The sequence below is a fragment of the Bos mutus genome, chromosome 14 (genome assembly GCF_027580195.1).
Source record: "Bos mutus isolate GX-2022 chromosome 14, NWIPB_WYAK_1.1, whole genome shotgun sequence".
Classification (NCBI taxonomy): Eukaryota; Metazoa; Chordata; class Mammalia; order Artiodactyla; family Bovidae; genus Bos; species Bos mutus.
Window position 1 is genome coordinate 16,658,913 of NC_091630.1, and position 1,153,433 is coordinate 17,812,345.

The 1,153,433-nt window shown below is 38.1% G+C and overlaps 5 protein-coding genes, 1 non-coding gene and 2 pseudogenes across 22 annotated transcripts in view; 4 read left to right on the top strand and 4 right to left on the bottom strand.

Moving 5' to 3' along the window:
- Positions 1–43,626: 43,626 nt before the first annotated feature.
- Positions 43,627–51,523, top strand: OSR2 (odd-skipped related transciption factor 2). 3 transcript variants are annotated; one of them, XM_014480999.2, is made up of 4 exons: positions 43,627–44,020; positions 47,996–48,770; positions 49,855–49,954; positions 50,705–51,521. In XM_014480999.2, the coding sequence occupies exons 2-4, from the start codon at positions 48,115–48,117 to the stop codon at positions 50,885–50,887; spliced, it is 939 nt and encodes a 312-aa protein (XP_014336485.1). In that variant the 5' UTR covers positions 43,627–44,020; positions 47,996–48,114; the 3' UTR covers positions 50,888–51,521. The 3 variants fall into 3 exon arrangements, with proteins under 3 accessions (XP_014336485.1, XP_005904448.1, XP_005904446.1); XM_005904386.3 differs by having other exon boundaries at positions 43,629–44,020; positions 50,787–51,521; XM_005904384.3 differs by lacking the exon at positions 43,627–44,020 and having other exon boundaries at positions 48,081–48,770; positions 50,705–51,523.
- A 67,191-nt stretch (positions 51,524–118,714) lies between these two features.
- On the top strand, positions 118,715–119,641 carry LOC102270420 (ferritin light chain pseudogene; annotated as a pseudogene).
- Positions 119,642–123,253: 3,612 nt separating this feature from the next.
- Positions 123,254–928,439, top strand: VPS13B (vacuolar protein sorting 13 homolog B). Of its 13 annotated transcripts, none has more exons than XM_070383027.1 (63): positions 123,377–123,677; positions 124,134–124,314; positions 142,554–142,697; positions 176,679–176,799; positions 186,754–186,921; positions 190,084–190,265; positions 193,699–193,873; positions 204,775–205,043; positions 213,075–213,170; positions 213,655–213,777; positions 214,239–214,376; positions 215,266–215,353; positions 224,498–224,689; positions 230,446–230,615; positions 233,740–233,934; positions 242,869–242,993; positions 271,550–271,731; positions 350,702–350,836; positions 351,623–351,796; positions 449,800–449,909; positions 456,802–456,946; positions 482,708–482,835; positions 495,043–495,277; positions 520,139–520,189; positions 523,319–523,539; positions 537,619–537,822; positions 558,869–559,040; positions 559,616–559,730; positions 562,185–562,326; positions 565,425–565,833; positions 570,970–571,081; positions 612,814–613,017; positions 630,545–630,671; positions 634,729–634,872; positions 689,651–690,338; positions 713,408–713,545; positions 747,538–747,933; positions 765,144–765,346; positions 767,684–767,891; positions 768,188–768,372; positions 816,341–816,537; positions 828,684–828,865; positions 830,047–830,396; positions 836,239–836,400; positions 861,891–862,046; positions 870,178–870,441; positions 871,121–871,204; positions 871,382–871,557; positions 871,965–872,135; positions 872,829–873,030; positions 874,148–874,336; positions 877,611–877,757; positions 879,730–880,013; positions 883,980–884,107; positions 884,300–884,499; positions 901,936–902,054; positions 906,340–907,145; positions 911,077–911,253; positions 913,285–913,455; positions 919,755–919,931; positions 922,851–922,953; positions 923,458–923,707; positions 927,196–928,439. In XM_070383027.1, the coding sequence occupies exons 2-63, from the start codon at positions 124,168–124,170 to the stop codon at positions 927,442–927,444; spliced, it is 12,105 nt and encodes a 4,034-aa protein (XP_070239128.1). In that variant the 5' UTR covers positions 123,377–123,677; positions 124,134–124,167; the 3' UTR covers positions 927,445–928,439. The 13 variants fall into 13 exon arrangements, with proteins under 13 accessions (XP_070239139.1, XP_070239136.1, XP_070239135.1 ...); XM_070383026.1 differs by having other exon boundaries at positions 123,377–123,665; XM_070383030.1 differs by having other exon boundaries at positions 123,377–123,665; positions 747,541–747,933.
- Positions 411,357–413,084, bottom strand: LOC102269578 (chromobox protein homolog 1 pseudogene; annotated as a pseudogene).
- LOC138990843 (small nucleolar RNA SNORA70) lies at positions 800,661–800,795 on the top strand. The gene has a single exon (XR_011466954.1). It is a non-coding gene; the product is annotated as a small nucleolar RNA SNORA70 (small nucleolar RNA).
- Positions 928,440–929,324: 885 nt separating the features above from the next.
- On the bottom strand, positions 929,325–939,238 carry COX6C (cytochrome c oxidase subunit 6C). The gene is made up of 4 exons (XM_005904388.3): positions 939,158–939,238; positions 938,098–938,229; positions 937,033–937,160; positions 929,325–929,445 (listed from the first exon to the last, which is right to left on the bottom strand). Exons 2-3 carry the CDS (start codon positions 938,206–938,208, stop codon positions 937,047–937,049), a joined length of 225 nt encoding a protein of 74 aa, XP_005904450.1. The 5' UTR covers positions 938,209–938,229; positions 939,158–939,238; the 3' UTR covers positions 929,325–929,445; positions 937,033–937,046.
- A 39,366-nt stretch (positions 939,239–978,604) lies between these two features.
- RGS22 (regulator of G protein signaling 22) lies at positions 978,605–1,124,056 on the bottom strand. Of its 3 annotated transcripts, XM_070383039.1 has the most exons (27): positions 1,123,697–1,124,054; positions 1,123,169–1,123,197; positions 1,105,507–1,105,569; positions 1,093,372–1,093,593; positions 1,086,260–1,086,345; positions 1,085,469–1,085,637; positions 1,082,170–1,082,299; positions 1,079,040–1,079,640; positions 1,077,472–1,077,633; positions 1,070,871–1,071,045; positions 1,060,368–1,060,501; positions 1,057,954–1,058,068; positions 1,056,328–1,056,450; positions 1,055,429–1,055,530; positions 1,028,778–1,028,972; positions 1,026,775–1,026,867; positions 1,024,825–1,024,997; positions 1,023,724–1,023,886; positions 1,018,264–1,018,422; positions 1,015,342–1,015,410; positions 1,012,434–1,012,595; positions 1,007,321–1,007,500; positions 1,002,627–1,002,785; positions 989,292–989,390; positions 985,144–985,237; positions 984,955–985,035; positions 978,605–983,785 (listed from the first exon to the last, which is right to left on the bottom strand). In XM_070383039.1, exons 1-27 carry the CDS (start codon positions 1,123,719–1,123,721, stop codon positions 983,775–983,777), a joined length of 3,774 nt encoding a protein of 1,257 aa, XP_070239140.1. In that variant the 5' UTR covers positions 1,123,722–1,124,054; the 3' UTR covers positions 978,605–983,774. The 3 variants fall into 3 exon arrangements, with proteins under 3 accessions (XP_070239140.1, XP_070239141.1, XP_070239142.1); XM_070383040.1 differs by lacking the exon at positions 1,056,328–1,056,450 and having other exon boundaries at positions 1,123,697–1,124,056; XM_070383041.1 differs by lacking the exons at positions 1,105,507–1,105,569; positions 1,123,169–1,123,197; positions 1,123,697–1,124,054 and adding an exon at positions 1,094,036–1,094,144 and having other exon boundaries at positions 978,606–983,785.
- Positions 1,124,057–1,142,732: 18,676 nt separating this feature from the next.
- FBXO43 (F-box protein 43) overlaps positions 1,142,733–1,153,433 on the bottom strand; it is a 13,330-nt gene continuing 2,629 nt past the window's right edge. Inside the window, exons 4-7 of the mRNA XM_070383020.1 lie at positions 1,150,849–1,152,331; positions 1,148,383–1,148,485; positions 1,143,304–1,143,507; positions 1,142,733–1,143,198 (exon numbers count right to left, since the gene is read on the bottom strand). Of these exons, the coding sequence (XP_070239121.1) occupies positions 1,142,950–1,143,198; positions 1,143,304–1,143,507; positions 1,148,383–1,148,485; positions 1,150,849–1,152,331 (2,039 nt within the window). The 3' untranslated portion in view covers positions 1,142,733–1,142,949. The remainder of the gene's footprint in view (positions 1,143,199–1,143,303; positions 1,143,508–1,148,382; positions 1,148,486–1,150,848; positions 1,152,332–1,153,433) is intronic.

Here is a 1,153,433-nt window from a genome sequence, read left to right on the forward strand (position 1 = left end):
AAGAGAAGCCACCACCACAAGAATTCTGGGCACCACAACTAGAGACACCCAGCATGTAGCAATAAGATCCAGTGCAGTCAAAAATTAATAATAAATAAAATTTTAAATAAAATAATTTTCTTACATTATGCTTTCTCACTTCATCCGTTCTTTCTTCTTTGTATCACTTACAAAAATTAATTATAGGTGTATACATAAAGTTGTTCAATGTTTAACTCTCCCATAAACATAAGCTCCATGAAAGCAGAAACCATGACCACTTTTTTCATCACTGTATCCCCGGAGACTAGATCATGGTTGGATGCTAAATTAATATTGTTAAGTAAATAAATTTATCTTTATGGAATAAATAATACAAGCACATTAATAAGAAGAATACTACATTCCCCAGTAGATAGAAAGGTAAATGATACCAACAGACAATTAACAAAATTGGAATAAAATAAATAAAAAGGGGATGTTCTACATTATTAATAGCCAGGTAAGTTGAAACAGAAATGAGATATACTTTTTAATTTATTTCAATAGCCACAATGAAAAATAAAACTTCTTAATGTTGATGATGAACTGACCCTTTAATGTTTTGATGGTGAAAGTGTCAATGGGTTAAAAAAAAAAGAAAATCTTATCAAAAATTTGACCTGTATGAAGAATCTTAAAATATTTATATTCTTTATAATATAATTCTACTTCAGGAATTCTATTGTAAGAAAATAAGATTAAGACAGAAATTACTTTTGTATAATTATTTATAATAGTGAAAAACAAGGTAGATCAAATGTCTTACAATAAACATTAGTATATCCACCACATTGTATGCAGCCTTTAAAATTATTTTTACTACAACTTCATAATAGCATAGAGAAATGGCTTGGCTATGACCTTGAATACATTGAGTGAAAACGTGTAATCCCTTATATTATATATGCCTAGACATGAAGCAACATCAAATATTACACAATCCCAAAACATCGTATTGAAAAATTTAAAAAAACAATTGACCTTTTATGGGAAGGGAGCATGAAACTGGAATATGCAAGCTTTTAGCGATGAAGGTGAAATATTTATCTTCTCGAAATACATGACTTATTCAGTTCAGTTCAGTCGCTTAGTCGTGTCTGACTCTTTGCAACCCCATGAACCACAGCAAGCCGGGCTTCCCTGTCCATCACCAACTCCCAGAGTCCACCCAAACCCATGTTCATCGAGTCAATGATGCCATCCAACTATCTCATCCTCTGTTGTCCCCTTCTCCTCCTGCCCTCAATCTTTCCAGGCATTAGGGTCTTTTCCAATAAGGCAGCTCTTCCCATCAGGTGGCCAAAGTATTGGAGTTTCAGCTTCAGCATCAGTCCTTCCAAAGAACACCCAGGACTGATCTCCTTTAGGATGGACTGGTTGGATCTCCTTGCAGTCCAAGGGACTCTCAAGAGTCTTCTCCAACACCACAGTTCAAAGGCATCAATTCTTCGGCACTCAGCTTTCCTCACCGTCCAACTCTCACATCTATTCATGACCACTGGAAAAACCATAGCCTTGACTAGACGGATCTTTGTTGGCAAAGTAATGTCTCTGCTTTTGAATATGCTATCTAGGTTGGTCATAACTTTCCTTCCAAGCCGTAAGCGTCATTTAATTTCATTGCTGTAATCACCATCTGCAGTGATTTTGGAGCCCCCAAAAATAAAGTCTGACACTGTTCCCACTGTTTCCCCATCTATTTCCCATGAAGTAATGGGACTGGATGCCATGATCTTAGTTTTCTGAATGTTGAGCTTTAAGCCAACTTTTTCACTCTCCTCTTTCACTTTCATCAAGAGGCTTTTGAGTTCCTCTTCACTTTCTGCCATAAGGGTGGTGTCATCTGCATATCTGAGGTTATTGATATTTCTCCCGGCAATCTTGATTCCAGTTTGTGCTTCCTCCAGCCCAGCATTTCTCATGATGTACTCTGCATATAAGTTAAATAAGCAGGGTGACAATATACAGCCTTGATGGACTCCTTTTCCTACTTGGAACCAGTCTGTTATTCCATGTCCAGTTCTAACTGTTGCTTCCTGATCTGCATACAGGTTTCTCAAGAGGCAGGTCAGGTGGTCTGGTATGCCCATTTCTTTCAGAATTTTCCAGAGTTTGTTGTGATCCACACAGTCAAAGGCTTTGGCATAGTCAATAAAGCAGAAATAGATGTTTTTCTGGAACTCTCTTGCTTTTTCCATGATCCAGAAGATGTTGGCAATTTGATCTCTGGTTCCCCTCCCTTTTCTAAAACCAGCTTGACCATCTGGAAATTCACAGTTCACGTATTGCTGAAGCCTGGCTTGGAGAATTTTAAGCATTACTTTACTAGCGTGTGAGATGAGTGCAATTGTGCGGTAGTTTGAGCACTCTTTGGCATTGCCTTTCATTAATTTAGCTTAAATACATATCCAGGGACTTCCCTGGTGGTCCAGTGGCTATGACTCCACTTTCCCAACTTAGGGGGCCCAGGTTTGATCCCTGGTCAAGGAAATAGATCCCACAAGCCGAAACTAAGAGTTCACATGCCACAGCTAAAGATCCCATGTGCCACAATTAAGACCTGGAGTAGCCAAAATTAAAAAATTAATAAAATACAAGGACTTCCCTGGTGGTCCAGTGGTTAAGAATTAGCCTTCCAATGCAGGGGACACGGGTTCGATTCCTGGTTGGGGAACTAAGATCCTATATGTTAAAGGGCAGCTAAGCCCTTGTGAGGCAACTACAGAGCCGCAGCTAGAGAGAAGCCTGTGTACCTAGAGAAGCCTGCATAATGCAGCGAAGATTCTGAGTGTTGCAACTAAGACCTGATGCAGCCATTTAAATATAAATAATAAATATTTTTAAAATAAAATACATATCCCAAATCACATGTATCAAAAATACACTGCTAAAATTTTTTTCCATTCTCACCTTTCATGGAAAAATTTTATTCACACTCCTCAGGGAATTGATATGTGTCTTCATATGTGTCTTCATCATCTCTAAAGAGATACCTACCAATTTTTCAGGCCTTCACGTCTTTCTAAACTGTTTGCAGCAATGATATTTTCCTGAAAAAAGAAAGAAATTGCCATTACAGAAAGTTTTAAACATAAGCAGAAGTATACAGAAATCTCAACAATTAACAACTCATGGCCAATGTTTTGTTTCTATTCCCCCATGCCAGACATCACATCATTTTATCCAAAAATATTCCAATATGTATCCCTATGATAAAGGCCTTTGAAAAATACAACTCCAACACCATTGCCTTCACCATTGCCATTGCCTTCTCCGAGCTGATTTCCTGGCACTCATCAATAGTGACCAACAAGGTTTGTATGTGTGCGTCACTGAGTCTTTTCTTATTTATGACATCCATGCTTTTTATTCCATGTAGGCTTCTGGCTCTCGAAATTGTATTGCAAGGCAAAATGAGTTGTAAAATATTAGGACAGTGGAGTTGTTTTTCAGTGCGTATGTATATGAGCGGAGAAGGCAATGGCACCCCACTCCAGTACTCTTGCCTGGAAAATCCCATGGGCAGAGGAGCCTGGTAGGCTGCAGTCCATGGGGTCGCTAAGAGTCCGGCATGACTGAGTGACTTCACTTTCACTTTTCACTTTCATGCATTGGAGAAGGAAATGGCAACCCACCCCAGTGTTCTTGCCTGGAGAATCCCAGGGACAGAGGAGCCTAGTGGGCTGCCATCTATGGGGTCACACAGAGTCGGACATGACTAAAGTGATTTCACAGCAGCAGCAGCATGTATATGAGAGTGAAAGAGGAGAGTGAAAAAGCTGGCTCAAAGCTCAACATTAAAAAACTAAGATCATGGCATCTAGTCCCATCACTTCATGGAAAATAGAAGGGAAAAAGTAGAAGCAGTGACAGATTTTCTTTTCTTGGGCTCCAAAATCACTGCCGATGATGACTGGAGCCATGAAATTAAAAGATGCTTGCACCTTGGAAGGAAAGCTATGACAAATCTAGACAGTGTATTAAAAAGCAGAGACATCACTTTGCCAACAAAAGTCCATTTTGTCAAAGCTATATGATCTTTCCAGTAGTCTTATATGGATGTGAGACATGGACCATGAAGAAATCTGAGTGCCAAAGAATTGATGCTTTCAACTTTTGGCGCTGGAGAAGGCTCTTGAGAGTCCCTTGGACAGCAGAGATCAAACCAGTCAATCTTAAAGGAAACCAACTCTGAATATTCATTGAAAGGACTAATGCTGAAGCTGAAGCTCCAATACTTTGGCCTGATGTGAAGAGCCAACTCATTGGAAAAGACCCTGACGCTGGGAAAAATTGCAGGCAAAAGGAGAAGGGGGTGACAGAGGACGAGATGGTTAGATAGCATCACTGACTCAACGGACATGAATTTGAGCAAACTCCAGGAGATAGTGAAGGACAAGGGAGCCTGGCGTGCTGCAGTCCACAGGGTTGCAAAGAGTCGGACACGACTTGGTGAATGAACAACAACAACAAAGTGTATTTTATTGATAGATGATGTTGAATTATTCTTTGTTCACTTGATTTTCTTTTGATAGAGTCCTTGTAGCATGCAATTCACCACTGTGCAATCCAGTGTTTTTCAGAATATTCACAGTTGTAGAACATTTTCATTAGCTCAAAGACAAATCCCATAGTCTTTAATCGTCACGCCCCTCTCTCTATGTCCCTACCCCATCCCCCAACTTTAAGCAACCACTAATCTACTTTCCGGAGAAGGCAATGGCAACCCACTCCAGTACTCTTGCCTGGAAAATGGACGGAGGGGCCTGGTAGGCTGCAGTCCATGGGGTTGCTAGGAGTCAGACACAACTGAGCAACTTCATTTTCACTTTTCACTTTCACGCATTGGAGAAGGAAATGGCAACTCACTCCAGTGTTCTTGCCTGGAGAATCCCAGGGACGGAGAGCCTAGTGGGCTGCCGTCTATGGGGTTGCACAGAGTGGGATACGACTGAATCGACTTAGCAGCAGCAATCTACTTTCTGTTCTATGGATATTTGTGTTCCGGACTTTCATACAAATGTAACCATGTTGTATGTGGTCCTTTGTGACTGGCATCTTTCACTTAACATAATGGTTTCAAGACTCATCCATGCTATAGAACATATAGAATATAGAAATATAGAATTTCTTTATGGTTGAGTAATATTCTATGTGGTTATACAGCATTTCATTTATCCACTCATCAGTTGATAAACATTTGGGTTGTTTCCACCTGTAAGCTACTATGAATCATGCTTCTATAGACATTCATGTACAGCTTTCTGTGTGGACATATGTTTTCATTTTGCTTGAGTATATATCTAATTGTAGAATTGCTGGATCACATGGAAACTCAGTGTTTAATTGTTTGAGGAACTGTCAGACTGTTTTACAAAGCAGCCATACTGTTTTACATTTCCATTAGCAGTGTATGAAGATTCCAACTTCTCCATGTCCTCACTAACAGTTGCTGTTATCTGACTGTTTTATTCTAGCAAATCTGGTGAATGTGAAGTGATATCTCACTGTGTCTTTGATTTGCTTTTCCCTGGTGACTGATCATACTAAGCACCTTTTCCTGTGTTTATCAGCCACTTGTATATCTTCCTCGGAAGATATCTTCAATGGGAGAATGTTTATTCAGATCCTTTGCCAATTTTAATTGGGTTATTTGCTTTTCTATTGTTGAGTTTTAGGATAGTAGATTTAAGAAAAAAAAAAATTTATTTGGCTGCACCAGGCCTTAGTTGCTTCATGTGGGACCTAGTTCCCTGCCCAGGGATCCAACTCAGGCCCCCAGCATTGTGGATGTAAGTTCCAGGATAGCTGATCTTTAAAATATACCATGTAGATGTATATTTGCAATATTCTTTAATATAGCCACTTATGCTTTTTAGAAGTGACCTAGAAAAGGCTTACTTATAAACATAACCAGCACTTACAATTGTGTGGTTATGACCTCAGTGTATTAGGGTTCTCCAGAGAAACAGAATCAATAGATATAAAAGGAGATTTATTATAAAAAATTAACTCACATGACTATGGAGACTGAAAAACCCTACCATCTGTAAGCTGGAGACCCAGAAAAGTCGGTGATGTAATTTGGTCAAAAGTCAGAAGGCCTGAGTACCAGGGGAGCTCAATCCTAATCTGAGGGCAGGAGAAGAGTTGTCCACAAGGTGATGAGTTGTCCCAATTCAGCAGAGTGGGGGATGGGGGTGACAGGGCTGCGGTGGAAATTCTGTCTACCTCCACTTTTTGTTCTGTTCAGGTCCTCACCTCAATGGAATCGATGGTGCCCACTACGTTGGGGAGGGCAGTCTGCTTTTGAGTCCCCTGATTCCAACACAATCTCCTCCAGAAACATGCTCACAGACACACACAGAAACATTGCTTAATCCCAGCACCCCATGGTCAGTCAAATTACCATATAAAATCAGCCATCACACTCAAGAAACAATTATTGACTCGGTATTAAGTTTCTTAATTAACTTGTAAAGATTCCAGCAAGTGATCGCAAGAAACATGGAAAAATAGAAAACTAGAACTGACTGCAGCTTCTTAAACTAAAATATCTTCCTGAACAACATATTGTTATTCAAAACAAATTAATCAACTTTCTATCATATGATAAACTTTATAAAGACTTGAACACATGGTGATTCTTTTCTGAAGAATTCTTTTCAGGAAACCTTGTCTTTCATTGGATGTAGCACAGGATTTACAACTGTCTTTTTAAATGATATCCTATCCCCACGAGGCCAGCATTATTGGATGATTAATCATTAATCCCCCTCAGTTGCTGCAGGGTTGTAGGAGATAGCAATATTAAATGATATTACACAGGAAGTGTTCCTGAAATCTGTGTTCTGCTTGTGAGGGTGTCCTTCTTTAGCTCAGACTCCAGAGGAAATGAGTCTCTCCACATATCTAAAACGTCCTCCCCTTGGTTACAGTGGCCAAGAGAAAACTGACTGGACAGAGAGATCGCAACCCCAGGGAGACCACAGGTGCATAGCCTCCTGGGGAGAGCTTAGCAGCCAGCCAGTGCACTCAGCAAGGGAAGCAGAGAGCTGAAGAGCTGCAGGAGAAGCAGGGACAGGAGAACGGCCAAATCCCAGGGCTCGGGAAAGCCCCTGGAATGGGCTGCTGAGTGAGGGTCCTTCGAAAGTGAGCCATAGTAAAGTGGTTTTTGTTGTTCAGTTGTTCAGTCGTATCCAACTCTGTGCGACCCCATATACTGCAGCACAACAGGCTTCCCTGTCCTTCACCATCTTCCGGAGTTTGCTCAAACTCATGTCCACTGAGTTAGTGATGCCATCCAACCATTTCATCCTCTGTCATCCCCTTCTTCTCCTGCCTTCAATCTTTCCCAGCATCAGGGCCTTTCCCAATGACTTGGTTCTTCCCATCAAGTGGCCAAAGTATTGGAGCTTCAGCTTCAGCATCATCCTTCCAATAAATATTCAGGACTGATTTCCTTTAGGATGGACTGGTTGGATCTCCTTGCGGTCCAAGGGACTCTCAGGAGTCTTCCCCAACACCATTGTTCAAAAGCATCAAATTTTTCAGCACTCAACATTCTTTATGATTCAACTCTCACATCCATACATGACTACTGAAGAGACCACAGCTTTAACTATATGGATCTTTGTCAGCAAAGTGATGTCTCCACTTTTTAATATGCTGTCTAGGTTTGTTAACAGCTTTTCGTCCAAGGAGCAAGTGTCTTTCACTTTTTTTAGACAGATATACATTCCATAGGATGAATGCAATGGCTCTCAGAAGGTGAGAGCGGGCCCCAGAGTGTGGGGTTTTTAGTTTTTATGGGCTGGATTATTAAAGAAATGGGAATACCAGACCAACTTACCTGCCTCCGGAGAAACCTGTATGCAGGTCAAGAAACAACAGTTAGAACTGGACATGGAACAATGGACTGGTTTAAACTTGGGAAAGGAGTATGTCAAGGCTGTATATTGTCACCCTGCTTATTTAATTTATATAAGATTTATAATTATTTATATATTTATTTATATGCAGAGTATATTTAATTTATATGCAGAGTATATCAAGCAAAATGCCAGGCTGGATGAAGCACAAGCTAAAATAAAGATTGCCAGGAGAAATATCAATAACCTCAGATATGCAGATGACACCACACTTAATAGCAGACAGTGAAGAGGAAATAAAGAGCTTCTTGATGAAGGTGAAAGAGGAGACTGAAAAAGCTGGCTTAAAACTCAACATTCAAAAAACTAAGATAATGGCATCCGGTCTCATCACTTCATGGAAAATAGATGGGGAAACAATGGAAACAGTGACAAACTTTATTTTCTTGGGCTCCAAAATTACTGCAGATAGTGACCACAGCCATGAAATTAAAAGACCTTTGAAATAAAAAGCTCCTTGGAAGGAAAATTATAACAAACCTAGACAGCATATTAAAAAGCAGAGATATCACTTTGCTGACAAAGGTCCATCTAGTCAAAGCCATGGGTTTTCCAGTAATTGTGTATGGATGTGAGAGTCGGATCATAAAGAAGGCTGAGCACTGAAGTATTGACACTTTCAAATTGTGGTGCTGGAGAAGACTCTTGAGAGTCCCTTGCCTTGCAAGGAGATCAAGCCAGTCAGTCCTAAAGGAAATCAATCCTGAATATTCATTGGAAGGACTGATGCTGAAGCCGAAGTTCCAATACTTTGGCCACCTGATGGGAAGAGCCAAGTCATTGGGAAAGACCCTGATGCTGGGAAAGTTTGAAGGCAGGAGGAGAAGGGTATGACCAAGGATAACATGGTCAGATAGCATCACAGACACAATGGACATGAGTTTGAGCAAACTCCAGAAGATAGTGAAGGACAGGGAAACCTGCAGTCCATGGGGTCTCAAAGAGTCAGACACAACTGAGCCACTGAAGGACAACAGCAATTTCATACTTACCAGGAACATTGCAACTTTGTAAACGAACTCTATTTTAGAGGATGGGAGGGGCTTTCCAGGAATTGGGCCACTGCCCACTTCTGGCCTTCTACGGTCAGCCTCAGAACTGTCATGGGGCTGGTGGGTGTGTCCTTTAGCATATGTTAATGTATTATAATGAGCATATAGTGAGGCTCAAAGCCTGCTGGAAGTCGAATCTTCCACCATCTTGGGCCATGTTGGTTCTAACCAGTTTTTGTCCATATCCTGTTTTTCTCAACAGCTGTGTCCCCCTCTTCTTTCTTTTGACAATTGTGCCTTTTCCTCTTCCTGTTTCAGAAATATGACCAGGCTCCTGAAAATGCCCACACACAGCAAGGCAGCAGGTCACCAGCAGTTTTGCAGACTGCAGAAGGAAGAACACACTGGAGAAAGTTAGGACTCATTATTTCTGAGGAAGAACGAGGGACTGGAGTTAGATGACACTGTTAACCTTGTGTAGCTCGTTGCATATAATCTTGTAAGTAAACTCCAATTCTCTTTACCAAGAGTGGGTTTGCAGAAACAGAGTTATAGAAAACAAACTTATGGTTACCAGGGGGTAAGGGGGGATGGATTAATTGAGAGACGGTATTGATACACAAACTAGATAAATAAGGACCCACTGTACAACACAAGGAACTTTACCCAATGCTCTATAAAGACCTATATGGGAAAAGAATCTAAAAGAGAGTGCATATGTAGAACTGACTCACTTTGCTGTACGTCTGAAACTAACACAACATTGTAAATCAACTATAGTCTAATGAAATTAAAAAAAAAAAAAGAGTGGGTTTAGGCCTTCTCAACAAATTATTTTGTTGTCATCCTGAAGTTCTAAGTTAAAGAAGCTCTCCCTAAGTACAGACACATTAGGTGGACTACAACTAATAGTTAGGTCAAAATTCTGCCCTTGGATACGATCAATAATATATATCAATAACATGTCACCTCCGTTACAAAATGACTAAGGCTGCTATAAGGGTATATTAATTACTCATAGAAAATATTCTTAAAGTAAATATACCAAAACATTGGTTTCAGTATATTTTGAGTGTTGATCTTATAAGAGTATTTATCCTACTTTTCCACCTTTTCCACATTATGTTCAAAGGGAATGTATTTTTTTTAAACATCATTTCTTTTGTGATGCTTATTTTTATTTATGTATTTATTTGGCTGCACAGGCCTTAGCTGTGGCATGTGGGATCTTCAGCTGTGGTACGTGAATACTTAGTTGCAGCACGTGGGATGTAGTTCGACCAGGGATGGAGCCTGGGCCCCCTGCACTGGGAGCATGGAATCTTAACTTCCTGACCACCAGGGAAGTCCCAAAGGGCAGGTATTTTTAAATGAAAGTGAATAAAATAAAAAATGAAGATGAAGTTTAAACCTAAATGACACATACTCCTTATAGTTTATTGCTGTGCTATCTAACCTGGAAATATTAACCAAAAAATTACTCCTAGTCCAAAAAGATGAGTTATAAAAACATTAGTTAAGAATTTGCCCATATAGCATCATATTTGTTGACGTTCTAGAGACAGTGAAAAGTGAAAGTGTTAGTTGCTCAGTCGTGTCCAACTCTTTGGGACCGCATGGACTGTAGCCCGCCAGGCTCCTCCCCTTGCCATGGGATTCCGCAGGCAAGAATACTGGAGTGGGTAGCCATTCTCTTCTTCAGGGGATCTTCCCTACCCAGGGATTGAACCCAGATCTCCCACATTGAGGGCTGATCCTTTACCATCTGAGCCACCAGTGAATACTTTAGAGAACTGAGCCCTTTCCTCCCTTCTGAGTTTAAAATGCAGAGACTGAGTGATAGACATGAGAGTTAGTTGAAGATCAAAACTTTTGTCTTGATCACTAGTAAGCCTGGATTAGAGAATGTGGCTTTACATGTGTGACCACAGTGCACTTAGAAAGAAAGTGAAAGTGAAGTCCCTCAGTCGTGTCCGACTCTTTGCGACCCCAGGGACAGTAGCCTACCAGGCTCCACCATCCATGGGATTTTCCAGGCAAGAATACTGGAGTGGGCTGCCATTTCCTTCTCCAGCGGACCTTCCCAACCCAGGGATTGAACCCAGGTCTCCTGCATTGCAGACAGACTTATTACCGTCTGAGCCAGCCGGGAAGCCCAACCCCATGGGCTGTAGCCTGCTAGTCTCCTCTGTCCATGGGGGAGTCTCTAGGCAAGAATACTGGAGTGGGTTGCCAGTTCCTTCTCCAGGGGATCTTCCTGACCCAGGAATTGAACCCAGGTCTCCTGCATTGCAGGCAGATTCTTTACCAACTGAACTATGAGGGAAGCTGGACTTACAGATTGCCCCCAAATTAAACTTACCTGCCTGGTCACAGGAAGGGCTGGAAAACCAAAGGCTGTCCTGACAAGGATGGATGGTGCCCTGCAACTGTACTACATGGATAGCAGACCAGAGGACGTGCTCTCGGCAGATGGCTGGGCCAAGGGGATAGTGAAATCCCAAAGGGCTGAGCCATGCAGGCCCAGTTCTTATGCCCAAACAAACCAAATGTAGAGGGCTAGAGAGAGCCCAGGAATGTTACTTTAAGGAAAGCCTTCTATATGGAACTATGAGACCACGGGAAAAGAAAAATCCCAACCCACCTGTGACTTGACAAATGGTAAAAACTTCATTCAGATAACTAAGGCTATGTGAGCCTAAGAAACAGTTTTGACTGTTTCCTAAACTAATAAAAATTTTGGTGTCAAGTCAATGCAAAAACACACAGAAACGGAAACAAAAAGTCATTGAACAGAAGCAGCTCTTGTATTTTGAAAACAAATAAGAGCTTACTTTTTCACACATGCAATAGTAGGGATGTCCCTGGCAGTCCAGTTGGCACGAGTTCTATCCCTGCTAGGGGAACTAAGATCCCACAAGGAAAAAAATAAAATATATAACAGTATATGTAGTTGTCTTGTACTTCTTTCATATTCCACAAATGAAGTGTCTTACCCATTAAAATTAGAAGAAACATTGCCATGCCTAATAGAATTCTTGCTCCGTTCCCTAAAGACTACTCAGCCAGACACAAAGACATAAAAACGTCCTGAAAAGAGAGTAAAGAAACTGTTGTTTGTTTTTAAAAAGCTAATCCAGTGTTAAAACTAGTAAGGAAAGCCCATCCTCTTAGCTGGAGTTGCACAACCTTCAGTGAAGAGTCCCTGGAGAGTCATAACCAGGTATGTTGATTCAACACCCACACTTGCTGTGCAAGACTCCTGGCCTTCATCCAGGCTCCCTGGGACAAGGTGTCCACATGCATCTGAGTGCCGCGAAGGAAATACTGGGAAGGAGCTTTTCACACAGGGATTTCAGCATTCAAGCCCCTTGCACCACATTTGCCCACTCAGGCATTAAGCTAAATCCCTTTCCACACCACAGTGCGACTCAATCTGAGGAAAAGAGTTTTCCACATCAGCCACAAACAAATATCTCTGCTTAGGAGCAAACAGAAATCCAAGAATGAGAACAGCGTCCTCCACGGTCATTGCCATTGGCAGCTACAGGCTGTCAGCCCGGGCCTCTCTTCACTGAAAGACCTTGAGTCTCTTCCAGTCTCTCCATCCTTAGCTCAAAAATACTGAGGCTGGATTCATCAGGCTGGAACTGTGTTGAAATTCTATGATTCTTGTTTCTTTCTATCCAAATATTCTAATGGAAATCCAGTAGATTAAGGTGAAAACTATGTCAGTGATAGATTGCTCTGTTCATACAAATTCAAAAAAGTACGCTTGTAAGATAGGCTGCCTGGAGAAGGAAATCCACTCTAGTATTCTTGCCTGGAAAATCCCATGGATGGAGGAGCCTGGCAGGCTACAGTTGAGCTAAGAGTCGGACACGACTGAGCGACTAACACACACACAAGATAGGCTTGTGTGTATGACTGTATACGCACACACAGAGGAAGGAGCTTGAATTATTTCAACTGTTCACACAGGCCCAAATTACTCAACCTTGCACTTTGTTCTGCTGCCATTGACATGTTAATTGTACCAGGTTGTTTTTAGTTCTTTCAAACTGTCCTCATCTCTCTTTAACTGGAGTAGATTTCTGAACACGGGTCCTCAAAACAGGATGTTTGAGCCAGCACTGCTTGCTCCGGGGCATGTAAGAGCTAAATGTACTGATACACTGAGTATGTGCCTGAAAGATGGATGTGTGACACGGGACAATATAGTGGTTGACTGAAGGGAAAAGTGCTGAAAAATTGAATACCCACATGTCTTTCATTAAACAGAATCACATTTTGTGTGTTGTAGGACAATTCCCTAGTCAGGACTACATTTTTAAAAGAACATTGGACTTAGGTCTCGATTTATTTCTGTCACTTACTGTGTAACTTTAGGCAAAGTCCTTAAGCCCTCTTTCTCAGTTTTAGTTTCTCCTCGGAATAGTGTAGATAAAACACCCATCTCAAAGGGGGGATGTGAGCATTGAGCAAGAGACTGTATGCAAAAGTGCCTGACATATTATTTAATATACTCAAAAGTTATCTGGATATTAAAATAATCATTTTATCATTGGAGAAATTTTTTGAAATGCAAATAATAATCATCACTGACTCTGTGTGTGTATATAATTTTAAAAACTGAATCTTATTTTAAAATGTCCCCAGGTAGGATATATTCATCATTCCGTCATATGGGACAGAAAACATCCCCGCCCCCCACACACACACATACATATACACATTCAGTTCTTCTCCAATGAGCAGTACTCCCCCACTCCCAATGCCCCGGTGATATCTCATACTGCCTTTTCCAGTGACAGAAATCAAGGATTATAGGGGCTCTTTTACTCCTTTTCCAGAAACCATTTAAAGTAGAAGACAATTCTTCCTGTTTCAAAAACCTACAAAGGAGCAGCCGACTCAACATCTCCTGCTAGAAGTTCTACAGAGCCTTCATTCACTGTTTCAAATATACTTTTTATTTCTCTGCTGTGGCACAAGCCTGCACAAGCTCCAGAGGGCAAGCTTCCCCCAGATAAACAGCTTCCGGCCTCGAGCTGGACATATAGAGAAAGATGCAAAAAAACTTAAAGAGGAAACAGGGAACACGCTGCAGGTGTAGAGTCAGTCTCCATAACTGAGGTTCAGTTTCTCATTCTGTCATCATCAGTTCAGTCACTCAGTCATGTCCAACTCTTTGTAACCCCATGGACTGCAGCATGCGAGGCTTCTCTGTCCTTCACCAACTCCTGGAGCTTGCTTAAACTCAATGTTCACTGAGTCAGTGATGCCATCCAACCATCTCATTCTGTACCATAAGTATAATTGCCTTCCCTGCCTACTCTGGTTTTTGGGAGGACCAGATGACTATGAGTGGCAGCTAAGCATTATCCAAATGGAATGACAATTATTAACTATCATACATGTGACAAATATGAACTGAGATCACTGTCCTAGGCACAGAGGATTCAGCACTAAATCTGCTCCCCAGCCAGCTTCCTGTGTGCGCGCTAAGTCACCTTAGTTGTGTTTGACTCTTTGCGATCCTATGGACTATAGCCCCACCAGGCAAGAATACTGGAATGGGTTGCCATGCCCTCCTCCAGGGGATCTTCCTGATCCAGGGATGGAACCGTATCTCTTATGTCTCCTGCATTAGCAGGGTGGGTTCTTTACCACTAGTGCCACCTTCGAAGCCCAGCTTCCTCAGTAATTATAAAATAATTTCAGTTTGGGATTAGCACTAGGTGGGAAATAAACAGGGAAATGCAATAAAAAAAAAAAAAAGGAAAAGGAAAAAGCAGAGGGGATATGGGAATGGCTCTCTGAGGATGGGGATTTTGGAGCTGAGTGAAAGGAAGGAGGCATCCACAAGCAGATCTAGGAGAGGAACTTTCCAGGCTGAGAAGAGCATCCGCAGGGGTCCTGAGATGGACATGAGCTGCTGTGTCCGTGGGGTAGGAAGATGGCTAGTGCCGGACATACAGCCGTAACTGGAACACAGGAAGCAGACCAGAGATGAACAGAAAACATAGTCAGAAAACAGATGGCAGCCAGGGCATGGAGGCCATGGCCAGGATTATTACAGAGACCTGCTTAAATGCACACATTTCTGAGAACCTATTTCATTGCCTCAACACATAAAAGGCCCCTAGTAAATATTTATATTTATTGGATTTCCTGTGGGTATTGCCTTGACTACATCTGTGATTAACAGCCTAATTGACTAGGACTCTGAGCAACTGGCAGATGCACCAGCAAAGCCTTTTTTAAGAGGACAGCATGAAGATATCTTTCCAGGGAGCAGAATCCAGAGGTGGGCTCTTCATCCAACTTAACAGAAGCCTCTCCTATCTTGCTATAGACCCCATATCCTACCAGCCCCTTGCCAAATACCAGGAACCAAGGTCAAGTTTAGCGCCATATCTTTTGGGTCCAAGGACTCAGAAGCCATCCCCAGAGAGTGGGGTAGAGAAAAGATCACCTACTTGAAGCCCCTTCTTTACTCCTAACTAGCTAACAACTAGCTAACTACTCCTAACAACCTTGAGTGAGTTAGTTACCTAATAACAATATAAGAAACATTTATACAGTGCTTTCTGTGGGCCAGGCTCTGTTCTAAGGACCTTACCGTATTAACTCATTTAATTTTCTGTTGCACCATCTGTAAAGAAAGGATAATAATAGTACTTAGATCATAGTCTAAGATGTCGGCTATAACACTGAAATGCAATAAATGGTTTCCCTTCTTTTCCTCTACAGACTAAAATGGATTACTTCAAAAGCACTAGTAGAAAGCATATAAAACAACTGGCCATAGTGAGTGCTCAATGTGTTATAGTTATAATGATAGCAACGTCATCAATTCTCCTCACTGAAGCGAGCCCTAGTTCATCTGAACAGCCAAAGTCCTGCTGAACGATTTACAGAAGCCAGGTACTTGGGGTACCTTTTACTATAACTTATTCTAGAAGCTGATTGAGAGCCTGGCATGTAACAGATGCTCAGCACATTTTCCTTCCTCTCTGCTGAGGCATGGTTTCACCATCAGACCAGGAACTATGTTAAAAGATAGCTATTGTACCTCAGAGAAAACAACTTTATATCAATTGTAGAAAAAAAAAATCCAAATCTTTGTTTTGGTGGCATTCTCCAATGTTCAAATCCATCCCTCAGAAGTTACAATTGGAGTGTGAGGAGGGTACCTGGGTGCCTTTCTGCCATGCCAGGACCCGCCTCAGAGTAAAAGGGGGCAGCAGGGTTACAGCCAAATAGAAGAAAGGGTTAGGGGAGTTGGCTCTAACAGGTGGGCCCACAACAGTGACACTAAAGCCTAGTTATGATGGGAGGAACTAGAGAGTGTTCACAAGCAAAGATGTGCCTGTGTATCAGTGCACAAATCCTGTATTCCTCCCTGGATAGCACCACACACAATAGGCCCAAGGGAATAAGTGTTGTCTCTTCCAACCCAGCTGGCCACAAGACCTCACCTTGGAAGAAAGACCCTTTGGGTCTACTGATTATATCACCAAAGACCTCTGTGAAACGGCTAGACTTGACTTGAGAGCATCAGCAAATCCATCCATTGGCACGAACCAGTGGATGGATGAAGGCCTACTGTCTCAGCAGATAAGCTGGCTCCTGTCTTAGGAAGCAGAGAAGAGAGTTCAGAGATAGGATACAGATCAGAAAAATCTTTGTCAGTTCTAAAACAGGCCCCCCCCAAAAAAAAACCACTAAGGTTTAAGAAAAAAAAAAAATAATAGAACAATGGTTGCCTGGGGGAATTGACTGGGAAGGTCCACCAGGGAACTTTCTGAAAACCTGGAAATTCTATACTGTGATGGGGTATAAGTTACATGGGTGGTGTATCCATTTGTCAAACTTGTACAGCAAAGAGCGGTGCATTTCAATACATATAATGTTTACTTTAAAAGCTGTGAAAAAAACAAGAATGGAGTTGGGGGAGGAGAGGAGAGGTGTACATAAGCTAAAAATGGCAGCATGTAACCAGTACAGGAGTGTTCTTTGTACTATTTGATTTCCTTTGTATACGTTTAAAATTTTCCATAATAAAAAAAAACAAAAAACACTTCTTTGTCAGAAAGGTTACAACCAGGGTCCAGGAAGGGGCTACATGGGATGAGAATCCACAGGGTCAAAGGGCAGCATGGGGAATGGACCAGAAGTGCCCAGGGAAGGAGGGCCCTTTGTCGCCTGCACGTTTCTTGTCAAATTTAATCCTCCATGTTGCATATTCTTTGTCTTATTGATCTGATCCTTTCCCTTGGAATTTTCTAACTGTAGAAGAGAAAGTTAATGTTATTTATGTATTTACAGAGGCCCCTGTCTTAATATTCACAAGCACTCTTAGGGGAGGGTAGAAGGTATAAATGTTGTTTAAATGTGTCCCAGGCCAGCCCTGCTCATACCCAGTAAGAGACTTTGGGGGAGAGGGGGCCACAAACCCAAATTGCTTAAGAAAACTCCACACGAAGATTGTATTCCCAGAAATGATTGTCATCAAACAAAACCTGGGGGCTGGGGACGGGTTAGTGAATAGCCTTCATGTGTAAATGGATTTCTCCACCAGAGATGGGGCTGACAGACCGAGGCCTGCAAACTCATGGAAATTAGCAGTAATGAGACATAAACAGTCAAACCTCAAAATAACATCTCTGGCCTTTAGAATCAACACAGCTCTCCTGTCAGCCTGCACCTGGCCCGTCCGGCTGGGTCCGCGAGCCAGTGGGGTTTTAGGCCCCTTTTAACAGCTGCCAAGAGCACATTACTCATGGCCGGGATGTCGGCCTTTTATGTTGCCACAAGTGGCCCAGCCGTTGTTCGGGCCTGGCGAAGTCCATTGACGATTTTTCCCAGGGCTGAGGCTTTGCTGTCTGATTTTTCCAGCAGCTCCAGTTTGTCCACATGTCACCAGCGTACACCAAGCAAGCCCCCCGGACTCCTGTGCTGGCCCGCAGCCACGCTCACTGCCGGCCCACACCCTCAGGTCACTGGAGAGACAGGGCGAGAGGCTGCAGTTAGCACAGCAAAGGGCAACGATTTCGCTCGACAAAACTGATCTGCCTTGTGAGTGCCTGGGTCCCTAAGACAGTGTCAACAGCTGGGAGGTGCCAGTGGAATACAAACAGTCTGCAGAGAGCATACCTGTGAAATCGCAGAGAGGCCTGATTGTAACTGTGTGGTACTTTGAGCATTCTTTGGCATTGCCTTTCTTTGGGATTGGAATGAAAAGTGACCTTTCCAGTCCTGTGGCCACTGCTGAGTTTTCCAAATTTGCTGGCATATTGAGGGCAGCACTTTCACAGCATCATCTTTAGAATTTAAAATAGCTCAATTGGAATTCCATCACCTCCACTAGCTTTGTTTGTAGTGATGCTTCGTAAGGCCCACTTAACTTCCCATTCCAGGATGTCTTGCTCTAGGTGAGTGATTACACCATCGTGGTTATCTGAGTCATGAAGATCTTTTTATATAGTTCTTCTGTGTATCCTTGCTACCTCTTCTTAATATCTTCTGCTTCTGTTAGGTCCATACCATTTCTGTCCTTTATTGTGCCCATCCTTGCATGAAATGTTCCCTTGGTATCTCTAATTTTCTTGAAGAGTTCTCTAGTCTTTCCCATTCTATTGTTTTCCTCTATTTCTTTGGACTGATCACTGAGGAAGGCTTTCTTATCTCTCCTTGCTATTCTCTGGAACTCTGCATTCAAATGGGTATATCTTTCCTTTTCTCCTTTGCCTTTTGCTTTTCTGATTTTCTCAGCTATTTGTAAGGTCTCGTCAGACAATCATTTTGCCTTTTTGCATTTCTTTTTCTTAGGGATGGTCTTGATCACTGCTACCTGTACAATGTCACGAATGTCTGTCCATACTTCTTCAGACACTCTGTCTATCAGATCTAATCCCTTGAATCTCTCTGTCACTTCCTGAATGGTATAATGGTTTTCCCTACTTTCTTCAATTTAAGTCTGAATTTGGCAATAAGGAGTTCATGATCTGAGCCACATTCAGCTTAAGTAAAGTAAAGCAGACATTACTTTGCCGACAAAGGTCCGCCTAGTCAAAGCTATGGTTTTTCCAGTAGTCATGTATGGATGTGAGAGTTGGACTATAAAGAAAGCTGAGCACTGAAGAGTTGATGCTTTTGAACTGTGGTGTTAGAGAAGACTCTTGAGAGTCCCTTGGACTGCAAGGAGATCCAGCCAGTCCATCCTAAAGGAAATCAGTCCTGAATATTCATTGGAAGGACTGATGCTGAAGCTGAAACTCCAATACTTTGGCCACCTGATGCGAAGAACTGACTCATTGGCAAAGACCCTGATGCTGGGAAAGATTGAAGGCAGGAGGAAAAGGGGACAACAGAGGATGAGATTGTTGGATGACATCACCAACTCAATGGACATGAGTTTGAGTAAACTCTGGGAGTTGGTGATAAACAGGGAAGCCTGTTGTGCTGCAGTCCATGGGGTTGCAAAGAGTTAGACATGACTGAGCGACTGAACTGAACTGATTGTAATCTTTGTGTTTGAAACACACTCTTGAAATGGGTCAGTGGCTTGAGTGGATGGGTGTCTGTATCAGATGAAAAGAATCCCACCTATAGCAATTTAGTAAGGTCCTTTCTGGATCAGTGGGGCCTGGCAAGGTTGGATTTGGGATTAAATCCTAATGGGGTCATTAGTAATTTTTTAAAATTATTTATTTGGCTGAGCTGGGCCTTAGTAGCAGCATGCAGGATCTTTCAGTTGTGACATATGGACTATTAGCTACAGCATGTGGGATCCAGTTCCCTGACCAGGGATTGAACCTGGGCCCCCTGCATTGGGAGTGAGGAGTCCTAGCCACTGGACAACTAGGGAAGTCCCGGGTCATTAGTGTCTAATGGTGATAAACTCATCATCATATCTATTCATCTATTCACAGATGACAAATTCATCATCTATCTAGCTCATCATCTATTAATATTTTTCCTTCCATATTTTAAGTTCTCCAAGGAATTGTGTCTGTCTTCACAGCTCTATCATCAGGATTCAGCCCAAAGAAGATCCTCCAATTAATCTTTACTGAATGAAGGAATACATTGCATTTTGACTCTTGAAGTTGCCACAGTCCCTGGCAGAACCTTGTACGACCCCAGGTTCCTGCAGCAGTAGAGAGTGTTAGCTGGGGATCTGGGAGCCCTTCTGAAACAACACACTTCTCCCTTTCTCTCTCAATCTATGGAGGTTGGGCAGTATCCCTTCCAGCTAGGGGTCTGACCAATGAAGGCATAAGTGTGAGTCTGCTGGGGTATTTCTGGGACAAGATTTGCTTCCTGATTTAAAAATTAAAAAAAAAAAGAAGAAGAAGAGAACTTGGAGAGCTTGTTGGTATTGCTCTTTCTCCCTTCTTTTTGCTCTGAAAAGCCAGATTCTATGACAGTCATCTTCACCGAGTCACCGAATCATCCCTGGAACCACTGTCGTTGCTGTTGTTGTTGTCAGCCGCTCAGTTGTGTCCACCCCTTTGCTACGCCATGGACTACAGCACGCCAGGCATCCTTGTCCTTCGCCATCTCTGAGTTTGCTCACATTCATGTCCATTGAGTCGATGATGCCATCCAACCATCTCGTCCTCTATCGCCCCCTTCTCCTCCTGCCCTCAATGTTTCCCAGCATCAGAGTCTTTTCCAATGAGTCGGCTCTTCACATTGGGTGGCCAAAGTATTAGAGCTTCCTCTAACCTTCTTGTTAAGTGAGATGATATAAACATGTGTAATGTTTCTGCTACAATTAGTCTACTTTCTATTCCCTACGATCAAACACTTTGTAACTGGTATTTTCTAATTCCCACTTTAGATAGATGGAAACCATTATTTATTCATCTTGTTATTCCCAAGCACATAGTTCTGAACCTGGTACACAGTAAGAGCTCAAAAATTACTGAATGAATGAGGAGTGAACAAATCAAAAAATGAATAAGAAGTGATTCAGGAATTCATTTACTGACCTTCTACTACATATAAGGCATTCCTGGTTGATGAGTGAGGGCTGTGGTTAGAATGTATTATTCAGCTGAATATTTTAGAGGAATAGTATTTATAAAATCTTGGTTACAAACTATTAGGTTCTTCGTTCTCCCTCTTTGACTTATATAAATTATGGTTTAACAAAGTGCATGCTGTTTGCCTATTTTCTTAATGCACACATACTCATTCGTTCTTAAAGTCTGAAGAAAAGTAACTGCTCTTCTATTATGGTTATTAGTAGAACTCTTTCTATGAAATATGGAAGCTATTTTTCATCTTTGAATTAGTGAAAATTGGTTCCGCTGAGGATTGACAAACTCTGGCTGTTTGCTGACATCAGTTCATTTAGAGCACTAGGATCCGTACTATCCATGGGTTTTCAAAATGTTTGATGTTTGGAACTTTTAAATTAAAAAAAAATGTGGAGCCTTGATCAAATGGAAAGGTTTTAAATACATCCAATGCAAATTGTAATGAAGCAAAATTTATACTAGCTTACAATCAATGACCCATGTTAGAAGAAGGTCTAACATAACAAAAAGAACAGGAAAAATGCAAATTTTATGTTAATAAGTCTAGGGATTAAGTTTGTGGGAATTATAATAAATTTTCTCTTCCTTTTATGCTGATCTTCAGCAGAGCCCAAGTGAAACAAGTGTAATGAATTGTACATCAACAGGTGGCAACACTTGTATTGTTTGCTTTTTAGAGTGGGCCCTGATTACATTTCAGGACCCTGAATGCACTGATAGCTAGATAATAGGATCGTTTTTAAAGCAACCACATCTAGAAATGACATACTCAAACACAAAGTGAGAACTGTGACAGAAGAAATCACAGAAACAAACAAATAAGCTTAAAACCTAGCACACCTTACAAAAATGGCCCAGGAAACCCGAGGGATATTTACTCAAACAAAGATTAATTCTCAGTGGGCTGAAACTATCTAGAGTTCCATGATAGGCGAATGAATGGTCCTGTAGCCTAAGTCGGAACAAGATGGAATACCCTCCATTAAAAATGTTAAGTTTTGAGTATCAGCCAAGTCATGGAGATGCATATGTGGAATACAGTTAAGTGAAAAAAGCATAACGTGAAATCGTGTGTATACACAGATCACAGCTTTGCAACAACACGTGCGTATGTTGACAGTGATGGAAGAGAATTTGGAGGCATGGTTAACGGTTTTATGTTGAGCTAACCAGTTCTTTTTCTTTACTTCCCTTTGGAAGTTGTTTAGATTCATGATATAAGAAAAAAGAAAGATCCTAGCACTAAAACCATCCATGGTACCCTGAAAGACTTGTCAGAACTTCTATGGGGCTCATGGAAATTGGAAGGCCCAAAGAGTTCATGTCAAAAAAAAGGAAGCATGAAGACCAGGACGCTGGTTTTTTTGTGTTGTTTTTTTTTTTTTGTCTGTACTGGGTCTTCGTTGCTGGACGCAGGCTTTTTATCATTTCGGTGCTTCTCCCTGTGGAGGCTTCTCTTATTGCAGAGCATGAGCTCTAGAGCACAAGGGCTTCAGTAGTTGTGGTGAGCAGGCTTAGTTGCCCCAGATTGTGGAATCTTCCTGGGCCAGGGATCGAACCTGTGTCTCCCTGCATTGGTAGGCGAATTCTTAACCACCGGACCACCAGGGAAGTCCCAGAGTGCTATTATTGCCCCTGAAAACTCCAGGGAGAGTGTTCCCCTCCCTTGGCAGATCTCCCAGCTCTTGCTTCCTCAGGCAGCAGTTTGGACAGCAGGGAGAAGAACCCTTGTCTGTTTAATACGTTAGGGAACAAAGGCTGATTGCTTCCCTTGTCAATAAACAAACATTATCTGCTTCTGTTTCTCTGCTAAATTGAATTTCTGCTTACACTATCTGGTTATATAAAGACTTCATGTACACAGGAAAAAGAAATGACAAGGTTGTGTAAGCAGGCAGCCCTGGGTAGAGTTGTGAAGTTAGTACAGTTTATTTCTTGGGGATCCTTGCTTTTTTTATGCATACTTTTTCCCCTTCCAAAAGCCCAGATGGCTCATGAAGCCACTATTTTCATCTTTCAACAACCTATTCAGGAACCAATGGATTTCTTCACAAGATTCTTTAAAAAGAAATAAGGGCTGGGTAGGGGCGGGGGCATGGTAGACAGACAAAGAACTGAATCACTATAGACTGAATTTGGGGCATGGAGGGAGAGTTTATGTTGGGGAAAGAGAACTTTAAATCATATTTTGTAAGCAGCAGTCCTTGTAAAAGCCAGAACTGAGGGACAAAGAGTTTAAGTGACTGGCTCAGAGTCAAATGGTTGAAAAGAGGGAAGGTCAGGGTTAGAAGTCAGGCCTGTAGAAAGCAGTAGGTGCAGTGAGAGGCTGTGAGAGTTCAAGAGAATGGGGGTGAACCCAGCTTTCTGTTCCCCCAGGGAAGTGGAAGCTGGGAGAGTTCCTTCCAAAAGACGGGCCTTGGGACCATAACATGCCCCAGAATTGTTGATAATGGGTGACATGATGTGACACCAACCAGAAGGAAGAGGACAAAACCCTCTGGTCTTGACACAGGGGAGAGGGACAAGGGAAGCGACCAGGAGACGCTCTGCTCATAAAAGTCTTTCAAAGCTCGAGTCCGCTGGTAGGCAGTCCTGCAATGAGAACGGTGTTGCCAGGGTGTCCAGACATTCCAAACCTTCTCCAGGGTAGCCACCAGAAGGTCAGATTGGCCAGAGAGAGCAGGTAATCTTCAAAGACGTACCATCCATCAGATTCCTATATATATATATATATATATTTATTTATTTATTTATTTATTTATTTAGTTGACTGAACCTGGTCCTAGTGGTGGCAACCCAGGATTTTTAGCTGCGGCATGAGAGCTCTTAGTTGTGGCATGTGGGATCTAATTCCTTGACCAGGGATGGAATCTGGGTCCCCTGCATTGGGAGCATCAAGTCTTAGTCAGGCGACCACCTGGGAAGTCCCCACCCTTCAGATTCTGATTGCTATCTCTCCCTATGCACCAGACTGCCATGGCTCTTCTGACAATCCCCAAGACATCTTTTGGCTCATCCATCTTTTGGCTCAATAATCCTAATTTTTCTGGCAGGCTTAAAGCTAGCAATCATTTATCTTTCAGTTAAAAACAACAAAGTAAGGCATCCAGACCTGCATAAGACATAAGACACAAGACACAAGACATAAGAAGACACATTGAAAATTTAAAGAGCAAAGTGTGAATATTCTGCAAAAAAATTCATTAGCTCTCAAGATCAATAAGCAGATTAGTAGCAGAACAGCACTGAACGCTTTACTCATTCGTCTGAGAAACCCAAGTTTTGAAGAAATAGTGACATAAAATCCTTAGCATTTTATGCTGTAGAAGGCAGCCCCCATAGCATTCAATGTCAAAAATCTACACTCATTCCAATACCTCTAATTTTAAGGGCTTTTTTTCAGTCCCCCTTTCCATCTGAAATTTGTATTGTTGTTGGCCCAAACACCACTTTTTGATTGCCCTTGGTGCTTGCTGAGAATGCAGTCTCTAAAGCACTCTGTTTAATCTTTGAATCAGCTCAGGAAGATGGAATTACCATCCCTGGAAAACTGCAGTTTCATTTCAAGGAACGCACTGCAGCTGCAACAATAAGATGGAAGTGCGACTGGTCTGGAGGAGGCGAGGATTAAAGGTGCGGGATTGAGAAAGCCTAGCTCGCCCCTGCGAATAGAACGATCACATAAATCACAGACTAACCTTGGCCCTGCTCAGCTCGTGTTAGAGTGCGTAGTGTCACAGATTCCCCACAACTGGGGTTTGTCATCTTGAGCATCAGGATGGAGGCTGCAGATGCCAAAGAGGGGCCGGAGGGAGAACAGAGGATGAGGAGGAAGTGAATTATTTTGGTGACGGTGACTACTATTTTGATAGGAACCGGAATGTCTGTAATATTTCAAGAATCATGTATAAGGGCAAGAGCTGTTGGAAATGTGCCTTCCAACTTCAAAATGTGCCTGACCGTAAGAAAGCTGATAAGCGTTGGGGGGAGAGCAGCTGGAACTCCGCAGGCTGCTTGTGTTTCCTTTCTTGATATTTATTCCAAGACCACATTTGCAGCTGCTTTTATCTGCTCTTTAGAAGTTCTTGTATTTGGGGAATCATTAATTGTAAAATAAATACCTACTTGCTGACACGAAAATGTGATTTATTAGCGAGCTTCAGAACCCGTTGTCTGCTAATGCATGCATAGTGAATCTAGAACTTTCCACCCTACCCAAGAGGCCATTTATGGAGACTTAAGCTTATTGCACCTCCCATTTGCCTCCTCATAAGTGCCCTAGGCTAAGGCATTAAAATGATGCTCTCTTCAAGAGAAAATTTTTAAATTATGTTACCCAGTAAGATGGTTGGGGACATAAAAAGAGGTTTCTGAGTAACAGCCAGAGCCCTGAAAGGAGAGAAGAGACAGCACTGCAGCTGTAAGAGCAAGGTCGTTGAGAAATAAGGTGTAGCCTGATCTTGTCAAAATGGGGCCAACACATGTTGGGATTTGGGGCAACACAAGAAGAAATTTGGGGACAGAGGTGAAACCATGAGAAAACTGGCCCCAGGATATCCAAGACACAACATCTTAGGATGCAGCAAGCTGAGGTGTGCATGCGTGATAAGTCGCTTCAATCACATCCGACTCTTCGAGACCCCATAAACTGTAGTCCCCAGGCTCCTTGTCAACGGGATTCTCCAGGCAAGGATACTGGAGTGGGTTGCCATGCTCTCCTCCAGGGGATCTTCCCGACCCAGGGATCGAACCCATGTCTCTTACATTCCTGCATTGGCAAGTGGGTTCTTTACCACTGGTGCCACTTGGAAAGCCCAAACTGAGGTGTGGTCAGTACCAGTTCTCTAGCTGGCTAATAAATTACATGCCCATTCAGTGAGTACCGACCAAACCAGTAGGTAAGGCAAGGTGCCAAGGGGTTTCAGGCAGCAACAGTGGGTAGTAGCGTGGGTGATCCACAGGAGTCACTGGACCAGAATCCAGACCAGGCTGTGTAAGGGCCATGGCCAAGTGAAATGCTGTTCACAGCGTGTCCCAGGTGTATTCAGGACTAGGAGTTCAGGGCTGGGTAACTAAGCTGCTATCCAGCTGGAATCAAGACATCTAGATGGGTCCTGTTCTGAGACAGTGAGGGTGATGATGCTTCCACTCTGGGGCTACATTAAGGCCCCAGGCTTCATTAAGATTGAATATAAGTAATTCATGCTGGTAATTCAACTTCATTCCAAATCACATGGGAAGGGCTGAGCCACCCATTTCTTTCCTGTCCTAGTCAGGTCTGGACCAGGTTTTGGCCCTGGAGTGGACACATGCCATTTGTCTGCTCACCAGTCCTTCCTTGGAAATGACTTCTCAATGACTCACTGTGATTCGGGTACTGCCTTCCCCAGGGCACAGGAGTGGAAATCAGGTCTGGCCAATCAGACTGCTTCATTTGCTCTCCCACACTGATTTCTCCAGAGACAGCAGATAAGATCAGCTTAGCCAACTCTTCCACTGAAGGTCCTCTCCAAATACTGGCATTTATTGAGTACTTGCTATGTGCCGGGAACTGCTCTAAATACTTCAGATGCATTTAATCCTCACATCAGTTCAAAAGATTAATGTTATTATCTCCCCCTCACAGATAAAGGAGGGCTTCCCTGATAGCTCAGCTGGTAAAGAATCCGCCTGCAATGCAGGAGACCTGGGTTTAATCCCCTGGAGAAGGGAAAGGCTACCCACTCCAGTATTCTGGCCTAGAGAATTCCATGGACTATATAGTACATGGGGTCACAAAGAGTCAGACACAACTGAGCAACTTTCACTACAGATAAAGGAACTGAGATAGAGTAATTTGTCTAAGACCACACAGCTAGGTGGTAGAGACACACTATGTAACTAGGCAGCTGAGTCCCAGAGTCTAGGCTACTGCTGTGCGAGGAAAGACGCACTTGCTTCCTCTGGGACTGTAAACTGCGAGGATCATGTAAACTGCAGATACAAGTGACCTTCTTCCCGGGCCTCATCGTGGAAGTTGTCTGCAGTAGAGGAGAATGAGGCCTTACATTTTGAACAGGAGAGAGAAACAGAGAAAGAGAGAGGTTGAAAGAGACTTTCATCATATGGCTTGAGTTCCTGGATCTAGGTGTGCCCAAAGCTGTTCAACCCATGAACTCTTCAGGGACTAGGGACTAACTTTTCAGTTACAGGGATTAGGAAACATCCTTTATTGCTTAAGCTGGTTAGAGTTGTGCTTTTGTCATTTGCAAATGAGTCCTGATTAATTCAGGCTTTGTCCTTGGGGTTACTCTATACGCACTGGTAGGGTTGGATAAGATGAGTCAGGATGTTAAAAAACACATTGGCATCCTGTGCTTTGTACACATGACATGTGTACAATTGCTATGGCATTCCATGGCTCCAGTTGTCCTCACATCACCAGTGCGCCCTGCCTCAGGGATGCTCTGTAAACATACTGACTATTCCCCACCCCCCACCCCCAGATAGAGTCCACTGGCCCCTGAAGAGAGGTTTAAAGTTAGAGCAATACGGGGCTATCACCTCATGAGGAGGAAATGTTTGATCTGCCTTATCAATGCCTAGGTTTATAGCACACTGCAAATAACCTGTAGAAATCTGGTTGAACACAAAAAGGGCACACCTGTGAAACTGTGAAAAGCAAGATAATCGCAATGCTTGTGCTTTGCAACACACTTACATGCCCCTTTTTAAAAAGTTAGGGGGCTGGGGACTTGGCTGGTTGAACTTTCAGGAAGAGCTAGTAGATTTTATACTTGTTCCACATTTGACTAATTAAACGTGTCCTTTCTAGGTTCCTGGGCTCACAGAGAAGTGGGCCTTGGTGTGGTTTGGCCTTGGGGTTAACACAAGTGAATACAGACACTCATACAACAGTGTCTGACACATAGTAACTGCTCATTAATCTTTGGTTTTCCAACAACTTCAATATCTGATATTACTTTTCTAATGAACAGATTCTATGATGGAATAGTGGGAAAGCAATTAACCGCTGGATGAACTATTGAAAGAAAGTCTCTAATCAATACTCCCCCCAATCCCCCACCAAGGACAAGTTTTAGAGATGGAAAAGATTTTTAATTCAAAGATCAAAACTGGAGAAACCGAGGTTAAGTGAAAGCCCAGGTCACACAGCTGATGAGTAACAGAATGACAATTAAAAGTTCCGGTTACCACAATTAAATTATGACAGTCTGTCAGTTTACATGGACAATGGTTTAGTCACTAAGTTGTGTCTGACTCTAGCAACCCCATGGACTGTAGCCCGCCAGGCTCCTCTGTCCATGGGATTCTCCAGGCAAGAATACTGGAATGGGTCACTATTTCCTTCTCCAATGAGAACAGTTAAATCCCTTTAGTTTGAGTGTGGTATAATCCAGTCTTTAAAATCTGAATTATCACAGTTTTCTCTGTTATCAACTAGTTTGGAAAGCAGAAACTGCTTGGTCAGCAAGAACCTATAGAACTTTACAGCTGAAAAAAATCGAAATAGAAATGGGAAGATGGGGTTAAACAGATGTCTCTCCTATAGGACCTCTCATAGCGTTGGCTGTGCTAACATGACTTTTGATTGTCCAGTAGGGAATCTAGTATACATCCTTTTCAAGTTTATTTGACCATGGAATCGTTTTCCTCAGCAAAGTTATTGAAATTTTGAGGTGTCCTAAACACCACCTAGGAAAATGGGAATGAATCTATGGAGTCCCTGAGTAGGTGCACGGTTTATTCTATAAATCCTCATTATTTTCCTGATGGCTGGGTCCCAGAGAGACAGAATCTTCATTTTCTGCTCAGTGAACCTCAATTCCCCTCACTACTGGGGTTTCTGCTGGGACCTCTAGATCCCTCCCATGCTTTCAGCATATGAGGGGAGAAGCCAGAAACTGCAGCTGCCGCCCCAGGCCCCCAAACTCTGCTCCCCACCACAGCTTTGAATTCCCTCCGCGTGTAATTATAAAGTATGTGTTCAGTTATTTACTTTCCCTGTTCCATGCAGAGTGTGTTACTGAATAATACAGCTCACAAGTGAGCCCAGCTTTCCTGCTGCAAGGTCTGAATTAAAAAGATTACAACCCTGTATCATCCCAGTTTAAAAAGAAACCACTACTTATATAGCTTAAAAAAAAAAAGAAACAAAGGTTCTCTGTCCTCTCAGAAATGCCAGCAAAATTGTAAAATTAAGACTTTTACATGGATTTTGTTGTTTCTGACAGCCCTAAATTGCCTCATTTAGAAAGGTAGAAAATAAAATGCCTATGTTTCTTGAATTTCCAGGAACCGCGTCTGGCAGCTGGTTCACTGTTGCCTTTTGGAGTTTGAGAGCAAGAAAAATTATAACCAAAGTGGTGTCAATTTGCTCTATTTATCTTGGGAATTAGCTTTAAAGCTTAATTGTTGCAGACAGTGACCTCTATACTCAAGTAAATCCCCCGGGCATTACAAAAGCAGACTACTCGGAGGGAATGTGAATGCCTTTGCGGTGAATGGCCTACATAGCGCCTGAAGGAAGACACTCACCCCATGAGGGAAGGAGTTGACCCCACAAGTTTGGTACTCACTTTCCAACACTCAGATCTGGTTCCTAACCCGCTGCTTCTGTCTGACCTGTGTTTCTGCCCCTGAGCTGGTCACAGAACTGCCCGTGAATGCTCCTCATCACAGAGACACACAGAGAGTCTTGACACGAGCTAAACTGGGGTTCACCAAGGGACTCCATTCAGCTTCCAAAGGCCCCTAGGGAAACAGCACAGTGGCCGGGGGCTGGGTGGATGAAGCTCTACTTACTTAGGAGGGTTCCTGGGAAGAGTTTTGGTCTGGAGACATGCCCTTCATCTGGCAGAATCTGGAGCAAATGTTTGGCTGAAACCATATACTATCAAATTAATAGAACAATTGCAGGATAGAGAACAATAAGTCAGAAAACAAAAATGCAAGTGTACAACTCACAAAGTCTACTTTATGGACGTAGTACAACACTGAAGAAGCACACCATCCCCGCCCCCATCCCGCCCCAGCCTGATCCGTCTTGCGCGTGAAAGTTGCTCAGTTGTGTCCGACTCTTTGCAACCCCATGGACAGTCCATGGAATTCTCCAGGCCAGAATACTGGAGTGGGTAGCTGTTCCCTTCTCCAGGGAATCTTCCCAGCTCAAGGATTGAACCTAGGTCTCCCGCGTTGCAGGCAGACTCTTAACCAGCTGAGCCACCAGGGAAGCCCAAGAATACTTGAGTGGTTAACCTATCCCTCTTCCAGCGAATCTTCATGACCCAGGAATCGAACCGGGGTCTCCTGCATTGCAGGTGGATTCTTTACCAGTTGAGCTGCCAGGCACATATTTAACTTTAAAAAAAAAAAAAAAAAAGAGAGAGAGAGACAGAGAGAGAAGGAGGAAGAGGAATAAATCACTTGAGCAAATAATACCCAGGCCTCTGCTGTGGTCAGTGTGAGTCCAGATACTCAGCAGATATCACTGAGGTAAAGGTGAACAGTTATGAGAGACAGTGGGTTTTTGGCAAATAGCCTTTTATAAACATAAAATATGCTGCTGACTGGCCTAAACTGCCCTAAACTGTTGCCTCTTAGGACAGGAGCCCTTCAGAACAAAAACAATAACGTCGAACTATATTACACTCTAGTATACACAACTGTCCCCTCTCCTGGAGTCAGCTCAAATTCAGAGCTGGGAGCCAGGGGTAAGCACTTTCTTTCACTCTGAAAAATAGAGCTCATTAATTGGCGTTTAACCTTGACTCGCTCTAGAAATGTTGTTCCCTCAGACCAAATCACAACCTCAGGAATGAGGAGCTAGGTGAAGACTTGCGTTTAGCAAACCAGATTAGTCAAATCAGTCCTGAGGATCCTTGGGAGAGCAGACAAGGCAGCCAGATCATTCTGATGACTAGATCTCAGAATGGTCTAAAATAGGCCTCCGGGATACTTAGCTCCTGATTAACCAGGGGGAAGTGGAAGAGGAAATTTAAGACTCCAGTTTATCTTCTCAAATCAGGAGCAAGTGAGAAGCCAATGAAAGGGAAAGAAATAAGAGAGAAAACAGACAGTAGAAAAACCGCTTTTGTAATCTGACTTTTGTGTTTCTCTGCTGGTTGCCCATGTTTCCCTGGGCTTCCCTTGTGGCTCAGCTGGAAAAGAATCTGCTTGCAATGTGGGAGACCTGGGTTCCACCCCCTGGGAAGATCCCCTGGAGAAGGGAAAGGCTACCCACTCCAGTATTCTGGCCTGGAGAATGCCATGGACTGAATAGCCCATGGGGTCGCAAAGAGTCGGATACGACTGAGCGACTTTCACTCTCCAGGTTTCTTGTCGTTGTTGTTCAGTTGCACAGTCGTGTCTGACTCTTTGTGACCCTGTAGACTGTAGCCCGCTGGGCTCCTCTGTCCATGGGATTTCCCAGGCAAGAATACTGGAGTGGGTTGTCATTTCTTTCTCCAGGGGATCTTCCTGACTCAGGGATCGAATCAACATCTCCTTCATTGGCAAGCGGATTCTTTACCACTGAGCCACTAGGAAAGCCTTCCCAGATTTACCTATCTAAATAATTCCAACACAACATCTTAGGTCAATTGTTCCCAAACAGCCAATTTAAGGACCCATGAAAGCTCAACATTCAGAAAAAGAAGATCATGGCATCTGGTCCCATCACTTCATGGGAAATAGATGGGGAAACAGTGGAAAGGGTGTCAGACTTTATTTTTGGGGGGCTCCAAAATCACTGCAGATGGTGATTGCAGCCATGAAATTAAAAGATGCTTACTCCTTTGGAAGGAAAGTTATGACCAACCTAGATAGCATATTCAAAAGCAGAGACGTTACTTTGCAAACAAAGGTCCGTCTAGTCAAGGCTATGGTTTTTCCAGTGGTCATGTATGGATGTGAGAGTTGGACTGTGAAGAAAGCTGAGCACCAAAGAATTGATGCCTTTGAACTGTGGTGTTGGAGAAGACTGTTGAGAGTCCCTTGGACTGCAAGGAGATCCAACCAGTCCATTCTAAAGGACATCAGTCCTGAGTGTTCTCTGGAAGGAATGATGCTAAAGCTGAAACTCCAGTACTTTGGCCACCTCATGTGAAGAGTTGACTCATTGGAGAAGAGTTGACTCATTGGAAAAGACTCTGATGCTGCGAGGGATTGGAGGCAGGAGGAGAAGGGGATGACAGAGGATGAGATGGCTGGATGGCATCACTGACTCGATTGACGTGAGTCTGAGTGAACTCCGGGAGTTGGTGATGGACAGGGAGGCCTGGCGTGCTGCGATTCATGGGGTTGCAAAGAGTAGGACACGACTGAGTGACTGAACTGAACTGAACTGAAGGCTAGTCACAAGTGGATAGCTTGAAATATCTCAGTTTCCAGATTGACCTATGAAGTCTAACGTCAGACCAGGGTTCTTAACACCTTAGAGGAAAGTGATTAAACAGGTCTTTAAGGAGACAGTGTGGCAGTAGAGACCCAAGCCTGGAGGAGTTGTTGCTGAAATTTAATCTACAGACAAACTACCTAGGGATCTAGTTAAAATGCAGATTCTCAATCAGTAGGTCTGGCTTCTAACCAGCCCCCAGATCAGGTAAAAAGTGCTGGTCCTCCAACCACATTTTGAAAAGCTAAGTCCTGGAGGAGGGCTGAGGCTGGATATCTGGTGCTCAGATGCTTGGTATGGCACAACAGGCTGCTGGGATCACCTTTTTCCAGAGGAAAATTCCAGCTGCAGACTAGAGATTGTGAGGTATAATAGAAAGAGCCCCTCTTTGAAATCAGGAATCCCGGTTCTGGGCTGTGGAAAAGTCAGCAGCTTGAGAAAATTACTTTCCTCCTAAGCCTCTGTGATCACACAGGTAAAATGACAAGACTGAATTATATTGTTTCTGGAATACTTTCTCATTCCAGGATCCTAAATCCTTTAACCCCAGAACATAGAATAGGCTCAAACCAACTTAGGTGGCCTTTTCTAACTTTGCAGGTTCTTAGTTACTGTATTTTTAAAAAATCAACAAGAGTGTCATACATCCTCTTGGTATGTTTGCTGTAAAATGTGCATATCCTTCCTATACATTGATTGTATACATTACTATTTAGACATGTAGTTACACCCTAAAGGGGGGAAATACATTTGTATGTGGAGGGTTGATAAAAGAAAATGCTATTGTATACAGATTGAAAAACATCATACTTTATTTTTAAAATATTGTAAGGGCTGGTATAAACAAGTCATCGCTTGCAGATGTGTATAAAAGCTGCACGAATTGTGCACATGTACTATTTGGAGGGGGAAGAAAACCTGGTTTTTAAAAATTGTTTGGACTGTATGTTCTTTTCCTTTTTAGCAGGGTGGGGAGCCAAAGGAATTGAATTACAGGGTAGAATATAAAATACCTCCTTCAAGGAAATAAATGTGTAACAGAAACTATCTAGCCAGTTCTTAGGCATGGGAACCCCCCGGGCCTGTGTAAATGTGTGTAACTGTGTCCCCAGTGTCACGCCAGATGTTTCTGCGGGGGAGGGAGCCTCTTCCCCCTACACTGGCATTAACGCTGTGCGTGTTACCTCCACGCTCAGACTTGCCCCTGGCCAAGTAGCACCCTGAAGGTGATGAAACTGATGGTCCAGATGAAACTGGGGGTCCACAGGCCCTTCGCACCCACCTCTCTCCGTACCTAGAAAGTCATGTTTGTTGCAAGCATCCTCCTAGGCTAGGAGAAAGAATAGAGCCTGTATTAACAGAGGATAAGGCTCAGAAGCAAAGTTAACCAGGCAGAGAGGTCAGGCCAGGACAACTTTACATGGTAATTAAGTCTCTCCACACTTATCTTTGGAGACTGTCCTTGGGCTCTAGCTGCGCAAGGCCTTTTCTGCTGTGTGGGGGGTCCGCTGGTAGCTTTGATTCTGCCCCTCAGGGCAACCTGAGCTGCACATTTTTTGCTGCAGCCTAAGGCTGCCAAGACTGTAGAAAGGCAGATCCTGGCTTCTGCAGTTGCCCCCTACACCTGCTTTACACAGTGAAGGGGCTAGGAAGAATCCAGGACCTCCGCTTTTCCTCTAGTGTGTTCTATCTCATTCTTCTTCTTACATTTCAAGGGGAAAATGAAGTACTCCTGCAGAACGCCCACTTACATGGCCCGCCTATCACCCAGTGCCCATCCCACAAAGGGTGTTCCCCTCGATCGATGGATCCATCGTCCCCAGGCAGGCTCCTGACACTCCTCATCTCCCAACCTCACCCACTTTAGTTCACACCTCCCTGCTCTAAGCAGAAAGTCACCACAAGTAGGAGTACGTGGGCATCCCTACGTTGCAAGGTGGATTATTAATCACTGGACCACCAGGGAAATTCCGAAAGTCATTTCTTGAAGAGCTAGACACCACATTGACTCTGACTTGCCTATGTTTATGTGAGAGATAAAATAACTTCTTTGTTGCTTAATCTCTCATTATTTTGGATTTCCCGAAACTCACAGCTCAATTGTATTCTAACTAATACAATCCCTTGCCCCTTAAGACCTCAGGAAATGGCAAAATTAATTGTATCATTGTTTCACTAATGAGTAACATCCAAAATAATAGCTTTGAAGCCTAAAAAAAAAAATCTATTCATTTTAGATCTACTCCACAAATTCTCTAATTGCATAAAATATAACAAAATACCAAAAAATGTAATATACAGTACAGTATTCCTGTTTTTTTAGTATCAACAGTAAAAATAACTCTTGATAAAAGTCTTACTGTCAAGGCAGATGACTTTTTCTCTAGAAATACTTCTTGCAATGACTTAATTCGCATATAATTGACCACTAGATATCAGACACCAGGTCAAATTTCTTCCCTTCAGTTTTCTTTCCAAATTCTTGGAGGGGTGACAAGAATAATTTTGTGTTGAAGAGGTCAGTTTATGTTAATGGGTAAGAAAAAAAATCATAACTTTGCATTAATATGACTTCATATCATTTAACCCTTAGAATATTCTTAATTTGCATATTCAGAACTGAGGCGCCAGTCAGTGGCATGACTTGCCCAAGATAACAAACTATTAGCTCATACCTTTGGATCCAGGCTTTCTGATTTATACTATATCATAATTGTCTATTGACTTGTTTGTCTCTCCACGAGACCATAGCTCCTTACACATTGTTGTATCCCCAACACTAACACAGGGCCAGCCATGCTAAATATCCTCAATAAATACATGTTAAATGAATTAACAAGTAAAAAATCTCACTTTGCCATTGCTGCTTTGTTCTGCAAGGGTTCTACAAGCCAACGCTTTTAATATATTCCAGGTCACTCCCAGGCCATATGGCCTGTCAAGAGAGTGTGGTCAAGGATGAGACAGAGGGAGCAGGCCTGGTGAACACACCCGTATGACACACTCGTGTTCTCCTCCACACTCTCCTGGGCCTGGGTGGGCCCACCACGTAGGGCATTTGGACGAGTGCCTCACAGCCTGGGAGACGACTTGCACTGTGTGTACTTTTCCAGGGAAAGGAAAAGGCACCCGTAGTCTAACAGGTTAGAAATGCTGCTGCCTGGTGTCCTGACATCATAGCACCCACCCAGGCTGGTTCCTGGGGGCTGGCCCACTTGCCAGGCATGGGCCTGGGCTGGGGGAGAGGCGCTGGGGTTGGGGAGCAGTGTAGAGGAAGAGAATGTGGGAAAAGTGTTAAGCACCATAAAACGGAGTATGTGGCTAAGACATGTGGTGTGACCAGGTACTGCGACACAGTGCATGGAGTAAGGGCAGAATGATATGTTTGTCTCCATATACATTGACACTAGCTGTGTTTTGTGCTCAGAGCCAAAGATAAAAGAGCTCACCATTTCTTGTAAGACCTGGATTCCCCGAAGCCAACTGGATCTGAGCTGCTTCTGCTCCAAGTTCTGCTGAGGAACAGTGAGCATGGGGCCAACCTAACTGTCTGCCACTTCTTTTCCCCCCAGCAAGAGTGCCAGAGGAAGAAGGGTGTGTTTCTTTTCTGTGGCTCCTTACAGAGTCAGGAGGTGAAAACAGGCTTGAGTGAGCTATGGTCACCAATCATAAGGAATCTACAGCTAAATTATCACCTGGCATGATGGAAATAACATTATTGTAAAATGCTGTCATGATATTAAGGCCTTCCAGTTGGAAAGCCAAAAGTTAAGCCTGTGCTGGCATTCGTTTTCCAATAAATGAGCTGGCTCAAACACTGACTTTCTCTCCTTGACTAGTAAAAGTGACCTAAAAATGTAAGAAAAAGTTCAATAAATGTTTTAAAGATTGCTATAAAGTACAAATACTTTAACAATTTAACAAAACCAGAGGAAAGCAACCTTAAAGTTCCACCTTCCTTTCCCTTGCCCCCGCCCCAAGTCAGGATGAAAGCTCTGGGTCTCAAACAATAACACAATTGTCTTGTACCTGGTACGCAGTAGACACTCAAATATATTTGGTGACAAGGAATTCTACGCCTTATGAGTTGGCACCTCTCAGGCTTTTCAGAGAGTTTGATGACTTGGCATAGATTCAAGAATAGTGTATTAATCTTCTGGGGAATATTCACAGGCAAACAGCTACAGGGATATACATTTTCCTTTGTTAAAACTTGTATCTGCATTCAAATGCTGGCCTTGGCATTTCCTAAGTGCTGGCTGCTTTGAATGTTACTATGTCAGACCATCTGCACTGGAAAGCAAAATCCTGTTAAGAAATATGATCACAGGTTGTAAAGAGATTATCATGTTCCTGACCATTATACATTTTATATTTTGAAAATCCCCATAAGAAAAGGTCATACTAAAATAGTAACTCTTTGTCAAAGTGAAGCTGAGTACTTTTAGACAATTTATGACTAAGGCAATATGAAAATTCATTTTTGTTTGCGGGTATTTTCAGTGGCTTTCCTGTACCAGCACACTCAAGTCAAACTTTTTTTCTGACTGAAAAGAGATGAGAGGTTTCCAGATATTTAAGCAACTGGCCACTGACTAAGGGGCAAAGTGCCTTCCACTGTTCTCACTGCCTAACAATGAGAAAACCTCAGTGGGTAGCAGATGGTGCAGTGGAAGCGGCTCTTTGGCTGGCTGAGGACAGAAGTTCAAGTCAAGGTCCTGGAGAGAAGCGGCAAAGTGAAAGGTTAAGGGAGATTGATTTGGTATAAGAAAACCAGAAAGTGAGAGTTTCATCTGGAATTACAGAAACTCTGTGAGGGGGAACAACAAAATTTTGTACTATCAAGTGACAGGTAAGGAGGTTTGACACAGTCCTAAGGTGAGAAATCTGCAGGTTGAGGATCAGGATGTTAACATCTGGGTACTGCCCCCGCCCCCTCCCCAACACCCCCCACTCCCCCACCTCCCCACCCCCCAGTTTGGAAACTGGTCAGTTCAGAACAGCTGGATGCAAGATGGGAGCTAGTGCCCAAGGTCTGTGAGCCAGCGTTCAGTACCAAGATCTCCTTGTACGGCCTCAGGGAAATCCAAGGGCTCAGAGACTTTGAGCCTGGTCCAATCACGTTCCCACCCAGCGACTGTGACACTGCCACACCCCAGGTGCCAAGCACTCTGACCCAGTGCGGAAGGCATAAGATGCGGGCAGTGTATGTCAAGGTGTGTGTAGAAGTGTATGCAGCAGACACAGAATCTCTAGGATGTGATGAAAACCAGAAAAAAAATTAACCTCAACCTGGATGAAGAAGGGAGTCAGAAACTTTAAAAGGGGGTACATTGCTCCTGTTCAGTCCCTAATAGGGCTATTTCCGGAAGTCACATCAAATCTAAAGAATCCGCCTGCCAATGTAGTTCCATTCCTGGATTCCCTGGAGGAGGAGATGTCAACCCACTCCAATATTTTTTCCTGGAGAATCCCATGGACAGAGGAGCCAGGCTGGCTACAGTCCATGAGGTGGGAAAGAGTCGGACACGATTGAGATACTGAGGACACCCATTCTAATGCGTAGGGCTTTCCCTCCCTTGCTCTTCTGCAGGCGACCTGAGTCCTTGAAAGGAGGGGTTGTGCCTAGTTTACCTGGGGATCCTCTACAAGTCTCCAAGGACTTGGGAGGGGCCTCTGAAAAAGTCAGATGAATGAGTGAAGGAATGAATGAACGAAGGAATGAACTAGTTGTCCTAAGCCAGACTAGGCGGGCATTCCCTGGAGAGAAAGGAAAGGAAGGCAAGGAGGGAGAAAAGAAAGAAGGGAGGGAGGAAATTTGGGGGAGAGAGAGAGCCTGAAAGATTAATCGCGCACTTAGGCGATGGCTCCCAAAAGTGAATTCCATCTAGGTTAGTGATTCTTAAACTTCAGCGTGCATCAGCATCACCTGGAGAGCTTGTTCAAACCCAGATCGCCAGCCCACTCCTAGAGTGTCAGGTCCAGAGAATCTGCTTTTCTAACCAGTTCCGGAGGTGGCTGATGCTATTGGACCACACCTTACGACGGTAACTCTGGACCGATCCCGGAGTCCCAGAGAAATGACCTCTGCAGCTAGAAACGGAAACTCCAAGGCAATCCCAGGCCCTGCATGGTAAAAACAGACCGCAGACAACAGCAGAACCGCTCAGCCCCGGCCAACTCACTGCCGCTTTAAGGACAGGGAGCGCATTTGGAAATCAAGATTTTCGTTAGAATGTTCCCAACGGTTAAGGATTCGCAAGTTTGTGTGTATGTTTAAGTGAAAACCTAATAAAAATAGATTTGCAGACTGAGCCCTCGTCTTTTCTGAGGAAGATCTTGCTCAGCGCGAGGGCTGGGCCAAGCCTACGTGGCCCAGAGAGGGCACATCTCCATCCTTGGGAGGCGCCCGGGTCTTGTCCTCCCTCGGCTGCGGAAATCTGTAAGCCCGGTCTTCCGAGTCACCGACATCATCGGGCTCCGTTAGAAGAGCAGCTTGAACTGGAAGCTGCCCTTGGACACGGGAGCCTCCTAGGGAGTGACCTGGCTGTCTCCGGCGAGGCGAACTGCGGGAGACCCGCTTCTCTGCGGCGCTAAAGGCGAAAGCTCGTGGTATCCCCGCACTTCCCGGGAGCCCGCGCCCAGCACGTGCCTGGGACCGCGCTGGGACCTCCCAGGACGCCGGGCGGTGGGGGACGGCGCCGGGCCGCACTCGCGCTCGCGAGGGGCAGACGGATCGCCGGGCAGCCTCGAGTTGGCCTGGCTACGGCGGCGCCCGACCACCTCCCACCGGAGAAACCAAACTTGGATGGACCCCGGGCTCGCGGGAGGGTCTGCCCAACCGCGGCGTGGCAACGGAGCTAAACCCTCCCACCCGGTCTTCCGCGTCTACAGGTAGCTCCGCTTTCCCGGCGACTCGGTCCGGCGCCAGCTGGTGGGCTGGAAGGGCGCCCCCCGAGGCCTCCCTCAGGTGGAGCGCAGCTGATCGAGGAGCGCGGGCACCAGGGCCCCCCGGACCCCCAGTCCCATCCCGGGAAGAGCCCTCGAGGTTCGGCCTTCCTCGGGCGCCTGAGGCTGTCCCGCCCGGCCGGACTCCCGAGGTGGCCGGGTGGGTGGGGGCTGGGACGTCTGGAGGCGGCGGGTGGTCCTCAGTCCCCCAAGGCCCGGGAAGGCTCCCGCGCTCTTGGTGCGCCTCGCTACGCGCATCGTTCAGCTCTCGCGCTTAGGGAGAGCACAGCCTGCCCACAGATCCATTTCCGTTAGGGCTTCAAAAGCTGGGTGAGATGAGACGTACGTCGCGGGGAGTGGGAGAGCCTTTCCAAATGCAGTCCTGAGCAATCTCTCTTGCCTCTCCCCCTGGACCACGTCCGCGGCCTGGGAATCTGCCGGAATCTGAGCTGATCACCCGGCCGCAGCCAACTCCCCGAGCGACGGGAGGATATCTTTCCCCTGCCCTGGGGAAGTCAGAGTCTCCCTGGGCAGCGACAAGAGTCCGTCTAGGGACAACCGGCCAGGAGGGCAGTCTGTGCAAGGCCACCGGGCGGGGATGCTCAGAAAGGCCCCAGCGATGAGGGTAGAGCGGCTCCCTGGCTCTGACAACAGGCCAGGCCCTCTCCGCAGCGCCCGTGCCGCGCACACGACTCTACATCCCCCCACCCCACCCGGCAAAGGGCCCAGGACAAGGTGAAAGGAGCCCAGCGGCGGGCAGGACCGCCGACCGCCAGGCATTCACCCCCGGAGCCAGCCCGCCCGGGTGACCGCCCCGAGCGTCCGCGCCGCGTCGTGCTCGGCCCGCGCCTCCAGGGGGCGCTGCGGCTCTTCCCGCCGAGCTCCCGCCCGCGGCCGCGCTTTCCCAACCCTGGACCCTTTGTAGAGCCCAATAGCGAAAACTCCTTTTTACAAGAGCAAACTCTCACGTTTTCCCGCCGTCACAATCCTCAGTTCCTGCGTCCAGTGCCCGCGACCGTCCTCTAGCTTTCCTCACGACTCTGGGGCTGGAGGGCACGCGCCCAGAGAAGAGCCGGGCTCGATGGAGACTCCAGACTCCTGGCGAGAAGTGGCAAACAGTGAGGGAAGTTCAAATGCAAAAGGTGCCCCTCGCCCTCCCCAACACCACCACCCGGCCCTGGAGAGGCAAGGAAGGCGGGAGAGAGGGGAGGCGAGTCCCCAGTCCTCGAAGGTCATGGCACCTGGGATCCCTGGGAAAACACGGGGTGTCCATAATTTGTGACATCAAGGGCCAGAGTCTTTTTTTAGGATGTCCGCAGCGCGCGGGTCAGAGGGAGAGGCTCAGCGTCGACCTCAGGGAAGTGTGTCTGACACCTGTTCGCGGGGTTTAACTGGCGGAGCCTCCTGGGTGGGCCGGCAGGGAGGGTAGGGAGAAGTTGGGGGGAAGGGGCCTACCGCTGACGAACCCCCTCCTCCTCCCACTTGGCCGCCGCCGTCCTCTCCCCCGCCTGCGCCCGGGGAGGTTCGGGTTTGGGCTGCAAGTGCTCGCGCTCCCCTTGTCAGTCTCTTAGCCATTTCCCTGGAAGCCTCCTTGGTTGGTGTCGAAAGCCCAAGAGACGCGAGGACAGCAGACGATCAGTTGGCGGAAACTTCGGAGGGAACCGCAAGCTCAGCTCGGGGAGGGCGCAGGCAGAGCTGGGACTCAGCCCCAGGGCGCGCACCCCCGGACCCCCAACCCCACCCGCCAACTCGCCGCGGGGCCCATCTTCCTTGCCAGGCGGGGCGCTAGGGGAGTCCCGCCGACGAGGCTCCTCCTGGGTGGGCCTCCACTGACCGTGCGCTCTCGACGCCGGCGGGGTCAGGGTGCTTTGCCCCGGGGCAGAGCGTGGAGCACCTCCAGGGCCCGGCCTTGGGTGGCCGCAGAGGTGGCCGGAGGGGACCCCCGCGAGCCGCCTCCAGTGGTTCTCCGCGTGGCGCGCACACCTGCGTGCGGCGATGGCCGGGCCTGCAGGCTGCCGACGCGCCGTCCCGCCACGAGGCTTCTCCCCAAGGTAGCCGAAGCTGCCCTACCTTTCCAACAGCCGCAGGGCTCTGGCCGGCTTGGCCCAGACGCCACTGTGGCACTTCGGAGCCTGGGGTGGGCGAGGTAAACACGGTTGTGGAAAAACCCGGGCTCGAGAGGTTTGCGGAAAAGAGGGAGCCGTTCTGGTTGGAAATTCTGTTTACCTCCCGGCAAGAGCAGGCGGCGCGGCACACACACACACACACACACACACACACACACACACACAGTGGGAAGGTGTGAAGCCCACCCCTGGGGAGTTTACACACACACACACACACACACGCACGCACGCACGCACACACACGGTGGGAAGGTGTGAAGCCCACCCCTGGGGAGTTTACACACACACACACACACACACACACACACACACACACACACACAGGGAAGGTGTGAAGCCCACCCCTGGGGAGTGGCCTCCACTTGCAGAAAAGGAAATATGAAGCGTAGGAACACTCTTCAGGTCACCACCCTGGGAGTTGTGTCCTGGGGGTCTGAAAGAAGAGAAAGTTCCCTCCAGATCTTCCAAATTGAGAAAAGCTGGGGAAGGAATGAAGCGGTTAGAGAGAGGGGACCGCAGGCACCCCCGTGGCTGGGGCTCAGGACTGAGCGCTAAAATGAAAGCACCCCTATAGAATCCACTAGGGAAAACGTGTGTGTGTGTGTGTGTTTTTTTTTAAGTCCTAAACTCAGGCATTCCGTACTTCCACGCAGTTGGTTAAGTCTACATTGAAGCAGTTAAATGTTGAAAGATATTAAACACTCTTCATTCCAAGCTCACTTTTTAATCTTTGCAAATTTGAAATTGGAAAGAAAAAAAAAAGATCTACTATCTCTGAATTATGTTTTACCAAAGGAACGAAAAAATGTACCCACCTCTGCATAAATAAAATAGAAGAGATTATATCCAAATAAAATAATAACCCGTAGCTTCTGCGTGGCTCCCCAACCACTGTTTGACCTTTTGACAGTTTTTAGTCTTCTGCTTATACGTGTCCACTTCCCCGCACAATTGAGATTATTTGGGGCGGCACATTCAAAACCATATTTTGGCGGAACACCTTTGAATTGTACTGCCTCTTGGCTTGAAGATCTGTGCCCCTCAAAGCGCCGACTTGCAGGGGGCTGATGTAAATCGCCTCTGGCGAACTCGTCTGGGACGAAGGGCGTTTTGCTCAGTGTTGCTCGGCAGATCTCATCTGGAAAGAGGCTGTTTAAAATGAGAGTATGTCATCCCCTTTCTGTCACTCGGTCACCCTACTTCCAGAGTAGCTGAAGTGCGTTCTGCAATTACACTCACACAAGACCAAATCTTTAGAAGAACCTGAAAAAATGTATCACTACACTTCAAATTCGATTAAGTTTCCTGGCGACTGAACAATGAACTCTTTTTTTTTTTTTTTGGGAATGAAGATGTACACGTTTGAGACGCTGGAATAGTATTTTCCTAAATATTTTAAATGATTGCTCTTCACCCATTCCAGATGGATTCTTTATTGTTTGCCAATGGGTTGCAGATGCCCACCCCTTTAACCAAGTTGGTTAACTGCTTATGAAATGTACACTGACTGATTAAAGCTTAAATTTTGGGAGAAATTTCTCCTGGGATATTCCACATATGTCTTTAAGGTAATTACGAAATTAGTCAATTGTCACCTCTATAAACAAACTTCGTTTTGAAAACAGCAGGGGAAAACAGACTACCCATACAGTCATAATTGACCATAAGTATGTGCAAAACTGTATTTAAAATTGGGGGAAGGGTGATATATGCTGGAGAATACAATCTAAAAGTGACTGGTTTTACCTATGAAGAAGGTAGTTATGTTAAACGTGTTAAGATGTGGAAATTAACGCTGCGAGCGCGCCAAGTAAAGCTACAAAAATGCCCTTTGGGTTTCTCGGCGGGGGTCTTCGGAAGGCAGAAAGCCAATTGTGCAGCTTCTAATGTTATAAGGAAAAGTGGCACCGAGAAGGAAGGGGCCGGGCGTTGTGTTTGTGTGAGTTTTGAACCGCGTCGCCTCGGCTCTGCCTGTGTAACAGGGGAACCTCGAGCAAACCTGTGCCTTTAAGACTCAGTTGCTATCCAAACACAAGTAAACAGAGTGGACCATTAGCGGGCGCCGGGCGCGGAGGCGGAGCCTGGGCGCAGGGGGCCCCGCGAGGCGGCGGGACGCCCGCCCGAAGGGGAGGCGGGGCCGCTACTAAAGCTGGAGTCTGCCGGCCGCGGGCAGCCTGGGGAGGGACGCGGGCGGGGACAGAGCTCGGCGCGCTCGCTGCTGCTGGAGGGTGATGGCCCTGCGAGGCTGCAGGCTCCGACCTTACCCGGAGTCGGCGGCGAGAGGTTCGCGGGGGCGCGAGGTTCCAGGCGAGCGCTGAGGGCGAGCTTCTACCATCCCCGGGTCCTTGCACATTCTAAGTCCACAGACGAAGACGAGGATCCGCTCTCGGTTTGGCTGCCCGTCGTCCTCCAGATCATGTCCGCTGCTCCCGGGACTCCGCGCAGAAAAAGCAGTTTGGCCGGCGTGGAACCAATGACCTTTCCAAGCTGTGCGCCTCACTGCCTGGACCAGGTCTGAGTGGCGCTGCCCAGGCGGACCTTTCTGCTGGAGGTAAGTGTCCACTATGGGAAGGGGGCTGCAGCCGCCCTAAGGAAAGCAGGCTGCAGCCGGGGCGCTCCGAGTCTCGGTCCGGCGTGCCACAAGTTCCGAACTCGGGTAAAAGAAATCACATGGATGCATTCCTGGGGCATTGTATTTTTCACTTTATGGGATCCCAGGCTCGCCACTCCCAGATAACACGCAACAACACGCGCTTTCGCATACTGTTTTTAGTTTTGTTTTGCAACACTGAATCGAAGCCCTCCGCAAAGCTTCTTCTAAAAGCTGATCTACATACTTTGAGATAAAACCCCACAACACCCACCCCACCTCTTTTTTTCCCCCCTTACCCTGCCATAGTATTCCAGAGCAGGGGGCAGCCGTCCCGCGGCAGCCGCGGCAGCGCGGACGGGCCGAGACACACGGTGCCTGCCGAGCCAGCGCGTTTCAGGAGAAAAGTAATGGTTCAGTCCTAGATAATTCTCCAACCTTGTGCCGGCCTTTTGATTTTCTTCCCACCCTCCAGTCCTGGCGGAGGCGGGCAGAAGGCAAATCCCCCTGGGGTTTAAACGCTGGGATTCTCGAGAAATAGCAACGGAGAAAGGTGTTGCATCTGTAGAATGAGGAGGGAGAAAAAGGTGTTTGTGGAGGGTGCGCTGGCTCTGTCTGCCTACCTGTTAGCAGGGGAACAAAAGAGGGCTGGAGTTTCCCGGAGCCAAACGGTGCAGACAGCTACTTTCTCTGCTAAACAAACTGCAGTCCCGAGCAGAACAAGAAAATTACTCATGCAGGGGGAGCGAGGGAGCAGAGAGAAACAGAACCCAGATTATGCGGAAGGCATCTTAATTTAATTAACTCCTTGGGAAGGCAGAGACGCAGCGAAGGGGCAGGAACTTCGCGGTGGTTTCTCTCTGTTCACCTGACCCAGTCTGGCCATTTTTATTTTCTTTCTTTCTTTTTTTAAATGATCTCTTAAATCTACTTGAAGTATAGCTCTCTGATTAACGTAAAATTCTATTGTGGCTTGGGCTGAAATTCAGCGAGCCTGTGGAGCCATCAGTCATTTCTCTCAGACACCAACCCACAGGTTTTAGCAGATGACCCCTGACTGTATATTATTTTTAGATAATTCAGTGTAATAACACATTACCAAAGAGCGAGACTCCTTATCGAATGACCATTTTTTCCCCTCCAGTGTTTTGAAGGCTTCATTGTACTGAAATTAGTATGTGCACCTCTCACTTGTTGACAGCCAGTGAGCTAAATTTTACAAAACTTCTGTACATGTCTGGAAATTTCTTGTGAAGAAGACCGATGAAAGAAAACAAGCCTCAATTCCACTGTAATATTTATGTCTTTTCGTTGGTTTAAGTTTCTTTCCTTGCAAAATTAAAAGTAACCAATGTTTCGGAACGGGGTGGTGAAGAAGTGACAGCAGATGATGGCTGTTATTGCTTGAAACTGAGTGTGAGAACTACATGCTCAGCTCTAGACAAAAACGAAAGTACTTTAGATCTCTGCATTGACTTCAAGTATCTTTTGACATATATTTCCAACTACTCAGCAGGAGAGTGAAAACCTGAACTCCCTAATTATGCGAAAAATGTTTAATGAATATTTAGGGTGGTTCTGTTTATGAAGGCCTTGCTTTTTGTCTTCTATGAAGAAACTATTTGTCCTGCAAATCAAAACGAACACATACTATGAAACAGCGCTTTTGTGCCACCATGAAGTTGAATTATAACAGAGGCAATAATTTGGGTTATAAACCATTCAGTGAAAAGGGAAGGAAGATGGCTCTCAAGTTTCTGCTGGCAGAATTAACATGTAACCTTTACGGCAGAGTTCACTTTATGCATTTGGAATCAAACTCATAAGTCATGCTATTCCTTCAGTCGACAACACACCCCACACACATGCACATACTTACCAGGAGAATGTGGTGGGAATTGCACTTTGCCTCCTGTATTTATTTCTAAGAAATCCAGTCTGGGAATACACCCAAATAATAATTTGGGTTTCCTCTCTATGTGGGGAGGCCACTTTTTAATACTAGGGGAAAAATAATATTTTGAATCTCTAGAAAATCCTCCTTATGCAAAAGGAAGGAAATAAAGGTGTAACTTATTATTTTTAATGCAAGAGGAAAACAATCAGATTACCAGAGATGTTAGTAGAATCCTTTTTTCCCCCCTACCTCTCTAGGAGAGGGCTTGAGGGTTGCCACTGAAGAAAAATGAATTGTGATTTGTGGTGGGAAAGTTTATTACTAATGGAGGTTTACAGTTTCGGTTGAACGGTCTGACTGAGACCCCCTGACTGTTACACACCTCTCATTAACTCCCGACCTCAACTCCCAGACCGCATACCACCAGGCAGAAGCGGTTCGTTAATAAATCGCTGTCTCCCAGTCGTTTCAAACGGAGGAGGGAGGGAAGGTGTGGGCCCTCGTGGAGGCCGTCAGATTCTGCCTGGCCGGAGCGCTGTGTCATTAGCGCAGCCCCCTAAGCCTGCCCTCAGAAAGAGCCACAGGCAACTCTTCTCCAACACTAGAGAGGGACATTTAGGCGCAGAAAGGGCTAGTGCGCAATGAAGTCTGAACAGAGTCTCCCATCTTCCTGCTGGGTTCAAAAGCCGGGCGTAAAGCTTGATGGCTCAGACAGGCCTGCCTGCACCTCTCCAGGCAAAGCGCTTAGCTTGTGACGCCCGCACCTGGGGAGCCGCCTTCAGAGGCTGGTGCCGGGCCGCCGAGCTGGCACCCCTGGCTGCTAAAAAGAGGGCTGGCGGTGGGAGAAAGTGGGCCTGCCCTGAAAGCAGGTGAGGCGCCGCGGGAAACGGGGTCTGAAACCAGACCTCCGCTTTGCCATTGGGGGCGCAGGGAGAGGCAAGCGCGTGCTCCCTGTTTAGGCCCAAGGCGGACGACCCGGGCGGGCTTCCCAGGGGCAGAAGCAGCGTCGCCCTCTACTGCAGGCCGATAAACAAGCTTCCGTCGGGCTGGCAGAGCGGCTCGCCTGCTGCTCCTTGCCTTTTCCTCCCCAGGGAACCCGGTCTTCTCTTTTCCTGGGGCCTCCCGGGTGTAGGAGCCGCTCCGGGGGCCAGATCGAGAGGCGCTCGGGTACTCCCGAGAGCTGGGCGCTGGGTCTGGGAGAACGGGCTCTGGCCTCAGCCACCCCCCCTACCCTCCCTGTCTGAGCCCGAACCATCTGGAAGGGATCTTGGTGGGGGGTGGGAGGGGACGGCCCCTGGGAAGGAGGAGGGGGCGATTCCAGGCCTCACTGGCCCCGAGGTGTCACTTTTCTTTCCTGTGGCCCGTCACCGCTGATAAATGGGACCAAGGCAGAGGAAGGAAAAAGAAAACCTCTGAGGTCAGCCCCGGGCAAGGCGGCCCCTCCGAGGGCCAGGCAGCCCAGGAGCGCAAAGCGTCCCCGGGCTGCGCACCCACACCTCCGGCGCGGTCCGGGGCAAGCGCAGGAACGGCGGCCCGGCCGCGGTCTCGGGCACGGCGGTAGGAGCCGTTCCGGCCGAGCGGGGCCCTCAAGCCCGGGTCCGACCCACGACGCACCGTCTCCTGGGACCTCGGAGGCTCGGTGCGACTGAGGCTCGGCCGGGCCAGGGATGACCAAGCTTCGCCCCACCGGGTAGTGGGTGGGTGGGCCGGGCTGGGTGCCGCCTGGAGTCCCCCCGCTCATCTTTCTTCCTACCCCGCCCGGGTCTCCGGCTCCTGGAATCCGCGCGTGCCCGGAATCCGATCTTCCCACGGGCCACTCGCTCTCGCCGGCGACCACGCCTGACACCCTGGCCCTCGGGATTGAGCTTGAGCCTGGTGTCAACTCGCCCGGCAGGCGCGCCAAGGTCCCCTCCTTTTAGGGGGGCCTTGGGGTGGGTGGGGAGGGGGTCTTAGAAGGAAGGTGTGGAAGCCCACGCGGCGCCAAGGGACAGACCAAGCGGTCTTGGATAATAGTCACGACTTTCCCCTCTGTCCCCCAGCCATCTTTAGGACTCTCTTCGCGTGCCGTTGTCTGGGTTTTCGCCGGAGCCCCACGCCCATCCTCCTCTGAGTCCTGGAAAAAAGGGGTGGCTACCCCCGCCCTGCAACATCCCGGAAAATGGGGAGCAAGGCCCTGCCGGCGCCCATTCCGCTCCACCCATCGCTGCAGCTCACCAATTACTCCTTCCTGCAGGCCGTGAACACCTTCCCTGCCGCGGTGGACCACCTGCAGGGCCTGTACGGTCTCAGCGCCGTGCAGACCATGCACATGAACCACTGGACTCTGGGGTACCCCAACGTGCACGAAATCACCCGCTCCACCATCACCGAGATGGCGGCGGCGCAGGGCCTTGTGGATGCCCGCTTCTCCTTTCCGGCTCTGCCCTTTACCACCCACCTCTTCCACCCCAAGCAGGGAGCCATTGCCCACGTCCTCCCGGCCCTGCACAAGGACCGGCCCCGTTTTGACTTTGCCAACTTGGCCGTGGCCGCCACGCAAGAGGATCCCCCTAAAATAGCAGACCTGAGCAAGCTGAGCCCGGGCTTGGGGAGCCCCATCTCCGGCCTCAATAAATTGACTCCGGACAGAAAGCCCTCCCGAGGGAGGTTGCCCTCCAAAACGAAAAAAGAGTTTATCTGCAAGTTTTGCGGCAGACACTTTACCAAATCCTACAACCTGCTCATCCACGAGAGGACCCACACCGACGAGAGGCCGTACACTTGTGACATCTGCCACAAGGCTTTCCGGAGGCAAGATCACTTGCGGGATCACAGGTAAGGTGGGGAAGGAGGGTGGCCTGGGGAGGGGAAGACAATTTATCCAGAATATCGAGTTTTGATAGACATTCCAAGTGTCACTAAAATCCTCTTGGAACTAGACTATATTCCCCACCAAAGCCCTTCCCATCCAGCTGTAACCAACCCCCAACCTTTACCTTTTTCCTCAGCAGGGACCCCTGCTGCAGTGTCTTGTTTGGGATGAGGGAGGGTTGTCCCATCCTTTGGTAATTAAAATCTGCTGGGTTGCTCTTGGTTCCGGGAGCGGTTTTCCAGTTTCCACCAGGTAGACCTTAGGAGGTGGGGCAGGTAGAGCCCAGGAGCCTGGAAGACCTTCTCTGGTGCTCCATGTACCACCTGCCCTAGGACCGTTTCTGTTAATCTATGGTGGCCACCTCAGCTTGGTTTCCTCCCTTCCCTGACTGGTCCCTAGGTGCACCCCAGAGCCTGCCTTAGCAACCTTTCTTTTAAACTTATTTGCGGGGTTCTTGAGATTACAGAATTTAGGGACAGCTCCCCACATCCCCTCCACACTCTCAGCTCCGCATTAATCAAAGGCAATTGAAGAAATACCATAATGTCAGTGTTTTCCTCGGGGAGGGGGCGTGGGGGAGGGACTTCCCAGGAGTGGGGATGACAGTATCTGTTCCCTGGACTCTACTTGCTGCTGTTACCCCAAAGTAGGACTTCTGTAGGGATCCTCCGCGGCTTCCAAGGGGTTCGCTAAAATTGGTCCCCCTAAACTCAGCCTTGCCTTACATCCTGATTTGACCACTTTAAATCTCAGAGAGAGCCGCAGAGGCCAGAAAGAGCTCATTCGGCAGGGCTTCAAGCTCCAGGATACACCAGAGAGGGCGATCAAGTGTAGATAAAGCCGGCGTCCGGTGAATGTTCTGAAGAGTCTGTTAGTTGAGGTTAACTATAAACAGAATTATACAGGGGAGAAAAAATGTAAAAACAAAAATAATGGAAATCCTTTTTCTCCCCCCGCCCCCCATGATTTCATTTAAAGCAATTGTCAAAAGAAACTCCTCACAGTGGTGGTAAAGCCATTTCAATGAGACCTTATGTTGATTTTCAGGTATATCCATTCCAAAGAGAAGCCCTTCAAATGTCAGGAGTGCGGGAAAGGATTTTGTCAGTCTAGAACTCTAGCTGTTCACAAAACTTTACATATGCAGGTAAGTTTGTTTTCTTGTTTTAAAGCAGTGACTGGTTCTGTTTTATCATTTTTGCTCTACAAAAGGTGTTCAATGGCAGGCTCTTTCTCATAAAAAGCTCTATTTAGATCAGTTTTCTAGGTGGAGAAAGCAACACTCAATTTTTTTATACATGAAATTAATTTTATTTAACAAAAAACATGTATGTGTTTTTCTTAAAGAAGAGGCCACTCTCATTGTTCTAAATACTAATTTTAGAATTTTATTTCTTTTTTCACCTGATGTGCCCTGCATTTAAAGCTTTCGTGTTTGGGAGGAAATAAAGGTAATTTCGATAATGGAGGCATGGTGAAATCCCATACGCTCTCTCTCCCAGGAGCCTCATAATTTGTAGTTTTCAGAACATTGAGGAATAGTTTAATTTTGCACCAAAGAGGGGCATTATTACCCGGGAGAATGTCGTTCCTTAAGAGAGGATTAGAGTTTTTCCTTCCCCCCTTTCCTGCCTATGACATGGAGATGAAATGTAAATCACAAAGCCCACAGCAGTGGCCACCGGTGGTTATCAGTGTGATCAGGCCCCTGTGTGTGCCCCTGCCTGTGTTTTCGTGATTGGAGGATTAGGAGCACAGCTTTGTTGCTGCCAGTCCCCTCTTTGTTGTCGGGCGCGTGTTCTGTTAACGCTTGTGATGCCGATAAGACAGAGACTGTTGAGGAGGGTGCCGTGTTGGTGTGAAGGATTAATCCTTTGCTTGCTTCACATCTGAACAGGAATCTCCACACAAATGTCCCACATGTGGAAGAACCTTTAATCAGAGAAGTAATCTGAAAACTCACCTTCTCACCCATACAGACATCAAGCCCTACAGCTGCGAGCAGTGCGGCAAAGTGTTCAGGCGAAACTGTGATCTGCGGCGGCACAGCCTGACTCACACCCCGCGGCAGGACTTCTAGAGAAGCCCCGGATCTGTCCGGGCCGCCGCCGCCCCCCTCCCCAGACACCTCTCCAGCCTCCCACCCGAGGGGGCCCGTCCCCAACCCTTCACTGACCCCAGCTCTTCCCTGGCTGCAGCCACACCTGCAGCTTCAGGGGGTTAACTCTCCTTCCCAGGACTGAGAACTGTAGAAAGCCACACAAGTACATCCTTTCACAAAGCGCATATGCTAGTTTCTTGTAGATATTCACAGCTCATTTTAGAGCTCTGTACATAATGTCGAGGGTCTCTGTTTCGTTGTTTTGTTTTGTCTGTTTTTGTACCTTGTTGGATGCACCTAGGTATGGGAAATGGAAGCCAAATTTATCTTTAAAGACTGTATTTTCAAAATAAAAATGTTTTCTTGTTTGTTTCAACACTCCTGCAAAAGTGTCTTGCTATTTGACTTCTGTTTTTCCTCTGGATTCTGGAGGCGTGGTGTGTCTCTGAAATATTCCGTATTGAAGGGCATTCTTTATCCCGAGGTTTTTTTTTAAATAAGACTTCTCACAATCCTCTTACGGAAACGTCATCTCTTCCCTTTTAGTGCTTCCCTTTTAGGCATTTTGGAACTGGTCAACTGCGCTGTCATTCTGGCTTTTGAAGATATTAAAATTGATACCTCTGAGGTTTTTCTCCTTTTTTGTTTATTCTGATTCCTTGTGTATTATTCCTTTAGTAAAAGTATAATTATCACTGTTAGTAACCAGCAACTCCAATAACTGAACCCACTTGAAAGCACAAGGTGGGAAGAAGCATAAGGAAAAAGAAGGGAGTTTCTCACCACTTCACTTTTAGAAGTCCTTGACCTATTGTAATGGTTTATGATGGGCAACTTCTCTTACCATTAGACTTTGAACACTATGATTTGGCTCTTAGACAGACTTTACCCCGCCTTTGGGGGAGAAGTCTCAGATCCTCCTACAGAAGAATACAGGCAGGTACAAGCTTCAGAAGATGGGGAACAAGACGAGAAAAGAGAAACTACTTAGCTATATTTGCACAGAATTATTTTTTCCCCAAGAGTGAAGACCTTTTCTTCTAGAAGGTTCAGATTTATCTGCAAAGCAAACTGACTGAGGTCACTAGCAAGGTTTCCATCACTAGTTGGCCTTTTGTTCCTGGGAATATGCCAGAAGTACAGGTTATTCTGTGTATAGAGCTCAGGCCAAATATGTAATCACCTTCTGAGGCACTTCAGTTCTTTCCCAAATGGTTCCTGGGGAATATGACACTAGTATGTGACACTAAGAATATGACAACCTCTTAGGACCTGAGTGGAAGGATTTGGATACAAATGGTAGTACTACTGCAGAGACCAAAAGGGACAGAATTGCACCTAAAGAGGGACTATCAGAGGAACCTGGGCCCAGTGGCCCTATCCTCACAAACTTGAATACTGAGCAACAGGGTGAGTTAAGTATCCTCAGATTTTTTTTTTCCATTTGTGTATTTGTGTGGGCATGGCATGTTTCATCTTCAGGGAGATACCAGGCAAAATGCCCTAAGTTTCTACCTTAGAATCCTAAGGGGTAGGGATTTGAGGACCAGACTCAAAATTTCTCACCTATGCCTTGTTCAAAACAACTTACAAGGAAGTCTCAAAAAGTGTTCCTGACCCACGGTTCACTTTGCACGGGTGCCGGTCAGAAGTCCCTTCTTCTTCTTACGGGAGATGAGTTCTCTCCCACAAAATGTCCACTCGCTAAGCCTGTGTGTCTAATGCTCACACAAATGCGTTTCTCAACAAGGGATGGGCCCAAAGGGCGTTGCGGAGGAGAGGGGGCGGGGATGGAGTGAGGGGGTGCACGTGTGTGTGGTATTCGGAGGAATGAAACTGTTTGTCTTCTTTTGTTTGTACAGAATTAACTCGGTGACCTCCCTACCCCTACTCCCTCAAGATCCTGCCCACCTTGGCACAGAAGATTTGAATACTTCAGGGCAGGGTTACACATTGACTGTCCCTGGAGCTCCCCTAATCCAGCAGGCTTTTTCCATGTAGTCAGTCTTGCTGCCCCACCCACCCCAACTGACTCCCAGCAGCACGGTTCCACAGCACAGGGTTCAGTCGAATTATCAGAGGTTGACCCTTGCTCGTTTCCAAGCTCAGGCATATCCTTGAAGTCCCTGTCACAGGGAAATACAGACAGGTGCAACCAGAATACTCTTCCTCTCCATTTATTTTTATTGAAAAAAAAGGAGGGGGAGGTGGGAATCAATAGTGAATGAGGAAAAATAGAGAAGGTGGAGAAAGCAATTTCCCTTTCCATATACACACTATCAAAATTCAGGTAAATACATTTAAAATGTATTTATGCAGTCACTTCCTTAACAAAAGTTTATTATGTGCTTTTCATGTGCCAAGCCCTATGCTATTAATAGTTTCCAATGACTTTTTTGATCAGTTTCTGTCCTTCTATATCTAGCAGCTCGTTTTTGGAATCCTTTTTTTTTTTTTTAAGATTTATTTATTTATTTATGTCTGTGCTGGGTCTTTACTGCTGTGATCTTTTCCATAGTTGGGGAGAGTAGGGGATGCGCTTCCACTGTGGTGCTCAGGCCACTCACTGCAGTGGCTTCTCTTGTTGCCGAGCACAAGCTCTCGGAAGGAGGGGCTTCAGTGGTTGTGGTGTGTGGGCCCTAGAGCACAGACTCAATAGTCATGGTATACAGGCTTAGTTGTTCCATGGCATGTGGGATCTTCCCAGATCAGGGATTGAACCTGTGTCCCCTGAATTGGCAGGTGGATTCTCAACCACTGGACCACCAGAGAAGTCCTCATTTTTGGAATCTAAACTACTTAAATAATTTTTAAAAATCTATAAATAGGGCTTAAATTAATGGTTCTCCTCAATCTGGACTCTTACATCCAGCATCCATCTAGATTCAGAAGGGAACAGCCTCAGTGTAGACTCTTTTCACATTCTGGATGATGACAGGTGAACTTTTGAACAGTGGGTTCCTCCCTGCATTTGGAGTTTTGTTTTCTTCTTCTTTGCACGTCACCATAAGCAGGAAATGATTCTTGGATGAGACAAACTTATGAGACCTCATAGGGGAAGTGATACCGTGTAGCTTATGAAATTGATTTGCTGGGTATTTTTTTGGTTTGGAAAAGAGTCATTATTTGAGTTTTAGATTAGCCTGCGTTCCTTACACCCTCTACCATAGTCAACTTATGAATCAATACTCCTGGCCTCTGGCCAGGAGTGGGAAATGTCACGAGTCATAACCGCAGTGCTGAAGAACTTTACGAACAACAGTGAAGTATTTAGTTGTGACTTTAGTCTCATTTTGTAATCTGTGTGTGGGATTTTAAATATAAGTTCTATAAATGAATTCCATTGTAATCAGTTGTTATATTCTGAATGTGTTATTGTTGCTAATATTGAAATATAAGTCATTGTATTTATTACTAGTGCTTGATAAATGCAATGATTAAAATTGTTATTTTGCACAGGCATATCCTTTCTTACATGAGGAACCTTTCCAAAATTTGACTCTAAGACAACTAAATATTTAAGAAGTAAACAAATTTAAATTCTCAAGTTATAAATGGGCCCAACCACTACTGGTGATGAAACCAGAGGCAGTTACTGGAGGTTTCTTCTACTGTTCATTTGTCAGATATTAGCATTGACATCTGAACTTCTTCACTTAAATCATTTCAGTTGGGGACTCTTGCCCCAGTTTTGATTCTGGAGGTACAGCCAACCCCTGGAAGGCCCAGCCAACCCCTGGAAGGCCCTTGGGAAACATTAGGTTTTGAATATTGTCAGTGGGAGAGACTAGATGCGTTTAGATTAAACAGTGTAGAACCTACAGTAAATTTTAACATGAGAAGGGAATTACCACAGCATAACAGGTTGCCTTTCTTATGACCAAGTAATTTTATTAAAATAAAGAGAAAAAGTTCATACAGCCTTGTAACACTACAAACAGGAATAGCTTTTCTATTTCAGAGGAGTATTTCTGTTCACCTTAATAGCATGTTATGTTGAGATTGTATTCCCAATTTTTCCTTCTGAAATGTAACTTGCCACTGATAACCACCGCTGCTGACAGCAATGAGCAATAAAGGGAGTGGAGATTCAGAATGATTCAGCTTTGATGACCTGAGATATTTCAAGTTCATTCCTGTTTCTTTTCTTTATTGCTTGTTTCCCACCCCCTCCAACACAAATTACTATCTAAGCTATGTAACTTTTTTCTCTTTGAAAAAACTGATAGTGAAAAATTGTAAGTAACACAAGTAGCCTAAAGAGGAAAATTTTTAGGAAATTATCATGCTATATCTGTTAGGATGCTTTCTATTGCAAGAAACAGAAAACCCGACTTAAAGGGGCTTAAAATATAGGGGATTTATTTTCTGACCTAACAAGAAGTCTCAAGGTAGGGCCCAAGGATGTGTGATTAATTGGAGTGACAAGATTTTCCAGAGCCCAGTTCTTTCTACTTCCCTCTTCTTCCATCTTCAGTGTGTAGCTGGCTCCCTTCATGGCCACACCATGGCTGCAATAGCTCCAACTACCAGCTCCAGTGTTTCCTTCTCATACACATTTCATAGGTAGAAAGGGGGGTTACCTTTCCCTTGTTATCACTTTTTAAGAACTAAGAATCTCTCCTATAAATCCAACCTCTATACCTGCCCTCATATTTTATTGGCTGGAATTAGGTCACTTGTTCCTTCCTCAGGCAACCACTACCAAGGAGAACAGAATTACACCCTGATTGACTTAGACCAAATAAAATTCACATTCTGCCCACCAAATGGAACCAGCCTTCCCTAAAGATCTTGACTGCCTGAAAAACCTAAGTTCTGTCAGTAAGGAAGAAAGGAGAACTGACTATTGTGAATATTAAGCAGATGCTAAAAATGAAGTTTCCATTAATAACCTTATGTTAGGAGATGCTTATGTAATAAAAGCAGGATATTTAAGGACATATACAGATATCCCCTGCTTTTACTTTACTCCATTTTATTTTCCCCAAAGACATCAGTATCTGTTTTCACTAACTAGAGAAATACCAAGAGGATTTTTGCTTTTACATAAAAAGGTGAAAGTAGCATTTAGCATTTGTTTTGCAGGAGCTATTATAGAGACAGTGCCACACGCTAAGCAGGGAGTATGGCACCGACAAGGTTCTTCTCTGAGAACTAGACTCGGCATCTCACCATCAAGCCTCCATAGCTTTGAACTGTGTCTCTGAGCATCTGGGCTTTATCTCAATTTATTCTGTGTATCCATTAGCAAGATGTGTGTTAAGGTAACCGCTTCTTTGGTGTACACCATTTCTTACATGAAAAGTTTCTTGGGAGGCTCTACTTCTGGATAGTGGGATAAACCATATAACCAAACAAAACCTTCCAGAAACTCAGCAGAAACAAAAGACTATCAGAAGATACACAGAAATGTTAACAGGAGCTATTTGCAGCTAACAAACTAAGAGTCCATTTTTCTTCTTTTCTTATATTTCAACTCTTCCACAATAAATATGTATTATTGCTATAAAGGAGAAAAATAATAAATGTTAAATAATAAATAAATAATAAATGAATATAAAGCCTTCATTTCCTCAATATTTTTAGTTTTCATCTTGCTTTATTGCTTCCAATTAGTCACACCCACCTTCATGCTTCTTCTAAATCATTCCTTTAATTTAGTTACATCTTTTACTTTCCTTTTCTTTCTTCCTTGATTTCTATTCAAATCTCTCTTTCCTATCTTTTCTCTTCTCTAGATTTCTGCTTCCTGATTCTTTGCTTTCTACCTTTTAAGAGTTTCAGTAATTCCAGTTCAGTGTTCCTCCAGGTGTGGTCATTAGAATTATCCAGGGTACTTATTTCTGGTGCTAGTCACTCAGTCGTGTCCCACTCTTTGTGCTCCCATGGACTGTAGCCTGCCAAACTCCTCTGTCCATGGAATTCTCCAGGGAAGAATACTGGAGTGGGCAGCCATTCCCTTCTTCAGGGGGATCTTCCTGACCCAGGGATCGAACCCAGATCTCCTGCATTGCAGGCAGATTCTTTACAATCTGAGCCACCAGGCCCTCCCTTATTCATTGGGTGAGTTGGAATTCCTGGTGATAAAGACTGAGTACTCCACACTTTAAAAAAACACTTCACGTAGTTCTTATGTCTGTTAGAAACTGAGAACTGCATTAGCCTTGACATCAACATCCCCTTTATCTTATCCATCAGCCATTTACTATCTGCCTACCATAATAAACATAAAACAAATCTCAGCTCATTAAAAAATAAAAACTCACTGTCCTTGAAGTTGTCATATTTTTCTCTGTCTTGATTCTTACTACTCTACCATGGTCTCTTCATCTACTTTTCTATTGCTGCTGTCCCCAAACTTGATTTTTCCTTTTTTACATTAATAGGTATGTTTGGCTTCCATGTTTTATTTCTTTGCCCTTCTTTGTTTGCTTAATCCAGCCACTAATTTAAAGAGGAAGGAGAAAAAAGAGAGTGTGATAATTAAGATGAGAAAATCACAGAGAAGTAAAAATAATTCTTTTTAAATATTGTAACCAGATGACCTGTTACTTCAGCTTCTGTATGAAGAACATTAATTTGCTATGAGTGATGCTTGAGGTAGTGAGGTGTGGATGTATGCTGGTTTAAGATCAGAGCTAAATCACATTGTTTTTCTTTTTTGTTGTTGTTATTTATATTATCATTACAGTAATATTTCAGTGTAGGAGGCAATTTTGTGATGGAAAGAGTCATGGACATGTAGTCAGAATATTTAATTTTTTTTAAGCTCTGGAACTGTTTACAGACAAGACATTTAACCTCTCTGAGACTCAGTTTCTCACCTATAAAATGAGAATTTACTCTGTATAATAAGGTCTTCTCTAGCTTGTGGGATGAATGGTTCTCATTGGGGTAAGCATAAACACATTGTTAAGTAACTATTGTAGACTTCACAATAGCTAGAAAATATTAAGAAACTCCTTCACTTCACTCCCATAAAATATTTCATTAATTCAGTAAAAATAAATGTGGATTTACAAATTAAGTTCTACTTGAAAATGTTGTATCATTTGTTTTCCTAAATCTTTTGAACTTTTAGAGACTCTTTAGAAGACTGTCCATTGAAAGTAATGTTTTTAAATTGAAAAATAAATGTATCTTAAAATTATTTTTTAGAGACAAAAGTCATGCTTATTAAAAAAAAAAAATTCAAATAATATGTGTGTGTGTGCTTAGTCGCTCAGTCATGTCTGATACTTTGCCACCCCGTGGACTGTAGCCTGCCAGGCTCCTCTGTCCATGGGGATTCTCCAAGCAAGAATACTGGAGTGGACTGCCATGCCCTCCTCCAGGGGATCTTCCCAACTTAGGGATCTAACCCAGGTCTCCTGCACTGCAGGCAGATTCTTTACCATCTGAGCCATCAGGGAAGCAAAATCTCTTATTTCTCCTTCCTTCAGTAATGACGCTGTTAATTCCATTCCCCAAAGGTAGCCATTATTAATATTTTTGGTATGTTTTTCTAGACATTTTGCTGTGGATATGCAAATGTAACAACATACTTAAAAATATACAACACAAATATGATCACGTTTTTGTTTTGCAACCTGTTCTCCCCAACCCCTACACATTTAACAATAAAAACAATCTATATTCCATCTATTTTTCCATATCAGCACAAAAAGGTATTCTTCTAAGATAGTGGGGGGAAATAAACTCTAAGGATTTTTAAACCTGAGGATTAATTCTTTCATTATAATTTAATATGGAGAAATAGGAAAAAGCATTTTGTTCCTGAAGTTATTTGTAAGACACCATCTTTAACTGACAACCTTTAGTCACATATCTTGATGACAGCAGCTGAGAGAGTGCCTGAGGGTTTTGAAGATTCTTCAAGGTGTGTCATATTATGGTTCACATCAATGCACACTGATATACCTCCCTGGCAAGAACTGAAAGATACAGTTCTTAAATCCCCTGGTGACCCATTATCCATGGATCATTGACAAGATAGAATGTAATAGCTCCTGTCTTTTTAGCAAGGTAAACTTCCCAGTGAAACTATTCTGTTCATGCCCTACATCTTTTATCTAAACAAGAAAATTAATCTTTGAAAAAGAAACTACATTAAGTAGATAATACAAATGCTCTCAAATTCTTTAATATTTACTGAATGAGGAAATATCTACTGAAATATAGTAGCTGTTTAACTGTATAGACAGACTGAAAACTTTTCCTATATCCTATCTTTCCACATAGATCATCTGAAATTCAAGGCAAGATTAAAAATTTGGAATGTCAAGTTAAACTGAGATATTTTGCCTATTTAAGGACAGGGTTAGAACAGTGGTTCAATTGATATTATGGCTCAGAGTTGAACACTTCCCATTATTTTGCTATTTGGTCTGAAAAGTTGCTGCTTCTCTGTCCTAAAAATTATTTCCTTATGAACTGGGTCATAGTCATATGCTTTCAGAGGGACTCTATTCATAGGCCTCTGCAATATTTACCATGTGGCACTGTTTTTACATCACATATTGACAGTGCTGTGTTGTAAATATCATTATGTGATGACAGGACATGGCCTTGTTTTTATGTGATTCTGATCTAGATACATCTGCATTTCCCTATTTTATGTTAATCTTCTTGACTTCTCTAAGGTTTCTGCCCTATTTCTGTCTGGTTAGAGGTAGAAAGACTAGAAGTAAAAAGATGATGCTCTTGTCAACTTGATTAATATTTCCTTTCCTGCCCAGGTCAAAAGAAAAAATAAATAAAAAGGAAATAACTTGATCAACTATCTCCATAAAAATATAGGCAAGTGAATCAGATATTGTAGCCTAGATTAGTGAATTTGAAGATTTTATCTGTTCAGTCGAGCGATTCCACCACAGAAACTTAAGCACATCTGTAGAAACAGACGTGAGTGAGAATATTGTTCGAAATATTGTTTATAATCAAAAAAACTCAAAAGAACATAAATGTCTGCTGCTGCTGCTAAGTCACTTCAGTCGTGTCCAACTCTGTGAGACCCCATAGACGGCAGCCCACCAGGCTCCCCCGTCCCTGGGATTCTCCAGGCAAGAACACTGGAGTGAGTTGCCATTTCCTTCTCCAATGCAGGAAAGTGAAAAGTGAAAGTGAAGTTGCTCAGTCGTGTCCGGCCCTCAGCGACCCCATGGACTGCAGCCTACCAGGCTCCTCCGCCCATGGGATTTTCCAGGCAGGAGTACTGGAGTTGGGTGCCATTGCCTTCTCCGACATAAATGTCTGCTAACAGGAAAATGGATAAATAAATAATGGAATAGAAGTTAAAATGGATTAGCACTACGTGTATCAGCATGGATTAATCTCAAGCACATAATGTGTGAAAAAACAAGCAAGTTGTGGATTGACAAGCATATGTCATTCATGTAAAGTTTGAAGACATGATATGTAGTTTATATAAATATAGTAAAAGTGTAAAACGTTCTTGGAAATAATAAAAATAAAATTCTGGAAAATAGTTACCTCTGGGGAGAAAGAAGAAAGAAATTGGAAAATGGTATATGTGGAGGGGGATTCTAATTGTATTTATGATATTTGTTTCTTTTAAAAAAAAAACATGAAGCAAATGTAGATGTTAAGACTTGACAAAACTGAGTGATGCGTGTAAGGGGTTTGTTGTATTAGTCTCTATGTGCTTTTCTATATGCTTGGAAATATTCATAATAAACATTTTTTTAAATAAAAGAATAAGATTTTAGAACTGAAGAGGACTTTAGGAATCATCTACTATGGGATATTTACTAAGCAGCTACTCTGTGAAACTAGAGATACACTGATATACCAGAAAGACAAATTCTCTTCACCCTTAAAGCTTATAGTTTACTGGAAAGAGGCCAAATTAAAAAAAAAATACTCATGTAACTATACAAAAACAGGCATTATTAAGGACCACACAGAAGATTTTATTGATACTTCATTTGAGGATGAGGAAATTGAGGAAAAGAAAAGTGATTTTCCTATGGTGCAAGCCAGTTCTAGAACCTTGCCTTCCCACACACTTCTATTTTCCCCTCAGTCACCTACTAACTTATTCTAATTATTGATGGTGTTAGTCACAAACTCATTGACAATGGCTCATTTGTTTTGCAGCCATGTTCGACTGAAGATGTAAGGCAAAAGGGACAAATTTACCAGATGCTAAAACTCAGCTAAATAAGCTTTAAAACTATTGAAATATTTTTTTTTTTTGAAATATTTCTGACATGACATTAAATTTATACAACTTTCCTATTAGATCAGCATTATCTTCATTTAATGGAATAAGAAAGAGAGAAGCTTGGGAGTGGCAGTGGGGTGAAGTAAATTGCCTAAAGCTCTGTGGGAAATATTAATAGGAGTGACAGGTTCTGGATCAGAATTCAGAACTCTGACTAGTTCAAAAATCATGAGCACCTTTCTCTCTGATCTTTCCTTTCAGGTTAATGTGCCTCACTTCCACAAATTCCTATAAAGTCAACACTACTCTTGGGAATTTTAAGAGGGACCAGAACACTAATATTTTCTCAGACAAATTGAGCATTTTTTTCACCTCCAAAGTTTCAAATTTATTGATGAAAATGTTCCACGTAAATTTTTGTGTCCATCTAAGTGTGCAAATCCTTCTCTCCAGATGGCTCAAAGAATGTTCAGGAAAAGGATTCCCCATATTGCAACTATTCTATTCAGAGCTTTGAAGACTGATTTTTATCCACCTTTAGCAAGTAAAGTACTCTTGCCTGGAAAATCCCATGGACGGAGGAGCCTGGTAGGCTGCCGTCTATGGGGTCGCACGGGAGTGACTTCCCTTTCACTTTTCACTTTCATGCATTGGAGAAGGCAATGGCAACCCACTCCAGTGTTCTTGCCTGGAGAATCCCAGGGACGGGGGAGCCTGCTGGGCTGCCATCTACGGGGTCGCACAGAGTCAGACACGACTGAAGTGACTTAGCAGCAGCAGCAGCAAGTAAAGGGAGTGGAAGAACAGAATGATTATAGTGACCCATTCTACCTATGTGTGGTGTTAAAACATCCATTCTACTTATAAAATTCCAGCAATATAATTTATATTATATTCCAGCAATATAGTTTCTATTAATTATCTTTCATTATTGAAATAATTGTTTCAATATTATGACAGCCAAAGGGAACTGTTTCAGCTTCTTCTCCCTGTATTCATTTTTAAAAAACCTGTCACTTAGATAAATTAAGTCTTTCTGGGGAAAATTATTGAGCAGAATCAATATTCAACATTAGAAGGTAGTATGATCTAACTCTGTTGCTTCCCAGGAATCTACCAGCAGATTTTAGCCCTGTCACTTACACACTTCCCTACAAAGCTGATTATAGGTTTATGCTCTAGGTGCTCAATATTGACTGGTACAGGAACACTCCAGAATTACTTATTATCTTAATTTTCCAATGAATTCTTTCTTCCCTTGGCTGATGTGTGAAGCTAGGCTTCTAAGGATTTCTTCAGTGTCCTTATTAAGAACATCTGTAAAGAAAATCAGAATGAAGTGTTGAATTTCACCCATTTGGATTTCATTAAAGTGTCTATAGTTGTCAAGCATTTAGAAAGTCAAGACACTAAGAGTTTGGGGTTTGACCCAAAGGAAATTGGTCCTCATTTTAAGGCTAAACAGGAGGGATCACTGAGCCAAAGTTTTTTAGGGAGATTTAAAAAAAAAAAATCATTCCTTTCGTATACATGCCCCTAATGAAGGAAAGCTTAAACAATCATACTTTCTAATGGTAAGTTTTCTACTTTGCCAAAGCCAAGTGTGGGTTTATTGTGGAGGTTCTTAACCCAGAGTTCATGGACTTCTGGTGGGTCCATAGGCAGACCTCAGAGAGTCCATGAACTGTAAAATTTAAGCAAAATTTCATGTGCATATACACACATGTGCTTTTTTCTAGGAAGAGGAAGCTGCAGTTTTCATCAAATTTTCAGAGACATCTGTGATTCAAAACAAGTTCTAAAATGTTGGTTTATTTTTTACATATTAGGTGTCTGAAAATTCTCAGTGAATGAGCAAAGTTTTCAATTTCTTTTTTACTAAGAGTACATAAATGTACATAACTTTTAAAATGCTTCAAAAGGTCAACTAATTTTTAAATTAACAAATGACCAGAATTTTGGTAATTTTGAAATCTCAATTATGACTAAATTCACCTACATATACACTCTGATTCAAACAGGTTTAACAAAAGTAACCTCACTGATTATTTGGAATATATAACATAAAAATAATAATTTGGTTGAAAAGCAAAAATATGTTGTATTGGTAGCACAAAGTGATTAAAATCTTAAAGAAGCTTGAAATTTTTTCATTATATTTAGTAATAATAATATTTGTTAGATTAATTAATTATGCTGTAATTAAAGTGGATGAATTAATTTATAATGTGAGTGAAATCTACTTCAAGTAAAAACAGCAATTTCATTTCATAAGGAACAGTAAGTACAATAAATTCTGATGTGAAAAATCCACTGAATATAAGTTTGTAACATTTAAACAGAATACAAAATAATCTGATTATCATTACATTAATTATCACTACATATGTATTTGGAACAGTTGGTAAAATTTAAGAGGTCACTTGAAGCTCAAATACAATATATCATTTCTTCTCTCCATGTGATTCTTAAAAAACATTGTTTTAACTGGATCCTATAATTACATTTGGCTTTTAAAATAGATTATTTAGTATATGGTAAACTAAGGACATTTTTTTAAGTGTGCTTTTCCTGGTGAATCATCTACTTTAGATTGGACTCAAAATACAGAATGCAGAAACACAGAACAGATCTTTAATTCATAGGCTATCTGCCACTTGTCCTCATTTTATATTGCAAAAATATATATACAAATTATTTTTATCCCTTGAGTTAAACTTCAGACATCAGTCTATTTTGATTTATCTTTGCTCCTTGTGCAGCAAGCTTTCTTTGGCCACCTTCTTGAATTACCAATCCTCTCAGATAGTTCTTACCTTATTATACATGAAGCTGGCTTATTTCCAAATTAACTTGGCTAGTCTCTTAATCTTTCCCATCCTCTTTCAAAACCCCCATCAGCTCTTTAGATATTCACCAAACCAAACTTAGTTTCCAGACTCACTCCCTTGATATATATACTTTATATCATCAACTATTCCTTTCTTATGCTATTTTTTAGATGCCTTTATTCTCTCCTCAAACTCATCTAACTTTGCCTCAAAATATTTTCTTCCTTTTAATCTGCCTTTAAAACATACTTAAATTTAAATATTAGTGTAACATGAAGTCTTAAAGAATTGCTCATTTTTTTTAACAGTTAAGGCTTTTTCTGTTTTATCTCTTACTATTAAGGTTAAGAATTAGTAAAGCTTATAGTATATGAATGCTACCTCAATAAAGTTACTAACAAAAAAGCCAAAAAAACAGTAAAGCAGAGAAAAAAATCCCAACAAAGTAAAGGAGTGTACAGTAAAGGATTTTAAAAGATAAAAACTGCAATGTGGACCCTAGATATTTATCATTATTGTAATTACTATTATATGCACTGAATTCTCTGAAGCTTTCCTATGAACTAATAATCTAAACTCCTCTGCTAACTCATTGCCCTACAACTATTTATCCAAAAGCAAGCTATGTGAAAGCGTCTAGCACAATGGTTTGCATATGGTGTGTCCAATATGTCTTGAAAAACAAACAAAAATTAAAGTACAATTGATAGAGTAAAATCATATATATTAGTATAAAGACTAGAAGAATTTAACGTATGCCTAAAATAGTTGGAGCCAATTTAAAGTTATGTTTAAAATCTTATTCTTTGATATTAGAAATAATACATGCTGTAATATATATATAGGGTTGGAAAACATCAGATTAAGAATCCATTTGTCAGGCCTTTCTTAGAAGACTGTTAGTAAATATTAATTGAAAATTGATTTTATAGATGATTTCCAATATGATGATTGGGAATATGATTCCCAATCAACTTTCTTCTCATTATGGGGATCTCACAGTTCTGGTGAACAAAGAGTATTTATTCCAACAGGGTTCCTCCTTTTGGAAAGAGAGAGCAACTTCTAAATTTTCTATTAAAATAGGCAACAAGTTGTTTTATTTGCTCAGCAGGTGTTTTATTTTTTCAACCCCACCTCCCTTTCCAGCTCTCAGCACCAGTGAAGAAGGAAACATTATTTATCAAACAAGTTAAGGACCAGAGCTGATGGGCACTAATTTGCTCCTCAGGACAGCTAGCCTATGTTCAAGTGGTGGTCTTCATTATGCTTCAAGAATTGAAATGTCTTTGAATTGGAAGGTACTTTAGAAATGTCTTTGTCCATCCCTCACATAGTATTACTAATGGAAAGAGCACTCATTATTTATTTAAAGAAGTTGCAGATTCCATTGTTAAATAACACGGGATGAGAGAAAAGTCTTAGGCTCCATTCAAAATTCACCTCCTTGCACCTTCCAATGACTGGCCTCAATCCTGTCCTCTACTTTCCCTAACGGTTAGAGGAGGAAGGGGAGGGTGAGGAGGAGGAAAATTTCTCTTATATAAACAGATGAGATGTTTGAATTGTGCTTTGTAAAATGTTTAGAATTGTTAGGGAATTGGGTCAGCACATCACTAGGTCCTCAGAAAAATACATTGCTTAGTCTTTTCTTTGCTTAGATTCTGGACTAAGAAGTTTTCATCTCTTTCATCCAAATGCGTCTGTGAATTTAGCAAATTTTAGTCTTCCTGGGAGATCTGTCAACAATTACCAATGAATCAATGTTAGCACACCTTATGGGAGGAAGGAGAGGGAATTAGAAGCTTCATTGTTTTATTTCCTTCTCTGGTGGTGTGGTAGGAAGGAGGATTAACTGGTTAGAGCTGAAACCTTACTGGTAAGAATCCTTTAAATCCTTGGCCCAGATTAACTGAATGATCCCAGCATTGAGCACACAGGCCATCAAGAGTACTTGTATCACATTCATTTGCCTAATAATGAAGCTGTTTGCAACCACCTACACATTTAATGAGGAGATTTCATTGTCCTCCTCCTGCAAGTTCTAACTTGCTATATTTGTATCTTTATTTAAAAGGGCCTGAATTGCATGATAGTAGCTCAAGCTGCCAAAGGCCACAGTTTCTTCATTTAAAATAAGTAAAGAAAAAAAAAAAAAAGATATTAGAGATCAGGCAGCAGGACTCTTAGCGTCTACACCTGGCTGGACCAGGTTTGGCTCTTCCTCATCTATTAATTCATCCAAATAATAACTTCCAAAAAAGTAAAAAAAAATGAGTCACTCTGGTACCAACTTGAGATAATGTGTATCAGCTTTGATCACATGCTCGGAGGTTTGGGAAAATGAATTATTATAATACTGGGTGTCATCCTCAGCTCTTCCCTGGAAACACTTTTCTTAAATGTTGCTTTTGATCATATTTTAAGATGTAATTAAGGATTCCTTTTCACTAGTCATGTTTTTTTTTCTTGAGTTAAAAGCCTTATGGAAACAATCCAATGGAATTATATAGCTATGGTTCCACTCACAGGAGCTCTTGGTAATGATTAAGTGTGCCTGGACAAAAGAATACAGAAGAGGTGTTTGCCTAGTGGGTGTATCATTGGGGGTGTCCTTTTTATTTTGATAAAAACCTGAGATACTATGAAATCCCTGAGATATATCTGTAACCAAGAAATTCCTCTGAATGAATTTATATTTTCTTCCAATAATTCCCATTCATTTGCTAGCCATTCAACAAATATTTGAGTATCTCCATGTGTCAGGCACCATATTAATCTAGTATGAGAGACAAATACAAGAAAAACATGAATAAATAAATATATGTCATGATTCAAGTATATATTGGTGTCTGTGGCAGATATGTAGAAGTTTTCCTAGTCAGTGAGAGAGAAAGGGAGGGGGGAGGGGGGAGAATGGATACTCCCTGGAGAAGGTAAATGTGATTTCAATAAAGAAAGCGTTCAAGTGACTTTCTCCAATGGAAGAAGCTATCCCAGTAAAGATCAAATAGTTATGGCAAATAACAGTTTCCTTAAAGCATAATCCATGACACAAAAGTGTCTTTAGACTCTCTGAAACAAAAGAATTTTGTAGTCAAATACATCTGAAACTTCACAATGCACATTAACAGTTCTTGGGATTGACACATATACACTGTTGATATTATGTATAAAATAGATAACTAGTGAGAACAGACTGCACAGCATAGGGAACTCTACTTAATACACTGTGCTTCCTGAATGGGAAGCAAGTCCAAACGCAAAGGGATGTATTGGGTTGGCCAAAAGGTCTGTTCGGGTTGAAAAACCTGAACGAACTTTTTGGCCAACCCAATATGTATATGTATAGCTGATTCATTTTGCTGTACAGTAGAAACTAACACATTGTAAGGCAAATATACTCGAATAAAAATTAATTAAAAAAAAGGTCTCAAAGGTTAAGGTCTCAAAAGAAGCCCAGTAGTAAAGAGATCTGACTAACAAAGCATAACCCAACATTTCCTACAATGCCCTGACAATAACGCTCCTCTTTTTTATTGAGGGGAGACCTACTGCCATCATGACAGATTCCATTAAAAACTTTTACCTAAAGAGGATAATTTCCCATGAAAAATGGGTGTTCTGGGTCAATGAAATACATTTCAGCTTTTCTATGTTTCACAGGTAACTATTACCATAAAATGGTTAACGGAGATGACTTCTAGAATGGGCAAATTGGGCCACGGCTTGGAGTCTCTTGCTGACTGAATTTCTATGCTGACTACTCAGAAAGTCTGCATAGAATCCCTACCTTAGAGTGGAGGAAAACCGATTGGAGCCCTAGGGCAGACTATGTCTCCACATTCCTTGAAACAAGTGTGAAGAAACAAATAAAAGAACTGCCATTATGAATTGTACTAAAGCCATGATCAAAAGTCTCTATACTTTGAAATACCTAATCATATTATAGGATTAAAAGCACATGAGTGAACACTAACCAATAATTTATTCATTTCTATATCTACTTACATCTTCTAATTTTGAAAACATAAATTTATGGTTCTTTCTCAATTATACTGACAAAACCTTTTTTCTTACTCTCAATCTGGCAGGTCCCTTTTGCTATATGCTTGTAGTTGTACTTGGACTATAGTCAACTTCTGTATTCACGTTCAATTTTCATAGTGACTTTTGAGTAGAAAATGGGCTTTGAAAGAATAAGAAGAGTTTGCAGAAGTCTCATCTTTTCTAGGAATTATGAAAAGGGTGTAACACTCATATGAATGTTGCACTCATTTGATTGTGTTCTAATAAGGCTCTACTGTTGAGGCCATAGTGTAAGGCCATACTCCTAGAGATAAATATGATCCTCTTTGAGGAAAGTGACCATCTCTATATCAATCATCTGGAAAGGGAATGTCCTCAGATCAATATCAAGATCTTAGAAGGTGGGTCTTGGACTTGGGCGAGAACCCCTGACTCCCTGTGGGATCATACTCTTGCTGGACTTTTAGATATAATGACTATTTGATGATGCTCCCTGGAGGTACGGAAAAATGGCTTCTCCCATTTTTCTAGGGAGAGGGCAGCTAGGCAGGAAGGCAGCTAGGCTTCTAGTCAATGGCCTGAGACCTTTATATACATTATTTCCCTGAATTCTTATGGCAACCCTAGAAGTTAGATGTTATCAAACAGAAAAACTTAAGTTCTGAGTAGTTAAGTGATTTGACTAGAGTATGTTCAACCTCTGGAGTCAGATGAAACCTCGATTGAAATCCCACTCCCTGGTAGCTATGGGATGTGGGGAAATTTGTAATCTCTCTGGGTCTCGATTTTCCTCATCCACGTAGGACACAAATTGAACCTACTTCTGAAGATTGGGCTGGGCAGGAAGGCAGCACCTTGTAGAGGATATTAAGATGAAGTGATACACTTTCAGATTATCAAGCTCTATCTTGCTCTCTGTGTTCATTCTCATCTAGTTATGTGCAAGTCTTTAGCAAAGCCTTATGAGAGTTTAGCCTGGCTCAGGTCTCAGTTGTACACTAAGGACCTTAGGTGAGAATGTGGAGTACATTTTCAGCTCAAGGAGCTAAAAAGAAGAGACAGTAACCTGTTAATATAGTTCTGTGTGCTGTGTGTTAGTCGCTCAGTCATGTTGAACTCTATGCTACCCCGTGGACTGTGGCCCACCAGGCTCCTTTGTCCATGGGATTCTCCAGGTGAGAATCCTAGAGTGTTGCCATTTCTTTCTCCAGGGGATATTCCAGATCCAGGGATTGAACTCTGGATTACAGGCAGAGCCTTTGCCATCTGAGCCACAAGGGAAGCCTGGTTATTATGGTTATTAATAAGAATAATAACTATCAGGTATCTAGTACCCACTCTGTGCCAAGCACTTTACATAGGCCTTCTCATCTAATCTTCACAACAGTTCTCAGAAGTAGGTTCTATTTGTGTCCTATGTGGATGAGGAAATCAAGACTCAGAGAGATTACAAATTTGTACACATCCCATAGCTACCAGGGAGTGGGATTTCAATCGAGGCTTCATCTGACTCCAGAGATTGAACATACTCTAGTCAAATTACTTAACTTCTCAGAATTTAAGTTTTTCTGTTCGATAATATCTAACTTCTAGGGTTGCCATAAGAATTCAGGGAAATAATGTATATAAAGGTCTCAGGCCATTGACTAGAAGCCAATAGGTGTCCCCCAAAATGGTGCTTATCATTATGCTTTCCTTCTGTCTTTCTGGACAAACCTTCTTAATATCTTTCAAGGCTTCCTCTTCTGATGGCCTGCTAAATCATGTCCCCTAAATTTGTTTTCTCTCTAAGCATTCTCCTTAACACAGGGCCTTCAGTTACCATTTTTATGCTGGTGACCTCTAAGTCTTTACCTTTAGCCCTGATCACTGCTGAACTCCAAACTCAGATATCCACTCATCTGACATCTCCACTTGTATGTCTCATAGACACACAAAATTCATTATGTCCCAAAGTGAACATGTCATCTTTCTATTCTCATTCTGACCTCTCTCTCAGTAAGTGGCATCAACAATTTTCCAGGTATCTAACCTAGACTGGAAATCTTTCTCTACTCCTCATTCTCTCATCCCTCACACTCAGTTATCAAGTTCTCCCAGTCTCTTTTTATTATCTCTTATATCAGTCCCTCCGTCTCTCCCTGTCATCCCTCAATTTCATTTCTACAGCCACCATCACTGCCTAAATTCAGACTCTCACCACCTCTATCAGGCAATACTGCAATCATCTTCTAACTGGTTTCCCTACAAACTACATAATCCCTATGTCCTCAACATTACTGACAAAATGATCTTTCTAAAAAGAAAATTGTGTCATCTGTTTCCCACTTGAAATCTTTCAAGAGCTTCCCATAACTTTCAGGACAAAGTTCAAATTCAGCACATAAAGCTCTTCAAGATAGAACTTCTTCCTACTTCTTAAGCTGTAGTTCCCATTATTCCTTTATTTTTCTTTTTACTCTTTGTATTTGCTTTAAAGAATTGCTTGAACCTCTCTTGTTTTGTTGCTGTTCAGTCCCTAAGTCATGTTCGCCTCTTTGAGTCCCCATGGACTGCAGCACACCAGGCTTCCCTATCCTTCATTATCTCCCAGAATTTGCTCAAATTCATGTTCATTGAGTCAGTGATGCTATCCAACCACCTCATCCTCAGTCACCCCCTTCTCCTCCTGCCCTCAATCTTTCCCAGCATCAAGGTCTTTACCAATGAGTTGACTCTTCACATCTGGTGGCCACACAGTATTGGAGTTTCAGTCTCAGCATCAGTCCTTCCAATGAACCTCTCTAAAGGAAGCTATGTCTATTCTTGGGCCTTCTGGCGTGTCCTTTGGATGCTCATCCTTCCCTCCTTCTTCCCCCTCTGCTGCCCCCTTGCCCAACTGTCTCCTCTTTCAACTCTTTCCTTAACATTCAGCTTAAGAGGAACTTTTCTGGAGAGCTTTTTCTTGATCTTGACTCTGGTATTTCTTCTTAATATACCCATGTATTGCTATGTCAGAGTGCGTTTCATACCACCCATCTTTTTCACTAGTTTGTAAACTGGATCCCCAGATTTGTCCAACGTAGGGGACCTAGCACATAACCTGTAGTGTCCAGTCCACAACAGATGCAGACGGACTCTTGGTTTATGAAGGAATGAGTTTAGGATGAGAGATTTCAACCTTTGGCTCTGTAAACTTAAGAAGCTAAAGAAAGTTTTTTTTTTTTTTTTAAGATATTACATTGCTGGAGATTCTTTAAATCTCATTTCTTTCTTCCCCACCCAGTCATTTTTGCATTTTACTCATGGCCAGGTTCCACCACTCACCCTAGGAACATTAAGACAACAAACAGCTTTTAGACACACTGGCGGCACTAGTGGAAAAGAATCTGCGGCCAGTGGTGGGGACATAAGAGACACGTGTTTGATCCCTAGGTTGGGAAGACCCCCCTGGAGAAGGGAATGGCAACCCACTCCAGTATTCTTGCCTAGAGAATCCCATGGATAGAGGAGCCTGGCGGGCTACTGTCCACAGAGTTCCAGAGTTGGACACGACTGAAGGGACTTAGCACGCGCATGGAACAAGCAATTAAGATGCAAAGTATTCCATTTGATGGTCTAGAGAGATGAGATAGTGTGATTGGGACCCACCAAACCAACACACACCCTGCCCTCTACAAACTTGACCTTCAGTGCTCCTTTGTAAACCTGAACCAGAGGGTTAGTCTTAAGCTGCTCTGTGTGGTTTTATTTTCACCCCCTAAATTAGGATACTTTAAAAATTATTGTTATTATATTAATTGATCTCACTTTCTTTTTCTTTCTGCATTTTTTGGGTAACTTTTCTGAATGTTTTCCCTTTAAAAATTTTAAGCTATTCCTACCTTCTCTTTCTCTGAATGTAACAGAGATAAAAAGAAAATCAAAACCAACTAATTCAAATGGTCATCAAATTCTTTAAAAAACCTCTTAATGGGGGAGAGCCTCTGAGTTGAAAAAAGAGCATAGGAACCATATGGCTTACTCAACAACTTTATCTAGTAAGCAGTGAAATGAAAGGAAAAAGGGAGTTAGTGACTTGCCCAAAGACACTTAACCAGTTGAGCACAAGAGTTGTATTGGGTCCTAAGTCCCCCATATGCCAGTCTTGGCAATCTCTTTTTCCTTGAAGATTCTCTACTTGTGCCAACAGCTAACACATTTCTGTTTATGGAGAAGGAAATGACAACCTACTTCAGTATTCTTGCCTGGGAAATCCCATGGACAGAGGAGCCTGGCTGGCTACTGTCCATGGGGTCACAAAAGAGTCAGACACCACTTAACCACTAAACAAGACCATGCTAAAAATAGTTTCAAGAATAAAGGGTATTTTCTTACCTCCATTGTTGGTTTAAAAAATAAAAAACCATTAAAAAAGATAAAGTTAGTATGCCCAAACATTGCTAATAAAAGACAAAGTAACTAAAAGTTATTAAATATCCAGGGCTTCTCTGGGAGAGAAACATCATGTATTGGTGGCTAATTTAAAATTGCTTTGAATTTTTAAATTTTCATATTGTATATTAATTTAAAAATTTTAAGTTGTCTAATTTAAAATTGTTTTGATAAAATGATTTATCAAAAATCATTTGACTTTGGTTGGCCATTATACCTCAAAATTGATTTTCCTCAATTCTGTGATTTAGATATTTCCCACACGGAGCAAGTAATAAATTTGAACTTATAAAAAAAGAATGTATACATATATATGTCATACATACATAGTTAACTATAGTTAACTCTGGTCAGAAAGAAGCCACGTGGTCGACCATGCTCAGAGCTCAGAACATGGCTCCGGATATGTTGCCCCCGGGAAAGTAAGAAAGGTCGCCAAGGGACTCCAGGCTCGCGGATACCAGCAGCCCGGAGCTGGACAGAGCCACTGTTCCTCTGGGGCTTTTCTTCAAAGAGTGAAATGATGCACAAAGGGAAAATCAGGGCCTTGCCTGCGCGGGCAGCAGGGCCTTCTACGAAACCCGGAGGCACGCCTGTCTCTGGCGCCTGGCGAGAGACAACTTCCAGGAACCGGTCCTTGGCAAGAGTCTTCGGAGAGTCCGCTTGGCCTGACCTTTGGGCGCCCGCTCTGAGCTTCGGGGCTGGGGCTGCGGCAGGGGGTCAGGGCGCTCCCACCGCCCGGATGCAGGCACCTACCTGCGCACCTGCCTCGAAGATAGGGCGTTTTAGGAGCCTGGACCCCCGGCCTCCAGTTTCTCACTGCCCCGCGCGACACCCGTAAGAGACAGCCCCGGTTCTGTCTGTCCTTGAGTCCCCGGAGCTTGGGCAGTACCCGGGTCAGAGAAGGATGGTCTTGAGTTACAACAAACGTCAAACCCTCGGGTTTCACTGATGGAGAACACGGACCTTCGACTTTACCGAAGGGGGGAAACGCCTGCGCGTAGAGATCCATTTCCTTTTGAGAGTTATTTATAGATATTTAGGCAGCGCCCCTTGTATACCAGAAACTCTATTATGTGCTGTAGTTTAAAAAAAGATGAAATTAGCCTCATATCCGGGGACAGTTTGCTTTTAGTAAACTTTTAGAAACATTAGCTTTTTAGATGTTGAGTGCCAAGTGAGGGGCGGACGCAGGCGAGAGGGGAAGTGGGGAAAAGAGGTGGGGAGAGGAGAGGGCTTCAGGGGTTTAGAAGGAGAGGGGAAGAGAAAAGAGTGTTGGAAGGGAGGTGGGTGAGACAGAGGGAGGGGAGATGGCGAAGGAGGAAGGAGAGGGAAAAGGGGGAGACGGATAAAAGCGCGGGGTGGGGGAAGGACCTAGAGGAGCGCCTAGGAGCGGGATCGAGGGGAGGTAGGCGGGGAGAGAGAGAGGCCTAATTTGTGGGCCTCTCCTCAGTGCCCTCTTCCTCTAGGAAAAGTCTCTCAACTCCCCAGAGACGCTCCCGGGATGCCTCCCCGTCTTGCCAAGCGCGGTTCGGCTGTGTGACCGCGCTCACTCCGCGGCCAGCAGAGCGCCTGCCTCGCGCTGTCCAACCTACACGGAACAGGGGGCCCGACGGCTTCCGCCTGAACCAAGGGGTCGCCTGCCTCGACGGCCGTCCTCCCGCGGGCAGGCCCGAAGCCAGGTGAGGGCGGCCCGAGCGAGGCTCCGCGCGCCCAGACCGTCAGTCCGGAAGGGAGGCTCTTGCGGCGCGGGCCCAGCTCCCGGAGAAAAGACACGAAGCGGGGTACTGGGGGCCATCGAGGGACTCTCCTCGGTTATCGCTTGTTTGTGCTACTCCTGCGCGTTTTACTCGCTGAGGAGCGCAGTGGGGGGCTGTGAGAAGGGAACGCGCCCGGTCGGGCCCTCCGGGAGGTGGCGGGAAAGAAGAACGGAGACTCGGGCGAGGATGGTGACTGCTCACGGCAGCCAGGGCTCGCTCGCGCTCGCGCCTTACGCGGGGAGCAAGGGGCGGCCCGGAGCTACGGGCCCAGATAGGAGGCTGGCGCGCGGCCCAGTCAGGATGGGAGTGCGGGGCCGGGCGCGGACAAACTGACCCGGGTCCCGCGTCCGGGGCGTCCGGTGTGGCCCCCGTGGGGGCAAACCCTGGGCGGCGGCCTGATGTGGGCGCGCAGTCGAGGCCGCCCCATCCTGGAGCCTCGCTCTAGACGGGGCCGAGGCCTGACGGGATCACTGGGACGCAGACCAGAGTTGGGCCCTATACCGTCTCCCGGTGGGCGCCCGCGTTTTCCCGGCTTCTGTGCGCAGCGGGGTCGGAGGGCTTGGGGCTGGCCGGCGGGAGGAGGGCGGCGGAGCCAGGGAGGCAGCCCGGCCTCCACCCCCGCGGCCCTTCACGGCCGGCAGGAGGCGCTGTGCGGACGACGTAGAATGCAAAAATTTTCCGGATGGCGTTTTCGCATCTAGGATCAACTACTGGAGAGGGACCCGTCCAGACCTTCATCCTCTTCCTCTCCTCTTTAAAGTGTGTGTGTGTGTGTGTGTGTGTGTGTGTGTGTTGGGAGGGAGTTAGTCAGAAGGATGAAATGTCAGCGAAAGAGATCGTAAGTAGAAAATCTTAATATTTCAGATTCGCTGACGGTTTTAAAGGGAGATGTAAGGCAGAAATTCTGATTCTTGACTATATGCAAAGGGCTCGCTCCAGTTCCTTCTTCATCTTCTCCTCTTTAAAGTGTGTGTGTGTGTGTGTGTGTGTGTGTGTGTGTGTGTGTTGGGAGGGACTTAGAAGGGTGAAATGTCAGCGAAAGAGATCGTAAGTAGAAAATCTTAATTCAGATTCGCTGACGGTTTTAAAGGAAGATGTAAGGCAGAAATTCTGATTCTTGACTATTTGCAAAGGGCTCGCCTATCACTGTCATTTGTTAAAGATTGACAAATGAATCTAACACTCTTTTATAAGACATACTCATTCGTAGGGTTTGGTTCAAATTCTTTTCTAGAAATAGGGGTTTGTTCAAAAACTATTTCTGCTTATTGCTATCTGTAAGCTCACATATCAGTAACAGGAACAAGGAGAAGTAACTCCAATATATAAATAAAATTCCAGTATGATTATAAAAATATTGTGTTTGGGATAGTCTTTATCAAACTGTAAGAATCCTATTATTTGCAAATGTGTCATGGTCTGTAAATCATTAGTGAATCCACTGGAACTGGAGCAGTTGTGCGAAAATGAAATGTGTTATTGAATTTATCATCATACTTAAGTGTAAGACCAAATCTTATCAGTGAATAATCTTTGGAAAACTCCCATCAGAAATAAAAGGAAATTCCTGAACTCCTTGTGTTTATGACCAGTATAAATTCTTGAGTTCTGTATGGATGGTAGGGCTATGAAGAGATTGAATGGCACTAACTTAATCTGTGTATATTTTCAGTCTCATAGAGATCTGCCTGTTGGTAGATACTGGCACTCCTGAACTTTGGTTTTTAAAGTGATTTTATGCTGTTTTGGAAATTACTCAGCAGTGATTATAAATACAAAATGACTAAAATGTGCAGACTATAAAGAGACATTTTAATCTGTTAATGACTAGTCTAATATATGGAAGAACTAATTTCCAAACAAAGCCTCTATTTAAAAAAAATTATCATTTATTTTACATAGTGTGATCTGAAAGTGAACCTGTTCTAGTAACTATTTCAGGACCTCAGGATATTAGACTTAAAACCTGCATGAATTTTTGGGAAAAGAAATAGAGTTTATGGTTTAAACAGATGATAATTGAACTTGACCAGAAGGAAGCCTTCTGGCTTCCCTGGTGGCTCAGTGGTAGAGTATCCGTCACTCCAGGAGACACTGGTTTGATCCCTGGGTTGGGAAGATGCCCTGAAGAAGGAAATGGCAACCCACTTCAGTATTCTTGTCTGGGAAAATGCCATGGTCAGAGGACCCTGGTGGGCTACAGTCCACGGGGTCACAAAAGAGTCAGACATGACTTAGTGACTAAACAACAACAAATCCTTTAAGGTTTTGCTTCCGGTTTAGTTTCAACCTGATATGCAAGTTTCTGATAGTGTGATTCTATGTCTTCTTTGAATATGTATATAAAGTAGTTAAACAGAATGGTTTATTTTTTATTTGATAAAGATTATGTTAGTTAAGTAGGTAGTAAAATTACATGGGAAGTTAAATATATATAATAACTACATTACCTTACCTTTGTGTAGTATTTTGTGTCTTATAAAGTGCTTTAAGGTATGTTTATCTCATGTGATTTTCACAATAAGCCTTCTGAAGTAGATACCATTGTGTTGGTTCTGTCACTGGGGAATCAGGTAGACAGTGGTGACCTCAAGTTCACACAGCCAGTTTGTAGCAGAGGAAAGAGTCAAACTCCAGATATGGGTAGACATTTCTTTTTTATATATATTTGCTTTTAAAATGGTACAGTTTAAACATATGTTTTTAGACTTTTAATCAAAGTTTCTTTCAAATTACTCAATCTAGATTATTGGATGATCTATTTTACTCCAGTAAAGACAACATGGAGGTGCGAATGATCGAAATGTATCAAAAATTTTGCTTCCAACACTTGGGTTAACCAGCGCCTAAATATGTTCTATGTTAAATTGGTGCAATTATGCAATATGCCTCCTGCTATTTTTGTGTTTCATTGGTTTTATATGTCAGAATATTATTTTTGTTTATTAATTAGGGTATATATCCCACTGGACTACAAATTTCATTCATGCAGAAAATGTATTTATGTATCTTGTTAATAGATGTATCCTTAGTACTTTACATGTGCTAGGAATATACTGGATATAATAAATACATCATAAATAGTGTATTTATGTAATCCTCCACCTCATCTCTTTGGAAATTCAACCCATCCTTCAATTTCAGACAGGAAATTCAACCTGTCAGATGCCTCATCCGCTGTGAAGTTCTCTGATCACTCCCATCTGTAAATTCTCCTGGTGCTTTGTATTTCTCTCATTATTTACAGCTTTTATTTATTCCAGTTGCTTCCTGTTTGTGTACATTTTTTTAAATTTACCTCTTAGACTTTAAGCTTCTTGTGGGTAGAGACAACTTACCTAGCATGATGTCTTATACCATGTATTCCATTATTGTTAACTAAATGAATAAAACCAAAACTGTATACATGTGCTATTTAATATGAGCTTATGCAACTTGATTATAAGTTTTATGGTAAAATTTATAAGCAAATATATATTTGCCCTAACAAAATGAGTTGCATGCTCAGTATTGGTCATGATCATTTTTATCAGGGGTAGTTCCATCCTAAAGGAGATGAGTGTTCATTGGTCCTGAGTGTTCATTGGAAGGACTGAACACTCCTGAACAGTCCTGAGTATTCATTGGAAGGACTGATGTTGAAGCTGAAACTCCAAAACTTTGGCCACCTGATGCGAAGAGCTGACTCATTTGAAAAGACCCTGATGCTGGGAAAGATTGAGGGCAGGAGGAGAAGGGGATGACAGAGGATGAGATGGTTGGATGGCATCACTGACTCAATTTACATGAGTTTGGGAAGGCTCCAGGAGTTTGTGATAGACAGGGAGGCCTGGCGTGCTGCGTTTCATGGAGTCCCGAAGAGTCGAACACTACTGAGTGACTGAACTGAACTGAACAGTTTTTTTTTTACCTCATGATGTATTATTAGCATTATATTTACTGAAACTTTGAACATTAGCCTTAAACTTAGAATAAAAGTTATAGGGATTTTCAGTATAGCTTTTTATGGCTAACAGAATTTATTTACCAAATTACATACTACTACTTCTCCAGACTGTAAGATGTGTGATATAACAATACCCAATACCATTGCATATATTTTCCAGAGATGAAAGACTGATTAACATCTGTGTTACTTTTTTAACACTAGGAAAATTAGTACTTGAATGGCAAGTTTAAAAAAAAAACACCTGAATCATAAGTGACTATTTTTTCTTTTTTTACTCCTAAAACATGATTTGAGGCAAAGGGAGCTTCTTAAGTTCATTTATTCGGCTTCCAAAATTATAAATGATTTTGTCACAATGGCAGAATAGGATTGGATCTCAGTGGAAAATTCTTGCTCTTCACTCCAGTAATTTCATATATGCAGTACTACCAGAAGTGTCCTAGGGATAGATATACTTACTGACTGAAATTTATGCCATACCCTTGCAGAATGAGCTGACTCTTCCATAGTATTCTACGCTTGATCTTAGCCAAAAGGCAGAGTAGCGATGCCATAGTATTCTATAGTAAATTTGTTGGGACATTTAATTCTTACATCTAATTCAATTAACTCCCCCATGCAACTTGAGTAATCAGCAACCAGTAATATCTTGATTTTCAAACTGTCCGGAAGACTTGGTGTTCCTGAACCAAATGAATGGATTCTGAGCAGAGAATGCAGGAGCAAAGTTGTGATATATATAGTTTTGAAGTGGAAGGTTGATGGGAGTGGGGAGGGGGGTTGATGGTTTTTCTAGTCTACGTACAAATTGAGAGCCCTTAAAAACTGTAATATGATATATTTAGCTTCCCAGGTGGCACTCATGGTAAAGAACCTACTGGCCAATGCAGGAGACACAAGAGACACGGGTTCTATCCCTGGGTCAGAAAGATCCCCCTGGAGGATGGCATGGGAACCCACTCTAGTATTCTTGCCTGCAGAATTCCATGGACAGAGGAGCCTGGCGGGCTAGAGTCCACAGGGTTGCAAAGAGATGTACATGACTGAGGTGACTTAGCACACGTGTTTGTGGCTAAAATTGTTCTGCTTTTTAAAAAATTGAAGTATGGTTGATTTGAATGTTGTGTTAGTTTCAGGTGTACAGCAAAGTGATTCAGTTATACATCTATTTCAGATTCTTTTCGCTTATAGGTTATTACAAAATACTGAGTATAGTTCCCTGTGCTATATAGTAGGTCCTTGTTTGTTGGTACTTCTTTCTTTAAAAGGAAAAAAAAAAACCCTATGCAGCTCAAAATTTAAAGTTGTAATCCTAAAATGTCTTTTATTTTGGTTAATTTAACTAAATGAAAGCAACTTTTAGAGGTTTTTTCCTTAAACTTTGGAATGTAATATATTTTTGCCAGGTGATCTGAAATAGAAAACAGATAAAGATGACTTAGTGGTTAGTGAAACACCAGTCTGAAGCAGACAGCTTACTTTTTTCCCCCCTCTTCATTTCCCCTGGACCAGCTGTTAATGTTTAACCTTCATTTACTCCTTCAAGAGTCATATTTACACTTCTCCAGCAACTCTTTATCCATATGTTCCTTGGCCTTATACATTATATAAGGCTCTTTTAGGGCAACTTCCTAATCTTCTCATTAAGAAAATGTCACACTTACCCCAAATAACCCTATAGAAGATGTCAGATGGTATCACTACTAAAATGACCCCATGGAAGATGTCATCTGATATCAGTTACAGGCTTCCTTTCATTTTTGCCAGTAACGGTCTGCCAGGTTGTTCTCCCCAAATTTAGACAGCTTGAATATTTCCTTTTCTTTATTCAATTGATAGAAAAAAATCTTCTAAAAATACTTCACAATTCACCTGATACCAGATAATGAATTCAGCTTCTTTAAGAGTATCATGATAACAAAGATAATTTTTCTTTGTCAAATCAATTGTCTTATTTGAAACAAGTGATTATTATTTGGTTTGTAAATTTCAAACTGGATTGTTACTGCTTTAAGACTGTAGGGGATGTGACCAGGAAGAATGGAATGGACTTTACCTCTTATCTGATAACTTGCTTTTTCCTAGTTCTTCATTATGTGCCAGATATTGAAGAATTGACAAGTAAGGCTTGGGAAGATTTTTTTTTTTTATGAACAAATCATTTTTATTAGTTTGCCTTGGTCACTTAAGATGGTTATATATTGGAGAAGAAATTAGGTCAATAACTTTTCAAATGGTTCTGTCTAGATTTGGTTGTTGGTTATTAATAGTAATTAGCTCAGTGAAGTTGGACCAAGATTCTTATATTTAAAACTTTGCTGGGAGAAGTATCAAAAACCTCAGATACACAGCTGACACCACTGTTATGGCAGAAAGCAAAGAAGAACTGAAGAGCTTCTTGATGAAAGTGAAAGGAGAGTGAAACAGTTGGTTTGAAACTCAGCATTCGAAAAACTAAGATCATGGCATCTGGTCCCATCACTTCATGGGAAATAGATGGGGGAACAATGGAAATAGTGAGAGACTTTATTTTTTTGGTCTCCAAAATCACTGCAGATGGTGATTGCAGCCATGAAATTAAAAGACACTTGCTCCTTGGAAGAAAAGTTATGACCAATCTAGACAGCATATTAAAAAGCAGAGACATTACTTTACCAACAAAGGTCCATCTAGTCAAAGCTATGGTTTTTCCAGTAGTCATGTATGGATGTGAGAGTTGGACTATAAACAAAGCTGAGTGCCAAAGAACTGATGCTTTGGAACTTTGGTGTTGGAGAAGACTCTTGAGAGTCCCTTGGACTGCAAGGAGATCCAACCAGTCCATCCTAAAGGAAATCAGTCCTGAATACTCATTGGAAGGACTGATGCTGAAGCTGAAACTCCAATACTTTGGCCACATGATGCGAAGAACTGACTCATTGGAAAAGACCCTGATGCTGGGAAAGATTGATGGTGAGAGGAGAAGGGGACAACAGAGGATGAGATGGTTGGATGGCATCACCAATGCGATGGACATGAGTTTGAGTAGGCTCTTGGTGTTGGTGATGGACAGGGAGGCCTGGCGTGCTGCAGTCCACAGGGTCACGGGGAGTCGGACATGACTGAGCGATTGAACTCAACTGAATAATGTACTGATTATCTAATTGAACTTTAGCCCTTCAGTATCACTAGGCTCAAGGGTTCATCTGTAAAATAGATTAAATCATATTTGTCACCTTTGATGGTTCTTTAACATTTTGGTTTGAAAGCTTCCAGATAAATTCTATCATAAAAATAAGTTTAATATAGTACAGCCAATATTAGATCACTGATATCTTTGACATTGCTTAGAGATTTACAAATGTGTGATCTGAGTGAATGTGTCTCATCCTGTCTGATTTATTCTTGGCTCAAGAAACTACTAACTTTTACCAGAATCTACCACTCCTTTCAAAGTAGACCCAACTGACCAAGAAAAAGTTGAATTCAAATTTGATTTTGTCAAAAATAATTTCATTTTTGCACAGGATTAAGCTGTCCCATCTAGGGGAGTTCTATGTAGTGATATGGTGCTGATTCTCAGTTTTACTTACCTTCATTTTTAAGTCTGTAGAGTCATCCCTATGATTGTCTATTTCTGGAATCAGTGTGAATGAAACCTTGCCTGAAAATCCATATATCTGAAGCAAAAGTTACAGTGATTTTCTATCTAATCTTTTGTGACTAATAGAGTTCCCATACTAAATTACACGGTACTTCCTCTCCAGACTATAAATCATTATGCCGACTTTGAAAGTTGAGAGATATTGACAGCTCTTGTTAAAATAAATTACAATCATCACATTTAAACTTACTACTCTCAATTTTGACATCCTTATTGCCCAAATCAGTAATTTTGGCACCAATTCCAAGCTTGTATTTTAACACTTGTTTTATGCTTTGTTCTCATTGAGATTGTAATGCTTCTGAAGACAGGTTCTAGGTGTTATAAGATTTCTTTTTTAATGCTTCACAACACTTGAGTATAGTTTTGGGCATGTGGTATGCACTCAATAAAGATTTCTTCAAATAAACATGAACTGTTTTATTGAGCATTGTATACTTTTCTAGAAATACAAAGAATTAAAAGACATGATTTCTGCCTTTGTGATACCTACATTGATACTAAGCTTCACATAGTTTATTAGATTACAGTCTTTTATGTGTAGTTCTGAAATCCCAGAAAACTTAAATTTTGTTATTTTCTGTATCATATTTAGCAGTAGAATCTAACTCAAGATTAACTCATTTGGTTAATGGTTAATTCAAGTCAAAAAACCTGACTTGAACTGATGTGAAGCTTTTTATATTCTTCATTTATTTCACTTAAGAGGAATATTCATAAAAAGAGGAATATTCTTATGTTTAACTTCAGATATATTAATTATTTTAATTACAGTGGGTATGTTTTGCATAAAATATGTGCTATATTTTTGAAATCTGAAAAATTCTGACTTCCAAAATGTGTCTGACCTCAAGATTTTTGGGAATTGCAGATCTGTGTAACATACAGAAAGTGGAACTTCCCTGGCAGTCCAGTAGTTAACTCTTTTCCTTCCAATGCCAGGGGTGTGGGTTCCATCCCTGATTGAGTATGCTAAGATCCCACATGCCTTGAGGTAAAAAAAAACAAAGCATAAAATAAAAGCCTTATTGTAACAAACTCAATAAAGACTTTAAAAAAGGTTCACATCAAAAAAAGAATTAAGTACAAAAAGTTAAATGCTAAAATATTTAAGTAACAACTGATAAAATAATAGGAGAAATATCTCAAACTATTACTTGGAAAGATGCCTCAAACTTGGTGTCTTTCTTGGGTGTCCCTGCAAATGGGCAGGTGCTCAGTCTTGGATCCCATGGGCCAGAGGCAGATGATGTGGGAGTGTTTTCCTGACATGTTCAGGCATAAGAAGAACCAGAGGATCTGTGCAAACCAAGTTCTTTAGAAAGCAGTGAGGATCGGAACCAGGGAAACAGAGTTCAGTTATCCAGCGGGTAAGAGATAACCTGAAAAAAGGAGCCAGAAAGCCAGTGGACTAGCAGGAGGAATAAAGGGTAAAGTGAGAGCCCTGGACAGTTTCGACAACCCAGGTGATAAAGCTGCAACTTTACACTGTGTAAGTGGATGGCTTTGATAGAAAGTTAGAGTTGGGATGGTCTGGTACAGACAATTGTTGCTGGGATCTGAAAGGGGCCTTCAAAGCTCATTTACTCCTGTACCCTCTCCCTATTTGAAAAACCAGTAACCTGAAGCTGCATGATTATTTTTCAAACATCTAGTTAGTGGTTGAGCCACAACACAAAACCAGGCTTCATATTGCCTATCTGTACTCTTACTACCAAAGAGAGATAATAGTTCAATCTGAAGTGGTCACGAATGATTCTTTGGAGGATATGAGATTTAAATTGAATTATTATAGTAGTTTACTGAAACTTAATTCCCCGTAGATCTATGAATGTTTTTTTGTGTATATTTTTATTTTTTAAAGTACCTTGATACCAAGGACTGTCTTAATTTTTTAAATCCTTAGATGACTTAGGAAGTATTTTGCATATAGTATAGAATAAAAAAAAAATGTGAAGTGGAGGCAGACTGAAAATAAGTGTGCGTTATAGAGGAAAGAATACTGCTGGGTACTGTAAGACCTGAGTCCTAGTCTAGCCCTGCGCAGGTTATCTGCATAACCTCTCTGAGATCTCATTTTCCCCTTGAGAAAGGGTAAGATCAAGTGACCTTTACACACTCTTATTCTGTAATTTAAGTCTGTGTCTGTATTTGCTAGGACAAAATAATTGCTATAACGCATACTAGGTTTAATTGTTAAAGTATTGCAAAGGCATAGATCATATGGGTTTAGATTTTCTGGGGACTTTCAATGGAGAGAGATCTGTCAGTATATCTGGGACATCAATTCAGATGTTTTGGTAAAGTGAAAGTATAAAATAAATATCAACAATGCATTCAACAGTAGTCATTTAGCATTCACTATGTATATGCAAAGCATTGAATAAGACGTGTTCTCTGACTTCAAGCTGTTTAGGATTTAGTCAGAGTTTACTTTAAATAAATTAAAAAAGTAAGTAAACATAACAAGCTCAGTGGAGCTCAGATATGTTTAGCTGGAATGAATCAGCCTCTAAAAAGTGTGGTATGACTGGCCAGTCAACCTTTTGTTGGAACTGTTTAAATTACTTAGCATTTCATAATGTAAATATTTTGATACTGTGCACTCCTTGATTAATATGAGAGTGGTTTACCATCTTTGAGGAAAACTTATAATTCTTAAAAATCAACTCAGAGTATAATGTTTCTGAGTATCATCAGGCATAATATAACTATATCCCCAAACCCCCTCTTCTTAGTCCCAAGCATGTTAGAGAAGTATCATATTCATTTCATTTTATGTTGAATTAACTAATGGTAAAAATATTTGGTTGGAACTGCATAGCATTGTGATTGACTGGGGAACATTTTAATAAAGGAGATCTAAATAAAGATAACATTTTTCAAAAGAAGGATATTGCTTGTGTTTGACTACCTCTTTGGTAAGACATTTATTCAGTCATATCAGTTACTGTAGACTAGAGCATTTGAAGTTACCAGCTTGTGAACATCTTTATGGGATGAACTATTTTGTGAAACTTTCTTGCAGATATTTTCCTAAACAAAGGTTTTTGTTTTTTTTTTTTTCCCCTTAAACTTTTGACAGTATGAAAAAATTTTACATTGTGGCTCAGTGCACACACATATGTAGGTAACTGAAACAAAACCTTCATGAAACAATACTTACCTTACTATGTGCTGTATAGTGAGTTTTAAGATTCTATTCTAATCATTGTATCCTTTTGAAATAGTTGGTCTGAAACCCACTAAATTGATTCAAAATTCCTGAAAGGTCATAACCTGCAGTTTGAAAGGCTTGAGCTAATCTCTGTTTCGAGAGCATTTACTATGTTCTTTCTATTTAACTTTGTTATTCCCCAGTGCCTAGATATGTGCTCAGCATATAGATGGTAGACAAATAGTTTATTGAATGCTTTGTTCCCAATCTAGTTTCAGACATGTTACTGTATCAGTGAGGTTTGTCTGTAACCGTTACATGGAACTGTTGAAAGAGAAAAAAATAATTAGTAATTAGAAGATGAAGGTAAAGCATATATGAGAAGAGGCAGAAGTCATCATTCACTTAAAAAAAAAAAAACCGCGATAACAATGTGTTAGTTCTCTTAAAAGTTATAAAATCAAGTCCTGACTTGTCTTTTTTTCATATGCCACTATTTTAAACTCAGTATTCATTCCGCAAATAATTTTATCTTGAAATTATTCTCAAAAGCATATAGTGACTTTCTCCTAACTGCTTTTATGTGTCTATCTGTGTGTGTGAAGTTCCTCTGATTAGTTGTCTTATTTTTCCAAAAAATATGATCTATATCTTATAAATTTGTTTAACTTATTTTTTATTACCATTCTTCAAATAGTACTCTGAGCCAAATATTATTTATGTGTACATCATGATTTTTTCTTTTTTTTGTCGTCTAATAGTACAAAGTTTTTTTTCTCTATGGTAATGTCTGCTTAAATTTATCTTGAGTATGGTCATTAATAATTTAAACTTTCCCATTCATACTCAATAACTTTTGAGGGGGGATTTTGATAAATATTTTGGTTTCGTATATGTTCAACTGAAATTACATTATATTATAACAGATATTGTTGAACTAAAATTTCTGAAAAGATTGCCTGGTATATCATAGTTGTTAGTTGTTTTTCTTTGTAGCAATAATTTCTATATAGCGTTTCTGTTTAGCAAAAGAGAATTAGTATGATAAAATTTTCTGAGATTTGATTAATCCAAATAAATAAAAAATACATAATTTGTTATCAGATTTGAGCAGGGTTAAATTACATCAGTAGATGAGGTATTTTCACAGCTATTTTGCACTGAAATATTATTTTATAATTATTCTAAAGATTAATGTGTCCTCAGCCATTTATTAAGTTCTTCAGTGGAATCTTCTCTTCTTCTCTTTTTTCAATTTTCCCTCTCTTTTTCTATTTCTTTTTATATCACACAAATACTTCTGTGTTTTATACAATGTAGAAACTCAATGAATATTTGCTGATTAAGTTTAAGCTATTTCCTAAATCATTTAGGAAGTCTCTGATATTAATGTTATATAGTGGATAATGATTCAGGATTAGAAGGTAGACAACTAAATTCTTAATTCTGTTTTTTACTGACTCAGTGATTTTAATCTTTATGTCTTTTATTTTCTTATCTGTAATCTATTTAGAGCCAATAATTACTTTTGCCTTTTGTCTAGTTCATAGCATAATGTGAAGATCATATGAGAAAATTATAGAATGGTTTTTGAAAATTTCAAAGTACTCTTTATGTGTAGATGGTTCATGAGGCCCTTCATGCAAGGTTTTGATTAAATGAAATGATAGAAAATGACCAGCACAATGCATAACACAGAGTAAGCACTTAGTAATAACAGCTGCAGTTGATATGATTTCACTTGTGTATGTACTTTAAAATTTCAGTTATTTTATATTTCACAGTTTAAAATTTAATAAAGCCTAATAAGAACTAATTTTTTGTAAATCTAATTTTCATGCTTTTCATTTTCTGTGGTTCTTTTAACTGGTATCTTCCTCCCTCCAGTCTATTATTTTTCATACCTATTTGCCATTTTATAAATTTTACATATAAAATAATTTATAACTGGATACTTGAAAATAAAAATTCAAAGTCATTCTTTAAATTGACAGCTAATTTATAAGATTGAATATTTTGAGTTCTGTATTTTGTTTTAGACAATTTGAATTGTTAATATGTAATCATATAATAATGGGACATTTGAGTAATGGCAGTTGTTTTGAATTATACAATTTTGGTTAATTATATTTTGCCCTGTAGCACATAAATACAATTTATATTGCATTATTTTTTGTAAGCCATAGATATTTTACCCAAAAGAGGAAGTTTTAGCTAGTTGAAGATAGGAAAGTACAAAAGCAATTTGAACTTAACAGTTTAGATCCCTTTCAGATGATTATATTTTGCTTATTTTTATTTAAAATATCACCATAGATTCCTTCATTTTTTAAAAAATTATCATTTTTTTATTGTTTTCCTTACCAAAAAAGTGATCCCTAATATGACTGGAGCCTTCTTTAAGTATTAAAGGTAATTTATGTTTTTTGCGATTCAAAGTTTTATAATTGTGAGTTATTCAAATGTTTAACTATTCCTAAAAGGAGAAAAAAGTGTGTTCCTGTGTGTGTGTAAGTGAGAGACTTAATTAAATTGAGTCTATTTTTTTTTTCTTTCAGAAACCTTTCCCAAAATGCCAAAAAGAGGCATAGAAAAACATTTACAGCTTTTGTTTCACTTGGTGAACGAGTCAGGAACTGTTTGCACACAATAATCCAACATCAGCTTAAATTGGCTCTGTTTTTACAAGAGCGAGAAAAGATTTTGCTTCCAATTCATGCACAGTATTTTTTGGGGGAGGGGGTTGGTTGGATTTCCTATTCAGCACCACTTTACTTTCATTCTTTTGGTCATTAATCTGTTCATTTAGGAGGAATAAGTAATCAAAACAGTTTTATAAAGTACTTGTGTGTGTGTATGATATTTTGTTGGAGCATCTACAAAAGCAATAAAAGTACTTATTCAAACCCTCAAGATACAGATGGTGTCATTAATGTTTTGAAGGCAGGAAACCATACAATCCTATTTTAAGGAATTGTATTTATTTTAAAGTCAAATAAAAAGTTTTCCCTCCTCTTTAAAGTACCTGACTGGCAAGAGAATTTTTATGGTATCCATTTACAGAAATAAAAATTCTTCTAGTAGACTGAGGTTTGAATACCACATCTCTTGGGCATATAGAGATCTGGGGCTTACTTTGGAGTTAACTTTATGTTTTCATCTACTTACTTGCTGACTTCTTTAAAATGTGTTAATTTTTCATTTGTTTTTCTATTTCTTCGGTATAATTACATCATCTCCTTAACCAGGAGAATTCCTGTCTACTCTTCAACTCTGTATCGTTAATGAAGATCTTTACCTGTGTGTCGTGTTTTCTCAGTACAGGTTAGTACTTGACTTTTGATTTGCTCAGATTCATTATCAGAATTTTTCTGACTGTAACTATCAGTGCTATATTTCTTTGTTTTTCATGTGGTAGTTCATTTCTTGACATTTTTGTATTGTTCTTTCGCCTTTCTGTTCTCTCATTACTTTCTCTTTCATAGGAGTCCTACTGCTGCTGCTGCTGCTAAGTCACTTCAGTCGTGTCCGACTCTGTGCGACTCCATAGACTGCAGCCCACCAGGCACCGCCGTCCCTGGGATTCTCCAGGCAAGAACACTGGAGTGGGTTGCCATTTCCTTTTCCAATGCATGAAAGTGAAAAGTGAAAGTGAAGTCGCTCAGTCCTGTCCGACTCTTAGCGACCCCATGGACTGCAGCCTACCAGGCTCCTCCATCCATGGGAATTTCCAGGCAAGAGTACTGGAGTGAGGTGCCATTGCCTTCTCTAAAACCCACCAACCAAACAAAACAAAATACCCACAACCTTTCTGCTTCCTGAAAACCTTGACCCTCTCCCTTTTGAGTTTCCCTTTTATTCCTCCCTCAATTATTACTACTTTGAAAATTACTTGGAACCTCTTTTAATTCCACAAGGCCATGCTCTCTTTATTCCTAACATTTCTCAAATCTGCACCTTCTATATTAGCGTCAATATAGTTCCCAGAGTCAAGAAAGTGATCTCTCTAAATCACAAACATGAACAAATTGCTTCTCCCTAGGAAAACATTTAATAACTCCCCATCACCTACAGAAGAAAATTAATCTTAGCATTCAATACAGTAATCTATCCCATGCCTATCTCTGTAACACTTATTTTGGAAATAAAAGATTACACATAATTCCTGGAATTTATTATGATGCTTTCTTGCCTCTGTGCCTAGCTCATGGTTTTCTTTTGTGTGAAACTTTTTCTCATTCCTTGATTAGCTGCCTGGAAAGGAAGATTTTCATCTTTCAAGACTCTGCTTGGACTTTGAGGAACTTTTACTGGCAGGTCATATGACACTTTCTTCTTTGATTTTCCATTGGAGTTCTTATGCATCTCTCTGATAGCACTTATCTGTTCATCTGTTGCTATCATTCATTGGAAAATGAGCTTGTTGAAGGCAGGGGCCATACTGAAATTGGTTTTTGTGACTGAAAGCGTTGATAAAATATCTGTTGAACTTTTCTCCACTCTGTGTAAAAGAAGTTGAATGTGCTGTGAAAGGTGCTGGTAAAAGAGAAAACTATGTCAAACACCAGATGTTCAAGCTGGTTTTAGAAAAGGCAGAGGAACCAGAGATCAAATTGCCAACATCCGCTGGATCATGGAAAAAGCAAGAGAGTTCCAGAAAAACATCTATTTCTGCTTTATTGACTATGCCAAAGCTTTTGATTGTGTGGATCACAGTAAATTGTGGAAAATTCTGAAAGAGAAGGAAATACCAGACCACCTGACCTGCCTCTTGAGAAACCTGTATGCAGGTCAGGAAGCAACAGTTAGAACTGGATATGTAACAACAGACTGGTTCCAAATAGGAAAAGGAGTACGTCAAGGCTGTATATTGTCACCCTGGTTATTTAACTTCTATGCAGAGTACATCATGAGAAACGCTGGGCTAGAAGAAGCACAAGCTGAAATCAAGATTGCTGGAAGAAATACAATAACCTCAGATATGCAAATGACACCACCCTTATGGCAGAAAGTGAAGAAGAACTAAAGAGCCTCTTGATGAAAGTGAAAGAAGAGAGTGAAAACATTGGCTTAAAGCTCAACATTCGGAAAACTAAGATTATGGTATCTGGTCCCATCACTTCATGGCAAATAGATGGGGAAACAGTGGAAACAGTGGCTGACTTTATTTTTCTGGGCTCCAAAATCACTGCAGATGGTGATTGCAGCCATGAAATTAAAAGACACTTACTCCTTGGAAGGAAAGTTATGACCAACCTAGACAGCATATTAAAAAGCAGAGACATTACTTTGCCAACAAAGGTCCATCTAGTCAAGGCTATGGTTTTTCCAGTAGTCATGTATGGATGTGAGAGTTGGACTGTAAAGAAAGCTGAGTGCGGAAGAATTGATGCTTTTGAACTGTGGTGTTGGAGAAGACTCTTGAGAGAGCCCTGAACTGCAAGGAGATCCAACCAGATCAGTCCTGGGTGTTCACTGGTAGGACTGATGTTGAAGCTGAAGCTCTAGTACCTTGGCCACCTGATGTGAAGAGCTGACTCATGGGAAAAGACCCTAATGCTGGGAAAGATTGAGGGCAGGAAGAGAAGGGGACGACAGAGGATGAGATGGTTGGATGGCATCACCGACTTGATGGACATGGGTTTGGGTGAACTCCGGGAGTTGGTGATGGACAGGGAGGCCTGGCGTGCTGCGGTTCATGGGGTCGCAAAGAGTCGGACACGACTGAGCAACTGAACTGAACTGAACTGATGCCAAACACAAAAGCATGTTATAGGTTTCTGATAGCTTTATTGATAGAAAGGTAACTGATTCAATGGGGCTTCACTGGTAATTCAGCTGGTAAAGAATCTGCCTGCAATGCAGGAGACCTGGGTTCGATCCCTGGGTTGTGAAGATCCTCTGGAGGAGGGCATGGCAACCCACTGCAGTATGCTTGCCTGGAGAATCCCCATGGATAGAGGAGCCTGACGGCTGCTGTCCATGGGGTCACAAAGAGTCTGACACAACTGAGTGACCAAGCACAGCACAACTGATTCAGTATCCTAGAATTCTAGCTTTTTCCTGTTCTGAATCCATGCATGGTAAGGCAGTGAGACACAGCCTTACATCCTGAAAACTCTGGATCAAGGGAATTTTCTTTGCTTTGTGAAACTGTCTAACTTGGACAGTTTTTGGCAAGAGTAATAAGCTCTTAGATAATTTTAGAAATGATGAGCTCTGTGTAGCAAGGTGTCTTTCCCAGTGTAGGCTGACAACAGAAAGAAAAATACAGCTAACCAATTCCAGGTCCAAAACAGTCTCATCTGTAGCCATTCTCTGAAAGCCTTTGGCAGGAGATATATTGGAATGCTCTGTCCACATTCTTGCAAAGAGGGAAATAGGGAAAAAGTTGCTTTCATCAATACAGTTTTCTCCATGTCTGCAGTTTATGAAATTTAACCTCTCAAAGAACTTTTAAAAGAAAATAGAATTGGGGACTTCCCTGGAGGTCCAGTGGTTAAGACTCTGTGCTTCCACTGCAGGGAGCACAGGTTCCATCCCCGGTTGGGGAGTGAACATTCTGTGTGCTCCACAGTATAGCTGAAAAAAATAATAAAAATTATATATAAATATAAAGGAAATAGAATTTTAAAACATTTAAGAAAGCATGTGTATGCTAAGTTGCTTCAGTCATGTCTGACTTACTGTGACCCCATGGACTGTAGCCCACCAGGCTCCTCTGTCCATGGGATTTCCCAGGCTAGAATACTGGAGTGGGTGGCCACTCCCACCTCCAGTGAATCTTTCTGACCCAGGGATCAAACCTCAGTCTCCATTGCAGGCGGATTCTTTACTGACTGAGCCACTGGGAAAATCTCTGTTTCTACCCATTCTCATAGAACTTGATTCATTTTTCATTTATTTTTGGGAGAAGAATTGTCATAGAACTCATGGGAAATAAACTTTTAAAAACTGTTCATATATATTTGAAAGGTACATGTGCACTTGTCAATTTATAACAGGAAGGATGAAAGTAAGAACTGTTTTATAGTTTATGTGAATTAAAACATTTCTCTTGCATTTGGTTAAATTGTTTAATTAACACTTTTCTCAGCTACTTAATTAGGATTATATGATGTCATCTTATGACTGCTAAAAAGAAGAGATAATCACCTTTCTAGGTATAATTAAAATTTGTTTATAACTGGCTGATAATTATACTGATTAGTGTCTGAGGCTATCTTTAACTTTTCTAGACCAGTGTTGTCCAATAAAGCTCCCTGCAATGATGTAGATGTTCTGTCTGTGCTGTCCAGGAGGGTAGCTAATAGCCACATGTGGCTACGGAGCGTTTGAAATGTAGGTAGTGTGACTGAGGAACTGAATTTATAATTTAATTTTAATTAATTTTAATTCATGTGGTTAGTGGCTATGTTGAACAGGGCAGATCTAGGCTATATACAGTATTATCAGTAAAATTCTATTATTCACTGATCTGTAATCTATCAAATTGTTAGTAACTCAGGCGTATCCAACTCTTTGTGACCCCATGGACTGTCCATGGGATTCTCCAGGCAAGAATACTGGAGTGGGTTGCTATTTCCTTCTCCAGGGATCTTCCTAACCCAGGGATAGAACCCGGGTCTCCTGCATTGCAGGCAGATTTACCATATGAGCTACCAGGGAATGCTGATTATACGTCTTACTCCTAGAGAGATGCGCATTCTTGTATCAAAAATATCTTCATGGCCTGAAAAACTCATTGTATGTGGTATATTTAAGAGAACTAGGCATCTTATGTTAGGACTTACCTGTAGTTCAAATGGTAAAGAACCTGCCTGCGATGCAGGAGACCAGGATTTGATCCTTGGTTTGGGAAGTTCTTCTGGAGAAGGGAATGGTAATCCACTCCAGTATTTTTGCCTGGAGAATTCCATGGACAGAGAAGCCTGGTGGGCTACAGTCCGTGAAGTCGCAAAGAATCGGACACGAGTGAGTGACTTAATACGCACACATAGACCTCTTAAAAGGATACTCTCTTGTTTCTCAAAGGATCTATAATTTTGGTACAGAAAAGACAGTGGTGCTGACTCTGTGTTAAGAATTTTAGTATAGGAATCTCCCTGGCGGCAACTGCAGGAGGTAAGGGTTCTATCCCTAGTCAAGGAACTAAAGATTCCGCATGCCGTGATACATGGCCAAAAAAAAAAAAGAGAGAGAGAGAGAGAATTTTAGCATAGACGAACAGGCACTTTTTATAAGGTTCTTTCATTGTATTTTGTGAGAACCTTTAAAACTTTCCCTCGTGGCTCAAACAGTAAAGAATCTGCCTGCAATGCCTGGATTGAGACCTGGATTCAATCCCTGAGTCGGGAAGATCCTCCCAGAGAAGGCCATGGCAACCCACTCTAGTATTCTTGCCTGGAGAATCCCATGGACATGAGCCTGGCAGGCTACATACAGTCCATAAGGTCACAAAGAGTCAGACATGACTAAGTGACTAACACTTTAAGACACTTAACATTTTTAGAAATCTAAAAACCAGAAATTTTACATACTAATCACTATCCAAGAATTTCACCATTTTTATGAGGATGTAATCAAACACTTTTGTTAATTGAAGTCTGTGCCTTGGAGTTCCTGGTAGAGGGAATTACCAAAGGGGAAGTTGAAAAATAAGGACAAAGGAAGGAATGAGGCAGAGAAGCTAATTTGTTTCGACCTAGGAACTCTGAACTGATCTAGAACATGTACACAGGTTTTAAACTCATCTCTGTTGAGATCCCCAATCACTTCAGAGTTCTGGGAAGATGGATATTATGAAAATGAGAAGACAAGGGAAAATTGGCTGGAAGATATTCTTGCTGAGTGGGAGGAGATGAGATTAATGGTTAGCCAGAGCAGTCCAGAATACATCAGGCATGCAGTCTAACTCCAGTTATGCTTCTGTTACACTGGAATAAGATCATCTTTATTTCAACTGGTTGTTTTTTTATCCTATTCTCTAAAAATGAGTAACTTTAATTAAAGTATATGGTATGTTTGCTATATAACATTTTAATGTTTCTTGGTTAGTGCCTAAAGAAATTTTGCTATGTGAAAAGCCATTATTATTCCTTATCATTTTCCTCCACAAGGAGTCAAATACGGAAATCAGTTACAGTGCAATTTTGACCACTTATTGAGGCGATGGGTTTCCCTGGTGGCTTGGGCGGTAAAGAATCTGCCTGCAGTGCTGGAAACCTGGGTTCGATTCCTGGGTTGGGAAGATCCCCTGGAGGAGGGCATGGCAACCCACTCCAGTATCCTTGCCTGGAGAATCCCCATGGACAGAGGAACCTGGCGAGCTGTAGTCCATGGGGTCACAGGGTCAGACATGACTGAGTGACTACGTACATTGAGGTGATAGTTCCACCAATCTGAAACTAAGCCATTCAAAACAGTAAGAATGCATTATTGCAGAGTAAATAAAAACCAATTCAAGTATTTACTCTAAATTAAAACGAGTCTAAGATTTGATTAACTTTCTCTTGAAATCATATTAAATCTTGGTGATATGCTCATACCTCTGAGCAGGCAGGTTCTTGAAAATTTATATTTTCAAGCAGAAAATCCGAATAAAGTGTCTCAAGACATTCTTGGCACATTTAAAAGCATGAAGTGCCAAAAACTTTCATGAGAAAAAGACAACTTGTTTTCTCAAGATTTCTAGTCCAGCTTGGGAAATGCAACAGAGAGGAGATTAACTCCTAGAACTATCTTTAGCTTGTGGAAGAGAAAGCAAAGACCAGAAGTTAAGTAACAGAAAGCAGAATAGTAAAAGGGTGTTACCACCTGTGTCTGCTCGATAGAAGGGAAAGATAAAGGGTGTGCACGTGTGTGAGCAAAGGTATAAAGTGCAGGCCTTCAGCGGCTCAAGGTCAGTGAAAATAATGAATATTGAAGTTGATTTGCTTCCAGCTTTCGATTTGTTTCCAACTGTAAAAATGCTTTAATGAATGTAATGTGCTTGGAATCATAACCTTCTTTTTTCTCATCAGCATCTTTCTCATTTATCTTTTTTGAAAAACTACAGTAACATTTTATTAAGTGGAAATACCAAGTCAAAAAAATCTGCAAATATTTTGAGTCCACGTTTGATTTTTTAGGTTTAACATTCTCTTTTTTTTTGGTTTTGTTTTCACATGTTAATCTACTTTTCTCATAAGCATTCCTTTCATTTTCATTCCTTTCAAGGCATACACTCATGTATGGCTTTGGTTTCTTTCATTTATCTATTTCATTGTTACATGTTATATCAGGACTTTTTACAAAAGTAACAGTTTGTGAAGTGAAATTGGACTTTTCCTTCAGTTTTGTTTTTCTGTTGTTGTTCAGTGGCTGAGTTGTGTCCTACTCTTTGTGACCCCTTGGACTGCAGCAGCCAGGCTTCCTTGTCCTTCACTCACTGTCTCCCGAAGTTTGCTCAAACTCATGTCCATTGAGTCAGTGATGCCATCCAGCCATCTCATCCTCTGTCACCCCCTTCTCTTCCTGCCCTCAATCTTTGCCAGCATCAGAGTTTTCCAGTGAGTTGTCTCATCATATTAAGCAGCCAAAGTATTAGAGCTTCATTCAGCTTCAGAAGCAATTCTTGTTTTTCTATACATTCACTTATTTTTTTCATTTCCATTTCCTTTCTCCCACCTTTGCCTTTCCCCACTTTTTATTCCATTTCTTCAGAAGGAAATACACATTTATTGTGTGCCAACTGTTTGCCAAGCTCTTTGCTTTTCACATTTACAGAGAAGAAGTTGTGTACCTTGCCTGAGGTCACAATGCTAAACAATGGATGAGTTGTTTTAAGTCCATCATCTGCCTAACTCTAAAACCTGTCTCTAGTATGCCCTGTTTATCCCTTTGAAGTCATTCTTCAACTCTGTTCATTCTTGCCACTGTTCTTCCCGTCTCTTGTTTCTTCTTTGGCAGCAATTTTTCTCTATGAGTTTCCCTCCCAACATATGCTTTTCCAGCTTTCTCTCATGGTCTCTCAAACTCTTTACCTCTTCTCATCCTCAGAGTTGTTTTTCTTCTAGTGAGAAGGCAGAAGTGGCACCATTATTTATTTAGTTACGGCTGTGCTGGTGTTGGTTGCCATGCCCGGGGCCTTCTCCGGTTGCGGTGAGTTGGAGCCACTCTCCAGCTGCGGTGCTCGGGTTTCTCCTGCAGTGGGGCACGGGCTCTAGAGCACTGGCTCTGTAGTTGTGGCTCATGGGCTTAGCTGTCCCGTGGCATGTGGGATCTTTCCAGACCAGAGATTGAACCTGTGTCCCCTGCCTTGGCAGGTGGATTCCTTACCACTGAGCCACCAGGGAGGCCTCTGATTGTATTTTTTGGATTAAATATCTTAAAATTGTTTATATTTCCTGACCTTGTAATTCTACATTTAGTCTCAGGAAATCACAGAGATGTATGTAAAATGTGTATACAAGGAAGAAAACACAAGCATCATTTGTAGTTTTAAAAAATTAAAATAATTTTAATGCTAACAGTGGGGTTAAATATGGGTTAAGTAAACCCTAGAAGACATATAATGTAATAATACTTAATGACATAGAAAAATGTTCATCATGTATTATTTTAAAAATTCATTGATTATGAAAACTCATTTATTATTAAGTTATCCTTCATACAAAAGAGAATTAAAATGTACATATTTAATTTAAAGAAAAAAATGAATACCTGTATCAACCACACACTTATTAAAATGAACATTACTAATTTCTTTAAATCCCCCGTAAGACACTGTATGATAAGTATAAGAAGCAAAACAGCATCTTAGTATATAAAAATGGTAATAGTATGTTCAGTATAGCTTAAGTTTAGTGAAAAAAATGTTAGCAGTTGTTACCTCAGGTTGATGTCATTGTAGGTGAATTTAATTTTTTAATTTCTAATTTTTTATTTCATTTTTTTTTCAGTGAACACTTATCAGACTTATAAGTGTAATAAAATTTCACAACAAATAAAATAAGATTTCACAAAAATGTTTTATATATATATAAAACTTTATTATCATTATCTTTTTTGGTGAAAAGGGTAGATTGAAAAGTCAAGAAAATATTTTCTTCTTTTGAGGCTGGGAAGACAATAATCAGAGACTGGAAAGTAAAATCATTTTTTATAATTCATCATTAAACACAAATGACTTTAAATTCATTCTTAGTATAACAATACTAATTTCTTTGAGGCGCAAGTTCTACCAGGTCACTTGAGTAAAAGAAGCACAAGTGTGTAAATGCCCCAGGTATTTGGTATAGACAGAGAAGGAGTTCCTCCCCACTTGGTGTGGTCAAAGAGCTTATCAAGAAGGAAGATTTTTTTTGGACTTTAAAGGGTACAGAAGATTTAGATCAGCATTGCCAAACTTTATAGTCTTGGGACTCCTTACTAATACTTTTCAAAATTATTGAAACATCACCCTGATACCAAAATCAAAGATATCACAAAAAAATAAAATTACAGACCAGTATCATTGATAAACATAGATGCAAAAATCTTCAACAAAATACTAGCAAATAGAATTCAACAACACATTATAAAGATCATACACCATGATCAAGTGGGATTTATCCCAGGGAAGCAAGAATTCTTCAACATATGCAAATTAGTCAGTATGATATGCCATATTAAAGTAAGGAATAAAACCCATATGATCATCTCAATAGACTCAGAAAAAGCTTTTGACAAAATTTGACACCCATTTATGATAAAAACTGTCCAGAAAGTGGGCATAAAGGAAACTTCCCTCAACATAATGAAGGCCATATACAACAAACCCACAGCAAACATCATTCTCAGTGGTGAAAAATTGAAAGCATTTCCTCTAAGATCAGGGACAAGACAAGTATGTCCACTCTTGCTACTATTATTCAACATAGTAGTGAAAGTCCTAACCACTGCAATCAGAGAAGAAAAAGAAATGAATACAAAGTAGAAAAGAAGAAGTAAAACTGTCATTATTTGCAAATGACATGATATGATTATCTAAAGATGCCACCAGAAGACTACTAGAACTAATCAGTGAATTTGGCAAGGTTGCAGGATACAAAATTAATGCACAGAAATCTCTTGCATTGCTGCTGCTAAGTCACTTCAGTAGTGTCCGACTCTGTGCGACCCCATAGATGGCAGCCCACCAGGCTCCTCTATTCCTGGGATTCTCCAGGCAAGAACACTGGAGTGGGTTGCCATTTCCTTCTCCAATGCATGAAAGTGAAAAATGAAAGTGAAGTTGCTCAGTCGTGTCCGACTCTTAGCGACCCCATGGACTGCAGCCTACCAGGCTCCTCTGTCCATGGGATTTTCCAGGCAAGAGTACTGGAGTGGGTGCCATTGCCTTCTCCGCTTGCATTGCTGTACATTATCAACAAAAATTGTTGAGCATTGCTGTACATTATCAACAAAAATTGTTGAGGACCTCAATGATATTTTGTTTATGTGAGTTATATCTATTCCTATTTATCATGGTGGGGGTTTAGTCGCTAACCTCTTTCCGAATCTTGTGACCGCCATGGACTGTAGCCCAACAGGCTCCTTTTCCATGGGATTTTCCAGGCAAGAATACTTGAATAGGATGCCATTTCCTTCTCCAGGGGATCTTCCAACCCAGGGATTGAACCCTGGTCATATCCATTGCAGGCGATTTCCTGCATTGCAGGTGGATTCTTTACAGACTGAGCCACCAGGACTATATATATGTCATATTAGAAATTAAAATCAAGAAAATTTAAAATATTTGTCAATGTAATTTAAAATAAATTACATGTTAAGGTAAATAATTTTATGAAAAATATCTGTGTTTTCCAGAACAAAACCATTTAATCAGAAAAATGGTGTTGTTTTACATTTTGGATTTTTAAAATTTATTTACACTTTGTATTTTAATATTTGGCTTAACAGAAGACAGCTGGATTCTGTCATCTGCTCTGTTGTGATATCACATGTCTTATGGCTTCTGGAAAACTCCACTGTATACTTGTGAGAGAATGAGGTGGAAAAGTAAATGGTATCTTAGAGTACTATGAACATAGTGTTGATATCATGGCTCCCCCTGATAACCATTTTGAGAATTACTAATTAAGATAGACTGAGGGCAAAATAGAGGAATGGCATAATCTCAGAGGTAGGAAAGCATAAAGCATTATCGGAGAGAGTGGACACACCAATCTGGTGGTTCTGAAGGATTTATGTCGGGGGACGTGCAAGAGATACGGTTAGAAATGTAGTTGGGAAAATTATGTCAGTTAAAAAATACCAGTTTCCTTATTTAATACTGTAATTGCTAGCCTCTACTTTTGGCTTCAGAAAACTTCAGGAAAAGGGTGGTAGAAGAGAAAAGTATAAGGTATGTGGCTGGCAGTATTCCTATTGACTCACTGATTGCTTTTTTTCATTTGTTTAGGGTCTGCTATATTTCAAGCATCAAGACAAGAACTAGTGATACAAAGATGATAATGACACAGTCCCTACCCTTTTAACAGCTCTCGATCAAGTGGGGGAGTCAGGATATTAAAAGGTAAGTGATTCATCCTTTAAATTGACTGACTTGGAAGTGTAATGAACATGTTGTGAGATGGAAAGGAAGTCTTAAAGATTGAAGCCCAAAATACCAACAGCCAGTCATATCGACCCTTGGTGAAAAATACTAGAAGTATGGGGTTGACAAATACAGAGCTAGTATTAACAGAGCACATCTGTGGGAGATGGTCAGATGGTGGTAGAGGAGACTTTCCTGAATATATCTTCTCTTTTGGAAAGTACAAAATCTTTTGTACAAATGTACAAAATCCCTGTCTCCTAAATCTCTACAGAATATTTCCACTGCCAGGCCTGGGAGACACCATCAATTACCTTAAAACCCTGCTTCTCTTCATTTGCATCACCTTTTTCAGTCTTTTTGTTCTCCTCTGTGACCCAGTAATTAGTGTGAAGAGGAGGAAGAAATTAAGATAATTACAACAGCTTTAAACCAGCACCGAGAACACCTTTGCTTGGCCATACAATTATGATTAAATAAGTAAATAAGTAAACTGTCTCCCAGCACCACCTGCAGGGGATGAAGAAGCCTGCAACAGGATTTAGTACTCTGCCGGAGTATCTTCAAGCCAACATTCCTTTATTGAGCATCTATTAAGAGCCTGATTTTAGTAGCTGAGGAGAACACAAAAAGCTTAGTAAGAGATCGTCCACCCACATTCGAAGGAACTTCATTAGAACTTGCAGATTTTTGTGGTGGTTATCTTGGAAAGAACTAACTAATTTTAAGAGAATCAGGTTTCTTCTGTGCAAATTCAGTAGTAAAGCAACTACTGCATTGCCTTTTTTACACTCTCCACTGATGGAGAGCAAGAAAAAATGGTGATTTCAAGTTTTAAGTAGTGAAGTAATGAAGTCTGTTTTTTGAATCCTCATTGAGCTTGTAAATATGATGAGAAAGGCCTGTGTTGCACACTGTTTTATGCAGCCTGGTAAAGGTTGTTCATTTCTTAATTTAGAAGGCAATGGCACCCCACTCCAGTATTCTTGCCTGGAAAATCCCATGGACGGAGGAGCCTGGTGGGCTGCCGTCTGTGGGGTCGCACAGAGTCGGACATGACTGAAGCAACTTAGCAGCAGCCAGGCAACTGTCTTATGGGATGGTTCTCTGCTGATCATAAGAGGAATCGGATGGAAGTAGATGCATGGCTTAATAGAAATTCATAAGTACCCATCTGAAATAAACTCAGAGTGCATACCAGTAAGACCCTTTTACTTTCCTTATCAAGTCATGTCCTAGAAGCTAGAAAGAATGAGGTTTCCCAAAGTCCCTAGCCTTTGAAAATCTTACAAACAAGTACAGAATGTTTTTGTGATTTCTGGCATTTAAAATAGAAGCAGAATACATCACATACAAAAGAGGCAATATAGATGAAACGAGTGTTCATTACACATTTAGAGGAAAGAAAGACTTCTGCTGGGTGAGCGATCACTTCAGTCAGTCCAGTCGCTCAGTCGTGTCTGACTCTTTGCGACCCCCTGGACTGCAGCATGCCAGGCTTCCCTGTCCATAACCAGCTCCCAGAGCTTACTCAAACTAATATCCATTGAGTCGGTGATGTCATCCAATCATCTCATCCTCTGTCGTTCCCTTCTCCTCCTGCCTTCAATCTTTCCCAGAATCAGGATCTTTTCTAATGTCAGCTCTTCACATCAGGTGGCCAAAGTACTGGTGCTTCATCATCAGTCCTTCCAGTGAATATTTAGGATTGATTTCCTTTAGGATTGACTGGTTTGTTCTCTTTGGGAGTCTTCCTTTATATATAGACAGGATTTTTAGGGAAAGCAGCTGCAGCCAATCAGCTGTCACCTCTATGACCCACCCCACAGCCCTAGGAAAATGCATACAGGATTTGGGGTAGTCATATTCTGGTGTTTTCAGCTTTTTTTTTTTTCTGACTAGGCACTTGAATGAGTGCAGATTAAGTCCTGAATCAACTCTCCCAATTATACCTCTTTCTAAAATCATACCACAGTTTATAAAAGCAACTACATGGGCTGGTAAGTGAAGTAACTGTCAGAGGTAGGGAAAATCTTGGTATCATGCAGTCCAGTATTTCTCAGAGTGTGGGTTCTTTATCTGCGGAAGAATTTCTTGCTCACTCCCAATGCAGATTTGGCCTCCACATCAGACCTAATCAATTTCAGTCCTTAAGGGTGACATCCAAAAATCTGCATTTTTAACAAGCATCTTAAATTGATATGTGCGTTAAGGTTTGGGAAGCACTCATCTAGTCAAACTGCATTATATGACGGATGAGGAACTAATATCAGAGAAGTGAAGTGATTTAATGAAAGTGACACAGCCCGTTGAAGGCAGAAACTGGATTCAAACTCAAATCTTTTGATTCCCATGTTAGACGTTTTTTAGCTATTGATACAAGCAGTTTGTATTTACTTGTAAATTCTCAATAGTCCTCAGTGAAAACAGAATTTATTTGAGTTCTTTGTTCCTTGACACCCCTAAGTTTAATACCAATAATTTACCATTAGTGAGTTCCCAGTACCTGCTAAGTAAGCTGTTGCCTTGAAATTTTCAGAACATCAATTATAGAAGCTTGTGGACAAAAGTATTTTGTTATTAATGTCTTGTTACTGTTCCATTCTCCATCACTATAATCAAGCAAGATCATTTATCAGCAAGAACGTATGCTCATTTTCCTGAAATCACCAGAGACAACAATAAAAAGTAAAGGGAAAAACCTGCTACTAGTGTTAAACAAGAATATCCCACCCTCTGTAACAACATACCATATGGTATTTCCCTACCTTGTTCAGTATTTAACCTAACAATTTATTGCTAGGCGTCTTGGCAGCAAGCTGTGCAAGTTGAAGTGGAATCTGATTGAGGTGAGTTAATTAATGTGGTGGCAGCTTGGAATGTTGTCCAGCTGCCAGTGAGAATTATGTTTGTTTGCCTTTGGCCCAAGTGTGAAATGGCTGGCTGTTGATTTCAGAAGTGTGAGTGTACATTTTTACATCTCACATGAATGAATACATTTTTTGTATCCTACACATTTGGGGAAATGCTGAAATTTATTGGGTAATGTTATTTACCACTTGTGTGGCAGAGAGAGAAAGGTGGGATTTTGCCCCAGAGGTTGACTTTGCATCTGTAAAAAAAGTAAAAGCAGGTGGCAAATAAATCTATAAGCAGGTAAATAAGCCATCTGAAATTAACTCATCTGGGCTAACGTTTTCAGAAATTACTTTAAAAAGGAGGTAAGCAAGATTTGAACCAGTAAAGAATAGCTCTTTGATGATGAAAGGATTCTGAAGGCAGAAAACACAACGTTAAACTTTCCTTGAAAGAAATGGTTTTTGGATTTACTATTGAATTACATTTAGACCTTTAATTTTCTTTTCACTGAACACAACCTCTGTTGAAGACATCATCTCTCTGTGCAATCTTTCTTCCTATCAATAACTGATGATAATGATTCCTGTGAAGTGTTTTTGATGTTAAAGGTACTGTGTAGTTTTGACTGGTTGTTACTGATACGGGCAGGGGTTCTCCAGCTCGAGTAGTCAATAACTGACACTAAACTAACACAGTTCAAGATGCACTCGAAGGGGTGTCAGATATGATTGTTTTCCTACCACTTTTTAATGTAAAAATACCATTAAGATAAAAGGCCTTGACAAAAGTTTAGTAGATTAAGGTAATGAATACTTAAAAATGTAATGTGTACACACATTTCTGTCTTTTATTCCACCATTTGAAGAAATTTAAAATACACTAAAACTAAAGGTGATGGCAGGCAGGAAATGTAAGAGCAAATAATATGAAGAAAAGTTTGCAAACCTAACAAAGCAAGTAATACCAGAACTCCTTTTGATGATTTCCTTAAATTTTGATGTTGTCATGAGAATATTAATAAAACTTAAAAGTGTTCAAACTTTCAAAGATGCTAAATGAAATTAGTTTGCAGATAAAAATCTAGCAAAAATAGAATTTTTAAAATAGAAATAGAAAAAAATCCAATGCAGGTTTTACCTCCTAAAAGCTTTAAGAAAATATGATAGCTTTCGAAACTTTTATTCAGATAATTGAAGTGTATTGGGGATTTGGACTTCATTTTATTGGAAGCTGAACAAAGGTAATTTTTTTGGTCACATGCTAAATAATAGAATATAATAATGTTTCCTCTTTCCCCAAGGGTATTTGATATCACATTATGATGATTTTTTTCTATGCTGAACATTTTTAGTAATAGAAGAAGTTATAATTATGTATAAGGCTATAGTTATCTCCTTGTTACTTAATTTTTTTCTTTATTGACATGGAAATTTCATATATGAGAAAGACATTTTATGCCTATCTTTCACATAAAAAGTCAGAAAGAAAAGCTGGTAAGTATTGTACTCTTCAGATTAGAGGGTTATCATATCCTTGACCTTTCAGGCTAAAGTAAGCTTCAGAGTCTTGTTTTAGATTATGTTACTGTCAGAGTGAATAAGAAATCAAACATTTTAATCTAATGTACATCCTCTGGGCATCTCATAAGGTCAGACTTACCACAGATAACTAGCCTGAGAATGAACTTTTATAAATTATTTAGTTGTTATTGAAAATTAAAAAAAAATTTTAGTTTGGCATAGATAAAATATTTTTCCCTTAAAATTTTGTGATGTTTGTGGTATATTTACAAGTATGTAATGACTGTGAAAGATGGTTACACAAAATTTGATTATTTTTCTTACACAAACTTTACATTGACATAGTTAATGTGTTAAATACTTTTGGTGAAATGCTACATTTTTTAAATGTGGGTTTTTAATATTTTAAAATTTTTATTTATTTTTGTTATTTTTAATATTACATTTTTATTTAGTTATTTTTTGGCCATGCCATGCAGCATGCAAGATCTTAGTTCCCCGACGACCAGGGATTGAACCCATGCCCCCTTAGAGTGGAAGTGCAGAGTCTGAACCTCTATACGGCCAGGGAAGTGCATAAAACGTGTTTTTTTTGTTTAAATCAGAATCATTTAATATTAATGAAAGGTCCTCAAATAATTCTAACATCAGGAGATTAAAATAATACTACATTATGTGTTCTCAAAATACTACAGAAAAAAAAATACACCTTCTTTGTACAAAAGGATACATCAATGGAGGATGATATAAATTTAAACAAAATCTGTTTTGTGGCATAGTGAGGTAATTTATAAGAAGCTTTCACTGTCTCTAGGTAATGAGTCCTGCCTTCACTTCACACCACCTCGTAAGTTCTATGTGTTAACATTTGAGTTATTATAATGAAATAGATTTTAAAAATTATTTTAGTGAACTTGTTTTCTTAAGCATTACAGAATCATTTGAATGCTTCTTCATTTTCCCAGGTGCTCTTTTCAGGTATAACTTAATTAGTACAGTAATAGAATCAGGGTTCTTAGAACTTTAGACTTTAAAGAGACTTCAGGCCCCTCAGTCTGTAAAATATAAGGTGAGCAAACTAACGTCTAGAGATTTTAAGTGACTTAGCTGAAATCATGAAGCAAATCATGGGTAGAGGCTTGAGACTCAGACCTGTAAGTTCAATATGCTTCCATCTGCATTAATTATTGTCCAAAATAGGTATAAGACTATAACTGTATATCTGTATATTTAAACATTTTTTACTGGAGTATAATTGCTTTACAATATTGTGTTATTTTCTGCTGTACAACAATGTGAATCAATTATACATATACATATGTGTGTTAGTCAGTCAGTTGTGTCCGACTCTTTGCGACTCTATGAACTGTAGCTCTCCAGGCTCCTCTGTCTATGGAATTCTTCAGGCAAGAATACTGGAGTGGGTTGCCATTTCCGTCTCCAGGGGATCTTCCTGACCCAGGTATTGAATCCAGATCTCCCTCACTGGGGGCAGATTCTTTACCATCTGAGCCACGTGGGAATATTCCCTCCCTTTGACCCTCAGTCCCACTGCCCGCCCCCCACTATCTTACACCTCTAGGTCATCACAGAGCACCAAGCTGAGCTCCCTGTGGTATACAGCTGCTTCCTACTTTTTAAGAACAATTTTAAATTTATAAGAAAATTCTGAATGTAGTTCAGAGAGTTCTCATACCTCATACCCAGAGTCTCCCTGTTATTAATATAATACATTAGTATGGTTACATTTGTTACAATCAATGAACCCTTATCAGTCAATTCTCATTAATTAAAGCCCATACATTTTCAGATTGCCTTACTTTTTACCTGATGTCCTGTTTCTGTTTCAGGATCCCATCCAGGATTCCACATTACATTTGGTTGTCATGTCTCCTAATGCTTTTCTTGGCTGTGAGTTTCTGAGACGTTCCCTGTTTCAATGACCTTGACAGTTTTGAGGAGTATTGTCAGATATTTAGTAGAATGCTCCTCAATTGCAGAGTCTTTACCAGCTAAGCTACAAGGGAAGCCCTCCTCAGTTGAGATTTATCTGATATTTTCTCATAATTAGATTGGTTATGGAGTTTTAGAAGCAAGACCACAGAAATAAAGTGCCATTTTAATCAATCTTATCAAGGGTACGTACTATCAACATAATCTATCACTGTTGGTATTGACCTTAACCAGAGCTGGTAGTCTTGTCAGATTTTGCCACCAGAGTTACTCTGCCCAACCCTTTTTCACCTTTTCATACTGTACTCTGAAAGCATACACTATGTTCAGTCCCTACTTAAAGACTGAGAAGTTATGCTCCATCTTCTTGGGTATATGCATAAACTGTTTGAAATTCTTCTGCAAATGAGATTTGTCTCCCTCATTAATTTACAAATTCATTCAATTATTTATTAAAATGCCCTGTGTTGAATGGGGTATTTATTTTATGCTTTAGATTACAATTCTACTATTGTATTTAGATTTTTGCTCAAGGTGTTCCAGATTTGGCCGTTAGGCGCTCTTGCAGTTGGCTCCTATGTTCTTTTGACATACCCCAGCACTCTGTATGGGCTTCCTAGGTGGCTCTAGTGGTAAAAGAATCTGCCTGTCAATGCAGGAGTTGCCACAGATGCAGGTTCAATCTCTGGGTCAGGAACAATCCCTGGAGAAGGAAAGGACAAACCACTCCAGTGTTTGTGCCTGGAAAATTCCACGGACGCGCCTGGCGGGCTACAGTCCACGGGGTTGCAAAGAGTCGGACGCAACTGAGCGACTCAGCACACTTCACTCTGTATGTGTCTGTGTTGTGTGTGTATCACTTCCTTATTCTCTGGCACCACAGGATGCTCCATGCTCATCTTAAATATTTCCTGCCAGAGTCCTAAAATTAGCCACATCTCCAAGGAGCTCTGGGTCCTTTATTGGATAATAGTTTTAGAGAATAGGAGGTAGGCATTTGGTATGAATGTTGCTACTGGTGTGTGCAGCTATAGCCTCTCAACTGACAAAGCATGGAAATAACTGTGCATGCACATACACATAGCTGTAAATATTTACATAACCAACTGCATCTGTGTTAGGCCAAACATGGGTTCATACTATATATTTTTAAAAGTTCTTTTTTTTGTTTTTTAAAATTAATTTTTTTATTGAAGGACAGTTGCTTTACAGAATTTTGCTGTTTTCTGTCAAACCTCAACATGAATTTTGTATCGTCAGTTCAGTTCAGTCACTCAGTTGTGTCTGACTCTTTGCGACCCCATGAATTGCAGCACGCCAGACCTCCCTGTCCATCACCAACTCCTGGAGCTTGCTCAAACTCACATCCATTGAGTCTGTGATGCCATCCAACCATCATATCCTCTGTCATCCCCTTCTCCTGTCTTCAATCTTTCCCAGCATCAGGGTCTTTTCCAATGAGTCAGCTCTTTGCATCAGGTGGCCAAAGTATTGGAGCTTCAGCTTCAGCATCAGTCCTTCCAGTGAATATTCAGGACTGATTTCCTTTAGGATTAACTGGTTGGATCTCCTTGCAGTCCAAGGGACTCTCAAGAGTCTTCAACACCACAGTTCAAAAACATCAATTCTTCGGTGTTCAGCCTTCTTTATGGTCCACCTCTTACATCCATACATGACTACTGGAAAAACCATAGCTTAGATTAGACGGAACTTTGTTGGCAAAGTAATGTCTTTACTTTTTAATATGCTAGGTTGGTCATAGCTTTTCTTCCAAGGAGCAAGCATCTTTTAATTTCATGGCTGCAGTCACCATCTGCAGTGATCTGGAGCCCAAGAAAATAAAGTCTGTCACTGTTTCCATTTATATTGTAAATATACAGTATATTCTTTTTTGAGGTGAAGTTATTAATACCTAGCATAAAATTAATAATTTTAAAGTGTACAATTTAGTGACAGTACATTAACAGTCATGCAACCACCAACTCTATTCAGCAAGTTCTTCATTATCCTGAAAGAAAACCTCATACTCATTAAGCAGTCACTTCTCATTCTTCTCATCTTAGCTCCTGACAAGCTGTCTCTATGGTACCCATTCTTAATATTTATTATAAACTAGACCATATAACATGTTATCTTTTGTGTTCTTTCACTTAGCATGTTTCTGAGGTCCATTCATGTTGTAGCTTGTATCAGAACATCATTCTTTTTAATGACCGAATAATATTTCATTGTGTGTATATACCACATCTTATTTGTTCATATGTTGATGGGCATTTGGGTTGCTTCCATCTTTTAGCTATTGTGAGTAATACTGCTGTGAATGCGTGAGTGTCAAGTTACTTCAGTCATATCCGACTCTTTGCAGCCCTATGAACTGTAGCCTGCCAGGCTCCTTGAATGTATGTAGGTTACTAAAATGTGATGATAGACTTTTAGTTTTAATTTTTTAGCTCTAAAAATCTATGTAAGCATTTTTTTTTGTAATTTGCTCTCTTAAACAGCATTTTTAAAGCAAGTAGTAGTTTAAAATCAGAAACTGTTTCTTTAGTTGATATCAAAATAAACCACTTGATAATGTCAAAAAATTCTTAAATACTGCTTTAGCAAAAGAAGACAATTCAGTTGAAGCTTTTAAACATTTTTCATTTAAAAATCTGAAATAAATGGAAAGGGTCTTGATTTTCCCATATTTGTTTATATGTTAAGACCCTCACTATTTTGTGAGTTCAGAATCCAAGCTGTCTTCTTAATCACATTTTTAAAAAATTAGTAATTTTGTTTTAGTCTCTAAGCATATCCAACTCTTATTACCCCATGGAATGTAGCCTGCCAGTCTTCATTGTCCATGGGATTCTCCAGGCAAGAACAATAGGGTAGGTTGCTGCACCCTCCTCCAGGGGATCTTCCTGACCCAGGGAGCGGTTCTTTACCACTTGAGCCACCTGAGAACACACATATATGTTTCTGTTTGAATCCCTGTTTTAAAGACTTTGGAAGTATCTACCCAGGGGTGAAACAGATGAGTCTGGTGGTAATTCCATGTTCAATTTTTTGAAAAATTTACCATATTGTTTCCCACAGCAGCTGCACCAGTTTACAGTTCCAGTAGCAATGTACAGGGTTTCGATTTTTCCATATCCTCATCAATACTTGTTATTTTCTCTTTTTAAAATTACAGCTACACTAGTTGATATGAAGTTGTATCTTGTTATGTTTTTGATTTCAGTTCAGTTCAATTCAGTCGCTCAGTCGTGTCCAACTCTTTGTGACCCCATGGACTGTAGCCTACCGGGCTCCTCTGTCCATGGGATTTTCTGGGCAAAGGTACTGGAGTGGGTTGCCATTTCCTCCTCCAGAGGGTTTTCCTGACCCAGGGATCGAACCCAGGTCTACCTGCGCTGCAGGCAGATGCTTTACCCTCTGAGCCACTAGAGGAGCACCTAGATAGCATATCAAAAAGCAGAGACATTACTTTGCCAACAAAGGTCCGTCTAGTCAAGGCTATGGTTTTTCCTGTGGTCATGTATGGATGTGAGAGTTGGACTGTGAAGAAAGCTGAGCGCTGAAGAATTGATGCTTTTGAATTGTGGTGTTGGAGAAGACTCTTGAGGGTCCCTTGGACTGCAAGGAGATCCAACCAGTCCATTCTGAAGGAGATCAGCCCTGGGATTTCTTTGGAAGGAATGATGCTAAAGCTGAAACTCCAGTACTTTGGCCACCTCATGGGAAGAGTTGACTCATTGGAAAACACTCTGATGCTGGGGGGGACTGGGGGCAAGAGGAGAAGGGGACGACAGAGGATGAGATGGCTGGATGGCATCACTGACTCGATGGACGTGAGTCTGAGTGAGCTCCGGGAGTTGGTGATGGACAGGGAGGCCTGGCGTGCTGCGATTCATGGGGTCGCAAAGAGTCGGACACGACTGAGTGACTGAACTGAACTGAACTGAACTGAATGCCTAATGATGCTGAGCATCTTTTCATGTGCTTATTGGCCTTTTGTATACTTTTTTTGAGAAATGACTTTTAAAGTGCTTTGTGCATTTAAAAATTGGGTTGTTGGTCTTTCTGTTGGGTTCTAAGAGTTCTTTGTATATTCTGGATTTTATATCCTATCAGATTTATTATTATTATTCTGTAGGTTTTCTTTTGACTCTCTTGATAGTGTTCTCTTACACACAAACATTTTAAATTGTAATGAAGTTCCATTTATGTATTTTTTTCTCTTTTTTTACCTGTGCTTGCCAAAAGTGTCATTTAAGAAGCCAAAGACAAAGCTGTGTACATTTGCCTCTGTACTTTCTTCTATGAGTTTTATAGTTTAGCTCTTAACTTTAAATCTTTGATCTGTTTTGAGCTAATGTTTGTATGTGGTGTGAGGTAAGGGTCTAAATAAAATTATTTGCACATAGATATTCAGTTTTCTCAGCATCATTTGTTGAAGGGATTATTCTTCCCTCACTGAGTGGTCTTGGCCGGCTTGTCAAAAATCAGTTAGCCATAGAGTTTATTTCTGTGCTCTCTGGTCTATATGTCTGTCCTGATGCCAGTACCACATTGTTTTGATTACCTGTAGCTTTGTAATATATTTTGAAATCAGGAAGTGAGAGACCTACAGCTTTATTTTTAAAGATTATTTTGGTCATTTGGGGTATCTTGAAGTTTCTTACTACCTTTAGAATGGGCTTTTCATTTCTGCAAAAATGCCATTATAATTTTGATAGGTATTGGACTGGAAGAAACACAAGCTGGAATCAAGATTGCCAGGAGAAATATGAATAACCTCAGATATGCAGATGACACCACCCTTATGGCAGAAAGTGAAGAGGAACTCAAAAGCCTCTTGATGAAAGTGAAAGTGGAGAGTGAAAAAGTTGGCTTAAAGCTCAACATTCAGAAAACGAAGATCATGGCATCTGGTCCCATCACTTCATGGGAAATAGATGGGCAAACAGTGGAAACAGTGTCAGACTTTATTTTTGGGGGCTCCAAAATCACTGCACATGGTGACTGCAGCCATGAAATTAAAAGACGCTTACTCCTTGGAAGGAAAGTTATGACCAACCTAGATAGCATATTCAAAAACAGAGACATTACCTTGCCAACAAAGGTCCGTCTAGTCAAGGCTATGGTTTTTCCTGTGGTCATGTATGGATGTGAGAGTTGGACCGTGAAGAAGGCTGAGCGCCGAAGAATTGATGCTTTTGAACTGTGGTGTTGGAGAAGACTGTTGAGAGTCCCTTGGACTGCAAGGAGATCCAACCAGTCCATTCTGAAGGAGATCAGCCCTGGGATTTCTTTGGAAGGAATGATGCTAAAGCTGAAACTCCAGTACTTTGGCCACCTCATGGGAAGAGTTGACTCATTGGAAAAGACTCTGATGCTGGGAGGGATTGGGGGCAGGAGGAGAAGGGGACGACAGAGGATGAGATGGCTGGATGGCATCACTGACTCGATGGACGTGAGTCTGAGTGAACTCCAGGAGTTGGTGATGGACAGGAAGGCCTGGCGTGCTGTGATTCATGGGGTCGCAAAGAGTCAGACACGACTGAGCGACTGATCTGATCTGACATTGAATCTGTATATTGTTTTGGGTGGTATTGTTTTCCTAACAGTATTAATAATATTAGGTCTTCCCATTTGTGAACACCTGCTTTTCCTTTTTTACAAGATGAAATTATTCTATCTTCTTAATCAGTTGACCCTTGTAGCAATATATACTGTTCATCTTTGTCTTTTATCACAATCTTTAACTTAAAGTCTGTCATGTCTGATGTTAGTATAGACATCTGAGATCTCTTTTAGTTACCATTTGCATTTAATATCTTTTTCTGCTTTTTCATTTTTAGTCTATTTGTGTCTGTGGATCTAAATTGAGTTTATTGTAGACAGCATATAGTTGGATCATGCTTTTCTTTTTAAAACTCATTCAGCCTATCTCTGTCTTTTAATTTGTGGATTTAATCTGTTTACATTTCCGGTAATAGTGATAAAGAATGGATTTATTTCTGTCGTTTTGCTGTTCATTTCCTTTATGTTTTATATATATTCTTTGTTCCTTAAAACACAAATACTGCCTTAATTTATGCTTAATTGATATTGAGTTTTTCTATTATATCTTTTAATTCCTTTTTTCCATATATTTCTTGGTTATTTTCATACTAGTTATGTTAGAGCTTCCAGATAACACCTAAATTTGTAACAATCTAGTTTCAATTTATACCAACTTAGGTTCAATAGGATAAAAAACTCTGCTACCATATAGCTTTGCCTCCCCATTTTATTTTGCTGTTGTCACAAATTGTATCATTCTACTATTGCCTATTAACATATACTTAGAAATAGTATATAAACAAATGATTTTATGCATTTGTCTTTTAAATCATAAGAAACAAAAGAAGATTTACAAACCAAAAATATTATAATTCTGGCTTTTCCATTTACTTTTGTAGTTATCTCTGCTGGCATCTTTGCTTTGTTCATATGCCTTTCTATGTTATTGTCTAACGACATTTCATTTCTCTGACGTTAGACAATAACACAAAAAGCCATATGAATAAAGCATATGAATAAGCATGCTTTATTTATTAATAGCATATGAATAAATAAACACAATAACACAAGTAGCATTTCTTATAGTGCTCATTTATTGGCAGTGAATTCCCTCAGCTTTTATCTAGAATGTCTTAATTGTCCCTTATTTTTTGAAGAGTAGATTTGCCAGATATAAAATTTTAAGAGTCACAGTTTTTTTTTCCTTTGAACACTTAAAATATGTTATCCCACTGCCTTCTGGCTACCATGGTTTCTGATGAGAACAGGTTGTTAATCTTTTTAAGGAGCCTTTGTACATGTCACTTTTGGTGCTTGCTGGGTCTCTCAGCAATTTTTTGACAGTTTTATTATAATATGTCCTGGTGTAAATCTCTTTGACTTTATCCTTTATCCTTTGTAGTTTGTTGAGCTTCCGCAATGTATAGATTCATGTTTTTCATTAAATTTGGGCAGTCCTTGGCCATTATTTCTTCAAATACTCTCTGTCCCTTTCTTTCCTGGGACTCCCACATAATGAGATAGTTAATGATGTCTCACAAGTTCCTTTGGTTCTTTTAATTTTTTTTTTTTTTCATTCTGCTCCACAGATGGGATAATTTCAGTTGTCTTATCTTCAAGTTTGCTGATCTTTATTCTGCCTATTCAAGTCTGCTCTTAACCTTACCTCTAGTGAATTTCATTTTAGCTACTATACTTCTTAGCTCCAAAATTTCTATTTGGTTTCTTTTTATAATTTTCAACTCTCATTGATATTCTATATTCATATATTGTTCTCTTGCTTCTGTTTAGTTCTTTGCCCACGGTTCTTTTAACTTTTGAGTATATTTAAGATAGCTGACTTTAAATCTCTGCCTAGTATGCCTAGGCTTCCTCAGTGAATGTTTCTGTTACTTTCTTTCCAATGAATGGGCCATACTTTACTGTTCTGTATACCTTGTGGGTTTTTTTTTTTTTTTTTTTTGTCAAAAACTGAACATTTTGATATTGTAACTCTGGAAAACAAATTTACCCTCCTCCCCAGAGTTCACTCTTGTGGCTTGTTGAGGGCTACAATCATCCACTAGTTTGGTGACTTTCCCATACTCTTTTTGGATAGATTGTATTTCTTATTTGTGTGTGGTTACTGAGTCTCTATTGCATTATCTTAGTGGTCAGTCAGTGACCTGAAAGAGATTTCCCTAAGTAGCTGGAGCCAAAAAGGGAAAAAAAACACACACGCTCTCTCCTTGTTTTTATAGACTAACTCTGAGCAGATTGACAGTAAGCAATCCTTCAACGCTTACACAGTTCACCTAATTCTGCCTTAGTTTTACTTTCTGCTTGTGTAGACCCAAAATATCAGCCAGAGGTGCAAGCTTAGGGCTCACTCAGGTCTTTTCTGAGCAAGCATTGAGCTCTAGGCATGCATGGTGTTTATATTAGTACTTCTTTTATTATTAAGTAGTATAACTTTTACTGCTAGATAATACTCCGCTATATGGATATATCTTATTTTATTTATTTATCCATTGATTGATAGACATCTGGATTGTTTCTGCCATTCACATGTTATGAATAATGCTGCTATGACATGGACTTTTTCTAGGCTAGTTAGGTTTGTATAAATATAACCTATTTATGTTTAAAAAACAGACTTGTTAGATATCATTGATGTACAATGCACTGCATATATTTAAAATTTATAATATGAATTCTAAAATATGTGTAAATCTAATAAATTCATCACCATAATTAAGAAAATAAACATTTTCATTTCAGAAGCCTCCACATGCTCTTCTGTTGTCCTGTGCAACTCCACAACCCTGTCTGACTGCACCCACTGATCTGATTTCTGTCACTAAGCATTAGTTTACATTTTCTAGAATTTTATATTAGTGGAATAATACAGTGTTGCACTTTTTGTCTGGGTTATTTCACTCAGCATAATTACTTTGATTTTTTTCCATGTTGTTGCATGTATTAATAGTTACTTAATTTAGTGTTGAATAGTATTCCATAGTATGTCTGTATCAAAATTTGCTTATCCATTACAGTTACACATAATCATACAAATGATCTGAGATATTTCAGATGATCCTGTTTAAGCACTTTTGTACAAATCTTTTTGTAGACTAATTCTGTTATTTCTCTTTGGTAACTACTTAGAAGTAGAATGGCTGGGTTGTATCATTATTGTTCAGTTGCTCAGTCATGTCTGACTCTTTGCAACCCATGGACTGTAGCATACCAGGCTTCCCTGTCCTTCATCATCACCCAGAGATTGCTGAAATTCATGTCCATCGAGTCGGTGATGCCATCCAACCATCTTGTCCTCTGTTGTCTGCTTCTCCTCCTGCCTTCAGTCTTTCCCAGCACCAGGGTCTTTTCCAATGAATCAGTTCTTTGCATCAGGTGGCCGAAGTATTGGACCTTCAGCATCAGTCCTTCCAATGAATATTCAGGGTTGGTTTCCTTTAGGAATGACTGGTTTGATCTCCTTGCTTTCCAAGGGACTCTCAAGAGTTTTCTCCAACACCACAGTTCAAAAGCATCAATTCTTTGGTGCTCAGCTTTCTTTATGGTTCAACTCTCACATCTGTACATGACTACTGGAAAAACCATAGCTTTGACTATTTGGACCTTTATCAGCAAAGTAACGTCTCTGCTTTTTAATACAGTCTAGACTTGTCATAGCTTTTCTTCCAAGGAGCAAGTGTCTTTTAATTTCATGGCTGCAGTCACCATCTGCAATGATTTTGGAGCCCAAGAAAATAAAGTCTGTCTCTGTTTCCATTGTTTCCCCATCTGTTTGCTATGAAGTGATGGGACTGGATGTCATGATCTTAGTCTTTTGGATGTTAAGTTTTAAGTCAGCTTTTTCACTCTCTTTCACCTTTATCAAGAGGCTCTTTAGTTCCTCTTCACTTTCTGCCGTAAGGGTGATGTCATCTGCATATCTGAGGTTATTGATATTTCTCCTGGAAGTCTTGATTCCAGCTTGTGCTTCATCTACCCTGGTATTTCGCATGATGTACTCTGCATGTAAGTTAAATAAACGTGACAATATACAGCCTTGACGTATTTTATTTGGAAGGTGTGTCAATGTTTTAGTTGCTTGTTGTTGTGTAAGAAATTGCCCCCAAATCTAGCAGATTAAAATAATAAACATTTATTATCTCACAGTTTCTGCTATGGTTTAGGAATTTAGGAGAGCCTAGCCTGGTCCTTCTTACTCAAGATCTCTCATGAAGTTGCAGTTAAGATGTCAGCACAGGCTGTGATCTTAAGGCTGACTGTTGACAGAAAACCCGTTTCATCCTTGCCTTTGGCAGAAGCCCTCAGTTTCTCACCACGTGAACGTCTCCCTAGTGAAGCCTGAGCATTCTCATGTCATGGTAGCTGGCTTCTCCCAGAGCAAATAATGCAAAGAGCAAGGAAGAAGTCACAATGGCTTTTTTGTTCTAATTTCAGAAATCACATATTGTCCCTTCTGCCTCCTCAAATGACTTAAAAGTGAGTCATTAAATACAACCCATACTCGAAGGGGAATTAGACTCCACCTTTAGAAGGGGGTACTATTAAAGAATTTGTGGACGTTTTTAAAAACCAGTGCAACCAACAAGGAAGTTAGTGCATAAAAAGATTTTAAGGATCTTATATTTTGTTGATTTAGGAAAGGAAGTGTTAAGCCCATAATCAGGTTTCTGGATATAGCTTTCCTTTAAAATCACCACACCATATATATTTCCTCTCAAGTTTGCTTCCTAACATATTGGAAGGAATGTTTCAATTATTTAATTATCATAAAATCCTGACATCATGGAGAGACAACCAGTCTTTCTCTGTAAAAGAGTCCCCATTGTCTTTCTGTCTTAAGTCTTTTGGCCTTTCAAGATAAGACTTTTAACTTATGTTCTGCTGGCTCAGGGTTAATCTTCCTATTATATGACGACTGTCTCCCTTGTCATTCTGACCTAGGGTATTAGTTTCCGGTGGTTGCTGTAACAGATTACTGCAAACTGAGTGGTATAAAACAACACAGTTTATTCTCTTGTAGTTCCAGAGGCAGAAGTCAAATGTCAAGGTGCCAGCAGGGTTGCAGTCTCTCTGGAGGCTGTAGGGGAAGAATCTATTTCTACTTCTTTCATCTCTGGTGGTTCTTGGCATTCTTGACTCTGAGTTGCGTCACTCCGGACTCTGTAATCACATTGCTTTCTCCTTTTCTGTCTGTGTTATCTTCCTTTATCTCACTCTTATAAGGACAGTTGTCACTGGATTTCAAACCACTGTAAAATCTAGGAGAAAGCTTTTCTTCTCCAAATTCTTAATCACATATTTTGCTATATAAGGTAATATTCAATTTTTTAAGTACTGTACTATTAATATCAAGGTAATATTCACAGGTTCTGAGAATTAGGATGTGGTCATATCTTTTGTGGGGCCACCATGCAGCTCACTATCCCTATTATCACTATTAATTACCCTGGAAAAATAGGATATCCTTAAGATAGCCCCTAATTTATGACTAAAACTTTTATTTCTTTAAAATTTAAATGATTAAGATAATCAGTGTCTGAAGATATATAATTTCTTAGAAAAAGTAAGCTTTATGATTTTTGAAGATATGATACAAAGTTGAGAAATATTGGTCTAATTGATTAATATTTTATTATAAAATATTTTGTGCAAATATAAAAATACAAGTGCTGTACTCAATAAGCAAGCAAATTTGGAAAACTCAGCAATGGCCACAGGGCTGGATAAGGTCAATATTCATTCCTGTCTCAAAGAAGGGCAATGCCAAAGAATGTACAAACTACCATACCATTGCATTCATTTCATATGCTAGCAAGGTAATGCTTGAAATCCTTCAAGCTAGTCTTCAACAGTATGTGAACCGAGAACTTCCAGATGTAAAAGCTGGGTTTAGAAAAGGCGGAAAGACCAGAGATCAAATTGCCAACATCTGCTGGATCATAGGAAAAGCAAGAGAATTCCAAAAAACATCTATTTCTGCTACACTGGCCTTTGACTATGTGGATCACAACGAACTGGAAAATTCTTAAAGAGATGGGAATACCAGACCACCTCACCTACCTCCTGAGAAACCTTTATGCAGGTCAAGAAGCAGCAGTTAAAACTGGACATGGAACGATGGACTGGTTCAAAATAGGGAAAGAAGTGTGTCAAGATTGTATATATTGTTATCCTGCTTATTTAACTTATATGCAGAGTACACCATGTGAAATGCCATGTGAAATCAAGACTGCTGGGAGAAATAACAACCTCAGATATGCAGATGACACCACCCTAATGGCAGAAAGTGAAGAGAAACTAAAGAGCCTATTGATGAAGGTGAAAGAGGAGATTGAAAAAGCTGGCTTAAAACTCAACATTTAAAAAACTAAGATCATGGCATTAATCTGGCCCCATCACTTCATGGCAGATAGATGCAGAAAAATGGAAACAGTGGCAGATTTTATTTTCTTGGGCTCCAAAATCACTGTGGATGGTGACCGCAGCCACGAAATCAAAAGGCGCTTGCTCCTTGGAAGAAAAGCTACGACACACCTAGACAACGTACTAAGAAGCAGAGACATCACTTTGCCGACAAAGGTCCATATTGTCAAAGCTATGGTTTTTTTCAGTAGTCATGTACAGATGTAAGAGTTGGACTATAAAGAAGGCTGAGCATCAAAGAATTGGTGCTTTCGAACTGTGGTGTTGGAGAAGACTCTTGAGAGTCTTTTGGACTTCAAGGAGATCAAATCAGTCAATCCTAAAGGAAATCAACCCTGAATATTCATTGGAAGGACTGATGCTAAAACTGAAGCTCCAGTATTGTGGTCTCCTTATGTGACGAGCTGACTCACTGAAAAAGACACTGATGTTGATTGAAGGCAGGAGACGGGGGTGACAGAGGATGAGATGGTTGGATGGCATCACTGACTCAATGGACATGAGTTTAAGCAAACTCAGGGAGATAGTGAAGGACAGGGAGGCCTGTCATGCTGCAGTCCACGGGGTTGCAAAGAGTTGGACACAACTTAGTGACTGAACAACAATAACAGAAAAATACAAAAATGCCTATGTACTTACATCCTAACTCTCAAATATTAAATTTTGCATTATTAAAAAAAATTACCGCTAGAGTTGAAATACTTTGTATTCCCTTCCTCTGCTTTATTCTTCCATCTCTTCTTCTTCAGAGATAATTACCATCTTTAATTTGGTGTTTCTCTGTGTCATCAAAATATTTAATACAATTTATAAATATTGGGTTGGTGAAAAGATTCATTCACTTTTTCATAAGGTGGCTCTAGTAGTGCTTAATTGTCTTTAACTTCATTCAAAACAATTTCGTTAGATTGTATTGTAAACAGATATCAGCATGTATTTAAAAAAAAGTTATCAAAATTGGTGAATTTTTGTGTAGCCATTTTAATAATGATGATGGAGTAAAATAAACATTTTCGGGACTTTATGCTTTATTATTTCAAACAAATAATAAATGCAACAGAAGCATACTAAAAAAGATTTGTGCAGTGTATTGAGAAGGTGCTGTGACTGACTGAACATTTCAAAAGAGGTTTGTGGGCAGTGCAGTCAGTGGTCCCTCGGCTCTCTCTTGCTTCAACAGCGCTTGGATGGAACAGACTCAGGGACGCCCCTTGCTCCAGCCTCTGACCACCTTCCAACCTTTTCTCTGGTTGCAAGCTTTGGAATCAGCCACTAAGCTGTCTGCAAACATCAGGACCAGAAACACCATTTTTTGAGCTTAACTCCTTATGATCAACCATGAACTCCAAGATTCATCAGAATTATTTCACTGAGGTGGAGGCAGCCATCAACTGCCTGGTCAAAATGCATCTGTGGGCCTGCTATACATACTTGTCTCTGGGCTTGTATTTCAACCAGGACAATGTGGTTCTGGAGGGTGTAGGCCACTTTTTCCATAAATTAGCCAAGGAGATGCAGGAGGGTGCAGAGCGTCTCTTGAAAATGCAAAACCAGCACAGTGGCCAATGTGCAGAAGCATTTCAAGAAGAGTGGGGTAAAAGCCAGGACTCTACGGAAGCTGCCCTTTTCAAGGAGAAGAACCTTAACCAGGCCCTTTTGGAACTTCATGGCCAGGGTCTATCCAAGCAGACCCCCACATTTGTGAATTTTTGGAGAGCCACTTCCTAAATGAGGAGGTAAAATTCATCAAGAAGATGGGTGACCACCTGACCAACCTCTGCAGTCCAGCTGGTTCCCAGGTTGGATTGGACAATATCTCTTTGAAAGGCTCACCCTCAAGTATGATTCAGAACCTCTGGAGCCCAGTGACCTTTGAGGAGACCCCCTAATGTTAGGGCTTCTGCCTGAAGCCTCTCTTTGCTGACACTAAGCAGCTTTTTAACACTATGGAGCCCTCTTCCAAGCCTTGGACCAAATGGAAACAATAAAGCTTATAGCAGCAAAAAAAAAAAAAAAAAAAAAGGTTTGTGAAGTTTTGTGCTGGAGATATCTAGCTGGACAATGCTCCACGATCAGGTAGACCATGTAGAATGGTTGAAGTTGATAGTGATCGAGTCCAGACATTAATTGTGAACAATCAGTGTTACACCATGCAGAGACATACTCAAATATCCAGATCGAGTGCACCAGCTTGGTTATGTTCATCACTTTGATTTTTGGGTTCCACATAAGTTAAATGAAAAGAACCTTCTTGATTATATTTCTGCATGCAGTTCTGTACTTAAGTGTAACAAAAATGTTCCATTTTTAAAACAAATTGTGATGGGTGATGATAAGTGAATACTGTACAATCGTGTGGAATGGAAGAGATTGTGGGGCAAGCGAAATGAATGCTAATTCATTTGGTCACACCATTTGGTCACACCAAAACCTGACCTTCATTCAAAGAAAGTGATGTGTATATGGTGGGATTGGAAGGCTGTCCTGTATTAACAGTGTCTGGGAATCCAAATGATTAATTCCAACAAGTACTACTCACAATTAGACCAACTGAAGGCAATACTTGACAAAAAGCGTCTGGAATTATTCAGCAGAAAACACATAATCTTCCATCAGAATATCCCAACAATGCATGTTTCTTTGATGACCAGGCAAAAAGTTGCCTGGGAAGTTCTGATTCATCCACTGTATTCACCAGAAATTGCACCTTTGGGTTTCCATTTTTTTCAGTTTTTACAAAATTCCTTTAATGGATAAAATTTCATCTCCCTGGAAGACTGCCAAAGGCATTGCCAAAAGAAGAGTTTTTTTGTTCAAAATGATAGAAAGTTTTGGGAAGATGGAATTATGAAGCTGCCTGAAAAATGGCAGAAGATAGTGAAGCAAAATGGAGTACATTGTTCAATAAAGTTCATGGTGAAGATGAAAAATATATCTTTTTTTTTCTTCATTTTTTTATTGAAGGATAATTGTTTTCTTTCATTTCTACTTAAAAACCAAAGGAACTTTTTGGCTAACTATTTCTTGGAATGCCACATGTATGTATATGTATATATATTATATATGTGATATGCTATATTTGTTATTTTCTCTATGTTTTATTTTTCAGATATTGGTAAATATATAACTTTGTTCAGTTTTTTTTGGTAGACCAAGTTGCAAACCATTAGCAGGTCACATTAATTTGGTAGGTCATGAACTATTTTAGAAAAAAGAAACAGAATAACAAAGAAAATAGAATACACCACATGTACTCAATTTTTAAGTATAGGTTTGTGAAAGTGCTCTTTCTTTTTATATATAAGCTGAGTCATGGTGTAAACTATATTTCTAACTGAATAAAACATTTGAAAGTCATAGCTCTATTTTCATTAATAATATTTCATTATATGAATATACCACATTTTTCCTGTTGATACTTCAATTGTTTGCACTGTTTTACTACTACAAATGTTGCTGCAAAATACTGTTAAGCTTGTCTCCTTGTTCACATATGCAAGTCTTTCACTGTATTACTTACAAGTGGAAGTGCTAGAGTAAATGCGTTTTCAACTCTGGGATATTGCTAAACTCCTCTTTGCTAAGGAATTTTTACTGGTATACAACATCCATAGGAAGTACAAGAGTGAACCCTAATGTAAACTATAGATGTTGAGTTCTAATGGTATGTCAATGTAGATTCATCAATGTCACTCTGGTGGGGGATGTCAATAATGGAGAAGGTTTTACGTGTGTGGGGGCAGAGATTATATGGGAACTCTGTACTTTCAGCTCAATTTTTTCACGAACCTGTAACTGCTCTAAAAAATAAAGTAAATTAAAAAAAGCAAAAAATTTCACCTCACTCTGGAGAACTACTGCCTATATAGCCATCCTGCCTCAAAGGCTTATTAAGACTTAAAAACATTTTTTTAGGGAGGGAATATCTCTCAATAAAAAAACATAACAGTAGGAGATCTGGGAAGGGCTGTTTATTTGACAAAAAAACAGCAATTAGGAATGAAATGTATCTCGACTGCTTATAAAACAGGGCACAGCAGAACAGGTAGAAAACCACTATTTTTTGATTCTTAAAACGAAAGGAAAAAAATCAGTGCCTAAATAATTTTTCCAAGGCAGGAATTTGGCAATTTTCTTTTGTTGGCTCCAAGAGAAAAAATGGCATAATAAAACAAAAAATGTTTAATATTCCATGATCAGATATTATTTTGTTTATACAGCACAGTAAAAATCTATTAAAAATATCTGGCTAATTTATTTTAATACATTGGTCTGATTTGTTAAATTGCCACACAAATAAGATTAGGCCCTTTTTCTTTGCTTAGAAAAATAAGGAGGCTTGGAGCTCCTGCTCTAGACTTCCTAGGGGTTTCATACAATTAGTTGAACCATTTATATTAAAACTTCTGAGTCATGGCTTCAACCCCTTCACTTTTCAAGTGAAGCAGATAACTAAGATATTACTTGGATAATTTACTTGACTGATTTAGTAGGCTTTAGTAAGATCCGAGTTACTTGGGTTTTTCGTGAAGGCTTTTTGTGAGAGGACAATTGCTCTGAATTAGCATTAGCTGCTTCCTTTTTCCCCTTTTTCAACTCCTTCCCCCAGCCCCGCCCGTTGTTTCTTTTTGAAACTTAGTTCCTTATTTGCATTAACAAAACAGATCTAAACACCTTGGCACCCTCACTTGTGCCTCTTTCCTACTGCAGTTTCTGAAACTTTCAAGAAATCTTGACTTTCAGTAAAGAGTTTTTTTAGGAACGTATTTACAAAGTCTTTTCAATGCAACGAGAACACGGATGGATATTTTAATTACTTTATAAGGTTTAAGTCTGTTTTCAATACGCAGTGGTAGGTGTCTTCAGAAATTACTAAAAATAGTAAACATTGGTCAAAAATTAGGCAGCATGTCCTATGCTATCCCTTTAAGCCCAGTATTTGGGTGTTTACCAGGTGTTACGTGTTTGAGTTTGTTGCCTGTGTCAGCTTTCAAGGCACTAGAAGGAAAGGTAGTATTTTATACATTCATTTCAGCTTAATATAACCAGCACCGACTCTTTGAATTCAATCTCTCTCAGCTATTGCTTTTCGCTTTCTCTAAGTCTCATTTTCTTCCGTAGTCTCATTTCTGCCTTTTGCTATTCATACCCCTTTCTGCAGTTGCATGTATCAACTGCAGTCCAATAGACCGCCACGATTTTCTCTTTATTTTTCCCCCGTACAAATGTAAGCATAACCACTTCTTCGCTAAAGTATTAAAAAGTACGCCAAAGCTGGTTTACACCTTTGGTCAAAACGCTGTCCCCTACACCACACCCTAATTCCTTCCATTTCTCCTTTCCTCCGGCAAAAGCTTTCGATCTAAATTCACCCTTCCCCACCAGCAGTCTTATTGCTATTGCTCTGCCCACCGAACCCAAGTTCTTGCCAGCCCTTCCGTTTCTAGACAGAAACGAAAACCACTTGGTTTTGAGGGCTTTCAAGACCACGACCCGCTTTCTTCCTCCTCATCGGACCTCTGGCTCTCTGCACTTCCTCATTCGGAATCCATCTCCACCTAAGCGGCTGTCTTCCCGCAGCGCCACTTCCGGATCTCCGGTGTCTCCACTTTACGGGTCCGCCCATCTCCCCCGCGCACTTCCTAGAGCTTGGTCCGACCACCAGTGGGGTCGGAGCGGAGGCGCGGGCTGGCCGAGCGAGGCGGTCCCTTCCTAGAAGACGCACTGCACGGCGTCTAGGGTCTGAGAACCCCGGTCCTACCTCGGAGTCGAGTGCGAGCAGGGGGAGGAACAGTTCGTTCCGAGCACCGAGCGCCGCGCACCCGGAAGTGGCGCGGTAAGGGCGCTGCGCCGCCTCCGGAGGCGGGTGCCAGGTACCGGGAGGTGGAGGAGACGCCACGGTACGCTTGGGCGTGAGTGTCAGCCGAGGGCGTAAGACGGGTAGAGGCGGGAAGCCGGCCTGGTTCCTCGGCGGTACATGCGGCTGGGTTCCGGGGCTGAGGGCCTCCGGGGCGGCTGGGCTGGCTAAAGGGCTGCCGTGGCCGAAAGCGAGCCCGGCCTCCCTTCAGTTCCCACTGCCGGGACCAGCTTTCTTCAGGTTCACCACCGCCTCCTCCTTCCGCTGCTCGCCGGGCGGGTTGAGGGGAGTTGTTCTAATGAGGAAGGCGCTGCTGTAGAGCCCACTTGAGTTTTCTCTGCTTCTGGGAGAAGGCGAGCGGCCGCTTTGGTGGTGGGGGGTGGGGGGTTGGGGGGGGGTGGGGCTCTTGCTTTTCGGCCTCTACAACCCTTCCTGAGAAATGCCCTTTTTCCTCAGGAAATGCACCACAGACTTAATTCCCTCTCCTGTTTCTGTCTTTACCTCCTTTCAGCTTCTGACTTTGTGACTCCTGTGTACCTTAAAAGATGCTGGAGTCGTATGTGACTCCCATTTTAATGAGCTATGTGAATCGCTACATCAAGAACTTAAAGCCGTCAGATCTACAGCTTTCGCTATGGGGTGGAGACGTGGTTCTCAGCAAGCTGGAGTTAAAATTGGATGTGCTGGAGCAGGTAAGCGGTGCAGCTGTCACGGATTGGAAACATTTTCAGCCTGTTTAGAAGTAATCTGGTCTTTCCTGCATTTTGATTTTATGCTTTAAAACCTTCGTTTTTCTGCTAATGTATTTAGGGCTATCTTGAAACTAGAGACCCTCTTCAGAATTTTTTTCTTTTACGGTTTGTTGCTAGTGATGGATTGTTAGAATCGTAATCCCCCAAATTGCCGCAACCGAAAAACAATTTCATTGTTCTTGTCAAAATTCTTCCAGAATCGAATATGCTAATTTACACTGCTAGGATTCTAAATGATGCTGGAAAATATTATATTCCTTTTTTCCCTTTTGGGGAATGAAGGGGTCCTGAAGACAACAAGGTTAGATCTTGAGGAAAGTTCTCTTTGTAGGAAAGATGACATTACCCATGGAATCCTCAGAATATTGAGTAGACAAAGATTGAAAATGCCAGCATAATTGAAAACTTTCTTAATCACTTTTAAAATTTTCTTTTCAACGTGAGAATGGTCGGATGCGAATTAACTGTAACTTCAAAGTTTTTATATTTATTAGGTCATTTAGTACATTTATTATTAACATATGTCAGGTAATTCTATTAGCCTTGAGAATACACAAGTTATCTCTGGAAACTCAGGAGTCAGAGACCAATTGCTTTTTAGGAGATAAGGGAATTCACACCCATGGTGGTGTTATTAATAATTTTTGGTTATATCCCACTGTTTTCTCTATTGTTGAATAATCTAGAGTTAACACTGAGAAATAATATTCTTGGTTTCTTCTCCGTCCTCTCTCCAAGATTGATTATCTTAATATTTTCCTTGTTTTTTAATGAGCAGAAATCCTAAGCATACAGCTTAATTTTTGCATACTGGTGACAATGGCACCCCACTCCAGTACTCTTGCCTGGAGGATCCCATGGATGGAGGAGCCTGGTAGGCTGCAGTCCATGGGGTTGCTGGGAGTTGGACACGACTGAGCGACTTCACTTTCACTCTTCACTTTCATGCATTGGAGAAGGAGATGGCAGCCCACTCCAGTGTTCTTGCCTGGAGAATCCCAGGGACAGGGAAGCCTGGTTGGGCTGCTGTCTATGGGGTCGCACAGAGTCGGACACGACTGAAGCGACTTAGCAGCAGACACCTTTGTAACCACTATCCAGATCAAGAAATAAAATATTTCTAGCACTCAAAAAGGCTCTCCTTGCTTCTTTGTAGTTAGTAGCCCCACCCCTAAGACAGGTGATTGCTGTTCTCACTTCTGTCAACACGTAAGTTTCTTGAACCTCTTCTTGAAACTTAAATAAATGGGAATCACTTGTGTTTGAATTCTTTTGTTAACATTGAGGCTAAGATTGACTCAGGTTGTTGCATGAAAGATAGTTTATTCTCTGTATTGCCTTGTATTCCATTGTATAAAGATTCATTTTACCTATTTTATATATTTATTTTCCTTTTGATATACATTTGGATTTTTTTCTACTTTTGGCTATTATGAAGAAAGCTCTTATGAACATACTTGTATTGGACATAGGTGTTTATTTCCCTTAGAAGGCAGGCATGTGTTTAATGAATATTGCCAGATAGTTTTCTGGTGTGGTGGTGGTGGTGGTTTACTTATACTAAGCTGTATGCCACTCTTGAAACACCATGGACTGTAGCCTGCCAGGCTCCTCTGTCCATGGGATTCTCCAGACAAGAATACTGGAGTAGGTTGTCATTTGCTTCTCCAGGGGATCTTCCCAACTTAAATTCTCACCAGTAATGTGTGGGAGTTACAGTTACTTCTTGTTATTGCTTGTTATACAATGAATTTGTTATTTTTAGCCTTTCCGTGTACTATGGACTGTTTGTATATCTTTTTTTGGCGAAATGTCTGTTCAAGTCCTTTGCTCATTTAAAAACTTTTTGTACTTGTTACTGAGTTGTAGGAATTATTTATATATTTTGGGTATTAGTCCCATATCAGATACGATTTGCAAGTATTATTGCCCACTGTGGGTTGACTTTGACTCTATTGATAGTGTCCTTTGAAGAACTAAAGTTTTAAATTTTGACAAGTCCAACTTACACTTTTTTTTTTTTTTTTTTTGATGCCTGGGCTTTTGATGTTATATCCAAGAAAACATTGTGAAATCCAATGTCATGAAACTTTCTCTGTATGTTTTCTTCTAAGAGTTTTATAGTTTTAGCTCTAACATTAGGTCTTTGATTGCTTTGAGTTAATTTTTGCATATGATACAAGTATCCAAGTTCGTATATTTTTGCATGTGGTTATTCAAGGGTTACTTAGAAGTGTGTTGCTTAATTTTCAGGCATTTAGGGAATAGCTGATTATCTTTCTGTTATTGATTTCTAATTTAATTCAAATTGTTAAGCATATTCTCTGTGATTTTGATCCATTATAATTTGACTCAGTATGTAGTCATGACTTTTTATTTTTGGAAATATTTCATGTGTAATTGATGAGAGACATGTATCCTACAGTTGTTGCCTTTTTCTTCCATAAATGTCAGTTGCTTCAAATTGGTTACTCAAGTTCTTCAAATCTTACATATCCATATAGATTTTCATTGTCTGCTTGTTCTGTTAATTACAGAGAGAGTTACCTTAATGGTTAACATCTCCAACTATGATTGTGAATTTGTCTACTTCCTTTTTATAGTTTTGTCAACATTCACTTTATGTGTCTTGAAGTTACATTGTTCAGTACATACAGGTATAGTGTTTTGATATCTTATTTTTCAGTTCAGTTCATTTGCTCAGGCATGTCTGACTCTTTGTGACCCCAGGGATTGTAACTTTCACTCTTCACTTTCATGCATTGGAGAAGGAGATGGCAGCCCACTCCAGTGTTCTTGCCTGGAGAATCCCAGGGATGGGGAAGCCTGGTTGGGCTGCTGTCTATGGGGTCTATGCTGTCTATGCCAGGCTTCCCTGTCCATCACCAACTCCCGGAGCTAACTCAGACTCATGTCCATCAAGTCGGTGATGCCATCCAGCCATCTCATCCTCTGTTGTCCCCCTCTCCTCCTGCCTTCAGTCTTTCTCAGCATCAGGGTCTTTTCCAATGAGTCAGTTCTTTGTATAAGGTGGCCAAAGTATTTCAGCATCAGTCCTTCCAATGAAAACCCAGGACTAATCTCCTTTAGGATGGACTGGTTGGATCTCCTTGCAGTCCAAGGGACTCTCAAGAGTCTTCACCAATACCACAGTTTAAAAGCATCAATTCTTCTGTGCTCAGCTTTCTTTACAGTCCAGGTCTCAGATCCATACATGACTAATGGAAAAACCATAGCTTTGATTAGATGGATCTTTGTTGACAAAGTAATGTCTCTGCTTTTTAATATGCTGTCTAGGTTGGTCATAGTTTTTCTTCCAAGGAGTGCCCTTTCCAAGGAGTAAGTGCCCTTTCCAAGGAGTAAGCATCTTTTAATTTCATGGCTGCAGTTACCATCTTCAGTGATTTTGGAACCCCCAAAAATAAAGTCTGTCACTGTTTCCATTGTTTCCCCATCTATTTTCCATGAATTGATGGGACTGGATGCCATGATCTTAGTTTTCTTAATGTTGAGTTTTAGGCCAACTTTTTCACTCTCCTTTTTCACTTTCATCAGTTCAGTACAGTCACTCAGTCGTGTCTGACTCTCTGTGACCCCATGAATCGCAGCATGCCAGGCCTCCCTGTCCATCACTGACTTCTGGAGTTTACCCAAACTCATGTCCATTGAGTCGGTGATGCCATCCAGCCGTCTCTTCCTCTGTCGTCCCCTTCTTCTCCTGCCCCCCAATGCCTCCCAGCATCAGAGTCTTTCCCAATGAGTCAACTCTTTGCATGAACTGGCCAAAGTATTGGAGTTTCAGCTTCAGCATCAGTCCTTCCAATGAACACCCAGGACTAATCTTTAGGATGGACTGGTTGGATCTCCTTGCAGTCCAAAGGACTCTCAACAGTCTTCTCCAACACCACAGTTCAAAAGCATCAATTCTTCAGCGCTCAGCTTTCTTCACAGTCCAACTCTCACATTCATACATGACCACTGGAAAAACCATAGCCTTGACTAGACGGATCTTTGTTGGCAAAGTAATATCTCTGCTTTTGAATATGCTATCTAGGTTGGTCATAACTTTCCTTCCAAGGAGTAAGTGTCTTTTAATTTCATGGCTGCAGTCACCATCTGCAGTGATTTTGGAGCCCCCAAAAATAAAGTCTGACACCGTTTCCACTGTTTGCCCATCTATTTGCCATGATGTGATGGGACCAGAGGCCATGATCTTCGTTTTCTGAATGTTGAGCTTTAAGCCAACTTTTTCACTCTCCTGTTTCGTTTTCATCAAGAGGCTCTTATTTTTGAATACACTTAAAAAATCATTCTGAAATGTGTCCCTCTTTCATTCTAGTAATTCTTCTTGCCTTAAAGTCTTTTTCATTATAAAAAATTATTTCTGTTGCTTCTCTAAAGATCACAAAATGGATATTTGACTTACTAGCATCTACCTTAAATTATTATAACATTCTTACCATTTTCTCAGTGATCTTACAGTAGTTTAACTGCATGTACCCCCTTTCTCTCTTTCTTTCTACCTTTATTTGGTTTTGTGGTCCTTGTGTGTGTTTGTTCGGTTTCAGTTACCTTATTTAGTTTGTTTTTCTGCTGTCTTCAGGCAGAAGCCTCGATTATTGATTTGAGAAATTTCCCCTTTTCTACTATAGGCATTTACAACTATAAATGTCTTTAGCTGGCTGTATCCTATACATTTTGGTATGTTGTGTTTTCATTTTCATTCAATTCAAACTTTTCCTGATTTTCCTTGAAATAGCACTGTATTTTTGCAGTTGTTGGATGGAATGGTTTATAGCTGTCAGGTCAAAATTGGTTGACAGTATTTTTCAGGTCTTCTATATATTTGTTGATTTTCTGTCTGTTGTTGTATTCATTGTTGTAAGTGAGGTATTCAAGTTTCCATGATTAGTGTTGTCATTGTTCAGTTGCTAGGTTGTGTCTGACTCTGTGACCCCATGGACTGCAGCACGCCAGCTTCTCTGTCTTTCATTGTCTCTTGGAGTTTGCTCAGATTCATGTCCATTGAGCCGGTTATGCTATCTAACCATCTCATCCTCTGCCACCCTCTTCTCCTTTTGCCTTCAGTCTTGCCCAGCATCAGGGTCTTTTCCAGTGAGTCACCTCTTCACATCAGGTGACCAAAGTGTTGGAGCTTCAGCATCAGTCCTTCCAATGAATATTCAGAGTTGATTTCCTTTAAGATTGACTGGTTTGATTCCTTGTAGTCCAAGGGACTCTCAGGAATCTTCTCCAGTACAAGAGTTCGAAAGCATCAATTCTTTGGCGTTCAGCCTTCTTTATGGTCCAACTCTCACGTCTGTACATGACTACTGGAAAAACCATAGCTTTGACTAGATAGACCTTTGTCAGCAAAGTGATGTCTGAGCTTTTTAATACTGTGTTTAGGTTTGTCATAGCTTTTCTTCCAAGGAGAGAGCATCTTTTAATTTCATGGCTGCAGTCACCATCTGTAATGATTTTTGGAGCCCAAGAAAATAAAATCTGTCACTGCTTCTACTTTTTCCCCTTCTAGTTGCCATGGAGTGATGGGATCAGATGCAATGACCTTAGTTTCTTGAATGTTGAGTTTTAAGTCTGTTTTTTCACTCTCGTCTTTCACCTTCATCAAGAGACTCTTTAGTTCCTCTTCACTTTCTGCCATTATGGTGGTATCATCTGCATATGTGAGGTTGTTATTTCTCCCAGCAATATTGATTGTAGCTTGTGATTCATCTAGTCTGACATTTTGCATGATGTACTCTGCATGTAAGTTAAATAAGCAGGGTGACAATATAGTGAGCTTGATGTACTCACTATAATTTTGAGTCCGTCAGTTGTTTCGTATAAGGTTCTAACTGTTGCTTCTTGACCTACATACAAGTTTCTCAGGAGACAAGTAACGTGGTCTGGTATTCCCATCTTTTAAAGAATTTTCCACAGTTTGTTGTCATCCACACAGTCAAAGTCTTTCACAGTCAGTTAAGCAGAAATAGATGTTTTTTCTGGAATTCCCTTGCTTTCTCTATGATCTAGTGAACATTGCAATTTGATCTCTGGTTCCTCTGCCATTCCTCTGTTGTTTTTGAGATTGCACCCAAGTACTGCATTTCAGACTCTTTTGTTCAAGACTATGAAGACTATTTCATTTCTTCTAAGGGATTCTTTCCCACAGTAGTAGGGAATTAAATTCGCCCATTCCCATCCATTTTAGTTCATTGATTCCTAAGATGTTGATGTTTACTCTTGCCATCTCCTGTTTGACCATGTCTAGTTTACCTTGATCCATGCAACTAACATTCCAGGTTCCTATGCAGTATTATTCTTTACAACTTCAGACTTCAGTTTCACCACCAGACACTTCCACAACCAAGTTTTTTTTTTTTGCTTTGGCCGAGCTGCTTCATTCTTTTTGGAGCTACTAGTAATTGCTCTCTGCCTTCCTCAGTAGTATAATGGACACCTTCCGACCTGTGGGGCTCCTCTTCTGGTGTCATATCCTTTTGCCTTTTCATACTGTTTATGGGGTTTTGGGGCTTTCCTGGTAGGTCACATGGTAAAGAATCTGCCTGTATGCAGGAGACCCAGGTTTAATCCTTGGGTTGGGAAGATCCCCTGGAAAAGGGCATGGCAACCCACTCTAGTATATTTGCTTGGAATTTCCCATGGACAGAGGAGCTTGGTGGGCTGCAGTCCATTGAGTTGCAAATAGTCAGACATGACTGACTGACTTTCACTCAATGAGGTTCTTGTGATCAGAATACTGGAGTGGTTTACCATTCCCTCTTCCAGTAGACCATGTTTTATCAGAACTCTCCACTATGACCTGTCTGTCTTGGGTGGCCCTACATGGCATGGCTCATAGCTTCATTGAGTTATGCAAGCCACTTTAGCACAACAAGGCTGTGATCCATGAAGGAAATTAGCGTTGGATTATTTCTTTTTTCACTTTTTATATATTTTGGGGTTTATTTCTTTGCTCATATGTTTTATATTTTCTGTTACAAATATTCATTGGTGTATAGTTTATTTACAGTGTTGTGTTAGTGTCAGGTATATAGCAAAGTGATTCAGTTATACATATACTCATTCTTTTTTAGACTTTTTATCCATGTAAGTTATTACAGAATATTGGGTAGAGTTCCCTGTGCTATATAGTAGGTCCTTGTTGGTTATCTGTTTTGTATATAATATTGTGTTTATTTTAATCCCAAACTCCTAATTTGTCCCTACCTCCTATGTTTCCCCTTTAGTAACCATAGATTTTGTTTTCAAAATCTGGGAGTTTGTTTCTGTTTTGTAAATAAGTTCATTTGTATATATTTTCTTCTTGAATTGACCCTTCTATCATTATTAAATGTCCCATGTTACCTTTAGTAACAGTTTTTTTTCTTAATATAGGTTTTTTCCTGGTAATAGTGTATTTGGGCTTTCCTGGTGGCTCAGTGGTAAAGAATCCACCTGCCAGTGCAGGAGATGCTGGTTTGATTCCTGGGTCAGGAAGATCCCCTGGTGAAGGAAATGGCAACCCACTCCAGTATTCTTGCCTTGGAAATCCCATAGATAGAGGAGCCTGGCAGACTACAGTCCATGGGGTCCCAGAAGAGTCAGACATGTCTTAGAGACTAAAAAAGAAAACAGTAGTATAATTGATCTACTTCTCTTATCGTTACTGGTTGCATGAAGCATTTTTTGTTTTTCCCCCTCTGTACTGCATTTTAAACTGCAGTTTAAAATGCATCGCATTTTAAACTATCTTACCACTTTTGCCTTGTGTTGTATTTCTTGAAGCCTGGTAACATACTTTTGAATGATTTACAGGAATGTTATTTGGCTTCAACAACTCTTTAAAATTTCATCTGCTTAATACTGTTTTCACCCTATGACTGGGATAAACTTATTTGTTTTTTTGGCCCAATCCCGAAGCATGGAGAATCTTAGTTCACAGATCAAGGATCAGGATGCACTCCCCCTGCAGTGGAAGTGCAAAGTCTTAATCCCAGGGAAGTCTTGAGGGATGAACTGTTTTTAATTGTTCCTAATACTTACTTGCATTGGAGCACAGTCATATAAAAAACAGGGGAAAATGCTGCTGGAAATTAAGATAGTAGAAATGAAAATTCTCTATATGCCTAAAATAGAATACTGTTTCCCTAGAGAGCAAGAAAATATGGTGATTTGATGTATTTAAGCAAGAAACTGGATCACATAGCTTCCTGGGATCTTGTTTATTATTATTATTTTTTATTATGGTATAATAGACATGTAGTGCCAGGTATACAATGTAATGATCTGTGTGTGTTGCAAAATGGTCACCAAAGTAAGCCCAGGTAACATCTGTCACCATCCATAGTTTAAAAATTTTTTTCTTGTGATGAGAACTTTTAAAATTTACTCCTTGCACCTTTCAAATATGCTATACAGTTATTAGCTGTACTCACTATGCTATATATTATATCCCAGGATTTAAAAAGTTTTTTAACTGGAAACTTGTTTCTTTTGACCACCTTCACCCATTTTGTTCACTTACCACCTTTTGCCTCTGGAAACCACCAATCTGTTGTCCTTATGTATATGGAAAAATGATACATTAAAATGAAAAACACTTTTTTGTCATTTGCAGTCTATTTGTGTTTTCGAATCTAAAGTATGTTTCTTCTAGAGAGCATACAGTTGAATCTTACTAGTTTTTAAAAATCCAGTCTGACAGCCTTTGCCTTTTGATTGAAATATTTAATCTATTCTCTCTTTCATGATTGGATTTCTTTCTTCCATTTTGCTATTTTTTGTGTGTCTCAGGTCTTTTTTGTTTCTCTCATAATCCTTTGCTACCTTCTTTATTTTAAGATCAATGGTAACTTAATGCTAATTTGAGATTAATGCTAACTTTATTCCATCAAAATAAAGAAATTTCTCCACTATAGCTTCATTTCTTCTCCCTCGTTTGTGGTGGTATTTCTACATATATTGTATCTCTGTTATAAACCTAATATCATGTTAAGTTGTTTTTTGTAATTGCTGTTTAAAAAAATTTTTTTCTGGCTACTCTGGGTCTTTGTTGCTGCACATGGGCTCTCTCTAGTTACCAGGAATGGAGGCCGTTCCTCGCTGTGGTGCACAGTCCTCTCATCGCAGTGGCCCCTCCTGTGAGAGCACAGGCTCTAGAGGTCTCGCTCGGGCTTCAGTAGTCGCAGCGTGCAGTCTCAGTACTTGTAGCACACAGGCTTAGTTGTTCTGGTCATGTGGGATCTTCCTGACCAGGGATCAGACCCATGTCACCTTCATTGGCAGGCAGATTCTTAACTAGTGTACCACCAGGGAAGCCTAGTAATTGCCTTTTTTTTTTTTTTAAAGGAAGTGACTTGCTGCGTCGAGTCTTCCTTCCTTTTCGCCTGAAGAACTTCTAGTATTCTGTTACAGAGAATTATCTGAAACTTGATTTGGGTATGCCTTCATTTTTGAAGGTTAGTTTTGCTAGATAAAGGATTTTGGATTGAGAGTTAGTTTTCATTTGTTATTTAAATATGTCATGTATCTGCCTTCTTGCCTTTATTGTTTGTAATGAGAAGTTAGCTTTTAACCTACATCCCTTATGATTATACAGTGGAAGTGAGAAATAGACTTAAGGGACTAGATCTGATAGACAGAGTGCCTGATGAACTATGGATGGAAGTTTGTGACATTGTACAGGGGACGGGGATCAAGATCATCTCCAAGAAAAAGAAATGCAAAAAAGCAAAATGGCTGTTTGAGGAGGACTTACAAATAGATGTGAAAAGAAGGGAAGCGAAAAACAAAGGAGAAAAGGAAAGACATACCCATTTGAATGCAGAGTTCCAGAGAATAGCAAGGAGAGATAAGAAAGCTTCCTCAGCAATCAATGCAGAGAAATAGAGGAAAACAATAGATTGGGAAAGACTAGAGATCTCTTCAAGAAAATTAGAGATACCAAGGAAACATTTCATGCAAAGATGGGCTCAGTAAAGGACAGAAATGGTATGGACCTAACAGAAGCAGAAGATATTAAGAAGAGGTGGCAGCAATACACAGAAGAACTGTACAAAAAAGATCTTCATGACCCAGATAATCACAATGGTGTGATCACTCACGTAGAGCTAGACATCCTAGAATGTGAAGTCAAGTGGGCCTTAGGAAGCATCTCTATGAACAAAGCTAGTGGAGCTGATGGAATTCCAGTTGAGCTATTTGAAATCCTGGAAGAGGATGCTGTTAAAGTGCTGCACTCAATATGCCAGCACATTTGGAAAACTTAGCAGTGGCCACAGGACTGGAAAAGATCTGTTTTCATTCCAATCCCAAAGAAAGGCAATGCTAAAGAATGCTCAAACTACCACACAATTGCACTCATCTCACACGCTAGTAAAGTAATGCTCAAAATTCTCCAAGCTGGGCTTCAGCAGTACGTGAACTTTGAACTTCCGGATATTAAAGCTGGTTTTAGAAAAGGCAGAGGAACCAGAGATCAAATTGCCAACATCCGCTGGATCATCGAAAAAGCAAGAGAGTTCCAGGAAAACATCTGTTTCTGCTTTATTGACTATGCCAACGCCTTTGACTGAGTGGATCACAATAAACTGTGGAACATTCTGAAAGAGATGGGAATACTGGACCACCTGACCTGCCTCTTGAGAAACCTATATGCAGGTCAGGAAGCAACAGTTAGAACTGGACATGGAACAACAGACTTGTTCCAAATAGGAAAAGGAGTCCATCAAGGCTGTATCTTGTCACCCTGCTTATTTAACTTCTATGCAGAGTACGTCATGAGAAACACTGGGCTGGAAGAAGCACAAGCTGGAATCAAGATTGCCGGGAGAAATATCAATCACCTCAGATATGCAGATGACACCACCCTTATGGAAGAAAGTGAAGAAGAACTAAAGAGCCTCTTGATGAAAGTGAAAGAAGAGAGTGAAAAAGTTGGCTTAAAGCTCAACATTCAGAAAACTAAGATCATGGCATCTGGTCCCATCACTTCATGGCAAATAGATGGGGAAACAGTGGCTGACTTTATTTTTTGGGGCTCCAGAATCACTGCAGATTTTGATTGTAGCCATGAAATGAAAAGACGCCTACTCCTTGGAAGGAAAGTTACGACCAACCTAGACAGTATATTAAAAAGCAGAGACTTTAGTTTGTCAACAAAGTTCCGTCTAGTCAAGGCTATGGTTTTTCCAGTAGTCGTATGGATGTGAGAGTTGGACTATAAAGAAAGCTGAGTGCGGAAGAATTGATGCTTTTGAACTGTGGTGTTGGAGAAGACTCTTGAGAGTCCCTTGGACTGCAAGGAGATCCAGCCAGTCCATCCTAAAGGAGTTCAGTCCTGGGTGTTCATTGGAAGGACTGATGCTGAAGCTGAAACTCTAATATTTTGGCTACCTGATGCAAAGAACTGACTCATTAGAGAAGACCCTGATGCTGGGAAAAATTGAGGGCAGGAGGAGAAGAGGACGACAGAGGATGAGATGGTTGGATGGCATCACCGACTCAGTGGACATGAGTTTGTGTGAACTCCAGGAGTTGGTGATAGACAGGGAGGCCTAGCGTGCTGCGGTTCATGTGGTCACAAAGAGTTGGACACAACTGAGCGACTTTACTGAGCTGAACTTATGAAGAATTTTCTTATATGTAACATGTTGATTTTCTGTTTCTGCCTTCAAGGTTTTCTTTTTGTTCCAGACTTTCAAAACTTTTGTTTTGATATGTCTTGGTATGAATTTGCTGATTCTTTTCCTGCCAGCTCAAATCTCATGTTGAAGTCTCTCAGTGAATTTTTAAGTTCATTTATTGTACTCCTAAGAAATTTATCTGTTTGGTTGTGTTGGGTCTTAGCTGAGGCAGGTGGAATATTTTGTTGTGGCACAGAGGTTCTGTCATTGTGGTGTGGGGGCTCAGTAGTTATGGTGCATGGGCTTAGTTTCCCGACCAGGGATCGAACCTGAATCCCTTGCATTGAAGGGTAGATTCTTAACCACTGAAACACCAAGGAAGTCCCAATTTCATTTATTGTTCTTTTCAACTCCAGAATTTCCATTTGCTTCTTTTTTGTAATTTCTCATTCTTGATATTTTCTATTCAATGAATCATTGTCATGTAATTCTTTAATTATTTAACATATTTATAATGAACATATTTATAATGTTTTAAGTCCTGCATTTGAGCATCCTCAAAGATAGTCTCTATTAACTACTTTTGTAAACTTTTCATGTTTCACAATGTTTAGTTGAAAACTGGACATTTTGCATAATATATTGTAGCAACTCTGCATTCTAATTTCTTGCCTCTGGGGATATTTGTTGTTGCTGTTGGCTTGTTGTTTAGTGACTTGCCTGGGATAAGTTTGTGGTGTCTGTTTTCCCCTGTAGTATGTGATCTCTGATAACTGTTCTCAGTTTTCTTTTTTCTCTCTCCATTCTTTCTGTTTTTAGGCTTGGATTTCTAGGGATTACCCCTGGATCACTATAACTGAGTCATCTGCAAGTGATTGGCTAGAGGTTGTTAGAACTTTTGAACCAATAAGGCTTCTTCTTCTCTTTGGTATGGGACATACACATGTACTAGATATGCTTTCAAAGGAGTTTACAGATCTGATCCATATGTTTACAAGGCTTCTTGGTCAGCCATGAATGAGTAGATTATTAAGGGTCTTTCCAACGTTGCCCAAGTAAGCACAACCTGGCATATACATACAGCTTTCCAGGTTACCAGGAATAATGGGGTCAGAGCAAGGCCATCCTTGGCTTTCTTGTTCTCTTGATTACTCTGATAATTTTCTGGCTGGTCTGCTGTTCTTTTTCTTGCACCAGCTGGTTCATGACTTCAGGGTAGCCTTCCCTCATTGCCCCTGAAATTTCTGTTTTTTTTAAAAATAACTTTGTCCAGTTTTTTCACTGCTTTTTGGGGAGAGAATTTTCCAGCCTTCTAACTTAGAATTCTTGAAGTCCTGTTTTAAATTTATTTTTATTTTGTGGTAAAAATGGAGATATCATAAAATTTACCATCTTAACCATTTTTAACTGGGCAGTCGTGTTTACTGTATATACATTATTGTTCAGATTTCTAGAACTTTCCATCTTCTAAAACTTAAGCTGTGTACCAACGAAACTGCTGCTGCTGCTAAGTCGCTTCAGTCATGTCCGACTCTGTGTGACCCCATAGACAGCAGCCCACCAGGCTCCCTGTCCCTGGGATTCTCCAGGCAAGAATACTGGAGTGGGTTGCCATTTCCTTCTCCAATGCATGAAAGTGAAAAGTGAAAGCAAAGTTGCTTAGTCGTGTCTGACTCTTAGCAACCCCATGGACCGTAGCCCACCAGGCTCCTCCGTCCATGGGATTTTCCAGGCAAGAGTACTGGAGTGGGGTGCCATTGCCTTCTCCAACCACGAAACTACAGCTTCCCTTTTCTCTCTCCCCTGGCCACTACTGTTCTACTTCTGTGTCTAAGAATTTGACTACTTTAGGTATCTTTCGTAAGTGAAGTTAGACAATATGTGTCTTTTTGTGACTGGCTTATTTCACTTAGCACCAATGTCCTTGAGGTTCATTCTATGTTGTAGGATGTAACAATTTCCTTTTTTTTTTTTTAAATTTTATTTTATTTTTAAACTTTACATAATTGTATTAGTTTTGCCAAATATCAAAATGAATCCATCACAGGTGTACATGTGCTCCCCATCCTGAACCCTCCTCCCTCCTCCCTCCCCCTACCATCCCTCTGGGTCGTCCCAGTGCACTAGCCCCAAGCATCCAGTATTGTGCACTGAACCTGGACTGGCATCTCGTTTCATACATGATATTTTACATGTTTCAATGCCATTCTCCCAAATCTTCCCACCCTCTCCCTCTCCCATAGAGTCCATAAGACTGTTTCATACATCAGTGTCTCTTTTGCTATCTTGTACACAGGGTTATTGTTATCATCTTTCTAAATTCCATATATATGCATTAGTATACTGTATTGGTGTTTTTCCTTCTGGCTTACTTCACTCTGTATAATAGGCTCCAGTTTCATCCACCTCATTAGAACTGATTCAAATGAATTCTTTTTTCATTATATGTATATACCACATTTTCTTTATCCTTATCTTTCAGTGGACATCAGGTTGTAGTAACCTCTTGACTATTGTGAATAATGCTGCAAAAAACATGGTTGTACAAGTATGTTTTCAAGATCCTGCTTTTGGTTTCTTTTTATTGTGTACTCAGAACTGAGACTGCTGGATTATATGGTAATTCTGTTTTTCATTGTTTGAATAATCTCCGTACTATTTTCTGTAGTGGTTGTACCATTTTACCTTTTAAGCAACAGTGCACAAGGGTTACACATTCTTTATATACTTACCACACATTACTTTCTGTGGTGGTGGGTTTTTTTTTTTGTTTGTTTTTGTTCTTGTTTTTTTTTTTGATAGGGGCCCTGCTAACAGATGTGAGATGATATGTCATTATGGTTTTTAATGTAATTGATTTATGGCTGCAGTGGGTCTTCGTTGCTGAATGCTGCTTTCTCTAGTTGAGGCAAGAGAAGTGGCGGCTGCTCTAGTTGCAGTGTGTGGGCTCCTCACTGGGGTGGCTTTTCCTTTTGCAGCACACGAGCTCAGTAGTTGTGGTGCATGGGCTTAGTTTCACTGCAGCATGTGGAGTCTTCTCGGACCAGGGATGAAACTCCTGTCGCCTTCATTGGCAGGCAGATTTTTAACCATTGGACCACCAGGGAAATCTGCCATTGTGGGTTTTTTAAAAAATAATTTCATTTATTTATTTTTGCCTTTGCTGGGTCTTTGTTGCTACTCAGGCTTTTGTCTAGTTGGGTGAGTGGAGGCTACTCTTCAGTAGTGGTGCACGGCCTTCTCATTGCAGTGGCTTTTCTTGTTGCAGAGCACAGGGTTTAGGGCACACGAGCTTCAGTAGTTGTGGCACGTGGGTTTAGTTGCTCCTTGGTCTGTGACATCTTTCTGGACCAGGAATCAAACCTGTGTCTCCTGCATTGGCAGGTAGATTCTTTACCACTGAATCACGTAGGGAAGCCCTGTCATTCTGGTTTTGATTTGTATTTCTCTGATTAATGATGGTGAGCATTTTTTCCTCTTTGTTGGCCTTTTGTCTGTGTTCTTTTGAAAATTGATACTCAAGTCAATTTCCCATTTTAAAAATTTGGTTATTTTTTTGTTGTTGAGTTGCTGTAGTTCATGTCGTCTAGATTTTAAACCCTTCTCAGATAGTTTCTGTTTCTCCCATATGATTGCCTTTCTGTTTTGCTGAGTGTTTTCTTTGCTTTCTGGAGGTTTTTAGGTTTGGTATAGTCCTGTTCATCTATTTTTGCTTTTGGGCCCTGTTACATTCATTTTTAAAGTATCCCTTTTTTTTTTTTTTCTGTGAGGATATTTTGTAATAGTCTTTCTACAATGTGATTTATGAGAGCTATTCAATTCCTTTGTGTGGCCATAGATATTCTGTTTTAGGGATGCATTGTTTTCCTGAGTAATTCCAAGTAAATAAAATATTTTTAAGTTGTACAATATATTTTAAGAATGAAAAAGAATGAAAAGAAAATCATTTCTTTTGGCTACCTTAGGATGACCTACTTGTTTTAACAGTCAACATTTTCTTTTGCCTTTTATAAGGCATAAATGTTCCCATTTGTTTATCACAGCAACTCTGAGATGAGGAAATGGAAATGATCTTGCTTATAGTGAGTTGATTAATAAGTGAACTTCAGTTGGATTACCAGCATGGGCCATGTGATTCAAAATTCCATGTTTTAATATAGAATATTGTCCCTTATGTTAACACTGAATTAGTCATTCAGATAAGATTAGTAGTATTCTGGTGATAACAAGGTCTTGAGTTTGGTTTAGGTGTCTTTTAACTTCTCCTAGGAAAATCCAATTTTGCCCATAGATTGCAAGTTTTGGTAGTCATTGCATGAATATATCATTGTTACACACCTCAGGGGTAGAGATGGAAATGTCATTGAAACATTATCCAGATGAATGTATAACCAATGGAAATGTACTCGTTGCTCGTAAAGGAAGTTAGGTGTAATGTAGTTTCATTAAGAGCAAGGGCTCTGGCATAATAATTTCCAGTTTTGAGTCATGGCTCTCTAAGATGAGTTATTTTTGAAAGTAATTTGACCTTTCTGTGCCTCAGATTTTGGAAATGTCATTGAAACATTATCCAAATGAATGTATAACCAATGGAAGTGTACTTGTTGCTCATAAAGGAAGTTAGATGCAGTGTAGTTTTAAGAACAAGGGCTCCGGCATAATAATATCCAGTTTTGAATCATGTCTCTCTAAGATGAGTTATTTTTGAAAGTTATTTGACCTTTCTGTGCCTCAGATTTTTTTTTTTAATCTATAAAGTGGGTATAATAGTATTTACTTTTTGGGGTTCTTGCTGCTGCTACTGCTGCTAAGTCGCTTCAGTCGTATCCGACTCTGTGCAACCCCATAGATGGCAGCCCACCAGGCTCCCCTGTCCCTGGGATTTTCCAGGCAAGATCACTGGAGTGGGTTGCTGTTTCCTTCTCCAATGCATGAAAGTGAAGAGTGAAAGTCAAGTCGCTCAAGTCGTGTCCGACTCTTCGTGAACCCATGGACTGCAGCCTACCGGGCTCCTCCGTCCATGGGATTTTCCAGGCAAGAGTACTGAAGTGAGTTGCCATTGCTTTCTCTGACAAAGATTAAATATTGCATGCGAGTAAAGTACTTAAAACAGTGCCTGGTATACAGTAAGTGCTCATTAACATGGTATTCATTATAGACACTGATCAAAATATAATCTCTCCCATTGATCAATGCTTAGAGAAATTACTGCATCTTTAAAATTAATGAAATATTGAGAACTGTTAAAAAAATCATGACATTCTGCTAGAATAGTAGAAATATCAATAGATTTTTTGTATTCTGCTCTTTAATAAGCTTGTTGACATAAAAGAGGCTTATACATTTGTAGTAATAGATAGTGTCTTTATATTGATGGCCTTTGAGGAAGACAGTGTCCTAAGTACTTTATGTAAATTAATTGATTTAATCCCCAAACACACTACTATTATCCATTAGATAAAGAAACTGAGATGCAGAGATGTAGTACAAGTTGCCTCTTGTCATTGTGCTGGTAAGTAGCAGGTGTAGGATTAAATCCACTTGTGCTGGTTCCAGATTTATTGGTCTTAACCATTTTGCTGTACTGTCTGTATATGTATGTTTAGCTACATTACTGCTGTGTTGCTAAACCAAGGTGGATACTTCTTGGATGAAGGAACAGCTTAGTATTTATTTTAACTTTCACAAATAGTTACAATAATGTGACTGAAATACAGTTCAAATGCAATTTATTTTTACTTTTTCTTTTTTGGTTTATAACATTTTATCTGAAGGTGAAATGATTTAGTATGAAGTGGTTGTGGTAACCTTTGTGTTTTCATTTCTAATGTTTTTAATAATGGAACAGTTATAAAACATTTAAAATTTATGATCATATAGTTTCTAGGTATAATCTTTAGGTAAAGTTCGAGACTTTTTTTTTTTTCAAAGTTGATCAGTGTTTATTTTGTCAGGTCATTCTCCTTTCTTTAATTCAGTTCCCCTCTTTCATCTTGCCCTAAAATCCTGTTCTGTTATCATTTCCATTTAGCAAAATAAGAAACAGAGGCCTTGACAGGTTAAGTGCCTTATTAAATGTAACTTGCACAATACGTTTTTGTAGCTCATCAGTAACTATAATTTAGCAAGTTATTTGATGCTGCTTTTTGATGAACAGTAATTCCCTGAATTTTTTTTTGTTATATGATTAAATTTATTGCTTTTTATATTTTTTTAAATTGGAGGGTAATTGCTTTATAATGTTGTGTTGGTTTCTGCTGTACAGCAGTGTAACCCAGCTCTAAGTATATATCTGTATCCTCTCCGTCTGGAGTTTCCCTCCCACCCCACTGGATTGTCCCCCTTCCGAGTGCTGCACAGTGGCCCCCCGCCAGCTAGCGGTTTTACAGGTGGTAGTACATGCATGTCAGTGCTACTCTCAGTTCATCCCACCCTCCCTAGAATATTTTTGTGTTGGAAATTTTCTCTTTTCAGAAAGTATTTTGGATATTAGAATGAAAAAAAATATTAAGCTCTTACTAAACTTTATTTAATGTTTTGTGTTTTAAGGAATTGAAATTACCATTCACTTTTTTAAGTGGACATATTCATGAACTGAGGATCCACGTACCATGGACAAAACTGGGTTCAGAACCAGTGGTAATTACCATCAACACAATGGAATGCATTTTGAAACTTAAAGATGGAATACAGGTAAGAAATTATTGAACCTACTTGTTTATGTTAACCAATTAAAATGCTTTATTTTGGGGGGCTGTTCTGGGTCTTCATTGCTGTGAGTCCGCTTTCTTTAGTTGTGGCGAGCTGGGGCTACTCTCTAGTTGTGGGGAGCAGGCTTCTCATTGTGACGGGCTTCTTTTGTTGTGGAGCCCAGGCCCTAGGGTGTGTGGCCTCCAGCAGTTGCAGCTCCTGGGCTCTAGAGCGCAGGCTCAGTAGTTGTGGTGCGTGAGCCTAGTTGCTCAGCTGCCTATGGGATCTTACTGGATCAGAGGTCGAAACTGTGTCTCCTGCATTGGCAGGCAGATTCTTTACCACTGAGCCACCAGAGAAGCCCTGACCAATTTAATAGTTATTAATAATTGTTATTTCTTTAACTTGTAGAATAGGCCAGCTTTTACATAAACAAATCTTAGCTTATACACTTAACTTTTCTGTTTTTGGCTTCGCTGGCTCTCTGTTGCAGGCTCAGCAGTTGTGCCACGTGGGCTTAGTTGTCCTGTGGCATGTAGATCTTAGTTCCCCCATCAGGGATTGAGTATACGTCCCCTGCACTGGAAGGCAGACTCAATCACCAGGGAGGTTCCACCCTTAATTTTTTTTTTTTTTAACATAACTATGAAAGTAACATAATTAATTGCAAAAGAGTTTTCTTAAATTTGGATAAAACATCCTAGCAGTTATTTTCATATTAATCTTACTTAATCTAGTCATAGCTTTAATAGGGATTATGCTTATTGCTTATTACCTATATCTATAAGAAATGGGGCCTGATTGTGTTCAATTTTTAGGTGAAGGTTTTTGAACTTTGAGAGGATCTGTATGATTTTTATTTCCTTACATGACATTTCTAAATGAGATGAAATGTTTTAAAGTTATATTTTGAGAAGATGAAAATATATTGAATTTACCTTCGTACCAAATTTCACTATATCTTTGAAATTTTGTCATTAGAAACTGATATTTTGGACTTATTTCTTCTCTGACCCATGTTACATTTCATTTCAGTGTTTTTTTTTTTTTTTTATTAAGGTATAATACTGATTTTAAGGAGTTTGTATGAAAAATTTTCTAATTTAGGAAGCAAACAGGTTTGGACTGCAGGATGTTGTGATGGATTTTTCCACTTTTATCCTGTATAAAAGCAGTGTCTTAGTCTTTCATTTTTATGACTTATTCCTTAGCCCATATTTAATTTTCAGTTTTAAGGAAGGGTTTCTAGAACCAAGTGAATCGATGAGTATTGTTAAATTTTAATCTCTGTGAAATGAGTTAAGGCTATTTATAAATTGGTAAGATCATTTCCTTCTTGAAGTAGATAACTTTGAGTGCCATATGAACTCACTGGGCTCAAACTTTTTTTAAATCTCTTAATTCTGAACCTTTATTTTCCATTTCAACTTAACTAGTGTAAATTCCTGGAAATGAGTGTGTCACTGCTGTACTCTCATTAAAATCTATTTTGTGAACTTTAAATATTTGAGATATAGATAGTTATGGGCAACAAAATTTTATTTGACAGGCGCTTTACCGTCTGAGCCACCAGGGAAGTCCACATTTATATTTAGTAATACTTAAATGGTTCTTAATCATTATGTTCTTGAAATTTAATTTTTTTAAGAAGTCTGGACTTTGTCATACCACCCATGCAGTGTTCTATATTAAGTGGAAAAAAAAATCCAGACACTTAAGTATTTTTTCAATGGGAAGGTGGAACTTTCAAGGCCAGATGTCCCATAAGAAACACATTTTAAAAGAGGCAAATTACAACTAATTATAGAGGTTTCAGTAGAAGATTTGTAACACATGACTTAGCGTAACCTAGAACTAATATTTGATATTGGACCATGCATATGGCTACTGCAGGAATGATCAGATTTCCTGCTTGTGTGGTATTTGAGACTTGAATTTTGTGGTGTGTACAGCAAAAGGTCAAGTGTCATGAGTGTAAACCACTCTCAAAACAAGTATTTTTTACAGATGTTTAAAATTTTGAGCTTGAAGGGATTTTTGAAAATTGCAGTTGACATTTGGACAAATTATTCAGCAGTGTGCACCCCTGGAGAGTTATGCTTCAGTTTATACTGGTGATTAGAATTAATTTTTTTTTTTTTTTTTGACTGTGCCTTGAAGTATGCAGGATCTTAGTTGCCCAACCAGGGATCGAACCCTGGCCATCTGCAGTGGAAACACAAGACTCTTAACCACTGGACCACCAGGGACATCCCTGGTGTTAATTTTTTAGTGAAATTATTATGGAGGAAACATTTTAAAATAGTTTATTTTCCTATTTTAAGCTTTGATTAGTATAATAGGAAATTAAGTTAAAAAATCATATATGTACTAGTAAAATTGAGTAAGCTCATATTTGACTTATATTATTTCTAATTATTACAAATGCATAATGAAGAAAATACTTCCTAAATAAAATTAACATGGGATAGTAGGTAAAATGAAGGGGCCTTTTAGAGTTACAGATATGAGTCTGCTGAAAATACTATTAATATATGAGAAAGTAATAAAATTTGAAAGAAATCTGAGGTTTATTTAGAAATCATTATAAAAATATTGCTAAATTTCTTGATAAAAAGGCATGTGCAGTTTGTAAAGTTCAATTAAATTCTAACATTTGTTGATTTTATTTTAACCTGTCAGTGCACTGAAAAGCATTGCAAGATATGTAATCTCTGCAAACTACTTAGGAAAAAAGATTTATAATTGTGACTCCAGGGATAGTTATACTGCCTTAACATGTCTCTGATCATTTTTAATTATAGAGTTTTTTTTTGATGTGAAGGTGACTAAGTTGTGTGTTAGGTAAAGTCATCTTGATGTTCACTCTGAATTATTTTAATATATTGATATTTCACTTAGAAAGCATTATTTGTTATTCACGCTGAGAGATAGGTCTGTGTTAGTTATACTCACCTTTAGATCCTGCAGACTTGAAACTGTTTTTATTTTTCTTTTTTGGACTCAAGACACAGAATTTGATTCATGACACATCATCATTAGTGATCCAGGTCTGATTTGTTTTATTTATTTAGCTGTTTTTGTCCACTCTAGTCTAGTCTAAAAAATACGTGTGGAACCAGCATACAGCTCAAGGTTGAAAACCTTACCAGTAATTTACATTGAAAGGCACCCCACTCCAGTACTCTTGCCTGGAAAATCCCATGGGCGGAGGAGCCTGGTGGGCTACACAGTCCGTGGGGTCGAACAGAGTCAGACAGGACTGAGCGACTTCACTTTCACTTTTTACTTTCATGCATTGGAGAAGGAAATGGCAACCCACTCCAGTGTTCTTGCCTGGAGAATCCCAGGGACGGGGGAGCGTGGTGGGCTGCTGTCTATGGGGTCGCACAGAGTCGGACACGACGGAAGTGACTTAGCAGCAGCAGCAGCATATGCTTCTCTTCTTTTGCATATTCTTATTTATCTTCTATGGACCTCATCTGTAAAATACAAGACTTGCTACATAGTTCCTCTATTTGATTGTGTATGCTTTCTCTGTTCATTGTGTTTATAATAAAAAAAACCTCCTTCAATGTAAGGCGAGTAGTCTGTTTTTAAAGTACTTCTTTATTCTGCTCTTTGTGCCACCTAGAAAGTAAAATCTCAAAATCTTTTGACCTGTTAAATGTAACCATTTGCAAGGTGTTTATATAAGTGATACTTGCTATTCCTAAAAGCGAAATTTAAAAAAATCTTCTGAACCTAAATCAAACTTTTAAGATACCATTTAAGGCGAGATAAAGAACTAGGATTTGGGTTAATGTATATGCTTTTAAATCCTGGTTAGTGCTTGGAGTTGCAGAGCAATCTTGCCTGTTCTTTTTCCTTGAATGTTTTCATGCAGTAGACATTGGTTATTGGCTTAGATAGTTGCTAAGAGAATAGAGGAGTATCATATCTTGTCCTTGAAGCCTGTGCACTATTAGGCTAGAGGAAGTTTTGGTAAGTCTATTAACAATATTTACATGTCTTTTTTTTTTTTTTTTAACACTCTAATTCTCTTATCTGAAGCTAGTTTAATCTGGTTGACTGCTGCCATGGTTTGAATGTCCTCTCAAAATTCATGTGTTGACATCCTAATCCCTAAAGATAGTGGTATATTAAGAGGTAGGGCTTTGAAAATCATGACAGTGGAGACCTCATGAATTCAGTTAGTGCTTTTTAAAAGAGGTTTTAGAGAGATCGCTACCCCTTCTGCCATATGAGAACACAGTGACAACCAGATAAAGGGCCCTCACCAGACCATGTTGGCACTTTGACCTTAGACTTCTTAGCCTATGAGAAGTATGAGAAATAAATTTCTATTGTTTTTTAGCTACCCAATCAGTGGTGTTCTGTTGCTGCTGCTGTTGCTGTTAAGTCCCTTCAGTCGTGTCGGACTCTGTGTGACCCTATAGACGGCAGCCCACCAGGCTCCCCTGTCCCTGGGATTCTCCAGGCAAGAACACTGGAGTGGGTTGCCATTTCCTTCTCCAATGCATGAAAGTGAAAAGTCAAAGTGAAGTTGCTCAGTTGTGTCCGACTGTTAGCGACCCCATGGACTGCAGCCCACCAGGCTCCTCCGCCCATGGGATTTTCCAGGCAAGAGTACTGGAGTGGGGTGCCATTAACAGCAGCCCAAATGGACTAAAACAACTACCTTTTCAGAAATGAAGGGAAAACAGAATTGCTGACTCAGGTTGTGGAATTTATGGTACTATTACTGATTCCCTCACTTGTGCTGCTATAGGTTAGTGATGGTGGTGATGTTGATAGCAGATAGTATAGTTTAGATTTTGTCTGTAAATTCTTTCTATGAAAAATGAGGCAGAGTTCCCTATAAATGATGGGTAGCATCTTTACTTCCACTGGGGAATCCCTTTATGTTGGGTGTATAAATATTTACAAATGTTACATATTCTTGTTGGATTGACCCCTTATCACTAGGTAAGGCCCTTTTTTCTAATTACTGCCTTTGTTTTAAAGTCTATTTTGTCTGATGAAAGCATAACTACCCCCGCTTGCTTTTTGTTTCTATTTACATGGAATAGCTTTTTCCATCCCTTCACTTTCAGTCTGTGTGTGTCCTTATATTTGAAGTGAATTTCTTGTAGGCAGCATATCGTTAGGTCTTGTTTTTTATCCTTTCAACACTATTTCTTGTGATTGGAGAATTTAGTCCATTTACATTTGAATGCCATTTTGTTAGTTTTTTTCTGGCTGTTTTGTAGTTTTTCCTTTTTTTCTTCCTCTTCATTTGTGATTTGAATACTTCCTTTCAGTTCGTTCCCTGGTGGCTCAGATGGTAAAGCGTCTGTTGACAATGCAGGAGACCTGGGTTCCATCCCTGGATCGGGAAGATCCCCTGAAGAAGGAAATGGCAATCCACTCCAGTACTATTGCCTGGAAAATCCCATGGACAGAGGAGCCTGATAGGCTACAGTCCATGGGGTCGAAAAGAGTTGGACACGACTGAGCGACTTCACTTTCCTTTTCCTTTCATTTTTTCTTTATCTGCTGTAGGTTTTTGCTTTGTGGTTACCATGAGTCTTGTGTATAACAGCATATGTTTATAGCAACCTGTTTTAAGTTGGTAACATGTGTTTGAATACATTCTAAAAGCACTACCTTTTACCTACCCTCATGTTAATGTTTTTGATGTCACGTTTTACATCTTTTTATCTTGTGTATCCCTCAACTTAATTATTCTAGTTATAGTGATCTTTTTACTACTTTTGTCTTTTAACCTTCATACATTACAGCTTTATAGGTAATTAATCCACTACATTTACTGTATTTGTACTATACTATATTTGTACTGTATTTACCTTTACCAGTGAGATTTATACTTTCATGTGTATTTTTTAATTTAATTATTTTTATTTGAACTATAACTTGCAGTGTTAGTTTCAGATGGACAACATAGTGATTCAGTATTTTTGTATGTTACAGAAAGATCACAGGATGAGTCTCAACTGTCTGTCACCATACAAAGTTTTTACAATATTACTGATTATATACCCTATGCTGTACATTATATCCCCTTGATTTATTTTATAACTAGAAATCTATACCTCTTTATCTATCTTACCTTCTTTCCCCCAAATCCCACCCCTCTGGCAATCATCTGTTTGTTCTTTGTATTTATGCATCTGTTTCAATTTTATTATATTTGTTAATTTGTTGTGTTTTTGGATTCCACATGTAAGTGAAATCATATGGTGTTTATCTTTCTCTGATTTATTTCATTTAGCATAATGCCTTCTAGGTCTGTCTGTGTTGGCATTTGGCAAGATTTCTTTTTTTTTTATGGCTGAGTAATATTTCATTGTGTGTGTATATATGTATGTATATACTACATTTTCTATATCCATTCATTTTTTTGATGGACACTTAGGTTTCTTCCCTATCTTGGCCATTGGAAATAATGTTACAGTGAACACAGGGGTGCATATATTGTTTCAAATTAGTGTTTTGTTTTCTTTGGGAAACTATTCTTCTTTGGAAGAGTGGACTTGCTGGATCATATGGTAGTTTAATTTTTTGAGGAACCTCCTTTTTGTTTTCTGTGATGGGTGTATCAGCTAATATTCACAACAGTCCTTAAAGGTTCTCTTTTCTGCACATCCTCACTGACTCTTGTTACTTGTTGTCTTTTTGATCATAACCATTCTGACAGGTGTGAGGCGATATCTCATTGTGGATTTGCTAATTTCATTCCCCTGATAATTAGTGATGTGAAGCATTTCTTCATGTGTCTATTGGCAATCTTTATATCTTCTTTGAAAAATTTTCCAGGTTCTCTGCCTATTTTTTTTAATTGGGTTGTTTGTTGTTTTTGATGTTAAGTTGTATAAATTCTTTGTATATCTTGAGTATTAACCTTTATTGGTTATGTTGTTTGCGCATATCTTCAGTTCGTTTGGCTGCCTTTTCTTTTTTTTTTTTGCATTTATCACGTGTCATTTTGTGAAACTGCCACCACCGTGATTGAGATACAAAAGTATATCATCACAACAAAGCTTCCTTGTGCTGCCTCATTTTTACTGTACTATCATTTTCCCTACCTGTTGATCCCTAGCAACCACTAACCTTTCCTCATTTTGTGTAATTTTATTTCAAGAATAACAAATATAAATGGAATCATAGTATGTAATATTCTGAGTGTAGATTTTTTCACTTAATATAAATCCCTTAAAGTTCAAAACTAAGTTGCTGTGTATCAATGGCTTGCTCCTTTTTATTGCTGAGCAATATTCTGTATGGATATACCACAGATTTACCGTTTATCCATTGAACAACGGTTTGGTACTCTCTAGTTTTTGTTATTAGAGATAAAGCTACTGTGAACATTTGTGTACAAATTTCTATGCCTACATAAGTTTTTATTTTTCTGGGATAGATGCCCAAGTATGCTATTGCTGGGTCCTATAGTAATTTCATTTTTATTTTTAAAAATAATTGTTTAAACTGATTCCCAGTGTGACTATACCCGCTGTTCATTCCTGTGACCAGTGTATAAGTGATCCAGTTTTTCTGTATCCTCGCTAGCATTTGTTATTATCACTGTTTTTAATTTTAGTCATTCTGATAAGTATGTAGTAACGATTTATTGTGTTTTAAAAAGTTTTTTTATTTTTGGCTGCACTGGGTCTTCATTGCCACATGAGGGCTTTCTCTAGTTGTGGTGAGCAGGGGCTAAGCCTTCTCATTGCAGTGGCTGCTTTTGTCACATCACACAGCACAGGCTCTAGGGCATGCAGGCTTCAGTGGTTGTGACAAATGGGACTGGTAGGGATTGGTAGTAGTGGTGCATGGGCTTAGTTGCCCTGAGGCATGTGGGATCTTCCCGGACCAGGGATTCAACTTCTGTCCCCTGCATTGACAGGCAGATTCTTAATCACTGGACAACAGGGAAGTCCCTCATTGTGGTTTTAATTGGTATTTTTTATATGGATAATGATGTTGAACACCTTATCATATGTTTATTTGCCATATATATTAGTGAAATATTTGTTCTTGTCTTATGCTTATTTTTTAATTTATTTTCTCAGTGTTTTGAGAGTTCTTTATATATTCTAGATATAAGATTTGTCTGTGTCAGATATGTGATTTGCAAATAGTTTCTCTCAGTAATTTGTCTCTTCATGCTTTTAACAAGGTCTTTTGCAGAGTGAAAAGTTTAGGTTTTGATTAGGTCCAATTTATTAATTTTTCCTTTTATGCACTTTGGTTTCAATGTCAGATCTAAGAGTTCTTTCCCTAGCCCAATATCTTAAAGTTCTTATGTGGTTTTTCCTAGAAATTTTATAGTTTTACTTTTAAATCTGTGATCCATTTTGAGTTAATTTTAATATAAAGTATGAAGTTTAGTTTGACATTCATCTTTTTGCCTGTGGATATTCACTGGTTTCAGTACCATGTGTGAAAAGATTGCACCTCCTCCATTGATTGTTTTTACCATTTTGTCAAAAATCAGTTGGGTGTATTTGAGTCTGTTTCTAGGTTTCCTACACTGTCTGTATGATTAATACATCTATTCCTATGTCAGTAACATACTGTCTTGATTATTATAGGGTTAGCATTAGTAAGAGTGAGTCCTCCTACTGTTGTTGTTGTTCAGTTGCTAAGTTGTGTCTGACTCTTTGTGACCCTATGGACTGAAGCATGGCAGGCTTCTCTGTCCTTCACTATCTCCCAGAGTTTGCTCAGATTCATGTCCATTGAGTCACTGATGCTATCTAACCTCTGCTGTCCCCTTCTCCTTTTGTCTGCAATCTTTCCCAGGATCAGGGTCTTTTCCAGAGAGTCGGTTCTTTGCATCAGATGGCCAAAGTATTGAGGCTTCAGCCTTTGGCATCAGTCCTTCCAATGAATACTTAGGGTTGATTTCCTTTAGGATTGACTGGTTTGATCTTGCAGTCCAGTGGACTCTCAAGAGTCTTCTCCAGCACCGTAATTCAAAAGCATCAATTCTTTGGTGTTTAGCCTTCTTTATGGTCCACCTCTCACATCGGTACATGACTACTGCTGCTGCTAAGTCGCTTCAGTTGTGTCCGACTCTATGTGACCCCACAGAGGGCAGCCCACAAGGCTCCCCCATCCCTGGGATTCTCCAGGCAAGAATACTGGACCGGGTTGCCATTTCCTTCTCCAATGCATGAAAGTGAAAAGTGAAAGTGAAGTCACTTAGTTGTGTCCGACTCCTAGCGACCCCATGGACTGCAGCCTTCCAGGCTCCTCCATCCATGGGATTTTCCAGGCAAGAGTACTGGAGTGGGGTGCCATTGCCTTCTCCGAGACTGCAATACCATAAATTAGAGTAGATGGACCTTTGTTGGCCAAGTGATGTCTCTGCTTTTTAATATGCTGTCTAGATTTGTCATAGCTTTCCTTCCAAGCAGCAAGTGTCTTTTAATTCCGTGGCTGCAGTCACCATCCACAGTAATTTTGGAGCCCAAGAACATAAAATCTGTCACTGTCTCCACTTTTCCCCCATCTGTTTGCCATGAAATGATGGGACTGGATGCAATGACCTTTGTTTTTGAATGTTGAGTTTTAAGCCAGCTTTTTGACTCTCTTTTACCCTCATCAAGAGGCTTTTTGACTCCTCCTCACTTTCTGTCGTTAAAGTGGTATCGTCTGCATATGTGAAGTTGTTTATATGTTTCCCAGCAATGTTGATTCCAGCTTGTGATTAATCTAGCCTGGCATTTCACATAATATACTCTGCATATATTCTTTTTCAAAATTGTTTCTATTAGAAATAGTCTTTTCTTTCCAAATTTTAGAATAGGCTTGTTGTAGGTTTGGCCGAAATTGCCTTAAATGTGCAGAACGGTTTGGGGAGAATTGACATCTTTACCCTGTTGTCTTCTAATCCATGAGCACAGTATGTTTCTTCAATTACTTAGATTTTCTTTGATTTCTTTCATCAGCATTGTTTTTCCAGCCTGTGGATCCTGTATATGTTTTACTAGATTTATAGCTAAATATTTTATTTTCTTTGGAGTATTTATAAATGTTATTGTGGTTTTTATTTTCATTTCCAGTTATTTGTTGTTACGTTATGCAGTTGACTTTTCTGTATTGATCTTGTGTTCTACAACTTTGCTTCCTTTGTTAATTACAGGAGGGTTTTTTTGGTAGATTTCTTATAATTGTTTTCTAACAATCATCTCAACTATTAATACAAATAGAGTTTTGTTTGTTTCTAATCTAGATGTTCTTCCATTCCTTTTTAATTTATGACTTAATATTTATACCTCTTCACTGAATCTGCCTCCATGATGCCATTATAAACATTTTGGCAGAGGTCATTAATAATATCATTGTTGCAAAATCTTTGCTTTTTAGTCTCTTTTTGGAAACTTCATTTTTGTGGCTTTTGTGGTTCTCTTCCTATCTCTCTCTACCTTTTCTCTGGCTCTTCTTGTGGCTTCATTTCTGCTACCCATCCCAGAGTTTTAATTGGAGTTTCTTAGGCTTTCATTATTTTAGTCCTTGCCTCTCCTTGGATCATTTTATTCCCTAGTAGATTTAATTATTATATGCTGTTTATTCATAAAATACTATTTTAGGGTCCAGTCTCTTCCCCCAACCCGTGAGCTCCAAGACCAAGAGCAAAATGGACCTTCACTTATATCTCCATAGGATGTTTCAAACTGAATTTTATTTTAAACCTCAAATCTCTTCTTCCTTATATATTTCCTATTTCAGTGAAAAATTTCACTTTTTACCTTTAATCCAAACTAGCACCCCTGAAGTCATGCTGAACTTTCTACATCCCTTATATCCAGTTATTTGTCCTACTCTGGACTTTACTGTTACGTTATCTCTTTTGCATATATCTATTTTAGTCCTCATTGATACGTCTCTCTGGGCGTGATGTTTCTAAAATGTAAACTGAACACCCGAGAAAGATGTCCTTTTCATTATAGGGGACTGGAATGCAAAAGTAGGAAGTCAAGAAACACCTGGAGTAACAGGCAAATTTGGCCTTGGAATACAGAATGAAGCAGGGCAAAGACTAATAGAGTTTTGCCAAGAAAATGCACTGGTCATAGCAAACACCCTCTTTCAACAACACAAGAGAAGACTATACACATGGACATCACCAGATGGTCAACACCGAAATCAGATTGATTATGTTCTTTGCAGCCAAAGATGGAGAAGCTCTATACAGTCAACAAAAACAAGACCGGGAGCTGACTGTGGCTCAGATCATGAACTCCTTATTACCAAATTCAGACTTAAATTGAAGAAAGTAGGAAAAATCACTAGACCATTCAGGTATGACCTAAATCAAATCCCTTATGATTATACAGTGGAAGTGAGAAATAGATTTAAGGGCCTAGATCTGATAGATAGAGTGCCTGATGAACTATGAAATGAGGTTCGTGACATTGTACAGGAGACAGGGATCAAGACCATCCCCATGGAAAAGAAATGCAAAAAAGCAAAATGGCTGTCTGGGGAGGCCTTACAAATAGCTGTGAAAAGAAGAGAAGGGAAAAGCAAAGGAGAAAAGGAAAAATATAAGCATCTGAATGCAGAGTTCCAAAGAATGGCAAGAAGAGATAGGAAAGCCTTCCTCAGTGATCAATGCAAAGAAATAGAGGAAAACAACAGAATGGGAAAGACTAGAGATCTCTTCAAGAAAATTAGAGATACCAAGGGAACACTTCATGCAAAGATGGGCTCGATAAAGGACAGAAATGGTATGGACCTAAGAGAAGCAGAAGATATTAAGAAGAGCTGGCAAGAATACACAGAAGAACTGTACAAAAAAGATCTTCACGACCCAGATAATCATGATGGTGTGATCACTGACCTAGAGCCAGACATCCTGGAATGTGACGTCAAGTGGGACTTAGAAAGCATCACTACAAACAAAGCTAGTGGAGGTGATGGAATTCCAGTTGAGCTATTCCAAATCCTGAAAGATGATGCTGTGAAAGTGCTGCACTCAATATGCCAGCAAATTTGGAAAACTCAGCAGTGGCCACAGGACTGGAAAAGGTCAGTTTTCATTCCAATCCCAAAGAAAGGCAATGCCAAAGAATGCTCAAACTACCGCACAATTGCACTCATCTCACACGCTAGTAACGTAATGCTCAAAATTCTCCAAGCCTGGCTTCAGCAATATGTGAACCATGAACTTCCTGATGTTCAAGCTGGTTTTAGAAAAGGCAGAGGAGCCAGAGATCAAATTGCCAACATCCACTGGATTATGGAAAAAGCAAGAGAGTTCCAGGAAAACATCTATTTCTGCTTTATTGACTATGCCAACGCCTTTGACTGTGTGGATCACAATAAACTGTGGAAAATTCTTCAAGAGATGGAAATACCAGACCACCTGATCTGCCTCTTGAGAAATCTGTATGCAGGTCAGGAAGCAACAGTTAGAACTGGACATGGAGCAACAGACTGGTTCCAAATAGGAAAAGGAGTACGTCAAGGCTGTGTATTGTCACCCTGGTTATTTAACTTATATGCAGAGTACATCATGAGAAACGCTGGACTGGAAGAAACACAAGCTGGAATCAAGATTGCCGGGAGAAATATCAATAACCTCAGATATGCAGATGACACCACCCTTATGGCAGAAAGTGAAGAGGAACTAAAAAACCTCTTGATGAAAGTGAAAGAAGAGAGTGAAAAAGTGGGCTTAAAGCTCAACATTCAGAAAACGAAGATCATGGCATCTGGTCCCATCACTTCATGGGAAATAGATGGGGAAACAGTGGAAACAGTGTCAGATTTTATTTTTGGGGGGCTCCAAAATCACTGCAGATGGTGACTGCAGCCATGAAATTAAAAGACGCTTACTCCTTGGAAGAAAAGTTATGACCAACCTAGATAGCATATTGAAAAGCAGAGACACTGCTTTGCCAACAGGTCCATCTAGTCAAGGCTATGGTTTTTCCTGTGGTCATGTATGGATGTGAGAGTTGGACTGTGAAGAAGGCTGAGCGCTGAAGAATTGATGCTTTTGAACTGTGGTGTTGGAGAAGAGAGTCCCTTGGCCTGCAAGGAGATCCATCCAGTCCATTGTGAAGGAGATCAGCCCTGGGATTTCTTTGGAGGGAATGATGCTGAAGCTGAAACTCCAGTACTTTGGCCACCTCATGGGAAAAGCTGACTCATTGGAAAAGACTCTGATGCTGGGATTGATTGAGGGCAGGAGGAGAAGGGGACGCTAGAGGGTGAGACGGCTGGATGGGATCACTGACTCGATGGACTTGAGTCTGTGTGAACTCCGGGAGTTGGTGATAGACAGGGAGGCCTGGCGTGCTGCAGTTCATGGGGTTGCAAAGAGTTGGACACGACTGAGCGACTGAACTGAACTGAACTATTTAACTACTGGGCTTAAAATTTCTTAATGACTACCCTCCTTTTGTTTTCACAGTTTTTCTCAATCTTTTCAGTCTTCCAGACTCTGGGGTCACTTTCTTTTTTCTCATATTTCAGCTTCCCTGAGTTATTTGTAGTTCCTCTGCTGCTGCTGCTAAGTTGCTTCAGTCGTGTCTGACTCTCTGTGACCCCATAGACAGCAGCCCACCAGGCTCCTCTGTCCCTGGGATTCTCCAGGCAAGAATACTGGAGTGGGTTGCCATTTCCTTCTCCACATTCGTAATATCTTGATTAACATAGCATCTGTATAAATATGGTAAGCAGTTCATTCATGGACTTGGGTAATAGATAATGATTTTTCTGAGCGCTGTTTTCATTATCTTACCAATAAAGTCCTGATCCTCAATTTTCATTAGTATATTGGTTAACTGGAATATCCTTTACTTCAAACTTAGTGTAAGCAATATTTTATTTATATTTTAAATTAATGTTTTAATTGGAAGATTATTGCTTTACAATGTTCTGTTGGTTTCTGCCACACATCAACATGAATTAGCCATAGATGTACATACATTCCCCCTGCCTCCTGAACTTCCCTCCCTCCCACCCCACCCCAAGCAGTATTTTAAAATGTCTTTTGTCCTTATGAAAATCCGTAGAAGAATTCAGTTTTGATATTTATATAGTTATCCACTGGTGGATGAATTGCACAAAATTTTATGTCTTATCTCTGGCTTTCTCATATTCTCTAGAGAACTTTGAATAAGCTTAATATTTGTATAAACAAATTTGTTGGTAGAGACACAGCTACAAAAAATGTCAGTTAAGGTAATCAGAAATTAAATGTAAATACTCTTAGTTATTCTATTGCATTTGAACACTGCTGTTCCCCTGCATTGATATGTAGATGATCAAGAATTGTGTACAATAGATTAACATAAATTTTTCTGTGGTATTGGATTTTCCTTGTATTATATATGTAAAGATAAAAAGCAAATAATATTTTTAACATTTAATTTATGTGTAGAGTTGACATTTTTGTCAAACTGAAGTGTACTGACATTTTTGCGTAGCTATATCTAATACAGTAAAAGGACATTTCATTTGTAAAGCAATAGCTATTTCTAAATGTTTATCCTGCTTAGTTAAAAAGATGTGTCATTAAATGCCACTGAAACTCTTGAAATCTGTATAAATTATCTAGCTTGACATCATCATACTTTTTTGTTCTGCCTTCTAGCATACATAATTCCTATGATGCCAGGTACATGATGGGATTATAAAAAGGCAAATTACATTTAATTTGCTACTTCTTTCTTTCTGATGACAGTTAAATTTACCTCTAATTGTTTTTGCTCAATTATCTCTGTGCCAAAACTGGAAAACTTTAAGGAAAATTTTTACTTTATTTCCACATATTGGACCTCGAATAAATACTGAAATTTGAATTGTTTTCATTTTTACTTAGGAGTGGAAAGAAGACCAGTAATTGGATTTGTAGAGTTGTAGTAAGGAAAAAGCAGAATAAATTACAAAGTCAGTGTTACTCTCAATAGATTATTTTTACATATTTATTTCAGAGGATTATTTTTTTTTTCCATTCAAAAAGAAGTACCTCCAGGGGATCTTCCTAACCCGGGGATCTTCCTAACCCAGGGATCCAACCTGTTCTAGAGCACAAACTCAATAGTTGTGGTGTTTGGGCTCAGCTGCTCTGAGGGATGTGGGATCTTCCTGGATCCAGGGATTGGACCCATGTTTCCTGAATTGGCAGATGGATTCTTCACCACTGAGCCATCAGGGAAGCCCTCTTGAATGTTTTAAGGAAAAAATGTTATCTCATATGTAGCTTATGATTTTAATTTTAGTATGAAAATACTGTCTGTAGTCTTAGAACAACCAGGTGGTAAAATTTACTTTGTTTTAAATTTCGATTTGTTTTTGAGGTGAAATAACTTGAATAATTTAAAAACATTATTGAAATAAAAAACCAAAAGCCACGAACATGCACAGATAACTTGTAGATGAATGAAAATGAAGATAAATATGTCTTAAACTCTATTCTGTGCCTTAAAAATTCAGAAATAGGAGAAATCATGGTTTCTTAAACTTCTACCTGTGTCTAAAGCTTCCTAATCAGAAGTAGTAGAAAGAGGACTCCTTTTAGTTAGATGTTTGGAAAAACAAACAAACAAACCTATGTGTTATAAAGATCTAGTTCTTTTATATATACACACATATATATGTGTGTATATATATAAAAATAATAAAAGTGAAAGTTTTAGTTATTCAGTTGTGTCCGACTTTTTGTACAACCAGGGACTGTCCATGGGGTTCTCCAGGCAGAAATATTGGAGTGGGTAGCCATTCCCTTCTCCAGAGGATCTTCCCAACGCAGGGGTCTAAGCTGGGTCTCCTGCATTGCAGGCAGATTCTTTACTGCCTGAGCCATGAGGGAAGACCATATTTTATATACATATAGTAGAATTTTTTGTTATGTCATATATAAGATTGAAATTTGTGCCGCATGAAAACCAGACTTGGTATAAGGTGGATTTTTGATTTGATAATTTTTTTTTAACATTAAGAAAGTTTTAATTCTTGTTTGCCACTTTAGGTGTTGTTTTTGGTGTGGGGGTTCTGTTGTATTTATTTTATCCCTGGGAAGACTTTTATTTACTTATTTTTTTCAACTGTAGGAGCTGATCTCTTATAGCTCTTCTATGTTAAGAAGAAGGAAAATTGGGATTGAGATAAGAAAGGAAGGCTTTAGTTTTGTGAAGGACTTTCTAAGAATGTTATGAATGAAAATATGGGGTTGTAATAGAAGTGCCAGTACAACCCTAATTATAGTGTTCAGTGCTGTGGACTCTGTAATTTCTATGTCTGAATGCTGGGGGGGAAAAGAAGCTGGTATGAAACATTGCAGCTTGCTGGTGGTTGCAAGTTCTTTCTTCCCCTGTTGGCTTTAAGCCATCCCAGTGTGTTAGCTGGCATTAAAGATAATGAAGAACACAGACTGCAGCTTCTAGTTTTTTATTTTGGTCTGGTTCACAAGGTCGTCTCTAGATTCCCTTTTTATTCATAAAATGCAACAGTTCTCTGGTTTTTGTTTTGTTAATTAGATGCTGCTAATTTTCTTTTGTTTTGGATTGATTCATTTTTGCCTTGATTTTCTTTTTGAAACTTGGGGTATCATATCTTTAGAAACTGTACTGAGTCTATATATCTAAACTTAGTTTTCTGTAGTTAGATTATAGTTGAGTTTTACTAATCTGAATAACAGTTACTGTCTGTTAATTGTAGTGTGTTAGATTATTTACATATTATGTAATTTTCTGTTTGTTTAGGTTTGTCTTTTTATTTATTTATAATTTGTCCCATCTAATTTTTCTTCCTTTTCTCCTGCCTCTTTTGAATTGAGTATATATTTTAGCATTCCATTTTATCTTCATTATTGTTGTATTCGCTATGTTCTTCATTTTCTTACTTAGTGGTTGTTCAAGGGTTGACAAATATGCACGCTTAACTTCTTTTTTTTTTTCGAATTTTTTTTTAAATTTTATTTTATTTTTAAACTTTACAATATTGTATTAGTTTTGCCAAATATCGAAATGAATCCGCCACAGGTATACCTGTGTTCCCCATCCTGAACCCTCCTCCCTCCCCTACGCTTAACTTCTCATTGTCTGCTTTCGAATACTAATATGGATAATGGACGTATTTTTTCTTTTTAGTATTCTTTACAATAGTATGATTCTCTTTATTCCCTGTCATCATTTATGCTAGTCTTGTTATAACTCTTATGTATATGTTACAGACCCCAGGACTACATCGTCATCATCATTGTCTTTATCATCATCATAGTTACGATTGCTTTGAGCAGTTAATTAATTTTTAAGAAATTAAAAACCGGAAAGTGTCTGTTGATTTTACTCACATAGTTACTTCTGACACTCTTCATTCCTTTATGTAGATCAAAGTTTTTAATCTACCATTGTTTTAGTTCAGCTTAAAGAACTTTTAAAAATATTTTTTGTAGTGCATTTCATCTTGCTACAAATTCTTTGAGCCTTTGTTTGAAGAAGTCTTCTACTTTCTCTGCTTAAGAATTCTTATTTCTGGATTTAACCTTTGGGATCTTATCTGTCTCATCTGCCTGTGGTTGGGCTTGTCTAGTAGCAGCTGTGTCTGTTTTGTTTTCGGAAGAGGATAATAGCAGGAGTTGGAATGAGAGAAAGGTGGTCAACAGAAAATGAAAAGATGTTAGTAGAAGACATATAAACAGCTTCAAGTAATTGCTTCTTTTTATGAACTCTTTAAACACTTTGTTAACAAACTCTAATGTTATTTGTTGAAAAATTTTGAGCTTTATTTTTGTCATTTGTTAAATGGAAATAATATAGGAGGTTTGTGATGATTATGAACAATAAATATAAAGCACTTGCATTGTTTATACCAGTAAATAATTAGTTACTCATTGTATTATTTTGCAGTTTAAAGATTATTTGATTTTAAAAATACTCCTTCATAAATAATATTCTGAAGATAAGGACTCTTTTTTTTTCCCCACTGTTAACAACTTTTGCCTCTGGCTTTGCACTGTGTATCCTGAATATAGGAGGTGCTTTTTTTTTTTTTTTTTTTTATCTTTTACCACCTTCATTCTACTTTATTATTTTCAGGCTCTAGACCTAATAGTCTTTTCCTGTCTCAAGTTACTCAGCATCCACTCATTCATTAACTCAATGTAATATGGCTTCTTCCCTCACCACTATAAATGAATTATTCTTTCAGAGTTCTGTGGTCATCTATTAGGAGTCGTAGTAAATCTTAAGTTTTGGTTTTCTAGTTTGTATGTGTGTGCTCTCAGTTGTGTCTGACTCTTTGAAACCCCATGGACTGTAGCCCACCAGGCTTCTCTGTCCGTGGAATTTTCCAAGCAAGAATACTGGAGTGGGTTGCCATTTCTTCCTCCGGGGTATCTTCCCAGGGTTTGAACCATGTCTCTTGTGTCTCTTTGATTGGCAGGCAGATTCTTTATCACTGTACCACCTGGGAAGCCCAAAGACTTTCTGGTTTGAGATGACTGTTAATACTGTAGTATTCAGATTTGCTATCTTATTGGTGAAGAATTAAGTTTTGCAACATTGTCCAGAAATGGAATAATTTTAGGGCGTGAATTTCATTTCCTGTTGATGGTTATTTTGTGTTGGTGGTTATTTTGTACATTTGCCTACACAGAGGTCCTGATCTGCACTCCCTGGTTGTTGAACTTTTCCTGAAGGTTAGACTCACATCTCCAACGTTATTGCACTGTTTAGCTCAGGCATGCTTTACTGTTTGCCTCAGCTGGGCTGACTGTATATCTCCTCAAGTTAGATCTCATTCTCAAGTTTAGTTATCTTTTTTAGTAGAACCATTATTTATCTCTGATTTGTATTTGTTTTACAGGAATATAGAAAGTATCATTGCTAACTGTAAGTAAAATGTTTCTAATATTTACAGTGTAAATGCAATGCCAAGAAAAAAGGGGAAAAATGTTATTTAGGATCCTATCATAGGCTAGCAAGGTTATACTCAAAATCCTTCAAGCTAGGGTTCAGCAGTATGTGAACCAAGAACTTACAGATGTACAAGCTGAGTTTCAAAGAAGCAGAGGGACTGGAGATCAAATTGCCCACATTCATTGGATCATGTAGAAAGCAAAGGAGTTCCAGAAAAACATCTGTTTCTGATTCATTGATTACTTGAAAGCCTTTGACTGTGTGGATCACAAAAAACTGTGGAAAATTCTCAATGAGATGGGAGTACCGGACCACCTTACCTGTCTTTTGAGAAACCTTTATGCAGGTCAAGAAGCAACAGTTAGAATTGGACATGAAACAATGGACTGGTTCAAAATTGGAAAGGAGTATGAGTGGCCACAGGACTGGAAAAGGTCAGTTTTCATTCCAATCCCAAAGAAAGGCAATGCCAAAGAATGCTCAAACTACCGCACAATTGCACTCATCTCACACGCTAGTAAAGTAATGCTCAAAATTCTCCAAGCCTGGCTTCAGCAATACGTGAACTGTGAACTTTCAGATGTTCAAGCTGATTTTAGAAAAGGCAGAGGAGCCAGAGATCAAATTGCCAACATCCGCTGGATCATGGAAAAAGCAAGAGAGTTCCAGAAAAACATCTATTTCTGCTTTATTGACTATGCCAAAGCCTTTGACTGTGTGGATCACAATAAACTGTGGAAAATTCTTCAAGAGATGGGAATACCAGACCACCTGACCTGCCTCTTGAGAAACCTATATGCAGGTCAGGAAGCAACAGTTAGAACTGGACATGGAGCAACAGACTGGTTCCAAATAGGAAAAGGAGTACGTCAAGGCTGTGTATTGTCACCCTGGTTATTTAACTTCTATGCAGAGTACATCATGAGAAACACTGGGCTGGAGGAAGCACATGCTGGAATCAAGATTGCCGGGAGAAATATCAATAACCTCAGATATGCAGATGATACCACCGTTATAGCAGAAAGTGAAGAGGAACTAAAAAACCTCTTGATGAAAGTGAAAGAAGAGAGTGAAAAAGTGGGCTTAAAGCTCAACATTCAGAAAACAAAGATCATGGCATCTATCTCATGGGAAATAGATGGGGAAACAGTGGAAACAGTGTCAGATTTTATTTTTGGGGGGCTCCAAAATCACTGCAGATGGTGACTGCAGCCATGAAATTAAAAGACACTTACTCCTTGGAAGAAAAGTTATGACCAACCTAGATAGCATACTGAAAAGCAGAGACACTACTTTGCCAACAAAGGTCTGTTGAGTCAAGGCTATGGTTTTTCCTGTGGTCATGTATGGATGTGAGAGTTGGACTGTGAAGAAAGCTGAGCGCCGAAGAATTGATGCTTTTGAACTGTGGTGTTGGAGAAGACTGTTGAGAGTCCCTTGGACTGCAAGGAGATCCAACCAGTCCATTCTAAAGGAGATCAGCCCTGGGTGTTCTTTGGAAGGAATGATGCTAAAGCTGAAACTCCAGTACTTTGGCCACCTCATGTGAAGAGGTGGACTCATTGGAAAAGACTCTGATGCTGGGAGGGGTTGGGGGCAGGAGGAAAAGGGGATGACAGAGGATGAGGTGGCTGGATGGCATCACCGACTCGATGGACGTGAGTTTGAGTGAACTCTGGGAGTTGGTGATGGACAGGGAGTCCTGGCGTGCTGCAATTCATGGGGTCGCAAAGAGTCGGACACGACTGACTGAACTGAACTGAACTGATGACATAAAATGTCATCCTGCTTATTTAACTCTTATGCAGAGAACATCATGCAAAATGCTGGGCTGGATGAATCCCAAGCTGGAATCAAGATTGCTGAGAGAAACATCAACAACCTCAGACATGCAGACAATATCATTCTAATGGCAGAAAGTGAAGAGGAACTAAAGAACCTCTTGATAGGGTGAAAGAGGAGAGTGAAAAAGCTGACTTGAAACTCAGCATTCAAAAAACCAAGATGATGGCATCTGGTCCCATTACTTCCTGGCAAACAGAAGGGGAAGAAATAGAAGCAGTGACAGATTGTATTTTCTTGGTCTCCAAAATCACTGCTAGTGGAGACTACAACTGTGATATTAAAAGACACTTACTCCTTGGAATTGAAACTGTGGCACACCTAGACAGCATATTAAAAAGCAGAGACACCACTTTGCCAACAAAGGTCCATATAGTCAAAGCTGTAGTTTTTCCAGTAGTCATGTATGGTTGTTAGAGCACCTAAAAATTGATGCTTTTGCATTGTGGTGCTGCAGAAGACTCTTGGGAGTCTCTTGGAGTATAAGGAGATCTAACAAGTCAATCCTAAAGGAAATCAAACCTGAATATTCATTGAAGGGCTTATGCTGAAGTTCCAATACTTTGGCCACCTGATGGTAAAAGCCAACTCATGCTTCAGAAACACTGAAGGCAAAAGAAAAAGGTGGCAGAGGATGAGATGATTGAATGGCATCATCTACTCAATGGGCATGAGTTTGAACAAACTCCAGGAGGTAGTGAAGGACAGGAGAGCCTGGAGTGCTGCAGTTGATGGGGTCGCAGAGTCAGACACAACTGACCGACTAACAACAACAGTCTGACTAGCTGGATTTTCCTGTCCATCAAAGGAAAGTCAATAAGAGACTGGATATATGTTTAAGAAGCAAAATATTGTGATTCTTATTTTTCTAACCTGTTAAAGATTATATTATCTGAAAAACAAGATTATTTTATACATTAATTTTAAGTTCTTAATAGATAATATGTTGTTATCCTATAACAATTAAAGTATTAAGATCTGGTCTTAACCATTGTTGAAGGTATCTGTAAGTATGAATACTTAGAGAATACTCTTATGGGATTTCAAATACAAAATAAACAATTGTCTCTTTAAACAGAGATATAGTAAACATTATGGCTCTTGAGGTTTTTTCCTTTTTTTTTTTTTAAGCAGCAGCACACTCATACTATAGTTCTACCAGAATCCCCTTCATAGCAAAAATGAAATGAAGCATTATCATATGAGTACTTAGCTAATATAAAATTTTAAAATTCTTATTATAGAGTATAATTTAAATCTCTTAACCTTTACTGCAATTATATAAAATCTTAATTGTCTTCATTAGTATTATTGAGATGTATTTATGATACTAGAGAAATTTCTGTGTTTTACTGAAAATTTGTCTCAAAATGTATTCTTCTTATGTACTCAATGCTCCCTGGGTTGAAAGATGTATCCAGTTTTGTTTCCCCACTCTTCTATCTGTTTTTCTCCAAGTAAGTTTTACATTTTACTTTCTTTATCATGTTAGCCAAATTTTAACTTCTTCTTTTGTATATGTTTAGAATGTGCTTTTTTGCTGTATTATTTTCTTCAGAAATGTCTTATATTTCTTTTCCTTTGGGTCTATAGAATTTTCTTCAGGCTATCTTCTTACTGAAAATTGCTTTTCTTTTTCTTAGTCAATATTTGTTGTTTTGTTAGAAATTAGTTATAAAAGGGATAATGGTAGAAATGTCTTATCTTCTTAGCAGTACTATAGCCAGGCAAAAAGTTTGTACTTTTCCCCCAGGATATTTTAGAGTCCCTCATTAGTTAGACATATTGTATTAGTTAGATATATTGTAGTCTGTCTTTTTTTTTTTTTGTCTTATATAATGAAAATATTGGATTCCAAACAATTTCAGATTGAATTATTGTTTATCCTGTATTTTTTATTAAGGCAAGTGTTTTAAAGCAAGAGTAATTAAAGTTTATGGCTCATGGGCCTACTGCCTGTTTTTATAAATAAGGATTTTTTGAAACACAGTTAAGTATTGTCTATGGCTGCTTTCTTTTATTCGTTTTTAAATTGAAATATAACTGACATACAGCATTATGTTAGTGTCAGGTGTACTATGTGGTGATTTGACAGTCGTTTATATTACAAAGTGACCATCACTATAAATTTGGTAATGATCTGTCTCCATATAAAGTTATTACATAACTATTGGCCATAGTCTTTATGCTGTATGTTACATTCCCAAGGCTTATTTATTTTATGACTAGGGGGTTGGTACCTGATAATCCCCTTCACTTATTTTGGCCAACCCCTTACCTTCCTCCTCTTTGGCAACCAATGATTTGTTCTCGGTATCTACGAGTCTTGTTTGTTTTTTTGTTTTGTTTTGTTTTTAGATTCCACATGTAAGTGAGATCATATGGTATTTGTTTTTCTTTATCTGACTTATTTCAGTTAGCATTATACTGTGTGGATTCACCCATGTTATTGCAGATGACAAGATTTAATTTTTTATGGCTAATATTCCACTGTGTGTGTGTGTCCCACATCCTCTGTATCCATTCATCTATCAGTAGACACTTAGGTTGCTTCCAAATCTTGGCTGTTATTAATAGCGGTATAGTGAATATTGGGGTGCATATATCTTTTCAAGTTAGTGCTTTTGTTTCCTTTAGGCAAATACCCTCTATTGAAATTTCTAGATTATATGATAGTTTTGTTTTTCATTTTTTGAGCAACCTCCATACTGTTTTCCATTGTGACTGGACCAATTTACAATCCCATTGACAATGCATGCTGTTGCTGCTGCTAAGTCACTTTAGTCGTGTCCAACTCTGTGCGACCCCATAGACGGCAGCCTACCAGGCTCCCCCGTCCCTGGGATTCTCCAGGCAAGAACACTGGAGTGGGTTGCCATTTCCTCCTCCAATGCATGAAAGTGAAAAGTGAAAGTGAAGTTGCTCAGTCATGTCCGACTCCCAGCGACCCCATGGACTGCAGCCTTCCAGGCTCCTCCAGCCATGGGATTTTCCAGGCAAGAGTACTGGAGTGGGGTGCCATTGCCCTCTCCACGACAATGCATGAGGACTCCCTTTTTACCCCATCCTCACCAACACTTGTTATTTGTTGTCTTTTTGATGATAGTCATTTTGACAGGTGTGAGATGCTGCCTCACTGTAGGTTTGATTTGTATTTCCCTGATGATTTGTGATGTTGAGCATCTTTTCATGTATTTCTTGGCCATTTGTATGTCTTCTTTGGAAAAAAAATATGCCCAGGTCCTTTACCTAATTTTTAATCTGATTATTTGTTTTTTCAATATTGAGTTTTGTGAATTCTTTATATATTTTGGAAATTAACCCTTTCTTTATTACATGTATCTTTTGCAAGCATTTTCTCCCATGCAGTAGGTTGACTTTTCATTTTGTTGATGGTTTCCTTTGTTATGTAAAAGCTTTTTGGTTTGATGTCATCCCATTTGTTTTTTTGCTTTCGTTTCTCTTTCCTGAGGAGACAAATTGAAAAAAAATATTGCCAAAACCTCTGTCAAAGAGTGTGTTGCCTATGAGTTCTAGGAATTTTATGGTTTCAGATCTTACATTTAAGTCTTTAACTCATTCTGAGTTTATTTTTATATCTGGTGTGAGAAAGCAGTCCTGTTTGATTCTTTTGCATGAAGCTGTCCAGTTTTCCCAATACTGTTTATTAAAGAGGATGTTTTTCCTGATTTTATTCTTGCCTCCTATGTCATGGATTAGTTGACCATATAAGAAGCATTGGTTTATTTTGTGTTCTCTGTTCGATTGATGTGTGTGTCTGTCTTTGGTCCAGCACCATACTGTTTTGATTACTGAAGCTTTGCAGTATAGCTTGCAACCAGCGAGTGTGGTAACTCCAGCTTTGTTCTGTCTCAAGGCCTTTTTGGCTATTTGGTTTTTTGTGTGTTTTTTTTTTGTGTTTCCATACTAATTTTAGAGTTAGTTGTTCTAGTTTTGTGAGAAATGCAGTTGGTATTTTGATAGGGATTGCACTGAAAGACAGCACACACACAAAAATTTTGTCCCAGTATCACTGAATAACATGGTTGCAAAATCCCCAACAAGTATCAGGCAGCCAAATTCAACAATACATTGCATACACCATGACCAAGTGGGATTTATCTCAGGGGTGCAAGGATGGTTTGATATCCAGAAGTTCATCAGTGTGACACATCATATTAACAAATTGGAGAATAAAGATCATATGACCATATCAATAAAAGCAGAAAAAAGCCTTTGATGAAATTCAACATTTGTTATTGATAAAAGCACTCAACAAAGTGGTTATGGAAAGTGCATACTTCAATATAATAGAGGCCATATGTGGCATACCCACAGGCAACACCAGTGGTGAAAACCCATACCCAGTGGTGAAAAGTTGAAAGCTTTTCCTTTAAGATCAAGAGAAGACAAAGATTCAGTCTAGTATTGGAAGTTCTGGTTACAGCAATCAGACAAGAAAAAGAAAAGGAATCCAAACTGGAAAGGAAGAAATAAACCTGTCACTGTTTGCAGATGGCATGATATTATAGATAAAGAATTAAAGATGCCACCAGAGAATTACTAGAACTAATAAATAAATTCAGTAATGTTGCTGGTTACAAAATTGATATACAAAAACCTGATTTGCTTCTATAGACTAATGATGAACTTTCATAGACATAAAGAAAACCCATTTACAGTCACAGCAAAAGGAATAAAATACCTAGGAGTAAATCTAACCAGGGATCTCTCTACTTGAAATTGTAAAAGCTCATTGTAGTCATTTTGCAAAATCATGGCAGATATACCATCTTCCCAGGTGGTGCAGTGGTATAGAGTCTGCCTGCCAGTGCAGGAAAAACAGACACAGCTTTGATCCCTGAATCGGGAAGATGCCCTGGAGTGGGAAATGGCAACCCACTCCACTATTCTTGCCTGGAAAATTCCATGGACAAAGGAGCCAGGGAGGCTACAGTCCATAGGATGTCAAACAGTTGGATACTACTGAGTGACTGCACACAGAAGGAGTCTTAGGAGACTGAGAAAATAGTAGCTATGTTTACTCATTGACTGAATTAGAAAGGACTGTTTTTTTTTTTTGAGGAATAGAGGTTAGGGGAAATAAGTCTGTTGCAGAATCCATGAGTTTTTAAAATGTTATTAGAATGACTGACATTTTAAAAGATAATTTTTGTTTATTTTCGGCTATGCTAGATCTTGTTGCTGCATGAGCTTTTCTCTAGTTGTGGCAAGTGCGGGGGCTATGCTCTAGCTATGGTATGCGGGCTTCTCATTGCAGTGGCTTCTCCTGCTGCAGAGTGTGAACTCTAGCGTTTGTGGGCTCAGTAGTTGTGGCTCCGGGGCTCTGGAGCATAGACACAAACGTTGTGGTGCAGGGGCTTATTTGCTCCAAGGCACCTGGGATCTTTCAGGACCAGGGACTGAATCCATGTCTCCAGCTTTGGCAGGTGGATTCTTTACCCCTGAGCCACCAGGGAAGCTCCACAAATTTTGTTTTACCATTGAGTTTGAGGTGCTAGCCTTTAAAAGAATGCTCATTGCTAATTTTCTGCATCATTTAATTTCTAAACTATTATAATGACCTATTATTGCTGTTGTTCAGTTGTTCAGTCGTGTCTGACTCTTTGCGACCCCGTGGACTGCAGCATGCCAGGCTTCCCTGTCCATCACCATTTCCTGGAACTTGTTCAAAAACATGTCCATTGAGTCAGTGATGCCATCCAACCGTCTGATCCTGTTGCCCCCTTCTCCTCCCTCCTTCAGTCTTTCCCAGCATCAGGCTCTTTTTTAATGAGTCTGTTCTTCGCATCAGGTGACCAAAGTATTGGAGCTCCAGCTTCAGCATCAGTCCTTCCAGTGCATATTCAGGGTTGATTTCCTTTAGGATTGACTGGTTTGATTTCCTTGCAGTCCAAGGGGCTCTCAACAGTTCAAAAGTATCAATTCTTTGGTGCTCAGCTTTCTTTATAGTCCAACTCTCACATTCATACATGACTACTGAAAAACCGTAGCTTTGACTAGATGGATCTTTGTTGGCAAAGTAATGTCTCTGCTTTTTAATATGCTGTCTAGGTTTGTTATAGTTTTTCTGCTTTTCTTCCAAGGAGTAAGTGTCTTTTAATTTTATGGCTGCAGTCACCACATGCAGTACTTTTGGAGCTGAAGAAAATAAGGTCTGTCACTATTTCCATTGTTTCCCCATTTATTTGCCATGTAGTGATGGGACTGGATGCCATGACCTTTGTTTTTTAAATGTTGAGTTTTAAGCCAACTTTTTCACTCTCCTCTCTCACTTTCATCAAGAGGCTCTTTAGTTCCTTGCTTTCTGCTATAAGGGTGGTGTTATCTGCATATCTGAGGTTATTGATATTTCTCCCGGCAATCTTGATTCCAGTTTGTGCTTATCCAGCCCAGCATTTTGCATGATGTACTCTGCATAGAAGTTAAATAAGCAGGGTGACAGTATACAGCCTTTATGTACTCATTTTCCTATTTGAAACCAGTTCGTTGTTCTATATCCAGTTCTGACTGTTGCTTCTTGACCTGCAAACAGGTTTCTCAGGAGGCAGGTCAGGTGGTCTTCATCTCTTGAAGACTTTTCCATAGTTTGTTGTGATACACAGAGTCAGAGGCTTTGGTGTAATCAATAAAGCAGAAGTAGATGTTTTTCCGGAATTCTCTTGCTTTTTCTATGATTCAACAGATGTTGGCAATTTGATCTCTAGTTCCTCTTTATTGTCTACATACAGCTTGAACATCTGCAGATTCTCAGGTCATGTAGTATTGAAGCCTCGTTTGGAGAATTTTGAGCATTAGGTTGCTAGCATGTGAAATGACTGCAGTTGTGCTGTAGTTTGAACACTCTTTGGCATTGCCTTTCTTTGGGGTTGGAATGAAAACTGACCTTTTCCAATCCTGTGGCCATTGCTGAGTTTTCCAAATTTTCTGGCATATTTAGTGCAACACTTTCACAGCATCATCTTTTAGGATTTGAAGTAACTCAGTTGAAACTTCATGATCTCCACGAGCTTTGTTTGTAGTGATGCTTCCCAAGGCCATCTAGGATGACTTTGCATCCCAGAATGGCTGGTTCTAGGTGAGTGACCACAACATCTTGGTTATCTGGGTCATGAAGATCTTTTTTGTATAGTTCTTCTGTGTATTCTTGCCGCCTCTTCTTAATTAATCTTCTGTTTTAGTTAGGTCCTTGGTGTTTCTGTCCTTTATTGTGCCCATCTTTGCTTGAAATTTTCCCTTGGTATCTCTTATTTTTCTTGAAGAGATTTCTAGTCTTTCCCATTCTGTTGTTTTCCTCTATTTCTTTGCATTGATCACTGAGGAAGGGTTTCTTATATCTCCTTGTTCTTCTTTGGAACTCTGCATTCACATGGGTATATCTTTCCTTTTCTCCTTTGCCTTTTGCTTCTCTTCTTTTCTCAGCTATTTATCATGCCACCTCAGACAACCATTTTGCCTTTTTGCATTTCTTTTTCTTGGGGATGGTTTTGATTACTGCTTCCTGCATAATGTTACAAACATCTATCCATAGGTCTTCAGGCACTCTCTCAGATCTAATCCCTTTAATCTATTTGTCACTTCACCATATAATTTTAAGGCTTTTAATTTAGGTGATACTTGAATGGCCAAGTGGTTTTCCCTACTTTCTTTAAGTCTTAATTTTGCAATAAGCAGTTCATGATCTAAGCCACAGTCAACTCCCTGTCTGACTAATAATAGCCTATTAATTTTTATTAATTGTTAGTATGTCTTCTTTTGTGCTTTGTCACGTTACCTGAAGATTCTTATTCCTGAATAAAGTACTTCATCTTGTTAGTCTCCTACTCATAAGTTTCATTGGCTCCTCAGTATGTAGAATAAAGCTTATATTTCTTGAACTGATACTCATTACCCATTGCTGCTGCTGCTGTTGCTAAGTCGCTTTAGTTGTGTCCGACTCTGTGCAACCCCATAGATGGCAGCCCACCAGGCTCCTCCGTCCACCGAATTCTCTAGGCAAGAGTACTGGAGTGGGTTGCCATTTCCTTCTCCAGTAACCCATTGAGAACGCCATAAACAGAAAGTTTTTTCCTGTGTGTCTTTTTTCCTCTCTCTCTGCCATTCTTTTTCTTCCTCTTTGTTTTCCTGTCTTTTATCAGTAGCAATGGAAGGGGCTTTCTATAAGACGTATCTGGGCGTTCATCCTAGCTGTTTTCCTTCATGTCTTTTGAGCTTAGAACCTCTTAAGCCCCAATTTCCTCATCCTTAAAATAATGGAGGTCTGGCACGTATAAATGCTCAGTAAATTTTACTGTTATTTTTGCGTTTGTGTGTGTGAGACCTATGTAATTAAAGCTGGTTAACTTGAATTGCTCTTAACCTTTTTGTGCATATAAGTAAGGCTACCAGGATAAGTACCATCCATTTGTACTACCTGTTTTCTCTCAAAATGCCTAACAGATAGTTAAAAAAAAAAAAAAAAAATCAAGTGGTTCTTGTTGAGGGAAGTTACACATGTAAGAAGACAAAGTGCAGTTTCATTAATTGGCTCACTCACCCAATCCCTACTGAATTTTGGTAAATATTAGATGGTGGAGTGTGGCTTAGGCTGGGATGCCTCTGTATGTACTTTTGTTCTCTCCTTCCTTAATTTCTGCCTATTTCACATTCCAAATCTAAGGATGAGTCTAAACACTTCAATTCAGTGATTTTTAAAAAGAGGGGAGAAGTTGCCTATATGATATATACCAACTGATTCGAAGGAAAAATAATGTCATAGGCAGTAATAAAGGACAGATTTTTTCTAACATTATGCTGTTAACCAGTAGAGTTTGATTGTTCTCTGGAAGGGGCAGTATCCTGGATTACATGGCTGAGAATGTGAAAAGAAGGCCAGAGGAGCGATGGTTAGTTATCACGTCATGTGGGGAACATGGCTCTCAGGTAGAAGAGTGGCTCCACCACACAGGTGTTTACAGTTAGGACAGTGATCTCTTTCTCTGTTAAAATGTAGCCTAATATGTCTTAGCGTATGTTCAGTTTTGGCCTGTTAGGTTAGCTGTCCCTCCTTTTGGGAGGTTCCAGTAAAAGAATGCAGGGGAGCATCAGCTCTCTCTTCTTCTTTCCCAGCCTGTCACACCCTTGATTGCAGAGAAGATGGAAGCAGCCTCTTGTTGTGGGCTTAAGCTGATGTGTGAAGAGGCTGGAGGTATACACACCTCCTTTACTGAGGTGGCTTGGCTTTTTTTTTTTTTAAATGACTAAAGTTAAGTTTATTAATATTCCTATCAGAGTAGAAGGGATCCAGAGATGCCCAATTTTACCCCAGAAGGTAATATATATGTATATTTTTCCTGGCTAGCTCATGTTCTACAAGTGTCCCTCTGCACTGCTGACTTGCCTTGGCTCTCTGACTCTCCAAAGTACCGGCTTACCTTTAGAGATTTTTTTTTTGCGACTGTTGTCTTTGTACTTGCTTCTGGAGGGGTTAGAGGTGAACTTACCTAACGGGCTTTGCAGCAGTTCGTTTCCAAGGCCCTCACACTCTCTTCGGGAGTGACCAGAGCTGCCAGATGAGCCTTAGTCCTCTGCCTCCCAAGTTTGGTGCTGCAGGGCTGAAGAATGCAAGACACGACACTTCTTGGTTGTGTCTTTTGGTCTCTCCTTCCTCAACTCTTTCTTACTTTTAACCTTTTTCTAAAACAAGGACTTAGAATGATTCAGTCACCTGTTTTAAGTTTTGTCCTCAAGCTTACTCTACTGTTGTGAATCCGGGAGTTGATGGCTTTCCAGTTTTAATTGACTAGCCCTTCGAGGGCTAAGGTGAAAAGTATGCAACATGATCCCATGATCTGTCAGTGTGAAAGTAACGGATCTATTTAAATACAGGGTTTTGCCACATTTTCCCTCTGTTAGGAACTTTTGTAAGGAAATGACATTCTTGCTTGTTTCATGAGGAGCAAAGGGCAGTATTTTCAGAAATAGCTATGTGGTCCCCAAGAGACAACATTCTTTTGCCATGAAATATACTTAACTTGACATTTTGGAAAAATTGTAACCTAAATAAGAAAGATATAACTGTAATGTGTTTGGGGTTAAAAATTATCTCAAAACATTTTAGCTAGTATTTTTGAGAACAGAGTTTCTTTTATTAGAAGTTAGAGACTTTCAATGAATTAAAATGTGTAATAGTCATATTGGTTAAAAGCAGATGATGAATTCAAACTAATGATTCCAGTGTTAATAGTAAATATTATAATTGTTTTACTTTATTTTTAAGTTAGTTGGGGCATGGTTTGAATGGAAGCTCACTTATAATTGATGCAATTAAAATGTAATTGAAAAGAAAACAAGTTGAAATTATCAAAAGAATTATTTTCTAATTATAATATATATGCACCCATGATTTCCTAAGCATAATTAAGAAAGAAGTGTTTACATATTTGGTAATGTTTGTTTCATTCCTATGGGTACCAAGATTAATGCCCTTTTTTAAGGCACACTGAAATTTTAAGTTATTAAAATTTTTGTTTAAATAAATAAAGTTAGTTTGTTTTTCTTTTAAATGATAAAAACGTGAAGATTGTAGGGAAGCTTTATTCACTTTTTAAAAGACTGTTTGAAAACTTATACTTAATCTATGCAGTTTACCCTTTTTTGCTGCTAATAACTTTTTAAAAATAAAATAACTTGTTCTTTCTTCTTGCTTTAAGGTATTTGTCATCTAGTGTATGCCAGATTTATTGGACTGCAGTAGTTTTAGTGCATTTTGGCTGGAATGTTTATTATGACATCACTGTAATCTATATACAGTATGTGATTTCAGATGGTTTCAGTGTTAAATATTTTCATAATTATGCTAGTTTTGGCAGTTCACTTGGAACTTTTTCACATCTCTTTAATGAATATGTTTTACTTCTGGGCTTTTGAGACAACCATATGTTTCAAAAATTAATAGTGTGCTTTTAATGTTAACATTGTGCAGAAGTGTATGACTACAGACATTTTTAAGGATCTAAGTTGAACTAAAAGTAATTACAGTGAGGTTTTATTCACAGTAGTAGTCTTTTAGTATTTAGAGACTATAACAGTCCCCAAAATAACAGAAGATGTCATTATAAAGATTGAATAGTGAAGTTGTTTCGTGGAATGAAATGCTGTGAAGTTTGTTTTGCATTAACTTAAAATGAATACAAGTTTGTGCGCAAATTTTCTTCATTTTTTATTATAGCAAATCTTTCAATTTTTTGCTTGTAACAAAGTTTCAGACAGAAATTTTTTCTTTTACTAATGTATGACTAGCATCTGAAGTCATGCCATATTGTAAAAGATTCATTTTTATTATTATATAATCCTGTTAGTGGTTGTAGTGAAGAACATTTTTGTATCCTGAAGGAGGGCCTATCACTGTTCTTATTGCCTGTAGTATCGTATTAGAATGGTAAATTTAGTAGTAACCTTCTTTTAGTTCTTGAAATTTTCTCTTCAAATATATAAGAGAAAAACTAAATTCATGACCATTCTTTTAAGCATTATGAAATAGTTTTATTGTTGATTAGTGAGTTAATGGTGCACAGTATACCATCAGTTTCCCTTTGTGTTGGAGAGGTATTTGATCTCTGTTTCCTCATAGGCATCTCTCAAGCAGAATGTGCTAGTTTAACCTCCCCAAAGGAATAAGGTGATGTCAGATGCTTTTATTTCATATTACTACCCCATCTATTTCCTCCTTGTAATACCTGTTTTTTTGAAAGAGCAATCTATGCTTATTTTTTCCATCTTAACTTGTTATTCACCCTTTGATCTACTCTTTTACTTTTCTCACTCCTGTCCCTCTACTGGATTACCAAACCTCCTTTTTTTTTTTTTTTTGTTTATTGGCACCCTCCTCCTAATTACCAAATCTTGAGTATCAAATAGAATGAAGGTTGACAACATCTCTATCGTTCTTTACATGACTGCGTTTTTATTGAACTAGACCCCGCCTTTAGCTTTTGGTATTGTTCTCCCATCTTCAATGTTGTCTATTGTGGCTTTTTTTTTTCTTTTGACTGATCATTATTCTTTGTATGTGCTATTTATAGTTTCCCCCCATTTAACCTCTGATTTTAACCTAAAACATTCACTCAGTTTTAATGACCTGATCTCTCTGGTTCTTCCAAATAGAATGACTCTTTGTGTTCCTATTACTTGAAAGTAAACAAAAAAGTACTCTTGTAGACTGGTTTTATGTATTTCAAATAGATTCTGGAATCTTTGAGGACAGTTGCTTTTGTAAATCTAGCGATTAACACATAAAAACATTTTATAAATGTTCGTTGAATCAAGTCAGGTAAAGAGTACTCATTTGTATTGTGTAAATTTCAAAAATATGTATATTTTGAAGTTTTTATGTTATCCATATTAGAAACTAGTTAGACCTCTTATCTAATCTGAATAATAACAATTCAGTGAACATTGTTAAATGGGTGCCAAGAATTCTAAAGATGATTAAGATTAATCCTTAAAGGTGGGCTGGCTGATTCATATTGATGTTGGTAAAAACCAATGCAATACTGTAAAGGAATTATCCTTTAGTTAAAAAAAAAAGCTTAAAAAAATAGACTTCAAAAAAACAAACAAAAAATAAATTATTACCAAGAAAAAAAGATGGGTTTCCCCTGTGGCTCAGTGGAAAAGAATCTGCCTGCAATGCAAGAGACTGGATTCTATCCCTGGGTCCAGAAGATCTGGAGAAGAGCAACCTGCTCAGGTGTTCTTGCCTGGGAAATCCACAGTGGAGCCCTAAGAGTTGGATACAACTTAGAAACTAAAACACACAAAATTACTAATTAAAAAAAAATGTGATTAAGAAGACAGCTTGGATTCCCAACTCACAAAATAGTGAGGGTTTTAATATATAAACAAATATGTGAAAATTAAAACCCTTACCATTTGTTTCAGATTTTCAAATGGAAAATGTTTAAAAGCTTCAATTGAATTGTCTTCTTTTGCTAAAGCCATATTTGACATTATCAAGTGGTTTGTTTTGATATCAACTAAAGAAATAGTTTCTGATTTTAAACTACTACTTGTTTTAAAAATGCTGTTTAAGAGTACAAAGTACAAAAATTTTGGTTACATAGGTTTTTATAGCTAAAAAAATAAAGTTGGAAGAGTCTAACATCAATTTTAGTAAACTACATACATTCAAGAAAACTTTTTAAAATTTTTGAATGGTGATTGATACTTTGCTTTTCTTTCTTCCAAATAAAAATAGGATGACCATGAAAGCTGTGGTTCTAATTCTACCAACCGTAGTACTACTGAGAACACAAAAACATCAGCAAAACCCCGAAGAATTCAACAGGCCACTCCCACAGATCCTGATTTGCCACCAGGTAACTTCTAAGGGGATTGATAAAACCAAAATTTTGATTGTTATTGATTATTGTTGTAGCCCTTTGTAGAATATATATTTTCCCTATTTTTTAGTGTCATAAAGTATTTAAAGTATATGTACATTTGCTGCATAACGTCAGAACAGATTGAAAGACATTTGTGAGAGCTTTGGAATCATTCAAGGTTTGGTACTCGTTTGCTTGAGATTATTCCTTAAGTTTCTTTATTACATCCTCTCCAAGCAATGATTTGCCTCTGAGTAATAAATACTTATCGGAGAAGGCAATGGCACCCCACTCCAGTACTCTTGCCTGGAAAATCCCATGGCTGGAGGAGCCTGGAAGGCTGCAGTCCATGGGGTCGCTGAGGGTCGGACACGACTGAGTGACTTCACTTTCACTTTTCACTTTCATGCATTGGAGAAGGAAATGGCAACCCACTCCAGTGTTCTTGTCTGGAGAATCCCAGGGACGGGGGAGCCTGGTGGGCTGCCGTCTCTGGGGTCACACAGAGTCGGACATAACTGAAGTGACTTAGCAATAGCAATAGCAATAAATACGTATAGTCTCTTCATTCCTCTTGCTTCCTGATAAACAAAGGAATGACACTAAGTTGTTCTCAGTTTCTGAAAACTGTAAAATTCACTAACAGAATCACAGAGTTTTGTAACTGGGAGACCATCTCTCTTTTCAGTTCCTAAAATTTTTATTTGTCTGGAAGAGTAGTGGCTTTCAAATAACAGTTTCTTGATAAGTATTTAATGAAGGGAAAAAAACCCCCAAAACAAAAAAGTGATTGTTACATGATGGCTCTGTGGCCAAGGTGCATTGCTGCCTTTTTACAGTTAGCAGTTATCAGTCACTTCTCTTTCATTTATCAGTTACTTTTTTTTTTTTGAGGTATAGCTGACATTGGTATACACTTGTTTTCTGCCCCAAAGCTTTGTAAGCTTTCTGCTGGATTCAAACTAATTATTTTTTGACTGTCTTCTGGCACCATCTACTTTACTTGTAAGAGGTTGGCATTAGTTGCATCATTTCATAGCCCTCCTGTCTCAAATTTAGGTTCTAAATTACATTTGAATTGAGCGTATTTAACTAGTGTTATTGTGATGTTATTACTGATGCTTTGTGTTCTTAGGAACTTTACCCAACAGGTCTCACTATTCCCTCTGGCTTTAGAATAAATAGATTAATTGCTATGGCTGGAGAAAGTGCTAAAAGAAGTTATTTTACTTCTGAATGTTGCTAATTCTTCTTAGAGTAGTGTGATGTTTATAGCACTTGATAAATTTTTTACTTATTAACTCCTTGGGAGAAATCCCTGGTGAATTTAATTAAACTGTAAATTAAATTAAGCTATAGCTTATTCTTATTTGTTAAATGAGCAACCCCTATGTCCCTCCAAATTTCTGACTACATATCCCTGTAAAACTTCTGAAGCCAACTCATTGTATAGAACTCTCTCCATCAGTATTCTGGCAAAGAATCAGTTTTAGGTTTAACTGTTGAGTCTCATGACATTTTTTTTCTTTTAGGAAAGAACTTGTTTAAGAAAAATTTAAAGCTTTTGTCAGTTGTTGATTTCACTGATAAAAATCTTCTATGGGCTAACTTACATGTACTTGAAACAGGTCCCATACTTTTAATGATTCTGTAGAGTCTGTGTTGGAATTTACACTGATACTTAGGATGAGAACTGATCTATTTTTAGAAGTATAAAACATAAAAACAGACGTAGCATAAAATGTCCTATTTTTAGTGTCAGAAAACAGAGCTGTTTTCTACTGAACTACTTGGGGTAGCTTTTGGGTTAATGTGCTTTTCTGCCTTAGCTAATAGGAGGACTCAGTCGTTTTTCATGCTGACATAAATCACAGTTAAAGGAGTTGCTTTAGGAAGTAACTGAACTTGTTGGGCTGTTACTGGGAGGCAGAGCAGCTAAACTTAATATTGCCAAAGGAAAGAAAAGGGATAATTTGAGAATCCGGTTGGATAATGGTAAATCATTTTATTTAAAGATTAACTCATATGGTTATTTGTGGACTCATTTCTGTAATAATACCCTGTCTGGAAATTATATTAAAGTTCTTTCATGGTAGAAATGAATTCCTGTTCTCAAAATTTCTTGGGCAAAGTTATTCTTCCAGCATCTGTGGTTATAATTTTGGAATTCAAACATTTATGTAGATTCAGAGTTGCTTTTTTGAGAAAAGTTTTGGTGTTGCCAATAATTGTTTTGTATCGTGAAGGATGGGCACCTCTCCAATAGGAAAGGAATAGCAAGTTGATATCTCATTTTTTTTGCAATTTCTGATCTTGTTATCTGGAACAGTCTTTTTGAGATTATGCATCCTGACCAGTGAGTGTGTTGTGAAAGCAGTTTAGTGGGCCATGGAAAGCATTTAAAAAATATATAGCATAGACTAGAAAACCTCAGTGTGTGTGGCATGTAGTAAAGGTTAATCATATTTCAAGAGACTTACACATATGTGTGCTTATTCTGGGTTATGATGTAATACTTCTTGCTGGGAGAGAGGTCAAAAGAGTTTGAATCTGCCTGATTTGAACCATTCACATTTACTTTCAGTTAATATATAGACCAGAAACTTCAATAACTGCTAATAATAACAGGTTGAGTTGTGGGCCTAAGATACTCAGGAAGATATATTGACAGTTCCTATTTAGAGGGAAAGTTTAAGGATGTTTCATTTCTTTCTTTCTTCATTCATGCTTTCCTCAGTAGTCTCTGCACTTTATCTAGCTTAGAAATGGGATCACTTCTAATTGATTCTGTAGTCCTGTGATTTCTAAAGTGTACAGCCTTTGGCTTTGTTGAAGGTCATTGTAAGAAGCCAGCCTTTGATGCACTGCCTCTACATTTTCTCTAAAATGTCTTTAAGGGTATTGTCCTTTAATTTATTCAGGGCTTCTTAATTAACTGATGTGTTTTTTCTGATTAAATATTTTTTCATTAAATATTTTTTCTACTTATTTGGTCAAGAAACTCAGATAATTTGTGTTCCAGTGCATAGTTCCTTTTTCTTTTGTCATGTAATTGTCTCTTCTTTTCTCCTTACCTTTTTACTCAGAATATATATGTATATGCATGTATACATGTGCAGGTATTTAGGGTATAGAGAAATTAAAAATCATACCCACTGGGTCTGAAGTGACCTAGATGTCTTTGATATTCATCATCTGTCATGGAGGTTAGCAAATATTTTCTATGAAGACCCAGTTATTAAATATTTTAAGCTTTGCATGCCATATATTTTCTGTTACAGCTATTCCACTTTTCTGATGTACTGGTGAAATCAGTCATAAACTGTAAATAAACTAATGTTTGTGACTGTGTTCCAATAAAACTTAATAAAAACATGGCACGGCCTCATTTGGTCAGCCCCTGATCTAATACAATGTCTGGTTCTTAATAGCCATTTATGTATTCATTGCATTGCACAAAAACTCAACTGCACAAAATCACAGAGTTTTCAGACTCTGATAATCAGGGTCATAGTGTCCTTGAAATGTAGAAGGAGAAGCTACTTCAGACGTTTCTGGTTTAGCTAGCTATCTTTTTTGGAATGTGGACCTTTGAAAATCTTTTGAAATAGTTATAGACCCATGTATGCACATTTAATTGGAGGAGGAAATGGCAACCCACTCCAGTATTCTTGCCTGGAGAATCCCAGGGACGCTGGGGCCTGCTGGGCTGCCATCTATGGGGTCGCACAGAGTCGGACACGACTGAAGCGACTTAGCAGCAGCAGCACGTACATTTAAAATTTGCATGTCACTTTAGGATATTCACATACTCACTGAAGTCTTTCAATAGGCCCCAGCTAAGCCTCTGATCTCGGAGAAGGCAATGGCACCCCACTCCAGTACTCTTGCCTGGAAAATCCCATGGACGGAGGAGCGTGATAGGCGGCAGTCAATGGGGTCGCACAGAGTCGGACACGACTGAGCGACTTCACTTTCACTTTTCACTTTCATGCATTGGAGAAGGAAATGGCAACCCACTCCAGTGTTCTTGCCTGGAGAATCCCAGGGACGGGGAAGCCTGATGGGCTGCTGTCTATGGGGTCGCACAGAGTTGGACATGACTGAGTTGACTTACCAGCAAGCCTCTGATCTAGCTTTTGTTTTATGGATGAGAAAATGGCAACTTAGGTATTTTGATGTAGATGACAAATACCTTATTATAATTTGTAATACTTGTGGTATACGGCTTCCTAGGTGGCTCAGTGGTAAAGAATCTGCCTGCTAATACAGGAGAAGTGGGTTTGATTCCGAATCAGGAAGATCCTTTAGAGGAGGAAATGGCAACTCACTCTAGTATTCTTGCCTGGAAGATCCCATGGACAGAGGAGACTGGCGGGTTGCAGTCCATGGGGTCGCAGAGTCGGACATGACATGCACACACCTGTGGTATACGGGAGGTGTACCTTGTTAAATTAGCAGTCATTTAATCAAGGTTTTGTCTTCTGCAGAAAATACTGAATATGAAATGGAAGCTGTGTTGTGTGTCTGTGTTTGCTTGCTTAATGCTTGTCACCTTAGGCTGGTTAGGGCTTGGTTTTCTGAAGAATAATCTCTTGTAGGGAGTTTAATAATAGCTGGAAAATATATCAAATAATTTAAGAATATTTTTAATGTATTAACTGTTCAAGAACTTGAACCAAAAATGGAAATGTATTATTCTAGGAGATAGCACAATCATTTCTTAACTACTTGCAGAAGCTCAGCAGTTTAAACTCTCATCACTGTGCCTTTCTGGAACATTTGAGGAATACCTTGTTGTAAATGAAAAAGAAATGCATAGCTTATTTTACATTTTCTATTTTTATGCTTATATTATTGTAACATTTTTTTATTAACATTTTCAGGGAAAACTTAAGTGACTAATTGTGTAAGTTAAGTTAATGTTAACTGGAGGACACATTAACATAAATTTCAGGGGATTATCATGACAAAAATGTTATGTTTTCTTTATGTACCAGTTAAAGTCAGTGTATCAGAAGCCCGACTCTTAGCGACCCCATGGACTGCAGCCTACCAGGCTCCTCCGTCCATGGGATTTTCCAGGCAAGAGTACTGGAGTGGGGTGCCATCGCCTTCTCCGATCAGAAGCCCAGACTCCCTTTATCCAGAGGCTCTGCTGTGTGCTACCTAGGTTTTGAATTGTACTGTTTTCAGCTTTTTCAAGAGGATGCTCTGGAGAAGACCTGTCCACTTCTTGCTATCCCCAGGTTGAAAGTGATGTATATTCTTCTCAAATTTCAGGAAAATTATTTTTATTGATGTTGTATATGTCTTATAGTCATATCTCAGTAACAGTTCTGTATTCTGAAAGGGGAAGCACAAATATTGATGGGTAGCTAGCCATTTCTGCCATACAGGTGTTCTTTCTCTTTAATATACTGAAAAGGACATTATGATTTTGTCAATAACCTTTACCATATCTAACATTTATGTTTTGTTCATAACAGAAAAAAGTGATAACTGGAGAGCTTTTACTTCATTCTGACTACATTGAATTTCAAAATATTGCTTAGTGGAGGCAGGCTGTTCAGTTCCCTAAATCTGTATGCTGTATGCTGAAGCAACTAGTTGAAGGCTATCTTTGCCCTCAGAATTAATGGCTTTGTATAGGAGATATTGTAGACTACTAACTACAGTGTGAAACCAGAGCAAAGAAGTAAGGAAGCGCAATTAATGCTTTTGGGATATTAAAAGGAAGGAGCAATTATGTCCAGGTATGTGTGTCCTCTGACACACAAAGGTAAAATGGAGAGGTAAGAAAGATTGAAAGTGAAAGGGTGGGAAATGGCTTAGTGGACAAGTAGTATCCAAAAATAAAATCAGCCAAAATAAAACTTAATGCAAAAACATTGATGGCCAGATGCTGAGTTATATTAAAAGGTACAGTTCTCCAAACAATATATGATGACTTTTTATGTACTTAACAACCTACCTTTGAAATGTGGTAGATCAAGCAGACCTTCTCCCCCAAAAAAATCCCCAAACTGGATCTTTAAATACCAGAATTGACAGGATTATTTTATAGAAACATAAAACTCTGTTCTCAGCAGATAAGACAGTGTACATTTTTTTGATATACACATTTGGTATCTATAGCCACTGAAAAAGACTTGGTTAAAAAGGTCTTGAAAAATTTCAGAGATTCATTATCATAAAGATCATTCTCTCTGGCCACAATACAGTTAAATTAGAATAACTACTGATATGTTTGAATTGATTGCTACAGTTTTATTATTTGTTTTTTCTTTGTAAGCTCTGATTTTCATTTTTCTATTTCCCCTCTCACGCTAGTTGTTTGCTTTTCAGTGTCCTGAAATAAATGCTCCATACTTTCTTTCTAGGTTTTGTGGCTATTTCAGTGAGAAAGAATGGAATATGCTTACTTTTATGTTACTTAGAACTGGAACCTGTTAACATTTTGATGTACAACCTTTGAAGACGTTTTTTCTGTGTGTGCGTGCTGCATATACACATACACTTATACATTTTCTTTTGTAATTTGCATTTTTTAATGTTAGGAACATGTTTCAAGGACATTAATTTTTTCACATTAAACAAAAAAATTTAGCTGCACCGGGTCTTAGTTGTGACATGCAGGATCTAGTTCCCCAGACCAGGGACTGAACCCTGGTCTCCTGCATTGGGAGCACAGAGTGCTAGCCACTGGATCACCAGGGAAGTTCCCTTTTTCACATTGTTATTTTAATCATTAGCATGTATTTTATTGTGTTCCACAGTTTGTTTAATCAGTCCCCCTTTTTTTTTTTATTTTTAAACTTTACATAATTGTATTAGTTTTGCCAAATATCAAAATGAATCCACCACAGGTATACATGTGTTCCCCATCCTGAACCCTTTTGTTAGTTTTTTGGGTTATTTTTCATTTTCAGTTTTGTAAAATTCTCTGACAAACATACTGGCATGTAAATCTTTGCACATACCTCTGTTTAGTCTATAGCATCAAAATTTGTGAATAATTATAAGGTTTTGACATGTATGACCAAATTATTCTCTGTGAAAAATGTCACAGTTTTTTCTTCCAAGCACATTTTTGGTCCAATGCTGTTTTTTACTATTGTATTTCTTTGAATCTTTTATAGATGGAAAATGCTATTTATTTTTTATTACTAAGTGGAATTATCAATTTTTTTTACCATGTTATTCTCCTGTCGTTTTGTGATGTAGAAAAGCTAACTTTTACATTTTGTTAGCTGATCGATACTCAGTATTTTTCAGTTACATCTTTTGGATTTTCTATATAAAAAACAGTCATCTTCGTGTACTGATAATTTTGTGTTCTTCTTGTCAGTACTTACACTGATTTCTCTTTTGTACCCTAATTTAGTTGTTTATAACTTTTGTAACTATCTTGAATAATAATACTGATAAGTATCTTCAACTCATTGCTATTTTCCTTAGCTCCTACAGTAGCTGCCCTAAGTTATCTTTTACTTACCAAAGCTGATAGATTTTTAAAAATTATTATTGAACTTCTCTATTGTATTACCAGTAGGAATTCTTATTCGTAACCTTCTAAAAAAGTTTTATTTTGAAATAATTTCAGCCTTCCAAAAAAGGCAAGAACATTACAGAGAACTTACTTTTCCTTTAATTATTTGAGCATAAGTTGCCTATATGATGCTTCAGTAACCCCAGCTAAATTTTACACCAAAAACTTGATCAGGAAGTTTTTAGGTACTGTAACCAAGTCATCAACCATGGAATTTCTGTTTTTGAGCAAGTTGGTTTCCTAGTGACCATGTTAGGGCAAATACTTTCTGTTTGTAAAACTGGTTTGTAAAACAAGCTTTTTTGTTTTTAGTCACTAAGTTGTGTCTGACTCTATTGCGACCCCATGGACGGTAGCCCACCAGGCTCCTCTGTTCATGGAATTTTCCAGGCAAGAATACTGGAGTGGGTAGTAGCCATTCCCTTCTACAGGGGATCTTCCTGACCCAGAGATCAAACCTGGGTCTCCACCATTGCAGGTGGGTTTTTTAACCATCTAAGCAATCAGGGAAGCCCTCTTTTTAAATATTTGGTTATTTTACTGTGGTGAATTGGCTTATTCATCTCAGCTTGTATAATGGGAAACTGAGAGAAGGTATTGAAATGTAGGTGAAAAATCCATCAGTTTTTCTATCAGTTACAGTACATTTAGTATTATGTTTCTGTCATTATTTTGCATTGTATGTTTTCTGAGAGTCACTGCCCCTCCCTCCTTTTTCTTCCTCCCCCCACAATAAAAACTCATGAACTCTTAAGTGGTTTTTATGAATTCTTTATTCATGACAGGTTTTCAGAAATAGGAAAATCAGTATTAGTCATGCTTCTTGACTTCTCAGAAGCTGTTTATTTTTAACATCTGTATTTAATAGTGATAGCATGAGGGAAATAAACTTTTTAAGGGTGAGCATTTTGATACTTAAAATTTACTTTTGAAGCTTAATTTATGTATCATTTTAGCATCTATCTTCCCTGGTATGATAATATCTGAAACCTTAATCTTACTGATATTTTGTGTGTTAATTTTATGGCATATGATAATTGGCACTTTAAAAGCTGCTAATATGAGAAAAACTTGAATTTAGTCATTGTACATTTCTTTTCTATTTGTATCCATTGGGAGTGAGTGAAGGAATTGGTTTTTGCAAGCATGTTATGGTTGAATAACTTTAACTTGGAGCAGGCTTCAGTGTAGGTGTTAATGTCAGCTGCTAACAGAAGTTGATTCTGTTTTGTCCAGTAAACTTGTGGTTTAAAGAATATAAGCAGATAGTTATTTAAGTAAATAGCTAAATTTTAAATTAGTTTTTATATAGATTTTATAGTGGAAAATACGTTTTAATAGTTTTTAATCTTTTTCTTCTGTCTTTTTAAATGCTATTTATGAAGGCAATGGCACCCCACTCCAGTACTCTTGCCTGGAAAATCCCATGGACGGAGGGGTCTGGTAGGCTCCAGTCCATGGGGTCGCTAAGAGTTGGGCATGACTGAGCGACTTCACTTTCACTTTTCAGTTTCATGCATTGGAAAAGGAAATGGCAACCCACTCCAATGTTCTTGCCTGGAGAATCCCAGGGACAGAGGAGCCTAGAGGGCTGCAGTCTGTGGGGTCGCACAGAGTCGGACATGACTGAAGCGACTTAGCAGCAGCATGCTTAGTTTTATTTATATTTTCTATTAAATTCCTCAGTAATATATCTGTATATGCTTATTATGTGAAAAACTTCTGATATTATGAATTCCTGTTACGCTTTTATCTATTCTCTTTCTTTCCCTACTTTTCTCTTTTGTCTTCATCTTTGTGTTCTTTCCCTTTCTTTCTTTTAGTACTTTTTGTATTTTCTTCCTCAGTCATATTCTCCCTTTCCCATTTCACTATTATACAATATTAAGTCGAAGTAGTCAAATTCATTTTATCTTCCTTTCTCGAGCCTTAATTTTTGAGTATTTTAATAGCTATTTAAAAGTAGGAAGAGAAGATGGTAGCTGAAAAAATAACTTTAAAGAAGCTTTTCTTTTTATATATTGTATAATCAGTGTACAGTAACATTGTTTCATTTGAGAAAATGTTTATAAAACGGGCAGAAATCAACGTACTTGTAGATTACATGGCCTTTGAATGAGACCTAGTATTATGTTGTTAAAAAGGTGTGGCTTCTATGATTTCTCTAGTACATGAAACTTCATGATACAGAACTTCTTTGCAGGGGTGTTTGTTGAGAAGGATCTGGTACTTACTAACTCTTTGGCAAGCCTATTTCCCTATCTGAATGTTGGTTTCATCTTTGCAAAAGATGCAAAATGATACTCTCATTGTTCATGTACATTAAGTTCAGTAATATTTTAAGGATAATTATTGATTTAACATTTAATTGGAATATTTTTCCCCTTATTTTATAGGCTATGTACAGAGTCTGATCAGACGAGTTGTAAATAATGTAAATATTGTTATAAATAATCTGATACTAAAATATGTTGAAGATGATATTGTCCTTTCAGTCAACATCACATCCGCAGAATGCTATACAGTAGGTGAATTGTGGGATCGTGCATTCATGGATATTTCTGGTGAGTAAATGTCAAGATTAGTTGACATTTTTCTTTTTCTTCTGTTGAAACATTTATCTTGGATTCTAAACCTTTTTTGGTCCACCAGCCTCTTTGCTAAGTCTACTGAAAGCTTTATATCTTCATCCTGAAAAAAATGTACATATATTAAATTTAGCATACAATTATAGGAGATTATTAGACCTTCAGATTAAGAAATCTGACTTGTTTTCTAATACTCTTAATTTTTATTCTTATCTCATGCTTGTTTCAAATGTTAATGTCATATTTTACAGTACGGTGGGTTGAAGGAATAAAAATTGAATAATTAAAATTTTGAATGTTTTTGAAAGAGGAAAAGGAATGTGTTGCTTTTACATAGTTCAGTAATGGCAAAACTGTGTATCTGATGTATGTTTTAGATTTGTATACTGCAGAGCATATTTGGGGTGTTTGGAAAATCACAAAGCCTCCTTTATTATGTGCTGCATTTTCCTTCTGCTTATATTAAAATAACTATTTAATAATAATATATTTTTAATAACTACCAAATACTTTTTATTATTTTATATATTTTCAACATGGAAGGTAGGCATGTTGAGAAGCCTTGAAAATATAGCTGTGAAAAAAGTGCTGCTGTTTTGCTAGAAGACATAATAGTTAAATAAGTCACAACACTTTGATACATGTTCTGATAGTGTAGGGAGTGGGTATTTTTGGAAAATACAGTAAGGAGACTATTGTGAACGCCTTGTATCTGTGATTTGCTATTGTACATAATTGCTAAAGGCGCTGGCACTAAAGTTAGACTACCTGAGTTTGAATCTTGACTCTCCCAACTTCATAGAGATGTGTGATCTTGTGTGAGTTACTTTGTGGTTTCTTATTTTCCTCAAATACATACCATAGCATAAAAGTATTTGTTACATAGTAAGTGCTCAGAAAGTGAGCTGCTGTTTTTATTATTTTAATTCATTTTCTCAGATTCTCATTACAGTTCCATAAAGTGATACCCTTTCTCATTTGTTAGTAGTATATTCATTTATTTAAGTCCTAGTAACAAGAAAGCAAAGTGAAATTGAGTCTCAGGGTTTCCTAACTTGCCTTGTTAAGGCGTAAAATAGGAACTAGAAGAACTGAAATGCAGTGTGTTCTTTAGGGTTTGGCCTTCACATTTTAAAAATGAAAAATAATCCTGATATTACAGCTCTGTTGTAAGGCATAAATAAGAGCATATGCAAAAACCCAAGCTTGTTTCTGAGATATTGTCAATGCCTCTAAAAGGGGAAGCAGTATCTACTTCAGAAGTTAAAGGATTAAAACAGAGTAGTTAAGAAAGAATGAAATCTTCATGTATGGTAAAACATGAATGAATCTTGAAAACATTATCCATGCATGTAAGCATTTCTTTAGGACATACATAGTACTTAGGAGTGGGTTTGTTAGGAGGATATGCAAATATTCACATTTTGAAACTAATGCAGAGTCTTTTTCTACAGTGCTTGTTAGGTCAGCATAATTATTACCCTCATTTTATAGATTGGATTGTAGCACATTATCTAAAAATACCAGAAGTAGAATTCATTTTGTATGTTTTTAAGATAGTTCTTATTAGTGTTTAGGAAAGTATTTTTCAAAACTTAATCCTTTTCACTTTCACAGAAATGTTTTCTAGAATATCCTTGAAATATGATTACTTTAGCATAAAGTGATTTTTATAGTGTAATGGAGAAGAACATGTGCTCTGGAGTAAGGTTTTCAGAGTTTGAATTATAGCTCTGCTCTTTATAAACTGTCTGACAAGACCAATTATTTACCCTTATTGTGCCTTCATTCCACAGCTTTTAAACAGAGCCATATAAATATTATAAGAAAGAATGACTGCAAAAGATTTAGTGTAGTGTCTAATAGCAAATACTCAGTGAATTATAATTATTATAAAGAGAGGGAAGAAAGCAACTAGAGGGTTTCTTTCATTTCTTCTTATGATAATTTCTTTCCTATTTTGATAATTTCTTTATAATTTGTGTATATGTACATAATAGTAACTAAATCATTTATATACTGTATAACATGAAATAACGTGGTAAGTTTGTATTTTTTTCAGCTAAAAAATTTAAAATTTATTTCCTTAATAAAACCTTACTATTTTCATACATGTACATATTCTTTATACATGTTAAAAACTTAAATCCAAAAGAAGAAAACAAAATTAAATGCTGAATTAATTAGAGGTTGCCAGGATGTACTCAGAAATAGAATGGACTAAAATATAGTTTATTGTTTTGAAGATTGCCATGGCCATAGTGTATGGATAGTTGCTAACTTAAAATCACTGACTAGGTAGATTTGAGCGTGATATTTACCAAGGAATTATTGTTAGTTAGGAATAAATTTTCTAAAGGTTTTGTTCTCTAGTTTGATACTCTACCAGCAATTGTTTCCATTTTTATTCCCTTGAAAACAGACTTTATAATGTTACTGGTAATTTGGTAATTTCCTCATTAGTCATTATTTAAAAACATGTTGGCCACTAGAATTTTCTATGATGATGGAAATGTTTTACTTTTTACTGTCCAGTGCCCTAGCCACTAACTGTATGTGGCTTTTGAGTACATGCAATGTGACTAATGCAGCCAAGGACCTGAAATTTTATTTCCATATAATTTTAATTCATAGGTAAATTTAAATAATACTGTATTCATGGTGGCTACCATATTGAAGAATGCAAGCTTTGAGAACAGCAGTATTTCAGTGGAGAAATAAATGTTAAATAAGCGACTATTACTCAAATGTTTTTATAATGTGATTTTCCAAGAATTTTATTGTTGTTTAGTATTCCATTGCAGATAGTGAAATGTAGATAAATTTTTATAAACTTTGTCTTAAATTTGTAGTTGGGAGTCAAGCAAATTGGGGACAAGCTGCTTCATTTCTTTGGCTTCTGTTTGATTCTTCATACATTAAATGGGGATTATTGTGCCTATTTCATAATATTGTTGGAAGCTTTCAGTGATGCATTAAATGTGAAGTTCTATTCATAGGTGCTGACAGTCCTAGTTAAATGCTTTATTAATCTTATTTCTTCTATTATTTTTATTAGTTAAACTAATAAAGAGTTGCCTTTTTTTTTTCTTCTAAGTTTACTTTTTACTTAAAATGTTTTTCTCTTTTTTCTTTTAGCAACTGATCTGGTGTTGAGAAAGGTTATCAATTTTTCTGACTGTACAGTTTGTCTTGATAAACGAAATGCCAGTGGTAAAATAGAATTCTACCAGGATCCTTTATTGTACAAGTGTTCCTTCAGAACTCGTCTGCATTTTACTTATGATAACCTAAATTCTAAGATGCCATCTGTTATAAAAGTAGGTGTTTCTTTTTCTAATAGTCAAGTTGCATGTTTCTACTTTGTTTATTGATTGTTATACATACTAATCATTGTTAAAAAGCAATGAGGAAATTAACCTCAAATATATAATGTAAAAATGTTTTGTTCATATTATAACTTTTATGTTATTTGTTATGTATTATAACTTTTTTCCATTTAGTGTTCTAATAAAGATATTTTGGGGACAGCTTTTTTTCCCTGTGACTTAGATTCCATTTTAGTTTTTCCTGCTGATTGTTAGTGTTTTTCTCTTCAATTAGATAGAGGAGATCATATCAAAAAGTTTATTTATACCGATGGTGGACTGAATATTAGTCTTTATTTCAATCCTTATAAATTTTTCATCTGATAATAGTTTCTGACCCTTGTTTTCCTTAGATAACTTTATAAGACTTAATTTGCTTATCTATTAGTTTATTGGTTTAGGGAATTTTAGCTGTCTATGGTTTCAAAATGTGATTAAAACCTTAAGAATATGTGAATGTTTCAGTAATATCTTTTGATCCACATGAAAATTTGTTCTCCAGGTATTGGCAAATATTTTTAGTGTGTATCATTATTCTCTAAGGGTAAATTTTGTGTTGTTTTATTGCATAAAAATTTTCTCAAAAAAAGAATTTTTTTCTCTATCTCTTACCTATTTATCTGTCTTTGAAAAAGAATTTACACAGTGACTTGTGATTTTGTTAACTAAGTTTTCACATGGAATAAATTTTTATTATTGAATTATAAGCTTTTGTATTGTAATGAAAAAGCCAGTCCTAAGCCTGAACACTGGTATTGACCACTGTGCTTGTTTTGGCGTGGCTATAGAAATTATTTATTATTTTTACATAGTGCTTTTAAAACATAAGACATGTCATTTTGTGTAGCTTTGAATTTATACATGAATTCCACCCACTTTTCTTTGGTAGTGCTCACTCTTGAGTATCTTTTTTTCCTTACACTTTGTACAGGACACATTGTTTTCTTTAAATTCTGTTACTCTTTCCTTCTGTTTTATTTTTTTTTATTTTTTTTTTAAATTTTATTTTATTTTTAAACTTTACATAATTGTATTAGTTTTGCCAAATATCAAAATGAATCCATCACAGGTATAGCTTCTTAGACAAATATAAGCACGGAATAGTGTTGATTCAATAGTAATTGTGTCCCTATCCCAGGACAATGGACTTAAACATTCCTTCTTTGACCTTGACTCTACCAGTGAAGTTGGGGAATGTTAAGAGTAAATTCAAGATATATTTTGAAAGCAAGTAATGAATATGGGGAAGCCTTACCATATAAAAATTTCTTTATTAATCTTTAATACAGATTTAATTGTACATTTTAGGATGTGGGTAAATTAGAGGAGAGTGGTACCACTTATGCTTAACTGAAATTAAATTTTCAGTTTTTTATTAATAGTACTGTGATATAAGATTTGGTGTTTTGAGTTAGAACCATCATTTTTGTGCTCTTAGTCCTAGGAAATAAGTATTTAAATGGACATGGTTAAGCTCATTGATCATCTCAAAGACAGGGAATTTCCAAAAATGTTTGAGACACTCTAATTATTTGTCAAAGGTTCTCATATATGTTTCATTAGGTGACTTTTGAATTTATTTGTATTTGGGTAGACTTTTTGTAATTTTCTATCTTTTGTGAGTAATAAATGTTTTAGAGATTATATCATCTACGAGATACAGAGCATACAGATGTGTTATTTAACATTTCCCCTTGTTAGTGAAAATTTACTTTTTCTTAACAGTTTTTCAGAGGAATGGAAGTCTACACATAAATCTTTGACCACATCTCTGATTGATTCCTTAGGAATGATTTCTGTAATTGCAAATATCTTATTAATGGGTTTAAACTTTTAAGGCCTGTCATCTGAACTACAAAATTGCTTCCAGAAATGTTTAACCAGTGTATATGCTCATGAACATTAAGGGAAATGCCTGTGTTATACTCTACTATCCTTAAATATGATCATACTTATATAAAAGCCAACTTGTTTAGCAAAAATAATGCAATTTAATATTAATTTGATTATTAGCAAACTTAGATATTTGAAAATATGTTCAGTGGCCATTATTTTTTTTGAAAAATTCATTCAGGGTCTTTGTCAATTTTCCTATTGTTGGTTAGCTTTATTGATTTTAAAGATATTTATATGTATAATGTATAAAATATCTTTTATATTTTAAAGGTATATATGTTTATGTGTATAAGATTTTAAGTGCATACATATGTGCATACAGGATTGAGGTTGATTTTGCTAAGACAGCTATCACTGGTGCTATTGGTGCCATATGGTATTTAAAAGAATGTGGCAGATAAATGTCAGATTTAAGAAGAGCTTCGCAGGCCTGCATTGCACACCTGCATAAGCCTTCCTCAGTTTTCTTACCTCATTGTAGTTTATTTGGTGTATGATTTTTGTCAGTTTTTAAAACCTGTACTCATAATTGAGTATGGTATTTTATACTTTCCCGTATAATTTGCTTCCCTTGAAGTACATTTTTTTGTACAGTACAGTGCCTTTGTCCCTAAAGATATGCTGATTGCCATTACTTTTTCAAGTTTCATAGACACTCAAATACCAGTTAGTTAAAATAAACCTTCCAAAAGACTTACTTTATGGCTTAATTGGTTTTATTCCATGTTTATGTAGCAACAGGAAATTATTGTATTGAGCTTGTCTTTATATTTTATTGATGTATTGTTCTATAAGGAGAACTTCGATTGTTGACTTTGTGTCCTATTGATAGTAATTAGTCTTACTTATAATTAATTCATGTTGTAAATTTTATACCATGTTTAATTCTTTTAAAGTTTGTTTCAGAAATTTTCCTGGTCATATTTTCCCTTTGTTTTCTATATCTGACAATTATTTTACCAGGTGCATACTTCCATAGTTATAGTGTTAGTAGTTTACTCACTTAACATATGTTTTTAGGATATGTATGCATTCTTTTTGGTTAATAAGCTGGAAAGGGTGGATTAACGACTTATAAAATGACATTATGAAACTTTTATTCTTATTTGTGACAGAGATCTTTATGGTTTTTGTTGGAGTACTATTATACTCTTAATATTATAGGATGGGTACTTTGTTAACAAAGAATTTTTGGAAAAGTAATTTTGAAATCCATTGTGACTGTGTCTTGTCATGATCATTTCTATTTCCACTTAGATAGTTGGGATTAACATTGCTTCTATCTAAAGTTAGTGATCATCATAGGAAAATTTGTTTAAATTTCTAAGATTTTAGAGCTGTCATTTTGGCTTAAGTATTAGAAACATTGAGACATTACTGTTTTTCCTATGGTACTCCATTTTAAGGCTTAACATTTCTGTACTTATGTTTAAATAGTATTCTCTTTGAGTATACTTTTGTTGATGCTTTTGTTTTCTTCAAAATACAGATTCATACCTTAGTAGAGAGTTTGAAACTTTCTATCACTGATCAGCAGTTGCCTATGTTTATCCGTATAATGCAACTTGGAATTGCTCTTTACTATGGAGAAATAGGAAATTTTAAAGATGGAGAAACAGAAGATTCTACTTGTCACAATAAAGATATGTTGGGAAATGTTACAGGTAAATACAACAAAGTTTTTATAACTATTGTTCTTACAAATGTTTTCACCATTGTGAAACTTGAAAAGCTACAACATTAGATTATGTTTTATAGTATTCTAATATGATGGGATGATTTGCTTAACACTGATTTTTTTCTTTTCTACATTTTGCATATTATTCTTTTTTTTCCTACATGCTAAAAATAACTTGACTATTTCTAGTAGGTATAAGTGTTCAGAATATACATTATACAAAAGGATAGTCCAGCCTCAAGATTTCCTAGTAAGTTATAGTACAGTTGACCCTTGAACACATGGGTTTGAACTGTGTAAGATCCACTTACACACAAATTTTTTTCAGTAAAACTGCATGATCCATGGTTGGTTGAATCCTCAGATACAGAACTATAAATATGATAGTGAGTTGACTATAAAGTTATACCTGGATTTTCATCTTGTACTCCTAACCACCTTGTTGTTGAAGGACCAGCTATATTGATAATTTTTCTATAAAGTCTCACTGAGTTATTTTAACTAAGTTATTTATACTTAATTATCATATGTAATTATAATTAACTGTGTGTGCTGTGCTTAGTTGCTCAGTCGTGTCCGATTCTTTGTGACCCCATGGACTGCAGCCCTTTATGCTCCTCTGTCCATGAGGATTCTCCAGGCAACAATACTGGAGTGGGTTGCCATGTCCTCCCAGGGTTCTTCCTAACCCAGGATCGAACCCAGGTCTCCTGCAATGCAGGTAGATTCTTTACTGACTGAACTACCAGGATAGTCTATAATAAACTATAATTACACCTAATTAACTGTATGTTTTAGAGGATACCTAGTTAATTAATTGGAGCATTACTCATTGAAGTATATACTTCATTGAAAGATACTTAGTGGGTTAATTTCACTTATTCAGTTCATTATACTTTTACTAAAGCCTATTTGTATGTAAGACATTATTGCTGGGAATGTAGGAGAATGCAGAGATAAAGAAATGTGGGAAAGTACAGAGACAGATTTAAAATCTTAAAATCTTAATGTACATTGGAGTGGACAGACATGTAAACAGTTAGTTAAGCACTTAAACAGTTAAGTGGATGGCAGATATTTGACTTATTAATATTAGAGGTATTAACGATTGGAAGTAGAAAAATGGTGAAAGGAGTGGTAGGCTTTGACTTGTGTTGGTCTGAGTCTCAGGAAAAATTTGGAGGTGATGATTGACTTTCATAGTTAGAGCCTTTAGCTAAAGGGCAGTTAAAACTTGGGAACAAATAACCCCATTAAAAAGTGGGCAAAAGGTCTTTATAGAGCTGTTTCCAGAAAGAATATCGAGGTGGCCAACAAGCATGTGAAAATATGCTTAGTATCATTAGTCATGAAGGGTAATACAAGTCAAAACCGCAATGAGTGCTTTATAGCTACTAACCAGTGTAGTTAAAATTAAAAACGACTCATAATAAGTGTTGTCAAGGATGTGGGAAAATTGGAACCTTTAAGCATAGATGGTGGGAATGGTACACAATCTGGTTTGTCAAAAAGTTGTACATAGAGTTACTATATTATCCAGCAGTTCTATTCCTAGGGTTATATGACAGAACTGGTAGAACAAAAACTAGTTGAACAAAACCTAGCATACAGAAGCTGGTCAGTTCATTTTTTCCACCATGCTATTATGGTAAATTTCAAATATTAATATATGGAAAGTTGAAAGTATTATACAATCAACAGCCACTATGTGGTTGAGTAGATGTGTAGGATCTACTCATCATCTGGATTCTACAGTGAATATTTATCACATTTGCTTATCATGTATCTGTTCATCTAACATCACTTTCTCTCCATCAATTCAACCAGTTTTTGCTGCATTTCACGGTTAAGTTATGGACACCAATGTACTTCACCACTAGATTTCAACAGTATATCCCTATCTAAAGTTTATGTTTATTGACAGTTCTTTTTCTTTTTCTTTTTAAAGGTTAAATTCATAAGGTAAAATGCATAAATGTTAATTTAAGTATGCTATTTAAGAAGTTTTGAGAAATGTGTATGCCTGTGTGATATGGGACACTCATCAAAATATGTGTCATTAATATCTCAAAAAATTATCTCATGCCACTATTCAGTCACTTCCCTTCCTCCAACTGTCTGCCCACTCCCCCTTCCACTTAAGAAAACCCTGTTCTGAATCTCTAAAAAAGAAAGAAGCCATGCATTAGTTTTTGCTGATTCTGGAATTTCATGTAAATAGAAAACATACAGTATAAATTCTCCTGTGAAAGGATTCTTTCCTCAAGCATAATATTGTTTTTTTACTTTTCATTTTTAAAAACTTTTTAAGACTTAATTTTTTGAGCAATTTTAGATTTGCAACAAAATTGAAGGGTAGGTACAGAGATTTCCCATATGTCCCCGTTCTCATACATGCATAACCTCCCCCATTATCAGCATCCCTCTACTTATCACAACTGATGAACCTACATCATTATCACCCAGAGTCAGTAGTTTAAAGTTCACTCTTGCTGATGTATATTCTGTGGGTTTGCACAAATGTATCCATCATTATGGTATCATTCATAGTATTTTCACTGCTCTGAAAGCATTGTATTTGGGGGTTCATCTGTATTGTTATATATATCAGTGTTTGTTTCCTTTTTATTGCTAAGTACATGGAATGACTATGCCATATGAATGTAACATAGTTTATTTAGACATTACCCTGTTGATGAATGCTTGAGTTATTTCCATTTTGGTTATCATAAGTGAAGATGACCTGAACATTCTTCTGAAAATCTCTTGAAGACATGTAGCTATTCTTTTTCTTGGTTAATACCTAACAGAAGAATTATTACATACTTTTTTAAAAAATAAATTACCAGGCTTTTCCGCCAAAGTAATTGTGCCATTTTACATTCGCATCCCTGGTGGCTCAGAGGGTAAAGTGTCTGCCTGCAGTGCGGGAGACCCGGTTTGATCCCTGAGTCAGGAAGATCCCTGGAGAAGGAAATGGCAACCCACTCCAGTACTCTTGCCTGGAAAGTCCCATGGATGGCGGAGCCTGGTAGGCTACAGTCCATGGGGTCGTAAAGAGTCGGACACAACTGAGCGACTTCACTTCACTTTGACTTCACTTCACATTCCCATCAGCAATGTATGCTAATTGCTTCACATCCTGGGCAACATTTGCTGTTGTCAGTCCTTTTTCACTTTTTGCCATTCTGATGTATATGTTGTGGTTGCTCATTGTGGTTTTAATTTGCACTTCCCTGAGGAACATTTCATGCAAAGATGAGCTCGATAAAGGACAGAAATGGTATGGACCTAACAGAAGCAGAAGATATTAAGAAGAGCTGGCAAGAATACACAGAAGAACTGTACAAAAAAGATCTTCACGACCCAGATAATCACAATGGTGTGATCACTGACCTAGAGCCAGACATCCTGGAATGTGACATCAAGTGGGCCTTAGAAAGCATCACTACAAACAAAGCTAGTGGAGGTGATGGAATTCCAGTTGAGCTATTCCAAATCCTGAAAGACGATGCTGTGAAATATGCCAGCAAATATGGAAAACTCAGCAGTGGCCACAGGACTGGAAAAGGTCAGTTTTCATTCCAATCCCAAAGAAAGGCAATGCCAAAGAATGCTCAAACTACTGCACAGTTGCACTCATCTCACACACTAGTAACATAATGCTCAAAATTCTCCAAGCCAGGCTTCAGCAATATGTGAACTGTGAACTTCCTGATGTTCAAGCTGGTTTTAGAAAAGGCAGAGGAACCAGAGATCAAATTGCCAACATCCGCTGGATCATGGAAAAAGCAAGAGAGTTCCAGAAAAACATCTATTTCTGCTTTATTGACTATGCCAAAGCCTTTGACTGTGTGGATCACAATAAATTGTGGAAAATTCTGAAAGAGATGGGAATACCAGACCACCTGATCTGCCTCTTGAGAAATTTGTATGCAGGTCAGGAAGCAACAGTTAGAACTGGACATGGAACAACAGACTTGTTCCAAATAGGAAAAGGAGTTCGTCAAGGCTGTATATTGTCACCCTGCTTATTTAACTTACATGCAGAGTACATCATGAGAAACACTGGACTGGAAGAAACACAAGCTGGAATCAAGATTGCCGGGAGAAATATCAATCACCTCAGATATGCAGATGACACCACCCTTCTGGCAGAAAGTGAAGAGGAACTAAAAAGCCTCTTGATGAAAGTGAAAGTGGAGAGTGAAAAAGTTGGCTTAAAGCTCAACATTCAGAAAACGAAGACCATGGCATCTGGTCCCATCACTTCATGGGAAATAGATGGGGAAACAGTGGAAACAGTGTCAGACTTTATTTTTCTGGGCTCCAAAATCACTACAGATGGTGACTGCAGCCATGAAATTAAAAGACGCTTACTCCTTGGAAGGGAAGTTATGACCCACCTAGATAGCATATTCAAAAGCAGAGACATTACTTTGCCAACAAAGGTTCGTCTAGTCAAGGCTATGGTTTTTCCTGTGGTCATGTATGGATGTGAGAGTTGGACTGTGAAGAAGGCTGAGTGCCGAAGAATGGATGCTTTTGAACTGTGGTGTTGGAGAAGACTGTTGAGAGTCCCTTGGACTGCGAGGAGATCCAACCAGTCCATTCTGAAGGAGATCAGCCCTGGGATTTCTTTGGAAGGAATGATGCTAAAGCTGAAAGTCCAGTACTTTGGCCACCTCGTGCTAAGAGTTGACTCATTGGAAAAGACTCTGATGCTGGGAGGGATTCGGGCCAAGAGGAGAAGGGGACGACAGAGGATGAGATGGCTGGATGGCATCACTCACTCGATGGACGTGAGTCTGAGTGAACTCTGGGAGTTGGTGATGGACAGGGAGGCCTGGCGTGCTGTGATTCATGGGGTCGCAAAGAGTCGGACACGACTGAACGACTGATCAGATCTGATCTGATCAATTATTTTGAACTTTTTTTCTGTGATTTTTGACAATTAATATATCTGACTTTGTGCCATTTGTTAAATATTTGCCTGTTTTTAAAACTTTTTTGAGTTTCCTTACTGATTGGTGACTTTTTTCCTTAATCTTTTTTATTCAAGTATAGTTGATTTACAGTGTTACGTTAGTTTCTGCTGTCCAGCGAAGTGAGTTGGCTATGTATAAGGATGGTTCTTTATATATTTTGAATTCAAGAATGACAATACATGTCAAATACCCCTAGGGAATATATTTTTGCTGGTCTCTGACTTGCTTAATTCATTTTTGAATAGGTGTTTCTTGAGCAGTTTTAAATTTTGATTGAATGCAGTTTTCAAAACTTTATGTCTATTCCTTTATGTGTTCTAAGAAGATGATTAGGTTTGCTCTCTTTTTTTTTTTTGTAAAGAAAAAGGTTGCTTGCTTCCAAACACATCTGAATTGTTTTTTTTTCCCCAGCTGTCTAAAGCAGAAATTCTTAACCTTCTATTGTGCATGTTATGGATTCTTTTGACAAACTGGTAAAGCCAATGAACCTTTTCTTGGAAAGTTTTAAGTACCTTGATTTTAATGTCTTCGTGTCCTTTTTTCATGTTATTTGTGCTTGGAGTACTTTAAGGTTTTTTCGTCTGTGAGTTTATAGTTTTCAGATATAGTTAGAAAAATTGGGGGCATTATTTCAAATATCTTTTTCAGTTCCCCTTTCTCTTCCTTTGGGGACTCGAATAACACATATATTGTGCGGCTTGAAGTTCCACAGAGCTCTCTGATGTTCTGTTCATAATGTTTTTCTTTTCCCTTTCATTTTCTGGTTTCACTTTTGATAGTCTGTATTTCTGTTCAAGATAACTAGTCTTCTGTAGCTAATCTGCTGTTAATCCCATCTACTTTATGTTTCATCTCAGATACTGTATTTTTCATCTCTAGAGGTTCAGTTGGGATTATTAAAAATAATGTGCTTTTTTTGAATATCATTTTATTCAGATAGCTGTCTTAATGTTTTTGTTTACTAATGCTGTGAAATATGTTACTAATGCTATGAAAGACCAGGTCTTTTTCTGTGGACTTTTAGTTTTCCTCATTGTGATATCCTCCTGCTTCTTTGCACATCTGATAATTGGATGCTACACATTGTGAATTTTATTTTGTTGGGTGCTGGATATATTGTATTCTAGAAAACATTTTAAGTTATTTGGAAGCAATTTAATTCAGTTGTCTTGCCTTAAAGGTTTTTAGATGGGGTCTAAAACCTTTAGCAGCCATTAGCTTAAGCCCAATTTTATTCCACTACTGAGATAATTACACCTTTGAGTACTGTACCTGGTTTTCTGTGAATTAGAGCTTTTCTCTTTCTTGGTGGTAGGAACACAGACTATTCCCAGTTGTAAGCCTTGGGGAGTATTTTTTTTGCCCCTTTCTGGTGGTTCTTTTAAAGGCCTTAGTTTCCTTATATGAATCTGATGAATACTCAGGTGAAGACTGGAGTGGGGCCCTCTGCGGGCTCAGGAGCTCGCTCTCTCTGAGCAGGTCCTCTTGTTGGGTGATCTGTTTTGCAAATTCTAGGCACCTTAGTGTACCTACACTCAGTACTCTGTTTTCTCATCTGTGAGATTCTGAGCTCTACTTGGATTCCCTCTTTCTTATTGTAGCTTAGAAACCGATTCCAGACAGTAAGCTGGGCCAGTCAAACTCATTTCTGTTGTTTCTCCTCTCTCAGAACTTACTGTCCTTCATTGCTTGAAGTCCAGTGTCTGAAAACTGTTATTTCCTGTATTTTGTCTTTTTGTTGTTTTTCAATATGTGCTTCAGTATTAACATGTTGAACAGTGAAGTAGAGCAGAAAATCTAATACCTATTATAGTTTCAAAGTACTGACATGTGTAAAGTGTTTTGAGATGGCTTCACGTTATTTGATATATTTATGATTTCTTTAGGTTTTAAAGTTGAAGGTACTTACTAGTGATGTAACTGTGATTTGTTACCTGCATTCATAATTAGAAGAATGCTTCATTTTATTTAAGTACTGAATATGTATTTTTTCATTGAAAGTTATGAAATTCCTGAATTCTGCCAAAGGGTCCCATGTTAAGATGCACCATTTCAAAGGAAAAGAATATTTTAAGAAATTTTCTTCTCCAGGTCCTAATTCATTCTTTTGACAAAGGAGTAAGCAAAGATTTGAAACTTCAAAAGCATCTTTCATAAAAAACCTCTCTTCATTATTAGTTAATGATAAGTGTAAATTATAGTGACTGATTTCTTAGACTTCTCTGAATGATGTTTCTTTTGCTTCAGAAGAGCAAGCAGTGGGACACTCCTTCTGTTGAATGGTTTTGATAAGAGAGGTCCAGAGTTCAGCTCTGTGGACCCAGTCTGGTCTTAGGTTGAGCTGGCCTGACTTTTTGTTTTATTACCAAGATGATATTCAGTGATGATGCCCTATTTGAGATCTTATTAGGGACAGTTAATAATAAGCTTTATTTATTCCTCAGTATAAATTTATATGGTATTTATGGTTAAATAGCAAGATATGAAGATGATATAAAACATTTTCTGAAATTACAAGTTTTCTAATTTATGTTGAAGTAAAATGACTAATGTCTCTTGGTACTATATTTTAGGTACTCTAGTTACTATTTATCAAGTTTTGTCCCAGCTGAAAGAGGTCTATCAGTTCAATTCAGTCGCTCAGTCATGTCTGACTCTCTGCGACCCCGTGAATTGCAGCACGCCAGGCCTCCCTGTCCATCACCAGTTCCCGGAGTTCACTCAGACTCACGTCCATCGAGTTGTTGATGCCATCCAGCCCTCTCATCCTCTGTTGTCCCCTTCTCTTGCCCCCAATCCCTCCCAGCATCAGAGTCTTTTCCAATGAGTCAACTCTTTGCATGAGGTGGCCAGAGTATTGGAGTTTCAGCTTTAGCATCATTCCTTCCAAAGAAATCCCAGGGCTGATCTCCTTCAGAATGGACTGGTGTCTATAGCCATGTGTTAAAAGTCTATGATATTCCAAACATCTCGTCATGAGGATTAAAAAAGTTAAGTTTTTCTTGCCAGAAAACCTAGAAGTGAATCTGAATGAGGATGATGTTTAATTGAGTATGTATATATATAGATTTATCAGTGAAGAGTAGATGAGTGAATCTGCTGGTGGCTGCTTATACCATGAATTTGTATAAAAATAATTTCTCCCCGAAATTCCATGATGATCTGCCTCTTTTGTTTGTATTGTTGGAATAATGTTAAAGAACCTTGATGGATTTTATCTTTAAAAAGGTAGAATAAGTTACAGTAGTTGGAATTTAAATCCTTAGTTTGCCCATTTATAACCAAATAAAAGTTCTTTGCTATGATTTTTTCATCTGTAAAATAAGAAAGATGTTATTCACTAATTCAGTTCAGTTGCTCAATTGTGTCCAACTCTTTGTGACCCCCTGGACTGCAGCAAAGCACCAGGTTTCCCTGTCCATCACCAACTCTTGGAGCATGCTCAGACTCATATCCATTGAGTCAGTGATACCATCCAACTTAATGATGTTAGATTCAACAACATTTTGAAAACAGAGAACTAATACAAACTAAGTGAAGGAAAAAACTGTTATTCTGTGTTTCACTTAAGCCCATGAGAGACCATCACCTAGAGATTATTTTTAGTAGTATGAGCCTAAAAGGAAGTGTGGTTCATGGCCTAACCTAATACTATAGAACAGATTTAGGTTGCTTTTGTTAAAAGCAATACAGTCATAAACCTCAACAACCATCTCATCCCCTGTTGCCCCCTTCTCCTGCCCTCAATCTTTCCCAGCATCAGAGTCTTTTCCAACGAGTGGGTTCTTTGCACCAGGTGACCAAAGTATTGGACCTTCAGCATCAGTCCTTCCAATGAATATTCAGGACTGATTTCCTTTAGGTTGGACTGGTTTGATCTCTTTGCAGTCCAATGGACTCTCAAGAGTCTTCTTCAGTACCACAGTTCAAAAGCATCAATACTTTGACTTTCGGCCTTCTTTATGGTCCAACTCTCACATTCATACATCACTAGTGGAAAAACCATAGCTCTGAATACAGGGACCACTGTCAGCAAAGTAATGTCTCTGCTTTTTAATATGGTGTCTAGGTTGGTCATAGCTTTTCTTCCAAGGAGCAAGTGTCTTTTAATTTCATGGCTGTAGTCACCATCTGCAGTGATTTTGGAGCCCCCCAAAATAAAATCTCTCATTGTTTCCGCTGTTTCCCCTTCTATTTCCCATGAAGTGATGGGACCAGATGCCATGATCTTCGTTTTTTGAATGTTGTGTTTTAAACCAACTTTTTCACTCTCCTCTTTCACTTTCATCAAGGTCCTCTTTAGTTCCTCTTCGCTTTCTGCCATAATGGTGGTGTCATCTGCATATCTGAGGTTATTGATATTTTTCCTGACAGTTTTGATTCCAGCTTGTGCTTCTTCCAGCCCAGCATTTCACATGATGTATTCTGCATATAAGTCGAATAAGCAGGGTGAAAATACACAGCCTTGACATCCTCCTTTCCCAATTTGGAACCAGTCTGTTGTTCCATGTCCAGTTCTAACTGCAGCTTCTTGACCTGCAAACGGGTTTCTCAGGAGGCAGGTCAGGTGGTCTGGTATTCCCATCTCTTGAAGAATTTTCCACAGTTTGTTGTGATCCACACAAAGCCTTTGGTATAGTCAGTAAAGCAGAAGTGGATGTTTTTCTGGAACTATTTTTTTTGATGATCCCAGTGGATATTAGCAGTTTTGTCTCTGGTTCCACTGCCTTTTCTGAATCTAGCTTAAATATCTGGAAGTTCACAGTTCACCTCTGTTGAGCCTGGCTTGGAGAATTTTGAGCATTACTTTGCTGGCATGTGAGATTAGTGCAATTGTGTGGTAGTTTGAACATTCTTTGGCCTTGTCTTTCTTTGGGATTGCAATGAAAACTGATATTTTCTAGTCCTGTGGCCACTGCTGAGTTTTCCAAATTTGTTGACATATTGAATGCAACACTTTCACAGCATCATCTTTTAGGACTTGAAATAGCTCAACTGGAATTTCATCATATCCACTAGCTTTGTTTGTAGTGATGCTTCCTAAGCCCCACTTGACTTCACATTCCAGGATGACTGGCTCTCAGTTAAGTTCAGTTCAGTTCAGTCACTCAGTCGTGTCCAACTCTTTGCGACCCCATGAATCGCAGCACACCAGGCCTCCCTGTCCATCACCATCTCCCGGAGTTCACTCAAACTCACGTCCATCAAGTCAGTGATGGCATCCAGCCATCTCATCTTCTGTCGTCCCCTTCTCCTCCTGCCCCCAATCCCTCCCAGCATCAGAGTCTTTTCCAATGAGTCAACTCTTCGCTTGAGGTGGCCTGTTATTCACTAATAAAATAATTAATTTGTATTTTCTTAATATCATATTAAGAATAATTTCATCATAACATTTACTTTCATCCTTGGGATAATCCTTTTTTTGGAAGAGGAGACATTCTGCCTAGGAACACTTGCCATTCTCTTTCTCTTTTGGGTGTATCAGGAAATCAAGAACTCTTCTTTCATTTTTGTGATGTTTCTGAAAACAGTCATTTTTTTAGCACCTTAGCTTTATTTTTGGGAGGTAAGTTTTATGTTGTTGTTGTTTAAATGAATGAAGCCCTAAAGAGTGAATTTATTCTTTGTATTTATCAAAATTTATCAAAAGTATATAATAAATTACTCACCGTATAATACTGTGTAGTATTAAAGGAGATTGATCCAGTATAATGTATAGAAACTTGAAAGTGGTAATGCTAAATTATTGGTTTCAAATAATAATAACCAGTATATGATTTGTTCATGCTTTATATGTAGAAAGAATCACATGTGAGAAACATTTTTATATAATTTAAATTCCTAATTGTTCTTTTGTTTTAATTCTCTTGATTTATTTAATATGACTTTACTTTGATAGGTGCTGAAGATGAAACACGAATAGATATGCAGTATCCTGCTCAGTACAAAGGCCAAGAGCTGTATTCACAGCAAGAGGACGACCAGCCACAGGGATGGGTATCATGGGCCTGGTCATTTGTCCCTGCCATTGTGAATTATGACGATGCCGAGGAAAACTACCTTGGGAATGATCCTACATCAACTACACATCAACAAAAAACACAGACTTTGAAAGATCCTATTGTTTCTATAGGATTTTATTGTACAAAGGCAACTGTGACTTTCAAAGTAGGTTTCCTTTTTTTTTTTTTAATGTTTATCTCTCAACTTTAATGCTTAAATTTTGACTTCTAGTAAGAATCTAGCTTATTTTACATTTAGTAGATGTGAGATGGAGTCTAACTATCCTTACTTCATAAAATTACATGTCCCCTCATCTGAAATCTCTGAACTTTGGTCTCTTTTTGTCGTCTTAAGGCCCTCTCCACTTTGCTTTTTTAATAGCGTTAAAGAAAGTTTTTCTTTGCCTATGAATATTTCATTTGGCATACAAAGATGTCATAGTGTTTCCATTAAAAAAGAAATGCACATGAGAAAATCTCCCAATACTTCATGTATCCCTCCAGGTACTATTTCATCTCTGTGTTGTCTTTCATTGCAATTTTTTTTCTTGTTTTACATTTTTTGAATTGTTGGAATATAATTGCTTTACAGTGTTGTGTTTCTGCTATACAAAAAGGTGAAATCAGCTATATGTATATAAATATGCCCTCCCTCTTAAGCCTTCCTCCACTCCTTTAATTCCACCCCTCTCGGTTAGCACAGAGCATTGAGCTGAACTCACTGTGATATATTGCAGCTTCCCACTAGCTACCTGTTTTATGCACGTATGTGTGTTAATCGCTTAGTTGTGTCCGACTCTTTGCTACCCCATAGACTGTAGCCCACCAGTCTGCTCTGTCCATGGGATTCTCCAGGCAAGAATACTGAAGTTGGTTGCCATTTCCTTCTGTAGGGGATCTTTCCGACCGAGGGATTGAACCCAGGTCTCCTGCATTGCAGCAGATCCTTTACCATCTGAGCTACAGTGAAGTCCCTATATATGTATATATGTTAGTGCTACTCTCAATTTGCCCTACCCTTACCTTCCCCGTCCCCCCATGTCCACATCTGTTCTCCATGTCTGCATCTCTGTTTCTGCCCTGCAGATAGATTCATTTGTACCATTTTCTAGAAATATATATAGAGTTGTTTATATAGTTTCTCTCTTTGCTCAGCTCTCTTTTTCCCTTTAAAAGAGTCCTTTTTTAAAAATTATCTAGATCTTGCTGTCCTCAATCTTTCCCAGGGTCTTTTCAAATGAGTCAGCTCTCCTCATCAGGTGTCCAAAGTATTGGAGTTTCAGCTTCAACATCAGTCCTTCCAATGAATACCCAGGACTGATCTTCTTTAGGATGGACTGGTTGGATCTCTTTGCAGTCCAAGGGACTCTCAAGAGTCTTCTCCAACACCACAGTTCAAAAGCATCAGTTCTTCAGCACTCAGCTTTCTTTATATAGTCCAAGTCTCACATCCAAACATGACCACTGGAAAAACCACAGCCTTGACTAGATGGGCCTTTTTAGTATCACACATACAGTGTTCCTGAAGAGTATCTAATTCATTCAACAAACTTACATTAATGCCATCTACGTACCAGGCATTGTTTTGGCTCTGGAGATTCACAGTGAACAGATTAGATGTAAATCCCTCTGCCTTAAAATTTAAATTGTTAGTGAAAACAAATAATATATATATAATATTCCCCTTGATGATGAGGGTTATGTAGAAAAAAATAGAAGGAAAGAGTAATAGTGAATGCTTCCACTAAATGGGAGGAAATTGTGTAGTTTATAAGAAGGTGATCAGGTTTCATATTGAATGATGTAAGTCAGACAGAACAATATTGTGATATTGCTTATGTGTGAAATCTTAAAAAGTGGTACAAATGAACATGTTTACAACACAGAGATTGACTCAAAATGTTCAAAAAACAAACTTGTGGTTACCAAGGGGGGAAGAGTAAGGAAGGGATAAATTGGGAAATTGGGATTGACATAAACACTGTGTGCTTAGTCATGTCTGACTTTTTGTGACTCCGTGGACAGTAGCCCACCAGGCTTCTCTGTCCATGGGGATTCTCCTGTCAAGAATGCTGGAGTGAGTAGCCATGTCCTCCTCCAGGGCATCTTCCCAACCCAGGTCTTCTACATTACAGGTGGATTCTTCACCGTCTGAGTCACCAGGGAAGCCCATGCACTATTACTTACAAAACAGATAAACTAATGAGATCCTACTGTGTAGCACTGGAAACTGTTCAGGACTCTTAATGACCTATATGGGAATAGCGTCTAAAAAGAATACATGTGTGTATATGTGTAACTGACTCACTTTGCTGTACATGAGAGATTAACACAGCATTGTAAATCAACTATACTTCAGTAAGTAAATAAATAAATAGAATGATCAGGGAAAGCCTTAATGGGAAGTATGTATTTAGTATAGAATTGCGAAAAAGGAAGCTTTGCAGACACACAAGAATGAATATTCTAGGAATAGCAAATACAGAGGCCCCCAAATTTCAGGGAACAGCAAGGAGGCCAGTGGGGCCAGAGCACAGTGAGTTAACATGTAAATAGTACAAAATCGTGTCAAAGAAGTTATGGCCTTGGGGGAGGCCCAGAAATTGTCCAGCCTTGTAGGTCACTTTAGGGACTTTGTCATTAACCTTGGATGAGATAAGGTTTTGGACAATTTTTAGCATAGTAATTCTAGGATAATCTGAATTACATCTCTGTGTTGAGAATACGTTATAAGGGGGCAAAAGCAGCAGTAAGGAGATCAGAGAGGATTGCAATTTTCAAACAAGAGATGATGATGATGATGTCTTGGACTAGGGTGATAGCAGGTGAAAGTGTGAAAAGTAATTGAATTTTGGATTTCAATTGTTTGGAAGGTCAAGAATGCAGGACTTCTGTTAGATTTTATTGGCTGATGTAAAGGAAATAGAGGATCCAAGGATGACTCCTGAGCTACTGGAAGGGTTGAGTTCACATTTTCTGACCTGAAGAGTACTGTGAGAGGATTGGCTTCCCAGGTGGCTCAGTGGTAAAGAATCCACCTGCCAAATGCAGGAGACACAGAAGAGAGGAGTTTGATCCCTGGGTTGGGAAGATCCCCTGGAGGAAGAAATAGCAACCCGCTCCAGTATTCTTGCCTTTAAAATCCCATGGACAGAGGTGCTTAGTGGGTTCCAGTCCATAGGGTCCCACAGAGTTGCAAACCACTGAACATATGCACATAAGAGGGTTAAGCTTGTGATGAATTTCAGGAGTTTGGCTTTTGACTAGTCAGTGAGGGATTTGGAAAATTAGTGACTAGTGATGTAGATGGAAAACCAATACAGTGCCTGTCTGGAAGCTAAGTCTTATAAATGTTTTATAATGGGCTGAGTAAGTAATCTGTGAGAATGAATTCATTAGATTTGTCAGTGTGGGAATTATTGGTGATTTGACCAGAACAGTGATTTGACACTGCTGGAATCATCACATCAGGTCAGTCGCTCAGTCATGTCCGACTTTGCGACCCCATGAATCACAGCACGCCAGGCCTCCCTGTCCATCACCAACTCCCAGAGTTCACCCAGACTGACGTCCATCGAGTCAGTGATACCATCCAGCCATCTCATCCTCTGTCGTCCCCTTCTCCTCTTGGCCTGAATCCCTCCCAGCATCAGAGTCTTTTCCAACGAGTCAACTCTTCGCATGAGGTGGCCAAAGTACTGGAGTTTCAGCTTTAGCATCATTCCTTCCAAAGAAATCCCAGGGCTGATCTCCTTCAGAATGGACTGGTTGGATCTCCTCGCAGTCCAAGGGACTCTCAACAGTCTTCTCCAACACCACAGTTCAAAAGCATCCATTCTTCGGCACTCAGCCTTCTTCACAGTCCAACTCTCACATTCATACATGACCACAGGAAAAACCATAACCTTGACTAGACGAACCTTTGTTGGCAAAGTAATGTCTCTGCTTTTGAATATGCTATCTAGGTTGGTCATAACTTTCCTTCCAAGGAGTAAGCGTCTTTTAATTTCATGGCTGCAGTCACCATCTGTAGTGATTTTGGAGCCCAGAAAAATAAAGTCTGACACTGTTTCCACTGTTTCCCCATCTATTTCCCATGAAGTGATGGGACCAGATGCCATGGTCTTCGTTTTCTGAATGTTGAGCTTTAAGCCAACTTTTTCACTCTCCACTTTCACTTTCATCAAGAGGCTTTTTAGTTCCTCTTCACTTTCTGCCAGAAGGGTGGTGTCATCTGTATATCTGAGGTGATTGATATTTCTCCCGGCAATCTTGATTCCAGCTTGTGTTTCTTCCAGTCCAGCGTTTCTCATGATGTACTCTGCATGTAAGTTAAATAAGCAGGGTGACAATATACAGCCTTGACAAACTCCTTTTCCTATTTGGAACCAGTCTGTTGTTCCATGTCCAGTTCTAACTGTTGCTTCCTGACCTGCATACAAATTTCTCAAGAGGCAGATCAGGTGGTCTGGTATTCCCATCTCTTTCAGAATTTTCCTCAGTTTATTGTGATCCACACAGTCAAAGGCTTTGGCATAGTCAATAAAGCAGAAATAGATGTTTTTCTGGAACTCTCTTGCTTTTTCCATGATCCAGCGGATGTTGGCAATTTGATCTCTGGTTCCTCTGCCTGTTCTAAAACCAGCTTGAACATCAGGAAGTTCACCGTTCACATATTGCTGAAGCCTGGCTTGGAGAATTTTGAGCATTACGTTACTAGCGTGTGAGATGAGTGCAACTGTGCGGTAGTTTGAGCATTCTTTGGCATTGCCTTTCTTTGGGATTGGAATGAAAACTGACCTTTTCCAGTCCTGTGGCCACTGCTGAGTTTTCCAAATTTGCTGGCATATTGAGTGCAGCACTTTCACAGCATCATCTTTCAGGATTTGGAATAGCTCAACTGGAATTCCATCACCTCCACTAGCTTTGTTTGTAGTGATGCTTTCTAAGGCCCACTTGATGTCACATTCCAGGATGTCTGGCTCTAGGTCAGTGATCACACCATCGTGATTATCTGGGTTGTGAAGATCTTTTTTGTACAGTTCTTCTGTGTATTCTTGCCAGCTCTTCTTAATATCTTCTGCTTCTGTTAGGTCCATACTATTTCTGTTAATTTAGAACAAATGGGAAGACTGGTGGAAATGTAACATGGTGCAGTCACTGTGGAAAATTGGCAGTTCCTCAAAAGGTTAAATGAAGAATGATCAATGACCAAACAATTATACTCCTAGCTATATAGTAGAAAGAATTGAGTTCTTTTTAACTTTTGTCAAATTAGAAAATATGGAATAGTTTTAATAAGAAAAATCTTTGTTTGAACTCAAACAAGTAGATGTACATGAATCTTCATAAAAGCACTGTTTACAATGGCATAAAAATGGAAACAACTTAAATGTCCATTAGACAGATGAAGGTATACTAGTCTTTTCAGAAAATAGTGGCTATTCTTTTTTGATAGTACACAAGACTTAGTAAGTAGTAACTTAAAAAAAGACTAGTATCTCCAGCTCTTGGAAATTATCTAGTTCATCAGCATCGGTACATAGTCATCTTAGCAGCAGCAGCAGCAGCAGCAGCATCTATCCATCTACCCATCTGCTTATCTAACAGCATTTTTCTAAATTTTTGGACGCTCTTTTAGATTATTTTTCTTTGATTTTATTTGTGGATTTTTTTTTTCTATGGATGCACTTTTCTGAAAAAGATAAACTTATGTGTCTAGGCTGTAGAAGTAGTATTACACATACTGTTCCAGGCAACTGTTAGATACTGGAAATATAGCAATGAAAAATCATTTCTGCTCTGATGTTTTAAATTTACCTTAGATTGTTTAACTGCTTGAAATACGCGTTTTCAATTAGTAGTAAAGCTGTATAATTTATAACTCTAGCAGATGGTAGATTAAAAATACTTTAAAATAAGTCGTGTTTGAAGATTTTTCTAATTAAAACTATTCCATATTTTCTCATTTGACAAAGCTCAAAAATGTAGAGAATAAGTTTCAACAGAAGTTTCGTCATGGCTTGATTAATTTAAAAGATTTTTTTTTTTTTTTTGAAGGGGGATAGTTTGGGAAAGAAATGATAAATAATGTAAATGTTACCTCTACTATTTTAACACTATTGTTTATTATTTCTGAATTTTATGAAACAAATTTTGCATCTGAAATTTACTGATTCAGCTTTGTTTAAATTAAAGGGATATGGGCCAATCTGAAAAAAATAAAAATGATAGAACAAACTCTTTAAAAATATAACAAAAAAACAACTTTTGCAAATTGTTGCTAGATGTCTTGCCAGTTTTAAATGATCCAAGTGCAATTATTTTTATTTTAAGTTTATGAGTGAAGCCAAGGATTGCTAGTAAAGTACTATCTTTTCTGGTGACTTTTATATGTTTACTTTTAAATTTGAAATTATTCTAGTAATGTTTCTATTAACTTCACTAATGAGAAGAATTGTATTAAATTGAGTCAGTCAGAATAGGCATTTTATATACAAAACTTTTATAGACTTTTTGGGTGTTATTTGTTATTAGTCAATATATCTTAAATTTAAAGCACTTTTGTTTCTCTAAGGGAAATATGTTGATGTTTAGGAGGAAAACATTAGAATTCATTGTTCAGCTTGGGTTTGAAGAATGTATGGAATTAATTTGTGGTTCATAGTTTGGTCAGAAAATAAGGTCATGTTTCTGCATTAGCATTCTGAACAGTTGATATCAATCCAACAAAAATCATGCCAAATTAAACGTAGCATTTAAAAAGTAATGTTGAAAATTGTTCTTGTAATGTTTGCGTCCTTTTAATCAATTAATTGCTTTTTTGCTACAATAACTAGACAGCTGAAGGACAATCAACTAAAATATTCAATTTTACTTAAGCATTTTAGATTATAGAACTGTACTTTGAAACGGCAGCATTGTGTATACCAGTTCTAGGAGCATCCAAGAAATAAAGCCTTATGTAAAAACTTATTGTTGTAAAATTTGAGAATAATTTTTTGATTCCTAAGATTATCAAGAGGTTATCATGTTTAGAATTGTGGCTTTTCAGTTCAGTAAGTTCGATATGACATAAATGTAAATTTTTAAAAATGTTATCTTTGATTTTGCATTTAAGTTCAAAGAATATATCCATTTCATAAGAATAAAGGTGACTTTATTAATCATTAGTAAGCATGAATTATTAGTAAACATGAGCAGAATACCTTTGTTTTTTTAAGTAACATCTTTATTTTGGAATAATTTTAGATATATAGGAAAATTCAAAGGTGCTTAGTACAGAGAGTTCACATACATTTCTTACCCAGTTTTCTGTATTATTAATATCTGACACTATCACAGTACATTTGTCAAAACTAGGAAGCCTGTGTTGGTGCATTACCCTTAAGTTACAGACTTTAATTTCATGACTTTTTTTGTAACATCATCCAAAGCAGGGTACCACATGGCATTTAGAAAGTTTCTTTTAATAATAATTTCAATTATGTAATTTTTGAGTATGTAGAAATAATATGCCGTGAGTTTCAGCTAAGTGAGCGTGCATATACATACATATATATATATATACATATATATATATATATAGTTTTGTTAGCATCTAGGTTAATCCTTGTTATGGAGCAGACGCTCAGTAAGTATTTGCATGCTTGAATGAGTCTGTGGCACATACCATGAGATTACATACTTTGAAAGTAAAGCGCTTGGATCTGTTTCTCTCTTAGAACTAAAAAAGTTTTGTTGAATCTGTGTTTCTTCACAGCTTTCTTTAAAAGTGCAGATTGGTAGAAATCTTAGAAATGATTGAACTAAAGCTGATTGAATAAATTAGTAAAGATAGAATGAGTTTAAAATACACATAAATTTTTCGCAGAATACATGAACCATTTTATGAGTATGGAACTATTATAGCTACATAGCTTTTGCCTTTTTAAGCAATATTATTAACAAAAAGGAGTTAAATAAAAGTAAAGTATTTATATTCTCTGTATGATCTTACTAGACTAGCATTTCAACCTTTCTTTATACCATGGATAATCTGTTACAGCTGTTTTTGTTGCACCTGTTTTCCTGCTTAATAATTAAATTTCCCGAATCTTAAAATTGGCCTTGTTTCCATCAATTCATCATAATAATGACAGTTTATTGCCATTTAATACTAATTTGACTTACTTAATATTCTTATATTGTTTCATAGCTTACTGAAATGCAAGCCGAGAGTAGTTACTACAGCCCTCAAAAAGTAAAATCTAAAGAAGTATTGTGTTGGGAACAAGAAGGAACTACAGTTGAGGTAATCCATCAACATTGAATGTACTTTCAGAAATCTTTGGAATGGTCTTTAAGGTTAATATTTAATAAATACAGGGTTTTTAAGTCATAAATTATATATTTATTTATTTATTTATTTATTTTTTAAAATTATATATTTAAAATTATAGCTTTGTATTTCTATTTTGGGGTTCAGTAGTATTGACTGAAAAAAATATTCTTTACTGAAGATTTTACTGGAATATGCAACATTAGCTTATTCTTTCATTCTTTCGTTTGACTTGTATGTAACGTTCTTCCAGTGCCAGTCATTGAGGATACAAAGGTTTCAGGATACAGAGACAAATTAGATGCTTCTTTTTTTAATAGGGTTTGTAATCTGAGGAGAATAAATTTGGAAAGGTCATAATCCTAAAGATGTCTCAGCTGATTTAGAAATTCTACAAGGAAAGCCTGTAACATTTTTGTTGAAATCCAAATTCATAATCCTTCTTTTCCTTCTATAGGCCCTTATGATGGGAGAGCCTTTCTTTGATTGCCAGATTGGTTTTGTAGGTTGCAGAGCCATATGCCTTAAAGGAATTATGGGCGTTAAAGATTTTGAAGAGAATATCAATAGACGTGAAACCGTAAGTCAAAATCTCCCTGTTTCTCCATTTTTTTTTTTTTTTTTGGATAGAATGCAGGGATAATGAGGTGCTTATTGAAGTGTTTAACTATACCAAAAAAATCTGTGAGACTGCATATATCTTTGGCTTCAGAGAGGAACTTTCCCCTGTAAGAAATTATAGAGCTCAGGGGAATTGAGAAAGTTGGTAGTACTTAACACCTGGACAGTAGTTCCAAATTCTTTCCAATTCATAAATGTTTCTTCTTTCTTGTTTATGGCAGCTACTTGGAGTTCCTCTTTGGTTTGTTAAAATGTTCTTTGCCAAAATAGGCAGTGAAAATGAAGACAGCATTCCTTGTCTTTTTATAGGACTTCAAGTTGTAATAATTTCTGTTGACTACTGAATTGGTGTTACAAAACCAACGTTTTATTTTCTCTAACAGTTTTCCTCCTGTTCAAAAATTTTGCATTTATTTCCAGGAAGCCTGTTTCTTCCTTTGTGGTGAAAATTTGAGTATAAAAGGTTTGACATACCTCACAAATTCATTGTTTGATTACCGAAGCCCAGAAAATAATGGTACTCGTGCAGAATTTATCTTGGATGCAGCTACTCATAAGGTCAGAGCATGTATTTTTGAGCTGAATTCTAGGTTGTGCTGGGGTGGAATACTTGTGCTTGCTATGTTTCTTTCCCAGTAATCTATTCTATTCTGAATGCTAATTGTTCATTCAAACATCTAGAATATATTTATACAGCTTCTGTATCTATTAGTTTATTTATCCATTCCCTACTGTTAAAATAGTCATGGCAGAAAGATGTAGAATTATTTCTTTTCATTTCAGTTACTTTTGAAGTATGGAATTAATGAAAAGATGTGAATAATTTCACATTTTACTGTTTGTTTGTCTTAGTCTTATTTGAATTTTTCATATAAGATTATATTAATGTACTTTTTATGGAATAAATTTAAAATTTAAAAAATGTACCAAAAATTAGTGTAATAGACTTAGTGATTTACACTGCTTCTAGACTTAATTTTATAGTTGAAAGTAAAGAATTTAATTTTGACCTGCATAATTAACATACATTTAAAGATATTTTAGTATTTTTTAGTGTTTGAACTGTTTCATATAAGTGTGCTGAAATATTAATGATTGACTCTATTTGAGAGTATATATTAGACAGTTTTGTGATGGTGATAAAGGTTAAGACCACACTGCCCTACTCCATGGTAGGTATTCATTAACCAGACATTTTTGACTAAGTGGTGAAATTATCTAGTAGTATTATAGATGTCCTTTTGGGTGGTCTACAGGAGAGGTAAATACTGCCTTTTTTAGAAGTAAATTCCTTGGGTAACCTCTGTTCTTCTTTCTGTTTTGGTGATCTTTTGAGTTGGTACATATTCTCCATAAGGATGTATGTCTGATTCTTGACCTGTCAGGTTTTTAACCCAGTAGTCTGTGCTATACAATGTGTGTTCTGTTCGCTTTGCTTTGTTGGCAGGAGACATACACTGAGATAGCTGGAATGCAAAGGTTCGGGGCATTTTACATGGATTACCTGTATACAATGGAGAACACCACTGGCAAAGGTACTGGTTTCTTTCTTTTATGTTTGCTTTTGCTTGAACAACAAAAATAGGACTTCTTTAGCATCAATTGGTCCTAGACTAATTGCACTCTGTAACATCAGAGTTATCTTTTGTTACTTTGGGGAATAGTTTAATGTCATGTTAGAATTTTCTTAGATTCTTAACATTTTTAGTCCTTTCTTTGTGCTGATTGAAAATACTATATTTTGTATTATTAACTAGAATTAGTTTTTAATATGTACCACATATTAAAAATTCTGATACATCAAATTTCATGTTGTCAAAGAGCATGAACATTGCCTTTTCTGTATTTAAATACATTTTGGAGGTTATATAGATCTTTTTATTAAAAAAGGAGCTTGTTGTTTGAAACAAAAGTAGAAATATATTTATCTGGAAATTAAGGACACAGTCTTATTTTATTATGTTTCATTCATTATATTAACAATCAAATGATTTCAGAAATTTAACTATACTATGTTGTGCTTATTATTCTGACTCTTTTTCATATTGAAAACTTAGTCGAAATAGGGTCACCATGTTTTGTTAATTTTTCATATTTTAATACATGATCTCTTTGTGTTAGATAATAAATTAGATATTATGAATGCAAAGAAGAACAAGGCATTTCTCAAGAAAGCAATAAATAGTATTTATGCACTTAAATAAATGATTTGAATATAGCATGTTAGAGATAGTAATATAAACAGACAGCTAAAAGAGGTCTGAGTGAGAAAGGGATTACTTTGTGGTGTTGAAGACTTCACAGAGGAGTTGATCTTGAAGGATTGTTAAGTTTTGTTAGATGGAAACAGAAGGCAAGAGCAGTAATTTTCTGCTTCCTCTTTTCAAAATGGATTTCTAAATGTTGGTGTTCTCATTGGTCAAATCTTGGATTCACTTCTTTCCCTAAACTCTTCCTGAAGTAATCTTTTCTTTTTCATGGATTTGGGTACCTTCTATATGTTGTTGAAGCCCATATTTGTATTTTTGGTCCATACTTACTCTTTAAAATGTAGAATTAAATATATGCCATGCACAATTGACACTTTCACTTCTGTGTCTCATAAATATCTCAGAATTGAATGTCAAAATTGAATCCTTGATACTCTCATGGCCACAGTCAATGGGATCACAAGGTGGACATGATTGAGTGACTAACATACACACACATACCCACCTACTACTTTTCCCCTATTTTCATGATTCTGTTGCTCTTGTATGCTCAGTCGTGCCTGACTCTTTGTGACCCTATGGATTGTAGCCCTCCAGGCTCTGTCCATGGAACTTTCCAGTCAAGAATACTGGAGTGGGTTGCCATTTCCTACTCCAGGAGACCATCCCGACCCAGGGATTGAATCCACATCTCTTGTGTCCCCTGCATTGGCAGGCAGATTCTTTACCAGTGCACCACCTGGGAAACCCATTTTCATGGTTTTCTTATTGGAATATTTTTACTTGCTCTCTTTTCGCTGTGCAAGCCAGAAATCTGAGAATCATCCACATCACACATCACACTCTCTCTCGTAACATCTAGAACATCCAGAACATTCAGAACATTTCATCACATCTTCTCTATAGACTCTCTCTTGAATCTATCTTTTCTTAAGTTCTACCATTAATGCTCTCATCCATTCTTTTATCATCTCTAGATTCTAGTAGCTTTTTCACTGGCTTTCTCTTTCCACTCTTGCCCTCCTATGATCCATACTGCAATCAGACTGGTTTAATTCTGTGCTTAAAATCCTCACTGCCTTCGCATTGCTTTATTTAAAAATAAAATTCAAATAGTCAACCCAGTTTTGGTCTTGAGTTACTTGGTAGACAGTGATAATCATTACAGAAGACAGAGACAAAAAAGGAAGATTTTTGGAGGAAAGGATGTGTTTTGAGGTACCCATGGACATTGGTAGAGATGTTTCAGGTTCTCCCATTACAGCATTGGTAGGAAACTGCTGGTAGTCCAAAATGGTATAAAATGAAGAAGCAGTTACCTTAGTGCAGACCTTGTTAATGGATGCACGAAATAAACGGAGATAAAGCTCAGATACTCAACAGACACAGTTCACAGCTATGGCAGCTTGATACTGAGATTCTGTATGTAGTTCCTGGGGAAGGAGCTTGCTGGAGCCCCCTCTCCATGCTGGGGCTGCCTGTGAAATGCTTTGCTGAGAGACAAATGGTGAATGCTGTTTTCACCTTTTTATGTAAAAGTAAAAATTCTCTTCAGATTTCTTTTGATTAGGGGAACAGGTATTAATGTAGAACTTCTGTAAAAGAAAAATGGCCTAAAGCTAACTTTTGAAAAGCAAGGGATAATTGTATATAAAAGTGCAATTCCAAAGTCTCTGTTCTAAGAGCTTGGCAAATTTTAATTGTATTGTAGTTGCCAAAAGTAAGCTGGTAGGTTTCTTCTTGTTTAGTGTGGTGTCTTCTGCAGGTGCTGTGTCTTTGGTATTTTCTGAGCAGGTGAAGTTTGAAGTAGTCTGCCTTTCAAGTAAAGGAAACCTCACACTGAAAATTTTGTTATTTGTATGTATTTGTTTCTAAAGTTTTTAAAAGATGGACACATGATTTTATATTTACTTAGGATGCATATTTATTTTCTGACTGAGATGCTGGTCGTTTGTTAACTTTTGAATTTTTCATTTACTTCATTCCTGTGAATAATATGCATTGTTGTATAATCTTTTAACTTTTTAAACAAAATGTTAGATCATAACATACACACAGAAAGGTTCTGTACGTTTGTGTACAGAATAGAACAGCAAAGACGTATAAGCACCTGTGTGTTTCCCACATGCGTTGAGTAACAGGAGATGTCAACACTGCGAGCACCCTGTGTGTTCCTCTTCCATCAAGTCTTCTCCTTCCCTCACTGTGGGAAACTCCTGTTCTGAGATTTGTGGTCATCGTTTTGGTTTACTGCTTACACAGATACTTTCTCAGGTGTGTGAGCAGATAATTTTTTTGAGAAAAAATAATAAAAATCCACTGTTAATTTAACTTGTGAGTGTCACATGTACATTAAAGATATGTTCTTTCATTCACCCAACAATCTGTTCATTTATTCGTTGCCTGCTTTTTGGTAGCTGCTTTCATGTTTTTTTTCTCATTGTGAATCTATATTCATTTATAATATGGTGATGGTGATAATAATAGCTAGTATTTGTTGAATGGTTTTAAATGGAAAGCACTCTTCTAGATGTTTTACGTATATTAGCTTATTTAATCTTTGTAATAACCCTGTAAGGTAGATAACAATATTCCCATTTTCCAGATAAGAAAAAAGCCAGTCCTATACAGATTTCATAACTTGGCCAAGATCACACAGCATATATGGGGGATTTAAACCCAGAAAGAAATGGCAACCCACTCTAGTGTTCTTGCCTGGAGAATCCCAGGGACAGGGGAGCCTGGTGGGCTGCCGTCTATGGGGTCGCACAAAGTCGGACACAACTGAAGCGACTTAGCTGCAGCAGCAGCAGCAGCAGTTTAACTCTACAGCTTGCATTTGTTCCTGCTCTGTTCAGATTTTCTTCTTTCTTGGATTACTTGAAACAGGAAATTTGTGGAATTTTTAGTATTTATAAACCTAAGGAAAATATTTTGAATTCTCAAGAGATTAATTTTGAATTCTTCAAATAAATATTTTACCTAAAATTCTTGGTTTGTTGTGACTTGACATTTATTTGTTTCTGTAGTTCAAATTTGGCTTCCCTTGTGGCTCAGATGGTAAAGAATCTGTCTTCAATGTAGGAGACCCGGGTTCAATCCTTGGGTTGGGAAGATCCCCTGGAGAAGGGAACGGCTACCCACTCCAGCATTCTGGCCTGGAGAATTCCATGGACTGTATAGTCCACGGGGTCTCAGAGTCAGACACGACTAAGTGACTTTCACATCTGAGATGAGAGGATGGAATAGAAGAACGTGTACTCATCTTCTCCTGCACGAACTCTGAAATTGCAACTCGCTGCTGACCAACCATCGACAGGAGAATGTTGCTGCTGCTGCTAAGTCGCTTCAGTCGTGTCCGACTCTGTGCGACCCCATATACGGCAGCCCACCAGGCTCCCCCGTCCCTGGGATTCTCCAGGCGAGAACACTGGAGTGGGTTGCCATTTCCTTCTCCAATGCATGAAAGTGAAGTTGCTCAGTCGTGTCCTACGCCTATAGACCCCATGGACTGCAGCCTACCAGGCTCCTCCGTCCATGGGATTTTCCAGGCAAGAGTACTGGAGTGGATTGCCATTGGCTTCTCCGAGGAGAATGTTGGATCCCACCAGAAAAATATACCTGACTTCCAAGGGCAAAGGAGAAGCCTCAGCAAGATTGTAGAAGAGGTGAAATTGCGTTTAGAATCAAACCCCATATCCACCAGAGATTCTCAGAGGGCTCAAACAAAACCTTGTGTTCACTAGGAGACTCCATAGAGACTGAGCCAGACCTGCCTTTGAGTGTTTGACTGTCTCCTGTGGAGGTATGGGTCAGCAGTGGCCTGCCCCGGGGGCAGGAGCCTGGGTGCAGCAGGCCTGGGTAGGGCGTAAGCCCTCTTGGAGGAGGTCGCCATTAACCCCACCATAGAGCTGCCAGAACTTACACAGGACTGGGAAATCAGACTCTTGGGGGACACAAACAAAACCTTGTGCACTCCAGGACCCAGGAGAAAGGAGCAGTGACCCCACAAGAGACTGACCCAGACTTGCCCGTGAGTGTCTAAGGGTCTCTGGCGGAGGCGTGGGTTGGCTATGGCCTGGTGCAGGGTCAGGGGCACTGAGTGTGGCAGTGCACGCATGGGACCTTTTGAAGGAGGTCGCATTATCTTCATTATCTCCACTATAGTTTGGACAGCACAGCCCCTGCCCATCAACAGAATATTGGATTAAAGATTTACCCAGCATGGCCCTGCCCATCAGAACAAGACCCAGTTTCCCCTCAGTCAGTCTCTTCCATCAGGAAGCTTTCATAAGCCTCTTATCCTTAACAGAATGAAAACCACAATCACAGAAAACTAATCAAATTGATCACATGGACCACAGCCTTGGCTAATTGAGTGAAACCATGAGCCATGCTGTGTAGGGCCACCCAAGATGGATGGGTCCTGGTAGAGAGTTCTGATAAAATGTGGTCCGCTGGAGAAGGGAATGGCAAACACTTTAGTATTCTTGCCTTGAGAACCTCATGAACAGTATGAAAAGACAAAAAGATTGGACACTGAAAGTGAACTCTCCAGGTTGGTAGGTGCCCAATATACTATAGGAGATCAGTGGAGAAATAACTCCAGAGAAGAGACGGAGTCAAAGCAACAACACCACCCAGCTGTGGATGTGACTGGTGATGGAAGTAAAGTTCGATGCTGTAAAGAACAATGTTGCATAGGAACCTGGAATATTAGGTCCATGAATCAAGGCAAATTGGGAGTGGTCAAAGAGGAGATGGCAAGAATGAACCATCGACATTTTTAGGAATGAGTGAACTAAAATGGGCTGGAATGGGTGAATTACCTCAGATGACTGTTATATCTGCTACTGTAGTAAGAATTTCTTTTCACTTCAGAAGAAATGGAGTAACCCTGAGTCAACAAAAGAGTCTGAAATACAGTACTTGGGTGCTGTCTCAAAAATGACAGAATGATCTCTGTTCACTTCCAAGGCAAACCATTCAATATCACAGTAATCCAGGTCTGTGCCCCAACCAGTAATGCTGAAGAAGCTGAACGTGAATGTTTCTATGAAGACCTATAAGACCTTCTAGAACTAACACCCAAAAAAGATGTCCTTTTCATTATAGGGGACTGGAATGCAAAAGTAGGAAGTCAAGAGATACCTGGAGTAACAGGCAAATTTGGCCTTCGAGTACAGAAAGCAGCAGGGCAAAGTCTAACAGAGTTTTGCTAAGAGAACGCACTGGTCAGAGCAAACACCCTCTTCCAACAACATAAGAGAAGACTCTACACATGGAAGTCACCAGATGGTCAATACCGAAATCTGATTATATTCTTTGCAGCCAAAGATGCAGAAGCTCTATACAGTCAGCAAAAATAAGACTGGGAGCTGACTGTGGCTCAGATCGTGAACTCCTTATTGCCAAATTCAGACATAAATTGAAGAAAGTAGAGGAAACCACTAGACCATTCAGGTATGACTTAAATCCCTTATGATTATACAGTGGAAGTGAGAAATAGATTCAAGGGATTAGATCTGATAGACAGTACCTGAAGAACTATGGACAGAGGTTTGTGACATTGTACAGGAGGCAGTGATCAAGGCCATCCCTAAGAAAAAGAAATGCAAAAAAGGGAAAATTGTTGTCTGAGGAGGCGTTACAAATAGCTGAGAAAAGAAGACAAGCGAAAAGCAAAGGAGAAAAGGTAAGATATGCCCATCTGAATGCAGAGTTCCAAAGAAGAGCAAGGAGAGATAAGAAAGCCTTCTTCAGTGATCAGTGCAAAGAAATAGAGGAAAACAATAGAATGGGAAAAACTTGAAATCTTTTCAAGAAAATTAGAGATACCAAGGGAACATTTCATGCAAAGACGGGCACAATAAAGGACAGAAATGATATGGACCTAAAACGGAAGCAGAAGATATTAAGAAGAGGTAGCAAGAATACACAGAAGAACTATGCAAAAAAGATCTTCATGACCCAGATAACCATGATGGTGTGATAATTCACTTAGAGCCAGACATCCTGGGATGCGAAGCCAAGTGGGCCTTAGGAATCATCACTACATACAAAGCTAGTGGAGGTGATGAAATTCAGTTGAGCTATTTCAACTGTAAAAGAGATGCTGTGAAAGTGCTGCACTCAATATGCCAGCCAATTTGGAAAACTTCAGCAGTGGCTACAGCACTGGAGAAGGTCAGTTTTCATTCCAATCCCAAAGAAAGGCAATGCCAAAGAATGTTCAAACTACCTCACAATTGGATTCATCTCACACGTTAGCAAAGTAATGCTCAAAATTCTCCATGGACAGACTGGCAAGTCCTTCATTATCCTTAGGCTAACTGGATATTATCTTTACTCTTAATAAGGATAGCCAAACATTCAGGGGGCTGGAATTACCAAACATATCGGGTGGGCATGAGTAAAATACCTTGCTGAAAAGATGCAGCTAAAAGTCAGTCACAGTTTTACCTTTGAGATAAGCGACTGACATCTAAATTTAAACTGCGTTATAATCATGTTGCATTATCTGAAAAAAAAAAAATAGAATCCTCTAGACTTCATTGTTTTAGAGACAATCTGATGTCTAAAAGAACCGTCTTCTTATGAAGTGACAGTTTTTAAAAGAAGCCTAGTAGCTCCTGCAGGACTCAAAAGCAGGATATTTGCCTTGTTTTTGAATATTTTGATTTGCAACCATAGTCCTTCTGATTATCTTCAAGTTGCCTCATCCTAACAGGTTTAGGTCTAGAAATACCTGGTTTATCTATGGAAAGTGATTTTTTTTTAATGGTAATGTTATTTTCACCTAATATGTAATGTGATTCAGTATTATTTATGTGTATCATAAAATATGTTTTAAGATTAACTTTGTATGTTTATTTGTGACATTTCCATTTGTATATAGTCATCTTGTTAAGAATGTATGAATAATAAATTTAATTTTTTTTGTATATGGTACTGAAACTAGAGATTGAGCTGGACTCCTTTTTTCTGAAATGAAGGAAATGTATTTTTTTTTTTAATTTAATTTTATTTTTAAACTTTACAAATTGTATTAGTTTTGCCAAATATAAAAATGAATCCGCCACAGGTATACATGTGTTCCCCATCCTGAACCCTCCTCCCTCCTCCCTCCCCACACCATCCCTCTGGGTCGTCCCAGTGCACCAGCCCCAAGCATCCAGTATCGTGCATCGAACCTGGACTGGCAACTCGTTTCATACATGATATTTTACATGTTTCAATGCCATTCTCCCAAATCTTCCCACCCTCTCCCTCTGCAACAGAGTCCATAAGACTGTTCTATACATCAGTGTCTCTTTTGCTGTCTCGTACACAGGGTTATTGTTAGCATCTTTCTAAATTCCATATATATGCGTTAGTATACAGTATTGGTGTTTTTCTTTCTGGCTTACTTCACTCTGTATAATAGGCTCCAGTTCCATCCACCTCATTAGAACTGATTCAAATGTATTCTTTTTAATGGCTGAGTAATACTCCATTGTGTATATGTACCACAGCTTTCTTATCCATTCATCTGCTGGTGGACATCTAGGTTGCTTCCATGTCCTGGCTATTATAAACAGTGCTGTGATGAACACTGGGGTACACGTGTCTCTTTCCCTTCTGGTGAAGGAAATGTATTTTTGAATAAGTTATTAAGTGTATGTAGATGGAGAATTTTTGTGTTTAACTAAAAGTAGTAAAATGCTAGAATGTTTTGCTTTCCTATTTTTGTTTGAATAAACATAAGACTCAAGAATTGAAATTTACTGTATGTTATCACTTAAAATAGTGAATTTATATATTAAAACCAAATATTTAATGTAAGTGTAGACATACTGGATAAAAGGAAATACCTATAGGTTGAGCCAAGATTTTCTTTAGAAAACAACCTTGGTTCCTCTTTGATATATGGGCAGATAAGGGATTGAGGAAGTTGGCTTCCACCCTTGGAGCATGGCCATAGTGATTTTATTCTGGAAAAAGTTCAAAGTGGGTAATACCTGTTGTTTACTTCCATGGTCATTATAAAATTCTCAAGTCACCTTTGAATATGTAGTTTTAAGCAATCAATTTTTCAGTGAAACTTCTAGCATAAAATGGTAGTAAAATGCAACTTCTTCCAGAATCTGACTTCCCAGTCAACCTAATAGTATTGTGTGCAGAATTACTGGGTATAGGCCAATTAAATGTTAGAGAATAATTTTTCAAGAATTTTAGTTTTATGGCAGATCTTATAAGAATAAATAGATAGTAGGAATAATTGGTTTTTAAAGTAACTGGTTTCTTTGTTGATAACATCTCATTTGTATAAAGAAAAATAGATCAGCAGGGTTCTGTGTATCCACCTGATGTAGAATTGTTCTTAAGGCATTAAGCTCTAAGCTGTAAAGATAAGAGTAATGTTAGAATACACACTTGATATATCTGATTGATGCTTACAATATTAATATGAATTTTTGCTTCTTGTAGGTTCTGCAAATCAACAAGACTTTTCTTCAGGGAAGAGTGAAGATTTGGGAACAGTTCAGGAAAAGTCTACCAAAAGCCTTGTTATAGGTCCTCTTGATTTTCGCTTGGATAGCAGTGCAGTACACAGAATTTTAAAAATGGTTGTTTGTGCCTTGGAACATGAATATGAACCATATAGTAGACTAAAACCAGGTTTGTTTTGGCTTAATTTTGAATCTCTTGCAAGTTGATTTGAATGACGCTTCCCTAGTAGCTCAGATGGTAAAGCATTTCACCTGCATTGTAGGAGACCTGGGTTTGATCCCTTGGTCTGGAAGATCCCCTGGAGAAGGAAATGGCAACCCACTCCAGTATTCCTGCCTGGGAAATCCCATGGACAGAGGAAACTGGCGGGCTACAGTCCATGGGGTCGCAAAGACATGACTGAGCGACTAACACACACATGCAAATACAGATGATATATTTAAAGTAAGAGCTAATAAAACCTTCAGCCAAAGATTAGTGCCTGTAAAATCACGTAACACAGTGCCATAAATGCTTGGTATGTTCATGAATTCTTTTTTTGCAGCTCGTTTGAGTGTGTGCTCCATGTCAGTCATACTGATGAGTGATAGGACAGTATACCATTCAGTATCATAGTAATCGAAGTCTTTGCCCCAACCACTAATCCTGAAGAAGCTGAAGTTGAACGGTTCTTTAAAGACCTATAAGACCTTTTAGAACGAACACCAAAAAAGATGTCCTTTTCATCATAGGAAACTGGAATGCAAAAGTAGGAAGTCAGGAATTACCTGGAGTAAAGGCACGTTTGGTCTTGAAGTGCAAAATGAAGCAGGGCAAAGACTAACAGAGTTTTGCCAAGAGAATGAACTAATCATAGGAAACACTCTCTTCCAACAACACAAGAGATGACTCTCCACATGGATATCACCAGATGGTCAATACCGAAATCAGATTGATTATATTCTTTGCAGTGGAAGATGGAGAAGCTGTATACAATAAGCAAATGCAAGACCAGGAGCTGATTGTGGCTCAGAGCATGAGCTCCTTATTGCCAAATTTAGACTTAAATTGAAGAAAGTAGGGAAAACCACTCGACCATTCAAGTATGACCTAAATCAAATTGTAATTGTACTATAATTTGTACAGTAGATTGTACAGTATGAAGTGACAAGGAGATTAAAGGGATTGGATCTGATAGAGTGCCTGAAGAACTGTGAATTGAGGTTCATAACATTGTATAGGAGGTGATGATCAGAACCATCCCCAAGAAAAATAAATGCAAAAAGGCAAAATGGTTGTCTGAGGAGGCCTTACAGATAGTGGAGAAAAGTAGAAAAGTGAAAGGCAAAGGAGAAAAGGAAAGATATAACCATCTGAATGCAGAGTTCCAAAGAATGGCAAGGAGTGATAAGAAAACCTTTCTAAGTGATCAGTGCAAAGAAACAGAGGAAAACAATAAAATGGGAAAGGGTAGAAATCTCTTCAAGAAAATTAGAGATACCAAGGGAACATTTCATGTAGAGATGGGCACAATAAAGGACAGAAACAGGATGGGCCTAACAGAAGCAGGAGATATTAAGAAAAGGTGTCAGGAATACACAGAAGAACTATACAAAAAAAGATCTTAATAACCCATGTAACCCTCACGATGTGATCACTCACCTTGAGCCAGATAGCTTTCAGTATGAAGTCAGGCGGGCCTTAGGAACCATCACTATGTACAAAGCTAGTGGAGGTGATAGAGTTCCAGCTGAGCTATTTAAAATAATAAAATATGCTGTTAATGTGCTGCACTCCATATGCCAGCAGGTTTGGAAAACTCAGCAGTGGCCACAGGACTGTAAAAGGTCAATTTTCATTTCAATCCCAGAGAAAGTCAGTGCCAGAGAATGTTCAAACTACTGCACAATTGCACTCATCTCACACTCAAAAGTAATGCTCAAAATTCTCCAGACTGGGCTTCAACAGTACATGCACAGAGAACTTCCAGAGGTTCAAGCTGGAATTAGTAAAGGCAGAGGAACCAAAGATCAAATTGCCAACATCCATTGGATCATAGAAAAGAGAATTCCAGGAAAGCATCTGCTTCATTGACTACACTGAAGCCTTTGACTATTTGGATCACAACAAACTGTGGAAAATTTTTCAAGAGATGGGTATACCAGACCACCTTACTTGCCCCATAAGAAATCGCCAACTCGATGCACATGAGTTTGGGTGAACTCCGGGAGTTGGTGAACTCAGAGAGGCCTGGCGTGCTGCGATTCATGGGGTCGCTAGGAGTCGGACACGATTGAGCAACTGAACTGAAGAAATCTGTATGCAGGTCAAGAAGCAACAGTTAGAATGAGACATGGAACAACGGACTGATTCCAAATTGGAAATGAAAATGTCTAGGCTGTGTATTTTCACCCTGTTTATTTAAGTTCTTTGCAAAGTACATCATGTGAAATTCAGGCTGGATGAAGCACAAGATGGAATCAAGATTGCTGGGAGAAATATCAATAACCTCAGATATGCAGATGACAGCATCCTTAGGGCAGAACGTGAAGAGGAGCTAAAGACCTCTTGATGAAAGTGAAAGAGGAGAGTGAAAAAGCTGGGTTAAAAGTCAACATTCAAAAAACCAAGATCATGGCATCCGGTCCCGTCACTTCATGGCAAGTTTGTGGGGAAACCATGGAAAGAATGACAGCCTTTATTTTCTTGGGCCCCCATTCAAATGCAGATGGTGACTGCAGCCATGAAATTAAAAGACGCTTTCTCTTTTGAAGAAAAGCTATGACTAAACTAGATAGCATATTAAAAAGCAGAGACATTACTTTGCTGACAGTGTTCCCTGTAGTCAGAGCTATGGTTTTTCCACTAGTCATGTATGAATATGAGAATTGGACCATAAAGAAGGCTGAATGCCAAAGTATTGATGCTTTTGAACTGTGGTGCTTTAGATGACTCTTGAGAGTCCCTTGGACTGCAAAGAGATCAAACCAGTCCATCCTAAAGGAAATCAACCCTGAATATTCATTGGAAGGACTGATGCTGAAGCTCCAATACTTTGGCCACCTGATGTGAAGAGCTGACTTATTAGAAAAGACCCTAATACTGGGAAAGATTGAAGGCAGGTGGAGAAGGGGATGACAGAGGATGAGATGGTTGGATGGCATCACTGCCTCGATGGACATGAGTTTGAGCAAGCTTCGGAAGCTGATTATGGACAGGGAAGCCTGGCATGCTGCAGTCCATGGGTTCTCAGAGTTGGACACTACTGAAGGACTGAACTGAACTGAGGATAGTATATACAGAAAATGGTGTCAACATCAAATGCTGTGGAGGATGTGAAGAAGGCTAGATTACTGATTCATTGCTGCTAAGAATAAAATGGTATAGCCACTCCTAAGAACAGTTTGACAGATTTTTAAAAAACTTAACATGCAGCTGCCATATAGCCAGCAACTGCATTCCTGAGCATTTAACATAGAGAAATGAAAACTAATGTTCACACAAAAAACAGTATATAACTAATTTTTATCATGTTATAGCCAACACTGGTAGGTAATCCAGGAGACTAGGGTGACTCTGTTTCATGACGTTGTCTTACACCCAGAATTCCTTATATCTTGTTTTCCTGCCATCTGAGGTACACCTCTCCTGCATGCTCAGTATTGACTCAACCTTACTGTGTCTAATTTTAATCAGTATCACGTGGGGTAAGAGAAAATATTAGGTATGTAGTTTCATTTAATGACATGGCTCAATCATCTCATTGACCCAAACTTAGTAGTGTGTCCTTGTACACAGCAGCCAGGGAGGCTGGAAAATATGTTCTCTAGAAGGAGTCCATACACTTGACTAAAAATTCAGATTTTTTTTAAAAAAAAAAAGCCATTTGCAATCTCTTCGACAGTTGGATTATGCTATATACACACATACATACACACATGCATATATGTGTTTATGTAAAATGAATTATTTGAAGCAGTTTATCATTTCAGAAATAGGCCCTATGTAAAGAAACTGCTGCTAATTGACTTTATGCATGCAGTTCTCACTCTGAGTAATCAGCAGTTCTCTTCCACTCTTTTTTTTTTTTATTACTTATTTCATTGAAATGTAATATATGTACTGGAAAGCACACAAAATCTAAGGGTAAAATTTTGTGAATGTTGTAAACTTAGCCACATCTATATGATTAACCGTTCAGGATATGGAACCTTACCGGCACTGCAGGATACTCCTTGCCCTCTTTTGATTATTACTCTGACCCCCAAGGGTAAACACTCTCCATACTTAACCTAGATTTATTGTGCCATATTTTATTAAAAAAATTTTTTTTAAAATTTTATTTATTTTTGACTGTATTGGGTCTGTCTGTATTGCTGCATGTTGGCTTTCTCTGCTTGCGGCGAGCAGGACTATCCTTCATCATGGTGTGCAGGCATCTGACTGCAGTGGCCTCTCTGGTTGTGGAGCACAGGCTGTAGACATCCAGGCTTTAGTAGTTGTGGCACACTGGCTTAGTTGCTCTGTGTCGTGTGGGATTTTCCTGGACCAGAGATTCAACCCATGCTCCCTGCATTGGCAGGCAGATTCTTAACCACTGGAGCGTATGTATCTTTTGGCATGTTTTAGAACTCATGACTACGTAAGCACACAGTGTATACTCATTTGTCCGTGACTTTAGTTTACATTATGTTTGTGGTATTCATTCTCTTTTCCTTTTAGTATCCCCTTTTTTGAATATACCAAAGCTTGCTTATCCATTTTACTGATGATGAGTTTTTGGTTAGTTTGTAGTTTTTGGTTATTATGGTAGTGATGCTACCAAATTCTAGCACATCCCTTTTGATAAACATATGTATTCATTTCTGTTGGGAATTTAAGAGTAGAATCACTTAGGTGAAGTGATTATATATGTTACCTTTAGTATGTATTTCCAAACTATTTTCCCAAGTGTATGTCAGTCAGAAGTGCAGGAGACCTTTAGTTGCCCTTGATCAGGGGTTTGGTCAGTTATGACTTACTGCCTCTTTTTGTACAGCTCATGAGTTGATAATGGGTTTTGCATTTCAAATATTGGAAAAAATACAAATAAGGTTGATATTTTGTGATACATGAAAACTATATGAAATCTAATTTTCATTTTTTATAGATAAAATTTTATTGGAACATAGTCATACTCATTCAGTTATGTTTTGTCTGTGGCTGCTTTTGTATACTGCAGTGGCAGAATAGAATAATTGTGACTAACTAAACTAACACACAAAACCTACAGTATTTTCTTTGTGGCTCTTTATAGAAAAACTTTGCTGGTGCATATTTACCAACTTTTGTATTCTTAGACTTTTTCGTTTTTTGCTTTTTCAGTGGATGTGTAGGGCTACCACATTGTTACATTATTTGCAGTTATCTGGTATCTTAATGATGTTAACTAGCTTTTGATGTAATTTTTGGCCATTTGGATATGTTATCTTTTGTTTATTCAAGGCTTTTTTGCCCATTTTTCCATTGAATTATTCATTTACTTTTGATTTTTAGGTGGTTGTAAATTTTTTAGTAGGTTGCAGGCACAAATCCTTTGTACAGACACCTGTGTTTGTCTGTCTATCTGTCTGTGACAAGTATTTTCTTGTAGTCTATGGCTTGCATTGATATTATCTCAATGGTATTTTTATGAAAGGAAGCTATGGTTCTTTTAATGACAGATTAAGAATTTTTTAACATATTTAATATATATTTAAAAATAGAAAACATACATTCTTATATAGCAAAGACATACATTTTCTAGAGCAAAGTAATTTATTTCGTTAAAGGAAGCACTATTTTATAGCTGCTTCATTGTTGAAAAAGATTTGACCTTCAAATTTGGAGAACTAATTAATTTGTTAGTTAACTAAGGAAATTATTTAAAAATAATTTTTCATTGAATTTTTATTATTTCATTTTAGATATTAAGGATGAAAGAGAAACAATGCTGAATCCTGAGGAAGTGGCATCTTTGGAGGAATATATTCCTACTCGACATACAAGTGTTACTCTCCTCAAATGTACCTTCACAATTTTCATGGCTGAATTCAATTTGCTGGATCATTTGCTACCTGTTATTATGGGGGAAAAGGTATACTTTGTCATTCACGACTTGTTTTCTCATATATGCATATTGTTGGTCCTGTGATATTGTAAGAGTAAGCTGTGTAAAAGAGTATCTTTTATATAGTTATCCATGATGATGTTAAGCGGTGTAACTATGATTGTTAATTCTTAGGAAATAAGATGAGATGGTTAGATAGCATTGGTGACTCAATGGACATGAATTTGAGCAAACTCCAGGAGATAGGAGGATGGGAAAGGACAGGGAAGCCTGGTGCGCTGCATTCCATGAGGTCACAAAGAGTTGGACATGACTTAGTGACTGAAAAACAACACATATAAATAATTAGATAGGTTAACCTCAAGCCAAAGCTCTATGAAGAAATGTTGAAGCACATGGGCATAGATATCAGATCGTGTATAAGCTATGACGCCTTCGAGCACTTTGCTTTATATCTAATCTCTAAGCCTTGTTTTCCTTTTCTGAGAAACAAAAGAAAATTATAAGTTTTCATTTAGGCTGATAGTCTTCCACTAAAGAAGCAAAAAGTCTCAGATAGATTCAGATAGTTAATTACTTACATAGACAGCAAAAGCAAGTCAGTAATCGTGTCAGCTCATCTTGTCCCTTTCAGGACAACCCTGAATCTAGGGCCCACCTGACCTTCAGCACACATGGTAGGGTACCTTGTTGACAGGGATTCTGTTCCAAACTGCAGCCAAGCAGTTATATAGCCTTACAGTGTACTCTGAAAGAGTAGATGGAGAGCCCCCTGAAGGAGGGATGCTAATGAGAAACTTTCCCATAGCAGCATTTCTCAAGATGAGAAATTGAGTGAGAAATGATCTTTTAGCAGTTCTATTTTCCCCTGTTTTTGATAATATCACAGGATGCTCTGCCATTAGGTCTCTTGTGGTTAAGCCTTACTTTGTGGTCTACTTGGATTTTAAGATTGCCAGGGTGCTGCTTAACAGTTCCCCCAAAATACCTAGCTCCTAGAATGATTTAGAATATTAAATGAGATAATGTGTCTAAACCATGTTGCACATATTAGGAACCCAGTGATTATTACTGTGTTTGTTAACACTTACTTATTAGATGCTTAATATTTTAGGTCCATAACCAATGTATTGCTTTCTGAGTCTGCTATATACATATAAAGTATTATCTGTTATTTTTAATTTATTACTTTGGGGGATATATTTCTTTTCATGGTGACATAATGATTGCAGAAATAAAAATTGTCCTAACTTTAAATCAGAAGAGCTTGTGGAGGTATGGCAAAGAATTAAGATGCATTAATTTCATTTTGTGTATTTGCTCTCTGTCAGCCACTGGTAATTTATTCATCGTGTTGCTGGGTAAAGAGATCATCTGGGAAAATTTTAGTGGAGAAAAATTAAAATATGATAGTATAGACTTGGATTTTAAAGTAACTATGATTAATAAGTTGAAGAAAGAAACAAAAAAGAAGAGTTCATAAGATTTCACTGCATTAAAAAAAGAACAAAGTGAAATTCTGGAACTGAAAACACAAGCTAGAAAAAAGAGGATGAAAAAAGATACACAATTTAATTGCCAATCAGAAGAAGGATAGAATGGCTATTTTAGAATCAGAAAATGTAGAGCTTAAGATAAGAGTTATGAGTAGAAATAAAAATAGTCATTCCATATGATAAGTGTTGACTCAAAGAGTGAACAGTAGATAATTATCAGATGATATGTTGAATGAAAGAAGCAGACATAAGTATATACTTATGTGTGATTTTGTTCAAGTGAACTTGATGGACAGACAGAACTAATCTGTGATGATTAAGGTGAGAACATTGGCTGCCCCTGGTGGGGCCCTACTAGTGTGCTTGAAATGTGTGGTGATTACATACATGGAAATTTGTTGAGCTGTATGTTTAAGATTTGGATGCTTACTGTATATTATATCTCAGTGAAGTGAAGTGGCTCACTTGTGTCCACCTCTTTGTGACCCCATGGACTGTAGCCTGCCAGGCTCCTCCATCCATGGGATTCTCCAGGCAAGAATAGCGGAGTGGGCTGCCATTTCCTTCTCCAAGGGATCTTCCCGACCCAGGGATCAAACCCGGGTCTCCCACACTGCAGGCAGACTCCTTACTGTCTGAGCCACCAGGGGATCCTATATTTTAATAATCCAAAATAAAGTCCTTTAATATAGTAATTGCTCAATAAATGAAGGTTTACAAATTATTTGTGAGTCAGAAAAGAAGAATTATATGTCCAGCTTAGTTTTAGGCACAGTGTTCCTCAATAATGGCACTGTTGACCTTTTGGGCTAGAGAAGTGTCATGTAGCACTTACCATCTTTAGCCAGTGCCTGCTAAATGCCATTATGGTTCCCCTATTCTTATGATGAAAGACGGACAAAACGATTAAATTGCTCTTCCCATATATTTTCACATACCTTTGGCTGGAGGTCATACTGTTCCTCATTGAGAGTTACAGGTATGGAAATAAGTTCAAGGACCATAGTTGATGGCTTGCTAATGAATTTCATACCCTGGATGTGTGGAAATTTATCTGCATTTACTCCGAAGCTTAGAAAAATTCTGTTAACACTAAAAATTCCAAGCCTACCTTGAGATTCTTAGGACTTTATGAGCCTTTAGCGTGTTTGCTATTAGTAGATATAATACGGATCAGAAATTTTTCTGTCCTACAAACTTTGCTTATTGTCAGTGTCTTTCAGATTGTCTAGAGTAGTCCACTTAGTCCTTTAGTCATCTAAATGTGAATAAAAGAAGAAAAAAACTCTGCAATATCTGGGATTTGGGGGCAAATTATCAAGTTAAGAAAATACTTTTAATGTACTGAGGCATGTAGTTTGAATATTCTAATTGACTGAAAAAATAAAAAGCTCTAGCTAAAAGGGTATTGATAATTTTGCAGTAAATAGGCCTTCTTTTAAATCTTTTTTATTTTTCTTAAATATTGGCACAACTTGAGTACTTAAAAATAGAAGGTGTTTCTGTTTGGTTATGGTAAGAGAGTCCCATAGGAAGGCATCATTTCTAGGATAATTTGATGTCACTGCATTATTTGTCACTCTGAAGTGTCTCTAGAGGACATGGCATACCAGTTATTTCTCTGGAAATATTAAATGATCATTATTATTTTCCAGAACTCAAGTAACTTCATGAATACTACAAACTTCCAGTCTCTCCGGCCTTTGCCTTCTGTTCAGATATTGGTGGATAAAATTAATCTGGAACATTCTGTGCCGATGTATGCTGAACAGTTGGTGCATGTGGTCAGCAGCCTTACTCAGCCTTCTGATAATCTGCTTCATTATTGCTATGCACATTGCTACCTTAAGGTATGAAAAGTGAATTTTCTTGTGTATTAGTATGTGGTTGGCTTTTGGAGAATCAAATACATCTTTTAAAAAAAACTTTTTTTTGAGTTGTAATTTTACATAATTAGTACCCCATTAGATGAGATTTAAATAAGATATACCTATATAATCATTATTTAGTATAATTAACATAAAAATAAAGATGTCTCTGTATTAAAGATTTCTTCGATTATTTGGTGTTAATAGCTTGGGATTTATAAGATAATGGTAATTAAAACTTTTGAAGATTTTATGTATCATTGATTATAAGCAATGAGAAATTTTAAAACTAAGGATGTTTTAAAAAATTGATAATTTCTTTCAGGGGAATATTTATGTGAGACAGTGTTTTGCACAGCGGGGATAACATGTTTGTTTTTAGTCATTTTCCTCTTATTGAATCTGTCTTAGTTTCTTAATGCAAAGGAAAAGTTTATTACTTTAAATCAAGTTGTGAAAGTTGATCAGTCGTGTCTGACTCTTTGTGACCCCATGGACTGTACAGTCCATGGAATTCTCCAAGCCAGAATACTAGAGTGGATAGCTATTCCCTTCTCCAGGGAATCTTCCCAACCCAGGGATTAAACCCGGGTCTCCCACATTGCAGGTGGGTTGTTTACCAGCTAAGCCACCAGGAAAGCCCAAGAACACTGGAGTGGATAGCCTATACCTTCTCCAGCGGATCTTCCTGACCCAGGAATCGAACTGGGGTCTCCTGCGTTGCAAGCAGATTCTTTACCGGCTGAGCTACCAGGGAAGCCCCTTAGATCACGTTATGTAAAGTTAATTGTTGGAGACTTTGTTCAGCTTTTCCATCGCTCTCTTTTATTTTTAAATAAATAAGTAATAACATCCAGTATCAATCAGTCAGTTCAGTTGCTCAGTTGTGTCCAACTCTGTGACCCCGTGAACTGCAGCATGCCAGGCCTCCCTGTCTGTCACCAACTCCTGGAGTTTACCCAAACTCATGTCCATCGAGTTAGTGATGCCATCTAACCATCTCATCCTCTGTCGTCCCCTTCTCCTCCTGCCTTCAATCTTTCCCAACATTAGGGTCTTTTCAAATGAGTCAGTTCTTTGCATCAGGTGTCCAAAGTATTGGCGTTTCAGCTTCAACATCAGTCCTTCCAATGAACACCCAGGACTGATCTCCTTTAGGATGGACTGGTCGGATCTCCTTGCAGTCCAAGGGACTCTTAAGTGTCTTCTCCAACACCGCAGTTCAAAAGCATCAGTTCTTCTGTGCTCAGCTTTCTTTATAGTCCAACTCTCATATCCATACATGACCACTGGAAAAACCATAGCCCTCAGCAGACAGACCTTTGTTGACAAAGTAATGTCTCTGCTTTTTAATATGGTGTCTAGGCTGGTTATAACTTTCCTTCCAAGGAGTACGCCTTTTAATTTCATGGCTGCAATTACCATCTGCAGTGATTTTGGAGCCCAGAAAAATAGTCAGCCGCTGTTTCCCCATTTATTTGCCATGAAGTGATGGGACCAGATGCCATGATCTTCGTTTTCTGAATGTTGAGCTTTAAGCCAACTTTTTCACTCTCCTCTTTTACTTTCATCAAGAGGCTCTTTAGTTCTTCTTCACTTTCTGCCATAAGGGTGGTGTCATCTGCATATCTGAGGTTATTGATATTTCTCCCAGCAATCTTGATTCCAGCTTGTGCTTCATCCAACCCAGCGTTTCTCATGATGTGTTCTGCATATAAGTTAAATAAGCAGGGTGACAGTATACAGCCTTGACGTACTCCTTTTCCTATTTGGAACCAGTCTGTTGCTCCATGTCCAGTTCTAACTGTTGCTTCCTGACCTGCATACAGATTTCTCAAGAGGCAGGACAGGTGGTCTCGTATTCCCATCTCTTTCAGAATTTTCTACAATTTATTGTGATCCACACAGTCAAAGGCTTTGGCATAGTCAATAAAGCAGAAATAGATGTTTTCTTGGAACTTTCTTGCTTTTCGATGATCCCGCGGATGTTGGCAGTTTGATCTCTGGTTCCTCTGCCGTTTCTAAAACCAGCTTGAACATCTGGAAGTTCACGGTTCACATATTGCTGAAGCCTGGCTTGGAGAATTTTGAGCATGACTTTACTAGCGTGTGAGATGAGTGCAATTGTGCGGTAGTTTGAGCATTCTTTGGCATTGCCTTTCTTTGGGATTGGAATGAAAACTGACCTTTTCCAGTCCTGTGACCACTGCTGAGTTTTCCAAATTTGCGGACATATTGAGTGCAGCACTTTCACAGCATCAGTCAGTCAGTTCAGTCGCTCAGTCGTGTCCGACAATTTGTGCCCCGATGAATCGCAGCATGCCAGGCCTCCCTGTCGATCACCAACTCCCAGAGTTCACTCAGACTCTAGGTACTTAGAAATAGGTAAACTCAGATTTTGAGTAATACGTGTTTTTACTAAGCAAACAGACGTGTAATCTAAGTAGAGAAAGCATATACCAGAAAGCATATACCTAATTATGTTTTATGGACTAAAGGAAACTATGCCAAGTTGAATTCAAGAATAAGTACTAAAAATGCACTAAATTTTTTGTAAAGTATGAAAATTAGAGGACTGCAAAAATAGACTTTTGATTTTATTGGTTCATGCTTGATAGTTTGATATTTTAAATTCTTAAATATTTGTGTCTGTATAAAGAGAAACCAATTTAAAGATATTAGTTTTATATCACCTACAGGCATATTTAGATTTAGGACATTAAAATTTGACTGTTTTCAAAGCATGTATAATGGGAAAGCACATTTTTTAGATATCTATGCAAAGCTCATTTAAGATGATGGAGAATGAAATTCTACTCCCTTGATGGAGGAGTTGACAGTATTATGTTTTAAAGAGGTGTGGACACAGGATAGTATGATTCTTTAGGTGCCATTGTTGTAATGATCTATTACAAGTGTTTTATGTCATATGGAGAGTAGTAGAAGATATTTTTGAAAGTTATATACATAAAGAATATGTTACACTTGTACTTTTTTATTTATCCCCCAAATTAATACACTGAGGTATATTGGCACAACTTGAATATCAGATTATATTTTTAAGAATATCAGCCCTGTTTTATCAAAGCAAGTCTAGTTTTGGGCAGTTCTTTCCAAGGTATTATACTTACATGGGATTTATTCATTTGGTAACTGCTGAGTTTTTTCTGTATTGCAGATACTTAGCATTAAAAATGAGTTAGGCATGCCCCATCCTCAAGGAAAACCATTACCAAAGCTATTGGTCACCAATATGATTGTCATTCATGCTGACATAAAAGTCATTGGTAATATATTAAATGCTCACTTGAACTTCCAGGGAAGTGTAAAAGTTAAAGTGTAGTCCAGATAAAATTATGTTTTGGGAAAAGGTCTTCACTCCCTTTTTATCTAGTTGTCGTTTATATTTTAGTTAGTTTGACTCCAGCTGTAATGGAAAAGTTAAATGTCCCAGAAAGTTAGTGTTGGGCATAGTATATGTAGAAAAACTTTTCATTGATGTTAAGAATTTTGAATACTCTAAAAATAAAGCCTTGAATCTTGATAATTTGATTGCATTTAAAAAAATTTAATGCATTTCTGATACTTCTTCAGGAAACTAGTACATTTTAAAACTTTAAGGATTTGGTAAAGACTTAGTTTTGTGACTATTTGGAACTGGCTAAAAATAGCAATTTGTTATAAAGTGTATAGCAGTTCATGTTACTTTGGAATGATTACTATAACCTTTGAGGAAGTTTTCAGTTTAATTTTCACTATTACAGTCTTAAAATACTATAGTGAAGGATTTAAATGTCTATTTCATGTGTTTGGCATTTTGAAGTCTAATTTTCAATTAAGTACTCATGCTTAAGTTTTAATCTGTATATGTAAATGTGAATCTGTTGACTATGTGACAGGATAGTATATTCTTCCCCCTGCATGTAATGACATTTATTAATTGAGAGAGTTGGCATGGAAAGAAACATACAGATGGAACTTTCATATGTCTTATCAAGTCCTGTTTATTTAAATGCTAAACCCATCTTTGAATATGTGTGGAATCAAGTAGCTAAGACATTTGCAAGGCATCTGAGGTTTGAAGCATATAAAAAATAAATTAGTGAAAGCATTCTGTAAATTATAGAAAAATAGATAAATTTAAGGCCTTGTTGCATAGGGTGGCAAAGAATCGGACATGACTGAGTGACTAACACACGTAGACACACAGGCCTTGTCACTCATAAGGATCAGCTATGGCAAATGCTTCAGAGAGATCAGGAAGTTTCTAGTAGGATTGAAACCCTTTGACTTTCTTGGATTTGGGAATATTTGATATCAAGTAAAGAGCTCTCCCTGGAGATGTCAAGGAATTGTCCTTTCATATATGGCTGGTGGATGTATAACTGGTATCATTTGGATTTTGAAGGATTTCATAAATTTGAAAACACACATCCATTCCAGTTTTCAATATATATACTATAGTAGGGCCCAGCTTTTCTTTGAAGGTTCAGATACTATTTTAGGCTTTGTGGGCTATGAGGCAAAATTTAGGATACCGAATAGGTACTTAAATAATAAGAGAACAAATTTCCATGCATTTGAGTTGGCAGAATTAAAAATGCAGGATAGGACTCTCTTTTTGTAATATAGTTTTACTAATGAGGAGAATGAAATTCTTTTTCTTGGGATAGTTCAGTTCAGTCACTCAGTCGTGTCCGATACTTTGCGACCCCATGATCCACAGCATGCGAGGCCTCCCTGTCCATCACCAACTCCTGGAGTCCACCCAGACCCATAGCATTTACCCAATTGGAGTGTAAACTAACTTAGTGTTCCCAATCATTAAATCAGTTGTAAATATACACGTATAAAACTTATTCTTAGCTTGTAGGTAGTACAAAAACAGTGCTTGGAATTTGACTTGTGTGCTGTAGTTAGTTGACCCTTGTCTTAGAGAAATTTTTGCGTATACAGATATGTACAACTTGAGGTCTATAAATGCCCACATGAATAGTTCTCTGTAGCATAGTTTTTGTTGGGAATATCAGGAAGCATAATAGTATGTATAATGTGATGCCATTTATGTAAATTAAGAAGATAAAATAGTGCTAAAGATTGTCAGATATAAAAGGGTTTATAAATGTGTAATAAAAGAGCGGGATGCATTCTGATCTCCTGAAAGATCGAGGCATGATGGGGGGTGGGGTGCATAGTGTGAGGGTCATGGTTCAGGTAAACTTTAGTTATGTAGTAAGGTTTTTAATTTTTAAATACCTTTATTGAGGTAATTTGAATACCATAAAGCCACATTTTTTAAAGAATAGAAATTAATGATTTTAGTCTTTTCACAGAGTTAAAGCAACCATCACCACTATCTAGTTCCAGAACATTTTTGTCACTCCCCAAAAAGAAAGCATTAGTATTTACTCTCCATTTACTCCTCATACTTCTATAAACACTGATCTACTCTCTGTATTTGCCTAGTCTGGATATTTTATATAAATGGAATCATACAACGTACAGTCTTTTGTGACTGGCTTCTTTTCACTTAGCATAATGTTTTTCAGAGTTCATCCATGTTGTCACATGTATCAGTACTTTATTCCATTTTTATGAGAGAATAATACATTGTGTGGATATGTGCTATATTTTTTTATGCATTTATCTGATTGGTGGACATTGTGTTATTTCCAATATTTAGCTGTTCCGAATAAGATAGCTATGAACATTTCTGTATAGTTTTTGTGTAAACACAAGTTTCATTACCCTTGGGTGTATACCTTGGTGTGGAGCTGTCTGTTCTTTAACATTTTTAGGAACTGCCAAACTTTTTTCAAAGGGATTCTTGCTTTGTTTTACTGTCCCAGTAGTAGTGGTTCAATGTTCTTCCCCACATCCTCACTGACACTTGTTACTGTCTTTTTGATTTTAATCATCTTAATGATTGTGAACTGGTGTCTTCCTGTGGTTTTGATAAATTTCCCTAGTGACTAATGATGTTGAGCAGTTTTTTTTTTTTCATGTGGTTCTTGGACATTTGTATATATTCTTTGGAAAATGTTAAAATCTTGCCCATTTTAAAATGAAGTTCTTTTGTCTTTTTATTGTTGAGTTACGAGCATCCTTATGTATTCTGAAGGCTTTTATTTCATTAATGCTATAGGTGACAGCATGACAATATTCATTTAAAAAATCTGGGTGATGAAAAAATTTCTTATTATTTATTGTTTCCTCACTTAAATTTTGTTGGAAAAAAATTGGGAGAAAATACTTAGTTTTTCTGCATAAGGTATCAGTTTCAGTCCAAAGTTTATTTTTGTTTCAATGAATACGTGACTAGAAACTAGATTTAGAGGGCTTAAGGAATGAGTAGGCAATGAAAAAAATGTAGCATTTTACAGCCTACTCTTTAAAGATTTTTGTTGATGCCAAATGAGAAATGGAATTTCACTAATGGTTGGAGGGGAGAGGTATTGGTAAGATTGTTTTTTTCCTTTAAGAGTAAGTGGAGACTCAACCGTATATTTTTGGATAGGGGAAGGAAGGGGTAGGGTGAGGAAGTAAGGCAGAGTGGAATTGTGAGCTAATAGATGAGCTAAATCAAATGAACCATCATATTGCTGTTCCAGCAATAGGTAATTCTGAAGAAGCCCTTTGTGCTTTTTAGACTTCATTTTCCCCTATTTAAGAAGTGGTGATTTAGTTCAGTTGTTCTCTAATAGAATTTTTTAAGACATGGCAGTACATGTTTAACTTTTCATTTAACGTGATATGTAAGTCATCTTTCTCAAGTTGGTCTTTCCTTCAGCTGAGACTTCTATTAGTAGTTGCACTTAATTGCTTCATACATTGTTTTTGCCTCAGATTATTGGTTTGCAGTGTTAAGTACTTGTATTGAATTTCTAAGTTTATGAACAGTCCTGATGAAAACAACCTCAATTCATACAGTGCTGATTTCCCTTTTTCTGGATAAAGTATCTGTAATCTTGACCAAATGTTGTTGACAGGTCATTTGGTTATATAGGTATTGCAAATCTTTGCGTCTTATTGCTATGATTTAAAAGAGTTGAAAATTGGTTATTTTGAAATAATTATTTTTGATGTGGTAGATGGGCCCTTTTTCACTATAGTTTATACTTTAATGTTACCTGGAGTTCTCTCTGGGTAGTACGTAAATTTAGTAAAAGCTTAAAAAAATTACTGAATAATATTCAGGACTTTCTCCAGAGTCCTTTGCAGTTCTGAGAACAACCAGCAGGGGATCTCCTCAACACCCAGTTTCCATCTGAATACATTAATGATAGCATCTGTGATTATACTGTTGGGACATTTATAGACTATTAGAAAGGAGCTTGAGAGAGTTCTTAGTTGAACACAGATGATCTAGTTTGAGAAAGTTTTACCCTGATTTGTACTTTAGAAATATTTGGAAGTTGGGCATTGTTTTAATAATCATACTTTGTATCAAGTGGTATTGATAATTATAAATTTCAGAAACCTTTAAATACTGGGTCTTTCAGAGGAAATGTGAAATTCTGAAACTGTACAGTTCCCAGAAGTTCTTTGCATATAGTGTTTCTTAGAGCAAGTCTTCAAAGAATGTAAGTGTGGGATGACTTAATTGTTAAAGTTGATCAGTTAAATATTAGAAACACGCTTTTGTCTTCTTAATACTTTCTTATATCTTGGTTAATAGTGGGATTTATAGGAATCAATAGGTATATCACTTTCATTTTTCTTGATAGCAATTAAGTAGGTCTTTTGAAATTCAGTTTGAAAATGCAACATTCTAATGCCTGTTTTCCAAAAAATTACTTTATTGCTAACTGACTTTACAGGAAAAGATTTGACATTGTCAACTTGATGAATGATAGCACAATAGCTTTTTGAGACTGTTTGAAAGTAGTTTAATACTGCTTTCTAAGAAATTGATTATTAGTTTATATTCATTAAATGAAAGTATTTTTATTGAAAATTGGTTATTGAGGTATTTTAAATATGTTTCAGTGTAGATTTTAGGAGCTAATACTAATCCTAGAGGTAAGAAAGTTAGTGCTTTATAAACTGAAGGAATAAAAAATAATAATGAAAGATAAAATTTGGGATTAAACTGCTTTTGCATGTTGTTCAAAACAGTAACTTCGTTTTGTATCTCTGTGTGTTTCCAGTTTGAAAGATTTACTTTATTGAAAATAGTGGAAGAAGAAATATCATATTCAGTTCTCTGCAGTGTTTCATGTAAAATGTGATATTACATGGATTCTTCCTATTAAGGCAATGTAGTGTTCAGGAATTTCAGGGAATGCTTATATTTTTTTGAGTGTGATCTACTTGTTTTAAGTATAAACATATAATAAGTAATTCATGCCATTTACCAAATTTCCTGAGGTGAAAAACCTCATCCCTATCATTTTCACAAAAGAAAGCGAAAAGAAGTAACATTTTTTAGGATATATTTGGATATCCTTTTTGTGTGTGTGTACTGTAAGTTGAAGGCAAAAATACTTTTAAGATTGTTTTCCTTGTAGTTAATGTTCTTTGAGGCATAAAATGATATAACTAATTTATTACTGTTAATATCTGTGATGTGCACAATGTAATCAGTTGTCTTAACAGAATATGTACATTTTAGCAGACAGTAAAATGCTAAGTGAGAATTATGTATAGAGATAAAATATGAAACTTAAAATTGATCAAAAGAACAGTAATCTCTCAGGGATATGAAAGAAATACTATATATTTAAATTTCTTAATTCTGAGTTAGTTAATGTCAAAGTGAATAAAAGAAAATGTTGATGTTTGGGAAGTGCAAAAAGACATTGGAACATATTTAGTGTGCAGCTGTTGTAGAGCAAATTGAAACTGACGTATTTCATCCTGTGCTTATTAAAACTTTGTCTCTGTGAACATTTGGGTCTTTTCTTTTTGTTGCAGATATTTGGTTTCCAGGCAGGACTGACGTCTTTGGATTGTAGGGGATCTTACTGCTTACCTGTACCAATTGTTCCCTCTTTCAGCACTGCTCTTTATGGTAAACTTCTGAAACTACCCACATGCTGGTAAGTATTATGTTAAAGTGTGGTTTATGATAATTTTCACTTATTTTAGAAGGGGATAAAAACAATCATATCTGTCTTATGTCAATGTATTAGTTTTATACAAAACTTTAGAAAAATATGTGAAGTTAATACTTCATTTTTTTTTAAATGTGATGTTAGAAATCTCTTTTAAATGTCTGAAATCAATTAGTTTATAGTACTTGTGGTAGAGATAACTGTTGTTGGAGTAATAACTATCAATCCATGTTGCAGCTATAGTAAAATGTTGCTGTTTCACATTGTATAGGAACTGCAAGGGCAAGTTTTTTTTTTAATGAGAATACAAAATTTTTTTTTAAAGTTGCAAATTAATAACAAGACCAAGGTATTTAAACTAAATACCGATTTCATGTATATTCCTCACCACTGAGAAAAGTGGTTATGTCATTTATTCTTATGACATAAATCTAGTATTTTTGATGTGTCTGTGTACAGTCACTGCATTTGGGTAGAAACTGATTTCAGCCCTTGCTTTCATTTAGTACTAGATTCCTTTATTTGGAGGTCGTTCTTCCTGAATTAAAAGAGATTTATAGAAAGAGAGTCAGTAGTTACTAATCATACCTTTTTTCCTTCAGTTGAAAGCAGTGCTTTTAATGTTAAAGAAATGATTAACTGTATGAAATAAGATGAAAATATATGAAATTATATTCTAGTGAAATATGTCTATATTTTAAAATATGAATTATTTCAATAATTTGAAATACATCTTTGCTTTTTTATCCTAATTAGAAAGCTTATTATTGTAGGATTTTATTTTCATTAGTTATTTATGAAAAGCAACATGCCTTTCAAAAATAGATTTGACTTCTTTATTTAAAGTACTTGATTTGTTAAAGATATATTTCCTTGAATAAAACATAACTGTTAAAATGAAATTTGTAAAGTAAATTATAACATTTTCAAAGGAATTTGCCTATTGATTCAGAAAATTGAAAAGATATAGAACTTAAAGTTAACTGAGTTTTGGAGCCAGTTCTATAAATTAAATCAGTTAAATGATTTTATTCTTAATTTTTCTTGATAAGTTTAATTTTGTCCTTAGACCTCATATGGCATATTATTCCTCATCCATATGCCTCATATGGCACTTATTATATTGTGAGAGATTGCACTTTTCAACTTTGTATTGGTGTTCATATGTTTCATTTGAGCCAAGAATTATATATTCTGATCTATTACAAAATACCATGGGATATGTCCCAGTTGATAAGTTGATATTAACTTTAATAGATTCTTGTACCTGCTGATTTATTATTCATGACACTAAAATTTTATTAGATACAGTGCCGTGTTTACTGTAGAAAATACTTGTTTTTGAAAATAAAGCAGCCAAAATTTCCAAAGTGAGTTATAGACTATATGAAAAAAGATGAATATTTAAATAGGTAAGGCTTATTTTAAGGATGTGTATTGATTTTAAGGATTTTACTCTGAATATTGCCAAATTTGGTTTAAAATATATCTGCTGACATCTGAATGAAAATATTCCAATTAAATACTAAAAGCATGAGATCACAGAATGCTAATATTTATTTGGATGTGATTTGCTTTTGTGCAGTTAAGACCACTTCTCCATTATTTCAGTGGTATTTTTTGCTATGCTTTCCAAAAGTATGTTGTTTTGAAATAGTTTCTTTAAGTTGTTTTCCTTAGCAAATACAAAATAAACTATATTTTTTAGCAGCTCTAAATGGAAAGTAATCAATACAAAAGTCAGTAAGTTGAAATATATCTTAGATAAATGAAGCATTTAAAGCACCAGATAAAATATATCATATAATACTTCTATGGAATAGAAATCATAGGAGAACTGAGAATTTTGTTTAATGGTTGCAGGGAGTGAGGATTATGTCAAGTCTGTCCCCATTCACAGTCTCTCCCTTCCTCAGATAATACAAGCTGTTTGGTTTTTTAAAATTCACATTCCAGAATTTCTTAAAGCATATTTATCATGCTCTATTTGTATTTCATGCAATAATGAGAAGAGCATATTCACTACAGGCCATAGCTTTTGAAACAAAGGCATTTTATAGTGCACTGAAAAATTTTTACTTGGTATGTTAGTAATGTAAATCTAGATTTTAAGTCAGCAAAATAGTTTATACTTTTAAAAATATTTCTAAATTGGGATGTTAATTTTGTATGAATCTTGAAACTAATAATATTAATCAGGTTTGGTAATTTTAAAAATATGTGAATTAAATAACATTGAAAAAAGGTTATCTTCCATTTAAATATTCATGGTAAAATATTTTAATCTCAGTGAGCAAGCTATTACAAAACTTTAGTTTGTTAGATTTTTTTTTTTCCAAAATATTTTGGTTATATTGTATTTTTCATTCTATATTATGTAGTTTTCACACATATAAAAATAAACTATTCAGAAAAGCCTTTTTATTATTTTGTATCAGGTAAACTTTAGTTCTTTTAGTTTCTTGGAACAGGACTGAAATGGGTAGGATATAGTGACAAAAACAGTGACCAGTAATATTTAATGGGATAAATTTTGAGCAGTTAATTTAAATTTTCACTTGACTCTTTTTTCAGTTATGAGTTGTTTAAAAAAGAGCAGTAAGCGATTGGTTAAAGGGCAGTAAAGTATGAGCATCGTTATTGCTAGCAGAATTAAGCATTGGTCTACTGTTATAGTTAATTTTAAAGTTTCTACAGTGATGATGATTTTAGGCTTTTAGAGGTATTCTTAGCATTGCCATTTTTCTCAAAATAGAGAAATGATATACATTTCAACTCTTTTAAATGTTTTGACTGAAATATTAATATCCTATAGAAAAGTACATATTTTACGGTGTTTCATAACTGAAGTGAGTGCTTGGTAAACAGCTCAAGAAACAAAATATCAGCATCCCGAAAGCCTCTCTCTTCCATCCTCCTCCAATATTAGCCATTATCCTGATTTCTAATAGCGTATATTCTTGGCTTTAATGTAAATGGAATCATACAACATATATTCCTTTTTTGGTGGCTCTGTCACTTTAAATTTGTGAGATTCATCTATCTTGTGTAATGTAACTTTTAGACTGTTTGCTTTTGTCAGTATACAGTGTTACATTACATGAACATTGACAATCTACACATTCTTGATCTGCAATTTTAATTTAAAAATAAGTACTTGAAGTTTGTGTCAATTTATATTTTTTATTCCTTTGCCATTTTTTCCTTTCCTTTAAGACGTTTCAGGTGTATTAAGGGACATTTGATGACATTAAATATTTTTCTGTGTTTTGATAGTCAGTGTGCCAAGTGTTGGGATTGAGGAAATAGTAAAGTATAATATAATGAAGTTGAAAGATATCTCCTCACCATAAAAACTTACAGTCTAGTAGGGTAGGACACTAGACACATGTGAAAACAGTTATTATTAAATTGCAAAATTGAGGCTTAAGCAGAATGTCTTGTTTAAAGAAATCAGAGAATTTCTCAAAGACCTCAGGAATAACTTCAGAGAAGTGACATTGGAGTTGGGCTTTAAAGCCTGAACCAGTTAGATATCCAATTCTTGAGAAGCTAGTTAGGGTGTAGAGGCTTCTAGGTGACAATGTTGTCTGAACAGTAAGGGTTTAGTCCATTAAATCCGTGAATGAATACAGTGGGGGAAGAATTTGGAAAGTTACTTTAGGCTTGTACACAAGTGAGGATGTCTACATTTTCTATATGAACACTTAAAAATAGTTATAGAGTTAATCAAATATTCATTAGTCCCATTTCTTTTTGATACAGCTTATTAAACTACAACCATAATACAGTTTTGAGTTCACTTTCTTCTGTAATTGTGGGTTCAAAAATGTGATCTTACTCATAAATAAATTTTGTAAGTTCAGTGAAAAATTGGAATGGCTTAGAAAGTCATGCAGAAGATACCTTTTAAGCTGGTTATTAAAGAATGGGTAGGAGTTGAAAGAGAATACTGTACTTTTTTATAGAGTGTTAGGTAATTAGTTTAACAGCGCTTTCCTAACAACCCTGTGAAGTTGATGTTCCCTCTTACAAAACTAAAGCTCAGAGAGGTTACATAGCTTGTCCAAAGTCACACAGTTCCTAGACAAGGATTCTCACGGAGGGTTATTTAATCCAAAGTCCTTGATCCCTGCCCTACCTGAAAGGAGTGAAGGTTTACATTATCTTTTAATTATCTTGCCTTATAGTTAATACAGATTTCCATGTGTAGAGAGGCTAGTTATGATAGTATAACTAATATGAATTTTTCTAGTAGCAATTAATGGTAAATAGATATTATTGTGCTGCTGATCTCAGAGAATTGGAGTTATTAGGGTTAGGTGAAATATTAGGAATTACGTCAATTTCTGAGTCATATTTATGACATAGCTTTGATTTATGGTCATCTATGATTGAACATTTTATGCACAGGGAGTTAGCTCCTTTCTGAGGCAGCCATAGTCATTGTTGGGCAGCTGTAAAGCACTTTCTTATATTGAATCAAAATCTGTTTTCTTGTTTCTTCTTTCTTCATAATTATTGCTTGCTGATTTATATCATGAGCCATTTTCATACTCGTAGTAATGGGGGAAAACACATATTTCTTTACAAGATTAGGGATTCCTCTAAGTATCCGTTTTTAGTCCAATGCCAAAGGTATCATGGTTTTGGCTAGTGAAGTTGTTGAGCAGTTTGTTTGTGGGAGGAAGATACTTCCGTGGAATCTGTGTTTGAGTTCAGTGTTAAATAGAAAATACAGGATTTGGTGCTAGCAGGTTCATGGTATTGATGAGGAGAGGTGGGGCAGATAACTGATCATTTGCTTCCCTGAAATAGAAACTGAAGCAGCCATTTCTCTGCCGTATGAATAAGTGGTTTTAGCTTTAATGGAAGCTGGGCCCTTCAAGTATAACAAAAATGCCTGTTACATTTATTAGTAAACAGAGTAAGTAACCCATCCCACAGGGCTAAAAACAGTGTTTGCTCAACTGCCCAGTTTGAGGTCACAGAAACATAAGAGTTGCGTGTTTTTAATGTTACTCTAGATAGATCTTTTTCATTCCTTTGTTTCCAAAGCTGTATTTATTATAATCTGTCTGCTTTTGTGATTAACATTGTCTGTGACAGAATGTGAGATGTAACTGGTAAGATGTAGCTGAGATGTTAACTCTCTTATTTCCATTTGAGTGGCAACAGCCTGATTTCCAGCTTTGGTTCTTATGGTGTCTGGAATATTCTTTCATGAAATGTTTCTAACTGAAAAGAAATACCAGCATCATCTACTACAATCTTCTTATTTCAAAGATGAAAAAACTGAATCCCAGCGAGGTCAAATTACTTAGTTAAGAGCACACAGTGGCAACCCACTCCAGTGTTCTTGCCTGGAGAATCCCAGGGATGGAGGAGCCTGGTGGGCTGCCGTCTATGGGGTCGCACAGAGTCGGACACGACTAAAGCGACTTAGCAGCAGCAGCAGCAGCAGTTAATATCAGTACCTCAACTTGGTTTTCTTGGTTTTCATTTTCTTGATTCAGGGTTCTTTCAAGTGTATCACAACACCTTAAAAATACTATTATTTTAATTTCTATCATGGTGAAATGTACCTAACATAGAGTTTATCATTTTATCCATTTTTAAGTGTGCAGTTCTGTGGCATTAAGTACATTCATATCATTGTGCTGCTATTAACCACCATTCGTATTACCACTCTCCAGAAATGTTATATTCTGTACCCATTGAAACAGTAACTCCCATTACTCCCTTCAGCTCCTGGTAACTACTATTTTACTTTCTGTCTTTATGAATTTGACTATTTTAGATACCATATGTAAATGGAATCATTGAATATTTGTCCTTTTGTATTTGACATACTTCATTTAGCATAAAGTTTTCAAGGTTCATCCATGCTGTAGCCTATTATTTCTTCTCCTCTCCTCTTCCTCCCTCCTTCCTTTCCTTCTTTTTCATTCCGTTTTTTCCCTTATAGCTCAGTTGGTAAAGAATCTGCCTGCAGTGCAGGAGACTGTGGTTCAGTTCCTGGGTGGGGAAGATCCCCTGGAGAAGGAAATGGCCACTAACTCCAGTATTCTTGCCTGGAGAATCCCATAGGCAGAGAAGCGTGGCAGGCTACAATCCATGGGGTCGCAAGAGTCAGACACGACTTAGCGACTAAAGAGAGAGAGAGAGAAATCATATCATTGTATGTAAATGTCACATTTTGTTTATTCATGCATCAATGGGTATTTGGGTTATTTCTACCTTTTAGCTATTGTGAATAATGCTGCTATGAACATGAGTGTGCAAATTATCTGTTTGAGTCCATTCTTTCAGCTCTTTTGGGTATATACATAGGAGTAGAATTGTTGAATCATATGATAATTCTATATTTAATTTTCTGAGAAATTGGTATTCTGTTTTTCACAGTGACTGCACCATCATATCATTCTCATTAGCAATGCACAAAGGTTCCAGTTTCTCTATCGTTACCAACTCTTGTTATTTTCCATTTTGTTATAATAGTCATCATATTGAATGTGAAATTATATCTCACTGTGGTTTTGATTAGCATTTCTCTAATGATTAGAGATTTTTTTGAAGTAATTTTGCATAGAATATTGTATTACTTTCAGGTGTAAAACATAGTGATTCAACATTTAAATTATGAAATGATCTTGATAAATCTAGTAACCATCTGTTACTGTATAAAGTTTTTACATTATTATTGATTGTATACCCTATACTGTATATATGTCTCCATGACTTATTTATTTTATAACTGGAAGCTTGTACCTCTGAATCCCTTTTATCTGTTGCATGCAACCCCTTTACATGCCTCCATCTTTTCAAGTGCTTACTAGCCATTTATAATAATCTTTGGAGAAGTATATATTTAAGTCCTTTGCCCATGTTTAAATTGGACAGTTTTTATTGTTGAGTTGTAGGTGTTCCTTATATATTCTGTATATTAATCCCCTGTTATATAGATGTTCTTTTGTAAAGTTTTTCTCCAATTCTGTGGGACTCTTGCGTTTTAATGTTAAGTCGTCTCTACCTTAATCTAACTCCAAAGCCAGAAGCTGTGTTTATCTCTCTTATATCATTTGCTTTTTGTTTGAAATTTTAACTTTCAGATTTGACACATATTTTCTTAAGAATTGGTATGGCTTAAGCAAGTAGAAGTGTTAATTTTGTTTCTTTAGAATAAGTCCACCTAATTTGGGGAAGAGAAGAAAGCTGAATTTGTTAGGGTTGTTTGCAAGTTTCTTTGGGTTGTTTACAAGTTTATCTTTGCAGTATTTTTTGCTTTTACTGTTTGTGAGATTATTACTTATAATAGATTGTTTTTCTGCAGAATGATTTTATAACTTTCTGTGGTATAGGGAGATAGTTTTCTGTTTAATTTTCTCATTTTAAACATGTTTTAAAGATATGTATTTGTTAAGTTCTTCAAAAGGTAGATATAGTGCTTGCCATAGAACTTACAAATCTTTAGATTATAGACAAGCTCAGTACTGCAAAATAGAATCAAAACAGATGAACAGTCAATTAAATTAAATGACCATTCAACTGATTACTTTCTTTTATTCAGAATAATCTTTAGGAGGACATAGAAGTTTTTAAAAATAGTAAGAAGGTTGGGATCTTAGTTACTATTTTTAACATGAATTTATAAACACCTCATGGTTTCCATTCTGGGTTGACATATATATAGGTCATATTTTGAAATCCATATACATATTTGTTTTGTCACCTTTTTGTTATTAGGAATAGAACTTAGTAATTACGAAAACTTTTTAAAAGTAGGTAGTGGTACAGGAATCCAAATTATTTTGGGGAGTATTATTCATTAAAAAAATACTATCACAGGCCTGTTGTTCATTGCTATTCAATTTGAAACTGAAGAGAATATTGAAATATAGCTCTTTGAGGTTTTATTAAATGGTAAGTTAGTTCAGCCAAGACACTTATTCTGATTATAAGATTTTTTCTTTGGTGATAGAGATTAACACTGAGTTTAACAATCTGTTGCTAGAGAATTTAACAAATACAAGCAGATAGGAACACTGAGATGTGTGTGGTCACATAGTTAAATATCTCAGGATAGACTGGGATTCATATGTTAGACTCTGAAAAGATCTAGCCGTGTTTGCTTTGTAGCTCTGTCGCATCCTCTTGAAATGGACATATATTGCTGATAACAGGTTTTTAATTCAAAGTGTACTTTCTTCATCAAAGTAAGATTCAAATTTATTGCAGTGTGTGAATGGCATCTGAAAGTGGTACTTTATTCCAAATAGCTATACAGTTCTTAAAAAATTATGGATCTTTTGAAGAAGCTTAGGGAAGTTTGACAGTAAGACATACAGCAATCTTCATTTGTCTTGGCTCAATTCATAGATTGATTTTGAGTGTGAACTTTGAATTTCCTTAGAAAATACTCTTTTTTTTTGGTCTACCTAAAATTTTAGATTAGACACACAAGAATGTTGTATTTTGTGAGACCCTAAGCAAGGAGTAAGTCCACATTTTATAGGTTTGAAGGAAACAAAATATGTGTGTTTTTTTTTTTATCTCATTAACCTACACATTAGAGATGGTTAAGCATGATCACAATGAAAATAGTCCATCTGATCAATTTCTCCATTACATCATATGGTAAATTTGATTTGGAAAGTTCATAGTACAAACTGTTCTCATTATAGTTTTTTTCTTTTGATTTGGATAACTTGCTGAATTTTTTTCTTTTTTATTGTAATAACTTCCTTTGTAGCAAATGCTTAGGTCTTACTAGTACTGTGTACTGAGGTGCTGTATTTTTATATGAACTGTAATCTCAGGTCAGGCATACAACAGTGGACTCATGCTGGATGCTCTGTGCATGATGTAACTTAATCTTCCATCTTATGGGAGTCTGTGTTGTGTGACTTGCCCTGTTTTGTTAATTCAGTCATCTTTTTATTATAAATCAAGCATTTCTTTGCATATTTCTTAGAATCTTTTTTATCTTGCTCATACTGTTTTTGTCTTCTACTAACTTTTAAAAAATGCTTAATTTTTTTTTTTTTTTGTCTTTATTGAGTTGATTAAAGCAGGGAAGGCTGACCAGATTAGACAGGATGCATGTTTTCCTCAGTTTTTGAACAGTATTCCCCAGTCTGTTACAAGTTTTTAAAAATACCAATGAGGTTTTTCACTGTGTTTGTCTGCCTTTGTGCAAAGATTGTTTTTTATTTATTCATTCAGATAAATCCCACAGATAAGTGATGAATGCCCATTGTGTGCCGTATGCATTGCAGGGGCCTGGCTAGAGATGCACTAATACACAAAATAGACAAAATACTTAACACAATATGTTAAAGGAATCTTAAGGAGAGAAAAACTGCTTTAAGAGGCAGTTTATGTTGTCTTTTATATATATGTATATTTTATATAACTAAAATCTAGTTATAAAATTGTCCTTTTTGCTGTTTTGGGCCTTAGAAGGAGATGCATAATATTTTAAAATTATTCAGTATTTTTCTGTTTAATTTTATATATGATTATGTTTGAAATGAAAACCATCTAATTAGTAGTAAAGCAAATGGTGACTGGAACTGAAATATAGGCTCCTACAGATAAATGAAGAATAATTGAATTAATAAACTGAATCTATTGTTTTTCCATTTTCCAGCTTTTGAAAACATTCTTCAGTTATTATTGAACGATTTGTAGAGTATATTTGATAATTATGAACTTAGTGTTAGCTTTTCTAAAAATTTGATTTCTCAGCAGTTATTTTAACATGTATATAATCTCCAATATTTATGGAGATTAGTTTATGTTAAGGCTTTTAAGACCTATTTATAAGTACAGATACTTAATTACATTCTTGCTTTGTACTCTTAATTCCACTTTTCTACATTATAATGTTTAGTGTAAATATACCTCAGTAATCTGTAAAGTCTTTCTAATTAAAAGATTTTTTTATTATAAAGTATTAAAATAAATATGTTCATGTGAAGATACATTCTTTGACTACAAATTACTGAGGTTAATTTTTTCTGCAGGATTTTCAGAATATCACTACTTCATCATCACAGCTCATGCTAACAGTTGCTTTCTATATTCATTGGGAAGTACTTGTATTTCTAATTTGCATGTAAGTTGTATTTGAAAAACTCATGTATGGAGTTATTTTTCAACTTATGTGTCTGTGAGAAATTTGTGAGAGAACTTTAGTAACACAGACTTAATAATAGCATATGTGTGCTAGGAGTAGTGCTGAGTCTTATATGCACTGTCTCTTTAATCTTCATGTAACCTGAGATAGATACTACTGTACACATTTTATACATATCTTTGCCTTAGTTTCTTAATGATTATACATATAAATAGTGAAGCTAGAATTCAGTTTTAGGTCTGTTTGAATCCAGGCCCCAAGTTAGCAGTTCTGTCCACCAGTGATGAGTGTATTGCAAGTTGGTGTTAAGATTGCGTCCTTAAACCTCCTTTTATGGAAATAACTTTGCAAGCTTGTATTTAATTTATAAATAAAATAAAATAAAACTTTATTGAGGTATACTTCATACAGCATAAAATTCACCCTTTTTCAGTGTACAATTCAGTGATTTTAGTAACTTTACTGAGTGCTGCAGCTGTTAACATAAGTCAGTTTTAGAACATTTTCATCCCTCCAGTAAGATCCCTTACATCCATTTACATTTAATCCCCATCTCCAGTCCTAGGTAATCACTAATCTACTTTCTTTCTCCATATATTTATCTTTACTGGCATGTAAATAAATCATACAAAATATGGTATCCTATTTCTGGCTTCTTTTACTTACCATAAAGTGAAAGTGAAAGTGAAGTCCCTCAGTCGTGTCCCACTCTTCACGACCCCATGGACTAACCCTATCAGGCTCCTCTGTCCATGGGATTCTCCAGGCTTGCGTCTGCCTGCAGTGCGGGAGACCCGGGTTCAATTCCTGGGTCGGGAGGATCCTCTGGAGAAGACAATGGCAACCCACTCCCAGCACTCTTGCCTGGAGAATCCCAGGGATGGAGGAGCCTGTCTGTCTGTGGCTCAGACAGTAAAGCGTCTGCCTGCAATGTGGGAGATCTGGATTCGATCCCTGGGTTGGGAGGATCCCCTGGAGAAGGAAATGGCAACCCACTCCAGTACTCTTAGCTGGAGAATCCCAAGGATGGAGGAGCCTGGTGGGCTACAGTCCAGGGGGTCCCAAAGAGTTGGACATTACTGAGCGACTTCACTTTCTTTCTTTCTTTCTTTCCTTACCATAATGTTTTTAAAGATTATCCTTGACACACAGCATGTGTTAGCAACTAACTTATCTCTTATTCTACATCTCTGTGTGACTTTCTTTACCTGAGTAAAATGTAGTCAGACTTACAAATAACTATCCTTGCTATTATCCAGAGATATTTAAATTCCAGAATTGGATGAGGAGTTTCACAACCTTGTTACAATTGCTGCTGTTAACTGTGATGTTCTAAGAGTGTCCTTTGTGTCATTAGCCTTTACTTCGATCTTAAATAGACATTAACCTTTGCCATAATTTTTGGGAAATTATAAAGGTGGGGATGGTTTTGGACTCCTCCTTGCTCTGTGATTATTAGTATTAAAACTCACAAATATAGAATTTAATCTGTACCAGACTTGTCAGTCTCAGGGAGATGAATAGCTGGTAGTGGGTCATTTTCTTTCCTTTTTTTTTTAATTGGGGCTTCTCTGATAGCTCAGTTGGTAAAGAGACCCTGGTTTGATTCCTGGGTCAGGAAGATCTGCTGGAGAAGGGATAGGCTACCCACTCTAGTATTCTTGGGCTTCCCCCCCGCCCCCTTTTTTTTTCTTTTTTTTACTAGATATAGGTAAGTTAACTCACTTTGAAAATGCCTGGTCTTGTCATTATATATCATTTTTGCATCTTGACTGGTTTTGCTTTTCACATCTACATTTATACCCACCCCAAGAACATATAGTTGACTTTCAATAAATGCTAATTAAAATGAGCCAAACTAGAATTTAATTAATTTTATAAGTATTTAAAAATCAGTTGTCTTTTGAAGAGGATGGAGAAAAAACAGGTGTGTTCAGTCTCATTAATGTTTAAGGAAGAGAAGGCAGGCAAACTACCTAAACTCAGTTTCCTTTTTTGTTCATCTTTAATTTTTTTAATAAGTGAAGCTGTGATATTCTAAAGCAATATTCTTTTAGAGTCTAGCATCTAAAGAGAAATGTAAGTAAAATGTATCATTCTTTAATATCTTCAGTTTTTATTGACTCTGATAAATGCAAGCATTCAGGTATGAGTACTCTTAGCGTTTCTCTCTTTAGATATTAGTCTTTTTTTTTTAAGTTTCATGATTTTCTTGTAACTCATTTTGGGAAGAATAATGTTTGGTGAATGCTTAATTTTTAATAATTTATTTCTCAAAGTATTCTTGTTTTATTCTCATAAACTTCCCGTAACTTAAAAAATTACAGAAATACTTAGGGGTCTGGTTACACCAAAAAATACTGTGTAACCATAGCAAGCTTTCATAGCTTTTTTAGAGCTATGTAGAATGTGATTTATAAACTTCTCTTTAATGGTTAATAATATGAATTATACCAGTATTTTCAGTAACATTTTCATTTTAAAATTAGACTATAATTTAAATGCAACAAAGTTCAACATTTATATGACAACAATTTAGTGATTTTCTACAGATACCTGTAGTCATGTAGCCACCAGCAAAATCAAGTTATGGAACCTTTCTATCACCTCTTCCAAAATCTCTCTTCTGTTCAGTCCCTTTTTCTTCCCCCTGGAGTGTGTCAGCTTTTGATGGGGGGCAGCTAGCTCATAGTAAAGGTGTGGCCTGTTTATAGATTCCCTTCTTGTAGGGGAGACTGGCTGGCAGCTTGTTAGCTTGCAGCCCACTGTTTCTTGCTCTGCTGTCCATCCTTCACTCAAACCTGTCAGGTGACTGGTTCTCTTCACCAGGGCTCCTGGGTTTCTCTAGCTCAAAAGGCTGCCAGAGACTGAGGCAAATAGCATTTTCAGTTACATAATAAAGGATTTTGTAGCTAGATTTTATATACACACTTTCATGTATCTCCATTTGATTTCATTGAGCATTTTTTGCTTAGGTTTATGTTTTAAAAAGATAGTTACAAAGAGTAATAAAAATAGGAAAAGAGAAATGTGATTTTAATGTGAGATATCATGGGACTCTAATGTATTTTGTGACAATAAGCATAGTAGTTTAACTCTGAAAAAAGATTAACTTCAATTAAAAAAATTGTTTGACTGTTGTTCTGCATATTTGACTTAATTAGATGAATGTATTTACAGCCTTATATTTCAAGTTGAAATTTTTACCTAAATTGCATTTGAAGTAAGTTTGTTCATATCAGAAAGAATAGTGATACTATATAAATCCATATAAGTTTATCTTTATTTTTATTTCTTTTGGAGTGTTGAAAAATAATAGAAGTGAATCTAGGCTTTATTTTGATTAAAGATGTTTTCCTCCTAAATATGTCATTAATTCATCTGTAAATTTGTCTTGATTGAATGATTTTTAAATAACATGTTTTAAATTTTTAAATAATGTCTCAATTGGCTTTATATGGATAATAGTCCAGAATCTTAAATTTAACAGTTAATATAATTGATTCTGAGCATGTTTTCATCTGATGTTTTCTTTGTATCTTTCTTAGTACAGTTACTAGGGGCTTCCCTGGTGGCTCAGATGGTAAAGAATCTGCAGTGTGGGAGACCTGGGTTCAATCCCTGGGTCTGGAAGATCCCCTTGAGAAGGAAGTGGCAACCTACTCCAGTATTATTGCCTGGACAATCCGATGGACAGAGGAGCCAGGTGCAGGCTACAGTCCATGGGGTTGCAAAGAGTCGGACATGACTGAGCAACTAACACTTCACCTTCTAGTATAAATACTAACTTGTAAAATCTTTGTTTATTTTGATTTGGGTTTTAGTTTGGTTACTTTCAACACTTTGCCAAATTGTAGGTATAAAAGATTCAATTCAGTTCAGTTCAGTTGCTCAGTCATGTCTGACTCTTTGCGACCCCATGAATCGCAGCACACCAGGTCTCCCTGTCCATCACCAACTCCCGGAGTTCACTCAGACTCACGTCCATCAAGTAGGTGATGCCATCCAGCCATCTCATCCTCTGTTGTCCCCTTCTCCTCCTGCCCCCAACCCTTCCCAGCATCAGAGTCTTTTCCAGTGAATCAACTCTTCTCATGAGGTGGTCAAAGTACTGGACTTTCAGCTTTAGCATCATTCCTTCCAAAGAAATCCCAGGGTTGCTTTCCTTCAGAATGGACTGGTTGGATCTCCTTGTAGTCCAAGGGACTCTCAAGAGTCTTCTCCAACACCACAATTCAAAAGCATCAATTCTTTGGTGTTCAGCTTTCTTCACAGTCCAACTCTTACATCCATACATGACCACCGGAAAAACCATAGCCTTGACTAGACGGACCTTTGTTGGCAAAGTAATGTCTCTGCTTTTGAATATGCTATCTAGGTTGGTCATAACTTTCCTTCCAAGGAGTAAGCGTCTTTTAATTTGTTAGCATACAGTGTCCTTAATAAAAGAGAAATATCATGGTTAGAAAGCACTACATTTAGTCTAAAGGTTTTTCTTATTTATTTTTTTTTTAGTAATTGCCCCTAAATTACTTTCTTGTGTTTGGTGATTTAATCTTTTTTAATACACTGCTGCTGCTGCTGCTGCTGCTGCTAAGTTGCTTCAGTCGTGTCCGACTCTGTGGGACCCCATAGATGGCAGCCCACCAGGCTCCCCCTTCCTTGGATTCTCCAGGCAAGAGCACTGGAATGGGTTGCCATTTCCTTCTCCAATGCATGAAAGTGAAAAGTGAAAGTGAAGTTGCTCAGTTGTGTCCGACTGTTAGCGACCCCATGGACTGCAGCCCACCAGGCTCCTCCGCCCATGGGATTTTCCAGGCAAGAGCACTAACTTCAAGTATAGGAACAAATAGTCATTGGAGGTCCCTGTGTTCAAAAGATCATACAGTGCATAGTTTGTCATAGAAGAAAATCTCTAAGAACAGCATCATAATACTCTTGTATAACATTTTGACTTAATTCCACTGCATACAGTGATTTCTTTGAACCTCACAACCGACATTTGAAATAAACAAGTCAGTTATTTTTACCTCTTTTAATAACCTCTTTTTCAGAAAACTAAGATGGGAAATAGATGGGGAATCAGTGGACACAGTGTCAGACTTTATTTTTTTGGGCTCCAAAATCACTGCAGATGGTGATTGCAGCCATGAAATTAAAAGACGCTTACTCCTTGGAAGGAAAGTTACGACCAACCTAGATAGCATATTAAAAAGCAGAGATATTACCTTGCCAACAAAGGTCCGTCTAGTGAAGGCTCTGGTTTTTCCAGTAGTCATGTATGGATGTGAGAGTTGGACGGTGAAAAAAGCTGAGCGCCGAAGAATTGATGCTTTTGAATTGTGGTGTTGGAGTAGACTCTTGAGAGTCCCTTGGACTGCAAGGCTATCCAACCAGTGCATCCTAAAGGAGGTCCGTCCTGGGTGTTCATTGGAAGGACTGGTCCTGAGGCTGGCACTCCAATACTTTGGCCACCTCATGCGAAGAGTTGACTCGTTGGAAAAGACCCTAATGCTGGGAGGGATCAGGGGCAGGAGGAGAAGGGGACAACAGAGGATGAGATGGCTGGATGGCATCACTGACTCGATGGACATGAGTCTGAGTGAACTCCGGGAGTTGGTGATGGACAGGGAGGCCTGGCGTGCTGGGATTCATGGGGTCGCAAAGAGTTGGACACGACTGAGCGACTGAACTGACTGACTGTTACAGATATGGAAACGGATGATTAGGAAAGATGATGCAGTGGATTGAGAGAGATGAATTTTGCCATATCTAGAAATGCACTTATTCTAGATGTTTAGTTCTAGGTCTAGTTTAGTGTTGGTGATAGAGCCATTAATAGTAGTTGGTAATAATGAGTTTTTGATAATGGCTTTGATTGTATTCATTATAATTTATAACTGTAAAAATATTTCCAGTTTCCTAGATGAATCTGTTACTACTCAGCGCTTTTTAAGTTTCAGCTGTTTTTTTTTTTTTTTTTTTTTTAATTTTTTACTTATATGGCTGTAATGAGTCTTAGTTGCAGCATGTGTGGCTAGTTCCTCAACCAGGGCTGGAACCTAGGCCTGCCACAGTGAGCGTGCAGAGCCTTTGCCACTGGACCACCAGGGAAGGCCCGTTCAGTTGCTCTAAAAATATTTTTTTGATACCTGTCAAGTGCGAACTGTTGTGTTGTAGGCCTTCGAGTCCCAATATGAGTAAGATACAGGTCTTTGTATTTTCTTTCTTGATTCTCTAAGTATTTAGAGAGGAGTTCTTAGTCCTTGGTGGCTTGGATGGTAAAGAATCTACCTGCAGTGCAGGAGACCTGGGTTCAATCCCTGCGTTGGTAAGATCCCCTAGAGAAGGAAATGACAACGCACTCTAGTATTCTTGCTTGGAGAATTCCATGGACAGAGGAGCCCAGCAGGCTATAGTCCATGAGGTCACAAAGAGTCGGACACAACTGAGTGACCTTCACTCACTCTCGGTTACCAGCTAATACATACATCTGAAACCAAATTTGTGTAATTTGTTTTTGGAAGAAAGTTCTATTTATATTGTTTTCCTGCCTGAAACACTTTACTTCTCATAGCTTTTATTGTAAAGATTAGAACATTTAAAACTTTCAGTGATATCCTCTAATGTCTGGCCCCTTCTTAACTGTCTGGATTCATCTGAATATCTTCCTCTCTATCCCTTCCCAACTTCTTGACTTTTTCAGTGTCTTTTTTCTTTTAAAGCCAAGTCTTTCACCGTACTGTCTCAGTAGTCAGTGGCCTAAATAATTTTTACTCACTCCTCAGATACTGACTCAATTGATCTTTTCTCTGGATCATATCCCCCTATTATATTTTTTAACAGATTATTTTTCCTGCTTTGCATTGTACTTTTCATAGGAGTGATTTTTACACTTTTCTTTTTTGGGTGATTATTTAATAGCATTTTCCCTTTTTACATTAAGTTCAGTAAGGACTGTCTCTTTTTCTATGGAGGTCATTAATCTTCAAAACCTTGAAACTATGGAAAATACAAGTAAATACTTATTGACATGCAGTTGCTAATTTCTTCAGCCATTCTAGTGGTTTTTGATTTTTTGATCAAGATTTTAGTTTGTATGCTTTTTTCTGATGACCAAATTTGTATCCTTTGTGCTTACATAATATATGTAAAATGTGCTCTTGGCCAGAGCAAAAACCAATGACTTTAATTACTGAAATTAAACTAAAATTTTAGTGATTTTTTTCTTATCAGAATTCTCAAAATAATATTTGAAAGTTTTTAATTACGTATATAAGATATATTGCATGAACACACTTCTTTTTTTTTGTAAGTAAACATTTTTGCTTAAGTACGGGACCTGTCTATATTGAATTAACTTGTGTGAGAGATGATGAGATTATTGAAGAAACAACATTTTGCTCTCTTGTATTTTGTTGGTTTGCTACCACCTATAGTTCATTGTAAGATTTTGAACTTTATATGTTACAATAAGACATTCATTAAATTTTAATTTTAGTGATGGACAACTTTTATTTCTCATTTTCTCTGTCCATATGTCATCTAATATTTAAGTTCCAAATATTTCAAAAATTTGGAAAATGATAAAATGTTCTCATATCTCAGTAGAATATAATTTGTATTTTGCAGGTATGTGAAATGGTCAAATGGTGGTAATTAAATAAATATAGCAGTTAATATTGTAGGAATATTGATAAAGTGATACACTGGCTAGTGAATGTAAATCTTGATTCAAACAACAGAATGTCAAGTATGCATTAAAAGACCAATGTGGAAGAGTATGTAGTTATGTAGAAAAATCTTGATTGCTGAGATACGTTGCTTAGTCATAAAAAGCAGGTTTATATATATATATATATATGTATATATAACACATATATATATGTATATCTTCATTAAAATTATAAATATGTCTATGAATCATAAAGAGACAGAGGCATGTAGATCTGTTTGCTGAATTCATAAAAAGTGGTTATTGTGGGGAGTGGAGTGGGAAGGAGGAGGAAAGAGGGACTTTAACCTTTCATTTTACCTACCATTTAGGTAAAGAAGTTTTTTCTCATCCATGAGTGTTGATATATTGTGTAAGTTAAAGAGTCATTGTGTGCAGAATGAAATACAAATTTCTAAGCTTTTTAAACTGCTTTCATTTCTCAGTTGAATTAGTGAGTTTTGTACTCATTTTATTTTGGAAAAAGTGATCTAATCTTATTTTACTGTACAGGATATGAGTAATAACAAAAATACATTTTTGGAACCAATTTGTAGGTTCAGACCTTGCATTTGGGGACTCTGTATAAATCTTTAGATCCAGCTGTTGCTGAGGATATTCTTGCAATTGCGTGAGGTGTGTTGATTTTAAAAGAATGGATGATTGTCCTGAAGTGTACGTATGGCAAAAATTTTATAGTATTGCTATGAATGTGAATGGATTGTTTAATTCCTTTGCATGAGTATTTAAAGCCACTTCCATGTTTTTTATTTAAAATTTTGGAGGAAGAATTTTCTTTACAGAAATGTCAGATTGGTCCAAAAATTTTATCAGCTCTGTATTGTAATTTGTCAGCAAATGATACAGACAGAATCTTTTGAAGTGTTTGTTAATTAGGGCATATTCATTTTCAGTCTTTGCTACTGCACAATCAAGACCTACTTGTTTCTTTTTCCTTAAATTTGTCCTGGAGTTTGTCCAAGTTGAGTTCTAATGAATTGTTTATCCCACTAGTTACATTAGGATTTATTTTTCCCTAGAGAGTAATGTTTGAATTGATAGTTTTTAAACCTATTCTGTAAAATGAACATATGTTCTAACTTGGACTTCTGGATATGTGAAATAGGCATTTGTTAAATAAATTATTTTATTTTCACGAACTTAACTGTTAAAATGTAGGTTTAGTGATATTTCAAAAATATGAAGTAAATCCAGAAGTTGTTAGGTAATTTTAGTATAACTTTTATTGAGCTGTTTTGTTTTAAGCAAAGTTTAAATAAATTTGTAGTGGTATAAATCACAAGGAAGATTATACTTTTATTGTTCATTTTCATTGACATTTTAATGAGCTCCCAAAATAGCTTAAAGTTATATAAAATCTATTGATCTCTTTAAAAAAATAATTGAAGCAAATACAGTATAATGGTATGGTTTGCTGAATTGTGTTTGTTGAAATGGATCCATGGATATTTCCTATTTTCTATATTAACCTGTTAGAAATATCTCAAAGTTGAAAAAAATAAAAGAGAAAAACCCTCTTCATTGATACTGCTACACTAACAGGTACATCCTATATTCTACCATCTGCCAAATCATTTATAAATGGTTTTAGTTCAGATGATACTGGAGTATTTAGCAGAAATATAATAAAATGTAATTTTATTTACAGTCAGTTACAGCTGGAAAATAAATCACAAAACATTCCCTACATGTATGCTATAATTTACTTGTTTGTTATTGAATTTTGGCTTTTGTACAAAGTATAAATTCTTTCCTTTGATGTTGAATTAAGTTGAACCTGAAGGAGAGCGATACCTTCTACCCTTGGGCAGTATTAAAATATAGAATAAATTAATCTTTTTGAATTTGCATATGTTTAAGTTTTTATTCAAATCTGTGTTATCCTTTTGGGAATCATTTTATGTGACATATGATGGCTTGCAAGTTAGACTACCATATACAGTAGCTGAATTTTTTATGAAATGGTAAAGGCCCACTTGTAAAAAGAATCCTGACTGTAATTTTGCCTTATAAATAATTATTGCTAGAGTTATAAGAACATGGCTCTGGCTACACCATAGGACTTCCTGAATACCACAGAATATCTGGCTAAAGATAGATATTATTAAGCTAATTATACATATTTATATTGTAGGTTTCCAAATGTGTGTTCTGTTTACTTAGTATCATTACTGGTAAACTGTTGTGTTTTTGTTTTTTTGTTCAAGAATTTTGAACAGAAATTTGAGAACATAGTAGAGAGAGAACCACCACTCAACTGTTATACCCGCAATAATAGAAAAGAAAATGAGTTAAATAATGGGCACAATGTTAGAAAACCTAAAGAAACCAGTAAGAATAAATATAAATGTATGAATTAGATACTATTTTTTCTCCTCCCTCATTTGATTGCTATTAATATTAACAATTAATGTTATTAATATTAATAATATTAATATTATCAAATTAGTATTATTAATATTATCTCTATTATGTTGCTTGCGTGGTTTAAGGAATGTTTTATTTGGTACATTTTAAAATTTATTAAATTTTTTGAAAACTTTTTGGCCCCACCACATGGCATGTGGAATCTAGTTCCCTGACTAGGGACTGAACCTTCTGCCCTTGCAATGGAAGTGTGGAGCCTTAACCACTGGACTGCCAAACCCTTCAGAACGTATCTGTCTCTGTCTATTTTTTACAGTCCTTTGATTTTTTGGCAAAATGTGACCAGGTTTGTCGAGTGAACGCCAAATCCAAGTAGAGCCACATATTACTATTATGTATTTGAGAGTTGTATGGACAGGGCTATGTAGATGTCTTAATGTTCAGCTGTTTATTTAAATTATGTGACATGCTAATGGAGACAAATACTTCAGGGAGTTTTTTAATTTAAATTGAGATAAAATTCACATAATATAAATTTACTATTTTAATTATTTTAAACTGTTTGATTCACTGATTTTTAGTATATTCACATTGTTGTGCAGTCAGCATCACCATCTAACTCCAGGGCATTTTCACAACTCCAACAAAGAAATCCTGACTCTCTGATTCTGGATAGAGACTGCCACATACGACATGTGGCATTTTCTGTCAGTGGCACTAGTGGTAAAGAATCTGTCTGCCAATATAGGAGATGCCAGAGATGCAGGTTCCATCCTGGGTAGGTAAGCTCCCTTGGAGAAGGAAATGGCAACTGATTCCAGTATTCTTGCCCGAAAAATTCCATTGACAGGAGCCTGGCAAGCTACAGTCCATGGGGTTGTAAAGAGTTGGACATGACTGAATGAGCTTTTCTTTTACTTACCTTGTTTTCAAGGTTTCTTCATGTTGGGCATGTATCAGTACTTCATTACTTTTTATGGCCAAATACTACTACTGTATAGGGATATTTTGTTTATTTATCAATTGTAGCTTTGCATCTTTTCCACTTCTTGTGCTGTGCCTAGTCATTCAGTCATGTCCAACTCTTTGCGACCCCATGGACTATAGCCAGCCAGGCTCCTCTGTCCGTGGGGACTCTCCAGGCAAGAATACTGTAATGAATTGCCATGCCTTTCTCAGGGGATCTTCCCAATCCAGGGATTAAACTTAGGTCTCCTGTGTTGCAGGCAGACTCTTTACTGTCTGAGGCACCAGAGAAGCCTACTTCTTGGGTAATAATAATGCTGCTGTGAACATGCATGTATGAACTCTAAGGTAAACAGGTTTTCAATTCTGTTGGCTACATACCTGACAATACAGTTGCTGTTTTTACATTTTTGATTAACTGTCAAGTGTTATACACAGTGGTTGTACTATTGTATACATCCACTTCAAAGTCTGAGAGTTCTAATTCCTCCCCATCCTTGCCTACACTTGTTATTTTGTTGTTGTTGTTGTTGTTGTTTTCCTTCTCCTTTTATGTCCAACCTAGTGGGTATGAAGTGGTATCTCTTTGTGTTTTGTTTTCTTTGTCTTCTCGATGTGTGGCATGTAGGATCTCAGTTCCCTGACTGAGTATTAAACCCGTACTCCCTGCAATAAAACTGCAAAACCACTGGACCTCCAGGAAGTCCCTCTGTGTGGTATTGATTTTCATTTCCCTAATCAGATCAGATCAGATCAGTCACTCAGTCGTGTCTGACTCTTTGCGACCCCATGAATCGCAGCACGCGAGGCCTCCCTGTCCATCACCAACTCCCGGAGTTCACTCAGACTCACGTCCATCGAGTCAGTGATGCCATCCAGCCATCTCATCCTCTGTCGTCCCCTTGTCCTCCTGCCCCCAATCCCTCCCAGCATCAGAGTCTTTTCCAATGAGTCAGCTCTTCGCGTGAGGTGGCCAAAGTACTGGACTTTCAGCTTTAGCATCATTCCTTCCAAAGAAATCCCAGGGCTGATCTTCAGAATGGATTGGTTAGATCTCCTTGCAGTCCAGGGGACTCTCAAGAGTTCTACAACAGCACAGTTCAAAAGCATCAATTCTTCGGCGCTCAGCCTTCTTCACAGTCCAACTCTCACATCCATACATGACCACAGGAAAAACCATAGCCTTGACTAGACGAACCTTTGTTGGCAAAGTAATGTCTCTGCTTTTCAATATGCTATCTAGGTTGGTCATAACTTTCCTTCCAAGGAGTAAGCGTCTTTTAATTTCATGGCTGCAGTCACCATCTGTAGTGATTTTGGAGCCCAGAAAAATAGTCTGACACTGTTTCCACCGTTTCCCCATCTATTTCCCATGAAGTGGTGGGACCAGATGCCATGATCTTCGTTTTTTGAATGTTGAGCTTAAAGCCAACTTTTTCACTCTCCACTTTCACTTTCATCAAGAGGCTTTTTAGTTCCTCTTCACTTTCTGCCATAAGGGTGGTGTCATCTGCATATCTGAGGTTATTGATATTTCTCCCGGCAATCTTGATTCCAGCTTTTGCTCATCCAGCCCAGCATTTCTCATGATGTACTCTGCATATAAGTTAAATAAGCAGGGTGACAATATACAGCCTTGACATACTCCTTTTCCTATTTGGAACCAGTCTGTTGCTCCATGTCCAGTTCTAACTGTTGCTTCCTGACCTGCATACAGATTTCTCAAGAGGCAGATCAGGTGGTCTGGTATTCCCATCTCTTTCAGAATTTTCCACAGTTTATTGTGATCCACACAGTCAAAGGCTTTGGCATAGTCAATAAATCAGAAATAGATGGTTTTCTGGAACTCTCTTCCTTTTCCATGATCCAGTGGATGTTGGCAATTTGATCTCTGGTTCCTCTGCCTTTTCTAAAACCAGCTTGTACATCAGGAAGTTCACGGTTCACATATTGCTGAAGCCTGGCTTGGAGAATTTTGAGCATTACTTTACTAGCGTGTGAGATGAGTGCTGTTGTGCGGTAGTTTGAGCATTCTTTGGCATTGCCTTTCTTTGGGATTGGAATGAAAACTGACCTTTTCCAGTCCTGTGGCCACTGCTGAGTTTTCCAAATTTGCTGGCATATTGAGTGCAGCACTTTCACAGCATCATCTTTCAGGATTTGGAATAGCTCAACTGGAATTCTGTCACCTCCACTAGCTTTGTTTGTAGTGATGCTTTCTAAGGCCCATTTTACTTCACATTCCAGGATGTCTGGCTCTAGACTTCACATTCCAGGATGTCTGGCTCTAGGTCAGTGATCACACCATCGTGATTATCTGGGTCGTGAAGATCTTTTTTGTACAGTTCTTCTGTGTATTCTTGCCACCTCTTCTTAATATCTTCTGCCTCTGTTAGGTCCATACCATTTCTGTCCTTTATCGAGCTCATCTTTGCATGAAATGTTCCTTTGGTATCTCTGATTTTCTTGAAGAGATCCCTAGTCTTTCCCATTCTGTTGTTTTCCTCTGTTTCTTTGCATTGATCGCTGAAGAAGGCTTTCTTATCTCTTCTTGCTATTCTTTGGAACTCTGCATTCAGATGTTTATATCTTTCCTTTTCTCCTTTGCTTTTCGCTTCTCTTCTTTTCACAGCTATTTGTAAGGCCTCCCCAGACAGCCATTTTGCTTTTCTGCATTTCTTTTCCATGGGGATGGTCTTGATCCCTGTCTCCTGTACAATGTCACGAACCTCATTCCATAGTTCATCAGGCACTCTATCTATCAGATCTAGGCCCTTAAATCTATTTCTTTCTTCCACTGTATAATCATAAGGAATTTGATTTAGGTCATACCTGAATGGTCTAGTGGTTTTCCCTACTTTCTTCAATTTAAGTCTGAATTTGGCAATAAGGAGTTCATGGTCTGAGCCACAGTCAGCTCCTGGTCTTGTTTTTGCTGACTGTATAGAGCTTCTCCATCTTTGGCTGCAAAGAATATAATCAATCTGATTTCGGTGTTTGCCATCTGGTGATGTCCATGTGTAGAGTCTTCTCTTGTGTTGTTGGAAGAGGGTGTTTGTTATGACCAGTGCATTTTCTTGGCAAAACTCTGTTAGTCTTTGCCCTGCTTCATTCCGTATTCCAAAGCCGAATTTGCCTGTTACTCCAGGTGTTTCTTGACTTCCTACTTTTGCATTCCAGTCCCCTATAATGAAAAGGACATCTTTTTTGGGTGTGTGTTCTAAAAGGTCTTGTAGGTCTTCATAGAACCGTTCAACTTCAGCTTCTTCAGCATTACTGGTTGGTTTATAGACTTGGATTACTGTGATATTGAATGGTTTGCCTTGGAAACGAACAGAGATCATTCTTTCGTTTTTGAGATTGCATCCATGTACTGCATTTCGGACTCTTTTGTTGACCGTGATGGCCACTCCATTTCTTCTGAGGGATTCCTGCCCGCAGGCTACTGTAAATAAGCTGCTGACACTGTCATTATGTAAATATTATTGCAGACTCATGGGAAAATTCTTTTCAGATAGATTCCTGAAAGATGAATTAGAGGCTGGGAGGCCTTGTTAGTCCTATAGGTTAAAAGAATCATTTGTTGTTGGTTAGATGCTGAGTCGTATCTGAGTCTTTTGTGACCCATGGACTGTAGCCCACCAGGCTCCTGTCCATGGTATTTTCCAGGCACAAATACTGAAATGGATTGCCATTTCCTTGTCCAGAGGATCTTCCCCTCAAGGGGTCAAACCCATGTCTTCTGCATTGCAGGCAGATTCTTTACTGCTGAGCCACCAGGGAAGCCTTAAAGTCATACATTATCTTTATTTGAATTTCCCTTTTTACTGGTTAGGCTCAAGAATCTTTTCATGGTTATGGATCATTTCTATTTTTACATTCTGTGCATTTTTTATTTATATCTTTGTACCATTTTTGAATTGAGGTATCTTTTTTTCTTTAATGAATTTATAATTTTTTCTCTTAAAATGATTCCTATTTATTCTTCAGGATTCAACTTAAATACAACAACTGCACTTTTCCCTCAACCATTTTAGTGTATCTCACAGGAACTTGTTTTCAGCATTGTTTCTCAGCATTTGTTTTGTTAAATTCTAATTACTGGTTTATTGTCTCACAACTGGATTCTGAATTCTTTGTGTAAAGATAGTCCCTGTGTCTTCAATTACTAGCAGAGAACATTGTGTCTGTTAAGCTTACAAAGTTGCTCATGACTGAGGGACAAAGCACATAATTAATTTTAACTGTAGTTTCTGTGGTAGATTGGGCAGGGATGATTATGTTGTTTTCATTGTGTAGTCACTAAGTCGTGTCCAACTCTTCGTGACCCCATGGACTGTAGCCTGATAGGCTCCTCTGTCCTTAGGATTCTACCTGAATCATCTGCCTGAATCACTCTCCAGAAATCCACACAACTGTCACTTACTTCCTTCTAGTCTGCTTAAGTTTTGCTTGGAATTAAACCTTTCCTTTTAATAAGATCTACACTGTGTGTGTGAAAGTCGCTCAGTCATGTCCGACTCTTTGCGACTGCATGGACTATGCAGTCCGTGGAATTCTCCAGGCCAGAATGCTGGAGTGGGTAGCCTTTCCCTTCTCCGGGGATCTTCCCAACCCAGGGATCAAACCCAGGTCTCCCGCATTGCAGGTGGATTCTTTACCAGCTGAGCCACAACTACCCACTGTATATGAAATTGCTCCCTCTTCAGTAGTTCCTGTTCCATGCTCTTCTTTTCCTATTTCTGAGGGCATTTGTCTTCTAACTTCCTTAAATCAGTTGTTTATGTTTATTATTTGATTTTTAAAATGCTTCCTATCCCCATTAAAATGAGGACACTGGGATTTTATTTTATTGTTCTTTCTTTTGTTCATTGATGTTTTAAAATGGCTAGTACTAACTTGTGGAGAAGGTGATGGCACCCCACTCCAGTACTCTTGCCTGGAGAATCCCATGGATGGAGGAGCCTGGAAGGCTGCAGTCCATGGGGTCAGGAAGAGTCGGACATGACTGAGCGACTTCACTTTCACTTTTCACTTTCATGCATTGGAGAAGGAAATGGCAACCCACTCCAGCGTTCTTGCCTGGAGAATCCAAGGAACGGGGGAGCCTGGTGGGCTGCCATCTGTGGGGTCGCACAGAGTCGGACATGACTGAAGTGACTTAGCAGCAGCAGCAGTACTAACTTGCCTCAGTCATGTCCTCGTCTTTGTGACTGCATGGACTGTAGTTCGACAGGCTCCTCTGTCAGTGTGATTCTCCAGGGAAGAATAATGGAGTGGGTTGCCTTGCTCTTCTTCAGGGGATCTTCCCAACCGAGGGATCAAACCTGCGTCTCTTATGGCTCCTGCATTGTAGGTGGGTTCTTTACCACTAGTGCCACCTGGGATACTTCCTAAGTAGGTAGTGCCTGACTACTATACATGGGCATTTAATAAATATATGTTGATTTTATAGATTTTTCTAGAGAACAGCTTTACTATGAAGCGTGAATACCAGCTAGGGTTAACATGAGACCTAAACAGTCAAAGTCATAGTAGCATTGTAGCTCTTTTGTTTTTTCACAACCCTAGAACTGCAAAGTAAAAATCCAGTCTTGACTTTGAAGGATATTAGGTTTATTATTAATAGCAAGATGGTTCTTAGCTGCAATACCAATGGCTAGAAAAGGAGCCCATTGACTTTAAAGATGACTGAAATTAGAAGCATTTCAGGAAGCATTCTTCTTTGGTGATCTTGTGATTAAGAATCTGTGCTTTCAATGCAAGGGACATGGGTTTGATACCTGGTCGGGAAACTAAGATCCCATATGCTGCACAGCGCAGCCGAAAAACAAATAGAATAGTGTCTGCAGAGAGTTGGAAAAAAAAAAAAGCCTGCCTGGAAAATGTAAAAGTAACCAATTAACATGAGACTGTCAGTGTCTCATCAGTATAGAGTATTGCTTGAAACCCCTTTATAGTCGTACGGTTAAGTAGCCCCCATACACTGGTTGTTTTTACTAGTCTGTAGTGGACAGGTTCGGGAATTTTGTAGAAGGGGAGTTCTGGAAAAGTCCTGGTCCCTCCATGTTACTTTATTAAAATGCATGCCCATAGCACTTTTTTTCTCTATTCGTTGTTTTCTCCAGGCGTATCAATTATGTATATTTTAGGTTATCCTTTTCAGACAATCATATCAATGTCCTTTTCTATCATTTTATACTTTTGCGAAAGTTGTCTGTGACTTTCTCAATTTCATTTGCTCTGTTCTTCAGTGTATTTTATGTTTTTAATATCTAAATATCTGAGGATTTTACAGATACTTTTATTAGTTTATAGTTTAATTCCAGTATAATCTGCACGTATGTTCTGTATGATTTCATTCCTTTTAATTTTATTGAATTTGGTTTAGTGAATATAAATTGGTGCAGCCGCTGTGGAAAACAGTGTGGAGATTTCTCAAAAAGCTAAAAACAGAACTATCATATGATCCAGTAGTTCAACTCCTGGGTAAATGTTTAAAAAAAATAGAAACACTAATTTGAAAAGATAATGTACTCTAGTGTTCGTAAGCAGCATTATTTGCAGTTGCCAAGATATAGAAACAAGTGTCCATCTACAGAGGAATGGATAAAGAAGATGTGGTGTGTGTATATACACACAGTGGAATACTACTCAGCTGTAGAAAAGAATGAAATTTTGCCATTTGCAACAATGTGGATAGACTTGAAAAATACTGGGCTAACTGAAATAAGTCAAATACTGTATGATATCATTTATATGTGGAATCTAAAAAAAATACAACAGACTAATGAATGTAATAAGAAAAAAAAGAAAAAAGAAGCAGACACACAGATACAGAGAACCAAGTAGTGGGTACCAAGGGGAGAAGGGGAGACACAAACAGTGGGATGTAAAATAGGTTCAAGGATGTATTGTGCAACATGAGGAATGTAGCCAATATTTTGTAATAACTGTGAATGGAAAGTAACCTTTCCAAATTGTGCAGAAAGTAAATTTAAGAAAAGAGAATAAGGATTTACTACTAGTAATTAGTAGTAAATTAATTAGTATTAGTATTATTTTTATTTTTGATGATTGACTTGATTAAAGTATAATGCTCGAGCAGTATATATGTGTATGAATATGTGTGTGGACATTATTCTAGCTTGTATTTTTTATTATTGTTACAGGTTCTGAAATAAAGTTAGTAGAATTGCATTTCTCGTTGATGGAACTCTAATTAAAATAATGTCCCTGGATACCTTTTTGTCTTGCAATTTTATTTCATATTTTTTTTTAATAAATATCACTTAATATATTGTTTGTTATGCTTTCTGTTTTCTTATGCAGGACCAAAAGATCTCAGATTGCTATAACTGAAGGCATTTTTGAGCTTCCAAATCTCACAGTTCAAGCTACAAGAGCTCAGACACTTCTGCTTCAAGCAATATATCAAAGTTGGTCTCATAGTGGAAATGTCAGCTCTTTAGCAGTTAATGAAGCTTTGATGAATGAAGTTTTCCAGACTGTAGGTAAGAACACTGTCTTCTTGACAAGTCTATGGAAAACTCTTATTAGAAGTGACTAATATTTTATCATTCAAATTCATTTGTATAGCATGATCAACTTAAATTGAAGTGTATTTCTGTGAAAGCAGGCATTTATAGTTCCTGTGGAAAATCCAAGATATGAGTTAAGTCATTCATTTTTGTTCTCTGCTATCAACTTGTAGATATATTTTATACTTGCAAGGGATTATTTTTTACCAAGTCTTTGTTCAAATTCTTGGACAACTTTTGAGGGGATCAGTGTGTATATTTGAAATGATTAAAGTCAATTATAAATATAATATATTTGATTATGCTGGTAGAGTGGAATAAAATTCCTTTTTTAATTTTGTTTTAAATTTATTTTTTTTTTAACTGAAAGATAATTGCTTCACAGAATTGTGTTGGTTTCTGCCAAACATCAACATGAATCATAGGTATACATATGTCCTCTCCCTCTTGAACCTCCCTCCCACCTTCCTCCCCATCCCACCCCACTGGGTTGTTACATTACAATATGTAAAATAGATAGCCTGTGGCCATTTGCTGTATGATTCAGGGAACTCAAACTGAGTGCTGGAAAAAAATTCTTAATTGCAGTATTTTAGCATTTGTAAGCAAGTTATTTATTTTATTTATGTGAAAAACTTGAGTCTTACACCCTGAATGAACTACTGAAAATTAAAAATTTACTTTGATGCCAGTATTATCTTCATCTTATCACTCACTTTATACATAAATAGGAAAACTTAGAGAAGCCTTGCTTCTTTTACATTGTATCAGCTCAAATAAAGTTACTTTTGTTGGTAACATAAAAGGATGTATTTTTATTAAGTGTAGTTATGCTTAAGATGTTATTTTATACATTATTTATTTAGTAAAATAAATTTGGTTTTGTTGTTATACAATGCTTTTTAAGGTTTTAAGGTCAGACTTTACTATGGGGAGTGTTTTATAAATTCTTAAAAGACACAGTTTAATTAGAGCCTTTTAACATTTGATATAGCCATTGCCTAATGCAAAGTTTTATGGTTGTTTTTTGTCAGATTTTTAGGATTCTATAAAGAGATTATAGGACTGATGTTTCATTTGTTTAGAAATTCTTAGCTTATGAAAGGGCTTTGAATTCTCTAAATCCTCTGAGATAGTGTACAGATCTTCTTATATGTATATACACCTATACACATATCCATATTTATATTCTCTTTTTGATTTGATGCTTTTATTAAATGTAGTGACTCTGTTTCTTAGTCTTTTGAATTATATCTATTTTTATCATATTAACATAGTTATAATTGTTTTATCTTTGGTTGGTTTTTGCTATACTTCTATTTTCATTATTTTACTTAAAACCTATCTATATTTTTATGCTTTAGGTATATGTCTTGGAAATAGCATAGAACTAGATATTTTAGATCAAATTTTATAATCTGCCTTTTTGCTAGTAAATTCAATTCATTTATACTTGTGATTGTATTTTTTGTCTTTGTTTCTATCATCTTACTGTTTCATTTCCTTTTATACTGTTTTAGTTACCTACTTTTTAAAAAAATGCTATTTTTCTCATTTAATTTTCCTTTGTATAATTGTTTGAAATTTGTATCCTCTTACTGAATTATTAACTTACAAAGTAACTGATACTGCTTTGAAAAACAATTTGTTCTTCAGAAAGTTAAATGTAGAGTTAATATGTATGCATACTAAGTTGCTTCAGTTGTGTCCAACTCTGTGCACCCCTATGGACTGTAATCCACCAGCTCCTTTGTCCATGGAGATTCTCCAGGCAAGAATACTGAAGTTGGTTGCCATGCCCCCCTCCAGGGGATCTCTGGACTCAGGGATCAAACCCGGTCTCTTAGGTCTCCTGCATTGGCAGATGGGTTCTTTACCTCTAGCGCCATCTGGGATATAACCCAGCAGTTTTACTCATATATATATATATATATATGTAGCCGAGAATTGAAAACACATACCTACATAACATCTTATACATGAATTCATAGCATTGTTATCTTTTCCTTTTTTGCATGCAGAAGTGTTTATTGATTTATTTTTATTAAAAATTAAAAAAATTATTTTTCTTCATGCTGCACAGTATGTGGACTCTTAGTTCCTCAACCAGGGATTGAACCCATGCCCCTTGAAGTGAAAGCATAGAGTGTTAACCAGTGGACCACTCAGGAATTACCAAAAGTATTTATTTTTTAATAACAATTTTATATATTTAAGGTGTGCAACATGATGTTTTTATATATTTAGTGAAAGGATTACCAGTCAAGCTAATTAACATACCTTCTCACATAGGTACCATTTTTTTTCCTATGATGAGAGCACCTGAAATTTACTCTTAACAAATTTCCAGTATATGATACAGTATTATTACCTAAAATCATCATGCTGTACTTTAGATTTCTAGAATTTACTCATTGTATAAAACTGCATCTTTGTATTCTTTGATCAATATCTCTTATTTCCCCCACTTCCCTACTTCTGGTAAACAGTATTCTGCCCTCCGCTTCTATGAATTTGACCTTTTAAAATTCCACATGTAATGGAGATCACATAGCATGTATTCTTAACAGCCAAAAGGTGGAAACAGTACAAATGTCTCTTACTGATGAATGGATAAGCAAAATGTGTTATATCTTTACAATGAAATATTATTCAGACATAAAAAGGAATGAGGTACTGATACTTCATTATCTTATGTGGATGAACCTTGAAAATATTAATGCTAATTAGAAGAAGCCAGATGCAAAAAGTCTCATATTTTGATTCTAGTTTTATGAAATGCTTAGAATAGGCGGATCCATAGAGAGAAGTAGTAGATTAATGGTTGCCAGAGCCTGGGGAAAGGAGGGATGGGGAATGACTTCATGAGTTTCTTTTGGATTGATGAAAATGTTCTTGAAGTAGATAGTGGTGAAGTTTTAACTCTTGTGAATATGGTAAATTCCTCTTAATTGTGCACTTTAAAAGGATGAATTTTATGTTACATGAATTTTATCTTGTTAAAAAAATGTTTTAAATGGATGACTGTTTTAACTGGATTGAATTATGTGTTGTGGTCTGAATGTTTGTGTCCCACCAAAATTCATATGTTGAAATTCTAATGCCATTGTCATGGCATTAGGAAATGTGGAGCCTTTGGGGGTTGATTAGATCATGAGAGTGTAGTCATGAGATCAGTGTCCATATTAAAAGAGGCCAGAGAGTAGCTCCCTTAACCCTGCTATCATCTGAGGACAGATGAAGAAGTAGGTAGTCTGGAGCAGGAGGTGGTTCTCACCAGACCGTGACCATGCTGGCAGACTGATTCTGGACTTTCTGTATCCAGAACTGAGAGAAATAAATTTCTGATAGCAGCCCTAAGGGACTAAAACATTTTGTCATTACCATTCATATGACCATTATTTTATTAGAGTTACTGTACAAAAGCTTTTCTTTCAGATTTTCACCTGAATCGTCTACAGTGAAGCCGTTCTTTAGCAGAAGCATTTATCACTGTTTGAAATTAACTAATTCTTTTTTTTGTTGTTGTTGTTTATCAGATTTCTATTTTCTGTGACATTCCTTCCAGAGTTTTTTGTTTGTTTTGTTTTTTGGTTGGGTATCTCATAGTATTTGTTGTTTGATGTTCAGTTGCTAAGTCATATCTCACTCTTGGGACCCGTGGACTGCTGCACGCCAGATTTCCCTGTCCTTCACTGTCTTCCGGAGTTTGCTCAAATTCATGTTCATAGAGTTGGTGATACTGTCTAAATGGCTCATCCTCGGCCATACTGTTTTCCGTTTGCCTTCAGTTTTTCCCAGGATCAGGGACTTTTCTGCATCAGTCCTTCCAGTGAATATTCAGAGTTGATTTCCTTTAGGATTGACTGGTTTGGTCTCCTTGCAGTCCATGAAACTATCAAGCGGCTTCTCCAGCACCACAGTTCGAAAGCATCAATTCTTTGGCGCTCAGCTTTCTTTATGGTACAACTCTCACATCCGTACATGACTACATGAGAAAAACATGTTTGGACCTTTGTTGGCAAAGTGGTGTCTCTTTAATATGCTCTCTGGGTTTGTCATAGCTTTTTAACAAGGAGCAAGCATCTTTTAATTTCATGACTGCAGTCACCTTCTGCAGTGATTTTGGAATCCAAGAAAATAAAGTCTGTCACTGTTTCCACTTTTTCCCCATCTATTTGTCATGAAGTGATGGGACCGTATGCCATGATCTTATTTTTCAATGTTGAGTTTTAAGCCAGCTTTTTCACCCTATCACAAGGCTCTTCAGTCATCTCATCTTATTAATCTACCTTTATTTAAAATTTTTGTTTTTGTTGCTTAGATAGCTTAAAAATTCATACTAATTTTTGATCATACTTAGTGTATAATATTCAATCTGACAAATTAATTCAATATTTCCTTTTCTGAATTTATTGAATGGACTGTGCTATGTAAAAGCATCTTATTTAAAATTTCTTACTCTGAAAACATTCTCTCCTGATAGGATTCTGCCATAGTCTTAAAAAAATTGAATAGATAAGTAATCACAGGTTAAGTGATTTGTAACCTGATAATCTGGGACTAATTTTTTTGGAGATTAAGGGAGTTGAGGAAAATGAAATGTGTCAGGAAGTTTTTATCTCTTTTCTAAGATTTCTTATTTTTATCAAATGAAGCAGATATAAAGTGTATCATTGAATTAATCAGCTAAAATATTTTTTAAAAGCCTGATTTCCAAGTGTCTAGTTTTATTTCTTTGTTTTTTGCTCCCATCTCGCCCCCCCAAATCTTACTCTGTTCATTTTATTCTTAGTACAGTGCTTTTGCTGTTTGATCACTCAGTTGTGTCCGACTCTTTGCGGCCCCATGGACTGCAGGACACCAGACCTCCCTGTCCTTCACTATCTCCTGGAGTTTGCTCAAACTCATGTCCATTGAGTCGATGATGCCATCCAATCATCTCATCCTCTGTTACCCCCTTCTTCTCCTGCCCTCAGTCTTCCCCAGCATCAAGGTCTTTTCAAATGAGTCAGCTCTTCGCATCAGGTGGCCAAAGTATGGAGTTTCAGCTTCATCATCAGTCCTTCCCATGAATATTCAGGGTTGATTCCCTTTAGGATTAACTGGTTTGATCTCCTTGCTGTCCAAGGGAATCTCAGGAGTCTTCTCCAGCACCATAATTCGACAGCATCAATTCTTTGGTGCTCAGCCTCCTTTATGGTCCAACTCTTACATCCAGACACGACTCCTGGAAAAGCCGTAGCTTTGACTGTTTGACCTTTGTTGATAAAGTAATGTCTCTGCTTTTTAATATGCTGTCTATGATTGTCATAGTTTTTCTTCCAAGGAGCAAGTTTCTGTTAATTTCATGACCATTGTCACCATCTGCAGTGATTTTGGAGCCCAAGAAAATAAAGTCTGTCACTGTTTCCACTTTCCTCCCCATCTGTTTGCAAAGAAACGATGGGACTGGATGCCATGGTCTTAGTTTTTTGAATGTTGAGTTTTAAGTCAGCTTTTTTACTCTCCTCTTTCACCTTCATCAAGAGGTTCTTTAGTTCATCTTTGCTTTCTGCCATTAGAGTGGTACCATCTGCATATCTTGGGTTGTTGATATTTCTCTCGGCAATCTTGATTCCAGCTTGAGCTTTATCCAGCCCGACATTTCACAAGATGTACTCTGCAGAGAATTGAAATAATTAGGGTGACAGTATACAGCCTTGATGTACTCTTTTCCCAATTTTGAACCAGTCCTTTGTTCTATGACAGGTTGTAACTGTTGCTTCTTGACTTGCATACAGGTTTCTCAAGAGGGAGGTAAGGTAGTTTTGTATTCTCATCTCTTTAAGAATTTTCCACAGTTTGTTGAAATCCACACAGTCAAAGGTTTCAGCGTAGTCAATGAAGCAGAAGTAGCTCTTTTTCTGGAATTCTTTTGCTTTTTCTTTTATTAAATGGATGTTGGCAAATTGGTCTCTGGTTCTTCTTTTTCTAAATCCAGCTTCTACATCTGTAGGTTCTTGGTTCAGGTACTGCTGAATCCTACCTTGAAGGATTTTGAGCATTACCTTTTAGCAGTAGAGCAATAATTGTACTTCCTATGCAGCATTTTTATATAAAGAAAACTAAGCCCAGAATAATAATCCTTTATTCTTGGTTTAAAGGTACAGAGTTATTTTACTATTTTATTCACCTCATTATTTTCTTAAAAATACCTATTTAATCTTTTTTTTTTTTCCTATTTAATCTTAATTAACGTTTTCTCTTTTAATAACCGAAGGTATTAAACATGTCTATATATGTAAAATCAAGTAACTTTAGGTTGATAGATTTCACTGGGTCATAGAATATGCAACAGCCTTGTGCACTTGTCTTTAAATGTTAGGTAATAATGATGCTTCAGAAATGAAACATCAAATTTTGTTTCAAATATCAAAACTGCAAATCCCTTTAAGGAAGAAAAGGCATTTTCTTTATAGCCTCTGTATCATTTATTTATTATTTTAATAGACTCTGTGTTCTCTTTATGCGAATATCTGTGTGAATATTGAATTATGCTACATGTTCTTAAAGCTACACTGGATTTTTCTTCTCAGCCTTTTAAAAAGAGAATAAAATTAACAATTATTAAAATAAGTAGGAAAAACTTTCTGTGCTAATGCTTGTTAGAGATATAATTTTGTGCATTGAGTTATATTAATCTGTTACATATAGATCCTGGTATAGTAACTGCCTTACTGTCTCTCTCAGATAAGAGTATTTTTAGTTTTCAACTATTAAAATTTACTGAATTATAGCATGATCATCTATTTATGTCTAAACAAAGGGCAATTTGTTTCATTTTATTTCAATTAACTTTTTTATTTAGAAAATGGTGATAATATTTGTTGATCTACTCCTAGAGTATTTGTGAAATGCAGTATTGTTTGTGGAGTGCATTTGTTGTTTTGTCCTGGCTATAGGTGTCTGCTGGCATCATACACCCAGGAATATTGCTTATGAAAGTGGTTGTAAGGTGTGAGGTTCTTGGAGACCGAGGTAACGACTGTCAGAATTGGAGTCTCATTGATCCAGTGTTTTAGCTGAGGAGATAATAGGGAAAAGGTACATTCAAAAAGTAAGGAAGAAAGTAAATAGGATAACAAAGTAGTGAACTATATAAAAGAAGACCAGAATTCAAGATGTAGGTAAGGTCTTGTTTGAGCTTATTGAAGAGATTGTGCATTGTGCCCCCTTTTTTTTTTTTTTAAATTTTATTTTATTTTTAAACTTTACATAATTGTATTAGTTTTGCCAAATATCAAAATGAATCCGCCACAGGTATACATGTGTTCCCCATCCTGAACCCTCCTCCTTCCTCCCTCCCCATACCATCCCTCTGGGTCGTCCCAGTGCTCTAGCCCCAAGCATCCAGTATCATGCATCGAACCTGGACTGGCATCTCGTTTCATACATGATATTTTACATGTTTCAATGCCATTCTCCCAAATCTTCCCGCACTCTCCCTCTCCCACAGAGTCCATAAGACTGTTCTATACATCAGTGCCTTTTTAATATAGTTGTTGACAAGAGGCTATTCCAGGCTCTTGGTCAGCTGTGAAGAACCATGTATTCTCTCTTCTACTAGAGATTCCAAATGGGAGTGGAGCAACAGAATATTGAAGTGCAGTGGGATGCTAGAAGTATATGAAACTGTGTCCTTTAATCTGCTTTTCACATACTATACAGTTGTCTACTATGCATTTTTCCTTTACTGAGCTGCGTTTTGCAGGGACTGGATACCATAAGACTTACTTGAACAATCTGAATTGACTCACCTTTTTTAGGCTGATATTTCTCATACATTAATTTTTGTTTATCTTACTTGTAATATTGATGTCGGCAGGTTATGTATCCTCCGTTACATGGTGTGAAAAGTTTTGCTTAGAGCAATCCAGTGTATTTCTCATGTATCATCCCAGAGATATTCATGAAGTAAGCTAGTTTTTGAAGCCAGGGTTTTGGACCTTTCTGTTACTATTTGTTTTTGTTACATCTACCAAACTCTGGTAAATAAGACCAGAATAAAAGTAAGATAATCAAAGTTTTCTATTCCATAGAAATCATGTAATGAAAGAATATAAAATATTGGGAATTTAGTTAAAATAATAAAAAATTATATATAATAAAGCAGAGATATTAAAGTTGGAAGTAAGTATGAGTAATTGAGATCTTGATTTACACATTTTTTTTGTTTGTTTCTGATGGTGCTCATATCATAGAGGTTGTAAGTTTTGTCCTTTTGCTCAGGGTTAAAATACAAAGTCACACATGGCTTTTGTTTGCTCAGGGAAACGAAGACTTGTTACTTCTTTTTCTTTATTCAGATAGTTCATTGTTTTGTTGACAGTCTAGCTCTGGTCTTTGTTGGGAAATTACTTACAGACTTTAAAATCTATGTGCAAGGTGATCAAATGGACATTTGAATCTGTTATTTAAGTGTTGTCTTAATGTTAAAATAAAAATCTACTTTCCAGAATGTAACTGTAAAAGTATTTTATGCAAGATTTCATGTGGGATACCTTAATGGTTGAATAATAAATTTTACCTCATAAAAATGAAATTCAATAATACAGTAGCTTTCTCAGCTCAGTAGCATCTGGTCTATTCTCATGAGAGCCAATATTTTCCAACTCATTAGGATCATGTCGTTCTGTATGTCGTCAACATTGACTTAGCCAAGCTACCTTTACTTACATAACCGCCAAACTATTAAATAGGTCTCTTGTGGAGTGAAGTCAAATATTCCTCTTACTTTACTTCTGCCTTAGAAGAGGGGAAGAAAATGTACATACTGTAACATTTAAACATCTGGTCTGAAACCACATCAGTGTAACTCTGAGGAAAGTTTCGGATTTGGTATTCTTCCCAGGTGTGCATATAAAAAGGGTTTTGGAGTTGTTGAACAGTTCTTTAACCGTTTAGGAAAAAGATTGAGGTACAGTGATACGCCTTTTCTGTCCCTCACTACTTCCCTCAACATGTATGTCCAGTGCGTTCTGAAACATGTGTTTTGAACTGTGATAAAATTTTCTTTCTAGATAGAAGTATTGATTCTTAATTTATCCTTGGCTATAAATAAAAATACTTGAGTTAAATTTGCATTAAAATTACCAGTAAGACTTTTTGATGTTTAAATCAGAATAATAATTTAATAAAATAAATAGCAAAGACACAAATGAAAAAGATACTCATGCTCATGGATTGGAGGAGTCAATATTGTTAAAATAGTCATGCAGCATAATGACTTGCCTTTCACTTATTGGGAAATGATTACCACAGTAAGTTTAATTACTATCCATTGCCTTGTATATTTAGAATAAAAAAAGAAAATATTTTTCCCCTTGCAATGAGAACTTACAGGATTTATTCCTTTAGCAACTTTCAAATATAATACACAGCAGTTAGCTATAGTCATCATGTTGTGCTTTACATTTCCAGTACTTATTTATTTTATATGTGTTTGTGTGTGTGCTAGTCACTTAGTCATGTCCAACTCTTTGTGATCCCATGGAATGTAGCCCATTAGGCTCCTGTCCATGGGATTCTCCAGGCAGGAATACTGGAGTGGATTGCCATTTCCTTCTCCAGGGGATCTTACTGACTCAGGGATTGAACCCAGGTCTCCTACATTGCACACAGATTCTTTATCATTTGAGCTATAGGGAAGTCCCTTATTTATTTTATAAGTGGAAGTATATATCTTTTGACTGCGCTGAGTCATTCAGTGGTTTCCAACTCTGTGCCCCCATGGACTGTAACCTGTCAGGCTCCTCTGTCCATGGGGATTCTCTAGGCAAGAACACTGGAGTGGATTGCCATGCCCTCCTCCAGAGAATCTTCCCAATCCAGGGACTGAGCCCAGGTCTCCTGCATTGCAGGTGGATTCTTTTCTGTCTGAGCCACCAAGGAAGCCCAGGAATACTGGAGTGGGTTGCCATGCCCTCCTGTAGGGAATCTTCCCAACCCAGGCCTCAAACCCAGGTCTCTCACATTGCAGTCAAATTCTTTACCAGCTGAACCACCAGGGAAGTCCAAGAATACTGGAGTGGGTAGCCTATCCCTTCTCCAGGGTAGCTTCCTGATCCAGGAATTGAACCAGGGTCTCATGCATTGCAGGCGGATTCTTTATCAGCTGAGCTACCTGGGGAGCCCACCTTTTGACTACTTTTATCCAGTTTCCTTACCCACCTTTTGACTGCCTTTATCCAATTTCTCTACCCTCTATACTCTGCCTGTTGTAATCACAAATCTGGTCTCTTTTTCTGTGAAGTCTCCTCTCCTACTCTCAACATATATGTGAGATCAAACAGTATTTGCCTTTCTTGACTTATTTCACTTAAGATGGCCCTTAAGGGCCATCTTTTCTTTGTGTGTGTGTGTGTGTGTGTGTGTGTGAGAGAGAGAGAGAAATGCCAGAATTTCCTTTGTTTTTTTTATTGAATAATATTCCGTGGAATACTTTTGGAAAACTCAGCAGTGGCCACAGGTCTGGGAAAGGTCTGCTTTCATTCCAATCCCAAAGAAAGGCAATGCCAAAGAATGCTCAAACTACCACACAGTTGTAATCATCTCACATGCTACCAAAGTAATGCTCAAAAGTCTTCAAGTCAGGCTTCAACAGTATGTGAACTGTGAAATTCCAGAAGTTCAAGCTGGATTTAGAAAAAGAGGAACCAGAGATCAAATTGCCAACATCTGTTCAATCATCAAAAAAGCAAGAGAGTTCCAGAAAAACATCTACTTCTGCTTTATTGACTACACCAAAGCCTTTGACTGTGTGAATCACAGCAATCTATGGAAAATTCTGAAAGAGATGGAAATACCAGACCACCTGACCTGCCTCTTGAGAAATCTGTATGCAGTTCAAGAAGCAACAGTAAGAACTGAACATGGAACAACAGACTGGTTCCAAATAGGGACAAGGCTGTATACTGTCACCCTGCTTATTTAACCTCTATGCAGAGTACATCATGAGAAATGCTGGGCTGGATGAAGCAGAAGGTAGAATCAAGATTGCCAGGAGAAATATCAATAACCTCAGATATGCAGATGACACCTCCATTATGGCAGAAAGCAAAGAAGAAATAAAGAGCCTCTTGATGAAAGTGAAAGAGGAGAGTGAAAAAGTTGGCTTAAAGCTCAACATTCAGAAAACTAAGATCATGGCATCTGGTCCCATTACTTCATGGGAAATAGATGGGGAAAGAATGGAAACAGTGAGAGACTTTATTTTTGGGGCCTCCAAAATCACTGCAGATGGTGACTGCAGCTATGAAATTAAAAGACGCTTGGTCCTTGGAAGAAAAGTTATGACCCACCTAGACAGTTTATTAAAAAGCAGAGACCATTACTTGTCAACAAAGGTCCGTCTAGTCAAGGCTATGGTTTTTCCAGTAGTCATGTATGGATGTGAGAGTTGGACTATAAAGAAAGCCGAAGAATTGATGCTTTTGAACTATGGTGTTGGAAAAGACTCTCGAGAGTCCCTTGGACTGCAAGGAGATAAAACCAGTCCATCCTAAAGGAAATCAGTCCTGAATACTCTTTGAAAGGACTGATGCTGAAGCTGAAACTCAAATACTTTGGCCAAAGCCTGATGCGAAGAGTTGACTCATTTGAAAAGACCTTGATGCTGAGAAAGATTTAAGGCAGGAGGAGAAGGGGGATGACAGAGGATGAGATGGTTGGATAGCATCAGCAACTCAATGGACATGAGTTTGAATAAACTCCGGGAGTTGGTGATGGACAGGGAGGTCTGGCGTGCTGCAGTCCGTGGGGTTACAAAGAGTCGAGCACGACTGTGTGACTGAACATGAGTATTCCATGTGTGTTTGCAGCATATTTTCGTATTTTGTTTATCCATTCATCGGTTGATAGAGACTTTGGTTGTTCTCATATCTTGGCTATGTAAATAATGCTGCAGTGATCATGAGAGTGCAGATATCTCTTTCACGTAGGATTTTATTTCCTTTCGACATAGACCCAGAAGAAAATTTGCTGGGTCATATGATAGTTCTATTTTTAATTTTTTGAATAACTTGCATTCTGTTCTCCATTATAGTCACACCAGTTTACAATCCCAGCAGCACTGCTCAAAGGTTCTCTTTCCTCCACATTTCCTGGCCAGCATTTCCTCCACATTTCCTGGCCACCATTTGTTATTTTTTTCTCTCTTCTTTAATGATAGTGTAAACAGTATGAGGTGATACCTCCTTGTGGTTTTGATTTGCATTTCCCTAATGATTAGTGATGCTGAGGACATTTTTGTGTACGTGTTTGCTATTTGTATATTTTCTTTGGATAAATGTCTATTCAGCTCCTTTACCCATTTTTAAATTGTATTTTTTTCCTGCCGTTGATTTATATGAAGTCTTTCTCTATATTGAATATTAGTCAATATATATTGAATATTAGTCTCTTAGCAGATAGATGATTTTGAATTATTTTCTCCCATTCCGTAGATGTCCTTTTCTTTTTGTGAATTTCTTTTGCTGTGTAGAAGTCTATTTTTTTGTTGTTAGTTTTGATGTACTCATTTATTTTTGCTTCTGTTGCTTGTGTTTGTATTATATCCAAAAACGTGTGAGATAGGGATCTAATTTTATTCTTTTAACATGTGAATATCCAGTTTTCTCAGCCATCATTTTGAGTATTCTTTACTCCCTTATCAAATGTTAGTATGCTTGTGTTCGTTTCTGCTTTCTTGATTCTGTACCATTGTTCCATACAACTGTTTTTATGCCTGTTCCATAGTTTTTTGATTCCTGTTGCTTTTTAATATAGTTTGAAACTGGAAAGTTGATGCTTCCAGCTTTGCTGTTCTTTGTCAAGGTTGCTTTGACTGTTGAGGTTTCTGTCGTTTCATGTAAATTTTAGGTTTTTTTTTTTCTATGTTTGGGGAAAAAAAACTGATACTGGAATCTTTTTAGAAATTATGTTGAATCTGTAGTTGGCTTTGGGTAGCGTAAACATTTTAACACTATTAATTCTTTAGGTCCATGAACATGGGCTATCTTTTCATTTATTTGGGTTGTCTTCAGTCTTTTTCATTATCAATGTCTTATAATTTTCACTGTAAAGATCTTTCACCTCCTTGATTAAATTTATTTGTAAAGATTTCATTGTTTTTGATGCTCTTGTAAGTGGAACCATTTTCTTTATTTTTTTCCACATAATTTGTCATTCTTATATAGGAAATGCCACCGATTCACTGATTTTTGTATGTCAGTTTTGTTTCCTACAACTTTGGTGAGTTTGTTCATGAGATTAATAGTTTTTTAGTGTGTCTTTAGGATTTTCTCTCTATAAAATAATGTAATCTGCAAATAGAGATGGTTTTAGTTCTTCCTTTCTAAATATGATTTTTGTGTCTTGCCTGTTTGCTCTGGTTGGGTCTTCCAGTATTATCGAGTCGGATTGGTAAGAGTGGGTGCCCTTTTGTTGTTTCTGATCTTAGGCAAGTTTCCAACCTTTCACCACTGAGGATGATGTTAGCTGTTTGCTTTTATGGCCTTTATTTTGTTGAGTATGTTCCTTCTCTACCTAGTTTTTTATGTGTATTTATCGTGAATGGAAGTTGAATTTTTCCAAATGCTTTTCCTGTATCTATCGAGATGATTGTATGATTTTTTTTCTTATTAGTGTGATTGTGTCACATTTATTGATTTGCATATTTTGAACCATCCTTTCATTCCACGGATGTGTTTAGTAGCCTTATCTGGCTACCAAAGTACTGCTGGCCTCACCCTTCCTGAAAAATGCATCAAGAAAGGAAGAGTAACCTCATCAGTCCGTTTCTTATTATCAGTGACTCGCCATTGCTCTCAGGATAAACTTAAAACCCTTTCGGACCAGCATTCTGTCTAGCCTCATACATCATCTCTGGTTGAATCAAATCCTGCATACCTTGCTCTTCAAATTCCTTGCCTTCATGCCCTACCACACCCCAAAAGAAGGGCTGATTTATTATTTCTTTTCTATTTTAAGTATAACATTAATATTAATGTTCAGTATTAGTGTTACCGTTTCCTCTGCCAGTACTTGGAAGAATTAATTATTTTTTCTTTTGTGGTATATATTGTGGTTAATATATCAGCTCAGTTAAACAGTTGTTTATTATTACCCTAGTAACAGCTAGACTTGAACACTGCGTCAAAGATGTATCAGTGTACCTGGGAAATATGTGATCTTTGATTGCACACATTATTCTTTATTGTTATTTTTGTCCTGAGGTTTTCTGATAAAATCTAATATGCTGCAATAGATCATATTATTTAGATGATCATATGAATTATCTTTCAGTTATTACTTAATTTTAAGAACTGGATTATAAATTTATTGAAAATATTCAAGTAATGTAAATTTAATAAGTCATTGGTTTTAAGTATCAAATATAATAACATTTACCTCAGATTTTATTGTCAGAAGTAAATAATAGATAGTCCTCTTACAAAAAATTTTATTAGTAACTACATACAGCTTTATTCTGTTTTATTGAAATTTAATTGACTATGAGTAGAAAGCATTAGAAAATCTCATGTGCTGTTAGATTAATATTATTTGTAAATAGGAAAGCAGAACTTATCAGTAAAAAAACTAATGCTTTTTTTCCATTATCTGACTTGACCTAGTTTTGTTGCTCTTTCCCCTTAAGTAGTAGTAACTATTTTGTGATTCCTCATTTTTCTAAGAGCCTGCTTGATACTCTGCAGCCACCTTACTTTTCTGTATAGCCACATCCACTTGATCTCTGCTTGCTTTTTCATCTGTGCCTCACATCTGGGTTTGATTCTGTTGTTAATCTGGGAATGATTTAAGAAATACACATCCAGGTTGACTCAGGAGCATCTGCTCAGCTGTGCAGTTAATCCTGCTCTGACTATGTGCCTTAGCTCTGTTGCCTAACTTCTCCTTGAGTTGTCCAAGCTTCCATGTTAAACTGCCATTTCAGTTCCTAGATGTCTGTTCTGCTGGGCCATTCCTTGTTTCATCAAAGACTAAGGTCATAAATTTCCCTTTCCAGACTGCCATAGATTCTGGAGGCTTTTTCCTTAACTTCAGTCTTGTGGATGTGGTACTCTCCACTAAATGTTACCAGACTGTTTTTGAAGGATATACCTGCAGACTGCCAATTTTTACTTTTTTTTTTTTAAAAAAGATAATTACTGATCATATTGCATATGCCTGCTTACTGCTTTGCTTCTCATTGGCCAGGTATCTGATCTGACCATTTGGCTCGACTTTTGCATATTCTATGTGTTCTTTGTCTAGATCGGGAGTTGGCAGCTCTAGCTTCCTGCTTGTTTTTGTAAATAAAAACTTATTGGAAAATAACTGCCTTGTTCCTTTAAATATTGTCTTTGGCGTCTTATGTCCTACAGTGGCAGTGTTGAGTAATGCAGCGGCAATCATATGGCTCACAATTAGAAAATTTTTACTCTCTGGTCCTTTACCAGAAACAATTTGCTGACCATTGGTATAGGTTTGTTTGCTTTTAAGTTTTATTTTATTACTTATTTGGCTGAACTGGGTTTTTGTTGCTGTACATAGGTCTTCTCTAGTTACGGGGAGTGGGGGCTATTCTTTGTTGTGGTGCATGAACTTCTCATTGTGGTGGCTTCTCTCGTTGTGGAGCACAGGCTCTAGGTGCATGGGCTTCAGTACTTGCAGTACTCAGGCTCAGTAGTTGTGGTGCATGGGCTTAGCTTCTCCATGGCATGTGGAATCTTCCTGACCATGAATTAAACCCAGGTCCTCTGCATTGGCAGGCAGATTCCTATTCACTGCACCACCAGGGAAGACCTGGTATAGGTTTATAACCTGGTACTCTTTATTTGGTGCCTTTTTAAAACCTTGTATTTTTTATTTTATAGAAATTTTGTGATAAAATTAGTATATTTATTCATGAGACTTCCATGTAATTTTTAAATTCATTTAATCACATATTAGGCAGAAGATGTCCTATACTTCAGATAATCTTTGTTGCTAACTTTTTTTCATTTTTAAGTATTATTATTTTTTAATATAAATTTATTTATTTTAATTGGAGGCTAGTTACTTTACGATATTGTATTGGTTTTGCCATACATCAACATGAATCTGCCATGGGTGTACACGTGTTCCCCATCCTGAACCTCCCTCCCACCTTCCTCACCATACCATCCCTCTTTGTCATCCCAGTGCACCAGCCCCGAGTATCCTGTATCATGCATTGAACCTGGACTGGTGATTCATTTCACATATGATATTATACATGTTTCAATGCCATTCTCCCAAGTCATCCCACCCTCACCCTCTCCCACAGAATCCAAAAGACTGTTCTATACATCTGTGTCTCTTTTGCTGTCTCGCATACAGGGTTATTGTTACCATCTTTCTAAATTCCATATATATGTGTTAGTATACTGTATTGGTGTTTTTCTTTCTGGCTTACTTCACTCTGTATAATAGGCTCCAGTTTCATCCACCTCATTAGAACTGATTCAGATGTATTCTTTTTAATGGGTGAGTAATACTCCATTGTGTATATGTACCACAGCTTTCTTATCCATTCGTCTGCTGATGGACACCTAGGTTGCTTCCATGTCACTTTTTTCATTTTTAAGCACCGTTTTGTTAAAGTGTTTCATGCTAAGTAGAATTATGCCATTACAATAATTGATACTTTTTACCTTGTTGAATCATATACCCGTAGTAAATCAGTCACCAAGGATTGTCAAATTTATTTTCTAGGTACATTTATAATACATCTATTTCGCTCCATTTTTACCTCTATTACTTTATGGCAACTTCCATCATTTCTTTTTCCTCTTCCAGTCCATGGCTTACCATGTGCCTGAGTAAGCTTTGGAAAGTTCAGATATGATTTTAGCACTCAACCTTCAATGATTTCCTATTAATAGTATGAAAACTCAAATCTGGCTCTATATTAACCTTTCAGTTTCTCAAAATAGCTATGCTTCTTTTTGTCTTAGGGCTTTGCTCAAGCTTTTCCATCCTTCTGCAATGTCTTTCTCCCTCTGTTTCACTTACTTATATTAACTTAACCTTCAGAGCCTGGCTCAGATGTCACTTGTTCAGAAGATTTTTGAAATAGAAAATAGGGTCCGTGAGGCCAGATGCCATGTTTCAGTTTGTTCTGCTTTATCTCCAGAGGTTACTGATTTCTATTGAGAATGTCTAAAGATGTAAGTGTTCCTTTGTGTTTTTGAGTGAGCATTCAGAATGTAAATAGTCTATAAATAATACCCGTTTTTAAGGTCATCTCTCTTCCCTTACCCCTCCTCCCTGCCCCCAAATTATCTATATAATGTTGTAGTGTGGATAGAATAATGTGTAGTGTAGTGTAGATAGGAGTTCGAGATCTCTCTTTGCTAGTGAATGAGAAAAGTCAACCACTTAAAGAATATGAAATTGAAAGTGTTAGTTACTCAGTCATGTCCGACTCTTTGTGACCCCATGGACTGTAGCCCACTAGGAATTCTCTGTCCATGGAATTCTCCAGGCAAGAATACTGGAGTGGGTTGACATTTACTTTTCCAGTTGATCTTCCCAACATAGGGATTGAACCTGGGTCTCCCACATTGCAGGCAGACTCTGCTGACTGAGCCACCAGAGAAGATACTTAAAGAATATAATCATTGATAAGTTATGGAAGATAATTATTAGCAAGAGAATACTGTGATTTAAATTAACTATGAAAAATGATTAAAATAGAATTGAAATTCATACACAACCCTCCTTCTAAGCCCTCTACCTACTGTGAAGGTACACTTGAACTGCTTTTCTCTACCAACAAAATATACACTAATATATGCACTGTTTCTCTCAGGGAAGCCTGTTAGTGATTCAGTGACCCAGATTTTTACTGAGTCTTTTCATTCAAGCAACCTCTTATCTAGCACATTACAAAATTCCCGACTACCAGAAGGAAAGCAGGTGTTTTATATAATTTTTTTTTTTTTGTATAAAAGTCTTAAGTAGAGCAAACCATACTGATAACAGAGAATAAAGGTAATAAGGGTTCCCAGATGCTGTCAGTCAAGGAACAGCTTCCCAAGTAGGCCTTGCTAAAGTTAGCAGCCTTAAACTTGCTACTGTTAAGTGTTTTATGCATAGTTCTTAAAACAGTATTTATATTACCTGTCAACATCTGCTTTTTATTCTAGTTAGGGAGGTGAGTACTGAGTATTGTTAGCTAGATATGTTCCTACCCTGAGCAAAGTTGGGGAATGAGTTTTAAGTAGACAACTATTTATGATTTTATTCTAAGTTATTTTTTTTTCATGTTTCCTGTAGGGAAAATTTGAATGCCTGATGGGGCAAATCATTTGCAACAGTTATCCTTGTTTATTCTGTTTAAGTTGCATTGATCTTCATTCTGTTCTTCAGGTCTGTACTCTAAACCAGGGGACTGTCCCCAGCCCCTGGGCCACTGACCGCTATAGGTTGGTGGCCTGTTAGGAACTGGGCAGCACAGTAGGAGGTAAGTGGTGGGTGAACCAGAGAAGCTTCGTCTGTATTTACAGCTCCCCGTCACTTGTACCACCTGAGCTGTGCCTCCTGTCAGATCAGTGGCGGCATTAGATTCTCATCGAAGCATGAACTGCACATACGAGGGATCTAGGTTGAGAATTCCTTATGGGAATCATCCTGAAACCTTCATCTCTCCAACCCAACCCCCACTTCCATGGAAAAATTATCTTTGTGAATTTGGGCCATGGTGCCAAAAAGGTTGGGATCGCTGCTCTAAACTTCTTTTGTTTCAGGACTTTTTCCTTGTTTTCTTTGCCTGTCATGTCCTTCCCATTTTTGCTTAGCCTGACTTACCTTTGGTGTTTCAATTTAGACTTCATCCATCTGTATCTCTTTACCTTCTCCTTCAGTTCTCCTAAAGGGAGCTCTCAGATCACTTTCCAATTGTATTAAGATTGTTTATTTGTCTTTCTCCATTTCCAGAGGAATATATTCTTTAGCATATCACATGAATGAATGGATGAGTTTAAAATTTGGGTGGAGAAGGAAAGAGGAGTGCTGGAGGAAGAGGAGAAGGGAGAGAGATTTAAATTTGTTTAACTTTTTTGAGAATTACGTATTTAATAACTCAGAATTGTGATATTCATATGATAGCTATTACCCACATGGGACTAGTCTGAACTGAGATGGCTAAATACTTATTGGGTTCAACTTTTAGTAAAATAAAAGTTTGTAAAAATAACAATTTTTTGCATTGATTAAATATTAAATGATAATATCATATATTTTAGGTAGTCTTAGCCAGTACTCTTGCCTGGAAAATCCTAGCACGGAGGAGCCTGGTAAGCTGCAGTCCACGGGGTTGCTGAGGATCGGACACGACTGAGCGACTTCACTTTCACTTTTCACTTTCATGCATTGGAGAAGGAAATGGCAACCCACTCCAGTGTTCTTGCCTGGAGAATCCCAGGGACGGGGGAGCCTGGTGGGCTGCCGTCTCGGGTCACACAGAGTCGGACACGACTGAAGCGACTTAGCAGCAGCAGCAGCAGCAGACATATCTTAGATATATAATATATTAGATATATTAAATGATAATAACTTAGATATTTTGAAATGTTATTAAAATTAATTTCACCTACTTTTACTTTTTTAATGTAGTAAACACAAATTTTAAATTATATATTGACTGAGGAAAAGTAACCAACTGAAAAATAGCATATAAGTGCTTCTTTTATATTGTGTTGTAACTAGTCTGTGGGCAGAAGTGACACAAAATTTGCTATTTATTTCAAAAAATGTTGAGTAAGTGGTCAGAACAAGTATAAGAGATCAGTTGGCAGATTTATTAAAATGTAGTCTTTGTATACCCCTTTGAATAATAAATTATAATAGTAATGGTAATTGTTCATGTATAAGGGGATATTGTGTGTACCTTTCTAAGTGCTTTGTATGCATTAACCCATATATTACTTAGAAGCACTTTTCTTAGATAAATAGTTATTCTGTTTTTTCCAAATGAGGAAATGGGAACATTAAGACATTACATAACATGTTTAGGGATACAGTATGTTTGAATTTTAATTTCCATGTCTAGTAATGATAGTACCTCAGAAGGTGATTTGGATGATTAAATGAGGTAATATATTTTCCAATCTCTGGGTTTGTGATTTACTACATACCAAGCATTTAATATTTTTTATTTGAATCAAATTAAGGTATCGTTTTTAGTTCAAACTGTTCAGATATAGTGTATATGGTTGTTTTCGTGTCCTATAGTGTTGAATCTCAGAGTACAAAACAGCATAAATATGAACCATATAACCTTACTATTGTAAAAGGCATATGAGTTGACTCCATTTTCTATGCAAGTCCTTCCAGGATAGAAATGGAGCTGGAAGAGTTATTACGCTTCCCCTTCCTTCTGTCATATAGAAAGAGAAAACCACCAGCAGCTTGACTTGTTTTGGGGCAAATCTGGTTGTACCCATTTGTTTTCTTATTGTCTGTGGCTGCTTTAGCACTCAAGTGCTGGATCTGAGTAATTGTAATAGAAAGACTGTGAGTCACAGAAGTTAAAATACTGTCTGGTCCTTTTCATAAAATGTTTTTTGTCTAATAAACATATCAGTAAAATAAGAGAATCCAGGTCGCTGGGCCATAGTTAAATTTGAACCCTAGATTTCCTTTGGCTAGGCTGCTACTTGGATGGTACACAAGTTAGGCTTGCTTGGGACTGCTGTCAGAGGAAAGTAAGGTACATCCTACCTAGGAATGTTCAGAGTAGAATCCTGAAGTTTCAAATGTATATACTAGAGGTTGGTAAACAAGCCCCTGAATCAGATCTGGCTTGTGGTCTTCAATAAAAGAAGGCCTATAAACTGACCGTGGTGGTTTTACAGTTTTTTAAAAGATTGGGGGTAAAAATAAAGACTAATGTGACAGAGATCATATGTGGTTCACAAAGTCTAAATAATTACTTCTAGCCCTTTACATGGAGGGTTTGCTGAGCTCTGTTGTCTTTATAGTCCTCACTACTTTTTTCCAGATTATTACCCTGGAGGTGGTCAAGAGGAGATGAACTTTGTGTTTGGACAGCTGCATTTGTTGACCATATTACTTTACTGAATTTTGTGGACCTAAAGAAGGTGAAAGAGGTGGAGTCAGAAATCTTTCTTAGTTGAGTTATCAGGAGGCCATTCCAGTGCTCAACAATATTAGATGCCTGGGGATTAGGTAGGGACATGGAATGTTCATCAAATATTCCAACTTTTGACCTGTTGTGTGCCCTTTATAATAGAAGGCCCACCATTGTTAGCTGGTAAATGGTCTTGAACATAGAACAGCTTAGTTTTGATGGCCACGTTGGTATAGCTGGTGTTAGCTGATCACACTGAGAATTAGGGTTTAAAAGTCTGATGTAGTGCATTTGCCAGGAGTAGGCTCGACAGGGATGGGATGGCAGCACCTTGTGCAGTGTGACCGCCATCACGACATTATAACCTGGTTGACTGTGGGGTCATGAGTTGATCATATTATGGTGACCTCTACATTAGGAACAGAATCTTTTACTTTATGCCAAAAATCCATGATTATGAATGTTTTGCCATGTCTGATATAATGATGGATTCAGGCAGCAGTGGTAGCAATCTGGATGGTGCACATTTATTCTAGTTGAGCTCAACAGTGAGAGAGTCTCTGCTGCAGGCATCAGTTTGAGTAACCCATATGATTTGATTATCTGTGATTTTTTTTCTTATGGGTTTCCCTCCTATAGTTTCTTTTTTCTATAATTTGTGGTCGCTAACCTTTAGCCTTTAATTCACCAGTCTCTAGTTTTCTGAGAGGCAGACAGATAGGTAGGCCATTGGCAAGAACCCAGGGGTCAGTAGTTGAATCCTGCTGCTGAGCTAGTTTACACGTTGCTGGAGCTAAGATTGAACAGCAGCAGCAGCATAGTGCACACCGTTAGGTTTCAGTTTCATTGAACCATCAGTAAATCAGATTGAGGCATTTGGGGGAACCCCTGTGTATCAAATGTGTTAGTGTTAGTCACTCAGTCGTGTCCAACTCTTTGCAACCCCATGGACCACAGCTCGCCAGGCTCCTCTGTCCATGGAATTCTCCAGGCAAGAGTACTGGAGTGGGTTGTCATGCCCTCCTCTAGGGGATCTTCCCTACTGAGGAATGAAACCTGGGTCTCCCGCATTGCGCGCAGATTCTTTACCCTCTGAGCCACCACCCCCCCACCCCACTATAGCCTACAGTTTTCCTTCATTTGCAGAAGTGGAGGTTAAGGTTCCTACAGTTCAGTTGCTCAGTCATGTCTGACTCTAGCAGTAATTGCCACTTTTTCATGTAAATCGAAATTGCTGGGAGGGCCAAGCCAGGTATGCTTTTTTTTTTTCTTTTTAAATTTTGTAGGAGTATATTTGATTTACAATGTTATGTTAGTTTCAGGTGCACAGCAAAGTGATTCAGTTATGCATTACATACATTAATTTTTCTTTAATTTGTTTCCTATATAGGTTGTTACAGAATATTGTGTAGAGTTTCCTGTGCTGTACAGTAGGTCCTTGTTGGTTATCTATTTTTTATATAGTAGTGTGTGTTTATTAATCTCTTAATTTATTCCCTCCCCTTTGTTTTCTCTTTGGTAACTGTAAGTTTGTTTTTGAAATCTGTGAGTCTGTTTCTGTTTTGTAAATAAACTCATTTATATCATTTAAAAATGCTTTTGATTTGCTCTTTTGATGTAGGGATTGGCCACTTTACTGAGTGTTTTAGGGTTCCTACTTTTTCAAAGTCCATGAGTTTCCAAGTCACACCAGTCAGAATCTTTTTTTCTGGGAGTTTGAACTTGAAACCAGAGAAAATGAGATTAGTTCTTTCTAGTAGTAGAAGACATAAAATGTAGGAATTGGGAGTTATTGTTTTTGTTAACTGCCTTGGTGCTGAAACATCACTGCAGAAAGGTAAAGTGATCTAAAGAGATCCAGGAGACAGACTTCTGGAGTCATTTGTGACCGTGGTACCAGTTGTTTCTGGGGCCTTGTCTTTTCTTATCACTACTGAGTTTTAGCTCTTCTCTATGTCCTATAAACTGATTAATCTCAGCTTTTGGGTTAAGCTAGTTTAAGTTGGATTTCTGTTTCTGACCAATATGAATCCTAACAAATACCTATTGTTGTCTAATGCAGAATATAAATACTGATGGCTTGGCATCTTTATCAGAGATATATTAATTGGAATTTCACCTAGACCTATTTCTACTTATATTGATGTTGTGGAAGAAGGAATGAAAAATATATGCACATTAAATAGGTATTATTTATAAACTGATCAGAATTATTCATATAAAGTGGGTCTCTAAGACTGGGAAGGAATATAAAAGGTTAAAATGTGCTTTGGATTAAAAGTAATAAAATTAATACTAATTTTGACAAATACTTCATAATAATGTAAGATGTTAAATGTGAGAACTCTTTGTACTGTCTTTGCAGTTTTTCTGTAAATCTAAAACTGTTCTAAATGTAAAGCTTGTTAAAATAAAAAATTAAAAAAACAAAAAATGTTATAAAATTAGATAGCAAAGACTTGACTGAAACAAGCAAGAGAAGTTATGGGCTATAATGGTTGCCTAAGGGAGTATGAGGAGAAGGCAATGGCACCCCACTCCAGTACTCTTGCCTGGAAAATCCCATGGATGGAGGAGCCTGGCGGGCTGCAGTCCATGGGGTCGCTGGAGTCGGGCACGACTGAGCGACTTCACTTTCACTTTTCATTTTCATGCATTGAGAAGAAAATGGCAACCCACTCCAGTGTTCTTGCTTGGAGAATCCCAGGGACGGGGGAGCCTGGTGGGCTGCCGTCTGTGGGGTCACACAGAGTCGGACACGACTGAAGTGACTTGGCAGTAGCAAGGGAGTATGAAGCCGGAGCTTGAACATGAATTAGTACAATGGTGAAAGAGCTAACATGATTTTGGATTGATTCCAAATAAAAAGAATTCATAAGGAAGAACTGAGAAACTTCTTAATTTTATTCTTTAGTGATCAGAATTTTGAGTATTGCTCACTATACATTAGAAAATATTTTTAAAAAATACTGAACAGTTTTAAATGAACTATTTTGAAGAGGAAGAAAAATGAAAAAAGTCTAACAAAAGAATAATGTTACAGGTTTTTTAAAAAAATCACAGACTATTAATGAGTATTCTGTAAAGAATAAATCTTTAAAACTTATTCTGTTATAGTGAAAACAAAACTTATATATCCAAATGACTTGCTTTTCTAAGTGGTTCTTCTGGTGTACTTTCCAATCCATAGGTACTGTTAGGTTCACAGATCTTGAAAACCTCTTTGAAATTGTTTTAGTAGCCAGTTTAGCAGACGTTTGAGGGAATTAATACCTTAGTTTTAAATACACACTTCCTTTTCTTTTAAAGACAGTGTCAGAGAAACAAAATGTCATCTTGAATACATATCTAGTACCATACCTTGTGTTAGAAAATAAAGATTTGTTGAAATCCAGTGTCAACCTTACTCACTGTTCTTCACGCTGACCTGTATTTCTTTCTTTCTTTCAGTATTCAGATTCATGCCTCAAAAGAAAAAGATTTGTCATCATTAGGACAAGTCAGAAGGATGACTTGAAGGCAATAAATGTAGTTGTACATAAGGAGTATCAGAAATGTTTTGATCAATGAAACATTGGTGTAGTTAGATTCTTGGCTCTGTGCTAGTTCAGTACAGCATGGTCAGGACCTGCAGTTTAAATTCTTCTCTCACCCAGCTCCTTCTTACCTAGTTCTGTTTACTAGTTGTGGAATCTTAGACATGTTGCTTTGATACTTAAAATTTTAGTTTTTCATTGTAAACTATGGAAAATAGTACATTTTCATGGTTTTGTTGTGATAAATTGCATTCATCAACATGTCTGGTGTAGTAATTGGTAGCTACTATTATTAATTATTTGATAGTAATAATAAAATATGTCTTAGGTTGTTTTCTGAAAGTTTCAAGGTTTCCTAATTCTATAAATGAAATAAATAAGAAAAAAACTTGGAGGAATTTACTTTTATGGAAGGAAGAACCAGTGGGGTTTTAAATCTCTAAAGCTGGAAGGGAACAGGATGACAAGACTTCATGAAATGGCATCGCATTGTTTACTTGTTTTCTAATCCTTTCTACAGAAATCGTTGTGTATCTCGCTTACAGGAGTTATCAGTGTGATCATAGTATGTCAGTTATTTAAATATCTCCATTTCCTTTGAATGGATTTTGCCCCTAAAGGCACAGTTTTTAATGTGTACTGCAAAAGATGGCCGTTACTAGTTCAATATCATTGTTGGTATCGGAGATGGTTTTCAGTAGTATGTTGGAAGCTTTTTTTTTAAGTCTTTTTAATTTAAATTTATTTATTTTTAATTGGAGGATAATTGCTTACCAATATTGTGTTGAGTTCTGCCATATGTTGACATGAATCAGCCATAGGTATGTGTATGTCCCATCCCTCTTGAACCTCCCCCCTACCTCCCACCCCTCCAGTAGGTTGTCACAGAGCTCCCGGCTTCATACAGCAAATTTCCACTGACTATCTAATTTTACATGTGGTACACATAAAAAACTGTGGGTAAATTTAAAAGAAGATATTAACAACAGTATTAGTTAGTTACTTATTTTGTGTTTATTGTGTGCCAGGCTCTTCTAAGAGCTTGTCATCTATTGAATCATTTAATTCTCAAAACAACTTTGAGAAGAAGATACTGTTATTAGTCCCATTGTGCAGATGAGACACTGAAGCTCAGAGAGATTGTCTTGCCCGTGGTTACAGATCACATGAGTGGCAAAGCTTGAGTATTAGTCCATGTGTTCTGACAGTTTTCAAGCTTTTAGCCACTGTGCAGTACTGCTTCTTTACTTTATTAAGTATCTAGTATTATAAGTGACACATGGATAGGGTAGCAGTGATGTTGTTAGTATACAGATACATGAAATTCCATGATAGTAAAATATGAAAACTCCAGATAGTAAAATATTTCTAATTTATAATGAATAGGTTTCCATATATACATATATGGGATCAAATAGAGATGCTTTCAAAGTATCTATCAAGGTTATTCTAAGTATTAAATGAAGCATTATCACTTTATCATTCCTTTAATAGAATGAAATAATGCTGTATTAAAAGGATCACAGTGTGGTGAGGTATAGTTTTTTTCACCACTTCTGCACCTGTTTTTGTGAAAAGGAAATATTCATACTTTATAAGTGGGGAAAATGGTTTTTTTTTTTTAGGTCATTCACAACTGTATTCCAAACTGTTTGATATTTTAGTTTTAGGATTTAACTTCCTAACAAAAGTCATGTGACATCAGCAGCGAGGTGCAGTGAAAGCTCTCTCAGGAATACTTGTAATAGAAAGGAAGACTTTGGGTCTGTGAGGTTGTGTGGGCTTGAATGTGATTTTTATTTGATATATGAGCTGTGACATAACTATTGCATGACTGAGATGTACTTGTAAGTGCCGTACTATGCAGATGGGTTTTTTCTGAAACAAAGCCAGAAATGAAATCTTGAATGTGTTCATTTAGTGAGAGAAAGAATACTTCATAAAAACATATGGAAACATTTCGAAGTTTTTTTCATTAAATGAGGCTTTTACTTTCTAAGCATTTTTATGATTGTTTAAGTTAATATGTCATTTGCCTCATATTTTCCAAGTTTAGTGAGACATAGAAGTCTTATAGAACTGAGATGTTTTGAAACAACCAGATCACTTTTAGGAATGCAGATTTTAGAATTAGATGATTATTAGAAAACTAGGATTGAATCATGGATATATTTTTCATTAAGTGATTAATCATAAAATTATCCATCCCTCGTTAATTATTTTAACATTATCATGGGATTTGGTGAGGAGATGTATAGAGTGTTATTCTCTTTTTTGCTCATTTTAAAATTGTTACAGCATAGGACAACATTAAAGGAAATCATAAAAAGAAAAATACCACAAGTAAAACATGACTGTTTTTAATTTTCCATTTTCCCTTCAAACCCACGTCCCTGTATATAAAGTTTTACATGGTTCTGTTTATTATGTATATACCATTTTATGTTATGCTTTTCTTTTATAACATTATATTAAATTTTTTCTTTTTGGTGTTCACTTACTTTTGTTTTTTCCATTGTGAAAGCATAGAAAGAAAATTTCCTTAGATTGTGAACCCTCTCAACTTCTCATTTCATCTTCCTCTTCCTTTCACAGAGAAGTAGCTGAGAATGATATACATGTTGCCATTCCACTCAGCTTTGATGCTGAATCCAGTGTATGTTTTGCAGTTTATATCTTGTTTTTACATATTTGACACACAGAACACTTTTTGATTTGTAGGTTTTTCTCTGTTGTCTTTCACCTTGACCTTGAGGAAGTGCTTGGAGTAATCTTTTCCTATATAACTTCAGTTACTACCCATCCACTGACGAGTGTTTTATTTAATTCTTTAGCCAAGAACTCTACCTTCTCTTACTCTTTTCCAGTTCTTTCTCTCTATTGCAGTCTCAGTGATCTTTATAAATTAGAATTCTGACTATGTCCTTCGGTGGGTTTTCCATCTGTCTACATGATAAAATTGGAACTTGTTTGCATGTCAGTCCAAGATCATTTTATGATCTTTCAGACTCATTTCTGAAATCTTTCTTCAAGTCTCTTCCTTTAGCCATTTTGAACTACGAGGTGCCCAAATACACGTTTCCCATACCTCTTTGGTGTAACAACTTTTTTACCCTCCCACCTATTTCTTCTTCTTACCTGCTTAACCACTGCTTTTCATTTCAGACTTAACTGAAGCTTCATAGCCTTCAGTTTGAGTTATGTATACTTCTTTTATATTCCCCAAGTAAGCTGTCTAACATGATGCCAGATATATAGTATATGCCTCAAAAATGTTTTTTTTAATTGAATTATTGAATTTTATTCCATTGAGTTAATGTTTTGGGAATTCATTAACACTTGAACACTCCAGTATTCTTGCTGGAGAATCCCATGGACAGAGGAGCCTGATGGGCCACAGTCCATGGGGTCACAAGAGTTGGGCATGACTTAGTGACTAAAAACCAAAAAAAAAAAAACCACACTAACACTTGAAATTTAAGTGATTAATTTACTAGATAAAGCATTTTGCATCTTTACACATATTAATATTTTTGAAAGTTATTTTCCTGCAAAATATTCCAAGAAATACTGAATTAAAGTTTAGGACACTTTGTGACTCTTGGACATCATACTTTGGGTAATGATTTTTAATATCAATCTTTTCCAAAATATGTATTATAGAATGGGTATAGTGATTTTTAAAATCAAGAGTATTGGTACTGGTAATATTTTCTTGGTTTAAAGACTTTTTTTTTTAATCCTTACCAAAAAAAAAATGACTTTAGTATATTTATTAATTTTTGCATTTTGTAAACATTTGTGGGCACCATTGTGTGTCACTCTTTGTGCCAGTCACTGGGAACACAAATATAGTACGATTCATCTTCACCCTAATTCTTTCCCTGATCAATAGTGTGTGCTCAAGTCATGTCTGACTCTTTTGCATGCGCATGGACTGTAGCCCACCAAACACTTCTGTCCATGGGATTTCCCAGGCAAGAATACTAGAGTGGGTTGCCATTTCCTCCTCCAGGGAATCTTCCTGACCCAGGGATTGAACCTGAATCTCTTGCGTCTCCTGATTGGCAGGTGGTTTCTTTACCACTAGTGCCACCTGGGAAGCCCCAATTCTTTTCTTGGTTAGGTGCAAAATAGATTTCCTAAGAGCTTTGAACAGTAATTCAAATGATATAATTCATGTACATTTATTCCACTAATTGTAACTGCCTGTTAAATAGGAAGACAAATCAATGTTAAACTATTAATGCCATAAAAGTTTAACAATTTTTTTGTTATTTGTGTTTGAGGATGGCTTCGTTACTTGTAAAACTGCCTTTTTTTTTTTTTATTAACATGGTATTTTAATTTTTATCCATTATGTTAGAGGAATGTTGTTTCAGTTAGGATCAGATTTTAATGAGTAATAAAAATAAAGTAATTTTTTTGTCAGAAAATATAATTAGTAGATTGCTGAATGAATTTTTTCTATAACAAGTTGAACTAATAGTATTTATAATATAGTTTATCTGTGTTTATTTCTTTATTTAAAGTATTGTTCTGGTATGTTACATATTTAGATGTTAAAATGTAAGCAGATGGTTATAGTATTTCTTTGTACACGTTACCCACACAAGAACTCTTTGTACTGCCGGCGGTACTGTTACACAGTTCCTTACTATAGTAAGTAAATATATTACCTCAGCCCGTAATCAGCCTACCATTGCCACTGATGACCCAATGCTTAAGTTGTAACACTATGCTGCTGACCCAGACTCTGGGGGCTTATTTTATTTTATTTTTTTTTTGATGCATTGCTGTAGGCAGTTTTAAGGGTGTGGAACCAAGCCATTTTCTCCCTTGGACTCATTTCCACTTTTATTTCCTATGGGAGGCTTAGCCTTCCTTTAAAATACTAGCATTTTTAAATTGTTCACCTATTTTATGATTACTGGGTAGATTAGTAATGCTTCTTGCTCATTTTAGCTCACTGACTTTAAAAAGAAAATTAGTGTGACTTAACCATTGGTGTTAAACAACTCTCAAAATGAAAATTTTCTCATTTATAAAGTGCTTTTCTATTAGACACTTTGTTCTTTTGTGTCTATTTGTGTGTTTCGTGGTTTAGTATTTTTTTTATGTTTATATGCTAGGGATGTTTGGCCTGATTTTGTCTTGCTGCTGCTTCTAAGTCACTTCAGTCGTGTCTGACTCTGTATGACCCCATAGACGGCAGCCTACCAGGCTCCACCGTTCCTGGGATTCTCCAGGCAAGAACGCTGGAGTGGGTTGCCATTTCCTTCTTGGGAGAGTGTAATTGAGAACTGATAGGTTATATGAAGTTGAAAAGAAATTAAATGAGTTATAAAAAAAATCAGTGCTTCATTTTTCCTTGGTAACTAATATGTTATTGGTAAGGAAGTGTCCTAAAAAGTGCAGAATGAATAGACCTCTAAACTGCATAATACCGTTCAATTTTTAACAGTAACTGCCTGTTGAAAACACAAGGAAGTTTAGTCACTAAGAATAATAAAAGTTATTTTTAGAATGTATGGATGCTTGGGGCTTCAGTATGCTGACCACAATTAAGCTTATAGATTAAATTTAAGTAAAAGTCATATGGTTTTAAAGGTTTATCTTTTAAAATTACTCTTACTTTAGTTCATTTAGTTCATTTCCTGTCTTCATCAAGAAATTTATAGAACACTGTATTTGAACCAGGTGCATTATATGGCACTAGGGTTATTAAGATGAGGCAGGCACAGATTAAAAGAGTTTCATCCTTAATAGAGAAACATACATAAATAAGCAGATAGTTATAATACAGTATAGTAGGTACTGCTGTATGTTGAAAAGAGAGACACAAAAAAAGATCAGTTAATTGGTTTTGAAGTCTTCATAGAGGAGGTAGCATTTAACTAAGACATATGTAAGGTAAGAATCTGCTAAGTGGCATGTGGCTATGAGTGTGAACATTAGTGCGGAATGAGGGTGGTGGGTAGTTATTTCATCAGATGCTTGATATTAAATGAATGTTTGTGCACCGTTAAAAATGAACATTTTAATTTGTAGGTAGAAAGAATGATTTTTTGAAATGGAAACTGTGCTTGTTGGATTCTCCAGGAAGCAGACATTGAGATGGTTAGGACTGCAAATTGTTTACTAGAGAGTAACACCTGTGAAAAGAAAAGAATGGGAGCAGGAGTGGTCAAACCAGTCTTCACGTTGTGAAGCTGACTTGACCACGTCTCTACCAATCCAGTCAGGAACCTCTGGAACAAAGTTGGAGGAGTCCTGCTGCACTGGGTGCAAAGTGCTACTTGATCTGTGTGATGGTTGAGTCTGCAAATGTGGAACCCATTGACAGGGAGGGTCGATTGTAAGGGATTTGAACATCTGTGGATTTTGATATCTCTTGGGGCTGAGAGAGTGCGGGTTTTGGAACCAATGTTCCATTGATACCCAGGGAAGATTGTGCGTCCTTCATTGGAGAGCTGAAAAAGACTCTAAAGAAGCCCAGCTGGAGGCTGTTGGCTAACCACACTCCATACAGCTGGGCAGTGTGTCTTTTGTTGGAGGGTAACCTAAGGTGAGATACGTGTCTGCCACAAAGATGGCTTGGGTCTTGGAATGGTATTAATCATTCATTCATTCAGTAACTATCACTGGTGGCGGTGGTGGTTTAGTTGCTAAGTCGTGTCCGACTCTTGCGACCACATGGACTGTACCCTGCCAGCCTCCTCTGTCCATGGGGATTCTCTAGGCAGGAATACTGGAGTGGGTTGCCAGTTCCTTCTCCAGGGGATCTTCCCGACCCAGGAATCAAACCTAGGTCTCATGCATTGCAGGCAGGTTCTTTACCAATTGAGCTGTGAGGAAAGCCCCAAGTACCACTGGACACATGTGCTAGGAGTAGTGCTAGACATGGGTCTGGTCAGCAAAGCAGTTATGTCACTCTTGTCATGTAGGGAAAAGATCTGGAAGAGCAATATTCCAAACAAAAGGAACATTGATTATAAAGCCCCTTTCCAGTGGTCATGTATGGGTGTGAGAGTTGAACTATGAAGAAGGCTGAGCGCCGAAGAATTGATGCTTTTGAACTATGGTGTTGGAGAAGACTCTTGAGAGTCCCTTGGACTGCAAAGAGATCCAACCAGTCCATTCTAAAGGAGATCAGCCCTGGGATTTCTTTGGAGGGAATGATGCTGAAGCTGAAACTCCAGTACTTTGGCCACCTCATGTGAAGAGTTGACTCATTGGAAAAGACTCTGATGCTGGGAGGGATTGGGGGCAGGAGGAGAAGAGGACGACAGAGGATGAGATGGCTGGATGCCATCACTGACTCAATGGACGTGAGTCTGAGTGAACTCCAGGAGTTGGTGATGGACAGGGAGGCCTGGTGTGCTGTGATTCATGGGGTCGCAAAGAGTCGGACACGACTAAGCGACTGAACTGAAGGGTAACAGTTTGGCACAGAAGACAGAAAGAAGGCCACTTTGGCTGCAAAGTTCTGAAAAAGAGAGGGAGACAGGGAGGGACAGGGAAGGAAGGGAAATGAGGTCAGAGAGTTGGAAGGCCTTGCAAGCCACAGTAAGGACTTTGGATTTTGTTCTAATTGCAATGGGAGGTCATTGGAGGGTTTTAAGCAGAAGAATGACACAATTTGACTTACGATTTGAAAGTTTACTTTTGCTTACCAGCTTCCACATTTAGTAGTAATGGTGCAAATATGTCTTGACTTTTGACTTTTGATACACCATGTAGTCAGTTGGAGGATTCTTTTACATTTATATTGGCAATGGTATAATATAATATCTGCTGAAAAGATACATACATACACACCCACATCCTTTAAAAACACATTATTTCCATTATCAGAGTCTGTTTTTACTGATTTATTTCTATAGTAACCCATTAATCAGTTCTCTTGTTTTTAAGTGACTATTTGATACTCAGTTACAAGTCATATTAATTATAGTTTTTAGCTATGTATAGAACCTTTTTTTTTTTTCCTTTTTGCCTATTCTTAGCTCTGTAAAAAACACAAATAAACTTCTTTGTTGGAATTTTATTTAGGCATTTGAAACTCTTTGTGAGAATGTGCTGTGAGTCTTTAAAGTTTAACTAGTCCCTTACTGAATCCATACAACTCTCTGGTGTAGTGCAGGACAGAATTTAAAGATCCCAGGTTTCTTGCATATAGCAGAGACCTGCATGTTGCTGGCTTCCAGAGCTGCTCTTATTTTTCTTGCTATCAGAAGTTTGCCCTCCTCCCACAGGAATTTTTAGGACTCTTATCTCCGCTCAGATTATTGACTTGTCCAATATAGGATAATTTTAGTTATTTACGATTCTTATTTAAGGCTTGTATTATTTTTGCTGAACATTGTTTTAGTTTTTTCTGAAAAGTGTTTTCTCAGTACTAAAGTTTGAAGCTTGGCCCCACCATTTGTTAACCACATGACCTAGATAAGTCTCTTTACCTCTTTAACTCAGTTTCCTTCTCTGTAGAATGGGGAAGACCAGTGGTACCTGTTTTTATAGGCCTATGGTGAAAAGTAAGGGAAGTAATGCAAAATGTTTGGTATACCACCATTGTTCTATAAGTATAAATTGTCACTCTTTTCACTCTGACTTCAAGCTCTAGTTTTTAGTTTATTAGGGATGTATGGAAGTACAGATTCAGTTTGGTTTTCATCTAAAATCTGCTCTTCAGCTTTAGTTCTGGCCTCAGTCTTTGAAAGATTGAATAGCAGAATAGCCACTTCAGTGTCATTTTTGGCATTCTTGAATTTGTGTGTAAAAATTCTTGCAGCCTAACAGCATCAGTTTAATAAATGAGGCATATCACTTGGATTTATTATTAAGGTCTCAATTTTCGCTTTCAATTACATGTAAAACATTCTCTGTATAACCGAGAATGAGCATTTCCTCATTGGTTTTATGTGTCGAAACTCTGTCAGTGAGTTGAAGTATAAATATTCATTATAAGAGAAAAATACTATAAGTACAAATGGTTTTAAACACTGTTAATTTTGTGTGTAATAGTAATTATTATTTTAAAAGTTCAATGATTAGGTGTAGAGATTGATAGGTAACAGAAATATTAATATCATACCTTATTTAGATAACTTTATGAAGGTCTTTTCATTTTTCTAAGTTAAAAACGTTCTTAAAGAGTTAATAAAAATAGAAGTTGGAATCTATAGCTTTTTAATGTGTTCACGTTAATAAAACTTTAAAATTTTCTTAATATTCTAGTTTTAGCACCAAGTCTCTCAAGATATGATCCCATCTCAAGATGGGAATTCACATCTTACAAGGTTGGATTAAACACAGAAATCAGAATGTTTGAGGAGGGATAACTCAAAATGGTGCTAACTCATATCTAAGAAAATTATCTTTGATTATAATAGTGAAAAAATATAATGAGTGTGAAAAGAAGAAGGTATTAAAGAACTGTAAGATATCCATAACACATTCTGTTTTCCCGATCAAAATTATAGACTTTTACAGGCATACTTTCTAGCCATTTCTGTGGAAGTGTAATTATTTTATGGAGGTAAGAAAACTTAATAGCCTGGTGAAAAGATCAGCATCAACAGTGTTAGCCAAAGGAATCCTGTTTGCCTGTCTACAGTTGAACATATATTTTGTACTGAGTATGTGCAGACTAGAGACTACAGAAATAACCTAGCAGCTGATACCAAATGAGAAATTGTATACTATACTATCAATTAAAAGTCAGCTCTTAAAATGCTTAATAAAAATTTATAGTGATAATTTTTACTGAAATAATTATTAATATTTCAGAAATTCATTCTGTTATGAGGATATATGGCTTTGACTAGACCTGAGTAATATGCTTTTTTTTTTTTTAACAATATAGGAAAATAGTAAACTTTTTCTTTTTCTCCTTCTATGTGCCTAAAATATAAATCAGTTTACCAAGGGTATATAGAATATTGGGTAATTTTAGAAGAAAGAGTTTCTAACATCAAAATCTTGCATTTCCATTCTACAAATTTTCAGAGGCCAGTTTCTATTTTAATTAGTAATTTAGTAGATTATATATTACGCATGTTCAATCATAACCATTGCCAGATGTTTTTCTCCTTACTACCTTACATCCATATTTTAAAAAAAGTAATTGAAGTACCTTCTAACATAACTTCCATACAAAGAAGAGTATCATGAAAACATTTTCTGTATATTATTTCATTTTCCCCTTACATCAGTACTTATAATATCTGCTCTCAGGTCTTTGATGACTAAGATAGTCATTAAAGCACTAACTGAAATAGAGGAGGGTGATACATAAATAAATTTTGCTTTTTAGCTTTGGCTGCGGTGGAACATTCTGGTAACTGTTTATTGATTCCATTGCCAATAGATGCAACAGAGAAGGTGGAGATGGAGCTTTTATAGTTTATAAGCAATTGTGTGGTATCCAAATAAGTAATACAAGGCATATTTTAACAATACAGGAACTGGGTTTAATTTAATTAACTGAGATCAAATGTGGTGTGCCTCCCACATGTGGTAAGCCACAGTGGCATTTATATGCTGATGCTTCAAAAACACTACTGTTTTATCTACCTTTATTGGCCAAGTGTACCATGGAGGCATTATCTAAAGCCTGGAAAATAGATCTCATGGATTTTGCTTTAATGATAAGTCTAATATGTTAATTATATTAATTAACATTAATATAATTCATTTATTGATGTCAGTTTAATGGAATTTCTAAAATCTGTTCTTAATGACTTTTAGGTATGAAACTGATGATTTTACCATGTTTCCTAAAGCAGAGAACAGATGAATTACAAGAATTTGTTTCTAACTCAGTAAGCAATTATCATTATGACCTATTACATTCACCCTATAAAATAATGTATATTGCTAAAAGAAGGCAAGTAGAGAATGGAGAAAAAAGAATTGAAATTTTGTGTGTAGAATATTTTGGAAACCCTTACCATTTCATGATGCTGTGTCAACTGTCTTATACATAAAGCATTTATAAAAAATTCCAGTCCTATGGTTATTTTAACTTATATAGTAAATGAGATTTATATATATATATAATAAATGCAAATATTTTGTGTTTGCTATTACAGATACTTTTTGGATTAGTTGATAAGAACTTTAAAATTTGCTATGAAGTTAAAAGTATAATTCTAAAATTCTATCACAATTATTTTTCAATATGTTGCCAATGCAGGGGTAGTAATTAAAGTCTTGTATAAAATGGTAGGAACAAGTGACCAGAATAATAGGCTTATTTTAGTTAAGAGGTAACCAAGTCATAGAAATATACTGTCAGTAAGAAATGAATAAACATTAATAAAAAGTCACGATTAAAACAAAAAGTGTAAGGAATGTCTTTGGACAATAGGGACACCCTGTTAGGGATATGGCACTAAAGGTTGTCAGTTAAGGATGGCATTGTATAAGTAATTTCAGTAATAGAATGGTTTTTCCTATTTCTCCATATTAAATTCTAATGAAAGAATTAATCAGATTTAAAAATCCTTAGAGGTTTTATTTTTTTTTATTACCTTAGAAGAAAACCTATTTGTGGTGATACGTAAAAACAAACCCACTATAGATTGTTTTTATTGTTAAATGGGGGAAACAGTTTGCAAACGAATACTATAATGTGATCATATTTGTGTGTGTATATTTTAAAGTATATTATTATATTTGGATATCCATAGCAAAATGCCTAGAAAGATATACCAAAAATATTAATAATGACTGCCTTTGGGGAGTGGAATTAAGATTATTAGTGGAGGAGGGCAAAATAAGAGACTTTTACTTTATACCCTTCTATACTATGGGGCTTCCCAGGTGGCACTAGCGGTAAAGAACCTGCCTGCCAGTGCTAAAGATACAAGAGACACAGGTTTGATCCCTGGGTTGGAAAAATCCATTGGAGGAGGAAATGGCAACCCACCCCAGTATTCTTGCCTGGAGAATCCCATGGACAGAAGAGTCTAGTGGGCTACTGTTCATAGGCTTGCAAAGAGTTGGACATGAGTGAAGTGACTTAGCACACATGCACATAGGGATACATAATTAATTTCTGTTACTTGATTACTACAATAATGCAGTTTCAGTTCAGTTTAGTTGCTCAGTCGTGTCCGACTATACGACCCCATGAATCGCAGCACGCCAGGCCTCCCTGTCCATCACCAACTCCCGAAGTTCACCCAGACTCACTTCCATCAGGTCAGTGACGGCATCCATCCATCTCATCCTCTGTCGTCCCCTTCTCCTCCTACCCCCAATCCCTCCCAGCATCAGAGTCTTTTCCAATGAGTCAACTCTTCGCATGAGGTGGCCAAAGTACTGGAGTTTCAGCTTTAGCATCATTCCTTCCAAAGAAATCCCAGGGCTGATCTCCTTCAGAATGGACTGGTTGGATCTCCTTGCAGTCCAAGGGACTCTCAAGAGTCTTCTCCAACACCACAGTTCAAAAGCATCAATTCTTCGGCGTTCAGCCTTCTTCACAGTCCAACTCTCACATCCATACATGACCACAGGAAAAACCATAGCCTTGACTAGATGAACCTTTGTTGGCAAAGTAATGTCTCTGCTTTTGAATATGCTATCTAGGTTGGTCATAACTTTCCTTCCAAGGAGTAAGCGTCTTTAATTTCATGGCTGCAGTCACCATCTGCAGTGATTTTGGAGCCCAGAAAAATAAAGTCTGACACTGTTTCCACTGTTTCCCCATCTATTTGCCATGAAGTGATGGGACCAGATGCCATGATCCTCGTTTTCTGAATGTTGAGTTTTAAGCCAACTTTTTCACTCTCCACTTTCACTTTCATCAAGAGGCTTTTGAGTTCCTCTTCACTTTCTGCCATAAGGGTGGTGTCATCTGCATATCTGAGGTTATTGATATTTCTCCCGGCAATCTTGATTCCAGCTTGTGCTTCTTCCAGCCCAGCGTTTCTCATATTTCAAATTTGTGTTTTTATTTTTGTATGGATATATATGCAGAGAAGGAATTACTATTTCATATGGTAGTTCTTAGCTTTTTGTGAATCCTGTGTAATATTTTCCACAGTGGCTGCACCAGTATACATTCCCATTAATAGTTTATGAGGGTTCTCTTGTCTTCGACATTCTCACCAACATTTGCTATTTTAGTTCTTTCTGGTGAAGTCCTTCTGACAAGTGTAAATGGTGATATTTCATTGTAGACTTGATTTGCATTTCCATGGTGATTATCTATGTTGAGCATCTTTTCATATGCCTCTTGACCATCTGCATTTCCTCCTTGGAAAAATATGTGTTCAAGTCTTTTGCCCATTTTTAAATTTTGTTGTTTGTTTTTATGTGATGTTGAGTTGTATTAGCTATAAGTTTTGGATATGAACTTGTAGGTTATATCATTGGCAGATATTTTCTCCCATTTAGGTTGTCTTTTCATTTAGTGAGTGGTTTTCTTTGTTGTGCAGCAGCTTTAAAGTTTAATTAAATGTTTATTGTTTGCTTTTATTTTGTTTTTTGCTTTAGGGGATATATCCTAAAAGTTATTGCTGTGATTTATGTCAAAGTGTGTTCTGCCTATTTTTTCCTCTAGAAGTTTCTGGTCTTAGAAATCTCTAGAAGTGATTTCTGGTCTTAATTCATTTTGAGTTCATGTTTTGTATATGATGTTAGAGAATTGTCTTACTTTATTCTTTTACATGTAGCTATCTAGTTTTCCCAGCTTTATGTATTGAAGGCTGTCTTTTCTCTCTCGTATATTCTTGCCTCCTTCGTTGTAAATTAATTGACCAAAAGTACTGGATTTATTTCTGGCTTTTCTGTTCTGTGCCATTGATACGTGTATCTTTTTGCCTCAGTATCATACTGTTTTGATTACTGTAGCTTTCTAGTATAGTCTGAAAGCAGAATGATACCTGTAGCTCTGTTTTTCTTTTTCAAGATTGTTTGGCTATTTTGAGGTCTTTGGTGTTTCCATGCTGATTTTAAAATTATTTGTTTTAGTTCTGTGTAAAATTCCATTAGTTCCAACGGTTCCAGTTGAATGAATCCGTCAATTACCTTGGTTATTGTGGTCATTTTAATAATAATTTTTCCAGTCCAAGAACATTGTATATCTTTCCATCTATTTGTGTTGTCTTTAGCTTTTTTCATCAGTTTTTTGTAGTTTTCTGAGTTCTGTTCTTTTACCTCCTCGTGTGTGTGTGCGCGCGCGCAGGTGTGCTCAGTTTCTCAGTTGTCTCCAACTTTTTGCTACCCCATGGACTGTAGCCTGCCATGCTCCTCTCTGCCCATGGAATTTTCCAGATAAGAATACTGGTGTGGTGCCATTTCCTACTCCAGGGTATAAGGAGGTTTATTTCTAAGTGTTTTCTTTTTGATGCGGTGGTAAATGGGATTTTTTCCTTCATTTCTCTTTCTGATAGTTTATTTTTTGTGTAGAGAAATGCAACAAATTTCTGTATATTAATTTTGTATCCTGCAACTTTATAGACTTTATTGATAAACTCTAATAGTTTCCTGGTGATCTCCATAGAATTTTCTATGTATGGAAACATGCCGTCTGCAGACAGTGACAGTTTTACTTCTTCCTTTCCAACTTGAATTCCTTTTGTTTCTTTTTCTTGTCTGATTGCACTGGTAACACTTTGAATACAAGTTGAATGAAAGTGGTGAGAATGAGCACTAATTTTAAAAGATACAAGCACCCCATGTTCACAATAGTGTTATTTATAGTTAAAAAGATAGGGAAGCAACCAAAGTGTCCAACAGATGAAGGCATAAAGAATATGTAGTGTGTGTGTGTATATATATACACACACATGCACATATATGGGCTCCCCTGATAGCTCAGATGGTAAAGAATCTGTTTACAATGCGGGGAGACCTGGATTCAATTCCTTGGTCAGTAAGACCCCGTGGAGAAGGGCATGGCAACCCACTCCAGTATTCTTGCCTGGAGAATCCCATGGACAGTGGAGGCTGGTGGGCTATAGCCCATGGGGTCGCAAAGAGTCAGGCACAACTGAGTGACTAACATGACAAATACACACAAACTACTCAGTCATAAAAATAGAATAAAATGTTGCCATTTGCAGCAACATGGATTTGGAAGGTACTATGTTAAGTGAAATAAACCAGACAGAGACAAATACTTTATGATATCACTATTTATGAAATCTAGGAAAAAGAACCAACTAGTGAATATAACAAAAAAAAGAAACAGACTCAGATTTAGAGAATAGACTATGAGGAGAGACGAAAGGGGGCAGGGGGTGTATAAAATATGTTACTAGGATATATTGTACAATAGAAGAATATAGCCAATATTTTAAAGTAACTGTAAATGTAGTGTAACGTTTAAAACTTTTTAGTCAGTATATTTACACCTGTAATTTAGATATTACACTCCAATATATATCTATAAAAATTAAATATACCCTATATTTCTCCCATCATACTGTCATATTTTATCATAATTCCTGGTCACTTCTGATTTTTAGACAGTTTCTGTAGGAAAAGACAATGTCTGTGGTTAGCATGCATAAAATAAGTGTTTTAAATGAATGGATTCTGGTTCTAGTATTTATCAGTTTTTAAATTCAGGAAACATTTATTAAATGCTTAAATATTACCTTACCTCTTTGTTCTGCCTGGTGAGAATGGGGGAGAACTAGTGGCCATGAGGCAATTAGGTGGAAAAACGATGCCTGTGTTGAGCTTTTAAAGATGGGTAAATCTGAATCTGGTAACTAGTAAAATTAAATTTTATGATTTTTTAAAAAATATATTCTGAAACTATTTTAGTTGAATAAAAAGGAAGTCAAGGGATACTTGCTTACAATAAGATTCAGATTCAAATAAGAAAAAATAAAACTTTTATAAGAAATTAATTTCTCATGAAAAATTTAAAAGAACAGTTCAAAATGTGCAAATTCTTCATGTTAAGATTGACAGGTTTTGTCCAGTTTATCTTTATTTCATTTTATTTCATTAAAATGAAAATAGTTTAAAAAATAGTTTTAAGCACTGAGATTAACTGCATGTTAAAGAATGAATAGCATTATGTTAAAAACACATAATATCCCTGACACGACTGAAGTGACTTAGCAGCAGCAGCAGTGAATGGTAAGAGTATGTTTTAGATATATCTTGGATTTCCAGAAACATCCAGTGGGTAGATACCTTCCAGAATAAATTGTGTTATAAGCTTTTTTGTTTATTATTATACTCGTTGGAAAAATAAGAATGAGCAATATTACTAGAAAAGTCTGAAATATTTAATAGTCTAAATAATAATAATTTACATTTATTTACCTTGTACAGTTTACTTTGGTATATCTGGCTTTCCACCAGTGACATATCCTGATAGTAAGTAAATCTTAAAAATCTCTGGTAAACTGTCAATTTGGTTTTTGAAAAATAGTCAATTAAAAAATATTGCAATATAGCACTATGTTTTTCTAACTAACTTTGTAAAAAAGTAAGTTTGTTTTTAATCTTGGTTATTCTTTGATTCTATTTTACTCATAAGAGAAAGCTTAGGCATTTATTTTTTTACCTTTAAATTTTTTATTAAGTTAAAATTAATACTGGGCCAGTTCTTTGATGAATATCGATACAAAAGTCCTTAGCAAAATATGATTAAACCAAATCTAGCAATGTATAGAAAGGGTCATACATCATGATTATGCTGAATTCATTCCAGCGATGCAAGGATGGTTCAACATATACAAGTCAATCTTTGTGAGACACCACATTAACAAAGGGAAAGACAAAAACCACATGATTGCCTCATGTGATGCAGAAAAACCATTTGACAAAATTAAGCATCCGTTTATGATAAAAAGTCTCATAAAATGGGTATAGAGGGAACATACCTCAACATAATAAAAGCCATTTATGGCAAAGTGAAAGCGAAAGTCGCTCAGTCGTGTCTAGCTCTGTGTACCCCCTTGGACTATACAGTCCGTGGAATTCTCCAGGTCAGAATACTGGAGTGGGTAGCCTTTCCTTTTTCTAGGGGATTTTCCCAAGCCAGGTCTCCTGCATTGCAGGCTGATTCTTTACCAGCTGAGCCACAAGGAAGCCCATTTATGGCAAACCCACAACCGATATAATACTCAATTGTGAAGTCAGAAAGCCTTCCTGCTAAATTCAGGAACAATACAAGGATTCTTAGTCTCACTAGTTCTGTTCAGCATAGTATTGGAAGTCTTAGCCACAGCAGTCAAAAAAAAAAGTATCCAAATTGGAGAGGAAGAGGTACAACTGTCACTGTTTGTAGATACCATGACTATGTAGAGAACCCTAAAGTCTCTACCCCAAACCTATTAGAACTAACAAATGAATTCAGCAAGGTAGCAAGGTGCAGGATTAATATTCAGAAATCTGTTGCATTTCTTTACACTAATAGCAAAATATGAGAAAGAGAAAATTTTAAAAATCCTGTTTTAAGTCACATCCAAGAAATTAAATTCCTAGGAGTAAACTTAACCAAGGAGATGAGAGACCTATATGCTGAAAACCATAAAACACAGGTAAAGGAAACAGAAGATGATTCAAAGCAATGGAACGATGTTCCCTGCTCTTGGATTGGAAGAATTAATATTGTTAAAATGACCATGGTATCCAAAGCATCTACAGATACCATGCAGTCCCACAAATACATTATTTCTCACAGTGCTAGAAAAAATAATTCTAAAATTTATATGGAATCACAGGAGATCTAGAATTGCCAAAGCAATCCTGAAGTGAAAGAACAAAGCTGAAGGCATAATCCTTCCAGGCTTCACACTGTACTATAAAAACTATAGTAATTGAAACAGCATGGTACAGCCAAAAAAATAGATCAGTGGAACAGAACAGATAACCCATAGTAAACGGATGTACCTGTGGTCAGTTTATCCACGACAAAGGAGGCAGAAATATAAAATAGAGAAAAGGCAATTTCTTGAACAAATGGTGTTGGGAAAACTGGACAGCTACATGTAAATCAGTGAAATTAGAACATTCCCTCACACCGTATGCAGATAGAAACTCTTAATGGTTTAAAGACCTACATATACAACATAGTGCATAACCATAAAACTTCTAGAGATGAACAATGGTTAAATTATTTTTTCACATAAATCATAGCAATATTTTCTTAAATCGGTCTCCCAAGACAAATGAAATAAAAGGAAAAGTAAACAAATGGAACCTAATTAAGCTCACATGCTTTTTATACAACAAAAGAAACTGTAAAACATAACAAAAAGACAACATATGGAATGAGAGAAAATATTTGCAAATGATGATTCTGACAAGAGTTTATTATCCAAAATACATGGACAACTCATACAGCTCAGTATCAAGAGAAACCACAAACAATTAAGTAGTTGGCAGAAGACCTAAATAGATGTTTCTGCAAATAAGACATACAAGTGGCCAACAGGCATATGAAAAGATGCTTAGAAACACTATTTGAGACTTGGAAATGAAATCCACAATGAGGTATCACCTCACACAGGTCAGAGTAGCCATCCATCATCAAGAAGTCTGCAAATATTAAACACTGGAAAGGGTGTGGAAAAACACAACTGTCTGACATTGTTGGTGGGAATGTAAGTTGGTGCCGCTGTGGAAAACAGTGTGGAGTTTTCCTTAAAAACGAAAAATAGAGCTGCCATATTATCCAGCAATCCAAGTTCTGGGTATATTTCCAGTAAAAATGAAAAACCCAATTTGAAAAGATACATGCACTCCCTTTTTCATAGCAGCGCTATTTAGTACATCCAAGATGTGAGAACACCCTGAATGCTTATGAACAGAACTTCGCTTAAGAAGACGTGATATACATTCATATATATAAATACGCACACACACAATGAAGTATTACTCAGCTATAAAAAAGAATGCGATATTGCCATTTGCAGCAACATGGCTGGAGGTAGAGAAGTGGTGTAAGTGAAATGGAGAAAGACAAGTACCATGTGATAACATTAATATGAAGAATCTGAAAAGTAATGCAAATGAATAAATATACAAAATAGAAATAGAGTCACAGAAAGCAAACTTATAATTACCAAAGTGGACAGAGAGGGGGGGATAAATTAGGAGCATAAAGAGAGAAAAACACCACATCTGTAGGTTTGCACTGAGTATGTGTGTGTATTTCAGCAAAACCATATGCATATTCTGTAACCTGCACTTTACACTTAATACCATATTATGGTTATTTTTTCAGTATTACAGTAATATAACTTTTCTTTTATTAAATATATTCATGCTGCTTTATAATATAAAACTACTATTATTTATTAAGGTATTGCCCTCTTTATGAACATATAGACTGTTTCCCCTTTTTTGCTACTAGTTGTATTGGTGCAGAATAACTTTGCATATATTGTGTGGATCACAACAAACTGTGGAAAATTCTTAAAGAGATGGGAATACTAGAGCACCTTACCTGCCTCCTGACAAATCTGTATGCAGGTCAAGAAGCAACAGTTAGAAATGGACATGGAACAACAGACTAGTTCCAAAGTGAGAAAGGAATATGTCAAGGCTTTATATTGCTTGTTTAACTTCTTTGCAGAGTACATCATGAGAAATGCCCGGTTGGATGAAGCACAAGCTGGAATGAGTCCAGATTACTGGGAGAAATATCAATAACCTCAGATATGCAGATGACACCACCCTTATGGCAGAAAGCAAAGAGGAGTAAAGAGCCTCTTGCTGAAAGTGAAAGAGGAGAGTGAAAAATTGGCTTAAAACTCAACATTCAGAAAACTAAAATCATGGCATCCGATCCATCACTTCATGGCAAATAGATGGGGAAACAGTGGGAACAGTGAGAGACTTTGTTTGTTTGGGCTCCAAAATCACTGCAGATGGTGACTGCAGCCATGAAATTAAAAGACGCTTGGTCCTTGGAAGAAAGTTATGACCAGGCCAGACAGCATATTAAAAAGCAGAGGCATTACTTTGCCAACAGGGGTCTATCTAGTCAAAGCTGTGGTTTTTCCAGTATGGATGGATGTATGTATGTATGGATATGAGAGTTGGACTGTGAAGAAAGCTGAGCACCGAAGAATTGATGCTTTTGAACTGTGGTGTTGGAGAAGACTCTTGAGAGTCCTTTGGTCTGCAAGGAAATCAAATCAGTCAATCATAAAGGAGATCAGTCCTGAATATTCATTGGAAGGACTGATGCTAAAGCTGAAACTCCAATACTTTGGCCACCTGATGCGAAGAACTGACACCTTGGAAAAGACCCTGATGCTGGGAAAGATTGAAGGCAGGAGGAGATGGGGATGTCAGAGGATGAGATGGTTGGATGGCATCCCCGACTCGATGGCCATGAGTTTGAGCAAGCTCCGGGAGTTGGTGGTGGACAGGGAAGCCTGGCCTGCTGCAGTCCATGGGGTCTCAAAGAGTGGACACGACTGTGTGACGGAACTGAATTTTGCATATCAAGTCTCTACAGTTTTGATTTTCTTTCTATGAGATGAATTTAAAATGTGAGATTGTAGGTCAAAGAGGATGTGAATTTCAGCTTAATGAATTTTCTTTTGAAGATATGTAACAGTTTACATTCTTTTTTTTTTTTAAACAAAAATAGGTTATAGACCATAGGAATTACTATAAAATGTGAAATATGGAAATTACTATAAAACATAAAATGAAAAGTTACCCATAAATCTATGACCAAAATGTCATCAATGTGATTGAATTACAGCATAATTTTCCAATTATTTTGTCTCATTATCTGCTTTTTCCCAATTCATTGCATCAGTTGTGTTATAAGCAGCTAAAGTTTATTTTTACCTCTTGAGGGAGATTTTGTAGTTATTTTAAGTTCATAATTTATATTATTTTTTTTAAGCCCTTCAGTTTTAAAATGTAGGTTTGCCTTTGTTTTTCCTACTACTTTTTCTTGGAGAGAACAGCTGAAAACTTCCAATAAAATTCATAATACAATCTGGAAATTACTGTTGTAAAATGCAAGGAAAAATAGCTGTGAATTAAGACTGAGAAAGCTTAAATTCTGAATGTGGCTTTTACTTGATTAGTCATGGAATGTTGGTGAAGTTACTTGACCTCTGAGAACCTCAGTTTCTTCCAGTGTTTCCAAGTGTTGAAAATAATGACTTAGTATTTTGAGAGTTATTTACTTGGAAGTGAAGAAAAAGAAGCAAAGATATCAGATGATTTGTTGATAAATGGTCTTGCTCTATGTTTTAGAACCAGAAATAATTTCAGAATTTTTCAGGCTCGGTAATGAGGAGTTCCTTTATGTTCCCTTGCAAATCATTCCTGATCACCTCTAGAGGCAGTTCTTATTCAGATTTCTGTCACCATTGATTAGTTTTGCTTGTTTTTGAAGTTCATGTGAATGGAGTCATGTAGCATAGAGTCTTTCGTATCTGATTTCTTTCTCTCAATGGCATGTTGGTAATTCATCCATTATAGCAGAGTAGTATAAAGGTAAGCTGTGCAATATGTAGTGCTTTTTACATTTACTTAAGTTCGGTTCAGTCGCTCAGTTGTGTCCGACCTTTGCGACCCCATGAACTGTAGCACACCAGGCCTCCCTGTCCATCACCAACTCCCAGAGTCTACCCAAACCCATGTCCATCGAGTCAGTGATGCCATCCAACCATCTCATCCTCTGTCATCCCCTTCTCCTCCCGCCCTCAATCTTTCCCAGCATCAGGGTCTTTTCAAATGAGTCAGCTCTTCGCATCAGGTGGTCAAAGAATTGGAGTTTCAGCCTCAACATCAGTCCTTCCAAAGAATACCCAGGACTGATCTCCTTTAGGATGGACTGGTTGGATCTCTTTGCAGTCCAAGGGACTCTCAAGAGTCTTCTCCAACACCACAGTTCAAAAGCATCAATTCTTCGGTGCTCAGCTTTCTTCACAGTCCAACTCTCACATCCATACATAACCACTGGAAAAACCATAGCCTTGACTAGAAGGGCCTTTGTTGGCAAAGTAATGTCTTTGCTTTTGAATATGCTGTCTAGGTTGGTCATAACTTTCCTTCCAAGGACCAAGTATCTTTTAATTTCATGGCTGTAGTCACCGTCTGCAGTGATTTTGGAGCCCAGAAAAATAGTCTTGTGTTAAAATATTTGGATAGATTGGTTGATTCTAAGTAAAAAGTAATTTTCGGACTAATATGTATAGCACCATGCCATCTTTATTTTTAAGAAATTGGTGTGTGTACTTGCATGCGTGGATGCATATGTGTGTATTACTGATGGATGGATAATAAGTATATATGTAGGTGGTTGATAGTTTTCTGTGCAAAAAGTTTTCTTCATATGAAAGAAGTGCCAGTTGTTACTTCTTGGGCAAGTGTAGGACATGGGTGAGATGGAGGATGCAGTATTTTAGGCCTCCTTCTTTATAAACTTAAAAAAGCCATGTAATTATGGGAGAGTTTTGTCTTTTCATTGTTTTTTTAAGTATTTTTTAAATGAGGAAGAGATTAAAACATCACCCTACCGATTACATAAAAACTTGAACTATTCTCATTTCCTTTACTCTCATCCTTACGTCATTCTGTTGTTTCCTGAAAATTCTAATTTTGGGGGTAACATTTCCTTTAATTTAGCTCTTAGCAGTTTCAGAATTGCTGTTAAACTCCCATGAACAGGCCTAGTATGCCCTTCGTGGTTTTTCTTGTGTGTTTTCTGTGCACTTGTGTGTGTGTGTTCATGCATAGATTCCTGGCTATTTGTCTGTTATAATTTACCCCCTTTCCCCAGACCCATATAAAGGCTCTCTTAAAAGTTCTAGTAATTATTTACTAAGTGAGATATGATTTGTTTAGCTTAATGACAAACTTTTAGATAAAGATTGATCATTTTTTGTAACTGAGGAAAATTTCCAGTATTTATATTTGGCTGGTTGAAAAATATAAACAGAAGTAGAATTAATTTTGGGTATAGATTAAATCTCTGTGGAGTCAGGAAAAGCAACTTGAAATAAATATATATCATACCTTGCTGTCTCTTAGTCACTCTATTTCATAATCAAATCCATGCATATTGAAACTGAAAGTGAAGATGCTTAGTCGTGTCCGACTCTTTGCAACCCCATGGACTGAAAATCCCGTCCATGGGATTTTCCAGGCAAGAATACTAGAGTGGGTTGCCATTTCCTTCTCCAGGAGATCTTTCCAACCCAGGGATTGAACCTGGGTCTCCCACATTGTAGGCAGATGCTTTACCATCTGAGCCACTGGGGAAGTCACTCTATTTCATAATCAAATCTGTGCATATTAATATCATGTAATATCATTGTAAATAACAGAATAATTATAAAATATTAACACTTTAGCAGATTGCTAGCAAAAGAGGAATTAAATTTTTTTAATTTAATTTTTATTTTATATTGAAGTGTAATTGATTAACAATGTTGTGTTAATTTCAGGTGTACAACAAAGTGATTCAGTTATACATATATCCATTGTTTTTCAGATTCTTTTAAAACGATTTTATTGCTATGAAGTGGTTGCCGGTCTCCAAAGATAGCTATGAACTATCCTTCTCAGTTTCATTGTGTCTGTTCATTCCCTTGAGTTCAGCCTAGCCCCATGATGCCTTTAACTAATAGATTGTGGCAAAAGTGGATACTGTAGACAGCGGAGACTAAGTAATAAGCTCTGCATTTTATGCCTGCATCACTTAGAGTATTTGCTTTGATCGAAGTCAGCTATTACGTCAAAAGTCTGGTGTCCATGAGACTATCATGTTGTGAAGAAGTCCAAGGTAGCCAACTGGAGTCACTAATGTAGGGAAAGAGATGCCTGCCTGGTCCCCAGTTGTTTGAGTTGTTTTGACTAAGGTGTCTGACACGCTAATGATGAAACCATTTGCATCACTAGCTCAGTAGCATCTTCAGATGACTCCAGTCCCAGCCACCATCTGACTTCAGCTGCATGAGAGCAAGACAGGCGAGATCCACCCAGATGAGTCCAGAAAATCCACAGAACTGTACGAGATAAAAATAGATTGTTGGTTTAAGCCACTGAGTTTTGGAATAGTTCCACAGCCATAAATAACTGGAACAGATACTGTTAACTAAAATTTGTTTTAAATGTATTTTATTGTGAACATTAAAGGCCAAGATATTTTACTCACTCTCAGCTTATGACACTTTTCTTGATGACAGTATTTTGGGCCAAGAGGTAGTGATGTAAATGTTTGAGATAGAATTGCTGAAAAAGAATTACTGTGTGGTTCAGAACCAAAATTCAGCTGGATCTAGCCTGGAGCATTTAAGGCTACTAGGAAGCTTTAAAGAGCTATGAATCACACCTCAGGGACCCGTCAGTAATATTGGGATCCAGGTTGAATTCCAAGTATTTCCTATTTATAGTTTCAGAAAAGAATAAGATGTGAGAGAATTTACTATAAAGCAATCTAATTAATTAATTAGAAACTGTTACATCTTTTCCACATTTGCTGTCTCTTTTCATACTTTATTCATTTTTTAAAAAATATTACTTGTTAATAAAATATATTTGACACGTTTATGTTTAAGGTATACAGCATATTGAATTAATGTGTTTATGTATTGCAGTATTACTGCCATTGTGGTGTTATCTAGTACCTATGTCACCAGAGCTCATAGAAACAGTAAAATGGTGGTTAGTTGGGAATTGGGAGGGATTCTGTTTAAGGGTACAAACTTGAAACTGCTGCTGCTGCTGCTAAGTCGCTTCAGTCGTGTCCGACTCTGTGCGACCCCATAGACGGCAGTCCACCAGGCTTCCCGTCCCTGGGATTCTCCAGGCAAGAACACAGGAGTGGTTGCCATTTCCTTCTCCAATGCATGAAAGTGAAAAGTGAAAGTGAAGTCGCTCAGTCGTGTCCAACTCTAGCGACCCCATGGACTGCAGCCTACCAGGCTCCTCTGTCCATGGGATTTTCTAGGCAAAAGTACTGGAGTGGGGTGCCATTGCCTTCTCTGAAACTTGAAACTAGTAGGTTAATAAGTCCTGGAGAGCCAGTGTACAGTGTAGTGGTTCTAGACAACAATATTGTATTGAACATTGAACTTGCTAGGAGAGTAGATTTTCTCAGGGACAATGTTTTATATGTATATAGAAATACCTGTCAGCCTCAAGCCAGCCTGACTTATAAAACTGGGACAGTTTTCAAGTCTTTGCTGTTATTTTTCCTTCCAGTTTTATTGAGGTATAATTGACAATACAGCATAGTATGTTTAAGGTTTAGAGCATAATGATTTGACTTACATACATCATTATATGATTGCCACAGTAAGTTTACTGAACATCCATCATCTCAAGTAGATGCAAGATAAAGGAAAACAGATTCCTTCATTGTGATGAGAACCCTTTAACTCTGTTCCTACATTAGATCCTATTTTTGTGGCTCAGCTAAACTAGGATAGTACTTAATAAAGTTAGGTTTCATGCTGAAGGGTTTAATTTGTAGTTTCTAACGTCCTGTTATACCTTCCAGATATGAGAAAAAGTGAGTTCCTTCATGTCAGAGACTGCTAGTGTTCCTTGATTACTAACTCTCTGACCTCAAGTTCACTGAAGATTAGTATATTAGGCATAATGCATTCAAGCTCATTTTCTAAGTTATCTTTCATGTTTTGTCAATTGCCAGGTGGACTTGGGGCAGTTCGGAGGAAATGTGGTTAAAGTAGTCATAATTATCAACTGCTTGAAGTGCTTACTTGGTATTTTAAAGAGTATGAATAAGGTCACATTTAATTTTGTTGGGAGCTTTCTCCTGATTGCAAAATGATCATGTTTTATATTTTCATTTATTTCCCCTGCCATTTGTAGGTTGATATACTTTCATATCATATTTGAGAAGTAAATATTTGATCACAGTCTAATATTAAAACAGCATGTAACTTTTGATAGTTAAATGTCAAATGTAATTTTGGACACAAATAACGTGCATTAGCAAATTCATCTTAAAATACCTATGAATTGAAAAGTAGAATTATAAAAATATAGAACTGATAAGTGTTTTAAGATATAGTGATTATGATTTGTAAATATTATTTCCAAGGCATTCAACTGCATTAACTGCCAAAAACTGAAATGAATTTGAAAAATTTTTTCACATTTTGAACTTAATAAACTCATTTATAGATTATTGGTTATGTTTAAAACTAAAAAACAAATTCCACTTTTTGCAGCCTTTCTAAGAAAGACTTAATAAGTAGGCGTATCTTTAAAAATGACACAATCCACCAGTTATTTGGTAAGACTAGCATAATCATAAATTTCCTATCCATGCTTTTTCCAAAAATACTAACCCATATTGTTCTCCTTGGACCTGTTGTAGGGATGACTAATCCGACTGCTGAGGTTCCCTTTATGTGTTTGATGGAACACTTGGCTTGCTGGACTACAGCTGTGTGTTTATGTGCAGTGCACACCTGCAGGGGCCTGACAAATAGCTGTAGTATGCAGAGGATACAAAATTACCCTGGCAGTGCTGCAAATAAGGAAGTTTCTGTTTTGAAGTCCATATGTGTGTGTGCTTGAGATGCCAGCTGGGGTATTTATGTTGCATGCACAGATGTAAAACTGCCAACTGATTTTATACCAAATAAAGTTTAATCTTTTTATACGTACTTTGTGTCAAAGTTATGAAGTGGTACATAAGAATGTTCTCACGACTTAAGTCTTTTAAAATAAAAGGTGCTATTAAAAATATGAACTCATGACATGATTAGGAAAGAGGATGGTAACTTAGATTGTGTATCTTTGTGTAGAAGAATGTTACTATTGGTATATCATTATATACATAAATAAGGCTTGATTTATTATAATCATTGGTATATATCTTCTTTTGTGGCTAGAGTCAGTCAGGTCTGTGTTTAATTCAATTTATGAATACTGAAATGTGAAGACCAAATTTATACAGTTACCTCAAGTCTTTGGTCTTTCTATTTCTTCAGTATCCTCAAATTTTAACAAGTTGAAATGATTGTGTATTTTGGGTGGCATTCTTACCAATGTATTTAAATTTTTTCTGAAAAAAGCATTATTTACAGGGATATTTTCCAACCCTATGGAAATTTAAACACCAACGTAAAAGTAGTCAAAAAGCCAGTTATTCAAAAGAATTTTTGAGAGAGGCTTTTTAAAAGAACATGTCCCCTCTAACAAAATGAAGAAATACATTTTATTTAATATGTCCACCCTAAACAAGAATAATGATTTAATAGTTGGAAAAGCAAATTAGCATTCTTATGTATTAACTGCAGAATTTTTTTATATTTGACATTATTTTAGATTAGTGTTTGCTGGAGTCATTTTCTCTAAGAACTTTCATAGCTTACCAGCTAATAAATTTTTTCAAAGTTTGGTTTCTAGTATTAACAGACTCTTTTATTTTTCTCAAATGAACAATTTTCAAATTACTGATTTTTACTATATTTAATTATGTCTATAAATTAAGAATTTTAGACGTTGCATGAAAACTGGTCATCTAAATGGTTATATCTGTTTTTGCTTTGCCTATGATCTCTGAATAGGTTTATCTTGAATATGACATGTACTGGCTCATTACCGTTTGCAAATGGAGAAAAGGGGTTTAAATGCTTATCCAAAATCATATTAATTTTAATTAGACAAATGTGATGATGCTATACAAATGTTAGCCCATAATCTTCTATACAACTTTGCATTTGAAACATACTAAATGTGTGTTTTACATTTGTACATTGAACTATAGTGATACTAATTGATTCTTCATTAATTGGTATAGTTTTTGTTTTTTCTGACTCTGTAGAACTGCCTATCAGACAGTGCCATATATTTGTGCTCATGTTTTATATGTCTTTTAAATTATTCATTGTTATTGATATCATCAAACTCATTAATATTTTAAATAATCCCTTTTTATTTAAGCAACACCTTAGTAGGCATTATTTCTTTTTCTTCAATAGTAGGTGTAAATTTGTCACAAAAGGACATGCATTTACTATTTGTAGCATGATTTTACTTGAACTTTGGTTTTCAGGAAATATGACAAGGGTCTGAGCTTTTTGCATTATCCCTTACTGTTAAAAGCATGGATTTTGATTGAATCAGGCTTCTGAATTCATGAAGACCGCATGATTTGGAAAAAGTTTTATATAATGAGACAGAAAGGTGAGAATCGAAATCACATCTACAAATGGCTAACCTGAGGCATAGAATGGTTTTGACAAAATGTACAATTAATCACACATCAGAAGTATATATATCAGGAGACAGGAAGTCCGCCTCCTCCACCCACCCCCCCACCCCAAAAAATAAAAAGGCAAAACAGGAAGGCAGTATAGTACAGTTGAATGAGCTGTTGATCAGGAGATAGACAGTCCCTAGCTTTGTTACTCACAATTGTGTGACATGAGGCTAGTTTCCTGGAACTTTACTTTTTCTACCAGAGAAAAGGAATAGTAATTCTGGTTTAATAAGGTTGGTCTGAGTGTTAATAAGGTAGTAGATGTAAATCTGTTCCTAGGCTTAGGGTGTGGAGCCTGTAGTAGGTATTCAATAAATGCTTGCCTTTTCTTTAGTAGCAATAGTAATAGCAATTTGAAATAAGTAGGAAATAAGAGGTGTTTGTAAAATTAACTCAGAAAAGGATAGAAATGGGAAGGATTAATTGTTGCCTTATATTTTTTCTTAATATTTTAAAGAAAGGACCAAACCTCCAATTTGTATAGCTAAAGGACCAAACCTTTTATTACTCATTTGAGAGATTATGTTCCATACATCACTTGGTTATTTAGTGCCAGGGCCAACTTCTTTTTAGTAGGGTATCACTTCAAACACAGTTGCCGCCACTGCAGGTTGCAAGCACATGATTGAAGGCTTCTAGTTCTCAGCTCATGCCCAGATGTCTTTCAATAACTATAGCCAGTAATTTCTTCAAATTGCTCACTTTATCAGCAGCACATGTCATCAATCCTGAAGTGGTTGCTCAAGTCAAACGGCAGAATCTTTAGCCACAGACGCAGCTGCAAACAGGTGAACAGGCAGAAAGTAATTTGTGCAGCTTGGTGGCTGTCAGACGAAAGACAGACAATCTGTGTTTAAAACAGATTGCAGGCTCTGTATGGGCCAGACAAAAGGGAATTCTCCAACTGCAAATAATTCCAAGGTTAACATATTTTCCTTTCTGCCATTAGGTGATTTGTTAAAATTGGAAACAATGAACATTATAAATCTACACAGAAACTAGAGACAAGATGAAAGGGAAAATCAGATCACTAAATAGGTTTACATTTGTCTTTCCAAAGAAATACAACTGGCATTCATATAAGCTATTTTCTCACAAATTAAGCCACGTAATAAAATAATTCTTTGAAACTTACAAGATTATAAATGTTTCAAGTTGCATTAAGAATTACTGATACTAAACAGTGAAATATGAACCTGTATAGTTTTTATAATAAACATTTTGACTTCTAGAGTTAATTGTTAATTCATGAATGTTAGAATTTGCTTTTTAAAATATTAGTGTTTTCCTTGAAACTTTCTTAATGTAGATTTTTTTAAGTGGCGTATTCTGGATATATCACATTTTCAGTACATAAGGATCTATTTTAGGTAGACAAGAAAATTTCTTATAGAGAAAAAACAAATTCAAGGACTTAAACATTTAAAAAAGTTATCCTCGCATTGAAGCTGAAGCTCCAATACTTTGGCCACCTGATGCGAAATGCTGATTCATTGGAAAAGACTGATGCTGGTAAAAATTGAGGGCAAGAGGAGAAGGGGGTGACAGAGAATGAGGTGGTTGGCTGCCTTCACTGACTCAATGGACATGAGTTTGAGCAAACTCAGGAAGATAGTGATAGACTGAGAAGCCTGGCATGCTGCAGTTCATGGGTTCGCAAAGACTGGAAGAAGCACAAGCTGGAATTAAGATTGCCAGGAGAAATATCAATAACCTCAGATATGCAGATGACACCACCCTTATGGCAGAAAGTGAAGAGGAACTAAAAAGCCTCTTGTAGAAAGTGAAAGAGGAGAGTGAAAAAGTTGGCTTAAAGCTCAACATTCAGAAAACGAAGATCATGGCATCTGGTCCCATCACTTCATGGGAAGTAGTTGGGGAAAAAGTGGAAACAGTGTCAGACTTTATTTTTTTGAGCTCCAAAATCACTGCAGATGGTGATTGAAGCCATGAAATTAAAAGACGCTTACTCCTTAGAAGGAAAGTTATGACCAACCTAGATAGCATATTAAAAAGCAGAGACATTACTTTGCCAACAAAGGTCCTTCTAGTCAAGGCTATGGTTTTTCCAGTCATCATGTATGGATGTGAAGAAAGCTGAGCACTGAAGAAGTGATGCTTTTGAACTGTGGTGTTGGAGAAGACTCTTGAGAATCCCTTGGACTGCAAGGAGATCCAACCAGTCCATCCTAAAGGAGATCAGTCTTGGGTGTTCTTTGGAAGGACTGATGCTAAAGCTGAAACTCCAGTACTTTGGCCACCTCATGCTAAGAGTTGACTCATTGGAAAAGACTGATGCTGGGAGGGATTTGGGGCAGGAGGAGAAGGGGACGACAGAGGATGAGATGGCTGGATGGCATCACTGACTCGATGGACGTGAGTCTGGGTGAACTCCGGGAGTTGGTGATGGACAGGGAAGCCTGGCGTGCTGCGATTCATGGGGTCGCAAAGAGTTGGACACAACTGAGCGACTGAACTGATGTGAACTGAACTGAACTGATTATTCTCCACGTTCTCTCATTTCATTGTGTTTTATCCCATTTCACAATCCCTTTAGTGTTGTAAGTGTTTTTAATGGATAGTGAACATTTGTAACATAGTATTTAAGAACGTAATCGTCAATGTCAAACTGGATTCAAGTTCCAGTTTGGTTATATTATGTGACCTTGGACTAGTTACTTAGCCTCTTAAATACTCAGTTTTTCAGCTATGACAGTACTAAAAAGTACTTACACTTATTAGTAAGTAGTATAATAATACTAATACTAATAAGTACTCATGTTCTTTTTGTATTATTTTAGAAAAAGTAATATAAAGCATTGTGCATGTTGTCTTGCACATATTTAAAGGTTCAATAAAACTTAGCTGTTTTCTCCTACAGTTTCAACATCTTGAGGAGAGGAAGAGTGTGTGTTTGTTTGTTTTGAGAGTGTTTGTCTTGCTCTTAGTTGCTTGCCAGGCATTTGCCACCTTTCTTTGAATACTAAGAACTCAGTATTTAATTAGAATGAATATATTATTGGTTCTGTAAGTTTCAGTCTACTTTGCTGATTTTCTTTAGTGGTTACAGTCCTTCCTTGCCAAGTACCTTGACTTAGGAATTAGAACAATTTTGATTTATTTTTTGAGTTTGGACAAAATGAAGAGATATATGTATTTTAGTCTTTCTTATTTCTGTTTACCTAACACTAGTAACTTTTTATTTATTTTTATCGAAGTATAATTGATGCACAGTATTATATAAGTTACAGGTGTACAATGTAGTAATTCACAATTTAAAAAGATTATACTTCATATATAGTTACCTTGGTGCTGTATCCCTCATGTTGTCAATATTGCCTCGTAGCTTATTTTATATATAACTTGATCGTGGTTATTATTTGAATATCATTCATTTTTTTCAGCTTTATTGTGATATACTTGACAAAATCGAAAGACTTGGTGTATTACATATTTGAGAGTTGTGATGATTTGATATACATATGTGTTGTAAAAGGATGAATATATACATCACGTTTCACATGTTTACACACATGCACACATGTACGTATTTAATGTGGACATTTACGTTCTACTCTTTTAGCAAATTTCAGTTATTCAATTTAGTGTTATCAACTGTAGTTACTGTATTGTACATTAGATCCTGAGATTTTATTCATCTTGTAGCTGAAAGTTTGTATCCCTTTATAAACTTCTCCGTATTTCTCCCACTCTTCTGCCCCCGGCAGCCAATTTTAAGTCTATTAGTTTGGCTATTTTTTTGAATAAGTTTCCACATATAATTGATAATATAACAGTATTTCTCTTGGCCTGTGTGGCTCATTTCTCTAAACATAATTCCTTCAGGGTCCATTTATGTTATTGCAAACATCAGGATTTCCTTTCTGATGGCTGAATGATAATTTCATTATACACACACGCACACACATACATGCATGCACACACGCACCATACCTCTTTATCCATTCCTCAGTTGATGGACACCTATTGTTTTAATGTCTTGATTATTGTGAATAATGCTTCAGTGGACATGGGAAAGCAGAGATTTCTTTGATTAAAATATACTGATGTTTAATGCCAGGTTATTTGTGAGTATAAGCCTTATAATCTCTATAGGCTGTCACCTACCATTGTTCCTCTCTGTTCTTAGGTCAAAAATTGATGGGTGCAAGAACACAAATCTTTCAGTATTGCATATTTTTCATATGAAAACTTTGTCCCCTAGCAGTAGCTGAAATTTCTAAAATATGCTGTTTTGTAGGCTGCACCAGACCTCTTACTATGGAGTTCTCTGAGGTTGGAGTTAGATCTTGATAATTAAAAAACAAACACAAAATCCTTTTTATGTCAGTCCAGCACAGATGGAAGGGTCAAGAACTGCTCCGAATAGTCCACAGGCCAAATCTAGCCCACTGCCTATTTTTCTCTGGTACACACGGGGTTTGTTGAGTTCTTTGCTTAGTTTTTGTCTGTGGCTCTATTCTACTACAATAAGAAGTGTTGAATAAATGCAACAGAGACCTTATTGCTCACAAAGGCTAAATATTGACTATTTGGCCGTTTATAGAAAAAGTTTGCCAAATCATGCTTCAAGTTTGAGCCTGATCATCACAGCTTTGCCAGTGTTCTAGACTTCATGTTACTACTTGAGGTAATTGGTGAATTGGCCAAATTTTTTTTATTATCTTTTCATTTCTTGCCTAATGGATTGTGAGCTATTGGAGGTTGCTGCTGTGTCCGACTCTGTGCGACCCCATAGACGGCAGCCCACCAGGCTCCCCCGTCCCTGGGATTCTCCAGGCAAGAACACTGGAGTGGGTTGCCATTTCTTTCTCCAGTGCATGAAAGTGAAAAGTGAAAAGGAAGTTGCTCAGTCGTGTCCAACTCTTAGCGACCCCATGGACTGCAGCCTACCAGGCTCCTCCGTCCATGGGATTTTCCAGGATTGGAGGTTAGGTACCATATTTTACAGGCTTTGAATACCTCAACACTTACTATGGTTAAAATTTTGCATATTTGAGTCTAAGTAAATGTTCTTTAATTGATGCTGTTGGCTTTAGGTTATTGCATGAGTGTACCAGCAAGGGGCAGTGAGGAGCTTTTGCCTTGGACACTTTCAATTCTTTATTTTTTACTTATTTATTTGTAATATTGCAACATGTTAAAACAGATTTGATAATAGTTTACAATATTACCAAGCCATAATCTTAAAATCATTGCACATTTCTGTTACTTTTCCATTTCTGTAATTCCTTTCAGTCTTCATTGTTCTTTTTATCTGTTGTACTTGAGTTTTAAATCTATCTCAGATATAACATGGCTTCACCAGTGGCCAGGGGTAAAGAATCCTATCGCTGGGTCGGAAGATCCGTTGGAGAAGGAAATAGCAACCCATGCCAGTATTCTTGCCTGGGAAAGCCCATGGACAGAGGAGCCTGGTGGGCTGCAGTTAATGGAGTTGCAAAAGAGTCAGACACAACTTAGTGAGTAAACAACAACGGCTACTAAATAGCATATGACATTTTTATCCTTGTTGCTCTTTTAAAAATTTGCCTTCATTCATATTCAGCAAATTTCAACAATGATTGGGGTATGTATGTCTTGAAAATGCTTTGGGGTCTGGCAGATATGCAAGTGATTCAGTTTTAATAACAGTTTAGCCCTATTTCCAGACCTTTAATGGGTCAAAATTAACTTAAGTTTTTAGTATGGTTACAGTAATTTTAAAATTGTAGGTTGCTCAGGCAAAAAAAAAAAAAAAAAAAACCAGGAAGACATCCCATACAGGCTTCTGTTTTATTCCCCTGGATTGATTTATTCAACTAGTTTTCAGCTGTTACTTCACAAACTTTAAGTTTTGTGTCTCACCATTTGTATTCCAAATACAGTCAATTCATATACATGTGTTATGTATTTATTAAGAAAGTAAGATCACCATCTTAAAAAGATTTTTTCATTTGAGTTGTTGAATTAAGTGAGTATGTTATTTAGGGCAGGGGAAAAAAAGCACTCAGGCAGGTTGCTGACTGCAGTCCAAATGGCTGATCAGAGAGTCTTTATATGCATTGGTAATGTGTTGTGCAATATAAGCTGAAATATATTCCACCAGGGAGGAAAACGGAATAGGTTACATACGCTGTTCCTAAGTGCAATGAATGTAAAACTCCATTACTCACTTCAGGCAGGTGCTTTTTATATGAGGCTTTAAAGAAATATAAAACTGCTGGTGAAATGATTGGTTTGTACAGACACCACTTAGCTTCTAGTGCTTTGACCAGATAAAGAGGCTCAAAGTATTCTTGCAAACATTTCTTGAATGAGTCAGGGAGTGAAGGTTAATATTCTCTTGATGTAATAACCTGTCAGAAGTGTTACATAGTATGTGAAATTTTTCTCTGACTTGCTTATGAAAAATTACTTTCAGGGACACATTGGAATAGTTCTGTAGTTTTTCTTTTTATCTAGTTAATGATAAAGAAACACCACTTAACAAACTTATTTTTAAAGATAAGTGTATTTTAAAAGTATTTTCAAAGAATTTCTTAAGTAATAGTTCACTGTATTTTTAGTGTTCCTTCTTTAAGAACTGTAGAGTTTTATATGCATTAAAAATGTGATAAACCTTTGGAATATAAAATAACTCTTTTTAGGATAGCTCTACAACAAACTGCTGAACATCATGAGTGATTAAAAAGTATATTGATTAGTCTGTAAAGATTTCTATTGATTCCACCTACATATACAAATGCCTATGTTTCTCTTAACTTGTACTCTTAGAATAAGCACCTGTTAATAGTTTAAACACTGAACATTCTTCCACAAATGAATTTTCATAAACATGAAGTAAAAGGGAGATGGAAAAGATAATAAATGGGTACTTTTCAAACTTCCTTTCAATTTTAAATATGTGAGCCAGTGGGTTTTCCTTTTCTTTTGATTGACTTTTCTCTCCTCTCTTTCTCTGTATTACTGAAGTGAAATTCACATAATATACAATTAACAATTTTAAAGTATATAGTTCAGTGGTATTTAGTGTATCTACAATGTGGTGACCCTTTTCATCACTCTCTCAAAACATCTTTTCCCCTTGGAGTAATCACTTCACAGTCTCTCCTTTGCCTCATTCCCTGATAATCTCTAATCTGCTTTCTGTTTCCAGTGAATTTGCCTATTATGGAGATACCAAGAAAAAGGAATCATATGATATGTGATGTTTATCTACATTGTTGTGTGTATAATTAGATAAGTCTTACTGCTGCATCATATTCCATGGTATGAGTTTATCACAGTTTGTTTTGCCAGTTATCTATTGAAGGACATATGAGTCATTTTCAGTTTTTTCCTTTCTCATCTGTACCTCTTATTTTTCTTTCTTGTAATGCTCTAGATAGAACTTCTACCATTATGTTGAAAGACAGCGGTGAGAGCTGACATCCTTGCTTTTGTACCAATCTTTGTGTGAAAACGTTGAGTTTTACACTGTTAAGTAATTTAAGTTGTTTTTGTCGATGCTCTTTCTAATGTTAAGAAATTCTCTATTCCTGTTTCCTTGAAAGTGTTTATCATGAGTGGGTGTTGAATTTTGTCAAATGTAATTTTATACATCAGTAGATGATATTATGATTTTTATTGTTTAGCCAGTTACTATGGAGGATAACATTGATATTTCGATATTGAACTAAAAAGCCAATCCTGGAATAAATTCCACTTGGTCATGATTATTTATTTATATTTTTTATTTATAGTTATATAATGACAAACTTATTGCTGAATTCCTTTTGTAATGTTTTGTTGTGTATTTTCACATGTATATTAATGAGGAATAGTTGTATATAATATTTTTTTTTTTTTTTTTTTGCAATGTCTTTTTTTAGGAAGTAGGGTAATTCTAGCTTCATTAAGTGTTTCCTTCTGTTCTTTATTTTGGAATAGATTGTTTTGAAGGGACATCCAGTTCTTCGTCAAAGATTTGATAAACTTTCCATGTGTCCCGGATTTACCATTTGGTGTTTTTTGCATTTTTCTTGACTTACTGATCTGTATCATTAGAGCTGTCACATGTTGTATGCAGGCTTGTTTGTAGTATTTTTCATTAACCTTTTGATGTTTGTAGTCTGTTGTGATACCTTGTTTCATTTCTGATATTGGCAATTTATGATCCCTTTCTCTCTTTTCCTCCTTTTGCAAATTTATCAATTTCAATTATTTTTTAAAAAACAGTTATTTAAAAATCAACTTCATTAATTTCTGCTCTGCTTTCAGCTTATCATTCTCTCCTTTTTCTATGTTTTGAGTGAGAGCCTAGATTATTGACTTCAGACTTACTTACTTTTTCCAGTGTGTACATTTGCTGCTATAAAATTTCCTTTCTGTACTGCTTTAGTTGTGTTACATATATTTTGATATGTCATATTTTTACTCAGTTCTATGTATAAATTTAATTTTTCCTGAGTGTTCCTCTTTAAATTATGGAATATTTAGATCTGCTTAATTTCCAAGTAATTGGAGATTTCCCTATTATTCTTTTCTTATGATTTCTAATTTGAATGACTTGTGGTCACAGAAGAAGCTCTGACTTCAGTTCTTTTAAATTTATTGAGCTTCTTTATGGCTCAGCGTATTATGGTTTATTGAAGTGTATATTCTGTAGACACGTGCAAAGAACGTTTCTTCTTTTGTTCTTTGATATCACAGAGAGCTTATTGATTGGTAATACTTTTTTCCATCTTCTATAGCTTTGTTGATATTGTAGTTTTTTCTTTCTGTTGTTAAGGAACTGTTGAAGTGTTCAATTAGAAATGCGGATTTATTTCTCTTTTTATCAGCTGTGTACTACAGTTTTTCAGCTGTTAGTTTCGTATGCATTTAGGATTGCTGGGTATTTTTGGAGTATCTCCTATGTTACTGTTTTTTCATCTCTTAAGTCTATTGTATCTGATGTTAAGCATTCCTGCTTTTTTATTTTTTTAAAAAAATTGAGATTAAATTCACACACAATATTTACCATTTACCCATTTTTAAACACACAACTTAGAGGTATTTATTGTATTCATAAAGTTGTGCAACCATCACCACTGTCTACTTTTAAAACATATTTTATCACCTGAAAAGAAACCCATATCCTTTTATTGATAACTCCCCATTCCACTTAACTCCAGCCCCCAGCAACCACTAATTTATGTGTTCTTATGGATTTATCTATTCTCAATATTTTCTGAGTAGAATCATGCAATATGTTACCTTTTCTAGCTGACTTCTTCCACTGAGTGTGGTGTTCCAAGGGTCATCCATATCTTGGCATTTATTTTTGAATATTAACAGCAGTGCTGTTATGGGAACATCCTTGGGTAGGCTTTTGAGTGGATGTGTGTTTTGAATTCTCGTGTGCCACGTTGGAGTGGCATTGCTGGACCGTGTGTTACCTCTTTAACTCTCGGAGGAATTGCCAAATTGTTTTCCATAGCAGCTGCATCGTTTTACATTCCCACCAGCAGTGTAAGTGTGTCAAAAATTTCTCCACTTCCTCACCAGTACTTTGGATTGTCCCTCTTTTTAGCCATGTAATTGTGTGAAATTATGTGTCACTATGTTCTGTTTTCTTTAGATTAATATTTTGTGATCTACCCTTTTCTGTTCTTTTACTTTCAACACTCTTACCTCATCTTTGAAATGAGATTTCATAGATAGCATATGGTTGGATTGTGTTTAGTCCACTCGACCAATCTTGTCTTTTATTAGCTAGATTTAGACCATGTACATTTCAGGTCGCCTTTGGTTGATTAGGCCTTAAGTCTGCCGTTTTAGTTTTCAGGTTTCACTTTCTGTTTGATTACTCTGTTTCTAATGTCTCTGTTTTCCTGCCTTTTGTTACTTGAATGTTATTTAGAATGCCATTTTGATTTACATGTAGTCATTTTGAGTGTACCTTGTGAAGGGTTTTTGATGGTTGTTTTGGGTTTACATTTCAAATATCTAACTTACTGTAGTCTACTGGTATTGTCATTTTTATAGTTCAACTGATGTGCAGAAAGCATACTTACCTTTGTTTCTTAAACCTCTCCTGTTTATAATATAGTTGTCTTCGATTATTTCCTCTATGTATACTGAAAACCACATCAGATATGACTTTTGCTTCGACATGGAACATTTTAGAAAACTCAAGAAATGAATAAAAGTCTGTTAATATGTATCTATTTTTATTTTATTCTTTTTTCCTAATATTTCACAGGTCCTTATTTTAAATCCTTTTTGCTTGGAGAACTTACTTTATTCTTTAGGAAAAGTCTACATGTTACAAATTTTCCTACTTTCCCTTCATCTGAGAATGTCTGGTTTCTCCCTTCAAATCCTGAAGTCTTTTTTAGCAGTTGAAAAATGTTGTGCCACTTCCCGCTGTGGTTTAAAGTAAAAAAAAACAAAAACAAAAATTACTGTCATTTGAGTTGTTTTTTCCCTGTGAGTAAGGTGTCACTTCTCCTTTACTTCTGTTAAGATTTTTTTTCTTTGTCTTTAGTTTTTAGTAGCTTATCTTTGTGTTTTGATTTCTTTGATTACTCTGGGGTTAGTGTAACTTCTTAATTTTCATGCTTATGTCTTTTGCTGAATTTGAGAAGTTTTTTGCTGTTATTTCTTCATGTACTTTTTCAGCCCCACCTTTCTCCTTTACTTCTGGTACCCTGGTGACATCAATGTTAGATCTTTTATTATGATCCTGTAGGTACTTGAGATTCTGTTGTGTGTGTGTATGTGTGTGTTTCCTTTTTTCTTTATGATTCAGAATGGATAATTGCTATTGTGTTATCTCCCGTTTAATGAATTCTTTCCTTTATCTTCTCCATTCTGATGTTGAACCCATTCATTGAGTTTCTTATTTCTTTTGCTGAATTTTCCAGTTCTAAAATTTGTTTTTGAATCCTTTTTCGTTACCATCCCTACCTGCCTGCCTTTGGTTAATTATCATTTTCATTTGTTCACGCATGCTTACAATTGCTCGTTGAAATACTTTTATGATGCCTTTTAAAAAGCGTTTGTTGGATCTAACATCTGTTGTCATATCAGTGGCATATATTAATTGTCTTTTTCATTCAGTTTGTGAACTTGGTTTTTGGTATGACAGTTGATTTTTGACTGAAACCTAAAAATTTGTAAATTGTTTTCTGAGACCCTGCTCCATAGACGTACAACCCCATAGATGGCAGCCCACCAGGCTCCCCCGTCCCTGGGATTCTCCAGGCAAGAACACTGGAGTGGATTGCCATTTCCTTCTCCAAAGCGTGAAAGTGAAAAGTGAAAGTGAAGTCGCTCAGTCGTGTCCAACCCTCAGCAACCCCATGGACTGCAGCCTTCCAGGCTCCGCCGTCCATGGGATTTTCCAGGCACTAGAGGGGAGCCTATAGCACCCCACTCCAGTACTCTTGGGTGGAAAATCCCATGGACGGAGGAGCCTGGTAGGCTGCAGTCCATGGAGTCGCTAAGAGTCGAGCATGACTGAGTGACTTCACTTTCGCTTTTCACTTTCATGCATTGGAGAAAGAAATGGCAACCCACTCCAATATTCTTGCCTGGAGAATCCCAGGGACAAGGAGCCTGGTGGGCTGCCGTCTCGGGTTGAACAGAATCAGACACGACTGCAGAGACTTAGCAGCAGCAGTAGCAGCAGAGAGGAGCCTAGTGGGCTGCTGTTTGTGAGGTTGCACAGAGTTGGACACTACTGAAGCGACTTAGCAGCAGCAGCAGCAGATCTCATTTAAACTTTCTAGTTTATACAGCTTCATCTGATGATGCTCCAACTGTGGAAGGGAATGTGTACCCTTGTTACTCACTGGTGGAGGTAGAAGTCCGGGTTTTCCATTAGACTTCCATTGGTATCTAAGGCTGGTGGAGTGGACGGTAAGTTCTGGCCCAGGGTGAGAATTCTAGCTCTTATACAGAACTCCAGTTATAATTCTCTGGCTTGCAGTGATTGGATCACAAGACCTCATTGCTGTTCTGCATGAGGTCTCTACTGATACCGTGGTGGTGGTAGTAGAGTTGCTTATTATTGCTGGAGGTTGGTGAAAGTCCTAACTCTCTGCAAGGGCTTCTTTGATCCCACCCTGGAAAGTTGAGGGGTGCCTCCTTATTGCTGGGTTGGGTTGGAAGTCCATGTTCCCTATTAAGTCTCCTCTGTACTACTCAGGTTGGAGCACTGGGTTTCCTTGTTAGAGCATGTTGAAAGTAGAAGTCTAGTAGACCTTTGCTAGTATGGTGGGAGTTGGGACGACAGTTTTTTCTGTGGTGTTTACCTGGAGTAGAGCAGTTATTATCTGTGCGATTTTTGTCTTGCTGCTGATGCTTTTTATTCAGTTACTTTGGCTAGGGAGAGTGAAATTTTGTTAATAAATTTTATGTGTACCTGTTGGCCTTCATGGGTTGCTGGCTTCTTCAGCTTCCAGTCTGGAATATGTGAGGCAAAAACAAAGCTTATGCACCTCACCACTGTGACTGTCTTTGGATCCTGAGGTCCCTAACTGATGGGCTGCCTTCTTTCCATCTTTCAGAGTCTTATTTTTGTTTTCTATATAATAATGGGATTTTAGGTGTCCTTCACATGAGAAATAGGAGGAAATCTATTATGTCTTCCTGTAAGTGAAACTAGTTTGTTTCTATAATGAACTGAGAAATATCTTTAAAAAAGTCTTGATTATGTTTCTTTTTGGTTAGAATAAGGGTGAATGTGACTATGAGTCGATGCTATTATTTCCTAGCCTAAACATACCTAACTATCTGACAGAATATTTTACTCTGAATTTGGCAATAGTGATGTTTGTTATTTAGGGATGTGGCCTGCACTGATTCATGAATAACTTATAGAGTCCAATTTATGTATAGATTGGACTGTCATTTCTGTTTCTCCTCCACTTGTGTATTTTTTGTTTGTGTTTCATTAACAAAACAGTGTAAAGTAACTCATCTCCCTCCTTTTCTTTCTTTTTTATTACAATTATACAAAATAATGATTCAGTATTTTTATAGATTATACACCATACTCTACTTGTGTATTTAAAAATGTTTTTCTTAGACTTTTGAGATCTTCAGTTACTTACTTTTTATTGTATTTGGATTATTTATTGGAAAGCTTAGTGTTATTTGTAAATTTACATATTGACCTCTGTTTGTTGTCTTTCCTTTAACTTGTAATTTTGGATATAAATGCCAGAATTAGTAGGGGGATTTTTTTTGTCATCGTCTTCAGAGTCTATCTACAGTTGTTGTAGAGTATGATTTGTTTGCGATCTTTAATATGAACCCTTATTATATGAAGGTATTAAAGCTTCGAAACTGATTAGTAGGTCAATTTTTAGATTATATATGGGGTTTTTTGCCACTTTCTATTTAATTTCTAATATTTTTCCATGTGTTATTTTCACTGTTGTAACCATGTTGCATGCACTGTATTATATTCTATTATTGTTTAACATTTCATATAGATACATTTTGCATATTTCACATAAACATCAAGTAACACAGGTTTTTAAATTAATAATGAGATATTGTTGTTTCATAATACACTTAACTATTCTCCTCTTCTGACATTTAAAGTGTTTTCTGACTTTTGCTGCTGTAATTAATATTGCTATACAGCATTTTTCCTTCTTTTTAATTATTTCTTTGAGATAAATTCCCAGGAGTGAATTACTTGGTTATGGATTATAAACCTTAACAAGTAATGTATTTCTCTCTCAAATTATTCCATGAATATGTAATGCCACTGGTAATGAAGGATAATGGTTGTTTTAATAAAACCTCAACAACTTTAAATGCTGTTGCTTAAATTTTCATTTTTCCTTTAACTCACTTTTCTTTAGTTACAGCAAAATTGATCTTTTGTCATATTTCTTTTTATTGCTTACATTTCCTGTTTAGGTGAATTTTCTTTTGTATTCTTTATCATTCACTGATTCATGGATTTATTTATTCATTCAGCTAGGTTGTAGATTTCATGAGAGATGAGCCTGAATTGATCTTGTTTATCCCTATAATCCTTGACTGTGCATGGTGTATAGTAGTGTTTAGTAAAATGTAGTGAATCAGTGAGTGAATGAGACATGAGAGTCAGTGCTGTGCATGAAGAACCATTAATAGATGATCATTCTTAGGTGATGCAGACAAAAGCTTGCATCCTCAAGCCTGAGTGATTGCTTTTGACAGTGAGAAACGTCCAGAGGTATACGTAGTAGGCATTTGATTTTGTCCTTGGAGGTGAGTGATTGAAATAGGAAGAATGAATCTTGGTTGCATGCAGTCAGAGTTCATACAGTAAAAGAATGCTTGATAGAGTCAAGGTTTCATAGTGGTTGGATATTTGGCTGGGCACTTTTACTTGTGGTAGAATTGACAGTGCCTTATGGCAGAATTAAACTAAAGGAGGAAGAACGATCTTTTCCTGTGCAGAGGGACTGAATGTTGTATTTATTTTCATATTGGTGTGCCCTTTACCACCTACCACTACGTACACTTACGCATGCACAAACACACGTTTCCTTGAAACAGTGAAAAAAATCCGCCTGAAATGCAGGACGATCTGGGTTCGATCCCTGGGTCAAGAAGATCCCCTGGAGAAGGGAAAGGCTTCCCACTCCAATATTCTTTCCTGGAGAATTCCATGAACAGAGGAGCCTGGTGGGCTATAGTCTATAGGGTTTCAGAAAATTGGACATGACTGAGTGACTAACACTTTGCCCTTCACTGTGATGTCTTTTATTTTGCCAGCTAGTAATTTAGCATCCTTTTCCAGAATTAAAAATTTTTTATTAAAAAATCTTTATGACTTTTACACAGTAGTCCTTCTTTAGATATTTCTACCAGTGGTTATTAATGAGAATTTATTTTCATGTATTTCCATCTCATATGTGTTAGGAAATACCTAATCCAAGAAGCAGATTTTTTTTTTTAAAGTTCTTTTGTGGGTATAATACTGAATGATCATAACAGAAATTATTTTATTATTCAAACTAAGAACTTTTATGTATAGAATAACCAAATATAATAATGTACCACTTTATTATTTGTCTCAAAAAGTAATAATTATTGTTCTTTATCTGACAGTATAGCTCTAGAGGCTAATGGGAAGTAGAAAATGTTTCAAAAGTTATTCTTGCAATATCAATCTGTAAATTGTATTTTTGAAAATTTTATTTTTCTCATCTTTCATTAAAGTTGCTGACATTACCTAGTTCATAGTTTTTCTATCATATATACAGAAACATAACAGTTCCATTTAGTGTAATTTTTCTTTGCCTTTAAAAAATGCTGATGGTATATCACAATATTGTTCCTGTCAAAGGCCACTTTTCCTTTCCAGGTCCTGTTATACAATCTTTAATTTCCTACACTGCAGCTAATCATTGGCTTTTAAAGCTTAAAGAAAGGTTCAGTTCAGTTCAATTCAGTCTCTCAGTCGTGTCCGACTCTCTGTGACCCCATGAATCCCAGCACGCCAGGCCTCCCTGTCTATCACCAAATCCCGGAGTTCACCCAGACTCACGTCCATCGAGTCAGTGATGCCATCCAGCCATCTCATGCTCTGTTGTCCCCTTCTCCTCCTGCCCCCAATCCCTCCCAGCATCAGAGTCTTTTCCAATGAGTCACCTCTTCGTATGAGGTGGCCAAAGTACTGGAGTTTCAGCTTTAGCATCATTCCTTCCAAAGCAATCCCAGGGCTGATCTCCTTCAGAACGGACTGGTTGGATCTCCTTGCAGTTCTTTTTTTTCACATGAAGAAAGTGAATCATAGAGACTTTAAATCCAAAATTATACAGCTATTTGATGGCGGAATTTATACTAGAATAAAAGTGTAGTGATTTATTAAACTCCCTTATTACTCCTTATGTATAAACTGAGCTTCCCCCATAAGCTTGTATTGTTGGTAGTGATAGTAACAGTGAGAATATACAGGCTAACATTTATTGAATCCTAACATGCCAGATACTCTGCTATAATTTCTGCAAAGACTATTCTGTAAGGTAGCTAGTGAATTATACCCACTTTGTAATTATGGAAACAAAATTGTTAAACTAGTACATTTTGGGATTTATAATGTACTTTGTATCTCTGCATAACCTCTAGTGTTTAACCTCAAAAACTACTTGTTGCTTCCTCATCTAGCGTGGGTGTAATCCTAGGGAGGAAAATGTTCAATTATGGTGTATATTTACTTAAGAAACATAAGGCATAGCGTGATGTGACTTCTGTGCCTGGTAGCACGGTATGATAATTACCTGAAATCCTTTCCTTTTTGAACACCCATGCTGGAAAATGTATAACACATACAACTCTTATTAGTAAGTGAACTGCTGAACCTGTGAGAAAGAAAGGAAAAAAATCCCCTAACAAGGAGGAATGGAAAACTAGAGTGGGAAACAGGTATTCATGCTTTGACTATCCTAATGGGCTTTGGCAACTCAGTTACCAGTGGGCTTGGCCTTTAATCACCAGAAAGGGGTGGAGACCAAAAAGGAGGAATTGGGAAGTGATTTCCATTTTCCTGAGCTCATAACTTCTAAAGACTAGGAGAAAGATGGACTGTTTTAAAAATCTGTCCCACTCTCGTTTTAACAAAGAAACTTCTTTGTTTTGGCCTTAATGTGGAAGACGGTGGGTGTTTTCCCTGTGAATTTGTAACCACAGTCCTGTCAGCACTCAGATCTTAATTTCTTCATGGTCTAGGAACCATCAAACTAACAAGTTTACTTAAAATGTGATCCTGGGTAGACTGGTTACATCTCTGGGTATTTAATAGTAAACACAAATATTAATATTTGCTTTGGCATATACCCTTAACTCTGGCAATGTTTTTTTAAAAAGAAAGCCTTTAGAAATGTAAACCCAGAATCCCAAATTACCAAGAACTAGCTAGCTTTCTTGGTATACCTGTTTGTCCTTGCTTGCGCACTCTTGTTGAGACTTCCACTTTCCTCTCATGTAATAAATCTCCCTCTTATCTTGCTTTCTCCTTTTATTCTTCCCCTGAAATGATAATGCTTAGTTTTTATTACACTATCAACCATTTAGAAGCTCTTCGCTACTATAGAATGTGCTCTAATAACTTTGCTAAGATGACAATTCTTTCAGTGTGTGTTTTAAAAGAATTTGCCTTTTTCCTCTACAGAAACTTTTACTGTTTGTTCATTATCTTGTGATTCTTTTTATTTTTGTGTGTCTGGAATGAGTCCAGCCTGTTTGAGTGACCTTTTGTTTTATTTTATTAAATTATCAGTTTTTAAAGCCTGTAACAAAAAGTGCAGTTCTGTGGGTCCTTACAATCTCCACTGTTTTTTTAGAGGCAATCATTTGTGGCTTATTCTTAGTTCAGTTCAGTTCAGTTGCTCAGTCATGTCCGACTCTTTGCGACCGCATGAATCGCAGCATGCCAGGCCTCCCTGTCCACCACCAACTCCCGGAGTTTACCCAAACTCATGTCCATCGAGTCGGTGATGCCATCCAGCCATCTCATCCTCTGTCATCCCCTTCTCCTCCTGCCCCCAATCCCTCCGAGGATCAGAGTCTTTTCCAGTGAGTCAACTCTTCGCATGAGGTGGCCAAAGTATTGGAGTTTCAGCTTCAGTATCAGTCCTTCTAGTGAACACCCAGGACTGATCTCCTTTAGGATGGACTGGTTGGATCTCCTTGCAGTCCAAGGGACTCTCAAGAGTCTTCTCCAACACCACAGTTCAAAAGCATCAATTCTTTGGCACTCAGCTTTCTTCACAGTCCAACTCTCACATCCATACATGACCACTGGAAAAACCATAGCCTTGACTAGATGGACCTTTGTTGGCAAAGTAATGTTTCTCCTTTTGAATATGTTATCTAGGTTGATCATAACTTTCCTTCCAAGGAGTAAGTGTCTTTTAATTTCATGGCTTCAGTCACCATCTGCAGTGATTTTGGAGCCAAAAAAATAAAGCCTGACACTGTTTCCACTTTTTCCCCATCTACTTCCCTGAAGTGATAGGACCAGATGCCATGATCTTAGTTTTCTGAATGTTGAGCTTTAAGCCAACTTTTCCCTCTCCTCTTTCACTTTCATCAAGAGGCTTTTTAGTTCCTCTTCACTTTCTGCCATAAGGGTGGTGTCATCTGCATATCTGAAGTTATTGATATCAAGGCAAATTCTAGGAATCAGCAAACTAAAATGGACTGGAATGGGTGATTCTTAGTTATTTACCTCTAAATTTCTAAATAAAATGCTTATATTGAAGTTTTCTTATCTTTTCATGTTTAGTTAGATTTTATAATACTATCTATACATGCTATCTATTACAATAACCCTAATGCCTTAAAATAGCATAAGTTTACTGTTTTATTACAGTTCTGTAGTTTAAAGTCTAAAATGTTCTTGTACTAAAATCAAGGTGTCAGTAGAGTTGTGTTCTATGAAGCCTCTAGGAGAGAATCCATTTCCTTGCTTTTTGCACCTTATATAGGCCACCAGCATTCCTTGGTCTAGTCCTCATGCCCCATTTTCAAAGCCAGCAAAATGCATTTCTCTGGTAGTGCTTCTGTCATGACATGTCTTTCTCTGACTCCTATCTTCTGCTGCCTTCTTTTAATAATATTTTTAAAAACTCTGATGTTTACATGTGTTCCACCTGGATAATGTGGGATACTCTCCATATTTCAAAGTAGGTTATTAGTAATTTTAATTCTTTTTTTTTTACCTTAATATTCCTTTGTCATGTAAGATAGCATATTCTCAGATCCTGGGATTAGGATTCGGGCTTCTTGAGTGATGGTGGGATGGTATTATCCAGCCTATCAAGAGGATTTAGCTTTTATGGGCAGTACTTACTATAGGCTCTGTTCTTCTGTTCTCCTAAGTCATCTAATTATATCACAGGTTTTGCTTAAGTATATATTCAGTGTTAATATGTTATGGGCATGTATATATGAAATATACTGTCATTAAATGTTTTTGTTATGTAATTTTATCCTTGGGGTTAATAACTTAATATATTTATCATGATAAATATAAAATAATAGTATAATTATTATTACCTCGTTTTCTGATCCCAGTATCTATTTACCTGAAGTTCCTTTTCTGTTGTTTTTTTATCTCTACTTTTCATTTTAGTGATTTATGCCTAGTTTCTGGTGATCCCTCATATTGTAGAATAAATTTTATATAGCTAAAAATTGGAAAATAAATTGGAAACCTGTTTGTAAGGTTGAAGCTTACTGAATGGCAGGTGTCATTTTAGGAGTATTGGACACTTATTCATGTTTTCGGAGGTGAGGGGGTAATGAGTTATCAGTATCTGTGGTTCACTTTTCTTGGAGTGGCCAGTTTTCATAGAAATCCTTCCATTTCCTTGCTGCAGGTTTTAACTCTAGTATTCACGGTTCTTAGAGAGTAAAAGAAAAGATTTCATTATTCATTACATCTACTTTATATTCATTTTTAGATAGTCTCCCATTTTTAGTATGCACCCCTTTCCTTTTTAGTGTCCCTTAGTTCATTGTTCTTCTGGTTCAACTTCTCCATTGTTGGGATGTGAGTGGGATACTTGCATTGCTGCATGGATTAAGGCAAAGGATCTGTGGTCATTAGATAGACTTTCAGTCACTGCTCATCTTTTTGGCCTCATCTGCATTCCTGCCCTCGGAACTACCTGGCTTCTTTAATTCTTACCTTTCCTGGGCTTATTGCCAATCAACTTGCTTCTTAATATGGTAACTCACAAGCACTTTTCTGTAAGTCATCCTGTTGCTACTTGTTCATCATTATCGATCTTCTGAAATTTTGATGACACTGCTTGCCTCTTTGAGAGTTTCACTTTTAGCTCTTATCTTTCCATTTTCATTTCTTTGTTGGTATTGGACCCTAAAAATTAAGGCAGAAACAGAAATAAACTTATGTATCACTTGATCCTTAATGTTTTACTTCCATTCAGATATACAGGTTATTCTCATTAGTTTGTGTTTTAATTTATCTGAATGATCATACTGAACACTGAGGGGTTAACATGTCTGTGAGGTTAGGAGAATTATGTTGGATAAAAAAGATGGTGGGCACTACTATTCAACATAGTTTTGGAAGTTTTATCCACGGCAAGCAGAGAAGAAAAAGAAATAAAATCAATCCAAATTGGAAAAGAGGCAAAACTCTCACTGTTTGCAGATGACATGATCCTCTACATAGAAAACCCTAATGACACTACCAGAAAATTACTGGAGCTAATCAATGAATATAGTCAAGTTGCAGGGTATAAAATTAACACACAGAAATCCCTTGCATTCCTATACACTAACAATGAAAAAACAGAGAAATTAAGGAAACAATTCATCATTGCAATGAAAAGAGTAAAATACTTAGGAATGCTGTTGCTGCTGCTGCTGCTGCTAAGTCGCTTCAGTCGTGTCTGACTCTGTGCGACCCCATAGACAGCAGCTCACCAGGCTCTGCTGTCCCTGGGTTCTCCAGGCAAGAACACTGGGGTGGGTTGCCATTTCCTTCTCCAATACTTAGAAATAAATCTACCTAAAGAAAGAAAGACCTGTATATAGACAACTATAAAGCATTGATAAAGGAAATCAAAGATGATACAAATAGATGGAGAAATACACCATGTTCGTGGATCAGAAGAATCAGTATAGTGAAAATGAGTGTACTGTCTACCCAAAGCAATCTATAGATTCCATGCAATCCCTATCAAGCTACCAATGGTATTTTTCACAGAACTAGAACAAATAAGTTCACAATTTGTATGGAAATACAAAAATCTTCGAATAGCCAAAGTAATCTTGAGAAAGAAGAATGGAACTGGAGGAGTCAACCTGCCTGACTTCAGACTATAGTACAAAGCTACAGTCATCAAGACAGTTTGGTACTGGCACAAAGACAGAAATATAGATCAGTGGAACAAGATAGAAAGCTCAGATAAATCCACGCACCTTTGGATAGCGTATCTTTGACAAAGGAGGCAAGAATATACAATGGAGAAAAGACAATCTCTTTAACAAGTGGTGCTCGGAAAACTGGTCAACCACTTGTAAAAGAATGAAACTAGAACACTTTCTAACACCATACACAAAAATAAACTCAAAATGGATTAAAGGTCTAAACATAATACCAGGAACTATAAAAATTCTAGAGGAAAACACAGGCAAAACACTCTCTGACATAAATAACAGCAGGATCTTCTATGACCTACCTCCCAGAGTAATGGAAATAAAAGCAAAAATAAACAAATGGGACCTAATTCAACTTAAAAGCTTTTGCACAATGAAGGAAACTATAAGCAAGGTGAAATGACAGCCTTCAGAATGGGCGAAAATAGCAAACGAAGCAACTGACAAAGAATCTCAAAAATATACAAGCAGCTCATGCATCTCAATACCAGAAAAATAAACGACCTAATCAAAAAATGGGCCAAAAAACTAAACAGACATTTCTTCTAAGAAGACATACAGTTGGCTGACAAAGACATGAAAAGATGGTCAACATCACTCATTGTCAGAGAAATGCAAATCAAAAGTACAATGAGGTACCATCTCACGCTGGTCATAATGGCTGCTATCAAAAAGTCTACAATAAATGCTAGATAGGGTGTGGTGGTAAGGAACCCTCTTACACTGTTGGTGGGAATGCAAACTAGTACAGCCCTATGGAGAACAGTGTGGAGATTTTTTAAAAAACTGGAAATAGTACTGCCATATGACCCAGCAATCCCACTGCTGGGCACACACACTGAGGAAACCAGAATTGAAAGAGACGTGTACCCGTGTTCATCGCAGCACTGTTTACAATAGCTAGGACACGGAAACAACCTAAATGCCCATCGGCAGATGAATCGGTAAGAATGCTGTGGTATATATACACAATGGAATATTGCTCAGCTATTAAAAAGAACTCATTTGAATCAGTTCTAATGAGGTGGATGAAACTGGAACCTATTACACATAGTGAAGTAAGTCAGAAAGAAAAACACCAATACAACATATTAACGCATGTATAGAGAATTTAGAAAGATGGTAACGATAACTCTATATGCAAGACAGCAAAAAGAGACACAGAGATAAAGAACAGACTTTTGGACTCTGTAGAAGGTGAGGGTGGGATGATTTGAGAGAATAGCTTTGAAACAGGTATATTAGCATATGTGAAATAGATCACCAGTTCAGGTTTGATGCATGAGACAGAGCACTCAGGGCCGGTGCACTGGGATTACCTTGAGGGATGGGATGGGGAGGGAGGTGGGAGAGAGTTTCAGGATGGGGGGACACATGTATACCGTGGCTGATTCATGTCAATGTATGGCAGAAAGCACTACAATATTGTAAAGTAATTAGCCTGCAATTAAAATAATTAAATTAATTTAAAAAAGGGAAAGATGATGGGAAGAGAATCTGAATTAATGGTGTACCACAGGACTGAGATTGTGTGTTGAGTTAATATCATTCAGAAAAATACTAAAAGGACAAGAAATAACTGTATTATTTTATACTAAATTGTATTATGAAAATTCAGTATTTTTAGGTTATTCTATTGATAGTATATACCATGTGAAATTGTATTTCAATTGCAGTACCTTAAGGATTCCTTCTTCCCTTCCTCTAGTAGATTTTGATAGCAATATTTGAGTAAATGCATACGACACTGCTTTGTGAAGTCATTATGTCAAATATAAGATACTGTCACTGTCTGTAATTGTTCTGTTGACTCATATCAGATGACTATACAACTTTCCAAAATTTTGCACCTCTTCCCTTTAATTAAGTTCCGTATAAAATTCAGATTTCTCAGAGTTAAATACCTTGAACAATAACTGCAGTCTTTGGCCTCCACGTGAAACAATAATTAATAGTGGCTTGCCTTAAGCCACATAACTACTAAATACATAATACTACCTATATCTGAAGCCTTGATTTTTCAGTTTCAGAGTTTTTGGCCTTTTTGTTTCACCATTTCGTGTTCCTAACAGGACGATTTCCTTTCACAATTTTAGGAAGCAGCATTCATGTAGCTTGAAAACAATGTGAGGGGTGCCCTGAGTTGTTCATTGCCAAGACTCTTCCTTTATCTCTTCCTAGTGCGTGTGTTTGGGGTATTTTACAAATTTTGGTTTGATGGTAGAGTGGAAATAAGCCAAGTTTATTTTTAAATTATTTTTATGAATACTGTTTCTTGTTTAGAGCAATTTTAGGTTCACAGCAAAATTGAAGGGGAAGTCTAAAGTTTTCAATACAGCTTCTGCCTCCGTATCAGTTTACATAGCTTCCCCCAATATTGACATCCCTCACCAGGGTGGTATATTTGTCACAACTGATGAACCATGTTGAACATCGTATCACTTAAGGTTCAGAAATTATATTACTAAGGTTATTTTTTATTAGCAGCTTTTCTCCATTGTTGAAGTGTATCAAGAGATGACTATAATTATCTTTTAAAAAATCTGAGGTTGAGCAATTAAAAGAAAATTACTTTAGGAAAAAAATTTCTTACGGAGAAACTATACGGGATGTTTTAGTTTATAAAACATTTAAAAATATCTGAGAAATTTAATGATAATTAAAAAGCAAAATAAATTCTTGATAGTTATAATCTAAAATAAGATGCTTTATACATGTATGTCATTCTTATCAGAAGAGATTTCAAATTATTTTTTATTGAAATATAGTTGATTTACAGTGTTGTTTCAGTGTTTCAGGTATATAGCACAGTGATGCAGATAAATATATATTATTTTCTATTATTATAATATAGATTATTAGATTATTGTAATAATCTAATAATAGATTATTATAATATTGAGTATGATTCCCTGTGCTATACATTACAGCTCTTCTGATAATACTCTTCAGAATCTTATCAATATATACAGCACAGAATAGATACTAACAAAGACTTAGACCTTTCGTTTGAGATTCAAGGTAGAGCCCTAAACTTCGTGTAAACTTTGTAAAAGAAGCAGTTTATAAAGTAATTTTTAAAAAAGCCATGTTTGTCTATTTTTAGTTTTGCAGCCAACTGAACTATTTCAGTTCTCGCCCTTGAGAGAATCTTTCATTTGCTCTTGCCTCCTGATTATTATCTAGATTCTTCAATTTTTTTTTCCCAAAAAACTGGTGTAGAATAAGAGTCTGACTCTGGGTGTTTGAATTAGAATAAGGTATTATTCCATTTTGTATCCCTCTCATCACTTAACATAATGATTGGAACAGGGTAAATTATCACTGATTATAACTTGTGCATCCACAGTAGATGTTAAATACACTGAGGTAGCTCAGCTTCCTTTCTTATGAGGAGAGAAGTGATCCAAGCCTCCTCACTTTCTGACTTGAGCGTGGGCAAAATCCTTACTTCTCTAAACTTTGGTTTTCCTGAATATGAGATAGAATAGTAATAGCTACGTCTTTTTTTCTGTCTTTTGATATGAATAAAGATAGCAAATTAGATGTAGTGCATGGCACTTTAAGTGCTCAATGAATGTTAGGTGCTGTAATTAGCACTACTGCTACTACTGCTATTACTATTATTACTGTTACTGCTCTGTTTATGTCATATTGTAGGCATCGTTTAACTTTCTGAAATACAACTTCTTAGTTTGTTGGTTCATAGATTTTGAGAATTTGATAAAAGCTGATAAAATCATAGAAAAGATGTAAGTACATAGCATTTAGACTCCTGCTATGAGGATAATAGGTTCAAGTGGTGAATATTGGGAAATAGCAACCAAATTGTTACATGTTCTTGTAACAGTCAAATAGAAATGAGCAAATTTAGAGTTTCTTCTGAAGCAAAGATTAGTATATGAGAGATGTTTCTCAAGATGATGTCCTTTAACTAGTGCATAACCATGTAGTGTTTTAGTGAATTTGCAGGCTTCCTGGGCCACATTTCACAAAGACTCTATAGGCTTCTTGAACACATGGGAGTTTGAAATCAAAGATTTTGGTATAATGTTTAATATATCTGTCATAAAAGTTCATAGTTTTCTTAATTCTTCATACTTAGTTCTCCTTCATGAAGTTTCACATGTGAAGGATGATACATATTTGATTGGAATGTGGAATGGGGAAAAGAAAGCCTCTTTTCATGAGTATTGGTGAAATGAGTGATGAAGTTTTCTGTGTTAAGATCAAATTGTGTTAAACACCTCAGTTCTTCCTCTGCTGTAGGACTGTGCAGAGAGAAAATTACTGAACTCCTCTAATCCAGTGTATCCCAATTTGTAAAAATGAGAGAACAATGGCATTTTTATTACCACCCTGTTTTGAGGATAGAATAAAATGTGTGGATAACATACAGTCCTTTGGCATATGTTAATGGATTAGAGTTCTTCACATTATCATCATTTTTTGTTGTTTACAATAATGTTAGTGTAATGTTCTTAAGGTTTCTCTGCCTTTTGAATTCTTACCTAGGCTTCAGGGCCAAAATGAGTTTCTCCTCTTTGAATTACATATTCCCTACCAGTTATGTCTTGGTAATTGTTTGCTTCTATGCTTTATGTCCTTCAGCAAGTAGCATACAGTAGAAAAGATAATGCTCACTTTTTTTTATTAATTGATATAGAATCCCTTTAGTTTCTTTTAGCTACAGTTGGCATATCGATTTTGCTTATAAGCTATTGTATTTTAACTTAGGAGCTGTTTTGAGCTATCTTGTTTCTCTCTTTGCATCCTACCTGACCAAGGTATTTTGAGGAGTCTGTTTATACAGGTAGTTTCATGCTAAAATTAATGTCTCTGCATAAGTGAAAGTCAGTTTATAAGTTAAATTTGTTTCAAATTGAAAATCTTACTCTATATTCTAAAACCAAATGTGATTCTTTTTTTAGTATCCATATTTTTAAACAACTTATTTGTTTAAAATTTGCATAAGTATAGTTTTAAGAGTTCAACCTGTTTGTTTTAAAATTGCATCATTTTACCTCCTAAACACTAAACTGTGAAGCCTGACACAAATACTGTAAGAACATCTGAGGTAGATAATTAAAGTATAATTAAGTTTAAATGCCTCGGTGAAGGAGTATAAAAATTATTTAAATTCAATCGGCTAGTACATTTGCAGTTTTCTTTTATTAGGTGTGAAATCTAAGAATCCCCTGCCAACTCTTGAGGGCTCAATCCAGAATGTTGAATTGAAGTACTGCAGCACATCATTGGTCAAATGTGCCTCTGGGACCGTGGGATCAATAAAAATTTGTGCCAAAGCCCCAGGTATGTGCAGCTGGACCGTGTAAAACTTTATTGCCTGTATAGGAGAATTGGCCTTGCGTTTTACAAGGAGCGTTACTGAAACAAGAATTTACTCATTGTTCCTATGAATCAGAGGTTTTAAATTTTTTTATTTTACTTGAAAAAAATTGTTAATTGTGCCAGGATGATACTTCTTGACATTAATAAATTAATTTTTACTTAAGAAAAAAATATATTGCATGGTTTTAAGAATGGTTATGAGGGAAGAAAAATTAAAGAAAAGTTTATTCTTATACTTTTTGGGGTAGAATAGGAGGTATAGATGTATATGACACTTAAAAATTAAATTAAAATGTTGCTAGTATATGAAATTAAACAGAAACCGCAGCTGTTTTTCAACTTAAGGTTGTAATTGACTTTGCCTTCCTTCCAATACTTTATTTCATAGTATTTTCCTTAAACTATTTGTTATTTAATTTTTTCCAATGTGGATTAAATGTCTAGATAAGTTTAAAGAGGTACAGATTCCCTCGAATATTTACAATACAGTGTGTTCATGTTGTTTTATTTTATAAGCTTTTCTGAATGTGTTCTACCTTCATCAAGTAAATACTAAAACATTTTAAGAGTTAAAAGTGCATTTAATTTATCAGTCATACTTTTTAGAATATAACTAAATGTACAACTAAAATTACCAAGTGTAAATAGAAATTTTATATTGTTAGTATACTTTAAAATCAAGCATCCCCAGGCTACTCCTATATATTTTTTTTGATAACCTTCTTTTTCATACATCTGTCTGTTCAGGTGACAGTGGAAAAGAGAAGTTGATTCCATTGCTTCAGGGTCCTTCTGACACTAAAGACCTTCATAGCAGCAAGTGGCTCAATGAGAGCAGAAAGCCAGAATCCCTTTTAGCTCCAGATTTGATAGCCTTCACAGTCCAGGTTCCACAGTGTATGGACTACTGCCACAGTTCCGGTAAGTACACCATTATTCACTTGTTTTGAATTTTCTTTTCCAGCAAGACTTTTAAAAAAGGCACTTTCTTTCCTTCTCTCCTTTCCTTACCTTCCCTCCCCCCCACCCCTCATTTTCATCCATTCTTCCTCTTTTTTTCATTTGTGTCCATTGGGATACACCCTGCAGTTATCCTCTTTGAAAATTCAAATGAAGTATTTTGTATCATTTTTGATAAATGATGTATTTACAAACAATAATGATTTTATTCTATTTTATTAAGAGATAATTTCTTTGTATGTATAACAGTTAACTTCAGGTTCAGCCACTACTAAATCCAACTGAATTTTAAAATATATCATGTAATACATAGAAAGGAGTAAAAGAAATTTAAAACGTTGCAAAGAGAAAATATTTTTCTTGGGATAGTAGCACTTTGTGACCCATAGTTTGCCATGTTAAAATAGGGGTTTGAGCGTTCTGTGTATTTACAAGAGGGAAAAGATATTGATGGTGTAAAAAAAGGAAAAACACACAGAAGTAAGGCTCTTATTTCTTAGAATTAATTTTTTTTAGAAATTCTTTGCCTAGAATCTATTTCATTTTATTCACTACCGTAATAGCAGATCCACACCTCTCACGATGAGAGGAGATATTAGAAGGATCAGTGAAGCCTGGGGATAAAGAGGTTGGTAAGGAGAGCCTGACGTCAGCAGTGAGTTCAGTTAGTCACTATGTCGTTAGTAAAGCCAAGACAATGATGCTGGAGATAAAATAGCTAGATAGATATTCTTAAAGGATCAGTGGTCTGAATTTCTTCTTTAGAATTAATTGGCCAGTGAGGTGATTTCAGATAGCTGCGTTAAGAGTAGAACTCAATTAATAATATGTAACAAATACTGTAGCTTATAGAAAATGTATTAAACTTGAGTTCAAAGTAAGTTCACTTTGACTAAGTTCAAAGCAGAAACCATGAAAAGATTTGTAATTAGCTAGACAGAGATTGGGTGAACTCCGGGAGTTGGTGATGGACAGGGAGGCTTGGTGTGCTCTGATTCATGGGGTCGCGGAGAGTCGAACACGACTGAGTGACTGAACTGAACTGAAGACAGAGATTATATGGACTGAATGTTTGAAGCAGTGCACATATGCAGGGATGCAAAACCATTTGAAAGCAGAATTTGATATAGTAGCCTTTGTAGCTGAATGACATCCACACTAGAAACTGGAAATTAGTATTTGAAAGGTGAGTCTGAGAACCCCTGAATCAACATTCTTTTGAAGAGAACTCCTCACAAAGACATTTTCATCTTGATGAGGATGAGTGTGGAACCCTAAGGAAAAAAATGTAAGGATGAGGCCACTACCCATCCCTTACGGGTTGAAGACTTTACCAGTAGTTTAAGGTAGGGGGTGGTAAACATTTTACTAAACATTTTACTAACATTTTGGGCTTTGTGGGCCATATGGGCTCTGTTTCCATTCTGCTGTTTTAGCACACAAAAAAAGCCGTGAAAAAGTGAAAGTCCTGTCTGACTCTTTGCTCAGTCCTGTCTGACTCTTTGCAGCCCCAAGGACTGCAGAGCTAGGCTCCTTTGTCCGTGGGCTTTTCTAGACAAGAATACTAGAATACTGGAGTGGGTAGCCATTCCCTTCTCCAGGGGATCTTCTCAACCTGGAGACTAAACTTGGGTCTCCTGCACTGCAGGCAGATTCTTTTTACTGAGCCACCAGGGAAGACCAAAGATAGCCATAGGTAAATGAATGGTGTGACTGTGTTCCAGTAAAACTTCATTCACAAAACAGGAGGTGGGCAAGAATTAGCCTTTGTGGATCATCTACCCCTGCATTGGGAAAAATGATTAGTGGTTAAATCATGCTTTTTTTAAATGCCTATTTAATCATTATTCTTTGAATATGCTATTGGAGAATCTCCTTTTTATAATTGTCCAAATAGTAGTTTTTGGTAGGTTTTGTTTTCATATCATTAAATCATTAAAATGTTATTAGAATGACCAGACCATCTGGTTAGAATTTTGATACCTAAGAAGGAACTAAGGTTACTAGAATCTATTGCACATTTTTTTTAATAGTTTATAAAAATAAAAATAATTTATCTATTTGGGTATGTAGATCTTAGTTGAGGCATGCAGGAGCTTTGTTGCGTCACATGGGATCTTTCATTGTGGCTCATGGGCTTAGTGGCTCCATAGTATGTGAGATCTCTGGTTCCCCAACCAGGGATTGAAGCTGTGTCTCCTGCATTGCAAGGTAGATTCTTAACCACCACACCACCATGGAAGTCCCTACTGTATGTTCCTACATAGGATAGGGACTCTTCATTTTTTTGTTTTGCCATGTGTACCACTAGAATGAACCGAATCAAGCATATTTAGATAATACTCTGATCTTTCTAATAACAGTATTTGTATTATTTTTTGTAATCTAAATGCATATTCAGGATCTCAATATATATATTTGCATTTTGAACCTTTATATAAAAGTAAAGTACTGTAAAAATTATACATATGATATTTCTAAGATAAACTTTTTTATTTTTTCTTCTTTTAAGGAGATTCATCTAATGTTCAATATAAGTGTTACATTTAGTGATATGTTTATGGATTTGCATGTAAAATTTTAATATGATCATGCATTTGGTTCTTTGAAAATATTCCTTGGGTGTGTTTTAATCCTAAAATGTGTTTTTAGTTAAACTACATTCACATACGTTATTTAGGGTATTTTTAAATTTAAATTTTCCATCCATCTTGGGAACTGCCACCCACATTCATGGCTTAGGTATTTATGATATGGTAGTTATGATATGGTTATGAGAGAGCTCATAAGTATTATTTTTAAAAGCTATTTCTAAAATAATATTAATCTCACATTCCTGTAAAAAAGTTTAGAGGGTGTGTGTTTATCTGTGTGTGTATATATGACTGATGGTATAAACAAGTTGTAAATAAATTTTAAATGAAGAAATAATTTATTAACAATCCTTTACAAGTTTATTGAAATATAACCCTTTCAGCAAGTTCTTTCCTAGCCACTGTATATAAAAACTTTTTTCTCTCTTGTTTGCATATTTGTGCATACTCAGAGGTAAAGAATTCGCCTGCCAATGCAGGGGATGCGGGTTCGATTCCTGGTTCAGGGAGATCCCCTGGAGAAGGAAATGGCAACCTACTCCAGTATTTTTGCCTGAAAAATCCCATGGACAGAGGAACATGGCAGACTGTAGTCCATAGGGTTGCAAAAGAGTCTCACAGGACTTAGCGACTAAACACACATTCACACTAACACATTTTGTTTTCTTACTATTCTAAAGTTTTTCTTATCACACTCTGTCATAATATATATATTACTGATTTGTCTTGTTGAGCTTTTTTTTTTTCCTGCTATTAGAATTTAATGTTTTATTATGGCTGGAATTTTTTGTCTTTCTTGATCACAGATGTATTCCTAGTGTCTAGAACAATATCCCACAAATAGTAGGCTATCAACGAATATTTACTGAATGAATGAGCAAGTAAGTGATGATTGTATTTGCTTTTCTTTGGTTTTTGAGGCTGGAGCACCCATGAGTCATTACTGATGTTTGCTTCAGGAGGGGGAAAAGATTCTGGATAGAATTCTGAACTCTTCTAGATGAACAATTAAGGGAAGCACAAGTAATCCCTGCTGTCTTTTTTAGAGACAGACCGTCCAAAAGAGGTTGTTAATGTGCTTTTCGATTGATTTATATAATTTGAATGAGAGGTTTTGGAATGTGGCAGATGGTGTATTTTAGAGGAATTTGGTGATCATTCTGATTGGCTTCTGATTATCACGGTATCCTGTGTGGAAGACAACTGCTTTTGTGCATATGCTCCTAAATTGAAAGGGGTTATTGAAATTGGGGACCAGATAGTGTTGTGAATATTATTGAATATATTAGGAAGTGAGTTTTGAGAGAAGCTCACTCAGGATAAAGAGGCAGAGTTTTTCGACTGTGACTTCAGAATGTGAGAAAATGAACAACTTTTTAAATGGGATTAAATATAATTGACTAAAAGAAGTATTAACAGTATTAATAAAACTTATTATGGACACAGTATTTTGCAACTTATAAATCACTTGCATGTAAGTTTTTCAATTTGTTTACAAAATAAGACTGTTTTCAGCACAACAAATTTAGTTTGTCTAACAGAGGAGGAAATTGAGGCTCAGAAATCGTCCAAATGTTTAACAAGTCAGACTTTTATTCTGAATATGGGTTTTCTTACTTTATAATATTTTTCCACTGTCTGTTCCACCAAAGAGGCTTGAAATTGTCCAAATGTTTCTGAAGCAAAGAATCTGAATATGGGTCTTCTAAATGTAATATTTTTCCACTGTCTATTCCACAGGTTATTTATTATTGTGTCTTTTATTCTTAACATCCATATTGTAAACATTGTACCACCCAGCCTTATACATTCTTAACTTTGAGAATCTCCTTCTTTCAGTTCAGTTCAGTCGCTCAGTCGTGTCCCACTCTTTGCGACCCCATGAATCGCAGCACGCCAGGCCTCTCTGTCCATCACCAACTCCCGGAGTTCACCGAGACTCACGTCCATCGAGTCAGTGATGCCATCCAGCCATCTCATGCTCTGTTGTCCCCTTCTCCTCCTGCCCCCAATCCCTCCCAGCATCAGAGTCTTTTCCAATGAGTCAACTCTTCGCATGAGGTGGCCAAAGTACTGGAGTTTCAGCTTTAGCATCATTCCTTCCAAAGAAATCCCAGGGCTGATCTCCTTCAGAATGGACTGGTTGGATCTCCTTGCAGTCCAAGGGACTCTCAAGAGTCTTCTCCAACACCACAGTTAAAAAGAATCAATTCTTCAGCACTCAGCCTTCTTCACAGTCCAACTCTCACATCCATACGTGACCACAGGAAAAACCATAGCCTTGACTAGACGGACCTTTGTTGGCAAAGTAATGTCTCTGCTTTTGAATATGCTCTCTAGGTTGGTCATAACTTTCCTTCCAAGGAGCAAGTGTCTTTGAATTTCATGGCTGCAGTCACGATCTTCAGTGATTTTGGAGCCCCTAAAAATAAAGTCTGACACTGTTTCCACTGTTTCCCCATCCATTTCCCATGAAGTGATGGGACCAGATGCCATGATCTTCATTTTCTGAATGTTGAGCTTTAAGCCAACTTTTTCACTCTCCACTTTCACTTTGAGAATCTCCTTCTTTAGTTCATATTTATTGTTGTTTAGTCACAAGAAGTTGTGTCCAACTCCTTGTGACCCCATGGACTGTAGCCTGCCAGGCTCCTCTGTCCATGGGATTTTCCAGTTAAGAATACTGGAGTGGGTTGCCATTTATTTGTCTAGGGGATCTTCCCAGCCCAGGATTCATCCTCTGTCTCCTGCATTGGCAGTTGGATTCTCTATGGCTTAGTCACTTGGAAAGCCCTGACTTCATCTTAAATACTATCAAAAGAGCCACACTTCCATGATGTCACAGGAGTGCTTTGTCTTTGAAGTCTTAGCAGCTCCATTTTATCTTTTCCTTCTCCCCTCTTGATCACTTTCTCTATTTGACTGGCGCTGATTCCAGCGAAGGAGCTAAAAGCTCCTATGGGAGTCCAGTGCAGCCCACCTTCTGAATTCATTGCTACTATTCACAGGAATCAGTGGCACTTCTGTTACTTACATTTGTATAGATAAATAGAGAGACTAGATTCTTCTTCACTTCCTTCAGAAGTAGAAGTATGTGGTGACTATAAGTTGTGTATGTAAAATATTTTAAAATAGGTTCTCAACAGTTTGTCTTTTCTTTTTTTAAATATAAACTTTAGCTCTTCTTTATATGCTATATTTTGCCTATGATTTATAGCAGGTTCTGCTTGTTAAAAAGTTCTTTCTTAGTCTTTGTTAATCTGATCCTAATGTATAGATAAATTTTCAAGTGCCTGCTATTTAGGAATATAAAATGACTACAAAATACTATCAGTTTAGGATCAAAGGGAACTGACAGGACAGTCATTCCAATTTATGAGTCAGTGTTAGCAGCCTTTTTGCTATGTACCTCTTTTTCTCTGTGCTTCAGATCTCTTGGCCTTCTTTAAATTTCTCAGTGGTGATTATGATTTTGCCTATTTTTTTTTTTTTTTTTTCTGTCTGGGATTCTTAAAACGGTCCTTACCCTTTTAACTTATCCCTCTTCAAATTTCAGCTTAGTGTTGAGGTCTTAGCTCACCTACGATATCTTCAAGTAAGCCCGAAGGCTGCTTTTTCTCTTCTCGCCTTCCCAGTTTGATTAAGTATTTCTGTTACATTCATCTTCATAATTCACTGTATATTTCTTTCATAGCACTTAATGACAGTAGTATTTATGTAGCTGTGTGATTTGAATGCTGTCTGTCTTCACCATTTGACAGTTCTCCGAGGACAGAGTTAGTCACTGGCTGCTTATCATTTTATCTCCAGTACCTAAAATTTCTTGACATATAGGAAATTCTTAGAAAATCTTTTATTGAGTGAATGAATAAATGGATTATTATGACAGATGGTCAAGGGTATGAATATATTTGACAGATAAATAGTAGGTTCTTAATATAATACATGTTAACCATCTACCCTCTTCTCTCCCTGTTTCTTCCTCTTCTCCAGACACACACACACCCACCAACACACACACCCACACACACCTCCCACCCCCCATTGGAGAGAATACCTACCAGTATCTTTCTTTGGTAAACAGATATGATTAGTATTATGTCCTCAGTTTGTTGGACTGAAGTTTCCATTTATTAGTCTTATAAGTGACATGAAATAATGTGTGTGTGTGTGTAGTATGTGCACACACACATGTGTGTGTATATGTGCATGCACATGTGTGCTCAGTGGTGTCTGACTCTTGGCAACCCCATTGACTATAGCCTGCCTGACAGGCTCCTCTGTCCTTGGAATTTTCCAGGCAAGAATACTGGAGCAGGTTGCCATTTCCTTCTTTAGGGGATCTTCCCAACCCAGGTGTCAAACCTGTGTCTCTTGCATCTCTTGCATTGGCAGGCGGATTCTTTACCATTGAGCCACCTGGGAATCAACCCTATATATACCTGACAAAACTTATTATCTTCTGTTTCATTGGCATTTATGTATGATCATACCTTTTCCATTGAAACCTTCATCTCTCTTGGCCCTCAGAAGTTATAACACCTGATATCTTTTGCTTTTTTGTACATACTGTGAATGGCGACAATGACTGCTCTTTATTCTGGACTAGCTTTTAAAGGATATTTGTATAGTGAACAGTATTGGGAGATAGATCCAGTGTCCCTCTGGAGCCAATGGAGTGCCTGCTTACTGCCCATTATAAAAGATTTGGTTCCTCAACACAGGGTTCATTTCTCCTTTTTTTATTTGAAGTACTGTTGATTTACAGTGTTGAATTAGTTTCAGGTACAGGATTCATTTCTTATAATGCATTCCACTGCATGTGAAGTCATCTACCCGGATACATCTTTGTTGTTTCTCTGTGAAACTGGAGGGCAAAAGGAACTTATATAAATATATATGTTGATACTCATGCTGCTTGCTGGGCCATGAGTAATATAGTCCTTTGTCTGACTCAGGAGTCTCCTGTCTTCCACGTCATTCATTATAGTTCACAATTCTTGACACTAGTGCAATATAGTCTGTTGGTTCTCCTTACTGAACCATCTTCATTTCCTTCCTCAGATGCGTTTCTTTCCTTTGTATCTTGAGTATATGTTGTTTTTGATAGTGTGACCAGTCCTCTTCTGTTTATTTGATTTAACCAACTGTGTGTGTGGGTGGGTGGGTGTGTGTGTGTGTGTGTGTGTGTGTGTTTAGCAGCCAACCCTATGTGTTTATCTCTGTGTCCATTTATTTTCTCTTGAGAGCCAAACTCCAAATTTTAACCGCCTCTTGAACATTGCCCAGTGGATATTTTACTGTTGCCTAACATGTTTAAAGCAAAACTCAGTGTAGTTTCCCTCATCCCACCTGATACTACATCATTCACTTTCAGTTAATGGCACTGCTGCTGCTGCTAAGTTGCTTCAGTCGTGTCCGACTCTGTGCAACCCCATAGATGGCAGCCCACCAGGCTTCCCCATCCCTGGGATTCTCCAGGCAAGAACACTGAAGTGGATTGCCATTTTCTTCTCCAGTGCATGAAAGTGAAAAGTAAAAGTGAAGTCGCTCAGTCATGTCCAACTCTTAGCAACCCCGTGGACTGCAGCCTACTAGGCTCCTCCGTCCATGTGATTTTCCAGGCAAGAGTACCCTTGCCTGGAGTGGGGTGCCCTTGCCTTCTCCAGTTAATGGCACTACATACCTCTTAATGATGAAAATTTAAGCACTAGGTTAATTGCACCTTCTTTCTCCCCTGCATATGGTAGATGTTCCACAAAACTTTTTTTTTTTTAAACTGAGTAGTCCAGGATAAACAGAATAAATTTAGTCACTTCCATGTGATTTGCCTTCATACTTCCATGCCATGTTTGAAAAAGTCTCTTTTAAAATTTAATACAATCCTTCACATAGCACAAATTATGGTGTATTTTCCAGGTATTTATTAATGAACTTCTATTTAGTTACTACTTGTCTTGAACTTTTGTGCTGCTGGAAATTAGAGTTTTTCACACAAGCTACTGTTAAGACACTGTTTTGTATTTTGTAATGTTAATAAATTTATTAATTTCATTTATTCCTAGAAAATTTCATCTAATTGTTTTTGTTCACCATTAAGGAAGATGATAATCTTTTAAAATCAGGCTGTAGTTACTTTTGCAAATAAGATGAACATGCTGTATTTGCTTTTAACATATAAAACTCAAAAAAACTATTTCTTTTCTAGTACTAGAAAAACAGAATTAAATGATTTTGAGGATATATAAAAAATCATTTAAAACAACTGTACCTTAAAATGTCATTTAATTTATAAGATAGTTTAAGCTGAACTTTCTATTCCCTGGTTTTAATCAGTTTCAGAAATTATTTTATCTTTACTAGATTGGCCTGTATTAAAAGTTATTTTATATTCTACCCATAAAATATGTACTTTTGATTGTAGTTTTTGGGAAGGACAGTCACAATTCTGTTCTCTGGAAACTCATATTTAAATTGGGGAGATAGTTTTCTTTCCTGATTAAAATATACCAGCAAACACACACACTCTTCTTTCACCATTTTTAGTTGGTTGGTTAGGATATGGATTGTTAAGTAATCTTTAAAACGAAGACAGTATATTTTGGATTGTAAATTTTAATTTGGGAGAAATGTTTTTTGTTGTTGCTCAAAAAAATTCTTCTCATAATGTAGAATTAAGTAAATTGCCTTGAAGTTATATTTTTAGTATTTTTGACAGGATACATGAGTCAGAATGCTTATATATTGTAGCAATTAAAGACAATTCACATTTGTGGTTTGGGCATAAACGTGTAAAAATTATACCCATCTATCTTGTTACATTTCCTCTCTGCTCCCCGAGGACTTTACTATGTACTTTATCTGTGATTGCTGCCAGTTTTCTATCATGTTCCCACTGGGCTTCTGGTGCAAAAAATCTTATCCTCTTGATGACAGAGCTTGCCTGAATGATTTCATGCTCCTAGCATTTTTGTTCACGGGAATTAGGGGCAAAATGTAACTACAGCTGAACAGAGCGTCTATTTTTGTAATTTTGGAGTTTAGGCTCTGTTATTGGAACTAAATGAAGAGATGCAGGTGTTCTCCAGTCCAAGCCCTTTGGGAGTTTTGATGGTAGATGCTTGAAAAGAAAATGCATGTGTTTCCAGAGTCAAACAGCAGCTGTGAGACAAGGATTTATGTTTTTCTCAGAACTTTGGGATTTCAAAATGTTACATTTAATCACAAGCACAGAAAGGGGAGCAAATGTTAAAGATGTTACGCATAAAAGTAAGTTTACTGATTTCTTTACCATATGAACTATTTGTGGGAATATAGGAGCATGGTGATTTTTAATCAGAATATAAACAATTTTTAAAGGATTATGATAGTTACCAGGACATAGCCTTTTGAGAATGTTGCATTTGTAGCACAGAGAATTTTTTATCCTACTAAGGATTATGCATTTTTTTTTTCATTTAGACAGATACACAGATACACATACATATACAATGAAAGGTTTGATAAAATTTTTGCCAAATGCGTTTTCATTATAACTTTTGGGGCAGAAGTTTAAAAAAACATTTTATATTAACATAGCCCAAGGTTTTTAAGTATAAGAAAAAAAAATTCTATCTAGCATAGTAATTAAGGGAATTTTGCACATATATAAATCTTATGTTTATCTGTATTACAGCAGATATACATTTAAAACTTTGTTTTCTTTTTCAAATCATGAAGTTTGTCTTATGGTTGATTCATCTTTAGCTAAGGAAAACTCCCATATTTCTTTGCTACTCATATTTTACGTTTTATTTTTTTAAGTAAAATTATTCACTCATTCAACAAATTTTTTTGCAAGTTTTCTGCGTATAGAAATAAAATAGTGCATCAAAATCTCTACGGTAAAGAAATGTATGATATGTTGAGGAGATAGGCATATAAACACCAAGAGTAAATCAATGAATAAATGAATGAATGACTTACTAAAACAGCTTATATTTTGAGTGCAGCTTTACCCATTGTAAGCTATATTACTTTGAGCAAATTAAACTCCTGAGTATTGCTTTCTCATCTGTAAGATGAGTGTATTTTTATCTGATTGTTAGGATTGTTATGTACATTAAATTACACACTCTGTCTTCAAGTCCATTGTAATTGTAAAACATAATGCAAACTCTAAGTATTACCTTTATTCTGTCCAAAGTAGTAATCTTTGTTAATCATTATTTTTATTGAAGGCTCATGGTTTTTCTCTTGAATCCTTTTCTTTCCTATCATGTTCTCTGTATGTCAGCTGATCCCTGTTCACTTTAAATTTTCCTCCAAGTTAACTGTGTAAACCTGTGTTTCTGAAGCTATAAGCAGATCCTTTACCTAGTCCCAGGATTCTACCTTCTTCCAGATTGAAATGTCTGCTGGATGGCATAATAGTAGGAGTCAGAAACAGTTCAATAGCAACAGGAAATTACTTTGCTTGCTTCTTTGAAAGGTCCCATATTCTGGAAGAAAGGCAATGCAAGGAATCTCTTGAGCCTTGTGGGTGACCAGTTGTTTTCCTTATTTATAGCACAAATTCAAAAATTTGTATTTTTTTTACTGCTTGTGTAGTAAAAAGAAACTGGTATTCTGAGTAAGTGATAGCTTCATTTGTAAATTATTATATAAGAAGTATTTTACATTGTAATGAGCTTTAAGGAACTTCAACGTAAAATACATAATGTTTTGTGTATTTTCAGTGGATCAAAAAGCTAACATTATTACTTCAGTTTATTTTTATATTTTAGATAATGATGTCTTCAAAACGAGTTTTTATTTTTATGTGTTCTGTGTAGATTTTGAAGTTAGCTGTATAGTAGCTGTCATATTGGTCAAATGAGATGTAGAAGCCTTAGTGAACCACTAGGAGTTGATTTACAAAGCAGGAGTAAATTACCTATCACTTTTTGCTACTTGCTTCTTCCCCTAATTGTTGTATCCCTTCTAGAAGAAACTTGATTCCAGAGATAGCTTTTGCATCTGTTCTGTCAGCACAGTATTCACAGCAATCATCCTTACGCAATTAATTCATTTTGTAAATAAATGATGATAGTTGTCCATTAATGTGTTAAGAATTTAATCACTTATCTAAGATTGTTTTGTTTTAATTTCACCTTCTTCTAACTTCTATCCTCACTCCTCCTCTTCTTTCTTCTCTCTGTGTCTCCTCTCTTCCTAATTAATAACCTCCTTCTAAGCAGCACCATATCACAGGGCAAACAGGCATAATTCTTTATAGGATTCTTTCCGCATGAAACTGGTCAGGATCATAACAAGTACATATAAGTATTTGGTAAATACAGACTTGTCCTAAGGAAATGATTTTTGCCTTTTGATATAATCTTTTTGTCTTCAGGCCCACATCATTTTATTTCTAAATTGATCTGTGGGGGGAAAATTTAGTCTGGCTTCACCCTGTTAAAGAATGTTTTTAAAAAGTGAAATCTTGTCTCTCATATATATATAGATAGATAGATATAAAATGGACAAATGTTAAAGATTATTATCTCATATAGGTATAAAATGAATGAATTTTAAAGATTATTAACATCATGTCAATGAGAGAACCAGTCAGGTGTTACAACTAGATCAAAGAAGAGTTTATAAAAAGACATTTCTAGATCAGTACTACTGTAATAAATTTGGAAAGGACACAAAACAGGCTCCTTCTGCAGTGAGGGAGGGAGGTCATTTGTATTTCTACCTGACAGAATTTATTTGCATTTGTAGTGAATAATTCTTTTGCATTGCTATCGGTAATCTATCATTTAGAGATTTGCAAGAGAACTCAAAGGCAATGATAGGTACAGAGTCCCTCTAAAATCAGACTCAGATAAACTCTGAAGGTGTACTCCGAACAATGCAGAGCTCTTCATTGAAACACAATTTTTTCCCTATAAGCCTTATGGAATTCCAGATGGCTAGGCTATTTTTAGCTGAGACTGTTTAAGTATAGAGGCAGGTCAGAAGTAATTTTGTGAAGCAAATATTCAGTACATGGAAGAAAAAGTAAAGGAAAATAATACCACCGGCAGAGGGCAGTGATGAAGTTAACAGTTTCCTCTCATCAAAGGATACATTGATTGTTGAAGAATTCTGGGCTAATTCTGCAGACCTTAATTTGAATTTAACTTTTGAAATCTTGTCATATTAAGTTCCCTTCAACCAGGTGCTTTGTTAGTATCTGCAACTAAAAAAGGCCTTATGTTTGTTTATTTTGTTAATATATAAGATATTTTGACCTGGTTTTAAAGTAAATAACGTGTTCTAACTTATTAAAAGGCTTTCCTGGTCAAAGTATTGATACAACAAAAATTTGAATACCTTCTCTCTATCTCATACTGCTTTAAGTATTGAGAAAGATGATTTCACACACACACACACACACGGAGGAAAGAGGAGTTGTTGAACCTCACAGAAGTAACCTTTGCTTGATTATGACATTTTTATTTTACTGGACAATTGTATTTTTTCTTTAAGAATTAAATGTTTTATACAGTATTATCTAAATTATAAGAAGCCTTTCTTCAAATGTGAAAATTACATCTTATCTGATATTTTCCACTGAAGAGATGGGATTCTGAAATACTGTGAAAGTGTTTGTAAGAATATAGTAGACAGAGTTGTGCAGAACTCAGTTATAAATAAATAGCAATAAAGAAAATAAAAAATTCATCACAGGAAGATGGCATTTCATTTCATTTACATTTAAATGATTACATTTCATTTTTACTTAAATGAAAATGGGGTGGGACTATTAATTTGTGCAAACTCTCCAGAAATCAATTTAGCAAAAGTTATTAAGGACTTTAAAAATGATTATTAATCATAATTATACTTTAAAGACTATATCATTAAAGGAGTAATCCCAGATGCACTTAAAGACTTGTATTTAAAACATAAGCGTAATCATATCAGCTTACTTATAATAATCACAGATTTTCCTTGTTGTCCAATAGTAGGGAAATTATAAAGATAAATTTAAAGAAGAGCATCTTTGAAATCAAGCAATAGAAAATATATATCATAGAAAAATGTTTATAATAAAAGCTATGTGAAAAAATGTTAAACCTATATATAATAAAATTGGGGTTTAAAAATTTTTCTCTTAATATATGTATATACATATATATTTACATATATTACAAAAATTAATTTTTAATAATGATTATCAGTGTTTTATGGGATTGTGAGTCATTTCCCATTAATATTTATAGTCATAGGAAGAGTATTTGGTATTTTCTGCCAACCGTATGCTTAAATATTTCTTTTTGAAAATGCTTATTTTCAACTATTTTATGGATTATTATGATTATCTTGCTCACAATTAAGCATTCTTACACATTAAATCATATACAATCTTTGATATATAAATAGAATTTCACTTTGAAAACAACATGTGTGTCCTAAAATATAGAGTTTACAGCTTAGTTTTTATAGATACTTTGGGGGGTGTTAGTGTATTGCTGAATAAAATAACAGATTTTAAGAGGGCATAATTTCCATTTCTCAAATAGTTTCAGTCTTGTGATTAAAATGTTTGAAATGATTTTATTTTTCCTTTAACTTGTTTTGTATTTATTAAGTGTCTTCCTATTCAGCCCTGTGGGATCATTCTACACAAAAATGCTGCAGTGAAATTTGATTTAAGCTTGCACTTCTGAATTAGCTCTTTGAATATTTGAATGGTTAGGATATTTGAATACAGATGTGAATATTTGAACACATAAGATCAAAGAATTGTCATAGTTAAAATTCAAGGCCAACTCAATAAATTTCTTCTTAAACTCACAGTGAAGTTGAAATACTCTTTTTTAGTGAAAACTAGTATAAATGAGTACTCTAAAAATAGTACTTTAATGGAAGAATAAATAAAAAAAATCTTCGTATCTATAATTGTTCTGTTTCAGGTAAAAGTAGACTTATGCAAATAGAATACTAAAAAGATACTTTTAGAGAGACAGTTAAAGATATTCACTGGCATTTCACAGACATTAGAGGTTGATAACAATGTTGCTTTTTGTTGTTTTACTGTCATTTCCAAATAGTTAATTTTATTCTTCATTCAAGCATAATTTATGATTATTAGACATGATTAAGTTTACTTCTAGGGATTCCTAGGTGGCTCAGTGGTGAAAGAATTCACCTGCCACTGGAAAGAATGCAGAAGAGGTGGGTTTAATCCCTGGGTTGAGAAGATTCTCTGGAATAGGAAATGGCAAACCATTCCACTATTCTTGCCTGGGAAATCCCATAGACAGAGGAGCCTGGTGAGCTAGAGTCCATGGGGTCTCAAAGAGTCAGACACGACTGGTAATTTTCTGAAGTTATGAGTTCTAATTGATGAAAGGCAGACAGAGCTTGGTGAACTGTCTTTGGGAAAAAGGGAAATTGATGGGCCTGAAACTTTCTAATATGGTAATGAGCAGTCACTGAATGGAGAGGAGGAGGGAAGGAAGAGTAGACAACAAGCAGTTATTAGGTAAGAGTTTTAAAAGATTGATTTTATATTCTTAAATTATTAATTGTCAAGTATCCTTAAAATAATATTTTGTTATAATCAGTAATGCAGGGTAGAAGAATACATGTTTTTTAATGTATTTTATTTATTTTTTGTATTATTGAAGTATAGTTGACTTACAATGTTTCAGGTGCACAGCAAGGTGATTTGGTTATACAAATACACATATATTATTTTTGAAATGACTTTCCATCATAGTTTATTACAAGATACTGCCTGTAGTTGCCTATGCTATAGCGTAAACCTTTGTTGCTTGTTGCATATCTGTTTTTTAATTTGAAATCTAGCATTCTGATTATACTAAATCAAACAAGTGGAATCAAACTAACTTTTTTAGTTAGGCAAATATTTTTTTAAGTTTTCTGAAATATATATATTATACATATTTAAGTTTTTGTACTACACTTGATAAAAGCTTGAGAAAGAACAACAACAAAAATAGATGGAGAACATAAACTTAATGAAATGGGAGCACTGAATATGAAATAGAAAAAGTGAAACAAAATAGATAAAAGATCATCATATAGCCGTTTTTGGTTTTTTTTTTTTTTTTTGAACATGACTGCTTTCTCTGATAGTGATGTTGAGCATCTTTTCATGTGTTTGTTATCCATCTGTATGTCTTCTTTGGAGAAATGTCTGTTTAGTTCTGCCCATTTTTTGATTGGGTTGTTTATTTTTTGGAATTGAGCTGCAGGAGTTGCTTGTATATTTTTGAGATGAATTCTTTGTCAGTTGCTTCATTTGCTATTATTTTCTTCCATTCTGAAGGCTGTCTTTTCACCTTGCTTATAGTTTCCTTTGTTGTGCAGAAGCTTTTAATTTTAATTAGGGCCCATTTGTTTATTTTTGCTTTATTTCCAGTATTCTGGGAGATGGATCATAGAGGATCCTGCTGTGATTTATGTTGGAGAGTGTTTTGCCTATGTTCTCCTCTAGGAGTTTTATAGTTTCTGGCCTTACATTTAGATCTTTAATCCATTTTGAGTTTATTTTTGTGTATGGTGTTAGAAAGTGTTCTAGTTTCATTCTTTTACAAGTGGTTGACCAGTTTTCCCAGCACCACTTGTTAAAGAGATTGTCTTTTCTCCATTGTATATTCTTGCCTCCTTTGTCAAAGATAAGGTGGCCACAGGTGTGTGGATTTATCTCTGGGCTTTCTACTTTGTTCCATTGATCTATATTTCTGTCTTTGTGCCAGTACCATACTGTCTTGATGACTGTGGCTTTGTAGTAGAGCCTGAAGTCAGGCAGGTTGATTGCTCCAGTTCATTCTTCTTTCTCAAGATTGCTTTGGCTATTTGAGGTTTTTTGTAATTCCATACAAATTGTGAACTTATTTGTTCTAGCTCTGTGAAAAATACTGTTGGTAGCTTTATAGGGATTGCAGGCAATGGCACCCTACTCCAGTACTCTTGCCTGGAAAATACCATGGATGGAGGAGCCTGGTGGGCTGCAGTCCATGGGGTTGCTGAGGGTTGGACATGACTGAGTGACTTCACTTTCACTTTTCACTTTCATGCATTGGAGAAGGAAATGGCAACCCACTCCAGAGTTCTTGCCTGGAGAATCCCAGGGACCGGGGAGCCTGGTGGGCTGCCGTCTATGGGGTTGCACAGAGTCAGACACGACTGAAGTGACTTAGCAGCAGCAGCAGCTTTATAGGGATTGCATTGAATCTATAGACTGCTTTGGGTAGTATACTCATTTTCACTATATTGTTTCTTCCAATCCATGAACACAGTTTATTTCTCCATCTATTAGTGTCCTCTTTTATTTCTTTCACCAGTGTTTTATAGTTTTCTATATATAGGTCTTTTGTTTCTTTAGGTAGATATATTCCTAAGTATTTTATTATTTTCGTTGCAATGGTGAATGGAATTGTTTCCTTAATTTCTCTTTCTGTTTTCTCATTATTGGTGTATAGGAATGCAAGGGATTTCTGTGTGTTGATTTTATATCCTGCAACTTTACTATATTCATTGATTAGCTCTAGTAATTTTCTGGTGGAGTCTTTAGGGTTTTCTGTGTAGAGGATCATGTCACCTGCAAACAGTGAGAGTTTTACTTCTTCTTTTCCAATTTGGATTGCTTTTATTTCTTTTTCTTCTCTGATTGCTGTGGCCAAAACTTCTAAAACTATGTTGAATAGTAGTGGTGAGAGTGGGCACCCTTTAGGGGAAATGCTTTCAATTTTTTACCATTGAGGATAATGTTTACTGTGGGTTTGTCATATATAGCTTTTATTATATTGAGGTATGTTCCTTCTATTCCTGCTTTCTGGAGGATTTTTATCATAAATGGATGTTGAATTTTGTCAAGGCTTTCTCTGCATCTATTGAGATAATCATATGGTTTTTATTTTTCAGTTTGTTAATGTGTATTGCATTGATTGATTTGCGGATATTGAAGAATCCTTGTATCCCTGGAATAAAGCCCACTTGGTCATGATGTATGATCTTTTTAATGTGTTGTTGGATTCTGTTTGCTAGTCATTATCAGAGAAATGCAAATCAAAACCACAATGAGGTATCATTTCACGCCAGTCAGAATGGCTGCTATCCAAAAGTCTACAAGCAATAAATGCTGGAGAGGAAAAGGGAACCCTCTTACACTGTTGGTGGGAATGAAACTAGTACAGCCACTGTGGAGAACAGCGTGGAGATTCCTTAAAAAACTGAAAATAGAACCGCCATATGATCTAGCAATCCCACTGCTGGGCATACACACTGAGGAAACCGGAATTGAAAGAGACACGTGTACCCCAGTGTTCATCGCAGCACTATTTGTAATAGCCAGGATATGGAAGCCACCTAGATATCCATCAGCAGATGAATGGATAAGAAAGCAGTGGTACATATACACAATGGAGTATTACCCAGCCATTAAAAAGAATACATTTGAATCAGTTCTAATGAAGTGCATGAAACTGGAGCCTGTTATACAGAGTGAAGTAAGCCAGAAAGAAAAACACCAATACAGTATAATAACGCATATATATGGAATTTAGAAAGATGGTAATGATAACCTTGTATGCGAGACAGCAAATGAGGCACAGATGTATAGAACAGTCTTTTGGACTCTGTGGGAGAGGGCGAGGTTGGGATTATTTGGGAGAATGGCATTGAAACATGTATATTATCATATGTGAAACGAATCGCCAGTCCAGGTTCGATGCATGATGCAGGATGCTTGGAGCTGGTGCACTGGGATGACCCAGAGGGATGGTATGGGGAGGGACGAGGGAGAGGGGTTCAGGATGGGGAACACGTGTACACCTGTGGCGGATTCATGTCAATATATGGCAAAACCAAATACAATATTGTAAAGTAATCAGCCTCCAATTAAAATAAATAAATTTGTATTAAAAAAATAAACATGACTGCTCATCAGAAACATATCTGGAGCTCTGGAGAAAGAAAAGCAATACCTGAGTATTTGTAGAAGAATACATATGTTTTAAGGAGGAGAGATTTTTCGGGTAATTTCTAGTCCAGAAGAAAAGATTAAAGCAAGCCTGTTATATAGATGGTCAGATGTCATCAGAGTCAAGCAGCTGGAGAGTAGAAGAGGTAAAGGTGACTCTTCTTGTCTGGTGTTTTTATTATATAATTTAAGTAATCAGGTACGTATTTACTTGGTGCACAAAACTTGGGATCTAAAGTTGAAAAAACCCTTTTATTTCTTTTGAGGTTATAGTTCATGAGCGACACTTACAGGTAAGCAGTTAATTAAAAGGTGGTTTAAACATTGCCATAAAAGAAGGCGTAGAAAGGGAAACCGTTTACCCATGCCTGGAGGTTAGGAAAGCTTTCATGGAATCAGTCAAGTGCAAGATGAGACATTAATTATGAGCTGGAGGAGAAAGAAAATGGGTCAGGTTTGGGGAAACTGCAGTTAAGTTCTGTATCAGCTTGGAATGGAAGGGGGAGCATGATAAGAATTAATGTCTTTTGAGATCAGCAAGCTCCCTCGGGTTATGAAAAACCTTGGAATTCATTGTAAAGATTTTGGATTGAAGGCCATACGGAGCATTCGAAAATTTTTATCGTCATCTTTATGCTTTAGAAATCCACATAGTAGTATGGATGATGGTAAAAGACAGGAAGCAGGGACAGTAAGAGAATGTTGCAGTGAAAAAACTGATACTGTCAATAGAATCTCACAAATTGATGGGATTGTAATGTGTTGGAATCAGCAGGAGTTGATGGATCATTGAATATGATGGCCAAGGGAAAGGGTGTAGTAGGCCAGTTTCCCGTGTCTGGTTTAAAAAGCTGGAGAGCTGGGTGCTAGGTACAATGCCTGTCCCTACAATGAGGTCCAAAGAAATGAGAATCAGGTTTGTTTTTGGGTGATAGAGACATTTGGTCTGCAGGGCGGGAGATGTAAGAGACCCGGGTTCAATCCTTGGGTCGGGAACATTGATCCCTGGGGTAGGAAATGGCAGCCTATTCCAGTATTCTTGTCTGGAGAATTCCATGGACAGAGGAACCTGGCAGACTACAGTCCTTGGAGTCGCAAAGAGTCTGACACTACTGAGCGAATAACACACACATACACACAGCCATTTGGTATTATAGTAATATTTTTCTGGTTCTTCTCATGCACCAGATATTTTGGTAAGCATTTTAAGTAGAACCGAAGCAGTCCATCTCTAGAACTCATACACTTACCCATTACACCAAGAGCAAAGAGTAGGGAAGAATGCAGATCCCTCAAAATTGATTAGTCAGCTCATTTCATTCTGCTTAATTTCATTTACCAGTCCCCATTGAATAATATACACCTATAACTAATTCTAGAAAACAAGCTTAACAGATACTATAATTGATTGGGAGAAAACTACATCTATCTGAAAATAGATGGCAGAGATTAATTTGAATGGGAAGGAGGATTGGATGATACTAGGAAAGTTTTCTCAAATAAGGACAGATATTGAAACCTGGAATGATAGAAGATTACATATGAGTTGAAAATTGTTACTGTTTAAACATTGCAAATACTTTCAGTTCCTACATTGTTTTACTTTAAATGTTTGGTAATTATTATAAGTCGGCTTCCCCAGTGGCTCATGGATAAGGAATCTGCCTGCCAATGCAGGAGACGTGGGTTTGATCCTTGGGTCGGGAAGATTCCCTGGAAAAGGAAATGGCAACCCACTCTAGTATTCTTGCCTGGAAAAATCGTGGACAGAGGAGCCTGGCAGGCTACAGTCCATTGGGGTCACAAAAAGAGATGGGCACGACTTAGTGATGGAATGACAATTTTTATGAGTATAAATCCATATTTTTATAAAGTTTAAAAGTATATTTTTGTTAAAGTTTATTTAAAAGTGTACGTTATATATTTATGGTAATGGAGTTTTTCTTCTAAAGTGTTTCAGTATATTCAGATAACTATAATCAAAATTGTATTTAAAATTTTCAAATTTTACAGTGTGATTATACAATATGAAATATTTGTAATACTTGCTATTACTGCTTTTGTTTCCTAAGACACTTTTTAAAAATTAAATATTTGGATCATTAGATTGTATTTAGTTTATGTGGCCTTGCTTGAAGTTAATTATTAATATTAAGAAGAACTTGATTTTTAACTTTAGAAAAAGAAATAGCAGAAGTTAATAAAATTTTTAATTCTGTGCATTGTTAACAAGCCATAGCATAAGTAAGCCTTAGTCAGCCTGTGAAAGGGATGACTTAACACAACTGTTGATGCATTTGGAGTGAAACATCTCTATCAAGTTAATACAAGAAGCAGTCATGCCCTACTTGAATTACTCATTTATAATAGCTGAACAGCAGCCTGCATGTGGACTTTGAAATCCTGGGAAAATAAGATGCCTGCATATATCCAAATGTTGAAAGCCTTTACTCTCAGCAGCTGGAAAATGTTGAGCTCCATTGTCATCTACTAGGTTTTTGGTTTTCATGGAGATGTGATCAGTGTAATTACTGACCAGCTTTATTCATTACTTTTAATGATGATAGCCTCTGATGTCAACCTCCGAAGTTTGTAACTTAAAAGATCGTGTTTAAGTACAGTGTATTTAAAATTTACAGAAATCTAACACATAGATGATTTTATTTTGCTCAAGCTTATCACATATACTGCAATTACTAAATATCTGAAATATTTTAGATGACATGATAGATATTACTTGTTTATTTTAAATGAATCCTGCAATGTTTTTGTCTCCATGATTCACAAAATATGCTCAACATATTGCTATTCTGGGTAAGTTTTATATATTCGATCCATTCATGTGCAGAATTTTTATATATATTTCCTAAAATGCAGGATATCGTTCTATTTTAAATCAGAATTACTTATAAACAAAACAACTAATTATTAGAACTTCTTATTTGTCATCGTTTTACTACCATCTGGTGTCTAGTTAGGAGAACAATTTTAGAAAACATGGAATGATAAAGGATAGGCCAAGACAAGATTGTTATATGAAGGAAGAAATGGATCTATAACTTTGAAGCTGTTACTTGCATTTTAACTGTGGAACCTTATCTTTGTATAAATCATGTGATATCACTTTGAATGTGTCTTAATCCATTACGTGATTGCAACACCAGGCACTGAATAGTTTTCTGTGGATTGTCCACTGTACAGAGACATCCCTTTAAAGAGGTCATCGTTCACGTCATAAACCAAGTGTATTTGCTAATTAATATTATTTTTATTATTTATTTCAGGATTTTCAGACAGAGGATAGTAAAATTATATTCTTACAAACTTAGCATGTTATGACACTATTGAACAGATGGAAGTAAAATTAAGGAAGGTAGCATGTGACTAGTTAATAAACTATAGATAATATTAATGTTGCCATGTTTAACCAGTTTCTTTTTTTAAGTTGGTCTGTTAAAAGTATTTCTCACCCTTAAAAAGTGTTTATATAAGATATCATCTCCATTGACTAACAATTGATGATCCTATATTTACAGGTATTATGCCAGTGAAATAATGAGAACATTTTACACATACTCATAGTAACTATCATTATATAGATATTAAAAAAAAAATCAATCTGTAGTTAACATGAGCTAAGTAGTTTGCTTTTTTTTTTTTTTTTTTTTTTTTAATTCTTTAATTTTTGGCTGTGGTTATCGCTGCTGCAAGGTGGCTTTCTCTAGTTGTGGGGAGGAGGGCCTCCTCTCCGTTGTGGTTAGCAGGCTTCTCGTTGCGGTGTCTTCTCTTGTTGCGGAGCACAGGCTCTAGAGCTGCTTGGGCTTTAGTAGCTGCAGCCCACAGACTTAGCTGCTCCATAGCATGTGGGATCTTCCCAGGCCAGGGATCTGAAACCATGTCTCCTGCCTTGGCAGGCGGATTCTTAACCACTGGACCACCAGGGAGATCCTGCTTTGCTCTGTTTCAAGACATGCTTCTGTAACTGTATCCTACTTGTCTGGAAGTAGCACATGCTTCAAAGAAAAGTTTTATCTACAAAATTTGAGTTGTTTGTTTTTCTGAATCTTTGAATCTTCTTTTTAAACATATCTTGATATCTTTCTCTATGGCTGTTTTTTATTTAAACCCCTTTTAACAAACCTGTATTTGTGTGCATATGTGTGTTTAGCCAAAGGTGAGCAGTTACTTGTTTTTTGTGTGTGTGTGTATGTTGTTTGCTTTTGGCCACAACACACAGCATGTGGGATCTTAGTTCCCTGACTAGAGATCAAACCTGCACTCCCTGCATTGGAAGTGCAGAGTCTTAATCATTGGACCACCAGGAAAGTCCCAAGAGGGAGCAGTTTTGCAGCACTGCCCCCAGCATGGTATCAGTTCATATACTGTTGTTTGTTTCCTATGCCCTTCTCTTATTTCCAGTTCTGAAGTAGTTCCTGGGCTTTATCTTTGGTTATACCTACGTGAATAACACATGCAGCATTAATTTGTTCTTTGATAAATAGTAGCTTGCTTATTCTAAATAATTTTATGTCAACATTTGAAAAATAACTTGTCAATTTAGAAAAAAAAAAACTTCTAAGCAAAGTGTTGGTTGTAGGTAAATACTGAAATAGTATGCAACTGGAGCATGGTAAGGTTGCTGTGTGGGTTGTCTTCTGTATTCTAAAAAACAAAACAAAAACACTCCTTGAAATCTGTTTGGATCTTTCTTAACCCAATGAATTGTAGCTTAAATTTGTTGTTGTACCCCCTGATCGGTCTGTGACCAACTGTAATATTTGTTTGGTTAAGAGTACAGTATAGGTTTCCAGATCATTATTGGTTTGTTTCTACCATTCTTGGTGTTAATGATGAAAGGGCTTTTATTGGGAAATACGATGGGGTCTTTTTTTTCTGTGTTCGCTTACTTATATTTCTTTTACTTTACTTAACCTATTCAAGAGAGCTTGCCTGTGTTATTCTAGAGCTGGGTTCCAGTCTCAGCTGTGTCTTTATTGGGTGTTTATCGCTTATACAGGGCCTTCTAGATTTTTTGCTACACTAAGACTGCTATCCAGTCATCATCAGGAAGTTTCAAGATAATGAATTTTCTGTCTATTACTAGACTCATTTGGCCATTGCTTTATTCTCTACAGCTAGGTTACTAGGGCAATCTCTAGTAATCTGTAGTAATCTGTAGGACTTCAGATTAGCATATCAATATTGATATGCAGAAAGAAATAGAGGAAAACAACAGAATGGGAAAGACTAGAGATCTCTTCAAGACAATCAGAGATACCAAATGGGCTCGATAAAGGACAGAAATGGTATGGACCTAACAGAAGCAGAAGATATTAAGAAGAGATGGCAAGAATACACAGACGAACTGTACAAAAAAGATCTTCACAACCCAGAGAATCATGATGGTGTGATCACTGACCTAGAGCCAGACATCCTGGAATGTGAAGTCAAGTGGGCCTTAGAAAGCATCACTATGAACAAAGCTAGTGGAGGTGATGGAATTCCAGTTGAGCTATTCCAAATCCTGAAAGATGATGCTGTGAAAGTGCTGCCCTCAATATGCCAGCAAATTTGGAAAACTCAGCAGTGGCCACAGGACTGGAAAAGGTCCGTTTTCATTCCAATCCCAAAGAAAGGCAATGCCTAAGAATGCTCGAACTATTGCACAATTGGACTCATCTCACACGCTAGTAAAGTAATGCTTAAAATTCTCCAAGCCAGGCTTCAGCAATGTGTGAACTGTGAACTTCCTGATGTTCAAGCTGGTTTTAGAAACGGCAGAGGAACCAGAGATCAAATTGCCAACATCCGCTGGATCATGAAAAAAGCAAGAGAGTTCCAGAAAACATCTATTTCTGCTTTATTGACTATGCCAAAGCCTTTGACTGTGTGGATCACAATCAACTGTGGAAAATTCTTCAAGAGATGGGAATACCAGACCACCTGATCTGCCTCTTGAGAAATTTATATTCAGGTCAGGAAGCAACAGTTAGAACTGGACGTGGAACAACAGACTGGTTCCAAATAGGAAAAGGAGTTCGTCAAGGCTGTATATTGTCACCCTGCTTATTTAACTTCTATGCAGAGTACATCATGAGAAACGCTGGACTGGAAGAAACACCAGCTGGAATCAAGATTGCCGGGAGAAATATCAATAACCTCAGATATGCAGATGACACCACCCTTATGGCAGAAAGTGAAGAGGAACTAAAAAGCCTCTTGATGAAGGTGAAAGTGGAGAGTGAAAAAGTTGGCTTAAAGCTCAGCATTCAGAAAATGAAGATCATGGCATCCGGTCCCATCACTTCATGGGAAATAGATGGGGAAACAGTGGAAACAGTGTCAGACTTTATTTTTCTGGGCTCCAAAATCACTGCAGATGGTGACTGCAGCCATGAAATTAAAAGACGCTTATCTTGGAAGGAAAGTTATGACCAACCTAGATAGCCTATTCAAAAGCAGAGACATTACTTTGCCAACAAAGGTTCATCTAGTCAAGGCTGTGGTTTTTCCTTTCATCATGTATGGACTATGAAGAAAGCTGAGCGCTGAAGAATTGATGCTTTTGAACTGTGGTGTTGGAGAAGACTCTTGAGAGTCCCTTAGACTGCAAGGAGATCTGACCAGTCCATCCTAAAGGAGATCAATCCTGGGATTTCTTTGGAGGGAATGATGCTAAAGCTGAAACTCATGTGAAGAGTTGACTCATTGGAAAAGACTCTGATGCTGGGAGGGATTGGGGGCAAGAGGAGAAGGGGACGACAGAGGATGAGATGGCTGGATGGCATCACTGACTCGATGGACGTGAGTCTGAGTGAACTCCAGGTGTTGTTATGGACAGGGAGGCCTGGCGTGCTGGGATTCATGGGGTCGCAAGGAGTCGGACATGACTGAGCGACTGAACTGAACTGATTGATATTTTAATGCTGAATACCAGTAAAATATGGTAATTAACATTATGAAAAGGTCTTACTTTGTTGTTTGAAACCAGTTGAGAAAGAGAAGACCTAAAGCATCATTATTTTGCAAAATCGATGCTAGAGACAGTGGGCCCATATTTCTGACAAGGTGCAGACTACCCCATAACTCATACTGTGTTTTAACTTTATAACTACATGTTTTTTTCTATAGTGATGCCACCATTGAAGGAATTGAGGTGGCATTAAGAAAAATCTGTTTCAAGTATTTTAAAGGCCAGTGCATTCCAGGATCAGGAATCCAAAAGCGAAATTCCAGTAGTAGAAGGATTTCGAAGCAGCTGCAGAATTCTGCGCATAGCTCCACATTCCATGGAGCTTTAGAGTGCTTGTTTCTTGTTTGCGACCACTTTAGTGCTGAGTGTGCCTCAGTGCCTGAAAAGAAATTTATACAACAGATGTCTCACTAAGGAGAGCTGCTTTTCCATTTACACTCAAATCTACTTATTTGTGGTCTATCTGTAATTTTCTACAACTTCTGAATAAATTTTAATGTTTCCATGATCCTAATTTATTAGAGTAATTTATGACAGCATAATGATAGATTGTATAGTAGTTAAAAGCATGGGCTTTGAAATCAGACTGATTCCTGATCCTGTTGCATACCATCTCTGTGATCGTGAGCAAGTTTTTGAATTCTTCAGTAACTTTGTTTCCTCATTGGTAATACGGAGATAATAACAGTGTTGGTGTTGCAGGGTTGTCACAAGATTAAGTGATTTCAGGTGGGGAAACTATTTTAGAGTAAGATTTGTCACATACAAACTTCAGTGGTTATCATTGTCATGGTAAAAGTTTGTGACTAGAATTCCCCAAACAGAAATAAACTAGTATTTATTTTCTAGTTAATCAGAAATTACTTGCCTGTGAAAAGATATTTAGGTATAAGAAGGAAAATTTTAATTAAGTTCAATTTTTTTTTTTCGTAAAATAAAACTTTGTATCCCGTGTGTAAAATGAATTAATATTATGTGTCTAGCATTAGATAATTGTAATCATTTCTGTAAAGGAAACTCTTAAATTTATGCTGCTCCTTACTGTTTGGAGTACCAACATTTTCCCTGATCAGCAGATGAATTTTTGGTTATCTGTGAAACATTTTCTCTTGAATAATTTACAAGCATATTATACTCAGCCCTTCCAATTCACTTTAAATTCACTGTTTTACTCCAACCCTGCACCGTAACCAGTGAATGGTAGTATTACCAGTCCAGTCAGAAACCTAGTAATTGCCCTAAACTTTTCCCTTCCTTCATTTCCGATGTTTCCTGTTTGGGCAATAATCAGTTTTTCAAGACTTTTCTATAAAACTTTTCTGTAAGACAGATCTGATCCTTTCCCTTCTTTTTAAAATACCCCTTCAGTGACTTTCTCATATCTTTCTGGTAAAGGACAGACTTCTTAGCCAAATATACAGATTTGTTCTTAGGTAATGTTTTCACTACACTGTGTGGAACTATTTTGAATTCCATGAACATGCGGTTCTCCCTTACCATCTTCATTTGTGCGTAGTTTTCAGGGCATAGGAAACACCCTGGTTTGCTGCTGTCCACTCTCCAGTTAAAGCATTACTACAATTAAAAATTCATTCCCAGGTTTACCTTCCAAGACAAGTTAGGTGCCCTTTCATGTTTGCTTTCCCCCACCCCCACATTCTGTAACCCCTTAGGAAATTTTGTTAAACCATTTATCAAAAATTATGATGATTAATTTTTGTCGGCATTTTCCATTGAATTATAATAGCTCAAATACAAGGACTGTTTCTTTATATCTGTGAATGCTTAATGTTTGGTTTTAGGCAAATGGTCAGTGGTTAATAAAAGTTTGTTGAATTAATAAATGAATTTGAATGAGAACCAAGTCCTTGGTAACATTTGCATGGTAAACTCGTCTTTAATGGAAGATAATGAGATTAATTCCTAGTAATTATTCTCAGGAGGCAAAAATGGACTGAACCCAACGCTTCTGCCCCTTTGAAATCAGTCATTCTGTTAGTTTGTCTTATTTATTTACCACTTTGGCTATAACTATTTGGTGTTACCATTTTTCTTGTTAATACTAGTCACTCTGTCAAAAAGTACCTTTCATTTACTTATAATTCATAACTTTTAATTAATGTTGTTTATTTTTGTTTTATTAGATGACCAGAAGTACACATTTCCCCCATAGTTTACATATTTATTATCATAAATGTGAAGTGGATTCATTGAGCTATTTAAGGGAGTCTGACAAATTGATTAGGAGGACTCGCCCTTGGAGGGCATGAAACATGGATCTGTTATTCACAGGACAAGAAGTGAGAGAAATGTGTGGCCAGGGTAAATTTATGTCAGTTAGGGAGTTTTTCCTGAGAGTGGATAAGAGGCTTAGAATCTGCACACACGGAGGTCAGTACTATGGGGATAGGAGGTAAAAGTGATATCTCGAGTGCCAGAAAGGCCAACATGTTAGGGGTTTATATGTCTTTAATTATTATGTAGGGGTATCTGGCTTTTAAGTGCAAGGAGAATGCTGTTTGAAGGAGACTGGTTGTGAGTAGCAGTGAATTCCCATTAGAAGTTGTAAAGCGTATAAACAGTGGAACACCTGGACTCTGAAAGTGGGATACCATTTATGTTTATTGTACTGATACTACTAGGTACAAAAGTATATATTTTTGAGTATGAATATGAATAACCTAGTTCAACCTGCCCTTAACGAAAAGCTAGAGACTAATGTTGATACCGGTTTAGTGAACAAATCTGAGTGGTTTTCTGTGCCCTTGGTGGAACAAATTAAACTTTCACTGGTTGAGTGGTTATACCCACACGGTGTAGTGTGGGAGGATTATCAGCTAGTTTGTCTTATTGGCTTTTTGGCAGCAGAAAACTGTTAAACTGAGTTTTCCCATGGAAGAGTTATCTTTCTTGAAATCCCACAACTTTTACTAAAAAAATTTATGAAGTGGGATGACAGTAAATTACTGAAGAATCATCAAAGCAAGTATGTTATTAATTGACAATTTATTGACTTCATCCCCTGAGCCAGTTTAAAGAAAAGGGAGGGTGGGTTAGATTTCAAGCTACACTTTGAATGCTGTGTGAGGTCTGTCTGAGATATTTTGGTTAGGCTGTGATTAATTAACTCAATTAAACAAGTACATGAGTCAAAGTACACTCTCTCATGCATCTGTCAAGTTGGTAATAATGGGTTCAGTACTGATAAAATTGTGAATCTAAATCTGATTAGCACTGAAAGGCACACAAAAATTCACCTGTCACTAATCTTCTGTGATAAAAAATGGCAATAATTTAGGGTTTCATGTATGTTTTCAGTATCTTTATATAGGTATACACATACACATATATGTATCCTTATGTGTGTGTGTGTGTATAGATGTTTATAGACAGTAAAGAATCTGACTGTAATACAGGAGACCCAGTTTTGATCCCTGGGTCGGGAAGATCCCCTGGAGAAGGGAGTGGCTACCCATTCCAGTATCTTGCCTGGAGAATCCCATGGAAAGAGGAACCTGGCTGGCTGCAGTCTATGGGGTTGCGAAGAGTTGGACATGACTGAATGACTTTCACATATGCTTATTTAACTTCAGAGATAATGAGATTAAGCTCTAAACTTCCTTTTAAATTGTGTTTTAAAATATTAACTTTCAGTTAGTTGTGTTCTTTTAAAAACTGTTACAGATTACTGTCCTTGGGCTTTGTAGCTTATGTAGTTAATATAATTTCACTGACAGGTGTAAAAGCAAAGAGGTTTGAGACCTCCCTTCTTATTGTAAATACTCCTTAAGAAAGAGGTGCTTTCAGTATCATTCTTTTAAAATATAAATGTTTTCCTTATCATTAAAAAAAAAGCTGCTTTCAGTTTGTGAACAGGAAACTGTAATTCCCTAACTAGAACTTTGTCTTTTTCTTCTTTGAAAAAAATCTCTGAATTTTGAGATAGGTAGTTCCTTTTGTTCTGTTCCCTAAGTATAATTTAGTTTTTTTTTAATTCTGAAAAATCTGTGTGCTATCTCAATTATTATTGGTTTTGTGATTTTTCATATTTTAATATCTATGAAATTAGGAGTCCTTGTATAGTTAATGATATCTTACAGTTGCTCATAGCCTGAGTTGAGGTCAAAGGCTGTCAGAGAAATTATCTGCTTGCTTCTGCTGCCCATATAGGGGCACTGCAACTTGAACTACAAGTTAAATATCTGCTTGTGAAATTTCTGGACTTTCTTGATAATGTGAGTCCATACTGCAAATCTGTGTGAATATCAGTTCATGATTCAAATTCCCTAAGGTTTGTATTTGTCTGAGATCTCTTTGAATATTGTCCCAGATCTGGCAGTTTACCAGTGCTGTACCTCGCAAGATTATTTAGTGAGCACCCTTGATGTGAAATTTAGTAAAAGGTCTAGAGAAGCTGGGCCATTCAATTATTATTTAACCAGTGGCATCCCATTCTTATTTTTGAGGTAAGAGATATTGGAGGATTTGTTTACTATTAATAAAGATTTGCAATAGGGCAAAAATTATTGAACTTATTCTTTTAAAGTTTTGTCCTGAATTTAGGTGTATGCACCAAAGTCATCTCTCTAAAGTCCATAACTAGTAGAGGATGTCTGTTTCCTGTAGATTAATATGTGTTTCCAAACAACTATTTGTACTTTGCTTAGAAAAGTATGGGATCCTTGGAAAACCTTAATTCACAGTTAACGTTTTAAACCTTGACTTTAAAAAAAAAATTCAAATAGTAAGCCAGTTCCATTGTATGCTTTCTCTAATTTACTACCTGTGCAAACTGAGCATTTTTTTTGTGAATTTTTATATTGGATGGGAGTAATATTTACACCTCTATACTCAATAAAAATTTATTGTGAGTAGAAAGCATTTATACAGTGGTTGATTCTTCAGTTCATGATATACTGTATTGAATAGGAATACTGTGGAATTACCATTCTATGAATAGATAGTCTTTGAACACAACATACTGGGAAATATGGTAAATGAAAGAGGGAGACTGATAAACACATTCCACTGATAAAATATAGGTTCGTCTAGTCAAGGCTATGGTTTTTCCTGTGGTCATGTATGTATTTGAGAGTTGGACTGTGAAGAAGGCTGAGCGCCGAAGAATTGATGCTTTTGAACTGTGGTGTTGGAGAAGACTCTTGAGAGTCCCTTGGACTGCAAGGAGATCCAATCAGTCCATTCTGAAGGAGATCAGGCCTGGGATTTCTTTGGAGGGAATGATGCTAAAGCTGAAACTCCAGTACTTTGGCCACCTCATGCGAAGAGTTGACTCATTGGAAAAGACTCTGATGCTGGGAGGGACTGGGGGCAAGAGGAGAAGGGGACAACAGAGGATGAGGTGGCTGCATGGCATCACTGACTTGATGGATGTGACTCTGGGTGAACTCCGGGACTTGGTGATGGACAGGGAGGCCTGGCGTGCTGTGATTCATGGGGTCGCAAAGAGCCGGACACGACTGAGCGACTGATCTGATCTGATCAGATATGGTGCTTTTATTGAGCTATTCTTGTCCTACCCAGATCTTATTTTAGAACAGAGAAAATAGTAAACATATTTAAATGTTAAATAAGGTACTTTAGTTCAATACAAGAAAATATTCTGCCATTGAGAATAACTTGTGTGAAAGTCTTCATGAGTAGAGGTGAATCTTATAATTAAGGTGGTTTCAATTGTATTATTTTTAGGCCAAGGATATGGCACAGTTAGTACCGTTGTTAGGGGCACAATGATAGTAGTGGTTCTTAGCACCGAAATCTCATGCTTCTTTTGATAGCATGTATTTTCTGATGCCTCTTTACTGTGTTGATATAAAATTCATAGTTAAGGTATATTTTTAAGCTGATAACTTATGGAGAAATCAATATAATGCCATAGTTGTAGGAATGGGAAAATGAAAGTAATTTCTTCAGTATTTAGAGTGTAACTAGACTAGAAGGCACAAATTGCTCAGGTTAAGACACTTAGCCTGCCACATGCGTTACATCAGCACAGTTATACACTTTGCTTGCCTGTATATTGATAAATTGGTAGTAGTCCAGTGGGATAGCCATGGGTGAAGTGATTTTTCTGAAATGGCAAACACTTCTTGGTCAAATTCTCAATGATTCATAATTTTTCTTCTGTATTCCTGATAGTTAAATTACTGGACCTTTCAGATTCATTAAAGTAGGTGTGAAAGCTCCTGTATGTTTAAATGTAAAAGACGTTCTAGGTTCAAATAATTATGACTAGATTTTTTCACTCACATGACTGTCAGGATACTTTAAAATTGTTATGGAATGTGAGATCATTCTTTGTTGTACAAGAGACTGTTTTGAGTGTTCAACAACTTTGATGTCTTGGTTGATGCCAAATGTCAGGTGGTATCTCCTAATCATTGTGACAGCTGGAAACAATAATTTCCAAAAATGCCCCTAGAGGATGTTTATTGTTGTTCAGTTACTGAAAGTGAAGTCACTCAGTCGTGTCTGACTCTTTGCAACCCCACGGACGGTAGCCTATCAGGCTCCGTCGTCCATGGGATTTTCCAGGCAAGAATACTGGAGTGGGCTGCCATTTCTTCCTCCAGCGGACCTTCCCAACCCAGGGATCGAACCCAGGTCTTCTGCATTGCAGATGCTTTACCTCTGAGTTACTAGGTGTATCCAACTCTTTGTGACCCTGTGTGCTGTAGCATGCCAGGCCACCATGTCCTTTACCATCTCTGGGCATTTCCCCAAGTTCATGTCCATTGAATCCATGATGCCATCCAACCATCTCATCCTCTGTCACCCTCTTCTCCTTCTGCCTTCAATCTTTCTCAGCATCAGGGTCTTTTCCAATGATTGGGCTGTTAGCATCAGGTGGCCGAAGTATAAGAGCTTCAGCTATCAGTCCTTCCAATAAATCTTCAGGGTTTATTTCTTTTAAGATTGACTGATTAGATCTCCTTTCTGTCCAAGGGACTCCCTTCCAGCACCACAGTTCAGAAGCATCAGTTCTTTGGCACTCTGCCTTCTTTATGTTCCAACTCTCACATCCATACATGACTACTAGAAAAACTATAGCTTTGACTAGACAGACCTTTGTTGGTAAAGTGATGTCTTTGCTTTTTAAGACACTGTCTGGGTTTGTCATAGCTTCCCTGCCAAGAAGCAAGCATCTTTAAATTTCATGACTGCAGTCACCTTCTGCAGTGATTTTAGAACCCTAAAGGAAGAAATCTGTCACAACTTCCATCTTTTCCCCTTTTGTTTCCCTTGAAGTGGTGGGACTGGATGCTTTGATCTTAGTTTTTTTATTTTTTATTTTTTTGAGTTTTTAGCCGGCTTTTCCACAACCCTCATAATGAATCTACTGAATATGGAACAGAGATCATGGGTTACAGGTGGAAGTTACAGCCTTGGATTTCATTCTAAATCCTTCTTCTTTGGACTTTGTTTTTTGGGCCAGTTAGTTAACCTCTTGTAGTCTCAGATCCCTTTCTAAAATACTGGGAAGATAATATCTTATGGAGTTATTAAGTGGATAAAACAATATATTTTAGGTACCTGACCTGTGCTTCATGTGGGATGGGACTGTTTCTGTCTGACTTAGCACGTTACTTTCCAATACTAGTCAGTCAATTCAGTCACTCTGTCGTGTCCAACTCCTTGCGACCCCATGGACTGCAGCACACTAGGCTTCCCTGTCCATCACCAACTCCCGGAGCCTGCTCAAACTCATGTCCATTGCATTGGTCATGCCATCCAGCATTCTCATCCTCTGTCGTCCCCTTCTCCTCCCGCCTTATATCGTTCCCAGCCTCAGGGTCTTTTCCAATGAGTCGGTTTTTCACGTCAGTTGGCCAAAATATTGGAATAATGCCAATACTAGGAGGCATTTAATAAATATTTGCTTACTCTTATTATTTAACTCTTATATGTCACACTGTATTCCAGTATTAAAAACATGTGAGGGAGGGGTGGCTTATAATAGACCCTAGGGCTATCATGGAAAAAGCAAGAGAGTTCCAGAAAAACATCTATTTCTGCTTTATTGACTATGCCAAAGCCTTTGACTGTGTGGATCACAATAAACTGTGGAAAATTCTGAAAGAGATGGGAATACCAGACCACCTGACCTGCCTCCTGAGAAATCTGTATGCAGGTCAGGAAGCAGCAGTTAGAACTGGACATGGAACAACAGACTGGTTCCAAATAGGAAAAGGAGTATGTCAAGGCTGTATATTGTCACCCTGCTTATTTAACTTCTATGCAGAGTACATCATGAGAAACGCTGGGCTGGAGGAAGCACAAGCTGGAATCAAGATTGCCGGGAGAAATATCAATAACCTCAGATATGCAGATGACACCACCTTTATGGCAGAAAGTGAAGAGGAACTCAAAAGCCTCTTGATGAAAGTGAAAGAGAAGAGTGAAAAAGTTGGCTTAAAGCTCAACATTCAGAAACGAAGAACATGGCATCTGGTCCCATCACTTCATGGGAAATAGATGGGGAAACGGTGGAAACAGTGTCAGACTTTATTTTTTTGGGCTCCAAAATCACTGCAGATGGTGACTGCAGCCATGAAATTAAAAGACTCTTACCTTGGAAGGAAAGTCATGACCAACATAGAGAGCATTTTCAAAAGCAGAGACATTCCTTTGCCAACAAAGGTTCATCTAGTCAAGGCTATGGTTTTTCATGTTGTCATGTATGGATGTGAGACTTGGACTGTGAAGAAAGCTGAGCGCTGAAGAATTGATGCTTTTGAACTGTGATGTTGGAGAAGACTCTTGAGAGTCCCTTGGACTGCAAGGAGATCCAACCCATCTATTCTGAAGGAGATCAGCCCTGGTTGTTCTTTGGAAGGAATGATGCTAAAGCTGAAACTCCAGTACTTTGGCCACCTCATGCGAAGGGTTGACTCATTGGAAAAGACTGATGCTGGGGGGGATTGGGGGCAGGACGACAGAGAATGAGATGGCTGGATGGCATCACCAACTTGATGGACATGAGTTTGAGTGAACTCCGGAAGTTGGTGATGGACAGGGAGGCCTGGCGTGCTGTGATTCATGGGGTCGCAAAGAGTCGGACACGATTGAGCGACTGAACTGAACTGAGGGCTATCATGTGTGTCTCTATTCTTTTGTTTTGGGTCTTTGTGAATTTTAGTTGAGAATGCTAGCTCTTTGGATTATAGCCTCTGGTTTCCAAGAGAGTATTAAATTAGAAATGCAGTGGTTTGCTTTCTGTTTGAAAGAAACCTATACGATAAGTCTATCTCAGTAAGCATATTAATTTTCCAGAATACTAATTTTTTTTATTTATGTTGTTTTGCTAATGTCAAAGTGTTAGTGGGAGATGCGGTAAGAGGGTAAGGACTTTTAGCTCCTTGTAATCCTGTTCTTTGTTACACAGATTCTTAAAATATAGCATCAATAATTTCGCATTTTTATCTTTTTTCTTCCTGTCATTATGACTATTTGAAGTTTACACATTTTATTTTCTCAGTAAATATTTTGTAACTTTGTCCAGTTATTTGACTTGTTTATCTTTCATCTCGATCAGTTCAAACCATTTACTGCTGCTGCTGAGTCGCTTTAGTCGTCTCCGACTATGTGCGACCCCACAGACGGCAGCCCACGAGGCTCCCCCGTCCCTGGGATTCTCCAGGCAAGAACACTGGAGTGGGTTGCCATTGCATTCTCCAATGCATGAAAATGAAAAGTGAAAGTGAAATCGCTCAGTCATGTCCGACTCTTAGTGACCCCATGGATTGCAGCCCACCAGGCTCCTCCGTCCATGGGATTTTCCAGGCAAGAGTACTGGAGTGGGGTGCCATTGCCTTCTCCGAAACCATTTACTAACAGACTGCAATTGAATAGTTACTTCTGGCTATTTTAATGAGACTAATTATATTGAAAATGTCGTAAGTGGGCATCTGGACCACAGTTGCTCCATCCCCACCATGAACCTCATGTCCCAGCCCTTTTCCGCTGGTGCCCACAGCATGGTCCCCCCAGCCTGTAAGATGCTCAAGGAGGAGAATGAGGTGGCCGTGCTGGAGGCTTCCCAGAGCCCAGTGCTTGTGACGACCACAGTGATCAACATCTGCAGTGAGGCCTTGGTGCCTGACCACATCGTCTGATCCCTGTTCAACACAATCTTCATGAACTGGTGCTGCTTGGGCTTCATGGCATTCATCCAGTCCGTGAAGTCTAGCGACCAGAAGATGGTGGGCAACATCATTGGGGCCTAGAGCTATGACTTCACTGCCAAGTGCCTGAGCATCTGCATCCTGATCCTGGGCCTCCTCCTGATTATCGTCCACATCATCATTTTGTCCACTGGCTTCCTGATGATTATTCAAACTGTTTACGAGCTCATAAAGGACTATGGAGGCTACTAGTCCCTGCCCGGAGCCCGGGGCGGTCATACCTTTTCCCTGCACCCTATACACGCATCTGTTCACCATAATATAAAATGAAGCATTTACTAAAAGAAAAATGTTAGAAGGGACCCTTGTCTTCCTTTTAAAATTGCCATACAATTTATTTAAGAGAGGAAGCATTTAATTTGTAAATGCGGTTCTACACTTTATAAAATGGTGAACCTTATGAGTATTGAAGCTCTCCTTAAATGTTTGTTAAACAATTTTAACTCCCCCAAATATGTGATGATCATTATGAATATGACTTTTTAAAATAGTCACCGTGCTTTGGTGTTTACAGCATGAAAAAAAAGTAAATTTTTCTGTTTTCATTTTATTCCTCCAGGTCACCTTTCAGTCAGCACTGCTGATTTGCAAATAAGCTTACCCTTGCCCTTGACCTTTAGTTACTCAGAATTTAAGTTTGGTTCTGAGCCAGTGAGAGCTTAAATCTATACAACTAAACAAGTGTTTTATATTTGTTGGTTTTAACCATTTGTCTTTAAACATTCAGTTACTTCCACACAAAGAGTAACTATTGCCAGTTCGAGATTCTGTTATCAAATTCTAAGCATGGAGCATGCTGTAAATTACGGAAAACTTATCTGATTAAATTCAGATTGGTTCAGATGGTTATAGGCTATTTTAAAATCTGAAGATTCTTTTATGCACAATTTTATAACTCTGCTTAAATAATTAAGGTGTATAACGATATTGGGTAATGACCATTTCTTTTTCCTATAAAAAGTTTAAAATTTGTTTAATTTGTTCTGTTATCACACTTATATCAGATGAGCTTTTTATTCCTTTCTGGTGCTGTGTTGAATAATTTTAAATTTACATTTGAATATTATTTATAGTTCAGTTTACTTCCAAATAACATTTTTTTTTTTCTTAATAAGCTTACTGGACCATTTATTTAAGTTCTGCTGTACAAGGAATGTGATATGAGATATCCAGTTGATTAAGACCTAGTCATAATAAATAATTTATTCAATCTCATTTCTATTTCTTTGGAACATAGGGTTTGTAGACTTCATAGATACCTTTTATATATGCAAGAAAGAAGGTGGGACTTTCATGTTCTTAGAATTACTGATCAAATTGTAAATTTCTAGGAAGGCTTTTTTTTGTCTTCTGTGACACAATTGTTGTTGGAAGCCAAACAGGCTTTTCTCAGGTGTTAGGCCCTGGTTTTATTGTGTTCTGTATTTGCCTGTGTCCAAAGACTGTGTTCTCCTTTAATTGTATCATTTTGATGAGATCCTCGAGTTTTGGTTTTCTTGCTTTTGACTTTGTGACTTTGTTCTTTTCTTAGAGCTCTTTGTTATTGACTGGTTTTTACTAAGAGTGTGGAGCAGAAGAGCCATCTTTTTAGGTGAGATACTTGAGATCTCTACATCACTAAAATATATAAGGCTCTATTAAAATGTATTCAGTTATTAGTAAAATTAAATTAAATTATTAGATATAGGGTTTTACTAGATCACTAATATTTTCTGGATAGCTCACCAACTCAGTGGACATGCCTTTGAGCCAACTCTGAGAGATAGTGAAGGACAGGGAAGCCTGGTGTGCTGCAGTTCACGAGGTCACAAAGAGTCAAATACAACTTAGCAGCTGCAACTGAACAAAAACAATAATGTTTTCTGAGATTTGGGAGACCCAAGATTATGTTGCCTCTCTTTATGTTGTATTAGATGTACAAATGTAAATTTGCATATTAAAAAATATGAACTGGACATATAACAGCAGACCGGTTCCAAATAGGAAAAGGAGTACATCAAGGCTGTATATTGTCACCCTGCTTATTTAACTTATATGCAGAGTACATCACGAGAAATGCTGGGCTGGAGGAAGTACAAGCTGAAATCAAGATTGCCGGGACAAATATCAATAACCTCAGATATGCAGAAGACACCACCCTTATGGCAGGCAGAAAGTAAAGAAAAACTGAAGAGCCTCTTGATGAAAGTGAAAGAGGAGAGTGAAAAAGTTGGCTTAAAGCTCAACATTCAGAAAACGAAGATCATGGCATCTGCTCCCATGACTTCATGGCAAATAGATGGGGAAAGAGTGGAAACAGAGGCTGACTTTATTTTTCTGGGCTCCAAAATCACTCCAGATGGCGATTGCAGCTATGAAATTAAAAGACACTTACTTGGAAGGAAAGTTATGACCAACCTAGACAGCGTCTTAAAAAGCAGAGACATTCCTTTGCCAACAAAGGTCCGTCTAGTCAAGGCTATGGTTTCTCCAGTAGTCATGTATGGAGGGAGAAGGCGATAGCACCCCACTCCAATACTCTTGCCTGGAAAATCCCCATGGACGGAGGAGCCTGGTAGGCTGCAGTCCATGGGGTTGCTAAGAGTCGGACTTGACTAAGCGACTTCACTTTCACTTTTCACTTTCATGCATTGGAGGAGGAAATGGCAACCCACTCCAGTGTTCTTGCCTGGAGAATCCCAGGGACGGTGAGGCCTGGTGGGCTGCCGTCTATGGGGTTGCACAGAGTCGGACACGACCGAAGCGACTTAGCAGCAGCAGCATGTACGGATGTGAGAGTTGGACTGTGAAGAAAGCTGAGTGCTGAAGAATTGATGCTTTTGAACTGTGGTGTTGGAGAAGACTCTTGAGAGTCCCTTGGACTGCAAGGAGATCCAACCAGTCCATCCTAAAGATCAGTCCTGCATGTTCATTGGAAGGACTGATGTTGAAGCTGAAACTCCAATACTTTGACCACCTGATGTGAAGAGCTGACTCATTTTAAAAGACCCTGATGCTGGGAAAGATTGAGGGCAGGAGGAGAAGGGGATGACAGAGGATGAGATGGTTGGATGGCATCACCGACTCGATGCACATGGGTTTAGGGAGTTGGTGATGGACTGGGAGGCCTAGTGTGCTGCGCTTCATGTGGTCGCAAAGAGTTGGACATGACTGAGCAGCTGAATTGAACGGAATCTTAAAAGAACATTAGAGGAAAATAGAAGTAAAATTTTAATTTGAGGATTGGTTTTGGTTTTTGATCATACGAGTCTACTGTGAACAGTGATTATAGTGTTTAATCTGAATTATTAATATTAACCAATTTTCTTTTAGATTTATTTTGCTTATGCGATTGAGAACATGAATGCTCATTTAACTTTTGTATTAAGAATTTAATAAGAACGTAATCCACATGTCAGTGGCAAGGATTTGTCTTTTATTATTGGAAGTGGAAAGTATATGCAAGGAGTTAGCTATTGCAACAGTCCTATGTTGGTTCCTATTCTGTTTTGTTATGTGCATTTACAAAGGGACTTGAAGAAATTGAAATGGGTTCAAAGAAAAGAAATAATATTTATTACTAGGATAGTAAGGAGAACATATGAAAATCATGCAGTGATGGTTCTTAAATATTTTTGCCATAATTCATTGATAGTTCACTGATGTATGTTATCCTCTTCACTTTATATTTACAAAGGTCATTAGCATTAGAATAATTTTTATCTGTTATGTATAGAACAGAATCAGAGTGTGAATTACTTTCCTTTGGGAAATTAGTGTTGGACAGTGTGAATTTTACCTGCTTTCATGTCAGTTCCCTAGACTATACAGGTACTCATTATATGGTTTGAGTATAATCATACTTCGCCTTTTCTACTCATTTTCTTGGTAGAAACAGTTTCAGACTTGAAAAAGTGGTCATCCTTTCTAGATCCTGACGATAGTTCTGAGAAAGCTGTAACGCCTGGTAGTTAATAGTTGTCTAATAAATATTTAATGAGGGAGCTGTCAGGCAATTAATTTCAACCCAGAATAGAATGTAGGTTTCAAATTTCACTGGGATTAATTTGTGTCCATTTTGGCGGTCTCAAACCAAAGTCCACTGTAAAGAGTCTGTATCTTGGTCATCCAGAGAGTGTAAAGATTTATTTAAGCCTAGGCTGTTCTGCTTAAAGATACTTGCTTTGAAGTTTGCTATCCAACAGGGTTTAATATTATAATTGTCATGACAGCCACATACTAGCAATGACAGGGATCATCATCTTAGAGGGTGGGTGCACAGGGGTTAGCCAGTTTATATTGTCTCATTCCTGTTGAATGAAGGAGAAAGGAGTGTAGACATATGTGTTTATGGATGTATTTTCACTTACATGTATGCCTAAAAGTCTTCCTTTCACTTTCTTTTTCCCTTTGTGACTTTCTTGACTCCATGACTGCACATGCAGAGATAAGATCTCTTCGTTATGGTATCCTCAGAGCTTGTAGAGAAATTGAACAGTAACTCTCACTTAAGTTGGCAATTTTCATCTCTACAGCGGATAGAGGGCAGAAAACTAACAAATATGAACATTTACTGTTATTACCATTATTAAACATGTTATTACGGCTATTATAGGCTATGCTTAGTGCTTTTACCTGACATCTTTTTAAATCAGAATAACTCAATGAAGAAAATTATTTTCTTCATGTTTACATGGAAAAAACAAGATTTAAGGAGATAAGACACATAGTTAACAAGTGGCGAACCAGGAATGGACCCAACATGTTCATGTCTCCAAAACTCTCTACTGCCTATCAGAGTTTCTGAAATCAGGTATCTGACTGATTGGAAATTGGTTATAATAGAGAGGCAAGTATATCTGTGTAACTATAAACACAATTAAAAACTGAGGTTACCAATATGATTCAAGTACACTTGAATCACACTGCTCGACTCTCTTTTCCCCAAAGGTTGTAGTTCTAAATAATCAGCTTGTGTTCTGATTAGTCTTTATTGTACTCTGATGCAAATTTTACCTTTATTTGACTAGCAACCTGCTTTATAGAGTTAGTGATTTATTGAATATCTTGGAAGCAAGTGCTTGACAGGCAGTATTTTAAGGTGAAATTGCTGTGTGAGGATTTTGTTAACCTGACATTTTGTGGTTTCGCCTCATAAAACTAGCAAAGGACTCCCAGCATGGAATGTTAATGGGGTGAAGTAATGAATGCAGGCTGAGACACCAGCAACTAGGCGTGAGCCCTCCTATAGTTCATAGCCCATGATTCTTGGGGGAGGTCTTTGGAGACCGTAGCTTTACTCAAAGATAAAAGCAGTAGGAGAGCTTTTTAACTCAGCAGTTGATCAAACTCTTTCTGAAATTTAGATTTAGAAGCCAAGCAGTGGAATGAACATGGGAAAGTAATTAAAGTTAAGCAAGTGCAATCTCTCATGATAATTTTCATTTTCTCAAAGTATTGAAGTAAATAATTACTGAGTACTTTTATTTCCTCTAACCAAATATTAGCCTTTTTAGTCCATTCAGCTTTCAAGGGCTGCTTATTTCACTTGTATATCTCAATCTGTCAATAAGATAACTATTTTGATTTTAGTTTTGTGTAGATTTTATTCCACTGGACAAAGTGATATATAGTGTTTTCTTTTCCATTTAATTTTATTTTAAACTTGCACTCTACAGAGTCCAAGATTTCTTAGAGTTGACATTGGGTAAGGCTCTAGACCTGTATCTATAAAAGTAACTGATTTTTTTCTGATTAGTTTGTTGGACTACTATTTAAGATTTTGTTTGAGTAAAGAATTCCGCTGCTAAGAAATTTTTAAAGACTCATGTTTAGCTGCTGTAGGGAAAGAGCAAATTAGCCAGATGGTGTGGTTAGGCTCTCTTGCCCCACGTTTTTTGAATGATTATGTACTTATAATAATTCCCTGGGGTTGGAAGATCCCCTGGAGAAGGAAAAGACTAACCACTCCGATATTCTCGGCTGGAGAATTCCATGGAGTGACAGTCCGTGGTGGGGTCACAAAGAGTTGGACAGGACTGAGTGACTTTCACATGTAATTACAGCACTGCGCACGTGCGTCACAAAGTACTCGCTTGGCCACAGGCTACTTTTGTTATGTAAGCATATACAAGCTCCACCTGGAAAAGTCCTGAAGGAATGCTGTGTTGTTTTGTGTATGGCTGCATTATGGTGGTGAGGCTGCGTTAACGGCTGTGATTGCTGGGTCAGCCACCAGAGGAAAGAATATAGTGTGTCTGCTGCTACCGTTGCTGCCAGTCAGGTGAGAATAAATGTGTTTGCAGTTCCTACAGCCCCTTGAGTTTCTTCCAGCTTCCCCAGCTCGCCTTGCTTACCCTGGGTTCAGCAAACAGGATATTAATCTTAAAATGTATTTTCAAAATTTTTGTGATTGCACTTCAAGTAATAGAGCACTTGTTATATGCAGATACCTTGAATCATGTATTCTAAAGGAGAGAAATGATTGTTTATTGGTTGAGGGGAACTTTTCAGATTTGTTACTTTAATCAGCTTCATAGGGTTATTTTTAGTTGCAGAGATTAGAAGGATTTTTAAAATAATTGTTTTTTATGTTTTAATACTTTTAATTGAAATGCCTTTTCCTCCCACTGGATAAACTATTAAGATATCTTTTAGGTAAAACCTGAGGTTTTAGTAACCATCCGTATTTTCATTTAGGTTCTGAATATGTAAACCGGTATTGTTACTGTCAAAAGCCTAATAACATTTTAATCTGTGCTCTTCTTTGCTGTTTATTGGGTTAGTCAACAGGTATTAAGGGTTCTTTGTCTTTAAGATTCTTTCAACTTTACCTTGCTTTTTATTCTTATTTCCCATAATTTAAACTAGATTGGCAGCATTAATCACAGAACAGTTTGGATAGTTTGTTTTCTTTCTAATTTTGCTTCTTTCATTCATTCTACATAAATTGTCAACTGATTTTATCACTTGAAAACCACACAGTGATTCCTTAATGGCTATCCGGTGAAATGCATTGTTTCAACCTTTTCAACTGCTCACGTACGATCTAACATAATGAAACAAGCCAGTTTAATTTTATGCCTCAGTTTTTCTTCAAAATATAACTCTGTGGGCTAAAAGGTATTGACATTTCAGTCTACTTTTCAAAGGCAGTTTTGTAAAATTTATTGCTAAGAATAGTTATAGCAGAGTAATACTAACCTGTTTATGTATGGTTTAGGTTAAAATCTCAATCAACATAAATCTGATATCTCGGGAAAGTTGTGATCATGTTCTCTTAAGAGCATTATTTTAAATGATTGACAAGGACCTTAGTCAAGATGTTAGTTCCTCGTAGAAAAAAGACCACTTTTGGTAGGACATGGTGTCTCAACTTTCAAGTTATCAGTCTGTTTTTCTGGGGTGATCTTTATACAAGTGCCTGTCGTTCTTATGGTACTTTTATATTATCCTTTTGTGTCTACCTTCCAAATAGTTAAATTACACATTTGTTTAAAGGTCTTTTCTATTTCAAAGAAAATAATCTTTTTTCCTTTGGATATTTCCCCCTCATTAAATTACATGTTGCCCATAGGAAATGGTCTTGGGGACTGTTCTCCCATGTTCCTATAGTGTACTTTAATGATTGGGTTACTTATCTTTTCCACTAATTTTATTGAAAGAAAAAATATATCTTAGTCATCATCTTTCCTTTTCATCTATTCTCTACTGGATTCCCTTCTGTGCATCTGTGTATCATACCTGGAAGTACTGAGAAGATAATGTCTCAAATAATTTTATGTCTTTTATGGTTCAGATGAGAAATCCTGGTTAAAAACACTTAAATGTTCCATGACATATATACAACAAGTACTCAGTATATATATTGAGTGAATAAACTTGTGTTATTCACATATAAGCTTTGAGACGTATAACCTGTTTTCAGTTTGCTTCTAAACTTCATGAGAGCAAAGACTGTGTCTTCTCTGATATGTGAATGTTTCCAGTTGTTGAGTAAGTAAGTAGTTTATGAAAAGCTTAAATAATTAGGAATAAGGCAGAATTTCTTCCTACCCAGTTGGTTGAAAGCAGATTCGTCTGGGAAAATGATTTTGCTTAAAATGGAAATTTTCAGTTTGACAAACCAAGGTATTACTTGTAAGAGTTGAAAATGAACTTGGAATTAAAATTTTCTAATAAATAAATTCTGATTAGAGAATATCTAGAAAATATAATACAGTTAAATTATATACAAATAGATGCCTAACATTTCACTCTTCGTTGGCCAGAATCTTATAGTTACAAAGAGAAGAACATGTAGGATAAAACTCAGCTGCTTTTAGCCATATGTTAGTTCAAGATGGTTAAAAAGGAGACTCGAGTGAATGCATGTTAGAAATTCATCTATTTTGAAATGGTTATTTTGCTGAAAATAGATGGTGAGAATGACTTCATCAGCAGCCAGATTTAAAGCTACATGTTGCAGTAACTGAAAGTATTTGCATAGGCCCCCATATTTGTAATTAAATTTCATGTATTTGTCTGTTACAGATGTATCATTTATCATACAGAATTCATATCATAATTCATCAATTTTGAGTTACTTTTGAGTTCCCCTCCCCCCGCTCCCCCAGATTTTAGCATTTCTTAAAATAAGTGTTCTTTTATTTTTACCCTTGTTCTCAGTTGAAGTCTAGTTCCTATAAAGGGAGTTTGTTTTTGCATCTTCCAGTCATCTCAGACATGATCAACCTGAGACCACTTTATATTAGTTATTTCTTAGGTGATTTTGAATTTCATTGTTAGTATAAACTCAGACTGTCTTCACAGTGTGAGTATTGTTTTGTGGTTTAAATTTTTTCCAGAGATTGTGTCCCCTACCCTTCACTCAGAGTAAAGGCTATTTCATGAGCTTTATTGCTTTTTCTATAAACTAAGAGGTTTATTTTATCTTAAGTCTTATACAAAGATGTACTCCTGGGGTGCTTCAGCTCTATGGATGTATGAAATAATAGTATATCATAATTGGTGGTGTTTGATAAGAAGAAATACAGCATTATAACCAACATAAATGGGTAAAAACAGTAGCAGTGTGAAATTGAGTCAGCCCAGTTCAGTTTGAATCAGTGACTAAATGAAAATACTGGGATTTTTCTTTCAAGATGGAAATTGCACTAGTGGATTATTCAGCCTTAATGTATTAACTATATCCATAGTTTTGAAAAGTATTATTTTCTCAAATTTGAAATGTCTCATACTTTGAAGACAGGTTTCTGTTTAGTAGATTCAATCCTTTTTTTATTTTTTACAAAATTTTAATTCTTTTTAAATTCCAAGAACCATTACCTTGAATATAAGAAACTTCTGTTAATTTAAATTAACGTTATACTTGTGCTAGATAGACAGTCAGATACTTTTTTACCCCCCTGTGGAATAAAACCCTCTTCTTTCATTCAATGTGATTGGGTTGACTTCAGCCACATGCCCACATTTAAACCAGTAATTGCCATGGAATACCATGTGTTGATCAGCTTTAGTTCAGGTTCTTCAAAACCTGTAAAGCGGGATGGAATGGCCGTGACAAGCTTAGACCTAAAGTGGAGGTAGCATTCATTTCCGGGTTCTTGCATAAAGTTTGGGATTCTTTTCAGAAGGAAGAGAAGTGTGGCCGCTGGAGAGGAGCCAACAGCATCCTCTTCAGGGTGTAATACCTATATAAATCATTTGTTTCACTCCCTTAAATATCTTGAATGAAATTACTCATTTCCAGATTGTATTAAAAGCTCTTAAGTGGTATTGACTTTTTGTGTATGTCCCCTGCTACAGCACAATATCAGTATTGAACTTCTCTACTTTGATTCTGTCCATCCTAATAAATGTTAAACTTCACGTAAATCAAGAGGGAGTTGATATAAATATGTTCTAAATATCAGCTCATAAATTATGTCTTCTCTAATAGTAATAGATCCTTGGAAGAAATAAAAAAGAATCAAAATACCAAGTTTTTTTCAGATTTTCTCAATATAGAAGAACCATATTGAGCATCTTAAAAAAACAAACTTGGTGGTTAGACTTTTTTAAGTGAGGTCTTACAGTGTGTAGTTGTCTTTTCTTAAAACATCAGGTTAACAAAGTCCTTGCACACCTATTTACTTTGTTCTAAATATTCAATAAAGTCTGTAAAGCAGGTTACAAGTCAAATAAAGGTAAAATATTGCATCAGAACACTGTCAAGATTAATTAGAACACAAATGAGAAGCAAAAGGCTTCTCAAAACATAAGTCAGTCAGCATGCATAGGTCAAAATGTAAGTGGGACAGTCCACACTGCTTGCATCCTGTATCCTGTGGCATGCAACGTTTATGTGTTTTCTCTCTCCCCTACCCTAACAGATTGCTAATTTGCTACCTATATTTAAAATATTTTGCAAATTCTGTTTCAGTAGCTTCTTGCTTCCTCACATATTTTATGAGTTCTACTTGTATCTCAAGATATTTTAAAATTTACTATCCAAATGGTTAATGTTTCTTAGGAGTTTTATACATCTTATTTTCCTGGACTTATACTGTAATTGAATATGCTTGAACAACATAAAGGGCACCTTGCAGAAATCCTCTGTTAGTCAAGGTTTAATCAGAGAAGCAGACCACTAGGAGATACACATTTGAAGGATTTATTATAAAGACTTCTCCATACTCAGTTTTGGGAGCTGTTTAAACAGTTTGTGGGAGTTGGTCGTTCTATGTTTGGTGCTGTTACCCGAAGTCATCAAGGCAGAAAATCAATAAGGGAATGTTGACATGAAGTAAAGGGAAGCAAGGACAAAAGGGAACCTGTGAGGATAACTGGAAGCTGCCCTCTCACTCTTTCCTAGTTTCATGAATATAGTTATCTTGTGAGAGAATATTATATCCTTCTTCTCGTAGCTCACAATGAATAATGCTCCTGGCCCAGGAGTCAGAGAAGTTGAAAGAGGAGGTTTGGTAAAAGCTGGGGTTAAGGGGCAGCTGCTGCCTGTGCCAAATCGATGAGCCAGCAGATAAGCAACAACATGCATGAATAACAGTATCACCTTCTGAGTGTGAAGAATACATGGCTGCCGCTTCACTTCCAGTTTTCAGATCTTGCTAAAAAAATGTAGCCAACATCATCTTTGAGCTATCTAGAGAAGAGAATTTTAAGAATGGCTCACCTTTAGTTCAGTTCAGTAGCTCAGTCATGTCCGACTCTTTGCAACCCCATGAATTGCAGCACGCCAGGCCTCCCTGTCCATCACCAACTCCCGGAGTTCACTCAAACTCACGTCCGTCGAGTCAGTGATGCCATTCAGCCATCCAGCCATCTCATCCTCTGTGGTCCCCTTCTCCTGCCCCCAATCCCTCCCAGCATCAGAGTCTTTTCCAATGAGTCAACTCTTTGCATGAGGTGGCCAAAGTACTTGAGTTTCAGCTTTAGCGTCATTCCTTCCAAAGAAATCCCAGGGCTGATCTCCTTTAGAATGGACTGGTTGGATCTCCTTGCAGTCCAAGGGACTCTGAAGAGTCTTCTCCAACGCCACAGTTCAAAAGCATCAATTCTTCGGCGCTCCTCTTTCTTCACAGTCCAACTCTCACATCCATACATGACTATAGGAAAAACCATAGCCTTGACTAGACGGACCTTTGTTGGCAAAGTAATGTCTCTTTACAATAGCAAGAAGAGATAAGAAAGCCTTTCTCAGCGATCAATGCAAAGAAATAGAGGGAAACAGAATGGGAAAGACTAGAGATTTCTTCAAGAAAATTCGAGATACCAAGGGAGCATTTCATGCAAAGATGGGCTCGATAAAGTACAGAAATGGTATGGACCTAACAGAAGCAGAAGATATTAAGAAGAGGTGGCAAGGATACACTGAAGAACTGTACAAAAAAGATCTTCACGACCCAGATAATCACGATGGTGTGATCACTGACCTAGAGCCAGACATCCTGGAATGTGAAGTCAAGTGGGCCTTAGAAAGCATCACTATGAACAAAGCTAGTGGAGGTGATGGAATTCCAGTTGAGCTATTTCAAATCCTGAAAGATGACGCTGTGAAAGTGCTGCACTCAATATGCCAGCAAATTTGGAAAACTCAGCAGTGGCCACAGGACTGGAAAAGGTCAGTTTTCATTCCATTCCAAAGAAAGGCAATGCCAAAGAATGCTCACCTTTAATTAGGTATATAATTAGGAGGAAAAACCCTCCTTTGAGAAGTTTAGCTTGGGATGACTTTTAAATTTTCATTCAGTTAGGCTGTTCTTGGATTATAGGACTTTTCTCCTTAGGCAGTATTATCTTACCAGTTTTATGTGAAACATATTGAGTGAAAATTTCAATCTTTTGACATTTTTGAGCGTTCTAAACCCTGTAATTTAGTTTGGGGCATATTGTTTTAAATATCATTCATTTTAATAAATACTACTTAAGCAGCTACTGTAATTAGATTCTATACTACTAGTAAAATGAATGACTAATTTTGAAAGGATATATTTTTAAGGAACAGTGTGATCTATATTTCTTGCTTGCTTGACAAAATCACCTTAGGGAATGCTGATATAAATTTTATGTCTACATTTTTTGCTTTGATATCCAATGCATGTTGTTAGTGGTTCAAGGAAATCCATCTGCATTAAGGGGAAAAACCCTGTTAGTTCCAGATTATAAATAAAATTGATCTTTTTGCGGTGTTACTGCCAGTTTAAGTTTTGAAGCCATGTATTTCTTTTTGAGCCATCAGCTGTAGTGGATTATATTAAATTTGACCATTAAGTTTTCTCAGTGATCTTTAGCTTCCTGTTCTGTGTTGACAATATTTCCTATGGGATTTCACTAAATAATGTCTCTCTTATCATTGTGACTAATCTGATAACGTACTGCAGCACAGAGATTCTGTCAGTAAATAATTTACTAACCTTCAGTGTTCTTTTAGAGCAAAATAATTTTTGGCAGTGGTTCTGTGGACATTTTGGACCAGGTAATTTTTATTGCTGGGGAGTGTCTCATGCAATTTAGTATGTTTTGCAGCATCCCTGGTCTCTACCAACTAGGTACCAGTCATACCTTCCAAACTGTGACAACCCAAAATATTTAAGAACCACTGCTTCAGCATGTGTGTTTTATTTTGTAATTTATGTTAACTTACTAGAGATGCCTATTTTAAAGTATTTCCCTAGGATTTTAGAAAGGGGTTTAAAATATGGACAGATTATTTGGAATAGTTATATTAGGGCTACTGTTTCAGAATGTAACTGTGCTGGAATTGTTTTTTAAAAGTAAAAGTATCCCATATTAAAACCTTTAGATCACACATAAAATGCCAAACAATGATAGTACTGTCTGCATTGTTATATTTTTATGGTCATACATAGAGAATATCAAGTACTAGTCAGCGCCCAGTGATGGAATTTGTGTGTGTTTAATTAGTTATCTTATTTGAAGGATGAGACTTTGCAAGAGAAAGGAGAATTAAATCTTGGGAATTTATTATATATACAAGTGTATATGTGGATTTCTTTGCCTTCTCTGATTGAAAATCAGTATTTATTTGGTCCTCCTGAATGTGAACTCCATGAACACCAAAATTATCTGTTTGCTTCACTGTTGTATCCCATAAAGGTACTCAGTAATTATTTGTTGAGCAAACTGTCCTATACGTCCTTTCCATTATCTGACTTAAGCCTCAAAACAACACTGTGCTCAGTCGTGTCCAACTCTTGGCGGCCCCGTGGACTATAGCCCACCAGTTTCCTCTGCCATGGGAGTTTCCAGGCAAGAATACTGGAGTGGGTTGCCATTTCCTATTCTAGGGTATCTTCCTGACCCAGGGATCAAACCCACGTCTCTTTGAGTGTCCTGCACTGGCATTGGGTTCTTTACCACTGTGCCAGCTGTGAAGCCCAAAACAATGCAGGGAAGTAGGTATTTTACTGACACTCAGAAGGATCAAGTGCCTTTCCCAAAGTGTCAAGTACTGAGTAGACGGAATCAGAAGAGTATTGATTTTTTATTTATTTAATAGGTGCACTGGGATCTTTAGTTGCAGCATGCAAACTCTTAGTTGCAGCATGTGGGATCTAGTTCCCTGACCAGGGATCAAACACGTCCCTGCTACATCAGGAGCATGGAGTGTTAGCCCCTGGACCACCGGGGAAGTCCCAGGATTGATCTTTCTTAGCAGCACTCAAGATCCTTATTTCTTCCCCCTTGGCACAAGCTCCTGCATTATTTCTTCTGTTGTCATCTCCTCTTTCTTCCCTTAATCCTATCCTCAGTCTGAATTAATTGTATTTCCTGAATATTCCCTGCTTTATTCCTTCGTTTTAAATATTCAACTATTATCACCTGTATTTTGATTTTTGATTGTCTCCTAACATCTAAGTTGTGGGAAAATGGAGTGCTGTGTTAAAAGAGAAGGAGTTAGAAGGAAATCCTAGTGATACAAGCTGCTACCGTAATATTAATTATCCTAGTCATTGTCTCTAAACAGAACAGAAACCATCAATATTTTTTCTTTTAGTGGCTTTTAAGAGAAAACTTAAAGAAAAAAAAAAAAAGGAATCTCCGAGTTCCCATGGTAACTGACTAAAAGCCAATAGTCAGAAATTTCTTTTTTCTTCCCTTGCCTTAAGAAGCAATTTAGGACTATTTTAGTCCTCTTTTCGGTTATGTCATTAGATGAAGTTCAGTGTCTTAAAGAAAATTTATATTATTCCTGGTGAGAATTGTTCCTTCAGTTTTATTTCTAAAGCATTAAAAATGCTTTCATTCAGTATCTTTAATCATAGATAATTTTACTGTACATCTATTGAACTTCTAATTTTTTGTAACCTTTTCAGAGTAAGGATAGATAGTATGATTAAACTCATTTATCTGTTTGAGACAGGAGATGATAAAGCTTCAGTTCAGTGGCTCAGTTGTGTCTGACTCTTTGCGACCCCATGAATCACAGCATACCAGGCCTCCCTGTCCATCACCAATTCCCAGAGTTCACTCAAACTCATGTCTGTTGAGTCGGTGATGCCATCCAGCCATCTCATCCTATGTTGTCCCCTTCTCCTCCTGCCCCCAATCCCTCCCAGCATCAGAGTCTTTTACAGAGAGTCAACTCTTCACATGAGGTGGCTAAAGTATTGGAGTTTCAGCTTTAGCATCAGTCCTTCCAAAGAACACCCGGGACTGATCTCCCCCAGGATGGACTGGTTGGATCTCCTTGCAGCCCAGGGGACTCTCAAGAATCTTCTCCAACACCACAGTTCAAAAGCATCAATTCTTCAGCACTCTAAGGCTTACAGAAGAAAAATTAACTTAAGTGTAAAGTACTGACAGTTTGCTTAGCTACTGTTTGTTTTATCATGGATTGGTCCTATAAAGTATTTAAAAAGGCTTGTTTTGGGGATCAACATTGTTCATATTTTCCCCTTTTTTTTGGAGAAATAATTTATATCACTGTATAAATCTGAGTACAGCATGATTGAGCATATGTTGTGAAATGATTGCCACAATAGGATTTTAGCTGAGCCTATTTGTAATCAGCGTTGTAGCAACATTATTTGAATATTACAGTTTATCACTTTAGGGCAGCTAAGACTCCTTTGTGAGGCGCTTCTTTGTTTTAATAGACTGTGATGTTCTCATAAGCATAAATGACACTAGTAGTTACATTGGAGTAACTGGAGAGCATGCCTATCAGTTTCACACCAGTCACCTGGGGAACTTCAGTGGCCTTCCAAATGTGCCATCCAGAGCTCCAGCACCCCCATTTCCATTGCAGACGTCCCATAGGTCACCACTGTTGGGTACGTGGGAGTAAGTGCCAGTCAGAAGAATCCCAGGGTATGCGATTTTCCCAAATGATGCAGTGAGTGATTCTGGATCCAGGCCTCTAGAGGCCCAAGCCATGGTTGCCAGGAATGTGTATTCTTCCTGATTTATGTCCTTAGCCTGGTATGGATCTTTGTCTCCCCTTAGCTGGCCTTGATGAGGTGGTCACAGTGAATGGCAGATGATATAATGATTTGGGGCACCCCACTGCTGATGAATCATATGGGCCATGGCATTTCTGCCTGGCTTGCAGTTGGGCTGTAGCCATACATATAGCTTACCCAGCTCAAGTCTCATGGTTGGCTAGGGTCGTTCAGGTTTCTATATACAGTCTTCTTGAGAGGATCAAGGATTGGTTCAGTCAGTTGTAAACAGTGTTTTTCTCTAGCAGGTCAGAGTGGATGTACTCATTGGTCGCAGACTGGCATATGTTCCCCTTGGCTGATTGGCTGATGCCACATGATAATGCTGCACACCTTAGGGCTTTCTGCACCTGGGTCAATAATAGGCATTATTTTCTGGACTGACGAAGATGAGATCATATCATACATATACATTTTTTAAAATTTAGGTTTTCATGTTCCAGAAAAATGTGTATTTGGTCTTGAACGGAAATTTTATCGAACTTGTCTGTTTTTTGTCTTACGTTTATGTGAGTGAGTTTATGGTCGGTTGTCTCTTTTATCGTACCCTATGCATATAATTTTAGTATCTTTTATTTCTTATTTGTATTTTAATTCACTGTCTAGGCTTCCAGCATTGGAAGTGGTAGTTGGCATCTTCTTTTCATGATTTTTAAAAGAGCCCTAATACTTTCCCATTTAGTGTGATAGGTGCTCAGTCATGTCCAATTCTTTGGAGCCCCATGGACTGTAGCCCTTGAGGCTCCGCTGTCCATGGAGTTTTCCAGGCAAGAATACTGGAGTGAATTGCCACTTCCTACTCCAGGGGATCTTCCTGACCCAGGGATCAAACCCACATCTCTCGTGTCTCCTGCATTAGCAGGTGGAGGATTCTTTACCACTAGCACCACCTGGGAATCCCCGAGTGTGATATATAACTATATTAAATATGATGTGATATAAATATATATATATATATGTATATCTTGCTGATATCTTAATCAGGTAGTGAAATTTCCACTATTAAACTGTATTTGCAGTCCTGCAACAAACTCATCTTCATCATGATTTATTTTTATTTTTACTAAATGATAAATAATGTATGTCAAATGTTGCGAGAGATAGCTAAGGCAGTACCTAGAAATTTATTGTACACACTCTAATAATTAAAACTTTAAAATTTGGTTTTTAGAAAGATTTTGTAAAAGATTGGAATGGCCTTAAAAAGTTTTGTGGAATTTTCCTTAGAACACTTCAGTCCTGCCTGCCACTTTTCTTCCCATCCATCTTACCTCCCCTCCCTTTTTCCTTGGTGTTTTTTTTTTTCTTTGTGTTTTTGTCTTTCTGCTGTTATAACCCCTTTTCCATACCCTTCCTCCTTTCCTTCCTCTTCTTTCTCCTCCTCTTCTTTGTTCTTTTAAAAATAATTTTAAACTACTGTTTCAATTCCTGTGGAAGGTTTGTGTGTGTGTATGTATTAGTCACTTAGTCGTGTCCGACTCTTTGCGGCCCCATGGACTGTAGTCTGCCAGACTGCTCTGTCCATGGAATTCTCTAGGCAAGAATTGTGGGGCGGGTTGCCGTTTCTTTCTCCAGGAGATCTTCCCGACCCAGAGATTGAACCCAGGTTTCCTGCATTGCAGGCAGATGCTTTATCGAGCTACCAGGGAAACCTATAGAAGGTTCAGTATTCATATTTCCTACTTCTGTTGAATTAGTTTTCGTAAGTTTATTTTTTCTAAGAAGTCACCCAGAAAATTTTGCCCTGTTTAACTTATTATTTCAGACTTGAATGATAGTTTATATGGTTATAGAATTTTGCCTTGATAATTACTTTCTTTTTTCATTTGAGAAGCTTGTTGTTAATCTGATTGTTATTCCTTTTTAGGTAATGTGTCCATTCTTTCTTCTTCATTTCCTATCTTGTTGTTGCCATTATTTTATGTAATCTAACCCCAGTTCATTTAGCTGTGGTTTTCATTTTATCTTACTTGGGAATCATTTTGCTTTCTGAATCTGAAATTTTGTCTTTCAGCAATGCCAGTAAATTCTCTGTTGTTATTTCCTTAAATATTGCTTTTCCCAGCTTTTCTCTTTCTGCAATTTTGATAAAAACATACACTGGATACTCTTATTCTGTCATTCTTGTCTCTATATCCCTCATATATTTTTAATGTTTTGTAATTTGTGTCATATTCTGAGTGATTTCTCTTGATAACTTTTCAGGGTATGAATTCTTTCTAATTTGTATGATCTGCTGTTGTAACTTATCCTCTGTGTTTTAATTTCAGTGAAGGCAGTGTTGTAAAAATTTATTTTGAACTTCTTTCAGCTCTCTAGGCTTTTTGATTATAATTGATTCTTAAATTTTCCATGCCATCATTTTGTTCTTTAATTCAAACATTATCATACTGTCATCTGCACTTAATAATTCTTTATTTAAAGTTTTCTCAGGTCTGTTTTTGTTGTTTCCTTTTGATCATGGATCATGATAGTTTATTTTGTCATTTTTGTGATTTTGAATTATTGGCCCATATTTGATACTGAATTGTCTAAGGAGGTATTTTTTAACCTGTTTTGAGCATCTATATCTTTTAACAGCTTTTATTTCTAAACAGATTTTATCTGTCTGTTTTAATGTCTTTGTGGTTTTTTTTGATTATGCAGTTTATGGAAAATTGATCCTCTAATTCACTGAGCTTTTAAAAAATTATGCCGGATTTTATTTTGCAGTCTGTATTTAGTAATATGTGTTGATGGATTTTTATAAGTCCCTTAATTTATGGGAATTTCCTTTTATTTAAGGATGCTAAAAGGTGTAATAGTTTATTTTTTTTAAGAATATTCATAAACCCTTCTTTTAGCTAATGCAGGGAAAAACTATAAATTTAGTTAAAGCTCTCTCTCTATTTTTCCCTTTCTCATTTCCCTTCTCCAGCCAAGAGTAGTCACTGTCTTGAACCTGGCATTTAGTGTTACTGTACATATATTCATTGGAGAAGGCGATGGCACCCCACTCCAGTACTCTTGCCTGGAAAATCCCACGGACCGAGGAGCCTGGTGTCTGCAGTCCATGGGGTCGCGAAGTGTTGGACACGACTGAGCGACTTCACTTTCAGTTTTCACTTTCATGCATTGGAGAAGAAAATGGCAACCCACTCCAGTGTTCTTACCTGGAGAATCCCAGGGATGGGGGAGCCTGGTGGGCTGCCGTCTCTGGGGTCGCACAGAGTTGGACACGACTGAAGTGACTTAGCAGCAGCAGCAGCATGTGTATGCATGTGTCATTTAGCAGTACACAGAGTATTCTTTTGTGTAATATTGTATAAGTGATATTGTGGTAAATTATAAAGCTTGATACAAATTTCTCTCATCCCTGTTATTCTTGCAAGTTGTCACATTGTAGATCCTTCCATAAAGTGGAAGGGACATCTCTTTAATTTGACTGATGCATATGACTTGCTTTGGCCGCAAAGACGTTAGCAAACATGACAAAGAGATTTGAAAAACACTTGCATTTTGAAGCTTGCTTTTCTGCTACATTTGGAACCCTGAGACAACCATGTGAACAAGTTTGAAGAAGAATATGACAGACCATGTTGAGGAAAGGTAAGGTGCTGTACTCTGCAGGCAGTCAGCCTCTTTCTAACCTGGCAACTGATCACGGGTCTCAGAATCAGCCTCAACTGAGATCCATCAAGGCTTCCAGGTGGACTTCCCAGTTGGGGCTACCCTTAGTGGGTGACCTGCAGAATAAGAGGCCAAATAAATGTTAATTGTTTTAACACTCTTCAGTTTTTGGGTGGCATGTTACTGAGCAAATGTTAGCTGCCACACATATCATTTCATTTATATTCTTTTTCCAGCTTCATTTTCTTACTCAACTTATGTATAACTATAGTTCATTCATTTTTTTCTCTGATTATATTAATCCATTATATGAATGTGTACCCCTTGTTTTTTCATTTTTAGTAGTTTTCTGTTGCCCTAAATTACAAATCATGCTCTCATGAATTATCTTGTGCATGTTTCCTTATTTACTCATGCAAGACTTTTCAATAATCCTTTAAGTTTTAGGTCTAACTTTAGGTCTAACTGTTTATACTGTTAAAAAAAATAACCCTCAATTTATGTTAGGAAATGTTGTTCAGGTCATTATATAACTTGCCCCTGTTCATTTGGATTGACTGAACTGGTATTATTGTCTGTACCTGAGAATTATCATTTTATTTTTATAATCTGCTGACTGACTGTGGTCAAACTTGAACCAATAATACCTCTGAAGTACATGTCATAAGATTTCTCCATGTGGTGCTAAGATTAATTTTATGGTCTTATAGTGGTGTTTTTTTTCCCCTTCAGGTTTTTTTGAAGTATAATTAACAAATAAATAGTCTTATGTTTTAAAGTATCTAACAAAATAAACTCTATTTATAGCCCATGTTTATCACATTTCTGATCATAGATGAAATCATGATTGCTAAATAAAGTGATTATGGAGATAAATATTTTCAGATGACATGCAGAAGTTATTTGTTTTACCTCTGCAATGCTAAACACCATGGACATAATTAGATGGTGCTGTTTCTCCTGTGGAACCATTTAAAACAACTCTATTCTAAATGTCAAGGTGATTTTGATCAGAGAACGAGGCTTGGTATTAACATTTTGAAATTTGGTTTAAATGATGTAAGAATGGTCATATCATTTTATCTTCATAGAATAATAAAGTTCAGTCATCATGATTCATTACTTGTGAGGAAGCTTTTTTAAAAGTCTTTGTTTTTCACTTATTCATAGAATGATTTGAATGTTTTATTTTTAAGTATAAATTATTTTTATCCTGTAAATTTAATGATAAAATGTGATATATAGTTTATATATTTGAAATACATACAAAGTTGAATTACAGGAGTCTTTTCATACCACGAAAAGTTTCTGCTGAATACCCATCTTTGAGTGTTGCTTTGAGAAAATTTGTAACTCTCAGCAGGCTTCCAGTTTTTCATACTTAAAATGGACCATTTTTGTCTCATGGAAAGGAAAATGGAAGTTTATTTTTAAGGAATGTAGAATGCTTTACATATTTGAGAATAACGAGCCTTTTTCTTCCTATTTAGTTTCATAGTTCCTTATTGGAGGTATAATCAGTATGATTAAAGTTGTTAGATAAATATAGTATATCAAGTTAAATTTGAACTTCAGATAAACAACAAATAATATTTAGTACATACTTGTATGATAAAAAATTCATTGTTCATCTGAAATTTGAATTTAACTGAGCAACCTATATTTCTATTTGCTAAATATGGCAACTCTAAATGTGATTCAGTTTTTATAAAAAGTATAATGTTTAGATATATACTTTACTATAATTCTTGAGAAAAGTCTTGAAAAATACAGAATAGAATAGTAATGGTTGTTACTTCTGGTGATTAGAGAGGAGGAGGGAAGATTTTGCATTCTTTCTGTATACTCTGTATTGCTTTAATACATTGCAGCATGGTTCTATTTTTTCATACTTAACAAATTTTGATATAAGTGGTAAACATACTTTGGATTATAAAAAATGTTTGATGGGTACTGTCATAGAACTTGTAAGATGGAGGAAGAAGTAATCACACAAGTAAAAAGAAAATAGAAATTACAGTAGTCTCACAAAAGAAAAATTATAATATTATGAGATTATACAACAGGAAAATTGACTTGGTTTGAAAAATTAGTGAAAGCTTTCTTGAAGTGAAGTTTGAATTTCAGTGTGAAAGAGTTAGTGTGGGCATTAACGCGGTGAAGAGATTAGCCTTTCTGACAGAATGATATGTCAGAAGTAACTTGGTGAGTGGGAGAAACTGAAGGGGAGAGAGCAGAGGGAGGACAGCGCAAGAGGAGGCTGGAGAGAAGAAAGAAAGGGGCTACATTCTGCCGAGACCCGTGTTCCCTGCTTTCCTCCTGAACACAGTGTGAAGCCATTGAAGGCTATGATACAGGTGGTGCTGACAGGATCTTTTTTTGTTTTAAAAAGATCATTTTTGCTGCATTGTGGAGAACTGCTGTGATCGGTGGGTGCTGCCATGAGAGAGGATGTTGGTAGACCAGTAGAGAGATGATATGACAGGAATTCTTATGAGAGATAAATAGGAGTTGATCTTGGTAGGGAGGCTGGAGATGGAGAGGAGTAGAAGAAGATTTGAGGATTATTTAGGAGGTTAATTTTTTGGTATTTAATGATGTATGGCTGTCATCAAGAGAGAAGTGGTTTTCAGGATAATATCTGGGTTTCTGACTTGCACAGTAAATGCAATTAAAAGTAATAGCAAAGCTAATGAAAATTTAAGAGAGTTCTCTAGAGAGGAAGGTTAGCAATTAAAATGAAATTATGTGGGGAATTTTTGAAATTACATATGATAGTAGGAGGTGCGTGGATCTGCACCTTTATATATAATATGAATATTATTTCATATGTAATATGAAAGTATTTTAAAATACTACTACCTTGAAATTAAGTTTGGTCATTTAATAGTAGTTCATGTTCATATACATGCAGTTGAAATTATTTTGAAGTCATTTAATTTTCAGTATTTGTGACAAAACAATTATGATAATGATAATTATAAAATAAAAAGTAGCAGTTCCTTTCTCAGCTTTTCTTAGGGATATATTCAGTACTTTTTACAGAAATAAATCTATAGTTTTATTAAGACAAAAACTGACAGTGTTGATATGAAGTTTACATTTAAACAAAAATTTTCACAGAAACCTAACAGATGCCTAAAAGTTAACAGTGGGTTTCTAGATTCAGGTCTCTATGATGTCAGGAACTGATGGATCTCATGATTCAAGACAGCATTTGGGTTTTAGTTAATTCTTATGATTAAAAATTTTATTTTATTTTAAAGTGAACCACTGCCCCAGTAAGAAAATTAAATCTTCTCCTGAGACCAGGGCTTTTGAAATCGTTCTACTCTTGAAGTTGTACTGTCAGTAACTGAACCGTGCCCCAATAGTTTCAAAGTTCAAAAACAGAGGCTCCAAGAGTTTCCACCCTATGAGCACTGGCCCTTGTCTTTCTCTGCTCACCTACCTCCTATACCACCCTCTTGAGCTTCTCCTTAGTCTCTCAGCCATGCCCAACTCTGCAACCCCATGGACTGTAGCCTGCCAGGCTCGTCTGTCCATGGGATTCTCCAGGCAAGAATCCTGGAGTGGGTTGCCATGCCCTCCTCCAGGGGATCTTCCCAACCCAGGGATTGAACCAATGACTCCAGCATTGCAGGCAGATTCTTTACTGTCAGAGCCACCAGGCAAGCCCATACCACCTTCTTCCCTTCCCAAAATATTTCATCCAGTGGCTTGGATGGAGAAGCTGATATTTGTAACTTCATAATTGGAAAAGAAAGGGTCTTCTTGTCAGTTTCAAGAATGAACACCTCTAAGACAAAATGATCTGCCAGTGTTCACAAGACTTTTCCTCCACAACCAGTTTCCATCCCCCAAGTGGCAGCTTTGGTAACTTCTTAACTGGCTTAGTCCATTGTTGGGAACAGCATTAAGCTCAGGCAGGGAACACCATAGCTTCTGTGTTTGAGGCATTTGTAGCTTTTAAACAGTGTCTCACTATCCTCATTCAGGTTGCCAATGACGTTTTTTGAAAGGCTGCAGTACTGGACACAGAATCCAGTCATCATTAGTGGTTCTTTCCTTTGTTTCACTGTTTTCCCAAATGTTAACAAAAGTGATCCTAACCTATCTCCCTTCTTTCACACCCCATCCGCTCCACCCCAAATAATACACTAGTAGTAATACACTAGCCAAAAACTGTACACATGCTTTGCTGTAAGAATTGCAGAATTCACACTATTGGGGCTGTGGGTTGTGGATGTTTCCTGCTCTCCCACATCCCATCCTGCAAGTTTTGTCCTTCATAGAAAGGCCTTTGTTCTTAACAAAGTTCAGAATCGGTTGCCTTGAAACACTGACCCTTGTTTCCCTCCACAGGGATGGGCGTGCAAACTATGTAGCATGGAACAGCTTTAAAGCACTTGGGCTGCTGTAGAGCACAGAAACTATACTGGCTCGTCAAGGGACATCTTCTCAAGCCATCTTTATGGTGTCAAGACAAGTAGAACTCCTCCTTGCCCCCACTTGAAACCCACAGTCAGATGTGAGAGGGTCTGGTACTCAGGAGAGTTAATTCCTGTCATTGTTTTTGTCATCATCCTCTGAGGGGTAGGAATGCCAAGTCAGCCTTTCCTTATAGAGGTATATGACTATCTGTGGGTGCTTGACCTTGGCTTCCTTGGCAGGGACCAAGTCGGTGGCATCAGAGTTTTTCCAATTCATCTGAAGCATGAGTTCTCCACTGGAGTCTGTCGCTCCAGTAGCCTGTTCCAGTTCCAAACCCTGGGCAAAGCCTCATGGGTTTTCTGACTCTTCTTTCTTCTTGTTTGGTTTGCTGTCTTCCACCTTATTTTCCAAATCAGAATCAGAATCAGCTTTGTGCTTACCTCTCTCTGATTTATTTGTCCTGTGTGCTTTCTTCTGTAAATGCAGAAACTTGGCAATGAGGCCAGGGCATTCCAGGTTCTCTTCTGCTCCATGCATTGTCCTCTGAGAACCCCTTCCACTGCGGAGGTGTACCACTTTGCCGTGTACCACTGGGCAGTCTGGAACTTTTTCCACCACAGATTTTCTTTCTCTTATTCTAGCACCTCCCTCCACTTTCATCTGGTTTTCTTTTTCCCCATAGTGCCCGCAAACTTTCTGGTATAAAGGGTGACACTGCTCAGAGCAGCGCCCACAAGCACGAGAGGAATGGCTGCTGCACTGCTGGCGAGTCTTGTCTGGCCAGCCAGGGGAGTGGCGACCAGAGAAGCAACAAGCCCAGTGACCTTGGTCGAACCCCTTCCCTGAAGACGTACCTGGCCCAGGCCAACTGCCCTCCCCTCATCCGAACAAAAGGGCCTCGCACTCTTTCAGTACTTTAAATAATTTATTCTATTGGAAAAATAGATTCTTGATTTGAAAATACCATTCTGAAATAAGGTGACTTGCCAACCATGAGTTCTTAAATGTATTCATGCTGTTACTATTTCTAATGTTTATTCCACAGTATTTGTAGCCTTTTGTTAGGTTTCTCTGTCCTTTGTTGATCAATCCCTTTCACTTATTTATCCATCTTCCCACAGAGGTTCTGATCAGTAACTCTTTCACCTTATGGATCCTTATTGCCCACAGGATTTTAGTCTAAATTTAATTGAGTGATATCACCTATTTACTTTCACTCTCTTGATTGGCTTACATTCATTGCTTGTCTTGGTCCTGAACCATACGTGTGTGTATGTGTGTGTGTCTGTGTGTTTTAATACCTTGGTATCTTATTTTATTATTATTATTTGGTCATAGTGTGTGGCTTCTGGAATCTTAGTTCCCTGACCAGGGCATCAACCTGGGCCCTAAGTCGTGAGAATGTGGAGTTCTGACCATTGAACCACCAGGGAATTCACCTTACTGAATTTTTTAGATCCAGATCAGATATTACCTCCTTTAAAATGCATCCACTCGCTGAGAAACTTAGTGGTTTCCTCTATCATATTTCTCTAAATATTCATTGCATCTTATTTATATATTTACTACATAATATCACATGTACTTTAATTGTTTAAATATTTATTCACATTAAATGTGCGTGTTCAAGAGAACTGGCAAGTGATGGTCAATAAACTTTTGTTATGAGTCCTGTTACAATAGTAGTGATTGAAAAGTCTTTGACTATCTTAATATCCAGAGAGAAAAATACATGTCTTATTACAAATCACTGTAGTAGTATTATACGGGATGAAAGTGTTGTTGAAAGAATGGTCAGTTCTGACTGGGGATCAGTTCTTTGTTATAGAGGAGTTCAGCTGCACTTAACACATTTTAGTATAAGGTTATAATCCATCATTCTTATGTCAGATGGATTTTTTTAATTTAAAAAATCCCCAGGAAATGATTGTGAAGTTTCCTATTAAAGGAAATCCAAAAATCTGGAAACTGGATTCCAAAATCCATCAAGGAGCAAAGAAGGGGTTAATGAAGCAGAATAAAGCTGGCTGACCCAGGAAAAAAGGAACTCCACAGCATAGTGGAGTCTGTGTACTAAAATTTCTGTCCACTGGTCTTTTGAAATTGAAGCAGTAGCAATCTAAGGACTTGGCATCAGGCTTTAAATTTTCTCTCAGAGTTTAAACTCTTATCAAAATCTGTATATTTTTCTTAACGAGATTCTTACTGTATGTAGTGGGTCAAAAATCTTTGGATACATTATTTGTAAAAACTTATTTTAAAAATTCTCAAAAAAAAAGTTTTAATTAGAAATTAATTGCTTTACAATGTTGTGTTGGTTTTTGCTGTATAGCAGTGCTAATCAGCCATAAGTATACATGTATCCCCTTCCTCTTGAAGCTCTCCCCACGGCCCCCACCCCTAACCCCGGGTCATTACAGCACCAGGTAGAGCTCCCTGTGTTATATAGCAGCTTCTTATTAGCTATCTGTTCTACGCATGGTAGTGTATATATGTCAGTGCTATTTTCTCAATTTGTCCTACCCTCTTCTTCCCCACTGTGCCCACAGGTCCATTCTCTGGGTCTGAGTCTCTGTTCCTGCCCTGCAAATAGGTTCATCACACCATTTTCCTAGATTCCCCATTTATGTGTTAATATATGATATTTGTTTTCCTCTTTCTGACTTGTTTCACTCTGTATAACAGGCCAGATGAATTTTTCTTTCCTGCCATCTTCATTGTGGATGCCATCTTAGCATTCTCAACATTTATAAATGAAACATGGTAGAAGTAACTAAATCTACCTCTGTAGTTTAAAACATCCGATTTCAAAGCTATCCCAGAAGATTATAAGCAGCCTTTCCCTTAAGTGATTTTATTTCCAATAATTTCAGATGTTTAGGTGCTGACAGCTTACACCGCCCTGTCATTCCTCTGTTACTGGTAGAAGACAGGCCTCACACACATAAAGTTACCATCCAGTGTCTTGTGTCTTTTCTGAAGAGTTTCATCAACTTATTTTCAGCCTTAGTTTGTTTCTGCAGCCTTCCTATAGAAATAGGGACCTCTTGGTTTGCAAATAGCTTTTTAGAGTAATTAGAAAAAATGGGGAGTTATAAGAAACAAGCTAAATCTTAAAAAGATAAAAATTATATATGACTGAGAAAACTTGACCTTGCTTTGGCTAACAAGTAAAAGAAAATAATTTTTTATGTAATTTGAAGAACAGATTTTTCTTTTAAGAAATTCCAAAAGCCAGATTCTAAAAATTTTCTGCAAAGGCTTCCCTGACAGTCTGGTGGTTAAGATTTCACCTTCTGATGCAGGGGGTGTGGGTTCCATTCCTGGTCAGGGAGCTAAGATCCACATGCCTCATGGCCAAAAACCCAGAATGTAAATGACGGAAGCAATAATGTAACAAATTTAGTAAAGCCTTTAAAAGTGGTCCACATTAAAAAAAAAAAAAAAAACACAATACTTTTATGCAGTAAGAGCATAATCTGATATATTTAGTGAAAAGCAAAAAAACAAAAATACTTCTGTTCTTGATAGTCACACATATATCAGTACTGCAAAAAAGCTGATTAAAAAGGAAAAGCAGTCTTAATGAGTATTCTAGGGAAAACTGAATGACAGAACCTTATAATAAAAGATTTAATCATATGAAACTAGGAGAAATAGCCTTTAGTATTCAAGGAGATCCAATCAGTCCATTCTGAAGGAGATCAGCCCTGGGATTTCTTTGTAAAGAATGATGCCAAAGCTAAAACTCCAGTACTTTGGCCACCTCATGCGAAGAGTTGACTCATTGGAAAAGACTCTGATGCTGGGAGGGATTGGGGGCAAGAGGAGAAGGGGACGACGGAGGATGAGATGGCTGGATGGCATCACTGACTCAATGGACGTGAGTCTGAGTGAACTCCGGGAGTTGGTGATGGACAGGGAGGCCTGGTGTGCTGCGATTCATGGGGTCTCAAAGAGTCGGACACGACTGACTGATCTGATCTGATTCTAGTTCTTTGACATTATATAGCAGCATGTAATGAAGAGGTTAAAGGAAAATGCTTGATTTTATGATAAATAAAGATTAGTTCACTGATTTTAAAGGCAGATCTGCCTACCTAAGATTTAAATTGAAGAACTTGTTTTGAGGAGACAGTCTTAATATAGCAAACATCTTTGAGAACATCAGAATACACAGTACTCCTTTGCTAATGTTATCACTTATTAAGAAAAGATAGCACTAAAGGCATTCCTGAATCTGTTTCTTGTCATTTCATTTACATGACCTGAGTCTTCCCCCAAAGTCTTTCTTTTGAAAGTGATTGAAAATATTTCCAAAAAAGTCCTGGATTCCATATTCTTGTGGAAGGCTTCTTAATGATTTGTGGCAGTTAAAACAACTATGAAGAACAAGAAAAGATCTTAGAAATGTACACTATGTTATTGTATAATATTATGTTTGATTTTATGTGATTTTTTTTAATTCTAAAAAGTTTTATAGTATATAGGTATGTCACTTACAATTGATTAAATGATTATATTGATTTCCAAAATTATCAGTTTCATGATCAAGAAAATCCCTGTTATTTTAACGTTGTTTGTATGAGAAAATGAGATTTGACTTAAAAGTCATTTCAGCCCACAGTTTAGTTTCCTAATGAACATGCCGTAACAATTAAAGAGTTTTTGTTAAGAGAAATAGATATAGCAACACAGATTGCTTTCTAAGAATTAGTGTTAGGAAACGTTTGGTTAAGCTGAAAAATGAGAATTTTTACTGTTAGTAATTGAGAACTTACAATTTTGGGGTAAAATCATTTTTGTGAGCTTGCTACTTCTCTTCATTGTATATTTCAAAGTCTGTGCTTTCTAAACAATAGCAAATAGATATCTTAGGATTCAAAGAAATGAAATAAACTAAAATTGGATATTTCATCAGATTCCGGAGAGTGGTTTTAATTTTCATAGATGTTTTTAGTGTGTTCATATGCTGGGAATTTGAATTTCATCTTTAAATATTTATTTTGAAACTGGATAAAAATTTGCCTGCATCCAGAAAGCATGTCAAAATTGAATTTTTTACATGAAAATTGCCTATTATAGTCTACATTATCTTTAGAGTTTTCTTATATAAGACAAATTAGAAATCTGTTTGTGAAGATGTCTTTTTTTTAGTTGCCTCTGTCCAGAATCGGAACTTTATTAAAGTACCAAGAATGTTGAATTCAGGTAATTTCAGTGGTCTTTTGAGACAAAAATCTAATTCTGATGGAGTAGTATCCAAAGTGGGCTTTTAGGCTAGGCAGAGGAAAAGAACAGAACAAAGAAAGGAGAAAATGTCCCGTCATGAGAGAAGGGAAGTTGAGAGTTAACAGTGGAGAATGCTACCGACCTACACTACCTACTCTAGTCCTTCTAGAGTAGATCCTCTGAAAGAGAGGAAGCAGTTTTATCAGCATTTCTTCTCCACTGCTGCTATTTGTTGGAGTGTGTAATTTCCTTCAGGTACTTGGGGTGGGGAAAAGGTTAAGAGCTCCTAGACTACTATAACTCTACCTGGTGTGTCTGCTTCCAAGTTTGTTCTGCTGTATTCTTTATACACAATTGATATTTTTTTCCTCCTTAATAATAAATGAATGCTATTCTCCACCCTCTTTTATCATATTGAGAATAGAAAATTCCAACTGCTTCTTCTAACTTAAAAATCCCCTACCTGCCTCTCACCAAATCTGTGACTCTGCTTCTTTTTCACTCTGTTTTGGCTACACTGCCTTTATATTTCTGTTTAGGGCTGTTCTAGCTGTGCCTTCTGTTTGGAATGGTGGTCTTCCTGCTTTGCAGTTGGCTGCCTCTGTGTCAGCTTACAGGTCAGCTTCATAGAAGGGTATTCCATGACCACTCAGTATTAAGGAGTCACTCATTTTTCCCCTATAACTTTATTATAATTCTCTGAATTATACTTATCACTAGATGATATTTTCCTGTTTTTGTTTATTTCTCTACTAACTACTATATCTCCAGTGTCTACAGTGGTGGTTAGCATATAGATGACACCCAGTACTTACCTATTGCATGGAAGATTTTATCAGTCACTGCTTTAGGGCTAGGTGTGCTATCCATGTAATACTAGTGTATTTTGTCCAAGTGCTACTGTTCATAATTTTTAGAAACTCCACTTGCTTGCCCTATAAGTTTTCTTGTAATGAAATTAGAAACCAAATGGCAACAGTGAAATTGTGTTTTCTGATTGAAGTCTGGAAAACTAGCTTTGAATCTTAGCATTTTCAGGTTTAATATAAATTAGGATTTGTCGCTATACTTCATTGACTATGTTCCTTCTTCTGTAAAGTAACTTCTCATGGGGTCTGAGATTTAAATGAAATAGTATGTTTAGGAGTTTCTTATGAAGTACCACATTGATTATTTTAATAAATTCTCCATTATCCTCTCTCCCCCACAAAGATATCAAATAACTTTACCTACCTTTAATGATAAAGTAATTTTAAAATATGAACTTTAGTTTTATAATTTTATTACATGTTCTGTATGAAGCTATGACTTAAAATTAAATACCTTAGAGAATCTCTAATGCAGCTTTTGAGTATTTTATGAGTGGCAAATTGGTTGACTTAATAATTTCTTCCAGGTTTTCCCCATTAGTTCTTTCATTTCTGTCTCTCTTTCTTTCCTTTCTGTTCCAATCAGCCAATTTTTATTTTGATTGGTTTTTCATATAATTTGTAATCGTTTTTTTATGCTTTCTGATGTATTTTTTATAGAATATGTTTTTAACTAGCTAGAAACATGGATATGTTACTCATCTCCAGGCTTTGAGGACTATTTGAAGAAGAGTAAAGCCTATTCAGCTTTTCTCTGTTAACATTTTCTATGCAAAACACTACTCCTGAATACAATTTTCACTTTCCTGCATCCATACTTTTTGCTTATATATTAAAATACTCAGGATGTCCTTTATCCCTCCTTCTCACCTCTCCAAACCTCTCTGTCCAAAAAGAATCAGGTAAAATCTACCTTTTCTCTAGTGATTGTCCCAGTCTGCTGTATCTGAAGTGAGTGCTGTTTAAAAAACATTTAATGTCAGCTGTTGTTTGTAATTAATCATACTTTACCCTTTCTGATATCTTATATTGTTTTTATAGTTATTTTAGTTTTCTTTAGTCATTGATAATTAACCAGTTTACTTTTTTATATCTTATTTTGTGGTTTTTAAGTGTTTTTATGTTTTTCAAGCTGTTGAATTGTATGTTCCTATTGCAATTTCATGCTCTTCGATGACCCTGTCCATAGGATCTGTTGTAGCATTGGTTTTTTTTATTCATTTTATATACTTAATAAAAGTTTTTTTTCTTTTACTCCTCATTAAATAGCCATTTATTTTATTCCCAAAGGAAATAATTTGGTATTTTATGAGTGGCAATATTGTGAAGTGGGTAAGTGGCAGACTTATTATGGCCACATTGCTTAGATTCCAATCCTAGCTTTACCATTTAATAGTGGTGGGACGTTGGGAAAGTCACTCAACCTCTCTGTGCTGTAGTTTTCTAATCTGTAACATAGAAAACAATAATAGCTTTTAGGATTGTTGTGTGGTTTAACTGAGAAACATAAAATGCTTGGCACATAGTTGCTACTTTGTTGCTACACTATCTTCATCGAAATTAGCATGATTATTTTATGGAATAATGAAAGAGTCTTTGAAGTCTGATAATCCTTTTATGATCTTGGGCAGCTTTCTTCTCTAAAACCCATTTGGACAGCGGGCATTATTTCAGTTCAGTTCGTTTCAGTCACTCAGTAGTGTCCGACTCTTTGTGACCCAATGGACTGCAGCACACCAGGCCTCCCTGTCCATCACCAACTCCCAGAGTTATTCAAAGTCATGTCCATCTAGTCGGTGATGCCATCCAACCATCTCATCCTCTGTCATCCCCTTCTCCTCCCTCCTTCAATCTTTCCCAGCATCAGGGTTAGCTCTTTGCATCAGGGGTACAAAGTATTGGAGTTTCAGCTTCAGCATCAGTCCTTCCAATGAATATTCAGGACTGATTTCCTTTAGGATGGACTGGTTGGATCTCCTTGTAGTCCAAGGGACTCTCAAGAGTCTTCTCCAACACCACAGTTCAAAAGCATTCATTCTTTGGCGCTCAGCTTTCTTTCTAGTCCAACTCTCACATCCATACATGACTACTGGAAAAACCATAGCTTTGACTAGATGGACCTTTGTTGGCAAAGTAATATTTCTGCTTTTTAATATGCTGTCTAAGTTGGTCATAGCTTTTCTTCCAAGGAGTAAGCATCTTTTAATTTAATGGCTGTAGTCACCATTTGCAGTGATTTTGGAGCCCCCAAAAATAAAGTCTCTCACTACTTACTTTGTATATATAAAGCTTCATATACATGCCCAGTACAGCATATATATTTATGTTATGTGGACTCTCTCTAGCAACTCTCTTTCTCTATTCTGAATTGCAGTTGTATTTCTGGAGCCAGCCTGTTGCTTTCCTCCCTTTCTCTCACCCTTCCGTCTGTTTTCCTTCCCTCCCTCGCTCTTTCTACCCTTCCTTTCATTCTTTCATCCTCCATTCCAGCTTGCCATCCATCTGTGTGTTTGTCTGACTAAAGGCAATTCAAGGAAGGGAGACTTTAGCAATTGGTTTAGTGTTTTTAGAACCTACATTGTGGGAAACTGTTTTTCTAAGAGTCCATTACATTAAGATGAGTATGTATTCAGAAATGAGGGAAAGTGCTAATTTGGGAACCAGATTTTGGCAATTAGGAATATGGGTTTTCAGATACTGAACTGTTTCGTTGTCACTTGTGCTGGTGTCCACCTAAGAAACTTACTGATAAAGTTACTAATTGATAAAGTACTAATTTTATCTGATAGTAGTGTAAAATCAGTGCATGCTTTGGGGCTTCCCTTGTGGCTCAGTGGTCAGAATCTGCCTGCCAGTGCAGGAGATCCAGGCTCAATCCCTGGGTCAGGAAGATCCCCTGGAGAAGGAAATGGCTACCCACTTCAGTCTCCTTGCCTGGAAAATCCCATGGACAAAGGGGCCTGGCAGCCTACAATTCGTGGGGTCAAAAAGTCAGATACAAGATAGTGACTAAACAGCAATTGTAAATGTAGTTGCTCATAGACTTACGTTCTTTTCATGTAATATATTGTAACTAAATGGGGAAAATGCCCAGATGTTAAGTCTAGAGGATTATAAATTCAAATTTTTTTCTACAAATAATAAAAACCATGTGAATTGTTAATGATTTGCTTTTTCTCTTAGACCAGAGAATGTTGTGGTTGGGTAGCCACCTTGTGGGTTGCAGAGCATCACCTTAGCCCACATCTGAAGACTAGCAAAGTGGTCTATCCAGCCAGTTATGAGAGGATATTAGCACCACCTTGTGGTGTTTGCTGTACTGTGCCATTTACTATTAGTGTCCTGTCATTATATACATCTTGATCATCAGGAGAGGATAAGCAAGGAAGACATCAGTTTGGCAGTTATCTTTCCAAAGCAAATACACATTCTCATCATTGGATACTTACTATCTAATCTTTAGCATCCCAGTAAAATTTTTAATTTGAGATCTTTCCAGTTGTGATAATAATAGATTGAAGTACTTCAAATTCTTGGCCATATGTAACAAAATAGTTTTTATAGTATGTAGTAATAATATTTGAGATTACTCTGGTAGATAATACTTTTTTTGTGAATTATTTAATACTATTATAAAGTAAGTCATATCTTTAGAAATAAGTATTTACGTATGGTGTATTTGTTGAACTTTGTCTTGATTACTCTTGTAACATGTAGAATATAAACTCACTTTAAAAATATAGTTCTTTGCAAATTAAAATATTTTTGCTATTTCTTGAATAAAATTTTATAATCATGAGATAACACTGACTTTTTAAAGTAACATATTCTTAAAAGCTAGAATATTTTCTCCCAATGATTTATTTTATACTTTTTTTTATTTTGAACAGCTGGATCCTTAATATTTTTCTCTGTTAAAATATATCTAGGCTTTTCTAATTTGGCTGTAAAGTGAATATATCAGTTATATTCAGTGTAATTTCTTAAAAAAAAAGCCGTGCTAATGATGATGGATAAATATAAAGGATAAGCACAAGAATGTGGGTATCATAATGAAGGTATACTAGATATACTGAGTCCTATGGGTGATTTTAAAATGTACACTTATTTTTTAAATGTAAATTACCAAAGTTGACTGTTGCTCAACAGTGAGTATTTGTAATAGAAATGAAGAATAAGTACAGAGTTAAATAGAATGTATCTAGTTTAATATGTGGGTTAATCATTTAGCAGTGTGCTCATTCTAATTGAAAAGCTGGGCTTCTTGGTTATGAATCATTGTGCAATCAAAGTCACGCATTAGTATTACTTGCCTACACGGAAAAAACACTGTTTTATTCTTTCAAAACATTATTTTGTAAACTTGAAGATATTATAACTAAGACAATGAAGACTTCTTACTATAAGTTTATATTGCTTTCTTTTTTTCGATACCAAGTTTCTTAACTTTTTCAAATAAGAAAAAAGTTTAAAGTTACTATTTAAAATCTCCTTCATTCAGAAATCAAAATGTGAAAATGTTAATATTTTAAGAATAGGAAGGGTATAATTTGAGAATAAAGATATATATTCTTTTCTGATGATCTTTTTCTTCTAGATTTATGACTACTTGGGTATGATCTACTGGTAAGAGCAAAAGGTGGTATAAGTAGTCTGTTATATTACTTAGAAAATTGGCAGAATTGTGGTACCACCAACAGAAATAAGGAAACAAACAATGGGAGCCAGTTTTGTTTGTTCTTTCAAAAGGTTTCATTGGTTATTGTCCCTTCCTCTCAGGGACATTGATTTTGTTTTCCATAAAGTATTCATTATTTCATCATTTTCCACATCATTGTGGAAAATTATTTTGTTTTGAGGCAGATCATTACTTCCAGTTTTTTTTTTTTTTTTACTCTCTGTACTCTTATTTCAGGCAGTTGTTTATGCCTACGGGCGATAATACTAGGATTGATTTACTATCTATAGTTAACTTGAACAAATTACCACCACTCATACAGTTTCCTCATTCATATAATGAAAATGATAATACCTGGCATATAGTAGTAAATGCTTGGCAAATGATGGCTATGACCTGGTATTATTATCGAAATGGACTTCAGAGTGATCTTACCAACAGAGTCTTATTATGAAATCCACTGGACACTCACTGCATTATAAGGAATGGATAGGCATTCAGTGCCCCTCAGTGTTGGGGTTCGGAGCCATACCTCTCATACATTGTCTCACATCAGGGGTTGGCAGACTCTTTACAAAAGGCCACGTAATAAACATTTTAGATTTTGCAGACCATAGGTCTCTGTTTCAGTTACTGGATTTTGCTATGGTAACAGGAAAGCAGCTGGAGGCAGTATGTAAATGAATGAATGTGCTGTGTTCCAGTCAAACACTATTACAGACACCAAAATTTGAATTTAGTATAATTTTCAAACAATATTTTCTTCTGAACTTTTTCAACTTTTAAAAAAATGTTAAAGTCTTTCTTAGTTTATCTGTACAAAAGAAGATACACTGAATTTGGCTTGCAGACTGTATTTGCTGACCCCTTCTTAGAACGGAAACACAGAGTGGGGAGGGGCAGGATTGCAGGCAGTCTCTATAGCAGAATATCAGAACAGCATCTCCCATGAAGGAGGGATATCAGAGTTGTACTTCTGGTACACCTGTTAACCCATGCTGATCCTAATTAAGACAACTTTTGGAGAATAACATCCAGGATTGTCAGTCTTTTGCATCCTTGGCTTATTAGATAAGTGAGGTTTGTGCACCCTGGTTTCCTAACGTGCAGAATTGGCCTACTCAGATTTTATCAGTTTAGGGACAGAGTAATTCTCCTTCAACTATCATGAAGACATACATTGAATACAAGTGGATGAAAAGGTGTGCTATTTGGTATGGCTGCCTTTGAAAGTGAAAGTGTTAGTCACTCAGTTGTGTCCAACTTTTTGCAACCCCATGGACTGTAGCCCACCAGGATCCTCCATTTATGGAATTCTCCAGGCAAGAATACTGGAGTGGGTTGCCATTTCCTACACCAGGAAATCTTCCTGACCCAGAAATCAAACCTGGGTCTCCCGAATTGCAGGCAGGTTTTTTGCTGTCTGAGCCACCAGGGAAGCTGCCTTTGGGCATATGTAGATACTGGTGTCCTCCAGGCCCTCCTATAAAGACTGACTTGATTAAGGAACTCCTCACAATTAGTAATTTTGATTCTCCAGGATTTTCATTTCTTGAATGTACCTATCAGTACTGTATCCCCACCCCACCCCAACCCCCAAGATGCTGAGTTTTTCTTCCTGTACATCTGTTTCTTGGAAGACATTTTGTGGGATTTGTTACCTTAACCCGGTAATTCAAGAAGCTTTTGTTGCTGGTAAATGACATGTCTAGTTCTGAAAAATCTAAAGACAGAACTATTTTTAGTTCTTCATCTCATTTCATCCCTAAGCTGTGGTTTTGATGACAGCGATGATAAAGATTGCAGTAACTGTCACTTTTTGTTTTCTGTGTACCAGTAATTTTATAAAGTGTCTCATTCAGTCTTCAGAACAGCTCTATACATTACGTGGTGTTAATCTCATTTTACTTTAAGAAAATATATGCAGTGAAATGATAACATCAGGAACTTAAAGTTGGTGTCAATGCCTGATTCAGTCCTACACCTTTGACTTCAAAGCTTTCTGTACCTCTTGGTTTTCATTAAACTTTGTACATTCTTGGGCATTGCTCTTATTTGTTTACTACAGTTTCTTTACTAAACATTGGTTAGGGCAGTGATTCTGTTTTAAGTATGTCTTTGTAACTTCAGCTCCTATTGTAGTGCCTGATGAATGTTGATTGAATGGGTGATTGAAGATAGCTATGCGGTCTAATGGAAAAACAAGGGAAGAATGGTCACATATAAATTAGGAAGTCCCTGTTAATCATGTACGATGAGTAAAGAGGGTCATTTAATGTAGAGTGAGTCTTCCCTAAGAACCATTTGATGGTTCTAGTGCCATTATATATGGTTATTGTCTGTTGAGACTATCTTTGTTATCTAATCATTAGATATATAAAGTTATCATTTTAGGTGATTTTTTTAATATCATATCCTTTTGAAATACTATCTCATGGTCAGGCCTAGAATAGTGACAGATACATAGTAAGTGTCTGCTGTCTTTCTCTCCCTATCGCCTTCCCTTTTCTTACTCTTTTTTTCTGTCTCTGCATTTACATATATACATGTCGTACACATATGCATATGTATGTATGCATATGTGTATATATATTTAAGATTACAAGTAATTCAGAGTTAATAGATCACGATTATTGAAATGGGAAATAAATTGAAAATTTATCAGAGGATCCTGCAAATAATATCACACATATACATTTGCACGTGTTTGTGTGTGGGACACAGGCATGCAAATGCAGCATGTAAAGGCATTCTACGGCAGAAGCATTTCTGCCATAATGCCATACACTCATTCCTAAAGAAACCTTCCATTTGGCATATACTTTTAAAAGGGCTTTTAGGGAAAATTGGAGTAGAAGCAGTTACATACATGTGCATATGTGTGTGTACATGTATATAGAACTTTATAACCAGAGTACTGGTTACTCTGGTAACCAGAGTTACCAAACTAAAAGTTTTGGTGAGAATACCATCGTTAAGTCTCCTCTGGCAATTGTAATCAGCGTCATTGTCAAAGTAGCCTTAAGTTTTGGGTCTCATAATTTGTTTGAGATGTAAACCTTTGAGAAAATTTGCTTTTAAGAGTGACCATTCTCCTCAAAATGAAAAACTCTGAATCAGTATGTAGACTTTTATATTTTTTTATGCTTAGGATAAATGTCTTAGCATCTTTATCTGCACTCCCATCTTCAGATAGCTTAACATATGGAAGATCTAGTGATCAGGAAGATTCTGAATCACTCACTGTCTGTGTGGGAGAAAAGCTCTTCCATGGAATTATCAGCCTTTTCACATCATAATGTTGCTGAAGCTTTCTCATTCATGGTGAGAAAGCTGATAGCCTTGAAATGTACTGAGAAAAGTTGTGTATGAATCAATATAACCTTTTGGTTATGTATGCTGATCTCATTACCCTATTTACCAATCATAGTTTAGTTGAGTAGCTTTAAAGAAACATAAATTATAGTTTAACAGACTGTTTATAAATAAGGCTTTTAGCTCAAAATAGATACAGACTTACACTTTATTTTGACTCCAAAATAGGATGTCTTTTCACTATCATTTAAAAATATTTACTGTAAATAGTAAAAAATCTAGTCACAGCCTGTTGCATAGCACTAGAAAATGGAAAATAATGTGAACAAACATACAGTTAAAAAAGACAGAAGCTAGAGGAGGTTCCAGTAAAATTTTAAGTGTATGTGGAAGAAATAATAAGACTTAAAACTTAAGTGTTATGGGGAAAATAGGCTATTTAGTTGAATTATATATTTTATAAAAAACCCGTTAGTGGATACTTGGAAGAGATGACTTCTTTGAGAAGTATTATAGACCCGAGATTATAATTGTGGGGCTGTATAGTCAAATAGACCTGGTTTTAAATCCTATCTTCAGAGCTTAATTGCTTCTGTGATCTTCAACATGTGTTATTTAGGACTCAATTTTAACATCTATAAAATGAGTTTAGTGTATCACTTATTTCCTTGGGTTGTTGTTAAAATTAATGAGGTAAAGCCTTAAACAGAGAAGGCAATGGCAACCCACTCCAATACTTTTGTTTGGAAAATCCCATGGACAGAGGAGCCTGGTCGGCTGCAGTCCCTGGGGTCGCGCAGAGTCAGACACGACTGAAGCAACTTAGCAGCAAAGCCTTAAAAGTTTTTAGAGTAGTGCCTAGTACATGAAAAGTGCAATTATGTTTATTTTGCCACCTGAAAGTTAAGAATCATAGCTTAACCCTTTTTTACATTTATATATAATGAAAACAATAGCCATTTAAAGTGAGATTTGTTGTTGTTGTTGTTCCAGGTAACAACTCTTTGAAATCAGAAAAATATATAGTCATGTTGACTGTCTTAATGTAATTTTGTGACCACTGTTCTAAAAGCGGGCTTCCCAGGTGACTCAGTGGTAAAGAGTCTGCCTGCCCCGTAGGAGACCCAGGTTCAGTCCCTGGGTGTGGAAGATCTCCTGGAGAAGGAAATAGCTACCCACTCCAGTATTCTTGCCTGGGAAATCCCATGGATAGAGGAGCCTGGAGGGGCTGCAGTCCATGGGGTGGCAAAGAGTTGCCCACGACTCAGTGACTAAACAGCAGCAGCATCTAAAAAGGATCTTACTGCTTCTTTGTAATCGTTCCTTTTCCTCCGCTAGTCTCTTTATCCTGTGCTCTCCTATTCTTGCTTATATTAGCATCATATGGGGGCTTGTTAGAACTGCACCATCTCAGGCTACACACTAGATCCATAGAATCATAACCTGCATGTTAATACAGTTCCCCAGGTGACTTTTAAGCACGTTCAAATTTGAGAAGCACTGTCCTTAAACCACTGTTTCTCATTTTATCCTTTCCTCAAACTGTTCTCCATCAGTGACACTCAGCTCCTTGAAATCCCTTTCATGGATAATGATTTTGCTTCCTGCTTCTCTGGAAAAAAAAAAAAAAATGAAGCTATGAGAAGAAGCTATCATACACACACTCAAGTGCACAACCATAACTTCCCTTGCAGTATCTTTACAGTTCTCTGCTTTCAAGTTACTATAGATGAAATAACCATGCTACTATCTAACGGTGAGTCACTAGATACCCTCTTCTCCCTATTCAAGAATATCACTGCAGTAAATCTGTACTCATTCACTTGTATCATTCACTTTTTCCCTCTCTGCTGGATCATTCTTCCCAGGCTGTAAACCTGCTGTCTCTTGTCTTAGGAAAGCAAACAAACAAACAAAACTTTCTTTGGATCCCACTTTCTCCTCAACAGCTACCACTATATTTATTTGCCCTCTGCAATAAAATTTCTCAAAAGAATCGTTTTATACGTATCATCTCCATTTCTTCTCTTCCTGTTTCTGAATGCATTTCATTCAGTCTTTTGCTCCCCCTACTCCATTGAAACTGAGCTTGTCCAAATTACTGGTAATCTAAATATTGTTACATTCAGCTGGCAGTCCTTATTTTTTTAATTTGGCAGCAATAATTTAAATGTTGATCACTATTCCTTGAAATACTTTCTTCCATATGCCACTTCTCTGGGTATCTCTTTTTTCTCTGTTTCTTGTTCTTATTGTCTGGTTCCTCTTCATTTCCCACTTGAATTGTGTGACCTATTTCACCTGGCTTCTTATACTTAGCATATTTTCAAGGTTCATCCACATTACAGCATGTGTGTATGCGTGTGCTCAGTTTTGTCCAGCTCTTTGCAACCCCATGAACTGCAGCCCACCAGACTCCTGTCGCCATGGAATTTTCCAGACAAGAATACTGGAGTAGGTTGCCATTTCTTTCTCCACGTTATAGCATGTCAGTACTTTATTCCTTTTTTGTGGTCAAATAATATTCCATTGTGTATATACATTATTATTTGTTTATCCATTCATCCTTTATAGACATCTGAATAGTTTCCACATTTTGGAAATTATCAATAAATGCTCCTATGAACATATGTATATATATTTAGAATATATGACTACATATATTGGTTTGAGTACTTGGTTTTGCTTATTTTGTGAATATATCTAGGAGTTGAATTGCTGGGTCATATGATAAATCTATATTATTGAGGAACCTCCAGACTGTTATCACATTAGCTGAACCATTTTTTATTTCCACTAGCAATGTACTAAATGATTCCTATTTTTCCACATCCTTGTCAATATTTGTTATTTTCAATTTTTTGAGTATTGTCTTCCTAGTAGGGACAGAGGAGCCTAGTGGGCTGCTGTCTGTGGGGTCGCACAGAGTCGGACACGACTGAAGCGACTTAGCAGTAGCAGCAGCAGTGGGTTTATGACATTGAACAGTTTCTAATGTGATTATTGAACATTTACATATCCATACCTCTTTCTTCTTTCTGTTGAATTCTTGAGAAGATCCTTTGAAGTTCTATGGAGTTGTCTCTCTGTGTAGCTCTATCTTCTTTGGTACACTTTCCTGAGAACTTTGGGCATATCTCTGTGTACTGTCAGCTCTGTCTCTCAGAGAGAGTGCCAATCTTTGCTTGGTTGCTCTCTCTGCACTAGATCCTGGAAGTTCTCTCAAGGCAGTCAGCTGGGATAATTTGCAGTGTTCCCCTTGTTTTTTGTGTGGTAGGGTCCACAGTCCTCTGTTGCCTGATTTCCTGTGTCTTGCATACCTTCACTTCATATATTCCTCCCCTCCCCAAACCAATATTTTGATTGTTTCACACGAGAGGGTAAATCTGGTCCTGTAACTTAGCCTGATGTGGAATCCTTTCATCTTTAAAATGGAGAAAATAAGACTTAAGAGTATGCCAAATTCATATTAACTCTGCTGAGATTCCTGTGAAGAATGCATGTCATCTTTCCATGTACCCTCACTATCTCGGATGTCAAACATTTGTGCTTTGGCAGTCTACTGGCTGGACTTGGCAGACTTTTGTGGGGGTAAAGTGTATAATCAATTGGTTTACTTTGTCAGGGGTTGTAGACATTGATTATTATTCACCTGGGAGTGGAGAACTTTGTAAATGAAATTTGAATCTTCTATGACTACTGGCAAGAACTGAAAAATTCTCAGTAATGAAAATCACATGTTTTAAAAGAAATGGACCAAGAAATACTTTGTTTTAGTGATGTTGCATTTTCTCTTTATTTGTAATGGAAATATATTTTCTTTCCAGGAATATTAAGAGACTTTGTGACACAGACCTCTTTTTTTGCTGTTGTTAAATTAAGGAGATTTCAGTATTAAGAAAGATTTAAAAAATTTTCACCATATTTATTCAAAAATGCAACATTTGTGTAAGAACGTCCTTGTCCTTAATAAATACACACTGCCGTATTTAGAGGTATATGTGCACCATGTATCCAGTATACTCTAAAACTGATCATAAAGGGTTTTATGCACATACTCAGACACACATATGCAGATGTGTTGGCATATGTGAGTCTAAATTTAAAAAATTGGAGAATTTGCTTGAAAGATATTTTGAACTTCCTTGTACTATTCTTGTAGCATTGAAGCTTGGAATTATATTAAAGCTATCACATTTTTTTAAAGAACTACAATATTATGATCACTTCTAGGTGTGAAGTGTGACATTTCCTTCGTTTTTGCCTTTTCAGCATTCATTTCCTCCTTGTCTGATATTTGCAAGCTGTATAGCTCAAGGGGGATTGATCTCACAGGGTAGTTCCAGGACTGAACATGTGACCTGTGCCTCAAAATACAGTTCTCTTCCTTTTTTGAAGTGATTGGTTCAGTTGAGTTCAGTTCAGTTGCTCAGTCGTGTCTGACTCTTAGCGACCCCATGAATCGCAGCACGCCAGGCCTCCCTGTCCATCACCAACTCCCGGAGTTCATTCAGACTCATGTCCATTGAGTCAGTGATGCCATCCAGCCATCTCATCCTCTGTCGTCCCTTTCTCCTCCTGCCCCCAATCCCTTCCCAGCATCAGAGTCTTTTCCAATGAGTCAACTCTTCACATGAGGTGGCCAAAGTACTGGAGTTTCAGCTTCAGCATCATTCCCTCCAAAGAACACCCAGGGCTGATCTTCAGAATGGACTGGTTGGATCTCCTTGCAGTTCAAGGGACTCTCAAGAGTCTTCTCCAACACCACAGTTCAGAAGCATCCATTCTTCGGCGCTCCGCCTTCTTCACAGTCCAACTCTCACATCCATACATGACCACAGGAAAAATCATAGCCTTGACTAGACAAACCTTTGTTGGCAAAGTAATGTCTCTGCTTTTGAATAGGCTATCTAGGTTGGTCATAACTTTCCTTCCAAGGAGTAAGCGTCTTTTAATCTCATGGCTGCAGTCACCATCTGCAGTGATTTTGGAGCCCAGAAAAATAAATTGTGACACTGTTCCCACTGTTTCCCCATCTATTTCCCATAAAGTGATGGGACCGGATGCCATGATCTTGGTTTTCTGAATGTTGAGCTTTAAGCCAACTTTTTCACTCTCCACTTTCACTTTTATAAAGAGGCTTTGTTCAGGGATGATCATATAAGCCAAGCCAATGCAGGGAGATTCATTTCTAAGATTTCTGTTGAAATTATTGTGAAAGAGAAACTATCATCATGTTTCCAAGTGAGTAGGTTATAATCTTAAACCTAATTGTAGTCACTTGCCATTATTTATAACACTTTACCTGAAAACAGTGAAATCAATTTAGAGGAAAGAGAACCAGCAAGCTTCAGTATGAAAATTGTTGTTTTATATATATATATATAGAAATTAAGCTTGATTTAGCATTTGGTGCTTTGGACCATTCCTTTGGAAATACTGAAGAAAAAGAGAGAAGATGTATAATATCTTGATTTCGTATTTTGTATTCTGATTCCATCTTTCTAACCATTCTTTAGTTTTCTTTTTTCGTTTCTCCATAATCATCTCATTTCCTTGATGAACATAAACTTGAGGTTTTTTTTTTTTTTTTTTTTGATTACTATGGTTTTAGCTGTGTTTATTTACATGTATATATAATACATTTTAATATATAATGACTATACTATTTGTATCTGTTATTTCATTGTGTATTATGTTGTATCATATTTAAGTTATGTGTATTTAATTTTACTTTATGGTTGTTAATTAAATATAACTTGTCATTTCCATGGTTACACTTTTAGGCCCAGGAATAATGTTTCCATAAATAATAGAGGCCTGTGTATTAACGACTGCTGATAAATATCTTTACCTTGGTATCCCATCCAATCCCAAAGAATGTTCAAACTACCACACAATTGCACTCATCTCACACACTAGTAGAGTACTGCTCAAAAGTCTCCAAGCCAGGCTTCAATAATACATGAACTCTGAACTTCCAGATGTTCAAGCTGGTTTTTGAAAAGGCAGAAGAACCAGAGGTTAAATTGCTAACATCCGCTGGATCGTCAGAAAAGCAAGAGAGTTCCAGAAAAACATCTATTCTGCTTTATTGATTACACCAAAGCCTTTGACTGTGCATCACAAAAAACTGGAAAATTCTGAAAGAGATGGGAATACCAGACCACCTGAACTGCCTCTTGAGAAATCTGTATGCAGGTCAGGAAGCAACAGTTAGAACTGGACATGGAACAACAGACTGTTACCAAATAGGAAAAGGAGTACGTCAAGGCTGTATGTTGTCACCGTGCTTATTTACCTTATATGCAGAGTACATCCTGAGAAACGCTGGGCTGGATGAAGCAACAGCTGGAATCAAGATTGCTGGGAGAAATATCAATACCCTCAGATGTGCAGATGATACCACCCTTATGGCAGAAAGCAAAGAGGAACCAAAGAGCCTCATGATGAAAGTGAAAGAGGAGAGTGAAAAAATAGGCTTAAAGCTCAACATTCAGAAAACTAAGATCATGGCATCTGGTCCCATCACTTCATGGTGCATAGATGGGGAAACAGTGGCTGACTTTATTTTTGGGGGCTCCAAAATCACTGCAGATGGTGACTGCAGCCATGAAATTCAAAGACGCTTACTCCTTGGAAGGAAAGTTATAACCAACCTAGACAGCATCTTAAAAAGCAGAGACATTACTTTGTCAACAAAGGTCTGTCTGGTCAAGGCTATTGTTTTTCCAGTAGTCATGTATGGATGTGTTAATGGGCTTCCCTGGTGGCTCAGAGGTTAAAGCGTCTGCCTGGAATGCGGGAGACCCGGGTTCGATCCCTCGGTCAAGAATATCCCCTGGAGAAGGAAATGGCAACCCACTGTAGTATTCTTGCCTGGAAAATCCCACGGAGGGAGGAGCCTGGTCGGCTACACTCCACGGGGTTGCAAAGAATCAGACACGACTGAGCGATTTCACTTCAGTTCACTTCATGTATGGATGTGAGAGTTGGACTATAAAGAAATCTGAGAGCCAAAGAATTGATGCTTTTGAACTGTGATATTGGAGAAGACTCTTGAGAGACTCCCTCCAACTGTAAGGAGATCCAATCAGTGCATCCTAAAGGAGATCAGTCCTGAGTGTTCATTGGAAGGACTGATGTTGAAGCTGAAACTCTAATACTTTGGCCATTTGATGCGAAGAGCTGACTCATTTGAAAACACCCTGATGCTGGGAAAGACTGAAGGCGAGAGGAGAAGGGGATGACAGAGGATGAGATGGTTGGATGGCATAACCGATTCAATGGACATGAGTTTGAGTAAACTCCGGGAGTTGGTGATGGACAGGGAGGACTGGCGTGCTGCAGTCCATGGGGTCGCAAAGAGTCAAATACAACTGATTGAACTGAACTGAACTGGTATCTCACAGACACCCTGAATTCCCCATTTTTTCAAATTGCTGTCTTCACTTCTCTTCAAACCTCTTTCTTATTTTAGTCCATTTCATTAATAATTGTATCTTCTCAGTGACTTGAGCAATTCTTTCATATAATCCCACTAAACTATATATGATTTCAGGGGAGGGACTGTGATAATTCTCCAATGTAACTTGAGTGCTTTACCAGAAGAGACAAAAGATTTGTAGGGGTTTCTCAGAAAGGAAAACCTAAGACAAAGGCTTATGTACTACTGTTATTATGGATCATAGTTGAAGGATTAACGTTATGAGTCAGCAGAGGGAGACGTATTTGGGTGTATAATCGAATTAGTCACAAGTTTCTAGAACCATTCTTCCTTGGAGTTTTCTTTTTTTCCCACTTACCTACATATTCCATTGTTCAAGGTTCTACTTCTCAGGACACTGCCTTTGCTGCTCATGTAGCTTCTGTGTATATTTATGGGCACCAAGTGAAGAGCTGTACTACTCCATACTATAGGAATACACTGCAAGCTCTGAGTTCAGAGGCAAGAGACATATTGGATGGACACAGGCTTTGTCAGTTTTTCCTGTGTGGAGTTGCTTAGGAAGCCGCGTAGAACTGTTCACCACTGCAACTGCTGGAATGATTTAGGGTGAGGTAGCCTCTTGAGAAATTTGTATGCAGGTCAGGAAGCAACAGTTAGAACTGGACATGGAACAACAGACTGGTTCCAAATAGGAAAAGGAGTTCGTCAAGGCTGTATATTGTCACCCTGCTTATTTAACTTATATGCAGAGTACATCATAAGAGATGCTGGGCTGGAAGAAGCACAAGCTGGAATCAAGATTGCTGGGAGAAATATCAATAACCTCAGATATGCAGATGACACCACCCTTATGGCAGAAAGTGAAGAGGAATTAAAAAGCCTCTTGATGAAGGTGAAATAGGAGAGTGAAAAAGTTGACTTAAAGCTCAACATTTAGAAAACAAAGATCATGGCATCCGGTCCCATCACTTTATTGGAAATAGATGAGGAAACAGTGGGAACAGTGTCACAATTTATTTTTCTGGGCTCCAAAATCACTGCAGATGGTGACTGCAGCCATGAAATTCAAAGACGCTTACTCCTTGGAAGGAAAGTTATGACCAACCTAGATAGCCTATTCAAAAGCAGAGACATTACTTTGCCAACAAAGGTTTGTCTAGTCAAGGCTATGATTTTTCCTGTGGTCATGTATGGATGTGAGAGTTGGACTGTGAAGAAGGCGGAGCGCCGAAGAATGGATGCTTCTGAACTGTGGTGTTGGAGAAGACTCTTGAGAGTCCCTTGAACTGCAAGGAGATCCAACCAGTCCATTCTGAAGATCAGCCCTGGGATCTCTTTGGAAGGAATGATGCTAAAGCTGAAACTCCAGTACTTTGGCCACCTCATGCGAAGAGTTGACTCATTGGAAAAGACTCTGATGCTGGGGAGGGATTGGGGGCAGGAGGAGAAGGGGACGACAGAGGATGAGATGGCTGGATGGCATCACTGACTTGATGGACGTGAGTCTGAGTGAACTCCGGGAGTTGGTGATGGACAGGGAGGCCTGGCGTGCTGCGATTCATGGGGTCGCAAAGAGTTGAACACGACTGATCAACTGAACTGAACTGAACTGAACCCTAAAGGTTCTTATATTAAAAAAAGCAGCCTTAATTTCTGAAAAAAACTGAGAAAAATAACTTGGCTGTTGATGAATGACTGATGGAATGGAGGGCAGTGTCTTGGACTTAGGAATGCTAGAAGTCTATCCTGTGATTTATGCCATGCAATTTTAGATGAAATGAGAAATAATGGTATTAAGTATCAGAAAATACATGCTTATCTGGTTTCAGTCAGAACAACATTGCTTTTAGTTTCCAAGTTAAGATTTATTATTAATACATACTTAGTATTTAAAGCTTGCATAATTAAATCAAAATGTATATTCTGTCTCCTAGTTAGTTTGCTGAATATTATCATAATTTTGAAAGAGATCTTTCCAAGCAGAGCTGGTCCATGGAATTTTAAAACTATACATGGTCTAATGTGGATGACTTTGAAGATCCTTCTCTAGTTGATTTTAATTGTAATAAAAAAATACTGTTTTCTGCTAGTATCTATTTAAAAAGATACATCCCTATGATCCTTAATTCTGTGTGCTTAAAATTTAAGCCAGATGTAGCTTCATAGAGTCAGTAAGATTAAAATGCTAAGTCAATTAATGATTAATTATTTTGAATTAAACATGATCCGAGATTATCAGTGTTGGCTTTAAAAAACGTAAACCAAACTGAATACTGCTTTGTACCTTAATTCATATTTTATGTCTCATTATTTCAAAGTATAAGTGTTTGCAGTATGTTTGCAGTGCTTATAGCCTTAGGTTATTTAATATATTCAAATATGATTAAGACATACTTTGGAGTTTGGGGCCTATATGTAAGAGATACAGAAATATTTGAAATGAAAAAACTGTCATAATACTACCAATAGAGAAGATTTTATGGATGTATATGAGTTAATGATAATACATGTTATATGTTAATTTATAATCTATATTTTGATTATGTTTTCCTGTAAAAGCAAATCTGGTTTTGTTTATTTAATTGATTGATTTAATTCTATTGAATATAGTTGATTTACAGTGTTAATTAGACTAGCAATCTCTTCAAGAAAATTAGAGACCAAGGGAACATTTCATGCAAAGATGGGGTCAGTAAAGGACAGAAATGGTATGGACCTAACAGAAACAGAATATATTAAGTAGAGATGGCAAGAATACACAAAGAACTGTATAAAAAAGATCTTCACGACCCAGATAATCACAATAGTGTGATCACTCACCTAGAGCCAGACATCCTGGAATGCGAAGTCAAGTGGGCCTTAGGAAGTGTCAGTATGAACAAAGCTAGTGGAGGTGATGGAATTCCAGTTGAACTCTTTCAAGTCCTCAAGGATGATGCTGTGAAAGTGCTGCACTCAATATGCCAGCAAATTTGGAAAACTCAGCAGTGGCCACAGGACTGGAAAAGGTCAGTTTTCATTCCAGTCCCTAAGAAAGGCGACGCCAAAGAATGCTCAAACTACCACACAGTTGTACTCATCTCACACACTAGAAAAGTAATGCCCCAGATTCTCCAAGCAGGCTTCAGCAATATGTGAATCGTGAACTTCCTGATGTTCAAGCTGGTTTTAGAAAAGGCAGAGAAACCAGAGATCAAATGCCAACACCTGCTGGATCATGGAAAAAGCAAGAGAGTTCCAGAAAAATATCTATTTCTGCTTTATTGACTATGCCAAAGCCTTTGACTGTGTGGATCACAACAAACTGTGGAAAATTCTTCAAGAGATGGGAATACCAGACCACCTGAACTGCCTCCTGAGAAATCTGTATGCAGGTCAGGAAGCAACAGTTAGAACTGGAAATGGAACAACAGACTGGTCCCAAATAGGAAAAGGAGTACGTCAAGGCTGTATATTGTCACCCTGCTTATTTAACTTCTGTGCAGAGTACATCCTGAGAAACCCTGGGTTCGATGAAGCACCAACTGGAATCAAGATTGCTGGGAGAAATATTAATACCCTCAGATGTGCAGCTGACACCACTGTTGGGGCAGAAAGCAAAGAGTAACTAAAGAGCCTCATGATGAAAGTGAAAGAGGAGAGTGGAAAAAGTTGGCTTAAATCTCTACATTCAGAAAACTAAGATTATGGCATCGGGTCCCATCTCTTCACGGCAAATAGATGGGAAAACAGTGGACATAGTGTCAGACTTTATTTTTCTGGAGTCCAAAATCACTGCAGATGGTGATTGCAGTCATGAAATTAAAAGATGCTTACGCCTTGGAAGGAAAGTTATGACCAACCTAGACAGCATCTTAAAAAGAAGAGACATTACTTTGTCAACAAAGGTCCGTCTAGTCAAGGGTGTGATTTTTCCTGTAGTCATGTATGGGTGTGAGAGTTGTACTATAAAGAAACTTGAGCGCTGAAGAATTGATGCTTTTGAAATGTGATGTTTGAGAAGACTCTTGAGAGTCCCTTGGACTGCAAGGAGATCCAACCAGTGCATCCTAAAGGAGATCAGTCCTGAATGTTCATTGGAAGGACTGATTTTGAAGCTGAGACTCCAGTACTTTGGCCATCTGATGCGAAGATTTGACTCATTTGAAAAGACCCTGATGTTGGCAAATATTGAAGGTGGGAGGAGAAGGGGACAACAGAGGATGAGATGGTTGGATGGCATCACCAACTCAATGGACATGAGTTTGAGTATACTCCGGGAGTTGGTGATGGCCAGGGAGGCCTGGCATGCTGCAGTCCATGGAGTCGCAAAGAGTTTGTCATGACCGAGTGACTGAATTGAACAGTGTTAATTACTACTCTACAGCAAAGTGATTCTGTTATACATATATATATAGATACATTTTTAATACAATCTTTTCTATTATAGTTTATCATAGGGTATTGAATATAATTCTCTTTGCCATACAATGCAAACTTTTTTATCTATTCTATGTTTGAAAGATTACCTCTGATAACATCAACCTCTTAAACCATTAGTTTCCCAGCCCCCTCCCCCAAGGAACCTCCAGTTTCTTCTCAATATCCGTCATTCTTTTTCTGTTCCATAGATAGTTCAATTGTGTCCTTTTTTACTTTATCTTTTTATAATTTGTTTATTTATTTTTGGTTGTACTGGGTCTTTGTTGCTTCCTGCAGGTTTTCTCTAATTGCAGAGAGTAGGGGCTACTCTTCGTTGCGGTGCATGGATTTCTCATTGTTGCAGTGGCGCAGAGAAGTGTTGAAGTGGTTTCTCTTGTTGAAAAGCACGGACTCTAGGCCCACGCGCTCTAGGTGCACAGGCTTCAGCAGTTCCAGCTAGGAGGGTCAGTTCTTCTGACTCGTAGGCCCTAGAGCGTGCTGCTGCTGCTGCTAAGTCGCTTCAGTCGTGTCCGACTCTGTGCGATCCCATAGATGGCAGCCTACCAGGCTCCCCTGTCCCTGGGATTCTCCAGGCAAGAACACTGGAGTGGGTAGCCTCGGTAATTCAGGTTCAGTGGCTCTAGAGGGCAGGCTCAGTAGTTGTGGCACATGAACCAAGTATTCTGTGGCTTGTGGAATCTTCCTGGACCAGGGATTGAACCCATGTTGTATGCATTGTCAGGGAAACTCCTGGCCGCTGTACCAGCAAGAAAGTCCTGTGTCATATTTTAGATTCCACATATGTGATGTTATATGGTATTCATCTTTCTGACTTACTTCACTTATTAATAGTATGATAATCTGTACTTGCATCCACATTGCTGTGTATGGCATTATTTTGTTTTTTGTGATTGAGTGTTATTCCTGTGTGTGTGTGTGTGTGTGTGTTTACCCCAAGTTGTTTAGCCAGTCATCTGTCGATGAATGTTTAGGTTGCTTCCATGTCTTGGCTGTCATAAACATAGAGACGTGTGTATCTTTTTGAATTATAGTTTTGTTTTGATACATGCCCAGGAGTGGGATTGGGGAATCATATGGTCATTTTGTAAAATCCAGTTTAAAATGAAGAATTGCTTTAAAAAATTTTTTTTTAGTTCTAGAATCCTGTGTTTGTTTATATTGATTTGGTGCAGGATTTGGGATGGGTTTCTGAATAACGAAAATCCTGAATAAAGAATAATGATGCACTGAAGATAAATAAAAGAGAGACTTTTATGAGACCTGTTAATTTTTAAAATGGTATTTACTTGGTATCAATGAAGTTTATGCTTTTTTTCTTATATCAACCGAAGTTTTCATTGAAATTCAGAACTTTGATCAGGAAAAATGCAGGTATAGTTTCATAGTTCTAGACTATAATATATTATTTTTATAACATGAAATGATATGTTTGTTCTACCTTGGTTTATATATAGCTTGATTAATATACTTGCAGATCTGTTTTTTTAATAATAGATCACTTGTATATTCACCTACAGACACCTCGACAATCACTATTTTATGCTTAAATATTACATATAAACATATGCTTATATATATATATTTGTGTATAATGCCTGGAAAATCTATGCTTACGGAGGAATCTTAGTTTCTATTTTCTTCTCCTAGCACTGATTTTTTTTTGAATTTTATTCATAATTTTATTATAAAATTCTTATTGAATGACATTAGAACACAAATTTTTCTAAAATGGAAATACTTAACTGATTTTTCACACTCTTAAGTAATACATTATCATTTTTATTTTTTAAATTTTTTATTTTTTTAATTTAATTTAATTTTATTTTATTTTTTAAATTTTATTTTATTTTTAAACTTTACAATATTGTATTAGTTTTGCCAAATATCGAATGAATCCACCACAGGTATACCTGTGTTCCCCATCCTGAACCCCTCCTCCCTCCCCTCCCCATACCTCCCCTGGGTCGCCCCAGTGCACCAGCCCCAAGCATCCAGTATCGCATTGAACCTGGACTGGCGACTCGTTTCATACATGATATTATACATGTTTCAATGCCATTCTCCCAAATCTCCCCACCCTCTCCCTCTCCCACAGAGTCCATAAGACTGATCTATACATCAGTGTCTCTTTTGCTGTCTCGTACACAGGGTTATTGTTACCATCTTTCTAAATTCCATATATATGCGTTAGTATACTGTATTGGTGTTTTTCTTTCTGGCTTACTTCACTCTGTATAATAGGTTCCAGTTTCATCCATCTCATTAGAACTGATTCAAATGTATTCTTTTTAATGGCTGAGTAATACTCCATTGTGTATATGTACCACAGCTTTCTTATCCATTCGTCTGCTGATGGGCATCTAGGTTGCTTCCATGTCCTGGCTATTACAAACAGTGCTGCGATGAACATTGGGGTACACGTGTCTCTTTCCCTTCTGGTTTCCTCAGTGTGTATGCCCTTAATTTTTATTGGAGTATAGTTGCTTTACAATGTTGTGTTAGTTTCAGATGTAGAGCAAGTGAATCAGTTATACATATATCTACCCTTTCTTAGAATGTTTTTCCATAAAAGTCATTACAGAGTTTTTAATTGAGTTCTTTATATATTAGGTCTCATTAATTGTCTGCTTTATAGATATAGAGTACATATGTTGATCTTCATTTCCCATTCATCTCACTCCTCTTACCCCCTTGGTTATCTGTACAGGTTTCTTTCTACGTTTGTGTCTTATTCTGCTTTGCAAATAAATTCATCTCTATCATTTTTCTGGATTCCACATTTACATGATTCTATTCAATATTTGTTTTTGTCTTTCTGACTTCACTCTGTTAAACAGTCTCTAGGAGCATCCACATCTCTGCAAATATCATTATTTCATTCTTTTTTTTAAATTTAATTTTATTTTTAAACTTTACAATGTTGTATTAGTTTTGCCAAATATGTTTGAGTAATTCTTCATTGTATCTACGTTCCCAGGCTTCCTATGTGGCACTAGTGGTAAAGAATCCTCCTGCCAATGCAGGAGATGTAAGAGATGTGGGTTCGATTCCTGGGTCGGGACAATCCCCTAGAGAAGGGCATGGCAACCCACTCCAGTGGTCTTGCCTGGAGAATCCCATGGATAGAGGAGCCTGGCAGGCTGTATCCCATAGGATTGCATAGAGTTGGACATTACTGCTTAAAACAGATGTAAGGATAGTTTGTTTATTTGTGATTTTTCTTGTTTCTTGAGGTAGAATTTTATTGCTATAAACTTCCCTCTTATAACTACTTTTGGGTTATCCCATAGGTTTTGGGTCATTGTGCTTTCATTGTCATTTGTTTCTCGTTTTTTTCTTGTTGTTAACTTCTTTGATTTCTTCAGTGATCCGTTGGTTATTTAGTAGCATATTCAGCCTCCATGTCTTTTTGTTTTTTACACTTTTTTTCTTGTAACTGATTTTTAATCTCATAGCTTTGTGATCAGAAAAGATGTTTGATACAATTTCAGTTTTATTAAATTTACCTAGGCTTGATTTTTGACCCAGTATGTGATCTCTCCTGAAAAATGCTCCTTGTATACTTTAGAGGAAGTGTGTTCTGTTGCTTTCAGATAGAATGTCCTGTAAATGTCAATTAAATCTCTCTGGTCAAATGTGTTATTTAAGGGTTGGGTTTCCTTATAAATTTTCTGTCTGGATGATCTGTCCATTGGTGTTAGTAGGGAGGTAGTCCTGCACTTTTATTGTGTTACTGTTGATTTCTCCTTTGTGGCTTTTAGCATGTGCCTTATGTATTGAGGAGGGGAAGGCAATGGCACCCCACTCCAGTACTCTTGCCTGGAAAATCCCATGGGTGCAGGAGCCTGGTAGGCTGCAGTCCATGGGGTCACGAAGAGTTGGACATGACTGAGCGACTTCACTTTCACTTTTCACTTTCATGCACTGGAGAAGGAAATGGCAACCCACTCCAGTGTTCTTGCCTGGAGAATCCCAGGGACGGCGGACCCTGGTGGGCTGCCGTCTATGGGGTTGCACAGAGTTGGACATGACTGAAGTGACTTAGCAGTAGCAGTATGTATTGAGGTGCTCTTATGTTAGGTACATAAATATTTACAGTTGTTATCTTCTTACTGGGTTGATCCCTTGATCATTATGTGGTGTTCTTCCTTGTCTCTTATCATAGCCTTTAAAGTCTATTTTGTCTGATATGAGTATTGCTACTCCAGTTTTCTATGAATTTCCATTGGCATGGAGTATCTTTTTCCATCCTCGCATTTTCATCCTGCCTGTGTTCTGAGGTCTAAAGTAGATCTCTTGTAGACAGCATATATACAGGTCTTGTTTTTGTCTCCATTTAGTCAATCAGTGTCTTTTGGTTGGTGCATTTAATCCATTTACATTTAAGGTTATTATTGGTATGTATGCAGCCATGAAATTAAAAGACGCTTACTCCTTTGAAGAAAAGTTATGACCAACCTAGATAGCATATTCAAAAACAGAGACATTACTTTGTCAACAAAGGTCCGTCTAGTCAAAGCTATGGTTTTTCCTGTGGTCATGTATGGATGTGAGAGTTGGACTGTGAAGAAGGCTGAACGCTGAAGAATTGATGCTTTTGAACTGTGGTGTTGGAGAAGACTGTTGAGAATCCCTTGGACTGCAAGGAGATCCAACCAGTCCATTCTGAAGGAGATCAGCCCTGGGATTTCTTTGGAAAGAATGATGCTAAAGCTGAAACTCCAGTACTTTGGCCACCTCATGCGAAGAGTTGACTCATTGGAAAAGACTCTGATGCTGGGAGGGATTGGGGGCAAGAGGAGAAGGGGACGACAGAGGATGAGATGGCTGGATGGCATCACTGACTCGATGGACATGAGTCTGAGTGAACTCCGGGAGTTGGTGATGGACAGGGAGGCCTGGCGTGCTGGGATTCATGGGGTCGCAAAGAGTTGGACATGACTGAGCGACTGAACTGAACTGATGTTCCTGTTTTCTTAGTTCTTTTGGGTTTGTTTTTGTAGGTCTTTTTCTTCTCATGTGTTTCCCACTTAGAGAAATTGCTTTAACATTTGTTGTAAAGTTGGTTTGGTGGTGATGAAGTCCCTCAGCTTTTGCTTGTCTGTAAAGCTTTTGATTTCTCCATTGAATCTGAATGAGATCCTCACTGGGTAGAGTAAGAATGGTTGTAGGTTCTTCCCATTTATCACTTAAAAAAAAATCCTGCCACTCTGTTCTGGCCTACAGAGTTTCTTTTGAAAAATCAGCTGATAACCTTACAGAGATTTCCTTGTATGTTTTTTGTTGCTTTTCCATTGCTGCTTTTAATATTTTTTCTTTGTGTCTAATTTTTTTTTAGTTTGATTAATATATGTTTTGGTGTCTTTCTCCTTGGGTTTATCTTATATGGGACTCTCTCTGTTTCTTGGACTTAGATAACTATTTCTTTTCCCATTTTAGGCAAGGTTGTGATTATAATCTCTTCAAATATTTTCTCAGACCTTTTCTCTTGTTCACCTTCTTCTTCTGGTTCCCCTGTAATTTGAATATTGGTAGATTTAATTTCTCCCAGAAATCCCTGAGAGTGTCCTTATTTCTTTTCATTCCTTTTTTCTTTATTCTACTCCATAGAAGTTATTTGTGCCATTCTGTCTTCCATGCCATTTATCTGTTCTTCTGCCTCAGTTATTCTGCTATTGATTCCCTTTTTGTACTTTTCATTTGTGATTGTGTTAGTCATCAGTGTTCATTTGTTTTTTAGTTCTTTTTTGTCGTTATTAAACATTTCTTACATCTTCTTGATCATGCATACATTCTATTTCCAAAATCTTGGATCATCTTTACTGTCATTACTCTGAATTTTTTTTCAGGTAGATTGCCTGTGTACATGTGTGCTAAGTCGCTTCAGTCGTGTCCAGCTCTTTCCCCATGGAGTATAGGCTGCCAGGTTTCTCTGTCCTTGGACTTTTCCAAGCAATAATACTGGAGTGGGTTGCCCTTCCCTTCTGCAGTGAATCTTTCCAACCCAGGGATCAAACCCATGTCTTTTATGTCTCCTGCATTGGCAGGTGGGTTCTTTACCACTAGTACCACCTAGGAAACCTGCATAGATTGCCTGCTTCCTCTATTTCTTTTGTCTTGTGTGTTTTTACCTAGCTCCTTCTACAGAGACATATTTCTCTGTTGCCTCATTTTGTCTAGTTTAGTGTGTTCGTTGTCCCTTTTCCACAGACTGCAAGGTCATAGTTCATTGCGCTTCTGCTGTCTGCTCCCTGGTGGGTGAGGTTTGTCCTGGGGCTTGTGTTGACTTCGTGGTGGGTAGGGACTGGCGCCTGCTCTAAAGATTGGCCAGAGGGTCCTCTCCTCTTCCAAATATTCTTTATAAAGGCAGCATTCATGTTACCAGATGCAATCCTGAGAAATCCCTGTTGGGAGGTATCTTCATTTCTTCTAGCACAGATTGCCTTGCTTGGTTCTCCCTGAAATATTTAGAGTGGCTGGAAGAGTTCTCTGAGTTTTCTTTCTTTGCCCTGACTTCCTCAGGCTCCATGCACCTGAAACTTTGTGGGATCTTTCTTGTCTCTCAAGTTCCATCCCCTGTTTTTCTTATTAGCATTTGATGAAGGCTTATTGAAAAAGGGTGGCATTTGGGTAGATTACTCTTGTTTCTACTGTTTTCATAGATCCTAAAGTGTCAGTCTGTCTCAAACTAGCTCTTTATATATTTGTTAAAAGTTCAGTTGTTTCCTTCTTTTCTTCTCCTCCTCTTATTGCTTTCTCAGGTATAAAAGCCATATTCATTCCTTTTGCCCTATGAGGGGCACCTTTCACTTTTATGATTTCTGTTCATAAAAATCTGTCTAGTGAATGTTGAAAAGCTTTGATAGGTTACCTGGCTTCCTCTTATTGTTACAATGAGATAGAATTCTCTTGTGATTTTTGTATCCTATGAGAAAGGGAAATATTTATTAAGTAACATGAGGTACCATACACACATCTAAAAATCTTACGATTCATTTACACTAAATTTGACTGCTATCTTGGATAAGGTTGCCAGTAGTTGGCAGCTCATCCCTGCCTTGTTGTTTTTTAGTGTCTGATTCTCTCTTGCCTTTATTCCCTACCCTTGTTTTTGAAGTAGTTATTCTTCCCTTATTGTTTACTTAATTATGTAGTCAAAAGTTTTGAAATTACTGTTACAAATCAGGGTAACAATTTCTTAAGAACCATATTAATCTGAAGTGTTCTTTATTATTGTAGTTGTTCAGTTTCTAAGTCCTGTCTGAGTTTGCAACCCCGTGAACTGCAGTATGCCAGACTCCCCTGTCCTTCACTCTCTCCCAGAGTTTCCTCAAATTCATGTCCATTGAGTCAGTGATGAGTTTCATGGGAAAAAAATAGTAAGTTTTAGCTACTTAAACTTAGATGAAGATTAATATGTCTGTGTTTTTGTGTCATTCATTGGTTCATGATAAATGTAAAGTACTTTTTCCTATTAATAACTTGATATTTTGCAAGACAGTCTCATTGGTTGGCAAGGTTTCTGTTACTGATAAGCATGTATGTTTAATTTCATGCTCTGCAACTTTGGTCTCTAACCCTTATTTCAGTTCTCATTTTTAGCTTAGGATGTAACTGAAAATGACAGTGGTGCCTTGGTTTAACTAATTGGTGAAGCCTGAATGGAATGTGTATAAGTGAGCCATTTGGGTCATGAACAGAGGAGTAAAGCACACTTTTCTCATTAGTTGTCTCCCAGGCTAAAATTAAACAGAATAATATATTGCCAAGTTTTAGTGATGTATGGGGCATCTGTTCTGAGTCAACTCAGTATCAGACTAATTGTCTGCACACTTATATGTAAAACTTGTGTTTTATTTTTAAAGGTCTTGTCTCATAAATTGAATATAATATAAAAATATCCCTTTAAATGTAAAAGAATGTTATCTCTAATTTATAGTTTCAACTAAATTGTTAAATTAATAAGTTGTTCTCTTTTATTACGTGTTTCGCACTCATGAAGTTGAAGCCTGGCTCTTTGTCATTTAGTCATTTTTGGTATAATGCAGTTGTGTAACATGAATATTTGTGGGTGAAGTATTTAATTTTTTCATTATAATATAGTAAGACTTTCAAAATTAATTGTCCACGTGAAAAAATGTATCTATTTTCATTTGTTTTCCTTTCCCTTTCTCTATCATTCCCTTTTTAAAGATGTGCTAATAACTTACTGGGAAAATTTTTAAACATTTACTCAACCTGTTCAGTTTTTAGGGCATATGAAAAGACTATTAAAATAACTTGCCTAATAAGGAGAATTCTATAATTCCGTAATTTAGTTTTTTTCTCAAGTTTGTATACTTTTAAATTTATAACTGCTTTGTTTATATAGATTTTTCTCTGTATTTTTATCATAATTTTGAAAAAGTTTGTACATGGCTTGTACTTGAGATGTATAGTATTTTGTTGTTGTTGGGTTGCTCAGTCATGTCTGATTCTTTGCGACCCCCATGGACTGTGTGTGGCACACTAGACTTCCCTCTCCTTCACTATCTCCTGGAGTTTGCTCTAACTCACATCCATTGAGTTGATGACGCCATCCAGCCATCTAATCCTCTGTTGTCCCCTTCTCCTCCTGCCCTCAGTCTTTCCCAGCATCAGGGTCTTTTGCAATTAGTCTGCTCTTCACATTAGGTGGTGAAAGTATGCTATTAGAGCAAAACTGTCCTGAGTTCTTTTCTGGTTAGTGGCTCGAGGTGACCTCTACAAATGATATGCTATTCTGCTTAACCCAGAAAACTACCCTAAATCTTGCAAATCAAGAGGTTCACATCTTCATGTTCACTTTAAGAACACTCGTGAAACTGCCCAGGCCATTAAACGTATGCATATCTGAGAAGCCACCAAGCATCTGAAGGATATTGCTTTAAAGCAGCCATGTGTGCCATTCCTTCTGGTGCCTGTTCTCATTCCTTGGTTCCTCTCTCTGGATTTAATTAGGTAGATGAGTGTTCTTCTTACTCCATTCTCTTATCTCTTAACACCATTTTGATTGGTTTATTTTTCTATTTCAGATACATTCTAAATTATCTTACTGTATTTCTTCTATTTTATTAATTTTGTCTTCACCTATAGCTTATCTGCTACTTGACTTGTCCAATGAGTTTTCCTTAGAGTTGGTAGGTGTGCACAGGCCAAACAGTGGGTCTGGACACAGGGTTGGTGACCCAAAAAGAGTACTACATTTTTACTGCCTTTGCTTAAAAATTCAGAGAGTAATGCTGATCGTAAAGGCTTAGATGTAGATTCTCTGGTCATTGAGCACATCCAGGTGAACAGAGCCTCAAAGATACAGGCGCAGGACTTACAGAGCTCATGGTCAGATCAACCCATACATGAGCTATCCCTTCCACATTGAGGTGATCCTTACTGAGAAAGATCAGATTGTTTCTAAACCAGAAGAGAAGGTTTCATAGAAGACAAAGATATCCCAGAAAAAACTGAAGAAATGAAAACTTATGGCCCAGAAATAAATGCTGCAAAAAATAAATGCAAATAAAAGCAAAAAATAAAAAATTTGACTTTTACATCTAAAAATCAATTTATTCTTTTTCTTCTTTATCATCTTTTATTTGTAACACTTGGTATACATGAAGTTGTTTTGAAGTAAAATATAATAAATATCATTGAATATGTGCTGAGAAGTTGAGTCAGTTTATTTGCTTTTTTACACCTCAGGAGATGTTTCTATTTAGGATTCTTTTCTGATCTTCTTTTTTCTTTAGTGTTTTGTTTCTTCTTTGTTTGTTTAATGTAGGTTTATTTTTGATTATCCAGTCTGGGTTCATTGGACTTCTTAGGTGTGAGGCAGTTATGTATGTACATATATCTTGGCAGTTATGTAAGATTCTCAGTAATTAATTTTTATCAGTATTGGCTCTTCTCATTTTTTGGTTACTCTGGAATTTAATTAGATATATGCTTGTTCTTCTTACTCACTTATCTCTTAATATCATTTTGTTTTCTTTTGTTTTTCTATTTCTGATACATTATAAATTATTGTATTTCTTCTATTTTACCCATTTTCTCTTCACATATCTAATCTGTTATTTAACCTGTTCAATGAGTTTTAGGGGGCTTTTCTAGTAGATCAGCTAGGAGACCTTGGTTCAATTCCTGGATTGGAGAGATCTCCTAGAGAAGGGATAGGCTACCCACTCCAGTATTCTTGGGCTGCCTGCGGTACAGGAGACCTGAGTTCGATCCCTGGGTTGGAAAGATCCCCTGGAGAAGGGAACAGCTACCCACTCCAGTATTCTGGCCTGGAGAATTCCATGAAGTTTTGGGGGGCTTCCCTGGTGGCTCAGTGGTAAAGAATCCGCCTGCCAATGCAGGACATGAAGATTCATTCCTCGTGTGGGAAGAATCCCCTGGAGAAAAAATGGCAACACATTCCAGTATTCCAGACTTCCATGGACTGAGGAGCCTGGGGGCTGCAATTCATGAGTTTGCAAAGAGTTGGACAGGACTTTGACTAAACACCAAAACCAACAATAATGAGTTTTTTACTTCAACAGCTAAATCTGTCATTTCTCTACTTTCCATTTTTCTTTAAAATATGTTCTTTGCTAATACTTTCTAATAGTTCTTCATCATGATTCCATACTTTAGTATTTTAAACATTTTCAACATAACTTTTTCAACATGGACTTTTTTCAACTAACCTATCTACCCTTTATTGTGATTTCTTTTTTCCGCTCCTACCATGCGGCAGGTACTTTTTTTAGATGCTGGAGATAGAGTTGAGGGCAAAACTGACATATTCTTTCCTTCATATTCTGTTCGTCCTAATGGAGCTAATACTATTTTTATAAAAAAATATGTAAAGAAATTTACTATGTTATTTACAGATATACATGACCTGCCCCATATATATTAAGAATGGGACATTCTAGTTTAGTTAAGTTTATGTGAGCTACTTTTATCAGAGAAGGACAAAAATGTTTTAGTTAGTAGGATGGGATAGAAACTTGTTACACTGCAGCTTTGTGTTTTATGTCAGACTGTTAGCCTGCATTTCATCTAGACAGCTCTCTCTCTTTGCTTCTGAACATTTAAAGCTGTAATTTACAGTGATTTATTAAGTGGTTATAATGATGCTTCCTTTAGTTCTATAATATAAACAAAAGAAGGAGATAATATTCCATTCTCATGGCCAATACAGACACTGCTGTTTCCCTAGAAAATAGTTTATGATTTTATAATAAAAAACTGTGATAAAATAGTTTATTATATTTTTAATGACAAATACACAGTTAATAAGCTATAATTCACATTCCATAAAGCGCATTATTTTAAAGTACATAATTTAGTGGTTTTTGGTGTATTTGCAAGTTGTGCAGCAATCACCATTTTCTGATTAGAATGTTTTCATCACTCTCCAGGGAACCACCTTTCTATTAGCATTTGTTTCCCTTTGTTTTCTCCCCTAGCCCTGGCATGCATTGATATACTTTTTCTTTTATGGTTTTCCCTGTTCTGGTCATTTCATGTAAGCGCAGTTGTGTAATATGTGACTTTTTGTTACTGGCTTATTTCACTTAGCATGTTTTCAGGGCTTATTCATGTTATAACATGTATCAGTACTTCATTCCATTTTGTGGTTAAATAGTTTTCCATTCTGTGGTTCTACTACATTTTGTTTATCCATTCAGCGATTCTTAGACATTCATGTTTTCCCATTTTTTGGCTGTTGTGAATAATGTGGCTATGAAAATTTGTGGACAGGTTTTTCATGGATATTTGATTAGTTCTGTTGATATACCGAGGAATATGATTGTTGGGTCGTATTGTAACTTTATGGGCTTCTGTGGGTAGATTAGATTTTAAAGAATATGCCTGTAATGCAAGAGACCCAGGTTCTATCCCTGATTTGGGAAGATCCCCTGGAGAAGGGAATGGCGACCCACTTCAGTATTCTTGCCTGGAGAATTCCATGGACAGAGGAGCCTGGTGAGCTACAGTCCATGGGGTCACAAAGAGACAGGATTCAGCGACTATCACACACACACACACAGTAACTGTTTATTTTGCTTTTTGAGGAAATACCAATCTGCTTTCCAAATGGTCTGCACTATTTTTTGTTCCCACCAACTATGTATGGAGGTATAATTCCTCCACATCCTTTGCAACACTTATTGTTGTTTCTCTTTTTATTATGGCTATCTGCAATAGGTGTAAAATGATATCAAGCTTATTGTTTTTAGGAGGAATAATTTAAAAATCTTGCATTTTAGGTGCCGTACTCCTTTGTAATGTCCAAGGACTAGCAGTTAATATTGACCCTATCTTATACACCTGGCTCATTTATCAACCTCAGAAGCGAAGCAGTAAACATATGCAGCAGGTGAGAAGTTTTTATAATTCTCTAAATACCTTTTTCTTATTTAATAAAGTTATATATTTCTTAGCTTGATTTGTTTATGGAGGTACCAGAATTCTTCTGTCCCCTACTCTATCTGTTTCAAGTAATTTGGCTCTTTAATTTCTATAGAAGAAATTATAGCTCAAAATACACTTGCTTGAATGTTAAAGGGACTTGCTCTACAATTGCTTGTAAAGGAGATACTTTAGAGAGAACAGGTTAGATAGGCCTATTTTACTGACTTAGTTTCCCTCATAGTGCCTACATATTTTTTCTCAGAGTATATATATGTTCTCGGGTACATAAGAATTGTTCACGAAGTGTTAGCTTTCATTTTCATCGTCTCTGTATTTCTTTCTTCATCTGTAGATTTTTTTTCAACAAACATGTATTGAGTGTGCTTAACCCTAGTGTTGGTATGGTTGGTGTGAAAGACTTGCAGTATGAGTTTATTTAAAAGGTGTCTAAATTACAAAGTTAGGCTTCCTTGGTGGCTCAGATGGTAAAGAATCTGTCTGCAGTGCAGGAGACCCAAGTTTGATCCCTGGATTGAGAGGGGCTAATTATGGTCCCCAGAATACTTAAATGTAGCTCTGTATGTTATATTAAGTATAATTCTGACAGGTGGGTTTTATCATTCCCATTTTAAAGATGAATAAACTGATGCTTATTATTGAGATAAGAGAGTTCCATAAAAACATCTATTTCTGCTTTATTGACTATGCCAAAGCCTTTGACTGTGTGGATCACAATAAACTGTGGAAAATTCTGAAAGAGATGGGAATACCAGACCACCTGACCTGCCTCCTGAGAAATCTGTATGCAGGTCAGGAAGCAACAGTTAGAACTGGACATGGAACAACAGACTGGTTCCAAAAAAGGAAGAGGAGTATGTCAAGGCTGTATATTGTCCCCCTGCTTATTTAACTTACATGCAGAGTACATCATGGGAAACGCTGGGCTGGAAGAAACACAAGCTGGAATCAAGATTGCCGGAAGAAATATCAATAACCTCAGATATGCAGATGACACCACCCTTATGGCAGAAAGTGAAGAGGAACTAAAAAGCCGCTTGATGAAAGTGAAAGTGGAGAGTGAAAAAGTTGGCTTAAAGCTCAACATTCAGAAAACGAAGACCATGGCATCCGGTCCCATCACTTCATGGGAAATAGATGAGGAAACAGTGTCAGAGTTTATTTTTCTGGGCTCCGAAATCACTACAGATGGTGATTGCAGCCATGAAATTAAAAGACCCTTACTCCTTGGAAGGAAAGTTATGACCAACCTAGATAGCATATTCAAAAGCAGAGACATTACTTTGCCAACAAAGGTCCATCTAGTCAAGGCTATGGTTTTTCCTGTGGACATGTATGGATGTGAGAGTTGGACTGTGAAGAAGGCTGAGTGCCGAAGAATTGATGCTTCTGAACTGTGGTGTTGGAGAAGACTCTTGAGAGTCCCTTGGACTGCAAGGAGATCCAACCAGTCCATTCTGAAGGAGATCAGGCCTGGGATTTCTTTGGAAAGAATGATGCTAAAGCTGAAAGTCCAGTACTTTGGCCACCTCATGTGAAGGGCTGACTCATTGGAAAAGACTCTGATGCTGGGAGGGATTGGGGGCAGGAGGAGAAGGGGACGACACAGGATGAAATGGCTGGATGGTATCACTGACTCGATGGATGTGCTTCTGGGTGAACTCCGGGAGTTGGTGATGGACAGGGAGGCCTGGCATGCTGCGAATCATGGGGTTGCAAAGAGTTGGACGCGACTGAGCGACTGAACTAAACTGAAGAATTTTTGAGGCCAAATTTACGTGGTATTGAATTGTATTTTCCCACTGACTTATTTGAAGTTTTGTAATACTCTACTTGGAGTAGCTTTGTATTTTTTTCTGAAGAAACTTAAAGCTAGCTGATAGGAAAAAATGTATAATTTCATATTTACATAAGAATATAAAAGCTGAACTAAAAATGTGCAATCTATGTCTCAAGAAGCATTTTTTTAAGTTTTTTTTTCTTTTCATTTTGTCCTAATTTCATTTGAAACTTCTACCATCCCTCTCCCATTTCATGCTTCCTTTTATCAAAGTGAAAAATCAAGGTGTTAGTACTCAATCGTGTCCACCTCTTTGTGACTCCATGGACTGTAGCCCACCAGGCTCCTCGTCCATGGGATTCTCCTGGTAAGAATAATGGAGTGGGTAGCCATTCGCTTCTCCAGAGCATCTTTTCAACCCAGGGATCAAACCCACATCTCCTGCATTGCAGGCAGATTCTTTACCATGTGAGCCACCGGAGAAGCTCCTCCTTTTATCAGGTAGTTACAGAATTGAGTCCAATATACTGGGTACTGGGGCTACAGAAATGAAACTCATGGCTGAGAATATTCCTTCCTCTAGAGGTATTTAGTGTATTTAAGAATATGAAGAGATATAGCAGTAACCCCCTTCTTAGTACCTCCCTTGTATCCATAGAGAATTGGTTCTGGCCCTCCCTCCCCTATAGATATAAAAATCCAGGATACATATGTCCCTTGGTGTAATAGCCCTTTGTATTCTCAGGTTCCAGATCCACACAAAGTGCTGAGTATAATTGCTGTGTTAGATGTATTTACTGGAGAATATGCAAATATAAAAGCAACATATCGGTTGAAGGGTGGGTGTTAAAAGAGGAAATTGACAATTGAGATGAGTATCATAAGAGCAAGCCAGAAAAAGATCATTCTCAACTAAAGTTTATCAGCAGAGGCAAAGAACATGGAGTAACTTGGCAAGAAAGGAGCCTTCAGTGTTTCCAGGCATGAGCCAGGTGTTCTTATAGAGAGTAGCAGAAATTGAAAGCCAATTCATAAAATATTTCATTTTAATGGTAAATGTTTGGTTTATTTGTAAACCAGACGTTTAAATGTTATATTTGTAATGGTAAAACTTTATCCTGAAGGGTTCAGATGAAGTATAGGAAACTAATATAGACTTGGATTTTAGAAAGTTTAACAAAATAAAAAATATGGGTAATGGAGAAATTAAGAATAATGACAGGGATGATTTGAGAAAAATTTGTAAACGTTTTTCTTACTGAGGTACAATTGACATATAACATTATATTAATTTCAGATAGCAACATAATTCATTATTTGCGTATATTACAAAATGATCACCACTGTGTGTGTAGTTAACATCCATCACCACACATAGTTAACATTTTTTTCCCTTGTGATGAGAAGATTTACTCTTGCACATTGAAGATTTAACTTGCAAATATGCAATGCATATCATTAACTCTGGAGAAGGAAATGGCAACCCCTCAAGTATTCTTGCCTGGAGAATTCCATGGACATTGGAGCCTAGCAAGCTGCAGTTCATGGGGTTGCAAGGAGGTGACATGAATGAGTCGTTAGTGTGCACGCGCATGTGCGCGCGCACACACACACACGCATTAACTGTAGTCCTGATATTATTCATGATGTTTTTTAACTGAAAGTTAGTACTGTGGACTGCCTTTACTCATTATACCCCCTTCTCCCCAACCCCTCTGTCTCTGGCAATCGCCTTCTCTTTTCTGTATGTATGAATTTGATGTGTTGGGGTTTTTTTTGTATTGTTTTGTTTTATTTTGTTTAGATTCCACATATAAATGTGGTTATTTGCCTTTCTTTATCTGACTTAGCAAAATGGCCTCAGGGTCCATCCCTGTTGTCACAAATATCAAGACTCTTCTGTTTTAGGTCTGAATAATATTTCATTGAATTATAAATTTTTCATTGGTTATCTTATAACTGATGTGATTATCTCCATTTCATGGATTGCCAGTTATTGTTCTAGCAGCCTAAGTAAACTAATGTTTGTTTGATACCAAGCACCTTCAAAGATATTTATTTTTATTACTGTGTTTTATAAATAGATTTTAGTTAAATATTCCCTGGCTCATTTGGTAAAGAATTCGCCTGCAATTCTTTGAGACCTGGGTTTGATCCCTGGGTTGGGAAGATCCCCTGGAGAAGGGAACGGCTACCTACTGCAGTATCCTGGCCTGGAGAATTCCATGGATGATGGAGCCTGGCAGGCCACATAGTCCATGGGGTCGCAAAGAGTTGGACACAACTGAGCGACTTTCACTCATATATATATATATATGTATATGTATTCTAATTTCAATGCAATTGCATTTCATTTAAAACTACAAATATCCAGTCCTCATTCACACATGCAAATAATATTGAGATAAACATTTCTATATTTGCATTTTTCTTTAATTATTCACTTAGAATATATTTTTAGAAGTGTAGTAGTTTCAGGCATGTGGTTTAGCATATTTTAATGCTTTTGTTATACTGCCAGTTTGAGTCCAGAATTGGTGTACAGTCTGTTTTCATCAACACTTTATAGTATTACTATTTTGCTACAGTTTAGCATATCTCAAAAATATACTTTTTAAAATGCTTTTAATCTAGTATTTTAGTCTTACATTTTCTTTCACATGGAGAATTGAGAGAATAGTATAGCTGAACCCTGTGATCTTATTGTTCAGTTTCAATAACTTCAGAACTAGTGAAAATGTAGAAAATGGATGAATTCATTTGCTACTCTTGTGAGTGAAAATTAATAAATCTAGCAGTAGCTAATAAAATTACCCATGACTGTACCCTATAACCCCCAAATTCCACTTTTTGTTAGAGCTGTGTTCTTCTAGTGACATTTATATGAGCGAGTGAAGTCATGTATAAGCCTCTTACTGCATGATTGTTTGCAATGGTGTAAAACTGGAGACAACCTAAATGACTGTCTCTAATGCAGTAGGTAAATAAAGCATGGCACGTTCACATAATGTATTATTTTATTGTTAAAATTTATTAAATAGCTTTTAGTATGGAAGTCTCAAAATTATATTTAGTATAAAAATCAACTTCCTAAGGACATATGCAAAATGAAAGTACTTATATTTGTCCCAATCTACCCTGCACATATATAAATATATATATATTATATTTTACATATTTTATATACTATATGTAATCTGTTGAACCCTGTCTGTCTCTCACATTGGCAGGCAAATTCTTTACCACTGAGCCATCAGGGAAGCTTGCACCCAGAGTCTCAACCACGAACATAAAAGATTTTGTTGTTGTTGTTCGGTATTTACAATACCATAGCTTCCATTAGTCTTATCTTCAACTATTGTGCATGAGTTAAATATCACACTATATAGCACATAATTTTTCTCATATACTAATTTTGATTCTAAACTTGATTGTAACTTCTTAGAGTGTTTCATCATATTCCATGCTTATAAATGATGGCCAGGAAATTCAAAGGATTATGAAATCACTAAATGTTAGAGCATAAAGAGATTTTCTAGTAGACATCTCCACCCCCTTATTTTATAGATCAATACATTTTGACTCACTATTTCTTATCTAGGTGTTAAATACTATCTCCTATTTAGATTTGTATAAATATTATCAGTTTGACTAAATACTTAACAGGAAAGTAGATATTCTGTGTTGTGATGTTTCCCACAATGCATGTAATTTTTTCATTTTGTGTTTATCAGTTGTCTTGTCCTTTTAATCAAAGTAATAGTTTGTAACATGATTTGGCTTTTTCCTATTATATCATATGGTTATATAATGTGCATATGTTCTCATTGAAATATTAATTTATAATTTAAGCAATATTAAATAATCATCAAGTTGGTGAAGCTTGACGTTGGATCTGTAAAAGTGTGGATGTAACAGCGTAACATTAGATCACACTGCTGCCTAACAGCCCTCTCCAGATTCATCATCTGATGCAGCTGTATCACAGTTATCATCTGTTGTTTCCCAAACTGCAATTTCCTTCTCAATTTGTGGCTGAAACCCAACATTTGATGATTGTTTTCCACTCAGTTCAACGTTGATCTTTGATCCTACAGCAAACTTAAAAATACCTTTTTTTTTTTTTGCCAAAAATCTGACAAGATTGTATTGGGCGTCATCAGCAGTAACATCAGACTTTATTTCAGTGAATAAAGATGAAACAGCTGCTTTATTGTCGAGATCAGCACTCAGGCATTCAATAAAGATCATAATGTTTTCCAGCTTTCTCTAACTATAGATGTTTTTCTGTGCTTTCTAAATATGCTGTGGATATCACTTTGTAAGACAAAATATAGAGATTTTTAGCAATTCTCCCCAAAGTTGGGCTGTCTTTATTAATAGTGGACATAATCAGTTTATAGAAGTATTTCCCTGAATATGATTTTATAAGGATAACTTTTCATTTTCTAGTGATCATAATTTTCAAAGTTAATTTTAGTTTCAATTTGCTTCTGCCATGTTATCTTTATACTATTTACTAAAATTTACATTAAATTTTAATTATTTCCAAGTGCTCTTGGTTTTTGTGCAGAATTCTGATTGAGAATTGAAATTGTGAAGTGTCCCTGTGGGTATATGTGAGAGAGACAGTGATGAAAAGGGAGGGCAAGAGTGATTGATTGATTGATTTAAAATAATAAAACCCCATGTATATAGCATGGAGTATATAGTCCATTATGTCAGAGTATCTTTGTATGGTGACAGATGATAACTAGACATATCATGATGATCATTTTGTAATGTACAGAAATATTAACTCACTGTCTTGTGCACATAAAGTAAAATAAAATGTACCTCAATTATACTTCAGTTGAAAACAAAATATGTGGACATGGAGGGGAAAATGCTAATGATGGTTATCTCTGAAGGTGGAGATTATGGGTGGTTATTGATTAAAAAAATAATACTGAATAGTAAAGCATTAACCCCAACTTGTGAAGGACTTTCTTCAGTGATGCTATGTTTATACTTAAGAAATAGTAAATAATTCAGTTTTTCATTTGACTCTCTTTAACAGCCTGTAATTGCTGTTCCTCTTGTTATGCCAATTAGCAGAAGGAAAGAGGATGAGGTGTCTGTTGGAAGTGCACCCTTGGCAAAGCAACAGTCATATCAGGCATCTGAGTATGCCAGCAGCCCTGTAAAAACAAAAACTGTAACAGGTATGTGTCAAAACTCTAAAGGATCTGTGATTTCACCTTCCCTCCTAGCTAAGGAGTTATCCAGGCCATATTTTCATGAATGCTGACCAAAGACACAAGACTCCTGGAATAGAGACAAAAGACTTTATTATCTATAGCATTAACAGTTTTACCAAAATATTAGCATTTGTGTGTGTGTCCCTGCCCTAAGCGTTATTCCCCCAGGTTGGCACAAAGAGGGTAAGTGATACCTGTATAAAGTGGATTATGTTACAGGAAGGAAACCTTAAGCTTTAAATGGGTAAAAGCTATGCCTGCATTTTCTCTGGGGGAGGACGGCTGCATATGCATCTTGTAGGATTGTAAGCAAATCTGCTGTTTGCTCAGGTGAAAGACAATATGTTTGTTTTCTAAAGCTGTACACTGTGCAGATATCCTTGAAAATAGCACTGGAAACAAAGATACTCTCTGCCTCTACTTGTAAAACAGGCAAAAACAAGAGACCCTTGGAGAATCATCTCCCAGTAATATGTTTCTTCTTAAAATGAATCCTTGCAGTCCACCCTACATCTCAATCCTCTTTCCTCCCCCTTTGCTTACTTTGTTAGCTATATGAGCTATGCAAATATAAAGCATAAATATTCTTCCATAAAACATTATCTTTTATTTCCTTTTATGTAATTTAAAAAACCCACTTGGTGATTTCAAGTAGTGTTTTAAATTTCTAATATTATCCTTTAGATATTCAGCTTTATTCCATGTAACTCATATATCCCTGACCATATAAAAAAGATTTTATATTTTTAATAATAAAAAAACACTTATTGAGTATTTATAATGGGCCAGACCCTGTTGTAAGTAATTTTGAGGGTAGAAATATTAATAAGACATTATCGCTGCCCTTGGTGAATTTAAAATATGATGGTATACACAAGAAGGTTCACGCTAGTGTTTGTTTATACGAAAAGTTAGTTTCCTTACCATATTTATAAACAACAACAGTAAAAATACTAACATACATTTTTGTGGAGTTTATTCGTATCTATTACTTTGTGTTCTGTTTCTTAAAATAGTATGTTATATTTATTTTATGGAATCATTCGACTTCTCCTATCAGTATTCACAGGCCTTTTGCTCTGTTGAGACTTTCTTTACCAATTGATAAAAAATGACTATGCTTATTTTTTGTATCATAGGAAGATGGTCTGTAACTTGAATTGATTTTTTAATATAAAATTAGACATTTCCTTTGAATACCATGCTAAGTTTTATACTTTAAATCGCTTGATCTGGTAATTTACATAACGGTTTATAAATATCAGCTGTTAGTAAATGTCCATTAAGTATCAATTGATAAGTTTAATTTTATATGCATATTAATCTCCTGCTTTACTATATTTAGTCCAGTTCTTTAAGCCACATAATAATTAAAGTAATTGTTAAGGATGAGTAAAGATGATAGAAAATACTTATTTATATGAAATTGCATGACATAGAACTATATAGAAAATATTTACTGTGCATGGAGAAGTTTTATAGATAAATTCACATTTCATCAGTTGTCTATCAATTCATGAATGGTATTAATATCTGAAGTTTATTTTGCTCTCTTGTGGGTGCTAAGCTGCTTCAGTTGTATCTGACTCTTTGCCATCCTGTGGACTGTAGCCCACCAGGCTTCTCTGTCCATGGGATTCTTCAGGCAAGATTACTGGAGTGGTTGCCATGCCCTTCTCCAGGGGATCTTTCCCAACCCAGGGATTGAACCTGTGTCTCTGAAGTCCTCTGCACTGGCAGGCATGTTCTTTTACCACTGGCGCCACCTGGGAAGCCCCATTTTTGCTTTCTTACACTTTCCCATTTAATTACAAGAAATTAATATTTTAAGAAAAACCTTGATCATAATCTCTCATCAGTAATTACTTTTTAGAGTCTGAAAACATAAACAACACATTATTCTTTAAAAAAAATTTTTAATGTATTTTAAAATTTTTATTGGAGCATAACTGATTTACAGTGTTAGTTTCAGACGTTAGTTTCTGATGTACTAAATAGTGATTCAATTATACGTATACATATAATCATTCTTTTTCAGACTCTTTTACCATACAGGTTATTTACAGAATATTGATTACAATTCCGTGTGCTATATATAGCAGGTCCTTGTGGGGGTCTATTATGTGTGTTAATCCTAAACTCCTAGTTTATCCTCTTCCCACACGTTGCCCCTTTGCGGAGGCATAAACTTGTTTTCAAAATCTGTGAGTCTATTTCTGTTTTATAAATGAATCCATTTATCTCATTTTTTAAAAATTCTGTTTCATTCCACATATGAGTGAAATCATACAATATTTGTCTTTCCCTGTCTTTCTTAACACTAACGATGATCATCTCCAGGTCCATCTGCCTTGCTGCAAATGGCATTATTTTCTTCTTTCTTATGGCTGATATTCCATTGTAAGTATGTACTACATCTTCTTTATCCATTTTTCTGTCAGTAGACGTTTAGATTGCTCTCATGTCTTGGCTATTATAAACATGCTGCAGTGAACATTGGAGTGCATTATCTTTTTGAATTGTGCCCTGGATATATGCCAAAGAGTGGGATTACTGGATCATATGATATTACCTCACACTGGTCAGATTGGCCACCTTGAAAAAGTCTACAACGCAGTAACATCCTGAGGAGGGGCTGGAGAAAAGGGATCCCTCCTACTCTGTTGGTAGGAATGTAAATTGTTGCAGCCACCATGGAGAACAGTATGCTGCTAAGTCACTTCGGTCACGTCCGACTCTGTGCGACCCCATAGACGGCAGCCCACCAGGCTCCCCCGTCCCTTATTTTCTCCAGGCAAGAACACTGGAGTGGGTTGCCATTTCCTTCTCCAGTGCATGAAAGTGAAAAGTGAAAGTGAAGTCGCTCAGTCATGTCTGACTCTCAGCGACCCTATGGAATGCAGCCCACCAAGCTCCTCCATCCATGGGATTTTCCAGGCAAGAGTACTGTATGGAGCGCCCCTGAAAGCCTAAAAATAAAACTACCGTGTGATCAACCAAATACAATATTCTTTATTTCAAATTATAAATACGAACTTTTGCATTTTAGTTGTGGTTCTTTGCATTTGAGTTGTGGATATGGATATTTGCATTTACTGTCTTTAGTGTTCCCTCATCTCTGGAACCCTTTATTTCCATATCCTTGTATCATTGTAGTTAATGATGTCTGTATTTCCAGCTACTCAAGCTAGCATAAAAATTGTGTGTGTGCATATGTGTGGTTTAGTCAAATCTGACTCTCCCACTTCATGGACTATAGCCCACTAACTTTCTGTGTCCATGAAATTTTTTCTAGGCAGGAATACCAGAGTGGGTTGGTATTTCTGCTGCAGGTAATCTTCCTGACCCAGGGATCAAACCCAACATCTCTTGCATTGGCAGGCAGATTCTTTACGACTATGCCACCTGGGAAGCCATACAATTAGCAGTTATCACACTAATGCCTGGGCTTGCCTTGTTTATGAACTGTGGGCATGTATAGGTGGTAAAAAGCTCTGGATATAACCTTTCTACTTTATGACCAATGTATCGTGCTCTTTAGATGCCCACCATTTTTGGTTCTCTGGAAACCTTGTTGATATTCTCGTTTTGGTTGAGTGCTCTGTTAATCATTTTCTTTGCTTAGAATTATGTTTCAAATTTTTCTGTTTTCTAGAAAGAGACTCATAGACTTAGAGAATAAACTTACGTTTGCTCCGGGGAGGGTTGGGGGAAGGGATATTAACGGAGTTTGGAATGGACACGTGCACACTGCTATGTAAAATGGATAACCAACAAGGCCCTAGGATATAGCACATGACACTCTGCTCAGTCTTATGTAGCAGCCTGGATGGGGGAGGGTGGGGGAGATTGGATACATGTATATGTATGGCTGATTCCTTTTGCTGTTCACCTGAAACTATCTCAACATTTTAAACTGGCTATATCCCAATACAAAATAAAAATAACAATACTTTTCTATTTTATTGTAAATTAGAGTAGACAATTCTTATATTGCTTTTAATTAAAAAATTGAGTCCTTTAAATGTGTCAGTCAGTCAGTTCAATTGCTCAGTCGTGTCCGACTCTTTGCGACCCCATGAATCGCAGCACGCCAGGCCTCCCTGTCCATCACCAACTCCCGGAGTTCACTCAAACTCAGGTCCATCGAGTCGGTGATGGCATCCAGCCATCTCATCCTCTGTTGTCCCCTTCTCCTCCTGCCCCCAATCCCTCCCCAGCATCAGAGTCTTTTCCAGTGAGTCAGCTCTTCACATTAGGTGGCCAAAGTACTGGAGTTTCAGCTTCAGCATCAGTCCTTCCAATGAACACCCAGGACTGATCTCCTTTAGGATGGACCAGTTGGATCTCCTTGCAGTCCAAGGGACTCTCAAGTCTTCTCAAACACCACAGTTCAAAAGCATCAATTCTTTGGCGCTCAGCTTTCTTCACAGTCCAACTCTCACGTACATACATGATCACTGGAAAAACCATAGCCTTGACTAGACGGACCTTTGTTGACAAAGTAATGTCTCTGCTTTTCAATATGCTATCTAGGTTGGTCATAACTTTCCTTCCAAGGAGTAAGCGTCTTTTAATTTCATGGCTGCAGTCACCATCTACAGTGGTTGTGGAGCCCAAAAAAATGTGTACCTACTTTTAAATGTAGTTACCACTATTTTAATTGTTATTTACATTGTATCATAAGCTGTAACGAATTTGTTAAGTTTTTCGTATACTTTTACAAACCTTTTTTCTTATTGTTTTTGTGTTACTTTTACCATCTTAATATTAACCTTTTTAAGTGTACAGTTTAGTTGTGTTAAGTACAGAGACGGTACCCTACTCACAATAGTTTTTGACTTAAGGTTTTTCAACTTTATGATACTGTGAAAGCCATATGCATTACGTAGAAGCTGTACTTTGAATCTGAATTTTGATCTTTTTCGAGACTAGCAATGTGAGGTAGAATACTCTGGTAATACTGGGCAGTGGTAGTAAGCCACACCTTTCAGTCAGCTCTCTAACCGCCAGAGTAAAGAACCAATAGACTCACAGCCATACAACTATTTTGGTTTTTACTCTCAGTACACTATTTAATAAGTTACATGAGATATTCAACAGTTTAGAATAAAATAGGCTCTGTGTTAGATAATTTTTCCTAACTGTAGGCTAATACAAGTCTTTGGGGCACATTTAAGATAGGCTAGGCTAAGCTCTGAAGTTCAGTAGGTTAGGTATATTAAATGCATTTTCAACTTAAGATATTTTCACTTTATGATGGGTTTATCAGGACATAACCCCATCATATGTTGAGGAGAATGTTGATTCACAGTGTTGTGAAATGCACATTTTAATTATTTAACTGAATTTTACAAGTAGCTCTGTTATGCCTGAATTCTTATTAAAGTAATCTTTTTGTTTTTGTATTTGCAACCTAAGGTCCAAAGTTGGTCTTAAGTTCATCCCCAAGTTATGAGGGCTTTCCAGGTAGTGCTAGTGGTAAAGAACCCACCTGCCAACACAGGAGACACAAGAAATGCAGGTTCGATTCTTGGGTAAGGGAGATCCCATGGAGAAGGAAGTGACAACCCCCTCCTGTATCCTTGCCTGGGGAATCCCATGGACAGAGGAGCCTGGCAGATAGTCCATTTGGTCACAAAGAGTCAGATACGACTGAAGCGACTTAGCGCACACACAGCATACACATTATGTAGCAGTTCTGGCACGTGAACACCAAGGTTTGGTGATACTGCACTGGGTTTGATTTTGCTTTTTAATTATTTATCAAGAAGCACACATCCTTTTCCAGTCTCAGTGAAACTGACTTAAGTAGTTGGCTGCAGGGGGAACATGTACTTGATGGCTGGAGATGTGTTGACAGCAGAACAGCTCAATTGCAGTGAGATAGGCACGTAGGGCAGGCCAAGTCAGAATAAAAGCATGTTTCTCATGAAGATATTATCACAGAATTCTAAATAATCTTCTAGAGAATCTGTGTATTCTTCAAAACAAAGAAACCATTCAAAGTTATGACATCTGTCTATCCTTTGTTTTAGAAATGTTATGAACATTAATTTGGAACTCTTGATGAAATTGTCTGATGTCTGTAATGGAGATGAAAACTTTAAAAAACAGTGTCCTTCATAAATGATAGCTCTTTAAAAAATACTAGCCATTTTCATCTTACATGTATGGCACCCCACTCCAGTACTCTTGCCTGGAAAATCCCATGGACGGAGGAGACTGGTAGGCTGCAGTCCATGGGGTCGCTAAAAGTCGGACACGACTGAGTGACTTCACTTTCACTTTTCTCTTTCATACATTGGAGAAGGAAATGGCAACCCACTCCAGTATTCTTGCCTGGAGAATCCCAGGGATGGTGGAGCCTGGTGGGCTGCCATCTATGGGGTCGCACAGAGTCGGACACGACTGAGCGACTTAGCAACTGTGTAAGTACACAGTTAAAATAATAGAAGGACTTTTAATTTGACTCCTTAAATACTACCAAGAACAATGAAGGTGAAAAACTAATTGGCCAGTATTTGTTGGCCAGAGAAGCTTTAGTTTTTAGCAAATTAATGGAAGTTGAATATGTAGAGACAGTCTCTGTATACCACTCTTTCATGAAATCTGACTGTACTGAAACTTGGGTATGTCAATAGTTATAGTGAGGCAAGTGGAAGAGAAGAAAAAATTAGAGCTACAGTAAAGTTTATAATAATTTATACAGTGAGATTACAGGTAAAGTAGAATATAAGATCTTATAAGCAGGTATAAGATTTAACAGAGAATTTCCGCTTACTCTGAGAAAGAGGTAAGAAGATAAAGTATATATCATTATATGTCAGTTTAGTTAATTGTCTCTGCAAATAAGTATTGATGCAGGATAAGTACTGGTTTCCTTGCATTGCTTCAGAGAATGTAACAGATTAGTAAATGTATACTTTTTTCAAGGCAAGCTCCTTGGTTTTCACATACAAGGAATACTCTCCTTATAAGAAAATACAACATGATATTACACTTTGCTAAATATTTTTTATTAGTTTATCAGTTTAACATTTTACTCCAAGATTGAAATTCCTTCATCTAAAAAATCATTCTATCCAAGGCAGTATAACTTGTAGGATGGTTTTAAGGAGGGACATTTCTAATTTTTGCTAATACAAGGTGCTCCTGAAGGTGCTGATATACTCTGGATTCTAATTTTGTAATAATTTTTGAATGTAAGTAAAATGGGGCACACCAATATAGTTATTCATCTAAATCTGCTTAAGTGAAGTGAAGTCGCTCAGTCGTGCCTGACGCTTTGCAACCCTATGGACAGTAGCCTGCACCAAGCTCCTCTGTCCATGGGATTTTTTAGGCAGGAGTAATGGAGTGGGTTGCCATTTCCTTAAGTCATCCTTAATATGATTAAGCTTGAATGTTGAGCAGATATGTTCCTAATTATAGTATGGAATTAGTATTCAAGTACAAGAAATATATTTTTGTGGATTTATGTATATTAGAAGTTGCTGACTTTAATCATGTCATTCAGCATAAAATTCTGTTCCTTTGTGATTAATTAGATATTTAGTTTCATAGGAAAATACTAAAGTGTGAGAATACACACTAATGCATAATGTGTAATTGATTTTATTGTCTCAGGAGTAAAATGTAGATCTCAAAAATTTTCCTCTTGTAGAATAGAGAAAGGTTTAAAATAAAATGAAGTTTATCTAATGAAGTATGTTTAAAATAAAATAAAAATATTATTCAAAAAGTAATCAGAGAACTTAATGAAATATACATTTATTAAAGTGCTATTTTCCCTTTTTTACTTTGTAAGAGAATTTATTTGTAAAACTGAAATTCGTGGGGAAAATATTAGCAGTGTGTAGATTTTAAAATTCTACTTAATATTCACATTAACTCATATGTTGTTTCTGTGCTACCTTGGGTAATAAACTATTCTGTGCTATTCTGGGCAGTAATTTATAATGAGACAATTTGTAAGCTTACTTTGCTAAAGGATTCCAATAGTTGTCAGATGATCATATGGTATTTTAGCCATCGTCCAGATGGCCCTAACTATAGATTTTTAACATTTGATTTTTATGTTTCATGAATGTCCCTTGATCACTTGATGATGATCTTTTATGGATATGTCTGATAATTGCACTACTCACTTGGCACGAATGCATACCTGAATTTCTGGCATTGCAAGTGTTCATATGAGGAGCCCTCATGTAAATCATAGGCTCTGTTAAAAAATGTAATTTATACATTTTTTAGTGTGCCCTAAGTAGGAAGTCAAGAAACACCTGGAAAACAGGCAAATTTGGCCTTGGAATACGGAATGAAGCAGGGCAAAGACTAATAGAGTTTTGCCAAGAAAATACACTGGTCATACAAACACCCTCTTGCAACAACACAAGAGAAGACTCTATACATGACATCACCAGATGGTCAACACCGAAAGCAGATTGATTATATTCTTTGCAGCTAAAGATGGAGAAGCTCTATACAGTCAGCAAAAACAAGACAGGAGCTGACTGTGGTTCAGACCATGAACTCCTTATTGCCAAATTCAGACTTAAATTGAAGAAAGTAGAGAGAACCACTAGACCATTCAGGTATGACCTAAATCAAATCCCTTATGATTATACACTGGAAGTGAGAAATAGATTGAAGGGCCTAGATCTGATAAGAGTGCCTGATGAACTATGGAATGAGGTTCGTGACATTGTATAGGAGACAGGGATCAAGACCATCCCCATAGAAAAGAAATGCAAAAAAGCAAAATGGCTGTCTGGGGAGGCCTTACAAATAGCTGTGAAAAGAAGAGAAGCAAAAAGCAAAGGAGAAAAGGAAAGATATAAGCATCTGAATGCAGAGTTCCAAAGAATGGCAAGAAGAGATAAGAAAGCCTTCCTCAGCGAACAATGCAAAGAAGTTGAGGAAAACAACAGAATGGGAAAGACTAGAGATCTCTTCAAGAAAATCAGAGATACCAAGGGGACATTTCATGGAAAGATGGGCTCGATAAAGGACAGAAATGGTATGGACCTAACAGAAGCAGAAGATATTAAGAAGAGCTGGCAAGAATACACAGAAGAACTGTACAAAAAAGATCTTCACAACCCAGATAATCACGATAGTGTGATCACTGACCTAGAGCCAGACATCCTGGAATGTGAAGTCAATTGGGCCTTAGAAAGCATCACTACGAACAAAGCTAGTGGAGGTGATAGAATTCCAGTTGAGCTATTCCAAATCCTGAAAGACGATGCTGTGAAAGTGCTGCACTCAATATGCCAGCAAATTTGGAAAACTCAGCAGTGGCCACAGGACTGGAAAAGGTCCGTTTTCATTCCAATCCCAAAGAAAGGCAATGCCAAAGAATGCTCAAACTACCGCACAATTGCACTCATCTCACACGCTAGTAAAGTAATGCTCAAAATTCTCCAAGCCAGGCTTCAGCAATATGCAAACCATGAACTTCCTGATGTTCAAGCTGGTTTTAGAAAAGGAAGAGTAAGCAGAGATCAAATTGCCAACATCTGCTGGATCATGGAAAGAGCAAGAGCGTTCCAGAAAAACATCTATTTCTGTTTTATTGACTATGCCAAAGCCTTTGACTGTGTGGCTGACAATAAACTGTGGGAAATTCTGAAAAAGATGGCAATACCAGACCACTTGATCTGCCTCTTGAGAAATTTGTATGCAGGTCAGGAAGCAACAGTTAGAACTGGACATGGAACAACAGACTGGTTCCAAATAGGAAAAGGAGTATGTCAAGACTGTATATTGTCACCCTGTTTATTTAATTTATATGCAGAGTACATCATGAGAAACGCTGGACTGGAAGAAGCACAAGCTGGAGTCAAAGATTGCCGGGAGAAATATCAATAACCTCAGATATGCAGATGACACCACCCTTATGGCAGAAAGTGAAGAGGAACTCAAAAGCCTCTTGATGAAAGTGAAAGTGGACAGTGAAAAAGTTGACTTAAAGCTCAACATTCAGAAAATGAAGATCATGGCCTCCGGTCCCATCACTTCATGGGAAATAGATGGGGAAACGGTGGAAACAGTGTCAGACTTTATTTTTCTGGGCTCCAAAATCACTGCAGATGGTGACTGCAGCCATGAAATTAAAAGACACTTACTCCTTAGAAGGAAAGTTATGACCAACCTAGATAGCATATTCAAAAGCAGAGACATTACTTTGCCAACAAAGGTCCATCTAGTCAAGGCTATGGTGTTTCTTTTGGTCATGTATGGATGTGAGAGTTGGACTGTGAAGAAGGCTGAGCACTGAAGAATTGATGCTTTTGAACTGTGGTGTTGGAGAAGACTCTTGAGAGTCCCTTGGACTGCAAGGAGATCCAACCAGTCCATTCTGAAGGAGATCAGGCTTAGGATTTCTTTGGAAGTAATGATGCTGAAGCTGAAACTCCAGTACTTTGGCCACCTCATGCGAAGAGTTGACTCATTGGAAAAGACTCTGATGCTGGGAGGGCTTGGGGGCAGGAGGAGAAGGGGACGACAGAGGATGAGATGGCTGGATGGCATCACTGACTCGAGGGACGTGATTCTGGGTGAACTCCGGGAGTTGGTGATGGACAGGGAGGCCTGGCGTGCTGTGATTCATGGGGTCCCAGAGAGTCAGACACGACTGAGGGACTGATCTGATGTGTCCAGAAGAACGCTTCTAATGTTTGCTGATTCATTTCAAGAATGTGTTAAGTTTGTTAAACATCTAGGTTTATTAATTTTTATATGTAAATGTACTACGGTTTTGGAGAAGGCAGTGGCACCCCACTCCAGTACTCCAGTGGATGATGGAGCCTGGTAGGCTGCAGTCCATGGGGTCGCAAAGAGTCAGACAGGACTGAGCGACTTCACTTTCACTTTTCACTTTCATGCATTGGAGAAGGAAATTGCAACCCATTCCAGTGTTCCTGCCTGGAGAATCCCAGGGATGGCCGAGCCTGGTGGGCTGCCATCTATGGGGTCGCACAGAATCGGACACGACTGAAGCGACTTAGCAGCAGCAGCAGTACTACGGTTTGTATAGCATGCTCGTAATGCCTTTTCTTCTTGAAACCTCAGTTCTCAAGGATTAGACCAGTCATCATTTCATATTTAATGTAAAAAAATACTTGTTTCCTTACCTCCTTTTTTGTTGTTGTTTTTAAGTTTTCTGAGACAGTAAGAGGAAATTGATGTATAGTGTCTTTTAATATGTCCAAGTTTCACTCTTATTTTTACTTTCAAAGTAGAATGTAGACGTCAGTGAATTTTGTCAGAGGAGATAGCTTTTTAAAAATTTCTTTTTAATTGGAGGATAATTCCATTGTACAATTCATTCCATTGTACATTCCATTTACAATTCCATTGTAAAGGAATTATCCTTTACAATGTTGTATTAGTTTCTGCTATACAACAGTGTGAATCAGCCATAAATATACATAGGTCCCCCCACCCTTGACCTTCCATTCTGCCCTCCACACCTGTCTCACCCCTCTAGGTTGTTGCAGAGGACCTGGTTTAGCTCCCTGTGTTATACAGGAACTTCCCACTAGATATCTGTTCTATACACGGCATTGTATATATTTCAGTGCCACTTTCCAGAGAAGATAGATGGCAAATCATTTAAATATTGAGAAAGTACTTTTACATTCTCCATCATATTGGAGTTAGTTTACTCACTAACTCACTAATTATTGTCCTCACTACCTTACTCCTTTGCCTTTTAAATGTCCTAACCCAAGTGTGGGACAAAACAGAATAAAGTAGAGAAAACTAACAAAACTATTATTTTTAGTTTCCTTGAACACAACTGATACAGGCTCACATTTTGATTTCAGTAGTAAGAGAATGAGTTAAAACAAGTACAGAGAACACGAACTCTTTGAAAATAGTTTATCTTTAGAGTATTAGCCTTCAAACTTTTTTCTTAGTACTTTTCTATCAGTAAAAATCTCAGGGAAGCATTCATAGTGTATCATTTATTGATTCATGCATTAAATATGTTTAACACTATATTAACATAGAACATGTAAGATAATTGTAATTTTAACATTTGAATCTTATTATTTTGATAGAATTTTAGTAATACATCAATAATATTGTTGTCAGAGTAATATTATGCTTCATTGAAAAAATAGTTTAATATTTCATTATTATAACAACTTAAAGATTTAATTCTTAATTCAGTTTATTTCAGTAGTTAATTTTAGTGGCTGACATAACTGAAAAGCTCCCTCACTGAGATTCGTTGACCTGAGACTGGAAATGTCTTTAATGATGTACTCAGGATACTTATTTTTCATTCTCATCCATTTTAAAAAGGTCTAGTACATTTCTGTCTTGCTTGTATAAATAAGATATTCTTCTAAATTAGTGGAAAGATGTTGCCTTATTCTTTTAAATAAGTTAGTGGCATCTTTATTTGTTATTTTTTTGTTAGTGGTATCTTTAACTCATATGTTTGGCCCTTTGTGTTTTACAGGAATCTTTTAAAAGTACCCAAATTGTGAGGAATAATTTATAGTAGATAAAGTAGATAATTTAATTTCACTAAGTGTAGATACTAAAATTTGTCAATTTGATTAAATGTGTGTATGTAAATTGTAATATGCATCAGTTAACCGAAACAGAAGAGTACCAGTTCCTTCCCGTTACTGAATGTCTTCTCTTCCTTCAGTGTATTCAATGTAGTGTTAACGTGCTTTCTTCTGTCATGGGAAAGATACACAGTGTTTTTCCACTTTACTAAATATTAAGTGCATGTCCTTACTTTTGAATAAAAGTAAGTATGAGTGAGTATTCTCATATACATCCCCTGTAGCTCAGTAGATGGTCTTGTAGTTTTATGCGTCACATTTGGGGACACTGCTGTATTGGGATCCAAAACACAAAACAGAGAGAGTCCATCATATGTGGTCCAGGTGGGAGGGTCCCAAGGAGCCAAATTAAACTAAACAAATTATTGGGTAATATAGTTCAAGAATTCTGGGATGGAGAAGTGATTAAAGGAATAAAAAAAAATCAATAATGTCTCCACAAACATGCAGCTTAGGCAGAAAGTCATTGGTATAATGACCAGTAAATGTGGAAATGGAAGAAGTGAGAGCCAGATAAGCTAGGCTGGGCATGAAGGTGAATAGTTCTTGAGGAAGTAAGCCCAATGGTATGTTTAAATCATGTTGTAGCACTTTGCAGCCTATGTAGGCTATGTAATGTTACTACAAGGTCTGTTCAGGTACAACTACTAACATTGCCTCATTTTCTCCTAACTGATAGGACATTCCCTTACTGGAGAAGGAATTTACATTTCTAAATTAGGAAGGACTCTCTGATAGCAAGAGAAAAAAACTGTATTCAAGTAATTTTAAGTTATAAGAAAAGGGGAGGGGGGAAATCGATTGATTCTGATAACCAAAATGGTAAGAAAGACAAATACAATACAAATCTTGTCTTTGGAATGGCTTAGAATTCAATTCCACACCGTGAGGATTCTTGTCTTTTCATGTTGATTTATCTCTCTCTTACTATGTGTATGTGTGTGTATTTGACCTAGCATGGCTGTGGTACCTCTGGAGTCAAATACTTAATTCTGATCAAGGAGACAGTGATATGGTCCAGAACCTGTTGAAAAAATATCAGAAGCAGTTTTCTTTGGGCTTTCTTGGCTCATGTGCACACATCTTAGACAATCACTGTGGTCAAGGAGGTTAGTCATTATGACTTGGCCAGTGGCAGCCCAGCTTGGGTCAAATGTCCAACCTCTGTGTTCAAGGGTGTGAGATATGGATACCAGAAAATGTAGGAATAGCAGAAACATGGCTCCTGGGGATAATTTTTGAAAGACAATCATCTATCTCAATTTACATCTACTAATTTTTCATTTTATGCTTAATCACAGTAGTTTTAAAACGCAAAATGTTGATTGCATAACATTTAGACTAAATCACATTTATGCGTTTCTGTTTTGATAAGAATAATGTAAGTGAATTTTGATGGTATTGCATCCATGAATGGAGGGAAGGGTGAAAAATAATTTAGAAGAGAAAGACATGGGATGCATAAGATTGCAAACTTTATAGCAGGTGTTCATTTGTTTTGTTTCTCAACCTATAGTTTATTCACATGGGAAAAAGGAATTAGGAGATGTTCTGTTATATATAGTTTTGAAAATAAAGTTCTACCTTGCAGAATTTATTAATTTTGAAACTATCATTATAAACAGTTTTTAAGCAGATTCATTAATTCGAATTATTACACAATTTAAAATTTGTCAGCTAATTTTGAAGTTCTTTGAGGATATATGGTGATATTAAGTACATGGAAAGGTTTTTAAATGTATGGTCTTCTTTGGAAATGAGTTATTCTAATATTTTATACAAACTGGCAAGAATTCAGCAAAAATTCAACCAAATTGTTCTATATGCAGTCTTTTTTCCCTTCTTTTGCAGTCAGAACAAGATTATAGTTTCCAGATGAAATTCTGAATGTCACATAGTGATGACATATATTTTCCTGGTTGGCTCGGCATGAGATGCAATTTTGCATGCCATGTCACGCTGCCTTGCAGAATCCAAAAGCCATTATTTCCCAAGGGGCTTTCAGGAGTGATAGTATCAAATGTAGTTTGTATTTTAAAGAAAAGTCTCAGGCATCATTGCCATTCTTATGGCAAGTTGCTTAAAGGTTTATATATTATCCAAACTACAGAAATTTTAAAATAACATTACTATGTAAAGGTCACTTTTTCTCTAGGTTATTTAATTTTATATTGCCAAACAGTGAGTGAGTGAATGTCATTCGGTCATGTCCAACTCTTTGCAACCCCATGGACTGTACAGTCCATGGAATTCTCCAGGCCAGAATACTGGAGCGGGTAGCCTTTCCCTTCTCCAGGGAGTCTTCCCAACCCAGGGATCGAACCCAGGTCTTTCACATTGCAGGTGGATTCTTTGCCAGCTGAGCCCCCAGGGAAGCCCATGAATACTGGAGTGGGTAGCCTATCCCTTCTCTAGCATATCTTCCCAACCCAGGAATTGTCTTCTTCATTGCAGGCAGATTCTTTACCAGCTGAGCCACCAGGAAACGCCATTGCCAAATAGAGTTGCCAAAAACCATGATCAGTGTGCAATATAGATCAAGAATTATGAAGGTATAGTAGGAAAACCAGTAGATTAGTGGCAAAAATAAACGGTTTTAACCCAGTTCCCCTCCCATGTTAAGCTAACCTCAGATAGCCGCAATTTATTCATTTATAATATGGTAATAAGTGTACCCAACTATCTCACAGTTTTAAGTCTTAAGTAAGATATGTGAAAGTTCTGTATATGTGTATGGTAAAATGCAATTCAGATAAAACATACGATCACATCTTTTATGTTTGCATTTTAAGAGGAAAGGTATAGACTTCAAGCAAAGTGAAGCTTATTTTATTCATTAGGTTTTGACACTGCAATGTAGTTTTATTTTTTCTTGTTTATTTGATGATAATCATTCTACAGCTGACTTAAAACCCAATATTTCCATTTATGTCTATATAATAACATATTTCATACTGATGATCTTTCTATTTTACATTTGTTTTAACTAACTTGCTTTATTGCTTCTTTTCTTCTATTTTCTTCTTTTTTTTTTAAGGTGTCTCAGGTTCAGTTCCCTGGACAGCTCTGTTTGGGTATCTTACAGGTCCTTAAAGCCAAACTTGTATCAAATCTGTCCAACTCTGTACCTCCCCTTACCACCATTGACCATGTTGCTCAAGGCTGAAACCCAGGACTCATCTTTAGTATCTCCTTGCTCTATCTGTTCTGCCTCCAAATTATTCTTAGTGTTTTTGTTTCAGTCTGTTTGTATGCTGCTTCCCTAGTCAGAATTGCATAATTCTTATATAGGATAATGTAAGGGTATCCTGATTAGTCTCCCTAGTGTCATTTCCAGATTATTTTATCATCTGTTGTCTAGATGACAGCAAGAGTCATCTTATTAAAAATCTAAATTGGATCATTTTATTCCCTACTTGAAATGCTTTTGTGACTTCCTGTTGCACTTAAGGTAGAATCCACACTCCTTACCGAGGCTGATAAAGTCTGACCTGATCCTCTCTCTCTAGGCTTCTTTCATTTCATCTTTTGTCATTTTGCGTTACATCGATCATCTTTCACTTCTTCAAAAACTGCATGCTTTTTCTTGCCTGGGATCTTTTGCATGTTCTGTTTCTATTGCTTCTATTGCTGTTTTCATAACTATTAAGTTTGTATTTAAATGTTGTCTTCTCAATAAAGAAACTTTTCCCTTTCAGTCTTTCTAAAATAGGTCTGTGCCATTCTTCCAAGCTTCTCTACCTTAGTACCTCTTTTCTGTCCTCATAATGCTTATCATACTGTGTTTGACTTACTCACATTTGTATTCCCAGAATCTAACAGCTATTTCTGGCATTGAGCAAACTGAGTAAATAATGGCTTCATGAATGAATAAGTTCTATTTCTTTAGTTATTTTTATTTAGGGACTTAATAATCACATTCCTTAGCCTTATTTATCTTCCATCTTTTATTGATTTAAATTGACATCCTGTAACTTTTCAAATTTGTTTCCACATTCCCCAGGGATATTTTTCAAATATTTGGGAGAGGTAACAGCTTTTATTTTTCTTACCTTTTGCAAAAAGTGTATTTCTTTCCAGTGACATCAAAGTCATTATTAGGATTATGAGTGAGTTAACAATTCTTTTCTGTAGCTATGCGTTTGTGGTGCAGGCTCAGTCACTAAGTTGTGTCTGACTCTGTGACCCCATGGACTGTAGCCTGCCAGGCTCCTGTCCATGGAACTCTCCAAGTAAGAATACTGGAGTGGGTTGCCATTTCCTTCTCCACATAATGATAAAATTTTCTAAAATAGGTCTGTGCCAATATATCCATTTAGTAAATTTGTTATTCATTCATTTCTGTCTTTCCACTGTAAACTCCTCAAAGACATAATCTCCATCTTTTATTTATCTTTATCTTTGTTTCTGAAGGTCCTTGCAAAACTAGGCACTCAGTAATGCTTATTGAATTGAACTAAGCAACTTTCCATAGCTCATAAGTCTTGGAAGGGGATAGCAGTTTCCTCTATCGCATTTTCAGGTGTTTTCTAAGCCATACCAGTGGAATGGAAGAATAGCAATATAAGAAGATACACAAATCTGCTTTTATTTTTATTGTGTTGTGATTCCCTAAATCCTTATGAGATCTCCTTCAGATTAAGAAATTGGGGGATTGAGAGTCAAGTGGTATGATTCCTCTTCTGCTGTGTTCTTCAATCCAGTATGTTTTTCCAGTAGTCTTGCCTTCAAGAAATAGCAAGGAGGACAATCTGAAGCAGAAAGTCCTGGGAAGAGGGATTGAAGGGGAAGTGAAAAGGACAGTGGGGATCCTGATCCTGTAGGAATTTATGAGCCATTTTAAGGACTTGGGCCAGTAAAATTAAGAGTAAATACATGACTGAACAACTTGATTTCCCAATAACATAAAGGGGAAACTAAAGATTGACACAGTTTTTTTTCTTGGTGAATATTTAAAACTTAAATGAAACTATAAATCATAAATATGTACCTTACACAAAGGTACTTTTTAAAAACAATGTCACTACACTACTAGGGAAAGGTTTATTTAAAGAAGATACACATATGATTTTTTTCTCTTTTTAAAATATTAATGATTGATTTCAACTAATGCTTACTGAGCAAGACATTCTTATTATTTCATGGTGCTACATGAAATGAATATAGGAAACATGGATTGTCCTTGCAATGAAATGAATATTGTCTTGGTTTTAGCACTATGAAAACTGAATTGCATTTTACTGAATAAAGTACATAATTATATAAATTGGTGGTTAGAAGTCTTATGTTTAAAGGAAAAATTGCTATAGGAATTTTTCTTTCTTAATTTCCCATTAGAAATCCTCCTTCCTTATCGACCAAAAACCAAAGTTGGCCAACTTTTGTTACAGGACCTCTCTAAGACTCTTATGCAACAGATGTTAGAAGTTTGAAACAGAAACGACTTAATTCTGAGGAACACTTTACTCTGAGAGCTGAATTCTACCGTCATTGAACAAATGTTTTTTGATTCCTTGGTATCACTAAGTAACCTTGTTATGATGAGAATCTTGAACTTCAGGAACATAAACCATTTGGTCTCAAATGTCATTATTTTGTGCCATTGTTCTAGATATACTATAGGATGCTCAGAGTTACCGTTTAGCCATTGACACCATTATTTAAATCCTCAAAATAAGAACGGAGGTTTTTGACATACTGACTTTAAGTAATTGTTACCAGGTTCCAGTTCAGCCATGAGAAGGTAAAAGGATGTTCTGATGTAAATCATTGAGTGATATACAGAGGCAAAAAAATATAGACATTTACTTCTGCGGCTTGGAGTTTCAAGCTTTATGCTTTTTCAGCCAATTTTATCTAGGTGGTGTTAGATTAATAAATACATACATAAAGATAATTTCTCATTGAAAGAGTAAGAGTAGTGGGGCAGGGGCAGGCAGAATGTATCTTTGAAGTCCAACTATTAACCACTGCATTTAATTGTTGTACAGTATTACTGTGCTCTTCTGCTTCCTTTGGAGAAACAAATATTCAGACTTTTGCATTATACCATGAAGAATTAAAAATACAGAATTATGTCAGAATTCTATGAGATTATAAAGAAAGGGCCAAATCTAATTTGGAGAATTCAGTGACTGTTTCTCAGGAAATGATGTTTAAGGTAGAACTAAAACAATATGTTTATTGTGATTAAAAAAGGAAAGTCACTTTGTTTCAGATCTGGTAATCTTCAAGTTTTTTCTATATCTTCTGTATCTTGTCTTATATCAGTTAATTTTTAATTACTATTCTCTATATTTAAAGTAATTTAATGAACTTCTTATTACACAATGCAGCATTTAACATGAGTAGTATTCTTGACTTTAGATGTACTTATCATTAACTTCTGACATTAGATTAGTCCCCAGCATGTAGTAGATGTTACAGACATTTTGGTTAAAGTATGGTTCAAAATTGGCAGTTTTATAGAGTATAATTGTGCTACCTGTAAAATGTACATAATTACAAAAAAAATTATCTTTTGAAAATACAAGCTTGTCTTCCTATTCTGTTGTCTTTTGATAATATGAATATGATGGATTGAAAATTAGTGTATCTAAAATAGGTGCTTTTATACTTCTAATAGCCAGGTCAGTCTACTTAAAGAGATTTTTTAAACTGATTATATTTTTCATAGCTTTTTGGAAACACTTTTAAGCCACATAGAGATTTCAACACCTCGTATAATTTCTTAAATCATAATATCAGCAAATACAGCTTTTGGTGTGTAGTGACTTGAAATATCTATCACTTAACAGTCAGGTAATGGTGTCCAGTCTGCTTGATAATATTAACATTTATTAGATGGTTTTATTTTCAAATTGTAATAACATTATTTATACAACACTAATATTCTCTATCAGTAGATTTTTAAAATTTGACCATAAGCAGCTTTTGTGGAAACCTTTGGTATCCATGGTTTCAAGGAGTTTTAAAATTTGGCCTGCATTTTAAAAAATTATTTATATTTTTAGAATTTATTTTCTTAGAGCAGTTTTAGGCTTGCATTTAAATTGAGGGGAAGGTTCAGAGATTTCTCACGTATCTACTGCCCCACACGTGTGTAGTCTTCCTCATTATCAAAAACCCCACCAAAGTGGTATGTTGTTATACTTGATGGATTTATACTGATCCATCATTATCATCCAAAGTCCTTATTTCTCAATAGGGATCACTCATGGTGTAATATATTCTTCTGTTTGAACAAATGTATATAACAACATACACACTCCAATATAGTGATATGCAGAGTAGTTTCAATGCCCCCAAAATTCTCTTTGCTCTGCCTATTGCTCTTCTCTCCTTAACTTCTCTGCTAATCTTTTTATTATCTCCATAGTTATGCTTTTTCCAGATTGTCACATAGTTGGAAGCATTCAGTACGTAGCCTTTTCAGATGGGCCTCTTTCACTTAGAAATATGTATTTAAATTTACTCCATGTGTTTTTTTTTGCTCATTTCTATTAATGAATAATAATCCATTTTCTAAGTGTACCACAGTTTATCTGGCAGCTCACCTTCTAAAGGACATCTTGGTTGCTTCCAGGTTTTGATAGTTATGAGTAAAGCTTCTGTAGCATCTGTGTGCATGCATATGGTTGGTCTACATTTAATTTAGTTATTTAAATCGGCAGAGTTCTACAATAAGTTTATGTTGCCATATTCTTCTCATACCTGCTAAGATATAAGAATAACTATAAGGTCCAGGTGAGTGGAAAGTAAATTAAGGTGTGTTTTATTTTAAAATGGGGCTTCCCTGGTAACTCAGGTGCTAAAGAATCCACTTGCCATGGGGGAGGACCCCAGTTTAATTCCTGGGTTGGGAAGATCCCTGGGGAAGGGTTAGGTTACCCACTCTAGCATTCTTGGGCTTCCCTTATGGCTTAGATGGTAAAGAATCCACCCGCAATGCAAGAGACCTCGGTTCTGACCCTGGGTTGGGAAGATCCCCTGGAGGAGGGCATGGCAACCCACTCCAGTATTCTTGCCTGGAGAATCTCATTAACAGAGGAGCCTGGCAGGCTACAGTCTGGGTCGCAAAGAGTCAGACGTGACTTGCTGTTGTAAAATATTAATTCTGAAATATACAGTAAAAAGTTAAAAACCTCCTCCCCTCTTACCCCTCATACAATTCCATTTTACTGTCTTCAAAGGTAACCTCTGTGAAGGGTTTGTATTTTATCTCTCTATAACTATGTGTTAATGAGATAAACACAGGCTCAACCTCACATACTGTTTTAAAAACATGTGGATTCTTCTACAGAAATACATATATTTTCACATCACAGTGTATCAAAAATACGATTTCTGTCATATGTTGAACTGTTCCTCTTTTTAAATGTTTGAAATACAATCCTATCACAAGTATTTCAAAGTTAATTTAACCATATCTTTTTTGATGGATATTAATTGCTTAGCATTTTCTTCCTCTCCTTTCTCCTCCTTCCTTCTCTCCCTTTTTTTCACTATTTCAAATAATACTGCTGATACTAAACATTTTTCAAATTATTGATTGAATCTCACATGTCATATGTTTTAGTATTTCTGTAGCATAGGTTTTTAGAAATGGAATTAGTTTGTAGAAAAACTTGCATGTTTAAATATCCTGTCTTGTAATTTCACTCTGCAGGCTATCCTTATAGTCCCAGTATATGAAACATTCTAACAAAGGGCTTTAATGATGTCAGATGTTTTTAAAAATACAAATTAACTGTTTAAAATGTTTGCCGACATGACAGTTGAGAAGAATATATGATTGTTGCCTTAATTTTTATTTTATTATTAGGAAAGTTGATCATATCTTAGTAAGTTTTTTGGCCAAATTATGTTTTGTATGAATTATTTGTTCATATTTTTTCCATTTTTTGTTATTTATCCATATGACACTTTGATATCTTCATTTGAACTTGTAATGGAAATCCTAGCCTGATAGGTATAAAACTATATTTCCTTTTCCTCTCCCCTCTAGTGCCATTCTTCCAGTTGATCAAATATAAAACCTTGGAGTTATCCTTGCTTTACTTTTCTCTCTTATTGTAGTTATAATCCATCAGTAAATTTGTTGGCTGTATCTTTGAAAACAATATAGAAATTCTCCATTCTTGTTAGCTCTGTTGCTACTACCACCTCTCACAACCTGTCTTCTTGTTTTAATATTTATGTAGACCGTTTTCTACATAGTAACCAGAGACTTCTCTCAAAATATGTCCATTAATTTCAAGACTGTTTAGAGTCATATCCTGTCTCAAAATAAAACCCAACCTCCTTACCACAGCCTGTGTAAGCCCTGTGTGATTTGGTCCCTATTGGTACCTCTGACCTTGTCTCTTGCTTCTGTCATTTTTACTTTGTTCTAACCATCCTTGCTTTTGTATGGTTTCTTGAAAATTCCTAAGTACACTCCCATCTTGGTGCTTTGCAGTGTTGTTCCCATCTGCCTAGAATGCTCCACCTCCATGGATCTCTCCATGGATCTCTTCTTTTTTTTTTTTTAACAAACATTTTTGAATGTTTCTTGGGATTGGGGGCAGGAGGAGAAGGGGACGACAGAGGATGAGATGGCTGGATGGCATCACTGACTCGATGGACGTGAGTCAGAGTGAACTTCGGGAGCTGGTGATGGACAGGGAGGCCTGGCGTGATGCGATTCATGGGGTTGCAAAGAGTCGGACACGGCTGAGCAACTGAACTGAACTGAATGTGTATACTGTGGTAGGCTGTGGTATTATTAGCATGAGAATAAAAGGTTTATGTTCCATGCCCTTAAGATACTTTGAATCTACTATAAATGCAAATATGTGAACCAAATAGAGCGGAAAGGGAAAGTATGAGTAGATAATAGCACTTGTCATTCTCATAGTGATGATGTAGTAGCACTTAGTTTGGAGACTGTTCAATGATTATCAAATTTAGCTTAGTAAAAGTCTTGAAAACCAAGATCTGAGTCATTTATTTTATAGTATTTAAAATAGCACCCTATCAATTACATGTATCAGTTCAGTTCAGTTCAGTAGCTCAGTCGTGTCTGATTCTTTGCGACCCCGTGAATCGCAGCATGCCAGGCCTCTCTGTCCATCACTAACTCCCGGATTTCATTCAGACTCAACGTCCATCGAGTCAGTGATGCCATCCAGCCATCTCATCCTCTGTCGTCCCCTTCTACTCCTGCCCGCAATCCCTCCCAGCATCAGAGTCTTTTCCAGTGAGTCAACTCTTCGCATGAGGTGGCCAAAGTACTGGAGTTTCAGCTTCAGCATCATTCCCTCCAAAGAAATCCCAGGGCTGATCTCCTTCAGAATGGACTGGTTGGATCTCTTTGCAGTCCAAAGGACTCTCAAGAGTCTTCTCCAACACCGCAGTTCAAAAGCATCAATTCTTCGGCACTCAGCCTTCTTCATAGTCCAACTCTCACATCCATACATGACCACAGGAAAAACCATAGCCTTGATTAGACGAACCTTTGTTGGCAAAGTAATGTCTCTGCTTTTGAATATGCTATCTAGGTTGGTCATAACTTTCCTTCCAAGGAGTAAGCGTCTTTTAATCTCATGGCTGCAGTCACCATCTGCAATGATTTTGGAGCCCCCAAAAATAAATTGTGACACTGTTTCCACTGTTTGCCCATCTATTTCCCATGAAGTGATGGGACCAGATGCCATGATCTTCGTTTTCTGAATGTTGAGCTTTAAGCCAACTTTTTCACTCTCCACTTTCACTTTCATCAAGAGGCTCTTTAGTTCCTCTTCACTTTCTGCCATAAAGGTGGTGTCATCTGCATATCTGAGGTTATTGATATTTCTCCCGGCAATCTTGATTCCAGCTTGTGCTTCTTCCAATCCAGCGTTTCTCATGATGTACTCTGCATATAAGTTAAATAAGCAGGGTGACAATATACAGCCTTGACATACTCCTTTTCCTATTTGGAACCAGTCTGTTGTTCCACGTCCAGTTCTACCTGTTGCTTCCTGACCTGCATACAGATTTCTCAAGAGGCAGGTCAGGTGGTCTGGTATTCCCATCTCTTTCAGAATTTTCCACAGTTTATTGTGATCCACACAGTCAAAGGCTTTGGCATAGTCAATAAAGCAGAAATAGATGTTTTTCTGGAATGCTCTTTTTCCATGATCCAGCGGATGTTGGCAATTTGATCTCTGGTTCCTCTGCCTTTTCTAAAACCAGCTTGAACATCTGGAAGTTCATGGTTCACATATTGCTGAAGCCTAGCTTGGAGAATTTTGAGCATTACTTTACTAGTGTGTGAGATGAGTGCGATTGTGTGGTAGTTTGAGCATTCTTTGGCATTGCCTTTCTTTGGGATTGGAATGAAAACGGACCTTTTCCAGTCCTGTGACCACTGCTGCGTTTCCAAATTTGCTGGCATATTGAGTGCAGCACTTTCACAGCATCGTCTTTCAGGATTTGGAATAGCTCAACTGGAATTCTATCACCTCCACTAGCTTTGTTAGTAGTGATACTTTCTAAGGCCCACTTCACATTCCAGGATGTCTGACTCTAGGTCAGTGATCACACCATCGTGATTATCTGGGTTGTGAAGATCTTTTTTGTACAGTTCTTCTGTGTATTCTTGCCATCTCTTCTTAATATCTTCTGCTTCTGTTAGGTCATACCATTTCTGTCCTTTATCGAGCCCATCTTTCCATGAAATGTCCCCTTGGTATCTCTGATTTTCTTGAAGAGATCTCTAGTCTTTCCCATTCTGTTGTTTTCCTTTATTTCTTTGCATTGATCGCTGAGGAAGGCTTTCTTATCTCTTCTTGCTATTCTTTGGAACTCTGCATTCAGATCCTTATATCTTTCCTCTTCTCCTTTGCTTTTCACTTCTCTTCTTTTCACAGCTATTTGTAAGGCCTCCCCAGACAGCCATTTTGCTTTTTTGAATTTCTTTTCCATGAGGATGGTCTTGATCCCTGTCTCCTGTACAATGTCACGAACCTCATTCCATAGTTCATCAGGCACTCTATCTATCAGATCTAGGCCCTTCAATCTATTTCTCACTTCCACTGTATAATCATAAGGGATTTGATTTAGGTCATACCTGAATGGTCTAGTGGTTTTCCCTACTTTCTTCAATTTAAGTTTGAATTTGGTAATCAGGAGTTCATGATCTGAGCCACAATCAGCTCCTGTCTTGTTTTTGTTGACTGTATAGAGCTTCTCCATCTAAAATGTAACATATATATATGTCCACATATAGTTATAAATTATTCTTTGATTTCTGAAATTTTCATTATAAAAATTACTGAATTTCTCTAAGTTCTTCATTTTAAACAAAGAAAATTCTTGTAACATTACTTGGTTTTTATGTGATCAGTTCTTTTGAAAGTGAAAATGAAAGTGTCAGTTGCTCAGTCATGTCCAAATCTTTGTGACCCCATGGACTATAGCCCTTCAGGCTGCTCTCTCCATGGAATTCTCCAGACAAGAATACTGTATTAGGGTAGCCATTCCCTTCTCCAGGGAATCTTCCCAACCCAGGGATCAAACCTGGGTCTCCTGCATTGCAGTCAGGTTCTTTACTGTCTGAGCCACCGAGGAAGCCGAGTGCTTCTTTTGTTTACTATCAAAACCAGTGTTTTAAGTAGAGAGATACTATGAGTAAGCTTTTATTCTCAGGAAAATTCACATTTGGGAAGACACATTTTCTATTAATTCTGGGTGAAGGAAGTTCAGTTTTCTTTTTCAATAACATTTTTATTTATGTTTTAACTTCATACTGAGAAATTCATGGATTGTTAGGTTATAATTAAGTAAATTTACACAATGTAAACACATCCATGTATTCAAAAAATAGAGCATTACTGTTACTCCATAAACCGACATCCCAGTCATCAGTCTCTGAAAAAGAGTCATCTTCACTCTCTTGACTATTAACAGATTGTTTTTTTTTGATTTGGAGTAATTGTAAAAATAAATAATTTTTTCAGTTAATATGATCTAATATATTTTATAATCTCATATATTTTAAAATTTTAAACAAGGGAAGAAGTAATAGTAGAAATATTTTCTGTATATTTATGTGAAACTACATGGTACATTTCTATTAAATTATCCTACCTGTTCTTATTCTTAGAATCCAGACCATTGTCAGTTCCTGTTAAAGCCGTGCTGACCATAGCTGAAGGCTGTAGAAGTCCTGAAGAAAGAATGAAAGAGTTCATTGGAGTAGTATGGAATGCGGTTAAGAGTCTAACACTGCAGGTAAAATGAAAGTTAGAAATACCATGGTTTAATTTCTCTGTTGCCTTTTAATTTTCAGTGTTTTTAAGATCAATAAAAATTTTCTCATTGGTGACACTCACATATACAACCTCACTTTCACAATTTAAATGAAAATTATTGGTGCTCTTTGCAGATTAATAACAAAATGATAAGAAATGCATATGCTGTTCCTGATAGAGTTACAAAATTATGCAGTAATGGTCAATATACCAATAGCATACATATTTCAGTACTGAAATAAAAGCTTAAATTAAATTAAAATGATTACCTAATTATTTTTCCTACCTGACTACATATTAAATATGAAAATATTAATTATAACTATTGTTACTAAATTTTATCACTTTTCACTTTTAAATATACACAATTTAATCTTACTGAATTACACATCTTCCAGATCATGTTTTAACGATGGAAATACACAATTAAATGCTTATCTCCATTTAATAGAAACTGGGTAAGCGTGCTGCAACCATTTTTAAGTTTTCATATAGACTTTTTTCCTTGAGATAAGATATGACAGACTGATAACAGAGGCATCTTTATAGAATTTTATGTGTACCAGACAGTAATATCTAAGTATTGGGACCTTCTACTTCTATTCAAGATGTTGAAAATTGCAGAAGAATATTGCTCTCACCTTATGAAAAACAAAGAGTAAGGTCGATGATCTGCAAAATTATACCAGGATGCTTCACCCACATAAAGTGCAAGATAATACATATATGCTGTTCTTAGCTGCTAGGTTTGTGGTAATTTGTTATGCTGTGTAGAAAAGTGATCCAAACATCTATGCCTAGCTATAATTCAGTTTGATAAGTATAATGAAAACTTTTAAAATCACTTTTTAGAAATAACGTCTAAAACATATCCAAAATCTGGTATCAGTATGTGAATATGATTAATTCCCATGGTGACCCTTGAATAACATGGGTTTGAATAGTATAGGTCCATTTATATGTGAATTTTTTTTTTTTTTGGATACCTCAGTTCTTCGTGATCTATGGTTGCTTAAACCCGTGGATTCAGAACAGTGAATACAAAGGGTAGACTGTAAAGTTATATATGGATTTTCTGCTGCAAGGGATCAGTGCTGTTCGGGTCTACTGTATTTAAAGTACTGTTTAATACAAGATCCGGTGACTTTGGCAATCTATTACAGCCTCTCTTTTTTGAGTATGATACTTACATAAAATTAAGAGAAGAGGGGGAGAGAGAAAGTATGTTTTGTGATTCTTTGTTATTGTTTTAACTCTCAGCTTAAAGGAAAAATGACTTTGTCCACAGGTTCAGCTGTGTCCTACAGTCTCTGCCAGCCTGAGGCCTTATGCTATTAATATTATCCTAGTAACTCATTTTGTTGACTTAGTTGTATTCCTCTCTACTATCCTCTGATGCATTGGTGGCATCAGATGAGACAGGAAGGTGAGATTCCGTGAATGCAGGAAATATTCAGTGTCTTTACATTGACTTCCCTGGTGGCTCAGATGGTAAAGCATCTGCCTACAATGTGGGAGACTGGGTTTCAGTCTCTGGGCTGGAAAGATCTCCTGGAGAAGGAAATGGCTACCCGCTCCAATATTCTTGCCTGGAAAATCCCATGGATGGAGAAGCCTGGTAGACTACAGTCCATGGGGTTGCAAAGAGTCGGACACGACTGAGAGACTTCACTTACATTGATTGAGATTGATTATAGAAGCAGAAAATAGACAGTACTCCTAAGATGTTGCTGAATATTTATAGTCAATGTTACTTTCTTTAGTCTATAGTAAAAGACTGTATCCTTAGGTTCTCTTTCATTGTGTATCACCCAGTCCTTGTATTAATATTTAACTATGACGCATGATAGAGCAAGCTAGAGTAGGTGTGGTTTTGCTTCTGATGACTGTATTTATTCACTTAACTATATGTAGCTTTTCTTACAATAAAATCTTTAATCTCAGGGGAGATACATTGCTGATGGGAATAAGGGTGATACCTGGGCAGTTGTATCTCAGTTTTATTCATTTTTTCTGAAGTTGTTCAACCTCAGTCTGTATTCTTAGCTTACTCTGGTCTGTGGTCACAAGAAAATAAAGTTTTTTATTTCTTCTTTTTCTGTTTAATGCCTTACTAACCGTTCTGTGCTCCTCTAATTTTACTGATTGATTTAACACATTATTTCTACTATTTAAGTGACCTATGAAATATATGCTTTTTTCCCTGATGAGTAATACCCATCATCTTTTTATGTGTTATTTTGTAATCTTCTGAAAAGAGTAGTCTATGGTATATTTTGTTGTTGTTTTGCTAAATTGTATACAACTCTTTGTGACTCCAGGGACTGCAGCATGCCAGGCTTCCCTGTCTTTCACTGTCTCTTGGAGTTTGCTCAAACTCATGTCCATTGAGTCAGTGATGCCATCCACCACTGCATCCTCTGTCTTACCCTCCTCCTCTTGCCTTTAATCTTTCCCATTAGGGTCTTTTCCAGTGAGTCGGCTCTTTGCGTCAGGTGGCCAAAGTATTGGGACTTCAGCTTCAGCATCAGTCCTTCCAGTGAACATTCAGGGTTGAGTTTCTTTAGGATTGACTGGTTTGATCTTCTTGCTGTCTAAAGGACTGTTAAGAGTCTTTAGCACCAGAATTCCAAAGCATCAGTTTTTCGGCATTCAGCCTTCTTTATTGTCCAACTCTCGCATCTGTACGTGACTGACTACTGGGAAAAAACATAGTTTTGATTACTGTGGACCTTTGTTAGCAAAGTGATGTCTCTGCTTTTTAATATGCTGTCTAGGTTTGTCATAGCTTTTCTTCCAGAGAGTAAGCATCATTTAATTTTGTGTCTGCAGTCACCATCGACTGATTTTGGAGCCCAAGAAAATAAAATCTGTTACTGGTTCCACTTTTTCTCTATCTGTTTGCCCTGAAGTAATGGGACCAGATGCCGTAATCTTAGTTTTTTGAATGTTGAGTTTTAATCCAGCTTTTTTACTCTCCTCTTTCACCTCCATCAAAAGGCTCTTAAGATCCTCTTCACTATCTGCTATTAGGTGGTATCATCTGCATATCGAGGTTATTCATACTTCTCCCAGGAATCTTGATTCCAGCCTGGCATTCGCATGTACTCTGTATATAAGTTAAATAAGCAGGTTACTCCGTACCTAATTTTTGAACAAGTCTGTTGTTCCACATCCGATTCTACCTATTGCTTCTTGGCCTGCATACAGGTTTCTCAGAAGACAGTTAAGGTGGTCTGTTATTCCCATCTCTTTAAGAATTTTCCACAGTTTATTGTGTGGTAGTCAATAAATATAAATACTGAAGTGATTAGTAAGTTAAGATGAGTAACTAATTTGAGCACACATATTTCTACTATAATTTTATAAATAACCGTGAACTTATTTAATTATAGTTCCATCTGAGGTTCTAAATTATAGTATGATGCAAATAATACTTCATGTAAAAAAGGAATAATCCTAATATTATTAGATCTCTAGCATTTTGTCTTTCATATCATGTTTTTCTTTAGCACCGTACCTTAAGTCATTTGTACTCAGGAGTTAGTTGTGTTTTGATTTCATTAAACTGGGACTAAAAACTGGTTGGAAAGGTATGTTTTCTTAGTTTATTTTCTGAGACTCAGTTTATAATAGGTTTTCAAGGCCATCTCTTAATATTTTTCTTCTTGTTTTTAATTTTTTTAATAATGAAAGTATAAGAACACATTTATAGGAGACTTGGAAAAATACAGAGCAAGATTACATATAGTTCCACTATAAATTACAATTTTTTAGTAGATAAATTAAGACTTTATATGGAATTTCAATATCAAACTGTCAGAAATTAATAGGACGAATATTCAGAGAAGTAGAAGGACATAGTAGACCTGAAAAGCACTGTGATACAATTCAAAATAATTAAGATTTATATAATTTTAACACCATAGTAAGATATAAATTCTATTCAAGTTCCCATAGACTGTAAGTTAGGAGACACTGAAAACATATCCAGGGGCATAAAACAAAGTGCAAAAATTTTGTACTCTAAAGGTTTTTAAATTACATAGAGTCTGTTCTCTTATCACTATCAGATAATGTTAGAAATCAATACAAACATATTTTTAAATAACGTTTATATTTTCTAGTGCAATTTGACATTTACCGAGAGATCTTTGACTTAGCCATTGAAACCCTCAGTAAAGTTAGACTGAGAAAAACACATAGGGTGATTACAGAGAAGAAAGATACAGTATTATTAAGTAAAGTACATATTTTATTAAAATTTCATAAAATTTTGTGCTGGTGTCCCTTTTATTTGTTTTTATACCTTATTTCAAAACTCCATATTGTATTTAATTGCATCAAGCAACTTCAGCTGCACACAACAAATTCTGGTAAATTCTCTTTTCATTTCTATTATGACATAGTTTCTAATTCTCCTTGTTATGCCTTCTTAGGTACACCCGTCACTTAAAAATGGACACTTAATTTCCAAAAATATGGGATTTTGTTTAAAGTAACTTTAATATTAATTTCTCATTTTGATACTAACTTCTCTTAACTTTTGATGTCTATCCTAATACAAAAAATTTCTTCCGTTTTGACACCTAACTACAACTTTCTTTTCCGGGCAACACAATTCCTTTGTTTTTTTTTGCTCAGTTTTCCTTCTCTATTCTAGTGAAAATGCTTTGATACCAAAATAAGCTTGTATCGTAATCATTTCATATGTATGAAATACACATATGCAGTATGTTTGTATAGAAATAAAAGTTTAATGTAGTGGGACTGCAGCAGGTTTCTTTTTAAAATTAGGTACTTTGTACTTTTTTCAGAGTTGATGCAGATGTGTACTATAATTTGAGGATTAGTTCCAAGGCCCTATTGCTCTTTAATATGTCCTCCTTTACTTTTTGAGAAAAAAAGTACATAGTTAAAAAAAGTACATACATAGTTTCTGATAAACATTGTATTTCTAAAAATTTCCTGTTGCACATAAGTATTTATTTAACATTCAGAGGCATGTTAACATTTTAGTACCCCAGTATAAACTTGTTTGTTTATTTTTTAAACATCTAGCTGCTTAGTAATACATTATGGAGTGTTCTGTTTCCCTCCATTTATTATTCTTTCATTCATTATCATATTCAGCACTCAATTTTATTATATATTATGGTAGATCCTGAGTAGACAAAAGAAATATAGTAGTTCTCTTGGTCTAGCAGGAAAAAGACAAATATCCATTGTATTGAAGCATCTTGTGGGGAGTGTCTCTTAGATAGATTCCCTAATAAAACTCTTGCCATCCAAAAGAGAAATGGAGTTATCAGGGTAAATGTCATCTATTGAAAAGATTTCTAGGGCAGGCTCTGCCAGGTTTGTGATGAATTTGGATACTATCTCAGATTAATATTTATTGATCTTTAGAATTAGATGACATAATAGCATTCTCCAGATTATAATAGTGATAAAAAATGTATAGCTGTTTGAAGTTTAATTTGGTCCTAAATATTATTTCATGATGATGTAAGTAATTGTATTAAAAATAACCTCATTCTCTCTTATCCATTCCACTAGAAAACTGGTGGCTTCTCTGGTGACTCCAAGAGTAAAGAGTCTGCCTGCAATGCAGGAGACCTGGGTTCATCCCTGGGTTGGGAAGATCCCCTGGAGAAGGGAATGGCAACCCACTCCAGTATTCTTGCCTGGAGAATTCCATGGACAGGGGAGCAATGGTTTCACAAAGAGTAGTTCATTTCTAGCGATTCAGATACTATAGAAAAGTGGACTAGTTTAGTATATCCTTTTTTTGATCCCATTTTGAGAAGTTACTGTAATGGGGGCTAAGAAAGACAGTATTAGGGTTACCTGATTATTTGATGGCTCTAAGAAGATCTTCCAGGTAAAATTCCAAGTGTAAGAAATCTTTATAATATTTGTAAGCCATTAAGTAGATACACAGACATGAACTTGGGTGAGTTTCAGGAGATGGTGAGGGAAAGGGAGGCCTGGTGTGCTGCAGTCCATGGGGTCGAAAAGCGTCATCCAAGACTGGGCATCTGAATGACAGAAAGTAGATACATGCATGCTCCACAACGTAAGATATTCTGGAAAACAGACTCCTCTTCCCGGGATGAAGATACGGGAACTGGATTTATTTTGCTGCTTCAAACAACCAAAAAAGAAATGGGCGAATTATATTGAACAATGGTTTCAAAACACTAGGCAATAAGAAAAGTTAGACAGCAAACCCTGAGAGACTTAAGGTAAAAATCACCAGGAACCAGTGACTTATGCATTTGGAGAATAAAAGGAGGGAATCTAGTTGGTGTTCCAGGTTCTGGTTTGGGTAGATAGTGATGCAATCATATGATAGGAGCAGCATCCTTTCAGGGTTAGTGGCAAATTGAGAGTTTGACTTTACATGTGTATTTGAAATGTGTATGAGATACCCAGTTATCTCTTACACTGAATATTCATAATTGAGTTTAAGGAAGAGATGCACCATATAAATATAATTTTAGAAATCATCTACAGATGGTTAAAACTAGGAGAATTCAAAAAAGTATGTTAAGTTGAAAGAGCAATGGGCCAAGTGAATACCATTTCTAAAGTAGTCGGTAGAAGAGAATGTCTCCTTAAAGAAAACCCTAAACGAAAGATTAGAAATGTTGGAGGAAAGGTCAAAGAGTTCAAGGAGCCATTGTCAACAGTGTCAGATTCTTAATGTTTGCTATGGGCTTTACTTGGCATATTTGCAATATGAAATGGTTAAATTAAGTAATATTTAAGGTATGCACGATTCTCATGTTCTTATATGATTCTTTTAGTTCTTTGGCTTGTTTTGTAATGATGCAGTGCCTTCATTAGCTTTACAAACAATAAACTTAATCTGGTATGTCATTCTGGATTAGTTACAAGTAAAGATATTTCTTTCGTTTTTAATTTTGGCTAAGTACACATATAACATTTACCTTCTTAACCATGTTTAAGTGTAGTTTAGTCTGATCTTCCTTGTTGACTAAGCTTTTTGTGTATAAATTAACATTTAATTAAAGGAGTACTAAATGATTTACGTTTGTATAAATTATTTTGAAAATGATCAAGGCACCTTTCTTACCTCACTCCTAGTCCCAGTCCTGTCTTATACATACCATATACTTAGACATTTTCAACTGTTTGTATATTCTGAAAAACTTCAGAATAAAACTAGATTCTGATTCAATGATCAAAATCTAGGCCCTAAAACTGAGTTTTTAAAAGAGTTGTGTCCACTCTCCAAGACATTTTATGAGCCAAATATAAAAAAGAAAACCCTGAAGTTGTCATCAGATTAAACAAAACACCATAACTTAAAGTCATCAAAGGATTATTCTTTTAATGGAAGTTTGAACAAGTAAATGTGCTTGGAATCAGAGTTTCTGGAAAGTTGATTTTGGAGCCAAAGTTGGTATTTGCTAAGTTCATGTACTTTATTATTTTAGAAAGATGTATGTTGCATTAAGACATCAACAGTATTTATGATAACCTATTTATTTTTCAATGGGAAAAAGAATTTCATACTTTATAATAATTCGATTGTTTTATAGTACTAAATGTAGTCTTGAACAGTTTTTAAAATGAACTTGGATTGGAGGGCCTTTTCAAGATAGATTAGCATAAACTCATTGTTTTTGTAGTTTTCCTCTGTTCACTCACCAGCAAAGTTTCTGTCTATTACGTTTTTGTTCCAGAACGACATAATTGGCAATGGCATGCGGTTGACAAAATAGAAGTACTCTGGCCTAGGATTCACTAATAAAGGAGAACATTACTCTTGTGTTTGCCAAAGTCAGTCTCCTTGACTTTTACATTGAAGATTGCGTTGCTGTCCTATGGCATTTCCTGGGTGTTTTGGCTAGTTTCTGACAACGGACAGCATAATGTCATGGACAGTTTATTTTCCATTTGCAAGATCCTGAGCTCCTTCTTTTGCTAATAATGTTTTATTCCTTTTAGGAGACAGCTTCCCACATTCTGTGAGATTTTGGTATGAGTGTGAAAGTCAGATAAGCTAGAACAATTGAATTTTTTTTCCTCCCAGAAAGTTATATATGTATAAGAAGAGATGTAGTAATCATGTTACATGATACACCTAACGCTCTCAAGTCCAGTGAACTTCCTGGCTTATTTGCAGGATTAAATAAGAGTAGATATTAGACATATCAGTTGTCAGTCACATTAATGTTAAAAGTAATCAACTACATTTAATGCTTAAAATTTTGCATAGAAGGCTATAGTTTTATTTATAGACATTGAGAAAGTAACATCAGTTGCATGATAGTTTGTTAGAAAGAGGAAATCCTTATTACAGTCTAGGAATTTTTTTCTTGTCTTCCCTTGACAAGTATTTATGAGAAAAGTATGGAGATTTATAACATTTCACTGTGGAAAAGAAGATAACCAAGGTGCACTTTCAAGGTTTTTAGCTAATGTCCTGAACTGTGTATATTTAAATTTGTACTAAATAAATAGGATATTCCAAATAGTTTCATAATGTATTGTGAATTTATAGAATAGGAAACGGTTTGGGCAGTAGTTTATTTATGTTTCATAGTGCAAATATAATACTACTTATTTTGGTAGTCTCTATATGCATAAATAGCTAAACCATAAGCCAATAGCATTTTAAAATAGAAGGATTGTGAGCGTCTTTTACAAATCCTTGAGAATTAATATATAGATCTGGCATATAGTAGATACTTAGTGTATGTTCATTGACTTTATTTAGCAAACATTTTGGTGACAGTTAATATGTTAACCTTTATTTCAAAGCTGATTTTCCCCCCATATACAGATGAGGAAGCTGAAGTCATGAAAAGATTAAATAGCTTGTCAAAGGTTCCACAGCTAGAGTTGAACCCATCTGGCTGACAAGTCATTTTTATTAATCACTCTACTAGGTTTCTGTGAAATGAAATGATGAACAACATGTATTAAACAACTATTTTAATTAACATCATTATCTAGTGCTAATAAAAATAATTGTGTTCCCTTCTTTAACAGTTACTTAGTACCTCTTTCATACTAGGTGCAGTACTGTGTACTGAGACTGTAGCTTGAACAGAATAGGCACAGTGTCTGACAGTATAGATTGTGTGCTCTAGTGAAAATTATGTAAGGCTATTACTAGTTTTAAATGCTGGAACTGTGTCCTTTCTCTATAGTCATGACTTCAAGCTCAGTAAATGGTGACTGTTAAAGAATGCATGAATAAAAGAAAGAAAAACTGAATGAAAATACAAACTGCATTGTTTCTTCATTCTTATTTTTTATTTGAAACTGTGTCCTGAGGAGTAAATACATTCATTCAGAGAACATTTTATTCTATATAAATTTTCTGAATACAATTATCACTAGATTTTTAAGTTTTGAAGAAAGGAAAACATTTGGGAAATAGGAGCATTGTTTTAAAGAGCAGAAAATATGGTATAACATTGTAAAGCATTTATATAAAGTTAGTCTATATGATGGACAGTTTGCTAATTAAAATGCTTATTATGTTAATGCATAAATGAAGCCCGTCTTAGTTTCTTCTTTTTAACTGAGTTGTGATCACAGTTGTAGAGTGCATACATTAGAAAAATCAAAGGTTACCAAACTGTACTTATAGAGGATAGGGAGTACACAATGTCATATATCTTTTTAAGCAGCACTTGAAATTTCAGGAAAAAATAGAACTTGGACCTTCAGAAAAATTGCATGATAATCATTTCACTTATTGAAATAATACCAAATAATTTCTACTTTAGTGGTTTATCCTCAGGATGTGATACTTAGCTATGTAGCCCTTGACCTAATAGGAATCAAAATAGAGGTGGTTCTACTTCAAGAATTTGTAATAATCCCTTCACTTTAACACATGAATGTGTTCAATATTGGCGAAAGAACATGTTGCTACCAAAACTGAAATAAGATCCTTGAAACAGAAAGGATGTTGCCATGGAAAAATGAAGTAACACTCAGTGCAGCTGTGATGCATTAATGAATAGGATATTTTTTTTAAAAGATCATTTGTGTTTGGTGTGGCTCAGAGGGTCCCAACCAGATGGTTTCCATGAACATGATCTGACCCCCGGTTTGAGGACTTCTTACTGGCAGATTACTTCATTTTCTTTCCCTTGGATTGTCAGATCCTTACATTAATGCAAAATTTACTGCTGCAGATTTATATTCACTTACATAAATCACTCAACATTTTACATTAAAACCAAAATTTTAGACATACAGTTTAACAGTTATTTTAAAAGTGTAAAAAGATTTATGTGTTAGCTTTAGTATATATAATAGATGTAACATTATAACAAGTTTGAGCAATTTGGATTATATGTTTTAGTTCTTATCATTAAAAGAATCCCCACAACATGTATCAGTTTTTAGAAAGCTTATTTTTTAATGTTGTTATGTGTATCAGATTAATATACTGTTGGTTTTATATGCATTGCTCAGGTTGTTTTGATTTGATTAAATAATTTATATCTGAATTAGTAGAAACTTAGAATATATTGTGATTATGGAAATTTTGGCACAATTTAAATTTGTTTCTCAAGACATCTATGTATAAATTTGTATACAGTGACATATTAAACTAATTACCTCACATTGTTGAAAGCATTTGTCAACATAGCATCAGTATCTACAATAAAATGTTAAATACTGACCCGTCATTATTTGAGCTTATAACCATAGTTAATGTAGGAGAATATGCTGTCAGTGTGACACTCTAACTTGTGCACTTTAGCATCACTAATGAATTATGTTACATGTTTGAAACAAAATGTAACATATTTGAGACAACATGCACTTCGGTTTCAGAAGTTAGAAATGTGATCTTAAGTCAGTGATGAACTACTTAACATATACATTTTAAAATCATGTAATCTACAAGATTAAATTCTAGAACTAAAAATTTTCATACTGTATGAACCGGTGTACTTATTTTTGTAAATTTTTACTTACATTTTTCTTCACTGAATTCATTGGTTTATCCATGCACAGAAATACTGAAGGGAAAATGAGTAAGTGCACTTATAAGACTGGCAAATTATTTATCATATCAAGGAATTCAGACCTGTTACATACCATGCTCTCACTAAGAAATATATTAACCCCAGGAGTACATCTATGACTGTAGTCTTAGTTATCTTTTGTAAAATATGGTCTCTTTGTTATTTTAAGTTGCTAGACTATCCAAACATTTATCAAGCAAACAAAGTTTAGTTTTTATTAGATAATACGTTCAGGTAATAGCTTTGTATGCCAATTATTTTATAGAAAATTAGCAGGTTATATTTTGTATTTTATTAAAAATAATTCAAGTATGCTACACCGTTGGGGCAGTTTACTAGCCAGGTACAGAATGTTACCTTGTAATAAAGTCAACTTAGACTAATAGGCTTTAACTTAAGCATACCTTTTGAATTAAGTACTCATGATGTACTCAGTTTTTTATTTGGTCTTGCTTAGTCTTACTTTAACTCTGTTAGGGGCTGGAAACCTAAGTAAGTACACTGGGGATAAGGAAGCATAAAAATTTCACATGAAATCACAATTTAGGTAATAAATCAACATATGATAAAAGTAAGGAATAGCGCTCTGATTTTTAAGTCTCCTGAATTTTCTTCATTACTATGTTACTAACGTGTTCTCCTTTAATGTTTATCTAGAGATATAATCTGAGCATTTAAAGTATTTTTTCTTAAATTTCTATCTGTAAAATGAAAGACAAAGGGACAAATTCACATAGAAATAGATGTTTGTGGTTTTTTTATTTTTTAAAGTAAGAGCAGCAAAATGCTAGTCAGCTCTAACCCCTTAGCTGGTGTTAACAAAATGTAATGAACTGCAAAAAAAGTAGGATTTTCTCACCTTTTTTTGCCAGCACATTTTCTAACTCAATCATGTTTCTTGGAAAGAACTGTGGAAAGGCAGCTATGTTTTCATTTCATGTCATTGTGCTCTTTTGATCAAATTTATAGCAAGAAACAATACCTTTTCCAGTGTTTGTCGTATTCTTTAGTAAAATCAACTGATGAAGACATAAGTATGGGACATTTTCTTTTTTGGGCTTGCCTGTGTATTCTGGTAAAGACATTAGGTGATTGAGATTTGTTTATTCTCAAACTTAATCTGATCCAAATATTTTGATTCTGTTTTTCTTTTCTAGCTTGAAGTACAGTCTTGTTGTGTGTTTATCCCAAATGATAGTTTGCCTTCTCCTAGTACAATTGTATCTGGTGACATTCCTGGAACAGTAAGAAGTTGGTACCATGGACAGATGAGCATGCCAGGAACGCTTGCCCTCTGTTTGCCTCAAATAAAGATTGTTAGTGCTGGCCACAAGTATATGGACCCTCTCCAGGAGATTCCGTTTGTCATCCCACGACCCATCCTTGAAGAAGGTACATTTTTATTTTAAAGTCTTCGTATGGTTATTATATTTTATACTGATACTTTCAGTTTTACTGTTTTTTTTTTTAAATTATGCCAGTGCATCTCTAAATCAGTCTTCTCATTGGAAGAACTTAATGGAAATGAACTAAGTGATCTACAAAGTAGTTCTGAAAAGACAGATGTATAAAGTAAATGAACTAAGTGATGCTGTTTATTGATAGCCACACCTTTTATTATATATAGATGAAAACAACATACATATATATATAGACAGAGACTATCTGCCAAAGATTATATGGTATATAGTATAATCACTGAAATGCTAAGCACAAATAAAATTAACTTGAGAAGGAAGTTGTTTTCAGATGTTTGCATTAAGCTGAAGTAAGAATTATAAGTAGGTTTATTTTAACTTAAGCCACTTGACTTACAAATAGATGTATCATAAACACAGAAATTGTCTATGTGTTTATTGTTTACACCATTTATATCAAGTTTGATATATTTCTAGATTACTCATTTATTTAAATAAAGTAGATAATTGTGTGAGGATTGGAACCAAGGCTCTTTCTTTAATAAATACTGGATTTCTGATGTTGCAGTGTTTTCAGTTGCAGGTTCATACCCTTTGAACTTGGATGCATTCATTTCAAACTATGTGAACCTGGAAAAGTTTTGAGTCACAAAGTCAGTAGTGTGAATCTGTATTTTAATAACAAGCCTCAGATTTTTGACAGTGCTAAATAGGTCAACACCTTGTTCATATTATTAGGATGTAAGTGTCTAAATCCGGACATCGTTCAGATTACCACACATATTGTTATTGAAAAGTTAGTGAAGTCTTCAATTTTTTTTACTTTGACTTAATGTTGATTTCTGTCTCCCTTTCTCTGTTGTGATTTCCATTGAAATCTAATTTTGTTAGGTTTATGTAAGCATGATTTTATCCAGAAATTAGAGTTGGTACTTAATGACATGAATACTATTATCATAAAATCATAGAATTCTAGTACTTAGAAGGAACTTAAGAGTTCTTGTGAAGTGCTCTTTGTCTTGATTCTTTCTCTAGCATATTGGGCATAGCTGTTATTTGCTATTCATTTTTGGTTACAGGAAATTCCTTATTATCACAATAGGTGTTATGTGTCCTATTAAGGATATGCTAGCTTCATAAAGTGAGCTGGGGAGTGCTTCCTCTTAAAAAAAAAAAAAACTCTGGAATGATTTTTTTAAAATTGATTTGTATCTTGATTTTTGTTAAAACTCATTGCTAAAATTTCACATATTGTAAAATTCCTCCTTTTAAAGTATATAATTAGATGATTTTTAGTGTATTTAGTTTTTATGCAACATCAGCATCTAATATTAGCATAGTTTTATCACTGTAAAAATAATTGGTACATCATTAGCACTTAGTCCTCTGCTCCCATCCCGCAAGTCCCCTAGGAACTGTCTTTCTATGAATTTGCTTGTTTTAGACATTTCATGATTGGAATAAAAAAACTTGTGTTCTCTTCTGACTGGCTTCTTTCACTTACCATAAATTTCAAGGTTGATTCATGTTGTAGTATGTATGTCTTCATTCCTTTTTATAGCTGAATAAAAATTCATTTTATGAATATACCACATATATTCATTGATTATTTGATGGACATTTGTGTTGTTTCTACTTTTTAGTGATTATAAATAATGCTGCTATGATCATTCTTGTACACTTTTTGCATGGACGTATGTTTTAATTTCTATTCAATTCCATTCAATTCAGTTGCTAAGTTGTGTCCAACTGTTTGCATCCCCATGGACTGCAGCATGCCATGCTTCCCTGTCCATCACCAGCTCCCGGAGCTTGCTCAAACTCATGTCCAGCGAGTCCGTGATGGCATCCAACTGTCTCTCTCTGTCACCCCTTCTCCTCCTGTGTTCATTCTTTCCCAGCATCAGGGTCTTTTCCAGTGAGTCAGTTCTTCGCATCAGGTGGCCAAAGTATTGGAGCCTCAGCTTCAGCATCATTTCTTTTAGATGCATATAGTAGAATTGTTGGGTCATTTGGTAACTCTGTCCTTATCTTTGAAACTGATGGACTATTTATCAAAATGTCTGTTCCCTTTTGCAATCCCACATCAGAGAATGGAGGTTCTAATTTTTTATACTGAAGTACAGTTGATGCACAACATTAATTTATCCGTATCTGTGTCACCACTTATTATTATGGTATTGTTACTGTCTTGTTTCCAGCCATACCAGTTGCTATGAAGTGTTATCTCATGGTTTTGATTTTCATTTCCCTAATGTCTGATGATGTTGAGCATCTTTTCATGTGCTTATTGGCCATTGTAGATCTTGTTTTGTATTTTCTTCTTATATTCAAATTCTTTGCCTACTTTTTAGTTATTTTTCTCTTTATTGTTGAGTTATAAGAGTTCTTTATATATTCTGATATCAGACCCTTAATAAATATGTAACTTGCAAATATTCTCTCCCATCCTCCCAGTCTTTTCATTATCTTAATTAATGTTTGAATTTAATTATGTAAATAAAAATGTTTCCTTTATACTGTTATATATGTTAATTGTAATTCATTTATCCCCTGCTGTTTTGGAAATTATCCCTTAACTATTCTTTTTCTTTTTTATATTAGAAATTAGCACTTTTTGATTAAAGTCAACTCTAGGTCTAGAAATCTTAACTTGCATATTTAGTGTATTAAATTATGCATTAAAACAAGCTATTTACTGTGCTTCTGAACACACACAGGTCTGAAAATACTTGAATTCATTCATCCTATCTGGATTAATAGGCTATCATTTAAAGAATAATTGCTTGTATTTATTGTGAGTATATAATCAGGACAGGGTTTGGAACACTTACTTAGTGCAGAAAAGTGTTAGTCGCTCAGTTGTGTCCCACCCTCTGCAACCCTGCAACTCTCTGCAACCATGGACTCTAACCACCCAGTCTCCTCTGTTCATGGAATTCTCCAGGCAAGAATACTGGAGTGGATATCCATTCTATTCTCTGGGGCATTTTCCCCATCCACGGATTGAACCTGGGCTTTCTGCATTGCAGGCAGGTTCTTTACTGTCTGAGCCACCAGGGAATCAAGAGTCAGATAGTGAATGTTTTCAATTTTATCCATTTCTTGGTCTTTTTGCCACTTCTGAACCCTCTTTTGGCATGCAGAAACAGCCATAGACAATAAGTCAATGACTGTGTATCTGTGAAGCTTTATTTATAAAATCTGATAGTCAGATTCGGTCTTGGGCCATGTTTGCTGACTCTTGAACTAGTGCCTTTCTAGACATGCCTTCTTATAATTCAATCCTCTATCCTATGGCAGATCATTTTCCATTTGCCTTTTTGTGATGATACGTGGTTATCAAAGTGAATTTTGTTTGAATATTTTTTAATTTCACTAGATATATAATTTATATATCCAGATTTATTGCTAGGTATGTAATTTCTTATTATTTTAGTCCAGCCTATTAAAGATACAGAGGCTTTCCTTGTAGCTCAGTTGGTAAAGAATCTGCCTGCAATGCAGGAGACCTGTGTTCGATTCCTGGGTCAGAAAGATTTCCTGGAGAAGGAAATGGCAACCCACTCCAGTATTCTTGCCGGGAGAATCCCATGGACAGGGGAGCTTGGAGGGCTACAGTTCATGGGGTTGCAAGAGTTGAACACGACTTAGCAACTAAACCACCACCAATTAAAGATACTGTTGTGCTGACTCTTTTGCTTTTCATTGTCCTATTGAGAGATCCACTTGCAATTTATGTTTCCTTGAAGATATTTTGTCCTTCCTTCTGGCAACTTTAAAAATTTTTTAAATCTTTGTGTTTTAAAGTTTTTATATTGGTGTCTATAAAAGCCATAAAGATTTCTCCAGGTTTTCTGGCATGATCTATTCAGATATTCAGTTTAGTTCAGTTCAGTCACTCAGTTGTGTCCGACTCTTTGTGACCCCATGAATTGCAGCACGCCAGGCTTCCCTGTCCATCACCAACTCCCGGAGGTCACCCAAACTCTTGTCCATCGAGTCGGTGATGCCATCCAGCCATCTCATCCTCTCTCATCCCCTTTTCCTCCTGCCCCCAATCCCTCCCAGCATCAGAGTCTTTTCCAGTGAGTCAACTCTTCGCATGAAGTGGCCAAAGTATTGGAGTTTCAGCTTTAAAATCAGTCCTTCCAAAGAACACCCAGGACTGATCTCCTTTAGAATGGACTGGTTGGATCTCCTTGCAGTCCAAGGGACTCTCAAGAGTCTTCTCCAACACCACAGTTCAAAAGCATCAATTCTTCGGCGCTCAGCTTTCTTCACAGTCCGACTCTCACGTCCATACATGACCATTGGAAAAACCATAGCCTTGACTAGACAGACCTTTGTTGGCAAAGTAATGTCTCTGCTTTTGAATATGCTATATAGGTTGATCATAACTTTCCTTCCAAGGAGTAAGCGTCTTTTAATTTCATGGCTGCAGTCACCATCTGCAGTGATTTTGGAGCCCAGAAAAATAAAGTCTGACACTGTTTCCACTGTTCTCCCATCTATTTCCCATAAAGTGATGGGAACCAGATGCCATGGTCTTCGTTTTCTGAATGTTGAGCTTTAAGCCAACTTTTTCACTGTCCACTTTCACTTTCATCAAGAGGCTTTTGAGTTCCTCTTCACTTTCTGCCATAAGGGTGGTGTCATCTGCATATCTGAGGTTCTTGATATTTCTCCCAGCAATCCTGATTCCAGCTGGTGCTTCTTCCAGCCCAGCGTTTCTCATGATGTACTCTGCATATAAGTTAAATAAGCAGGGTGACAATATACAGGCTTGATGGACTCCTTTTCCTATTTGGAACCAGTCTGTTGTTCCATGTCCAGTTCTATCTGTTGCTTCCTGACCTGCGTATTACCTGTGTCTTATTCTTTCTCTTATATATTTTAGAATTTTTCACTTTTTTTGGCTGCATCATTCTTGTATCTTCTTTATACTTCTGTGTTTTTTCTCTTTGACTTGATGACCTGCATTCTCAGTAATTTCTTTGATCCTTCATTTCATTACTTTTTTAAAGTTGTGTCTGATACGCTGTTAAAGTTGTTCATTTAATTTTAATGAGCTAGAATTTAACTGTATCATATACAAAATTGTGCAATTTTTAGCACAGCTTGGTACATTTTATACTAAAGCTACTCATGTTGCCTACATCTAAATCAAGATCAAAAATATTACCGATGATCTTCTGTAGTCCCCTGAGAGCCTCTTTTTCTTCAGATTTAACCTATATCTTGATACCTAAAACCATAAATCAATGGGAAAAATGGGACAGTTTCATTTATGGTTTACCCTAACGCTTCCCTGGTGGCTCAGAGGTTAAAGCGTCTGCCTCCAATGTGGGAGACCCGGGTTCAATCCCTGGGTCAGGAAGATCCCCTGGAGAAGGAAATGGTAAACCACTCCAGTATTCTTGCCTGGAGAATCCCATGGACGGAGAAGCCTGGTAGGCTACAGTCCACGGGATCACAGAGAGTCAGATACGACTGAGCGACTTCACCTTCACCTACCCTAACGTTGTTATCATAGTGAATTGCATGGAAGCCTTGTGTCCTGTTAAGTTCTACACTGCAAATTGGTCTAAGGCTTTGTCTTTATCTGCCTTAGTGTGAACAGGAGAGTGTTCAAATTTTACCTGTTTAGAAATGCCTCAGGCTATTTGTTTTGCTTATCTCTTAATTTCTGGCTTCTTCTATTCCCTGGCCTTAATAATCTTTACTATTGGGAGAAGCTTATTAATGATTTTATGGAGAGTGTGTACTTGTGTGTGTTTATGTTAACAGATGTGAGTTTTAATCATGGTATGTGTGGCATAGTAACATTTTATAAATACATTGATTTTCATTTGTTTTTAGTGCAAAAGTCATTCAGGGCACTAAATCTGCCATTGTTTCTGGAAGTAGAATCCCCAGTAATTTAAAGATGTTATGACAATATTATAGCTGCCCCCCCCCCACAATGGATTTTATGAAAGGAGTAATATATATGCACTACTGTATTATTTGGTATCTCTTCAATACTCATTTAAAATCCTTCTTTCTATAACACTCCTGCCAACTTCAACTGTTTGTCCTTTTTATTTGATAAATTGTTTTATTCTTATCTTGTTTTTCCAATATATTATGAATGAGTTAAGAACTACAGAAATCTCCCTTTTTAAAGCATTTGATGTTATTATATTCTGTGATTCTTTTTTCTAGAATCTTAGTTTATTTTCAACTTAAAAAAAATCATTTACCAGATGGAGAGAACTAGAATCAAATAGAAACTTCTAAAGTCTATTTTTCATACTCCCTAGGAGACTACAGAGTGACTACATAATCACCATGGAAACCTAAAGTAGAAACAATTTTTTAACCACCTGGTTATTGCATTGGCCTACCCTACCCTGAAGAAAGGAGATTACTTCAAGATATTTAAAACTTTTTCAGATATTAGAAAATTATAGATACTAACTTCTTATGAAATACCACAAATATGTTTTTTTCATTTTAAAAGTTGTTTGTAAAAATATTTGCATAGAACCCTTTGATGCATATGTGTAAAGAGTACTTTACTTTGTATCTTTGTATCTGTGCATAGATGGAGAAAGAATCCGGAGGTCTGTTCATTTTCAGTTTTCAACCAGTCCTGGTTTCAGTGTCACTCTGCATTGTCTTTTTCCCAACATATTTGAGTATTAGAACCTGTTGAATGATGGATGTCATGAATCAGATTGAACCTTTATAGTTTATTTCTCTGTGCCTCAGTCACTTGCTATATTTATAAGTTAAAAAAAAATCCATGTTACACATCTGCTGTTTTGTCTTCTGTTCTCATCCTCATTTTGATTTATAATGCTATTTTTCTCTTTCACTGTCAATTTCCTGGTTTCAGAATGTAGATAAATCTTTTCAGTCATTCATGTTCAACCACATACGGAATGTGTCTAAATCTATATACCACCCTCCAAATATACTCCTTTCTAGTCTCTTCCACTGTTACTCTTGTTTCATGTTCATTTTTGTTCGGCCTTCCCTGGTGGCTCAGACAGTGAACTATCCGCCTGCAATGAGGGAGACCTGGGTTCGATCCCTGGGTCAGGAAGAACCCCTGGAGAAGGGCATGGCAGCCCACTCTGGTATTCTTGCCTGGAGAATCCCCATGGACAGAGGAGCCTGGCAGGCTACAGCCCATGGAGGGGTCACAAAGAGTTGGACACATCTGAGCAACTGAGCACGGCATTTTTGTTTAATTGGAAGGGATGATGCTAAAGCTGAAACTCCAGTACTTTGACCACCTCATGCGAGGAGTTGACTCACTGGAAAAGACTCTGATGCTGGGAGGGATTGGGGGCAGGAGGAGAAGGGGACAACAGAGGATGAGATGGCTGGATGGCATCATTGACTCGATGGACGTGAGTCTGAGTGAACTCTGGGAGTTGATGATGGACATGGAGGCCTGACGTGCTGCGATTCATGGGATCGGAAAGAGTCGGACACGACTGAGCGACTGAACTGAACTGAACTGTTTTTTGATAAATGTAGTCAGTGGATTTGGTGGGGGTCTGGGGGACATGGCACAGGGGAAGATAAGAAAACTGGGGGCAAGGAGATTAGATATTGCAGCTAGCTATGATAGTTGTATAAAAACATGACTATTTAAACCAGAATGGTGGTGGTAGGAATGGATAAAATGGGAAAGAATAGAGACATAATTGAGATTAACAAAAAGTTGGCTCAACTTTGTGACTGTATTAGTTATAGATAGTGAAAGAGAAGTAAATATGTAGAATGACTCCATAGTTCCTAGCCTGGATATCTATGTAGAAGTTTGTATGGTTAATATTATGATAATAAATAAAAACATTTAGTTTTGGATGTGAAAGATGGGAATGATGAATTTAGCTTGGTGCATACTGTGAAGTGTTTGTGGGACATTCAAGTAAATGTATCTAATAAGCCATTGCATATTTAGGTCTGGAGCTCAAAAGAGGAATCATTGTTAGAGATATATAATGTGATAGCAGGGAAAATGATGAAAAAAGATGTCATCACCTGAAGTCACTTATATAGAGAGAAATGTATAATCCATATAGAAAAAGGGGAGAACAGTAATGTTGACTGAAAAGGAAAAAGAAGACCGGAATTCTCCAGGCAAGAATACTGGAGTGGGTTGCCATGTCTTCCTCCAGGGGATCTTCCCAACCCAGGGATGAAACCAGGTCTCCCAAATTGCAGGCAGATTCTTTACCTCCTAAGCCACCAGGGTATCCCAAGATGAGGATTAAAAGATGTGAAAGGAATTTGACAGTTTTGGGTGATTGGTTTGTCTTACCATCATACTTTCAGAGGACTAGTGTTAATGCAAGTCAGGTGATAGTGCCCTAAGGACTAAATGGAAAGTGAAAAACTATTAGGACGAATTTATAGTATCTTTTAAAAAATATTTGAGAAAGAAGTTTACGTATACCGTGATATTCTTTGGTTGTAAACAACAGAAACCAAATCAGGGTAATTTAAGCAAAAATGAAACACTGATTCATTGCCTATATCCCACTATAGAAAGCAACTTTGGATATTTAGTTAAAATTTTGATATTTCATCACCATTTGACTAATGATTATGAAGACCAGGGTCTTTATAAGTTCTTCATTAAGAAGAAATTTTATTTCTTAATCTTTTTTTTTTTTTTTAACTTGTAGCTCCTGCAAAGTTATTTTTCTCTTCCTCTTTGTCTTTGGTGTTCCTTGGTTATCATTCTGGAGTGCTAAATTTCTGTTAAAAATTTTATTTTTGAAACTAGTGTTTAGATTCAAAATACAGTGATCTAGTTAGTCATTAATTATAGAGTAGATCGTGCAAACATAATGATCATATGAACATAATGAAAAAAAAAATCCTTTAGCATTACACGAAAAAGATGACCAATAGAATGAGCAAAAGGGTTCTCATTAAATAGACCTGAGCCTTCTTCTATACTGAACTTAGACTTCTAAAGTTTAGAATGTGGAACTGTTTGTTGAAATGTGTCATCTGATTTCAATTGCCGTGGAAGGGAGAGATGATTGCTAATATAGCCAGATCCAATCTGTGTAGGGTGCTTGGGTCAAAATCAACATCTTGGGTTTCATTAGAGAGCATTTGCAGTGAGGCTTGCAGATGTAATTTGCTACATCCAGCTCACACCTCTGAGCAGATGGGTTTCTACCCTGTGCCTAGCAGAAGTTTGTGTTTCCTTCTTCGAAGGAGTTGCCTGTGACTTTATTAAAATATTTTGACAGACTTGGAATATTGAGATCATTTATAAATTAAAACTCTGCTGTTGTTGGATTTAGTGAGTTTTAATAAAAACTGATATGAAAATGGAAAACATGAGAGCTATTTTTCTGTGTAATTCTGGTCACCTCAGTGGTTCATATGTATTGTTACAATATAGATTTTTTTTTAAATATCATAGTTTGATTATTGTAATTTCCACTTATTCTGAAAGATGGTGATGTACTATTGCAATAGTTTTTTTTTCCCCCAGCTTGACTCAATAATTTTGACTTTAATTCTTAAACCTTATGTAAATGAGATGGCCTAGGGAAAAGAGAAAGCCCAGAAAAGAGCTATAGATTTGTTCTTGAGGATGTTGTTTTTAAATAAATTTCTTGGAAGGCCATCCTGTAGGTATAACAAACGAAGTTAAGCTGTTGAGCTGCCTAAACATATTTAATATAATTGCTACAGACATTGTTCTCTTCTCAGTAGCTCACATTCATCAGTAACTCACATTCATCCTGCTCAATCTTTTGTTTACCTGGGGATTCTGTGACTTTTAAAGGCCAGACAAGGAACCTTACTTTATTTGCTGTTAATCAATTTTGCATTTCCATTCATACAAATATTTATTTTAAAAACAAAAGCCAGTATGGCAGATCTATTATCCTGCTCACCTTTTAAAAATAAACTGTAAAATTTATAGCCTTAAGATCTTAAAAATACAGTTTTTGAGTGATACCAAGGTAACATTCTAATTAAAGGGAATTTTTAAATTGAGATACAGTTGACATACAAAATTATATAAGTTTAAGGTATTCATCATGCTAATTTGATATATATTGCAATATGATTATCACTGTAGTGTTAACTAACATTTCTATCAGGGCATATAATTATCGTTTCTTTTTTTGGTGAGAATATTTAAGATCTAGTCTCTTAGCAACTTTGAAGTGTGTAATATAGTAATGTTGACTATAATCACAATGCTAGGCCTTAAATCTTCAAATCTGTTATTTACAAGTTTGCACCCTTTAATTCTTCAGTATCTCTCCAATTTCCTCACCCTCCAACCCCAGGTAACCACCATTCTTCTATTTCTATGAGTTCGACTTTGTAGATTCCATATGCAAGTGATACACAGTATTTGTCTTACTTTGTCTGGCTTATCTAACAGCATAATGCACTCATTAAAGGAAATTTGGATAGCTAGTAACATATATAGGTGAAAATTAAAAATAAATAAAAATCACTTGATAATTACTTTTAACAGTTTAGTTTTGTTAATTTCTTCCCATTGTCGGTTTTTTCTTTCAACTTTCGTGATATATACACATATAATATTCATTATGTATAATGAAGGACAGTGTCAAAGGATGTTCGAACCACCAGACAATTGCACTCATCCCCCATGCTAGTAAGACTATGTTCAAAATCCTGCATGCTAGGCTTCAGCATTACATGAACTAAAAACTTCCAGATGTTCAAGCTGGTTATAGAAAAGGCAGCGGAACCAGAGATCAAATTGCCAACATTTGCTGGATCATAGAGAAAGCAAGAGAATTCAGAAAAGTTTAATTGACTACCTTAAAGCCTTTGTGTGAATCATGAAAAACTCTGGAAAACTCTTAAAGAGATGGGAATACCAGACCATCTTACCTGTCTCCTGAGAAACCTGTACGTGGGTCAAGAAGCAACAGTTAGAGCCTTGTATGGAACAACTGACTGGTTCAGGATTGAGAAAGAAGTACCGCAAGGTTGTTTTTTGTCACCCTGTTTATTTAACTTATATACCCAGCACATCATGCAAAACACCGTGCTGAATGAGTTACAAGCTGGAGTCAGTATTGCTGGGAGAAATGGTCAACAACCTCAAATATGGGGATGATACCACTCTAACGGTAGAAAGCAAAGAGGAACTAAAAAACCACTTGATGAGGGTGGAAAAGGAGAGTGAAAAAGCCAGCTTAAAACTCAATATTAAAAAACAAACAAACAAAGATCATAGCATCCAGTCCCTTCACTTCATTGCAAATAGAAGGGGAAAAGGTGGAAACTGTGACAGATTTCCTCTTCTTGGGCTCTAAAATCACTGCGGATGGTGACTGCAGCTATGAAATTAGAAGATGATTGCTTCTTCACAGGAAAGCTATGGCAAACCTAGACAGTATGTTAAGAAGAGAAGACATCACTTGGCCAACAAAGGTCCAATATAGTCGAGGCTATGATTTTTCCAATAGTCATGTATGGATGTGAGAGCTGGACCATAAGGAAGGCAGAGTGCCAAAGAATTGATGCTTTCGAACTCTGGTGCTTAAGAAGAGTCTTGAGATACTGTTGGACAGTAAGAAGATCAAACCAGTCAATCTTAAAATAAATCAACCCTGAATACTAATTGGAAGGACTGATGCTTAAGATGATGCTCCAGTACTTTGGCTACCTGATGAGAACAGACAACTCATTAGAAGAGACTCTGATGCTTAAAAAAATTGAAGGAAAGAGAAGCAGGTGACAGAAGATGAGATGGTTGGATGGCATCACCGATTCCATGGACATGAACTTGGGCAAACTATAAGAGACAGTGAAGAACAGGGAAGATTGGACCCCAGCTACTGTCCATGGGGTCACAAAGAGTTGGACATGACTTGGCGATTGAACAAACAAATAATTATTATATTTATTATACAATTAAGATAATAATGCCTGAGAAAAATATTCAGTCATGATTTTGCTTTTACTATTTTATCATGAGCATTTTATATGTACTTAACATTTTTAATCTATTAAAAGTAAGAGAGTTTAGACTTCAGACTTTCACTGTTAAGTATGATGGTAGCTGTGAATCTTTTAAGATGATTTATTTATTTATTTGGTTGCTCCAGGTATTAGTTGCGGCATGCAGTATCTTCAGTCTTTCTTGAGGCACACGAGATCTATAGTTGTGGCATATGGCACCTAGTTCCTTGACCAGGGATTGAACCTGGACCCCCTGCATTGGAAGCTCAGAGTCTCAGCTCTCAGCAACCACTGGGCTGCCAGGGAAGTCTCTTGCTATGGATTTCATAGATGCCCTTCATCAGGTTGAGAAGAATCACTTTCTTCTCAGTTTATTGAGACTTTTTATCATGAGGTAGTTTGGAGTTTTACCAAATATTTTTATGAATCTAATGAGATGATGTGTCTTTTCCCCCCACTTTATGCTATAATGTGATATATTTCATTAATCAGTTTTGCATAACTGATTAAACTAATCTTGGATTTGGTGATATAGACCATGTGGCTGTAGTGTGTCATCTCTTCATATGACACCAAACATAGTTTGCCTTTTAATTTTTTTAATCTATATTCACAAAGGATTTTAGTCTACAGTTTTCTGTCAGTGTCTTTGGTTTTTGTATAGGGTAATACTGGTCTCATTGACACACAGTGAAGTGAAAGTCACTCAGTTGTGTCTGACTCTTTGCGACCCCATGGACTATACAGTCCATGGAATTCTCCAGGCCAGAATACTGGAGTGAGTTGCCATTCCCTTCTCCAGGGGATTTTCCCAATCCAGGGATTGAACCCAGGTCTCCCACACTGCAGGTGGATTCCTTACCAGTTGAGAACGGTAAAGTGTCTGCCTACAAAGCAGGTTCGATCCCTGGGTTGGGAAGATCTCCTGGAGAAGGGAATGGCAACCCAATCCAGTACTCTTGGCTGGAAAATCCCATGGATGGAGGAGCCTGGTGGGCTACAGTCCATGGGATCACGAAGAGTTAGACACGACTGAGTGACTCCAGTTCACTAATACTGGTCTCATAGAATTAGCTGGGAAGTTGTTTCTCTACCTATGTTTCTGAAATATATTTCCTTTGTGGAGGATTGGCATCATTTATTTAAATATGTGATGGAATTCACCACTGAAGCCATGTAGAACTGGTGAATGATTTTTTTAGTAGGGAAACTTTTAATTTTTATATGCAGCGTGTTTTCCTTTTAAATAGAATTTAATGAGATTTTGCGGAGAAGGCAATGGCACCCCACTCCAGTACTCTTGCCTGGAAAATCCCTTGGGCGGAGGAGCCTGGTAGGCTGCCGTCCATGGGGTCTCGAAGAGTCTGACAGGACTGAGCAACTTCACTTTCACTTTTCACTTTCACCATTAGAGAAGGAAATGACAACCCACTCCAGTGTTCTTACCTGGAGAATCCCAGGGACGGGGGAGCCTGGCGGGCTGCCGTCTATGGGGTCGGACAGAGTCAGACATGACTGAAGTGACTTAGCAGCAGCAGCACTGAGATTTTGATTTTTTGTGCAATCTGACAATCTCTTATTTTTAAGTAGCATGTTTGACCATCAGTATCAGGTAATGATGTATTTTAATTGGTCTTTTGCTATTTGTTAATTGTTTCTCTTGTATTTTTGTTCCTTTGTTTTTTATACCTTCTTTGTTTTAAATGGGTATTCAGTTCAGTTCAGTCTCTCAGTCATGTCCTACTCTTCGCAAACCCATGATTCACAGCACGCCAGGCCTCCCTGTCCATCACCAACTCCCGGAGTTCACTCAGACTCACGTCCATCGAGTCAGTGATGCCATCCAGCCATCTCATCCTCTGTCGTCCCCTTCTGCCCCCAATCCCTCCCAGCATCAGAGTCTTTTCCAATGAGTCAACTCTTCGCATGAGGTGGCCAAAGTACTGGAGTTTCAGCTTTAGCATCATTCCTTCCAAAGAACACCCAGGGCTGATCTCCTTCAGAATGGACTGGTTGGATCTCCTTGCAGTCCAAGGGACTCTCAAGAGTCTTCTCCAAAACCACAGGTCAAAAGCATCAATTCTTCGGTGCTCAGCCTTCTTCACAGTCCAACTCTCACATCCATACATGACCACAGGAAAAACCATAGCCTTGACTAGATGGACCTTTGTTGGCAAAGTAATGTCTCTGCTTTTCAATATCCTATCTAGGTTGATCATAACTTTCCTTCCAAGGAGTAAGCGTCTTTTAATTTTATGGCTGCAGTCACCATCTGCAGTGATTTTGGAGCCCAAAAAAATAAATGGTGACACTGTTTCCACTGTTTCCCCATCTATTTCCCATGAAGCGATGGGACCAGATGCCATGATCTTCGTTTTCTGAATGTTGAGCTTTAAGCCAACTTTTTCACTCTCCTCTTTCACTTTCATCAAGAGGCTTTTGAGTTCCTCTTCACTCTCTGCCATAAGGGTGGTGTCATCTGCATATCTGAGGTTCTTGATATTTCTCCAGGCAATCTTGATTCCAGCTGGTGCTTCTTCCAGCCCAGCGTTTCTCATGATGTACTCTGCATATAAGTTAAATAAGCAGGGTGACAATATACAGCCTTGACGTAGTCCTTTTCCTATTTGGAACCAGTCTGTTGTTCCATGTCCAGTTCTAACTGTTGCTTCCTGGCCTGCATACACATTTCTCGGGAGGCAGGTCAGGTGGTCTGGTATTCCCATCTCTTTCAGAATTTTCCACAGTTTGTTGTGATCCACACAGTCAAAGGCTTTGGCATAGTCAATAAAGCAGAAATAGATGTTTTTCTGGAATGCTCTTGCTTTTTCCATGATCCAATTTGATCTCTGGTTCCTCTTGTCTTTTCTAAACCCAGCTTGAACATCAGGAAGTTCATGGTTCACATATTGCTGAAGCCTGGCTTGCTTAGAAAATTTTGAGCCTTACTTTACTAGCATGTGAGATGAGTGCAATTGTGCGGCAGTTTGAGCATTCTTTGGCATTGCCTTTCTTTGGGATTGGAATGAAAACTGACCTTTTCCAGTCCTGTGGCCACTGCTGAGTTTTCCAAATTTGCTGGCATATTGAGTGCAGCATTTTCACAGCATCATCTTTCAGGATTTGAAATAGCTCAACTGGAATTCCATCACCTCCACTAGCTTTGTTCGTAGTGATGCTTTCTAAGGCCCACTTGACTTCACATTCCAGGATGTCTGGCTCTAGGTGAGTGATCACACCATCGTGATTATCTGGGTTGTGAAGATCTTTTTTGTACAGTTCTTCTGTGTATCCTTTCCCCGTCTTCTTAACATCTTCTGCTTCTGTTAGGTCCATACCATTTCTGTCCTTTATTGAGCCCATCTTTTCATGAAATGTCCCCTTGGTATCTCTGATTGTCTTGAAGAGATCTCTAGTCTTTCCCATTCTGTTGTTTTCCTCTATTTCTTTGCATTGATCGCTGAAGAAGGCTTTCTTATCTCTTCTTGCTATTCTTTGGAACTCTGCATTCAGATGTTTATATCTTTCCTTTTCTCCTTTGCTTTTCACTTCTCTTCTTTTCACAGCTATTTGTAAGGCCTCCCCAGATAGCCATTTTGCTTTTTTGCATTTCTTTTCTATGGGGATGGTCTTGATCCCTGTCTCCTGTACAATGTCACGAACCTCATTCCGTAGTTCATCAGGCACTCTATCTATCAGATCTAGTCCCTTCAATCTATTTCTCACTTCCACTGTATAATCATAAGGGATTTGATTTAGGTCATACCTGAATGGTCTAGTGGTTTTCCCTACTTTTTTCAGTTTAAGTCTGCATTTGGTAATCAGGAGTTCATGGTCTGAGCCACAGTCAGCTCCTGGTCTTGTTTTTGTTGACTGTATAGAGCTTCTCCATCTTTGGCTGCAAAGAATATAATCAATCTGATTTTGGTGTTGACCATCTGGTGATGTCCATGTATAGAGTCTTCTCTTGTGTTGTTGGAAGAGGGTGTTTGCTATGACCAGTGCATTTTCCTGGCAAAACTATTAGTCTTTGTCCTGCTTCATTCCGTATTCCAAGGCCAAATTTGCCAGTTACTCCAGATGTTTCTTGACTTCCTACTTTTGCATTCCAGTCCCCTATAATGCAAAGGACATCTCTTTTGGGTGTTAGTTCTAAAAGGTCTTATAAGTCTTCATAGAACCGTTCAACTTCAGCTTCTTCAGCGTTCCTGGTTGGGGCATAGACTTTGATTACTGTGATATTGAATGGTTTGCCTTGGAAACAAACAGAGATCATTCTGTCGTTTTTGAGATTGAATCCAAGTACTGCATTTCCGACTCTTTTGTTGACCATGATGGCTACTCCGTTTCTTCTGAGGGATTTCTGCCTACAGTAGTAGATATAATGGTCATCGGAGTTAAATTCACCCTTTCCAGTCCATTTTAGTTCTCCGATTCCTAGAATGTCTACATTCACTCTTGCCATCTCTTATTTGACCACTTCCAATTTGCCTTGATTCATGGGTATTATAGTATACCATTTCATTTCCTCCATTGATTTTTTTTTTTTACTATGTATTAAATAATGATGGATCTAAGAATTATTTTGTGCATTTGAATTTATCACACTCAACCTCAGATATACTTCAACTTAATTTTGCTAAATTATAAAATAATTATTTGAACATAGTTCTGTTCTCTCTTCCTTTCTGTTCATAGAAATATTATGTCTGTATGTGTTGTAACCCAGTCGTATAGTTTTATTTCCATTGTTCTGTGTAATTAACTGCTTTTCTTTGCCAGTCTCCAGTTTGTTTTCAGTGAGAGCTGCTCCACGTGTAGATGTATTTTTGATGTTTGTTGGGGAAGGTGAGTTCAGTGTCCTTTACTCTTCCATCCTGTTTGATATCCTCCTCGAATACCACGTTTTTTAATTCATCTATTGATAGACACTGAGCTTTCTTCTATATGTTGGATATTGTGAATAATCCTCCTCTGAACGTTGGGGTACACGTATCTTTTTCTAGTGGTCTTGTTTTTATTGGATCAATACCCTGAAGTGGAACAGCTAAATTGTGTTGTAGTTCCATTTTTAATTTTTTGAGGAGCTTTCCTACTATTTTCCATAGTGTTTGTACCAATTTACATTCTCATCAACAGTGCACAAAAGGTTCCCTTTTGTCTGCATCCTCCCCAACACTTGTTATTGATGGTGTTTTTGATAACAGCTGTTCTGACAGGTGTGAGATGTCATCTCATTGTAGTTTTTATTTGCGTTTCCCTAATGGTTAGTTTTGTTGAGCATCCTTTCCTGTGTCTGTTGGCCATCTGTATGTCTCCTTTGGAAAAATGTCTATGCAGGTCCTCTGCCCATTTTTTTAATTAGATTGTTTTTATGATAGAGTTACTTGAGTTGTTCATGTATTTTGGAAGCTGTGGATTCGCAGTTTCTTGGAAGGAATGTAGCCTTGGATTGTTCCAACTGTTTGACATTTAAGCTTCTTTACTGAAGCTCTTGACAGTGTGTTTGGTTGTTTTTTTTTTTTAAATGAGTTCTAGCCCTCATTGATAATTTTGTAAACTTTTAGTGATTCCTTTAATGCCTTTCCACTCCCTATAAAAGCTGTTAGAGACCAGTTTCCCTCCTGGCTCAGATGTTAAAGAATTTGCCTGCAATGCCAGAGACCTGGGCTTGATCCCTGAATTTGGAAGATCCCCTGGAGAAGGGGAAGGCAACCCACTCCAGTATTCTTGCCTGGAGAACTCCATGGACAGAGGAGCCTTGCGGGCTACAGTCTATGGGGTCACAGAGAGTCCGACAAGACTGAGTGCCTGATACTTTCACTTTCATGCTTTTCTCAAGGTTATTAAAGAATGAAAGGTTTCACTAAAGAATGAAAGCATTGACCACTTCCCATCCAAACAGGTTCCTGATGCAGGACCTTTATACTTAAAATTCACCTTCTAGAATATTTTTTTTCCTAAGTAACTTCATGCCTTTTGTCTCTATGAAATGCCATTTTACTTGAGTGGCTTTTCTTGACTATCCTATCTTAAACTGGCAGCACTCCGTTCTATTATCCTGCTTAATTGTTTGTAGAACATCTACAACTATCAAAATACTGTATTTCATTAAGATATTAGTTTATTATCCTTCTTTCCACAGCTAAAATGCAAGATCCATGAAAATAGTGAGGCTGTATTGTTCACTGCTCTCTCCCTAGGTCCTTGAATAACATTTGTTTTTACATTTAAAGTTGCTTAGCTGTGTCCAACTCTTTGCAACCCCATGGACTATACAGTCCATCGAATTCTCCAGGCCAGAATACTAGAGTGGGTAGCCTGTCCCTTCTCCAGGGTATCTTCCCAACCCAGGGATCAAACTCAGGTCTCCTGCATTGCAGGCAGATTCTTCACCGCTGAGCCATAAGGGAAGCCCAAGAATACTGGGGGGTAGCCTGTCCCTTCTCCAAGGGATTTTCCTGACCCAGGGATCAAACTGGGGTCCCCTGAATAACATCTAGTATATATTTATTTCAGTAAAGAACTTGTTTAACAAGTGAATCTACCTTACCTGAAATAAGTCTTTAGTCTGCTGTCATTGCTTAGGACCAACCAATTTTTATTCGTTTGTCCATCTCTGTCCAACCATCCCTCCCTCCTTCTCTCCTTTCCTTCCTAGCTTCTTTCCCTCCTTCCTTCATAAAGTAAATATTTATTGAGTGCATACTATATTCTATGCACTATATTTTTAAGTAACTTGTTTCATAAATTATGTTTCTTATTTAAATGCCTGTCATATAAAAATGCTAACATTTCTTTCAGCTTACTCAGTTAACAGAATAAACCTGTTACATGGAAATCCAATGGAAGACTTTTAACCCTTGATATTCATTGATTCGTTTTTGAAATTCTTAACTTCTGGAATAACCACTTGCCTTGATTCATTTTCTGTGAATAATTGCTGCTTTTTTGAATATCTTTTGTGGGCTCTTTTTTCTATATACTTTGTTCTTCACAAGTATAGCTTTAGTAGATATTCTCATCTAGATCTATACTTAACCTATCACCTTTTCACTGATGGTTTACAAATCTATAAGATTTTCACATATCTGACTTCTTTGTTTCTTTTTTATATCCTTAGGTATCTGTTTGACCTAGATTGTCCATCAGCTGGCAGTGAAAACATTATAGAATATTGTGTTAGAGAGTAACAGCTATTTTCAAAATTTGCTCTGTTCATTAATTTCACAGCTAAGTCCCTGATCACACCTGTCAGCTTTAGCATGTTTTTAAATGGTTTCACCTGAGCTCCAGAGAATGGAGCCATATTTGAGGTGCCAAGTTATGGAGAAACATGATCTCCAGGACTCAGGTTTTCCTCCATACTGTTCCCTTCATTTTGAGATTTTCACAAAGTCATTGATTCAGATTCTTCATTTAGAATTTGGAATAGTTGTTTGAACTGAAAGAGTATGTCATCCATGAACTTCCTACCTTTCAAAAAAAGTATTTAAACAGTAGTACTAAATATTAAAAGAAGTGAAATTTATCAAGGCTTTACTTTTCAGATTTTTACAAAATACTTTTTTCCCCTTACTTTACTCATTATTCTTGTCTTTCCTTTTGTCACTAAGTTCATTCTTTTACTATAGTGAAGTAGTCCTCTCAATCCCAGTGAATGGAAACAGAATGGGTTGGCTTAGCTTAGCGCTTCATGTGGAAACAGGAAAGAATTTAGGAATTATAATTTCTCCTCTAACAAAAAGGGGTAGTTAGAGCGCTCATTCTTACTGAAGTCTCTGGTGCGAAATCCAGCTCATTCTTCTGTGCAGGTAGTATTGTCAAGAAACCAGTTTATTAACTTAAGTAAATTGATATGCCTACTCTTAAAGTCAGTCGTGTAAAATGAACACACACATGTGTATCTTTTGTTCCTAACAAATACTTATTTATTAGGAGAGTTATTTGCTATGTAGCAAATAACTTTTCTGTATTAGTCAGTCTTGGTTTTCATCTAATAGCAGTAAACAATTCTTTTGTAGAAGTCTTCGGAGGGTCCTAGATTTAGCTCAAATTGACTAAAATGACTAGCAAATCTTTTCTGTATTAGTCAGTCTTGGTTTTCATCTAATAGCAGTAAACAATTCTTTTGTAGAAGTCTTCGGAAGGTCCTAGATTTAGCTCAAATTGACTAAAATGACTACGTGTACTATGCGTTGTGTTAAGGAAAATGATAAATGTATTCACTATTTAGAATGTCTGTTGTAAATCTTTTAAATATTTTTATTATTGTTGTAAATATAATATATCTGAAAATGTTTTGAAAAATGAATCATGTCTTAAGCATGTCTTAAGTTTGAGAGTACAGTGTTGGTAAAATACGTATTCAAGTAAATAGCTTAATAAAGGATAATTGACTCTTCAGTTATTTAAGAAAAAGCTAACATAGAAAACAACCAGTTAACCATAGAAAACAATACCCTATATTTATTTTTAAGTTATAATCTATATATCACTGAGAGTTGAGACCCAAGAAATATTTTATGATAATGCTTCCTTAATTATGTAGTTGTCTTTATATAATAAGTGAGGTGAGGCTTACCATTAGTTAGTGGTAAATCCCTTTAGAAAATACATAGAATTGTAGTATCTCTTGACAACCTATATAAACTGAGGGTATATCTTGTTAGTTGACCATATGACCTTAAACAGAGCATTGCTATAATTTTGACATTTCTTTTAAAACTGTTAAGTAGTTACTAATATATTAATTGCTGGAAGGACAGCGTGAAGCTTTGAGATTATTTTAGTTTTTTAAAAGCAATAATTGTTCTGGTTTTGCATTGTTTATAATTGCAATCATAGGTTTTAAAGACTTAGAAAACAATAAGTATTATATGTCTTTATGTAGTAATGAAATGTTGATGGTGAATTTATTATTAAATCAGTAATAATTTTCAGAAATGAATAGTACTTAGCATTGAATTCCTGGATTTATAGATGTAAAGAAAATACTTCTCTAATTTGAAATGAATTATCTATTTTTTCATTACTTAATAATCAGGTTTTAAATATAAATATTATTTTTTTAACTTTCATTAGTTTATACATTCAATACATTTTACATGTATTGCTTTGCTAATACAAAGCAATGTTGTCTTCTAAATGTAGAAATTTGGTTACAGAGCAAATAAAATTATACCTTGCCCATTTTCATTTCCTTTTCTTCCAGGCATTTCAGCAGTTCCCTTCTGCCAGGAGAATTGATTAGGTTTTCTATTTTTTAAATGCCTTCATTACTCAGACATTTCCAATTTTTAAATTAACATCATGTAGAATTAAAGAAAGTCTTTTATCTCAACTGTCTTTTTTTTTTTTTTTAATTTTATTTTATTTTTAAACTTTACATAATTGTATTAGTTTTGCCAAATATCAAAACGAATCCACCACAGGTATACACGTGTTCCCCATCCTGAACCCTCTTCCCTCCTCCCTCCCCATACCATCCCTCTGGGTCGTCCCAGTGCACCAGCCCCAAGCATCCAGCATTGTGCATCGAACCTGGACTGGCATCTCGTTTCATACATGCTATTTTACATGTTTCAATGCCATTCTCCCAAATCTTCCCACCCTCTCCCTCTCCCACAGAGCCCATAAGACTGTTCTATACATCAGTGTCTCTTTTGCTGTCTCGTACACAGGGTTATTGTTACCATCTTTCTAAATTCCATATATATGCATTAGTATACTGTATTGGTGTTTTTCCTTCTGGCTTACTTCACTCTGTATAATAGGCTCCAGTTTCATCCACCTCACTAGAACTGATTCAAATGTATTCTTTTTAATGGCTGAGTAATACTCCATTGTGTATATGTACCATAGCTTTCTTATCCATTCATCTGCTGATGGACATCTAGGTTGCTTCCATGTCCTGGCTATTATGAACAGTGCTGCGATGAACATTGGGGTACACGTGTCTCTTTCCCTTCTGGTCTCCTCAGTGTGTATGCCCAGCAGTGGGATTGCTGGATCATAAGGCAGTTCTATTTCCAGTTTTTTAAGGAATCTCCACACTGTTCTCCATAGTGGCTGTACTAGTTTGCATTCCCACCAACAGTGTAAGAGGGTTCCCTTTTTTTCCACACCCTCTCCAGCATTTATTATTTGTAGACGAAAGCATTTCCTCTAAAGTCAGGAACACGACAAGGGTGCCCACTTTCACCATTACTATTCAACATAGTTTTGGAAGTTTTGGCCACAGCAATCAGAGCAGAAAAAGAAATAAAAGGAATCCAAATTGGAAAAGAAGAAGTAAAACTCTTACTATTTGCAGATGACATGATCCTCTACATAGAAAACCCTAAAGACTCCACCAGAAAATTACTAGAACTAATCAATGACTATAGTAAAATTGCAGGATATAAAATCAACACACAGAAATCACTTACATTCCTATACACTAATAATGAGAAAACCAAAAGAGAAATTAAGGAAACAATTCCATTCACCATTGCAACGGAAAGAATAAAATACTTAGGAATATATCTACCTAAAGAAACTAAAGACCTTTATATAGAAAACCATAAAACACTGGTGAAAGAAATCAAAGAGGACACTAATAGATGGAGAAATATACCATGTTCATGGATTGGAAGAATCAATATAGGGAAAATGAGTATACTACCCAAAGCAATTTATAGATTCAATGCAATCCCTATCCAGCTACCAACAGTATTCTTCACAGAGCTAGAACAAATAATTTCACAATTTGTATGGAAATACAAAAAACCTCGAATAGCCAAAGCAATCCTGAGAAAGAAGAATGGAACTGGAGGAATCAACCTACCTGACTTCAGGCTCTACTACAAAGCCACAGTTATCAAGACAGTATGGTACTGGCACAAAGACAGAAATATAGATCAGTGGAACAAAATAGCCCAGAGATAAATCCACGCACATATGGACACCTTATCTTTGACAAAGAAGGCAAGAATATACAATGGATTAAAGACAATCTCTTTAACAAGTAGTGCTAGGAAATCTGGTCAACCACTTGTAAAAGAATGAAACTATACCTGTGGCGGATTCATTTTGATATTTGGCAAAACTAATACAATTATGTAAAGTTTAAAAATAAAATAATATTAGAAAAAAAAAAAAGAATGAAACTAGAACACTTTCTAACACCATACACAAAAATAAACTCAAAATGGATTAAAGATCTAAACGTAAGACCAGAAACTATAAAACTTCTAGAGGAGAACATAGGCAAAACACTCTCTGACATACATCACAGCAGGATCCTCTATGACCCACCTCCCAGAATATTGGAAATAAAAGCAAAAATAAACAAATGGGACCTAATTAACCTTAAAAGCTGATACACATCAAAGGAAACTATTAGCAAGGTGAAGAGGCAGCCTTCAGAATGGGAGAAAATAATAGCAAATCAAGCAACTGACAAACAACTAATCTCAAAAATATACAAGCAACTCCTACAGCTCAACTCCAGAAAAATAAATGACCCGATCAAAAAATGGGCCAAAGAACTAAATAGACATTTCTCCAAAGAAGACATACAGATGGCTAACAAACACATGAAAAGATGCTCAACATCACTCATTATCAGAGAAATGCAAATCAACTGTCTTTAAATCAATTTAATGCTAAGTGGTTTGGGGAAAAAGTGTCAGCAGTTTTGGCTTATTTACGTTTGTAGAAAACAGTGTATCTGTTTCCAAATTGTTAACCTTTGCAATTAGCAATAAGATATTCCTGATTCCACTAATCATATATGAAATAAAAATCTACCTGAGTGGTACTGTATTGTTGGACATGGGGAAAGACATAAGGAGTAGAGGAAGGCACTTTTGTTTTTGTTTCTAAAGATACTTGATGAAGATTATGAGAAGAAAGAAAACAGAGAGAGTGTCTCTACTACTAACCAACTTCCTTCATTTTCCATATTGATGTTTATAAGGTTATTTACCTAGGCACAAAGTATATACACTTTTTCCTGTAGGAAAGTACAGTATCTTTATAAAGGGAAAGACTGATTCTCTTTCCAGAATATCGATCCCTGCCCACCAATATTGAAGATTGTAAATTACATGTATATTATCAGGTCTATATAAATAGTCACTGTTCAGTGACCCCAACATTGATAATAAGATTGTCAAAATGTACATATATAGGTTTTTGTTTTTATTTTTGTTTTGCTCTAGATAGTGCTTTCTTTTGTTATCCAAATCGGTCTTTTATTTTACGCTTTGCGTTGTGCAATACCAGCAGTGTGTGATACTGTGTAAGGAAATCCATACCATGTAATTTTTATAATTTCACTTAGTTTTAAGTTACTATTATCTAATCAAGTTCCCCTTCCCAATTATTGACATGTATCACATAGTCTCACATTGAATTTATTTATTAATTTTGTCCTAAAGCTTTGTCATATTCACTCTCTTTTACATTTTTTTGTACAAAGTAGTTCAGTATTTGATTATCATTTTTCTGAGAATTAATTTATCACTAATCTTTTTTCTGTTGATAATATAGACGTTTTACAAATTCACACAGAAATGGAATTTTCAGCCTTCTTTCTTTTTCTTGTTTTTTAGACAATTTGTTAGACATTTTCTGAATTCTTCCAGCAATAAATAATTTTTCTGAAATAATCTTGAAGGTCTCAGAATAGTACATGGTCCTGGTCTGTCATGGTCTGTCATATTTTAACAACTCCTCATACAGTATATTGCCAGTGTTGTAAATAGATGAGGTGCTTTTATTTATTTATTTTTATTGTGTGTGTGTGTTTAAAAGGAATAGTTGTGCAATAATGATGTGTTATGTTTTGGTTATTTTTTCACAGTGATTAATTGTGGGGATGTTTGTCATTACACATTAAGATCTCATCTTCTAGGTAAAATGTGCTTTTTAAAATAGATTATCTGCTTGCTAAATAAATAAATGTAAAGTATTATGTTAAAAGGTTCTGTTTAAGACTTAGAAAATGGTATACCAAATTTCAACTTATGGTCTGATTCCAAAGAAGAAGCAGACACATATCTAAGGTAGTACCAGTGTCATTTGGAATTCTTTTTTTCAATTTCATGAATTTAAGTGTGGTGTTTTTTAATCCAACATAATCATCATTTAGCATTTCTTGGATAACATAAAATTTGAAAGACTATATATAGCTCTCTACCAATTTTAAAATATGTAGCTTGAAATAATTCCAAAATATTTTAAGACAAATTTGGCAAAGCCTTTATTTTGTAAATAGCATGGAAACTTGTGTAGATTTTTTAACAATTTCAGAATTAGTTACAGATGATTTAAAGTTGGTCATTCTTCTTGAGGGCAAAATATTTTAAGTCTTATGACAGGCAGAGTACCACAGTGCTAACCACATATTATTATGCAGTTTTCATCGTTTCCAAATTATTGTGGACTGTTGTGTAGCTACAATTATATTATTATTCGAGTCTCAACTTGAAAGTTTCCAAGTTTAATAGTATTAGCTTCTTGATTAAGACATTTTGAATGTTCAAACCTACGAGAATCTATCTTGTAGTACCCCTTCAATATCACCGTTCACTATTCAAATGTGTATTTATAATTTTAATATATATATCTAGAACATGATCTACTTAGTTATTCACTTAATCTTTTCTTTTTCCTTACCAAAAAAATAATATGAACCTAAAAGTAAAGTATGATCCTAGTTTCAACTCAGTTGAAACTAGGCCAGTTTCATGGCTCAGTACTCATGGCCAACACTATAAGGGAGAAAAAAAGGAAATAGAATAATGGTAATAGTGTATATTCCTGGGAGTAGCAAGATGGAAGGTGAATTATGACTGGTTTTGACTTTTTTTCCTTTATATATTTTCTAAGTTATTTTCAGTGAGGTACTAGTACCTCTCTAATTAGAAGATAAATATTTTTAATTTGTTTTGAAACAATCCAGATTCTTGAAGTCTATATTATCCTATCTCTGTTGACAAGTCTTGTTTGACTGTGCTAAAGCCTTTGACTGTGTGGATCACAACAAACTGTGGAGAATTCTTAAAGAGATGGGAATACCAGCCCACCTTACCTATCTCCTGAGAAACCTGTATGCAGGTCAAGAAGCAGCAGTTAGAACCAGACATGGAACAACAGACGAGTTCAAAATTGGGAAAGAAGTACATCAAGGCTATATACTGTCACCCTGCTTATTTAACTTATATACAGAGTACATCATGGGAAATGCCAGGTTGGATGAAGCACAAGTTGTAGTCTAGATTGCCAGGAGAAATATCAACAGCCTCAGATAGGCACATGATTCTACTTTAATGGCAGAAAGTGAAGAGGAACTAAAGATCCCTTGATGAGAATAAAAGAGGAGAGTGAAAAAGCTGACTTAAAACTCAGCTTTCAAAAAACTAAGATCATGACATCTTGTCACATCACTTCATGTCAAATAGGGGAAAATGTGGAAACAGTGACAGACTATTTTTTTGGGCCCCAGTATCACGGCGAATGGTGACTGCGGGACTGCAGCAATGAAATTAAAAGACTCTTACTCCTTGGAAGGAAAGCTATGACTAAAAGCAGAGACATCATTTTGCCAACAAACATCCGTATAGTCAAAGCTGTGGTTTTTTCAGTAGTCATGTACAGATGTGAAAGTTGGAGCATAAAGAAGGCTGAGTGCCAAAGAATTGATGCTTTCGAGCTGTGGTACTGGAGAAGACTCTTTGAGTTCCTCCAACAGCAAGGAGATCAAAACAGTCAATCCTGAAAGAAATCAATCCTGAATATTCATTGGAAGGACTGATGATGAAACTGAAACTCTAATACTTTGGCCACCTGATGCCAACTGACTCAATGGAAAAATACCCTGATTATGGGAAAGATTGAGAGCAGGAGCAGAAGCAGGCAATAGAGGATGAGATGGTTAAATAGCCTCACTGACTCGATGGACATGAATTTCAGCAAGCTCTAGGAGATGGTGAAGGATAGAGGAGCCTGGGAGGCTACAGTTCATAGGGTCACAAAGAGTTTGACAACTTGGCAACTCAACAACAACAACATACTAACAAGTGCTAGTAGTTTTTCAGAGTCAAAAAGACAAGTCATATGAACATATTTGCCATCAAATTGGCATCATAGTATTCAGTGTATATAAATGTTCTAATACAAGTACACTTTTAAATTCTATTTCATGAAGCATTTTACTGGTAGCCACAATTGTAAAAAAGATGGCTTATCTCATTAATTTATACTGACAGTTCTTTTCTCTGATAAATTTATAAAAGAAAAAAGTTTAAAACAACAAAATTTTGCTCTTAACCTTGAAATGTATGAGTACTTATTTTTTTAATCAAATATGTGTGTGTGTTTATGTATATATCCTTTTATACGTATGTAAGGGTATCCAACTGAAGATGTGGATATGCATCCTGAGTTTTAACCTGCAGAGATTTCTGATTAAGTAGGTCTGAAGTAGAAACCAGGAATCTGTATTTTATATCAGCATCTGCATGATTCTGATGCAGAAATTCCAACAGACCATAGTAAATGATTTATTTTTCATTATTCTGCAGTCAGATCATGGGCCACATTTAGTCCATTTTCTTAATTTAACACATTTTTTATGGTCTCCAAGGTACATACATCCCACAAGTTGCACTGTGCAACCCACTAGTAAACCAGTGAGGGAATACAAAGTTAGAACTTGTGTTTACATTTTTATCTCATTCCTTAATTTCAATTTTTTCTTTTATAATGTACCTTAATAATTGATATAGTAGTATGTATAATACAAATATTAAGAAATAACCCTTCTATAGCCTGTGAACTATTTAACATGTTGGTCTATGATACAATGTATGTTTTTTTATGATGCCATATTAAGTGTTTTCTATTTCAAATATTGATAGTAGACAATATTTGATAATATTTGATAGTAGATAATATTGATAGTAGACATCTTAATATCAAATGACAGTTAACTACATTTTTGTATGTTTGCCTCCCTAACCCCTTTTGTCCCTATTATCAGGTGATGCTTTTCCTTGGACAATCAGCTTGCATCATTTCAGCATATATACCCTTTTTGGAAAACAAGTGACACTTTGCCTAGTTGAACCCATGGGTTGTACCTCTACACTAGCTGTTACATCCCCAAAATTGCTTGCTACAGGACCTGATATGAGGCATTCATTTGTTGTCTGTCTGCATGTTGACCTAGAGTCACTTGAGATAAAATGCTCAAACCCCCAGGTAGGTACATTTGATTTATGAAAGGAAATTTAAAATAACGTGATTTAAGAACAATTGTTACCCATTTTGTTGAAGGGTTTCTTTCTGTTAAGTGTCCTAAATTATTTTTAACAAGGCCATCAAGATCAGAATGGTTAGATTAAGTATTGCTTTGAAGTTCTGTCAAGTTTTGTAATTTAAACTCTTCTGAAAATGTAATGGTGGCAGCATAAATGCATTTTTTGGCTGATGGAATGAAATCAGTTGCAGATGTAAGGTTTTTAAACAGTGAAGAACTACTTTACTGTCAGATTGGAAGAGTCTGTTGAAGTGATCACATGTAATTTCTAATCAGATTCTCACTCAGAACTTTGTTTGCTCAACATGTAGTATTTTTATTTTAAATCACTGTTGACTGTTTAAAAAAGGCATTTGTTAATCATTTAACATTCCAGTTGGAATAGACCAAACATGTATATTTGACAGTTTTATAATTTAGTATGAGCTCAGGTCTCCTGGGTTTGTACAAATTATTAATTGCATACAATTTAATACTTGTTTCTTTGACCCCAAGCAAACTCTAATATAATTTCCACTCAGATTGTCAATGTTGAATAATATTTGAAATTATATTTTTAAAACAATGCTTTAAAATTTTTATTGGATTTGACAGATTAATGTTGATAAATCTTTGTTTATCCCAGCATTAGTAGTTACAAGCCAGTTTTAAAAGTGTCTTTCTTTTAAATTAATTAATTAGTTTTTTTTAAACTTTACAATAGTCTGTTGGTTTTGCCATACATTGACATGAATCTGCCATGGGTGTACATGTGTTCCCCATCCTGAACCCCCCACCTCTCTCCCCATCCCATCCCTCTGGGTCATCAAAAAAATATAAGTGTCTTTTAAAGTGGGTTCAAATATTATTCTGTATTTTATAGAGCCTCATTACTGATAGCATTCTCCTCCTTTCTCCTCTTCTCTTTGCCTCACTCCACATACTATATATTAAACAGTTTGGCTTAATTTTTATATATATTTGTGCATTTTGACAAAATCAGACCTGCTAATATCTTGGTGATGGCCTTATAAAAATGCATATAGTTAGAATTATGATAAAGCAGATATATTAAACTAATAGCTTATCCAATATTACAAAAGTAATTTCTTTTATAATCAGGGAGGCCTGGCATGCTGCAATTCATGGGGTCACAAAGAGTAGGACACAACTGAGCAACTGAACTGAATAAATCTCTTTGAACATTAGTAAATACACCAGTTTAATAGCCATTTGCCATTCTATTATGACCCATAGTGGAATAAAAGAGAATAATTATGAAATGACTTACCCTCTCAAATTATTCTTTGAATGCTGCTTCTGATGGTTCTTGAAACTCATTTCCTAGCAGAAGAAAAACTGTTCTTGGTTGAGTTTTGTCCCCCATAAAATATATGTTGAATTCCTAACATCTAGTATCTCATTGTGTGACCTTATCTGTTAATTGGATAGAGAAAATCAAGTCAAGGCAGAAGTAAATGGAGAAGGAAATGGCAACCCACTCCAGTATTCTTGCCTGGAGAATCCCAGGGACGGGGGAACCTTGTGGGCTTCCGTCTATGGGGTCACACAGAGTCGGACAGGACTGAAGCAACTCAGCAGCAGCAATCAAGTTAAAATGAAGTCCTTAGGGTGAGCCCTCATACACTGTTGATATCCTTATAAAAGGGAAAATTAGATAAACAGAGGAAGTTGATGTGAAGATACAGAGGGAGAGTGCCTTGTGAATGGAGACAGAGATTGGACTGATCCAGCTGAAAGCCAAAGAACAGCAGAATTGTTGGCTACAATCAAAAAAATAAGAGGCATGAAGGAGTCTTCTGAGTCCCAGATCATGGCCCTGCTGATACCTTGTATAGGGACTCTCTATTATCTCCAGAACCATGAAACTATAAATTTCTGTTGTTTTAAGCCACTCACTTTCTGATACTTTCATATGCCAGCTCTAGCAAGCAGATTGTAGAGAGACAGGTTCACTTTTGGTAGATCCTTTATCACAGAAGGTGTTAAATGGGGGAAAATAGATTTAGTTTAGTTCTACCATAGTAACAGAAGCCCACCATGGCCTATCTATCCTATTAATTATTTCTGTATACTCCAGGGGAAAAAAGCAAAAACTAACAATATAAATTGATGTTTCCAATTTGTTTTTTAAATAATTGAATTGTAAAAAGGACTTAAAAACAGCTATCGAAATTTTCTTAATGAGGTGTAAAGGAAAGGATACTGAAAGAAAAAGTTAAGAATTCATAATGGAGAAGTAAAGTATAAAAACAAATCGGATTTGAGAATTGAAAATACAATATATGAAAAAAAAAATACTGTCTAAGGTTACAGGTGGTCTGCATGTGACAGAAGAGTCACTGAACTTGAACATAGAGCATAGAAAGTATTGAATTTGCAAAACAGAAAAAAGATACTTTAAAAAAGATCAAAGCTTAGTGACTGTGGGACAAAACGTTCAAATATATATGTAATTGGAATTCCAGAAGGTAAGGAGAAAAAGCTGGAGCCAGAAAAATATTAACAAATAATTGTCCAAAATTTCAGAAAGAGGTAGGCTTTTACGTATTCAGGAAGTTCACTTAGTCTCAAGTTTATCTTTGAGAATAAACTCAAAGGAAAACCTGTTTGGAGACACTGTGATTAAAATACTGAACCGAGAAAGACAAACTTTTAAAAAAACCTTGAAAGCAGCTACAAGAAGATACATATATACACTTTAACAATGATTTGAATGACTGCAGATTTCTCATTATAAATGATAGACAACAGAAGACATTGGAATAATACATTTAAAATGCTTACAGAAAAGCACTCTCAAGCCAGTGTGTGTGTCCACAGAAACAAAAGTGAAATAAAGACACTGTACTGCTGTTGCTGCTGCTAAGTCGCTTCAGTCGTGTCCGACTCTGTGCAACCCCATAGACGGCAGCCCACCGGGCTCCCCCGTCCCTGGGATTCTCCAGGCAAGAACACTGGAGTGGGATGCCATTTCCTTCTCCAATGCATGAAAGTGAAAAGTGAAAGTGAAGTCGCTCATTCGTGTCCAACTCTTAGCGACCCCATGGACTGCAGCCCACCAGGCTCCTCCATCCATGGGGTTTTCCAGGCAAGAGTACTGGAGTAGGGTGCCATCGCCTTCTCCGAAAGACATTGTAGATGAGGGAAAACTAAGAAAATTTGCTACCAGCAGCTCTGCTTTATAAGAAATAATGAAGGAAGTTCTGTATGTTAAAAGGGAATGATACTAGATGAAAACTTAAATCTTCAGAAATAAAGAAAACCACCAGAAATAATAAATAGCTTAATAAATCTTTCTTAAAAGCTGCTTTAAAAAAATATGTATGACTGTTGAAAGCAAATGTATAACACTGACTGCTAGAGCTTTCAATGTATATAGATATAATATACAAGAAAATTTCATCATTAAGGGAACCTATAGTGGTTTTTAAATTTCTAAATATCTCATGAAGTGTTACAGTGTAACTTTAGATTGTGAAAGTTTTTATGTATATATTTTAGTTTCTTAGTGAAGTGAAAGTCCCTCAGTCGTGTCCAGGTCTTTGCCACCCCATGGACTATATACAGTCCATGGAATTCTCAAGGCCAGAATACTGGAGTGGGTAGCCTTTCCCTTCTGCAGGGGCTCTTCCCAACTCAGGGATCAAACCCAGGTCTCCCACAGTGCGGGTGGATTCTTTACCAGCTGAGCCTAAAATAAAGTAAAAATACAAAGAGATACAGCCAAACACCAATAGATAAAATGAAATACTAAAAAAAATTCAAATAATCTAAAGAAAGGAAGACATGATAACAGAGTTACATAACACAGGGTGGAAATAGAAAACAAAAAAATAAAATTACAGGGCTGAACCCAGTTTAACAAGTATTACGTTAAAGGTTATGATCTTAACTGGTGGAGTGTTAGACCAGGATTCAGCAGATTAAGGCCTGTAGGCAAATTAGACTACGCCCACATTTTTACGTATTGTCCAAGAATGCCATCATACTGTGCGTGCATACTAAGTTGCTTCAGTGGTGTCTGACTCTTTGCGACCCTTTGGATCATAGCCCACCAGGCTCCTCTCTGTATGGGATTCTCCACACCAGAAGTACTAAAGTGGGTTGCCATGCCCTCCTCCAGGGCATCTTCTGGATCCAGGGATCGAACCCAAGTCTCTTACATCTTCTGCATTGGCAGGTGGGACCACTACAGCCACAGAATGAAGTAACAGCAAGGGAGAACACTATGGCTTAAGAAGTATAGAATGTTTACTATTTGGCCATTTACAGAAAATTTGCTGATCCCTGGTCTAGCTGCTCCTAATAGAGTAGTGATAAAGCAGCACTCTACTATACATTGCATAATAGGGAAACACTTGAAATATTAAGAAACAGAATATAAATACATGTATAGGAAAACGTACAAACAGTATAAGAAAGATGGATTTGTTTATTTTAACACCAAATAAAATAAACATAAAGGAGTGTTCTCAGAGATAAAGGAAATGAAAGAAAAATGGACAGAATTAAAGGAAAAAATAGGTAATTCTATTTATTCATATTAGGAATTTATCCCATGTCTCTCAGTGATTGTTAAAGAATTAGATGAAAAATAAATAATTGCAGATATAGAAGATATGAAAAATACTTGTGAACCCACTTTCATCTAATTAACATTTATAGAACACTATTCAACAACCATGGAATGCATATTATTTTCATATATACATGGTCTCATTGTATGAAGAGAATTAAAATCAGTATATTAACCATAGTCAAATTGTATTAGATATCAATACTTAACTAGGAAAACTATAAATATCTGGACATTAAACAATAACTCATAAAGGAAAGTGAGAAACCACAGTTCAGTTCAGTTCAGTCACTCAGTCGTGTCCGACTCTTTGCAACTCCATGAATTGCAGCACGCCAGGCCTCCCTGCCCATCACCAACTCCCGGAGTTCACTCAAACTCATGTCCATTGAGTTGGTGAAACCACATGCCACACGTAATTGCAAAATATTGAATTGTTTTCCACTAAGATCAAGAAAAACACAGGATGCCTTCTTTCATCACCTCTATGTCATACTGACCATCTTAGCCATTGCAATTAAAAAGAAATAACCAAGCAAAAGAAATAGTAAGACTAGAGATGAAAGAGGTAAAACTCTCCCTTTTTTCATATGATCAAATATGTTACAGAAATTCCCCGAGGAATTAAGAAGCTATTACTAGGACTAATAAACTTATTATGATTGTATAAGACAAGATTAATGTCTAAAAACCAATTGTATTTTTCTGTACTAGCAGCCAAAATTTGGAAAATGGAATAATGAATCAGTTCCGTTTACACTGATGCCAGTAAACGTACACAAATTAATTTAACAAAACATGTCCAAGATCTCTACCTTGAAAACCACAAAACACTGCTGAGAGAACTTGAACGTCTAACTGGAGAGAGATACCTGTTCATAGATTAGAAGACAACATTGTTAAGATGGCAGCTATCCTGAAATTGACCTAGATATTGGGTATAATCAGGTTTAAAAACATTTTCTCCTTGAAAGTATCATTAAGAGGGCAGAAATCCAGACATTTTGGAAGAAGTATAGCAACACCTTTATCAAACTGTTACCAGAATTTTAAGAAATCCTTTCTAATCGATAACAAAGATAGGGCAATAAATAATATCAGTACACATAATGGGGAAAAGATTAGTATCACACAAGATGTATGACTGGTCAGTAAACACATGAAAAGATGTTTATCGTTATTCATCAGGGGAAAATAAAACAAGAAGACATAACAGTATACACCTATTAGATTGGCTGAAATTTAAAAGATGAAGTATTGTGAACCAACTAGAGCTCTTTGTGTACTAATGATGGGAATTACATAACAGCTTTGGAAACAACTTGAAAGTTCCGGGGGGGGAGGGTGGGGAAAATTACTATACAACCAACCCAGTCATTCCTTCCTAAGTATTTCTTCAGAGAAACAAAAACATACATGCATGCAGAGACTTTTACATTGGTGTATTTAACAGCTTTATTTATATAGCCCCAAACCAAACATCACCCAAATGTTCATTGAAAGTGAAAGTGAAGTCGCTCAGTCGTGTCTTTGCCACCCAGTGGACTGTAGTCCACCAGGCTCCTCCGTTCTTGGGATTCTCCAGGCAAAAGTACTGGAGTGGGTTGCCGTTTCCTTCTCCAGGGGATCTTCCCGATCCAGGGATCAAACCTAGGTCTTCTGCACTGCAGGCAGATGCTTTACCCTCTGAGCCACCAGGGAAGACCCTAAATGTTCATTAGTAAGTGAATTAAATTCTATCCTATCCTATCCATACAATGTAATACTATTCAGCCATAAAAAAGACAAGTTATTGATAAAATGTAAAATTATGGAAGAGTATTACAAGCATTACACTGAGTGAAGGATCCCAGACCTAAAAGTCCTTACTGTATAATTCCACTTATATATAATGTTATGATAATAAACCACTACATTGTGACAGAAAGTAGGTTGATTGTTGCCTGAAGGTAGGGCAGGAATAGGGAAGGAGAAGGGAGTGATAGGAAGGATAGATTATAAAGGGATATGAAGAAACTTTTGGCTGTAATAAGAAAGTTTTTTATTCATAGTTTATATTTAGTAGCAGCTCAGTGAAAGTTGCTCACTCATGTCTGTCTCTTGGCGACCCAATGGACTATAGTCCATGGTATTCTCCAGGCTAGAATACTGGAGTTGGTAGCTTTTCCCTTCTCTAGGGGATCTTCCCAATCCAGGGATCAAACCCAGGTCTCCCACATTGCAGGCAGATTCTTTATCAGCTGAGCCACAAGGGAAGCCCAGTAGTAACTCTGTCCCTACATAATAGACACATATATATATAGAGAGAGAGATGGAATCTAGAAAAATAGTAGTGATGAAGCTATTTGCAGGGATGGAATGATGACCAGACATAAGAGTACACACTTGCGGACATAGCAGGGGAAACGAGGTGGGATGAACTGAGAAAGTAGCATTGACATATGTACTCTATCATATGTGAAATAGCTAGCTAGTGGGAAGCTGTATAACACAGGGAGCCCAGCCTGATGCTTGGTAATGACCAGGAGAGGTGGGATGGGAGGTAGGAGGGAGGCTCAAGAGGAAGGGGATATATATATTTATATATATAATTTATATATATATAATTATGACTGATTCATGTTGTATGGCAGAAACCAATACAGCATTGTAAAGCAATTACTCTCCCATTAAAAATTAAAAAAAAAAAAAGCTTACTGCTACTTGGAGTTATCTACCAGAGACCTTATATTTTGAAGACTTATTTTAGTATTCATTGTAGCCTTGGAAGGATTATCCTACTCCACATAATCTCATTATCCATAGCTATCCCATCTAAGGATGAATTCTGCTCCTGTTAGTGTTTTAGCCTGAGACTATAAAAGACCCTGATGCTGGGAAAGATGGAAGGCAAAAGGAGTAGGGGCCAGTGGAGGATGAGGTAGTTAGATAGCATCACCAGCTCAATGGACATGAATTTGAGCAAACTCTGGGAGATAATGGAGGATGGAGGAGCCTGGCATGCCACAGTCCATGGAGTTCTAAAGAGTCACATACGACTTAGTGACTCAACAACAGCAACTACTATTATTATTAATTTTTTTCTTTTACTTTGATATATATGAGTATATATATATGTGAGTATATATATCAAAGTAAAAGAAAAAAAAAAATAGTGGGGCTTCCCTGATAGCTCAGTTGGTAAAGTATTTGCCTGCAATGCAGGAGACCCTGGTTCAATTCCTGGGTTGGAAGATCCACTGGAGAAGAGATAGGCTACCGACTCCAGTGTTCTTGGGCTTCCTTGTGGCTCAGCTGGTAAAGAATCCGCCTGCAATGTGGGAGACCTGGGTTTGATCCCTGGGTTGGGAAGACCCCTTGGAGAAGGGAAAGGCTACCCACTCCAGTATTCTGGCCTGGAGAATTCCATGGACTGTATAGTCCATGGGGTCACAATGAGTCAGACACGACTGAATGACTTTCACTTTCACATGGAATAGTATGGTGATTTCTGTGAGTCTTATTAAAGGTAAGACTGTGGCTCAAAACTAGAGCTCTGGAATATCTCCTTTAGATATTCACCTTGTTTAGAATTAAGCTCATGTTTTATTGTTGTTTAAAGCAGTTCTAAGCCAAGTCATCACATAAATAACTTATTTTTGGCCTGGTATTCCCTTATTATGTCTGCTCTTTTCTTTCTGCATTTCCTCAATCACTTGATATCTAGGGGCTCCTTGCTGCTGCTCCCCAAACACCAAAGACTTTTTTTTTTCTTTTGAGAAATAAATGAAGGCTGAAAGAACCTCATACCCTGAGAATCCCTTTGTACCCAAAATGTAATGAATTCTATGAATTTAATTCCACTTTTCTTTCTTGATGAGTCCTAACAAACCAACTTCTGTTAAACTGCTACCAACTGCTATATCCAAAATTGATCACAAGGTTGTTGGGAACTACAAGTGAGATATTTATGAAAATAACTTTGCAAGTTCTGAATAAATGTATAAATGTCATTTTGTATAAATGTCATTTTGATAGTTTAGATTGACTCTGATATAAAATTTGAGATCCTGTATGTAAATTATCTTGAATATCCCTGATGGAATGTGGCAGTATTCCTGAAGGGACTGGAAGCTACAAAACTGTACAGCACTTTGAAGAATCAATTACTCAAAGATTTGTTGTTGATTTTTGTAGTTCGGTTGCTAAGTCCTGTCTGACTCTTTTGGTGACCCCATAGCTCTTCTGTCGGTGGAGTTTACCAGGCAAAAATAGTGGAGTGGGTTGCCATTTCCTTCTCCAGGGGATCTTCTGACCCAGGAATCGAACTTGTGTTTCCTGCTTGGCAGGTAGACTCTACCATGGAGCCACTAGGGAAGCCCGATTAAACAGACATCTGCATAATAAATAGATAAGTTAGATAAGGAAGGTTTGGTTGTTTTTTCTTTTCTTTCCAATTTTGATAAGTCTTTGACTTAAAATTTTAAACCACACTATCAAACATGTATTGAGAGGATAAAGCAATAAAACACTGGTTAATACACTGAACCAATGGTACAAGTTTGAATTTGAGACTACATGTAGTTTTTAAGTATGGAGGAGCCTAGTAGGCTGCAGTCCATGGGATTGTGAAGAGTCGGACACAACTGAGCAACTTCAGTTTCACTTTTCACTTTCATGCGTCGGAGAAGGATATGGCAACCCACTTCAGTGTTCTTGCCAGGAGAATCCCAGAGATGGCGGACCCTGGTGGGCTACTGTTTCTGGGATCACATAGTCCTTGGGATCGCACAGAGTCGGACACGACTGAAGCGACTTAGCAGCAGCAGCAGCATAGCCTATTACATCTCCATAGCTCTGGAAATTGCTTCATTAGAAATCTATGAAGGCAAACACACTATGTCTAATCGCTGAACGATTTACTTGAAAACTCTTTTCAGAAATGGGCTTCCCTGGTGGCTCAGATAGTAAAGAATCTGGCTGCAGTGCAGGAGACCGGGTCTTGATCCCTGGGTTGGGAAGATCCCCTGGAGAAGGGAATGGCCACCCTCACCAGTATTCTTGCCTGGAGAATTCCATGGACAGAGGATCCTGGCAGGCTGTAGTAGATGGGGTCACCAAGAGTTGGACACTACTGAGCCATTAACAGTTGCAGTTTTCAGAAATACATATACTAAGGAAATGTAATTTTATTAACAATTATTTATTATTTTATAAATACTCAAAAATCTTTGCAAATACTATTTGATATCCTTGTGTGCCAGATTAACCTAAATTTTAATGGTAAAACATGAGACTCCAAATAAACCCCTTTTTGTGAGTGATTGCTTTAGCCTGTATTCCAGGCTCCCTCTGGATTCTGTCAAAATTACAGATGATGACTTGATTTTTTTTCCCTTTAGCAGTGCATTTAGCAGATATTTATTGAGTGCTACATATAGGCTAGAAATGAGGGGGGAAAGATTAGTAAGATAAACACATGAAGAAGGCCATGCCTATGCACATCATAATCCAACTGTTGAAAGCCACAGATAAAGAACATATCTTGAAGGTATGAGAAAAAGAGAAAAAATGACACATTACATGCAAGAGGACTGAATTTTTATTGTTCGCTTACTTCTCATAGGAAACTGTAGGGATCAAAAGATCAACATCATTAAATTATGAAAAATTTGTATAAATCCTCTCAACTCAAAATTCTAAATAAAAAATATGTAACATTTATGAATGAAGACAAAATAAAAGCAGTTTTTGTATGAAAGAATCTGTCACCAGTAGAACTACACTGTAAGAAATCCTAAAGGAAATCCTTCATGCTGAAGGGAAATGAAACCAGATGTTTGAGCAACTTTTCAAATGTTTATTGGCCATTGAGTTTGCTCTTTTATAAATTGATAGTTCATTTTGTTTACATTAATTTGTATTTTCCTAATTATTAATGCAGATGGACAGATTTTCATTGTTTATTGGCCACTTAATTTGCTCTTTTATGAGTTATTTCATATCATTTACTTAATTTTTTTGTTAAATTTCTTAGCAGTTTGAAGAGCCTCCTTATATTCTATAAATGCAGACCCTGTAATACTGGTTTAACGTTTATGGCATTTTTGGCCAAAAATCTTTAATCTTTCTTAGTGAAGTATACCTATAAAACTTTTTTGGAGGGGGGTGTCCTGGCTTCTAAAGTGTTGTGGGCCCTAAAATACAAACACGTGTTTGTATTATAATAATACGTGTAAGATCCCTAAAATTTCTTTTACTGTTTTTATTTTAAGATTAATGACCCTAAATAAACATCTTTCTTATGAGAGGTTTCTCACTAGCTAATCTGGGGTTTTTTTGTGTGTTAGTTTCCCATTTATTTTTTTCTGAAGTACTTCTTATCCTTTTTTGTGCTATGGACTTCTTTGAGAATGTTATAAAAGCCTTTCCCCCAGAACAGTGTATATGTCTACTAAATTTTACATGCACTGTCAGAAACTTTGTGGACTTTGGATTATAGCCCAGTGTATACGCTTCTTGATTCTATTCAATTCCTCCTTCCATACCATTTTTTAATTTGTTAGAATGACATCAGAAGTGTTTGCAATACACATTAATTAATTTGGTTCATTATTGCTTAGAGCTCTCGAGTATATATACTTTAAAATATAGTGCAATCTCTGTATATAGGGCACACCTAAAACAGATTTATTGTCATGTCTGAATTTGTTGTAGATCCTTGTATCAGCTGCAGAGACCTAAACCTCTGTATAAGTTCTAGAAATTATTCATTGCCAGTCAAAGCCTTGGACACTATAAATATTTAACCTGGTTGAATCAAAGTATTTGTTCATAGGAGTGATTTCCATCAACCTTGACTTTCATCTTAAATATTTTACCAGTTACTCCATTTCCTTTAATGTCTTTAGGAACTCAGTGGTAAAGAATCCACTTGCCAATGCAGGAGATGTGGGTTCGATCCCTGTGTGGGGAATATCTGCTGGAGACAGAAATGACAACCCATTCCAGTATTTTTGCCCAGGAAATCCCATGCACAGAGATTACCTGGCAGGCTACAGTCCATGGGGTTGCAAAAGAGTTGGACATGACTGAAACAACTAAATTACAGCAGCATAAATACAATAAATTGCACATGCTTAGGTTACCTAATTTGATAACATTTGGCTAGTGTACCCATGAAATCACCTTCACAGTCGAGATAATGCATCATCCTCAAAAGTTTCTTTGTGCCCCTTTGTTATTCTCCCTTTTACTCCTCCCCTAGTTCCAGGTAATCACTGATACTGTTACTGATTAATTTTCATTTGCTCGGATTCTGTATAAATGGAATCATTACAGGTGTGCTCTCTCGCTCTCTCTTGCCTAGCTTCCTTCATTCAGTATTGTGATTTTGAGATTAATCCTTGTTTTTGCATGAATCTATAATTTATTTTTTTTATTCCTAAGTATTCTGTTGTACTGTTGGTTAACTTACTAGTTAGCGTTTGAGATTTTTTCTAGGTTTAGACTCTTAGAAATAAAACTGCTATGAATAGTTTTTTATAGGTCTTTGTGTGGACATAGATTTTAATTTTTCTTGGGGAAACTTAGGAAATGATTCACACATATGGTAGATATGTCTTTTTCAGAAACTGACAAACTGTATTCTAAATTTTGTTTTTTGTCAGAGTAAATGAGAATTTTAGATACTCTACATCTTTACTGATACTTGGTCTGGTTATACTTTTTAATTTCAGATGTCTTAATAGGTCGTTAGTAGTAGCTCATTGTGGCTTTTGTGGGTATATTTTTCAGTACAGCTTGAAGGATATGAGTTGAACATTTATCTTCAGAATTTTTGCCTTATTTTTTTAAACCTCTGAATTGAGGAAGCCTGGATTCTGTGATTGTAAGTTTCCTCTTTGAAAATAATGATACTTTTCAAGTTTATTTCATTGCTTATTTGGCATGCTGAATACACAGTATACTTGGTGACATTCATATACAATTATTTAATGGTTAGAGTTAAAGGAAATCAGAAGTAGTGACAATAAAGGCAGCATCTGTTCTCTTAAGTAAATAAAGTTTATGCCCTGAAAAGTATTTAGAAACCATTTATACTTTATGTGTCAGTTCTAATTATTTAAGAAAAAGTAAAATAATCTTTTTAAAAATTTGGTTTGGAAGAAAATGATTTCTTTTTAGAAAATACTAATGATTATGAAAGCCAAAAGGAATTAAACTAAAAATTTTCTAACAGCTCTTTTCCAGGAATTCTAGCCATTAGATTTTTTTTTTTTTAAACAAAAAGAGCTATAACCTGAGACTGGAGACTTCACCACACAAAAAGCAAGAAAAAACTGTAACCCATGTACTGTTTTATATCAAATAAGGATTGACAACACTGTTTTTAGGCATCTGTTCTGCCCACATAAGAAGCCAGCTTTATCATCTGGATGTGTCCTGGGGCTGAAACTTTTTATAAATATGAGAATTTCTTTCTTTCTTTCTTTCTTTTTTTAATGGCAAGCAGAATATGGTATCCAGCTGTGGATTTGCTTATATATTGTGTTTGCATTTTTCCCCCTAGGCTTCTTTTATACAGTATATGGCAATATGTTGTCATACAAATTCCATGATTAATGCTTATTTATGAAATCTTATGTAAATATCTTAGAACTTAGTCAAACAATGTGCAAGTTAAACAGTTTTGTTTTTTTTTTTTTTTCCTGGATATAGGAATGACAAATCTGAGGGGAATAGTAGGTTGGATAGTTTATGTTCTTTATCTATAGAAAAGTCTCATATAACATTTTCCTTTTACTATTCTCTGTTATATCTTTTCTCTTTACTGTATTTTGCTGGGTAAGAAATCCACTTTCAGATTTATTCTTCAGAAAATAGAGAAAATTTAAACTGTAAATAATTCAAAAATAAGAATGACAGTTATATATTACTAAATAGTCATATATAATAGGATATATTTGATTTCTAATTTTTGATCCTGAGGACTCTGTTTAAGAGGCATTTATTTGTGATTCTGTTAGTCATTTATTGAAAGAAATCTGTCTCATCATAAGCTGTTGTATTAGCATTTAATTTTATTATATGATTTTCCCACAAAAATGCTAACTTGCTATAAAATATCAAGTTATAAATATGGGACCAATTTTAAGTATGATTAAATTTATTATATCTGTCTCAAATTCATGGTTAAATGTTTAATATTGTATATTTGGATTATTTGTCTATATCATCAGAATGATGGTATCATGATAATATGTATATAATAGCATATATTAATATATAATAATAGATCATGATATAGTACTATAATCAATGATTTACAGATAGATTTTTATTTCATGTATTCTTATTTCTGTGGACTTAGTTTTAAGTTTCTCACATTGAGTATTTTAGTCAGTTTTGACCAGAAGTTGAAAGATTTGTTTTTGCTTTTTGTTTTTTTCCTTCTGCTTAGGTTCAGCTCTTATATGAGTTAACAGATATCATGAATAAAGTCTGGAATAAGATTCAGAAGAGAGGCAGTCTCAGTTCTTCTTCAGCTTACCCGGAGTCCGTGGTGGGGCCTTTCCCTAGCTCTCCAGTTAGAAGCAGTATAGGCACAGCTCCTCCAGATAATAGCACATGTAGCCCATCTGCTGACATTGGAACTACTACTGAGGTAAGTGTTTCTGAAAAATTGTGTTAGTAAATGAAGGGTGATATATATATACCACAGAGTTCTATGTCAGGATTGAGAATGAAGATGACCTTACCTCTGTGGAAGCTGATGAGTTTAGAGACTCATGAGGTACTATGGTAGCTATGGCTGTGTGTTACTGTTTCTCTTAGGTTCAAGGATTTTCATCACTTTCAGTAGACAGTGGGATAGTTCAGGAAAGTAGAGGTTCTGTGAAATGGCAAAAACTAAGGCACAGTAAATGTAGGGTTTTTCAGAAGTATGGAAACTTAGAAGCTGACTGCAAAAGAGGCTCAGAACCAGAGTGTCTTTATTATCTTTAGATTGTGATTTTCAGTCTTGACCAATGCAAAGTTCTCTCCTGATCATAGAAATCTTCCTTTACATTTTTCACATTGTGACCTCACCCAATATATCTGTGCCCTTTTTATAACAAATATTTTCAAAGCCCCTCCTTTACTATCCTAAAATGAAAATAAACATAACCTGCATATATATATGTTTTCAAAAGTAGTATTCTGAATAAAATATAAAGAATTAAAGTATAGTAAATTATTATTGTACTATGTAAATGCTCAGGCATGGTTACATTAGAAGTTGAAATGCAGTTGCCAGGTACATACAATTACTGTGAATGTATCTGATGCAAACATACTTGTACAGGACTATTAAATGCTGCAAGTGGGACCATTGTTGGTGTGATTTTCTGAAATAATGCAAACTTGATAAAGTTTCAAAGAAAAGAAATTTTTTGTTCTTTTCAGTAGTTGCATTTCTGGAGCTCTTAATATATACCAAGTGTCAGTCACTTAGTCTTGTCTGACTATTTGCAACCGACCCCATGGACCACAGCCTACCAGACTCCTCTAGTCCATGGGATTCTCCAGGCAAGAATACTGGAGTGGGTTGCCATTTCCTTCTCCAATATATACTAAAATCATGCATAAATACAAAAAATACTGTTTTTAGATTTAAAACAGAATTTAATGCTCAAATATTTACTTATAAACAGGATTTTCACCTACTTCAATCACTGTCAGATAATCTTCTCCATTTTGGCTGATTTGGGTATTGACCATCTAGTGATGTCCTTGTGCAGATTTGTCTCTTGAGTTGTTGGAAAAGGTTGTTGCTCTCTTGACAAAATTCTATTAGCCTTTGCCCATCTTCATTTTGTACTCCAAAGCCAAACTTGATGTTATTCCAGGTATCTCTTAACTTCCTACTTTTGCATTCTGATCCCCTATGATGAAAAGGATATGTTTTTGGTGTTAGTTTTATGTCTTGTAGGTCTTCATGGAAACAATCAACTTCAGCTTCTTAGGCATCAGTGGTTGGGGCAGACTTGGATTCCTGTGATGTTGAACAATTTCCCTTGGAAGTGAACTGAGACCATTCTGTCATTTTTGAGATTGCACCCAAGTACTGCATGTTGGAGTAGTACTATTGATATTTGACCCCTGCATAAGCAACTTCTCTATCCTCTATTCCTGCTTATTCCAAATCTTAAGAATCACAATGACCTAAGTGATAGAAGTACTTTTTTTCTCCCCAAATGAAAATCTGAAACTGTTCAGGATATGGAGTCAATGGGACATACCCTTTGGGGGTAAAAACATTGACTTCCTTCTGGAAATTGCAGGGCATGTTCATCTGTATTAAATCTCATAATCAGGGTTACCATGTCCTTCTGTTTAGCTTGGACACAGCACAGTTTTAGAAAGTACCATTTAAATTGTACTTTGTGTGAATGGCAGGTCCTAGATGTATGACCAGCAGGTGTCCATTTCAGATGAGCCCTGTCTTTTCTGAACTTGTGATGTTTTTTAAATATTTCTTTCTAAAAGACTACTCCCAAAATACGTGCGTCCTCATGCTCATCTTAACATTGTTTAATACAGTACTTAGTAAACAGCTGTTTAGTGGGACACTCTCCTTTTTACCAGTGAAGTGCCCAGAGTATTTAACTTCTTTTATCAGTTTCACTTGTATTATCCTTGTCTATCAATGTATCACCGCAAGCTTTTGATTACCAAAGTTTTTCACAAAGTGTATTTTGTGCAATGTCAACATATTGGCTGTGAAAAAAGAAGTCTTTGGTTAAATAAGTTTGGAAAATACTACATTAAAGAAAGTTGAAGTTCTTCATTTTTCAAAACCATATTATATCTGTCTTTGTCTGACTTGCTCAATACAGTAATCTCTTGGTCTCAAAAGCTTTTGCATTGTAAGAACACTATGCATTGTAAGAACTTTACTGCAAGAGCTTTTGGTATCTCTTATATGTGGAATCTAAAAAATGATAGAAATGAACTTATTTACAAAACAGAAACAGACTCACAGAAATAGATAACAAACTGGTTACCAGAAGGGATAATGTGTGGGGGTGGAGACAAATTAGGAGTTTGGGCTTAATATATACCACTGCTGCTACTGCTGCTAAGTCGCTTCAGTCGTGTCCGACTCTGTGCAACCCCAGAGACGGCAGCCCACCAGGCTGCCCTGTCCCTGGGGTTCTCCAGGCAAGAACACTGGAGTGGGTTGCCATTTCCTTCTCCAGTGCATGAAAGTGAAAAGTGAAAGTGAAGTCGCGCAGTCGTGTCCGACTCTTTGCTACCCCATGGACTGCAGCCTACCAGGCTCCTCCGTCCATGGGATTTTCCAGGCAAGAGTACTGGAGTGGGGTGCCATTGCCTTCTCCGAACATATACCACTACTATATATAAAATAGTAAACAACAAGAACCTGCTGTATAGCACAAGGAACTATATTCAGTATCTTTTAGCAAGGTATAATGAAAAAGAATCTGAAAAACATATTTGTGTGTGTATGAATATATATATAAAACTGAATCACCATGCTGTACACCAGAAACTAACACAACATTGTAATTAACTATAAAAATATATACATAGTATATATTTTGTAGTTAGTTACAGTAGTGCTTCCCTACCATTTTCATGTCATTACATACATAGAAGATGATGTTTGCATCTGGAGTAATCAAAAGAATCTCTCAGTCATTGAAAGCTCCATTCACTCTAGGCTCTACTCTAAAACCCTGAGGGCCAAGAGTTCCATGTCCCAGCAAAGTTTTGACACATCCTCTGGTGTCTCTTAGTAAACTCTGAGTCATAGTATTACTTTTATAAATATATTTTTAATATTTTTATAATTGCCTCAGAAAAAGTGTTGATGTTGATGGATTTAAATATAATTGTCACATTGAAATTATCCTATAGTTATATTCTATCCCTTCCCCATTGTAACAAAATCATTTTATAACAGCATAGTGCTACTGTGGTATACCATTTAATTAGTTCAACAAAGTCTTCTTCATGTAGTCAGTGCTAAGAAGAAAATTAAAAGTTTTGTGTGTTCCTAGAGGTGGCATGATTTCCCTGGTGGCTCAGTTGGTAAAGCATCCGCCTAAAATGCGGGAAACCCGGGTTTGATCCATGGGTTGTAAAGATCCTCTGGAGAAGGAAATGGCAACCCACTCCAGTATTTTGCCTGGAAAATCCCATGGATGGAGGAGCCTGGTAGGCTACAGTCCATGGGGTCACAGAGTTGGACACGACTGAGCGACTTCACTCACTCACTTAGAGGTGGCATGTTAAATATTTAGAAGATTTCTGTGAGTAGAGCTGGCATGGCTGGCCCCACCTCATGCCTGATCAAGGCCTGTCTTGCCTTCCTGGTGGTATCTCTGCCCGTTGCCCTAATATGGCTCTGATGGAGGTGTTCTTGCCAGGTAGAGCACATAAGAGAGAAGGCAACTGCCCACAGCTCTGTTACCATGGGGTAGCCCAGAAGCAAGTACCATCTTCAAGCAGAGGTCACAATCTTTTGCAGTAGAGAGCCAGACAGTAAACGCTGTCTTTGCATGCCATGTTATCTTTTGCAATCATTCAACTCTGAGCACTTTGCAAGCATTGTTTCTATTAATTCTGAAACCTATATTATGAATTGGTGGTATTATTTCCCTTTTACAATGAAGAATTTGTAACTACAGAGGTTAAGTGACTTGGTTGAGATTGTATAGGTAAGTGGCAAAGCTGAAATGAAAACTTCTGCCTTCTAACTCCAGGGTCCCTAATGTGTGTTATCATATGAATTCTAGAACTTGATTCATTGATAAATTTTTCTTTTAAAAGTAAACTGTTGCCACCAAGTGTAGGTGTGTTCTCCTTTATCCTGCTCAGGGCTTGAGGTTTTGTGGAGTATTTTTATTCAGTTCTAAAAAATTCTCAGACAACAGCAGGAAAATTCTTCTACATTCCCATTAGTCTTATTTTCTAGAACTTCTCATGTTCTCTCTCTTTGTCTGTGCACCACTATTTGTTAGTTGATTTGTATTTGTTTTCTTTTTTCCTCTACTGTCATTAGTGCTTTGTTTTCATTCCAAGGCATTTTCTCAATTCCTTTTTTAATTCCACTTTACCAAGTATCCCTTAAACTATCTAATCCACCTAGTTTCAATCAGTGAGGCAAGTAGGGATTTGGAAGGTGAGAGAAGAGAGAGGTTGGTGTTTTTCTTTCTTGTTCCATCCCTACTTTGGTGCCCCATATGGAAAACATTCATGACATTTCTATAGTTTAGTGAAGCCTCATGTGAGTCGTCTGTTTGACTGAAAAAGCAGCTGTTTTTTGGGTCCAGGCTTTATGTAAATGGCTCCAACCTAGACTCCAGTTTGCCCTGCTGCTGCTGCTGCTAAGTCGCTTCAGTCATGTCCGACTCTGCACGACCCCATAGACAGCAGCCCATCAGGCTCCACCGTCCCTGGGATTCTCTAGGCAAGAACACTGGAGTGGGTTGCCATTTCCTTCTCCAATTCGTGAAAGTGAAAAGTGAAAGTGAAGTCGCTCAGTCATGTCTGACTCTTAGCGACCCCATGGACTGCAGCCTACCAGGCTCCTCCATCCATGGGATTTTCCAGGCAAGAGTACTGGAGTGGGGTGCCATTGCCCTGAGTGAGAATTAAAATGACATTGCTCAAACCTCTACTTGAGTTTGATACCTCCATTTACCACCACAGACTCAGTTCCCATTCATTACTCAGATTTGTGTTTCCTCTTCCATTTCTGACATCTTGAGATTTCCTTTTATTTGTTTCAAGTTTCACTATTTTATGAATCAGAGGAAAGTGACATTCTCATAAGGACAAAGGTGTTGACTAGGAAGGGAAACTACTGGAGATAGTATAGTACCTGGAGCAGTAACACTAGGATGTTATTGCTATAAATAGGCTTAAAGGCGTGGGAAATGGACTAATACTCTGACTTCATATTTTTTTCTTCCTTCCTGTCTCCTGCTGCTGTTCCACAGAACAACTAGAAACCAGAGGACAAGAATATTTGTACATATTGTTCACATAGGTTAGCCTCCCAGATAAATAGTGTATTAATGATTGAAGAAGAACAGATGAAAGAAAAGACAAAATTCTTGTGTTTTATCTAGAATTTCAGTGCTTTTGTGGTAGAAATGGAAAACATGCATTTCAACTTGATCTGCCATGTTACTTGAATTTAAATTTCTTTAACATCTTTGAGTACTGAGAACTGGTCTTTGGGATCTTTGTTTTCCTCATTCTGTCTTGTATGTGTTATATTAGATTCTCAAAATCAATGGTTAACTTTTTTTTGCTGAATATTTTTATTGTGGGTAAAATATAAGTAACATTATTTACCATTTTCACCATTTTTATATTTACAATTCAGTGGCATTATTAAATGATATTTAATGCCCCAGCCATAACAACTATCCATCTTCAGAACTATTTCATCATTTCAAACAAAAAGTCTTCTCCCATAAAACAGTGACTCCCCATTTTCCCATCACCATCCTTGATAACCATTATTAATACTTTCTGTTTCTGTGAATTCATCTATTCTGGGAACCTAATATAAGAGGAATTGTAAGTATTTGTATAGCTTATTTTACGTAGTGTAATGTTTTAGAGATTTATTCACATAGTAACATGTATAAGAATTTCATTCCCTTCTATGGCTGATATTCCATTTGCTGATATAGCGTATTTTATTTATCCATTGATCTGTTGATGGACATCTGGGTTATTTCCACCTTTTAGCTATTATGAATAATGCTGTATGAACACTGATATATAAAGGTTGATTAATTCTTAATGAAGTTATTTTGTCCTGAAGATATTGTATGCAATTTATATGACCTGTGCCTGAGAAATCATTTCAAAACTAATACTAGAAATGCTATTTTAATTTTTTTTACTTAGTGAAATATGTTGATAACTGAGTTATTTATTACATAAGTTAAGGAGTAGAAGAAAATGAATGTAGAGTCATTCAATATACTTTATTTAGTACTGATTTTCTTTATTTAGTACTGATTTTCTTACTAAGAAGAGCACATTTCTGTGGTTTTAATGATTTGCTTACTACCAATATGGATGGTATAGAATTAAGACAGCATATAATACTATCCCTGAATGAATTCAAGCGTATTTCTAATTTTGCCAGAAAATGTAGTACCAAAGAGAAAAGTGAAAATTAGAAGTCATTTACTTAGTTTTCATAGTAACTTTGCAAACATAAAAATCGAGTGTTGGTAATTTATTTTCTCTAAGGTGTTTTTTTTTTTTTTTCTCCTGAGGAAAACCAGCTAAATTGTTTCTGCTACTTCCCCACTTTTTGTCATAGACTCTACTTTGTCGGCTTTAAGGATTGCCTCCCTCTAATTTGGGATAACAATTTTACAGAGCTTGACAAGTGAGCAAAGATATTTCTCTTAATTCCATCAGTTTATAGCTATTCTATTGAAAGGGATTGTTGGAAATCTCATTTACTAGAAAATCGAAATGTAGTGAACTTCGGCTAATGTCACACAAACCAGGTACTGGGCCGACTCATCCAAGTGTGATTCTAAGTTAATGCAGTCGATAGAAAACACTTTGGAAGCAGACAGTTTGAATTTTTATCTCTAAAGTTTATGATCACATTGTGTTTAGTCATTTCAGTTGTGTCCAACTCTTTGTACTGCATGGACTGTAGCCCACCAGGCTCCTCTGTCCATGGGATTCTCCAGGCAAGAATATTGGAGTGGGTTGCCATGCCTTCCTCCAGGGGATCTTCCTGACCCAGGGATCAAACCTGCATCTCCTGAATTGCAGGCAGATTCTTTACCACTGTGCCACCTGGGAAGCCCTGTGATCACATTATTTAACCTCTTCTCTTTAGTTTCATTATCTCTAAAAGTAGAGATAATATTAATATTCATCTCAATATGTTAGTACAAATATTAACTGAGTATCTATGAATATGGTACATTCCTCTATTTGTATTTTCTTAATTTCAGTAAGATTTTTGTTTTCTTTTTAGAAATCTTTTCCATTTTATTATAGAAGTATTCTTTGGTATTTGGAACTTTTGTTCAGTTGATATGGTTATATACTAGTTTCTTCCTCTTCCTTTAAGGTGACTAGTAACTTTGATTATCTTTCTTTTTAAAAAAATTTTGTTTATTTTTGGCTGTGCTGGATCTTCATTACTCTGCAGGCTTTTCTCTAGTTGTGGTGAACGGGGGCTACTCTCAAAATGTGGTTCTCAGGCTTCTCATTGCAGTGGCTTCTCTTGTGGAGCACGGGCTCTGGGGCACACAGGCTTCAGTAGTCGTAGCACATGGGCTCAGTAGTTGTGGCTCCCAGGCTCAATAGTTGTTGCACAGACTTAATTGCTCTGCAGCATGTAGAATCTTCCTAGATCAGGGATCAAACCCATGAATCCTGCATTCACAGATAGATTCTTTACCATTGAACCACCAGGGAAGCCCCTGATTTTCAATATTAAGCTGATCTTGCATCTGGAACAAACCCAAGTTGGCTGTGGTATAGTTTCTTTTTTATATCTTGATGGATTGTGTTTGTTAATATTTTGTTTAGGGTTTGAGTTTGTAGTCATCAGTGATACTGACCTTTAATTTTTCTTTTACATAAAAACTTTGTTGTATTTTGGTGTCATGGCTATGCTATCTTCATAAAATGATATAGGAAGTGTTCCCTCTTATTTTACTTATCTACAGAAAATTTGTTTTGTGTGGAAATTCCACAGTCGCTGTATAATAATCAACAAGGTAGTCAACAAGGTAATCCTACTTGAAAAGGCACTTGAGTACCACTCACCCCTTATCTAAACTGGGTCTTAGTTAGGCATTATTTGCATATAGAAGAAATTTTAGCTTAGGAGACTATTAGGAAAGAGGTAAGGACTGGATAGACAGAAGACACTAATGTTATCATCCTTAAAGGGAGTGAAAGTGAAAGTTGCTCAGTCCTGTCTGACTCATTGTGACCCCATGGACTATACAGTCCTTGGAATTCTCCAGGCCAGAATAATGAAGTGGATAGCCTTTCTCTTCTCGAGGGGATCTTCCCAACCCAGGGATCAAATCCAGGTCTCCCGCATTGCAGGTGGATTCTTTACCAGCCGAGCCACAAGGGAAACCAAAGAATAATGGCGTGAGTAGCCTATCTCTTCTACAGTGGATCTTCCTGACCTAGGAATCACACCAGGGTCTCCTGCATTGCAGGTAGATTCTTTATCAGCTGAGTTATCAGGGAAGCCTTAAAGGGAGTATAGGTGCACATCTTGTTCCAGGTTTCCAACTCCAATAATAATACTCTCTATGCCACAGCCTTTGACTGTGTGGATCACAATAAACTGTGGAAAATTCTGAAAGAGATGGGAATACCAGACCACCTGACCTGCCTCTTGAGAAATTTGTGTGCAGGTCAGGAAGCAACAGTTAGAACTGGACATGGAACAACAGACTGGTTCCAAATAGGAAAAGGAGTATGTCAAGGCTGTATATTGTCACCCTGCTTATTTAACTTATATGCAGAATACATCATGAGAAACTCTGTGCTGGAAGAAGCACAAGCTGGAATCAAGATTGCAGGGAGAAATATCAATAACCTCAGATATGCAGATGACACCACCCTTCTGGCAGAAAGTGAAGAGGAACTCAAAAGCCTCTTGATGAAGGTGAAAGAGGAGAGTGAAAAAGTTGGCTTAAAGCTCAGCATTCAGAAAACTAAGATCATGGCATCAGGTCCCATCACTTCATGGGATATAGGTGGGAAAACAATGGAAACAGTGTCAGACTTTGTTTTTTGGGGGGCTCCAAAATCACTGCAGATGGTGACTGCAGCCATGAAATTAAAAGATGCTTACTCCTTGGAAGGAAAGTTATGATCAACCTAGATAGCATATTCAAAAGCAGAGACATTACTTTGCCAGCAAAGGTCCGTCTAATCAAGGCTATGGTTTTTCTAGTAGTCATGTATAGATGTGAGAGTTGGACTGTGAAAAAAGACTGAGCGCCGAAGAATTGATGCTTTTGAACTGTGGTGTTGGAAAAGACTCTTGAGAGTCCCTTGGACTGCAAGGAGATCCAAGCAGTCCATTCTGAAGGAGATCAGCCCTGGGATTTCTTTGGAAGGAATGATGCTAAAGCTGAAACTCCAGTACTTTGGCCACCTCATGCAAAGAGTTGACTCATTGGAAAAGACTCTGATGCTGGGAGGGATTGGGGGCAGGAGGAGAAGGGGACGACAGAGGATGAGATGGTTGGATGGCATCACTGACTCGATGGACATGAGTCTGAGTGAAATCCGGGAGTTGGTGATGGACAGGGAGGCCTGGCGTGCTGCGATTCATGGGGTTGCAAAGAGTTGGACATGACTGAGTGACTGAACTGAACTGATTCATAGAAAATTTTATTTTGCTCATTGATAAAGTAATATTTAATGGTCAAATATTTTGTATGCCACTCTAGTAACCCAGTCTGTATAAAATAAAACTAATGAACATATGTTTCAAATGCTAAATAAATACACTGGTATTTTTTTGATACTATGAGATTAGGATTTTACGTCCCAATTAAGATTTTTATATCAAAGCTTTTTCTCTGGTAAAATATACAATGCAAAATTACCATTTAAACCGTTTTTAATTATTGTATTATTAATTATTAATTATTAATTATTGTATTATTGTGTGACATTGAGTACATTCAGGTTGTTGTGCCACCATCACCATCAACTGTATCCAGAACTTTAAAAAAAATTTTCCCAACTGAAATGTGGTACGTATCAAACAACAACTGTTCCTTTTATTTATTTTTTAAATTTTATTTTATTTTTAAACTTTACATAATTGTATTAGTTTTGCCAAATACTGTTCATTTTTAACATTAAGTCTTCTGATTCATAAACATGGAGCATTTATATGTGCATTTATTTTCTCTTATTGGAGAAAGAAATGGCAACCCACTCCAGTATTCTTGCCTGGAGAATCCCAAGGACAGCGGAGCCTGGTGGGCTGCCCTCTATGGGCAGCCCAGAGTCGGACACGACTGAAGTGACTTAGCATTAGCATTATTTCTTTTAGCAATACTTTGTAGTCTTTCACTTCCTGGTTTATGCCTAAGTATTTTACTCTTTTTGATGCTATTATAAATAGAACTGTTTTATTCCTTTTCTGATACTCATTGTTATTGTATAAAAACACAGCTGACTTTTATGTTTGAGTTTGTATCTTGATGAGTTTATTAGTTTTAACAGTTTTTTTGTGGAATTTTTAGATTTTATACTTACAAGGTCATGTTGTTAATCAACAGAGATAATTCTGCTATTTCCTATCCAGTTTTGTTGTCTTTTACTTCTTTTTCATGCCTAATTACTCTGGCTAGGATTTTCAGTAATAATGTTGAATAAGTATTTCACCTAACTTTTTCAATATTAGGTAATATTTTTTAGGTTGAACATAATTTTCTCGGTTGATAATAATTCTGTGTGAAGGAAAACTTCTAGCAGGCTTCAGCTCTAACTAATTTTGTTCAAATAGCAAGAGATGTAATGAAAATTTGGCACTGTTGTTTTTTTCTATTTCGGTGTTGTGCTTTTTATGCTATTTTTTTCATCTGAAATAAATGTTAAGTCAAACATTATGAGTTAGAGGTAATTTAGCTCTCACTGAAAGGCTTTCATTAACTGAGAAGAAACAATGCTAAATGATGATTATATTGTTTCGATACCATCCCTACTTGATGTGGGGTATAAACTTTCCACTATCACCCTATTACCTATTATCTTTTTTATCGTAGCATGACTCTAATTTAAACAACCAGTACCAGCTTTGTACCCGTGGTATAGAATAGCTTTGAAACTACTTAAAAGCTACTTAAAAGGTTCTTTTAATATGTGGATATTACATAATTTAGAAAATCAACTCATTTTGACCAAATGAAATCTGATTTATTATGATACAGGGCATCAGATCAGATCAGATCAGTCGCTCAGTCGTGTCTGACTCTTTGCGACCCCATGAATCGCAGCACGCCAGGCCTCCCTGTCCATCACCAACTCCTGGAGCTTACTCAAACTCATGTCCATTGAGTCACTGATGCCATCCAGCCATCTCATCCTCTGTCATCCCCTTCTCCTCCTGCCCCCAATCCCTCCCAGCATCAGGGCCTTTTAAAATGAGTCAGTTCTTCTCATCAGGGTGCCAAAGTATTGAAGTTTCAGCTTCAGGGTAAGTCCTTTCAGTGAATATTCAGGACTGGTTTCATTTAGGATTGACAGGTTGGATCTCCGTGCTATCCAAGGGTCTCTCAAGAGTCTTCTCCAACACTGCAGTTCAAAAGCATCCATCCTTTGGCGCTCAGCTTTCTTTATAGTCCAACTCTCACATCCATACAAGACTACTGGAAAAACGAGAGCTTTGACTAGACAGACCTTTGTTGGCAAAGTAATGTCTCTGATTTTTAATATGCTATCTTGGTTGGTCATAGCTTTTCTTCGAAGGAGCAAGTGTCTTTTAATTTCATGGCTGCAGTCACCATCTGCAGTGATTTGGGAGCCCAGAAAAATAGTCTCTCATTGTTTCCACTGTTTCCCCGTCTATTTGCCATGAAATGATGGGACCAGATGCCATGATCTTAGTTTTCTGAATGGTGAGTTTTAAGCCAGGTTTTTCACTCTCCTCTTTCACTTTCGTCTACAGGCTCTTTAGTTCCTCTTCACTTTCTGCTATAAGGGTGGTATCATCTGCATATCTGAGGTTATTGATATTTTTCCCGGCAATCTTGATTCCAGCTTGTGCTTCATCCAGTCCAGCGTTTTGCATGATGTACTCTGCATACAAGTTAAATAAGCAGGGTGACAATATACAGCCTTGATGCATTCGTTTCCTGATTTGAAACCAGTCTGTTGTTCCATGTCCAGTAACATTCTTTTATATTATTTATCAAATCTTTTATCTGAATCTTGAGAGTTTAATCATCCTGTTACATTTGTAATTCTTGCTCTTAGTAGGCTGTTTCTCTATGTTTTTCGTGCTCTTCTATTCAGAGTTCTTCCACTAGTGGGACTTCATGAGACTCTTTCATAGTATTTGAGGGCCTGTTCCCCAACAGGGATTTCATGTGTTTCCTTCTCTGAGGGACTCAAAAGGCCATCACTAACCTGAGACCCTTTAATTATTAACTTCTTAGTTGGATGTTTTTTGAAACTTTTTTGTAGTGTGAAGTCATGCCCTCAAACCTATGTGTAACCCAGAGTTGTGTTTAAAAAGTCTCAAAGGTAACTTTTTTCTACTACTTAGGCTAAGACAGATACTGCTTTTTGGGGGGGGTTGTTCTGTTGTTTTTTCTAGTTTCTTAAATTGGGTACTTAACTTAATTTGCTGTTATTTAGTTGCTAAGTCATGTCCATCTCTTTTTATGACTCACGGACTATAGCTTGTCATCCTCCTCTATCCATGGAATTTTCCAGGGAAGAATATACTGGAGTGGCTTGCATTTCCTTTTCCATAATATCTTCTTGACCCAGGCATCAAACTCATGTCTCCTGTATTGTTAGATGGAATCTACCACTGAGCCAGCAGGGAAACCCCAAAGCATGCATTGACCTTTACCATCAGATGAAATTAGTACTTTATCAATTAGGATTGATAATTTTTTTTTATCAACAGGGTTCTTATGTGGCACACTGGAACAAGTAATAATGAAGCAGTCTGGTTTTTGAAACTCATATTCATAATTGCCAAAGTTCATTTCCCAGATTAGTACTTTCACTCAGTTCTTTGTACTTACTCATCTTAATGTAATGGACTCTTAGAAAAACATGGTTTCTCACAATTCAAGTTCCAAAAATACTGAACCAGCTGCTAAAGTCTTTCTTTCTTGAGTTGCCTTTTGTCAGAGAAACACAGAGATGGCAAGATGGAAAGGAGGATGGAAGGATGAAAGGAAGGGTAGAGGGGGGAAACGAGGGAAGGAAAAGAGACGGAAGGGTGGGAGAAAGGGAGGAAAGCAACAGGTTGGCTCCAGAAATACAACTGCAGTTCAGAACAGAGAAAGAGAGTTGCTAGAGAGAGTTAACATAACATAAATATACATGGTATAATGGGCATGTACATGAAGTTTTATATATACAAAATAATGCCCACTGTTCAAACTGGTTTTTTAAAAGAAAGTTGCCCAGGGCCATAAAAGGGCTATCATACTTCAAAACCTTTTTTTTCATTATTCTATAAAATAATCATGCTAATATAGATGCGGATACTTAATAGTGTTCAGCATTTTTTAAAAATTAAGCTTTTAATACTCAAGTCTTTTATCCTTAAAGAACTTTATAATATTGAATATTTAAATTGGAGGATGAACATGTACATACTCATAATACATAGGTGGACTGGGAAATTTAACCCATAACTTCATTATTGCTTCCCAGAGAAAATTCCTTATTACACAGAAGGGGGAGCAAATATTTCCTATATAACAAGTTATCCCTGGGACAGTAATTATTACCAGGGACCCAAAGTAAGACTTTACTTGTATACTTGAAAAACATACTTCAGTGTATTTCAGCTGGTTTAGGTTGTCAAAAATTTGTGTTCAGGAAGATGTTCAAAAACTATATAATCATCTTTTGAAATATTATGCCGTTTAGCTTGCAAAATCAGTTCAGTTCAGTCACTAAGTCATGTCGGACTCTTTGCGGCCCCATGGACTGCAACACGCCAGGCTTCCCTGTCCATCACCAACTCCCGGAGCTTGCTCAAACTCATGTCCATCGAGTCAGTGATGTCATCCAACCATCTCATCCTCTGGTGTCCCCTTCTCCTCCTGCCTTCAGTCTTTCCCAGCATCAGGGTCTTTTCCAGTGAGTCAGTTATTTACATCAGGTGGCCAAAGTATTGGCGTTTCAGCTTCAGCATCAATCCTTCCAATGCATATTCATGACTGATTTCCTATAGGATTGACTGGTTGGATCTCCTTACAGTCCAAGGGACTCTCAAGGGACTTCTCCAACACCCCAACAATAAAAAGTGCCTTTAAAAGTGCTAGTAGTTTGATAATTTGTTTTTAATGACAACCAAGCGGCACTGTGGTAAAGAATCCACCTGCTAACATCTCCAGGAGACACAGTGCATGCAGATTCGATCCCTGGATCAGAAAGATCTTCTGTGGAAGGAAATGGCCACCCACTCCAGTATTCCTGCCTGGAAAATCCCATGGGCAGAAAAGCCTGGTGGCCTACAGTCCATCAAGCTGCCAAGAGTTGGGCACTACTGAGCGCACACACACACACAAAGCAAATATACATGCAGTACACAAATACATATTTGCATAGTTCCCTTATAAATACATAAACTATATTGGAAGCTGTCCTAATTATATAAAATGTTAATTTGAATCTGGCTTTTCAGTTTTTTCCATGAAAGTATAATAGGAAGGACAGCTATTATGAATAGGTATAGTTGGGAAGATCTTCTAGAGAAGGAAAAGGCAACCCACTGCAGTATTTCTGCCTGGAAATCCCATGGACAGAGGCACCTGATAGGCTAGTCCATCAGGTCGCAAAAGAGTGGAACACAACTTAGCAACTAAACAACAAACATTGTGTTGATGAAATTAAATCTCTCCAAGTAAGTTGTGATTTTGCTGCTGCTGCTAAGTCGCTTCAGTCGTGTCTGACTCTGTGCGACCCCACAGACGGCAGCCCACCAGGCCCCGCCGTCCCTTGGATTCTCCAGGCAAGAACACTGGAGTGAGTTGCCATTTCCTCCTCCAGTGCATGAAAGTGAAAGTGAAGTCTCTCAGTCGTGTCTGACTCTTAGCGACCCCATGGACTGCAGCCTACCAGGCTCCTCCGTCCATGGGATTTTCCAGGCAAGAGTACTGGAGTGGGGTGCCATTGCCTTCTCCCAGTTGTGATTTTAGGCAAACCATTAAGCATTTTTTCATTTTAACTTTCTCTTATTTATTTATAATGTCTTTGAAATGTCATCTTTATCCACAGCATTTTAAAGAAACAATTTTGAAGCTTTAGAAAAATATAGAATGCTGAATAAATGCTAGAATATTGATTTTAGAGTTCAACAAAGGTAAAAATTGACAGATTAACCACTAATGTTGAAATCTTAGGGTCATATAAAAATTTGAATTGTATTTTTTAATTGATTCTGGAATTAAAATTACTTCAGCAACCTAGATCTTTAAAAAAAAATCCAGCATGATCTATATTGTAAACCATGGTATATAGCCAATATTTTATAATAACTTTAAATGGAGTATAATCTATAAAATATTGAATCACTATATTGTATATCTGAAATTAATATAATATTATAAATCAACTGTACTCCAGTTATAAATATATATATTTCCAGAAAACAATCCATCATGAAGTGATTCATAGACTCCAGTAATTATTTAAAATGCATTTATTGTCAGTTAAATCCAAAGTGAAAATTTGGGCTAGGGCACAAAATGATTGATGGTGGTCTAAAGGTACAAATTTCCAGTTATAAAATAAATAAGCTATAGTGATGTAATGTGCACTATGGTAACTGTATTTAATAGTACCGTATTGAATTTTCAAAGTTATAGTTCTTAGAAGTTCTCATCACAAGAAAAATAATTTATGACTGTGAAAATGGATGATAACAGGATTTACTGTAGTCATTTCACAATGTATATATAAATATAGAATCATTATGTTTTATACCTGAAACTTATATTATTATATGTCAGTATATCTCCAAAAAACAGAGAAGTTGTTTGGTATCAACTAATGTAGCAAAACTATTGTTAGTTTTTCAGTTATTTAAATGCAGGTAACCTAAGCAGTAATCTACCTCCAACTACTATTTTTGACAAACTTTTAAAAAGGAAGTTTAGTTTGAACTTTTTTACTCAAGTACTATTTTAAGAATGTCTCGTAGTTTTAAATTTCTTCCTCAAAATAAACTTATTTCATTAAATGTTTGTCTTTAAATGATTTTATCTTCAACATTTAGGATGAAAATGTTGTTTAAAATGTAAAATTTCTAGCATTTTTAATGTCATCTACTTAATTGAATAAGGCGGTACGTATAGCAGGTTATTGTTCAGCCTTCGCATGTAAATCAGCACAATAGTTTGTTGTTTGAAATGCTTTTGTCGTTTCAAAATAATCATGCCAGAAGATGTCGCTAGCTCTTGCTGTCCTGTGTGACTCTTTGTGACCCCATAGACTGTAGCCTGCAAGGCTCCTCTGTCCATGGGATTTTCCAGGCAAGAATACTGGAATGGGTTGCCATTTCCTCCTCCAGGGGATCTTCCTGACCCAAGGATTGAACCCATATCTTCTGCACTGCAGGTGGATTCTTTACCACTGAATCACTGGGGAAGTCCTAGAAGATGTCTTTAAGTTTTCAATTGTTGGCTTATTTTTTTTAATTCAAATAGTTTTATTATATAAACATAATCCATTAATCTGAGGTCACCTTATATTTGTTGTGCTTATTTATATTTCTGTATATTTACATTTCTAATTAATTATTTGCATTCCAAAAATATATAAAGTTTAAAAACACTAAGGTATTTCTGTCTAAGTAGGGTCAAAACTACTATTATTTTTAAATTATTTTGACTATAAAGAATTCACTATAAATGAATCTGGCTTAAAAAAGCTCACTCCTAACAATTGTTTGTATTAAGTAGAAGAGAAGTATTTGATTGTATGATCCTGTGATGATTTATACTTTAAATACTGAGCCATTCTTTTTATGTTGAAATGTTGATAAGGAGCAATATACTTTTCAGTGGATATAGTCCTAGCCTCCTGAATCCTGATCTGAGTGGTGGTCGAGGAACAAATATGAGTGACAGGCTTAAGTACTGAGCTTAAAACAGTTAATTTTTCCCACCCTTCACAGTGGAATGATGAGAGCATAGGTAGTGGAAACCACAGCAGGCCACTTGGTACTGTTGACTTAAGTACAAACAGCAGTGGAAGTGTATAGCCCTTTGGGAAGCTTTGTGACTGAACAAGAATGCTGGAGTTATTTTGATAAGAGAGCCGCAGTGTAGCCAAAAGTCTGATCATCCCTGAGCTCTGAAACAAGCCAAGGATGAAGAACTGAAGCGTTTGCTCTTCCAGATGAACAAAGATAAATTCAGTTAGCAAAATAAACTCAGTATTTTAGTCAATTTGCAACAAAATGGTGAAAGAATTGAACTGTATATTTTAAACCTTGGCATAAAGACCTGTGGGAAAATAGTCAGCATCTCCAATTCTGGCTCAATTTTTGCTGTACATTTAGAAATTGAACAGAAAATGAGTGCACAGACATATTTAACAATACCACACAAAATGTTGTAAATCCAAAATGAAAACTGAAACTACATGAAGAAGGAGAGCAAAACTCTCTCTTAGGAGTGCTTGCTTATTGAATTTGAAGCCACAGTTTTCTTAGCGTTCCTGCTCAGTATACTTAGTAGTGTTAAAAATCAAGGTCTTGTTGATTTGAGATTTTTTTTTTTCCCCTGTAATTTCCATTCTTGAGGTTATAATGTTCTTCTGAGTGTTAGAGCGAGAATTTAATCTCTGAGTTCTTCTGCTCAAAGAACCAATTCATAGAGAAAGGCATACTGACTACATTATGTAGTCTTTTACTGAATTTGACTTTGTAAAATGTGTCTTTCTCTGGTATTAGTTTGTGCTTTTCATTAGATGTTGTGTTACTTTAGACAGCTAATGAAAAATCTTCATTTGTATATAGCTTCTCAAATTCTAGGAATTTCAATTTTAGTAGATTTAGGACCATTTATTTTTATTTTGGGGAAATAAAAATAAATTTATTTTTTATTTTTTGGGGGAAAACGTTTAGATGAAAACATCTATATTTATTTTGGGGAAAATGTTTAGATGCAAACATCACCAGCAATGAGCAGTTTGCTTTTCTTGGTGTAATTGAACAAATAATGATTATACTGTTTTCAGGTGTTAAGACTATAATTTTCTGTCACACTGAATCACAGGACACTATTGCTTTGCTGTGCTTGGTGCCTAGTGAACATGTGCCTGTTGTTTTGTGAAAATCTTCTCTATTTGATCTCCTTTCGGAGATTCAAGGAAATTGAATTTTCTTCTGATTGAAAGTTGTTGTAGAACTGAGGTCAAGGGAAAAACTTCATATAGGATGCACTAATGATGCTAAAGCTGAAACTCCAGTACTTTGGCCACCTCATGTGAAGAGTTGACTCATTGGAAAAGACTCTGTTGCTGGGAGGGATTGGGGGCAGGAGGAGAAGGGGGCGACAGAGGATGAGATGGCTGGATGGCATCACTGACTCGATGGACGTGAGTCTGAGTGAACTCCGGGAGATGGTGATGGACAGGAAGGCCTGGTGTGCTGCGATTCATGGGGTTGCAGAGAGTCAGACACGACTGAGTGACTGAACTGAACTGTTACCTGTGTAGAGGTCACGTCTTTGGTAACAAACAATAGGGTCTTTGGTTTTGTAAGAAGTTTTACTTGTCTCTTCTCTTCAGTTCAGTTCAGTCGCTCAGTCATGTCCAACTCTTTGCGACCCCATGAATCACAGCACGCCAGGCCTCCCTGTCCATCACCATGTCCCGGAGTTCACTCAAACTCATGTCCATCGAGTCAGTGATGCCATCCAGCCATCTCATCCTCTGTTGTCCCCTTCTCCTCCTGCCCCCAAGCCCTCCCAGCATCAGAGTCTTTTCCAATGAGTCAACTCTCCGTATGAGGTGGCCAAAGTACTGGAGTTGCAGCTTTAGCATCATTCCTTCCAAAGAAATCCCAGGGCTGATCTCCTTCAGAATGGACTGGTTGGATCTCCTTGCAGTCCAAGGGACTCTCAAGAGTCTTCTCCAACACTATAGTTCAAAAGCATCAATTCTTCTGCGCTCAGCTTTCTTCACAGTCCCTCTCGCATCCATACATAACCACTGGAAAAACCATAGCCTTGACTAAACGAACCTTTGTTGGCAAAGTAATGTCTCTGCTTTTCAGTATGCTTAGGGGCTGTCTAATGCCTTGGCTAAGAGATTAGTGGCTTCTGCTCCAAAAAACTACCCATAAAAAAGAGTATTTTTGTATTGTCTTCTATTAAACGTTAAGGGATGTTTTGTGCTGATAGTTCACTACTCGTCATGAATCCTTAGCATTGGAAGTGAATATTTTTTTGACACTCAAAGCATCAACTAAGTGTTATAGATTCAATGTTTATGGCAAAGTAAATGTGCTGAAGTTATAAGTATGACAGAATGAGAAGGGCAAGAAGGTATAGCATACCAAATTCTATAGGATTGTATCGGTTTCTAAAGTAGTCCACTTGATGGTGATAATTGTACATGCTATTTGTGAATTATGCATTATATGTAATCACTTTTCTATCATGTTCTTATTTAATCATAATTGAGAAATAAATATCATTCTAATAACCATTTCGAAGTGGTGGGTAACAAATTCTGAGAGGTCAGATTACATGACTAGTGTCCGAAGTCCTTATCCTAGTACAGCATGTTGCCTGCCAAACTAAACTTAAGTGCATATAACGAGTATTTAAATATATATACATCTTTAAGGAAGCATGCTATGGTGTATTTGATCAGTTCACAGAGAATGGGTTTAGGTTGTCAAGTTGTTTTGAATATTTTCAATGGATAGCAAGGTTGGGATTTAAAAATAAATCCTTAATTAGGTAATCCATGAGTAATCACTGTTTCAGGCACCATCTCTTCCTACCTTTGAGACTGAAGCTGTTTATCTTCAAACCAGGATTTATTTTCAGCTGTTGAAAAGATTAAAAAAACAAACAAACAAACAACAAAAAAAACATCCAACAGACTTCTTCAGAAAGTTTGTTAGTACCAAAGTTAGGACCTTATACATAACTGGAATTCATTATGTATTTGTTGAATTGAATAAGCTTATGTTCTCTACCTCTAATTAAGAGACTTCTAACCACATAAGTCATTTAAAAAGTCTGGCATTGAATCTGCTAACTTTTAAAAGTCCTCTTACTATTAAACTATATGAGGCATGATGCATGCTTTGCTGTTTTTTAAATCATGCTAACTATGGTATATTTTTCTATGGTTGTTGTAGATTCATACATAAATGTGCCTTAGTAGGGTTAGACAGACATTTTAATGGCAAGATAGTAAATATTGTAGGCTTTGTGGATCGTAGCATCTCTAAAGCAACTACATATCTCTGCTAAACAGTAGTCATAGGCAATAGATAAATGAGTGATGTGACTGTGAGGTAGTTAAACTTTATTTCCAAAAATAGAGCCAGATTTGGCCCTTGGCTATAGCTATTCTATAAGAAAATACTCATTAGTATGATCCTAACTTGTTTAGAGGAACCTGGAATGGCATGCATGTACACTGAAACTATGAAAATGATTTGATTAGTCTATGTTTATATTATTGGCATTATATATAAGCACTTAGGTGATTTGCATTATCATATATAAATTATAAGGAATAATTGCAGGTGGTAAATTTTTACTTATATTTATTTATATGTATATAAATATTTTATAAATATGAATGTGTATTATTTAATATATAAATATAAGCATTATTGTTTATTTATATTTACTTATATTTACTTAAATGGTAAATTTTTACTTATATTTATTCAAGTTAAAAACTATTGTTGTTGTTATTTCTTATCCCAGGGAGATTCTGTCCAAGCTGTTGATGATTCACCATTCTCAGATTCTGTTACCTTGGAACAGACTACAAGTAACATTGGTGGATCCAGTGGTCGTGTTAGTCTATGGATGCAGTGGGTGCTCCCCAAAATTACTGTAAAGCTCTTTGCTCCAGATCCTGACAATAAAGGCATAGGTATAGGGTTACTTTTCTACTCTACAGATAAAATATTAAACACTGTTTTTAGAAGAAATTGGAGACCTTGTTTTATTTAATCATTGTCATTTAAGTCAAACATCATTAGATCTAATTCAAGTGATTTCTGTTAGCAGTACTAACGTGGTGCCTATATTACCTCAGTTCTGTCTTGTTTGTATTAAAATTCACTCCAAAAGCCATGAGGTAATTTTTTTTTTTATTGTGGTAAAAGTCACCAATATAAAACATATTATTTTAACTGTATTTGTACTTTCTTCAGTGGTCATATCACTGAAAATATTGCAGAGATTGTTGACTGATATTAGATGTAATACTTCATACATTAACTGGTATTTCCCTTATTTTGAAATAAGTATCCTATCTTATTAATTTTGATGCATATATTAATATTAATTTTGTAGTTATTGTAAATTTTTATGTGGTTAGTGAACAGAAACTCTCAGTCCCTCTGTACATGTCAAGGATATATATGGCAACATTAAATGTAAAATTGAAAGTTTTTATGTTGATTGTGAGCCCTATACTGATTTAGTATTTGCTTCCTATTGCAGAACTTTGTATGGTCAGTGAACTAGAAGATCTCAGTGCTTCAATAGATGTCCAGGATGTGTACACTAAAGTGAAATGTAAAGTAGAAAGTTTCAATATTGATCACTATAGAAGCAAGTAAGTAATGAATAATGAATATGGGAAAAACTATTTTCTTTGACCAAAGTCTGTGAAAGAATTTTTATATTTTAATTTGATTAGTTATTTTAAAAAATATTGTAGTAATTCCCAAAGATGGTTCTTAACAGATATATTAATTTTACTTAGTATCATTCATATATGGAATATAATAAAGTTTTATTTTATAAGAGGGCAAATCTGTTCCTAAGTATCTACCTTGTCATATTGAATGAAATAAGCTGCTTTTACTAATCACTTGACAGTTTGTTGTGCATGTTGTATATTTGCTAAGATGCCTGGGACACAGCTAATGGCTTTGGGTTTTGCTGTGTACTCCTCATCCACTCCCTATACCATTATAGAAGTAGAGCAGCTTCTCATGTTCCTTACAACTTTGAGGACTTCCTAACTCACAGAAGATTAATGTACCTATGGTATTAATAGATGTTCCTATAACCATATTTTTCCTTTCTAATAAATTTCTACCAAAAGGAGATTATAAATAAGTATGATTTGTTTATAATATTGAATGATGGTAGTAAAAAAATAAAGTTTTAGATATTTTCATAAAGATACATATATAACAACTTATCATCAGTTTTTCCCAAATAAAAATACAGATGCCTTTGGGGTTATTTTGCTTTATAACACTACCCTGAAATGTTTTTTTTAATAATTGAAATATGATTTATATACCGTAAAACTCACATATAGTTTTTAAAAGCTGTTTTCTAAACAGCATCATATTTTCATTTTCATAGTATTTTGGCAAAGAAACAGCCTTAAAGTCCTTTTTTTTCCCGTTTTCATATTTATTCATCAACAATTAAGTGTCTGCAAAAGTACACATTTCTGTACCTTTATCAATGCATTATATACTCTAAAAACCAAAGTCTTTTATAAGAGATTTCTAATTCTACATTTAAACATTTGAGTTTTCATTCTTTATTATGTATATCATTTATGTAAATAACTCTCAACTCTGTCAAAGCCAAAAATTGTGTCAAAATTTCGATGGTAAAAATATTTTGCTGGGTATATATTAAGACCTGTTATAATAGTATTATTTTCCCAAGTGTATGATAATTGTTTCTGTTGGAATAACAGTGAATCAGTGATTGATTTTTGATAATGCAGTGGTTCAGTTCCTTTTGAATGGTATATCTCCATATCAAAATGATCCTAGCAAATATATGTGAATTTTATTTTATTGCTGAAATAATTTCTTGATTATGTGAATATTACAATTTATGTTGTAGATTATCAATGATTTTGCTGTTAATTTTATGTAAATTTTAAATATTTAGATAGTTTATTCATTCTTTTAATCAAACTGTTTATTAAGTGTATATTATATCCCAAGCACTATGCTAAGCACTAGGGATGTAGTGTTCAACAAAAATAGACGTAAACCATACCCTTATGGACCTTAGAGTCACATGTGCTTGTGCTTAGTTGCTCAGTCATGTCCGACTCTTTGCGACACCATGATCTGTAGTCCACCAGGCTCCTCTGTCCATGGGATTCTCCAGGCAAGAGTACTGGAGTCTAAGCCACAAGGGGAGCCCAGAGTCACATGAATGAGATAGAAAAATAACCTTGGTAAATATATAATTTACCATTAAGACAGTTGCTCTCTGCAGAACTACCAGGGTGTGGTGCTAATGTGAATTGTTCTATTGATTGCTTTGTCAGTTCCACGTTTTAGTTCAGTGTAGTACTGTTTACATCATAACGACTTGAAATAGTTGTATATGCTCAATTTCTTAACTCAGAAAAATTGAAGAGAACAGATAAGGTGAACTTATGTTTTCCAGGCCAGGGGAAGGTTGGCAGTCAGGACATTTTGAAGGAGTATTTCTACAGTGCAAAGAAAAACCTGTGGTGAGACTCATTTAGTAATTATGACTTTTTAAAAATATATTATAAACTGTTTATCTTTGTTCTTTCATGCAGTGGGGCTAATGGTTACAAGAATTAGAGCTCAGCAAATTCTTTTTGACCTATTCTCATAAAATTACATTACAAAGTAAAACTATTCCTTTAAGTTGCTTTTGTTTTGTAACCATTTTCCTGTTATAGCAATTAAGTAAATTTTTAATAAGATCAAGGTAGGATTGCTTTTATTAATATACTTTGTCATTAATGTGTTAGTATGTTGATCTTCTAGAAGTTTTTCCTAAGTTTTTCCATAAGTGAGTTCATGTTGGATTGTCCTTTATTATAAATTAAAAGTAGTCATTTACACTAAAAGCAACAATTTTTTGTTTACTTCCATTAACAATGCTTTTGCAGAAGATGGTGCAGACAGAGGCCATACCTAGCAGTGGCTCAAACCTAAACCTTTGCAAACTTGAGCAAAATTAAAACTGTCCAGATTTTTTTTTTTTGCTTATGGCTTTTATTGCTTTTTGTCTTTTCACCTTCTTTGCTCCTGTCCATCACCTCAAGCCTTGGGGAAGAGTGTTGGTCTCTGGGGCAATGTGGAGGTGTCTTCCTTTCCTGTACTGACAAGCTGAACAGACGCACCTTGTTGGTTCGACCCATCAGCAACCAGGACCCTTTCAGTAATTGCTCTGGCTTCTTTCCTTCTGTAAGAAATCATTTTTAAATTACGCTACAGAACTCCCATTAACAGGAACCCAGAGAAGGAATGGAACTATCCATAGAGTCAACTCTTGATTTTTATCTTTCTCTGTATCTTTCGCTTTATAAATGAACTATTATGTATTCTTAAATTATAGACTGTTTGCACTATAATCCAGTTTGTTTCTGGGTTACTTGAATATGCTGGTTTATTGAATATAAACTAATTATCATCATCATTGGAAAATCAAAGTGGGATGTTATGTATGTTTGTTAAATTGTACATATACTGACTGATCAAGAGTTGACCATACTGCTTTCGTTATTCCTTTTATGATTCTTCCTTGCACTGCTTTTTCCCCTATTATTATGCTGTTTCCTTCTCAGAACTAACTCCAAGTGCCTTATTTATTTGGTGCCTCTTAAGTCTGGACAAGGTTGTACATCTGTCAATTACTAGATGAAAGAGGAATACTAGACTGTATACCAGTGGGTTTTAGAAATTTAAAACTTTTTTTTCCCCTGGTGGTATAAAATATCTGAATATATTATTAAGCTAGTTCTTTTAAATGATATTTTTAAGTCAATAAAAATACATGTAAATTTTAAATATTGAGTAGATTTTCACAATGGTAATAGAAATCCTCTTAAGAAACTATTAAGTGCAAATGTTATTATTTTCTCAGCATCTGAAAACTAGTATTTATTTCCCCTTTTTTTGTAACTTAAAAGGAATTAAGACATATATCTTTAAAAATAAAGTGTAAAAATTAGCCAAATATTTTAAATAATTGTGTTCTTAGATTTAGTGTTTAACGCGGTAATTGCATAGCAAATACTAGTTTCTGATTTGATTTTTTAATTTTTTCTAGTCTAGTCTGGATAAAAATTGTCCCTAAATGTGGCCTTTGTATTAATGGACATTCTGTTTAGATTTATTTTCTTCTCTTTAAATGTTCATTAGCATCCATGAGAAGCTTTCTTAACAATTTTAACATGTATTCATGAAAGCAAACCAAAATTATTGTTAATGTGTTTTAGAATTTTATCAATTTTTCTAAATTTTGAATTTTCTTAACATTTTAATAATTATCATTGGCCTGACTTTCATTTTAAGTAGTAGAAAATATTATTATTACTTTATGAAAGGTAATACTTATTTCAATTCCAGCTAGTATTCATCCATACTTTCTGTTTTTTCACTCATTCTACTAGCACAGGTAGGAATGCAGCACTTTAACACACTTTCTCTCATGGGTATTTACCTTTTAATACCTACAGTCAACATGTTTAAAACTATCTTTACCAAATCAAAACATTTGTACTTTCAAACGCCTTTTATACTATTTCCAGGATTCAAATGTTGCCATTAATTAAGCTTTGAGGTGATTCATCTGGATTATGGTTGGTTCTACCCCTCGACACCTTAATCCCCAGTTGAGACACCTAGAGACAGTGTGGCTGTGGCCTCTCCCGTTGCAGCCACCCACAGCACCCAGGTCCATCTACGTTTGCCCGCAGTTCAGCATCATAGTGATGAGATTGCAATCACTTTTTCTTGTTTTACTGTATTTCCTTTTGTTTTGAGGGTAGAAAGCCAAAAGAGAGGGAAATAAGATAAAATGAAGTGAGAAAGTTGGACAAAGTAAAAGATGTTCTGAGGGCAGGACAATTATATGAAAAGTTATTATATTGCATATCTATTTAATGCTTACTTTACAAGCTCTTTTTAATGGTCAAAAAGTTGATTTTGAGATACTTTTGCAAAGGTAAATTTTATCTTGTCTTTCTTCACTATAAAATCCAAATTTAAAACAAAATTAACAGAGCACTGAGTTTCATACTATTTTATTCTCATTGTGTGATAGGCAACAAAATGAGAAGCAGAAAATAGAAGTAGAAGAGGTTTACTGATGATGGAATAACGTAGGCTCTGACATATTGTTGCTTTGCTCCTTCTCACTTTTTTCTTGTTTATGTGAATGTATTTCCTTCTTTTTCATTTTTCCTGGTTCACTTCCTCTCTTAACATCACTCTTTGAACTCCAATAACTAAAAATCTTCATCAAGCCTTGGGAAGAGGGGTTGTATTTTGAGTAATTATACTTTAATTTGCAAAATAGAATTTTATGTACATTAATTGGTTCAGGAAAACTTTTCTCAAAAATATCCTTTTTATATGTTGAGAAATTCAAATTACATGTTTTATTTTACCCTGAAAAATATGCTCTTTTACTATAATTTTATAGTGTTCAATTTGAATATAAGTTTATTGGACAAGTTTTGTCACAAGTACTGAAGTTGTTATGATACAGTTTTCAGTCTTAATCAGATATTTATGTGTGTTAATATGGTATTAAATCCAGGGAATATGAGTTGAAAGAGAGTTGTTAGGTAGGTTTTATAAACAATATGATAGTCCCGGAAAATAGACAAGTTCTAAAAGAAAGCTATTTTTGTCTCATGATACCATTTTTTCTTTATATGCATTAAATGGTTAATTCAGTTATCAAAGTGTGATATCAGTGATGCTTGTCTTCATATATATTAGTGAGATTACAGAGGAAAATCTTTGTTTTTATAAATGTTAAGTCAAGTGAAGTCAATCAACTTTTCAGGTTGTTGATCACCAATGAAAATACATAACATGGTTATTTCAATTTTTCTTTCATAAACCCTGTCTGACCCAAATTATGACAGCGTATTGCTACTTTTAATGAAAAATTATCAAGAATGAAAAGATAAATCTATATATGAACTGTTCCAAATTCTGAGTGTTGTAGAAAATGTAGAAATTATAGAAACAGGCACAAAGAGGTTAATTACCTCTCTCAAGACCTAGAACTACAACCCAGGATTCCTAACCTGAGTTCAGTCATTCTGAGTCTTAGAGGCTTTTGCCCTGTCTGTAGAATTGATTAGTAATGTGCTCGTTAAGTGTGTTTTTATTTTTTTATTTATATTAAACATCTGATTAATCATGGGGAAAAAATATTGACAATAACAAAAGATAATAGTACCAACCTAGATTGTTTTCTGCTTTCAAATTCTTTTTTTTTTCTTTTTGAATAAAATATGTATTGTGATTTCCTCTTTCTGGAACAGACAACTGCAAAGCTTCTAGATGGCTCTCATCAGCAGCATGGATTTCTGTCTTTGACATACACAAAAGCTGTAACAAAAAATGTTCGCCACAAGTTAACATCAAGAAATGAGCGAAGAAGTTTTCATAAGTTATCTGAAGGTTTAACAGATGGTTCCCCTCATTTTCTTCATGAAATACTTCTTTCAGCACAAGCCTTTGATATTGTCCTTTGTTTTCCTTTACTTAATGCCATTGCAAGTATATTTCAAGCAAAACTACCAAGAACCCAAAAAGAGAAAAGAAAATCTCCTGGTCAGCCCATGAGGACCCATACACTGACTTCACGCAATTTACCTTTGATTTATATCAACACAAGCGTAATCAGAATTTTTGTTCCAAAAACAGAAGAAATGCAGCCAAGTATTGAAGGTATTCTTTTTAGAATTTTTTTTTCCAGTCTTATTTTAAATAACTTTTAAATACTGTGTGTGTTTCTGACTCTGCTGATTACTAGAGTAAGAAATAGGAAATGTTTTTCTTTAGGTCTTTTGCTAATAAAGCTTATACTTTCTGTCATTTGTTTTGTTGACCTCCAATATTGTGTTCTATATACCTAAGATAACTAAAAATTGCTTTATAAAATTAGCCAACACTCCTCATACTGCACTAATGGAATAAATTATATTGGCAGTCTTGTGCAGCCATTCCCACTTTCTATCTCCAAAATGTTTTCATCACCCCAAGCAGTAACTCTGTACCTTACAGACTGAAGAATAACTCCCCCTTGCTTACTTTCTGTCTCTCTGAAATTGCCTGTTGTAGGTATTTCATATGAGTTGAATCAGAGAATATTTGTCCTTTTGTGTCTGGCTTATTTCGCTTAGCATAATGTTTTCAGGGTTCATTCATGTTGTATACCATGCATCATAATTTCATTTATTTTTATGGTAGAATAGTATCTATTGTATGTATATACCCCATTTTTTAAATCCAGTCTTCTATCAGACACTTGGATTGTTTCCACTGATGTTGTGAGTAATGCTGCTATATACTTGTCTGTTCAAACTCATTTTTGATTCTTTTGAGTATGTACCTCGGGGTTAAATTGCTGGCTTATATGGCATTTCTTTGTTGAGAATTCTATGGTGTTGATTAACCACCAATCTGCTTTGAAGCTTTTTTGACGAGGCAGGATTTGTAGTAGTTTCTGAATGATAGTATTGAGTCAACAGGAAGCATGAAGGGAGCTCCCTGTTAGTAAAGGTGGTAGTACCTGTGGCTGAGCACCTTCACGATAGACAGAGGTCAGGGGTTTCATGGGTTGACCCTAGCCTCATTTTTCTGTCATACTCAGTGGTGGTTCATCAAAACAGGTTCTGTGCTTCATTGATTTGTATAGATGTCCAAAGGGATACTCACCTGGCTATTCGAGAAAAGGGAGGGAAAGGAAAAACTTTCTCTCCTTTGTGCATATATTTGTTTTGTTTGTTGGCTTATTGTTTTATGAACATTTAGTTAAATTTTATAATGAATACTGTGTATCACACAGTTTTGTTGATACTGCTTTAAGTTTCCCATTTCCTTGCTGTAACTAGGAAAATCTTCGATTGGTTGTAATTACAGAAGGTTTCTAGACTCTTCCTAGTTTATTTTTCAAGCTCCTTTGTTCTTTTTTGGTGCTGCTTGTGGTGGGATTTTTAAGGTATAATTTAAAAATTGTGACCCTGAAGTACCTGCTAAGCATGTAACCTTGAATAAGAGCATATGAGGTGGAAGTTAGGGAAGGGACCTTGTTACAGCCATCTTTGGAAAATACTGTCTGCCACATTTCTCTGTGGACTTTTGGTTAATTTTGATCCTTTGCTTATATGAACACTTTGTGTAATAAACACCTTTTGCTGGTATTTTTCATGACTTGGGTGAGTATATATAGAATAAATTTCTAGCAAAAGGATTGCTAGATCAAAGGGTATCTACCTTAAAAATATTAAGGGGTGTCAAAATGCTCTCCTATAAATTGCCTGACCAGTTTATACTGTTTCCTTGGTGTCCTTGTAATAGGGATCTGTCATGCTTTTTGGTCTTTTGTCAGTCTCATTAGTGAAAAGTATACTTTTTTCCTAAAGAGTTGCTCATCTGTTCTTTGTCATTTATTAAGAACTCTGTGTGAAGCCTGTTGTTTGACCTGCATTGTATTGCACATATCTTTTCATGTTTTGTGTTTTTTTTTGCTATTTGACTCTGTGTGTGTGTGTGTATGTGTGTCTATGTGTACCCCTATATTTATATCAGCATGTATATCTTTGCTTATACCTGTTTTCATATCTGTATCTGAGATACTATCAATTGCCAAAACATGTGCCTATCCACTATATATATATATATATATATACACACACACACACACACACACACACACATATATATAATGTCTTGACATATTATGTTAAATTTTGGGGCCACTTTATCTTTCTTCATTACTGCTGTAATTCAAATGAGCATAATATTTTTAATCAGATTAATTAAACTGAATGGAAATTATGTCTTATTGAGTGTGATAGCATACTGAAATGTTGCCATTTCATACTTCTTAGCAGAAACTATAAAACTATCTCCAAGCAGTTTGTGTCTTTCAGAGATGATTGTCAAACTGAATGTGACTGTATTTCCCATTAATGTACATAATCACTGGGTTACATATTATTGAACCTTCATTGTGTCTTCAGCTGAAAATATGTCAATAACTAATAGTACCTTTTGTTGATAGCTTAATGTGAGGTTGTCATTATAGTTGTGGCTTTATAAAAGTTTAACATTGCAGTGGCAAGTTCAAATACCTTTGAGATTTTAGATGTTTTATTATATAGAGTTTATACTGAGAATCTTAAAGGAAAATTGAAGTCTCTAAAATGTTTTTATTTCATATTGAATTTTTAAAAAACTTAGCTATGAACAACAGTCTTTTATTGTCTGACAATTTCATGAAGATTCTGCTCTTTTAAGCTTTTGGTTACTTAATCAAGCTCATAATTTCAGATTTGTTCTTAGCCTTTTCATTTTCAATACATACTCTCTTGCCTCAAGAAAAGATAAAGTCTTTCAGACGTATGTTTCATTTTACATGAAATGTACAAGTTTCGAATAGTTCATCTGTAAAATTCAATAATAAAAATATATTTAACATTCTAATATTTAAAGAAGTTATATTAAAGTCTGGTTTTCGACTTGAATATTGCTTGCTTTATGTGCGATTATTATCAAGATTCTGAATCTACAGGTGTTTGACTTCCAGCTTAAGCTATTTATTTCATAACAGAGGGCTGTTTTTTGGATCTGATATGAGTCTTCTAGAGTGAGTAGTTCCTCATGAGGCTCAATTTTTAAAAATACAGTTACAGCAAAGAAGGAAGGCATTCATTTTCATGTTGAAAATGCTTCTAGAGGGAACACTTCCTCATTTGGTCCAACTATTAAATGCAGGTGAAATAAACCAAAAAAGGGAAGCTTGTTTTGTTTTTTTTTTCTCCCCAGCTATCAAATAACTAAAGACATGACTCAGGGCGCTTTCTTGTATAAATACCTATTTTTTACTAGTTTTTCTTATATCTCTGGATACATTTTGATAAGCTGAATACTTTCTATAATAAAATTGATTATTTTAATTTAGTTCATGAATGATATGCATTAAATGCTTTTTATTATTATTATATAACTTTGTAGTCAGTTTAATCTAGTGAGAATACTTTTGGCTCTAAGAGAAACAGAATTCTGTTCTTGGATCTGGCTTTGTGTGTAACACTAAGGACGTCATTTTTCTTCCATATGTACCTCATTTACTGCAGTGTTTCTATTACATTTTAGACTTTCATATGGTGGGTAGTATCTGTAGCCTGGAAGAACAGTTAGCAAGTACACTAATCGCACTTTTGTGGTATGGTCTGTTCTCCAGGCTTACTATTTATTGATTTAATTGATGCCTTCTGCTTAATCAGAGGTTTTACCCACATGAAACTATTTGATAAGCCTGACATAAAATGCAGGATCTGTGAAATGTAAACAGGTTTCATAGTATAAGCACCTATAATCAAGCCAGACCTCTAGTCATTTGAAAATAGTGTAACTTCATGAGAAGTAGTGTTTAATTTGATCTTTTTTGCTGTGGACATTCAAAAATATCATCTGTGTTGCAGCATCCACATGCTGATATTTATTATGATTGCTCATCTCTTTCTTCCCCCTTTGCTGTCTTTCCACTTCCCCTGCCATTTTGCCTCTCCCTTATGTACGTCTTATTCTGGTTCCTTCTTTTCCTCGCTGAATATCTTTCTTCTTATTTTTTCTGATTTTCCTAATTCTGACTTTCCTTTTTAGACTAATCTAAGTCAGACCATACCAAGTGTTTTGTCGAAGCAGCTGGAAATAATCTCTTAGCTTTTGCATTCTTTGGGCACCACAGTTTGGGAAATATGGATTGTATGCCTTTGTAGGCATGTTCTGTTCAGGATATTCCTGAGGTCTTGCAGAGCCAGTCCTTTTCTGTTCCATTTGTGGCAGATGATAGTTCTTTGAAAGAAATTATGAATTTTACTATATGTTTTCTTCAAAACCCAGAAAATTGTATATTGTTAACAATTTTTAAACAATTTTGAACAGCTACTGCAGTAGACTCATCTGTGGGGAAAGAAGGAATAAATTTAATGTAAATTAATGAGGGCATCCAAAAAAGCTCTTTATTCCAAATAATTTTTTAAAAAGACATTGAATTAGCCAATGGCTTATAGAATTGTTTAGCTTTGTAACATGAGAACATGTGATAAATTTTTTTTAATTCAGTTTAACGAATCAGAATTAATATACCCTTTTACCTTTTCTTGTTTTCTGAAAATACTTACCTTAGTTTTAGGTTCCATTAGGAAATAGGACTTTTACACAAGTGTGAAATTACTATTTCTCAAGCAGTTCCACAGTAGAAATTATTAACATTAAAAAGTGCCTAGAATAGCAAGTTGAAAAGCCCTTATATATTAATCAGTTACTTGTTTTTTTCTTTCTTTACTGTTGCAGCCTTCAGCTCACGTTACACCTTAAAGTGCTCTTGTGTGTTCCTATATGTGTGTTGTATTAGTACAATTATGTAAATTCAAACAACTTGGAGAATTTGTTACTGACTTTTTGATATCCTTTAATGTATTTGTAAGCAACAGTACAGTGTTGAAAACCAAAGGTTGAAAATCACTTGGGAGAAAAATGTAGTAGTATCACATCATGAAATTAGATAAATACGCTACTTCAGTATTACTTATATATAATTAATATTGCATGTTTTTATGTTGGGTGAATTATTTTATTGCCATTTTTAATTGTCTGTGCAGAGAAGTACTTAGTGGGATATAAAAGAAACAATGGACAGAGCATTGAATATTTCTATTTTAAGCATATTTTTTCTTGTCCTCATTTATGGTCTTATCTTAATGTATGTCTGTCCCATTCTTCAAAATTTCTCCTTATACATGAGGTTGTGCACAGATCCACTGTTTCCTCATGAATCTACTTTTTTCGTTACAGTTAATCAGACAGCAAAGGAAGATACCATGGTTCTGAAGATTGGCTCTGTTGCTATGGCTCCCCAGGCTGACAATCCCCTTGGCAGATCCGTCCTCAGGAAAGATATTTACCAGTAAGTTTATTTTCTTATGTCCAATTTTGCCAACAGTTTCATACTGCGAAGAAATACACTGATCAATAAAACTTGTATAGTGTGGCCTGCAGAAATACTTTTCATTCAGGATCTTTTGATATTTAAAACCAGGTTTTTCTGATTTTCTTCAGTTGTGGGTTTTTAAATTCATTCAGACAAATCAAGTATTTCTGTGAAGTGTTGATGAATAACAGAATGTAAGTACCAAGTCACCATAAAACTGAAGAAGCGCAGTTTGGAAAATTTTAGCAGACTTCAAATTTGACCAAATCTCTAATCACATGAGAAAATGAGGTCCTTTCTAGAACTACCACATCTTAGTGTAGTCATATTGTATCACACTGAAGCATTTTCTTAATTTAGCTATAAGCCATTATTTGAAATTTAGGACTGTGCATGTCATATGGATCAAAGCTGTAAAGAAAAGCAAACTTCTAAGGAGAAATTTCACAGTAAACACTTTCTGTGAAAATGCCATGCTCTGGATTTTGTCACTGAGTATTTGCAAACCACACCAAGCATATATGGAGAACTAAACTGGTGAACACATGTAATCAACATGATAAAAATAATATATCATTCATACTGAAGTTGGCACAGCTGCCAGACACAAAAGTACAGTTGCAAATAATACCAAGTGAGAAAAGTCACAGAAATACAGATGAACAAGTGTCTTATTTTTCCTGCTGGTCTGTTTTTCAGATGTTATATTCTCTTACTCTTACAAGAAATACATTTCTACTGTTCTCCAATAAATGTTACTGCTAGGAAAGATTCTGATTTTTATAATGCATTTACCACCTAGAGGATGACAACTATTTTTACTTTAAGTGGACCTATGAATTTTGTTTTCTCAATTTTTTCTGTTATTAGAATTGATTTGTTGTTGTTGTTTTTTTTTTTTTTGCCTTTGAATTCTATATCTTGCTTACTTTGTTGTGTTACTTTTTTTTCTGGTAGCTTATAGTAGGCTTTAAGTAGGCTTTAGGAATCATCTAATCTGGTTTCCTTATTTATAGATTAGGAAATTGAGGAGCCAAAAGAATCACTGTCCCTAGTCAAGTAATGACAGAGCCAATATCACCACTCATGCTTTGACTTCCTTAGTATCTAAAGAAAGGATTACAGTAGAATCCTTTGTGGGTGAAAGCAATTTCATTTTCTAACATTTGGAAATTCTATCAGGTATATTTATCTTTTCTTTTCCACTTCAGAAATAAGTGGTCCTCAAAGAGTTTTCTACTTTACTTTTGGTGAAAGAAATATGTTTCTTATTAAAAGACCCTGTCACCATCAATAAAGTGAGTCACTAAAGGTATTAACTTCCTCTCCTCCTCTACCCTTTCTCCTTTCTGGCTCTCCAGCCGTCATTTATGAAGATGTGACTCTCGTCTTCCTGATTCATCGCTTCCTCCCTTTTGTCCTTCTTGAATGTTCTTTTCCCATCAGTCTCTCTCCTTACTCACTTCTTGATTTTTTTTCGAGACCTAACTTTTCATTCCCTTTCTGTATTTTTCTTCATTCTTTACCTTTCTTCCCTTTACACATTTTTTCTTTCTTTACTTTCTGCCTTCTTTCACTATATCTCACTTCCTTCCCTGTTTCACTGTCTTAATAGTCTGACTTATTTGATAGGATATGGAATTACAATGCCAAAAAGTACATTAAGTCTGAAAATGTGCATTATCTCTTTAGATCTTCAGTGCCTCACATCCTGCCTCACAGAAAATATGTAAAAATATGTACACAGAAAGTACATAATGGCTGTTTTATGTTTCTAGAATAAATGCTCTTACTTTCTTTTTCTAACTGACAAAAAGCCAAGGCGCACACAGAATATGTATGTATTTTTCCAAAAGCATATGCTTCAGTTGCGGAGCATTTCAGAATCTATCTTAGAATCCTCTTCAGTTATTTTTAAATTCATACTTCTATCATTTAGTCCCTCCCCTGATTATGTGATTTAGCAATTTCATTCTCTTGTTCCCTTCCCATATGTTTTTACTTCCTCTTTCTTTTAATCTGCCTTTTGTGTTTCTTCTTTCTTTCTTGTTTTTGTAACTTCCTTAATGTGATAAATGGCTTCTGTAAAAAAACCCACAACTATTATAGTTTATAATCAATAACTGGGTGCTCTCCCCTTAATATCAGGAGCAAGACATCACTTCTGTGTAGCATTGTATTAGAGGTTGAAGACAGGGAAGTTAAATAGGAAAATGAAATAAAAAGCATTCAGATGGTAAGAAAGAAAAAAACTATATCTTTTTGCTGATGACATGATCTTATATATGGAAAATCCTAAGGCAGCCTCTGGAAAACTTTTGGGCAAATAAACTAGTTCAAGAAAGTTGCAAGATATAAAAAAAAAGTCAGTGTACAGTTAACCCTTGAGCAATAGGTTCAAAATATGTGGATTTTTTTCTAATAGTAAATACATTACCACACAGCTCATGGTTGGTTGAATCTGAGATACAGAAGGGATGTGGAGGGCTGACTAATGGACTTGGATGCCTCTGGATTTTGGTGTTCCCAGCGGGTCTTAAAATCAGTCCTGCACAGGCACCAAGGAACGACTGTGTAAATACCAGTTCACAACAGCAATAAGCAAAGAACTATCCAAAAGTGAAAGTAAGAAAACAATTCCATTCATAATATCGTCAAAAGAAATTAAATTGTTACAAATAAATTTACCAGAAGAATCAGAAAACTTATACTCTGAAAACTACAGAATATTGTTGAAAGAAACTAAAGAAAATCTAAATACACAGAATTATAGCCCAAGTACATTGATCAGAACACTTAATATTGTTAGATGTCAATCCTTCTTAAACTGATCTGCAGATTCAATATGATCCACATCAAAATTTCAGCTAGCTTCTTTGTAGAAATTGGCAAAGTTTCTAAGATCTATAAGGAAATTATTCATATGGAATTTCAAGGGATTCCAAATAGCCAAAACAGTCTTCAAAAAGAACAAAGTTGAAGGACTCTCACTGCTAAATTTCAAAACTTATGACAAAACAATAGTAATCAAGCTAGTGGAGTACTGGTATGAAAGTAGGATATCTAGACCAATGAACAGAATTGAGAGTCCAGAAATAAACCGTCCACCACATTTACCGTCAGTGGTTTTTGATAAAGGAGCCAAGACAACTCAGTGGTAAAGAATACTTTTTTCAACAAATGGTATTTAGATATCTGAATATCCACATGAAGTTGGATCCTTACCTGACACTGTGTATAAAAATTAAGCCAAAAGGACCAGAAATGTAAAATTAAGAGCTAAAATTCTGAAACTTACAGGAGGAAGGATAAGAGTAAGTCTTTGTGACCTTTGATTAGATAATGGTTTCTTTAAAATGACATCAAAAGCATAAGGGAAAAAAGAAAAAAAGATAAAATGAACTCTACCAAAATTATAAATTTCTGTGGTGCAAAGGACTCTGTCAAGAATGTGATAATCCACAGAATGGGAGAAAATATTTACAAATCACGAGACTTGTATTCAGAATATATAAAGAACTCTTAGAGCTCAATAATTGAAGGATAGATATATTGAGTTCAATATATTATTACAACTATTTTCCACTGTTTTTTTAAATCCTTTTTTCAGTGTGACTTCCAGCATTTTTAAATTTAGATTGGCGGCTTTGATTGTGGTTTGCATTATATTTCTATTGAACAGTGCAACACTGTAGGAGGCCCATAAGAAATACAGGACATGTCACCCTTGAGACATTTCAAATGGAAGATGAATTGATTTTAGTTGGAGTTGTAAACCAACCCCAAAGACTGGACAGAAATGATCCACTCCTTATCCACACTGCCTTATGAGAAAAGATGTACCTTCTCTGGGCAAAAAACATTGACTTCTGTTTCCATAGTCTTTATACATGGTATCTGATATGTATTAAAAAAAAGACAAAAAGATACCAAAAAAGCAGGAAGATTTGACCCATTATTAAGAGAAAATTTAACTAATAGAAAAAGACCCACAAATGACTGAGATTTGAAGTAAGTAGACAGAAGTTTGAAATAATTGTTATTAATACTGTAAAGAAATATGTTGAAAAGATGGAAGATTTCATATAAATGAGCTCTATTTAAAGTAAATTCCAAAACTGAATAATACAGTATCTGAAATTAAGTACTCCTTAGATAGCCATAATACCAGATGGACAAAGTAGAAGAAAGGATTAGTAAACTTGGAGATAGTTTCAGACAAATTATCCAAACTGAAGCATAGAGAGAGAGGAGGGACGAAGTAGAAAAGAAGAAAAGAACGTAAAAGAGAACAAAAGGAAAACCATGTGGAGTAGTCAGATGGTCTAACATATGTGTAAAGAGAGTACAAGAAGTAAAAGAAAGTAGAAGAAAGATTGAATGGAATAAAAGAAATAATTAAAGAGATAGACCTCGTGACTCCTCCAAATTTGTCAAGAATCATTAACCAGCAGGCCCAAGAAGCCTATCTTCAATCCAAGCAAAAATAAATGCAAAGAAAACTACACTTAGAAGCATGTTCAAATGACTGAAAATCAAAGAGACAAGATAAAGAGACCCCTTCCTGATGGACTGAGACAGGATGCTGAGCAAGAAGAGAGAGAATACAACCATGTCTTTCTCTCCCAACAGATTTCAAGGCCTAACACAGATTGCAGGAGAAATGAGATGCCTTTGTCTTTTTTGAAGTTTGAGAAAATCTTAAATTCAGCCAGTAAAATATATATACATAGATAAAAAGACATGTTACCTTTGAAGAAAACAGTAATACTGAAATAAAGGAAGGTCTTAAATTTGAAGATGAGAAAACTCCTAGTGGCCATGGTGTCAGTCTTCAAATACTTGGCCTATTTGTGTCATTCTTTCTGAGACTAAGAATAGACCTAAAATGATTAAATTAGTTGATATAATAATGACTAACTGCAGCTGATATTATATCAACTGATTTAATATCAACAATATCAACTGCAGTTGATATAATAATATACTAACTGCAGCTCAGTGTTATTAAGATCTTTCAAATTATAAGTCTAATAATGAATGGGACTTCCCTGGTGACACAGGCAGTATAGAATCTGCATGCAGTGCAGGAGACCTGGGGACTATTGTTCACAAGCCATTAGCAACCCTCTTCAGTACTCTTGCCTGGAAAATCCCATGAACAGGGGAGCCTGTTAGGCTGCAGTCCATGGGGTCACAAAGAGTCGGACACGACTGAGGGACTAAACTTACATTCTCACTTTTCATTATCTAATAAATGTGTTATTAGGAGCCCACTCTGCATCAGGCACTATTTTAGGTATTGAGTATAAATCAGTGTGGAAGACAAAGAAAAATCCCTGCTACTAAATTTAATGAAGGAGAGAGACAGTTGTTCGGTTGCTAAGTCATGTGTGACTGTTGAGCCACCAGGCAAGCCCAGACTGACAGTTAAAAATAAATATATATTCAAGTATATTAACTATAAGATGTGCTTACTGAGGCAGTCTAACAAGGAAGAAGACAGGAAGGAGGAAACTGGAGGTGGACAGCATGGCCCTGATCAGAGGCTACTCCCTGAGAAAGCTCGGGGCCCTGAAATAGGAGTGCAAGGGAGAAGCCAGTGGCAGCTGTAGCAGTGTGTGCCTGGAGACAGCTAGGCTGTGAGGGAGAGACATTACGGAGGAGCCACCTAGGCCATTGTGGGGGCTTTGGCCATTATGTTGAGTGAGATGTAGTTGTGGGGGGAAATAGTTCACACATGCACAGTTTAAAAATACTTACCTTTATTGTTTTCCGAGTATCAACCTATTAAATGAAGAGCTTCACCAGCAGGGAATAAAGATATACAAAAGAGGTGAAATCTGTCTTCAAAAACAGAGTCAACTTCAAAAAAGCAAATGGGAGTTTGATATTTATCTAAAGAAGTTATGTTAAGGATTATTTCTATTATTTGAGTCAAATATATGTGTGATATGGAGTTCTTTTGATTATTAAGGAGTTGATTTTTTCATCACATGAGAACCTTCAGAGGGTTTGAGCAGAGAAGTAGTGTGATTCAGTTTATATTTGGGCACATAATTCAGGTCAACACGGGAAGATTAGACTGTAGCTAGGGAAGGACAAGGTTCTGTGGCTGTTGCAGCAATCTTGGCAGGACATTATGGTGGTTTGGCCCATGGTTGTGGGTGTGGAGGTGGTGCAAAGTGGTCAGATTTTGGAAATATTTTAGAGGTAGAGCCAAAAGAATTTGCAAATGGATTACACATGGGGTTTGAGACGGGAGATAAGGATAATTCAGTTGTATGGTGTAAGCAACTAGAAGGATAAAATTAACCAAGGGAAGGAAAACTGAGGGAGGATTTACTTTGGGAGGCTGGGCAGGTGGAGATCAATTTATTTTTGAAAATGTTAACTGTCTCAGGGTGTTCTAAGCTATCCATTGCTGATCAACTACATGAAAGGTTGAGAGGGGGTTATGATTTATGTTGAGTTAGACCAGTGCTTCTTAAATTTAATGTACATATAGATTACCTGGAGATCTTGTTACAATGCAGGTTTTGACTTCAGAGGTGTTGAATGAGGCCTGAAATTCAACATTTCTATCAGGAGTGATTGGGAAAGACACTGATACTGCCTCGTGCTAATGTGCTGCTTCAAGGACCGCACCTTGCGGTCCAACAATTTCCAAAAAAGTTTTTTAAAAAAAAGGATTTAAAAAAAAATACAGATTTAAGAAATGTTAATCATTTTACTGCTAAAAATTCAAACATTATGAAAGGTGATACCACAAAAGCTGAGTATTCTCCACTCCCATGCTTTCCTACCCATTTCCTAACAGAATCACTCAGTGGAGTCTGTTTTAAATTTCATAATTCATATAAACTTTTCAGTTGATAGTGTAAAATAAAACTTCTGTTAATTTACTAACACCCTATATGAATTCATACTTTATTATTATTCTTAAAAGCATCTGATCCACTAGAAAACAGCAGAAAGTACATGTTATTTCTTCAGTGTTCAAGCCGAGCTGTGTATAGTCTTGAGCTCCTTTCCTAACTGTCTATGCTCTTTGCCTGCTTCCTCCTGGCCTACCAATCTACCTAGCTTGCAACTGCTTGTTCCTGGAAAAGCCAATCTTCCAGTCAGTTCAACTCAATCTGAGATTTTCTTTATTTTTTAATTTATTTATTTTTAATTGAAGGATAGTTGCTCCACAGCATTGTATTGGTTTCTGCCATACATCAACATGAATCAGCCATAGGTATACATATGTCCCCTCCCTCTTGAACCTCTCCCACCTGCCACCCCGTCTCACCCCTCTAGGTTGTTACAGAGCCCCGGTTTGAGTTCCCTGAGTCATACAGCAAATTCCCATTGGCTATCGGTGTTACATGTGGTAGTGTATATGTTTGCGCATTACCCTCTCCTTTGCCCCCACCCCTCTGTCCGCAGATCTGTTGTCTATGTCTGCATCTCCATTGCTGCCCTTCTAATAGGTTTATCAGTACCAATGAGATTTTCTTATTCTGTGTAATGTTCAACCATTTCCCTGACTTAACACAGAAATTCTGAATTACAGACAATCTGGCCTGACATTAAGATTTTCCCTTTATCTTGCCCAGCCTCTTTTCCCGAGCCATAATTCAAGTTCTTGTCTCAGGCTAAAAGAGAAACAGAGAAACAATTAAGGATGAGATTATAAAGGCAGACTTTTTAAAAATTTACCTATGCTGGCAGTGTTCCTTCATAGACTGACTTAAGGAAATTAAAATAAAATAGGGATTATAAAGAAGTATAATTAAAATGCCTAAATGTTTTGTAACTTTAAATATATTAAGAATTAATAAAAAAGATTTTAAAAGAATTTAATAAATTTGCTTACTCTTGTATAAATGGTTTATGTATATATTTTTAGAAACTTTTTGTTCCACAAATGCTGGTACATCATCTACAGCTCATTAATTATAGTGGTTTTGGTTGTTTATTAAAAAATGAAAATAGGTCTCACTTAGGATCTTAAGCCATTTTATAGTATAACTGCTATTAAAAAAATTACATTGGATTTATATTATTCTCTTCCTAAGACTTTTCTAAAAATTTGACTGTGATCCTGAATACTCTGTAAGTAGCTGATGTGAGTTTTGTTTTAAATAATTTTTCAAAAATAGCTTTCTGTATCAGAAGTAGAATAAACAGCTATATAGAGTCATTAGTACAGTAGGGATCCTTGAGACATTTATGCCATTCATTACATGACTGGATGCATTAATTCAGTCATTAATTCATTTATTTATTAAATATACATTGATTAATTCAGTTATTTAACAGATATTTGTTGAGTGCCGATAGTGTATTTGACTCTAGTAATAAATATATATTTTTGAGTAGAGCTATGGTCCCTCCCTCCATGGAGCTTAAAATCTCAACCATGTCATTTGAGTCAGTGAAATTACATTGTAAAGCTCTGATAGATTTGATAACATTAATAATTTATACTTTTTCTATAACATTTCCCACAATGCCTAAATTGATGAAATAAGCAATATCAGAAGTTATGAATTTGTGCCCTAAACTTTTTTTCATGGTCCCATAAAGTGTCCTTATGTGTTCTGTCCTCCGTCTTCTGTAAATTACTGTGTGTGGAAAGAATGACTCCAGAAGTTCCATCTAGTTTTGCAGTTTTCATAGGAAAAAATAGAGAATAGTGTTCTTCAATTCTATTCAAATATTTTTTTCTTTTTAAAAGTAGCCAAGAGAATAGAAACTGTAACTTTAATTATTCATGAGGCCCTGTAAGTAAAATATGTCACTCTTCAGTACATTCTAAGTATCTTTAAAAACTTTATATTCCTAGTTTAAAAAATATTGTTTACAATTTAGTTTATTATTATTTGGTCATCTTGTTATCAAATGAAAATATGAGAGGTTAATATATGATTAAAAATAATTTATATGTCAACTGGTAGAATGACTTTTTAATATCAAATCTACCTTTATTTTAATCTATTGATAAACTAGTACTAGTAAGTTTTTAAAAGTGTAATAGTGTTTATGTTTTCAAAGTAAATATTACCAAAGTGTGTGCATATAAAATGGAATTCCAAGGCTTATTCTGACTGCTCCTTTACTCTATTGCCATTGTTAATGGTTAGGTTGACACTCTTTTAGGCCATTTGTGTGTCTGTGTTGTGTGTGTGTGTGACTGTCTCTGTCTTAAATAATGGGTTTGTACTCTATAGTTTGTTATGCAACTTGCTTGTGGGTATCCTTTAGTGTCATCGTATTCAGAAACACGTGTCTGTTTTTGAACTAACTGTTTTAGACGACATAGATCAAAAGACTCTTTAAAGACTACTTTTTAGTTTCTAACCAACAAAATATTCTCCATAATTAAAAAGCTCCATGAAAACTTAACTTTTGTAGAACATATTGTGACCAAGACTTCCCAGACTTCAAAACCTTATTATACCTGAGAAAATGTGAAAGGAAAATTGTTTTTTCCTTCAGTGAAATAGCTGCTAGGGTGGTCCTTGAAGAACAAATCAGTACCAGAAGGAAACTGAAATTAGTATAGCCTAAGTATTCTCTGTTACCATTTGAATCACAAAGGCCAAGTGATTCACAGTTCAACACTATTGTGTAAATTAAAATGTTCTAGGCTTTTTTGGCTTTAGCATACCACTTTGAAACATTATTTGACTATAGCAGCTCTGTTAACATGTGTCAACAGTGCTCAATTTTTAACATGACAGAATCCCTATTAACCCAGTATGCATCTTCTTTGGTGATTTGACCTCAGCCTAGACTTCAAATTTTACCACTAATTGCTTTCTAACATAAGACATTTGTTCAAGTTAAATATTTTATTTGTCCCAGTAATGCTTAGTAATGCTATTCTATGGCCCTTATTTATGTATGAATTTTCAACTTTGTTGAAGTAAAGCTTTCTTGCAGCTTAGCCTTTCAAAGAGTTTTTGTTATGAAACTTTTCATTGGTGAGGTTATAGATACTTTAAAAATCTTTTTTCCCTGTTCAGCATTGTTAATTTTTTTTTTTTAAGAATCACACCTGTATTTTCATGTGTCATTTAAATCCCACTCTCTTTAACATTTCATGATCACTCTACTTAGAAGTAAACTGGCCTTCTTTACCAGTATCTGACCTACCTTCTATAATTATAACATAATAGTAACAACAGTAGCAGAAGTAGTAGTGGTAGCAGCAGTAATAGCTAACTATAATGTATGTTTTTTTGTGTGTTGAAGATTCTGCTTGATGCATTCAGTGCAGTGCTTATGCATCACAATAACCTTTAGAGTCAAGTATTAAGATTGTCTGTATTTTAAAGACAAAAAACTGAGTCTGTAGATATTAAATAATTTATCTTGAGCCACACATAAAGTGAAGACCAAAACCAGTTGCCATTCCCATTGCATAATTGCCAAAATACATCTTGCTGCCTGTAACTGAATTTAAGACAGACTGACTTTGATTTAACTAACTCTAGTTAACCAGTGTAAGTTTGAGGGTTGATTTTTTTTGAAGTTTCACATTCATATTCCATTAAATTTTATTGCTGTTTACGTGGTAGACTTTTTTTTTTTTTTTTCCTAACATCATTCTTGTTAATGGTGAATAAACTGGTACCAAGTTGAATTTTTAGTGCATTTTCCTTAGGTTCTGTAAAATATTCCAAATTGGGATGGATTTAATATTATAGATATTAGAGCCATAATTTATTTGTGGTGAAAACTCTGATAACCCTAGTGTTTTGAGGTCTTCAGTCTTGAGGATACTTGGAAATTAAAAGAATTCTCATTAGGTTGTAATTAATACTCATTTGCTGTTCAGAAAATAGCTCCCAGTAGCATACCTAGCTAATGATTTTGATTATTAGCTTTTTCTCACATCATTTATAAACTCTGAAGTAAATCATGATCAGATACAAATATTAACAAAGTTTTGCAGAATAATAAACTCAATATATTTTTGTGATTTTTATTTCCTAAGAAATATCTTTCTCTTTTTGCCTCAGTATAATTTAGTGATTACTCTGGTTCTGTCCCAAAGTTATGAAAGAAAAAGAGATAAGTTAAAACTATTTCTCTTTGTTTTAATGCTCTCTTCTACCCAGAGTATTCTTGCACATTATTATTTTTCTCTTAATTATATTGGAGAAAATACTGATTTTATTATTTTAAAGCAACTACATACTGTGTGTTCACAGGTATTTTTTCATTCACCAAAATTATATCAAAGTTGAATATGTCATGGGGTTTCTCAAAATTGGGCTTTTTCTCTATAATCCTATACAGTTGAGAAATATAGTGTTTAAATGGGAATAGAGTTTATAGAATTAGATATATAAATTTGGAAGCCATTTAAGATTATGTGTTGTCTCCCTTGATAACTGCTCTGTCACACTGTCTAAAGTTCAGTCTTTTAATACCTATGCTAAAAGACTTAAAAAATAAACTAGTGATTTTAACAAATAATTTAGTTTATGCTTTTTTCCCAAAATATTCTGTACATTAAAAGAATTTTAAAATGCAGAAAAGCAGAACTCTTTGCTTTTGTAGTATTTTTAATTACGAAGTTTCTAAACTTTCATGTTTTACTTGAGGGACTATATCTTTCTTCTAATTGGACGTTTGTGAACTTCTACATACAGCTTTTGGTTCATGCCATAAATATTTGTGGGTCTTCTTATGTCCCTTATGGAATTTTATCTGTGACTAATTTATCCCATAGCTCTTTAAAAACTTTGTCAGTTGTTGGACTTTTCAACCACTTCTTTTTTGTAGACATCTGCTAATCCTTTTTAGTGCTTTCAGTACTTAATAGATTTGAATCTAATATTGGGTTTCAGCTTTTCTCCACAGAGAATTTCATTCTCTTAAAAATTGCCCACAAGCATCATTATATGAAAAATCCGTGGTGATTTTGGCAAAGGTTTTAAAGACACCTTTTATAAATGAGTCTTCTGACAGGTGTACCCTGGGTGTAGCTGTTTAAGTCATGGAATTTTACCTTCAAAGAAATATAAAGGTTAGGGGATATGATTCATTTTTACTTTTAAAAGACTTGCGTTAGTAGAGTTCTTCAAGCATTATATGCACAATTTGTTTTCTGTGTCTTTATTGCTTTTTTTATGGGCAACTTTCACAACAGTGGTTGATCTCCATTTCTCACTGTGAACCTGATTTGATGCCACCAACACAGAAAGAATGGAAAAACATGTTTTCTTCCTATCTAGTTGATGAGAAAAGTTTACATTCTTTATAAAAACTAACTTTATGACTAACATTTCAGAAGTATAAACATTCAACACAAAAAAATGCATATTTCCTAAATAGAAGTTTTACTAGAAGCTTGTTAAAACTAAGCAGATTGTTCTTTAACTACTACAAATTGTCTTCTGATTTTTTATTGACTTTGATGTATAATCACTATACTAAGATTTTTTTAAATCATAATTTACTAAAACTCAATTAAGTACCTTGTTAAAAGTTTTAAATAAGTAGACCTTGACACAATTCAAAATGTAGATTTGCAAGTCACACAATTCCTTCACACAAAACTTTGACAATATTGTTTAATATTGTGGGTCTTATGATTTATGGGTATCTTGATTTCTCAAAGGGTTAATATTCCCAACATGAACTAACATTAAATTGATAGAACCAGTGAAATTCATGGTTGAGATTGACTTAATTTTTAAATTTTGTTCTCCAAGTGTACTTCAACAATTTATATAGGCCTGGACAACTGACAATTGAAGCATATGACCTACAGAAATTCATACATGAGATTAACATCCTTCAGATAAGCTTAACATCACCAACAGTTGTACATTATGCTTTGAAAAATTATCTTTATTTCAAAACAGAGAAAATGTGCTTTTCTAGAAATATTAATAATAGCCCTTCTTTATTCCTGATGAATGTACAGTTTAGGATGAGATATTGCTCTACTATATGTTTTTACAGTTTCTCTTAAAACCTGTCTTATCATCTACTTTAACACCGAGCTATAGTTCCAAAATACATTGCAGAGATTAAATTCTACAAAACCACACCCTCCCCCAATGATTAATTTCTTCCTAATTTTCTTTCTATATAAATGTTCTCAAAATAACCATTGTGTTGGCTTTTGGCAAGGTATGTTTCATATCTCATGATGTTAGGTTCCTAATCCTATAATGCATAGTGTTGGTTTCAAATAACTCCCTTTTAGCAAATCAGAGATATTGGGATAGTAGGTATTTAGAGTAGCTTGCCTGAAAGCTTTGTTTGAAAATACTGTTGGCAGACTTTTAGTCCCTGTCGTGTTCTTTAGCTGATCTAGTGTGAAGGCTTTGGATTTGGATTTGGCCTTCACCAAAGTAACTGCGTCTTTTGTGGCTTCCTGTAGCAGGATGTAGGTTTCTATGAATGTGTTTCTATTTGCTGCCAAAAGCTACCTCAATAACAGTGTTGAAAATGACTGTAAGTTCTACTGTCATACATTTCAGAATGTTATATTAAATATATTTAACCCTTTTTATTGGTATTTTTGATGTTTTCCTGTAGAAATTCATGTTGAAAAAAATGTTACAGGATGATAGAATTTTGGGGGGTTTACATCATAATTTTTTATTGTGAACTTAGAAAGTCTATCTTATACTTATTTTAAGTACATTCTGGTTATATAAGGTACACTGGATATGTAATATCTTATGTACATTCCTGATTGTGGGTTTTAATTGAGGCAGTAACATCATCACGTGAAATTATAACCTAAACACTTTCCTGCTTAAAGACAGGTGAGTTTCTGGGATATGATGAATGTTCACTAGAACCACCGACATATAAGACAGCTCTTTAAAAAACAGTAAAACGTTGTGCTAAGTGTTATTGTAACTAAAAAGTAATCTGAATATTTATTTATTTATTTTTGTATTGGAGTATGGCCGCTTAGCAATGTCGTGATAGTTTCAGGTTAACAGCAAAGGAATTTAGCGATACATATACATACATCCATTCTCCCCCAAACTCCCCTACCATCCAGGCTACCGCATAACGTTGAGCAGAATTCCATATGCCATACACTAGGTCCTTGTTGGCTATCCATTTTAAATATAGCCGTTAAGTACAGGTCCATCCCAAACTTCCTAACTATCCTGTCCTCCCATCCTTTCCCTTCAGAAACCATCACATGCTTATTATAGTTATTCAGGTATACCCTGCTCAACATCCTAAATGGATTAAACAGGAGAGCTAAGATGATTGATTGATTGATAAAAGTCTTTGCTCAGCTTTGAGTTTAAGAATATTGTAAAGCGTACTGCAATGGTGGCTTTGTAACTTCAATTTGAGGAAGACCCATTTAACCCTTTCATGACTAGTGTCTGTTTTCAGCCAATACCTTCCAATCCCCTCCGCAAATACAGAAGCTAATTAGAAAGCAAGGTAGGAAGCAAGCATCTATGCATTCATTTAATATGTAGAACTAATAATAAATTACACGTTGTGTAAGAGAACTTGCTAACCAATAATGAGATGCTACTGCCCCTTGTCGTTTTAACATGAGAACAAAGAAGCTATTATTTTCTAAAGTGCCAATTTAAACAATAGCTATTAATACTTGCATTTATCTTTATATCTTATTTTATTCTGTGTCCACTAGTTCACTGCCGTGAAGTAAACTATAATTTTAACTGTTTTGTATGCTAGAAATACTTGCTGTCTGTTTGGAAACTCTGCATCCTCTGCTGGGAAGAAAGGTATTTCTTCAATGTGAAATACTTTTCTGGTACATCATTTCTCACACTGAGCTGTGAACAAAAACTTACTTGAAAATCATTCCACATTGACAAGGATAATGAAAAATACAAATGTTGATTGTAAAAATAGATACAAAATAGATCAATGCAAAGCTAATTTTTTAGCTTTCAAGGCTGGTTTGAACTTTTTTCCATATCTTTTTATTTTTTATTGAGTTACAACTTATAGTCAGGAAAGTACATTAATTGTATATAGCATGATGGACTTTCGCGTATATGTGTAGCCATGTTCCAGCCACCCAACTCCCTAGAAACTTTCCTCTTCCTGGCCCATACAGTATCCTGCACTCCATAGATAGCCACTGTTCTTACCTCTATAGCCATTGAACAGTTTTGACATAACTAAATGTTAAAATGAATTAAGTTGTAAAAAATACTTTCTCAGCATAATTTATCATATGTAAATCTACTCGACATAGTCAAGTCAGTGTCAAATCACAGTTCAAAATAAGTGATTTCGATCAGAATTAAAAAAAAATTTTTAACTTCAGTTTGTCATATCTTAATGTCAAATTATATATTCATCCACTATGATATTTTCCATGTAAGTCACTAATGAATATAAGGGAAAATAAAAGTGTCAAGTGTGAATATTAAAATTTTTATTAATATGCACCTCTATTCATTGGACACATTCCAAGGATATAGCTTAATAACTCTGGTTATAATTGAGGTTTTGAACCAATTTATGAATTTTATTTATTGGAACAGTTATTTGGTACAGATTGTCATATACATTATACATGTCTGTGGCATTTGTACATTAAAGAATATACTGCTTCTCAAAAAGAAATAATTATTTGTATTCCAGGACTTTATTGTCCTCTAACTGAATTGAATGTCATCCACGTATGGGTTTGATAAACTGACACAACAGTGAAAAGAGTCCCTGTCCCATGTCAGCTTATCAAACACACTGTGGACAGCACGTCTTTGGCACTGAAAAGATTTCCAGTCATTTAAGTTCTGGATAGAAGTCACGGAGCTCATGTTCAGTGAAACACAACCTCAGTATTTCCAGGTGATTTTAAATAACACCTGATAAAACTGAGGTATAGTCCCACTAAACTTTAAGAATTATCCAAAAACTAGGAAAAACAATAATGCGCATAGCTACGAATTACAGTGTCATTGGTTTAGTTAGCTGACTGAATGAATTTTGATGAAATATACAGTAATTACCTAATATCCTGTCATTCTAATAAACAGCATTTTTTTATACTGTAAACATATTTATGCTGTAGAAAAATAATAAAATTAAATGCTTTTTTTCCTATCCTAATTCTTATCACAACAGATATCCTTGTGGGAAAGTTATCCTTCAATCTGAATTGGACACTAATTTTTTCCGACTTCATATAATTATTTTATTTGAAACTATTCATTCTCAGAAACTTAGCAGCCATCATTTTGAATAGTGTAACTGAATCATTTGTACATTTTCCAGTTAAGTATAGGCATCTTAATATATTCTTTTAAAATTTATTCTTAGTACCATAAGTATATTCTGGTAAAAATCTCTAACTTATAAGGTGATATAGTTCAAAACATGTTTTCTTGTATATTATTTAACTTTACTTACATATAGCTATAACAAAATAGTTCAAGCTGTAACATGGGTCAACTTGCCTGATACTATATCATATAAAATGTGAAAAAATACTTTTCCAAGTTTATTTTCTGTGCTTCTAACCCTTCGAAGAAGAAATTAGATTAAGCGGTTACAGTACCTCATCAGTGGCGCTCCATCTCTGTGCTGCAGGTAGAAACGTAGTGCATCAGTGCTGAGCAGAAGCTGCTCTTCCCTTTGGAGAAAATTGCAGTATCCAAGAGCTTTTTTAACAAGGGACCACTTTTAAATGTGTATGGTCACCTCAAAGGATATGTAGAGCATTTCCTGCCAGCAGGATTAGAGGAAGGAAGCGCCAGGCCAAAATGTTTGATGTGTGATGTACTGTAATTCCTTTCATGTGTTTGGTGGCTTTTATATGTTGATCAATGTTCTGCTACCAATTGTGACCTTGGTGTGGTCCAGGTCATTAAAATTTGACCTTCCTCAGTGTGTGGGGTCATTAACTATACCTAGCAGCATTATTATAATTAAGGATGCCGTTTTCTTTTAAATAACCACCTCTCATTTTCATTAAAATATTTATTTTTCATAATTGGATAACCCTCCTAGAGACTGATTTTCATGAAAGAGATGATTCAGTGTTTGAAACTGCCAATACTAACAAAATGTAGCTGAATGCTCGTTAGGGTTCCTTACTTTATCTTGTATACCTGCTGTTTAAATCAGCATTTTCTTCCCATAGTTTCCTATGAGCATGTAAAGTTCACACTGGGGACTAGCTTTTTTTTTTTTCAATTTTAAAATTAATTTTTTCTTCCAGTTTTATTGAGATATAATTTACATACAGCTTTGTGTAAGTTTAAGGTGTGCAGCATAATGATTTGACTTACACACATCATGAAGTGATTACACAAAAATTTTTAGTGAACCTCCATCATTTCATATAGACACAGAAGGAGAAAAAATTATTTTTTCCTTGTGATGAGAATTCAGAATTTATTCAAAAAACTTTCATATATAACATATAGCAATATTAATTTTATTAATCATGTTGTACATTACATCTAGTTTTATAGTGTCGTTTTCCTGGGAGTGTGAGTCTTAACAAGCAATAAGCATTGACAAAATCTCTGTCAGCAATATTACATACTTTTAATAAAACAAAGTTGACAGTTACCCATGTTCTTTACTTTTCAAAGAGTACATGTTCAAAAGCAGTTGAGTGCTAATTGGCTGTAGATTTAGGCTGTGTTTTCAACATAAGTAAACACAAATGAGCAACAGGGGCTAGCTAATGTAGTGTAATGGCAAAGGTTTGATAACAATCTAAATGTTCACTGTAGAGGATTGGTTAATAGAATAATAATATACTCATGCAGTGAAATTAGAAATAACCATGACAAAGGATGTATGGGTGCCTGTTTATTAACATGAAATGTAGTTTAGGTATTTGTTAAGTAAAACAAACTTTTTAAAACTGCATGTATAATATGGTTTTATCTATATATATGTTTACATGTGAACAGAAGATAGCCTGAATGGTTACACACCAAATTGTCAAAGGTTACCTGTGATTACTAGTATATAAACAATTGTTTTTCTTGATAATTTCCTGATTTTTAGACTAATTTCAACTGTGATTAATTACCGTCTTAAAAAGTAGGGAAAATGGCAGTTTTATACTCATTCTGTCTTTAAATCTTAAAGTACTGTTTTACGTTTTTAGGGTTTTTTCCTATTCACTCAATGTAAGCTATATGAAAATAGGTGTTTTATTTTTTCATACTCATCCTCTCTATAACCTTTATATTTGCTTTTTGGGTGTTTTAAACTTTATTTTTAGTATGATACTATATAGTCCATGGGCTTGTAAACAGTCTGACATGACTGAGCGACTTTCGCTTTCACTATTCGCTTACCCATTCGTCATTGACCACTTGACCGTGGTGATTCTGAAGAAATACATGCTTTATTCTGGGTGGATGGGTGAATGAATGAGTGTGTATTGAAGGTTATTTTGTTTATTTATTTGAGGAACTAGTTTAATCTTTTCCCCACATATGAGCATCCAAATATTTTCTGTAGTTGCCTTTTCTCTCCAAGTGCTGGTGCTGGATGCATCGTTGGTACACAATCTACTAGGTGCCAAAGAGGTTGTTTCTAAAATACAGAAATGATAAAGTTGTTGTTTTTCGTTACATAATAAATCAGTTTTATTATGTCATTTATTTCTCAAAAATGTTTATGAGTGCTTACCATTTACTAAACACTTCCTAGATGTTGGGCTTTCAGTTCAGTTCAGTTCAGTCGCTGAGTCGTGTCTGACTCTTTGCAACCCCATAAATCTACTTCTAAAAAGTAATAATAAAATATCCACAGTCTTTACTTCATGGAACATAGTTTAACCATCTTTATAATTATGCTTAAAGTGTATCAGCTGACTGATTTTTTTAATCATCTTTTTTTGATAAATAAATGGTACATTTACAATATAAAGGAAGAACTCAGTTAATTTTTTAATATTCTTAGTATATATTACTGTAGCATCTTCTTTATTTTATCTTGTAAGAAATGCTTTCCTAGTTTTGAAATTTAAAGTCTTAGTTGTAACAAGTCACTTTCAGGCCATGGCTTATGATGTTAATATTCAAGATCAAAATGCTATGCTATGCTAAGTCGCTTCAGTCATGTCCGACTCTGTGCGACCCCATAGACGGCAGCCCACCAGGCTCCGTCGTGCCTGGGATTCTCCAGGCAAGAATACTGGAGTGGGTTGCCATTTCCTTCTCCAGTGCATGAAAAGAGAAAAGTGAAGGTGAGGTCGCTCAGTCGTGCCCGACTCTGAGCGACCCCATGGACTGCAGCCTACCAGGCTCCTCCGTCCATGGGATTTTCCAGGCAAGAGTACTGGAGTGGGGTGCCATTGCCTTCTCCATAAACATGGTTAACTTTTAAGCATAATAGTGTACAAAATTTAAAAAACTAAATAACAACTTTCACCAATATTTGTGAACAATTACTCAGTTGACCTTTTAAAGAAAGATGCAGTAATTTGCAGCACATTCTTTTGTATTTTTCTATAGTATGTTAAGATAATGGTATAAAACATGTATAATTCAAAAGCATGTTAATGTTGAATGAATATTCTGTATTTTAATATCAGTGTGAATTTATGCACACACAATATGAATAGCAGATTTTGTGAATATTTGGGAAAGGAAGTATTTATACATAATAAAATAAAGCTGATATGAATGTGTCATAGGTAATTGTTAGGTAAATTGTTGATAGAAAAGATGCTTAGAAGTAAGTATAATAATGTCTCCTCTTTTTGGAAGCAGCTACTCTGAGAGTAGGTATAATCTCTTCTTTTTGATACACTAAATCTGAAAATATATTTTCTGTATGAGCAGTTATATATAAACAGTTGCATATTAAAGGAATACTTACAGTGTATGTAAGAAAAGAGATTTAAAATTAATCGCCAGCTATGTTGGGAGTCATTTTTGTAGCATCTCTTTAACAGCTGTTTGACCTCATTGTTTCTCAGTTCATAAATTTTAGTTTGAATACTTGTGCCTCAAAACACATGCTAAGGTGTGAAAAACATCCTTTTTTCCACCTCTTTTATTTCTCAATTTTATTGATAATTTCCTAGCTCTTCCCCTACCTCTGACCATGTCTTTTTCAGAAATGAAATTTCGAATTTGAATTACAGGTAAAAAGAAATTTTATCTTACATAAATCAGTTTCTTTTGTATTCCCTTCGAAAGATACAAAAGCATTTTGTTTTTACCTTTATTTTTTAACCAAAATCTAAAAGTTTCATAATTGTTCTCTGAATTTTTACTGTGGTCTTGAGCCCCTATTTTGAGTAATTGTACTTTCATGTTTTCAATGTTTGTCTTTGGTATTGCTCAACATTTTCTATTACAAGGCTATTTTCTTAAAATGTCATGGTATAGAATCAAAACTTCTAAAGGTTGAATTTTTTTGTAGTCATTATTCTGTTTATAAAAAATTGCCAAATGCACATTATTAGGTTGTTCATATGTTGCCTTAATTCTCCCTTTTGCTTTTCTGTTTTAATTATAGCTTGGAATATGTCTAAGGGCAATATATTTAGAAACTATTCTGTAGAGTAATATTATTTATCATATTTTAAAATTATAAAAGAACATTTTTCTCAGGTATCAATTAAAGCTTATATAAAATATATTCTTAATCAGTATAACTTAAATATTTTCATCAGATAGCTCATATTTTGTTGACTCAAGTCAACACTGCATGTTATGACATGATACTTAATCAACAAAAATCAGTCCGTTTTTAAATTTCTTCCCATGTTAAATTTATGCTCAAAGTAAATAAACATATCTCTGTACTTTGGAGGATGAGATAGGGCAGAATATTTTTATGTTATTTTCCTGAAGAAAAAAAGTCTTCATGTTAGTAATGGCATGATAGTGTCTCCCTTCCTGAGTGAACTAGGTAGTGATTTATTTTCAGATTCATTATACTGACTGCAGGGATAAAATACTTTATGTGGTGTTCTAGTAGTATATAATGTTTTAAATTCTTAAATTATTTCTGTTTAAATCTAGATAGTGTTTAATCATTAGAAAAATTAACTCAAACTAGAGTTAATGGCAATCTTTCTAAAATCTCATTTCATGAGATTCAGTTTGTATAGGGAAATTTTTTCAGAAGAAGAAAATTCTAATCCCAAACCTTGGAAGGCCACTACCACATGTCTTGACAGTTTATCCATTTATTGCTAATAGGAATGTTTTCAGATTTTCCTTCCTGTAGCATTGCTGTTTTACTGTCACGTAGTATCCTAATCAGATTGGTGTAATTAATCACATTTTCATTATAGATGGTAAGTTAGGGAAATTTTCTCATAGAGAAACCTTGTGGTGCTATGATAACCAGAGGGAATCTCCATGGAACTGTTAGAACTAGGTAAGACACCCTTAAAGGATGTGTTGAATTGCAGCAAATATATCAGGTAGGAGGAAAAAAGGGTCAAAGAAGAGAGAGAGAGAGAAAATTAGAGACCTAAGCAGGCTTCTCTCGGTATCCAAGGATTGGTCTTAGGGGCATAACGAGAGAGAGGCAGGGAGAAGCAATTGAGGTCAGACTGTAGAAGCTTTGAATTTCAAGTTAAAAATTGTGCTTCACTGCCTTGGTGAACTGGGGAGGTCCTGAGTATTTCAGTCAGGTTTGTACTGTATTTCGAAGATCAAACACAGTGCTAAGGACATAATAGGTACTTAAAGAGCACAGATTATGATACCAGACTGCCTGGATTCAAGTCTGAGCTTTTCCACTCAGTTTCCAAACTGAGGCAGCTAAGTACCTTACGCTGCCAAGGGCAGTTGGCAAGTGAGTGGAAAAGCTCAGACTTGAATCCAGGCAGTCTGGTATCATAATCTGTGCTCTTTAAGTACCTATTATGTCTGATGCTGAGAGGACTGGGGGCAGGAGGAGAAGGGGATGACAGAGGATGAGATGGCTGGATGGCATCACTGACTCGATGGACGTGAGTCTGAGTGAACTCCGGGAGTTGGTGATGAACAGGGAGGCCTGGTGTGCTGCGATTCATGGGGTTGCAAAGAGTCGGACACGACTGAGCGACTGAACTGAATACTACTTACCTTTTAAGGTTGTTGTGAAAGTAAAAGTGAAGTCACTCAGTTGGGTCGGACTCTTTGCGACCCCATGGACTGTAGCCTACTAGGCTCCTCTGTCCATGGGATTTTCCAGGCAAGGGTACTGGCGTGGGTTGCCATTTCCTTCTCCAGGGGATCTTCCCAACCCGGGGATGGAACCTGGGTCTCCTGCATTCCAGGCAGACGCTTTCTGAGCCACCAGGGAAGGGTTGTTGTGAGGATTATATAAATTAACGCATACAAAGCATGTAGAATTTGAGTGGCATATAGTATGTATTCAAAAATATTTACTGAATACCTATTTGTATTAGTTGTCATAAATTTTATAACTGATGGAATATTTTTGAAATAATTACTTAATCTGGCCATACTGTACTGATTAACTTGTGAAATGATTCCACCTCTTAGCCCTTGCTTATGCAAGATGAAATAAATATCACTGACAAATTATGAAATTGTAATTTTTTATGTGCCACATAAAAACACATCCCACCTAATCCTACCTACTCAAGGGATTTGTGTCAGTTTAAAATTCCCAGATAATTTTCAGTTTGTAGTTTTATGCCCTACTTAATACTAGCTATTTTTTCATAGCATTTTATAGTTTACAGAGGACTTTCATATATTTTACCTCCTTTACTTTTCACTGCAGCCCTTAGCACTTTTTAGACTATGAATTGCATTTTGCAGGGGAGAAAAACCAAGCTCATGGTTGCCCACGTTCACACAGCCAGCTTGAGCTCTTAACCCCACTACTTTATAATTCTTCTTGGCCTTGATTTTGAAAACAACTACATCAGAATAATATAGAGGATGAGAAAATGGATTCTATACCTACCACCTACCTCTGTTCTATAACTTGCTTTTTTAACTGTACCTTATACATATTAGAATCATCACTTAAATATTCATAATCTCATTCATTTAGATTTTGATTGTTATTTAATAGTCCATTGCGTGAATATTCCAGATTGTTAATCTTTCCTTCTACTAATGGACATTAACATTTAAAATTTTTTTCTATCACATATAGTGTTAAAATGAATATTTTTCACTCTTCTCCTAGATGATGTGGTTTCTCTAGAGGAATGCCTTCCCTCAGTGGTGGAAGTGTTCTGTTTCTGCCCTGTCCAGTACAGTAGCCACTGGACAGATGGGCTGTTGCATATCTAAATGTGACTACTGTGACTAAGGAACTAAATTTTAAAAGTTGTATTGAATTTTAGGTAACTTAATTTTCAGTAAACACATGCAGCTAGTGGCTGTTGTACTGGACAACATGTCTCTAAGTTATATAGATAGTGGAATCAAGTCACAGGTGAAGCACAGCTTCAGTGCTGCCGTATTGTTTTTCAAAGTGATTTTATCAGATTTACGTTCCCAGGGGCTGAGGTGAGAGCTGCCATTGCTCCACGTTCTGGCAGACATTTGCCATTAATACTGTTATATTAGACACCACCAACAGGACTGTCTTGGGACTGGATATAAGTGGAAGACTCTTAGAGAAGAATATTTGCTCTCTACAACTGGAAGCAATGCTGTGATTTCCTAACAAGATTAGACACAGATGTGTCCCCTCTCATATATGGTGATAGAAGGGTACTACCCTACCATACAACAGGGATTTATACCAGATTTTTAAGTCAAATATGAGACTGTACTTACTGCTGACTAGAAGACTCTTGATTGGTACCTCTTCCTAAAACACTTTTATTCTGATTATTTTGCATGTTGAGATATTCATGGTTTGATGTCACATATTAAGATATTTTCTGAACTATTCCTGTATTTTTAAAAACTACTAATTTTGCTTTACAAATACCAGAGTTGCTTAATGATTATTGTATACAAATCTGAGAATCTCCAGTTCTTGTTCCTATTTTTCTTTGACCAATTCTATAACATTTGTGGGCCTGAAGCAACTCAGTGCATAATAAACTATATAAAATAATGTGGCAACATGTTTGTAAAGAAGTTGCTTCGTTATATACCAAATCTAAACATTGCTTATCCAAATTATCTAACCCCCAAACTCTTTCTGTCTACTCTAATCAATTATCTTGGAAATATTAAGTTTATTTTGGCATCTCAATTGTTTACCCAACTATATCACACATATATACACATATATGTCCATATCACACTGTTTTAATGAAGTATAATCTTATGTTTTATTTTGAAAACCAGTTCCCATGTTAAGTATAGAAAGGAGGTAAGAGAGAAGACTGAATTTGTAGTCAGAAGGTGTGGTTTCCAGTATAGACTCTGCTGTCAGTCTCCTTACCTAAGTCATCAGCATCTATAAAATGGAGTCTACCTGTCACACCTTGTGGTTGGTAATTTACTTGAGATGATATTGAAAAGCCCTTTGCAAACCATTTAACTGTATATAAACTTTAAAGTATTATTAATGTTACCATATAATGTGTATATTTTTGTGTTTTGCATGATGAAACACTTTATAGTTTGGTAAGAAGATGGGAATAATGTAGAGTAATAAGAATGAAATTAAATAAAAGAAGGTTTAAATAATAGAATAAGAAGCATACTAATCAAAATGCATTTGGTAAGAGATAAAGAAAGATATCTTTCTTAACATTTTTTCTTAGAGATTTCCCACACAATTTAGAATTAGGAAATCTTGTAATCCAAATAATTCACCTACAGTGTGCTTTATATAAATGCTTGTTAGGGTTATAGGATTGTTTTCTTATTGTAGCAGATTTAGAAAATTAAAAGAATGTGTTTCCTATTTAATAATACATATGAACATTTCTCTATGTAATTAGTCTTTCAAAACCTCATTTCTAATTACTCACCAGTGTCTTTAAATATTATTATTATTGCTGACAGTCTTTAGCTGAGATTTTGAATAAAGGGGAACCAGTTCTGAATCTTGATTTAAATGGTGATTTTTTGAAAGGAAGTATTCTTTGTAAAAATAATTTAGGAGTAGGAGATATTGGGTAATGATTGATTAGTAGAGAAAAACGGAATGTTATACATGAGACTTGCATAGAAATTTTCAAATAAGAATTTCAAATTGGATTTGGAAATAAATTGAAATCTGGTTAACTACGAAAACCAATTGTTCTAAGTAAATGAAATGAAAAAAAATGGAATAAGATGGGAAGAAAATATTGGAATGAGAAAGGATGCTAACATAGTTGGATAAAGTCTGGGTGGTTCATGATTTATATAATAGGAGTTGACTTGCAGAAGATTTAATAGAAGAATCCTAAATCAGGAGTGTTGCCAAAGATGTGTCGCAGAAACATTAGAAGCAAGTAGGAGGTCTGACTATCTTTTAATGAGGACACATTATAAATTTGTTCTATTTTATTACCATCTTTAGAAACCTAAAGCATTGAAATCTGAGGAAACTTACAGAATGCAGAGGTTTTACTAAATTTACAGTTAGCCTTTCAAAGTCACCTATGTGGAAATTGCATTAAACTTCATTGCTCAGTAAGACCCTTCTGGACTCTTAATATATAAAAGAAGTTAACTTTTATGCCAAGAACTTGCACGTTTTAGATGTCCATGAAGATTTTATGTAAACACACCTGTAATATACTATTATAACATTCTGGAAAAAGCTTTCTGATTTTATATTGTCAATGAATGATTATGTATTATTATTATTTGAAATGAAGTGATCCAAATAAAAATTCATTTAAAGATTTAAGGTTTGAATATTAATGAAAAATAGCATTTTAAGAATTGCATTATTTTATTAGTATAAGAAGGAAGAGATTGCCTAATCCCTGTGAAGTTTTATAGTATGTGTGTGGTATATGTTAGGCTGTAAAAATTAAAAGGCTAGAATGACATTTGGCGATGCTTTTGTTCTTTTTTTTTTTCTTTCTCATAAACCAGCCTAGCTTTTCTAGGCTTTCTTTTGTTGTTGTCCTTTATTTTCTAAAGTGTTGTGAAGCCCTTCATGTATTGTACATATAGAACTGGCTATTTGAACCTGTATGTATGTAGAGTTTTGCATTTGTTCCTGTTAAATTTCATCCTATTAGTTTGACTCTGTTCCAATATTTTGAGATGTTTTAGAACCTTGATTCTCTCATTCACTGTGTTAGCTATACTTCCCAACTTTGTCATTTGAAAATTTGATAAGACAGATTTATATGAATTCATTAAAATTATTGAAGGATAAAAGTTATTGAGCCAAATCCTCTGGCATGTTACTAGAGAAATGACTCCAAATAGATATTATTTGGATCAGTTATTAAACCAGCTCTAAATCCATTTTATTACATTGTCATCAAGTCCATATTTCTTTCTTACATTCAAAAATTATCTAAACTTAGTTACACATCTTTATAACATCAAGTTCCATAACACTGATGCTTATTTCTCACTTGCCATGGTGTTATGGAAATAGGTTTAGTTTGGCTTGATTTATTCTTACTTAATTCACATAACTTCTAATATATACCACTTTCTATTCCAAGGGCTCAAAACCCTTCTGATGAATGAATAACCAATTTTGTTGAAGGTCAACATCATAATTAAGTTATTTTATAAAGCTGAAGTAGCATTTCCATTTCTATATATTCTAGAAAGTCTCCTTATTAGTCTTTTCTCTGAGGTCAAACATTGTTTCTTTGATCACATCAACACATTTTTCAATGCAGTGCCTGTTCATTTAGTGCATTTCTGTAGAACATGTTTCTAATGAGATGAGAATTATTTGGTATAGTTTGATATACTTTTCACATAAGTCATACATTGTATATCTTACAGCTTTTTAAATCATCTTATAAATACACCCCATCTATAACATGAGTGAACAAATGAGGACTGATCAGTACAAATCTGTAACTGAAAAAAACTTCAAAACTCATGTTTCCCTGAAGATAGATTATGAAAATCAAGTTTCTTATTTGCTTATCAATGAGAATATTTTGAGACTCATCAAGAGAAAGAGATAAATATTTCATATTCTAATGAAGTTGCATATTAATGTAGCCATCAAAAGGAAAATAATTGGTAAAGACTGCTGTCATGTCATTTTTATTTTATACTTGTGTTATGTGGATTTGTAAACATGAATCATTTAAAATGAGTGTTACTCCATTAGAAAATGTGAAATTGCTTATCTATTAAAAAGTTTACTTAAAAATTAATTTTAGTTTCTGAAAGGTATGAAATTCTTAGAAAATGATTTAATAACTGAATTACTCTGCTTTTGCTCCTTTACGTTTATAACTCCCTTCTTTTAAAAATATGAAATACATGATTAATTTTTATTTAGATTAGAAATGTAGAGACACTATTTTCTTGCCTTATCTTCTGTTTCAGCTCAAGGAATTATTTTAGGGCCAATTTGCTTAAGTTGAAGTCTCTGCATCTTGAGTGTACTTTTGGATTTTATAATACAGAGTAAGTGAGACCAACGGATTCAGTCCAAAACCAGGCCAGTCAGCTTCTTTCTTCTCCATTGTAGTAATAACAATAACCAGGTGGCATTTACAATATACTAAGCATTTTACAGTTACACGTTTACTCAGCAAGGACGCCTGTGTAGCTAGGAATGATTATCTCCTTATAGAGGAATCTGATACGCACTGGCTTAGTTTAGTTCTCCAAGGATAAATGTATAGCCTGTAAGTGGTAGAATCAGAATTTGAATATAATTGTGACATTAAAATGCATGCTTTTAATACAGTATCATTATACTGCATTTTCTTTGACCATGAACCCTAATGGTAGCCAACCGCCTTACAGATGTATACCAGTCATCATAGAATGGACTAGACCAGAAGATATAAAAGGAATCCTGAGAAACCTATCTTCTTCTTTGGAGATACAATTGAGAAGTACATGTGCTGGCATTTGTGAGTCAGTTGTGCTACTGAATGCATATAAAGCATAAAATAAAACTGAAGATAGCATCCTGGTGATCACTAATAATTGAAGGGGCAAGCAGAAGAAAATCATCTAGTAAAGGAGATTAAGGAAGGACAGTTGAGGCAGTATGAAACCATAGAAACTCATGAGGGAAATTTTAAGAATAAGCAAGACTGTATGAATAGCTTTATGTATATTAGTTGTTTGGTAGCTCAGCTGATAAAAAAAAATCTGCCTACCATGCAGGAGGTGGAAGAGACATGGGTTGGATACCTGAGTCGGGAAGATTCCCTGGAGAAGGAAATGGCGATATTCTTGCCTGGGAAATTCCATGGACAGAGGAGCCTGGCTGGCTACAGTCCATGCAGTTGCAAAGAGTCAGACACAACTTAGCACACATGCCTAAATCACTTGACTCCTCAATGACTTCACTTTTCAGATGAATAAAATGAAGCACTGAAACTAATTTAGCCAAAGGCAGCCAGTTGTAGATAGCAGAGCTGGAATTATGAATCCAGGCATGCTAACTGTGCCGTCTGCTTTTCACCAGCATGCTGTACTGCCATTTTGAATGGTCAAATGCCACGAAAGGTTAGGTAAGCTAATGACTGAAAATCGTTCACTGGCTCTGGTAATTAGAAAATCTAAAAGTTGAAAATCTTCTCCAGGAAGATTTCAAAGGAAGAATAAGGATGACACCTGATTGCTTTCGGTTAGAGGAGAAAATAAATAGTAAGGAAATAGAAATACTGAGAGAAAAATAAATTTGTATTTAAAAGGGAATGTGACAAGGTGGTAGCCAGAGGGGTATACAGAAGAGAGTTTCTCTCTTACAAGGAGAAAAACTTGAATATATTTTAGCTTGAATGGTAAAGTTGCAAGTGAGAAAAAGAAAAAAAGAATTGAGTAAAGTCTTCAAGGGAAGTGAAGGGAATAAAGAAGAATATTTGTTATTTATTTAACTTTAATATATGAAAAGCCTACCGTGTGTACCAAGTCGTATGGCTGAGTACAAGCTGCTGAGAAAACAAACACTGACCTAGACTTCAAGAGTGAAGTGAACTAGCAGAGATCTTGGCCTTGAAGAGAAGAGATGCTTCTCCTGAACAGTTTGGTGAAAGAGGCAGCACAAATACAAATTTCCCTGTTCTGTAAGTAAAGTAGCCTCAGATTTATTTGTCCTTGTCTTTGCTCCTTTCCATTCAGGGAGCAGAGATAGGCTGTTCAAGAGATATGATGTTCTAAGTATCAGAAAGTGGTTTTTGGAATCAATAAGGATGCTGGTTTAGGTTGTTTAAAAAAAAAAAGATTAAGAGAGCAGGCATATTCCTCAGCCCTAGTCCAGACCTGCTGAATCAAAATTTCTGTAGATATGGAAACTTAACTGTTGTAACAAACTCTGGGTTATTCTTTTGCACTCTGAAGATGAGAACCCCTGCCCTAAGTCACTAGCAGTCGGTCTCAGCTTGATGGTCAGCCATTTATACCCCCTGCCTTATATGCTCTTAAGATTACTATCACTTATGGAGACTTGATGATAAAAATGTAAGCATTTATTTTAATCAAGACATATAAATTTTACTTCTCTTTACATTCCTATTTTCTGGCTTGTTTAACATTTTGTAGATCTCAACTGAGCTGTAAGTAATGAATTTTGCTTCTTTACAGTGAGTTCCCAAGATATGCCTATTCAGCAGTAAGCAGTAAATGGTTCAACATGAGCTGTTTCTTATGTAAACATACAAAAGGCCTGACCCAGACTAAATCAATTTAAAAAGGAAAACATTAAAGCTATGTTTCCTGTTATATACTTAAAGTCTTCTTTGGTTCCTTATGATTATACCATTGACCAACTATTTCAGACTTGAGTTTATCCTCCTACACCACCTGCTGAATGGTTCAAAATGGTATGGGAGATGAGTTTCGGAAGGGCAAAGCAATTACAATTATAACTCCTACATTTTAGCTAATAAAGCAGCTTTTTGTGTTAAGGGTAAGGAAGTTATGGGCATCTTGACTCACTCCCTTTCCTGATTTGAATTGCTAAAAGGTTTTAAAGACTACAATAAGGAGGGAGAGCAAAGTTCATAGAGCTTTTAGAGGGATGTGAAGTTGAGACAAGAAAATTTGGTTCTTGTTTATGTCAAATATTTCTAGGAAGAAGTTGGTTAGGAAATAATATGCAGCTTTTCTTATCAAGAATTGTGACTGTATTTTTTGAGGCAGATATTGTTAGTATTAAGCATTCTGGTCTTCACCAAAGCCATAAAGTTCTTTTCCTATGATTGCTTCCCTAGTAAAGTAGCATTCTATTAGAATTTTTAAATAATTTTATAACTGTTTCTTGTGAAAATGTGAAAATTCAAAGCTCTGTTGAATAAAATATACTTTAATTTTTGGCTTTGCAGTCAAATTTTTTTTCACTTTTAGGCTATTTTTAGTTATAAAGTCCTCACTTAGGGAAAATAGCATTTTAAAAGTTGTACAATGATTTCCAGTCTTTGAAAAAAATTAAATTATTTCAAATCTTATGTCTGTAACTGTTTATATATTTGTATTTAAATATCTAGTGTACCATGAGATGTGAAATATATCTTTCCTAAGACATCTTGTTCTAATATTGCTTGATAAAAGTGCATGATATTTAAATGAAAACATTTTGAGTATGTTTTCTTAATTTAGTACTGAAAAACATAGTACTTTGAATATTCTATATTTTAATTACTGGAATTCGTTTTAAGTATGCATGCAACAAAGTGGGCATATCTTATACTTTAAAGAATAAAAATTAGTGATTATTTCAAGTTAAGGAAAAAAATCAGGTGCTTTTTGGATAATGAAGTAAATCAATGCACCTATGTATATTTTCTGACTATAAAGAATTAAAAATAATATGGATCATGTAATAAGAAAGAAAAATTAGATTTTATTATCTACATTTGAAATGGTTATCCTTTATTTTTATCAGAGCAGAATCAAACTAAACTTGTACAGTTTGTAAATATTAGCTATAGCTTTGAAATATATTTAATCTTTATATTAAACTGATAAATCAAATGGCCTACCTTTATTATTTATAGTAATAATTTAAATTTTTATACTTGGAAAACTGTCTGCAGAGGAGATACATTATTTACTGCATTTGATCTCTCAGGAGGCTAAAAATTTGTTGGGGAAGTGATTTTTTTTTTTAAAGATACAAAATAAAGATATTTTTAATTGGCCTAGATTTTCCCTGATAAAATGTTTTTTGTCTAAAGGGTTTTATTACATACTGATGAGCTTGCTATTAATGTTAAAATATTCTTAGATTGATGAAATAGATTAAATGTAGGTAGAATTTATTCAGTTGGATTAATTAAATTCTGGCTCCATGGTGCTCTGTTTTCTCAGGAATTTGTTTTTTAGAATCCTAATATGTGCTTCGTCTGGGACAAGTCTCTCTTATTACTTTCCAGGCAATTCATTTCTATTTGACATGTTTTGTAAAGGCTTAGAGAATAAGAGTGGATGGTTTTTTCCCTACCACTGAGGTTTCTATGGTGTGTCTAGTTTTGTGCTAGGCTCTCTGTATATTATCTCATTTAATTTTTATAATCAAGACAGAAACCCACTTCTTTCTCTGCTCTTGACTACCCTGCTACTGCATAATTTCTATAAGCTTTTTGACAGAGGAGAAAATGCCATTTTGTTAGGCAAGCCTAACCTGTGGGCCATACCTCTTTATCCACAAAGCAGGGCCTGGTACAGGCCCCTCACACTTTGTGAAGAATGGCTTGTCTTTGGCTTAAAGGCTCTCCAGCCTTATGGCTTTACAGCCATTCGGAGCCTCTTCAGGGTTTCTGGATGGACTGCTCTCTTACAATTTTGAACCTCTCATTTCTGCTTTTAAGTACTTTCTTCCTTGTGGTAAATGAGATTGGGCTTTTTGAGCTCCTTTTAATGCTGCTTCCTCTTTCCTGGGCTCCTCAGATCTGGGTCAGGTGTCCCTCTGTGTGTTTCCAACTGTATTCTCTACCTAACCTTGTTTAACACTGACAATATTGTAATTGCCTCTGTCTGTTTGAGAGTGGAGACCCAGTATCCTCAGGCCCTGTCAGAGGACCTAGCAGGCAGCCCACTGAATAGGCTTTATATGAACGAATGCAACTTAGCTCATTGGAGACAGGGCTATTTAGGTAGGAGGATGTAGTTTTGATAGTCTTGACTGAGACCAAAAAAAAGAGTGTCGGGGTGGGGAAGACCTTGGTTGTCTTTCACCAGTTACTATATTGCCAGTAGTTTTATACTATCAGGATATAGGTTTTAAATGATCAGTCTTGTCTAGAAAAAAGAGCTATATTAGAAATAACATTATATTTGGTGGAAGAAATGAGAGGACAGTGTTTATGTTCATCCCTTTGGGGAAAAGGATAAGCAATTGCCTTCCAGGGACAGTGATAAGTAGGATAGATTTTTTTTCCAAAACAAGTTGTAAAATCTTTATTGCTTCAAATCTTCCTAATCTCTTATTATCTGTTTAATCTCCAGAACATCATAGTTATGTTTCCTTTTTTATTGCAAATATAATTTATTAGACTTTGTTCTTTATTTCTTTTTTTCCCCTTGAATGCTAAGTTTGTCTATTTTTGGCTCTGTTGATTTTCTCTGCCTTTTTTGTTTCATTTATTTCTGCTCTTTTTTTCCCTCCTTACCCCCACCCTTTTAGTTTATTTTGGCATTTTATATTTAACTCATTGATTTTGAGCCTTTATTTTTTTGTTAAAACATCTTAGACAATAAATTTCCCTCAAAGTGCCACTTTAACTGCATCCCACAACCTTTAATACACATTTTGTTTTTAAGTATTTCTAATTTTTTTTTTTTTTTGGCCCAGGGATTGACTTAACATAGAAGTGTATCTTTAAATCTAAAAATACAATCAATTTTCCAAATCCTTTCTTTAAAATAAAATGTCTAACTTCATTGTTTTATGCTCAGAGGATTTAGTCTGTATGATACTAACCTACTGAAATGTGTTGAGGCTAGTTTTATTGCCTCACAGGTACTTGGTTTCAAAAAATGTTCCTTTGGGCTTGACAAAAATTATGATTCTACTGTTGGATACGGTGCTATATAAATGTCCATTTCATCAGATTTATTTAATTGTATTTTTAAAATTTTCTGTATTTTAATTTTTTCATAATGTGTTTAGTCAATTCATTACTGAGAAAGGTAGGTTAAAATTTTCCACCATGAGTGGATACATTTGTCAGTTTCTCTTTCACGATGTGTCCGTTTTTCTGTGTCAAGTTTATATCATTCCAAATAAATTTAAAATTGTCTTAACTTCCAGGCATTGGATCTTTTAAATTTAGGTAATAAGCCTATCATAATTTTTTTCCTTAAATTTTATGTTGTCAGATGTCAGTATAACTACTCCATCTTTCTTTTGGCCTCCATATATTTTTTTTCCATTTATGGACTCTTAATTTTCCTGTGCACTTAAGTTTGAGGTATATTTCATTAAAAACGGAATAAAAGGGTGGTTTGTTAAAACCAATCTGAAGTTTTATCTTTTCATTTTCATTAAATCATTTATATTTACTCTGACAGTAGTTATTTTTGGATTTATTCTTATTATGAGATATTTGTCCAACTTTTTCTGCTGTTTTTCTTTTCTTACATTCTGATCTCTACCCCACTCATTTTAAAGTTACGCGTTCCATGTCTATTATTTTCGTTATTACTCTGGCTATTTTAGCAGGTGTGCTTAACAAAGTCTGAAGTTAAATATCTTTGTCTTTATCCCCCTCCCTCTCAAATGCAAGGAATTTAGAATACTTTACTTCAAATTAAAGCATCTGCCTGCCAATGCAGGAGATACAAGAGACACAGGTTTAATCCCTAGGTTGAGAGGATCCTCCTGAAGTAGAAAATGTCAGCCTGCTCCAGTTTTCTTGCCTAGAAAATTCTGTGGACAGAGGAGCCTGGCAGACTACAGTCCACGGGGTCACAAAGAGTGGGACACAGCTGAGCACAGCACACACATGCACACGTACCTCAAACTACCTGATCCCCTGGTTTATACACTATCATTGTCCAGAGTCTTATTTTTAGCTTGATTTTCCCTTATAATTTGGGCATTATTTAATATTTTAAAGATACTGTTTGTTTAGTTTTACCCATATATTTACCAGTTTCTTCCTTATTATTTCTGGGGCTTCCCTGGGCTGCTTCTTTTAAGGTTTGGCATTTTTCAACATTTATAGAAGAATGTTATCTCTGCAAGTAGTACCCCCATGAATGGGAATTCACTGTGTAATCTCCCTGTGTGCTGAGTCGTATCCAACTCTTTGCGACCCCATGGACTATAGCCTGCCAGGCTCCTCTGTCCATGGAATTTTCCAGGCAAGAATACTGGAGTGGATTGCCATTTCTTACCCCAGAGGATCTTCCCAACCCAGGGATCAAGACTGGGTCTCCCACACTGCAAACATTCTTTACTGTCTGAGCCACCAGTGTGTTAGTTGCTCAGTCGCATCCAACTCTTTGAGACCCCCTAGGCTGTAGCCCACCAGGCTCCTCTGTCCATGGGATTCTCTAGGCAAGAATACTGGAGTGGATTGTCAGGTCCTTCTCCAAAAGGACATCTTGGTTGCTTCCAGTTTTGACAATTATGAATAAAACTGCTATAAACATTGATGTGCACCTGCATGTATAGACATGTTTTCAAGTCCTTTGAGTAGAAACCAAGGAGGACAATTATTGGGTCATATGGTGAGAAGTATATTTAGTTTTCTAAGAAACTGCCAAACTATCTTCCAAAGTGGCTATCCCATTTTGCATGCCTACCAGTAGTGTATGAGATTTCCAGTTGCTTCACGTCCTCACCAGCACCTGGTGGTGTCAGCCGACTGGATTTTGGCCATTCTAATAGGTGTGTAATGATATCTTTTTGTTTTAATTTGCTTCTTCCTGATGAAATAGGACATAGAGCATCTTTTCATTATGCTTGTTTGCCATCTGTATATCTTCGTGAGCCTGCTCATACTTTGAAAACCATTTTTCTTCTTTATAAACAGTTATATTTCATGTCTACTAATCCAGTTCATGAAGTCTTTGAGTGTCTGTTTCTTCTGCCCAGTTAGTATCTCATTTCACTTGGAATAAATCTGTGAAAATTCTTTGAGTTGAGATTGAGTTCATCTTAAGAGAATTTGCTTTTACCTGTCATCTGGTGGCACTATCTACCCGGGACAAGCTTCTCCAAATTAAAATTGTTTCATGCCACATTAGCAATTCAGACCACAAGGTGCTGTCTTATGATGGCAAAGTCTTAGAGGGAATTTTTTTTTTACCTCTTCACCTTTTGCTAATGCTAAGGTCAAGATGGGTAAGTTATAAGTTACCTTGTCTTTTTTAACATGGACCTTAGCAGGGCTTTTTTCCATTTAAAAAAATTTTTTAAGATGTAAATACTTACAGATTTCCACCAGTTGTAAATACATCTGCTGTGTCCCCTTTAACTATCTCCCTTCAGTGTAAACTTTTCCCCAGCTTCTTTACAGTATGATTGACAAATAAAATTGTAAGATATTCAAAGTGTACACTTTATGATTTGATATGTATACATTGTGAAAGGATTCCCTCATTGAGTTAGCATATCCATCACCTGGCATACTTACCCTTTTTTGTGTCTGTAGAACATTTAAGTACCACTCTCTTAGCAAATTCCAGTTTTACAATAGTGTTGTCCACTGTAGTCACCATGATGCGATACATTAGATCCTCAACCTTATTCATTTTATAACTGAAAATTTGTGCCCCTTTACCAACCTCTTCCTAATTCCCCAACCCCTTAGCCCATGGCAACCACTTTTCTGTTCTCTGTTTCTATGAATTTGACTTTTTAAAAATTTCCACATGTAAGTGATACTATTCAATATTTGTTTTTCTCTGGCTTATTTCACTCAGCATAATATAAATGTAGATAAAAACAGAAATTCACAAATGACGGGAATTTTTAAGGCTGAATAAAAATTCATTGTATATTCTGTTGACCCATCAACACTGTGTCATGGATCCACTCATACACTCTTCAATAGTAAATAACTGTGAATGTAGAGCCACTGATAAGGAAGAACTGTGGCTATAGAATAGAGAGTTGGTGCCACTAAACCCCAAATTGTTCAAGGGTCAACTGCATATGCTATATTTTCTTGATATGTTTATTCATTCATTGAGGGACAGTCAGGTTGTTTCCATTCAGGATATGGAAGAGGCTTTTGAGCAATGCTGCCATGAATGTGGAAGTACAGATATCTCCTTGAGATTTTTTATTTCTTTTGGATATATACCCAGAAATGAGATTGCTGGGTCATATGCTGATTCTGCTTTTAATTTCTTGAGGAACCTCTGTTCTGTTTTACATAGGGGTTGTTTGAGTTTACATTCCAAACAACAGTGTACAAGGGTTTCCTTTTTTCCATATCCTTCCCACATTTATTATACCTTGTCTTATTGCTAATGGATATCCTAAAAGGTATGAGGTGAAAATCTCATTATGGTTTGTATTTGCATTTTTCCTGTGACTAGTGAGGACCTTTTCATGTACCTTTTAGCCAATTACATCTCTTTGGAAAAATATTTGTTCAGATCCTTTGCCAATTTTTTAATTGGGCATTTTTGTTTTCTTTTTTCCTCTCTATGGAGTTATATGAATTCCTCTTATATTTTGGATATAACCTCTTATCAGACATTTAATTTGGAAATATTTTCATTCTGTAGGTTGCCTTTTCGTTTTGTTGATAGTTTTCTTTGCTGAGTAGATTTTTAGTTTCGTGTAATAACACTTGTTTATTTTTGCTTTTGTTATCTTTGTTTTTCTTGTCAAATCCAAAAAATCATTGCCAAGACCAATGTCATAGAGCATACACCCCTTTTACTTCTAGGAGTTTTATGGTTTTAGATCTTGCATGACTTCTTGTGTAACTATAGTAATAGTGCGTGCATGCTCAGTTGTGTCCAACTCTTTGTAACCCCATGAATTGTCCATGGAATTCTCCAGGCAAGAATACTGGCTTGTGTTGCCATTTCCTACTCTAGCGGATCTTCCTGACCCAGGGTTCAAACCCATATCTCCTGCATTGACAGATGGGTTCTTTACCACTGCGTGCCACCTAGAAAACATTGTATATAGTACAATATCAAAACCAGGATATTGAATCAGTACAATCCACAGTTGTATTCAGATTTCACCTGCTTTTTTTTTTTTTTTTCCTGTTTTTTGTTTGTTTCTTCTTTGGATTTTTGGCCATAACAGACAGCATATGGGTTGTTATCCCCAGCCAGGAGTCAAACCCATGCTCCCTGTATTGGGAGCTCAGAGTCTTAATCACTGGACCACCAGGGAATTCCCTCACCAGTTGTATTCTTAACCATTTGTGTCTATATGTCTATATGTGTGACTATAGTTTTGTGCTGTTTTATCACATATGTACATTCATGTAACCACCATCACAAGACTCAGAACTGTTCTGTCACAGGTCATCCTAGGACAGCTATTTTTAAATCACCCTTTCAAGACCTTCATAACCCCAGCTTTCTATGCAGTCTCCTATTAAGTAGATTGATCCATCTCCTTAGGTGGGCCTTGAGCTTTTTCACTTCCTATGCACTTAGCAGAAAATCACTGTAGGATTCAGCAGAAATCCTAAGAGGAAAAGCTGGCTTTGGCAGGTGCTCATTTTTTAGTGTTCCTTTTCTCACATTTTTTGCACTTTGCACCTTCTATTCTCTGGCCAGCTCTGAAATGTATTTTAAAAGATGCTTTAAATTGTCTTCAAGCGTTTTAGTTATTGCATTCAAAAGATTCACTCAGATTTTCTAATATGCCATATTTTGGATATAGGTAATCATGGAAATATTAAAGAGAATCTGTCTTTATAGTTTTCATTAATAGTTCTTTCATAATTAGAAAAGTTGACTTTGTTATCTCTTGGTGCCTGTGCATCTGTGATTAGCTGGTGGTTATTCATTATTCATTCAGAACCATGTAAGATAATGTACTCCAGGAATGGTCATTAAATTTATAATGGAACCTCTTTTTGAATGGTTTGGGCTTTCCTGGTGGCTCAGATGGTAAGAATCCGCCTGCAATGCAGGAGACCCTGGTTCGAATTCTCAGTTGGGAAGATCCCCTGGAGAAGGGATAGACTACCCACTCAAGTATTCATGGGCTTCCCTGGTGGCTCAGACAGTAAAGAATCTGCCTGGAATGCAGGAGACCTGGATTCAATCCCTCGGTTTGGAAGATCCCCCGGAGGAGTGCATGGCAACCCACTCCAATATTTTTGCCTAGAGAATCCCCATGGACAAAGGAACCTGTCGGGCTACAGTCCATGCAATCACAGAGTCAGACATGGCTGAGCACATGAATGGTTTAATTTTCAGTCATACATTTTATTTATTTCTATAATACTTTTAACATTGACATAATTAAAACAGAGAAGTTAAATAATCTCTCCAAGCTCATGGTCACTGGAAAATTTGAGACCAGAGTTCATATGAGTCATTTGCTTATCCTATTTTCTACAACTCACATTTAAGTGGTTTTGCAATTAACTTTTAAGTTAGATTTATATACCCAAATATTGTACATTTCTCTGAAATTTCAAATCAGGTTAAAATGACATATATTTTAATCTTAAAGGAAAACAAAAAAGAAAAAAATGTAAAATCTCAAATCCTGATTCTTAAAATTTTGAAATTGGCATGTTAAAAGTATTAAGCTATTGCTCAATATACAGTCCATTTTTGTGTTGAGAAGGAGAACCTGTGGAAAGTCATGTTTTCCACAGATAGATGGTAAGAAGAAAATAGCTTGATTTAAGGTCAAGGCTAAATATGGGACATTTTAAGCATAGGTGAAAACTTCAGTATTTTTCTGATTTTATCTCATGATTTTGCAGTTTCTCCATGTGCCAAGAGAAATAGGCTGATGTTAATGCTGGGCTAGGTTGCTTTGGTTATCTTTTAATATAGCACTAATTTTATTTCCAAGCATACCTTTTCTTTCTAAAAAGGGATTCTTAAAAATATTTTGGTTTTCTTTAAAAGTAGGCTTAGGGAATTTATTGTAAAATGTAGAAAGTATGGGGTCTTCCCTGATGGCTCAGTGGTAAAGAATCTGCCTGCCAATGCAGGAGACATGAGTTTGATCCCTGGGTCTGAAAGATCCCCTGGAAAAGGAAATGGCAACCCATTCCAGTTATCCTTGCCTAGAAAATTCCATGGACAGAGGAGCCTGGCGAGCTACAGTCTGTGGGGTCAGAAAAGAGTCAGACACAACTGAGCAACTAAGCAACAACAGAAAGCACTGGCTAGTTTGAGTAAATGTAATTTTTATATGGGAATAATAATCTAGGGAAATAAGCTAGGCTACCAAGTGCCAAAGACATTTGCTCTATGTCAGAGTCTGTGTGGCTGTAGAGCAGAAGTTTACTGTGTGTAAAGACTGGGTGTTCTTGTTGCTGTAGACAGACACTGTTTCCAGTTGAGGTTTGCAAAGATTTGTTTCAGTTCAAATCAGTGACTTGAAACAACATTTACTAATCAATTGATAAGAGATGTAGTTTCTAACTTCAAGAAATTTATGCTATTTTGAGGAAGACTGACAGGTGATTGTGATGTTCTTGTACTTCTAAGTTTAGAAAGACCCTAAGAGCACAGATTTAGGGAAAAGGGAGTTTGAAGAAAGGGTGGTCAGGAAAGGCTTCTTAGAAAGTGAAGTCTGAGGGACTAACTTGGTGGTCCCGTGGTTAAGAATCCACCTGCCACTGTAAGGGACACGAGTTCGATCTTGGTCCAAGAAGATCCCACATGCTGTGGGGCAGCCAAGCCCATGAGCCACAGCTACTTAAGCCCATGTGCTCTAGAGCCCTTGTTCTGCAACAGGAGAAGCCACACAATGATTGAGAAGCACATGTACCACAACTAAGGAGATGCTTCAGATCTCTGCAGCTAGAGAAAGCCAGCGTGCAGCAACGAAGACCCCAAAATAGATACATACAATTTTTAAAATAGTGAAGTTTGAGATGGATCTTCAGAATTCACAGAATTACACCAGTATTCAAATGAAGAACATTCTGCCAAAATAGGGGTACTCACAAGGTTACTCCCCCCACAACCTGCACCTGCATTCACTCTTTTTCTTTACCTTCATTAAGGCAAAATGAAAATGTTCACGACCCATTTTATGGGTTCATGTAAAACTTTAGGCCTCCTTTCTTTGCATGCTCTTTCCTAGATAGAACTTTTCTAAGTTAGAAAAAAGAAGATGAAAATTAGAATCAGCACTCACCTTAGGATAATACTGAGACTCCATCCATCTGTGTTTCTCTTCCTCACACTATGACTTCTTGACCAACACCTGTTTCCTTCCTGTTTCCTTATTGTAACACCATGTTATATTAATATTTCCCTACCTGAGCTATCTGATTGTTCATTTGCAGTCCTCTCCCTCCTCTTCTCTTCATTTGAATTCATTAGTCTCAGCCGTCCTGTTGCCTGGCCTGATGCATGCCATCTCCATTCCTATGTGTCTGGGGACACCTGCCATCTTGAGTCTCAGTAGTCGTCCACCTTCCATCAGTATTTGACCAACTTCTGGACATGGTCTGACCCTCACTGTGGACTTAGCCAAGATATAGTCTTGATCACATTCATACTGTCTCTCTCTAATTTTCACACTAAGACTCAGGTGATTTCTTCCCTCTCCCTCCACTAATTTGTTTCATTAGTGTTCAATTGATATAACTAATTGTATTTTTTTCTGATCTCTACAGTTGTGTCTATATTTGTAACAACTGTTTTTATCCTCTATGTAATTTCAGTTTTTATTGATTGAAACTTTCTTGGAGGAAAAATGTTACCTTCGTTTTGGTTACTCATTTTAAAGAATTTATGAACCAACATAACCAAAAAATTCCCAACTCTCACAAACTTAAACTTATCTGGCTTGCAAATCCCAAATCCTGTTCTTCTTATCCTATCACACTGCCTTGCTATTTCATTCTAAAACCTTCATGAAAAAATTTAACCATTTACTTTCTCTAATCTAGCTTTAAGCTGCTGATAATTTTATTCATTTGCTTAGCCTTGGGTCCAATAAGATGAAAATTCCAACTCTATATCGGCCAGTAATCCTTACTGTATTTCTACATCAGTAAGCAATGAAGTTTTGTCAATAATTTAGTCTATGTGGTAGTGGGTTATATAAAGGACTAAAGGCAAAGGGTAGGGGAATTAAGTAAATTCACAAAGCTTCAACACTTTTCCTAACAAGACATCAAAGTACTGAGGAAAAAAAGTAGATGTTTAACATTGGAAAGAAGACAGGGTTTTGAAGCAAAACCTGGATTTAACTTGCAGTTTTGGCCACATACTAACTCAGTTAACTTTGGCTAAGTCTTTCAACAACTCTGTATTATTTTCTCTTTAGTAAAAAAGGAGGTAGTACAACCTCACAACAGCTCAAGGATTTAAATCATATATGTAAAAGTATTTATTTAGAAAAATAACAGTGCTGAGAATAATGTAAGAACTTATAAAGTAGATACACTAAGTACTAACTCTTTGATACATTTTAAAATCATTAGTATGTGGTAAGTTTATAATACCTGCTTCATAGATTTCATTAACTTAATAATCCAAAGTGGGGGAAAATGGTAATAGCAAGATGTTAGTGAGCAAAATAAGCATAGAATACTTAATTTATCTGATTACTTTTCTTCACTGCCTTTACAGAAGAGCCTTGAATTTAGGAATTCTTCGAGACCCTGGGTCAGAGATTGAAGACCGACAATACCAAATAGATCTGCAGTCGATCAATATTGGTACTGCTCAGTGGGATCAACTGAAACCAGAAAAGGAAAATGGCACAGGAGGAGTGCTAACAGAGACTGAAAGAAATTCACAGAATCCAGCCCTTGAGTGGAATATGGCCAGCAGGTAGGAAATGCTTGAGAAACTTTTTCCACATTCTAATATTTCATTGCCAGAAGAACAGTTAATACGCTCTTTAGCATGCCAAACCTAAGTGTTTCGGTATTGTTTCTGCATTTCATAAAATATATTTTGTAACTATAGCTGATGCTGTTGCTTGGACTCCTGTGAGTCCTACCACTGTTGCTGCTGCTGCTGCTAAGTCGCTTCAGTCGTGTCTGACTCTGTGCGACCCCATAGACGGCAGCTCACCAGGCTCCCCTGTCCCTGGGATTCTCTAGGCAAGAATACTGGAGTGGGTTGCCATTACCTTCTCCTGTTACATTGCAGTTATTACAAATTTATGGTCAGTGTCAGAATTTTTTTTAAGCTTGTTATTTGATGAAAAATTCCACTTCAGACTAAGGATTAATTCACATTTCCCTTAAAATCCATTATATTCCAAGTCAAAAAAATATTAACTCTATCCTTATCAGATTCTTGTGATTATTGGCTTTGTAGATCCTCTATAAAAAAATGTTTATTCAAGTCTTTTGCCCATTTTTAAATTGAGAGGTCCTTTTGTGATGGTTTATAGGAGTTCTTTTTTTATTTCATTTTTTGAATTTTAAAAATTTTTATTGAAGTATAATTGAATCACAGTTGTGTTAATTTCTGGTGTACAACAGAGTGATTCAGTTACACATGTACATACATATTCTTTTTCATATTCTTTTCCATTAGGATTTATTGCAAGATATTGAATTTAGTTCTCTGTGCTATACAGTAGAACCTTGTTTGTTTTAAATGTAGTAGCTTGTATCTGCTAATCCTACTTGATCCTTCCCCTTCCCCATTTCCCCTTTGGTAACTGTAAGTTTGTTTTCTTTGTATATGAGTCAATTTCTGTTTAGTAAATAAGTTAATTTGTACATATTTTTAGATTCCACATGTAAGTGATATATGGTATTTGTCTTAGTCCAAGTTACCTCATGAAGCAGGGCAAAGACTAATAGAGTTTTGCCAAGAAAATGCACTGGTCATAACAAACACCCTCTTCCAACAACACAAGAGAAGACTCTGTACATGGACATCACCAGATGGTCAACACCGAAATCAGATTGTTTATATTCTTTGCAGCCAAAGATGGAGAAGCTCTATACAGTCAGCAAAAACAAGACCAGGAGCTGACTATGGCTCAGACCATGAACTCCTTATTGCCAAATTCAGACTTACATTGAAGAAAGTAGGGAAAAACCACTAGACCATTCAGGTATGACCTAAATCAAATCCCTTATGATTTTACAGTGGAGGTGACATATAGATATAAGGGCCTAGATCTGACAGATAGAGTGCCTGATGAACTATGGAATGAGGTTTGTCACATTGTACAGGAGACAGGGATCAAGACCATCCCCATAGAAAAGAAATGCAAAAAAGCAAAATGGCTGTCTGGGGAGGCCTTACAAATAGCTGTGAAAAGAAGAGAAGTGAAAAGCAAAGGAGAAAAGGAAAGATATAAACATCTGAATGCAGAGTTCCAAAGAATAGCAAGAAGAGATAAGAAAGCCTTCTTCAGCGATCAATGCAAAGAAATAGAGGAAAACAACAGAATGGGAAAGACTAGGGATCTCTTCAAGAAAATCAGAGATACCAAAGGAACGTTTCATGCAAAGATGAGCTTGATAAAGGACAGAAATGGTATGGACCTAACAGAAGCAGAAGATATTAAGAAGAGATGGCAAGAATACACAGAAGAACTGTACAAAAAAGATCTTCATGACCCAGATAATCACGATGGTGTGATCACTGACCTAGAGTCAGACATCCTGGAATGTGAAGTCAAGTGGGCCTTAGAAAGCATCACTACGAACAAAGCTAGTGGAGGTGATGGAATTCCAGTTGAGCTATTTCAAATCCTGAAAGATGACACTGTGAAAGTGCTGCACTCAATATGCCAGCAAATTTGGAAAACTCAGCAGTGGCCCCAGGACTGGAAAAGGTCAGTTTTCATTCCAATCCCAAAGAAAGGCAATGCCAAAGAATGCTCAAAGTACCGCACAATTGCACTCATCTCACACGCTAGTAAAGTCACGCTCAAAATTCTCCAAGCCAGGCTTCAGCAATACGTGAACCGTGAACTTCCTGATGTTCAAGCTGGTTTTAGAAAAGGCAGAGGAACCAGAGATCAAATTGCCAACATCCGCTGGATCGTAGAAAAAGCAAGAGAGTTCCAGAAAAACATCTATTTCTGCTTTATTGACTATGCCAAAGCCATTGACTGTGTGGATCACAATAAACTGTGGAAAATTCTGAAAGAGATGGGAATACCAGACCACCTGATCTGCCTCTTGAGAAATTTGTATGCAGGTCAGGAAGCAACAGTTAGAACTGGACATGGAACAACAGACTGGTTCCAAATAGGAAAAGGAGTTCGTCAAGGCTGTATATTGTCACCCTGCTCATTTAACTTTTATGCAGAGTACATCATGAGAAACGCTGGACTGGAAGAAACACAAGGTGGAATCAAGATTGCCGGGAGAAATATCAATAACCTCAGATATGCAGATGACATCACCCTTATAGCAGAAAGTGAAGAGGAACTCAAAAGCCTCTTGATGAAAGTGAAAGAGGAGAGTGAAAAAGTTGGCTTAAAGCTCAACATTCAGAAAATGAAGATCATGGCATCCGGTCCCACCACTTCATGGGAAATAGATGGGGAAACAGTGGAAACAGTGTCAGACTTTATTTTTCTGGGCTCCAAAATCACTACAGATGGTGACTGCAGCCATGAAATTAAAAGACACTTACTCTTTGGAAGGAAAGTTATGACCAACCTAGATAGCATACTCAAAAGCAGAGACATTACTTTGCCAACAAAGGTTCATCTAGTCAAGGCTATGGTTTTTCCTGTGGTCATGTATGGATGTGAGAGTTGGACTGTGAAGAAGGCTGGGCGCCGAAGAATTGATACTTTTGAACTGTGTTGTTGGAGAAGACTCTTGAGAGTCCCTTGGACTGCAAGGAGATCCAACCAGTCCATTCTGAAGGAGATCAGGCCTGGGATTTCTTTGGAAGGAATGATGCTAAAGCTGAAAGTCCAGTACTTTGGCCACCTCATGGGAAGAGTTGACTCATTGGAAAAGACTCTGATGCTGGGAGGGATTGGGGGCAAGAGGAGAAGGGGACGGCAGAGGATGAGATGGCTGGATGGTATCACTGACTCAATGGACGTGAGTCTCAGTGAACTCTGGGAGTTGGTGATGGACAGGGAGGCCTGGTGTGCTGCGATTCATGGGGTCGCAAAGAGTCGGACACAGCTGAGCAACTGATCTGATCTGATCTGATCTGAAGTTACCTCACTTAGTATGGCAATCTCTAGGTCCATCCATGTTGCAGCAAATGGCATTATTTCATTTTTTAATGGCTAGGTGATTTTCCATTGTATGTATGTATGACATCTTCTTTATCCATCGATCTGGTCAATGGACATTTAGTTTGCTTCATGATTGTATTGTAACTAGTGCTGCTGTGAACATGGGGTGGGGGGCGGGTGCATGTGTCTTCCTGAATTAGTTTTGTCCAGATACAGGCCTAGGAGTGGGATTGCTGAATCATATGGCAACTGTTTTGTTAGTTTTTTAAGGAACCTCCATACTGTTTTACATAGTGGCTGTACCAGTTTACATTCCCACCAACTATATAGCAAGGTTCCCTTTTCTCAACACCTACTTCAGCATTTATTAAGTGTAGACTTTTTTGAGGGCAGAGGAGAGGTGCCAGTTATTTTATTCTTTTCATATAGAACAAACTTACAAGAATTTATACAATTTAGAAGTAGATTCCAATTGCACCATTACTCCTAGTACAACATATAACTAATAGGACAACCAATCAATTTCACTTTTCTTTTGAAAGTTGTACCCACAGAACATGGCAATAATTTGTAAGTCTTAGAGTCTTGTGAGGGGCTTTGTTCAAATCATACTTTCAAGTATAGATTTACTTTATTAATAATAGATGAGTTAGCAATAGATGTAAGTTTTCATACAAGTTTTCCTGTGCCACAAGAAAATAAGAAGATTGTTGTGAAAAGTCTTAAGATTTTATCAAATGAGATTCTCTGTACTAAATTTAGGATGCAAAACCTCATTTCTCTCTAAACAGATGTGGGAAAAAAGAAATATATTCTTTGCTTCTTTTTTGTATAGACTTTTTAATGATTCCCATTGTGACAAGTGTGAAGTGGTACCTCATTGTAGTTTTGATTTGCAGTTCTCTAATAGTTAGCAGTGTTGAATGTCTTTTCGTGTGCCTGTTGTCCATCTGTATGTCTTATTTGGAGAAATGTCTATTTAGGTCTTCTGCCCAGTATTTGATTAGGTTGTTTGTTCTGTTAATTTGTTGTATGAGCTGTTTGTGTTATTTTTTAAATTACGCCCTTGTTGGTTACATTGTTTGTAAATATTTTCTCCCAGTCTTTAGGTTGTCTTTTCATTTTGTTTATGCTTTCCTTTACTTCCATTGAGTCCTTTATTTTTGCCTTTATTTCTGTTGCCTTGGGAGATTGACCTACGAAAATATTGAAACATTAGTACAATCTGTGTCAGAGAATGTTTTGCCTGTGTTTGCTTCTAGGAGTTCTGTTGTGTCATGTTTTATATTTAAGTCTCTAAGACATTTTGAGTTTATTTTTGTGTAGGGTGTGAGGGGGTATTCTACTCATTGACTTACATGCGTCTGTCCAACTTTTACAACACCTCTTGCTGAAGAGACTTTCTTTTCTCCGTAGTGTATTCTTGCCTCCTTTGTCAAAGATTAATTGGCCATAGATGTGTGGGTTTATTTCTGTGCTTTCTCTTCTGTTCTGCTGATGTGTATATCTGGTTTTAGTGCCAGCGCCACACTGGTTTGATTACTGTAGCTTTGTAGTATTGTCTGAAGTTTGGGAGGGTTTTCTTTTCCCTCAATATCAGTTTAGCAGTGCTGGGACTTAGCGTATAAATCTTTCACCTCCTTGGTGAGGTTTATTTCTAAGTTTTTTAATGCTGTCTTAGATTGTTTTCTGCTTTCCCTCTCTGATATATCATTGTGACCATTCAGAAATGCATCCAATTTCTATATGTTGTTTTGTATATTTCTACCTTGCTGAATTTATCCGTGCTATCTGTTTTTGTGTAGTTTTTACAGTTTTCTCTCTATATAGTATTATGTCATCTGTGTATTATGTCATCTGTGTATAATGACGGTTTTACCTCTTCCCTTCCAATTTGGCTAACTTTTATTTCTTTTTCTTCTCTGATTGCTGTGGCTAGGACTTCCAATACTATGTTAAATACAAGGGGTCGCAGTGGGCATCCTTCTCTTGTTCCAGATTTTACTGGGAAGATTTTCAGCTTTTCACCATTGAGCATTATGTTGATTTAACCCTATTATGTGGGTTTGTCACAAATAGCTTTTATTATGTTGAAATATGTTCCCTCTGTACCCACTTTGGTAAGTGTTTTTATCATGAGTGGGTGTTAGATTTTGTCAAATATTGTTCCTGAATCTATTAAGATGATCATGTGGTTTTCATCTTTTCTTTATTTGCTTATATTGATTGACTTGCATATGATGAACTATCCTTGTGACCCTGGGATGAATCCAACCTAATCATGGTGTAGGATCTTTTTTATATGTTGTCGCATTCAGTTTGCTAATGTTTTGTTGAGGATTTTTGCATCTATATTCATCAAAGATACTTGCTTGTAATTTTCTTTTTTGGTAGTGTCTTTTTCTGGATTTTGTATCAGGGTAATGTTGGCTTGACAGAATGACTTTAGAAGTGTTTCCTCCTCTTCAGTCTTTTGGAAAAACCTGAGGATTAGCATAAGTTCTTCTTTGTACATGGTAGAATTTCTCAGTGAAAACATCTGGTCCTGGACTTTGGTTTGCAAGGATGTTTTTTATTACTAGTATTATTACAGATTCTGTTTCATTTCTATTGATCAGTCTGTTCCAATTATCTATTTCTTATGTGATTCAGGTTTGGTGGGCTGTGTGTATCTACAAACCTGTTGCATTTCTCCTAGGTTGTCCAACTTACTGGCTTCTAAATTGTTCATAGTATGCTCTTAGGGTTTTTTGTATTTCTGTGGTATAGGTTATTATCTCTCCTCTTTCATTTCTTACTTTGTTTATTTGGGTCTTCTCTTCTTGATGAGTCTGGCCAGGACTCTGTTAATTTTTTTTATGCTTTCAAAGAACCAGCTTTTGATTTCATTCGTATTTTTTTTTCTGTTTTTTAAAATCTCCATTATATTTATTTCCTCCCTGATATTTATTATTTCCGCCCTTGTGCTGACTTTAGCTTTTGTTTGTCCTTTTTTAAATTGTTTTAGGTGATAGGTTAGGATATTTATTTGAGATGTACTTGTTTTTGAAGAAGGCACACATGAGCTTTCCTTTTAGAACTGTTTTTGCTGCATCCCATAGATTTTGATGGGCCTCCCAGGTGGCATTATTGGTAAAGAACCTGCCTGCCAATGCACGAGGCAGAAGAGATGTGGGTTTGATCCTTGGGTTGGGAAGATCCCTTATAGGAGGGTATGGCACTCCACTCTAGTATTCTTGCCTGAGAATCCCATGGACAGAGGAGCCTGGCTTGTGGTTCATAGGGTTGCACAGAGTTGGACACAACTGAAGCAACTTAGCAAGCAAGAAAGCATTCATTTTGAATGGTGGTTTTTTCAATGTCATTTGTCTCAAGGTATTTTTAAAAATTTCCTTTTTCTTTTCATCATTGACCATTAGTTTTTTAGTGGTGTGTTGTTTAGTCTCCTTGTTGTCATTTCTTTCTTGTTTCTCTTTCCCTCGTTGATTTCTAGTTTCACACCCATGTGGACAGAAAAGATACTTGAAATAGTTTTCTGTGCCCTATAATTTGTGTCCTACTAAGTGATCCATCCTACAGAATGTTTCATGTGCACTTGAAAATAATGCATATTCTGAGGTTTTTTGGATGTAATTTCCTGAAAATATCACTTAAGTTTATCTATTCTGTTTTGTCATTTATAACCTCTGTTGCCTTATTGATTTTTGTGTCTGGAAGATCTGTCCATTAATGTCAGTGGGATATTAAATTCTCCTATTACTGTATTCTTAATTTCTTTTTTATGTCTATTAATACTTGTTTTATGTATTTAGGTGCTCCTTTATTGGGTGTGTGTATGTTACAAGTATGTATCTACTTCTTGTATCGATTCTTTTATCATTGTGTGCTGTCCTTTTTTATCTTTCTCTATGGCCTTTGTTTTATTTTTTTATTTTTAGCAAATATTTGCATAGTATTTACATTGTATTTTTTTGTTTGTTTGTTTTGTTTTTTTAATTTAATTTTATTTTTAAAGTCTGTTTGGTCTGATATGAGTATAGCTACCCTTGCTTTCTTATGATTTCCACTTTCATGAACCGTCTTCTTCTATCTCAGCACTATGAGCACTCTGTGTGTGTCTTTCACCTTTAATTGGGTCTCTTTTAGGTGGCATATGTCGCAGGCTCTTGTTTCATTATCCAGTCTGGCACTCTGTGTCTTTTGATTGAAGCATTTAATCCATTGACATTTGAGGTAATTATTGATAGATATGTATTTATGGCATGTTTAACCTTGTTTTCTAGCTGATTTTATATTTCTTCTTTGTTCCTTTCTTTTTGTTTTTCCTTTTGCAGTTTGATGATTTTCTTTTGAACTATACTTACGTTCTCTTCCTTTTGGTTTTTGTGAATCAATCGTATGTTTTTGATTTATGATTTCCCGTTTTTCAGATATGTTAAACTATTGCTGTAATTTTATAGTATATAGTTTGCTTTAGACTGATACTCATAGACTCAAACACATTCTGAAAAAAAATCTACATTTTTCTACTCGCTTCTCCCACATTTTATGACTTTGGTATCATCTTTTACGTCTTCATGTTTACCCTTTTGCTGTTCATTGTAGTTGTCACTTGCTCAAGTTTGTTTTGTTTTGTTTTTCAAATCTGTGTATTGGCTTATTTAAGTGATTTACTTTCTAATTGTGATTCTCTCTGTCCTATAGATTATTGTTTCTTTTGTATTTAGAGAAAACCTTTCAATATTTCTTTTAGGATAGGTTTAATATTGATCTAGTCTTTTAGCTTTTGCCTGTCTGAGAAATTCTTTCTCCTTCTATTCTAAATGATAATTTTGCTGGGTGAAGTATTCTTGGTTGTAAGTTCCTTCCTTTCAGAAGTTTGAATACATCTTATGACTCCCTCCCAGCCTGCAACATTTCTGTAGGAAATTAGCTGATAGTCTTATGGAGGTTCCCTTGGAACTAACTCTTCTTTTTTCTCTTATTGCATTTAGAATTCTCTGTATAACTTCTGCCATTTTAAATATGATATGTCATGGTGTGGATCTATTCAGGTTCCCTTATTTGGGACCCTCTATGCTTCCTTTACCTGAATATCTGTTTACTTCCCCAGGTTTGGGAATTTTTCACCGATAATTTTTTCAAATACATGCTTGATCCCCTTCTCTCCCTTCTCTTTTTGGAACCCCTATTATACTTGAACTGGCATTTTTTCTTGCCTTGTCGTTCTGTCTGCATTTCTGATTGAGTGATTTGCATTATTCTGTCTCTTCTAGATAACGTAATCATTTTTCTGTGTCATTTAGTTTGCTATTCATTGCTCGTAGATTGGGTTTGATCCCCAGCCTCTAGAGTGCTATTAATCCCCTTGGGTGTAGTGCAGGCATTGCAGTCTCAAAGCCACCAATGGAGTAAATCCCCTGAAATAATGCAGCCCCTGGGAATCAGCATGGGAAAATCCCATGGACGGAGGAGCCTGGTGGGTTGCAGTCCATGGGGTCTCTGAGGGTCGGATACGACTGAGCGACTTCACTTTCACTTTTCACTTTCATGCATTGGAGAGGGTAATGGCAGCCCACTCCAGTGTTCTTGCCTGGAGAATCCCAGGGACGGGGGAGCCTGGTGGGCTGCCGTCTATGGGGTTGCACAGAGCCAGATACGACTGAAGTGACTTAGCTTGACTTAGCTTAGCTTAGCTTAGCAATGACAGACGTAGAATGTTGCACCTTCGACCACACTCCAGCCCCTCAGGCTGTGTCTGTCCAGCCAACCCCAGTCTTTTCTCCAGTCTGTCTTCTGAAGCTACAGTTTTAGCACCCTAGTCCCCACACACACCAGCCAGCACACATCTGAGGCTTAGGAGCGGAACAAGGTAGCCACGACCATCTGTGCTGGTCTCTTTCTGTTGTACATGTGGCATTCTGGCTGCTACACTGTCTCCTCTGAGCCTCTCAGGCTGCCTTTCTGTCCTAGCTGATTCCTAGGCAATGCAGGAGGTTCTCATGGTGATCAGAAATTTCCTCTTCCACAGCTCCCTTCCAGGAATGCAGGTCCTGTCCTGATTCCTTTATTTTTCCTTTGTGCTTCCTGGTTACATAGTGATGTTTCTTGCAGCTTTGCTTTTATGAGATCTTTTGCCAGCATTCAGTAGGTATTCTGTGATAGTTGTTTCACATGTAGAAGTATTGTTGATGTATTTGTGAGAAGAGGTGAGCTCTACATCCTTCTGTTCTGCCTTCTTGATCTGAGCCAGGTCATGAAGATTTATGCCTATAGTATACTAGGAGTTTTATGGGTTTAATGCTTATAATTCGGTTATTCAGTTATTTTAATGCTTTTTTTTTAAATAGAGTATAGAGTAGAGTTATTCATTTGCATATTGGATATCCAGTTGTTCCGGCACCATTTGTTGAGGAGATTGTTCTTTCCCCAGTGAATGGTCTTTGCACCTTTGTCAGAAATTAAAGACTATTTTAATATCAAGTATACACCATGGAATATCTTTTACACTAAAGATACAAAGTAAAATAACTTATGATATGTGCCCATCCCTTACAGAGCTCATCTCCCAATCAAAAAGACAGACTGGTTAATTAAATATTCAAGTACAGTGTGGAAACCATTCTGATAGACATAAATAAAGGATACTTAGGATTAAACTAAGGCACATAAAAATTTAGATAAACACATTTCATGCACATAAGACATCTTAGGCAGATAGATGTGACATAACACATAAATACAACGATAAATTACTCTAAAATTGATGTAGGTACAAATAGAAAATTAAAAGAAAGAAACTCTATGTGTGGGTTTTCAGGGAAGGTTTCACTATGTTTATGATGAATTTTTTTCCACAAAGCATGAATGACAGGAGAAGGAAGGGAGCAGTTTGAGCTAAGAAAGATACTCCAGTTTAAAAACCTGCCCTGTTTTTCTCACTTCTAAATACCAATCACAGAGTATCATGCTTGGCACATAATAGGAAGTTAGTGAAGATTTGAATGAACTGAGAAATTGAATTACAAGATGATTAACTAGAGCTAGCAAATCAGGTGACTGAATGTGAGTGTTTCTGAGAGATACTCATTCAAATAAAGACAAGATATATCTGATATTGTTTAGTTCTGCTGATTAATCTTGACAAATATAATACAGAGCTTTAATGTCATTACATTTTTTGTTTTTCAATAAGTATTACCAGTAGAATTCAAAAGATACACAGTAAAGACTAATTTACTCCCCCGACCCATTATTAAATGACAGTCTTTATAATGCATTATTCCACCTGACTCGGAATTCCTCCTGACATGTTACTCACATTTTGTTTTTAATCATAATGTGTTTCTGTGTGTATGATCAGGAGAAAGAAGCAGGGAAGTTAAGCATAAAGAATCATCAGATTTTAAAATTTGTAGATATTTTGCTCTTAAAACCTTAATTTTTTAGCTGACAGAATATATCAGGGTTCAATCAGGTCAGAACAATAACTGTAAGTGTTATAACAGAGGGGATTTATTTTAGGAATAATAACTTATCCATTTGTAGAAGAAGCTGGGTATCCTGGATAACAAATTTGTTGCACTCCAGGAAGCCTGGGAAGCCAGCTTTGTCTAGTGGCTACAGGGACCACTGAAGGCTGGTAGACAGGGCTGTGGGAGGCTGTTACTCGTGCTTCTGGAGTTCAGCCTGCAGTTGCTATTGCCCAGCAGAGCCAGAAGGCAGGAAAACATCTTGAAGGTGGAAAGAGTGAGGGCAGGCTGAAATCTGTTGGCACTTCTGCATCACGTTTTCTCTACTATTTAAAACAGTGTAACTTTCAGAGAATATTGTCCATTATCTATTTTTCTTCCACATTCCAACTCTCATGCAAACTTCTTTCTAAACTCTGAACTATTCTTAGCACACTATAGAACAAAAGCACTACAGAAAACTAAGTTTGAGGAGATTCTTCACTTGTCCAATGTCACTTAAAATACAGCTAAGTGTGGAACCCTGGTTTGCTTCCTCTTAGCCAACTACTTTTCTTGTACTCAGTTCTCTGACCCCTTACACTTATGCTAAAGTTCATTGTTGTTAAATGGCTTTTTTTTCTTTTTCTTTTAGCAACCATTGTTACTACATCTGGGCTTATTTTATAATCTGAGAAAAAGAAGTGCTAAGAACTAAAATAGCCCATACTGATGTGCAGGTTACACATTAAAATCACCAGTGCTGTTGTACATGATGATTAGAACTTTGAGGGTGTCTGGAGTCGGGGTGCAGTGAGGGTAGGGGGATGGTATAGAAAGTTTATCTTATAATTTCCTGAAAATGTCAGTAAGCCTAAATCCTCCAAGTGAGTCTGATTTTCTTGTTTATAATACTTAAAGATATAATTTGAACAGACTTGAAAGCTGCAATTAAAAAAAATAAATCGTTTATACCAAGTACTTTTATTTGGCCCTCTCACTGTCTGTGTTTTATTTCCTTGAGTAATTTATCTTTCTGACTTTATTGTGAGGAAATAGAACACATTTATTTGTTTGAGTATTTTGATAAACATGTATCAAATTACATATATTGCCCTTTGGACTATTTCCCCCACACATTGGATTTTTAAAAAATTCTTAGCAGGCTGAATTTGAATTTGACACATTCTTAAACTCAGTTCTATGATTCACAAGATTAGTAGCATTGACTGTGTGGAAGTATAGCTTTGTGTTGATGTTAAAGTACCTGAAGCATAAATAATTGGCTTAATTCTGAGAGATTATGACTGTTCTGTCTGTATTTTGATCTCTTACATTTTTATTTTTTAAAAGTGATTACCCACATGTTCATAGGAGTCTTTGCCTATTTTGATTTATGATTGATCAAACAGATTTTTTCCAAAATTGTTCCTGAGAAATTATAAACAGGAATGTGGAAGGAAAGCATTTTCTTTGATTTTGCTCTTCACCTTGAAAACCATCACTTATGTCTTTATTTGTGAGGATATCAAGCTAATGCCTAAGCAAATTTATAGGCTAGAAGTTAGTCTGATTCCCATAGTTTATAGGTTAATGCCTGGGATCACCTAAATCTTCTTGATTTGTGTGATTTTATAATAATCCTGTAACTTTTTCATGACTTTATGTGAGAGAATGTTTTCTCCTGCTGCTTAAAGTACCTGGGAACTGAGTGTGAAGGGAAAAGGGATCCTGGTGCAGCAGGAAGAAGCAGCTGGTTTGTATTTCCCAACAGCCAGCAGATATTTCCTACCTGAAGATATCCTTGGCAACTTGAAAAGGTGGCACAGAGATTAAAGGACATAGATCTGGCTTGTTCAGCCTGACTCTTCTGTAGTTACTGGTATCAACTTGCCCTGCAGGTCCAGTTGTGGAACCTTTGTTCCAACTGAGTGGCCTTAGCCCAGTCCCTGAAACTCATCTCCTCATAGGTGATTTGGGGCTAATAATGGAGAAGGTGATGGCACCCCACTCCAGTCCTCTTGCCTGGAAAACTGGACGGCGGAGCCTGGTAGGCTGCAGTCCATGGGATCGCTAAGAGTCGGACACAACTGAGCGACTTCCCTTTCACTTTTCACTTTAACACATTGGAGAAGGAAATGGCGACCCACTCTAGTATTCCTGCCTGGAGAATCCCAGGGACGGGGGAGCCTGGTGGGCTTCCGACTATGGGGTTGCACAGAGTCAGACAGGACTGAAGCGACTTAGCAGCAGCAGCAGCAGCATGGTTCTTACTTCACGTACAGGGTTGCTGTAAAGAATTCAGTATCTACATCACAAAAGACATTTCACAAACTGTAAAGGCCATCATAGGGTTTCCCACGTGGCACAGTGGTAAAGAATCCATCTGCCAGTACAGGAGATAGAAGAGATGTGGGTTTGATTCCTGGATCAGGAAGATCCCCTAGAGTAGGAAATGGAAACCCACTCCAGTATTTTTGCCTGGAAAATTCCATGGACAGAGGAGCCTAGCAGGTTGCAGTCCATGGGGTTGCCAAGAGTTGGACACAACTGAGCAACTGAACACACACACAAGCATAGTTACTAACAGGCACTAGGTACTCAAAAGTCAGAAAATATTTAAGTTGAATATAATCATCATAGTAATATACCATATAATTTTATTTTAATTGCATTAGAAATTCAACAGAAAATGTTACTCTGGAAGGAAAAAAAAAAAACACCACACACACTAAAATGGACTTCAATTCTTAACCGCTGCTGCTGCTGCTAAGTCACTTCAGTCGTGTCCGACTCTGTGCGACCCCAGAGACAGCAGCCCACCAGGCTCCCCTGTCCCTGGGATTCTCCAGGCAAGACACTGGAGTGGGTTGCCATTTCCTTCTCCAATGCATAAAAGTGAAAAGTGAAAGTGAAGTCGCTCAGTTGTGTCGGACTCTTAGCGACCCCATGAACTGCAGCCTACCAGGCTCCTCTGTCCATGGGATTCTCCAGGCAAGAGTACTGGAGTGGGTTCCCATTGCTTTCTCCAGCAACTCTTAACTAGTCAAATGATTTATCCTTGTGACTCTCTAAAAATGAGAGGAATCTGTATAAATAGGTACAGTGAATCAAATTATAATGAATAATTTCTCCAAAAGTATGTTATATATATTTATTGTTTATAAAAATGTGTGTGAATAGTACTGTTTTTCATATTCAGGAATATCTACTGAAATGGATTATCTCTGTTGATTGCCACAAGTCTTAAGTATTTTCTGGTCTGTCTATCTTTGGTAGTATTTCTAGTTTACTAATTTGTAAAGTTATATCTAAAATTCTATTTATCCATCTATTATATATTTAATTTTAGTAACTATATTTTTATTTCTGAATGTTCTATTTGGTTGTTTTTCAAATCTGCTTTGCCTTCTTTTATGGTATTAATACTTTGGTTTTTTTCCCTCATGTGGTTCATTCCATCCTATATGTCATTAATGATTTTAAAGAAATTTATTATATTGTCGACATGTGGAAATTCCATTATCAGAAGTTCTTGATCATGAATTTGATAATGGGATTGAATTCTCTTCTTGCTAATAAAAAAATGATTTTGAAGTATATATGAAATCTGTATTTAGGAGTTTATCTTCAGTGGTCTTTGTTCCTTAGAATCCTTTTTGTCAGTTTGAAAGCATGTTTTCCAAAGAGACTTGTATCTATTTCTGACTGATGCCCTGGGGTTATCAAAGGTCTGATGCCACTTTTATATAAATAACTTAATATTGGTATTCCTGGACCAACACACATAATATAAATTACAGCTTCCAAACACACATGGGATATTTCCCATTATTTTTCATTTTCTAATTATTTTTATTTTTAAGTTGAAAAAAGAGAAAGATCTCTGTTTTTTCAGTAAGTTCTCTTTCCAAAACAGGCAGACTTCCTTGTTCTTTTCTATTTCTGATTGGAAGTTGTTTTTCTGGCCTTTTAGGGGCCCCAGATCTAAGTTGACCTCTCATCTCAAAATCCTTGCCTGTCAGGGATGTAAGGATTAGCCTGTTGTCTCCATATGACCATTAAAAATCTATTTCTGAGGTGCGGGTTGTTGGGGGGGAATCTATTCCCTTGGCTTACTGAGAGTAGCTAAGACCCTAAAGTCATTAATGATGTCAGTTAATACTTTGAGTTTTACTTCCCTCTTGTTATTTTAAACCCTAGACTATTGTCTAGTAAAGTATTAGCATAATATAATTCTTGTTGCAGTTATTTCTGCAGTGTGTGTTTTTTTCCTTCTTTTGAATTTATCCTTGAAAATATTTGAATCTATAAAAAAGTTTTATGATTTAAAAAATATGTATCCTTAACTCAGATATTTACCAGAGATAATACAAAAGAAAAGTTAGCACTCTATATACCAGTAAAGTTCTAGTTTTATGACCATTGACTTATTAAACTTTTTTTAAACTTTCTAACGTCATAGGTCTTTCATATGTTGTGTTACTGATTTAATTCACACAATGGGAAATAATTAGAATATGAAGAAGCACTCCCCCATCAGTGCTTCAGTTAAAGTTTGCTTTCATTTGGTTCCCTGCCACCTTTTCCATTTTAAGGTATTTTTAATATATCATATATTTTAGCATTCCCCTATGAGAGCACATCAGATGTTACATGTTTCTCACATTGGTCATTTTATGGAATTTGAGCTATTAAGCTATAATTGTGGTGTCTCTTAGGATCTCAACTCTTCCTCTGTATTCAGATTTTAATACTTCTTCCTGCTACCCTCTATTCACCAGATCTCTTAATTCTTTAAAATTGACTTTCTTGAAATCCAGTACTTATGTGTCACAGAACCAGATAATCTGATTTGCTTTTTTGGCAAAGAGCAAATAAAGCTCTGCCCATTGCCCAGTTCAACAAAAGATGCAAGTACTCTCTAGACTACTCTGGTAGAAAAAGATGTAGACAGACTTGAGTTTTATCTGTGCTTTTTCATGAGATAACTTATGCCAATTCTCTGATCTCACCTTGATTATTTTATAATAATAGAGACTAATAGCAGAGAAGGCAGTGGCACCCCACTCCAGTACTTTTGGCCTGGAAAATCCCATGGACGGAGGAGCCTGGTAGGCTGCAGTCCATGGGGTGGCTTGCTAGGAGTTGGACACGACAGAGCGACTTCCCTTTCACTTTTCACTTTCATGCATTGGAGAAGGAAATGGCAACCCACTCCAGTGTTCTTGCCTGGAGAATCCCAGGGACGGTGGAGCCTGGTGGGCTGCCATCTATGGGGTCTCACAGAGTCAGACATGACTGAAGCACCTTAGCGGCAGCAGCAGCAGCAGAGACTAATAGGGGCATACTTATAAAGAATATAAAATTAATGGTTCCAGTAGCTTTTGAGGTGTGACTTGCTAGTAAAACATGGAACTGTTTTATCTCATAAAATGATAACTAAGAATATGAATAAATAACTTGAAAAAACTGCAATGAACTTGAAAATCTGTACTAGCACAAGTTTTGATTTCTCAATAATATTTAAAATTATTAGCAATTAGCAATTTTTAATGTAGTATAGAAATAGTGTGCTAGATAACTGTTCAAAAGATAAGAATGTATAAAGAAAAATTAAGATAGAGGTCAAATGCTGCTCTGGTATAAATTTGCCCTGCAGACCTATAACTGTGGAACCTTTGTTCCAATAGGTGATGTGGAGCTAATAGTGGTCCTTACTTCATGTACAGGATTGCTGTGACGAAGAATTCAGGACCAAAGTCACAAAAAGCATTTCACAAACTGTAAAGGCAGTCATAGGGCTTCCCAGGTGGTGCAGTGAGAAAGAATCTGCCTGCCAGTGCAGGAGACACAGGAGGTGTGTTCGATCCCTGAGTCAGGAAGATCCTCTAAAGTAGGAAATGGCAACCCACTCCAGTGTTCTTGTCTGGAAAATTCCATGAACAGAGGAGCCTGGTGAGCTGCAGTCTGTGGGGTTGCAAAGAGTTGGACACATCTGAGCACACACGCACACACACAGAAAGTTATAATCTATGAACTCAGATGGTTCTTAGAGTTTAAAAAAGAAAAGTCAAAGGTTAAATGAACATGCTTGTGAAACTAAAGAAACTGAAAAGGAGGCAGCTGTCAAATAGAATGCCAGAAATATTAAAACTAGGAAATTAAAAATGATCACAAAAGAATAAGAGTATTTTTTTAACAAAAGAGATACTAAACTATTTGTAGAAACCAAAGGAATTAAAAGTAGAAAAAGCAATTTATTGAAAGATCCTAGAATACTACTGGGTTTCCTGCCTACCAGTGCAGGAGACGTAAGAGACACAGGTGCGGTCCCTGTGTCGGGAAGATCTCCTAGAGGAGGGCATGGCACCCACTCCAGTATGCTTGCCTGCATAGTCCCATGGACAGAGAGCCTGGCAGGCTACAGTCCATAGGGTTGCAAAGAGCTGGACACAACTGAAATGACTTAGTATGCACATGCGCAGGATAGTACTAATGGAAATTGACTGATTACATCTGAATTTTTTGATTACTTTTTTTTTCCTTTTATGCTTCTGAAGTTAGGAATTGACTTTACAAAACTATGACTATAAAATACACAAATAGACACACTCAACATAATGAAATTTTGGCATACATGTTTGTAGTACAGAAACTTGTACAAATGTAATGAAAATTATCCTTAAAAATGAAATGGCTAATTATTTTTTACTTTATCTTTTAGCATACGGCGGCATCAAGAAAGAAGAGCAATTTTGACTCCCATTTTAACAGATTTTTCTGTACGAATAACTGGAGCACCTGCCATCATTTTCACCAAAATAATTTCTCCGGAAAATATGCACACTGAGGTTAGAACTTAATTTAGGTTTTTTTTTAGTCTGAATATTGGAGCATCTTTTCTTTGTGTGTTTAGAGTTTTCATAGTTTCCGTGCACAGGATATCAGATTAGCTTATTATTAATGTTATTATTTTATCTAATAATTATTGAGCACTTTTTGTACTGTTTAGGGCTTCCCTGATAACTCAGTTGATAAAGAATCCATCTACAATGCAGGAGACCCCAATTAGATTCCTGGGTCAGGAAGATCCCCTGGAGAAGGGATAGGCTACCCACACCAGTATTCTTGGACTTCTCTTATGGCTCAGCTGGTAAAGAATCAGCCTGCAATGCAGGAGACCTGGGTTCATTCCCTGGGTTGGGAAGATCCCCTGGAGATGGGAAAGGCTACCCACTCCAGTATCCTGGCCTAGAGAATTCCATGGACTGTATAGTCCATGGGATCAAAAAGAGTCAGACACGACTGAGCGACTTTCATTTTATAGTACTGTTTATGTATTGCTTTCATGTAATATTTGGGCTTCCCTGTTGGCTTAGACGGTAAGGAGTCTGCCTACAATGCTGGAGACCAGGGTCCTATCCCTGAGTCAGGAAGATCCCCTGGAGAAGGAAGTGGCTACCCACTCCAGTATTCCTGCCTGGAGAATTCCATGGATAGAGGATCCTGGAGGCCTATAGTCCAGGTGTCGCAAAGAGTCTGGACATGACTGAGCAACTTTAACTGTTATTTTCTTTTTTCATGTAATAACTCATTTATTAGAAATCCTATTAGCATCTCTTGGAGAAGGCAATGGCACCCCACTCCAGTACTCTTGCCTGGAAAATCCCATGAATGGGGGAGCCTGGTAGGCTGCAGTCCATGGGGTCGCTAAGAGTCGGACACGACTGAGCGACTTCACTTTCACTTTTCACTTTCATGCATTGGAGAAGGAAATGGCAGCCCACACCAGTGTTCTTGCATGGAGAATCCCAGGGACGGGGAAGCCTGGTGGGCTGCCGTCTATGGGGTCGCACAGAGTCGGACACAACTGAAGCGACTTAGCAGCAGCAGCATTAGCATCTCTTACTGTCCTCATTTTGTAGATGAGGAAACTAAAGCATGGAGAGTTAACCTGTCTAAATTTTCACAAGTAGAAGCAGAACATGGTATGCACCCAACTGGTCTGGTTCCCAGCCATATACTCTTGATCTGCACAACCTCTTTCTAATAAAAGTAGCAATAATACTGACAGATTACTTAGCATTCTCACATGGTGCTGGGGTCCAGCCCCAGTGGATCCAGGGAATTTGAAGCGGGGACGGCGTTGGCGAGGATCAGGAAACAATTGCTTAATTAAATGTTAATTAAGGATATAAAGAGTAATAGAATAAGGATAGCTCAGTGAGAAAATTTAGTGGAGAAAAGAGGCTGAATAATTCAGCCAGAAGGTGAGAGAAAGAACGACATGGGGAGACCAAGCTTTGGTGAACAGGGCCCGCACTTTATTTTCCAAAGTAGTTTTTATACCTTAAGTTATGCATAGAGGATAATGGGGGAAGGGATAGAGTCATGCAGTAAGCCAGGCTTTCTTCCTGCAAACTTATCATATGCAAAAGTTTAGGTGATTTGCATCATCTTCTGGCCAAGAGGCCTGTTAACATTTTAAGAAACTAATTTTTCTCTAAAGGTGAAAAGTCAGGCGCCACCCTCCAAAAGCATTAGATAAAGTTGCATTCCTATAGGGCAAAGGTGTAGTGGGCTATAACAAGAAAAGAATTAACTCAAGGGTCCAAGGTTATAAACATTAAAGCTACTACTTACACCAATTATATTAATCAATACACTGCCAGGGACACAGCAGGTAAGGGATATGGAAACTTAGCAGCAAACATTGGCCCAACAAGTGAAAAACCCTTCACCAATACAATTTCTAATCAATCTTTTAACTCCTCAAAGGAATCTGTATTCAGACAGTTTAGAACATCTCATGCCTCTCACAGTTGTGAACTAAAACACTCTTGGCACGCCCAGGACAGCCCTCCATAAAGTCAGAGGTGTAGGTGAGAGCACAAAGCAGTAAAGTAGGCAGACTCTGGTTTTGGGGGTAGATGCTCGAGAATTTCCAGGGGGACTCCTGAGGCTTGATGCCTTTGCGTATGCGGATCCTCCTTCCTCATGACCTTTGCCACGGCGGAGTTCCTCACGCTGGCTCCCGGCAACATGGATTACCTTACAAGGAGAGCTCTACACGAATTACCTTATTTACTCTTCTCAGCATTATGAGTATACATATTTTATAGATGAGGAAACTGAGATCAAAAGAAATTAAGTAATTTGACCAACATTACTAACCAGTTACTAACGGATCCAGAATTGAAGTCTAATCACTGTGCTGTATTTTGCCTCTATGCCTAGAATAGAAATGTAATAATAGTGGGATCCTTTATGTTTAATGTTATGTTTTTTATGTTATGTTAATTTATAACATAATTTGTTATGCTGATAACTATAAATTTTTGATCATTCATAGAGTTATAAGCGGTTGTTATGAAAACTTCGGAAATAGGTACAAATTAAATGTATTATTATTTTAAGGAGACAAAAGTTTACATCCTTCTCTGAGTCTTTAAAGAACAGTATTTTGTGTTATCTTATTTGATCTTTGTATTAACCCTAATAAGGAAAGCCAGTGGCTCAGAGTTAGAGAGTCCTCCTGCAATTCAGGAGACACAAGAGATGCTGGTTCGATCCCTGGGTCTGGAAGATCTCCTGGAGAAGGGAACATAACCCACTCCAGTATTCTTGATGGGAAAATCCCATGGAGTAGGAGCCTAGCAGGCTCCAAAGTCCATAGGGTTGCAAAGAGTCAGACATGACTGGGCCTACTAGGGAAGGTTAGGTTAGACAGGATATCTTTATATCCACAAAAATTGTATAAAAATTAAGTAAGTCTACTAATATCTTTCAGTTACTTAGTAACACAATTTGTTTAAAATACACAAGTGTATTGCTTTCATCATTACTTAAGGAATAAAATAAGAATTCTAACTATAATGAATAAAATCTGGAAACTTTTGGAGAGAAAGTTTATTTAACTAAAAAAAAGAGGGGGAGGATCATTTCCGACATGCTGTTCTTTATGGCTTTATTAAAAGCTGCTCTAAGCTGTGTAGTTTGTATTTGGACCCATCATAAGTCTCCTTAAATCCGTTCTCTTGGATGACACTAATAAAGAGAAGGTTTGTTGGACATTTCCAAGCATTTGAACATTGTCCGCATGCACTTCATGACAAGAGGCAGGGCTTCTGCTTATTAAGTGAAACTTCTGAATTGGTTTTCATTTCTGTTTTCCTTCGCTGAATGGTTTTCCAACAGTAGATGTTCAAGTGACTGTTATGCAGAACAGCATCAGTTAAGTGGACATCTGCCTAATACTGTCAAGATTTTAGCAGGTTAAAGAAGTGAAATTAATTAGTCTAGCTGGTTTTGGCTTCAGCGCTCCATTTTGTTATGAATCATTTGGAATGGATCCTTCGGAGAATACTCAGACCATACCACCTGTGACTGTAATTGGTGCCTATAATTTGCCTGTCTGCCCACCTAGATTGTAATCTTCTCAAAGGCAGATTGCCCTTCAACACTAGTCTCACTCTCTCTGATGTTCCTAGCACTCTAGTATGCTGCATGGTGCTTATGAAATGCTAAGTATATGTCCGTTTGAGAGGATGAACAAGATTATGCTAAAGAATTACATACATCACTGCCTACATATTGAAATAATGATATTAGTTTGAGATGTGAAAAGCCAAATGCATATGAAATGGTGAAAAATTCTTATTATAGTGGGTTTCCCTGTAACTAGCACAGGGCCTGCTGCACAACAGGCCCTCATAAATGTTTATTAATTTAATCCACTAAACTGTGTCAAGTAACTGTGCTCACCATATCTGCTATTCTCATTAACATATGAACTTGAGTCCCAGGAGAATTCATCAACATTCATAAAGCTCAAATAAGTAGGAATGATAAATTATCATATAATGCCATCATGCTTCTTTATCTATATTAAACCTTTTTTTCCTTCAGGAGATTTTAGTGTGTGGCCATTCCTTGGAAGTGAATATAACCACAAACCTGGACTTCTTCCTAAGTGTGGCTCAAGTTCAACTCTTACATCAGTTAATAGTAGCAAATATGACTGGCCTGGAACCATCAAACAAAGCCACAGAGGTAACTCTTACCTGATTTTGATTAGGCTTACTGCATTTGTGCCAACTTTACATTGATAATAGAAAAAACAATAATTAAATGCTTTCTGCTAATTATTCTATATTTAAGTTTATTCAAAATATGTATATAAATCATTTTGGATTGGTGTTGTTTATTTTTGAAATTTGCTTGTTCTCTTTTCCCATAATTCATATGCACCTTTGCAGAATTGCTGTGGCCCAGGCCCAGAAAAGTCACTGTTAAAAGCATGATTTTATTGCCCTGCTGCAGTTTTTAAAGTACAGTGCACAAAACCTGGTCTAGCTTTCCCTTACTCAGATCCATTGCAGGGACGGGGCCCCTTTTGGAAATGAACTTTGTAAGAGTACAGTGGGAATAGCTTCAAAAAATAGCTTCTAAAGCATTTGTTTCCCATGCTGAGTGAAGAATGGACATAATCAAAAAACTTGAATGCCTGCCTAGAATTTTAATTTTGATCCAGTGTTCATTGGAAGCCTGCATTGTAACCACAAAGCATGTCAACATGAAACAAAGAAAGCTGCTTGTTAGATGCTTCTCAAGATACTGTTTCTTTGCTTTTTGTTTCCCTACTGCTATAATCACATCTGTACTTACAGTAATTATTTTATAAAATCTGTAATGAAGAACCTGTTTATCTATGAAAATGGCATTGCTTATATTTTTGTCATGAGTTAGACGCAGAAGTCTCTTAAGTGTTGTTTATTAAGAAGGAAGGGAAGGAGGAGGTGTTCCCTGAGAGCCTCTTGATACTAAGCAAGTGTGCCAGGTATTTTCATGTAAGTTAACTTGTGTATCTTCAAGCATGTTATTAACAACCACTCTGTGAACCAGATGTGAGCATTATCACCACCTTACAGATTAAGACATTGGGGCTCAGAGACAGTAAGGGACCTGCCTGACAGCATACACACATCACTAAAAAATGGTGAATCAGAGTATTTAAATCTTTCAAGTCAGTGCTTTTTTCATTCTACCACAGTTGCTGTACTGTATCTGTTACATTAGTCTCAATCACCTTTTTAAGAAATTATTTAAAAATGATAAAAGCTGTTATCTTTCATAAAGATTCTCTTAACTGCATCATCTTTTACCACCCATGATTTGTTTGCTCAGTATCTTTTAAAAGGACTATAAAGCTATATACTCTTCAAAATATTGACTTTTTCCACCAATATATTTTAGACAATACATAAGAATATAAATATATGATATGAAACTAAGCAGAGCAAAAAATTTTCCCCATGGCATTTTCAATGAAATCCTTGAAGCAACTTAGGTTGGAAACAAACTGTTATATTATTTGTGCCAATTTTATGAACCTTTCATGTGACAGAATCTGTCATGTGAAATCTAACTCATGGATTTCTGATGTGTTTTAGGAATTTATAGAACTTAGCAATTGGTTGCTAACTATTTACCTACCTATTTCTAAAGTCTATTGGTAGGATCTGATTTTAGTAAATAAGGCCCACTCAGAGTTAGATTACTAACAACTCTTTCCTGAATGTCAAGTCTTTTCTCACAGTTCCATAAACAAGCTAGGATTGGTTTTGCTGTTTTAAAAATATGTCTGTGGCCCTTTATTCCTTCTTGGAGATGATGTTAAAAAAGTACAGACAGTATACTGAAATACAGTATAAGCAGTGCACTGCAAAATGATTAGTATGGTAAAATTTATTTTATGTGTGTTCTACCACAATTGGAAAAAAAAGAAGTGCAAACTCCAATGAGGGAAGACAGTTCGTTCCTTTCCACCGCCTCAGTAAGGTATGTCTGTGAAATTTCAGTATTAAAAAAAAGATCTTCCATGAACTAGAATATTTTTCTATTCATAAATGAGTAACACAACTCATATCTGATACATAAAGATATTGTAAAGAATTGGTATAATTTCTTCTTTAAATATCTGATAGAATTCACCAGTGACCCATCTAGACCTGAAATTTTCTATTTTTGAAGTTGATTAATTATGGATTCAACTTCTTTTAATACTTGTAGGCCTATTCAGATCCTCTGTTGCTTCTTATATGAGTTTTGCTAGAGTCTGTCTTTCAAGGAGTTGGTTTGTTTCCTTCAAATGGTATGGGCTGGACATAGTATTTCTTTATTACTCTTTCAGTTTATGTAGGAGCTGTAGTTACGTCCCCTCTTGCATTTCTGATGTTAGTAATTTGATTCCTGTCTTTGGGTTTTTTGTTTGTTTTTTAGTTTTTGGTTTTTTGGTTAGCCTGGCTTAGAGGGTTGTCAACTTTACTGATCTTTTTAAAGAATCAACTCTTGGTTTTATTTATTTTCATTTTTGGATTTCCTATTTTCAATTTCATTGATTTCTGCTCTCATTATTATTTTGTTTTCCCTGCTTACTTTTAATGGTGTTAATATTTTCAAAAAATGTTTTACAAGGTTTCACTTGAAACATTAGTTTTAAAAACTATTCAGGAGCATGAAAAGGTGATTTTGTTCCTAGAGGAAACATATCTACAGTATAAACAAAGAGGAAGAAAGATGGATAGGTCTTTGAAAATCGAAAGGAAAACAATGAACCAATCTAAGGATTATTGCTAGAACCAAGATTTAATATTATGTTTACTTATACAACTAACATATAATAAAACTTTCAGTTCAGTTCAGTCGCTCAGTCATGTCCATCTCTTGTGACCCCATGAATTGCAGCACGCCAGGCCTCCTTGTCCATCACCAGCTCCCGGAGTTCACTCAAACTCATATCCATCGAGTTGGTGATGCCATCTAGCCATCTCATCCTCTGTCTTCCCCTTCTCCTCCTGCCCCCAATCCCTCCTAGCATCAGGGTCTTTTCCAATCAGTCAGCTCTTCGCATGAGGTGGCCAAAGTACTAGAGTTTCAGCTTTAGTATCATTCCTTCCAAAGAACACCCAGGGCCAATCTCCTTTAGAATGGACTGGTTGGATCTCCTTGCAGTCCAGGGACTCTCAAGAGTCTTCTCCAGCACCAGAGTTCAAAAGCATCAATTCTTCGGTGCTCAGCTTTCTTCACAGTCCAAATCTCACATCCATACATGACCACAGGAAAAACCATAGCCTTGACTAGACGGACCTTTGTTGGCAAAGTAATGTCTCTGTTTTTTAATATGCTGTCTAGGTTGGTCCTAACTTTCCTTCCAAGGAGTAAGCGTCTTTTAATTTCGTGGCTGCTGTCACCATCTGCAATGATTTTGGAGCTCAGAAAAATAAAGTCTGACACTATTTCCACTGTTTCCCCATCTATTTCCCATGAAGTAATGGGACCAGATGCCATGATCTTCATTTTTTGAATGTTGAGCTTTAAGCCAACTTTTTCACTCTCCTCTTTCACTTTCATCAAGAGGCTTTTTAGTTCCTCTTCACTTTCTTCCATAAGGATGGTGTTATTTGCATATCTGAGGTTATTGATATTTCTCCCTGCAATCTTGATTCCAGCTGGTGCTTCTTCCAGCCCCAGCGTTTCTCATGATGTACTCTGCATAGAAGTTAAATAAGCAGGGTGACAATATATGGCCTTGACGTACTCCTTTTCCTATTTGGAACCAGTCTGTTGTTTCATGTCCAGTTCTAACTGTTGCTTCCTGACCTGCATGCAGGTTTCTCAAGAGGCAGGTCAGGTGGTCTGGTATTCCCATCTCTTTCAGAATTTTCCACAGTTTATTGTGATCCACACAGTCAAAGGCTTTGGCATAGTCAATAAAGCAGAAATAGATGTTTTTCTGGAACTCTCTTGCAACTTTCAAGTATATAGCTAAAAGAGAAGCCTTTCAGGTAATAAAATGACCAGCTGATTACAATCCAGTATTTTTGCTCTAAAAATGTACTTCCTGCCTAGTGGTCAAACAGTGTGTATTTGTACACTTTGATTTTCAGTGTTTCCTTCAAATGTTATGACTTCCATGATTTCTAGTTCCCAGAATATGCAGTTTCTTCATTGTAAATTAACCTTTTCTTATTTTTCTATGCATATATGACAGGCTGAGAAAATATGCAAGAAAAATAAACATGTAGTAAGCAAAAGTGAAAGGCCCTCAGTTGTGTCCAACTCTTTGTGACCCCATGGACTAAACAGCCTTTCCCTTCTCCAGGTGATCTTCCCAACCCAGGGATCGAACCCAGGTCTTCTACAGGTGGATTCTTTACCAGCTGAGCCACAGGGGAAGCCCAAGAATACTGGAGTGGGTAGCCTATGCTTTCTCCAGCAGATCTTCCCAACCCAGGAATCAAACCGGGGTCTCCTGCATTGCCGGCGGCTTCTTTACTATTTGAATTATCAGGGAAGCCATTATTCAAAAAGCCACAATCAATTCCACATTACAAAGTACATGTCCTTCTACATTCCGTAGTTCGTGTCTCTATGATAACATCTGGCTCTATAGCACTAGTACAATAGGAATGTTATTTGGTTTCTTATATCTTAGTTCACTGTCATTCACATGAGGTTGGAAATTCACCTCCGAGATAACTTCATAATGAAATCTAAATGTACAGTTCTAATTTTTCTCCAAAAATAGATCTCTACGATTCATCCATGGTTTCTTTTCTAATATTTAGCAGGGCAAAATTGGTTTACTGTTTAGAAGATTCTTTACCTTTTCATAAGGTGGTCTAGGTCCCATAAAGGTCCAATTGTATAAAAGTGGTTATTAGTAATATAATCATAATATCCATGAAAGAAGAATTAACAAGGGAGCTACTTTAACTACTCGTAGCAGTGTCAGGAAACTTTTGAAGGAGACAATGACTAAACACAGAGTTAACTTTAATTTATCTAGGTCTGTTTATGGGCTAGTAATGCAGACCATTTTATATGATAATAAAAGGAAACTAAACATCATCTTAAGTATTCCTAAAGCTGTTGGTATTCAGGACATTATAAGGAGTTGATAAGAAATAAAACAAAAAAAATCTACTTTTTTTAAGGTCTTCCCTGGTGGCTCAGCATTTAAAGAATCTGCCTGCAATGCAGAAGACCTTGGTTTGATTCCTGGGTCGTGAAAATCCTCTGGAGAAGGGATAGGTTACCCACTCCAGTATTCTTGGGCTTCCCTAGTGGCTCAGTGGGTAAAGAATCTGCAATGCAGGAGACCTGGGTTTGATCCCTGGGTTGGGAAGATCCCCTGGAGAAGGGAAAGGCTACCAACTCCAGTATTCTGGCCTGGAGGATACTTTTTAAACATTTTATTCTAGTTGCAGTCACACACATACACACACAATATACCATAAAAAAGATAATTTGTACAGAATTTCAAAGTATTACATGATTTAAGCTGAGATGAAAGCTGAATAATCTATCTGAAGTCTATAGAATTATAAACAGTATAGATAAGATACTAAAACTGGCCTGTTTACTTGAAATGGTTAATTTTTTAATGTAATGCTAATTTTTTCTCAAAGTAGTGCATGAATTTTAACAACCAAATGTTGCTAAACTACATATATCATGATAGTGTCAGTATATTAGCATCCAGTACTCTTGCTTGGAAAATCCCATGGATGGAGGAGCCTGGTAGGCTGCACAGTCCATGGAGTTGCACAGAGTCAGACACGACTGAGCGACTTCACTTTCACTTTTCACTTTCATGCACTGGAGAAGGAAATGGCAACCCACTCCAGTGTTCTTGCCTGGAGAATCCAAGGGATGGGGGAGCCTGGTGGGCTGCCGTCTATGGGGTCGCACAGAGTCAGACACAACTGAAGCGACTTAGCAGCAGCAGCAGCCATTTTTAACTCTATAAGCTTTTTCTTCTGGTATTTATCTCCATCTTTCTGAATAAAATGAATAGACTAACATCTCTGGGGCTTCCCTCATAACTCAGTAGGTAAAGAATCTGCCTGCAATGCGGGAGACCTGGGTTCTATTCCTGGGTTGGGAAGATCGTCTGGAGAAGGAAATGGCAATCCACTCCAGTATTCTTGCCTGGGAAATCCCATGGACAGAGGAGCCTGATGGGCTACAGTCCATGGGGTCGCAAGAGTTGGACACAACTTAGTGACTAAACCACCACCACATCTCTTAATTTACTTATTTTAGTATTACCTATTCATTTTCTTTTACTGTAGGTGAAGATTCCATCTCTTTTACACTTCTCTTCCACTCCTACATTTTCCCAATATTCTTATGTTTTTAAAGTCATTATGAATTGTTTTCGTCATAAAGACTATAATATGATTATATTTCCTCTCCTATATTCTTCTGTTTTCCCTAAAGTTAATCATTGCCACATTCTTTTTATTTGCTCAGGTTTTTTATTGTTGCTAAATCTCTATGTCTTCTCTCTCTCTACTCTGATCCCAACTCTCACCAATACGTAATACCTGGTATATAATTTAATTTTTTACACTTTGTGCCTTATAATGCCATCTCTGCTTTTCCTTTAAAACTGTTTTTCCTAAAGTTTCACTACTGCCTTCTTCCTGGACCAGTAGTCCTCTCAACTTGCTGCAGACTTGACACAACTGATTCAGTTGAGAGAAGGTTGTGATTTTTTAGGGTAATGGTAGAACGTTGGGAAATTACAGGTAATCAAGTAAGTAATGTTTTTTTTTTCTGTAAATATAAATTAGTAAAATCACCAGTATCTTTATCCGACCATTCTAAAATATTAGATATTTTGAGTCCTCTATAGAAATAATGATGGTATAGAAAAATATTGTAATATGACTCATTACACATGCCTAATATAGTTTACTTGGGTATTTTTACAGTTTGTTGTAAAATAGGATGTAATAGCCTGGACTTTTTTGAGCAGTGATTTGAGTATATGCCCTAGGAGTGGTGACAGCGGTTGTTTTTTGGTATTATTATTATTATTGTTTAAACTTGGAAATCATCTGCTTTGGAGTTGATTCATTTTAGGAATCGCAATTCTGAATTTTTTAGTCAACGGTGTAAAATTTTTACAAGACATACTTGACTAACCTAAGGATTGCTGGAGGTCGTTAGAACTTGGAACTTAGAAGTAAAGAAGAGGAGAATGGACTTTGAGTGGTGATGTTATAGCAGATGTTTTCTGGAGTAGAACTTTAGGCAAAATGAGCAAAACAAAGGCAAATGTACCTTGAGAACACATGTGAGTGGAGGTAGGGTTTGAAAGCAGGAACTAAGGCTGGTTTGGGAGAGGATGTTGATGTTCTGGGTCTGTCTCAGTGCTTCCTGTCTTGAGGTGGACATGAATGGGAGAGGCCATTTCAGAGTTCACGTATTTCTGTAACCTTTCTCATTAGAAAAGGACATAGGGGTTTTGGATAACACGCTTGTGGTGTCTTTCCATTAACATTACTATGCTGAGTATTTGTTTCCCTTCAGAGGCATCTGGATGGACCACTTGTAACCAGGCAATAAACCCAAGCCCAGTAAAATATGGATTCAAGCAGAGCCTTAAATGGACATGAGGCCCTGGGAGGAAATACCTTGAATTTCTTCAACTGTAGACCTGGAAATGATTTTAAGTATATTACTACCTATTCTCTCCAAGGGAAGGACTTCTTAGGTACACTTAGCTATCACACCTGTTTCAATAAGTTAGACCTTGTCAGTGTTAAAAATAGTATAATTTTCTCCCAATAAAAAGCTTATTCTTAGAAAGAAACACACTGTAGTTACTTCAAGGTAGATTGTAAACATCAAGAAAGCAAGAAAAAATTTAATTTTCCAGCCATTCTGATATTTATCCCATATAGATTTCCTGACCAGAAGTCCAGTGAATGCACCAAGTTTTCCTGAGGCACTATTGAACTATTGTCCTAGTCTTTTTCAGCAGTATTCATTGAGGGATTACTCTATACCAGACACACTGGCTACAAACAGATAGAGGTATGAAAAATAAACATACTGTGGCCCCTGCCCTCTAGGATTTTATAATGTGCATGTAAAATAAAGCATACATTTATAACTAAGAGCTCAGAGCAGTAAACAAAAAGTGTCAAATAAGCTCTCTTTAAAACTAGTGCTGTAATAACCACTCAGAATAAGGAGAAAACTAGGTGGTCAGAGATCTGGCTTCATAGAGAAGTTGGGTTTAAATAGAGAAGCGTGACCTGCCTTGTGTACTCAGTAAATATTGAATCCTTCCTATGTGTCAAACGCTGTTATGGTACTAGGGTAACAGCATTAAAGAAAACAGGTTAAGTTTCGAATTTCCTATTCTGGTGCTCATATATTCAGAGGTGAAGAATAATTGGAACTAGATCAATATATATTGATACCTATATAACTAGTGATATATGGCTGTACATATAAACATATATATATACATGCATGTATACATATGTACAAACTTATCCATGCACATAACTAGTTGCATTCATTACTTACCATTTGCCCAAAATTAGTCATGTGGTCACACCTGGCTGTAAGAGAGGCTGGAAATGTAGTCTTTCTAATACAAGACCATATGCCCTGCTATAAAAAGCATTTTATCATGAAAGAAGAAGATAATGAATATTGGGGTACAACTGACAGCCTAAGCCACAGAGACTTCAGGGTCACCTGGTATTCAAAGTTAGGATAGTCCTCAGAAAGCAATCTTTTCTCTCCTCAATACTTTGAACATATCCTAAAAAGTTCTACGCTGTATAATTTTGCAGGTCGTTCAGTGCTGTTATAGGGACAAGTATTGTCTTTACTCAGCATTTCTAACTCTCATCTGCTAATAGAACTCCCCTTCCTTTGGCCAAACAACATTCTCCTAGTAATACTTTATATGGTTTTGATAGGGGTTCCCATTTCTGGGTAGATATGAGACAAAGGCCTGGTTAGTTATCGTATCAATCTCCCTGACCTAGTTATTGGTCCAAATATGGGCAATTTACTCTGGCGAGTGCAGTGTTGCATATGAAGACACTGGGAAGAATAAGTCTTCTCTTCTCAGTACTCACTGATTCAGACAATACTGCAGTGTTCTAAGGTGGAGATAATAAAACCCAAGGAAAGTACTGAGCACAGAATAGAATTTGATGCTGAATAAATGCTTGTAGTATGAATTAGTAAATGAATTCCTTAATTCACAGGAAGTCCTATTTCTGTTCATAGAAATAGCAAAGATGTATGCCGCATACAGGACTTCCCAGGTGGTGCCAGTAGTAAAGAACCTGCCTGTCAGTGCAGGAGATGAAAAAGACACGGGTTCGATCCCTGGGTTAGGCAGATCCCCTGAAGGAGGGCATGGCAATTCACTCCAGTATTCTTGCCTGGAGAATCCCATGAACAGAGGAGCCTGGAGGGCTACAGTCCATGGGGTCACATAGTTGGACGTGATTGAAGGAACTTAGCACAGAACATGACACATATATATCAAAAAAACTGGAAGAAATTGATGATTAACTGTACGTTTGATGGAGACAGGCTGGGTATATATTGAAAGCTTTGAATACTAGACTGTAATGTTTTAAGTAATTTAGGCAGTAGAGAGTAACTGAAAATAAGCTAAGCTAAAGAGTAACTCTTTACAGGTGTGCTTTGAAGCTCAGATTCATTTTAGACTGAACCTATCAACTGTACTCACACATTGATAGGAGGTATGTGATCTTCAAACACAAATATTATAGTTATATTTTCTTTTATTCTAACATAACAATATATTATGTTCTATTACAGTATCAGTTTATTTCAGTTAGGATTTGAAATTGCTGTAGCATATAATATCACCTATTGTTTCCAGAAGCTACAATTCTCTCTATATATATATACACATATAAAATTAAAAAAAATTTTTTTAAAGGACACACTTTTAAAATGGACTAAATAGAAGGGTGAGAGGGCTAAGACTGCCCTGAGTTGTGTTCATATGGCTGCAGTAATTACTCCGTTATTCCTGAATAGCAAGTAATCATCTTATTAAGCCTACTTAGCAAGGGAGTGTATGTAAGGAGTAACACATGCTCATTTTCAAATCAGTGTTTTAGAGTAAAGAAAACTTTTGTAGCAAAATAAAAACCATATTTTTAGGGGTAAAGAATGGAACCACATCATTGGGGATCTGAAGGTGGAGGTTCTTTGATCCACACACTGCAGATCCTGGCGAGGAATGTAGACAACTTCTAAGACTAATTGAGCATTTCTTCCTTTGCCTACTCGCCTTCCTCCTCTTCCTCCTCCACTTAACCACTTGGTTTTAGGCACTTCCTTAGCTCTCCTTTCTTTTCAGTCTCTGGCAATGACTCACTTAGTAACCTGTTCCATGCCTGCTTCAGTACCTTTTCTTATCCTCTGACAGCTCTAAATTTTTTTTAAAGGAAAATATTATTTACCCAAAAAGTTAACTTTAATGATCATAAAATAAATAGTACTTAGTCTGTATTTCTTCAGATTTCTAAAATAATGGATATTTCCACCAAAATAAGGTTACTGTTCGCCAAGAAATTTCCTCTTATTTGTTGTATTTGACTCCTCCACACCTATTTAAGGAATTAAGAACCCCATAAAGCAGTGTATCCAGCTGTTGATGAAGCATGATAAAATTACAGTTAAAAAAAAAGTTATAATCAAACTGGTCAGATAAGATGAAGGTCCCTTAGCTACAGCTCTATCTAAAGACTTCTTTTCCCTCTCATCTGTGCTTCTCCCTAGGCCTCCTTGTCTGTTCTGTGTTTATATTTCTTCCTGTCTGTGCTAAGTTATATGCCTTCTCTCTGATCTTGAAATCTCTCTCTTTCTTACATATTTCTCTTGAATTTCCAACACTGTCCTTTTAATACCTTATTCCTCGTGGTATTCATCTGTAAGGTGAAAGAAAGCTCTAGGAAAATAGGTTATAGCTAATTATTATCTCTTCTGAGTAAAAATATGATAAAAAGAGCTAGCTGTTCAAAATAACTGAGAGTCAGTGATTTCCTTGGTTTCATATCTGACAGTCTGTACTTTTCTAACAAGCAGACTTTTGGACTTTCAATTACTTTTACATGGAAGAATCAACTTTAAAAAAATATTAACATCAGAGCCATGGGAATGTATATAATTCTCATCTAAGATTTCATACATTTTAAAATTGCTTATTTCTAGACCTTTGGCTTTTCATCAAAGGTTTTCTGTAGAAAATGACTAAAAACCCTCTCACAGAGTATAGAGATATATAAAATAAACACCAAAACCTAAATCAAATAATCTTCCTTCTACCCTTTTTCAAGATTCCTGGACTTCAGCAAATGTGCCATAGGTGCCTTTATACCTTTCTTTATAAAAATTGGCCCATTCAGTAATGCACCATTGGAAGACCTTAAAGTGCACTGGGAAGACTGAAGGATTCTGTATCTTGCTTGTGGCAGTCGTTACACAACTGTAGACACTCATCAAAGACCATTAACTGTTATATTTTAAAAAGTGACTTTTATTACCAGCAAATTACCTGCCAGTAAACCTGACTTAAAAACATTTGACCACTTAGTAACACAGCTTTGGAGGACACAAAAATCGACTAGCAGCAGTGATCCCTATTAGTGACAGAACGTCTATTACTGGAGTACTGACGTGGCTGCCCAGTGTCTGTAACACCAGCTAACACTGACTGGGTGCTCACCATGTGCCAAGTGGTCTAAGTGTTATAGGTAGTTTAACTCCTTTAGTCCTTCAGTAACCCTGTGAGTTTGGGGCTCTTTCTTAAACTGTACTGGTATGGAAATAAATGTCAAGAAAGCCCTATGATTTGCACCAGATTGTATAACTAATCGGTATCAGAACCAAACTATTCCCCCTACCCCCCGCTTTGAGAACATAATGGTTAAAAGTGCTGTTAGTTCAGTGACCTAACTGGTATGAATATGGGTGTTTCAACAGGGAGAATTAAGCAAAAACTTGTTTATACAGGCCTTATTTGTTCTTACATAAAATGTACCTTTTATTGTATAGTAAGCCCCTGATGGATCTAAAACAAGAGCATGACATCATCAGAGTATACTGGGAGGTGGATTGGCTGGGAGACCAGTGGCAGCTCCAGACAATGAGAATCCAAACCTGAAGCACCGGTTTAGGGAAGAGGAGGAAGGCCACTATTGGGCTAACTGCATTTGCTTGAAAGGACGTATAGAAGGAGGAAAGTCCTAGGAAAACAGGTTCTCACTAATTCAGTATTATTCTTTGAGAATAAAACTATGATAAATGGGCTGGTTTGTCTCAGCACGTGTTTTAGAGGAAAGATAGGGCTCTAGATAATTTTTTCCCCAGCTCTTTTAAATTGTACGACAAAAGGAAGTGACTCTCCTGCTACATGTTTGCTTATAGGTGTCAGCTCTACTTGAATTCAAAGACCACAGTTTGGAATCTCCCTTCACTTTGCACCTACTTGAACTCTCAAATACTCAGCTCACTATTTTCATATATGCCCCCAAATAAAAATGTTGAACTATTATCATTTTAGAAGTTCAAGAGAAGACTATTATTTGTGCTTTTTGATTCTATTTTTAAGTATGGAAAAGACAAGTATGTTTAAATGTCAGTGAGAAAGATTCAGTTGGAAGAAAGGTTGAAATATGTTGTGATGAGAAGGGAAAATCAATAGTGTAACATGCCTAAAATAACAAGAAAATAATATCTCATGAGAAGAAGGTAGAGGAGTTGACACCTCTTCTAATGTAGCAGAAGGAAAGATAGAATGGATGGTCACATATATAAGATTTAAAAGTTTAATAATACGGATTTGGGAGTTGAGGAGGTGCTCATTTGATATTTCACTCCATGCAATAGAATGTAAAGACATCTACTGGGGCTTCCCTGTTGGCTCAGTGGTAAAGAATTTGCCTGCCAAGCAGGAGACATTGATTCGATCCCTGGATCGGGAAGATCCCCTGGAGAAGGAAATGGCAACCCACTCCACTATTCTTTCCTGGGAAGTCCTCATAGGAACCTGGTGGGCTACAGTCTGTGGGGTTGCAAAGAGTCAGATTCAGCTGAGAGACTGAACAGCAACAACGAAAGGACATCTAGGAATGGTGCAGGGTTCAGAAATTTGAGATGGGGGCCTGGAAGCTACGTATTCCTTTGAAACTTTAATTTTTTACCTAGTAAATATAAATCAGGATCTTTAAAAATGCATACAAATAATAGTGAAATATAAAGATTTCTTAAAGTAACACCAGAGAAACAAAAGCACAACATAAATTTGAGCCACAAGGACTGAACCTCGGATTGGGCTCTTAATTTCCTGGCAGCCAAAACAGAAAAAATCAGATACTAATAAATTGCTTTAAAGTTTTACTGATTTTTGGAATGTATAGATCTTTAAAAATAATTTTTATATTTTAAAATAGTTTTAGATGTACAGAAAAGTTGCAAATATAGTTTCCATATACCCTGCACTAAATTTCTCTATTTTCAACAAAAAATGTCCCTAGTATGGACATTTGTCACAGCTTATGAACCAGTTTAAATACTGGTTTATTTATAATTATTATTATTAACTAAAATATATTCTTTACTCAGATTTCCCTATTTTTCACTAAGAAGATTTTACTAATGTCTTGTTTCTGTTCCTGGCGTCCGTCAAGGATACCACAGTACATTTAGTTATGTGTCCAAAGACTCCTTAGACTATGACAGTTTCTCATATTTTACTTGTTTTTGATGACCTGTCTTGAGGAGCAGTAGTCAGGAGTAGAATGTCCTTTAATTTGGATTTGTCTAATGTTGATGAGGGTATATCCACATAAATCATTTGGGAATTCTTTGTATTGGAGATTGTCTATTCACCCACTGAAAATTTGGAAAAATCAATTAAATAGTATAGATTGCAACTGTAGTTAATCCCTCATAAACCAGCATTTCTTTATTATCTTAGAACTCTTACAACTTAGTATCTCCATCTGCAGAATGAGAGGTTTAGACTGTGCAATTGACCTTCACCTCCCTTTCTTGTCTTTCATTGATGTCTTCGTTGACCTGGGGAAAAGCCCAAGGCTGACCTCCAGTGGTAACCCATACTGCTCTGTGAGAAATAAATGCCTGTTAATTGAGATGAGTTGAAACAGATAGTTAAAGCAACACTCACAAGCAAGACAGTTTCTAGTTTTTTTCTTCACTTATTAGTAATTGATTGCAAGTCTCAGCTTCTCTATGATATGACTAATTTCTATCTAAAAGTGACCCAGGAATGTCTTTTTCTGTTCTTTTGGAATTTCAGCCATTTGGAAAGAAATGAGTCTGAACTCTTTCTGTCAACATATAGGTAATTCTGATTCTGTATATAATCACTTGAAAATATCACTTCTGCTGTAATGATTTTTCTTGCAATAATTTAGTAGTTTTTTCAGTCATTCATTTAGTTTTTGTAAGCTGTTTCTGAAGACAATTTGCCATCTTTTTCATTTTTTTTTCCACATGGCGTCTCTCTTCTCATGGAACACATATTCACATGAACTCTACTTTGCCTTTTCCCCAAATAATCTTAGACTATATTGTGAACCTGTGGAATTTGAATGTATTTCTAATGGGGAAGTTCCTCTAATATTGTCTTTACCATTCTTCAAGGGGAGGATATAGGTTTCTGGGGATCCGAATTTGGCCCTTTTTAGAAAGAACAAATTACAAATATAAAATTAGGTTTAATGTCTTATGCAGGCAAAAGTACTTGAAGCTGAAACTTTCTATTAACTTTATGCTAAATCTCTCTCAACCAGTTGTGGATGAGAAATGACATTACCACTGTATTAGTTTTCTTTTGCTCCTGTAACATGTTCAGTTCAGTTCAGTTCAGTTCAGTCACTCAGTCGTGTCCGACTCTTTGCGACCCCAGGAATCACAGCATGCCAGGCCTCCCTGTCCATCGCCAACTCCCGGAGTTCACTCAGACTCATGTGCATCAAGTCGGTGATGCCATCCAACCATCTCATCCTCTGCCGTCCCCTTCTCCTCCTGCCCCCAGTCCCTCCCAGTATCAGGGTCTTTTCCAATGAATGAACTCTTTGCATGAGGTGGCCAAAGTATTGAAGTTTCAGCCTCAGCATCAGTCCTTCTAATGAACACCCAGGACTGGTCTCCTTTAGGATGGACTGGTTGGATCTCCTTGCAGTCCAGGGACTCTCAAGAGTCTTCTCCAGCACCAGAGTTCAAAAGCATCAATTCTTCAGCGCTCAGCTTTCTTCACAGTCCAACTCTCACATCCATACATGACCAATGGAAAAACCATAGCCTTGACTAGACGGACCTTTGTTGGCAAAGTAATGTCTCTGCTTTTTAATATGCTGTCTAGGTTGGTCCTAACTTTCCTTCCAAGGAGTAAGCGTCTTTTAATTTCATGGCTGCAATCACCATTTGCAGTGATTTTGGAGCCCAGAGAAATAAAGTCAGCCACTATTCCCACTGTTGCCCCATCTATTTGCCATGAACTGATGGGACCGGATGCCATGATCTTCGTTTTCTGAATGTTGAGCTTTAAGCCAACTTTTTCACTCCTCTTTCACTTTCATCAAGAGGCTCTTTAGTTCCTCTTCACTGTCTTCCATAAGGATGGTGTCATCTGCATATCTGAGGTTATTGATATTACTCCTGGCAATCTTGATTCCAGCTTGTGCTTCCTCCAGCCCAGCATTTCTTATGATGTACTCTGCATAGAAGTTAAATAAGCAGGGTGACAATATACAGCCTTGACATACTCCTTTTCCTATTTGGAGCCAGTCTGTTGTTCCATGTCCAGTTCTAACTGTTGCTTCCTGACCTGCATACAGATTTCTCAAGAGGCAGGTCAGGTGGTCTGGTATTCCCATCTCTTTCAGAATTTTCCACAGTTTATTGTGATCCACACAATCAAAGGCTTTAGCATAGTCGATAAAGCAGAAATAGATGTTTTTCATTTTATTATATAACATCAGAATGCATATTTTTGTTATGGTTATGACAATAGCATGCCTGGTACTTAGTAGGTTCTCAGTAAGTATTATTGGTAGATGGGAGGATGGATGAAGTGCTAGTGTCTCCGACAGCATTGATCTCTTACCTGTCCTGTTCATATGGCCTCAGGTACCCACACAGGTAGAACAGGCTCCACACAAGCTTCTAAGTTAACTAAAAGGCTTGATGTAGTTCTTCATGCCAAAGCCCTAGAGTGAACTGGGAATGTAAAAATTATATAAATTCTTAGGAAGAAGTCTTAATGTTTCTGTGTTCAAAAATGGTCCTGTCTGGGATAAAATATAGCAAATGATAGCATTTTGTTTCTCACCTGCCTTACCTACTGTCTATCACCTGGGTGTAAAATTTTAAGTGTGGGCTGACTTCAGGAAGGAGATCCTCTCTGACTCTGAGCCAGATAAAAGATCTGATGCCTGGCATATCTCTGGCATGATCTTCTAACCCATCATAAGTTGGTCCAGCAGATTAAGTAGTGATTCTCTTGGTATCCCTCAAGACAGAGGTCACTGGATAGTCCCTGGGACATCTTCTAGAAGCATTGTAAGAGCCCGTGTGCATGCACTGAATGCATACTGTTCAGTCACTCAGTTGTGTTCAACTCTTTGCCACCCCATGGACTTGGAGCATGCCAGGCTTCCCTGTCCTTCACTATCTGTTGGAGTTTGCTCAAACTGATGTCCCTGGAGTTGGTGATCCCATATAGAATAACTTGAACCCTAAAATGCATATTTTTAAATGTTACTACTGATCTCATTAGAAAAGTCTAAATGTTGGGAAGCTACCAATTTTTCTTGAAAGTTTAAATTTCCTTATTGGCAATTAATTCTTTCAGTTGTTTTCTTTAAGGGACAGTTTATTTTAGAGAAAATATTTGTGAAATACCCAGTTCTTAATAACCATAGCTCTGTCGATCAGTCTTTCAAATAAAAAAATTTTATGGAGAAATAAGCTAGTAAAACATGCACTTCAGCTGTGTATCTGCTTTCCCTCAAGACAGCTAGCATTCTTTTGTAGCACAGGTGCTTTGTGGACAATTCCCGTTTCATCATACTGCATATTAAACAGATATCTATTTACTGGTGAAGATTTAATAAAATGAATAATTTTTGCTGTTTCATCAAGAACATTCTTATGTGGAACTGTTACTTGATTCATTTTTTACTCTGTAACGGTATGGTGGAGCACTACTGCTGTAGTTGTGTTCCTGCTAAAGTAACCCCATTGCTTTTACACTATCAGTCAATTGTCAACATAGTGAAAAAGACAAATTATGTCTTAGCTTTATTGCAATGTTAGTGTTGACTTTAAGGTCACACTTATAGGTACCCGTCTCACTGATAGGGTCTCTAGGAACTTAAAGGAGTCCATAGCCCATGCTTTGAGAAATATTGTTCAGACACTAAGCTTTGTTTTTCCTTCTTAAAAAATTATATTTCCCAGAAGCTTAATAAAAAGCCATATGCCATTTTTATAGAAACAAATATGTTTTGTTATTTTGGATACTTTTAAAAATCTTATTTCTTCTATCTGCACTGCTTTTGGTAGTTCCATAATCTAAAGGTATTTTGAAAGTAAACAATGTCTACCATTTGAAAATGAAAAATAGTAGAAATCAACCTTTATTTGTCTCAAGTTAACTAACTTGCTGTACATTTTAAGTTGCAACCCAAGCCTTCTGATTCTTAACTACAGTACTGTAGTTTCTTATAGGCTGTTTCACTATAAAATCTATGTAAAATATCATGATGTCTTAAAAGTAAAAAAGCAAAGTCCAAAGTGTATGCTCACTTTGCCTGTTATGTTTAATAATCTTCAAATAATTATTTTTCAAGCTTCAAAAGCAATGATGTTCTTTTAGAAAGGAGTAGAGGGGGATGGGTGGTGGTGGTCCAAGGGTTCAAACTTCTAGTCATAAGGTGAACAAGTTCTGGAGATCTGATATGCTGTAGTTAACATTGTATACTTGAAAGTTACCAAGAGAGTAAATTTTAAATGTCCTCAACTACACACACAGAAATTGTTAAGTATGTGAGAGAAAGAATATGGTAACTACTCTTACTGATGGTGGTTGTTTCACAGTGTATATATATTTAATATATATTAAATCATCACATTGTACAAGTTGAACTTATATAATGTTATCTGTCAATTTTATCTTCTTAAAGTTGTAAAAAATACTCCTGGATTACAAACTGATTATGAATTATGCTGACATTCTGACACTCTCATGGTAAATTCCCCTGTATACTGTTCTCTGGGAAATGAAACCATTTAAACTGATGCTAAAGCTGAAACTCCAATACTCTGGCCACCTCATGCGAAGAGTTGACTCATTGGAAAAGACTCTGATGCTGGGAGGGATTGGGGGCAGGAGGAAAAGGGGACGACAGAGGATGAGATGGCTGGATGGCATCACCGACTCTATGGCCATGAGTTTGAGTAAACTCCGGGAGTTGGTAATGGACAGGGAAGCCTGGCGTGCTGCGATTCGTGGGATCACAAAGAGTTGGACGTGACTGAGCAACTGAACTGAACTGAACTGAAACAAATTAAAGAAATATTTTTTAAATGAAATGTGCCTTTAGTTATAAAACTTCTTATTGCTAGAGATATACATAAGACTTTTGCAATAAACTGAATGAATTAGGTATATAGAAATCTACATGTTAACTTTCTATATAAAATATAATAAACATCAAATAAATATCAAATGGATATTTTATTAGCTGATTGATTTTTGTTAGTACTTTGTGATACAGTTTTAGCAGAAATCATATAATTGAGAAGACATTTGAAATGAATATTTATCTTAAAATTCTCAAGAATCAGATGTTCCCAGTAGTGATGCTGGTGATGGCAATAGATAGATAATAGGCATTAACTGCTTACCATGTGGCAGGTGGAGAAGGAAATGGCAGCCCACTCCAGTGTTCTTGCCTGGAGAATCCCATGGACGGAGGGGCCTGGTGGCCTGTAGTCCATGGGGTTGCAAAGAGTCGGACATGACTGAGCAACTTCACTTATGTGGCAGGTACTATGCTGTGTTATTACATTCATTATCTCATTTTAATTCTTAAATAGCTAAGTTAGAAAGTTACTGATATCACTAAGAATTAAGACACAAAAGAACAAACAAAAACAAGGCTTTGGGTTCAGTAATCAGTGACATGTATATATTTGTCATAGGAATAATTTCACTAACCTAAAACAACTCTGTAAGCAGTCTTCCATGTAGTCTTCTATTTCTGAGCAAGAATTGTTTTGTGGTAGATGTTTTATTTTGTTTCTGAGTCAGTTTCTTAGCATAATCTGACTTTAGTTTCTATTTTTTAACACTAGTAAAATGGATTCAAAGGTCTCCTAGTCATTCTGTAAGTTAAAAAAGAATATTTCCAGAAATAGTGTTCTTATAGGTTTGACTGAATTTTTCCATAAAAAACACAAATTGAGGAAGGATACCAGGTAATGTATAAGAATTCTAGGAGCTTATACCTAAGGACCGGAGAAGGCAATGGCACCCCATTCCGGTACTCTTGCCTGGAAAATCCCATGGGCAGAGGAGCCTGGTGGGCTGCAGTCCATGGGGTCGCGAAGAGTCAGACACGACTGAGCGATGTCACTTTCACTTTTCACTTTTCACTTTCATGCTTTGGAGAAGGAAATGGCAACCCACTCCAGTACTCTTGCATGGAGAATCCCAGGGACGGGGAAGCCTGGTCGGCTGCCGTCTCTGGGGTCGCGCAGAGTAGGACACGACTGAAGCGACTTAGCAGCAGCAGCAGCAGCATACCTGAGGACTCAAAATGATAATGATGATGACCACAGCAACAGGCATTTATTGTATACTTATTGTTAGCTAGGTATGGTAAGTACCATATGAGCATTATCTCAGTTCTTTCTAAAGCCCATAAAATACAAATTCTATTACTACTCCTATTTTTCAAAGGGACAAACCTGAAGCATGGGGGTTTTTTAAGTTATTTTCCCAGGATCATATAATTGATAAGTGACAAAGCCAAGATTGCAATCCAGATTGTATGTCCTGCATTTGCCTTCGTCTAACAATCAGGATTCCTGATCCTGACATTTCCACTTATTAATCATGTCCTTGGGCTTATTTCTTCTTTGCACTTCAATATACTTATCTAAAAAATGGGATTAAGAGTAGTGGTTCTTTGCTTTTCATAACTTTTTTAAGGTCACACAAAGTTTGGGAGGCTTTTTGAGGCCTGTGAGGATAAATGAGAAAGTAAAGCACTCAGCACAATTCTTGGTCCACAAAAGTGCTGAGTAGATGAAAATGTCTATGGCAGTGAAATAATGAAATAAAGTTTCTCTTGTTGAGTGCCTCATTTCCACCCATGGCTCTTAGCACTGTCTATCAGTATTCTCCTACCTCACTTTACCTTCTGTCTAAATTTAAACCAGTCCAGTACACACAGCTGCTGCTGCTGCTGCTAAGTGGCTTCAGTCGTGTCCGACTCTGCAGCCAGGGGTAATTATCCAAGTTTATTTAGGGCCATATCATTCCTTTGTTCAAAACCTTCATTGCTTTTTCTTTGGCTAGTGAATTAAGAAAGAACTATGGCTGATACTGAGGATTCCAACTTCTCTCTCCTACACAAAAACTTGAGTAGTTCTCATTTGGGATGGGAATAGAGTTGCTTAGAAGTATCTTAGCAGGTTGTTGAAGTTACCGTGGAGCCACAACCTAAGTGTTGAGGTGAGGAATGCCCCAAGTCCTTTCGTGAGTGCAACAGTCTCACACAGATGGTCCCACCCGACTGTGGGGAGTACATTTCTTCTTCCTGCTGCTCTTCCTACTTACTCCCTGTTTTCCTATCATTCTTCGTTTATCCTGCTGTTTATTTGAATTTGTCTACCTCTCCTAAATCCGTGGCTGTTGTCACTTAACCCTTAGCTTAACTCTCTTATATTCCCAGATCCTTTCACTTCATACGTAAACTACCCTTGCACTTTTTAAATGTTTACTTCCTGAGGCTCTTTACACTGGTCTAGATTTTTTTTTTTAATTGAAGAAGATATTTCATTACCCTGCATTCTTTTTGAAGATAGGCTCAAAGTCTGATTGATCTTTGAGTGTCCCAAGATGTATAGCAGAGGTGTTACACCTTGTAAATATTTCTGAAGGGTAGAGACCCTATTTTAAATATTGGTTCTGTCACTTACAGGTTCATAAATTTTCTCCTGTATAAATGAGGACATAATTCTGCTACTTATCACCCAGAATTCTTGTGAAGTTGATATAAGATAATACGTTTAAAGCACCTGAAATAGTTCCAACAATAAGACTCAGTCATTGTTAGCTTCTGCCATTATTATTGTTCTTTTGTTTACTCAGGATTCTAAGGGCCATGATTAGACTAGAAATGGCAAGAAAAGAGAATAATATAGAATAGATTTTCAAGGACTTGGTGGTATCTTAAATATATGAGGGTTGATAGACATAGATGAATCCAAAAAGATTACCAGATTTTTTAATTTGAGTGACTGGATACATATTTCAGTCATTCAAAAATATTTCATAAGCGAAGTATATTAGCTTATGTTTTTGTGTTGTGTAGAATCACAGCTATACACCTATCACTGTCTCAGAGAAAAATTCATTAGACTAATTTAAGTATTAGAACCACTCTGAAATTACTGTTATTCTTAAAATCTTAGAACTGAAAGAGCTCTTAAATATTATTTAACAATGCTGTCTTTACAGGTGAAGACATTGACACTCAGAGAGTTTACAAATTATTACAGCTACTGACTGAAAGATGCAGAACCTGATTCTAGAGGTTCTGAGTCCAACCAGCACTTTTCTCTAAGTGAAAAGAACCTAACATTAGAAAAATAGACAAATAATATGATCAACGGTTAATAATAATCTTTATGGATTATTCATATTACTGTAAACATCTACCATGATCCCAATAGATAAACAGACAAAAGATATGCAAAATCAAGAGAAGTAAAAACAAGTGAAATCACACAGTATTCCTTTTTCTGACTTATTTCATTTGCATACTATTCTCTAGGTCCATCATGTTGTTGGGATTGGCAAGATTTCATTCTTCTTATGGTTGAGTAATATTCCATTGTGTGTGTGTATGAATCATCTACTGATGTGCAGTTATGTTGCTTCCCTAGGCAGAAGCTTTTTAGTTTAATGTACTCACACTTGTTTTTGCTGTTGCTTCCCTTGCCTGAGGAGACAGACCCCAAAAAATGCTATGGAGACCAGTCTGAAAGAGCATATGCCTAGGTGTCTTTTCATCTCATCCAGCAAAGCTTCAAATCAGAAACTAAAGGATCCAACTCTTTTCAAGTAATGCATCTTAGAGCAGACATTTAAAGGGATATTTAAATAAAATAAAGCTATTTAAGGGAGTATAAAAGTACCTTCAATTTAAGTCTGAATTTGGCAATAAGGAGTTCATGATCTGAACCACAGTCAGCTCCCGATCTTGTTTTTGCGGCCTATATAGAGCTTCTCCATCTTTCGCTGCAAAGAATATAATCAGTCTGATTTCTGTGTTGACCATCTGATGATGTCCATGTGTAGAGTCTTCTCTTGTGTTGTTGGAAGAGGATGTTTGCTATGACCAGTGCGTTCTCTTGGCAAAACTCTATTAGCCTTTGCCCTGCTTGATTCCGTACTCCAAGGCCAAATTTGCCTGTTACTCCAGGTGTTTCTTAACTTCCTACTTTTGTATTCCAGTCCCCTATAATGAAAAGGACAACTTTTTTGGGTGTTACTTCTAAAAGGTCTTGTAGGTCTTCATAGAACCATTCAGCTTCAGCTTCTTCAGCGTTACTGATTGGGGCATAGGCTTGGATCACTGTGATATTGAATGGTTTGCCTTGGAAACGAACAGAGATCATTCTGTCATTTTTGAGATTGCATCCAAGTACTGCATTTCAGACTCTTTTGATGACCATGATGGCTACTCCATTTCTTCTAAGGGATTCCTGCCCACAGTAGTAGATATAATGGTCATCTAAGGTAAATTCACCCATTCCAGTCCATTTTAGTTAGCTGATTCCTAGAGTGTCAACGTTCACTCTTGCCATCTCCTGTTTGACTACTTCCAATTTGCCTTGATTCATGGACCTAATATTCGTGGAAGTGAGAAATAGATTTAACGAACTAGATCTGATAGAGAACCTGATGAACTATGGGTGGAGGTTCGTGACATTGTACAGGAGACAGGGAGCAAGACCATCCCCATGGAAAAGAAATGCAAAAAGCAAAATGGCTGTCTGAGGAGGCCTTACAAATAGCTGTGAAAAGAAGAGAAGTGAAAAGCAAAGGAGAAAAGGAAAGATATTCCCATTTGAATGCAGAGTTCCAAAGAATAGCAAGAAGAGATAAGAAAGCCTTCCTCAGTGATCAATGCAAAGAAATAGAGGAAAACAACAGAATGGGAAAGACTAGAGATCTCTTCAAGAAAACTAGAGATACCAAAGGAACCTTTCATGCAAAGATGGGAAAAAGGATAAGATTTCTGTCCTTTTTCTGTCGATAAAGGACAGAAATGGTATGGACCTAACAGAAGCAGAAGATATTAAGAAGAGGTGGCAAGGATACACAGAAGAACTGTACAAAAAAGATCTTCACGACCCAGATTATCACAATGGTGTGAACAGTCACCTAGAGCCAGACATCCTGGAATGTGAAGTCAAGAGGGCCTTAGAAAGTATCACTACAAACAAAGCTAGTGAAAGTGATGGAATTCCAGTTGAGCTATTTCAAATCCTGAAAGATGATGCTGTGAAAGTGCTGCACTCAATATGCCAGCAAATTTGGAAAACTCAGCAGTGGTCACAGGACTGGAACAGGTCCGTTTTCATTCCAATCCCAAAGAAAGGCAATGCCAAAGAATGCTCAAACTACCCCACAATTGCACTCATCTCACATGCTAGTAAAGTAATGCTCAAAATTCTCCTAGCCAGGCTTCAGCAAATATGTGAACCGTGAACTTCCAGATGTTCAAGCTGGTTTTAGAAAAGGCAGAGGAACCAGAGATCAAGTTGTCAACATCTGCTGGATCATCAAAAAAGCAAGAGAGTTCCAGAAAAACATCTATTTCTGCTTTATTGACTATGCCAAAGCCTTTGACTGTGTGGATCACAATAAACTGGAAAATTCTGAAAGAGATGGGAATACCAGACCACCTGACCTGCCTCTTGAGAAACCTATATGCAGGTCAGGAAGCAACAGTTAGAACTGGACATGGAACAACAGATTGGTTCCAAATAGGAAAAGGAGTACATCAAGGCTGTATATTGTCACCCTGCTTATTTAACTTTTATGCAGAGTACATCATGAGAAATGCTGGGCTGGAGGAAGCACAAGCTGGAATCAAGATTGCCGGGAAAAATATCAATAACCTCAGATATGCAGATGCCACCACCCTTATGGCAGAAAGTGAAGAGGAACTAAAAAGCCTCTTGATGAAAGTGAAAGTGGAGAGTGAAAAAGTGGGCTTAAAGCTCAACATTCAGAAAACGAAGATCATAGCATCTGGTCCCATTACTTCATGGGAAATAGATGGGGAAACAGTGGAAACAGTCTCAGACTTTATTTTTTGGGGCTCCAGAATCACTGCAGATGGTGACTGCAGCCGTGAAATTAAAAGACACTTACTCCTTGGAAGGAAAGTTAGGACCAACCTAGATAGCATATTGAAAAGCAGAGACATTACTTTGCCAACAAAGGTCCGTCTAGTCAAGGCTATGGTTTTTCCATTGGTCATGTATGGATGTGAGAGTTGGACTGTGAAGAAAGCTCAGTGCCGAAGAATTGATGCTTTTGAACTGTGGTGTTGGAGAAGACTCTTGAGAGTCCCTTGGACTGCAAGGAGATCCAACCAGTCCATCCTAAAGGAGACCAGTCCTAGGTGTTCACTGAAAGGACTGATGCTGAGGCTGAAACTCCAGTACTTTGGCCACCTCATGCAAAGAGTTGACTCATTGGAAAAGACCCTGATGCTGGGAGGGATTGGGGGCAGGAGGAGAAGGGGACAACAGCGGATGAGCTGGCTGGATGACATCACCAACTTGATGCACATGAGTCTGGGTGAACTCCGGGAGTTGGTGATAGACAGGGAGGCCTGGCGTGCTGTGATTCATGGGGTCGCAAAGAGTTGGACACCACTGAGCGACTGAACTGAAAAGCACCTTTATTTAGACCAAATGAAATTCATGATGTCTGGCATCCAGTAAAAACTGGAAAGAAAAGAAGCAAGAAAACGTGACCCACAACGACCCAGAAATGGCAAAGATGATAGAATTAGTATACAGGGTCATTAAAACAGTTATTATAAATCATGTTCTCTGTACAAGACAGTAAACCAGGAACATATAGAGGAAAAACTTGAAAGATATTTTAAAATTGAACTTCTATAAAAGTTCAGTATTTGAGATTAAAATCATTGAGTGGAATTCTCAGCAGATTTGGCAGTTATCAGTGATCTTTAAGACATAGCAATAGAAACTGGTCAAAATAAAACATATAGAAGAAAATATGGGGGGATAAAAGGAACAGAGAGCATCAGTAAGCTGTTGAGAGAGACTTCAGTCAGCCTAGTGGGTGTGTGGTTGTGGCACCAAAAGGAGAGGAGAGGCAGACAGGAAAGCTTTCTTGAAAAAATAATGGCTGAACAGTTTTCCAAGTTTATGAAAACTCTAAACCTCAGATATCCAAGGAGAACCCTGAGCACCAGACACAGGAAGAAAACTGTACCGATGCCGAGTTGTTTACAGCCACTTTTGATAAAGACACAATCTTAACAGTAATCCGAGGAAAAAAGACACAAAGATACATTAACTGCAGCTGACTGCTTGTTGGACATGCAAGCAAAAGAGAGTGAAGCAGCATCTTTGAGGTACAGAACAACAGAACATCTCAACCTGTAATTCTGTATCCAAACAAAAGCTGAGGCAAAGTAATGATTTTTTTTTTTTCAGGCAAAACTGAAATAATCCATCACCAGTAGACCTACATTGCAAAGAATATTAAGTGAAGTTCTTTAGAAAGATGGAAAATGATACTAGATAAAAATCTGTCTCTATCCAAAAGAACAAAATCACTGAGGATGATAATTATGTGGGTAACTGTGAAGGAGGCCCCCCCAACCCCCCGCTTTTTAAATCTCTCCCAAAGACTATTGACTGTACAAACTAAAGTAATACCTGTAACTGGGACTTTATAACATATGTGAAAGTGTAATATATGACTGTACTAATACAAAAGCTAAGAGAAGAGGAATTGGAGTAAACTGTTAAAAGATTCTTAGACTATATGCAAAGTGGTAAAATATTTTAATGTTTGAAGGCAAATTATGATGTTAAATTTTAAAAAGTTTTTAACACAAATATGCACAAACAACCCTTGAAGACTCAACATTTGGTAACTCAGATAAGTTAATCAATTTGGAGTTAAGAATTACATCTCTCCTGTATCTCAAAAGTAATTCTTTACATGTTAAATCTAATTTAAAACTAAAAACAAAAGTTGAAGGTATGAGATATTTACAAATAACAGTGTTTTGAATAGTAGGACCTAGATTTTTTTTTGTTTTAACACATAACCTGCTTTGAATAGAGTTGGGTGTAACTCTTATAAGAAATGAGGACAGTATGAGCCTGGACTTAAACATCCATCACACTGAAAGATTTATAAACAACTTTCTACTCTCATTTCTTCTAGGCTTTGTTGTTTTAAGAAGGCAAAGTAAATAAATAGTGTTAGTCCCAACTCAGGGAAAACTGTCATGCAGAAGAAATATGTTTTCCTTTCCCTCTCTTCTGCCATTTTTGTTTGTTACCAACTTTATACTCAGCCCTGGCAGCTGATAGTCTCTCAGCTGTTATTGTTCAGTTGCTAAGTCCTGTCCTAATCTTTGAGACCCTATGGACTGCAGCATGCCACGCTTCCCTGTCCTTCAGTGTCTCCCGGAGTTTACTCAAACTCATGTCCATTGGGTTACCCCCTCCAAAGGGAAATCTAATTTTTCACAAAACCCTCCTTCCATTTGTCCATTGAGAGTGATGCCATCCAACTATAACATCCTCTGTCACCTCCTACTCCTCCCCTCAATCTTTCCCATCATCCGGGTCTTTTCCAATGAGTCAGTTCTTCGCCTCAGATGGCCAAAGTATTGGAGCTTCAGCTTTAGCGTTAGTCCTTCCAATAATGAATAATCAGGGATGACTTTCTTTAAGATGGACTGGTTGGATCTCCTTGCAGTCCAAGGGACTCTCAAGAGTCTTCTCCAACACCACAGTTCAAAAGCATCAGTTCTTCGGCACTCAGCCTTCTTTTCTGATACTTTGTTCTCCCCAAAATGTCCGCATCTGGTAAGCTGCCCTTTACTTTCCAATGCAGTAAATATTAACAGTGATGTTAATGACATAACTCCTTGGACAACTACATTGTTCCATGAGCACCAACCATCTGGGAAAGAGAAGAGGAAAAGGGCAAATAATCTACTTCTTTCTCTACATAACATTTTGGCGATTTTCTTAGCATGATTTTTAATTTGATAGTGACTGATAAAAAGTCCTATACTAATGAGCAATAGCTAACATACTATATATATCTTTAATAATAATTTCTCATGTTTGTATTTCACAAATAGTCTATCAGTAGCTCCTGAGAGTAAACCTAGGACTTTTCTGCTTGGAAATGTAATCCTAGAAAATGATGATAAGAGTGGTTGATGGGAGTCTGAATTAGAACCTAGCTCTGCAGACGCCTAGTTATTGCAGTGTCAAAAGTGGGATGAAGAGTTTGGGGCCTGGGTGACAACATGGTTGCCTGTGGGGATGAGAACTCATCTAGACTTTTTAAAGCTTGGCTAGAATCCATTCCTTTGTGATCTTTTATGGAAATACAAATACCATTCTTCAAGGAAGGCCTCGGGGTTCTGTGTGTGAACAGTCTCAGGAAGCTACTGCTACTATTGCTGAACCCACCCTGGAAATGAAATTCCATAGAACGCATGCCATTCGCTGCAGCCTCTTCCCTCATGAATAAATCCCTTCCGCTGTGTTCTCTTTTAGCTATTACATTTTTCTTTACAGTATTTTTGGGAGTGGTTTTCCCTATCATCTGTGAGGTCTATAACTAGAAATACTATAACAAAAAACCCAAAGCATATTTTGCAGTAAGGAAATGTATTGCCACCTACACCCTGAACTCCACAAGTAGGAGAGACTTAAGAGTTATTTCAGTCTAATCGTATCTTTTCTCTTGACTCCCACTGCCTTGTTCTTGCTGATATGTTGGCTCCATCCTGAGATTGCTTTCCTCATGGTGGCACCATGACTGTCATAGTTCGTGGCTCCATGTCTGCACTTCATGGCATCCAGTTGTTCCCAAAGCTACCTTCTAGGGGCGAGGAAGCTTTTCCCCAGAAGCCCTGAGAAAACTTTTTCCTGTGGAAACCAACTTAGGTTATGAAAGGTTGTTGTTGAATCACGCGAATACACCGGGATTCTTGGCCCCCGGAGGAGAAGAATTCAATCCGGGGCCAGAGACGAGGCTTGATCGGTCAGAGCTTTTGTGTAGTAAAGTTTTATTAAAGTATAAAGGAGATAGAGAAAGCTTCTGACATAGGCATCAGAAGGGGGCAGAAAGAGTACCCCCTTGCTAGTGTTAATAATGAGGTTATATAATCCAAAGAATGACTGGAGGTTGTAAAGACCTCCTCCGACCTACTCCCATAATTTACATTTTAAGATAACACTGTCCTCAGGCAAGATACATCCTTGTAAAGACCAGGTATACTCCCATAATTAACTTTTTAAAATAACAGAAGGTTGAATCCAAAGACTGTCCTTAGGCAGGATACATTATTGGTATATAATCCTAAGGAATGTGGAGAAAGAAAAAAAGTTTGTCCTTTTTTCCTCCTTGAGAATTCCAGACCCCTCTCTCTTTGGGGACCCCTAGACTCCCTATCAACCTGCCTAGGAAATGACTCTCTCAGTTACATGCTCATTCTTGAAGCAAGCCCTGTGATTAAGGCAGTTCTCTATCTCATTGGATTCGGACTGAATTTCTGAACCAGTCAAAGGAAAGAGACCCACATCCCTGGGAACTGGGGGGTATGCTTAACTATCTTGGAGACATTGAGGGTAGGGAGGAGGATTTTGTGAAAAATTAATTTCCCTTAGGATGAGGGGAAACTAAAGTGAGTGATGAGCAGGTAGCCAATAATGCATCCTTCAATTGTTTGGTTTTTTCCCTCCTTTGTCTTTTAGGATCAGAATAGAATATTAAAGAGTGTGAGGTTTAGTGTTAAGTCTAGCTTCCAGAGACCTGCTCTGGGACTTGGCCAAGTTTCTTAATCCTCTAAACTTCAGTTTCCCTGTAGGAATTTTCTAAGGATTAAAAGTAGTGTAGGCAAGACACACAAAGATGCAATAAATAACTATGGTTGTTATTAACAGTTTTGTTGATTTCTTAAATCATAGACAATAAGTAAAAGTAAAGTGCCTTTTATTATGAGACCCATTTCATCCCTAGATAGTTATTCAAACAAGTAAATAAGAAAATGTTCACTAGAGAATCTAGGTGGTAAGTATACAGATGCTTACTATAAAATACTTTCACCTTTTTGTGCATTTGAATATTTTCATGATGGCTTGTTTAAAAAAAAAAAAGGAGTTTCCTAGAATGATGGTGTTGAAATAAAAACCACTAAAGGTGACTCAGAAGATCTAAAAGCCAAAATTATTCTTCTCAAGATATCACTGCTGTTGCTGCTAAGTCACTTCAGTCGTGTCCGACTCTATGCAACCCCATAGATGGCAGACCACCAGGCTCCCCCGTCCCTGGGATTCTCCAGGCAAGAACACTAGTGCAGCCTAGATAATAATTGAGATGAATTGCTGAAATGATATTGTCCCTTTATGTTGCAAGCGTTCCACTGTGAGAAAATGCATGGTCTGAAATTTTGGGTTTCCTGCCTTGAAATTGCTCCTTTTTGACGGTTTTATATGAGCAGCTTTTGACACAAAAGGATAATGAAGTATATATGAGAGTTCACTGAGAGAGCTCTGGAGTTAGCAATTCGGAAATAGATTGGGGAGGGAAAGCAGTATGCAGAAGGGGCGTCAGGAAAGTGACTTTTATTGACTTGGTGTTATGTTTGTGCCAGAGTCTGTTTTACAAGGATGGATAAAATATCTTCCCACCCTTGAGGGAGCTCATACCTTGTGTCAGTAGATCCCCATCAGTAAATAATTATGTTACCCAAACCCAGTAATAGAAGTGCCTTAATAAAATTGAGTGTGAGAGCATGGTGGAGAAAGAATTACTAAAGAATCCTCCTGGGTCTTCCAAACTCCTTCAGTCAGTTAGGGGAAAGCTGTTAAACCTTGACATTATTTCCCACAGGGTTTTGTTGTTTATTCATTGGTTTGTTTAAGAACACAGGACCCTGTCTGTTCTAATGCTAATTCGCTAAGATTCATGAGAAAACTAGACTCCTCCTCCAAAAACTGGGCACTTACCTTCCTTTGTCAATAGAGTTCCCAGTCTCTCTGCATATAGTGATATAGTTGAGAAGGATTACCTGCATGCCTTCACTTTTTCAAATAATAAGAATGGAGGGCCATCAAGGGCAGGCCAGAGTTCTTACAAACTAAACTTACAGTAGTTAGGGCCAAGCCCTTTATGGTTAATCTCTACTGCCATCTCTTTTCCTCTCCTCCCTTATGTCATCATTCTCATCTTCTACAGATTATGCCTAAAGAGTCTGCTCTGTTCCTATCCCAGCGCTTTCGAACAGTCCAGTAGACTTTTCCTTTAATGTATAATAACACGGCCCACTTTTCATTGCTGTTTCTGCTTTACCATGCTGCTTCCTATTACTTTACCTGGGTTTTTTTGTCCTTTCAGTTTAATGTTTTCTTGCAGAATTCATTGTAATGGAATCAGACCCATGTAAGATAAGTCATTTTTGTAACCATTGTCTAGGCAGCTCTTTGAAGGGTGCAAGATGAAAATGGTGAAGAAACCCCCTAAAAGTTTCTCAGAAGTCTTCCACCAGTTTAAGAGAAAATTTGAAGAATTTTATCCACATTCATTCTTTTTTATAAGATGATGGGATGCATGAATGAATAAATGAACAACTAAGGGCAGTAGAAAAGCTATGACAAGCTATGGACAATAATATTAATAGCTTCTAACAGTATAACTCTTTAGTATATACTTCTATATTATTAGTATATATTATATATATACTATATGTAGTATATATATATTTAGTATATACTTCTATATTGCTAAAGCAGTGTTACTACTTTAGTAATAGCTTCTAACATTAGTATAACATGAAACTTCTTCACTTCCATCATTTAATCTCACACCATCCTTGTAAACTCCATTTATGTTGTCATCAATAAATCTAAAGATGTTAAGGTCCCATCATAGATAAGTGGAAGAGCCAATATTTGACCTACGTGAGTGAAATGTTGGCTTTAATGGATAAAAGTTATTTTTTGTACGGTCTTCAACATAGTTCTAGTACCTAAAGCTATCTAGTCCATAGCTCAAGTACCTAAAGAATAAAAGGCCAAAGATTTATTGTTAATCTACAAATAAGTATATGCTAAGGAGAATGAGGAGAAGGCAATGGCACCCCACTCCAGTACTCTTGCCTGGAGAATCCGATGGACGAAGGAGCCTGGCGGGCTGCAGTCCATGGGGTCGCGAAAAGTCGGATACGACTGAGTGACTTCACTTTCACTTTTCACTTTCATGCATTGGAGAAGGAAATGGCAACCCACTCCAGTGTTCTTGCCTGGAGAATCCCAGGGACAGCGGAGCCTGGTGGGCTGCCATCTATGGGGTCGCACAGAGTTGGACACGACTGAAGCGACTTAGCAGCAGCAGCAAGGAGAATGAACTGGGGTTGTAAAGTGAGGATTATGCCATTTCACTCTATAAGGTTAACATCTTCAAAATGAAACAGATCTTTCCTTCCTCTGCACATACTCCACCCATCATCTTTTTTCATATCAGTCATTAACAAGTCCCATTTTTCTAGTTGCGGAAGCCATAATTTATGAAGTCATACTCACCTCCTCTTTTTCTATTACACATCACATCTTATCTGTCAGGAAGCCCTGTTGGCTCTGCCTTTAAAATATATCCAGAATTCAGCTTCTTTTCACCACCTTCCCTGTTCTGCCCAGTCCAGGCCACCATCATCTCTCAGCTAAATCACTAGGTAGGCTCCTGACTCATCTCCTTTTTCCATCCTATTCTCCTTATTTCATATTCTCAACACCCCAGCAAGAATGACCCTTTTAAAAACCTAAGCTAAATGATTCTGTTGACCCCTCAAGGCGTTCTTCACTGGCTCATGTTTCTCTCAGAGAGAAGTCCAAGTGTTGACAGTGATGGCTTCCCAGGCTTTCTATGCTGTGGCCCCTGCCTTACCATCTGATCTGCTCTCTTACTCCACTGCAGTCACAGTGGCCTCCTTGCTGTTCCTTGAAATGCCTGGCAGGATTTACAGGGGTTCTTTCCTAGGGGCTCCTCAAGTCCTTACCCAGATGTCTCCTCCTTAATGAGACCTGCCATGACCACGCCATTCACAATTGCAGTCCTTTCTTAGAACTTCTGTTCTCCTTTACCCTGTTCTTGTTTTTCTCATACCACACTTAATTAACTAACATGCTATGTAATTTACTTTCTTGTTACATTTTTTTTTTTTTCTTCTTCTCTTCCTCCTCAGGCTATAGGCCCCACAAAGATAGATTTGGGAATTGTTTTTGGCTTAATCTTTTTTGTTCACTGATGTAGCCCCAGTGCCTAAAATTACTGGGCACATAGTATGAGTTTGTTAAATGCGTAAATGATGGTTGTATTTAATAAATGCCTGTGAGCAAAGACTGTACAGTTGCTGAGGAGGTAATACTGTGCTGGTTCCAAAGGCAGTTAACCGATATAAAGCCCCATGTGTTAATACTACTGATAGAGGTAACAGAAGTGAGGGAGATCTGTAGGGCTGAGCAGTTAGTCTAATTACAAAGCTACTCAAATCAAGAGTAGCAGTCTTTTGCTTTTAAAGGGGAAAGAGAATGTATAATGAAATTGCCTGTGGCTTCCTAAATATTACTTTTAACACTTCACGTGGTATGGTTGGTATGGTTTTCCCAGATCTGCAAGATATCAGATATTCTTTATTCATTCATTCAAACAGTGTTTTTTCAATATAACTAACTATTATGTGCCAGGCACTAGGTAACTAGTTTCAAATTGAAACTTGCAGCAACTGCAAGGCGTTTATTTTAGCGTATCTGTATTTAATGTAGAAAAATGAAAATTGCACTGGTTTGTGAAATTGGCTTGCCAGCATTGCTTGTATGCCTCCCTTCAACTTTTTGAAAATTAGATGCTCTGTGCATACAGAGACAATGCTAGTTACCTGTCATCAGTAGGCCATGTACTTGGTTTTGAAATTGTTTTTTATAATGATAATGTGAATAGTGGCTCACATTTGTAAAAGTATTAGCCAGAACTAGGAGTATAGGCTATGTCTGTGAAACACAATTTTTTTTCCCCGTATGAATATAAGTTAACTAACCCAATACTAAATGAACTAAAGCCTTCCTAGATAGTCCGTTTATGAGGTCTCGTGAGATACAGAGAATGGAAAAGGTCACTAATGGGTATGTCTGTCATTTGGTGGCCAGTGGACGTTTGATCCTAGCAGTGTTTTTCTGATGTTCTGTCCAGTCTGGTTCTCTTGGGTTAAAGTACTATTTCTCTTTTCATGTAGTAAGCACTTTTTTCCCTATAAAAGAGGCCATTCCTTGGAACGGAAACAGCACAGGGTCTTTGTATCTTGGGTCATTTTTTAGCACTAGATTGTTTAGTTTGTGAAAATATTTGATTTAGACTGAGCTTGTGGCACGATGATGTTCAGAAGAGTGCCAGAGTGTAACTCACAGGAGATGACAGTAAAAACCGTAGCTGGAAGAGGTGAATAATGGTTGCGTCATTTTCCTGGTAGGTGTAACCAGGCCTGAAACTTCATCACTGCAATTTTTAAATGTGTTCCTAAGAATAAAGTCAACTGCTATTCTGTGAACTACGTTAGGTCTCAAAATAAAATGTCTGACAGTGCTTTGAGTCTCTGTCCCACTGTCTTTACATTGTTCAGGAAGCTTTGTTTCATCGTTGTGTTTTATTGCCAAAAACAGCCGTAGTATTTTTCTCTGACTTTTAATGAGCAGTTTGTTCCACTGAAAACCCTGAACATACCAGATTTTTCATTGTGATTTAACTTTGATATCAAGCAAATTCTTATTAACAAACAAGTTCTTGTAAAATATTATAAAACTGCAGTTCCTAAAATATCCTCTTTTAAAGACCAGTTTAGCTGGGGGAAGAAAGCACATTGGGTTAACATAAAATGAAATTCTGTGAGTAACATGGAGTAGTCAGGCCAACAGAGCAGATCGGATTTCTAGATTAATAAACTACATAGAAATAATCTTAGGATTCAAACAATGTATATTAAAAATGTGTTAGTGCACAGTGCTTCTATAAATGGTGAAAGTACAATTGCCTGACTTCTATTGTAAATGAACTATACCCAGTAATTAATAAAATGCCTTCAACTGTGTTAGTAGGAAATCCATGATGCTGGGGTAGGTAGAATCACAGAACCATCTTCTCCTTTGAGAGTATGGGTCCAAGGCAGAGTGGGAATGGACAGATAGAATGGAAATGAATTCTTGACATCTGATAGATGTGGGTATACTGATTATGGTGTGGGAGGCAGGTGGTAAAACAGAGTAGTGTGATCCCTGTGATTTCTTAAGCACCTTCAGCCTGGAACCTCTCTTTCAAGGAAGGGATATCACTGCCCTTTCAGAAGAGTGTCACTGAACTGGGTCATACCATCTCCCATTAAGGAAGAGCACGTACACAGGCGTGGCTGGAGAATAGAGTACAGGGCCTGGCTCCATGGGAAAGTCAGGCTGCTTTATCCACAGCAGTCCTTGGGAATATTTCCTTGTGACCTTAACCACAGTTTATACTTGTTTATAAAAGAATAAAAAGAACAGAGTAAGAGAGAGAGACAAGTGAAGACTAACTCTTTTAACTCTTTTACTTTTTTTTTTTTCTTAGTTGGCAAGCATTCTCAGAAGCCTTTTTTTTTTTATTCCTGCTGATCTGACTGCACGTGTGTTTCTTTGATCAGATGTTTATATTGTCCTTATTTTAATTTCTTACTTTATTTTATGCCTGAGTCCAGGACTACAAGGAACACTCAAACAGATAGGGACTAGAAGGAAGGTGGAACCTGGAGGAAGTCCAGTTTCAGACTAGGGTTCATGGTACAGTGACCGTATAACTTACCATCTGATCAGGAAAATTTTGAGAATTGCAGTGGACACTATTAATAAAGAAGATAATAGGTATGAAATAGTACTGGCTTGGGCATCCCTGATGTGTGGCCATTTGAATAAAGGGATGGGTAGGAAGCTACTGTTCCTTCAGCCCAAACTCTTCCTTCTCTATAACGTTTTTGTAAAATAACAAGAGGAGTTTGGAAAAAAATAGACAAAATCAACAGAACCAAAACTTCATTGAAAATAATAAAATTGACAAACCCTTAGCTAGTCTGACCAAGAAAAAGGCAACTCAGGTTACTAAAATATGAATGAAAGGAAGGAAATTAATACTGACCTTATAGAAATAAAAAGAAAATACTGTCATCACAATATACAAAAATTAACATAAAATGGATCAAGACCTAGACAAAAGGGCTGAAACAAAGAAACTCTTAGAAGAAGACATAGGAACAAGTTTTTGTAATCTTATATTAGACAGTGATTTCTTATATATGACACAAAAAGCACAAGCAGCCAAATTAATTAATAGGATTTCATAAAAATTAAGACAGTGAAAAGATAACCCACAGAACAGGTGAAAATATTTTCAAATTGTATATCTGGTAAGGGACTTTTTTTTTTTTTAATTGGAGACTATTTACTTTACAATATTGTGGTGTTTTTTTGCCATACATGACATGAACCAGCCATGGGTGTACATGTGTTCCCCATCCTGACCCCTGCTCCCACTTCCCTCCCCATCCCATCCCTCAGGGTCATCCCAGTGCACCAGCCCTGAGCACCCTGCCTCATGCATCAAACCTGGACTGGTGATGTGTTTCACATATGATAATATACATGTTTCAGTACTATTCTCTCAAATCAAATCTCTCAAATCTCAAACCCTCGAGTTCTCCCACAGAATCCAACAATCTGTTCTTTACATCTGTCTCTTTTGCTGTCTCACATATAGGGTCATTGTTACCATCTTTCTAAATTCCATATATATGCGTTAATATATAATTAATTGATGTTTTTCTTTCTGACTTACTTCACTCTGTATAATAGGCTCCAGTTTCATCCACCTCATTAGAACTGATTCAAATGCATTCTTTTTAATAGCTGAGTAATATTCCATTGTGTATATGTACCACAGCTTTCTTATCCATTCAGCTGCTGATGGACATCTAGTTTGCTTCCATGTCCTGACTATTGTAAACAGTGCTGCGATGAACATTGAGGTACACATGTCTCTTTCAATTCTGGTTTCCTTGGTGTGTATGCCCAGCAGTGGGATTGCTGGGTCATGTGGCAGTTCTATTTCCAGTTTTTTAAGGAATCTCCACACTGTTCTCCATAGTGGCTGTACTAGTTTGCATTCCCACCAACAGTGTATGAGGGTTCCTTTTTGGTAAGAGACTTTTATCTAGAATTTATTTTTTTTTTAAAAGCCTTCCATGTTAATAATAAAAAGGTAGCCAATTTAAAAATGGACAAAGTATTTGAGTAGTATTTCTCCAAATTTCTCCAAAGAAGATGTACAAATGATGAGTGAGTCATGAAAAAACCATCAAATATCATTGCTGCTAAATCACATCAGTCGTGTCCGACTCTGTGCGACCCCATAGACGGCAGCCTACCAGGGTCCACCATCCCTGGGATTCTCCAGGCAAGAACATTGGAGTGGGTTGCCATTTCCTTCTCCAATGCATGAAAGTGAAAAGTGAAAGTGAAGTCACTCAGTCATGTCCGACTCAGCGACCCCATGGACTGAAGCCTACCAGGCTCCTCTATCCATGGGATTTTCCAGGCAAGAGTACTGGTGTGGGGTGCCATTGCCTTCTCCAAGATCAAATATCATTAGCTATCAGTAAAATGCACATCAACCCACCATGAGGCACCCCTTCACACTCAGTAGGATGGCTACATTGATAAAGATAATAACAAGTATTGTTGAAGATGTGGAGAAATTGGAACCTTCATATATTTGGTGGGACTATATTAATAAAATGTTGAATCTGTTTGGTAAATTGACAGTTCCTCAAAAGATTAAACATACAGTTACTGTATGTATAACCCAGCAATTCCACTCCTAGTTATATAACCAAGTGAAATGAAAATATATGTCAACACAAAAACTTGAATATTATATTAAGCTGATATAGCTTAATTCATACTACCTAGAAAATAGAAGCAATCCATGTCCATCAATCAACTAATGAATGAAGATGTAAAATGTACTGATTCTGTACAGTGAACTATTACTTAGCCATGTAAAGGAATGCAGTACTGACACCACATCAGGGTTGAAATCTTATAAACATGGTGCAAAGTGAAAGAAGCCAGTCACAAAAGACCACGCACATATTGCATGATTCCGTTTATATCTAGTGTTTAGCACAGGAAAATCTGTACAGACAGAAAACAGATTGGCAGTTCCCAGGTGCTGGTGGGGGAGAAATGAGGTTATGAAGAAAAGTGACCACAAATGGATATGGGGTTTCTTTTGAGAGTGACAAAAATATGAAAAAAATAATTGTAGTGTTTCACAGCTACACATATATCAAAAAACATGGTACACTTTGCATGGATTCATTATGTAGTATGTGAACTGTTATCAAGCATATATTTAAAAATTACATCAAGGGCTAGTTGATCTGTAGCAGATTGGAGCTTTGTGGTCCTCAGATCACATGTATATTTATGACACCACCATCCTGGGCAGCTTTGCTGTTATGTTTTACATATTGTGCATCCATCCTCCCCTACCTGCCTTTTACTGCCCCATTGCCCTGTAAGATTTTCTTTGGACTATGTGTAAAAGTAGCGTGAAGAGCTCTGGAAACAATGAACTCCAGAACCTTTTCCAGCTCTAAGAAGCCATTATTTCAATGCACCAAACCAAGAATTTGAATTTGGCCTAGATTACCCCATTTTAGCTCCATGTCAACAAATGGAAAGTTGTGAACAAAGACAGTTTTCCCCCACATAGCTGCACACAGGTGTGACTTAGTGGAAACTGTGGAACTCAGCCAGGTCTTCGGTTCCCTAGTGTAGTGCTCTATCTCTGAGCTCTGCTTCCTGTTCTTGAATACAGTGATTTGCTAAAATAGAGGCACCTGGTCCCAGCACCCTGCAAGATGGATTTTTTTTCTTTCAGCCTTTCAAAATATATATATATATTGATGAAGGCTTTCTCTGGGAAGCCATCTGTCTGAAATCTGCAGCAATAAAAAACTTCCCTAGACCTTATATATTCACAATAGTATCTGTTGCTTCACTCCTCTAATCCTTTCTCCTCCTTCCTTATTTTTTCATTCATTCATTTATTTATTTACAAAGCTTTTATTTATGAAGCATCTGCTCTGGACCCAGCACTAGGTACTCAGCACTGAACAAAATGAACTCATCCCTACCATTATAGATCTTGCCATCTACTAGAGAGAAATATATTTGCAACATAAAAGGTTTTAAAATTTCATTATCATAAGGTCTATGAAAGAAAGGAAGGAAGTTCTGGGGTCGAGACTATGTAGGTTATGATTTTAAAAGGAGCTCTGCAATCATATTGCCAATGTTCAAATCCCAGCTTCACCATTTACTAGCTATGTGATTTTGAGCAAATTAAGTTGCCTGGGCCTCAGTGTCTTTATCTTAAAAGAGAGATAATAATAGTACCTAGAGTTCTGAGGACTAAGTGAGTTGATATAGAATAATGCCTAATATATACTAAGTGCACATAGGAAAGTGCCTGACACATTCTAAGCATCTGGTAAGTGTTACCTGCGTGTTGGTAGTGTTGCCCTACACAACATTAGGTCATCAACTAGTTAGGTTATCGCCACTGCTATATTAATTACCTTCATTGCTGTCATCTACATATACATATCTCATCATATATACGTGCTCTGTGCACAGGATTTACAAAAATGGAATGTGGTGTGCTTCTGAAATCAAGAATCCTACAATCTAATTAAGAGAGTGTAAGAATTAAGAGAAAATAGTAACAGAAAACAGCAAATGCTAAGTACCAGATAAAAGATCAAGTATATCCTGTAGGACTGAAGGAGAGAGAACAGTTATTATGGATTCATAAAGGAAAGGGCTTCGTAGAGGAAATAGACCCTTAAGAAAGAGGAAATTCCAGGCTGGCATGAGTGAAGATGTGGAGGCAAGAAGGTGAACGTGAAGTTCCAGAATGGAGAATTTGAATAGAGGAGTAACGAGGGGTGGCTTAAGAAAAGAGGCCTCAGAATATTGGTTAAATTATTCAGTAGGCAGTGGTTGCCATGACCGGATTCTGAGCTAGAGTGATCAAATAAAACTTCTCTCCTTTGTCTCCTGAGACCCACTGCTTCATGTGTTACTTTCTTTCACATTACATCATCATCATCTAGTCAATTGCTTTCTAATTGGTGGTGCTACCTACAATCTCTCTGCCCCCCAATCTGCTACTCCGACTGCACATTTCAGTGACATTAATTTTTCTCAAACTTCCTTTTGTCACTTATTTGCTTAGAATGTTCTTAGTTTCCCATTTGTCTACAGCAGTTGCTCAATTGTTAGTGTGCATAAAATTACTGGGATTTTATCGCAAGTGCAATTCGCCTCTCACCTTCAGGTAGGATACTTCTGGAATGGGGCCTGAGAATCTGCTCAAACCCTAGGGGATTCTGATTCAGGTGATCAAGTGGCACTGCTTTGAGGAAGACTGGCATAAAACTAAGAGTGCAGGTTTGTTAACCTGCCACCTAGAATCTTGTTTTATCCAGCCTCATTTTTCTCTGTTCTCATTAATACATCTTTAGTTTCAGCAAAAGGAGACATTTCCTTTTCTCTACACTTACCCATAACCTATTTTTGTCTTCTCTGTCTTTTTTTATGTGGTTACCTCAGCCTCAGTATCCTTACTGCCATTTCAACAAGTCCAGATTGTGGCTTCTTTCAGTCTTGTTGAACCATCTTTAAGTATCTTTAACCTAGAAGGCAGAGTTCAAGTTTAACTGATTTTATATCTACTCCCCCATGCAGGGGCCTAAATAAGCACTTTTCAAATGATTCAGTTAATTTATTCCTTTCTTAATTCATTCATGAAGTATTTATTGAATGCTTACTATGTATTAAGTGCTAGTGATAAAGCAGAAAAATAAACACCTTAAAAGTCTCTGTTTTCATGGACCTCTCCTTCTAGTGGGTCAAACATTTTAAAGTAAATATTGAAGGTATTTTGAGAAGAGTTGTCTGTCAGTGCTATATGGAATACTTTAGGAAAGAGACCATTGAAAGAAACTAATTAAGGAATTCTAGTAATTGGCCAGTGTAGAGTGGGAAGGGTCAGTGAGAACAGAAGATACAAAGGGGATAGCAAGGTTAATTAATGAAATAAAGGAATGACTTGGTGGGGGCCAGGAAGGAATATTTAATATTTGAGCATTTTGAGAAAGAACAAATAAGTACAAAGTTAAGATGTAGAGGTAGTATTTGGGGAAGGGGTATTTTTAAATGTTACGGTGATCTTTTGGAGGTATGATATTGGGACATCTGAATAGAAATGCTCAGTAGCAACTACAAATATGGGGATCTTCGAAGAGCCCAATCCTTTCTCCTTTTTCCCTTCTTCAGCTCAACTCATCAATGTTTTTTTCAATCCCAGCTGTTCCAGAATCCACCCAAGAGATAGTCTGTGTCTCACTCATTTAATTTTCTGAAGATGTGACATGCCTCCATGCGTTGGCCCCATTTCCGTGTTCTCCAGGTGTCTGTCTAGGATGACGCCTCAGCCCAACTCCAAAAGTCCATCACTGATCGTGCCCTTTCTTGAAATGGTTCTTAACTGATGGGGGACTTCGCTTGCTGGAGGAACTTGAAAGACGTAGTAATTGAACCAGAGAGTCTTTTAAAATTGGGTAACTGCTTTACAGAATTTTGCTGTTTTCTGTCAAACCTCAACATAAATCCTTCAATAAAAAATAAATTTAAAAAAATGGGGTATGGTAGTGTATCATCTCCCTATATGACAGTGACAGCAGTCATTTATGGTTTTTGGGTAAACAGGCTAAGTTTGGACAGGCAGATTTTTAATCATTGGCATAACAAGTAAACTGATTGGGCAGCTGCCTGGATAGCCTGGAAAACCATCTTTTTAAATTCTTGTAGTGGACTGGCCAAAAAACAAATCATTTTAGACTCCTGCCTCTCTCTCATAATACACAACATCCTGTCCATCAGCAAACAGGGGTTGTGAGTGTGTGTGGTATCCTATAAATTTTTACTAACTGACTTCCCCACTAGAATGTAAATAAACTCCATGAAGGTAAGGACTTCATTTCTGCTATATCCCCAGCCAGTGCCTAGAACATGGTAGATGTTTGGTAAGAATTTAAGTGAATTGATAATGTGAAATAAAATTATTATTCCATGTTTTGCTCAGTAATTTTAACTTTGGTTCTGTGTTGAGGAAACTCAAGAAATATTTTATCCCAATAAAATTATTATAGCTAAAGTCCAAACATTAACCATACTTGACTAAATAATGTTACCTTAAAAATACAGTTGACCCTTGAACAGTGCAAGGGTTAATCTGTGTATGACTTCCGGTGGACCCTCTGTATCCAGGCTTCCTCTGTATCCATGGGTTCAACAAACTACAGACCATGTAGTACTGTAGTATTTACCGTTGAAAAATATTTGTATATAAGAAGACCCGCACAGTTTAAACTTATTGAAGAGTTAAATATAATATTTTTAATAGAAATTTTATTCCTTAGCTAGTCTAGAGAGATGTACGTTTTTTCCAGACTTGGTTACTACTTGAATGTTTGTAGAGGTGATGCTTGATATTTGGGAGGGAGTAATGTACATTTTCTCGGAGAAGGCACTGGCACCCCACTCCAGTACTCTTGCCTGAAAACTCCCATGGACTGCAGAGCCTGGTAGGCTGCAGTCCATGGGGTCACTAAGAGCTGGACACGACTGAGCGACTTCCCTTTCACTTTTCACTTTCACGCATTGGAGAAGGAAATGGCAACCCACTCCAGTGTTCTTGCCTGGAGAACCCCAGGGATGGGGGAGCCTGATGGGCTTCCGTCTATGGGGTCGTACAGAGTCAGACACGACTGAAGCGACTTAGCAGCAGCAGCAGCAATGTACATTTTCTAACTTTTATTTAAGCAGTCCCACATGACTGGGAATATCCTTAAGGTAATAGGTTGAATTACCTTCATTAATGTACAGGAAGTTTTTCTTTTAGAACTGCAAGAATTACTAGGAAAGTATCAGCATTTGAAAATTAACCAGTGTTGTAGGTCTAGATGACCAGAGCTAAAGTTAGGAATATTTACCTGATTTTGAGAATACTTCACATTTCTAAGGTTTGAAGTGAGAAGTTAATATGATCAAAGCAGTTTGTGTGGAAGGTCATTTTGGCCTAGTGATGATTTTTATGGAGTAGCAGAGAAGAACAAAGTTGTTCTAATGGAAAAGAAGAAATGGCTGCAGGGCATAAATGTTTCTCTCTAACATCTTGACTATTTTGCATCTCACATCTGTTGCATCATTAAGGTATTGATAACATATGACACAGAGAATCAATATGTAGCTTTAGTTCAATTTAGATTTAATCTGCCATCATGAAGTTTAAGGGTAGCCAATAAAAATTTGTAAATGACCCTATATTCTATAATGTCTTGATGTGCTTCAATAAAATCAGATACAATGTAGAGAATACTGATATTCAGGTTTACTTTGAAGAAAATCTGCAGTTAACCAGGTTTGTTCAGATCTAGTAAATAAAACATATAATAATAAAAAGAAGCTTAATATTTTTGTTAAATAACTATATTCTGTTTGGCAATGAAAATCAGCTACTGGTTATTAAAGTCAATTATGGATTACTTAAACCATTTCCATTATTTTGCAACCAGTACTGAATGTTAGAGGAAATTTTTAACGCATGCTTTTGCTTCATTTCCATAATCTCTGCATAGTTTCTTTAAAAGGGCATATGTGATTTGAGGGATAAAATAGTCAAGGATTCGTATAGCTTTTTATCGATGGAAATTTCTCCAAGGTCAACTCTAGTTTTCTTATCAGAAAAATCAGGTTCACAATTGCAAGGCAAAAGCCTACTCGAATAGTTAATAAGCATATTCTCCTGCATTGCTGCAGAAACGAAATGCAAGCTTCTCTGTGACTCTTACAGAGAAAGCCTAGGCTGGGTAAACTTTCATCTGCTCAGGGTCAGGGCTGATTCAATCTTACTGCAAGTTTATGAGAGTGGCTGATGTGATACAGTTGTTTCTAGTAAAATCGGACTAGCTCTAAGGAGCCAATCTAAGTCTCTAAGTAAAATTCTATGAGAAACAGACTCCAACTCAGACACAGTTGTAAACCCTGATATAATGAGGTCTTGCAGCTGATTTAATCCTATTGAAAATCTTTAAGCAGCTATGGGACAAAATGTTTTCCACATTGACATCTGTGGAATGAACCTTGGATTTCATTGGTATGAAGAGTTGCTACCTTGTACACGTAGTAGCCACTTTTTAGGAGTTAACATCATGGCCATTTCAAAGCAGGTTGTTTCTGATATAGAGGCATCTACTTAGATTAAGATCCAGGTTCCCAGAATGTGTCAGGTTTTATTGTTAAAAAACAAAACTAAATTCATTATAAAAAGCAAACAAGTCAAACTTAAACTCAGGAGTTGGAATAAATCAGTTAGATCTAGTTTCCTTGAACAAAAATGACCAACCCATTCCAATTATATATGTGGGAGATGTAGAGAAAGAGAGGGAGAGAGAACTGTTTCTGAGTTAAGAAGTCATATGTGAAGTCTTGCCTGGAACTGATTTTTTTCTTTTCATGAATTTAAAAGCCCCTGAAAATAAGCATATGCTGTAAAATCATATATGTTTGAATGGGCAGACAGGCACAAAAGGCTTCAGGGTCAGCTGTGTTGATGAAATCTCAGTAAGTAGGACTTGAACTTGCGTGGATAGGTTGGTGTGTAAAATTTTTTTTTTTTTTTTTTGGTGGTTTGGTTTATCATATTGAAATGGACACTGATAATGATCTAGGTATTATAGTCAGCTTAGCACAATAATTGGTCCCTTTTCATAATTTACAACTTAAGACAATAGACCAAACACAATTACAGTAAAACACAACCTTGCCTGAACTATCTCCATGCTTCTTTTCTTGCAGTTAGCAGTGGTTTGAAATGTGAATATTTGAAATGATACTTAGCAGGCAGCAGTGGCCGCATACTGTTACTTCAAAGAGCCGGAAAAGTAACTCCATGAAAGGGAAAACTTGAAACTACAGTACTCTTTAGCATTCTATCAGTTAAGCAGTGATGGGTATCATTAGTTCTGCTCTTTTGCATAATTACTGCAGTACTGTGAAAAGTTTTTGCCATCCAACTGGGAACAATTATATCCTGTGGGCTCTTGTATAACATTTGGCTTAGAGAAATAAAATATTAAAAAAACCCCTTGTTTTCTAGCACTCTGTAGTACCCAAGTATGTAGAGGGTTTATTCAAGTTTTATAAGTAAAAAATAACGTGGATTGGTAACATTGAAGGAGGCATTTCATATCAAAGTCAATTTATTCTTTATAATGTTTTTTAATTTAATGTGCTTAGGTAAATTTTATCTGGTGTATCAGTCACTGAGTTGAGATGGCATTTTGTCTGTAAAATGATAAAAGTTCATGAAGTGCAATGCTGATATTGCTGAAAATTTGAGACTTAAAAATATACTTTTATTGTTCACTTGACTAAATTAATCAAGTTGAAATGAAGTTTCTCTGGTACAACAATTTACTCTTTGTCTAAAGTTCTGTGTTAAAGGCATACAACAGCCTTTCCCAGCAGAACCATTCTACCCTATCCTCAAAACCAAACTCTTTCTTGATACAGCTAGAAGGGAGTATTTACAAATATTTAGACAATGAGGCACATAATTCTGTTAAGTTTCTTAAAATTCTCCTTTTTAATTCCAGTATGTGAAACCATTAAAATACTGTAACCAAGTTTTTTTTGTTTGTTTGTTTTTTTTTTTTTGTATCATAGGCAGCATGTTTACTTCTTTGAAAACATGACTACATTTTTTTGCAAGGGCAACAAAAATATAATAAACGTCACAGTGATATGAAGAAGTGACTGTCACTTTGATTTTGTGGTTTCACACTTGACTCTATCATAATTTATAAGATGTGAAAAGTGAGCTCGTGACTGGCAAAAGATATTTTGATCAAGGTCAAAGTGTAACTGCTAGTGATACATAACCATAATTTTGATGAGAAGGTGCCAGATATGTTGATATGTTTGTTTTTGGTGTATAAAGATTCCTTAAAAAGACAAGTTAAAAGAAATAGTGTGAGTTAAAATACAGGAATAGGTGCTGAATTATCCCTTCTTGGCAGCCATCAAAACAGAAATTATATTTGTTTTAGTCTTTGTTAATTCTCAAAGTTGATTTCCACATATTTTTCTTTAAAATTTTAAATATCCACTTATTTGCAGCATTCTTATTAGTATGGCTAACTTCCGAATATGCCTGTAAAAATGTTCGTATGGCCAAACAAGAAGTTTAAATCCATCAAGTTTATCTTTCTTCACTCCAGACTTCTACTGCAGAACATCTAATTAATTATTTGAAATTATTTTAATGCATTTTTTGGTATTGTTGCCTACTCAAGTGTGATTTTAGCCACTACTCCTGAGATTGTGGCTCTTACTAGACTCCAGGGTGAGCGAGTAAACTTACCTATCTCAATCCATTAAACAGAGGAATTAGCTTCAGTTCCCCTAGCTACTAGTCAGCTTTCAGCACCTTTTCCATGGTGGCTAATAACTGTACCACGTATAGCTGTGAAAGGATGGGGAGATGCGCTGAAATGATCTAAGAAGTAAACTATCAACTTGACATGTTTCCCTAGCTATTGAAAACCTTCTCATATTGAAACCCATTGATAGTGAAACGAGAATTCCTCTGATTTAAGTACCATCTGGTTGTGCTCAAGGCTTTAAAGCTGTTATCTCTGCATAAAATTTCAGAGTCCTATATTTTTTTCTTCACCAAACTATCCATTTTTAAGCCACAAATATTTTTCCAGCTCTTTCAGATTTTATCTGAAAGTATATTTTAACAGTATTTAAATAGTTCTTAAACAATAACAATTTATCTTGATAGATGGCATGCTGTGTTTTTTCATTTTATTTTAATTAGCCATTGTGGAACCAAATTCCCTTTTGTTTTAGTCTTTTGAATATTGTTTAATTATAGTTATCATGCCAGATATCTTAAAGGTTATTTTACCAATAGAGTTTCATTTAACATAACCCATATGGAATCAATAGCCCAGTTTCCTAAAGTGAATGCTTGGAAAATCTTACATTCATATGTTAAGAGTACACATCCTTTCCTCATTAGTTGGAAAGTACAGGGATTTTGGCACAGGTTCTGTGTGGAAGCATTGTGCAGCTTTTATATGGATTTTGTTTTTAGCCTTTGATGACACTGTTTAGAATAGGAAGTATCTAATAAGTAAAGCATTTTGTCTCAAGTGCTGCCAGTGTGTTTAATATATGCCTGGAGGTCTGAAACATTATCTTCTTCTCTGCAGTAATATGCATTTAATTCTCTGAAAGCAGAAGGTCGAACTTTTAAAAGGGACGCAAAGTACATTTTCAAACAGAATAATTCAAAACATATGGAAGAGGGGACCAGAGTAATGTACAGTTGGTTTTTATGGTTTAATCATGATCATGTTAATGCACACCAGTAGCTAATTAAAGAAAACTTTTATTGTTCATTTTAAATGAGTTAGGTAAAGAGTGGGAGAGCTGATGTAATAGCACTGCCCAGAGATACATGTTTTCTGCTGCACTCACTAACAGCAAGCAGATATTGCTATTTTTGACAACTTAAATTATTACTCCCCTTGGACAATAATAAAGGAAAAGTTATTTTCAGAGTTATTACATTGTGAACTTTTCTTTCTCCACAAAGGAATAGTAAATTGATGCCTAAGTTTCGAGCTGAGCACACATAACTAATTATAAAACTTCCTTGATAGGCCAGATGGTCTTCAATATAATAGATAAATCTGCAGTGGACTGGTGACAAACCTATGGATTTTTAAATATGTCTCAAAATCATCAGCTTATTTATTTCAGTTCTACATAATAGTGCGGAATTTTAGACAGATGAAGGAAATCTTGGCTTTTAACCCATTTTTAAGAATTTAGTCTTCTAATAGTGGGAAAGTTGTACTTTTTTTTCCTTCCAATGAGAGTCACAGTCTTTCATCTCTGGGTCATTGGTTCAAATTCCATTGTGCTCAGTAGTGACTAGAATTAGTTACCATCTGACTTCTGTTCAGTAACCCGTGTGACCTGAGCTGATAGCTGCCATCCTGCCCCTGCTGGTTATTTATATTGCAAGATCACGCCAGTTGCCATTCGCTAGAGTCTAACGTGGCAATGTCAACAGGTAATAGGGCTGGACACTACATTTATTTACCTTTACCTGTAAGTGGCTTGTTTTATCATGTTTAACATTGATAGGGAACACTTTAAAGAAAGAGAAGCTAGATTTTTAAATGCAAATCTGTACATCAGGAAAAGAAAATATAAGGCTCTGTGCATAGAAGGTATAGACTCATGTAGTTGATTATGATTGTCTTTCCTGATTGAGAGAATAAAAACAGTTGAGTTCTTGATGTGAGTTTCTTGTGCCACTTAGAGGATTTTTTACAGTTATGCTATACACAGATATATTTAGTTTGCACAGTAAATCCTAGATTACTTATGTAAATGATTTTATTATCTTTTCACATATTATTTGAGAATTCCTAGCTCATACTAGATTTGGAGGTATATTTGAAATTTTTATAATAGGTAACTAAAATCTTTCCAATTTAGTTATCCCTTTGATAATTGTCATTTTTATTTTACTGAATTTTAAAATTAAATATGTTCATTAATTTGTTTGGTCAGCACACACTTCTTGAACTTTAACATTGTTTAAAGCAACGTGGTGTATTCTACAAATACTAATGGTGTTCTCTCCTCATTGCCTACTAGCTGTCTGACCTTGTACCTATTGATTAATCTCTTTCAGCCTCAGTTTCCTCAGATGTAAAATGGGATAACAGTACCCCTTAAAGGGTTGTAACAATTAGTAAAGAAAATGTATGTAATATGCTGCCTGTGTTTGGCCTGGTATGGTGTGTGCGTGCTCAGTCATGTCTGACTCTTTAAGACCACATGGACTGCATCCTACCAGGCTCCTCTGTCCATGGAATTTTCCAGGCAAGAAATACTGGAGCAGGTTGCCATGTCCTCCTCCAGGGGATCTTCCCAACCTGGGGATTGAACCCGTGTCTGCCTGCATCTCTTGCATTGCAGGCAGATTCTTTACCCACTGAGCCACCTGGAAAGCCCTAGTAAACATACTCAGTGGTATCTGATTTCTTATCTTCTGTTGCTCCCAACCTTTGAGACAAACCAGTGTTTGAGAAGTGCTGTGAAAACGTTATTTTGTTATGAAAGCATAGAAGCTAAAAATGCAAGCACCATCTAGATAGGTTGAGAAAGTCTTCATAAGGAAGGTGACTTCTTTTTTTTAACTTACCCTTTATTGAATGCCTACTACAGGTGATCAGTACATTAGCTCATGCAATCCTGCGGCAACTTTGTCGGTTGGGTATTAGTGTCCCCAGTGTGAGGACGAGCATCTGTTAGAGACAGAGGACTGCTTGAAGTGTGACCAGCACACAGCATCGAGGATGCCGATAAGGAAAGTTCATGAATATATCTGGACAGACCTTAAAGAGTACAGTGTACACATATATTTACATATTAACAATTAAATATTTCTTGTCTGCAGAGCAATTTTTTTTCATTTAACATTGTATCAGAAACTGACATCTCATCGAACTTTTATGGATCCTCTCTTCAGTGTGCTAGTCACTGATGAGATAGTCCTCGGTTATAGAAACAAAACAATATGGCACAGGCCTTCCAGCAGTCCTTCAACTGGTAAAAAAGACCAAAACATGACAGCTGCCCATTAGTGGGTATTTACTGTATGCCAGGCAATGAATGCACTGACCTCTTCAGGTACATTAATTCATTGAATCCTTATGCTAACCCCTTGAGGTCGGGCTTATTATTCCCATTTTATAGATGAGATTATGTAGCCTTAAAGAGGATTGTAATTTATCCAGTAGCACACAACAAGAAAGTGTTGCACTTAACCCTGCTTCTGTCTGACTCCAAGACCTTTAGATTGTTTTAACACTATCTGAATCTGCCACCACAGAGTATCCTAGACTACTCTAGAATATTCTAGTGAAAGTGAAAGTTTTTTTTTTTTTTATTTTGATGATTTCATTAATTTATTTGTTTATTTCTTGGCCACACCGACTGGCATGCAGAATCTTAGTTCCTCGATCAGGGATCGAACCTGCACCCCTTGCATTGCCACTGCAGAGTCTTAACCCCTGGACTGCTAGGGAAGTCCAACTATTAAGCAGTCTTGACTATTATTCCCTTTGTTTATATCTTCCAATGATTATTTAACCTCTCTTTCATCTTTGCCTTTTGACTTATTATTTTTTTTTTAATTTTTTAATTGAAGGATAATTGCTTTACAGAATTTTGTTGTTTTCTGTCAAACCTGAACATAAATCAGCCATAGGTATACATATATCCTCTCCCTTTAGAACCTCACTCCCATCTCCCTCCGCATCCCACCCGTCTAGGTTGATACAGAGCCTGTTTGAGTTTCCTGAGCCATACAGCAAATTCCCATTGGCTATCTATTTTACATATGGTAATGTAAATTTCCATGTTACTCTTTTTTTTTTTTTAAAAAACCCTCCTCCCTCCTCCCTCCCCACACCATCCCTCTGGGTCGTCCCAGTGCACCAGCCCCAAGCATCCAGCATCGTGCATTGAACCTGGACTGGCATCTCATTTCATACATGACGTTTCACATGTTTCAATGCCATTCTCCCAAATCTTCCCACCCTCTCCCTCTCCCACAGAGTCCATAAGACTGTTCTATACATCAGTGTCTCTCTTGCTGTCTCGTATACAGGGTTATCGTTACCATCTTTCTAAATTCCATATATATGCGTTAGTATACTGTATTGGTGTTTTTCCTTCTGGCTTACTTCACTCTGTATAATAGGCTTCAGTTTCATCCACCTCATTAGAACTGATTCAAATGTATTCTTTTTAATGGCTGAGTAATACTCCATTGTGTATAAATACCACAGCTTTCTTATCCATTCATCTGCTGATGGACATCTAGGTTGCTTCCATGTCCTGGCTTTTATAAACAGTGCTGCGATGAACATTGGGGTACACGTGTCTCTTTCCCTTCTGGTTTCCTCAGTGTGTATGCCCAGCAGTGGGATTGCTGGATCATAAGGCAGTTCTATTTCCAGTTCTTTAAGGAATCTCCACACCGTTCTCCATAGTGGCTGTACTAGTTTGCATTCCCACCAACAGTGTAAGAGGGTTCCCTTTTCTCCACACCCTCTCCAGCATTTATTATTTGTAGACTTTTGGATTGCAGCCATTCTGACTGGTGTGAAACGGTACCTCATAGTGGTTTTGATTTGCATTTCTCTGATAATGAGTGATGTTGAGCATCTTTTCATGTGTTTGTTAGCCATCTGTATGTCTTCTTTGGAGAAATGTCTATTTAGATCTTTGGCCCATTTTTTGATTGGGTCATTTATTTTTCTGGAGTTGAGCTGTAGGAGTTGCTAATCAATGATTATAGTAAAGTTGCAGGATATAAAATCAACACACAGAAATCCCTTGCATTCCTATACACTAATAATGAGAAAACAGAAAGAGAAATTAAGGAAACAATTCCATTCACCATTGCAACGAAAAGAATAAAATACTTAGGAATATATCTACCTAAAGAAACTAAAGACCTATATATAGAAAACTATAAAACACTGGTGAAAGAAATCAAAGAGGACACTAATAGATGGAGAAATATACCATGTTCATGGATTGGAAGAATCAATATAGTGAAAATGAGTATACTACCAAAGCAATTTATAGATTCAATGCAATCCCTATCAAGCTACCAACAGTATTCTTCACAGAGCTAGAACAAATAATTTCACAATTTGTATGGAAATACAAAAAACCTCGAATAGCCAAGCGATCTTGAGAAAGAAAAATGGAACTGGAGGAATCAACCTACCTGACTTCAGGCTCTACTACAAAGCCACAGTTATCAAGACAGTATGGTACTGGCACAAAGACAGAAATATAGATCAATGGAACAAAATAGAAAGCCCAGAGATAAATCCACGCACATATGGACACCTTATCTTTGACAAAGAAGGCAAGAATATACAATGGATTAAAGACAATCTCTTTAACAAGTGGTGCTGGGAAATCTGGTCAACCACTTGTAAAAGAATGAAACTAGAACACTTTCTAACACCATATACAAAAATAAACTCAAAATGGATTAAGGATCTCAACGTAAGACCAGAAACTATAAAACTCCTAGAGGAGAACATAGGCAAAACACTCTTTGACATACATCACAGCAGGATCCTCTATGATCCACCTCCCAGAATATTGGAAATAAAAGTAAAAATAAACAAATGGGACCTAATTAAACTTAAAAGCTTCTGCACATCAAAGGAAACTATTAGCAAGGTGAAGAGACAGCCTTCAGAATGGGAGAAAATAATAGCAAATGAAGCAACCGACAAACAACTAATCTCGAAAGTGAAAGTTAAGTCGCTCAGTCGTGTCCAACTCTTTGCCACCCCGTGGACTGTAGCCTACCAGGCTCCTCCGTCCATGGGATTCTCCAGGCAAGAACACTGGAGTGGGTTGCCATTTCCTTCTCCAGGGGATCTTCCCCACCCAGGGATTGAACCCAGGTCTCCCGCATTAGAGGCAGACGCTTTAACCTCTGAGCCACCAGGGAAGCCCAGAATATTCTAGTAGAAAATAATAAATCCTAAAGTGAAGGAATGGGAAGCCTGGTGTGCTGCAGTCCATGGAGTTGCAAAGAGTCAGATACAACTGAGCAACTGAACAGCAACAAAAATAAAAGTATGAATTAAGTACCAGGAACACCAAGAAGGAAAAGAGCGCAATGCCAAGACAGGTGTCATTGTTCTGAGTTTTCACGGAGAGCTCAGTGTTGGTGTGCTATAGCAGTTTCAGAAGGGGCTCAAGCAGGGAAGCAGCATGGTATACAGAGAAGGGTTTAAAAGAACGGGGTGTCTTCAGAGAAAAGGGATTAGCTATTTTTGTTTCAAATACTATATTTTTTTAATGACATTCTGCGCTCCTCCACAAAATTAAAATAAATTAACAAAAAATTATTTGAAAATTTTTAATGACTGTTACATCATTGCCTTGAATTAACTGTCCTTTAACATTTTCACAAGCAACTTATAATGTGGAAAACTGATTTTATATTGACCAAATTAAGGAAGAGCCTACAAAATGAAGCTCATTACCCAGTACTGTGGGGAATATTTTTTCACTGCTGATGGGAATACAGATTGCTGCTAAGTCACTAAAGTCGTGTCCGACTCTGTGCAACCCCATAGACAGCAGCCCACCAGGCTCCCCCATCCCTGGGATTCTCCAGGCAAGACCACTGGAGTGGGTTGCCATTTCCTTCTCCAATGCATGAAAGTGAAAAGGGAATACAGATTAGTGCACTCTTTTGGAAAGGTGCTGGCAATATTTGATAACCTTAAAACTTTTTCATACCATTTACCTAGTAATTCTACTTCTAGGATCCTGTCTTAAGAAAATCTTATTTAGATGTTTGTCATAGATGTTTGTTGGCAAAAATTGAATACCTAATTGTCCAGCTATATGGGAATAGTTGAACAAATTGCACCTAACACTGAATTAAATATTATGCAGCTTTTTAAAAATGACATTTCTGAAGAGTATATTAATATGTTTAAAAATTTTATTACCAATTTGTCTCTCCAATATTATTATAACCCTAAAGGGTAGGGGTAAGGAGAACCTATGCACAAGTAAGGAAAAAAGACAAAAGGAAATACACTAAAAGATTGGCATTGGTTGTGTTTGCTAGTAAGAGGGGGCTTCCCTTGGTGCTCCCTGGTAAAGAATCCACCTGCAATGCAGGAGATCTGGGTTAGATCCCTGGGTTGGGAAGATCCCCTGGGGAAGGGAAAGGCTACCCACTCCAGTAAAAAAGACTTCCCTGGTGGCTCAGACGGTAAAGCATCTGGTAGTAAGAAGGGAATTGGGAAGATTTTGTTTTTCTCTCAGATTTTCCATGAGTTCTTCAATCATTAGTGAAAGTCACTCAGTCGTGTCCAACTCTCTGCAACCCCATGGGTTATACAGTCCATGGAATTCTCCAGGCCAAAATACTGGAGTGGGTTGCCATTTCCTTTCCAGGGGATCTTCTCAACCCAGGGATCGAACCAAGGTCTCCCGCATTGCAGGTGGATTCTTTACCAGTTGAGCCACCAGGGAAGCCCGAGTGCTTTAATAAATCTGAATTACTTCAGTGAAAAAGCAAGTGAGTATCTAGGACTCACTAGTGTATTAGAAACTAATTAATGGTTTTGGGGGACTAAGAAAAGGGAACCAAAGAATCAAACTGGAGGTCTTGCAGTTGTGCTGACAAAATAGTCATGACTGCTGCCGCTGCCACGTTGTTCTTTGTTCTCTACATAGGCAGTTGTTGGTGGAAGTATTTGAGAAAGTACGGATACATTTAGTGCACAAAGGGAAAATCCACATTTAAGGGTTTTAATTACTTACATTTTGTTGGATCAACTTACATTTATCCCTGTTTCAAGTCCTATTGTAGTAAAGGAAAATAAACATCATTTTGAATGGCACACATTTATTTTAGTTTACTTTTCTTTGTCTTTCATAATTTAGGACTACTGACTTTTCCCTCTCCTACTATCCAAAATCCTGTAAATCAGTTTTACAATGATAGAGTAAACAGTATAATCTACTCCTGCCTAAAATTAATTTCAACCAATAGTAATCATGATTTGGAAACAGTTTATTATGCTACTTGGAAAATCACCATAAAGGATACTAACTGAGGCATTATATGTACACACATACTACTTTGTGTTAGTCCAAAGAAAGTAAAGTCTGACATTGAAAAGTATATTTTATTTATTTTTTCTTTCGGCTGAGCCACGTGGCTGTTGGGATCTTAGTTCCCCAACAAGGGATTGAACCCTCATCCCCTCACCTTTGTCAGTGAAAGCACTAAGTTCTGACCACTGGCCTGCCAGAGAATTCCCCTGAAAAGTATCTTTTAATGATAGAAATGCACATATGATGTTTTTCTCAAGGATTGCCTTGGCATTTTAATATGCATAATTTCTTGAAAGGGCACCTACTTTATTTTTATGATTACTCTTATACTACACCCAGTTTTAATGTTTCTATAACATTTACATAGTAACACTTGGAATACAATTAGTTTAAAATATTTTATCATTTTTCCTTGCAGATCACTAAGCAAGAACAGAAAAAAATGGATACATATGATGGAAGCATGGCTGATAGCTCATCTCGGTACAGTGGTGCCCAGGATAGTGGAATCGGCAGTGACAGCGTTAAAATCAGAATAGTACAGATAGAGCAGCACAGCGGTGCCAGTCAGCACCGCATCGCCCGTCCCTCACGCCAGTCGTCAATTGTAAAAAATCTAAATTTTATTCCTTTTGACATATTTATTACTGCAAGTAGAATCTCACTAATGACCTATTCCTGTACGGCCTTACCCAAATCGAAATCTCAAGAACAAAAGGATAATGAAAAAACAGGCAAGAGTTCATTAAACTTGCCAGAAGTCGATTCAGATGTCGCAAAGCCCAGCCAGGCATGTATTTCCATGGTAACAGCAGAAGATCTCTTAAGCAGCAACATATCTTTTCCTTCAGGGAAAAAAATAGGGGTCATCTCTCTCGAAAGTCTGCATGCATCCACAAGGTCATCTGCTAGACAAGCCCTCGGCATGACCGTCGTTCGGCAGCCTGGAAGAAGAGGAACCGGTGACCTGCGACTAGAACCTTTCTTGTACTTTATTGTATCCCAGCCTTCTTTGCTTCTGAGTTGTCACCACAGGAAGCAACGGGTGGAAATATCCATTTTTGATGCTGTGCTTAAAGGGGTTGCCTCTGATTACAAATGTACAGGTAAGAGCTTTCAAATTTACTAGGGTGCTAATAACCACTAGTACATATTAAGTTTTATTCCCAAAGTTTTAAGATTGATCAAACAGGAAACAGCTGGCAAACCAGACAAAACTTCTTTCCTCTACCGAATATGTAAATATGTAAAGTTCATGTCCCACAGCTGAATCACGTTTAAGTAAATGTTTGAAAACTAACAAGATTTAGCCTTGGTGTTCTTACTGTGCCTCTGAATTTTTTTTCCAGGAGCTGAATGAAACAGGGGCTCTTTCTGGGCTATTGAAATGCTTAACAATTTCCAATGATTAGGAAGCAAAGTGTTTTTTTTTTCGTATTAATGGACCTTAGGTTTGCTTTCCATATCAATGCTGCTGCTAAGGTTAAAAAAAGAAAAACTTTAGAAAATGAAGTTTATTGTTTTGGTATTCTTTTGCCATAATCATCTTGCTGTAAAAGCTTGATATTAAATGTATTTGAGAAGGTTTATTAGCAAAATAAGATGACAACGATTTTACACATCTACAACAAGCACATTTATTAGAGGGTGTCAGCCAACTGCCTCTTGTTGCCCCATCCGTGCCTGCCTAAAACCAAAGAGTGCCATATATTATAATAATTATATTGAACGTCTGAAGCTTGTTACATGTTGAGACTAGGAAAGTGATCAGGGATTCAGATTTAAGACATATGTGCTGTTAAGTAATAAGAGCTAATGAAAACAGGGCCAGACCAGGTACAGAGACCTTTTCCCAGAGTTAATGCAGAATTCGGAGAAGGCACTGGCAACCCACTCCAGTACTCTTGCCTGGAAAATCCCATGGATGGAGGAGCCTGGTAGGCTGTAGTCCATGGGGTCGCGAAGAGTCGGACACGACTGAGTGACTTCACTTTCACTTTTCACTTTCGTGCATTGGAGAAGGAAATGGCAACCCACTCCAGTGTTCTTGCCTGGAGGATCCCAGGGACGGTGGAGCCTGGTGGGCTGCCGTCTCTGGGGTTGCACAGAGTCGAACACGACTGAAGCGACTTAGCAGCAATGCAGAATTAGAAATTTGTCAGGAAAGACTTCCCAGAAAGGGTAGCAGGATCATCTAAGACCTGGTATTGGAAGAGGGCCCTCACAAGCTCAGGTATAACTCAGGCATTTTATTGCTCTCAGGTGGTCCCATCTAGCAGATGAACATCAGCAGTAAGGCATTTGGATGATTTGTCCATTCTGGAAGTCAGGCTGGTTCGTTCTTGGCGCTAAGGATAGTCATTTTATACAACAGGCTCCTGAGGAGTAGATCCTGGGGCTTCCTGAGGAAGAGCCCCAGGAAATAAGTCGGAGGAACCCTGGGCTCTTGCTGAGGAATAGTTCAAGTCCTTGACTTTAGAAAGTGGTAACTGACCAGTTGCTAAGGAGGAATAGCCTAGGGTTACCTTCTAGACTGCCTGCTAGCCGTCTCTCCATTAGTGCTTGTGCTGGATCATACTGGCTCAGAAGAGCTAATTGTTAAATTTTTAGGAACTTTGAAAGACAGTTGTTAAACCACTGCTAGTTTAAATCACTATAGTGAGAGTATTTACAAAACAGATATTAGCAAATGCTGTCAATCAGCTCTCCTACTCTGAGAGCCAGTGTTAAACATTTATCAGTAACCACTGCCTCCCTTCTTCAAACATGCTTTCATTTACTGAGCACCTGTAATATAATGGCTCCTTCTATTCAATGGAGATGAGAGAGGTGCTGAGGTAGTTTATGTTATATTATTCAAGGACTCATGCCTACAGACCTGATACCTGTTTGGGTGTCTGCTTAGCACTGGCAAAAACTAGGTGTAGGACTGGGAGAACAAAAGTTCATCCACATCCCTCCCTAATGGCTTTCAGCTGCGGTTGCTTTATGGGTGGGTGGCTTCAGCAGCTTCTGCTAAAAGATATTGATAACTGAGTTCAGCAGAGTTATCAGGGCTGATAGCAAAGGTGTACATTGGAATTATAATAGGTTCCTAGCTTGAAATGATAAAGTATCTTAAAAAAAAAAAAAAAACTTTCTTGTGCATAGACCAATGTGGAACCCAGTTTTAGCAGATGAAGTTTACAAGGTTATATACCAGATTGAGTATAGGAGATTTACATGTTGGAGGAAAAGTCTTACCTACCTCCTAAGGAGCTTCTTCACATAATATTCTTGTGGATACCTTGCTTTACACAAAAAGCATCTCCTTGGACATTTACACTGTCCAAATAGAGTCATCAATATAAGTCATCGTATTTCCTTAAAATGAATTTAGTGAAATTTGTCAGAAACAAGTAGTTAAATTTAACAGCTAAAAAAAAATGACTAGCAATTATTGTGTACTCAGTCTGTGCCAGGCATTGTAATAACTGCTTTAAATGCATTATCTCATTTAATCCTCCTAACAGCTCTGTGGGAAATATGTTCCCATGTTATATGTAAAGAAACTGAAGTTTGGAGAAATCACTTCTCCAAGATGACAAATAAACAGAGCTAAAATACAAAACCAAGATTTTCTGGACTTTCTGAGTCCGGTCTCTCAACCTATATGGATCCTTAGAGTGGAGAGAAAAATATGAATCTCAGTTTTTAGTCAACCTCCATTGTCCTTCTCCAGACCATGCAAATAGTTCCCTTTTTTTGTTTTAACTGGTGAATTTGTATATATGTGTCCATGTGACTACAGAATACAGCCTCTCTCAGTACTTTGACAACCTGAGCTGAAATTCTAACTCTCACTTCGGAAATGTGTACCCATCCATCTCATAGGGCGATTAGGAAATTGAAAAGAGATCATTAATGAAAGTGTTGCAGGAAGGGGGAACCCCTTCCAGGGCCCAAAACTGGGCTCTTGTCTAACACTTGGAAATGAATTGTCCGAGGAGACACATGTGCTGACAAAGGAAGACATTTTATTGGGAAAGGGCACCCAGGTGGAGAGCAGTAGGGTAAGGGAACCCAGGAGTACTACTCTGCTGCGTGGCTTGCAGTCTCGGGTTTTATGGTGATGGTATTAGTTTCCCGGTGGTCTTTGGCCAGTCATTCTAATTCAGAGTCTTTCCTAGTGGTGCACGTCTTGCTCAGCCAAGATGGATGCTAGCGAGAGGGATTCTTGGAAGTGGAGGGACACGCGGTGTCTCCTTTAGACCTTTCCCGAACTCTTCTGGTTGGTGGTGGCTTATTAGTTCCGTATTCCTTATCAGGATCTCCTGTCATAAAACAACTCATGCAAATAGTTACTATGGTGCCTGGCCAGGGTGGGAGGTTTCAATCAGTGTGCTTCCCCTAACAAAAGTACTTTTCAGGCTATGCAAGTACTGCACCCTCACAAACTCACAAATGTTTGCTGCTACTGTTTTAGTTATTAATATATAGTAGAAAGATTACTGGGATTCCCAGGTGGCTCAGTGGTAAGGAATCCAGAGACCTGGGATCGATCCCAGGGTCGGGAAGATCCCCTGGAGAAGGAAATTACAAAGTAGAAAGCCTGGAATTTAATTGGCCCTACTATTTATTAGCAGAGTGATCTTAGCCAAGCATTTCACTTCTTTGAGTTTCTGCTTCCTTTTGTATAAAACGTAATGATTATAGTAGATACCAACAAGGTTCATTCCAGGTGTAGTTTTCTCATTCTGTAATTTGGAATTCATCTCCCCACACTTATCTTTCTAAAAAAATTTTTTTTTTCTCTAAAAATATTTAAACTAGCTTTGGCCTCAGAGAGTTGACATCTGTAAGCCACTACTGTATCAGATTACAGTATATTTCTATTTGTTTTAAAGATGCATATTTATATGTATATTTGATATTTTAGTGGACCATTCATTAGTTTATTCAATACTTAAATACATAAATTTAAAAAATGTTAATGAAGTTATTTTTCAAATACTGATGTGAGGAATATCTGTTTTAAATTGGTCCACTTGAATGAACTATCCAAGTCCCATTATCAATTTAGCTATCCAGAAACACTTCATGTAGCACTTTTTTATCCCGAAGAAAGCAATGTTCCATGTCCAGGATTCTTTTGAAGCCTTGAAATAGTAACCATGTGGGTAAGAAAACAGAGAAAATATGAATAACCATAGCATTAACATTCATGGGGAAGAGAATTAGTAAGGTAAAGGTGACCAGTTGCATTCCTGGATTCTGAAGTGAAGGACTATTTACAGTGTCTTAATTGGAGGGACAAAAAAGGGTGTCACCAGGCAACTTTCTAAGAAATTAGGTCAAGGAAAAGTTAAAGGCATCATAAGTTAAAAATTAAAGAAGTAATATATTATGTCTTTCTGTAGTGTTCATGCTTTTTCTCTTAATACTAAAATTAATCCTTTTTAATAAGGTAACTCAAGTGGCAGCCATCCCTTAGCAGTTTTAGCATATATATGAATTTCAGTGATTGCCCAATTTTAGCATTTCAGAAATGCCTTAAGTTGTTATGGATATAACGTGTTTTCTTCTTTAAGAAGACAAAAACATTTGATTTTTAAAAATTTATAACACAATGTTGAACTTGTAATTGTTTACTGTTTTATGTGAAAGTCATAAACCATTGTTACATGTGCTAATGTTCCTTTGTGTGGAAATCATATGGAATTTAAAATAAACAAAGAATTTTGTTTCACTCTTTAAAAACATACCATGTTCAGAGGATAATTTTTCAAAAAGTCATAATTCTTTTATAAATATAAAATGAAGATGTCAGAGATTTTACTTAGTTCATTAATTAATGAGGGAACCAATAAGAATGTTACCAAAAATTCATATACAGGAGACCTGTAGGCCCTGATCCTCTCAGATTTTGATTCTCTTATTCAGTAGGGTCATAAAAATGATAAGTCACTTGATCATTGACTTGGGAAGCCCCAAGAAAAGCCCCCATGATCTTGGGAAGCCCCAAGGAAAGCTTAGTATCATTTGAATGGGATGATTTAAGGAAAACTGCTTGAATTTTGAGGAATGAAATAAGAATACTCATTTTTTTTTTCACAGTAGTAGATTTTTTTCTGAGTTTCCCTGGTGGGTCAGTGGTAAACATTTCCACCCAGCAATGCAGGAGATGCAAGTTGGATCGCTGGATCGGGAAGATCCCCTGGAGAAGGAAATAGTAACCCACTCCAGTATTCTTGCCTGGGATATTCCATGGAGAGAGGAGCCTGGCAGGCTACAGTCTACGGGCTCACAAAAGAGTTGGACACCACAACTGAGTGACTAAACAAAACAACACCAAGGTTTCTCTCTAGCTACAATTCAGAATAATTTTTAGTATTCTGTGTAATTTACCTGCCTGCTTCTCGTCTGTGTTTCTTTGTAATGTTTGTGGTTGCTCTGAGGTTTCCAGTGTACATACTGAATCTTTCACAGTCAATCTTTTGCTCGGTTTTCAATCTCTGACTCTTTGTGACCCCATTGACTGCTGCTTGCCAAGTTTCCCTGTCCTTTTCTATATCCTGGAGCTTGCTCAAACTCATGCCCATTGAGTTGATGATGCCATCCAACCTTCTCATCCTCTGTATCCCTCTCCTCCTGTCCTCAATCCTTCCCAGCATCAGAGTCTTTTACAGTGAATCAGACTTTGTGTCAGGTGACCAAAGTATTGGAGCTTCAGCTTCAGCAGCAGCCCTTCCAATGAATATTCAGGGTTGATTGTTTCAGGATTGACTGGTTTGATCTCCTTACTGTCCAAGGGACTCTAAAGAGTCTTTTCCAGCACCACAGTTCAAAAATATCAATTCTTCAGTGCTCAGCTTTCTTTATATCTGTCCAGCTCTCATATCTGTACATGACTACTAGAAAAACCATAGCTTTGACTATACAGACCTTTGCTAGCAAAGTGATGTCTCTGCTTTTCAATACACTGTCTAGTTTTGTCATAGTTTTTCATCCAAGGAGTTAGCATCTTTTCATTCTTAATCTTTCACAGTCTATTTAGTAGTAATATTTTATCACTTCAAGAAAATGTAGGAACCTTATAATCATAAAGGTCCCTTTCCCCTTCCCCATTTATGTTATAGTTATCATATATATTACTTTTCACCTACTGAAAATCCTACCAGATACAATTTTGACCTTTGTGTCAGTAATCTTATATACTTTAAAGAACTAAAGAGGAAAAAACTAGTATGTTTTATAAATATTTCCCAGGTATTTACCGTGTCCAGAGATCTTCCTCCATTCCTAAAGTTCTGAGTTTTTCTCTGGTGCATTTTCCTTCAACATTAAGAACTTCTTCAGCATTTCTTTGAGAGCAGACCTGCTAGTAACAAATTCTCTGAGTTTTCTGTTATCTGGGAGTATTTGTTTCCTCTCATTCCTGAAGGATATTTTTGCTAGATATAGAATTCTAGGTTAATATTTCTTTCTGTGCTTCAGAAGTATTGTTCCACTGTCTTCTATCCCCTCTGCTTTCTTATGAGAAATGCATGATAATTCCAACTGTTGCTTCCATAAATGTAGCGTGTTGGTTTTCTCTAGCTGTCTTTAAGATTTTTTTTGTTTACCTTTGATTTCCTGAGTTTTATTATATGATGTTTCTGGTCTAGATTTCTTTAAATTTATCCTGTTTGAGGTTCTCTGAGTTTCTTGACTCTGTAAATATTTTAAAATTAAATTTAGGAACTTTTTAGCTATTATTTCTTTCTGTACCAGTCTTTCTCCTCTTCTTTTAGGACTCCACGGTTAAACTTTTTTATATTATTCTTCAGATTCCTGAGACTCCATTCATGGTTCATTTTTCCCCCCCTCTCTGTTCTTCATATTAAATAATTTCTATTGGATTTTTCTGTGGTGATATTTCCATTTGATTATTTTTTATAGTTTCTTCTTCACTTCTGAGAACCTCTGTATTTCCATTCATTTCAAGCATGTTTACCTGTATCTCATGAAACATAGTACCTCCATAAAATTTTAAATGCTTGTGTCACTGCCACCATAGAACAGCCACTGCACTACTTCCCACACTCACACACACACACACACCTTACCATAGGGGGAAAACCAGAAGAGAAAAAAAGAAAAATAAAAAGCAGCTGGTTTCCCCAGCAGTCTTGAAAACCACATGGGCCTTATCTGCCAGACGAGGTTTCTGTTGGACTTTTGGCTGTTCCTGCCATCACTGTGCACCACAACTTAGAACTCACTCTCAAATCAGAGTTATAAGGAAAAAGATGAAAAACAAATGGAAAATTCACCACCTTTGGATCATATCTGCAATTTAACTCCCGTCCCCAGTCTCTATTGTTCTTGTTTACTTTTCAGAGTTGTCAGGTATTTGTGTTTTGTCCTTTTTCTTGAGTTAATTTAAGCAGCATGGGGATTGGACTGTAGTAAGCTTATTCCAATTTTGGCTGGCACCAGAAATCCTGAAATTTTAAGATAATGAAAATATTTTCTGGTCCATTAGCAGAGACGTGGTTTTCTGAGAAACTTAATACAGGATTTCCTCTAAAAGTGATACTTTAATATCTTTACATCTATGAGCACAGATCAGTTAAATATATTGTAGTGAGTAATAACTGTTCCCAGGGAGTTGTCAGCATTAACTTGATCCTGCCCATGTCACCATTAAGCAAAGAACATACCCCAATACTCAAAGGGTGGTAATAGTGTTCTCTCAATGTGTTTCTTAGGGATATTCTTTCATATATTATAAAATCAAGTTAAAAGAGGAAATGCTGTAAAACTCATTGTTCCTTATGTCAGTCTGCCTTCTCAGCAGATGTGGCTGTATATATACACATATGTGTGTGTCATATATACTTTATGCACATATATATTTAAAAACCTAATTATATATGAGATGCCAGCAGAATAAAATGGAATCTACATGTATACCTGTATCTGCATTTGTTTGAGAAAACTGAAGTGAAATAAGAGTGATGAGAATTGCTTATGATTTTGAAAGTGTCGTTAATAAAATATAATCCCCATTCTACATAATTTAGTGATCTTGAGTAGCATGCATGCTAAGTCGCTGCAGTCATGTCCATCTCTTTCAACCCTATGGACTGTAGTCTGCCAGGTTTTAAATTATGCAGTGTTTTGTGTTATTCTCCATAATATTTAAAAAATGGAAAATTTTTTGAAGTATAAATTATCAACTTAAATTTCTTTTATAAATATTGGTACTAATAATCTACAAATGATTGCCCATCTAGTTCAAGTAGATAGTACATCTGTGAGTCAACAGGTTTCTTTTTAAAATATTAAAATATGGCCTTTCTCCATGCCCTTGTAACTTAGAGCAACCTCTAACAGAAATGAGATCTTCTGCCAGCACCTTTACATGTAGCAGCTGTATTATTGGCAATTCTCATTTAAATAAAGATGTATGTAGTTGTTTTAACATAATCATATTAGTTGTGTTTATAAATATTTAAAAGTTGGTATTTGTTTTGTTTAAGGTAATGGAGTCCAGATTGGAAATTGCCTCATATCTTGACTATGCAGCCCAAGGCAGCCTCAAAAAGTCATTTTTCTTCTTGTTTGTTTGGGGCTTTTTGTTTGTTTTTGAAGAAATGACTCTGCCATCTGGTCAATTGTGAAGGACTTGAACCATTCTAAGGGAACTTCACTATTCCTGCCCCACCCCAACTATACTTCCTCAGTATGCAGTCATTCGAGGATCTTATTACTCATTTATGGGTGCTAGAAGCTAACAAAGTAGTTTGAAAACATTACTTTCACCCTCTTGCAACCTTTTTATCTTAACGTAATTTTTCAGGCATTAGCCAAACTAAAATACAGAAATTACAGTTGATTAGAACTTTTCTTGGGGCTTTCCAGGTGGCTCAGAATCTGCCTGCCAAGCAGGAGACGTGGGTTTGATCACTTGGTCAAAAAGATCCCCTGGAGGAGGAAATGGCAACCCACTCCAAGTGTTGCCTAGGACTCTTCTTGCCTAGGAGATCCCATGGTCAGAGGAGCCTAGTGGGCTACAGTTGAGGGGTGTCACGAGGAGCTGGCCACGACTTAGAGACTAAAAAACAACAAAAAACTTACCCTACTGAAAAAGCAGGTTATAGCACAACTCTTGTGTAAAATCCATGTCACAATACTTCTAGTAATGGGCCTTTTCTGCACTGTAAGGTTTTATAACATTACAGATATGACTTGAGGTTCAGTTAAGAGGCAGACATGGAATAGTTTATTAAGCAGTCAAGATTTGGAGTGAGTTAGTTCTGAGTTCTGATCCCAGCTCTACTGCATACTACTGTGTAACCTTGGGCAAGTCATTTAACCTCTCTAAACTTCAGTTCCTTATCTTTAATGTGGGGATATACTGGTAGCAACCTCCTGGAGTTGCTGTAAGGAGTAAACGGTATATATGAAGCTTTTAGCTAAGTGTGTAGCACAGAACTCAGTGGATGTTAATGTTAAGGTTGTTGTTGCTTTTTTTCATCACTGCTAGTATCTTTAAGCTGATTTTAAAACAGTGGTTGTAATCGGCTAAAAAAAACTTCACATCATTTCAGTTCAATTATAGCTATTGTATAGTTTGAAGATTTTCAGTTATAATAATTGGCTTTTTGCTCTTTCATGGGTAGGTCTGCAGAAAATGTGCCAAAGACATTTGAGTAAACCAACAGTTAGAAAATCATAAACTGGCTTGTAACACCTCATAAATCATATCTTGATTTCATTTAGTTCTTGTGAGTTTAAGAGAAAGCTTGAATTACATGTCTCTTTAGAATTAACAGTGTTGCTAATATCCCTGGAAAGGCTTAGAATTAACCTGTGACTTTAATGTCATAATGATCACAACTTGAACATTTATCTGAAAATTTAGCTGCTAGGAAAATTTCTCGCTGGCCAGTAATGTGAAATGAAATTATTGCTTTGACAGGACTCAACAAGTAAGTTGGTCTTTTAAATGGGAGGCACTATTGTATGTCACTCAGGGAGAGTTGGTGGTGAGAAAGTTAAGTAAAGAAGTGACCCAGCCAGTGGGAGGATTTATGTATGGTGAAGAGTTCGGGAATGGAAATCAGAAGCTTAGACTTTTAGTCATGGCTCTAACGCCAAAGCTCTTTCATGCAGAAAACTGAGCTTCTTGGTGCTTTAATTTCCTTTTCTCTAAGATAGGTACAGGCATACCTCAGAGATATTGTGACTTTGGTTCTAGAACCACTGCAATAAAGCAAATATTGCAGTAAAACAAGTCACAAGAACTTTTTGGTTTCCCAGTGCATATAAAAATTATTTTCACACTGTATAGTATAGTCCCTTAAGTGTGCAATAGTGATATTTCTAAAACACAATGAACATGCCTTACTTTAAAAATACTTCATTGCTAAAAATGCTAAGCATCATCAGAACCTTCAGTGGGTCCTAATCTTCCTGCAGGTATAGTGTCTTGCCTCTTTGTTGTTCAGGATGGTGATTACTGAAGGTTTGGGTGGCTGTGGCAGCATCTTAAAATAACAGTAAAGTTTGCCATGTTGTTTGACTTCGTTTCATGAGTGATTTCTCTGTAGCATGCAGTGCTGCTTGATAGCCTTTTACCCACATAGAACTTCTTCCAAAACTGGAGTTCATCCTCTCAAAACCTGCCACTACCTTGTAACTAAGTTTATGTAATATTCTAAGCCCTTTGTTGTCATTTCAACAATCTTCGTGGCATCTCCATCTCAAGAAATCACTTTTTTGCTCATCCATAAGAAAAAATCCCTCCTCCATTAAAGCTTTATCATGAGATTGCATCAGTTTAGTCACATGTTCAGGCTTCACTTCTAATTCTTGTTCTCTTGCTGTTCCCACCACATCTGCAGTTACTTTCTCCACTGAAGTCTTGAACCCCTCAGAGTCATTCATGAGAATTGGGATCAACGTCTTCCCATTGTTGATATTTTGACCTCTTCCCATGAATCACAAATGTTCTTAATGGCATCTAGAATGGTGTACCCTTTCCAGGAGGTTTTAATTTACTTTACCAGATTCATCAGAGAAATCACTATCTATGGTAGTTAGAGCTTCACAAAATGTATTTTTTTAATAGTAAAGCTTGAAAGTTGAAATTACTCCTTGATCTATGGGCTGCAGAATGGATGTTGTGTTAACAGAAATGAAAACAACATTGATCTCGTTGTACATCTCCATCAGAACTCCTAGGTAACCAGGTGCATTGTCAATGTGCAGTAATGTTTTGAAAGGAATCTTTTCTTCCCTAAGCAGTAGATCTCAACAGTGGGCTTAAAATATCCAGGAAACCGTGTTGTAAACAGATGTGCTGTCATCCAGGTTTTGTTCCATTTATAAAGCACAGACGGAGTAGGTTTAGCTTAATTCCTAAAGGCCCTAGGATTTTCAGATTGGTAAATGAGCATTGGCTTCAAGTCACCAGCTGCACTGACCCCTAATAAGAGAATCAGCCTTTGAAGCTTTGAAGCCAGGAATTGACTTCTCCTCTTTAGCTATGAGAGTCCTAGATGGCATCTTCTTCCAGTGTAAGGCTGTTTTGACTACATTGAAAATCTGTTGTTTTGTGTTGCCACCTTCATTAATTATCTTAGCTTCTGGGTCTTGATATCAGATCTTCTAGATAACTTGCTACAGCTTCTAAATTAGCATTTGCTGCTTCACCTTGAACTTGTATGTTACAGAGTTGGCCTCTTTCCTTAAATCTCATGAACTATAAACTCTGCTAGCTTCACACTTTTCTTCTGCAGCTTCCTTATCTCCTTCATCCTTTTTAGAATTGAAGAGAATTAAGACCTTTCTCTGGATTAGGCTTTGGCTTAAGAAAATGTGACTAGTTTGATCATCTATCCAGACCACTAAAACTTTCTCCTATCAGCAATAAAGCTGTTTTATTTTCTTATTATTTATATGTTCACTGAAGTAGCACTTTTAATTTCCCTCAAGAACTTTTCCTTTGCATTCACAACTAGGCTAACTGGTCCAAGAAGCCTAGCTTTTGGCCTGTCTGGGCTTTCAGTGTGCCTTCCTCACTAAGCTTTATCATTTCTAGTTTTTGATTTAAAGCGAGAGATGTACAACACTTCCTTTCATTTGAATATTCAGAGTCCACTGTAGGGTTATTAATTGATCTAATTTCTGTATTGTTGTATCTCAGGGAATGGGGCGTCTCCGATGGTGTAGCAGGTAAAAGAACCCACCTGCAGTGCATGAGACACATGAGATGCGGTTTCAATCCTTGGGTCAGGAAGATCCCCTGGAGAAGGAAATGTCAATCCACTCCAGTATTCTTGCCTGGAAAATCCCATGGACAGAGGAGCTTGGCAGGCTACAGTCCATGAGGTCACAAGAGTCAGACATAACTTAGCGACTAAACCACCACCACCAGTATTCTTGCCTGAGATATTTCATGGACAAAGGAGCCTGGCAGTCTACCTTCATGGGGTCACAAAGAGGCGGACATGATAGTAGCAGCTGAGCACAGAGAATAGGGGGGCCAGAGGAGAGAGAGAGACGGGGGAGTGACCAGTCAGTGGCACAGTCAGAACACATACAACACTGCATTATCTTATATGGGCATGTTTTGTGGTGCCCTAAAATAATTGCTGAGCCCACATGCTCTACTATTAGAATAGTAACATCAAAGATCATTGATCACAGATCACCATAACACATATAATAATGAAAAAAATTGAAATATCAGAAACTTACCAACATGTGATAACACAAAGACACAAAATGAGATAATGCTTTTGGAAAAATGGCACCAGTCAACTTGCTTGACAGAGTTGCCACAAACCTTCAATTTCTAAAAGAGTCAATATCTACAAAGCGTGATAAAACAAGGTATACCTCTATAATAATATGTGTTTTTTGTAGTTTGATGGTTTAGTCTGACCTCCAAATAATGTTTGTGAAATACCTTGGAACTGTGAAATATTCAGCTGTAAATTGGGACTTCTGTAGTTATTAGCATTAGAAAGGAGAGCTTAATGGTAATAAGACTTTCCTTTTTGGACATGATAAAAAGATTAGTGTCCTGGCCCTTTTTAACACCAATTGTGATCATCAGCATATATTCATAGTGAAGGAAAAATGAGAAGAATAATTTATAGTCACTGGATTTGCCTTCAGTGTTATAGAACCCAAACAGAGTGGAGCTGAGGCTTACAGTTCAGATGAATTTGATCTTCCATGAATTTATATGACTACATTTTTTTAGTAAATAGCTTCCTCTGTGTCCTTGCTCTGAATTAATCACATGTCATATAAAGTATCTGAAACCAACATTGGAATTTATTTATTTATTTTTGGCTGCTCTGGGTCTTTGTTGCTGTCTGCAAGCTTATTTTAGCTGTGGCAAGCAGAGGCTATTCTTTCATTGTGGTACACGGACTTCTCATTGTAGCTCCCCTTGTTGCAGACCATGAGCCCTAGGGTGCATGGGCTCAGCAGTTGCAGCTCATGGACTCTAGCGTACAGGCTCAGTAGTTGCGGCTTAGTTGCCCCAAGGAATGTGGAATCTTCCCATACCAGGGATCCATCAGTGTCCCCTGCGTTGGCAGACAAATTCTTAACCACTGGGCCACTAGGAAGTCACCAACATTAGAATTCAACATTAAAATAACAAAAAAAATAGTAAAGGGATCAATCACAACACGAAACGGTGTAGAAAATTAAAGGAATTAATTGAGATGATGCTTCACATATTATCTGCTGATTAGCATCATTAAGTGGGAAGAATTCACTTTCTTCTACCAAGGTATGGCAAGTTTGGTTCAAAAAATAAGAACCAGTAGACCCTGGTGATCAAACACGCCAATAGGCATTTTAATTTTTTCCACTTTTCCTTCCTATGGGCTCCAGGTTTGTAATCTCAAACCTGGAAATCTCCTTTTCCCCTTCCTGTCACATCTTAAGAGGTGAAAAAAATTCTTAGAGTTAGTCAAAATGGTTAGAGTTAGTCAAATGCCTAAATATTGACAAGGAAACGGTGCCACTGACCATTTATATAGCAATTTAGAATTAAATTTTTGGTTGATTTTGCTGTTTTTTCATTGAATTGTTACTGTGTTTTATGGATATAGGTTCCTTCATGATTTAGTTTTCAGGTATTGTAGAAGCCTCGTGGACTAGATTTGTTTCTGTGGCTACATTTAAAAAAAGAAAAATAATAAGACAGCCTTTAAGCTAAGGAGCAAAAAATAAATATAAAAAAAATAAGCAACTCAATAAACCTATAGCTTTGCCTTTTGCATATCCAGTGATTGGAAGGTGACTATTCTGATAGTAATCACTGATTGAAAGGAGTTACACTTCCAGTCATTTTTGAGCATACCAAAACTAAGTATAACCATGACTTCTGAAGGAGGCCCTTGGGAGCTGTCCCCAAATGAATTTCATACATAGAGGCAAATTGATCACATACAGTAGATCCTCCCAAAATGCTTTCCTTGACATTTCATTCCATTTATGTTAAGGGAAACTTTTGTGTATTTTTGACTGGTAATAAAAGGATTCCACTAAAGAACCATCTAGGAACATGTAGTCGATAAAGCCAGAGAGAGGAAAGGAGAGTAGGGACTCTCTAATCCCTTGCCTGTTAGTTACCCTGAGTCCTCTTTAGGTATTTCCTCCCACCCTCCCTCCTCTGGCTAGTTATGAACTCTTTTTGATTTTCCTTAAAAATAAAGCCCTGTGAAATGGAAATCCTGATGGACTCACTATATCTACTTATAAATTATTTTAAAGTGTCATTTCAGTCTTCTTTGTATAAAGGTTGATATACCCAGCCACCTTTGTAAAAGGAGTCTCTAACTTCTAGTTTAAAAAATGAAAAGGAATCAACTTTGGCTTGCAAATTGCATATCCTAGACTCACTTGTAGGCCAAGCATTTCTAAAGGATGAGAAAGAAGCTGAGAATACAGTTTTGATAACTCTCAGAACCAAAATGCAAAGATATTGTCAGGTCTGTAATTTCTCCTTAGCAAAGATTATTTTATATGGAAGTAAAATATGTTGACTCATATTTCAGACTTGAATAATTATTATTTGAAAAGCTAAATATTAAGAAGTTTAGTAGCTTTTAAGGTTAAAATTGGGCATATGAAGTGAACTGACAGTCGCTCAGTCGTGTCTGACTCTTTGCTGTCCCATGAACTGTAGCCCGCCAGGCTTCTCTGTCTATGGTATTCTCCAGGCAAGAAAACTGGAGTGGGTTGCCGTTCCCTTCTCTATGGAATCTTCCTGATCCAGAGAACGAACCTGAGTCTCCCGCATTACAGGTGGATTTTTTACCATCTGAGCCACAGGGGAAGCCCAAAATTGAGTATAATTTCCACTATTTTTTTTACCTTTTACATTATATTCCTCTTATTTTATATAAGCAGTAAAGATTTTTCAAAATTAAAAAAACGAAAAACTAAGAAGAATGATACTTGAAAGGTATACCACACATATACTCCTATTTTGTTTAGAGTTTGTGTTTAAGAAACAAAATAGTGACTGTTTATTGAACGTCTACCATAACATCTCCATACAAACCACAGTACATATATTATCTAATATAATATTCTCAACATCCCCATAATTTAGTTTATTATCCCCATTTTGAAAACAATCGGAGACTCAGGGAAGTTAAAATTAAATTTACCCAGTTTAAGGAGTCAGGATTTATATCCAGATCTATGTACCTCCAGGGCTTCCCAGGTGGCTCAGGTGGTAAAGAATCTGCTTGCAATGTGGGAGATCTGGGTTCGATCCCCACGTTGGGAAGATCCCCTGGATGAGGGCATGGCAACCCACTCCAGTATTCTTGCCTGGAGAATTCCATGGACAGAGGAGCCTGACAGACTACAATCCAAGGAGTCTCAAAGAGTCAGACACAACTGAGCAACTAACACTTTCACTTCACTATGTACCTCCAGAGTTCATGTTCTTTCATTACCCTACACACTTTTTTTCCTGTTACAAACTGAGTCCCTGATGGTGTCCTGGGCCCAGTGACCTTCTTGGGCTTCCCTGGTGGCTCAGCTGGTAAAGAATCCACTGACAATACGATCCCTGGGGTGAGAAGGGAAAGGCTATCCACTCCAGTATTCTGGCCTGGAGAATTTCTTGGACTGCATAGTCCACAGGGTCGCAAAGATTCGCACGCTACTGAGCAGCTCTCACTTCAAACTGATGTAAACTCTTCTTTAAGAAAATGTTAGAAAGCTCCATGGAATAAAGGCTGTTTTCAGTAAGTCCTGGGTCAATAATAAACTGTTTCACAAACCTCTTTCATGTGACAGTATCTTACCACTTATCAGTTGTGCCTCTAGAGTTCATCAAAAGTCACTTAACATGCTCTTTCATAAACATGAGGCTTCCCTCATAGCTCAGTTGGTAAAGAATCTGCCTGCAATGCTGGAGACTTCAGTTTGATTTCTGGGTCAGGAAGATCTGCTGGAGAAGGGACAGGCTACCCATCCAGTATTCTTGGCTTTCTCTTGTGACCCAGCTGGTAAAGATTCAGCCTGCAATGCAGGAGACCTGGGTTTGATCCCTGGGTTGGGAAGATCCCCTGGAGATGGAAAAGGCTACCCACTTCAGCCTGGAAAATTCTGGCCTGGAGAATTCCATGGACTATATAGGCCACCGGTTCACAGAGAGTCAGAAACAATTGAGCAACTTTCATTTCACTTCACTTCATAAACATGATGGCTCTGGATACCTCAGGCCAGAGAGAACCAGTCTCCCTAAACAGTCACAGATGCCACTTTGGTTCTGTGGCATCCTGGGATATGCCTGATAGCTGATATGCCTGATATGCTGATATGCCTGATATGCTGATAGCAGACTTCAGCATGCTTGTGACATAATAACAGGTGGCTTTAAAGTGAATAAAATATATAATCTGTTTTTCCTTTTTAAAAACCAAATAGTAGATCTTTCAAGACTTTCTAGAATTAGTAAAATGGAGACAAGTAAAATCTTGAGGCTATTTGCAGTGCTACATCGTACAAGTATTTGTGTTGTGCCACTGAGAAATTTGTGATGTTTTCATGATGTGCAGCTATCAGAAAATTCAGGGTGGGCGGGAAAAAGGAAGGGAAACTCAGTGCAATATGAAATCAAAGCCAAAAGTTGCTGAAATTTTAATCTACAGTAATAGTTTAGGGATCACATTAATTTTAATTATATATCATCAGTAAGCATCAGTAGGATTGAAAATTAAAGCATGATATAATTTCAAAAGTATTTGATAATACTGAGCAGGATTTGGTTGGGATTGCAAATAGCAACAGGATTACATTAGTATAGCAAGAAGCTAATACAGAAATAAGACGATAGATTATTTGCTTACTAAAGAAAACATGCTTAAAATGAAGCACACCAAAACTCAATTAATCATATTTATTTTTCAAGATTTATCCCCCAAATTTCAATTAATAATATTTTTTTCTGGTAACATAAATTTAGAGGAACTCTCTATCATGGGGAGATTTGATTCTCTTGACCTTGCTCCCTATATAACTTAGCATTCATCTTCCGTAGAATGTAAAAGACAAGGGTATCATGAGAAAATTGAATCAAAGAGTCAGAAACATTATGGTGACTATAGTTACTTGCATCTTCCTCCATGAAAACTTTGCCTGGAACTTTCAGGGAAAATAACCGATGGACCAATTTCTTTTTCTGCCCTTCTTTAACCAGTTCAGTTGTGAGAGGTGTTCTTGAGCACAAAAGTAGTGAAGATAAAGCAGAAACAGACATGAATTATCAACTCCATTGTAAACCTGTGGTTGGTAAAAGTAACTGTGGCAGAAGAGAGAGGGGGAAAGAGGAAGAAAATGATGTTGGTATGGAGTCTCACTCTGGTTCTCTTTATAATCATTATGTAGCTTGGAAATAAAGAGATTCTTAGGACACAAAGCTTTTTAAAACTCAAAGTTTTTACTCAAGGCAAAAAAAACCAAAATGGGTTTGTCTCTTTGAAGTATCTGGTATAAAAGTAAATGGACTTCATTATATATTCAATATTATATCAATCTTAAAATGAGGAAATCCTCACTGAAATCTGTGGGAAAATGTTTCCTCATTGGGACCTTACTGAAAATTCAGCTTAGTTATAAAAAAGAAATATCCTGCCACATAGTATTAATAAAACAAAACCGAGTAACTGTGAAGCTTACAAAGTCTGCAGCACTAAGCTGTTCTATATAAGCTTGGAAAATAAGTTTTTTGTAAGTAAAGATTGCAAAGAAAATAAATTCATTTCTAAAGTTTCATTGTGAGCTGAACACATGAGTCATGTTATATTTTATGTAATTCAAATGTTAAGCAAAGACATACTTAACTCTGTGAACATCTGCTAAGGGTCAAAAAATAACAATAATGAGCAGCACTAGAAAGATGACTTTATCAGAATCAGAGAAAAACAGAAAAACCTCCTAAGCAGTTAAGTGAAATGTAGGTTTTGTGAAGAAGACAAAGTAATCTACAAGCACAAGGAATATAATCTGAATCAAGTTCTATAAAAGCCAACGGTACCTTGGTCCATCTGGGAGTGGACTTTAAGCTCTGAATCTTCCCTTTGGTGTTTGTTCTTTGTGACATGATATGATGAAGTATTTTGTTTTGAAGTCCAGGTCAACCCAGAAGAAAAACAAATATTATAACTTTGTCAATACCAGTGTCTCATGGAAGTGAATGCTAACTGACTTTGAACAAGATTTATGGCTGTGAGCAGATTATTGTGTGTTCCTGACCCATTTCCCACAGTCTGTTAGTCATAATAAGATATGGCTTTCTCCTGTTTCTTTGGCCGAGGGACAACAGTGTAAATGTAAACATGCTCATTAACATCAGCAGGGGCTTATTCTTTTTGAGAGCTTCCTTTACTTAAATAAATAGGTGTTCGCTGAGTATGAAGAAGAAAGCTGGCAAAGTCTAACAGAGCTTCCAGAATGATAAAGTCATCCCTATTTGTCACTCCGTTTGTATCATATTCACAGGCTCCTTTAATCTTGGTTTTTCTGGTGATTTTCCAGCTATATATTAACCCCAAGGAATGTGTAATATGAATCCTATTTTCTAGACCTGATGATGTAATTAAGGAGAAGCTAAATTTAAGACAGTTCAGGAAGTCTAGAAGTCATCCCCCACATCATCTAGCCGTGAGAGCCAGAGGGACCAAATAGTGATTTACACACCTGAGCTGTCTATCCTCTGGGATTCTCATACACCTTTCTGCTACTGCTGCTGCTTCATCTCACCACAGTGACTATAGGCATGTCCAGAGTAGAGGTTTTAGCCAAAACTCAGGGAGTAGCCACCAGCCCTGTCATACATTCAGTATTCATCAACCATGACCCTGTGTTTTCCTGAATGTTCTTAATTTCAGTTATTCTGTTCTTGTATCAGCCGTCTGAATGCAGCTTTACATTTTAAACCGGGGATGTAATATGTGGCTTCCCAGGTGGCGCTAGGAGAAAAGAATCTACCTGCCAGTGCAGGATATGTAAGAGAGGGAATTCAGTCCCTGGGTCGGGAAAATCTGCAGAGAAGGAAATAGCAACCCATTCCAGTGTTCTCGCCTGGGAAATCCCATGGACAGAGGAGCCTAATGGGCTCCAGTCCATGGGGTCACAAGAGTCGGACATGACTGAGCAACTGACACACTCTTACCTATCATACATGGTTATCAATATCAATTTTTCTTTCTCCCCCACACAAGATATTACTCATTTTAAGTTTTTGCTTATCTGTCGAGTGAAAAAAAATGTGTTTCTTGTTTTAAATAAGCTTAATTAATAGTGGACATAAGTTTGAGTAGGCTCTGGGAGTTGCTGATGGACAGGGAGGCCTGCTGTGCTGCAGTTCACAGGGACGCAAAGAGTTGGACACGACTGAGCAACCGAACTGAATTAATAGTGAGACTGAGGAGTTTTTTTCCTTTTTCATAAAACAGTGTTCTCCAGAAGGATTAAATAGCTAAAGGTAAAAACAGATCTTAGAAATCCTTCAATAGACTATGGGAAAATATATACTCTACCTAGGGATAAATCCATAAGATATGTTAATAATTTTTTACCTCATCTATTCAGAAGTATGTATGTAAAAAGCATCAGGATATAACTAGAAGGCAACTAACATACCAGGAAGTAACACTTGCTACACATGGCAAACAAATCATTAACACCCATAATACATAAGGAGTTTCTACAAATCAGTAAGAAAAAAAACCCAATAGCAAAATGAGTATTTATTTTTAGAAGAAGAATCCTAAATGGCCAATAAATGAAAAAATATTCAACCTTTGTTATTTACTATTAGCATAAAATGTTGTCTTACTATGTCAATACATATAAATCTTGATTCTTTTAAACATTGTATGGGTTATTGTTTTTTATTTAAATATTAATCCATTGATGGATGTCTTAGTTCTTTTCTACTTTTTGCTATGATAAACAATTCTACAATGAATTTGTATGTGTGTGTGTTAACGTTTGTTCGGTCGCTAAGTCATGTCCAACTCTTTGGGACCCCAGGGACTGCTGCACTCCAGGCTTCCCTGTCCTTCACTATCTCCCAGAGTTTGCTCAAACTCATGTCCATTGAGTCGATGATGCCATTCAACCATCTCATCCTCTGTCACTCTCTTCTCCTGCCCTCAGTCTTTCCCAGCATCACTGTCTTTTGAGTTGGCTTGTCACTTCAGGTGGTGAAAGTATTGGAGCCTCAGCTCCAGCATCCAATGACTATTCAGGATTGATATCCTTTAGGATTGACTGGTTTGATCTCCTTATTGTCCAAGGTCATCTCTTAAGTCTTCTCCAGCACCACAGTTCTAAAGCATCAATTCTTTGGTGCTCAGCCTTCTATACGGTCCAACTCTCACATCTGTACATGACTACTGGAAAAACCATAATTTTGACTTTGTGGACTTTTGTTGGCAAAGTAATGTTTCTGCTCCTTGATTTAATATGCTGTCTAGGTTTGTCATAGCTTTTCTTTCAAGGAGCAAGCATCTTTTGATTTCATGACTGCAGTCACCGTCCACAGCGATTTTGGAGCCCAAGAAAATAAAATCTGTCACTGTTTCCATTTTTACCCCATCTTTTTGCCATGAAGTAATGGGACCAGATGCCATGGATCTTAGTTTTTTGAATGCTGAATTTTAAGCCAGCTTTTTCACTCTCTTCTTGCATAGACGTTATCAGATTTTTTAGTCTTGGTAGATAGAAAACTCGACTTATTTTAAAAAGGTTTTTTTTTTTCCTTTAATTATTTCTAAGATGTAGTATCTCTTAATGTTTATATTTTAACTGCTTTATGCCATTTGTTTTTCTTCATTTATTACTTGTTTATTTTCTTGATAAATAAGTGCTTTTTCTACCCTTTACCCATTTTTCTGTTAGTATCTGTATTGATTATACAAACTCTTTACATAGTCATGATATCCCTTTTCTGCCATACAAGTTTAAATATATGATTTTTATACCTTGTTATACATATCATCCTAATTTTTACTTGCCAGGTTTTTACACATCATATTAATATTTCTACATCAGTTTAATATATTCCTGTTCATTATTTATTCAGCTACATCATTTATATGTTTTTTCCATTAGATCATTGTTTTCTCTCTAGACTGTATCATCTGCAAAATCAAGAACTATGTCTCCTCATATAGGTCTGGCACAATATCACTTACTTGATAATAATGATTTCTTCTTAATGATGGCTACATAGGTGAGACCTAGAAATAGATGCTCAGGTCCTGACAGGCTACGTAGAGCCTACAGACTGATTATAGATCCTACCAGCAATAGACTTTTGCCATCCTTTCACCAGACTTGACCATTATATGTGAACAACAGAAGAGTATAGTGTTACTGTGTAATAGCTCTACTATGCATATTCTCACTGCTTTAAATTCACTGATTATATAAAAAAGAAGAATGCACTAGTTTAGTGTTTGATCTTTACCACATAGATCTAACGTCACAATCAGTTGCTTTTAGTATTTTCTTTGAAATCACATAAAGGTTCATATGTGCCAGGTTTCATAAGGATCACATGATAAGGTCAAGAAATACAAATTCCAAGGCAGAATTTATATGCCCGGTTCACATATGACAGTAATACTGTATAACCATATGTTGAATATAATACACAGTATGTAAATGCTCTTCTTGAATGCAATCCAATCAATAAAACCTAAAATAAATAACACTTTAATAACACATTTCAAATCAACTGAAAATGGAATAGATGGACTCTATGGCAAGAACATCCCTATAAAATTGACATTGAAAGGCCATTAAAACACAGAGAGTAAAACAATCTTGAAACTAAAGAAAAACTGTGAATATTTAGAAGTTTTTAAAAAGCCTACTACATTGCATGCCAAGATATAGCAGTCGTTTTTATTTAAAGAGCTATTTCAATAAAAACTGGATTGCCAAGCATTAAAAAGTAAATTCCATTTGCCATCACCAATAACTGAAAGAAACTTTAAAAAAATATACAATATTAACCTTAAAAAAGCTTAAAATGAACAATATTTAATAGAAAAATCAAAACTGAAAAATTCCACTTTTAGTCATAATTGGAACTGTTGAAAGATTGACCTATTTTGTCATTAAAAAAGGTTATGGGAAAGCTACTGAAGTTAACTTCAAAAGCCTAGCAGTAAAAGGGATTGTAATGTCAGTAAAACTGAAACAGATCGAATAACCTGTAAGTAGTACTAATCCACTGCATCTTTGAACATGTATATGCCTCTTTTTAAGCTGGAAAGGTTGCCCTTTTTTTTTTCCCTTAACTTGTTTCCAACAGCCCTTTAAAAAAGAAATCTATCTGTTCAACTGTTAACAGTCAGCAGCTCAGTACAGAAGCTACCTTTACTCAATGGTGATATGAGCTAAGATTTGAAATATTTTTTCCTCTTTGGCCCGGTTCTGGAAAACATAGTTTCCTCAGTCTACCTTGTACAGAGAGGGCTTTCTTTAATATTTATGTACTGTATGTATACAAACAAATGCAATAATGAAAGTAACATGCAATATTTTAACTTTTTTCTCTTGGTTATCAGCTCAAACTCTTACACCAGAATTGATGTTTGTGTTGTAATCGACATTTTCAGCTTTAATTTTGTCTCTTCAGATCCTGGGAAGACTTTGCCTGAAGCCCTGGATTATTGCACAGTTTGGCTGCAGACGGTACCTGGAGAAATAGACAGCAAAAGTGGTATTCCACCTTCACTCGTAACGCTGCAAATTAAAGATTTTCTTAACGGACCAGGTAAGAAAGTCATAATTCAAACTCTTTTTTTCCTGTGAGTCTCTTAATGTATACATGGAGTCTGCTAGTAATCTTGACGTTCTTTGCCAACCATGAGTAATTTGTTTTCCAGATGTGTACTCTTCTCAGTCTAGCCATTCTAGAGATCAAAAGGCAAATATTAATATGCCTTAAAATTTACCATTAGTTTGACAAAAAGTAGTTATCAATTAAAAAAGTAGTTGTCATTTTATTTCTGCCTTTTCTACTAAGTAACTGTGGGACCTTAGGCTGTTGTCTAATCTCCTGTGCCTCAGTTTCTTTACCTGTAAATTAAGAGATAAAATAGGTAATGGATGGATAGATGGGTGGGAGCATGAATGGATAGATAGGTGGATAGGATACATGACATACTTACACAAGATAATACACATAGGTAGATTGGATTAGGTAAATACTTACACATTTCAAATGCTTAGCAAAGTGCTTGGGACATATTAACACTCAATTTTAAATAGATAGATATAGATATCAAAAGGTATTAAGTGCTTATTATGTCCCAGGTACTAGGTACTTTATATACTTGTATAAAGCCAAAGTGTAGGCTCTATAATTATTTCCATTTTACAAATAAAGAAGACTTAGAAAAATGAAGTCAGTTGCCTAAGATCACGGTAGCAAAAGAGCCATTCAAACTCAGGTCTTTATGACTCCAAAGACCTAGGTCACGTCTATACTGCACTGCTGCTGCTGCTGCTAAGTCACTTCAGTCGTGTCCAACTCTGTGTGACCCCATAGACGGCAGCCCACCAGGCTCCCCGTCCCTGCGATTCTCCAGGCAAGAACACTGGAATGGGTTGCCATTCTCCAATGCATGAAAGTGAAAAGTGAAAGTGAAGTCACTCAGTCATGTCCAACTCTTAGCCACCCCATGGACTGCAGCCTACGAGGCTCCTCCGTCCATGGGATTTTCCAGGCAAGAGTACTGGAGTGGGGTGCCATTGCCTTCTCCGATACTGCACTAATTTTAGTATAATTAAAGGTTTTTTCTTCTTGTCTATCTCCTCCTCACACTTTTTCTTTTTGCTGCTCTATTTCTTCCTCCTTCATGTCATGTTTTTTTAATTAATTTTTAAATTTCTAATTGGAGGATAATTCCTCTTCTTTTCTTTGTTACTCTTACATCACCTGTTTGAGATCTGAGCTGTTTATTTAACAAAAATTACTACAGTTAAATTTTCCTTTTGTTATACTCACAGTGCTGCAGAACATGTTAGTCATTAAAAGAATACTAGTTTCTTCATTAGGAGTTTAAAACTGTGGCATTATACTGTCTTAAGATCTCTAGCAATATACTGCAAGGCATGAATATTGGTGATTGAAAGCTATCCCTATGTGGACCTGATTCAGTTTGTGTGCCATAACATGCCAGTAAATTATGATTCATGACTACAAATAGAGAAAGTGGCCCACCATCAGGACTAAAGTAGACAGAGCCTGAAATCACCTCAGTTGGCCCTTTCACTGGGGCTCAGTTCTTCTTGTACATGTTTATCTGATGCTGGAATTTAAAACATATAGATATATGAAGAATTAGTTCTAATTTTTAGTATCCAGATTTAGTATATAGGTGTGGTTTCAAAGAGTTGAAGGAAGGGAAGAAGCTGATGATGAAGTCTAAAGGATTCATTAAAGATGGAAGCATCCTTTGGAATGCTGGATGGTTGAAAAAGAGTGTGAGTCCTCGGTTAGTGAGTGGGAAGTACCATATTTCATTGAATTCAAGCAACCGTCAATGTAGGAAAAAACATTTTACATACTACTACTAAAAAAAAACCCTGCTATTTAAGCTATTAAATATATATATATTATATATATACATACATATATATCATAAATAAATTATATTTTATATATATATGATGTTTCATATGCACATATATATCATATTTATATATATATATGTATATCATATTTATATATGATATATATATGTATATGATGTTTCCCTGATGAGTCAGGTGGTAAAGAATCCACCTGCAACTTGGAGAAGGAAATGGCAACCCACTCCAGTATTCTTGCCTGAGAAATCCCATGGACAGAGGAGCCTGGCAGACTACAGTCCATAGGGAGGCAGAGAGTCGGTAGCTTTCTTACTTCATCAGTTGCAGGACAGAAGACTGAACATGCCAGAATGAATGAAATAGAGTAAGAACATGAGTAGTTCATGGAGAAGTGATAGGGAAACTTGCATTTACTTCCTTTTTCTCTCTTTTAGTTTCAGATTTCTTTTGGTTTTAGGCACAGTCTTTCACCTTTTGGCTAGAAAGTTCCCTTCTAGTTTACATTTGATTGATTTGTTTCTAAAAGGGATGGGATCTTCAAGTCAATGGTAAATTGTGTACCATATTTTTTGTGGCTGCCATATAATTTGAATTTTGAGAAATATCAATGAGCAAATGAAAATTTATATGTTTATCATTCTGTCATTCAATTTGACTATATATGACTTTTACAACAGTTGTTTGTACTTTGTGTTTATTATATTTTTTAAAATTGGAAACTACATATTTGCCATTTCTAATTTTATGCCCATTCAGTAATAAAGATTGCCTATATGGGGGTTCAAACTTTTAAATTAATGAATTGAAATAGTTATTTTACAGCAGTGCTTCTCAAACTAGTGTGCATTTTAACATCTCTGGAATTCTGGTTAAATCCAAATGTGGTTTCATAGGGATGAAATTCTATGTTTCTAACATTCTCACAGGTAAAATGAATACTGTGGGTCTGGAGACTACACTTTTTGTACCAAGATTTTATATGACTCATAATAATATATATTTATATATGGTTACTTAATACCATCAATACAATTACTGAGACTCAAACTGCAGATATTTTGGGGCATAGGAGAGTGGGAAATGATGCAAAGAATGACTTTTTAAATCTTATTTATTTATTTTGGCTACTCTGGGTCTTCACTGCTTGTGCTGGCTTCTCTAGTTCCAGGGTGTAGGCCCACCAGGAAGGCCCTGATTTTTTTTTTTTTAATAATATTTTATTATGAGAAATAAAATACAATATCAAATATAAAATGGTTTAAGTTCTTCAAAGTATAAAATATTTTTTAAACAAGAGAACCATCTATCATAAATTATTTGAGGGGAGATTAGTTTGAGTTATATGTCAGTTCTGTGGGATTCCACTAGAACATTAAGCTAACAGCTTTGAACTACTCCAGAATTTGCCACCTTAAGAGAAGATTTCCTTATTATAAATAGTTTGTCATGTAAAATATGTACATAGGTGTTATTAAATAAAAATTTTTATCTCTCTGCAAACAGCTACTCTACATTGATTAAGAGATCAGTAGGAATAATGGGACATAATAAAGCATTTTTTGCTGTTCAGTCACTAGGTCGTGTCCGATTCTTTGCGACCCCATGAACCATAGGACACCAGGCCTCCCTGTCCATCACCAACTCCCGGAGTTCACTCAAACTCATCTCCATCGAATTGGTGATGCCATCCAGCCATCTCATCCTCTGTCATCCCCTTCTCGTCCTGCCTTCAGTCTTTTCCAACATCAGGGTCTTTTCAAATGAATCAGTTCTTTGCATCAGGTGGCCAAATTACTGGAGTTTCAGCTTCAACATCAGTCCTTCCAGTGAACACCCAGGACTGATTTCCTTTAGGATGGACTGGTTGGATCTCCTTGCAGTCCAAGGGACTCTCAAGACTTGTCTTCTCCAACACCACAGTTCAAAAGCATCAATTCTTCTGTGCTCAGCTTTCTTTATAGTCCAACTCTCACATCTATACATGACTACTGGAAAAACCATAGCCTTGACTAGATGGACCTTTGTTGGCAAAGTAATATCTCTGCTTTTGAATATGCTCTCTAGGTTGGTCATAACTTTCCTTCCAAGGAGGAAGCATGTTTTAATTTCATGGCTGCAGTCACCATCTGCAGTGATTTTGGAGCCCCCAAAAATAAAGTCAGCCACTTTTTCCACTCTTTCCCCATCTATTTGCCATGAAGTGATGGGACCGGATGCCATGATCTTAGTTCTGAATGTTGAGCTTTAAGCCAACTTTTTCACTCTCCTCTTTTACTTTCATCAAGAGGCTCTTTAGTTCTTCTTCACTTTCTGCCATAAGGGTGGTGTCATCTGCATATCTGAGGTTATTGATATTTCTCCCGGCAATCTTGATTCCAGCATGTGCTTCATCCAGCCCAGCATTTCTCATGATGTACTCTGCATAGAATTTAAATAAGCAGGGTGACAATATACAGCCTTGACGTACTCCTTTTCCTATTTGGAACCAGTCTGTTGTTCCATGTCCAGTTCTAACTGTTGCTTCCTGACCTGCATAGAGGTTTCTCAAGAGGCAGATCAGGTGGTCTGGTATTCCCATCTCCTTCACAGTTTTCCACAGATTATTGTGATCCACACAGTCAAAGGCTTTGGCATAGTCAATAAAGCAGAAATAGATGTTTTTCTGGAACTCTCTTGCTTTTTTGATGATCCAGCAGATGTTGGCAACTTGATATCTTATTCCTCTGTCTTTTCTAAATCCATCTTGAACATCTGGAAGTTCACAGTTCACGTATTGCTGAAGCCTGGCTTGGAGAATTTTGAGCATTACTTTACTAGTGTGTGAGATGAGTGAAATTGTGTGGTAGTTTGAGCATTCTTTGGCATTGTCTTTCTTTGGGATTGGAATGAAAACTGACCTTTTCCAGTCCTGTAGGCACTGCTGAGTTTTCCAAATTTGCTGGCATATTGAGTGCAGCACTTCCACAGCATCCTCTTTTAGGATTTGAAATAGGTCAACTGGAATTCCGTCACCTCTACTAGCTTTGTTCGTAGTGATGCTTTCTAAGGTCCACTTGAGTTCACATTCCAGGATATCTGGCTCTAGGTTATGTATTATTTTATAGATTTTTGGCAACTCAAGGAAAAAAATATTTTTCCAGGTTTTAGGAAATAGTATATTAAGAGCAATATTATTTTTGCTAAGACTGGAGGAACAAAATTCAGCTTTATATTTTTCCCCAGTACCATTCTCTTCCCTTGAAAAATAAAAAGCCCCTTTTTTTTTAGTGTTGTTCAAATAATGCTTTTAAGTATTATGCAGTACTATCATTAAGAATCTTTTGATACCATTAGTTTAATCTGTATGCACATCTTATTTAAGTATCATTCCCAAAGAATGCTTTATGTTACAACTTTAAAATAGTGTATTTTCATTTATTCCTTTCTTGCTCTTGAATTAAAGTTTCAGTAGCAATAAAAGTTATGACCCTGAAGAGTAGAGGAAATGCCGACTATAACTGCCTAACCTTAAATTTTCTTCCTAAAGTGCAAACTTAACAGCTTTTGAATTCAGCCTTTCAGATTTTTTTTAGGGATTATTTTATCTAAACAAGGTGATGCATATGCTGCTCCTTAGCATTTGTTTTTGGGAAAATAACGCAGTGTTGTTGAGTATTCCCTGATTTCCTCTGTTCACTTAATAGTACCTTAGAGCAAATGGTAGGTCCCAACTTGTACATCAAAAACCCCTTCAAAGCTCTCTCAACCCCCACCTCCTTCCTTCAGAGGCAACAATTGTACCCATTAGCAAGGTCACTGGTTTGGAGAAACCTGGGAAACAGCAGCTACCAGAAACCCACTAGAATAATATATCCAGCAGGTGATAGATTAGTTGGAACAAATTGGAACCATTGCAGTTCAGCAATCCTGGTTTCTTTCAAGCTGTTTTTAAAATGTCGTCATTTTAATACACAATCTAAGCCCCGCGGAACAGTCCACAGCAGGTTAATTTGAATCATATGATGTGTCACTGCCCTCAGCTGACATGAGCTCTATTCCATGTGTGAAGCCATAATAAATCCATTCCCAACCGAGGAAAATTCCCCGTGAGAAGGTGAACTAATCCAGGCCTCACACTGGCATGCTAGCCCTCCGTAATTGAAAGCAGGGCCACCTGTTCCCAGCACAGTTAGCCTATAGAGAAGAAATTACTGTTAGATACTTCTTATATTGAAAATTCATTCATACTTTTTGCAAATTCAAATTCAGCTGTGAACTGCTTCATATGACATCATACAGAAACTTAGGAATGTGCCCCCTTGATCCCAGTTTAAAAGTTTGTTAACTATAGGATTTCTTAACTTTGAAATGAATTTTTTTTTTTTTTTAATTTAATGAGAGCTGACATGTGAGAAGAAGAACTGGGAAGGGTGCAGATTTTTCTAATTAACTCAAGGTCATTTACAGAAATATTTGAACTCCCTGGTATTTTTTTCATTGTTTCTTTGCAGACATGTATTTGAATACTGTCACTGTAGCCACTAAATGACACTTAAAAGACAGCAAAGAAAAACTTGCCAAATTGGGAGAACATTTCCACATTTATGTTTTATTATAAATAGTATATCACAATTTTCATATAATTTTAGGCAACATGGTTATATCAAATTATGACTATAATTTCCTGTTTCTTTTATTTTAATATACATGGTGTCACTTGTTGAAACACATAGCCACTGATAGTTTTTCTCATAATAAAATCATTTATTTACTCTCTCCTTAACTAACCTGTTAATTCATTTATCTATGTCATTTTCAGTTTTCCTAATTTCATTCAAGCCTTGGATTGGTTTTATTTAATTTTTAAGATATTATTTGACTTTTAATTTTTTGTAGTCCATTTTTTATAAATTTAGTGTTTTATAGGTTGCAAGGATTTTAATTTTCACTTAAAAAAAATTCCTAACCATCCTAGAATTTCCCATTTCCACAGCCTCTTTGATTTGAATGAAAATACATACTGGAATAATGTGAAATACTACTTTAAAAGCTTCTCAGATATAGTAACACACCATTCAAATAGGTTTGTTTATAATGAATATAAAGTAGAAATGCTAAGTTGTTTACTGCCAATTTTGTGTATTTTTAAAATGTGTTTACTTTTCATGATGATATCTGCTTTTATGTTCTGTTTTTACAGAATTCATTACTATTGGGAATTAATCCAGACATAGGTAGAAGATGACTGACTCAGGGAAATTAAGATAACCTGAAAAAATACAAATAGCCCCCTGACATTTTCTGGAGTAGAAAATGAAGAATAGGCAATATGATTTTTATATACAAGAAGATGCAAAGTAAAAGGAAGCATCTTAAAAAGCTAATTTTAATTAATTTAGTCTTCTTATTGTAACCCTGATAGTTAACCCCTTATTCTTTTCTCTTTCCAGAAATAGGGCCAAGGTCCACACCTTGATCACTGGAGTCCTATCTCTATTTTAGTTTTACAGCCATACTATCAAGCTGTCTTCTACATTTAAGAAATGTAAACTAGTTAATAAAACTGTGAGAACCTTGACTTTTACATTTCCTAGGTGTTACGGGTTTCAATTTGCAGTGGCAGCATTGTATTATCATAGTTTATTTTCCCTATGATTTATCAAAATAAAACAATAAACTTGAAATAAGGGTGTGAAATAGAGAGTAGACCAAGAATTTTATTTTATTGCTTAATTTTTTAAATTGAAGTAGAGTTGATTTACAATATAGTGTTAATTTCAAGTATACAGCATAGTGATCCAGCATTTTTTTAGCAGACCATTATCAGTTATTGTATTTCCTGTGCTATACACTATATCCTTGTTGCTTATCCATTTTATGTATAGTAGTTTGTATCTGTTAACCCCATACTTCTCATTTGCTTGGACTCTGTAGTTGTGGCACATGGGCTCCCCAGTGAAAGGGCTCTCTGGTTGTGGCACACAGGCTTAGTTGCTCCTCAGCATGTGTGATCTTAGTTCTCTGACCAGGGATTGAACCTGTGTCCCCTGCATTGCAAGGCGAATTCTGAACCACCAGGAAAGTCCCTGTTTGTATATTTTAGATATTAACCCTTAATTAGTTACATTGTTTGCAAATACTTTCTTCCATTCCATAGGTTGTCTTTTCATTTTGTTCCTTTGCTGTGAAAAAAAGTTTTTAAGTCTGATGAGGTCTCATCTGTTTTTGTTGTTTTTTTTTTTGCTCTTATTTATTTTGCCTCAGAAAACTGATCTAAGAAATAGTATACAACCTAATAGTACAAAAAGTAATTGCAGCTTTGGACTGTGAATATTAAATCATTATCACTAGGCTCGTGTTTATTAATCAAAATAGGAACCATTACAATCAATGTATTTTTGCAAATTAGAAGTAGTTTGTTTATTCCTGTAGCATAAAAATCCATGCTTCAGGATTCAACAAAGTCTTGGGAAGCATTTTCTGCCTCCCGCTGGTTGTGGAAGCATTTTCCCTACAAAATGTTGTCAAGATGGTGGAAGAAGTGATAGTCGCTTGATGAGAGGTCAGGTGAACATGGTGGATGAAGCAAAACTTCCTAGCCCAACTCGTTCAACTTTTGAAGCTTTGGTTGTGCAATGGGCAATCAGGGGTTGTGGTAGAGAATTGGGCCCTTTCTGTTGGTCAGTGCTGGCTGCAGGCATTGCAGTTTTTGGTACATCTCATCAATTTGTTGAACATACTTCTCAGATGTAATGGTTTCATGAGGATTCAGAAAGCTGTAGTGGATTAGAAGGGCAGCAGACCACCAAACAGTAACTATGACCTTTTTTTAGTGCAAGTTTGATTTTGGGAAGTGCTTTGGAGCTTCTTCTCAGTCCAGCCATTGAGCTGAAAGTGAAAAGTGAAAGTCTCTCAGTCATGTCCCAACTTTTTGCAACCCCATGAACTATACTGTCCATGGAATTCTCCAAGCCAGAATACTGGAGTGGGTAGCCTTTCCCTTCTCCAGGGGATCTTCCCAACCCTGGGATCGAACCCACGTCTCCCACATTGCAGGCAGATTCATTACCAGCTGAGCCACAAGGGAAACCCAAGAATACTGGAGTGGGTAACCTATCCCTTCTCCAGCGAATCTTCTCAACCCAGGAATCAAACCAGGATCTCCTGCATTGCAGGTGGATTTTTTACCAACTGAGCTATCAGGAAAGCCCAACCATTGAGCTAGTCAGCCATAAAATCCACTTTTTGTTGCACTTCACAATCTGAAAAATGGTACATTGTTTCATAAAATAAGAGAAGACGATGCTTCAAAACAATTTTTTTTTTATTTTCAGTCAGCTCAGAAGGCACACACTTGTCAAGTTTTTTCACCTTTCCAATTTGCTTCAAATGCCAAATGACTACAGAATGGTCAATGTTGAGTTCTTCGGCAGCTTCTCATATAGTCATAAGAGGATCAGCTTTGATGATGGCTCTTAATTGGTCGTTGTCAACTTCTGATGGTCAGCCACCACGTTCTTCATCTTTAAGGCTCTCGTCTCCTTTGAAAAACTTCTTGAATTACCAGTGCATGGTACAGTCGTTAGCATTACCTGGGCCAAATGTGTCATTGATGTTGCAAGTTGTCTCTGCTGCTTTACAACCCATTTTGAACTCAAATTAAAAAATCTCTCAAATTTGCTTTTTGTCCAACATCATTTCTATAGTCTAAAATAAACAGCAAGTAATGTCATTAGCCAAAAAAAATAAAGTGAGAAATACACATTAAAATGATGTATAACATAACCACATTTGTTTAAGAATATATTCTAATATCAAATGTCAAAGTTCAACAGTGCAAAGCTGCAATTACTTTTGCACCAACCTAATATGATTTTTCCACTCTTTCCCCATCTATTTCCCTGATCACTTCATGGGAAATAGATGGAGAAAGAGTGGAAACAGTGTTAGGCTTTATTTTTGGGGGCTCCAAAATCACTGCAGATGGTGATTGCAGCCATGAAATTAAAAGACGCTTACTCCTTGGAAGGAAAGTTGTGACCAACCTAGATAGCATATTCAAAAGCAGAGACATTACTTTGCCAACAAAGGTCCGTCTAGTCAAGGCTATGGTTTTTCCAGTGGTCATGTATGGATGTGAGAGTTGGACTGTGAAGAAAGCTGAGTGCCAAAGAATTGATGCTTTTGAACTGTGGTGTTGGAGAAGACTCTTGAGAGTCCCTTGGACTGCAAGGAGATCCAACCAGTCCATTCTGAAGGAGATCAGCCCTGGGATTTCTTTGGAAGAAATGCTGCTAAAGCTGAAACTCCAGTACTTTGGCCACTTCGTGCCAAGAGTTGACTCACTGGAAAAGACTGATATCAGCTGGGAGGGATTGGGGGCAGGAGGAGAAGGGGACGACAGAGGATGAGATGGCTGGATGGCATCACCGACTCGATGGACGTGAGTTTGAGTGAACTCCGGGAGTTGGTGATGGACAGGGAGGCCTGGCGTGCTGCGATTCATGGGGTCACAAAGAGTCGGACACGACTGAGTGACTGAACTGAACTGAATATGATTTCTGTCAAAAAATGTTTCATCTGTATTCTCTTCTAGGAGTTTTATGGTGTTATGTCTTATATTCATGTTTTTAAAACATTTTGAGTTTATTTTTGTATATAGTGTGAGGGAATGTTCTAATTTCATTGTTTTACATGAAGCTGACCACCTTTCCCAGAAATGCTTGTTTAAGAGATTTTCTGCATTGTATATTTTTGCCTCCTTTGTCATAAATTAGTCGACTATAGATGTGTGGGTTTATTTCTGGGCCCTCTATTCTATTACATTGATCTCTGTGTCTGTTTTTGTTCCAATACCATGTTATTTTATTACTGTAGATTTGTAGTATAATCTGAAGTCTAGAAGGGTTATACTTCCAGCTCTGTTCTTTTTTCTCAGGATTATTTTGGAAATTTTCTGAGTCTTGTGTGGCTCCAAATAAATTTTAGGATTATTTATTCTAGTTCCATGAAAAATATCATGGGTGATATTTATAAGGATGGCATTATGTCTGTAGATTGCTTTGGGTAGTGTGGCCATTTTAACAATATTAGTTTTTCCAATCCAAGAGCGTGAGATGTCTTCCCATTTCTTTGAATCATCTTTAATTTTCTTTATCAGTGTTTTATGATTTTCAGTGTATGGGTCTTTCACCTCCTTGGTTAAGTTTATTCCTGGGTAATCGGGCTGTTTTTTTGTTTGTTTGTTTGGAGGGGGAAAGGGGATGCAGTTTTAAATAGGATTTTTTTTTTTACTTATCTTTCTGATATTTCATTATGACTATATAGGTTTTTGTATATCAATCTTGTATCCTACAACGTTGCTGAATTCATTTACTAGTTCTAACAGTTTTTGGGTGGAGACTTAACAGTTCTCTGTACAGAGCATCATGCCATCTGCAGATACTGATAGTTTTACCTCCTCCCTTCCAATTTGAATACCTCTTTTTCTTATTGCTTTGGCTAGGACTTTCAATACTATGTTAAATAGAAGCAATGAGAGTGGATGCCCTTGTCTTCTTCTAGAATTTAGTAGGAAGACTTTCAACTTTCCATCACTGAGTATTGTGTTGACTGTGGGTTTGTCATGCACGCATGAGTGCTAAGTTGCTTCAGTCATGTCCGACTCTTTGTGACCCTGTGGACTGTAGTCTGCCAGGCTGCTCTGTCCATGGAATTCTCCAGGCAAAAATACTGTAGTGGGTTGCCATGCCCTCTTCCAGGGGATCTTCCTGACCCAGGGATCAAACCCACGTCTCCTGTGTCTCCTGCATTGCAGGTAGATTCTTTACCACTGGGCCACTGGGGAAGTCCCGTTGGTTTGTCATAAATGTACTTTATTATTTTGAGATGTGTTCCCTTTATACCCACTTTGAGTGTTTTGTGTTCCCTTTATACCCACTTTGAGTGTTTTTATCATGAAGTTTTTGAATTTTGTCTTCAGTCTTCTGTTCTTTGTACAGACAATAACCTCAGCTATCTCTTCTATGCCTACAACCTTCAATGCATCTATTTCTAATTTTGATTCATTGTCCACCTTCAGGACTATTTCTTCATCTCCCTGTGAGATGCGTTTAGTTATTTAAAATACCCAGGTTCGATCCCTGGGTCGGAAAGATCCCCTGGAGAAGGAAATGGCAACCCACTCCAGTACTCTTACCTAGAAAATTCCATGGATGGAGGAGCCTGGTGGGCTACAGTCCATGGGGTCACAAAGAGTCAGACAGGACTGAGCAACTTCACTTTCACTTATTAAGTCAAAAATTGTTTCTTTTTCTTATTCACTCCTTCTCTTAGTACAGTCTTCGAATTTCTTTACATTTGCTAGTGATGGCAACATTGTTCCATTCAGGTCTTCTCACAATTTTACTGTCACCGTCAATTCATCCCTTTTTCATTCAAGCCTTTTTAGTTTTTCCTTTGAAATGGTTCTTCATTATACCTGCCACCTACCTGTGCCCTAATTACTTCTTCGGTGTATTTACTGGTGATCTTCATTTCAGATTTTTCTTTTACTCAATCATTTTCTCTCCTCTGCAAACTAATATGAATCTTGACCACCCGCCTCCCTCAGTTAATCAAATCATAACTGTCCTCAGACCTCAGGAATCTAACCTGGTGTCATCTGGACAATCCAGGTTTACTGTCACTAAGAAAGTAATTCTAAGTGAGATCATTTTTCTTCTTTGAACCCTAGTATTTTCTTTTGTATCATAAGAGAGTTGTCCTAAGATTCCTGCAAATTCTAAAATGACGTCCGTAATCCCCAATGGAACTCTTCATTTATTTTTCACAACAAGTGTTTATGAGCAATTATAATATTCCAAGTAATCTTCTAAGCCTTGGAATTACAGTGGTAAGCAAAAGATACACAGTAATTTCTCTCAAGAAATGCATACCATCTAGTAGAAAGGACAGGATTTGATGAGCAAGTAGTCACCCAGAATATTATATAATTATAAGCTAATATAAGTGTCATAAACTTTTATGGATTTGTAAAAGATTAGAGATTTAGGGAAGCTTCTCTGAGCTGAGTTCAGACACTTGAATGCTGCTACTAAGTCACTTCAGTCATGTCCGACTCTGTGCGATCCCATAGACAGCAGCCCACCAGGCTCCCCCGCCCCTGGGATTCTCCAGGCAAGAACACTGGAGTGGGTTACCATTTCCTTTTCCAATGCATGAAAGTGAAAAGTGAAAGTGAAGTCACTCAGTCGTGTTCGACTCTTAGCGACCCCATGGACCGTAGCCTACCAGGCTCCTCCATCCATGGCATTTTCCAGGCAAGAGTACTGGAGTGGAGTGCCATTGCCTTCTCCACAGACACTTGAATAAAAGGGAGTTATCCAAAGACATGGAGGGAAAGGCAGTCTTCTGACAGAATGTGTGCAAAAGACCCTGTGAGGAAGGGGATCATGGCACACCGAAGGAAATGAAAACAAATCAGAGAGAAGGAACAGTCCGAGGATGTGAGGCTAGAGAGAGGTAGAAGCCAGGCCTTCTAGGCCACAATAAAGGATTTGGGGGGTTTTATCTTTAAAGCACTGGGAAACCACTGAAGAATTTTAAGTAGGACATATATATGATGGGGAGAGAAGAAGTATGAGTGTTTATTGATATGGTTATATTCACATTTTTTTTAAAAATTATTCTAGTTGGAGGATAAAGAATAGATAAAAACAGCTAGAATAGAGGCAAGCAAAAAATTAGCAGAATATTGCAGTAGTACTGGTGAGAGATAATAAGTTGGGTCATGGAATGGTAATAGAAATGGAGAAAAGTGAGCAATTTGGTAGATAAATATGGAGGGAGAATCCATAGACTGGTACTGGAGTAGAGGGGATGTTGTATAAGAGAGGTTTAAGGATGACTTAAGGGTTCCTGACTGATCTAACTGAAGGAATATTGTGTTGTGGACTGAATTGTGTCCCCACAAAATTCATATGTTGAAGCTCTAGTCCCCGCTGTGCTGGGCCTTTAGGAGGTAGTTAGATTTAGATGAGGTAATGAGGGTCAGGCCCTCATGGTGGAATTAGTACACCAGACAACTTACTGTCATTCTGTCTCTCCCTGCCATGTGAGGACACAGTAATAACACAGCCATGCAAGCCCAGAAGACAGCCTTCACCAGAAACCAACCTCCGCTCACTCCCTGATCTCAGAATTCCAGCTCTAGAACTGTGAGAAAATAAGTTTCTGTTGTCTAATCTCACAGTTTGTGGTATTTTAGTATGCCATCCCAAACTGGTGTCTTATTGACTGATATGTTATAGAAAATGCTTTGGAAAAGGTATATTTTGTTTGTTATGTTTGTGTATGAGAGTAGGGAGAGATCATGAGTTCTGTGTTGGTAATTGTGCATACGTATCTGCTGCTCACACAAACGTCTGACTAGTGGTAAAGGATTAAATGTTTTGAAAGTTTGGGAAAATATGGGTGCTGATTCAAGGCACAGACCTGGATGAGATTATTACTCAGAAGGGAAAAGAGGAAGAAGAAAAAGAGAAGAAGTAGGAAAAAAGAGTCTAAGACTTCATACTGAAGAAGTCCAATCAGTAATTACTGGCCAGGAGGAAAAGGAGGAGCCTTAAAAGAAAGCATAGCTTAGAGGAAAATCTGGAGAGTGCTACGTCAATGAAGCCAAGAGAAAAAAGTGTAGAAGTACTGGACAGTGTCAGGTAGTGATACAAACTACGGAAAAATGAGAAATTGAAAATAGCTAATGAATTTATAGACATCATGGCTAAAAATATTACCCCCTCACCCCATTGGATTAACCTGGATTGACTGTAGTCTCTAGCGCATTGAGGAGTAAGCAGGAGGAAAATAAATGGAAGCAGAGAGTATAACTCTTCCAAGAAGTTTGTTTGTGAAGAAGAAGAAGAATATGAAGGAGCATTTTGTTTTGGTTTTTCCTTCCAATTTTTTTAATTGAAGTATAGTTGATACACACTATTATATAAGTTACAGATGTACAAGATAGTGGCAATATAGTGATTCACAGTTTTTAAAGGTTGTACTCCATTTATAGTTACTATAAATGAAAGGGGGTGGTTTTAGGCTTTATTTTTATAATGAAAGAGACCTGAGTTTTCTCATGTTTAAATATCAGCCAGAAGAATCCAGTTGAGAGAAGAACTGGATAATCTAAAAAGAGAAAAGATAAAGGTGGGTTCCTTAGACAAAGTGAAGGAGAAGAATCCAACGTACATGTGAAAGAACCAGTGTTACCTTAACAAATTAAGGAAGCAAAGGAAAATGGCATATGGAAGTATTTTTTCAGTTTGGTAGTAGGAAACCAAGAGAAATTTAATGAGTTTCTCTTTCTCCTTGAAACTGGAAGCAGAGTCACTGATTGACCCTGAAGAGAGGAGTTTGGAAGCAAATGGTTTGAAATCATCCTCCAATATGACTTCTTCTTACGCTGTACTCATTCTCATCTCTATGCCTTTTAAAAACTATCTATTATGGAAAATATCATATACAAATACAGCCTGGTTGGGAGGGGAGTTTTGGGGAAAATGGATACATGTGTATGTATGACTGAGTCCCTTTGTTCTTCACCTAAAACTGTCACAACATTGTTAATCAGCTGTACTCCAATACAAAATATAAAGCTTAAAAAATAAAAAAAAACTTTAAAGTAGACTGAATAGAATATAGAAACTCTTGCCTAGACCATTGTCAACTTATGGCCAATATATGGTTTCCTATATAACCCTATCCATTTCCTCACCTTCTGTATTATTTTGAAGCAAATCCCATGCATCATATCACCTATAATATTTCAATTTGTATTTATAAAGATAAGAACTTTTAAAAACATAACCACAATATCATTATCAAACCTAGAGAGAATAATTCTTCAGCATCATCTATCATCTAATATCTAGTCAGTATTCAAATTTCTAATTATCTCATGAATGTCATAGTGTGTGTCAGTGTTTGTAGGCATGTATGGTTATTGTTTGTATGTTTTCTTAACCTAGAGCCAGATAAGATCTACTCATCACTACTGGTTATGCCTTTTGAATTTCTTTTGTAAAAAAAATTTTTTTCAAAATCAATAGGTTTCCCCATCTCTTTTTTCATTTCTTGCAATTTATTTTTTTACTGAAGTATAGTTGATTTACAGTGATTCAGATATGCAGCAAAGTGATTCAACTTTCTATATATTTTTAATATATTATTTTTTAGATTCTTTTCCATTATAGGTTATTACAAGATAATGAACATAGTACCCTGTGGTATACAATATGTCCTTGTTTATCTATTTTATATAATGTGCGTAGTGTGTATCATTTAAATGAAATTACTCATTTATCCCCCCACTGATTTCCCCTTTGGTAATTAAGTTTGTTTTCTGTGTCTGTGAGTCTATTTCTGTTTTGTAAATAAATTCATTTGTATCATTTTTTTAGAACACATGTAAGCGATATCATATGGTATTTGTCTGACTTCACTTGGTATGATCATCTCTGGGTCTACCCATGTTGCTGCTAATAGCTTTATTTCATTCTTTTTACGGCTGAATAATATTCCACTGTATACCTATATCACATCTTCTTTATCCATCTGTTAATGGACATTTAGTGTGCTTTCATGTCATGGTTATTGTAAATAGTGCTGCTATGAACATGTATCTTTTTGAATTAGAGTTTTCATCTTTTCCAGATATGGGATTGCTGGATCATATGGTAACTCTATTTTTAGTTTCTTAAGGAGCCTCCATCTTCTTCTCCATAGTGTCTATACCAGTTTACCTTCCTACCAACAATGTCAGAGGGTCCCCCTTTCTCCATACCCTCTCTAGACATTTTGGTGATGACCATACTGAGTGGTGTGAGATGGTATCTTTTGTAGTTTTGCTTTACATTTCTCTAATAATTAGCAATATTGAGCATCTTCTCATGTACTTATCAGGTATCTGTCTTCTTTTTTTTTTATTTTATTTTTAAACTTTACAATATTGTATTAGTTTTGCCAAATATCAAAATGAATCCGCCACAGGTATACCTGTGTTCCCCATCCTGAACCCTCCTCCCTCCTCCCTCCCCATACCCTCCCTCTGGGTCGTCCCAGTGCACCAGCCCCAAGCATCCAGCATCGTGCATCGAACCTGGATTGGCGATTCGTTTCATACATGATATTATACATGTTTCAATGTCATTCTCCCAAATCTCCCCACCCTCTCCCTCTCCCACAGAGTCCACAAGACTGTTCTATACATCAGTGTCTCTTTTGCTGTCTCGTACACAGGGTTATTGTTAGCATCTTTCTAAATTCCATATATATGCGTTAGTATACTGTATTGGTGTTTTTCTTTCTGGCTTACTTCACTCTGTATAATAGGTTCCAGTTTCATCCATCTCATTAGAACTGATTCAAATGTATTCTTTTTAATGGCTGAGTAATACTCCATTGTGTATAAATACCACAGCTTTCTTATCCATTCATCTGCTGATGGGCATCTAGGTTGCTTCCATGTCCTGGCTATTATAAACAGTGCTGCGATGAACATTGGGGTACACGTGTCTCTTTCCCTTCTGGTTTCCCCAGTGTGTATGCCCAGCAGTGGGATTGCTGGATCATAAGGCAGTTCTATTTCCAGTTTTTTAAGGAATCTCCACACTGTTCTCCATAGTGGCTGTACTAGTTTGCATTCCCACCAACAGTGTAAGAGAGTTCCCTTTTCTCCACATCCTCTCCAGCATTTATTGCTTGTAGACTTTTGGATCGCAGCCATTCTGACTGGCGTGAAATGGTACCTCATAGTGGTTTTGATTTGCATTTCTTTGATAATGAGTGATGTTGAGCATCTTTTCATGTGTTTGTTAGCCATCTGTATGTCCTCTTTGGAGAAATGTCTATTTAGTTCTTTGGCCCATTTTTTGATTGGGTCATTTATTTTTCTGGAGTTGAGCTGTAGGAGTTGCTTGTATATTTTTGAGATTAGTTGTTTGTCAGTTGCTTCATTTGCTATTATTTTCTCCCATTCTGAAGGCTGCCTTTTCACCTTGCTAATAGTTTCCTTTGATGTGCAGAAGCTTTTAAGGTTAATTAGGTCCCATTTGTTTATTTTTGCTTTTATTTCCAATATTCTGGGAGGTGGGTCATAGAGGATCCTACTGTGATGTATGTCGGAGAGTGTTTGGCCTATGTTCTCTTCTAGGAGTTTTATAGTTTCTGGTCTTATGTTTAGATCTTTAATCCATTTTGAGTTTATTTTTGTGTATGGTGTTAGAAAGTGTTCTAGTTTCATTCTTTTACAAGTGGTTGACCAGTTTTCCCAGCACCACTTGTTAAAGAGATTGTCTTTAATCCATCTTATATTCTTGCCTCCTTTGTCAAAGATAAGGTGTCTATATGTGCGTGGATTTATCTCTGGGCTTTCTATTTTGTTCCATTGATCTATATTTCTGTCTTTGTGCCAGTACCATACTGTCTTGATAACTGTGGCTTTATAATAGAGCCTGAAGTCAGGTAGGTTGATTCCTCCAGTTCCATTCTTCTTTCTCAAGATAGCTTTGGCTTTCGAGGCTTTTTGTATTTCCATACAAATTGTGAAATTATTTGTTCTAGCTCTGTGAAGAATACCGTTGGTAGCTTGATAGGGATTGCATTGAATCTATAAATTGCTTTGGGTAGTATACTCATTTTCACTATATTGATTCTTCCAATCCATGAACATGGTATATTTCTCCATCTATTAGTGTCCTCTTTGATTTCTTTCACCAGTGTTTTATAGTTTTCTATATATAGGTCTTTAGTTTCTTTAGGTAGATATATTCCTAAGTATTTTATTCTTTCCATTGCAATGGTGAATGAATTGTTTCCTTAATTTCTCTTTCGGTTTTCTCATTATTAGTGTATAGGAATGCAAGGGATTTCTGTGTGTTGATTTTATATCCTGCAACTTTACTATAATCATTGATTAGTTCTAGCAGTTTTCTGGTGGAGTCTTAAAGGTTTTCTATGTAGAGGATCATGTCATCTGCAAACAGTGAGACTTTTACTTCTTCTTTTCCAATTTAGATTCCTTTTATTTCTTTTTCTGCTCTGATTGCTGTGGCCAGAACTTCCAAAACTATGTTGAATAGTAATGGTGAAAGTGGGCACCCTTGTCTTGTTCCTGACTTTAGAGGAAATGCTTTCAATTTTTCACCATTGAGGATAATGTTTGCTGTGGGTTTGTCATATATAGCTTTTATTATGTTGAGGTATGTTCCTTCTATTCCTGCTTTCTGGAGAGTTCTTATCATAAACGGATGTTGAATTTTGTCAAAGGCTTTCTCTGCATCTATTGAGATAATCATATGGTTTTTATTTTTCAATTTGTTAATGTGGTGTATTACATTGATTGATTTGTGGATATTGAAGAATCCTTGCATCCCTGGGATAAAGCCCACTTGGTCATGGTGTATGATCTTTCTAATGTGTTGTTGGATTCTGATTGCTAGAATTTTGTTAAGGATTTTTGCATCTATGTTCATCAGTGATATTGGCCTGTAGTTTTCTTTTTTTGTGGGATCTTTGTCAGGTTTTGGTATTAGGGTGATGGTGGCCTCATAGAATGAATTTGGAAGTTTACCTTCCTTTGCAATTTTCTGGAAGAGTTTGAGCAGGAGAGGTGTTAGCTCTTCTCTAAATTGTTGGTAGAATTCAGCTGTGAAGCCGTCCGGACCTGGGCTTTTGTTTGCTGGAACATTTTTGATTACAGTTTCAATTTCTGTGCTTGTGATGGGTCTGTTAAGGTTTTCTATTTCTTCCTGGTCGAGTTTTGGAAAGTTGTACTTTTCTAAGAATTTGTCCATTTCTTCCACACTGTCCATTTTATTGGCATATAATTGTTGATAGTAGTCTCTTATGATCCTTTGTATTTCTGTGTTGTCTGTTGTGATCTCTCCATTTTCATTTCTAATTTTATTGATTTGATTTTTCTCCCTTTGTTTCTTGATGAGTCTGGCTAATGGTTTGTCAATTTTATTTATCCTTTCAAAGAACCAGCTTTTGGCTTTGTTGATTTTTGCTATGGTCTCTTTTGTTTCTTTTGCATTTATTTCTGCCCTAATTTTTAAGATTTCTTTCCTTCTACTAACCCTGGGGTTCTTCATTTCTTCCTTTTCTAGTTGCTTTAGGTGTAGGGTTAGGTTATTTATTTGACTTTTTTCTTGTTACTTGAGGTATGCCTGTATTGCTATGAACTTTCCCCTTAGGACTGCTTTTAAAGTGTCCCACAGGTTTTTGGGTTGTTGTGTTTTCATTTTCATTAGTTTCTATGCAAATTTTGATTTCTTTTTGATTTCTTCTGTGATTTGTTGGTTATTCAGCAGCGTGTTGTTCAGCCTCCATATGTTGGAATTTTTAATAGTTTTTCTCCTGTAATTGAGATCTAATCTTACTGCATTGTGGTCAGAAAAGATGCTTGGAATGATTTCTATTTTTTTGAATTTTCCAAGGCTAGATTTATGGCTCAGGATGTAATCTATCCTGGAGAAGGTTCCATGTGCACTTGAGAAAAAGGTGAAATTCATTGATTTGGGATGAAGTGACCTATAGATATCAATTAGGTCTAACTGGTCTATTGTATCGTTTAACGTTTGTGTTTCCTTGTTAATTTTGGAGAAATGTCTATTTAGGTATTCCTGTTTTTTGATTGGGTTGCTTGTTTTTTCAACATGAATTGTATGAGCTGTTTTTATGTTTTGGAACTTAAACCCTTATTGATTACATCATTTGCAAATATTTTCTCCTGTTCATAGGTTGTTTTGTTTATCCTTTCCTTTGATGTACAAAAGCTTTTAAGTTAACTAGGTCCCATTTGTTTATTTTTGCCTTTGTTTCTGTTTTTCTTGGAAACAGATCCCAAAAAATATTGCTATGATTTATGTAAAAGAGTGTTCTGGCTATGTTTCCCTCTAAGGGTTTTATAGTGCCCAGTCTCATATTTAGGTCTTTAATTCCAGTTGAGCTATTTGAAATCCTAAAAGATGATGCTGTGAAAGTGCTGCACTCAATATGCCAGCAAATTTGGAAAACTCAGTAGTGGCCACAGGACTGGAAAAGGTCCGTTTACATTCCAATCCCAAAAAATGCTCAAACTACCAACCATTGCACTCATGTCACACGCTAGCAAAGTAATGCTCAAAATTCTCCAAGCCAGGCTTAAGCAATACGTGAACCATGAACTTCCAGATGTTCAAGCTGGTTTTAGAAAAGGCAGAGAAACCAGAGATCAAATTGCCAACATCTGCTGGATCATGGAAAAAACAAGAGAGTTCCAGAAAAACATCTATTTCTGCATTATTGACTATGCCAAAGCCTTTGACTGTATGGATCACAATAAACTGTGGAAAATTCTGAAAGAGATGGGAATACCAGACCACCTGACCTGCCTCTTGAGAAACCTGTATGCAGGTCAGGAAACAACAGTTAGAACTGGACATGGAACAACAGACTGGTTCCAAATAGGAAAAGGAGTTCGTCAAGGCTGTATATTGTCACCCTGCTTATTTAACTTCTATGCAGAGTACATCATGAGAAACGCTGGACTGGAAGAAGCACAAGCTGGAATCAAGATTGCCGGGAGAAATATCAAGAACCTCAGATATGCAGATGACACCACCCTTTTGGCAGAAAGTGAAGAGGAACTAAAAAGCCTCTTGATACAAGTGAAAGAGGAGAGTGAAAAAGTTGGCTTAAAGCTCAACATTCAGAAAACTAAGATCATGGCATCTGGTCCCATCACTTCATGGAAAATAGATGGGGAAACAGTGGAAACAGTGTCAGACTTTATTTTGGGGGGCTCCAAAATCACTACAGATGGTGACTGCAGCCATGAAATTAAAAGATGCTACTCGATAGCATATTCAAAAGCAAAGACATTACTTTGCCAACAAACATCCATCTAGTCAAGGCTATGGTTTTTCCAGTGGTCGTGTATGGATGTGAGAGTTGGACTGTGAAGAAAGCTGAACACCGAAGAATTGATGCTTTTGAACTGTGGTGTTGGAGAAGACTCTTGAGAGTCCCTTGGACTGCAAGGAGATCCAACCAGTCCATTCTGAAGGAGATCAGCCCTGGGTGTTCCTTGGAAGGACTGATGCTAAAGCTGAAACTCCAATACTTTGGCCACCTCATGTGAAGAGTTGACTCACTGGAAAAGACCCTGATGCTGGGAGGGACGAGGGCAGGAGAAGGGGACAACAGAGGATAAGGTGGCTGGATGGCATCACTGACTCAATGGACGTGAGTTTGAGTGAACTCCGGGAGTTGTTGATGGACAGGGAGGCCTGGCGTGCTGCAATTCATTGGGTCACAAAGAGTCGGACACAACTGAGTGACTTAACTGAACTGAACTGGATCCATTTGGAGTTTATTTTTATATATGGTGTTAGAGAGTGCTCTAATTTCATTCTTTTACACAGCTGTGCACTTTTCCCAGACTGTCTTTTCTCCATAGTGTATGTTCTTACCTCCTTTATCTTAGATTGACCATAAATGCATAGGTTTACTTCTGAGCTTTCTATCCTGTTCCGTTGGTCTATGTGTCTCTTTTTGTGTCAGTACTATACTGTTTTGATTACTGTAGCTTTGTACTATAGTCCAAAGTCAGGGAGCATGATTCAAATATATTAAAGAAACCAAGTCAGTTATCATGTAAATTTTACACAGTTTGAATTTTGTCTGTCCCTATTCTGTATATTCCCTGCATATAAACCCGTAGATGGCTCAATCTGATTCAGGTTGTTTATTTTATTTATTTATTTTTAGCAAGACTGTTTTATAAAAGGTTTTATATTGTTCCATCAGGAGTCACATAATGTCTAAAGGTTTCTTCTTGTGATGTTAATAGTTAGGGACGCTAAATACGTAAAGTCATTGGAGGTTGCAAACTAACATTTTAATTCGACTGCTTAGTAGAACTGTTTACCTAAGAAAGGTAGGATAAATGCTTACTTCTTTCCCTTTATTTACCCATAAAAAAAAATAAATTTGGTTTTCCAGATGGGGGGGAACTTTTTTGCAGTATATAGTGTACATCAATCATCATAGTGTACAGATTAAATATCTTACAATTTTATTTGTCAATCATATATCAATAAAACTGGGGAGAAATGAGTTAATTTTCTAAATATTCCCTTGTTGGCCATTTATCAATAGTTGTTATTTGCTGTTACTCTGAATTCGTTATTTTTTAATAATGCTCAAATTGTCTCCTCATTGGCAGTTGTAGTCTCTATAAATTGGCTTCTCTATGTTTTAATCTTTCCTCAGTCTGGAATCTTTGCTTCCTTGTATCAAAACATTTGGCTGTTCCTAAAATTCAGATATGCTGTCTCCAAGGATGAGTATATGCCATCATTGAAAACAGGAAGAAAAAAAAAGGAAATGAGTACCAAAAACACTGCCACGATGATTGGAGTAATGGAATGTACTTAGTGTTCTATGATAGCTACTTAGAGGGAGAGAAGCTCATTTAGATGAGCTCAGTTTGATAAATTCATTTTAGAAAACCCATTCATTTACCCTTTAATCAGAACTTTTGTGTTGTGATTTTTTGGGGTAGGACAGTATAGTCAAAAAAAAGTCAATGCTTGATGATAAGAATATGTACATGAGCAATTATGGTAGTAATAATGATGCCCAGTTCGCAGTGATAAGCACAATGAACTGCTGCTGGCTTACCCAAGGGCATGTGTCAGTCATGTCTCTGAGGCTCCTCAGCGGTGCATGTGTCAGCCTACAACCAGTTCCATTTGGTGTACCACTGTTAACTGACACACTTATGTCTGCCACCACTGAGATCTTTACATTTCACACCTTCAATGAAAACATGTTGATCTCATTGTCAAGGGCAGATTTCCAAGTTTTCTAGCTGTCACACCTGTGAATACTCAGTCTCCACTGTCCATTATCATCATGAATACCTTTACTTGAACACTAACAAAAATCTGAATTTGAATTGCTGAATAAGAAAAAGAAGTGTACTATGAACCATGACCTAATAATAAAAAATATTTAGAGTTACAATAACACATAAAGTCAAGTTTGATTAAATATTTGTTCTTTGATTTGTATTTACTGTGGTGGAGGGGGGCAGTCATTCCTATGTCTGTACATAGCCACCATGGCTGCTGACTTGTTTTCCTCACAAGCCCAACTTGTCTTAAAAAAAAAAAAAAGTTGTCTTTTACAAATAAAATTCCAAAGGAAGAAGCACTTAACAAAGAATTTTTTCTTTCATAAATGTTATGATTTGGGTATAACAAGCCATATTGAATCCATTGGGTTTTGGGTAATAGATTTCAAAATACATCATAAATGTAAGTAATATGATGACTAATGGGTCAAGTAAAGTTGGAACATTTTAAATGAGAAAATAGCTGGAACAGTTTTCAGGAAACTTTTCCAGTTGGTGTTTGCTCCCCCACAAGGTGTGCTTTAACATAAACTTAGGGGAATCACCTCTGGGGCTTGAATTCCCTCTCTGATTTCATTATTACAATATGATTCTTTTCCTTTCCCTATTAAGTCATCTCCTAGGGTGATGGAAGCATAAAATAAGTATAATTTATTTGTATTTGTCTAATCTCCTTTTAACTCAATAATCATTCCATCATTCTGTTTCCTGGTAGCTTTAGGAAAGTTTTGAAGGGTAATTAAGGTCTAATAATTGACAGACATGGGTTTACTTGGTAACTTAAAGATATAGAATGTGTTCTGGAGATGGTGAGAAATTAGATCTGGCAGAAAAATGGATGACTCAGCTGGGAAATTCACTATTACTACACATTCTTAAAATCTAAACATTGAAAATAATCCATTTATTAAAGTTCATTGAGGATTAGAAAAAAAAATTCTAAACCTTTAAAACAAGAATCTGATAATAATTGGATAAATGTGGAATAAAATTCACATTAACAATCTATGCCTGGTTCTTTATCTAGTTATATTTCCAGTTCTTGTAAATCATCATTTTATATAGTTACAACTGTGTCTTTTGAGTAAAACTTTTATAGTCCATTTCTTTAATGTTTTCATCTTAATAGTGAAGATAATGTTTTTCATCATTTTTTAAAAGTATGAAAGATGAGAAAATCATTGTTCAATTTTTTATTTAAAATACCAGATTTTTTGCATAGTTTTCCCATTTATAAAAATAAGTTTTCCTACCATTATGAAACTACAAATATTTATAATAATGACAGTAATTTTCTACCCCCAAAAGTACCTGACTAGTTAAAGGATGTCAAAGTCTAATTCTATACTAGGAAATAGAAATAACACTACGCATTTGTTTAATTATCAGATGTGACAGTGAGCTTGTGATTTTAGTTGAAGGAGTCACACATGTTGATGGACTTTATAAGCAATAAAGAGTGCTGTTGCATTCGTGGTGTTTCTCACTCTGGTACATGCTACAGATCTCTTCGTGGACCTGGTACTTTGAAAGGAATAGCTTCATTGTAAGCTCTGCTTTGGGGGCTCTTGACCTGCAGTATTGTCTGACTTGTCCAATGGACTGCCCTAGTTCCTCTGTTTATACATAGAACAGGCTGTGTTTTGCAAAGAATGTGGTTCAACACTCCAGCTCTGGGGGGCTGAGAGTGGGGGATTTTGTGGGCCAGCGGAGGGCAACCATGCATAAAGGTTGCACTGTATGCAGACAGACATACAGAAACCATCTAAAATGGAAATTATTTAAATCTTTTCAATATCTAGTCGTCTCTTACAAAAAGTTAACATAACACTTGTCTTGTGCTTTGTGCGTAGACTGTGCTTTGTATGTAGCTTCTCCCGTGGCTCAGTGATAAAGAATCCGCCTGCAGTGCAGAAGATGCAGGAGACAGCGCAAAAAGTTTAACCCATTTTGAGCTGTTAAACTTGTACTGAATAAATATTGTGAGCTATTATTGATGTTGCTTTGGGAAATTGATCTTTCTGATTTTTAAACTTTTTAAAGTTCATATTTGGTAGAATAAGGTTGATAATGTAACTCAAATAGATTCATAGTTGAAATTCACAAATATGATTAGCTTTTTATACACATTTAGCTTCTAGCTTTTAATACACATTTATTTTTCTGAATTATCAGCATTTGACTTCTACTGATAAAAAAGAACCTTCTTTTAAAACTTATTTTGTAATATGAGCCATGACCTAGGAAGGACTATATTCTCTTTCCTAATGAAACTACTTGAGATGGTGCCAAACTGACCTGTGCTTTTCAGTTTTACTGGTTTAACTGATTCTAGTCTCACTATTTAATTAAAGCCTCTAATTTTCATGTGCCACAGTATTTGGTGTCAGTAAGATTAGAAATTATCCTATGGCTTCTGTAACATTTAGGAGTAGCATTGTGTCTTTTTCACCTTCTGCAGAAAGGGCACCCTGATCTCACCATTAAAGGTGTTAGTGTAGGTGTTCTACTACACTGTTGGAAGGGCCATGGAGAATGGAAGGTAAACCTGAAAAACTGGCCCAGTACAGAGGTGGTTAACACTTAGGTCTAAAGTGGGCCTCCCCTAGACATAAGGGCACACACAGTCCAGCCCTTTACATGTGAGGGTAAAAAGTAAAGGGGGTGGAAAAAACTGTCCTGTCATGCATATGACAAAGTCATTGAAAGAATTTTGTTTCTTTTTTATTTTTTAAATAAAAGAGAAAAAAATTAAAATGTCCTTCATTGGTACATAGTTCTGTGAATTCTAATACATGAATAGATTCATGTAACCACTACCACAGTCAAGATACAGAACAGTTCTGCCACCTTAAATTCTCATGGTAGTCCTTTGTAATCACACTTGCCCCTAAGCCCTGCTACTGCTGCTGCTAAGTCACTTCAGTCGTGTCCAACTCTGTGCGACCCCATAGACAGCAACCCACCAGGCTCCCCTGTCCCTGGGATTCTCCAGGCAAGAACACTGGAGTGGGTTGCCATTTCCTTCTCCAAAGCATGAAAGTGCAAAGAGAAAGTGAAGTCGCTCAGTCGTGTCCGACTCTTGGCGGACCCCATGGACTGCAGCCTTCCAGGCTCCTCGGTCCATGGGATTTGCCAGGCAGGAGTGCTGGAGTGGGGTGCCATTGCCTTCTCCGCCCCTAAGCCCCAATCTCTGATAATTACTGCTGTCCGTCACTTTAGGATTTTTATTTGTCTTGTCTTTTTGAGAATGTCATACAAATCTAATCATACAGCATGTAACCTTTTCAGACTAGCTTCTTTAAGTCACATCTATCCTTGAGATTTGTTGCATCTGTCAGTAGTACATTCCTTTTCATTGCTGAGTAGTGTTCCATTTTATAGATGTGCCATATAAGAATTCATCCATTGAAGGGCATAGAAGTTGTTTCCATTTTGGTGATTATGAATATAGCTACTTTAAACATTTGTGTACAAGTAGTTATGTGATTATAAGTTTCATTCCTCTATGATAAATACCTAGGCTTGGAATTGGTGGGTCATATAAGTCTTAAGAAGGGGCTTCTCTGGTGGCTCAGACAGTAAAGAATCTGCCTGCAGTACAGAAGACCTAAGTTTGATCCCAGGGTCAGGGAGATTGCCTGGAGAGGGGAATGGCTACCCACTCCAGTATTCTTGCCTGGAGAATTCCATGGACAGAGGAGCTTGGCAGGGTGCTATACATGGGGGTCACTAAAAGGTGGACACGACTGAGTGAATAACACACACACACACACACACACAAGAAACTACTAAAATGTTTCCAAATTGCCTGTATCATTTGACATTACGCCAGCAATGTATGAGGGTCCCACCAGTTCCGTATCATCTCCAGCAGCTTATATTGTCAGTGTTTTTTTTTTTATTTTAACCATTCTAATAGATATCTCATTATCACTTTTATTTGTACTGTTCTAATTCCTAATGATTATGTGGACTGTTCTTGATACTGCTTTGGGAAATTAAAGGATACTATACTAGTCTGTAGTTGTCTTTTGTTATCTTTGTCTGGTTTTGGTATCAGTAATGATAGGTTCATAAAATGGATTTAAGTATATATATGGTCTCCTATTTTCTGTGGTACAAGAATAAGAAGAAAAAAATGAGGGATCTTCATAGTCCCTACGGGCATTAGGAATTCCCTTCCCATTACTGAAGCCAGAAATAGAGGCTTTTTCTGACTACTCCCTCTATCCACACCTGATGCCCACCTTCAGGTTTTTGGCTGCCCCAGACTATAGAATATTGCCAGAAAAAACAAACCATTTTGGTGGTATTTTGAAATTTAGTCATCTTCGCCAATCTACCTGTTACGATTTACTTTTCAGAGTCTTCAAATAGCTGCTCTTTGTAGGTTTTTTTTTTTTAAGTTGTAATATCTCCAGATGTTATAGTTCCATCTTTCCTGGAACCCTGAAATAATATTTAAAGAAAAGGAGTTGGCAACTAACAAAGAGAAAAAGCAAACTATATTAGAATTTTTTGCTTTGGAGGGAAAAGGTAAAAGAAACTAGGGCAAACATTCCTAGGCCTTGAAACTTAATTTATAATCACATTAGAAACTGGAAATACTCCATATTAGCATATGGAATTTGTATTGGTTTTCTATTGATGAATTACAAATTACCACAAATACAGTGGCTTATGGCAACGCAAACTTATTGTCTCAATCCTCTAGGTCAGAAGTCCATTTGAATTTAGCTGTATTCTCTGCTCAGAATCTCACAAAACCAAAATCAAGATGTCAGTTCGGCTGGGCTCTAATCTAGAAGCTCTGTGGAAGATTCCACTTCCAAACTCATTGCATCTGTTGTATAATCCACTTCCTGTGGTGGTAGGACTCAGGTCCCTAATTCCTTGTTAGTGGTGCCCAGTGCCACCATCCCTCACCTCTAGGGCACCCTTTTCTTCTCACATGATCCCTACTATCCTCAAACTAGCAATGACAGATCATAGACCCATTTCAAATCTCTCTTGACTTCCCCTTCTGCCTCTTCCTTGTACTTTGTAAGAGGCTCGAGTAATAGATCAGCCCACCAAGTAATCTTGGGCTTAAATTCAATTTACCTGGAATGTTTATCACACCTATAAAATCCCTTCCAGCACAGCAGTACCTGGCTTAGTGTTTGAGTCAATAACCAGGGGATAGGAATCTTGACAGAAGGGGGTCATCTTCAGAATTCTGCCTCCCACAGAACCAGATTAGAGAGTTCTGGCGTGCTCCAACACGAAGTGACCAAATAAATGCTTCATGCTGAGTTTGAGGCCCAACACTAGGTATTAAAGATGAAAAATGTATACTCAAGGATCTTCTCTATTGGTGGGAGACATAATCTCACAAAAGATACTTATGTAGGACCAGCTTTGTGGAACAACTTGGAGAAAATGTTGAGCATTTTCCTGGAGATTAGGCATTAGGCAAAGAAAAGGTACATTAGACCAAGGAGCGATGTGATCAAAGGCCTAATGGTATGACATCGCACGGGCTGGGGGATGTGGGCTCTGTAAACTCATTGATATTTCTGGAGCTTTAATATTTGAGGCAGGCAATGGCTGTGGATAAGAAAAGGCAGGATCTTTTTTTTCCATTCTAAGGAGCTTCATCTTCTATCCCATAGGTAAAAGCCATTACACAGTTTTAAGCAATAGTAAACCAGTCAGGATCACATTTGAAACAAATCATTTGTAAATTACTCCATAGCCTGGATTAACAGGAATCGGTCTAGACAGAGAAACCTTTAGGAGGCTTTATATTAGCTGAAGAATATCAAAGGCATGAAGGGGAAAAAATGGGAAGTGGTTGGAATGCTGGAGAGAAAGAGATTGGATTCAGGCAATTATTTTGGAAATAAAATTGACAGAACTTAATCATTGAGTAGATTTGGACCAGGAAAAGAGGGAATGAAATGAGTCAAAAAGTCAGATTTTTTTATTTGAGCCAGTTGGTAGATTAGAGTTATTAAATGAGACAGAGAACATAGCATGTGTGAGAGGAATTCCCATGGACAGAGAAGCCTGGCAGGCTGTCGTCCAGTGGGTCACAAAAGAGTTGGACACAATTTAGTGACTAAACAATAAGAAGAACCAACAATGAGAGGATGTGATGGATTGTTCTGGATGAATTGACTTGATGAGCCTGTGGGAGTTAAGTAGGAAGAAAAAATCCATTCCTTTTTTTTCCCCCTTCATTACATCATTAAATATCCATTTTGTACTTGTGCATGCATGCTAAGTCACTTCAGTCATGTCCAATTCTGTGTGACCCCGTGGACTATAGCCTGCCAGGCTCCTCTGTCCATGGGATTTTCCAGGCAAAAATACTGGAGTGGGTTGCCATGTGCCCTCCTCCAGGCGATCTTCCCTACCCAGGGATTGAACCCGCATCTTTTACATCTCCTGCACTGGCAGGTGGGTTCTTTACCACTAGCACCACCTAGGCACTCAGAATATTAAGATGTAGAACAGCCCTTATTTTTCAGGAGCTCATAGTTATCTGGACTCTAAGCAGTAGCTATAAAAATAAATAGATATCTGATGATGACACAATCAGGATATTCTGGAAGCAATGAATGAGAGGCCTCTCAGTCCGCCACAGTGATCAAGAAAGGTTTTTCGGGAAGAAATGACTCAAAGAGTCTAAAAGGACAAGTTACGCAAATAACCAAAGATAAATAGTTTGGGTTTTCTTGTTTTTTCTTGTGCCCCTGGGACCACCATATCTGAGATACAAGAATCCATGTTGAGATAGCACTCAGCAGCTCTCATGCATACCATTCTATGGATGTTTTGCCAATCTACAGTCAGGGAAAGTGGATCCCTTAGGCTCAGCAGTTGATTAGGTAGATATTTGGGCAAACTCCTGAGTAGGTCAGTGAATTGTTTTTATGGCTACTTCTGACCCTTAGTTTAAATCTCATAAATCCAGGCAAAAGCAGATAGCTTCTGGCCCCAGTATCTGAGTCTTCTTTCCACTTTGGCTTTGTTTAGTTTTTCTGTTGCTGCTATCATCTGTTAAGATTGCTCATTTTTTTCATTGTGGTAAAAGGTGGTATTATTTTCTGCGAGGTCACAAAATTTAGAAGCCCACATAAAAAACTTTGCAGGCAGAGCAGGACAATGTATGAGTCATTTGAATCATGCAGTACCCTAAAATATTTTGCCCACCAACCTGTTCTGCAAGTCAAAAATAATGCCTTTCAAAAATGATGCTGGTATAACTGGATTTCCCTATGCAAAAAAAAATTTAAGTTGAACCCCTACCTCACACAAAACACAAAAGTTAATTTGAGAGTAATTATAGACCTAAATTGGAGAAGGAAATGGCAACCCACTCCAGTATTCTTTCCTGGAGAATCCCAGGGACGGGGGAGCCTGGTGGGCTGCTGTCTATGGAGTCGCACAGAGTCGGACACAACTGAAGCAACTTAGCAGCAGCAGCAGCATAGACCTAAATGTAAGAAGGTAAAACTATACAACTTGTAAAAGAAAGCATAACTGAATCTTTATCACCTTGGATAAAGCAATGATTTTTTGATGTCACCAGAAGCTCAAGCAGAATAATCTGTTGGACTTCACAAAAATTAAAATCTTTTGTGCTGCAAATGACACAATCACAGAAATTGAAAAGACAATTCACAGAATGGGAGAAAATATTTGCAAATCCTATATCTGATAGGAACTTGTATCTGGAATATATCAATGTAAAAGACTCATACTATTTAATAAGAAGAAGACAAAAAACCCAATTTAAAAATGAACAAAGGTGATAGACATTTTTCTAAGAATATATACACATCACCAATAAGCATATGAAAAAATGCTCAACATCATTAATCATTGCTATGCTAAGTCACTTCGGTCGTGTCCGACTGTGTGACCCCGTAGACGGTAGCCTACCAGGCTCCCCCGTCCCTGGGATTCTCCAGGCAAGAACACTGGAGTGGGTTGCCATTTCCTACTCCAATGCATGCAAGTGAAAAGTGAAAGTGAAGTCGTTCAGTCGTGTCTGACTCTTAGTGACCCCATGGACTGCAGCCCACCAGGCTCCTCCGTCCATGGGATTTTCCAGGCAAGAGTACTGGAGTGGGGTGCCATTGCCTTCTCCACATTAATCATTAAGAAAATACAAATCAAAATCACAATGGGATACCACTTCACACCCACTAGGATTGCCGTAATCAAATATAACCCAGCAATTTCACTTCTAGGTAGATACCTTAAAGAATTGAAAACATTCATATAAAAATTTGCATATTAACATTCATAGCAGTATTATCCGTGTGTGCTAAGTCACTTCAGTCGTGTCTGACTCTGTGTGACCCTATGGACTGGAGCCCACCAGGCTCCTCTGTCCATTGGATTCTCCACTGGAGTGGGTTCTCGTGCCCTACTCCAGGGGATCTTCTCCACCCAGGGATCGAACCTGTGTCTCTTATGTCGGTCTACCTGCATTAGCAGGCGGGCTCTTTACCACTAGCACCACTTGGGAAGCCCCAGAAATATTATTCATTAATAACCAAAAAGTAGAAACAACCCAAATGTCCACAAACTGATAATGAATAAGCAGTATACTACAGTATATCCACATGACGGAGTATTAGTCAGTCATAAAAAAAGGAATGATGTACTGATGACATATGATTCAACACAAATGAACCTTAAAAATTTTTATTATGTTAACTGAAAGAAACCAGACACAAAAAGCAGGATTTTATGTGATTCAGTTTATATGAAATGTCCAGAATAGGCAATCTATAGAGATAGAAATTAGCTTATTGGTTGCCTGAGGGTTGGAAGTGGGGAACGAGTAGGGACTGCTAAACGGCATGGGAATTTCTTCCCCCATTGGTGGTGATAATGTTCTGGAATTAGATAGTAGTGATTAGTACACAATCTTGTGAGTATAATAAGAACTATTGATTTGTACACTTTAAATAGGTAAATTGTATGTATATGTGAGTTAATATGTCAATAAAGATGTTAAAAATAATTTCTTTAAATTAGGGTGTTTTTTTCCTGCTTAAATAAATATAGGGAACAGAGAATATTTTAATATTGCAGAAGGTTGACTCAACTGTCTGACCCTTTCCAGTGGACAGTTAGCTAGAAGCAGTTCTCTCAGAATTTTGCTTAGTCTGATTAAAGAAACCCAAGGAAAGACACACAAGAGGAATGGTACCAGGAGCAAGCCTGGGTAGCCAGGAGGAAACTCTAAGGTGCTGAAATCTGAAGAAGATGAACAGAGGTCCTCCTGTTGAAAACAGAATATGAGCTTTGTCTGCTTGATAATTTGCTATTCCTAGCTTCATCTATGATTATGTCTTGTATTATATCAGGCTCCAGTGAAAAGAATACTTAATTAGGTTCAGTTAAACTCAGCCATTTACTGAACACATACATATGAGAAACGCACTGTGCCAGGCACTGGGTATAAAGATGAGTGCCATACTCTGCTCTCACGACCCATATAGTCTTACATCTTATTGATGACAGAAACGGAAGCGAGAACGCAAAAACAGAAACGTCTTAATGTCAGGTGATTAAGTGACAGATAAGGACGACATCTGGTGTGTGATACATGTAAAATGGAGTTTAAGAGATCTCAGTCTACCCAGGTTACATTGGATGAGATATTTGAAACTTGTTCAACACAGAATACAGGGAAAGATGTAGGGACTTTTCTGGGTTTTAGCGAGTTGAAGAGGAGAAACAAACGTTTTTGTGTATATACTTTATCAGACAGTGGTGGGGAGGCTACTTCAGTTAATCAGTTGGACAGATTATTTGTTAATACCAGTATTTGTGTCAAACATTGTGCTGGGTACTAAGGCAGGTCCCTTTAACCCCAGAAGGAAGAATGTCAGTCCAGTAACAAACTGGAAAGGCTGCTCAACTTTGCCTCCAAGTAGAGGGTAGAGGGTAGATGTCCATGGGTGGCCTTCAGTCTTTAGGAACAGACAGTCACATGATTGGAACAGGAATGTAGGCAAGAGAGTAGTGCAGGAAAAGTGTTCCTTCAAGTAACTACATGGAAAGAATAGGTGGTAAGTAAAAGAATTATAACATCTTGGCATCCTAATGAGTCCACAGTACAGGTGTCGGGAAACTGAAATAGGAGTTTGACAGGGAAGTAAAGGCTTATTTGCAATAAGAGAGCTTCAGTAATTTTCTTACCCTTTTCACTTCTACAGCAGACATCAACTTGGATATATCAAAGCCTTTGAAAGCAAACCTGAGTTTTACCAAGTTGGATCAAATAAACCATTTTTTGAAGAAGATAAAAAATGTACACAGCAAAGCGTCCTCAGCACCGTCAGACACTGTGCTGAGTAAGGATGCGCTTCCAGCCTCCAAATGTTACCGTGGGAAGTTATCCAAGCTTAAAGTTCATGGTGATGGAGCACAAAAGATTCCATTTCAAGAAAACATATGGAGAACGATTTCCTGCTTTCAAAAAATTTCTGTTCATACTACTCAGATTGTGGTCTCTGTGGAAACTGTCCCCCATCCTAATAAACCATGCCTGTTGGCATCTTTATCCACCCTCAGTGGAAGCCTTAATGTCAAAGCAGCACAGAAAGTACCTGGTAAGTCACAGTAAAGGGGCAAGAGAAATGTCAATGACTTGTTAACATCTAAAACTGCATAATGTTGAAGGTTTGTATTATGTAGGGGCAAAAAGTTTCAAGAACCATTAGAGATGGGTACATTTCTGGTTTCTTGCCTTATTTTAAAGAAAGTGCTACAACAAATTATTTAAGCCTAAGTATTTTATGCCCCAAAGTGTTCTTGTCTACCTCTTCAGGCGTGTTCCTACAGACTTCTTTAAAACTGTTCATTCCCAAATTTCCTTTTACCTAACATAGCTGTAGCGGAAGAACAGAGTAAGCATCAGGTTTTGCAAACCATCCAAGTAGTAGCTTTCAAAGTGTAGTCTCGGAACCAGCAGCATCTGGGAGCTTGTTAGAAACGCAAATTCTGACTCTACTGACCTACTGAATCAGAAATTCTGGGCATGGCGCCCAGAAATACGTCTTCCAACAAACCCTACAGGTGATTCCGATGTGCTCCATTAAGTCATTGGTAACAATTTATTAAAAAAAAAAAAAAATTGCTCTGGTGGCAGAAATGCTACACCAAAAGTAATAGAAGCCAAGGTTCAACTTTGCAGAGACAGTGCCACTGAAGATTCTCAGACAGCAACACCTGCAAGGAAAGGCCCTGCTTCAGTGCCTAGCTGAGCAAAGGAGCCTGGACCTGGCAACTGAATGTCCTTGACGAGTGGAGAGGTGAGAAATTAATGGGCAGTGACATCTACATTGTCCTCTTTTGTTACCATGCCTACATTGTTTGGTGCTTTTTCACACTGAATCAAAAAGAGTAGGTAGAAGGAATGTGAGGAGAGGAAGAGAAAAAACAAGGTAAAAGTGGGGAATAACCATTTTCAATTACAGAAACTGCTACTGTTAAAGTTCAGTGCACTGAAGCCAGAAACTCTGCTCTGAAAGTAAAAGTAGCAAAAGGAAAACATTTTTTCCACTTTAATTTGGAGGGAAGAAGTGGGGCTAGAGGGGTAGTATAGGGGATAAAGTAAATCCTGAAACTGTATGCAACTCAGTTGCTTACTAAAAAGTGGCAGCTGGGACTAATTGTATAGTCAGTTTGGGCACAGTAGTTGACGAGATAAAGAAGCAGTTTTGTAGTTGAGAAGTATGAATTTTAGGCCAAAAAATAAATGATTTATTTCTTTCTTACCAGAAGTATTTGTGACCAAGCCAGCTTAAAAGCACTGTATTTTTTTATTGTCTTAAAAGTTAGAAATGAAAAATGTAAGGTCCATGGTACATGAAAGACTATGAAGCACTGAAGGCTGCAATGTCTGATTTATCCACAAATAAATTACAATCCAGACCACACTGGGACCATTCCCACATCTTTCCAGTTATACCTGAATCATAGCAAGGAAAGGTTAGGACTGAAGTAGAATGAAAGCATTTAATATATACTGTGCTCAGTCATCCTCATTTCTTGTTTCATTCATTTGCTATTCATATTCAATAGTGTCTGTTCTCAGTAAGTTTCTCTAAAATATAATTAAAATCTTCTCACTGACCTTTTCAAAGTAGTAGACGCATTCTGGTTGTGTAACTTGTTTTTCCCTTTAGTACCCCATTCTTTTTATAGTTATAACTCTTAAATCTAGTTAAATGCAGTAGAAACTATACCCTTGACTAAGAAATACTTTATATAACTATAATCTGTAGTGTGCAGCAAATGTTCTTAAGTAGTTACTTGCATCAACAAATCAATCAGATTGAAGTTAGCCATTTAATTAATATGGATAGAAATAGTTTTAGTATGAGTGTAACAAATACCAAATCTGTTTTATCTACATTTCTGCTTAATGTGATGGCATGCTTGAAAAAAAAAAGAAAACAAAGTTGGCAAAATAATAATAAATTATGATTAAATGAAGTGAGATTGAAAGCTCTAGTTATTGTTGTAGGTTGATTTCTAGGAAATTATAATTAAGAGATTACTATGTATTTTTCAGACATTGATTTTCTACCAAGGAAAATTTTTAAGAAGTGAAATATAATTTAAGCTCTGAACATTCATTTAATTGTATATTTACCTATCTTAAAAATTCATGCTTTGCAACTTGGATGAAATATATGCAAATATATATTCAAGGTTTATTTTTGGTAAGTTGTAAAAAGTATTTTCCAGCCAAAAAAAAATGTCCTACCAGTAGTCGTATTTCTTTTTGTATTTTCCAGTGACATCGTTCTGTACGCAACCAAAAGTTTTAATAGTGTATCTTTGAGCCCAATGGAGTTAATGTCAGATTTTTATAGTTTGAATCTAATACAGAAATACTTAACTGTGTCTTTGATTTTACAGTTTATATAACTATTGTGACCATCTGCAGCAGCTGCACTTTTCAAATTATTTGCTGAACCAAATTGAGCACAGTGACAAAAGTAGTCATCTCAGATGTACTATTAAACAGAGAAAGAAAAAGGAGCATTGCTTTGGTACAGCATAGCCATCTGCTGTACAGATGTTATTGTATAGAATGACTTAAGATAAAATAATTGTAGAAAATTTTCATTAAAACCTCAACAATTTGCACTTGTTTATGCGAATCTGCATAACTCCCCAATGAGACAGCACACTTGGGGTTTCTTTGGTTCTCACTCACTTTCTCTTTGATCCTTTTTGATGTGCTGACTTTAATAAACACAGTCAAAAACACTGCAAAAACATCATGGAAAAAACTACAAAGGAACAATTATAGCAGCAGAAACTACTCTAATCCCTAACTTACGCAAGCTATTTTTAGTGAAATATTTTTTTTAACACTCTTTATGTGACAATGTTATATAAACAGGGTAAAACAGTCCTTTCCAGATGAGTTTTAATTTAGGAGCTGAAATAGATTTGTAATGCTAGAGGAATCTTACATTCTAAGTAATATTTAGAGAAACACAATTGGGACTGTGTCGTAGGCATGTTTCTTCACTTGTGAAAAGTACAAAAAATATTTGAGTTTGCCTGATGATTATATTTTTTTTAATCATCTAAACCGTCATAAGCTTATGGGAAGTGTGTGCAGAAAGGAAATAATAAAAGAATGAGAGAGAAAAGTTAATGTTCTCCCCCACGACATTCTCAGTACATTTAAATCTGAAATGCTTTTATGTTCATTTACTGGTTTTTACAACAAAATATGTACAGATTATTCTCTGAAATGTTTTCATCATTTGAAACAGAATGAAATGGTTAAATATTTTCCACTTTAAAAGAAAGTCTGTGAGTTCTTCTTAGCTTTCTGTACTATTCCGTGGCCCTAAACTATCCGAGTTTCAAGGGACGTGGGTTTTTTAAAATTCCATTCTACAGATGCTAGTGTAGCAGTGACTTATAATAACCCAACTCATATTTCTGCTAGAATACTTATATTCTCCCATGTGTCTTTGGTAAAATGGCCCTAAAGTTCTGATTTTAGAACTTTACATACAAGATGTAATGCTTGTATTTTTTTAAATTGGTATATAATCCCCAAAATTTCTATGATTGTGTATAATGCTGCAAAATTTTCTATGATTATGTTATTGATAACGAAATTAATCTTGTTTTAAATTTTTATCTTATTTCCTGAAACATTTTGAGGCAGACATTTCTTTTACTGTCCATTAAATCTGGCCCATTCTGTAGTATGTTCTTCTTAAAAAAAAATATAACAACCCGCCCCCCCCCCCACCCTCCGCCCCATACACACACACACATCTCGTCTTTTTTGCTGTTTGAAGTATGGCGTTTTGGAGAAACCTTAAGTATATAGCTATAAATTCCGAACCAACAGTATAGAACTTTGCACAGGCAGGGTGGAGAGTGAGCTGCAGACTTTAGCTCTCCTTGTCAGAGTAAATTATGGCTCTATTAGGGCGGCACTTCTTAGATTTCGGCAAACAAGGGTACACAATTCAGGCTGTGAAATAGCTGGGCTTTAAGCTGCCTTGCTCTTTCTTAGGGGCATGCCTATTAGCAAGCTCCCTGTAGATGAGGAAAAGGGAGAATAGGGTATGAACAAGTTAGGTGGCACAGAGGGCTGGGGAAGAGCCTGAGTGAGGCCATCTTGGCTGGCATGTTAGTCCGAATCAAGGAAAAATTGCAAAAATCCCCTTTCCGTAGGGACTTAGGGGACTTTCATCCATGCAGAAAGCAGTAAGTTGAATTCCTAGTCAAAGAACTGTGGTTTAAATAACTTTCACTACCCCAGCCTCTGTCATCCATATGTACTTATCTTTGTGTATAAACAAAAAGTAGAAAGCAAGCAAGCATAACCACATTATTCTTCACGGATACAAATGCCTCTTCTCATGTTCACTGCATTCAGGACCAATAAAAATGTAAAGAACTAAAGCTCCTTTTCATGTCCTGAAAAGTGAAACTAGGTCATTAATTGATACAGAGCGGAGCTCCAGCTTTTCATTCCAGAGTCAACTGACTCTCCTGAGGACAATCTCCTAAGGCGTTGTCATAGCCAGTGGATGCTGCAGAAATGCAAGTAAGCCTGAGGGGAAATAAAACATTAAATTAAATATGACTACCTAAAATAATATATTGCAATAACAAGCCATTTACAACACCCCAAAGATTTTTGTTACTTTTAGAAAGAAATAGCATCTTTTTCCAATGCCTGAACAATAGGAAATGAATTCTTCAACAGTTAAAGCCAGAGGACACACTTAACTTTTAAACAGCCACTGAGGACTGAAGTGGAAGTACAGCTTGTAGACAGCTATACAAATCACTAACAAACCTTAATGAATATTGGGTGTGGGCATCAGGGTCCTGTCATATTTGACACCGTGTCTCAAGTAGCTTAAACCCAACACTCAAGGAAAGGTGGAGACCTCATTGGGTCTGTAACATCTGGGGTTTTATTTGTCATTTTGGCATACCCAGCAAGCGCAAAAGAAAGAGTAAAAGGGGATTATCTTGACAATGAAATGAGTTACTGAATCTTGTGATAATGAAAAGCAGAAGAATTCTAATGCCTCTCTATAGTCCCTGAGGTAGAGGTACGTTTATGGTTTTGCAGAAGTAAAATGTAGGCAGGCAGAACAGATGGCCTAGAGTCTGTGAAACCTGACACCCCTCATCCCAGCACTGAGGACCACTATTAATCCTGGTCAGATTCCCTCCTATTACTTTATAACAAGGTTCAAAGTTGCTACTGATGAACTGGCCTGTCCTCCTTTTTTTGCTCTTAAATTACCTGTGAATTACTGGTTTTTTTTCAATGATGATTTTTCTGTGCATAATGGTCACCTACTGAGACATTCACAGACCCATAGGATGTTCTAAAAATTGAATGGGAAATATGTGGAAAAAGTAAAGTTCTCATAACTTTTTTTTCCAAATAATGTCCCATTATTTTTTCCTCTAATACAGTGGGAAATAAAAAAGGTAAATGCCTAAGTCTCTTGGTGAGTAGTTTTTTTGTCCTCTCTCTTAGAAATTATATGCAATGGAAAAGAAATCCCAACATACAGATTTTATTCTCTTGGCTGTAATTGTTATCAATAATATATGATTAGATAGAATTTTGGACAATAATAAATAATGTTAGTACTGCTATCTTAGAAATTATCTTTTTTCACCCCCTCATGATATTAAAATAAAAACTTACTAGTAGATATATGATGTTCAGGCATATTTCTATGGTCATATTTTTTTATTTTGCTTAACCAAATTATATGAAGTTGACATCTTTCATTTGGAATATTTAAAATTTTTCTGCTAAAGGGTTTATGTGTTTCTTTTTTTTATTGTCGCGTGATTTTTGTTATTCAGGTACACTTTTTTTAGTGCTGTGAGGTTACTAAGTTTACTGCTTTGGATTTTAATGGGAAGCCTTTAAATACCTTAGGATAGTAACTTCAGAAATTTAGAAGAAAACCACTGGGTGAGATTTCTGATGTGTTCATTTCCAGGCTGCCTGAAAAGTAAAATTCGTCCCATGAGCAGCCATCTTCAGATGTCTGAGCATGCTCATGGGCTGTGGCGCAGCAAACACCATGTACCTGCCCAGCCTTTCATAGACGGAGATGAGCTCATCTCAGACAGATAGCCATCTCCGACTTTTTCTTCTGATTAATCACCGACCTGAACTCCATTTGAACCTTGTTAGACAAAAAAAACAAGCAGAATTCCTGGCCCAAACTATAAAATATAATTAAGCCCTTTTGAAATGATGTGTAAAAGAACATTGCTATACCCCCACTTATAACCACTACCACCACCACAACCAATAAAGTTAAATCAAGCACTGCCTGTAATGGATTAAAATAATAAATGTTCCTGGATTTCCGTGTTTGAAGTACTTGAAGAAAACAGGCTCCCAGCAGCCCGGGTAGCTGAATGCAGGAGAGACATTTATTAATGACGAGTTCAAGGATTTGGCCTGTTTAAGATCATTACTTTGTGTTTACCGTGGGTTACACATCTCTTATATTTTTACACAGCCCACATGTGTCCGCGTGCAATAAGGAAAGCTTTTTTTTTCCAACAAAAGAATTGTTAATTGTGTAAATATGGTTTTCTTGGGGAATGTGGAGTCTTCGTAAGGCTCTGCTCCCTTCTAATGAGAAATCTGGCATAGTTATTATACTCTTCCAAGTAGGTTCACCTTCAGATCTTGTCTTCAGGTAGTAGTCTTCCTCCCTATTGTTTTTAGTTAAATCCCAAACTTAATCTAGATTCTAGAAAACTGTTGGCCTCGGGTTATGTATTTTAGAAGTGTGTCCCATCGCACTAAACTTTGTGCGTCTTATGTACTATAGGAAAAAAAATACTTTTTAAAAAAAACACTGCTTTTTATTTCTTCTCCTAGCTTTAACAAAGATATGATAAAGAACCATTCTTCTAGATTTAGATATATTTGAGGGAGTAAAGGGGACAACTAATAAAACTTTCTCATATACACATATTAAAACAGTGTTTCTTGGACAGGAGGGAAAAGGGTGTTTGAGACAACATAAATTCTGTTAATTAACAGAAGGATATCTCACTGTGCAAATGCTATTGGAGAAGAAAGTTTCTGGTCCTAGTGATTAGATACTAGACATCTCTTTCTTAATAATGTTTCCTTTGCATCCTAACAGTGGCACCTTATAAGTTAGTATTAGGTGAAATGGACCAGAATTATTGTCGCCCATAGCACTGGAACTGTGGGAAAAGAAGAGGGTTAGAAGTTACTCTTCTCCCACTCCACTGAATTTGTGACAGTATTTAGTTTTGCCTGTGGTCACAGCAAATTGCCTTCTCATCCACATAAGCCAGAAAGCTGTTTGCTAGGAAAGTTTTTGGCATAGCAACCCTGCCAGCGATGAGTGACTGAAGACACATCTTAGATGTTCTTTTGCTCTCTGGCTGGGCCCCTGGACCTGTAGGCTATGTTGGCCTAAGGTACCGAGACCAAGCAAGAGAGAGGGGACAGGAAAAAGCATTTATTGCCAACCCTGTTACCAATTGGAAAAATGAAATTACTAAGAGCTAGCTAACAGCAGTAGTTTTTATAAAGCAACATGGTGCTGGAAAGAGGCAGACAGTCTTAATCCCAGCCCTGCTACTTGCTGGCAGTTGATCCTGGTAAAAGTTACAACACAGCTCATTTCCAAAATAAAGGCAAAAACACTTAATCCACAGGGCTGTTGAGCGGATTAAGTGAGATAATGTACACACAGTACTCCACACATTCCTTGGCACAAATTTATTAAATTCCTCAATAAATATTTGTGTTTTTGTATCTTCCTCCCCTTCACTCTCCCATGACCCTTCACTTCAGTCATACCCCATGAATGCTGAGGTCGTAGAGCATTTAATTTTAGAGCTGAAAACTGTCTGAGAGATCACCCTCTCCTTTATCAGGAACACTTTTTATCCAGCTCCATCATCCACACATGCTGTATTTAGGATAAAATAGCTAACTTGACTGTACCGAGTTGATATGACTGTAACCAAAAAACTTAGTATATCTCAGTCCTGTCTCCAACAAATTCATTTAAGTTTCTTTGAGGATTTTTGAAATACTGAACATCCCTCATGGACCAGCATTACTATATGGGATTCCTTGCGTATCAGAGAACCCTAGGTTGAGGCCCATTGAGCTAGTCTGAACTCCCTTACTTAAGGATGCCGAGATTAAGTGATTTGTCCAGGGGTTCTCCAGGGTGCGCGGGGAGCGATAACACATCTCCTAGCTTCTGGTTTCTATTAAACCAGTCTTTAAAAACCTGGATCACGTAGATGAATATCGGTTTCTAAGCCATTGCAGTGAATTGCTTAGGAAGCCATTTTGTTTTCAACAGTGTTTTGATACCAGTTTTTCTATTCATGTGACTGACTTAAAAAAAATTAATCCACCAGCAGTTTCCTCATTAAGTTAACTAGCTACTGTGTTCATCTAAGAAACTTTCAAAGTATATATTTACAGTTATTCTTTCCTCTATAAGCAGATTGTTACACACTTTCCAGTATGCACAGATTTCTTAGTCTGCTTTTTTTTAAGTAAAGCTACATGATCCAGTGAAGTTTTACTTCCCTAACAAACTGACACCACTGTAAAAACAGCAAGCATGGTGGCAGATTGGAGGGGAAGAAAGGGGCAAAGCATATCCAGCATTTTCCTTTGGTATGTTAAGTTTAGTTTTTCTAGGATCCAAGAGTTCTAAAACATTTCTCAAAAAAATACCTTTTCCAGACAAGTGAAGGTCAAAGTCATGTCCGATTCTTTGCAACCCCATAGACTATAAATAAAGTCCATGGAATTCTCCAGGCCAAAATACTAGAGTGGGTAGCCTTTCCCAGGCTAAGTATAAATAGCCTTTCTGCCTTTCTTTATGTGAAAAAAAAAATAAAATCTTTTCCTGCTGCTTATCATTTTTTCATGTCCAGAGAATACGTTTGGATTAGACTAGAAGTTCCAGCTTTTACTTATTGATGAGGCCTAGATGAGAGTTCCTGGAAATCTCACCAATGGGAAACCATCAGGTGCTTCAGAGAAGGGATATGTGTTAGCAGGTCGACTAGCCAACCGGACTTTCATTTTGAGAGCTAGACTTTTTAGTAACTTTGTTGGGAAGAACATCCCTGCAGCTTAAACAGTGGTGTCCATGTAGTTCTCTTAACAGTTTTGCTATATTTTGTTTCATACCTTAATCTTGTCCTATATTACAACTTTAATAACAGATACAGATATAGGCATATTACAAAATAGGATGTAATTAAATAAGATCTGAACCACTTACCTATTCTGATCAAGAGGGGAAAAACCAGCTATTTTCATGGTTAGAATACCCAAGTGCAAGGATTTCCCTGGCAGTCCAGTGGCTAAGACTCTGTGTTTCCACTGCAGGGTGCACAGGTTTGATCCCTGGTCAGGGAACTAAGATGTCACATGGTGCAGCCAAAAAAAAAAAAATTCTCAAGTGCCGGGTTTTTTTTGTTTTTTTGTTTTTTATGCTTCAACATAATTAGTTGAAGGAACTAGAAATGAAAAGATTTCTAATCATCTTCTTTCGTGGACCAGACTTACAGAATTTTTTTCCTAGTCATCTAATCACTTAAAAAATTTTTCCTTTCTCACTTTCTGAGTAATCCTCGTGCTTCACTATTATGCAAATTGACTTCTGGATGTATCTAACAATGCTTGCTGATTTTCTAGTAACCGTAGATTATTTCCAGCTGGATAAAAATACCTGGATATGCTTTGCTAGCACATGTCATCACTGAGTACTCTTTCTGTTGATGTACAGAAGCCTGATGTAGACCGCACTTTGCACAGTCAGCATGTAGATAGTAGGCGCCTTGCTAAAGATCTAGCAGAGATTGACGATGTAGGGCTGGCAGCATTTTGTAAACATTCTCCAAAGCAAGTGGTTTGCATTTATTAGTCTTCTGAAGGAGTATTTTAAAGGTCAGGAAACTATTTGTTCCTTGAACTGAATTTTTACATTCAATGAAAAAGTATGTCAATATGCAAACAAACCAAGATTATTTCTGTTTATCACACCAGTTGGTTCTGAAATTAACTTCTCCGTGTTGATACACCTCATTTACTTTAATTAAGTATCTGCCATTAGTTTGTTACAACTGAAATTAAATATATAAATACAGATCTTTGGACAAGGCCAGTGGAAGAGTCAGGCAGAGAAGTATTCTATTGAATGTAAGGAGGTAGAGAGAAGAGGGGATATGTTTGGTCAAAAATGACCTGATCCCACAGTTGCAGAAAGCAAGACAGGATCCTGGGTTGTATCCTGGGACAAGAACAGGACATGAAGGGAGAAACTGGTGAAATTTATATAAGGTTTATTAGTAGTGTTGTATCAATATTAATTTTTTGGCTTTTGAGAATAGTACTATAGTTTATATGAGTTGTTAACAGTAAGGGAAACTAAATGAAAGACATCAATTTTGCTGAAAGCCTGGAATTATTTCAAAATTAAATTTTACAAAATGACCTGATCAGTGATTGCATAAATAGCTTTAACAATATCCATGTTTTTTAAAATATTCATGCTTTTAAATTTTATGATCATTCTAAATCTTATAATTTTGCAGCATATTTCTTTATTTTCTTTTCTCATTATTTTTGGAAATTTACGGGAAAATTAAAAGTATGGAAAATGTAAAGATAACACATCAAAAGCCCATATACTCTTGAGCTAGAACAAATGTTAGCATCTTGTCATATTTGCTATATGTGAACACGCACACTGGTGCAGGGGAGTGGTAAAACTTCCACATTTATTCAACTTTTTCCAGTGTTTCAATGCTAAGAAGTTTGGTGGGTTTGTTTGTTTGTTTGTTTATTATTTTTACTTGTAGTCATTTTGTCCCACCTTGCATTAGTCCATTAGGAAGAAGATTAACACATGCCTTTAACTCACTTTCTGTTGCCATTTATTCCAGATTTTGAATGGATAAGTATCCATCTTAAATGAACTCTGAGTATTCTTTGTGGCTTTGGGTTTATATGTGTGGTGATAATATAAAATAAGATTCATTTCATCCCAAGAAAGATATTTAGTATGTTTCCTGATGGAAAAAAACAAAGAAAACAAAAAGGAAGGGATGATGTCCCGTAGGCCAGCTTCTCACAGAGTAAAAGAAAGGGGAAAGGAGAATTAATAACCCTGTCTTGAGTCCCAGGGATTATTTTCATATTTTGTGGTAAAAGTGTGAACTTTGGTTTAGCATTTATAAATGACTCTGTGAAATTTATCACCACTCTTTCTTATGAAGTGATCACCATAATCTCTTATTACTGGTCATTTACACTAAGATTAAAACCACTTGAACTAATATATTTTTCTCTTATTTTATTGTAGCTTTTTAAAAATGTAGCAGGAAATGTTCAGAAGGAAATGGAGGCTCTATTTTAAACTTAAAAAACGGTACTTGTGGGTTAACCTTTCTGTGATCCCACAAGTAACTGGATCTCCTCATCGAGGAGCAAAGCCACAGCTTTGGTGTGTGTAGCAGGTGTAGTGGATAGGTAGGCACGTGGGGATAAGTTAAATTACTTGCTTAAGTTTCAAGAGTAAACCACACCTAATTTCCTTGTAGGTGTAAGACATGAAAGAGAAGAAAGGAGACAGAAGGGACCAGGTAGGGCACATTTATGTCTACAGGTCATGTGTTTGCATAACGCCTTTAGGCAATGCCTGTTCCTACATCCTCACTGTCAACATTAGCGTCTTAATTCTCAGTATCCTCTGTGAGTTCAAACTCATGATCAGTGCTGGTGGACTTGAGAAATAGGCTGGAGGGGCTTCCCAGGTGGTGCTCCTGGTAAAGAACCCACCTGCCAATGCAGGAGAATTAAGAGATGCAGGTTCAATCCCTCAGTCAAGAAGATCCCCTGGAGGAGGACATGGCCACCCACTCCAGTATTCTTGCCTGCAGAATCCCATGCACAGAGGAGCCTGGCAGGCTGCAGTCCATAGGGTAGCAAAGAGTCAGACATGACTGAAATGACTCAGTACGTATGTATGTACAGACTGTAAAGGATTAGAAAAAGTAAGAATAGAGGGAGGGGAAATGAAGAGGGAAAGAAAATAACAGGGCCTTACAAAAAAGGTGTTCAATTACATATTTGATTTAGAGTGAAAGAACAGACAGCAGATAAAATGAATAAAAAGCAAAAACAAAGTATTTGTATGATAATAGGGAAGTATTTGTGTTTTTCAACAGTTCCCTTGCTTAACGGAGTCAATATTATACATATTGTTGATTGTCTTTTTTTTTCCCCTCTCAATGAGATCTCAGAACTTGAAGCTGACAAATTGAGGCTTGAGGCTAACAAATGGCAATATCTTGTGATGTAAAAGAGAATGGCAAATCATTCACTTTATCTTTGTGTATACCCCACTGTATGGTAGATAACCAGTAAATTTTGGTTCAATGACAAATACATACCTGCATAAATATCAAGTTAGAAGTTTTCCAGGATATCCAAATTCTCTATAGACAAGTTAGAAGCATGGGAGTAGCACTTATTTAAGAAATGAGGCATAGTTATGGATAATGTCCTAAGAAATTATCCTTAAAGCCATGATAGTAAAGAAGTTCACTGAAATATCCTGCACAAGGTGGCTGCCAGCAGCCTTCATTTTCTTGACTTCAAAACCGGAAAGCAAGAGAAATGGTTTCTTTCCCCAAAGTATTGTGCCTCACTGTGTGTGTGTGTGTGTGCGTGCACACACGCGGGTTGCCATTTCCTCCTCCAGGGGATCTTCCCAACCCAGGGATTGAACCCACATCTCCCTTTTCTGCTGTGTTGCAGGCAGATTCTTTACCAGCTGAGCCTCACTGTTTTTCATTAAATCTCATGTTCATTCTTGAACCAGATCAAACTCCAGTGAGACTCAAAGCTGAAAATCTAGAAAGTTCAGCAGGTTCCTAGCCCTACAAGTCTACTTTGTAGAAAACCAGTTATCAAATTCTGCCATTGCTAAAATATAGCTGCAGCTGGGTCAGCACCTGACTCAACTGCACAGTCTCTTGAATTTCAGTCGTAGTGTGTCTCTTCCCTCCTTCCTCAGTGTGCTCCTGAGTCTGATCCCCCTTTCTTCCTGTTTCAGGTTCCCAGATGTTTGCCTGGCCGTTCATTCGCTATATCTGGGCCATTTTCCCAAGATCTCAGTCCCTACCTTTATCTTTACTTGCCCAGGAATTCTAGGTGTCTTGTTCTCTCTACCTGAGCAAAAAAGAATAGAATTTGTATGACAGTAGGAAAATGTTCATGTGTTCAGCAGCATACACAGTAACACAAAGGCTGTCAACATTTCGATTTTTTTAATGTAAAAATGCAAGTCTAGAATTTTTTCTTACATCCCCTCCTCACTCTAGCAATAAATACTTCTAGTTGTGTAATGTTAGGGAATTAAGAAAAACCTTCCACCAACACTGCGTTCTTTGAGAAGAGGTAGGCACTTTCTGAGGAATACATAGTAAATTTTGTCATTCCAGTTCTACTCTTTTTTTAAGGCAAAACCACAGAAACTAATTTAGACAGTATAGTATCAGTATTTTGAGATCATTGCTACATATTAGAAATAACTAGTAAGGTTCAAATTCTGTATATATGTATGAAGTTACTTCTACAAAGAAAATTTTATGTACTTACAAATATCTTTGTATAAATGAAAAGTGCTGTAGAGAGAGTGAGAAAGGCAATATTCATCTGTATGCTCCAGACAAAATGTTGTCAAGCCCGTTCTTAGACTTTCAGGGATAAATATCAGCCCTTCCTTTTGATAGTCTTTTTTTTTTTTTTGGTAGATGATTACCTTTGCTTTAATAAAGTTGTCCTTTATGTCTGTCTTAGTTCTTTTGCTTTAATTTTGACCACTCTCTCCAAGTGATGTTTTGGGGATGATTAGAAATGAGTACATCTGAAGGAGTACTCTGCAGGTTTCTCACTATCATAGGAAGAGATTACAAATAAAAAAAGGGACTATGCATTTAAAGTGGATAACCGACAAGGATGTACTGAATAGCACAGGACCTCTGCTCAATTTTATGTGGCACCCTGGCTGTTTGAGGGAAAATGGATACATGTATATGTATGACTGAGTCCCGTTGCTGTTCACGTGAAACCATCACAACATTGTTTGTAATTGACTACACGCTAATACAAAATAAAGAGTTAAAAAAAGAGAGAATAGGCTAGAAACCAAATTCTGTGGTTTTGGATTAGAACTAGAGGTATCAGTATGAATTCATTTAATGTATTTACTGATACAGAAATATTGATGGTGTGTATACATGTGCAGTAAACATACATATACTTCTTAGCCCACTCTGCTGAGAGGCTCTAGGAGCAGTGACACCTTAGCAGCAATGAGCGTACCTACCACCCAGATTTTGGTTTCTAGCTACCGTTCTTTAGCAAAAGAAATCAAAACTCTGCAGAAATGACTAATGCTAGAGATGGGATGGGGAAAAAAATACTATTGAGCCTGAAACATCTTGTGGCCAGAAAATAAAGAAGTTATCAAAAAATGATAGGGATATATCAGAATGACATGGGAATCAACTTGAAGGGATTCCCAATGGCCAAAAATTTAAGCAACAAAGTGAAATAATGAAAGTATTAGATTAGTGCTCATAAAATTGATATTCATGAATCCATACTGGTATAAATAAATAATTGAACTAATAAAGAGGGTAGAAGGGACAGCTCTTTTTACTGTAGAATGAAAGTGAAAGTGAAGTCGCTCAGTTGTGTCTGACTCTTTGCGACCCCGTGGATTGTAGCCTACCTGGCTTCTCTGTCCATGGGATTTTCAGGCAAGAGTACTGGAGTGGGTTGCTATTTCCTTCTCCAGGAGATGTTCCCGACCCAGGGATTGAACCTAGGTCTCCCGCATTGTAGGCAGACGCTTTACCATCTAAGCCACCAGGGAATTAGCTAATAAATGTAGAAGAATAAGAGAAATTGAAGATTAACATTACCAGACCCCACAGTGATAACTGTTGCAAGCAAGCACCATTGATGAATGCTACTAACTTAGTGACTGAAAGTTTGATGTAAAAGAGGATACATGGATAATCTCCAGATACCTCTCCACAAGATAATTATTATTTACATATGGAAAAACAACAGTGGTGAAACCTGATAGACACCACTTTAGCTATGTTATGAAGATTAATATTACCAGCAGGTAGTAAAACATCAGTATCGCTCCACTATGATGCGCTGAGAAAGATATCACTTCTCTTGTATTCTTGCCAAAAATGCATAACCTCATTCTAATGAGAAAACACCAGGTAAATCCAAATTGAGAGATATTCTGCAAGATAATGGCCTGGACTGTTTAAGAGAATCAAGGTCATGAAAGACAAGAAAAAACTAGAGGATCTGTCACTAATTAAAGAAAACTAAGGATTCTAGATTGGATCCTGGATCAGAAGAAGGACTTTAGAAGAATAGAGTGATATAGAAATTGATAAGTGTTAGAAACATATCTAAGAGTGAGCCCTCAAAGTAGGCCCCAGATTTATCCAATCCAGGTGCCTGATAAGAATGATAAACACTAAGATTTAAAAACCTAGAAGACCTTTAACACTTCCTGTGTGAGGGACCAATAGAGCATTCACATTAAGATTGTTGTTGTTAGTTGCTCAGTTGTGTCCGACTCTTTGTGATGACCCCCTGGACTGTAGTCTGCCAGGCTCCTCTGTCCATGGAATTCTCCACCAGATAATGGGATATTTCATTGTAGGGGAGTATGAAGATCAATGTATTCATATTTGAGAATAATGGGTATTGTAATTCTGACATTCCTTTAATGCTCATTTGCTAGATGATTGTACTCAATTAAGCCCTACCTTTATAATCCCATTATGACAAATTTCTGAATAAGAAATTGATATGTTTCATTTAGCAAGTACTTACTGTTGAGAATTAAATATTTTAGGAAATATAATGCAGGTAAATCAGAAGTCATTCTATCTCTCCGTTAATAAAGATGATTGTTGATTCTTGTGTATTCGAGGGCCTGTTCTGAATTTTTTAATTTACTGTTCTATTTTTTTTAAGCGAAGTATAGAAAATTATGTAAGTGAAACAGAAGTCTTATTGCCACAATACGTTTGATGAACAAATTTAAGAAATTGATTTCCACCGTCACGATTTTTAACGAAAGTCTTTAACCCTAACATTCTTGTGAATATGATTGTCTTCCGTGGAAGATTAGAAGTTGCATGGTGTGTCTTATTTCTAAAGTAGGAACATACAACATATATGCAGTTTTCAAGTCTCCACAGAATTAAAAAAGCCAATGTGGGTATTGTACGTTGAAACATGTATACTGTGGGTCTAAGGTGTTTTTTAATCTTTCATCTCTTTTAAGGATCAAATATCATTAGAAAAATAAGCCATAGACATTACAAATGTGGTCTGGTGAAATTCAATATTCACAATGACAATTCAGAATATGGACTCCTTAGGGGAAAGTTAACCCACCACTCTGACTTTTCATCCAAATATCTTAAAGTGTGCCATTGGTTTTATGAAAAGGTTTTGATCTACACTTCTAGTTAAGTTCAAAAGAAAAGCTCCATTTTAAAGTGTATTCCTTTTCTGGATATATTTACTTTGAACTATAGCATATAGTTTTTCCCATAAATCTAACCTGCCACTATCTGTTTTTAAAACTTTGTAAACTTCAAGTGGTTATGATGTGTGAAGTTTGGATTAAACTAAATTTTTTAGAAAACACATGTTATATATTTTGATTGTTTTGAATTTTAACATGGGCCAGTCAAAAACTTGAGTGTCTAGCAAAGTAATATACTGTACTCTGTTACTCTAAGAAATCACAGAAAATTGCCCTCTCCCATCATGTTAACAATAGACAAATGAAGCAGCTGTTCTCATTCTTAATGTAGTTGTTTGAAAAACTTGCACAGTTTAATGAAAATGTCTCTACTCATAAAACTTAAAATGCTCACACATGGAAAAAGTCATAATGTTTTGGCAAATATTGCTTTGTTAGGAATGTGAATAAGGTATACCTGCTTCATAGCTAGAATTCTATATAAATGGCATGAAACTGTGGGGAAAAGCCAACTGAAAAGAAAACTCTGACAAAGGATGAGTTGACACTCTTAAAAAATACAGATAATTCTTGCCCAATCATACTTTTTTTCTTGACAAGGAAGACTTACATTATCTACCTCTCTCCATCTCTTCTTTTTTTTTACCCTCTAGGTGTGATTCTTGGGTCATCTTTTCTACTCAGCGTAAATGATTTTCTCCTTAAAACGTGTCTCAAAGAAAGAAGTCGGATTCTAATAGGACCGTGTTGTGCTACTGCCAATTTGGAAGCTAAGTGGTGTAAACACAGTGGCGATCCAGGCCCAGAACAGTCCATACCAAAAATATCCATTGATTTAAGAGGAGGTCTGCTACAGGTCTGTGGGGATTGGCCCCATTTTTTCCCACAAGTTTTAAACTAGCCTTTGTTCATTTTTTTGAACTGTTTCATTAAATTTTAAACTTAGTGTGGTGAGAAAGGGTATTGTCGGACTGGTGTCTTACTAAACTTTTTTAACAGCTTTATTGAAACATAATTCACAAACCATACAATTCACCTAATTAGAGTATAGCATTCAGTGATTTTTTTAATGTATTCACAGAGTCACGTGGTCATCACAACAATCCATTTTAAAATATTCTCACACACCTACTTGCAAAACCCTTCAACCATTCACACTCCCCATCATCCTCTGATCCCCTCCCCAGAACTAGGAGACCACTATTTTCTGTCTCTGACTCTTCTGGACATTTCATATAAATGGAATCATATGAAATGCGGTCTTTTGTGAATAGCTTCTTTCACTTAGCATAATGTTTTCAAGGTTCATTCATGTTTCTGCAGGTGCCAGTACTTTATTCTTTTTACAACCAAATAATACTCCACTGTATTGATGTATCTCATTTTATTTATCCATTCAGCAGTTGATGGACGTTTAGATTCCATCCACTTTTGGCTATTATGAATAATGCTGCTATAAATATTTGTATATAAGTATTGTGAGGACATGTTTGGAATTGCTGAATCAATAAACTTTTTCCTAATGTGTAGACTTTTCTACTATAAAGTAGTCAGCCTGTCTCAGGCAGTGTCATCAGTAATACATGAGCCATTTCCTAATGACATGTTGTTTAGCTGTTATGCTGTCTGATGACTAACATGACATACAACTTCACACTGCAGTGTTTTATGCATTTGATTTGCAGCCAAGTGCAGAATATGTGAGGTTATCCAATTTATTTCTTGATAATTTTCTATTTGGATAGAATTTGAAGGTTTTTTTGGTATGATTTGATGTCCCCCAAATGTGACACAGATCTAAAGAGCTTGAGAAATTCAGAGTTATAGAAAGTGGAAATGACTAATTTGTTAATAGTTGAGGCATATTAAATATGGATTTCTTGTTTTAATCTATAAGCTGTCTTGCCTCCACTGTTTCACCAGTTTTCTTACTGACACAGAGCTCGATGTGGGCAGAGCCTAATAACTTACTGCTTTATATTGGTCTGGAGATTTTTAGTATCTGTTATAAATCTTCATATATTTACTAAGCTTGTGCTTATGTGTTGTTTTGTCAAGAATATTAATTGCATTACCATTTTTCCAAGGAAGCAAAGTAAATCCACATTAAAAACAAGAATAAAAGCAAAACAAAGTATATAATCTCTATATTATAAAGCCTCTTGACATTTTAAGAGCTGGAGCATGGTATTTGACTCGCCAACTTGACTTTTCACCTATCACTATTTTTTTCAGATTCAATACAAATAAGATTGATGAGGGAAAAATAGACTTAGTATCATATCTCTTACCTTCATTTCTGAGATGCCTTAATTCCAGAGGCAGGACTTAAACTTAGGATTTAAAACTTGCCCACAAAGCATAGGCTTATTCTTTTCTACCTTTGTATATTCTTTTCTTCTTTTCTATATTACCTGGTTCTCTAGAAAATTACAGTTGTAATGCTTTCACCTGAAATATTTGGAGAAATTCAACTTTATTAAATGTTTAAGTCCTCTGACATTAATCATTATTCCCCACTGGTCATCCTTCTGTTATAGACAGTCTTCACCTGCAGAAAAAGGGAAGGTGATCCTCTCTGTTAGATGAAGTAGCAAGAGTTTGTTCTGAAACTCTACTGTAGCTCCTGTGCAGTTGGTTCTCAAGGGCTGTGTTGGTTGGTACTTTCTCACTAAACACTGAAATTGGGAGCCTTTTAAGTTCAAGCTCATTGAGCATCTTCCTTCTCTTTTTCTCTGAAAGTCAAAGTACAAAGAAAGGAACCCTAATAGCAGGATGTGTTCATGTAATCTCATGACAAAATAGAAGCTATTCTACAAACCTGTTATTATTAACATTTTGACCTGAAAGGATCTTCATTGCTTCTCTCATACTGTATTCAATGTTCTTTTCCCACTTAACTAAGTTAATTCATAAACATTACCTCTCATCTACATAATTTTATTATCAATTCAGCATTTAAAATTGATTGCTACCCACACATTATAGGATTTGCTTGATTTTCTTGTTTCTATGTATTTCCCCAATAATAGAATTTCATCCCAAAAGTGAATTGCTTAAAAATTACAGGTTGGTTATTATCAGTAATTAAATGTAATTATAGTCTTGAACTAATTCAAATATGATCGTACCTAATTATCCTCATGAGATATTTGTATTTAAAGCCAGTAAAATTTTTCATATGATTTTAAAGGTTTTCTGGGGTCAAGAACATTTGAATTGCTTAATTCTTCTACATGAATTACTCAGTGGATACCTTAACGAGGAAGGAAATTTTGAAGCAAAAGTTTCTGAAGTAGTTCCACAAATGCCATCTCCTTTGGAAAAAAATCAGATATTTAAAAGTGAACAAAGTTCAGATGACCTACGGACAGGTCTATTTCAGTATATACGGGATGCTGGTAAGTAGCGATAGCCTCACTATGACTGTGTGTTTACCTCCATATTAGGTAAATGATAACAGTTCAACATCACTTGAAAACTAAGTGCATAGAATACCTGCAGTACCAAAACAGTACTTTGCCTTTCATTCTCTCTTAAGGGAAGATTCTTGATTTGTTCCTCTCTTAAACCATATAAACATGATCAGACAGCTTCTTTATATTCTTTTCTTTTATATTCATAATTTTTTCTTGCTGTAATGAACCAACATGTCCCACTTCAGAAGCATACAATTAATTATACTTTCATTTAACAGAACCTTTGAAAATGCCTGGTGTCTATGAAGTCTTGTTTTACAATGAAACCGAAGATAGCCCAGGGATGATGCTATGGAGATACCCAGAACCTAGAGTGCTCACCCTTGTACGCATAACTCCTGTACCCTTCAACACCACCGAGGATCCAGACATTAGCACAGCAGACCTTGGTGACATGCTGCAGGTTTGGAATGACTCTTCATTTCAAAATAAAAACACTGTGGGAGGGTGCTGATCAGATACTTGGAAAAATATTGGGAGCATACCTATCTTTTCCGCCAGTTGTCTCAGAGAAATATACATGTATGTGCACATACAAACATACATATGTACACATACACACAAGACACATGCACACTAGAAATGTTAAAATAAGGGAATGAAGTTATTCAGATTCATGGTACATAGCAGTTTTGAGAGTTCCTGGCTCTCCTCTTTGACCTGTAGCCTACATGGTCTCCAGCTGTAATGGGACAAGCAGTGTCACTGCGTTCACCACACAGTTTCTTTTTCTTTTATTTTAAGGTTTATTCTTTTATGGATGGGGTGGATCTTCACTGTGGCACAGGCTTTTCTCTCGTTGCGGTGCGTGGGGGCTGCTCTTCATTGCAGTGTGCGGGCTTCTCATTGCGGTGGCTTTTCCTGTCGCAGAGCACATATAGAGCGCATGGGCTAAGTAGCTGTGGTTCCCAGGCCCTAGAGCACTGACTCAGTAGTTGTGGCACTCAGGTTTAGTTGCCCCAGGGCATGTGGGATTTTCCCAGACCAGGGATCAAAGCCATGTCCCCTGCATTGGAAGTCAGATTCTTTACCACTAATCCACCAGGGAGGCCCCCACCACACATCTTCTGAATAACCTAGCACGTGCTCACACCCTTCAGCATGTTTAGAGCTGTTCTATGAAATAATATATGCCCCCATAAGGCTGGAAAGGGTGACAATTTTCATTTCATTTCCAGAGTTGAAAATGGTCCTGGACCAGTGGTAGGCTTGTAGGAAAGCCATCTAATGAGTGATTATATTCCCTATGATTCTGTGCAAAGTTGGTTGTCCATCATTTCCTCGAGTGCAGATATCACTGTATTATTATTCTACTTATTAATTCTACAGACCTGAATTTCTCCTAAAATTTGTTTTTCTCCTAGTCTTCCACCTGTTGCTCAATCACACAGTCATTCACTTGAAGGCATTCCTGATTGCTCTTTTTCTCTAACTTCCCACATCAACATGTCCTGTCAGCTCTACCTCCAAATATGTCCCTATTCCATCTACTTCTCTGTGTTTCTACTGGTACAATTTGAGTCCAAGCCACCATCTTCTATCCCCTAATACAGTAGCTTCCTAATTGGTCTCTGTGAACCCATCCTTGACTCCCTGCAATGCACTTTTCAAATAGCAACCACAGTGATCTTTTAAAAATGTAGATGAGATTACCTCACTCCCCTAACTTGAAACCTTCCTCTGATACTGAGAACAGAATTCAGTATCTTACTCTGGCCCACAAGGACCTATCGTCTCTGCACTGCCCACCTCTCTGGTATGTCCTGATCACTTATCTCCAGCCCCTCATAAATAAATATAAACCAGTTTGTTTTTTTTAATGACTGATCTATATTTAAGTCAGAATAATAATACAAATCAGAGGAGTCCACACTACCTATTATAGGCTTATTTAATTCTTATTTAGATTCTTGATTATAATATAATCAGATGTTCACCTTCTGAATTGATAACAATGAAATGTGTCATTTTGTCAAATAAACCAGAGTGTGCAGAACTATCCAATTTGCCACAATGTCAACTGTCTCTACTTTCATTTTTTTCCCTTGTGATGAAGACTTCTAAGATCTGTCCTCGTAGCAACTCTACTTTGATTCTTAAATGTTCATATTTGCTTCCCCATCTGTCAGAGTCATATTCATGATTATCTTCTCTACCAGTATTCTTGGATTATTTTTGCTGAACAAAGTGGCATTGTCTTTGAATCCTACTGTCTTATTCGACTAGCCTAAATGCAGAACATCTGTAGTATTTTCAGTCACAATGAAAATACTCATATATCAATGTTTCAGCATCATGTAAAGGGCTTTTTTTGTAACTGATTTTAGGGTTCAGATTTATAGTTAAAAATTATCCTAAGCCTGATAACCATTGGTAGCAAGCAGTATTACGCCAGTTGTATTAAACAGAGCATTTAAGTTAGAAAGTACATTCACTAATGACATGTTCTTCATCTTCTCACTGCCACTGGAGAGGCAGGAGAGCAGAGTGGTTATGGGAATGAACTATAGCCAGAATGCCTGGGTTCAGATTCTGGCTCTGCCGTTTTCAAGCTGTGTCACCTTAGACAAGTAAAGTAGTCTCTCGACCTCAGGTTTTCTATTTTGCTTTTCTTTCATCAATAAAATGAGGCTATTAATAATGTAATGGCTATAGGAATGAATATTTATAAGACACATAGAACAATGCCTGGCACATAGTAAATGCTATACAAGTATGGGTACTACCAGTACTGTTACAATGATTATCGCCAAAAGTCTTTTCATCACGCGGAAGCACAGGCTAGACCAGAAAGAGCTGGGGTCTAATGGCTCTCCAGACCAGCGGAAGTAGTCTAGGCGATCTGGGACAGTCCGGGGGCCTTTACAGTAGACTTGGCGCATAAGCACCGCGTGAGGGAAGCCTGGCAGGTTTCAACAAGACGAGAGTTGATATCAGAGAAGTCCTGCTATATTTCGTATCTTCTTGGAGAGAGAGGAACTGATGTGTGGCAGAGTTCAAAGACAAGGCTGCTGGTCTAAGAAGCAAGACAGGGTTATACCTACTGTAAGCTGAAGGGGAAGGCTAGATCCCAGTGCTGATCAAGAACACCCAAAGCTAACAGCTGAGACAGAAGAATGCTACTGAGCTCCTGGCCTAGCCTTATATTCACCTGGTGAGGAGCAAAATTCATCCCAGGGGTTGGGGTGACCTCATCTGTGGAAATATGACAGCTTTTTTCTTGAGCCCTGGCAGTGCCAGAACCTGGGCATACTCCTGAGGGGGTCAGAGATGGATGAGACACTGTTCAGTCATTAGAAGCTATCTGTGCAGCAGGCAGGTTTCTGTGGTTGTTTGGGGCAGAAGAGTTTCCATAATTTAAGCATTCAAGTATTCAACGTTAAACCTCTGTCTTGTCAGAATCCTTCTCCCAGTCTGTGTAAGTATCTCTAGATCTGTACCAGAGACACAGCTAAAATATTGAACTCCCAATCCTGAATAGCAGGGAACCTGTGAAAAGAAGTCTGTTTATCAACCTGGTCTAGTGTAGGTAACCTGGACATTAAAGTCTCAGCTGCTGACTCCTGTCCCCTCCCCCTTTGTGTTTTACTAATTCAGTGACCTTAGGCAAACTGCTCATCTCTTGGAGACTTAATTTCCTCAACCGAACATCTGAGTCAACGCTATTTACCTTTCAGAGTTTTTTCCATGAGATTTAAGTGAAATATTAAAGCTAAAACAAATGCCTTACACAAAGTGAGCTCTTAATAAATGTTAATTTCCTTCCCTCCACTTCTCCTTCATATTCAAATGCCTGGACCAAAATAAAGCCTCTTAAATGGGATTGCCTAAATTGCCAAAGCCTTTGACTGTGTGGATCACAATAAGCTGTGGAAAATTCTGAAAGAGATGGGAATACCAGACTACCTGACCTGCCTTTTGAGAAATCTTTATGCAGGTCAGGAAGCAACAGTTAGAACTGGACATGGGACAACAGACTGGTTCCAAATAGGAAAAGGAGTACATCAAGGCTGTATATTGTCACCCTGCTTATTTAACTTCTGTGCAGAGTACATCATGAGAAACGCTGGGCTGGAAGAATCACAAGCTGGAATCAAGATTGCTGGGAGAAATATCAATGACCTCAGATATGCAGATGACACCACCCTTATGGCAGAAAGTGAAGAGGAACTAAAAAGTCTCTTGATGAAAGTAAGAGGAGAGTGAAAAAGTTGGCTTAAAGCTCAACATTCAGAAAATGAAGATCATGGCATCTGGTCCCATCACTTCATGGCAAATAGATGGGGAAACAGTGGAAACAGTGTCAGACTTTATTTTGGGGGGCTCCAAAATCACTACAGATGGTGACTGCAACCATGAAATTCAAAGACGCTTACTCCTTGGAAGGAAAGTTATGACCAACCTAAATAGCATATTCAAAAGCAGAGACATTACTTTGCCAACAAAGGTCTGTCTAGTCAAGGCTATGGTTTTTCCTGTGGTCATGTATGGATGTGAGAGTTGGACTGTGAAGAAGGCTGCGTGCTGAAGAATTGATGCTTTTGAACTGTGGTGTTGGAGAAGACTCTTGAGAGTCCCTTGGACTGCAAGGAGATCCAACCAGTCCATTCTGAAGGAGAGCAGCCCTAGGATTTCTTTGGAAGGAATGATGCTAAAGCTGAAACTCCAGTACTTTGGCCACCTCATGCGAAGAGTTGACTCATTGGAAAAGACTCTGATGCTGGGAGGGATTGGGGGCAGGAGTAGAAGGGGACGACAGAGGATAAGATGGCTAGATGGCATCACTGACTCGATGGACGTGAGTCTGAGTGAACTCCAGGAGTTGGTGATGGACAAGGAGGCCTGGCGTGCTGCGATTCATGGGGTCGCAAAGAGTCGGACACGACTGAGCGACTGAACTGAACTGAACTGAAATGGAATTTCAGCCTTCAGTCTCTTCTTCCAACCTGCCCTACTGAGTTCTTAAAGGAAAAGGTGGATTGTGTCATTCCCTGAGGAGTACCTTCCATGGTCCTGTCACTCTGTTAGACTGACCTGGAAGTAGTGAGTGAAGTCGCTCATTCATGTCTGACTCTGCAACTCCATGGACTGTAGCCTCCCAGGCTCCTGCATCCATGGAATTTTCCAGGCAAGAGTACTGGAGTCGGGTGCCATTTCCTTCTCCAGGAGGAAAACCTTCAGTGGTCCAGTCACTCTGCTAGACCGGCCTTGAGGGCCCTGCTAAACCTCCAGGCCCAGCTTTGCCTTTCCTTCCCTTATACACAATCTCTGCTCTGGTCAAAGGGGCTGGTGGCCGCCCACGACTGGACCACTCCCTCTGCCTGGGCATCTGTCTCTTTTTTGCTGAAATCCAGTCCATACTTCCAGACAGCTCCAGTGCCATCTGGAAGCCTTTCCTGGACACCCTCTCCACCCATGATACTGCCTTTCTCTGACATCCTGTAACACTTCATGGCATCAAGTTTATGCTGTTTCTCACCTAGTCTTCACGTTTTAGTCATCCATATCTTGTCTCCCACCTGGGTTTCCAAAGGAAATGGTCACATCTGATTTGTCATTATGTTCCTTATAGTACCCACTGCTGTCGAGATGCTCAGTATATTGAATGGGTGGATGAGTACATGGATATCTATGTTCCTGGTCTGTGTAATTCAGACATATTCCATTGTTTGCCATTATTTTATGGGGCTATTGAATGCATTTGGTTTTACAAACTGAATTATGTCCGGATGCATTGTGTTTTATGCTTCAGTGGTATTACCTAGTATAAACACACAGTCTAATGTCATTACGTTACATGGGCTCTTGGTGAGATCATTGAATATTCTGCCAAGTCCACTGCCCCTAGGCAGGGGCTAGTTCCTAAGTACAAAAGTAAGTTAATCTCCTTGGTTTTAGTCCTGAAAACAAAATCGAGTTTGGATTTTTTTTTCCTTCAGTATTATTTGGTTCATAAAAAAACTGACCTTACATAGACTCCTTAAATGTATTTGTTTATATGTCTTTCCATGATTAATATTGGGATTTATAAACCAGGCTCCTCATATGACTTTATGGAATTTATTTTGTGATTGTACTGAAAAATATGGAAAACAGTTCTATGATGTTAAACTAGCCATAGGTTCAGAATAAAGACCCTGAAATTAATGTTCACAAAAAGCAAAAGGAGCATATTTTGCATTCAATTTTATCATGTTAAATTTAAGTGTTAGTAGTGTATTTGTGCTCAATTGCTCAGTTGTGTCTGACTCTTTGCGTTCCCATGGACTGTAACCGCCAGGCTGCTCTGTCCATGGGGTTTCCCAGGCAGAAATACTGGAGTGAGTTGCCATTTCCTACTCCAGGGGATCTTCCCAACCCAGAGATCAAACCTGCCTCTCTTGAATCTCCTGTGTTGGTGGGCAGGTTCTTTGCCACTATCGCCACCTTAAGGTAGAGTAATACCAGCAACCTACTAGAATAGATGTGCTATTGAAGTGAGCTGAAAGGTAAGAAACTTCTGGCACTGTGTCTGGCATATACTGTAGGTTTTCCTCTCTCCTCATCCTGTGTGTATACGGCCTACTGAGGTTTCCATTTTGGAAATACCCATGTTCTCAGATTGTGAAATTTTAATTCATACTTTGTAGTGGAATTGGTAATGGGGATTTTAATTGTCACATAGTTCAGTCATGGTGCTTGTTCTTGTTCTCTTGGTACTGTATTACTCTGGTTTTAATATTTATTTTCATTTATATATTGTACTAAATGTTTAGATATCTTCATTAGGTATATGACAGTAGCCCAAACTAAATAATCATCTTTCCCCAAGGATCTCAAGAGTATAAAGCTTGAACATTACAATTCAAGATAAACATTCAGTATTGGGTTGGGATCACTGGAGCAATTTAAGCAGATGTGAAGTAAAGTTAAAGAAGTAAAATAAAGGATAACATACTGTATGGATTAAAAGTAAAGACATAAGAGCTAAAGTCAGACGTTTCTCTTAATGTAGAAAATATCTAGGGTATACATAAGACTACTGGTGTTAAAGTCAGATAAAAGGGAAAGAAAATGTTTAAGTAATTTCAAGAAAAAATGAACACAGGTTCACAAAACCTTACATTAGAAAAATGAAATAGACATTTAAAATCAGATCTGTACCTTCAGAAAATGTGAATATAATTAACAAATGAGAAGATAAACATATGTATCTGTTACTTTTATTTCCACATTGTAGCATTTATCATCAATAAATGTTGAATACCTTTTCAATATAGCATATGACAATGAAGATATGAAGAGACAGAAGATCTGCCCTTACTCTTGTAGGGATTATAATCTAATTGAAAAGAGAGGCCATAATTACATATGCAAATTCAGGAGATAGAATAGCTGAATATGTATTAGGATAGACACATTTATATAGGAGAAATCATGTAATTTGGGGAATTATGACATTTAGAAGAGTAAATTGAATTAATTGGCAAAAAAAAGAATAAGTTTGTTACTAAAGCTCTATAATTTCATAGCACTTTCACAGTTAAGGCATTTTCAAGCTTCAGAATTAGGTCCAAATCTCTTACATGAAAAAAAAAAAAATGACCAGTGTTCATAAAAGATATCTTCTCTAGGATAACAGGAAAAAAAAGACAAAAAGCAGACTCTGTCATTTGTTTATTTCTGGTGGAGAAAGAGAATGGTAAGCCAAAGAAATCAGTGTACTCATGCCCAGTTCGTTTTTATTTATCCAACTCAAAAGTCAGGGAAATTAGTTTTTAAAATAACACTAATATGATTATAAAAATCAAAGTGAAACCACATTGGGAGAATAACAATCAAAACAATGCATAGTTAGAAGCCAAGGAGAGTCTAAATGGTTGAGATCTATGTTGTTTTTGCTCCAGAGTGTTCTGATCATCTTTGTTTTTTACATCCAGCTCTGTGTCAGGTGTTTCGAGTACATAGCCTCATTAAATCTCATTTTTGCAGTGGGTGGTGGGGAGTATCCCCATTTTATAAGTGCGGAAACTGAGGCCATGAAAAATTAAATGGTCTTGAATCATTAAACTTAAAAATGGAATGGGGAACACATGTATACCTGTGGTGGATTCATTTTGATATTTGGCAAAACTAATACAATTATGTAAAGTTTAAAAATTAAATAAAATTTAAAAAAAAAAATGGAAGAGCCAGAATTTCATCCCAGGTCTTTCTGACTCCAAAACTTATGTTCTTTACTGTATTTGTAAAACAGTACAGTATTCATATTATAAATGACACATATAAGTGATAGTTAGGAACTCTGTTGAGAAATATGGAAAGAAAATAAAATTACTCTTTGGCTTCAGACTGTTCAATCATGAAATAATGAATCGGACCAAAATGCAAAATCACCTTAAATAAATAAAAGGACTCCCAGACACACAAGACTGTTTGGGTATTACGATATCTAAATAAAGAACCTTTCCTTCATAAGGAGAACTGGTCAGTTCTAGAAGCCTAGGATGGTCATAGAAGCATTTGTTGGAAGAAGCCGTCCTTGTAGCGTCCAAAGAAACGGTGCCTAAGTGTCTGGTTCACCTGGTAGCTTAAATCCCCTTTATGGAGATGAATGTAGCAGCTGTCAGATCTCTGGGCCTAACATCCAAATCATCTAACCACCCAAATATCCTTCTAATAGTTTGACTCCTGATGCAGTCTGTCTAAAGAGAGTTTCGTACACTTCTCAGGCCAGCATCAGTATCCAGGCTGTTTGGCAGTGATACATCTCGTGGTAAATTAATATCTTGGCATCTGGTTTATATATCAGTCTCTAGTGAACTTGGTTACATGATTCAGCATTCCTAAATCTAGCCAGTCCTGGGACACCGTGGGCATTTTTTGAGACTGCAAGACCCATGGCCAGGTCGTAAATCATGATGAATCTGTCATGCTAAGTACCCTCCCGTGGCACCTGCCTTCCCAGCACGCTGGCCTCTCCTGGATGACGTCTCTATTGTACAGTGTGTCATAAACCTTTCCAAACAAAACCCCACTCTTAACTACCTTGAAGAGTTGGGAGGAGGAAAGACAATTTATGTTAAGCACCAGGCATGGCTTCCTTGATAGCTTAGTTGGTAAAGAATCCGCCTGCAATGTGGGAAACCCTGGTTCAATCCCTGGGTCAGGAAGATCCCCTGGAGAAGGGATAGGATACCCACTCCAGTATTCTGGCCTGGAGAATTCCATGGACTGTGTAGTCCTGGGGTCGCAAAGAGTCAGACATGGCTGAGCACCTTTCACTCACACACTATGATGTCATACGCAGTTAAAGGCTCAGTAAGTTGTTACAGCACTTAGTAACTGCTGTCACTATGATGTCACCATCCTCATCACTTGTCCCCTCAACTGATCAGAGGCCCTCAGCTCTACTGGGACAGACCAAGAAAGCCCTATTTTCTGAGAAAGGCACTTTTCTGGTTATAGTCTGTCATAGTACTTATTGAGAGTGATGGCTCTGCATGTGATTAATGAAATGCTTCCACTGACTGAGAATGGCTGTTAGAGGAGGTGCAACCTTCCCCCAGCTACACCAACAGTGCCTGCAAGGTAGCAGGTCAGCAGATAGCAGAAAACCCCTGAAGCTGGCCGAGCGAAAAACAGAGGTGACAGCTCGTGTCAAGAGATAGTGGGGGAGTCCTAGAGGCCAAGGGCAAGATGCGTCTGGGCCTTTAGTAAAGGACAGGGCCAAGAATGGAAGACAGGAAATCCAGGGGAGTATTGACCTGCTATATTCCTCTCTCTGCTTCTTTCCTCATATTTGCTTTACTCTTTTTCAGCAGACTAGCTTCTTTTTTCGGAGAAGGCAGTGGCACCCCACTCTAGTACTCTTGCCTGAAAAATCCCGTGGACAGAGGAGCCGAGTAGGCTGCAGTCCATGGGGTCGCGAAGAGTTAGACATGACTAAGCAACTTCACTTTCACTTTTCACTTTCATGCATTGGAGAAGGAAATGGCAACCCACTCCAGTGTTCTTGCCTGGAGAATCCGAGGGACAGGGGAGCCTGGTGGGCTGCTGTCCATTGGGTCACACAGAGTCGGACATGACTGAAGTGACTTAGCAGCAGCAGCAGCAGCTTCTTTTTTCCCTGTTTCTCAGGCCACCTGGTAGTCTCCCCACAACTCTCAGGGCTCTCAGAGTCACACCTACAAGTCCAGCCTCTGGTCCAGTTCCACATTCTTGATGGGCCTCGTTTGTCATCAGGCACTCTTGGCCCATTCAGCTAAGGGGTGGAATCAAATTCCCCAACATGGCTGCGAATTAGGAGTCATTTGTGAGCTTTGCAGATACCCGCAGAGGGAGTCATCCTATGTCATAGCTCTAACTGTTCTCATTCGCCACCCTGGCTAGCCTGGCGCAGCTCATGGTCAATACTGGCCTCCTGCTGACGGTTGATGCTTTCCTGTCTGACCACCTCTGAAGATCTTCACAGTATATTCTGCTCTTGCAAGAGGGAACCCTTTTATATGTGGCCTGTGGTGTTGGAGAAGAGTCGCCACTGCCAGCAGGGTCTCAAGAAAGACTGCCTCACTAAAAGAAATTTACTTCTTTTTGCTATGGTTTCTCCAGCTTTTCCTCTTGCAAATATCTGGCAAAGCTGTTTCTCTCTATACATCACAAGCTTTTTAAATCTTCTCATTTTCCTCCCCAGGTGTCTTCCCAAAAGATAGATTAAGCAGGTTTCTATATCTTACAGATACGTAAGAGATATTTTCTTTTCCCCAAGTATCTATCTTGATCGGTGCTTCGTTTTTAAGTGCAATGACTGTGTAACACATTAGCAACTTCACGGATTTCTATAAATACTCTCAGTTCTAGTGATGTATGAGATCTTTACCTATAAAATAATTTTCTGTTTGAGTTTACAATGTGATGCCTCATGTCTGTAGCTTGGTGATTTGTTTGGCTTTTCTAATGACATCTTACTTATTCACAGCTTGAACTGAAGCTTCCTTAAACCTTCTAGTTGTGTGGATTTTATTCTTTTTTTTTAATTACATGCAAAAATGTTCCAAGTCAGAGAGTAATACTCAGTATTACCCAATAAATTAAAAACTAGACTTTTGCTGCTTTAAACTTGACTTTACAAGCTTTCTATGATTCTAAAGCACATGGACCTGATAGGCAAAGGTTATGATATTAGCACATGGTGACACGAGGGGAAAAGAATCCTTCTGAGAGTTACTTGCAATCTAATATGATTTGCCTCTTCCACGCACAACTTAAAAAGAATAAAAGGAAGTGTTCTTGGGTGTTTCTTTTCAACTGTGTTGGGCGGTTCACTTATAGCTGCACATATGTTCCCAGAATCCCGAGCCTTTTTATTTTATAAGCACCTCCTGCCCACTGGCAGCTGTGCTAATGTGTCCCAGAAGGCCTTGCTCCTATCCATCATCTTTAGGAGGGGTGCTCAAAGCCAGATAGGAGATTCATTGTTGCTGAAATACAGAAAAGAAAAAGAAGCCTTGCGGGCTTTGAGGAAGTAAGAGGCAGAGCCAGACTCTTAGAAAATAAAGGAAAGGAAAAAGTCATGCATACTCAGTGGACACAAAAATAAATGGTTTTGAATGATGGGTAACAGTGCTGGATCGACTACTAAGTGTTCTGCATCCAGAAGCCATTGCCTCCCTTTTTGGACAATGAAGGGAACCTAAAATAGAGTATTCCCTGGATACGTTTAAATCATCCTGTCTTCATGGTGTTGTAAAAGTATTTAAAAAAAAAAAAAAAAGATCTAGGAATACATTAAAAAGAGCTCCGCCTGAGAACTTTGAGCTTTAATTCGGTAAATACAGATAAAAAGATCTGAGCTAGGGCCATTAAATACGCAGAGGAGGAGAGGGCTCTAGTTCTGCTGTCAAGGCACCTCTAGTCTTTAGAAGGGATAACAAGTACAAAGAATAAGGCAAGACAGAACTGATTGGATATGGGAGACACCTGGAGAACATGGCTTTAAAGCAAGGAGAGTGATGGCAATTGAGAGGATCCTTAAAGGCCAAATAGGATTTCAACATATAAAATGAGGGGAAAGGGTATAGGAAGAAAAGATGAGCCTGAGCAAAATTTCAAAATTGAGTAAAAGAATACAGAATTTAAGCTTGGGGGTTTGCAAATAATCTGGTTTGACCAGCACAAATTATGAAAGTAACAGATTAGTGGATAAGGGATAAGCCTTAGACTTGGGTTTTTAGTCTACGACCATTCCATGCAGAGAAAGAAAGTAACACATTTACTGAGCATCTAGTATGTACCAGGCACCAAACTTGTCCTTTTACATGTCATATCTCTTGTATCCTCTCTGTAACCCTGTGTAGTTTGTCCTGTTATCTCTAGAGCTGGGGTTACTTACGTTCTGAGAAGTTACCTAGTCTTTCCAAGATCATAAAGCAAGTAAGGAGGTAAAACAGAGACTCAAATCTAGGTTTTTATTAATCATAAGTTCCTGTGTGTTGTACAGCTTGACTACTTTTAGAGTATGGAGTTTGTATTTTGTTTGATGGGCATTGGAAAACCATTGGCAGTCCAGGACCTTAGGTAAATTAAGGTAGAGAGTGGAATGGAGTGAGAAGAGACCAAAAATGAGACCTGGGAATTCTCTGGTAATCCAGTGGTTAGGACTTGGTGCTTTCACTGCCAGGGCCTTTTTACTGCAGAGTTCAATTCCTGGTGGAGGAACTAAGATCCCACAAGCTATGTGGCATAGCCACACACACACAAAAAAATTAATTTTTAAAAAAAGTAGAAGACCTGTTAGGGGTCTCAGAGAAGAGATGGCAAAAGCTGTAACTGGAGGGATAGGGTGTGAGGAGATGGGGGATAATAACTGGTATGGAGAAAAAGAAATGAATGCAGGAGACGTAGAGAAATAATCTGTGTTCTTGACAACCAGTATCGCAATTTAATGAGAGTAAGAGAAGTCATAGCATAGATGTCAGTTAGACTTCAGCTTCATAGGAAATACGATAAGACTATTTACAAAATTTGGGAAATAAGAGGAGTACCTCTCATGCTAGGCACTATTCGCCATGCTACTCTGTATGCAGTTTATATCTGCTCCTGAAGTCAACCGCAGAAGTGAGCAGTGTTCTCCCCTTCTTACAGATAGGAAAGTTGAGGATCTGAAAAGTTGAGTTGCTGTAGGCCTCTTCTCCCTGAAAAGCGCATGAATGCACACACGACTTCACATATAGTTTCAAAAAGTTTATGGATGCCTGTAAAATGTATGAGTCTTTGATGAGAATCCCAACAAGAAATCCTGCCAGAGTTACTGGACCTCTGTGCCCATTAGGATTAGGTTCAGATGTGAGTGATAGAAAGTACAAAACAATAACAGCTTAGGCAAAACCAGCTTCTTTTCCTGTCATACATGAGAATAACCTGAAGGCAGATGGTCTAGGGCTATACGTGTCTCTACAAAGTCATGAGGGCCCAGATGTCTTCTTGCTTCTGCTGCTCTGCTGTCCCCAGCACTTGCTCTTCCTTCATGGTCCAAGATGGCTGCATGAGCGTGAAGCCTCCTGTCCCCAGTCCAGCCAGAGGAAGAGGAGGGAACCAAAGAGCTGAGAAAAGGCTGTTCCTGGGAAGCCACACCCTGCACGCTGTGCTGCCAGCATCCCAGAGTCCAGAACTGTATATCACGTGACTACTCCTAAGGGCTACCTGGGACTCATTTGCTGAGGAGGAAGGGAAGGAGAGAGGTCTTGGGAGACACTGAAAGTGCCTGCTGGCGTCACAGCTGTAACCCCCCCAGGGATCTAAGTCCGTGCTGCCTGCTGTGCTAGCCAGCTTGTGACCTGCTTCTGCCTCTGGCCTGCTTGTGAAACTCATTCATCACTCAGTCTGCATTGCAGTAAGAGAACTCACTTTCTAGTCCATGAGTGAATAGTTTGCTGAGGCAGAATTTGTGGAGAAAACTTAAAAAGCAAATGAGATTTTTGAAATATATAAATAAGTAGTTGAAATGCTAGCATTCCTTGCGCTTCAAAAGAATAAGAGGTGGAGAAGGAATCTGTCAGTAAGACGTGCTTTTAAAGCAAATGAAAAACATTTGCAAACTGCAAGAATACTGAAGTCATTTTTGTCCTGTCACTTTATTTGGTGGTAGAAATTTTATTAGCCTATTTCTCTTTTCCTATTAAATACTCCTGCATTTAAAAAGGAGGGAGGGGAAGTTTTTTATTTTTTCCTGGAAGCGAAGAACTATGCCTAGCAATCAGCGTGTTTGATGTTTATTGGTCAGTATTAAAAAATGTTTGAGGTATAAAAAAATGAAAGGACAGTAAATATGAGCTGATGGTGTATGATCCTCTTTTTATGAATTATTCTTCCCTAAATAGAAGTACTTCTCCCTATGAGAGTCATAGTAAAAACCATTGTTTAAAAAATTTGAGTTGTTTCCTGAAAGCTACAATGTTGAGACAGTAACAAACAGAAAGAGAAAAGTAAGGTCCAAAGAAGTAATATAGCCTAGTTGTTAAGAGCAAAGAGTCTGGGAATTTTCTAATGGTCCAGTGGTTAGGGGGCTTCCCAGGTGACTCAGTGGTAGAGAATCTGTCTGCAAGTGCAGGAGATGCGGGTTTGATCCCTGGGTTGGGAAGATACCCTGGAGAAGAAAATGGCAACCCCTTCCAGTAGCCTTGTCGGGGAAATCTCATGGACAGAGGAGCCTGGTGGGCCACAGTTCATGGGGTTGCAAAGAGTCAGACACAACTTAGTGACTGAGCATGCACACACACACTTACATGCATTTGTTTGTATACACATGCACACATATAATAAAACAAGGGTTAAAGGAAGGATATAATAACTTCTGTAAGATCCCCTGGAGGGGGCTTAGTTGCTCTGCAATGTGTGGAATCCTCCCAGATGAGGAATTGTGAGGAATTGTGTCTCCTGCTTTGGCAGGCAGATTCTTTACTACTGAGCCACCAGGGAAGCCCCTATAGCAACATTTTAAATGTAACATCAAAGTCAAGAATTTTGATTCTCTTAAAGTGTTAGCACTTTTTTTAGCAACTTATTTGAGATACAATTATTAAACTATTCAATTCATGCATTTAAAGGGAACGGTTCAATGGTTCAGTATTTTCATCAGTTTAGTCGCTTAGTCCTGTCTGACTCTTTGCGACCCCATGGACTGCAGCACACCAGGCTTCCCTGTCTATCACCAACGCCCGGAGTTTACTCAAACTCATGTCCATTGTGTCAGTGATGCCATCCAAACATCTCATCCTCTGTCATCCCCCTCTCCTCCTGCCTTCATTCTTTCCCAGCATCAGGGTCTTTTCCAATGAGTCAGTTCTTCACATCAGGTGGCCAAAGTATTGAAGTTTCAGCTTCAGCATCAGTCCTTCCAATGAATATTCAGGGTTGATTTCCTTTAGGATGGACTGGTTGGATCTCCTTGCAGTCCAAGGGACTCTCAAGAGTTTTCTCCAACACCACAGTTCAAAAGCATCAATTCTTCGATGCTCAGCTTTCTTCATAATCCAACTCTCACATCCATACATGACTACTGGAAAAACCATAGCTTTGACTAGATGGACCTTTGTTGGCAAAGTAATGTCTCTGCTTTTTAATATGCTGTCTAGGTTTGGCCACCTCATGTGAAGAGTTGACTCATTGGAAAAGACTGTGATGCTGGGAGGGATTGGGGGCAGGAGGAAAAGGGGACAACAGAAGATGAGATGGCTGGATGGCATCACGGACTCGATGGACGTGAGTTTGAGTGAACTCCGGGAGTTGATGATGGACAGGGAGGCCTGGTGTGTTGCGATTCATGGGGTCGCAAAGAGTCAGACACGACTGAGCGACTGAACTGAACTGAACTGAAGGTTGGTCATAGCTTTTCTTCCAAGAAGCAAGCATCTTTTAATTTCATGGCTGCAGTCACCACCTGCAGTGATTTGGGAGCCCCAAAAAATAAAGTCTTTTACTGTTTCCATTGTTTCCCCATCTGTTTGCCATGACCTGATAGGACTGGATGTCATGATCTTAGTTTTCTGAGTGTTGAGCTTTAAGCCAACTTTTTCACTCTCCTCTTTCACTTTCATGAAGAGGCTCTTTAGTTCTTCTTTGCTTTCTGCCATAAGGGTGGTGTCATGTGCGTATCTGAGGTTACTGATATTTCTCCAGGCATTCTTGATTCCACCTTGTGCATAATCCAGCCTGAGATTTAGCATGATGTACTCTGCATATAAGTTAAATAAGCAGGGTGACAGTATACAGCCTTCATGTACTCTTTTTCCTATTTGGAACCAGTCTGTTGTTCATGTCCAGTTCTAACTGTTTCTTCTTGACCTGCATACATATTTTTCAGGAGGCAGATCAGGTGGTCTGGTATTCCCATCCCTTTAAGAATTTTCCACAGTTTATTGTGATCCACACAGTCAAAGGCTTTGGCATAGTCAGTAAAGCAAAAGTAGATGATTTTATGGAACTCTCTTGTTTTTTCGATGTTAGCAGTTTTCATGGAGTTGTACAGTTATCTCCACTATTTCAGAATATTTTTATCATCTTGGAAAGAAACCTGGTACCCTTCAGCTGTCATTCTCCAGTCTTCCCTCTCTTCCAGCCCTTGAGTGAAGTTTGCTCAGTTGTATCCAACTCTTTTCGACCCCATGGACTATAGCTTACTACGCTCCTGTGTTCATGGGATTTTCCAGGCAAGAGTACTGGACTGGGTTGCCATTTCCTTCTCCAGAGTATCTTCCCAACCTAGGGATCAAACCCGGGTCTCCCACATTGTAGGCAGACGTTTACTGTAGGCAGACTCTGAACCATCAGAGAAGTCCTTGGCAACCACTAATTTACTTTCTGTCTCTGTATATTACCTGTTCTGGACATTGTAGGTGAATGGGATCATATAGTTTGTGATTTTTTGTGTGACTGATTTCTATCATTTAGCATATTGTTTTCATAGTCCACCCATTTAAATCATGAATCAGTGTTTCGTTACTTTTTGTTACCAAATAGTAATATGTTTTGGGGATTTACCACATTTTCCTTACTTACCATTCATCAGTTGTTGAACATTTGGATGTTAGCACCTTTTTTTTTTAAAACCAAAAACCTTTATTGCAGAGGTACAGAAAGGTAATGGCAGAGATATACAGCAATAAATTAGGTGTGGTTGGGAAGGGACAGGAAGATGTGGGCCACACGTCAACAAGAATAGTGGCCATGACATAGGGTCTCTTGTCGATAATTTATACTGTAATGAAAGTGGGGTATTAGCACATTTTGAATTCTTATTCACTTAGTCTCTGTACTGTCCGGTGGACTTGAGGGAAAGGACCAAAAAGTAGTGACAATGATTAATACTATTTACAGGTTGTTCTTATAAGCGTTATCTCTAAGATTGTACAATCCAAGCTTCATGAAACAAACACATAGGCAACTATCACCCCGTGTTATGCACTAAGTGTTAATGGATGTACAGGGAAGGAAGTTCGTACAGTAGTTGATGAGCTTGAAAAGTAGGCTTAAAGCCAGGTGGTGGAGGATTTTAAAGGCTATGCTGAGACATTTGGGCTTATCCCACAAGCACTTTGTCCTGTGAGGGTAGTCATTAAGGTTATCAAGCTGAGCAACAACCACGGCTGATTACAGAGGGAAAGACAAGTTAGAGGATACTACAGATATACCTTGTTTTCACTGTGCTTCACTTTATTGCATATCACAGGTTTGCAGTTTTTATAAACTGAAGGTTTGTAGCAATCCTGCTTCAAGCAAGTTTATTAGCACCACTTTCCAACAGCATTTGCTGACTTTTTGTCTCTGTGTCACTGTGTGGTAATTCTCACAGTATTGCAGACTTTTTCATTACAATTATATTTGTTATGGTGATCTGTGATCTTTGATGTTACTATTGCAAAAAGATTACAACTTATTAAAGGCTTAGATTATGGTTAGCAGTTTTTAGCAATAAAGTGTTTTATAAATGAAGGACTCTTCAGAGCCCCTTGGACAGAAAGGAGATCCAACCAGTCCATCCTAAAGGAAATCAACCCTGAATATTCATTGGAAGGACTGATGATGAAGCTAAAGCTTCAGTGCTTTGGCCACCTGATGCAAAAAGCTTCAGGTTCATTGGACAAGACCCTGATGCTGGGAGAGTGAAGGCAGTAGGAGAGGAGGGTAACAGAGGATGAGATGGTTGGATGCCATCACTGACTCAATGGACATGAGTTTGAGTAAACTCTGGGGGTTGGTGATGGACAGGGAGGCCTGGCATGCTGCGGTTCATGGGGTTACAAAGAGTTGGACACGACTGAGCAACTGAACTGAACTGAACTGAATTCTGTGGAGGAAGCTATTGGTCGGAGGACTTAGAAGTAGAGAGTTTTTGAGTGATAAGTTTCATTCCTTGGAGATAGAAGAAATTAGAGGCAAGGTGTCAGTTTTTCAAGGTTGTAAGATGAAAATGACAAGCCATAAATGAAGGTTTGGTCAGTATCTATATGCTTTTGTGTATTAGCCAACAATCCTTGATAAATATTATTTATCAAAATAAACATGTATCAATTGATACAAGTATCAATATTTGTAGTATTCCAAGGACTAAAAACAAACTTGGAAAAAGACCTTAAGGTTTCAGGATTGGAAAAGGTAGTTTTTTACTTTTTTTCCTCTCATTCATTGTTCATTTATTGTTTTCTTATATAGTGCCAGCCATTGCTAAGAGCATTATATGATTGTTGTTATTTAGTCAGTCATGGCCAACTCTTTGCAACCCCATGGATTGTAGCCCCCCAGGCTACATCCTGTCCATATGATTTTCCCAGCAGGAATACAGGAATGGGTTGCCAGTTCCTTCTCCAGGGGATCCTCCCAACCCATGGATCAAACCCACGTCGCTGCGTCACAGGCAAATTCTTTACCCCTGAGCCATCTGGGAAACCCACCTCACTTAATTCTCACAACATTACAAAAGCTAGTATTCATATTTTACTAAGGAAGCTACAGCTCAGAGAGCCATAACCTACTGAAGATAATCTACTAAAAGATGCCCTTTGTGAAACATACTTTTACATGAGATCATTGTTTCTTAAATTTTGGCATCCATGGGATGGTCCAAAGCAGCCTCCTTCAAACACAGACTCTTGAAATTAACTCTTACTTTGTAACCAAATTCTATATTCCACTCTACAGTGCATTTTTATTAGTTTTACTATTATTATAAAAGGATATTCTGTCTGTTTCATTACCTGTACAACTAGTTACTGAGAGAGATCCTCTTACATTTTATAAAACTGAAACCAAAGTATCTGTCAGACAGTTTTCTCTATCTTGGTGTCGCAATGTTTTAAAAGCCTAGACTTAATAAGTCACTGCAGATGGCAGTTCTTTTTTCACTGCTTTATCATCCATATAATAATGAATCACTGAGAGGGATGCTCAGAATGCTTCCAAAGCAGCCAAGAAATATATCAGTTTTAGCCTTCTATTACAAGGAATTTTGATAAGTGTTTTTTTCTTGATAATAGTTCTTATATATTGGACTAGAGTGGTTGCTTTTCCAGTGTGCAAGGGGACAGCCTCTAAATAATAATCATCAAAGGCCTTTTTCAGTGACAAGACAACAATATAGTTGTTCTTTACTTTTGTGGGTCTTGCTATTTATAAACTGAACCAGGATTCTCAAAGGACTCATTTTCACTACAACCAGTTTTCTTAACACAACTCTCAAAACTTCATTTCAGTGCAGTGATCTTGAAATATATATATAAAGTTGCATTCACAGTTTTATCTTACATTTGTTGATTGGAAAATATTTAGCCTTAGAAATGTATTTGCTGTATAAGCCAACTTTGAACCATTCTTTGAAAGTTAACAATGATTTCATTAATCTTACCCATATTTTTACTCCCCTATTGTGACATCTCTTTTTTACTCCATGAGGAAAAGTCATTTCCAAACATTGACCAATATCTTTTTCTCTTTAGCTAAGTGTGTGTGAAGCAGCAAGTTTTCAGATTTCAGCAAGCTTCATATGTCATTAAAAATTTGTCTTAAAAAAATGAGTCCTCTGATTATTGAATTTTTTATCGTTTGAAAAATGTTCTGTTGAGCACATTAAGAAAATCCAAAGCTTAACTTTGATGTAATCTCAATGATTATTGTAGTGTATTTTAGCATATTCTTGAAGAATTAGGTTTCTTATAATTTTCTACTGTATATTTGGCTCCATCTAGATATATAACCCTACTTTTTTCCCACAAGTATTACCTTCATCTCTTTAAAATTTATATACTATGTTGAAAATCGCCACTAGATACTTTACCATCAAGTATAAAGTAGACCTTCATAACATACCATATCATTGATATACCAGCGTAGACCAATAAAATAGCCAAATCACTAAAGTCAGTTCTGTCATTTAGTGATAGGATAAAGAACCTCAGTTGATCAGGCAATTTCTCAAGTATATATTGCATACACTAAAATTTATCATTTGATAGTATCTATTGGTGATGGCATTTTTTAATTGAGGTATAATTTATAGATAACATTAGTTTCAGGTATACAACATAATGCGGTTTCCCAGATGGCTCAGTGGTAAAGAATCTACCTATCAGTGCAGGAGATACAGGTTTGATCCCTGGGTCAGGAAGATCCCCTGGAGGAGGAAATGGAAACCTGGTCTGGTATTCTTGCCTGGAAAAATCCCATGGATAGAGGAGCTTGGTAGGATGCAGTCCATGGGGTCGCAAAGAATCAGACATAACTGAGCATGCAGGCATGCATACAACATAATGATTAGATACTTATATATATTTTGCAAAATGTTCCCCAAAATGTCTGGTCAACATCTGTCACCAGACAGTTATAAATTTTTTTTCTTGTGATAAGAACTAAGATCTCCTTTCTTAGCAACTTTCAGCTATACAATACAGTATCAGTTATAGTCACCCTGCTATACATTACATCCATATGACTTATTTTGTAACTGGAAGTTTGTAACTTTTGACCCCCTTCACTCATTTATTTCCCCAGGACTTCCCTGGTTGCTCAGACAGTAAGGTGTCTGCCCCCAATGTGGGAGACCTGGGTTCGATCCCTGGGTGGGGAAGATCCCGTGGAGAAGGAAATGGCAACCCACTCCAGTACTCTTGCCTGGAAAATTCCATGAACTGAGGCGCTTGATAGGCTGCAGTCCAGAGGGTTGCAAAGAGTGGGACAGGACCGAGCAGCTTCACTTTCACTTTCCCTTTCACTCATTTTCCCCCACCCCTCCGCCCCCGCCTCTGACAGCTGCCAGTCTATTCTCTGTATCTGTGTATTTGGTTTTGTGTTTTGGATTTTGGGCTTCCACATATAAGTGAGGTCATACAGTGTTTATATTTCTCTGTCCAACTTATTTCATTTAGCACCAGGGATACTCATGTTGTCACAAATGGCAAGGTTTCCTTCTTATGTAGTAAAGCTGAATAATATTCAACTGTGTATATAGACGCCACATTTTCTTCATCTTTTCATCTATCGATGGACACTTAAGTTGTTTCCATTTCTTGGCTATTATAAATATTGTTGCAGTGAATGTGGGAGTGCATGTATCTTTTTGTTAGTCTTTTAATTTTCTTCAGATAAAATGCTTAGAAATGGAATTGCTGAATCATATGGTAATTTCTGTTTTTAATTTTTTAAGGAACCTCCACACTATTTTCCATAGTGGCTAGACCGATTTGCTTTCCCACCAGCAGTGCCCAGGGGTTCTCTTTTCTTAACAATACTTGCTGTTTCTTATCTTTTTTATAATAACCTCTATTTGCTTTTCCCTGACGATTAGTAATGCTGAGTACCTTGTCATTTGCCTATTGGCCCTCTGTTTGCCTTCTTTGGAAAAAAATGCCTACTTAGACTTTCTGCCCACTTTTTAATCAGATTTTTTTTTTTTTTTTGCTATTAAGTGGTATGAGTTTTTTGTATATTGTATTTTAGGTATTACCCTCTTGTCAGATACGTAATTTGCAAATATCTTCTCTGACGATGGCGCTTTTTTAACTCTTTTTCTCCCCTTTTCTTTTTCTTTTTTTGGATTGAGTACAAATATGGCCTTTTCTGAGATATGTACATGGTTTCATGGGAATTACTTGTTTTATGAGTTCTGCCTTCTAAAATGATTCTTAAACTGATATTGAAGGAAGTTTCAAGCAATATGTAAATTTTTCTTGATTGATACAATATTATTCCTAACAAAGACATCTATTATTATGTAAGTTTTAGGTGAGGGGGAAAAAAATCTGATGATTTCCCTTGAAAAAAGTTCCAAGTTTTCATCATGAAAAATTTTCATACGCAAAAGTAAAGAGACTAGTATAACAAACTCTGTGTGTCTTTCACACATCTTTAGTAATTATTGATGTCCTGTTACCCTTGTTACATCTGTTCCTCTTACCACTTTTTGTTAATCCTCATTGTTTTTCTAGAGTATTCCAAAGGAAGTCCCAGACATCCTTTTATTTCACCCATTAATAGTTCAGTAAACATTGCTATGGCTTCCCCAGTGGCTCAGGGGTAAAGAGCCACCTGCAGTGCAGGAGACTTAGAGACGTGGGTTCAATCCCTGGATCTGGAGGATAACTGGAGGAAAAAGTGGCAACCCACTCCATTATTCTTGCCGGGAAAATACCATGGACAGAGGAGCATGACGGGCTATGGTCCATAGGGTTGCAAAAAATTGGACTTGACTGAGTGACTGAATACACACACATATATACAAGCATTGCCAACAAGTAAATATTTTTAAACGTAAGTTTAATATCTTTATTACAGCCCACAAAATGAACAAAAATTCCTTACTATCATATAATAGTCTATATTTAATTCTTCCTATTGTCTCAAAAGTACTCTTTTAGAGTTGGTTTGTTTCAGTCAGGAGCACACTGAGGTCCACACGTACACTTGATTAATACGGTTCTTAACTCTCTTTTAGTCTGTAACAGTCCGCTATCTCCTTTTTCTCCCCTATGTCATTTATCTGATGAAGAAATTAGATCATTTGACCTATAGAATTTCCTATATTCTGGCTCACTTTATCCTTATAATGTTGTTTAACATTACCCTCTATCCTCCATATTTTCTGTAATCTAGTAAGTAGTTGTTATGGAAGCTTGATTAGATTTTAGTTGCTTTTTTCCTTCTTGTAAAGAAAGCTTCCAAAGTGACACGGTAGTCTTCCTGTTATATCAATGGGAGGCACATGACATCTGCTTATTTCACTCTGAGCAGTATTTACATGGATCAGGTCATCATCATCAAGTTCTCCTTTTACACATTGGTTTTAGCATTCATTGATTTGTGCAGTTTGTCAGCAAGGTCCTCAATGCACAGAAATTAAAATCAGTGATTTATTTTTCACTAAGAGGGAAGAGGCAGCTTTCATTTACTGAGCAATTTCTATGTGCCAGAAATTTTGCTTGGCAGTTTTCCTACATTCTTTCATTTGTCCTTCCCCAAATTTTGTGCATTCTGTTATCATCATTATAGTTTAATAGATAAGTGTTTTGGTAGTTGCTCCATTGTGTCCAGCTCTTTGCGACCCCATGGACTATATCCCACCAGTCTCCTCTGTCCATGGAATTCTCCAGGCAAGAAATACTGGAGTGAGTTGTCATTCCTTCTCCAGGGGATCTTCTCGATCCAGGGACTGAACGTGAGTCTCCCGCTTTACAGGCAGATTATTTACCATCTAAGCTACTGCAAATAGAGAAATCATATAGCTAATAAATGACCTAGTTGAACTCGTTTTAGGAAGAATTTTTACAGAAAAAATTAATTCTTATATATATTAAGAAAATATTAATTCTTATTTACATTAAGAAGTAGATAAGATAGATTAGGACTTCCCTGGTGGCTCAGATGCTAAAGAATCCGCCTGCAATGTGGAAGACCCGGATTCAATCCTTGGGTCAGGAAGATCCCCTGGAGGAGGGCATGACAACCCACTCCAGTATTCTTGCCTGGAGAATCTGCATGGACAGAGGAACCTACTGGGCTTTAATCCATGATGTTGCACAGAGTCAGACACGACTGAAGTGGCTAATCAGCAGCAAGATAGATTAAATATAAAGACCAAATTGAATGAAAACATCTATAGCATTTGTAGTACTATCAGTAAATGATGTCAGTGTCACATAAGCTAGGTACCTCCTCTGTCCCAGTTATGGTCCATTGGAGTCCAACAAATAATTTATTTCAGTCTTAAATATCCCTTTAATGGACTAAAAATGTAAGCTATATGGTACTTCATTTTATAGAAAGTCCTGATGTCTGCCAAGTAACATTTTTATAAAATGAAAACTATATCATAAAACATTTTCTAATAGTGAAGCATGCAAAGCACTGCAGTGTTGATGAGAGAAATCTTGAAATTTCGTCTACGAGTCTTTAAACATCATTTGTCTTCCTCGTTTGGAGTTAGTCTTGTCCAGAGCAAGTTGATGTCTATATAACCTCCCAAAGTCCTTTCTAGTCCTGTGATTCTCACACTAATGAATTCAAACAGAGAAGGATTATTAGGCCAAAACTCAGAGTATCTTCAGAGCCAGCATGTAGGAAAAGTTACAAAATACAGATGTCTGTCAGGGATGAGGTCCAAAGGGAGAAAGAAGCAGGCCAAGAGTCAGAAATAGATATGTTGTTGTACTCCCCCCACTACACACACACACACAAAATGTTTTGAATTTGGCCTTTAGCCAAAAGAATTTTTTTTTGATACTTAAATCAAACTATTAGGCCATAATATTCAGTTGAGGTACAATACAGTCCTGTGGTTGAGGATATATAGTTGGGAAAAAATTATAGTTCATTCCATTCAAGGAAATACAGACCAACTCTCAGTTCCTCAGACCTGTGCCAGATTGTACTTTTTAGAGAATCTGCAATCCTGTGTTTTTCCTTCAGGAGTAAAATCATTCCGATGGTCTTTGGAATTAGCAGTATTTGTATATTGAAAATTACAAATGAAAATAAAAATCTTTAAAATATTGTTTAACTATATAACATATGACAGAAATGTTTACGCTATTTAACCCTGTAAGTAAGCTGTTCTTTATCTTATATGGAAACATTTCTAAAATTACTACCATTTATTTTAATTGTTACTGAATTTTTAAGAAGTGGTTGTATTGGGGAATATAAAAGAATTTGTTCTTTGTGGTTTTTTACTTTTTTGAGAGTGACGTGTTCCAAAAATACTCTTTTCCCTTGGGCAGCAGGGTCAGAGGAAGAGGATTCTGTAGGGAACACCCAAGAAGGTGCTTGGTCATTCTGTGTGGATGGAAAAACTGTTTTGTGGGCACAGCTTGTTGCTGGGTTGTTGTTGTTTTTCTTTTTAATCCCACCCATACTATTTGTTCATTTTCTATTTTACATTTTTTTTCTTTCCATGAATCTCAAGAGAAAAATTTGTCCCATAAAGTCTGTGATGTACCCCTAAGCAACAAATTAGGTGTCTGTGGCTTTTATTCTAGTCTATGATGTGTTGTGAATGTAACTAAATTGTCTAAAAAGCATTCCCCAAACTCATCTTTTCCACATTACATTCTTTCTACATGATGATTTGCTTAACAGGACATAGGTCACCACCAAATAACGGTGGTCAGTACAGCCAGAAATTCTATCTGCAGATTTATGAAGAAAGAGCCAGTCATTCCAGCCCAGGAAATTTGCCTCTCTGTAGATTTTCTGAGATGATTTTGCAAGACTTAGAAAATTATAGATAACTATGAGAGACTTCTTTGTTCCCTTAGCCACCTGAAACCTGAAAACAAACCAGCTGAACAGAGCTGTGGTTTGGTATGTTCAGTTGGTATGTAAATAGACATATTTTCTAACACCCTGTGGCTGTTGTTAATGGTAAATCGGAAAAGTATAAGGTTAAGAGTGATTGGCACTGAACTACTACTGTAAGTCGTCATTTCAGGCAAATTTGACATGACATGAAATAAGGAAAGAATCACAGTCAGTGTCAAAGCCATTCATGTTTCCTTCTAAGGGTATAAATCACCTGTGTGCCTGATTGCTTTCCTTTTGCATGTATGTCACTTTGGGACTGTAGTTTTGAGGTGGCCATTTGCAAGCATGAGCTATACAGTTTGCTCATTTTTGCTGCATCAGATTTGAACATATATTTGAAATTCCAAATAGTCTTATGTGTTGTGAACAAAATTTAGCTGTATACCTAATGATAAAAGAAGAATTAATACTTGCTGATTTTCAAGTTTATATGATTTTCAAGTCAAATCTTACCCATTTTTTAAAAATGATTTCTGCCAATGACCTGTCATCTCTTGTCAACTAGATTTTGTGTATGTTTGAAATATGACAGTTCACATTTTATTTAATGATATGTGTTTTGTATTCAGTCATAATATTTTGGTAGAGAAGGGTAAAGAAGACTTTAAATGGAATCCTGAAAAGATGAAATATATCTTGTGTACATGTGAATTTTTATTATTTTTATATTTATAGTGACCTTTTATACATTGTTCATTTCTTGACCTCCAGGTGGTATACTCTGTCTCCACCCAGGATGGGAAAGTTGCCCTTCCTTAGGACACCTTGGGCCTGTTTTTATTACTGACTCCTTCCTTCACATTGGGCTTCTTGAGGGCATTTGTATGTTTATCTTTGCTCTCCAGTGCCTAACATAGTACTTAGTGAAAGCTGACTGTGACTGAGTGAAACTTTAAATGAAATAGAGTAAAAAAAAAAAAATAGAGTAAGCTTAGCTTAATGTATTGAGACTGTCTCCTGAAAGGGAATTGCCAAAGTAAGGCCCTGCCTGCATATTTGTTGTAGTCTGGGTTCTGTATGCTGTTGTCATGATTGGTTTGGTAGATCTGTGAAGCCTCCTGAATGAACAGGCTGAAGACAAGGAGACCCTTGTAATATTTCTGCTAAGAGGATTAAACAGAGTATAGAAGCTGGTGAAAGTGTTAGTCACTCATTCATGTCTGACTCTTTGCTACCCCATGGACTGTAGACTGCCAGGCTCTGTCCATTGAATTCTCCAGATAAGAATACGAGAATGGGTAGCCTATCCCTTCTCCAGGGGAACTTCCGAACCCAGGGATTGAACCCAGGTCTCCCAAATTGCAGGCAGATTCTTTACAGCCTAAGCCTGCACAGAAGAGTTAGGGATTTACATAGGTACACAAGCTGGAGTTGTATACACACAGATATACACAGATAACTATAAGAAAAGGTACTGTTGTTAAGTGCCAGTAAGAAGAGTTTAAGTCATATGTCTTTGGGGAATTCTGAAGAGAAATCACTTCTAACTTTGATTATTAGAGAAGAGTTTTTTGTTTTGTTTCTCTAGAAAAAAGACAAAAAGTTTTGAAAGATGAATGAGATTTCAAGAAGCACTGATGGAGACAAACTAATGACAGCTAAGGTGGTATGTGGTATAAAAGTAGGAGGTTAGGTTGAGGAGATAGGAAAGGGCCAGAATTGGAGCATAGTTCTTTAGGAATGTTAATGGAATTTGTGCAGAATTTCATTTTCACCACATTGAGATTTCTTTCCTTAGGACATTTAATCCAGAATACCAGAGCTCAACCAAGGTTACTGTTTTGAAAACTGTATTGTACAGCCCTCCCTTTACACAGGGCTTGATTATATACAGGCTTGGTTTTTTAAATTCTTCATACTTTTTCTTCTTTTTTCTTCCAGCTATCTGCCTACAAATAATTCTTCCCATCCTACCTCCATGCAGAGTTAAAATCACGAGTCACTCTTGAATACTTATTAGCAGTTCTATAAAAGATCTGGTGAAAAGATAGCATGGAGTTATGGACTTAAGCTTTGAAAAGATAAACTTTCCCATGGATAAATAGTTAATCCACATTAATTTGGACTGTAAAGATAGATTAAAATTTACCAGCAAAGAATGGAGTAATTCTGTGAAAATTTTTTTCTTAATCATACTTTAAATCATTTCTGGCAATAGCGGTACTTAACTATTTATGTATTACTTGTTTGTAAGTTCTGTGAAGTCACGAACCACATCTCTCTCTCTTTCTGGCCATTTGATCCCTGGCTTGCCCTTAACATAGAAACAATACATATTCGGTGAATAAATTAAGAATCGATCAGTTCAGTTCAGTCGCTCAGCCGTGTCCGACTCTTTGTGACCCCATGAACCACAGCATACCAGGCCTCCCTGTCCATCACCAACTCCTGGAGTTTACCCACACTCATGTCCATTGTGTCAGTGATGACATCCAGCCATCTCATTGTCTGTCGTCCCCTTCTCATCCTGCCCCCAGTCCCTCCCAGCATCAGGGTCTTTTCCAATGAATCAGCTCTCTGCATCAGGTGGCCAAAGTATTGGAGTGTCAGCTTCAACATCAGTCCCTCCAGTGAACACCCAGGACTGATCTGCTTTAGGATGGACTGGTTGGATCTCCTTGCAGTCCAAGGGACTTTCAAGAGCCTTCTCCAACACCACAGTTCAAAAGCATCCATTCTTCGGTGCTCAGCTTTCTTTATAGTCCAACTCTCACATCCATACTTGACTACTGGAAAAACCATAGCCTTGACTAGACAGACTTTTGTTGGCAAAGTAATGTCTCTCCTTTTTAATATGCTGTCTGCTGCTGCTGCTAAGTCACTTCAGTCGTGTCCGACTCTGTGCGACCCCATAGATGGCAGCCCACCAGGCTTCCCCGTCCCTGGGATTCTCCAGGCAAGAATACTGGAGTGGGTTGCCATTTCCTTCTCCAATGCATGAAAGTGAAAAGTGAAAGTGAAGTCGCTCAGTTGTGTCGGACTCTAGCGACCCCATGGACTCCAGCCCACCAGGCTCCTCTGTCTATGGGATTTTCCAGGTAAAAGTACTGGAGTGGGGTGCCATTGCCTCCTCCAAATATGCTGTCTAGGTTGGTCATAACTTTCCTTCTAAGGAGTAAGCGTCTTTTAATTTCATGGCTGCAATCACCATCCACAGTGATTTTGAAGCCCAGAAACATAAAGTCAGCCACTGTTTCCACTGTTTCCCCATCTATTTGCCATGAAGTGATGGGACCAGATGCCATGATCTTCATTTTCTGAATGTTGAGCTTTAAGCCAACTTGTTCACTCTCCTCTTTCACTTTCATCAAGAGGCTTTTTAGTTCCTCTTCACTTTATGCCATAAGGGTGGTATCATCTGCATATCTGAGATTATTGATATTTCTCCCGGCAATCTTGATTCCAGCTTGTGCTTCTTCCAGCTCAGCGTTTCTCATGATACATTCTGCATATAAGTTAAATAAGCAAGGTGACAACATACAGCTTTGACGTACTCCTTTTTCTATTTTTTGGAAAATAGGAACTAGTCTGTTGTTCCATGTCCAGTTCTAACTGTTGCTTCCTGACCTGCATACAGGTTTCTCAAGAGGCAGGTCAGGTGGTCTGGTATTTCCATCTCTTTCAGAATTTTCCACAGTTTATTGTGATCCACAGAGTCAAAGGCTTTGGCATAGTCAGTAAAGCAGAAGTAGATGTTGTTCTGGAACTCTCTTGCTTTTTTGACAATCCAGCAGATGTTGGCAATTTGATCTCTAGTTCCTCTGCCCTTTCTAAAATTAAGAATACTTATAAGCTAATTAATCTCACTTGTACACATCCATTTACATATATGTATGATATGTGTGATACATATGAAACTGTATACTAAATAAAGTATGTGAACAAGTGAGTGAAAGTCATTCAGCCCTTTGAAAGTCGCAAAAAGTCGCTGACTGTTTGCAACTCCATGGACTGTAGCCTGCCAGGCTCCTCTGTCCATGGAATTCTTGAAGTCAGAATACTGGAGTGGGTAGCTGTTCCTTCTCCAGATCTTCCCAACCCAGGGATCGAACCCAGGTCTCCCACACTGCAGGCAGATTCTTTACTGTCTGAGCCAAAAATACTAGAGTGGGTAGTCAATCCCTTCTCTAGGGGATCTTCTCGACCCAGGAATCGAACCTGGGTCCCCTGTATTGCAGGTGGAGTCTTTACCAGCTGAGCTACCAGGGAAGCCCTAAATAAACTATAAATATACTCAAAATTGTGAAGGGTTTGAGCTCTACCGCATTTGCAAGTTAACAGCTTAGCCTGCCAGAGTCCCTTGGATGCTTGTAGAACATATGGGAGTGCTGGATCAGAGGTGAAGGACAGTTTATTACCTACAACAGTGTGTCTGCATATGTGCCAGCTCTCCAAGCCTCTGTTCCCTTAAGGGTGATGAAGAGAGCCAGGTGATACTTAAACACATAGTGGGTTACATTACAAGATTGGAACCCTGAACTTTGGGAAACTGAATCCTTTGAAATGCTCCCATTAGCATGCCTGCCCTTTGTAGAGAGACACTGTCTCTGTCTTCTGTAGCTGTTTGCTATGCATGTGAACTTGAAAAGATGATCTTGAGCAAAGATAATGCCTTTTTTCTAAGATATGTGGGAATGTGATAGACCTATGGAGGAGTATTTCTTAAGAGACGTATACTCTAAAGGGCCTCTATGAGGGCAACACTGTTCATCTAATCAAGGAATCAACAAACCATAGCCTGCCCATCAAATGCAGCCTACCACCTGATTTTGTAAATAAAAATTTATTGGAACACAGACATACTCATTTAGATATTGTTTACATACTGCAGTATTGTTGTTCAGTTGCTAAGTCATACCTGACTCTTTGCAGCCCCATGGACTGCAGCACTCCCTGCCATCACCAATTCCCAGAGCTTGCTCAAACTCATGACCATAGAGGCAGCAATGCCATCCAACCATCTCATCCTCTTTCATCCTCTTCTCCTTCTGCCTTCTATCTTTCCCAGCATCAGGGTCTTTTCCAGTGAGTTCGCTCTTCACATCAGGTGGCCAAAGTATTGGAGTTTCCGCTTCAGCATCAGTCCTTCCAATGAATATTCAGGGTTGGTTTCCTTTAGGATTGACTGATTTGATCTCCTTGCTGTCCACAGTCTTCTCCAGCACCACAGTTTGAAAGCATCAATTCTTTGGTGCTCATCTTTCTTTATGGTATCCGTACATGACTATCAGAAAAACCATAATTTTGAATGTACAGATCTCTGTCAGCAAAGTAATGTCTCTACTTTTTAATATGCTGTCTAGGTTAGTCATAGCTTTTCTTCCAAGGAGCAAGCGTCTTTTAATTTCATGGCTGCAGTCACTGTCTGCAATAATTTTGGAACCCTAGAAAAGGAGGTCTGTCAGTGTTTCCTTTTTTTCCCCATCTATTTGCCATGAAGTGATGGGATCCTACTAGTTTTTTGAATTTTGAGTTTTAAGCCAACTTTTTCACTCTCCTCTTTCACCTTCATCAAGAGGCTCTTTAGTTCCTCTTTGCTTTCTGCCATTAGAGTGGTATCATCTGCGTATCTGAAGTTATTGATACTTCTCCCGGAAATCTTGATCCCAGCTTGTGATTCATCCAGCCCCACATTTCACATGTACTCTACATATAAGTTAAATAAGCAGGGTGACAGTATACAGCCTTGACCTACTCCTTTCCCAATTTTAAACCAGTCTGTTGTTCTATATCTGGTTCTAACTCTTGCTTCTTGACCTACGCACAGGCTTCTCAACAGGCAGGTAAAGTGGTCTGTTATTCCCATTTCTTTCAGAATTTTTCACAGTTTGTTGTGATCCACCTGCTGCAGTAGGCAGTCAAGTAGTTGCCACACAGAACGTATCATGCAGAAAGCCTCCAGTGTTTGCCATCATCTGTTTAGCCTTTTATAGAACAGTTTTGTTGACCTCTTGATCTAAACATTTAACTTGATGACAAGCCTTCATAAGACATTTCAGGCTTGCTTTTGGTTCTAAACTATTTGTATTTTTTTTTTCAGTTATTCTGTGATCCCAACTGGCTTCTTCCCAATTATTAAAGATTACTGTCTGTTGGAAAAGGAAATGGCAACCCACTCCAGTATTCTTGCTGAGAAAATCCCATGGACAAAGGAGCCTGGTGGCCTGTAGTTCATGAGGTTGCAAAGAGTCAGACATGACTGAGTGAGCACACTCTGCACTATAGTTTTTCTTATTACAAAGGGCTGTTAAGAACAATTATCAATAATTACTGTATTCTTAACTCTTTTAGTTTTAAAAACAGTCTTATAGCAGAGTATCACTGTACAAGTATTTGGTTTGTAAGCATTGCTTATTTGTCAGGTTACATGCTTTCAAACCTGTGACACAACCAAGTAACTAACATATGGGAATCAATGTAAATAAGTGAATGAGCTCCCTGGATTCTAGAATCCTACACTCCCAGCTCTGTAGCTTTTGATTGAGAACCTTAGCAAGTTGTTCAACCCTTCATTTTCCTCATCTGTAAAATGGGTATACTCTTCTAACTTAATTACCATTCAGATTGAATAAAATAATGAAAATCTTGGCACACAGTATGCACTTTAAAATATAAACTCTCTTCCTAAAATGTAAAGTAAAAAATCAAGTCCTGTATTTATATATACTTTAGAATTTTAAAGAGCTAGAGTAGTCTTATTCCTTATTCCTCCTTATTCCACATCTTCCGAATTTGTTACCAGTAAGAGTATTGAGGCTCAGATTAGTTATGTTACTTCAACTCAAGGTGACAAAACTAGTTTGCAACTGAATTTAGGTTAGAATTAAGTCCCCCTGAGTCCAGCTAGTCTGTTTCTTGGTTCTCTGTTCTTTGCAGCCAATTAAGCTGACTGTGCTCTTTTCCCCATGGGGGCCCAGTGTGCAGTGGCTGCAGACAGGAGCCTCCTGGGTAGTGTATGCAACCTGTTACCTGTATATGTTGCCCTAAGGGACCTTGGAAACAACTCTTTCTAGTGGGCATTCATGAGTGGCCTGCTGTCCCCAGTCTATCCCTGGGTTGGGAAGATCCCCTGGAGAAGGAAATGGCAACTACTCCAGTACCCTTGCCTGGAAAATCTCATGGACAAAGGAGCCCGGTAGGCTACAGTCCATGGGGTCGCAATGACTCGGATACGACTGAGAAACTTCACTTTCAGGTCAGAGTCCCAATTACTGTTCTTTACAATAGACCATGTACATTTGACTATTCCATCCAGTGAGTGAAATACCTGAACAATTAGAGCTGAGACTAGAACACTATAGTGAGTTTATGGTTCGTAGCCTCATTAAAAGAAAACCATAAAATAGTAAAGTTGCCCTTGGTCCAAGTTAGTTTTGACTCAGAAGTTCTTAATATATTTTTATTATTTGTCTTTGTGGAAAATATTATATTGAAAGATGTCATATTACACACCTGCATTTGCTTGAAACTTGGTAGCTTGATAAATTGATAAGATAACTGGGTCATATGTTAAGTTTTTTGAAAAACCAACCCAAACATAGATCCTAATAAAAGAATGTTACACATTTCCTTTTAAAGGCTGAAAAAGTATTTCTCAGGACTCTTAAATTACCATATTCTGATACCAAGGGAAAATAAAATCTGGACTTAGAGTCTTGTTTGTACTTAGAGGGTTTTCCGGACAGGAAGGCAGTCTTGATACAATGCAGTAAGCCAGAATACCAGTGGGGCATTACAGGTGAAAAATCTGCAGCTGTACCCCTTCACCACGATGTATTACAACTGTACGCTGGAATATTTCCTGTACAGAAATGGGGTTTGGTTAACTTTGTTTCCCAAGAGTAGATCACATTAAAATGTTATAAAATCATGATTTCCTGCATTTGAATACTTGTGGTTTCTCAACTGGTTCCAATATTTTAAGGTTTTTTTTTTTTTTGTATGACTTCTATTAGTTGAAGATGTATAGAAGCTTTTCTTTTCCTTCTTCAAAATCAACTAAATAGCAGATACATATAAAAACTGGTATTATAAGCTAAAAAATTTTTATATTACATATGTATTTGTATTTTATGTCATTATTAAATGATAGGTTTATACGTTGAAGTAGAAGCACAAAAAACTGACATACCATTATCAGGATACATTTTATTTTTAACGCAATTTTATTTTAATTAACTATTGAAAAGTATCTCAGGTGCTTTTGTTTTGTGTAATGAATATGTTTGTCTTATGAATAATTGATTGTAGAAATATTCTTCATGTTTAAAAGGACAGTTAAGTCCAGTAATAATCATAAATAGAAACCACTTCTGTTTCTATAGAGGCAAAGCTGGTTTTTTAGCTTGCTATGGTTTTAATGTTTATATTGCTATTTATTTATCCTAATTTCTGTAATATATAAAAATTATTCTAATTTATGTAATAATACAGTGTATTATATATCGTCTCTTTCAATCACCCATCAATCCACTATTTTTCTTTTCTTTTTCTCTTTTTTTTTGGTTGTGGTTCAATCCACTGTTTTATGCTTTGACCTCACATTCTGTATTTTAACTATCCACTTACCTACTCTCTACTCATCAATTTAAATCTCTTTAATCTATCTGCCTCTGATTTTTCTAGTGCATTCCACACTGGGGAATATATTTGGTCTTTTCACCAAATATATTGACCTTATGATAAATGTAGTGTATCTTTTTACTTGCTTAATGAGATAAGATAACTTTCTGTTAAAAAAACAAGGGTTTCACAACAATTAACTGTTTCAAAAGGTATCAACTAGGAATGTTTCAGTTTGAAAAGCCCTTTTCCCACCCAGGGGTGTAGGTCAGAAAGAAAGTAATGCTCAAAATTCTCCAAGCCAGGCTTCAGCAATACATGAACCATGAACTTCCAGATGTTCAAGCTGGTTTTAGAAAAGGCAGAGGAGCCAGAGATCAAATTGCCAACAGCCGCTGAATCATGGAAAAAGCAAGAGAGTTCCAGAAAAACATCTATTTCTGCTTTATTGACTATGCCAAAGCCTTTGACTGTGTGGATCACAATAAACTGGAAAATTCTGAAAGAGATGGGAATATCAGACCACCTGACCTGCCTCTTGAGAAACCTGTATGCAGGTCAGGAAGCAACAGTTAGAACTGGACATGGAACAACAGACTGGTTCCAAATAGGAAAAGGAGTATGTCAAGCTTGTACATTGTAACACTGCTTATTTAACTTCTATGCAGAGTACATCATGAGAAACGCTGGGCTGGAAGAAGCACAAGCTGGAATCAAGATTACCAGGAAAAATATCAATAACCTCAGATGACACCACCCTTATGGCAGAAAGTGAAGAGGAACCAAAAAGCCTCTTGATGAAAGAGGAGAGTGAAAAAGTTGGTTTAAAGCCCAACATTCAGAAAACGAAGATCATGGCATCTGGTCCCATCACTTCATGGGAAATAGATGGGGAAACAGTGGAAACAGTGTCAGACTTTATTTTCTTGGGCTCCAAAATCACTGCAGATGGTGACTGCAGCCATGAAATTAAAAGATGCTTACTCCTTGGAAGGAAAGTTATGACCAACCTAGACAGCATATTCAAAAGCAGAGACATTACTTTGCCAACAAAGGTTCGTCTAGTCAAGGCTATGGTTTTTCCATTGGTCATGTATGGATGTGAGAGTTGAACTGTGAAGAAAGCTGACCGCCGAAGAATTGATGTTTTTGAACTGTGGTGTTGGAAAAGACTCTTGAGAGTCCCTTGGACTGCAAGGAGATCCAACCAGTCCATTCTAAAGGAGATCAGTCCTGGGTGTTCTTTGGAAGGAATGATGCTAAAGCTGAAACTCCAGTACTTTGGCCACCTCATGCGAAGAGTTGACTCATTGGAAAAGACTCTGATGCTGGGAGGGATAGGGGGCAGGAGAAGAAGCGGACGACAGAGGATGAGATGGGTGGATGGCATCATCGACTCGATGGACATGAGTTTGGGCGAACTCCGGGAGTTGGTGATGGACAGGGAGGCCTGGCGTGTTGCGATTCATGGGGTCACAAAGAATCGGACGCGACTGAGCGACTGAACTGAAATGAACTGATACTTGAGGCAGTAGATAGCAGAAAACTTGTAAGCTGAACAAAAGGCTCAACAGCAAGAACCAGGGGATGAGATGTCCATACAGACTTCAAAAGTTCCAGCAGATTCCTGGGAAACTAGGAGGATTTGTCCAAGCTCAGGTCTATGCACTTAACCCAGGCTCTGCACATGCCAAGAATGACCTAAGAAGGCCTGTGCTCTCACCTCTGGATGACCTTAAGGCTCTGTCTAAGCAGGAAAGGAAGGTCAAGGCAGAGTTGAAGGCATTCCTTAACAGGCACACACACCCACTTGGAGGAGATTAGATGTGCTTATTGTTTCCAGGCCTTTAAGGAAGTCTCTGTCTAATCATTAACTGATCATTAAGCTCACCAAGTAGAGATTTCAGTGGCCACATGACAAAAAGACTTTTTAGAATTAATTCATAAATGTTGGTAACAACAACAAAATGAGTACAAATAATGACAAGCCCTGGAGGAAGAGAATCTGATTTCCACAGTTGCCATTATTTATTAATAATATAATAATAGTAAAATAGTTAATAATATTCATTGATATAATAAAATTTTCTATCATTTAAAATGCCCAGTTTCCAACAAAGAAGTCTGCACTCTGCAAAGAAACAAGAAAATATGCCCCATATACAGAGGAAGAAAACAATCAGTAGTAACTGTCCCTCAGATGCCCAAATATCGTCCTTACTAGACAAAGACTTGAACTGTCTATTTTGAGCGTGTTCAAAAAAGCCTAAAGAAAGCCTTGTATAAAGGACTAAAGAGAAATATGAGAATGATGTCTCCCAAAATAGAGAGTATCAATTTTAAAATAAAAGATAGAAATTGTAAATAAAAAAATGAAATCCCAGAATTGAAAAGTGTAAGTGAAACGAAAAGTTTGCTGGAGGGGCTCAATAACAAGATTTGAGCAGGCAGAAGAAAGAAGCAGTAAGTTTAAAGATAAGTCCACTGAGGTGATTGAGTGTAGAGAACAGAAAGAAAAAAGGATGAAAACAAATGACCAGAGCCTTAGAGACTGTGGAATACCATCAAGTTTATCAATATGTGTATGATGGGAGGCCTGGAAGGAAAAGAGAAAGGAGAATAAAGACTGTTTGAAAATCTAATGGCCAAACACTTCCCAAATTTAATTTAAAACATCAGTCTACACATCCAGGAAGTTTAGTAAACTTAGACAAACTCAAAGATTTCTGTACCAAACAAACCTTGACTGCAACTGAAGAGAAGTGACTTATCACATATAAGGAATCTCACTAAGATTAACAGCTGATTTCTCATCAGCAACCGTGAGACCAGAGGAAGAGGGATAACATATTCAAAGTGCTGAAAGTAAAAGACAGCTAAAGAGAAAATGATTGCCGAATTAAGTAACTATAAACAACTTGGATAAATTGTAAGGGTCAAAATGTATTCTGCATTCAGATTTCTTTCTAAGAATCCACTGTAAAGAAACTGCAACTGGAAATTGTAAATGATTCATTATAGGGTCTGTTTTTCTTCTTTAACCTAAAGGTAATTAGTTTAAAGAGCAAAGGATTTATAGGCAAAAGGTCTGCCACTGACTAAGTGTATAGCCTTGAACATATTACCTAACTTCTCTAAGCTACAGTTCACTTATCTGTAAAATGGGAATAATGTATTCCTCGCTAAGATAATATACAAAAAGAAAAAACTTTGTAAATTGTAAAAGGTTATTTTTCTACTACATCTTCCATCAGTATTTTTATTACTGGGGCTTCTGTGGTAGCTCAGACAGTAAAGAATCTGCTCACAATGTGGGAGACCTAAGTTTGATCCCTGGGTTGGGAAGATCCCCTGGAGAAGGAAATGGTAACCTACTTCAGAATTCTTACCTGGAAAATTCCATGGATGGAGGAGCCTGGAGGGCTACAGTCCATGGGGTCACAGAATTGGACATGACTGAGTGACTAACATACTACCAAAATTGTGAGTAATGATGGGAAAAGCAAACTGTTTTAGCCCTATTATGCTTTCCTGTTAATTGGTATCCCAGGAAATCTGGATATGTGGTGGAAGGAATGATTAAGATAGTATCCTCTGTTGTAACCAAGCCTTAATAACTTACTCCTGAATGGCAGCTCCAGCTTTGTACTCACTAACCAGCCCTACACAGTCAGCTAAGCTCTCTATCTTGTTGTAAGATAACGGAAAGGACAGTTGAATCAGATTGATAGATTACTTCACTTGCTAATACTACCATCTCTTTAATATGTACATAATTACAGGGAATGCACTTCCTCTGTATCCTTTTCTTAGGTTGACTGGTGGCACTGAGTGGGCAAAGGGACAATGAATGGCCCAGCTTTAGCAACCCCTGGACAAAGAATTCAGAACTGTTTATCTACGAGGACAGATGGGTAGTTGCTACACTGCTGATAGTCCTGGCAGTACTATTAAGTAATAAAAAACAAATTAAGTGCCAAAATATTCTTTGTACCAAAAATATTTTTAAATGGCCAACACACATGCAAATCTTCCCAAGTTAGCCATCAAATGGAAACAAATCGTGGAATCATTTTTTAAATGCAAGAATACATGTGCTTTTACCAACTGGCAGATATACAACCTAAAATATATTTCTATGCAAAGACCACATATGCTTAGAGTACAGTTTATTATGTATGGCTGGCTAATTTTTTAGGTCCTGTCAAATAATGGATAGGAAAACAAAATGTAATAAAAATATATATAATCTTGACAGTCATTTGAAATGTACCATGTGTTACATATGCAATGTTTTCCAGTGAAACCAATTTACTCGTTCCCACTTCCCATGACTCAGTACTAGATATTTAGGCTCTCTAAACTATTTTTTGGCAACCAAACGTTCTTGGAATAGTCATCTTTCCTTCAAGTTATTCAGTGCAAGCATTAATAATAAATCCTCAGTTTTGATATGTAACTAAAGATCATTCACATCATCTCTTTCAAAGCTAAAAGTACAAAATAAAGCTGTTTTAAATAGATCACACAAAATAGACCACAGATTTATTCCTGAGAATAGTTGTTGTTTAGTCACTAAGTTGTGTCCAACTCTTTTGCAACCCTATGGACTGTATACCCTTCCAGACTCTTCTGTCCATGGGAATTTCCAGGCAAGAATATAAGAGTGGGTTGCCATTTCCTTCTCCAGGAGATCTTCTCAACCCAGGCATCGAACCCACATCCCCTGCATTGGCAGGCAGATTCTTTACCCCTGAGCCACCAGGGAATAATTGCTGCCATATGAAGCACAGTGTGACCACATTAGATTTTTAGTTTAATTATGTTACTTCTAACCTGGAGATTAGCAGTGTCTACTTCCAGCTGAATGGTAAAGGAAGATTAGTAAGCAAATGAAAAGTTTGGTAAAATTGGATGTGATCACAAAATAATTTGAAAGGAGAGCTCAATATATAAAATAAGACCTTTTTAGAGTAGAAAACTGTAAACAAAAAAAAAAATTGTTGTTTTTTCAGCACCTATCTTCATTTGTAAATTTTAAAATTATTTATTGAACATATACCATGTGCAGACTCTGTGCCGTGAGTTTATTGGAGAAATAGCTAGAGTTCATTAAGAACACACAGAATGCAACCAGGCCTCAGGAAGGAGCAATAGGCTACTCCTGAAGTCATAACCATTGTCCCTACCTCCTAAATGAGATCTCACTTCCAACACATGCCTCACTTCTCTCTTTCCTACTCACTCCCTGAACTGAGATTTCTCCCCCACTTGTCTGGATTCTTGTCTTGTCAAGAATCCCTTAAAAGAAATGGAGTAGCCATCATAGTCAACAAAAGAGTCCGAAATGCAGTACTTGGATGCAGTCTCAAAAATGACAGAGTGATCTCTGTTCTTTTCCAAGGCAAACCATTCAGTATCACGGTAATCCAAGTCTGTGCTGAAGAAGCTGAAGTTGAACAGTTCTATGAAGACCTACGAGACCTTCTAGAATTAACACCCAAAAAAGATGTCCTTTTTGTTACAGGGGACTGGAATGCAAAAGTAGGAAGTCAAGAAACACCTGGAGCAACAGACAAATTTGGCCGTGGAGTACAGAATGAAGCAGGGCAAAATAGAGTTCTGCCAAGAGAACGCACTGCTCATAGCAAATCCCTCTTCCAAAAACATAAGGACATCACCAGATGGCCAACACTGAAATCAGATTGATTATATTATTTGCAGCCAAAGATAGAGAAACTCTATACAGTCAGCAAAAACAAGACTGGGAGCTGACTTTGAAACAGATCATGAACTCGTTATTGCCAAATTCAAACTTAAAGAAAGTAGGGAAAACCACTAGATCATTCAGGTATGACCTAAGTCAAATCCCTAACAATTATACAGTGGAAATGAGAAATAGATTTAAGGGACTAGATCTGATGGAGTGCCTGATGAATTATGAGCGGAGGTTCATGACGTTGTACAGGAGAGAGGGAGCAAGACCATCCCCAAGATAAAGAAATGGAAAAAAGCAAAATGGCTGTCTGAGGAGGCCTTACAAATAGCTGTGAAAAGAAGAGAAGCAAAAAGCAAAGGAGAAAAGGAAAGATATACCCATTTGAATGCAGAGTTCCAAAGAATAGCAAGGAAAGTTAAGAAAGCCTTCCTCAGTGATCAGTGCAGAGAAATAGAGGAAAACAATAGAATGGGAAAGACTAGAGATCTCTTCAAGAAAATTAGAGATACCAGGGGAATATTTCATGCAAAGATGGGCTCGATAAAGGACAGAAATGGTATGGACTTAACAGAAGCAGCAGATATTAAGAAGAGGTGGCAAGAATACACAGAAGAACTGTACAAAAAAGATCTTCATGACCCAGATAATCACAATGGTGTGATCAGTCACCTAGAGCCAGACATCCTGGAATGTGAAGTCAAGTGGGCCTTAGGAAGGATCACTACAAACAAAGCTAGTAGAGGTGATGGAATTCCAGTTGAGCTATTTCAAATCCTGAAAGATGATGCTGTGAAAGTGCTGCACTCAATATGTCAGCAAATTTGGAAACCTCAGCAGTGGCCACAGAACTGGAAAAGGTCAGTTTTCATTCCAATCCCTAAGAAAGGCAATGCCAAAGAACGCTCAAACTACTGCATAATTGCACTCATTTCACATGCTAGTAAAGTAATGCTCAAAAATTCTCCAAGCCAGGCTTCAACAATACATGAACCATGAACTTCCAGATGTTCAAGCTGGTTTTAGAAAAGGCAGAGGAGCCAGAGATCAAATTGCCAACATCTGCTGGATCATGGAAAAAGCAAGAGAGTTCCAGAAAAAACATCTATTTCTGCTTTATTGACTATGCCAAAGCCTTTGACTGTGTGGATCACAGTAAACTGTGGAAAATTCTGAAAGAGATGGGAATACCAGACCACCTGACCTGCCTCTTGAGAAATCTGTATGCAGATCAGGAAGCAACAGTTAGAACTGGACATGGAACAACAGACTGGTTCCAAATAGGAAAAGGAGTCTGTCAAGGCTGTATATTGTCACCCTGCTTATTTAACTTCTATGCAGAGTACATCATGAGAAACGCTGGGCTGGAAGAATCACAAGCTGGAATCAAGATTGCTGAGAGAAATATCAATAACCTCAGATATGCAGATGACACCACCCTTATGGCAGAAAGTGAAGAGGAACTAAAGAGAATCTTGATGAAAGTGAAAGAGGAGAGTGAAAAAGTTGTCTAAAAGCTCAACATTCAGAAAATGAAGATCATGGCATCTGGTCCCATCACTTCATGGCAAATAAATGGAGAAACAGTGGAAACAGTGGCAGACTAATTTGGGGGCCTCCAAAATCACTGCTTTTGAACTGTGGTGTTGGAGAAGACTCTTGAGAGTCCCTTGGACTGCAAGGAGATCCAACCAGTCCATTCTGAAGGAGATCAGTCCTGGGTGTTCATTGGAAGGACTGATGCTAAAGCTGAAACTCCAATACTTTGGCCACCTCATGCGAAGAGTTGACTCATTGGAAAAGACTCTGATGCTGGGAGGGATTGGGGGCAGGAAGAGAAGGGGATGACAGAGGATGAGATGGCTGGATGGCATCACCGACTCGATGGAAATGAGTTTGAGTTAACTCTGGGAGTTGGTGATGGACAGGGAGGCCTGGCGTGCTGCGATTCATGGGGTCACAAAGAATCGGACACGACTGAGCAACTGAACTGAACTGAAAATCACTGTGAATGGTGACTGCAGCCATGAAATAAAAAGACACTTACTCCTTGGAAGGAAAGTTATGACCAACCTCGATAGCATATTAAAAAGCAGAGACATTACTTTGCCAACCACAGTCCGTCTAGTCAAGCTATAGTTTTTCCAGTGGTCATGTATGGATGTGAGAGTTGGACTATAAAGAAAGCTGAGTGCCGAAGAATTGATGCTTTTGAACTGTGGTGTTGGAGAAGACTCTTGAGAGTCCTTTGGACTGCAAGGAGATCCAACCAGTCCATCCTAAAGGAGATCAGTCCTGAGTATTCATTGGTAGGACTGATGTTAAAGCTGAAACTCCAATACTTTGGCCACCTGATGCAAAGAGCTAACTCATTTGAAAAAACCCTGATGCTATGAAAGATTGAAGGCAAGACGATAAGAGGAGCATAGAGGATGAGATCGTTGGATGGCATCACCGCCTCAGTGAACATGAGTTTGGGTAAACTCCAGGAGTTGGTGATAGACAGGGAGGCCTGACGTGCTGCAATCCATGGGGTCGCAAAGAGTCAGACATGACTGAGCTGCTGAACTGAACTGACTGTCTGGAGACTGATTTGTATCCCTTTTTTCCTGCTCTTCCCAAACCACCTCCTTCCTCTGCTTCCCAGACTTTTCCATTGAGCCCTTTGGAATACTTGCTCAATGACTAGTGAACTTTCATAAACCTCGGCCTCATCTTCAAGAATTTCCTCTCCTCCTTCTTTAATGAAATTCTGCTGTCCTCTGGGACTCTGTACACCACTGTAACCCCCTGATGTGTAAGCGGTTTATTCTCCCACATCACTTTTGCCTCGGGCTCAGGAGATAAAGTGATCTGCTGTTCACCTGTGCCACATGCCTGCACTCTTCTCCCCTCCTATAAAAACCTCCTTGGATACTTGTGGCACCAAATTGTATCCTCCTCACCCCTCTCTGTTGTAGCCACCTGCTAACTATTTGGTCATTCTCCCTCATCCTCAGAAGTCTTCAGCCTGTGGTGTCTGGCCTTTTTCTTCACAGCTGTCAGCATCCATGTAAAAGACCCAGCCAGACCCCAGCTTGAGCTCCTCACTCTAGTGCTCTCCTCTTCTGCTCCATCTAAGTACTCACTCCCACACACCAGCCCTGGAACTTGTCAACATCCCAAACTGCCCCTCCTCCTAAATCATTCATTCCAGCATCCTAATCTTACTAGCAATCTTTCCGTCTCTCCAGTCTGCTCGCTTGGCAAACCCCACTACCATCATTCATTAAACTTTAATGTATAGAAACTTAACAGTCTCTGCTTTCTCGCTATCCATCAGCTTGCTCTGTTCTCACATCTCTTTCTAAACAGTTTATATTCTTAATTCATCATTTGAAACACCTTCTTGAGAATAAGTACTATACGCTTCTTTGCTGTCTTTCCATTGCATTCTCTTGATGAAAGGTTAAGGCTGGTTGAATCTACAGCTATGTATCAACATAGTTAACTCCCTCTCCTTCATTCTAGAAGAGCCAACTCCGTATTCAGGATTTCCACTTAGATGGCTCATTGGTGCCTCCAACTCAGCTTGTCCAAAAATGAACTTAGGTTCTCCCCTCCTCCACCCAATACGTACCACAAACCTACTCCCCAACAGGATACATCAGTCTTACTTATACCAGTAAATGACATCAGCACCCATACAGTTGCTTGGTCCAGAAACCTGGTAGTCATCCTTAACTCTTCCCTCTCCAGTATCTAATCAGTCAGCAAGTTTTTATGTCTCAAAATCTCCCACATACACCAGCCATACCATAAGCCTTCTAGTTTGTAGCATAGACCACTGTCCTAACCTCTTATTATCTGTTCATGTTCTTGCTTACCTCATTCTCTTCTAACACATTCTCTACACAGTATCCAGAAGCTTTTAAAAATATAAATTTGACTTTAAGCATTGTTCCTTCAAAGTTACCTCATAGGCATTAAGATAAAGTCCAGAATCCTTATCATGGACTAAAATAATTTTGTTTTTATTACTTACTTTTCACCAATGCGGGAACTAAGACTTGGAGTCATTAAATAAGGTGCTCAAGGTCTCAGAGTGGTGATTAAGGGTTGTGGCCAGAATTTTATCCAATGAAATACCAAGATTTTTTTCTTTTTATGATGAAGAAGTTTTAAAAATGACGATTATATTTATATGGTTTATAAATTTGTGGCTCAATATGTATTTTAGTAGACAGTTGACTAAAATTACCTTTAAAATGTTTAATTGTACTGAGTATTGTTGTCAGCTTTTCTTTTGAGGTTTTCAAGACAAAAATGTTCTTAAAATGGTGGAAAGGATTCATATATGACTTTTGTAAATGTACTTATAGACACACAATTTTAAATATTTTCAACAGAGTTTCATTTGGAAGTTTCATTTATTAATACCCCTTTATTAACCAAGGAAAATCCTGACGAACACACAACACATATTTTAGGATGTGTGTCTATAGAAGTTCTCTACTGTTTTCTAATTTTGAGAGTAGCCTGGAATGTTGCGATTGAAGTATATAACCACAGAGCCAGCCTCACACAAAATTGTGAACAAAATAAAATTTTTCTTTGGCTTTCTTCCAAATCTCTCTTTGTGAACTTTCGCAGTTTCTCTTTCCCCAAGCCCCAGTGTGGTGCAGCTCCCTTTCGTTCCCCTTGAACTACCTGATGGCTTCCCACGGTGGGTGCCGGCTGGGTTTGCCTTTTATTATGGATCTATTCCAACTCCCTCCTGTACATCAAAACTTAGTAGTGCTTTTCTCTTGATGTCTCACTCTGCTTTGCAGTGCGACAGCCAATTCTCATAAGCTATTATGCGTTAATTTTAATGGGGAACTTCTGGAGACAATACCAGAAACAAGTCTTTTCTCCATCCCATTTGTATATAACCTTACTATCAAGAAGATGATTTTTGAACTTTACGTTCTGTTACTTTACTACTAATAAAAAAACAATAAGTTTGTTAAATGTTTTTTCTAAACTCATTTGCCCTCTCCCAGGAGATTCTTATGTGTCTCACCTCACTTCCCACATCTTATCCATAACTGATAAAGGACTGACTTACTGGCAGTCTAGAAAGGGGTTCAGCAAGGAGATATTCCTTTATCTCTCAAATAATAGCCATCATTCAGGAACACATCTTAATAGATATGCAGCAGAAAACCATATTGAACTATGATTACAAGCTTCCTGAACATCCAGATTCAAGGTTTATTCTTTCCACAAGTCCAACCCATTGTTGAGAAATCTAACAAGCAGGACTCTTATTCACAACCTACCTGATTCTTTTAACAATGCCCAAGCTTCTAAGTTTTGATGTATAGGAGAGAGTTGGAATAGATCCATAAAAAAGAAGTGTTCTTTGCGCATGAGAAGGATAAATACTTAGTAACTAACATTTCTTAAGCTTTTATTGTGTGCTATTAAATAGAATGTTTGTCTCTTTTAATCCTCACAACAATTCATGAGCCAGTTCTGTTATTATCCTCTTTTTAGGGATACGAGTACTGATGTTAGGAAAATTAATTAGCCCAATAACCCATAGCTAATGGAGCTAGGAATTGAATCCCATTAGATGTAACTCCAAAGTTTGTGCTTTAATCTTCTATACTTCTCTGTGGGGAATTTTTAGTGTGCCAGAGATGGACTGAATCACTCAGAATGTGTTTATTCGTTCGTTCATTCATGAATTATTCATTCATTTATTCAGCAGCATTTTTTGAACATTCACTGTATACAGTTTTCCAGGTGCTGTGAAAATCTAAAGCTTAGCCAAATGGAAATCATTCCCTCAAAGAATGTGTCTATCAGGGAAAATGTCATGTATAGAAATAACTGTAATATGAGGTGTATAGTGATAAGAGCTATGAAACAGATTCCCATTTTAAAAAACTATTGGAATTCAGAAAAGGGAAAGCATTTCTCCATCTGGGAGGTGAAAAGGCTCAAAGAAAGGTGGTATTTCATTTGGACCCTGATAAATGGGAAAGATTTAAACATTAGACAATGAGAAACCAAAGATGCTATAGATATTTCGGACTGAGAGACAATATAGGAACAAAGACCCAGCAAGAAGAAAGTTAGAAAAATATGTGTGTCTTGGAAAGCAAGAAGGAGAATTTCAAGAAATGGTGACTGAAAGTAGAATTTATTGATATGTCACTTGTCCTTATCACCAACCAAAATATGCTGCATTTCATCACTCTGTTAGCCTCTTAGACATATCCATTTTGTGCCCCTTTCTTCCATTTAGCTCCTCTCCATACATGGATGCTCAAGTCACTGTTTAAGGAAAAGAAACTATTATAGATGACAGTAGAATTTATTCCCAAAGATTAAGAATTGCTTTATTTAAGAAAGAAAGATTAAGGAGAAGTCTATTCATTCAGAAAGCATCTACTAAATATACTGTTATGTCCCCCAAACTCTTAGATGCTAATACGTTTTAAAAGAAAAAGCAATTTTTGCTTCAAGGATCACAGGGTCAGCTAAAGGAGACACACACGAATAAGGAATTGCAAAGTATAATGACCTCTGTGGTAGAAGAGTGTGGTAGATATGGAAGTGACACAAGAAAGGTAGAGATCAGCTCTGAGAATGGTCATAATTAGGAAATTCCTTGTTCGTTTTAATGGTTGTACAGATTCCATTCTATAGACCTACATGTTATATTTAATCTCATATTGGCAGATATTTTAATGTTTCCACTTTCTTATTCATATAGTACTGAAGTAAATCCACACACATACACACATCCTTGCATTGGAATATCTGTAAGACAAATCCTTAGATGTGTCCTTCCAAGCGTTTAATATATATTGCCAAATTATTTTCCAAAGATACTGGGTAGAAATGCTTTTTTTTCCTACACCTATACAGAAATTAGAACTGTCTTTTCAAACTGCCACGTTAATAAATAAAAATATTACATTATTGCTTTAATTTGAATTTCTATAAGTATTAATGAAGTTGAGTATCTTTTTATGTTTACTGACTGGTTATATCTTTTCTTCTGTGGATTAATTACTGTCCACATCTGGGATTTTACCTTATCCAGACTAATAGCCTGTTAATGTTTTATGAATGCTTACAGAAGATATTAGACTTTGGTCAGAAACAAAGAATATCATTGCTTATGGCACAGCAGACAGCATGAACATCATCTTTGTATTGGTTCCTCTTGCCCCCATGTCCCACAGGGGCCATGCAGAAAGGCCCCCAGGGTTTTCTCAGCATGCAGTAGATAAATGGCACAGCATGGAACGTGGACCTTGTCAAATCCACCCATTTTAGAGCAAGTCTGCTCTTTGTCCTGGAAAGAAACTTTACCTCATCGCTCAAGGATGCTTTCTACAAACACAACCTGAGAAACGGCCCCAGTTAATAGCTTTCAGGGCCTCGCATCCTTTGCATACCTGGCAGGAATATGCAGGGACACTCAGGGCCTCTTCCAACAACTGCCTTTGCTTACTTTTCTATATGCTTACTTATCACTTTCTCATTGATTTATAAGAGTTCTCTGCTATCACAACAGGGACCCTAGATCTGTCATTAAATATTACCTGTTTTTATCCTAGTTTGCTTTTTATTAATTTTGATGTTACCGGTTGTGAGGTTTGTTTGTCTTACCATCCTTGGGTTTCATGCCACACACAGAAAAGTTTACCCTATTATGATATAAATATTAACTGATTTTTTTTCCCTTATGCTCTCAGTTTTTAGCCTTTAAAGTCTTAACATTTTGATCCTTTTGGAACTTACTTTGATATAGGAATCATGTAGGGACTCACTTTGTTTTACCAGGCTAACCAGTCCTTGCAACCTCATTTTCGGTCTCTCCCGTACTTGTTTGAAATAGTACCTTCATTATATACTAAAATTTATCTGTACTTATATTTTATTATTCTTGTTTCTATTCTTCTATTTGTATGTTGCTACTCCAACCTTATCTTTAGCTTTAGTAAGTATAGCTTTGTAACACATTTAACATCTGGTAGAATTAATTCCCCATTCTTTCTCCTTTATTTAAAAACTTTGACTGTTTTCACATATTATTATTGAATGGGCCTTTTAAAATAAAGTAGGTAAACAGGATGAATATAACTGAAAAGAAATCCTAAATTACTGTCCTTTTTACTTATTTCCCCTTTTAAATTGTAACTTTTATGAAGGTTTGATTTGCATGTCAACAAATACAAAAGCATAGTTTCTCTTTGCAACTTCTAAAATCTTCTTTCTTTTAATATAGATTCCTTGTAGTTTGGAATACTGGGATGAACTCCAGAAGGTTTTTGTTGCATTTCGAGAATTTAGTCTGTCTGAAAGCAAAGTTTGTGAACTGCAATTGCCAGATATCAATCTTGTGAACGACCAGAAGAAACTGGTATCCTCGGATCTTTGGAGAATTGTCTTGAACAGCAGCCAAAATGGAGCTGATGACCAAAGGTAACTCTGAAAAAAGTGAAAAATGAAATAGTGGTGTTGTACTAGGAAATCATAGTCAAATCATCTTGTCTGGTGGCCCCTCATTTAGCTGTATCTCAGCTCTCTAGCAGCTGCATCTGTCGGAACTATGCATGAGAACCAGGAAGCGAAGTAGAAGCTGATGTTTCAAAGTCTGTGTATTAAAATTCCTGTTTTACTGTGAGCTCTCTCAGAGTGCTTATTCCTTAGATATAAAAGGAAAAGAGAGCAAAAGGCAAACTACAAAGATCCAGTTATCCTGAACTAAAAACTGTAGACGAAAAGAGCCATACACACTTCAGTAGACTCTTAATGACAGTCATCAGTATATGTAAATGGTTAACCATGGGGCATTAAAAGAGAGTTTAAGTAAATAATTGTCTCCTTCTGAAAAGATAAATTTTGGAAATATTTCCTTCTTACATGGTTTTAAAAGAAAAAAAACCTTTAAAAGACAGACCTCCAGACATTAGGAAAACTTGGCTAACCAAAATAATTTATACTCAAAGGATTTCAGATAGCCAGAGCTTTATGCAGCTCTTGAATCTATCTGTCTGTAATGTATCTTGAGAGCTATAGACTTCAGGTATTCTGAATCATGTCCCTAGAACTTCCCATTCCACACCTCCTGCAGGATATCTGGTTAGTGACAAAACAGAGACAAATTATTCCCACTTTCAGTGTTTGCTTGCTTAATACATCCACTAAATTAGAGAAAAAATGGCTTCAGCAATGTGTTCTTCAGCGCTCCTTCTAGATTACATATCTGTTGTATCTTTCTGTTATGCTCTCATAATGACAAGAAAAAGACACTGAATCACCATAAGTGGAACAGTTTCTTGGGTCATGTGGCATGTGTGCTGTGGACCCATATTGATGTTGCTGCCCATCGCTTTCAATGTCCTACCTTTGAATTCTCCTGACAGATTCGCTTTAGCATCATCTTATTCCTTATATATAATCCCTCCCTCCCTTTCTTTCCCAAGCACCATTTTGACACTAACAGAGAGAAAAAAAATCCACTATTCCAACACCTTGCAGCTGAACTGTTTTCTCTTTTTTTACCTTTATTTTTGCCATCATTGTATGCCTTTACAGGGTGATAATCATAGCATACCATTTTGTATTCTGATTCCTATTTTATATTATAGATAGTTGTAAATACTTTCTCTTTTGTAATTAGTAATAATATGTGTTCCTTGAAGAACATTTGGGAAATAAAGAAAATAATACCATTACCCATCATATTCACACAATACAAACCTCTGTTCGCATTTTAGTCTGTAGCCTCACAGTCTTTTTTTCATTAATTACTTTGTTTGCTTAATAATAATATGTCTTATACTTTACATACTCTATTTCTAGGTCATTTGGGCTCTTTAAAAATAATTACCTTCCTAGTATATTACCTACTAAAGTACGACTGGTGAAAATATGTTAGAGGAGTGGGGTGTTGATTTTACATGTATGAAATGCAGCTGTGAAAAGAACACCCGTCCTGTGAGGAGTTAGCAGGTGGATAGAAAGATTGCCCCTTCTAAGCATAAATTACCTAGTTAGAAACCAGGAAATCTCAGAAAACAGAGCTATCGGTAATGAAATTGATTTAAAAACAAACCACTGTTTTATTATTAGTATCAAGTTACACATCATTTCTTGATTCTAATAATGAAAGAATACATTTTCATCAATTGAACAGGTTAAGTCCTTTGAATCTGAAACATTCATAAAAATCTAGCAGTGCAGAAATGTGGAATCTTTAGGGAATGGAAATTTATGCAGTCAAATTTAGACAATTTTTCACCAGACTTTTGACATTGTAATCACAGGTCTTTTGTCCTCACCTGGGATTTTTCATCTTGCCTAATATTTCATAATTGATCTTGCTTTAAATTGCTTGACATAAATTTTTCAGGTAGAAATTTATATTAGTGAAATTAAATTTAAAGAGCTGGTTTAAAAGTCAACATAATAAAACACCAACATTAAGACATTTTTCAAAAAGGACAGTAAATAAATTTCATCCAGTTTCTTGAAGGAAAACATCAGTGCTTTGGTAATATTCAACATTTTATGTAGAGATAAAACTGCTATAATTAGATCCAATATATTCTGTCATGAGAGATCTAAAACTGAGCAAAAACCTGACACTTTCATGATTAGAATTTGTCTTATCTTAAGTAATATTTATGGTTTGGGATGGATATGCATCAGACCATTGTACATTACTAGAAGAAAGTTCATAAAAATAAGTTCCATGAAGCTTAATCTAAAAAAAAAAAAAGGCATCCTGCCCACAATTGTCAAAAAGTGTGGCAGTGTAGGACACTTGGTGATAGCGGCATCCCCGTGTGTGTAAATAGAAGCGCTGTTTATTGGAGAATTCCAAGTCAGGAGACCTGGGTTTACTGTGTGTATGTAAATAGAAGTGCTGTTTATTGGAGAATTCCAAGTCAGGAGACCTGGGTTTACCGTGTGTGTGTAAATAGAAGCACTGTTTATTGGAGAATTCCAAGTCAGGAGACCTGGGTTTACGTCCTGGCTCCATCCCCAACTAGCTCTTTGGCCTCAAGAACCTGATTTGTGAGCTGAACGCTTAGGAAGGGGTAGGAGCTAACCAGTCTGAAGGGTGACAGGTAGCCTTCAGTACTTAGGACTGAAGGAAAAAGATTCAGTCTCTTAAACCTTGGTCTGTGTATCCCATACAGGCATATACTCTTTAATTCGGTCCCCATGTATTTGTAATACTTATTTTCTACTGTCTTTAATTAATGGTTTGCTTGGTCATATGAAAATGAATATTGGGTAATGGTCAGTCTTAGTTTCCACAATAGTACTGACCTTTATGAGACTTCTATTTGTGGTGCACTGGACTGAAACAGCAGATACAGTCTTTAAGGCCTGACCTGGAGGATACCTGGTAGCTCAGATGGTAAAGAATCTTCCTGCTATGCAGGGTTCGATTCCTGGGTTGGGAAGATCCCCTGGAGGAGGGCGTGGAAACCCACTCCAGTATTCTTGCCTGTGAAATCCTACGGACAGAGGAGCCTGGCAGACTACAGTCCTTGCAGTCACAAAGAGTCAGACACAACTGAGCAACTAACACTTTCAGGATAGCCATTTTAGCTATTTATTTTGAATCTCATCATGTATATATTTGCCCATCCCCATTACCCACTGCTGAAGTTTAAATAAACCCCTTTTACTAGTCAGGTCCTGACAAGAAACAGCCAGCACACTCAAACAGATTACTTGAGGAGAGTTTAATGTAAAGACTGTTTCCAAAGTGTTGGCAAGGTTAAAGGATAGGACAGTAACCTGAGGCTAGAAACCATGAGGAACCATCCCATTCTTAGTCCTGGAAGAGCCAGATGATCCAGCCATTACTGAAACTAACCCAGAACACGTGATTGTAGCTGTTTTTGTAGCAGCAATGTGAGGAAATGTGACTAAGAAGGAGCCAGGGGAATGGAGGCCGTCCCCCTAGTCTCTTCCCATCTTCTGATCTCCTGTGGGCACCTTCCACTGGCTGAACCATCCAACCCTTTGTCCAGGAAGATTCCACACACTGCAAAGCAACTAAGCCTGTGTACAACTACCGAGCCCACATGTTGCAACCACTGAAAGCCATGCGCCTAGAGCTTGCGCTCTGCAATAAGAGAAGTCACCACAGTAAGAAGCCCGTGCACTGCGGCTAGAGAGCAGCCCCCACTCGCCCCAACTAGAGAAAGCCTGTGCACACCTACGAAGACCCAGTACAACCAAAATTAATACAATAAATAATTTTTTTTAAATCTTTAAAAAAAAAAAAAAAAAGACACACTGAGAACAAAGTGGCTCGTTGATACAGTCAGGGGCAGAGAATAGGACAGGGAAGGGTAGAAAGTGGATTTCGAGAGCAAACAGGATGGCCAGCGAGCACATGCTGTATTTGGAATTTATGGTTTCTTACCCAGTGATGGACCTGGGAGGAAAGATGAGAAATGAGCTGGTGGACCCAGGTCTCAGGCTTTGGACTATTCTGCTAGGTTCTCTGAGTTCGGTATCAACCAGATGTCTTCGGATGGACCAAAACAACTTTGTGCTTGGTTTCACCCTCCTACTTTCACCCCACATGGCTAACTCTGGAAGTATATGACTACATAAAAGATAAGTTTCAGGCAGTTGTTGTGTTACACAACAATAACTGTGAAGATCTAGGTATATATACCCAGTTAATTTTATAACAAGGTGTTTGATGATAATGCTAAACTCTGTACCAAACCACTTTTCCTGCCTCCAGGAAACCTGTATGGAGGTCAAGAAGCAACAGTTAGATCTGAATATGGAACAACAGGTTCAGTTAGATCTGAATTTGGAACAACTGGTTCCAAATAGGAAAAGGAGTACGTCAAGGCTGTATATTGTCACCCTGCTTATTTAACTTATATGCAGAGTACATCACATGAAATACCAGACTGGAATCAATCACAAGCTGGAATCAAGATTGCTGGAAGAAATATCAGTAACCTCAGATATGCAGATGATACCACCCTATGGCAGAAAGCAAAGATGAACTAAAGAGCCCCTTGATGAAAATGAAAGAGAAGAGTGAAAAAGCTGGCTTAAAACTCAACATTCAGAAAACTAAATCATGGCATCCAGTCCCATCACTTCATGGCATATAGATGGATAAATAATGGAGATAGTGAAAGACTTTATTTTCTTGGGCTCCAAAATCACTGCAGATGGTGACTGCAGCCATGAAATTAAAAGACACTTGCTTCTTAAAAGAAAAGCTATGCCAAACCTAAACAGCATACTAAAAAGCAGAGACATTACTTTGCTGACAGAGGTCCCTACAGTCATAGCTTTGGTTTTCCCAGTAGTCATGTAGGGATGTGAGACTTGGACCATAAAGAAGACTGAGCGCCAAAGAATTGATGCTTTCAAACTGTGGTACTGGAGGAGACTCTTGAGAGTCCCTTGGACAGCAAGGAGATCAAAGCAGTCAATCCTAAAGGAAATCAACCTTGAATATTTATTGGAAGGACTGATGCTGAAGTTGAAGCTCCAATACTTTGGCCACCTGATACAAAGAGCCAACTTACTGGAAAAGACCCTGATGCTGAGGAAAGATAGAAGGCAGGAGGAGAAGGGGATGACAGAGGAGATGATCGGATGGCATCACCGACTCAATGGATATGAGTTTGAGCAAGCTCTGGGAGACGGTGAATGACAGGGAAGCCCGGCATGCTGCAGTCCATGGGGTCGCAAAGAGTCAGACACAACTGAGTGAGTGAACAACAACAAAATTCTGTTCACCTGTACCAAGTCTTTGGTGTTTTTCTCCATATTACATGGTCACTTTCTCACAATGTTAAAACATGTGAGAGTAGATTGCTAACAAGAACTGTTTGTCTCCACCCCAAAAATGCAGATTCATAGAGGAAGGCATCCTGGAAAGAGAAGTGGCTTAAAGAGTCTATCTTCATGCAATGAACATCAAAACTCTGTTGAGTTTTTAGAGTACAAATAATAATAGTATTTTTCTCCCACTCCCTGAAGATCCTATAAAAGATGTCACTGTCCGCTCATACTCAATGTACTTTGAGACAGTGGTCCATAACTTTGTGTGTGTGTGTGTGAGAGAGAGAGAGATGCTCTTCATTTCCTCAGCCTTCTTTCTTACATGTAAAGGTAGTCCAGGAGTCAGAGAAAGAACGTTGTGATGGCAAAGTCCCTGGATCATTTCCTTTCTTCTTGCTGTTGGACTTTCCACCAGAAGATCACTGGGACCACTAGATAACCATTCCCCTCCATTTGGCTGCTTAGAGTTGTACTTTTAGATGTATCTAAATTTGCTGGGTGGAGAAGGAAATGGCAGCCCACTCCGGTATTCTTGCCTGGAGAATCCTATGGACAGAGGAGCCTGGCAGGCTACAGCCCATAGGGGTGCAAAGAGTCAGTCACAACTGAGTGTCTGTGCATAAATTTCCTGGGTACCATTTTTTTAACCTTTTGACTTTCATAAACCATTCAGACAATAATCTTGGTCGGAAGTGCTTTGCCACTTATTTCTGCTCCCACAATGATGTAATCCAGGATATCCAGAAAGTTCTTTCCTAGGACTAAATGTGAGATTTTGTCTTCTGCCCCTTGGGTAAGGAATGCTTGTATTCTTCCCCAATTATCTTTTTGAATCCTTTTACTGTTTCCCTTTAGTTGGTAATGAAACTCAATGTAACAACTCCTTACCCCTCCGCCAGGGAGTTGGACTTTGCCAGGCAGTCCTTCTTCCCATCTTTTTAAAACTACATATGTAGTTTTAATCCATTAGTGGGTCATGGAATCAACATAGCAGGTTGCAGGTGAAATTTTTTAACCATTTCTTAAAAATTGAAGTATAGTTAATTCATAGTGTTGTATCAGTTTCAGATATATAGCAAAATGCTTGAGATATATTCTTTTTCAGATTCTTTTCCATCATAGTTGGTAACAAGCTATTGATTAGTTCTCTGTGCTGTACAGTAGGTCCTTGTTTATCTATTTTATATATAGTAGTTTGTATCAGCTAATCCCAAACTCCTAATTTATCCCTTTCTCATGACATTCCCCCCACTATCTCCTTTGGTGACCCTAAGTTTGTTTTCTATATCTGTGAGTCTGTTTCTGTTTTGTAAGTTAAATTCATTTGTATCACTTTTTTAGATTCCACATATAAGCAATATCATACAGTATTTTTCTGACTTCTTTCACTTAATATGATAATCTCTAGCTCCATCCATGTTGTATAGAATCTCAGTTTGGGAAGATGAAAAAATTCTGAAGATGGATGCTGTTGATAATTGCACAGCAATGTGAACATACTTAATGCCACTGAACTGTAAACTGTTAAATGGTTAAAACAGTGAAATTCACTTTATGTACATTTTACCACAACTTAAAAAAATCAGAAAGTATCATATTTGGAGTAATCCCCCCTCCCATTTTATGTGTGCACTAGGTTACAGCAGAAGTGTATTTCTTATTTTGGGTCTGAATTAAGACATTTTCCCCCAGGAAGACAGTTCTAAGGAGTAGAGAGAACACGGTGTGGCAGGCACACACGTTGTCCCGTCCTCTCTCATCCACTCAGCGCTCTTCCAGAATGGACAGGGCAGTGTTTTGCAGTAGGCAAGAGAGAGTTTAGGTGAACCAGTGTCGAGAATAGTGCTGCGCTGGGATGAATGACAGCATGATATTACGAGTTCTCTCGAGAAGGGGTAGGCTACCCACTCCAGTATTCTTGGGCTTCCCTCATGGCTCAGCTGTAGAGAATCCGCCTGCAATGTGGGAGACCTGGGTTCGATCCCTGGGTTGGTAAGATCTCCTGGAGAAGGGAACAGCTACCCACTCTAGTATATAGTCCATGGGGTCATAAAGAGTTGGACAGGACTGAGTGACTTTCACTTTCACTTGGGAACTGAGGGTAATCACTAACAATTAACATTAAACTAAGTAGACAGTATGGTACCCTATTTGCCAATCAGGAAAAGGGGGATAGGTTTTTTTTCCTATTATGGATTGATAGACCATATGCCAAGCAATTTGTATGTAGTACTTCCTTTAATACTCAAAAAGCAAGTCCAGTTACTATACTCACTTTACAGATAAGAAAACTGAGATTTAGCAAGATGAAATGATTTGCCCACGATTACAATATAAGTGGTGGGGCTTCCCTGGTGACTCAGATGGTAAAGAATCTGCCTGCAACGTGGGAGACCCAGGTTCAATCCCTGGTTGGGAAGATCCCCTGGAGAAAGGAATGACAACCCACTCCAGTATTCTTGCCTGGAGAATTACATGGACAGAAGAGCCTGGTGAACTACAGCCCATGGGGTCACAAAGACTCCTGCACAACTGAGCAGCCAACACTTTCACTTTCACAATTTAAGTGGTAGCAGTTCAAGCATTTTCATCTAGGTTTTCTTACATCAGTCTCTGCTTAATCTCTGTGCTGTATGATAAAACTCTTATTACCACAGAGGGATCCAGAGAAAAGCTCAAGGCTTTTCCAGTCAAGTCAGATCATTGTTGGATACCTGCAGAGCTATTGTTGATGGATACCTGGAGTGACATCCAGGAGTGAATTTTTAAGGATTATGCTTGGGTCCCTGCAGTGCCTATGGATCAATCAAGATTCAGACTTACTAAAACACTCCTTGTTTAAAGGAATTGATTCCTGTCCATGGATCACCTGCTGCTGCTAACTCGCTTCAGTCGTATCCGACTCTGTGCGACCCCATAGACGGCAGCCCACCAGGCTCCCCCGTCTCTGGGATTCTCCAGGCAAGAACACTGGAGTGGGTTGCCATTTCCTTCTCCAATGCATGAAAGTGAAAAGGGAAAGTGAAGTCGCTCAGTCGTTTCCGACTCCTAGCGACCCCATGGACTGCAGCCTACCAGGCCCCTCCGTCCATGGGATTTTCCAGGCAAGAGTACTGGAGTGGGGTGCCATTGCCTTCTCCTAGGACAGCCTATAAGTTTCTTTGGCTAAAATGAAGGTATGGATATGTAAAACTCCTACCATACTTTCTACTTTTTAGAATATTTCTTCTGTTTTAAAAATTAGAATTTCCGTTAGGAACTAATTGATTATTTGAACTATTAAATCTTGAGTTCTGTGTATTACTATTTGAGAGGTTTTGCTCCTTGGAGCCATTTTTGCTTTTCTATTTCTAATTATTACACATCTCATAAGTTATGTTTTACCTTTTGATATCTGGATCAGATCAAACTCCATCATAATTAAGGAAATGAAGCTGCTATAAATGTCCCTAGCACCGTCACTGTTCTCATCTTTGACTGTTTAGCTTTATTATACATAGATATTTTTAATCCTTAAGTAAGAGGTAACCATACAGATGCTACTTTTATAGTGTATGTGTGTTCATGAGTGCTAAGTCGCTTCAGTCATGTCTGATTCTGTGTGACCCTATGAACTGCAGCCCACCAGGCTCCTTTGTCCATGGGGATTCTCCAGGCAAGAATACTGGAGTGGGTTGCCATTTCCTTCTCCAAGGGATCTTCCTGACCCTGGATTTCCAGGGGATCTGCCTGACCCTGACCCAGGATCAAACCTGCATCTCTTATGTCTCTTGCATTGTCAGGCATGTTCTTTACCACTAGCGCCACCTGGGAAGCCATTTATAGTGTATTCAGTTCAGTTCAGTTGCTCAGTCGTGTCCAACTCTTTGCGACCCCATGAATCACAGCACACCAGGCCTCCCTGTCCATCACCAACTCCCGGAGTTCATTCAAACTCATGTCCATTGAGTCGGTGATGCCATCCAGCCATCACATCCTCTGTCATCCCCTTCTCCTCCTGCCCCAATCCCCCCCAGCATCAGAGTCTTTTCCAATGAGTCAACTCTTCACATGAGGTGACCAAAGTACTGGAGTTTCAGCTTCAGCATCATTCCTTCCAAAGAACACCCAGGACTGATCTGCTTTAGGATGGACTGGTTGGATCTCCTTGCAGTCCAAGGGACTGTCAAGAGTCTTCTCCAACACCACAGTTCAAAAGCATCAATTCTTCTGCGCTCAGCTTTCTTCACAGTCCAACTCTCACATCCGTACATGACCACAGGAAAAACCATAGCCTTGACTAGACGGACTTTTGTTGGCAAAGTAATGTCTCTGCTTTTTAATATGCTATCCAGGTTGGTCATAACTTTCCTTCCAAGGAGTAAGCATCTTTTAATTTCATGGCTGCAGTCACCATCTGCAGTGATTTGGGAGCCCCCAAAAATAAAGTCTGACACTGTTTCCACTGTTCCCCATCTATTTCCCATGAGGTGATGGGACCAGATGCCATGATCTTAGTTTTCTGATTAGTGATGATCAAATTAAGGTGAACATCAAAAAACTTCAAATTTATTGATTCAAAATATAAAGCATATTCATATTACATGTGCCATATTTTATGTTTAAGACATTTTAATTTTATTATAACTCAAGTTTTTAAATATAGATTAGTAACATTTTAGAAGGATTTCAAGATTGAAAGAGTACTGACTGCTTGAATATATATGTTAGGAGTTGCTATAAGACCTAAAAATTTTGTTTTAACCATTGATTTGTACATTTAATTTGGGAAAAGTAAAAAGTCAATCAACTTGTTATAAATAAAGATTGTGATACCTTAGCAACTTTTTCAACTTATTACAGTATTTGCTACTCTCAGGAGAGAGAAAAGTAAATTTTGGAAAATATCAAGAGTGTCAAAAATGGCAGTTGGCAAAAAGAATTCTTCAGATAAACACCTCAAATTGTGTGCTTACAGTTTTAGAACTGATCTCAAAGTACTCTCACCTGGATTTTTAATAATATTTTGACTAACACTATACCCTATTTTTAACAACTTCTTAAGGGAGAGAGTTCACACGGGTAAAACACATGTATTAATACAACTAATACAGTTTGGCCTTTTTGAATAAATATAAATTTTAATTTTACCTTGCCAGTGAGATCTTTTTTACCTGTAATTTTTTTTTAAAAAGTGAAGTGGTTGATTTACAGTGTTATGTTAGTTTCTGGTATATAGGAAAGTGAGTCAGTTACATATGTATAATGTGTATTATATATATATTTTCATATTCTTTTCTGTTATAGGTTATTACAAGATATTAAATATAGTTACCTGTGCTATATACAGTGGGGCCTTGTTGTTTATTTTAAATGAGATCTTTATAACTCCACAAATAAATTCCTAGAAAGCTGTTTGGATTAATATGCCTGTTTATAGAAGTGTTAAGAGTATACCTAGCTGCGTTTTCGTGCATAACATTTCATCAGAAACATACTGGCCCAGAGTTGTGTTTTCTCTGTATACAATGGGTTTTTGCATACAGAGTCATAACATTGCAGTAAATACCACCACACTGTAAACTCCTTGAAGTTAAACACTCACTAAGCCTAGCTTTCTTTTCACCAGCCTTTTCACCACTTCTTTCAAAACCCAGCTGAAGATTCACACTCTTGAGAACCCCCCATGATCTCCCCCACGCCATCCTGAGTTCCTCTTAGGTCTCTGCTCTGGCCGCCCTTCCAACTTTCCTACTCCTCGGTGGTTGTTCCATTTTATACTGTTTGTAAATGTCTACATATTTCATACCACCAGATAGACTGTGACTTCATTGAAAACCTAGGATTTATTTCTTTAGTTTTTCCTGTCATAGCTCTCCCAAGGACACTATAAGCCAGTGCTGCTTCTCTAAGCTCGTCATGGATGTGGGAGCCAGGCTCCACCACAGCTATAAGCAAATTTCAGATTTGGCAAGAAGAGGGTAGAAGACAGTGAAGGGGACTGGAGCTGCATCTATTCAATGAGCCACAATTACCAGAATGCACCCTGGCATCTCCCAGTCCCCAGCTCCATGTTTCTACGAGCAAACTGAGGCGAGGTAACGAGGCTGCATATTTCCCACGCACACCAGCAGCCACTCTGAAAAAATTTGTTCCCTCCTACAGATGCCTTCACTATTTATTTTAATCGAATTTTTCTGGTATAAAATGTGTTAGGGGAATGGACAAATAAAGAGAGGACCCAATACATATATTGATTATATGTGTACTCAATATACATGCAGTGTAATTGTCCATGAGACCTTGGTTCTTCTGAACATGGTCATAACTTTTATGGCACTTAGTACAGTATTCAGTGGGTATTCAATAAATAGTATTGACTAACTTATATGGGAATATGGATATGGACAATCTGGAGAAGTAAAACAAAAGATTTATGATGCTGAAAACATTTGGTCTTTTGAACAGCAGAGTCATACTCTGAGTTGTGTTGGTCTTTAATATGAGAACAAGTTGTCCGTAAGTCATATGAAATGTGGATGGAAGAAAATTGGGTTGGCGGTCAATATGGTCTGGGGTTTCAGTAATCCTATGAAACTTTTCTGCTAATAGCTCATAGAGAATAATCAACAAGAACTTAATTTTTTAAAGAAACTCATTATGTGAACAAATATGGAAGATTTGATAATATACTGACTATAAGATTATGGGAGCTAGCTTTTCAAAACCCTTATATAAAGATGTTTCATTTATATGATGTTGGAAATTTTAGGTTACTGAACTTTTATTATTTCCCACAGCTCTGCAAGTGAATCTGGTTCTCAAAGCACTTGTGACCAACTTGTAACTCCAACAGCCCTGGCTGCCTGTACCAGAGTTGACTCCTGTTTTACCCCATGGTTTGTCCCATCTCTTTGCATTTCCTTCCAGTTTGCTCACCTGGAGTTCCATCTTTGTCATCACCTTGATCAGCTTGGCACAGGTACTCTTTATTTTAGCATCAGAATAACATCCACTTAATACTTACTGTTTTGTCCATACACAAAACTCCTTCCCAAATGACCACCACTCACATGGGGAAAGAGGACATTTTTAGAAGCAGCATTTATTTCCTTCAACAATGAGCACCAGCAAAGTTACTCTGAAGTTTTTTTATTTCATATAATAATTGTCCCCCTTATGTTTGAACCATCTCATTTACTTATTATATAGGTTACCAGTTATAGTGAATTGCTATGATTTAGTGCACTTCCTAATGAGAATTTTCAAGGAAGTTACAAAAATTGCAGGTTTTTACTATTACTCCAATTATGAATTTTTTGAAAGAAGTACATCTGTTTTTGTTTTATATTCTGAGCCATTACATTAATGGCAAATAGTTTCCAAAAGTACTTGATATTACTTTATCTTGATAAGTACGAATACCTTCCACCAAAAATGGACAAATTCTCCAATATTTTAAAGGACTAGCATTTTTACAAGTTTATAAGGTAGAAGAGTAAGTTTTTCCACATATCAAAAGTGACCTTTTACAAATTTGCTCATGTTCATGAATAATTATTCCTAAAAGTCTATACGAAATCTTTTTTCCTTAATACATTTTGATTCTGGTATTAGGTTTTCAACCTACATGTAATGGAAAAAGGAAAAAAACATCAGATTAAAACTAAACACAGCTGCTGTTAAGCATCTTGCCTTTTCAGCAAAAATGGAGTTTAACCTGTATTTTCTAATTCTGGGTCATGTTTTTGGTTTTCAGATTTGGTGGGTAGATACAAAGCACTTTTGTGAAACACGCCTTAAATATTTACCTCCTCTTCATTTTATTTTTATCTGCAAGTGTAACCTTTGGAAAAAGACCTGCTGTTTGAACAAAGCTTTTTTTTTTTTATCAGTTTTGTTTGTTACTTTATTTTTGTTGGTTTGTTTTTGCTTTTTTTTTAATTTATTTTTTTGTTTTGTCTTTTTGAACAAAAATGTTGTTTACAAATGCCAAATGGTAATTCAAATGTTATATTATCTTCAAGAGAATGTTTGAATTTATTAACCAGCAACTATTGCATTCAATAACCAAGAAGTGAGTAATTTAAATGTCATCTCTATATTTCCATAAAGTGTTGGCTCATCTCAGCTGCTGTATTTCTTGTTTGTTTTTCTCAACAGCTCCACCAAAATACCTACAGCCATTTATTTCTGATAAAAATGTGCCATCTGAACTAGAATACATGGTTATTTCCTTCAAAGAACCACACATGTATCTTCGACAGTGGAACAATAGTTCTGTCTGTCAGGAGATCCAGTTCTCAGCTCAAGCAGACTGTAAACTTCTAGAGTGTAGAAATGTGACAATGCAAAGCTTGGTGAAACCCTTCAGCATCTTTGGACAGACTGCAATTTCCAGCAATGCAGTAGAAAAGCTGATTGATTGCTCCATCATCATTGACTCAATATTTGTAAACTTTGGGCAACATGTAGTTCATTCTCTCAACACTGCAGTACAAGCTTGGCAACAGGTATGCACATTCTAGAACAGTTTACAGTTTGTCCGTGTGTGATCTTTTACTAGACAGTCTGTGTTATCACTTCTAATAATAAATTAAGCACAAACAAAAATGTGAGAGAATGAAGAATCTGACGGGCATCATTATATTTGGGGCCTCTTCTGTTTGGGCAAAGCGATGCATGTTATTTTTAAAACCTTTGGAGAATATGGGTTCTCTACACATGCATCAGAGATCATGCCCACATTTTTGTGACTAATGTACCACATCTGTGTGGAAAGTAACATATTCCCAGAAATTTTTTCCAAGTATTATGGCTTTAGTTTGCCAAAGCTTCAACTTGGTATGTATCAAATTGTCTAAGCAGCCATTGCAGAAATGAAGAACCTGTGTGAGTCTTTCTGATAAAAGCATTTCATCTTTCAAAGCAAAAAGGCAATGAGAGGAAATATGTGAGAATGATATAATCTTAGCTTTTCTCCCATTATTATTCTGCCATTTTGATTCACTAAAAAAAGCACTCAGTATTAGATTTTTTAACCAGCTAAAGACTATTGATGAGTAATGTTTTACTTTTATCTTTTGTCAGAAATTAGCTGTATTAGAAAAGAGATAGAATATAAGTCTGTTTTGAATGACATTTAAAATGGGGAACCTGCCTGTGTTTACTATCATAAATATAATTTCACAAAATATTTGGATCATAGTATGCTCAGTGATTTAGTGATTGGATAACAAATCGTTTCTGCTTCCCTTACTGATTTTCAGTATAATATTGCATTTTCATAAAGCCCGTGTTGTTATTTAAGCTGAGACATTTCCCCACATTTTGTACGTTACATGCATTTGTGCAGACTAACTCCCCAAGAGAAATGGTCCTTCACTCCACCCTGACCTCATGTGGGGATGGACAGTGGGACTGGGGGGAGGCTGAGTTCTCTAACTTAAGAATTTTTATGGGAATGAACTCTTTTCTTTATATGCATGAAGACCTATACAAGACTAAGGAATTAATTACCTAACATGGCACTACAATAGCAAAGGGAAAGAAGATAACACATCTGTTTCATATTTTAAAATTCTTTTTTAAGGGCATTCCATGGTTTTCTTGTTGCAGAGGACATGCGTAAAATAAGAGCTAGTGTGATCTAAATCTTTGCAGCTGGTTCGAATAGCGATGTGAAAAAAACCTCTGTGGCTCCAATTTCTGTTTTGTGTCATATTTTGAACAATGCATTTAATAAAAAACAAACCTAGAGAATACAAGAGAGTCATTGATAGAGCATTTAAACCCAGGATATTTTTGTCTTGGTATCAGGACCATTATAAAAGGACTCATGTGTAGCAACTACTGCAAAATGGCCCTCAGAAACATCAGTTTCCTCCCAGGATAAAAATATTCTCTTAGACACAGCTATACATATAAATAAAACACGGTGCATAAATATTTAAATGTCTTAAACCACATCAGAGTGTGAATGACTGACTGGCTAACACAGTGCCTTGAAGGAATATTCTGAGTTTTTTTAAAAAATGGAATTGTATATTTGATTAAGTAGAGCCATATGTCACGTAGCATATTGCTGACAGGTACATTCTATGAATAGTTGGTTCTGATTTATACAGGGATTTGGCAATGTTAACATGAGCCACAAGAGGATATACTTCTGTAATTGTTGCTGTAATTTTCTTGTTTCCTCCCATGTCAAGGGTACTTGCCACCAAGTTTTAATGTGGTAGGCATCTAACCCTGTGTATTCTAAAGTAAATACGAAAATGCACTACTTTGAAATTATAGGACATTTGACATTGAAATGGTCTTATAGAGGGGTTATTAAGTTCATTGTTTCTAAGATGTTCTGAATGTGATGTATCCCCTTTAGAAGGGAAACTTAGCTTCCCAAGCTTGGATTTTATTGTGTATATAATGCTCATATACAGTGTAATTATTGCCAATGAGAAATGTGAATTTAATAAGCAGGATATGTTATTTGAGTTCTCCACATACTTTATCAGATTTGTATCGGAGACAAGTCATTTGTATCCAGTGTGGATGAAGCAGACAGTTGAAGCATGAAACAATTTGACCTTTCACCTTTAGGTCACAAGTTCAAGATTAACAGAAGCCTTCATCAGTGTCTGATTTCTCTGGCTGTAGATTTTTTTTTCTCTTTTGTGAATGATTAATGTTTTGTGAAACCAGATTAAGGACCCAAAATGCCACTTGCAGTTTGCTTTATATTTCTATGTCACATTCCCACATTTGGACCAAATAGCATTATAAAGGAGATTTTTATTTAAAAGTTAAGATTATGCTCATGTGTCTTAGCTTAGACCATAAGGATATCCCTCTTTAAATGCCTAACACTCCCTCACAAATCTTAGATGTAAATAAGCCATCTTTTAATTACAAAACCGTTCTGAGGTTTTGCTTTTATATGATGTCATATACAATATGTACCAATTTTTTATAATACACTAGAATTTAAGCATTCCAAGAAATGCTTAAACTTATTACAGTTATAATGAACCCCACAAATGAAGGAGCAGTAGAGAAACAGTTCCCTCAGGACTTTCAGTATTCTTTAGAAAAATGTAAACAACCCCCTTGTATTCTTTCATTTACATTTTTCCCCAAAACCTTCATCATTTATTAAAGGTCAGTTTTTAGAGATGAGGAAAGTAATATGACTATTTTTTTTCCTACTCAGTCCCCATCTGGTAACTTAACCTTTGTCTAACCAGCAAATTGATCCCAATTCATTAAGAAAATTGAATTTCAGTCTCAGGTTGACTATCTTAAGTGGGACATTGGAATCATATCCCTTTCTTCATGTTTGTACTCTTGGACCTAAAGGAGAAAAATGTTTACAAGGAGAGCGGTTTATGTTGATTATATAATGCTAAATGGAAAAATCTCATCAAACTAATTATACACTGTGACTCCAGTTTAATTAAAGGTTTACAAACCTTTAAATATATAAGATATATAAGATAGGATTGGTCTGTTTTGCATATAACCGTTTCCTTAGCATCCTCTTAGCAACCCTTTTCTGGGGAATGGGAATCCAGTTGGTCTTTTGATTCTTGAGTTTCATCAGTAAAGCTGTATATTTTCACTATTTAAAAAAAGATACATAAAATAGGATTGGATAGGATAGATCAGAATGAGAACAAGCAGGATACCAGAAGTGAAAAATTGCTGGAAAAAAATTCTCCAGAATGTTAACAGCAGTTATCTCTGAGTCTAAAATTAGAGATTTTTTATAAAATCAGTGCTTCCTGTATTTTCTTTCTACTGGAACCTGTATTACATTTATAATTTTAAATTTGCTCACTTATTTGTTTCATAAGTGTTTGTTGAGTACTTACATGTCACGCATGATACTGAGAACAGGAGATGAAGTTGTAAATAACACCGAACTGGATCCTGCCCTCATGCAGCATAGAGTCTAATGATGGAGACAACAGTGACCTAAAATCATGCAAGTAATTACTCAGTCCTGGTGGCTCAGATGGTAAAGAATCTGCCTGCAATGCTGGAGACTTGCATTCAATACCTGGATCAGGAAGATTCCCTGGAGGAGGGCATGGCAACCGACTCCAGTATTCTTGCCTGGAGAATCCCAAGGACTGAGGAGACTGGCAGGCTACAGTCCACAGGGTCAAAAAGAGTCAGACAGAACTGAACAACTAAGCATAGCACAGGGATCAGTACGGTTAAGGCAAAACATACAGTGTTGTGCAAGTATAAAATAGGTGGACCTGGGACTTCCTTGGTGGTCCAGTGGCTAAGGCTCCATGCTCCCAATGCAGGGGGCCCAGGGTTCGATCCCTGGTCAGGGAAATAGATCCCACATGCTGCAACTAAGACCCTGCCCAGTCAAATAAATAAAAATAAATATTATTTAAAAAAAAAATAGGTGGACCTAAGGTGATCAGGGAGGATCTCAGGAGGCTGCTTACTCTGAGAGCATGACCTGAAGACAGGAACCTGAAAACTGAGTCGGAACAAATTAATTGAGCAAGGAGGAAAAGAGCTCCAAGCAAAAGAATGGCACTGAAGCAGGAAGGAGTTTGACGTGTTGGATGAATTGAGAGAAGGCCTGTGGTGTTGGAGGAGCTGAAAGGGGCTGGTGGAGCTGGGGTCTAGAGGAGAGTGGTTCAAGATGCGTTGGGGGCCGGACCAGGCAGAATGCCTGAAACCCGCCGGCAGTCCAGTTTTGAAATCACAGCTCATGATTAAAAGCCACAGCAAAAAGGAGTATGGGTAGACAGCAGGTAATTATTGGTTATAACTGCTTCAGTCTCACTTACCCAGAGACTCTTTATGATTAGTGTGGTTGTCAGGCAAGGTTCCACTCCATGAGAACAGAGAGGGTTGATGAGAATAGACAGATACAGATGATAGAGTGAGCGCTTAGAAGTCCCTCAAGGATGTCTCTAGAAGAATGAGATATTTCAAGGCCTCTTCACTCACTGCAGCCGTGGAGCTCTGCCTGCACACTTGGAGGGCCTTCTGGTTGATGAGGAGGGGCTTGTACCTCCCAGGATAACTGTTCTCATAAGGTTCTAGATCAGGTCTTGGTCCAGGCTGGATTCCAGTACATTCATCCATAGACTCCTAGGCTTCAGGCCACATAGTCACTTAAATCTCCATGCTCATGATGATATAGCCCTTTTTACTCTCCCTCCTCTTAGTAAAATGGCAAATGATGGAGTGTGGCTTTGTTACATTACTTAGAGCCACATCCAGGAAATAGAGGCCAATTGGAGAAATCAGCTCAGGGATCAAACCCAGGTCTCCTGCATTGCAGGAGGATTCTTTACATGTGAGCCACAGGGAAGCCCTATCAGTGACATGTTACCTCCCATTATCTGAAAAATCATTGGCTAATAAAGATTTTTTTCTTGCATTCTCAAGTTAGCCATTTATTTAGCTATTCTGTTTACCAAAGGTATGTTGATTGTTTTTAAGCCATAACCTAGTCAGCGTGATAAAAAGAGTAAACACAGAAATGCTCTATGACTCAGCCAGTGCTTTGATGTAACAGCAACCAGTGGAGAAGGAGGTATCCACACATTAGGAGCATATTACTAATTTGCTGAGCCTCAGTAGATTAATGAAAGACATTTGCTGATTGATTATTAGCTGAAATAGACATCAGCAACTGGTTTTCAACTAACATTTTCTCTTGAAAACTGCAGCTTGGCTTACACAGACTCTGAAGTTGATCTGTTGTGTGTGTTCAGCCTGTTAACAATAGAGGGAAAGTTATGGTTTTATTTACATCTCTGCCTGAGCAGATTTACACGGACACACACACAGACAGACACACACACACACACAGACAGACACACAGACACACGCCACCCTCCCCCTTAAGGGAACTGGGGAAGTATTACCTAAATGATCCTTGCTTTCTGTAGGGTACAAACTGTGGCTTTGGTAATTGGTCTTGATTGTCAAGTTTAGAAGGCCGGGAACATGGTAATTCTAGCCTCTGGTACTATGCTCAAAAACGTGCACTACCCAGTACAGCATTCTTTGTAGCATGTTAATTCATTTTAAAACATTAAACGTTTGAGGGATCTCATTGTTCTTTTTCCTCTTCTGTGTATATGATTTATTTTGCAGGAATATAAATCAAAACATATTCTTGGAACATTTAAGGTCTCTTTAAGGTATTTTTTGGTGCTTATCCTGGAAGTACAGAATACTTTGTATACCAGAGCTAATGACAACAGATCTTTTAGTATTTCTGTGTTGTAACAATCGCCACTGGGCAGACAGCTGCCAAACATCTTGCAATTAATCTGATGCATGTTGGCTTTCGTCTTCTTTTTCTTTCAGAACAAATGCCCTGAGGTAGAGGAGTTGGTCTTCAGCCATTTTGTGATCTGTAATGACACACAGGAGACACTGCGGTTTGGCCAGGTGGATACTGATGAAAATATCCTGCTGGCCAGTCTCTGCAGTCACCAGTACAGCTGGCGCTCTCACAAATCCCCACAGGTACTTGAGAAACAGCCTTACAAACACAGCAATTGTTAAGGTTGGGGATGCCTTTCTTCTACATTTGTATGCCTGTGTCCAGTTATTTCCCTTTTTAAGTCTCCCCAGCGGCCACATAGTATATATAGTTCCATCTGACAGAAGCCCAGAAATGTTTAGAGCTGGGAGCACCGCGTACCCCTGCTCCTCTTGAAGTGGACATTCTCGTGTTCACGTGGGCACTGCGGAGGGTAGTGTGGTGACAGTGATGTTGAACTCCAGAGCCACGGTGTGGAGACTTGGCTCCTGGCTCTGGATTACCTCTCTTTGCTTTCGTGCTTCAGTTTTCTTATATGTAAATTGGGGCTAATAATAGTACCTGATTCATAGGATTGTGAGGTCTGAGTAAGTTAATACATAAAAGGTGCTAAAAGAGTGCTTGATGTACTGTAAACATTGTATATCGGGAGTTATTTTCCATTTGTGTATTCGGATTCTTACTGTGTGTATAGTTCGTGCCAGTCATGCATAGGCACTGGAGATTCAAAGGTAAAAAAGTCTTAGTCCTCACCCTCCAAGGACAGCTCACGGTCCGCGACAGAGTGACTGCAGTGACAGACTGCAGGGAGTACCCAAGGGAGCGCTGAGAAAAGATATACCAAAGGATGTCTGTTTTCCAAGGAGTGTAATTCCATTTTCCTGTCACTTTAGATGGGAATAATTAGAGGGATGTGCCCTGCAGGGATAACTGAGGACGAATTAAATACAAAGATGTGGTCTTAAATGAGTAAAAGAAATCCTAAGAAGTACTCTCAAGAATAATGTATTTCTAAAACCCTGGGTAATAAGGAAACTACTGTCTGCTTATGATTAAAAGAAAGTCATTAGATTAGAGAACAAGTTTTCCCATCTGGTCTATAGACCAGCTTTAGGATATGTTATATCCTCAGGCTCCCTTTTGCTGTTTTTTTTTTTTTTCCAGTAGCTAGATTCTGATTTCTTACTTGCCTTTTTTTTTTTTAAATCGTATTGCCACACTATTAGTATCAAATTTGGCAAAGTAGATACAGTAAAATTCTTCTTAAGTCTATGTATTTAATTCTGGTTGATCTAACAGGATGGTAAAACACCATATATCCTTTTTTAATAAGAGTTCTTTCAGAAATGTGTATGGTATGATATTGCACTTGTATTTTTAGAATGAATGACATGTCCTTATTTTTCTAATTCTCCTTTTGACAAATGTCCATGTTAGAGAGTTTTTAAGTTGTTTGGTTGTTTGCTCCTTGTAACATCATTAAAGGACACTTGGTCAGTTGTTTCATTTAAAAATTAAGCAGTTATTTTTTCCTGTTAATTGCAAAAGTAAGAATATAGACCAGATATATAAACCAAAAGAGAGAGAGACAGAAAAGACAACCTATAATTCCAACCACCCAGAGACAATCCATGTTAAGACTTGTTTAGCCGTGTAGACCTTCAAAAGGCTTATATGATCATTGCATTCCCAGAGATGAACTGGTAGTGACAGGAAAGAAACCTCTGAGAAGGTGTGTTAATGTGCAGTCATACATTGTACCTCTAGCCACTTCACCCATTCATACATGCAGGCTGCAGGCCTCAGCCGAAAGCAAAGCAGAGAAAGCTCATTTTCCTTCAAAGTCATCTTAAGCTGCATAGACTATCATGACCCTCCCTGACTCAAGATTCTCTGGATACTGGAGCCAGGACGGGAAGGATGATGCTAAGAACAGTGGGCTCAGGGGTGTGGAGGAACAGGTGTCTTCATGTTGTAGATGTACAGTTTCTGAATGGAAAGGACATGAACAGGAAAGAAGAATGGCCGACCACTGCCATACTATACCTTTCATATTTAAACTCTTCTGTACTTTTTCAAGGTCTTTTTGTATTTATTACTAGTCTTATTTTCATAGTATCCCTGTGTGATTTGTATTTTTGTTATGAACATTTTATAGATAAGGATACAGAAATGTTAAGCTAAGATAGTGGTAGAGTTGGGACTGAATCCCATGTCTTTGCATTTTCAATATACTATTATTTCCACAACATTGTTAAACTCTGCTAGGTTTTGGCAGCAGGATTTGTCTGCTAGAAGAGCCAAACTGTGAGATTTTAAGAGAAGGGCTGAGAAATCGCTGCTATAATACTCCACATTTAAAGCTAGAGTAACATGGCATTCTTAGTACAATATGAACCCTTGCAGAGCTTTAAGAACACAAAACAATAAGAACCTTTTAGTGACAAACTGGAAACATAAGACAGGTATCTATTAAACTTTTTTCTCTTTTTAATTTGTAACTGCATCTTCTGGATACAAATGTTAAGATGAGCTATAGTCAATAATCTTTAGACTAAAACTTAGATCATATTCATAAAAGGTGTCCCTTTAGTACAGCTACGTATGCTGAAGGAAGTGTTTTAGGACCTTTTGAAGCCAGCGAGGTCTTAATGGGCCCAGGGGTCTTCATGGAATTCCTTACGTCCATAGTTACGGATTCTGCTGTGTTCTAATGAGAGATTACATCTGAGGATCAGAAAAACTAGCCACTGAGCTTCAGACTGCACCTGGAGGTGGTCACAGACACACAAGTAAGCTAACTGTTCCCTTTTTCCAGACTCCAAGTCATATCCTGCACTGCCCAGCAGGCTTGGTTTTAGGAACATTTGTGTCTGCATGTTTATGCTACCTTGGGTGTTAGTCAATTCATAGTCTCAGGGAGGATTTCTAAAGTTCAGAGAACTTAACTCCATTAAACAATGTAGCTTATATTGCAGAGATCAAGAAAGTAGCAATGACACCTGGAAAGGTTTCAAAGAGGTCAGCATGTCTTAGAACCACACAGGAGGTTGCTAACAACAGTAAGTCCCAACGGGATAGGGAAAAACACGGACACAACCAATTGCAGAAATCCAAAGCTGAAAAACCTTTTCAGAGTTGAAAAGTTGTAAATTCTCCCTATAGTTTCTAACACACACTCTGAGGCAAAATCACTTGAAAATGCTGGCTATCCTACAACATTTGCTTGCCTAAACAAACAAAGGAAGAACAAAACAATCTCCTAGGGGATAATTGAATATATTCAGCTGCACAGCTGTATATGCCACCTCAAAGGGCCCTTAAATATCCCACTCCAGGAGACTTTACTTCAGTTGGACAAGAACAGTAACCAGTGAAGGAATGGTCTTCAGAGAAGGGCTTCACAGTATATGGAATTGAAATACATGTGTGAGTTTATGGAATCTTTCCCCGGAATATGGACAGTCTGTGCAGCTCAGAGTCAAGGGGAGCTCTGTTTAATTTAACCAGACTGGATACAGTGACACGTCCATCGTAGTAGGGTTTTTGTGTAGGCTGTTCAAATTAACTTCCTGTTCTGGTAAAGAGAGAGCACTGTTGCCTAATTAAACTTCTTGAAACAAGAATTCCTCTAGCTTGTATGTAAGGAATTACATTTGCTTTACCCTTAAAACACGCACAATTTATAGATTGTGCTTTTTTTTTTTTAAGGTTTGCAGAATTCCAACTACCAATGACTTAATTTGGTAACCAAACCATCAGTCAAGGTGAAAATAGGCTCCAGACAGAGCTATAGAAAATAAAAGATTGCTCCAAATGGGATGTAGTAGGAAGTTTTATCATCTTGTGAAAATGGCAGATAGTTAAAAATGAGAAAGGCGACAAGAGTCAATTTGGAAGAGCGGCAGAGCATCTGGGAAATACTCATCAAAGTAATCAGATTTAGGAAAGAAAACATAAATCAGACATTACTTTCAGGCAGAGTTTGGCAGACTTTTTTGAGTAGGGCCAGACAGTGACTGTTTTAGGCTTTCAGGGCCTTGGAGCCTCTCTCATAGCCATTCAGCTTTGCACAAAAGCAGCCATAACAAATGAGTGTGACTGTGTGCCAATAAAACTTTATTTATAGAAAAGAAAATTTGAATTCCAATAATTTGCACACAAAGTGGTATTTTTCTTCTTTTTTTCAACTATCTGAAAATGTTAAAGACACTCCTAACTCACTGGCTTTATAGAAATAGGCAGTGCACCAAATGACCCCGAAGTCATGCCTTATTTGTCAACCCCTGCTTTCGGGTCTCTCAGTTGACAAAATTCAGTAGACTAAAGATTTGACAGAAAATTGTCTTTGCTCTGCTGTAAATGATATTCCCATCACTTGAAAACTTGGTAACATGTTTCAGAAATTATGAAATGACAGGTAATATATTAAATCTAACACATAAAATCAACCTGTGCTTACCACATAACTGTGTTCTTGAGTCCCTAAGTCATGTCCAACTCTGAGACCCCATAGACTGCAGCATGCCACCTAATAGTAAAATATTTGTATTGTTCTTGTTCTTGCCCATATAGACAGAAAGTTCTGCTGTTCTTTTTTCAGATGTGAAAATATTTAAAAGTGAGATCTGATCATTTTTCCTCTTGTCTAAAGAAAAAGTAATGGGTTTTTGAGTGTCTAGCTATCTTATGGTAATTCCAGTCAGCTGTCAGTTTTATTAGATTGTAATTTCTTATTCAGTTACCACTCTCTCTATATCCCTTTATATAGTGTATGTGTACACATATATCTAAAGAATGAGCACGTTCTTGTTGCAACTGTCACAATTTTTAAAATTTAAAATCAGACTTAGGGAGGCTGGGAAAGATTGAGGGCAGGAGGAGAAGGCGGTGACAGAGGATGAGATGGCTGGATGGCATCGCCAACTTGATGGACATGAATTTGAGCAAGCTCTGGCAGTTGGTGATGGACAGGGAGGCCTGGTGTGCTGCAGTCCATGGGGTTGCAAAGAGCTGGACATGACTGAGCGACTGAACTGAACTGAACGAGGGAGGCAGGTGAATATTCTATGTTGGCAAACTGTTCTCACTGATAAATTTTCAAGTGTTGGCCTCTGCTATTATATGGAGCATGGTATGCATATGAGAGTTTGTTAGAAAGGGCAAAGGAAAAGACATTTTTACACCCAGAAGGTACAAATGGGATTGATATTTCCTTTCTAGAAAGCAATTTGATAAAAAGCATCATAGCTATTAAAATGATCATAGCCTTTGACCTAGTAATTCTCTTACTAGTGATCAACTCTCAGGGAGCAGTCCAAATTAATACAAAGGTGTGTACACAAAAATGTTTATCATAATTTTATTCATACTATCAAATTTTAAACATCAAAAGCTCAATTTTAAAGAAATAGGTAAGAGAAATCTGGCATACCTATGAGATGAACTATTATGGGACCTTTACATTCTTACATAGGAAGGCGAAGTGCTACCATATCATTGTTCAGTTGCTCAGCCATGTTGATGACTCTCTGTGACCCCGTGGACTGAAGCACACCAGGCCTCCCTGTCCTTCACTATCTCCTGGAGCTTGCTCAAACTCATGTCCATTGAGTCGGTGATGCCATCCACCCATCTAGTCCTCTGTCATCCCCTTCTCCTCCTGTCCTCAATCTTTCCGTTCATCAGGGTCTTTTCCAGTGGGTCCACTCTTTGCATCAGGTGGCCAAAGTATTGGAGCTTATCATATTATATCAGTCAGAAAAGCAAAATATAAAACTCTGTACATACAATATGATCTTAACCATTTAAGTATAAATGCATAGAAAAATACTGAAACAAGATATGTCAAAATGTTGCCTCTGAATGGTATATTTTTTAAGGTGATATTTTTTTCCAATGTATTACATTTTTATATACTTTTCAACTTTTTAAAATAAAGAATACAGATTATTAAGTCAGAAAGAAGTAAAAACTCTGAAAATATTTATATATAGACAGAGGAATTTCAAAAGCTAATTAGAACAGTGGCAAGTATAATACTATATCAAGAATGGTTCTCTGGGAACTATTGAAATAGTTTTTTTCAATTATTTCCTTAGTTACATCTTTGCCCCAATTCAGTCTACCTTGCAAACTACAATTCAAGTAAGTTTCCTAAATGATGTTTTGATACTTTCTTGTCCAAAAATCTTTACAATCATCATCTATTAAATATACCCAAATTATCTGGTATCTAAGACCTGACTTATTATTTCTATCTAGATGCTTATTATATCCCATTGATTTTTAATCAACAAATAATAATTTCTTATGGCCTGTTGTGTGTTTGTAAATGTGTACATTCTTCTAAGAAACACGTTGTCTGATGAGGGAGTCAGAAAGGAAACAAATTAGAGACATGATCATTATCTATGAGGATTTTGTGGCAGTAGTTGCAGACAGGGAGACTGAGTTAAAATACCAGCCATAGGAAGAAAAGCAAGAGGACTAGAAAGTAAAATCACCTGCCTCTGAATATGGACAAGGTCTTAATGGGGACTCAAAGGAAATGTTTCCTAACATGAGGAGGGAAATCTGCCAAGGCTTCCTGGTAGAAGTCATATTTATATTGAATTTTCATGTTTAAGTAAGTGCTAGGTCAGTGAAGTAGGGTGGGAAAGGGGTGTTCCCAGGTAAAGGAACCAACGTGTGTGAAAGCCACAGAGGCAAGAAAGAACATGGCAGGGTAGCACTTGACTGATTTGACTACAATGTAGAGTACATGTGTGGAATTGCAAGACTGTAAAGTCAGTGAAGGCCATGAGGGCCCTTGTATGCTGTGCACATGAGGCAGAACCAGGGAACAGACAGGCAGGCAGGCTGCCTGTCAGGTTCAAGGGAATTCAGGTTTTGTTCAGAATAAACACAGGCATTAAAACTGCAGGCCTTGCTGAGGAGATGTGTGCTAGGAAACTGGCTCTTTGATGGTGATGGGAAAACTAATTTGTAGGGTTGCCCAACTTTCATGGGGTAAGGACTCCCACCATAGCTGATTTTAGGCTACCAATGATTTAGCAACCAGCTCACTAGATTCTTGAATATTTAGCAGTACTTTCTCACAAACAAGTATGAGCCACCTCATTGCTATTTGGAGGAGTTATGTTCTGAAGAGCATTTTGAGGAGATATACCTGTATGTGACAGGCAGCTTTTGTCTACAGAAGGGTTTTAAGTAGAATCATCACAGGGTCACAATTGCATTTTGGAAAGGTTCCTGTCCTGCAGTTGTGTAAACAGTCTAGAGGAGGCTGAGAATGCATGCGGTTGTATGGACACCACTGCATAACCCAGGAGTGAGAGATTACAGTAACTGAGCCAAGACAGAGTAGAAGTCAGAGACTGGTATAAATACCTAACAGACTGATCTTCCTGTGAATTACAGCTATAAATTCTGAGCAAAACACAAAACATCTACCTCTAAAGATGAACAGAGGCAGACAGATTTTGGAGGGGAATAGGATCTTTGAGCCAGTAAACTGCACAGTGGTTCACCCATTTGTCGTGGCTTTGGTTTGAGGTCACCTGCAGTTGCAGCCATGCAAGGGGGGCCCACTGTCTTTCTGGGCCAAGGTACCAGGCGAAAGAACTCAGGCAACCAAGGTCACTAGAGGGTGAAGAGAAAATCTTGGGAAAGGGAAATCGAGAGAATAGGGAAATACGTTTAAATGTGGCCCACCTATCTGCTTCCTGCTGAAGCACATATGCATGGGGCAGACTGAAAGCAGATTGTACCCAAGCCTTAAAGAACTGAATTTATCTGCACTGCCACTCACCCAGGTTTAAGAGTTTTTGTGCTGTGCCAAGTTGCATCAGTCATGTCCAATTCTGTGCAGCCCTATGGACTGCAGCCTGCCAGGCTCCTCTGTCGATGGGATTCTCCAGGCAATAATACTGGAATGGATTGTCATGCCCTCCTCCAGGGGATCTTCCGACCCAGGGATCAAACCTGTGTGTGTTACATCTAACCTGCATTAAACAGGCAGGCGGGTTCTTTACCACTAGTTTGATTCTAAACTAGTTAATTACCTATTGGAAATATTAACACTCTGGAAGAATTATGGGAGAATTCAGAGTCTTCACCACAGAGCATTTAATAGTGTCCACACTATGACCCAAAATTACTTGACAGGTCTCAAAAATCTTAAAAAAAAAAAAAGAATTACTCAATTTCAAGGGAGAGATGATTAACAGATGCCAACGTAAAGATGACTCAGAGGTTGAAATTATCATGCATATACTTTAAAGCCACTGTGGCAACAGAAAAGGGATTTTATTATAATTAATTCCTAAATTAATTTGATTTTTAACATTCTTTTTTAATTGAAGTAAGTAGTTGATTTATAATATATTCGTTTCAGGTATACAACAGTGATTCAAAATTTCTATAGATTAGACTTCATTTTAAGTTATTACAAAATATTGAATTGACTATATTTCCTATGCTGTACAATATGTCCTTGTTGCTTATTTATTTTATACACAGTAGTTTGTGTGTATAACCCCCTACTTCTATCAAGTCCTTTCCCCCTCCCCTTTCCCTACTGGTGATCACTAGTTCTCTATATCTGTTATTTGTCTTTTGGTTAATCAAAACAGGGCGATTCTAGATGGCCTGATTTAATCAGGTAAAAGCCCTAAAAGAGGTACGGGATCCTTTTATCAGGAGAGCGAGAGAGATAACATACATTCCTGCTGGCCTGAAAGAAGCAAATTACCATGTTATAGCTGCCTATGAAGAGGGCCATGGGGCAGGGAGGTGTGAGAAGCCACGGAGATGTGCAGGTGGCTGCCAGTGCTAGTCATTAAGTCAGAACCCTCCTCACATGCCTCCTCACAGACAGGCATGCATGCGTGCTAAGTCACTTCAGTCAAGTCTGATTCTATGCGACCCTATGGACCGTAGCCTGCCAGGGTCCTCTGTCCATGGGATTCTCCAGGCAAGAATACTGAAGTGGGTTGCCATGCCCTCCTCCAGGGGAATCTTCTGATCCAGGGATCAAACTTAGGTCTCTTACATCTCCTGCATTAGCAGGTGGGTTCTTTACCCATAGTGCCATCTAGGAAGCCCCCTCATATAGGCACCAGGGAATAAATTCTGCCAGCTACCCAAGTGAGCTTCGAAGAGGATTCTTCCCAAGTCAAGCCTCTAGATAAGATTGTAGCCCTTGTTGTGTAGCAGAAACCAACACGACATTGTAAAGCAATTATCCTCCAATTAAAAACAAATTAAAAAAAAAAAGAATTCAGCCCAGCTGACACCTCAGTTGAAGATGGATCAGTAGAAATCCATCCAATCAAAAGGTCTAATATATGAATAACTGTAATCAAAGAATTACAGGAGAGAATAGGACTCCCCCCGCCGTTAAGAAATCATCTCAGAAAATGTCCCAGACTTTGTGAAAGACAGAAATTTACAGACCCAGGAAGCTCAGAGAACTCCAAACAGGCATTCGAAAGAAATCCACACCCGGACACTAATACTTTCAAGTTCTTCTGGTTTCTGCCCACTTACTTGCTCCAAAGCACCCACCCACAAACACATCGTAGGCTTCTGTTATAGTAGCACCTCACATACACATACCATACTCTATATTATTACAGATTGCTGTTTAACAATTAGCCCACAACTTAAGTAAATAAAAAATTATTTCTCAGTTTTATTAGCCAAAAATTTCAGGAGTAGTTTACCTGGGTGATTCCAGCTCAGATTCTCTGACAAGTCAAGATTCTTGTAGTCAAGACATTAGCTGGAACCACAGTCATCACAAGAGCCTGCAGTTCTGTTCATTTTGTTTGAATTTTTTTTCCCCCCCTCTCTACTTCAGATTGCCCTAAGGAGACTGAGTGAAGCAATAACTGAAGAGACCACTGTATGGGCAATGGGGAGTTCATTGATAGCCCAAGGAAAGCGTTTTCTGTGGCTAGATAGGAATAGAAATCAGATTGAGTGGGTTGAAAAATGAATGGGAGGTGAGGAAGTAGGGAAAATGAGCATGATTTTTTTTAAATCCTGATTGAGTGTTAGCTCAAGAAAGCTGAAGGGTCAGGTGAGGGTTTTTGACTGTGTAGATCACAATAAACTGTGGAAAATTCTGAAAGAGATGGGAATACCAGACCACCTGATCTGCCTTTTGAGAAACCTGTATGCAGGTCAGGAAGCAACAGTGAGAACTGGACGTGGAACAACAGACTGGTCCAAAAAGGAAAGGAGTACATCAAGGCTGTATGTTGTCACCCTGCTTATTTAACTTCTCTGCAGAGTACATCATGAGAAACGCTGGGCTGGAGGAAGCACAAGCTGGAATCAAGGTTGCCGGGAGAAATATCAATAACCTCGGATATACAGATGACACCACCCTTATGGCAAAAAGTGAAGAGGAACTAAAAAGCCTCTTGATGAAAGTGAAAGAGGAGAGTGAAAAAGTTGGCTTAAAGCTCAACGTTCAGAAAACGAAGATCATGGCATCTGGTCCCATCACCTCATGGGAAATAGATGGGGGAACAGTGGAAACAGTGTCAGACTTTCTTTTTTTTTGGGCGCCCAAATCACTGCAGATGGTGACTGCAGCCATGAAATAAAAAGACGCTTACTCCTTGGAAGGAAAGTTATGACCAACCTAGATAGCATATTAAAAAGCAGAGACATTACTTTGCCAACAAAAGTCCGTCTAGTCAAGGCTATGGTTTTTCCATTGGTCATGTATGGATGTGAGAGTTGGACTATAAAGAAAGCTGAGTGCCGAAGAATTGATGTTTCTGAACTGTGGTGTTGGAGAAGACTCTTGAGAGTCCCTTGGACTGCAAGGAGATCCAACCAGTCCATCCTAAAGGAGATCAGGCCTCTGTGTTCATGGGAAGAACTGATGTTGAAGCTGAAACTCCAATACTTTGGCCACCTGATGCAAAGAGCTGACTCATTTGAAAAGACCCTGATGCTGGGAAAGATTGAGGGCAGGAGGAGAAGGGGACGACAGAGGATAGGATGGTTGGATGGCATCACTGACTCGATGGACATGTGTTTGGGTGAACTCCAGGAGTTGATGATGGACAGGGAGGCCTGGTGTACTGTGGTTCATGGTTCATGTCGCAAAGATTCAGACGTGATTGAGCGACTGAACTGAACTGAACTAGGCATGTTCATATATGAAAAGGAGTAAATAGCAGATAGGTTGATGATGCAGAAGACAGGAAGAGTGATTAATGGCATAAGGTCCCAGAAAAAAAGAAGAATGCATCCAGATTACAGGTGGAAGGGTGGACCCAGGATGGAATTATCAGTTATCCACTCTTTACAAACCACCCCAAAACTTCTATTTGAAAGTTTATTAGCTCATAAGTGTGTTGGTCAGAAATCTGGATGCACTTAGTTAAGAGGTTCTTCTCCTAGTCTCAGCTGGGCTCACTCATGAGGCTGCAGTCACCTGGTCGGCCAACTGGGGCCGAGTGGTCCATAATGGCCCTGCCCACACATTTGGTACTTGGCAGACCACTGGCCAGGGTTCTCTTCCATGTGATCCTTCCAGCAGTCTCGCCTAGACAGGAGAACGAGAGCAAAGACTGCAAAACCTATTGAGCCTAAGCTCAGAGCCCTTATAGAATCTGCTGCCCACATTCTACTAGGTGGAGCAAGTCACAAGGTGAGGCCAGATCCAGAGGATAAGAAGCAGAATCATAACCTCTTGATGTGAGTTGCTGAGAGAATTGGGGACCATTTTTAACTTAGCACAAAAGCCTCCTCCTGCTTTGAGACAGGAGAGAGAACTGAGGTTGACTATAAATGTTGAGGTGGTTGTAGTGGGTATTTGCTTAAAGTGAGAAGAGGGAAGGAAAGTAGAAGGCTTTTTTGAACATGACTTTCCACAATATCTAATCCTGTATCCTGCTCATAATTGGCATTTGATAAGTGTACACTGAGTAAATAAATGTTGAGATTTCTCATAACATCTGACATTTCTCAAGAACATAGATTTAAAAGCTTATTTTAACAATATGACCACGGTAAACAGTATGGGTCATATTGGATGCTTTTATGTATGTTGTACAGGCACACAAAAAGAGGTCCTCTGAGTTCAAAATACATGCTTTTGTATGCTGTCTGTGCAACTGGACTCGTAATCAAGAGTAGCCGCTCGTCTCCGCCACCTCTGCCCCCTTGGCCTCCCAGTGGCCTCTGATGGAAACTTACGAAACAGGGAGATGCTGCAGGAGGACCAGCAGTATACTTCAAAGGACACCAACTTACAGGTCCACATGCACGTCCGACTGTGCCTGCTTTTGTTTAACTCTGAAAAACTTGTATTATTTATCATAAGCTGAAAGCATGTTGTGCAATTACAAAATAGTACTGATTTAAAGTAGACATTATTTCAGGTTAAATTTGCCTTATATTTTCTCTTTCTCTAATCATGGAAATAGATTCCCGGAAACTACATTATCGCCCTTACTGTTGCGTAGCACACAGCTGTCCACAACGAGCAGTTCCGTTTGGGATGGAAGGACTGTGTGCCTTTGCTCCCCAGTGGCAGTAACAAGCTTCTTTTATTGTTGCTGACATTAAGATAGCTAAAATCAACAGTGAGGTAAACAGTTCTTAGGACCATCTGGCAAGGATTTCAATCCAAAATATTCTGTAAACACTAACTCCATTTGAGTACCCGGGACCTACTATCCAGTCACCATCAACTGCTTTTTTATTTTAGTTCTAAGCAGTCATTGAAACAGCAAAATAGTAAGACTTGTAGACTCTGTCTCTTCACCTTTCTCTCGTCAAATATTTTCGGTTTCCTGAGAGGTTCCAAGAAACTTATATTCTCTGAGGAAGGTTATAATGCCTTGTTGAAGTCACCAGTAAACGGGACCCTGGCAGTTTTGGTCATTAAATATCTAGTGGATAGAGATGTTTGGAATTTCTTCATTTTCTGTTGGTAAATACATTTACTCTATTTAAATGAGAGGAAGAAGTTTGGAGTCGAGTTTTTTTTTTCTTTTTCCTGTATATTTCAGTCACTATGTAGAAATGGTTGCATTGTGACCTTGTTAAGACTTGTGAAGTCTTCCACAAGAAAGTAGCAAAGACAGTTTGTGATAAGACACTTTATCCAGTCCCAGGACTGATTTCTAGAGTTTTGTACAAGCCTTCACAAAAGGGCACAACTGGGGATTGTTTCAACTGTGAAGCACCCAGAGGAGTGACTACTGGTGCTGCTAATGGTCTCGCCATCCCTTCTCTGGCAATAAATTTTCGATATTGAAATATAGCTTTGGAGAAAAATGTACTGAGGTTTCCTTAAGCTTTTTACAAGACACTCAAAGGCTTTTCACAAGCTAGTGCTCTGCAAATGTGAATTCTTGATGTCTAAACATAAAGGTCCTTGACTGAACTAATTTGAAATGTGAATTTTAATACAGAGTGCTTGGAGAAAGGGAATGCAGCTGGACCATTAAAGCATGGTATTTTGCCATTTGTAAGTAATGGGAAATACTGATTAAGAATGTTATAAAGATTTCAGCATTCAGAATGTGATTGCGGTTAATCATAACATATTACCACAAGCCTGTGTAACAAAAGCATTAACTCTGTTAAAGACAATGGCATACCTATTACACTGTGGCACTTTTTAATTATTTCCATGCTGAGCAGGATATTGAAGAGCTTATTATCTAAAGGTCAGAATAATGCCCAAGACATGGCCAAGCCCAATGAGTGTCAGATGCATGGAATGTTGGATGACTTCATAGTTATGAAATTATTTCATTTCTCATGATAATTCCTGACTTGCCAAGTTAGTGAATTTTAAGAACTCTGAGAGCAGATTTTTAAGATAAATGTGAAATAATCCATACTTTTGGAGTCAGGGACTTCCCTTCAGGCATTAGTTCATATTTGACTTGCTTGACTTACACTTGGGGATTAAATGAGTTAGGACAAGGTCTTAGATACCACATTCCCTTACTGGGAAAGAAAACCAACTTGCACAACTTTGGCTGGCTCATGTTTCTTGTTATACAGGCACTAAGAAGCAGCGGTTGCCATAAAATACTTTATTTAACCTTTACAAAAATGTTTTCTTAGTATGGCAAGGCAGTTTAGTTAAATGAAAATAAATAACTGTAAAAATTTTGGATGTCTTTTGTATCCCATCTGTTGACTTCTTTTTTTTCTAATTAAAAATTAGGCATAACAATTTTAATTGTCTAAATGGCCATGATGACTGAAAATAAGTTACAGATTGCATAGAACTACCTGATCTTTTCTTAGAACACATGTTGGCATGTCTTCTATTTTACATTCAACTAAATTTTGCTAAATGATGAATGAACATTTTAAAAGAAAATTTAAAAGAACAATTTTATTCAAATTTTTGTTAGATTTCCTCCATGGTTTATATTTGTATTTAGTCAAAATTGATTTTCAAACAAACAAGAACTGACAATCTGGCTCACAAGCTCAGAACATTTATCCAAGTCTGAATGACTATCAAACAGTGTCTCCAGCTTACCTTATTGGCTTCCATTTCTCAGCTTACCTAAAGTATTCTTTATTGTTTCGATCCAACTTACCCTTATCTCTTTCACTGAGGAGCTGGGTTCAACCATGAGCATGACAATCATTCACTATCATTCTGTCAAGAGTATGTCTACCCAGCACCAAAATCTTCTGACTATTAGTGTCACTCAATTAAGCAATTATTGTTTGTATTTATTTTATTTAATTATTTTTTTAAAGTGAATTATTTCCTATTTTATAGACAGACTACCCTTTTCTGTATAGACACACAAGCATACATGTAAAATTTCTCTGAATTTTTACTTTTCAGCCTCTTATGGTAGCATTAAGGATGAACAGCCTCAAAGACTATCACACAGTTCTGGACTTAAGGCAGCTATTAGTGTCACAGCTCCTGTTTTTCCAGTTGTATGTCGTTTAAATACAGGGAAGCCCATGCGCTTTAGAAACATGAAAACAACAGATATGTGTAATGTTGAAATGACCTTTTTAAAACAAGCCTATATATCATTTCATGCTTTTTTTTTTACTGTGTACATTTATATCTGATTTCACGATTAATATGTTCCCCGAAAGTTATACATAGCATTGTATTTTAACTAATGAGAAAATTTGCTCCTTAAATCTTTTTGAAAAAAAAAAAAAAATTGTGAAGTGAATTATTTTTCTCTAATTTAGATAATTTCTATTTAGGTAGCTTTTTAGCAAGGAATACTCATTAAGCATCATAGTTTTGTAGATAATATATAAAAGTGCCACTACTCTTCACCTGACTTTTTCTTTTTGTTTTTTTTTAATTTATTTTTCTCTCTAGTATGTAAATGTCAGTCATATGCTTTTTCCTTTGCTTTGCAGTATCTTTTCAAAGGTCTCATGGCTTATTTTTATGTCCTTTTTGCTATTTATTAATGATTATATCATATTATGGATTGCCCTTTGTTATACTATATTATTTGAGGAATGATGATTTTTATTCTCCAGCTGCAAGGCCAGATAATAAAGTCAACTCCTGTTCTACTTCCCATTTTCCAGCTGGCATTTCCTAATATCTCAAGTATACACAGGTAAAAGTTTCTACATCCTCCCATGCTTCTTTGTTATTGTGAATTGTCAAAAGTCATGCAGAGCTACAGTTTGCTTCATTCACGCAACTGTTTTTTTGTTTATTTTTTCCTGACTCTTCCTTCATCAGTGTTTGCCTTGTGATAACCATTCATAAAAATAAACAGTGGGGTGCTGCTAGAATCTGTTGTTTCCTGGTAGCTACTATTTCTGAATATATATAGAAAGACCAGCCAGATAGTGAACAGCATAATTTCAAACAGCCAAACGTCTATCAGTTACTATGTTTCATTGCCTTTAATGCTTCACACTCTGGTGTTTATTGATGACTGGTGCTGTGAAAATAAGTGGCAATTCCTGACCTAAGAGCTCACTGCCTCTTCAGCCTCCCTTTCTGTACCATCCTCTCTCAGGCAGGTCCTCTCCCTAACTCTCACCTCTCTTCATCCCCAAGAATCTGCACACATGGCTGCTTTGAGAGCAAGATCTGACGTGAAACAATGATTTTTGTTCCAGTTTGACTCTTTTCCTTTGCAGGATCAAAATCCCATGGGTTATTAGAAGAATGTAAGCCAATGAGTTCATAATATAAAGTTAACTTTCCACATTATATTGACAGTAAATTGTTTGCACAAAGATTTAAAGCTATCAGTCAGTTCAGTTTAGTTCAGTCTCTCAGTTGTGTCCAACTCTTTGCAACCCCATGAATCGCAGCACGCCAGGCCTCCCTGTCCATCACCAACTCCTGGAGTTCACTCAAACTCATGTCCATCGAGTCAGTGATGCCATCCAGCCATCTCATCCTCTGTCATCCCCTTCTCTTCCTGCCCCCAATCCCTCCCAGCATCAGAGTCTTTTCCAATGAGTCAACTCTTCACATGAGGTAGCCAAAGTATTGGAGTTTCAGCTTTAGCATCAGTCCTTCCAATGAACACTCAGGACTTATCTCCTTTAGGATGGACTGGTTGGATCTCCTTGCAGTCCAAGGGACTCTCAAGAGTCTTCTCCAATACCACAGTTCAAAAGCATCAATTCTTCAGCACTCAGCTTTCTTCACAGTCCAACTCTCACATCCATACATGACCAATGGAAAAACCATAGCTTTGACTAGACGGACTTTTGTTGGCAAAGTAATGTCTCTGCTTTTAAATATGCTGTCTAGGTTGGTCATAACTTTCCTTCCAAGGAGTAAGCGTCTTTTTATTTCATGGCTGCAGTCACCATCTGCAGTGATTTGGGAGCCCGAAAAAATAAAGTCTGACACTGTTTCCACCGTTTCCCCATCTATTTCCCATGAAGTGGTAGGACCGGATGCCATGATCTTCGTTTTCTGAATGTTGAGCTTTAAGCCAACTTTTCACTCTCCTCTTTCACTTTCATCAAGAGGCTTTTTAGTTCTTCTTCACTTTCTGCCATAAGGGTGGTGTCATCTGTATATCCGAGGTTATTGATATTTCTCCCAACAATCTTGATTCCAGCTTGTGCTTCTTCCAGCCCACCGTTTATCATGATGTACTCTGCATAGAAGTTAAATAAGCAGAGTGACAATATACAGCCTTGACGTACTCCTTTTCCTATTTGGAACCAGTCTGTTGTTCCATGTCCAGTTCTAACTGTTGCTTCCTGACCTGCATACAGATTTCTCAGGAGGCAGATCAGGTGATCTGGTATTCCCATCTCTTTCAGAATTTTCCACAGTTTATTGTGATCCACATAGTCAAAGGCTTTGGCGTAGTCAATAAAGCAGAAATAGATGTTTTTCTGGAACTCTCTTGCTTTTTCCATGATCCAGCAGATGTTGGCAATTTGATCTCTGGTTCCTCTGCCTTTATCTAAAACCAGCTTGAACATCAGGAAGTTCACAGTTCACGTATTGCTGAAGCCTGGCTTGGAGAATTTTGAGCATTACTTTGCTAGCGTGTGAGATGAGTGCAATTGTGAGGTAGTTTGAGTATTCTTTGGCATTGCCTTTCTTTGAGATTGAAATGAAAACTGACCTTTTCCAGTCCTGTGGCCACTGCTGAGTTTTCCAAATTTGCTGGCATATTGAGTGCAGCACTTTCATAGCATCATCTTTCAGGATTTGAAATAGCTCAACTGGAATTCCATCACCTCCACTAGCTTTGTTCGTAGTGATGCTTTCTAAGGCCCACTTGATTTCACATTCCAGGATGTCTGGCTCTAGGTCAGTGATCATACCATTGTGATTATCTGGGTCGTGAAGATCTTTTTTATACAGTTCTTCTGTGTTCTTGCCACCTCTTCTTAATATCTGCTGCTTCTGTTAGGTCCATACCATTTCTGTCCTTTATCGAGCCCATCTTTGCAAGAAATGATCCCTTGGTATATCTAATTTTCTTTAAGAGATCTCTAGTCTTCCCCATTCTGTTGTCTTCATCTGTTTCTTTGCATTGATCACTGAGGAAGGCTTTATTATATCTCCGTGCTATTCTTTGTAACTCTGCATTCAGATGCTTATATCTTTCCTTTTCTCCTTTGCTTTTCGCTTCTCTTTTCACAGCTATTTGTAAGGCCTCCTCAGACAGCCATTTTGCTTTTTTGCATTTCTTTTTCATGGAGATGGTCTTGATCCCTGTCTCTGTACAATGTCACAAACCTCCGTCCATAGTTCATCAGGCACTCTATCTATCAGATCCAGTCCCTTAAATCTATTTCTCACTTCCACTGTATACTCATAAGGGATTTGACTTAGGTCATACCTGAATGGTCTAATGGTTTTCCCTACTTAAAGCTATAGTATGCTACTTTTATGACTTGTTTGTAATGCAGTCAGTGTGGTTTTTTAAGACATGAATTTTGTACAGGAAAAACCAATCCAAGTTAAGCTGTCACCTGCTTTTGTTTATGAGAAATAACAAAAATGTCTTTTATTCTATTCCAGTATCTTTTTTCATGTTATTTCCTTGGATAAGTAAAATATGTCAATCTCTGGTCACTTGTTTAACTTCTCCATGCATAATAAGGCTTCCCAGGTGGCGCTAGCAGTAAAGAACCCCCCTGCCAATGCAAGAGACATGAGTCAAGAGTTTGATCCCTGGGTCGGGAAGGTCCCCTGGGGGAGGGTGTGGCAACCCACTCCTGTATTCTTGCCTGGAGAATCCCATTGACAGAGGAGCCTGATGGGCTACAGTCCATGGGGTCGCAAAGAGTCAGACACGACTGAAGCAACTTAGGACACACGCAAGCATAATAACTCTGCTGCTGCTGCTGCTAAGTTGCTTCTAGAGTCCTACAATTTTTTCTTCCTCTCATAAATTTTACACTATACTTTTTCTTGTTAAATCTCTCTCCCACTATACTGTGAGAATTTTAGTGTGCATCTCATTTGTCTCTCTCTCCACCATGTGGGCTTCCCTGATGGCTCAATGGTAAAGAATCCGCCTGCCAATGCAGGAGACATGGGTTCAGTCCCTGAGTCAGGAAGATTCCCTGGAGAAGGAAATGGCAAGTCCCTCCAGTACTCTTACCTTGGAATTCGCATGACCAGAGGAGCCTAGCGGGCTACAGTCCATGGGGTCGCAAAAGAGGCAGACACGACTTAGCGACTAAACCACCACCACCATGTATAGTACAGTTAGTTGGCTTATGGTGAGCATTTAGTAGATATGAATCCTGAAAATATTTGCTAAATTGAGGGGAAAAACCTTTTGCTTTAGGGGGGAAAAAACCCTCAAATAATTTCATTAAATTGCCGAGGAATCATATGAGTAAGTAATACAGCAAGCCAGACCTTGTGTGAAGAGCAGAGATGGAGGCCTCAGAAATGAACTGAGTCTCAGTCACCCTTTCAGCAAAATGCCAACAGAGCAAATAGTAAATCTGTGACACTGACCAGGACAGGTGGGGAGACTTCATGCAGGAAGCTGAATTTGAGTTTTTAAAATAGAAATGTCTAATTTCGTTTTACTTGAAGGCTCTGTATGCTTTCTGTTGAACTTTTTTGATTTTAATAACATTAATTTTTATCTGATTGCAAAGTAATACATATTATAGTGTGAAATTTGGAAATTACATAAAAGCACACAAAACACATGCATAAAAAGTAAAGTTAAAGCTCACATCCCCAAGATAACCACTGTTAGCATTCTGGTATATTTTCTAGCCATTTTTCTCCCTTTAGGAATAGACATGTATACTTTTTGTTCATTTTATAAAAATGAGGTATATATTGCACATATCTTTTTGTAATGCGAATTTTTCTGGTTAATCTTTGGCTGAGTAAAATTGTTCATTTTTTTCATGCTGCGATTTTTTTTTCAATAGTTTCAGAGGATTCTATAGTATAAGCATGATTAAGAAGAGAGATTCTTAGTAAGCACACTTCAGTTCAAATCTTAAACCTTGCCCTCTTGAGCACTGTGGCCTCTCTGTAGCTCAGCTTGCTTTTTCATTCATAAAATAGAAGTATCTCCCACCAAAGATTATTTTAAGGAATAAATAAGAGCATGTATAAAAAGCACTTAGCCCACTGCTTGACACATGAAAGTGAAAGAAAAAGTGAGTGTTGGTCGCTCAGTCATCACTCTGACTCTTTGCAACCCCATGGATTGTAGCCCGCCAGGCTTCTCTGTCCATGGAATTCTCCAGGCAAGAATACTGGAGTGAGTCACCATTCCCTTCTCTAGAGGCCCTTCTGACCCAGGGTTCGAACCCAGGTCTCCTGCATTGCAGGCAGATTCTTTACCGTTTGAGCCACCAGGAAAGCCCAAAGTATATGTCTAATAACTGATAGCTATTATTGTTTTTGCTATATTTTATTTGACTAATGACCTAGTAATGCCATATTTTCATTATTAAAACAGTGCTGGAATAAACATACATCTAGGTAGATCTTTGCACATGTCTATAATTATTATATCAAGATAAATTCCTGTTTAGAATTGAGGAGTCCAGTGAGTATCTGAAGCTTAGATTTTTGATAGAAAGATTACTCTCCAGGTACAATTTTCATTCTAACCATTTTTTGAGTGTGCCAGGTTTCCCTTCTCCTGTAAGAGGTTGCTTTACGCAATTGCACAGAATTTGTAGCTTTCATGTAACGCAAACAGTCTTGAGAGAAAACCTACGTGTAAGCTATCATCTTTTGTGTCATTGATACTTGTGTGATGACAGTGACCATTATATCACCCCCTGAAAGGTTGATTTGGAAATCTTTTTTTTTCTCCTCTTTCTTCCAAAATATACTGCATCAAAGAATCCAAGTTGTCCACTAGAAAATAATTCAAATTGATTTATTTCTACTTTATCATTCTTTTAGGTTGTGCTCTATAAATATAAAAAGGAGATATAGAGTCCTAAGAGTTCTAATATTGAATCAGAGTGACACCAAGGATTAGCAATTATCTAGATATTTTCTAGCATTATTTCAGATACTCTGAACATCCTGAAATTCAATGGCCTTAAAAAAGCAATAATGAGCAACATATTTCATTTTGTTTTCATGTTAGTTTATTGATGTGAAGTGTACTGTCAGTTCCACTTGTGCATTCTAAACAAGCAATCTAGCTTTGATCTATTTAATTTGATCTGTAGCTTTTTATATGTTATTTTGGATAGACAAGAATTTGTTCATATTTTAACTTAATTTTCATTTGCATGTTTACCTAGTACATATCATTTAGGGTCTACTTTATGCTTTAGTATCATGTTGCAGTGTCTGAATTATAGATTTTACGGATTTCATTGATGTGTAGCTTAATCTAGTATTGTTATCCACGTAAAGCAAATCTGTATTGAAAGGTCACTCAAAATAGAAATTGTTTCTGAATATTTTGATTTCATTCTCATTTTATGATATTTTATGCCCAAATATCACCACTAAAATGTTTTGATATCTGCTTTGGGTTATTTTGGTTATTTTTCAAAAATCCTGATTTTTTATTCAACAGTTATTTCATTCAGTGCCTACTGTGCACTAGGCTCTTAGGATATAGATATGAGTTTAGAAGTTTAAAAAACAAATATGATGCTTAAGCTTTTGTATATATTAATATATATTATATACTATATATTTACTACAAGCATATATTCAGTAGTTTCTTTCACTTGCATTTCACATAACTTTCAGAACTAAAATTTCTGTCAAGAATAAAATACATTGGAGGAATATGTTTACATTATTTAGATTTTCAGTTTCTTTTTGGAACATTGCATATTACTGTACAATAAATTACTATAAAGTACAAAAAATATGCAAATGACTCTGAAGACAAATTTTCAATTTCTGATTAGGTACAAAGCATCTTGATAACAATTTTTAAATGAATAGTGAAATAAAGGTCAAAGAAAAGTATCTAGTACTTTCATTTATATTTCAGATATCATTTAAATTTTTTTCTTAACACCCCCCGCTTCCTCTTCCTTGGTGTACCCTGTTATCCTAGATTTCATTTTGTTTTTCTTTCCTCTGTAATCTGTCGAGTCAGGAATTCTCCCTTTGGATGTGACTGTGGGTGGTCCTGAGAGCTGATCCCCAAGCCCCTGATCAGTAATTCAGTTTTAAGTTTTATTTTTTATTGAAAAAAATGAGTGGAAAGTTCTGTGCTCCCATTTGGAGTCTTCAGTGGAATTTGATCTTGCTGCCAATGTGGCCCTGGAGTAGGGCAGTCTGCTAGAAAAAAATGTCAGTGTAGCCCCTTGGGGCCTTCCATTGAGTGTGGCTACTGTACAACCTGCCTTATACTTCATTTCATTTCCCACTGAAAAGTTCAAACAAGAGTGGTTCTTATTTGACTGTTTTCCCCCCCAGTGGAAAAAATTAGACACTAGCTAAGTAGGCCACAGAGAGTGAAAAAGCTGAATGGAAAAGAAAGATGGTGAAGGAAGTGAATCTGAAAGGGAAACTTAATGGAAACAAGGGGAAAGAAAATTTCCAAATTGTTAAGAGAACGTTAAAGACACCGTGGGCTCTAGACAGAATGGATAGTGATATTTTGTTAAGGCCAATACTTCCTCTCTCCTGTTTCTGGCCCACATTGCTCTCATTCTATTGCAGTTGTCCAGACCCCTCCACACTCAGCTCTCACCATCCTTTCAACACATCGCTTATCTGTACACAAGGCTAATTCCTGAATAAAGCACAAATTCCATAGCTCAGCAAATCATCAGGGCTGGCCACCATCTAGATCTGCTTCTCAGACCTTATCCTCACTCTTTTTTTGACATATTTCTTCTTCTCCAGCCAATTGAGACTATGAACTTTGCCCCAAGCAAACCTTCTGACTTCACCTCTCAGATTGTCCTCCTTGGCCAGTGACTGTCATCTTTACCAATTGAAGTCCTACCCAAACTCTCAGGCCCAAATGCTTTAGGAAGCTCTCATAATCACAGCAACCTGAACAAGCCCTCTCTCTTCCAGACTCCTGTATCAGCGTGTACCTCTCTTAATGCCTCTTGTGGGTTAGTTATACAGGCCTTAGTTTTCCTGTAAGATCTTAAGCTCCTTGTGGAATAAAGACCAAAGCTGTTTTTTATGCCCTCCATAGTCTTTCACATATTGCCTTCCTTATAGTATCTGACAAATAAAAATGCATTGGATGAATAATAGAAACAAGTCTCATTAGGATTAGGCAATCTAATACAAATTTCACATTTTTATGCCTGATTTTATAGTTTCTTTGATATAGAAATAAAAATAGACATATGGGTATTTGTTATTAAATGGAGACTTCTCAGTACCTATAACAGTGAAATTTAGTGAGTCAGTCCAACAGGTACAGGATTTTCCACCCTCATTTGATGTCCAGGGATACCTGAGCACCCTGCCTACCCAGGGGAAGTACTGGGCACTGTACTGAAGTACTGGGGTTCTACAGCTGAAGTACTGCTAGGCCTCCTGAATTCCTTTTTGTAGATTTTTCTCTCCAAGGAATGTCATTCTTTTCCTATTAACTTATATATACATGTAGTTGTCAATGATATTTAAATGCTTTTTAACTGCAGGCCAGACATTACAAATATTCTGTTGGTCATACAGGTGGGGAGAAACATCATGTTTTTCTCCCACCTAACTTTTCTGTGTGCACTAACTCCAAACATATCTGAATTTTCATAATTCAAAGACAATATATATGATATATGTGCCAACGTTTTGAGAACAAATAGCTGCCAAGCAAAACCTGACAGCATATTCCTTGGTGACATTCATCATTAAACGCTGTGCACACAGAGTGAACAGCTACCTAAGATTGAGCTCGTATGCAAATGTGAACACTCCTTCATTAAAATTACGCTGTGTACATTAAAACTTTCTTTAGAGGCTATGGAATTTTCAAGAAAAATACAGCTGAGCTTGACCTTAAGTACCTTGCCTCATTAGTTTTTGTCATTTCCAGCTACTAGTCTCTCCAAAGAAAACAACTTTCTTTGTTTCTTTTAGTTTTGTGTGTACCCTGAGCTGTATTCCCAGTTGCTGCTACAAAAACTGAAGTGGTTCCAAACACCACTATTGTTTTTCTTTTTTTTTTCCCTGTAACTAATATTTAAACATCAAAGATACTCTGGTACTTTTATGTTGAAGACTGTATATAAAACCAAATTTTCCCTAAAGGTATTTTATTTGCCGTCCAGATTTTTTTTTTTTTTTTTTAATTTTTTTTTGCTGTTAGACTTCTTTTTTAGAAATCATCTGACTGGTAGCCTTTTGATTTCACAAGATCACTGGCAGTTGTATGGAAGAAGAACTGAGTGGGGCCATATTAAAAGCAGGGAGATGAGTTACCAGATTTTTAAAAATATTTTAAGATATTTAAAAACAAAACAAAAAATCTCTCTCTGAATTTTCCACCAAATGTTACATTATGATGAACAATGACCTTGGGAAATTTTCAAGTTTAAGCACTTTATAAGGGTTCCTCTTAATGTTTAAACTAAAAAATAATGTTGCTATCAAAAGACTTTTATTATTATGGCAATTCTCATGAAGTCCTTAATGTATTTAAGAGCCCATTATGATAGCTCTTATATAATGGTTTCAAAGTTTTATTTATTCTGTTAGTTGGAAAATGTTTCATGTGATTAACCTTTGGTTAGCTCTTTTAAAAATTATATATGATATGAAGGGAAATATTGTTTATATATTATCTAAACCTTTTTCCTAAAATGTCAGTTTTATTTCTGTATGGCATCATTGACTCACTGGACATAAGTCTGAGCAAACTCTGGGAGATAGCGAAGGACAGGGAAGCCTGCCATGCTGCAGTCCATGGGGTCGCAAAGCGTCGGACACGACTTAGTGACTGAACAACAAGAACATTATTTATTTTCATTTAAACATGTATCCTAAAGAAACAGTCATTGTTGTTTTGGAATGCCTTTTCAGTTAGTGGACTTAAGTTTGGAATACTTAATTGCAGTTAATAGGTAGCAGTAGAAATAGAAAGTATTTGATGTCCATGAAAGAAATCTAAGTATTACTAAAAGTGGCAATACTATGTGAATAAACGTGAATGTGGATCAGGGACTCAACTGGTAAAAATTACAATAAATACATACTAAGAAAAAGAATAGAACAGACATTCAAAATGTTAAAGGTATTTCTAATATGATATATGTGATCTCATAAGGAGAATGAATATATTAAATGAATTGCATTCTCAGATTGCTATTTTGTTCTTTATCAAAAGGAAAAATAAAGAATGGCAATTTAGGGTCAAAAATAATGATACAAACCAAATTTAGCTTTAATTACTGTCTAGCCAGAGGAAGGAATAAGCTATCAGCCAAGACCATGATTCTTTGATCTCACATTTCAGCCTTCTTGTCCTCCAGATGAATGAAACAGTCTTTCCTCAAATGTTCAACAGGCCCTTTTACCATTTGATAGGACAGTTATTTTTAAGAAGGTTTAAAATGTGATCTGGAAAACCGCATTGACTCTATGTGGCATATTTGCTATTCTTAGCCTGGTTGAATAAGCTGGAAGTGGATGAATAATGCAGGTTAGAAAGAAAACAGATGCTAAGTATTACAAATAGGAAGGTTTTCCAGCAATGAGACTTTCATTTTAGGACTAGATTTTTGTTGGCACTTTTGGCATTATGACAATTCTTGTTTCTCTCTCCAGCTGTTACACATCTGTATTGAAGGTTGGGGCAACTGGCGTTGGTCAGAGCCCTTCAGTGTGGACCATGCGGGGACATTTATTAGAACTATTCAGTACAAGGGTCGAACTGCTTCACTCATCATCAAAGCTCAGCAAGTCAGCGGCGTGCAGAAACAGGTAAGTTCTTGTGTGTCCATGGCCCAGACGACTCTGAATCATTGGATGTTATAATGGAAGGGAAACTTAAAGAGATGAAAATAACAATCATAAAAAAAATCGCAGAGCTCTTCCTAGCTGTGCCTACTCCAGCCATGCGCGTGCACACTTACTGTTTGTTGTTGATCCTGATGATGCTGATGGCTTCGTACCCTTGTCCCAGGTCTTTTACAAGAGCTGCTAACGAGCAGTAAAATTTACTGATTTTCATTTCACCTCTTCTCCCTGTCACCACCTACCTTCTGGTGGAGGTGCTAATGAGCTGTGAAATGGCCAAAGGGTCTTTATTGAGAAGGAAAAGAAGCCAAGGATGGTGGGGACTCTGGATAGTTCAGCAGTGGATAACCAGGAGTTGATTCTCAGGCATGCAAGAGTAACCTGCAAGAAAGTATCGAGGTTCTCTCCCATGGCAGAGTGGGCCTGGGTCTCCAGCAAGCGTTCTTTTCCTAGGAGTTAATATTAACTACAGTAAAAATTCACTGCAGTCTAACTCTTGGCTTATAAAACCTCAGCTCTCAGCACATATTTTTACGTATTTTATAAAACTTCCTTTTGGCTGTTTTTGAAGTTCTAAGACTGCAAAGGCGGGGGGGGGGGGGGGAAGTATCTGACACTTTTTTGTGTTCTTAAGATGTGAAAATGTGGTTTTTAAAAGATGTTTTTCAACCATGGAGCACATGACAAGAGTAGAAAGAAAAAAAAAGGAAGTATTAAAATTTGAAAACTGGCTTCACTGCACACATAATAACTGGATTTGTCATAAGAGTTTTAACATATACATCTGCATCTGGATTGTAACAATCTATCCAAAGGTTATGTGAACTGAAGATGTGATAGACACAGCACCAGTCCCTGGAAAAGGAAAAAGGGAGCTTTCTGTATTGAGCACCTGGGGCCCCTTCACTGCTGTGTGCCAGGGGGCAAGCAGGAGGCAACCGGTAAAGTGAACAGTAGGACCCGTCCCGTGTGCATTCTTGGTCTGCACCTAATCAGGGAGCCGGACTTCGTGCTCTCATTATTGAGAGCAACACGTGAGAAGAGTATAGTAGCAGCAGAGTCTCAGAAGCGTGGAAGAGTGTTCCCCATCAGCCGACCATTTCCCCAAGTATTTGTTGATTGCCTCCTGTAGAACAGGGTATAACAGAAGACCCTAAGTATGTGACACAACCTTTGCTCTCAAAGTGTAAATTCACATAAATTTATGTAAACCCAACAATGTGTACGGCTGACAGTAAGTGTGAAGGGAATTTAGAGGTTTCACTAAGAAGATTTGACCTGAACTGGGCTTTACAAAGCATGTTGAATTGAGATTAAGAGAGGGCATCCCCACTCAGCAGTATGGGATTAACAAAGATACAAATATTGGACAAATGGATCTTACCCAAGGACTCAGGAGGAGACCAGCATGGCTAGTGTGGGCTTTGAACTGGAAAGTCTTAAAAACAAGAATCATTTCTCCCGTCTGCCCTCAGACCTTGCTTACATGGACGTGATCTCAACAAACATCTGCCCAGCACCCGCTGGTTTTCTGATTCCGTCACTCACGATCTCTCAAGAATGCCTTGTCTACCTCCCCATTCATCAGCGTGCCTGAGAAATGGTCATAGAGCATTTGTTTGAATACTCTGAACGAGAGTCTCATTCTCTCACATGGCAGCTCTTTCCGTTGTCGGTTACTTCCAGATATTAATGAAATAAGAAATTCTTTCCTAATTTTGAGCCAAGATCTGTTACCATTTAGCCAGTTTTTACCATTCCTCAGAACTTGAGAGGCATACACAGGAAGCACGCAACTTGTTGCCTCTCCTGTATATTAAGCCTTCCAAAAACATGAGGAATTAGCATATTTCCCCTTAGTTTCTCTCCCTCTAGGCTTCAACTTGAGTATGTGTCTGAATGAATCCCTTGGAGGGTTTGTTGAATGAAGCACAGGTTGCTGGATTCCCACCCCTAGAGTTCCAGGTTCAGTAGTTCTTGGGTATAGCATGAGAATTTGTATTTCTAACAAGTTCTCGGATGCTTTGACTACCATAGCTCTGGTCTGAAGTTTTCCAGTTCGTTCAGCTCTGTGTTCAGAGTTCAGAGGACATTTACCAATGAGTGGAGTGGCAGGGTCCTTCTGTGGAGAAATGTTTTAAAGATATGTCCTGATGGTTAAAGTCACAGGCACCCTTGCTAGCTACTACTTACCATTGTGATCACTTTTCTCATCTGTAAAATGGGAATAATAATAGTGCCTTCCTCGTAAAGTAGGTGTGAGAATTAAATAAGTTTGTATATGTATAGTGCTTACACTAGTGCCTGGCCCACTGTCATAACCCAATGAACTTCAGTTATTATTACAGTAATGAAATATTTCCAGGCATGAGCAACACTCATGTGTTTTTGTGTTGCTACATATAGACACCTCATTCTTGCCATAGATATTATTACTTTCAAGAACTGATATTAGATTTCAGGATACATTAGTATATACACTGTACCTGAGTAGATACTATCGCAACAGTATATACCATAAGTCAAAAAAATTTGTCATGAAAAATACATTTTTTTAATTCTTACAAAGTTTTACCTACCTTTTTTCTGATTGTAAAAGATCTCTCAGCCCTTGTACTTATTACCTATATGACCTTAAGCAAATTTCTTAACTGTTTTATGCTTCATATTCCCTTTATAATAGAAAACACCCAATAAATACTAGTTCACACTGTTATTTTTATGTTAACTATTATAAAATATATCTGGAAACACAAAAAGCCTCATGAAGAAAATGAAACTTACTCATAAATCAACCAACCAAAAAATATATTCTGTTATTACTTTGGTACCTTTTTTTCTTTGAAACAACTCGAAATCTGACTGTGTGTACTTAGTCGCTCAGTTGTTTCTGACTCTTTGCAACCCTGTAGACTGTAGCCCACCAGGCTCCTCTGTCCGTGGGATTCTCCAGGCAATACTGGAGTGGGTTGCCATGTCTTCCTTCAGGGGATCTTCCGAACCCAGGGATCAAACCCAGGTTGTCCAGCATTGCAGGCAGATTCCTTACCATCTGAGTGAAATTGAACTGTAATCATAATTTTTCAACTTGTTTCTTCTTTTAACTTTATGTAATGTTTATTTTCTCCTGTTATTTAAAATTCCTGGAGTTATCCCTTTAATGGTTGCCTAGTGATTTGCCATATGGTATATCGAAATACACCTAGACATTTCCTTGCTGTTGAACATTCAGTTAATGTCCAGTTGGTCACTGTAATAGATCCTGCAATAAATATCTTTTTAATAAACATATGTCCACATTTCTGTATCTGTCCTTAAAATAATTGCTGTAAAATTTAAATTACCTGCCCAAAGGATATGAATATTTTTGTGATGCTTGATGCATATTTCCAAATTAAAAAGATATACTTTATTTCTTAGACAAAACTCACTGTTTTGACTTACCAGAGTCTTATTGCTACTATGCTAATCTTTTAAACAACTAAATATATATTTTTCCTAAAACATCTGCCGACTTCATGAGTTTTTCAAACTATTAGCATTTTTTAAACCTTAAATACTTATGAAGGGTTCAAATCAGAACTAAAAAAATTTTCTGTGCATTGAGAGTTTAAGGAATTCTTTTAATCACTCTCTCTGTTAATGCCAAATATAGATTTTAAGGCATCTGGTGCCAAATCACATTTCAGGACTTTTCCAAATGTTATTTGTACTGTTAAATGTTAATAATCCTTTTCTGGGTGTGGGGGAGAATGCCTTTCACACTTTTCTCTGCTTCTTACCCATTTATAATAAATACTCTTAAAAAAAAAAAAAAAGGTCAAGTCTAGCCAAACAGGAAAGGGATATGTGGAAAGAAATAATGGAAGCATAAGGGCCCTCACATGGCATTTACCTTTTGGAGAAGAGGTGTCTTCTTCTCCCACAGGAACTGGGAAAATCCATTTTACATTCCCGCTATCATGGGAGGCCTTACACACGTAACTTATTTTGAGTTTTAACATTTCTTGTCATCATCATCTGAGACTGTGCTCTATATTAGAGCCATTTTTAAAAACTCAGCAGAGCAGGGAAAAGTGAAACACAAAAACAACAATTCGTTAACCTAAAATTCAAGCAAATGGAAAGTGGTTTATACTGAACCTGGGTAATACGAGGTTCAGCAGACCACCATGGCAACCTCAGACCTACCACTGCATGTATCAAAGTTGTAAAAAACCTTCCCAGTCAGTGTTTTTCAGCCTTTCTTCTCTTTCTCTCTCTCTCTCTCCCCCCACTTCTCTGTCTGTCCCTGTCTCTCTCTGTCTGTTCCTGTCTGTCTGTCTCTCTGTCTGTCTGTCTGTCTCTCTCTCTCTCTCTACCCCCTCTCCCCTCCACACCCTACCCTCCCACACACAAAGTATTACTTCCTTTAAACTGGATTTTTTTTTTCCTATGGTCAGGGTAGATTAACTAACATTCAGATTAGCTCTAGTTAAAGTACAGCAGAGACACAGGATTCCTCAGGTGGCCAGGTTAGGAAGGAAGATAGGTATCAACCTTCCAGAAGAGCGTGGTGGACTCCTGCCTCCCTCACATCTTGGCTTCTTTCCTTCTATCCCACCTGGGCCTGGAAAGTTACAAGAAACCACAGCTGCCTAATTACCACACCCCATTTGGGGAGGGTGTGTGCAGCTCCCTGATGTACCTTAACCGTGTACCGTGCCTCTGGACAGTGGAGAATTGGCTAAAGCTTGTTGGAACAATGACGTTTAGTTGCCTGTACCCTTCCTTTCCTAGACCCTTCTCATTTCTCCAATTCAATAAAAATTGACCACACATAAAATTTCCCAGAAACTTTGTACATTATACAACTACTCATGTACACATATTTGCTTCTATGTTTTCCATCTCTTCATTGAGGAAAGCTTTACTGTTCTAAAAATTTTAATGTACATATATGAATGTATGTATATATATTTGTATCTTTATACATACACTTTTAATCATGGTTAAGATATCATTTTCCAGTGCATCTGGTGCTCTGGAATTATTCTTTTAATATTGCTATTCTTCTTGGCACTGATCTAATAAGAGTTCAGAAACCTGCTAAGTAAAATCATATGTAGAAATCTTCAATACACATCTTTGTGGCTTTGGAGAAAAAGGGGAAGTGGTGTGAAACCTGGAAATGTGTACTAAAGAGAAACCCTACATTAAAAAAATTAAGTAGCTGTCTTCAACTGATAAATTAATCTTGAAATTCTAACCATAATTTTCAAAATATCAGCACTGTAAGTGTTGCCACTTTGAAGGAACGCAGGCATGGCTGCCACTGAACCCTGCAAGGGAGCAGCCATGTAGAGCACAGTTCCAAGGCGCAGCCATTTTGGATTTCCTTTCATCTTAGTAGCCTTTCCTCCCTGGCCACTTTTAAGGATTTTCTTTTTATCAAATTTGAAGCCTATTTAACAGGCTTTTTGGTTGAAAATGAAACTATAAAAACCCACCAAGAGGATCTTTGTCTTTAAACAAAGTGAGTCCCAGATGGTTGCAAAGATTCTGTGGTTTCTGTGAGAGACAGCCAAATTCTCTCCTAAATCTCATGGGGCCCAAAGGTTCTGAAGCAAGAGCACTGAACACACATTGCCAGGCCTGGACACATCCAGAAGAGGAACAGAGTTAAATACTGCCTCAGAGCTTCCAAATGTTTATTCAAAATTAGGCAATGCTATGGCATCATAAGGCTTATCATAAGTGTCTCGTAACCCCTATATGTGCTAAAGAAAATCTTGTGTGCTGATTTAGGACTCATAGTTCAGTTGACTTGTGTGTGTTTTGTTATTTTCAAAATATTGTTTTAAAAGATTATAATGGCCAGAGTATCTAGGGGGAATATAACAGTTGAGCATAGCCTGGTTTTTGCAGACGTGTTCCTTCTAAAGAAGATTCTGAGAAATAGACTGTTGGAAAATAAATGTTCAAGAAATTGCTAAACCTCACTACTCAAGTAATGCAAGTTGAAGTAACAATGACTTTAATTTTTGGTCTATCAATCTAGCAGATTTGTCTGGGATAAATAATAGTTCATAAATAATTGTTAATATATTAATTTGTATAAGTAATAGTTTTTTTTTTAAATGGTGGTTACAAAGTGCTCCTAATGACATAGAAAAATGTATCAGTTAGGATGCTTTCACCATGATGTTACAAAAATAGGCTTTTTAATCTTGATAGCAAGTTAATGAAGCAGATACTATTGCTCCTATCTTAAGGCAGGTTCAGTGTTGGGTAGTTAATTAGGCGCTCAGTACTGTATCTGCTTCTCTGCTGTCCTCTTGAGTTTGCCTTCCTGGCCTCAAGATAGCTGCAAAATCTGTATCCTCTCCTGATATCTTCCATGGCAGAGAAAAAGGAGGATTTTCTCTTCTCAAATTGTCTTCCTTATTATCAAAGAGTAAAATCTTTCCCAGAGACTTTTAGCAGCCTTCCTTTTTGTATTATTTGCCAAAACAGAGCTCCATGTTCACCACTAATCATTGGCAATGGTGGAATGGAGTTACCAGGATTAGCATGTACCAACTGTGATACAGCTTTTAGGGGTCTTGCGAGGTGTCCACCTTCCCTGAGGACTGGGCTGCTTGAGGCCTAAACCAAATCGGTGATTTTGACAGCAAAGGCAAAGGAAAGACTAACAAAGAAAAAGAAGTTATTTGGAATGGAACCACTGGTTTCTGCTATAATACATTACCTTATGATGAGCAAGCTTTATTCTCTTTATATTGTTTCTGTTTTCTTAATAGGTAGGTATTGATTTTATGAGATACAGACTATCAGGGTAGTGATCAGACTCTGGACCAGACAGTCGGGGTAACATCAGGCCAATTATTCAACATCTCTCTGCCTCTGTTTTTTTCCTTATTAATATGAGGACTCATTATAGCACCTGTTTTATGTGGTTGTTTTGAAAATAAGAGATAATTTGTGAAAATACTTATTAGGTTCTCCAAAAAGGAAAAAAAAAACAGAACAAAAAGGGTGTGTCTTTGTGTTTGTGTGTGTACACACACATATACTTGTATGTATGTATATACATACACACATAGAGAAGGGGAAAGAGAGATTTACTATAAATTGGCTCACATGATTATGGAGGCTGAGAAGTCCTAAGATTCGCAGTCTGCAGGTTGGAAGACCAGAAGAGCTGATGTGAAGTTCCAGTCCAAAAGCCAGCAGGCTAGCATACCAAGAAGAGCTGATGTTTCAATTGTTTCCATAGGCTGGAACAGATGAGTGTCCAGCTCAAGCATGAGGCAGGAGGAGTTGCCTCCTGACCCAGGCTCTCCATTCTTTCAGGTCTTCAGCTGCTAGGATGAGGTCCACCAGTTAGGGAGAGCAGTCTGCTTTAGTCTGTCTACCAATTCGAATATTAATCTCATCTAGAAACACCTTCACACACACACACACAGTGTAATGTGTGACCAAAATATCTTGAATGGCCCATTCAAGTTGACACATAAAATTAGACCTTAGAGCTAGATCATATCCTTAGACCTTTAACTATGGCATATATGTATTACTTATTATATATTTTATAACCTGGAAAAATATTACAAATAAGGAAAACTGTATCAGAAAGTCCTGTCTTCCTCAACCATGGTGAAAACTCATATTACACAGGGATTTGCTTTCTAAAAGTATTTACTGCATCAGTTTCCACCAAAAGAGATATTAATATTTCTTAATGCCTGCCCTGAATTATATGCTTAACTGGATGAAAAGTTAAATAATTCTTGGGATTAATGGATAATTCTGTGTGTTTTATAAATATAAATGCTTCTACACTATAGGAAAAATGTGAATAAGATAAAATATAATTCAGCATATGAGTTAAAAGTTGTTTGTATTATCAGTTTATACAGAGATCTTGTATTGCATAAGAGTGCAACTTATTGCACTCTTTATTAAGATGTTTGCTTTATTGTGGGTGGTCTGAAACCAAACCTGTGATATCTCCCAAGTTTGCTCTGTTTCCAGTTCATGGAGTCTAAATTGATGGAAGTCTTACTGATTGAGGGGTTGATTGATTGTTTTTTGTTTGTTTGTTTGTTTTTAGATTATCATCTGTGGAAGACAGATCATCTGTAGTTACTTGTCTCAAAGCATAGAATTAAAAGTGGTTCAGCATTACATTGGTCAAGATGGACAAGCTGTGGTTCGGGAACACTTTGACTGCCTCACAGCCAAACAGAAATTGCCTTCGTACATACTAGAAAACAGCGAACTGACTGAGTTGTGTGTGAGGGCCAAAGGAGATGAAGACTGGTCGAGAGACGTGTGCCTGGAATCCAAGGCCCCTGAGTATAGCGTCGTCATTCAGGTGTGACAAGTAGCACAGTCCAGAACAGAGCAACTTTAAAATTGTAAAGTTCTCATTATGTTCTTTATTCAGTGTAGCACTTAATTTATTAATAAATGATAGGTACAAAAGAGGGGAGGCCTGAAATAATATGCAAAGACTTTAAATATTACTTCTCAAACTTTTTCCTCCCCATCCCACAACAACACATTTGTATCAGTTCCAGTAGTTCCTGTAGCCAAGACTCTACCCTTCCAGATGGAGATGAGTTATATCTTGAAAAAGATTCTATTGCTCTAGGGCTTTGAAGGGATGGGAGGGAAAAAAGCGTGTCCTCCCCGCTTGAGAAGCTTTGTGATGACCTGCTACTTTTTTTATCTCTTTCTCAATCTCCACCATCATCACTTTCATTCCCACGAAGCACAAATCTCTCTTTCGTTCTCCCACTCAGTCTTATATCAGTCACTCCACATACAAATCCCTTCATCTTTATGGAAATAATTGGCCCCATTGACTCACTGCACATTCACTTTATGCCATAGTGAAGTCTGTTTTTGCTTAGGTATTCTTTTTTTTTAATGGCTTTTTTCAATAACTTTACTTTTTTTATCATTCAAACTGATATTATATCTCTGCCTTATTTTGATTAATTAGTAAACTGTTCAGTGTTTAATAGAACTCTTTTCTCTCTCATGTGCAGGTGCCATCTTCAAACAGTTCCATTATTTATGTCTGGTGCACAGTTTTGACTTTAGAACCCAGCTCTCAAGTGCAGCAGCGAATGGTGAGTGCTTTCAGATCCTAAAATATGGCATACAACTTTGACCTTTCCTGTTCTGAAATAAATTAAGGTCAGAGTGACCCAGGGAAGAGATTTATTACAAGTTTGTCTCAGCATCAAACAGCTGGAATACTGCAACAAAGCAAATATGAAAGTTGTTCTGTCCTTTTATTTTTATAGATTGTGTTCAGCCCTCTTTTTATCATGAGGAGTCATCTTCCAGACCCCATTATCATACATTTGGAGAAAAGGAGTCTGGGATTGAGTGAAACACAAATTATTCCAGGAAAAGGACAGGAAAAACCACTGCAAAACATAGAACCTGACCTTGTACATCACCTAACATTTCAAGCAAGGTACTGGGAAAATCCTTAACTTTTTCCTCAGATTCAGAAGAAAAAGTACCTTGCCCTGTCAAGGGGGGGCAAGAAAAGATAGAGTTTTTTGTGTGATTTCTTATGAGAATGTTATTTTTAAATTGCCTTGCCTAGTGTTCTCCTGTTTTCTTCCGTAGTTGAAGATAAAATTCAGCCGCATTAGAAATGAAGAAGAGGGATGATCAGAAAATCTAATTGACAACATAATTTCTGTAGAGGAATGAGAGCGCTCCACCCATGCGTTAGGGAGGAAATCCCAGATCATTCCCCAAACTGTTTCATCCCTAAAGCACCAAAAATTGACTCGCTCTCACAAAAAAAAAAAAACACACATTGGTTTGTAATACATCTGATAATCATTTTTGTTTTTCCTTTCCATTTCCTAGAGAAGAGGATGACCCTTCACACTGTGCTGTTCCCATCTCAACATCCCTCATTAAGCAGATAGCTACTAAGATACACCCCGGAGGCACAGTTACTCAGATCCTTGATGAGTTCTACGGGCCAGAGAAGTTCCTTCAACCCACATGGCCCTATAATAAAAAGGACTCTGACAGGTAAGGGGCTTCCCTGATAGCCTCTCAGTTGGTAAAGAATCTACCTGCAATGCAGGAGACCCTGGTTTGATTCCTGGGTCAGGAAGATCCCCTGGAGAAGGGTTAGACTACCCACTCCAGTATCCTTGGGCTTCTCTTGTGGCTCAGCTGGTAAAGAATCTGCCTGCAACGTGGGAGACCTGGGTTCAATCCCTGGGTTGGGAAGATCCCCTGGAGAAGGGAAATGCTACCCACTTCAGTATTCTGGCCTGGAGAATGCCATGAACTGTATAGTCCATGGGGTCACAAAGAGTTGGATACAACTGAACAACTTTCATTTAAACTTTTCACTTTCTGACAGATAATGTTCTCCAGCCCCGGTTTTCTATGAACAGTTCTCAATATTAAATGAATGAATGTTCACAAATATGTTAGATACCCTAAAAAACATTTTAAAAAAGATGTTTGCATGTATCTGTCACATTCTGACCTTTTATCTCCTAGTAGATGTATTCTGTAAAATACTTCGTTCTTAATCTAGAACATAATTGCATGAAAAGTTTCTTCCTCCTGGATGCAAATTTGGCATTGCATGACTCTGATGTGAAGAGGTACCATACAGGAGCGTTGTGTGTCTGGAATTCTTAAACACATTTCATGAGTCCTGAAATCATCATGTTTCATTGAGTCTGTTGGATGTGGTATTTGGCACAGGAATGAGCAACTGAGCCAGTGGGACAGCCCAATGCGAGTGAAGCTGTCAGCCTGGAAGCCATATGTGAGGACCTTATTGATAGAATTGCTACCCTGGGCCCTGCTTATCAATCAGTCCAAGTGGGACCTCTGGCTATTTGAGGGAGAGAAGATTGTTCTACAGGTTCCTGCTGGCAAAATTATTATCCCTCCTAATTTTCAGGTACTATAACTCTTCTTTTAAACTAATAGGAATTCTTTCTTTCAACAACCATCTTTTATTCTAAGGTTGCATTTATGTTCTTAACAGACTCAATCAGTTGTGGAAAACTGTCCTCCTAGAATCATATGTAAGGGGTATGGAATGTTCTTTGATATTTAAAGACATCTCAGATGTCTCTTTTTTTCCCACCCGTCAGCAGTATTCATGCTTGAGTTATCATTAAATTCGATAACTTGTACTAGTTGCATTCTCATTTCCATTCCTCAACAGAATGTTTGACAAATATTAGGACTGGTCTACTCAGAATATGTTAAGAATATAGAGCTGTATACTGTGCTCACCTACCCTCTAGATGTTTTTGTAGTTTTTATAGAAACTCTCATAGATTTGCAAGATGAATAAGAAGATTTCTGAACAGCTATTTTTGTCGGGCCCCTTTTCCTTTATAAGTGGACTTGCCTGTCCATAATCATGGATGCCCACCTGTTACTGATAACAACATAGAATCATTACTAACAAGGGGAGAAAAATCTGGTTGTAAAATAGAACTTCATAGGAAGATTTTATATTTCATCACAAGAGAACTTTCTTGATAAGGCTAGCCCAGTTCCAAGAAAGCATATAAATCTGTAAGAGAATAGGGTACATGGAATGCCTAAATAAAATGTTTTTCTGATATGGAACAATTTGAGAGTCCTTTTCTTTTAGCTCCAGTTTATAAACATCTTTATTCAATTGCATTTTTTTTTTTTTTTTTTTTTTTTAAATAATCATATGATGTTACCTTATGGAATTGGAATGTTGACCTGCATGTACCTAATACTGCATATTATTCTTTTATCAAACAAAATGAAACCTTCAGTTTCTAAGCCTTTGGTATTTATAGGGTAGTCCCAGTTTGGGTTGATGTTTTTTCCCTCCTTCCATAAATACAAATTCCACTGTGATTCAAAGAAGGCATTGGGAAGTGAAATAAAATGTATGTTGCCATTACCAAAAAAAAGTAAAAAGGACGTCGTTGCCTAGGTAGACCTATAATAGAAAAAATTCCTATGAATTGAGGTAAAAATATCAAAGTTAAGAAAACTATTTTATAATTGAGGCATTATTTTTCCAGGAAGCTTTTCAAATTGGAATATACTGGGCAAATACAAACACTGTGCACAAGTCGGCGGCTGTTAAGCTGGTCCATAACCTGACGTCTCCAAAGTGGAAAGAGGGAGGTAACGGTGAAGTCGTATCTTTGGACGAAGAAGGCTTTGTTCATGCTGAAATAAGACTCGGTGCTTTCCCAGGACATCAGAAGGTAGGGTCAAAGTCTCTCAAAGTCTGCTTGGCTCTCGGCTGGGACGGGGAGTAGTGGGGGGTCGGGGTGGAGCTGGGGATAGCATGCCATCCCCTCAACTTGTTTAAAATGAGCCTTCCCTTTTCTTTTCTAATCCCTTTTTAGTATTATATGTTCCAAACAGTTGATAATAGTGCAACACATGATTTCTTAGACCTTTCTGTTTTACAGGGTTTTTTTTTCCTTTCCTTTACCAGTGATAAAAGCTGTGTCACATAATTTATCCAATAACCACTCTATTTCAGAACACTCAGCAGTCACTTGATTTATTGTATGTGGAGGGAAAAAAGAACTTATTCCAAAATATCCACAAATTGTACTTGGCCTCCTCATTTTAGAGCAGGAAGTAGAGTTGCTAACATTCTGGGTTTTGAGTGAAAGGACAGAGGCTCCTGCAAGAAAGGTTATATTCCTGGAAAGGGTATCCTAAGTGAAAGGACGTAGGTTGATCTGATTCTCCCATAGAACCAACATTTTAAGAGGGAGTATATATATATATATACACACACACATATATATATAAAGATGCTAATGCTGGAAAAGACTGAAGGCAAAAGGCGAAGGGGGTGGTAGAGGATGAGATGGTTAGATAGCATCACTGACTCAGTAGACCTGAACTTAAGCAAACTCCGGGAGATAATAGAGGACAGAGGAGCCTGATGTGCTGCAGTCCATGGAGTCACAAAGAGTCAAAAATGATTTAGTGACTACAACAATTTATTTATTGGTTGTGAGCAAGCTTTTCTCTAGTTGCAGCAAGCAGGGGCTGCTCTCAATTGTGGTGCAGGGGCTTCTCATTGTGGTGGCTTCTCTTGATGAGGAGCACGGGTTCTAGGGTGCTCAGGCTTCAGTAGTTGCAGCACATGGGCTCAGTAGTTGTGACTCCCCCGCTCTGGAGCACAGGCTCAACAGTTGTTGGGCATAAGCCTAGTTGCTCCAAGGCATGTGGGATCTTCCCAGACCAAGGATCAAACCAGTGTGTCTTGCATTGGCAGACAGATTCTTTACCACTGAGCCACCAGAAAAGCCCTGGGAGTAGTGTTCTTGAACAGGAGTCTGGTACCCATGTTTATGAAGATAAATACAAAAAGAAAAAAAAAAGATACATAAATCAGTTATTTAAATATAAGTACTGGTATGTGCTTTCAACATGAATCTTTTCTAAGTAGTATATGAAGGCCAGTTAAGCTGAATAATAGACTAACGAATCACATTAAACTATGTACAAAGTGCAGCACCATAGTGTACTATCTAGAAATCTCGTGCTGTGCTTAATGGTATCTTCGTCATTGTGGCTGTCCCAAGTCAGAAAAAGAAAGGGCACTTCATCAGAGTTGTGTAATTCAGAGTGCTCTTTCTCTAAGGAGAAGTCAGATTTTGACAGGCATATTTGAAGAGCCTCTTAAAAAAGGTTAGGGTCATTTGATGACTTCTTAAAAATAAATTTCTCTGATACAAAGAAGTTGATCTTCAGTACTGAAGGCTGGTATCCGTTTCCTCAAAGTTGTCTGGGCAACGCATGTTCATCCTCTGCCGGCCAAAATACTGTAACATGGGTGTGAATGGCAAAGGGCTGTGAGCGTGAATCACCCGAAGTTGAATAGCTGCAAGTTGAGAACTACCATCAAAACCTGGAAAGTTATGATTCACAGTCAAACACCTAGTACCTCCAGCACCTCACAAAGTGGCCACGTACAGATAAATGCTCGTGAACAAATGAATGAATGAGCTGTTGGAAAATATAATATCCTTATATCTCATTTTTCTTCAGTAGTGATTCTCAAGCTTTTTAGTCTTTGGACCCCTTTATACTCTTAAAAACTACTGAGGACCTCCAAAACGCTTTTGTTTATGTGGATTATATCTATTTGATTTTGTCAAATTAGAAATTAAAATATAAAAAATTCTAAGCATGAGAATTCACAAATATTTCTTTAGCCATAAGACTGATGACATCATCCTATGATGACATATCTATGATGATGTCATAGGACCTCTGGAAAGCTCCACTGTATGCTTATGTGAAACAGTGAAAAAGACAAATAGCATCTTGGTGTCATTTTTAAATTACTTTTGGCCTTGGGGCCTCCTGAAAGGTCAGGAGTGTTCCCAGACCATACTTGGAGAACATTACCACTTACTAGATGGGTATCTTTAGGCAAATAATGTCTTCTCTGAGCATCAGTTCCTCATGCAATGTGGTGGGACAGTGAGATGAAACACACAGTGGCTAAGGGCAGCACCAGGGAACCAGTCTACATGGCTTCTAATTCCAACCCCTAGCCCCTCTTTATCTTGGTGACCTAGGGCAAGTTGCTTACCTTTGTGTCTCATTCTTTCTCTTCTGTAAAATGAGAATAATAGTAGCTACCCCATAGAGGTGTAGTAAGGATTCTGTGAGTTAATATGCATAAAATACTTTAAACAGGAGCACAAGAATGCAATATATAAGGGGAGTTGTTGCTGTTTCCTTCATCATTGTCATCATCATTAAAGTGCTCCCCTTGGCCCTTGTACACATTCAGTGACATAGCTGCTAGCATGAGTGTGAGAAAGGGAATACTGGCCTGAGTGCTTTATGTGGAAAAAGATTAGTGGCATCTGTTTATGTGTAAGTGCTTTTTATAAATAAATATTTTGTGAGGAAATAGGTTAAATAACTCGAAAACAAGTCTGTGTCACTCTAAGGTAGAGGTAACCGGTGTGCTAAGGCATCCTGTTGCAGAGTAAATAGTGATCCCTTTTAGTGACCAAGACAATTTTGAGACTGAAAGGGAACTCTACTAAATACTCTGGAACAAAAGATAAAATTGATACTATCATGGGCAAACCAGTAGATAAAATGACCTTTTAAACATATTATTATTATCATGATAGTGTGCACCATCGAGATTTCTAGACAGTACTTCCTACATAGTTTAATGTGATTCCTTACTCTGTTATTTTAACTGGCATCCATATACTACTTAGAAAAGATTCATGTTGAAAAGCACATCCCACTTATATTTAGTTAAATAACTGATTTAAGTATGTTTTTTGCATTTATCTTCATAAACATGGATACCAGATCCCTGTAATTCACTCTGAATTGCACTACTCTGATGAAATACCCCTTCTTTTTCTGACCTGGGACAGCCAAAATGACGAAGTGGCCACATAAATATATATTAAAAAAAGAAGTTTTTATATACCATGTGATATTTAAAGAATTGCTCTTTCCTCAATTGTTCTGCAGTTGTGCCAGTTCTGCATTTCCTCCATGGTACAGCAAGGCATACAGATCATTCAGATTGAAGATAAGACCACGATAATCAATAACACACCATATCAGATATTTTATAAGCCACAGTTAACTGTCACCAAACCCCACTCTGGAAAGGAGGTAAGCCATGCAAACATGAATTTTTTTAATCTATAAGTTTTCTTAAGTCAGTAATGGTAAGGATCAACTTTTTTTTTTTAACCCAGAACAGATCAAAAGCTAACACCAAATATAGGTGAAGGATTCATTTCTTTGTACTTTCATTAAAACCGTTGTGTCATGATGAGCTCTTCCAAGGTCATTAACAAGGAGACAGGCTCCCAAGCAGCAGATCCGGACGCCCTGGCGGCTTCAGGCTGCCAGCACATCTGCCAGCGCTCCTAACGCCCTGGCAGGAAGCTGGCCTGAGGGCTGGCTGCAAGGCTACAGAAAAGAACATCTGCCTCGCAGAGAAGCCGTGTGTGCAGAAGGCTCAGCCCCAACAGAGCCCCAGATCTGGGAGCACTGAGCTCTGTGTCCAGGAGGAGAGGAAATGTGAAAATGTACCAGCTCATTTATGTTAACATCTCTGTGGCAGAATATGCGGAAAATGAATCCAAGAAGGATTTTTTTTTTCTTTTTACTCTATGCTTTATACAGTTCAGATGAATAGTTTTATTTTAAGAGAGTAAGGAGATATTTTAAAAGGATTTACAAACAGAATATGTTAAGTGGTATGCTGTTGTTTTATGCTGTTGAAACCGTCACACAGAAAAGTATTATTTTTCTTTACTTTCATCCTCATTTATTGTTAGCCTGTACTTGCGGCTCCTAAAAATTACATTAGAACAATACACTAGGATGAAAGTCTTACTCTTCTAAGCCTACAGTGCATTATAGGATTTATAAAAATGGCAGATTAGTAGAATTTCATCTTGGTTCATTGAAGTATTGATTAAAAATACATAGGTGACCAGAAGCCCCATGTTGGGAAATAGAGGTCAACAGTAATTGCATGGTAGGTGAGGATTTGAGGGAAACAACCAGCGTGTGCCCTGAAAGTTTTCCCAGTTCTCCCCACCCTAGGGGCTTCCCAAAGCACTGGGTCAGCGCCCTCTACACTAGCACTGCCTTATCTGAAAAGCAGCATAATTTTGCATTCCTTGCAGGGTCTGGGTGAAGGTTCAGTGAGATAATCTGAGAAAAAAAGTCCAGGCACGCAGTAAAAGAGAGTTGCCGGCGGCCATCTCCACACCAGCATCCCAGTGGGCTCCTCGTGAGAAGGGGAGGGCCCTCATCCTTTCTGCAGCTGAGGGGGCCCCATTTTTCAGCCCTGACCCAGCTTCGGGCAGGTGTGGGAATTGTTTGAGACAGGGTCATCCCTCCCCTCTCAGGGAGACGGTCTGGAACAGTGGGAGACACCGCAGAGAGGAAAGGAGGCAGCCTGGCTTCCAGCCAGGCTCTGCCACACACTGGCTCTGTGATGCCAGACGCCATCATCCTCTCTCTGGGAAGCAGCTTCCTCAGCTGTGAACAAGGAGCTTCAGATAAATTATCCCTCCAGGTCCTCTTTAAGTCCTAATTCCTGAGACTCTCTCATGTGCCAGAAAGCATGTGGAACTCCAGCTGAGGGCGGGAGGTCAGGGTCTCCTACTCCTTCAGGATGAGCCTTCAGAAACATTTGTCTTCCAAGCTCCCGATTTCCCCTTGTTCATCTCATTCTGATCGCTTCTGCCCTCAGTCCCCCCGGGGTGCCACCCTTTCAGTCCAGCCACACCCTCTCCACGACTCCCTTCCCAACACACAGCATTTCTGCTCCATGGCATCTGGCTTTTTTGCAGTAACTGGGGGAGATGGAGAACTTGGCAACCCCCACCCCTTCAGATCACATCAGCTTTATCATTTTCCTTATGCCTAGAGAAGCAGACCCTGCTCTTGCTGCTTGTAATTGTCTCATTCGGGCTTCCTCATGGGAACAGGATATCTAATATTCCCATGTTCCCCCCTCCTGAGAATGTGTCATGGTTTCTTAGAAGCAGTGCTTTAGAGAAGCTTAGCTTCTGTGTCGGACTGTGTAACTGTGCTCTCTCCGCCTTGTCTTGTCTTTCTTCAGTATTTTCACGTTCCAGACAGCGCTACTTTCAGCATTTGCCCGGGTGGTGAGCAGCCTGCCGTGAGATCCAGCTCCCTTCCTTGCTGGGACCTAATGCCCGACCTCGGCCAGTCCACGCTGGACGCGTCCCTGCTGCAGAAGCAGGTCTTGCTGGCCTTTTCTCCCACCGCCGTTGCCGACAGCGCCCAGTGCTGGAGCCTGCCAGCCCTAGTCAGACAGGAGCTTCCCAGACAGAGCGTGGCAGTGCCCTTGGGGAACTACAGGGAAGATGGCTTCTGTACCAGGTATTTTACATTCTGTGAATGCCCTTCTTTGCCCCATCCATGTGCTGGGAGAGACAAGAGAATACTTGGCAGTGCTCACCACATATAAACTTAACTTTTGCTTTTATTTTTCATGGTTCTGTATTTTGCATACAACTGGACAAATGTGAGGATCACACACGGGTTGTCCCAGTGAACTACGGATGAGATTTTTCCCTTATGCGGCTTTTATTGGGGGAAATGGTGTTTGTACCATAGAGTAGCCATAGTCTATCATAATGAAAAGATGCCCTTCTCCTATGGCTTCCTAGCCTCTGTCAGGTGATAAGAAATAAGGGTTAAAATATGAGAGAGTCAAGCTGGAAAACCTTTTTCTTTTCCCGTATTTTACTTCTATTTCAAAATGGAATTTTTCTCAAGTCATTAAGAGAGATCACTTAGATAAACACAAGTCACAGAAGACTCTGTTCTGTGGTTGTTCCTGCACGCAAGTTACTCCAATTACCAATTACCAATTATGCAAATAACAACCACAGAATCAAGCCAGAGACATGTAATGGTTCGTTCATACTGGACTTTTATTTTGTGGTTGTTTTGCATGCAGTACATCCTTTTTGTAGCTGTCAGGAACAGCTTACTTATGGTATATATAAAAAGTACAAAAGAAAGCATATTGTAACCTTATGAGAGGTACCTTTTTTGTGATTATGAATTTATAGACTTAAGATTTTAGCCATCTTAACTTTGATGTATATAGAGATTTCTAGTTAAAAGATAACTTCCTAACTCAAGTTGTCCTGAATAGTTAAGGCTCTGTTCCCTACACACATCCCTTCTTTCACAACATTCACAAGCATCCATGATTTTATAATCACTTTCCATCCCCAACTCAAGAGGAGTGATTGTCCTTGTATCCTGATTGGAGAAGTATGGTAAGTTGTTGTTGTTACTGAAACAAATTTATCATTATCAAAGGGGAAAGAGCAGTGGGGAGGGATAAATTAGGAGGCCAGGGTTAACATATACACTTCTGTGTATAAAATAGTCAATAAGAACCTACTGTATAGCATAGGGAATTATACTCAGTACCCTGTAGTAACCAATTAGGGAAAAGAATATGTATATAAAGAATATATATATTAAAAGAATATATATAACTGAATCTCTGAGCTATATACTTATACAGTATTGTAAATCAATTTAAAAAATGTCTTCTAAGTGTTATTTTTAGATAATCTTAGATTCACATGCAGTTATAGGAAGTAATTCAGAGAGGTCCCCTGTATCCCTTACTCAGTTCCCGCAGTTGAAACCTCTTACAGAACATCCTACAAACCTAGTATCACATCTAGGATGTTGGTGTTGATGCAGTTAGTGTGTAGAGCATTTCCATGGTAAGTTTCAGGAAGTATTTTTGAAAGCAATGTGAACCTATGTATGGAAAACAAACTTATTTTTAAAACTAAAACACAAAATTTATAATAAACACTTAGAATTTATTTTTAAAATTCAAAGATTTTGTTAATGTAAATGTTTATTGTAATGTAAATGTAAATAACTATTGAGCTAGTTATTAGATTGAACGTGACAAGTGAAAGCATTAGTCACTCAGTCATGTCTGACCCTCTGTGACCCCATGGACTGTTGCCTGCCAGGCTCCTCCATCCATGGAATTTTCCAGGCAAGAATACTGGAGTGGGTTGTCATTTTCTTCTCTAGGGAATCTTCCCGACCCAGGGATTGAACCTGGGTCTCCTGCATTGCAGGCAGATTCTTTACCGTCTGAGCTACTATGGAAGCCCAGTTATGATATTAGAAGTACCATATTTTAGTCCTGACTGCAGTTCTCTTGGTTATCAATAAGACATTCTCTGTGGTCAGCTTGCCTGGCTCTTCCAGAATTAGGCTGAGAGAAGATCCGAAGACTATACTGTGAAAGTGTTTCATCTCCTCGCCTCAGTCCTACAGTGCACATAAGATGGTGTTATTAATGTGATTTTCCCAAATACTAATCAACAGTTCACCTTGGCATTTCAGACAAATGCAATCTTTGGGAAGAACTCACACTGGCGAACAGAATAGATAGTGAATGGGAAACTCTTTAGTGTGTTGCTATTGCTATTGCTAAGTCACTTCAGTCATGTCTAACTCTGTGTGACCTCATAGACAGCAGCCCACCAGGCTCCCCGTCCCTGGGATTCTCCAGGAAAGACCACTGGAGTGGGTTGCCATTTCCTTCTCCAGTGCATGAAAGTGAAAGTGAAGTTGCTCAGTCCTGTCTGACTCTTAGCGACCCCATGGACTGACTGCAGCCTACCAGGCTCCTCCATCCATGGGATTTTCCAGGCAAGAGTACTGGAGTGGGGTGCCAGTTACTGACTGCTTATAATCAGTGTAAACTGAGGGCCACATTTGGCAAATAATCTGATTTCTTTGATTAATTTGAACAACCAGTCCATGTAATTTAAACTTAAGAGAGATTTTTTTTCCTGATTTGATATGAAATATTTTTTGATAGTCTCTCAGTCTAAATTGGATAGCACCCCACTCCAGTACTCTTGCCTGGAAAATCCCATGGATGGAGGAGCCTGATAGGCTGCAGTCCGTGGGGTTGCTAAGAGTCGGACACGACTGAGCGACTTCACTTTCACTTTTCACTTTCATGCATTGGAGAAGGAAATGGCAACCCACTCCAGTGTTCTTGCCTGGAGAATCCAAGGGATGGGGGAGCCTGGTAGGCTGCCGTCTATGGGGTCGCAAAGAGTCGGACACGACTGAGGCGACTTAGCAGCAGCAGCAGTCTAAATTAACCCGGTGTACGAGACAGCAAAAGAGACACTGATGTATAGAACAGTCTTATGGACTCTGTGGGAGAGGGAGAGGGTGGGAAGATTTGGGAGAATGGCAATGAAACATGTAAAATATCATGTAGAAAACGAGTTGCCAGTCCAGGTTCGATGCATGATGCTGGATGCTTGGGGCTGGTGCACTGGGACGGCCCAGAGGGATGGTATGGGGAGGGAGGAGGGAGGAGGGTTCGGGATGGGGAGCACATGTATACCTGTGGCGGATTCATTTTGATATTTGGCAAAACTAATACAATTATGTAAAGTTTAAAAATAAAATAAAATTAGAGAAGAAAAAAAAAATAATAAATTGGAGCCTTCTCTCTGTCCATTGCAGAGAGCAGTCTATGCCCACACAGCAATTTCTCTGAGGCCAAATAGAAAATACGGCTTTGCTCTTGATAGCCAAAATGGAGATCCTAGAAAGTACGGTGATTTGTGAAAATTGACAGCAAACATACTGAACCTGCCTACCTTTAGAATTAAAAATAGCAAGTACACAGATTCTCCAGTCATCCTTCTAGAAGCACATCGGCTCCTCCTTTACCAAAACTTACCAAGCACTTTTGAGGAGGAAGGCACCCCATCTCTAGAGATTAAGACACATGTACATAGAGGGAAAAAGAAGAGAAGGAAAAGCTAGCACAAGGATATCTGTGATTCTCTCTGAGTACTACAAGTTATGGGGTTTTTTTTTATTTAATTTTATGTTTTTAATTCTTTTTATATTGGAGCATAGTTGATTAACAGTGTTGTGTTAGTTTCAGGTATATAGCAAAGTGATGCAGTTATACATACACATGTAGCTATTCTTTTTCAAATTCTTTTCCCTTTTAGGTTGTTTATGGAACACTGAGCAGAGTTCCCTGTGCTATACAGTAGTTTACACATTTTTTGAATATTTTATGATAAAAAATGTAACTGCTATCAGAAAAAGAAATTAGTAAACCTATCATTAGTGTCTGGCAGGTAATAGAGGACCGGATGGCCTCTGTTGTCTGGAAAACATTTTCTCTGATGTGTAAGAGGGAGGGTGTTCTAGAGGTTCTGAATATTGCAAATCTAAATAAATATGTACCAGGAGAAAAAGCACGCATTTTTTTCTAAGCTGTTTCTGTTATTTGATCTGATTCTATTCTAGGGCAATAGCACTAACATATCAAGAACACCTTGGAGTGACTTATTTAACCCTCTCAGAAGACCCTAGTCCTCGAATAATTTTCCACAACAGATGTCCAGTGACAATACTTATAAAGGAAAATACTAAAGGTATATGATATAGTATTGAATTTAAATAATATAAAACTTACATTCTTTCTGGAGGTTTTTAACTTAGTATTTGCCTGTGATCCTTAAGAGTGAACTTATTTGAGAAGTCTCTCTTGCCACATTACATTTAATATCCCCAAGTCTTTGTCTTCAAGGCCTAAGTCTGAATGTGCTTTTTTTTTTTAATTTTAGATATTCCAAAGTTTGAGGTTTATTGCAGAAAAATTCCTCCTGAGTGCTCAATTCATCATGAGCTATATCATCAGATTTCCAGTTATCCAGACTGCAAGACCAGAGACCTCCTTCCTAGCCTCCTTTTGAGAGTGGAATTGCTGGAGGAAATGACAGCCGAGTGGAGTGATGCCATCGACATCAACAATCAGGGGACACAGGTCAGCGACCCACATGTTCCTGCCAAAGCCTGAGGAAAAGGTCCCTTTCCTAAGGTTTTGGTGATTGTCTGCTTCTAAACGCTGATGTCTTGTCTCTGTGTGAGGGCACATGTGTACCTACGTTTACACCTTCATGGGCTATAAATTCTCAGACACAAGTGTGTATCCCCAAAGTGTGCTGCTGCTGCTCAGTCGCTTCAGGTGTGCCCGACCTCTTTGCAGCCGCATGGAAGGTAGCCCATCAGGCTCCTCTGTCCACGGGATTCTCCAGGCAAGAATACTGGAATGGGTTGCCATGCCCTCCTCCAGGGGATCTTCCCAACCCAAGAATTTAACCCGCCTCTCTTACGTCTCCTGCATTGGCAGGCGGGTTCTTTACCACTAGCACTGCCTGGGAAGTACATCCCCAAAGTATACTATACAACTATTTATGAAAGGGGAACACTTGGTAAAACAAGCCCATCTTGGGTCTAAACCCAGATCAAAAATGAAATAGAAATGTTAATCTTCTTCATGTAAAAGGTAATCAATCCAGCTGTCCAGATTTTAAGACAATCATAATGTCAAACCTGGATTCATTACCTCATTTGAAAATTTACTAATTTTGAAATATACATATTATTCCTAGCAGTACATGAAACTTTGTGAATATAAGTACAGTTTTAAAACCCTGAACAGATCAGATGTCCTGATTTGTCCCTGTCTTACTCTAGATGTTGGTGATAATATTTTTGTTGAAAATGGCTCAGGGACCTAGCATTCCCTTTCTGCTCTACCTAAAATTTACCATTTTTCAGTACAATTCAGTGGCAATAAATAGATTCACAATGTTGTAAAACCATAGCCCCTATCCATTTCCAGAAATGTTTCATCGTCCTGAACAGACACTATAAACCCGTAACTCCTCAATCCCCCCTCTCCCCAGCCCACAGTAACCTCTTCTGTGCTTTCTCAGTCTACCTGCTGCAGGCATCTCACGTAAGGAGAAACGTACAACACTCATCCTTTTGCGTTTGGCTTATTTCCTTTAGCATGGTATCTTCCAGGTTCACCCATGTGGTAGCATGTGTCAGAACATCTTTCCTTTTTATGGCTGAATAATACTGTGCTGTACTTTTTTAAAAGTCCCTTCACATCTGTTACTTCATTTGATCTTCACAACTAGCTTATGAAGTAGATCCTATTGTAATGGTAATAAAACACATATTAAAATTAAAAATGTGTTTACAGTAATAATAATGATTATCATTTAATAAGCACTTACTATATGCCAGGCATTGTGCTAAGCACTTTATATTCATTCTTCTCTAACCCATGCAACAGGCAGACAAGATAGGGACTGTCATTTCCATGTTACAGAAGTGAAAACTTGAGATCTCCGAAGAAACATGGTCTGATTCCCACATGTTACGAGGGAAGGGATGAGGATTTTATCCAGACCTACCTGACTCCACGGCATGTGCTGTGAACTGCTGTGCTCTGAATGCTACTTCCTTACCTGAACTTCCTTAACTCCCCTACTTCCCCAGTCCTGCTGGCACATTTTTCTCATCTCTCTAGAGGTTCTCTCCCTATACCCCTGTGAAGTCCCTACCCATCCCAGGACCCTCTACATACTCATATAACATTTTTAACATTTAATCTCATTTACTTCTGTAAATGATTTCCTACCAAGTCAAGATCCCTGGCAGTCAGACCCCTGCCTTATTCATGCATAGCCTATGGCAGAATGCCTGCGAACACAGTGAGATCTGAAGACATATCAAACAAATAAATGAATGAAAGAGAAGGTGAGGCTACCAAGAGAGGTCTTGTAAAGGAGGAGAAGAGGGTGCCAGGCCTGACTTTGGAAACTCTGCCGTGTGAGTGTGATGCAGCAGCAGACTGAGAAGGAGCTGGAGAGTGGCAGGAGGAGGGGCTGGGCGGGGCAGAAACAGGAAAGCCCCTCAGAGAGAGAGAGTTTGCGGGATGGAAGATGGTGGGCAGAGGGCAGGCGAGATCACATTGGAAGTTACAAGTCCAGAGGGAGTGCAAGGACAGGGGAGAAGTGGTATTTTTTTTTTTTTTTCAAGAAGCAAATGAGACCCCTGGAGAGGAAGCTTTTTATATGCTGCAGGAGAGGAGTCAGTGGAGGAGATGTGAGAACATGCGCAAGGAATCACCAGAGAGACAAGTGCAAAACTCAGGGAGTATAATTCTCCTTGAACAGGAGGGCCACACCCTCTTCTCTGATGGTAGGATAGAGGTGGGGATGGGCACAAGGGTAGATAGAGATCTCTGGAGGGCTGAGGGTGGGAAATGGAGTGAAGTGATACCCAGCGGCCCTAAGTTTATCAGGGAACGTAGAGCGCAACATCTGCTGAGAGAGGGAGGGAAAGGGGTGGGGGCCTGGGGAGAGCGTGGCTGTGGAAACAGTGAAGGACATGGCCGTGGGCAGGTGCAGGAGGGGCCCCGCTCACCCGGGAGACCTGCACTTGTGGTGCCCCAAACTGCGGAGGGGTGTGATGTCCACCCCGCAGCGCTCGTGTGATGAACAGGGAAAATCCGCAGGGGTGGCACGACCTCTGGAGACATTCCCGGTCTCCGTCCTTTACAGAATAAGCATCACCAGCTTCTCAAAGGCCCCTGAACTGCCCTGCATCCGTGTGAAGGTGTCTGAAGCCTTGCTTATGTGTGTCTAGGGAATGCTTTACAATAGGCAATCTGCCTGCCAAACCTTATTTTGGGAGTTCCTGTTCACTCTAAATTTCCTCAAACCTTTGTAGTCGGGGATACTTCAAAGCTGAGAGGAGGTACTCTTTCCAACACCCGTATCACCCCGGTCCGAGGACCCAGCAGAATCTCGTGTTCCCATTAATCTTGGAGGAGCTGTGAGCCATATGTCCTGCAGACCATTGCTCACTTCCTATTCTGGAGGAAGATTCGTTTCAGACCCTTGCTGACGTCTCCCCGGGAACACACCAGAGCGTATAAATCACTGCGGGGTGGGGGGGGGGGAGCGGGGCGTGGGGAGCTGTGTCCTCTGATGAAAGGAAGCAGCCCTTCTGTAGGAGGAAGCTTGTCTTCCAGGAGCCTTGCCTCAGCCCTGGGTGTCGGGCTCATGATGTGGATTTCAAAGCTGACCTAGCAAAAGCAGAATTAAAGCCCCAAAAGTCTCCATTATGCCCCAGGGAAGAAAACTCCTCTTTTGTCCATGACAGAGATACCCCTCGGTGCCTCCCTGGTTTTGCAAATCAGACCACGTCTTGTATAATTTTGAGGTGGAATATGAGAGGAAATGTGCAGAGAATAACTATAGTTACACAAAGAAGTGTTCTTTGGATCAAGAGTTACTGAGAAGACCTAAGAATTCTGACAGGTGTGGGTTTTCTGGGGCTGTGTCCCTGGCTCACACCTGGGTGAGGTCCCAGGTGAGAGGCCCTGCAGGGACAGCTGGGGCTCTTATCCATAATGACAGTGCAGGGAGCCTGACAACAGGGGAGGAAAATCAGTAAAGTGTTAGTCACTCACCGACTCTTTTGTGACCCCCATGGACTGTAGCCCGCCAGGCTCCTCTGTCCGTGGACTTCTTTAGGCAAGAATACTGGAATGCATAGCCATTCCCTTCTCCAGGGGATCTTCTTGACCCAGGGATCGAACCTGGGTCCCCTGCATTGCAGTCAGATTCTTTACTCTCTCAGCCACTATGTTGATCATTTTAAGTCATAATTTTGATCCTATGAGGGAAATACTTTAGAATCCTGTCATAGTGTATGGGCTTTGAATTGCTGACAGTCCAAAACCTTATTTCTGTCAAAGCTAGGCAACATTCTTTTGAAAAATTCAAGACAGATAAGGTATACAGAAAACACAGTATTTACCCTTTAACTAATATAAACACAGTGAAGTAGGCTTCCATCGTTCAGTCAACAAATACTGAGTTTCTAATATGTGACACTCATTGTATTATAACCTGGAGCTGGGATTACATAAAATACAGTGAGCAAAAACGGAACATGGCCCTTTCCCTCAAGGAGATTCCCTGTGGAGGAGGTAGATGATAAGCAGTCCCAGGTGGTTGTGCTGTTACGAACTCTGATCAGTTTTGAAGGAGAGGTGGGTACAGGTGTGCTATGATACAGTGGACAATTAATAGTTTGAGAGGCTGTGTCCCTGCGTATGAGCCCTGACATCTTAGCCTTAAAGTGGAACAGGCAATAAGTAGACAAGAGAATGGAGATCTTGCTTAGCAGACCGAGCAGGTTCAAAGTTTTGGTGCTCAGAGAGGGAGCTCAGAAGGATCGCTTCCAGCGATCTAAATGCCATTGTGGCCAGAGGAGGGAAGGGGGGCCAGGGAGGAGGCTAGTGAGGCGGTTCAAGGCCCAATCTGGCAGGATCCTGTAGCTCCAACAAGGACTTGGGTTTTTAAGAACCACAGGAAGTGATTGAATTGTCTATGAAAAGCAATTTCTGAACCAAAGAACAGCAGTTTAAACCCCAAAAGGCTGGTTAAAATTATCCCTTTGCAGGTAAATTCTACAAAGATCCAGTAAATTCTCATGATCTTTGAGTCTTAACAGAAGTGTTTAGTAGGGCCAGCATTATCGCCGTTTTCTTCTCCGATAAACTCTGGACCTTTACAAAGTGCTTTCCCCTCCAGTCTTTAGTCTTCCATCCATTTATCCAGCAAACTCTTACTGAGGACCTATCTAGGGCCAAACCCTGTTCTCTGAATGTGTTTAATTCCCACGTTCAAGGCACCTGGGTAACTAAATTAATGCAGTCAAGTGTAGTAAATCCTAAGATAGAGCCTTTGATCACTGCAAAAGCTCTAAGGTAGTCGGGGCAGTAATTTTGATGTTTATGTTACTGATGAGAGGATTCAGGCTTAAAGAGTAATCTACTAGGTGGTTTATAATTAAGCATCAGGCTGGAACCTGGGTCTGCTCACATGTGACTAGTAATTTTTGCTCTACCAAACTAGGGTCACTATCTGTCCTTTGGAGTCCAGCCCTGGCTACAAACATTGCCACCTGAAAGTCAGTAAAAGCACAGGCGAGAAGAGGTTTTCTAATTCCCACTTTAACCTAGAGCAAGAGTCCCTTCTGTGGCATCCCACCCTAGAAAACTACCCGTGTCATTGTTGGTCAGTCGCTCAGTCATGTCCGACTCTTTGTGACCCCGTGGACTGCAGCACACCCGGCTTCTCTGTCCTTCACCATCTCTTGGAGTTTTCTCAAATTCATGTCCACTGAGTCGATGATGCCATCCAACCACTTCATCCTCCAACAATCTCATCTTGTCCTCTTCTCCTGCCTTCAATCTTTCCCAGCATCTGGGTCTTTTCCCAAAGACTCAGCTCTTTGCATCAGGTAACCAAAGTATTAGAGCTTCAGCTTCAGCATCAGTTGTTCCAGTGAATATTCAGAGTTGATTTCACAGTCATGGCTTATTCCAGCAGTGATTATGAGAAAGTCTTGGCTTGTATCAAGCTATACTCTGTGTCTCTGTAGCATCCATTCACCCACCCTTGTTTAACCCCCTGAGGCATCACAGAGTATTTACTTCCCCTTTAATACAGCAACACTGCAATTATTTGAAGGCAGCTTCAGCATCTTTTCTAACTGTTCCCTTATCCAGGCCAAATATTTCTGGTTCCTTGAATCATTCCTTCAGTAAATGTGATTTCCAGACCCATCACCACAGTTACCCTGGTCTGAACACACTAGTATGTTATGTTCCTTTTTAAAAATCTGGCAGCCAGAATTACACATACTATTCCAAATGTGGTCTAACCAGCTATTACCTCCCTGTGCTTCCATTAATAAAGTAGAAGATTGAGTTAGCTTTTTATTAATGAGTTCAGACTGTTTGTTATTATTGAACTTGTGGTCAACCACATCCTCCAGGTCTTTATCATATGACTTGCTGTACAGTTGACTTTTTGAACCCAGTGACAGGACTTTACATTTATCCCCAATAAATTAAATCTTGTTGCTATTGGCCTAGTCCACTTGTTGAAATCACTTTTAAAAAATTGTGATGCTGTCATCCACCCTATTAAGTATCCCTAGTAGCTTTAGGTCATCCATAGATGTGGTGAACCTGCATTCTATGTGTTCATCCAAGTCATTAATATGCTGAACGGGACAAGTCCAAGGTCTACGTGCTGTGGTGAATCACGAGACACTTCCCTAATGCTTGAGTTCAGTCAGCCAGTAACACTCCAGACTGTACTGTCATCTCGCCCATATTTCTTCAATAATAAAATGCATCTATAAAAGCACTTTTAAACTGTACTGTATAAGTATTTCTTATCTTGCTTACAAGAATATCATGAAACACTTTGGTAAATGCCCTGATGAGCCAGGACTTAAATGTGTGATCAGCCCGTTTGGTGCCGATCAGATGGGGTAACGCTGAGCACTAATGCACAAAGAGCATGTGATCATCTTCAGAGACTTCATTAGCCTCCAGCCCCAACTTTTTACATAGAGAAGTAGTTGTCGATGCAAGGGACTATCTGACTTATAAAATGTGTGGGGCAGATGTTTTGGCTTCTTCCTTACTTCCGTCACCTTCCCCATCCCCCCTGCATTATCAGGGCCAGAAGAGATATCACCAGATTGGCATCCACTTCTGACATCTGCCAAGTATCCTGGTCAGGAGTCTTCTGTGTGTTTATAGTTGTTCTAGTTGAGTCACCATTTCTTCCAAAGATACTTGGTAGAAGGGATATCTCTAAAGTATTTTTTAGTAATAGAGAAAGAAATCAAACCAGTCAATCTTAAAGGAAATCAACCCTGAATACTCATTGGAAGGACTGATGCTGAAGCTGAAGCTCCAATACTTTGACCACCTGGTGCAAAGTGCCGACCCACTGGAAAAGACCCTGATGCTGAGAAAGATTGAAAGCAAAAAGAGAGGAGGGCAACAGGATGAGATGGTTGGGTAGCATTACTGACTCAGTGGACAAGAACTTGGGCAAACTCCGGGAGATAGTGAGGGACGGGGAGGCCTGGTATGCTGGCAGCCCATGGGGTCACAAAGAGCTGGACACAACTTAGCAACTGAACAATAACAATAACATACAGAAGGAAGACGTCAGTCAGTCAGGTCAGTTGCTCAGTCGTGTCCAACTCTGCGACCTCATGGACTGCAGCACGCCAGGCCTCCCTGTCCATCACCGACTCCTGGAGCTTACTCAAACTCATGTCCATCGCATCGGTGATGCCATCCAACCATCTTATTCTCTATAGTCCCTTTCTCCTCCCCCCTTCAATCTTTCCTAGCATCAGGGTCTTTTCCAATGAGTCGGTTGTTCGCATCAGGTGGCCAAAGTATTGGAGCGTCAGCTTCAGCATCAGTCCTTCCAATGAATATTCAGGACTGATTTCCTGTAGTATTGACTGGTTGGATCTCCTTGCTGTACAAGGGACTCTCAAGAGTCTTCTCCAACACCACAGTTCAAAAGCATCAATTCTTCAGCGCTCAGTTTTCTTTATAGTCCAACTCTCACATCCACACATGACTACTAGAAAAACCATAGCTTTGACTAGACAGACCTTTTTGGACTAGACTTACACTCAGAATATCTGTTATTTCCTTCTTCTCCTCCTCCAGTCTTTCCTACCTTGATTATCTTGGAAATTCTTCCCCCTTCTTTTCCTCTCTCAGAGAGCTAATTTGTCTCCAAGCTTTAGCTCCCATCATCCAGTCACTCCCAAATATCTTATCTCTGGCCATGTCATCCTTTCCAAGCTCCAACTCTGTGTTTCTAGCTACCCACCAGATATCTCTGCCCGAAAGACCTACAGACACATCAAACCGCCATCATCATCTGAAACCAGAGCACTCATTTTCTGTTCCCTCAAACCAGCTTCTCCTGGAGTCTCTGCTTTAATTAATATCACCCCCATTTTTTCAGTGTTAAAACCTTCATTAACATTGATACGAACTCGTATTGAATGCCTGCTTCCTGTCAAGCATTCTACACAAATACTGTCATTAGTCTGCACAGGTAGATGGTACGCGAAACTCAGAGAGGTTAACTTGCACAGAGCATGTGGGCCTGGGATTCCATCCCAGGACTGTCTGACTTCCAAGCCCATCTTTTCCTGCAGCACCCCAGTACTTTCCTGTCCCTCACTTCCCCCACAGGTTCTGGCAGAAATTCCTAAGAAGGATCTCTGTATCTTCCCCTTCTTTTTGTGACCAGGGTCTGTTTCAAGTCTTTTATTCATCATCCCTCTGTCAGATTTTAGCAACAGCCCCTTAAAGAGTCTCTCTGTTGTCAAGCTTCCTACCCTCAAACCTGCCTCTACAACTGCCGCCACAGTGGTGAGTAAAATAGAGTCCAGCCAGAAAAGTCTCTCCAGGCTACTTGGCTGCTAAAGACAAATCACTCCCTGCAACCAGATAGACCACATCTCACTCCTTATTCCCTCCGCAGGTTAGTGTTCAATCCCATAGCATGTGTGGAAATCTCTTCTTCCCTTTCAAGTCTTGAATTCTTCTATTCCAGGGTTTTCCTTCTTATGATACTCTTTTACAAACTATTTGATCTGGGTGGTGGTGGTTTAGTTGCTAAGTCGTGTCCAACTCTTGCGACCCCATGGACTGTAGCCTGCCAGGCTCCTCTGTCCATGGAATTCTCCAGGCAAGAAAACGGGAGTGGGTTGCCATTTCCTTCTCCAGTGGATCTTCCCAACCCAGGAATCGAACCTGGATCTCTTGCATTGCAGGCAGAGTCTTTACCAACTGAGCTACAAGGAAGCCTTTTATTAATTTTAGTTTAAGTTTAATTTCATAAAATTAGTAAAATTTATATTTATTTCTTCCCAAAATAGAGGGTGAAATGTCTTACGAATTTTTGCCAAAGATCAGCAGAACAAATACAATGCCTGATTTATCACATTTTCAGATCAGTTCATGCTAAGACATCCCCCAATCTGCCATAGACGAGCCAGAGACCCAGGAGAACCATGGTGTAGATTCCAGTCCAAGGGCAGGAAAAGATGCAATGAAATGTCCCAGCTCTAGCAAAGGGGGGCAAGTTCCTTCTTCCTCCACCATTTGTTCTGTTCAGACCCTCAGTGGACTGGATGATGCCCACCCACACTCGGGAAGGCAGTCTGCAGAGCCACTGAGTCAAATGATAATCTCACCTGGAAACACCCTCACTGACACATCCAGAAATAATGTTTTCATCTGGGTACCCAGTGATCAATCAAACTGACACAAAGTTGACCATCCAAAGAGAAGTGAACATGTGAGGTGGGGCAAAATGAATCAGGTGAAAGAAAGGATTGAAGAGGGATGAAGTCCAGCAAGTGTACCATGATGGGGACTGGAGCCCAGCGACAGAGGGAATTAGTACAAATCAGAGGAGGAGGTACTTAAGGACTTTTAATAACAAGAGTGCCTGTTATTTAACTGAACTGAAGTGCTGGGATGCCGTGTAACTCCCCCTTGACTATCCCGGGTTTATCACACATAGCCTGTCAGGAGAAGAAGAGAGAGAGAATGGGAGAGAAGAGCAGGAGACAGACTTCCAAGAACGCCTTCAGTGATTTCCCAGGTGTCACCTTGTAACCTAATTACTCAGTAAAGTAAAAATTGTAAATGTTTGTTGGATATAAATATAGTCAGATATAGATACAATGGTCATCTGAGTTAAATCCACCCATTCCAGTCCTAAATTTTAGTTCACTGATTCCTAAAATGTTGACGTTCACTCTTGCCATCTCCTGTTTGACCACTTCCAATTTGCCTTGATTCATGGATCCAGGTTCCTATGCGATATTGCTCTTTATAGCATCAGACCTTGCTTCCGTCACCAGTCACATCCATCACTGGGTGTTGTTTTTGCTTTGGCTCTGTCTCTTCATCCTTTCTGGAGTTATTTCTCCACTGATCTCTAGTAGCAGTAAATATAGTAAATAAATTTAATATTTATAAAAGTAACTGAATATATAAAAAGCACAGCTTATATTACATTGTTCCTTATTTGTAATTGTAGGAAAAGATAATATACTAGGTGGGCAGCAGACCTAGGCCTCAATGGTTTTCTTATACCCACACCATGTAAGAGAAAGTCATACTGATCTAGGTGCGCTAACAGAGACAAGAGTGACAGAACACAGACCATTCCCCAAATGTTTTGTGGTTAAAGCCGCAATTCACTATTTGTTGCCTATAGCCTTCTACACACACCCCCACACTACCAATGTGAGGTGAAGAAAGTAAAAAATAACTAAATGATAGCACTGAACAGGACTCACTAGCTTCTTCTGCAATGATAACTAAATTTTAAAAATCCCCTTTGCCATCAATCACTTAATTCATTCTCCACCGCTACCCCACCTCTATCCTAAAGGAAATCAGTCCTGAATATTCATTGGAAGGACTGATGCTGAAGCTGAAACTCCAATACTTTGGCCACCTCATGTGAAGACCTGACTCACTGAAAAAGGCCGACAGAGGATAAGATGGTTGGATGGCTCACCGACTCAATGGACATGAGTTTGGGTAAACTCGGGGAGTTGGTGATGGAAAGGGAGGCCTGGCGTGCTGTAGTCCATGGGGTTGCAAAGAGTCGAACACGACTGAGCAACTGAACTGAACTGAACCCCACCTCCAACCTCTGCCCAGAAGAACTCTCCTCCCCAGGTTGCTAACCAGTCTCCACACCCCAGTGGAAATCCAGTATTTCTTAGTGATGCTTTCTTAGTGTGTATATAGCTCCTTTTCATCTGGAGACCTATAAGCTCACTGGCTCCCCTCACCCTGCCAAACTGTAGGACAGAAAATAGTAAGAACTCCTCCAGATTGGAAAGAGGAAGAATGAGACACGTGCACATGCTCTCACCCATAACAGTTCCAAAATTGTTTTAAGCACATATTTTGGGGGTTTTAATCTTGGAAGCAAGGAATACTCTCTACGTTGTGTCTCTGCTAACGGAAGAGCTCTTTAACCATCACGCTTCTCGTCCCCGGGTCCATGCTCAGAGACCCTCCTTGGCTCCATCTGAAATTGTATCGAGTCTCGAATAATCAATCACAGGCTCTTTTAGTCTAGGTTCGTGAGTTTATTCAGTTCAGTTCAGTCGCTCAGTCGTATCCGGCTCTTTGTGACCCCATGAATTGCAGCACGCCAGGCCTCCCTGTCCATCACCAACTTCCGGAGTTCACTCAGACTCACGTCCATCAAGTCAGTGATGCCATCCAGCCATCTCATCCTCTGTCGTCCCCTTCTCCTCCTGCCCCCAATCTCTCCCAGCATCAGAGTCTTTTCCAATGAGTCAACTCTTCGCATGAGGTGGCCAAAGTACTGGAGTTTCAGCTTTAGCATCATTCCTTCCAAAGAAATCCCAGGGCTGATCTCCTTTAGAATGGACTGGTTGGATCTCCTTGCAGTCCAAGGGACTCTCAAGAGTCTTCTCCAACACCACACTTCAAAAGCATCAATTCTTCGGTGCTCAGCCTTCTTTACAGTCCAACTCTCACATCCATACATGACCACTGGAAAAACCATAGCCTTGACTAGATGGACCTTTGTTGGCAAAGTAATGTCTCTGCTTTTGAATATGCTCTCTAGGTCGGTCATAACTTTTCTTCCAAGGAGTAAGTGTCTTTTAATTTCATGGCTGCAGTCACCATCTGCGGTGATTTTGGAGCCCAAAAACATAAAGTCTGACACTGTTTCCACTGTTTCCCCATCTATTTCCCATGAAGTGATAGGACCAGATGCCATGATCTTCATTTTCTGAATGTTGAGCTTTAAGCCAACTTTTTCACTCTCCTCTTTCACTTTCATCAAGAGGCTTTTTAGTTCCTCTAGGCAGTAGTAATTTCTCAGAAACTCAGTGGACTTCTGATCTGTTTGATTCCAGAGAATCCCATGTGCTAATAATCACATCCTTGGTCCTTTTAATGACATATTTCTGTACTATTCTGCTTCCTTACCTCCCTCTGGATTTAAGGGAGCTTTTGTGGCAATGGTAAACAGTCGTTCTAAATTTTTTTCTGAGTAACTTTAACAATTAAAAATTTCAACAGTGAGTTCTGATGCCTATGCGTAGCCCTAAGTCTAAGTATTAATCTGCCTTCATGTTCAAAGATTAAATTTTATCTCTTACTATTTGGGGTTTAAAAACATTACTGCCTTTGCGAAGCTCTGAATTTCTGGAATGTCTTTATTCTCTTTAATTTATCTTTGCAAACCAGCCAGTTCTTTCTTGAGCTCATCTCGTCTTCACAGTGCATTGCCAGGTGCAGTCAGCAGCAGCCAACACACACTGCTGATGTTTTGTTTTCAAACCTCATCTTCTAGAGCTACAAATCTATTAGGTTTATAATCTGCCTCCCAAGTAATCTTAGACAACTCAGTGTCTTGCCACTCACAACATAAATTCCCATTTTTGTAGCTTTCAATATCAATTTCTACTGCTACCGTTAAGCCAGAATTCCCTGGTGGCTCAGTGGTAAAGAATCAACCTGCAATGCAGGAGACTCAGGCGGCTCAGGTTCAACCCCTGGATTGAGAAGATCCCCTGAAAGAGGGGATGGCAACCACTCCAATATTCTTGCCTGGAGAATTCCATGGAGAGAGGAGCCTGGCAGGCTACAGTCCCTAGAATCGCAAAGAGTCAGACACGACTAAAGTGACTGAACACGTACACAGCATTAAGCAGACTCCTGTTTTAGGTTTTTGCTGGAACCCTACTTGAATCACTGATATCTCTCTCCATTAGTTTAGGTTACATTATGCTGTCTATCACAGTCCTAGCATTGACTTTTTGCTCTTGCTGTATCCCAATGTTTGTCATCAAGGGATTTGTCCTCATGGTCAGTCAGGGACCCAGGTTGACAGAGGCTTCATTATCTTCTGTCTGCCCCATTGTAACAACCAGCCCAAAGCCTGAAGGCTTGAAACAGTAGTGATCTGGAGGGTTTGGTTGGGTGGTGTTTTTGCAGGATGAGCCCATGTAGCTGCATTTGGGTGGAGGGTTGGCAGGGGAGGAGTTCATCTAAGAAGCCTGGGTAACTCTCTTACCACGTGGTCTTTCCTCCATAGGAAGGCTAAGCCAGGCTTCCTCACACGGTTGCCAAGGGGGAAAATCCCCCAAAGCAAGCTTTTTTTCACGCTTCTTGCCTCATCCTTGTGGACATCCCATTATCTGAAGAAGGTCACAAAGCCAAGCTTCATATCAGTATAGGAAGGGATTAAACAAAGGCATAGACCCTGGGATGTGCAATTCTCTAATGGAGAATAATCTACCATAACCACTACCTGGAACAGGAATCAACAGACTTTTTCTTTGAGGTCTAAATAGTAAATATTTTAGGCTTTCAAAGCATATAGTCTCTGTCAACAAGTTTTCAACTCTGTTGTTAGATGGAGTCAATATGTAAATAAGTTCCAGTAAAACTGTATTTAAAAGAACAGGCATGTACATACTGTTATATTTAAAATGGATAACCAACAAAGACCTACTATATATAATTCTGCTCAATGACGTGTGGCAGCCTGAGTGGGAGGGGAGTTTGAGGGAGATTGGATACATGTATATGTATGGCCGAGCCCCTTTGCTGTCCACCTGAAACTGTCACAACCTTGTTAATAGGCTGTGCTCCAATACAAAATAAAGTTTACCAAAAGACAAGCATCCAATTGGATATGGGCCACACTGATGTGGAACATAAAGCTTTTGTTCAGTCTCTGCAGCGCAGAGAAAAGGCTGGCCCTTTTACCTTTGGCTCGAAACTAACACCTGTCAGTGCTGCCTTTAGCTTGTTGGCCAAAGCTGGTCTCATAGGCTGGTCTCACTGTAAGGGGCTAACGGGAATAAGCCTGCTCTGCACCCAACTGCGGCTGGGTGTGAGTGAACACTAGAAGTCTCTACCACGAGAGCTACCTTGAGCTGATGCCCATTCAGATCTTTACTGAGTACTGGTTGTAAATACTGAAGAAAATGTATACAAAGTGTTGCCCTCATGAACTTACAGAGACCATGGTGGATAATGCTCTAAGATGGAAAAATATACACTGCTGTCCTGGAACTTTTAGCTCTTATCTCATTATCTGTGTACTTGGCTTTTTCACCAACCAAACTGGTAGCAACTCGAGGGTGTGATTTTATCTTCTCAATGCCTGCTGCAGTGAGGAGCTCTTTGTGGGTTCACCTTAAATATCTGATCATTGATTTAATTAATGATTAAATGATCAAACCACCAGACCAAGACAAGGATTTGTTTTAATTTCTAGGGTGTAGGCGCTTAATTCTGGCACTGAAGTTCCTAACTCTCTAGTCCCTAGAACTCACTTTGTACCAGATGCCTGATGTTGCGAGTGGTTTCTCTCCATGTGAAAGGAGGCAAGAGTAGGCTCCAAGAATTAAAGTCTGCATTCCTTCCATTCTACTGATGACTAAGAGGGACACCCAGCAGAATTTCTCTCCCAAGTCCAAGGTTTTGGCCAGCAGAAATACCTTAAAGGTTTAGGTTAATTTGCTTGCTTTCAGAGTCTCCTGGGAAGTTAATGGAAATCCTCAGCTTCTTTATCTTTACTATCTTAGGAAGTAAATGAATCCTCATTTCATAAGGCCTGCAGACTGCTTTGAGAATGAGCTGAACAATTAAGTATTTTCCTCTTCTGGTCCCCTCCTTCCCTACTTTGAGTGGTGGTAGTTCTGGTTTTTAACACTCTCTGCTAAAACCCTAAGGTATCCTCTGAAGTTAGGACAGTCCTTGAGAGGAAGGAATGGAGATGGGAGTGTTAAGACCTTTAAAAGGCTTGTGTCAAATGAATAATCCCATGTCTGTAAACCTAGTAACAAAGCAGTTGACTTACTCTGCATATCATATAAAATAATAGCTTTTATAAATGTGACTGGCTCTCAAAGAATATCTGTTTTGTTTTAGATTCGTGAGCTGAGCCATTTTTTAGGTTGGCTGCCTTCCACATTTTATCATAGGCAAGTTCAGTTCTTATCTTGGAACAGAAAGGGCAAATTCAGGATACGGTCTTTTGAAACAGATGTTTTTGCAAAATGATCCATTTGGGAAACATGTCCATAGAGAATACAAACTGACTCCACTCCTGCCCTCAAAAAGTTGACAATCTAGTGATTGAGTCTATGATAAAAACCGGTGACAGTAATACAAACAATAAGATTAGTGATGAAACAGAAGTATAGTTAATCTGCTTTTGGAATGTAGCTATAGGTATCAATCTGAGGAAAAGAACAGAAAAAACAGAGAATATCTTCCTTGAATAGGGTGTCCCTGATGAAGGTGAAAGAGGAGGGTAAAAGAGCTGGCTTGAAACTCAACATTAAAAACTAAGATCATGGCATCCAGTCCCACTGTGAAAAGTCAAAGTGTTAGTTGCTCAGTCTATCTGACTCTTTGGACTGTAGCTCGCCAGGCTCCTCTGTCCATGGAATTCTCCAGGCAAGAATACTGGAGTGGGTAGCCATTCTCTTCTCCAGGGGATCTTCCCAACCCAGGGATCAAACCTGGGTCTCCCACATTGCAGGTGGTCCCATTACTTCATGCCAAATAGAAAGAGGAAATGTGGAAGCAGTGACAGATTTTATTTTCTTGGTCTCCAAAATCACTGTGGATAGTGAACAACTGCAACCATGAAATTAAGACACTTGCTCCTTGGAAGGAGCTATGACAAACATAGACAGTGTATTAAAAAGTAGAGACATCACTTTGCTGACAATAGTTTTTCCAGTATAGCTTTTCAAAGCTATAGTTTTTCTAGTAGTCATGTATGGATGTGAGAGTTGGCCCATAAAGAAGGCTGAGAGCCACACAATTGATGCTTTCAAACTGTGGTGCTGGAGAAGACTCTTGAGAGTCCCTTGGACTGCAAGGAGATTGAAAAAGTCAATCCTAAAGGAAATCAACCCTGAATATTCATTGGAAGGACTGATGCTGAAGCTGAAGCTCCAATACTTTGGTCATCTGATGTAAAAATTGACTCACTGGAAAAGACCCTAATGCTGGGAAAGATTGAAGGCAAGAGGAGAAGAGGGCTGCAGAGGAGGAGATGGTGAGATAGAATCACCGACTCAATGGACATGAATTTGAGTAAACTCCAGGAGATAGTGGAGAACACAGGAACCTGGCTTGCTACAGTCCATGGGATCACAAAGAGTGTCGGATTCAACCTTGTGACTGAGTAACAACACCCTGTATGTGCAGAGATATACAGGATTTGGAAAGGATTTGCATAGAGAAACAGTGCTTTCTCTGCACAGATGGTGCTGAGGAGCAGACAAGGGTCTGAGCTAGAGCAGTAGCCGTAGAATAAGAAAGAAGGCTATTGCAGGAGTCAGCGGAGCAGGAGATGAAAACAGGTGGAGGCAGAGATGACCTCCAGATGCCCTGGATATTGAAGACGATCAGGATTTCTGAAGGAGGAGCCATTGTATAAGAAAGAAGCCCAGTGACCTTGAAGTCACATCCAAGGGTGAGAATCAGAGACTCTTGTGGTTCTGTGTACATTCTTTCAGGTACCTCTTCATTTGGTCAAAATTAGAACACATTCATCCCATGCCAAGCAGACACCTAGCTTTGTTCCTTCATCCAGGAATTTTCAGTCTTCTTTTTATTTGCTGTTCTAATAATAAAAAGGGCCCAGGCATGGACTGAATTGATAATACACATCGTCAGCATCAATGTTCCCAAACATGAGGAGGTTCTTGCCCTTACCCTCAGGTAATGCTGGCTGTGAACACGATGTTCTTGGAGTTATTTTTCAAATAGTTCTGTTTTCAAATATTTATCCATTTAAGCAACATCGGTATTTAATGCTGAAAGGACATCTGTTCTGCTAGCCTGGCACCTGACTTCTGAGATAGAACTTTTTTTTAGGTCTAAGTCCACCTCCTCATGGAAGAAAAATCAATTTTTACTCCAAGCAAATGAAGTTACCTGACATTCTTGTTCCAACTTATGCGAGGGACCTTGAGGAGATTATAGCGTGTCTTGTTGGTGGGTTTTCAGGTATGTTTTTGTGTCCCCAGCACAGAAGGGCATCATTATGATCGCTTAGTCAAAACTCAAAAGCCTGAAAGGTTTTTGCACATCTCATTTCAATTCAGGGATTTTTTTCCCCCACAGAGATTCACATGCGCACATAAAGTTGGTCCATGGCTAGTCTCCAGCCCATGCAGAGTTATTTGCCAATTTCAGAGAAGCAGAGAATGAAGACACTCATGCCCTGTCATCCATCATTTTTTTCCTATGAACCTTACAGCTGGATATTGAAAATCTGGATTTGATTTTTTTTCAAGTCACCTGAATAGCCTATATACATGGATATAAAGAAATATAACCAGCAAGTGTTTGCAGTATTGAGTCAGAACTGAAGACATTTGAAGCCTTTTCAGCAGTGTTTTGTATTGCTTCCCAACCTGATTTTGAATGTTCTTTTCACAGGTTGTGTTTCTGACTGGCTTTGGCTATGTGTACGTGGACACCATCCATCACTGTGGCACAGTCTTCATCAACGTGGCCCCAGAAGGAAAAGCTGGGCCTGTCGTAACTAATACCAACAGGTAGGCTTAACTAGTATCCAAGTAGCAGCAGGGTAAGTGTCACATTAAACAGTTGTAAATCTACTATTCACCATTTTTTGTTATCCATATATATATGTGTGTGTATAAAGCTTTTGATTAATTATTCTGTAATCCATAAGGATATGGTTATTAGCATTTAGTTACACCCATAAGAAGAAGCAATATATCATCTTCCATGGATACGCTTTCCAATTCTTCTCTGGTAAGCTTAACAAACTGATTTATAAACTGAGACATGCATCTTAGAATTATACATTATCGTTAGCATGAAATACAGATTAATGCCTCTCTATCCACATGACCACCTAGTAATCAGTAATTAGACTTATCAATTAGAGCTACAGCGAAAGTAAAGTCGCCTCTTAGAGCCACATTTCCCCCGCTTTGACCTGAATGTTGCCATCAGGTTTTGTAAATATGAACCAGAGTTAATATCCTTAACTTAAAAGAATTCATATAACTCTGTAGGAATAATATGAAGATTGTCCCTCCTTCCAAAAATTAAATTATGGTAAAAAACACAACCGGAAAATTCTGGGAAGTGGAAACACAAATAACCAAAGAAATGCAAACTTTAAATGAGACATTACATATTGAATTAACAATGATGTTCCATCGTATACCTGGAGAAGGGAATGGCAACCCACTCCAATCTTCTTGCCTGGAGAATTTCATGGACAGAGGAGCCTGGTGAGCTACAGTCCATGGGGTTGCAAAGAGTCAGACATGACTGAGTGACGAAAACACACATTTCCGTCATATACAGTCCTACTAAAAGCGTAAATTGTTACTATTTTCTAGAAAGCACTTTAGTAATATGTATTAAGAGCTTTAAAATCCCTTTGGCTTGGAAATTCTGCTTTTAAGAGTTTTAAGAGCTTAAGAGTTAAAGCAGTAATTAGAGAAGTAGGCAAAGATATACAGAGAGATTTTATCACATTGCTAATTATAATGGCAAAATATTCAGAGTACAGATCCTGTCAGCAGGGAAATAGATGATACACAGTTGTACAAAAAATGGTGTATCCACAGAATATACCATTATAGGGTTTTAGTGGGATAGAAAAATACTTGTAATGAATCTAAAATAAAGCAAATGGAATATAAATTCGAATATACAAATATATCCTAGTTATGTACACACACACATATTCACACTTACGTACATACATGCACACACATTCTCATACATACAGAAAACATTCCTAGAAATAACACTGGAAAGAAAAGAATCAAAGTTGTTAATAGATGTACAGTTATAAGTGATTATTTAATGATTTTCTATTTATTAATTTTATATAAGAACATATTTTATAATCAAAGTTAATTTATTTAAATTTTAATTTAAAATATAAAATACTGTCATCAACTTTTATACATTTGTTTAAGCCCTTTTTTTTTCTAAATTCCTTGCTTTTCATATATGGTTAAGAACTCATTAATTTGGACCTTGCCATAGTATGATTAATTTGAATTTATAATATTGCAAATAGGTTGGGTAGATGGTTTCCTTTGACCAGAAGAATTTGTAAAAACAAATTAATAGCGTAATAAAACCAAAGACTAAATTTTGAATTGCATAAGCCAGGATTTCAAGCCCACACAGCTCAGGAATGTTTTATATAGGGCATTAGTAGGGCATTGCTTGTGCAGTAGCAACAATCCATGCATTCAGTGACAGAAATAAGACCTAAGTATTTACTGGTATTTCCTTAATTCATTTGTTCAGCAAGTATTTCTCAAATGCTTACTGGATGCCAGTGCTATTCTTACCTGTGACCTAACAGTCCCAAGTCCCTGTTCCCGAGGAGATCAGATTCTCATAGGTGTGCAATGGGAGGACAGAATGAACATAATAAAAAAGGAAATTTTATGGTTTAGTGGAAGATTGGAGTTCTGTAGCAATAAAAGCAAAGCCTGGTTGGGACCAGGAATTACCCAGCTATAGGAACAGAAAGAGGATAGTTTTGAAAAACTGGTATAGGTAAGCCTCACCAAGAAGCTGACATTTAAGCAAAGACTTGAAAGCACCCAGCGCGGGTTAGTAATATGATTATCTGGGGAGAACTCTCCAGACAAAGGGCACAGCCAGTTCAGAAGTCGGAAGCAGTGCACGGGCATATTGGAGGAGCAGGGACTAGGCCAGGGCGGGCCAAGTGCAGTGGGTGAGCTAGGAGGAACCAGGGCCCAGGGCCAGGCAGGGGATGGCTGGAAGGAGGGCACAGGTTGCACAAGGCTTCGTTTTCTTCTGAGTGAAATGAGGAAGTCATTGGATCTGTTTGAACGGAGAAGTTACCTGATTTGACATAAATTTTTAGAAGACCATGGCTCCTTTTCTTTTAATTTTATTGAAGTATAGTATATATATATATATATATATATTTCACATACATTCTTTTTCACGTTGTTTTCCATTATGGTTTGTCACAGAATATTGAATATAGTTCCCTATGCTTTTGAAGTAAACTATAGAGAAGTAATGGCACCCCACTCCAGCACTCTTGCCTGGAAAATCCCATGGATGGAGGAGCCTGGTAGGCTGCAGTCCATGGGGTCCCTAAGAGTCAGACACGACTGAGTGATTTCACTTTCACTTTTCACTTTCATGCATTGGCGAAGGAAATGGCAACCCACTCCAGAGTTCTTGCCTGGAGAATCCCAGGGACAGGGGCGTCTGGTGGGCTGCCGTCTTTGGGGTCGCACAGGGTCGGACACGACTGAAGCAACTCAGCAGCAGTAGCAGCATAGAGAAGTAAAGGAGGAAGCAAGGAGACTAGTTAGGTGACTATTACAGTTATTCACACTAGAGGCTTAGGCTACACTACAGGGAAAGTGGTAAGAAATGGTTAGATTCACAATGCAGTTTAAGAAGAAACCAATGGAATTTTCCCTGATGCATTGGATGTGGGTTGAAAATAGAGGCATCAAGAACTCTCAAAGTTTTGGTCTGAGCAACTGGTAGGATGTAATCATCATAAACTAAGATGAGAACAATTGTTGTGTGGGTTTGGGGGTAAGATCATGAGTATGACCACACACATGACCCTGGAGACGTCTGAGACCTGTAAGAGACTCCTGTGTGGATGGGCAGTTAGAAATGCAAGATCTGCGCTCACAGGGAGTTCTAGGCTGAATGTGTGACTGTAGAAGTCATCAGCATATAGATGCCAAACCGCGGGCCCAGATGAAGCCCTCCAAGGGGAGTGAGTGGAGATGGGGAGAGAAGAGGGCCCGGGGCTGAAGCTTGGGCACCTGCCCTTTAAGAGGAGGGAGTCCCATAGGTGATGAGTGACGAGACATACAAGAGCTGAGAGCAGACGGGCCAAGAAAGGATTTCCAGAAGGAGGGAGTTAGCCACTTGAATGCCATAGTACGGGCGTGAGTCACAGACTTCAAGCTCATTGTTCAATTTAGCAACAAGGAAGTCCCTTGGGGTCCCTAATGGGAGTTGCTCTGGTAGAGGAGGTGGGACAGAGCCTGCCTGGAGCAAGGCTAAGAGAAAATGGAAAGTGAGGAACAGGAGACAAGGTGTATGTGCTTTGGGGTGTTTATGTGAAGGGGATCAGGAAAAGGGTAGCTAGAGGAGGAGTTAGTTAATGAGAGGGATTTTTTAAGATAAGAGAAATAATAGCATGTTTTTAAGCTGCTGGTAAGGAAGAAGAAATGGTGTAGGAGGGAGTGAATTGCTAGAGCAGTGACTTTGAAGGGGGTGAGAGCATGATGGCTTAGCTCAGGACAGAGGGGTTAGTGGAGTAGCAGGGTCTGCTCAGCTCTAAACGTGACAGGGAGAGCAGAGCACGCGCACAGCCCATGCTGGTTGCTGGGCCGTGCTGGGAGGTTCATGGGAAGTTTTCTCTTGCTTGCTCTTACTTTTCCCAATATAAGGCACCTTGGTTATTTTATCATGACCTTTCGCCTCGTGATGATCACAACAGAATTAGTGCACAAAGAACTCAGAGGATTTGGGAATAAAAATCCGGTGTTGATGAGGGGAACAGGATAGAGCAGCATGACGAGAGCTTGTAATGGTCCCTTTGGGAACATCTCCCAGTGCTGTTGGAGTGTGCCTGGCTCTGTCCAGACACAATGTACTGGAAGTTCAGTTCTTAATTTGTTTCTTATGAGAATCTGATGGGACATCAGGAGGTTTCTAAGAAGGCTCTGTCATTGCAAATCTACTAAGACATTAAGGAAGGGAGGGAGGGAGGAAAAGAAAAGAAAATTGGAGGAGAAATGCTCATGTTCTCTTCCGTTTCTCCTCCAGAACTCTGGAGAAGATCGTGACATTTAAAATGTTCATCACTCAGTTGAGCCTGGCGGTGTTTGATGACCTCACTCACCACAGAGCGTCATCCGAGCTTCTGAGACTCACACTGGACCACGTTTTCCTCCAGATGGCCCCCGTGGCTGGTCACCTCCCTGGGGAAGAGATGGCCGCCGCCCCCTTTCACGTCTACTCCGTGGAGGTCTGCTGCGGGGACCTGCAGCTGGACAACCAGCTGTACAACAAGTCCAGTTTCCACTTCGCTGTCTTGGTCTGCCAGGGGGAGAAAACAGAATCTCCTCAGTGCTCCAAGATGCAGAGTCTCCTCGTATCCAGCGAAGATTTGGAAGAATACAAGAAAAACTGCTTTATCAAACTCTGCCTCACGTTAACCGAAGGCAAGGACGTCCTGTTTGATGTGAACGAGTTCAGTTTTGAATTGAAACCTGCCCGGTTATATGTGGAAGACACGTTTGTCTACTACATCAAAACTCTGTTTGAGACCTACCTGCCCAGCAGCAGCCCGGGCGCTCAGCCCACAGCTCTCGCAGGCGGCAGACAGGTGCTGCCCGCGCAGGTGAGGCAGCACGCCCGGGCCTTGGTGCATCCCGTGAAGCTGCAGAAGCTGGTGATACAGCCCGTGAACCTCCTCGTCAGCATCCACGCGTCCCTCAAGCTGTACATCGCCTCTGACCACACTCCGCTCTCCTTCTCAGTGTTTGAAAGAGGCCCCATCTTCACCACGGCCAGGCAGCTCGTCCACGCCCTGGCCATGCACTACGCCGCAGGGGCCCTCTTCAGAGCAGGTGAGGACACAGCAGAGGGAGCCTGAGCGAGAAAGAAAGGCTTCAGGGTGGTCCTGACTCCAAGACACAGGGAAGTGGCATGGGAGGGTGAGGGGCAGTTGGACAGCAGTGACTGGAATGCAGACCCTGCCACTGCGGGCTGTGAGGCGGGGGCAAGTTACTGAACCTCCCACATCTCAGTTTCCTCACCCGTAAAATGGGTTTTAAGATTTCTGACAAGAAAACAATGGAAGTGTGTGAAGTACCCTGAATTTAGAGTGGCGCTTAATGAACCCTTAAGCAGTAGCAGCCGTTAAATTTGCTGTTATGTAACAGAATTTTGATTCCCATTTAGCAAGTGCCTTTTCGGCTCCTTAAAGACACAAGGCTCTATATCAGGGAGCTAGTGCAGCCAGGAAAACCAGCCCAGGCCCTCTCAGCCTCTGGGCCTAAAAGAAATGTAGTTCTGGGCTGTTAACTTTCTTCATTACGGCCCATGAATAGCTCTAGGTGAGAAATTCAGAGGATTTGTGTGCTCGTCAGATGCATAAAGAGCCTTCTACCTACCCAGTGCAGCCTTGCCTGTCTAGACAGATGGCAAAGAGAAGGCTGTAGGTGTCTCAGCCTCTCCACAGACCTGAGCGGGAAGAGTCCGCGGGGGGTGTTTGGCTGTGTGTACAGAGTGTGGTGTGGGGAGTACTGTGAGCTGAAGGTGGTTTTGGAGACCAGGTTGTCTCCAGATTCCCTATGGTAATGGGCGTCAGAGCTCACCTTCCTGACCTAAATTCACTCACGCCTGAAACTCTCCGGTTTCAGTCTGATAATCGGGCTCCTCACGTTGCTATGAACTCCAGGCGACCAACACCAACCAACCGGAGCTGGTCTCGCAGTCCCTTCTGGTAAAGCGCAGGGAGGTCTTACTTTCTAAAACTAACGCAGGACAGAACGTGGTAACATTGTCCTTGGTGAGTGCATTCCCAGATAAGACAACATTGTAGCAGTGACCAGCCGACCCATGTTGTTGCCATACTGGTAAGATTATATTTTCTCCGGAACAAAATCCTTAGCTACCCAGAACTCTGCATGGCCAGATCAGAGGAGGTCCCTGCCCTGAAACTTGTTCTCATAGCCTGTACCACAAGGAAGAAAAGACTTCCCTCTTGCTAAGAAATTATTTTAAAACAAGCAGCTACCATTTCAAATTTAATAGGTATATGAAAAGCTTTACTCTTTCAGGCAGTTTTTGCTTTTCCCATGAGAAGCAGGCAGGTAGGTTACTGAGCTCTGGTCTGGAGCTTAGGAAGGAGTAAGCTTCCCGACTACCCGGTCATCGCCTTGGGCGAAGGTGTGGGAGCACCCGTCAGAGTAGTGAGCTGGCAGGGAAACTCCAGCTGTGACCACCACCAGGGAACCACGTCCTGCAGCCTCTGTGCTAAAAGTGACCTCTCTTTCATTTTTCATGAGCTTTCACAGGAACATTGTTTGGATTTTTTGGTAATCTACCTAAAAGTTCTCCAAGCTGCTGTCCCAGTCTCATTATATGCTGAAACAAATTCTACACTAGAGAGCCAAGTTTTTAGGCCTGTTGGGAGTTCTGTCACTAAAGGCCTTACAGACAGTCTGAAGATTATCTGGAGGAAAGCAGTGGGAATGGGAAGAGGGTAGGAGGTTTCCCCTGGGTAGAAGCATCTCAGAGAGAATGTACTGGCCTTCTTGGGAAAGGAAGGGCTGGCCTGGGAGTGGGCAGGTTGCCTCACTTGTCTCACTTGGGTCAGGGTTCACCCATGGGACTTGATTAAATGGCTGAAGTACCCTGACCTCATTTCTGGGGAAGTACAATAAAGTGATTAGAAATGAGTGACCACTGACCCTATTTGAAGGAGACTGTGTGGACTCTCTAATTTCCCGGGCTCCCTCTCTATTTCCAAGGCTTGGCTCTATGGGCAGCCAGTTACCTTTTTTCAATAAAATCTCCAAACCCAGTAAGCAAAACGATATGTTTGCTTTTGGAGAGAAATAATTAAAGGCAGAATGCCTTTGGGTGGTTTGGTCCTTTTCTGGCCTTCTCAGGGGCCTTGAGAAGTAGCTCTGGTCCATACCTAGACTCCCCATCTGCAGTGGCCCGACCCAGGACTGTCCGCCTCACCTTCATGTGGCCGGGCTGTGGGCTGGAAGGTGGGGCTGGCTGCCTGCCATGCGCCCTGTGCCCCTCTGCGCCGGCCTGACCAGGCCCATCGGACAGTGCGTGCTCTCTGCTTGGCAGTAGCTAACTCTCCTTTCTTCATCTCTGTATGGAAGCTTTGGAGAAAAGGGCAGTTGTTTCGAGTCCAATCTGTTGCCTCCAAGTGAACCTTCCAACTCCTCCAGGCTAAAGGAAATCTGTTGTTTCTTTACATCCGGAGAAGGCCCTCTGAGGGAGAACATTCCACAACCTTCCATGGTAGCCTGCCTACTCAGTTAGGCCCGGGCTCGCAGGAAGAGGGAGGGTGGGCTTTGGAATTGGGTAAGCCTGGCCTTGAAGCCCTCCCACGTGTGTCTAAGCAGCAGGGAGATGGGGAGAATTGAGCCACAGTCCCCTCCTCGTCCCGCCCGCTCTCAAGACACTGGTGACAGGGCAACACGACATCCCATGAGGCTCTGTCCCCTGAGCCTGGCACGGTCCCTTCGGCCAGGGAGAGGCTTAGTCCTTAGCTAAATCTGAAATTACGTGAAGGCAGGTACTAAGGCTTGCAGAGTGGCTGGGCAAAGTAAGTGAGGTGAATGCCTGGCCACCCAGAGGCCCCTCCATTTATAATCCTCATCTTCTGGAAATAATTCCCTCTTTTCACCTAAACCCTGATGTTGTCTTCTAATGTTCCAGAGGAGAGAAGGGGGCCCAACATGTAAGGATGTTCCTCTCCAAAGGGCTGGGCTTGGGGACCCTTTGGGGTTGATGACTTGACTGGGGGGGGCGGGTGGTCTCTGTCCCAGGCCTGGCCTCCCGGGACCTGCCTCAGAGGACATGGGATCGGCTCCCACTTGGGTCCTGCCCCCCACAGCCTCCCCTTGAAGCCCTCTCAGCCCTGGGCTGGGGAGGTCAGCATGTTTCCCAAAGACACTGTGTTTGGACTCGTACTCTCCTGAGCCCCCAGCCTTTGCCTGCCTCTTGCATCCTCTGAGTGAGAGCCCCAAGCCCCCACCCAGGAGCGAAGACGGGGAGCCGCTCCGGGGTCCACACTCAGCCACGTTCCCACGGGGCCGAACGCTCGGCAGTCAGGCAGCCAAGCAGGCCGGCTCCTGGCAAGCCCCAGCTCAAATAGGAAACCAGATCCCAAGCTCCCCGCCTGGGACCCTCAGGGAACACGCCCCTCTCGCTAAGCTAATCAGTATGTCCCTGTCACTAGAGTTTACACAACTGAAGCTGGGCTGGAAGAGGAGACATTTCTCTGGCTCCAGCTCCACTCCAAAGGGAAGCGCTCAGCTTGGTGGGATTGGGAAAGACTAAAAATAACTCCTCCGTCCCTGTCAGAGCTGCGCGTCCCCTTTGCAGCACCCCATTTAGCATCTGGCCTCCTCCGCGTCCCGGCCCCTCGCTGCACCAAGGAGCTTTAAGGAGAACCCCCGGCCTGCGGACACCTGCTGCCCCAGGGGCCGCCTTGACTTGGAGGGGGCGGGAGCGTCATCCCCCTGCACACGGGTCCCTTTTAGCAGGAATACGGGAGGCAGGGAAGTCATATTAAAGCTATTTGTGAGGCTGCCAAAAGGATCACTTTGATTTATAAAGTATGAAAGTTTGCCATTTATGAATTCACAGTGAATGAGTTATTTCCCATATTTTGCTCCAGAGGAGCTTATTACATTCTCAATTCTAGTGTGAAAAATGAATTGCAGGGAAAATGGGTCACTTTTCCCAAATGTTGAAAGTGCTGCATTTAAGGTTTCAGTCACCCCTTCTCTCTGGTCTCCCTCGCAGGCTGGGTGGTTGGATCCCTGGAAATCCTTGGCAGCCCGGCGAGTCTGGTGCGAAGCATCGGGAACGGCATCGCCGACTTCTTCAGGCTTCCGTACGAGGGGCTGACCCGAGGCCCGGGAGCCTTCGTGAGCGGGGTTTCCAGAGGGACTACATCGTTTGTGAAGCACATTTCCAAAGGTAGCTCTTCAGGTTCCTGGTAATGAGGCCTGATTTTCATTACTTCCCTGTCTTTTTAGAGAACGTCTTAAACGTTCTCCATGAATTAACATTGCCTCTAGCTTTGTTTGGCTTGTTAGCTGGCAGTGAGATGTTGGATTTGTAACAAAGCCCATATATAATGTCTTATGTTTTAAACAGATCACTGCTTGCCTGTAGTTGTGTGAAAATGTTTCAGAAACTTCAGAATTTGAAACCTCCCATTGGGAAAACAAGGATTGGCTCGACTGTTATTCCATGTGATAAATGCAGAAATATTAAAGGTGTTTAGGACTTCTGCTAAACATCAGAAATCCTACACTGTGTTGCCTCATCATATACATATATTTTTTAATGTAGATACAGTTGTCATAACTTTCTTAAGGAGCAGGATACATTTTGACAGTGGAAGCCGGTGGGGAGGTGAGCGGGCCAGCTTTCCCCCGGCTCGCCACGTACACAGCGCCACCTTGTGGCCAGGACGCGTCATCGGGCACAGGAGCCAAACTGCAGTCGGCCACCCCCACCCCCCACCTCGGGAAGCAGCGTGCTTCCCTTTCATCCGTGTTTGTTTGCCCATATTTTGGTCAAGTTGGCAGTGACTCAGGAACTAACAAGGTCCATCTGAGTCCCCGTTTCTTCTCAGTGGGAGGCAGGGGAAACAGGGCAAAGGCCTTCTCCCTCCGCCCGGTAAAAGACCTTTTACAGTCAACAGTACTGCAACTCTCTTATGAGTGGTCAGGTTATAGAAGTCTCTAGAAGGCTTCAAACAAGACTTGAGCTTGAAATACAAGAACCCATGATCCATAGAGGGGGACTGGCAAGAGAACAGCAAGAGCAATAAACCAAATTCCATGGACAGTGACAGGGCCACTCCCCCGGGGGCCCCTGGTCATCCGGGAGGCCTGTGAGCTGAGCCGCAGGAACCCAAGGGTGAGTCACTGCAGATTTCTCACTCCTGACACTTGAATCTTTGTGGTTCTGTTGTTTTTATTTTAAAATAAGACAACCAACACCTGCTAAATCGAACTCCAGTGGTAATTTTAGCGTAGTGACTCACTGAATTTTTTTTACACTTGTTCTTTCCTCTTAGCAAAATCTGTTTGGTTTGTCTGTGTGTGTATGTGTGTGTGTGTGTGTACATGGATTTTTTTTTTTTCTTTTCAGATGACTGGTAAAGATGCAGCTGCAAAAACATCTTCCATTTCTTCTTGAACCTAGACATCCAATAACAGATGAACTAATTCGTTAGCTTCAGGATATGTCCATTAATGTCTTTCAGTTTTGCTCACTGAGACCTATGCAGACTTGCTGGAGGGGATTATGACTGTCTTGAGCAAGATGCAGAAATAGCCTTTCTTGGGAAAACCAGATAGAATCCTGGCTTTCACATGCCTTACTCTCTTTATTGTCTTCACTTTTTTTTTTTTTTCCCAGCTCACACCCTGAATATAAAAATTACACATATTCTCTGTGGCATAATAATTATTTCCTGACTGTCAAATGATAAAGTTGAGTGTCTTCCTTTACTATGACTAGAGTAATGGGGAAGAATAGATCTTACTTCTAAAGTGGAAACATTCCTTTACAATCTGTTTAAAATTCAGCAACATAACCTTACCCTTTCAAATGAGAGCCGGCAAATTGCAACCTTCAAAAAACTGGGCCTCCCTGAGGACTTCAAAACTAACTATTGAAGCCAAGCCCTGGCGGTCAGATGAGCGCATGATAGCTCTGTGTGAGACTGCAGGCATTTTTCTGGTGAGGGAGGGTCTAATCCTATCCTCTGTTAGGACTGAGTGTATCATCTTTCCTCAGCAAGTGTTCACCTTCACCTCATTTTCCGAAGGCCGAGGCCTCACCCTGCCCAGGGGGGAGCCGCCCTCACTCTCCACAGGCGAGTCCAGAAGGCCGCTGTGGACTCCGCTCGCCCGCAGCGCTCCGGGGACCCCTCCCCTGGGGCCGGCATCCATGTGACCAGGACCCCAAACCCACGTGCCTCTGTGTCCTCAGGTACCCTCACGTCCATCACCAACCTGGCCACGAGCCTGGCCCGGAACATGGACCGGCTGTCGCTGGACGAGGAGCACTACAACCGGCAGGAAGAGTGGCGGCGGCAGCTCCCAGAGAGCCTGGGCGAGGGGCTCCGGCAGGGCCTGTCCCGGCTGGGCATCAGTCTGCTCGGTAAGGGGCGGGGGAGGTGGCAGAGGCGCTCAGGCGTCTGCTCACAGCCCTGGCGGGGCCAGGTACCCACCCCCGGCCGGAACCAGGGGTGGTGTGGCCCTTCCGTTTTCCTGCAGACAAAGCTGAGGCTGAGAAGAGGCCCGCAGCCTGGTCCCCACGATCCTGGTGTGGCTGCTCAGGGCCATCCTGGGGCCTGGGCCCCGCCCTTCCGCGCGCTAGTGGGAGTCGCCTCTCCCGCGCCTCCTCTCTGCTCCCTCGTGGCATCCCTAAGGCGTCATTCTCCCGGGAGGGTCCCGCTCCAGGGCGTCAACTGGAGAATGTCAGCCCACAGCTGCCTGCTTGCCCAAGGGAGTAACCGGCCAGCCTCCTGAAGCCTTACCCCCTCTCCTCCTCAGATAGAGCAATCAGCAATCGAATCGCCTGCTTTTGTTTGAGAAACACTTGAGCCATGCGCAAATGTCATGTAAACTTCAGTGAGGAGCCCACTCTTTCCTTTTATTTTTCCGAGTAATTGCCATTTGTCCAGCAGCCAAGTGGTACACGGAGAGGGGAAGACTGCTCTGGGTATTTCCAAATATTACAAACGTTTGAAAAACAAGTTGCTCTGGGAAAAAAAAAAAAATCTATAAAAAAAGGAAGCTTCAGAGCTGAAATTTTGCAGAGCAGGATTTTCAAGGGTATCTTCTGTTTATTTGTTTGCAAAGGAATTTAAAACTGTGTTGCTTGGCCGCCTGCCCGCTGAGCATCTGAAGGAGTTTGCATCTCTGGGAGATCAAAGGGGCCCAAAGCAGGGAGACCAAAGGTCAGAAACGATGAGCTTGAAAGGACCTGCCCTCTCTCCAGGCTGCAGTTCTGTACACAAGGCCTCCTCTCACAGCGGCCAGCTGAGTGAGGCTCTGACAGGAAGCAGTGAGATGTTTCAAGTTCAGGTGCAGTTACCAGAAATTGTTTAAGTCCTAACGAACCTGCAGGGATGTGGGGCATGGCCGGTGATAACGTGTGGGAATGGGGACCTGGGGTGGAGCAGCTGCTTAAGGAGCGAACCCCTCACTGGTGGCGTGGCTGCTTTGGTGTAGGTAGGGGGCGGGGAGGAGCGGGACATGGTCCTCAGGAGTCAGCAACCCCCAGGCTCGGGTTCCAGGTCCCTATCTTTGTGACCTCAGGGCTTCTCTTCTGTAAATTCGTGCTGGAAATGACACTGCCGTTACTAGAAGTAGTGGTGGTCCCTTGCGTGCCAGATGCAGCGTCCGTGCTTGGTCAGCAGCACCTTCATTATGTTATGGTAGCAGGGGAACGAGAAGGGCCGTCTGGTTCCATCGAGACCAGAGACCAGACCTCTTCAGCAAAGAGACCCATCTGACCAGTGGCTGGGGCGTCTTGGCTTTAGCTTTAGTCCGGTTGCTGTAACCATAGGAAGTGACTGTGAGGTTACCGTGGAGGCCTTGGGTCATTATCTGGCAACCGTGGGACCTCTTTCTGCTAAGAATTGTGACCTTGCATGCCCTCTGCTGTGGGCAGGAGTGCTTCCTCCCCACTGTCCAGGATCTTGGACGGAGGCACTCAGCAGAGGAGACCTGAGCTGGCTGGCATGTGGCTGTTTCCATCTTGGCTGATCTGGGCTCTTCCCACCCAGAGATGCCCACACCCACTCCCTGTTTTCCACTGTCTGAGACTGTGCGGGGTGGTAGAAATCACTTATGTGGGGAGCTGTGATTCTGCCTTTGTGACGTCACCCTTTGGAGCATGGCTCCTATTATTAACCAGGATAAATAATCCCAAACCTTTGAACTTTGCTATAGTCATCATGTTTTGTACACACTCCTCCATGCAAGGGAATCATTTAGGCTGTCTATGGAAATTGCAGTAGGCTCATGGAGTCTTTCAGAATCTAAAGTTAATTTCCGCAAACCTAGGAGTTCCAGGAATGATGTGAATCTGGTTGCGCCTGCCAGCAGTGCTCTGACCCTGGGCCCCCAGGAGCTCCGCTCCCAGCAACACACCATGAGCAGTGTGTCCATTTCTGTGCTCCTCAGACTAAGGTTGACCCAACCAGCTTCCTTTCTTGAAAGAGTTCAATAACTGTATCCCACATGATCACTGGGTCATCTCAAAACGTCTGGTCCTTGATGTATGGCAGGAAGAAAAAAGGGAGGCTAGAATGGATTTGTCGCCATGTAATACATCCCCAGAAATGGTGTATAAAACCGCTGCATGCCAGTAAGTGCCCAGCTGAAGTTAGAGCTGTTTATATATAATAGCCACGCTTAGTGAAATAAAAAACCTAGTTCCTCAGTTTCTTCCTTTATAAATGACCTAGTTAGTAAAAATATGTTTAAATAACACTTCATACATGACGTAAATATAAATGACCTAGTTAGTAAAAATATATTTAACAATTCAGGGTTGTCAGAGCACTTCCACATGAGTCATCTTGTCTGGTCTTCAAACCCTAGATGTGGATGAAGTTAGTTGACTTGCCCAGGTCGTGCATCCAGAAGGGACAAGAGCCTGGGTCTTTCCACATGTCACCCACCCTGAAGGGCTCCACGCCTGGAAACAATCAGGATGTGGGGAGACTGAACAACTGAAAGTTGCAGAGTAGGAAAAACACATTTCCCCCAAATGTTTATGAGTTTGATGGGCCTTCTTGACTCAGCTCAGCCCTCATGAGGACACTGTGGAGTGTTATGAGGCTCTTGAAAAATCCAAGGACATCTATAGCTGCCTGGCCAGGCCCATCGCCCCGGGTCAGCAAGGAAATGATGGCGCAGAGAGGGATGCCACCAAAGCTCCTGGAGGAGGTCTACAACTGTTTTCAGAAAGCAGTGGCTTTTGGAAGAACTGTCCAGCCTGCAGAGTTGGCGTCAACTCTAAGTGCAGGATTGCCCACACTTAGCAGCTCTGTTCCCCGGACAGCCCCACTTTCTACCTCAGCCTGGAGCCTGCTGAGAGGAGATGTGATCTCCATGTGGCACTTACCGGGCACGTTACCTCCCAGATGGGACTTCTCTCTCATGAATACCAAAGGCAGGCTGTCAGAACTCCCTTCTCTGACTTAAGAGTTAGTTGCTGGATTTCCCAGCAGCCACGCCCCATCTCCATGGCCACTCTCGGGATGACGTTCAGAATCCCGGCCACAACACCTCCACCAGGTAAGTCAGGACGTGGGCGCCCAGAAGGTGCTGGCCCGCGGTCCCCCTGGTGCCGCCCTCAGCCATCAGCACCCTGCGTTCCAATTAGAAGGGAGTTTCAGAACAACGAGCATGCTTCCTTCTCAGTTTGCTGATCTGTTCTGGTCAAAAACAAGCGAGCCTCAAGCTGGGATACCCAGTACACTCTGTGGGGCTTGTTTGTCCGTGGAACGGTGAGCTTTGGAGCGGTGTCACAGCCTGTGCCTCCACCATCGTGATTAAAAACAAAAAAGCCCAAAATAAAATTACAACATGCAACACGGCAGCACTGGAACAGCCACACGGGCAGAACATCAATAGTGACCAAGCCTAAAGCTGAGCGAGTCACAGAAGAGGTGAGGAGAGCCTTTTCGTTTCCTTGCTCCACAGAGCAAGCCCCCCTCTTCCACCAAAGGAAGGGCAGGAAAGGAAGCACGGCTGGGACTTCCCTGGTGGTCCGGTGGTTAGGCCTCTGCATGTCCCTCCCACGTGAGGGCATGAGTTTGATCCTTGGTTGGGGAACTAAGATCCACAGGCCACGCAGCACGGCAATAAAAGAAAAGGAGAAAGCGAAGCCAGGCTGGCCGGCACAGGAAGGGTCCCTGGAAGCCCCCTCCCCTCCCTGCTTCACCTCGTCACATCACAGCCAGCTCCACATGGCTGCCCTCCATGGCCTGATGCCCAGCAGACAAGTTTTGGGATCCATTTCCACTACCTAAAGCCTCAGAGCAGAGTTGGAGTATACAGCAGTAAATAATTTACCGGTGGTGGGATTTGGCTGGATCAGGCTTATGGAGAAAGCCCCTCTGCCTCTTTGAGAGCTGCTTCGTGGGCCGGGCTGGGGTCTCAGGCAACCGGGCCCCGTGTGTACGTCGAGCCAGAATCCCACCCGGGACCCCGGGACCCCACAGCTCCTCCTCTGCCTCTTAGGATCTAACACCTGTCACAGTGTTCAGGCTTCCCACTTCGGGGACGGCCAGAAGAGGTTATCTATCAAAGCCCCAGTAACCGAGCCTTCACTGCGGCCGGGGGCTGGAGAAAGTGGAGGATCAGAGGGGAGCCTTGCTGCGGTTCCTCTCTGCGCTTAGGCAGGTGGAGGTCAGAGCCCGGGGTGGGGGCTGCCCCAGGCACAGGCCTGACATGTTAAGGGAAAATGGGAGATTTTCACTTGCCCCCCTCCTAACTCAGTTTTAATAGTCTTAATGGAAATCTGCACCTGAGAAAAGACATTTCTACCAGAAAAATGCAAAGGCAATTAATTTGATAGTAGATTTGTTATTATTTACCCCACCTTTTCTGCTCTCAGCATGGGCGTCTTTCAAAGAAATCAGGAAGTGACATCGCAAAGGCTATATTCTTTTATATGATGCTTTTCATTTTGACCTGCCTGCCGTGAGATGATTTGAAGAGAAGACCCCAGGGTTCCTGCCCCTCCCAGTGCAGCGGGTTCCGTTAATACTTCCCAGCTGCCCTGACCTCAGATGGAGAACAGAACCTCAGATTCCTCAGACTGAAGACGCGAGGCGAGCTCCCAGCCCAGGCCCCGAGACTGGGTGTCGTAGAGCGCCTGAACCGCCGTGGCCTGTGGTTGCTGACCGCCACGGCGGCCCAGGCCAACCATGAGCAGCCTCCTCTGCTTCCAGCATCATTTGAATAAGAGGTTTGGGAAGCTGTGGTCTAGGCTGGGAAACAGACCCTTCGCTTCAGGTCACTGTTAATCTGTCAATATATAAACTTAAATGGCGCTGTCAAAATTTAGAAGAGTGGAATCCATGAAGAATGTTCCCTTTATAACTGACACAAAGGAACTGGCCTTTTTGTTTTACTGGATTTTGTTCAATGGAATATGACTTGAAATTAGCAGGTCATTAACTGAGACCTGGAAATCTCCCTTTACCCAGGAGACTTTGAATTAGTGGCATTTGGAATAATGGGATTTGACATTAGCTAAAATTTCTACCCAGGGATGGTGCATTTTCATTAATCCTAGCAGGTTTGAGTTGAAAACAGAATTCTGTCAAGAATTGTAATGAAATTTTTACCTCTTGCTGGGTTAGGGAACCCTTCACTCCGTTGTGGCAGAAAAATCTGGATTTTTGAGGCCTTTTACTCAAACTCACCCCTGGTCCCTCAGAGTACAAGGAGCAAGGAGGGGACCCACAGAGGCCGAGGGATTCACACGCCAGCTCCACGCCTGGCCCGGCTGCCCACTGGGAAAGCTGTTAGAGCAGACAGCCGTGAGTTCTGGGCTTCTAGCTGTTCTCAAGTGAAGAGTTAAGTGGCCAATCCTCAGTTGAAGTGAGAGAAAAGGAGATTTTTCCAAGACTGGTCAAGGAGAGAAGCTTGTTTTATAAACAGGATCAGTGACTAGCTTGGTGGTTAAGAATGAGGCTGTGACTCTGACTCCCTAGACCCAAATCCTGGCGCAAGCACAGGACAGCTGTGTGACCTTGGGAAAACTCCTTAACCTCCCTGTGCCTTGGCGGCCTTGTGCTGAGGATAAAACCACGACTCCTGAGGATTGTGAGAATTAACGATCTCCTACAAGTGAGCCCTTAGCATACAGTAAGCCCTTGAGACAGACTTACTGTAATAGAAATAATTATTACGATATCAATAATTAGTCTTACTATGTAATTCTTAATATATTAATATTATGTTATACTAAACGACTGCTCTTATTCTTACTAAAAGAGCGAACAAGAAAGAGGCTCGCCCTTTTCAGGTTTTTCATCCCCAGATTCAGTGAAAATGTATTCTGCTCACTCTCCTAAGGAATTGTTTCTGCTTTTCTCTAAACCGTGTTGCTTGATTTCTGGAGAAAGGTGTGTGGGTGCACTTGGAAATAGTCTGGCATGTTTATTAAATTCTAAACTGAACTTCATAGATCCTGGCTGTGTTGGGTCAAACCTAGTCAGAACATCATGTTTTGATGAAGATACTGCAATAATAAATGTCTAAAATAGCCTCAGTGTACTTAGATAAATGGTAAATGAGTGCATGGTAGAGCGCTTTATAATGAGGGTGGGGTTTCATTTTCAATCCAAACAAAACTGTTCCAGATTGAAAGCTTTCCCTTTCTCAGGATTTCATGCCTCCGTCCTTACCCAGGCTTTCATTATTTTTCAGGTGCAATTGCTGGTATAGTTGATCAGCCAATGCAGAACTTCCAGAAAACATCGGAGGCTCAAGCTTCAGCAGGACACAAGGCCAAGGGTGTTATCTCTGGCGTGGGGAAAGGAATAATGGGGGTGTTCACGAAGCCCATCGGAGGGGCTGCTGAGCTGGTGTCACAGACTGGCTATGGTGAGTCCTGGAGAACTGGCCAACTCGGACGTCACTGGTTAATTTGCGTTACTATACCAAGGTTTCCCTAAGATAATCTAGCCCCTCACATGACCAAGGAGTGAAAAATAAAACAGATAAAGCTATAAATAATAGTTCTTTTTCTCACCTCCTTAGGCTTATCTACACGAAGAATAGAATTAGACTACTACTAATAAATTATGATAAAATTATAGAGCTAGGAAATCAATTAGTAATTTCAGTGTATATGTGTCATGGAATCTTTTTATAGTCATTTAACAAAGCAGCCTTTAATGAAAAGTAACGAGTTAGAGGTTGAGGACAGAAAGTCGAATATATTGAAGCAGAGAGTAGACTTTTTCTGGTGAGCAATTTGAAGAAATGAAAGAGCACGCATGTGTCGGTGGATGCATGCACACTGCCCGTGCAGCTTGGCGTCAGGCATGGCTTTCTCGCCATCAGACTCTGTTGCTATTGCAGCCAGGCCCAGTCTCCTGGCCAAGGTCAGCACAGGCGCATCATCTGCCACTGAAAACCATTCCCAGAGCAGACTGGTGCAGAGAACCCAGGCTCGTGGAACTACCGCCTTAGGATGGTGCCAGGGCTCTCCACAAAGCCATGTGCACGCAGTGGGGGTGTGGGAAAGGAAGCACCTCTTCCTGTGCTTATTTTCTGCATTCTGGGCAGAGCACATTACGTGACTTTACATAAATAGTTGTTCCATCACTAAGTCATGTCTGAGTCTTTGTGACCCCATGGACTGCAGCACTCCAGACTCCTCTGTCCTCCACTATCTCCAGAGTTTGCTCAAATTCATGTCCATTGAGTTGGTGATGCTATCTAACCATCCAATATAAAAAAAGAAGTCTTTTAAAAGTGAAATAAATGCATAGATACTGCAATAAATATGGTACTTTACCTTGAAGATAGTTTGACATTTGCTTGTGGAAATGAGTGTCAGCAGGTCTGCAGTGTAAGTTACTGCAAAATGGTGACGGTCAGTCAGTTCAGTCACTCAGTCGTGTCCGACTCTGTGACCCCATGGACTGCAGCACGTCAGGCCTCCCTGTCCATCACCAACTGCCGGAGTTTACTCAAACTCATGTCCATTGAGTCAGTGATGCCATCCAGCCATCTCATCCTTTGTCATCCCCTTCTCCTCAAATAGGTAACTGGAATTACTTTTTTTTTTTGGCCTCACCACAAGGCTTATAGTGGAGAAGGCAATGGCAACCCACTCCAGTACTCTTGCCTGGAAAATCCCATGAACAGAGGAGCCCTGTAGGCTGCCGTCCATGGGGTTGCGAAGAGTCGGACACGACTGAGCGACTTCACTTTCACTTTTCACTTTCATGCATTGGAGAAGGAAATGGCAACCCACTCGTGTTCTTGCCTGGAGAATCCCAGGGACGGGGGAGCCTGGTGGGCTGCCGTCTATGGGTCACACAGAGTCGGACACGACTGAAGTGACTTAGCAGCAGCAGCAAGGCTTATAGAATCTTCCTTAGTTCCCCAACCAGGGATTGAACACTTGCCCTTGCAGTGAAAGCACAGAGTCCTAACAGGACCGCCAGGGCTCTGGAATTGTTACCTTTGTGCCTAAAATCGGTATCATTTGGTCATGAAGTGGTGGCTGGCTGGCACCTCAAACAATGGGCAGGCACTCTGCACGTGTAGCTGCATCTGGCCGTAAAGTCCGCGGGGTACATTTGACTGCGGCTCTGCGCCTTGCTAGATCTGACAAGAGGCAGCCAGATTAGGGCATAAAACCCATGTCTGAGAGGAAGAGAGCAGGAAGAATGCCCACGCTCAGGCAGCCATCCGGAGCGGCTCCTTTAGGAGACCACACAGACAGGAACATGTGTTCCCGCCCCTTCCCCTCGCCGCCTCCCCCTCACGCCTGCCTCCCTCTCCTCCCATGAATGACGTTTTCACTCACAGGGAAACTGACAAAAAGTACTGCTGCAACTCATAACTGGACAAAGTTAAACGCTCCCTTATCAAATACTTACACATTCACAGAAACAGTATTCCTTTTGCCATGGATGGCAGCAAGATAAAGTCAACTTAGACTTCATAAATTCCTCTGGTCTTGAAAGCGCCCTTGTCCCTCACTGCGCGTTTCCCAAGGCTGTGGGGTTTCTCCCTTATGTAAGAGCATCTCAGAGCAGAGCTTCACATGGCCTCATTGGTTTCCATCATTCTTGTAAAAGTTTTATTACCTCTCTGAAGGTTTTACAAACCACTAACTCTTAGTCTAATGACTGTGCCTCGTTTATAAACATTTACAGGCCCTCAGAAAGCACACAGGCTGTACCATCTCTGGTTCCGGAGCGTCTCTGGAGGACTGCGTGGCTGCCGCTGGGTGCCCTCGTTTGGTGCTGGCACCGGGGAGAGCGTGTAATAAACCAGAGGCCCCGCGAGCGCTCATAAATATATATGGATTCATGTCTAACAGCTGGACCAAGTCATTTAAATACTGTATCTAGGCAACCACACGCCTTTGTGTGCATCTGTGTTGTGTTTTTTATTTGACCAGCCACACCGCAGATACAGACATATTGTAATATTAAGCAAGGAAGTCAACTAACAGTCTTGACTTTTGTGTCACATCAACTGTAAATGATGTGTAAGCTATTGCTCAGGCCTGACTATTCCCAGGAGCATTATGCTTCCTCTAATTGCCCGCCTGTACTTGGACTGTAGCTCATTCATATTTCAGCTTGCAGCTAATAGAAGATCACCTGGGTTAAGAGCATTGCAATGTTTAATGATTATCTATACACTTACTTCCAGAGATGTGACATCATTTTGGATCTGTAGCGTTTTATAGATGCCTCTGAGCAGATGACATCACTGTAGCATGAAGCTGTTTTCCAGAAAACAACTAGTAAAACCCCCTTACTTCTCTTACTACAGGTATTTTACACGGAGCTGGACTTTCTCAGCTTCCCAAACAGCGCTATCAGCCAAGTGATCTGCACGCTGACCAGGCTCCAAACAGCCACGTCAAATATGTCTGGTAAGATTATCTGGACGCTGGTTAAGCTGTACATGTGCACTGTATGTTAACAGGGCCTGGCTTCCTCTCAGCTAACGGGCCACCCTTCCAGAGGAGCCCAAAAGGAGCAGCTGTTTTCAGGAGAGGCTGCTGGTCCACAGCTCTGGGCTGGCAGCAGAAGGTCCCACTCAGGGCAGGATGTCCATTGGCAGGTCCCACTCAGGGCAGGATGTCCATTGGCAGGGATGCCGGGGCCCGCAAGAGGGCCTGAGGTCATCTGTATCCTAATTAGGGGTGACATTTCTAATGGGGGGAAGAGGACTCACCAAACCAAGGGGTATCTTTGTCTTCAGGAGGAGCTGGGTTCGATTGACCAGAATCAGAATTAAAGTGACAATTACACATTTCAAGATGAAATGAATCATCAGATTGGTGAGGGCCCTTGCATTGGTTCAAACTGTGAGCCCTGAGAGGTGAGCATCTCTCCCAAGCTGGCTGTGGCCTCACCTTTCTCCTCTGATGCAGGAAGATGCTCCAGTCTCTGGGCAGACCGGAAGTGCACATGGCCCTGGAGGTTGTTCTGGTGAGGGGCTCAGGCCAGGAGCACGAGGGCTGCCTGCTGCTGACGTCAGACGTGCTCTTCGTGGTGAGCGTCAGCGAGGACACCCAGCAGCAGGCCTTCCCAGTCACGGAGATCGACTGCACACAGGACCGCAAGCAGAGCAGCCTGCTCATCGTGCAGCTCAAGCAGCCCAGAGTGGCCTGTGACGCAGAGGTACTTTTCGACAGCGGGGTGCCTGGGGTTAGCTGCCGGCAGCATTGAGACCCAGGGTGAACACAGGTACCGGGCGTCTGTGAGCCGGCAGCCTCTGCAGTGGGCGCCAGAGACTGGGAGGGCTGCCAGGGGCAGGGGCGGCAGAAGGCCGGTGGACTCACCGCTGGGGCTCAGCCACCCGAGAGTCCAAGGTCAGTCGTTGTGGGGCCGGGGTGCAGGAGCTCTAGAGTGAGCGGGTCTGAACAAGCCGGGCCAGGACCAGGGCAGCGATTCCACAGAGCAGGCCTCCAGGTCTGAAGTCCACAGGGCAGGCCCGAGTCTGCGCGTGGCCTGGGAGTGCTGCAGCCAGTCCCTCCAGCAGGGACGAGAGAGAAAGGGCCACCCAGGAGCGAGGGGCGTCACGCGTGCAACAAGCACGGGCACCGCCTCCCTCAGCCCCAGCTCCTGAGAGCTCGGGGTCAAACTTTTGTCTCCAGCTCTCTCCCACCCCCTGCTCTGTCTTCCACGCGGCTCTGTGTCCCCTTCCCCATAGGACATTTCCCACCCCCTGAGCGCTACACGCTACCTCCTGGGGACACTGCGTGGGCTCCGGGGGCAGGCTCCCTGGCCACACAACAGCTGGGAATGGGGGTGCATTCTGGGAGTCGGGGGCCAGAGGTGATCGTGGGCTTCCTGCCGTCCAGACCAGGGTGAGCACATGCCCCCACTGGAACCCTGCTCTGCCCCTGCCTCTGCCTCCCTGCTGATGGCCTGATCCTTGGGGCCCCGAGAGCTGACCTCGGAAACGGACATCTTTTCCCACACAGCTAGATTGGGGTTGGATCAGAGTTTAAGTGGAACCTGCCTGTCCTAACATAGGGTCTGAGTAGCTCCCAGAAAGGACAGCCAACCTTGCCTCTGGCAGGTCCTGCCTGATTCCTTCTTTCATTATGTTCTTCCTGGTATGGGAAGCCTGCGTCTCCCTCACACCACCGTTTGGGTAAAATTATCTGAGAAGATGGAAGGCAGCCAACCACAACAACTCTGAGATTTCTCTAGTTTCTTGGATCATAATCAGTCAGGCTTTAAGCTGGGGCTTGGCACTAAGACTACATTGCTGGTTTGAGTTGATGACTTTCTGGGAATAAACAGAGGTCAGATGTCCAGCCTGACTTTATTAGATCTGCCAAAATCTTCTGATCCGGTTGACAATAAAGCAGCAATGATCTGGCTACAGGCCTTGGCAGGGGATAGTATCATTATCTTCAAGTCCCTGGTCCTTAACGAGAAGCTTCCAAAGCCCTGAGGAGTATCTGTGACCATCATTATTCTTCAGTTGGCTTGGGAAATATTTCAGATCTTAAACTATTGAGACTAGAGAATCAGCATTTGCTGTTAAACTGTCTTCAACTGTGATCCTTCTTTGGCTTTTCTGCTTGAGAAGAGTACTGTGGGGAATTGTAGCTGGAGGGGAACACACCTCAGCTTCCCTGGGGGTTACTGAGATGGCAGGTGGAGTCACCACCCGAGACGTTTTCCAGCCTGAGACCATGGGATCACTGACATTGTGGACACCATGCTCACCACTCGTTTCCCAAGGGTGCTCAGGATGAAGGGGTCAGGGTGAAGGGATGGCTGCAACAGAGGCAGGAAGAGATGACTGGGAGCAGGAACACTGCAGGGCAGCTTACACAGCAGCAGGAGGCACTGGGCAGACCAGCAGACTTGCAACCCTTCAGCCTCTAAATTCCACTTTCTCACCCTTTACCTCTAACCCCAGCTCCTTATTAACAAACAAAAAATAACTGTCCCATTCATCCTGTGTTCAAACCTTCCCCCACTCACTCCAATGGAGACCCAGGCTGCAAAACAAAAATGCACAAAAAATATTTTTTGGAGACAGTAGATGCTTCCTTAATAATGCTCTGATCCAGTCTTTCCAAAATGGCAGTGGGGGTCGCTCAGCAGTGCTGCCTGACGGTGCGTTTCCCTCAATGGCCGCGCCCAACCTAAGCCTCGGGCAGAAACCTGGGCCGGGAAGCCTACCCATCGTCTTCCAGTGAAAACTAAAGAATAGTATTTTAAAATCTTTACATGAAATGGCTTTTCTGGGATTTTGCTCTAGATGCTAGCAAACATAGCTCCTTTGAATTTTGGAAGGAATTAATTTGTAGATGACATCATTCAGTATATTCAAATACGGCAGGATTTTTTTTTTTTAATCAGCATTTGCTTTTCTTAGTTAAATGCAGCCATTTGTAGGGTAATAATTGCTTAATATGCCTGGCACATTATTGAAATCCCTTATGAGAGGCTCAAAATGAGTCAGAAGGTCAATTTATTCCTTGGCCATGTTCCTTTCACAACACGGGTTTTCCTGTGCTGCTGTTCAGGAGGAGCAATTAAGACTCTTGTGTATTCGAAGCTTTCCAGCTGAATCCTGACCCCATCAGATGATATCATCAGAGTTCTGGCTTTTGCCTGGTGGTGCACAGCTTTCATCTGTCAGGGAATCTTTGGGGGCCTTTATTTTCTTTCCCAAATTTAAAAATATGAGACTGAACTCTAATGGACGCCCTACTTATTTTTCTGGCAGGCTGACCTCTCTTTACCATCCCACTGGCTTTCTGCCGCTTGTAAGACAGCCTTGGCTGCGCTGTCTCTGTGCCCTACACAGAAATATATACATTCTTTACTACTATTTCAAGAACTCCAAAGTCCTCATTAAAATGTTTGTAAGTCTTCCAGAGTAGTCTTGCCAACGTTTGGTAGGTAAAGGCCATGGAGAGGTCAGCGGCTACCTGATTCCCAGGGACCAGCGGCTTACACTGGAAACGTCCCACTCCACTTGATTTACACAGTGGACCGCTACAGAATTCCAGGATGGGGGTAATTTATAGCTCCACTTGCCTGATGGGCACTTCCTGAGAAAATCTCTCTCAAGAGTTTGGGTAGCGCATCAGTTCTTCTATTTGAGCTCCACTGAAGACGTGCCAGACCCTGGCGGACCATGAGTGCGCTGTGCATCCTCCCTCTTCTCCATAAAAACTTCCCCTTCCTCTGCCCAGTTTTTTTAATTTTCTCTAGCTTTAAATCCTAATATTTATAAAAGCAGAAAATGTTACAGTTCAAAAGGTATTTGTTTTCTTAATGCTCTGTCCAAAGCCACTGGTTTGAAAGAGGTAGACGTTCTATCTGGAGAGGTTTCCAGAAACAAGCAGAGCTTTTATCTCAGAGTTTAATGTTGATTAGAATGAAACAGAGCAAAGATACTTTTCTCCTTTTTTCCTGGACTAGGCTACCAGAGAACAGTGACAGATGTTTTTAAGAGTAAAATATTCCCAAACCGTCAAACATGGGACTTTTACACACCAAGCGCTTATTCAGTGGCTTTAGTAGGTAACCTACAAGGCGAAACATCCAGTATATCAATGCAAGAGAAGGAGTAATCTTGTTATGGAAGTGTCCTTAAGAGGGTTTGGAAACTGAAAACTTCTTTTGGGTCGCAGGTGGATGGAGTTCGAGAGAGACTGTCAGAGCAACAGTATAACAGACTTGTGGACTACATCACAAAGACCTCTTGTCACCTGGGCCCCGGCTGCTCCTCCGTGCAGACGTCATGCCCTGTGGTGGCTGTGGAACCGCTCCCCTCCACTGTGAAAACATACCATTATATGGTTGATCCACATTTTGCCCAAGTTTTCATTAGTAAATTTACCATGGTGAAAAATAAAGCCCTGAGGAAAGGGTTCCCTTGAGTCCCCTCCAAGGTGTTGATTGCTGCTTGTGCCATTATTTTTGAAAAAGAAACCTAATGAGCTCTTAACATCTATTGTGGACACGAAACCACTGTTCAATTCAAACTCTTCCTTTTTCCTACAACTAAGATACTTCAAAATTGAGTGATTAAAAAACTTAGTCCTTTCCTGTTTGGTCTTATCGTGTATTGAAAATACATTCCTTTTTGCTCTTTTTGCTAAAATTTCGACTTTAATTAAGATTGTCAACTCTGTAGTCAAGCGTTGGAAACAGATGTAAACTTTATCTCCTGCTGCATCTCTTTTTAGGATGAGACATCATCTTTGCCTAACACCCTTCTCTGCAGAAGTTTAGCTTTAAATGAAATTCAATGCTTAAGATCTTACTGTTTAACTTGTTAATGTTATTTAAACGTGATGCTATTTTAAGTGAAAGCTGCCATGTACATTTCTACTCTAAACTTTTACTGAAATTTTACTGATGACTTATCCAGGTACATTTTGGAAAAATGTCTTTCTAATCTGTTTTGCTAGGCAAGCAAATCTTTTTTTGTCTACTGCTAAAAACAGATCCAGGGTGCTCAGGTGAGTTTCTTTAGTTCCATAAGCAACACACTACTGGGGAACTCCCACTACTGGATACTTTTATGGACGGACTCACCCTGATGCCTTAGCCAAGTCAAGGACCCTAACACTAACCTTAACAATAGTTCATTTTGATGACTTAGCATGATCCAGCATAAAGATATTACCATGATTTTTTGTTTTTAAAAAATGGATTTGGCTCAAGATCCTAGGTCACCACGTACACCTTGAGCATTCAGTAAAAATTTGATACTCCAACTAAAATACATTTTTACTTATTACATCCAAACTTGGGCCTACAACCTGATACCTACAGTTGTGAGATGCTAAGGAATTTCAGTTTCAAATGTCTGCTTTAACTTAAGCCTCACATGTTACTGGGCATAAGAAAGAGATCACTGCATAGTTGTTTACTGTTAATGGACACTTTAGGCTGAATATGAAAAAAATGGCTCCACCATTACTTTGCTATATCATACTCATTTAGGAAAGTGATAGTTTTGTCAACCACAAGAGTGACTATTTTTAAGCTTGTAAATATGTATTAAGTCTTGTATCTTTTATGATAAATTTGCATACTACTAATTGTTATATGAAATTGTTTAAAATAAAACAAATTCTTGAATTACTGATCATACATAAACGTGGGTTCTTAAAATGCAGGTTTCACTGATACCTAGGTTTATTACAGCTTACATTATTGGACTCAAGAATTCTGCACAAGAAAATTTGTTAACCTAATGAAAGAACTGGGGATTCAGTTAGTTTTCGCTAAAATGACACAATTCTTAAAGCTCTTTTGATCACAACAAAAACAATTACTAAAGGAGAGAAAGCTCCTAAGCCCTCCTCTGAAAAATGTTACCACACTCTCAATTAGCAAATATCAGTCAACCTCAATTCCAATTAAAAAACTTTTTTTGTGTATTTCATATTGTACACGCATACAGTTAGGCCTTCAATAAAGTGGTAACTGAATAAAGAACCTTAAATGTACCTATTACATCTGCCCAATGGCTGGATCCAGTAGGGCAATCTGATAACAATGAAGTCCAAAGACATTTTATTGGAAAGACAGTCTGGGGGTTCAGGATGGGGAACACATGTACACCCGTGGCGAATGCATGCTGTTGTATGGGAAAACCAATACAATATTGTAAAGTTAAAAAAAAAAAAATTAAATAAATAAAGTTACTTTCCAAATTCAAAAAAAAAAAAAAAATCCCTGACCAATTCTAATCCAAGTACCCCAAACTCTACATGTTGGTAAGAATAACTGAACAAAGACTTAAGTGTCGACAGTATGTTAATTGTTTGTTTATTGAGAGACTATTTCTCACCCCAGATAGTCATAGTTTCATAGTTCAGGAACACAGGAAAGTGACAAACTTCCAGGGAACTCAACCCAAAGAAATTCTGTGGAGAAAAACAGAGTGACCAAGTTAACGACAGTCATTCTCTTAATACCTCGCCACGCTGGGTCCCCTGAGCGCTACTGCCACCGATGCGGGCCACGTTTTGCTCACTCACCCTTAGTCCAGGAGCAGCCCCAGTCAGGCTGCCTGGGCTCCAGGTCCATTCTCCCCTATGCTCCCTAACCTCCCTGTCCAACCTCTATTCCATTTGGGGCATTCACATCTTTTTCTGAGGTTTCTTGCTTTCATGTACCAAGTTCTACCTTTTTTTCTTCAAGTCCACCCCGTCCGTTCCAGTCTCATACCCATACAGTTCTTAAAAAGCAGCAGTCCATTTGTTCTAAACTTTTGTATTCTTGTCTCCAAATCTGCTCCTCTTTTTATTGTTTTTTAAGCAATCAACTTCTTATAAGTAAAAGGTAAAAAAAAAAATGTGTTTAAAAAATCAGCCTGTTAACATCTGATTATGAAAAGTATAACCACTGCGAAAGCTTTGAAAATTTCAAAGGTACGAGAAAACAGCAGTATTAAGATAACACACACAAGAAACTAGTATTTTCTTTATCTTTTTACCTTCAGCCTTTTTTGTTATGCACTTTTAACACAGATCACCCTTTACATAAAACATTCTTAGTTTTCTATTTTAGTAATTCCTGTTACTTTGTGATTGTCAATTCTAACGGACATAACAGTCCATGATGGAAATTACAATTCCTATCAGTTTTCCAACCACTGGGAATAAACTTTTTTTTCTACTATTATATATTACATATATTCAACTATGGCTACTTAATACATGTATCGATCTGTGACTCAGATACTTCTTAATATAAGCAACTACAGAAACGGAATGTAACAGAATTGAATCTAACACTAGGCAAAAGTTATTTATACTCAAAATTATCCTTAAATTTTAGACACAGAATCTTAATTCACACTGTCCATGAGGCAGTGGACCTTGACTACCCAACCAGAATCTAGAAAGCTACCAAGTCACCTGTGGACATCCAAATAACAAACCATAAAAGGTTTCCAGTGCTTCAGGGAAGAAGGAAAAGAGCAGACCTTGCACACAGTGTTCTGGGCTGTCTGAGGGCCTCCCCAGGGACTATTTCTATCTTTATCTCGAACACTGGTGACAATGGTGACTGTGTTTAAGGGACTTATGAGACACCATCAAAAAGACCAACATTTGTATTGTGGAGGTGCATGAAGGGACAGAGAATTTATGTGAAGAAATACTGGCCAAAAACTTTCCAAATCTGAAGAAAGAAATGTATATACAAACATGTTACTTGGAAGTAAGATGAACCCAAAGTCTCCTAACATCAAGACACATTATAATCCAACTGTCAAAAACCAAAGACAATGAATCCTGGAAGCAGTAAGATTCACCGTCTATAACGGAGCTTCTATAAGATTATCAGTAGACTTCTCAGGAAAATGTCCTTCAAAAATCAGGAAGAAATTAAGACACTCCCAGATAAACAAAAGCTAAAGGATAAGGAGTTCATTACTACTAGATCTGCAAGGAGAACTGTTCAATTTGAAACAAAATTACACTAGACAATCACTCAAAGCCATACTGAAATATGAAGCTCCCTGGCAAAGGTAAATATGTGAATAAATATAAAAGCCAGTGTTAATCATGTTTCATATCCCCACTTTCAATTTTGTAGTATTTAAAAGGCAAAAGCACTAAAAAAAAGAAAAGAAAGACATCTTGTGTTAATGGGCACAATACCTAAAAATGCCATTTGTGACATCAATAACAAAGTAGGGGAACAGGGTTGTAAAAGATAATTTTTGTATGTGATTAAATTTTTGTATGTGTGTTATCAGCAATTCAAAATAGACTATAACAATAGGTTGGTTTAAAGGTCCCAAACAAAAGTCATGGATCTGAGGAATGGATACAAAACAAGGTCCAACTACAAGCTATGTACAAAAGATTCACTTTAGATCCAAAGATACACATAGTTTTGAAGTTAAGGATGAAAAGAGACTCCATACAGGCAGCAATCTAAAGAGCAAGAGCGGCTATACTGTTAGCAGATAAAACAGACTAAGTCAAAACATGCTACAAACACAAAGGACATTTTATAATGGCAGGTCAGTCCACCAAGAAGGCAGATTATATATACACCAACCATGAGAGCCTGGAAATATATGAAGCAAACACTAACAGAATTGAAGGAAGAAATAGACAGCTCTACGTAACAATAGGTGACTTAGAATGTAAAATCTTACAGAAAAACTAAACAAACTCTTTGGCAAACCTATGGCTATAATTGAAATGACCAGACAGAAGATCATTAAGAAAATAAGAGGACTTGAACACTACAGACCAATCAAATCTCATTCTACCCAACATCAGAATATGTATACTTTTTCTTAAGTGCATATGGATTAATTTCCATGTTAGGTCATAGAACAACAGATTTTAAGACTGAAATCACATAAAGTATCTTTGCTGGTCACAATGGATGAAACTAGAAATCCTAACAGAAGGAAGAGAGATAGCAAGGGAACATTTCATGCAAAGATGGGCTCGATAAAGGACAGAAATGGTATGGACCTAAGCCAGAAGCAGAGGATATTAAGAAGAGATGGCAAGAATACATAGAAGAACTATACAAAAAAGATCTTAACAACCCAGATAACCACGATGCTGGCTCACCTAGAGCCAGGCATCCTGGAATGCGAAGTCAAGTGGGCCTTAGGAAGCATCACTATGAACAAAGCTAGTGGAGGTGATGGAATTCCAGCTGAGCTATTTCAAATTCTAAAACATGATGCTGTTAAAGTGCTTCACTCAATATGCCAGGAAATTTGGAAAACTCAGCAGTGGACACAGGACTAGAAAAGGTCAGTTTTCATTTCAATCCCAAAGAAAGGCAATGCCAAAGAATGCTCAAACTACTGCACAACTGCACTCATCTCACACGCTAGTAATGCTCAAAATTCTCCATGCCAGGCTTCAAGAGTACATGAACCGTGAAATTCCAGATGCTCAAGCTGGTTTTAGAAAAGGCAGAGGAACCAGAGATCAAATTGCCAATATCCGCTGGATCATCAAAAAAGCAAGAGTTCCAGAAAAACATCTATTTCTGCTTTATTGACTATGCCAAAGCCTTTGACTGTGTGGACCACAACAAACTCTGGAAAATTCTGAAAGAGATGGGAATACCAGATCACCTGACCTGCCTCTTGAGAAATCTGCACGCAGGTCAGGAACAGTTAGAACTGGACATGGAACAACAGATTGTTTCCAAATTGGGAAAGGAGTACATCAAGGCTGTATATTGTCACCTTGCTTATTTAACTTACATGCAGAGTACATCATGAGAAATGCTGGGCTGGATGAAGCACAAGCTGGAAATCAAAGATTGCCAAGACAGGCATCAATAACCTCAGATATGCAGATAATGCCACCCTTATGGCAGAAAGTGAAGAACTACTAAAGAGCCTCTTGATGAAAGTGAAAGAGGGTGAAAACGTTGGCTTGAAGCTCAACATTCAGAAAACTAAGATCATGGCATCTGGTCCCATCACTTCATGGCAAATAGATGAGGAAACAGTGGAAATAGTGACAGACTTTATTTTTGGGGGCTCCAAGATCACCGCAGATGGTGACTGCAGCCATGAAATTAAAAGACGCTTGCTCTTTGGAAGAAAAGCTATGACCAACCTAGAGAGCATATTAAAAAGCAGAGATATTACTTTGCCAACAAAGGTCCATCTAGTCAAGGCTATGGTTTTTCCAGTAGTCATGTATGGATGTGAGAGTTGGACTGTAAAGAAAGCTGAGTGCTTTTGAACTGTGGTGCTGGAGAAGACTCTTGAGAGTCCCTTGGACTGCAAGGAGATCCAACCAGTCCATCCTAAGGAGATCAGTCCTGGGTGTTCATTGGAAGGACTGATGATGAAGCTGAAACTCCAATACTTTTTGGCCACCTGATGCGAAGAACTGACTCACTGGAAAAGACCCTGATGCTGGAAAAGATTGAAGACAGGAGGAGAAGGGGATGACAGAGGATGAGATGGTTGGATGGCATCACCGACTCGATGGACATGAGTTTGAGTAGGCTCTGGGAGTTGGTGATGGAGAGGGAGGCCTGGCATGCTGCAGTCCATGGGGTCGCAAAGAGTCGGACACAACTGAACAGAAGGAAGACAGAAAAATCCACAAATACGTTGAGATTAAACAACATACTCTCCAACCACCAATGGGTCAAAGTAGGTTTAAGAAGAAAAGTTTAAAAGATCAAGTCAACAACCTAAGTTTACCCCTCAAAAGGTAGAAAAGAAAAGCAAGCTAAACCAAAGCCACAGGAAATAAAGATTATTATAAACATACCAAGAAATAAACATAATATTAACAGACTTTAACTAAGTAAGAAGATTAAATCCACAATCAAAAAACACTCAACAAACAAAAGGCTGGGATAAGATGGCTTCACAGGTAAATTCTACCAAACATTTTAAAAAAGTTAACCCCAATCCTCCTCAAACTCTTCCAAAAAACTGAAGAGGGGAACACTTTCAAATTCACTCTATGTATTTTTTAACTTGCATATATTAATGACAACTTAAACCTGTGTATGGGAGAGAGACTGCCCTTCCATGTTTTCCTGTGTCTCTCATATGTCCACATCTGACTAACCATCTTATTTAAAAATACAAAACATTTGGGGCTTCCCTGGTGGCTCAGTGGTAAAGAACCCACCTGCCAATGAAGAGATACAGCTTTAATCCCTAATCCGGGAAGATCCTACATGCTGCAAAGCAGCTAAGCCTGTGCACCACAACCACTAGGCCTGTGCTCGAGAGCCTGGGAGCTGCAATGACTGAGCTCGTGAGCCACAGCTACTGAAGCCTGTGCGCCCAAGAGCCTGTGCTCTGCCAACAAGAGGAGCCCCTGCAAAGAAGAGCCCCCACTCACAGCAACTAGAGAAAAGCCCACTTAGCAACAAAGACCTAGCACAGCCACAAATAAAATTAAAAAAAAAAAAAAAAAAAAACACATTCTATAAGACCATCAAATATATTAAAGACAAATTACAGAGCAATATCCCAAATATAGATGCAAAAATCCCTCATAAAATACTAGCCAACAATTCAACAGTTCATTAAAAGGATTACACACCATGAACAAGGATGATTCAACATGTGAAAAATACAACACACCGCAAGACAAAAAGTCACATGATCTTTTCAACTGATTCAAGAAAGCATTTGAAAAATTTAATACCTTTCCATGATTAAAAAAAAAATTCAAATAAAGAATAGGAAGAAAAACTACCTCAACATAATAAAAGTGATATATGAGAAACCCACAGCTAATATACTCTCCTCTAAGGTCGGGGGGGGGTGGGGGGGTGGGGGAAGGATACACATTTTGGCCGCTTCTCTTCAACACAGTACTGGAAATCCTGCTGCTACTGCTGCTAAGTCGCTTCAGTCGTGTCCGACTCTGTGCGACCCCATAGACAGCAGCCCACCAGGCTCCCCCGTCCCTGGGATTCTCCAGGCAAGAACACTGGAGTGGGTTGCCATTTCCTTCTCCAATGCATGAAAGTGAAAAGTGGAAGTTAAGTCGCTCAGTCATGCCTGACTCCTAGCGACCCCATGGACTGCAGCCCACCAGGCTCCTCTGTCCATGGGATTTTCCAAGCAAGAGTACTGGAGTGGGGTGCCACTGCCTTCTCCGACTGGAAATCCTAGCCAGGGCAATTAAGGAAGAAAAGAAATGACATCCAAATTGGAAAGGAAGAAGTAAAGCTATCTGCAGATGATCTGATCTTATATGCAGAAAACCTTCAAAGATTGATCGATCTCTCTCACACACACAAAACTGTTAGAATAACTCAGCAAAGCTGAGTAGTGTTTCTATACACTAACAATGAATAATCAGAAAAGCAAATTAAAACAATCTCATATTAGCATTAAACTACAATTCTTAGGAATAAACTTCAACAAGGAGGTAAAAGACTTATATACTGTAAAGTATAAAACATTGGTGAAATTAAAGAAACAAATAAATGGAAACACATCTTGTGTTCATGATCTAGAATACTTGTAACTGTCAAGATTTCACACTACCCAAAATGATCTGTATAATGCAATTCCTACCAAAATCCCAACAGCATTTGAGAAATAGGAAAATCCATCCTAAAACTCATGTGGATTATCAATAAGACCATGAACAGCCAAAACAATCTTGAAAAAGACAACAAGGCTAGAGGACTAACACTTCCTGATTTCAAAACCTGCTATAAAGGTATTGAATCAAGAGTGTAATATTGGCATAAAGATGGAAATATAAACTAATGCAATAGACTAGAGTCCCAAAATAAACCCGTCCATATAGAGAAAAACACCAAAGGTACTAAAACTAATGGGAAAATATTTTCAAGAGATGGTGTTTGGAAAACTGGATATTCACATGCAAAAGAATGAAGCAAACCATTTCCTTAACATCATATCCAAAAATTAACTCAAAATAGATCAAAGACCTAAAGGTAAGAGCTAATAAAACTATAAAACTTCAGGAAAAAAAGTAATACTTTATGACAGTGAATTTGTTAATGATTTCTTAAATATGACACCAAAAGTACAGGCAAAAAAAAAAAAAAATTAGAATCCCCTCAGAATTTCAAATGTCTATTCATCAAAAGATACAATTAATAGACTGAAAAGGCAATTACAGAATGGGAGAAAATATCTAAATCATATCTGATAGGGGCTTTTAAATAACTCCTACAACTCAACAAAAAACTGTCCGATTAAAAATGGGCAAAAGACTTGCATAGACATTTCTCCAAAGAAGTTATACAAACAGCTAACAAGCATGGGAAAAGAGGCTCAACATCATTAACCATTAGGGAAATACAAATGAAGACCAAAAGAAAACAATACCTAACACTCATTAGGATGGCTACTATCAAAAACCCAGAAAATAAGCGGTGGCAAGGACATGGAGAGACCCTTGCACACAAAACTTAGTGAAGCGTAAAATAGTGCAGCCACTATGTAAAAGAGGATGGTGGTTCCTTAAAAATTTAAAACCAGAACATCATATGGTTTAGCAACTCCACTTCTGAGTATATACTCAAAATAGTATTAAAAGCAGGGTATAAAAGAGATATGCACACAGAACAGCAGCATTATTCACAAGAGCCAAAAGGTGTATAAGGAATCCAAGTCCATTAACAGATGAATGAATAACAAATGAAAAACAAAATGTGGTATACAGATAAAATGGATTACTCAGCCTTAACAAGGAAGAAAATTCTCACACAGCTGTAATGAATACACCTTGAGGATATTACATTAAATGAAATAAGTCACTATTCCACTTAACATGAGGTATCTAGACAGAAGCATGGTGACTGCCTGGGGAAGGCGGAAATATTTAATGGGTACAGAATGGATCCCCATCTGCAAGATGAAGAGTTCTGAAGACCAGCTGTGCAACGATGTAAAGGTACTTGACAATACTGAACTGTTCGTAATTAAGACCGTATGTTTCATGTATACACACAATCGAAAGGTTTTAAACAGTAACTTCGAATAACTGTATTACCTTTATATTCCAAATCACTTTGCACTCTGAAAGATACCAGCCTTCCTCATCTCCTCAAAATCTTTCATGGAATCATAATTTCTGTAGAAGTCTGCATATGCCTTCTTTCTTTTTTCAGCTACAGCAAACTAAAAGGTAACAATCACATTCAGGGTTTATTTTTTAGATTATTAGAAACAATATCTAAAGACAATGTAAATGACCAAGCTTCTGTTCACCTTGAAGCCTATTATTTTATTAAATAAGTAATTAGGGCTTCCCTAGTGGCTCGGTGGTCAAGAATTCACCGTGGTTCAATCCCTGGGCCCGGAAGAGCCCCTGGAGAGGGAAAGAGCAATGCACTCCAGTATTCCAGTATTCCTGCCTGGGAAATCCCATGGACAGAGAAGCCTGGCGGGCTGCAGTCCATGGGGTCACACGAGTTGGACATGACTTAGCAACTAAACAACAAAGAAGTAACTAAGTTAAAATGAACTTTTTAGGATGGATCCTAATCTGACTAGCATCCTTACAGGAGGAAAAAATTCAGACAGAAACATACTAACACATATAGGACCATGTGATGAGAGGGAGAAGACAGCCATCTTCTACAAAGTCAAGCAGAGAGGCAGCAGAAGAAATCAACCCCAAAGTTTTTTTGGTTGTTTTCGGCCACACTTGTGGCAGGTGGGATCTTAAGTTTCCCAACCAGGGATAGAACCCGTGCCCCCTGCAATGGAAGCTTGGAGTCTTAACCACTGGATGGTCAGGGAAGTCCCCGACAGCTATCCTGATCTTTAGCCTCAAAAATTTTTTCTACTGTGGAAGCCACCCACTTTGTGGTATTTTGTTATGGCAGCCCAACCAAATTAAGCTTCATTTAAAGATGGAAGACAAGCCATCTGGAGAATAAGAAATACTGTCCCCATCACACTGAAGTGGGTAGAGAAAGGTAAGAGCAAGGGAGCACCCTACAGAGGGAATTTCTTTAAAAGACTCTATGAGCTATCTACGAAAATGAAATATATTTTCAAATTGAAAACATTTTTCGACCGCGAGCACAAAGTAAAAATAAAACATACATACCTTATAGAAAGTTGCAAACCCCAGAGAGACCATGAATGCGCCAACAATATGAAATCGCAGACGTCTGGCCAGAAGGCCACGCATCTGAGGTTTTGCCAAAGCAGTGGACATGGCAGTTTTTCTTCTCGACGGCTAGAATGAGAGAGAGCTCTTAGAACTCTTATGCACAATACATTTTAGTACCTAGAGACACAAGCAGGACAGTGGACCAACTCCTCTACCAAAACCTAGGATCTTTAGGGGCTTAGTGACTTCATCTTTTTCCCTTTCACACGCTGAACGACCACCCTAAATAAGCAAGCCGGTTGCGACCCAACAGTAACCGGGGAACAAGAATGACACAGGCCTCTCCGAATTACAGGAAAGATCAGCAGTGGCTCTAGATTGATAGCACAAGTGCAAACAACTCTACCACCAATTCATTTAATCCTGTGAGACAGGTGTTTTCCCGTTTTACTGACAAAAACCTGGACGCACGAAGGTTAAGGAAACATTTCAAGGTCGCGCAGTCAGGACTAACACCCGGGCGGGCCCCCCAGCAGGTCCCCCGGGCCCTCGGCGAGCGCCGCCCGCGCGGGGAGGGAAGGCCCTGCGCGCGCGGGGGCGGCTGCGGGAGGGAGGCCCGCCCCCGGGCCCCAGCCTCCCAACCCCAACCCCAAGGCTACCACAAAGCCGACGGCGCCCCTCCCGCCCGGGGCCCGGAGGAGGGGGAAACCGCTCCCTTTCTGCAGGTGAAAACACCGGGACCGGACAGGTCAAAGGACGCCGCCAAGGTCACGCTCAACGCAGTGAGATACGCAACGGTCCCCGGGGCCGGGCCGGCTGCCTCCGAAGCCTGGCGGTCCCTCCAGGCCCCTCTCACGCCCCTCAGCAAACCCGGGGTCCCCGGGAGACCCTCCCCGAAGAGGCCGCAACGCCGGGAAGCTGGGGTCGACACGGGCCAGAGGTCCGAGGTTTCCCGACCCTAGAGATGGAGAGTAACGGCTAGAGAGGCAGACCGGCAGCGGGAGGCGGCAGGCGGGGGAATCCAAACAAGGGAGGAGGTAGGCACACGACTCACCTCAACCACGATGTCCTCTCAGGCTGATGGAGAAATGGACGGCGTTTCCGCAGCGCGCAGGCGCCTAAATAGAGGGAACGGAGAGGGGACCCGGCTACGGTGGCCGAAAGAGTCCAAAAAGCCTCCGGCGCGCCTCCCGCTGGTCACAGCTGACGTTAACCAGGGTTTTCAGTCTCTTCCTTGGGTAACTTTGGATTTATTTAGACTTTGACCTTCTGCGTCAGTTTCTTTAGTAAATTGGACATACTGATCTTACTCATACACAGAGTTGATATGAACTGATTAAGGAATTCAAAGATTTTAAATGTGTGAATTTAAATAAATATATACCCTACAAATACAGCACAAATCTTCCTGGACATGCATGGATTGCTCCGACTATGTGCACAAACCAACATTTTCATTATGACTATCCTTATGCATATAGCCACTTGTTTGGGTAAACAGTGAACCAGACAGCCAAGTTCCAGAAGCTCACAGCTCAGCAAATGAGACAGGCATAAACAGAGTAATATCATGAATCCCAACCAGTGGATGCTGTAGTGGACAGCTGACCTAGCTGTTGCAGAAGCAATTACCCGCTTAGCAGAGTTGAACAAATTTTGATGGAAGTACTTGTGTGGACTTTTAGTAAGAGACTGGTGTTTTTAAAGGAAGACATCTGGAAGTTTATGGAAAGTAGTCTGTAAAGGTAAGACTCTTGTGCCTTCAGGGTGTCAGACTTGGTTTTTATTGAAATAACCTGAATTGGTACTGCATTATTGAAGTCAACTCAGCAAGTACTGTGAAGGATTTATAGGCTACATAATATTGATTCAACATATATGGATTGATACCAGGCTCTGCTATTAGGCAGATCATGAAGCAGGTCATGGAGTCTTTGTTCTCAGAGACTTGTTAACAGATGGTTCTGGGGAGTGAAACCTTTCAGTCATAATTGGTGGTTACTGAAGGTCAAAGTAGATTTGTACCTCAGCAACATTTTTCAGGCTACTTATTGTTGTCCCAAGACACAGACTAAACAAACTGAAATGTCAGAGTTTAGAGCAGAGAAAGGTTTATGGGCTTCCCAGGTGGTGGAGTGGTATAGAATCCATCTGCCAGTGCAGGAGACGCAGAAGACAGGGCTTTGATCCCTGCATCAGAAAGATCCTCTGGAGTGGGAAATGGCAACCCATTCCAGTATTCTTGCCTGGAAAATTCCATGGACAGAGGACCCTGGCAAGCTACAGTTGAGGGGGTAGCAAAGAGTCAGACACGACTGAGCGACTAAGTGCACACACAAACAAGCAGAGAGAACAGGCCACCCACCCTCAAAAGACCTGAATTCCCTGATAGTTTGTGGGGAAGAGTTTTTAAGTGCAAACTTTACCGTGAGGGCTGGAGATTGTGTGACTTTCTTGCAATTGGCTGGTGGTGAAAAAACCAAGCGGTGTCCGGGACTGGTGCGCAGCCTCGCGTTACCATCCTCCACCTGGGTGGGTGAGGGCCTTAGTTCCTGCAGAACTCAAAGACATACTGCTATATATCTAGGAGTTGAGCAATCTGGGAGGTGAGTCTTAGTAAATACAGACCTTAATTAACAGAACTAGAATTTAATAGCCATTAAAATATAACCTTTTTCTCTCTAAAATTACCCTCACTTTTACCACATACAACTAAATTGAGACTAATTTGCTTACAAATTAAGTCTGGTTAACTGATTACATAGGATTTTTACACTGGCTATATCGGAACTTTACATAAGGAGTCTTAGACTGAACTTTTTATAGTCCTCTCAAGGCCAGGAAAGCCATGCCAAGGGCTGGATGAATTTCTTTCTTCTAGAGGTCCCTCAAATATATAGATTCCTGCACCTTCCAGGAAGCAGCCTTTCTTGTTTGCCTGATAAGGCTGTTCAGAACCTAAGAACTTCTGATTTCTGAATGAATCAGGTAGAGAGAAAAGATAAGTGTTTCAATTCTACTCATAGAGATGTAATTTACCAAATTGCTTTTAAATCATAATTAGCATGAGGGGAAGAGTTTCCTTATATCTGGAAAACACAGATCAAAACCAATAATATTCCAGACAAAAAAGCATGAAAATTAATATAACCATATTTACCAGTTCACTCAACAAGCAATTCTTTTGTTAATAGTTTTATGACACCATCAGATTTTCCATTAGGATTCTTTCATTTCTTACCAAATTCAGCAGTATGATCTGAAAGTTATCAGAAACATGTACTTGTCCCAAAGTCCTTACTATGAATCTTCTGGAAGATGAAGCACTTTTGCAAAAGTATCAGAATACAACAACAACTGTCTGTACATGACAAAGGACTTTAAAATGCACAAATACCTGACAAAGTAATTGACAAAGATCATTTTTTACTGCTGTGACACACAATATTTTAAGATAATAACTAGACTAATGACTGATAATATTAGTGGATAGGGTAAGGGGTCCCTGGAGAAAAAAAAAGAATCAGCTATAGCTTTTCTTTTCAGTTATTATTTTTAAATTATGTATTTTTTTTATTTTTGCCCGCATCAGCCCTTAGTTGCAGCAGGCATGATCTTTTGTTGTGGTGCAGGGGCTCCTTGCTGCAGTGTGCAGGCTTTTCCCTAGTTCAGGCATGCGGGCCCAGCAGTTGCGGTGTGTAGGCCCAGTTGCCTGAGGCATGTGGGATCCTAATTTCTCCAATTATGGGAACACATACTGGCTATTTATGAAATTAACAAATTATTGTAAAATCTCTTCTTTGGAATGAAAGTGACCTTACGGTTTAGAAGTACATACTGAAATATTTCTCAATCAAATGGCTTGATGATGATTATTTCCTTCAATATAATACAAGTGGGGCTGGCAGGCAGGTAGAGAAAAGTGGCGGGGATGTTGACTAGGGGAGAAATAATCGGAGGTTAGCAAATGGTTTCTATGAAGAGCCAGGTAGTGGCTGTGAGCCAACGTCTTTGCTGACAGTATCCAACTATCCTGTTAAGTCCCTCGGTCATGTCTGACTCTTTGCGACCCCGTGGACTATAGCCTACCAGGTTCCTCCATCCATGGGATTTTCCAGGCAAAAATACTGCAATGGGTTGCCATTTCCTTCTCCAGATCTTCCCAACCCAGGGATTGAACCCAGGTCTCCTGCATCGTAGGCAGACACTTTACTGTCTGAGCCACCAGGGAAGATCCAATGTGACTGCAGCCACAGGCAAAATATCAATATAAAGGAATGAATTTGACTGTGTTCCAATAAAACTTTATTTATAAAAACAACTAGTGGGCTAGGCTTGGCCCTTAGGCCAGAACTTGCTGACCCCCTGGTCAAATAGGCATTACTGTGGCTGGATCATGGTTACACAGTATTTCATCATACTATTCTGTCTACTTTTGCACATGTTTGATGTTTTTCCTCAATAAAATATTTGCAACAAATGAATATCTTTAGCATTATATACAAGTTTCAGACTACTCTTCAGCCTTGGTATTATTCTTGGAGGTGATTGATACCTTTCGTTTTCCTTTTTGTATCAGATCAGATCAGTCGCTCAGTCGTGTCCGACTCTTTGCGACCCCATGAATCGCAGCACGCCAGGCCTCCCTGTCCATCACCAACTCCTGGAGTTCACCCAGACTCACATCCATCGAGTCAGTGATGCCATCCAGCCATCTCATCCTCTGTCGTCCCCTTCTCCTCTTGCCCCCAATCCCTCCCAGCATCAGAGTCAACTTTTCCAATGAGTCAACTCTTCACATGAGGTGGCCAAAGTACTGGAGTTTCAGCTTTAGCATCATTCCTTCCAAAGAAATCCCAGGGCTGATCTCCTTCAGAATGGCCTGGTTGGATCTCCTTGCAGTCCAAGGGACTGTCAAGAGTCTTCTCCAACACCACAGTTCAAAAGCATCAATTCTTCAGCACGCAGCCTTCTTCACAGTCCAACTCTCACATCCATACATGACCACAGGAAAAACCATAGCCTTGACTAGACGAACCTTTGTTGGCAAAGTAATGTCTCTGCTTTTTAATATGCTCTCTAGGTTGGTCATAACTTTCCTTCCAAGGAGTAAGCATCTTTTAATTTCATGGCTGCAGTCACCATCTGCAGTTGTTTTGGAGCCCAGAAAAATAAAGTCTGACACTGTTTCCACTGTTTCCCCATCTATTTCCCATGAAGTGATGGGACCAGATGCCATGATCTTCGTTTTCTGAATGTTGAGCTTTAAGCCCACTTTTTCACTCTCCACTTTCACGTTCATCAAGAGGCTTTTTAGTTCCTCTTTACTTTCTGCCATAAGGGTGGTGTCATCTGCATATCTGAGGTTATTGATATTTCTCCTGGCAATCTTGATTCCGGCTTGTGTTTCTTCCAGTCCAGCATTTCTCATGATGTACTCTACATATAAGTTAAATAAACAGGGTGACAATATACAGCCTTGACGAACTCCTTTTCCTATTTGGAACCAGTCTGTTGTTCCATGTCCAGTTCTAAATGTTGCTTCCTGACCTGCATACAAATTTCTCAAGAGGCAGATCAGGTGGTCTGGTATTCCCATCTCTTTCAGAATTTTCCAGTTTATTGTGATCCACACAGTCAAAGGCTTTGGCATAGTCAATAAAGCAGAAATAGATGTTTTTCTGGAACTCTCTTGCTTTTTCCATGATCCAGCGGATGTTGGCAATTTGATCTCTGGTTCCTCTGCCTTTTCTAAAACCAATGCCAACCTCATCTGAAAGCCATTTGGCCTCTATTTACTGCCATGTTGAGATTATCCATAACTACATTTTAATTTTTAAATTTAATTTTCAATTTCTGGTCCTCTCATTCCTCTTAAGTGATTTTTTTGTTTTGGCTGTGCTGGGTCTTCGCTGCCCTGTGGTTGTTTCTCTAGTTGCAGAGAGTGGAGGCTACTCTTCATTCCGGTAAGCAGGCTTCTCACTGCTGTGGCTTCTCTTGTTGCAGAGCACCGGCTCTAGGCACACGTGCTTCAGCAGTTGCAACATGCGGGCTCAGTAGTTGCGGTTCCAAGGCTCTAGAGCACAGGCTCAGCAGTTGTGGTGCACGGGCTTAGTTGCTCTGCAGCATGCGGGATCTTCCTGAACCAGGAATCGAACCTGTGTCTCCTGCATTGGCAGGTGGATTCTTTACCACTGAGCCAGCAGGGGAGCCCAAGTCATCCTATTTTAAGTGGAATCAGACCACAACTAGCATTTCCCTAAATAAAGAAATATAAAAATTCTACTCCCTCTCAGTCTAAGGGACTTATTTTATAAACATTTACTGAGGTTACTCTGGGCCATACTTCATCACAGTTTTTGTGGAAGCAAAGGTGACCATGACTCAGTCTCAAACTTTGGGGAGCTCCCAGAGTCCTACTTCCTCATTCTAAACTCCAAGACACCGCCTTCTAAGCTTTCCATCTCTTTTATATCACCAGCTAAAGAATGAAGGGATGGAGCCAAAGCAAAAAGAATACCCAGCTGTGGATGTGACTGGTGATAGAAGCAAGGTCCGATGCTGTAAAGAGCAGTATTGCATAGGAACCTGGAATGTCAGGTCCATGAATCAAGGCAAATTGGAAGTGGTCAAACAAGAGATGGCAAGAGTGAATGTCAACATTCTAGGAATCAGCGAACTCAAATGGACTGGAATGGGTGAATTTAACTCAGATGACCATTATATCTACTACTGTGGGCAGGAATCCCTCAGAAGAAATGGAGTGGCCATCAAGGTCAACAAAAGAGTCCAAAATGCAGTACTTGGAGGCAGTCTCAAAAACGACAGAATGATCTCTGTTCGTTTCCAAGGCAAACCATTCAATATCACAGTAATCCAAGTCTATGCCCCAACCAGTAACGCGGAAAAACCTGAATTTGAATGGTTCTATGAAGACCTACAAGACCTTTTAGAACTAACACCCTAAAAAGATGTCCTTTTCATTATAGGACTGGAATGCAAAAGTAGGAAGTCAAGAAACACCTGGAGTAACAGGCAAATTTGACCTTGGAATACGGAATGAAGCAAGGCAAAGACTAATAGAGTTTTGCCAAGAAAATGCACTGGTCATAACAAACACCCTCTTCCAACAACACAAGAGAAGACTCTATGCATGGACATCACCAGATGGTCAATACCGAAATCAGATTGATTATATTCTTTGCAGCCAAAGATGGAGAAGCTCTATACAGTCAGCAAAAACAAGACCAGGAGCTGACTGTGGCTCAGACCATGAACTCCTTATTGCCAAATTCAGACTTAAATTGAAGAAAGTAGGGAAAAGCACTAGACCATTCAGGTATGACCTAAATCAAATCCCTTATGATTATACAGTGGAAGTGAGAAATAGATTTAAGGGCCTAGATCTGATAGATAGAGTGCCTGATGAACTATGGAATGAGGTTCGTGACATTGTACAGGAGACAGGGATCAAGACCATCCCCATGGAAAAGAAATGCAAAAAAGCAAAATGGCTGTCTGGGGAGGCCTTACAAATAGCTGTGAAAAGAAGAGAAGTGAAAAGCATGGAGAAAAGGAAAAATATAAACATCTGAATGCAGAGTTCCAAAGAATAGCAAGAAGAGATAAGAAAGCCTTCTTCAGCGATCAATGCAAAGAAATAGAGGAAAACAACAGAATGGGAAAGACTAGGGATCTCTTCAAGAAAATCAGAGATACCAAAGGAACATTTCATGCAAAGATGGGCTTGATAAAGGACAGGAATGGTATGGACCTAACAGAAGCAGAAGATATTAAGAAGAGATGGCAAGAATACACAGAAGAACTGTACAAAAAAGATCTTCATGACCCAGATAATCACGATGGTGTGATCACTGACCTAGAGCCAGACATCCTGGAATGTGAAGTCAAGTGGGCCTTAGAAAGCATCACTACAAACAAAGCTAGTGGAGGTGATAGAATTCCAGTTGAGCTATTTCAAATCCCGAAAGATGATGCTGTGAAAGTGCTGCACTCAATATGCCAGCAAATTTGGAAAACTCAGCAGTGGCCACAGGACTGGAAAAGGTCTGTTTTCATTCCAATCCCAAAGAAAGGCAATGCCAAAGAATGCTCAAACTACCGCACAATTGCACTCATCTCACATGCTAGTAAAGTAATGCTCAAGATTCTCCAAGCCAGGCTTCAGCAATATGTGAACCATGAACTTCCTGATGTTCAAGCTGGTTTTAGAAAAGGCTGAGGAACCAGAGATCAAATTGCCATCCGCTGGATCATGGAAAAAGCAAGAGAGTTCCAGAAAAGCATCTATTTCTGCTTTATTGACTATGCCAAAGCCTTTGACTGTGTGGATCACAATAAACTGTGGAAAATTCTGAAAGAGATGGGAATACCAGACCACCTGATCTGCCTCTTGAGAAATTTGTATGCAGGTCAGGAAGCAACATCTAGAACTGGACATGGAACAACAGACTGGTTCCAAATAGGAAAAGGAGTTCGTCAAGGCTGTATATTGTCACCCTGTTTATTTAACTTCTATGCAGAGTACATCATGAGAAACGCTGGACTGGAAGAACACAAGCCAGAATCAAGATTGCCGGGAGAAATATCAATAACCTCAGATATGCAGATGACACCACCCTTATGGCAGAAAGTAAAGAGGAACTAAAAAGCCTCTTGATGAACGTGAAAGTGGAGAGTGAAAAAGTGGGCTTAAAGCTCAACATTCAGAAAACGAAGATCATGGCATCTGGTCCCATCACTTCATGGGAAATAGATGGGGAAACAGTGGAAACAGTGTCAGACTTTATTTTTCTGGGCTCCAAAACAACTGCAGATGGTGACTGCAGCCATGAAATTAAAAGATGCTTACTCCTTGGAAGGAAAGTTATGACCAACCTAGAGAGCATATTAAAAAGCAGAGACATTACTTTGCCAACAAAGGTTCGTCTAGTCAAGGCTATGGTTTTTCCTGTGGTCATGTATGGATGTGAGAGTTGGACTGTGAAGAAGGCTGCGTGCTGAAGAATTGATGCTTTTGAACTGTGGTGTTGGAGAAGACTCTTGACAGTCCCTTGGACTGCAAGGAGATCCAACCAGGCCATTCTGAAGGAGATCAGCCCTGGGATTTCTTTGGAAGGAATGATGCTAAAGCTGAAACTCCAGTACTTTGGCCACCTCATGTGAAGAGTTGACTCATTGGAAAAGTTGACTCTGATGCTGGGAGGGATTGGGGGCAAGAGGAGAAGGGGACGACAGAGGATGAGATGGCTGGATGGCATCACTGACTCGATGGATGTGAGTCTGGGTGAACTCCAGGAGTTGGTGATGGACAGGGAGGCCTGGCGTGCTGCGATTCATGGGGTCGCAAAGAGTTGGACACAAATGAACGACTGATCTGATCTGATCTGATTCTCATTATTGATAGAATTAAGCTCATGTATCAATTTTCTGTGCTTTTCTCTTTGCCTTTTAGAGACAGAGAGAGTGACTCGGGATGAGTAAAGGCAAATGCAGCCCCAGGAGACAGGATGTTAGTGTGCCTGCAGCTTAACCCAAAGTTTCCAAGCTTTGCTTACCTGCACACCCCTATACTATTACTCATTAACATTCTTCCTTAAATGGACCTGTTTTTTAAGTCAGTGTAGCCGTTAGTGTTTGGAGATGTTAACCTGGGCTTTCCCATTGTCCAGGCTGCCACCATTCACCTGGGAGGAAAAACACTCTCCATGCACTGACCTAAGGGTAGTCGGGAGGCAAAGTGGTGAGGAATCCGCCTGCCAGTGCAGGAGAGGCAAGAGACACAGGTTCGATCCCTGGGTCAGGAAGATGCCCTGGAGAAGGAAATGGCCACCCATTCCAGTATTCTTGCCTTCAGTATTCTTGCTGCAGTCCCTAGGGTCGCAAAGAGTCAGACACGACTGAGAGACTGAATTGACTGACTGACACATGTAAGTAGAATCATATGGTGTTTCATTCATGTTGTAGAATTGCCTTTCTATTTAAGGCCATTGTACATATATGCCACACTTTGTTTATATGCTCATGGGTGTGTCAGTGTCATGGAAACTGAGGTTGTTTTCACCTTTGGCTATTGTGTATAATGCTGCTATGAACATGGGTTGTAGATATCAGTTTGAGACCCTAATTTCAATTCTTTTGTTTTATGGGATCTCTCTCTCTTATTTTCACTCTCAGCTATAGATATATCTGAGGATACTAATTGTAAACTTTTTTTTTTTTTTTTTTTTTAAATTTATTTTATTTTTAAACTTTACAATATTGTATTAGTTTTGCCCCACATCGAAATGAATCCACCACAGGTATACCCGTGCTCCCCATCCTGAACCCTCCTCCCTCCTCCCTCCCCATACCCTCCCTCTGGGTCGTCCCAGTGCACCAGCCCCAAGCATCCAGTATCGTGCATCGAACCTGGACTGGCAACTCGTTTCATACATGATATTATACATGTTTCAATGCCATTCTCCCAATTACAAAAGTCTACAAGTAATTGTAAACTTTTAAAGTTTTTTTTCCCCATGAATCAACTACTAGGGAGTAATTTTTATTCATTTATTTTTGATAGGAGGATAACTGCTTTACAATATTGTGTTTGTTTCTGCTATACACCAACATGAATCGGCCATAGGTAACATGTCCCCTCCCTCCTGAACCGCCTTTCCACCTCCCACCCCGTCCTCCCACTCTAGGCTGTCACAGGTAACCAGGTTTGCCTTGAGCTCCCTGTGTCACATAGCAGCTTCCTGCTTTGCATACGGTAAAGTACACGCTTCAATGCCACTCTCTCAGTTTGTCCCACCCTCTCCTCCCCACTGTGTCCACAAGTCTGTCTTCTATGTCTTCATCTCCATTGCTGCCCTAGGGAGTCATTTTTGCTTTGTATTTTTTTAATGTTGCACATTTCTATCTCTGAAGATTTTTGGTTGCCCATGCATACTTAAGAATAAGACAACATAAAAGCTCATCTCCAGCTCTGTGTCCATGGTAGGGTCTGTCACCCAGCAGGTGTCACTTTAGGTGAAGAGACAGGGAGCAACCATTGAGGTTTTAGACCTCATAGGGCTTCCCCGGTGGCTCAGTGGTAAAGAATTCACCTTTACTATTATAGTATAGGAGATGCAGGCTTGATCCCTGGCTTGGGGAGATCTCTTGGAGAAGGAAATGGCAACCCACTTCAATATGCTTGCCTGGGAAATCCCATGGACAGAGGAGCCTGGTGGGCTACAGCCCATGAGGTTGCAAAGGATTCAGACATGACTTAGTGACTAAACAACAACAACAAAAATGAAATGAGGAGACACATGTGCTGATCAGGACACCAACTCACGTGTTCACTGACCAATCTCTCACCAGACAATTCATTTCTTTTGTTTTATTGGTATTTGGTTTTAGGTCTTATGAATTTGTTTAAATTTCTTTCCCCTCAACTTTATTGAGGTATGATTGACAAAAATTGTATAAATTTAGGTTATACAATGCAATTTTTTTGTTCTCGTTAAAGTGTGCAATGTGAGATTATATACGTACACTGTGAGATTATATACAGTGGAATACTATTCAGATATAAAGAAGGAAATCCTCCCATTTGTAACAATATGGATAAATCTGCAGGGCATTATGCTAGGTGAAATAAACCAGACACAGAAAGACAAATATTGTATGATCTCATTGTAAAAAAAAAAGTCAAACTCACAGAATCAGAGCGAAGACTGGTGGTTGCCAGGGGCTGAGGGGTGGAGGAAATGGGGTTGTTGTTGTTTATTTGCTAAGTCGTGTCTGACTCTTTATGACCCCATGGGCTGTAGCCTGTCAGGGTTTACTGTTCATGGGTGCTACTAGCTAATGGTTACAAACTTTCAGTTTGTACTAAGAGGGATCAGTTCTGAGGATGTAATGTACAGCATGGCAACTATAGTTAACAATACTGTATTATATTCTTGAAATGTACTAAGAGACTGGAACTTAAGTGTTTTCAGCACACATAAAAGAAACAAATGGTATCTTTCCATTTCTTTTAAAATGAAATCAACCAGTCCTTCCCTCTCACCCTTGCCTTCTCTCCTCTCTTCCTCTGCTGGGGGAGGATGGGACATTCTTTACAGAGACACGTGTATAGTAATTTTGCCTACAAACTTTCCAGTAACTCCTCTATTTTAAGCCTATTTTGCTGTCTCAGAAGACCTGGCACATCTGAGTGCTCAGCCTCTCCAGGTTTATGGAATGTAGTTGAGAGACTCAATTCCTAGGCAGGTTGATAAGAAGTCCGGGTCCCCCGAGGAAGAGAAAGGGGTCTGAGGCTCTGGAGGAGGAGATAGGGCTCTGGAGTTCTCAAGGAGGAAAAAAGGACAAACATTTTTTTCTACATTGCTTTGTCTTAGTCAATATAGCAATGTGTCCTGCTTGAGGATATGTTTCTCCTTCTTGAGAACCTTCTGACTAATCCGGTTATCTTAAAATATATATTGTGGGAATGACTCTGGTAAGACCTTTACAACCTTGAGACATTCTTTTGATTTACTGCAATAACCAATTGAGAAAGTATATAGCTCCCTTGCTAAGACTAGCGGGCGGGGGGCGGGGGGGACACTCTTCACCCCCTTCTGATGTCTATGTCAGAACCTTTCTCTGTCCCTTTTCACTGTAATAAAACTTTTGCCACACAAGAGCCCTGAGTGGTCAAGCCTGGTCGCTGATCCTGAAGCTAAATCTTCTTTGGAGATCGCGAATCCGACATTGTTCATAAGCTATCATAGTTGTACCATCTGCTCAACAATGATCCACCCTGCATTCTTTCAAGTGCAGTTTCTTCCTCTCTGCCTCACTAAGTACTCACTCCATCACCCACCTTCGGTCTTCAGAAATTTATTGAAACCTCTGATAAACTGAAGCCCTCTCTTTATTTTTGCAGGTTTATAACTACATCCTTTACAGTAGTTTTTAGGGGTTTGGAGTAAGAGGAGCTAAGCACACGTGATTAGTCCACTATATAGAATTACAAGCCTGAAGGTGTAGTTTAGAAATATTACTATTGCCAGGGCTTTTCTCCCCTCCTGCAAATGTAGGCTCCCATTTGGGATCATTTCTATTCAGCCCTGGGAACTTCGTATTTCCTGCACTGCAGGTCTAGTGCCAATAAATTTCCATAGCTTTTGTTTTTCTGAAAATGTCTATATTTTGGAGAAGGAAATGGCAACCCACTCCAGTACACTTGCCTGGAGAATCCCACGGACGGAGGAGCCTGGTAGGCTACAGTCCATGGGGTCGCAAAGAGTTGGACACGACTGAGCGACTTCACTTTCTTTCACTTTGTTTTTCTGAAAATGTCTATATTTAGCCATCATTTTCCTATTTTTAAATTTTTACTTTAAGCTTACAGAAAATTACAATAATAATACAAAGAACTCCTAAGTACTGTTAACTGGTAACATTTAATTTTGAACATTTTGCCACATTTGCTTAGTTATTCTGTCTTCCTGTCTCCCTCTGTCCCTATGTCTCTGTATATGTATATACAGATACGTGTACATATATATACTTATCCTTAACTTTTTATATTTATACATAATATAACTTTTAACCATTTGAAAGTAACCTGTAGATATAATGAATGACCCAGGTTCAGGGAGTTAACACTGAAACAATACTACCATCTAACCCACAGATCTCACTCAAATTTCACTGACTGTCCTGACAATGTTCTTTACAAGTCTACAATCCAATCTAGGATCACATATTGCATTTAGTTTTCATGTCCCTTGAATTTCCTTCAACCTGGAAGATTGCCTCTTTTTGTCTTTCACGCCCTTGACATTTTTTTAGAAAAGTATATGCCAATTGTTTTGAAAAACGTCACTAAGTTTGAGTTTGTTTGCTATATTCTCATTTCCCCAGTTTGGCAGGAATAACACAGGAGTGATGCTACTTGGCGTCCTTTCAGGAAGCGCACAACGCCAGCTTCCTCATTCCTTGTGATGTTAACATTTTACAACTTGGTTAAGGTGGTGTGTGTCTGTAAATAGCCAAACAAACTTGAAAAAGAAGGACAAAGTTGGAGGACTCACACTTCCCAATTACAAAAACTGTGGTACTTGCATAAAAACAAACAGATCAATGCAATGAACTAGAGGACCCCTCCCAGCCACCCCAAACCCCTTACATACGCAGTGAAATGACTTTCCATAAGGATGTCAAGGCCATTCAATTTTGAAGGGACAATCTTTTAACAAATGGTGTTGGGAAACATGGGGATGAATGAATTTGGACCCTTTTTTTACACATTATATATAAAAACTAACTCAAATTGAATCAAAGACCTAAAGGGAAGAGCTAAAACTATAAGACTCAGAAGAAAAGAAAAGCTTTATGACATTGGATTTTGCAATGTTTTCTTAGACAGTACATCAAAAGCACAAGGAACAAAAGATAAATTAGATAAACTACATCAAAATTTAAAACTTTTGTGCATCAGAAAAATCAGAGTATAAAGGCAACCTACAGAACAGGAGAAAATATCTGCAAATCCTATGTCTGACAAGTGGTTAGTATTCAGAATACGTACAGAACTCCTACAACTTAACAACAAACACAAACTCAAAAATGGGCATTGGACTTGAATAGACATTTCTCCAAGAAGATATTGAAACGGTCAATTACATGTTCAATAGATCTAATTATTAGTGAAACTCGAATCAAAACAATGAGATACCATCTCACATCCATCAGGTTGGATGTTATTTTTTTTAATAGAAAATAACCAGCACTGGCAAGAATGTGGAAAATTCGGAACTGTTGTGCCCTGTTGGTAAGTGTATAAAATATTGTAGCCACTATGGAAAACAATCTGATATTTCTTTGAAAAAATTAAACATAGAATTACCATATGATACGGCAATTCCTCTTCTGGGTTAATACCCAAAAGAATTTAAAGCAAGATATCAAAGAGAGATTTATACATCCATGTTCATAACTGTGTTATTCCCAGTATCTAAAACATGGAAGCAACCCAAGTGTCTATTGATAAACAAACTGTGATTGATATATATATAATTACATTACAATATATAATTATATTAATTACAGGCCATTAATATTACTCAGCTTTAAAAAGAAAAGAAATTCTGACACATGCTTCTGCACTGATGAACCTTGAAGACATCATGCTAAGTGAAACAAGCCAGGCGTGAAAAGACAAATACTGAATGATTCCACCCATAGGAGATACCCAGAATCACAGCAAGTTGAATGGTGGTTTCCTGGGGCTGTAGGATGGCAGGGGGAGGGGTGATGATGGGAGTGTTATTCTTTAGTGGGTGCAGCCTTTTACTTGGGGAAGATGAAAAGCTGGAAATAGATAGTTGTGATGGTTGCACAGAAATGTGAATAGACGCTTGGGTTTACATGACACACATAAAGGAAGCACCAAAGCCGACTGGATCTGCGCATTATCTGGTGAGTTAAAGATTTCCCAGAATTGAAGCTGATGACACCTTGATGGGACAGCTTTTCCAAGATAGCTGATCAGGCTTGAAACCTTTGATAATGACACAACACTTCAGATGATCTCCAGTGTCTGTGACCTTGATAACAGGACTTTGGATTAAAAGCGCCTAAGAGTCCTCCCTCCTTCTTCTTCTTGCTACTCAAATGTGATCTCAATAGGTTTCCAATCTGCGTACTTTCCCTCTGATGTGAGACACTACACCCAGGAAAGGTCTTTCCTGGCAATGAGGGATGAGAAGCCACTGAAACTGAAAACCCGATTGCTGATCAGTGGTGTTTTCAGAGAAAGATCTTGATTAAAAGGGGGAAATGTAGCGTCAACAGTATGTGAACCAAGAACTTCGAGATGTACAAACTGGATTTTAAAAAGGCTGAGGAATCAGAGATCAAATCGCCAACATCCATTGGATCATAGAAAAAGCAAGAAAAGTCAAGAAAAACATCTACTTCTGCTTCACTGACTACACCAAAGCCTTTGACTGTGTGGATCACAATAAACTGTGGAAAATTCTTAAAGAGATGGGAATATCGGACCACCTTACCTGCCTCCTGAGAAACCTGTATGCAGGTCAAGAAGCAACAGTTAGAACTAGACGTGGAACAAGAGATTGGGTCAAAACTGGGAAAGTAACTCATTAAGGGTGCATACTGTCACCCTGCTTATTTAACTTGTATGCAGAGTACATCATGTGAAATGCTGGGCTGGATGAAGCTCAAGCTGGAATCAAGATTGTCAGGAGAAACAGCAACAATTGCAGGTATGCAGATGACACCATCCTAATGGCAAAAAGTGAAGAGGAACTAAAGAGCTAGCTTCTTGATGAAGGTGAAAGAGGAGAGTGAAAAAGCTGGTTTAAAACAACATTCAAAAAACTAAGATCATGGCACTCGGTCCCATCACTTCACAGCAAATAGATAGGGGAAAATTGGAAACAGTGACAGATTTTATTTTCTTGGGCTCCAAAATCACTGTGGATGGTGACTGAAGCCATGAAATTAAAAGACGCTTGCTCCTTGGAAGAAAAGCTATGACAAACCTAGACAGTGTATTAAAAAGCAGAGACATCACTTTGCCAACAAAGGACCATATAGTCAAAGCTATGGTTTTTCCAGCCATGTATGGACTGAGCAAATGGAAGTGAGAGCTGGACCATAAAGAAGGCTGAGAGTCGAAGAACTGATGCTTTCGAACTGTGATGCTTTAGAAGGCTCTTGAGAGTCCCTTGGACTGCAAGATCAAACCAGTCACTCCTAAAGGAAACAACCTTGAATATTCATTGGAAGGGCTGATGTTGAAGCTAAAGCTCCAATACTTTGGCCCTTGATGCGAAGAACTGACTCATTGGAAAAGACCCTGATTCTGGGAAAGATTGAGGGTAAGAGGAGATGGGGTTGACAGAGGATAAGATGGTTGGATGGCATCATCGACTCAATGGAGATGAGTTTGAGCAAACTCCAGGAGATAGTGAAGGACAGGGAAGCCTGGTGTGCTGCAGTTCACCGGGTCGTGGAGTCAGACACGACTGAGTGACTGAACAATAACAACAAATAAACAAAACCCTCAATTAAATAGAACCAAGAGGCCAGAAGGGGGAGCTCTCACACACTGTGACAATAGCAGAGGCCAATGGGAAGAAGAGACTCCTGTGGCAATAACTCAGCTAGTGAGAAGTCATACTGTTTCCTATAGCCCTTCCAAGCTCCTTTTCCCTCTATAAAGGAAGTCTCCTTCCCCTACTGTGCAGGAAGTTGCATGTGGCTTGTCATGATTGCAGACCCCAAATTGTAATTCTCTGCTGACCCTGAACACAACTCCCCCTCCCACATCCCCCCCCCTTTTTTTTTTGCTGGAGAAACAACCGGCAGTCTATTTGTTTAGGTCAAAAGATTAATCGTTGATGACAAAAGGGGAGGTCTGATACTAGTTACTTCATCATGTCCGCTGCCAAAAGTTCACAAATATTTCTTGTTGTCATAGGTCAATCTTATATTTATACAATAAGAAACTAAAGGTTAAGTGTCGGACACGACTGAGCGACTGAACTGAACTGAACTGAAACCTATATTGTGTGATTTCCAGTTCTGTACAGGCTAGGAGACATGGGCAATCCTTAACTGTGTGCTTCCTATGACTTTAGTAATCTCAGCTTGCACTGAGGATCCAGAAAGGATGATTTACAAATTCATAAAAACATAGCTAAAACATCAAGAATCCACCTAAGTCTTACCAGAGTACCATTCAGTGTTTTTAAGTCACTTAGATTTCAGGGTTTGCTATAATAGTATGGCCTGGCCTAGCTTGACCAGTGTTCCAATCAAAAAATATCATAAAACTATTTTTAATAAATAAAAGGAAGTCATACAGCATCCATATTGTTATCACCCATGAACAACAGCATCATGAGCATATGCATTAGTATTTAGATGAAAACTTATACCCATATATAAACATTTAAGTTGCCACACCATAAAGTACATCTCAGAGATCATTCAACAAGTAACTTCCACATCTTTTAGGGGAAAAAAAGTATTTTCTCACTTCATCTGTTGAGAGTTCAAGTGATTAATCCATTCTTATATGACCAAAAATGCAAAAGTACAATCTAAGAATTGTACTATCAAAATATATTGTATCAATGTCAGTATCTTTAGGTCATGTGTTAGAGTCTAAATTAACCAAAGCCAAGCATCACATTTTAGAAAAATCAAACACTTCTAAAGAGCTTATTCTACCCATCTGCCCAGAGTGATGAGATCGGCCTTTACTGCTTAGTCATATATTTCATTTCTAGGAAATAAGCACTATTATTATTAATATCAAATGAGAAGACTAATTTGCTTCATATAGAGCTTGGACTTTAATTCTTCCTTGACACTGAAGCAAGGTGTCAGAATGATACAAAACTGGCTAGGCTAAAAAGGGAATCAATGCTGGAAGTCAGCATGATTTAATGATATAAACTGTTAGCATAACCATGCGTAAGTTATCCTGTTTGTGCCCCAGTTATCTCATCTGTAAAATAATCACTTTTAGTGATGGTTCTGTTCTTGTAAGGAATGTAGTAGAACAAGCCAGTAATGAATCATCGTTTAATAAATGTTAGGAAATATCATCATGATCACGATCATCATCACTATAGTAAGGAAATTCAGTGCTGACCACAACTTTGTCATTCATTTTGTACAAGGATGTGAATAAGAAGCAATAGGTATGTATCATTTGGGGGCTTTCTTTTTACCTCCCTTAATAAAATAGGAGTATTACTAGAAATGGCATACAGAGATTGTGGTAGTTATAAAAGTAGAAGTCAAGGAGTACATTCCTGCACTAGGTTTCTCTATACTTCCAAAGAAACTTTCAGTTAAATGTCCAAAAATCAGAGCATGCCATCTTTGAAGAGATATTTTTAAATTGTGAGGAAAACAGCCCTGAGCAAGCCACATACAGGCTGATTCCTCATACATTTTTAAACTGTTGTTTTGGAACCAGCTCGTCATTCCTTTGTGTTTGCGCACACACACGTTAGACGGAACACAGGGGCTCTGTTAACACAAACACTACCATCAGAGCTCAAGGTAAATGCATTATAAATTATCTTTTCATTATTTAATCTTGGATCCCGGGTTCTTGGAAGTATGGTGGAATCACATTCATCAAAATGTCTCAAGGGACACATAAAGCTTTCAAATATGTGAAGATTTGGATAAGGTAACCAGGCAAGCAGAGCTTGAACTTGGCAGTGTAAGTTGCTACATCTACAGCACAAATTCACAAAGTATCCTTTCCTTCTCCCTTGGTTTATAGATGCCAACTAACATGGCCAAGTCAACCCACTAAACAAGGGTGTTATGTTCCAGGCACACTGGAGTTTCAAGAGTAGCTTGTTTTTCCTCTTTACCAGCTAGCTAGAGTTGGAGAAATCCAGAAGTCAAAATTATTTATTTACTTATTTTAAGATCACATTGTCTTTTACCAAGAATTGAAAACGTAACTATAACTTCGGGAGCTACAAAGTATGGTGCTTATAAAACCATTCAACTATTTATTCTAACATTTTAAACCTACTAAAAGCCTGGCCCCTACCTGCTGCTCAAAATAACACTGAAAAAAAAAAAAAACACTGAATGGATGTGTACTGATACCGTCACAAGATGACATGCAGATAAGATGACCCTAATTAGACTCAATCAAAAATATACAGCACCTTTGGATCTGTTAAAATCATAGCAGGCATATTAACACAAGGATTTTTAACTTTATTCAGTTCCAGCTAAAATATGACGGATACGCCATAGTATTAACAAAAAAATTTTTGAGAAGTTGGTCACCAGAAAACTCTCTTCAAGCATAAAGCTGCAAATCTGAGCTTGGTTGCCTGTACAGGATCTCAGGCTGGCCAAAGACCTTTGGAGCTGGAATTTGTCCCTTAAATTGGTAATGCTTAATGCATTCAAAAGAGATTTACAAAGCCCATGGAATTGTCCATTTTATAAAGCTGAAATGCTGCTGGCTTAAGCATTACTTGGGATTTCAAAAATATCATAACTTGTTTTTACTTCATTGTTTTTTTCTTGAAAAAATCTAATTAGGAAAAAGTAGATCTCATATTTCTGTTGCATTGAAAGGTTCGAGCTCCATGATTAATAGTATTGGCAGCAGATAGTGTAAACAGTCCTCCTTAAATGCATTTTGATTAAACGCATTTAGAGTTCCACTTAAGATGCATTTTGCCATGTTCAGTATGGTAATAGACATGGGGTGGAAAAACGACAGATATTTTTTTCCAAGCAGGAGGGATGAGATTGCTAAAATCCTCAGCCTACACCACAACATTAATTAGTGTGTTTCACCAACCAAAGCTGTAAGATTTGTAAATGAAATTCTAGAAGGGGCATCAAGCTAAAACAGGATATGGAAGCCAAATGGAAAACATGAAGCAATAAAAGAAAAAAGCTAAACTAGCTAGAAGTCTAAGTTTAGTCTTTGAAGTCAGTTCAAGTCCTGCATGCTTTAATTCTGATGTAATCTTAAGATGGTGGGTACAAATAAGAACTCAGAAACAGCTTTTGTAACTTTTGGACCAACTGCACATGAATCAGTGTGTTGATGGCTATAATGATTACACAGTGGTCTTTGCTGAGTTACATCTGAATTAAAACCGTCATTCTGCTTAGGGTGAAACATAATAATGAATATATATCAACAAGGATAGCCATCCTCCAAACACACACAACCCCTGACACTTATAAACATTCTTATATGATATATTACATTTTGTTGATATATCACATTATTTGTCTTAACAACAGTAATGCATAAGCTGTTACACGCTAGCACATTCTTCCTGTATGACAATGTGTTTGTTCCTTGTTTGTCCTGTCCTTTGTCTCATTTCACATTCTAGTTAACGAGATGATTGCATTTCTGTGTGCAAGAATATTTTTCTGAGAAGAAATAATTCTCTTGATTTGAAAAAAAATATATTTCTGGCAAGATGGAAACTTCAAACACATATGGCATTAAAAGATCCTTGCCCATAATGGTCTTAGTGGACAAAAAAAAATTCAAGTAGAATCACAATTGGATTAAGTGCATTTTTTTGGTCTGCTGACAGCCTTAAAAACGAACAGTATACAAAATGAAAAAAAACGCACACTGATTTTTTAATAACAATTCACTTAAAATCCTCAGATGGAGTGTTATCACTGTTATAAAGTGTCTTTCATATGAATCAAATTAATTATTCTTTGAAAGAAATGTAAGTTATTTTCTTCTTTTAGTGATAAATGGGAAAAGTAAGGAAGATCCACTGGAGAAGGGAATTGGCAACCCATTCCAGTATTCTTGCTTGGAGAATTTCATAGACAGAGGAGGCTGATCGGCTACAATGCATGGGGTCGCATAAAGTTGGACACGACTGGGAGACTAACAGTACATAAATGTTACTTTAACTTAAAAAAAGGGCCTTTTGATAAGAATTTTAATTAAAAATACTATGCATAATTTCAGTACTCTTATGATGGGAACTTTAATAGATGGGTTTACATTTATTTATGGGAATTCTCTGGTGGCTCAGATTGTAAAGAATCTGCCTGCAATGCAGGAGACCCAGGTTCAATCCCTGTGTGGAGAAGAACTCCTGAAGGAAATGGCCACCCAGTTCATTAGTCTTGCCTGGAGAATTCCATGGCTAGAGGAGCCTGGTGGGCTACAGTCCATGGAGTCACATTCTGTATGTGAATAATTAATGAATAGGGCTCCCAAATAAGTTGTGTTCAGTTATTTTGACCATATGCATTTTATTACTTTTAACTGAAGCAGTTGATTTACATTGTTATGCCAATCTCTGCTGTACAGTGAAGTGACTCAGTTTGACACATAGACATTCTTTTTTTTTTTTTTAATTTTTGGCTACACCCCAAGGCATGTGGGTTCTTAGTTCCCCAGGGATCAAACCTGCACCCCCTGCAGGGAAAGGCAGAGTTTTAACCACTGGATCACCAGGGAAGTCCCTAGACATTCTGTTCTTTAAACATTCTTTTCCACTGTGGGTTATCACAGGGTATTGCATATAGTTCCCTGAGCTATCTGGTAGGACCTTGTTGTTTACCCATCCTATCTATAATAGCCTGCATCTGCTAATGCCACATGCCCTTGGCAACCATAAGTCGCTTCTGTGAGTCTGTTTTGTAGATGGGTTCGTTTGTGCCATATTTTCGATTCCACATAATATCATACGGTATTTGGCTTTCTCTTTCTGACATAGCCTGAAAGACTTTCTCTTTCTCGTTCTGACTACAGCCATATGGTATGGCTTTCTCATTCTGACTTACTTCACTTAGTATGATAATCTCTAGGTTCATCCATGTTGCTGCAAATGGCATTATTTCTTTCTTTCATATGGCTGAGTAGTATTCCACTGTGGGCTTCCCAGATGGCTCAGTGGCAAAGAATCCGCCTGCCAATGCAGGAACCACAGGGAATGCAGGTTTGCTCCCTGAGTTGGGAAGATCCCCACAGGAGGAAATAGCAACCCACTCCACTACTCTTGCTGGGGTAGTCCCAGGGACAGAGGAACCTGGTAGGCTACAGTCCATCGGGTCGCAGAGTTGGACACGACTGAGCATGCAATGCATGCAGTGTTCCATTGTATTCATGCAGCACATTCTTTGAGGAGGACACAGGAACCCACTCCAGTACTCCTGCCTGGAGAATCCCATGGACAGAGGAGCAGGCTGCCGTCCATAGGTTGCAAAGAGTTGGACAAGACTGAAGTGACTTAGCACACACCTCATTTTCCATTCATCTGTTGATGGGCATTTAGGTTGTCTCCATGCTTTGGCTATTATGAACAGTGCTGCTGAGAACACAGGGGTGCATGTGTCTCTTTGAATTCTAGTTTTGTTTCAGTATATGCTCAGGAGTGGGATTGCTGGATCATATGGTAATTCTCTTTTTAGATTTCTGAGGATCCTCCAACACTGTTTTTCTATAGTGGCTGCACCAACCTACATTCCCACAACTAGTATAGGAGGGTTCCCTTTTCTCCACAGCCTCTGTAGCATTTATTCTTTGTAGACTTTTTATTGACGGCCATAATGACTGGTATGAGGCAGTACCTCACTGTAGTTTGGATTTGCATTTCTCTAATAATTAGCGATGTTGAGCATCTTTTCATGTGCCTGTATTTTTCATGGCTATCTGTATTCTTTGGAGAAATGTTTACTTAGATCTTCTGCCCACTTTTAGAATGTTTTTTTTTTTTCTGTTGTTGTTGAGTTGTATGAATTATTTGTATATTTTTGGAATTAATCCCTTGTCAGTCACTTCTTTTGCATGTATTTTCTCTCATTCCAAAGGCTGTCTTTTTGTTTTATGGTTTCCTTTGGTGTACAAAAGCTTTTCAGTTGGATTAGGCCCCATTTGTTTATTTTTGTTTTTATTTCTGTTGCCTTGGGAGAAAAACCAAAGAAAACATTGGTGAGATTTATATCAGAGAATGTTTTGCCCTTGATCTCTTCTAGTTTTATGATGTCATGTCTTAGTTAAGTCTTTAAGCCATTTTGAGTTTATTTATATGTATGGTACGAGGGCGTGTTCTAACTTCATTGATTTACATGTGACTGTCCAACTTTCCCAACTTCACTTTCTGAAGACATTCTTTTTTTCCTTGTATATTCTTGCCTCCTTTGTCAAAAAATAATTGACCATAGGTGTGGGTGTTTATTTCTGGGCTCTCTATACCACACCACTTTGATTATTGTAGCTTTATAGCACTGTCTGAAGTCTGGGAAGGTTATGCCTCCTGCTTTGTTTTCTTCAGGATTGCTTTGGAAATTCTGTTTGTTTATTGTTTCATATAAATTTTAGGTTTGCTCTAGTTCTGTGAAAAGTGATATTTGATATGGATTGTATTAAATCTGTATATTGCTTTGGGTAGTATGGCCATTATGATATTCATTTTTACAGTCCAAGAGAATAGGATATCTTTCCATTTCTTTGAATCATCTTCAGTTTCCTTTATTAATGTTTTATACTTTTCAATGTTTCACCTCTTTGGAGAGGTTTATTCCTAAGTATTTTATTTTGGGGGCTGTGATTTTAAAAGGTATTGCTTTTTAAATTTTCTGATATTTCATTGTTGGTGTAAAGAAATGCAACAGATTTCTACAGGTTAATCTTGTAACCTGCTATCTTGCTGAATTCGTTTATCAGTTCTAAGGATTTTTTTGTGGGGTCTTTGGGTTTTTATATATCATTTTTATATATATATATATATATATATATATCATATTACCTGCATATAAGGATTTTACCTCTTCCCTTCCAATTTGGATACCTTTTTATTTTTTTTTCTTGTAGTATTGCTGTGGCTAGGACTTCTAATACTAGGTTGAATACAAGTGGTAAGAGTAGGCCTCTTAGCCATGTTTCAGGTTTTAGCAGGAAGCCTTTCATCTTTTCACAATTGATTATTATATTGGCTGAGGGTTTGTCATAAATAGTTTTTATTATTTTGAGATATGTTCCCTCAATACCCATTTTTATACTGAATGGAATTTTATAATGAATGAATTTTGTCAAATGCTTTTTCTGCATCTATTGAGATGATCATGTGATTTTTGTCTTTTGTTGATGTGGTATATCACATTGATTTGCATATATTGAATCATCCTTGTGAACTTGGAATGAATCCCACTTGGTCATGGTGTATCATCTTTTTATGTGCTGTTGGCTTCAGTTTGCTAATATTTTGGTTGAGAATTTTTGTACTTATATTAATCAAAGATATTGGCCTGTAATTTTCTTTTTTGGTTATATCTTTGTCTGGTTTTGGGAGCAGGATAATGATGGCTTCATAGCATTTGATCATAAGTATTCTTGCTTGTAGACATTTTGGCGTCAAAAGTGTCACCACATACATAACTGGGCAATTTTGTTGTGAAAGATAAAATAATGAAAAATAAGAGAATCATTAAAAAGGATATACTGAAACATGAGAAATGAATAACAGAATTAAAAAGTATTGTGAAGTACAAAATATTTGAATACCTTTAAAATGTATGTAGATTCATGGCAATACTGCTCAATTAACTGATTTTATTTTGTGAATTGTATCTAAGCACTTACCTTCCAGTCTTTCATAGTACTACACATTTTGCTTGTTTGTTGATTTGTCTCCTCTTTGGGCATCACACTTTTTCTTTTTCACTAAAGTTTCTTCCTTTGTCAAGAGAGGTATCAGTTTCCAAATCCTAGGATGCAAATCTGCAACTGAGCTTTGCATCGTGTTTTGAAAGCCTCCTACACCATTATTTGTTGTTGACGTATTGTCACATGTCTGTTAATAGACCTTCCAAAGTTTTATGAGAAATGCGGGTTCCCTGATACATCTTCAAATCACTGAAGGACTTTCAAACTGATGTTATCATTGTCTAATATAGATGTATGCAGTCTGGCTTTACAGTGTCTTACTTCACACTTCCAGGAGGTTTTATCACCATGTTATCTATTAAGTTGATATATGTAGTTATCATTCACTATTTTAAGACCACCACGTCTACTCATCATTTTATAGACCATTACCAGGGCTAAGATTTATGTAATATAAAAATGGGAGTACTGCATCAATAGAGAAATTAAACTAAACTGTCAACCAGTTATTTTTTTATGTCAAAAGTGCCTTAAGGACAATTAGTTATATGGTAAAAATGTTTGTGGTGAAAATGCTTGCAGCCAAGATGCTTACAGCATCTAATAAGGATATGAATAAAACATATGTTGTAAACAAAAATGCAACACAATTGGTAGGTACTGTAGCAAGATATCATGGGTTTCCCCAGTAGCTCAGTGGTAAAGAATCCACCTATAGTGCAGGAGACACAGGAGATGCAGGTTTGATCCCTGGATCAGGAAGATCCCCTGGAGAAGGAAATGACAATCCACTCCAGTATTCTTGCCTAGAGAATCCCCATGGACAGAGGAGCCTGGCAGGCTATAGTCCATAGGGTTGGACACCACTGAAGTGACTTAGCATGCAGGCATGTGTAGCAGATATGTGTAAGACAAAAGAGGTAAAGAGCAACTCAGATGGGGTAGAAAAGGATCAGGGAAAGCTCTGAGGAGAGAATGTTTGAATTGGGCATGTGAAATATGAATTGGGGCACTGCAGGTAGAAGAGAAAAGGGATTCTCAGGCAGAGGGAACAAATATGAAACAGTTACAACTTATATGTCAGCTGTAAAAAAAAGTAATTTGTTCAGTGGTCTCTTTCAGGAGGTCTGTGAGGTAAAGGCAATTTTCACAATAATGCTAAGATGTTATGTGCCTTTTTCACTGTGTTGATATTTGTGCTGATAATGCTAATGTGATCGTAGGTAAAACTGTTGGCACCTTTATATGTATCAAGGCGGCGTGCTCAGTCACTTCAGTGAGTCAACTCTTTGCAACCCCATGGACTGCACCCCTCCAGGCTCCTCTGTCCATGGAATTTTCCTGGCAAGAATACTGGAATAGGTTGCCACACCCTCCTCCAGGGAATCTTCCTGACCCAGGGATTGAACCCATGTCTCCTGCACTGCAGGCAGATTCTTTACTGCTGAGACAGCAGGGAAGCCCTCAGTGGCACTGAAACAACTGAATTCATTTATAGGAAAAAAAGAAAGAGTTTTGCTTAAGAATGCCTAAAAGTATTCGCTTTACTAATGTTGATTGCTGAGCACACACCATTACAATATTCTAATTGATGAAATGGGAAGTAAACAGAACGCATGCCCGTCACATACCAAAGTATAATGGTTACCTCCAGAAAAGGCACTTGTGTAATTGCGTGAGTTGCTAGCTGACCCAGTCACTCTTCTCACAGAGCACCATTTCACTTGGTAAGGCTGGCATACAAATTATAGTTATTCAGACTTGGTATTTAGAAAATGTATATTCAAAAATGTACAAAGTCTGTTACATCAAGGAAAACAACAGTGTTTTTTCCATTGATGCTATTTCACTGTATGCAAGTTCAACATTTTGTTATATGCTCACCAGTCAGTTGGTATTTGTATAGTATTCACACTTTGGCTACTATGAATAATGCTGCTATGAATGTTAGCACACAAATGTTTGTGTGGAAATGTCTTCATTTCTCTCGGGTAGATTCCTAGGAGCAGAATTGCTGAGTAGTATAGTAACCATTTGGCAGTTGTTCAGGAATTGCCAAATTTCTCCAAAGTGTCAGTTACATTCCCACCATCAATCTATATGTTTTTAGTTTCTCCACATCCTTGTAAACATTTGCTTGTTATTGTTCAGTCGCTAAGTTGTGTCCGACTCTTTGTGACCCCATGGACTGCAACATTCCAGGCTTCCCTTGTTCTTCACTGTTTCCCAGAGTTTGCTCAATGTCATGTCCATTCAATCAGTGAAGCCGTCCAACCATCTCATCCTCTGTCGTCTCCTTCTCACACTCTCAGTCTTTCCCAGCATCAGGGTCTTTTCCCGTGTGTTAGCTCTTCACATCAGGTGGCCAAAGTACTGGAGCTTCAGCTTCAGCATCTGTCCTTCCAGTGAATATTCAGGATTGATTGGTTTGATCTCCTTGCTGTCCAAAGGACTCTTAAAAGTCTTCTCTAGCACCACAACTCAAAAGCATCAATCCTTCAGCCCTCAGTCTTCTTTATGGTCCAACTCTTTGTCACTGTCTGTATTTCTGATAACAGACATTCTAGAGAGTATGAGTTGGTATCTTATTGTGGTTTTCATTTATTTCCCTAATGACTAATGACGTTAAACAGCTTTCCATGTGCTTATTGGCTATTCATATATTTTTCTTTGCTGAACAGTTTATTCTAATATTTTGCTCATTTTAAAATCAGGTTATTACTGAAGTTTAGGAGTTCTTCATATGCTCTAAATATAAGTCCTCTGGCAGATAAATAATTTGCAAATATTTTCTTCCAGTCCTTTGTTCTCTTTCATTTTTTAATGGGATTTTTTTAAACTTTTATTTATTATTACTGATAATTTTATTTTTTGGTTGCCCTGGGTCTTGGTTGCTGCACGTGGGCTCTCTCTAGTGTGGCGAGAGAACTACTCTGTCTTGTGTAGCGTGGGCATCTCACTGTGGTGGCCTGTCTTACTGCAGAGCACTGTCTCTAGGGCACATGGGCTTCAACAGTTGCTGAACATGGCTCACGGACTTAGGTTCCCTGTGGCATGTAGAATCTTCCCAGACCAAGGAGCAAATCCGTGTCCCGGCACTGGCAGGCGAATTCTTTAAGCAATGGACCACCAGGTAAGTCCTAATGGCATCTTCTGAAGCACAAAGTTTTAAAATTTTATACACTGCCATTTATCTACTTTTTCTTTTATAGAGCTATGCGGAAAAGTCTTTGACTAACTCAAGGTCATAAGGATATTTCTCCTGCCTCCTTTCAAGGGTTTCTGTTTTGTTGCTTAATACAGATCTATTATCAATTTTGAGGAAGATTTTGCATACAGTGTGAGATAATTTCTCACTGAATTGCCTTGACACCTTCACTGAAAATTAACTGATGATAAATATATGGATTTATTTCTGGATTCTCAATTCTATCACATTGATCTCTGTCTCAGTCAAACTGTGAAACTGACTTTCCTGGATGTTTTGCTCTTGTTCTTGGATTGTCCCATCATATTGACAAAACTCCTGGGAATGAGTTTCTTTCCCACATTCTAATCGAAATCAAATCAGCCCCCTTTGGCAGCAAGGTTACTGGTCCTTAGGGCTGTCTTACTTTGGTAGAACTACTCCACTATGGAACAGGATTGGGGGAATGGAAGCAGGCTAGACCAAGATTCCATAAACTCCCAACTATTTCTATTAAGTTTCAGTAGTTTTTCCTGAATAAATGTTTCTCAATTTATTATATGTCTTTTTTCAATCTCTGGAATTCTAAAGTAGTTGTTTTGAGAATTCTGTCTAGTTTTATTGTTCCTTTTTGGTGCTATGATTTGCTAAACTTCTCAGTCATTCTACAAGTCCCACCCTACTTAGCAATTTAGTATTTTTTTTAAGTTGCTAAAGGCACCACATTTGATATGTCAAAACTAAGCATATGCTTTCTAACACTTCTTTCTGAAAAACCTACAGATGTGATAGTAAAGAAGCTCAAAGAGAATAAATATATAACAGTATTGAAGATTGGAAAGGAATTCATCAGAGGATCAGAGGTTTTAACGATATTTGTAAGGGAGAAAGCTACTGGAGCATATTGACATATAAACCAGGGTGGAGAAAAGAAACAATTATGATGGTTTGAAAGGACAAAGCATAGTAGTCACATTTCATCTTCTTGGTTAGGACTGTGAGGATACCTTTTTACAATTGACTGGGTATTTATGTCCCCCCAGAATTCATACTTTGAAATCCTAATTCCCAGTGTGATGTTACGGGATGTAGGGTCTTTAGGAGGTTATTAGGTCATGAGGGTAGAGTCCTAATGAATGGAATTAGTGCCTTTATCATATAGACCTCATATAGACCCCCAAGTTCCCTTCTCCTTTCTGCCATATGCACACACACAGCAAGAAGGCTGTCATCTATAAACCAAGAGGCTCCTCACCAGGTACTGAAACTACAGACAACATGATCTTGGACTCTCAGCCTCCAGAACTGGGAGAAATAAGTTTGTTGTTTATAAGCTATCCAGTCAATAGTATTCTCTTATAGAACCTTGAACTAAGACACTTTGTTAGATTCTGGTGCTACTGTATGGGAGAAACTCCATTGTCCCTCATGTTCTGGGGCTCCTGACTTTGCCTTCTGAGACGAGCTTCCTTATCTATTATCCTCTAAGCCATGTCTGAAGTTGGAATTGGAAAGTGGGCCTCTTTGGAGGTTGAATAATTTCACAGCCTGCTTTCTGATGATGATGTAAGTTTGGTAGCTGGTGGTTGTTTAATAGACTGAAAAATTACAGGCATTTTCAGGCCAGGTTTGTGGTTTTGTTGTGAATGTAATTGCATCAAAATTTAGTACGTTTTCAATCTATTTCAATCTATTTATTGGTTCCATGTCAAAATTTCTTCTTGTCATGATTCTTAAGCCTGCCAACTCTTATGTATTCACTTCTGTGCTTAGCACATTTCACTCTCTGTTATTTTAATGGTGGCTATTTTATGGTCATCTAAAACAGTAGGCTGGATTTTGACTTTTGTAATAGGGCCACCACTGTCCACATGAAAACTCTTAATGAGCAAGTTTTGAAAAGGGCACTGAACAAAGGCTTTGTTTTATGAGGCATAGTTGCAGTTGACATTCTCAGCTTTGCAGGCCCAAACTATTAGATTTTACCTCAGTTTTAATTGCAAGCCACACTCACAGAATGTGACTCCCTTAGCTTTCCTTTTTAATTGAAAATGGGGGTAATTCTTGCCCGATATATCTCTCATGATACCTTGATAAAACTGTAACACATAAACAGCCACCAACACATAAACAGACACCAATATTCTTTTTTGGGGAGACTACTTCCTTAAAAAGCTATGAGCAGAGACTTCCCTGGCAGTCCAGTGGTTAAGAATCTGCACGCCAATGCTGGGGACGTGGGTTCAGTCCCTGGTCCGGGAAGATCTCACATGCCTCAGAGAAACTAAGCCTGTGGGCCACAACTGCTGAGCCCATGTTATAGAGCCCTCGAGCCACAACTATCGGGCCCACATGTCACAACTACTGAAGCCCACGTGCCTAGAGCCCATGCTCTGCAACAAGAGAAACCACCACAGTGCGAAGCTCGCATACTAGAGAGTAGACCCACTCACCACAGCTAAAGAGAGCCACATGCAGCAGTGAAGACCCAGCACAGCCAAAAATAAAGAAATAGAATTTAAATTTTAAAAATTCATTTGATGAAAAAAAGAAAAGTATGGACACAGCAAGCACTGTTCTGCCTTCTAAGTTGTCAGAAGTAACAGGTTCACCAAATATTTTTCCATGACATTGCAAAGGTAACCACCTTTCTACCTTCAAATACATGTTTCCTTGCTGCCCAATGACCGACGGATGAATGAATGTCACGTTTTCAGTTTTTGTTATGGCAATTTTTTTTTTATCAGTTAAGGTAAAGTATAAACTGCTGCTGCTGCTAAGTTGCTTCAGTCGTGTCCGACTCTGTGCGATCCTGTAGACGGCAGCCCACCAGGCTCCCCCGTCCCTGGGATTCTCCAGGCAAGAACACTGGAGTGGGTTGCCATTTCCTTCTCCAATGCATGAAAGTGAAAAGTGAAAGTGAAGTCACTCAGTCGTGCCCAAGTCCTAGCGACCCCATGGACTGCAGCCTACCAGGCTCCTCCGTCCATGGGATTTTCCAGGCAAGAGTACTGGAGTGGGTTGCCACTGCCTTCTCCAAAGTATAAACTACAATAACAAAAAAGCACAGAAATAAAGTGACTCAAATAAGACTGAGATTTTTCTCTCATCTAAAAGTCCAGAGCAAGGCATCACTTCTTCATGAGGTCATCCAGAGACCAGGTTATGTAATTCCTTAGGAAAGTGCCCCATCTATCTGGTGGGACCTTGTCAGCCAGCACTACAACTGTGATTGTAGGAAGAGGGAAGAGAAAATAACTGGCAAGCATTTTCATTCTAAAAAGACCTGAATGGATATTTCACACTTTTGCTTCCATACCCTTGACCTGACATTGGACATAACATATGGCCATATCTAGCTACGAGGAAGACTGGGAAATGATAGTTAATTTTAGTTATGTAGTCATGTGTGAGCTACGTGTGTGCTAAGTCGCTTCAGTCATGTCCGACTCTTTGTGATCCCATGGACTGTAGCCCTCCAGGCTCCTCTGTCCATGGGATTCTCCAGGCAGGAATACTGGAATGGGCTACCATTTCCTTCTCCAAGGGCTCTTTCTGATCCAGGGATCGAACCCATGTCTCTTATGTCTCTTGGATTGGCAGGTGGGTTCTTTACCACTAGTGCTACCTGGGACGCTCAAGTAGTCATGGGCACAGCTAAAACTTGGAGATTTCATTACTAAAAGGAATGCGTTGGATAGATGCTGGGAAACAGCAACCTCTATTGCAATAGGTTTGAGAAGACTGATTATCTCTTAAAAGTAACATACTGTTGAATTTTTTAAAAACTAGTTTTATAATAATTACATTAAACAAGAAGTTTCTAAAATAACAACTATTTCAGGACAGGCCTATACACTAAGTATTTGACTCTGGAAAACAAAACAGTATGGAGCTTTTTAATCTTTTAAAAACCATATAAGAGTCAGATGTACAGAATTCTAATTCAGAACTGATATATACTACAAAGTGATCACCCCCACAAACCTAGTTGCCATCCATCACAATGCAGTTGATCCCCTCCACCCATGTTGCCCACCTCCCAATCCCCTTCCCATCTGGTAACTGCTAATTTGTTCTCTGTATCTATGAGGGTTCTTTTGTTTGTTCATTGCTTTCTTTTAGATCCCACTTATGAGTGAAATCATATTGTATCTGTCTTTGCCTGACTTATTTCATTTAATATCTTCAAGGTCCTTTATGTTGTCTCAAATGGCAGGATTTCATTCATTTATGGTTGAATAGTATTGTTATCCCATTGTATGTCTCATATATATATGTCAACATCTTATATACAGACCTATATATATGTGTGTGTGTGTGTCAGCATCTTTATCCATCCATTCCATTGATGGACACATAGGTTGTTTACATATCTTGGCTATTGCAAATAATGCTGCAATGAACATAGAGAATGTATTTTTTCAAATTAGTGTGTTCATTTTCTTCAGATATATACCTGGAAGTGGAATAGTGGGATCACCCCACTCCGGTACTCTTGCCTGGAAAATCCCATGGATGGAGGAGCCTGGTAGGCTGTAGCCCATGGGGTCGTTAAGAGTCAGACATGACTGAGCGACTTCCCTTTCACTTTTCACTTTCATGCATTGGAGAAGGAAATGGCAACCCACTCCAGTGTTCTTGCCTGGAGAATCCCAGGGACGGGGGAGCCTGGTGGGCTGCCATCTATGGGGTCGCACAGAGTCGGACACGACTAGAGCGACTTAGCAGCAGCAGCACGGGAGTTATAGTCATAATCTTTTAAGGAATCTCCATGCTGTTTTCTATAAGCTGTACCAATTTACAGTCCCACCAACAGTGTATGAGAATTCCCTTTTCTGCACATCCTCACCAACATTTGCTATTTCTTGTCTTTTTAATATAGTTATTCTACTGGTATGGGGTGATATTTTATTATGGGTTTGATTTGCATTTCCCTAAAAATTAGTAATGCTGAACACTTTTCCATGTATCTGTTGGTCATCTGTATGTCTTCACTGGAAAAATGTCTATTCAGGTCCTCTGCCTATTTTAAAATCAGGGTTTTTTTTTTAATTGTATGAATTATTTGTATATTTTTAATATTAACCTCTTGTCAAATATATGATTTGCAAATATCTTCTCTCATTAAGTTGGAAAAGGGCATGACAACCTACTCCACAATTCTTGCCTGGAGAATCCTATGGACAGAGGAGCCTTGCAGGCTACAGTCCATGGGGTCACAAAGGGTCACACATGATTAAGTGACTGACACACACGCTTTCTCTCACTAAGTATCCACAAAAACATTGCTAAGACTGGTGTCAATGAAGATATTGCTTGTTTTCTTCCAGGAATTTTATGGTTTCAGGTCTTACATCAAGACTTTAATTCATTTTGAGTTAATTCTTGTATGTGGTGTAAGACAGTGATCTAGTTTTTCAACAATATTTGTTGGAAGGATGTCTTTTCTCCGTTGTGTATTTTTACTTTCTTGTTGTAAACTAATTTTCCATAGATGTGTGGGTTTATATGTGGATTTTCTATTCTGTTCCATTGATCTGTGTGTTTGTATTTGTGCCAGTACCATACTGTTTTGATTATTGTAGCTTTGTAGTATAGCTTGAAATCAGGGAGCATGATGCCTCCTGTTTTGTTCTTCATTCTTCGTTGTTTTGATTCTTTGGGTCTTTTGTGATTCCACACAAGTTTTAGAATTATTTGTTCTACTTCTGTGAAATATGCCATTGAAATTTTGATACAGATTTCACTGAATCTGTAGATTGCTTTAGATAGTTAGGATATTTCAACAATATTAATTCTTCCAATGCATGAACACAGAATACTTTTCCACTTATTCATGTCTTCTTCCATTCATCAGTGTCTTATAAGTTTTTAATAAGCATGTTTTTGCCTCCTTGATTAAATTTACTCCTGGTATTTTATTATTATTGATGCAATTTTAAGAGGAATTGTTTTCTTAATTTCTCTTTCTGAAAGTTCTTTATTAGTTTATAGAAAAGTCACAGATTTCTGTGTATTGATATTGTATCCTGTTACTAAATTCATTAGTTACAAAATTTTTTTTTAGTGGACTGTTTAGGGTTTTCTGTATATAGATAGTATCATGCCATCAGCAAACAGTGATAGTTTTACTTCTTCCCACTCTGATTCCTTTATTTCCTTCTCTTACCTAGCTGTTACGGCTAGAAGTTCCAATACCATGTTGAATAAAACTGGTGATAGTGGATATCCTTGTCTTGGTCCTGATCTTTAAGGAAATGCTTTCAGCTTTTCACAGTTGAGTATATTGGCTGTGGATTTGTCACATATGGTCTTTATTATGCCAAGGAATGTTCCCTTTATACTCCCTTTGTTGAGTGTTTTTATGATAGATGACTGAACTCTTTTATTAGGTTTTGGGTTTTTGGTTTTTTGTGGGGTTTTTTTGGTCACACTGTGCAGCATGTGGGATGCTAGTTCCCCACCCAGTTCCACGGTGGAAGCATGGAGTCCTAACCACTGGACCTCCAGGGAAGCCCCTCTTTCAGGTTTTGATTGTAGAATTCTTTCTCTTTTAAATCTAAATGAAAACTTTGCTAGATATACTTTGCTGTAGATTTTTTGCCTTTCACCACTTTAAATATCATGTATCTCCCTTATTGCCAGCAAACTTTTTGCTGAAAAGTCAGCTAAGAGTCTTGTGGGAGTTCCTTATTCATAACTAGTTACATCTTTCCTTATTGTTAAAAAAAAACTTTTTCATTTTTGCCATTTTGACTACAATTTGTCTTGGTTTGGATCTTTTTGGCCTCACTTTGAAACTTTTGGTGCTTCCTGAACCTAGATGTCTCTTTCCTTCCCCAGGTTAAGGAAGTTTTCCATTATTATATCTTCATAAAATTTCTCTACCCCTTTCTCTCTCTATTCTTTTTCTCTACCCTTATAATGCAAATGTTAGTACTCTTGATGTTATCCCTGAGGTCTTTTAAACTATCCTCATTTTTAAAAATTCTTTTTTCCTTTCTTCTGTTCAGCTTGGTGATCTCCACTACTCTGTCTTCCAGATTGATGATTCATTGTTCTGTATCATCTAATAGACTATTGATTTCTTCTACTGTATCTTTGCAGTTAGTGTATTTTTTGGTTTTGTCAGATTCTTCTTCTCATTTCTGAAAAATCTGACTGTATTTTCCATTTTTTTTTCAAGTTTGGTGGGCATATTTATGATTTTTACCTTGAACTCTATATTGGGTGGATTGCTTAGCATCACCTCATTTAGTTCTTCCTCTGAAGTTATGTCTTTTTCCTTCTTTTAGAAGATATTCCTCTGTCTCCTCATTTTGCCCAGTACTGTTTATTTCTAGACAGAGGTCAATCGGTTGTATTTATTGATGTTAGAGAATTATCTTATATGGATGATGCCATATGAGGCTCAGCAGAATGCTCCCCTCTGGTCATCAGAGGTATTTGCTCTGGAGGTGCCCCTTACACGGGCTGTGTATATTTCCTTAGGTTGTGGCAGGGCTGACAACACAGGGTGCCCTGATAGGCAGGTCTGGACCCTGAATTGGTTAAGCATATTCAAAAGCAGAGACATTACTTTGCCAACAAAGGTTCGTCTAGTCAAGGCTATGGTTTTTCCTGTGGTCATGTATGGATGTGAGAGTTGGGACTGTGAAGAAGGCTGAGCACCGAAGAATTGATGCTTTTGGACTGTGGTGTTGGAGAAGACTCTTGAGAGTCTCTTGGACTGCAAGGAGATCCAACCAGTCCATTCTGAAGGAGATCAGCCCTGGGACTTCTTTGGAGGGAATGATGCTAAAGCTGAAACTCCAGTACTTTGGCCACCTCATGCAAAGAGTTGACTCATTGGAAAAGACTCTGATGCTGGGAGGGATTGGGGGCAAGAGGAGAAGGGGACGACAGAGGATGAGATGGCTGGATGATACGTATCACTGACTTGATGGACGTGAGTCTCAGTGAACTCCGGGAGTTGGTGATGGACAGGGAGGCCTGGCATGCTGCGATTCATGGGGTCGCAAAGAGTCGGACACGACTGAGCGACTGATCTGATCTGATCTGATCTGATGTCTTCTTCAGAGGCTGTCGCCTACAGAAGTCAGAACCTGGTCTTCATGCAGCTGCCTATATGGCCTGAGGGGACTGGAGGCTGGCACTAGCCTACTGGTGGGTAGTGCTGGGTCCCTGTACAGCTGACTGCTTGACCCGGGAGGACCTGATGCTGGAGCCATCCTGCTGGTGGCATATTAGCACCCAGTGCTAGTAGGCTAGAGGGATTATTCCAAAGTGGCAGTTGCCATCACCATTTTAATTGCAGTAAAATGACTTCCCCAAATGGCTGCTGCCATGTCTCCATCCCTAAGGGAAGTCCCAGCTGACTCCTGCATCTCCAGGATGTTCTCCAAGATCAATAAACAGGTTGGACACTGGCTCCTTTCAAACTACTGCCTCTGTGGTGGAACTCAGACCATGTGAAATTTTGTGTGTACCATTAAGACTAGAGATCTCTTCAAGAAAATTAGAGATACCAAGGGAACACTTCATACAAAGATGGGCATAACAAAGGACATAAACAGTATGGACCTAACAGAAGCAGAAGATATTAAGAAGAGATGGCAAGAACACACAGAAGAACTATACAAAAAAGATCTTAATGACCCAGATAACCACGATGGTGTGATCACTCATCTAGAGCCAGACATCCTGGAATGCAAAGTCAAGTGGGCCTTAGGAAGCATCACTGTGAACAAAGCTAGTGGAGGTGATGGAATTCCAGTGGAGCTATTTCAAATCCTAAAAGATGATGCTGTGAAAGCGCTGCACTCAATATGCCAGGAAATTTGGAAAACTCAGCAGTGGCCACAGGACTGGAAAAGGTCAGTTTTCATTCCAATCCCAAAGAAAGGCAATGCCCAAAGAATGCTCAAACTACCGCATAACTGCACTCATCTCACACGCTAGCAAATTAATGCTCAAAATTGTCCAAGTGAGGCTTCAATAGTACATGAACGGAGAACTTTCAGATATTCAAGCTGGATTTAGAAAAGACAGAGAAACCAGAAGTCAAATTGCCAATATCTGTTGGATCATCGAAAAAGCAAAGAGAGTTCCAGAAAAACATCTATTTCTGCTTTATTGACTATGCCAAAGCTTTGACTGTGTGGATCACAACAAATTGTGGAAATCTTCAAGAGATGGGAGTACCAGAACGCCTGACCTGCCTCCTGAGAAATCTGTGTGCAGGTCAAGAAGCAACAGTTAGAACCAGACATGGAACAACAGACTGGTTCCAATTTGGGAAAGGAGTATGGCAAGGCTGTATATTGTCACCCTGCTTATTTGACTTATATGCAGAGAATATCATGAGAAACGCTGGGCTGGATGAAGCACAAGCTGGAATCAAGATTCCCAGGAGAAATATCAATAACCTCAGATATGAAGATGACACCACCCTTATGGTAGAAAGTGAAGAGGAACTAAAGAGCCCCTTGATAAAAGTGAAAGAGGAGAGTGAAAAAGCTGGTGTAAAACATTCAAAAAACTAAGATGATAGCATCCAGTCCCATCATTTCATGGCAAATAGATGGGGAAACAATGTGAACAGTGACAGACTTTATTTTCTTGGGCTCCAAAATCACTGCAGATGGTGACCGCAGCCATGAAATTAAAAGATGCTTGCTCCTAGGAAGAAAAACTATGACCAACCTAGACAGCATACTAAAAAGCAGACATTACTTTGCCAACAAAGGTCCATCTAGTCAAAGCTATGGTTTTTCCAGTAGTCATGTATGGATGTGAAAATTGGACCATAAAGAAAGCTGAGCGCCGAAGAATTGATGCTTTTGAAGTGTGGTGTTTGAGAAGACTCTTGAGAGTCCCTTGTACTGCAAGGAGATCCAACCAGTCAATCCTAAAGGAGATCAGTCCTGAATATTCAAAGGAAGGACTGATGCTGAAGCCAAAACTCTAATACTCTGGCCACCTGATGTGAAGAACTGACTCTTTGGAAAAGACCCTGATGCTAGGAAAGATTGAAGGCAGGAAGAGAAGCGGACAACAGAGGATGAGATGGTTGGATGGCATCACCAACTCAATGGACATGAGTTTGAGCAAGCTCCAAGAGTTGGTGATGGACAGGGAAGCCTGGCGTGCTGCAGTCCATGGGGTCGCAAAGAGTTGGGACACAACTAAGCAATGAACTGAACTTAAGAATACAGTCCCTTCCTGAGAAAGAAAAATGGAGCTGGAGGAATCAGGCTCCCTGATTTCAGACTGCTGCTAAGTCACTTCAGTCGTGTCCGACTCTGTGCGACCCCACAGACATCAGCCCACCAGGCTCCCCCGTCCCTGGGATTCTCCAGGCAAGAACACTGGAGTGGGTTGCCATTTCCTTCTCCAGTGCATGAAAGTGAAAAAGTGAAAGTGAAGTCGCTCAGTCATGTACGACTCTTAGCGACCCCATGGACTGCAGCCTACCAGGCTCCTCCATCCATGGGATTTTCCAGGCAAGAGTACTGGAATGGGGTGCCATTGCCTTCTCCGTGATTTCAGACTATACTACAATAAATAGCAGCAGTATCTTTTTGGATCCACTTCCTAGAGATGGTGCCCACCAGTACTGCCATTAGCAAGGTATGTGCCCACCAGTACTGCCATTAGCCTCAGATTGCATAAGTGGTTCCTGCCTGTGACTCAGTCCTCAAGGAGTAACCCAACTGATTTTTGCCTCTCTAAAAAGATGCTTCAAGATTAGTACATGGGTCCCTTTTCCTATGGTTCATGAACTCTTCCAACTGGTGTTTTTGTGATGGTTTTCAGGTCAAGTGAGTCTATGCACAAGCTCTTTAAGAACAGGTTTCCCATTTCTTGGTTCTATAGTTCTGTGCATATTCCCAATTGGGTTTTCAAAGCCAGGTATTTGGGTGCTTATCTCTCTTTTACAGTATCTAGAAGCTTGTGTACCTGATGTGGAGTTTGAATCCCTCATTCATCTAGAAGAAAGATCTGTGCCTTTGAGATCCCTCTCAATTGTGAATTACTACATCTGGAGTGTGGGTTTTTCCTTGGTGAGCCCGTATTTCTACCTTTCCTACTGGTCTTGCTGGTGTTCTTTTAACCTTTTTTGTGGAAGCTTTATTCATCCAGTTTTCAGGTTCCTTTCTCAGGGAGTTATTTCATATGCAGTTGTAGATCTGCTGAGTGTGTCTGTGTGAGGAGCTGAGTTCAGGATCTTCCTGCACTGTCATCTTGAACCCTCCCCCACTTCATCTTTTGACCTAAATCTCTAATTTAAAATACAGAAATAACTGCTCATGGAGGAATACACCAAGACTCTATATACAGTTACAGATTAAAAAATCTCCAGTATCATAAACTCACAGAATTACACATTAGTGCTAAAAAAGGACGCTTTGTTTCTTATACATAAGTAAACTGAGACCAAAAAAGGCAAAAATAAATGGCTCTATATCAGAAAGACAGTAACAGATCCAAGATTAGAACAAATTTCTACTGAATCTTTGGATATACACCAACTGAGATACTTTTTGAAGTAAAAAGTTTACTATAATTTTTAAAAAGGGTATGTCAATTAAGAAACAAATTATTCACAGATTCAGTTCAGTTCAGTTCAGTCACTCAGTTGTGTCTGACTCTTTGCAACCCCATGAACTGCAGCATGCCAGGCCTCCCTGTCCATCACCAACTCCTGGAGTTTACCCAAACTCATGTCCATTGAGTCAGTGATGCCATCACTAAATACTATAATTTTCAATTATGTAATAAATGATAAACATACCCATTTAAGAAATGTAACATGAATTAGGTTATACCTTTAAAACTAAATTTTTTATGAAAAAAATAATATTCACAATCTGAATCTGACTCAACTGGCCACATTACTGATAGATTACTGCACTATTATATTTATTTCAAAATAGTTATTCACTGCAAACAATAATATAAAGAAAGTATAACCTCAATTTTCCCATGTATTGAAGGGTGTAAAGCTGACATAGTTTACAGAGTAATTTGTGTGTTTTTAAAATGTAAGACTTCTAAAAGTAAGTTGTTTTTTCTTTATGAGGACTTATAAAATCAAGAAGCATATCAGATGTAAACATGTAGCTCAGTTAGAATTTATTTATTTATGTGTACAAATCCAATGCAGATTTAAGGGCACTTTTAAGATTACCTAAAATATAGTGTATGTCACTGACATTATATCTAAGTAAGGAATTTATTTTATGTTCTATTAATTCAATAAACATTGGTTGAGCATCTCCTTTAGGCATTATACTTCCAAAGATGATATAAAAAAAGAAATAATTCAAGTGGATGTAAAACAGATACCACTAGAACAAATAAGCTGTCATTAGTTAGAAGGCACTCTTGGCAGTGTTACAGAGCTAGCAGGTGTGATACTTTAAAAAAAATGATATGCTAGATAAGTATAATTTGAAGATTCCATTGTAATTAGGGATTTCAAAAAGTAAAACATAAAAACTCTCCAAAGTCTAAAGTAATAGTTCTCAATTAGGGATGATTTGGCAATGTCTGAAGATATTCTGGGTCACGATCACCGAGGAGGTGCTACCAGCGCACAGTGTGGGAGCCAGGTGTATTTTTAAACATTCAACAGTGCACAGGAGAGTCCTTCACAACAGAGAGCTAGCTGGCCAAAAATGTCAACAGTGCCAAGACTGAGAAATCCAAGCCTAAAGTGATTTAAGTGATTGGATGTGATTTAATAAGTATTAATTTATTCTCTGAAAGACACAATGACACATAGATCTATTCTCATAAATATGAAAAAATGATGTAGTTACAACAAAGATTATTAAATATACTTTATACAAACAAGCCACTTTGCTGTGCATTTCTAATTACAAAAATACCAATGAAAACATTGTTTGAATAGCATTATACTGACTTTCTTCAATGAGCAGTGACTTTTTACTTTCCCGAGATTTTACAGTGCAGATATTTCTTTCATTTCAGCAAATCCTTAAAGAACATCTATTTTACAGATGTTCTATGTAAGATACTGAAATTCAAATGACAGCTTTAACCAGGAAATTAAATTACAATCAATGTAACTAGTGCTATTATAGAGTAATGAACACGCTATAGTGTTAGGACAGAAGAGTGAGTGATAACTCATGCAGCTGTTTAGAAATCTGCAGTGAAATAAGAATATCAAAGATAGCATCCCAGAGGAACAAATGTCTGATCTGAAGCACTGTTTACATCAGAAGACAGGAGGGCCTTACATGTCATGCTAAATAAAACACTTCTATTTTAGAGATACTAATTAAAACTCACATCCAAGGTGGTAAGAATCTGAAATAAGGCAGCCATCCACTGGGGGATGAGAGAAGGAGAAAACGAACTGAAGGCATGTTAAGGAATCAGTAGAGCTAATGAGAAGATTCTTCCTGAGCACTAATATAAGGAAACCGACTCTAGTGGCATAAGTTGAGACTAACTCATGCTGTGAGATGCTTTCAGGGTAGGCCAAAAATGAACATGCAAGTATTTATAATATAAAAATTTCCATCTGAGAAAACTCCCCTCTCCTGCTTCTCCTAGGGGGAACGACAGAGTGACAATTTTGCAATATATCCATTCTTCCTAACAATGCCTGCCCTCAACAGAAACTATTCTGCGACAGCCTAACAGGCTGTGGTTTTCACCAAAGCCTAACTGACATGGGAGGGGGGAAATACCCAACCAGGCTCACTAAAGGAAAGAGATCTAATCATGGGACTATACAACACCTCCTCCTCCCACATTCTATCACCACATCAACAGCACTCCTGTATAATGTCGGGGATTACAGATAAAAGAACTGCAAGCCTCAGACCCTATTAAGAGATCTCTAAGAAAACCCAAAAGCACAGGAAGAAAATAACAAAGACATAGAGGAAATTTCAGTCACTGGCACCACAAATACAGCAAACATTAAATACAGCCTAACTCCTAGTCAGATAAATACAAAATCTCACACACTAAAGGTCCATAAACCTCAGTTCCTTTTACCTGATGCCTCATATCTTACTTTCAAAAAATACTACAAAGCATGTTAAAAGGCATAAAAACATATCTGAAGAGACAAAAAGCAAGCATCAAATCATAATCAGTATGACAGAGACTTCAGAATGATCAGACCAAAAACTTAAAATCACTATGATTCATGTGTTAAGAGATTTTAATAGAAAGAAGTGTACAACATGTAAGAACATCTGAGTAACATAAGCAGAGAGACAGAAATCCAAACAAAGAATCAAAAGAAAATGCTAGTAACTAACTGAAAGCACTGGAACAAAAATGAAGAATGTCTTGGATGAGTTTATCAATAGACTAAATACAGCAGAGGAAAGAATCAGTGGGCTTAAAGAGAAGTTAACAGAAAATTCCAAAACTGAAATGCAAAGAGGAAAAAACAATGAAAAAGAAAAGAATATCCAAGAACTATGGGACTATTACAAAAGATGTGACATGTACATAATGAAATAGCAGGGAGAAAAGGAACAGAACACTTGAAGTAATAATGATGGAATTTTCAAAAATTAATGAAAGACACAAAACTACTGATCCAAAAAGCTCGGCGATTACAGCAGGACATTTATACAAAAATCTACACCTATCATGTTTGAACTGCAGAAAGTCAAAGATGAAGAGAAAATCTTGAAGGAATCTGAGAGTCAAGAAAAGAATTGCATTTGCCTTCTCTTTAGAAACCACGCAAAAAGAGAGTGAAGTGTTTGAAAGGTTGAAAGAGAAAAAGAAATACTTAGAATTTTGTATCCAGTGAAACTACCCTTCAAAATTAAAGGAGAAATAAAGATATTTTAAGGCAAACAATAGACCTTCCTTAAAAGAAATATTAAAAGAAGTTCTTCAGAGAGAAGGGAAATGGTATAGGTCAGAAACTCAGATCTACACAAAGAATGAAAGTGTATTAGGGGAATAAATGAAGGAAAAATAATACCTTTTATTTCCTTATTATGAGTTGACCTAGGAGAAAACAGTTGTTAAAAATAATAACATCAACAATGCATTCAGCAATTATAGCTTATAGATAAGTGAAATTAACTGACAGCAATACGATAAGAGATAGGAGGGAGGGAATTGGAAAATTCTGTTAAAAGGTATTATACTTGCATTACCCATGAAGCAGTCATGAAGCAGCAGAATATTATTTGAATGTAGACTTTTATTAGCTGTAAATGTATATTGCAAATTCTAGGGCAACTAACTAGACAACTTTAAAAAGATGTATAACTGATAAGGAGAAAATGGAATCACAGAAAATGCTTGCTGCTGCTGCTAAGTCACTTCAGTCGTGTCCGACTCTGTGCAACCCTATAGATGGCAGCCCACCAGGCTCCCCTGTCCCTGGGATTCTCCAGGCAAGAACACTGGAGTGGGTTGCCATTTCCTTCTCCAATGCATGAAAGTGAAAAGGGAAAGTGAAGTCGCTCAGTCGTGTCTGACTCTTAGCGACCCCATGGACTGCAGCCTACCAGGCTCCTCCATCCATAGGATTTTCTAGGCAAGAGTACTGGAGTGGCTTACTTAAAATCAAAAGGCAGAAAACGAATGGAATAAAAAAAAGGCAATGAATGGAAAACAAATACAAACTTCTTGACTAATATAGGGTATTGGGGAGTATGGGAACAGAGGAAACTATAGGGTTCTGATGCTTAAAAAAAAAAAGGTGTCCAAACCCACTGCTTTAGAAAACAAGTGGGATCTCTGAAGTCTTTCTCCTGATGCTCTCCCCTCTATACAATGCTTAACTCTTTAAAAAATTAGGAATGGTAGTTTCCACTTTGAATATACTTTCTGGGATGATAGTAAAGTGGAAGTCTAATGCTTCCAATCTGCTAACCCAGGTCACAGTCCTTGGAGTTTCTGAGTCCCAAGGCAAACAGATGATGAAGGTTCACCCTCCCAGATAATTTCTTACAGATTCTCCTTTCCCTCTAGGAAAGAAGATACGTAGATGTATGTCTGGGTTTCCTCTGCTACAAGTGTGTGTGTCAGTCGCTCAGTTGTGTCTGAATCTTTGCAACCTCATGGTCTGTAGCCCACCAGGCTCCTCTGTCCATGGAATTCTCCAGGCAAGAACCACTGGAGTGGGTTGCCATGCCCTTCTCCAGAGGATCTTCCCGACCCAGGGATCAAACTCAGGTCTCCCGCGTTGCAGGCAGATTTGTTACTGTCTCTAGTTAATAAGGGAGCTTTTGCCTTTTAAAACTCTTCTCTTGCTACCCTAACAGTTTATCACACGGACAACTAGGATGTCCATTAAAGAGGGGGATTCCTGGGTTCTGTCCAAGAACTACAGAATCAAACTCTCAGAGAGTGAGCCCAGGAATCTGCATTGCTAGCAAATGTTACAGTGAGTCTCATGCACACTGAAGTCTGAGAGCCACACAGATTTAAAATACAGCTTCTTTAGAGTTGGGAATAGGGATAGGGACAAGATGAGGAAGGCTCTTCCCTCTATATTTTGGGTCAGTTTATTGCTAGGAATATCCCTAGCCACTTGCTGAATGTATCTGCCAACCAAATACAGCTGACCCTTGAACAACACAGAGGTTAGGGGCACCATAAAGTTGAAATTCTCTGTATAACTTATAGCAGATCCCTGTATCCATGGCTCCTCCATATACGCAGTTCTGCATCTGTGGATTCAACCAGCCACAGATCCAGGAGTACTGTAACGTTTACTATTGAAAAATATCTGCATATAAGTAGAACTGTATAGTTCAAAATCATGTTGTGCAAGGGTCAACTGTATACTGAATGCTCAAGGAACATTTTTGTTAAAAGACTATTTAAGGAGCAAAACATGGTTTCTTCAGGTCTGTGATAAAATATTTTGATTCTTCCGAGATAGAATTTGTTTTATTCTAAATGAGTTAAAGTTTTTTTTTAATAGTCTTATATGTTAGGTGTTCCCTCCTAGCTCAGTAGGTAAAGAATCTGCCTGCAATGCAGGAGACCTGGGTTCAATTCCTGGGTCGGGAAGATCCCCTGGAGAAGGAAATGGCAACCCACTCCAGTATTCTTGCCTAGAAAATCCCATGGACAAAGGAGCCTGGCGGGCTACAGTCCATGGGGTTGCAAGAGTCGGACACGACTTAGCGACTAAACCACCACCACCACGTTATGTGTACAGAAGAGCTGTAATTTTTAAACTATGGAAGTAAAGCCAAACTTTATTTAGATGACAGGCTTGCTCTAAAGCAGACCATCAAAAAACCACTTGTGCTTCCATGTTAGTTAAAACTTGGTTTAAAGAATTCCTGCAAAGAAAAAAGAAGAAATGACTGAAACATAATCAATGAGAGAAAATTTAAATCCAAAATAACAACAAAAACTTAGAGTTGTAAGAAGGATCAAACAGTTAACAAATAAGTCAGCACACCCTAATGTTGGAGGCACTGTGATGTTGATCTAAGGGGTAAGGGAACTGACAGGAGCACAGTGGTTAAGGATAAATCTGAAAAGAAGAGAGATGAGCAGGCTAAGAGCATAAAGGCCTGATCATCATATCCTCCCAAGAACCAGAAAACTAAGGATTTTGAGAAACAAAAATCTAAGCTACAAAATAGAAGAGAAATGGGACTTTTACTGGGTCCTTTGAGTTTTAGTTCAATGGGTTGCACATATATTACATTACACTAGTAATACTACTTTCTAAGGGCATTGTTAAAAAGTCTAACATTAGTATCTGATCAAAACTGTATAATCACATCAGTATCTGTATGAGAAAAGGACCCCAGCTTGATTTTCAGTTATTAATTATCAGTTCCTTCTTGTATTCCCATCTTGGGAAAATGGAACTTAGAAAAACTCAGCTTGCAAAACCTTGGAAAACTGAGCCCATTCTTCTATAAATGTTCTTTGTGGAAGAGAAAACTAGATAAGAGAAAACTAGATAAGGAGTAGATAGGAGCAATAAATGATCATTCCCCAGGGGCCTTCCTGTGCAGGAGACTGTGCCGTTCAAAAGGGAGGCAAGTCACTCCTGCCTATTAATTTGTTAGTGGAGAGTGTAAGTAGGGGTGTGTGTGTATGTGTGTGTGTGTGTGTGTGTGTGCGCGCGTGCGCATTGTGCAGATGTCCATGTGCATTAGTGTGTGAGTCAGAGGGACATGGATGGGACTGATCAATTCAGTCTATGAACTTCCGTTGTACCTAGCAGCAGGATATGCGCTCCCGTGAGTGCTGTCTGGAAATGGTATGCAGTGTTGGGTATATGTCGTAGTCCATCCTCCTCAGCAAAAGAGAAGAAAACAGAGACAAAGAGATGGAGCACCTACACTCTGAAATTCTCCTAACCTGGGGCTCAGAGCAGTTGGGAGGGAGTCAGTCCTCATCCCTTTCTGCCCTCTCCAGATGGCCAGGTGAGAGGTAGAGTTCTAACAATAAGGAAGAAAGAACTGAAATCAGACTGTCACTTGACACTCACTCTGGATGTTGTGGGAGGACACAGTCTTTTTCAAAGACAGAGTGGAAGCAGTAGACTTGAAATTTGTAAAAGATGGTGTGGCTGCACGGAAACAAGAGAAACAGTGAAGGAATCATTAGCAAAACCCTCTAGAATTAACCTGTGATTCAAGACAACAAAGCAGCCCTGAAAACAAAGAGCAAAACTTACCTGCAAACAACTTTCTTTCTAGTTCCTCTTGAATTTTAAGAAGAATCCTTTCCTGTTCTAAGGCTTCTATGTACTTTGAGTAGCACCAGGTTGGCTACAAAAACAATTTTGCAAAATTAATTTTAGAGATATTTGCCCCAGGAAATAAACTGAAGGTAAGACAGCTTATATCAGCCCCTTCATTTAAAGGCCTTTTAATGTCAAAGAACAGAATATAGAAAACATGCACATTTCATAAATTTATAATTATAGGAATTAATCTACATTTATATAGATATATTTATGATGAAGTAAAGGTATTTCTCTTTAGCCTTGATCTAAATTTTAATAATTTGATTTTTCTTCTAGTTTTATTCAGATATAATCAACATATAGCACTGTTTAAGCTAAAGGTGTATAATAATAATGATTTGACTTATACACATCATGAAAGGATCACAAGAGGTTTAAAAAACACCTTTCATCACATATAGATGGAACATTAAAGAAATAGAAAAAATTATTCCTTATGATGAGAAGTCTCAGATTTACTCTCTTAACAGTTTTCAGTTGTAACATATTACTTATATTTATATATAATATATATTAAAAATTAACAAAATGATAAATGAAATATAAAGATATTTAAATATATATATTAAAATGTTTATATTTTAATATATATTTAAAATATACATATATCTGTCCCTTCTCCCCAACCTTCCCCCCAGCCACCATAAGCTCATTCTTGGAGTCTATAAGTCTGCTTCTGTTTTGCAGATAAGTTCATTCGTATCATATCCTTTTAGATCCCACATGTAAGGGGTGTCATATGGTATTTCCACTCATACTGAGTGAAGTCAGACAGAGGCTCTCCAGTCCATCCATGTTGCTTCAAATGGCATTATTTCAATCTTTTTAATGGCTGAGTGATGCTCCATTGTAAATATATACCACGTCTTCTTTATCCATTCCTCTGCTGGTGGACATTTAGATTGCGTCCATGTCTTACTTATTGTAAACAGGGCTGCAATGCACATTCGGATGCATGAATCATTTCAGACCATGTTTTTCTCCAGATATATGTCTGGCAGTGGGACTGTAGGACCATATGGTAGCTCTATTTTCAGTTTTTTAAGGAGCCTTCATACTTTTCTCCACAGTGGCTGTATCAATTTACATTCCCACAAACAGCGCAGGAAGGTTCGTTTCTCTCCACACCCTCTCCAGCATTTATTGTTTGTGGACTTTTTGGTAATAGCTACTCTCGCAGGTATGAGGTGATATCTTATTGTACTTTTGATTTGCATTTCATTATAATTAGCAATGTTGAACATCTTTTCATGTGCCTAATGGCCATCTGTATATCTTCTTTGGAGAAATGTCTACTTAGTTCTTCTGCCCATTTTTTTGAGTGGGCTGTTTGTTTTGATGCTGTTAAGCATCACGTGTTGTTGTTGTTCAGTCACTAAGTCATGTCTGACTCCTTCAACTCCATGAACTGCAGCATGCCAGGCTTCCCTGTTCTTTACTATCTCCTGGAGTTTGCTCAAACTTATGTCCATTGAGCCGGTGATGCCATCCAACCATCTCATCCTCCATTGCCCCCTTCTCCTCCCGCGCTCAATCTTGCCCGGCATCAGGGTCTTTTCCATGAGTCAGCTCTTCCCATCAGGAGGCCAGAATACTGGAGCTTCAGCTTCAGCATCAGTCCTTCCAAAGAACATTCAGAGTTGATTTCCTTTAGGACTGACTGGTTTGATCTCCTTGCAGTCCAAAGGACTCTCAAGAGTCTTCTCCAGCACCACAATTCAAAAGTGTCAGTTCTTCATCACTCAGGCTTTTTTGCATAGTTCTGTGTATTCTTGCCACCTCTTCTTAATCGCTTGTGCTTCTGTTTGGTTCTTGCCATTGCTGTCCTTTATCATGCCCATCCTCACATGAAATGTCCCCTTGATATCTCCAATTTTCTTGAAGAGATACCTAGTCTTTCCCATTCTATTATTTTTCCTCTATTTCTTTGCATTGTTCACTTAAGAAGGCTTTCTTATCTCTCCTTGCTATTCTTTTCTGCATTCAGTTGGGTATATCTGTCCCTTTCTCCTTTGCCTTTTGCTTCTCTTCTTTTCTCAGTTATTTGTAAGGCCTCCTCAGACAACCCTTTGTCTTCCTGCATTTCTTTTCTTGGGGATGGTTTTGGTCACTACCTCCTGTACAAGATTACAAACTTCTGCCCATAATTCTTCAGGCGTTCAGTCTACCAGATCTAATCTCCTGAATCTATTTGTCACCTCCACTGTATAATCATAAGGGATTTGATATAGGTCACACCTGAATGATCTAGTGGTTTTCCTACTTTCTTCAACTTAAACTGGAATTTTGCAATAAGAAGCTCATGATCTAAGCCACACTCAGCTCCAGATCTTGTTTTTCCTGACTGTATAGAGCTTCTCCATTTTCATCTGCAAAGAAAATAATTAATCTGATTTCTGTGTTGACCATCTGGTGATGTCCATGTGTAGAGTCTTATCTTATGTTCTTGAAAAAGGGTGTTTACTATGACCAAGGCGTTCTCTTGGCAAAACTCTGTTAGCCTTTCCCCTGCTTCATCTTGTACTCCAAGGCCAAACTTACCTGTTACTTCAGGTACCTCTTGACTTCCTATTTTGCATTCCAATTACCTATGATGAAAAGGACATCTTTGGTGTGAGTTCTAGAAGGTCTTGTAGGTCTTCCTAGAACCGTTCAGCTTCTTTGGCATTTAGTGGTTGGGACACGGACTTGGATTACTGTGATACTGAGCGGTTCACAAGCTGTTTGTAAAATTTGGAGACTAATCCCTTATTGGGAGAAGGCGATGGCACCCCACTCCAGTACTCTTGCCTGGAGAATCCCAGGGATGGGGGAGCCTGGTGGGCTGCCGTCTATGGGGTCACACAGAGTCAGACACGACTGAAGCGACTTAGCAGCAGCAGCAGCAATCCCTTATCAGTCACATCATTTGTGCATATTTTCTCCCAATCTGTGGGTTGTCTTTTCATTTTGTTTACTGTTCCCTTTACTCTGCAAAAGCTTTAGAGTTTAAGTAGGTCCCATTTGTTTATTTTTGTTTTTATTTCCCTTATTCTGGGAGATAGACCAAAAAAGATATTGCTATGATTTATGCCAAGAGTTTTCTGCTTATGTTTTCCTCTAGGAATCCTATAGTATCTGGTCTCACATTTAGGTCTTTAATCCATTTTGAGCTTATTTTTGTGTGTGGAGTTAAAGAATGATCTAATTTCTTTTTTTTTTTTTTTACATGTAGCTATCCAGTTTGCCCAGCAACATTTGTGGAAGAGACTTCCTCTCCCCTTATTTTTATACTGTGTTTCTGAAACTTAATGCTAGTCATTTCCTAATAAATGTTCTTCTAAATGGCATTAGGTATCACACACTTTTAAATATATATTTTTCAATATATGGCTTTACAAAATTGGACATTTATCTCAATAATAGCTTTATAATCTATCAGTTATCTTAGCTGGGAGGCTGAACACATTTGACATTTCGAGTACCAGAAACATTGTTTCTTAAGCTAGTATTAGCCTATGATATAAACACTTTTAATATCAGTCTTTAAAAATGTACATAAGTTAAACTTATAAAATTTCTGGGACACTAATGTATGTTATAAATATAAACATAAAAATTGTACATATATTAGTTGCTGATCATGTATTATCAAAAAGATATATTAGCTATTGATCATATATGTACATATATTAGTTTTTGATCAATTTTATGACCACTTCAAATAATTTTAAAAATTGATACTAGCATTTGACATTCTTCTTTCTTCTCTTGACCTAAGAATATATCAACCTACATATATTCTTATATATATGATTATCTCTTTTCCAATAAGATAGTTATCTCAACTTCTGCCACTAAAATCTTCTTCATATGTATCCAGAAATTATTTTCTCTGATTATGTTGTTCAGGATCAGCCGAAATTGTAATGTTCTCTGAAGACTCAAGCAAACTCTATTCCAGTCTCTCCTCAAGGAATTTTAGCCTTATTTTCAAACAAACATATATCTATTCCTTTAAAAATAACTCAGCTACTGCATGACACCATCCAATGCTCTAGAGAAGAAGTGATATCTCTGATATCTTTCCTGCTTACCTGTCGGCCGTACGCTTGCATGCCTAAACCTGGGTCACTAGTTAAAGCAGCTGCTTTGATAACAGATCCTGAAGTACTCGAATATTGTTTGATTCCATCCTGTAATTATATTAAATTAAATTATTCTAAAAAGGGGGTTATTAAGGACACTTACTACTACAATAAGATAATGATATCTTTATGACATGTAGTATGCTTCACATACTATATTTAATTCTACTCTGTTATGTAAGTTCTCTTACTATTTCCATCTCATAGGAAAAAAATGAGGTTTTGGGAAGTGAAGTGGTTTCCCTGAGGTATTAGAACCGATCAATGGTAAGGCCAGGATTCAAAACTAGGTAGGCTCACTCGAAAAACTGCACTCCTATCTACTATACTATACTGTCTTGGATCAATAATACCTTACAATTGTATAGTTGAGTACCCTACAAGTTCTTTTATTCATATCATTTCAATTAATCCATCTCACATCATATGAGGTTAATATTATCACTATCAGTTGATAAAATTGAGGTTAAGAGGGTTAAGAGTCATGCCTATGGTTACCTAGATAAACCCAATGCTTTTCATAGTAAGTGATTTTTTTCAGAAGATATATTTTCATGTTACAAAAAAGTCTTGAGTTTCCCATATTCACTTTTTCCAACATTTTCTCATATGTATTCATTGACAATAGCATCTTGGAACAAACTTATACTCTATTGGTCTTCTTTACCTTATACTTTCTGTGTTAAAATAAATGCATGTGAGAAATCTGTTGTTACTAGTTCAGTTCAGTCACTGAGTCGTGTCCGACTCTTTGTGACCCCATGAACCACAGCACACAAGGCCTCCCTTTCCATCACCAATTCCTGGAGTCCACCCGAACCCATGTCTATTGTGTCGGTGATGCCATCCAACCATCTCATCCTCTGTCGTCCCCTTCTCCTCCTGCCCTTAATCTTTCCCAATATCAGGGCCTTTTCAAATGAGTCAGCTCTTCACATCAGGTGGCCAAAGTATTGGAGTTTCAGCTTCAGCATCAGTCCTTCCAATGAACACCCAGGACTGATCTCCTTTAGGATGGACTGGTTGGATCTCCTTGCAGTCCAAGGGACTCTCAAGAGTCTTCTCCAGCACCACAGTTCAAAAGCATCAATTCTTCGGCCCTCAGCTTTCTTTATAGTTCAACTCTCACATCCATACATGACCACTGGAAAAACCATAGCCTTGACTAGATGGACCTTTGCTGACAAAGTAATGTCTCTGCTTTTTAATATGCTGTCTAGGTTGGTCATAACTTTCCTTCCAAGGAGTCTTCTAATTTCATGGCTGCAATCACTAGTAAGTGATGGCAATACATTTACTGTATATAGTACAAATATTTAAATTAAAATTCCTGTGTTTTCTTTAGGATTATTTACCCTACAAAATGATTGTCAATATTTATACCTAACCATGTTAGCATTTACTAGTTGACAGATATAGACAGATCAGAATATCACTTATGGACACTTGCATTTCCATAAATGAAATGTAATATGGATGATACAAACACACTCTGGATTTTCTGGAGAGATAGTAATTTAAGATTTTCTCTACTCTCATTCACACTATATGTTCCAACTTTTGTTTCAGACAATATATTTACCAAAGCAAACTTTGGTAAAGAAAATACTTGGGATGACAGAGAGCTGTAACGTTCTTCCTAAGAATTTGAGATACTGTAAGAGATCTTCTTTATATCCTCCTTACTTCTATAACCTTTATTCAATAAGTGTACATTGAGATAACTTCCCAAGTGGTACGGTGGTAAAGAGTCTCCCTGCCAGCCAATGTAGCAGACACAGGAGATGTGGGTTCAATCCCTGGGTGGGGAAGATTCCCTGGAAGAGGAAATGGCAACCCACTCCAGAATTCTTGCCTGGGAAATTCCATGGACAGAGGAGCCTGGTGGGCTACAGTCCTTAGGGTCGCAACAAGTCAGACACGACTGAGTGGGCATACATGCATACATTTAGAACTATTTGTTGAATAGTTGGTAAAGAATCCGCCTGTAATGCAGGAGACCCTGGTTTGATTCCTGGGTTGGGAAGATCTGCTGGAGAAGGGATAGGCTACCCACTCCAGTATTATTGGCCTTCCCTTGTGGCTCAGCTGGTAAAGAATCTGCCTGCAATGCGGGAGACCTGAATAGAGCTTACTATTTAAAACCAACTCAAATTAACCTTTTCTTTGAGATCCTTTACTTTCCCCCCACAAATAATTAATTACTAAATTTCTGGGATTTCAGTTTTTTGTTTATATTCTTTTCAGTTAAGTATATGTGTGTGTCTTTCTATCCTTACACTATATGTAAATTTTATATTTATGTTCCTAGCATATATAAAAGGGATAAATAGATCATCAATAAAATTCTATGTAGTAGATAATCAATAAAAGTCTGGTGAAAGAAGGAAGAAAGGGATTAGGATAGGGAGCTCTTTTTGAGAGACTATTTAGGCCACGTTAGTAAAAAATGCAGCAGGCTCACATAGGACTCATCTGATTGGTGAAGTTATTCACATGCCACAGACGTAATCAGAAAAAAGCTCCAATTGTACTTAAGTTAGACAACATTCTATTTTTTCCTCCCTAAATGAACCCTTCAATATATTTTCTTTCTGAGCCTACCAAATTAGTATCACATTCATGTGGTTCAGTCAGACACGTACTTGCCTCAAGGGTCTGAAGAAGGTAAATATGAGGGTTTTTATTTAGTGAACTCTGTTTCTTGTCAGATTATATAGATTGGGCCAGATGCATAGTTGGTTTGAGGGAGAAATCAGCTTTTGTATTATATGATCTATCACTTATTACCCAAACCACTGGAAGGGAAATAACTGCAGAAATTTTTAAAATAAATAATCCAAAACTAATTATATTTAAGTGTAATAACATTTCATTTCCATACATGAGCTCTGTGCTCAGTCATTCAGTTGTGTCTGACTCTTTGTGACCCCATGGACTGTAGCCCACCAGGCTCCTCTGTCCATGGGATTTTCCAGGCAAGAATCCTCGAGTGGGTTGCCATTTCCTCTTCCAGGAGATCTTCCCAACACAGGGATTGGACCCATGTCTCTTGAGTCCCCTGCATCGGCAGGTGGATTCTTTACCACCAGCGCCACCTGGGAAGAAGATACAAGTCGCTCATAAGCTGTATATGAGTGAATATTTGCCCTATGATTAAAGAACTTTTAATACATCAACAAAAATACGTGAAGTCATATTGTGAAGAACTGATTCAGTGGAAGCAAGATTTTACAGACACCTCTTCCTATTTTCTTGCTCTTAGGCCTTTCCCGATTCCCATTCTATCCTGGAAATACCCTCAACCTCCTGATAGAAAACATCAACCAAAGAGAAGCTTTTGAAAATCTGGTAACTTTTTGCAGTATCATTCATATAAAAATGTTGTTATATATTGAATACTTATTAAAATATTCTAACAATAGGATATGAATAATAACAATACCACCAAAGCTTAAGAGACGCCACGTTACCAGCGCCTCTGCTCCCTTTTGTGTCGCCTGCCCAATCACATCATGTCTCCACCCAACCTACAAAGGTAACCACTGTACTGAACTTTGTGTTTATCATTCCTTTTTTTTATATTTTATCGCATTTGTATTGATTCGTTTTATGTGAATTTTAACTTTATATAAGCAGAGTTGACTGGTTATATTTTTGCAACTTTTCCAGTCAGCAGTATATTCCTGATGTATGTCTATGTTTATTATTGTAGTATAGTTTATTTGTTTTCCATCACAGCAGTGTTCTACTACATGAATTTATTTTTAACAATCTCCTGTTGATATTTGGATAGCTTCTGATTTTTTGCTTTTGAAAACATGGGTGCTATAAACCATGTGCATATGACCTGATATCTGTGTCCATAAATTACTCTAGGATATATGTATTTACAAGTAGATTGGATAAATTGAAGGCTAAGTGCATCTTTTAATTTACCAGATAAAGTAAAATTGTTTTCTAAAGTTCAATCTATACTCTCATCCATAGTGTATTAGAATTCTAACTACTCCCTATTATTGGTGGTTGAGAAAAATATAAGACATTTCAAAATGAGCAGAAAATAACAGGTGATATCCCATAAAACCACTGCAAGAATAAAACAAAGTGAGAAGTCCAATATTTTAGTTGATAACAGTACTCTCCAAGAAATCCAATCATGAATCATAAAACTCTAACATAGGAGCCCAAAATAGATAAAATATTCCTATACAAACATTTGCATATATGACATAAAACTCCAAATCCTAAATGCAGAAACTCAGAACAGAAACAGATCAAAACATTTTAAAAGGAAAATGTAAAATGACTGTTTACTGAACTTAAAAAAGATTGAAAAAACCAAAAATCTCTCAGAAATGAAGTACCCAAGGTATCATGAATATGGATCATAAAGAAAGTGTATCAGTTCAGTTCAGTTCAGTTGCTGAACTGAGTGTCCGACTCTTTGTGACCCATATACACAAATATATGTAGCATTAATATAAATCCCCCTCTTCCAAACTTGGCAAAAGATATAAATATACAGAATCAAGAACTTGAGCAATCCTCAAACAGAAACAACCCAAAGAAATCTGCATAAGACATATCATATTCAAAATTCTGAAAACTAAACACAAAGAAAAGAATCTTGAAAGCAGTGAGAAATAACAGCTTACATAAAGGAAAAAGAAAGAACAAAACAAATCTTGGAACATCAAAAAAGAGTAAAAATAGAGCAAAAGTAAGGGTTAATACAACAGACTTTTCACTTTGAATTTCCTGATTTATGTTTAACAGTTGAAGCAAAAATTATAAAACTGTCTGATGGGATTCTCAATATATGTTGAGAAGTATTTAAGATAATTGTAAACAGGTGAGGGGAAAGAGACTTAAAGGGAGGTAGTTTTGAGACCCAAACTGGTAAAATGTCAACACCAATAAATTGAGAAGTTATGCTTGTATAAGGTGATATCTAAGTAACTGCTGAAACATCTAAACAGAGAGACACCAAAATGAAATTCTAAGAGATGTTCAAGTCATACACAGGAGTGTAAGACAAGGAAATAGAAAAAAGAAGAGAGGGAATAAGCAAAACAGAAAGTACAATGACATTTAAAAACTAACATATCAATAATTATATTAAAGATGCATAGACTAAATACACCAATTAAAAGAAAGAGATTGGTAAAGTAGATTAAAAACCAAACACTACCATGACCCAACTATATGCTGTCTATAGGAAACTTAATTCAAATATAATGATATAGGTAGTAATGTAAGCAGATGGAAAAAGATACCACGTGAAAATCAAAATACCAAGATGATACTATAGCTTTAGAGAAGTTTGGCAATTCCTCAAAAGGAGCCAATAATTCAACTTCTAGGTCCCAAGAAAAATTAAAACATGTCTATATATATAAGGTTGCATAAGAATGTTCACAGCAGCATTATTAATAAAGCCAAAAAGTGGAAACAACCCAATACATCAGCTGATGAACGGATAAGCAAAATGCATTTCAACCATACAGTGTAATACCAGTTAGTCATGAGAAGAATAAAGTACTGACACGTGCTACAAATAGATGAACCTTGAGAATACCATGTTAAGTGAAAGGAGCCAGGCGTAAGAACCACATACGGTATTATTTCTTTTATATGAAATGTCCAGATACAGAAAATAGATTAGTGGTTTCCGGAGGCTAGGAAGGAAGAAGGAAAGGGGAGTGATTGCTAATGGGTATACAGTTTCTTTTTGGGGTGATGAAAATGTTCTACAGTTAGGTAGTGGTGATAGTCACACAGCTCTGCAAATATACTAAAACCATAAAATTGTGCACTTTAACAGTGTAAATTTTATGGTATGAGAATTAAATTTCAATAAAGCTGTTATAAAATAAAAGCATTCAAATAAGAAGGAGGAGGAGGAGGAGGAGACAGCGGTGGGAGTGACTACATAACATTTTATTCTAACAGCCCCAAACAGGAACTAACCAAATGTCCTTTAATGAGTGAATGGCTGCACTGTGGTACAATGTACTTCAGAACACTGCTGCTGCTGAGTCGCTCAGTCGTGTCCGACTCTGTGCGACCCCACAGACGGCAGCCCCTCAGGCTCCCCCGTCCCTGGGATTCTCCAGGCAAGAGGCTAGAGTGGTGTGCCACTGCCTTCTCCCAACAGAACACTGCTAAACAACAGAGAGGATGAACTGCAGATACACATGACAGTGTGGACTCATCTCCAGGGTATTTATGTTGGGTGAGAAATGCCAGTCTCAGGAAGTCACATATTGTATGATTCCATTTATAAAACATTCTCAAAAATGACAAAATTATATAAATGGGGGAAAGATTCATGGCTAAAATATTAGGATAATTGGTTGGAGATGACTTACAGTCACAAGGAACATCTTTGTGGTGCATCTTGGATAGAGTGTTGGTTACTCGAATATACACATGTGACAAAATGGCATGAACTATACACACACCTTGTATCAATATTAGTTTCCTGATTTTACTATTGTAATAGCAAGGTGTAGCCACTGGGGGAAACTGGGGGAAAGGTACATGAGACCTCTCTACTATTTTTGCTATTTCCTAATTGGAGAAGGCAATGGCACCCCACTCCAGTACTATTGCCTGGAGAATCCCATAGATGGAGGAGCCTGGTGGGCTGCAGTCCATGGGGTCGCAAGAGTCAGACACGACTGAGAGACTTCACTTTTCACTTTCATGCATTGGAGAAGGAAATGACAACCCGCTCCAGTGTTCTTGGCTGGAGAATCCCAGGGACAGTGGAGCCTGATGTGCTGCCATCTATGGGGTCGTACAGAGTCGGACATGACTGAAGCGACAGCAGCAGTAGCATGAATGTTAATTATCTCAAGATAAAAATTTTTTCTAAAAAAATTAGAATTTGAAATTTAAAAAAATACCAATAACATTATCTTGAATATGAAATACTTTGGAATAAATTTCACAAAATATATTCAATATGTCACAAAAAATGCAAAATCATTGATGAAAGAAATTAAAGAAGAACTAAACAGAAATAAACTGTGTTCATGGATTAGAAAACAAAATGTTTTCTAATTTATGACATAAATTCTCAAATTGAATTATAGGCTTACTACAATCCTGATACAATATCTCAATAGTTAACATGTGAAAAATTGTTCCATCTTATTAATAATTACATGCATGCTCAGCCACTCAGTCATGTCCAACTCTTTATGACCCCATGGACTGTAGCCCACCAGGTTCCTCTATCCATGGGATTATCCCAGCAAGAATCCTGGAAAGGGTTGACATTTTTTCCTTCAGGGGATCTTCCTGACCCAGGGATCCAACCCGAGTCTCCAGTGGCTCCGGTATTGGCAGGCCGATTCTTTACCACTGAGCCACCTGGGAAGCCCTTACTAATAATTAGGTGGATAGAAATGAATGCATTAGTATGATGACATACCATTTGTCATCAACAGATGGACAAAAATTTGAAAGTCTGAACATACCAGATGAGGAGAAATAAGAACATAGACTGACACACACTCAAACTCTATTACTTAACCATTCCAAAAACATTTTAATCACATGAATACGGAGGCATTTACAGCAAGGTTGTTTGCAGTGCTATTTATAAACGTATAAATTGAAAAAATACAGTAAAGAAATAGTTCAATAAAATAGTATATTTATGCATATGATGGGAATGCAGCAATTAAGCTGAATAAATGAGATCTATCTAAGTAGAGCAGTGTGGGTAGAATTAAAAACAACACTAAACTTAAAATGCAAGATGTAGAAAGTACAGTATGTGCTATAGAATGAACTATGTCTCTCCCAAATTTGTATGTTGATGTCCTAACTTTCACTGTGACTGTATCATGAGATAGGGTCTTTAAGAGGTGGCTGTTGTTGATTTCCTAAGTCAGGTCTGACTCTTTGTGACCCCATGGACTGCAGCTTGCCAGGCTCCTCTGTCCTCCACTATCTCCTCGAGTTCATTCAAATTCATGTCTGTTGAATCAGTAATCCTATCTAACCATCTTGTCTTCTGCAGCCCCCTTTTCCTTTTGCCTTCAATCTTTCCTAGCATCATCAGGGTCTTTTCCATTGAATCAGCTCTTTGCATCAGGTGGCCAAAGTACTGGAGCTTCAGCCTCAGCATCAATCCTTCCAATAAATATTCAGGGTTGATTTCCTTTAGGATTAACTGGTTTGATCTTCTTGCAGCCCAGGGGACTCTCGAGAGTCTTCTCTAGCATCATAATTTGAAAGCATCAATTCTTTGGCACTCAGCCTTCTTTATGGACCAACTCTCACACGTGTACATTCTACTGGAAAAACCATAGTTTTGACTATCTGGACATTTGTTGGCAAGTAATGTCAGCTTTTTAATATGCTGTTTAGGTTTGTTGTAGCTTTTCTTCCAAGGAGCAAGCATCTTTTAATTTCATGACTGCAGTCACTGTCCTTAGTTACTTTGGAACCCAAGAAAATCTGTCACTGCTTCTACTTTTTCCCCTTCTATTTGCCATTAAGTGATGGGACCAGATGCCATGATCTAGTTTTTTGAATGTTGAGTTTCAAGCCAGTTTTTTCACTCTCCTCTTTCACTCTCATCAAGAGGCTCTTTAGTTCCTCTTCACTTTCTGCCATTAAAGTGGTATCATTTGGGTATCTGAGGCTGTTGATATTTTTCCTGGCAATCTTGATTCCAGCTTGTGATCCATTCAGCCTGGCATTTTGCAGGATGTATTCTGCATATTTGGAGAAGGAAATGGCAACCCATTCCAGTATTCTTGCCTGGAAAATCCTGTGATGAAGGAGCGTGGCAGGCAATATAGTCCATAGGGTAGTAGAGTCAGACACAACTGAGCAACTAGACTTTTCATTCTGCATATAAATTAAATAAACAGGGTGACACTATACAGCGTTGTCATACTCCTTTCCCAATCTGGAACCAGTCTGTTGTTCCATGTCTGGTTCTAACTGTTGCTGAATACAGGTTTCTCAGGAGACAGGTAAGGTAGTCTGGTATTCCCATCTCTTTAAGAATTTTCCAGTTTGTTGTGGTCCACATAGGCTTCCTCATAGTCAGTGACGCGAAGTAGATATTTTTCTGGAATTCCCTTGCTTCTCTATGATCCACTGGATGTTGGCAATTTGATCTCTGGTACCCCTGCCTTTCTAAACCCAGCTTATACCTCTGGAAGTTCTAGGTTCAAATACTGTTGAAGCTTAGTTTGAAGGATTTGAGCATAACCTTACTAGCATGCAAAATAAGTGCAAATGTATGGTAGTTTGAACATTCTTTGGCATTGCCTTTCTTTGGGATTGGAATGAAAATTGACCTTTCCAGTCCTGTGGCCACTGCTGAGGTTTCCAAATTTGCTGACATATTGAGTGCAGCACTTTAACAGCATAACCTTTTAGGATTTTAAATAGCTCAGCTGGAATCCCATCACTTCCACTAGCTTTGTTCGTAGTAATGCTTCCTAAGGTCCACTTGCCTTCACACTCTAGGACGTCTGGCTCTGGGTGAGTGATCACACCATCGTGGTTATCTGGGTCATTAAGACCTTTTTTACATAGTTCTTCTGTGTATTCTTGCCACCTCTTCTTAATCTCTTCTGCTCCTCTTAGGTCCTCACCATTGCTGTCCTTTATTGTGCCCATATTTGCATGAAATACTCCTTTGATATCTCTAATTTTCTTGAAGAGCTCTCTAGTCTTTCCCATTCTATTGTTTTCTCTCTCTTTGCATTGGTCCTTTAAGAAGGCTTTCTTGTCTCTCCTTGCTCTTTATTCTCTAGAACTCTGCATTCATTTGGATCTATTTTTCCCTTTCTCCCTTGCTTTTCGCTTCTCTTCTTTCCTCAGCTATTTGTAAAGCCTCCTGAGATAACCACTTTTGTCTTCCTGCATTTCGCTTTCTTTGGGAAGGTTTTGGTCACTGCCTCCTGTACGGTGTTACCAACTCTGTCCATAGTTCTTCAGGCACTCTGTCTACCAGATCTAATCTCTTGAATCTATTTGTCACCTCCACTGTATAATCATAAGGGATTTGATTCAGGTCATACCTGAATGGCCTACTGGGGCTTCCCTGGTGGCTCAGATGAGGGAGATCTGGTTTCAATCCCTGTGTTGGTAAGAACCCCAGGTTTAATCCCTAGGTTGGGAAGATCACCTGGAGAAGAGAATGGTTAGCCACTCCAATATTCTGCCTTGGAGAATTCTATGGACAGAGGAGCCTAGCAGGCCTCAGTCCATGGGGTCACAAAGAGTCAGACACGACTGAGCAACTTTCACTTTCACTTTGAATGGCCTATTGGTTTTTCCGTACTTTCTTCAATTTAAGTCTGAAATTTGCAATAAATAAGGAGCTGATGATCTGAGTCACATCAGCACCAGGTCTTGTTTTTTTCTGGCTGTAGAGAGCTTCTCTGTCTTTGGCTCCTCTCTTCCCCCTTCATAGATCATAGTCTTGTCGTGATGAAGGGGCTTGCATAACTCAGTGAAGCTATCAGCGAGGCTATGCAGGGTCACCCAAGACAGACCAGTCATAATGAAGAGTTCTGACAAAACGTGGCCGACTGGAGGAGGAAACAGCAATACACTCCAGTATTCTTGCTGTAAGAACTTCATAAACAGTTTGAAAAGGCAAAAAGATATGACACCAGAAGATGAGCATCCCCAAGGGCAGAAGGTGTCCAATATGCTACTTGGGAAGAGCAGAGGGCAATTACTAATAGCTCCAGAAAGAATGAAGAGGTTGGGCCAAAGTGGAAAAGATGCTGAGTTGTGGATGTGTTTGGTGATGAAAGTAAAGTCCGATGCTATAAAGAACGATATTGCATAGGAACCTGGAATGTTAGGTCCATCAAGGCAAATTGGATGTGATCAAGCAGGAGATGCAAGACTGAACATCGATATTTTGGGAATCAGTGAACTAAAATGGATGAGAATGGGAGACTTTAATTCAGATGACCATTATACCTACTACTGTGGGCAAGAATCCCTTAGAAGAAATGGAGTAGCCCTCATAGTCAACAAAAGAGTCCGAAATACAGTACTTGGGTGCAACCTCAAAAATGACAAAATGATCTTGGTTCATTTCCAAGGCAAACCATTCAACATCACAGTAATCCAAGTCTGTGCCCCAACCACTGATGCCGAAGAAGCTGACATTGACCGATTCTGTGAAGATCTACAAGACCTTCTAGAGCTAACACCAAATAAAGGTGTCCTTTAAGAGGTATTTAGGGTTAAATGGGAGAAGGAAATGGCAACCCACTCTAGTGTTCTTGCCTGGAGAATCCCAGGGACGGGGGAGCCTAGTGGGCTGCCGTCTATGGGGTCACACAGAGTCAGACACAACTCAAGCAACTTAGCAGCAGCAGCAGTAGGGTTAAATGAGGTCATAAGGGTAGGGTCATAATCCAAAGGAATTGTGGTTTTACGAGAAGAGAAAGGATGAGAGCTTCTTTCTCTCCCCAACTTGTGAGGACACAACAAGAAGGGGGCCTTGTGCATGCAGGAGAGGTCTCACCAAGAGTCTTATTAGCTGGCACCTTGAGCTGGGACTTGTAGTCTCCTGAACTATGAGAAAGTTAATTTCTGTTGTTTAAGCCATCTAGTCTGTAATATTTTGGTATGGTAGCCTGAGCAGACTAATAAAATATGGCACTATTTATGTAAGTTAAAGTACATACAAAATAGTCCTCTGTATCATTTATGAATCCATATACCCATATAAAACATTATCTTAAAAAGGAGTTGTTGAGAACATATCCAAAACTTAATGGTTGCTCTTGGAAGTGGGGAGGGTAATAGAACTCAGGGTTGGGGGCTTTCCTGGTGGCTCAGTGGTAAAGAATCCACCTGCCGTGCAGGTGACATGGGTTTGATTCCTGATCCAGGAAGGTCTGACATACTGCGGAGCAACGGAGCCCGTGCGCCACAACTACTGAGCCTGTGCTCTAGAACCTGGGAGCCACAATGAGAGAGCCACCGCACCGTGACTAGAGGGAAGTCCATGTAGCATCGAAGACCCAGCACGGCCAAATAAGTAAATAAATAAAATCATGCATTAAAAATAAAAAAGAACTCAGGACTGGGGTTAAGAGGTACAGTGTTCTGCACTATTTCACTTACAAAGGAAAAATGAAAAACTAATGTAAAATATGTTAACAGTGTTTATATTGACCTGGGGAAACATGGGGGTTATAATTACATTACTTTTATATCTTTAGATATATTTTAAATTTCTTTTAAAAAAGAGAATAGGGGTAAAGCTTACAAATAAGATGAAATATGTTATTTGTTACCCCTTCTCAAGTAAAAAAATAGATAAAGAGAGATAAATTGATAACGGACAGACAAAGAGGCAGCCTGGGCAACTTACGACTCATAAGTTTCACAGTCAGTGTATCATTCTCTAATTTTAATATTGAAAATGCTGTCCCAAGTGCATAATACTATCTCATTCATTCCCAGATTTATTTGGTAAATAATGATTAATAATTGAACATGTGCTGGATAGTGGTGGAAGTATTTAATAAGACAGATGGTATCTTTGAGGATCTCAGTTCAGTGAGAAAGACAGATGCAAAAACTTACTCGTAAGACAAATATAAAGTGCTCTCCAAGAGAGGTACATAGATGAGATGATTTTTGAGATAATTTTTTTAACTTCAAAACAAGTCTGAAACTTCTGACTGAAGGCTTAAAAGTCACTAAAATCCATACTTTATAACTTCTCTGTATTTTTGCTCATCCCAAATTCTACAAATGTACACACAGCATTTGCAGAGAAGAAACCAATTCTGAGTCCACATTGGAACCACTTCTTTGACTTGCTTTTCGTTGCTTTTGTTATTATAATCATACAGAATGGACTGCCTCAGAGAATCCTGCCCCTCTGCCTAACTGTTAAAGTGCTTTGGGTTCAGAACCCTGTCCACCTGTAGGCGGCAGGAAAGAAGAAATTAACACATCCCCTGCCCGAGGCTTGCCACTGTAGGAGATGTTTGCAAGATTAATGGCCTTTTTTATTTTGCTTCCTCGTCTCCCCCGTCTCTGATCTATAAAAATCTGGCATCCAGACCTCAATAAGATGGTTATTTTGAGGCACTAGTCTGCCATCTTCTGGGTCAGCTGGCTCCCTGATTAATGTCTCTTCCTTGCCTCAACCCCTCAGATTCATTGGCCTTTCGTGTGGCGAGCAGAGAGAGCTTGGACTCAATAACAATATCACATAGCTTTTAAAAAGTCTGATTAAACCCCAAATGATTCTTGTCTCACCTTTACAAATTTTTCATCTTCTATGACTGCCATTTTCTTTTTCTGCTTACTATATTCTTGTCTTCTCTCCAAAACACTCATAATTTTTTCATCAGTTAAGTTCTTCCTAAACTCACAGAACTGAGGCCAAAATTTAAACAGAACTCCAAAAATTGTCATCTGTATAAAAAACAAAGTATGTCTCAGATTACAATTTTATACAAATGTACCAATTTTAACTCTAATTCACCATAATAATGGATTAACTATTCTATCTTTAATATACAGCATGTTTCCTCCAACTTATTGTCTCCAGACATCTTGGTATAGTTTAGCTTGGCACATGCTTATCATCAATGTTTTTTTACTACCAACGAGAAGTCTTTCTTTTAAAAAAACATACACTTAAATACAGTTAAAAGTCACTTTATACTTTATGTTTCCCTAACCAATTGATTGTATTAATAAAGAATCCATTAGGTCTTTTTAAATAAGAAATATATGTTTTCTTTTAAAACTTATACCAGTAGATCTGCCACACACTCGGCTGTTTTATGCAAGTATTCCAAATATTCAGTTCATCAAGGGGGACTCCTCTCCACCCCTCCTTTCCCTTCTTTTAGAGAAAGGAAATACCATTTTGCCTCTGGAAAAGCTCTTAAACAAAGCTGCAGATCTAAGAATAAATCTTGAGTAACTTTTAAATGATACAATCTCTTTTATGTGAGAGCAAGAAAAGTAACATTTAAAAAGCAGAGTGGTATCCTGGACAAATGCTTTCTATGAGGATACTCTACATTAAGTGATTAATTGTGATATTTATAGAGATAAGAATTGTTGCTCAAATTTTCATGCCAAGTTTTTCCATTAGTTCCAGAGGCATACGTTACTTCCAAGAAGGTAGGACTTGCCACATCAGATCAAGTCCAACATCTTGTTGCTGGGAATGGACTTTACCTAATGCCCTGGAGAAAAATGAACCATCCCATTAGGCTCTAAGCCAACTTTTCAGCAGGAAAGTGCAGTTTTTAGAAAGTAAATGCTGCAGTGATCAACAGAGTCCTGAACATCATGATACATTTCATCACTCCTTTCTGTACATGAATATCATTAGTAATTCTATAATTATTTACTCCCTTTACGATACCATCTTGTCACTGAATTCTATAGCCTCTTGGGATTGTGAACACAAAAGCTAAAGATACTTTATTTGACGAAGTGTAGGCTTTAAAAAAGTTTTCATTTCAATTTATCTACCATGGATTTTGGGGCTTTCCAGGTAGCATTAATGGTAAAGAACCCTCCTGCTAAAACAGGAGACATAAGAGCCTCAGGTTCGATCCCTGGGTCTGGAAGATCCCCTAGAAGAGGAAATGGCAATCCATTCCAGTATTCTTGCCTGGAGAATTCCTTGGCAGGCTACGGTCCATAGGGTCACAAAGAATCGGATATGACTGAAGCAACATAGCATGCACGCCATGCTTTAAGTAATCCCCTGCTCCAATGTTAAAGGATCACGGTAGTTTTTATATGAATTTCTTAAACTTAAACACTCCTCTTCCACCTCCATTTACCAACTATTGACCCTACTTCTCAGTTCTCTCTCCAAAACCTGAGTCATTTCCAGCTCTCAAATGTATTTGTCACCTAGAAGGCTTCCCAGTAAAAGTTACCCTATTAGGGCACAATATTTCAAGGCAGACATAAAATCTCTCTATTTCTGGGAATCCCTTGGAAGTTCAGTGGTTAGGGGTCCACATTTCCAGTGCAGGGGGTATGGGTTTGATCCCTGGTCGGGAAACTAAGATTCTGTGTGCAGAACAGGGTGGCTGAAAAACAAATGCTCTATTTCTAAAATTTGCAGTTAATAACATTCATGTTATTCATGAAAATTGCCCTGTACCTCCAGAACCTTAAAAGACAACCAGACTGTTAGAAAATTTTTTAATAAATATGGAGCTATTTCCCACATTGCCAGTGGATGGGCAATGGCTGCAGCATGAGTGAAGAGTGTCAGTGAAAATATGGCTGAGTGACAAAAACTTCTAAGCTATTAGGAATGCAGGTGGGGGAAAGAGATGTTACAAGTGAAAGCAATACTAAAAGAGGCAACAGCTTTTATTTACTCTTCAGTCCTTTTACGCAACGTTGCTCTATTGCCAATTTGAGCTATTTCTCTCATGTTTGATCTCACATCATTCATTCATGTTTTCAAAAATGATAGTGTCTATTCTGTGCTAGGCATGCAGGCCACAGCAGCAAATAAGAAACAGTCCCTATTCTTAAAGACCTTACAGTCCAGTGGGAAAGTCAAGCATGAGAACAGCTATTTTCAAATTTGTATGATAAGTGTTCCAACAGGAACAAACACAGGATATCACAGAAGCATAAAGGAGAGAAGATGAGACTGTGAAAAGCTCTGGAGGGAAGAAAGTAAGGCTTCTCTGCTGCTGCTGCTGCTGCTAAGTCACGTCAATCATGTCCAACTCTTAGCGACCCCATGGACTGTAGCCTACCAGGCTCCTCTGTCCACGGGATTCTCCTGGCAAGAGTACTGGAGTGGGTTGCCATTGCCCTCTCCGGTGAAATGCCTGCTGTTGCTACTGCTAAGTCGCTTCAGTCGTGTTTGACTCTGTGCAACCCCATAGACGGCAGCCCATCAAGCTTCCCCATCCCTGGGATTCTCCAGGCAAGAACACTGGAGTGGGTTGCCATTTCCTTCTCCAGTGCGTCAAAGTGAAAAGTGAAAGTGAAGTCAGTCAATCATGTCCCACCCTTAGCGACCCCATGGACTGCAGCCTACTGGGCTCCGTCATCCATGGGATTTTCCAGGCAAGAGTACTGGAGTGGGGTACTATTGCCTTTCTATGGAAGTACAAGTATTTCAGTGGGCCTTCCCTGGTGGTCCGTGATTAAGACACCACACTTCCACTGTAGGGGGCATAAATTTGATCCCTGACTGGGGAACTAAGATCCTGAATGCTGTGTGGCCAAAATAAAGCAAAAAATAAAATAAAATCAATGCAGGGATGCAAGTTCAATCCCTGGTCAGGGAATGAAGATCCCACATGCTGTGCAGCCAAAATAAACAAACAAATAAAAGTGAAAAATCTAATATTTCAGTAAGACAGAGATAGATGGCAGTGAGTGGAAAGGTATCTGCTTAGAGAGATATCGATGAAGGAATATAGTCTCCAGTCTGAGGACAATGGGAGTAGCTGAAATTGAGAGCAGAGAAGTGACATGATCAAATACACATTTTGAAAAAGATGGCTCCATCTGCAGTAAGTTAAATGGTTTCGAGAGAGTCTAGGGGCAGGGAATTTTGGTAATCAATGTGAGACACTGCAGACATAAACTGAGGTAGTGGCATGGAGTTGGAGAAAAGTAGATAGAGTAACAGAGAAGGAGACAAATGGATACATGTTAGTGACTGAAGATCACCGAAGGTCAGGGAACAAAGGAGAGAGAAGACATGAAGGTGCAACCAGATCTCTGGCTTGCACACCTGGGTAGGAGGTATGTCCTTCTCTGAGCTTCCTTAGGGAACACGGAAACAATAGACCTGGTGAGGTGAGGCCCCTAAATATTCTCTTGTTCTCTGATACCCTAAAGATTATATTTAAGATACATCTGGGACTTTGTTTTGGGGAATGAGACAGAGGCATAAACTAAAGGACTCCAGTAAAGTTCCCTGGCTGCACTCCCTGGACAGTGTGGCGGAACCAACCAACATAAGCAGCTCAAGACGCTCACCGTCAGCCTCGAGGCTGTGATCTGGATGGGCAAGCCTTGGCCTGGCCATCAAGAGACCGGGCTAGGCTAAGTGATCTTCTCATTAACAGATGCTACAATTCTGACACCATGTTTTCTGTTTCTCCCTAGCAGATCGTCAATCATTTGTCTATATTTTTCCCTATTTTAATGCATAATTTGGATGGTGAGTCTGCTTTCGGTTCCTTTTAGGACTTAGAACACAGCTAGCTTGCAAATGAAAATGTTAAGGAATAATGGTCTTTTTCCATGCTCAAGGGCATTCATACCCTAAATCTCTGTTTCATATCACTTAAATCATGACAGGGCCTTCCCTATTACCCCTATTATAATTTATTTTTCTTAATCATTTTTCAGGAACAACATCACTAAAAGGCTTTTCAAAATGCAAATAAACTATGTTCAGCAAATCACTGTTTTCTATTATTTATCTTAAAGAGAAGTAACTTGAGCAGGTTAACAGGCATGATTTTCCTTTCATGAGCTTGTGTACTTTATGTTGGTTGGGTACTTAAATCTCCTCTCACTTACTTTATGAGCTATGTGAATATTCCAACTTTTAAAAATACACAAATCTTGGGACACACATAATTTACACATTTCTTGTGGTAGCAGATATTTTAAAAGGAAATATGAACGGTGGGAAAGGAAGGAGAGATTAGTTGGGGATTTATAAATTAGAAATAAAATGATAACCATGCAAAGTCAAAGTATATAGAATTTTAAAAATTGTACTTGCTGTATATTACCATCAGCAAAATAGCAAGTTACTAGTTTCTATGTTATGTGGCATTGGCAACGTTTTTCTAATTAAATAGAATAAATCCCAGGATTAGGAGGATTCAAACCTTGCCAAATATGAATAATACAAAAACTTTAAAAGAATATCTAGACTACTAATCTATTTTAAAGTATGCTTACTACATGCCCTGATTTCTTACCTGTGCCTCTCTGAATACATATGGTCCCAACTCCTTCCTGTGTTCAATAATCTTCTGGGCTTGCTCTACTGGAATGTCAATTTGTAAAGCTGGGGGGATGCTGGAATTAATAAAGCAGTTGATAATAGTCATAATCTTCTTGTGTATGATAGACTCATCACAATGAGAATGGCACAAGTCCTAAACAAGGAGGAAAGATAGATCAATACGTGATTAATGCATTAATAGAACACTTTATAAGTGAAGTGAAGTCGCTCGGTCGTGTCCGACTCTATGCATTAATAGAACACTTTACAGAATACATCAATATGTCTTTAAGTTAATATAATTGTAACTTCAGGTCAAGAGAGTACTGGGACATGTCAAGACTATCTTAAAAATCAGAGATTTCATTTTTCTTGGATTTGAAGAACCTAAGACTGTTTTTCTTTTTTGCTCCTAGCCTGTGTCTTCATGTCTTTGTGCGTCATGTTCATTGACTCATTCGGTCAATCTTTGCCTTTTAAAGGAACCTAAGACTTTGACACATATACCTTAAGTAAACACAGATTTCATTTTAATCCTGGTTGCTTCTTCTCCTGCCAAAGAAGCAGCTTTAGTGTCTGCTTTGACTCATTTAACAAATTCATATTAAGTACCTGCAATATGCCAGACCTTGAGGTGAGCCCCAAGACACAGTACCTGTCCTTTAAAGGCTCAATATCTACAGGATGAGAAGCATGAAAACACATGATTCCAATCTGAGATAGCTAAGTAAGTGGCACAATGGAGAACAAGCACCTAACTCAAGTTACAAGTGGATGCAAAAGCTTTTTCCACCATAACTGCTTCTATGCCAAGGTGATTTAGACTCAAAAATGCTAGTATATTAATGGGAATGCTGTATTTAATAGGTGTATTATTATGTATCTCAGTATCTATATTTTTTCAGATAACCTATTACATTATCATCTTTATAGCTAAAGAATTTAAATATAGTAATGATATATGTAATGATAAAAGACCCAGTTTTATGTCAGAGATGTAAGGCTATCACTTTTTAAGACAAAGAGGGTAGCTGAGCTTGAATTATGACGTTTCTTTGCTAAAGATATTGTTCTCTAAATCACTAGAAAACACAAAAGTTTGGAAACTTGTAATTCTAGGCCAGAAATTAGCCAGCATTTATTAAGTGCTCACTGTATGACAGGCATTATAATAACGGTCTTAAGGACAGTTAAAGAAAATTTCTGGTGTTTGCCATATAAAACATTACATAAATAAGTTATAAGTTTGGCATAAATTATATGTGAAAAATCTTGATATAAATGTTACACTGAGACAACAGTTAGCATTTTGATGCAATTTAGTATTCCCTCAGAAAATGCCTATTTATAACACATGCTTGCTATGTTACCCCAAATTAAATTTTTTGCTGTTACTAGTGAAATTATCATATATTTGGTGAGCTGAGTTAATTATTATTTTTTAAATTAATTTGTATTGGAGTATAGTTGCTTTACAATGATCCTGTTTTTTAATTATTATGGAAATATAAGGATTGTGAAATAAAAACAAATTTGTGAAATTATACAATGTTAATTTTGAGAGTGTAGAGTCAGAATTTAGACAGAATCCAACCTGGTATTTTTTCTGGTTTTTATGCCCTACTCTACCATTAGCTGAGTTCACTTTTACTTATTGTTAAGGTCTCAGTTTAAGCACACAGTCGACCCTTGAACACGGGCCGGGGGTGGCGGGTGGTTAGGGCACCAACCCCGCCCTTGCAATTGAAAATCCACGCATAACTTTACAGTTGGCCATCTGTATCTGTGTTTCCACACCTGTGGATTCAAACAACAGTGGACTGTGAAGTACTGTAGTCTGAATTTGTTGAAAAAAACTCAGATATAAGTGGACCTCGCAGTTCAAACCCTTGCTGTTCAAGGGTCAACTGTACTGTCCTCTAATAAACGTTCCGTGTCTGCCTCGGTCTAGGTGGTGGCCAGCTCAGGGACTTCACTGCACCCGTGCGTCTCCCAGCCGTTGCACTGCTCACAATCGCTTAACCACCCGCTCCGTCACTTGTCTGTCCCTCCTCTAACACTGCAAGCCCTGAGAGGAAAGGCTTGATCACAGGTTTTAGCCTGGCCCTTGGTAGATGCTCAGCAAGTGTTTGCTGGATGTATATATCCTTCCAGTCTTTTCTCTTTGGGGATATATATACACACACACACACACTTTATATTAAATCATACTGCTTTCTAGTAGCTAGGTTTTAAAAAATCAGTAAGATGAAGATATTTTTCCCATCACTGATTAATCTTCCAACAGCAAATTTGTAATGCCTTCAGAGTATTCTCATGCATAGATGTATTGTAATTAAAGTAAGCAATGTCCTGCTGTTCAACATCATAGTTCTTTCCAGCTTTTCACAATTCAGAACTATCTCTGATTAAGATCATAGGAGCCACCCCTTTGCATATTATTACAATCGTCCCTGGGAGGGAGTATAACTTAGTGGTTAAGGCCACAAGCTTTAGCAATAGAATGTCTTGGCTCAAATTCCAGCTCTACTACTTAGTTAGCTGTATGAGGCGCAGAAGTTTAACTTTTCTGTGCCTTAGTTTCTTCATCTGTAGAATGGTGAGAATTAACAGCTTTGACCTAGGATTCTTATAAAGGATAAGGTAGTTATCACGTGAAAAGCATTAAGATAATCTCTGACAGACATAAACACTTAGTATGAGTAAGCCATATAAAAATGAGCTCAGTTAAGACTTGCTAGGTTTCTTTCTGGCAAACTTCCTCAAGACCTAATTCAAGTATCATCACTTCTTTTTTTGAAAAATTTTTCTTGGGAGTAGAGTTGATTTACAATGTTATATTAGTTTCAGGAGTACAGCAAAGTGAATCAGTTATACATATACATATAACCACTTTTTTTTAAAGATTCTTTTCCTACATAAATCGTTACAGAGGACTGAGTAGAGTTCTCTGTAAGAATCATCACTTCTGCTGAGACCTCCCTGACCTACCACCATCCCTGAATCATCCCCTCCACTGTATCAGAATTATAACCAGTTAGAATATGGATTATAATCAACGTTATTCCATCATATTTCATGGATGATTCCCCTCCTCGAGGGAAGACAATATATTATATCCATTTTTTTTATTTCTGCAATCTAGCATTTAGTAAATACTTACTGAATAAACACATTCACTTCAATAGCATGATTTTTAATAACTATATAGGATTACATGTCCCCCATTCTACACCACAGAAAAGATATTTAAATGAAGACCAAGGGCAGCTTTGGAGGAGTGACAGTCACAAAGGGTTGACTATGTATGAGTCTCTGTTTTTTTTAAATGCTTATTTTGCACAGCTTATCTCCTTACCTTTTGTCGTAACAGGGTTGGGCCTACTCATATTCATTTTAGCTTAAAGACCATAATAATTTCCTGTTCTGGAAAACAGAATCTACCCCCTTTTTAATTTTCAAAAAAATTATTTTAATATTATTTATCTTGTGATAGATTTTGAAAGAACTTATATCTCAAAATACTTTTTTTTTTTTTCCCTTGGAGAAATTTTTGTGTTGAGAAAGGTACAAAAACTGTGGATAACCGAAAAGAGTAGAAAACAGTTCATGGAATGCTGGAGAAAGTCTGAAAGCAAAATGGTATTGAGCAACTACTAACTATATAGAATAAACATGATGCAGAGTATTAGTGTCGCATAATCCCTGCCTGGAGAAGGGAATAGCAACCCACTCCAGTATTCTTGCCTGGAGAATCCCACGGCCAGAGCAGCCTGGTGGGCTACAGTCCACAGGGTTGCACAGAATCAGACACAACTAAAGCGACTTACCACACACTGCAATCCGTGCTTAGATCATAGTTCAACTGAAAGCCTTATTGTCTTGAATTCCAGTTTTATTTTTACTCCCTACTTTTATAAAAATGGGATTAAACAGGCTGATGGCAAGGTAATGAGCCTGCTTACCTTGGGAGCAGGGATGTCTACTCTTATGTATTTCGAGACAACATTCCTGTTTTCAAATCTAGGTTATATAACCTAGAGAGTCCTTTCCTTCTCTTCAATGCAGAGATTCCATCAAATAATTAAACCTGATAATAAACTGCTTTGATAGCTAACAGCTTGCTCTTTCACTTATTTTGTTAAGAATTTGGCCATTCTGATAGAGAAGCCTCTTTCATTTCTGATGGTTTATTTCTCTGTAATCCATTATCTTTGAACACTATTGCTGCAAATATGGTTAGGAGGAATTTTTGTAAAGAAGCCTTGGTTAAAGTGCTGAATATGAGTATCTTCAGGAAAAAAATGTACATTTATAGATAAGTAATATGCAAAAACATAGTTAAAACTTTTCAGGAAGATTCTCATTAGAACATAATATATGTGAAACCCTGAAAAATCTAATACCATCATTTCAAGGCTAACTCTTACTCTTCACTATACAATAATAAATACATCTAATACAGACAATAAATACCTCAGTATTTACATATTGAGACGTTACTTTGCCAACAAAGGTCCATCTAGTCAAGGCTATGGTTTTTCCTGTGGTCATGTATGGATGTGAGAGTTGGACTGTGAAGAAAGCTGAGCACTGAAGAATTGATGCTTTTGAACTGTGGTGTTGGAGAAGACTCTTGAGAGTCCCTTGAACTGCAAGGAGATCCAACCAGTCCATTCTGAAGCAGATCAGCCCTGGGATTTCTTTGGAGGCAATGATGCTAAAGCTGAAACTCCAGTACTTTGGCCACCTCATGTGAAGAGCTGACTCATTGGAAAAGACTCTGATGCTGGGAGGGATTGGGGGCAGGAGGAGAAGGGGACAACAGAGGATGAGATGGCTGGATGGCATCACTGACTCGATGGATGTGAGTCTGGGTGAACTCCGGGAGTTGGTGATAGACAGGGAGGCCTGGCATGCTGCGATTCATGGGGTCGCAAAGAGTCGGACACCACTGAACTGAACTGAACTAACTGATGAAGACATCAAGTCAGGATACAAATCTTGTCCATATAGTTAGGAATCTGATATGTTAATGCACTTCCTCCTTTAAAAGAGGTGGTTTTCTCCAGCTTCTAATACAATACCTTATATTTTTGTACTTCTTGCCAAAAGAGCACCCCATTTTCCAATAAATCTCCTTTTAGAGCCACAAAGCGTTGAAATTGTCTTGCAGTAACTGGATTCAATAAAGCTTTACGGAAAGCAATGATTTCACAAGACGAAGATATCCACTTACTCTCCACAGGCTGTCCAAATCAGAGAATACATAAAATTAGCTGTGTTCTAAAAATTAATAATAAAATCATTTATTAGGCTAAAAATTACCAACTTCTATCTCCTTTGTTTTGGGCTGTTGAAATTTATAGCATGAATAAAGAGAATTTGGCAAATTCCCCTCTCTTTTCTTCTCCCTTTTGTCTCCTTTATATTTTTATGGCATCACTTTTTTAAGAGATGGGGAGAAAATGAAATGATTGGATGACTTAGAACATATGATTATATTACAGAGGACTGAGAATGTTAATAATCATTAGAGTTTGAGAGATGGTGAAAAACTACATTTGGGTATATAGTATGAATTCTGTGCTTAAACACAACAAAGTAATCACGATGTTATGATTATATATTATTTTATAATTATGTATACTAGATGTTATATATTAATATATAATTTTCCTGACTTTCAAAAAGTAAAAGCAGTTTAACATTTAAGATATTTTTTAAAAAATTGTCGGAAAAATTACCAATTAATCCTATTATAATTTAAATAGGAAATTTACTGTGGAGCTTCACTATAATTCTATCCTAGAAAGATAATGGGGGTTTTTTGTCTTTGTTTTTGGCTTTGGATTCTGGCTGTGGGCTTGTGGGATCTTAGTTTCCTAACTAGGGATCAAACCTGGGGCAGAGCCATGAAAGCCCTGAGTCCTCACCACTGGACTACCAGGGAATTCCCAAAAGACCAAGTTTTTAGGTGGGGCATCTTTATATTATTTTAATAATAAGTTACTATTAATAATTAATAACAAGAAGAAATGAAACTATTAATGCATATTTTTGATGATAAACTTTCTCTGACCCAGGATTCACTTTACACAACAGAAAAGACATACTATTTTACTACAAAGGCATTACTTTTATAAAGGCATTACTTATTTTATATCTTCTCAGTTTTGAAGCATATGATGTCTGCTTTTCTTGATATACTTTTCTTTCTTTATTTCCTTCTGGCTGTGCTGGGTCTTAGTTGCTGTGAGCGGGGCTCCTCTCCAGTTACGGTGCGATGGCGTCTCACTGCAGTGGTTTCTCTTGTGGAGCATGGGCTCTAGGGTGTGCAGGCTCAGCAGTCCTGGCACAGGGGGTTAGTCGCCCACAACATGTGTAATCTCTCCGGACCAGGGATCAAACCTGAGTCCTCTGTGTTGGCAGGTGGATACTTAACTGCTAGACTACCAGGGAACTCCTATTATGTCTACTTTTTTTACCTTGACCATTTTAGGTCACATATTCACCCCCTCTTTACCCTCTCAGATTAAAAAACATAATAGGTTTTATTCAATTTACTGAATAGATTTTTTTACATTTGATAAATTTATTGAAGTTCCCAAAATCTGAGGTTAGCCTACAACCATGCCAGGAAGCATCATTCTAAAGGCAATTTTTTGGATGAACTTAGGAATTATAGTAAAATCAATGACAAATATCCATTATACATAATAAATATCCGTTACTGACAATGCGTAAGCTACGTTTCTTGAAACAAATCATATGTGACCAACGATAAAAGTGTTTAAGAGAGCTATGTAAAAAGTCTATGGGAACACAAAGGAAGGAGTAACTAATTTTGCCTGGGGGAGTAGGGGCTTTACAGAGAAAGACTTTGAGGGTGACTGCTGAGGTGGAAACTGCAAAGTGAACGCAGCTCCAGGCAGTCGAGATGAATGGTGGTGCCTTCATCGCAGATAAAGTGAATAGATGTCTATCACAATTTTAGTGAGCCACATGTGGAGTTTCAAGGACAAAAAGTTAAGACCCTTACCAGATGGTCCATATTAAAATTATAGCCCTATAAATAGGAACAACTATGTATTAGACTGGGATGTTTATTTAAAACCCACTCAACAAATAATGTTTTAAGACCTGCTTCTTAAGATACTAAAACTTAGTAATTTAACTAAAACCCATAATTTAACTAAACAGAAAATAACATAATATATAATGCACAATAATATGAAATATAAGCCCATTCTATTTAGCATTTTGAAAAATATATAAAAGGGACAAATATAAGACTATTTCCTTTTGAGAAGAAAACACAGAAAAAAAACATCCTAACTGATACATATACTCCTCTAGTAGTCTAACAGATTTTATCTTTGCTAGATTGTAGAAGGTCACCTGGGTCTAGTTTGACATTTTATCAAGACCTACAGAAGGATGAATACAAATAAATTTGTAGGCTCAAAAAGAAGACTGTGTTTATCATTCTTGTTAAGAAGAAAAATAGGCAATTTCTAAGAAGGTATCATATTATAGTGGTTTAAATAATCACTAAAATGACAGTTATCTTAATTCTTTTAAAGTTAAAATGTACTTCTAAATGAAGAGGATAATGTAAGATAATTTAAGTTACTGATTCCGCTGCATACTCCTCATTCTTTTTGTGTAATCTACTCCCAGTAATAAATAAGCTACCACATGCTGGAAAAACAGCCTGTCTCAATAAATCCATCACAAGCAAAATAACTAAAAATATATATTTAAAATCCAATCACACACTTTCAGAGTTGAGCAGGTCAAGGAAATCTTTAAGAAGAGGGCTCTAGTAGAATTACACTTTACCTGAGAGTCCTTCAGCCAGTTAAGAATAGTGTCAGCATCTGCTGGTTTAGAAAGCATTATCTACAATGAAGATCTTTGTATAGGAAGGGGAAGAAAAATACTTTGACAGTTGGAACTTAAAAAAGGAAGAATATAACAAATACTACTTGCCTTCCAGACTCCAATTTTCCTTTCACGCTTTTGTAGTAAAAGCTCTTCAGCTATGTCTTTTATCTGTACCTAGAAGCAAAACCAATGATTTTATCCAGTTATTCAGAATGTCCACAGTGTTGAAGTCACTGATTCAACAGCTTTAAAAAATGCAGTAAAGGTCAGTGTGGGGGACTTCTCTGGTGGGTGGTCCAATGGTTAAGAATCCGCCTTTGAATGCAGGGGACATGGGTTTGGTCCTTGGTTGGGGAACTAGGATCCCACATGCCATGGGGCAACTAACCCTGCATGCTACTGTAACTACTGAGCCCATACTACAACAAAAGATTCTGCATGTCACAACCAAGACCTGATGCAATCAAAAATATTTGTTTTTAAAGGTCAGTGTGGATAAGAGAGAAAACAGGAGAAAGAGGATTAAGACTTAGAAATGGAAGCCCTGCCCAGGTCCTTGGGCAAGTCACTCAAATTCTCTGAAGTTTCCTCATCTGCAAAATGGAGATAATGATACCTGAATGTACTGCCCCAAAGGTAGACAACTTTGAGTCACATGGAAACTGAAGCTGGAAAGATAATTAAGACTTCCCAGATTTTTGTGCTATTCTCCAGCCACAACTAATGGATAGCTGGTGAGAATCTGGGGCTCTGTGATGACTGGGAGGGACGGGATGGCAGGAGGGGAGGGAGGCTAGGAAGGGAGGGCAGGTATGTATAATTCTGGCTGATCTGTGTTCTTGTATGGCAAAAACCAACACAACACTGTAAAAATTGTAATAGAAAGAATCAGGCTGGACTAAAAAAAAAAAAAGTACAAAAGTTACTCAATACAGAGAGGGAACACAGTAGACAATTCTTAAGGTTATTGCCTGTTCACAGTATTTTCCATTTGGGGGAACCACCCTTGCCAAGTCTGTGCTCGGCAACTCTCCTCAATAGCAGGTAGATCCAGGAGCTGACATAGAAAGACAGGGACTGGAATCACTGCTGCTGAGTCTCTTGGTACCTACATGGTGGAGAAAAGATGTGAGAAGTCTTTTTGCTGAGTTCCCAGGGCTGTCCTGGCCCCTGGCCAGCTTTAGAAATAAAGCTTGGGTGTCAACTCTTCCCCTGAGTGTGTGAGATGCTCCAGCATAACTTTATTACAAATTCTTGATCTCCCTTCCCCTTTGTCTTTGCTTAAGGCTGCCAGAATCAGTGTATGCTGTTGGCCACCCAAAGAATTGCTAAATCAGGAAGGAGCTGTAAATTAGAATAAATATTACTGTGGTAATCATAGTGAGAAAACATGGTAAACAAGATTAGTAAGCCAAATATCTTTTTACTTGGCTTTGGATAGACAATTAGAGTTTGCTGAAGAAAGGAAATGAGGAAATCTGAATTGTCCCAAAGCTTATTTCCATGAACTTTCTGCTTAAAACAAGTCAGGTCTTCTCCCCCATACTGTCAGTTCAGTTCAGTGGCTCAGTTATGTCTGACTCTTTGTGACCCCATGAACCGCAGCACGTCAGGCCTCCCTGTCCATCACCAACTCCCAGAGTCCACCCAAACCCATGTCCATTGAGTCAGTGATGCCATCCAGCCATCTCATCCTCTGTCGTCCCCTTCTCCTCCTGCCCTCAATCTTTCCCAGCAGCGGGGTCTTTTCAAATGAGTCAGCTCTTCACATCAGGTGGCCAAAGTATTGGAGTTTCAGCTTCAACATCAGTCCTTCCAATGAATACCCAGGACCCATTTCCCTTAAGATGGACTGGCTGGATCTCCTTGCAGTCCATGGGACTCTCAAGAGTCTTCTCCAACACCACAGTTCAAAAGCATCAATTCTTTGGCTCAGCTTTCTTCACAGTCCAACTCTTACATCCATCCATGACCACTGGAAAACCCATAGCCTTGATTAGACTGTAAGTTCCATGTTTCCAGCTGTACTGTGTTTTCCACAACTTAAAGTGCTCAGAAGACTAAGGATCTTTCCAGATAAGTAAGACTCAAAGTGTTTGATAAATTAAATATGGAAGGCAGGTTTTTAACATCCTTCCTGGTCAATACTAATAGCATGTGCTTTGCACACTAAACTCCAGAATTACATGTTCTTTACTCCTTGTATTCATTTTGTAAAGATCAGGTTTGCCTGATTTTGGATGTGATAATGACATCTAAAATTATCAAAGCAATACCTGCTTCTTATAAAACACAAACTAAACAAAGTAAAGCAACAACAACAAAAACCCTACTGTACAAAGTAAAAATCTTTCTCACTCCCCATACCCATTCCCAGGAGGTAGATCCTTTTTTGATCTTTGCTTTTAAACATAAATAGAGATAGAGAGGAGAGAGAAATGCATAGACATGTATAGAGATATAAGCATATATAATGGGATTGTCTTCTATGTTTGATTGCTCTGATCCTGCTTGTTTCACTCAGTAAATAACATGTTTCATCATCAATATTTGTAGAAATCTCATTTTTATAATCTCATTTTATATGGAAATCTGCATAGTTTTCCACAGTATGGAATTATCATTATTCATTTGATTATTCCCATTTGTATACCCTTGTCCATTTATATGAAGACTCAATAATAATATAAAAAATAGCAACTATATTAAGACAATATGTGACTGTTTGCTGTGTGCCAGGCACCATTCTAAGAAACTACACATATATCATTTCCTCTTCATAACAATCTTATGAAGCTATTACTCTTATTAACTCCATTTTTTCCCAAATGAGAAAACTAAGGTTTATAAAATGTAGTATTGTACAATTAATATGTGGCAGTGTAGAGATTAAAACTTGAGAAGTGTGACTCTCAGCTCTTAACCACTATGCCACAGTAGTACAATAGCTGAGTCAACAGGTACGCACATTTAATGTTTTGAGAGGTGCTGTCAGTTGCTATCCCAAGTTTATATTAACTTATATACCTTTATCTTTTGACGCGCCGCAAACTGTTCACTTGCAAGAAACAACGGCAACCAAACATTTTCTAGTCTATTTAGGACATGCTTCTGAATTTCGATTAGAACAGCTGCATCAAGTTGCTCATGGAGAATCTTTCCCCAGCCACCACTTAAATTCATTATCTAAGAAAGAAAAAATGAAACAAACTTCTGTATAAGCAAAGAAATACTAATGGTCATTAATTTATTCATTCACCCCAAAACCATATGCCGAGCCCATGATTTTCATTTTCTATAAAATAGCTCCTGGCTTTATTGTGTATAGTAAAGACAGATAACTCCCCTAATATCAAACAGAGAATCGTGGTTTATGTGGTGGTTGTTTTAGAAGTATGATTTTGCTAATTTAGTCTTGTTTCATAGGACACAGGGCTTTGTATCCTGTGTGACAACTGCAAGGCCATTTTTTTTTTCTCTATGGCTTCAATTTCCTCAACTGTAAAGTAAGGCCGTTATAGTCTTTTAGTTTTCTAAGTTCTCTTCTAGGTCTAATATTCTATGAAGCTCTGATTCTACTCAAATGGACTTCTTTGAGAAGGCATTTTCTTTTGTTTGAGAAAAATAAGGCATTACTTCATTAAGAGACAAACGACTCAGGTATTATAAATGTGCATATTACCAATAAACACTGGGTTGGAGATAGTGGAATGATGGTGGTAGCAAGGTAGGGCTGTTCCAACAACTTCAAAGAAGAAAACAGAGATGATAGGAAGCAGAAAAAGGCCAGGTTGCACAGACAATAGTCGCTGACGTGCATCAGTAGCCCTTTTATAAGACACAATTTCTCTGTAGCCAAAATCATCTTCTACAAAACTACTGATTTCAAAAATACTAATGGCCATAAAATTAATAAATTAAAAAATACTAATGGCCATTTCCTACTAGAAATCATTGTGGTTTTTACCTGTTTCTGTGTACATATCACTCAAAATCGGTGAGTTGTTTGCACAGAGGAAGAAAAATTAGACTCCTCACTGGAAAAATTATCTCTTCTTAGCTCTCCTTTTATTAATAAGATTAAATCCTAGTAATAATATTGTTTTATATAAAAACAAAAAAGAGAAACTCTCTTCACCATCTTTTAATAATATTTATCAAATAGTATAAACAATAATCTGGTTTCTGTATAAAAATAAGAAGAAAAGAGAATAAAAGACTACTTTGCTAATCAAACTGCAAACTGGCCACAACTAAAATTAGAACTAGCATGGTCTTTATAAAGCATAAAGTGATACAGGTATCCTTAAGTATAAAATAGGCAAATAAAATGAAAGACAAAGGTGAGGAAGAAGGGTCATTTGGAAAACTCTTCTGTAATAAGCCCAACCATTTGCTATGACAGCAATGGGTGACTTTTTCCACTGCATTTTTAATTCTCAGCAAGTTTTACTATGGAAGGTTCACACAGTAGCATCAGATACCATGAAACCTCATGCAATGCAGCACAAGCCAAATAGAAAACAAACACTTTCCAAGTGTTTATTTCATACTTATGCTTATTGAGATACTCCCAGCCATTTTTGCTAATACATCCCAGATTTGTATCTCAGGGAACCAAAGGCAAGACATTCTTCTTAAGGTTGCTTAATTCTAGAATTTCTTCTCTCACTTACTCCCAAGAACTTTTGTTTATTTTCCCCTCAAAGATCTAGATTTTAAACTTGGTATGCCCTACTTGTGAATACTTCTGAATTTTTCTTTAATTTACTGAATTAATCTGAGATTCATTTTTTTTTTCCCTTAACAAATGTATGCCATTAGGGTTGTGATCCACACAGTCAAAGGCTTTGGCATAGTCAATAAAGCCAGAAGTAGATGTTTTTCTGGAACTCTCTTGCTTTTTCTGTGATCCAACGGATGTTGGCAATTTGATCTCTGGTTCCTCAGCCTTTTCTAAATCCAGCTTGAACATCTGGAAGTTCATGGTTCACATATTGCTGAAGCCTGGCTTGGAGAATTTTGAGCATTACTTTACTAGCGTGTGAGATGAGTGGAACTGGGCAGTAGTTTGAGCACTCTTTGGCATTGCCTTTCTTTGGGATTGGAATGAAAACTGACCTTTTCCAGTCCTGTGGCCACTGCTGCGTTTTCCAAATTTGCTGGCATATTGAGTGCAGCACTTTCACAGCATCATCTTTCAGGATTTGAAATAGTTCGATGGAATTCCATCATCTCCACTAGCTTTGTTCGTAGTGATGCTTTCTAAGGCCCACTTGACTTCACATTCCAGGATGTCTGGCTCTAGATGAGTGATCACAGCATCATGATTATCTGGGTCATGAAGATCTTTTTTGTATAGTTCTTCTGTGTATTCTTGCCACCTCTTCTTAGTATCTTCTGCTTCTGTTAGGTCCATACCATTTCTGTCCTTTATTGTGCACATTTTTGCATGAAATATTCCCTTGGTATCTCTAATTTTCTTAAAGGGATCTCTAGTCTTTCCCATTCTATTGTTTTCCTCTATTTCTTTGCATTGATCACTGAGGAAGGCTTTCTTATCTCTCTTTGCTATTCTTTGGAACTCTGCATTCAAATGGGTATATCTTTCCTTTTCTCCTTTACTTTTTGCTTCTCTTCTTCTCACAGCTATTTGTAAGGCCTCCTCAGACAACCATTTTGCTTTATGGCATTTTTTTTCTTGGGAATGATCTTGATCCCTGCCTCCTGTACAGTGTTACAAACCTCTGTCCATAGTTCTTTAGGCACTCTGTCTAACAGATCTAATCCTTTGAATCTATTTCTCACTTCTACTGTAAGGAATTTGATTTAGGTCATACCTGAATGGTCCAGTGGTTTTCCCTACCTTCTTCAATTTAAGTCTGAATTTGGAAATAAGGAGTTCATCATCTGAGCCACAGTCAGTTCCCAGTCTTGTTTTTGCTGACTATATAGAGCTTCTCCGTCTTTGGCTGCAAAGAATATAATCAATCTGACTTCAGTATTGACCATCTGGTGCTGTCCATGTGTAGAGTCTTCTCTTGTGTTGTTGGAAAAGGGTGTTTGCTATGACCAGTGTGTTCTCTTGGCAAAATTCTATTAGCCTTTGCCCTGCTTCATTCTGTACTCCAAGGCCAAATTTGCCTGTTACGACAGGTATTAACTTCCTACTTTTGCATTCCAGTCCCCTATAATGAAAAGAACATCTTTTTTGGGTGTTAGTTCTAGAAGATCTTGTAGGTCTTCATAGAACCATTCAACTTCAGCTTTTTCAGCATTACTGGTTGGGGCATAGACTTGGATTACTGTGATATTGAATGGTTTGCCTTGGAAACGAATAGAGATCATTCTGTGGTTTTTGAGATTGCATCCAAGTACTACATTTTGGACTCCTTTGACTGTGTGGATCACAAAAGACTGTGGAAAATTCTGAAAGAGATGGGAATACCAGACCACCTGACCTGCCTCTTGAGAAATCTGTATGCAGGTCAAGAAGCAACAGTTAGAACTGGGCATGGAATAACAGACTGATTCCAAAGTGGGAAAGGAGTACATCAAGCCTGTATATCATCACCCTGCTTATTTAACTTATATGCAGAATACATCATGAGAAACCCTGGGCTGGATGAAGCACAAGCTGGAATCAAGATTGCCAGAAGAAATATCAATAACTTCAGATATGCAGATGACACCACCCTTATGGCAGAAAGTGAAGAGGAACTAAAAAGCCTCTTGATGAAAGTGAAAGAGGAGAGTGAAAAAGTTGGCTTAAAGCTCAACATTCAGAAAACGAAGATCATGGCATCTGGTCCCATCACTTCATGGCAAATAGATGGGGAAACAGTGGAAACAGTGGCTGACTTTATTTTTGGGGGCTCCAAAATCACTGCAGATGGTGACTGCAACCATGAAATAAAAAGACGCTTGCTACTTGGAAGAAAAGTTATGACCAATCTAGACAGCATATTAAAAAGCAGAGACATTACTTTGCCAACAAAGGTCCGTCTAGTCGAAGCTATGGTTTTTCCAGTAGTCATGTACAGATGTAAGAGTTGGACTATAACGAAAAGCTGAGTGCCGAAGAACTGATGCTTTTAATTGTGGTGTTGGAGAAGACTCTTGAGAGTCTCTTGGACTGCAAGGAGATCCAACCAGTCAATCCTAAAGGAAATCAGTCCTGAATATTCATTGGAAGGACTGATGCTGAAGCTGAAATTCCAATATTTTGGCCACCTTATGTGAAGAACTGACTCATGGGAAAAGACCCTGATGCTGGGAAACATTGAAGGCGTGAGGAAAAGGGGATGACAGTGGATGAGATTTTTGGATACCATCTCCGACTCAATGGACATGAGTTTGAGTAAACTTCGGGAGTTGGTGATAGACAGGGAAGCCTGGAGTACTATAGTCCATGGCATCACAAAGAGTCAGACACAACTGAGCAACTGAACTGAACTGATGCCATTATGATATAGGGCTTCCCTGATAGCTCAGTTGGTAAAGAATCCACCTGCAGTGCAGGAGACCCTGGGTTATTCCTGGGTCAGGAAGATCCGCTGGAGAAGGGATAGGCTACCCACTCCAGTATTCTTGGGCTTTCCTGGTGGCTCAGCTGGTAAAGAATCTGCCTGCAATATGGGAGACCTGGGTTGGATCCCTGGGAAGGCAGGATCTTAATTAATTATGAACAATGCATATGGTATGCATTGTTTTAAACTATGAAAATAAAGAAATCAAATGCTATACATTTGATCTAGCAAACTTCTAGTACTAGCAAACTTCAAGTTAAATAAATTATAACACTTAATTTTATATTTCAAAGTCATTAAAATTAAGCCATATCTCATGTATCAATTACATGAACACTCAAACCCATTGCTGAATCCCATTACATTTGTACACTTATTAATAAGTTGTGATTAAGGCCTTATGATTTTGGCTCAACAAAATGGAAAATCTATGTTCCTGGTCAACAGAAATAGTTTTGGAGGACAATTCAATGGCAAACAGGATTTTTCAAAGATTGATTATGTTTTGAGCAATATCAGTTAAGAGAAGAACAGAAAAGAGGTAGAGATGAGGCTTAACAGCTAATAGTGGCCGTTTTTCTACCCACTGAAAGATGCAAGGACTTTGTTCACCTTGTTTGCCATTTGTCCTGGCACCTAGGACAGTGTCTGGCATTTCACAGGCACCCATATTTGCTGAATGAATGGGTGAGTAGATGAATGATAGTTAATTTTATTCAATAAATCACCTTAATAAATAACAAAGTTTTAATAATATATAATACTTTAGTTTTAAAGTATCTCCCACATTGCAGACATTTGTAGATTATTATGAATACCTAAAAAAAGATATCAGAAGTATCTAACTGATAAGTCATAAAAGCAAAAGAAAAAAGATGACTTTCAGGTTGTTAGCAAAAAGAAATAAATTACTAGTTTTCATACTTAAAATGTAAAAAATACGCTTCCATGTTAATACCTGGTCCTGTTGATACACAGAAGCTGGACTGTTGGGCCCAAAGAAATACTTTTTATTGAGGTATTTGTTTTTTATATATATAGATTTTGCCTCCCTTTGCTTTCGATCTCTGTAAGTTATTCTTCGGAACTGTTCAATGTCTGTCCAGCACATAAGGTCCATGCTAAAATGAAAACAAAGTACAGCCCATCTTATTTCTTTCTTTCAATTCTGTTAAACACCAAACAAGTAATTGATCTGATAGAACTTAGAAAGTGCTGTGTTGAGTAGTTTAACACAACTGATTAGACCATGGAACTAATGAGTACAATACTGTGTCCCGTCCTGGCTAAATATATATTTGAATACAAGGAATACTGGGATCAGGAAAGAACCTACCACCATACTGGTAGGGTCTCAGAGTTCTTCCATTAATGATGGACTAGTATTATCAATTTCAAAGATGGAAAAATTCCCACCTATTGCATGTCTATTTGGCAACATGTTAAATTTAGAATAATTATCATCACAAAAAAGGGAAACTATGTATGTGAAATTTGGCTCCCAGGTCTAGCCAGTTTTTCCCAACTTGGGAGAAAATTATTAGAGAAAAATATGATGAATACTTCACTTTATATTAGATAAATGTGTCATAAGGTACCAAGATTCTATGCAGAACTACAATGCTTCATTTGTGTATTAACTAACAAAAGCCACAAAGCAGCACAGTAATTTTAATAGCTCAGTGAAATACAAAAGAGAAGCTTCTCAGAACTAGTAATCAGAGCACTTGTCTAGAAAAACACAAAAGAAAGAAAAGTCAAAATAGGGAAAAATGAAATATACTGGTGTTTTAATTTAGCTAGTGCTAAAAGTATCAACAAATATTGTTTGACCACTCAAAATAACATTCTGGAGGCTGCTATTATCAAAATGCAATTCCCAACAAAAAGTTAACCATATACATTTCAGATAACTATGCTCATTAATTTTTACAGAAATGGGTAAAACCAAGCATCAGATCATTTTTATCATATGTTGAATCAAAACAAGCAGCTTAAAAAATAAGTAGCTTATAAAATTGTTTTAATCGAGAAATTTTAAAATGGTTATGTTTCTCACCTTGAAGAATGAGCCTCAAGAAACTGACGGAAATGTTCAAACTCCAGTTTGTTGTTAAGCAGTTCATTAAAATTAAAATGCCTATATTCTTCAGGAACCATATTCCAGTATTCTGTGTTTTTAGAGACATGAGGAAGTGGTGAAATACCAGTTCCAATTTCACAAGTAGTGTCCTAGTGAAATAATACTTTTCATAAAAATCTCTTAAATACAACAAATTACTTTCCAAAGTTAAAGATAAACAAATAAAAATTAATTATCAGGCCAATGGCATTTATCAATTCAATGGTAGAACTGGGTAAAGAATCTAGAATGTGATTCTAACACATCAAATTCTGTTCTGGTCCTTTCCATTCTATTCCCTTCTTTTCAGGAACATTAGTAAACATTTAGTAAACACTTGCTTATAAAATATTAATCTTACTATTTTTGTTGGTATGGAAGTAGTATGTCTTTTGTAATAAAAAGAAAACGAACCGCATACATAGTACCACCATCCAGAGATAACCACCACATTTCTATGTGTATCCATTTGGTCTTTTTTTACACATAACATAATTTATTAAATATGGAAATAGTACTATACAACTATGTGTGGTTTTGTAACTTGGTTCTTTTCCTTAATAATAGATCATGAATATAAAACATTATTTTACCTATAAAATTTTTTAAGTTATAGAGTAATACAAGATACTTTAGATGTAATCACCCTCATAGAACAGTCAATTGTAAGTTATTTTTAAGACCTCTGATGCTTCATGAACAGTTTATAAACCCTTCATGGCAAAAAGCTAGCGAGGCTTATTCTTTAGGAATCCTTCCTATGTAACTTGCTGAATAATTAATTCACTTTCCTACTTGTTTTTGAAAAACATCAGACCATGAGATAAACTCCTATATTTAAAAAATTTTAATAGGTAGACATATTATGAATAATATGTTAAAAAATTTTAAGATATAACTTTATAATATACTATCTTCATGAATTTTTATGTATCCTTTCCAGGTATTAATTAGTGGAATTTCAAATAAAGAATTTCTATATGTATAAGGCAAAATCATGAATATACCTAAAAAATAACTTTACTGTCTGTGTAAAAGTTTAAAAGAATAAAGATTTCAGATAGGTAGAAAGTAGAAAGTAAAAAATCATCTGAAATCTTGTCACTCAGAGCTAACTATCTTTAACATTTTGATGAACATTTTTCCAAATAGCTCTCTTTGCATATATGTATACAAGTAGAAATGCATGTACAATTTTATATGAATAGGATTACATCAGACCAGTGTTTGTTCCCCACATATTTATATAATAACATGTCCTCGGCATTTTCCATGTGAATAAATATGAACCTAAACTGTCATTTTTATGTAGATACACACATTTAATCTTATGGCCTTATGGATCTACCATGGCTTACTTAGATAATCACAAATTTGTAAATTTATATATCAAAACAACACCTGACTATCACAGTCAATCCTATGATCTTTTTATTGACTCCGTTAAAGCCTTTCCATATTTTTCTTTCTTGTTTTGCTTATTGCTGTCACACAACACTTCCTTTTCTGTTTGGAAAACTCAAGTTAATTCTTTTTGTAACTTGACAACAAGTAGAGTTGCTGCCATACAGAAAATAGCCAGTAACATCCAAAGGAATATAACGTGGCTTGAAGACTCTAAGGCAAATGAGTATCTTGGCTCCCTACACGACTTCATCTGCTTTCTTTTTCTGGCTTTGTTGTTAAATAACGTGTCAGTAAAATGTGATACCTGTCATACGCAGCATGTTAGGCAAAGCAGCAGCAGAAAATGGAACTGCCTGCCCCCTACTTTATCATACATGAGCTCCTCAATCAATGATCCCTATTCCCACACACCACCAATACATGCAGTGAAAATCCTCTCCAGGTTAAAATGTTTGTTTTTCTAAGTAGAGAGTTTCTTACCTCAGCTTTCTTGAAAACTGTCTCTTTATGCAAAGCCTGTAGCTTTCTCAAGTATGTGGAATCTAGCTGTCGAGTTTCTTCCACCAGCTCCACCTATAATAAAACAATAACAAAGTTTGTAACATCAAAAGAATATGCATTATGAAAAAGTGGGGAAAGAATGCACAATTTGCCAATAACAGTGGGCTAAAAAACAAATACACTTGCCAATAAAGTAAGTTAGTTTGGAGGCAAAAGCAGGAAGACCTACATAGTGAAAAACACTAGTTACAGCAAAGTCAGACCACAAATGCACATGATAAAACAGAAGATGCATACATGTCTGTGTAATGATACAATGCATACATGTCTGTGTAATGATACAATGCCACCAAAGACCATTCCTCCTTTCTGGATACCCCATGTGAAATAACAGACAATGCAAACACATTGGGTGGGTCACATTCCCAGCTTCTATTCATTATAATGGGATAATAGTCATGAAGATTGGAGAAGGCAATGGCAGCCCACTCCAGTACTCTTGCCTGGAAAATCTCATGGACGGAGAAGCCTGGTGGGCTGCAGTCCATGGGGTCGCTAAGAGGCAGACATGACCGAGCGACTTGACATGAAGATAGGCACAGCTAGCTTTAGGGGACCAAATAATCCACAGTAGAAGAAAAAAATGATGGCACTCTACTCAATCATGAAATTAAACCTCACAGCAGGACCCAGCCTTCAGCCTGTGTGCTGCACTGCTTTACACCGTCAGGAGAACAAGATCATTTTCCATTTCTCTACTGCCGGCAAGAATCAGTTTGGCTGACGGAGAACTTCCTGTATTTAATATTTAATTTTGGTTAAATCTCCTTGCTCATCCTTTTTGGGAAAGGGTCCACATAATCCAGTCAGCCCAACTTTTACAGAGGTCCTTTGGGCTGAATTTAAGAAGCTTGTAGAATTAAGAGAAATTTACTTTTCCTTTAAAAAAAGAGCATATAATTTGTCCCAGGCATTTCATAGGAATCACGGCTAATGCCGAAACTTCTTGGTGTTAGGGAAGTTAGCTATAATTCTAAATTACTTTTGTCATCGTGGGACCATATCTCAGATTCATTTTGCTCTATACCATATACTGTATTTAAATCATGACTGGAGAGAAGTTTTCAAAAATTTCATATGATATCCCAATATTCCTAGTGTAAAACATGCATTTCTGTGGTAGAAAGGATGTGAATGTTAATTTTTCAGGACAAAAAGAAATCAGGAATGAAATTTTCATTATTTTGGTCAATGAATTTAATAAGCCATCGTGTTATATTGGTTATAATTCAATAAGGTAAGGGTACATGCAGTAACTTAATATTAAAAATACCCACAAATGGCTTTCATTTGTGATTCAAATTAATCTTCCACACATCAATAAGAATAGTGAAAATACTCAAGCACCTAGACTTAAAATCAGCTCTTTTGGAATGAAAAAAGGTGTGCTGGCACTTTTCTCAAATCAAGCGGTCTGACCTGATGAACATCTGAGAGTGCTTTAAGTCACAGAATGTGTTTTCCATAATACATATGGAATGTTTACATTTTCCATGGGTGTAGTATTTACTGTAACTCATCCAGAATAAAAATACACAGGCTCCTTCCATTAATCAAATTTATTTAAAGCCGCTGCTGAGAAATGGCAAGAAATGACAAAACTAGTATATTATCATGCCACATTTTACTGGTTCACAAGAATCCAAAACTCAGATTTTTCTCTGCTGACATATTTGTAGACAGAATTAAAAATGACATCAATTTTCGTCTTTTGTTAGGAGACAACAGGGAAATGGGGAAAAACTAAGTGAATCAATACTTTCCCTGCCCCAAATTTGTGTCTGCCCAAATCTTAACTCTGAGTTCCTGGCCCATGTGAGACCTTTTTCAGCTTTTCTCTCCTGCAAGTTAACAATGTTGCCTATCATCAGTTTTGCAGTAAACCTGAATGGTTTACACACAGCTGATCAGTGCCACGATACCTTTCTGTAAGCAACTTGGTCTGATTTTATCATCTTTGTCCAAGGCTCAAGAAGGAGGAGGAGGATATATTCTTCTGCTGCATCAAAAAGGTCTTCAAATGGTGGTTGTATTTTCATATAAATTTCTCTTTTCTTTTCCTGTTGAAGTCCAATGTCAAGAGTGGCTGAAGGAGCAATGTATGTAGCAAAAAGATACTAAGGGAGAAGGGGGAGAAAGGAGAGAATATTGGAAGAAACCATATGGTTAGTGGATTCCTCAGCAAGGGCATTTTACAAAAGGTAAGAGAAGGCAAACTAGCTCAAGTAATTTCTTTCTTGAAAGGACGTGTAAAACTACTGAAGACAAAGCAAAGACTTTGCTTTTCATTTTCTTTTCCTATTTCTTTTTTGGCAACTAGTCAAACAGTCAGTGGATCTTGTGTAAGAGTACATGACTTGAATATTCCATTTTTTTTCTCAGGTTACTACTATGTGTTATTATGATTGATTTCGGGTTACGCATCTCCTTTTCCCCTATGTTCATGACATTTCTAACACATTTGTGCTTACTTTACAAAGTAGTTTGAAATACCGTTTTGGAAAAAAGAGGCAAGAATACACCAGGGCTGAAAACTGGCTATCAGTGTTCTAGCTCTAGAGACCCAACAGACTACCTGCCTCACCAACTGAGCTGCACTCTCCATTTGGAGTCCAGTGCTGATGGACATATTGTTCTTTAAGTCTTATATATTTGCCCTAACCCATGCACCTTTTCTGCTTGATAAACTCTGAGTTACTCTTTAAAAACTGATATGGATTTTTCTTCTTCTAGGAACACGTCACTCATATCCTTCTCTCAAGATCATACTTTCTACTAGGACACCTACCACACTACAATGTAATTATATATTTATGTGTCTTCTCTTCTAGAACAAGGTCCTTGAGCACAAATATTGTAGCTTAGTTTTCTGTGATTCTCCAACTCCTAAAACTGTTCTTGGTAGAGAGTAGATGCTATAAATGTACTGATTCCACAGAAAAGACTAATCATTTTTGTCCTGGAATAGGGAAGGAAAAGGTTCAGAAACCCTTCCAAAAAAAAAATAAGCTTCTTCCTTAATCTTTAATATGAATCTTTATGATGAGTTGGAGTAAGTCAGACAAGAGAAGGGAGTTGATGATGGATAATTCTAGAAGAAGAAAAATATGGCCCGAGGCATGGAGATCTGAGGAAGTTTTATAACCTATGGAGAGAATCTAGGCTTCAAGTAGATAACTGGCTAAAGGAAAGAGGAGGAGAAGCGGGCAACAGAGGATGACATGGTTGGATGACATCACCGACTCAGTGGACATGAGTTTGAACAAACTGCGAGAGTTAGTGAAGGACAGGGAAGCCTGGTGTGCTGCGGTCCATGGGGTCGCAAAGAGTTGGACATGACTTAGTGAATGAACTACAACAAAAAAAGAGGTAGAATAAGAGAGGATGCTATAAAGGGAGATAAGCTCCAGAGCATGGATATGATCTGTCATCTTTTGGTACTTTGAATTTTTACCTGAAGATATAAAATGAGGAATCTCTGAGGAGTGACATTATTAGGTATGAATTGTAGAAACAAATCACGGTGATATCATATGGATGAAATGGTTTGAGTAGATCAAAATTTAAGGCAGCTTGGAAGTTAAAAATTTTAATAGCCAGACAAAAAATTATAGGCCACCTTCATCTCTTACTTGCTTTTTTGCAATAGCCTCCTAACTGGTCCTCTCAGGTTCTGCTTTGCTTCCTTATGGTCTTTTCTGACCACAGCAAACAGAGAAATTCTTTTGTGTATCACTCCTCCATTCAAACTCTCTAGTGACTGCCCATCTCACAAGTACAGCAGCCGAAGTCCTTATAAGTACCTATAATTAGAGTTTGGGGACGTTTCTCAGTGCTGAGAAGACAGGGATTATAGTTCAGGACCTGCCAGTGGGGAAGCCCCTGTAAACACCACAGGCTCTCAAAACATCCTAAGAGCAGGGGTGGGCCAGATACACACTCTGGCCTAGAGTCTTTAAAGTGCCAAGTGAAAATAACTGCTAACCTGTAATTCTATACCTAGGAAAAAGTTCCCCTCTAAAATGAAAAGAAAATAAAGATGTCATAAGTCAGTAAACAAAACCAGAATTCATCACCAGCAGACACACACTAAACAAATACAATCAATTAATTAAAGGGAGGCCCTGGACAAAAGCAGGATGGAACAGAGAACAGCAGAAAACACAAATATTTAGGGAAATACCAATGCATATTGATTGTAAAATATAATAATAATGAATAAGGTCAGAGGAAACAGTAACAGAGCCTAAGAAAAAGAAGTCAGAATTGAAGGTTCAGAATTAAGTGCAATTGAAATGACCAACCATGAAGCTCGCTATAGGCAGAAAAGCAAATGAGGTTAGAGTCAGGGTAGTAATACAATTACAAGCAGGCAGGATATCAAAGAACTAGAAGCAAAAATAAAGGAAAAGCACTGTAAATGGCTAAAAGGGAGGACCAAAAAGTTCAGTATATAATAGGCATTCAATAATACTTGCCAAATAAATGAATGGAAGATAGTTGTCTCAACTGAAATTACAATCTGAAAGGGAAATTTCAGAGTTCAAAAATTTTAAGCTGGAGTACTTCCAAATTATCCTGAATTCTGGTATATGGCAATCCCTATTGTTAGCTTAGAAGAAATGGAGATAAAAGACATTAATATTGGGTAAGTTAAGGGAACACTCTAGCATATAGATTATAAGGATTATTTGTATGGATGTTGAAAAAGCTTCAAAATGAGAAAAGAGAAAAAGTAGGGAGAAATTTCATGAGTCATGTATTGAAATTTTCTAGGAAGATAAAGAGAACTTAAAAGATCTTTAGATAACATTAATGAGGTTAAGGAGAGGGGAAATGAGAAGACAATAGACTTCAAAATTCTTGGAAGTTATTAAAAGATGATACCAGAACCATAGCAGAGAACATCTTTTTCTTCCTAAGTGTTGTGAAAGACAGGAGAAGGGGCATACTTAAGAGTCATTCTGGATATTCTATTTAGTTAGAAATAATAAATTAAATTTGCAATCTGGAAAATCCCTTCCCTAAAACATAGGTTCCTAGCCTGCTGGATTTAATAGTTCAAAGTGAACCATACTCTTCCAAATGATTCTAAAATATTCAAAATGAAAATTTCTTCATACATACACGACAATTTTTTTCTAACCTTGGGAATTGTTTAGAAGAATGACCTAAATGACTGTATCAGATTGAAATCTACTCTTAAACTTTTCTAAATTAGAAGTTTTAAAAAGTGTACTAATTAAAATAATGTCTATACTAAGGTTGGAGAAGGAAATGGCAACCCACTCCAGTATTCTTGCCTGGGAAATTCTATGGACAGAGGAGCCTGACAGGCTGTGTCCATAGGATCACAGTTAGACAGGACTGAGCAACTGAGCACATACTAAGGCAAGTTAAGAAACGAAGACTAACTTGATGAAATTAACAACATTAAAAATATCTCCAGAATTTGTTTCAGTAATTTCAGATTTACCCAAAGGAAAGTAAACTTGACTCCCCAAATTACATAAGTTAAAATCAGTTCTTGGGGACGTCCCTGGGCGGTCTAGTGGTTGAGAATCCACCTTCCAGTGCAGGAGACACGGGTTCATCCCTGGTCAGGGAACCTGGGGACTGAGATCCCACATGCCCTGGGGCAGATAAGCCTGTGCACTGCATTTACTGACCCAGGCACCTTGGAGCCCAAGCGCCACGGCTAGAAATGCCTGTGCGTCACAACTAAGATCTGATGCAGCCAAATAAATAAATATTAAAATAAAATAAAATCACTCCCTATTTAGCAAAAAAAGAAAAAAAAGTTTTTATTATCGGCGCAGGAATATCTTCTAATGACAAAATAAAGCAACTTCTTTGTCACTGGGTCAGCTACATTCAAAACTGTATTTTAAGAAGACTGACATGCCACATACCAAACTCTTTGTATAGACATCAGAGCGATCCCTTTGATTTAAAAGCATTAACAGTATGGTACTGGCACAAAGACAGAAATATAGATCAATGGAATAAAATAGAAAGCCCAGAGATAAATCCACGCACATATGGACACCTTATCTTTGACAAAGGAGGCAAGAATATACAATGGATTAAAGACAATCTCTTTAACAAGTGGTGCTGGGAAAACTGGTCAACCACTTGTAAAAGAATGAAACTAGACCACTTTCTAACACCATACACAAAAATAAACTCAAAATGGATTAAAGACCTAAACGTAAGACCAGAAACTATAAAACTCCTAGAGGAGAACATAGGCAAAACACTCTCTGACATACATCACAGCAGGATCCTCTATGACCCACCTCCCAGAATATTGGAAATAAAAGCAAAAATAAACAAATGGGACCTAATTAACCTTAAAAGCTTCTGCACATCAAAGGAAACTATTAGCAAGGTGAAAAGACAGCCTTCAGAATGGGAGAAAATAATAGCAAATGAAGCAACTGACAAACAACTAATCTCAAAAATATACAAGCAACTCCTACAGCTCAACTCCAGAAAAATAAACGACCCAATCAAAAAAATGGGCCAAAGAACTAAACAGACATTTCTCCAAAGAAGACATACAGGTGGCTAACAAACACATGAAAAGATGCTCAACATCACTCATTATCAGAGAAATGCAAATCAAAACCACTATGAGGTACCATTTCACACCAGTCAGAATGGCTGCAATCCAAAAGTCTACAAATAATAAATGCTGGAGAGGGTGTGGAGAAAAGGGAACCCTCTTACACTGTTGGTGGGAATGCAAACTAGTACAGCCACTATGGAGAACAGTGTGGAGATTCCTTAAAAACTGGAAATAGAACTGCCTTATGATCCAGCAATCCCACTGCTGGGCATACACACTGAGGAAACCAGAAGGAAAGAGACACGTGTACCCCAATGTTCATCGCAGCACTGTTTATAATAGCCAGGACATGGAAGCAACCTAGATGTCCATCAGCAGATGAATGGATAAGAAAGCAGTGGTACATATACACAATGGAGTATTACTCAGCCATTAAAAAGAATACATTTGAATCAGTTCTAATGAGGTGGATGAAACTGGAGCCTATTATACAGAGTGAAGTAAGCCAGAAGGAAAAACATAAATACAGTATACTAACGCATATATATGGAATTTAGGAAGATGGTAACAATAACCCGGTGTACGAGACAGCAAAAGAGACACTGATGTATAGAACAGTCTTATGGACTCTGTGGGAGAGGGAGAGGGTGGGAAGATTTGGGAGAATGACATTGAAACATGTAAAATATCATGTAAGAAACGAGTTGCCAGTCCAGGTTCGATATACGATACTGGATGCTTGGGGCTAGTGCACTGGGACGACCCAGAGGGATGGTATGGGGAGGGAGGTGGGAGAAGGGTTCAGGATGGGGAACACATGTATACCTGTGGCAGATTCATTTTGATATTTGGCAAAACTAATACAATTATGTAAAGTTTAAAAAAATAAAATAAAAAAAAAAAAAAAAAAAAAAAAAAAAAAAAAAAAAAAAAAAAAGCATTAACAGTGAAGGGGATAAAGTACAAAAGCAGCTGAAATGGTGACTCCAGTAACAGTGATAGAAGTGGCTGTCAGCTTCTGGAAGACATCCAAATCACTTCCTTCCATTCCCAGTCTTGCCTTCACTCCTAGTGTCTTTTAAGATCTACTACTACCCACAGTCCTATAAGAGACTCTACATGCCGTTTATATACTCTATCATACCTTCTGGAATTTTGCCTTATGATTTTCTTCAGAATGACCTTCACTTCTCCTTGTTGTTCAGTTGCCAAGTCATGTCTGTCCGACTCTTCATTACTCCATGGATGCTGGGCTCCTCTGTCTTCCACTATCTCCCAGAATTTACTCAAATTCATTTCCATTGAGTCAGTGATGCTATCTAATTATCTTATCTTCTGCCACCCTCTTCTCCTTTTGCCTTCAATCTTTCCCAGCATCAGGGTCTTTTCCAATAAATCAGCTCTTTGCATCAGGTGACCAAAATACTGGAGCTTCAGCTTCAGTTTCAGTCCTTCCAATGAATATTCACGGTTGATTTCTTTAGGATTGACTGGTTTGATCTCCTTTCTGTCCAGGGACTCTCAAGAGTCTTCTCCAGCAACACAAAACAAAATCATCAATTCTTAGGTGCTCAGCCTTCTTTATGGACCAGCACTCACATCCATATGTGACTAGGGGAAAAACCATAGCTTTGACTATATGGACTTTGTTGACAAAGTGATGTCTCTGCTTTTTAATATGCTGTCTAGGTTTGTCATCGCTTTCCTTACAATGAGCAAGTGCCTTTTAATATCATGGCTGCAGTCACTGTCTGCAGTGATTTTGGAGCCCAAGGAAATAAAATCTGTCACTGCTTTCACTTTTTCCCCTTCTATTTGCCATGAAGTGATGGGACTAGATGCCATGACCTTAGTTTTTTGAATGTTATGTTTCAAGCCAGTTTTTTCACTCTCCTCTTTCATCAAGAGACTCTTTAGTTCCTCTTCACTTTCTTCCATTAGAGTGGTATCACCTGCATATCTAAGGTTGTTGATATTTCTTTTCTCCTGGCAATCTTGATTCCAGGGCTTCCCCGGTGGCTCAACAGTAAAGAATCTGTCTGCAATGCCAGAGACATGGCAGGAGACATGGCAGGAGCTGCAGGTTCAATCCCTGGGTTGGGAAGATCCCCTGGAGAAGGAAATGACAACCCATTCCAGTATTCCTGCCTGGAAAATCCCATGGACAGAGGAACCTGTCCATGGGCAGGCTACAGTCCACTGGTCGCAGAAGAATCAGACATGAGTCAGACACAGCTTAACAACAATAACAAATAATACAAGATGTTATTTGTTATTGATTCCAGCTTGTGATTCATCCAGCCCAGCATTTCCCATGATGTACTCTGCATATAAGTTAAATAAGCAGAGTGACAATATATAGTCTTATCATACTCCTTTCCCAATTTGGACCCAGTCAGTTATTCCATGTCCAGTTCTAACTGCTGCTTCTTGATCCACATACAGGTTTCTCAGGAGACAGGTAAGGTGGTCTGGTACTTCCACCTCTTTAAGAATTTTCCACAGACTGTTGTGATCCACACAGTCAAAGGCTTTAGCATAGTCCATGAAACAGAAGTAGATATTTTTCTGGAATTCCCTTGCTTTTTCCATAATCCAATGAATGTTGGCAATTTGATCTCTGGTTCCTTTGCCTCTTCAAAACCCAGCTTGTACATCTGGAAGTTCTCTGTTTACATACTGCTGAAGCCTAGCTTGAAGGATTTTTAGCATAACGTTGCTAGCATGTGAAATGAGTGCAATTGTATGGTAGTCTGAACATTATTTGGCACTGTCCTTCTTTGGGATTGGAATGAAAACTGACCTTTTCCAGTTCTGTGGCCACTGCTGAGTTTTTCACTTTACCATTTACTATATCAATAGCACAGCTTCCTCTCTGACCATTATTCACCAAGCTTTCCTTTACTTTTAGCACAATCTGCAGCTTCTTCTTGCCCTCTAAATAAACTGTGCACCACCACTACTTTCTTACGTAGATGGAACTAAAGACTGGCCATCATTTCACCCACACTCTTAAAATACCCTCAATTTCTCCCACCTCAATCTTCTGCTTTGCCAAGGCTCAATTCTGGGTCAGCCTAATAATTTATTCATTTTTCCAATTCTATCCTCAAGAACCCAATAAAATCTGTGATAATTGGTTCCATTATAAATAGACTTTAAAAAACAAAAGCAACAACAAAACCTCAACTGTGACTGCAGAGCTTGGCAGAATTTTGTTTATTTCTCAACTCTGCCATGCTCTTTAAAGCTCTGAACTGTACCCTTATGCTTCTCCATGTTCAGTGGACTTTATCTTCCACTTAACTGGGAAAACCACTGGTATGAATGTCCTCAACTTTCCTCTCAAGAGCTTTCTTCAAAATCTTTCTCTTTCCTCTGATGTTTCAACGGACTTCTTTCCAAGGCTAAATTACTCATTTGTGCTCTTGACTCCACTTTCACATAACACTGCAACACCAATTACACCCTTAACCTACCTTTCTATTGATATCATCTCTTTCCAAATGCTTCAAAGGTATTCAAGCCAAGCATCTCTCCCCTTCTTAAATATTTTCCCTATTTTGTCCACAAATATCACCCCCTTTCTCTCTTTCCCTTTCCTACAAAACTTCATCCTTCCTTTTCTCTCATTCCTCAATCTATTGCAATCTGGTTCTCATGCCAATGAAACTGATGCCCAAGTCCTCAAAGAACTACATAACTGCCAGTTCAATAGTTTCCCTCCTTAATCTTCACCCTACTTGACTCCTTACACAGCTTTAACACGGTTGACTCTCCCCTGCCTTCAACACTTTCTCCAAATTCTCTGCCAATTTCCATTCTTAGGCTCCTGTGTTGATTCCTCTTTATCCATATCTCTGCCTCCTACAAAGAAATCATTCTTTAAAGTCCTATGTTCAACTTTTAATATATTTTCTTCTTAATTCACATTCTCTCAGTTTCTGACACATGCCAGGCACTCTCTCAAAGGACTTGGGTGCTCTATGACTTCTCTGTACTCCACCCTCATCTTCTCTTCCCCTTTGCTGAGCTTCTATTAAATATTTATCCTAAGGGACTGAGTCTTCCTTGACTCCTGAAGTCTGGCTTAGGTATGATTCTTATGTGTGCTCATAGGACCTCTATCTGTATGTTTCTCCCACTGCACCATAAACTCTGTGAAGACATATTTGATCTCCTTTATTACTGTATCCCTACCAGCTACCATAATGCTAAATTTAGAATGAATGAATGAATGAAAGACTTCATGCATTCTCATAGACTTAACAATCAACTCTATGTGGAAGAAACCCAAATATATACAACTTTAGACCTGATTTCCTTCCTGAACTGAAAACCTTGGCTAAGAGCTGTCTACTTGCTATAACTACATGGATAGCCTATGGACCCTCAAACTCAATGACTGAGTAATATAACTCATTATCTATTCTCCCAAGCCTCTCTGGGTTTCGAGTATTCATTACTTAACATATCATTCACAGAACCGTCTTTGACCTTTTCCCACTTTCCTCTCCTCCCTCTCAAATGCCAATCCTATAAATTTAATTCTCTACACTAAAACAATGAGAAACTGACAAGTATAAAAATATAAAGAGGAAATAAGGGGCAGCAGTTCCATCCCACCAAAAACAATAAAATGCTGTCTTCTGGTCAAGCTCAATCAGACCGTTTTCAGGTCACTTCCTGCTTCCTGACCTCAAACTCATACTGTGCTCTATAAAGCCATAGGCGTCCATGTACACTTGATGTTGTCTTTCGTCTATTTTGTTCCAGTTTTACTGGGATATAATTGACCCGTAGCACTGTAAAAATTTAAGCTGTACAGCATAATGATTTGAGTTACCTATATCAGGAAATAATTACTACAGTAATTATTAACAGTAAGTTAACATCCATCATCTCAGATAGAAACAAAAAGAAAATAGAAAGAATTTTTTCCTTGTGATGAGAACTATTAGTGTCTACTCTCTTAATTTTCATATATATTATATAGCAACATTAACTATAGTCACCACGGTGCATATTACATCCCTAGACTTTATTTATCTCACAACTGGAAATTTGTCCCTTTTGTCCACCCTCATCCAATTTTCCCTCCCCATACCACCCACTTCCGATGACCACAAATCTGATCTCTTTCTGTGAGTCTCTGTTTTTCACAAATGATTTAACTGCATATCTCAGTGTCTCAAGGAGCTACAGTTAGGGTGCCATGTGACTTCATTCTAGTTTAAGCCTACTGTCCTGGTATAATTATTACTAGTTTCCTTTTTATTTTCAAAAGAATCTTGGTTTAGATGATAAATTATATGGTCTCTCCATATTTAACTGCCACCAGTTTTATAAAATTAAAGTTTCTCTGAAACAAGATTCCCAAAAGTACTGAGCACTTATTTAAAGCTAAAAATAAAGAAAGGCAGAATATTCCTTTCTATGAAACATGCATCTGTCTAATTTGCAATCATATGAATTGAATAGCTGAAGCTACTGAAGCTATGAATTGAATATCAAAAGCCAAAATCCCAAAACTGGAATATTTTATGTGAAAGTTGGATTGAAGCTTTACAGACTTCCCTATTAAGAATAAATGCTCTAAATGAAAATCTTAAAAGGAATTTTAAAACACTGCCCCTCTCTGATCATACCTAAACCTAGGTATTTGCCCTCCCACTTTTTGTTTGTTTTCTTGCAGCTAGTTTATCAGAACACTGTTCATTATCACCTAAATAACTTTTCTTTGATCAAGTATCAGCCCCTGCTATGATAATCCTAGCTAGCATAATGATATCCCCTAGCATATGATAATCCCCTGCTAGCATAATCCTGACGAGTAATACACCCCCCTCGCCTTCCAGATTCTTCACCAGTTTTATTATAAAATCACAGAACTGGAAGCCTTAGAAAGGGGTTGGAAGTCTACACTGTGCAGCTTTACTGGCTTCCTCTGAGGCTTGGTCTCTGGTCTCTCCCTCTTCCTCACCTCCCAAGGTGGGTGGGGACAAAGACGGTTAAGGGGGTAAAGAGAAGAAAATTGATCTGTCAGTCCTTAATAAGGCCAAACAATAAGTCTATAGTACATTCAACTTAATTTTGCCATTAAAATCTGAGAATGTCTTTCTATGTTTCTAATAATCCAGAGATAATCTTTAGGTGGATAACTGACCAACTGATAATATATAACAAACACATATATATAACAAAATATATAACAAAGGGATACAATCATATATATGAAACAAAATTAAAAAGTTGATACCTTTTGTTGTTTAGTTGCAAAGTCCTGTCATACTCTTTGTGAACCCATGGGCTGTGGAGGGCACCCCCCGGTGGCTGTGGAGGGCACCCCCCCTGGGGGCCCCCCCCCCCCCCCCACCACCTCACCAGGCTCCTCTGTCCATGGAATTCTCCAGACAAGAACACTGGAGTGGGTAGCCATTTCCTTCTCCAGGGGATCTTCCCCAACCAGGGATCGAACCTGTGTCTCCTGCATTCAGAGGCAAAGTCTTTACTGCTGAGCCACCAGGGAAGCCAACACCACCTTTAAGATCTCTATAAAGATGGTGCAAATCATTTTTAAGTTGATGTAAACTGACTTTAAAATGGAATATAAAGATTATGGTTTATTATACCTAATAAACAATATAGTCTAATTATGGGTTAGAAGAGACTTCCCTGGTGGCTCAGATGGTAAGGAACCTTGCCTGCAATGCAAGAGACCTGGGTTTGATTGCTGCGTCAGGAAGATGCCCTGGAGAACGGAACAGCAACCCACTCCAGTATTCTTGCCTAAAGGATTCCATGGACAGAGGAGCCTGGTGGGCTATAGCCCACGGGGTCGCAAAGAGTCCACCACAACTGAGTGACTAACACACACATATGGGTTAGAAACTCACTGTTTAAGAATCCTGGATCACTTGCTTTTTTATTGGCCACCCAGTTTGTCCTTTCTAGCCACTGAGGAAATAACAATGTAGCTAATGTTGGAGGAGAAAAAGCTCCCTTCATATCAGAGTCAGCTACTCTGACTCACATTAAAGCTGAGATTCACTCAAGGCACAGCTGTGGCCTACATGATTCCAATTTAAACACTAACCTGTGATGCTTTAACAACCCAGCAGGGAAGTTTTTGAGAAGGGATACAAGCACTGCCTGTCTGTGATCAGACTGCCTGGCACTGCACTCAGCATGGCTCTCTCTAGACCTCATCTCTCCTGGAGACACTCAAAGGTTATGTAATCAGGAAATGCACCACGGGCGGCTTGCCCGGCCCTGCTCTACACCTGTGTCTGTGACTCACTCTCTTGGCATCTGTATCGGATATGGGGGAAAAAAATCAACGCCTCCCCCTGAAACATGTCTTAGGGTCTTGAAATTCTGGAAGTTAATTTTCTTGTTTAGCTAAACTCTCAAGCCTATGATGAAAAAAATAGATGGAGGATAGATACCTTGGAGACAGGAGGAAGAATGGAATTGGAGAGTGGAATGGTGAAACAAACTGGGAGAAAAGAAGAGAGAAAGAGAAAGGGAGGAAGGGGAGGGAGGGAAACATTTTGATAAATGTTTGTCTTCTAAAGGATAGTGAGATGACAAACAGATTTACTCTGAATACACATTAGCTTTTTGGAATTATAGGGAAAAATATAAAAATGTTTCTGTTTGCCTCTTCAAGGAAATCTCAGATGCTTCATTACTTAGAGCTAATATCCTGAACACAACAGCTGTATTGCACTACATAGGAGATGGCTCAAATTAAAATATGACATTTCCCGTTGCAATTTATATTTTTTCCAATGCTAAGATATTTTCTGTGCAAGATTTCAGAATTGCCACTTAATAGTTTTCAAAATCAAGCGTGTTATGAGCATATTCTTGGATGAAAGTAGACCCCAATCTCCTTTTAAATATATCACAATGCATTCCAGGCTTGGTATTCCAATATTTTATTGATTCTCATGGACCCTGGAACATATTGATGCTTTCTTACTGCATCATAAAGTCTAGATGAACATACTTGAGGAAGGAGAATTTGGGGTTTATTGAGTTTATTCTTGTTTTTTACAGTGTTAAAAAAAAAAAATGAAACAACTTCCAAAACTATCTGTGCTATTTGGATTTCTTTTTGTACCAAAGACTAAATGATGACAGCTCTGGGGTTAGATTCCAATTATCATGCTGTAGAAGCACCCAGCAAAGTACTCTCACTGTGCCAAAGGTGAGCACAGTCTTTGGGAAAGCATCTTTTCCATAAGTAGGGGCCATTTGATGAGCTGCAGCTTGACACTCATCTGTGTTCCAATGAAAATAAGAACGATTTCTGTGTAGCCTTAAAAGGCAAAGTCAAGACTAACACCAAATGTTGTAGCACATGTGTTGATTTGCTATGTTACATTTCAGCTGTTAGTTATGTTAATGGAACAGTTTCACATAATTCGTCTTGATGTATTTATTTTAATGATCATATATATGTATCTTTCCCTGATTGCCTGGTAACACTGATTGCATGATGTTCTGCTGTCACCACCAGGCCAGGGCTGGAAGTAAGAAAAAAGAGAAATGTAAAATTTCAACTGCAGAACTGTATGACGTAAAATGAGTCCCTCAGTACACTAGATACAAGATGTGTAAAAACCTATATGCTGTGAGATCTTAACACCTGACTACAGGACAACAAGCAGAACATACCATCAGGTTAATAAAACCAGGGACATCTAAAAAGTAGATTTTCAAAATAACCTATTAAAGTATTCCAAAAATTAGGAGAAAACATTCAGGCTTCAGCATTCAGTGTCATTAGCAAGCCCTTTTTTCTTAGATCCATTACTCCACTGCAGTGGTAAAAGAAGGAAATCTAATCATGTAAAGCTACACAAAGATATGTATCTTTCACTGTCTTCTATTAATAGTAATTGTCCAACTGCCCACCGAGAGAGTGGAGGAACTGTAAAGCTGTCTGCTGTTGCTATTTCCTTCGACTTACTGGGAGGTAGCATTAGGGTCCTGCCAGATGGACTAACAGGGTGGTATCAAAGACCTCGCTAGCCCCTGGGAAGAAGAAATAGCCCATAAAACCCATGGCACTATTAGATATACTCAAAAGACGAAAACAACTTTAGCTACTGAAATATACGAAGATTTTCCTTTCCCCCAGTTTATACTAAAGAAATTGTGCGGGCTCTGCAGAGTCTAGAGCAAAGATAATACTCTTTGGTAGGTGCAGGCGACGGTTCGTAGGCATTCTCTAACGGGTAGAGGAAATTATTTGACAGTGAAGGGTCAGGGTCTCCAGGAATAACATTACAGAAACATAAGGCTGAGAGGATCAGAGTGATCCTTTTCCCCTGTCATTCTCTCTTCCTCTACTGTGTGCTGCAGCCAACTCACAAAAGCTAATTCATGAATTTTCAGGTATTTACTGAATGGGGTTGTTAAATTCAATCACTATCAAAAATTGTATAAACTTACAACTATATAAATTACATTAAAAACAAAGATAACAAATACTCAAAACCCATTACTTCCTCATGATTTCACTGTCTTAGGACTGTCCACTCTCTTGAGGTTATTTACCACTACTCTGTCTGGTGAGAATACTACATACTGGTGGCTGCTGGGCCTCTCCTCCCAACTCTGGGCTCAGTAATGCCTCGTGGGAGCTTGAAATCATCCACGGGGACAGTATTTACACCCTGGAGATCAGCAAATGCTACAAATCAGGGCTGCTTCGCTGCCACTCAGAGAGGTGGTTATTAAACATTTATCATCATACCACTGACTATAAGGCAAAGATATTTCTCTTTTCCTGTCAGGATTACTAAAGAAAGAGAAATAAAGTTGGAAAAAAGCAAATGACACCAACTAATTCAAATGCTGGAGGCAAAGCCACATACCAGAATATACTAATTCAGGCCAGAATGTGCCAATTTATAACACAGTTTACTTCAGTAATGTTTAACTGGTGTCCATCTGTAAAAATAAGGCTACAGTAAAGTTCTTTTTCATAGTTAAAAGTCAAACTACAAGAGCAGGACAAGTAAGTTTTTCTTTGAAATTGTTTACATTCTGAATAGTCTTTATTTAGAAAATGGCAAAGTTAAGCTTCAAATGTTAAATTTAACTTCAGTCTGATTAGTAAATCAGAATAGGTAAGAGTTTAGTTGGGAAGAGCTTGTTAATGTGTCCTCATGAGAAAGTACAAGGAGCAGCTACAAAGAAGAACCATTAAAACATAATGAGAAATAAAACTGGTACTAATGGATCTTGATGTAGTGTCTGGACCCTGAAGAGACCAAGATCACTTCACAGACAATCGCAGAACACAACAGAACAGATGTCCACTACATTGTAATAACAACAAAAAACCGTATTACTGTACTTGAAGGCAAACAGCAAGTAACGTGGGATCTTCTCAACTGAGCTCAATAATTCCGTCCTTGGAATTCATATAAAAAAAATGAAATGAAACTGTGCTCCAAAAAGCTAAAGGCAAAGAGTCCCTGGAGGGGTTTATAAAAGGAATGTAAATGCCTTGATATGGGACACTTTCAGAAATCACAAAATATTTACTTCAACAAAAAGAAAAGTCTGTTTTCATAACTTCACAGCTCTAGCAGCATAGAACATCATTATCTGAGTTCATATGAGGCAGAAAAAAGAAAATAACGAGCAAGTTCAAGCAATCCAAATTTTTTTTCTGTAAAAGGAGGAAAAAATGATGATTTTTAATGACCTCTCATATCCCACAAGAAACTCAAAAACATTACTGAGGAGCTATGCCGAGAGGGAGTAAATTACAGATGGAGCTTTCCACCAATGGGTTTTTATGTGAAGGACATTGGGGTTTTTCAACTAGGAATCTTAAAGATGAGATCTAGAGATTGCAACATCCTGATACTGAGGCAAACTACCGCAGAGATCAACATGAGACGGAGTTGCACAAAAATGATAATGTGATGACAGTCAAACAGAATTTCTGGCAAGTACTCTGACTCTAGTAAGTAGAATTCAACGCAGAAGAGAACCTAAGAAAATGCCAATAGGATAAAAGTGTAAAACAAACTTGAATCATTTTGGACAGAAAGAAAAATCAAAAGGAAAAACAACATGTTAAGTAAAGCCAAAAACAAACCACAAGCTCAAGGGACAAAATAGACTAGGCTTAAGACTGATTTGGGCCATTGCTTAAGGTATTTTAAGCAAAACTGATTAAGTATATGATGGAATAAAATCACAAAAAGAATTATTACTAAGGCATTTAGGAAACCTAAGCAACAAATAAGGATTTTATTTTCTATAATTTTTTAATTCATTTAAAAAAACATTTTAACAGACAAAAGCAATATATATATTTTTTTTAAACTAATGGAATTATTTAGCCTTTAATAAAAATAATTCCTTGAAAAGTGAACAGAGAATACTTCAATGAGAAAAGTATTATATTATTAACATTTTTGGCCTAAAAATCCTGCCTCACAGAGAAGCTAATCCATGCCAACAAAGTATAAAAAACTGATACTAAAACCAGCATATTGAGGAATTACTTTACAGTGAGAAAATCAACCACCAAACAGGTGGGATATTGACATTCACCAGCACAGCACCTTGGAAAGCAAGCTCAAGTGTAGCAGGTTGCTTCGAGTCAGAATAAGTGAAGTTAACTATGCTTCTATGAATTTCTTTCTTTCCGGAGCTATCAGGCTGACACTGTGCACACAGGAGCAGCTGGCTGAGTACAGCACTTCAAGTGCAAGGTCAAGGACTAGTCCGTGACACCTCCCTTTCTGGATGCTGCTGCTGACCAAAGCCTGTTCTTACCTGGGACTCTTCTCCTTTAGATGTACAGGTACATTCATTACAAGAGTTAAGACCTATGAAGCCATTCTGTCTCTAGACAACTGCTCATATCCCTTCTGAATTAGTACACACTGATTTAACAGTGTAAGTTTCAGAAAGCAACCTTGTTTCTGAGTTCAGTGAGGAGGGAGGAGACACAGAGATTTCACTGTTGCTCCAGTGAAGCTTGTAAAAAGCTCCTTATTAACAGCAATCTTAGACTATAAACATAGCATGTCTGGAAAGTCAGGATTTTGATCACTGTTGAAGCTGGGTGATGGTACATGGGGCTCATTAAGTTATTTTATCAACAGTTTTTTTAAAAAAATTAAAAACACCTGGCTGGTAGTCATTTATAAATAATCAATTATTATCTATAATTAGGTTCATACTAATAATATATTGCTAAGAATGTAAGCCTGCCAATGACTTCATTCAGTCCTTCAAAAATACTACAGCACCTCTTAGATGATGCAGCTTCAGTTCTGAATACACAAGGTGAAGAAAGCAGACTGTCTTCTTGGAACTTATAGTCCAGTGGCGGAAAATGCTAACGGTGAAATCTGATATTCAATATTGACAACATTTTAAGATATCAAAGTGAAAAGTTAAACACGGTAACCACTAGCGGTAAAGAATCTGCCTGCAATGTGGGAGACTCAGGTTTGATCCCTGCAGAAGGGAACGGCAACCCATTCCAGTATTCTTGCCTGGAGAATTCCATGGACAGAGGAGCCTGGTAAGCTACAGTCCATGGGGTCACAAAGAGTCGGACATGACTTACCGACCAACACTTTCACGTTCACACTTTCAATAGATTTGTTCAATAAATAAACAGAGACTTCTTAGTATAGAGTCTGGAGTCAAACCTTGGTTCTAATTCCAAGTTCACTTAACCACCAAACGGAAAGTCTTGCCTTAGGAAATTACTCAGCTTCTCTAACAAGTCTGTAAAATGGACAAACACTAATATCTACCTCTTAGAACTGTCCAAGAACTAAATAAAATTACCCATGTAAAGTGATTTCCATAGAACCCGACAGATAGTTAACATTAAATAAATGAAGGTCAGGTACACTGATAATTATGGTTTAGAGAAGTTCAGGTGTTGATTTTTCTGGAAACAAAAGGATTGAAAGAGGATGTTTTTTGGTCCATAATCCTATAATATTCAGACTCTTAGGACTGAACACAGGTAGCTGGCATCAACATCAGGAACAGGTGGAACGAATGAATAACTGTGAGTCAGAAAGCTGGCTGCCACACGTGTGCTTCCTGAGTCCGCTAGCAAGTGCCGCAAGATGGGAAGCAAGACGAGAACCCTGTGGATTCCGTGCTCAGTGACTCATAGTGCTCAAAGAGTCCAAGCCCCGCTGCTACTTGAGACACCATCTCTCTGGTAACAAAAACAAATAATGTAACACCGCCTGAATAACAACAGCCCTGACACTCACAAACAACCTAATTATAAAGACACTGAAATTTACCATGGACCATTATAGAGGTGCATGATTTTCCACATTTAATCATCACCCCAACCTTCCCCCTCACCCATGCCCATTCATCTTTCAAGAAACACAGCTTGATTCTTCATACTGCCGCTGTATGAAGAAATAATGATCTCTGTTAGTGCACCTGAAAATACACCATGAGGCGAGAGAAGGAGCACTTAGCTCATAGCACTTTAATAAAAATGTCAGGACCACCCTGAAGTCTTTAAGTCCTGCAAATGCCAGGCAAAGAGAGGAGCTAAACAATTAAGGTAATGGCTGACAGCAAGCAAAGGAAAAACTAAGCTGATTATCAAAAAAAAAAAAATCTTCAACACTGCCTCTCTTATGCCATAAAATTTTTTTCAAAGGAATCTGTGGTACCTAAAATTAGCTCAGGCTTCATTGGAAAACATTGTCAGGATAATGAAAATTTTATAGAGAAAAAGCTACAGTCTCATCTTTCTCAATCTTTCTAGGACTCTCTGGAAAAACAGGCAAAAAAGAGCACATTCTTGAACTTTGACAGCATTTGGGTGATAGCACCTGTATGGGCTTTGTTTCCAAAGTGCTCCCAGCATGGATCAGAGCCTTGTGTATAGAACTGTTTGATAAATGCTTGTGGAAATATCTAGAATGTTTTTAGGCTAGAGCAAATGTGCCTGTAATTGCTGGTCTAAGTGCTATGCAGTTCACATTTATTTCTTGTTTCCACAGTAATAGAAAACGGAGCAGGAACAAAGGGGTCAAATACATGGACATTCCTATAGAATCCTGAGGTAGGGCACAACTTGGAATGAACTTCATTTGGATCCACACTGTGCCTGAGATGACCCAATGGAAAAGATAAATGATTGGGGGCCAGAGAGGATGAGAAGGATAGCAGTAAATAATTGTTAAATGAGTATATTAATGAATTCTGCATTATTATTATATTGTAACTTATGGCTTCCTAAAAATATCAACAGACAGTATGGGTCTGATGACATTAACTTAGTTTTTTGGTTTCCTTTCTCTAAATGTAAGAGCCAACCCTTATAGACCCTGGGCACGTAGGGGTAGTTACTCAGATGGACTTATTTGCCCGGGGACCAACCAGCTGATTGCTTTGTAGGGACACAGAAGCACAAGAGTCAATCATCACTTACTACAAGCATTTGGCCACATATTTCCAAGCTGTCAGATTACTGGGTGGTGATGCCAGGAATGGAACTTGCAAATGTCAAGATTTCATGTAGTATGATTAAAGATGATGAAAAGATATGAGATTTTGTCTAAAGTTACCGATATAAATAAAACTGGACAGTATAAGTTTTTTGTTTGAAAAGTTGTCACCCAAAAAACAGATTTATTTTGTATTGCTTCACAGGGTAGGAATATGACCAAAGGATAAGTTTTTGACTCAAAAATGAAAAAAAAAAAGTAAATAGCTCCTTCCCTTCTTCAAGTATCTGAAAAGAAGTTGATTTTTTTTTTTTTTAATGATAACCAACATTTATCTGCTGGTAAAGAAGGAACTTATGTAATTTTCACTTAAGATGCCATTCCCTGGAGAAGGAAATAGCTACCCACTCCAGTATTCTTGCCTGGAGAATTCCATGGACAGAGCCTGGCAGGCTACATGCCAGGAGGGGTTGCAAAGAGTTGGACACAGCTGAGTGACTTTCCCCTCCCCTAAGATGCCACTATCTCGTTTTATTTTAAACCTGGCTGACGTACCTCCATTTGTAATTATCTCTCTCCCCCACTACAGAGTAAGCTCTTTAAGCTGAGAACTTTGTCCTAATCATATCTGTATTCACAGAACATTACTTGGCACATAGCAGGCTCTCTGCTAATTAATTAAGTAACAATATTATAAAATATAGTTTACAAGGTTGTAGTTCTATGAAAAATGTTTTAAGCGATATTTTGAATCTCAGAATAAACTATAGTATTTAGTTGAATGAATAGCTATTGGTTTAGGAATTACTGTTCTTCCATCTTATTTGCTTCAGTTTCTTCAAATTCCTGTCTTCCTTCCCCATTAACCAGGTAATTGATAGAACTTTAAGTTCAGTTCAGTTCAGTCGCTCAGTTGTGTCCGACTCTTTGCGACCCCATGAACTACAGCACGCCAGGCCTCCCTGTCTGTCACCAACTCCTGGAGTCCACCCAAACTCATGTCCATTGAGTTGGTGATGCCATCCAACCATGTCATCCTCTGTTGTCCCCTTCTCCTGCCTTCAATCTTTCCCAACATCAGGGTCTCTTCAAATGAGTCAGCTTTCCGCATCAGGTGGCCAAAATATTGCAGTTTCGGCTTCAACATCAGTCCTTCCAATGAACACCCAGGGCTGATCTCCTTTAGGATGGAGTGGTTGGATCTCCTTGCAGTCCAAGGGACTCTCAAGAGTCTTCTCCAACACCATAGTTCAAAAGCATCTATTCTTCGGCGCTCAGCTTTCTTTATAGTCCAACTCTCACATCCATACATGACCACTGGAAAAACCATAGCCTTGACTAGATGAACCTTTGTTGGCAAAGTAATATGTCTCTGCTTTTGAATATGCTATCTAGGTTGGTCATAACTTTACTTCCAAGGAGTAAGCGTCTTTTAATTTCCTGGCTGCAATCACCATCTGCAGTGATTTTGGAGCCCCCCAAAATAAAGTCAGCCACTGTTTCTACTGTTTCCCCATCTGTTTCCCATGAAGTGATGGGACCAGATGCCATGATCTTCGTTTTCTGAATGTTGAGTTTTAAGCCAACTTTTTCACTCTCCTCTTTCACTTTCATCAAGAGGCTCTTTAGTTGTTCTTCACTTTCTGCCATAAGGGTGGTGTCATCTGCATATCTGAGGTTAACATTAAGTCGTGACTCTAATAATACCTACTTACTTCAGAGTGCTCTGCATTAAACTACAAAATATTTTCACCTACATTATCTAATGCAGACCTTACCAAGTCCTCTGAGATAGACATGAGGTTTTATACGTAGAGCGGGGAAGGCAAAGTATAGCAATGAAGTAGGTTCTGCACCTCAAGTTTGAGCTTAATTTTGTTCCCAGCTATGAAATACTAGCAAGGGTAATATTTCAGAGATCTAGATTCTTCTTTATCTATAAAAATAGGTTACAAATGCTTCACATCCTAGGCATTCCCTGATGGCTCAGATGGTAAAGAATCTGCCTGCAATGCAGGAGACCCGGCTTCATTCCCTGGGTTAGGAAGATCCCCGGGAGAAGCGAATGGCTACCCACTCCAGTATTCTTGCCCGGAAAATTCCATGGACAGAGGAGCCTGGCTGGCTATAGTCTGTGGGGTCTCAAAGAGTTGGACACGACTGAGCAACTAACATTTTCACTTCACATTTTTACTATGGGTATTAAATTAGAAAATACATGACCACCTCTTGTAGAGACTCAAACAACATACCTTTTTTGGTATGTTGCCAGGTTAGATTACTTGAAAATTTTTTCTCTATAAACTGCCTAGAAATATTGGTAAAGTATAACTAATATCCTATTAAATGCATAGCTGGGGTAGTTAGGAAAATTACCATGGGTCAAAATTAAGGAGTGTACTGAAAACCAGGGTGCTAAACATGAGCTGATGATGAGACAACTACAGGGTGAGTTAAGGATGTGGGTGGTAAGAGCCACAGGGTACAGGAGGCAAAGCCTTGGGCCCTCACAAAGTGAAAATGTGACACTGACCCCCATAGACACACTATGGTCCTTGAAGGGTACACACAAAGTGAAATGAAGAGTGGGAAAAGATGTACCTATATACGCCTACCAAGCCCAAGAAACAAAAAGAAGCTTGCTTGTCTTGGCTTATACTGTGTATATATATATTAAAAAAATATATATCTCCTGAGGATTCACTATCATGAGTTTATCATCATTTGGGTTTGGTTTTCAAGATTACACTTGTCAAATGAAGAAACTCCAAGATGATAAATTGGCATTAAAAATGTGCCTAGCAGAAGCGCCACAGACAAAAATCTCACCATAAGAGCTCATAAGTCAAAATTACAATACACACAAAGAAAGAATCCACCATGTCAGCAGAAATAATAAATAGAAGAATCAGTTCTCCCAAGAATTACAAATTGTGGAATTACTGGATACCATAGCAGCCAGACTCTAGGGTGGCTCCTGCAAACACAGTGTCACCCAGTGTCATTCCCTCTCATAACTCTCTCCCCCGAAGTGTGGGCATAACATATAGCTTGCTTCTAACCCACAGAATAAAGCAGCAGTGATGAGATTTATGTGCTTATGAGTACATGATTACATTACATGCTGGTATGTTACTTAATACCAGTTTTACTAAGAAACTATCATCCTTGCTGTTTTTTGAGAAATGAGCTGCCACACTGTGATCTGCCATGTGGAGAGCACCACATGTCAGAGAGCTGAAGTGGCTGCTAGCTAACAGCCAGCAAAAACTGAGTTCTTATTCTGGTGACCTGCAAGGAACTGAATGCTACCAACCATGTGAGTACCGAAGCAGACCTTTCTCCAGTTGAGCCCCAGATGAGCAACCGGTGCTGGTCAATATCCTGATTTACAGCCTTGTGGAGGACCCAGCAAAGCTGTGTCCAGATTCCCTACCTGTATTAACTGAGAGGTAATAAATGTGTGCTATTTAAGCTACAATGTTATATTAATATTCTCATGCAGGAATAGATAACACAGCTACAGACTATGAAACATGTTTAAAATGCTTAGAGATATAAAAGGAGATATAAAAACATGAAGAAAAAGACAAAAAGATAAAACAACAGGAAGGTTTAAAAATACAAGTAGAATGTCTAATAAAAAAAAAAAGCAGTTCCTTAAATGATTTAACTCAATGGATGGGTTAAACAGCAAATTGAAATCTGCTGAAGAAATAATACATGAACCAGACAACAGATCAAAGAAAATTGATCTAGTTCGGTTTATAACATATAACACAGATGTTATAAGATGGAAAGACTTGAGAGACTAAGAGAGATATAAGATAGGCTGGAAAACACCAAAACTGACCAAAGAATCCAGAGAACACATTGATCGGAGAATCCAGAAAAACTAATTAGAAAGACTGAGAGAAATAATGGCTGAGAATTTTCCAGAATTGATGAAAGATATGATTCCTCAGATTCTAGAAACAACTTAGACCCAAGAAAGATAATTGTAGTAAATATATTGAGGTAACATATAGAACCCCAAGGTCAAGGGGAAGATTATAAAAGCAATGATTAAAAAATCCTCCCTGAGAGGAGCAACAGCAAACTCTTCAATAATAGCAATAGAAAAACCATAACACAGAATAATATCTGCAAAGTGCTAAGAGAAAACTTCCCACCTAGAATTCTATATTCAACTAAATGATCAACGAGAGAACAGACATTTTCAGACAAACAAAACCTGAGAGATATTTTACCACTAGGAAATCCTAACGAAAAACCTACTAAAAGCTATTGTTCAGAAATCAAACCCAAATGAAGGAATGTGATGCAAAAACCAAGAGTAAGCAAGATATCTGTGCGTGAATAAATCTACACAGCATTGGCTGTAATCAAAAATATACTCAAGACTACTTGGTGGGTATAAGACAAATTAATATATAATATTCTGATCACTTTGCTATATACCTGAAATATCATAAATAAACTATACTTCAATAAAAAATGTGTTACCCTGATGTTCAATTCAAGACAAAAATCTCACATTGCTGCAAGAATATCTTTATATTAAACAGTACTGTGTGGTAAAAGTGCTGTGGATTTACCTAGCAATCCTCTTATTCCTCACATCCATTTCATTCTTATCTACTCTCTTTACTCATTAGTTCCTACAATTTCCAAATAACTTTTCTCCTATGCTTTTATTTTTACTGTTTTTTCTCTCTTCATCCTTCCCATTGACTTTTAATTTTGAACATGTTTGTGTGTGTGTATGTGTAAACATTTATAATATTTCTGCACCATACAAGTTTACTAAAGTTTTTAAATCTCAATGTATATGCTATGGAAAGTGGTAATTTTTAAACGTGTAGTTTTTGTTAGGACACAGTTTCTTTTAAAGAGTTCTACAAACATGGAAGAAGTTACAAAAGACAGTGGAACTGAGACCCACTCTATTCTGTCGTAGTGCTCTGTCATGAAGCAAGTTGTGGTTGTTTAGTCACTTACAAGTCATGTCTGACTCATTTGCGACCCCATGGATTGTAGCCTGCCAGGCTGCTCTGTCCACGGGATTTCCCAGGCAAGAATACTGGAATGGGTTGCCATTTCCTTCTCCAGGGTATCTTCCGGACCCAGGGATTGAACCTGAGTCTCCTGCGTTGCAGGTGGATTCTTTACTGCAGAGCCCCAAGGGAAGCCTTACTGAAGCAAGTATGCGACATTAAAGAAAGCTGTAGGACTACTGGTGGCTCCTAACCTTGGCAGTGACAGATGGTCCCCTGGCAAGTTGTTGCTGGGATCAAAGACTGTATCTCTGAATCCTGGTGGTGATTCCAATCCCTCTTGCCAAGACCATTTCATTCGGTTTCTAACTGAACTATGCTGTCTTGAAGCTGTGCTGCAAAGAAACCTTCAGGATGTACCCAAGACTGTAGTTCAAACTCTTGGACCATAGCTCGTCATGCTAAGTCACTGTCACTGACCTCCCATCTAGTTTGCCTGCAGATATTTCTCCAATACTTCTTGAGGTAATAAAATTTCAAGGTAAGTAATTTGCTGATCAGCAAACAGAAAAGCATGTAAGTCTTTTATAATCAACTCTTGGTCTCTTACTATACAGTTTTTCAGATGTACAAAAACCAAATTCACAGCAACTTTAACGCAGTGCCAACTGTTCTGCCACTGGCATGATCAATCCAGAGATCTGTATTGTAAATGTACCCCTGAAGGAAGTTATACAGCATTTCTATTTTTGAATCTAAAGAAACAAAAGGTGTTTCATATTGTGAAACAAATCTATATAGGGTTATGGTATTAGAAGCAATTCTTACATCTGGAGACACAGAAATCTCGGATAATTAAAACCTAAGCCAATTTAGACAGCTGCTCCACTAACAGAAAAATAAAATAGCCACAGATGCAAAAAGCAAGCAAGTCAAAAAGATCACATGATTTGCTCCTTTTATTCCTCCCAATTAAACTAAAACCAATGTCTCCAACACTCCCCTCCGCCCACTCTGTTTTGATTCCTCAAAAGAGAAGCTAGAGAAGGATAAAAAGTTTATGGGCCTTGATAATCCCCAAACAGAGTAATCCATCTCAGAATAACCAAAATTTGAGTGTATCTTGTTTCACAATCATTTATAGCTGGTTGAATGCCATTACAAAGAATTAACATCTACCAAACTCAAACAGAACTCCCACTTCTACAAGTATATGGAAATACTGTGATTACAACAGCAACAGAAAAACCTCCTTACTTGAGCAGCTGAAGACTTTTGGAAGAGCAAGTTTTGTAGTAGTGAAAACATAATAAAAATAACAGGTGGCACTTTAACTGTCAGGGCAATAGGTTAGGGGAAGAAGGATAAGTAGAGAGTTACAGGTGAAGGATTAACAAGCAGAAGACCCAACTGTGTGGTCTCAGAAAATGGTGCTGGCAAATTAGAGATATAACTTCATGATGTCATGGGGCCAGATCTGGGCCGTGTAGGAACTGAAGCCCTTATTCTTGTGGTACAAAAGTACAAAGCTCCGTCAGCTGATTCATAAAACATAGTTACTAATACCAAAGTCAGGGCGGTGGCTAACAACCAATGCCTAGCAGTGCTCTCTGATGTTCTGAACAGGATTATGATAAGAGAAGGAACAATGTGATGAAGCTAATCTCCTCAGCAGTGTTTAGAGAAAGTTCCTCTATAATGAGGTTATTTCAGAATTACAAGAATCACTTAAGTGGAAAAGGGACATAGAAGAGATTAGCAGTCTTCTAGGCTTGATGACCTCTCTCCATAAAGGATCGGGAGAGCCTAAGAATAAAAACTGAAAAGACAAGTTAGCTTAGGTCATAATTTTATTCCCTTTCCTTTTCGCCTCAAAAAGTGGCTATTGTTTCTCTCTCTCTGCAGAGAATCCTGTTCTTCATCCTCTATTTTGCTTTCAAGAGGTCTAAAGATGCTCTTTTCTCCAGCTCTGAGTATCTGTCTTATATGGTGTGTAGCACAGAGGCCCAGGTGATGACACAGGGCCGTGACGACACAAGGAGTCAGTCGACATCCTTTCCCCCTCATTAGACACGCACACCAACAGCCTAAGTGTCTCCAACAGCTGATTGCTGCAGGAAGCTCACAGAGTAGCTTTGGTTAACGCCGCTGCTCCCAATCACTTCAGTAATTCATTACAAGTCCCCCTCAGGGTTCTCTTTTAAGTCACTCACAACCAAAGCAAAAAGACATACTTGAGAAAAAAAAGATAACATGTTCTTTACTGGAAGAACAATTAATCGGCAGCAAAGAGAAAATAAGGCAAACCAAATAAAATATTGATAGATAAAACTGAGAGTCTACAAATCAGACTATAAAACAATATTCTGCTGATATTTAAATAAAGTAATTCAATGGAAACAATTTAACCACTGCCTTTTCGCCCTCACTCCTAGATTTCTCTTATTTGAGGCTGGACGAAACTTTTCATTTCTGTGTTCTGAGAATGTCACATTGAACCAACATTATTTACTACTTACTTGAGCTTGCTTGCATACTTTAAAAGGGTGAAGGGTTTCTTGGTAGAAAAGCTGATGATAAGCTTGTAGGTCAAACCAAAAGTACACACAGTTCTTCCACAACTGCAGATGGAGAAGGTACATAAATTATTACCATCATTATTAAAACTCTACAAAGCCCTAATTTCAAATACAAGTAATTGTTTAGCTCTTTGCTGTTACTATAAATCAGGTTCAGTTTAAGATGGTTTTATCTTCTATCACAAACAGGCAACACACAAAATATGAGTACTGTCACTAAATTATATTTTTGCATATATGTTTCTCACATAATTGGTCATTTAAAAAGTTAAGCGTTCTAGTAAATACAGAGTAATCACATATCTACGACATGAAACTAAAATCTGAAAGCATCTTGATATACATGGCAAATGTATATCATATCAGAAGTAAAAGCTACTCTAATAACTGAGCTAATGAAATACTTATCTGAACAAAATAAAGGCTGTTGTGATGACTAAGAAACAAACAAAACAAAAAGCCTTGAAATAAGTTTGTCACTATTCACTGCAATTGTAATTGCTAGAGTTATTAAAAATAAAAATTAAGGGACTGATAGAAATTAGCTCTAAAGTTAATATATATTACATTGAAATAAAGTTACATGAAAGAAATCAATTGTTAATAATGCAGGTCAATCCTTATCTATCTGTACTTTTCTTTGTAATTTTAGTAGGATAGTAAACCAAAGAGAATTATAGCTAAGATATTTACATTTTTACTAGATAATTTAGCATGAAATTTTTTACAAGAAGAAATGGGAATTTTAAAATGAAATATAATTACTTGAGCATTAAACTATTTCAATCTCTCATTTTAAATAAAAGTAGAAAATCAGATTTAAAATAACTATCTTCTACCTTGTTCCCTGAGTTCTCGCAGAATTTAGTAAAGAAGAATCCAGCTCTATTTTCTACATACAAAGATTGCAACAAACTCTCCATGTCAAATCCTCCCAAGGCACCATCACCCATGGTTTTAATCTAGATAACCAAACAGAAGTGAATTATTCACCCAGAAACATTGTAGTTTTTTTATGACATTGTACAACAACAGAGTTTCACAAATTCTGCCAGGCTGTCATTTCCCCACGGGACTGTTTTATTTTATTTTTGTACCATATATGTAATTAATGCAGTATGTTGCATCTGACTGTCACACAAAATTTGTTTACGGAGCCAACTCTAGCTGCAGAGTTCATTCTATTATAAACCAATCTGATTTCAAACTTAATGTTAAACTGACTTCCCAACCTCAACTATTTTCATATTTCAGGCACAGTGATACCATTTTAGGAGTCTTCCAAATCTCCGTTGGTGGCCTCTTTCCTACATGTTTACTGTTATTTTAGCCTTGAGTTGCTGCTAAGAGAGTTATAAAAAGAAATATCTTCAAGGCCTCTCAGTGCTACTCATTAACTGTCCTTATGAGGTCCCTCTCTGGACAGTCTCACCCCATAAGGTCATGGCCTTCAAGTGGAAAGGCAGTATAAATTCTCATAAAACTTTGCTATTTATGGGCTTCTCTGCCAACAATGCTGGCAAGCCTAACACCGTTTTTGAAACATAGAAAACTGGCTATTTCTCCAAGCACAAGAGTAGCTCTAAAATAAGAAAGGGTATCCAGTATCCACATGAGCTCTTTGCTATTTGTTGTGCGAAACTCGCACTTCCCTGTAATAAGACAGCTGTGGCATGGGTGATTTAGGGTTTAAGTCAGGTTCCTGCTCTTGCTTTATAATCTCCCTTTATTCCCCTACATTACAAACTGTGAGGTAAAAATTTAATGTTTTTATGATGTTTAACCACTGGCATTCCAAAACTAAAAAGTCATTATTTGGGTAAGAAAAATACTAAATAGAAGAAAAAGAGACTTGTTTGCTTAGAATAAAATAAATAGTATAAAATTATATCTAAGTGTTCAGACAATATTAGGACTACCAAGGTTTCTCCTAAAGTGTAACTGTTAGAGAATGTAAAATTTTCATTTAGAACTGGTGTGTTAAATCCACATTATCAAGGTAACTATAGTCTGGAAATACTGAGCTTTATAAAAATTCTAAGCTTCTAAAACATAACATGAAATATCCTAGAGGGTCTTATTTTGTGTCTGAGGTGTGATCATACCAAAACGAGAACGTGGCTGTTTGTGAAAACAGTAATCAATGGAGTATATAGGAACATGGTGTTACAAAAGGAAATGGGAAGTTTTTGTATAAGAATGTGATGTTTGGAAGAAATCAATGCAATACTGTAAAGTAATTATCCTCCAATTAAAATAAATAAAATTATTAATTAATAATAAATAAATTATTAATAAATAAATTTTTAAAAAGAAACTTTTATAAAAATCCTTTTGGAAGTAAAAAATAAATTTTTGTTCAATAAAGAAAAAAAATTATTATGGTAAATAAATAAAAATTTTCTAAAGTCAGGGGACATTGATTAGGTAAAATGAAGAGTCAAATTAGTCCTCCAATTACTTACCAAAGGTTCTTCTGTATAGGTATATCTTCTATCCAGCTGGGGCTTCAGACATTCAGAAATGTCAGTAAAAGATGTTAAACGAATAACTTTGCTGCTTTCTGACATGTGCCTTGACCTATTATAGGGATGAGAACTAATTAATCAACAAATATTTTAAGCACCTTTGGTATACATGTACTAAATCTTAGGACTGCTTCTAAGCACTGTGAGAACTAGTTAAAAAAAAGCATCAAGTCCAGCCCTCAAGAGGAAGTTGAGAAAATGAAGTATAGTCATACAGAAAGATGACTCTCAATAAGATAAATGCTGGTTGAATGGATTTGTGAATGTATCACAAATGCCAAATGTCTGGGATGGATAATAAAACTATGGGTGTGTAATAATGAGAAGTCCTTTGGAGCTATGTTAGTAATAAAAGAAATGAGATTTTTTTCCTGAATAATTGGTGGAAGATACATTCTCTCTATGTGTAAAGGGATTCTTCAGATGGGGAGAATAGTGAGCAATATATGAAGGTAAGCAGAGAAAGTCTTGTTTAAAATGCAGAAAGTTGACTAATTTTCTTAGGGCAAGAGGACACTAAAAGCTAAACTACATGCCAAACGCTGTGCCAGAAATAATTCATATGAATATATTTAATCCTCCTAACAGGTGGCTCTCATAAGGGTTTATATGTGGTAGCTTGAGATGAGATAACAGAAGACTCTGGAGTTAGACCTAATGACTTTGGACCTTATCTTTTTACATTTTCTCATCCAGTTCCCTCTCCCACAGGCCAATGCAATCATTCCAAACCTCACTTTCCAGTTCCATAAAACATGCTTCTTCCAATTCATCAATCTCCCTCAACTCTAACCCACCAGCAGGTTACTCTGCAGTTTCTTCTCAGACAAAATGTAGGTACAATATGCTTCAGTTTCCCCTCCCTCATGTAGCAGACACTATTAATCGACCAGCTAACTCAACACCCATGTCCAGCAACATGATTCTATCACCAGCACCATGAAATACTAAAAAAGCTAAATATTCCCTTAAAAAGACACCAGGGAGGGACAAATGGTTGTGTAACCCAGCTGTGACTAATGAGATAAAAAGTTAAGTCTGCTGGGGAGCTTCTATGAAAGCCTGCTTTCCCGACTACAGGGAGAGAATTAATAGATACTGCCCCCTTCCTTCTTTATGATTTGAAAGCCTGATGTCAGGAACTGTGACTCTACTGACTGCAAAGGAATGGCCAAGAGCATTACAAAGTTTTAAGCCTTGATACTCCTGATCTGGTGAATGGACACTGGCAGTTGCTTACACTCAGATTTCTCGTTCTGCGGAAAAAAAAAATCAAATTTTTCTAAGCCACTGTTGATCAACTTTTCTGTTATTTGCAGCTGAAAGCATTTCAAATTTATCTATCAACAAATATATCCACCAATACCCATCCTTGACTTCCCTGGTAGATCAGATGGTAAAAGCGTCTGCCTACAATGTGGGAGACCTGGGTTCAATCCCTGAGTTGGGAAGATCCTCTGGAGAAGGAAATGGCAACCCACTCCAGTACTCCGGCCTGGAAAATCCTATGGATGGAGAAGCCTGGTAGGCTACAGTCCATGAGGCTGCGAAGAGTTGGACGCGACTGAGTGACGTCACTTTCACTTTCATACCCATCCTTATTTCCTTCCATTCTGACTCAGGAAGAACTGTCCTATTTCGCCGCCAAGGAAGCCTCACCACCTTGGTATCTGAGCCCCTCTCTCTCTGGCCTTGGAAAAGAGAGGCACAGAGCCTACGCAGACGAGTGATTGCCCGGCATTGGGGGAGGGGAGAATGAGGAGTGGCTGCTAGAGACACGGAGCTGCTTTTTCGGGTGATGAGTTGTTTCGGAATTACATAGTGATGATAGTTTTATAACCATGTAAACATAACTAAAAACCACTGAATTTTATACCTGATCGTGATTAAAATGGTGAATTTTACAATAGGTAAATTTTATCTCAGTAAAAAAGAGTAAATGTGAGCTAATAAATCACTAAACAAAGAACTATCCACCAGCAGACCCCACACCAAAGTTAATACCAAAGGGTATTTTTTCAGGCTGAAGGAAAAGAATTCCATTTTAAATAAAGAACAATGAAAAGGGCAAACAGATGGGCAACTCTAAATGAATTTTTAAAGTATACTACATTAAATAAGCAGAATATTATTAGTATTTTGAGTTCTCAAATTTGAGAAATATTACTAGTCTCGAGTTCTGCTCTTAATTTAGAGTATGCATGGGAGTATAACTCTAATATCTATCCCTGAAATATAAGAACCCATGTAAAAAAAGAAAAGTATTCATTTTCAATTTCTATTTAATCTTTAAATTTTTCAAACATCTTACCATTGCAGAAAAGCACTGGGACACAGAAAGCTGCACCTACCCTTTCTCAATCACATCATCCTTAGAAGAAACTGGATTCAAAGACTCACTCTTCCAAGGTTTATAAACTGCTGTCTTTACTCTAGGTGATTTCTTGGGAGATTTAGGAAGTTGTAGTAAACTGGATTCTTCTTTCTAAAAAGTAGTAAGATGATGAACAAAGTGAAGAATGGGCCAAGTGGGGAAAAATGGACAGAGAATAAAGCACATTCTCCATAGATACCTCAAATTTACTCTGATCACTAGAGGGTTTCTTCCCTCACTCTATCACCTACTATGCTATGTTTAAGAAGGAGAATAAAAATATTTTTATTTTTAATTCTTAACTATTAAATATTCTTATTCCTCTTCTCAAACTCCAACTTTAAAGCAGCCATCAGGCTGAAATCTCTAGACCTATTTAGAGCATTTTAAAAGGCCAAAGGTCCCCCACTATTGCGAAAGAAGACTCTTTCCTGGAGGAAGAATTTAGTGCTGTATGTATGTGTACATGTGTGTATATGAGTGTTTGTGTGTGTGTGTGTGTGTGAGTGAATGTATGTGTTGTGAAGTGGGGAATGCAGGTAGCGGGGTGGGAAAAGACTTGTGGAAACCATTGGTCCATAAGAGGCTCTATCTTAGACTATTTCCTTCCATTTTTGGACATTTTATTTTTATGGGTATCATTCCCATTCTTAAATGTTTTTTTCAGTAAAAGTTAATTATTTAAATCTAGAACATGAGATGCTACACACATGAATCAAAAAAGCAGAAACACCTAAATGTCCAGGGAGGAGAAAGAAACAATTATATACTTGCATATATGTATATTTATATATATATATATAAATGTAATATTATACAATATTTTAAAGTAAGGATTATCAAAATTACAACACCTGGAAAAATACTAATGAAGATGTTACATTACCAGAATCCAAAAATATAAATGTATTAAAATTAAAAATTCACAAAAAGCCTAAGAGAAAATAAGTTAACAGTTGTCTAGAAGTAGATGAGATCAGAGTGACTTGTCTCTTTCTTTCAAAACTTGTCTAAGTTTCCAAATTTACAGTTTTATTATTTTTAATATAATGCTTTTACTTATTTATTTAATATGTATTTATTTGACCACACTGGGTCTTAATTGTGGCATGCAGGATTCTTGATCCTCATTGCAGTATGCAGGATCTTTAGTTGCAACATGCAAAGTCTTATCTGCAGCATGTGGGATCTAGCTCCATGACAAGGGACCAAACCTGTGTCCCCTGCACTGGGAGTGTGGAGTCTTAGCCACTGGACCACCAGGTGAATCCCAAGTTTTACTATTTTTATAATTTGAAAAACAAACCAAAAAAAAAAAAAAAACCCACTTCCTATATGCCAGCTTCAAAAGAATGTAATATATGCTGCCGGACAGCAAGAAATATATTTGTGATGCTTTACTATCCAGAACAAACAATAAAATCTTATATGCATTCTAGCTAACAGCTACTAATAATTTTTTAAGAATTCTATAAACAAAATTAATTACTTATGTGCAGAATACATCATGCAAAATGCTGGGCTGGACGAAGCACAAGCTGGAATCAAGACTGCCGGGAGAAATATCAGTAACCTCAGATATGCAGATGACACCACCCTTATGGCAGGACGTGAAGAGGAACTAAAGAGCCTCTTGATGAAAGTGAAAGAGGAAGAGTGAAAAAGCTGGCTTAAAACTCAACATTCAAAAAACGAAGATCATGGCATCCGGTCACTATCCCTTCATGGCAAAGAGATGGGGAAATAGTGAGAGACTTTATTTTGGGGGCTCCAAAATCACTGAAGATAGTGACTGCAGCCATGAAATTAAAAGACGTTTGCTCCTTGGAAGAAAAGCTGTGACCAACCTAGACAGCATATTAAAAAGCAGAAACATTACTTTGCCACCAAAGGTCTGTCTAGTCAAAACTATGGTTTTTCCAGTCGTCATGTGCGGATATTTGAGAGTTGGACTATAAAGAAAGCTGAGTACTGAAGAATTGATGCTTTTTAACTGTGGGGTTGGATAAGACTCTTGATAGTCCCTTGGACTTCAAGGAGATCCAACCAGTCCATCCTAAAGGAAATCAGTCCTGAATATTCATTGGAAGGACTGATGCTGAAGCTGAAACTCCCAATACTTTGGCTACCTGATGCGAAGAATGGACTCATTGGAAAAGACCCTGATGCTGGGAAAGATTGAAGGTGGCAGGAGAAGGGGATGACAGATGAGATGGCTGGATGGCATCACCAACTCTATGGACATGAGTTTGAGTAAGCCCTGGGAGTTGGTGATGGACAGGGAAGCCTGGCATACTGGAGTCCATGGGGTTGCAAAGAGTCAGACACGACTGATCAACTGAACTGAGACTGATGTTTTGCATATAATGTCCTAGGTATCAGGGCTCACATCTGTTTTAGTAATTTGGAACACAGCATGACATTAAGCAACACTCTGTAAATAAGTGGCACCACAGGAGACGGGGCTTATTAAAAGTGTATCATACAAAAGTGGTCAAATTCATAGAGACAAAGTAGAATGGGGATGCAAGAGGGGTTGGTGAATGGTTATATAGTTTCAAATTTGCAAGGTAAAATAGTTCTGAAGATCTGTTACACAACAATGCAAATATACTTATATTACTACTGCAATGTACACTTGAAAATGGTTAAGATGATAAATTTTTTCATGTGCTTTTTGTTATTGTTGTTCAGTCCTTCAATTCTGTCCTACTCTTTGTGACCCCATGGACTGCAGTATGCTAGGGTTCCCTGTCCTTCATCAATTCTCAGAGCTTATCAAACTCATGTCCCTTGAGTCAGTGATACCATCCAACCATCTCATCCTCTGTTGTCCCCTTCTCCTCCTGCCTTCAATCATTCTCAGCATCAGGGTCTTTTCAAATGAGTCAGCTCTTCGCATCAGGTGGCCAAAGTATTGGAGTTTCGGCTTCAACATCAGTCCTACCAATGAACACCCAGGGCTGATCTCCTTTAGGATGGACTGGTTGGATCTCCTTGCAGTCCAAAGGACCCTCAAGAGTCTTCTCCAGCACCACAGTTCAAAAGGATAAATTCTTCAGTGCTCAGCTTTCTTTATGGTCCAACTCTCACATCCATACATGACTACTGGAAAAACCATAGCTTTGACTAGATGGATTTTTTTTAGCAAAGTTTTGCCATTATACTCTGCTTATTAATACACTGTCTAGGTTTGTCTAGGTTTGTCACAGCTTTTCTTCCAAGGAGCAAGCATCTTTTAATTTCATGGCTGCAGTCACCATCTAAAGTGATTTTAGAGCCCAAAAATAAAGTCTGTCACTGTCTCCATTGTTTCCCCATGGGACCAGATGCCATGATCTTCGTTTTTTGAATGTTGAGTTTTAAGCCAGCTTTTTCAGTCTCCTCTTTCACTTTTATCAAGAGGCTCTTTAGTTCCTCTTTGCTTACTGCCATTAGAGTGGTATCATCTGCATATCTGAGGTTACTGATATTTCTCCCGGCAATCTTGATTCCAGCTTGTGCTTCATCCAGCCTGGCATTTCACATGATGTACTCTGCATGTAAGTCAAATAAGCAGGGTGACAATATACAGCCTCGATGTACTCCTTTCCCAATTTGGAAGCAGTCTGTTGTTCCATGTCTGGTTCTAATTGTTGTTTCTTGACTTGCATACAGATTTCTCAGGAGGCAGGTAAGGTGGTCTGGTATTCCCATCTTTTTAAGAATTTTCCACAGTTTGTTGTGATCCACACAGTCAAAGGTTTTCACATAGTCAACAAAGCAGAAGTAGATGTTTTCCTGGAACTCTCTTGCTTTTTTGATGATCCAACGGATATTGGCAATTTGATCTCTGGTTCCTCTGCCTTTTCTAAATCCAGCTTTAATATCCGGAAGTTCTCGGTTCATGTACTCTTGAAGCCTGGCTTAGAGAATTTTAAGTATTACTTTGCTAGTGTGTGAGATGAGTGCAATTGTGCGGTAGTTTGAGCATTCTTTGGAATTGCCTTTCTTTGGGATTGGAATGAAAACTGACCTTTTCCAGTTCTGTGGCCACTGATGAGTTTTTCAAACTTGCTGGCATATTGAGTGCAGCCCTTTCACAGCATCCTCTTTTAGGATTTGAAATAGTTCAACTGGAATTCCATCACCTCCACTAACATTGTTCGTAGTGTTGCTTCCTAAGGCCCACTTGACTTCACATTCCAGGATGCCTGGCTCTAGGTGAGCGATCACACCATCTGGTGTCATGAAGATCTTTTTTGTGTAGTTCTTCTGTGCATTCTTGCCACCTCTTCTTAATATCTTCTGCTTCTGTTAGGTCCACATTGTTTCTGTCTTTACTGTGCCTATCTTCACATGAAATGTTCCCTTCAGATCAGATCAGATCAGTCGCTCAGTTGTGTCTGGATGTTCCCTTGGTGTCTCTAATTTTCTTAAGGAGATCTCTAGTCTTTCCCATTCTATTGTTTTCCTCTATTTCTTTGCATCTCTATTTCACTTAGGAAGTCTTTCTCATCTCTCCTTGCTATTCTTTGGAACTCTGCATTTAAATGGGTATATCTTTCCTTTTCTCCTTTGCCTTCCACTTCTCTTTTCTCAGCTCTTTGTAAGGCCTCCTCAGACAACCATTTTGCCTTTTTGCATTTCTTTTTCTTGGGGATGGTTTTGGTCACAGTCTCCTGCACAATGTTAAGAACCTCTGTACACAATTCTTCAGGCACTCTGTCTATGCGATCTAAACCCTTGAATCTATTTGTCACTTCTACAGTACAATCGTAAGGGATCTGATTTAGATCATACCTAATGGCCCACTGGTTTTCCCTACGTTCTTCAATTTAAGTCTGAATTTGGCAATAAGGAGTTCATGATCTGAGTCACAGTCAGCTCCCAGTCTTGTTTTTGCTGACTATATAGAGCTTCTACATCTAAGGCTGCAAAGAATATAATCAGTCTGATTTTGGTATTGACCATCTGGTGATGTCCATGTGTAGAGTTGTTTCTTTTGTGGCTGGAGGAGGGTGTTTGCTATCACCAGTGTGTTCTCTTGGTAAATCTGTTAGCCTTTGCCCTGCTTCTTTTTGTATTTCAAGGTCAAACTTGCCTGTTACTCCAGGCATCTCTTGACTTCCTATTTTTGTATTCCAGTTCCCTATGATGAAAAGGACATCTTTTTGTGTGGTTTTTTTGGTGTTAGTTCTAGAAAGTCTTGTAGGTCTTTATAGAACCTTTCAACTTCAGCTTCTCTGGCATTAGTTGTTGGGGCATAGAGTTGGATTACTGTGATTACTGAATGGTTTGCCTTGGAAATGAACAGAGATCATTCTGTCGTTTTGATATTGCACCCAAGTACTGCATTGTGGAATCTTTTGTTGACTATGAGAGCTACTCCATTTCTTCTAAGGGATTCTTGCCCATAGTAGTAGATATAAAGGTCATCTGAATTAAATTTCCCATTCCCATCCATTTTAGTTCACTAATTCCTAAAACGTCAATATTCACTCTTGCCATCTCCTGTTTGACCACTTCCAATTTGCCTTGATTCACGAACCTAACATGCCAGGTTTCTATGCAATATTGCTCTTTACAGCATCGGACTTTACTTTCACCACCAGACACATCCACAACTGGGCATTGTTTCCACTTTGACTCAGCCTCTTCACTCCTTCTGGAACTATTTCTCCACTCTTCTCCAGTAACATATCTGGGCACCTCCAAACCTGGGGAATTCATCTTTCAGTGTCATATCTTTTTGTCTTTTTATATTGATCATGGGGTTCTCAAGACAAGAATGCTGAAGTGGTTTGCCATTCCCTTCTGCAGTGGAGCACGTTTTATCAGAACTCTCCACCATGACCCATCCGTTTGGGGGGCCCTACACAGCATGGCTCATAGTTTCTTTGAGTTAGACAAGGCTGTGATCCATGTGCTTTTACCACTATAAAAAGCTTTCTAAATATAAAAAAATAATTTAAGTGTATTATACGTAAAATTAAAGGATGGCCCAAGTTAGTATTTTTGAGCTTTCTAGCTTGGGAGAAAGCTAGAAAAGTAGCCCGAAAGAAAAAAAATCTTTTCTTTTGATAGAAAAAAAAAAAATACTTTCAAAAGGGCACAGTAGAACTGGGGGTGGGTAAAGGAGCTGTTCCATATCATGATTGAGATGGTAGATACACAATGTATATATCTGTCAAAAATTTCAGAACAAAAAGGTGAATTTTACTTTGTATAAAAGATATTTTAACTTTTAAAATAGGAAAAATAAAGAAAATAGAATCAAGTTCTATTGCTTACACTGTTTTCTGCCAAGGAGAAACAGAATGAGATCAAAATGAGTTACCCAACTAGAAAACACCAATGATAACATGTGTGATGATGGCACTCAGAAAGCCAAGTGTGCTCACTACACCACGTCTCTAAGATTTGTAGTAACCTGGTGACTGAGTGACTCAGTCACATGGACTAACAAGGAAACTCAGCTGATGAGTTAAGTGGCATACAAAAAGGCCCTGGGGCAGAGGAGGTCAGAAAAGTGCCTGCATAATGGCTAAGAAACCATCAGTTCACTATAATGACACTAACTCAAGGTGTGGTCCCCAGGCCAGCAGGAGCATCACCTGGGAGCAAGCTTGTTAGATATGCAAATCCTTGGGCCCCATCCCAGACCTACTGAATCTTGATCTTTAGGAGGAGCCCTCAAGTCTCTATTCTAACAAGCTGTTCAGGTGACTCACTGAAGCTTGAGAACCACCAACTTGTAGTGGTGCTTTGCAGCAAATCACCCAGGAATCTTATTGAAATATAGGTTCTAAAATGTGGCTCCAGGGACTTCCCTGGTGATCCAGTGGTTAAAAATCCACCTTCCAATGCAGGGGACATGGATTAGCTCCCTTGTCAGGGAACTGAGATACCACATGCCACACGATGTGGCCAAAAATAATAATGCTCAGGCAGGATGAGAACCTCAATTTTAAGCCAAACTCCTGATTTTAGAGAGTGACTCTCACCCGGTCTGGTGATGGACAGGGAATCCTGCTGTGCTGCAGCCCACAGGGTTGGAAAGAGTTGGACACGACTTAGCGACTGAACTGAACTGAATGCACTCAGCCTGTATCAATTAAATCTGACTCTCTGAAGGTGGGACCCAGGCATCAGTATGTCTAAAAGCTCTCTGTGATGCTAGAATGCATGCAGGGTTACGAAACCACCGGCAGAAAAACTGTAAGGTACTTGCAGCTCCAAAGCACTACTTGTAGAAGCAGAATTTTAAAAGTCACATTATACATCTTCCTGACTTTTAAAAAAAAGCTATTTTAATCACAAAGTACTCATTTTTGAAGGGGTCGTGTGTGACTACGGTCAATAACACAACATTCTGTGACACCTTTAAAGGCTGGAAAGATTAATAAGGCTCTTTACTTCTGAAATGTATGTCTTAGCTACATTTACTACATCTCTGTGCCAAAGCACATAGGGTTATTTACTTCTTCTCTGTAAATTTGGTTAACTTTTCTTCTCTTTGTGGACTTTTTCTATTTTTTGTCCTATCTTATTCTTCCCTGTTATGAAAATAATGCTCACTATTTCTAATTTTGCCATTGCTATTTTTCACTCATTTGTTCAGTTTATACTTATTAAGCACCAGGCACTATTCCAGGCACTGAAAGAGAGCAGTTAACAAAGAAAAGTCCCTTATATTCTGGTAGGAGGTGAAAGGCAATAAACATAAATCAGCATGGTCTTAAGTATGATGAGGCAAAATAAGGCAGAGCAGAGGGCTTGGATAGTGAGGGAGGGAATCTGTGCTGGCCTGCAGAGCGTGCTTACATGGAAGAATCAAGGACAGCCTCTGTGACTAAGTGATGCCAGGGCAGACACTGAGGTGTGTGAGGGGCGACCACACACATATCTGGAGGAAGAGTGCTCCAACTGAAGGGAAACAGCAAGTGCAACACTCTCAGGTGTCTGGTGTGTTCCAGAAACAGCATTGGAGTGGTGTAAGCTAGAGAAAATGCTAGGAAATAAGGCAGGGAAGCTAGCAGGGCCATGGACAGCTGCATAAAGACTCTAGCTTGTATTCTGACTGAAAGAGGAGGCCACTAGGGAGTTTTGAGCAAGTAAGCAAATAGCTGTGAAGAGAAGAGAAGCAAAAAGCAAAGGAGAAAAGGAAAGATATAAGCATCTGAATGCAGAGTTCCAAAGAATAGCAAGAAGAGATAAGAAAACCTTCTTCAGCAATCAATGCAAAGAAATAGAGGAAAACAACAGAATGGGAAAGACTAGAGATCTCTTCAAGAAAATTAGAGATACCAAGGGAACATTTCATGCAAAGATGAGCTCAATAAAGGACAGAAATGGTATGGTCCTAACAGAAGCAGAAGATATTAAGAAGAGATGGCAAGAATACACAGAAGAACTGTACAAAAAGATCTTCACGACCCAGATAATCACGATGGTGTGATCACTGACCTAGAGCCAGACATCCTGGAATGTGAAGTCAAGTGGGCCTTACAAAGCATCACTACGAACAAAGTTAGTGGAGGTGATGGAATTCCAGTTGAGCTCTTTCAAATTCGGAAAGATGATGCTCTGAAAGTGCTGCACTCAATATGCCAACAAATTTGGAAAACTCAGCAGTGGCCACAGGACTGGAAAAGGTCAGTTTTCATTCCAATCAAAGAAAGGCAATGCCAAAGAGTGCTCAAACTACCGCACAATTGCACTCATCTCACACGCTAGTAAAGTAATGCTCAAAATTCTCCAAGCCAGGCTTCAGCAATATGTGAACTGTGAACTTCGAGATGTTCAAGCTGGTTTTAGAAAAGGCAGAGGAACCAGAGATCAAATTGCCAACATCCGCTGGATCATGGAAAAAGCAAGAAAGTTCCAGAAAAACATCTATTTCTGCTTTATTGACTATGCCAAAGCCTTTGACTGTGTGGATCACAATAAACTGTGGAAAATTCTGAAAGAGATGGGAATATCAGACCACCTGATCTGCCTCTTGAGAAATTTGTATGCAGGTCAGGAAGCAACAGTTAGAACTGGACATGGAACAACAGACTGGTTCCAGATAGGAAAAGGAGTACGTCAAGGCTGTATACTGTCACCCTGCTTATTTAACTTATATGCAGAATACATCATGAGAAACGCTGGACTGGAAGAAGCACAAGCTGGAATCAAGACTGCCAGAAGAAATATCAATAACCTCAGATATGCAGATGACACCACCCTTATGGCAGAAAGTGAAGAAGAACTAAAGAGCCTCTTGATGAACGTGAAAGTGGAGAATGAAAAAGTTGGCTTAAAGCTCAACATTCAGAAAATGAAGATCATGGCATCCGGTCCCATCACTTCATGGGAAACAGATGGAGAAACAGTGGAAACAGTGTCAGACTTTATTTTTTGGGCTCCAAAATCACTGCAGATGGTGACTGCGGCCATGAAATTAAAAGATGTTAACTCCTTGGAAGGAAAGTCAGGACCAACCTAGATAGCATATTGAAAAGCAGAGACATTACTTTGCCAACAAAGGTTCGTCTAGTCAAGGCTATGGTTTTTCCTGTGGTCATGTATGGATGTGAGAGTTGGACTGCGAAGAAGGCTGAGCGCCGAAGAATTGATGCTTTTGAACTGTGGTGTTGGAGAAGACTCTTGAGAGTCCCTTGGCCTGCAAGGAGATCCAACCAGTCCATTCTGAAGGAGATCAGCCCTGGGATTTCTTTGGAAGGAATGATGCTAAAGCTGCAACTCCAGTACTTTGGCCACCTCATGCAAAGAGTTGACTCATTGGGAAAGACTCTGATGCTGGGAGGGATTGGGGGCAGGAGGAGAAGGGGACGACAAAGGATGAGATGGCTGGATGGCATCACTGACTCGATGGACGCTGAGTCTGGGTGAACTCCGGAAGTTGGTGATGGACAGGGAGGCCTGGCGTGCTGCGATTCATGGGGTCACAAAGAGTCTGACACGACTGAGCGACTGAACTGAACTGAACTGAACTGAAGCAACATGATTGTGCATTTTCAAAAATCACATTGGCAGACTGGTGAAGAACAAACCATGCTGCTGCTGCTGCTAAGTTGCTTCAGTCGTGTCCAACCCCACAGACGGCAGCCCAACAGGCTCCCCCGTCCCTGGGATTCTCCATGCAAGAATACTGGAGTGGGTTGCCATTTCCTTCTCCAATGCTTGAAAGTGAAAAGTGAAAGTGAAGTCGCTCAGTCGTGTCTGACTCTTAGCGACCCCATGGACTGCAGCCCACCAGGCTCCTCCATCCATGGGATTTTCCAGGCAAGAGTACTGCAGTGCGGTGCCATTGCCTTCTCCAAGAACAAACCATAGATTTTCTTATTTCCCAATTGCTGCAGCATGCACATTAACAAAAACAAACAAAAAAAAATTAAAAGCTTATGATAAAACTTCAGGGCTAGTGTACAAAACCCAAGCATCGACATTTTAGTACAAACTTAAGAGATCAAAGTATCGCTGGACAACCTACCTGCATCTCAGGTAGCTGTGGAATGCAAGATTTGGGTCTTAACGGCAAGAGGGTTGCCATTTGTGGGAAAGGGTCAACATCCTTCCTCGGCTGCTCCTGACGAAGGTGCCAGAATTTCAGCTCGGCACTAGCATGTTTTGTTGAGGATGTGTGAGTAACACAGAATCTTGGTGCCCTAGTTAGAGGGAACACAGATTTAAGATTAATCTAGGCAATAAGCCTCAAAAATCAGAACATATAATATGTGTTCACAATTATCAGTCTTGCCACATCCCTTTTCTAATAATTTCTTCTTCTTTTCCTGCTCCCTATCCTCTCCCCGCAGTGTTATGTGTGTGTACATGTGTGTTATCTATCTATATCTATCCATCTATCTATGTATCTCTCAAAAGAAAAATGGGCAAAGAAGATACACAGGGAACTTATGAAAGCTGAAATCCAAATGACCACTAAATATTGAAAAGTTATCAACATCAACAATAATAAGGGAAATGCAAATTAAAAACACCACACACCAATGACATACCAAATACATAGCCCAAAATTTAAGAATCTCACACTATCAAATGTTATCATGAATTTGTAGTAATAAGTACTCTCATATTCTGTTGGTGGGCGTGCAGTTGGTACAACTATTTTGGAAAAGGGGATATGCGTACAGCATTGCTTGTAATTGTAAAAAGAGAAAATGACACAAATTTTTTAAAACAATAAATAATCTGTGGTATGTTGATGCAATGGAATACTGTATACAACAGTGAAAATGGATAAAACTCTCAATACAGTTACAGTCAAATCAGTCGTGTCTGACTCTTTGTGATGCCATGGACTACAGCCCACCAGGCTCCTCTGTCCAAGGAATTTTCTAGGCAAGAATACTGGAGTGGGTAGCCATTTCCTTCTCCAGGGGATCTTCCTGACCCAGGGATCAAATCTAGGTCTCCCACATTGCAGGCAGATTCTTTACGGTCTGAGCCACCAGGGAAGCCCATAATGTTGACAGAAGACACAAAAGAAGGCATGCGACATGATTCCGTTTTTATAAAGCTGTAGAACAGGAAGATAAAATACATGTTCAGGGATTTATTTGCATACATGTTTGGTAAAACTGCAATGAAAAGTAAGGTGGTAATCACAAGTCCAGAAAGTAGCTACCTCCAAGTGGATGGAGCATGGTGCAACCAGCAAGGCACCTTCAGGGCTCTTCGCAATGCTTTATTTCTCAACCAACATGGTGGGAAATATATGAGTGTTTCTTTGTACTTAGGTTTGAATTTTAAAGAATACACAAGATTTAGCTAGATCAAGAAAAAAGGTAAGAAAGGATTCTGAGAAAATGGCAATGTCAGCAATATTGTTTTTCTACATCTCCGAAACCCTTCATAAAAATAAATGACCCAATTAAAAAATGGGCCAAAGAACTAAATAGACATTTCTCCAAAGAAGACATACAGATGGCTAACAAACACATGAAAAGATGCTCAACATCACTCATTATCAGAGAAATGCAAATCAAAACCACTATGAGGTACCATTTCACGCCAGTCAGAATGGCTGTGATCCAAAAGTCTACAAGCAATAAATGCTGGAGAGGGTGTGGAGAAAAGGGAACCCTCTTACACTGTTGGTGGGAATGCAAACTAGTACAGCCACTATGGAGAACAGTGTGGAGATTCCTTAAAAAACTGGAAATAGAACTGCCTTATGATCCAGCAATCCCACTGCTGGGCATACACACTGAGGAAACCAGAAGGGAAAGAGACACGTGTACCCCAATGTTCATTGCAGCACTGTTTATAATAGCCAGGACATGGAAGCAACCTAGATGTCCATCAGCAGATGAATGGATAAGAAAGCTGTGGTACATATACATGATGGAGTATTACTCAGCCATTAAAAAGAATTCATTTGAATCAGTTCTAATGAGATGGATGAAACTGGAGCCTATTATACAGAGTGAAGTAAGCCAGAAAGAAAAACACCAATACAGTATACTAATGCATATATATGGAATTTAGAAAGATGGTAACAATAACCCTGTATACGAGACAGCAAAAGAGACACTGATGTATAGAACAGTCTTATGGTCTCTGTGGGAGAGGGAGAGGGTGGGAAGATTTGGGAGAATGGCATTGAAACATGTATACTATCATGTATGAAACAGGTCGCCAGTCCAGGTTCAATGCACGATACTGGATGCTTGGGGCTGGTGCACTGGGACGACCCAGAGGGATGGTATGGGGAGGGAGGAGGGTTCAGGATGGGGAACACATGTATACCTGTGGCAGATTCATTTTGATATTTGGCAAAACCAATAGAATATTGTAAAGTTTAAAAATAAAATAAAATGTAAAGAAAAAAAAACAGCATGACTAGATAGCAAAACCAAAAACTCATGGACAATGTTTAGAATAACACGTGCTAATGTGACAAGGTAGCCCACAAACCCCAAGGTACAGGCAGTGGGTACAAAAGATCAGCCACAAGACCTGCATGACATCGGTGTATAGGCCACAAGAGTAAGGAAGTGCCTGATGGCCTGAGAATGGAGGAGCACCGGAAGAGCCAGCAGGTGCAGCAGGCCTGTTTGAGGTTAGCAGTTGGGATGGAAGGGCTTCTGCTCTCTCCAACCTGAGCTGAGTGCACACACATGTCAATCACATTTCTACTTACCAACGGTGAACAACTGGAAAGTCAAAATAACAAAATGGACGAACTACAATAGGTGCAACAATTTGGATGCATTATGCTTCAGTGGCAGGATGCTGACCAACAGAGGCCAGTCTCAAAAAGTTAATCCTGTATAATTACATGGCACTCTAAAAAAAGACAAAAATATAGCGACAAACAACAGATCAGCGGTTGCCAGGGGTGAAGAGAGGAGGAAGAGTCTGATGACAAAAGGGTGCTCTGAGGGTTTCCTAAGGTGATGTTTGTACACTGACTGTCATGGTGGTTACATGAATCTATACAGTTTGCTTTTACTGTATGTTAATGTAAAACATAGAAAAGAAGAAGAAAAACAGTCTTTTCAATAAATGAGGATGAGCAACTGGATATCCATAAGCAAGAAACAAAACAAAACTGAACCTTGACCTAAACCTCACACCCTATATAAAAATTAACTCAAAACAGGCCACGGATTTAAATTAAAACATAGAATTGTAAGATTTTTAAAGAACAGCACAGGAGAAAATCTTCCAAATATAGCACTGGGCAAAGAGTTCTCAGGCTTGACACCATAGGCATAATCCATGAAAGTGTTAGTCCCTCAGTCACGTCCGACTCCTTGTGACCCCATGGGCTGTAGTCCACCAGGCTCCTCTGTCCATAGAATTCTCTAGGAAGAATGCTGGAGTGGGCAGCCATGCCCTGGCTCCCCTAGTGGCTCTGACAGTAAAGAACCTGCCTGAAATGCGGGAGACCCAGGTTTAATCCAGAGAAGGCAATGGCACCCCACTCCAGTACTTTTGCCTGGAAAATCCCATGGATGGAGGAGCCTGGTGGGCTGCAGTCCATGGGGTCGCTAAGAGTCGGACATGACTGAGTGACTTCACTTTCACTTTTCACTTTCATGCATTGGAGAAGGAAATGGCAACTCACTCCAGTGTTCTTGCCTGTAGAATCCCAGGGACGGGGGAGCCTGGTGGGCTGCCATCTATGGGGTCGCACAGAGTCAGACACGACTGAAGCGATTTAGCAGCAGCAGCAGCAGGTTTGATTCCTGGGTTGGGAAGATCCCCTGGAGAAGGGAATGGCAACCCACTCCAGTATTCTTGCCTGGAGAATTCCATGGACAGAGGAACCTGTCAGGCTACGGTCTACGGGGTCATAAAGAGTCATTCAGACAGGACTGAGCCACTAACACTATTGAAACTAAAAACAGATTATATGACCCACTAATCTCATTCCTGGACTTTAATTCCAGAGAAAGGAAGATTTATGTTCATGCAGAAATCTGTACATGAATGTTCACAGCAGCTTTATTAGTAATATCAAAAGACTGAAAACAATCCTAATGTTCCTCAATGGGAGACTGTATGTGTAACATCCACACAACAGAACACTACTCAGTAATGAAGAACAAAACAGCTTGGATGCATCTCAAAGGAATTATCCTGAATGAAAAAATAATCCCCCCAAATTACATATTACATTATTTCATTTGTGTAACAGATGAGTAGTTTTCCAGTAATTATGAGAAAGGGGGAAGGTAAGAGGCAGGCATGGTGATAAGAGAGCAATACAAAGGGATGCATGTGGTAGTGTAACTGCTCTGTATCTTGACTATAATGGCAAGTGCATGTGACAAAACTATATTCAGAGAAATAAACTATGAGAAACTGGCAAAATATGAAAAAAGATTGTTGAGCTTTATCAATGTCAATTCCATCACTGCAATATTGTACTACAGTTAAGCAAGATGTTACCACCGGGGCGGAGTGGCAGGGGTCGGGGGGTGAACTGGGTAATAGGTATACAGAAAGTGAAAGTGAAAGTTAAGTAGCGCTCAGTCGTGTCCGACTCTTTGCGACCCCATGGACTATAGCCCACCAGGCTCCTCCATCCATGGGATTCTCTAGGCAAGCATACTGGAGTGGGTTGCCATTTCCTTCTCCAGGGGATCTTCCCAACCCACGGATCGAACCCGGGTCTCCCACATTGCAGGCAGACACTTTAACCTCTGAGCCATCGGGGAAGCCCAAGGTATACAGAATCTTTGTGTAATTTCTTACAACTTCATATGAATCTATCATTCTCTCAAAACAGTTAAATTAAGAAAAGGAAAGCTTCTACTATATTTGTAATTTTTTTAAGCTGGGTGGTGTGTATTTAGGTGCATATTATAGTATAATTTATACCTTTCTGCCCTTCTTAAATATTTAAGAACAGAAATTTATACAGAGAAAAACAACATTCTCTCTATATATAGGAAAATACAAAGTATACAAGTAATCTGAAATACCTAGATGGGAGATAATCGAGAGACGGAGGCAAGGGACAAATCATGATGACCTTATTTGTTAAAGGAATTTTAACCTTAAGGAATTCGAACCTTACACTGAAAGCTTGGGGGTAACTAGTGAAAGCCTTAAAGCAGGCAAGTGACATCATCAGATCAATCACGGTCACAGTGGACAGCTCACTGATCCTCAGATAGCATACATTTCCTTCACGAGGCCCATTCTCTTCTCCACGCTTACAGAGTCCCTCGAGTCCCAGGTGAAATACTCCCTCTTCTCTGTGTCCTGTGCATCCACCACACTTGCTTTTAGTACACTCGTTTCACATGTAGGTTCCTCCCACTGGACTAGGATCCCTAGACTTGACTATGTTTTACCCTTGTACCCTTAGCACAGCACTTGGCTCATAGGAAGTGTTCATGGAATGTTTATTGAGATGATAAATCTAACTTGAGCTATTGTACATGTGCGCACATGCACACAAACACACACACATCAATTTGAAGAGATACTGAGCATAAGAGGTCAAGTGTAGAAGGATACATTCACAAAGTTAACATGGAGTTAAAATCCATCTTGTAACAGAGAAATATCAATAGCCTCAGATATGTAGATGACACCACTCTTATGGCAGAAAGTGAAGAGGAGCTAAAGAGCCTCTTGATCAAAGTGAAAGAGGAGACTGAAAAAGTTGGCTTACAACTCAACATTCAGAAAACTAAGATCATGGCATCTGGTCACCATTACTTCGTGGCAAATAGATGGGGAAACAATGGAAACAGTGAGAGACTTTATTTTTCGGGTTCCAAAATCACTGCAGATGGTGATTGCTGCCATGAAATTAAAAGACGCTTGCTCCTTGGAAGAAAAGCTATGACCAACATAGACAGCATATTAAAAAGCAGAGACACTACCAACAAAGGTCTGTCTAGGCAAAGCTATGGTTTTTCCAGTAGTCATGTATGGATATGAGAGTTGGACTATTAAGAAAGCTGAGCACCCAAGAACTGATGCTTTTGAAATATAGTGTTGGAGAAGACTTTTTTTTTTAACTTTACAATATTGTATTGGTTTTGCCATATATCAAAATGAATCCACCACAGGTATACGTGCTCCCCATCCTGATCCCTTGGACTGCAAGGAGATCCAACCAGTCCATCCTAAAGGAGATCATTCCTGAATATTCATTGGAAGGACTGATGCTGAAGCTGATACTCCAAAACTTTGGCCACCTGATGCAAAGAACCAACTCATTGGAAAAGACCCTGATGCTGGGAAAGATTGAGGGCGGGAGGAGAAGGAGACAACAAAGGATAAGATGGTTGGATGGCATCACCAACTGGATGGACATGAGTTTAAGTAAGCTCCAGGAGTTGGTGATGGACAGGGAAGCCTGGTGTGCTGAAGTTCATGGGTTGCAAAGAGTCGACATAACTGAGCAACTGAAATGAACTGCAAGTCCCTCAAACACCAACATTATCTAAAGGATAGGTACTTTAAAGAAGGCTGAAGATAATATAATAATCTTGTCATTTAAAATTCCCATAAGTCGTATATCCTTAAGACAAAAAGTATAACCTGTAACTAGCTTAATAAATGTGAAAGCAAATAACTTTGATTCTCATTATTTTTCTTACCAATAAAGAAGTAAGGGCTTTAAAACCTCAGTCTGAATTTTTTTTAAGTGTTCTTCATTCCACTGAGATCCATCTAGTAGTTTAAATTTTGATAAGACTTCTGCAGAAAGGTAGTAATCTCCACTGCTCACTAGAAAGCATTTTTTCATCTTCTCAATATGTCTGAAATAAAACACACACAAATAGGCACACACATGCCTGGTGACACAATACTCAACTAGCCAAATATTTTCCCTTCCAAAATGTTTCAGGCAAGTAATGAACTCTCTTAGAACCAAAAGTGGGGTCACAAAGAGCAGGATCACGACTGAGCAACTGAACAAAGAACCGAAAGTGAGTTACAGGAGTACCAATGTGAAGGTCAAAATAATTCGCACAGGTATGGGAATGGCAAGGACAGATGTGGTCAGCTGAACAATGGCCTTGCTAAGATGTCCACACCCTCATCTCCAGAACCTCAGAATGTGATCTTACATGACAGAAGGGACTCTGCAGAGGTGATTAGGCTTCTGGGGAGATTATCCTGGGCTATCTAGCTGGTGCTAATGTAATCATTAACAATCCTTCTAAGAAGGAGGCAGGAGGCTAACAGTCACAGAGAAAAGATGGGAGGACAGAAGCAGAGGTTAGAGAGGAGAAAAGATGTCATGGTGCTGGCTCTGAAGACAGAGGAAGGGGCCCTGAACCAAGGAAAGCAGATGGCCTCAGAAGCGGGAAAAGGCAAGGAAATGGATTCTCCCCAAAGTGCCAGAAGGAATGCAGGCCTGCAGACCCATTTAGACTTCTGACCTTTTAATCAGAAGAAAATTAATTTATGTTGCTTCAAGCCACTGAATCTGTGGCAATTAATGACAGCAACAACAGGAACTAATAAAGTATTAACTCTCAAGAACCTATGTAGGTTGACTGTATATCCTTTCCCTAACATGTCTTAGAAAGTGGTAGCAGCCTTCCATCCCAGGATCAATTAGGTCATGCTTCATAATCAACCATTTGGTAACCCCTGCTCTTATAACTATGTACAAGAACGAGCTTTGTGATCTGAACGCCGCCGAGTAACTGGAATAGTCCAGTCTCCAGTATTTACTCAGTCAAACCTTTAATGGGGATCCCAGTCTACTTCAGAGTTCAGAGCAGATCAGGAGAACACAGACAAGAGAAGGACATAAAGCGGGGTCCTCCAAGGTTCGTAAGACTTACAGTGACCTGACACATATGGAGCAGCTAAACAAAGGCCCATGCCCCATCAGACCTAAGAGGCTCTCTCGAGAACATCCAGCATCGTATCCAGAAGATATCTCATTCAGATATATCTAAGTGGCATCTGGCTAAAGACCATAGAATTTGTTAACTGAGCAGGCTGCCAGGAACAGCCAGCCCCTTACACTGGCATAAGGTACCTTTTATGTAAATCAATTTTATTATAATAAAATAAATTTTATTATTAATTCTTCTAAAAGTATAAATTACATTTATATATTTATTCCAGGCCTTCTGTCTGTGCTTAGATGACCCAAACTAATATTTTATAATTTGGTTTTAAAACTATTAAAAAAAAAAAGAAATACCTTTGATGTCTTCCAGGATTCTTAAGAACTTTTAACCTCTCAATATCCATCCATAGCCACCAATATTTCTCCCCTAAGGTACCTTTTAAAAATTTCTTAAATCTTTCAAACTCCTTTCTATTACCAATGTCATAAGTTTTGTGAGAAATACACCAATCAGCCCTGCTGTCGAGTCCAACGCTGTCAGGCTTTGAAACTGCTGGTTCTAACACGTCTCCCGACTCTTCCCTTAGCATTTCATTGAACAAAACATTCTTGCCAGAGGTAGGCCCCCCAATGTCATCAAATACCACTTCTGTTACGTTTCTGAAATTTACGTAATCTGGGCTTTCTCTAAGTGTTGCTCCAAGAATTTGATGAATCGCCACTCTCAAGATAAAGGAGACATAAGATCTTAAAAACTCGTCACATGTTGAGAAGTGCAGTGTCAGACTTTCATCAACATTCTGTTGCTTTTCAAGGTATATCCTCAGAAGAGCTTGAGAAGCAGTGTCCTGTAGAGATACAGACCCATCTTCTTCAAATTCGGAGGTTAATCTAGTGGTTTTTAATAGGCCCTTTTTCGTCCTGGGGTGAACTCCATCATCGAAGATAAAACTCTCTGTATTAAATCATAAAAGGCTATTAGATCAGATATGAATGTAAAAGTTTTCTTTTAATTGTTAACTAGATGTTATAAATCACTGCAGATGGTGATTGCAGCCATGAAATTAAAAGACGCTTACTCCTTGGAAGGAAAGTTATGACCAACGTAGACAGCATATTAAAAAGCAGAGACATTACTCTGTCAACAAAGGTCCACCTAGTCAAGGCTATGGTTTTTCCAGTGGTCATGTATGGAGTGAGAGTTGGACTATAAAGAAAGCTGAGCACCAAAGAATTGATGCTTTTGAACTGTGGTGTTGGAGAAGACTCTTGAGAGTCCCTTGGACTGCAAGGAGATCTAACCAGTCCATCCTAAAGGAGATCAGTCCTGGGTGTTCATTGGAAGGACTGATGTTGAAGCTGAAACTCCAGTACTTTGGCCACCTGATGCAAAGAGCTGACTCATTTGAAAAGACCCTGATGCTGGGAAAGATTGAAGGTGGGAGGAGAAGGGGATGACAGAGGATGAGATGGTTGGATGGCATCACTGACTCAATGGACATGAGTTTGGGTGGACTCCAGGAGTTGGTGATGGACAGGGAGGCCTGGCGTGCTGCGGTTCACGGGGTAGCAAAGAGTCAGACACGAGTGAGCGACTGAACTGAACTGAGAGAAAAGAAATGCCAACGGGGATTGGCCATATCTTCCCTGGATCTGAAGAGGATGTTGGTGGCAGATGAACTAAATATTTGCTATCCTCAATAAAGAGGATCTTCAAAAAGACATGATACACTTTTAAAATGTAATATTTTAGGCTGATAATGTCAACATACAAAGGCCCAGTCTATTAAAGAATTAGAATGTGTATACCAAATGATTGTGTGTACTTTAATGTTTCATGGTGCATGGTAAAATAAAATTAGCTACCATAGATGATGAGATGATAGATGAACAGACAAGAATTGGAGTCATACTAGCAATTAAAAAAAAACTGTTTTATGAGAAAAATTCTATTACTACTACACTTACAATCTATCATTAAAATTACAAAATTGCATAAAGTCCTTGTGAAGACTTACAAATACAACTGGACTACATTTACACTTTTTCTAAAGATATAGTCTAGCCCTTATTTTTTTAAGTCTTTCAGATAGCAGTGAAATATTTGATGTCTGTGCTTCATTTCACATGGCAAATCTACTGCTCGCAAAGCCATGGATCTGGAAAACCCTGATCCATGTGTCCCAACCTCAATTTTCTCAGTAATAGATTTCAAATCTCAATAAACTGAAAATATTTCATAATTTTAATTGAAAATATGTATAATAAATTTCCCTAAAATTGAGATTAGACTTTTGTAGACCTGTGAAAGGATAGTGGGTATACACTCAACCCCACAAACACGGAGGGAGAGTACAAGCCTGGCATTTCCCCTCACTGCCTTCCTGGTATCCTTTCTCTCTCTGTTCACTAACTTCACTCTCCCATTTTCTACTTCACTATTTGGAGGCAACAGTAAGAAATCTATATATTCCGTAATTTCCAATTAGAAAGATGATTTCCCTCTTTACCTAGATTTAGGTTCAATTCTAGAGACTCCAGATTTATCACCCTCAGAGGTTTCTGGTACTTATCAAAGGAACTGTACAATAACTTAGTGAATTGTGGAATTCCCTTCCTGAATCACATTGCTAGATTTTTTTTCCCTCTAGCAATATCATATGTTAATTACTACCGTTTCTGGAGGTAAGGGAAGGGAAGGTGAAGTCGCTCAGTCATGTCCGACTCTTTCCAACCCCACGGACTGTAGCTTACCAGGCTCCTCCATCTGTGGGATTTTCCAGGCAAGAATACTGGAGTGGGGTGCCATTTCCTTCTCCAGAGGATCTTCCCAACCCAGGGATCGAACCCAGGTCTCCCGCATTGTAGGCAGACGCTTTACTGTCTGAGCCACCAGGGAAGTCCTTTCTGGACCATTTCTGGAAGGTCCCCTTTATTTATGAAAAGTTTCTGTCACCTACCAAAGTTCATCCACCCACAGTAGAAATTTATCTGCTTTTCAAGGTGAAAAATAGTCTGAACTTAGCAGGATAACTCAAGTTCCATAAATCACTATTTACTTTTGGGAGGAGAGAAAGGTTGTACCCACTTTATTTCAAATTCTTAATAATAAGAATTTGTAAACTGTAATAGGAAATAATGATAAAGCAAATATTTATTGACTGTCTACCAGGTACCAAGCACTAAACATTTTATATATTCAGTATGTATGCATCATTAGTTTAACCTTACAGATGACAAAAGCAAGGTTACCAGAAGTGGAATAATTTGCAGAAGTCACAAACTAATAAGTATCAGAGTTGGGTTCTAAACCCCTCTTCTTTTCACTATACGAGGTTGTCTCTTAGAAAAGAGTAGAAAGTGGAGCTGCAGGAGATACCAGTTTTTTCCCTATCCGCTAAGTGTTGTAAGTTTAGAATAACAACAACAAAAGACGTAAAAAGGAGTTCTAGGGTCATTCTTATCTTTGTCCTTTACTGCTTACCAGAAGCAGATGAAACAACTGGTGATTCAATTTTGTCGTGGAATACACAAGATGGTAGTGAAAAGGTTGGTACTGTTTGCTGACATTGTTTTGCTAAGGCAAACCAATCTTTTGTTTGAGTATAGGAGGCCTAGGAAGAAAGGAGCACATTTGTTTAACCAAGATTAGCAGTATTCTTCCAATCATGAATCTGGATAAATCATTATGATAATACTCAATTTGTATAGTACAATACGTAAAGGAAAAATTATGCTGTGAAAGAAAAGAATATTGTACATAGAAAAATTCATTAGCTGAGAATAATGGTAAGGAAATTTCAGATTATTTTCATATTAGATGATCAAAAGAAAAAAAAGGGGCCCAATACCCATCAAATTCTTCACTCCTCCACCGGAAGTACGCAACCCTCCTTCCTGGATTCACTACAAACTCCCGCCATCTAGGTTAACTTGGCAGGCTCCACAGCTCATCAGTCTTTGGATGCATCTTACGCCAGCTGCTCCCATTTACAACTTTCTCAATGATTTCATGCCCCCAGATCCATCTGGTCAGGCTCAGTGTTTTTAACAGCTCCTCCTTAATATGACAAAAACTTACTGTCAGTAGCACTGGAAACCTCTCCACGTTGAACTTCCCCTTTACCTTAGATTCTGTTTTCGCAACTTTGCTTGGATGGGATGCTTCCTGAAGGATGATTTCTGACTCACCTGCCCCTGGATAGAGTCTTCAGTTTTTCCTTTCTTTATGTACTCCTGAGTCAGCTGATCCAATTCCCAACCTGACATGCAGCTTCAAAAGCCCCAGTCCTAAGAAACTCCATCTCAGATGCCCTGGGAAGATTCTTCTTCCCACTTTGTCCTCACCTACTTTTCTAGGATAATCCAACTTGTTCAACAGAGGCAGAGAAGGGAGTGTCCAGCATTACTCTCACTTTTCCTTTTTTCGAACTAAGTCATCTTAGCCTAAGGAACACTTACAGAGGAGGCAAGGCTCAAATGGAATTATGGAGAATTAGCGGGGCAAGTCGGGCCACACAACAAGACCAAAGGCGCGAGAGAGAAACACCAGGTGCCGCTGGTGTGGTACTGTCCCTTTTAGAAGTAAGGTAGATGCTGCTGCTAAGTCACTTCAGTCGTGTCCGACTCTGTGCGACCCCAGTAGCTTTGAATCTAATTTCCTTTTGTTTCCTCTTTTTCTTTCTCTAAAACCAAATCACTTACTACTAATTATATTCATTCAAAATATTTATTAAATGACTTCTCTGTTCCAAATTCTATCCTAAGCACTGAGAGGAGACCAAAATAATTAAGGAACTATCAAGGAATTAAGACCAACATACAAGAGTCATTAAATTAATTATACAAAAAGATAAGAGAGCGGAAGATAGAGGAGAAAGAAGTAGTTAGTTAAATATAAAAACAGTTAACTATTCTACTTTATATTCTTAAAAGATGGGTTAATTGTCTGTGTTTCGATGGTACAACTGAAGACAAAGAAATATTACTAATTATCATAAGGATTAATACCTATCTATAGTCACGGTTTAATGATTTAACAGCCCCAAAAATTGAACACTCAAGCTCAAAGGCTATTAAAAAGAAATATATAATTCAGGTATTACTCAAGTTGACAGAAATGAGTTTTTTTCCATCACAGAAAATAGTAAAAGTAAAGTAACTTTGATTTTTATTTTCTTATATTTGATTCAATTTACATGTAAGGAATCAGAACTTATTCCCCTAGATTGATTCTTTCCTTTGCATGTTTATGGACCTCTACCATTAGTATGTTTTTGACATCCCTAACATTATTGGAACACATATGTTAATAGGAAAAATAAATACTGAAAAATAAATATAAGAGAAAAGAAAAATGTGACTTTAGTACATCCCTGAGCATTATTCAGAGGAAATAATGGGACTGGCATACATTTTTTTTTTTTGCCAAATTTTGCTGATAGAACTGTCAAACTACAAAATTATATAGGAGCTTACACATGAAAAAAAAATGTTCAAAAAGATAGTGTAAGGATATCCATTCCAACAGAGATGTTTTCCTCTTGAATGACATCTTTGATCAATTGGAAGTGCCTGCCTAGGAGGCTGTGTTGAAAAGAACTTAGAGCCAAGTCCTAGCTCAGCAGGAAAACTGCCATGATTGATTAGCAATGTCTGTCATGAATGGAAACTAGGACAAGAGCAACACATGGGTAACATATTTGCAGTTTCTGGTTTTGCGAAGAACTGTATATTGGAAACCTGTTCCCAGAGAGATTTAATAATTAGAAGGTAAAGAGAAGCAGGATAGTGACCCCAAAACATGCCATGACCTGGATTATTGTGAGCCGAAGGAGACCTCGACCCAGTAGACTCAAGAGAAACATTTACCTCTCCTTTAACTACCTAAATTCACCTAAAAGAATTTAGTTACAGGGCCAGGCTCAGAGACAGCCAGTACCACAGATGACTTTTATGTGAATGACTACCTACCTCTATGGCAGGCAACATCTAATTAGCAAACATCTGGTCTTCTTATAGTCCTGTGACTTACCCTATTCCCCTCTGAAGCCCCAGGCCCCTATCCCATTCCCAAGCTCAGGATAGCTCAACTGCCCAACTTGTTTCGGGTCTCATATTCTTAAAGGGCTCCTGTACATAACTAAATTACCTTTTGTTGTTTTTTTTTTTTTTTTGCCTATAACTATCTTATGTCAATATTTTTTAATTAGACCAGCCAAAGAACCTACAAGGGTAGAAGGAAAAGGTTCCCTCCCTGATAAAGCCAAAGATCTACCTACAAGTTTGACTATACTGTGGTTCTCCAAAAGGACATCTGATTCTGGGTTAGATTTCTTCGTATGTACTTATACTACCCAACAATCTCCAATTGTGGAGGGCAAATTTATACCTGGTAACAGTTAAACACTAATGCATTTAATTACTAAAAAATAATCTTGACAATATGGAGGAGAAGATCCAATTTATCATTGCTTTGTACAAATATTATAGATTCTAAATAATAAAAAAATTGGAATGAACAATGAAAGCCTTACTTCCTATGTGACAGTGGGCATGCTCTTCAATTTTCCATTTTCCTTTGTACACATGACAATAATAATTCTAATTACATTTCAGGTGAAAGAGTGTAAGGCAAACAAGTCATCATAAATCCAAAAGAATTTCTGCTAAATCTACTTTGGAAGTATTTGAAAACGTTTTCTTATTCAAATGAACATCATGTCTCTAAAAAGACAAGTTTCACCAAAGTGCCAAGTCACAAAGAAACACTCAAACTTTTACCTCGCCCAGAGAAATGTAGAACTTTTTCATAATTATAACATCATCTTCTTCAACAGGAGGAGGTGGTGGACTGGGTGGTTTTTTCAGGACCCAGGGTGAAAACTCTGTACCTAATACGATATTCATGCCTGATTCACTCCATCTTACTTGTGAAATCAATTTGGCTAACCTGTATTTCAGAAATCATACAAATTGAAATAAATTTCAAATATGGTAGAATTCAGAATAAAAACTAAAATTTTATGTATTCAAATCAATCTTCCCTCCTAGCTTTGCAGGATGAGTCTCTTAGGAGCTGCTAAAATTAATGGCGTATTCATAGGATCACTAATTAATTAATAATTATTCTGTTTTATTGTATTTTAGAAAATAGTTGTTCTAAGAAAGGGTCAAATTTTAGTAAAATTTCAGACTGTTTAGGAACTTAAACTTTAAAAGTCAGGGAACATAAAAGAAAAACTTGGCCCTGTGCTAGAACATTCTGTCTTTTTTATCCCATTTGTATTCATTTTTTATCACCCTGAACACAAACACCTTTACAGAAGTAGAAAAAAATTTAAATATTATGATCAAAGAAGCAGAATTGAAGTACATTTATTAGGTACTGTTTCTATGAAATCTCTTTGGAAATGTTAAGCAATTTTTACCAATGCTCTATATTATACTACATAGTAACCAAAATACAAACTCCAATGGGGTTAAAGTACACAATTTTATTAAGAAAGTAAATAAAAATGATTTTTGGTGAAAAAAATCATTTAAAATATATGTATATTGATGAATTACAATACCTGTATTCAAAGTAACAATCACTTTCCAGAAATGTTGGAAGTCTCTCTTTTTTGACCCAGTGAATACCTTGTTCACGATTGAGACACTGTTAGAAGACAAGTGAAAAAGAAAGCATCACAGAAAATCACCTGTTAGGACAATGATGGTCTAATCACTAGAGCAATGTTACCTCTAGCTCTTATAGGGAGCCTGTCTCTACCTTCTGTTTGGACAGGACAAAGAACCCCGAGTCTCAAGTTTGAAGCCACTTTGTCTGCTGGTACACTTCATTAATTCTCTCAACAAACCTACATCAGCTATCATCTATATGTTACAGACTACCAAACTGAATCCAGAAAACTTAAGTAACTTACTGAAAGAGGAAAAATGACCAAAAAAAATTAATCAGTGTCATTATTTTCACAGATATAAAACAGGTTAAAAATAATCACAAACAGAGGACTTCCCTGGTGGTCTAATGGCTATGACCCTGAGCTCCCAATGGAGGATGAGATGGTTGGACGGCATCATCAGCTCAATGGACATGAGTCTGAGCAAACTCTGGGAGATAGTGAAGAACAGGGAAGCCTGGCATGCTCTAGACCATGGGGTGGCAAAGAATCAGACATGACTTAGCAACTGAACAAGTGCCAGAAGTTCAGGACTCTGTAGGAGGCCCCATAGGCATGAAAACCAAGGTTTCCACAGAACATGATTGAGATGGGGATGGAGTCAAGATGGCAGAATAGAAGGATGTGGAGTTCACCTCTCCCCACAAGTACATCAAGAATACATCTACAAATGGAGCACTTCTCAGAGTGCCTGCTGTACACTAGCAGAGGACCTTGGACACCTAAAAGGACAGGAAAAATCTTCACACAACTGGGTAGGACCTAAGAAAGAAAAAGAGAAACAGAATGGTACCTGCACCCCTGGTGGGGAGCTGAAGGATAGAAGAGGCTCCTGCACTCAGGGAAGCCCCCTCACCATTGGGCAGATCAGCTGGGATGGAGGGGGAGCTTCAGGAGCTTGGAGGAAAGCACAGCAACTGGTCTGTGACAGGTAGGACAGATTAAGACCTACATGGATGTTCCATTCTGCAGCCCTGCAGCCCTGCATGCTCCAGCCTGAGTTGTTGTCTGTTGATGCAGAGAGGGGCTGGGTGCTGGAACGTGGGGTTTGGAGAGTGGACACAGCGAGGAGACAGTTGTTGGCTGTGAAGAGACAGCCCGCAAGGATGGGAGTAAGGAGCTCCACAACTGGGAATGTTCATGGAAGAAGCCTGGGCCGCCAAAGAAGCAGGGCACCATTGCTGAGTGACCCACAGGAGGGGGACTGCCGTAATTTCAGTCCCCTTCCCCACGCACCCCTGTCTCCATGGATACTAGGAGGGGCACCTCCCAGAGCAGGCTCGCACGCTCTGCCCATCATCACCTCTTCCCCTGCCTACCTGGGCAGGGCACATGTGCTCTAGGGCAGCCTTCGGAGGAACATGCACAGAGGTGGGGCTGAAACCACAGCTGAGCCCCAGGGGCCATGCAACTAAAACAGAAGAGCTGAAATCTCTCCTCATGGCCACAAGAGCTGCAGATTCACATACACCCTCACTGTCAGTGCTGTGAACTCAGTGCCTGTGGAATGTCCAAATGGATGAGTACTCACACAGCTCAGATGGGTCTAGTTTCAGCCACTGTGGGCTTTGTGGGCACGTTCACACAGAGACTGGGCCAGGTCAGAATCTGAGCTGCCTCCATAGCTAGCTACCACAGATGATCCAGGTACACGACTACCGCAATCCTGGGACCTGACTTTGGTGGGTTCACACAGGTGGCCTGGTGAAAACGCAGGAGAAACACCAGGGCCAATTGCTGGCAAACCAACAGGTAAGTCGGGGGGCAGGGCGCTAAGCGCAGTTCCAACAACAGTGTAATTTGTGAGCCAGCACAACAGGTGAAAAGTAACACAATATTCACAGGTGAACAATTGCAGAGGAGGAAAACTCAGAGGCTTCTCTCACAAAGGGAGTGCTCCAATCTCACCTACTATGCACCATAGTAGAAAAACGAAGCCCGAAGTTAGGACAAGGAAGAAAATAATAAATATCAAAGCAGAAATATATGAAATAGAGACTAAAAAAATCAGTAATGAAGAGCCAGTTCTTTGAAAAGATAAAACTGATAAACCTTTATTCAAACTCGTCAATAAATAAGAGGTTCCAAATAAAACCAGAAAAGAGAAGTTACAACCAATATCACAGAAATAGAATCATAAGAGACTAGTATGAACAATTATTTGTCAACAACTGGACAATCTAGAAGAGATGGATAAATCCCTGAAAACAAAAAATCTTCTAAGACTCAATCATGAAGAAATAGAAAATCAATTACAGTGATTTAAAAAAAAACACACAACTCCCAAAAAACAAAAGTGCAAGATCAGAAGCCTTCACAGGGGAATTCTACCAAACATTTAAAAAAGAGTTAACACCTATCCTTCTCAAACTGTTTCAGAAAATTGAAGAGAAACACTTCCAAACTCACCCTACAAGGCCAGCATTACCCTGATACCAAAACCAAAAAGAAAGAAAGATAGATAATTACAGACCAATATACCTGATAACAAAAGATGCAAACAGATCCAATAAAACATAATGGCTGGCACTTCCATGGTGATACAAGGGATAGAAATCCGCCTTCCAATGCAGTGGACCTAAGTTTGATCCCTGGTCTGAGAGGATTCCGCATTTTGCAGAGCCACTAAGCCTGTGCCCCACAACTACTGAGCCTGCACCCTAGGGCCCACATGCCACAACTGCTGAACTCACACGTTACAACCACCGAAGCCTGCATGCCTAGAGCCTGTGCCCTGCAACAAGAGAAACCACCATATGAGAGTCCATACATCTCAACCAAGAGTAACCCTGCTCCACAGCAAATAGAGGACGACTGCATGCAGCAACAAAGACCCAGTGCAGCCAGAAATAAATAATAAATAAAAGCATAACGGCTGAATTCAACAACACATTAAAAGAATAATAAATCAGATCAAGTGGGATTTATTCCAGAGATGCAAGGATGGTTCAATATTGACAAATCAATGTGATACACCATATTAAAAAATTAATAACAATCATACGATCATCTCAATAGATACAGAAAAAGCATTTGACAAAATTCAACATCCATTTATGATTAAAAAAATTCTCAACAAAGTGGGCAGAGAGGGAACATATGTTAACATAATAAAGGCCAGGTGACAAACCCACAGCTAACATCATAGTCGGTGGTGAAAAACTGAAAAATTTTCCTCTAAGATCAGGAACAAGAGAAGGGTATCCACTCTTAACCACTTTTATTCAACATGATGTTCAAACTCCTAGCCACAGCAATCAGACAAGAAAAAAACAAGACATTCAAACTGGAAAAAAAGAAGTAAAACAGTCACTATTTGCAGATGACATGACACTATATATAGAAAACCCTAAACACTACCAAACCTGGAGTAGGAAATGGCAATCCATTCCAGTATTCTTGCCTGGAAAGTTCCATGGATAGAAGAGCCTGGTAAGCTGCGGTCCATGGGGTCATAAAGAGTCAGACATGACTGAGTACAAAGACTACCAAAAATTATTATAACAAATGAATTTGGTAAAGTTGTAGAATATAAAATTAATATACAGAAATATGTTGCATTTCTATACTCTAATAATGAACCACCAGAAAGAAAAATTAAGAAAACAATCACATTTATGACTGCGTCGAAAAGAATAAAATACACAAGAATAAATTTAACTAAGGAGGTGAAAGACCTGTAGCCTGAAAACTATAAGATATTGATGAAAGAAATTAAAGATAAACAAATAAATGGAAAGATACACCATGCTTGTGGCTGGGAAGAATTATTATTGTTAAAATGTACATTCTACAAATTATTCTAAAGATTCAATACAATCCCTAGCAAAACACTCATGGCATTTTCCCCAGAACTAGAATAATCCTACAATTTGTATGCCAATGCAGGAGATGTAAGTCTGATCCCTGGGGAGGGAAGATCCCCTAGAGTAGGAAATGGCAACCAGCTCCAGTATGCTTGCCTGGGAAACTCCACGGACAGAGGAGGCTAGCTAAAGACCATGGGGTCGCAGAGAGCCAGACATTACTGTGTGACTGAGCACAGACACACACATACACAAAGAATTTATATAAAACCACAAAAGACCCCAAATATCCAAAGCAATCTTAAGAAAGAACAAAGCAGGAGGTATTATGTTCCCTGATTTCAAACCATACTGCTGCTGCTGCTAAGTCACTTCAGTCGTGTCCAACTCTGTGTAACCCATGGACCGCAGCCCACCAGGCTCCTCCGTCCCTGGGATTCTCCAGGCAAGAACACTGGAGTGGGTTGCCATTTCCCTCTCCAACGCATGACAGTGAAAAGTAAACCTATATTAATTAAAGCAGGATGCTACTGCAAGCCCTGAGGGGCTCTCACTTCTGGCGCCTAGCACCCAGCCGCAAGCTGGCTGGGTGCGACCCTCTCCAGGGACAGCGCCAGATAGGGAGTTTGACTGGGGTGGTACACCTGTCAGACTGTAACACGGCTGTCCTAAGGCGAGCTCAGGGAGGACAGAAACCTCCCATGGAGCAGAAGGGTAAAGCTCGCTTAATCTTGATTTTTAATACGAATACAGACCATTAAAGCAGGGCCTCACGATCCTTTTGACCTTCAGGATTTTAAGCAGGAGGCCTCAGAAAAGTTACCACAGGGATAACTGGTTTGTGGCAGCCAAGCATTCATAGCGAGATCGCTTTTTGATCCTTCAAAGTCAGCTCTTCCTATCATTGTCATTGTCAAAAAAAAAAAAAAACAGACATATAGAGCAATGGAACAGAACAGGGAGCCCAGAAATAAATCCACAGTTCTATGGTCAATTAATCTATGACAAAAGAGACAAGACTATACAATGTGGGAAAGATAGTCTCTTCAATAAACGGTGCTTAAAAAACTGGACAGCTATAAGCAAAAGAATAAAACTAGACCACTTTCTTACAGCATATATGAAAATAAACTCAAATGGATTAAAGACTTAAATGTAAGACCTGAATCCATAAAACTCCTAAAAGAAAACATAGGCAATATGCTCTCTGAAACTGATCTTAGCAACATTTTTATTTTGGATCTGTCCCCTCAGACAAGGGCAACAGGTAAGCAAACGGAACTACATCAAACTAAAACGTCTTGTACAGCGAAAGAATCCGTCAACAAAACAAAAAGGCAACTTCCTGAATCAAAGAAGCATTTTGCAAATGACACGTCTGATAAGGGTTAATACCCAAAATATATGAAGAACTCATACAACTTAACAGCAAAAAAAAAAAAATCCAATTTTAAAAATTGGTTAAGGAACTTAAAACACATTTTTCCAGATAAGACATACAGATGGCCAACAGGCACATGAAAAGATGCTTAAGATCACTAATTGTAAGGGAAATGCAAATCAAAACCACAATGAGATATCATCTCACACCTGTCAGAATGGCTATTTTTAAAAAGACAACAAAGTATTGGTGAGGATATGGAGAAGAGGGAACTCTTGTGCACTGTTGGTGGTAATGTAAATTGGTACAACCAGCTATGAAAAATAGCATGGAGTTTCCTCAAAAATTACAACTAGAACTACTATATGATCCAGCAATTCCACCTCTGGGTATTTATCTGAAGAAAAGAAAAACTCAAATTAAAAAAGATATAGGTACCCCAAGTTCACTGTATCGTTATTTACAGTAACCAAGATAGGAAAGCAACCTAAATATCCATTGATAGATGAATGGATAGAGAAGATGAGCCATTACTCAGCCACAAATAAGAATGAAATCTTGCCATTTGCAACAATCATGGAGGGACCTAAAGGGTATACTATACCAAGTGAAATTTAAACAGAGAAAGACAAATGTGATATGATTTCACTTACATGTGGAATCTAAAAAACAACAAACTAACAAACATAACACTACAGAAACAGAGTCATAGAGAACAAACCAGTGGTTGCAGAGTGGAGGGGACGGGGGAATGGGCAAGATAGGTGAAGGGAATTAAGCGGTACAATCTTCTAGTTATAAAACAAGTCTCAGGGATGCAATGCACAGCTTAGGGAACATAGCCAATAACACTGTGATAACTCTGTAATAGTGACAGGTGGTAAGTCTCATTTCACAATGCGTAAAAATATCCAATCACTGCGCTATACACCTGAAACTAATATAATAATTAAAAATAGAAATCTTAATTCCCAACTGCTCGACAGAACTCACTGAAATAAGTTCACTGTACAGGCGTAACTTACTCCATTGTGCTTTGCTTTATTGTGCCTCACGGATGCTTTGTTCTTCACCAACTGAAGGTGAGGGGCATCCCAGGGGCAAGCAAGTCTAGCTGCACCATTTTTTCCACAGTATCTGCTCACTTCATGTTTCTGTGTCACATTTGGGTAACTACGATCTTTCAGAGTTTTTCATTATTACTACATCTGTTATGGTGATCTGTGATCAGTTATTTTTGATGTTACTACAAAGACTTGTTGAAAGCTCAGATGATGGTTAGTATTTTTTAGCAATGAAGTATTTTTTAATTAAAGTATGTACATTGTTTCCTAAGACACAATGCTATGGTACACTTAATAGGCTACAGTGTGGTGTAAACGTAATTTTTATATGTACTGGGAAATCAAAATAATCGTGTGATTTGCTTCATCACAATATTCACTTTACTGTAGTGGTCTGGAGCCAACCTGCAATATATCCAAGATATGTCTATATACCCATACTTTCTAGAATACACCTAAACTATAAAGGATATATATATATATACTGCCCCAAATTAACTGTACTTGCTAAATATTCAAAGTAAATTACATGAACCTTCTCATACTGATAATCAAATATCAAGAAACTGCTAAACTGGTCATTTCATATGAATAAGATGATACTGTTACTGACAAATACTTTGTATGTAAGTACAATAAAATTTAATAAATACAGTTAAACTTTAGAAAGGGACGCCCAAGGAATCTGATGATAATTTCATTTAATGCTTTATTTATCCAGTAAGATGTAACTCAAATATACTTTCTTACCATGATATTGTAGTTGACATTAATGGTCTCATCTTCGTGAGGGGCATTCACTTGAACAGGTTTAACATCACTCTTTCCTTTCCTTACAACATCATAGATAGGATTTCGAGGTCGCTGGTTTAGTACAATTTTTTTCAACTGCTTTTCCAGAAGTTGTGGAGCATTGTTAACTACTTCAAAAACTCCATAGACCACATTAAATCTAACTGCCTCTGAAAAGGTCTGCAAAATAAATTTGTGGAAATGTCTTAAAAACCAGAAACTCACTGCTCCAAGAAGACGTGATACTTACATGTATGCATATATACTTACACAAAGTTCTGTATTCTTAATAGTTACATCTTTCCTCTTAGGAGCTTGGAAATCTTTTGACTATAGGTAAGGGAACCCACTGAACCCTTCCTTCCAAATGTACTTATGCCATAAGTGTCAGGATATATTATGGCAGAAATTTCCTTTGCATACAACTCTTATCTCTAGAAAAGATTGAGGACAGGAGGAGAAGGGGCAACAGAGGATAAGATGGTTGGATGGCATCATCGACTCAATGGACATGAGTTTCAGGAAACTCCAGGTGATGCTGAAGGACAGGGAAGCCTGGCATGCTGCAGTCCATGGGGTCACATAGAGTCGGACACGACTGAACAACTGAACAACAACTTACCTCTGTGCTTCTTTGGAACTAGAAAAAAATACACCCTCGTCTCTGTGAAGCAATGTTATTCTCTTAGAAGGGGGTGGATTACTAGGGAAGAATGAATCAGAGAAGATACAACACTCCTGTTGTCTCTTTCATTCCCAGGAGCCGTGAAAGCTAAGTCTCCCTCGCCCAAAAGGAGAAAATTAAATACAATGTGTTCTTCATTTAAGACTATTTCAACACCATTCCATTCACTGTGACAAAAAAAGAGAGAGAGAGAGTGAAAGACAACATTTCTGAGCCTTTCTCTGTAATTACTAAATGCTGCCAACTTTTATTTAAAGTCAGTCAGTTACAGTCAGGAGTCTTGAGTTTTAATACCAGCTTGCCAATAAGTAGCTCTGTGACTTGGGGTAAATCACTCCATAGCAAGTATATGGTGGACTGTCTGTGTCTTTTCTCATTTTGCCCTCCAAAGGGACCTCTAGAATCAGGTCTCTTTTTCATAACATTAATTTATTTTAGGACACCTTCAATGAACTGCATACTCATGTAGTAAGTGTACTGAGGAGAGCGTCAATTCTGCCAAGTTTTACTAGGAGATTGCTAGATACACTATTAGTTAAAATGTAATAAATAGCAGGATGTTATAAAATTGGAGTTACAAATATATGTGTATATGTACAAATACCTATTATGTGTTTATATGTATGTGTGTGTATATATATACACACATACATACATATATACACACACACATATATATATGTAACTTTCCTGGTGGCTCAGAGCTAAAGAATCTGCCTGTAATGTATGAGATGCAGGTTCAATCCCTGGGTCAGGAAGATCCCCTGGAGAAGGAAATGGCAACTCACTCCAGTATTGTTGCCTGGGAAATCCCATGGACAGAAGAGCCTGGCAGGCTACTGCCCATGGGGTCGTGAAAGAGTCAGACACGACTGAGTGACTTAACAACAATATATATGTGTATGTATATGTGCCGTGCTGTATTCTTAGTCAGTCGTGTCCAACTCTTTGCGACCCCATGGCCTGTAGCCTGCCAGCTCCTCTGTCCAAGGGGATTCTCCAGACAAGAATATTGGAGTGGGTTGAGGTGCCCTTCTCCAGGGGATCTTCCCAACCCAGGGATAGAACCCAGGCTTACCACACTGCAGGTGGATTCTTAACCACATGAGCCGCCAGGGAAGCCCAAGCATAATGGAGTGGGTAGTCTATCCCTTCTCCAGGGGAACTTCCCAACCCAGGAATCAAACTGGGATCTCCTGCATTGCAGACGGATTCTTTACCAGCTGAGCTACCAGGGAAGCCTGTGTATGTGTATACACAGACATATTTTTTAATGAAGACTCATCCTACAGCCAGATGGCATCTTAGGAAGATCCTGAAGATGCCTCCTCTGATGGACACACTGATTCCACAGCTACACATAGAAAAGGTTCTTTGTAAAGAAGCCTAAAAACAAAATAAAAAAAGCCTAAAAGCTGGCTGAGTGGTGACTACACACTGGGCAAACAAGATGAAAACCACATCAAACAGGTAGGAGAAGCCAGGACACAACTCACCATAAACCCCACCCCTGGAGCAGTCACCCCTGTAACTCAAAATCCAAAGCAGCCCCATGAGGAGCAGAGGGTTCAAACCCCTCACCAGGCACCCCAACTTTTAAGACCTGCATCTGAGAAACGAGGCCAATTTTGAAAATCAAAGAGCTCACATCTCAACTGAAATGTGACACAAGAGAGAGGGGTCCTACAGTCAGTCCATAACATGAAATCATATTTAACTAAAGCTAGCCCTTGAAATCCTTGAAAACTGTCATAAAGTATAGTGTTGTTCTAACTTTCAAGTTAGCACTGGACACGGATTAACAGACTGGTTCCAAATAAGGAAAGGAGTACGTTAAGGCTATATATTATCTCCCTTAAGCTTATTTAACTTATATGCAGAGTACATCATGAGAAACGCTGGGCTGGAGGAAGCACAAACTGGAATCAAGATTGCTGGGAGAAATACCAATAACCTCAGATATGCAGATGACACCACCCTTATGGCAGAAACTGAAGCAGAACTAAAGAGCGAGCCTCTTGATGAAAATGAAAGAGGAGAGTGAAAAAGTTGGCTTAAAGCTCAACATTCAGAAAACGAAGATCATGGCATCTGGTCCCATCACTTCATGGGAAATAGATGGGGAAACAGTGGAAACAGTGACAGATTTTATTTTGGGGAGCTCCAAAAATCACTGCAGATGGTGACTGCAGCCATGAAATTAAAAGATGCTTACTCCTTGGAAGAAAATTTATGACCACCCTAGACAGCATATTAAAAAGCAGAGATATTACTTTGCCAGCAAAGGTCCGTCTAGTCAAGGCTACGATTTTTCCAGTGGTCATGTATAGATGTGAGTGTTGAACGGTGAAGACAGCTGAGTGGCAAAGAATTGATGCTTTTGAACCGTGGTGTTGGAGAAGACTCTTGAAAGTCTCTTGGACTGCAAGGAGATCCAACCAGTCCATCCTAAAGGAGATCAGTCCTGAATATTCATTGGAAGGACTGATGCTGAAGCTGAAACTCCAGTACTTTGGCCACATGATGCGAAGAACTGACTCATTTTAAAAGACCCTAATGCTGGGAAAGATTGAAGGTGGGAGGAGAAGGGGACGACAGAGGATGAGATGGCTGGATGGCATCACTGACTCAATGGACATGAGTCTGAGTAAACTCCGGGAGCTGGTGATGGACAGGGAGGCCTGGTGTGCTGTAGTCCATGGGGTCGCAAAGGGTCGGACACGACTGAGCAACTGAACTGAACTGAACTTTCAAGAAAGTCATCATTGTGAATTTTTCCTCTGACGTTAAAATGTGTCATTAATTCTTCAGTTAGGGACCAGATAAAGCAGTGGGTTTGTGTTTAAAGCTCACATTATACATGTATGTATGTTTGACACTAGGGTCACCCTCAGTGTGAGACAACAGCTCTGCTAAGAGGCAGGAAGGTCAGAGTCACCGAGGGAATGGTAGAGTCTCCTCCTCCGTCTCAGACCCCCTCAAGGATGTTCACAGACTGGTCTATGTATGTTTGTAAATGGCTACACAGAGTCACCCTCACTCTTTAAATCACCCTCACTCACTCTGCAGAGCACAAATAATTCATTTTGAGTGACAACGCCTGTGTAAGTCCATTTCAACACATAATTTAACTACAACAGAAGTATTTACAAAGTGGACTGACGGCACAGGGGGATTTGTCAAGAATCTTCAGGAAATTAAGGACATTGACCCTCCTGAGACCCCCAGAGTCCTTGAGGAGAGGCAGCCTGATGCTTTGATTATCAGAAACCGCCTCAGAGCAGGGCCCAAGGTTGGCCCCAAAAGGACAGTGGGCTGGAGTGCCCACAGCTCAGTGTGGCCTCGTGCACCCTCTTGTCCTTCCCTGGTGGCTCAGACAAGAAAGAATTTGCCTGCAGTGTGGGAGACCTGGGTTGGGAAGATCTCTTGGAGGAGGACATGGCAACCCACTCCAGTATTCTTGCCTGGAGAATCCCATGGACAGAGGAGCCTGGTGGGCTACAGTCCATGGGGTCGCAAAGAAATCAGACACAACTGAGCGACTAAGCACAGCTGCTGCTGCTGCTGCTGCTGCTGCTAAGTCGCTTCAGTCGTGTCTGACTCTGTGTGACCCCATAGACGGCAGCCCATCAGGCTCCCCCGTCCCTGGGATTCTCCAGGCAAGAACACTGGAGTGGGTTGCCATTTCCTTCTCCAATGCATGAAAGTGAAAAGTGAAAGTGAAGCAGCACCACATAAAGAAAGCTGAGTCTGAAAGAATAAACAGGCATTCATATCAGGCAGACAAGGGAGAGGAGGGAACTCAGCAAAAGAAACAGTGAGTGTATCAAGGTATTTGCACAAACAATAGGCGAGGAGTGCCAGACGACAGGGCACCTTTGAGGACCTGCAAGCAGTTTGCCACTGCTGAAGCAGAAGACCCAAGGGGAGAATAACAGGACGGAAACCTGGAGACAAAGGCAGAGGACGAGCTCGCCAAGAACTTTCTATTTATGCCATAACTCTCTACATCGTCTCTCGAATCGGTGATTCCTGGAGTGTGTCCCTGGACCAGCAGCAGCATCAGCATCACCTAGGAATCTGTTAGAAATGCAGATTCTAGGGTTCTCACCTCATAATCAGAAATTCTGGGGGTGGATCCCAATATTCTGTGTTTAACCAGCTCACAGATGATTCTGATGCATGCTCAAGTGTGAGAACCATTGCTTTAGAATGATGGGGAGCCACCGGAGAGGTTTTAGCTGGGACGGGGGGCAGGGCACAGGGGGAGACAGAATCCAGGTTAAGCAAACTTCAAAGCCCACGTGCTGGTTGTTGCTTCATGCTGACTTCCATGTGTGCTCACATGCATGGAGGGGCTGGCCGTCGAGGATCTACATGTAGGAGAAAGAACCCTGGGCTGTAGTCCCCGAAGTCCTGTTGTCTGCTCTAAAGGAATCTTTCTCACATATCATGTCCTCTGTTGTCACCATTTCTAAGCTTATCTACAAAATTCCTCAAATTAGTTTAGCATGTGACAATAAAAGCCATGCAAAGTGGGGGGGACAGAAATGAACGATGGAGGAAGACTCTCTCCCAGAAAGCTGAGTAGGCTGATTTAGAGAACACTCAGCTTTTAATCATATGATAGGGAAAAATCTTCAGTTTGAGCCTCAAACTCAGTCCTCTGCAAGCTGTTACGGACTGCTCTTTTCCTTACTTAATTTTCTTATTTCAAGAGTATCATTTTCCAAATGTTCTAAAACAAACTGACCTGAAGGTGGTGAAAGCTAACTTTGTAGTACCAGTCATCCATGTGCGAAAAATATTTTCACAGAAAAAGCAAGTGCATGAAAATATTTTTACCACAATAAACTGCTGGTTCCACATTTCTTTGAAAAGAGGAGGGGAGAAAAAAAACCTGTGAATAATTAGTGATGTGCTTAAACTGCCAGCCAAGCACCACTGAAACTTACCGGGTGCCAAATTATTTAGCTGAACAGTATTTAAATTAAAAACTAATGACTAGGTTAATTTAATACATGTTCATCTCTGCTCCAATTCTGTCTCTACTAATTGAGTTCCAAAGCTATATTTAAAACATGCATCTTAGTCAGTGAATGAGAAACATCTGACTGCTTGAATGTAACAAGTCAGTTACCAATAACAAGTTCTTTTAATCTAAGTTTTATTGTCATTTTAGATGTTTAACCATAAACTATTTACTGGACATATTCACCAGTGGGAGGGAACGAATCATGTGCCACATAAAATGCATAGAAAATATCCTTAGTTAATAAAATGAGTTACATTATGTAATTTGAGTGCTTTATGTTTGAGCTACAAGGCTTATCACAACATCCATTGGAACAAATGCTGAACTAAGCAGTACTAGCTAGGGCTCCATCAATACCTTGAAAAATCAGTCTCTGATATTTAAATTTTGGCAGAGGAAGACCCAAGTTATTCATCTCTCCTTCATCGCACTCATTTCTCAAATCCATTGTCTCTTTCTCTCTCTCCTTTTACTCAACCATCTAACATATAGTTCCTTCATAAAGCTGCAAGAAATTATAATAGCTTACAGATTTTAAAGAAGTGTGGAGAATCATTCCAAAAAAAGAAGTTATGGTAAAATTCCAAAGGCACATAGCTAAGCATGGTCTGGCAAACACATGACATACCTATCCTTGCAAGGAGGGTATAGAACAGGCCACCCCTTCAGCTTCTGCAAACCATAAATGTCACAAACATTCTAAACCACCCACAGAGGACCAACCTAAATCTGTATGTGGGCTCATCTACTCAATCCCACAACAGTCACTGAGCATAAAACACACAAAATAAAACCAAAAGGGGGGGAAAAAGTGTTTTCACACTATAGCATAGAAGAAAATTTAATAAGCAAACACTTGTCCATAAAGAGTTGACAGCAAAAAAAAAAAAAAAACCTTCCCAGACACTAAATGAAAACAATATCTGAATGTGATCCTGGCACCAGAACAAACAGAATGAAGTTATGAAAGCTGGGATGTGGAAAGTGCCACACTCGTTTATAATAGAGCAACTGTCCTGGGTTCCCCTCATCAAAAAGTAACATGGAGGCAGGCCACCAGCCATCAATTTCTGGATCTTACAGTGCATCCCGAGGGTGTCATGGTGTAACGGAAAGGAATGGTGTAGGAGACAGACAGCCTCATTCCAAGGCCCATTTGTGCCACCATCCACTTACGGGACCGTGGGCATTTCACCACAGATGTGGAGAAGGTCTCAGAAATCTAGATGACCTAAGAGCTCTTTTAGATCGAGAATGTTGTTATATATATCTATACTGTCAGGCTTAGACTGTTGGGTTTTTCTTTTGGGTTTTTTTTTTTTTTTGGATGGTGGAGGTGGTAGAGGAGGGGAAGCAGAAGAAGATTAGAAGGTTTATTTATTTAGTTCAAGGATTTTATGTGGAAGGTGTAAAAATTAAAAAAAAAAATCATCCTCAAGAAGTTTTGGGAGATACAGAAGAAAGGGATCTATCCTGGCCCCAGAAAATTGACAGTGTAATTTCTAGGATCAAGAAAAAAACAAAACAAAAAACAGAGGAGAAGAAATTAATCAAATTTTCTTTACCTGAAAAAGTCTAATCTCCCACCCAATACGTATATCCCCTATAAAATATTTCCCCAAATGATTACCTGAATATCTTAATCACAGAGAGTTTAGTCCTTCACTAGCCAGCCCACTCTATGGTTAGAAAACCATCTTTAAACATCTTTCTTCTAGTCAGTGAAAATCAATTTCCTCATAAATGCTGGCCCTGGTTCTGCCCTGAAGCGTCACAGAAACTCTTAACCCTTCTTTCTCAGTCACTTATTTCTCAGTCACTTATTTCTCAGTCACTTTCTCACTCAAATATTTAGAAAGAGCTGCTTCATTACAACATTTCTACTCGTTCCCAAACCAGGTCCAATACTCACTCATCTTTCACCCCTCACTCATTTGACGTAGTTTCCATAGCATTCATTGACCGAGTCTTCCCGAGTCTGGTTTGGCAGAGCAACTCAACATGTGGCACCAAGAATACAACACAATATTCCACATGCGGTCTGACAATTCAATCCGATGCAACAAAAAAACACAAACATTATTGAGTGCCTTCTAGGCTCCAGACTGGTATTGTTCTCGATCCTAACTCTATTTCTATTAATGCACCCTAAAAACACATTAGCTTTGCTTATTTTAGCCCATATTCCAGACTACCATGACAAAAATGAGACTAGACTCTGTTATCCAAACTGTCAGTCTACTCCTCTCCTGCCATTTCTACAGTCACTGCAGTGCAGGAGGACAAGTTTCTGAGCCATGTGGACCTGTGTGGACCCTGTCACTCACCAGCTGAGTAAGCTGGAAAAACACCAGTTCACTTGCAGTGTTTCATCCAGGTCTCTGATAAATAATAATTTTTAAAAGTCAAAGCCAATGACAGATTTGTGTGGAACAGATTATTCTCTAGAATGACAATAATCCATCAAGCCAACTAAAGCGTGACTGTCCCTCATGTCGCAGGAACGGAAGATGAGATAGGCTGATTAGTGAAGGAAAAGGAGAGAGAAGCACTAAATCTGTGCCAGCTACTTAAGACATATTACCTCATTTCGTAACAGTCTTGCAAGACGGTTCTACTGTTTCCATAAAGAAAGGTATTGAGGAACTTAGTAATTAAGGAATATACCTGCGATAACATGGGCAATGAGTGAAGAAGCTGAGGTCACACAGTCCTGTCTCTGCTCTTCCAGCCATTACACTGGGAGATGAGCACAGGAACAGTGCATGGGGCCAAGGTGGGCGAGGTCGGCTAGGGACGGGAGGACAGAGCAGACAGGATGACACTAGTATGAAGCTAGAGGTAAAGCTAGAAAGGCTATACTGAGGCCAAATTGCAAAGGGTCCATATTAAGGAGTTTGGACTTCCAAGTTGGGCTATTAAGAGTCAACCCCTACTAGCTGTGATTAGCGAAATATCTGAGAATGAATTTCACAGATGATGATAGGGCTCTGAAGACAAATACAGTAGCATAAGTGGAGCATGTATTGTTTAGACACGGTTGGGAGGGAAGGCTTTCTGGACAGAGTGATTTAAATCAGAGAGAAAGTGATACAAATATCTCGGGGGAGAGCCCTCCAGGCTGAGAGGCCCTGAGTACAGTAAGCACACTCACATTTGAGAAACGTAAAAGGCCAAGTTTTCCAGCTAGCCTGGAAAAGGATTAACAAGCAAAAGAGGCATAGGAAATAAAGCCCAAGAGATGGCAAGAGCCGGATTATACAGGATTCTGTATTTTATTCTTAGTGTAACGAGGAGCCACTAGACAAAGTTTTGAGCAGGAAGTAAGATGGCTCAATTTATTATCATTATTGTCATTCACTGAAATCATAATACATTAAATTTACAGTTCCCTAAAGTACCGATTCATAACTATCCAAAAGAGAGAGGGGGAAAATAAAAAAGGCAGAGAGCGTGAGATTAGTTTGGCTCACTAATTCTCAGTAAGCCCATGCTGGCTTCTAATTCTTAGTTAAGTGCTCATAAACCAAACATTACTAATCTGTTCTAGAATCTTGCCAGTAACTTGGTCTGAGAATCCATTATTCCTTCTCCTCCCTGCCCCTAGATGCTTTTTGAAAACCTGTGATATTTCCCCTTCTCCCATCTTGCGGCATGAAGCGTGAGTAGTTAATAGGTAGACCTATAGTACCAAATATAAATGCAAAGGGACGAGATACAGAGAGGGAGTGAGACAGAGAGACAGTGAGTATAAAATAAAAGCAGAGGATTTGGAGAGACAGAAAAGAAGGAGAAGTGGCCCAGGTGGGCTGCATAGGATACAGCCCATGCAGGGGCGACCATGAAGGGATCAAACTGCCTGAGGGATGAAAAACATTATTGCATAGAGTTCAAAAGAAACCACACGAAGTCATTTTCAACTAAAGCCTTGAAACAAGTGTACACGAAAAGGTTATGTCTGTTCTAACTGGATGGAAGGATTTGGGCTGAACTCTTCTTACATTTGAAGTTAATTTCCTATACTATTGTTATATTTCTTCTATAATTTAAGATAGATCTTTTTTTAATAAAGAAAAGAATTAGGTGGGGGGGGTATTTTCTAGGCCAAGTAAAAGTCTATATAATCATAAATCTCGAGACAATGAAATGTACATTTTCACAAACTGAAATCAGACCCAACAGAAAGACTTTTCTTTCTAAAACTTCATTAAAATGTATTTTTTTGTTTTTTTTGGAGGAAGAATGGAGAATGCAGAGCCTAGAGGAAAAACTGCATAATCCAGAAGAATAAAATTCTCACAATAATTTTGTGGCTCTGCTGGGTATTTTATAACACACAATTGGACGATGAAAGGTGAAGAGTCAGACCACAGAGGAAGCTGTTGGAGCGTCCTGTAACACGGCTCAAGCCTGTTGCCGGAAAGGGAGAGCGTGGCTTAGTGTCTCAACCTGACCCCCATGATGGTTTCAGAGACCCAGCATGCCCCATGGAAGAGAAAACACAAATTCTTTTTGAAAAAAAGGAAACAAAACAAATAAACGTGTGAGCACAGTACATACATATGCACAAAAATTAATCTAGGCAAAAAAAAAAAAAAATACATCTAGTACTTTCCCTTCAAAACACATTTTCTGTAGTTAGGCTTTAAGACATTGCTCATTTTAGGGCCCAATCCCTTTAAAATTACCTGAGACTTTTTTATATTTCACATTTTCCCTAGTAAGTATTTGAATGAAACAGTTTCCATTAAGAGTAATACAAATCTTTTTTTTAAATTTTATTTTATTTAACTTTACAATATTGTATTGGTTTTGCCATATATCAAAATGAATCTGCCACAGGTATACACGTGTTCCCCCATCCTAAACCCTCCTCTCTCCTCCCTCCCTGTACCATCCCTCTGGGTCGTCCCAGTGCACCAGCCCCAAGCATCCGGTATCGTGCATTGAACCTGGACTGGCAACTCGTTTCATACATGATATTATACATATTTCAATGCCATTCTCCCAAATCATCCCACTCTCTCCCTCTCCCACAGAGTCCAAAAGACTGTTCTATACATCAGTGTCTCTTTTGTTGTCTCGTATACAGGGTTATTGTTACCATCTTTCTAAATTCCATATATATGTGTTAGTATACTGTATTGGTGTTTTTCTTTCTGGCTTACTTCACTCTGTATAATAGGCTCCAGTTTCATCCACCTCATTAGAACTGATTCAAATGTATTCTTTTTAATGGCTGAGTAATATCTTTCCTTCATCTGACATTGCTGATGAACTCTGTTTCTACACAACAGTACCAGTGTTTTTATGCATGCCCATTTCCCTTTTCCTAAACCGCTCAGTACTTACTGTCACTGCTAAGACCAAAAATCTCTTATCTAGTATCTACCTATGATACAGCACCAGCAGTGTCCCACATCTTGTTTACTATTGATATAAAATGCTAGTTGCCTTAAACATAAATTTCACTTTAATATCTGTCCAAGAGGATACCAATAATTGCAGAGGCAAGAAATTTAGTTTCTTAAATGTTTTTACATTCTCTCCTCATTGCCTCTGTTCAAAGACTAAAATAATACCCAAATACAACTGTACAAGATTTTGTACAGAATGCTTTTGATGAAATGCCAACTTTCCTTTTTTCTTTTATTTACTTTTATTGTAACATAACTGATCCAGCTTTCTTCAATAATAATAATTCCTAAATATGTTTCAAACCCAAATGATTAACTCCATAAAAAGACACAACTTTATCTTGTAAGAAAGATATGGTCTTTTCTATCAAAGGAGAAGTTGTAAGAAATAAAGAAGCAATTTAGAATAGTTGAACAGAAAGGTATATAGCTGCCTTGTGAATAAGATTTCCTAAAATGGTGGCTTATTACCAAACCTTTGTTCTTTACACCTTCTGATTCTCTTTCCTCATAAGGGTATTTTGGTGGGCTTTATCCTGGACATGTTCAAAAAACTAAAAGGGTGGGGAATATAGTTACCAATTGTCCAATAAAAACTTAGGCGACATCCGAGAAAGACTGTAACTCTGTGATCCTCAACCTATGAGGAGCCAGGGGAGGGAACCTGCATCTTTGGGCTAAAAACCCAGCAAACTTCCCACTTGATGTGCTTACTCCAAGACCTCTGTCTGTAAGGCACCCTTCTGGACAAGTAAAGACTACCTTGCTGAGCCATTTTCAACTGTCTGTTTCATTCCTGAAGCTGACACCGTTTGAGAGCATTTCCAACAATCTAAATGCTTTCATTAGTATTTTAAAAAAATATTATCCCTGATAAATCTGTCTCACAAGATAACCCAGTGTGTACAATATTTTGCTGTGATAATATATTCCACAGAACATAATAATACACTCACTGGAAGGCTTAGGAATTCATTAAAGTAGTCCACAAGGAAATCATCTGTCGCCAAAGAATCTTCCTGCAAAAATATAAAAGCATAATATTAATAAGCTTATGCCAAAATGGTTTAAAACATGCAAATATTATTCTCTAATTCTAATCTAATCTATCAATAGATTATAATATAGAGCTTTCAATCTGTTTCAGTTAGTCAACAGTGAGCCCTCCCTATAAATAGAACACAGTGTTACAATCTCTGGAAGGAAGAAATACAAAAGCATCCTCTTAAAAGGCCTTGCTGCTATACTTGGCTGGAAAACAGAACACATGAGAAATATAGGATGACACATAAACAAACACCAACAAGTATAAAATAGTACACATAGTAAATTTCCCATGGATTTATCAAAAAATATTTATTTTACAAAAATAAAGGCAGAATCAATAAAGATAGAATCAGTGTTTGGGGTTAAGATTAAATTCAGAATGAAAAACTCAATAAATTGCCTGTATACCTGTGGCAGATTCATTTCGATGTTTGGCAAAACTAATACAATATTGTAAAGTTTAAAAATAAAATTAAACTAAAAACAAAAAAAAGAAAGTAATAAACTAAGTGAAAAAAAATAACCCACTGACTCCTTAGAATGAGAGCTTTAATAATCTGGGTCACGCTTCACTTTTGCATGAAGCAGCTTTGACAATGCATGTTTTCTAAGCATAAAGATTGTATACACTTTTTTCCATGACTATCTCATCCACCAACACAGTTGCTTTTATAGTTGGCAAAATTGGAAAGCCACTGCCAATAACAAAGTCTCTCTTCCAAATAAAGCACCTTATTTTATTACCAATTGTTTCCATTGTGTCAAAAGCAGATCATCACGTACCCTGTTGTATACTATGTGTGTTTTTATTATTCATAATTATATTTCAGTTTCCCAAATCTAACATGAAAGTTGACACTATGACACAATGCTATTATTTCCATATGGATGATTATTTTCCTCTTATACTGGCCAATTTTAAAAAACTGGTTGAAGTATAGTGTGAAAGTATAAGCAAGATATTACACTATATTAACACCTACTTCAGAGGTAGATTTTCAGGCTAATTTAAGTAATTGCAGTATCAGAATAGAATTATAAACAATCACCTATATGATTTATCTCAAAGAACTTAATAAATTCTGAACTGGCTAAGACAAAAACTAAGGATTTAGTTTACTAAAAGTCTCAGTTGATTTAAACAACAAACTCAGAATCTCACAAATCTACTACCCTCACAGCAGTACTTTAGTAATACATGCTCAAACAAAATTCTCACTGGCAAAGGTCAAAGCAGAGCAAGGCAGATAACACTGGTGGAGGCTAAAAGGGTAACATATGCAGAGTACATCATGCAAAATGCCAGGCTGGCTGAAGCACAAGCTGGAATCAAGATCGCCAGGAGAAATATCAATAACCTCAGCTATGCAGATAATACCACACTTACGGCAGAAAGTGAGAGGAAATAGAGGCTCTTAATGAAAGTGAGAGAGGAGAGTGAAAAAGCTGGCTTAAAACGCAACATTCAGAAAACTAAGATCATGGCATCTGGTCCCACCACTTCATGGCAAATAGATGGGGAAACAATGGAAACAGTGATAGACTTTATTTTCCTGGGCTCCAAAAATCACTGCAGATGGTGACTGCAGCCATGAAATTAAAAGATGCTTGTTCCTTGGAAGAAAACCTATGACCAACCTAGACAGCATATTAAAAAGCAGAGACATTATTTTGCCAACAAAGGTCTGCCTAGTCAAGGCTATGGTTTCTCCAATAGTCATGTATGGATGTGAGAGTTGGACCATAAAAAATGCTGATCACCGAAGAATTGATGCTTTTGAACTGTGGTGCTGGAGAAGACTCTTGAGAGTCCCTTGGACTGCAAGGAGATCTAACCAGTCAATCCTAAAGGAAATCAGTCCTGAATATTCATTGGAATGACTGATGCTGAAGCTGAAACTCCAATACTTTGGCCACCTGATGTAAAGAAGTGGCTCATTGGAAAAGACCCTGGTGCTGGGAAAGATTGAAGGCAGGAGGAGAAGGGGACAACAGAGGATGAGATGGTTGGAGATAGCATCACCAACACGATGGACATGAGTTTGAGTAGTCTCCGGGAGTTGGTGATGGTAAGGGAAGCCTGGCATGTTGCAGTCCATGGGATCGCAAAGAGTCGGACACAACTGAGTGACTGAACTGTTACTGCTACTGCTGCTACTGCTAAGTCACTTCAGTTGAGATGGCAGCCTACGCGGCTCCTCTGTCCCTGGAATTCTCCAGGCAAGAACACTAGAGTAGGTTGCCATTTCCTTCTCCAATGCATGAGAGTAAAAAGTGAAAGTGAAGTCGCTCAGTCGTGTCCAACTCTTCATGACCCCATGGACTGCAGCCCACCAGGCTCCTCCGTCCATGGGATTTTCCAGGCAAGAGTACTGGAGTGTGGTGCCAAAAAAAGGGTAATTATCTTTTGACTTTAACCTTTCAGAGTTACTTCAACTTTCTGGACTTCATTTAGCAAACTAATAAACAATTCAATAAGTATTTTTAGGATTTCCTGGGTAAATTTCCTAGGTAGAGGCATTATGCTACAAGGGTGGCCAAGTTTTACACTACTGGGCTCATGATCAAAAATCCACAGGTGGGAAGGGTGAGAATTTTAAATTAGTTAACTGTAATGGAGTATGGTTCCTATTTTGCTAAACTAGCCATTTTGTTTTTAACTTTTAGTTGTAAAACAAACAGTGTATTTCATAAATACCCATGGACCTAAATATCACCTAGTCAGTTAAATAACCAGAAATTTCTAGAGAATCCTCAAATTCATATAGTCATTTCCAGATGCCTCACAACTCTGAGAGACTCTAACTCAATGCTTTCCAAACCACCTGTGATGAAACACCTGTTTTGTTTTTTCCCCCTAATCAATTTCAGACAGATTTTTTTTTTTGGTAAAATACAGTAAGAATGAATTATTAGAAAGCAAAATAAAAATATACATAATACAGGCCCAACTATTTAATTAATTATCGGGCTTCCTAGGTGGCACGGTGGTAAAGAATCCGCCTGCCAATGCTGAAGATGCAAAATATGCAGGTTCACTCCCTGGGTTGAGAAGATCCCCTGGAGGAGGAAATGGCAACCCACTCCAGTATTCTTGCCTAGAAAATTCCATGGACAGAGGGGCCTGGCAGGCTACATTCCATGGGGTCACAAAGAGTCGGACATGACTGAGTACATACGCACATTTTATTATTAAAGTCAATACTCTCGGGACTTCCCTGGTGGTCCAGGAGTTAAGAATCCGCCTTGCAATGCAGGGGATGCAGGTTTGATCGCTGGTTGGAGAACTAAGATCTCACACGCTGCAGAGCAACTAAGCCTGTACATGGAAACGTCAGCCCACACGCCACAACTCGAGAGTCCACGAGTCGTAACGGAAGATCCTGCGTGACACGTCAGAGCTTCTGTGAGCCACAACTAAGACCCAAGGCAGTCAAGTAAGTGAATAAATAGATAGGTTAAAGTAAATAAAAACTAAAATCGATACTCAATCAGATTGCCATAAGGCTTCCAGAGGTTTTCTCTCAGTTTCTGAACTCAGCTCTGAGTGGACAGACGGGAGTTCTCTGGCAGCACCAGGCGGCACACCCGACTCCAGCAGCACAGCCCTGACTGGGGGGCAGCGCGCTCTCCGTCCCTCAGGTCCCCTTGAGGGACCCCAGGAAAGGGCATTTCCTGGGCATTCAGTCACATCCTCCATCGCACTTAACAACCATGGACACTTAATGTATGATTCAAATACATCAAAATCTGTATTTCTTTTCTGAAGCTGTATCTTAATTTCTACCAATATTAAACACAAACGTTTCTGCTGGTATCAGGGCAGTTAGCTCCAAAAGGGAAATAAGTGTGGCCTTCAAGTGCCATTCACTCTGTCCTCGCATCACACTTGAATGGAAAGGTCTGCGGGTCTCTCAATAAATGAACGTATTTTCCCATTGCAGTTTTTAGTTCAATGTGTTCAAGTATCTTGTCACATCAGTAACAAAGTCCTGTGAACCTATGAGGATATGATAAACCTTTTAATCTCCAAACCCTTTAGTTTAAAAAAAAATTGTTTTAAGGCCTTGATTTGGAGAAGCAACTCAGTTACTCTCAACAAATTTCCACAGTCCAGTCACTTGGCTGTAGTAAAATGAACTAAGTCTCCATTATCCAGGTTTAACATCTTCCAAATAACCAATAAACTGGCGATGGTTAGTGGTACAATCAAGAAGAAAATTGAGTTACAATCAATTCCTCCATTACATCATTCCATGAACCTGACTACAAAATTTGCAACACAGATTCTCTGCTGAATGATGCAATGGAAGGCAGAAACATTTTTTCAGAGTTGAATGCACCCTTGAAACCTGTTTTTTCATGTATTACAGGTGTGCCATCTGTGAAAGTGAAGTCAGCTTTTCCATTTTTAGTCCAAATTGCTCAAAACTTCTTCCTGAAAGAGGGTTACACAAAACAGCTTATGTGTATGCTAATAGGTAAAATTTTTTATTGATTAAAAAATCATTTTGCTGGACCCTCAAATGACATAAACATAAACTACAACTTCTTCACAACTCTAAAAGATGCAAGATATACAAAGAAGGTCTTCTAATGAAGGGAAAACCAGATAAATACAAACAAAAAAATGTAGTCCAAAAAAGAATATAGTACCTGCCATAAGAAAATTACCACATAAAATGTTTCCTCCAAAAGGAGGGAAAGATGTTATTTGGTAGGGGGAATCAAAAAAGACTCAAGAGGGGAAAATGGCATTTGAATTATATTTCAAATAACTTCAACGTCTGTATCTAGAAAGATAACACAAGAGAGGCAATAACGCAGAGAAAAGACAGACATGCATGAGGAAAGCAATGGTGGAAAGCAACAGTTTGTAAAGGCAATCAGTTAGCTAACGGCACAAACAGAAAAATAACCCAAGCTTCCAACTTCCCTTTAAGCCATCCACACACTAGCCAAAGCCATTCATCTAATTTCTAAGGCAGAATCCTAAACTGACACAGTTCAGACTGGGAATGCGATCAGCCATCAGGAAATAGGCATAAACCATATTTCCAGGATTATACTTATCAGGAGGATCCTATTTTGCGTCTTCTTCCTAAAATACATATAGATTCTTCCTTTCCTCCTTTCTAAACAAGCCAATCACTAGACTAGAGCCTGCAACCCAGTATGGCCATGACGCGCCACGGTGTGCAGACAATGGAATTCATGGTCAAGTGAGAGTAGACCTCTTCAGATCGCAGGACAACCAGGGACAGTCAGGGATGGTGGTGCTCCTGGGATGGTGATCTCTGGCTATGAGCAATCTTGTTTGGGACTCCTCATCCAAGTTGCTTCCCTGGAGACGGTGATTTACGAGCCATATCCCACACCCAGACAATGAGTGTAGCCAAAGAGTTGCTCAAGCTGGTGGACATGGATTTGTTAGCCAGCTGTAGCACACACCACTGCTCTATGAAGCTGCTGGAGGAGTTTCTGTTTGAGATGTCCAAAAAGACAGTTCACAGCCAAAGGTGCTGACAGCTTGAAGGAAAGAGGGAGGGGAGATCTTTGGAAGGAAAATGGCCCCAAGTCTTTGCCTTCACATACAACAGATATTTCTGTCTGCTGGCAACTGATGTATCCTTGTAGTAGTATACAAGGCAATCACCTGAAAAATACATGCATATACTGCTGTAGAGTTTCATCATTATTTTGAAATAATTGAAACTTTATTGACTTCTAAATTTGTTTATCCTAAGAATTTTTAACATTATATTTGTCATGAAAAGAGGGGGTTCTATTAAGTTTAAATTTCATTTTCAACTTCTGCAGTCTTGAATGGCTGTTTAAAAAGTATAAAAAATTTTACTACCTATTGGGAGATAGTTTCTCACCAATTGAGACTATACAAGAATAGTAAAAGATCGAACGTTAAAAGTCTTGATTAGAAATCACATATAGTTATTTCAAGCATAAGACCTAATATTAAAAAGTTACATACATTCAAAAAGGAAATTAACAATTCCATTTATAATAGTAGGGAAAATAATGACAACCAAGAAGGCAAAGACTTGTACACTGAACTAAAAAACTGCCGAAAGAAATTAGAAAAGATATAAATAAAAGGAAATACATGCCATGTTCAAGGATTGAAAGACCATATTGCTAAGATGACAATATTACCCAAAGCAATCTACAAATTTAAATACATTCTCCATCAAAATCCCAATGCCTTTTTTTTGCAGAAATGAAAAACTCATCCTAAAATTCACAAGGAATTTCAAGGGACCTGGAATAGCCAAAATAATATTGAAAAAGAACAAAAACTGAAGAATCCATATATCCTAATTTCAAAACTTATGACAAAATTACAATAATGAAAACAAAGCGGCGCTGGCATAAAGACCGACATACAGACCACTGGAATAGAATAGAGTCCAGAAATAAATCCTCTCTTAAATGGTCAAATAATTTTCAACAAGGGTGCCAAGACAATTCAGCAGAGAAAGGACATTCTTTTCAACAAATGGCGCTAGGAAAACTGGATATCCACATGCCAAAAAATGAAGTTGGACCCTCTCTTTATAACATATACAAAAATTAACTCAAAATGGATCAAAGACCTAAAACACAAGACTAAAACATAAAATACTCAGAGAAGACATAAGGATAAATCTTCATGACTTTGGATTGGCAATAGATTCTTAAATATGACATCTAAAGCATGAGCCAAAAAGAAAAAGAAATTATTTTTCATGAAAATTAATAACTTGTGAATCAAAGGGCCCTACTAGGAAAGTGAAAGATAACCTACAGAACGTGAGAAGATATTTGCAAAGCATATATCTGATAAGCATTTACCATTCAAAATATTTATAAAGAATTCTAAAAACTCAGAAAGAAAAATATAAACAACCCCAAGTTTTTTAAACAGGCAAAAAACTTTAACATTTCTCCAGAGAAGATATACAAATGGTCAATAAGCACATGAAAAGATACTCAACATCAGCAGCAACAAGATATCACTTCACATCTACTAGGATGGCTACAATTTAAAAAAAAAAATGAAAAATAACAAGTGCTGGTGAGAATGCAGAGAAATTGGAATCTTTGTACACTGCTGGTAGCAATGTGAAATGGTACAGCCACCATTCCTCAAGAAGTTAAACATATATAATTACCATTAAAATCCAGCAATCATTTCTGGGTATATACCCAAAAGAACAGAAAGCAGGACTCAAACAGGTATTTGTTGTACACCTGTGTGCATAGTACCATTATTTACAGCTGCCAAAAGATGGAGACAAGTCAAATGCCTATTGATATATGAAAGGATAAACAAAATACGGTATGTACATATAATGGAATATTATTCAGCCTTGAAAAGGAATGAAATTCTGATACATGAAACAACATGAATGATCCCTGAAAACGTCATGCTAAATGAAATAAGCCAAACACAAAAGGGCAAATACTGCATTATTCCACTTATATGAGTTACCTAGAATAGTCAAGGGCTTCCCAGGTGGCCCTAGTGGTAAAGAATCTGCCTGCTAATGTGGGAGGACATGAGATGTGGGTTCAATCCCTGGGTTGGGAAGATCCCCTAGAAGTGGACCTGGCAACTCACTCCAGTACTGTAGCCTGGAGAATCCCATGGACAGAGGAGCCTGATGGGCTACAGCCCATAGTGTCACAGTCAGACATGACCGAAGCAACTTAGCCTGCACACACAGAATAGTCAAATTTATAAAGACAGGATGTAGAACAACGGTAACTGAAGGCTGGAAGAGGGGTAACAGGAAGTCACTATTTAATGGGTTCAGTTCAGGTCAGTTCAGTCGCTGAGTCATGTCCAACTCTTTGTGATCCCATGAACTGAAGCACGCCAGGCTTCCCTGTCCATCACCAGCTCCGGGACCCTGCTCAAACTCATGTTCATTGGGTCAGTGATGCCATCCAACCATCTCATCCTCTGTCATCCCCTTCTCCTCCTGCCTTCAATCTTTCCCAGCATCAAGGTCTTTCCAAATGAGTCACTTCTTCACATCAGGTGGCCAAAGTACTGGAGTGTCAGCTTCAGCATCAGTAATTCCAATGAATATTCTGGACTGATTTCCTTTAGGATGGACTGGTTTCATCTCATTGCTGTCCAAGGGACTCTCAAGAGTCTTCTACAACACCGCAGTTCACAAGCATCAATTCTTCAGCACTCAGCTTTCTTTATAGTCCAACTCTCACATCCATACATGACTGCTCGAAAAAACCAAAGCTTTGACTTAGATGGACCTTTGTTGGCAAAGTAATGTCTCTGCTTTTTAATACGTGTCTAGGTTGGTCACAGCTTTCTTCCAAGGAGCAAACATCTTTTTATTTCATGGCTGCAGTCACCATCTGCAGTGATTTTGGAGCGCAAAAATATAAAGTCTCTCACTGTTTCCACTGTTTCCCCATCTATTTGCCATAAAGTGATGGGACCAAATGCCATGATCTTAGTTTTCTGAATGTTGAGTTTTAAGCCAATTATTTCACTCTCCTCTTTCACTTTCATCAAGAGGCTCTTTAGCTCCTCTTTGCCTTCTGCCACAAGGATAGTGTCATCTGCATATCTAATGTTATTGCTTTTTCTCCCAGCAATCTTGATTCCAGCTTATGCTTCATCCAGCCCAGCATTTCACATGATGTACTCTGCATATAAGTTAAATAAGAAGGGTGACAACATACAGCCTGGATGCACTCCTTTCCAGCTTTGGAACCAGTCTGTTGTTCCATGTCCAGTCCTAACTGTTGCTTTTTGACCTGCATACAGATTTCTCAGGAGGCAGGTCAGATGGTCTGGTATTCCCACCTCTTTAAGAATTTTCCACAGTTTGTTGTGATCCACACAGTCAAAGGCTTTGCCATAGTCAATAAAGCAGAAGTAGATGTTTTTCTGGAACTCTCTTGCTTTTTCAATGATCCAATAGATATTGGCAATTTGATCTCTGGTTCCTCTGCCTTTTCAATTTGGGATGATGAAAAAGTTCTGGAGATGGATAGTGGTGATGGATGCACAAGGTGAATGTGGCTTATTGCCACTGAAATCATACACTTAAATACGGTTAAAATGGTAAGTTTATGTGCATTTTCCACAATAAAAAAGTTAGAAAGTGAAAGTGTTAGTCGCTCAGTTGTTTCCAACTCTTTGTGACCCCATGGACTGTAGCCCGCCAGGCTCCTCTATCCATGGAATTTTCCAAGCAATAATACCAGAGTGGGTAGCCACTCCTTTCTCCAGGGGATCTTCCCAACCCAAGGATTGAACCCAGATCTCCTGCATTGGCAGGCAAATTCATTAACCATCTGAGCCACCAGAGAAGCCAAAGTTAAATATATGCCAGAATCATGCAACAACATGAGAGAATCTCAAAATCATCATGCTGAGCAAACACAGTTTTACACAAGAGAAAACCAACTGTATGATTCCATTTACATGAATTTAAATCTATAATCTATGTTACTAATCCATGGTGAAAACTAGGACAATAGTCTTTGGGGAATGTAGGAAAAATCATCTGGAAAGAGACTTGAAACGGCTTTTTAAGATTATGGAAATGTTCTATATTTGATTGAGGTTTAGATTACACAAGTGTATACACATTAAAATTTTTCAAATGGGATTCAAGTTTTCCGTTTCACCGTGCATAAATTTTACACACAAAAGAACCATAAACTAATATTGAACACTAATTTTAGGGGTGATACATATCTCATCAATGTCTACAGCTTATACTCTGAAATGTATAAAAATAAAATGGATTGATGGATGAATGGTGAGATGGACAGAAGAACAAGAAACATAAAAAAGCAAACGGAGCAAAATACTAATGACTGTGAAATCTTGGTGATGGGTATATATGTGTTTACCACACAGTTTTTTTTTCCCCTCTTGGCCACACAGTATGTGGAATCTCAGCTCCCTGACCAGGGATCGAACTCACATCCCCTGCCATCAGAAGCATGGAGTCTTAACCACTGGACTGCCAGGGAAGTCCCACCCACACAGTTCTTTTAACTTTCCTATGTGTTTAAATGTATGCATTAAAAAATGCTTTGATGGAGGGACTTATGTATAAGGAAATGATATCATGTTTCTCTGCATCTGTGGAGCTTTCCTAGCCTCCTGCGTACTAAAGGACAGATCACAAATCACTATCATCACATCTAGAATAAACCCCTGGTCATCTGATGATCTTTTGACTACTATCCTGAGATCTCATGCACTACCAGTCAGACCCCTCCAGGACCTCTGCTTCACCCTCCTGTCCAGAATGTGCTAAACCTCATCTTCCTACCTCTCCTTACCCCATTACAGTATGGATCAGTCTTCCTAGCAACACCACAATCAATACAAGAGTTCCACTTGTCTTCCAATCTCCCATCTTTTTCTAACACAAAAAAGGGTTTTGGATGAATGCAATTTGGTTCCTGCCCAGCTGTCCAGCCTCATCTCATATTACCATGCTCTAGGCATTGCACTGTTTTTTATATAGTTCTGCACCTTTGTGCATTGGAGAAGGCAATGGCACCCACTCCAGTACTCTTGCCTGGAAAATCCCATGGACGGAGGAGCCTGGTGGGCTGCAGTCCATGGGGTCGCGAAGCGTCGGACACGACTGAGCGACTTCACTTTCACTTTTTACTTTCACGCATTGGACAAGGAAACGCAACCCACTCCAGTGTTCTTGCCTGGAGAATCCCAGGGATGGGGGAGGCAGGTGGGCTGCCATCTATGGGGTCACAGAGTCAGACATGACTGAAGCGACGCAGCAGCAGCACCTTCGTGCATGCTGATTATTCGACTGTGAAAATCTTTTCTCCTCTTATCTATCTACCCACCCCTTTTCTTCTCCAAAAGTTACAGCTTTGTTTCCCCGATCATAGCTTTCAATACTTCAGACTCTAATTTTCTGTTTAGTCTCACACTCTGGGCTGTAAACTTCTGGAAAAAAAGACTGCTTCTTATTCATTTAAAAAATTCCCAATGCTAAAAGAATCTGAAAAATAACACACGCACACACTCACACATCTATAAACATATATATACTGAGGCCCACGTGGCTCAGTGGTAAAGAATCCACCTGCCAATGCAGGAGAATGAATTTGATCTCTGGGTTGGGAAGATTTCCTAGAGGAGAAAATGACAACCCACTCCAGTACTCTTGCTTGAAAAATCCCATGAACAGAGGAGCCAGGCGGGCTACAGTCCATGAGGCTGCAAAGAGTCGGACACAACTGAGCAGCTGAGCATGCAGGCATACATATGTATAATCTGAATCATTTTGCTGTACTCCTAAAACTGACATAATATTTTGAATCAATCATACTTCAATTAAAAAACTTCCCAGTGCTTTATATAATAGATACTTACATTATTGTTAAGTAAATGTTGAATGATTATACCAAAGACATGAAACCTAAAGAGAAAAGACTAATAACCTAAGACTCTAATAAAACAACACTAGGGAGAGCCCCTGGAGAAGGAAACAGCAACCCACTTCAGTCTTCTTGCCTGGAAAATCCCATGGACAGAGGAGCCTGATGGGCTACATTCCATGGGATCACAAGAGTCAGACATGACTTAGTGACTAAACCACCACCTCCAATAAAATAAAAAGGAAACGTTGCCAAAAAAGGAAAACAGAAAAAGAGAACACAAGGGGAAACAAATGCCACAAAGTGGCTTGTTGAAAGTATATATTACACAGATCAAAGGCATTTCAGGAACGTAAGAGCTGAAAGTCCATTTATCAGATCCCCACTGGACTGCAAAACTGCATATGGTATTATTACTGTAGTGTATGAAGCAGGAAGCAAGTAAGAGTGGCTCAGGCAATGAAGAGCAAAAGTACGAATCTCCTTTCATTATGAAGAGTTATCATCACATATTACAATCAGCATCTACTGAGCAGTACTTTCCATTTGGTTTCTATTCTCACTCTCTTTCCTGGAGGAAACTCTGAAAGGCCCGGGGAAGATACAGGAAGCTGTCAATTCCCTTTTTATCCAATCACACAGTGCTCCATGCCAGGCTGGACAAAGCACAAGCTGGAATCAAGATTACTGGGAGAAAAATCAATAACCTCAGATACGCAGATGACCCCATGCTTATGGCAGAAAGCGAAGAGGAACTAAAAAGCCTCTTGATGAAAGTAAAGAGGAGAGTGAAAAAGTTGGCTTAAAACTCAACATTCAGAAAACTAAGATCATGGCATTCAGTCCCATTGCTTCATGGCAAATAGATGGGGAAACAATGGAATCAGTGATAGACTTTATTTTGGGGGCTCCAAAATCACTGCTGGAGAAGGCAATGGCACCCCACTCCAGCACTCTTGCCTGGAAAATCCCATGGATGGAGGAGCCTGGTGGGCTGCAGTCCATGGGGTCGCTAAGAGCCGGACACGACTGAGTGACTTCACTTTCACTTTTCACTTTCATGCATTGGAGAAGGAAATGGCAACCCACTCCAGTGTTCTTGCCTGGAGAATCCCAGGGACTGAGGAGCCTGGTGGGCTGCCGTCTATGGGGTCACACAGAGTTGGACACGACTGAAGCGACTTAGCAGCAGCAGCAAAATCACTGCAGATGGTGACTGCGGCCATGAAATTCAAAGATGCTTGCTCCTTGGAAGAAAAGCTATGACCAACCTAGACAGCATATTAAAAAGCAGAGACATTACTTTGCCAACAAAGGTCCATCTGGTCAAGGCTATGGTTTTTCCAGTAGTCATGTATGGATGTGAGAGTTGGACCATAAAGAAAGCTGAGTGCTAAAGAATCAATATTTTTGAACTGTGGTGTTGGAGAAGACTCTTGAGAGTCCCTTGGACAGCAATGAGATGAAACCAGTCCATCCTAAAGGAAATCAGTCCTGAATATTCATTGGAATGACTGATGCTAAAGCTGAAACTCCAATACTTTGGCCACCTGACGCAAAGAGGCAGCTCATTGGAAAAGACCCTGATGCTGGGAAAGATTGAAGGTGGGAGGAGAAGGGGATGACAGAGGATGAGAGGGTTGGATGGCATCACCCACTTGATCGACAGGAGGTTGAACAAGCTCCAGGAGTTGGTTGAGCAAGCTCCAGGAGTTGGTGATGGACAGGGAGGCCTGGCGTGCTGCAGTCCATGGGGTCGCAGAGTTGGACACGACTAAGCAACTGAACTGAACTGTCTAAAAAGCCAAGTAGGACTTTTTCAGTGAATTCATTGGCTTGGGTTCAGTTGATTCATTTGGCCAAACACCTTATGGCTTTCCTCCTGTACTAAAGTCCTGGATACAACATGATACCCTAATATAAAAAAATGTATTTTATACTCTTTATCATCTTTCCTCCCATGCTACACCTTATGACTGAGTGGCTAAGTACAGTATACACCTTACCTATGATTAAAAGTTTCTTTTAATGCACTTTTTGTTCAAAATGCACACAAACATAAACTGCTTATCGTTGTATTGTTTCCTATTAAAGGTCACCTCTCCAACTAGAAGGCATACAACTTTGGGGAACAGTGATGGACAGTGTGTGTCCCCAGGAGTGCTTAATACAATGATAAGTGCGATTACTTGCTTAACAATATACTTGTTGACTAATGTATTGATGGAACTTCTAAAGCAGTTTCTGTGGTTTCAAAAAGCATTAGAGAATTTGGTTCCAACCCAAGAACTGGACTCCACAGAGACGGAAGAATTCCAAACAGCCTAACACTCTCCAAAGGACCTCCAGGACCGTCTGGGTTTCCAAATGACTTGTTGGAGACACTTCTGGTACCTCGCTTGGCACCCTGCATCCACCTGCTCCTGTCCTCCACCTCCGTGGACTGCCAACAGCGTGCCACCCAAGTGTGCTCTCACACTCCCCCAACCCACTGATGTGCAATCAACTCTATTCACAATCTGAAAGGTAAACACCATGTGGTCATTAATATTCATATAATTAGACACTCTTGCTCACAAGGACTGGAGCACATGCGTCTTTTTTGCATATTACCTGAGAATAATGAGAATATCCTCGGGCTTGGGACATGCTCTGTGTTTATAATAAACTCATTCACTCTATACAAATAACAGAAAATGAATTTGAACAGCCTAAAATTAGCTGAAAATCAATACTACTTTTAACAACCAAAATATAAAAAATACCACATGAAACTAGTGTCTCTTAATTTTATTCACTGTATGGAATGTGCAGGTGACTGAATCACAGTATGAGCTCTATAGGAGCTCACAAATTTGTTAAGAAATTGCAAAATTTACAAAGTTAAAATATATGCAAAGCGATGTCTGACAAGAAAAAAAAATTGTTCTAAATGTTATTCTCTCCACTGAAGACAGAGGCCTCATGTAAAGGTTAAAATATTTTGCAGACATACTTAACAGCATCATCGACTGAGAAAACGCAATAAGAATAAAGTTCCTGTAAATAGGGACCTCTTTATTTTAGTATAGGACTCTGCTGCCAATAATGGAAAACCAAAATAATACTATTTAAATAACATAGAGGTTTACGTCTCTCGTGTAATTAATTATAAGCAGTGCAGAACCAGCACAGTGGCGTCCCAACCTATCAGGAGCCCAGGTCTCTTGGGTCTTGTGGCTCTGCCATTCTCACCATGCCACTTCTGCCTCATGATCTAAGATGATTGCTTCAGCTCCAGGATCACACCCTCCTTCCAGCCAGCAAGAAAGAGAACAAAGGGCATGTTCTCTCCCTTTACATTTATCTGAGTGTCAGAGTCAGAATGACCCAGGTTCTAGCTGTGGTCTGACCGGTTTTACCAGCTGTGTGACCCAGGGGGTGGTTATTCCATCTCTGTAAACATCAGCTTTCCAGAAGCAGGACACAGTGCTTCTGCTTAAACTTCATTAATCAAAACTTGGTTATAAAACTTGGTTCTGGCAAAGGAAGCCAGAAAACGTTGCTAATTATTTTGGAGAGTAATATGTCTTGTAGGTACCGTGGAAAATGGTGGAATGGGAAACCAGAGATCTCAGTCACACAATTCCTTTCTAAAAATATTAATGAGAAAAAATACTCTTACACTTTGGGGAAAGAGAGAGAAATACTATGTGCAAGACATACGGATTCTTTCATCTATAGATAATGCTTGGTGAGCCGATGAATTTGAGGATCTGGCTACAAACTGGACATGACTGAAAGCTGCACAGGGCTCAGAGGCAATCTGGATGATTTTAGGCTGGCAAGATTTCATGGAGATGAGCTGGACCTGGAAGAATGCCCAAGATTGTGAAATGGATGGGGGAGAGCAACTGAGACAAAACTCAACAGTAAAGCCAAGGAGGCAAGCAGCACAGTTTGGCTGGAGCAGAGGGCATGTGGAAGCATTTTATAAACCAAAGACACTTTGAACATTGTCTTCATCACATAGACAGTATTGGGAGATAAGGTTAAAGAAGGTTTAAAAGTTGCAGAAAAGATTCTGCATGCTAAAGGGAGGCTTCTGACATTCCAACTCTGCCAGTTACTACAAGTGTGGCCCCAAGCCAAGTCAGTGAGCCTCTGTGAACACCGACATCCTCATCTGTGAGAGGTGAGTGTTAGTCACTACCGAACAAGGTTGTTCTGAGGTTTAAATACCACCATGCAGTCAGCATTCAGTAAACAGTAGGTTAAAAAGAAAGCTCTGAGCAATTGAGTAACATAGCAATTTCTTATAGAGTTAATAGCAATTTGATAGCCAAGGTAGCAGAGATGCGAGAAGGAAAAAGCCTAAAGGTAGAGCAAAGTCATAGCAAGAAATTCAGGTTGCGCACAGGAGTTGGCTCTTTGTGCCTCAGGCAAAGAAAAACTGCAGTTGGCAGAGGGAACACTGGAGGCAGTGATATCAGCTAGGATTACTGCCAAAGTCTGTGCTCAGGGATGAGGGCCTGAATAAGACAGTAGCTGTGAGGATGGAGAAAAAGATTTGGCTATGAAAGGAATTTGGGAAATGACTACAGGTGGGAGGTGAAGAAAAGGGAAGAAAGGTTCTGACGTGAGTGTTTGAATGGCCAGTGGCACCATTACCTGAAATAAGAAGAGGAAAAAAGACAGAATAGGTGGTGATTAGTTCACTTCACACTACGGAAGTGATGCAGGGACATCTAGATGATGAAGTCACCCAGTAACCCAGTAGACATAGAGTTCTGACATCATAAGAGGAGTGTAGACGAGAGGTGTGTAGGTTTAGGAGTCCTGTGAAATAAGGGTGGTGGAAGCCATAGGAGAAGAGGAGTTCTCCCAGAGAATCCTGAAGAAGGTCTATACTTTGATGGGTAAGAAAAAAGAGAAGCCAGGAAGGGAGGACATGAGAGATGGGAGAACTGGGAGACAGTGGAATTAAAAAAAAAAAAAATCAAGAGAAAGAGGAATGGCTAACAGAATTTTCAAGATGGCCTCATTAAACTGCCATAAGCTGGGGAAAGACGTGGAGAGGTCAGCAGGCAATTCAAATGTTGAGGGTAATGCCTGTGAGAGACTTTGTGCTGGAGTTGTATGGGAAAAGGTTATTTCAAAAAAATGCTTACCTCTTGCCTGCGTGAAGAATAGTTCAGGAAGCAGCTTAAAGAAATCTGTTACTACCCAGAGTGATGCCACGGCAACAGGAAAATTGTTGGAGTTTCTGGCACACTATTTGTGCCTCCCTCAGTGATGGACCAAAGATCTGGAAAGTGCTAGCAGACGCAAGGTAGCAGAGAGCCTCTACTCTCAGCCCCTACTAGACTATGAACTTTCTGAGACTTATCCTTAGCATCTAGCACCACACTTCAATATAGAGGCACTCATGTTTGCTGAGTAAAAAGCCAAAAGCAAATAAGAGAAGTGACCAACAAGAGAATAAAGTGCTGTAGGACATAAGCAAATAATGTAGAGAAGTCGTTAGAACTCTTGGAATCAAGCCTCTGTATGTAGAGAAGTCCTTAGAACTCTTGGAATCAAGCCTCTGTATGAATGAGGCTTTGCTGCCTCCTATCTTAATGCATTACCTGGGACAAGTTCCTTAAATACACAGAGGGAATCACAGTAGAACCCGCTAGTCTAGAAACAGCACTCACCTAAATGACAACAGATATAACGTACTTGGCCAAGTAGTTATTACCCCTCAACTCTCCAGAAGTCTGAGCTGAGACTAACTGGTACATTTTCAAAAGAACTATAACTGTAAATAGACCTTGTGTTAGTCAATGCCACCTACTAAGGTTTACTGTAACCAGGAACTGCTCAGCCCCAACACCATAAAACCATGGAGATGAATCTACTCTCGTGGAGTCATCAACAAACTTAGCAAAGTTGAATGAGGCCATTTATATAAAAGAACTTTTAACAATGAACAGCATCCACCATGAAAACTCAGTTGGTCCCGTCTTAAAATGTACCTGTTGAAAAATAAATTATTGAATCCAGCACCATTGTTATGAAACCAAAGCTTATATTATAACTCATTTGGCAAAAAGAAAGGAAAAGAAACATCATTTCTAAAAAGTGATCTATGATTTGCTATTTTTAAAAAGCCAAAAAAGAAGTAGCCCTCCAAATTCTACTTACAAATCCTTCTTCTGTAATAGTTGGTGGCTCTGAAACAAAATAAAATATTACATTATCTCACTCAAATCTGATTTCCTTTTAAAGTAAATTAAATAATTTGAGGCAGTACTCAGCCCTGCATTATACGTGGGCAAGCTCAGTAAAACTCTTGGCCCTCTGTTCGCTCTCTGCACATGGATTGAATTTGAAGTTGGAATTCAAGGTGGAAGTGGGGAGAAAAGGCCTCTGGAATCCAGCTTGGTCACTAATCGACTGCGACCCCCAGAGTCAACCTTAATAGATGGAGGCCTCCATGACTCCCGCTGCAAAACGGAGAATTAAGCAAGATAAAATAAGACGGTGCCAACGAGGCACTGGAAAACGGGGGTGGCGGGTTAAATTCCTTACAAAATGCGGTGAGAGGGCTCTAGGGTCTGTGCTACCAAGGTTAGGAAGAGGGGTCGCCCGGGGGGCAAAAGGAAGCCCAGAGGCGGTGCGCGGTGGAGCCGCCCCGCGCGCCCCGGCCCCGACCCCGGCCGCCCCACCTACCGACGGTAAGCCGCCTCTCGGGCATGCCGCCGCCCGCGCCCCGCGCCCCCGGCACCCGCGCGAGCCGTCAGGACGCCACGGGCGCGGGCCGTCGGGCCCCGGGAACGGCCGCCGACGCGGAGCGGCGCGCGCGGCCCCGGGCGGCCTGGCCGCTGTGGCCCTAGCGCGGCTCGAGTTGCTATGGAGCTGAGACAATGCGGGCGCCGAGCGGCGGCCCGTCACGCGCCTTTCGGGGGCTGGGGGGGTGCTCCCCGGGCCGAGGAAGGGACGTGGGCCACCCCGGTCCGTGGGCCAGGGCCCTGCGCCGCCGCCAACGGCTTACGGGACGACGCGCGCCCCGACCCCGCCACCCCGGGCCCTGGAGACGCGTCGCCCTGCGAACTCAAACTTGCCGGGGCCTCGTTACTATGGCGACCGCGGCTCAAGCTGGTTCTCCCCGCTCGGTCTACAGTAAGACAAGACCCGCTTCGAGCGGGTGCCGGACGTGGAGGCCATACGGGCCGGTCCTGAAAAGAGGAGGAAGACGAGCTGTCTTGGTACTAAAGGAGCTCTTGAGCGCATTCACAGTTATATGAATGCCTATGTAAAAAGTTAAGTGTTCCCGTACTTTTAGGAACCAGATCTCCCCCCAGGTTTTTGCTCCAATCGGTTAGGGCAGCCCAGTTCTCAAGATAGCTATTAAGATAAATTTTTACAATTACCAGAGGAGACATGAAAAGGAGACAGTAAACTGAGGGTGCCCAGACTGTGTGTGCCCGTTAAAGTTATGACAGAAGAGTTTAAGAGTGAAATTTGCAAAAAAGAACAGTATTTATAATTAGGGGGAAATGAGCATTTTTCACAATGTCGTGGCTCAAAGTTCCTTCCCAGACCTCTCCCCCTGGATGTGCCCAAATCAAAATGTCCAAAAGGAAATTCACATTATCCCCCACTTCTTGTTTTCAAATTCCATCTTCCTCCATAAATTCTATATTCAGTAAGTGGTACCTTCATCCACTAAGTGACTCAAAGCCAGAAACACCACATTCACTCAGGCACTGGGTCCTGCCAAGTCTACCTTAAAGTGTTTCAGGAATCTGGAATGTTTTCTGTCTTGTAACAACCAGAGTCCTAGCACAGCCTGCCATTCGGACTGTTGTGAAAACTTCCTAACTTGTTTCTCAGTCATTGCTTCCAGCGAAGTTCCTCTTAAATCCATTCTCTGAGATGAAAGCAAAATTGTCCAAATGCAAATTTGACCTCCTTGAATCCTGTGGCTCCATTTTTGCCTCCTAGGGCCTGCAGGCACCCCACTCCAGTACTTTTACCTAGAAAATCCCATGGACTGAGGAGCCTGGTAGGCTGCAGTCCATGGGGTCGATAGAGTCAGACACGACTGAGCGACTTCACTTTCACTTTTCACTTTCATGCATTGGAGAAGGAAATGGCAACCCACTCCAGTGTTCTTGCCTGGAGAATCCCAGGGACGGGGAAGCCTGGTGGGCTGCCGTCTATGGGGTCACACAGAGTCGGACAAGACTGAAGCGACTTAGCAGCAGCAGCAGCAGGACCTGCAGGTATGTGAGTGCTTAAGCAAACAAGAGTGAGAATGGGTGCTAGTCCTGCAAGAAACTATAACACCTGCTTAGTTCTATTTATTGCCTTTTCAATAGGACAAGGAAAGGACCAAAAAAAAAAAAAAAAGAAGCAATAAATCACTAACTTGGCCAAACAAAATCAGCAGGCTAGATGAAGTCAAGGGAGTAAAGGAGAATGGAAAGGGGACATGTGAGGGACAAATCACCAAGGGCTTTCTTAGCCCTCGTAAGAACTCTAGCGTTCATTCTGAGTGAAATTCCAACTATAGGAGTTTTGAATAAAGAAGTACACAATTTTACTTTTATTTGAAAATGATCATTCTGAGTGCCGTGCAGAGAATGCAGATGGGCCAAGCAGTAGCAGGCAAGAGCAGGTGGCTCAGAGCAGGACCACAGCAGTAACAGGTTTGAGATGGACTCAGATTCGGCATATATTTTAACAGTAGGGCTAAGAGGATTCCCTGACAAAGTGGATGTGGGAATGAAAGTAGCTGAGAATAACTTGAAGGTTTTTGCCATGAGCAGCCGAGAGGATGGAGCTGCTGTGCGTGGACGACAGGTGGTAGAGAGATTAAGAAGCCTATTAACCATCCAAGAAAGATTTTGAGTTTGCAGTTGATATAGAAGCCTGGAATTTGGGAGATATAAGTTGAAAAGTTGACATACAAACAGGCTTGTCAGGCATTTGCTTGCACTGATTGTTTTGTCACCAGGGAAGTCCTTCTCCTTTATCAGGCTCAATTTTCTCATTAAAGCAGCATGCCTTAAAGGGACACAGGCTACTCTCAGTGCCACTCACCAGACAGTGAACTCCTGGGGATGAAGGCGATTCGTGTCCTTTTAACAACCTCCCCACCCAGCACCCACTACTGAGTGCCGCTGTGCTCGGTACATATTTGTTGAAATAGCTTCTCTTTATTGCAGTTATTCTTCACTGTGCCCTACTCATAGACAAGATTTGTTAATTCCTGTTTTAGACAGCTATACTGATGAGAAGCCAATAATTTGTTTTAATATTAAGTGTGACTAACACAGTGCACACACTGTGAGCCTTTAACAATAACCATAAGAGATTGATATTATCCTCAACAATTTAAGAAACTGGGACTTAGACATAAAATTTGCTCAAAGACAAAGCTTCAAAGTGTTGAATCCACCAGCTGATCCACGTCTGTCTAATTCAAAGCCGCTACCAGATTTTGCAGCCTCTCTAAAAATAATCGTCAGAGATTTTAAAAACAGCATAAGAATCATAAAAATAGTGACTTGAACCCAAATGCTTAGGTTATAAGCTATTTTAACATTTTGATGATTTTTTCTGATAACAGTTTTGAGATGTAATTCACAAATAATATTCACCTATTAAACTGTATGATTCAGTGGTTTTTAGGACATTTAGTTGTGCAACTGAAGAGGGAATTCATAGGGCCTGGACTCCATCTTAGGCCTGTTCATGCTGAACATGCTTGGCCACCTCTCCAATGGACTCTGAACTCTGTGTTTAGTGCCTATGGAAACAACAACAGAAGGATAAGACCCCCTCTAGACAGGCCATAAATTTTTCTGTACCTACTGGAGTATAACCTCAGGCTTATTGATTATTGGCCAATTGTTTAACTGTTTGAGCACATAACACGTGAATGATGGGGTTATCGGGATTGTATTTACCCTTCCTTGGTTTATGTAAGTCTCAAGGAATTTGGGGTGGTGGGTTCAGACACGTACACATGGGGTATAAAAGATTCTCACAAATGCTGGTCGGGGTCCTTGGCTAAGAGGAGACTCTGCCTTGGGCCCGCCAGTGTAATAAACTGCACTTCACTATCTGCGTTGTCCTTCTGAGTGAGTTTCCCAGAAAGCGTGGCTACAACACAACCATCACCACAATCAATTTTAGAACATTTTCATCACCTCATATCCTTTACCTCATACCCCTATTATCCCATCCCCACCCAAACCCTATGTACCCACTACCTTCTGTCTCTATGTATTAATAATTGTATCTTCTGGACATTTCATATAAATGGAATCACAGAACACACCACATGCTGGTCTTTTATGACTGGTTTCTTTCACTTAGCATAATCATGTTTCTAAGATACATCGATGTTGTGGCATGAACCAGTTCATTCCTTTGTGTTGCTGAATAATATTCAGTTGTATGGATATACTGCAATTTGTCCATTCCATCAGTTGATAGACATTTGGACTGTTTGCTTTTTAGCTATTATAAATAATGCTGCTATGCGCATTTGTGTACAAGTTTTTGTGTGGACATATGTCTTCATTTCTCTTGGATATATACCTAGGAGTGGAATTGCTGGTAATGTGGTAATTCTGTTTATTTGGCAACTCTAATTTTTAAGGAACTACAAGTCTTCCAAACTTACTGTACCATCTTATATTACCACCAGCAGTGGAGACTTCTGATTTACCACATCTTAGCACTAACATTGTTATCATCTGTCTTTTTGAGTCTAGCCATCCTACTGGGTGGGCTTCCCTGGTGGCTCAGTAGTAAAGAATCTGCCTGCCAATGCAGGAGACATAGGCTCGATCCCTGGATCAGGAAGATCTCCTGGAGAAGGAAATGCCATTCTTAGGCTACAATCCATGGGGTCCCGAGAGAATCAGACACAGTTTGGCAACTAAATAACAATCCTACTGGGTTTGAGGTGGTATCTCATTGTGGTTTTGATTTGTATTTCTCTGATTATTATATTTTACCTACTCTTAACACATTTTATTATGTTTCTGCCCTCCCCCCTCAACTAGCTAGATTTTCCAAAAAGGGCTTTTTCAATGACTGCTGCTGCTGCTAAGTCGCTTCAGTCGTGTCCGACTCTGTGCGACCCCAAAGACGGCAGCCCACCAGGCTCCCCCGTCCCTGGGATTCTCCAGCCAAGAACACTGGAGTGGGTTGCCATTTCCTTCTCCAATGCATGAAAGTGAAAAGTGAAAGTGAAAAGTGAAAGTGAAGTCGCTCAGTTGTGTCCAACTCTTAGCGACCTCACGGACTGCAGCCTACCAGGCTCCTCCATCCACGGGATTTTCCAGGCAAGAGTACTGGAGTGGGGTGCCATTGCCGTCTATATGATTGTTGAAATCCAAGGCAGTTCAAAATCACAAGTTTATAATAAGAACTGTATCTACATAAATGGATTGTTTTTATTCTCTTCTGATTCTGAACATATACTAAGAGAATTAGAAGGGTGCGTTTGAGATAAATTTACTAAAACAGACTCTGTAGTACACCTAAAGGCAGTTTGGGGAAACCTCGGAGAGCATCTCAGATAGTCTCCCTGCAAAACAGCTAAAACTGTGATTCAACTGTGGAACAGGACAGAAGTGATATCATGTTAAAGTGCTGTAGACCAAAAAAAGTAAAAATGATGAGCTTTCCAAATATGAAGCCCAAACCAAATGTCATGAGGGCTGATCTGAACTGCAAGGATTCATTTGCTCAGAGTGAGAAATGACAGGGATTTACCCAGTGATTCTCACATGTACTGCTGGAGATCCTGAGTATATGTGTGTGTGTACACATCTCCTTGACAACCAACAGCAGATTTTTCAGGTATCCTACCTGTTTGGTGCCTGTTTACATGTATTGATCCTACCTTGGGTTTGGTGTGGTAGGGTCAAACTTAAGCCTAGTTCCAGATCTTTCTAAATGTGAACAGGAATAGCATCAAAGAATGAAATTCATATTATTATTGTGATTTTAATTTTTGATAGTAATGGAATATTTCATAGAGAGTCTGAATGTACAAATGGACCATGGCCAGATCATATATGACAACAGAACTCTTAAAACCTCTGAAGTAACCAGCCTGGGAAGCAAAGCTGCAACTTCTGCAGTAGTAGGTCCCACATGGTCAGGACTTCATGGGTAATGGCCAATTTCTCTTATTTTTACCCCCCACTTCCAACTCAGAACCAACCAGGGAAAACCAAATATGCTTCCCTAACTAGTAACATCGTGTGCCTGCTGGATCCTAGATAGCCCGATTCCAGCTCCCCCTGCCAACAAGCTCCAATCAGAGCGTACCTGAAGTCTCCCCTTCTCTCACTCTGCTGCTTTCCTGCTCCCTTGCCTGCCTTTGAGCCACTGCCGTGTGCAAGTGATGGTGGCTGACTCCTTGGCTGCAACAAGCTCTGAATGAACAGCCTTTGTTTGTTCTCATTTGGGTTGTTTTCATGTATTTCCACATAGTGAAACTATATCCTTAATTTTTACATGAATCATTTTTATTCCTAAATAAATGAATCAGAATGACAGGATAATGCAAGTAGAATTGTTTTTCCTAGGAGCTGGATGGCAACTCAACACCCAATGATATGTGACACCAGCTCCAATCCCGGAAGTAACTGCGGTTGTGGCAAAGAGATCAGAAACACAGGTTATAAAATTTACATAGTCTCTTTCCATTCTCTTTTTGATAATCACTGATTCTTTCCCTTTTGTGAAATTACATATCTTGTCTGTATTGGATAACAACCCACTCCATATCACATTTAACTAGAAAACAGCACTCTTTTTTTCTATTTCTTCACTTAACAGGTCATAATTTTTTGAAGAAGCAACATATTTAGTTTAATACAGTCATTAGGCAATTTCTTAACTTATCCAAGATAACTACCATCTGGACCTGCTGGTTTAGATTTATTCTAATTGTCAATATATTCCATTACATGACTTTGTTTCTTTCACAAACTGATGAGATAATTCAATTTTTTAACCCTCTCCTAAAGTTTGAAAACTCTAATATTGCTCTAGGATTTTGTAATTTTTACAGATAAAGAATACATTACTTTTACTTTTTCTCCTCCTTTTTTTCTCCCCTACTCTACTTTTCTTTAAAAATGAATTTGTTTAAGCTCCAAGGGATTTTTTTACCTCTGTGAGCCTCTCCTGTAGGCCCAGAACCTAGAACAAAGCCTGCCATGATACAGTAAATGCTCAATAAATATGTGTTAGATTAGCAAATTACATTTAATGAAGAAGTAAAGATTATATTATTGGAAGTTATAAAAAATGAGATACCACCACATCTCATCAAAAGGTCAAAATCCAAACACAGACAACACCAAATGCTGGAGAGGATGTGGAGCAACAGGAACTAACCACAAAATTGCTGGTGAGGTAGCAAAATGTTATAGCCACTTTGGGAGACTGTTTGGTGGTTTCTTATAACACTAAACATACTCTTACCATATGACCCAACAACTGTGCTCCCTGGTATTACCCAAAGGAGGTGAAAACTTGTATCCACACAAAAACCTTCACATGGATGTTTATAGCAGCATTATTCATAACTGGAAGAACTTGGAACCAACTAAGATGCCCTTCAGTAGCTAAACAGATGAATTCTGGTGCATCCAGACAGTGGATTATTATTGAGTGTTAAAAAGAAATGCAAATTGCAAAAAACTGCAAAGAATCAGACACAACTGAGCGACTAACACTACTACTAAAAAGAAATGAGCTATCAAGCCACAAAGACATGTTACTAAGTAAAAAGCCAATCTGAAAAAGGTTACAGACTGTATGATTGCAATCATAGGATGTTCTAGAAAAGTCAAAACTATGTAGACAGTAAAAAGATCAGTGGCTGCTAGAGATCAGTGGCAAGAGAGATGAATAGGCAGAGCACAGAGGACCTTTAGGGCAGTGACAATACTCTGCATGATATAATGGTGGATACAAGTCATTATGGAGAAGGCAATGGCACCCCACTCCAGCACTCTTGCCTGGAAAATCCCATGGACGGAGGAGCCTGTTGGGCTGCAGTCCATGGGGTCGCTAAGAGTCAGACACGACTGAGCAACTTCACTTTCACTTTTCACTTTCATGCATTGGAGAAGGAAATGGCAACCCACTCCAGTATTCTTGCCTGGAGAATCCCAGGGACAGAAAAGCCTAGTGGGCTGCCATCTATGGGGTCGCACAGAGTCGGACACAACTTAAACGACTTAGCAGCAGCAGCACAAGTCATTATACATTTGTCCAAATGCACAGAATATACAATACCAACAGAGAACCCTAAGATACACTATCAACTTTGGGTGATCATAAAGTGTATATGTAGGTTCATCAGTTACAACAAATGAACCACGCTGGTGGGGATATGGATAAATGGGGTGGCTATGAAGGTGTAGGGACAGGGAGTCTATGGGAAATCTCTGTACTTCCTCTTAATTTTGCTGTAAACCTAAAACTGCTCTTAAAAAAAGTTTGTTAAAAACAGTTGTAAAGAACTTTGGTCAAAATAAAAGATCTCTTCATTTTTCTTTAATTGAAGTATACTTAATTGACAATATCAATACTATACTTGGCTTCCTGGGTGGCTCAGATGGTAAAGAATCCTCCTGCAATGTGGGAGACCTGGGTTCTATGCCTGGGTCGAGAAAACCCCTGGAGGGCATGGCAACCCACTCCAGTATTCTTGCCTGGAGAATCCCCATGGACAGAGGAGCCTGGCAGGCTACAGTCCATGCGGTCACAAAGAGTTGGACACGACTGAGCAACTAAGCACAAGCACAGTTAATTTACAATATCATATAAGTTTCAGGTACACAGCAAAGTGATTCAGTCATACATATATATGTGTATGTGCACAGCTGCTGCAAATGGCATTATTGCCTTCTTTTTTATGGCTGCGTAATATTCCATTTGGAGAAGGCAATGGTAACTCACTCCAGTATTCTTGCCAAGAGAATCCCATGGACAGAGGAGTCTGGCAGACTACAGTCCATAAGGTTGCAGGAGTTGGACATGACTTAGTGATTAAACCACCAATATTTCATTATACAGTGTGTGTGTGTGTGTGTGTGTGTGTGTGTGTGTGTACATATATTACTTCGTACTGCCGACAAAGGTCCATCTAGTCAAATGGATGGTTTTTCCAGTAGTCGTGTATGGATGTGAGAGTTGGACCATAAAAAAAACTGAGCACTGAAGAATTGATGCTTTTGAACTGTGGTGTTGGAGAAGACTCTTGAGAGTCCCTTGGACTTCAAGGAGATCCAACCAGTCCATCCTAAAGGAAATCAACCCGAATATGCATTGGAAGGACTGATGCTGAAGCTGAACTTGCAATACTTCGGCCACTTGATGAGAAGAGCCGACTCATTAGAAAAGACCCTGATGCTGGGAAAGATTGAAGACAGGAGGAGAAGGGGACAACAGAGGACAAGATGGTTGGCTGGCATCACTGACTCAATGACATGAGTTTGACCAAACTCTGGGAGATAGTGAAGGACAGGGAAGCCTGGAGTGCTGCAGTCCATGGGGTCACAGAGTGGAGACAACTGAGCGACAACAACTATAAAGGCGCGCACATGCCACACCTTTCCACATTCTTCTCTCGATGATGCCTTGGCTTCCATAATGATGTTTGCTTCCATGCCTTGGCTATTGTAAATAGTGCCACTATGAACACCGGGGTGCCTTATTTTTCAAATTAGAGCTTCCATCTTTTTAGGATATGTGCTCAGGAATGGGATTACTGGCAGATCTTAATTTTTAATCTGCCAATCAGGTATTGGGCTTCCCTGGTGGCTCAGTGGTAAAGAATCGCTTTCCAATGCAGGAGACCCGTTTTCAATCCCTGGGTCAGGAAGACCCCTGGAGAAGGAAATGGCAAACCACTCCAGTATTCTTGCCTGGGAAATTCCATGAACAGAGGAGCCTGGTGGGCTGCAGTCCATGGGGTCGTGAAAGAGTTGACACACTTGGCGACTAAATAACAAAACAATCAGTGATCAGGGAAAATAAAAAGTCCATTAGCTTGAATTTCATATCTCCTTACCTTAAGCAAAAACCAACAGCAAGAGATTCTCTAATAATCAGGGAGCAGGAGAACCAAAGTTTTGCTGCCATGGGAGAGAGCTACTATTCAGGTTAGTATGAGCAGGCAGAAAGCCTGCAGTCAAACAGCCACCATTTTAGCCTCAGCCCTAAATTCACTAGTGGGGATGAACACAATTTTAAACTCCTCTAAGCCTTAGCTGAAAGAGGGGGGAAAAGAGAAAGTGTAATCGTACCACTCTCATAGCTTTGCTCTTAATATAATGAGATAATGTCCGTAAGATACATGGTTCACTTCCTGGCCAAATTAAAAATTAGCCACCAACAATAAAGATCTATAAATATTTTAAATTGACGTCACTGTCTCAGGAGTCCAGAGCCCATTTAGTCAACATTTACTGTGTCTCTGATTATACTAGAAGACACTAGAGCACTAGAGAGCACTAAGAAAGAACAGCCCCTGCCCTTGGGATATTTACCCTCCTCAGGAAACAATTCAAAAGCACTTACAAAGTAACTTGAAAATGAGTGCAGATTATCCTCTGTATCAGCACAGAAAGAGAGAGGCAGCAGTGGACATTTTCCTGGCAGCTGAGAATAAGGGAAAGGAGGCCTCTCATGAGGGCAGCCTTGACAGCACCTTATTTTCAACAGTGACATGGAATGCCCTCTCTCTGCGCCCCAGGGCAGCCCGTGTATATACCTAACACAGGGTGGGCACGGGAGAGGTGGAGGGAAGCCTTCTGGCAAACAGTGATCTTCTATTCAGTGCTTCGGTACTAGACTGAGTACTGGGGTCTCAGACACGGGTCAGAGGACTTCACTGTCTAACGAGGAAAGCATAGACCTTCTGATAAATGCTGTGAGAACACAAATGGTCTCTGGAGACTGACATAACCAGCCTGGGGGTCGGGGAAGGTGATCAGCTCTGGTGTCCACTGACCAGAGGTTTAAAAAGCAAATAGGAGTAAGGTGGAGGGGAAGGGAGAGAACGACAATTGGAAGGAGAAAGCAATGCAGGCAAACTCTCAGTGATGGGAGGGTCGGAGCAAAGGGAGCATTCATCCTCCATTCGGGCAGTGACTCGATTTTAGCTCTTTCAAAAGCAAACAACTATATTTGAAGTTCCCTAGGATATCAGCTGAAAAATAAAGAAAACTGAGTTGGACAACATTTATCTCATATTATGAATTGCTCAATTATTAATTCAGCAATTAAGATTTTAAACAAATGAAAGACTGAGATTTCTACTTCAATAAGATCAGATTTCTACTCAAACCAGATTATAACTGTTTTGTTCTTAACCCATGACTGTATTATTATGAGTTATTTTAAATATTTAAGGTTATTCAGCTTTTTTCAGGTGACTCCCAAACTTATTCAAGTCATTAATATTTACCAAAATGCATGAAAACATCCAAGAGATAAAATAACATTCAGTTATCAGCTTAACCAGTTCTGGGGTTTTAATGTACAGCATGGTGATTGTAGCTAATCATACTGTATTATGTACTTGAAGATGCTAAGAGAGTAAATCAAATGTTCCCACCATACACACAAGAAGAAACAGTAATTAGGTGATGGGATGGAAATTGTAGCTAATACGAGAATGGAAATCATGTTGCAATAATATATGTGCATCAAGTCAACATGTACACAGTAAACTTACACAGTCTTTTATCAGTTCTACCTCAGTAAAGCTAGGGGAAAAATGAAATACTTTTCCTTTAATACAAGTACTAAGTTTTGAACACGTATTTCCCTCTTTTGAATACCAACACACAAAAAAATTAAGTACCTTTGCCACCCTAGCACATAAAAATTTGAATGTTGTTTACTTTCTGCATGTAGTTCTATGCCACTTAAAGTGATGCATATTTCACCTCTAAAGGCCAAAATCCTCTGCCCTGAAACTCCTAACATATATGTATGTATATACACATGCTGCTACTGCTGCTAAGTCACTTCAGTCGTGTCCGACTCTGTGTGACCCCACGGATGGCAGCCCACCAGGCTCCCCTGTCCCTGGGATTCTCCAGGCAAGAACACTGGAGTATGCATATCTTAATTTTCATTCAAAACAGTATGTTTTATATCATATTATTATATCATATGATAATCATTATTTATTCAGCAATTAATACTTGCTGCACCATCTATCATGCACAAGACGTCCTGCTCTAAGAGAGAGGTGGATAAAACAATTCTGCTCTTAAGGAACTTGCTAACAGCAGAAGAATTTGTATTGATACAAATAAGACATGCCAGAATTACCACAAGAAAGGTATAAATGAACAGCAGATTCAAAGAGGTGAGAATTTCATCTTGTTGGAGAGATCTGAAAATGATTCATAGAAGGAAACTAAGGGTTAGCTGGATTTGATGGGATTTAGTGTGGCAAGGGAGAGAGGAAGTGGGAGAAAGCACTGGGGAAGTTTAGAAAACAGTGAGGAGTCTGGTTTGGCTGGAACAAAGTGTGCAGAGTAGAATGGTGGGAGAGATTGCTAGAAAGTTAGGACCATTAGGAGATCCTAAATTCTGCTACATCTTTAATAGGAAGCAACATAATTGGAGCCACATTTTAGTACAAATAACCTGGCAATGGACACTGAGGACGGAGTCAGATGGGGAGAAAGTAGAAGCAGAGAGACCCGTGAGGAGGCACTGAGTAGAATCTAGGCAGGATGGGATTAGGGCCTGAACCAGCACCTCCTTTCTGCAGAAATGAGAATTCCAAAAGGAAAAAATCGGCAGCACGCCACCACCATTCATAATTAGCACTCACCTCCGTGTTTCTACTGCTCCTTCCATTCTCCTGGCCCCACAGTCTGTGATGAGGGAGCCAGGATGGCAAGCCACTGGGCAAGGGGGAGAAAGATGGCCCAGCTACAGACCCAACTGCCAACAAGGTATTCTGTTGAAAGTCATTCCGGAAAAGAGTACACTCTTGCAAGCCAGCTAAAATATTTTAATTATCAACTCTTAGTAATAACCACTACCAACATTTATTCTATATACATTTTAAAAGTTAAGTCAAGGAATATTTCCCATATCTGGCAATGTCACATCACATCGATTTCAAGTATATAAAAGCTAAATTTACTTTCTTGAAGCAACGCCAAAATCACTATAAGTGAGTCTTTGGCGCCCTCTTTTGGAATGTTTAGTGTGAACTTTGAAATATTTACTCTCCTCCACAGCACAGGGCTTCCCTTAGGGTTCAGCTGGTAAAGAATCCACCCGCAATGCCGGGGAAACCTGAGTTCGATCCCTGGGTTGGGAAGATCCCCTGAAGACGGCAACGGCTACCCACTCCAGTATTCTGGCCTGGAGAATTCCATGGATTGTATAGTCCATGGGGTCACAAAGAGTAGGACATGACTGAGTGACTTTGACTTCCACAGCACAACATACATAGAAACAATAATGGGTATTTCCATCTTTAATATATTACATTATTTTTAAGAGATGCAATTTAAAATAAATCCACATGAATAACTTAATGCAAACCAGGAACATAAGAGATCAGATGTAAAAAATGTTCAGTAAATTTTTGCGTCTTAAGTTTATGATGGTTTTGCTTTGTGTCATAAATTAAGCAAAGATAAGAAGTCAAAAAACTTAGCTTTGTATGGTGCTACGTACATATAAAAAAATGTTCTCAATAATACGTCTACCCTTAAATTATTACTAAGAATTCTTTAAGACTTTATTAAGTCTTTAAATAGCTGGAATAAATTTTAACATATATTATTTTGCTCATAGAAATGCCAGAATAAAATGATCAGATAGCTCTTAATTGTCACTTTCCTTTATATGACTTATGGCAAGTTTATCACCATTTTTTCCAAATTAGAGTGTCAGGAAATCTCTATCCTTCCTGGAATCAAGTTGAGGTCAAATAGAATATTACTGCCCATTATCGAGCAATGCTCGCTAGGAGGGGCACACCTTAGGGGGAAGAGAGAGATTGCTATCCTAAATCAGTAGAAGGTAAAATATTTACTGGTTGTTCCCAGAATTAATACTAATTTTTTTCCTAATGTCTTCATTAAGAAGTGAAACAAAATAGAAGAATATACAGTGCCAAATTTAATCACCCCTCAATAAATGATTGGTGAGCTTTTTTCTTTCTCCCACCTAGTAGTCAGGACCTGTAAGAATGTAGTCATTACTAGAATGTGGTAATACTTATTTTTGTCTTCATGCAAAGAAGATGCAAAGACCTTGGGTTGGAAGCAGTGGCCTTTCTTTGGAACTGAACTCTCAAGATCATTGTATTCATGCAATTCATTTAGCTTGTCAAATGAGATAATTGTTTAAGCCTCTGATGCACTAAGGAGCTACTCTATTCAGGCAAAATTATTCTAAATTAGACATTTTTTTCCTGGTATACCAATAGTTTTTTCTTAAATGGCAAAACAATCTTCCATTTAAGACATGGTAATCATATGCATCTTGAATTTATCAGCAAGAGTTGTGCAAACAGTTTTGTCATATACAAGCGGCTGACTACCTCTGCTAGACCCCACACTTGCTATCTGTGCAATCTTAGATTATTTAACCTGATTCCTGGTTTCCTGATATAAAACAGGAATGATAATAACTGCATTAAAGAGTCACTTAGAGTCCCTCTGAGTCATGTAAAGGACTAAGGACAGTGCCTGTACATAGCAAATGCTCAATTAACGCTTTGCTGAAAAATTTTTTCAGCCAGACATTTTTCACAAGCAGGCTAGAGGTTGACTTCACAGTTTAATTCAGCATAGTGCTAATAATATCAAGATCATATGCTGTATAGCCATAACTGTTGTTTCATTTTATTGTATTCATATATACCCAAATGTGTAGTTACACTGATTGGTATCATAAATTAAGAGTAATTTCACAATACATCATTTCATTTAATTTCCCTTATTTAAAGAAACATACTTGGAATCAGTAAGTGACTTGTGCAAGGGCACAGTTAGTAAAGTTCAGGATACCAACCCTGGCTTTTTGATTTGTGGCCTAGTGTTCCTTCCAGAAAACCAAGATCATGGCATCTGGTTCCATCACTTCATGGCAAATAGTGGAAACAGTGACAGACTATTTTTGGGGGCTCCAAAATCACTGCAGATGGTGACTGCAGCCATGAAATTAAAACATGCTTACTCCTAGGAAGAAAAGTTATGACCAACCTAGACAGCATATTAAAAAGCAGACACATTGCTTTGCCAACAAAGGTCCATCTACTGAAAGCTTTGGTTTATGTATGGCTGTGAGAGTTGGACTATAAAGAAAGCTGAGTGCTGAAGAATTGATACTTTTGAACTGTGGTGTTGGAGAATTGAGAGTCCCTTGGACTGCAAGGAGATGAAACCAGTCCATCCTAAAGAAAGTCAGTCCTGAATATTCATTGGAAGGACTGATGCTGAAGCTGAAACTCTAGTACTTTGGCCACCTGTTGCAATGAACTGACTCATTTGAAAAGACTCTGATGCTGGGAAAGATTGAAGGCAGGAGGAGAAGGGGATGATGGAGGATGAGATGGTTGGATGGCATCACCAACTCAATGGACACGAATTTAAGTAAACTCTGGGAGTTGGTGATGGACAGGGAGGCCTGGAATGCTTCAGTCCATGAGGTCACAAAGAGTCATACACGACTGAGCAACTCAACTGAACTGAACTGTTTCTTCCATTACACCCTAACTAGTTATAAGAAAATCAGCTAAGAGAATGAGTAGGCCAAAAAGTTTATTGATTACATATTTTAAGGCAGTTTAAGAAATCATTTATTATTAAGAAATTATTCTTATTATTACTATTTATTAAGAGACTATTTTAAAGCAATTTAAGAAATTTAAGAAATCTGACTGCAGCTCAGATCATGAACTCCTTATTGCAAAATTCAGACTTAAATTGAAGAAAGTAGGGGAAACCACTAGACCATTCAGGTATGACCTAAATCAAATCCTTTATGATTATAGAGTGGAAATCACAAATAGATTCAAGGGATTAGATCTGACAGATAGAGTGCCTAAAGAACTTTGGCGGAGGTTCGTAACATTGTACAGGAGGCGGTGATCAAAACCATCCATAAGAAGAAGTGCCAAAAGGCAAAATGGTTGACTGAGGAGGCCTTACAAATAGCTAAGAAAAGAAGAGAAGCAAATGGCAAAGGAGAAAAGGAAAGATATACCCCCTTTGAATTCAGAATTCCAAAGAATAGCAAGGAGAGATTATTAATAAAGTCTTCCTAAGTGAACAATGCAAAGAAATAGAGGAAAACAATAGAATGGGAAAGACTAGAGATCTCTTTAAGAAAATTAGAAATTCCAAGGGAACATTTCAGGCAAAAATGGGCACAAAAAAGGACAGAAATGGTATGGATCTAGCAGAAGCAGAGGATATTAAGAAGAGGTGGCAAGAATACACTGAAGAACTATACAAAAAAAATCTTAATGACCCAGATAACCATGATAGTGTGATCACTCACCTAGAGCCAGACATGATGGAGTGCAAAATCAAGCAGGCCTTTGGAAGCATCACTACGAACAAAGCTAGTGGAGGTGATGGAATTCCAGCTGAGCTATTTCAAATTCTAAAACATGATGCTGTGAAAGTGCTGCACTCAATATGTCAGCAAATTTGAAAAACTCAACAGTGACCACAGGACTGGGAAACGTCAGTTTTCATTCCAATCCCAAAGAAAGGCAACGCCAAAGAATGCTCAAACTACTGCACAATTGCACTCATCTCACACGCTAGCAAAGTAATGCTCAAAATTCTCTAAGCTAGGCTTCAACAATATGTGAACCGTGAACTTCCAGATGTTCAAGCTGGATTTAGAAAAGGCAGAGGAACCTGAGATCAAATTGCCAACATCTGCTGGATCAAAGAAAAAGCAAGGGAATTCCAGAAAAACATCTACTTCTGCTTCACTGACTACACTCAAGCCTTTTGACTGTGTGGATAACAACAAACTGTGGAAAATTCTTAATGAGATGGGAATACCAGACTACCTTACCTGCCTCCTGAGAAATCTGTATGCAGGTCAAGAAGCAACAGTTAGAACTGGACATGGAACAACAGACTGGTCCCAATAATGGGAAAGGAGTGCGTCAAGGCTGTATATTGTCACCCTGCTTATTTAACTTCTATGCAGAGTACATCATGCGAAACGCTGGGCTGGAAGAAGCACAAGCTGGAATCAAGATTTCTGGGAGAAATATCAATAACCTCAGACATGCAGATGACACCACCCTTATGGCAGAAAGTGAAGAAGAACTAAAGAGCCTCTTGATGAAAGTGAAAGAGGAGACTGAAAAAGCCAGCTGAAAACTCAACATTCAAAAAATGAAGATCATGGCATCTGGTCCCATCACCTTATGGCAAATAGGTGGAGAAACAATGGAAACAGTGACAAACTTTATCTTCTTGGGCTCCAAAATCACTGCAGATGATGACTGCAGCCATGAAATTAAAAGACACTTTCTCCTTGGAAGAAAAGCTATGACCAACCTAGACAGCATATTAAAAAGCAGAGATGTTACTTTACCGACAAAGGTCCATCTAGTCAAAGCTATGCTTTTTCCAGTAGTCATGTATGGTTGTGAGAGTTGGACTATAAAGAAAGCTGAGCACTGATGAATTGATGCTTTTGAACTGTGGTGTTGGAGAAGATTCTTGAGAATCCCTTGGACTGCAAGGAGATCTAATCAGTCCATCCTAAAGGAAATCAGTCCTGAATATTCATTGGAAGGACTGATGCTGAAGCTGAATCTCCAATACTTTGGTCACCTGATGCAAAGAACTGACTCACTGAAAAAGACCGTGATGCTGGGCAAGATAGAAGGCAAGAGGAGAAAGGGGATGACAGAGGATGAGATGGTTGGATGGCATCACCGACTCAATGAACATGAGTTTGAGTAAGCTCCGGGAATTAGTGATGGACAGGGAAGCCTGGTGTGCTGCAGTCCAAGCGGGTCACAGAGTCGGACACAACTGAACAACTGAACTGAACTGAAGAAATCATTTAGATTCTACATTTTTGTATAATCAAGCATTAAAAATTAACAAATTATTAGGACGGCATTATAATGGTTTACCTGGATATAAAGTAACACTGGTAGCACTAAAAACAAATCTACTCATCCAATGAGTATTTACTGAGCCTCTGCTACTTGCCTGGCACCAGGCTAGGTACTCAGATACAATGGTATTTAAATCAAATATGACAGAGTCCAGGGCTTCACAGAACTTAGTCTCACGGTGAGAGAAAATTAAAGACATAAATAAAAGCACAGGATGCTGCTGGAGCTGTTGCCAGCCAGTTGCAATAATACATCAATAATTTACAATAATTAGGATAATGATTATTTTCTGGATATCTGGAGACTTTGTTTAATAAAGTTATTCATGAGTACCACGTGATCCTCTTCCAGTTAACCTACCAACGCCTTGACCTCACTGTAACTGTAAAACCTACCAATAAGAAGCTTGGAATTAGCTTCATTCATTAACTTTTGAATTCCTACTCTGATCTTTTGTCTTCACAAAGTTTTATTTTTATTATAAATTCATTTAAATGCATAGCATTAAGCCCTTACACTCTTTCACTCATATCAATTTAAATACTCATCCCAATTTAAAGCCAGAAATTTTTTTTTAATTAAACTTCCATTGTTTAACAGTTCCTTAAGTAGAGAATAACACATGGAGATTATTTATCTCTAAAACTAAACATGGTAAAATCTATTTTTTCACCACCAGAGTGAAATAAAATATTATATTCTAGTGAACTGAGTAACCACAAAATGCCAAATGTGACATACTGAGAGGGCAGTGTGATTGAGGAACATGGAACAATAAGAAAGTGCCTCTGCATGGATTAGAGGGAGGATTCCAGGTTCCTACGCTGCAGTGCTGACCATTTCATATGTAACTAGGTAAAAGACGGAGGAGGCGATGGCACCCACTCCCGCACTCTCGCCTGGAAAAGCCCACGGCAGAGGAGCCTGGTGGGCTGCAGTCCACGGGGTCGCAAAGAGTCGGACATGACTGAGTGACTTCCCTTTCACTTTTCACTTTCCTGCATTGGAGAAGGAAATGGCAACCCACTCCAGTGTTCTTGCCTGGAGAATCCCAGGGACAGGGGAGCCTGGTGGGCTGCCGTCTCTTGGGCCGCACAGTCAGACACGACTGAAGTGACTTAGCAACTTAGCAAAGGTAAAAGAAACTTGTGTGTGACTTATGGGGATTTATTAACTCACTAAGACTCTCACTGGAATAACCACATATATCTAATAATTTACTTTTTACATCTTCTTAGTTATCAATATTAAGTAAATTTTATTTAACCAGAAGTCTGCCCAAATATGACACTTGCTAAATTAAGAGAAAGATTGAGATTATAGAGTAAACTCAACAGAATTTCTGAAAACATTTTATTTCATTTTCAGTCAAATATTCAAAGATTTTGAAATCTATAAGGCCATCTGTCTCAAGTTCAAAAATTTTAATATTATCTGGAAAACTACTTTTGAAAAGTGATTAGTGAAGAACATTTCAACACATAGTGATGAAATGCAGTTTTTAAATTTTACATGAAACAGTTAAATACATATAACACTGAAAATTCTTTATTTAAAAACACTAAGTTATTAAAATGAGTAAAAACGACATAGTAAAATTAGATTTTTCCAAAACTCACTACTTCAAAGAAAACAAACAATGACATGGATCATAATATATACAAAACAGGAAATAAATCATCATCTGTCATTGATGGGGAGATGTGCATGCTTTCAAAATACTCATAATTTTAAGTCACACAAAATGTTGCTCAGAGGGAATGCTTCTTTTATATTTAAAGTCTCTTTAGAGGCGTTTTAAATTCCGCTTACTCTGGGCACTTCCTGGAAGAACATCTTTTCTATTTCTTGGCTTTGCTGCTCCTCTACTACATTCTTCAGACCCATGATAAGCACACAAACACAGCGCACAAAAGTCAAAGCCACAGGCTGTGCGGCTGCACAGCCCCCTTTTCTTATAAGGCTGGTACTTAGCAGGGGACTGGCACCTTGGGCAAGGTTTTAACGCTTCATCAATAAAAAGTGTTTTGGCAACCTGCAGTAAAAGCACACACACTAAATCTTCCATTTTCGCATAGAGGACAGCTTTATTTCAAACTCTGTAAATATTTACTCCTAATAACTTATGATAAATACTCACCTTGACATATTCTTCCTGTTTACTACTTAAGTGAGTAACAGAAGAGCTTGCTATAGGTGTCAAAACTTCTCCCCAAGGAGAAAATGTTGAAGCTTGTTCTTTCTGAAAACCTGGTGTCCTAGCCTGTGCTTGCACAGACCTTAAAGCTGATCGGTTTAACAGATGGAGCCGAGTGGCGGCATCCTCAACATTTAATATAGCCCCCTGCAGTAAAAGACAAGAGGGGTCAACACTGTCATATCAAAAGTTCCAGGACAGCTTTCAGATGCACATGTAACATGTTTGGAAGTGGTTTCTGCACCATTGGAATTTTCTCCCTAAACCATTCCTTTTTAGAGAAAAAAAAAAAATTCTCTTATCTAGCATTTAAAAGTCAAAGAAAAATACAAAGTTGAAACAATAAATGCTAGCTTTAAGTCTGCATCATTGGTTATTTTTCTGTTTAAGGCATCAGTTTGCAAATTTTTCCTGGAAAGGACCAGATAGTTGCAAGCTAGTCAACTGTCATTTTAGCAAACACAGCTACAGAGATATGTAAATGATGGGGCAGGGCTGTTCCAATAAAACTTATTATAAAAACACAGGTGATAGACAGGATTTGCCCACAAATCAGAGTTTATCAAGTCCCCTTTTAAGCCAAGGTGAAAGAGGAGGTAAATTTTTTCAAAATTTGCTATGGGATATCATGGAATTCTGTGAAGATTTCTTACTTCAGCCACATGTCAGAAAATTAATGGGCCTGGTTAGACCATGAAACCCAATTTGTTTGGCTGGCTTTTACAAATACCAAATACTCGTAAAACTTGATTCATTTTTACACTTGAGTTTAAACAGCTTTGATATTTTTAAAGGAGAAAAAAATATCTCTTATTTGAACTGGATTTCCACATCACTCAAATAGTTGCTGCTAAGTTGCGTCAGTCATGTCCAACTCTGTGTGACCCCATAGACGGCAGCCACCAGGCTCCCCCGTCCCTGGGATTCTCCAGGCAAGAACACTGGAGTGGATTGCCATTTCCTTCTCCAACTCAAATAGTTAGCCAAGAAATATTTTCAGTGAATAATCCTTATAGCCTTCTATTTTGTTAAGGTCGGAAATGAGAAAAAACATTGTAGGTTTTTTTTTAAACAAACTGGCATCCTTAACTAATTATTAAAATGAAATGTACTATAGGTGAATTTCCTGAGTGTCCAACTATTATTGTGTTTTCTCTCCCTTGACAGCCTCTCTTTGCAGAATTGTTTCCTAAAGGGGGAAGAGGTAGAACACGAGAAATGGTAGAAGGATAAGGATAGGAATGAAGCTAGCTGGCCATGAAAAATTATGCAGTTGACAGCTTAACAACATAGGCATATGTGTAATCGATGACTACTGGTTTTTAGAAATTAGGATGAATACAGTTGAACTTACTCAAGGATTCAATATGTTACATTCTATAAATGATTTGCCGCCTAGGCTAGAAGCATATGACACAAGAGTACTCTAAAAGAAAACACCCATTGGATTTCCATGCAGTTGGCAAACACAGTGATGATGCATGCACCAAAAAATGAATAGAGATATATTGTTAAAGCGAATTTCAGCCATAGAAGAACATTCACTCATTTAACAAAGATTTCACCTAATAGGTGCCAAGTGAATAAAACAGTCTAACCCCTATCCTCCCAGAGCTTAAAATGTGGGCTACTATCTCTGAACAGTGTAAGGTCTAGTAGTCAACAAAGGCAAATATTCGTTGAGTATCAACATTTTTCAAAATACAGGCACTATCACCATACCAGAATTTATTTAAATGTGAGAGGGGAGGCTCTTATTGTTGTTCATTTCCATGATTATAAGTAAAGACTACAGTAAATTAAGACATTTGATGGAAATAGTGTAATATTCCAATTTTATGGTCATTCTCACTGCTGCAAGGCAAACAGATAAAATGAGATCCTATTACACGTAACTGGTGCGTGTGCCTTTTATTTTTCACACGTAAGGATCTTTCAGTGACACTATACACATGTGAAGAAAACCATCAAACAACTTTGTTTATAATTTTTCTGTTTTGGTTAATGATATACATTAGGATAGTGCAGGTAGAAAGCAGCCAGTTCATTCAGGAACAAGAGGGCAAAGGGCATCTGGAATGATGTCTCTGAAGAAAAGAAGGAACAGGTAGAATACCTGGTTTATTCAGACTTACACAGAGGAGAATTCCAGTTCTGGTGGATGGTGAGTCAGGCATCTGTATAGAGAAACACTAAAAAGAAAGAACGAGTAAGAGAGAGAAAAGGAGAAGGAGAGAGAAAGGGAAAGAGAGGAAAAAGAAAGAAACTGGGCAATTATTAACTTATTAACTGTGAGGGGAAAAGTTATATAAGAAAAAAGGTGTACTAGGTATAATCATACTGTACTATACATTACGGCTGTCAAAAAGCCATAATAATCTCAATGCAGTCTTAATAATGTCAGCACCTAATCCTGATTCACTAATGATGATGTAATTACATTCATAAACTAGGAGAAAAGACTTCAGAGGAAGAGCTGGGTAGACAGGTAGTAGTGAGAGGTTAGAGAACTAACCTAGTTCCTCTACAGAAAAAACTAAACAAGCAATAGCAGTGAAGACACGCCACTCAGAAATATGCAGGTGAATATCAAAAGGAAAGGAACAACTAGAGAGCTGAAACTGATTGCCTTGATGAGGCAAGAATCAAGAGCAGGAAGGGCAGGAAAACACGTGTTTTGTTATAAGCTTCAAAGTCCAATTTGATGTTTTAAACCACGTACTTGTTTTTAGTTTTTAAAAAATTTAAAGTAAATCAAAATAAGGGGGAAAACTCAAGTAAGGAAAAAAATAGAGTTCTTTAGGAAACCAAGTCTTTTTAAAAAGTAGGATATAAGGTAGAATACTTTATCTAGAATTACCCAAAGGCTTGCCAATGTTTCTTTTACATAGGATGTAAGGAATGCATGGAGCTAAAAGCTTAATATGAACAGGTACTTGCTTAAAAATTTGTTTTTTGGTCTGTCCTTAGCAGTAGGGTGCCACTCTAAAAAGATATGTTAAGAAGGCAATTAATATCTTCAATATTATAAGCTCCCAGAGCCAGCAGCTGCAGGAGTAAGCAGCTTGTGAAGGATTATCATAGGTGAGAAGATAAAACTCGTTTTCAAATAAAATAAAACTCAATACTTTAGTTAACAGCAGTCCCTAATATTTCCTTGGAATGAGAAAACCCTCAATCTGTATCTGGGTGTTCATATTTGTTTATACTATGATTCATTTCCCTGGAGGCTCAGGTGGTCAAGAATCCGCCTGCACTGTGGGAGACCTGGGTTCCCTCCCTGGGTTCAGAAGATCCCCTGGAGGAGGGCATGGCAACCCACTCCAGTATTCTTGCCTGAAGAATCCCCATGGACAGAGGAGCCTGGCAGGCTACAGTCTGTGGGGTCGCAAAGAGTCAGACACGACTGAGCGACTAAGCACAACACAACATGCTTCATTTCAATTATATTTAGCCAAATTATAAGTTTACTTGTGTTATTATATACTTTTTACTAGAAGAAGAATAAGGAAGTTGATTCTGAGTTTCTCTTGGCATTTATGCCTAAGTAAGGTCTAAAAGTTGAATACATAGTAAATATGGGTACTAGAGTCATCAGATATCTATTACACAAAATAGTGTCCCCATGAAGAATTAATCGGCTTCTATAAAAATTTGCTTATAACTTCAGGGCTGGACCTCAAATCTTTAAGAAAGTGCAGGTTCATGATGCTTTACAAGTACTAAGCTGCCATGCTCACTCACCTCCAGGCCTTCATGTATGCTATTCCCTCTGCTGAAACAACTTTCCTGTCTAACTCATTATTCAAGTCTCAGCTGAGATGCATTTTTTCCTTCTCTTGATCCCCAAGTATCAAACACTTCTTTTAAATGTCCTAATAGAGATAACTCTGAGCTTCCTCTAACACACCTGTATTGTAATCACTTGTTTATATTAGGTGTACGAGCTCCAAGAGAGCAGGGATCATGTCAAAAATGTTCACCACTGTAATGTGAGCAACTGGCATATACTATCTACTCAAGATTCTCCTTGAGTAGAGTATACTACATCAAGACTGGATGATTTAGTCACTAAGTCATGTCCAACTCTTGCAACCCCATAGACTGGAGCCCTCCAGGCTCCTCTGTCCCTGGGATTTCCCAGGCAAGGATACTCAAGTGGGTTGCCATTTCCATCTCCAGGGGAGCTTCCCAATCCTGGGGTCAAACAGGCGTCTCCTGCGTTGGCAAGCGGTCTTCTGCATTGCAAGCAGATTCTTTACGGCTGAGCCACTAGGGAAGCACATAAAAGACTGAATAGATAATGCTATGCTGCTGCTGCTGCTAAGTCACTTCAGTTGTGTCCGACTCTGTGCGACCCAATGGACAGCAGCCCACCAGGCTCCCCCGTCCCTGGGATTCTCCAGGCAAGAACACTGGAGTGGGTTGCCATTTCCTTCTCCAATGCATGAAAGTGAAAACTGAAAGTGAAGTCACTCAGTCGTATCCGACTCTTAGCGACCCCACGGACTGCAGCCTACCAGGCTCCTCTGTCCATGGGATTTTCCAGGCAAGAGTACTGGAGTGGGGTGCCATTGCCTTCTCCAGATAATGCTATAACAATATCTAATTATGAACAGGATTTGGCATATCCTATTAAAATGGTATCAAATACTGATAACAGCATATATACTTAAACAACAAAACCCAGCAAGATGTTCTTCATTTCAGTTAGTCCACTCCATTTATGGGCTTGGTAGAGATGGAGTTTGGGGGCAGGAGGGAATGAGCTTATGAATGTGGGAGTTCCCTGGCGGCCTAGTAGTTAGGATTTTGGGCTTTCACTGCCATTCAATCCCTGGTGGGGGAACTGAGATTCTGCAAGAGTGTGGTGTGGCCAAAGGATTAAAAAAGGACTTACGAGTGAATGTTGATAAAGAGAAAGATTAAAGAATAGCAGGAAAACCAAATTAGGTTGTCCAGACATATGTGATTATCAGATACTCATACAAATATGTTTTAGAATAGCATTATATATATTACCTCAGAATTTGTTTTCAGTTGTGTGATATGTAATTTCCTCCTTCGATTTGCTTTTTTATCTTGAACAATAATTTCGCGCCAATTTCTGCTCACTTTCCAAACACTGTAACAAAAAGATCAGTCCTTATATTGCATATATGCCACAGAATTAGCTTTTTTTACATATGGCAATAAGAGAAACCTGTTTTTAAAGATTTTGGATAGCTAATTTAAAGCTAAAATTTCACATTAAAAATATGACTTGATTTGCATAGCTGTGAAAGAAGACCTATTAAAATACGTCAGCATCATATTGATAGGTTACTATCTTATAAATGGTTAAGGAAATAAAACAAAGTTTCATATAAACCCAAGTGAGTCCACTGGGAGACTGATTAAGAGGATTTAACTTACATGTTACACTAATATTAAAACTTGGAACATGACATGCCACAAATGATTATCAGCTACAGTGCAACAGATTATATAAATTTCTCCTATTATTGTATTTAACAAATATCTGTCATTAAAACAATCAATCCTGTATTGGAACTACTAAATGCCAGATACAGCTGAGCCCTGAACAACATCAGTATTCTTGCATGGAAAATCCCATGGACAGAGGAGTGTGTGGGCTACAGTTCATTGCGTTGCAAAGAGTCAGACACGACTGAGTGACTAAGCACATACCTGAACAACATGGCTTTGAACTCTGTGGGTCCACTTACATGTGGATTTTTTTCCACGGTAAATACTACACAGCCCCTGGTCAGTTGAATCCAGGGATGCCGAACCATGGATGTGGAGAGCTGACTATAAGTTATACAAAGATTTTAGGCTGCACACCAGAGGGTCAGCACCCCTATTTTCTGGTTGTCCAAGGGTCAGCTATAATAAATATTATTATGAGCAGCACTACAAAGTTTTTATTTTGTAAACCAAAGTTTATGAGAACAAAGCAGCTAAAGAAAAAAACATAATTTATGTCCAGTGAGTGCTTATTTATCAATAAAAGTGAATGAGGTTAGGAGAAGGTTATGGAGGGCCCCAGGTTACACCTGAGTTGTCAACACTACTACCCTTCCAGCTACCTCAGTTGCCATTGCCTCTCGCAAAGAGTTGGACACGACTGAGCAACTGAACTGAACTGAACCGAAGCTGACACAGGTGCCTTGAATCAGATGGAGAGGAACTGGCAGAAAGTCACTCATTAATGGAGAAGAAATGAGCCATCAATACATAGTTGGGTGTTTGCCTCAGCTATTTCAACTGAGTCCAGTCTCACATTTCCAAGAATAAGCACTGACAAGTTACACATGCACTCTGCAGTGCAAATACTAGAAATTTTGAGGGATGAGCAGGGAAGGCAATTATTGCAATGTGAACTTTCACTTACATTGCAATATGACTGAATACCATTTGTCCCACAAGCGAGCACCTAAAAGGGTCAGCCAAGTTTTAACTAGTCTGTATCCAAATATTCCATCGTGTAAAAACAAAACCCCTATATCATAGCCATATCCCTGATTTTTTAAACAAATAATTTATCTCATTTGAACATTTTTTAAGGCATAGACATATAGGTCATTAATCTTTCTTATTATCCTATTTGGGTTACACCAAAGACATTCCTGATCAAATTCTATTTCACTATTCTGAAAGGACTGAAACCTTAACAAGAGTTTGTGGGGAAATACGCGCTTAGAAATCAGAGGGCTCAGTTATAGATCTGCATCCATTCCTATCTCCTTGAGTGACTGTTGGCAGGTCGCTTAACTTCTCTAGAGCTCAGTTTTCTCATCTGTAAATACGTGATAGGACTAGACATTTCAGAAGACTTCTAGCAATGAAATTCTACAATTCTGTACAATAACCGACACTTAGTTTATGACGGCGGAGCCTGGTGGGCTGCCGTGTATGAGGTCGCACAGAGTCGGACACGACTGAAGCAACTTAGCAGCAGCAGCAGTTTATGGGGGAAAGGTGAAGAAGGGTTTCAATAGAAGTAGGAGTCAGAAAAGAATAAGGATTCGATGAAACAAACTCTTGACATATACCTATGGAAAAAGAGACTAACTCTCTCACTTGTCCTGCCTCAACCATGACCTTGCAGAAATCCTGTTCCACATGGCTTCTCTCCTTCCTGGTCCTGGCATACCAATGGGGCTTGTCTTCTGATAGTCCTGCACTTTGCAAAACTGCCAGTATAAACAAAGTCTCAATTTAGTCTTGTAACTAGTTCCTATCCTCAATACTTCTATATATGTGACTCAGTTTCTGTTTACTTATGAAGCAGCATTCAAGATACTGAAATTTCTGACACTGAAGAATTTCACTTAACCATTTTGATAAAATATAAAGTAACCAAGGCAGAGATAATAAAACAAAATTTTAAAAAGCTATTCAACTAACAGAAAAGTTTTCCACCTTAAAAAAAAGAAAGTGATAAAAAGGCAGTTTTATTTCAGGGGGAAAAAAAAATCTTACCTACACAGGCTTTCCGCAGTCAAGGAATCTAAAACCATAGCAAGAACATGCTTTAGATTTCTGTACTTTAATTCTGTTAAGATGTCCAGTTTTTCTATACCCATTTTCTTGCCAATCAGTCCTGCAAGTACACGCTGTAGTACAGCTATTTTCCCCCCGTCCCTTTCTTCTAACAATTCATGTGCACCGTTTTGCTGGAATCTTTTCCTTTTGCTTTTCATAAAAAGCTCATGAACTAATTGCAAGGCTGGGGTCTTTGATAAATTCTTAAAGCTTAAATCCTCACTCTTATTGTCACTGCTCGGCCGGCTCTCTGAAACGTCTGAAGTGGTCGCTGGTGTTGATTCAGAGCTAGAGAGGTAGGTCTGGTTTTCTTCTTCTGTCTCAGATTGTGAGCCTTGCTCCCGAAGGGTGGACAGTCTTCTCAATCTTCCAAGACGCCTTGACTTTTTTATGGTGTCCCTGACTTTGAGAGTTCCCTTATGTTTCTGAAGTAGTTCTTGGAAAGAGCCCTCTTGCTCAGATAGGGAATCTTCTGATTTATCCAAGCAAAGTGAGTTGAAACCGCTGTCTTCAGGGGTCGAAATATTGCGTCTCACTCCAGCTGAAGGAGAGAATCTTCGACTTGCATTAAATTTAACACTTGGTACAAGATTACTGATTGGAGTCACAAATATGTCCTCATCTATTCTACAGCTTGTTCCACCAACAGAAGAGCCCAGAAGTTCAGGATATGTATTCTCATTATTAATACATAGACTGCTGTCACTAAAGTCATGTGTGATAGAGTCTTTAAAATTACTGCCCTGAATCGGAGATATACATTCAACTTCAAATAGGCCACAGTCATCTTTGGAATCATCCACTGTGGAAGTCTTCTGTTGAGAAAAATCAAGTCTCAATTTTTGACTGCTGGAAGTTACTTCTCCTGTTCTCAAAGTGCTAGTAACTGAAGAACTAAAATTACCTTGCCTTGGAAAACCTGAAGCACTGCTTGGAATATTTTTTTCTAAATTGGGAACTTGGCTTGTACAACTTTCTAGGGAACTGCTGTGTGATTCAACGTCCCTGTCTAGAAGAGAGAAAGATATGTCCAATCTTCTGCGCAGCAAATGTTTTTTTCTACTGACTTTAGGAGTTTCGCAAAGTTCTGGGGTTTTATCATTTTCCTTCCTGAGGAAGACAAATCTCTTTCTTTGAATGGGAGACTCTAAACTATAGGTTAAGGCCAAACTTGAAGTTTCAGGATATTCGTGGATCAGTGTTGAGCCTCTTTCTTTCTTTCCAAATAATTCTTTATCTGTATTATCAAAGCTGCATGATTTTAACAGCTCACTGTAGCCACTATCTTGAAAAGAAGATGTGGAACAAAGGTCTCCAAAGCTGGAGGACTTGACTCTGACAATAGGAGAGTCCACCTCATTTCCTGCTCCAGTGCCGGCTTCACCTGAATGCCTTTCTGACATCTTCAAAATCTCTGTTTCTACAAAGTGAAAACAAATTTTATTCTTCCTTTGAAATTAATAGCCTGGCAGCTAATACCAAAATACTTGTTATGAGCACAGATGATTATGGAAAATTGTACGGCAATAAAAAAAGTTACTTTAAAAAAACAGATCTCCTCTGCAATATACTCATGTATATCTTACTTACGACAGTGTTTCAACATCATAAAGACCAAAGTTTCCGGGATATAAATATTCACAGATTACCTGACTAAGCATAGTCTAGGCACTGTGCACAGATATTTTCATTAACTACACTTGAGGAAAAAAACCTCAGGGCATAATTTTTAGATGATTGTATTACCTTATAATTATTACAGCGCTAAAGTACATTATTGTAGTTCTAACATTCTAGCTTATTTGTGCTGGCCTATATTTAGTCAAGTGGATATTTCCTTCCAGATTTCTGCAATGTAAATAAAGATGCTTAAAAAAAAACGATATGCTGATTTTGACCACTGGTCAAGTGAGTCAGCCACTAGGATAAACAGCAATTCAGCAAAGCAACTCTAGGATAATGTTACTCATACTTGTAACATGGGCTTGTCTCAGAAACCTGGTCTTTCTGACCATTCACAAGGTCTGAATTCCAAGGCTTTCACCTTTGCAAAGGCTCTTTGGCTCACTGATAAATTAGTAACATATTCTTGAGCTAACCAAAATGAACCAAAGCCCCACAGGCCATCTCAAACTTGGCAGGTTATACTCATTCGTGTCTCATCTGGTAAATATTTTCTACACGGGAACCCACTCTTTATAATATTCTTAAATTGAAAATAAAGAATTTAAGTACATTACTTAGAGAAGAAATGTGATTCAGTATTATATTTGCAAGGAAGGACACTAGGAAACATTTCACTTTTTTTAAGGAAATACTTGACTCTTTAACCTTTTCAACCGTACCACTGCGTTCCTTTTTAGGAACTTGAATTAAATCTTAAACTTTTTAGAAACTTGAATTAAATCTTAAAGTATAAGAAAGTTATTTCTCCAGATTATTCAAAGGACACTAAGAAAACTGTCATTCTTTTAAAGTTTTCTCCAGACCGAAAACATGATTCTTCTCTAAAAGATCCTGGG

What these genes read in the sequence shown, in the direction of transcription:
- OSR2 (XM_014480999.2), top strand. Translation starts at nt 48,115, where the DNA reads ATGGGGAGCAAGGCCCTGCCGGCGCCCATTCCGCTCCACCCATCGCTG. An exon ending in GATCACTTGCGGGATCACAG is followed by an intron (nt 48,771 to 49,854) that starts GTAAGGTGGGGA and finishes GTTGATTTTCAG; the next exon opens with GTATATCCATTCCAAAGAGA. An exon ending in ACAAAACTTTACATATGCAG is followed by an intron (nt 49,955 to 50,704) that starts GTAAGTTTGTTT and finishes ACATCTGAACAG; the next exon opens with GAATCTCCACACAAATGTCC.
- VPS13B (XM_070383027.1), top strand. Translation starts at nt 124,168, where the DNA reads ATGCTGGAGTCGTATGTGACTCCCATTTTAATGAGCTATGTGAATCGC. An exon ending in CAGTACAAGCTTGGCAACAG is followed by an intron (nt 830,397 to 836,238) that starts GTATGCACATTC and finishes TTTTTCTTTCAG; the next exon opens with AACAAATGCCCTGAGGTAGA. An exon ending in TCAGCGGCGTGCAGAAACAG is followed by an intron (nt 862,047 to 870,177) that starts GTAAGTTCTTGT and finishes GTTTGTTTTTAG; the next exon opens with ATTATCATCTGTGGAAGACA.
- COX6C (XM_005904388.3), bottom strand. Translation starts at nt 938,208, where the DNA reads ATGTCCACTGCTTTGGCAAAACCTCAGATGCGTGGCCTTCTGGCCAGA. An exon ending in GGTTTGCAACTTTCTATAAG is followed by an intron (nt 937,161 to 938,097) that starts GTATGTATGTTT and finishes GTTACCTTTTAG; the next exon opens with TTTGCTGTAGCTGAAAAAAG.
- RGS22 (XM_070383039.1), bottom strand. Translation starts at nt 1,123,721, where the DNA reads ATGCCCGAGAGGCGGCTTACCGTCG. An exon ending in CTTGAGGCTCATTCTTCAAG is followed by an intron (nt 1,023,887 to 1,024,824) that starts GTGAGAAACATA and finishes TTTTCATTTTAG; the next exon opens with CATGGACCTTATGTGCTGGA. An exon ending in AAGATGAAAAATTTGTAAAG is followed by an intron (nt 989,391 to 1,002,626) that starts GTGAGACAAGAA and finishes ATATAATTACAG; the next exon opens with GATGGAATCAAACAATATTC.